This window comes from Podarcis liolepis (assembly GCF_965112155.1).
Source record: "Podarcis liolepis genome assembly, chromosome: 2".
NCBI lineage: Eukaryota > Metazoa > Chordata > Lepidosauria > Squamata > Lacertidae > Podarcis > Podarcis liolepis.
In genome coordinates, this window is record NC_139555.1 from 32,031,418 (window position 1) to 32,854,662 (window position 823,245).

General features: G+C 42.4%; 18 protein-coding genes and 7 long non-coding RNA genes across 111 annotated transcripts in view; 11 read left to right on the forward strand and 14 right to left on the reverse strand.

Moving 5' to 3' along the window:
• Positions 1-8,162, reverse strand: part of DUS1L (dihydrouridine synthase 1 like) — an 11,836-nt gene extending 3,674 nt beyond the window's left edge. The window contains exons 1-7 of the mRNA XM_083490968.1: positions 8,010-8,162; positions 5,938-6,184; positions 4,961-5,069; positions 4,155-4,205; positions 1,571-1,683; positions 704-786; positions 300-478 (exon numbers count right to left, since the gene is read on the reverse strand). Coding sequence (XP_083347094.1) covers positions 300-478; positions 704-786; positions 1,571-1,683; positions 4,155-4,205; positions 4,961-5,069; positions 5,938-6,174 — 772 coding nt within the window. The 5' untranslated portion in view covers positions 6,175-6,184; positions 8,010-8,162. The remainder of the gene's footprint in view (positions 1-299; positions 479-703; positions 787-1,570; positions 1,684-4,154; positions 4,206-4,960; positions 5,070-5,937; positions 6,185-8,009) is intronic.
• A 3,361-nt stretch (positions 8,163-11,523) lies between these two features.
• Positions 11,524-73,532, reverse strand: FASN (fatty acid synthase). The gene is made up of 43 exons (XM_083487084.1): positions 72,901-73,532; positions 62,154-62,294; positions 59,917-60,069; positions 57,076-57,249; positions 56,422-56,622; positions 53,860-53,982; positions 52,485-52,600; positions 51,696-51,830; positions 49,370-49,829; positions 48,272-48,459; positions 46,566-46,755; positions 43,433-43,527; positions 42,798-42,932; positions 42,483-42,686; positions 40,090-40,205; positions 39,214-39,389; positions 38,370-38,561; positions 38,176-38,256; positions 37,893-38,078; positions 36,840-37,019; positions 36,041-36,244; positions 35,508-35,818; positions 35,004-35,393; positions 33,435-33,599; positions 33,120-33,238; positions 32,852-33,006; positions 31,485-31,688; positions 30,220-30,370; positions 29,637-29,815; positions 29,132-29,251; positions 28,885-29,007; positions 28,284-28,507; positions 26,527-26,725; positions 25,981-26,132; positions 24,973-25,064; positions 24,696-24,847; positions 24,261-24,503; positions 18,721-18,909; positions 17,634-17,855; positions 16,501-16,721; positions 16,033-16,131; positions 15,665-15,916; positions 11,524-15,114 (listed from the first exon to the last, which is right to left on the reverse strand). The coding sequence occupies exons 2-43, from the start codon at positions 62,278-62,280 to the stop codon at positions 14,977-14,979; spliced, it is 7,536 nt and encodes a 2,511-aa protein (XP_083343210.1). The 5' UTR covers positions 62,281-62,294; positions 72,901-73,532; the 3' UTR covers positions 11,524-14,976.
• A 4,963-nt stretch (positions 73,533-78,495) lies between these two features.
• CCDC57 (coiled-coil domain containing 57) lies at positions 78,496-145,087 on the reverse strand. Of its 12 annotated transcripts, none has more exons than XR_014522058.1 (19): positions 144,961-145,087; positions 123,748-124,156; positions 122,552-122,660; positions 120,859-120,960; positions 119,872-120,029; positions 117,911-117,985; positions 116,625-116,825; positions 109,990-110,148; positions 107,406-107,568; positions 105,778-105,912; positions 99,458-99,626; positions 98,360-98,536; positions 97,706-97,809; positions 95,329-95,557; positions 94,504-94,649; positions 92,213-92,338; positions 90,434-90,540; positions 89,458-89,680; positions 78,496-78,969 (listed from the first exon to the last, which is right to left on the reverse strand). XR_014522058.1 is itself a non-coding variant. In XM_083487115.1 (18 exons), the coding sequence occupies exons 1-18, from the start codon at positions 145,070-145,072 to the stop codon at positions 78,746-78,748; spliced, it is 3,021 nt and encodes a 1,006-aa protein (XP_083343241.1). In that variant the 5' UTR covers positions 145,073-145,087; the 3' UTR covers positions 78,496-78,745. The 12 variants fall into 12 exon arrangements, 9 of the variants coding, with proteins under 9 accessions (XP_083343241.1, XP_083343246.1, XP_083343245.1 ...); XR_014522059.1 differs by lacking the exon at positions 144,961-145,087 and adding an exon at positions 129,643-129,935; XR_014522060.1 differs by lacking the exon at positions 144,961-145,087 and adding an exon at positions 129,561-129,935.
• On the forward strand, positions 143,370-174,574 carry SLC16A3 (solute carrier family 16 member 3). 6 transcript variants are annotated; one of them, XM_083487222.1, is made up of 6 exons: positions 143,370-143,582; positions 152,955-153,014; positions 163,536-163,778; positions 165,211-165,354; positions 167,791-168,558; positions 169,431-174,574. In XM_083487222.1, the coding sequence occupies exons 3-6, from the start codon at positions 163,556-163,558 to the stop codon at positions 169,691-169,693; spliced, it is 1,398 nt and encodes a 465-aa protein (XP_083343348.1). In that variant the 5' UTR covers positions 143,370-143,582; positions 152,955-153,014; positions 163,536-163,555; the 3' UTR covers positions 169,694-174,574. The 6 variants fall into 6 exon arrangements, with proteins under 6 accessions (XP_083343348.1, XP_083343345.1, XP_083343346.1 ...); XM_083487219.1 differs by lacking the exon at positions 152,955-153,014 and having other exon boundaries at positions 143,377-143,582; XM_083487220.1 differs by lacking the exon at positions 152,955-153,014 and having other exon boundaries at positions 143,406-143,582; positions 163,543-163,778.
• CSNK1D (casein kinase 1 delta) lies at positions 172,325-212,117 on the reverse strand. 7 transcript variants are annotated; one of them, XM_083487240.1, is made up of 10 exons: positions 211,763-212,117; positions 205,603-205,713; positions 202,740-202,888; positions 200,680-200,908; positions 199,337-199,507; positions 198,195-198,343; positions 194,502-194,673; positions 194,022-194,161; positions 185,361-185,428; positions 179,747-181,885 (listed from the first exon to the last, which is right to left on the reverse strand). In XM_083487240.1, exons 1-9 carry the CDS (start codon positions 211,836-211,838, stop codon positions 185,396-185,398), a joined length of 1,230 nt encoding a protein of 409 aa, XP_083343366.1. In that variant the 5' UTR covers positions 211,839-212,117; the 3' UTR covers positions 179,747-181,885; positions 185,361-185,395. The 7 variants fall into 7 exon arrangements, with proteins under 7 accessions (XP_083343365.1, XP_083343366.1, XP_083343364.1 ...); XM_083487239.1 differs by lacking the exons at positions 179,747-181,885; positions 185,361-185,428 and adding an exon at positions 172,325-174,710 and having other exon boundaries at positions 211,763-212,089; XM_083487238.1 differs by lacking the exon at positions 185,361-185,428 and having other exon boundaries at positions 211,763-212,087.
• LOC310699460 lies at positions 182,696-185,354 on the reverse strand. Its single transcript, XR_014522095.1, has 2 exons — positions 183,752-185,354; positions 182,696-183,719 (listed from the first exon to the last, which is right to left on the reverse strand). It is a non-coding gene; the product is annotated as an uncharacterized lncRNA (long non-coding RNA).
• A 2,189-nt stretch (positions 212,118-214,306) lies between the features above and the next one.
• Positions 214,307-226,144, reverse strand: UTP18 (UTP18 small subunit processome component). Of its 2 annotated transcripts, XM_083487187.1 has the most exons (15): positions 225,875-226,111; positions 225,131-225,549; positions 224,031-224,164; positions 223,135-223,230; positions 222,355-222,434; positions 221,602-221,690; positions 220,681-220,806; positions 220,085-220,259; positions 219,627-219,727; positions 218,889-218,979; positions 218,342-218,465; positions 217,263-217,437; positions 215,723-215,865; positions 215,261-215,305; positions 214,307-214,409 (listed from the first exon to the last, which is right to left on the reverse strand). In XM_083487187.1, the coding sequence occupies exons 2-14, from the start codon at positions 225,383-225,385 to the stop codon at positions 215,281-215,283; spliced, it is 1,614 nt and encodes a 537-aa protein (XP_083343313.1). In that variant the 5' UTR covers positions 225,386-225,549; positions 225,875-226,111; the 3' UTR covers positions 214,307-214,409; positions 215,261-215,280. The 2 variants fall into 2 exon arrangements, with proteins under 2 accessions (XP_083343313.1, XP_083343312.1); XM_083487186.1 differs by having other exon boundaries at positions 225,131-226,144.
• Positions 222,417-224,763, forward strand: LOC310699464. The gene is made up of 2 exons (XR_014522099.1): positions 222,417-222,498; positions 224,277-224,763. It is a non-coding gene; the product is annotated as an uncharacterized lncRNA (long non-coding RNA).
• A 56-nt stretch (positions 226,145-226,200) lies between the features above and the next one.
• Positions 226,201-282,203, forward strand: MBTD1 (mbt domain containing 1). Of its 11 annotated transcripts, none has more exons than XM_083487137.1 (18): positions 226,366-226,445; positions 232,595-232,654; positions 233,403-233,604; positions 235,659-235,798; positions 239,715-239,829; positions 240,448-240,533; positions 249,210-249,327; positions 250,897-251,031; positions 251,821-251,909; positions 252,364-252,598; positions 252,870-252,925; positions 253,056-253,160; positions 253,602-253,749; positions 254,954-255,036; positions 256,126-256,360; positions 257,375-257,452; positions 263,182-263,373; positions 278,035-282,203. In XM_083487137.1, the coding sequence occupies exons 1-18, from the start codon at positions 226,425-226,427 to the stop codon at positions 278,151-278,153; spliced, it is 2,217 nt and encodes a 738-aa protein (XP_083343263.1). In that variant the 5' UTR covers positions 226,366-226,424; the 3' UTR covers positions 278,154-282,203. The 11 variants fall into 11 exon arrangements, with proteins under 11 accessions (XP_083343264.1, XP_083343267.1, XP_083343273.1 ...); XM_083487140.1 differs by having other exon boundaries at positions 235,659-235,792; XM_083487142.1 differs by lacking the exon at positions 278,035-282,203 and adding an exon at positions 273,676-274,114.
• On the forward strand, positions 263,382-272,877 carry LOC310699456. The gene is made up of 2 exons (XR_014522090.1): positions 263,382-264,535; positions 271,163-272,877. It is a non-coding gene; the product is annotated as an uncharacterized lncRNA (long non-coding RNA).
• Positions 282,204-283,008: 805 nt separating the features above from the next.
• Positions 283,009-288,500, reverse strand: LOC310699440 (nucleoside diphosphate kinase). 2 transcript variants are annotated; one of them, XM_083487295.1, is made up of 5 exons: positions 288,349-288,500; positions 286,634-286,769; positions 284,852-284,953; positions 283,779-283,891; positions 283,009-283,255 (listed from the first exon to the last, which is right to left on the reverse strand). In XM_083487295.1, the coding sequence occupies exons 2-5, from the start codon at positions 286,760-286,762 to the stop codon at positions 283,138-283,140; spliced, it is 462 nt and encodes a 153-aa protein (XP_083343421.1). In that variant the 5' UTR covers positions 286,763-286,769; positions 288,349-288,500; the 3' UTR covers positions 283,009-283,137. The 2 variants fall into 2 exon arrangements, with proteins under 2 accessions (XP_083343421.1, XP_083343422.1); XM_083487296.1 differs by having other exon boundaries at positions 286,634-286,783; positions 288,349-288,444.
• A 110-nt stretch (positions 288,501-288,610) lies between these two features.
• Positions 288,611-299,258, forward strand: LOC310699450. Its single transcript, XR_014522084.1, has 3 exons — positions 288,611-288,780; positions 291,110-291,218; positions 299,188-299,258. It is a non-coding gene; the product is annotated as an uncharacterized lncRNA (long non-coding RNA).
• NME1 (NME/NM23 nucleoside diphosphate kinase 1) lies at positions 292,113-310,553 on the reverse strand. Of its 5 annotated transcripts, none has more exons than XM_083487297.1 (6): positions 306,765-310,553; positions 306,285-306,504; positions 299,276-299,411; positions 297,966-298,067; positions 294,306-294,418; positions 292,113-292,817 (listed from the first exon to the last, which is right to left on the reverse strand). In XM_083487297.1, exons 3-6 carry the CDS (start codon positions 299,402-299,404, stop codon positions 292,700-292,702), a joined length of 462 nt encoding a protein of 153 aa, XP_083343423.1. In that variant the 5' UTR covers positions 299,405-299,411; positions 306,285-306,504; positions 306,765-310,553; the 3' UTR covers positions 292,113-292,699. The 5 variants fall into 5 exon arrangements, with proteins under 5 accessions (XP_083343423.1, XP_083343426.1, XP_083343427.1 ...); XM_083487300.1 differs by lacking the exon at positions 306,285-306,504 and having other exon boundaries at positions 292,246-292,817; positions 307,513-307,678; positions 310,435-310,541; XM_083487301.1 differs by lacking the exons at positions 306,285-306,504; positions 306,765-310,553 and adding an exon at positions 302,491-304,879 and having other exon boundaries at positions 292,246-292,817.
• A 28-nt stretch (positions 310,554-310,581) lies between these two features.
• SPAG9 (sperm associated antigen 9) lies at positions 310,582-384,942 on the forward strand. Of its 6 annotated transcripts, none has more exons than XM_083487110.1 (30): positions 310,582-311,178; positions 319,801-319,921; positions 327,820-327,890; positions 334,448-334,542; positions 339,521-339,674; positions 345,461-345,650; positions 346,342-346,441; positions 347,896-348,017; positions 354,090-354,147; positions 356,160-356,312; positions 356,406-356,457; positions 356,902-357,032; positions 358,710-358,766; positions 360,342-360,515; positions 362,234-362,363; positions 364,342-364,437; positions 364,754-364,921; positions 366,227-366,398; positions 367,729-367,956; positions 368,820-369,015; positions 369,239-369,361; positions 371,069-371,149; positions 372,099-372,166; positions 373,251-373,399; positions 373,864-374,035; positions 374,983-375,096; positions 376,854-376,892; positions 377,935-378,111; positions 379,141-379,287; positions 381,266-384,942. In XM_083487110.1, the coding sequence occupies exons 1-30, from the start codon at positions 310,873-310,875 to the stop codon at positions 381,379-381,381; spliced, it is 3,960 nt and encodes a 1,319-aa protein (XP_083343236.1). In that variant the 5' UTR covers positions 310,582-310,872; the 3' UTR covers positions 381,382-384,942. The 6 variants fall into 6 exon arrangements, with proteins under 6 accessions (XP_083343236.1, XP_083343238.1, XP_083343235.1 ...); XM_083487109.1 differs by having other exon boundaries at positions 310,674-311,178; positions 339,518-339,674; XM_083487112.1 differs by lacking the exon at positions 376,854-376,892 and having other exon boundaries at positions 310,669-311,178.
• A 2,879-nt stretch (positions 384,943-387,821) lies between these two features.
• TOB1 (transducer of ERBB2, 1) lies at positions 387,822-497,733 on the forward strand. 10 transcript variants are annotated; one of them, XM_083487257.1, is made up of 5 exons: positions 453,900-453,994; positions 456,315-456,421; positions 456,854-456,974; positions 484,094-484,204; positions 495,840-497,733. In XM_083487257.1, the coding sequence occupies exon 5, from the start codon at positions 495,984-495,986 to the stop codon at positions 496,983-496,985; it is 1,002 nt and encodes a 333-aa protein (XP_083343383.1). In that variant the 5' UTR covers positions 453,900-453,994; positions 456,315-456,421; positions 456,854-456,974; positions 484,094-484,204; positions 495,840-495,983; the 3' UTR covers positions 496,986-497,733. The 10 variants fall into 10 exon arrangements, with proteins under 10 accessions (XP_083343384.1, XP_083343387.1, XP_083343382.1 ...); XM_083487255.1 differs by having other exon boundaries at positions 456,318-456,421; positions 456,851-456,974; XM_083487258.1 differs by lacking the exons at positions 453,900-453,994; positions 456,315-456,421; positions 456,854-456,974 and adding exons at positions 387,822-388,334; positions 394,719-394,814.
• LOC310699418 (uncharacterized protein) lies at positions 462,063-495,833 on the reverse strand. 2 transcript variants are annotated; one of them, XM_083487252.1, is made up of 3 exons: positions 492,932-495,833; positions 491,509-491,779; positions 462,063-462,293 (listed from the first exon to the last, which is right to left on the reverse strand). In XM_083487252.1, exons 1-2 carry the CDS (start codon positions 493,759-493,761, stop codon positions 491,599-491,601), a joined length of 1,011 nt encoding a protein of 336 aa, XP_083343378.1. In that variant the 5' UTR covers positions 493,762-495,833; the 3' UTR covers positions 462,063-462,293; positions 491,509-491,598. The 2 variants fall into 2 exon arrangements, with proteins under 2 accessions (XP_083343378.1, XP_083343377.1); XM_083487251.1 differs by lacking the exon at positions 462,063-462,293 and adding an exon at positions 489,192-489,739.
• Positions 497,734-507,279: 9,546 nt separating the features above from the next.
• On the forward strand, positions 507,280-533,094 carry LOC310699461. Its single transcript, XR_014522096.1, has 3 exons — positions 507,280-507,527; positions 520,457-520,548; positions 532,980-533,094. It is a non-coding gene; the product is annotated as an uncharacterized lncRNA (long non-coding RNA).
• LOC310700370 lies at positions 508,117-509,250 on the reverse strand. The gene is made up of 2 exons (XR_014522586.1): positions 509,087-509,250; positions 508,117-508,397 (listed from the first exon to the last, which is right to left on the reverse strand). It is a non-coding gene; the product is annotated as an uncharacterized lncRNA (long non-coding RNA).
• On the reverse strand, positions 523,038-536,912 carry WFIKKN2 (WAP, follistatin/kazal, immunoglobulin, kunitz and netrin domain containing 2). Of its 2 annotated transcripts, XM_083487175.1 has the most exons (3): positions 536,272-536,912; positions 532,952-533,214; positions 525,803-527,815 (listed from the first exon to the last, which is right to left on the reverse strand). In XM_083487175.1, exons 2-3 carry the CDS (start codon positions 533,153-533,155, stop codon positions 526,295-526,297), a joined length of 1,725 nt encoding a protein of 574 aa, XP_083343301.1. In that variant the 5' UTR covers positions 533,156-533,214; positions 536,272-536,912; the 3' UTR covers positions 525,803-526,294. The 2 variants fall into 2 exon arrangements, with proteins under 2 accessions (XP_083343300.1, XP_083343301.1); XM_083487174.1 differs by lacking the exon at positions 536,272-536,912 and having other exon boundaries at positions 523,038-527,815; positions 532,952-533,589.
• A 19,511-nt stretch (positions 536,913-556,423) lies between these two features.
• Positions 556,424-565,760, forward strand: LOC310699416 (ankyrin repeat domain-containing protein 40-like). Its single transcript, XM_083487249.1, has 5 exons — positions 556,424-556,922; positions 560,287-560,435; positions 561,640-562,128; positions 563,607-563,782; positions 565,539-565,760. Exons 1-5 carry the CDS (start codon positions 556,798-556,800, stop codon positions 565,680-565,682), a joined length of 1,083 nt encoding a protein of 360 aa, XP_083343375.1. The 5' UTR covers positions 556,424-556,797; the 3' UTR covers positions 565,683-565,760.
• A 1,100-nt stretch (positions 565,761-566,860) lies between these two features.
• On the reverse strand, positions 566,861-589,121 carry LUC7L3 (LUC7 like 3 pre-mRNA splicing factor). Of its 13 annotated transcripts, XR_014522064.1 has the most exons (14): positions 588,990-589,121; positions 584,766-584,832; positions 582,711-582,750; positions 582,366-582,510; positions 580,999-581,076; positions 580,816-580,920; positions 579,303-579,464; positions 577,358-577,635; positions 576,348-576,508; positions 569,219-569,359; positions 569,005-569,113; positions 568,535-568,690; positions 568,125-568,225; positions 566,861-567,525 (listed from the first exon to the last, which is right to left on the reverse strand). XR_014522064.1 is itself a non-coding variant. In XM_083487207.1 (12 exons), exons 1-12 carry the CDS (start codon positions 589,086-589,088, stop codon positions 568,180-568,182), a joined length of 1,431 nt encoding a protein of 476 aa, XP_083343333.1. In that variant the 5' UTR covers positions 589,089-589,121; the 3' UTR covers positions 566,861-568,179. The 13 variants fall into 13 exon arrangements, 6 of the variants coding, with proteins under 6 accessions (XP_083343333.1, XP_083343332.1, XP_083343328.1 ...); XR_014522062.1 differs by lacking the exon at positions 568,535-568,690; XR_014522063.1 differs by lacking the exon at positions 568,125-568,225.
• A 2,741-nt stretch (positions 589,122-591,862) lies between these two features.
• ANKRD40 (ankyrin repeat domain 40) lies at positions 591,863-610,177 on the forward strand (the record flags this gene model as incomplete). The annotated part of the gene is made up of 5 exons (XM_083487250.1): positions 591,863-591,996; positions 595,114-595,262; positions 595,772-596,239; positions 599,750-599,931; positions 604,365-610,177. 5 exons carry the CDS (start codon positions 591,863-591,865, stop codon positions 604,509-604,511), a joined length of 1,080 nt encoding a protein of 359 aa, XP_083343376.1. The 3' UTR covers positions 604,512-610,177.
• An 884-nt stretch (positions 610,178-611,061) lies between these two features.
• ABCC3 (ATP binding cassette subfamily C member 3) lies at positions 611,062-690,149 on the reverse strand. 2 transcript variants are annotated; one of them, XM_083487106.1, is made up of 33 exons: positions 689,632-690,149; positions 688,799-688,964; positions 686,691-686,843; positions 665,139-665,315; positions 661,587-661,712; positions 660,039-660,176; positions 658,004-658,129; positions 656,914-656,975; positions 653,494-653,625; positions 649,562-649,780; positions 647,671-647,848; positions 643,986-644,147; positions 642,843-642,935; positions 639,646-639,849; positions 636,210-636,356; positions 635,780-635,867; positions 634,857-634,923; positions 633,078-633,204; positions 632,799-632,975; positions 631,175-631,342; positions 630,504-630,687; positions 629,618-629,720; positions 629,335-629,482; positions 628,187-628,394; positions 627,283-627,593; positions 624,103-624,302; positions 623,870-623,996; positions 621,652-621,753; positions 620,484-620,630; positions 615,925-616,083; positions 613,544-613,710; positions 613,026-613,220; positions 611,062-611,541 (listed from the first exon to the last, which is right to left on the reverse strand). In XM_083487106.1, the coding sequence occupies exons 4-33, from the start codon at positions 665,259-665,261 to the stop codon at positions 611,433-611,435; spliced, it is 4,497 nt and encodes a 1,498-aa protein (XP_083343232.1). In that variant the 5' UTR covers positions 665,262-665,315; positions 686,691-686,843; positions 688,799-688,964; positions 689,632-690,149; the 3' UTR covers positions 611,062-611,432. The 2 variants fall into 2 exon arrangements, with proteins under 2 accessions (XP_083343232.1, XP_083343231.1); XM_083487105.1 differs by lacking the exons at positions 686,691-686,843; positions 688,799-688,964; positions 689,632-690,149 and adding exons at positions 680,914-681,724; positions 681,828-682,623.
• A 5,206-nt stretch (positions 690,150-695,355) lies between these two features.
• LOC310699448 lies at positions 695,356-719,305 on the forward strand. The gene is made up of 4 exons (XR_014522082.1): positions 695,356-695,665; positions 710,976-711,147; positions 715,955-716,022; positions 719,167-719,305. It is a non-coding gene; the product is annotated as an uncharacterized lncRNA (long non-coding RNA).
• Positions 718,074-823,245, reverse strand: part of CACNA1G (calcium voltage-gated channel subunit alpha1 G) — a 331,728-nt gene continuing 226,556 nt past the window's right edge. The window contains exons 10-38 of one of the 20 annotated variants that reach the window (XM_083487100.1): positions 815,660-815,811; positions 814,166-814,351; positions 813,469-813,583; positions 812,666-812,821; positions 808,977-809,045; positions 804,204-804,294; positions 803,292-803,476; positions 802,653-803,099; positions 795,771-795,871; positions 793,866-793,989; positions 785,893-785,961; positions 784,597-784,781; positions 774,265-774,391; positions 770,188-770,313; positions 769,354-769,443; positions 768,966-769,158; positions 761,837-761,887; positions 754,031-754,182; positions 747,176-747,285; positions 746,791-746,924; positions 744,220-744,290; positions 742,233-742,311; positions 741,997-742,118; positions 741,256-741,567; positions 739,135-739,275; positions 731,115-731,249; positions 727,943-728,132; positions 725,103-725,272; positions 718,074-719,533 (exon numbers count right to left, since the gene is read on the reverse strand). In XM_083487100.1, coding sequence (XP_083343226.1) covers positions 718,670-719,533; positions 725,103-725,272; positions 727,943-728,132; positions 731,115-731,249; positions 739,135-739,275; positions 741,256-741,567; positions 741,997-742,118; positions 742,233-742,311; positions 744,220-744,290; positions 746,791-746,924; positions 747,176-747,285; positions 754,031-754,182; positions 761,837-761,887; positions 768,966-769,158; positions 769,354-769,443; positions 770,188-770,313; positions 774,265-774,391; positions 784,597-784,781; positions 785,893-785,961; positions 793,866-793,989; positions 795,771-795,871; positions 802,653-803,099; positions 803,292-803,476; positions 804,204-804,294; positions 808,977-809,045; positions 812,666-812,821; positions 813,469-813,583; positions 814,166-814,351; positions 815,660-815,811 — 4,947 coding nt within the window. In that variant the 3' untranslated portion in view covers positions 718,074-718,669. Of the gene's footprint in view, positions 719,534-725,102; positions 725,273-727,942; positions 728,133-731,114; positions 731,250-739,134; positions 739,276-741,222; positions 741,568-741,996; positions 742,119-742,232; positions 742,312-744,219; positions 744,291-746,790; positions 746,925-747,175; positions 747,286-754,030; positions 754,183-761,836; positions 761,888-768,944; positions 769,159-769,353; positions 769,444-770,187; positions 770,314-774,264; positions 774,392-784,596; positions 784,782-785,892; positions 785,962-793,865; positions 793,990-795,770; positions 795,872-802,652; positions 803,100-803,291; positions 803,477-804,203; positions 804,295-808,976; positions 809,046-812,665; positions 812,822-813,468; positions 813,584-814,165; positions 814,352-815,659; positions 815,812-823,245 lie in introns of all 20 variants that reach the window. The other 19 variants (XM_083487098.1, XM_083487096.1, XM_083487085.1 and 16 more) reach the window with 19 other exon arrangements.

Consider the following 823,245-nt stretch of genomic DNA (forward strand, 5'->3'; position numbering starts at 1 on the left):
ACCCTTTTATCATCCATTTGCTGTGCCCAGTTTTGCACATAAAAATTTGCTTCCTCCATTTATTAAATTAACCTTATTATTTTTCCAGGTAAGTATCCTAACTGTTAACCAAGGTCAGCCTTATTCTAATGAATGATTGGCCTCTCTACTGAAACTTCTGAGATTTACTCTAGCTAAGTAAGCTTCATGAATTCCAAACTGCTTACATTAATGTTCACAAGCGGCATAAAAAACAACAACAGCAGCAACAGCAGCAGCACATAACCATATTTGGAGCAAGATTACTCAGTATCCTTTGAATCTGGGCTGTGTTATAAAATATCTAAACAGACTTATTACACAATTATCCAGGAGGAGGAGCTCTCTCTTCCTACCTGCGCTCATGACACCTTGAACTCCTGTCTTCTGAATGCACTGTTCCACATCACTGAGGTACTGAATGTTTCCATTTGCAAACACAGGGATGTTTACAGCCTTTCTATGACAGCAGACAGAAACGCAAAAGCAACAATCAAATAAATGCACAAGTAAAGCTAAAACAGAAAGCAAACTCAAGAGCATCTGGAAACAAAGCACATTTTAATGCTGTTAAAGCAACATGCATAATACCCCTCCCCTCAGATGTATGTATCTCACCCCACAGCCAAAGGTTTAGGTTAGGAAAACTGCCTCCCCAACACCTTGCAAGCTGTAGTTCCCTTACCTCACGGCCTGTATGTGCTCCCAGGAGGCCACGCCAGCAAGAGGCCCCTTCTGTTCTTTTGTGCGACCGTGGACAGTCAGCAGCTGGAACAGAGTTGTATTTGTTTTTCAATGCAGGTAAGACAAACACATAGCTTTGGTACATTTGCTTTGCTGCAGCATATGAAATATGGTAGGATTCCTTGCTTCCAGTATATCACATGTTGGCTTGGGATTCTGATTTATGGGGAATCCTCCCAGTTCAGCTATATTATCTATGGTCACCAGGGCCGTGTCTTTATAAATCATACATAGAGCTCATCTTGTAAGCCTTATCCCGGATTAATTTGAATCAATAATGAAACTTTGATAGGGGACTACAGCTTCTTCTAAATACACAGTTAGAGCAAGAGCACTGTTGGGAATCTCTCCTGCTCGTTTCCATTTTGATCGTTCAGCAATCTTCTCTTTTCTAATATGTTACTGGCTCTTTTCACAGGAGAAAACAGTATGTCTCCAGCTGGTTGAAAAACAACAACCAAAGTCAGGAAAGCTGGGCAGGGTTCGACTAATGAGTACTGTCAGTGGAAGCCCGTGCAAGGACTTCCCCTTGTGCAATGGGGCTTCTCCCCCTCCCCCAGAAATTGGCTTTGAGGAGGGGGCAAAATCCAGGAAGAAGGGGGTTCATTCTGTCTGGCAATCTGAAATACTTGCCTTGATAGAACCACCAACATAATGTGACATTGGATCCCTCCCTGAATTTTTATTTCTAAAAATACTTTGACTTTTGACTTATTTTAAAAAAATCAATCACTGAGTTACTGTATATATCTGTTTGAATGAAGAATATTAGAGCCTTGCAACGAAACAGGAACAGCCAGCTTCTTACTTGACAACCAGCCTCCTCCAGCAACTGGGCATATTTCACAGTCTTGCCAATTTCTGGGAAAACACGGATTTTGCATGTGATGGGAACAGAGAGCTTCTCATTAGCCAACACAACTGGAAAACAGACAAAGATAACAATTGTGAAATTGGCTGAAGTCAAAAGATCATGGGCTGTATCCAACGGTTGTGAAAGAAGGTGGCAAGCGCATGCAACCTCCCCACTACTAGTCAAAGAGATTATTCAGAGGGACAGCTTGCGCTGTGTGACACAGAACTGTATCTGAAGGGTAGGGTGGAAGGGCCTAAAATGGGGTGGATGAAATTTGCACACAGTGCAGTTCTGCTGGCACAAGATTGCTCCACCGCATTTAGGACACTTCCTTCTCTTGCACTGCAGTACTGTGCAACACATCCCAACACTGTTCAGAAGCTTTGGGGGATATAGGGGCAGGCCAAGGGAAAGTCTGAGATGCAAGTTGTCTTCTCTGGCAGCTTCTAATGCAGCACCCCCTTCCACCCAATGTACTGCTTATACTATATTATCTGCCAGGCATGGGCAGAAGGTAGATGGGACCTACTGGTAGATCTCTTGAGCAATTTGCAGTAGATTCTGATTTGCAGAAGGATTTGCAGCAAGGATTCTGACTCCCAATTGTTTGACAATACTAACCATCCCCTTCCAAATAAGGCTAGTAAAATGACAAGTGCTTGGAGGGAGAACTAGGAGTAACTATATGGAGTAAAAAAACCCCAAAATGGTATTTCCTCAAAGCCACAAAATACTGAACCCTACTATGCATATTTTCCACAGAAGTGTGTTCATACTGCTTAAAGCATCAATTCTTCCTACATATATCTATCCAGACCCTGAAATCTGAGATTCTCTATCAGCTGCCCCCACCAGCAGGTGGTTGGGGGCAAAAGGGCCTTTTCAGGAGTGACTCCCTGGCTATGGAATGCTATCCCTTGATAGGCCTGCCAGGCACTTCCTCCAATATCTTTTCAGCACCAGACAAATATCTTTTCAGCACCAGGAAAATATCTTTTCATTTTCCCAAGCCTTTTAAATGAAGCTGTGGTCTTAATTTTGTTTAGCTATGCGATTTTTATTCTCTGCTCTCTCTGATTTTAATCTGCTGTAGTTTTAATGCTTTTAAAAATTCTACATTTAATTGCTGATTTCTTTCTTTGTGAGCTGCCCACAGAACTTTGTTATAGGGCAGCTTTTAAATAATATCAGGGGATTCCTTTTCATTTCCCCCCTTCTCAACAGCTTTACTGTCCTTTTTTCACTTCTTTGATACATTAATGAACAATGCACCTCAACTGACCTCTAAAATTGCTGACTCCTTTTTAAATTTAAAAATTAAAGAATGCACACTGTGTATGTATAGTTGTTATATTTACATCCTGTCTTTCCTCCACAAAACTCGTTGTTTTTTTTTTTTTAGTTTCACAACAATCTGCTAAAGTAGATTAAGAGCAACTTGCCATAGACCATCTATTATGCGTCATAACTGATTGGGATTCCCAGGTTCAAGCACAACAGTCAAATGACAATGCTACAGGTTAGACAGGATATTAGAACAAACTAGATTAAGTTGTGTTCCAGCCTGCCAAGCTCAGTTTTGGTTGCTTCAGAGCTTTTTCTGGTCGCCAACTCCTGAAACTGGATTAGGCTTCAGAGTCTGTTCCTGTGTGTGTGTGACAACCTCCCAATAGCAATGTGCTGATAATCCCATTGATAAACAGGTGACAGCTCCATTTACACCTACATGATTATTTTCAGAGCCACTGAACACGAGGTTGCAAATTCCACATTTTATACTCCAAATCATAAGCAGAGACCATGTTTGTGTGCTTCAACACAGCTGCAAATTTGTGAACAGCTGGAAACTTGCAAAAAAATGAGACAGGCTGCAAATAGTATATAATGAACCATCCTATCCTGTGTCAAGGAACAAAATTAATGCCCTGCTTGGTGCATGACAAGTCCTGCAGGATCAGGTTTAAGGTGCTGGTTTTAACCTTCAAAGCCCTATACGGCCTAGGACCCTCGTACCTACAGGACCGCCTCTCCTGGTATGCCCCACAGAGGAACTTAACGGTCTTCAAATAAAAACATCTTGAAGGTCCCAGGGCACAGAGAGGTTAGGCTGGCCTCAACTACAGCCAGGGCTTTTTCGGCTGCGGCTCCGATCTGGTGGAACGCTCTGTCACAAGAGACTAGGGCCCTGCAGGACTTGACATCTTTCCGCAGGGCCTGCAAGACAGAGCTGTTCCACCAGGCCTTTGGTCAGGGCGCAGCCTGACTGCCTCCTTTGGCAATCTTTACAGAACGTTAGTTTATGGTTGCCATCAATTTTGATTTTAATTAATTTTAATTAATTTTGATTTTAATTAATTTAATTAATGTTGTACTATTTTAGTGTTGTTAGCCGCCCTGAGCCCGGCTTCGGCTGGGAAGGGCGGGATATAAATTTAAAAAAATATTATTATTATTATTAGCTCCAAAGACAATCCCTTGCATTTTTTATTTATTCTGCTCTTCTCCTACTCCATTCTCAAGAGCATCATGGACTTACTCATCTTCTGAAGAAGCTTCCATTCCTCCTGCAAGAATGCTCCATAGTGACCTACATACAAACACAAACACAATGAAAAACCACCCATAAAATCACGGCCTAGTAGAGACACATTGATAGGAAAGTTTTTGACATAAAACAGGTAAGTATAGATGAAAACTATAACTGCAGACCCACAGTAATGTTCCTACTTAGGCAGGGAAAGGGAAACATAACATTGTTTTTCAAAATGTATTTAAAAAATAAACATAGTAACAAACTATTATCTCACTCTTTATGCCAGAACTGCAAGGATTTTAAATTTGCAGCAGAGAGTTCTAATTACATTCACATTCTGCTCACACCAACTAGAATTCCTAGAAGCCTGGTCTGTCCTTCCATTACCTGACTACAGAATCTGCTTCCTTTGTTTCCTAAATAGTCTTTTAAATTAGAGAAATATAAGAAGCTTAAATTATAAGGCACCAGCAGGGTGTTACATGAGACAGCACTTAAACTTTATGAGAGGTTTAAAAGGCATATACCATTAAGGTCTGATTCAGAGTCTGCTGCACAAATCAAGCCTGCAACCCTAAACACACTAACTGGATCGTAATTCATGTTCAACGTCTCAGTAAACATGTTTAAGACTGGACTGTAAAGTTTCACAAATTAATCCAGATTAGAATTGCTCAAGAGCATTTAGTAATGCCATGCTATGCACTTTTACTAAGATGCAAATCCTACTGTGTTTAATGGGGCTTCCGCCCATGTAAGTGTGAACAGCATTGCCGTCCAAATTATGTAAGGTTTTGGTTTGCACATACCTCTTTTTGCAATCATTTGAGGACACCCCAAATTCAAGTCAATAGCATCACAGTAATCTTGAGCCAACAAGGCAGCCTGGACAAACACTTCTGGGTCATTGGCACAGAACTGTGAAACAGGCATACAAGCCAAAGAATAAGTGAGAGGCAACTTTAACACCCAACTATGACAATACATTTATAAAACAAAACAACAGCAATTTATTTATACCCCACCCATTTGGCTGGGTTTCCCCAGCCACTCTGGGCAGCTTCCAACAGAATATTAAACAGAATAAAACTTCAAACATTAAAAACTTCCCTAAACAGGGCTGCCTTCAGATGTTTCCTAAAAGTCAGATAGTTGTTTATTTCCTTGACATCTGGTGGGAGGGTGTTCCACAGGATGGGTGCCACCACCGAGAAGGCAGAATCCAGTGGTCCTTGGGAGGGCATCCTTGGGGGCCACAGGAATTTGCAATTTCTTTGTCAATAGACAGAGATGAAGGTGCACCCACAGAGGCCTCCTAACTAAAGCCCCTCCTCTGCTCTTGGTGCTCTGAGAGGGCAAAAAGGAGGCATTCTGGAATGGGGGATCAGGGGAGGCACCAGATCTGCTAGAATCAAAACCTGACACACCCCTAGAACAAGGAACACATGCCAGCCCTGAAGTTGGTGTGATAATCCACTGAGAACAAAGGGAAGGAATTATTTTCTTTTTAAGTCAAGGCGAAGGGGAGGGGAAGACACAGCTCCTGCTTTCTGCCATGAGCACAGCAGGGCTTGGATTGGGCATTCCTTTTGTCTCAACTCTTGCATTCCATGACCCAGAAGGGGAGTTTGGCTTGCTAGACATGCATCTTTTGGCCTTAAGGTTATGGCAATTATTATTCTACAATAGCTGCTGTAACACTATCTATTTTAAAGCTATTTCTTCCAAAAGCCACCATTAAAGGACAGCATAAAAATATAAAGCAAAATTATGTGATAGCTATTACCTGCACAATCAAAGGTCTATCTTCAGGGCACACATCACAATACAAGTTTTCTTTACGGTAATTGGCATCTCTGACAAAGACCTGAGCATGCAGCATAGGGGTATAACACAGCTGGGCTCCATGGCGGCGACTTAACAGTCTCCAAGCCAGTTCACTCTGATCCACCATGGGAGCAACCACAAAACGGGCACCTTTCAGTGTGTTTCTCCAGAACTCAAAGCCCTCAAGTTTGGGCATCTTCCTTTGACTGGAAGAAAACAGAAACAAAAGGTTCTCTAATAGATTCTAGTAAGTAAGCAACAGTTTATATGGCTTTTAGCTTTGTTCCATACACAGCTCTCTGCAGTAAGCATGCTAAAAAATGCACAAAACATTTGGGGAACCCTTCCTCCCCCCCCCGAAAAACCCACACAAAAGAAAACAATGCAAGAAGAATAAATGTTTGTAGAGCCCTGTAATGTGCAATTCAGATACTTGCAAGTCTCTTCTATGTTCTTCTAGGTGATTGTTAGTGAAGAGCAAGAGCAAATAAGAGTTTTTACAGGATTACACAGTATCCCATATTTTGGAATATCTTGCATTTACTACTTGTCTTTTTATATTTTATGATCATCATTTGATGATTCTGTGAACATCAGTGTGAGCTGTCTGGTACTACAGTATTGCAAAAAAAGGATTCATAACATCACAGCAACACTCATTTTGATATTTTTATCTGATCTATTGTAACAATTGCATTACTGTACATTAGCAAGCCAATGCTCAAAAGTGATGTTATATTAAGACACTACTATACAAATAGCACCAATGCAACACTTTCATCTTCTTATCCTTAGATCATTCACGTGGGGAAAGTATTGCAAGAAAAAGGGGCTGTGGACCAAAGCTTCAAGGTAAGTGATAGTCATACCACTCCCTCTGTCCTATGAAGGCTGGGGGTACCCACCTGCTGCCTCACATGTCCAGTCCAGAGCTGACAAGTATGTACATGCCAAAAGTTTGGCCAAACTGTGGCTTAGACAGGCCACAGAGGGACAGCCCGGGACATCCGCCCAAAAAACATCCCACTCTGCCACAGATTCCCTCCGCCTCAGCCTACTATTTTGCTAAGTCCAAAACAGCAGCATTGGGGGGAAGCACAATGGTGGTAAAGGAGCCACCCCAGCTGTCCCTTTGCGGCTCATCTGTCTCTCCCCATCCCTGCTGTTCTGTCACCATGGTGCCAGCATTTAAGTTCCAACTAAACTGCAGTGAGGCACAGAGGGCTGGGATTTTAAGCAGGGGATTGCAAGTACTTTGATTTGCTTAGAGCAAGCAGATTGCTTGGTTTGCCTACTTTGTTGTGATTACGGCTTTATCAACTTGCTTTAAACACTATACCAGAAGCACATTTTGGTGGAGGCAAGGCTATTGTCAGTGTGTCTTAGTCTCTCTCTCTTTTGTCAACTGTTCATTTCAATGCAAGTTGTTTTCATAGAATCATAGAGTTGGAAGAGACCACAAGGGCCATCGAGTCCAACCCCCTGCCAAGCAGTTTTAAACTGCTTTTATTCATCATTTAAACGTGTCTTGTAAACCACTAAGGAGGTCTTACTACAAGCAAGCGGCAAAAAATACAAAGGAATAAATGAAAATGCAAAAAAAAAAAACCCAAAACCCTGCAGTGGAGGCTCCCCCATCCCAACCAGGTAGGTTTGCATGTTCTTAAGGTCAGATAAATAAAAGAAGGAAGAGCAGCTGTTCTATGACGCTAGTAATATACCCCCCCCCACACACACCCTTTGCAATAGAGCAACAGGGGCCGGTTCCGCGCTCCTTTCTAGGCTGGCATTATCCTGGGAGAAAAGGAGCTGCGCTGAAGAAGGCGAGGCACCTGCCGGGCGGAGGACCTTCCGGGGCCATAAGGCTTTTCCTGCCTCTCGGCTCTAAAGCGCGCCCAGCCCAGCGCTGCTCAAACCGGGCGGCCGCCCTCGAGGACTTAGGCCGTGAGCCGCGCCCTCCCGCCTGCCCTCCCGCCCGCCCGAGTACACGGCCCCCTCGCCCGAGCCTTCAGCTCTCTCCCTCTCCGGTACCTGGTTCCTACTGAGGCAGAGCCCCGGGCAGGGCGCTGAGACAGCCGGACGGCGCCTCCGCCATCCCACTCCGACCGGCACAGCGGCGGTGCAACTTCAAACGGGCTCCTTCGGAAACGGAGGCGCGGGCGGAAAGAGGCCGCGAGGAAACCCGGCCCCTCCCGGCCTCCCCCTAGCGGGCAGGTTCGCCCATGCTCGGAAGCGCCTTATGCCAGCTGCGCATTTAAAGCTCTCACAACGACAGCGGGGCGGGCAGCGAGTTAGCAGAATACCCCGGGGCAAAAAACACCAGAGAATTGTTCAACACAAGGAGGTGTGTGGGGGAGAGTTATTGGGTTGTTTTTATTTTGATTTATATATACCTGATGTTAGCCGCCCTGAGCCCGGTCTTGGCTGGGGAGGGCGGGGTATAAATAAAATTTATATACCGTATATATATATATTGCGGTTTTATATTTTGATTTTGTTCTGTGAACCACCCTGAGACCTTTGGGTATAGGGCGGTATATAAATTCAATTAATAATGATAATAAAAAAGAAAGGGAAAGGACCCCTGGATGGTTAAGTACAGTCAAAGGCGACTATGGGGTTGTGGCGCTCATCTCGCTTTCAGGCCAAGGGAGCCAGCATTTGTCCACAGACAGTTTTTCTGGGTCATGTGGCCAGCATGACTAAACCACTACTGGTGCATGGAAACACCATTTACCTTTCTGCCGCAGCGGTACCTTTTTATCTACAGTGGTGCCCCGCAAGACGAATGCCTCGCAAGACGGAAAACCCGCTAGACGAAAGGGTTTTCCGTTTTTGAGCTGCTTCACAAGACGATTTTCCCTATGGGCTTGCTTTGCAAGACGAAAACGTCTTGCAAGTGTTCCGATTTTTTTCCGCTCCCCCCCTTTTACTAAGCCGCTAAGCCGCTAATAGCCTTTTAGCCGCTAATCCGCTAATCCTTTAATAGCTGCTAAGCCTTTAATAGCCGCTAAGCCTTTAATAGCCGCTAAACCTTTAATAGCACTAATCCGCTAAGCCGCTAATAGGGTTGCTTCGCAAGATGAAAAAACTGCTAGACGAAGAGACTCGTGGAACTGATTAATTTCGTCTTGCGAGGCACCACTGTACTTGCACTGGTATGCTTTTGAACTGCTAGGTTGGCAGGAACTGGCTGTTGTGGGGATTCAAACCGCCGGCCTTCTGATTGGCGACCCCAAGAGGCTCAGTGGTTTAGACCACAGTGCTACCCGCATCCCTACAATAATGATAATAAGGCATGTAGTACTGTAGGGAAATTGTGGTTTGTTTCCTTCGACATTGGTTGCAATAATAGCAGAGAGTGGAATGTGGCTGCATGGGGTAGCTAGGGCAAGGGCCAAACTCTCTCCCCACCCTTTCCTGAGTTGTGAGATTATGCCTTTGTATGCTGTCTGTGAATTTAGGTGTGTGTGTGTGTGTGTGTGTGAGTGAGTGAGAGAGAGAGAGAGAGAGAGAGAGAGAGATTTATACCCACCTTTGAGTCAAGGGCAGAACTGAAAATTACTAGATAAAAGGACTGCCGCTGTTCAGCACCTCTCTCAAGCGCTCCTCTGATCTCCCAAAAGGTGCAGTAGTCACACTTACTCTATTACTATGTGATGAGGTCCTTGTATTGTGCATTTTCTTGTGCCTATCAGCAGCAGTCAGTAAGTGGAAAATGCATGATGTGGCAGCATTGTGCTATGGGTGAGAGATACTATATGTAAGAAGGGACTGTTGGAGAACTCAACACAGGGATACAACTTCCTGTGCTGGCCCTGTGTTTTCATCTGGCTCCTAGTGTGGGCCTTCCTGGTCATAAGTACATAATTTCATGTAGGTGAATCAGATGTCAAGTTTGTGTTCCAATTTATAACAGTTTATTAGCAACTTTTACAGACTTGTTAAGAGCTACTGGTTTTCATTTTGTCCTTATCTTGTTTACATTTTAACAATGAAGAATGTACTGTTAGTGGCTTTCCTGTATTTGTTTCCATATAATGAGGAGAGAAGAAACTATTTGAGTTTGGGCATGGTTGTTTTCTTCAATGCAAAATTCTGTGGACCGACTTAAACTGACCAAGCAGGAGCCTGTGAGAACAGATGAGGCTCGGTGGAAGGAGAGGTGCTCCCCATTTATATGGAGATTATGTTCTGAGGAACTGCGCACATCAGTGAAATTGTGTATAACTGAAACCCATTGGAAAAGTCTTAAAACACCCCATTTCACTCTGCTCCGCCCTGCCCACACCCTGTTCCACCTCCATCCTTTTAGTAACATTCTAGTGAGGTCTTTATGTTGTTTCCGGGTCACTTCCGGGCAGTGCTTTTTTTTCCTAAAAAAATGTTTAGGGGTACTCTCATTCCATCTGAGACTCGGGAAACACCATGACAGGAAATGAGGTCGCCATCGGGGATAGCAATGGAATTGACAATTTACAGTGCTAGAGAAGAAACAAATTTTTAAAAATATTTTTAGTTTCTTCTCCCGTTAGATTCACAAAATGTTTAGGGGTATGCGTACCCCTGAGTACACCAAGAAAAAAAGCACTGCTTCTGGGTATACAGTCGCTCACTTAGTGAACATGCGTAAACAGGGGGCTGCCTGTATTCAGTCAATCAGGCTCCAGGGGTCAGGTCAGCAAACTTTTTTAGCAGGGGGCCGGACCACTGTCCCTCAGACCTTGTAGGGGGCCAGACTATATATATATATTTTTTGGGGGGAGAACGAATTCCTATGCCCCACAAATAACCCAGAGGTGCATTTTAAATAAAAGCACATTCTACTCATGTAAAACCACCAGGTAGACCCCACAAATAACCCAGAGATGCATTTTAAATAAAAGGACACATTCTACTCATGTAAAAACACGTCCATGGGCCAGATTTAGAAGGCAATTGGGCTGGATCCAGCCTCCAGGTCTTAGTTTGCCTACCCATGGGCTAGCCAGTAGGGCCAGGCAGTTACTGCAAGACCTTGGATAGTTCCGAGCAGACAAATTGTATCCACTGAGCCCTTATGTATTCCTCCTGGCTTTTACCCTTCTCAGACTCTACCCATTTCATGAGACCTAAGAACCTTAAAGAGCATAGCACTCTGAGTCCCTGTTAGATGCTGCCTGGTGTGTTGCCTGTGGTGATAAGCAGGCACTGGGGAGCGTGAGATTCCTAGTGTAGAGAGAGCGGGATCCTCAGAGGAACCTGGCTTTTGGCAGGGGAAATCCTTGTTCAGAAGTATGTGATTCAAGGGGCTCCCAACTGACAGGATCAGGCTCCAGCTTGGTCTTGGGACCTGGGGCCTTCATGACTTGTGGTGCTGACTCTTCTTCTCTTCCTTCTCTGGGTCAGTGTCAACAGGTGGCAGCATTGCTCAATTTTGTATAAGCAAAATAAACGCACACACTTAAAACATGCATGGGTAGTATCAAATGCTAGCTGTTGGCACAGCTAGATATGATCAGATATGTTAATCACAGTAAACTAATGGGAGCTAAGATGCAATACAGACTCTGGTAAGTTGTTTATTTAAGCAGACTCCACTCAACGTGGGACAACTTAAAAGTTTACATGGGACATGGTAAAGCTTAGACATTCCTGAACTAATAGCTTTCGTTTTGAAATAAATAATGCAAGAACTTTTATCTTTCTCTCCCCCAAACATCTCAGTGCAAGTATGCATTCTGTATCCCAATGTTACAACTAGCAGCCTGAACATTTGCTTAAGAATCGCCATAAGTAATGCTCTCTAATAATAAAAACACTATACTGTACTTCTGGTTTAATTACTGCAAATTGGCTCCTTTATATAATGACTAATGATCAGTGTGGATTCAAGGCTGCCTCAGCTATTAAGTAAGCTTAGGCTGCAATCTTATACGGCAACCTGGGAGCAAATCCTCATGAACTCAGTGCGGTATAAATTAGATGTGTTGGAATCCACCGCTAAGGAATCTGGAGCGAGCTGTAAAATCACACTCTTTCCCCCAGTCCTTTCCATTGCACACATAACTAAATCTGTCCCTTTAAGCATGCTTTCTTGACTTTTACTTTGAATATTTTTAAAAATAAAAACAATGTTTTTATAGTGCTTGGGAGAACTTTTTGTTGTTCTGAAAAGCAGTATAGAAATGCTTAAATAACCAATTAGGACACTCCAAACCTAAGCCCTTGAAAACATGCCCTAGCCTTAATTCAGAAGTATATATTTCATTTCTGTCAATAGACATTTCTCTTCAGAAGAGAGGCATCTTAGACTATAATTTAGGATGACTGCACATATGTGTGGGGTGGTGTCAAAATGGCAAGTACCACGCCTAATGTGTGTTCATTCCTTTCTTTTGAAGGTTAGAGCAGTGCTTACATGGGTAGGAGCTCCCTCGCCAAATTTGGGATTGAGTGCAAATTAGTTCTCCAGCTGTTGTTGGACTAAAACTCTTGTCATCCCTAGCTAGCAGGACCAGTGGTCAGGGATGGGGATTGTAGTCCAAAAACAGCTGGAGATCCAAGGTTGGGGAAACCCTGAATTAACATGAACAGTGCAAACAATGCTTGATGCTCAAATGTGCTGTTTAGGCCACAGTTCTAGGCAAAGTTACCTGAGAGTAAATCTCCATTGAACTTAATGGAGCTTACTTCAGCATATACATATAAAGGATTACAGTGGTAATGTTATATGTAATGCCTAAAGATTTTGAGAGCAGCCTAAGAGAATCCCACATTTTCGGATTTCAGAGTAAAAACAATTCAGAACTAGCCTCACTACTGGAAAGATTCCACTCTAGTTTTTAGGTTTATTACAGATCACCTGCCTATGGCAGACAGATTAGCTCCTGCAAGTAAGTTGGTTTAAACAGCCCTCGTACCCCCTTCACTTCAGGTATGCTGACTTATTAAGACCGCAATCCCAAAAAACATTTTGGAAGAAGCCCTGTTAAACTCAGTGGGACTTACTTCTGAATAGAAATGTATAGGATTGCACTGTAAACCTACTCAAATGTGTCTCCTGGATGAATTTTTCCTGTAAATACTAGCACTTTTAACAGCAGTTCTCAAAGCAGCTGGCATGGTGGTTAGCCCTGTTCCACTGATGGGGAAATGAAGGCAGTTAAGTTGATGAGCTTCTAAAACCACAAAAGAAGAAAGAACTAAGAGGAACATTTGAGACTACATGATTTCCAGTCATGTAGCATGGTTATTTGATTATACATGCATGAGGCATCAAAGCAAGAGGAAGCCACTGTCCAATGAACTTGGATAAGGTTTTTGCAGCCACCAAGCTATAGTACCTGAAGAAACTGGGGGTGTAATCTCTCCCCACCCTGACCCCTGCTTCCAGAAAGGAATAGAAAATGCAAGTAAACATTAATAAGCACAGAGTATAGAAATAAGAGTCAAGGAAAGCCATGGCAGAGTTTAAGTCACCTTTAATTCCAGGAGAGCCACAAAAGAAAGGGGGCTCCAGAGCTTTTTCACCAAAGGAATGTAAAAATGAAAATGAAAACACACACACACAAAACAGAACAGGTCTGATCTGAAAACGTATTCATTTTACATTTCAGATTTCCAAGGAATTTTTCCTTAAAATTAAAAACTAAAACCAGCCACTAAGCTGCCTGTCCACAGAGGATCACCTAGCCAACCAGCTCCCAGCAGGTATGGAACTTGTGTGCAATCTCTATGCCCCAGCACTAATTAAAATAACCCAGCAGAGAACCTGGATTCTAAAGCAGTTTGGGGAGGCACAACAATCCTGCTGGATGCTGATTGCTCCATGTGTCTCCTCTGTATCATTGTTGCAGCAAAGATGTTCCGATTCTTCTACAAGCATATCCAACATAGATGAGGCAAGAAAAGGCTTACTGCTTCCAGTTTTTGTTTTTCCAAAGGGGTTTTAGGCAAATATTCATAACTACTACAGACTTCTTTTTTGGATGGATGAGACGGGGAGATGGTTCAGCTGTGGGAGGCTTAAATCAGATTCTTGTCAACAAGAACTCTCATGAAGTCTGAGCAACCCTTGAAGCAGCAAATGGGGCGGGGGGAATTAAGAAGCTAGATTGAAAGTATTTGGGGGAAATTACCACACTGGGTGCAGAAAGTTGTATACATCTGATCCATGCATTTTCCAGATGAATGCAGGAATTATCTTAAAGTTGCCCCCAACCTCTGCTAAGGAAAAGACGCTATACATGCTCCAAGCTTGGATTCCCTTCCATCAGAGACTGAATATGGGACCAGCAACATAGCAGAAGCAGCTTCACCTCTCTTTGGAGAAAGGTGGTGCTTATCATAGGAATCTATCTTCCATTCCAAATGACCACATTGTTCTAAAGATGAATTTTGGTTTTAATTTTGTAAAAACGAGGCAACCAAACAGCCGCAGGGGGAAGAAATACTCCACAATCAAATATTTTGTCCTTATCATTTAGCCAATCACAAATTAAAACAGTGAGCCTCTAATAAAGTAACAATAAAATAAATACCTAGAATATTTCAGATTAGAAATAATAGTTACAAAAAAGCCTCAATGGAATTAACTTACTGATACTGCTACAGAACTGACTCCTTCACAGACAAATGCGCCTCCAAAATCAGTTGCAGCTTCCCTCCTTACTCCCTAGGCTTGGTCAGTTTCACTTATCCTTTGGAATACTTCTAGACAACAATACAATACAATACAATACAAAGCACAAAATACACACACACAGTCTGCTAATTCTTTTTTTTGTGTGTACTGCAAATGGTGTAAAATGTTGCCCTCGATACAGGTCCTTGCGACAGTGCAAAAATAATGTCACTGCACTGGAGAGAGAGGGGAGGGGGGACTCTGGCCATTTGGACATCCTAGACTTGGCTGCGGAGCAGATGACATGATGGATTACAGGAAGAGTTCCTTGGGGTTGTCCTAAGGGTTAGCTTTGAATTCTCTCTAGCAATGACAGTAAAGTTTCTCAAGTATCTAGCCTTCTCGAACACTGTCCCGAGGTTCTGCCAACGAGCTATGGATGATCCCAGTAATTGACTCGACACCATCTCCTTCCAGGATCGTGCGATGGTCCCCTTCAACAATGTGGACAAACACTTTCCCGTCACAGACCTGCACAGGGCACAAGGATATAAACATCACACACACACACTTTTTTAGTTTCATACACCTTCTGCCTTTCCATTCAGGAGAATGAGAAGGAACTCCTAACGACCCTTTTCTTCTTTTCACTACTTTCCACATTTTCTTCATCCTCTTTAAATCAATCACAGCCAAAGACATGTCAAGCAAGGCCTAAGACCTTTTTCTTTTAGGTTAATCATTCCATAACCTAGCAAACTAAATATTCAGCTGCTGCTGCTGCTGCTTCATAGGCCAGAAAAATACTTGCAGAAAGTAAAGATAAGGAGTTGCATCAAGCATTTGAGCTCTACATCATGTGCTGTTAAGCTTCGACTTTTGGAGCACTTCAGTTTTCAGTGAGGGGCAGAGATGTTTAGAAGATGGCTACAAACCATCAAGCAAGCTAGTTTTGTTGATTTCAATGGGACTTAAAAGCACACATAACTAGATGATGGACTGCAACCTATGTTACTTTAAGGGCTGTGGTGGGTGAAAATCCACAAAAAACCTTCCAGTTTCTTCTGTTAATGTTACTAACCTCTGAGAGCTTGTAGTCTCCTCCAAGACCTTCTCCGTACTCATTGTGGGTCTTTGCTTTCAGTAGCATCACATTGCCATGATACTTGCTCTGAGGCACATACTTGTCTCCTGCCTTCAGTTTCTTGTAAAAGGAAGCAGCAGCAAAGGCAAGGGCCTCGTGGCTGAGGTCTCTGTGATTTTGAGTTATCAGATCAACAGACGCGTTTATACGAGCTTCCAGATCTGGTAGGGGTAGAAGAATCTCCAGCAACTGCAAAGGGTACAAACAGGAAAGCTTTACTACAAGGTGCAGTTTCTAGAGTGAAACTGTTGTGAGCAAAATGTGCTCCCCCAACCCCAGCTGTGAACGGTGCCAAAGAGCATTACCTTATTGTATTCCGTGCCAGTGAACTGCTGAACAAAGGCACACAATGCTTCGGTTTCTGCTTCAGCCTCGTTTCCTGGAGTTAGCTTGGCTCTGTAGCTCTGGCGGGAGAGGACGGAGAACCAGAAAATTCATGTTAATCTTAGACAAAGAATTGAATTTTAGCAAAGGCACAAGCCCAAACCCCTTTGTGCCAGGCTCGGAGGAGGCGGGTTGGATCTTCCCAGCCCTGCCTGCTTCCACCAGCCTCTGCTTGCTGAGGGACAACAGTGTGGAGCTCCCTCTTTCTCCCACTAATATCCAGTGGGATCTCAGTTTGGTCTCCAGCTTGCCTTACAGAAATTGATTCAACAGGAAATGGGAGGCAATTCACATATGTGCACATGCAATAAAATACATGGTTGCGTGCTCTTCCTACATGGAAGTGTAATCTTTTCCAAGTGGCTCTTGTAGCTGGATTGGCCTCTTACCTGAGTATGTGCTGCTACATAGGAGTGAGAACCATCAAGCAGGAACAGGCTGTTGGGTAAATGGGAGGGATTCTGCTGAGCTTCCAGCTGACGACACATTTCAAAAGCAACACAGGCACCAAAGGAATATCCAGAAATCCGATAGGGGCCTTCCGGCTGCACTTTTTTAATGCAGTCAATGTAATAGGATGCCAGGCTCTGTATACTGTCCACAGGAGCAGCTAGTAGTGAGAAGAGGTAAAATGAGGAGAAGAATCAGGCTATGGATGATCACGGTCACAATCTTTAGAACGTTGCTGTAAAGAGCCAAAATTCCAGACTGTGGAACTGAAATAAATTAGACAAGTTTCTACCGTTTCAAAATTGTTACTTTTTTAGAATATGGATAATTTTTGTCATGAACAGCAGAGATGTTCAGTCTGGACTGAACCTCTGAGCCTCTGGCAGCAAAGGCTTACTTTTTGTAACATTTTTTCTATTAAGAGCCTTATAATATATATACTTGTGCTTGTATTTGCATGTATTTTTTTCAAGTGAAAGTTAACCTCAAGGTTTAGGGGGAAAACCTACTCTATATAGTTGTAGAAATCTTAATTCTGTAATTTACTACATGCTAAATGCAATGAAGACATCTGGATTCTGCCTACATGATTGAGGAACAGACTCATAATCAACCATCATGGCTAATTTCAGCCTCCACTCTTTCTGGAACCCTTTCTATGTTTTAAAGCAGACTTCGTCAACTTGGCGCCTTCCAGATATTTTGGACTACAAATCCCATCATCCCTAACCATTTGTCCTGCTGGCTGGCTCTAATGGGAGTTGTGGTTAAAACCATCTGGAGGACACCAAGCTGGGGAAGGACCGCTTTAAAATATACCATTTTGACTTGGTGCTCCCCTCCCCAAATTAAAGGAATAAGTGTTTTGTCCCAAAGGAATCCTTATTCCAGTGGTAAATTATCACCATATACCTCTCTTATGGCATGGAGACTTCCCCATGTACACATACACATGGACAAAATATGCTTGTATTCAGCAAATTGGAATGTTTGTGAAAGATGTAAATTGATCCCAGCTACATTGACAAGGATGACCTCTGGATTAGACAATCAATAAGCATCACAGAACTACCTTTTGTGCACTGAAGTCCATAGGCTTGTATACGTAGTTTAGAGACAAGGTTGTTGAAAACTGAGAGAGATCCCTCAATAGGGTGAATGAGGAAGAGAGGCGGCTCCGTGCTTTTCACCTCATTCAGCTGCAAGACAGTTGGTCCATCTGGATTAACCAACAGGTTGTTAAAGTCCAATCTGGGTTGCTCTGCTTGACTGCCTTTTGTCTCATGGGATGATGCTTAAAAAAAAGCAAGTTACAGAAACAGATTATGAACCAGTTAATGCCACATTCAGTCTCATAAGATAATATAAGAGCAGATTGTAGGGTGGTTTTGGGACTATCATTGGGCAGGTGTGGGTAAACCCCCCATTACCAGGACTGCTTATATCTGATTTCAAATGCAGAATCAATTGTGCAATGAGCTTTTATTTTTTGGAATTAAACAAAAAAAAAGTTATCCTCAGAGAAAACAATACACAATAGTTCTAGACCATATGTTGACTACATAGAAAACGAAAAAAGTACTCATTCTCTGTTGCTTCTGCAATAAAATGAAGAAGAGAAGAAGAGTTTGGATTTCATATCCCGCTTTATCACTACCTGAAGGAGTCTCAAAGTGGCTAACATTCTCCTTTCCCTTCCTCCCCCACGACAAACACTCTGTGAGGTGAGTGAGGCTGAGAGACTTCAGAGAAGTGTGACTGGCCCAAGGTCACCCAGCAGCTGCATGTGGAGGAGCGGAGACGCAAACCTGGTTCACCAGATTACGAGACTACAGCTCTTAACTGCTACACCACACTGGTGTTATTGCATCTATCTTCCCTGCTCCCAGGTAGCTAGTAGCAGTTTTTGGGTGGGTATTGATTGGGCAAACAGCATAAGAGGAAATGGTGAAAGACTCCTTAGGCCCAATCCAAGTGGCAGTCCCATTTAGCTGCTTTGGGAGCTCTGAATCGTGGCTTACCCATGTCATGTCAAGGCTGGCCCTGGAAACTAGAAAACCCTTTCTCTGGGTAGGTAGGGAGCTCCTACCTACATCACCCCTTCCTTAAGTGTCAGAAACCCAAAGTAGGGCAGATTTTAACCCACCAGACATACTTACTGTCTGTGGTCCCTGGTTTTGAAGAAAATTCTCGTAGTTTGTTAATGGTAAGCAACCTGACATCTCTCATTGACATGACAATGTCATAGTCCCTCTCCAGGGTTTGCCGCACTTCTACACCCATCAAAGAATCCAGGCCCAGATCAGCCAGGGAGGTGTCAGCATTTAGGCTGCTTATGTCACGGACACCTATGAGAAAGAAATACAAGTATTATTATTATTTACTGCTGCTCAAGCCCCTCCAAACTGTCAATAATTTCTTCACAGATCTCTTTTCCTCGCTGACACAACATTGCTATGTATTTATTTAAATGGGTTTTTAGCATAGCTGTCAACGTTTCCCTTTTTTTAAAGGGAAATTCCCTTATTCCGAATAGGATTCCTCGCAAGAAAAGGAAAAAGTTGACAGCTATGGTTTTTAGCCCACTCTAGCGTAAAAACCCTCACCACTCTAGCATAAAACCCCTCACCAAGATGATTGCTACACTTTAAAATACATAAGTAAATAAGCGAGCAGTAAAAAAGAAAAGAAAAACCAAATTTTCAGTACATTAATCATTAAAATAGTAAACAAGATAGTAGTAGCAGATAAAACAGTAACCTAAAATTAACAAAATGCTGACTGGAATAAATAAGTCTTTAAGATCCTATAACAGGTCAGCAAAGAGAGGGCCATGTATTTTTCCATTCAGGTACCACACTGTGTTCTCATGGCATTCAGTTTTATATGATTTCCTCCCTTTCATTAACCACATTTGATGCACTATTTCAAACTGTATAATAATTAGATCAACACCTTCAGCTAAGTTCCCAAACTCTTCCTCAATGTTTTATCTGATATATTTGTTTAAACTTTAAAGCAATGGTAGCTTTACAAACTGGTAGATGCTCTTTGCCCCAAGGAGGCTGAAATATAAATGACGGGGAACACGGATGAATGTTATGGGAGCTAAATTAATAAATGTCTGCTGAATTCATCCTGAAGTATTCACAGGGCACTCTTGCCTTGTGTATGAGTCGAGTTCCTGTGGCTAAGTATGTGACTGCATGGGCATAGACCAGGCATGGCCAAACTTGGCCCTCCAGATGCTTTGGGACCACAACTCTCATAATCCCTAGCTAACATGACCAATGGTCAGGGATGATGGGAATTGTAGTTCCAAAACATTTCGAGGGCCAGGTTTGGCCATGCCTGGCATAGACAGAGGAGCAGGATGTCACCAAAGGAGAAAGGGACAGATGCTGGTTTTTAAATGCTTGCCTTTTAAAACTGGTGGCAAAAGGTAGCCAACATTTCTACTCAGAGTCACTGAAAATAGTGGACCTAAGTCAGTCACATCCATTAATTTTAATGGTACTACACTGAGTATGCCTGATGTTGGATACACAAGTTATTTAAGCAGCAGTATAAAACTAGAAAACTATAAGGAGTATATTTTGCATTCACTACAGGGAATAAATGGTTGTATTGCAGATATGGAAGAAGAATATTTTGGGAAATTAAAGTAGGATGTAATGAGGCCTTTACTACGTTATCTAAGAAGAAAATAAGCAGATCCAGAAGGTTCCGAGTCATTTAAATGTTGGGAAATGATTTGTGCAATGCAAGAGAAATTAAGTGCTCAAATATATGTCCACATTACTGGTGTGTTAGGAAGGAATGATAATGATGGTTTTGACAGACGGAAAGTGAGCAAACTAGCAATTTTAGAATGAGATCATCAAATGATGATAAGAATAAACAAATGATCATCAGAACATTCAACCAGTGTTTTCCTAAATTAGAAACAATCAACATACATTAAAGGCTATATTCAATACGCCTATGGTAAAAAGAAAAAAATCACACTACATAATTTGTTATATACAAATTATTTAGAATATAATATGAAAAAGTGAACAATAACATTAGGTCAAAGCAGAGGGAGAGAATCTGTATTTGTTGTATAACACTCCCACACTATATAGCCAGTATTTATGTAAGTGAAATATACAAATGGCTGAGCATTATCTTGAAATCTTATGTTCCAGTGGTTTAGAAATCAGTGTTTGAAGTCTGCTGGCCACTTTGGTGAGCAGAATATTCTTTAATTGCAAAGTTTAAACCACCCTCTCTTGGCATGACTACAAGGCTGGAGGTTCCACTTCTGTTTTAGATTAACTACAGTTAGCAATAGATCTGAACTTGAAACTGTAGTTAATATTAACTACGGTTTGTTGAAAATCAGCCACTTTCATATATAACATTTTGAAGCCGGCTGATTTGATCTCCCAACATTTAAATGACTCAGCACCTTTTCATGAAAGCACGGTTAAGGTTAATGGCGGTTTGTCTGAATTTCGTTTAGCACTACGTGCAAACGCAAGCAGTGTTGGAAGAGGGTAGGAAGAAGTGGGCAGTAGTTAGTCAGCTGGAACCAAAAAGATATAAGACTTTGGACAAGAGAAGCGGGGGGAGGAGGCAGTGGTGGAGGAAACCTCACGGGCACCTGGGGTGGCGCGCCCAGGGGCGGGGCAAACGCGCCCATAGGGAGGGCACACACGGTGCCCATAGGGACGGCCTGTCCGCTGCTGACGCCTCGCGACACACCCCGTCCCTATCAGTGCAGCGGCGATCCACCCAGGGGGGATTTTGACACCACCCCCCCAGTGATGACACATGGGGCGAGCCGCCCCCACTTTCTCCACCACTGGGTGGAGGTCTTTATTTCAAAGAAAGGATTGGAGCATTGTGGAAGAGACAGTTGCATGTAGAGAAAGTGGGGGGGGGGGGAACAGGAGGGTTGTAAATGCTTCCCCATAATAACCCACTGTCTTGTGTAAGCCGTGCATGATGTGACAAGAATAGGTTGTTAAAAAATCGGATTTGCAGAACAAAAATCCCTATTTAAGGATTTATCAGATACAAAAGTAAAAGCATTATCAAAAATGTACAAACTGCTGCTAAAGTGGTAAACAAAAGAGGAATTTGTGAAATCAAGTATGATTTAGTGGGCCCAGGATGTGGGTCATAATATTAATTATGAACTATGGGAGAATTTATGGACGGTAAATATGAATTTTACGGCATGTTAAGCATTAAAAGAAAATATGATGAAAATGACCCACAGAAGTTACTTAAGACTTGCCAAACTAGCAAAAACGTTTAAAAAGGAAAAAAGGTAGTTCTGATAAGGTGCAATAATGTCCTTTATATAAGGGGTGTGGAAGAAGGAGAAATGAGAGAATAACTATTTTGGGGGGAAAGTTGTTGCTATTTTTTAACTGTGCTTTAGTTTTCCGGTTTTATTTGTTTGCTTTTTAAAGGTTTTGTCAAGTAACATTTTTTATGGCCAAAAATCAAACATTGTCACTGAAGAAAAATTACCACTATGGAAGAAAAATAAACATTCTATTTCTAACAGTTCTTAATGGACAATTAAAGAAATAAAGAAAAAGGGAAAAAGGAAAATGTTGGAAATGTAGAGGGACCTTTTCTCCACATGTGGTGGTCCTGTAAAGTGATCTGGGAATTCTGGGAAGTAATTTACAATGAATTAAAAAAGAAAATTCCCAAAAAAGCCTCTTGGGAATGGTAACAACAGAAGTCCTCCCCCTCCCCCAAAAAGAGAATTTATTATTATATGCCACCACTGTGGCTAGAATCTTATTGGCAAAGGTGGAGCTCGAGTAGGCTGCCCACTAAGGAAGAGTGGCAGTTTAACATGCTTGAATATGCTGAATTGGCAGGTGATATGATTGCTCTTACAAATGTGACCAGCAACAGAATACTGCTGGGTGGAGCAGGCGCTTTGTTCCAGCCCACCTCCCTGTTTTCCACAATTCCTCTCCTACAATCAGTCGGTATCCCTTGGCCACTTCGTCCTCATTAGGTTACACGTTAGAAGCCCTCCTCCCCTGCAAATATTTTTTGTACTTCTGCAAACCTTGGGGTTCCCCAAGCCTGTTGAGGCCACCCTCTTGCACATGGATGAGGTCACATAAACAGTGGCACTGACAGCCTTAACACTGGAAATTGAACTGGAAACTATTCCTTTTTTTCCACATGTAAAGGTAAAGGTAAAGGTAAAGGTAAAGGAACCCCTGACCATTAGGTCCTGTCATGGCCAACTCTGGAGTTGCGGCGCTCATCTCGTTTTATTGGCAGAGGGAGCCAGCGTGCAGCTTCCGGGTCATGTGACCAGCATGACTAAGCCGCCTCCGGCGAACCATAGCAGCGCACGGAAACACCATTTACCTTCCCGCTGGAGTGGTACCTATTTATCTACTTGCACTTTGACGTGCTTTTGAACTGCTAGGTTGGTAGGAGCAGGGACTGAGCAATGGGAACTCACCCCGTTGCGGGGATTTGAACCGCCGACCTTCTGATTGGCAAGTCCTAGGCTCTGTGGTTTAACCCACAGCGCCACCCGCGTCCCTTTTTTCACATGTAAGTTCCTGCTAAGCGTTTCCATATTCTGGTCCCCACTCTATAATTGTCTCACTTATGCTCTCCCGAGTCTGTGCCTTGTCCCACTTTGTTCTCTGTTATGTTCTCTCTCTCTTCCAAATTTCAAAAATGAGGGAGGTGACAGGTCCACACCTTTAAAACCCACTCCTGTGCAAACCTCTGGCCATTTTTCCTCCCACACCTAATCTTCCTTGCATCCACTTGCAACACACTGTTTTCCCCCTACGAAAGACTAGGCATGGCACAACTTTTCAAGAGCAACCCAGTTCTGTGAAATCATCCCCAGGGAACAATAGGGCTGATTGTCTTCTAGTATGAAAAAGCATAGCAGGCAATAATCAGGCCAGGAGAGATGATGCAGTGCAAGTAGCACAATGCAATCTTGAAGTAACATCAATGGATTGTGTGAGAAACAGTGGATATAATTAAACCACAGGAGTTGTAAAGAGGGCAACTTTTAATCTGCATATATTAATCAGATTTCAAAATGGTTCTGTCTTTGGCTGGTACTCTTGCAACTATTTCAGCAGCTCTGAGGGGAAGAAAAGGCCTCAACTGATGCTTCTGCTGTTTTGGTGTGCCCTCTCTTTCTCTCTCTCTCACACACACACAATTCCTGCATATCTACACAAAGGGTGTATGGGGCCACCATTATAAAACAGTGGCCGTGAACCTAGAGTTGCCATATTCCAGAAAGTGGAAATTCGGACACAAAAGCCATTCAGCTTTTTTGGCAAAGTTGTTGAAGTTATCCTCAAAAAAATTGATAGTTCCTACATGGGTTGCCACACATCCGTGTTTTCTTGGACATTTTCGTGATTTCCTGTAATTTCCAACAGACAAATCCAGGGTACGTCAGGGAAAACATGGACATATGGCAGCCCTACCATGAACTATAACAAAATACTGTAAAAATCCTGTCAGCTACACGGTGTAGCAAATTTCCTGGGCAGATTCATTACAAGCACCATAGCTAGCTCATGCTGTTAATTCATTTCACAACCAGGATAGCTGTTTTATGCTAACCACTGGAGATTTTCAACGAAGACAACATCACAGAATTGCCGCCCATATCCAGAGTGATATTTACCGAGAATGTGAGCAACAGCATCCACGAGGTCTTTCTGGCCGGCCCCATCACTTTTTGCCAAGACTTTTTCTGCCAGGACGAAACTGGACATGACAGGCTGAGGCTGGTTGAGGAAGTGATCCAGAACTTCCAAGCATGAGCCGAGCCTCTGTGGCAGAGTCCCTCCAACCACAGTATCATTGGTGCCCATTGTCTCCAAGACGACCCCCACGTCACCAATAGCGCCCCACTGTACTGCCAGGGCTGGAAAAGAAGACAGAACGCATGGTGGTGTTTATAGAGCATTAGACAAAACAAAATAGAGCAAGCAGACAGAAACAGACTTGGTGGTGCACAAAAGGCATCAGGTGGCATATGCCTAGTTCTGTGAAAACCGTTTTTTGCCTTTTACTTTCAAAAAGAAATTCCTCGGGGCTGGAGGGACTGTGCTGTTACCTGGAAGCCCATCATGCCGCCTCTGTTCACAGATGCGCTCCATGGTGGAGTTGGCAAAACCGTAATTGCTCTGCCCGGCATTTCCTCTTCCACAGCTTACCGAAGAGAAAACGACAAAATGGTCCAGCTCTGGGCACTTTTGACGGGTTACTCTAGGGGGGGAAACATCACAGGAAAGATGATTTGTTACTCATTTTCATGAAGATTCCTCTCTCCCTCATCTTAAGTATCATCAAGTAGAACAGTTGTTCATATTCAGTCTTCACATGCTACTTACTGGTCCAGGTTAAGTGTCCCTGAATATTTGGGTTTGTTGACTTCCTGGAAAAGTTCTGGTGTCTGATTTTCCAGCATAGCATCTTTCAAGACCTATAGGAAACCAGGAATTAGTGTTTTTCACATTTGTCCCCCACTCAGTCAAGTCAAGATACAAATCACGCTTTCCTTTTCAAAACAAATATGGAAACAGAATAGCAAATTCTGGACAAAGGGCCAACCTGGATGTACTGTTGTAAATTTAAATTGCATGTCTAAAAACGCAAATGGTAGCCATTGCAGAAGGAGGGGAATGATAATTAGTAGTTCTGAAGCTAGGGATGGTATGGTTAAACTCTCACACAATATTTGCCCTCCAGTGTGTGCTCTTTATATATTTTTTAAAAAAATACAAGCATACATTGAAAGTCAAGTCTAGTTTGGTCCTAAGAAATCTAGCTAAGATATTTTTGAAATATAAATTAGTGATTCTTCCTGTTGAGGGTCAGATAAGTTTTCCTCATGCATTGCTTCTTTTACACATGTACAACATTAACTAATAGAACATGCCCCTCCTCGAATTTACTAGGAAACCTCACCCCTGCCCTTCAAGTTTTTCTGCTGACTACAAAATGAAGGGTAACATTCTATTTGGTGGCTGCTGCTTCTCCTATATCATAAGCATAACCCTAGCACCTCAGTATGACTTTCCTCTTTTGACTAAACGACAACAAACGTGGAGCAATGGAGGAATAGCTTTCTGTCTTCATGACCAGCCTTCCCCAACCTGGTGCCCTTCAGATGTTTTAGACTATAACAGCCCTAACCACAGGCTATGCTGGCTGGGCTTAATGGGAGCTGGAGTACAATGATATCTGGACACCACCAGGAAGGTTGTTCTAGAGTCTAGATCTTTCCAGAACACACTGCAGAAGAAAGCTAATCAGAATTGTTGCCTGTTAACACGGCCCAGCCAAAGCAAACAGCAGATAAGAAGCTATCACAGCCATGTTGATCTTGAGCCACTCACCATAGCCAAATTGAAGATGCCCCCAACTGGTCCAAGCTGAGAAGCTTCTTGTATTAAGTGTTGTGCCCCTTCAAGAGTCCCGACATCACTGGTTGACACGAGAACTTGGACACCCAACTGTTTCCATTCTTGGACACGCTTAGCCTGATAACCTGCAAATCGTGAAAATCTAGAAATGAGAATCACTGGGCACTGGATATACTTCTCATTGCAATTGTTCTTCTCAGAAGTCTCGCATTGCTTCACTTTCTGGTCAGTATTTTCCACTTCTTTCTTAATAATGGGATTAATCGTTGTCTTTTGTTTAAAGATGAACAAGTGCCTTTGCTCCTATATATATTGTGAATTTCTTATGCTAAACCTAGATGCTTCACAACTCCATTTCAGGTTCTCTCCCCAACCTCACCCCACATAATTTCCCCACCTTTTTTTTATAAAAAAAAGCCTGCAACCATTGTTCTTCAACATCATGAACTGACCCAATTTCTTGACTACTGCTCACAAACTCAAATCTTTCCTTTCAAATGCTTTTCATTATCAACTCACCAGTTCGGATGCCGGAACGAGATGTTAGCACAAGCTTCTTTGCTCCTCTTTCAATCAGCCACTGAGCCAACTCCAGCCCAAATCCCCCAAGGCCTCCTGTGATAATGTATGTCTTATTTGGTGGGCAAGAAGTCCTGGATATGGCAGAGAGTTGGGTTTGCTTAGCTTCCTTTGTGGAACATTTCTCTTCTTCGTGGACCTGCAAATGATAGCACAGACAGTTCATGAAAAACAATAATCTACAGAAAAACTGAAGCATGCTCTTTGTTTTTATAGCCTTGGTTTATGCTCTGCTGGCAAAGGATATCCCATGCAAGAAGCAAATGATAAATAAAGTGGGCGCAGGTGCTAAATGCTTTAGCTCATGGGTAGGCAAACTAAGGCCTGGGGGCCGGATCCGGCCCAATCGCCTTCTAAATCTGGCCCATGGACGGTCCAGGAATCAGCATGTTTTTATATGAGTAGAATGTGTCCTTTTATTTAAAATGCATCTCTGGGTTATTTGTGGCGCATAGGAATTCGTTCAATTTTTTTTCAAAATATAGTCCGGCCCCCCCACAAGGTCTGAGGGACAGTGGACCGGCCCCCTGCTGAAAAGGTTTGCTGACCCCTGGGTTTAGCTAGTCATGCAATCCCCTTTGGGCCAAGCAGAAGGTGGGAAAAGGCAAGGGCTGAATAGCTCTGTCTAGTGAAAAGAAGGGACATCCTCAGATTCCTGTCCCCTCCCCACATCTTGTTAAGTTTCAGCAGTGTTTTTTGTTTTTTTTAACTGAGAGGACGCAGGGGTATGCATACCCCTAAACATTTTGTGAATCTAAGTTTGGCCTCATTGAGGGCCAGTATTTCAATATGAGTAGGAAAATGGGAATAACCCTAAACATTTTCTTTAGAAAAAAAGCACTGCGTTTCAGTGAGAACAACAAACAACCCCTCTTCAAAGTGTTGGGGTTAGAACTGCTCACACATTCCCCACAGTGGGTCCTATACTGATTCCCATATATCATCAGTAAAGGCGCCAACAGATGCAGCTCCAGCTAAATCAGAATAAACTTAATCCACACTTTTGAGGTGCCCTGGTAGTAAGGATCAACCAGCTCACTAGTTAATGACCTTCCACTGGCAGGAAAAAGATTCTTCATTTAAACAGGCCTTTGGCCTTCTGAGCCAATTTGTTTTCAACTGCTCTGTGTTTTAATCTGCATTTTAAATTTCATTTACATGTCTTTTTTAAAATCTTATTTCTCTCTGGAGTTTTAACACAAACTTTTGTTATCTTGTTTGGGTATTGCTGTGGGTTTTCAAAAATTATTAGCTGCCTCCAGAAAAAGTGAAAAAGTGGGGTTTAAATGTAGCACATAAAAAATACTAGTTGTTTAAAAACCCGTGAAAAAAGGCCTTCATTAAACACCTTTAGGCGCCAGGCAAAAACATTCCCTCTTTAACCAGGCCTTTGGCTGATTAACATACAATGCCCTTTTTAAAATATGCTGGGGAGGAGGGGGTGTGGATTAATGGGTTGTTGTTGTTATGTATTTTGTCTCTTTATATTTTAATTTTATGTTGTAACCACCCTGAGACCTGTGAATATAGGGTGGTATACAAATTTAATAAAAAATAATAATAAATAGTGTTAACGCCACCTCTCAGTGAATTTCCCCTCTCTCATTCCTAGGCCTTACTATCACCACTCATAGCTGATCAGCACAGTTTGCACACACTTGGGTCACAAATGCAGTCTTTAGGTCTACCAACCATACCTTGATCACAACTTTTCCAATGTGTTTTCCTTGTGCCATGTATCTGAAGGCAGCTTCTACCTCTTCTCTGTTGAAGGCAGTGGTCCGTAGAGGTTTCACCACACCGTCTCTTATGCCCTTCGTCAGCAAGTCGGACACTATTTCCCAGTCTTGGTTTCCCTCCTCAAAAATGGCATCTAAAAGGATCCCATGGAAAGCCACGTTCTTCAAGAAAAGGGCCATTCCTACGGGGAGCAACACAGGTTTATGGGCTTTACATATGGTCTTCACAACCATCGAATTCCATTTGAATATTCACATACCAGTGGCACAAACAGAAACAGAAGCCTTTGAAACGAAACTGCTATTTTTGAGAGTAATAACTGCTGGATTACATGAGCAAGGCTTAAGAGAGGCCAGTTCCACAGAAACACCACTCACACAGATTCATTGCAAAATGTATTAGAGACACGCATCATGTTATTATGATGCTAGGAACAAGATGTTTAGGGAAAAAGCTAGCTCAGGAAGTGGTTTGGGGGCCACTGAAGAGTAGCGTGGTTTTGTTTCTCTGAATGACCATACTCATAAAATAAAAATAAAAATCTGAGTGAAATCTTACCAAGCGGTGTGTTGTTGGACAGGTCATATTTGCCTATTTCCAAGAAGCGTCCATGTTGAGCAAGGCAACGCAGACTGGCCTGAAGCTTCTCTTCTGATAAGGAGTTCAATACCAAGTCGACACCTGCAAATAGGAACAATATAACATTCCAGCACTGCCCAGGATTCATGATGCCCTGTCTTCCTACTAAATAATCCACACACCCAATTTCTAATTAAATCTTAAGCCTTGGAAAAGGCTATATTACCTCTACCATTGGTGGTTTTCAGGACATGTTGCTCGAATGAGGTATTTCTAGAGCTGGCAAAGCTATTTGCATCAAGTTGTGGGAATCTTTTTTGGAGATATTCACGTTTCTCTTTAGAGCCTGAAATCAGACAATAAGCGTTTTGTTTTTGTAAGTTCAAGTGCCTTGCAGGCAACTTTCTTCTGTAGAGGCCAACACTAAAGAGGAATAGAGCTGATTGTTTAATGCATCCTGAAGAGATTCAAGAATTCACTGCCCCCCACAAAAAAGAATGAAATAACCAGGAAAATTCTTCTTAATCACTCCCTCCATGTTTATCTCTGTGGACTAAAACATAGTCATACTTGTGATGCATACACTCTTAAAACATTGCTTAAAAAACCCCCCACAAAACTACCTCTGAACATGAATGCCTTGTTCCAATCGAGTGTCAGAATGATCAGTAAAGGCACAAAACAAGGACAATAAGGCCCAGGGTGACTAGAAAAAGAGTGTCTCTACTTACCCACAGTAGTAAAGACACGGCAGCCCATGCTGAGGGCAATAGCAATGGCTGCTTGGCCCACACCACCTGAGCCAGAATGAATGAGCACAGTCTCGCCCTTCTTCATGCCGCCCCGAACCACCAAGGAATAGTAAGCAGTAGCATATACCACAGGAACAGAGGCTGCCTCTTCTAGAGTCCTGAAGAAAAGGAAAGAGGCCTTTCTCAGGTATCAACAGATATTTTCTGAGCCAGTTATCATCTCTCGCAAATCTTTTTTACAGAGGGAAGAGGGAGGGTGAACACGCAAGATCCTAGGGAATAAATGGGGAAGATGCACTATATTTTGCATCATCCTTGACCACTGGGTTATGCTGGCTGGGACTAATGGGAGTTGGAGTCTAACAGCATCTCTGTCATAGAGTATTAGCCAATGAATTCAAAACAGTTATACTACTGGAAAAAACCCAACCGCCACAAGATAGTTCTGTTGCTAACAAGGCATTATTTACATCAAATCCCAATTTGCTTTTAAAAGGTCTTCAGATCAGACAGAGTGTATGTAACCTAGCCCCCACAAGAAAGAAAATGTAAAGTAGCCTACCAGTTTTGTGGAACCTCCCACAGAAACCTCTTGTCAGAGTCGACCACTGTAGCCAGTCCTTTAGCTGGTAGCAATCCCATCACTTTTTTCCCTGCAGGGTCAAGTCCTGAGAATTCCATTCCCAACATGCATTGCTGCAATGTCCAGTTTCCTGAAAAAGAATGGAATGATCCCATGAAGCTACTCCAATAAAGTGTAACGCGTGGGAAAAGGTAACGTCTGATGTCTAAAAGTTTGGAACGTGGCAGCAACCAGATGCTTTTAACATCTTTGCCCCTTCCCTCTCCAAATCAGTAACCAATGATGTTACATTTCTTGATTTACTCTCAAAAGCAAGAATAGGTAAAGGGACCCCTGACCATTAGGTCCAGTCATGGTCGATTCTGGGGTTGTGGTGCTCATCTCGCTTTATTGGCCAAGGGAGCCAGCGTACAGCTTCCGGGTCATGTGGCCAGCATGACTAAGCTGCTTCTGGCGAACCAGAGCAGTGCACAGAAACACCGTTTACCTTCCCGCTGGAGCGGTACCTATTTATCTACTTGCACTTTGACATGCTTTCGAACTGCTAGGTTGGCAGGAGCTGGGACCGAGCAACGGGAGTTCACCCCGTCACGGGGATTCGAACCGCCGACCTTCTGATTGGCAAGTCCTAGGCTCTGTGGTTTAACCCACAGTGCCACCCACATCCCTCAAAAAGCAAGAATAAGAACTTGCTAATATAAATAAGCTCTGCATATATATATTGCTCAAGGAGCTTTCCTTAGGTGTCGCATTAAATTAATTATACTAAGTGAGGCAAGAGAGTTAATCCAGTGCTATGAATGACAAAAATACAATTGAAGTGAGGAAAGACCATTTGGCCTAGGGCACAGGAGTTCAATGTGCACAGGGAAATCAGTATCAGGAGATGTTTGCCATGTGACTCTGCTTTAAGTCAGGCCATCGGACCATTTAGCCCTGTACTGAGTATAACTGGGAATGCTCTTTGTCTTAGGCAGAAGATTTTTCCTAACAACCGCTACCTGAGATTCTTTAACTGGGCGAAGAAGCTGGGGGATAGAACCCCAGACTTTCTGCATGCAAATCATGACCGCGGAACTCTGGGCCCTCCCCCATGTAATTATGCCTGGTTTTAGACATGGTGCCCCTTATTTTTTGATAACACACTTGCATGAAGCCCCCAGAATGGCTTACAGACAGTGTGTCACTCACAATGTCAAAATATCGCGAGGTCTCTCTTGAAAGAAAAATCCCACCCAGCTCACCTGGAATGGCATCTGGGGAGAGTTTTCCTGTAGCCAACATAATGTCACGGAAATTGAGAGATGCATAATAGACTTTGCAGAGCTGGACATTGGGATTGGTTGTGTGGAAGTGGCGAAGCGGAGAAGCGATCCAACGGAGCGAGGAAAGATCTCCACGCGTCAATACATTCACAAATGCATATTCAGTCAGCTCTTGAGGTTGAGCTGTGGCAGAACAGGAGACAGAGCAGTCAGCATTCTTCCATTGTTACAAATAAAAGTGTGTTTGCTTGTAAATTTGTAATAATCTTTATATACCACTATATCATGAAAAATATCAAAGCGGCTTACAATATCTACATATAAGACAAACACACAAACATTTAATATCAGAGACCACCCACTAACCATTATGGAAAGGCGTATTTTTAATTGCCGGCACAAGCCTGGTGGCATAGAAAAGTTTTCAGCAGACATTTAAAGGTTGAAAAAGAAGGTGCCCGCTGAATCTCTGCTGGCAGAGCTTTCAACAGAACTGAACCTATGACACTAAAAGCTCCACTTTGTGTTGGTGTCAAATATGCAGGAGACAACTAATTACACTCCTACAGATGATCTCAGTGACTAAGCTGGCATATATGGATTTACGCAGTCCCCAAGGTACTCCCAGCCTAAATTGTTCAGGGCTTTGTAAATTAATACAAGGACCTTGAACCTGGTTTGGTAGTAGATGGGCAGTCAGTGCAGATGTTTTAACAATAGCGTCTCGTGTCATCAGCCATGTGCTGTAATCACAGTTGGAAAAGAACTCATACCATTTGCTGAACAGATGCCAAATGTTCAAGAGGGCATGTGTTATTTCACAGAATCAGGATGATCATGTCCCAGAAGAACAATTATTGAGGAAAGAGACTGGGCCAAGGAGTGTCTTCTTACTTTTTGTTTTCCAGACCTTATGGCAGGAGTAGCAAGCATGGTGATCTCCAGACTGGAAGACTGCAGCTCCCATCATTCCTGGCCATCAGCCGCTTTGGCTCAGGCTGATGGAAGTTGCAGTCCAACAACATCTGGAAGACACCATGTTGGCTACCTATGGTGTTGGGGAAATAAATACAGTGGTACCTCAGGTTAAGTACTCAATTCGTTCCAGAGGTCCGTACTTAACCTGAAAGTGTTCTTAACCAGAAGCACCACTTTAGCTAATGGGGCCTCCTGCTGCCGCCGCGCCGCCGGAGCACGATTTCTGTTCTCATCCTGAAGCAAAGTACTTAACCCGAGGTACTATTTCTGGGTTAGCGGAGTCTGTAACCTGAAGTGTATGTAACCTGAAGCGTATGTAACCTGAGGTACCACTGTATTGCTACAAGCTTGCTGACAATAAGAATCACCTTGTTTTAGCTGGAGATGTCTGAAAGAACCCCACTTCCCATCACGATAAACATTCATCACCAGGTCATTCTGCAGAATCGTTTGCATCTGCTTGGTAGAAGGGGTGGTGGAGGGTTTAGGAGAAGAAGAGTCCAGGTTGGAAACAAAAAGGCACCTAGGAAGTAAAGCACACACTTAATCGAAGTGTAAGTTCACGTACATTTCTATCAGATGTTCATAAGTAGCGACAGAAATTGAATGCTGTCACTGGATGCTGAATTTTGGTACCTGATCCTGTTGCCCCCGGGCTCTTGGCGCAGGCAATTCACCATGCCAACAATTCCTGAAGTACCACAGCTGGTAGCCGTTAGCCACACAGGATGTTCAGAAGGTTCTGCTAGCATTTCCTGCAGGAGAGATCCCAGGCAAGCTGATTAGTTAACACAGAAAAGAAGGGTTTCCAGAACGAAAAAAAGCAGCTCTCTCTTTCACTTAAACTGAGAGAGTGCACTTTTTAAAAAGCCAATAACTTCATTGAGAAGTAGATGAAAGGCCTGGGAACAAGAATGGAAAGCAGCTATTTCCCATATCGAAAACTGTTACCTTCAAAGGTTCCACCCATTTGTAGTGAGTCTCATCCACCGGCAGGAAAACAGGCTCCTTGGCAGGAACTGGCCGACGGCATAAAAAGATGGTTGCGCCAAAGGAAGATCTTTTTACAGCTACCAAATTCAGACCAGCCTTGCTAAGTAAGTCCTCCCATTCTACCTGCCAAGACAATAAATTTTAAATGTATAAGATGGGACCAAGCAAATGATTCTTGAACCAACGGTTGTCTCAATTGCTGGCTTCACAAAACAAAGATTTTGGAAATCACCACTCTATTGTTGAGAGCTGATTTTAACTGCTGTTCTTGCCTTTTTGATCTGCTCTTTGCATCTGGTGAAAAATTATTGACTTCCATGGGGCTGCATGCAACAGATGATAGATAGATAGATAGATAGATAGATAGATAGATAGATAGATAGAATATTGATCATATATTGAAACATATACAGAATGTTAATATTTTTGTTTGGGAAGTGTATTTATAAACCAGATACCTGCAGTCCTAACAAAGCAATCCTATGAATGTTTGCTCAGAAGTAAGCACCACTGACTTGCGTTGGTCTTACTCCCAGGTAAGTGTGTAAAGGATTGCAGCCTAAATTTCCATTTTATTTGCCAATATCTATTGCCGTTACGCTTAGCAACCTGGCTACATTTCAGCTTCTGAGATTACCTCTCGTTGTTGTTGTTGTTGTTGTTGTTGTTGTAGCATTGCATGTTTTTAAGAGGCCTGGTGAGTGTCTGTCACACAAGGTTGCTTCTGTGAATCACTAAGGTAGGCAGTAATATGGCTGGTTGTATACTGAGCAATCCTAACTCCAGCTGGGCAGCACTGCAGTGTGGCAGATCAGGTTAACCACTGCCACAGGCAAAACCATGCTCTGTTCTATGCCAGCCTGGGGATGGCAAGTGGGGCCAGCTCATGATATAGTGAAACCTGGGATGGCTCAGCTGCTCCCCCTTTCCACCCACATAATTCTGTTTTGGGGATTTCTGCAAGATGCTGCCAGTGGGAATCCCAGAAACAGTACCTCCACCTGCCTCCACTTTCAGCAGTCAGTTCCATGCCAGAGGAGTGACCCTGGCATCTCAGAGGGGATAGGTAGGTGGAATTCTTTTGGGCTGAGCAGAGAGACAGTCCTCTGCAATATCAACCGCTGGATTTGGAGTTTGGATTGCAGTCTTAGTTATTGTAAATACATTGTGATTGTCCCTAAGTAGAACAACAAAATAATTTACTGTTTTCCCAAGGCAAGAATCCTCCACTGATTCATTTTCTTTTCTAATCATAAAAATGCCCCCTTCCCCAAAACAAAATACTTGATACCAGTTCGCACCATACAATTAGTATGCCTTTTCAAACCCTAAGAATAGGCACCAATAATCTAAACAACAGAGGAGAGTCTAAATCTGCCTAAAACTACGGATTATTTCTGGAGTTGTTTTTTTTATGAATAGTTTAAAAGGAAAATGAAAAACGAAACACCACTCCAAACTCATTGCTCTGAGCAAAGCATGATCTACAGCCAACTGAAGAGAAACAACAAGGGCTTATAAATTTACCTGAGTCAAGAGACCAGGTTTCTCCTTCAGCTCGGGAGATGTGAGGAAGCTGACAATTTCTCCCAGAGTTTCTCCCTTCAGAAGAGTGTGCAGTAAGACAAAACCACCATCCTTCACTGTGGCCGCCATGTTGGAGAGCACCTCTGCTGGATTCCTGAAAGGGTTCAATGCGCAGTTGCACACGAGGAGATCAGCATTTGCTAGATTTCCAGAAGGAGGGCTTGCAGGGTCCCACTGCTGAGTAGAAACACCAAGTTCTTGCAAACGGCTCTCATTGGATGCCAATATTCCTGGGGTTCTGTCAGTGGCAGTGTAGTCCAGTTGAAGCATGGGCTGAGTGTTCAAGATACTTGTGACGCGCGAGTATAAGTGCCCGTCTCCTGCCAGGGCCTGTAAACAAAAAGAGTAGCCATTAATGAAAAGCACTGTGTGTCATTAACACATGGAGAAAGCACACTCACGGAGAAAAGTTTTGCCTCTCTGCAGAGCTGCACCCCAGCTCACCTCGACTATCTTCATCTTGCGGCTGGTGATGTTCTCCAGTGCCACGTCCACACAGGTCTTCAGCTCAGCAAAATCCAGCAAGCCATTGAGGAGGGGGTCTTCTTGAAGATGCAGCTTCTCTCGAGTCACAACCTGTTCCAGCTCTGAGTAGAGGTTTCCGTTCAGCTCCAGGCGACAGATCTCAGCAAGTATGTACAGGAGGCCCTTCTGCTCAGGTTCCGTCTGTGCAGACGTCTTTATATTCTCTAGCCCTGGAATAGCCAACTTGACTCCATGCTTTGCTATCTTCTTCTGTAATTTCTGGATCAACTCTGTAGAGGAGAGAAGGAATATGAAAACAAAATTATGTATGTTGCTGGTGCTTTTGACTTTGCTAATATTGTTCACAGGATGCATTTGACTTCCACATATGCCTACCTGGACCTAAAGGTCGTTTCCTAAGGGGCTTCTCCATACCTCCTTGCCAAATGAGATGGGGTGTCTACTTCATACCGGATGCATCAGAAAGCATAGTGATATAAGAATCTTCTTACCTTTGCAATGGTCAAAGCTGGAGTGAAGCTGGGCATTGGAGGACAAGCAGCCATTCTCCACATATGGCACAAAGCAAAACTTCTCAAGTGTGGGAGGGGTCTGCTCCTGCTGGCGCCGAGGAGCCACACTAGCGTGAAGACCAGAGATCTGGACAGCTCCTGCTGTGATGGTGTCAAAGCAGCGGTCCACAACAGCATCAAAAGCTACAAGGCAAGGCAAGAGTCAGCAGAAAGCATTGGAAAAGCAGTGAAAATGCAGTGCAGTCAGATGGAGAAGAATCTTTCAGAATTTTGTCTAAGAGAAAATCCAGCTGCTAACAGCTTTATGACTCCCATAAATCTATCTTACTGCTTTAAGGTAAAGGGACCCCTGACCATTAGGTCCAGTCGTGGCCGACTCTGGGGTTACGGCGCTCATCTCGCTTTATTTGCCGAGGGAGCCAGCATACAGCTTCCTGGTCATGTGGCCAGCATGACTAAGCCGCTTCTGGCGAACCAGAGCAGCGCACGGAACACCGTTTACCTTCCCGCTGGAGCGGTACCTATTTATCTACTTGCACTTTGACGTGCTTTCAAACTGCTAGGTGGGCAGGAGCAGGGACCGAGCAACGGGAGCTCACCACGTTGCGGGGATTCGAACTGCCGACCTTCTGATCAGCAAGTCCTAGGCTCTGTGGTTTAACTCACAGTGCCACCCGCGTCCCTTCCATCTTACTGCTTTAAGTCGGCACAAATACTTTTGAATTTTGTTGTCCATAAAGGAGCCCCTATTTTTTAAAAAAGAGGGATTGCCCATTACCTTCAATCTCATCGTTGTATTTCTGTGCACGTTCTTGGTGTAACTTTGGATCAATGCAAACAGAGCGGATTCTGGTTGGCAAGCGCAGACTTCTTCCTGTTTCCCCCAAGATGATCAAATGCAGCAGGGTGTCAAGGAATGTCACCCAATTTCCGCTCCACAACACCTTCCCAACATTCCCTGGGGACAAGAAGCAATCTAATTAGCACACAACAGCCACCGGCATGACAACAGCAGCACAAAGTGAGAAACTATTCACATCTCTGTCTTCTGTATCAACTGCACTGGCTATGCCCCCCAAGTCCTTGTGCTTTCCAAGCTAGCTAAGGGGAAGCAATGCCTAGACGGATCTCCAGTTTCTCAAAAGCTTGCCTAATTGTGAACATCTGTTATCAACATTTATGAATTAGAATTGACTTTCGTCTCATCATCAGTCACTGAGATGAAGAAGCTTCCAAAAAATGGAAGGGTGAACAAGGCTATCGATGGCTATTGGCTACAATGGCTATGTTCTAACTACACTGTTGGAGGCTGTACATTTCTCAACACCAGTTACTGGGAATCACAAGTATTCTTTTATTACCTATTTAGTTATAAAATTTCTATACTGCCCTTCATCCGAAGATCACAGGGCGCTTTACAATATGCAAGCACAAAAATACATACCGTAATAACAAATGAAAAAAACACCCCACATCATCATCATCATTATTATGAATGCTGTTGCACTCAGTTCCCGGCTTTAGAGCTTTCCTACGAAACAACTGGTTGGTCACTGTGAGAACAGGATGCTGAACTAGATCAGCCATTGCTATGATTCAACAAGGGCCTTCCTACATTCAAAATGAATAGTAATAATCCTTAGCCCTATCTTTCAGTTAAGGTACATGCAGTGGCATAGCGTGGGTTGTCAGCACCCGGGGCAAGGCAAGTAATTTGCGCCCCCTAACCCGTGGATTTGTGCCCCCTAACCCTAACCCCCAGATGTTGCGCCCAGTGCGGCCGGGCCCCCCCTGCACCCCCCACGCTACGCCACTGGGTACATGGTCTTACCATTACTACTAGATTCCAAGAGTCCCTGGAATGTTGGCCCGTAATCATAACCACGCAGACGAAGCTCTTTGTAAATGTCCCCCTTGGTTAAACGGACGTCTGGGCATGTGTTTGGCTGGATCTCCAAATCAATTTGCTGGTTGCGAAAGTTATTCAGAGCGGTTTCTTCCAAAAGGCAGATTTTTCCTAGGAGACACAGTATGTAGAAGAAAGGGCAAGTGAATGGCAAGGCCGACACCCCTTTGATTTCTTCAGAGTACATGTAGTGGGAGCAATTACTTACCACTCACAGCCAGATTTCCATTCCCAGACACCTCAAAACGCTGAGAAGCTGGCATGAGTCTCACCTCTAGCTGTGTTGCACCTGCAAGGTAGCCAGAAATTGCCAGGATATTAGAGTTTAAACATAGCCTGCAGAAACATGGTTCACCAGACTATGTTAATTGCCTAAGCTGCAGAGACTTTGACTAGCCTCACCTCTCTTAGGTAGTATTGTTGCCTGGTGGATTGTAACTTCTTCAAACATGACAGGTATTTCTTCCATGGAGGTCCCTAGAGATCTTGCCAGAGTGCGCCAGGCCAGCACCAAGTAGCCAGTGGCTGGGTACAGAACCCTGCCATCAATGCAGTGACCCACCAAATAATTATCAGGTGATTCAGGATTCACATCTGTCAATGATGATTAAAAAAATAATAATGAACAAAGCATATTTTTCAAACCTACATCTCTGGCCCAAGAAGACTCCAAAGCTGTTTCCCACAAGTTGCCAAAATCCAAGCACAAATGTTCCCACTTTCCCCACCACCACTATATAAGTTTCAGTCCTGCAAACATCTAAAAGAAAGCAGCTCTTTCCCCCATTCCCTAGTTTCCCATCATCAATTTAATTCTGCTAAAGCAAGGGCATCCTTTAGGAGCTTGTTTTACTACAATTTCCACCATCCCTTACCCATTGGTCATATTGGCAGGGGCTGATAGATCTAGGAGCACAGCAATGTATGGAGGGCCACCAGTCCCCCGGTCCCCCATCCCCATAGGAGCCAGCTCCTAGGGGTTGAGGTTCCTTTGGCCCCCCAAATAAAATATTTGAGGGGGCCACCCACCCCAGTTGATGGGCATCAACATTCAAATGTGAGCGATTATGCAGGGTGGGGCTTACCCCCCCCTCAATATTTTATTAAAGTTGGCACCTCTGCCCATCCCTGTGTCCCAAAGTGTTACAAGGTGTTCAAACATTTCCCCTGGAGATAAATTCTGAAAATGCCATTTTGAGCATTTTAAGATGACCTGCTTTTGGAGAACGAAGTAGCTGGTACACACCAATATTGTAGACTGTTGCTGATCCAGAACCACCAGCGCCCGTTGGGAAGTCTTCAGCTTTTGGGATATCCCATGTCTGACTGTGGTCCCAGAGAATGTAAGGGGAGATAAGGGGAGTCCCCAAAGGTGCAGGATATTCAGCAGGTGGAAACAGATTGTTCGCAAGGACATTGATTCTAAGAACACACATAAACATTGAATTTGTGAAGTTGCGTGCAACAGTAAGAAGGTATAGTAACAGTAGCAAATGGAAGGCAAACCAATAGCTAGGAGCCAACATGGGACTAAGGACCCCCAACCACTATTTTCTGTGGTCCTGGTTTCTTCTAAAAATGTGCAACATCTTCTCCCTTCTCTTCAAACGGCAAAACAGCCTTTTGGAACATGGCAAGGAACTCAGGCATCAATGGAAATTCTGGTTTCAGAGACACAGAGATTGATGTCGCTATAAAAGCTGGATCGATCCTACACTAAGCTTTTGAAACAAATACACTAGGTTTTCAATTCACCTGAATGAAAGCAACCCCTATCCATTTTGCTACTATGCTCGTGTCATAAATGGCCCTGCAGCACTTCTCCCCATGACATTCAATCCTGCTTTAAGGTAGCAACATAGCTGGGGAGGGGGGAGCTACTAATGGTATAATTCAATCTATTCCAAAAATGACTTCCACTTGCACAATGGGAATTTCATTGGCTCTTCATCTCTCTTCCAGAGGGTCCCCCAACCCTTGTCTGGATTTGAGTTTGAGGGTGTGCAAAGGGCTGGAGGGAACAGGAAGCTTCCATTGGGCTCACAGAAGTCTGCTGTGCAAGAAGAGCTGCAGAGCTGGATATTGCCCTATGTTTCTCATTAGCTTTCACTCATCTCCTTACCCTGTAAGGTGGATTTTTCCAATATGTGTCAGGAAGAATTCCAGGTTGTTTTTATGTTCTTTCTTCATCAAGGGTAAAATGGTGCAGGTTGGCTTCAAAGCTCTTCTCAGAATTGCCTAGACAGGTGGAGTTCAAAATGTTATCAGTAAAGAAAAGAAATCACTGGCTTCCTTCTTCTAAAACAGACCATTAGCCAAGGTGGTCAAATGTTTTTCTGGCTCTACAAGAGAAAAATGTTGGCAACCCCAGAAGGAAATACCATTTTATATAACAATAATATTCTGCCTTCTGCAAATGGAAGGGACTTCTCCAATGGAGGTTCCTGCTGAATGTGGTGATTTGTGCTAATTACAGCCCTTGGCACCACCACCCACGCTGTTCCAAAACAGTTTTTGGAGGAATATAGGGGGAACAAGGAATCAATGGAAATCCTCTCCCTTCCACCTCACTTTAACCAGTAACAGTATCCCGTGAACAGAATTGGCTCAAGGAACTTGGAATCCTAGGCATTTCCTGGAAAAATCTACAGACACCCAGCACTCAGTGAAAGTAAAACACAAATCATTTTTTTTAAAAAAAACAACAACACTAGACTTCAGCAAACACTACTGGTATACATGCATAGTTTTACAGGCTGTGCTTTACACTGTGAATCCATAGTAGAAAACCACAGACTAGACTAGAAAAACTGGAAAAGAAGTTATATGCAAAACAGCCAAGAGAGCAACAGAGCTTAATAACTGTTGCATAATTTTAGGTTACACAAACCAAACCTTTGCATTTACATTAGTACACTGAATCTTCACCATAAATGAGCTATGGCTTCAAGGAACCTTAAGAGGCATCCCAAACAAATACATTTTGCCAAGACACTTTTTTCCTTTTCAATCCTGCCACAAAATAAGACTTGTGCCTTGATCCAAACTACGTTTACATGGGATTTAGTTCTATTGGTGACAGCAGAACTAACGTCCAAGAAAAAAGGCTTAGGATTGCGCTCCAAGCCTGCCATTTATAAGCTCAGTTACATGGGAGTGAGCCTCATTGTTGAACTCATATTCCAATAAAATCCCTCCATTAGCAGTCTCCCTTCACTAGAAGGATCTCAATCAGAAGACAAATAAAATAGCCTAGGGATGACTCTGGTGGGAGACATGTATTTAGAAGGACCACAGTGATAGACACTTGCTACCCATCTTTTCTCCAGTGGCCCCAAGGAAATGGAAGGAGTGACTACAGCCCAGCCCTTCCACAGCAACATGGGCAGCTCTTGATGCAATGCTGGGAGCAGGCTCTTATGAAATTCTATATAGCTGCCTTGTGCTGTTTTCAGACAGAGGCACTGGGCAAATCAATGCCAACATCTCTATTCAGTAACAAACTGCTACTCCTTGTGCAAAAGCAGGGAGGAGGAACCTGTGGCCCTGCAGATGTTGCAGGACTAAAATCCCTGCTATCCCTTATTGAAAAGAAAACAAAACTACCAAAGGAGAATTCTTCTCTGACATCGTATCAAAAAACACAAGTTACCAACGAACCAGAAGAACTACCGTAACAGCTATGCTAAGCTCAGGTAAATAGGACAGCATTTACCTGGCGCTTTAAGACTATAACGTAGGCAAGAAAGGCTCACAACATTTTATTGCCCAAGGTGGAGCAGCAAACAGCCACAGGTCAAGGTGTACAGTACTGAAGGCCAGTCAAGTTATTTTGGCAACTGAACACCAAAAGAAGACATCTTCCCCTCCCTGGCAGTAAAAATACAAGAAGAACAAACTACGCGACAAAGACATTTTGCCCTTTCATGAACACCCAAATTCTGCTGCCTGAGGTTGCCACCTAACTGTGCCTAACAGTAGGGTGGGTCTTGACAGAAGGCCCACACGGATCTCTTTTGGGAAGGAGTCCTACACCTCAGGAACAATAACAAAAAAGACCCTATCTGTTGTCACCAATTCTTTCACTTCCTGCAAGAAGACAGAAAATACCTCGAATTTTGTCAAAAATTCATTGCTTACGTCTTTCAATGTAAGTTGCTTGGATACCTTGGTAATAAGTGACTAAGAAATCTTAATGGTAATGATAACAAATGTTAAGATCACAACCTAAGATGTTATTTCATTTATCCTCCCTGCCACTTTCTTCTCACACATTATATTCATCTATTTGCCGGATTCTGTTTTCTTCTCCTTGGTTTCTGGCGTATACACAGCAGTGAATGAATACGCTTAAATTACTAGGTTCTTGAGGGAAAGCTGCATGGAAATTTAGGATAACTGACGAGGGAAGGTGGTGGGAACCAGAGTGGAAACCATTGTGGTCACTAGAAAAAGGAGAATCTTGTCCGCATGCCTCACCAGCTTCAGGCCATGAGTGAACCCCAAGGGTAATACCTGCAGAAGGGCATGTGGGGCAATCTCCACGACCACAGCATCTTCTGGAATATGTCTCAGGCCTTCCTGGAACAAGACTGGGCTGACAAGGTTATTCACATGGTACTCAGCAGAAGAGTTCTGAGCCAGATCGCTTTGCCACTGAGATTCAGGGATGGAAGTGCTGATCCAGCGGGAGGAACGTGGCTTTGGACTGGGAATAACCTAGAAAGAAAATAAGAAAAATGAGACAGGAGACTTAAGCAAAAAAGAACCACACCATACAATGCATATGCAACCTTTCCGCCCCAGTGAGAAGCTATTTAGGAGAATTACCTTCTTCAGGGCACTAAGCAGCACTGGTGCAATGGACGCCATATAGTACGAGTGGAAAGCAACTCCTGCGCTGAGCACCTCTTTCGCAAAGACACCTTCAGCTTTCAGCTTGGCTACAAATTTGGCCACAGAGTCCTAAGGAAAGCAGGAGGGAAATAGCATCGAACAGGTGTTACAAGGGCCTGGTACACTGCAATAAGCCTCTGCCTGTGAAGCAGCCATCATTCTCCATAACTTGCTCGTACATGGCTTATCCAACATTCCTAGGTGTATATGCAATAATATCCATTATATAAACCCAAATTCCCCCGAACACTGTGGAGCCCCGAGCACAAGAAATGGACAGCAGCTGGAAGGAGGTGAGTTTTGCATTCTGACTGGGATTTACCGGCCAAATCTTTAGATTCAGGCTGCTAGCGTTAACTTTATTGCTAGCCTTCATTTTCAGAAGCAAGTGATAGCATTTCCTCTGGTGAGTTTGCTTTCATTCTCAATTCAATTTGACATTATTTAATCAGGTGCCTCTTCTTGACCTCCTGAGGTTTGGCCCGGGGAAAAATTCCAGTGATGAGGACACGTCATTCGATATCCTAAACATGTAGCAATTTAAGTATTGGTTCATACTAAGTTCTCACCTGAGGCCCTGAAACAGTGACAGTGTCTTCAGAGTTGTGACAGGCAGGGACCACTCCGGCTGGGCACTTACGTTTACACTCCTCCCATGTCAGACCTGTAAAAGACAGATTGCTTTGGATGAGTTCAGCCCTCTAAGGAGTAGTTATGAAGAAAGTTTTCCCTAAGAGCAAGTGAGGCAAAAGAACTCCCAATTTCCTAGTGTCTTATTCCCCAGCTAGAACTAGACTGGACATTCTAGAAGACATTCCTTACAACCATTTCAGCTGCATAATACTTAGGGATGGGCAAATATATCAGTTTTTGTCTCTCTTAAAGGTAAAGGTAAAGGGACCCCTGACCATTAGGTCCAGTCATGACCGACTCCGGGGTTGCGGCACTCATCTTGTGTTATTGGCCAAGGGAGCCGGCGTACAGCTTCTGGGTCATGTGGCCAGCATGACTAAGCTGCTTCTGGCGAACCAGAGCAGCGCACGGAAACACCATTTACCTTCCCGCCGGAGCGGTACCTATTTATCTACTTGCACTTTGACATGCTTTCGAACTGCTAGGTTGGCAGGAGCAGGGACCGAGCAATGGGAGCTCACCCTGTCGCGGGGATTTGAACCGCTGACCTTCTGATTGGCAAGTCCTAGGCTCTGTGGTTTAGCCCACAGCGCCACCCGCGTCCCTCCTTAGTCTCTCTTAGTTTCTCGTTTTTCCAATCATAAATTTGATTTTCCACTTCAGTTTGATTTTTTTTTAAAGCCCTTATGAAAATTCATCAGCATTTTAGTGTTATTTTTTTCTTTAATTTTTTTTATTCCTCCGCAAAGCAATTCCCCCAAATATGTTATATGCATCTATATGCTCACTTAACCCTAGTATAAATATTTTTTAAAAACACATACATTTAAGAGAAGTGTGAGTTTCAAAGGAAGGGTACGTTTTGGTTCAGAAATGGTTTTAGAAATTGTTACTGAGGTAAGTTCATCTGTAAGTGTGAACTGAATCCCTCATCACATTAGAGGAATTATGAGGACCAGGAATGATATTTTATATTATTTAAAATATTTACAGCCTGCCTTTCATTGCAATGTGGCACCATGGCAGGGTACAATAGTATAAATTAAAACCAATAACTACAATTATAAAACATAACAGATAAAATATATAGTAAAAACTACAGCAGAAACACCAGTACCAGTATGGTTTAAAAACAACAACAACAACAACAACAACAACAACAACAACAACAACAGGCAGCTAACCCACCCCACCCCCTATAAAGACCTGCTTGAATTGATGGGTTTTCAGTAAGTGCCAGAAACTCCTAAATGTTGGCACCAATCCTATTTCACAAGGGACGGATTAATACCATAATTGGGGTGCTACCACAAAACAAGTCCTCTCCCTGGTTGCCACATACTAGATTTAACTTAGATGTGGAACAACCAACGACAGAATCAGCTGCTGATCTCACTCACACATAGGTTCTTATGAAAGGATGTTTCTTCAGACAGCTAGATTGAATGTTGCCCAAATCTCACATCCTAATCCATAAACAAGTAGGTGTGCAGCGCAATGCTATGCATGTTCACTCAGAAGTACTGAGTCATAACTAAACGTGCACAGAATTACAGCTACATAAAGCACAATAATACTCAGAGGTTAGATGCTTAAAAATCAAGCTAATCTAGCAAAAGATCAAACCAACCATATGTTGGGTTGTACCCACAGCAGTGGGAGGTCCAGTCACAAACCTTTCCCCCTTGCAGTTAATACATTTCCAAAGCTACACAAAGCAAACTGAAACCAGTGTGCAATATCACTATAAAAACCTGCTGCATCCCCTCAAGGGCTCATAAACTGACCAATCTAGCAACCACTGCTGTCTGTATATGTAACAATATTTATCTGTAACTGAGCCTCTGAGGCTTAGGCATCAACACTTACCCTGTAGAACCTCACTAATTCCTTAGTGATGGAGCTACCACTATCCTAATGGGTAAGGCTGATAGGAGCTGTAGTCCAGCAACATCAGGCAGGCATCATTTTGGCTACCCATGCAGATTATGGTCTGATTGATGCACATAAATTGTCCTTTTTATAAAACCTTTTGAGTGCGGGCTTCAATGAGATCTTGCTAAGGAGCTTCCTAAACTATAGCAGATTTAATATAATCCTGTCTCTCAATCGCCCTCATAACAGTCTCTTCTAGGTCTATCTCTTGCCAATTTTAAAATGAATACTTTATAAAGGAAATGTTCCATAGGGTATTTTGCTGAAATGTAGCTTTACTAGAGAGTCATAATACTACCTTGTACTATGAATTAGGATAGTTTATAGTTATTGTCTACCATTTAGATAGTATAAAGAAGATGAATTGTTACGAGACAATTTTGTGACGCTTGAATTTCCTGTGTAAAAAAAAATGCTCTTATCTGATTTTACAATGTGCAATCCCAACAGCACCTTGCTAATCCTAAAGAAACTATGTAAGTAGGTGTAGGTACCAATCTGAAAAGAAAGGACCTTTGGGGCTGGCAGTAGCTCAGAAGTAGGGCAGCTGTTTTGCATGCAGAAGATTCCAGAAGATCAAAGACATCGCCAGACTCACGACGGGACGGCGGAGAAGAATGAGGCCGAGGAGAGGCTGGCGCCGCAGCAAAAGGCTGCTGTACACGCACCCTTGGAGGCACCTGGTTGGGTGCCTGCCGAGGGGCGTGAGTGCCAGCCAGGTGAGAGGAGGAGGCAGGGGGCTAACGCCCCCTGCTAGGGGCGGAGCTCTAGCTCCCGTCCACAACTACTCCCCTCTCTTCCAGGGAGGAGAGTCTTTGTACATAACCAATTGTCAGACATATTATATATGCTCTGATGAACGCTTGCCTGCTTTTAAGCATCACAAAACCGGTCTACAGAATGTCCACTTGGAGGCCGATTAACGGCATGTAAGAGCAACGAAACCTCAATCCATAAAAACTCTGATATTTTTCTGAATTTTATCAAATATTGCCCAGGGTAAATAAATCCAACCTCTTTAAACCTGCCCCATACTGCATTAAGGCAACTAGATGAGAACAGTTCTGTGAAGTGAAGGTAAGATTAAAACAGATTATCTGACAAATAAATAATAGAGCACATCTAGTTACCTACCAACAGCAGCCATGCCTCCTGGTGGTAGCTTGGCCTCTTTGATGCATCGGCCCCTCCAATAGGCAGCAAGAACAGCTTCTTCGTGACTTAAGGAGTTATCTGCATAGCCACAGGCTAGCTCCCCAACCGAGTGACCAACAATTCCGTCAGGCTGCAAACCCATGGCCTTTAAAAGATCGATCTGCGCAATCTGGGGATTAGAAAATGGGCAGCAGTCTTTTATTTATGCCTTTGTGTGGAGTTCTCGCATGCCGCTTTCTATCAGTCAAAGCGGTCTCAAAGTGGTTTTACATAAAAACAAGCAATGTGATTTGCAGAACTCATCTAATACAATTAAAAGCAACAGTAAAAAAGGACAATAAATGTTAAAATACAAAAATGGGGGGAGAGGAAGATGACAGGCTGAAAAAAATGACTCTGAACATGGCCTTTGAAATCCTGGGAAATGAGGGGAGTTTTTACCATGTGCTGGAAGCCCCTCAGTGCCATAGCCATACAAAATTCCTTTTCACTCCTCCTCTACTGCCTTCTTCATTCCGCAACAGCACAATGCTTATGGGTCTGCTGAATAACTTATCCTATTCCTACACTTGCGGAAATCTTGCTTATCAGTTGCTTTATGCAATCCACAGTCACATTCTGTTGCATCTCCTAGTAGGCCCACACACACTGCTCATTCACCTCCTCTTTGCCCTCATGCTGCCCTCTGCTTCCTCCTTAGCGGGAGCCAAGCAGGCTCAAAATGTAGAAGAGCAGATGCAATCTTGCCTTGGGGAGTTTGCCACATGATACATGAATCTTTTATTTGTTAATTATTACATTTACACCCCACCTTTCCTCCAAGGAGCTCTAGAGGCCTACAGTGTTTCTCCCCCTTAGCATTTTATCCTCACAACAACCTGCTTAGGCCGAGGGAGAATGAGTGGCCCAACATCACCCAGTGGGCTTCATGGCTGGGTAAGGATTCCAGGCCCAAATCTAATACTCTACTCACTACAAAACATTGTTCCCTGGAAACAGGAAATGCCTAATAGCATTGGCCCTTAACTCGCATTTCTTTATTTTTTAAAAAATCACATCTAGTGATTTTTCCTCCTCCCATCCGGCTTATTGAATGCCTGCTGTCAAAAAGGCATCTGTTGTTTTCCCTAGCTCTTTAGGAAAGTGCTGTTACGTGTACACAAAGATCCCATCACTAAATGTACTCAACAGAAACATCCCCCTATTGTCACACTCAAATCTGGACACCCACTTAGCAAAACTTGCTGCTCTTGAGCAACAACAAAGAGCAAGACTCTGAGCTAACATCAAAACTTTTGTCTCTATGTGCCAACCTGCAGAATAATGGCAGCAGATGGTATGCCTATGCAGGTATAAGCAATCAGCATGGAGGTGTTGTAAAGGCTCACATCCGCACACGGCCACCTTAAAAGGGCTAAGGACAGGACAGCTCACAAGGTGAAATGGGAGTGTTCAGAAATGCTCCTCTTTCCATTTTGCTTCCTCTACACAGTGCCAGAATAAAAGCAAAGCCTTTCGCATGGAAACTGGAGCCAGTTGCCAGTGATCCCGGGCTGAAAGGTGGGTTGCAAAGATGACTGTCTACATGATGTACATCACTAGAACTGATGAGGAAAACAGTGAGCCATCAGAAGAGTCCCGTTTCATGGGAGGCACAAAGCAAAGGCACAAACCTTCCTTCTTACCTGAATAGCAGCAAGTCCAACGAAAGCATTGACAGTGTCGTTAAAAGTGTTCTCATCCGTGCTCTGGAGTAGATCGGACACCTTCAGGCCCGTGTCTTTCAGAGCCTCATCTGAACGCAAGATGGATTGCCGGAAGAGATCAAGCTGCATCAGGCTAAGCCCCATTCCTTTCCACTGGGTGCCCATGCCTATGGGATGGAACAAGCAGAGGAGTACCTTTTAGTGCTGCTGGGTATGTGAAGAGCATGAGGATGTGACATTTTATTTTGACATTGAGAGTGGTGCTTCAGATGTAAAAGATATGAAACCCTTCAAGCCAGGGCTTTTTTTTCCAGCTGGAACTCAGTTCCAGCACCTCTCAGGTGGGCACCATTGCCATTATAAGAGAACAACGGAAGAAGGGAAGAAGAAGAAGAGTTTGGATTTAATATCCCGTGTTATCACTACCCAAAGGAGTCTCAAAGCGGCTCACAATCTCCTTTCCCTTCCTCCTCCACAACAAACACTCTGTGAGGTGAGTGGGGCTGAGAGACTTCAGAGAAGTGTGACTGGCCCAAGGTCACCCAGCAGCTGCATGTGGAAGAGCGGAGACGCGAACCCGGTTCCCCAGATTACGAGTCCACCACTGTTAACCACTACACCACACTGGCTCACTGGAAGTGTTCGTGGTGAGTTCTAGCACTTCTTTTTCTAGAAAAATAGCACTGCTTCTAGCTAGCTAGAAGCATCATTTCATACTACCGGTGTGCGTAGCTGCCTTTTACTGCCATGGGTTTATCTAGTTCAGTATTGTCCACATCAGCAAGGCTTCAGACAGGGAACATTCACAGCCACACTAGGGAGATGCTGGAGATCTGAACCTGGAACCCTCTGCATGTGAAGCAGATGTTCTGCCCCTGAGCAGCGGCACTTTCCTAAATCTCTCTCTCTTTCTATGTGTGTGTGTGTCTGTGCCTGCTATAATCGGTGTGAGCTACTCAGCTTTATGACTGTATTAAATAAATCATAAGGCTATTTGGCATGACATAAAACTTTGCAAAATTAGAAATCTAGGCTCAAACAAAAGGAGAGTGCATGTGTGATTAGTATGCAAATTACCTGAGCAGATGTACCACAGGGGCCGCCCTGAGGACTGAGCATTCTGAACCTCCTTCACATCGCTCTCGCTGCCAATCAAGGCGTAGCCCCTATAAGGCATGGATGACACTGGTATCCCAGAGATATCATTGAGCATGCTCAGAAGTGCTGTGTGTTGCTGCAGATTTCTGCTCTGTTCTATTAACGTTTCTACTGCTTCTTGAGTCCTTCCACAAAACTGCACCAATCGTGGCAAATTATGAGTCTCCGGGGAGGAAGATGTCTTCTCGTTGGGCCTCAGAATGACATGGGCATTTGAGCCTCCAAAGCCAAAGGAATTGATTCCACAAAGGTGACCTTTTGTGGGGGTTGGTTTAGTAACGACTTGTATACGACCATCTTGTAAGGCAGGAATATCTGGATTTGGGGTGTTGTAGTGAATGTTGGGTGCCCACAGACCATGCTCTAAAGAGAGAACCACCTGAGGAATAGAGAACATAACAGTGCAGGCTAAGAACATTTTTCAGTCATGCATATTTTGCATAGTTTGGGATAGAAACCTCAGATCCTCAGGAATCAAATTTCACATTAGAAGATAATCATTGCAGTTCAATCTACTAATATAGAAACAGGACATGTATCCTCACTTAGAGCTTTTCTTGTGTCATATCTAATTATCAGACTAATCAATTCTTCAGACGTTGGCAGGTCAGAATTATCTTCTACTGAGAATTTAAGGCTCAGAATGGTGAAGTAACTTGATAAATGCCTTGCGGCAAGTCAGAATGCTTGTCCAGAACCTGTTTCTCAAATTGTAGCTCCCACTCATCTAATCCCTAAATTTTGCTGTATCATACGCTGTGACACATTAATTATAGTTGGTTGATTAGAGGTATTGGAGCTATGATCCTTATCTGCAATGACCATTCCACACATTTGGCTTTCTCACCATCCAGCTATTCTTTCTCACTTTTCACAGGTTCCGTTCCTCTTCCTTATAAAATGTGTGCTTTCTGACTGGCTCAGAACTGTACACACTGGTGTAAGCAAACGTGTTGATCAGGGATGCTGAAATGATGGGTGTCACGGGGCAAGTGTATTGTGAAAGAACTGCTGCTGCAAACAAAATCCACAGAGCTTCTGTGAAACAAAGCCATTGTGGTTTTGCACTGCAATGAGTCAATGCTTTAGGCTTCAGAGACTGGCTATGCACACTTAATTGGGAATAAGCCCCATGTACTCAATGGAACTCACAAGCAGATATGCAGAGGGCTGCACTATTTGTGCCATCATTATTTTGCATAGCAATGAATGCACCACCAAGGCACATTTTCCTTTGACAGATGAATAAATATGACAGAAAATGGACAATTTATTTGCTGAGGCAAGCAAATGTTCTTGAGGTCACAAATCTTCACTGCAGCTGTTGCTTCCTATATCTGTCCCAGCTGCACTGAACCCTACAGCCACAAACAGCATACAAAGCCAAGGAATGACTCTTCAAGACATCTTTTCCTTCTGTCTTTTCCCCTCCCTCCCCCCTTCTCTTCCCTCTGCTCACCACTTTATCACTCTCCTTTCATCCCAAGGGACCAAGTTGCGCAGCTCTACCTCTGTGCATTGGTTTGGTTACAACAGGCATCCCCAAACTCGGCCCTGTTTTGGGACTATAACTCCCATCATCCCTAGCTAACGGGACCAGTGGTCAGGGATGATGGGAGTTGTAGCCCCAAAACATCTGGAGGGCCGAGTTTGGGAATGCCTGGTTTACAACAAGGCCCGCTCACTTCTAGCCTTTGAAGCCCCTAGCCATCATAAATATTAAAAATAATGACAAACGGAAACAAAATAAGGCAGCCAAACCTTCCCCCAAAGAGTGAGTAGTTTGTTTACATAACCAGCTGATCTAAGAGGACTTGTTTGTTGCGGTCTAATCAGAACCAAAATATTTTTATTAATATTTACAGACATTTTAATGTTTTAATATGACAAAATCCAGATCAGTTGCGCAGCAAAAAGATCTTTTAGCAAATCACATCTCTTATTTACTTAAATCTGCAACTCAGAATGTGTGTCACATTTTGGTCTGATGCCCATAAAAACAAGTTGTGAAACTTGGCATTTGATAATGCCAAAAGATTAACACTTAACTACATCTGAGACCAGCCCCACCCCCTTGAACTTGAGGTCCATGCCAAGTGACCTTCTTACTTCCCCTCCCCCACATGATTTGCCCTAATTACAACGGATAAATCTGAAGTCCCCCAACACATTTTTATTCAACAGCTCTCTCTCTCTCTCCTGCCCAACACTAACGAATAGACATCAACTTCTCTTTTCTTTTTACCTTTGCTAAAGCAGCAAGACCAGAAGCAGGTTCTGGGTGACCCATGTTAGATTTAGTTGATCCAACCAACAGTGGTGGTCGATCTGATTGGCAAAAGACGTTGACGATGCCGTTCACTTCCTGAGGATCTCCAACCTAGCAACGGAGAAAGACAGGAAGTTAGGAGGAGCTACTGGATAGATTTCAAGTCTGGTGAGCTCTGTCAGATTTTTTTCTGAACAGCTGTGTATGCAGGTGTACAACTGAGTGTGGGGAAAGGAATACAATGCCCGCTGCTGCTGCTGCTACAGTGGCAGTAATGGCTGAGGCTTTCTCATTAGAGTCCAGATCTGCCATCGCCTTGGCAACCCCCACCCCCTGTTGGTGAACAGGAGGTGCTGCTGGTCTCCTCCCCACCCTTGTTTCTGATTTAGATCTTCACTCATCTCTTCTTCCCTGGAATGAGAGGGGTGAACGCCATTTTTGAGTTTGCCTCAGGGGCCAAAATGTCTTGGCCTGGCCTCCCCACACATGTTCCCATGGAGGAATTTAACACTGTGAAACCAGGGTGCAAACCCCAACGTTTCTGAAATATATTGAGAGGAATCGTGGAGTGAGTGGAGATGAGAGGAGGTAACCTATTATATCCAGTGAAAGCGTCAAATGGGAACTGCCGGTCTATGAAAGCAAAGCGGCAAATGGGAAATCTAATTGCTCCCAAACAAACTACAATCATATAGAACTAAAAAGAAACTAGTGTTGAATGAAAGAAAAGAGAGACAGAACAGGGGACATGGAGAGAGGGCAAACCTTGGTGCCTGTGCCATGAGCTTCTATGTATTCCACTTCCTCAGGCTTAACCCCAGACTCCCTGTACAGGGAACTGACCAACTGCTGCTGCATCCATCCAGAGGGGAACGTTACACCTGAAGCAAAAAGAATGGTCAATTCCTGGGTTCATACAAGGAAATTATCCATATGTTGTGAACTAAATCTTGCTTTGGCAGAATTTGCCTCTAAGTGCAGCATGTGCTGAATGAAGTGGTCAGAGGCCTAGTGGGCGGGGCGAGGAAGACCATTTCACCAGGCACAGTTTTTTCAAGAGCATGTTTTGCTTCTCAGACTGCCCCTGCCAGTCCCGCGCTGCTTTGCAAATCTGATCCCACATTCCAGACTTGTGAAGCAGGGCATCAGGAGGGCACAACAGGCTTATGCCTGTCCAATCTAGCAGCTGAACCCCACTCAGCTGCTATGCATTTTGAGGAGGATGCCACAAATTTCACATTGAGCATCCAACACTGTAAATTGCAAAGGCTACTTTCAAAAGCACCTTCCCTACCCCATCACCGCTAACACCCAAGAGAGCTGTGCTTTCCATGTGCTCCCTAGATGACACATGACTATACCGCATTCCAAAATCTAAGGAAAGGCAGACCCAGTCACTGGGACGCACCTTCGCTTTTCACAGCAAAGGATATGGATTCATTCAGCTTTAAGTCAGAGATGCTGTCTCTTTAATGGATTGCTTGGGTCTAAGCTGAAGCACTCTGCCACAGAAGCCCACATGGGATGAAGAGGGACGTATTATAAGTGAGCTCACAGCATGTGCCTTGGCCACATAGTAAGACCGGCTTTCCCAAGGAAATGGACAGATATGCGTGCCAGCAAACTGAACGCTGCTCAGCCTTCAGCCTTGCCATTCCCTCCACACTTCAGGCACGCTATCTAGCCTTCCATATTTTTATCTGAATATCCGGGCAGTTACACAAACTTTTGTTGTTGCTTCTCAAAAAGGATGTTGTTGGGGTTTTTTTAAAAAATGGAAAACGGCTTGTTGGGGAGGGGGAAGAGGAGATAAGCACCATGATGCACATCAGATCCTAGAGAAGGGCAAGAACTGTGTGGCAGAGCGCATGCAATTCCTGGCATCTCCAGGGAAAACCCCTTTCTGAAACCCTAGATAGCTGCTGCTGGCCAGTGTTGACAGTACTGAGCTACATGGACCAATGGTCTGACTTTGTATAAGCCAGCTTCCTATGTTCCTAATCGCAAAGAACAGTTAACACCCAAACTGAACAAGGTGAGACTATTCCTCACCCAACTCCACTGGGTTACATTCCATCATCTACCAGGATGCATCTTAGAATGTCGCAAGCTCCAGATATTAATTTTAAACAAATCTTACCTTGCTCCTTAAATCCATCGGTATTACACCCAGCATTGACTATGGTAGCGTAAACCCGTTTGGCTAGGGACTTCTTGGTCAGGAAAACAACTACAGCAGCTTCTGATCGGCAGTATCCATTCCCTGCAGAAATCCAGAGCCATGAGAAGCACCATCACCACCCCACATGTAATCTGCTTTAGATAGTTGGGTTTCTAGCCAAACTTTCTCAAGGTTGCTGAGCAAGCGAAACGCAAAAGCCAGCATCAAATAGCCCTTATTCATATTTAAAATGGCTGGGCACTCAAATACCTCCCAACCTACTTATTTTGAGAAAAGGCATCAAGACAAAGCAGATTTTATTTTATTAGATTTATATAGCACCCTTCATCATGAGATCTCAGGGCGGCTCACAGAATATAGTAGAGTTACACAAGGCACATGCGTTTATCCTGATTTGTTTGCAGGGAGATCAGACAGTGTTGCCTATTTGATAAGCACTCACTCCTATTTGACCGTGTGGAAGTTAGATGACGTTGCATCAAAGTAAGAGTTGTTATTCCCCACTTTCCAGAACACTTTCTTTATCATACAAAAATCTGATCTTTTGGGGAAGCAGGTTGTGCAATATAATTGTGCAACCAGAATTATCCAGTATGTGACTGAATTCCACCTGAAAATGACGACAAACTGGAAGTGCCCAGAAAAGAAGCGGAAGGAAGGAAGTCTTATATCTTGTTCGTTTAGTTTTTAAGTATTTCATTTCAAGGTATTTAAAAACCACTTAATATTTTAAAAACTCCTGTGAGAACTACTTATAAGGCTCATAACAGCTTTACTGATTACATCTCATTATAATGCTCTGTTCAAATAAATTTGAGCACTTGAACTACTTGAATCAATAAGGTTAGCAGAAGAAAACAAATTAAACAAATCGTTGTCATATAAAATGTGGTAGTTTTAACAGTCTGTCTGTGTCTCACACTTTTCCTAGCAGTTCTTCTAAAGTAACTGTACTTCTGTTATTCATATATATAGCTGGTGATATATTTATTCCAGTATGTGGATTTGAGGTATTTGCTCCTGAAGTATTCTAACAGGCAGATTAAATGATTTAGAGAAAATATCGCAGGTGGCGCTGTGGGTTAAACCACAGAGCCTAGGACTTGCCGATCAGAAGGTCGGCGGTTCGAATCCCCACGATGGGGTGAGCTCCCGTTGCTCAGTCCCTGCTCCTGCCAACCTAGCAGTTCAAAAGCACGTCAAAGTGCAAGTAGATAAATAGGTACCGCTCCGGTGGGAAGGTAAATGGCGTTTCCATGCGCTGCTCTGGTTCGCCAGAAGCGGCTTAGTCATGCTGGCCACATGACCTGGAAGCTGCACGCTGGCTCCCTCGGCCAATAAAGCGAGATGAGCGCCACAACCCCAGAGTCGGCCACGACAGGATCTTATGGTCCTTTATCATCCAATTAAGTTATAGATAAGATCTTCCCCAGCCAGTCAGTTAAAAAAAAGGTCCATGTGTGTATTTATATTTTTCTAGCTAGTTAAAAGTCTTCCCACACACACACAGTGAAGAACCTGTTTTACTTAACTGCAACGTTCAAACTAGTGCAAGATACCAATGATACATAACTTTGAAGATACTTTCATTTGAAAAGGAAAAAGAACAAGGCTGAGGTTACCTCACATTTCCTTGTTTCCTCTCAGACCTGCCTAGTATTATGTATTCATAATTTGGTTCCATTTTGCTGTGTTTTGTATGACATCACCCTCTAAGCTTCCCAGAAGTTATTTACCATATTTTTCGCTCCATAAGACACACCCGACCATAAGACGCACCTTGTTTTTAAGAAGAGGAAAACAAGAAACAAGAAAGCAACGTAAAGCCTCTTGAGCGAAGATGCAGGAGCGCTCCGGCTGCGCTCAAGAGGCTTTGCGTGGCTATCCCTGAAGCCAGGAGAGCGCACCGATCCCTCTTGCTCTTCTGGCTTCAGCGATAGCTGCGCAGTCTGCATTCGCTCCATAAGATGCACACACATTTCCCCTTACTTTTTAGGAGGGGGGAAGTGCGTCTTATAGAGCGAAAAATACGGTATTTATATCTCCCTAGTTTCTTATTAAAGAGCCAATCTTTTGGGAAAAGAACAGATTATTATTCTAAAATACTCCTGTACTTTGAGAACAAGCTACCTTCCATGCCTGCTTGGTTCGGTTCACGCTTGGTTTGTCTACGACCCACAAAGAAGCTCTTAGACAAAACAAAGCCATTAAAAGCAATTCATTATTGCAGAATAGCCTTGAAAGAACAGTGATGCCTTCTCTGTCTTTTCTGGAGACCAGTTAAACAGAAAGCTTATAAAAACAGAGAATGAAGAAAGCGAAAACCAAACGGTTTAGCTACTGGAGGAGAACAAGCCATGCAATGGAACACTGCTGTTGTCAGTTCCGATATTTGTTATCCTGAAAAGAGCTGGGACTTCTTAATTTACCAAGAGAAGACCAAGATTTACACTCCCTCAAAAATGGGAGTGCTGCTGACTGCTTCCAAAACATGGCCGAATATGAAAACAAACCCCTTACCTGAAGCATCAAAGGATTTGCAGGCACCCTCAGGACTAAGCATGCCAAGCTTCATGAACTGCACAGAAGTGTTGGGCTTCAGTACGAGATTGACTCCACCTACAAGGGCTGATTCGCATTGTCCACTGCGGATTGCTTTGTAAGCATTGTCCAGAGCAACGAGGCCAGAGGAACACGCTGTGTCGATGGACATACTTGGTCCTTTGGGAACGAAAACCATGAAAGAAAGAAGACAACAAGCCACCATCAGTTGTTTTGCCTTTTCAGCTTTCTTAAGGCCATAGTTTTTGTTCTCTTGGGGAACAAAGCCTTTAAGATGTGATAACAGGAGAGGCTTCTGTTTACAGAGAGGAAAGTTAACTATGGAGGCACATTAATTCCAGCCCTGGTTTGACCCACACATGCCTGCTCATAAAGAGTTTCAATACATTTGTCAAGTGCTGTGATTCTCAACAATGCCATAGTAATTCACCCATTAGAACTTGCAAAACATCCATCAAGAATATATGCTCTTTGTACTGAAGACTTCAGCAGCACTGTTATGGATCCTGTTCACCTACATCACAAACTTTCCTGCATCTTCCCCTGTCTGACCAAACATCTGCCCTGCCATGAGATAATCGGTCCATTGGCCCTCCATAGATGCAAACTTACCTTTGAAATCAAAGAAGTATGAAATTCTGTTGGCAAACATAGCACGTTGACAGCCAGTCATACTGTACCCCAGCAACTGTTCAGGGTCTACACTAAACGCTTCACCAGCTTCTGACCCACTCACACCAATCCACACTCCTGTGTCCGTGCCCCGAATGGAAGCTGGATTAATTCCTAAAAGGGGAGAAGGCCACCAAATGAAAGAAAATATTAGAAATATAATAAATATCATTGAATATTTGGAGGTGAGAAATGAAAAGCAGGGTGTGGAATTGTCAAAGAATGGATGAGGTCACTTGAAACATTTGACACTTAAGTGCTTGGTCCATGAACCAAAGGGTTGGGGCGGGGAGGAAACACAACCCACGACACAGAAGTAGGGACAAGAAGGGGGAGAAAGGCAGTTTATGAAAGATCTTAACTATTGTTGCTTGTAAGGAAAAGTGTGTATGATCACAGAACTGAGGCAACCATGGAACTCAGTCACATGATCCCTAAAGGTAAAGGTACCCCAGACCATTAGGTCCAGTCATGGCCAACTCTGGGGTTGCAGTGCTCATCTCTCTTTATTGGCCAAGGGAGCCAGCGCACAGCTTCCGGGTCATGTGGCCAGCATGACTAAGTCGCTTCTGGTGAACCAGAGCAGCGCACGGAAACGCCATTTACCTTCCCGCTGGAGTGGTACCTATTTATCTACTTGCACTTTGACGTACTTTTGAATTGTTAGGTTGGCACGAGCAGGGACTGAGCAACGGGAGCTCACCCTGTTGTGGGGATTCGAACCGCTGACCTTCTGATCGGCAAGTCCTAGGCTCTGTGGTTTAACCCACAGCACCACCTGCGTCCCTCACATGATCCCTACCACATAGCTAATAGGATGTGGGCAAGGATGGTGGGAAGAAGCTCACAGGTGTTGTCATTCTGTGTCATCTCTCCTGCTAAGCTAAATCAATGGTCCAGAAGCAAAAAAAAAAAAGACCATGGAGAAGCAAAGTGGCTGCAAGGTCCTCTCTGGGACGCCCAACATTTGTGTGTCCTCACTAAGCCAAGGTTTGGTTTAGTGTATCATATGAACCAGGCTATTATATTACTGAAATAGGTGCTTTGACTTTCTTTTTCCTGTTTGCAGTCTTTCTGATTGAAAGTGGTATATACCGTATTTTTCGCTCTATAACACGCACCCGACCATAACACGCACGTAGTTTTTAGAGGAGGAAAATCCGTAGGCATGCCACCCGTAGGCATTCCCTCCATAGCACGCACAGACATTTCCCCTTACTTTTTAGGAGGAAAAAAGTGAGTGTTATGGTGCAAAAAATACAGTAAATACTTGGAATCTTTAAAAAAAACGCAACTATATAAACATGGTCCTTCCCTCACGGCCTTTTGAGTACAAAGTTTTCTTGGCAGGAATGACCCGAAGCAAAGAGACAGGCAAAAATTACAACTTTACCCCACATTGTTTCCTGAAATATGCAGTGAATTACTGAACGGGGGGTGGGGAGTATGTTAAATGGGAAATGTGTTCAAAGAGCACAAGACAACAAGCCAATGCATGATGCCCCTGCTGATTATAAAAAATGTTGGCGAACGTGATCCTCTTTCTCTCTAAAGCAGATTATGACTCCCATCTGTGACATATAGGAGAAAATGTGTGAAATGAACCTAATTCTTAAGATAATTGAATCTTATTTTATTTTTTGTAGGAAGCATTGAAGCTTGCAAGAAAAGGAACCAGCATATAAACATTATATGGAAGCCCAGCCAGATATGGGCAGGATATAAACAAAACAAAACAAAACAAAACAAAACAAAACAAAATAATTAACAGAACATAGAATAAGAACATAGGCCCACCAATGCATTTCAACTTAGCTTCCTAAAAAATGGAAGTGTTGTCTCTGCCAGCCATGAGATTTCAAAAAGTTTTATCTAAACTTTCCACATTATTGGAAACTCTAATGTCTCCATTTTACACCAATGAGCAGGAAGGCTTCATTTGGAGGACATAGGAAAAGAGGTTGGAAAACGTGACTTCAAGAGATCCCAGGAGCTCTGTCAGAGAGGGACGTGTCAGCTGTGGACACATTTCCTAACATGTCTTTTCAACACTGCTACCCGTCGTTACTGATACCAGTTATTAGTGTTGCTAATACTTTTGTCTAATCTTTCTTTCACTGTCAAAATTGCAAGAAGCATGTTGCAACGGGAACTTTGCAAAGGTGTGACACTAATTTCAAAAGACACAGAAATGTCAAGGCCTTCACTACAGTGGTTTCATCATTTAGTTCCAAGGTAAGTTTATCAAAATGCATGGTCATGGTGTTCTGACAAACAATAGAAGCTAGATCTCTCGGCAAAGGCCTGGATTTAACTAAACTGCTGTGCTTAGCAGAAGCCAGTGCAAGGGCTCCCACTAGCACAACAGGGTTTCCTCCCCTCTTCCCCCTAATTTGCTCCAATGGATCATGTACACCCCAGAAAAGCACATGGGGGGGGGGGGTAACAATCAGAAGAGTGCAACACTGAATTCCTCCAAAAGTCTCTTTTGTTTTTAAAAACTGCCAACCCTCATGTCACAGAGTGGGGAAAGTCATATTTAGATTATTTCTTCTAGATTTGGAAGCCAGAATAAACCTGGGCAGTGTACAGAATATTTTTGCTTCGGTTCCCTGCCCCAACCCATGTCCCCCTACATATATGCTGTCCTGAAAACAAAGTTTGGTGTCCTTTGGGTCTGTAAATAGTTTACGTTATCTTGTGCAAGCGACACAATTTGTACACGATTGATTTGCATGTTAATAGGACTTTTGGAGCAGAATTCTAGAACTCTTTGCTCACCGCCATCTAAAATGGCCTCGTACGAGATTTCCAGCAGCAGTCGGAGCTGAGGGTCCATCGTGTGAGCTTGCTTTGGGTGAACTCCAAAAAAGGAGGCATCAAACTTGCTGATGTCCTTGAGCTTCCCATTTCTCCTGGGCAGTCCGTAAAGTCCTGAAATTTCAAAAGAAGAAAGAAAAATTACATCACGTCCTCTGTGATTAGAAATTGCATCTTGGTTGTGCTGCTAATAAATAATATTAGTAATAATAATAATAATAATAATAATAATAATAATAATAATAATATAATAATAATAATTTATTATTTATACCCCACCCATCTGGCTGAGTTTCCCCAGCCACTCTGGGCAGCTTCCAATTGAATGTTAAAAAAATACAGCATTAAATATTAAAAACGTCCCTAAACAGGGCTGCCTTCAGATGTCTTTTAAAGATAAGATAGCTACTTATTTCCTTCACATCTGGTGGGAGGATGTTCCACAGAGCGGGTGCCACTACCGAGAAGGCCCTTTGTCTGCTTCCTGTAACCTCACTTCTTGCAATGAGGGAGCCGCCAGAAGGCCCTCGGCGCTGGATGTCAGTGTCCCGGCTGAACGATGGGGGTGGAGATGGTCCTTCAGATATACAGGACCAAGGCCGTTTATTATGTATGACACTGCTATTTCTACATCACTTCTTCTGTGATTAGAAATTGCATCTTGGTTGTGCTTATTATGTATGCCACTGCTATTTCTATTTCTATTTGCTATTGCGCAAAACTTCTTGCAGAGTTGCTTATATCATCTGGAGAGTTTGCAAAAGCACCATAGTTTAATTAGGTGTTTTTTTGGTAAAGGCAGACATCATGGAACTTATTTTTCTATTCTCCGAGCTTGTATGTGTTATTTGCTTTCTATTTATACAGGGGGGAAAGCCAGACAAAGATTTGGTTGGATTAATTTAGAACAGTGGTTCCCAACCTTTTTTTGGCCATGCCCCACCTAAGCATCTCTAAAATTCTTATTGCCCCCCACCCCCATGACATATAATTTTTATTATTCAAAAGGTGAACTCCTATTCACATGGAGGAAGCGTAAAAGGCCATTCACTGTTAGTAACTCATTCTCGAATTGCCCCCCTTAAAAAACAAATTGCCCCCCTGTGGGGCGTGTGCCCCATGTTGGGAACAACAGATTTAGATGGATTCAACCTCTGAGGCAGAAGTTCCCGCTGAAGTCACTTTCAGCTATACAGTGGTGCCTCGCAAGACGAAATTAATCCGTTCCGCGAGTCTCTTCGTCTTGCGGTTTTTTCGTCTTGCGAAACACGGCTATTAGCGGCTATTAGCGGCTTAGCAGCTATTAACGGCTTAGCGGTTTAGCGGCTTTAAGAAAAAGGAAACAAACTCGCAAGAACTCGCAAGACGTTTCGTCTTGCAAAGCAAGCCCATAAGGAAATTCGTCTTGCGGAACGACTCAAAAAACGGAAAACTCTTTCATCTTGCACGTTTTTCGTCTTGCGAGGCATTCGTCTTGCGAGGTACCACTGTATACTCAAGGACATCCAGGAATGCAGATGAGAGCACAGGAATTTGACAATGGTTCCTGTTCCTTAAAGGTCATACAACTCAATAACCCTTAGAGTTTATCTTTCTAATGTTTCTGTTTCTCCTAACAACTTAATATTTGTATCCCACCAATCTGACTGGGTTGCCTCAGCCACTCTGTGCGGCTTCCAGCATATATAGATAAAGGTAAAGGGACCCCTGACCGTTAAGTCCAGTCGCAGACGACTCTGGGGTTGCGGCACTCATCTCATTTTACTGGCCGAGGGAGCTGGCGTTTGTCCGCAGACAGCTTCCGGGTCATGTGGCCAGCATGACTAAGCCGCTTCTGGCGAACCAGAGCAGCGCACGGAAACGCCGTTTACCTTCCAGCATTATCTATTTATCTACTTGCACTTTGACGTGATTTTGAACTGCTAGGTTGGCAGCAGGGACCGAACAACGGGAGCTCACCCCGTCGTGGGGATTCGAACTGCCGACCTTCTGATTGGCAAGCCCTAGGCTCAGTGGTTTAGACCACAGCGCCACCCGTGTCCCTTCCAGCATATATAAAGCATAGTAAAACATTAAACTTTAAAAAGCTTTCCCATATAGGGCTGCCTTCAGATGTTATACTCCTTAACATCTGATGGGAGGGCATCCCACAGGGAGGGTGCCACTACTGAGAAGGCCATCAAGATCACTAGACCTACCTGGTTTCCATCTCCGGTCATCTTCTGTGACCATGTCCACTCCATTGATCAAATTTTCCCAAAACTCTTGCAAGTTTTCTGATTCTGGCAGCTTCCCTGCTATGCCTGCAACCACCACTTCCTCCATCTCTCAACTCGACTCTAGACAGCAAGTGGAGAAGAGAAAAATCAGGCCTATGCAGCAATAATGAATCACGCAAGAAAATTACAATGCACTTGTTAAAAAAACAAATATATAATTACCAGGGAAACACCAGGCAAATTAATTTCATATACCAGTACTTTTAAGCAGCAGATCAGATTCTTTTAAAGATATACCTGTAGAACAGACCACATGAGAGCTATTTTATGAGCAGATGTGGTCTTTTATATACCAGCGGGCTTGGGGTTCCTGGATGCTAGTGCTGAACTCGAAGTAACTCAATAAACAGCAAGGAACAAAAACTTCTGGAAAGCTACTGGTGCAACAACACAGTGAATGAAATTATTCAACTAGAGATGGAAGAAGGCTTTAGCCCAAGGAGTTCGTGATTCATAACATCTAATAATTCCATATCATGGGTGGAACCCAACGTAGTACTACGGCAATTTTTCTACCTGTACCATGATTTCTATCTGTGCAGCTGAACATTCTCTCCCTTTCCTCCTCCCATGCACAGCCTAAATTTGTTCCATGAGGGCCCCCACCCATGATTCAATATCAATATGTAGGTGGCACCACATGGGGCATCTTGTAACACTTGGAAAAAGCCTTTCAACACCTTGGCCAAGAAGCCACCCTGTCATGTCTATTACTTCCAGCAATAGTAACAGGGTCAAACATATTGCAGTGGCTTCCATCTTGACCAGTGCTCCTGAGGGACTGTCCTTTTCTAAATAATTGTATTAATTTTAGTGTGCTGTAGTCAGATAACTGCAAATTTAGCAATGTAGCAAAGGGGCACACATCTGGCTGTATGTGAATTTTGTGCTACTAGTGATGAATTGACCGAGATATTATTGGGCAGCAAGTGATTTTTGCTTTAGTGTGTTGTGGGATTAATATTACTATTGAGCACGTCGTCACCTGCTGAATAATGGATATATACTGAATAGCGCTAGTCAGGCACTGAGCAGTAACATCTTTATGTTTAGGTGCCTACTGAAGGCATGTTTATTCAAGAAGGCTTGCTCCGATGGGTGACCCAATAATTTACAGAATACCAATTGCATACTTGCAGATATGGTTTTGTTGTTTTCTAGCATTTGTAAGATGTTGTTTTATTGGATGGGATCTAACTAGAACGAGTTCTGTCAACAGAATCCCACACAAGAACTGCTTGCACAGTGGGGTTCCCTCTCTCTTCCCCCACATGTGCCCCCCCAAAATTGGGGGGGGGGAGTCAGGAGAAGCTCCAAAACAGCATGCAGGGGGAGGAAAGGGGAGATTGCTCCATCTGACAAGCCAAAATGCTTGCCCTGGTGGAACGATTGTCAGAGTGCAACGTTGAAGTGCTCCCGATGTTTTAAGAGCTTTTAAGAAACGATTTCAGAAACTGGGCCCTGTGTTTTATCATCTCGTACACTGCTTTAATGAACTCTAGCCATGAATCAGTTTGTAATTTCCCCCCTAGTTGTTGCTGTTGCTATAGACGTTGTCAGCAAATAAACAACAAAGCAGGTTGACAATCCAGATAATAAAATTCAACATAACATTTCGGTGATCTGTGACATACCTAAAGGTATGGAGGGAAAATATTTGCTTTTAAGTAGTGAGGTAGTATATTTTAGTATAGAATAACATAGTTTATATTTAGTTCTGAATGCTAAGGAACCAGTCCAAAACACTTTTTTGGGGGGGGGGGAACGAGCTTGACAATAAATCCTTCGGCTATAAAACTATTGCAGTTCTCCCTTCAATCTCTCTGAGCAAGTTTAACTCATTGAAAGCTATTGTTGCTACTCTTCACCAGATTGTAGGTAGGACTTCCTAGAAGAGATCATCAGAGATAAAAAGGCAAAACTAACTGTTGTAGTGAAAGCTAACTGATAAAGAAGTAAAAGAGGCGCAGCCAGATTCCTTGGCGACCTTTCCTTGCTTGTAGTGATTCAGAGCAGAGATTTGCTCTGGAGGGCAGAGCTGAGCTTAGAGCTAAAAGTGGGAAGTAGAGTGAAGCAGTGTGAGAGTGAAGAGACTGAGCCTTTCTAGGTCTCACGCCATTCTATGGGTACCACCAAATGTCCTTTTGATTGTGCTTACATTATACGATTTGTGCTGATGATGGTATTGAGGTGGTTACACGCAATCCCACTTTCAATAATGCTTATGCTTGCAAAAGTTCTAGGGTGATCATACCCCTTCGTTTCCAATGACTGTATGTCCTGTAGCTTTCGGCTGAAATCCTGTCATACCACAAATATTCTGAGCACTTTTTTGGGGAGGGGGTCCCTCTTTTGTTGTTATAGTACAAGAATGCCCCTCCAGATGAAAACAGTACAGTAAAATATGTAAGAATGTCTTTTGAAGATAAGCTCACTTAAGGCCAAATGGAAGAGCAATGGAAATGCATAACTGAAGACTATAATTCCGATCATAATCTGTAAGCTGCGAGCCTGTTCCTGTTGAGGTTGGTATAAAAACACCCCCCTTAATTTTAATGGAAGAGGACTGCAGTCTTCAATAATTATCAGTAACAATTATATCCTTACATTCATCTATCAGGAAACTCCTTCCCCTTTCCTATGTAGGAAAGTATTCAATTCATACAATGGCATCTAAATACAGTCATACCTCGGGTTACGAACTGCGGGTTGCGCATTTTCAGGTTGCGGACCGCGCCAAACCCGGAAGTACCGGAACGGGTTACTTCTGGGTTTCTGTGCTCGCGCATGTGCAGAAACACAAAATGATGTCACACGCGTGCGCAGAAGCACTGAATCGCATCATGTGCGTGTGCAGACGCAGCGCTGCGGGTTGAGAACATGTCTCCCGCATGGATCATGTTCGCAACCTGAGGTATGACTACAGCAATTTAGCCTTATTTCTGTGCTGGCTTGTCCTGTTTGGGACATTCAAATGGGCATCCATCATGCCAGCAGCACAGCAGGGTCACTGCTCAGCCCCATGAGAAGGCGACTCACGCCTACACTGAAGTATGTTCAGAGAGCTCCTTCACATGAGGGGATTCCGATTGGTCCACTGATGCCCCCTCACACATGAAAGAGCTTTAAATGCATATGTTGGCACACACAGATTCCCAAGCTCGCCAAGGATACAGCTGGTGTGTGGGGGGGCTGTCTCATGCTGCCCTATAGCCCCCCCACTCCTTGTTGTTTAGTGGCATCAATTACACCTTGAATGACCAAAGATTGGTTGTTCAGTCACAGGTGTCAGCTGTTCTTCTGTAAGATACAGTGGGTGGAATTCAACACAGTGAACATCCAGATTTCCCCCCTGTTCCCCCTGAATTTGGGGAGCAGAGACCATTTTTGGGGTGTGGGGCACATGAGGGAAGGAGAGGGGGGGGAATGGAAGTCCTTGCACAAAGCTAATGGTGTTGGTTAAGTTGATCCTACATTACATCCCACCTTTCCTCTAAGGCATTCAAGGTGCATAAATGGTTCTTCTCCATTTTGCCCTCACAAGAACCTTGTGAGTTGGGGCAACTCACTACCTCTGAGCTTAGCCTTTTTCATGGGGTTCATTTGGAGGTAAATGAGGAGAAAAACCATGTACACCACCTTGAGCTCCTTAGAGAAAGGAGTGGGATATAAATCCAATAAATAAATAGTCCAGGGGTAGGGTGAGGCCTGTGACTTCCAGATACTGTTGGAGCTACAACTCTACAATTCTATGAGTCTATGGATTCTCATCAGCCTTGGCTGGCATGGCCAGTAGTGGGCCTTGGACTGTGAAGATCCAAATTCAAATCTGCACTCAACCTTGGGCCAGTCACTGTCTCTCAGCCTAACAAACCTGACAGGGTTGCATGGGGATAAAATGGGTGGAGAACCATGCATGCCTCCTTGAAGAAAAGGTGGTAAGTAAATCTTCCTAGGTACAGTATTCTTTCTCTGGTGTCCACAAGACATTTAAAATCATTCAGACAGCAGAACAGAGCAATAATGCAGAGCTCCCTGTTGTACAATATAGAATTTAAAGACAGCATGAGGTACATTATTTAATGGAAGTGCTATCATCCTAATTTAAAGCAGAAAGCAATTCTACTCCCAGTAAATTCCTAATCAGATGTACCATTGATCATCTGCACATCCCATTCTTCTGGTTGTGCCTTTGAAAGCCTAGCCATTTATTTTCACATCCTACGCTCCAGACAACTGGGTCATTTCAAAAATCTGATCTAGTGATCCCGATAATGATCATGGGTAGGCAAACTAAGGCCCGGGGGCTGGATCCAGCCCAATCGCCTTCTAAATCCGGCCCGCAGACGGTCCAGGAATCAGCATGTTTTTACATGAGTAGAATATGTCCTTTTATTTAAAATGCATCTCTGGGTTATTTGCGAGGCATAGGAATTCGTTCACCCCCCCCCAAAAAAAAAAATAGTCCAGCCTTCCACAAGGTCTGAGGGACAGTGGACCAGCCCCCTGCTGAAAACGTTTGCTGACCCCTGCTCTTGATGTTGTAGGAATAAAGCTCTAATCAGCCCCAGGCAGCAGGGCCATTAAGTTGTCGTTCAGCAACATCTGAAGGGCACAGTACTAACTCCCTCTATAAAGTGAATGATTTGCCTCTGAGGGAAGCAACGTTTATGTGCTTTGGATCATATGTATCAGAATAAAGCTGAGAAATACTGATCAGCTCAGAATATATGAACTGAGATGGCCAAGGGGAAGAGATATTACAAAGATAAAGCAGAAATCTTTCTATCAACCTCAGTGATACAATGAAAGACAAGGCAGAGGGAGAGTGGGATGCTAGCTACGGTAATTAAACACAGGCTGAAGACCAGATAATTATTTTTTTCAGAGAGCTGAAAGTGCTATGAAGTAGGCATTGTACAACCATTTCACTGTCAGGAAAGTGGGTTTGCTAGGTGCTTTTAGTGTTTCAGGACCAGACCCCATTGCATGCTCAGTCACATGTAGTTTCACACTCATAAATACTGTCCTGCCTTTCAAAAGTGGTTCCTTTCTGGTTTTCTGCTTGCAACCTATTCCTTCATCGATCTGATTTTACAGAGGTGCTTAAAATTATCAATCCAACATCAGGTTTATTCACAGTGTGAACGTGAGTATCTGTCCCGTTGTAATTGCGGTCTAATTATATCAGAATGGTGCAAGAGAGAGAATATGAAGATTCAGGGTGCAGCAGAGGCCAGGTATGAAATGTGAGTTTGAAGCAAGGGCAGCTCTATCATTAGGTGAAATGATGTTGTCGTCTCGTGCAGCAGATGAGCAATGGCACTTGGCCACCACTTTCTTCATCCATTTCTTCCCTGTGTCTTCTTGGCCTAGTTTTACTTGCTGGTGAATAGCTCACAGATGTCTGCCATAGACTGCGATGCTGCTGCAGCTGCTGCCCAGTGCCACTTCCTCAGATAGTGAGTGTGGCAAGCTACACATGCTCTGTCTTTGTTAGCCTGGCAACCCTTCAGCTTACTTTTCTGCTCTTCTCCAAAATGGGAAGGCGGGAGAAGAATAGCTTGTCTATCTGCTCATTGGCCAACTGTCCAGGCAAGCAATTGGCTGATGGGGGTCCAGCAACACAGCAAGACACATCACATGCTGCATTGTGTCATGGGTGCTGCAGTGGGTGCAGCAGAAACCACCCATCACTCAGGCTGGAGGGAGAAGAGTAGAGACGGCAGAGCAGACAGACACCAGTCACCCAGGCATCCTCTGAGCCAAAACACTGCCATGTGAGCCAAGTAACCAGTTGAGGGGCAGGGTAGGACTGGGCAAGAGTGTTGGAGGCAGATGTTGGGCACACAGTGCCTGTGATGTTGTCTGGGATGAGATGAGGGGCAGTTTAGTTTAGGGGGGGCGGACATGAATAAGGACATTACAGAGGTGCATAAAATTATGCACAGTGTTAAGAAAGTGGATAGAGAGACATTTTCCTCCCTCTACCATAATGCAAACCAGAGATTATCCAATGAAGTTGCACATTGGAATATTCGGGACGGACAAAGGGAAGCTCTTCTTCACACACAGTGCAAAATGTTCCTTGGGAAAAGGGATTGTGAAACCACTCTAGGAATTGTGAAGGACACAGAGGTCTCCCAACAACTCTCAGCACCCTTCACAAACTACAGCTCCCAGGATTCTCTGAGAGAATATGACTATTTGAAGTAGCGTCATGGTGCCTTAAATTTATAGTGTGACTGTGGCCTAGGGCACAGACCAGAGGATGGGCAGTTAATTTACAGCATTTGCTCAAGCACACATATGCTTAAGTGAGTACAAATAAGTATTACAGTAATTATGTTGCTTCTGAGGGCAGGTTTGCATAAGCAGTCCACAGCAACCCCAGGTATGCATTAAGATGGATAACAGAATATAGGTGAGAAGCAGTTCTCATGGTCATAGCAGCACTTTATGACTGGAGGCATAATGATCAACTATCCATCCTAGCTTGGTTCATATTTTACATTTGCCAAAGTGAGCAGGCATTCATTGAGCATTTGAGAACTCTTCATGAACAGAGGAAAGCGTCTATGAAGTAGTCCTCAGCATTTTCTCCCATAGTGTTCCTTTGTGACTGGCCTTTCTGCCGAATTTCACTTCTTCCTTTCCTATTGACTTTGTCAATAAATTTAAATGATCGCTGTTATGCAAAAGGACCTTGCAACACACCTAGACAGCCTTTGGACTATTTTTGCATGCGTTGAGATTTCTGTAATATCCAGTGCAGTATTACACAGAGCTCTCTCCAATACGGATTTCTGCATTTTCTGATCTGAAATCATCCAAAGGAGGCCACACCATTGTAAGAGGGTACCTTATTTACACAGTATTTGTGCAGCCTTGTGGCACTGTGCTAACTCATTTATCATCCATAATAACCAGTCATTCTCACTGGCATTATGCACTAGTACCTACTTGTTTCATCACAGCACTTTGAGTACATTCATCGTACATTAACTACGCACTTAGTCTTTTCTTGTGATTGTGCTACAAAAGGCCATTTTAAGTGCATTTCAACAGGTTGCTTGTAATTCATTAAGTATCTCCCCCTCCCATTGTTTCTTTTCTTAACTGGAGGATATTTTAAAGATGTGTACTGAAATTCATTTCAAGACTGTGGCTGTGTTTTGACATCATTTCAAGACTGTGGCTGTGTTTTGACGTCACTATAAACCATGGTTTATTATGTTGTGAATGAGCCTAACCTCCCCTGAGCTTTCGGGCTCCCTTCTCCAGCACTGCTGTGAGGGGAATTTCAGATATGTTCACTTTCACTTAATCAGTATTTAGCCCATTTTCATTTAGCTAGTTTCATAAACTATGGCTTGAAGGAGGTTGTTTCAAACAAATCATTGTTAAAATTAACCATAGTTTGTCGGGATTAGGCAATGCAACAAGTTGTGGTTAAACAAAAATACAAGCAAATGTTTCCAGCCATCTCCTGGTGGTTGCACTGGGGACAGGGGAAACCTCCTGAGTCCAGGGGAAGACTGTAGGACATTGTGGTCCTAAGAAACCATGATTCATCTTTATTATGATATCTCAACACAGCCACACACTGTCCTTTCCAAATTACTCTGCTCCCTCTGAGAAGGGACATCCATCATGGCACATAATGAAGGTATGGATTTTTAAACCAAACCAAACCAAAGGACTTTAAATAATTAAAGATGACACACTTCTATGTGTATATTTTGAACCTCTTTGTTGTAAGCATGTTCACTTCGGGGGCATGGAAAAATTATGTGCTTATTTTGTAGTGTCAGATCAGTGGTTCCTAACTTTGTTTTTATTAAAGGGACTCACCAGCTGAATGTTGTCTTTGGCAGCCAATCTCTTTATACTGACCTGTGACCATGCAGGGTGGCCAGGTGAAGAAGAGGTCAGAGCTCCTGCTCCTCTGATAGTTGCATCAAAGGGAGAGTTTCAGCAGGTGTAACTTGTCATGCAATGTATACATGCCAATATCCTCTGTTCTACAGAGTTACGCTCTGTTCTCTTTTATATGCAGCCTCCAATGACCATGAATACGCTCACAAAAGCCACTTCCTCCTACCCATAAGTCTCCGGTTAAATTAAAATGCTTGAATGTATAGTGTGATCCTAGCTATGTTAACTTAGAAGGAAGTCCCAATGATTTCAGCTGGTTTCACTTGTTCACAGCCAATGCTCTAATCCAGGGTTTCCCAAATTTAGGCCTCCAGCTGTTTTTGGACTAAAAATCCCATCATCCTTGACCACTGGTCCTGCTAGCTAGGGATGATGGGAGTTGGGAGTCCAAAAACCACTGGAGACCCAAGTTTGGGAAACCCTGCTCCAATCCTAAACAGACTTTTTAGAGTAAACTCAAAGGGACATGCTCCTGAGTTACCATGCATAGGACTGGGCTGGTACAGTGTAATTCTGTGTTCAGGATTCTTGCTTGCACAAAAGTAAATTCCGTTGTGTGAAATGGGGTTTATTCAATCATTGTGTTTAGGATTGTGGCCTGATTTTTCATTTTGGTACCACAAATTCCTGGGCTAGCACATAAATACTTGGGACAGGACATAGCAATAGTTCTTCTAGCTTAGTTTAACAAAACGTGGGTGCATTTGGGCTTAAATGTGAACTTTAAGCAAACATAAATGAAATGTAAAGAATTAAATAAATAAAACCAATACAACAATCATTTACTCTAACACAGCAAGCAGATCCATCAGGATAAGTGCACCAGTCTCACAGAAGTCAACGGCAGTTCTACCATTTTACTTTTAAGGTCAACCTTGACTGAATTGCTTGTAAATCGAGAGATTAAGTTCTTTGCCTCAATTTGTTTCAGTGGGAGAAAGGGAACTTTTGTCACCAATGCAAGTTGCAGTACTTCTCAGTTCCTAGAGACATTAAATAAATGTTCGTTGTTTTTAGATTGTTCCAAGCAAGGTTGAGAACGTATGACAAAAAATGAAATATTCTGACTTCCTTGGTTTGGAATCTTACTTCAGACACTTAGGACAACAGTTTTGAGGATAAGCACACAAAAAACACAGACAAGGACAACTTTGCCACGGAGCTGGGTTAGCAAAGGGGGGCGTGGTACTAGTTACCCTCTATGATTTAAAATATCTAGTAAGATAAATTGCTGTACGACACTTTTTGTCTTTAAATTCTCCGTGTTGCATGACTATGTTACCGTATAAAGTAATTTAAAAAACAGAGAACTACCTTATTTTACCTGTTTTTATGCAAGTCTGAATAAAATTAACGGGCTATAATACAAATAGCTCAAATTGCATTACAACTGCATCCCTTAGCTCTGAGATGGACAGAGTAAGGCTGTAGGATCATACTGCCGAGCTGAGGAATATGAATACAAGGTTACATTACGAGAACAATAGAATAATCACAGGCTCTGTGAATGTCCTGAAACAAAGAGAAAATCCTTCCAAATGCTGAGCAGAAATTGCTGACTTTTATCAGCTACCTGAGAAGAAGTGAAAGACTTGGGTTGCAAGTGACGAAGTAGAAACTATCTGGTGTCCTCATTTCCTAATGTCACAATAGAGCAGAGAATATCCAGTGCATGTCATATACCTTCCAAACTCTTATCTCCTTCTCTGTGCTTCTGCATATTAAAGGTAAGAGCTGGAAATTAAGGGGGGAGAGAACCCCCCCCTTTTTACCTAGATCTGCTGAAATAATGGGCTTCAGTGTGCCAGTGTAACTGTCTTCCTTGCCTGGTATCAAAATGGCTGGATGCAGAGCACTTACAATGCAGCAAGGCTTAGCCTCCATCTCCCTTATTGCCAAACACTCCTCCCCCTTTTTATTCCATAACCTCAATACCGGGGGGGAAACCACACCTCAAATCAACTTCACTGCTACCACATTACATCACAAAATTTCAAAGGCAGCAATTTACCTCTGCAATTTTATTCTGCCGTTAATTAAAAAATAATAAAATTAAATTAAAAAGAGACACACTGTTGTTGTTTTAATCTCAAGAGCCACAGCTTTTGTTCGTTCCCCACAGAGCTGGCTATCAAAATGGAGAACCAAAACCTGAGCTAGCATCGGAAGCTTCTCCGGTGTTACTTCGGAAAGATGTTGCGCTCAAGCCGCAGAGCCACCCGATCCCACCCGCCTGCGCCTCCAAGGCCTCCTCCGGGTCCGAGCTGATTTCACTTGGGAAGGCTCATCCAACACCTGAAAATGGATGTCGCCTTCCGATTTCGAAGACGGGCCCGGACGACCTATTCAAAACGGACGTATTTCAGTCTGCCTAGATTTGCACAACCCTATTTGCATAAGGAGGGTCGGAAAATGAAAACGCATTTAGAGATCTGGTGCCGCCAAGGCCGGTTCCCCTCCCCCACGCCGGGAGAGGAGGAGGAGGAGGAGGAGGAGGAGATCATGGCTGCTTCCAAAGGGGCCAAACCAGCCCCAGCGTGCAAAGGCACCGAGGGCATCCAGAGGACCCCCATCACCCGCCCTTCAAGCCGAGGACAGCCCTAGAGGCGCCCCAGCGCCCCAAAGTGCGCAGCAGCTCTAGCCGGCTGCTCCGTTTCATTCATACAAGCGCCATCCGGAGAGGAGGAGGGCTGCCTCTCCCTCCATCCCGGCAACCCGAGCCGGTTACCTGCTCAGGTCCTTGAGATCGGCAGCCACCGCTGGAAGGTGATCGGCGAAGGAAGCGCGCTGAAAAGCCCCGCTGCTGCTGCTGCTACTGCTACGCTGCCGGCCGCCAAGTCCCTGGCCGCCAAGTCCCTCTCTCCCTCCTCGTCGGTGCCCGATGCGTAACTGAGGCTGCCCGCGCCGCCTATCTGCGCTCCGCGTCCCTTTCTCACTGTCTCCCTCTAGCTCTCGGCGCTTATTTAAACAGCCACCACCTCCGGTGGCCACGCCACATGGGCTGACAGCTTTGCTCCTCGCCGCAGTCCAATGAGAGCTGGGGCTGGGCCTCCCGGCGCAGGCCCTGGGGCGATGCCAGCCCCCTGGCTCACGGCAGCCTCTCGCCATCGCCGCGCGGAGGAGGAAGCAGCGAGCCAAAGAGCAGCGCCCGCCGAGCACGCGCTGCCCCATACTCAGCCCGCCTGGCCAAAAGCGCAACGGTGCCTGGCAGGAACTGGGCCAGCCGGCCGGCCTGCCCCGCGCGGTGGCGCATCACATGCCCGGGGGAAGCCTCCCCGCACGCACCGGCGTGACCCGGCCTGCCCGCGACCTGCGGGATCGCCCCGTCTGTACCTTATTTTCGAGTTTCGTAGGGACCCCCCCCCACGGAACTGAATCCCCGGGGGGGGGTCAAGCCTGGATAGCCCAGTCGCTTAGAGCCTGGCGGTGCTGATAACGCGCAGGTTGCAGGTTCAAGCTGTGTTGCAGAGGGTTGGACTAGATGATCCTTAGGACCCTCTGCGATTGTGTGGGAGCCATTCCTAGGCACCCCGATTTATCAACACACCCACCCACCCCGTCGAGAGCGGGGGGGGAAGTTAACTAGTCTGGGCCTGAGATGTGTGAAGGGCCCTGCGCGTGTCCCTGCTTCATGGTGGGCTCTGCAGCGCCACCCACAGGCACTTCTGCCCCCGAGGATGCGCTTCCTCTGCTCGGCCAGCCCGCTAGGGGAAGCCGGCGCCTCCAACCTTGCGGCGCTGCCTCTTTTTTCAGCGTCTGGGAGGTAAATTGAAACAAATCAGCCCGCCTCTCTCGGGGGAGCAGATGGGCCGAGGTGCTTGGTGCGCGCTGATGCGCTGCTGAAAATACTCGACGTGAAGGAAATTTGGCTTTCTGGGAGAGAAGTGCAATTAATCCCCCCCCCCCGCCTTGTTGTTGTTGTTATTGGTGTAACCTCGTAGCATTCCCCCCCCCCCCCGCTATTGCTGCGAAAGGGGAAGAATTAATTAGGCTGATCTCTCCCTGGCTTTGCCGAGCGCGCGGCCTACAGGGGAAAAAGGAAGCAACTGGTGTCCCTGGGAGCTGAGCGCGGCGCGCTGCTTGCCTCGTTACACTCTGACCGAGTTCTTTCCCCGTCCCCTCCCGACAGAACCCGGCAAATGCAATGTACAAAAGAGAACCACACTTTCTTTAGGGGCCTAAAGTCATTGATTGGAGGTGTCCAATCAGGGGGCAGGGGGATGTAGGAGTGTACGTTGCCTGGCCAATCTGAGCGGCTGTGTGGGTGTTGCTAGGAGATAGGGTGATGTGGTGACTGTATTGAAGGGGATGGCTCTGTTTAGGAAATGAAGCTGATGGTGATGCAAGAAAGCGCCTGTGAATTGTGGCTTATTTCAGGTCATTCACCTCAGAAGAGTGCGAGCTTCCTCGGTTACTACAGTTCAGCCGTTAAAGCAGACTCTGGCTCTGTTAAATGGGCTCCCGGGATTATGTTCTCTCTACACGGGAGTATACGGTCCCAGGCGTCAGTTAACTAGCTTTCCTTACGGTTTGGGAACAAATCATGCTCTCCTCACGGAAGGCATCACGAGCTTTTCTTTGCCTCTCCGGATCTGGAGGGGAGAAAGGCTTCTCGCCTCAGTTTTAGGGTTGAGAACTTGTATGATCTTGTTCTGCTGGCGCTGAGGTCTATTGCTATCTGCTTTCCTTCGCCTCCTTCCCAGAAATGGAGGGAGCTCTGAACTTAACTCCGCACTGATCCACTCCCACTTGCTTCTCTGAAATGTAATACTCCCTTATAATGAATGCAACACAATAAAGCAGCCACCCACATCCACCTACCCTTCTTGTAAATGCTTAATCTTAAAGTGACTTCTTATTTCTTAAGAAGAGGCCTGCTGTCTCTTCTCACAGTGGCCAAGCAGAGGCCTGTGGGAAGCACAGAAGCAAAAAATGAAATAGGCTTGGAAAAGGAAGGTGAGCCTAACATCCCTTTATTATTCAGCATGGTCACTTTGTGAATTATATCCTTGCTTGCCCCAAGCTGTACTGTATTTCACAACAGCGTGGCATGGTTTTGGACCAGAACTGAGGAGAACCACACAGAACTTCCCACTCAGCCATGAATCTCATTGGGCAGCTTGCCTAGTTGTCTCACAGCCTAACCTACTTCACAGGCTTGTCAGGATAAATTGGGGAGGGGAGTATCATGTCTGCTTCCCATGAGCTCTATAAAGTAATCCTGTTTAGTTTCTTTCATGTGGTATAGAGTCATTTCTAAAAAGAAGGAAAACAGCAACTTCCAGGGCAACATTATTTATTTTCTCTCATATTTATCATTTTTTTGGTCATGCTTATTCCCCAAAATAAACATAATAATCATGTATTTATTTATATACTTCTTGGTGCCAAAAGAGGCTTCCAAGTGGTATATTAGAATAATAAGTGTTATTTTATATGTTAGATTGGGAAAACTGATTTCCCAGTGATAATAGTTTCCTTTCCATTCTTGTGACTTGGGATATTCTATGGAACCCAGCTTCATGGTAACACGATGTGAGAGCAAAGAGGTCATGATTTAAATGGGTAGATCCCTCTCAGTATCGATGCATACTATTTTATTATTAAAATGATCCATATTTTATTTGCTTGGCGAGATTTGCCACCTGTATCCATCTGGATTCTCAGTGTACCACCAACCCAGGCTTGAAGGCTAGGAAGGAGGAGTTGCTGTATTCTATAAGAATCCCTTCTCCTTGCCTAGGAGGATTCTAATTTTGTCTCCCTACTTTAACTGTTAAAGGTGTTGTTTGATCTGGTGTTGTAGAGTTGTTCATCCACATTGAGGCTATCTTATTTTGGGTGCCTTTGAGTATAGATAGGTGTATATATAATTTTTATTTTTCAAGGGTGTCATGACCACCATGACAACCAATAGACTGTTCCAACAAAGCCTCGCACTGCAAATTGTGAGTCACATTGTTGATGGTGTTCTTGACAGGGCAGGAATATGGTGGTTTGGATGTGGCAGACCATTCATGGCTCCACGGTATGTTGACATCTTCATGGTTTACTTAGAACAATGCTTTCTCAGACTCTCTTCTACCTGAGATACATTGGTTACATCTGAATCAACCGGATTCATGGAGGAGAGGCACTTGTGCAGCTCCACCAGGGCTTTGTTCACTTTCCCTTCACCAGCAGCCTGAACCTAGAGCAGGCTACTCAAAAGGATTGCTTTCTGGTTCAGATGCACTTCTGTGCAGTCGCATAATGGACATTAAATACCACAACCCTACACAGGAAACCTATTGACTGTTAGTTACATGGTTCCAGCTTTTTATCCAGAATACGTCATGAAATCAATTGTCCACAGCAAAGCCCTACAACTGCATCTGTTCAGATTCACCAGACAGAAGCTCACAGCTTTAAAATTTACATTAGCTTTTCCCGGACTACATTTGTCTCCCAACAAAATAGAAACAACAATAGATCATGGCCAGACTGGTACCCAGGAATAATTTACTAGAGCACAGACTTAGAGGAGAAAATGACAGAACACCCTTGTCACATTTAGTTTCCAACTGAAACCACTTATCTACCCTAAGGAGTCTCAAAGCGGCTAACATTCTCCTTTCCCTTCCTCCCCCACAACAAACACTCTGTGAGGTGAGTGGGGCTGAGAGACTTCAGAGAAGTGTGACTGGCCCAAGGTCAGCCAGCAGCTGCATGTGGAGGAGCGGGGAATCGAACCCGGTTCACCAGATTACGAGTCCACCGCTCTTAACCACCATACCACACTGGCTCTCAATCCATCCTGAGGAATAACATCAATAGGTCTGTAATTGTTTAGATGCAGCTCCTTTCCAGCCTAAAATTTGCATGCAATTTCTTCACACCTCACAGTTTATAATCCCTGCCCCAACAGTATGATGGAAAAGAACCCTCAGAGGTATGCTACAATGTTTATTCACACAGGGGATAATACTGCTCATATTTGATATGGGTTTGGCAGATCAGTCACAACATGTGGTCAGATCACCACCATATCATGTTTATGGGATTGATTTCAGTTGCTGCAATGAGGATGCAGACAAAATGCCTTGAGGAATGGGAGTCTGCCACATGTCTACTCAACCTTGCCCATTCTGGGTATAACATCTAAGCAGAAGAAAGTTAAGTGGATGGGTCTAAGTGCTGGTTTATTTCACTCTGCATGTCTGTTTTTGGCTCAGAAAGGGCACTGGTTGTCCTCATGGATAACCTGGGAGAGCATGTCTCTGTTAATTCTCCTGAACGTCTCAGTGACTATTGATACAACCAGCCATGATATCCTTCTGAGTAGCCTGTTTAGCTGAAGAACTGGGGACATGGTGTTTTGGTGGTTCCATTCCCACATGAAAGGCAGATTCCAGAAGGTGGAACTGGTAGATTACCTCTAGGTAGGTATGCTGTTGCGTTCTACAGGGGTCTGTCTTGTCTTGTTCCCCATTCTGTTTGACATCTACAGTAAGTCAAGTCATTTCGGGTTTTGGAGTGGAGTATCATGAATATGCTGATGTAATCCACCTCTGTATCTTTTTTACATATTTTTCATATAAGAGCGTGATAATTTTATTGGTGGTTAAGAGCTAATAAACTGATGCTTAGTCCTGGTAAAGTAGTTACTGTTTATGAACGATTAATCAGTTTAGGCAAGGGATGTTAATCTGTTCTATACAGGGTTGCATTCCATCCTACAGGACCAGAGTTTTGGTGTGCTCTTATATCCAGCCTTGTTACTAGAGACCCAAGTGGCTTCAGTAGCACAGAATGCCTTCCATCCGCTGAGACTGGTGCAACAATTGTGACTCTTCCTGGGCCGAGATACCCTGACTAAAACAATCCATGCAAAAGCCCTACTCAAATTATAGAGGGAAGAACTGAGGCATGGCATGCACAGCCCATTTCAATGCTGCTCATACCCCCAACTCATCTTGTGAAACCTCTTACTCCCCCTCCCTCCCTCAAGGGAAAATCTCAGGGCTTGTAGTCCATGCCCATCATTCTTGAGAAGCCTTCTGTCACCTTTCCCTTTCTTCCTATCTGTTTGTCCTTTGGGAAAGGTGGAGGGGTAGGGCAGTGGACAAAGCAGCTGTGCTCTTTTATATACAGAGAAACTGTAGGAACTGTGCAATACATGTAGAACCAGGAGATCTGGGGAAATAAAATACTGGAACATATAACTGAGATGTCACTTCCTAGGTCTGTTCATATTCAGTGTTTCCTGTTTGATTTTGTGTATTTTGGGTCTATGAACTGCAATAAAGTTCTCTGTGTGTGATAAACTCTTGAGGAATCTATCTGAAGCATACTGAAACATATATTTATTTACCAGCTCAAGATGTAGAGGAAGGTGGTTTAAATACTTTCTACAGTCAAAAACATTTATCAGTGAAGTTTGATTAGCAAAATTGGAAGTAAGAAGGAACTTGACTAGTAACATTAATTACAAGACCAAACATGGTCAGAATAGGACTTAAACTTGGTATCACAACTTAATAACAAAATACTGTGCATAATTCAGATATAAAAATTTCTACTTCATTGAAAATTTAATCCTTTATGTTGTAGTTTCGGATTTTGGCCATTCGCTGAGGGGTCTGGGGCTTTCTGGTTCGGTTGTAAGATGACTTGTTTGGGTTTTGCTTTGTCTGAACTTCAAACTTAGTCCCTCTGACAGTCAAGGCAGCTGCTGGTACTCTTTCTGTGTAGTATGTGTGGGCTTCTTCCTGAGAGTCTTCAAGTCTTTTTGGTTCATGGATAACCTGGGATTTCTCTGCAAATCAAAAGGAAGAGAAAATGGATATTATTTTAGTTTGATGCCAATTGCTCAGAGCAGCATAAACATATATTAAGTAGTGGAGACAGGAACGTCTAGGGGAGTGGGCAGAACACTTTGAAAAATATATGCCCACCCCAGTACCCCTATTTGCTATTGCCACCATTCAGGGGAGCAGAGCCAGAAGTCATATGATACCATTATTTCATACTATCAACAGCAGCTGTTATTGTGGGGACACTACCATCTGTCTATGTATCTGACTTTATTATTGTGAACTGCTTTGAGAACCATTAGGGTTGAAAAATATACAAACACTGTAAAATAAATAATTTTCACTTGCAGTTAAGAAGGTTGACATATTGGTGGGGGATAAGATAACTTTTAAATCCTTGTGATTTATTGCCTATAAAAGAGTCATAGGTTTGGCTTTGCAATTTTTATTTATTTGAATTGTTCTAATGTTTTCTTCTCCTGAAGGTTTTTCATCTGATGGGAAAGTGCTGTAATCAGAGGCACAGAGCCTTTCCCCACTATAGTCTTAATGGTGTAGTGAAGTACAGTAGTACCTCAGGTTAAGTACTTAATTTGTTCTGGAGGTCCGTTCTTAACCTGAAACTGTTCTTAACCTGAAGCACCACTTTAGCTAATGGGGCCTCCTGCTGCACGATTTCTGTTCTCATCCTGAAGCAAAGTTCTTACTTAACCTGAAGCACTATTTCTGGGTTAGCGGAGTCTGTAACCTGAAGTGTATGTAACCTGAAGCGTATGTAACCCGAGGTACCACTGTATAGATACATCTGTTACTGTATAGACATACAGTGGTACCTCTGGTTGCGAATGGGATCCATTCTGGAGGCCCGTTCGCAACCTGAAAAGAACGCAACCCGCGTCTGCGCAGCTTCTGCACATGCACGAGCGGCGAAACCGGAAGTAACCCCTTCTGGTACTTCCGGGTTGCTGTGGGATGCAACCTGAAAATGCACAACCTGAAGCAAACGTAACATGAGGTATGACTCTATCTGTTACTGAAATTCACTGATCAACAAACTTCTTATTAAGGTCACCAACCAATTACATTTTACATTTATTTGTGGACTAATTTGTTACTTCTTTGTATGAAAGAGACCACTCCATTCTTAAACATCCTGTACTGAAGTGACCAGAACACCTATGGCAAATCCCACTTCAAATCTCATCTTTACCACAAACTCACTGTTTTAAGATGTAGCAGAAAGTGAATGGTAGATATCAAACAAGCATTTGAATTTTATTTTGCCTGATACTCCTAGGTCAGAAAGATGTTTACATTATCAGCTTGAAGGCTTCCATGTAAATACTGTTTTAAGGTGAAGGAGAACAGTCTTTCTGGAAATATCAGCTCTTCATCTTACATTTTTTTTAAACTTCCAATTTTGCCTTTGGCTAGGCAGAAATGCAACTATTCAAACATAACTGAATGGATGGATATTTTGCATTTGTGCACTGCATTTCCCAAAAACACAACATTTGTGTGATGAATTTACCCAGTCCAGCTCTGTTACGATTATTTCCATACGAAAAATCACTCTCATACTTACAAGCTCAGATTCTGATACTAGGAATTGTCAAGTATAGAAAATCACATCAGAATAAGTTAATATTTGTAAAGCACTTGAACGATGAAAAGTCTTGCATAACAGCAAAGTAAAATTGCATTTGTAGAGCCAGAAAGGAGTTCAAATCTGTTGGTTAATATTCTACTCAGACCTCTCATTGTCTGGTGCTTTACCCACATGATGGAAAAAGTGTTGAAATTTTGTCCCATAAGCAAGAGTGAAAGGTAACATATGACCCAATAAGAGCCAAATTTCAGCCAAGACAACTGGACCAATCATAATGAGCTATAATAAAAGTGGTTCTTCAGTTTTCGTCATCCAAGTTCAAATATTGCAGCACAACATCTATTGCAGTTCTAACTGTTTCCCATTTCTCTACCCTTTGGCAGCTTTTTTTATGAAGCTATAATTCCCCAAGGACTGGAGCTCTGACCACAAACCATAGAAACCTAATTTTTCTCTCTCCCCCACTACTCAGCATATATGTTGATGTTATCAACTTAATTCTGTCAAGAATGCGGTAATTTTCTCAATGGATAAGGTAAATCATAGTCTAACAAATAAGGCAAGAGAAGGAGCTGGAAAACATTTGGTTTGTAGTCACTTTTCAGCCTTTCTTCTTCTAACAGCAGCTCTTTGAGCTACTTTTAAAACTCAGGAGATGATCAAAATCCGTGTCAACTCAGTGCTGCTGTTCGTGAGAAGTACATGCAAATAATCTTTTCTAGGTAAACTCTCTTTGTTCACATCTATAATCACACTAACTAAAATCCCTTTTACACTGCTAAACGCCAGCTGTTGAAAGTTGGCCCAAACAAGAATGTGTTAGAACACAGGGAAGACAGCTCTCCAAGTTATATGACTGTTCTGGGGAATAGGGTGTTATACCAATGTTTTCTTCAGCAAACTGTAGCTCTCTTCCTATTGGGGAGGGGGATCTTGGGTACTAGACAACAGCTGCAGAGCAAAAGAAATATTTAGTTCAGAACTGTGGCTCAACAACAGTCCGTCTGTTTCCTCTTGCAAGGGAGGGCAGAGATATTTTCCCAGCCTGGACCTCCGCATTCTGAAATGAGGAGAAAGAGCGATAACTAGTTGCTATGGTGACTAGGCCTTGGCCAAGCTGTGCCACAATGGCCATAGTATGAAGAAGGTACAAAGTTGGATACTTTCAGTAGCTTGGGCCCACTGTACATCCTGATAAGACCCTGGGATCATGTAAGGAGAGTAAAGTGATATGATAAACTTTTCCCTCAATACCTGCCATTTACCAATGCAGAACTAGATTTCAGTTATAAGCAAAGTAGGGAAGGGGGTGTGGAGAAGGACCCAATTAGCAAGCAAGAATTAGGGTGTTGGAAGGAGAGAAAAGACTGCATTTTTACACACAGACAGTTTGCTTTTAGATTTCATTCTGGCGGTTTGTGAGAATTTTGTACTGGGTTAGGTTTTACTACGCTGACACACCTCTTTACCCTGGCTTTTGACACTTGAGGTGTATATTGATAGGACCCACATTCTTTTTATGATTATAAGTTGTTTTAAACCACTTTTAATGTTGTATCAATGTTGTAACCTGCTCTGGGCCCTCAGGGTAAAGGGTGGGTAATAAACAAGCAAACAAACAAATAAATCAAGCTGTTGGTCCTACCAGTAAAGTGGTAGGAAGGGAACAGGCTTCTTTCTCTGAATAACCTGGGTAGATTGTCAAATCTACATTGCATCAATTCTGTGCCCTCTACAGTGTTCCTGAAAAAATGCAGCAAAGATCGTTTAGCAATGTATAAATCGACTCAATCTTTTGTATTAAAGCAGAGATTCAACAAGGACACAAAACAGTCCTTATTTTCACCTGCGAGGTGATGGAGGGTGGCATTTTAAAGTCTTGCGATATACACATCACTTGCATCTGCATTTTGAGAGCCAGAATTTCTTTTTTGCATTCAGGTTTCCAATACTAGATTAGGTAATTGGTGTCCTTGCAAACTGCCAATTGAGTTTCACCTGCTGACAGCATGAAACATTAGGCAAGTTACTGTGACATCTGCATGTGCAAACACTGTTTTTGCTTTAGCAACAGGTTCTTGACCTGCAGTATCTTCAATATCTTCAATGTCTCAGTGTACCAAATAATTTTACCATAGCACGTGGGTCATTGCCAAACGCACACATGCCATCCCATACTGTCACCCCTGCTCGCTGCCACAGCCTATAGAAATGCTGCTATACCAGGACATACAAATAATCTGCAAGTGTATTACACACGTTGCATTTTCAAAGCCCTTGGTAAACGTTAACCAATTAATCAAAATCCTGAAGCTACTCGGGAGAGGATTGTTCAATTTGTGAAATTGTCTGGTGGATTCATTTAAACAAACAAGCATGCCAGTAGGGAAAAGATTAAAAGCAAAAGAGACGGTCTAATACTGTAGAGGCAAAAAGGTAGATGAGCTAAGGCAATGATTCAAGAATACAAGAGGAACCCGCTGGATGAGGCCAATGGCCCATCTAGTACAGCATCCTGTTCTCACAATGACCAACCAAATGACTGTGGGAAACCTGCAAGCAGAATTCGAGCATGAGAGCACTCTCCACTCTTGTGGTTTCCAGCAACTGATATTCAGAAGCATTGCTGCTTCCAACTATTGAGACAGAGCATAGTCACAATGGCTTGTAGCCATTGATAGCCTTATCCTCCATGAATTTGTCTAATCCTCCTTTAATGCCATCCAAGTTGGTGGCCATTGCTCACTGCCATTGCTGGGAGTGAGTTCCATAGTTTATGTTCTATGTGAAGAAGTACTTTCTTTGGTCTGTCCTGAATCTTCCAACATTCAGCTTCATTGGATGTCCACGAGTTCGAATATTACGAGGGAGAAAACTTTTCCTATCCTCTGTCTCTATGCCGTACATAATTTTATAAACTTCTATCATGTTATCTCTAACTCAGCTTTAATCTTAACTAAAAAGTCCCAAATGCAGTGACCTTTCTTGAGAGGGGAGATGGCTCCATCCCCTTGATCATTTTGCTTGCCCTTTTCTGAACCTTTTCTACCTGTACAACATCCATTTTGACTCAAAAAGATTGAGAGTTAAGAAAATAGGCCAGCTGTTTTAGATGGGATAAAGGGAGACCTACACAAACGGGACTGCAATAATCAAGCCCAGGTAAGAGAATGAAGAATTTTAGCAGCATTTTCTATGAGAAAGTAAATGATAGAAAACAACTTCATTTTGACAGAGCAGCAAAATCACACCTATATCACAAGCATGTGAAACAGAAAGCGGGGGTGCGCACCATCAAGAGTTAAAGATGTTTAGGAGGGGACGTCAGAAGCTCCACTTCCCATCTCCTCACATTCCTTTCAGAGCTGTGGAGCAGTCTTTCTTTAAAGATGAAATGATGAGTTGATTAGAGATTCAGGTGGATAGCCATGCTGATCTGTCATAGTCATCATAAATAACAAGATAAAAAAAATATTTTTTAATAATTCCAGTGGCACCTTTAATATCAACTAAATATAAGCTTTCAAGGTATAAGCTTTTGTGTGTAATACACTTTGTTAGATACTCAGTTGACGTGGGCGGCGCTGTGGATTAAACCACAGAGCCTAGGGCTTGCCGATCAGAAGGTCGGCAGTTCGAATCCCCGTGACTGGGTGAGTTCCTGTTGCTCGGTCCCTGCTCCTGCCAACCTAGCAGTTCGAAAGCACGCAGTGCAAGTAGATAAATAGGTACCGCTCAGGCGCTGCTCTGGTTCGCCCGAAGCAGCTTAGTCATGCTGGCCACATGACCCAGAAGCTGTACGCCAGCTCCCTCGGCCAGTAAAGCGAGATGAGCGCCGCAACCCCAGAGTCGTCTGCGACTGGACTTAACGGTCAGGGTTCCCTTTACCTTTACCTTTAAATGTGCCACTGGAATTATTAAAAAAGATTTTTTCATCTTTCATCTTGTTATTTATTACGTTAGTTGATTAGAACAGTGGTTCCCAATTAGGGGTCTGGGGACCCCTGGGCATCCGCAGAACCATCCCCTGCCAGAGGACTCACTTATCTTGTTAATTGCACAGTGAAATCCTTTCACAGATCATCTAGCCTCTGCTCTTGACCAGAGTGCCTGCTTGTTGGCAGGGCCAAAACTTGTGAAAGAGTTGCTGGATGACAAGTGAGCTGGGATTGGGCAAAAACCTCTGACACAGTTTCTTGGGGCTCTTGCTATTGGAGGGGGCGAGGAGAGATAGAGTGCACAAACAGCTTGTTAGTTCACATTTTTTAAAAAATGTAAGGGATCCCTTCCCTTTGCTCTCTACTTTTTAATTGAAAATAATTTCTAATTGCTTTCAACAACTTTCAAGTTTAGAGGATTCTCCCACTGCTTGTGCATAGGGTTTTCAGTGAATTTGGGGTTCATATCTCATCTTGGAAATCTAAATGGAGAAATAGCTAAGCAATTTGCCACTATGATTAGCACAACAGCTAATCCTCTGATGATTTGGTTTTGTGCAAATGGCAGCCTGTGTGGATTTTGTTTTCTTGTTTTCTGTGGGAAGCTATGTGGCTACATTTGGGGGTGGGAGGAAGCAGGTACATGGCAGAATCCTAATGAATTAAAAAGTTGCTTGTTCCTATTGGGTAATCAGCAAGAATAAAAACCTTACTCCAAATAAGTATTGTATTTAACTAATTACTCTATTTAAGCCAGGGATGAAACTTGGGCACAGAAGGAAATAACAACAACAACAAGAACAAAAACAACAACAAGAACAACAACAGTGTGATGAAATGGGAAGCCAACATACAGCCCCTTGTTGGCTGTCAAGGGGAAGCATACTGAAGTGATTCTTTGAGTTAAGTGAAGTATGACTTTTTCTGACAGGTTCAAAATTTCCCTCTGATCAGTTGAACAACTTTGCATGGTTGTGTATGGTAGCCTACTTAGCAGATGTTTTCACATACTTGGAACGCTTTCAACACAAACCTTCAAGGTAGTGATGTGAATGAGGCAGTGATTAAAAAGTTATGGTTATGGACAAGCCGAGTAGACGGTGGTAGCCTTACTAACATCCCAACACTGGAGACATTTCTGGAGGCCACTGACAAAGAACTGATACCAAAAGTAAAACATTACATAAATGAACACCTGTGTGATTTAGCAACTAGCTTCAGAGATTACTTCCCTGCACCAAATTCTGAAACCTCATGGATAAGGAATCCTTTTGAATATGGTGGTGTACAACTAACAACTTTATCTGCGGAAAAGAAAGATGCACTTGTTGACGTGACTTGTGATGGTTCATTGAAATCATTTTTCAAAGTATGTAAGCTGGACCAATTCTGGGTGAAAGTTTTTGCTGATTGTAGGAAGTTAGGTGAAAAGCTTTGAAACATCTACAGTAGTACCTCAGGTTACAAACTTAATTCGTTCCGGAGGTACGTTCTTAACCTGAAACCATTCTTAACCTGAGGTACCACTTTAGCTAATGGGGCCTCCCGCTGCCGCCATCGCGTGATTTCTGTTCTCATCCTGAGGTAAAGTTCTTAACCCGAGGTACTACTTCCAGCTTAGCGGAGTTTGTAACCAGAAGCGTTTGTAACCCGAGGTGTTTGTAACCCGAGGTACCACTGCAGTTCTCTTTTGTTCTACAAAACAAACATTTTCAACATTTTTTTCATATATGAAGAACTGGCATAGAAATCGGCTTGATGTTGAACCAAATTTGAGAATAAAAGTTGAACCAGATATGGAAGGGATTGTTTGGGAGGGGGGGAAGAGTCATGATTTCTCCCATCACATTTAGATTTAGTGTGTTTTTAACATTCTGTTAGGAGCCACCCAGAGTGCCTGCTTTTTTTAGTATACCTAAAATCCTTTCCTTATTTGGGGCTACCCCACATTTCCTGTATACATAAATATATCTTCTTCTTTGGCGATCACTTGTAGTGATGCTGGATTTTGGACCTTGTATAAGGAGAAATGATAGACACTTTCCAACGTTACACCATTGAGTTGGATTTGTGGTGCTGCAGAGGGGTTGTTTTGTGCTTGTTGGTGCAGCACTTTGGTCTTTTGGGCGTTGAATGATAGGCCAAGATTTTTGTAAGCTTCTGCGAAGGCATTTAGGATGGTTTGGAGGTAATCCTCTGAGTGTGCACACACTACATTGTCATTAGCATACTGAAGCTCTATGACGGAAGTTATGGTAACCTTACTCTTTGCTTTCAGCCTACTCAGATTAAAGAGCTTTCCATCTGTTTGATATATGATTTCTACTCTGGTGGGGGTGGGGAGTTTCCCTTCAACAAAGTATAGGATCATGGCGATGAAAATAATAGAGTTGGGGCAATAACACAACCCTGTTGAACACCTGATCTCACTGTGAATGGTTCACTTTGAGAGCCACTGTTATCTGTGATTGTTGCTGTCATATGGTCACAGAGGAGCTGAAGGATGTTCACAAATTTATCTGGGCAGCCGATTTTCAGAAGGACAGTCCATAGGGCATTACGATTTACAGCATCAAAGGCCTTAGTCAGGTCAATGAATGCCATATACAGTGGCTGGTTTTGCTCTCTGCATTTTTCTTGAAGCTGTCAAGCAGTGAAAATCATGTCCACTGTCCTCCTCGAAGGTCGAAAACCATGTTGGGATTCAGGAAGGGTAGCCTCAGATATTTTTAGGAGATGGTTTGCTAAGATCCAGCCGCAGCTAATAAAAAGATGCCTCGATAGTTTCTGCAATCTGTTCTGTCACCTTTTTAAAAGAGATTGATAATTTTGGCATTCCTAAAGTCTGCTGGGGCCACCTCTTTCTCCCATATTTTTTCGATGAGCTTGTGAAGTTGTTGTGTAAGTTCAATTCCACCTACTTTGAAGACTTCGGCAGGTATCCCATCAGGTCCGCTGGCTTTGTTGTTTTTCATTTAGTTAATAGCTGTACACAACTCTCCCAGATTTGGAGATGCTGCAAGCTCATCTCTAATTTGTTTTTGTGGAATTTGTGAGAGGACCTCAGCAGCTATGGGGGAGTTGTGGTTAAGGAGATGCTGGTAATGTTCTTTCCAGCACAGTGCAAGAGCTTCTTTATCTTTCAGAAGTTTGGTACCGTCTGTTGAGCATAGGAGGCATGATTTATTGCCATGATTTATTGGCCCATAGATGGTCTTAGGGCTTTAAAGAAACTCTGTGCATCATGAGTGTCGGCTAAGTGCTGGACCTCTTGAGCTTTTTTTATCCACCAGGTGTTATTTAGTTCTCTGATTCTTCTTTGAACCTCAGCCTTAGCGGCAACATAGGTTTTTTTCTTAGTGGTGCAGTTTCTATCTCTTTGCCAGATCAGAAAGGTCTTCCTTTTCTTGTCAATAATGCATTCAATCTCATGGTCATTCTCATCAAACCAGTCCTGGTGTTTATTGGTTCGATATCCAATAGTTTGTTCAAAGGCTGCAATAGTGGATGTTTTAAGCTTGGTCCAGTGTTCCTCAATGTTGTCAGGAAACTCCAAAAGCAGATGGTCCTTAAGAGTCATTTGGAAGCAATCCCACGTAATAGGATCTTGAAGGGCTTGAGTGTTCATTTTGTGCCTTGGTTTCCTTCCTAAATATATAGAAAGCTCTTGGCCAGACATTAGCAGTTCAATCCTAAATATGCATGATTGCATTAAGTTCAGCTGAATTCAGTGTAATTTTAATATGTTAAGAACTGAAGACTTAAGCAATGGCCATGTTTGCACATCACAGTAAACCATAGTTAACAGCTTACAGTGAACATGTAAGTTGCTCTGACTTCATTCCTCCTCAAGTGTGGGTGGAAGCAGCAAACCACATTCCCTGGCTTAGTGTTGATCCTCATAATTGTGGATTCCAAAACAAACCTTGGCATCATATTATGACTGTTCAGATTCCACCCACATTAGGGAAGGAACAAAGCAGGAGCCACTTGCACATTCATGGTAAACCATTTATTATGGTTTGCAATACTGTGAATGTGCAAATGCAGTCAAGGCTTACAATCACAGTTCTAATATGTACATTTCACTATGCACGGCGAAATTTATTTCTGAGATTTTTTTACTCTAATACAAAGAACTAATTCATAATAACTTCACCTTTTATAAAGTCAGCATCAGAATATATTAAAGCTGTGCTTTTATATCTGCTCCAAACAAAGCTCATGTCATGAGGATAGGCAATGAATATTTACATTTCTTCCTTGGGAGATTTTTCTCAAAAGTGGAATAATGCGCTGAATTATATAACTAACTGAGAACAGTGATAGTGTGTCTCTAACAAGCTTACCTGATAATCTCAAAATGGCCTTTCTGCAGCAGTCTCAAAGTTATATATAAAACTAGAGTAAAGGGTGGATGGCTGGTTCCCAGTACTAGAAAGAGTAATTTTCTAATTTTCTAATCTCAAGGAGTAGGAAGTTGCCTTGTCTGTCAAAGAATCCCTGAGCACCAATCTTGGATCTCTATCCAATACCGAGGCTATTGGAATAAGCTCTGGGCACAACATTAGTTCATCTGGGGTACATGCAGGCTTATTGGGATCCAAGAGAAGGGATTGCACTCCCTCCTAACATTGCAGTAGAAAGTCAGTAGGGAAGGACAATATGTCTTTTGGGAAAGTTCTGCAGAGCACAGTTTGAAAACTACTGTACTAGAGTAAGTAGTGGAGCTGAAACTACAGACATCTATTAATAGGGCATGTGTGCATGTATTCTCCACTCATTTCAAAATTGGCAAACAAAGAGCAAGAACACTGTGGATTGCACCATAAGTAGGGCAGAGGCATTCCAACGTCTACTGGTATAATGCGTCAAGAAGCTGCTGTACAGTACCTGACTCGAATACAAAATTAAATAGCCACTTCATTCTATACCATGCTTACCTTGCTCTTTGTTGCTTTGGGGGCTGAGAATAGAAGGGCTTGATCCCATCTCTAGAATCTGCCAGATTTCCTCCAGGGAGCCAGCAGTACCAGATGATGACAACAGGCCTTGCTGGAGTTGGCTGGGACTTTCTTTTGTAAGTAGTTGAGACTGGTGTGGAACTAAGGTTTCATGCCTTGGGGAATCTGCAACACGATTTCCAACAATTGATTCTGACAGAACCTGTGGAAATGACAGTATGCCCTCAGTAATGATCAGGGATCAATGACATCTGGAAATGAGCTGAAAATATCAAAAGCCAAGGGTAGGCTTGTATGGCTAACAATGTTTCCTTCCTCAGGTTAAGTTTATGGTCTACTAAGACCCCTAGATCCTTTTCACATGTTCTTCTGGTAAGCCAGGTGCCCCCCCACCCAATCTTTGTGTTTGTGCAGCTTGTTATTCCTGCCTAAATGTAGAACCTTACATTTGTCCCTATTGAATTTCATTCAGTTCTCCAATCTGTTAAGGTCATCCCAACTTTGTCTTCTGTGGCATTAGCAAAGAATGGTGTCATCTGCAAATTTGATGAGCATCCTCTCAATTCCTTTGTCCAAGTCATTTATAAAGACACTGAACAACAACAGGCCTAGGACAGAATTCTGTGGCACCCCATTTGTCACTTTTTCCCCAGGATGACAAGGAACCATTAATGAGCACTCTTTGGGTTTGGTCAGTCAACCAGTTACAAATTCACCTAATGGTTACCTTGTCCAGCCACATTTTACCAGTTTTTTCACAAGTATATCATGGGGGACTTTGTCAAAAGCCTTACTAAAATCAAGATACACTATGTTCACAACCTTCCCCTGATCTACTAAGCTTGTAATTCTATAAAAAAAAGAAAAAAAGAAATGACATTTGTCTGGCATGACTTGTTTTTGAGAAACCCAAGCTGGGTCTTAGTAACCACAGCAACTTTTCCTAAGTACTCACAGTCTGTTTACTTTTCTGTTCAAGGGCCTTTCCTAGTATTGATGTCAAACTCACCAGTCAAGATGGGTTTAAGATGGGTTGGGACTGATATTTCATAACTGAATGACCTGGAAATTCACATCCAATATAAAGACAAAGCTTGACATAACACTACTAATAGCATACAAAGGGGCTAACTACATGTCACATAGAACTCCAATGCTATGGGGCTTACTATGTAAAAGCAGCTTGGGGAGTTAAATATGGAGTGAAGAAACAGTGGGAAGTGCTTAGTTTTTTTCCTGTTTGTGGGGATTCTGTTCCAAATTGCATCTCCACATGGTTTTCTGTCCAATGGGGTTCAGCATTATTTTATTAGCTTGATTATAGCTCCATCTACATACAGCGTGCTTTATTTACAAAGAACAAGAGGATGTGTTCCTATCCCAAAGGGTTTACAATGCAAAAATAGACACAAGAGAAAAACAGAAGAAGGTGAGAGAAATGTAGGCAGGGGTAAACAGGTGGAAAATATACAATGATTCCAGTTAACTATACTTCAGCTGAGTTAAAGTAGAGCATTGGGTCTCTAGGAGGTTGTTCAAAAGGCTTCATAAAAAAAGGGAATTTTGGTGAGGGATTTGAAGTAAGTTAAGGAGATGGTCACATGGAAATTCAGTTCAGGGAGATAGTTCCATCCATAACAGGGAGCTAGGGGAATAAGGCAGAGTTGTTTCAGGGAACACAAGACATTTGGGTGCCGAGAGGTGAAGAAGGTGGATGATTTAAGATCACAGATAGAGAAGTGTTTGGACATATGTGGGGCTGCCTCTGAAGATGATTTGGAAACTTGAGCTGATGCAGAATTTGGTGGCCAGGTTGCTCACCGAGGCAAGACAGTCTGAGCATATTACACTGATCCTGGCCTGACTGCACTGGCTGCCAATTAGTTTCTGGACCCAATTCAATGTGCTGGTGTTGACCTATAAAGCCTTACATGTGCAGGACCACAATACCTCAAGGACCACCTCTTCCCATATGAACTGCAATCATCATCTTGAGGCCTTTCATCATGTGCCTCCTCCACATGATGTGGCAACACAAGAATAGGCCTTTCTGCAATGGCTCCATTTGTGAAATCCTCTCCCCAGGGAGGCTCACCCTCACCTGGCGCCTTCAATATACATCTTTAGGCCCCAAGCAATAAAGACTCTCCTCCTGGAAGAGAGGGGAGTGGTTGTGGGCGGGAGGGGGCGTTGCCCCCTGCCTCCCACTCACCTGCATCAACAGGCTCCACCTACTGGTGAATAAACCCCCCTTGTTTTAGACTCACCCCTCTCTGAGGGGGTGGAGTCAGCTGACGTAATCCAATGCCTAAGCCAATACCTTTTCACTTGCTGTAATCAATAAAGTTGTGGCCTTTTCTTGCCCATTAACCTTATAACATGTGTCCTTGTGTATTCATTCCACTTTGCGGGGATCGGGTCCTCGAACCACAATGTTCTTTTTCAACCAGACATTCTATGTCTTTTAATGTGGGAGGAGGGGGTTATTGGCTTGTTTTGTTCTTGTTTTTCACGTGTATTTTGTGTTTTTATTTTGTATTTTATGCTGTGGACTACCCTGAGGTCTTCAGATGAAGGGTGGTATACAAATGTAACAAACAAACAGAGCTATGGGGATGCAAAGCAATAGAAGGTTAAACACCTATAAATACAAATAATAAACAAATATTTTAAACACTGATTGGAAGGAAGCAGCTTGGGGGTGGGTATTTGAATATAATACGTTGGGCTATACCTGTTTCATAGGGATTTCTGCTTCTTCACTACAGCTGCTGCTTCTCGGGAGATTTTCGGTATTTAAGTTCTCAACAAAATAAGGACACTTTCCTGGGGCATGCTTTTTCTGCGCATACTGTAACTCCTGCCATGAAAAGACACAGTCTAAATTAGTAGCTTTGATTTATTACAAGCTTCTTTCTCAATTCTCTAGAAATATGTTTTAATAAAATGGGACAGGTTAAGCACTAATATTCTCAGAAAAAGAACAGATAAAGCTCTCATTCCCTAACGTACTTCCACTAACAGTGGTGGTCAAAACTGATTTTCTACATACAATCCCAAACTCTGGTTATTGCACTGCCCTGGAAGACTGCAGCCATGATCCGGTTATGCATGTCAAACCCCATTAACAAACTGGAGCATTTACAACACATGCAATTCAGTGCACCATCAATTCATTCTCTTCAGTTACAAAACTAAAACAATTCTATATTGCTTATAAATATTTTAATAAGGGATCACTGTAATATTTTGTTGTTTTTGTTTTTGTTGTTTTTTACTAAGGCTGGGCTGGTGCTCCCAAAAGCCTTGTCTTCTCATAAAAGCCCTTTTTATCACTACAGCACTTCAGTTTGCCTACATTTTCTAAAAGTTAGCTACTAATTTGATGGTGTCTTTTGTTTGTAATTATATTACTCTCTCCATATATATACAGTGGTACCTCGGGTTACAGACGCTTCAGGTTACATACGCTTCAGGTTACAGACTTCGCTAACCCAGAAATAGTACCTCGGGTTAAGAACTTTGCTTCAGAATGAGAACAGAAATCATGCGGCGGCGGCAGTGGCGACAGCGGGAGGCCCCGTTAGCTAAAGTGGTACCTCAGGTTAAGAACAGTTTCGGGTTAAGAACGGACCTCCAGAATGAATTAAGTTCTTAACCCGAGGTACCAGTGTGTGTGTGTTTGTGTGTGTGTGTGTGTGTGTGTGTGTGTGTGTAACAGTCTTAATCTATTTGTTGTTCTCTTTTTTAATCAGTTAGGCTTCAAACGGCTGAATAGCATATATTTTTATTAAAATGAGCAAAAGCAACCAATCAATTCCTCTCCTCAGTCCACCCCCCCATCCTAATATTACATTCCTATACATGTCTACCCAGAAGTAAGCTCCATCGAGTTCAATGGTGCTTCATTTCACAGAAATTCTAAAATGGAATTTAAGCTTCCCTGTTCTTTATCTCTTCCCATAACTGAAAGAGGTGACTAGCTATGGACTTCACTACCTTTGCAAACTGAAGAGAGGCACTGGACAGAGCAGCCAATTCTGTTGGTTTAATTTTACATCATGAGCCAGTTGGCTGCTCTACAGTATGACTGTCTCCCTAGGCTTGCTTCATGTAGGTCATTGACTCCAAGGACTCATGGGAATCACAGTAATCCCAGGGTCCTTCTTAGTGCATAAAAATGATCATAAAAATGATCTTCATCTCAAACTTTGTAATATCACATTCCTCCAATACTTTGAGCTGTCTCTGATCATGATAGAAAAAATAAAAAAATTCCTTCCAGTAGCACCTTAAAGACCAACTAAGTTAGTTCTTGGTATGAGCTTTCGTGTGCATGCACACGAAAGCTCATACCAAGAACTAACTTAGTTGGTCTTTAAGGTGCTACTGGAAGGAATTTTTTTATTTTGACTATGGCAGACCAACACGGCTACCTATCTGTAACTGGAACCATGATAGAAAAGTCAGAGTTGCAGTCAACTGTGTTCCAGCATGCCATGGAAGTAATTGCTATACACAGAGTTAGTTAATCTTCTTTGGTGCAAGGGCTGCATTCACCTTGGTCAATCTTCCAGGGGCTGGATGCCAGTTCTGCAGTGTGGTCACAAGCAGGTTATTTCCCCCTCTCTGCTCATGAAATTAACAATCTGAAGACTAGGAAGGGATGATTTGTACCCCCCATCAGAGCACTGGACTGGGTGGAGATACTTAAACCTTTCTGCCAACCCCTGTGCTGTGTCTACTTTATTTCTCAAAATCAGTGAGATCTTGGGTGGGGGTATAAAAATTTTGCTTGAGGGAGGGAGGGGATACAGCCACTCTACCTGTAAAACATGCATAGTGAAAGCATACTGCATGTCACTCTCCAGTCCACAGTTTGCACAAAGTCATCGCTGTGACTAGGAGAGGGCTTGGCATTCTCAGGACAGGCTTCCCTCCGAACCAGGCCTTATGGCAATACTCCAGAGGTTCTGCACATACAGCAAGTACTGACATGTTGCCTAAAGGAGAAGCCTACATTACCTGTGTCGTAAGCTGGTACTGGAGGTGCTCTAAAGCCAGAAGACGGTGCTTCGTCTCCCTGACAAGTTCTTTAGGATGTAGGGCACAAGATGGAGTGTGACCCTGAGGATGCTTTGAAATCTTGAAGTCCTGAGAACCTAGAAATCCTAAGAAAATAAATAGGTAGGAGTTTTCCACATTGCATTTAACATGGCATTTTAAAATAGAAAATATCTTGCCTACAAGAAACTGCTGCTCACAGCTGTAAATGAATTACACTGTTGTGGCAGTGTATCAGCGTGTAAGTTTAAAGAGATGTGTAGAAACTAGCCTGGGAAAATCTTTTCCAAGCAATGACCTTCACCTCTTCACTTCATTCAAAGAAGCTGGGCCTCGGAACACAAACTTTGAAATGAAATTCTCATACAAGGCTTCCATTTAGGCCTCAATTTTGTTAAACAATAATCTCATTCTGCATTGTTTATTTCCAGGAAAGAAAATCAAACATACAACTGCTTATTTCAGGAATATTCAAAAATACATGATAAGTACATAACATAGTTCTTTGCTGTTATGCAACATGCAGCTGCCACCTTAACCTTTCAGTGCCAGTACCGAAGGTTTCCAAAGCCAAGAGTAAGAAACAAATACTCTGTTCATGCTTTTCTACCATATTCAATACTTGGTGCAACTTAATTACTAGTACTTCATTCTCAAGTGATAACTGGGATTTCTTAATCTCAGCAAAGAGCCTACAGACAACACTTCAGTTTCCTAGTGTTCTCAATCTCAGGAAGCTAAATTTCTCATAAAAGAACCAAGATCCTTCTACCTTAATGAGATTACCTTCCTTTGAAGCTGCTCCAAGTTCTGCTCTTAGTCTGTTTACCATCTCTAGTAGCTGATGCTTCTCTTTGCTTAAACTGCAGATCTTTCTCACAGCTTCCTTCAATCTACCTTGTCTCACTTGTGCATGATTTCCTATAAATTGATGGGGTCCATCACCAGCCTCCATGCCAAATAACTGTTGCCTGAGATGTACAGAATCTTCCTGAAGCTTCCTGGTCACTGAATTCTAGAAGAATAAACGACAAGGATCAAAATAAATGAAGTGATTTTTTTAGCAGAATATATATTCCATTATAATGAATAAAATCTATGCCCAAATGACAGCTACCATAAAGATTGCAGTCTTGAATAGTGTGTTGTATGAACCAAAACAAAAATGAAATTCCTATACTAATCCCAATCTGTGTGCCATGAGAAGTGCTCAAGAGTGTCTTGAGAAATGAAGCCACCACTTTGGAGGCTACTTCTACTCTATAGCCCTCTGAAATGGGGAGACCCCATGCAGCACTGATTGCTCCTTAATCTGCCAGGGTCAGAGTTGGCCCAAGACATTTTGCTGCCTGAAGTGAAGGACAAAATGGCACCTCTTCCTATTCCATGTATAGAGAATGACTAGATGGGCAGCTGAATATTACTTAGGCTAGCTTAGAGGGCAAACAATAGGTAAGTTATGTGAGCCAGTGTGGTGTAGTGGTTATAGACTCGTAATCTGGGGAACTGGGTTCGCGTCTCCGCTCCTCCACATGCAGTGGCTGGGTGACCTTGGGCTAGTCACGCTTCTCTGAAGTCTCTCAGCCCCACTCACCTCACAGAGTGTTTGTTTTGGAGGAGGAAGGGAAAGGAGAATGTTAGCCGCTTTGAGACTCCTTCGGGTAGTGATAAAGCGGGATATCAAATCCAAACTACTACTACTACTACTACTACTACTACTACTACTACTCTTCTTCTTCTTCTTCTTCTTCTTCTTCTTCTTCTTCTTCTTCTTCTTTTCTCCTCCTCCTCCTCCTCTGCCCCCCAGCACTTTGCTGCTGCTTCCCACCCCACCCAGCATCTGCCACCAGAGGCAGCCTCCTTACTCTGCCTAATGGTAGAGCTGGTCCTAATAAAGACACACTCCTGAGCAAACCTGCACTGTATCAGCATTTCATCTCCAGTGCTGGTTCCTGAGCCTTCTGGACACAAAATGCAACGTGCTGCCTCTAGGCTAAATATTCCAAATAGCTTGAGGCCTGTAAATCTATACCTCATTGTGATCTCTTATCTCCCCTGAGAGCAGGGGACCCCTCTTAATTATTCCACCTGTTCACCAACTTGGTTCATGAAGGATGTGCAGAGAAACATTACTGGTGACTTCTCTTCCATGGAAAATCTCAAAGCTAAGTGAGTCCTTTTGGGCCCGACATTTGGTGGCCATGGTTAGGCTGGTATGATTCAAGTTTGATACCGTGGTTGACATTATGTAAAACTGGAGGTGTCTGATGTGGAAAAAATACTTGGGAATATAGTAAAGTAGGATAAATCTTATCCCTTTCAGATTGAATAGCTGCAATTTTAGCCAAATGATTCATCCCCCACAGTATGATGGAATAATACAAGCTATTCTCCTTTGCAACCAGTATCAGTTAAATTAGACCAGCCCTCTTATGATAGTCAATCATGTATCCTAGTAGACTGGAATAACTGTGATACATAGAGTTACAATGCCTCCTAGTGGAAGTTGATGGATAAGTACAGATTCTAACTTTTAGATTAAAATACAGTGGTACCTCAGGTTACAAACACTTTGGGTTACAAACACCGGGTTACAAACTCTGCTAACCTGGAAGAGTTACCTCGGGTTGAGAACTTTGCCCCCGGATGAGAACAGAAATCATGTTTCTAAAAGTTAGCTACTAATTTGATGGTGTCTTTTGTTTGTAATTATATTACTCTCTCCATATATATATACAGTGGTACCTTGGGCTACAGACACTTTAGGTTACAGATGCTTCAGGTTACAGACTCCGCTAACCCAGAAATAGTGCCTTGAGTTAAGAACTTTGCTTCAGGATGAGAACAGAAATCGCGCAGCAGCGGTGTGGCAGCAGCGGGAGGCCCCATTAGCGAAAGCGTGCCTCAGGTTAAGAACAGTTTCGGGTTAAGAACGGACCTCCGGAACAAATTAAGTTTGTAACCTGAGGTACCACTGTATTAGAGAGTGCTGTGACCAGAGAATATGATGCTTCTTACAGCAAATATATAAAAAACTAGGTACTAGCTTTATTACGAATAAAAGAAGCCCATATTCCCAACCATTCATTGGCTATTATAACTTTGTTCCCTTGAAAACGTTATTTTATAATCGTAAGAGCACAAAGATTCGGCATTTTCCTACCACTTGTGTTTCTTGTGTTCTCACTGAATCCACCTGAGGATTTTTCTTTATGCTTTGCTTTTCCAAAGCATTCTTGGTAGTAACTTCATCTGGATGCAATTTACCTGAAAAACAAAGAGCAGATAAAGCAGACAGCAAGCTGAGTTGGTGCAGAATGCTAAATATTACCATAAACATGTCTTTCCTGTTCACATGCCATATATATACAATATTAGGGTCAAGAAAAACAGGTCCATTATTGTGAAAAGCTATTTGATTATTCTGTAAAATATCAAGGAAATTTACCTATCAGAATAATCATACGGTTTCTTTACAGGGAAATAAAATGGCTGCAAGGAAAACGGTTTAGAAAATATCAATAATTTCACACACATATCCCTGATATTTCAGGATCTGTGTATAAATTCCACGGTATAAAACAAATCAGCATACTGTTTTTAGAAGGAAATTGTATTGACCTTCCAGGGCTACAAAAGGTGGCTTTCTCACATGGAAAGTTCTTCCATGAAGAAAAAAAGCATGAACACTGTGATCCACATGTATACAAAACGATGACCCAAACACTGTTTTCATGATTTTTCTTCGACAGAAGTAAAACTCTCTTTTAGGAAATTTATCATATTTTAAGCAGATCTGTCAACATGTTTCTCTTACTGTCTTGTCCAGTGGTAATGTGGTAGGAAGTCTGAGTATTTTTATCACAACTGGATGATTTCAGAGAAGATACAGATAACTTTCCATGAACTTCAGGTGCATCTTCATATTGTTTGTCCATGTCTTCACATTTTTTCTTCAATACTCTGATCTCCTCTTCCAAGGATTGAACATAGTCTGCAAAAAATAAAGACAACTATCTCAGCCAGGTACTTTGCAGGTGTGAATAAAGTATTAAAAGGCTCATTGTGTGTGCAAATAAGAATTACTTCCCCCAAAGAATGCCTAGCCCTGGCTAGTATATAGCAGCTGCATCATTCCAAGGGGAAGGACAGGGCATACTCTAAAGAAAGCCTGCACTATATCAGCAGGTGGTCCCTCTTAATTATTCTACCAGTTCACCAACTTGGTACATGTATACGGCTTCCCATCCATTAAAAGTCTTGAACCAATGCTGGCCTGGCTTTTGGTGGTCATGATTAAGCTAATGTAATTTAAGTTTGATACTGTTTTTAATATTTAGGCAGCCTTTAAATAAAGTGCCTGATGTGGGATTACAGCAAAGCAAGATCAATCTTGCTGTCTCCTTCAGTTTACACAGTTGCAAATGTGTAATACTGTGCAAGATGTGTAATTGTTTGTGCAAGAACTGAAAGCCATTTTATCAAATGATTTTCACTTTCCCCACATTTTTTTTTTGTAACTATAGGATTTATTCTCATAGGAATGTTTTGCTGTAACTATACTGTCTCAGTAGAACATTAGTTTTGCATGTGCTGATCCTGCCCTCAAAATGTAACTGCAATGATCTCCATTTGTTCACATGTAGCTTTGATTTTTATCTATCATATGATCATGGTAACTTTTTGCTATGGATTGAAGATCTTTAAGAATGCATTGTATTTTTCATTAGCGTAAATGTATGAGGCAACTGAAATATGAATATAAACATTTATGTTAAGAAGATGGTGAGTGCTAGGAGAAGGGAAGCGCTTGTTAAAAGAAAAGTATAGAAATGGGCATATACACTCTGCAGTTAATATTTAACCCAATCAACATTACCAGCAGTACAAGAAACTACAGTAGCATCAGCCTTACCAGCATCTTGTGCTTCCATTTTGCTTTGGTCAGATGAAAGTGCCTGAATATTAAGGATCTCCATTTCTCTCCTCATTTCTGCAATAACAGATCGCAAGGTACTGTTTTGCTCTTGTAACCTCTTCATATCAGCAGAAGGAAAACCTAGTTCAGTGGTTCCTACAGTATCCTGCATGGTAACCAAACAATTAAAGAAACAAACAAGAATTACACCCTGAAAGGACTCAAGCAAGCAAGTAAAATGCACCAAGAAAGCATAGTATCTTAAAGAAAAATAATTATAATAGTCTGCCATGTGCAAAGTAGAAAAAGGACCAATGCTGCAAAGTATGTATGATGAACTGTACTGTTCTAAGACTTGTGAAGCTGCATTAATGATATGAATGACAACTTGAATATGTTACATGACAGCAGCCCCACAGGTTCAGGGTAATATATTGGTTTGTATCCCAAGAGGTGCTGGTGGAATGGAGTTGGCAGAAGGCGTGTGCATAGATAATCTTCTGTCTGACTGTCATCCCCCTTGATATGCTGTGCTATGAATGAATGATTTGAGATTGACCGGCTCAACAGAAGAGGTCCTCTGCCTCCCTATGTAGAAACCTGTGACCTGCCCTGGTGGTTCAAATACCACTTTTGTGCTGGTACTGAGCAAGATAACATTCTTGAGGTCTATCTCTTGGGCAAAGTATTTGATAGCAAGGTGAGCTGACCACAACTCCAACCAATTTATGTTGTATAGACAGGTTCTCATCTTGTGGAGCTCATACATATTTCACCAACAATGACCTTTTTCACACACAATAGGAAAGAGTTTTTGCAGGACACTGTTTTGAATGTTGATGATAGCTGGATAAACATGTCAGAGAGCAGGCCCCAAAGTGTGTTTTGTTCCCAACCCTACCAATGCCCTTTGAGCACCATTTAACATGCTGAGTATGTGCAATATGACTACCATATGTCACCACAACACAACACAACACAACACCACAATGTTGCTCTCTCTGAGCAACATTAAAAACAAAGTAGAAAATATAATCTGATATACAATTATTAAAGTGTAAAACCATCGGTGATATAATTATATCAAACAGAGCCACCCTTACTGTGCCTGCAAAGAAAAAAAAAGTTTTAAGGTGATGCCTGAACAAAATTGTGTGGAAGACAGCTGGATCCGAATAGGGAAGAAGTTCCTGTATTATGAAATCATTCAATCTGACTACCTTTTCGAACACTCTCCAGATTTACAGGATGGATATTTGTATTTTGAACAGGTACCAACCACTAGAGTGCAGCAAATACATCTCTATCATCATTCAACATTCAAAATAGTCTTTCACAATACAGTACCACTTAGCTACTGTGTGTGAAAAAGGTCATTATCAGTGAAAGCCATATGATCACTAAAAGATCAGAGCCTATCCACCTGGAAATAGTATGACATTTCTCAGTCATTCATATGCCAAGACAGATTTAAAACCGGTGTAGGGATTGATATTACAGATGGCAATCGTGGTAACAACAGAGCACAGCACTGAGGATTTAAACAGGCTTTGGTCCCCAGCTCTAGCTCACTGGCACGGCTGTACTTAGCATGAGCAAGAACTGGGAAATGAGCAAACCTCCAAGATGAACATCAAAGCTGACAGCAACTTGAAGTCAAACAGCTGCTGCAAGAAATAAGTATTTGCTACTTACTGAAAGGCAAGAAATGAGGGGCCCAAGCAGGCCTCCTTCAGGAGGGCATGGCAGTTTTGGGTGTTGTGACTGGAAAGGCCCTGTCTTCCGTGCTCAGCCACCATACTTCAGTTGGCAGGGAAACACTGAGCATAGCTTCAGAATGATGGTGATTTCAGTGCATAAACGGGCTCATGTGGCTGGAGGCAATTTGTCAGATAGTCTAGTCTCAGAAGGTTTAGGGCAGGGGTCTGCAACCTTTAAGACAAAAAGAGCCACTTGGACCCTTTCCGAAGAAAAAACAACAACTGGGAGCCGCAAAACCATTGCGACATTTAAAACAAATATATCTCCGGAGCCACGATCTGACAGCGGGCGGGAAGGTGACGTCGGGACGGTGCGTGACTAACGCACGCACCGCCCCCATGCGACGTCACAGCCAGTACAGCGCCCGCCACAGTGGGGAGTGTCGGGGCGCACAATGCGCCTCCTCCCCTCGCTAGTATCCGCCCCGGAGCCGCGGCAAAGGTGTCAAAGAGCCACATGCGGCTCCGGAGCCGCGGGTTGCAGACCCCTGGTTTAGGGCTTTAATGGCTAATAACAACAGCTTGAATTGGGATCAAAAGGGAGCCCCAGCCACTTGTACACCCGCCTTTCTGGATTTAGTTTCAGCTTGTTCAGTCACATCCAGCCCGTTCCACTCTCATACACTTGTATAGAACTTCCATCCTGCCCCTTAGGATCAGATGGATAAGAGAAAGAGTACTTTTTGTTATCAGGATCCAATCACACATGAGTACCATTCACACAGGGGCATATCACGATAATGCTAAATCACTGCTCATATTTCATAGATGAATGTGCATATATTTTGATGATTGTATAAATTCAGGTGACCATAATTTTTATTCAGTAAATATGTGTCTGGTATTCACTAAGTGTATAAGGGCCTTTAAATGGGTGTTCTCAAGGTGTCCTGCTGAACCAAAGTGAATTACAGAGTTATTTGATATAGATACAAATGACTAGCCCTTTATTACAGAATCACGTCTGAGTCAAATATGCTACAAAAATAGGTTGGCAAGCTGTCAAACCACCAAGAAGAAAAATAATATAGCTTTTAGGCATTCCTTAGACCTCTGCACATGACAATGAGGAATCTGTATTACTCATGGAAATGCATTTGTTCTTCTACCAGTTTTGACCTACAAGACTTGCTTGTTTTCCTTTTCCTTTCCTTTATCCTTTTGTATCAGGGGTTGGACTAGATGATCCTCAAGGTCCCTTCCAACTCTACAATTCTATGATTCTATGTCTATGACATTGTAAGTCTGTGGACAGGAAACATTTTTGTTTTTTAATCTTTGTACAGCACTAGAAAACTGTAGGCATAAAACTACCTATGAATTTCTATATTTGTGGTTTTTTTTTAACATGGAACTCATGCTTGAAAATTTTGTAGCCAGAGACACTATGCATGGGGGAATTTAGGCTACATTCTATGTTCAACCAGCAAATGTATTCACATTATTTTCTGGTGTTCTTTTGTTGTAGTTAGTATAACATACCATTGTCTACTTAGTCATACTGCTAGGGCAATTCATGACTGCTTACACTTGTCTTCCTACCAACATAGTAAGCGGTCATGGAACTGTTACCCCTCCTCCCCCAAAATAAATAAATGTTAACACCGCATTGCTTTCTTATTTGGCCAGAAGTCATTTCCCCAAGAATGTTTTCATATTATACTTTTATATTTCATCTGCTCATTCTGGACCATGAAATAATCCCTCTAGCCCTTCTAAAATATATGTATTATGCTATCCAGACACTGGCCAGATAAAAAATAATGCTAATTCAGTAGTTAACACGAAGCACAGCAGATTGGAGGGCTGGGGTATTTTTTACTATAATGTGCATGTGCAGCCAAGCTTTCCTGCTTTGCTCCTACCTTAGCTGAATGGGAAAACAAACCATGGGGTGACTGTTTTAGGGTTACATTCAAAACAAAGCCTATGGTTTGTTTATGATCAGGAAGTCAAGGGGTGGAGGAATACTTTTCCCTCTTCAAATCAGAGTTTGTTTGGAGAGAAACAAACCATCAGTGCTGGTTCAGATGTAACCCTAATCCAGCTGTTCTGTGGCTTCGTCCCCCACTCAACTGCTCATCCACATTGTGATTTTTAAAAAAAAAAACTTATATAGACTGAGTTAGTATAACATGTGAATGTGGCCATTGTGTACTGTTTCATACAGCAGTGTAAGTATACTTTCTTTTCTAGGCAATTCCTCAAAAAAAATTATAAAGTTTATTTTGGATTAAGGAAGATACACCCAGGAAGGTGATGAATGGAAGATGAAGGGTCCTTTGTGAGGGCAGAGCAGAGAGGATCTCCCAGGGTGGGAGGCTGGGGAAAGAGGGGGAAGCTGCCAGGTGAGAGATGGGAGCATTCATCCTTCTGTGTGTGGAATAAGGCTTAATATATAATTGTGATAGAGGGTGTTGTATCCATTATTTTCTCTCCCTTTCCTTCTTTTCTATTCTCTCTCTCTTTACTCTTTTTTATCTGTTTTCTATAGATTAGTTTGGCTTTTATTGTATTTTATGTTGAAAACTTTCAATAAAACTTGATTGAAAAATAAGGAATGTTGGAAATGTAAAGAAAAGGAGGGGGATTTTTATCACATGTGGTGGACTTGTAGTACGGTAAAAGCTTCCTGAGAAATTATATATAAGTAGTTAAAAATGTTTAAAAGTCCATTTGTGAAAAACCAAAAGCATTTCTGTTAGGTATAGTAGGGAATGAGATCCCAAAGGAGATATAAAACTGTTTATGTATGTGACACCAGCAGCAAGAACTCTTTTAGCCCCAAAATGGAAGCAACGGGAACTTCTATCGCTAGAAGACTGGCAGATGTAGATGATGCACTATGCAGAATTGGCAAGGCTAACCGAGAAAATCCGAAACCAGCAAGATGAAACTTTCCAAAAAGACTGGAGTAAATTTGTACAATATCTGAAGGACAATTGTAAACAATTAACAACAGTAGCAGGCTTGTTGTAAGAAAACTTGCGAGGTTAAGGATTTGTACCTTTTTATATTTATTTTAAAAATTGTGATTAACAAAAGGAGTGAAACGTAAATGGGAAAATGTATAAATGCTATGAAGTAATAATGAATTATGGAAACCATGAGACGGAAGGGAGGGAAGTCGAAGCTCAATTGAGCAAATATGTAATGAGTATAATAAGGATTTGTTTAAATGTGATAAAATGGAAACTTATTAAATATAAAAAAGAAAAGAAAAAGAAAGTTCATAATCTTTTGGATCTGCTGGCGTAGACTCCTCAACATGTTTCCTACATACCACTCCAAAATAGAAAGCATCCCCTGATAACTGACTGTAGCACTATCCACTACATTATTTAAGGAGGAAGCTCTGCAGAGAGATTTCAGGCCACTTTCTATTTTGGTTGTACATAAACGGCACTAGAGCCAGTTACTCACACACTACAATCTTCAAGGGCAGAGGGTAGCAAGAATGACTCTGCAAATAATAAAAAAGCTACTCTCCTTCAGCTTATATCAGGAAATGCAAAGCCTTTCAAAAGCAACCACAACACCAAATACATGCAAGATTAAAAGCAGGAGATGCCAAAAATTAGCAATAATCTAGCTCTGCAATCACATTTTCAGAAATTGCTGAACAATTGCTTAAATTAACTTTAAGCTGCAATTGCTTCTCTAACCATGCAAAATAATAAATCTACTAGGAAAAAAATCCATCTTGAATTCATCCTTATTCAGAACAAGAGGCTACAAAACCTCCCCCTTTTAATGCTTTGCTTAGACTGTAAGGCCACCAGGACTTCCTGTCCACTTTGCATTGTCTTATAAAAATTCTCTCAAGGCTGCATCCAATGCTGCACAATTCCCACATTGGAAATACTCCTGCACAGGAAACAGTGCACAATCATTCTTTTAAGTTAGCAGCTGTGGAGAGTGTGTGCTTTATTGCATGTACACATAGTGCATGTACATTGGAAAGCCATGTCTCGTCATGACTTTCCAATGTCTGCAGATACAGTGAAATGCAAATATGCGGATATATAACATATGGCCAGTGCTCCGTTAGGACAAATTAAGCACTGACCCACCAATATATCCGCTATCCACCAGCCCCTACCTGCTTGATTTCCTACTTACAACTGTCCAGGGGGTAGCACTGTCTCTTAGCTTCTTCCTCCTTAATCCAAGTTTTGCCCTTGTAGAACTCAGCAGCGAGGAGGATGAAGAGAAAACTAGAAATCGCTGGCTCCTCCTGTCACTGGCTACTGCTGCTCTCTCTGCCTTCTGCTCTATGAGTCCCCAACTGGCACCAGCCACCACTGCGTATGACATGAAAGCTGCATGCCAACCCCATGTGGAAATGATTTCACTGTATTTTGTCACTGTTGAGGTTGTTCTCATATCCAAAGGGTCCGAAAAAAACTGTGTGCCCTTGATCACAAAACCTAAATAAAACCTAAATAAAAAGCCTAAATAAAAAAAATGGCTTCTCTCACAGAACTAGCCCTGACCATAAAGTGAGTTGTTTTAGGATTAGTTCAGTTTAAGGAACAGAAATTAAGAAATTTTAACCTGTTTCACTCCTTTTGGCGTGTGACCATGCTTTCGAAGTTCCTGAACAGCTTGGTCCCTCTCAAGTGTTACAGCAGAAAGGACCATTTCCATTTCATGCAATTTCTGTTCCTTCTCCTGTAATTCAGCAGTAACCTGCAAAACAAAATGATGGCAACTTGAGAAGACGTTCTTAGAAAAGAACACTCCCCTAGCTTCTAGTACCTTCAATATTATTTTATTGCCATCAGACAACATACTGTTTAATCTCCCTTGCCCTTTGAATTAAACTCAATCCAGAGTGACCATCTACATTGTGAATGGAAAGTATTGTGGAAGAGCTTTCCAAAAATGAAAGAACATGCCCTTGTTAAATCAGTAAACAATTCACTTCCATTTATCCAAGATAAAATTTGGCAATGGGCTATTCATCAAGACGTATTCCTTATAGAGGCAGTGAGGAATCTCTGGTCCACAGGCCCAATTAGGCCCACCCCATTTGTCCCACAAGCCACATTCACATTCCAAGCACTTGCCAATCATATATGATGTCAGTGTCAGGAGCGTCCTACACGTGATTAGGAACCTGGCAGAGACACATGCCCAGCTGACATGTTCTCTCCCTCCTGGTCTGTCGTTTGGGAGACTCAAAAGCTTTCTCTAGCCTGAACATCACAGAGACTTATACCAAGAGGCACCAGCACACTTTAGGACTAGCAGAGTGTTGGCAGTTCGCGTGACAGACTCAGTAGCACAGAATTTTGGCTAGACTATGTTTATTTACATATATACACTTGGAGCATTGCAACTCAGCTTCTTTCTCTTCAGCATCAGTCAGCAAAGAGAAAGAACAAAGGAACAAACGTCCTACATCATGGAACACAGTAATACAAACATCCTGTCTCCGTCACTTCCCACTATGTGGAATGAAAACATACACCGTCATGTGATAAAAACAATCCCATGACTGCAAGCACAGGAAAAGAATCCTAACAGTCAGGTGTGGGCCTTAGTGATCAGGCAGGGATATAACGAATCAGGCAGCCCTTCAGCTATCCAGGATCCAAGTTGTTAAGAGCCTTGTAAATTAATGTTAGAACTCTGAACCTGGTCCAGCAAGGTATGGGCAGCCAGTGCAAGCTTTTGAGCACTGGAGTTATGTGCTGGCAGCTGACTGTCCACATCAACAGTCCAGCACTTTGCACCAGCTGGAGCCCCTGAACTGGGCCCAAGGGCAGCCCCACATAGGTTTGCCTTGCCACCTGCAAACTGCATCCAAAAAAGTTGTAGATTAGTTTTTCCATCCTGTGTTGTATCTTATGTTGCTCCTTCTTTCCTCCTCACCTACCTCCACTCTCACCTGCAAGCAGAAACAATCCTCATGCAAAGAGCCAGCTAGTACTATACTGAGATCAGCTATTTATCTAAGTTTTAAAAACTGAACCACTTTCGTGCATTATCTGGGTCAGCACAGACTGAATATGTTACAGGAAGAGAGTGCCAACTCCTTGGGTATGGTGGAACCCCTCAAATATTTGCTAGAAGCACAAAAGAATGACAAGTCCAAAGGTATAAAATCTCCCCTCATGAAATATGCCTCTGCTAATGCTCTGTGCTAAGCTGCTAAGCAAATGTGACGCAGTTCTGACCTGGTCCCTAGCTGTTGACAGGCTCTGTATTAGAGCCTCTGATTTCTGATATTGATTCCTTTCAGCATTCTCGTAACGCCGCTGCCAGTCCAGGACTATTTGCACTTTAGCCCTTTCCAGAATCTCTTCTCTCTCAGCTGCTAATGAGAGCTGCTGTTTATACCTAAGACAGAGAGAAATGAAGAGATTTTTTTAAAAAAATAATAATAATGGGGGGATGAATTTAACATTTATATTTTAATGTCACAAAATATTCAACAATTTTAACCCTTTACAGATGAGGTGTGCAGCATATAAGGCAAGAACCCCAGTCCATCAGCAGCCAGATATAGCAAAGTGTGAGATCACCACTAGACAGAAGTTCAGTGGGTGTCTATGAGCCACAGAACCTTCTCTGTGGTAGCGCCACTGTCTATGGAATGCTCTCCCTAAAGAGGGTTGCCTGGCATTTACCATACATAAACATATTTTTGGCATCAAAAACCTTTATTTTTCTTTCAGGTCTTTAGTTGTTAACATTTCTAGTTCTGCTGTTATGGAATTTTTTGGGCTAATTAATTTTTACTGGTGACTACACTTACATTGTTGGGGGTGGTGGGTTTGATTATTGTGCGTTAACTTGTAGTGGTCCAGCTGAGTATCTAATGTTTTATATTTTTTATATTTATTCTACTGGCCTGGTATGTATAGCACCCTAAGCCAAATTGTTGCTTAGTGAGAAGATGTGATCTCCTGGAGGGGATGTGGCTGGTCTGGAGAGAGTTCAGTCATGATCCCAGGTTTAGACACCATGCTAAGCCAAACATGCTTACATGTTTACACTAAGTCATAGCTGGCTTAGCATGATTTGCAAACCAGGTCACTGTTACTGAACTGTTTAAGTCTCTTTGAAACTCTGGTGTAAAGCGATGAATAAATCTAATAAATAAAAGAATAAATAATACTAATACTGTACTAATACCAACGCTGTACCAATACTACTAGTAGTAAATGGCTGAGTATGAATTTGAACCTAATTTCCCCCAGTACTAGACTTACACCCTGACCTCTATATCACACTGGTTTTCTGGATAACTTAATCACTGTGTGATCTTAATACTCATGTGATCACCCATTTTATTATCAGGGTGGTTAGCAGACCAATTGCTGGTTGCCCACAGCCATAGCACATCAGTGAGCATGCTTGCCTTCATGTCAACCTGCATGCTCAGCTCTTGCTTTCTTCTGTTTTAAAGCCGACTGGCTCTCTAAGGCAGAAAAATGTCAGGGAGCTAAAAGCACTGCAAGACATGCCATGAGTCAGCCCCCACCCCCTCTCCCCTGAGTTGTCTGTGGGCAGAGAGCCAGAAGTCACCAATATTATGTCAGACAGTGCACCTGCCTCTCTTTTTCCCTTCTGCCTTGAAAGGTCAGCAGACCTTAAGATAGACGGTCAGTACCATTCGCACAGCCTCATATGGAGTTTAGTTTGCCCTGGGTTTTCTTTCTGTGAGTGAAGGGCAAATACAAGGATGAACCTATATGATCTCCTCCCATGGCAAAGTGACAGCAGAGAATCAGAAGCAAGACCATCCATCTTATTGATGTGCAAATCATCCACAGCACTACTGGCACATGCCTGCCCCAGGTCTTCAGACCACAAGGTCTCTCTCAGTTGAGGCTGGACCATCTAGTGTTAAAAGCAGGTTTTGCTCCAAAATAAACAGTATCCCTTTAAAGCAAGTGGTAGTGCAACCCTTCCTGACAAGACCTTTCTCAGACCTAGGAGGAATTAACAACTGTAGGGGAGTGGTAAACATATTTTTCCTGGACCAAGTACTCAAATGAGTTGTGGTTGCCTTTGGTTGATACTGATTTTCTAGATCCATTTCAACTGAGATTTAGGCCTGGTTTTGGTGCTGACATTGCCTTGGTTGCTTGTGGAATGACCTCTATCAGGAGAGAGATGGGGGAGTATGACTACCCAGTAAATTCACCTGGATCTAACAGGGGCTCTCAGGGGTTATCAATACCTTCAACCATGATCATTCTGGAACTTCCATCTGTATTGGACATGGGCAGTAATGCGTCTGTTCCTGCCTAGATGGTCATTTCCAGAAAACATTGCTGGGGGAGTTCTGCTGGGCCCTGTGGCAGTCACATTTCAGGATCCCACAAAGTCTCATGCTTCCCCTCATTCTGTTTAACATCTACATGAAATGGCTAAATGAGGTCATTCAGGGATTTCAAGTGTATTATAATCAACATACAGATGGCATGCAACTCTTGTATCCTTTTTCATCAAAACCAGGTGAGGTTGTGGATGCATTAGATCAGTGACTAGTTGACGTGATGGACTGGACATGGGTTAACAAACTGAAGCTCAGCAAGAGAGGTACTGTTAGTAGGCAGTTGATCTGTCCAAATGACTGGTGTTCAGCCTGTTCTGGAGAGTGTTGCACTCTCCATAAGGATCAAATTCTCTAAAGCAGGAATGGGGAATCTCTGGCCTGCGGGCCAAATTGTGGCTGGTTGTAGGCCAAGATCGATCACGAAGAAAGATCCTGAGAAAACACTGGTTTAACCAGCTCACAAAGTCACTCACCTTTCAATATCTTGCAGTATGCTAGACAGTTGTGCTCTTAGCTTCAGCTCTTCTTGTTGCAGTGCTTGAATCTGAAGGTCTTTTGAAACTGTCTCCCTGGATATCTGAGCGACTTGAGAATCCCAGCTTGTTTTCAGTGCCTCCAGCTCTTGTTGAAGTCTGTGAAAATATATAGAGAACACAAGTTTGATTACATTAATGTGGTTTTCCATTTTAAGCAAAACAACAAGCAAAAAGGGGGGGGGGACTGGCAAACAATAGTTCAGCCTCATTTATGCAAGTAGCCTAAGGGACATTCCAAACACCAAAGGATAACAGACGTCTCAGTAAAGTGAAATTGATATAGCATTACAGTAATATAGGAAAAGATAAATAATGCAGGATTGGTGTGGATATATATAAATTTAAGATAACCAAAGTAATGGGATCCAGTGTATTACATATGCAAACAGGAGGAGGAAGCACTTGCCGTCCAAGTGTATTTTTCAGGCAAAGGCTGTTATATGTTCTACTGGTGTCTTTTATAATCAGGAATTGGTTCCCACGCACAAAATGTAACCAACTAATTGGTCCCTTATTTCTTCTGGTTTAAATGAATCTGCAATTACAGATGTTTCATCATGTTAAGTTGTTTTTCATCAGACACGTTAGATAAGGAAGAAGAGAGCAAATCCCTGAGACAGTAGGAAAACACAGTTCTTCCTTCTACTCATACAATCTTCAGTATGTATTCAGATAAGTATTGCTTCTTAGAATATAATGTGTTTCATTCAAGGAGATACAATAAGCAGCCTGTGTGTATGGGTTCCCAATGGCAAAAGATCCAAACCAATCAAAGTAAGACTCCAATCCTGGTTTTTTTTCATATTCTTTAAGAACAAAAGTTTTAATATATTAGGACTAGGTTGCCTAAAGGTAAAGGTAAAGGGTCCCCTGACTGGTCCAGTCGTGGCCGACTCTAGGGTTGCGGCGCTCATCTCGCTTTATTGGCCGAGGGAGCCGGCGTACAGCTTCCGGGTCATGGGGCCAGAATGACTAAGCCGCTTCTGGCGAACCAGAGCAGCACACAGAAACGCCATTTACCTTCCCACCGGAGTGGTACCTATTTATGTACTTGCACTTTGATGTGCTTTCGAACTGCTAGGTTGTCAGGAGCAGGGACCGAGCAATGGGAGCTCACCCCGTCACGGGGATTCGAACCACCGACCTTCTGATCGGCAAGTCCAAGGCTCTGTGGTTTAACCCACAGTGCCACCTGCGTCCCCTAGGTTGCCTAGAGTCAGGCAAATTCATGGAGGGTAAAGTAATCACTGGCTACTTGTCATGATGGCTATATACTACAGATTCAGAGGCACTATGAGGAATGCTGCCCACATTTCCAGTCTGTAGAGTTCCCAATAGGCATTTGGTTGGCCTGTGCAGAAAAAGAATGCTGGAGAAGACAGGCCTATAAAATGATCCAGTAGGGCTCTACTTAAGTTCTTATGTTGTTCTTAATAAAAAGTTTAGATAATAGAAAAGTAAAAGAGGTTTTTTTTAAAAAAAATCAAAAGTGTTATTGAAACAGTAAATACAAACATTCATTCTCATAATACAGATATTTTATTCATCCTATTAAAATAATAAACAATGAGCTTAAGATGAACAAAATAAAATGTGTCCTTACATAATAAAAAGATAATCTATGGAATTCACTGTCTCAATATGCACGCTGTTCATTGGGTTATTATTTTAAAAAATCAGACAGTTATACATCTATCAATAGCATTGATAGATGCATAACTGTTTGATTTAAAAAGCTACTTTATTCCACTGCATCACGGATTAATAGTAAGAGACAGTAGGTATCACTACCTCTTCTGCACATGCACAATGTAATAAGTGAATTGCATTTTCAAATGTTAGGTTGATTTACAGGCTTTGAAGTAACCATTTATACAAACCACATATTCTCCCTACCAGTCAGCTAATACCTTCCATCTAACTGGTGAGTGCTGCCTCTTCAGAACATTCAGAATGTTCTGTTATAGGGAACAGGATTTGGTTTCTCTCAGAACTATAATTAGCACGACCACATAGGGCACCGTGCTTTCAAAAAGTATTGGCCTATGTAGAGAATAGACACAAGAGGCCTAGTTCTGCTACTAGTTTAGTGAGTGATCCAGGTTAAATCCCTATACAGGAATAAACAGGAATGCACTCCAGCTTTGTTAGAACATACAGTCCAGAACACCTGATCTCCTGTTCCCCAACTGAAGTCATCTCTCAGGCATAAGTGAATTATGTCTCCAACAGAGACCAATACCAGTAGTTTCAGATGGAGCATGAAATGAATAATCAAAGGCCAGCAACGACTATTTATTTAGTATTTATATACCATTTTTAATTTGCAGAGGTTTGCATTCTGTATTGTGCTTTTCCTAGGAAATAGGCTACTCATCCTCATTTACAGTGAAAAAATTGCTTGAAATAATAGCTTGTGTGGGTCTGCACCACAAAGTTGCTTCAATTAGCCACTAATGGATCAATCTTCTACTATATACTACTTTTTTAAAAAAAAAAAAAGTTCTTATGCTTTCAGATTACACAGCATCCTAAAACACTTAATTTAATGAGGGGGGAAATACAATTGTGCAATCATTATTTCATAAAATGACTGGCTCACACTTCAAGGAAAGACTTCTTAACCAATTGCACTAGTTATCTTTAATTGCACCAGTTATATTGTCTTTTAATATCATTTTAACCTCATTTTGTCCAGGTGTCCCCTCATTTGAAAGCCACTGTGCATTCCTAGTCCTTTTTATATGCCTTGCCTCCTCTGTACTTTTTCTAGTTCTGTACTGCTTTTTAAATAGATGTATGCCAGATTTTGACAGTGCTAATATATATATAGTAAATGCACACACATTTAATTTATCTAACACTATTGCAAGAGTTCATAATATTTCTATTTTCCTATTAGTTCTGAGCTTTCTGTTTAGCATTATTATCACAGTTGCACACATAAAGCTAATGCCTCAGTGAAAAACCCACAATGACTTGACATTCCCTAAACACCTCCCAGCTAGTGCAGAGTTACAACAGAGTAAAAAAAAGAAGGGGAAAAAAGATTATAGTGCTTTTCTCATGGTTCCATATACCGGGTAATATCCTTAAATAATTCAAGAGTATTGGTTAAATGTAGTTTTCATTTTTTAAAAGGGGGAAAACACGATACCAAGCTTTTCCTATCACACAAGTTTGCTTGCATACACATTCTTCACTTTTAAGTACCTACCCACTGTATTTAGATGCTATATAAATATTATTCATTTGTTACCAACTCTTCACTGTATCTTTTGGCAGCTCTCCTGGACACAATTAGACTGTTAAATTCTCTTTCCTTCAATGGGATTTAAGGAGCCTGTGTAAAGCTCGCAGCTTTTCAGTGCCAAGTACTAAAAGCAGGCTCCAGTTTCTCCTGTGCATGAGAGCAAGGCACTTTTGTCTATGCATCGGAGAGGGGTTGATATGTATTTATACCCAGCACTAGAGCCGAGAACCTCATGGGGTGACACTCCAGAGGAAACCTTGGCCTTCAAACAGGCTTTTCTAGGGGAGCAAATGGTGGGTTCCTGCTAGAAGGTTTCATTGTCTTGTACTTGATAAGTTTTAATTGCTTGAGTTGATTTTACTGGCCACTGTTTTATAATAATTTTATGCTATTACCTGATCTGACACCACGAAATCAATGAAAGGTGAGATAGAAAATGTAATTAATAAGTAAGATGGCAGCTGAAACGTCTCCTAAGAATGAGAAAATATTCAAGTGTAGCACTTTGGACCACCCTCCCCTAATTAGATTTGCTACCCTTTAAGCTAGGCATGGCTAAATTGGGCCATCAAGCTGTTTTGGGACTACAATTCCCATCATCCCTGACCACTGGTCCTGTTAGCTAGGGATGTTGGGAGTTGTAGTCCCAAAACAGCTGGCGGGCCAAGTTTGGCCATGCCTGCTCTTAAGCTGTAGTTTCTTTCTGGAACTTTTTCCATTTTAAAAGAAATCTGTGATGTGTATAATATCTTTGCTATCTTCTGATACATTTGGTTGATTTTGATTTTTAAAATTTTCAGTTACCACATTTGGTGGATCTGAAATGCAACACAAGTGTTTTTATTTTTTGCCAAATCATTTTTATTGATTTTCAGAATTTTACCAAATTCGCCACAAATTAAGACAAATTTAATACAATTACACAATTGCTTTAATCTAGCAGTCTGTTCTAGACAGGGAATTACACTGTGTACAGAGAGTTTCTCCATCCATAACAGATTTCCTATTCAGTGGAGGGACCTGATCTGCATACAAATCTTTTATCACTTGCAGATTGACCTCTCCTTAAATGAAAGGAGTCTCCTGTGCACCTGTATGCTTGAGTGTATATGCAGAACTTGGCCCTTTGGCAAGTGTGTTTAGGACAAGCAGCACTTCTCAGTGTTGCATACCTGGTGGAGCATCAACCAAACTAGTATATAATGATGTACATACAGGAACAACTGTATAATCTGTTATAATTAGTGGGATATGGACAGTACCCCAAGTCTTCTACCCTAGTATAACCCCAACACATATTCACAGCAAAAGGCAAAAAAATATACTGACTAATACATCTAATTTTACATTTGACCTTTGTTTCAACAGCATACGAGAAATGCTGTTCTCTGGAGAGAAGATATCACAATTCCTTATCACTCAGTAATGAATTGCTACAATGTTACATGTTCTTACAATCCTAAATATAAGCAATTTGTTGCTTGGTAAAATTATAGTGCTCACCTGATAATAAATATACAATACTTTCAGAAATTGTATTCTGAGCCAAAGAACCTGTGGCTTGAAATGTGAACAAATTAACCAAGAGTCCCAGAGAGGCACTGCAACTGACTAAACGATGAATAAGTAAATATTTTCAGTTAATCTCTCTCCGTTAAAGGCCACATTCTGAGTCTATTCTAAGAACTTCTTGATGAGTGCCATTAAGTTGAAATCCCAAGACATATCAAAGATGTGGACTCGGAGCCCTGTTTCAGCCATGGTCCATTATTGTGAGATATTTTCTATGCCATTAATAAATTCTGCCTCAGTGTCAAAAGGAAATGATTTGGCACTGACGCTGTATAGCAAATCCCAGGGATACTCCTATTCTGCCATTCCATCAAGCTACAGCAGGAGTGGAAGGGAAGGCCAGGCCACATTGGACAACTGGTTTAGTAAAGCAGGAGTACTGCATTAATTGAGAAAGTGACCAATAGCTACAGATTGCAAAAGGAACAAGGCACAAAGCCTGTTCCATAGTGCACCATCCCAACTGGCTGCTGGCTGAAGCAGGCATCCTAAAACACTAATACAGTGGTGCCCTGCAAGACGAATGCCTCGCAAGACGAAAAACTCGCTAGACGAAAGGGTTTTTCGGTCTTGCGTTGCTTCGCTAGATGAATTTCCCTATGGGCTTGCTTCGCAAGACGAAAACGTCTTGCGCTTTTTTCTTAAAGCCGCTTGAAGAGGCGCAGTTGCAACGGACCGTGCTTCGCAAGACGAAAAACATCGCAAGACGAAAAGACTCTCGGAACGAATTATTTTCGTCTTGCGAGGCACCACTGTATAAATGTAGTGCATGCACACAAAAAGAAACATCTTAAATGTCTTCCTTGATTCTTTCGTTTGTATGTGAAGTTTTAGTATACCAGTTTGTTACAGGATGTTGTACCTAACAGTGGCCTCCTTCACATATCACAGTAAACCATTATTAATGGATAACTATGAATACAGTGGTACCTCTGGTTAAGAACTTAATTCGTTCCAGAGCTCCGTTCTTAACCTGAAACCATTCTTAACCTGAAGTACCACTTTAGCTAATGAGGCCTCCCTCTGCCGCCCGATTTCTGTTCTCATCCTGAAGCAAAGTTCTTAACCCGAGGTACTACTTCCAGTTTAGCGGAGTCTGTAACCTGAAGCATTTGTAACCTGAAGCGTTTGTAACCTGAGGTACCACTGTATACCGATCTAAGCAATTTTGCTTCTTTATATATATTTAGGCTTAATATATTTTGAAAAGCCAGCAAAGGGGAGGTTATGTACCTGCTCTTGAGTAAGCACTAAAGCACACCACTTGCCACAATTCACAGATGGGTGTTGCAATGAACTGCTTGAAATGTCCCTCTTAATACTTGCTTAGTCATCCTGAGAGAAGTGGGAGTGTCAGTAGCTCCTTAAACAAAGTGTTAACTTTTCAGCACTGGAACATGGAAATAAGATGCCTTATCAGGAGTACTGCGAGGAATATACCAGCTGTGTGCACTACATCCTGGGATGTATCATGTACAAAACAAGTGAAACACCATGCTCTAAATAGGTACATTTCATCCAAAAATCAAAATGAGATCCTGTCATTTAACTTCAGATTTAATTACGGGAGAAGCAACATCATGCCTACCTGCAAAAGAGGGTACCTACAAATGCATTGCATCATCACATGGATTCGGGGGGAAAGAAAGCCCCCTTCTCCCCTACATCCATGTGAGGATATAATCCACTTGTTTGCACTGAAACACACATCTACATACCTAAACAGTACAAATAAAATCTAACTTACTTTTCAATGACAGCCTCTTTCTCTCTCAACTCATCTGTATGCCTCCATTCTGCCTGACGCAGTTCTGTTTCCAAAGTTTCTTTATTTATTTGCAGGTCTCGGACTTGATTTTCCCACTTCCGTATCTGCTCAGTATGGGTCTCCTTTACTGAAGCAAGTAATGCATCTTTTTCCCTGGCAAAGTGATCTATAGCTGCATGCCTTTTAGAAAAAACAAAATTAAATTAAAAAGACAATTTGTTCTTTTGCATTTGTACTTTTTGAGACAATCAATCTACCAAAGTGAATTAAAACTTTTTTAAAAATAGAAATGATCATGCTGTACAAAGGTTTAAACAATGTACATTTTTAGAAGCTTCTGAAGTTATTTTACAGACTTGGTAAAAATCCTTCTGCTTAGCTTGTTTTTTTCCTACATGATAATTTTGATCTTTAGGTTGTCAGGTTCTGGGGCACTGAACAGTGCTAATATGATCAAAGGTAGGGATAGGCAATCCCATGAATAATCCTACTATGCGGCTGAAGATGTCCCAGTGAAAAATGGACATTCCGCAACTCCATTATGGCAAATATTTGCTATCTGAAGGCGATTAAGAATAAAACAGCAGTACCTGCTTTGCATCCCCAACATCTGCAAATAGGGCTCAGAATGTCCCCTGTCTGAAACCCTGGACAGCCGCAGCTGGTCAGTGTGGACAAAACTGAGCTAGATGGACCAGTGGTCTGACTTGGTATAAGCAGCTTCCTATGTTTCTAACTATGTTGGGGGTACAAGGGGCCCTTTTTATCACAAAACACATTGGAAATGCTAAAGTTTAAGAAGTGGTTTCTTTAAATATTTCCAATGCCCTTTAGGAACACCCCAAAACCACCTAATTATATCAATGTGTTTAAAAGTGAACTACAGGAGAAAGAACCATAAATTCAGAATACAGTAACCATTTGCCTATTTTTAGGCCCTAAACAAATCAAGATGTTACTGGGTAATGAATGGAGAGGGAGCACAGATAAAAACAAATACTTAATCCACACACTACTTAAGGACTATTTTATATATTACATTCTTAATGCTAACATGCAAAACAACATATCTTTCTTAAAACTTCAATATATTCATGCGGTAAGTTTACATCACTATCTGAAGACAGAAAGGACAACTTTCAGTTGCACCAAACACCAAAGTTATCTGCAGCAATTGCTTGTTGCCCACTACTTTTTTAAAAAATGACTGCTCTTAATGAGAAAAGTACACAAAGAAGACAATGTCATCTATCCAAAGAACTCACTTTCTCTCAAATGTTTCTTTTTCTTTTTTCCAGCTCAGCTGTACTGAATCGATTTTTCTTTCTAAATCCCGTATCCTGTATTGGCAAATGTTGGAGGACAATAAAATAACGCTTTAAAATTAGTTTATTTGTATTGAAGATAAAGTGTTAAGAGAAAGAGAATGATGGATCTAGCATAGCTAGGTGCCCCACTGAATATAGTTTCTGTAGTTAAATATAGGATTTGTAGTTTTTAAAACCTTGAGGTTTTTAATTAAGGTGTTTGTTTTTTTAACCAGCTCTTGTGGTTCATAGATTTTTGTTTCTGGTTGTTTTAATGTGATTGATGGGTTTTGAGGATTTGTAATAGTATTGTGCCCTGCCCTGAGATCTGTTCTGATGAAGGGTGGGTTAGAAACATCTTAAATAAAGAAATATGTGAATAACTAAATAGTTTAGCTTATGGCAGGCCTGCAGGATCTATATTCATGCCCGGGAATCATAGCAAGGAATGTCAGCTGTGCTTGAACTGAATGTTTTTGAAGGGATGTGAACATTTAGTTGAGATGCCTGCATTGCAGGGAGTTGAACTAGATGACCTTCCAAGGCCCTTCCAACTCCACAATTCTATGATTTTGTGATTCCAATTAAAATAAATATCATTCAGTTGAATGCTGTTACATCCCATACTTCTTGTACCCCATGTCGCTATTCTTTTGCAACCTTTCCCCACTGAGCTAGGGAAAGCAGAAAAGGTGAACATATATGCAGGGCAGCCCATTTCCCACCTGGCTCATAAGTTATTATTTTGATTTTAGGTGGGGATGGGGAGTCATTCCTTGCACAGATATAGATATCAGAAACGTAGGGAAACGTGTCGTGCATTTCTCTTCAAGATTTAAATACTACAACTGCTACAAAATAAGTCATGTTACCAGAACAGTATTTGAGTAGAAAATGACTTGGAGGATGAAAACCAATCTCCTACTGGGGCAGTATTTTGACATAACCCACCAGGGGCACTGACTTGGACTCCAGGTTAAGGGTGCCCAATGGCGTCCACGACATAACATGATGTCATGTTGCGGCGGCAGCACAGTGGCGGTTCCGAGGCTTTGTGGGGTCTCAGAGGAAACATACGAGGATTCACAAGACCTCCAATGCAACTTCTGGTTTCTGCCGGAAATCATGTTCCGAGGCTTTGTAGGAACACGGAATGTGAGTGCCCTGGCACCCAGGTCCCTGTACAACTGGCACCTATGTAAGCCATTGTTATGTGAACGCAGGTGGTTGTATCCAGTGCTACTGTTCTGCAATGGACTTCCCCTCGCACAACAGAACTTCCTCTTCCGTTCCTCTCCCCTGCAGTCCCCCATGCCCCCACAAAATCTACTCTGGATCAGATTTTGCGGGGGTGTCGAGAGAGGAGAGGAAGTTCCAGTGTATAAGTGGAATGCTGCTTGCATTGCATTGCATACAACCCATGGTTCATTATCTAATTTGACAGAAACTAAAGGAGCAGACAAGACTGGAAACCAGCACTGTAACTTTAAGCTATACTGTAGCAGTGAAGGAAGTATGACATGAGCCACTGATGTGCCAGATGTAACCTCAAGGGCAGCAACAACAAAAATACAGTGGTGCCTCGCAAGACGAAATTAATTCGTTCCGCAAGTTTTGCCGTCTAGTGAATTTTTCGTCTTGCGAAGCACGGTTTTAACGGTTTAACAAAGTCGCGAGACGTTTTCGTCTTGCGAAGCAAGCCCATAGGGGAATTCGTCTTGCGAGGCAAATCGAAAACGGAAAAACCTTTCGTCTAGCGAGTTTTTTGTCTTGCGAGGCATTCGTCTTGCGAGGTACCACTGTAAACACATTCCTTTTACAGACGTGAAAAAAAATGGATTAAGAATATACTGGGAGGCAGAAAGGAATGATGAACTGAAAGGAAGTTTTTCTCAATACTCGATGGAATGGTACATTACTGGGCATCTTTCACAGCTGCAAGATCCTTTATTTCCCAATCCCTGCATTTGACTTCTTTCTCCAACTCCAAGTTTCTTGCTTCTGCCATTTTCAATGATTCTGCCACTTCTGTCCCAGCCTCTTTCAAAGCCTCCAATTCTTTGGTCAACAGCTTTACCTTTCAAAGGAGAACAAAAAGGCACATGGGCTGTGTCTGCATCTCACATAAAGCTAAACCAAGGCTTAGTCAGATTTGGGGAACCTCCAGTCTGCAGGCCAACCCTGGCTCACCACGGTATCAAATTTAGCCCACACAACCATTTAAAAAACAAACACCCACCTGCCAATTGGCTGATGTCACACTGATGACAGCTATTGGCGGGATGGGACGGTTTTGTTCTGCACTGGCTCTGTGTTTCTGTACCCTAACTGGGAACTGGCACACACAGCCAAAGCAGAAGGATTTACCCCTTGTTCATCAGCTAATGAACAGGGAATAAATCCTGCTAAGTGCAGCTGCGCCTACTTGTTCACTCAATTGGAAAAGATACATGCAGCCAAAGCTCAAAGTGGGGCTGTTTGAAAGCCCTTTTGCAAGCAGTTTCACACTAGTCTTTAAACCTCCAGTTTTCAGAACTTCAAAGAGCAGTACAGGGCTGTTAGCAAAATGGCTTTCAAACATCCCTGCACTGAGCTTTGAAGCCCCAACATACAGACATAGTTAACTGCTCATGAAAGCTGGCACATCCTAATAAAAAAACATGGTTTAAAGTGGGCTTATAACATACAGTTTTGCTAACTATGGTTTTGTACGGTGTCTGAATTGACAGTCAGTAGTTATGGCATTTAACCTCATAATGTTCCATGGAGAAACAGGCCATGAGTTCCATTGATCACTTATTGTCTATACATCACAAAACACACTAAATAAAAGTAATAGAATGTACATTGATTGATTGTTTGTTTATTTTTGCTGTGTACATTTCAAATTTTGAGGGCACATTTACCTTAAGCTCATGAGATAGAACTAAATTGCTCATTTCATCCACTTTCCGTCGAAACTCATGCTCTCTTTTTTTCATTTCTGAATCAAATTCCGCTAGCAGTTCCTGAAATGAAGTTGACGAAACAAAGACTGAAGTAATTCTGGGGTGAGAAACAGTGGATGAGGAGGTGGATAAAGGAGTAAGTGGAGGGCAAAGGAGGCATCTGCAATGAGGGTGTCTGGGCAACATGCCCAGTGGCAAGTTTAAATTTACAAAATTGAAAAGAGTTATAAGAGAAGCCAATGATGAGAAGGATCTTTAACTTTTTATGAACATAAGTATTCAACAAACAAACCTGAAGAAGACGAAACTTTCTGGGACCCCTTAAGGGAACTCATAATGTTCCTTTTGCCATACATTCAAAACATAAGCAAGACAGAGAGAGACTTGTATAAATTAGGGCTGCAAGCATTCAATAATTTAATCTGTAAATTATCAATTAAAAATTTAGATTAGGGGCAATTTTAATGGATGAGGCTATGAGATGAAAACTCATTTATTTATTGCAGCTTTTTAAATTCCAGTTGTGTGTTTTTAAGTCTTCCTTTTATTATTATTACTATTATGAAAATAAAAAAGAAACAATAAAAAAATAATAAAAGTTCACCTTTTCTCTGGAAGGTAACTTTTGTTTATTTTTATTTTTTATACCTTCTTCAGTATCTCAAAAATACTTCTATAGATAAATTTGGATTATACCTAGAATGTAATTTATAATCTTAAAGTGTCCTGAAATCAACTGATATAGGATATATAAACTTTTTTAAAAAATAAAGAATCAATTTAAATAATCAATTACAGTGGTGCCTCGCAAGACGAAATTAATTCGTTCCACGAGTTTTTTCGTCTAGCAAATTTTTCGTCTTGCGAAGCACGGTGTCGGAAAAGTTTTGGATAAGCTTCAAAAATCACCAAAAACCTCAAAAAAGGCTACCACACCGCGTTCTATGAGTTGCTCCTCGAAGTCAAGTCGCAACTGTATTAACAGTGTTAAGAAAAAGGAAACAAACTTGCAAAAAACGCAAGACGTTTTCGTCTTGCGAAGCAAGCCCATAGGGAAATTCGTCTTGCGAAGCAGCTCAAAAACCGCAAAACCCTTTTGTCTAGCGAGTTTTTCGTCTTGCGAGGCATTCGTCTTGCGGGGCACCACTGTAAATCAATTGATAGCCCTGTTGGTTGTTACATACAAATCTGGAAGGAAGATAACCCTGAAATTAGAGGAGTAGGGACTGATGCCGGAGGCCAGGGTGTTTATTTAGCCTTCACAACTGAGTAAAGCTGCTCTTGATTTATAGTTCTGACCTTCTTGAGATTTCAAGGTTGGCAAATTTAGCACAACATTTTGGCTCTACCCCTGTGGAAAGAATTTTACACCATCTCATTTTACTAGACACAATCTTACCAATTTTCCCAAGGGGAGGCTGCCAATGCGAGAAGATAACCAAAAACATAAATGCCACCTGATACCTAGAATGGGAAAGCAATTTCAGTACTGCTCATTAATCGCACATTACTTTTAATGTCAGACTAGGCAGGGGGAACTAGATGCCTGGGGAAAATTAAGTAACTGTAGAGTATAATGAACTCTCATCTGTCTGTAGGAATGGCAACAAAAAATAAAATCTATTTATCTCATTTATTAAACATACTGTACCTGTCTTTGCAAAGCAAGTTCACATTCTACTTCCTGCAGTTTTCTCTCCAGTTGCTGCTTCATATCCCCATATTCCTGAAGATGCTGATTGATATCAGAGTCCTTAGAACTAAAAATAAAAATCCAGTGACATCACATTCACTATGGCTACAAAAATAATAGTTTTAAAAATAAGCACCAATAAGAAGTTGTGGACTGAATTAAAACTAAGTTTAATAAGTTATTGTGTTTTGGAAGAACAACGGCAACATGTAGTGTGCACTTGAGCAAATACTAATTTCTATTCACATGCTCTTGAATCAAAATGGCCTCCCCCTAATTGCAAATGTGTCTGTACACATTAATTTGCCTGAAAGAATAAGAGTATGGCACAAGCATCGATCTAAGCTATTTACCTATTTAAATAGTATAAGCAAGTATTATGTAATAAAGCGTCTCATATATGCACCCAGGAATCCTGCCACAATCCAACAGGTAGCAACAGATCTGATAAGATATCTCATACCTTGAAAAGCAGAAAGATTATAGCCAAGGAAGACCCAGGATCACAACGGCCTACATTGCATGTGAAATTCTCTACATTTACAGTACGTAATGGTTTGAGGCAGCTGCATACAAGACAAAACCAATGCGCAATTGCCTCAAGAAAATGGAGTAGTACAGACATTCTGTTTAGAGGGTTTGATTACAATACCCTCTAAAAAGAGATTCATATTTTGTGCGGCATAAGCATTCATTCACGAACCAATGTCCAATCTGTAAGATACACTAAGTGTTAACAGCAGTTGCAAAGTCCTTACATACAAACAAAAAAGTGGGTAAACAGGGGGACAACGAGGCAATGGATAAGATCAGGAGTCCATGCTACTGACTGCTCCACCCCCCATGTGGAAGGGGAACCATCTTCCAATTTCTTTATGGCAAAGACACAAAGTAGAATCAGCAGGATTGTGGGATAGCTCAGCCGGTAGAGCATGAGACTCTTAATCTCAGAGATGTGGGTTCTAGCCCCACCTTGGGCAAAAAATTCCTGCATTGCTGGAGGGTGGACTAGATGACCTGCATGGTCCCTTCCAACTCTACAATTCCATTATTCTAAGCAGGATTACTACCAGAATGAGGTACAGAGAGAATCAAGGCTTGGATCTAGAAGGCTGAATTTCTGTCATAGCGACACAGCACTGGATCCCTCTTACCTGTGAAGCCGCTCCAACTCTAACTGGTGTTCTTTAAGCTTTTGATGGTATTGGTATTGCAGAGACTCTTGCTTTTTTGCTTCCTTGGCAAGTATTTGCTGCAGCTTATCCACTTGTATTCTAAGATCACTAACCTCTGCCTCTTTAGCATTTTCAACCATTTTCAACTGTATAAACAAGCGTTCATAGCGTTCCAGCTCTCTATCTCTCTCCTCTAAGACTCTAAGGTTATAGGTGAAGTCTTCCTTTAAACTGTTGAATTTCCTATGCATTTCTTGAAGCTGCTTTCTGGTTTCATGCAGTGATGTTTTCTGAAAATGGATTTGATGAGCTTGGAGCTCTTTCAGTTCTTTTTCTTTACAAATAAGAAGGTCATTCAACTCTTTCTCTGTATGGGGCATCATTGAACCTGAAAAAGAAAACCATTCATTAGGGCAGAGGATGGCATTTTATTTTTATTTTTGTATCAATCTATTCTTCTTGTTGTTTATTTACTTATACAAATATTTTTATCCTGCCCTAATGCTTTTACCCAGTATGGTAATCCCCACCTGACAGGAATAGCTGGGTGATAGTGGTTTCAAGAGTGTAATGGTCTGCATGGAAAGAGGGTTCAGCTCCTGCTTCCTGCTTTCAATCATAACCCACATCTTTATACAGATTAGCCAGAGCTCAAGTTGAGCCTGTTGCTATCACATCTCATTTTACTCATAGCATGGTATTTTTCTGTGTCATTTATGACAGATTATTCCATCTGCAAATGCCATGCAGAACAGAAACAGTTGAATCAGACAAATCCAATGGTAGCTCTTTAATCTTTTCAAATGCAAAATAAGGTTTTCAGATCAGACAGTCTAATAAAATATCTCCAATGAGTGTACAGTACAGCAGGCATATTTTTTAAATTTTTTTTATAAGATATTTATTAAGATTTGCAAAAAATTACAAAATAAAAAGAGGGGGGGAAAAGAAAAATACAAAATAGTTAAAAAAACAGTTCAATCTTTCTATCACATATTTTTCATTTGCTTATTTCCCGGACCTCCTCATGCCTTCCTTTTCTGTATTCCAGTTCCAATTGTTAATTCAGCAAATCCCTCCCCTCTTCATTCATCTTAATCTTCAATTTTTAAATATTATAAGATTATTTTTTTTTACCTATTAATAACTATTTTCTCATATTCCCTTATAGCATTACAGCAAAAGACCACTTAGTTTCTATCCAACATCATTCTAACATTCATTAATTTTACAGTGTTTCTGCAGCAGGCATATTTTTTAAATACAGATCCCACCACTGCCTGATTAATGCTATATTTGTACTATTTCACTCTCCCACCAGTGGAGGACAGGATGCAGTTCACTGAACTGAAGTAAATAGTACCAAAAATTGTGGGATTAGTCCTGACTGTTTACTCTTTTCCATGTTACAATGAGTTAATATTTCACATAATAAAAATAATTTTAAAATTATGCAGGATTATTAAGTATAATTTAGGGTTACTGAACTAAACGATGGGACGCGGGTGGTGCTGTGGGTAAAACCTCAGCGCCTAGGACTTGCCAATCGTTAGGTCGGCGGTTCGAATCCCCGCGGAGGGGTGCGCTCCCGTTGCTCGGTCCCAGCGCCTGCCAACCTAGCAGTTCGAAAGCACCCCCGGGTGCAAGTAGATAAATAGGGACCGCTTACTAGCGGGAAGGTAAACGGCGTTTCCATGTGCTGCGCTGGCTCGCCAGATGCAGCTTGTCACGCTGGCCACGTGACCCGGAAGTGTCTGCAGACAGCGCTGGCCCCCGGCCTCTTAAGTGAGATGGGCGCACAACCCTAGAGTCTGGCAAGACTGGCCCGTACGGGCAGGGGTACCTTTACCTTTTACTGAACTAAACAACCATTGTAGATAAATATTATGCTACATATACATAAAGGAAAATATATCAATAGGTGGGACAGAGTTTTTATTGTTGGTTTATTATTTTATTGCTGGCCTAGGTAGAGGAGCTCTACTGAAGAGGCTCCTCCTCGCCCAGCTGTGAGGCATGAAGGCCATTTCTTGCAAGGCCCTTTCCACCTGGCCTAGGGGGCAGGGCCCAGACTCACCCAGCCCTACTATGTTAAATATGTATTCTGCACTTAACCTCCTTTGTAATGTTCAAATCAAATCTTTAATATGGTCAATGACCAACAAGCAATTTATAAAATAAAATAAAATATGGCAATTTTGTAATGTTTTATTTTGAAATCTTTAAGATAATGTTTTAGTTTTTTGTTATGTTGCTTTGACTGTATACTCTATATTTGACTTTCTTCAGATTGTTTTATTTATGTTTTATTGATTGAATAAGCTGTAAACCGATTTGAGATTTTTCTTAAAAATATAAAGCGGTATAGAAATTAAATAAATTGTATTCTAGTAAAGTAGTAACATATAAAGTCACCAACCTTATTTCTTAAAGGTTAACAGGTGTCTGCTGTTAACAGATGTATGACAAGCAAAAAAAAAAATGCAGCAAGTGAAGCTTTCATCAGCATGGAAATAAAGCGATAGGGACAGTTTCACTTGCATTCTATCTTGCTACTAAAAAAAAACCTAGCTGAGGAATTGTTTTTCTTTTATGCTTAGATTCTCAGAGTATTTATTAGACACTACTGATTTTTTTTTTAAATGTATTATGTTTACTCTGTTCCTAAATGCATGCACTTGTGTGCTGGAAGTATAAATGCAATCACCTAGATATCTCTAATATTTTTAAAAGGCTAGTTTTTAGGCTGCAAGCCTAGTCCCACTCACTTGGGAGTAAGTCCCACTGAACTTATTGGAACTTACTTTTGAGTAGACAAACATAGTATTGCACTGTCAGTTAGCTGAGCTTAGCTCCCACTGAAGTAAATGGGAAAATTAGTCATGCCTTAAGTCTGATTGATCTCCATGGGTTTTACTCTCACATATTTAAAATGTATTGACTGTCCCCTCTAAAGCAAAATAGAATTATCTGATATTAGCCAAATGAAAGTAGTATCAAAAGTCTTTCATAAGTGTTTTTGTTTTTTTAAAAAAAGCTTCCGACACATCTCATTGGTTAAATTTAGTAATCTTTAGACAACATCTTTCTAACGGCACTTAGAGATCAAAACTGAGGCAACACAACTTTCCCAGGAGCCTAACTGCTAGGCCGCACTAGGCAGGCAAGTCAGGGTGAGGGCAAAAACCTTCAAGTCATTATTACAAAAGGCATCCCGAAAGGAGGAACAGGGGAACCAACCTATGTTTTAAAGGACAGGTGGCAACCCTCTTCCTTTCCCCCTTCTGAGCATGCTATTCCCCTCCCCCTCTCCATTTTTGATGAATTTGAACCCAGAACATGTTGTGACAGGAAAGAAAGCCAGAATATGCCATTCTGGAGACCCAAGCCCCCTCCAAAACCTGACAGTCCTCCACCAGCTCCTACAGCACCTGCCAGGTGACAAAAACTTCCAAGAAGACCAATAAAAGATCCTATTGTAACAAAGGAAGAACTTTGGGAAATGGGGGGGGGGGGGAATCGACATTTTATTTGAGATTGAGACAATGGAAAACGCAGAAAGGAAAGAGCCTCTGAAAGAATCACCAGTCCCACCTCTAGAGGAAAGAAAGGAGTAGAAAAAAGAGGACCCCACAGTGTGGGAAAGACTTTCCAGACCCAAGAGAAGGTCTCCTTCAAAGGGGGGGGGGGGTTAACGCACAGAACAAAGCAGCTCCCACAAGATAATTATACAAAGTTTATTTCCATCGGGGGGGGGGTGATTCTAAAAATTAAGGCAACACTGACACCATCTACTGCTCCTTCCCTTCCTGGAATAGAAATCATACTTTGCTAACTGAGGCTCTTTTCTTCTTAAAGAGCTTTGTGTTCAGAGTAAATTTACTATCGCATCTTTTTTGTATGCTAAACTTGTAAACAATATATAAAGAAGGAACTAGTTCTAAGAGCATTAATCTATTACTATTTTAAGAAGCTGGCATTGTTATAAAGCTGAAAAAGGGCACACTGGCCTACGTAGCCCCGATTAGGCTAAAATATTCCAACCAGTCCTGATCACAAGGACCATACAAAATTAATCCCATTTGTCTTAATGGAAGAAATGGGCAGAGCATTCCTATACTCATACTATGCTGGGGAGGGAAGAGAAGCACCACCACTGTGCTGGTGGAAACAGTTGTGTATCCAATGTGTGTTTACCATGGAAGGAGAAGGTGAAAAATAAAAGCAGAAACTACAAAAAACACAAAAAAACCAGCAGGTACATTGCATGTCCCTGGAAACACCACCACAGCCCACCAAACCAGGAAGCACACCAGTGACAATGGCCACATGTCAAAAAGAGGGACCCGCCCCACGCGGGCCAAGTTTGAGCAATGGCAGCAGTCACTTCACCATACCCCCTTCACACTAGAAATGGATAGAACTAGGTAGTGGCCACATACATAGGCAGTGGAGCCCTATGGTACTGTTTGTCAAAGTAGCGACTAATGCTCTCGTGCGACTGCTGGTTTGGCAAAACAGTTTCTCTCCCCACCACCACCACCCCTCAATGAAAGGCGCACAAACATGCTGAAGCAACATGCAAGGGAAGCCTATGGTGCAATTTGCAAGACAGGCACAAGCATGCTCCAGGCCCTTCCTATTTCAAATTCCCCCATGAGCAAAGTGTCCTGTTCTGCCCTGCTACCTCCAGTTGCCAGAATGGAGCGCAAGGGTTGCATGCTTGTGTCTGGAGCCCTGAGGCAGAGAATACCCATTAAAGAGTTCAAGTCCAGACACAAAAATGTTGTGAGCATTAAATATGCATCATGCGAGACCGGAGAGATAAAAGACCCATGCCCTACACCCTACTATCTGTGTTATGACCTCTTTCTGTGGGGGCTTAAATAATAGATTGGGTGCTAGTTTCTACCATACCCTATGCTCTGTCAAGAAGGCACAGTTGCCAGTGATGGGTGACCTTTTGTTGTTGTTGTTGTTGTTGTTGTTAATGAAGTCAATGAGAGCGAAGTGTCTTTGATCAGGTCTGGGGCTGGTGTATAGTTGTGCCATTAACAAGAGCATGGCCAGGGACTGCAGCATGCAGTATAACTGTACCCCCACTTCATGCTACCCATGTCCCACGCATGACTTTGCCTCATTTTGTCATGCATACCCCCCCTTCCAGGGCCAGATTTAGGTTTGATGAGGCCCTAAGCCACTGAAGGTAATGGGGCCCTTTATATGTCCAGCTGCCATTTGTCAACAACAAATTGTCACAGTTTTTTGTGTTGAATATATCCTATATGTCAAAATAAAAAAAAAATCCTTCCAGTAGCACCTTAAAGACCAACTAAGTTAGTTCTTGGTATGAGCTTTCGTGTGCATGCTCACGAAAGCTCATACCAAGAACTAACTTAGTTGGCCTTTAAGGTGCTACTGGAAGGAATTTTTTTATTTTGACTATGGCAGACCAACACGGCTACCTATCTGTAACATATCCTATATGGTAATTTATGGACCTGATAGATATCTAAAGCCATTTGCACATAACAAAATATGTATTTTATCAAAGTAATTGTTGAACTGAAACACAATTAAAAAGAAGTATATTAGTTATTTTATATTTTGGTAATGTACATCCAGTTTTTCCCCCTTTACTTTTTTGGGGCCCCCAAGAGAGTGGGGCTATAGCTTGTGTAGCTTATACGTAAATTCGGAACTGCCCCCTTCCCCTATGTCTGTGCTTCCTAGGATGATGGGTTTTAGCAAACCACACAAACCGCCTAAAATCCCCTCCCCCTTCTCCAAACCTGTATCTTATGCCTCACTAGACTGGCGATGAAAACACCCAGCCCACCCTTCTCGTACAACCACCCCTTTCCTTGCACGAACCCAGCAGGTTCCAAGAAACGGCTCAATCTCAGCAACGGCGAAGACCCCGTTTCCTTAGAAACCACAGCGGCTGGTGCGACGTGAAAATGCTTCCTTCCGGCAACCGGCGCTTCGGGCCGTTGGGACCGGCCTTCGCTCCTCTCCGGTCGTAGCCTGTTGAGTTCTCCGCGGAAGCAACAGTAACTTCCCTAGCCACCTCCCGCTGCATCTAGCCCCGCAAGTCACACAGCCGAGAGCCCACGCTTCCTATCCTCCCGTTTCCAGCTTCCACCAGTGTTGAGAATATATTTTTTACACACACACCCTTTCCCCATCCTATAATGATCCCCAAGCGATGTTGACGGCGCTGACTTTCGCTCAGGCATGGCCAAACTTGGCCCTCCAGCTGTTTTTGGACTACAACTCCCATCACCGCTAGCTAACAGGACCAGTGGTCAGGGGTTGTGGGAATTGTAGTCCCAAAACAGCTGGAGGGTCAAGTTTGGCCACCGCAGCCTGCATTTCCTTTTCTGCCGAGGACCAGGCTCGAAAAGGCGCTGCTCAGGCAATTAGCAGTTGCGTGAATAGCTTTTAAAAAGCAAATAGCGGCGTTGAAGGCTTGATGCAGGTCGGGACCCTAACTTGTGTGCCCTACAGGGGCTTTAACATTACCTATAGACTTCCTCCACACACAGTACTGCTGTCGTGTTTTCATTGATCTATATATACATTTTTGCCTTCTCTTTAAAAAAAACAAAAAAAAATCACAATGAAGAAATATTAAGGGAACCAGGTCAAGCCAGTTCAGTTCTAAACGAGGAAGCATTTGTTTTGGGTAAAGCAGTCACCCCCCCCACAAACTCCGCCCTACGATTCTCATGCTCCCCCCCCCCTCTTGTCTACGTGAAGCTTGGAGCAACACAGGAAGATGGATTTAAACACTCATCGTTTTCGTCAGCCTTAGTGACTTCCCTGACTGGAACAGCATGACTAGTTTCCTGTAATAACTGTTAACATGTTTAAACAGTGTGCAGAGTTTTACGGGCTGGGGGAAAAATATGTTCTCGTTCATTATTTTAATACAAGGGCAGAGAGTTAGGGGAGCTTTGGCAGGGAGGAGAGGAAACATGTTTTCAGAAACACTAATTTATTTGTTTTGCAAAGTCTTTGTATCCTGCCCTGCCCTAAATCATACAGATTTGGAAGGCAAGTAACAAATACAAAATCACAATAAAACATAAAAGAGCCTGCTAGATCAAGCTAATGAATGACCCATCTAGTCCAACATCCTGTTCTCACAGTGGCCTGTGGGAAACTCACAAACAGGACCTGAACACAGGAGTTCTCTATCTTCTTGCGGTTTCCAGCAACTGGTGTTCAGATGCATTTCTGCTTGTGATGGTAGAGACAGAGCATATCCATCATGGTAGCAGTCGAAATAAATAAATAAATTGTCCAGTAGCACCTTAGAGACCAACTAAGTATGTTCTGGGTATAAGCTTTTGTGTAGTCTCTTAAAGTGCTACTGGAATTTATTTATTTTATTTCAACTGCGTCAGACCAACACGGCTACCTACCTGAATCTAGCATCATGGTAGCAGCCAGTGATAGACTTATGAATTGGGATTCTTTGGGGAAAGCCATTACTGTTTAAAGTGGTATGATACTGCTTTAAATGTGTAGTGCATACGGGGCCCTTACTGAAATATGCATAGAACTGCAGCATTAAATCACAATACCACTAGCATATTTTATTCTTACTGGCTTTTTTAGCATTTGGGTTATTGTATTGCTGTAATAATTTTTTCAAGGGCATTTTTTCAAAAGCTCTCACAGAGCTACAAATCAGCTATACTATACATCAGTCTCTCTGTCTCTCTGTCTCATAACCAAGAGACAGGAGAAACTGAGGACTAATTTTGGAATCTGCAATAAACTCTGGTTGATTTAACATTTCCCAGATGCCCACAGATATGTTGTTTGCTTAGCTGCTGCAGAAAAATATACATTTTAAAACATTATAAACACATTGAACAGTTCTTGGGTAACAGAAGTGTGATGTTTGGTCTTGTCTCTCACAGTTACCAAATTCCAGAACAACTAAAAAAACCAAAACACAGACTATGTACACATTAACATCTTAAAACACAGTGATCTGCATTTCAATTCACATTTGCACGTTGTTGTACATACCGGAGAGAAGGCAGGCATGGCTTTATCCAATGCACTCTTACCTGTTTGGTTTCCCTGAGCCTGCAACTCCTATTCATGAAGCTGGCATCTGCGCATGCACAAGGGCTATCTGAAAAGTACACACTGCTGTTTGACATCAAAGTGAATGTGGGTTATGTTTTCGAATCAGTTAGAAGCTAGTTTGAGGGAAACATATCAAGCAGCAGTATTTCTAAAGAAACTAGATATGGATTGTGGCTAACAACCTGGGTACGCGATTTCAAAAATCAGCGGTAGGAGGAATGCAGTGAAGCCAGAGTAAATGGTAATGTGTACACAGCCTCACTGTGAGGCATGGTGTGAACAATATATTATGCAAAAATATACAGAAATAATATTTGCCAATATGTTTCAGATCCCAGTGTGAAGCAGATCTTGGAACTGCAAGCTGTACTGGGCTACATTTTATGCAGACTGCCATTCATATTTTTACCGTTGTATCATTCTTCTCCCCTTCGTAGCCTTGTCGTGGCGAAGGGGCTTGAATAACTCCAAGAAGCTCTGAGCTATGCCATGCAAGCCTACCAAAGACGGACAGGTCATAGCCGAGAGTTTAGACTAAATGTGATCCACCTGGAGAAGGAACTGGCAAACCACCCCAGCATTTTGCCAATAAAACGTAACAAAGGAGAGGTTTTGAGAAGAAAGTGAGAGTTTCCTAGGCATGCTCTGGTTCATGGGGTCACGGAGAGTTGAACACGACTAAGACGACTAAGCAATAAAATAATTCTTCTAAGGCTACCCCAAGTTATGGAAAGGGTCTTGTAATATGAAATGCCTGTTTTGTTACCTGTTACTGTTACCTGAAATAAATAAATTAATACAATTTAAAACATGTTTGGAAACTACAGCTAATGCAAAATGTGGTGATCAATTTGTTAACTCAGCTGAATTCAAACTGCACACATTTTAGATCTGGAAGGCCATAATATGAAGTTTGGTGGGCATGCATGTCTTTGGTATGGGAAAGCTAAAATATATAAGAGCTTCATGAACCATGTTATTATGAGAAATCTGTATAGAGTCTGAGAGAAACATAAAAACTTGTTGGAAAGGAAAACACCCCATGGTTATTGCCAACAGAAGCAAATACAATTACAATTAATTACAATTAAGAGAATAAATATTAAGAGACAGTGGGCGACTTATAGGGATTTGTTAGATTTTTCAGGGAGTGAACCCAGATTAAAACCAATGGAAGAAGTAAGGGAACCAAATTACTGATTGGTACCATCAACTATATGATATGTTCAGACTAGATAAGAAAAATGGCTTTTTGGACCATGGCTCACAATCTGAAACAGAGTTATTGCTGAATAAGAAAAAAAAACAATTGTCCAAAATGTACAAATTATTATTGGAATGGGAAACAAAATATGAGCTGGTTAAAGCATCAATGACCCACTGGGTAATGGATATAGGGTACAGAACATATAATATAGAATTAAACCTCTGGGATAATCTTTGGAAGAATGATTTGAAATTTACTGCATGCTACATGCTGAAAGAGAACTATATGAAATGATTCATAGATGGTATCTAACACTGAGTAGATTGGCTAAGATGTATAATGTGGAATCGATTTGTGTTGGAAATGTAAAGTAGAAGGAACCTTTTTCATATGTGGTGGACATACAAAAAAATTAAAGAATATTGGGAAATGATATATAATGAGATGGGGGGAAATGTTGAAAAGAACTTTCCCCAAACAACCCAGAGGCATTTCTGCTAGGAATTGTATAGGAAGAGGTTCCCAGGAGTCAGAAAATTTTGTTTATGTATGCAACAACACCTGCTCAGATTTTGTTAGCCAAAAGATGGAAGCCAAGACAGGTTCCTAGTAAGGAGGATTGGCAACTTAAGATGGTAGAATATGCAAAGTTAGCAGGTCTAACAAATGGAATAAGAGAACAAGAATAGGTATTTAAAGAGGAGTGGAAAATCTTTGTTGAGTATATTGAAAATAATTGTATATACTTAAAAATGCTGGCAGTATTAAAATAATTCAGAGGATGTAAGAAAGGTAAATCAAATTAGATGGGTACATTAAAATATGCAGGAATGTTAGATAAGACAAATGAACCTTGGAAGGAGAGGGAGAGAAGTCAATGAATGTTTGGTATAATAAAATATGTTTAATTTGCAAAACAAACAAACTGTTGGTCTTGACCTTTAAAACCTCAAATTACCTGGACCAAGGTAGCTAAAGGCCTACTTCCTGTTGTGTGAACCTGCCTGTAAGTTGAAATCATCTTCAGACTCTCTTTTCTGTAAGTTGCAGTACTATGTCGCATGAAGAAACCTGTTCCACAATAACTTGGAGCTGGACTAGTGTGGCCAGTGCCAGATTTATGTATGGGCTCAATAGGCTGAAGCCTAGGGATTCTATATCTAGGGGGCCTCGCCAGCCCACACGCTCCCCAGCGGGTAGTCTCTCCTCTCCTCTCCCAAAATTGCAAACCCAAGACTTCATGTGAGGGCAGGGCAAGTCAGGCCTCTAAATTGAGGGGGCCTCACCAGCCTGCCGTCTCCCCAGTGCAGCAGTCTCCACCCTCCCAAAATTGCAAACCCAATACTTCATGTGAGAGCAGGACAACTCAGGCCCAGCAACTATTAGACTGAGGGCTAGCCATTAGGGCCTAATTTGAAGCAGTGGGGCGCAACTTGAATTTTTTTATTTTATTTTTGTAGGGCCCCAGTTCACAGCCAAAGTCTGCAAACTCTTATAGATATAAATAAAATCCATCTAAATTGCCCTGGTGCAGGGGGCCCCTTAGGAGTGGCCCGCTGGGCCCAATTTGGCCCAATTGCTCCAATTGCCTTAAGGTAGGATTACCAGATGTCCCTGGTTTCCAGGGACAGTCCCTGGATTCATCAATCTGTCCCCGGACAAAATCTGTCCCCGGAATGTCTCCCAATTTTAATTAATGTCCCCGGATTTATGCCTGGGGACTTCCGGCAAGGCAACATGGTGGGCGCCATGGCAGTGAGCAGCACCGAAGGTCCCGGCCACGTCAAAGTTCCTGCGGCCTGCCCTTTTTCTGTCATGGGAGAAACAGGCACCCACTCTATCTGTACTTTCCAGAAACAATTAAAGACATTTTTGTTTCAGCAAGTTTTACAAGGGAGACAAAAAGGTCTCTTCTTTGGGGTTCATTTTGCATTGTTCTTCAACTTATCTTCAGTTGTTTTTGTAGTTTTAAAGACTATTTTGAGCAGTTTTATGGTATGTTTGCAAACATCCTTAAAACATATGTTAAAGGTAATAATAATAATATAAATGTTATAATGACATTAACTACCAATGAGAACATAAGTGAATCCAAATTGTATTTAACAGCATACAGTTTCTATATTTATTATAGACAATTATTTCAATGTGATCATTTCTCTTTTCTCTGATCCCTAAATACCAGTGCTAAAATGAAGCCAATGTAAATCTAGGTCAGCCTCTATCATACAGTAAACAGGCATTTATTGCAAAGGTATAGAGAGATGCATTTATCAGGAATATGTTTGAGAATCCGTGAAGAGAGAAATAAACAAGAGTTACAGTCAAGCCATGTTAGAACTGAAGAAGACTTCCTGTAGTTCTTTCTAGCTGATTTGCATGTGTCCAGTTGACTGAACTCAACCCGCCAGAACCAGATTAAGTAGGTCACTTTCCAACAGTGAGTCAACAAAAATATCTTGCCATGCACTGTGGAGTGCTGCATCTCTGGTGCTCTCACTGTACTACCATATCTGCCTTCCTGAGAGCACGTATTCTTTCTGTTTCTGTCAATAACATAGCATGGGCACAACCTTTTAGAAGATAATATTGCACTATAAATTCCAACAGAGTAGTGATGTGGAATGGAAAGGAATGGGGTATAGCTTTGAAACACAACAAATCTTAACCAGAACTAACAAGGATTTAAAAATGTGACTTTCTCTACAGCAGCTGAGCCAGATAACCAGATAGGAAGACAGATAGATCTGGTAGCCGGCTGGTTATTGGGCATTAAAACATGTCACAACTGGTAAAATTGGTACAGGCTAAGGAGCATAATTAAATTAGGATGAAGGCTTTCTCCTTCCCCCCTAGACCAACCTCTTAATGCTGTTCTGCTTGACCAATAACTGCAACCCACTTAGGAACTGCAAGCCAGCCTCACTAATTAGCCGAGGGCTGAGGTGACTCGTGACATGACTCCCTTGGCACCTCTTGGGCTGCTGAACTGTGTGGAGTCTGGGAATTGAAGTCAGTTCCATGGGTTTGAGCCAAAATGAGGTTGCCTGATATGGGTATGAGGCGGGTGGTGATTATCTCTCATCTCATTAAGGATTAGATATCTACACTAGTGGAAGGCTATTTAGATAGCAGTTCCAGTTACAGATAGGTAGCCGTAGTTGGTCTTTAAGGTGCTACTGGAAGGATTTTTTTTATTTAGATAGCAGTTAAATAAGACTTATTGCTGCAGAACCTTTGTTAATTAATAACACTGCATTCCTTTCTTCTTCCAGGAGCTCAAGCCTTGTTGTCTTGAAATTTCTTTGCTTGTATGAAAATAATCGTGTAACTGGAGGGAGGAACCAAAAGGCATTTTGTCTGATTGCCTGCTAGGAAGCTAAATGTATCATCCATCCATCAATTTAAGAACTACGTGAAATAAGCACGAAGCAGATTTACTGCAAAAAAAAAAGAGTATTTGCAGGGTAGTAATGATGACTCACATGCATGAGGTAATTTATGCTCTGACAGAGTCAAACACATCCTTCTCACTTGCAACATGCAGCCACGGCTGAAAGGAAAGGTACTTTCCTATCCATTGTCCTAACTGTTAACTTCCTTCATTGTGGCAGTGGTTATGAAAAGTCTAAACAATTTTCATCAAGAACTTTCTCAAACCAGGAATCCCCAATTGTTTTTATCTTGATGGGCGATCCTGAGCATGTCTACTCAGAACTAAGACTAATTAGGCTCAATGGACCTTATTCCCAGGTAAGTCTGTCAATATGTACAGGATTTCAGTCTAACAGTACAACTCTATTCCCTTCACTTTTCTTTAAGCAACACAGAACTTTAAAATCATAAACCATAAAACTTTTCCTCAGATGAAGGAAATGTATATTATTAGCTAGCGGTTTCCCTTTCACCCTGTAGCAAGTGTAGGCAGAGGAATCAATCGTGTTCATTGGTATTTTATTTCTCTTGGTGACTCTTATCTCTTAGTGTAGAGCAGGGGTACCCAAACTTTTTTCAAAGAGGGCCAGATTTGATGAAGTGAACATGCGTTTACGATTTTACCCCAAACTTGTTGAGCTTTATTTTAGAATTAAAGTTGTTGACCTTTTTTTTTTTTTTTTTTTGGATTGAAGTTGTTCAGTTTGTTTTAAGATTGAAGTTGTTCAGCTTTTTTTTAGGAAATAAACTGCCACAGGAGCCGGATTGAACCAACCGGTGGATTAGACCCCCAAAACAGATTTTGGACATGCCTGGTGTAGAGGAAGGATGGAGACTCCCCAGGCTCGACATATGTTGCTGGACGATAGCTCCCATAATTCCTTTCCATGGGGTATGCTGGCTGGGGTTGATGAGAGTTAGTCTGCCAACATCTGGAGGGTCAATTTTCCCACCCATATATGATCTTATTCTCTGGATTATCACTCAATAAAAAACTGTTAATTGAATTGTCACAGACATTGTGTATTTCATTGCGTTTGACCTCACTGTTTACTCCATGGTTTACATTTCTCTCTCCCTCCCCATTCTGATATGTAAATATACTTGTTAGTTAAAGATAACACTCCCTGCATCTAATGAACTGCAGTCTGCTTCATGAAAGCTTATTATGCCATAACAAATGTGTACATATTTAAGACTCTTTGTTGGTATTGCTGCAACAGACTTACACATCATTTAAAAGAAATTGTAGACAGCTATGCGTTCCGGAACAGGAAAAGAAAAACCCACAGTTGCTAGCGGAAGTTACAGAGAAACCTCAGTAAACGGCAGCTGCACCAGACTTGTAATGTTAATTGGGGTAGCACTTACTTAGAAAATAACATTTAAGAGGTCACAAAATGGCTTTGCTGTGCATGTTTCTAGTGGGGGTGGGGAGAGTAAAGGTGGAATTTTGTTAGGGCAGGGATGAATTTATGGAAGCTATTGAGTAGGAGCTGTGATGCAGAACCACCTCTCCATGCAAGTAGTATGACTGATAGAAGGAACTGGTTGGGGCAAGAGGGTGGCATATATATTTTTTAATCAGTGGGGGTTGACTAGATAACCCTTGGGATCCCTTCCAACTCTACAATTCTATGATTTTAGGATTCTAATATTAGATGAATCTACACCAAGGGTGGGGAACTTTACTAGAAAGCAAAAGTAGCCACGTTGGCCTGTAAGAAAAACTACAAAGCCTACATTAGAGCAGTGCCTTTATTAAGACAACCAAAATGGCATGTAATACTGTGCAAGCTTTTGAGTTCTTTAAAACTCTCCATCAGGGGAGATAGTAAAGAAAGCAAGGGGAGGGACAGCGAGAAAAAGGGTTCTTGGATGTGGAAGCCATGGAATCTGGATTTAATCAAGAAGATGGGAGGAGGGAACGGACCATAACATTAGGTGCTGCTATGCAGGTTTCAGGCTGAGACCAGGACTGCTGGGATGAAAAAATGTACAAATGGTTGATCCCTTATACAGTGGTACTTCGGGTTAAGTACTTAATTTGTTCTGGAGGTCTGTTCTTAACCTGAAACTGTTCTTAACCTGAAGCACCACTTTAGCTAATGGGGCCTCCTGCTGCTGCTGTGCTACCAGAGCACGATTTCTGTTCTCTCCCTGAAGCAAAGTTCTTAACCTGAAGCCCTATTTCTGGGTTAGCGGAGTCTGTAACCTGAAGCGTCTGTAACCTGAGGTACCACTGTATTATATCCAGTTGTTACCCAGATCTATGTCCAAGAACACAGAACTTCCTGCATGGGTGGAAAACAGAAAAAGAGAAACCAGACTGTTGTTACATTAACAAAGCTGGAAATTGTATGTGATGTACTATGTAAAAAAAATCTAAGAGTTGTATCTGTTGCTCCACCCACTGGCAGAGGAAGGGGGGTGTGGCGGGTGTGGCCTGAACTGGGGGTCATCCCTGAGGGGGGGTGACATTGCTGTCGCCCCCCTGGGATGCTCGCCACGAGCGCTGCCCCCCCACAGGTGCCTAGCCCCACCCCTGGGTGCACAAGAAGTGCCCCGCTCCACCCACTTTCCCTCAGGGAGCCAGTGTGGTGTAGTGGTTAAGAGTGGTAGTCTCGTAATCTGGGGAACCGGGTTCGAGTCTCCGCTCCTCCACAGGCAGCTGCTGGGTGACCTTGGGCCAGTCACACTTCTCTGAAGTCTCTCAGCCCCACTCACCTCACAGAGTGTTTGTTGTGGGGGAGGAAGGGAAAGGAGGTTGTTAGCCGCTTTGAGACTCTTAAAGGGAGTGAAAGGCGGGATATCAAATCCAAACTCTTCTTCTTCTTCTTCTTCTTCTTCTTCTTCTTCTTCTTCTTGCCCTACCCACCAGTGATGTGCAGAACCCAGAAATCTGGCCACAGGAGAGAGTGGCCCTTAGGCTGAAATGGTCTCCCTATCCCTATTTGTACCCATCTTAATAAAAGAGAATTACATATGTGTCATTAATGCGCACATAATTACACAGTAATGAAAAAGTGCGTATTCCTGCATTGCAGGGGGGTCGAACAAGATGATCCTGAGGGTCCCCTCCAACTCTACAATTCTATGAGCTAAAGCTTGTATGTATGTATATATGTATATATCACAGTTCAGACAGAAGTGTCATAAGATCCAGGGAAGGTCTTATCAGGCCTTAGAGCGGCCCACACAGCGCCACTTCTGACACCCTTCACCCACACGGGGCTGGGAAGCCATTCAGTAGGTTTCTTGGAACAAAGGAGCCAATTTTTTAATTTGTCCTATTCAAGCTCGAAACGGTTAAGAACGGATATCTCAACAGAGCTACAGAAGCAGGTCGCACTTTTCACCATTTAATGTATGATGCTGCTGCTGCGGTATTGAATTCTGATGGAATTGACATTTTTAAAAGCAGATTGTGAATTCAGCCCCGGGGGTGGGGGGTCTGTTGAGGGGGATTTTGACTGAGATGTGATGATGCCCTTGGTTTTTTGGTGCACAATTTTTAAAGTGAGGTCTAAAAGTAGGGGAGTTCGCTGGGTGCCAGAAGCAGCAGAGGGAGAATGTGAACTAGCTGGACTGGCCAAGAGAAATGTCAGCAAAGCTCTGAGGGAGGAGAAAGGCATCCTGGACTGCTGTGCACAAGTGCCCTATTAAGAGATAAGCAGTGACAGGAGAGGAAAGCAAGCACTGCCATCCAAAATAGCCTTGGGTGACACAAGAGGGCAAAGGGACACAGTTCTGGAAGCTGGCAGAGGAACCTATGGTACTGGAACCTAGTAGAGAGATGAATGGACAGAGCCCTGGCCTGGAATTTAGTTCAAGGTGTGAAATTCAGGGTGGCATATGCATGTGATAAATGCATGCATGCAATAAGGGTGAAGAAGGAAAGCAAGCCATGAACAGCAAATCTATATGTAACTACAAAGCACTCTGATTAACATACAAATGAGCTTAAAATCATTCAAATATGTATGTGACTGGCAAGTAAGAGAACTGTACTGTACAAGCAGGTATCTGACCTTGCATAGAGACTGGGGCATGCTTGCACTTGCTCACACACCCCCTGAAGACACTAAAGATCAGGCAAATCAAGTTCCTCTATATCTTTCAGTCTGTGGTGCTCTTTGATCCGAGATGCTAACATTAATGAATCCAATAAAACTGTACCAAGTTTCAAAAAATTAGCCTGTCTCAGTTTGGTCCTCTGGCGACAGACACTTGATTTATCAATTTCTCCACCAGGGCAATATTCCATGCCTCATTACACTAGTCAGTCAGTGGAAGAAGCCTCTTGAATGTCTCCTGCATGTCCCTGTCTCTTGCTGCGAAAAAATATGTCAAGTCTTTCAAGTGAGACTGCACTTGATGGTCCGCAGACATGCTCAGCGATGCCAGAGCTGCCAAAATGTAAATGCCTGTCCTAAAATCTTCCAAATTTCCCTTTCAATCAGTATGTTTGGTTTGGTTTGATATATGGTTATATTGATCAGTTACTGTTGTTGGATAAAGGCTGGTGAATTCTGCACTCCTTAAGCTTTTGCAAGTGAAATGGAATAGGGATAGTTCATTGGTACTTGATTTCAGACAAATAAGAAGCTGAAGGGAAGCTAAATGTAAGGAGAAATATCCCTTCCCTGTGTGGGTGGTGTTCAAAAACTCCTTAATTCAAGGAAAGAGGAGCCCACTATGGAGTTACAGAGTAGGAGGGATAGGCCAAATAATGTCATTACGTTGTATATGTGTTGGCTCTGCAAATCACATTTGTTGGTCTAAAACTGCTGGGAAAGCTTAGTCTTAAGAACATAAGAAGAGCTGCCGCATCAGTATCCTTTTCTCACAGTGGCAAACCAGATGTCTGTTGGAAACCCACAAGCAAGTCCTGAGCACAACACTCTCCCTTCCTGCAGTTTCCAGCAACTGGTATTCAGAAGCATTACTGCCCTCCAACTATAGAGACCGAGCATAGCTATGATTACGGCTAGTAGTAATTGGCAGCCTTATCCTCCATTAACTCAGCTAATCCTCTTTTAAAGCCATCCATGTTAGTGGCCAGCATCACTGCCTCTTGTGGGAGCAAATTCTATAGTTTAAACTATGTGGTGTGTGAAGAAGTATTTTCATTTCTCTGCCCTGAATCCTGGGTATATAATCCTAATTCCATACAGTTCTGGGTCGTCACACATTAATTGGGTAGCATCCTGGATAAACCTGAAATCCGCTCGGTTCTTGACCAAAAGCTGACTTGAGAACTTTGACTGTCTTACCTTAGGCAACCTGGTGATAGATAGCTAGGCATGACTCCCTTTAGTTTCTGGTTCTGAAACTGCCCCGGTGCTTGAGCTGTGTCTGGTCCTAGATCAAGAAGGTCCTACTATTCTCATTGTTACAATATATTCCCTTAGCACTGTGCCCGACCAAGGTCCAGATTTCTCTGCTTCTTTTCTTTGCCTGCTCTATTTCTGGCTTGTAGTTAATAATAGTAGTAGTAGTAGTAAAAGGTAAAGGTACCCCTGCCCGTACGGGCCAGTCTTGACAGACTCTAGGGTTGTGTGCTCATTTCACTCTATAGGCCGGGAGCCAGCGCTGTCCGCAGACACTTTCGGGTCACGTGGCCAGCGTGACGAAGCTGTTCTGGCGAACCGGCACCAGAGCAGCACACGGAAACGCTGTTTACCTTCCCGCTATAAAGCGGTACCTATTTATCTACTTGCGCTTAAGGGTGCTTTCGAACTGCTAGGTGGGCAGGAGCTGGGACCAAAAGACGGGAGCTCACTCCGCTGCGGGGATTTGAACCGCCGACCATGCGATCGGCAAGCCCTAGGCGCTGAGGTTTTACCCACAGCGCCACCTGCGTCCCTACAGTAGTAGTAGTAATTTATTTGTACCCCATCCATCTGACTGGGCTGCCCCAGACAATCTGGGTGGCTTCCAGCATATATAACAACATAGTAAAACATCAAACCTTAAAAAGCTTCCCTATACAGGGCTGCTTTCAGATGTTTCCTAAATGTTATACCCTAAATCTTCAAATCCAGTTCTGTAAGTCAAGGTCATTCTGGCTGTGGTTTTGAACCAGTCTGGTGCCTATGGTTCTGTCCTGCCCCCTGACCTATGGTGCCTCTGGTTCTGGTGTAATACACTGTGTTTATACACCTCTCCACTCACTGTATCGCCATATCCGTGTCTATATGCACTGACTGTGCGTCAATTACTCAGTTTGGGGGGTGGGCACAGAAAGCGAGGTTTGCGACCGCACAAAACCAGCAGAGCACTTTGGCACTGGTTTGGAGTCAAACAGGATGAGGTTTGGTTTTTGGCCCTTTACAGTGGTACCTCGGGTTACAGACGCTTCAGGTTACAGACTCTGCTAACCCAGAAATAGTACCTCGGGTTAAGAACTTTGCTTCAGGATGAGAACAGAAATTGTGCTCCGGTGGCGCGGCGGCAGCAGGAGGCCCCATTAGCTAAAGTGGTGCTTCAGGCCAAGAACAGTTTCAGGTTAAGAACTGATCTCCAGACAGAATTAAATTCTTAACCCGAGGTACCACTGTACTTGTAAAGGGTTTTGGCCCTTTGCCCAAAATGCGGGATTCGCAGCACAAAACTTTGGCGGGATCCAGAATTTCAGGGTCCCACCTGATCCTGATCGCCTTGCCCACCTATCAGCTCCCTGAGTTCCGACCCTGCTCCAGGGGGCAGACCCAGTTCTGTTTTTTCTCCATGTTGCCCCTAGGTCTTCTTGCTCACAGCTCCTCTTTCCGTCTCGCCTCGGCAGAGGAGTCGCGGCCCACGTGCTCCCACCGACCACGCTGCCGCTCGGCCCCCGCCCCCTCGGAGAGCGGCCCGTGGGAGGCGCTAGGACCCGCCTGGCCTGGCCCTGGCTTGGCTCCCTCGGCCTCTCTGACGCGCTCTCCCGCCGAGCTGGCTGCGCGGCTCTCGAGCTACAGGCGCTACATCGCCCCAGGACGGCAGGGAGCCGCGCCACCGAACCCGCCGCGCCCGGGGACGGAGCCACGCCCGAACCTGCCGCCCAGCGGTCCGGGATACCCAGGTAAGCGAGCTGTGCGCGGCGGGGAGATGCTTCTGCGGAGCGCGCGCGCGCTAGGGGACCGTCCGCCCGGGTCGCCCGAAGGGGCTCTGGCAGGTGGCGCTCGGGGGGCACCTCGGTGCGCCGCGCGCTCTCCTGGCCCGCCGGGGTCTGCCGCTCGGCGGCACCTGCTCGCATCTGGGCGGGTCGGAGGCGAGGGCTGGCTTAAGGCTGGGAAGGAGCGGCGCCGGGTCTCCTCTCCAGCGCTTGCGGAGGGAGATGGAGGCGCCAAGCGGACGGAGAGACTCTCGCCTGGCGGGCTTGGCGTTGACGAAGCTGTGCATGACTCAGGGCTGGTCCCCCGCGCCCCATCGCTGCCCCCTTCTCTCGCGGCTGCCTCCCCAAGATGCTCCTGGCCCGGCCTCGGCTGGACCAGCTGAGCAGGGGGCCAAGTAGGCGGCTGTCTGCGCGCAACAGGAGGGTGGGGAAGTGAAAGCCGGAGGTCTGCGCGTCGGCGGGGGCGCATCCCATAGACAGACCTTCGTAAGGCTCAGGCATACATAGCCCCTTTGGGCACCGTATTGTCCAGTTGCCCTTATTTCCCCAGCAACGGCATCTCCACGATCGCGCTTTCCCAGCGCCCCCTCCTAGCCCATGTCGCGGTGACCGCGGCTCCAAGAGGCTGGGTCCTCATGATCCCCAAGGGCTCCTCTGCTAGCGCCAGGCGTCCTGGCCACCCTGAGCGGTCTGGCTCCGGCTTCTCCTCCTCCTGGAGAAGTTCATTCATTTCTCTCCCGCGCATCCTTGACCCAAGGAGCTCCGTGGCCAAGGGAGATTTGCCCAGGAGAGATGCTTGTGTCGGGACCAAGCGAAAGCCAGTCTCATCGGGGCTTTTAGACAGCCCTTTTAAAACAGGCGATCAATCCACCCGCCTCTCTCTTCCTGAGCGCATCTCCCTCCCGGTTTCAGCGAGACCGACTCGGAACCGAAGCCAGGGGCATCACAAGGAGTCTGGCTTTCCCCCGAGGAGGGTGCTGAGAGGTGTTTGCGCCTTTCTAAACATCAGAAAACACCCCAGAACAAGGCCTAGATATAGATCTCTAGTTGGTGACGATGCTCGGCTGGATCACAGGAGCACTCGATTTCTGGGCGCACCGCGTGAGATGAGGAGGGGAGGCTGGGTCTCCAGCGAGATCCAGTTTCCTTATATGTCACAGGGATTTAAACGCTCGTGAAGGGATGACAGACAGGGAGGGAAGGAACTGGGCTAGGAAACAAGGAGCAAACCTCGCGCGCGCCTGTTTATCAGGGGAGAGGCTGGGCAACGGGAAGATGGGTAACGTTTAATCTCTAGGGTCAGAGATTATCCGGCTCAAATCAGCAAGAGACTTGGAAGGCTTACCCTGAAACCCATTTCCCCACTCCCAGATGATCCAGGTGGGCTGTGTGAGGACGCTTTTGTCCCTCAGAGGTACTCTGCTCTGTGCTGTTGTTTCCAACCTGAACTGTGCCATTTGAAAAGGAGTTCTGGTTCTAGATGGCGTTCTGGTTGGTGTGTGGTTCTGGTGTTTAGATGGTCCCCAGCTCACTTGTATCCATGCCAGATCCTTGGATAAGATTCCAAGGTGCTTTTTCTCTGTACACACAGTCCCGGGTATGGTAAATGATTCCCTTAAAACTTCATTTATCTGTAGGAATCAATCTCAGCCCATCTCTGTAGTCAGCTTGGGCCTGATTGGCTCCTCCAGCCAGTGCCCAGTTACTGATCTAATTTAATCCAATGTTTTTTGACGGATCTAGGGCATTTGCTTGGAATTGAAATACTGTGCCTCCCTGGGCATAGATGTTGTAAACAAATGATATGGGCATGATTGTACTTCTTTCTTATTTTGCTGCTTTTTTGCTTTGGTATGTTAATTTTAAAAAATACGAAATTGTAAAGAACATAAAGGTGAAGCTCCTTATATCTGCCTGTGCTGTTTGACTGGTTCTTGTCTTGAATTGCAACAGCGACATTTCTCTATTAAGCAATATCAAGTCTGACATCCGTGTTTATACTCTTTTCTTTTTCTATTTGAAGTACTGGTGGCATCAGATGGATTTTTTTAGCTGCATATGACAGTAATTAGGTAGTGCTGCGGCTACATCCTCCATTATTCATTTGGAAAGCCCACTGTAGCGAAAGGTATTTATATTTCAAAATAAGTGTGTATATTTACTATGATGGGGTTGTGGAACAGCAATCTGAGGACCCAGTAGGAAGCCAAATTTGGTGTTTGGGTTAACTAACGTATTTCTGAGCCCTTTACAAACACTATAGATCAACAATTTACTAAGCTTTCCTGTCAACTATAATGATAACAATAAATAATAATAGAAAGGAGAATAACTCTAAATAAAATGACAGTCAAAATGTGAAGCTGTAGATTTATTATTTATTTATCACATTTATATCCCCCCTTCCCTGCCCCAAGGTCACCCAGATGGCTAAATGGGGATTTGAACCTTGGTCTCCCAGGTCCCAGTCCAACATTTTAACCATTACGCTACACTGAATCAGTTATGAAGCTGGTACAGTACTGCAGTGTTCTTGCTTTTCATTTATTTATTATACTGCTTTAATACTCAAAACATTCTCTACGCAGTTTGCCAAACCACCAAAGGGTCTAGTAGGTAACTGGGACCCGCTGGGTTTGGGGCTGTTAATGTGGTTCCCTACCTTCCATTCCCCGTACAGTATATAACACAGGCTGCTTTTTCTGGAGGGGAAATTCTCAAGAGGTAGACTTACATAGCTTGTGGCATCATCTAAAGTGCAGTTCTACTCTGGCTGTAAAATGACACCGCCATCAGTAGATCTTCTCCCAGGGAGTATTCGGTTCTCCCCATGACTTCAGCTCTGATCAATGCTATGCAAACATTTGTGCACGTGAGTAACTTGAGCTTCGTAAGTGGCACAATCCGGTAAGCTCAGAGTGATCACGGACATGTGGGCCTTTACTCACCTTGCATGGAGATTCGTAGGACGGGAGCAATTAAATGGAGGTATTAAATGACCTTTGTATTGCCAGTTTGGGGCACAAGGGGCTGAATTCTTACTCTCTAGAGCTGAAGGCATGAGTTTTTAGTACGTTGGATATATAGTCACGATGACTCCCGCACAGTAGCAAACAGCAGCTTCCTTTTTTTGGATGCTTTAAATGAAAAAAGTGCAAAGCTAGTAACGCGAATAATGGCTTTCTGGCCTATCTGATGGATCTGTGCACTCAACTGCTAGGAAACAGCCTCCCCCCCCCCACCCCCAATGTGTCCACCGGAGCAGAAAAGCCTGCAGGCAATTATGCATGAAGCCAGCAAGGAGGACACTGCCTGGTTTTCAGTTCCAGGCTGAATTTTGAGATTTGCAATCCTGGTAGTTACGCATCATCTGCATGTAGTATAAAACACACCCCATACCAGATGGCAAGGGGTGTTTTTTTTTAAAAAAAGAACAATTGGAATGTTTTTTAGTCATTGCAATGATTGGTTACTCTTCCTCTTTCTCATGAAAGAAAGGAGAGCAGTTGAATTAAGTGCTAAATTGCTTTTTTAAAAAAGCCTTTTGGGCCGGGAGGTCATGAAGGGGCTTTGCATTTCATACTCAAGTTAAGAGCTGAGGAGTCTTGATGGGTGTTGGGGTGGTGGCAGTGATGATCAGTCCAGGGAGCCTAGCTGCCTTCCTTGCCACACAAGCCCCATTCTTTACATTGCAGCTTTAGTGGTCCAGAACATGTGTGTATGTGCATTTATTTCATTTGTTGACACTATCAGGATATACAATTTGTAAATATATGTCATTAATTTATTTCACTATACTATACCAATGTGATGGGACGTGGGTGGCGCTGTGGTCTAAACCACAGAGCCTAGGGTTGGTGGTCTGAATCCCCACGACGGGGTGAGCTCCCGTTGCTCAGTCCCAGCTCCTGCCAACCTAGCAGTTTGAAAGCACGTCAAAGTGCAAGTAGATAAATAGGTACCACTCCAGCGGGAAGGTAAATGGCGCTTCTGTGCGCTGCTCTGGTTCGCCAGAAGTGGCTTCGTCATGCTGGCCACATGACCCGGAAGCTGTCTGCGGTCAAACACCAGCTCTCTTGGCCAGTAAAGCGAGATGAGCGCCACAACCCCAGAGTCGTCTGCGACTGGACCTGATGGTCAGGGGTCCCTTTACCTTTACCTATACCAATGTGATAAAACAAAAGGTCCCATGGGACATTTCAAACCCACCTTTTAATTGCAGAAGTGATCTCCTCGGGATGAAGCTGAACTAATAATTAATTGCATAATTATTTAATAATTCAGTTTATTCCTTGTACATCCCACCTCATCCCAAGGGCTTGGGGCAGGTTTAAAAAAATGTTATTGCTAACTGCAACTCCCCCTCTAATTGCAGTGACTCAATCACACACAAAGTAATTTTTTGGAAGGCGGGGGAATCTTAGAATGATTCCTACAGCTGGGCTTTGGCAAATTTCCAGGAGAAGGAATTTTGGAGTTGGGGAGGTGGCAGAGGAGAATCAGACACTGGGAACGACTCTCCAGTTTCATGTGCTGCAGGTCTAGATCTGGAATGAATTGTCTACCAATTGGCCTTCCAACTAATTCATGCTGAAATATGGAGGAATCTCTGTCTATTCCCCCACCCTCCTGGTAATTGGTTACTCTTCCGGAAGTATCTGAGGTTCTGTACCATGTGACAGTGTACATGTTGCTTGAAACACCTGAATTGATCTGGTTACACATATTCCTTCCCCCACAATCTCTACCCACACAGTGCTTTAGTTATCTTTTCTTTCTGCTTGTGGATACTCCATAATCAGTATTTAAATTAACAAAAAACATTTCTGCATTGTATTGATTAGTACATTGCACTCCACCATTCCTCCAACTTGGAGCACAATGCAGTGTACACAGGGTTCCCAGTCTGTCTCCCTAACCCACCTGCTGATGAAACCCATACCTCTTTAGCATGAATCTTAGCTAAGCCAGGAAGCCACTGGGACATTTTGTTAAGTCATTCCCTTTTAGCACCCCTATAAATATAACCTTTTTGTTTCTGCTGTAAAGATGATTGAGATTCTGTGTGTGGATTGCTTTTCAGCTCGGAGAAAATTTCATATACGTATATGTGGGTGTGGGTGTGTGTAAATATCACTCAGTAAAAGCCTGAGGACATGCTGTGGATAGTAAGCGAAAGAGAAGGAAGCAACTGAGGAGATTTGAGGAGTAGGTTGATGGAACCTGTTATCAAACAGGACCAAAAGGGCAGATTGCAGGGCGGGGGATGGCAGAAGAACCACATGTTTGCTTCAAGAGAAGGGGGGTGTTGAAAGAGGATGGAAGTGGAGCAGGGGAGGATTAACCTCTGGTAAATAACAAAGGTCACCAGTGGCAGAGACAAAGGTTTCTTTTGACATCTATGAAGTGATGTCCCTGCAGAGGTGGACCAGGCTCTGGCCTCAGAATACAAAGCCGCCAAATAATGCCTCTGTGGGAAATGGACCAAATGTCTTTTTCCCCCTCTCTACACAGATTTCAGTTTGAATTGGAATTAATTGTGGAAATGCTGTAGTGGAAAGTCGGCTTTGCTAATCAGGAAGTGAAGCTCACAAATTAGCAGTGCTGTGGTCAAGTGAATGTCAGACAGAGTAGCAGATAGCATCAAGTTATAGGGGAGAGACCAGTGTTATTATAATGGGCTTGGACCTGTGAGCCCTCAGTTTGAATTCCTCCTCAGCATGGTGAGGAGGAGTTACTGTGTTTCATCCTAGCATATGCTATGGTCCTTTTTGTGAATCCAGCGTAGCAATAGTGGGCAACAGAGCTTCTCCTTTATCTCCTCCTCCCTGCACCTGCATAATCTGGGGTTGGGGGACCCTACAGAGCAGATTTGGGGGGAAGCTGGCAGAGAGAAACCAGAAGTCCCATTGTGCTGCTTATTTCCATTGTAGAAGCTGGCAGACATCACTGGATGTCACCCAATATTAGAAAAGACTTGCAAGGCATTTTGTACACTAAAAGGTGAAAACTATGTATCCATTCACTCTTCCACAGGTTTTATTCAATCCCAGGGCACAGTTATCCCATAACTGGGATATCCCATAAACAACAAAAAAGGGGGGAAATTGGTACATATGTATTTCCAGACACCTTGAATACTATAAAAGTCTGACAACAGGACACCCCCCCCCCAAATAACCAAGTTAAGTGACGAAACGTCTACCTCAGAAGTGGGAAACTCACCTGTGGCCCACAATATGTTGCCAAACTGCAGCTCCCCTCATCCCTGACTATTGGTCATGTTGGCTAGGGGTGATTCTTTTTTACTTATTCTTAAAAAAGAGAGACTGCATTTAAAGCATAAGTTTCAGAAAACACTAGACGATGTGTCACATGGAGTAATTCACAAAAGAATTTTTAAAAACCCAATAAAGCCATGCAATATTAATTTAAATCTGCAAAATATTACTAAAACCCACACTAGGTAAGCAAGGAGAGTTTTAGTCATCCGCATCCAGAAGGCCACAGGTTCTCCACCTTGGGTTCATAGCAGAAGTATAGCAGCAAGGAAGCCACATTACCTGAGACTAAGGACAAGATAGTATCTTCCTCCATTCCATGAACAAACGCTGACTAGACTGGTAGTCAGAATTGTATTTTGACGCTGGCAGTGGGACACCATTCTCTACTGAGTGGTGATGGGCTGTAGCTGAAAGCCGTGGGCTATTTCATTGGAAGATTAACTCTATCCCGCCTCTGGCATTCTCCAGCTTTTGAAAATAAGGTAAATAAATACTCTCTTCCTTAGTTTAGCATGCAGTGACCACTTCTCATTTGGGAAATTAAGTCTGCAGTCCTGAACAAATTGGATTTTTCCTATTAAGCACAAATAGAACACCCAATATAACAACCCTAAAGAAACACACAAACATATAACCATCAGTGTTACATATAGCCACTTTGTGTTAGCCACTCTTTAGCACTTCATTGCATGCGGGAGTCACCTTCAATGTACAAACTAATGTTTTATTTTATACGTGTTAAATATGCAGTTTAGGCTAGGGAGTGTCTCCAGAAGGACATATGTGAGTGTGATTGTGGGCGTGTCTGGGTTCTGAAAGTTAATATATGAAACAAAGAGCGGCCTGACTTCCTGAATGGTGTCACGTAGTATTTTGCCCTTAGCAAACCTCTTAAGTTGTTGTAGAGGCAAGTACCCGTACTTGATAACCCTTTTCCATTTGAGTAGGGTTGTGGTTTTTTGTTGTTGCTTAGAACCTTCCCAAACTTGCCTCCTGTATCATTCCCCCTGCAGGGCATAAAGCAACTTGAGAGGATTTTTTAACAACAAAAAGGCTAGTGGGGAGCAGATTAGGAAGCCCATCCCCACGATGCTCATTTGTGGAAGATTATATCTGATCTTATAAAAAGAAAACAATCGGAATACGTCTACACTAGCCTCAGTGATGTGGCCCCTAAATAAGTTAATATTTGCCTTCTCCCTTAATGTTGTTTCTTCTGTTTTTATTATTGAGTAGCTCTATACTTACGGACATAAAATGAGCCTGCTGGAGCAGGCCAATGGCTTATCTAACCCAGCATCCTGTTCTCACAGTGGCCAGCTCAGGCAGATGCCCTTGAAAAGCTTGCAAGCAGAACCTGATCAGAACAGCACTCCCTCCCCACCCCCACCCCCACCTGCAGTTTCCCATCCACTGGCATATGGAGGCATGCTGCCTCTGATTGTGGAGCTGGAACATAGTTGTCATGGTTCGTTTGTCTGCTTTTTGAATTGGTCTAATCGTTAAAGCCTTCCAAGTTGGCGACCATCACTGCCTCTTGTGTGAGCAAATTCCATAGTTTAACTGTGCATTGTGTGAAGAAGGGCTTTCTTTGGTCTATCTTGAAACTTCCAATATTCAGCACCATTGGCTACCCACATGTTCAAGAGGCATGGGTAGGCAAACTAAGGCCGGGGGGCCGGATCCGGCCCAATCGCCTTCTAAATCTGGCCTGCGGACGGTCTAGGAATCAGCGTGTTTTTACATGAATAGAATGTGTCCTTTTATTTAAAATGCATCTCTGGGTTATTTATGGGGCTTGCCTGGTCTTTTTACGTGAGTAGAATGTGTACTTTTATTTAAAATGCATCTCTGGGTTATTTGTGGGGCATAGGAATTTGTTCATTTTCCCCCCTTTTCCTTTTCAAAATATAGTCTGGCCCCCCACAAGGTCTGAGGGACAGTGGACTGGCCCCCTGCTGGAAAAGTTTGCTGACCGCTGTTCAAGAGTTATGAGAGGTCCATGAGAACTTTTCCTTATCCACGTTTTCAGCACCATCAGACATGCCACCTTGCCCCTGCAATTGAGGGAGCTGGGGCCATGTGATGGAAGCACGCCTCCTCCTTGAAAATTCATGGGGGGGGGACCCTCGCCCCACTCCAGATGGCACACCAGAACACCATGCATAATTTACACACTGATATCATATCTCCTCATATATAGTTTTCTCTAAACAGCTTCATAGAGGAGTTGCTCCAACTCCGTGATGATTTTGTTTGCCCTTTTCTGAACATCTTCCAGCTCCACAATATCCTTTTTCAAGTGAGGTGACCAGAATTGTACTTCAAATGTGATTGATTTGTGTAGATTATTATATTTATATTATAAGCTAATGGTATAATATTGGCTTTAACTTTTTATCAACAAAGAACAGAGAGGGTCAGTCTGTGATATTAAATTGGCCGTTGGGATTCTGCCACAGAATAAGCATGAACAAAAACTTGAACAAAAAATGGATAATCACCTAGGATATAATTGAAACCTGTTGACAAGTCTAAGTGAAATATGGAAAGATTTTCAATAAGTTCTTTTGAAAAAGGATTATAGCACTTCCTTTGTTGTCTTCTCTGTGCTCTTCATTCTTTTCTTTTAAAGAAGTCATGTTATCTAGCTATGGATCTTATTGCCAATGTAGGTTAAAGTTACGGGTGATACTGCTATGATAGGAATAGTAATTAAGAATTTGCTTTATTTTATTAAAATGGCCCAAATGATGCAAAACAGCAGCAGGGCATTATATTTTTACTTCCTGATATAGTACTGCAAAGGCAAGAAAGAGGAGGGTGAACAAGCTACTTTGCATACTCAAGCCACAACTTCTTTTGTTCCTACCTACATGGGGAGAGCACTTGAGTTAAGAGAAAGCAATAGGCCTGAGCTGTTTCATGTGATTTACGGGTCCAATGTATAGTGAGAAGCAGGATGTCAAGCACGCCCTCAGGAACAACTCACAACTGAGTCAACCTGAAGTGAATGCTACATCCCATCCCCATTTGTTCCGTCTTTTGTTTCTAGGCAACAGGCTGGGGAGCAGAAGCACACTTCTGGAGCCTGCTTTTCCTCCATTTTCAGTTGGTAAGGTTACCCTGTATTTGTGTGTTGGTTTGTAAATATGCGCTTGTGTGAATGAGGACTGAGGGGAAGCTACTTGGCTGCATCAGTACATACGACTTCTTTGCCAAGTGCTACAATCTGATGGCTATGATCAACCCAGAGAGAGAGGTCAAGAGTACAGCCTGCATATACGTTTGTGTGTTTTTAACCAACGTTGAAAATAACGCCTTTTTTTAAATACATAGGGACAGTGCTGCTTGTAAATGTTAATATGCGATCTAAAGGGCGTGCATTTGTTGATGTTTTTAAAAACTGTGTGTATATTCCAGCAGGTGTAGGTTTTATATTCAGATTGCAGGCAAGGAGAATTGGGGGAATAAAGGGGTGGGGGGTGGAGAAGCTTGTGAAAACGTCTCACAAGGCAGTAATGCGCTTGTTTCCGGCCTTTTATTGTGCACGTGCTCTCTCTCTCTCTCTATGGGTAGCTCTCGCCAAGAGGAATATTATATTCTAAAAGTAGCCATTGGTCGCTTAGTCGGTGCAGTTGCAACAAGAAGTAAAGGCGAGGCAGGGTTGGCTGCAGATGACCTTAGGCAACCGCTGTTGCCAGATCAACGTTTGAAAAATAAGACGCCCGGTGGCAGTTTGGGAAGCCGCCTTCTATGTATTCTGTGGAATGGACCATGGAGCTCGGGGATGTTCTGTATTCTGGCAGTCTGATCCATCGCGTTACGCTACCCAAACTGAAGAGCCCGGGAGGCTGAATTTAAAAACCGTCCTCACTGAATTTGCTTCGGCCCGTTAAGAGCACGGCTCCAAAAAGCAGTGAGTTCAGTTCTCTCCCTCCTTTCATATAAATGGATTGAATCATAAGGGTTATAAATCATTTAAATGTATAACGGCGGTGTTCTTGTTGGAAACGCCATCTAGAGCAGATATTAAAAAAAGGCGCGTGGGTCGTCTTGGCTGCAAAGCCATTAAACTTTCAGAGGCTTGCGCCTTACTTTCTTAACAGCCAGAGGGGGTAACAGAATAATTTGATTTCCTTCAGATCGACCAATGGTGCTTGGATTATTATAAGGGAGAGGAGTCGTCCCCCGCCCCCCACGCGACTTTTCTCCTCTAAATAGCCTTATTATGTGACCACTTAACGGCTCCGGGGTTGGTAACGGCATATAGCTGATGATCGGACAGAGTTGTTCTTGTTTGGCTGTTTTAATTATAACTTGACCCCAATTAGATATTGCCAAGCGTTGCATCCGCGTGCGTGTTTGCTGGTTCTGAAGCAGGTTTCGCGCTATCGAGATAACGATCTTAAAATCGGTTTCGAGGGAGAATGTGTGCGTTGATTTCCCCCTCCTACAGATGGCTGAGGCTACGCGCGCTTTCTCGGCAGGGAATGCAATACTATACTAGAGCAAGTGCTCCGCTCTCTCTCTCCCCGGCTCAACCACGAGGTGAGCGCGTGTATTTCTTGGTAATTGCAGCCGGCACTTCCGGTCTGCCCCTCTGTCACGTCCTGCACGTCTGCATGCGGGAAGACGTCCCCAAGTGCTCTAGCCAGCCTGTGCCAGCAGCCCTCGTGGTCTGGGGGTGGAGGCTCCGGGGTGGAGCCAAAGCCCCATTGGAACCGCATTCCAAGCGGAGCCCCCTCCGCCCTCAGATGTGCCTCCTCCTCTCAGATGCTCTCCTGGATCCACCGTGATCCTCGTAAGAGGTTTCTGCTACTAGATGCCGCACCTTTGCACCTTTGCATTAAAAAATGCAGACTTTACCCCTTGCACTGCTTGATCTTTGGTGTGTAAGTTTTCCCCACGTGCCTGTGTGTGTGTGTTTGTGTGTTTATCCGACTGGCAACTGCGAGCATTTAATGCATCGGATGAAGTGGGTTGTACTGGTTCACGAAATTTTATTTTAACACTTTTTTAAACACTTTTATTTAAATAAAACAAAGTTAGGTATGAAATAGACAATCAAGAAAAATACAGGTAGAATAACACTACAACAACATATTTTATGCCACACTATATTTGTTGGTGTTTAAGGTATCTTAAGACTGGTGGTTTTTTAAATGGCACAGTGAAGCCTTTGGTAAGTTGTCTACCTCCTATTCTGTGAGCCTGTGAAGTCCTTAAAGGAAAGCAGTGATTCTTTTCTAAAATGAGGGGTGCTCCAGCCACCCTTGAAATCCCATTTTTGACCCAAATCCTGCTCCCTATTTGCAAGTGGATGAGGGCACCCATTTCAGGGATATATAATCCCTGCATGTCTTCACAGGCATATAGTCCTGACATTCACAATAGCTGCTAGTAGAGCTTCGCTGTAAGCAAGCCCTGACTCTAGCCCTGCATGCAGGACTGGCCTTTGGGAATTTTGAAGGTCATGTGCAAAGTGGGCACTGATGTACCCCTATATGATGTTATAGAGGAGATAAAATTCTAGTTGCTTTAAAAATGAGGTCCAATTAAACAACCTCCACCCAAGGCTAATGCTTAGTACATTACAGATAGGTAGCCGTGTTGGAAGTGTGCATGCACACGAAAGCTCATACCAATAACAAACGTAGTTGTCTCTAAGGTGCTACTGGAAGGAATTTTTTTTTTACATTAATCCAGTCCCTCTCATTCAGTGTCAATGTACACCACCTGTAACTCTTTCTTACCTAGTAGACTGGAATTAATATGCCTTTAAAAGAACCCTCCTGTTCTTTCTATTGGAATATTCTTTCAGTGCCAGTAGCGTGCTGGTCACTGTGCAGAGAGCACAAACATTACATAACTCTGCTTTGAAATGGCCGTGCTTTATTGCGTAATAACACCACAGCTCTGCAGTACGTACAGGAGAGTCAGCGTTGGCGTTATGAGATGGAGTGCTGAAATTGGTCAGGCAGATGCAGGTTTTAAATCTCTGCTCAACCATAAAGCTCATTGCATGACCTTGGGGCAGTCCCTGCTCCTGTTTACAGAGACAACGGGGAGGAAAAAAACAATGCCCGTGCGGTACCTGAACTCCCTGGGGGTATGTGTGCAATAAAAGTGGAACTAAAGCCCCCTGCTCAGCACAATCTGCACAGAGATTTTCCTTGTAGGATAAGGATGCCAGGAGCTACAAGTCATGATGGTTTTGTGTACTGCTTCCAATATTGGATGTGGTACCCCATCAGAGACTGCGGATCACTCTTTGTGTGGTACTAATGTGCTGCTCACCTGGTTGGCCGTTGCGAGAAAAAGGTGCTAGGCTAGATGGGCCATTGGCCGGATCCAGCGGGGCTCTTCTTATTGTCCTTAATATTCTCAATATGTGCACACTTCCTTGGAAGCATGTCCCATGATAATGGCTGGGATTTTCTTCTAATTAAGCATGCATAGGCTGTAAGAGTTGTACTGGACCCCAAAAGCAAAATACAACAAAACAAAACAAAAAGCCAGACTTGTTGAAGGAGCTGCATAGTCTGGGGAATACATTAGGACTTAGATCTCTAAATAGATTTTTCCCCCCCGTTTGCTTTTTAATTGTACTGTGCAGTAGCAACATTCTGGCCACCAAAATATAATGGATGAATGAGGAAAAACCAGAAGTCAGCTTTTCTTTTCATACATTACGCTCATTTGTGTTAAGATGCTTCTATATCTCCAGGCACCAGAAATATGCTCCCCACCTCTGGGGTTTGGGAAAATCCTGGGTGGCTTTTCCAAATTTTACAACCCCTGAAGCTTTCGTTGATTAAAGTAGTGGCAGGTAGTGGACACAGCTGTTCTCCTCTACAGTGAGATTTTGAGCCACTGTTGCTTATTATGAATTGTCTCTTTTTTGGCACTGGTAAAGAACAACTTGATATAACAGAATCTGTATGGGGAACAATAAAGGAAAATGTCTTTAGTTCTGGATTAAAGCAAATCCCATGTGTCATTCCTCTTTAAAAATGTGTTTCTTGAATTAAACTCTCCTAGGAATAGGCTTAGCCTTAATTGGAAAATGGCATCAGTGTTCTGCTGAAATCCACATGGGAGTTCATAATTCATTTTCATTTAATGTGTTAAATGAGAGACAAATCACACAAATTAATGAACTCCCATATAATTGTCTTGGCAAGGATATGCACAGTAGAAAATTAGTGTTGCATGATTTGGAGGGGGAAATGGGCAGGGATTTATAGGTAGACAATTCTGGTAAAGGCCAGAGTTTCTGGTTACACATTACACCAATTCTTATTCCTGTAGAGGACATTTGTTGCACAATCTTAGACTGTCTGCTCAGAAGCCCCATTCAGTTCAATGGCACTGGGTACTGTATTGCAACCTCAGTACCTTATTCGTAGGCAGAGGAGAAAATGAGTTGGAAGATGAGGAAGGAGAAAATGAGCTGATTTAAAGGAAAGGAAAGGTGGAACATTCACATTTTATAAGGTAAAACCTGGAAGTTGAGTTGAAGATGAAACAAAGGAGGATGGGGAATAGGGACGTTTTTGAATGATAAGATGGGTGATATAACACAGGGATGTCCTGCGATCTACTCCCACTATAAAAAAAACTGGCAATGATCTACCCATTGGATTGACCAAAGTTGTTGAGCTTTTTTTTTGGGGGGGAGGCAAAGTTGCTGAGCTATTTTGGGGGAGACAACAACAAAGTTGCTGAGCTATTTTGGGGGAGAAATCGCCTAAGTTGTTGAGCTTTTTTATTTTTTTATTGGGGGGGCCATCACTCAGGATCACACGATAGACCAGGATTGACCAGGGATGCCCCGTGATTGACCGGTAGATCGCAATCAGCCGGATGGACATGCCTGATATAACAGATAAAAGAAGAGCAGGGAATGAAAATTTATAATCCCACAACTGTAGCAGATGTTAGCAGATCATTCCTGCTTCCCCATCTCTCAAATGTTTATTGTACCCTTCTGGCTGAAAACAGACCCTCAAGGGATCACCTCACATGTGTGTGTTCTCTTTCTCTGGTAATTAGGGGAGGCCCAGCTCTAAATATCCTGACTGTCAGGAGCAAAGCTGGTACCCGCCACCCAAGAAATTAATGTAAAATGAAATGAAAAACAGAACAATCAACTATCAGTACAATTTAAAAAGCAGAACACTAAAGAACAAATAGGTAAAGGGACCCCTGACAATTACGGTAAGTCCAGTTGCAAACGACTCTGATACTAAATCCCTCTGAAATAATCGGGCTTTTAATGTTTTCATTAAAGTTGTGAATCTGAGGAAACTGAGTAGATAGCAAGTTCCATAGGATAGAAGGTACCAGATACATTCCTGACCCTAAGCACGTACGTGTGTGTGTGTGTCTATGCATATATGAGGTGATACCTAATGTATCCTGGATCCAGACCATTATGGCCTGAAAGGTTAAGACTCCACACTGGCAAAAAGTTAGAAACCACTGGAGCTCTTTCAGAATGGATGAGGTAACACACTTTTTGCAGTTAGCACTTGCAAAACACAGGGCAGTTGCACATCCTATCACCTTAAATGTTCCAAAGTATTCATTAAAGCAGCCCTAAGGCAGTCCTTTCTTTTCACAGCCAGTGATTTAAACAGCATGAAGTGTAGATGAAGGGGGGAGAGCAGGAGAAAAGTCTCATTACTAAGACTGTGCCACGCAAAAACACCAATTCCCCATAATTTCTCCAGCGCCAAGATATTCTTCTGTTTTGAAAGACTGTCCCCTTCCCTCAATGACCCAACTATCAGCTGCTGGCTTACCTGAAGAGGCGAGCAAGAAAACAATGCACAGTGGTTGAATACAGGTCAGAGATCATCATCTTGCTGCATTGCTAGAAGTCAGATAGCGTTGTACTTCAGAAGTATCCTAGCTAGAGGATTTTCAGGGATGAAGATTACTCCTGGGGATGAAGGATAGGATGGCAAAATATCCAGTTGAAGGAAATCCCTTAAGTCAGGAGTTCCCAAAGGGTTTCATTCAGGTGGTCCATGGCGTGTCCACATTATTCATTCATTCATTCCATTTTTGTTGCTTCTTTTATTTGTTGTATTTTATTATATTACAATTTATATTCCACAGAATTTAAATTGTAATACAGAGTAGGAAGTAAAAGCAGCACCTAGCAAAGTGCAACACCATTACCACAAAAGACAGAAAAATCTTTCAGTGATCTGCTGAGGCCCACAGCAATTTTGTAGTGGTCTGCGGGGCTGGGGTGGGGGTGGGCAAAGAGGTTGGGAGCCACTGCCTTAAGTCATTTCACTTGGCAGGCATATGGCTGCATTTTGGAAGTGAGAAAGGGCTCAGGGTGGGGGATGGAGAGAACCCTGTCACCGATGAATGACTGATGTGATGATGAATGCCAAGTCTTCTTCATATGCTATGTACATAGGGAAGTTTGTTAGCTGGGTTTCTGCCTGAGTTGCTGTCAGGCAGAACGGTGCAGGAGAAGAATGAGCAGCTGGCTGTGAGTAGGTGTATGCATGGATGGATGCAAGTTTCTATGGGGACAGAATAGCTTATCTCCTCCAATACCAGATCTGTTTTTGAGAGGAAGGGGGAAAGGATTTTCATAAAGGTCTCCTGCAGCAAGACCCGATGGCTTATGGGTACTGAGTGCTTTTGTTTATCTTTACTGAAGCTGTCTGGGGCTAATATATATATTTAGATTCAGATATAGATTTGCTGTCCCTGGAAAGTGCATCCATGCCAGATAGCAAGCAAATTACCTGGTACTCTTGCATATACAAACAAAACCTGATAAAAGCATTATGTAGCACTGGCTTTTGCAGCTACAGTTCAGGAGCAATACCATGATGAATTGCCAAACAATTTAATTGGCAGGCTGGCGGAACATGTGAGAAAGCCAGGGGCTTCTTTCTGAGAAAATTGCTTTTTCCCTCTTCCACTTTACTAAAGCTATAACTCAGATGGTGGACTTAGGCATTTGTTCCCTTGTTAGTACTTTTATTTTTCAGCTTCTTGTGATAGTGAGTGATGGTTCAAATCCAACCCTTTTTTCTAGAAAAAAACCCCACCATACTGCTGTTGAACACTGATTGATTTAATAGCCCATCTGCCTACTTAGACATTTTGCTGATGGATATTTGATTGACAAGAGCATAAACTCTGTTGGGCAGTTAAGAGAGGGACCTCAGATAACCCTTACTGTAAGTTCACTAGCGGAGACTCAGAGGATATACGTTAGGAGTATGTATAGGAAGTCAAACGTCAGTGCCAGAAAATGTGGTTTCACTGTATATTGGGTAAGGATCTGCATGATACTGGGGAAAAGAATTTCCACTCTTCTTGTTGCAGTAATAAAACAGTAAGCCTTACAGTACAATAATGACACTTGCCAAAATGTGGGCATCTTCAGCATTCCTTCATTTTTTTTTATGGAAAGGTGACTGTTTTGCTATTCAAGGCCCAAAGTATCCCTGGGCACATGGAACATGGCGCCTCATTCTTTGGATCGTGCCGTTTATAATCGGAGTGTTGCTTTCATGCCGGTTTCATGTTCTAACTTTATGCAGCTCAAGACAGCCTGTGTATTTGTTGTAACCAAATCTTCTCCAGCAGAGATGATGAAGGAAAAGCATTTGGATGTTTTCCTCCTGAAAGAGCAGCTTCATGCAATAGATCTGCTCTGGGAGGCTCTGCCAGGTTTATTTCTGGAGCTTGACCGTGAGATTGTTTCTTGTAAATTGTGCAGCCCTGGGCCTAAATGTCACAGAAAGGACTCTGAATGATCACATACTCATCACTCAGCCGTCTAGACATCAAGTGACTTGATTTGCAGCTCTTGCAGGGTCAAATGAATCATATAGCATGCAATAATTTCCTGGCCATTGTCTTGCAAGCAATAGGTATTACTTAGAGATAGACATTTAATACAGCAAATAACTGAATCCACTGCCTTTGTTCCTTGACTGGTAGCATGCGGGGACATAGGAAGCTACAATATCTTGTACCTAATCAGACTATTTGTTTATCTAGTCCAGTATTCTTGGATTTGGCTGGCAGCAGCTCTCCAGGCTCTCAGAAAGAGAAAGGTCTTCCAAATCATTTGCTACCTGATCCTTTAAACTGGAGATGCTGTGGACCTTATGCATACAAAGCAGCACAACCGCTGAGCTCCTGACCCTTCTGAAGCTGGGGACTTTAAAGTGATTTTTGCCATTAGCCAAACAGAAAGTTAATCTGTTCTGGATAAATTCATTAAACAAAAGAAACAGAATTAAAAATATATGTATTAATTTATTTTATTAATGATGTTTATGTGCTGCTTAATATGTGAGATCCTTAAACAGTTTACAGTGGTACCTCGGGTTACATACACTTCAGGTTACATACGCTTCAGGTTACAGACTCTGCTAACCCAGAAATAGTACCTCGGGTTAAGAACTTTGCTTCAGGATGAGAACAGAAATCGTGCCCCGGCAGCGCGGCGGCAGCAGGAGGCCCCATTAGCTAAAGTGGTGCTTCAGGTTAAGAACAGTTTCAGGTTAAGAATGGACCTCCGAACGAATTAAGTACTTAACCCAAGGTACCACTGTACATTAAATACAATAAAATCATTTTTAAAAGGAAATGGAAATCTTAATAATAAAAGTAACAACAACAACAACAACAACAACTACTTTATTATTTCTACCCTGCCCATCTGGCTGGGTTTCCGCAGCCACTCTGGGTGACTTCCAGCACATATAAAAACACAATAAAATGACAAACATTGAAAACTTCCTGGCACAGGGCTGCTTTCAGATGTCTTATCAAAGTTGTGTAGTTCTTTACCCCCTTGAATAATTATTATTATTTTACTATATAAAGCATTATGATCAGGAATACAAAGAAATACATTGATTGAAAAGGAGACTCCATCAAAACATTCAGCAAAGTATCAATAAATAATAAAACAGAGCCGTCAATGAATCTTATGAGCCTGGAAAATTCTGCCTAAACAAATAGGTCAGGGAGTGTTTGCCACTATTTGTAAATGTGGGTATATAAATTTATCCACATATTTAATGATTGGAAAAATATCAACAAAACCAAACAACCAAAGCATTATTTGGACCTTACAGTTTAACAGGTCTGTGACCGTGTAATAAATGATTGATAGATAGATGTCACGGTTGTACATAAGACCAATGTGTGAGCAGGCCTGTGCCAAGAAGCCCTCACAGACAGTGAGAATGTCTGCCTTCACAGAATGCCCACATGGGGAGGGGGGAGACTATGTGCAGCTCTGTACTTGCAGCGGCCTTACACGAGAGTATAACTGCTGAATAGGGCACAGCTCTCTGCTCTAATGGTACTGTATTCATACACACTTTGCATGCTGACATTTACAGTTGTCGCTGGTTTAAGAAACGACTCTGCTATGTAGTATTCATCCAAAATGAATTGGGTGAAGCCAGGTAGAAGTTGTCCTTTGGAAGATCTATTCATAGGAGAAACACATCCCAACACTTACTGCATCAGATAGAGAGATAGAATATGAAAACAACAAGGACAGCTTGGTCAGTTAGAGCGTGGTGCTGATAATGTCAAGGTTGCAGGTTTGCTCCCCATACTGGACAGCTCCATATTCCTGCATTGCAGGGGGTTGGACTACTAGATGATCCTCAGGGTCCCTTCCAACTCTAAAAGGCAAAGGACCCCTGGACGGTTAAGTCCAGAGAAAGGCGACTATGGGGTTGCGGCGCTCATCTCACTTTACAGGCCAAGGGAGCTGGTGTTTGTCCACAGTTTTTCCTGGTCATGTGGCCAGCATGACTAAGCCGCTTCTGGCGCAGTGGAACACCGAAACCAGAGCAGCGCATGGAAACACCATTTACCTTCCCGCCGGAGCGGTACCTATTTATCTACTTGCACTTTGACGTGCTTTCGAACTGCTAGGTTGGCAGGAGCTGGGACTGAGCAACGGGAGCTCACCCCATCACGGGAATTTGAACCGCCGACCTTCTGATTGGCAAGCCCAAGAGACTCAGTGGTTTAGACCACAGTGCCGTCTGCGTCCCTTCCAACTCTACAATTCTATAAATATCCCATTTCTGTCTTCTTCAAATCCTGCTCAAAAAGAAGCTCCCACTTTCTGCTCCACTCTCCAAGTACACAGCTATACAGATGTTAATGCAACAATAACTGGTAGACAGTGGGGACTGGTCCACTAGGGAGAATGGGTCACTGTCCCATCAACTTCAGTCTGCCATCAGCTAGCCCCCACTTGTCTGTCTCCTTACTTGCAACCAGTCCAAGGGTTGTTCATTGCTTGTCAGAGCTTCCTCTACCTTAGTCTCAGTGCTGGCCTTATAGAACTCAGCAAGTTGGCTCTGTCTGTTGATCTCCCTGCCTTCCACCCTACTGATCTCAATGGGCACCAGTCACCACTGCTGGGAATAGGGCAGACCTTCTTCTGCATAAGAAACCACTTCATCTAAAAAGCTAGCCTTGCCTTCCATAGGAAGTCAACTTTTATGGACCCTACTGTATTAAAACTATTCATTGCATAACCAAGACTGAGCTGATCATATCTTATGGTACTGATGGGATATTTAAATACATTTCTTTTATGTCTTAGGAAACAGATAAAATCTCATCATGGGAGCTGTGGTGGTTGACGATGGTCCTAGCGGAGTTAAAGCCCCAGATGGCGGCTGGGGCTGGGCTGTTCTCTTTGGGTGCTTTGTCATCACGGGATTCTCCTATGCCTTCCCAAAGGCCATGAGCGTCTTCTTTAAAGAGCTTATCCGGGAGTTTGGTGTTGGATACAGTGACACCGCGTGGATCTCCTCCATTCTGTTGGCTATGCTTTATGGAACAGGTAAGTACTTACAACATTCTAAAACTGGGGTAATAAATACATGAAAGAAACATATTACTCTATTTTATTTTATATATATTATAAAGCGTGGCTTTTACAATAAAATACCGTATTTTTCACTATATAACACGCACCCGACCATAACACGCACGTAGTTTTTAGAGGAGGAAAATCCGTAGGCATGCCACCCGTAGGCATTCCCTCCATAACATGCACAGACATTTCCCCTTACTTTTAGGAGGAAAAAAGTGAGTGTTATGGTGCAAAAAATACGGTAGTTTGTTCCCCAAACCAAGAAAACAAGGGCATTAAAAATAAGCAAGTCTATAAAGGCAGCATTAAAATACACTAGTCGGAATAAAACAGACTGAAGGTGAAGGGACCCCTGACCATTAGGTCCAGTCGTGACCGACTCTGGGGTTCTGGCGCTCATCTCACTTTATTGGCCGAGGGAGCCAGCGTACAGCTTCTGGGTCATGTGGCCAGCATGACTATGCCGCTTCTGGCGAACCACAGCAGCGCACGGAAACGGTGTTTACCTTCCCGCCAGAGCGGTACCTATTTATCAGCTTGCACTTTGATGTGCTTTTGAACTGCTAGGTTGGCAGACTAGCACAAGTCAAAAAGTTCAAAATAGTAATAAGATCTATTCCAGGTGCTGGGAAAACATCCATGTAGGTGCCAGGTTCTTAAGCTAGGGTGCCACACTGAAAAGGCTCCTTTCCTAGTGATCACCTGTCGTGGCTCAGGTGGCAGAACTGGAAAAAGCTCTCTGAATATGATCTAAAATAGAGTGGAGAACCTTTTGGGGCCAGATGGGACAACTTTGGCAGGTGGGTGTGATAACCCATATGGTACTCACCTTATGTCATGGGCAGTGAGTTCAAGCCTGCTTTCTGCAGGGGTCAGCCACATAATTAAATTCTCCAAGGGGAACTTGGTTGCACAACAGGTCCACTGGGCTTAAACTCACAGACAGGCTTGAACTCACAATGATCCATTGGGCTCGAACTCACGCTGACCTACAGCAAAGGAACCATCAGGAGCTTGCTTTAAACTCCCAATAGTTCCTTGGTAGTCACATTGGTACCTGCTCCATCCCTGGTATCACAAATGGTGCCAGGGGGTGGGGCAGGTGGGGGTGGTTTATAATGGAAACGTGAAGGCCACCAATATCTGTACACATTAAAAAAAAGAAAGCTAACAGTCTCAAGTATCCTCCAGATGTGTTGGGTAAGCACCAGCAATCTAGAGCCTTGGTCAAATGAAAAGGAGATGGAAAATGGAATCTGACGTCTTCAGACACAAGGTCTTCAGACAACTGAATCTGGGTGGGCCTTATGAGAAGAAATACAAACCGCAACTGATAGATATATTAATGATCTGGGAAGTTACAGAAACAAACATCTTACCCATTCTCTCTTTTGCTCAGGGCCCCTGTGCAGTATGTGTGTCAATCGGTTTGGTTGCCGTCCTGTTATGCTGGTCGGAGGCCTCTTTGCTTCATCGGGGATGATCGCTGCTTCCTACTCCACTAATATAATACAGGTCTACCTTACCGCTGGTGTCATTACCGGTAAGTGCCAGTGTCAAAGAACCCAGCCAGTGGGCTGACTGTGTTACATGTAGCTATGCTACTGGTTGCTATAGCTTGTGAGAGAGGGTGAGCCAATGGGGGGGGGACATGTGGTACGGCATCTCTTTCATGTGCTAGTTTTGTATTTGTGGGGATACGTGTATGTAGGGGAGCACTGATCCCTTAATGGCATTCTTAAATGGTGCAGTTTCACGTTGCATGCACTGGTGTAAAGTAGGTCTCTCATTCACAATGCCCTTTCTGTCTACCACTTCCTGACATTTTCTAAACCAGTCCTTTTGCCATATGCATTCTCTTTGTTGACTGGCCTCAGGCGTCTTCTCACTTCCTTGCAGTCAAACATCAGTTACCATTCTTGGTTCCTCTGCCAGGTCAGTGAGGTGCCTTGCTCACAACTATCCACACGTAGCTGCAAGCCTGAGTCTGTTGCTGGTTGTAGGGCCCTTCCAAACTGGATTTGTTTTTGCAGGTGGGTTCTGCAAGACTGCATCAATGCAGCAGTGTATTAGTGATGGATCTACAGTGGTACCTCGGGTTACATAAGCTTCAGGTTACAGACTCCACTAACCCAGAAATAGTACCTTGGGTTAAGAACTTTGCTTCAGGATGAGAACAGAAATTGTGCTCCGGTGGTGCAACAGCAGCAGGAGGTCCCATTAGTTAAAGTGGTGCTTCAGGTTAAGAACAGTTTCAGGTTAAGAACGGACCTCTGGAATGAATTAAGTACTTAACCCGAGGTACCACTGTATACTGGACTGTCCACGCATCATTCTGTTTTATTTGTCGTTCAGCAACGATTCCCAACGTGGTTGCATTATTGTTGTCTGGAGCACTACCCTTGCACTATGGCGCAACAAAGATAGGGGTGGGCATGGGAAACATGGAACACTTGTGGTATGAAAAGATACAGGATTTCAGCAGGAAGTTGAATCAGAACAGGCACTGATTGAAAATAAAGTGGTATGTCCGCCCTGAAATTTTGTTGGTGGAAACAGTATAGAAAGAGGGATTGTGTATAGGTGTCCCAACACCATCATGAACACAAATAATCATAAATGCATAATAAAAAGGAAGGGGGGTGCCTTCATTCCCATAAGTGTATCTGTGATTGATAAGCATCAGGTACAAAATGAAATCAAATGAGATCTCTCATATATTTATGTGATTACTATGGTTACCTTTTTTTGGGTGGGTTAGAAAACGGAATATTTCTTCCCCTTAAAATAGGCACAAAGCAAGACTGGTTCTGTATGTGTGAAAAGAGCTAGTCCAGGTATGAGCAGGTTATAGTTTCCCTTGAAATCAAGATGCAGTGTTAAGTGTGTAAGGACAAAAGAAGTAATTATAATTTAACAGTTTTCAAGTTACTCTATTTTATCAAAGCAACTAGAAAAAATATATATTGTGATGGGAAGATCTCACACAGGTGAAGGGAAGCAGTGGGGAGGAGGGGAGGGTTAGGTTGAATTTGGGAAATAAAATAATACATGGGACAGCAAAGGATATAATAGATTCTTATAGAATAGTAACATATTGTAACCAGAATAGAAGTTTAAAAGGGGAAGTAAAAGTAATTTTAGTATTCATTATTGTAATAGTTATTATTATTTCTTATTGGTAGAAGGCAATGTTAATTTAGACTTCTTTGTTTTGCTGTCTGTATTTTCCCCCCTTTTTTAAGCCAATGAAAAAAAGGAAAGAAATCAAGATGCAGTGAATCTTACCAGACTTGATCCAAGCCTTTCCATGTTTCATGGATATATAGACTGTAAAACCTTAAAATCTGCCCGTTTAAATTCCTTCCAAAGTTTCCCACTTCCCCAGCAGAGAAAAAGACCACACTTTTGGTAACTTAAAAATGTTTTACTTACAAACTCTCCAAAGGACAGCTTGATGTGCTTTTCCATACAGCATTCAGAAAAGTTGCACAGGTGGTAAAACGTAGCTTAGTTCCAAAGTGGTAGAAGTTCCTACATTCTTGGTATAGGAATTCAGGAGTACTTGGTGAGAGCCATGCTCACATCTCTTTGGGGGTTCTCTAGTAGACTGAGGGGCAACAATAGGCTTGATTACCCATTTCCTTCCAAGATAAAGGAAGTGACCCAGCTAATTGTGGCAGGATAGCTTACTCTATGGTATTAACCCTTTCATACATTAATTAGGCTTAAGCATATTGGCTATATGAGGCTGGTTATATTGGTTATATGAGGCTAGTCTTCCTGCACAGGTTTGGACAAGAGCATGCAGCCCTTAAAGATATGCTGATGTCTTTGGCCATACCCCAAACCGTACCTGGGCTATTTTTGTATCTTGAGCTGTAAGTTGCTCACCTGCAGCGCCTGCAGCATAGAGCACTCCTGTTACATATGCTGAATGTTGTTCCTGATTTAAACTCTGGCATCTGTTCTGTTTCAGGACTGGGCCTGGCGCTCAATTTCCAGCCATCGCTCATCATGCTGAATCGCTACTTTAGCAAAAAGCGACCTTTGGCCAATGGGTTGGCTGCAGCTGGAAGCCCTGTGTTTCTTTGTGCTCTTTCCCCCTTGGGGCAGCAACTACAGCATGTGTATGGATGGCGAGGAGGATTTCTCATCTTGGGGGGGTTGCTTTTGAACTGCTGTGTTTGTGGAGCTCTGATGAGACCGTTGGAGGCTCCTAAAAAACCTGACGCTTCCCAAGCGGCCCCTGAGAAGCAAATCAAGAAAAAGCTACTGGATTTCAGTGTCTTCAGAGATCGTGGCTTCGTAATCTATACAGTAGCTGCATCCATCATGGTGCTGGGCTTATTTGTGCCCCCGGTCTTTGTGGTGAGCTATGCTAAGGATATGAAGAACCCAGACGGCAAATCAGCTTTACTTCTGACCATTCTTGGAATGATTGATATCTTTGCTCGGCCCATTTGTGGAATAGTGGCTGGCTTGAAGTGGGTTAGGCCCCGTTGTGTCTACCTCTTTAGCTTTTCTATGCTCTTTAATGGTTTTACTGATCTCATGGGGTCCATGGCCTACAATTATGATGGACTGGTGGTCTTCTGCATTTTCTTTGGCATTTCCTATGGAATGGTTGGTGCTCTTCAGTTTGAAGTTCTCATGGCTATTGTTGGCACACAGAAGTTTTCCAGTGCCATTGGTTTAGTTCTCCTGATGGAGGCGATGGCCGTTCTAATTGGACCACCTTCAGCAGGTAAATGTTACATTCAGTTCATTTGCTGTTTGTCAATTAAGGGATGGGGCAGGTTTATGGGGAAAGACAGAAAAGTGATGGGAATTACCATGGAATGCAATTTCTTTTATTTTGAGGCAATGAACAACAGGCTTAGTTTTGGGTGGCACTGTGGTCTAAACCACAGAGTCTAGGGCTTGCCGATCAGAAGGTCGGCAGTTCGAATCCCCGCAACAGGGTGAGCTCCCATTGTTCAGTCCCAGCTCCTGCCCACCTAGCAGTTCAAAAGCACGTCAAAGTGTAAGTAGATAAATAGGTACCGCTCCGGCGGGAAGGTAAACGGCGTTTCCGTGTGCTGCTCTGGTTTGCCAGAAGTGGCTTAGTCATGCTGGCCACATGACCTGGAAGCTGTACGCCGGCTCCCTCGGCCAATAAAGTGAGATGAGCGCCGCAACCCCAGAGTCGGCCACGACTGGACCTAATGGTCAGGGGTCCCTTTACCTTTACCTTACAGATTTGTTGGCCCCATGGCTACGTTAAGAACATAAGAAGAGCCTGCTGGATCAGACCAGTGACCCAACAACACTATCCACTCCTCTGGTTCTTGGCAACTGGTACTCAGAAGCATGCTCAGAAGAACAGAGACATGTGCAAGAGCAGACTGAGGATCAGGGACAAGGTGGAGTGGTTGTGGTTACAGGCTAGCTTTGTCAATCAGCCAAGAAGTAGCGCACTCACATGTACCATACTGAAAGTTAAAAATAAAGAGCTATCAGAATTCATAGGGATTCTAAATTTATTGAAAATGTTTCTTCAAATTAAGAGAGTTGGGAACTTAGAGAATGGGTTTGATTGAACATGTTGTTGATGAAGCTGTGAATTTTCTCTTCCAGGGAAAGTCTTGGACGCAACACACAAATATATGTATGTTTTTATTATGGCTGGCGTTGAAGTGGTCACTTCGGCTTTGGTGCTGGCTATAGGAAATGCCTTCTGTATTAAAAAACCAGCAGAAACACACACACAAGAAGATGTCGCTGAAAGAGAAGAGTTAAACAAATCTGGAAACGCCAAGGTGGACTCTATTGAAGTGGAACACTTTCTGAAAGACGAAAAGAACGGGGAAGTTGTAACTAACCCAGAAACCTGTGTGTGAATGCGACATGGACGAATGCCATATATTTAGAGGAGGAGTCAGAACATTTCAACACTTAATTTATTTTAGAACTAGGACTAGCTTAGGGCTGGGCCATCTTGTTTGGGAACTGGAGGCCAACCAGCTTGTGAGATCACCCTTTGGAAGCTGGCTTGTTTAAAAACCTTTCTCCCCACTTAAAATGGGGTTGATCTTCAGGCTAAGCTGCCTGGGCATACCTACTGCTGTAAGCTAAACAAATGGCCTTCTAAACACATGTAGAGGTCCCACTATGCATCACAAGAAAATGCTCACTTCGATGAAACTGTATTTTAACTAGAGAGGAAGTGTACATAAATGTTCCCGTAATGCAGAGGAAATACCCGTCTATTTTTGTGTGTGTGGTGCACCTCAATGTATCTTCCATGTCTTTGTGTGCTTAAGGAGGAATGGCTTAGCAAGGAGAAATCTCAGGGACTTGGTTGTCTCTAATAGGTTTCCAAACCTATTCTTTTCCACATGTGTTTAGATCATTTGACTCAACCCTAATCTAATTTTGATACCTGTACAATTTTCAATAACTTTTTGGTTTGTTAAATTGATTTTTTATGAGTTTTGTTTCCATTGTCCTTTTTACTGGAAATATTATACATGTACTGAGAAGGACACTGCAGTCCGTCCCAGGAAACTCCACAACTGCTCTTCTCAAATGACACCTGGAGAAAAGTGATGTTTAGTTCTAGCAGGCCAAAAGAGCAATCCTTGTGTGCTCCCTGCTCAACTCAGCTTTAAGAACAGACCCTCATTTATAGAGGAAGCCCTTCCAAACACAGGTGATGGCTATTCATTTCTAGACATGAGCCTCCAACATTTGCAGGTTCCAGATGATACTGGAGGAGGGGGAGCGCCCACACCTTGCGTGATCAGGTGCAAAAAAAGAGTTGCAAAAAGGTGCTAACCAAATGCATTTTCACCCATATTCTTTGGAATTAAAACTCCAGTGGTGCAGCTCTCCTGTCTCTGTCCACATATTACTTCACAAGCTGCTGAGAGTCACAATCAGACAGCAAATGGCACCCTGTGGGGACAGAGGTGGGGTTGTTTGCAGAGGTGAGATGGGTTTCATTTGGAAGCCCAGTGTTAGGGGAGGTGAAAGCAGTTTAACTCACAGCATCTCCTTACTTAAAAGAACCGCTAGGCTTGCTCCGCTAGGCACTACCACTTAATGTGAGTCATCTCACAATTAACATGGACTCTAACCTGCTCCTTCGTAAAGTATTTTAAAGATGGGCCGATGATTCTAAGGGCTTGCATACACAATTAGAGGCATTTGAGGTTCTTCCACAGGTGGGTGTTTTAGGGTTATTAGTTCTGAATAAAAACCACATATGCGGATAGTTGATATAAGGAATTGAGGTTAGAATTTTGAGTTGTGCATCGATCCCATCCTATGGTTTACATAGGGGGTCACCAAGTGGCAGCCACAGGCAGAAACCTGGCCTTCAACATGAAGTGTCTGGCCAGCCTGTTACTATACTACACTACATTCATGCCCTACAAGCTCACCAGACGGGTAAGATGACATGATAGCAGACAGATATTGGCTTATTCCTCTGCTCTTGTACCATCCCTTACACCATGCGTATGTGGAAAATGTCAGGCTGTTAGTGGAAGGGAGACTGATGAGGATACGTGATAATCTTAGTGGGAAAAGGATGGTAAAACAACTCTGCCATGCACTCTGAGCCCAGAAATGAGGTCAAATCCATGCATGCATGTCCCAACTCACGGAGTTAGAAAATTGGTTGTCACTTGCTTACAAGATCACTAAATGATGACTGGGCACATTCTGCCAGTTGTCAAAGATGATGGTTCTTTCCCTAAAAATGCAGTGTGATCTTAGCCCTGTTCACTCATTCCCTCCCATGTGATTCCAAGTGTTTGAGTGAAGAGAGCAGGGGCACAGTTGCTAGCACCCTCCCTACATTGTGATCCCAACAGCTTGTAGTTGTGTTGCTCTCTACACAGTCAAATGCAATTTCTGCAGCAGAGAAAGCAGGCTCCTCCCTAGGGAAATTCTGCTCAAACACGCAGAGGGATGCAGGGAGGGGCTGATGGGGACATGATGGAGGGGGTGAGGCCAACAAGTGCACTTCCTCCTCACATGCATGTGGAGGAATGAATAGGAGCATTGCCAAGACACTAACAAAATAGTCAGAGACTTCTAATTTCTAACATAATGTTTAACCAAAGGGGGAATGTGCTGATTATTACTTTTGATAACATTACATTTAGCAGAAGCTTCTATTCTTCTGAATTTAGTAGTAGCAGCTGATGGCCAAACCCAGGCAAAAACGACCTCACAAAACTTAGATCAACCTTGATCTGGAATGCATAGTATTTTGGGTGAAGATACCAAGATCTAAGTTAACCTACATTATGAGAAGGAAATGATTGCTCTGAGCACCAAAATGAGGTGTCAGGTTGATGCCCTGATGAAAGGATTAAAAAATGGTAGGCTAAGATAGCTGTACCACATAAAACACTTGCAAAGGAGGGCATGTCAGCTTCTGAGGGGGGGCAGTCCAAAGCTGGCTCCTCAACATAGCCAAAATTTCATTAATATGTTCCTTAATCAAGTTCCTTAATCAAGATAAGCATTGATCTAGTGAGAACTTCATACTGGCTATTGAATTAAAATGTATTTGATGGCAGGGGCCAGATGTTTGCCTGATAATTTTATTATTTTGTATTCTCCTAGACATGCATACATCAGCTATTTATTTGTAAACCCAGTACATTATTTGTACGGAACAGTCTCCTTGTCCTCTTTCAGCTGCAGATCCTTTGCAGAATTCTGGCTATGCCTGTTGATTTAAGATGGTTAGGAAACATGTGTTCTGCTGCACTGACTCATGTAGAGCTTATTCAACATCATACATCTGCTTCTGGACTGTGCTGGGGGCGGGGGAGCAGAATCACATGCCCCCAGCAAATGCTGTACTCTTTATTATTAAACTGCAGTGTGGATTACACTTCCAGTCCTAGAAAGCAATATGTTGATTGTTGTGAAATAAAAAGCAAAGAACTAAATATTAACAACTTTCCTACTCCCCAAGCTTCAAAAGCTATTTGTCAAGGAGTGAGTGGGGCTGCCATTTTGATAAAAATAGTAATAATAAACGACTCAGAGCTCAGTAGCCCTCCGGATCATAGCTTACATATTTAGAAGAGAAAAGGAGAAAGAGAGAAAGGAGATAAGAAATGGGAAGCTAGAGCCATAGGGAAGTGTTGCTTTCACCTCACAGGACTTTGCCAAACAGTAGTTTTAAACAGTCACAAATGCTGGGAGGAATGATGTTCCTTTGTCCAAGCTCCTACCAGGTGTCATTTTTTAAGGGACATAAATTTAACTAGCTTGTGAAGTGCAGGATTTCAGAAATCAGGGATACAAAGGAAAATCTTTTTACTGGGACAATTTGAGTCTTGGCTTCATACATTTCTTCTCAAGACAGAAAGCTGCTTACAACGCCTTTGTTCACAAAAAACAAGGAAAAAACCCCATCACCTTCTCATTGACTATGTATCTATGTATATTTTTTTGGGGTGGGGGCAAAATCTCTAGAGAAGAAATGTACTATGCATAATGTACAATTAACAACATTTCCACGAGTTTCTATGCTAACTGCAAGGGATAAAAAGAACCCCCTACCTCTTGGTGCAGTTCTGTGAAGTAAAATTTACGACACTGTTTTCTGTTCAGTACATGGCTATAACTTACACAGTGCCAGATGACGTTTGACTATTCTATATTTGATGGACTTTTCTGTTATCCCCTCCAGCTGTTTTCTATAAGGAATGTATGTAAACATGTATGTGTGAATGCAAATGTGCGCAAAAGGGTTGATGCAGGAGAACACGTCTGCAAATGAAAATGAGCTACAGCAGCTTACACAAGTACCCTTTGATCCAGAGACTTGCATGTGCTCAAGAACACACATAGCATCTCTTGAATGGACAAAGGTTCTGATTGTTTTCAAGGGATGCGGCACACGTATCACGATATGCAGCCTAGGTCCGCAGTATGCCCTTCTAAGATGAATGGGGAAGATTGTGTGTGCAGGGGAAACTGTGGGTCCATTGATACTCTCGCACACAGATCCCTGCATTCAGGTATCCGAACAGACAAAAGAACCAACTTGGGTTCTCTACTACATAAAGCAAAAGTACCAAATTATTTTTTATTCTCTTTTTAAATACGTAGTATATAAAGATCTATATTTTTATCCGTTTGGAGGAGGAGTGAAAGCAGTTGAACCAAATAGGTTGAATAATGCAACAGACCTTTAAATAGTGACCAAGAGCCTTGTTTTTCCCCTGGCCTCTTCAACACACAATTGCTGAAGGCACACACCACTTTGGGGCATGTGATGAGGTTGTGTGAACACAAGATGCTTGGAAACGATCCATTCTGGTGAGTCCCTTCTACGCTATTTTATCCAGAGTCTATGCAATTCTTTTCATACTTCAACAAAACTAGCCCCCTTCAACCGTTACCGTACACTCAGAGGTTTGCCTTCTTCATTCTCAAAAGTGCAGCAGCTCAGTGGTGAGGGAGGGTTTCCAGGAGAACAAAGCTCTTGTGTGCTATGGGCAATGTTTTTGTGCAGGATTTGTCTGTCTCAATTGTCGGCGTGTGCGTGTGTGCGTGCAATATATGGCTGTGTACGACTGTGCTCGTGACAGGTTTGAAGCAAGTGAAGTCACTTTTGTCCCTGCTTTCATGTAAATGCACTTTAATGTAATACAATGTGGATGTCATGTCAATGTAATCTGGATTTATGCTTTTCTAGTGAACTGTTACAACCATAGTGAATAAAGCTATTTATTCTGTTGTCAAAATATTGTTGCATCAGGAATTATGGCTCTGAAAATTCATTCTTCTGCTATTTTTATTTTATTCTGAGGCTTAGTCAACAGCCTAATTTTCTATCCAGCCTCAGCTCAGGCATCTATTTGTCGTGCTAGGTTTCCAAACCTGAAACATAAAAATAGATAATGCCCCTGAGAAGCAGATGGAAAATAATCATGTTCACACTTCTAGAATGAGGGAAGACTTCTAGATCAGAGGTTGGTGGGTCTAGAGAGATATAAGCTAGGCTATCTATTTTTCTTGAAATAACACAATGGGCTTGGAGGGGTTTTTTTTTTCTCCTGACTACTTTGCAAAAACATCTGACTTCTCCATCAGGTTGCCTTGTCACTTTTAATCTGCAGTTGTCTAGGTGATCTTTGCCTGCAATTCTAAGCTCTCCCCCACAAACTGAAGGCCAGAAATATACAGTGGTACCTCAGGTTAAGTACTTAATTCCAGAGATCGGTACTTAACCTGAAACTGTTCTTAACCTGAAGCACCACTTTAGCTAATGGGGCCTCCTGCTGCCGCCGCACAGCTGGAGCACGCTTTCTGTTCTCATCCTGAAGCAAAGTTCTTAACCTGAAGCACTATTTCTGGGTTAGCGAAGGCTGTAACCTGAAGCGTATGTAACCTGAGGTACCACTGTACTTCAAAAATTGGAAGTTCTAATTCTTGTGACCGACCTTAAGTAAGGATGTAGGTGGTTGGTGTTCTAACTGCTTGTCCTTTCACTTAATATATGGAGCACTGATTTAAAAACAGGTCAAATTAACAAGTTAAGCCAATGACCCTAACCAAGCTCTGCTTCCATCCTATCTCACAAGGCACACTAATTTATCTTAAGTACCAAAAGGAAGAGTTTTGTCATTTACTGAGACACAATATGAAAACCTACATGAGGAATAACATCGAAGTCAAAGAAGTCAAAGTTCACATGCACACCATACATCTAAAACACATTTAAAGCCCATGGTTTCCCTTAAATGATCCTGGAAACTGTAGTTTACCCTCACAGAGCTACAATTTCCAGCATCCTTAACAAACCACAGTTCCCAGTATTCTTTGGAGGCAACTGTATTTTAAATGTGTGGATGCAAACTTTGTTTTAAAATGGGAACATAGAAAAGCACTGGGTTATGACTACTTAATACTACCCAGGTATCTGAGTTGTTAAGCATTACCAATGAAACATAATCCTCACACTTCTGGAACCAAGCTTGAAAAAGGATGTATGCTGCTTTTTCTTGAACCAGTTCAGGTGCCAGGGATTTTATGCAGCTCCACAATTTGTGGGAAATGTGCCTGCTCCGTAGTATTTTCTACAGCAATACCCGTAGGTTCAGGGTAACACTGGGCTTTAAATAAGGGTCTGCATACATTTGCGGCCGCTGCCGTTTAAAGATGGGGTTACACGCAACGCTTTGCATGTTTAGCGTGCAGAACAGTGGGAGTTGCTGACTAGTGGGCAAAAACTAAGTGTCAAAACCAGGGAAGACTAAGCATAAAGGCAGAGAATGCCGCCTTGATAATCCTAGCTCCATAAGGGCGCCATGTTACTTCTATTCCTGGAGCCAAATTTGAATAGGGTAATCTTTCATAAGCTGCCCTGAGAGCCTTTCGGGGCTATGAAGTGGGATAAACATTCTAAATGAAGATATGCTGCAATATGGGGCTGGGGGAGCAATCACACAAACTAGCAGATTCAGGATTAGGATCACCTTCAGGTGGTGGGGGTGGTGTTGAAATTGGGGGTTGAGAGGTTGGAGAAGAGACAGAAAGTTCTAGGTGGGGCTGCAGTGAAGGAAAATAATTGGTTTGAACACTTTTCCTCTGCTTAACTTCTCCCCTTCAGAAGCTTTTGCAAAGGGATTTAAATTAAGAAAACCAGATGTGGAAAAGGGTTAACCCCACTTCCCTAGTACAGTACCGCACCAGGCATTAAAAAGAAAAGAGAGCAGATCCCAATATTACTCAAATACATATGTACTTTGCGTGAAAAGTCTAGAAACTAGTTTCTGCTATGGAACTAAAATCCTTAGGATTACTGATACACAAACTAGGTTAAATCTAGATTTCTTTGTTTTTGTTTATTTTGAGCAGCTCACCATATGGCAAAGTACTATTAGGACAAAATAACAGCCAGGCTTTACTGTAGGGTGGTTGAACACTGAATGAGTGTGAATTATATGGAGGGGCAGATGGCAATAGCTTCTGCACAACCCAAATTAGGAAAAAGCACACAGGCAAAATTAACTTGGAACGCCAGTAACTCAAGGGCTTTTCTTAAAAAAAATAAAAATGTTTTGAAGAAATGCTTTTGCTAAATGTTGAAACACCAGACAAAATTGTTCTTTACTCTCATTAAGTACAGGTGACATAAATTCATATAGAAAGCGTTTACGTCCAGAAAGAGGTGGTTGCTTCATTTTGAGCCCATTTAATGGTTTTAGTTGAAACTCTGACCCCCTTCACTTTGTTCTCATGAAGCTGCAGTGTGGGGCTGTGTCTCTGGTCCCATTCTTAACAGCACACCTCTGCTTGGCTCCCCATTCCTCTTGCCTGCAGCAGGGAGGCCTCTATGTTGAGACTTCCCTGGATACTGGAAGTCTTAACAGTGTTCCAGGACCCAGGGAAGCCAACACCTGTCCAGATCTTTGTGCATAGGCTTACTTGCTTCAGATCTCCCCATGCATGGCAGAGGGAGCCATGTATTAGGGTGGGGCCAGAGATAAAGCCCCCCAGCCCTTCTCTACCCAGGTTGCTTCCTTGTGAGACTAATACAGTAAGAGAGCTTCTCTGGATTTTAAGTTATTTGCTGGACAAAGCAACTCTAATCCTATAGCTATAGCTAGGCAGTATGAGATAATTATGTAGCCAATGACATGCCAGCACTTCTTCTTTATGATGAATGAACAGAGGCACTAGCATCCCATCAGTGCTGACTAAGTCTTGTGGAGGGAACACCAAGTAAGTGAATATAAGTAGGTCGGTGCCTGACAGTAGCGCTTCTCAAATTGGGCCATGAAAAGGCAAACCAAAAAGCACCCAAAGTAAATTGCTTCCACACTTGTAAAAAGCAAATTTACATCAGCCTTGTATTTAAGCGCTCGCCTAGTAGCCACTAGCCAGGGATGCAGAACTTACGGTCCTCCAGATGCAGTTGAACTGTAACTCCCATCATCCTGGGCCACTGACCATGTCTGATACAGATGTTGAGAGTTGTAGTTCAGCAACATCTGGGGAGCCTCAGGTTTCCCACTCCTGCCATGGGCAATAAGGAATTGCATGCAGGTGAGGGAGCAAGCTAGTTCAGGAGAAATGGGGTGCTGATCTCTGTCTTCTTGGCAGAAAGAGGGCTGGGGGAAGAAAAGTCCCTGACTGCACCCTGACCTTTTATGGTTGTGTTTTGTATGTGGAACTCCCTGCCTCAAGAGCTCTGATTATCGTTCTTTGCACTGGTATTCTGCTTCCACTTGACAACTTTGCTTTCAACAAGCTCTCAATCCTGTTCCTAGATCAGCGTTAAGTACTTATTTACTGCCTGACATTTAAAATGTCCCCCCCATCCTTCTTTCAATACGGTTCAGTAGTTACTGTTATGCATTTTAGTATTTTAATGATGTAGAATATTGTTGGTTCTAATTCTGAGTACTTGCTGTGTTCTGTTGGCTGCTCCAAGTGCTGCCGTAAGGAGGGAAAACAGGAACAAAACTAAAGGAGGCTGTTGCAAGAGGGACAGAGGAGGTCTTATTCAAGTACTCTTAAAAGTGCTGTAAAAGTGAGGTGAGGTGTGCCTCCAGTAGGAGAGAAAATAAGGTTTGGAAAATACTGAAACAAGAGTTCATCTCTACATGCATATCCAGCTTCTACTGCCAGGTATATTGCTGGGTGAAGGACAAGCCCTTGTCTGTCTCACTTTTGGAAGGGCCAAATGCAGCCTATCTGCAGCGCAACTGAAGACGGCAGTGTAAGTGATACATAACCATCCACGGCATGAAGGTTTCACTGTTTGTTTTGCTTAGCCACTCCAGGATATAGTATTCTGCTGGGTAGTAGTATAGTGCAGCAATCTTTTAGATGAGTCAGGTCTCCCAAAGATTGACCTGCTACTTTTGGAATAATCCCACTGGAGGCTTAACAGCCATGTGACTTTTATTACAATCCTGCTTATTCTACATGACTGTATAATGTCTGGTTTTATTTCTGAGCTTCTACATGTCATGGTACAGTAAAAAGACTGTGACTGCCACTGGTGGTAGGAATCACTCCATTTTGTCAAGTTTTGATATTGACTAGTTTCTGAAGTTTACATCTCAGCCCTTACTTATTAACTCTTTTTGCTATATGAATGTTTCAGCACCCGATGCTGAAAAATGCATGGTACAGTGAGATAGACCCAGATCTATTATTCTGTGCTCAATAGCGGGTTCTGACATCTTCCTTTCCACTTTTGTCTGCAGCAGTGGTTCCCAACTGGTGGTCCGTGGACCGCAGGGGACCACATAACCCACCTAGGGGTCTGTGGCACCATCCACATAACAAAAACTACCATACAGGTATCAAAAATTTCAAAAGTAGGGGTCTGCAGTACTTAGCTAATTGGGAACCACTGACTTATACTGTATCTCACCCTTTGGTGATAAACCCACCCTGCTTTTTCCACTTCGAACTTTCCATTTCCTCCCAATCAAACTCCCAGAAGATTTTCACATCACCTCCCTCAAATTTCAGTGGCCACACCCCAAGTCAATTTCACATTCATCCCAGCAGAATGAACACTGCTGTCTTCCCAAGTACCTCAACTAGAAACCAATACTATTCCTGGAGCACACAAGAGGAGGGGAAAGGGGAAAGCCTTGCTAAACTATAAAAGCTAGCAAAACAAAAATTAACTCCACAAGAAAGGTCAGAAGTCACAGCAGATGCCTGGCCTTAAAACCCAGGTGAGGGACCTATAACCCCTACAGATGTTGATGGTATCCAACTTCCATCAGGTCCAAACAGCATGGCTGATAGACTGAGAAGATGGGAGTTGTAGTCCAGCAACATCTGGAGGTTCCCCACCCCTGCCTTAAAATTTCTGGCAAAGGCTGTGAATAAATATGTTGTTCTATAAGCAGAGAACCCATTAGATGTGCAAATAAAGGCAAAATAGATAGAAGTCCTTATGAATTTATTTACACAATTATTAAAGTACACAAATACAGTGGTAATACAAATGAGGTGTTCCGAGATAACTTGATACCAGTACACAGGTTTAGAGACATTCTAACTATATTTTCAGTAGGTGATGGTGGGATTTAACTATAATGGAAGGGCGCAGACTGCCCACAACCAAGTACAAGTCTAGAAATTTGCATCAGTCAACTTTTTAAGTATAGTACAGCAATTGAAGGTTCCAGATATATATAGAGAAGAAGAGGCTGCCTTTATAAGTCTCTAACATTACATCATTTGACCACAAGTATTTACAAAGAAAGCACACAGAAGTGTAGAACTGTACAAAATGGAAGTGCACATGCCTAAAGAACCAACATCCACAGTAACCAAGTGATATAGTTATGCAAAATTCTCCATGGACCAACATTTAAAAACATTCCCATTGCACTTCCCCAATTGTGGGTTGCATCAAATCAAGACTTTTAAAATACAAATAAGCACTTGGTTAATGTTCTAACATACCGGTAGCTAAAGGAAAGCGACAAGATTGTTCATATCCACAAAACTAAAAAGGAACTGGCAAAGCTTTAAAACAATAAAAAGTTTTTGCAAATTAAGAGCAAAATAAAACCATGGAGTTCTATTAGCCACCAAGTTTCCAAGGAAGCATGAATCTCACATTTGTTGATTAAAAAGTAGTAACACAACATATCTATGTATTGCATCTTCATTCCCAAGGTGGGACTGGTGGGACTTTGAGTGGTATTTGGTATGATTCACATGCCTTCTACTTTCCCAGATTACAGTGGGATAAATATATTGCTCATGAAAACAAAGGTTCTTCCATATTTATAGCTGGCACACTCATTTGCTAAGATAAGTGTTTTGGCCATTACTTAAGTATATCATCAGCTGAAGGCCAGTTGTTCCAGACTTGCACACTTTAATATTAAAGAATTCAACAAGCTTGAATGTTCTCTTGGCATCTCGCAGCAGGAACATTTTGTTTATAGCTCGGAGCCTTGGCATACTGCAGCAAGCTCTAAGCACTTGTCGTTCTCCGCGTATTCAAGAGAAGCACACCTACTACAACGCTGCTCACACCGCAGTGACAGCATTCAGATTTTATTGGCATCTGTACCAAAAACCAAGCAGAAATCATGGATCCTGTCACTCACATGGAACCCTGCTCTAGGAATACATTTTACATTCACTTAATAAAACCTTCCTGAACAGGTTATTTTAGAGCTTTGACTTTTCTTCTTCAGAGTCTATGAAGTGATCTTATCACCTCTACTGGGTTTGGCTACTTCTCTTTAAAATTATCTTCTGCTCTTTCTTGGACAGTACTAGAGACGAATAAACATTGGAATAAAAATATGTTTATGCTGCAGGGTGACTGAGCTTTAAAAAAACCCTGGAAGAACAAGACAGCCAAAAGCAAAGATAATAAAAATGTATTAAAAAAAATATTGAGAATACTCCTCTGTAGAATGGGACCATACAAAAGTAAACAGTGTAAAATAAAAGCAGACTGTTCAAATTCATTTACACATTCCCTGCCTGACTTAAGTTTACAAGAAGTTTCAAGTCTTGTTTTTATTTTGTTTTAAACTTCAGGATTGTTCACATTTCTACATAGGTTCCAAATCAGACAAAAACGAGATTGATTTTTTGTTTTTACAGAGAGTTAAGCCAAGAATCTTAGCAAAATGAATACAAAACTTTCTTAAACCAAGTAAAAGATTCATAGTTACAGTAGAACAATAAAAAGGGGGGAAAGGCTGCCGCCTGTGGAGGGAGAACTGAAATGGCTATTAAATAACAGGCGGTTAATGCTGTAAACCGTCTCTTCCTTTTCCAGCTGTGTTGCTAGAGTTCACATAAGGTTATCAGGTTTCTGGCCAAAGCCTCTTGTAGTGGCAACTGCTGGATTCTGTCCATGTTCCTGCGAGTATCTTTAAGTAGCAAGGAGAGATCCAGTTGTGTTATTTCTTCTGCTCTAGTTTGGGGTAGTTTTGCTAGTAAAAGCCATTGGTAACAGGAGATCAGCCATGCATTATCTGCCCCTCAATGGCAACATTTCACCGATGCACAGCAGACTGGAGAATACTGGTCGTCGCCAGAGCAGGAATCTATTGAAGCCAAGGAACAGGGTGTCAATATCAGCCCACACCTACTGAAACGGCATAAAAACTGATCCATTAAAGTCTTCTTGGCCAATACAACTGAGCAGATGCATTCACTTCAGAAGGATGAAATGAGTGTGCACAAATCTACGTCCTGACAGAATCACCGTTACACCCAACAGGCGGCACCCATGAAGTGAATGGCATTTTCCTTTTGCGTAAAGGCTAAGGCAACAAAGGCACCTCATGAACAAGGAGAAATAGTATGAAGAACGAGGAAAGAAGCACATGCTGGCAAAAAAGACCGGATGACTTGGGTAAGCTCTTGAATCAGTAATGAAACCCAAATCAAGAGATAGGGTGATAAATGCAAGTGTTATATAAAAGAAATCCAACTTTTTAGCAGCAACACTGTATTGAATATGTTCTACAAGATCCTTTCCATAGCATATGCCAGTATTAAGCAAGGCCCCTGTGAACTCTGCAATCAGAAATTTGCGCCCAACCTGGCAGTGTAGATTGTCAATCACAACCAGAATGCTGAAAGTGATAAGGATTAAGTGAATTCTAGGATCTAGAAGTCATTGTCAGTCTTAGTTTGTGGAGGCTTCAGCACACTGCATACCTGAACGATGGAACAATTTCTAAAGAATTGCCCCAACACTTTCATCAGCCATTGAGGTACCTACAAATTCTCTGAAAGTCCTCTGGCTTTTCGGTTCAAAATGAAAACTGAATGAAATTTGCCTCAGTCTCTTCCCTTCAAATATACGTGTGTTGGATGGGAAACCACTGTCCGCCTTTTTTTTTTAAAAAAAACAACACACCAAACTATTATGCACTCTGCAAGTTATGGGGACAGTGCAAAAGGAAGTCCCTTCCTTTACAACCACAAAATAAATTTCAGTGGCAAAGGAATAAAACCTCTGCCAACCTAGGTGGATTTGGAAAACAGCTTGCACAAATCTGATGGTGAGAAGAACAGTTTCAAAGGATCCATCCATACTTCGTTCAAGCCTTGTGGAAGCAATCCTAAATTCAATATTACAGCAGCCAAAATTAAGCTACTCAGCTCTGTGTAATGTTTGGACTGACAACAAATAGCCTGTTTACATAGTTTTGACCCTTGGAAGAATTGGGACTATTCTTTTGATGCACAGTTCATAGGGACCTGTTATTAAGTCAAACTGCAGCAGCGGTGATGTTTTGACATGCAACAAGAGGTTAATCATTACAGACAAAGACCTTGATAGTGGACTGGATTCTACAGTTCTTCACTCAGAGGCCATTTTTAGTTGCTAAAATGTTGATCTTTGCTGCCTGACCCATTTCAATTCCCTGCCGCCACCGCCACCGCCGCCACCACCACCACCACCACGTGAAGTGGGGTAAGCTAGCTGAAAAATTCCCACAGAGTACAAAGTACAGGCACTCTACATCTCTGCTGTGGTCCTGCCTTTGTTTTAACACACTCTCAAGACAAGCAGAAGGAAGCATCCCGTTAGGAGGACCCAGTGTGAACTCTTCATTCAAGGTGGTTCAGAAGAGAATCCTCTCGCTCAGTCGAAAATATGAACAGCTGGATTATCCAGATGATCTGACCCATGTGGATAATCAGTTTGCTAATGTAATTAACAAAGTAAAGGGCTATGGAATCAAATGAACACAAAAGCAGCAGGGAGAAGAGAAATAAGGTAGTGAGAGATTAGTGTAATGTGGAGTTATAACAATGGCGGGGAGAGGGAGAGCGCCCAATAATAGGATCTAAGCAACAAGAATTCAGTCTGACCGAAAAGCAAAAGGAACAGCCTCTACAGGTTGGCAACAAGCTACAGATTGTCTACACACACACACACACACACACACACACACACACACACACACACTTCATTTTGCTCTGCTGAAGCTCCTTCTATCGTCAAGACAAAAAGATCAATCAATGGATAAGCTTTAGAACTGCTGCTCTCACAGGCATCCATTCATTTTCTATCCATGCAACCATTTAGAAGTCCCCTGTAAAGAGTCTAGAGGCACAGTTTCATCTTCATTGTCAGTTTGAAAATGTTTTTTTAATCTTTGGCTGCTTGTGGGAAAGGGACGAGAGTAAAAGGATGCATTAATGCTCTGTTCTAATCATACTTAAATTAGGCAATTAAAAGACAATATTAGCCAAACTTTTCACAGTACTGGATACTGGTGTGTGATTGAGTTTTATTGCTCTATCCAGTTTTAAGTTATTTTAAGGTTTATAGCTGTGAAAATGTTTGATCCGATTTCTGCTAAGATACAAGGAGTCTGTGAGTGATAAAAAACCTTTCATTTATATCCTCCTCAGGGAAATGGACTTGCTGAAAGTGCTGGAAGGCACGTTATTTAAAGTTCTAGTTCTGCAACAACACTTCTTGCAGACTCTCAACTATTTAAAAAAGACTCACATGTTTTGTTGCAATAGGGTACTATAATTAACTTTAAATTTGCTCAGGAATGCAGGTCTTATATAAGACACAACAGTCAATTCTAACTTTTAATAGCAAACATGTACGGTAATAAACTTGTGATTAGCAGAACTAAGGCCTCCTTCAGATGTGGCATTTCTCCTATACCTGGTACAATTCCAAATTGGTTAAGATTCAATGGCATGGTTCATAAATCAAGGCAAGCCAAAGACAGTAAGCTTATGGAGGCTGCAAATTTGAGGACTCCCAGAGAACAGCTAGCAGCTGCTCATCTTCTCCCAAATCTTGTGTACCCCTACATCAGATTTTTTAAATTATTGTCTGTTTGGCTGTACGTCACTTTGGGCTGCCCTGGACAAGATCAAGTCACTAACAAATTTAATAAATAAAAATAAATTAATAAAATGCTAAGCCAAAGTTTGGCTGAGCATGTCAGCCAAGCTCAGGCTGGTCGACAAGTTCTTTTTCGCTAACCATGAGTTGTACGGGATTTTCTTGGCCAAAGTTCATAGTTATAGTAAGGAGAAGGCTTAAGCACAAGTCCAGGTTTAGATGATGCACTGAGCTAACACTTAGCTTAGAAGCAGAAGCCTGCATATTTGAGTAGTCCTGGTAAGTCACTGCTTGGTTTACAGACATATACACCAGGCTAGTGAATTAGCAGAAAAAAACAGAAGGCTAAACAAGGCATGTACTCTGTCCTTTACTGGGAGATGATTTCCAAGCGAGAAAAAAATGCCACATGAAGGACCTTAAGTATTCCAGTACCACACTGTAGGTTACACTGCAAATATACCATCTGGTCTATCGACCGTTATGGAGCAATTCTAATGAAGTACTATAATTTTTCAGGCGGGGGGGGGGAATAGTTTTAATTAATTTGAAGCACACCTACTACTAAGGTTATCTGCAAGGTAGAAGGAAATAAAGTGCTGAAAGACATGAAAAGCCACCCAATTTGATGTCCCCGCAGGAGTGAATCCAAACCCACCCGCCAAGCTGGTGTCTCGTGAGAATGGACTCACCCAGTGCTGCTTTCCAACGAGAAGGAGACGAGCAGCTACTTGCCATGGTGTTCGAAAGGAATGCTATTCTGAGGTGGGGGGAAAAGACAGCCATTTGTAACAATTCCACTGCCCAATATATAATCCCCAACTATGATTCTAACTGGAGCTGCTCTGAATTTGGAATGGTTCTTGATTCAGAGGCCTCGCAGACACTGATTCTTCAGCGATTTGAAAGCCCCTACAAAGCTGACAACTTCCTGACTTTAAGGAATGTGTTTTCAACAACTAGTGGTTTAAAGAAAGGCTGCTTCGGCAGCAGGTGGCAACCAACAGTTTTTGGAGGTGCTATTTGTTCCAGTAACTCTCAGCTCAAAAGCATCACCATCATGTTAACTGTTTATCGCCAGCACTGGCCACTGATTCAAAAAACATTTTCCTGTGTAACAGCGACTACTCTGCACAGTATTTCAAAACTCTTTGCAACGGAAGAGAACCCTCATCTCATTAGCACTAAAGTGTGTACCAGCTCAATCTGAAGCCAGCCTTCAGGCTGTGATCCCCAAACATGCATATGGGCACAACTTTGAGAGTTAAAGCAGCAGGCCTCTTACACTCTCTCCATGACAGCACACAACTTAGATCTTGCAGGCTTACTAACATTACAGATCCACCACATCTGTGTTTGTAACACTGGCAATTCAAAAGAATCTCATATTCTCAGGGAAACAGGTTTGATGTACAATACATTTCTAAAGCTAATAAATGCCAAGTTTTTCATTCAATCTGGTCAAGTAGAGTTAGTAGGGATCACAGCTTCCTGATTCAAGTCTATCCCCCCCCAATGGTTCTCAATGCCCCCTTTCCTTTATGCACTGAGCAGTTAACACATGTTCACACTTATACATACACCAACACTTAGCAGCTGGAGGTGGAGCTTATCTATGTAAAAAAAAGTGGGGCGAGGGGAGAGAAAGGCCCTCTTACTTTGGGGGCAATCACTGCAACATCAGAAGAAACATTCAGTTTAAGCCTTAAATGCCCTCTACCCATCTCCAAGTATGTAAAGCTAAATTCAGCAAAATTGCAGCAAAAGTTTTTATTGCAGTCTAAGCCATCTAGAAGTGAGAGGGTCAACTGTTTATTCATAGAAGGCACATCAGCACTTCTCATCCTTCAGAAGATGGCCAAGCTTGAAAGACATCGCATTCTTCATAAATGAGTTTGAAAAAGGCACTATGCCATTCAGGTAGCAAAAAGGAAATCTGTGTACATGATAATCAAGAACGTGACCAATTTTGTTTTCTAACCAAAACAAAGATGCCCCTGCATCTTTCCCATGGTAATGGAAAAGGACAACCAGAATTTCCAAAAGAACAGAACCTCTGAACATGTTTGGGAAAACTTGTGTTTAAAACAATAAGAGAGAAAGATTAGAACACACCTGATGAATCAAATGTTACATCATTTAATTAAAGGCCCGCTTTTACAGAAGAATTTGAAGTAAAAGGAATGGCTAAGGGAAGACCTCCAAAAACCACTACCTATATAGCAGCATTACATGTGCATAATGAGCAAATAAAGTTCATTGATTAAGATAAAGCAATACTGAGGATATGGATCAATTCACGGAACCGTCAGCTGAAATTCCCTTAGGAACAAGGGGCCATTAGGCCACGTGCACTACCACCACATGTGCTACGATATGCTATGGCATGCAGATTTACAGCTGCAACTGTTCCATCTATGGTAGTGTGCATGCACAAATACAGAATCATATCATGAGTATGATGGGGAGTGTCCCTGCAGCTTCACTACACACAAAACTGCTGGCCAGCAATTCATTAAAACAGACTTTAGGCCAAGAGTGAGAAGAATAATTTCATTAAAACAGCCTTTAGCCCACGAGTGAGAATCTAATTTCATGCAGGAAGGGAGAAAAGATAGACAGGTGGTTGGGAAGCCAAGAGAGATGAAGCAATGGAGGGTAGAGAAGCCCTAGGTAAGCAATTCGTTCAGACCACTAGCCAAAGAGGGAAAATTGTCAAGAAGGGGCAAGGAGAAGAGAAGCTGAAATGGAGAGCCATGGAGGAGAGGAAGCCATCTAAAGCTATCAGTTCAAACCTTTGGCAACAGTGATCTGTCCTTCTCCAGCCAGCCTGCTAATGCGAGAGAAAAGTAGGTGGCCTGTTCACTTTTGGCTTTGGCCTTGTCCACTGCCATCATGTTGCCCACCTCCAGATTAATCAGAAGGGAATGTGGCCAGTTATTCAACAACAACAAAAGGGAATAGGGCCCACCCCCTGCACATTAGATAATAGGCCTATGAATCCAAGTATGTGTCAAGACTATTCTCCAGAGGGAGCAGTCCTCTTTTTGTATTTTCTCAAAAGGCAGAGCCTCCGTAGTCCATTTTTTGTTGAAGTGATAAACTTGTGTGTGGGTGTGGGTTGTACCTCTTCAGATCACGAATGGGGGCTGACATTAACAAAATAGTCCTTCATACAAGAGATTCACTTCATTTGTAGAAGTAGGTCAGGGAAAAGGCTAGGACCCTTCCACCAAACATCTAGTTTTCCATGTGGAAAGATTTGAGAGGTTTGTGTACTGAGTAACATTTGGTCATCAGTGCCCCCAACTGTAGTCTGGAGGTATGCATATGATTGAGGTGGGGTTTTCTTGCCAACCAGAATGCCAACCATTTTCAGATTTAGACATACCTTGTGTATTTTTTGTTCCAAGAAACCCTGCTCCATTTCCAATATTCTCTTCCCAACCACTATGATTTTGAAGGTGGAAAAACTGATTGCACTTCTGCATTGCAGCCTGGCTTTCCTTCTATTCATCCTCTAGGGAAGGCTTTTGCCCACCCTACTTTATGACTCTCTAACTTTAGCAACCAGCATGAACCACAACATTAGTCTTTCCATTTGATCTCTTATATGGCCACTAAGTATGGAATCGTGTCACTTGGCCCACAACCACCTACCATACCAATTGGAAGGAATTTTTGGCAGAGGCCAAAGCATGAATCTGGTCAATGTAAAGGACCTAGAAGTTTAGCAGTTTTATTTAATACTGTACAGTAGAATTCAAACAATTTGAGAAGAAAATTGTCCCTCTTAAATCACTTCTCTGATCTTTATTAACTCTTCTTTCTTCACCATCTTCTGCCTTTTGTCTCATTTGCTCTTCCTTCTGCCTTTCTTTCTCTGCAGCAACTTCAAATTCTCAGCTCCCCGCAGGCTCCACATACAACCCATCCCCTGGTGTACCTGCTAGAGTGGTCACCAAGGAAATAGTTAATGTTGACCATAAGATATCATTACTGGGATTTTATGCTGACAGATAAAATATTACTGGGGTCCCAGATAAGAATTCACATAATTTAATCATGTTTGAGATACTTCGGAGCTGTGGAAGAGGCTGTTGTGCTTGGATTGGAACTATGAAATATATATATATATATGTCTCATGGCAACATAAGCATACCTACTGCAAGAATTGTGATTTGTTAGGAAAGCAGGGTCTTCATGACCAAGGGAAACTCTCTAAAAGTGGTAGCAAAGAAATTAGTACTAAAGTGGAAATCTTCAAAGGAAAGAAGACAGCAAGACCTTTAATCTTTCAGTGTGTCAGCACAGAGATTTGCAGAAAGGGACATCACACATTTGTATACTGTAGTTCTGTTAAGGGACTAGCCAACCTGTGTTTTGTTGCTGCTAAACCTCTACACCACAATGCTGAACTCCCCGCCCCCACAGGCTACCATGAACAGCACTAAAGGATAGCATGGGGAAAGCAGTTCAAGCCAGTAACCAGGAAGGATGCATAGGCAGACAACTGATGTAAAATTACTGGCAGAGAGCCAGAAGAATAGCCAGTTTTCTGCTGATAGAAGCACACCAGTGTTACAGTGGCAAAGGAAGTGTGGGCTGGTACCATTTGCTACTTAGCAGGGGCAACTCACTCACCCCAGGAAAGTGGCAAATTTCAAAAGCGCAGCCAATTTCATTGAAGAAACAACTGCACTACACTCCGTACATTTTCATTTCCAAACTCAAAAGCCTCAAGTTTGGCTAGAAGGATATTTTTGAAACAGTATTTAAAAGCTATTGTGATAGACCAATCTCTTTTCATTCAGGAAGTGCTGGATTCCATACTCTTAATCTTCATTCTCTTCTGCAAGAGTCTGAATAGAAAATGTAGGTCACAGAAATTTCATACATTTGTGACTTAGCAAAGAGGGTCATTTGTAATTGCATGAAGTACGCAGTGTAATGCTCCACTGCATTACAATCACCATTTTGTGAAGCACCTTGCTCAGTTTTTGGGGAAAAAAATAGTTGCACATTACAGATTATTCAAACAATTTATGAAATACATGCCCTTTGCTAGGAAGAATGAGGTACACGCGAGAGGGCTCATATACCAAGATGCTTCATTTTGTAGCAGACAGGGATCATATACCAAGGAACATCAGTGCCATCAGACTAATCATCCTTCGAAGTTTTTATAGTCAGTGGAAGCTAACATGATCTACTACAGAAACTGGGAGTGGATCCTTTTTGGTTTGAATTCCACTGTTTAACCCACAACTACTTCTTACATAGCAGGGACGCAGGTGGCGCTGTGGGTTAAACCACAGAGCCTAGGACTTGCTGATCAGAAGGTCAGCGGATTAAATCCCCGCAATGGGGTGAGCTCCCGTTGCTCGGTCCCTGCTCCTGTCAACCTAGCAGTTCGAAAGCACGTCAAAGTGCAAGTAGATAAATAGGTACTGCTCTGGCGGGAAGATAAACAGCGTTTCCATGCGCTGCTCTGGTTCGCCAGAAGTGGCTTAGTCATGCTGGCCACATGACCCGGAAGCTGTACGCCAGCTCCCTCGGTCAATAAAGCGAGATGAGTGCTGCAACCCCAGAGTCATCCACGACTGGACCTAATGGTCAGGGGTCCCTTTACCTTTTTACTTCTTACATATATGGAGAAGTAGCACCCCGTTGTCCAGTTAAGTACAAGGAAGGGCAATGGCAGCAAAGCAGCTGGAGAGGGCTACAGCTAGTAGAAGGGAATTTACCTTAATCAGTTTGGAATTTATCTACTCGGATTTTCACTTTGGGGATTCTCAACCTTTAATGAGCCAGGTTTCCAAGATACTTATATTTACAAGATGAACCAACTGAAGTTTTAGTCTCGTTTGGCTCATAACCTGTCAGGTGTTTTTGGAACGAGGTCCTGAGAACAGAATGAGCAGTCGTCTCATCCTGAAATACTGTGAATATGTTTAAAGTATGTTTCTGAATCAGTTGTTAAGCTTTTAAATAAACTATTTTACTTTAAACAAGTAAACAAAAAAGTGAACAATCTGCACTAAATTCATGAGCTGGTAGAACTATTACACACTCATGAAAGATTTGAAGGGGATGGAGGGTTGGTCTATTGACACATTTTTTGTAATTGGTCCTAGGATCTCTGCTGGAGCAGTACAGAAATATTTCAAACTACTTTTTTCCCATTTAACACAGCCAAGGCAAACTTCACAGTTCCACACCCATTTTTTATAAGGTAGTCATTTCAGATGAAAATGACCAATTAAATGTGCAATGCAAACCATCATCACAAACAGAGAGCTAGGAAAGAGACACCCTGATCTAGACAAGACTTCTTGGACGTTTACTGCCTTCTAAGTTCAATGATCAAAAACAACAAGATTTGCAGATATTAGATGCAATTCATTCTGCTTTTCAATGGCCCTGATGTAAAGGAAAGCAAGGAACTACACTTCAGAGTCTAAAAGTGCTTTATTCCAGGTCATTTAAGTTGTTAAAATACGCACTTTCTTCCTCTTCCTTCGAGGTCTGCTGGAGCTTGGCTTTACAGATGGAAGATAAAAGAGATAGTCTCAAAACTCCAAAAGGTTTATTTTTCCTTCTTCAAAATTATCAAGTCTGCAATACACCCACAGGACACACTCATTTAAATCCTAGAGAGAAACATCTTCCCCAGCTCCATCCCAGCATGCAATGTCAGGATCTTAGAGTAGGGATCAAGGAGATCTTATCCACTGTGAATCTGGCCAGTGTATATTGAATGAAGGGGGAAATATGCTTTATACACCTCTTATTCATTTCCTGGAGTAGACATTTGTTGGATATTAACAAGAGGAAAAAGAGATTCAGAGACTCATTCAAAAAGCTATCATCTGTTTTGCCTAAGACTGGAGGTAGCATTCAAATCAAGCAAAAGTATGGCGTTAAAAATGTATTTATAATCAGTATGATAAAGAATGCCTATTAGGTACAGACTCTAGGCTTCCAGAAAATCTTACTTGTGTTGTTTAAGGACTGGATCTTTCATTTTGAAGCCTCAGTATATAGTATAATAAACTTTAATCACTTTATTGCGAACACTAGTGATGGGCGACAAAATCTGTGCTCCTATGGAGTTGAAACTTGAAATTCCATTTATTCTACATTAAAGACTGTCTTCCCAAAAGGCTTTTGCTCTTTGTATCAAATACTATTTAGCATTTGAGGAATTGTGATGGTTCTGAGCTAGAGTCAAACTACATATCTTTAGCAGTAACTACTGGTCATAGGCAAAAGTTTATGATGGTTTTGATATAACAAAAGCAAAAAAACCAGAAGTTTTATTTACTTTTGTGAAGTAAACAAAGAACAATTCTATGCATCTTTACTCAAAAACCAAGTCCCAATGTGGTCAATAGAACTCACTATAGCCATGATGTAAAACAATCTCACTTTTTTCTTACTGCAACAGTTAATCCAAACTAACCATAATCAACACATTTCCTCCTTTATACTTTTAACGAAAAAACTTTTAACCCTCAATTATCTTTCCAACAAACAGGCACCACTGGTTTGAGGGTTTTCTATTTTTAAAGCTACTAAAAGCTCCTGTGTCATCTGCTGCCCTTGTCTAACATTTGTGACTGTTTGAGTTTTGATGCTTGGTGCTCTAAACACCAACTGCAACATCCACATTTATGTCCTGTTCAGCTGTAGAACCTTTTGCTCCTTTAGCATTTCTTCAACTGACACAAAGTCAAAGATCAATTTGCCAATGCCTTCAAATGGCTCTTCTCCTGATCTGGCCTTCCCAAAATTCTAGTGTGTTCTCTGGTTCTCATACATACACCCTTCTCTTAGAATCAAACCTGAACAATATCACTGTTCAGAAATTCACAACTGGTTTTTTAGCTACTATTTTGGAATGAGAAAGCCTAGAGTCCCCTGCTGTGGCTTTCATGAGACAAAGCTTCATTTTGTAAAGTACTGTAGGACTTGCATGAAATCCAAGCCTTGTTTGGTTGTGTGGCACACATATTGTGAGGGAATCTACAATGGAGTAAGAAACTGGAATGTTTCAAGCTACACATGTTAGTGAATATCCTCTCTTCAGGCACCAGACAAACATTTTCCTTCTGTTTGGAAACAAACAAAAAAATGACCAACAAAATGGAGTCAATTGTCATTCCACTGCACAACCATGCAGGATATGCATTTATCTTCCAAAAATACTCTTTCTTTTATACAACATTAATTTACACTTACAGCCTGTTATGTGAGCTGTGCTGTAATTCAACTGAAATACTCTGAACATATGCCACAGGTTATTAAAATAAACCAGTAATGCATGCTGTAGGCAATTCGTTACAATCTGCAATTAGCTGTCCCATGGTCAAGAAGGTTGCTTACTGCAGTCAGGTACAGACTCATTCACAACAACTAGTCTAGTTTAGCTCCATACTTTCAACAAGGATGCATGCCCAGGGCTAATTTGGAAATCATTTTTTACTTCTAGCTTTAGTAAATTCTACAAGAAAAGAAAATCAAAGTAGTATGAATAGTACCATCACCTAACAAAGTAATACAAAGAATGCAAGACAGATCATTCCTCTTTCAACCTCGTATTTCACAGGCATAACAATTTCAGTGCTACAGTAGCTTTAAGCACACTCCTCTTATACCGGATATGATTACAGATGGTCACTTATACCAGACAGAAGCTGGTAGCTATTTTCCATAAATGGCAATTTATTTGAAAATACAGCTCAAGCCATGTCAAAATTGCCAAATGGGTGCAACTTTGCAACTAGACACTACAGAACAAATGACTGATGACTAAGGCTACAATTTACATTGCCCATGTGTAATATTGGACAAATTGAGTCTGTACTAAGGATAAAAGGAGAGCACTTATTGATCCTTCTTCGGCATGAAATGTAACAAGTAATAGCTTTGATTCATTTGCACAAGGCTTCTGAGATCTGCAGTGTTTAGAAGAAAACATGACATTTAAGTCAGTTGATGATTCACATAGTATAGTAAAAGTCACTGATATTTCCATGGCTGTTAAAAGTCTGTATCCTGCAAATACACAAATATCCAAAAAGGCATTAAACAAGGGAGGTATCCAGCCCTCAATTTTAATAACCTATACAACACCCTCCTTCACACTTAAACTTCAAGGTCAGAAAGCTAAGGACTTCACAAGTAGCAGTTCTTCAGCTAATTCAGATCAACTAAGAGAATGGCATGTCTAAACATAATTGTGAGATGATCTATCCTACTCAAAGAGTATTTTTACTCTGATCTTGTCAAAGGACATTACTGAGCTCCTAGTCTTTTCCCCATAAAAAAAATCAGAACTGTTTTGTACCTGTGAGGTTGACATGCGTGAGGTATCTTGTCGGCCTGTTAAATCAGACGAGGAGATATTGACAGGGGCCCCACGATGCAATCGCATACTCACTTTCCGTTCTCTCTCCATTCCAGACACTGGCCGAGGAGATGTGTTTGCTGACCAAAAAAAAAAAAAAAAACTATTGCAATAAAGGGAAGCCGACAGAGGCATCACTTTATAAGCACCTTCATAATGTCAGAACTATTAAACCCATAAGGCACTCAGTCCCCTTTGAAGCCTAACTAGGGAGAGGCTTGTAAGTCAAGAAATTAATGTTATAAAATACTGTTCTTAAATGTTGAGGGTTGGATTCAAAGATAACCATGCCAAAACGGACTAGCAGAAGAAGAGTTTCCTACCCCCCAACCCCCTAAAAGCCTTGAGGTGTTGAATGGAGGCAAGAGGAAGAAGTGATTAACTAGAAGGCAGCCCACCTCAAGGCATTCTTTGGCTTACCTGTATGTGAAGTTGGGGTAAGAGGGGTTGGTGGAGCTACATCTTGTGTCCCCCTCAGCCTTCCAGAGGCAGTGGAAGGTAAGCCACGAACTGCAGGATTTCGTGTGTGTCTCAGTCTTTCTTCTCTCTCTCTTCGTTCACGCTCAGCATCTTCGACTGCACGGCTTGCACCCTGCAAGAACATGTAATTTGGCATTATACCAACATTTGGAATCAATTAGTTAAAAACCTGTATTCAGTGTTGAGAGTAGTTGCAGTGTCAATGCTACGCTGCTGAGCTTATCTGGACCACTGAAAGACAGTCAGCAGGGAAAAGCAGACCCTGGGTCCAAATCAGACACAGACTCAGAAGGTAGCAGGTTATTCTCTCAGCCCCGTACCTATTTTTAAAAAGGGAAATGAATGGTGGTCGCAATATTTTTTAAATTTTTAACAGGATTTAGTTCTTTATATTAAAAAAATACTTATTTGCCACAATTTCATACAATATTACCTACTAAGAGCAGACAAAATCTGCTCTTCCAGCATGGAACATATCCATGATGCCAGAGGATGTGGAACTTGCAATTGCTAAGAAGATACAAAGAAAACACCCGGGTACCTATAGTTTTTGTCCAAAATAGCTCAAAGTTGGAAAATACATTTGTTCAAAGCTGTTGCACAACACTTCTATGACTACACTAAAAACAAAAGAACAGTGGTAGCATCAGACAATATTTTTAAAGAAAGGCAATCCTGACGTCTTTCTTCTTATACAGCAGCAAAGAATAGGGGATTTATGTTGATGATTCTTGGAAATCAGTCACAAATATTCAGCCTGGTAGCTACCCAAAGTAGAGAGGAGAAATATCAGGTGCTGGTTTACTTGGCAGATACCTCCAGTATTGGAAGTGCATGCATCTGAATATCAGGTGCTGGGGAGAGTGCTGTTGTGCTTAAAGCTGGTTACTGTGAGAAAATTACACTTCTTTTATTCTTGGCTTTGTCAGCAGGAAGAAAGTATTTTAGCTCCACTGAATCCAATGCTATCCTCAATGTACTGCACAATCTCCATATAGACCAAATGCTTAACAATTTGCTTGATCAAACAAACAAAAACCATACTACAGAGATCACTATCCATCTTGCATTCTTATTAGCAAAAGGTGTGAAGCAAAGCGACAATTTCCCCGAAACCCATGTGTTGTAGTTCTGAAATGACTGTAATCACTGTTAAATAAAACAACAAAACCAAGTGTGGAATGAACACCAGCAAGTTATCACCTAACACGTTTTGCCTTTTGCTGATGTCTGCATAATATTTACTAATGTTACAATAGAATTAGAGAGGGAAATGCAACAGCTGAAGCAGAAAGTGTGAAATTGGACTGGAAATCAATGATTCAGAAACAAAATGGATTATGGGAGACTTCATAACACTGGTCCTAAGCGGCTAACTAATTATTCTGAAGGCCAGTTTAGGGTGCTTTGCTGCCACATCTAAAGCCCCAAGGGACCTGGAGGCCAAATACCTGAAGGAACACTTCCTTCTCTATCAGCCTACCAGGTCATTAACATCTTCAGCGGAGGTCACATTTGTGCTTCCATCACCAAGTGAAGGATAGGGGGTTGTGGTGCATAAGGCCTTCTTGGTGGTGGTTCCTCACCTATGGGATGACTTCCTCCCTGCTGACACACATATTGCACCAATATTATCTGCTGAGTCGACAAGTGAAGACACAGCTCTTTGCCCAGGCTTTTGAGAGGGGGTTAGGCACACTTTTGGAAACTGCAAAAAGGCAGGCAGAATAGGGAATTCTTAACAGAATAAAGTAATTACCTGATGATGAACTATCCCACTGAAAAGATACCCCTATGATCTATGGTGCGAATGATGTACAAAATATTTCTTCATTATCATGAAGAAATGTGACTGCACATGACTATAACAGATCGATATAGGCCCGCTTTGGTTCCAAGAACTGGTGTACAAGTCACACCACATGGTCTTCTAGCAAGGCTTCTGCCTCAGAGTGGATTTTCAGGGATCAAAATGCCTTGGCAAACCTAAAATGCACTGAACTGATCCAAAGACAGTTTTTTTCCTTTTGGTCTGTAATGTAAACATGCTCCAGACAGAACAGAATGGTGGGACATCAACTTGTATCACATTTCAGAAGAATGACTAACACTGAGATACAGATATTCAATAGCGTCTATTAGGGAAGGACGAAAGATGGATGCAAGTCACAAAGAATGGCATACTGAATTTCAGGAATATGAAATGCATATGCCGATTACTGTGCAACATCTCATACACACAGAGTTCTTTATATTTAAAAAACATAGTTAATTTTATTTTAATCATATATGTGTGTGTAAATCAGAAACCATGCAGAGATTCACCTTAGCTCTTTATTCAAGTACCCGAGAGAGTGGTCTCTGACCCCATGAGAGTCAGAGAGTCCTCTGCCGACATGTAGACTTCAAAAGATTTTTATGCATAGTCACATGAAGTACAGGGTTCACTTCCTTAAAATTAAATGGAAGGTACAAGCAAAAGTTTCAACATGTTTCAATTTTTTCTAAAAGAAACTGTTTACCCTGCGTAGCGATACTTCCCTATTCTAGGCAGCTTGTGGTTACATGTGAAAGCAAAACATTGCAAATGCTTGTTCTAGTAGCTAAGCGGTGAGCTTTACCATTTTTTCTGTACCCTGCTTCTCAACCAGGTCAGAGTCTATCATGTTTTAATCCTAAATCCCCAACCAAACTTATAGATTTCTCTAACAATGCATGCACATACACATAGATATACAGACCCAACATCCAAATAGTGTTTTGTTAATAAAAACTAGAAAAGGTAGCAAGGTTTTTGCTTTTGGAAGAAACAAGAAACACTTTGGAAATCCAGCTAGAGCCACTGTCACAAGCATACAATATTTCTGCTTTCTTGTCTGTCTTGCTATAAATACAGAATGTCAGGCTTTTTTCTGTTTTAAAGTAGGATCTCTTGCTAATCAAAAATCTAAACAAAATGTGAGCAACTGAAAGCCTGCAAATGCAGTACAAATTTATGTCTTCTCTTTGGGTATGCAACTTCTATCTTTGGAAGTACCATTGCCAATTACAAAGCCTTCCAAAGTTTTTGCTACAAGGTAAGTGACCGCAAGCTGACCACCAAAGTAATGCAGTTATATCATAAATTTTAATGTCATTCTACAGCCATCTTACAGCTTTACAACACCCAGAGAACCCATTTGGTCCCCCAGAGTGATTATGGTAAATGTGCACAACCTCTTACAGCTGGGCAAAGAATGAGACAACATCAGATCATCAGCTTTGATTATTTACAATTGGATACATTGCAAGCTGCCACTCATATACATAGATCCCCAGTCTTCAAGGATTTACAGGGGAACCCCAAGCCTGTTTACTACAAAGCAAATCGCACTGTTTCAATGTGACTTACTCCTACCTGAGTGCTCACAGATTTGCAGTTTGATACTTTAACCACTAGTCCTGTTATAAAGCTAAAACTGGTTTCAGTTTCATTGCTTGTAACAGTTCACACCAAACTGCCTTTTGCTACAAACATGAACAAGCACTGTGAAATATATTATTTCACCTCCAGCACTCAATGTCAGATATCAAGCTCTCACTCTCAGTTTTTCACAATTAAAAAAAATAAGTTAGTAAGTACTGACTACTTACAAATTTCAGCATGTTCCAGTCAAATACATAGTCATAGGAGAAGCCTTGTCTGTGGAAGAGGTTTCTGAATAATTGCCTTAGATATGAATAATCCGGTTTGTCATCAAAACGCAACGAGCGGCAAAAATTCAGGTACGTAGCAAATTCAGCTGAAAAGAAATGAGAAACCCTGATGATATTATCGTAAAGTTAGTGCAAACAACAATATCCAGCACATTCATCAGCTCGTCTGCTTTCCAAAGTATTGGCTCAATGCTTCTCATAGTAACTAAGGTGACAGAACCGTGAACTGCTTTTCCCATATGTAATCAGGAAATGATATGCTTTTTTTCACATGCAGCACAATCCTTCATGACTGTCAATGTATCACCATCAGGGAAATTACTAGGCTACAACGGCAGAGGCAACCTGCAGAGGAGTGTAGAGAGCCCTATTCTAGTCCACAGTGGTATAAACAATAGAAAGATTAAGTATGGTACAAAGTTTAGCAGGTTGCTGAACTAGGATCTGGCAGATCAGGGTTAAAATCCCTATTCAAGCTATGAAGCTGTGTGACTTTGGGCCAGTCACTGTCTCTCAGTCAAAGCTGTCTCACAAGGTTGCTGTGAGGATTAAAAGAACACAATCATGTATGCCACCTGAGTTCCTTGGAGGAAAAGTGCAATATAACTGTAATTCATAAATGCAATAAAACAAAACAAAGAGATATATATTTCTTTTTAAAGAAATAAAATGCAGCCCCTCCCTTTTTAGCAATGACTGGTATCTTATGCACTGCGAGTGCACATGTGCTAACTGAACATGTAACTCGTTTGTTCATCATGGTAAGCTGCTCATTGAATACCAAACATTGTAGACAAGAGAAAAATCCATACATATACAGCACCTTGGAAAGAGGGGAGCACTAAAAAAGGGGGGTTTTGAAGTTGTTTACAAAGCAGCCAAACAACATACCTTCATTTAACTATTAAATGAAATTTTAACCAAATAACAAGGAAGAGTTAATACATACAAATAAGAGCTAGAATAATTTCTAAGATAGAGAGGTAACAGAAAATGTAACATCAAGTTAATGTAAGTTCCACTGAAGAGTTAGCTTTGAACTCAATACTGAAGACATCTATTTCAGAGAATAAACTTACAAGGGTATCCTTTACACAAAACCTCAATGGGTGTGGACATTTTCTTTTCACTGATGCGTTCATATTTCTGTCTTTTTGTAGCTGCCTTCAATCCCTGCCAGGGGAGGGAGCCCAGGTTAAAATACATGAGTACATAGCCCAAGGACTCCAAGTCATCTCTGCGAGATTGTTCTACAAGGAGTAGAAGAGTGGAGCCATTAGGTTCTATCATCTGGTGAAATGGTTCAAATATGCTTAAAGCAAAAATTACACAACAAAGATCTTACCTGCAAGAAAAACATTGTTAAATAGTTAATTTCAACCTTGCCAATAAAATCAGTATGGAAAAATGGTTTACTCTTGCAATTATCCAACAATTATTCCTAAAGAATCCCATACTGGAAACTGTTCAAATGGCCATATAGGTCCATACCACAACAGAAATACAGAATCATTCACCCACAACACTTGCAGATCAACCAGGGTTTTATAGCTTCAAGCGTAAAGGCAACCATTATTTAGTTGCTTCTGGCTCCTTCCTGCCCCAAATCCTCTGAATTGAAGAGAGAAGGTGGATCTTATTTCATATTGCTTGAAACTTTTACAGTCTCTGAATGCTGCTCTTGCCATGCTAGTGTGAGGAGACCTCTCCCCCCATCATCCCCTGAAATTCATGGAGAACTCTGGGGGAGGGGTGCAAAGACATCTGTGGAGCCCTGCAATCAACCAAGGCAATCCAAGCCACAGTGCCAAGAAGAGACATACTGCAGAAAGCTGCTAACGATGATTCACACCACTGAGCCAAGTTGCAAGCTTAGCCACAATTTCTTGACACAGGCTGCAGTGAAAGACACAGTGTTCTCCAACCCATATCTCTCAGGACTATAATCTTCTTTATGGTAAAGTTCTTTGTTGTTGTGCCATTGGAAACAGCTTCTAGCAAGGCAAGTTTTATGTCTGCATGCAAGTGGAGGCAAACAGAAACAAAACAAATCCTGAGATAACTTTTACAAGCTTGACCTGAAGGGAAATTTCTTCTCAATCCCATATATGGTAGTCTGACCCCAAGAAAAAATCTAACAAGCTATCCCAATGGAAGTTTATTGGATGAAACACTCCCAACATCTTGTTTGAGGCTGTCACATGCATTAGAGAGCATGATCATTTGATTTGTTTCACTGATGCACTTACAGGCAATTCTAACAACATCTATTCAGAAATAAGTCCTACTGGATTCAACAGGGCTCACTCCCAGATCAAAGCCCCCTCTTTTCAATGGTAGCCGGAACAATTTATTTTATCCAGATGTCTTATTGTATGAACACTCCTACAACAATAACCAAAATAATCTGCTACCAGCTCACCAATTCCAAGATGAGTGTTGATAGAGGCATAGCGGGCAGTTCCTGTTAAATTTTTATTTTCACGATATGGAATGTGCTGGTGCGTTCGAGCATCCCGATATTTCTTGGCCAGCCCAAAATCTATGATGTAGACAAGATTGCCCTTCTTGCCTAATCCCATCAGGAAGTTGTCAGGCTTTACATCTCGGTGGATGAAGTTCTTCGAATGAATGTATTCTATTCGGCTAATCTAATTGCAGAAAGACATAATTTCAGAATTACAGCATATAAAACCTTTCAAAAACAACCAGCTGCTCCTTTATCTTGGGCTTTAATATTAAAATCCTACTTTGATAACGTTTAAGCTTAAAAGCCATTTGCTTGCTTTATTATGCCTGAATATTTATTCTACTTAACTCCCTTTTTAAAATACCACAAGCCAGTTTAACTTGTTTCTAACTGTGCAACTGTACACATGACAACTAGGAAATAAGTCTAATTAAGATCAATAGGATTTACTGCCAGGTACGTGTGTATAAGATTGCAGCCTAAGTGGCTTTCCTCCTGGGTCTTTTGATGAAGCAAGAATTAATGTCTTAACTGGATCTCACTTTGGGCACTGACAGGGTGACATCCCCCCCACAAAAAGAGCTGTGTAGGGATCCTGAGGGACATCTAGTCCAACACCCTGCAATGCAGAAATCTCAACTAGAGCTTACATGACAGATGACCATCCAACATCTGCTTAAAAACCTCCAAGGATCTTCAACTAGGTAAGACTGAGTTTTGGCTCTAAAGATTTTGCTGTAACAGCAGTACTACTACATTAGACCAATAGTTGCCTCCAAGGCTGAAGCCGGAGAGCCTTGGCATAGTGCCAACAATGAGCCCTCACTATATCTACTTCCAATCAGGTCATGGCCCAATCCTACCTATAGACCTACAAAATCAGTAAGGCAAGACAATATACTCTGAGTAACTTCAAAATGGCAGGTGACCACTGAGGGTGAAAGGTAAGCTTGGCTCCTATTTAAAAGCAGAAACACCGTGTACTGCTGAAAAATATTGGTGGGTCCAGCAGGGAAGATGGTGAATGGTGCTGCGGCTGGTCCAGGGAGGGGCTCTCTTCCAAGCCCCTGGGAGCCTCAGCCAGTGCCCAAACTGTGTGACTACTGACCCTGGCGTCATCTAGCACCATTGCTATATCATTTCAGTGCCACTTGCTTGCATAAAGCATGGTTTCCAGGTGCTTCAAATGGTAGCAGTACACATAACTGGAATATTTATGGTCCTGCTGTTTTACTTCAACCTTTCTGAACCTAAGGGTTTAAAAATGGACACACATACAGACATCCTAATATCCATTAGTGAAGGTATTATTCATGGACATATTTAGTTCTTATTGTCTTCTATGTCTGTGCAGAAGTACAAACCAAGAATGTCTTCACACTTATTTTGGAAGAACAATTCACAAGTTGATTTATATAACATTTTCAGGAAGTTATGTATTATGCATAAACTGGCCAATTTTTTGTGGCAGCAAAGTTTTAAATACATATAGGCTCAGATTCTGCAACTTGATCCAAACATAAAGTTGAAGAATCTGTAAAACTTGATGTGTTGACTGTTGTTACCCCTTGAGGGAAAGATTAGCTTTTAAAATAATTGCAAACCCTCATGTCAAGAGATAGATAAGGAATGTAGCCTAACACACTAGAAACGGGTGAATGCTTTAGAATCCAGCCCAACAGCCACTAACTACACAGCCTCTCTTTGCAACCCTGAGAACAATCCATTTTGGAAAAAGTATGTATTTTAAAGAAGCACAAGCATGTTTCCCACTGCAGCTAAATTGGTCTGATTCACACTGGCAAAAATAACTTTAAAAGCATTATTTGTACTGGACACATTTTATTTTCTGGTATATGAAGAGAATAGCTTAAGTGGTAGGCTTTCTACCTGCCCTCTGAAAGAAAGGAGTCCCAAATTTTGTTCCATATAAGACAATTATTTATAGAATGCAGAGAGGATTTAAGGAAGCCCTCCTACCCAATAATCAAGACATGCAAAGATTTTAATACCATTTGGTCAGCAAGTAAAAGGACTGTCTTGAGGCTGAATTTTCTTGAACAGAAGTTAAAGAGATCTTCAAGGCTTGGTCCCAACAACTCCATCACCATTACATTGTAGTCACCTTCAGCACCGCACCATTTGATTGTGGGAATGCCCACTAGAAAAAAGGGGGAAAATTACTATAGTATTTTGTGAAAACAGAAGGTATCTGCACAAGATATGTATGACACACCCACAGATTATTATCTAAATTACAGCACATTTTTCTTCCTGAAAAATGTATGCATTTGGGGGGGAGGAGATGGGGGAAGAGACTGGAACTGGAGGAAGGTCCTGGGACACCTTGTATAGATGTGCTTCCAATGGGATGTGATCTTCTCCTTCTATCTAAGTACAAGTACTCCCTATTAAGAAGCCAAAAGGGAGGGAAAGACCATTGTTGTGCTATGAATCCTAACTATCAGGCGTCAAATTAGTCTACAGTAGCTATGACTACTCAGAATTCAACAAATATTTTATAGTATATTTGTATATGACATTTTAAATCTGTGCTGTTTAACCTGGGCTCAGAAATTATGAGGTTCCCTTGGTTACAGCTTCAGAAGATTCCCCCCAAATAAGTTCTGAGAGTTGCTCAATTCTTTCACCACTACCTGCATTCCCCACTCTGACTGATATTACTATGTCATAATTCTAGGTAATTAAAGCTAGAAGATCAGAATAAAGAACACTTTAAACAAGAGATGGGTAACCTCTGACCCTCCAGGTGTTGTTGGACTCCAAGTTGCATCAGCTCTGGCTACCAAGGTGATTGGCAGGAGATAATGAGAGATGTAGTCCAGAAACATTGATTTCCCACCCCTACTTTAAAATAATCTGAATCATGCAAGCAGCTGGCTCAGTGGTTACCAGCACAGAACGGAACTGTGCCAGGTCTGCATTTGGCTTCTCTCTCCAGCACTGCAAGATTGTATGAGTAAGAACACATATATTTATGCATCATCTAGAGCAGTGTTTCCCAACCGGTGTTCCGCGGCACACTAGTGTGCCGTGAGATGTTGCCTGGTGTGCCGCGAGATGTTGCCTGGAGGGAGGCGGGCGAGGGCGTTTGCTTCCCGGAGGACTTGTGGGAAGCCGCCCCTTCCCTGGGCGACGCGCCGCCTCGCGACTCCGGAGTCAGTCCCGAGGGCTCTCGGAGGGACTCGCGAGCGACGGCGCGGCGACTCCGGGGCGCGCTCAGCCGGGCCGCCGCGCGCCCCCGCGCAGCCCCTGCTGCAGCTGCCCGGCGTGGAGCGCGACGCGGAGCCGGCCGGGCTTGGAGGCGCCCAGGTAGGGCCGAGCCGGGCGGGGGCGGGGAGGTCTCGGTCTGCTGCGGGCGCAGGAGGGTGAGCGGGAGAGGGGGAGCCGTCGGGTCTCCTGGAAGGAAGCAAGGCGGCGGCTGAGGGGGATGCAGCCCCGTCCCCAGCAACAGGCGCTCCTCGAAGTGAGGCCACAAGTCGGGGCTCGGACAGGGCCTGGAAGCAGCGGCTCCGGCTCTTGGGAGCGGAGAAGGGGACTTCGAAAGCGGCCTGGAGGAGAAAAGCCCCGATGCAGCGAGAGCGGGGAGCGTGCTGCCTTGTCCAGGCCTCCTCGCTTTGTGCCGTCCGCTGCCGGGAGCAGGACACGGGGGCTCCTCGTTCGCATGCTTTCCCGGGTGATTGGTGAGGGTTAGGGTTAGGGTCCCTCAGTCCCTCGCTTTGCTGCCTCCTCCCCCCCCCACCCCCAAAGCTTGGAGGTTCCCCGGCAAGGGGGAGGGAAAAAAATTGAAAGTTACACTTTCGTGCGTCCCTCCCGGCGTGACGCTGCGCGCTGACGTCACGGGGCTGTAATGGTGGTGTGCCTCGAGATTTTTTTCATCAAACAAGTGTGCCTTTGCCCAAAAAAGGTTGGGAAACACTGATCTAGAGTAACACAATGCAGAACTGTAATAATATCTGCTGAACCCCATCTCCAGAGTATATTTGCCTAACTTGGGGAAGGCACATTCAGGTACTCTGCAATGGACAATGCTACTCATCCGAAATGAGTAGCAAATTACAAGACTTGCAAGAACTATGCCCATGTAGTTAACTGTTGTCAGTTAACAGATCCACACTCAAGGTTATAGCAAAACAAATGTAATAATTTTTGTGCCTCTGAAACTATAAAAAGCAGTTTGCAATTACTGAGAAAAAGTATAGGTCCAAACAAGAAAGCTTCTCACGAAGTTCAAGAGTGAAATGGTATCTTGCCTATATGGTATCACATGCAAAGACCATGCCTTTAAGTAAAAGGATCTGCCCAGTTTTAAGATTGTCAAACCAGGATTGACACTACTGTCAGAACATAATTTCAATAATATATATATCTCATTTGTGTGATTGAAAACCTCTCATGTTCATGATCTACAGTTCAAGAGTTCATTTCTTTTAACATTACAACTCAGAAATATGTCACAGATAAACAACAACTTGATTTGCATTTAAGTAATGAGCAGACAGGTTGAGGTAGTGTTGGTAATCCACGGGCTCAGAGGGTAACTCTTAGTGAAGCAATTGTTTGTCAGCCTCACAACCCCCTGTGTAAACAAGAGCCTACCTTATTAGAACATTGAGAATGAAGACTAAAACTGAAGTCCCACCCATACTTACTTAGGATTAAAGACTCAATGAACTCAGTGCTACTCTTATTTCTAAGAAAGCACATTTAGGATTCTACTGCTGTAGCTCCCTAATGCATGGCAGGAAGGTAACCATGAAATCACTTGGGCACATATGCAGTGCTATCTGCCTTCTTCAGTTTATAGCTAGAACATTAGTACCCATATGACTTATCAGCACAGATAATTTTTACCTCCACCCTGCATCATTTTGTAAATTTTGCTTTCTATATGGAGTTGAGGATGTTTGGTTTTCACACATTCCAATTTGATGGCAACCTCTTCTCCAGCAGCAATGTCAGTCCCTAAAGGAGAGAAGAAAACACAACTTCAAAATCCAAGACTATCAAACATGAACTAACCAAAGAAATTGCTTATACACCCTGGCAATGTGTGTAACAGTTGCTGGCATCACAAGGTAGTTGTACGGAATAACCAAGAAGGGGGGTGAACCATGCAAGCCTTGGAGAAAAAGGTGGAGATGTCAGTCGCCAACCTGGCATCTAGAGATCTCCACGTGGTTGCAATTGTACCCACATCAGGAGCAAAATGCGCCAGGTGCCTAGCTAATTTCTAACACTGCATGTGCATTCCCCTCATGCTTTTGAACTGATATAACTTGCATTGGTAGTGTCACCTATACATTACAGGCAGCCCTGTTTACACATGTTCAATATGTGTATGACCCAGAAATGTCAGTGAAATATCTCTAAAAGGGTGGAACACGGGCAGGGCAGAGGTGGAATGGTGTGTTTGCAGGCTTTTTCAATGGGTTTTAATTATACACAATTTCACTGATGCATGCGGTGCCCGGGAACATAACCCACGCGTAAACAGGATACAATCTAGGCAAACTTAAGCCCATTTAAGTCTTAGTGATTTCACAGTGGGTTGTATCCAAGGGTGTCTGCAAGTGAGCAGAACAGATTTCCTCTTGTGCAACTGGACTTTTCTTTTCTCCCTCCTGCAGTTCCCATGCCATATACCCTCAAAAACTGCTTTGGAGGTTTGGGGGAGTCTCCAGAGAAACCTAGGGTGTGCACAGGTGGCTGCAGGGGGGAAAGATAAGAAGATGAAGTCCTGTCCACAAGCCCATTCACACATTAGCTCTTCATCAAAATCAATGGGACATTAGGGCTCTAAAATGATGGTTAAGATTCTACATTCATCTGTTGTATGCAAAAGCAATTCCTTAATTTGCAAACAATAATTTCAATAGGTTTCTTATTACTCAATTTCTCAGTATCCACTAAGTTGTGTTTTGTAATGCAGCATGTACTACAGTATCATGAGCACCTGCAGATTATGTCCTATTAAATATACACAAGTCAAAGGGAATTTATTTATTTCATAAAATTTATACACCGCTTGATTGTAAAAAACCTCAAAGTGGTTTACAAAAGATAAAATAGTAAAATCAAGGAAATTTCACAACCATACTTAAAAACATATAAAAGTTAAAATGCTAAAGCAGACTGAAATTACCTCAACTTTCTAAGCATCAGGGTAGGCTTGTTTAAACAAAAACATTTTTAGCAGGTACCAAAAAGAGTACAGTGAAGGCACCTGCTTGATCTCAATAGGCAGGGAATTCCAAAGTGTAGGCTGCCACACTAAACAATCACATTCTTACATGAAAAATGTTGATGTATGTTTTTAGCTTATAGTTGATTTTATCTTTCAAATGTTTTATAGAGCTGTTTTTACTGATAATGTTATTGTTTTATTCCCTTTGTAAACTACTTTGAGGTTTTTTGTTAACAATTAAGTGGTACACATAAATTTTATGAAATAAATAGACAAGCATGGTAGGGCTGTAATTAACAAAGAAAAAATAGTCTACTTTCAGTCTCATCTAAGTCTGGGAGCAGACGAAATGCAAGAGGAGAGAGAACATACGAATCTAAGGCATGCCTTTAAGCTGATAAGGACATTCCACACTCGTGAACAGGCAGGCCCACTTGCATACAAGACACAGGAAATGTCAATGACAAGCGACGGATTGCACACAGCACAATGACTTCTCCAGGTTCACGTCTTGATTTAGCTGAGCCTTCTGGTTTAAAACACTGTCTCCCCTTTCTATACATGATTTTATTTGGAAGGCTCTTGCATGTAGCACCAGTGTTTCACATACAGACTACATTATACACATAATGATTTTGGCTAAGAGAGAGAGGTTAATATCTGAGGTAACAAGGGATTAACTTTTTTTAACCAGAATGAATGCAACAGTAGTGTTACAATATACAACTTGGTTTTAGGTACAGTCATACCTCGTTACGTTTGCTTCATGTTACATTCTTTCAGGTTACGTCCTGCAGCGACCCGGAAGTACCGGAAAGGGTTACTTCTGGGTTTCGCCACTTGCGCATGCACACAAGCGCCAAATCGCGCCGCGCACCTGCACAGATACGGCGCTTCAGGTTGTGCTCTTTTCATGTTGTGAACGGGCCTCCGGAATGGATCGCATTCGCAACCAGATGTACCACTGTATATGAAGACTGTGACATGGTGTGCACACACATTGTGCATGCATGCACTCTCTCACTCAGGGGGTCGTCTTTAACATGTCCCATATTAAGCCTTCTATACTGTACTTATATAGGGGAGAACTAGGAAGAAGTATGCTGCTTAAAAGGGTCAAGCCATTTTACTGCATATTATCTTTAGAACAGTACATAAAATATTAACTCCACTAAGCAAAAACCACAGGCCATAAGCAATTTGTTCTTTATTCACTTAAGAAGGGGCTCAGCTGCAACCATGCACAGTTAGGTACAGATTCCTGAGCAAGGAAGCTTCTCTTAGGTAAGCACATTTTCTGCCAAAAAAAGTTTCTAGTGACTGGGCAACATTTCACAATTCTTAAGAAAACAGAAGCTGGCTAAAGGTCAAATTCTGGGATAAGTATCATGTCTATGTAAGATATATTTCACCAAATGAAGTTGTTAGCTATGTTTTCAAATTAATGCACAATACTAATTTGCCATGGGACTCACAGCTTCTGCTACAATAGGAGGAGTTGGGATCTTCCTGACTAAGAAGTGGCAAAAACTACTTCTGTTGTAAAAGGAATCCACACCAATGAAAAACCAAAAACCTCAAGATCTTCCTATCAGACATTAACATTTATTTTATGACTAGCAGAAGCTGAGAAACCCCTACATCTCCTATCTAGAGACAGAACTTTGCACTGGATTATCTGGAATACCTACTTACAGCCTCAAACCAAGTAACAAAGGCCAACTGACCTCTACAACATATACAAAGAAATAACAGCATTGGTCTTGCTGATGCAGCAGAGTAACACTGATAGTGTGAGCTATACTTCCATACATTAAAAAGCTGTTCCAGAAGAACTCAACTCAAGGATTCCTAGGATCTACTTTTCAATACAATATGGAAGTTGTTACAGAGCAAAGATGACTATTCACCAAAGCTATTAGGCAATATCCAACTGTTGTGTTCTGCTTGTGCAACAGATTCCCCCTTCCTCTCTTCTCTGAAGTCTCCTGGGTGACCCCCAACCCAAAATCTGTTCTGGAGGGTTAGGGACCTCTCCACAAACTGAGAAGATTGGAAGGCATGAGTGACAGCAGAACAGCTAAGAGCAAGTCCCATCATTCCATGGGTGCAACAATGGATCTTGTGTTGGGAAGATTTTGTAACATACCAATACTCTAAGTGAGCACAAATGTTTCTTCAGTATAGCTTAATTGTATTGTACCTACAAGGGCTGCTTTCGAAATCATTGGTGAGAGGGCAAGGTATCTATCTATCTTTTAAATACATAAAGGAGTATGGGAAATATTCTTACAAGAGACCAATGCTTAACTATGGTTTAACACAACTGACCAACGTGCTCGTGTTCACTGCTCAGGCGTCCCTGCTTCATTTTTCACATGTTCCTTGCTACAACAAGCTACAAGCCTTGGACTGTTGTGCTGCCTATACCTGGGCTCAAAGTTTGTTTCCCCCAAACAAACCATGAGTAGTAAGGTAAGAATAAACCTCTTATAATTTGTTCGGAGAGAAACAAACCACAATATCTGGTCTGAATATACAAGTGAAAGCTTGTGCCTTATTGCTCCCAGAGCAGTATGGCCAACAGCAAGGGACGAACAAAGCAGGAAGCTTTGATCAGCAGGCACCCACTACTAATTTGCAATAAACTGTGGTTAAACATTAAATATGCTTTATTGCGACGTGGAAACCAGTTCACTTATAGGCATCAAAGACTTCACTGTGTTAGGGGAAAGTCCCAGAATTAGACATTTGGGCAGATTTTCTCTTTCTTTCAAGGATTACAATGGTTAAACATTTAACCATCTTCAGTGCTTTGTTTTAAGCTACTCTCTGTTGTTTCACAAGTATGACAATTTAAAGACTCATTATTTGGATGCTGATATTCTAACGAATTGCATACACATGGCCAAAATATGTATGTGCTTAATACCTATTTGACACACCATCTTTATATATAGGCTACAGATGCCTGCAGCCTCTCTTGTACATAATTCTCAAAATGAAAATAATCAAATAGGTAGCTCCTCCTCACATAAACTAGAAACATCTGCCTGATATTTGACAGCCAGATGGACTATGTTATTAAGAACAAGACTAAAACAACTCTTCTGATTATATACAAAGTTTCCTAACCTGCACAACGACTTTAACTACTGCTCCCATAGGTGGAGCTGCCACAGCACGACCTTTCTCCTTCTGGGGCCGCACCCTTACATATAGCTCCAAAATAACTGCTGTACTTCATAACTCTCAGATAGCTAATGATCCTGTAGTGTAGAGAAATACCTTAAAACTGTTCTCAAGTAGCTTTATCAGTAGGCCAAAACCAACACCAAGGATGGTGACACTAAGATTCTAGAAAACTGCATTCCCACAATCTTTGAAAACAGATGTCCAGTTTTAGAGTACAATGATTCAAAACTAAAGTGCTAGTTGTTCTCATCTGCCCCCCCAACAGTGAAGAACAAAGAAGTACACAAGTTATTTAATGTTATTAACACATCCATATTCTAAAGGCCAGCATGCACTGAAGCAGATTTCAAGAGGGTGGGGACCCTCTCAATTAACAAGAATTAAGAAGGCTTCACAACTGGTCTCGCTGCTCCTGACATGCATAAATTAGTGTATTTTTAAACGCAGGAGCTCAGACTTGGATTGACTTACACCCTTGTATAGATAGCAGCATGCACAGTCAGCAATCCCATTACAGCCACTCAATGCATACTGCAATGCATAGGCATATGCCTTTGCAGGATTGAACCATTAACTATTTGCCAGCATCAGTTTCATCTATCAGATTTTTTTTCCTGGCTTACCTTTGCATAAAGCCTATGAATTTGAAAGGTGACACCTAGACTAGCTTACAACATACAAAATGCAGGAGAAAATCCACATCATCCCTCAGGGTCTATTAAAGATTTATTACCAAAGATGTAAGTTAGCAGGCCTCTGGCTCAGGTTCACAGTTACACTGCCATCAAAATTAGGGGACTAAGCTGAAAATAACCAGGTGTGTCTTAGTTCCAGAAAGCAGCGCAAAACCTGTAATTTCTCCCCATGTGACAATTCAGCTAAAAGCTATAGCAGACATGACAAGTGACAAAAGGAGAAGAGTTACTCTGCAAAAAATAACCTAAACTTGGGCAATTATCTCTTTCAAACCAGGCTACTTCCTAGAAGCCTCACAGTAAACAACTCCATCTGAGTATTATTCATTTTTCTTCACCGACAGCTGGTGCATTTCCAAACCTCATACTTCACTGTCAGAACCCTTCGGCCCAGAAACATGTAGTCAGGAATTTTTTCCCACCCCAGCTTAGAAGCCAAATAAAAGAAGTGGGGAAGAAAGGGGGGGGGAGAGAGAGAGAGAGAGAGAGGAGAGAAAGGAGACAAGAGCGATTTGCCCAAGGTCACAAAGGAAGTAACTGGGCACTACTGGGGCTCTCCCAGTCCTCATTTCCCCCCGTGTCGAGCCATGGCTAACTGTAAACACGGTTGCTCTGAAGTCAGTCTCCCTGCAATACCCAGGTCTTCCTTCCGAGTAAACCCTGACTGTAACTGCGGTGGTTGAGCAGGCGAGGGACACGACGGTTTTACTTCCCGCTACGGGGCTTGATGCGCTTCTTGGGCGTTCCTCTGTCACCTCACGGGAAAGCAGAGTCCGCTTGGGGTGGGGGGGCCGCGACCTGAAGGCCCCACCAGAGCGCCAGAGGCAAAGCGACCCCCGACCTCGCTTCTCCAAAGACAGCCGCTTCCCTCAGGCCGTCGTCGCGCCCCCCCTTCCCCAACCCCCTCTCGGTTCATGCCAGAGCGGCGCCCCCTCACCGAGGTAAATGTCCCCGAAGGAGCCGCTCCCGATCTTCCGGCCAAGCCGGTACCGGTTCCCGACTCTCAACTCCATCGAGGCGGCTCGGCAGGACCCGGACCCAGTCGCGAGGGACCCTGACTCAGAGCAGGGCGACGCCAGAGACCATCGCGGCCCTTAGCCCCGCCTCTCGACGCCGGAGGGATTCGGGGGCGACAGCGCACCCCGGGTGGGGAGGATGGACGCAGATTCCCCGAGACCCGGATCCTCCCTCAGCGCAGCTAAGCCCCAGCCGCCATATTATGTGACCTCACTTCCTTGGCAACAGGGGGCGGAGCTTTGCGACGGAGGAGCATCCTCTTCTGAGGGAAAGCTGGGTCAGGGGGACCAGATTGTGAGGCCGCGCGCGCGAGCGAGAAAGGGATGGGGAGGGAGAGGGGCCGCGTCTCCATGGTAACCGCTGGGCGCTGGAACCTGGGCGCGGGGCTTCCCCTCGGCTCATTGGCCGCTTTCGCCCCGCGGTAGGGTTTGGACTTGGCCCCACCCGTGAGAACCGAGGCAGCTGCCACCCCATAACCAGGGCTCCGCTCACGGGCGGGTCCAGCAGCAGCTGGCTGCGCCCTAGTATTGTCAGAGATAATTGGGCTTATTCACACAAACTTTTCTATAGGCTTCTGAGGCTGGAATAGCACGAAGCATGGTTGCAATACCGTCACGTAACCCCATAAAAAGATGGTGCCAAAGCACATGCTGGGGTTTGTCAACCCTCAAGATCTGAAACGGTTTCCAATTGATTCATGGATGGCAGTGTCCTTTCTTGAGGCGGGGCGGCTGGCAGTGAGAGAACTTACGGAAATGTCATGAAATCATAAGGATGAAGGTGGTTCAAGGAAGGCTATTCTTGAGATGTAAAGCTGTTTCTTATCGTTTCCCCACTTCAATTTGGGATTTGAGCTCAGGATTTGCACCCTCCCCCAGGATGTGGCTGAAAAACAGGTTTCATATTTGGGCTGAGTTGTCTTTAATATGGGCCGTTTCATCTGGGAGAAGTGAATTCATGAATTCACTTCGTATTCATTTTATAGTGTTCTTACTCAAAGGCATGAATAGGAGGAGCCACGATGCATATGTTTTACACTGGATGTTTTGCAGCTGATAAGCATCAGTCTGACTTAATTATGGTGTTTGGTGTAACGTGAAGAAACAAACCTTAACTTTGCTCTTTTATATCTAACTTGAGCTCTTTGGATTGCCAAGGTTAAGAATGTATTCATCAGTCTGCTTTGTGTAGTCCACAAAATTGTGTGCCCTAACAGATTTGTCTCTTGAGGTGCCACTAGACTCTTTAGTTTCTTATGAAAGTTGACATTCAACATCATTCATTTAATACAAGATGACATCATTTTAGGTTCTCTTTAGAATGGACATAGTGAAAATATGTGGATCCAGAATTTTGGGAAGTCTTAGTGGACACTTTTTATATATAAAATGCCGAAATGTATTTATAACCATAGTGTGTTAGGCACAGTACTTGATTCCTACTCTTTAAGATGGTAGGAAGAAGAAAACTGTGTGTTATCACTTTACACATAAAACATTAGAAAAGTAAAGTACTTTATTTACCAATGAGTCTGAAAAGTGCTGGTCAGAGTCTTAAATGATCTGAGGCATGAGTATCTAAAGGAGGATCCCCCCAAAAAACATTTCATAGTTAACCCATATTATGAAAGGTTGTTGTCAAGATAAAAATACTGCAATAAATTGTTTTATCCAAGAACCACTATTTGAAATCACTAGCACTGTGTCTTTCAGTTAAGGTGTGGTATGTAGGGCAGTGTGGGAGAATTATGAACATATTTTGCATTGTCTGACTTCCATAGCGATTGGTTTGGGAAAGTCAAATGATGGGGGTAAAGTGACCAGATATACTATTTGATATACAGTGTTTTTAAAGTGCTGGTTTGTCTTTCAAATGCTTTAAAATGAAAGCAAACGATAAGAAATTAAGTATCCACCAGTGACCACTTGGGGTCAGTATTACACTACTGTTATTGAGCTTGAAACTAGATGCCTTCCAATGCCCACTTGGTGCAAAATATTCCCACAGCTCTGATTAAACTCAAGGTTATGTAACCCATGAAGGAGAGAAAGTAGTCAAATATGTAAGATTCTAGTACTCGGAGGTATGCTACTTCTAAAGACAGAAGTCCCTCTTAGTTACCATATGTAACAGGCACTACTAGACCTATTCCCAATGAAGACGTCCAACTTAGCAGCTCTAGCAGCACTTCCATAAGCATGCACTGTGAAATGGTATTTACCTTCTTCCCACCATTCAAACATGTAACCCACCCATTTAGGTACATTTCATCAAAAACCAAGTGCTTCAGACTATTGAGGGTGGGTGGATTACATGTTTGAATGTTCAGTTTTAGTGCATTCTTTAAGGCTGTCCTACATAATTTCTCTGCATGTGTGGATTAGCCCCTACTTTCATGCAATATGTTCTCTTAAATAACACTTGTGATGTTATGGAGAAATATTAGAGACGAGTTTCTGCCAAGTTATTCAAAAAGCTATGTATTGCTACAAATGCACATACATATAAATACATCAAGGCAATGAAGAAAAGTTAATCCACTTTCTTAAAGTCACAGGGTACACCATCTGTAGAGAGAAGAGTATGAAGAGCAAGTCAGCAAATGTTCAAGAAAAAGGCTGCATCCTCCAAAAAGCCAATTAATGCATAAGAATATGAACAGTTATATTAGCAAGGATTTAAGCAATGAATAGCACTAGACTATGGAGCTGTGAGTTAAACCACTGAGCCTGGGGCTTGCCGATCAGAAGGTCGGCAGTTCGAATCCCCGTGATGGGGTGAGCTCCCATTGCTCGGTCCCTGCTCCTGCCAACCTAGCAGTTCGAAAGCACGTCAAGTGCAAGTAGATAAATAGGTACCGCTCTGGCGGGAAGGTAAACAATGTTTCCGTGCGTTGCTCTGGTTCACCAGAAGCGGCTTGGTCATGCTGGCGACATGACCCAGAAGCTGTACGCCAGCTCCCTTCACCAGTAAAGTGAGATGAGACCCGCAACCCCAGAGTCGTCCGTGACTGGACCTAACTGTCAGGGGTCCCTTTACCTAGCACTGGACTAAATGTCCAGTGAAACCAAGTAAGATTTACATTTGTTTTAATTTTTATCGTTAATTGTAAACTGTGATTTCAGTGTTATCGAGTGCTACACTGGGACCCTTGCAGGAAGGGCAGACTACTAATACTTGTACTACAAATGCATGTGCTGTTGTGTAGCATAATTCAGTGCATACATTCTCAAAAGGAAAGCCCACTTAGTTCAGTGTGCTTTATTCCAAATAAGTGCACACACTTCACTAACCATTAAAATTCAATACAAAACTGCAATGAACTGAATTTCTTTCTGACTCTGAAATTGTAACAAGGAAATTTAAACTATATTGCCCGCAATTCTCCAGCAGCATTTCTACTTCAGTTGATAATTACCTCAGTCTAAAGTCATCAGTTTAGAAATCTGAGTAGTGTTTCAACCTGCAAAGTTAAAACAGAGTTAATATGCAATAGTTTGAGATATTCCCAACTACAAGACCACAAAGCACCCTGCTTTAGCTTTCTAAATTATACCACAGTGGTTCTAATATTTTATGGCAATGTTTTCATCTAACATCAACATATCAGGGTACAGAGTAGCAAAGTATGTTTTTAAAAGAGACAAGGGAAATAAGAATGTGCAAGAAAATTCAAATTGTGCCTAGGTCAGTTAAATTATAAAAACCTGTTTTATTATTATTAGGTATCAAAGGCAATATTCATCTAAGCTATACTAAGACTAGTTACTCTGAGTATGACTAACATTAATACTGCCCACAGTCAATAATATAACACAAATCTGAAGAAATCTAAGAGTTAAGTATCACTGTAATTGCAGTAGCATGATTTAATACGTACCTATACAATAAAGCTCTGCCTTTGTTATTTGCTATGGAAAAATATCCACTTCTGGGTGAGAAGTCCATGGAGTTAGCCAAGTATATTAACTTTTTTTTGAACACCGGAAAATTTGGGAATACAGTAAATGAAGGAATGTGCACCTGCGAAGGAGAGTGGAGCAAGGTAATGAAACAGAGGGGCTGGGTAAGTGAAAGCATACTTCACTGTCATACATAATATAATTAATAATAATAATATTTTTTTATACCCCACCCTCCCCAGCCAAAACAGGGCTCGGAGCGGCTAACATGAAAATAAACCTTCAAACATTAATTTTTACAGTTACTTTCAAGACAATAACTCTGAACCCAACACTTTATCTTAAGCAAAGGCTTGTGCACAACTAGCAGGATTTTCTAACCCTTTCCCCTGCATCTGTCCATTTACAAGCTACTTTAGAAATTCCCTGAGTTTTGGTACAGAGGATCTCCCAGGATGGGAGGCTGGAGGAAGAGGGGGAAACTCCCAGGTGAGACCTGGGAGGGTTCACTCTTCTGTGTGGAATAAAGGTTAAGATATTGGTCTTTTATTCTCTTTCACTTCTTCTTTCTTTTCTTTTCCTTTTTTCCTACTTTTCTTCTCTAGATTAGTTTGGCTTTATGAAAAGTATTAATAAAAAGTGATTATAAAAAAGAAAATTTCCTGTCCAGGATCTTTCTAACTACAGATTTTGCATATACAGTTACAATTAAAACTACATGGGCTGATCCTCACACCTTGTGGGCTGCCTGTTCCTGCACTTGCAGGATATGAACCACATGACGTTTCCACCAGCTGTGTGACATCTAGGTTTTTCTGGAGCTAAATCCCACTTTTCGCCTAAATGGTAGCAATGTGAAAAGCTTTTCTAATATGATAAAATGGATGTTTTGGGGTTCTCTCATTTTCCCCTGTTCCAAAGCAGAAATTGGCAGACTGTGTGCACCTGGTGAAAAGGAAAAGGTTTCCCCATATAAAGCTCCTAAAATGAGAAATGTTTGCCTCAAACCATAGAGTATAGGCATTTCTGTCTTTCTGTTGTCGTATTTTTGGTAATTTCCCAGAACACTTATTCAAACTCAATACATTCTCACGATCCAAGAACCACGCAACGTGTGTGTCTGTTCTATGTATGTGAAAATGCTTGCAGCTTGCAATTACTTGAGCAACTAGGATGTCACAGAATGTTCAGACATGCAAAGCGCTCAAGGTGAAGTGGTCAGCAACCGAATGCTGACAAATAACAAAACTTCTGTAAAGGAAAATGATAATCACGAGCAGGAGAAAAATTCTCCGGTAAGCGACCTAGTTATAATAGTTATAAGAGGAACTGTTTTTTGTTTGTTTTGCTGAATTAAGGCCAGGGGAGGTGGACAGGGGATCTCTGTAGGCATGGGAATCCAAGGCTGGGATGCTGAGGAGGACCTTAGGAGCTGAAAAGAACAAGCAGGAAAACTCCAGCTTAAATTGAATCGAATTAATACTTAGCCATTGAATTAAACTTAGGAGAAATTCTTACCAGCTTTACCGCCTCATCTACTTTATTAGAAGCAATTGCCAATATTTCAGTGGTGGGACTGAAGGATAACGATGTTGCAGGTGTGACCAAGTTCATTATAGCTTTAAGAGGCTTAGGACTAGTTTCTCTGAGACAGTCATCCTGAGCATACACATTCACAACTCCAGAACTAGAACTAAAAAAAAAAAGAGTTTGTGGTTTATAAAATCCTTAAACCAGAATTAAATTAACTCAGCAATTTATATTCATGATCCTACGTTTCTCCAGAAGTACCAAGCGTCATTTCCTATCAGCTATACTGAGGAAATGTTCATGCGTAACTATAGTAAAATCTTATTCATTTAAGTAAAAAGAGTGCATTTTTTTACTACGTTTATGCTTATGGTAAGTTTGTAGAAGGGAGGCTCCATCTACAGAAAGAGGTTTGACAGCTACAGCCATTCCTAGACTGGGAAAGCCTTGCCACAGTAGTTCATGCATGAAGTGATTTCAAGTAGATTACTCCAATGCACTCTATGTGGGGCTTTCCTTCTGCTTGCTCTGGAAGCTGCAGTTAGTGCAGAATGCTGCAGCACAATTGCTGACTCCTACATATGCTGCAAGAAGCTCACCTGTATCTTAGGGGGAGCAATTAGCCACGGCCATTTTTCAATCAAGGCAAGCAACACGGCAGCTCTACAGAATTTAAGGGCAAAAAGCTGCTCAATATGTATCAACCACGGACTAAAAATAAGGTATTTCTGAAGACTACTTTGATAAAGCCTGGAACTTGATCTAAAAAGCATTTGCAATGTGTTTATCTGTCATACTGGCAAGTTATTTTGTTACCATATATAAAGATACACCACTAAATTATTTGCCCTCTGAATTTGGCCTCTTATAGCACATTACAAAGAATGTTTACTCAGAAGTAAGTCCCACTGAAATCAAGTGGATTTAATATGCTGAGAGCTGCAACATTAGTAACGCATGTCTAAACCCATAACTATCTGACAACTCCAGTGTCTTTGAAGTAGAGACCCTTCCGGCATGATCCAAGAAATAAAATATCTTAAAATATTGGCTCTGCTTCCACTTACCCACATGCCACATACTGGTTGTTTTTGGAGACTGCAATAGATGTACCACACATACAACCTTCGTCATAAAATCTGTTTAGGCATCGTCTGCTTTTTACATCCCATACAAAAACTTCACCCTGAACTGACAGACAGAGAGACAAATAGGGAATTTTTAAGAGGAAGTAATATATGACATCAAAATGCTGGATTTAAAGGGGGGGGGGAAGCCTCTGCTAAACTATGAACAACTGAAGAGCACAGCAAGGAATAACTCCATACACTACTCAAAGATTATAACTATTATATAGTGAGTTTCTATTTAATAGGTACTCACATGCATACATCATAAGAAGTAAAAGGCACAACTGTTTCATGGTTTCTGGGGAGGTTGTATCGGGTCACAAATTCCAGTTTCAACTTAAGGCATCTTGCTATGAGTGCTTTCTAATCAGAAAATGACCCTATGACAATTACTACTGTAACAGCTGCAACAGAGGCTATACAAAGTTCTCCTTTCACTAAAAAATGCACACCATACAGTGATGCCACATCTTATCTGACTTACCAGAATGCGTGTAGATTTTGCTGCTATCTGGAGAGAAAGATGATTCCAAAGACTTCCCATTTATTTTCATGCTCCCAATAAGCTCTTTCGTCTAAAATAGAAATGCAATTGCTGATCAACACAAGTAGTCACAATATCATAAAGTGAAAGAGTCTGGTCTCATGAGAGGAATGTCATCATACAGTCATCATAAAAAGGAGGGGAAGAAAACTTGTAGGGTGCACGCAAATAAATATTGGCTGAATGTGTTTTCATATATGTATTTCTTAGTACACCACTGTGTTCCCTAATATGGTGCTCTGTTGCCCTATTTCCCTCCTGTTATTTATGGCTTTCTTCCTTTGGTTTATCTTTTTCCTTCTACAGTCTCCACCACACCACTGACTTATTCATTTACAGTATTCAGATGACTTGTTTAATAAGAGACACTTACAACACAAAACTCTAAAGATAATCAACCGCTTAACTATTAGCCACCACTATTTGGATTTAACAAAATCAAAGTCAAGAAATCCACACCATCCCTGTGACCTGTCTGCTGAAATGGCTACTGCTGAGCAGCACAGAAGTTTTGCATGAAGCATAAGACTGCAAAATGCTATGTGGTTCGTATTTGCCATATTAGTATTAAAATGTATTTTTAGTATGAACTCTAGCTGATACAACTTCTCTGCTGGTAGAATTGTGTTGCTGTTTGAACTTAAAATGCTCATTTTCAGAAACAAATGCAGATTTTACCTTCATTGTCAACAAATGCAGATAGCCTGATGTTCCATTAAGGAGCAGGAATCTTCCATCTGGTGATACTTCAAAATTTTTGATAAACTTCTCCTCTAAACCTTAAGTCCAAAAAAACAATATGTGTTATATAGTTCCAGCACATATATATAGGAGCTAATTGCCAAAGCTAACTATTAGCTTATAAATTATGGTTTGGTTAATCTGGGTGCTTATTTATAAAGAATAATAGAACATTATTTCCTTGAATGTTTATTCTTTTTCTTATAGATGCCATTGTTCCAAAGACATGGAAGAACACTGGGCACTAGTTCTACCGCCATGTGACACAGTAAGAAGGAATTTAATCAGAAATCTTTTATGTCTAATTCAGAAAAAATAAAATTATATTTGAGCATTATTCGAATCTACTTAAAATTCAGTGTGTACAAAAATATAAGCAAGCAGTGAAACCTCACCTCTGATATGGGTTATAGGAATAATTTTCCCAGCCATCATGTCGTATATATAGAACCGCTTGTTGTGTATGCTAGTTGCAATAACTTGCTCTCCATCTGCACTAAAACGTGCCTTGTACACTGGAAAGCCTTCCAGATGAATGCTCTGTATCTTTGGATTAGCGATGCCATCCACCTTTAAAGAGAAAAAGATGCATTCATTTTTCACCTCAGAATGGGCAATATTTAAGAGGATTTCTAAAATACAAATGTAATGACTAGCGAATGCCAGTTTGTCTTGAATTTAAATTCCTTGATTTGACGGCAACCCAGAGTCCCACAGAAACATTGGGCTGCTTCTGCCTGCTACTGCACCATATGGAGCTCCACCATAACAAGGAACTCCTTCTGCTTCTATGCAAACAATGGGGATGACCCACTTGCTTCCATGCACTTTTGACTGTTTCCAGTCCTTAAAGTTTGGTATTTAAACCCCACCCCAACCAACCACCACATAGGTGTCTAAAGTATGTCTCAGCCAATCAGTTCCTATAAAATAGTATACAAGAACATAGAACAGAAACAATTGCATTATATATAAGGTAATTATTCCTCACCTGGAACAGTGAAACAGACCGATCAAGCCCAGCAGTCATAATAACTTGAGCAGAAGGATGGAACTGCACAGTTGTCAGTTTTGCATCTGACAGACGTTCACTATTAGCAAACTTGCAGTTTTTCATCTAAAATGCAGAACAGGAACATGTTATGAAACTGCATAACCACTAAGTACGTATAGAAAAGAAAAATCTACGCACTCATGACAGTATCCAACACTGCACAAGCAGCACTAAGCTACCCAAATAAGACCTCTCCTTCTGCTCCTCCCTGAATACCCCCACAAAAACTGCTCCACAAGGTCCTTCAACCGTCTGGAGCAGATTTTGAGGGTGGGTGTGAGGCTTCAGGACAGAGAAGAAGGTTCAAGTGTGCAAACAGAAATCTTCTGCCCAAGTGAAACAGCAGCTTTGGACACAACCCTATGTCTGCACTACTGAAATATATTTCAGCAAATTTGCTACCAATTCTGTCCTAAGATACATTCAGTGTTCTAGGCAGTTTTCCATTTCCTAGTTTAGAGATGCATTAGCGATCCAAATTTTTATAAAATCAAGTTGTAGTCAACTCTGTGCAAGTGGTGTTCTGCTCACACCTGGAACTTCCTCTTCTCACACTTCCCAAAAATCTGTTCCAGATGGTCCTCCAACCACCTGAAGCAGATTTTGAGGGTTAACAGCAGGCTTGCAGGAGAGGAGAAAATTCCCAATGATTTTTTTATTTTACTGTTGAAGCTCTACATAACTATTTCATCATACTTAAAACTTTGCCAACTAAATATTCAAAACATGAAAATGCTTTCAATGTGTTGCATGAAGGGTCTCTTGAAACCTGTTGTTTTTCTCATATTTAACAGCTTCAAAGCCTATGAATTCTAATCACAAACACATTGTGTGCATGAAAATGAAAGATTGTTTTACCTGTAAAAAGCCTCTTGGTAAGGAGTCTGACACTGTCACGAAATTGCCTGTCTTGTGCATTAGTTCATCCCCTTCATCTTCGCTGTCATCTTAAAAAGAAATTATTTCAAACATTGTATTGTTTTATCTGTGCAGCCATATGAAAAGTGGCAACATAAGCTAAATGCAATATATGAAAAGAAGTCAGAACTTATTCAGTATACAGTCAGGTAGTGTGTCATAAACCCTGCTCCTACTCTCTTACAGCAGCTTGCAACGGTCAGTAGTAAGACAGTCTGCGTCCTCAGGTAAACAATCTAAAACAGGGTAGGCAGCCTTCAGGGTTGTGTGATCTACTTTGTTTTTTACTTGAACCTTGAAGGCAACCAAATTGAAGCCAAGTGCAAAATAAGAACTGCTTAAAATTCTCAAGGATAAGAACTGGAGTCAGATGCAAAATAAGCAGTTAAAGAAAATAAGAGTTAAGGAATGGGATGTGCAACCCAGGAAACTGGGAACCAAGCAAGCATGTTCTTTCACACAAACACCCACATACACCTGAGGAGAAGCCAGCTCCCTGTAGCTGCTCCTTCTATGGCCAATGGATGAGGCCAAGTTGGTCTCTCCCTTGCCATGATGTTCTTCCTACATTAGTCCCTGCGAGACTTCCTTAATCAGAAGTCCCAAAATCTTTCTCTGCAGAACATGTGCAGAGGATTGCATCTTAATTACTTTATTGACTTTGGTTCATGCTATAGAAAGTCCCACATTTACCTTCATCTCTGGCTTTTCTTACTTTCTTCTTCCTGTCCCTCTGTGCCCAGGAAGGGGTTGCTCCCATTGCGCTCTGAAATCTAAGGAAGACAAGTCTGTACTTCACCCACAACTGTTACTTAAGACACAGCCTTATTCACTGAGGTAAGTAAAAAAAAACTATCAGAAATTTTAAGTAAATATGCCAGACAATTTTGAAAGATGGGTGAAAGAATGATGAGCATTAAATATCTGATGAAGAGAGGGATGCAGGGCAAGAAACTCAGGACAGACAGCCTTATAGTATCTCTCTCTCTCACACCCACACACCCCTTGTGATGCAAGAGCAGATGCAAGCTGTTTAAAGGATGGACTGTGAAGGATGAAAAACATTTTCCTCAACCCTCCCCACCTCTCGCAAGTAAACCTCTCATTATGACAATAAATAGGGAAATGCTTTTGAAGTGTCCAAGCACCCCAGCCATTTTTGCCCTTCCTTTTTAAGTTCAATTTGAATCATCCTGCCATTTCCCCTTTTCTCAATATTAAGCAGTAAAACTTCATAGCTGCATAAAGAAAATTGATTTTTTTTGCATTTTAGTATGTATGGAAATAAATATAGACATCTTCAAAAATTCAGATTAATTTACAAATTGTCTGTTTTGAGAAAACACATATTGGAAGGCCTCTTCAAAAATGAGGTTATATGCTAACATTTTTTGATGCCAATTCAAATAAATAATCAAAAATTATTTTTTCTTAAGATGGTTGTCTCTTGTCCATGTTACCATTAACACTCACTGTTCTTGAAGTCTTCTTTGAAGTTTTTCCTTTGTAAGCTTCTTTTCTGCATCACTTTTCATCATGTTTTTTCGATATCGATGGGTCATGTCAATTCTAAGAGAAAAAAGTCACATGCTAAATTTGTATAGTTCTGTAAAAATATTAATTTTACCAAGATGATCACTTTACAAATTAAAGCAAGTGAATAGCTTATATTTTGAAACAGTGGCATGTAGTTCATGTTACATAGTAAGATTACATAGTAGAGTCAACGTGATGGAGTGGTTAAGAGTGCCAAAGTAAGATTGGGAGATAAAGGTTCAAATCATCACTCAGCCATGAAATTCACTGAGTGGCCATAAATAAAATACTTCCTCTTCCTAACCTACTTTACAGGATTAGCATGGGGAAGAAATGGAAAAAAGTTTATTTTAAAATCAGCTATAAGGTTCTAGAATTTCCAAAGCTCTTAAAAAGTGGACATCCTGGCAATATTTTGTAAAAACTTGCAGAAAACACACACATTAACATCTTCACTCAGAATGAATGGTTAAGATGATGGGTGGTATCCAATTGTGCACTGATGCAATGGACTTCCACTTGCGCAAATGGGACTTTCCTTCAACCTGCAGCCACCCAAAATCTGCTCTGGAGGATCGACAGATTGCAGGGGGAAGAGGGAAAAGGTAAGTCACAGTACATCCGCTGGTGCGACTCTTGACCTTGCGCTCACAGTATGTAAGATGCTTACACCCCAAACCCACATATGTTAGGTTGAAGACAAGCCCCACAAAGTTGAATCCAACTTGCTTACAACTACAGCTTTGCTTCACCACACTTGATTCACGAGTCAAAGTAAACCACTAACCATGGATTACTGTGAAATGCAAACATAGCCTATGAGTGCTGCTTACATTTCCTCAACTTCATCATCTTCATCCACCCATGCTGGTTTTTCAGATGGAAGAAAGTTGTCTTCCATTTCATTATCCACTTCTGAGCCATCAGATTCTCCTTCAAGGAGATTCCCACTGAGCACGTCACCAACCTTAAAAAAAGAAAGAATATTTTCTTTAATCTTAGAATTTAAAAACATGTTACAGATTGCCACCCATGAATCTTTAAAAATTCCTTAAAAACTTATCATTGTTTATTCTCAGACCACTTGTCAGGAGCCTGAAACTGAGATAACTGACAAGCCCAGTCTCAGCTGTACTGCCACATGAATCCTGAGGCATTTCGGACAGAACTTCCTGCTAACCACATACCTGAGGAACATTGTGCTGTTCTACAACACCCATATAATAGCTTTCAGAGTTCAGAAGGCATACTTGCACTGTTTGCTGCCATGACAGGACAGCACCCCACATCTGGATACTATGGTGAATTTACAAATATTTACGTGAACTGAAAAAGTTAGGAATTTTTTTAGGGGGTGAAGAACTAATTTGCTTGAATGTTACAGTGGGTATTCAGACTTAATTTACCACCTCCTGGAATACTTTCAAAGTGGACGAGACAGAAGATTGTGACCTCTAGATAAGGCATTCACACAGCCACCTACAAAGGGACAACCATTAGCAACTTTACAACCTCAACTGTTTGACTGAAGCCACAAAAAAATTATTTTTAAAAAACAGCACAAAAGAGTGCCCTTTTTCTATGCTGTGCTATCATAACTACAGCTGCACCCCTCTCTTCTGAACATTTGCTACTGAACCGGCAGGGCCGGCACCAGTTTTTGTGGACCAATGCTCCAGGTGTGTAAGACAGGCAGAAATTCCGTAATATGTACTGGTGAAACATCTGCATCACTGTATCTGCGTGTCCATAAACATCCACTCGTGCAATTCAAGCTTATCACGCTGCCAGCAGCTCGGGCAGGGATGTGGGGCTCATAGAAAGAAGAGAAAGCTGGTGGAAAGAACCATTATCCACTAGATACCGTGAGGCTGATTATTGCTATCCAGTCCGGGGGGGACAGACACACCAAAACAGGCTTCCCGCCTAATACCTTCGCCAGCGGGCCTTGCAGACGCTGCAGGTCGTCGTCTCCTTCCTCCACGTCCCCAAACAGCAGCTCCTCCAGGCCACGCTCCGCCGCGGGTTTCTCTGCCACGAGAGCCAAGTGCTGAGCCCGACGGATCTCCTCCGCGGCAGCCGCCATGTGGCCGCCTCGCTCCTCGCCTCTTTCAAGCGGCCCTTTTCCGACCCGACGCCGCTTTCTGCCCTTCGACGCGCCTCGCCGGCCCGCAGCCCTCGCCTCCATGCTACCTCTGCCTTCACGGGACAAACCGGACGCGGAAAGGCCCGCACGTTCGCGTCACGGAAACCGGAAACGCCCTTCCCGCTCAGTTACCACAGAGAGGCACGCAGGCGCAAACACGTCCGCCCTCCCAGCCACAGTACTCAATGAAGCCGCCGTGACGCCGCCTGAATGAACATGCGATGTAAACAAACAGATAGATTACCAGAGAGATACGCGGGCTGAGGGGGCTTTCGGCGCGAGCTCCTCACCCCTCCCCACCCCAAGGCAAATGGAGACCGGAATAAAACGACCTGCGTAACATTTGTCTTTTTCTCTATGTCTTTGCCTTCCCCCGCTCCGTGAGAAGCACTGCCACGTGACCTCCTTGGCCCCGCCTCCTTTTCACATGACCTCAATGTTTCAGTGTATTCCCCCCCAACACACACACACTCTCTTTCCCCCATTTTCCCCCCTCATAAGAACCGCTCTCTAGGCGGGCTGTCCCATCACTTGTAAAACAGTGGGGGGGGCAGGTGAAAGCACCTTTTTTTAAAAAAAGATTAACGTCTCCTCAGTTGAAGGCAAACTGAGACGGAGAGAAGCATCCCATCAAATCTGTAGCCGGTCGCGGCGACCGCTTTAACGCCGCGGCTGCGACCGTCCTCGGTCCCCATCGTCTCTCCTCCCCCCCCCTCTTCCGCATCATAGTTCAGGCCGCCCAGCCGCGTACGGCGAGCGAGGGCGATCCAAACAGCGAGGGGGCCAATGGGAGCGCGCCGTGGGCTGGGGCCGTACTACGCGTGCGCAGTGCGGTTATGCTAATGTTGTTGATATTCTGGGGCTTGGAGTTGAATGTCTTTTCTCTCACACACTCTGCGCTCTTCCCCCCCGTTTAAAGTGAGAGGCTGAACTTTCCTCCTCCTCCAACCTGGCTCTGCCCCTCGGAAAGGGGAGGGGGAGAGTCCGGGGGGTGGGGGCTGAGCCGAGGGGGCGGGAGGGGGGGAGGAGGAGGAGGAGGTGAGCGGCGGCGGCAGCGGCATCCTTTGCCCATGAGGGCCTGATGGAAAACACAAAGGACCTGGTGAGTAGCGCAGAGCAGCCCCCTGGGGGGGTCGAGGGAGGCAGAGGCAGCGGCCAGCACCGGGCAGGGCAAGAGGCTTCGGCTTCAGAGCGGGGTGGCTGACCTGAGAGGCTTCAGGGGGTCACGCTGCTTTGGGTTCCCTTCCTGAGGGGCTGGGGGACCCACGCGAGAAATGGTGTGGGGGGCAGCCTTGCATTTTGTGCCGTGTGGGAGGGAAGTCAGCAGCAGTGGCGGGCTGAGAAAGGCAACTCTGGGCAGGGAGGAGGGTGGGATGTTCTGCGAGAAATGCTGCTCCGTATAAGCTACCTCTTCTCCATCTTCCCCGACCCACCCACCCGTGTTTTCTTACTCCCCACTCCACGGCAACATGTGCAAAAGTGGCGGGGACTTGAGAGAAACTTCTGCCTCCTGTCGGAGTGCGAGTGGTGCATTCATCGATGCCTCTTCGAGGTTTCCAGAGTCCCTTCCGCGTTCCTTTGGCTGCCCGTTCCTTGCGTGCTGTGTGTGCTGTGTAGAGAACTCGATACCTCTTTTTGTATGTGTGTTGGTACCTTGGCCAGTACTGCGGCTCCAGCGTTGCCCTAGTAGTTTAATGATCAAAAAGCGAGGAGATTTTGTGCCTCCTTGAGCATCTTGTGTACAGTGGTACCTCTGGTTACGTACTTAATTCGTTCCAGAAGTCCGTTCTTAACCTGAAACTGTTCTTAACCTGAAGCACCGCTTTAGCTAATGGGGCCTCCTGCTGCCGCTGCGCCGCTGGAGCACGATTTCTGTTCACATCCTGAAGCAAAGTTCTTAACCTGAATGCACTATTTCTGGATTAGCGGAGTCTGTAACCTGAAGCGTATGTAACCCGATGTACCACTGTATATGCTTTGCAAGGGGATGTGCAGACCAGTGTCCAACAAACATTTCATTTGATTGTTTTTAGAAGGTTGAATGTGGCCTTTGAGAGGATAGAGGAAATGTTTAGGTCTGCCAATGTTCAGTAGCGTAGAAGAGAAAACCTAGTAATCCGGGAAATGCCATGACAAGCCTTGGTTCTATTTCTTTATTTTCCTGTCATCCTTGCTACTTTTCCTCCCCTAACATTCACACTAATCTGTAGGATTCTGCAGCCCGCTTTGTTGCATACAAGCATCCTGGAGCAGAAAGTAAATGAGTCAGTTTTACCTTTCTCAGGGAAAGCTTTCAGAATTAATGTTATAATGAAGACTTTAAAGAGAAATTGCCAAATTAAGATATGCTGAATGCTGACAATGAGAAGTTTCACTGGATAAAGTACGAAAGTTGTAACTTTTTCATTTAAAATGCATTGACTTTAATGCATTATATTTGTGACGTTGAAATGCTGATATCAGCATAAAGTCTCATTTCCTTTGTTAAATGTGGCTTATTTGTAATTAAACTTAAAATGCAGAACATTCTGTTACGTATATAAAACCAGTGTGGTGTGTTGGAGTAAGATCTGGGATACCAGGGTTCAAATCACCTCTTGGCCATGAAGCTCAGTGAGTGACTCAGTCACTGCCTCTTAGCCTAGCTTATCTCACAAGGTTATTGTGAGATGAAATGGAGAGAGGGAGTACAATTTATGCCACCTTGAGCTCATTGGAGGGAAGTGGGATATTAACTTAGTAGCAATAATAAGTAAACATTGAGCCCTATTTTAATGTGTGTGTTAAGAGATACAGTAGTTTTAAAAGTTTTTTATTTGTGACAATGTTGCTTTGGACGCTGCTGATGCAGAGCTTTATTCTCAAACTTTTTAGCGCTTTCCTCCCTAACTTTCCATTCCATTATGTATCTAGACTAAACACCTTTTTTGTCTTAAGGCAGTCTTCCCCAGCCTGATACCCTCCAGATGTTGTTGGACTACAGATCCCTTTATCCCTGATTATTAGCCATGCTGGCTGTGGTTGATGGGAATTGGAATCCAAAACATCAGGAAAGCATTGGGTTGGGAAGGCTGTCTTAAATGACGTGTGTGGCTTTGTCTTGCCTTTCTACAATACTTGATTGGGCTTTAATAGGGAAACACTCATGTGCATGTATACTAACTATTCTCATTTGCTTCAGTCTCCTGCCCCCTTAATTTGTCCACTGTTCTCTATTCTGCCCATTGTGCATGGACTGTATACCAGAACATGGTAGCATGTCTGTCTTGCAAATCTTTTACATCCTTAAACAGAGCATCAGCAAATGCCTTACAAAAGCTTCTGAATGCATAGCTATTGGAGGGAACACTGTGTTCTCGATGTTGTGTTGTCAGTTAACATGAGAGAGCATTTGGATCTTACAGACCTAGCTGGTCCCCTATGTGAACTAATTATGCATTCTAGAATAGTCCCAAAGCCTTCTGTAATGTTTGTTGGTTCCTTGACAGATCTGTTGATATGGAAAGTGCTCACTGAGGGTAAAAGTTCTGAAAACTTCTGGATTAATGTATACTGGAAGACGACTGGGTCATACCTTCTGCTATCACTGATGGTACCAAAACACACAACAGCATGTGCATTAAATCTTATGGGCCAATCATGCAACCTGCTGCACTAACAATAGGTTTGTAGGATAAGGACCAATTATTATTCTGTTGCTGCAGTTCTTAAAACAAATTTTTATTGGCTTTACTTTTTATACAAATACAAGAACCATTAAACACTTATGCAGCAGTGCATCTAGTGGTGTTTTTTCTATCCATTGACTTTAGACATGAGCTTACACATTCAATGTTCAAACATATTACTTAATGTAATCTCTCCACTGAAAAGATTGAGCTGTTAGGATAACAATGTCTCGATTTTGGTCATTAACATAGCTAAAGAAAGGGCTCCACGTTTATTGGAAGGTGTCTCTTTTCATAAAGCCTTTAATTGTCCTCTTGTGTCTGGTGAGACGCTCAGACATTGCTGCACCCCAGATATTATTTTCCCAAATGCTCAGAGTTATTTCAGTCTGGTTCTTTTATTATTGAGCTATCACTAATCATGCTGTGGTCAGTAAGAAGCCTACTAGTTCTCTGTAGTGAAGGGTGGAGCCCAAGTCTATGTCCAAAGACAGTAAGGCTAAGATAGGATTTGGAGAAAGAGGTTGGCTTGTAATTGTGGATGTAATGCAGAATATTGCAAAATTTCCCACCAAACATGAATAAACCAAGTTTTCCATAACCATTCCAACATAAAGGGCAAAGGGAGGGATTAATTTTTGCCAGCCTGACTGTCACCTGGTGCCAGTGGAGGCCTCCTGTAAGCAAGCAGAGATTGTTTTGGGTGGTAATGGTCCAGAGACCTCATTTGTGATCTTCAACTGAGTGGCCTAATTCTGATTCCCATACAGTTTGAAGGCCTCCAGCACCCCCTGCTTCATGAACTAATAGATTGTTGTATATAGGGAAGTGGCATCTTTCAGGTCATATGCTGGTTACGGCTGCATTGTTATAATCTGTAATGATTAGCTATGGCTGTAAGACAGCAATGAGTTATTACTTTGACTTGTCAGTTGGTTGTTGTAGCTATGTAAAAATTGAGGTCATTGACAAATGTTGCCTAAAGTCAGTGCACGAAGCTGTTGTTTGACATGAGCTAGGCAGAAAAGAGGTGTTTAGAGATGGGGTTGGGAACTGCTTGTCTGCATGACATTACAGAAGATTTTTGGTCAATGTTGAAGCTATTTATGTTGGTGCAACATTATATGCATAATGTTTAGCACTACAGCAAATGATTATGTTGAAGTTGCTATTGAAAGGGATGAATGAGCTGTTGCTACAATTGATTCATATCAAAACCATTTTGTGCATCTTCACCGTCACACAACTTAAGTTTATCCTGTCTCTTTCTTGTTCTTCAGATTGCAAATGCCTTGGGATGAGGATGGATTTATTTATTTAGAACATTTATTGGCAGCCCAAGCGACAACGTCCTCTGGGTAGTTCACACAGAGTACAATTTAAACATTGATTTTCAGTGTTTTAATTAATCATTCCCTGCCCTTCAAAACTAGCACTAGCAGCATAACAGCATTTAAAATAAGAGAAAAACAATCAGTCTATGGGTATTCTGGGGCAATATGCAACTTGCTCTTCTTCGCCAGGACTTGTTAGATCCCTGAAATGTTTAAGCTGTAAGTTAAACTAGAAAGAATTGTAGTCTGTGGCCATAATAGTTTTTAAAAGTGGACAATCATTGCAGCATATATTTAAGTAACTGTATTAGTTATGCTGCAAATGTAATCAAGTTCTGTGGTGCCTTAACTGCACTTGGGATAGTGGTCTCTAGCTCTCTCTCTTTTAAGTTCTCAATACCATGCTGCTATGCAAACTTGCCACCCAAGATGAATAAAATTCCAGTGGGTGATCATCACAGAAATGCTAGTACTTCTTTAAAATTATAGCAGAAATTATAATAAAACATACTATGTATGTAACATGGATGGATGTTTCTAATTTTGTGAATGTCCAGATATGTAATTTTTTCAGGCTTTCCATCTCCTGACAAAATTTACTGTGACTTTTGCTGTGGAACATTGTATTTACTTATCCTGCCTCACCCTACAAATTATGAAAGTTGCTGTGTGAATAAGTGTATGTCAGGTACTCATGTGTAATACAGCCATTACATTTTCACAGGCTCTTCTGTCATCCCAGTAGCACTTCAAGTTTGCATGACTATACTTTGCAGGTTGCAATCACTATCTTTTTCTCTTAATGATGCTCAGGTTGTGTCTAATAGTCATAAGCAGTATAATAGTTATGGGACAGAGATAGCTTTGGTTGCCTTGGTGGATAACTGAACAATGAGAACTGGACAGGGGGAGTGTGTCCCAGTTGATTCTGCTGGACCTCTTGGTGACTTTCAAAGCCATTGACCATGGTAGCCTTGCTGGGATAGGACTTGGAGGCCCTGTTTTACAGTGGTTCCATTCCGTCCAGGAGGGGCCAACCCAGAAGTTAGTGCTGGAGGACTCTTGTTTGACGCCTTGGCTGTTGGCTTGCGCAGTCCCTCAATGTTACGTTTTGTCCCTCATGCTATTTAACATTTACATGAAACCACTGGGAGAGGTAGTCCAGAGTTTCAGGGTTCAGTGTCACCAGTATGCTGATAACACTCAGCCCTATTTCTCCTTTCCACCTAAATCCAAGGAAGCTGTCTTGATTGTAAACTGGTGTCTGTGATCAGTAATGGACTGGATGAGGGTGAGCAAATTGAAATGTAATCTACAGGTAGGCAAGACATAGATGCTCTTGGTCAGTCAGAAGGCATAACAGGGAACAGAGATTCCACCTGTGCTAGGTGGGATAGCACTCCTTCTGAAGACACAGGTTTGCTATGTCTGGGCATACTTCTGGATTCAGCCCTGATCATGTTCGCCCAGGTTTCTTTGGTGACCAGGAGTACATTTGCACAGCTAAAGCTAGGGTGCTGGCTGTGCCTGTTCCTTGAGATGTCTGATTTGACCACAGGGACACATGCCTTAGTTACATGCCATTTGGAATACTGTAATGCCCTCTTCTTGGGAATGCCTTTGAAAAGTGTATTGCTCTAAATGTTGTACATTCAAATACTGCTGACAGGTCTGGAACTGTTATGAGTGGAAGACACTATTTTTCAGTGGTCTGCTCCTTCCTAATTGCTCAATATTGGAAGGTAGCATTTGATGACTTCTGTTCAACTATATACCTACTGTATAACATAAGGAACTACTTTGTCCATCCTGCTATAGAATGGGATTGTCTGATTTATGGATTGGGGTGCTATTGATATGTGGATAAAAACTGGAATTATTATTTTGTTTTTACAATGATTTCAGGAGTGGCATTTGTTTTAGCAAATAAAATGTGTAGCATGATCTGCAGTATGCAAGGGATATCTCCTTACTAATGGCATTCTGAGATTGCGCATGGTAGAGCAGCCATTCATATAAAATCTAACTTTTGTGATGCTTGTATTCTTCTATCTCTGTCAGTTGCCATGGAAGTGTTTCTATGACAAATCATTAACTTTATGGGAATAGTCTACTTCAAAGACTGAGAATATGTGATGGAAACAGATGAGGGGTGGGTTGTGCTTAGTGGCTAACAAAAGGGGGGAAATGGACCCTAGAAGTTGCAAAGAAGAACAATGATACACTCTGGCTCTGGCTTTTCTCTCTAGTTCTGGTGTGAAATGAGAATATACCACAGAAAAGCTCCACAGTTTTCTGAAGAGAAAATGGTAGGTCAGTGAGCTTAATTCCCTTCTCTGGGTTGTTACGTGGGGTTGCATCAAGTGTGGTGTAGTGGTTAGAGTGTCGGACTAGGACCTGGGAGACCCGGGTTCAAATTTCCACACAGCCAAGAAGCTCACTGGGTGACCTTGGGCCAATCACCTGGTCTCAGCCTAGCCTACTTCAGCTAATGTATGCTGCCTGCTGGTTAGCCAAAAGTGGATGAACTGTTGATAAACAATGCTGGGTATACCAACACATGATAAACTTACCCTTGAATTCTGCAAAGACTATTGAGGACTTTGGTGGCATAATTGAAATCCGTAACTTCAGGACTGATGCATTCTACAGAGAAGCTAGCAAACCAACATAATTTTTGTATAGCTCATTGCTTTACATTTGCCTATATGTAAAGCAACCTAAGTGCTCTTCTGTGATTTCTACAGTGGAATATATAAGGGTAATAAATTAAATGTTTGTGTTTGGTTATTGAACATAATTTTGTTGGGTGCTCATCCTGAATATTGCTTTGTGTAGTGCAAAGTATTTCATTTTTAGTTTATTGTATACCATTGCACCTATGTAACACTTGCAAATTGCTTTTCATTTTGTCTGTCTACATGTGTTGTTTCTCTGTGTAACTTAAGATTATATAGTATGGATCTTCCACACTCAGTAGAAACCTGTTAAAATGCTGAAATATCTCTTTCAGATCCTTTTGTTGAGAGGTTTTAACATTTTAGCTTTTCTTTTTAGACTGAACATTCTTCAAGATCTGAAAGGAAGAGACGTGATTCGTTCGGGATGTTTGATGGTTATGATAGCTGTAGTGAGGATACCAGTAGTAGCTCAAGCTCTGATGAGAGTGAAGAGGAAGTTGCACCCTTACCCTCAAGCCTCCCAATTATCAAGAACAATGGACAGGTCTACACATATCCAGATGGCAAATCTGGCATGGGTGAGTGCATGATTTTTCAGTGGAATGCTAAATCAAATGACCACTTCTTATTTGTATGGTGCCAACTTCTTTTTTCTGCTTGGATGTTAGGAGCAGTGACCAAAGACTGATGCGCATATGTGTCGCTTTGTGTGAAGACTGTTCTACTGTTTCATGTCACTAAACTAAAGCTAAACTGCTCCTAGACAACCATAGAAGTGTGCTTAAGTCCTAACAAAGTGTGTGCATGATTCCTTCCTTTAGCATGCTTACAGAAAAATATTCACAGTTCAGGAAGAAGGGGACATCACCACACCTGAAAACTTAAGAGATATAGGCTTGGATCCATAGTTCCCATAGGTGGTAATCAACTACACTCACTCAGAGAAGGCTTACTGAAATTAATGAATCTAACTTAGTCATGTTCAGTAATTTCAGTGGATCTGCTCTGAGTAAACTTGAATATCACCCCCTGAGTTCCCCTCACATGGCATTCTCACTGGAGAAGTGGAGGAGGTGAATTTCGTCTGTTCCTGCATCTTATTGCACACACTGAATAGTTGTTCTGGTGGCTTGTGGGACCATCTTGAAGAGTGTTGAGGTGCTCTTGGGGGAACAGGAAGCAGCAACAACTGTCGCCTTCCCTTCCTCCAGTGGGAGCCTGTACTGAATCTCAATTCCTTCCATTTGTGGAAGTTGCACCTTGGATCCAGCCCATTGGAGAGGTGGCACACACTCCTTTACCAAGGAAGCCACAAACTAGACCATCTAGCATTTCTTCCCAAGCCATGCTCCAGATTTCCTCTCCATGCCTGTGCATGCACACAAAGTTCACAAAAATTGATACAGAAGAGGTTCTAATCCCAGTTAGGATAGTAGGGGGCAATATAAGAAAAGAAGAGCAAGATTTGGGATGTGGGAAGCTTGTGTGTGTGTGTGTTGCGTGTTGCCTTTTATCTGAGGATCACAGGGTGGGTGACAGTATAAAAACTAAAAAATACACAACATAGTAACAAACAAGACAATAACACACCCCAGCTATTTAAAAACTTAACTGTTTTTATGAAATCAAATGTTTCAAGTAATTGTTTCTAGTGCAGTATGCTGTTTATTAGGGCTTGGCAATATCTGGTTTTCAACAACGTGGTATATCATCAGCTAAACATCGTGATATACCAGTTGAAGTAAGGTTGTAACTATGTAGAGGCGAATGGGGTAATGTGCCTGCAACTGCTACTACTTTGGGGTCTAAAACTGATACATGTTTACTTACCTTTAACATATTGGGACAACTGTTATTTTATAGTACAGAGCAACAGGGGCATCAGGAATCATGCGAGAAGTGATGACCGGCTTCATAGTTTTCCCCACACCACAGGTTTTTTTTACAAAGCACACACATACATAATGATTCGTGATACATCACCATGTCAGATATTATGAAACCATTATCACGATGCAGACCGCAAACCAATTTTGGATGATATATCAATACATTGCCCAGCCCTACTGTTTGTAGCATACTTGTGGAGGATGCCTTCACCCAATTTTGGAAGGGTTTCCCCCTCAGTCTGCACATTGAGTGCAGGCCCCTGACTCTCCTGAGAGCCTTTATGGAGGGCTGCTGGGGAGAAGAGAAGAAGGAGCAGGGAGGTCAGCTTCTGCCAGCCTTCTTCTGTGGGTTAGATCTGGAGAAAAGCACGTTATGCGCAAATAAATAAATATTTTGGAAGATTCAAACTTTTTTGTACAGTGGAAGTGGTAGTTCATTCTCTTCAACAGAAACGACTCTCCCATGTCAAATTAAGGAAAGAGGAAGAGAAAGAAGTCCAAGATAAAAAGCTGTTTAGAATCTACATAGAAGCTATTGAATATCTGATTGATGAAGGATTGTATTATAAAGATAATATATAATGCATATTTATATTTGGGGTGTGTCTAAGTGTTGATAGCCAACACACAGTTTGAGTTGACTATCTTCTATGTGGACTGCATAGAGCCATGGCTGCTTGACAATGAATGTGGCACTTTATAGTATAGATGTAATACATTGGCCATCTTTCTCCCTTTATCAGCTACCTGTGAAATGTGCGGGATGGTTGGTGTCAGAGATGCCTTTTACTCTAAAACCAAGCGCTTCTGCAGTGTTTCCTGCTCAAGAAGTTACTCATCGAACTCTAAGAAGGCCAGCATTCTGGCCAGACTTCAGGTAACGGTACAGTCACAGTTTTATTATCTTTATTATATAGATAAGCTTTAAAACAGATTTGTTACAACGCAGATTAATGCATTTATTTATTTTTTAAAGTTAATTGCTTTTAAGTTAAATATAATATGAGAGCCCTATTGGATTGGACCCAAAAGTCAGTATCTGGTATCCAGCATTGGCTAACCAGATGCTTCCCATAAGCAGGTGTGAAGGCAACAGCCCTTCTTTGTTTATCAACAGCATTAAGCGCCTGCTTAACACTCATCTGTTCATTCAGGCATTTGCTGCTTATTAATTAATTAACTTGTCCATAATATTGCAATTTCCAGAAGGATAGCAGCATTGGCCTCCTGTAGGAAAAACAACAAAATGTGTGGTGCCTTAAAACTAACACATTCATTATGGCTCTAGCTTACTTTATCAGACGCATGAAGTGAAATCTTAGTTGGCAGTTGTGTAAATAACCAAACTGTAAGGTGAAAGTTGAATGACAATGAGATGCCTTGGAAGGCAGGCTTGTGCTTGCTCACAGACAGCCCCCAAAACCTAAAACAGTTACTCAACCATCAACAAAAAGCCACATAGCAGAGATAAGGACACTAGAGCCCAACTCCCATGTCCACTGTGGCAACACTGTAGCAGGATAGAATAATGTCATCCACAACTTCAGGGGCTCATTTGCCTGCTCGTCTTCCAGTGTGATTTATTCCATTATCTGCCAATAATGTCCTTCTACATAGGACAGCCAGTTAAGTCTCTGTGCAAAAGAACAGAAATAGATAGACACAAATCTGCTAACAGAAATGGCAGTATTCATAAACCTGTAGGGGAATGCTTTAATATTTCAGGACACTCTGTAACTGACCTTAAGGTGGCCATTCTGGAATGAAGGAAGTTAAAAGATGTGGGTGGCGCTGTGGGTTGAACCACAGAGCCTAGTACTTGCCGATCCCCATGACAGGGTGAGCTCCTGTTGCTCGGTCCCTGCTCCTGCCAACCTAGCATTTCGAAAGAACGTCAAACTGCAAGTAGATAAATAGATACCGCTCCGGCAGGAAGGTAAATGGCATTTCCGTGTGCTGCTCTGGTTCGCCAGAAGCAGCTTAGTCATGCTGGCCACATGACCCGGAAGCTGTACGCCGGCTCCCTCGGCCTATAGAGCAAGATGAGTGCCGCAACCCCAGAGTCGGCCACGACTGGACCTAATGGTCAGGGGTCCCTTTACCTTTTACCACATGAAACAGCTGAGTTAGAATTTATCAGTAAGTTAGATGGTATGAGTTCTAGGTTTGCCCTTGTTTGTGTGGACAAACTTTTTCAGTTTGGTGAAACGATCTCTGCCATAGATTTTAAAATAATACAGAATAACCACCTGTCTTCATTTGTTGTTTTTGTACTGTTTTCAAAACTGTTTTTAGTTTGTGTTTGTCTTGAAATGCATATGGAAGGCAATTTGTAAATTAATGAATTAAATAAAATGCAGAGAGGGCAGGATTCAACGAAGTTGTTGCGATGGGAGAACAAGGTCTGTTTGCACACTGGGGCTGCTCTCCACCACCACCCCACCCCACCTAAATCTGCTTTGCAGAGCTGGGAGAACCTCCATAACAGGTTTAGGAGGCGTGTGGGAGGAAGGGCAGGAAATATTGTTGCGCAAATGGACCTTTCCCCCCATGTGCACTTAGTACTAAGTTGGATTTCACCCAAAGGATTTTTATTATGCTACATGTGTTAATTGACTTACCTCTGCCAGGGATATCTGACATCTATTATTGTTTCTTATGAATGGTTCTCTGGCCCATTATAGTTGTAATTCAATTACCTCAGCAAAGCTGGGTAAATTATTATCAATCTGCGGTTAGAAAAGTGTGCCTACATGTTTAAGCTCTTATTATCACAGTCCGTAATCTTTGTATCTCATTGCCATTCAGCTCCCACCTTACAGTTTTCATCCTCTGTATACCTGCCAACTAAGATTTCGCTTTATGCATCTGAAATAGGCTTGAGTCCACAAAAGTATATATCACAATAAATCTTGTAGTGTTTGAGGTACCACAAGGCTTAGTTGTGTTTATTGGCTATAGTAGTTACATTTTATTGTATTGTAATATTTTATAATGTGGATTGTATTGTGTGTATATGTTGTATGTTTACATAATGTAAACTGCTGTTAGATAATACAGAAAAAGAGCATTGCAGAAATGTTTAAATTAAAACCACTCACCACTTGAATCTAACCTAGTGGTTGTTACCACTTCTCAGTAAAACAAACTCTGTAAGTTTGTTATGTGTACAAATCAAGAAGTACAAACAATTATTTGGAGGATCAGGAATGAGCCACTATAGTAATAGTAATAATGATGATGGTGATGATAATTATTATTACTATTGCTGTTACTATTATTATTATTATTTATACGCCACCCATCTGGCTGGGTTTCCCATCTATGCATGACTTCCTCTTCCTTTTGCATAATGAACTTAATAGATGTTGACTGATTTGTCAAACCACATTTTGCCATGACAGCAAAACTAGCAAAGTTGTTTGAGTGACCTATCTGAACCAGGATCAGACAGTTCATGGACAGATTCTTCCATTCCAAACCATTATTTGGAGGCTAAGAAAATGTGATACTGGAATGTATTTATTTAATAAGTTAATGTAAGTTAGTGTGTACGAATGTAGTTTTAGTTACATCGGGTTGTGTACAACACTGCTGTTCTACTCACACAACATACTTCCACATGTGCAATGGAGATGACCCTTCTCTCCTCTCTTGTGAAACCCCTCCAAATCTGTTCCAGAGAGTTAGGGGACCCTCTGGAGCAGATTTTGTGGGCATGCAGGGAGAAAGAGGATGTCCTGTTAAATAAGGGAGACGCTGCTCATGCAGCATTACCTTCTTTACATCTTCCTTTCAAACAGCTGCATTGATATCACTGTGCATATATGTCGGAGAACACTTTTAACTACAAGCTTCAGATACACAGATGAGATTGGACTGAAGAATGCTAATCTCTAGTTCCCCCCTCCACTCCATTACGTAATGGGTGTAAAAGTTGCTTTAAAGCTCGGTAGTCCAAATACTTTCAATTGGCTTCTGCAAAAGCTGGTGTAAGAATAATAATAAAATTTTATTTAAAAATTCCATCATGTTTGCAATGTGCAGTTTTGCGAATGTATAATGCCAGCCTTGAAGGAAAGATTGTACAATGGATTTAACTGCCGAGAGCTATTTGCACCTGCGGTGTTAGATATCCTTCTAACAGCAGAATACTAATGCATTTTCATCTGAGAGCGCTTGTTAAGCTTGAAAGATCATGACTAATTCCATTGCTCTCTCCAAATCCTAGTTCAAGAGTTTTGAATAATTAGGATTCGGTGTTACTTGTAATGTTAGAATGCAGTGATCAGAAACACGATTTTTATATATTAAGCTTATAAGCTACATTCCCCCCCCCCCCATTTTTGCTTGTGTTTACTTTGAGACATCAAAAATTAAAGAAGATATCATGCCTTGATAGGTTTGGGTAGCATCTGTTAGTTTGTACAGCCCTTCACTGAAACAAAAGATATTTTTGTCTGCGTTTTGTGCTTGGATTGCACATCAGTTTTGTAGCATATGGAATGCATGCTACACCTTTCCTATTTTTGTCAGTGCACAAATGCCACTTGGTTATAGTAACATTCAGTATTTAAAGAAAATTCAAATTAATGTTAAAATAGCAGCAGGCTAGGCGGTCTTTTGAATGGGATTTACCTAGCCCAGAAACTTCTTTTTTTAAAAAAAAAAGCTTTCTGATGAATTCTGTTTCTGAAACTGCAGTGTTACATTTTGTGCAGCAGATTTCCAGAAAGCCTGCTTCTAAAACGTCTTGATGTGAGTTTGAAAAGAACCTTATTCAGCTCTTGTTGTTTTAGGGAAAACCTCCAACAAAGAAGGCTAAAGTGCTACAAAAACAACCTTTAGTTGCTAAATTAGCTGCATATGCCCAATACCAAGCAACGGTACAGAACCAATCAAAGACGAAAACAGGTAACATGGAGAAGTCTCTGAGGAATTATTATTGGGTTAACATTCAGTTTTTCAGCTTTGGGGAATAATTTCAAGAAGAATGGTAAGGTTTTTCTAACCACATATTTCAGCAATTTCCAAGTGAATAAGAGGAATAAAGTTTGCTAGTATTGTGGGGTGGGGTCTTTCATCTGAAGCTGAAGGGCATTGGTTGTTGGGGTGAACCTGTGAAACATTCTGAGGGGCTTGGCTCATGTGCCTTGCTTTCTACCCTTTCAGCTGTATTGGCATTTTCAACAGAACACATTGGCTGCTCTAGGGGTAGATAGATTTCTTTCCCATACTGCTATATCCATTTGACTGGATATAATAACTAACTGTCATATGAATCCTGTTTTGTTTTTGCTTCTGGCCTACATTAATTAGTTCCAGTCTAATCTATATTCTTTTGTAAAAACAAGTTAATTTTCTAGAGGATTTTCTTTGGATAATCCACCATATTCACCTTGTGGTCATGCTTACAACCGTGCATTTCTGTTTCCTCCCCCAACCTAAAAGAGACTGGAAATGAATTTATATGTATTAAAAATATATTTAGTAAATTATGTACCCATTGCTAAATAAAGTAACTCTTTCTAGCATCTGTTCCAGTGGAAGGCTTCAGTTGGGGCAACTACATCAATAGCAATAGTTTCACTGCCGCTCCTGTTAATTGTTTTAAGCATGTAAGTATGTTGCCTTTGATTTTATTATTTCTAGTAAATAGCTATGAAATAATTGCAACAGAGAATTTACAAATACCCTGGTGAGAGTAGACTTCCCCTTCGTCCTACAGCTCCCTCTTCACTCCCCCAAATCTGCTTCTGAGAGCCCACCATTAAAGCAAATTTGGGGGGTATGTGAGGGGCTGCAGTTGGTGGGGAGTGAGAAAGTGTTGCTGGCAGACTAGCACAACTAGATTTTATCCTATGGCTTTCCCCCAATCCTTAGGCATATATGAAATTTTACTGATCTAACAACTGCAATCTTGGGAGCTTCCATTTCAAAGATGCATGATGCTATCCAGTTTAAATGCTACCTGTCAAAGCTGTGTGCAAAGTTTCAAAGCAAGTTTTGGATGTGGTTCTTGCCTTTGTGCATAGAGCCGATTTACATACTAAGAAACTGTCTTGAAATCTTGTGGACCTTGAGAAGCAGCCCAGTTAATTGAAACCAAGTTAGTCTATTGGTTTGTCAGGCTTGGGTGGGGACCTCAGCCCAGCCCAATCAAACAAAGTCCTTTGAAACTGCCTGCAGATCTTCTGTGAACAAAACAGAGCTCTGCACTGTCTCTCCTTAGAAGCAGCTGGAATTCAAAACAAGCGTGTTTTTCAGGTTAGTTTCACAAGAAGGAACATGTTGTAATATGCCACTCTGTCAGTAGTAAGGTGCATTGTATACAAGGCTACATAATAACGATAAGGTTGTTCCTTTTCTATAACAGAGGTCAAGATCAATAAATTGCTTTATTAGCAAATAGGCAGGCACATCCACAGCAAGGTTGTTTTAGGAATGGGTTCAAGTGATGCTTGTAAAACAAGACTGGTTTGGCTTCTGAGTGTGCTCTTGCCAGTGGAAGAAGAACCGATTTTTACCCATTCCTCTCCCCTCTATTGCACTGGAGGGGAAATGGGCGTAAATTTGTGGCCTTTCTCCCACCCTTCTGCTGGATGGGAAGTTTTCTGTGAATGGAGAGATAACTTCAGTTCATGGAAGTCAAACTTTCAATCCAAGTCCCTCTTCTCTAAAGCGTCAATTGTGATGAGTTCAATATTTCCTTTGTGCTGCATGTAGGGCCAATTTAATCATTAAAATGGTGGGCTGTAATCATCAGGATTAGGAATATCACTTTGTCCTGTGTTTTTATTGTTCTTAACATTCATAATTTTAAAAGACAAATTCTACTGCCATACTCATCCCTTTCCATGATCCCATTCTCTCAGCACATTGTAGCTGCTAGATCAGAGGAAGCAAATGTGATAACAGTAATTCTGACTGGGTTCCTTCAATCCCTTTTATGAATGACGCATGACCAAAATGAGGCAGGTGCTTAATCTTTTTTGCCTTGTAGTAGTTTACTGTTGCCACCTGCTTGTTTAACTCGTTGGTGGTGCAAGTCATGCACTGTCAATGACTTTAGGCATGTTGGGAGAGAAGAGGCCAAAATCAGCAAGCACCAAGGGTGTGGCTGCAGCAGAAAGACAAATGATTTGTATCAGCAAGCAGAGATTGTTTCCTTCAACCAAAGAAACCCGTGCAGCATGTGAGAGAGGAAGGATAGCTGCCTTCTTGATGGTCTGGTTATCCCTGACAGACTGGTTTGCTTAAAAAAAAAAAAAAAGTTGAAGCAATTTAAATTTATATATGTTTCTGGGGATTGTGGAATTGTCTTTAAGGTTGCAATCCTACATATGCTTTATTAGGAGTAAGGCCCATTAAACACAGTGGGAATATCTTTTAAGTATAGAATTAAGTTGAAGGTTTCATATAAATAAATTAAGACTATGAGTTTTCAGAACAGAACTTCGTATTTATTAAACCACTAATTTTCAGACTCCATTTGTTTCATGTGCAAGACACAGAAAAGCTAGTGGGATACCTTGGGTGAGCAGTCATATTCTTGGAAAAGAATTCCTTTTGATTAACCCACCCACCCACATTATACTTGCCCCTGTATTTTGGAGGGACAAGTGTCACTGGGGGATATTGCCTGGAATAGTGACTTAAGGGGGCACTGATTGTACATTATATTTGTATCTCAGGTTTCAGTTCAAAAGTAACTTTCAAAGCAACTATCACTGAAACATACAATAAAATCCAACAAACAACAATTAATGAAACAATCAGTTACTCTAACAGCAAAAGTATGGTTTAAATTGTATGCATTAAAATATCTAGAAAATAAATTCAGTTTCACATGGTCTCTAACATAGCGGGCACCATATGATTGTCCCTGCAGAGAACATTCTGCTGTTTGACACCCCCAGCAAGAAGTCTGGTATGTTTAGCCAGTAGAGAAGAAGTGGAGGGAAGCACAATGGCACTTTTCAAATATGTGGAAAAACGTGTCACATAGAAGAGGGCAAAGATCTGTCCTGTGCTTCTCAGAGGGCAGAAGTAGATCTAGTGAGCATAGATTACAGGAGGGTAGATTTCACTGAGCATTGTGAAAAACCCCTTGACAGTAAGAACAGTTTGAGGATGGAACCAGTTACTTAGTTGGGGTGGGTGAATGGGCAAGCTGTCACCGGAGAGCTTAACATAGAGGCTGGACAGCCATCTCTTGGGTTTGCTGTAGCTCTGGCATACAAGCCCCCTCCAGTTCTGATTTTATGATAGTTCTACTGCATCTCCTCCGTTGGGTGATAATTGAGGACTTGGGGGTGTCCTTTCTCCCTCCTCTTAAAGAGCAGCAGAAGAGTGAATTATGAGCTTTACCTAGCCAAGAATACATGGGTCAGCTCTGTGGCAGTGAAGGTGCAAGGGTGGACAAGTGCTCTTTGGTGCTTGCCTGCTACTTGCACTTAGGTACGTTGCTGTGTCACAGACTTTGTAGCTGCTTTTTCACCAGCGTTTTGCTTTGGCTGGATGTCAATCTGCTCTGCATGCAGAGTGTCCCAGGTTCAATCTTCTGCATCTCCAGAAGAAGCTGGGAGAGACCTTTGCCTGAAATCCTGGGTGCTGCCAGTCATTGTAAACAGTACTGAAGTAGATGGATCAATGGTCTGCCATGCGTAAGGCAGCCTCTGTGTTTCTATATTTGAGCATGCTCTGGTGTACGGTGTAGTATTATAGAAATAACGGTGATTTATGAGGAAGGAGACCACAATTAGATGTTGTATGTTCTCTTAATTCTTTCAGTTCAGCCTAGCATAGGCAGATGACAATACGTGTCTCAGAATTTCATCCTGAATTCCTTGCTTTATATGGTGAACAACACAGTAATGAGGATTGTGTTCTGCTGCTCATACTTTCAATAACTATCAACAACATAAAAGTACAGGAGGTTTTTTGGGGGGACGGGGAGATATCTAATGAAGCTAAATGACTCACAAATGAATTATGCAAGACCTTGTATGCATTTGGAACCTAATTTTAAGGTATTTCCTAAATTGAGGTAGGGAGCTAGATCCAGTCAGTTGGCCGGATCTTGCATTGCTGCACTCTTGGGCCATTTTGGTGGTGGGGCCCTCCCACCTGACTGTCATCTGACTTCACTATGATGTTAGGTGACCCATTTTTCCTTTGTAGTGTGGCAACTGGGCTACATAGAAATTCTAAGCCAAGTGGGGGTTGAAGTTACCCCCAGTAAGCTGATAGTAGCTGACTCCAGGCTCCATTTTTGGGTGGAATCAGCTGTGGTAACTCAGTAGCACAGCATATTTGAGCTGGTTTACTTTTGGTGATGGTTAGCTGATTGGTTGTGCACTGGCGAGGGAGCCTACCTGTCACCATCAGGAGTGCCTTTAAAAGTTCCCAGTTGTGCACTGGCAGTATGCCTTTACCTGCCCCTCATCTGATGCAGCATTTGTGGGGCTGTGGTTTGGGGGAAATGGCCTTGCAGACCAAATTGGGACCCCTGCCAGATGTAATTAGATCTATGGGCTGGAGGTTCCCCATACCTACCCTAAATGGATGTGCCTATTAAAACAGAACTATGTAGGCAGCACAGACCATTGCAACAAACTGTTCTGATAGCATTTCACGCACAATCTGCTATTGATTGTGCTGGTCAACACAGTCATGTTTTTAATCTTAGTTTCCATGCCTGAAGTCATCTGTACGTATATTCTGTTTCAAAATCTACCTCCAAGAGCGTGCACACTTGCAAACTTGCAAATCGGCATTCAAAACCATCTCTAGCAGCTATATGTTCAGTGTGGTGTAGTGGTTAAGAGCGGTGGTCTCGTAATCTGGTGAACCGGGTTCGATTCCCTGCTCCTCTACATGCAGCTGCTGGGTGACCTTGGGCCAGTCACACTTCCCTGAAGTCTCTCAGCCTCACTCACCTCACAGAGTATTTGTTGTGGGGGAGGAAGGGAAAGGAGATTGTTAGCCGTTTTGAGACTCCTTAGGGTAGTGATAAAGCGGGATATCAAATCCAAACTCTTCTTCTTCTTGATGTTGAGGAGGAAATGAGCTTCGTTACTTTTAATTCATTCCACTGTGCCCATATAAACAGGTATAGGGATTGCAGATGACTCTACGTAGTAACATATAGTACATTAAATAGGCTGCCTTGTAATTAGCATTCAGATGTTCCACAAAGGAGCGCAAATGCTTCCTCTTATTTATGTCCTAATTGCTGCTAGTGCAAACAAATGGTCGATTTGTTCCAAGGAAGTTGTAAAGTCTTATCTGGAGCTTTCCCTAGGCTTAACTTCATTATAGGGTTGCATGATTTCTACAAAACACACCAAATTCCATCAGTAATATTACTAAAAGCTTTGCATCTCAAACATTTTGCCCCACCGCCCTTCTGGAAGAGGGGAGGGTGTCCTATGGAAAGTATATTTTTTGTTGCACAAGTCCCGTTTTTAAAGCGAATGTGCATTGGATGGATATGGAATCGTTAAATGCAACAGATCAGGGTCACTGTGCAGAACCAGCAAGAATCTTCATCACTTTTTGCTCACCATGCAGACCTGGCCATATGTGCTAGAACTGGGATTGGAAACTTGTGGTCCTGCGGATGTTACTGGACTCCCAACGCCCATGGCCAACGATCAGGGATGATGGGAGTCATTGTCCAGACACAGGTTCTTTATCCCCCTGTACTGGTAATAGTACAACAGACAAACATGACAGCTACTAGCATTGTTCTCTGCATCAGATAGTGGATGGTCTTAAACCTATGCACACTTGGGAGTAAGTACCATTGAACTCAGTAGAAACTGTTTATTTAGTGCATTGTAACCTGGTTTTCAGATGCAATTTATTTATAAACTGTATGTAATTACATGAGGAATATTTTCCCCCTTTTCACTAGATGGCACTGATGCATTATCGGCTTACTAGCACTCCTCCCCCTTTTTAAAATGCAGATATTATTCTCAATCCAGAGAGATATGTGAGGTCTGCATGTGCAGTGGGGTTTTTTCTGTCTGATTCCATGCAGCAGCTTTGTCTGAAGCAAGCAGTTATTTAAATTTATGCTAGTTTTTTAAAAAAAGAAACAAACAGCAGTTCATTTATTGTGGGGTGGGAGAGCCTGCTCTTGGGTGGGGTAGCCTTGTGCTTGCACCCACATGAAGGGAACTCTGGATTGTGGCCACTGCACATGCAACAGATATATCAGGTGCACCTGGAAAACAAAAATCTTGCACCATAGTTCTAAAGCCCCAGAGGCCTTAAATATTTCTGCCTGGTGTTTTTAGTGCATTTGAGAAAAGCCAGTAGTAATACTTAGCTATTCCAGGCAGAGAAGTTACAGGGTCAGCCTTTTTTTTTTGGGTTGGGAAGCCCACTTACATGAACCTGGACCTTGCCCATCAAGACCTTCCTGATTGCAACTTACCTTGCAGGGAAGGCGGCTGTCCCTCCCAGATAATTCCTCCAGAATGTGCGCTGGATCAGAGTGGTGGCCCAGGCAGACCTTCCTTTTATTGGGAAGGAGCCCAAGATGGATGCCTTCATCATGAGTTCGAAAGGTAAACTTGTTCTTATCTGTATGCTTATGGTTCTGCTAGTAAGCGTATTGCGCAAGAGAAGACAGTATGCTGGATATACACAGTGTACCATCGTTTCAAGGCCACGAGACCCAAACCCATGATGGCTTTCTTTGGAAGCGACAGCCATATGGATTGGTGTAGGAGGAACTAGCAGAACCGCGATCTTCACAGACAAGGACAAGTTTAACTTTCTGCTATACCCCTATACCAATCCGAAACTTTGAAACCCGATGCATTCAATTGTGTTTCAATCGAACGGAGTTTTTGACAAGCACGTGTGACTCGCAGGGATGTATGGCCCCAGTCTCTTTCTCTCCATATGGCCTACCTCACAGGGTTGTTGTTAAATTAAATACTAGAAAAGAATCACTGCTGTCCTCCTGGCAAAGTTCCTGTGGGTAACAGTTTGGGACAGGTTGTGTGCGGAGCTGCAGTATGAGATAGGATGGGTGCATCTGTGACTCTGGGGCGTGTGGTTCCTTATGACAATCTCTCACGTGCCCATGGCTCCAAAGAGCTTGACAAGTCCTCACTGTAGCCATTGCGCCACATTGTGATATTTCGTAACTAAAGGAATAGACACCACACATACCGTCAGCTAGGTGACTCCCTCTGCAAGCATTGCCCTCCTGGCCACATTTTAGCTTCAGTCATGCCCAGCAGTATTTTTTCCAGTACTTTACTTAATGGAGAAGGGAAACCACAATAACTTTTGAATCACGGATTAGAACTTGACCACTTAAAAGGTCTACTTCACAAAAAGGCCAAACAAAGTATATCAATACTTTTCACCAAAATTTGAAAGAAATACAGTGGTGCCCCGCAAGACGAATGCCTCGCAAGATGGAAAACTCGCTAGACGAAAGAGTTTTCCGTTTTGGAGGTGCTTCGCAAAACGAATCTCCTATGGGCTTGCTTCGCAAGACGAAAATGTCTTGCGAGTTCCTGCGGTTTTTTCCCCCTCCCCCCTTTTTCTAAGCCGCTAAGCCGCTTATCAGCTGATCCGATAAGCCGCTAAAAGCCGCTAATAGCGCTAATCCGCTAATCCATCAATGGGCTTGCTTCGCAAGACGAAAAAACCGCTAGACGAAGAGAATCACAGAACGGATTCTTTTCGTCTTGCGAGGCACCATTGTATGTGATTTCTTTATAAATGGGGAAGAGGTCAAACTTTTAAACTTGTTGGATCTGTGATAATTTTTATTGGATTGTTCTTTTTTGGGGGGGGGTACTTTCATAAACCTCATCAGGTAGACCATGTGTATGCAAAATTTCAAATTCACTAGTTCTGTTAGCTATAGCCTGTTGAGACTTATCATGATGGAACTTGATTAACTGTAGAAGAACTGCCCTGCTTCTATCATCAGCATTCCCACCCCCCAATAATACTCAGCCTAAATCTGTTTTCTGAACCTTGACAGCACCTGGCCATAAAGAGCTGCTGAAACCTCCTCCTCCTCCTCTTCCTCCTCCTCAAGAGATGATCTAGTAAAGACCAGAATTCATTCAAAATCAGAATGTTCCTGTTCACAACTAGATCAGTTTCATTCTGGAGATGATACATTGCTGAAGATACACTCATGTTACTACTTCTGTATAGTTTTCATTTGATTTTCAGTCCACTATTTTAACTAGTCAGGATTTACCAACCCAATCCTCAACATGTTTACTCAGATGTCCCACTGAATTCAACGGGCCTTACTACTAAGGAAGTATTGAGGGCTGCTGCTTTAGGTCATAATGCCTCCAGATTTGTCACTCCCAGACTTCTATGTATAGCTTCCAAGTTGACGGCACAAATATTTAATGTGGCATGTATATTTTCTGCTAAAGCACTCCTTACTCCCTAAGAGTTTAAATAGACATGTTTTCAGTTAACATTCCCCTCATGTGTAAACTATTTACCTTGCCAGAAAAGTAAGCTTGGTTGCCCTGGAATCACTTTCTGACACATCTGTGTAAGGAGACTGACTTATTCTTGTAGCTTCTCAAGTATACTTTAGAAGGAACTTGAGTATTTCCACAGCTGGATTAACTGCATGCTTTTCTAGCATGTGCAGAAAAGAAATTTATTCTTGCAGTAGCCCATTTTAAAATATTAATCAGCAAATCTTCAAAGGTATTTCATCAGTTCTTCATTAATTTAATTCATTATAGCAAACTCTATTCATTTCCTATTTAGTCCAATATCTCTTCCCATTCCTGTGTTGCGCATTCTGTTGTTCCTGTTCCTGAAGTAGTTAAAATCTGCAGAAAGTGCGTATTCCAGGTTCACCCACAAATGAAGTCATTTTCTCTTTTTTAAAAAAAGAATTGCAACTAATTTCCATACATTGACCATTGCTAAAAAGGGAAAGCTACACAAATCATTTTCTTCACACAATACTTTAAGGAAGTGATGCTACAAGGAGTCGTTAATGCAACAAAGAACTTAAAGGATAATTCAGATTTTTAAACTATGAGGTTACTGAAAAATAAAATTACCATAAAACCTCACTGGTTGTGGCGGGTGAGAGAGGGAGGGATTCACTGTCATCAACAAAGGTAAGCCATGAATTGACCAGTTTTACAAGCAGTAATCAGATAGCTTCCCCTGGAAAGAAAAGCCAGAGAGCTTGGCTAGTATTAATAGGTGGAAATAAGTGTTTTTATGAATTAAATGGTTTCTAACTTATTTTCCTAACATTGCAGGCACCTATGGGGACTTGCTGGGGTGACATCTCAGAAGGTGTACGTGTAGAAGTCCCTAACACAGACTGCAGCCTACCTACCAAAGTCTTCTGGATTGCTGGGATTGTAAAATTAGCAGGTTATTAACTTTGAATAAAATAATGCATTTTAAATTGTAACTGTCTCAATAAATAATTCAGGGATTTGAGCAGGTGTATATATTATTTAAAACAAAATGCATAGCAGAATGGATAAGTCTTCTGTGTTGAATGGCCTGATACTCAAGGTTGCCATAGTGGGGCAAGTTCCTATTAAGTCAACAGTGGTTTTCCAAGCAGATCTGTTTGAAACCCTGCCTATAAGGGACGATTCTGCGGAATTTAAAAGACTGTCATATTCAGATCTTGAATGCTACAGACACTGTTAATTGTAGACTTTGTTCTCATTCTTCAGAGGGTGATAAGAAGTAATTGTAATTTTTATATTATTAGAGCTACAATTTATATGTTTTCAACTTTAGGGGTTGAAAAACTTTTCCTTTGAGTAGTTTCCGATTCCTGATAAGTCTCTTGCTTGTGATTTTGAGCTAAGACTCATAATTTCCCTGCAGACTTCATTATGTGAAATTCCCTTTATGATCAACACACTGCTGTCCTCCAAGCAAAGCACTCTAGGTGTTTGAAACAAGGTTATACACTCATGGCTTGTGGCTCTTTCTTTCTCTGTGACCTTTGAATGTTTGCATTGAGATAGCAGTTAAAGCACCAGCATAGGTCAGGCAAATTAATCCAGCTGAATTTGCCAACAGGCTCCCAACACATAGTTTGAGAAGCCTCATGTAAAACAAATTGCCTTAAAATCGAGGGAAAAAATATATTTCAGGGCCATGTCTTCTAACAGTATACTGTGCAGGGGTTGCCAACCTTTTTGAGCCCGTGAGCTCATTTACAAACTGGAGAAATGGTTGTGGGCACTGCATGTACGCAATAATAGGCGCCAACTCCTAGGGGCCCAAGCAATTTTGGCCCCTCAAATATTTTTTTTGAGGTGGCCGGGCCCCCTCAATATTCAGAGGACGTCACACAATGTCCCTCCAATACTTTGGAGAAGCTGGTGCCTCTGCACTCACGGCAACCTATTATATTGGCTACAATAGATTGCTTCATTCAAGCTTAATTTCTGTGGATGAAGAGACCTACGAGGACCCTGCTGGTGACCCCTAGTATAGTACATTCGTACCTTGGAAGTTGAACGTAATCCTTTCCGGAAGTCTGTTCGACTTCCAAAATGTTTGGAAACCAAAGCACGGCTTCTGCAGCCTACAAGCCAAGCGGAAGCCGCAGAAGCCCCGTCGGATGTTCAGCTTTCAAAAATAGTTCACAAACCGGAACAGTTGCTTCTGGATTTGCGGCGTTTGGGAACCAAAACGTTTGAGAACTAAGCTGTTTGAAAACCAAGGTACGACTGTAACATCAATGTAGGAACTTCCCCTGTTGCCAAAGTACATTAATCTCCTGCACACCTACTCTACTGTGGTGCCTCCCTTCTTTCACAGCTCTAGTATAGGCAGTGGCAGCTGAAGACCACTTCCAACATCAGCTCGCTTCCTCTGGAAGCTGTTCCAAATGAAGGGGAGTGCGTGTTTGATTGTGGTGCATTTCTTCATTAAGAGTAGCATGGATCAGCATGAGATTTCCTTCTCTTTCAGGTTACAGTGCTTTACTAAGATATGAAGGCTTTGAAAGCGATTCAAGTCTCGACTTCTGGTGTAACATCTGTGGTCTTGATATCCATCCGGTTGGTTGGTGTGCAACAAGTGGGAAGCCTCTAGTGCCGCCTCGATGTACGTAAATCTGACTTTTAACAGGCTGACCTTTAGTTTAATTTATCTTATGCTCTCTGTACTGATCCTTTAAAACTTACATTACATACTCTCTTATTAAAAAATTCCTTCCAGTAGCACCTTAAAGACCAACTAAGTTAGTTCTTGGTATGAGCTTTCGTGTGCATGCACACTTCTTCAGATACACTGAAACAGAAGTTGCCAGATCCTTCTATATAGTGAGAAGGTGGGGAGGGGTATTACTCAGAAGGGTGGTGGGAATGGGTGATTGGCAGATAGCTGAGATGAGCCTGAGATGAGCTATCTGCCAATCACCCATTCCCACCACCCTTCTGAGTAATACCCCTCCCCACCTTCTCACTATATAGAAGGATCTGGCAACTTCTGTTTCAGTGTATCTGAAGAAGTGTGCATGCACACGAAAGCTCATACCAAGAACTAACTTAGTTGGTCTTTAAGGTGCTACTGGAAGGAATTTTTTTATTTTGACTATGGCAGACCAACACGGCTACCTATCTGTAACTGATACTCTCTTATGTTAAGTGTAAGTCTGATATCACAACATCTGTATATCTCTCTCTGTATTTATCATATGAATGGATGTGCTAACTCCATTGTTGTCAAACTCACATTGTTGTCAAAACAGCTAAAAGTAGTTCACTATGATAACGTATCTGGATTTCCAGTAAATTCTGAAGACAATAACTTTTTGACATTGTTCATTCAGTGTCTTGCAATACAAATTTTCAAAAGTGGTTAATGTCTGTTTGTTTTCCTGAATCTTGACAGCCATTCAACACAAATACACAAACTGGAAAGCTTTTCTGGTGAAACGACTCACTGGTGCCAAAACCCTTCCTCCTGACTTCTCTCAGAAGGTGAGGCTGGTTTCAAAGAAGACCCTTGTCAGCCTTTTTGACTTATTTATTATAGTACTTACAAAATGCTTTTGAGGATGAATACTCTAAAAACTGTTACATAAAAAAGTTAAACAGTAAAATGCAATATGAAAATCAGAATTGGAGCGGAAAGCAAAAGCTGGCAGCAACAACAAAAAAGCAGCAACAGTTGGACCAGAAACAAAAGTTTAAAAAGCCTAAGTTATGAGACCATCACAGGAAAAGCTCTTTTCCTAGTTGGCAGTCTAAAGTCTGAAAGTGATGGTACCTGTCTTTGTTTACTGATCATAAAACTGGGTGTGGAAAGGGGAACAAAACAGGGGAAAGCACTCCCTGTGATACTTGTGGGCAATAGCAGATTCACATAGCCATTGTTGTAGATGGGTATTTGCAGAGGTACATATGTTAACGCTGCACGATTATATATTTTCAGGTGTCAGAAAGCATGCAGTATCCCTTTAAGCCTTCTATGAGAGTAGAAGTTGTTGATAAAACTCATCTCTGCCGAACACGGGTAGCAATTGTAGACAGCGTAATTGGAGGCAGGTTAAGATTGGTATATGAAGAAAGTGAAGACAAAACAGATGACTTCTGGTGCCATATGTACAGCCCACTCATACATCCCATTGGTTGGTCTCGGAGTATAGGACATCGGTTCAAAAGATCTGGTAAGCTCCTCTTGTGCAGAGTTTCCCACAAACAAATTAATATATCACATTGATGTTCACATCAGCTTTCAAGATATGAGAGTCGGACAGAGGAAGATGCTTTGAGGTTTGCTTGCTTTTTAAGCCATCAAGTGGTATACATTTTATGGAATAAAAGTATTTTTTAAAAATGCTTTATTTGGTTTTGGTAGGCGTTTGTATTTTTAAAAGGTCACATGTTTGAAGTAGTAAATTAGAAATCTTCAACTTCGTTTTTTCCCCTTTTTCACAGATATTGCCAAGAAACAGGACTCTTATTTTGATGCACCCCCACATTTATTTGCTAAGGTATGATGTTTTGCAAGGAACTTGATTTATAATGGAAGGAATTGTTCATCAGCATTGAAGCTGGAGAAGCAAATAGACTGTGATGCTGACCTGTGTTGCTTCCATTTGTTGCCTCAAAATGTTTCTTTAGGTAAAGGAAGCCGAGTCAAGTGGAGAATGGTTCAAGGAGGGGATGAAATTGGAAGCCATAGATCCATTAAACCTTTCTGCAATATGTGTGGCAACAATTAGAAAGGTAAATATATTAGTTTAATTTTGCTTGTAATTTCCGTTGCTATTGCTCTTAAGTGAATTTTCATTTTGTGTATTTATGTATTTTATTGTGTATTGCACTTCAATATATAATTAGTTGTTTTGTGATTTTAAACTATTGCAAGGGGGCGGGGAATTATATTAAACAAACAAATCATGTGGTCTGCCTCTGCTCCCTTAACTCATGTTTTTAAGGAATCAGGAGCATTACATAGGTACTGGTTGTAACCAGCATAGTGTTGTACAAAAAATTCAGGAACCATATGGACAATATTGTTGTTTGCCTTAAAACAGGGTTGCCAAATCAACCAGTAGCTGAATTTCTTTGAAAACTTTTGCTCTTCACTTCCTGGTATTTCCCCACCTTTAAATTACTTTAACTTCTAAATCTTAACTGCTGTTTGTTTGTTTTTTGTTTATCTAGGTATTAGCAGATGGATATCTTATGATTGGGATCGATGGCTCTGAGGCAGCAGATGGGTCTGACTGGTTTTGTTACCATGCCACCTCCCCTTCTATATTCCCCGTTGGTTTCTGTGAAATTAACATGATTGAACTAACTCCACCCCGAGGTATTCATACCTTCTTGTGCATAAATCTATACATGTCTTGCAAGCCGTGTTGTGTGAAATAATTCATTTCTTTTTCCTTAAGCTTGTTTGCAAAAATCATATCCTTTACATCTCTCTTCAAACTCTAGTTTGGAGTTGCCGAACCAATCGTCGTTTAGCAGACAAGTGTTTCATTATTGCTTGCTTAACTATCCTTTGGCTGGCTGGGAATGTTGCAACTCTCTTTTTCTGACTTGGTTCTCCCGTTTGCTTTTTAGTCAGTGCAGAGTAAAGGAGTATAAGAATTGCCACTCCTGTGGCTTGCTGAAGTGGTGTAGATGGGACAAGCAGCTAGGCTAGGTGCATTACGGTTTAATGCCACCTCTTCATTAGTTATGATATCCTCAAAGTAAGTGGCACTCTTCTCACCTGTCTAGGCCAGACTGGCCTAGTAACAGCATATATTCTGCCTAGTTTGATCGATTGCTTCCTGTGATTTCCCCCCTAAAATCTGGGCTCAAGGTCATCCAATGAATCTGGTTGGCAGGAGATTCAGGATAGGCAAAAGGAAGTACATTTTTGCATGACAATGTGTGAAATTCTCTGCCTGATATGTGAAGGCTACTATCTTAGATAGCTAAGGGAATTGGATAAATTCATGCAGGGTAAAACTGTCAGTGGGTATCAAGGGTTTTTTGCTTTTTTGTTTTGCATTTAAGGTTGGTGGGGTGGCCTCTTATTCAGAGCTCTGTCTGTACATTTGTGGTCCTTTATTGCACTCTGGCACTTCTGCTGAGGGAAGGGCTATGATTCAGTGAGAGATGGCATGTTTTGCATGCAGAGGCTCTAGGGCTGGGTTCCAATGTTCTTCACCCCCAGTAAGTGTTCCAACTAGTGTTGTGATCTGCCAACATCTGGAGGGCCCTCAGTTGAGTCCCTAGCATCAGCAGTGAAAGGGATCTCTGATAAGGTAAAAGAGACCTCTGTCTGATACCTTGGAGAGCTTTTGCAGGGCTAGATGGACTGAGGATCCCACTTGGGAGGAGTAACTTCATAGTTTATTCTAAGAAATGTATACCCTGTCCTTCCATGGTTATCAAACTGCTTGGGGCAGATTGTGTGTGTGTGTGTGTGTCTGTCTGTCTGTCTGTGTGTCTGTGTGTCTGTGTACGGATCAGGGCAAATGTTTTTGTGATGCTACTACATAACTGTTAATCCCTTGTAGGTTATGCAAAACTACCTTTCAAATGGTTTGACTACCTCAGGGAAACGGGTTCAGTAGCAGCCCCTGTGAAGTTCTTTAACAAGGTAAGACCAAAATATTTCACAATTGTAGTGTACCTACAATTTGTGGTGCTCATTCCTTTGTCGGCAGCCCCATAGAATTTAGAAAATGTCTTCACATGTAGCTGTTATAGAAAAGCATCTTAACTATAAATAGAATAGAGTACTGGCAGATAAGTACTTTCAGTAGATTCACCCTGTGGATTTAAGACTAATGAAATGCAATGGTGGTTGAAGAAGGAAAAGAGTTTTCCCAGTATTGCAATACTGGCATTTGAATCCTATATGAACACCTTTAGTTGGAACAGGAATATCATAGCTGGGATGTAGTGAATGCACCCATTTCTGTGCCTCTCTTCCTTGAGGATATGCAACACTGAAAAACTCAGATATTTTATGTCATGTATACAAGTCTTGTTTTGCATGACCATACCAAATTAAATTAATTTTTTTAAAGAAAAGCTTATTAAATAATTGGTTCCATTCTGAAGCCCACACTTCAGTTTCCAAAAACTGAATATATTAGAGATTCGATTATAAAAAACCTTTATGTTTAACATGTTACATTAAGGGCTTTCCATTTTCACTTCTGCACCAAAGTGCTAGGAAACTACAACTGTTGAAAGGGCCACACCCTCAACAGATATATCATTTAGGCAATATTGATATGGTATCCTATCCTGTGGTTAGTTCCAGCTTTACCACTACCTTGGGGCTGGATGGCTGTCAGTGGTGGAGTGGTGGACCTAAGTATGTACCAGATTTTTCTGTTCACTGAAATACATACCTAAAGCTTCCATTCCACCTTAAAAGTACCAACTGACAGCTAAAGTAAAGCATGACCAGGTAACTTGACTTGGGATCTCATGAACCCAGTATTTATAGCCAAAGTGAACTAAAGGTGACGGTAGAAAGCTCTAGGAGATCCCATGTGTTGTGCTGGATCATCTGTTACTACATACCTTGGTAGAATGAGAGTGCTCACAAGTCTAAGGAAATGTACCAGGAGAGAGAAAGGTTCTGTTATGGGAGAGGTGATTGTGAACGTGTTTTAATCACAAAACTTTGCTTTTCAAAGCAATATGATGTACTTGTCTTACATCTCTGTTCCAGGAAGTTCCAAACCATGGGTTTCATGTTTCAATGAAGCTGGAGGCTGTGGACCTCATGGAACCTCGTCTAGTATGTGTGGCTACAGTAACTCGTATTATTCACCGTCTGTTGAGGATACATTTTGACGGCTGGGAAGACGAATATGATCAGTGGGTGGATTGTGAATCTCCTGACCTCTACCCTGTAGGGTGGTGTCAGCTAACGGGTTACCAACTACAGCCTCCTGCGTCACAATGTAAGTTGACCTTAATTTCTCTCTGAACTTTCTATAGCTGAAATGTAGCAGACCTCTCTATGGTAAAATTTTTCATATCTTTGTTTCTATTTTTAGATTTCGATCTATTTGCTGCCAGGTTACCAGCTAGCGCAAGGGTGTAGTCTGGGCAATCAGCTTGGACTTACACAATGCCATTTGCTTAATACTCCAGAGCTCAATCCGTTTTGCTCTGTAGTCAGTAGTACTTCAGGGTGTTTGTCTTATTCTGTCCCTGTTCGCCACTGATATTTGGAAGGCAAATAAGAAAGCAAGTTGCTTTTAATGCAGTATTATTGGGAATACTGTATGGTCATGTAGATTAGCAAGTAATTTTGCATTTATTACTTTAATTAACTAATTTCTTACATGCCCCTCAAGGTAGTTCACAAATATACAATAAAGAGATAAACATTGTATGTGTTTGCATTGTTACTATATTTTTATCCTATTGTTCTGACTTTTGGTTTATTTCTCTGGTTCATTGCAGTCTTTTAATGATGCCCTTACAATGATCAGTTATAGTAGAGTCATATAACAGGCTTAGCAGCTTGACTCTATTAGTTATCAGTTGTACTGAGCATATTTTAAAAGGCAGAATGGCTCTGATTGGCCCAGATGGTGTGCATTTTGTATGGTAAAATGATTTTACACGTGAAAGTATTAATCATTCCTGACTTGGGGGAATGATTCTATGTCGTTTACTACCCTGCAACACAGTTGTTAATTCACATCTGGATCATTTTGCTTCCTATCACGTTATAATCACTTTGTCAAATGCAGGATCAAGTAATGTGATAGTAAAAGAAATGAGTGGCTCCGTCTAAAATGTCAAGAATATTCTGCAGTTTCAAGAGGCACAGGGCTAAAATTATACTGAATATAGGTGCTGCTGTCCACGAGGCTTCTGAAACACAAAGCATCTCACCTGCAGTGTTTCGCCTGCACACAAAAAGGTGTTTAAATTCCCTTTCTTTTTAAAAACATATATTTCAGCATCAAGAGATGGTCAGTCAAGCTCGTCAAAGCAGAAGAAAAAGTCAAAGTCACAACAATACAAAGGACACAAGAAAAGTGGGTAACAAAAATTATTTGTTTTTACCTTCTTGCTACAAAACTGCCTTTTTCTCTCAAGAAAAATGATGGTTGTGAATGATGCTTTCTGTTGAAATGTTTTTCAAGCTTAAAGTGCATTATGGCACAAGGAAAACTTTTTAAATTGAGTATTTTTTTTGTCACGTGAAGTAAAATAAAGTGCAAATATAAGTATTTTTTTAAAGCAAACTCTGTGGTAGTTTCTACTTAATATCTTGGTTTCAGTTTTAGGTCCTTTCATAGAAAACCTTTTCTCTCCAGAATGATAAGAGATTGATTAATTTTTGTTTAGGGTAGTACTGTCATCTTCACCAAGATAAGATAGATGATATATTTTATTAAGCCATGTTGTTCATAGAACTAAAAATTAGTGCTTTTTTTAGATTCACATAGAACAGGCATAGGCAAACTCGGCCCTCCAGATGTTTTGGGACTACAACTCCCATCATCCCTGACCACTGGTCCTGTTAGCTAGGGATGATGGGAGTTGTAGTCCCAAAACATCTGGAGGGCCGAATTTGCCTATGCCTGACATAGAATTAATTTCAGTCTAAAGTTAGAGAATACTGTAATCGGTTATAATAAGTATACAGAGTAAAGTGAGGGTGAGTGTAGAAACAGAAATGAAGGATTATTTTTTGAAGTGAGAGCTTAGAAAAAAACTTCAGCATAGAATGTTTTATTGCGTGTCTTGACCATTATAAGGTTAAGTTTGACATTTTTTATATTTTGCTTGATTGGTTTTCATGCTGGTCTTTTCATCTGAAAGATGACAGCTTTTTGTGGCTACAGGAGCTGGCAAAATTGATCTGTAGAGTTAATACCTATGGAGGGTCTGAGACACCGGAAAGACTTCCTTGCGTAGGGAAGTGTAATGAAATTGTACTATATTTTAGCCAAATTAGATTTCAATTTGAAAACTTTATTTTGGACAGGCACACATTACAGCTGAGCTGTTAAGTTTCTCTTAATGGCTCAGCCTACATGGAACTTTTAATTTTGTTCCAGGCAGTGTAGAACATTAGAACTGAATTGAAATCCATTGTACATTGTATTCCTTTGTATTTTTATTCTGAAGCAAGTCCCACAGGCCTGGTTCAGATACTTGGTTTACAGTTTGCTAAACCATGATTTTTAGGAGCTGGAAACAAGTGATGGAACCACCCCTCCCACCTTTGACATCTTCCTTCCACCTTGCTTACACTCTGGTTTAATAAAACCACAGTTAATAGTTATGTCCAAAACAGGAAACTGTAGTTTAATGTTAGTTTTACCAATAAGGATTTTAAACTCTGAAGTTGGTTTAAGATCCTTGTTGGTAAATCAGTATTAAACCACAGTTCCCCATTTTGGAAACCGCAGAGAAGGTTGGTTTGATTAAACTAGGATGCAAGCAATGAGGAAGGAACATGTGATCTCGGTGCTTGTTCCCAGTGCTAAAACTGGGGTCGCAAGCTTGGGAGTAGAACATACAAACCAGTGGATAACCTTACCTGAGTGTGTTTGGGATTGTAGCCTCAGCCAAATTCCTTCTGAAATGCCAAGTTTCCCACTTATATTAACAAACGGAGAGCATGACCAGTCCGTTGTATCTGGAGCGGGTAGGAGCGTGTGTGAATTGAATGGGGATGGAGAGGAAGGTGAATCCTGGTGTATCTGCAAACATACTGTATCTTGCCCTGTAGAACTGGCACATTCTTTAGATTGAATTCTGTTATTTTATTGGGAAATGGAATGTTTATTCTTTTTGGATTTCCAGAAAGGCTCAAACACCTGCAGTTTGAATCCCCGCGACGGGGTGAGCTCCTGTTGCTCGGTCCCTGCTCCTGCCCACCTAGCAGTTCAAAAGCACATCAAAGTGCAAGTAGATAAATAGGTACCGCTCTGGCGGGAAGGTAAACGGTGTTTCCGTGCGCTGCTCTGGTTCGCCAGAAGCGGCTTAGTCATGCTGGCCACATGACCCGGAAGCTGTACGGCGGCTCCCTCAGCCAATAGAGCGAGATGAACACCGAAACCCCAGAGTCGTCCGCTGCTGGAACTAATGGGCAGGGGTCCCTTTTTACCTTTACCTTAGAAATATTTTAACTCTCTCTTTCCCCTTTATCATGACAGTTAATACAAAGTCATTAATTCCAATAATGAAGCTCCTTAGTGTTGCTTTAGAGTTAGACAAATTGTAAATTCGCAGAAGGCAATAGACATTTTCAAAGCAATAAGGCTAGGACAAAACCTGTTTGCTAAAAATGAGACGCTAAAATGATGTTGGAGCTTGTTACTCCCTCTGCACCTTTCTTAGCTCAACCCTTAATTTAAAAACTCTTCTGAGATGAAGGAACTGACAACAAGCCTCTTGTTTCATCCTCTTTGTTTGCTTTTGACTTAGCTCTGTGGCAATTTTCTCCTTTGATCTGACCCCATTAAAAAAATTAATGAGTTGGAGCCTTCGGTGAAGTTCAGCTAAAATGCTTTATTTTATGTGGCAGGACCCAACTCCTTGAATGTGTACTATCTGATAGTGAACTAAAAGGAAAGTTATTAATCTGCCTCCGTTTATTATGAGATGAAAACAACTAGTCTGATTAGTCCTAATGTATATTGATTTTCTGCTCTGACTCTTGGCATTTTAAGTTGAAGAAAGCTTTATTTATTCACCATGCTTTAACTGTAGGAAGCTGTAAACCAATGCAGCTGGATTAATTCACGACAGTGCCTTCTTCTTAAAAGCATTTAGTAGTCATATTTATTATATTTATATTAAAAATTATAAGCTGCTTTTTAGCCAAAGAGGCCTCAAAGCAGTGTACAACAGCTACACAATGCAATAAGCATTTTCAAAAATAAATAAATAAAAGGAATTTGCACTTTCTTCCGATGGCTGCTTAGTTCACTTGGGAATATTAGTACATACAAGGTGAGGGGTTTAGGACTTTCATGAACTTTAGTACTTTTTAATGCTGACCAAAAAAAACACTAGCTGTTTTAGATTGTAATGATGAAGACCTTTTGCTTATACCACCTATGTCTGAGAAGTAGACAAAATGAATTGTACTAATCTAGCAAGCATACAGTGAGAATATTTTGTATTGGAACATCGTTACCAAGCGAGAGCTACCACCTTTACAAAGCACAGCTTTCTGGAATTGGGAGAATATTCTACTCTCTGGGATACCCTCATCACCTGGCTCAGAAGGCACGTGTAGCATCTGCCAAGCTGATCCTGACTTTATTAGGCTGCAGCAGCTACTACCGTTTTCTATTTTCTCCTGCTTCTCCCCTCGGCCCAAGCCCAACTCCCAAATTTAAGCCAGACAGAGGGAGCGAGAAAGCAAAGCGCTTGCCAGTCTCTGCTCATTGATGTGCCCGTGGCAAGAAACTGTGCCACCTACCATCAGATAAGCACACAAGTACTTCGGCATGTCTTTGGTCAATCAGATGCTTAAAAACAGGAAGGGAGGTGAAGTGATGCTTTTAGGGCAGGCTTCCTCAACCTTGGCCCTCCAGATGATTTTGGCCTACAATTCCCATGATCCCCAGCTAGCAGGACCAGTGGCCAGGGATGATGGGAATTGTAGCCTCAAAACATCTCGAGGGCCGAGGTTGAAGAAGCCTGTTTTAGGGTTTGTGAAGGAAAAAGCAGCATTCATACCTGTCGGCCAGAGGAGTGCTTCAGACAAGCCAGTGCTGCACATAGACTCATATGTACTGGTAGAACAAAGCGGCTTCCACTTTAAGCCTGCCAAAGAAGTTCATTCCAGGAGAAGCCAGTTCAAGGGTAGAGTGAGTATTTTCACACTTAGGTGGAGATGCCCAGATAGGGGCTGAAGTGAGTTTACAGAGATTACCCCTCCCAAGGTTCCGAGAGCTCAGAGTTCCATAGCTGGAACCCAGGTAGGATAAGGTGGTCTGTGGAAATGGGTCCAGGTCATGATAGTGCTAGGATTATGTTCCCTATCACAATTTAGTTCTTTTTAAGGTCGCAACCAGGTGAAAGGTAAATGTCCAGACTCTTAAGGCTTCAAAACATTTTCCAGACCCTCATCCTTTAAATCTTTATTCAAGCTGGGATGAGCGAGAGAGAGTACATGCCTACAGCCCCACTACACTTTAGACCATGGCTGGTGACAGCTCCTTGTGGAGAATCTGTAAGAAAACAACTGTGGGGCCATGACCTAGAATCATAGAATCATAGAGTTGGAAGAGACCACAAGGGCCATCGAGTCCAACCCCCTGCCAAGCAGGAAACACCATCAGAGCACTCCTGACATATGCATGGGGGTGTCTATATTGCTTAGATCCCCATTGTAGTCTTGGTCTGGATTTCGCTTCTCTGCATCAATGGGAGTTTCTCTCTCAGTGCAAATAGCAGCCTAATCATTCATGCACTTAATGATTGCGTGAAGAATCTCACATCCATTTTGGTGTTGTGTGTTGAGAAAATAAAGGATCTATTTGAGCAAAATGCAGAAATCTACAGAGTTCAGTAGCTAATGTAATATTCTTGTCTTTAACCTTCGATGGCAGAAGCTTGAAATACAAATTACTTTAGGTAGAACATGACAGTTCACAAAGAGCCTCAGTAACTTTAAGGTAGCTTTCCCCCCAACTTTGCAGAGGTTTTATTAGCATGAGACATACTGCAGTGAATTTAATACTAAAAGTGCTATAAAATGGAGCCCATTCTAGTAATACAACATGGAAAATAGAATACCCACCTGCCACTCTTTGGGTGGAAATAATATGTGTTCCCAGAAGGTGGGAGGGTACTTTTGACACCACCCATTTTTGGTTCTCCAAGCATTTTTGCATAAAAACACTTGTTAGTCAAGGACATCACAGAATATTCAAATGCTATCATATTATTCGTTTTTCTCATATTAGTGTGCTGTAGTAGCTGCTGTACATTTTTATTTACATATCCATTCATGATCTGAGAGATGTTGTCTCTCAGAATCATTGACTGATGAGTCCTGCCTTCTGAGTCAAGTCAGAGAAGGTCACTTCCATAGAGTGAAGCTTCTTCCACCTGTTGAAGCAGGAATTCACAGGTAAGATCTTACCACCACCTACACAGAAATTCTTCAGTAAACATAGCTTCTCAGGGTTATTTTTTGAAGTTTTAATACATTTGCCCCATGATTTTTGGGTGGCAAATCTGCATTTTTTATGGAGCAGCTCTTCAGATTGGTCATGTAGGCACTCTTTACTTATCAAGAGACAAGGGATTAGAGGTATCGTAGAAAGTAGTTTTTTGTATAGCAGAGCATGTGCTTAATTGGTGTGACTTTAATTATATATGAAAACCCTTAGTTTGCAGGTTTTACACATAAGTTAGCCTGTGATTTTAAATTTTTACTGAAGAGTAAACCCAGAGGTGAGACGAGCAATATGAAACCACCAATTTTTTCACTAACAAATTTTCTTTTAAGGGTATTTCTTCCATAAAGAGAGTATTAAATTTAAGGTGATTCCTGAAAATGTGTTGTCATAGGAGGATGTTTCATAGAGTTCTGTGGCTCTGCCATGAGTCACCAGCATCACTTTCCAAAATAATTCCTTTGGCTATAGTTAACGAAGATCTGGGCATGCACCGAGGTGTCCATAAGTCCAGTGAGCACCAACTGGAGGCCTTTCTCAGTGAGTGATTAGTCTTGAGTTGCTTTAACACACTTTGATCTAAGTGTTTTACTTTAGTTTGACTTGATGTTTAGAGAGGAAGATACCAGTTGGGAAGAAGCCTGTCAGTTTGTCGAGCGTCCCCATGACAGGTGGGGTGCGGAGGAGCTTCTCTGGTGATGAAGAGTTGACTCCTCCTCAGTATCGAACCCTTCCAGCACAGACAGCCCCGGAGGCCTGCCAGCCTCCCAGGACTAGCAGAGAGTTCAGTCCCAGCCTCAAAACAGGTAATGGGTCATGTAAAAAAACAACAACGCTTATTAATGGAGGGCAAAATTGATTGAGGATCAAGCATGGTCAGGCATGAAACATGCTGACTCATTGCCGCCCTCACTTTTCATTTAAAAATAGAAAGAACATCCATTTCCTCCAGTATTTGCATCAGCCCATAAGCCCATCTCATTGAATTAATCACAAGTGTTGAGTCCCTGTTTTTTCCTGCTGCTTCAGAACTCAGCAAATCTCCTCAAAATGAACTAAATGGAAGTGCTTTCAATGTACATACTGAAACAAAGTGAACTAAATGCCAATAGATTTCAGTTATCACTGGATATTATTTTATATCCTGGATGTCATATCCAAAAATAATCAGTGGTCACCCTAAAAAAAGAGGGAAACTAGTTTTGGAAGATTTTAAAAACATCACCCCCCAAAATTAATAGACCTTTGTCAACAGCCTGCCACATTTTTCTTTAAGCTGAAAACAGATTTCAAAATGAGAAACACTCTCATTTATATGTTCCCAAAATAAGTCCCTGTTGTGTGTTACTATTCTGATTATCATTCTGACACAATGAACAGGAGAAAATGAGCAGAATGAAAGGATTGAGTCACACTTGAGATCAATACAAACTGTAAGGTTGACATAGATGCCTCTTTCCAACTGTAAGAGAATTGAAAGTACAAAGCAATTTACTCCCAACAGTGTTTAGTGTGGAAATAGGTGCTTATTTAGTCTGAAGTAGACGGCTGCCTCTAAGAAAATGCAGGAGCTTATATTGTCAGTCTAATTCAGAGCTCCACTATGGAGAACTCCCCCACTTACTAGTATCTTGCTGGGCTTAATAGTGGAAAGGGTAGCACTGCATGCGCAAAGGATACTGGCAGGCTCATTAAAGTCTTGTCAATGTCCATATTTAGGTTGAAACAAAATGGTGCCCACTTGGAAAGGTGCTAGGTTTCAATCCTAGAAATATACACAAGTTGGGTCTGCTCCCCTTCCTTGTGAATTCTAACTAATGCAGAAATCTGGCTAGATTGGGAGGTTCTTTTCTGGACATAACCCAATTTGGACTCCACCAGAATCTATTGTGGGATCTTTCCTGTTCCAGGAGGGGCTTTTCAGGCATGGCCACAGATGCATATTGTCATATACCTGTGGCATGATTGGTGCTGTCAGAGCTGCTTGAAGATCCTAGCTCACAGAGGATCACGCTAGCCAGCGGTCATTAAGTAAAAGTCTTTATTGAATTACAGTTTCCATTCTCACGCTGCTGCGCGCAACTCTACGCCTAGTAGCTAGGTCGGCGAAGCTCCGTCTGAGTCTCCGCCCTGTGTGCACCAACTTAATATCCTAGCCTTGCTCCACCTTTTCCTCCTGACTGTCCTCCTCTGGGTCCCTCTACCCCCCGGGGCTTCTTCCTTCCGGGATTCTTCTGACGCTGACCCAGACCCTCCTGCCTCCTTGCGCCGGGCTTTAGGACCTGGCTCTCTTTCGGGGCTGCTTACTGCGCCGCCTTCCTCTGCATTTGAACTTGGCGCGCGCGCCCAACCTTCCACTTTCCTCTCAACCGTTTCTTCGCTCCCCGATGGAGGTGTGGCCATCCCCGACTCATGTCCTCCCTCCTGTGGAGGTGTGGCCACTCCTGACTCATGTCCTCCCTCCTGTGGTGAGCTGCCAGCGCTTCCCCCCTGGCTCCCTTCCTCTTCCCTGCTTCCTGGCGGTGACGCTGGTCCCGATTTCCAGCTGCTCCCCCCTGAGTCCTCTCTGGCTCTGTCTTCCTGGGGTGCCCCCCTAGACTCCCCCCTTGCCCTCGCCACTGGTGCTCCTTTCTGTGAATCCTCTGATTCACTGGAAAGACTAGGAGATCTCGGGTCGTCGTCGTCACTCATCTTTTCTTCTGCCTCCTCCCCTTCGCTCTCTGTTTCCTCCCTTGCCCGTGCTTCTGCTCCTAAACCCCTGACATCCATCCCCCCCTCGAAGCCCCCCATTCCCCCCTCCCCTCCTTCCGGTGCTGGAGCTGGGGGCTGCTGTTGCAAAGGGACGAACGTCGGGTATCGGTCGCTTCCCGTGGCAGGCCTCCATCTGAAGTCTCCCGGGTCTTCCTCCCCGCTCTCGTCGACGACAGTCACCTCCGCTTCCATCTCTGTGCCGCCGTGCTCGAAACCAGGGTCGTCCCCGAAAACGTCCATGTCCGTCTCTCCCTCACTTCCTCCTGTCGGTGTTGCTCGTCCTGGGCCTTCCAGCCACCGTCTGCGCCACTGCTCCTCTGGCCTATCGTCCCACCAATACGAGGGTTCTGATGCAGATCCCGAGGGTGACCCCTCCGGGGAACGGACGTCTTGTGTCGGGTCCTCGTCCGAGTCGAACCCCCGGAAAGTGCTGGCCGAAAGTGTGGGCGTGAAAAGCCAGTCGTCAAAATATTCTGCTGGCATAGGTCTATGGGGAAAGAGGGCATGAAACTCGTCTTTGAGGAGAGGTTCGTCCAAGGCGTAGCCCGGCACCCAGCTGTTCGCACTGGCCGGGGTGCCCTCCTTGGCGAGAAAGTATTCTACCCCCTCTTCCCCCCATCTGGAGTCCAAAATCTCAGTGACTTCGTTGATGCGCTCCTTCTGTGCCACTTCCGCGTGCCCTGTTCTGTCTCTGACCGGACTCGGTGCTGTTCCGGGTTCCTGGAACCTGTGCGGTGCCTTGTAGGGAGTGAGCACCGATCTGTGGAATACCGGATGCATTCTGGAACCCTCCGGAAGTGCCAGTCTGAAAGCTACCGGGTTGACCTGCTCTTCGACTTGGTAGGGCCCCAGTTGCTTATGCCCTAGTTTCTTCTTGGCCAACGACCTGGCCGGCACTGCGTGGGCTGCTAACCAAACCCAGTCTCCCACGTGGAGCTCTTCTCCAACCCTTCTGTGCTTGTCTGCTTGTACCTTGTATGCGTGCTTGGCCAGCTCCAGGTGGCGCCTCAGCTGATCGTGGACCTCCTGCAGCTCCGACGCGAACGCATCTGCTGTCTGCGGCTCCCCCTCCCCCATTCTTTCCAGTCCCGGGAAGGTTCTGGGGTGCCTCCCGTTGTTGGCGAAGAACGGCGTGACCCCCGTGGACACGTGCTTCGTGTTGTTGTAGGCGAACTCGGCAAGCGGTAGGTAATCCACCCACGTCGCAGGCTGTTGATTTGCATAACATCTCAGGTACTGCTGCATGATGGCATTGACCCGCTCCGCTTGCCCGTTGGTCTGCGGGTGTCTCGCCGACGCCAGGTTGATCTTGACGTTCAGGAAGCCCATCAGCTTCTGCCAGAAATTCGAGATGAACTGCCGCCCCCGGTCGGACAGAATAGACCGTGGCAGACCGTGAACCTTGAACACGTGGTCTATGAACAGTTTGGCGGTTTGCTCCGCCGTGGCCACCTTCGCACACGGAATGAAATGCGCCATCTTGGAAAACAGGTCCACCACCACCAGCACTGCCGTCTTGCCCCTTGAGCTGGGCAGATCCGTGACAAAGTCCAGAGCCACCCTTTCCCAAGGTTCGACCGGAGTTTGCAGCGGTTCCAACAGTCCGGCCGGCGGTTTGTGCACTGGTTTGGCCCTCTGGCAGGTGTCGCACCTCGCCACGTAGTCTGCGACCTCCCCTCTCATACCAGGCCACCAGAAATCCCTGGCTACTAATTCCACCGTCTTCTCCTTGCCAAAGTGCCCGGCCGTGGGCGCGTCGTGCAGCTGCTGCAGCACCTTGGCTCGAAGTTCGTCTCCCGGCACGTAGATGGCCCCTTTTCGGATGAGCAATCCATCTCGTAGCCGGAAACCGTCGGCCGCTGCCTTGCCCCTTTGCACCTCTGCCATCTTTGCTTGTGCGAAGGAGTCCTCCTGCAACGCACGTCGCACCGCCTCTAGGTCCACGGTCGCCGCGGCGCACGCCCACACTGCTGGTGCGAAGATGTGCATGGCGGCCGCTGGCGTTGCGTCCTCCAGATACTGTGGCTTACGGGAGAGAGCGTCTGCCATGATGTTGGTGTCCCCCGGGACATACTCTATTCGGAAGTCGAAGTTTGCAAAGAACTCAGCCCAACGTATCTGCCTCTGGTTCAGGAACTGTGCCGTGCGCCAGTGCTCTAGATTCTTGTGGTCCGTGCAAACCTGCACCGTGTGCTTGGCGCCGATCAGAAAGTGCCTCCACGCCTTGAACGCTGCGTGAATGGCCAGCAACTCCCTGTCCCAGATGGTGTAGTTCTGTTCGGACTTGCTGAGCTTCCTGGAGTAAAACGCTCCCGGTCGCCACACCCCCTGCGGGTCTTTCTGCAACAGGACCGCCCCCACGGCTCTGTCCGAGGCGTCTGTCTCCACCCTCATCGGCTTGCTGGGGTTGACATGAAGCAGCTGCTCTTCCGACGCGAAGAGACGCTTGAGTGCCTGAAAGGACTGCTCCGCCTGCGCTGTCCAAACGAACTTCTTCTTCTTGGAGCTAAGCGTGTCAGTGATGGCCGCTGTCTGCATCGCGAAGCCCTTGATAAACTTGCGATAGAAGTTCGCAAAGCCGACAAACCGTTGGACCTCCTTCCGGTTGCGCGGACTCTTCCAATCCAACACCGCTCGAACCTTGGCGCTGTCCATGGCGAGCCCCTTGTCAGACAGCTTGTAGCCCAGAAAATCCACCTCCGGCACGTCAAATTGGCACTTCTCCAGCTTGGCGTAGAGCCTATGTTGCTTTAGCCTGCTCAGCACTTCCTTGACGTGTCCGTCATGCTCCTGCTGCGACTCCGAAAAGATCAGGATGTCATCTAAGAAACAGACGCACGTCTTGTAGAGAAGTCCCGCCAACACGTGATGCATAAACGCTTGAAAAACGTGGGAGCCATTTTGCAATCCAAAAGGCATAACTCTATATTCGTAGGTCCCCAGTGGCGTGAACATGGCTGTCTTCCACTCATCTCCTTCCCGCATGCGAATGAGGTTGTACGCCCCCCGCAGGTCCAACTTGGTGAACACTCTGCCCTTCCGTACCTTTGCCAGGAGGTCGTCAATACGGGGCATGGGGAAGTCCGATGGCCTAGTCAGACTGTTCAAAATCCTGTAATCCACTACCAGTCTTTTCTGGGGCGTGTCCCGCTTCTTAACAAAGAATACGGGACTGCCCCCCACTGCCCTGGACTCCCGGATGAAGCCGCGTTGCAAATTATGGTCAATGAACTCTTTGAGTTCCTGCAGTTCGTCCTCTGACATGGAATACAGTTTCCCTTTAGGCAGCGCCGCCCCCGGCAGCAGGTCAATTTTGCAGTCATATGGTCTGTGAGGGGGTAGCCTGTCTGCCTCCTTCTCGCAGAAAACTTCCAAAAATTCAGCGTACTTGTGTGGAATCGCTTGCAGCGTGCCTAGCAGCAGCTGTGACTCCTCTTCCTCTCCTTCCTGCCTGGGCACGATGCAGTGTTCAGCACAAAAGGAAGAGCCGAAGGTCAGCTGCCTCTGGTAACAAGCCATCGCTGGGCTGTGCTTGTCCAGCCAACTCATGCCCAATACAATGGGCGTGTCAGATAGTCGAGTGACGTTGAAGCTGATGATTTCTCTGTGATTCCCAAGTCGCATCACCATTGGTGGCGTCTGCTTCACCACTTGCCCCCCGAGCAGCTCCCTGCCATCCACCGTGACAACCTGCAGGGGCAGTGTGGCCGGCAGCAACTGCACAGCGTGCCTGTCGACAAAGTCCTGCCCTATAAAGTCCGCATTGCTGCCTGAGTCAATGGTGATTGGCACGTCCATGGTGATTCCATTGGGCAGTTGGAGAGACGCTGTGAGCCTCACTACTGGTTTGGGCGGGAGGGGGTTCACGGGCTGTAAAATCGCTGGGGACTGCGTCACTAACACGTCTGGCTGGGCCCCAGTGCCTCTTCCTCCAGCCAGACAGCCTCGTTTCCCTGCTGTGGTCCTCCTTGCTGTGTTGCTGCAGTCACCATTGCTGAGGCTGCAGTGAGCTTGTGGGGCCTCTGGGGACACTCTTTCGCCATATGCCCTGGCTCCTCACAGACGTAACACTTCCTGTTCCCTCTAGGAGGCTTCGCTTTCACTGCTGCTGGTGCTAGGGCTCTGGTTGCTGACTGAGCCCTTGCACCTCCCACCTCCATAGGTTCGGCTCCTCCTCCTGGCGGAGGCGTGGATTGCGTCCGCGCTGCTTCCCTGGGAAAGAAGGAGGGGCCCCCGGCTGGTTCGCGCCCTCCACGCCCTTCGTCCCTGTTCCACGGACGTCCTTCCAGCCTCACCCCCACTGCCAGTGCCCTCTGAACGACCTCCTGGGTGGTTCGGGGTCTCTCCCCCCTGGCGATCTCATCTTTAATCGAGTTATGCAGCCCCTCCCAAAAGAGGTCTCTTACAGGAGCCGAATCTCTGTCCCATTCCAGGGCACTGACCAAGGCGAAAAAGCGGGCATGGTACTGCCTGACGCTGGCCCTCCCTTGTCTCAGCCCATGCACCTCCTTCCGTGCAAGATCCACGTCAATACTTGATAAAAAACACCCATCCATTGCTTTAATAAAGGCATCTGCATTCTGTAGCGCCGGATCCTTATCTCTCCATAAATTGCGTAGCCATGCTCTCGCATCCCCATGCAGATGGGACATGATGAACCCCACTCTCTCTTGTTCATCTCTAAAGTCTTTATGCAGCAGTTGCAGTGCGCACAGTATGTCGGCTCTAAAGTTGGGATACTGTTGCAGGTTCCCATCGAAGTGAGAGACCAGCCCGCCTGTCCGTCTCGCCAACCCAATGCCCTCCTGCCGGGGTGTCTGCTTTGTCAGCACGTCTAACCTGACCTGGAGATCCCTGCAGGCTGCGGCTGCTTCCTCCTCCCTCTTCCTGGATGCTAGAGCCTCGGCGTTCAGTTGTGCCACCGCGTTTCTGAGTTCCTCTATCTGCTGCTCAGCCGTCATGTCGTCTGCCGTTCGTGAGCTTGCTAGTAGGCACCTGTGTCTCTCCCCTCCTCGAGGCTGTAGATGCCCACAAGTTGAGACGGAGCTTACTGTCAGAGCTGCTTGAAGATCCTAGCTCACAGAGGATCACGCTAGCCAGCGGTCATTAAGTAAAAGTCTTTATTGAATTACAGTTTCCATTCTCACGCTGCTGCGCGCAACTCTACGCCTAGTAGCTAGGTCGGCGAAGCTCCGTCTGAGTCTCCGCCCTGTGTGCACCAACTTAATATCCTAGCCTTGCTCCACCTTTTCCTCCTGACTGTCCTCCTCTGGGTCCCTCTACCCCCCGGGGCTTCTTCCTTCCGGGATTCTTCTGACGCTGACCCAGACCCTCCTGCCTCCTTGCGCCGGGCTTTAGGACCTGGCTCTCTTTCGGGGCTGCTTACTGCGCCGCCTTCCTCTGCATTTGAACTTGGCGCGCGCGCCCAACCTTCCACTTTCCTCTCAACCGTTTCTTCGCTCCCCGATGGAGGTGTGGCCATCCCCGACTCATGTCCTCCCTCCTGTGGAGGTGTGGCCACTCCTGACTCATGTCCTCCCTCCTGTGGTGAGCTGCCAGCGCTTCCCCCCTGGCTCCCTTCCTCTTCCCTGCTTCCTGGCGGTGACGCTGGTCCCGATTTCCAGCTGCTCCCCCCTGAGTCCTCTCTGGCTCTGTCTTCCTGGGGTGCCCCCCTAGACTCCCCCCTTGCCCTCGCCACTGGTGCTCCTTTCTGTGAATCCTCTGATTCACTGGAAAGACTAGGAGATCTCGGGTCGTCGTCGTCACTCATCTTTTCTTCTGCCTCCTCCCCTTCGCTCTCTGTTTCCTCCCTTGCCCGTGCTTCTGCTCCTAAACCCCTGACAGGTGCGTTCCTTTTCATAAAGGCCACTGCAGAGGCTGCAGTTTGCTTGACATGAGTCAGTCTTTGCCTGCCAGCACCAAGCAGCTGTTCTGGTATTCAGCAGGAAAGGTCCCATTTACACCATGCAGTGGGTTGCAGTGTGCACAGGGTCTCTGAACAGCGAGGAACCAAAAATCTGCAAAGCCCACTCAGTTTCACCTGCTTCTGCTGGGGTGAACAAATTGAGGATTTGATTTATTTATCAAATTTCTCCTCACCTAGCCCTAGCTTTAACTATTCCTACTTCTTGGATAGTTGTAACTATTGGAGCACATACTGACTACAGTTGTTGGTTAGAGAGAAAAATGTTCCACATCTCACAAACGGGAATGAAGTGTCTTTCCCCGTAAGCATACTGAAGACCTATGGCATATTTAAAACAATAGGCAGAAAGCCAAGCGCAGCTCATTATACATCCTCATTTTTCGGTCATTACAACATCTCTATACAGATGCATTGTTCAGTAGTAACTCACCTCGCTACTTAAAAGCTGGTCTTGTTTCCTTGAGTGTTCACGCTACTAACTTTGTTTGTATTTGAAATGTTAAGAATTATAAAACTGGTTGCATTTTTTCAGCACTGAAAACATCAAACCTTTAGGTAATTTTTGAGAGACTGGTCTCTTGGAGAGCATGCAATGTCCCCAAATGAGTCCCATTTTTATACATACATACAGTGTTAATTGATTTGACGTAGGGTCTTCAATGCACTGAATTTCCAAGGTTGCAAGGCTGGGGGGTGATTGGGAATGCTACAGGACCTCATTGAGTTTACAAAAGTTCAGAAGAAACTTGCATATATCTGCTACCTTCTTGCCTTCTGAGAACTCTCCATGTTTACCCTAACCAATAAAATATCAGAGTCCCATATATCTCCTTGTATCGTACTGTATATGTAGGAGCCAGGCCCGGCTGTGTGGCTTTTTGAGATGGCTTTTCTTTTCGCAATATGCCCTTTTCTAATCCTTCGGATGAAATGCTTTATTTGTGCCACTGTCTCAGGCATGTTGAAAGATCAGAAAACAGGTATTTGATGATAGGGATGAAATTAGCCTCTGTGCTTCCTTCCATCAATTACTAAGGGTAGTGCCAGAATACCAGCTTACTTTGAACTGTAGCTGCGGAATTTCACCACTGGGATCTACATGTGAGAGGTCCATTTTCAATATGAAATAATGATGTGATGATGAAAAAGCACGCCCCCCCTTTTTTGGTGCAGCTATTAAGAGCATTGGAGCATAGATCCATAATGAATTTTGTAACCTTAAATTTAGGTCCTCTTGCCAAATAGAAATAACTAGAATGAACTGAACAAAATATTTCCTGTGGTGTAAGATGAAAATCGAGAGCATTATAATGAGCAACCAGACTTCATTATCATGCATGATATTTTCTACTTTTATTTAACTCCTGTAGCTACAGCTGAGTTATTTTCTTCATGTTCCTGAGGAGGTGCCTTGACTCCAATTGCTACTGCACTAATAGAAAGAAAAATATCTCTCCCCCCCCATGCTATTGCCATTTTCTAAATCACCAATATTTTTGTATTTAAAGCTAAGAGAAATAAAACAGGAGCTTGAAGCAAATGATGTTGTTTACTGAGCTCTTGCACAAAATAAATAGGTTGCTTGCTCTTCTGTAACTCCATCCTAGTTACTGCCTTTATTAGAAAAATGAAATAGCTGTAGAATGGTAATGGGAAAATAATTGATGCCCCGATGGTAGTGACCCATGAATATAATGCTCTCTGAAAAACAGAACAAACTTGTTTGATAACTGGACCATCTACATGTTTGTATCAAATCATCATGAAGTTTTGAGCAGGCTTAAGTGGCTTGAGAGACCCTGACACCTGGATGCGTTTTTCCCAGGTGGCCTAGCTTTTGGGACTCCTTTATACTCCCATAAGGTATATGTAATTGAAGAATCCCAAAACTAAAGAATCCTAAAGGGGATTTACTGTTGGCCTTGGTACACTGCCCAGAGAGTTATTGCACCCAAAGATTCCCAGCGTTTCAAAAGTGTTCTGCAATTGGCATGGAAGTGATTGCCCTTTTGAGACCTAAAGCCTTTGTAGACATGTTGGACATGTAGTCCTTTCTTCGGGGTCATTGTGACCCTGAAGTCCAGCTGCTCTTAGTCTTTGACTGTTATGGAATAGAATATGAGACAGTTTCAGTCTGTTCCCCATTTGATCCTCCATGAAGCTCCCTCTCCTTGAGAGATTTTTAAATCCACTCCACTTGTAGGGGTAGATACAGCAGGTGGGTTACGCCTGTACAGTCTGCCAAAATGTACGGGTGGAAAAAGAGTTCAGCAGTCTGTGATTACTAAAAGTGATATACAAGTGTCCTAGGAATTTGGGGGGGGGGGGCAGGGAGAGAAATGAATTGAGTAAATATTTATTTTGCATGTTGTAGAATGTGTATCATTCTAATGTCGTGTTTTAATATTTAAACTTTTTAAATTTTATTTAGCAGAGGAATGTGAGTCAGCAAGGAAGATGAGATAGAACCATACTAAGAGCGAAACCAAGTGACCTCTGTTTTAGTAAGGTTCCAAGTAGCAACAGGTTGTACTTTTGAGACTGCGTTACAACATGCTCCTTTGCACTTTCCAAAGACTATTTATGTCAATGTTTGTAAAGTAAGCTGCAATATTGGATCCGAGCAAAAAGCAACAACTGAACTTGCCATCTTGTCATCAAAAGCTGCCTGTAATGGATGCTTCAGAAGAAGCATAAAAGAAAGAAAAAATAGCAGTTATAGTATATTCTTTTCCCACATCAGTCCCTTTTGCCAGCCAGAGCCTTGGATTATTTTTATTAATCTTTTAGTTATTTCATGAGCAGTTACTTGGCTCTTTTGGATATTGTCTTTCTTATTAAAGGCTGTATATGTCTTGTTTGCTACTTTAGTCAGTGTCAACAGTTTTTATGAAGCTGTCTATGTGACTGTTGCATCACATTTTTAATGGAAGAGACTCTCTTAAAAAAAAAACTTGTCTGAACCATATTTGTTTCCTTTGCGTCAGATATAGCACCCCTTCACCATACCATAGAATCATGGAGCTGGAAGGGACTCAAGGGCCATCTAGTTCAGCCCCCTGCAATAAGCATCCATGACAGATGGCCATGTTTTGCTGGTTTGCCAGTATCAAAACAATAAGCAACAGTACAATTAGTGCATTGAACTGTAAAATATTTACGTCAGATATCCATAGATGGTTGGCAATATGCACAGCAGTCTTTTAAATTGACTGTACTTCCTTTGAGATCTTTTGAAAGCGTTAAGTAGGGGATTGAACTTGGAACTTGGAACTGGGTCTGCCAATGGACAAGATCCCATATGCCCTGCTCCCGTAGACCAACTTCGACTACAGGGGTGTAACGTGGGGGGGGGGGGGCTGCCAGGGCGATGGCCCCAGGCACATTTTTCCAGGGGGCACTGATCACGCCACCCTGCCAGCCCTGCACCATTTTGCAAGGCTGGGATCTGAGCTGAATGACTCACCGGGAAATTCATTCAGATCAGCTCCCAGCCTCGCAAAGCAGCACAGGGCTGGCATCACTCCACCGGCATCTGCTGTTTATAGCCACTGCTCCTGCTCTCCTTCACAGACACACAAGGACTACCTGCATGAAGCTTGTGGACTACTTGATAGCCTGGGGACCACAGTTTCAGAACTCCTGAACTAATCTATATGGGGGAGATGTAGAGTATACTCTTTATTTCTAGCATGCTAGTTCAAACTTAACAACTTAAAAAAAAACAGTGTAGGAGGGAGTATTAAAACATATAACCCTAGCATTGGAGATGATATTATAATCTGAACAGGCCTTTATTCTGAATTTGTAGAGAGGCTTGTGTCAAAAGGCAGCTCTGATAAATTCTTCCAGTTTCTCTCTTCCACTACAGACCATTCCATACTCTTCTAGACAGAAGTGGTTCGGAAAGTGTAGGGTTTGTTTTGCAGGAGGTAGCCAGAAAAGCCCCATTGTGCAAGCAGAGTTCCACTTCTTGTTCTTTGGATGCAAACTTAAGAATGCCACTTGGTAAAATCACAAAAATTCAAGAGCAATATAACCCTTTAAGTAATTCATGTTATCCTATTTGTATAATAATTTGCATTCCATACATTTTTACAAAAACATTAACAAATTACATTACAAACCAGGCAATTGTATCTCATATTCCAAAAATAATAATAATGTGAGTCTACTTTTTCATAAAAACACTTTATTTGCATCCTCAGGGAATGTGTTAATTTCCCCATTATTACTTCCAGTTGTAAAACTTGCAAAGTACATTCAGTGGATGCACCTTAGAATTTAAAGTGGCGGAGTAAATTGTTGTAGGGAACGTCATACAACTTCACAGAGAGGTATGAAAAATGAAAGTTTATTTTTGAAAAAGTAAGGCCACCACAGTTTGGTAAGATGCAAACTGGCATATAACGGCAAATTGCCATTAAAATGAAATCCAAAGTAATGGCAAAAAGGCAGCAAATGCTGTTTTGAATTACTTTTTAAAGATATTACTATTAAAACTGGCATACCCCAATTTAGCAAGGGTGATCTGGACGGAAGCAGATCTCCCGGTTCCAATCACTCTCCTACATGCAAAAGGGGGCTGTGCTAGGTGAAAAGCAAAGGTCCTCATGCAACTATACCGAGAGTGGAACCTCTGACCTAGGGGTTAAATGAGGCGCTCCCTAGGCAACAACCCTAAAGGCCTTGTGCTTTTGCCTGGCTGGAGTGTACCCTACTATACAAAGGTCACATCCACTGCATCGCCCAAAACTGGCATTCCACACTCCAGAGCTACACCTATGGAGATCCATGTCAAATCAGGGGTGGGTGGGTGTTTGTGTTCACCTGCCAAACAGACGAGGGCAACTTTTCAGGCTGACTCCACCATCCATCTCTTTATGGAGATACATGTGTGTTCCGTGTGGCAATTTGTGGGTCTGAGCCACTGTGTGCAACATCAAGGAGGCAATGCTGCTGCCTTATTCAGTCTAAATTGAGGCTCTTCGTAGAAGACTAACGCTCAAGCTCTGGCGATGCTGTTTTAAGAAAGGAGCAAGCAAATCTAAGAGGACTTGGATCTAGGAATCAAAATGTGAGGGATGGCTGAAAAAAGTAGAACCTAGGGAAAACGTGGGTAATACTCCTAGAAAAATACATAATAATACAGGGTGATTCATCATGAAGTCTACAGTTCCCATTCACTATAAATGGAAACTGTATACTTCATGATGAATCACCCTGTACTTTTTAAATATATGAAAGGCTGTCGTAATTAACATAGAATGTAGGAGGATATTTGACTGTATGACCAAAATGGCTGCTGTCAAGTGAATGATTCTGCTTGTTCTGTTGATGTCATGAAAAGTGTTCGTTATGGGTCTGAGCAATCATCTACCAAGATCAGTATCTTGGGTTTAGGCCCAGCGCTCACTGAGGTGGTAAACTCTCGCTGAGATGTAGTACTTCAGACCATAGGTGGGGACCTGAATGCTCACTCTCTCTATATATATATTATACAGAAAACTAGGAGAAGGAATCTAGCCTAGCTTCTCCTTAATTTGCTGGATTTCTGTGTGCAAGGAATCTTCCTTAAAACTAGGGAGGTTTTTGCTGTTGAGCAGAACAAATGATGCAGGTGTTTATCATGGGTTCATGCACGTTTTGGCTTAGTCACAACCCTTATGTAATATGTACAGTATTTGAACCTTCTTGAAACCTCTGTGTAATTGTGTCCCACTTTGAATCCTATATAAAACTATCACTGGGGTGAAAACACAGGTTTCTGGGACTGGATTCTGGGTTGCCTGTGTGGTTTTGCAACATTCCCATCACATTCTTCATCAAGCAGCCTGAACACTGCTGTACCTAACTTCCCCTATATTTAAATTTCACTTAATTCCTGTCTATTTGAAAAGAAATGCCTTATTTGTAATTATTGCAATTGTGTGTGTTCAAGCGGGGGGGTGGGTGAGTACCATTTTAGCAGCTGGGAGATTATGTGAGAAAAGTTAACATATTTTTAAAAATTGTGCCTTCACCAATGAAAAGTACAATTTTAGGGGAAAAAATACTAGTAAGCAGATTTGTGCACATTTAATAAATTGAAACATCCAATCAACTTTTAAAAAGTTGGGTAACAGCACAAATAGCTAAGCTATTGATCCAATAAGATCTGAGTTCCAAATCCCATCTCAGCTGGATCTCACTCGTGTTTTTAAGAAAAATCACTCTCAGCCTGAGTTTCCCAGTCTGTTAATGTACTAATAGTGGTTAATAGAAGAGGGCATGCATGTGAGAGCAAATAATAGAAAGGTTGAAATACACACTGATTTTTTTTTAATGGAAGTACTAGATAATAGTAAAATGAGATCATAACTTAATACAGGGGATTTCTGCTTAGTCCTTTGTGCTGTATTTGTTCAACAATCAATGCCTTGTTTTCCTCCCAAAAGTTTCTTATGATGAGTGGAAATGTTGTATCTTGAAGAGAAGGATTCTACTGAATGGGGAGCAAATCTATCCACAGTAATAGTACTAAAAGGTCATAACCGAATCACCTTTTCTTTCCTCCCTCCTTTTCTTAGTCACATTTTCAATTACAGCCCATGCGTTCAGTATTTTTCAATGTCTGTACTTAATTTTAAATTTAATTTTTTCAGTGTTAAATTGTGGGGGTTTGCATTTTGTTACAGAGGTAACAACAAGTTGGAGCATGCTTGAAAATTTCAGAGTCTGAACTGAAAGGAAATGTGTCTTCAAATGTTCACCAACTTTTCATTTTTTAAACCTCCTTTTTCATGTTTAGTCTCCTCACTGCAGCTGAAGGAGGAGTTGCTAGATGGAGAGGAATACAACTTTCTTCAAGGAGCATCTGACCAGGAAAGCAATGGGTCAGCCAGCCACTACATCAAACAAGAACCCTAAGGGCAGAGCAGGGCAGGATGGTACAAAAAGAGCCTTTCTTCAAGACTGATGTTCCCATTCTGAAGATACAGTTTGATGGCTTCTACTAAGGGCACTTTGCTAACTGCAGATAAGATTTCAATTCAGAATTTTTGGAGGATGAGGAAACTATTTTAGTGAAAAAGATTTTTCAATTTATTAAAAAATAATTGACACTTGTGTTGTATTTGAAGCTTTTAAAAGAATTTTTGTAATATTTTCGAGTTCAGATTTATTGTGCATTGTTAAAAAAATGAGATTCTAATTTTTTGGTAAGAATTAAAAGCTTAATTATAGCAGGATTGCAGGAAACCCTTTGAAGAAGATGAGGTGGTAGTATTTAGTTGAAAAAAAAGCAAATGAACTGTTTGTAACAAGTGAGCCTTCTGGTACAAGCTGGGAGATTCTGAATTTCAAACTACACTAGTCATACCCTGTCTTTTCCATGGTGAAATCATGGGATTCTGATCTTAGGGGTGGTGAAGACATACCAAAATAGGTTGGAAGAATGGAGTCTGGAAAGGGTTCCTCCTGGAAGTGGCAACATAATTTTCAAGAGTTTGGGCTTAAATTTTTGGAGAACGAAGCTGAGGTCCAAGCTTTTTGGAGGCCATTGGGTTTGGGCCGGATACTGCTGCATTGTGGTTTCCTGTTCACATTTTAAAATGTTGAGATATTCATGGAAATGATCAGCAAAGCTTCAGCACGTTTCGGCTGGAGAGGTTACAAAATGGACATGAGTTTGTGACTTTTTTTTTCTTGTGTAAGGAAAACGAGGCAGACGCAAAAGGCCCTTTTCTACAGAAACTTTGTGACAGGCCTGCTTTCCATCCCGGTGGAAGACACAGCTGAGGCAAATAGAAGAGGACATGTCATTTTGCTTTCCCTACCCATTTGGAAGAGCTTTTGGGTTATGAACTGAACTGGCTTGCCTAAGGATGACATGGCCCTGCTTTTAGGCCTCATGCTTTCTTTGACTTGGCTGCGGACACCATTTTCAAGCAAAAGGTTTTCGAGAACACATAATGACTGATGTGGCAAGAATGCTGAAGAACCTGGAATCTTTCCTCCGAGAGTTGAATCTGTGTGGATATTCGCAGATGGCTTCATTCTCAGAACTAACATGCTGACCTTGCCACACTGTGGTGTTGTGACAGGATGATGATGCGTGTCAAGAGTTTTGCTTTTACCAGTAAGGTTCATTAACTAAACTCTCAGGAATTAACTGCTTATGTTCTGTAACTGCTTCTGGGTCATTGCAGGTCCTCTTTAGAGCAGTATAAATGTCAAATTCTTGACTCTAGGGTAGGACTTAGAAGAAAGTAATCCTATAGATTAACCTCTACACACTTTAAGCCTAATGCTTTACATTGGCAACTTGCAAAGCCCCAGAGATGATTTTTTGGCATATGTTTTGAATTTTTAAAAACGCATAGAAAGTTGAAAACCAGCAATTTTGATTCTTTTCTTAATTAACTTGCTCTATTGTTGGGTACATACCATTGGTGATATGCAAAGGTTTACCACATTCTATGCAAGAGGGGATAATGGTATAAAATTTTGTAACTACTGGAAGTACATTTTTTTCTGTATAGTATAGGAATGTATGAGAACAATTTCTAGGCTTCCCCCCCTCCCCCTATAGCTGGGCCATTTTTGACTGCTTCATGTATACATATTTTTAAACTGATTATCAGGTGTCAAATACTTGTGAATTTAGGTGATAATTAGATATTCTCTGTCTCTAAAAAGATTTTGGCTTAACTGAGCTGCCTTCATTTTCTTTTCCTTGGGTAGAATGGCCGCCCGCTTCCACAAATGCTGCACTGCAGCTGTTTTTGAAACTTCTCCAGTTTGTAAAGCAGCTTCTAATGTGGCCAGAGAGGGCCGCTTTGGAGGGAGGCAGCAAAACACTGCATTGTGTGTACACACCCACAAAGGGGTTCACTAGATTTCAACTAATATTTTGAAAAGTCACCATACAAACGGACCTAAGAAATCCTTCTCCCTCCCTCACTCCCTGTATTTTTGTTAATCCTTAAACCAGTGCCTCTCAAAACCAAGGATGATCCATGCCATCAGGCCAGTTGATAGAATGATCTAGAAGGCAGAGACTCCAGGGAGAATTGGAATCAGTTTTCCCCCCATTTTAAGGTGTAGTTCTGTAAGCCTTGCTCACACCTAATAAAGGCAGTATACTCTCTCTGCAGGACTGGCATAGTCAAGATTGTTCAGAGCCTGTATTTTCATAGGGTCTGACTTGGAAAGATTTAGAGTAGCCCTTGTACAAGTATTTCTTCTGATTTCAGTAGGGACCACTTGCATAATACTGCTTAATATATAAAAAAGATACAGGAGAAGGCCTAGACTAGTGTCCTCTGTCAAGAGGAGAGGAAAGCCAGAAAGAGAGCTTAGATTTGTTTATAAATTGGGTCCTATATGGTCATAAAATCCAATCTTGAGCTTCACCCAACACAACATACCCTTTAGGTGGAATTGCCCCCTTTTTACCTGACAGAAATTCCGTATCTAACAACTATATAACGGGCAGAAGTTCAGAAGGTACAGCTTTCTTCATCACTGCACATTTAATGCTTTGAACACTGAACCTGCTGGATTTCTGCTAGTCATGCAGTCTGTCAGGATCAAAGGTGGAAATCCTCCTCCTACCTCTGTTGAATACGGCAGCTCCTGGAACATCCATAGCCACATTTGATCCTTACCACATCAACCTGAAATAGTCCCAGGGACCTGTTGGACCTTGTCAGACCTAGAACCATGCTAGAAGGGTGATCATCTTGATTAGTGCTACATTGCTAGTCTTTGGGTTTCTGGAGGTAGATCTGCATACATGTTAAGTTGGTACCACTACCAATCTAATCCACCCCAATTTCTGCCTGTAGGCAGAATACCACATCCCAATACATAACGTGTGTATGGTAGACTTCTTATTTGCAGAAACACCTATTATTAAAATTGCTTCATGAATCCCTTGTTCCAGCTTAGTTCCCTGGGGTTATTACTTCCTTCGCTTTGTTTATTCAGTGTTGATTCTAAGCAACATTTGTCTGTGGCCTCTTAATGCAGATGACGACTGGGTGGCAGTGAGCTTTCTTAGTACTGGGTTTAATTGCTTTGGTATGCATGCATTTTTTTGTATAATTTAGCTCGAAGAACATTCTCTTTATTTTACTGTGAACTAATTAACACAAAATTGGGATGGTGTGTTGGGGGGGGGAGAGTTGGTCAGGGATTTGATGCCTGTACTGATGCAAAGGGTCAGCTATTTTCAGTATTTGGCGCACATTTTTTTAAATATAAACAAGAAGGCACCGCAGACAAGGTCAAGTTGCATTGTAAGTGCTCCTTCTTTTTACAGCCGACCCTGTTTTGTTTTAAATTTCCTTGCTGAATCTGACAAAAGCAAAAGCAGTTATCAGTTTCTTGTTCTATTGATACTAACACGGGTTTCAGTGTTTGTTCGTTTTTATTGTCGTCGTCATTTTTATGTGATGTGAACACCTTCTCCCATCAATATTTGTATTATGGTGCTAATATATTTGGTAACAATCCTTTATTGGAAAGGGATTAAAACTGTGATTAAATTGATTTTTTTTTCTTTTTAATTTTCATATTTAAGTAAAGTCTCAGCCATTTATAAAAAAAGAAGAAAAAGCATCAACTTTTGCCCTGGAAAAACAATCAGGGCAGAAGTTTAAAAAAAAAAGTTGAATAGGGTTTTTACATCATTTCTGTATGTATTTGATATAGATCAATATCTGTATAAATTTAATCTTTTATTTTCTGGTAACTTGTGTGGTCAAATGGGAGCGTTTTAAAACCTCTAATGAAATGTATATAACTCAGTGAAAATGCTTTTGATGAAATTAATGTTACTTTCATTTTTACCAGACTGCAAATTTTCAAGCATGGATGTGAAAAAAAGCATTAAAAATTATAACTTTGTGTACAAGATGAAAATAATTCACTAAATTTGCCTTTTTTACACAAAATAAAAATGTTAAAAGTAAAGCCAGGTGGGTGGACTTTTTCCTCTCTCATTTTCAGGTGACGCCAACATGAATCCTTAACAGCAGCAATTTGCTCAGAAAACCAGAGTCTGGTCACACAGAACGCCAATAAGGCTGCTGTCTCATGGTGAAATTGCAATTTCATCACAGTCAGTCAGTCCAATAAGCACTAGTACAGTCCTGTCTGGATTTAACTCTGTTAAACCTCAGCCATATGACCACAACTTCCAAACATCAGTTGAGCATGTTGGTCCATTGATCCTCCACCCATTCTTCTTCCAACAATTCTTATGTCGTCCTGAAACTGGTAGGTTTGTGCGGAGAACATGTGGGAAAGTGCTAGCAGGCACCCTTTCACAGGAGACATTTAAAGGGCTAGAAATAATTTATACTGTGGCCCTGGATGTTTATTGTATCAACTTTAGTAAAACTTAAAAAGAACTTGGACAAGTTCCAAAAATCCTTCAGCTAGAAAAGAAAATTGGTAACTAATTCATGTGATCGTGCTGAATTAGTACTTACTGGTCCTACTTTTAATCCACCATACATTCTGCTTTTTAGGACTACCTAATAATGCAAGAAGGGACGCGGGTGGCGCTGTGGTCTAAACCACTGAGCCTAGGGCTAATGGGGACAAAGTAGTCCTAAACCACTTTGAAAAACAATGCAGAAGCTCCAGTGAAGCTTTAATTTGCAATAGTTACATTTGCCAGGCTATTTTTAATTTACCGGCACTCCTAGTAATTCTACAATAGAAACTGTTGATAAGCTACCTTTTCGTTTCTCTAAAATGAAGAAATGAAAACTAATAATTCATATTTTATTTCTTAATGCCAATAATCACAAAGGTAACCGTGATAATTGCTCCCAGGACAGCAGGTGGGTGGAATGAGATGCTTTGTTGGAAGAAGGCAGAACTTGACACCAGGACTAATCTATTCATAAACCCAATCATGAGCACAAGGTTTGTAGTTCACAAGTTCTTCAGGCTTGAACCACAGATTGATCTCTTTCTGAGCACTTTCCACAGAGTCACTGCCATGAATGATGTTCCTACAGGGAAGACCAAGGAATTCAGTTTACAAAACTTGTGTAGCATTTAGAGACATTTCTGAAATAAGAATCTGGAACAGACTACTTGACAGCTAAGCTTACACATTTGAAATGTCTAGGTTGATAAGAAAGTATCCACAAGAGTCAGTCAGTTTAGCTTAAAGGATTTCTCAGTCACACACACAAAATGAACCTATCATCGCCTTTAATCAAATGACCGGCCAACTGTACAGGTAGTTTCACGGGTATATGAATGGCTATCAGCTAGCTCTTGATCATCAGTACCTTAAATAAGCGAACAGTTAAGCTGTTTGACAAAAGCAAGCGGAACGCGCAATTTATCCTGTTAACACAAAAGCATTTTATTCTGCTGGAGGTATGCTTACACTACCCAGTCTTCTGTTTTAAATAGTGAGGCATGTATTCTGAACATTTTCTTTTAAAGGTTTTGATAATTAGTAGTACTTCAGTAGCACCTTGCAAGTCTTATTTAATACAGATAAATATAAATCCCAGTACCAACCTGCCCACTTGAATGCAGAAGTCGCCACGGATAGTGCCAGGCTTGGAATCTGCTGGGTTAGTTTCCCCCAACATCACTCTGCCCGTCTTCACCACATTGAGTCCTTCCCAAACCTGCAAGAATAAACTGGTTTAGCACATATGTTTAACCACGGTACTTGACCATATGAAAGTGATGAGAGCTTTTCTTATGGAGTATGTTCTTCATTAAATGAAACAGGCTCTGGCAGGTTGAGAGATCCTCAGAAGACCACGTTGTGGGGGCGCGCGTCATTTTGTCAGGCAACTGATATGCTTGTGAAGACAGAACATTTGTAATGGCGCAACACTGAATAACACCCTTGCTGTACATCTTTGCAGCAGGTCCCGGGAGCTTCTCTTTTTAAATAAGGTGAGGAATGTTTAGGGCTTTTTCCTTCTCTACCCTTTCTAAGTGAAAGATGAAGAGGCCAGTTCAAAGCATGCCCACTTGCAAGTACCACAATTCTAAGCGGATTCACTTCTTAGTAAACCAAATTAGGGTCTGTCTACACAACATTCGCAGCAGCGTTAGCAGACTGCAAGGGGAAATTATTTTGGAAACAGCCAATCACTTCATTGTTTCACTGTTAGCAGAGAAGAAAAAACAAAGCAATAAATTCAGAGTGAAGTTTTTAAAAAATATTCTAAGATGAATTTATATTTCTAGTCCCAATGATCTTTTAAAAGGCCCCATCTTAATTGGTCACCCACTCTAGAGGGCTGCCTATTCTGATCTTGCTCACCAAGGAAGGAACAGAGCTACCCTCAGATTTCATCTCCGGTATTTCTTTCCTCTACTCTGAAACAAGAGGCGGCTTGTTAGGGAATCAGAATTAGCTGCAGAGCAGAACTGATAAATTACTACAAACCTGCACCATCTCGCCTTTCCTTACTTTTCCACAAAGGCCTAAAGGAGAGGTAAGCTAACCTGTGGCAGCTGGGCTACAACTATATGACCATTGGCCATGCTGGCTGGGGCTAATAGAAGTTGGAACCACACCTGGAGAGTATCAGGTATGAGTCTGATGTTCAAGTTTACATAAAACCACTTACCATGGGTACTACAGGCCCAGAATTCATATATTTAACCAAACCAGGGTAGAATGGCCGATCTTTCAAGTCAATATAGTGCTGTTTGAGAAGCTCTTCAGAAGCCTGTAAGAAAAGAGATGGTTAACCCTCATGATTAACTGCAGAAAGGAGCTGCTCTGAGCCACCCCTACTTAAACTAAGTTACTTAAGAAGAGTCCTGCTGGATCAAAGCAAAACCTGTCTAGTCAGTATCTTGTTTCCCAGTGGCTATCAAAAATGCATATGGTATGGGAAGCCCAAAAGCAGGACATCTAACACTGAGACAGTACAGTGCCAAACAACAAGTAGCAAAGCACTTGTAACTAAGCTCAAGAGTTAGCTATAAGAAAGCAAACTAATGGTAGTTTGGACAGTCAGTACCAACAAATCGTCCAGCAATGCTGCTGCTGCTGTACAAGTTGCATATTATCTTACTCCATATAACCTTCTAGTCAAAGTCATACCAGCTTGTATGTATTGGGTTACACAGGTAGTTTTAATAGAACCTACTGTACTTAGCAGGGAAGGGACAACTACCAAACTGAAACAGCAGGAAGACAAGGCTTGTATTGAAAGGCTGTATTTTGACACACACTGAAAATAGGATACATTTTTGTCTTGTTTTCTAAAGTAGCTTTTGCTCTGCCTTAGCCTTGTGCAAGCTACAAAAAGTGTGCATAGGCCACGGGTGCCCAAACTTTTTTCAAAGAGGGTCAGATTTGATGAAGTGAGGCCAACCAGAGTTGTTCTGTTTTTTAAGGATTGAAGTTATTGAACTTTTTTTTAGGATTTTACCCCAGAAGATAAACTGCCACAGGAGCCGGATTAAACTCCCTGACATAGGCACTAGGGTGTATTTAGCTTTCCTGCAGCTATATAAGCTAAATTCAAAAGACAACACACATGCAGACCACAGTGCAACCCTTCACTAAATATGTGTCCTCGAGAGCATACCCCTCCCAAAATAAAACATTTCTGAGTGAAACAGCACTTGAGCTCAAATCATCCACAATCTGCAACCCATGTCATGGTTGAATAAAACACGAGTCTGGATAGCTCAGTAAGTAGTGCGTGAGAATTTTAATCCCGGGGTTGTGGGTTCAAGCCCCACTTTGGGTGAAAGATTCCTGCATTGCAGGGGGTTGGACCTCATGGCCCCTTCCAACTCTACAATTCCATGATTCTATGAACCGATACTTAAAAGACTGTATAGGCAAAAGATATTCAAATGTTGAAATATTTCAAATCATGTCAGAAATAAACAATTTAAAGCACAAATACAAGCTCACACCTCCGTCTCCACCTTTGATTTTGAGCTCTCACTGGTAGTTCCATTAGGTCACCTCATATACAGCACAATAATGAGCTTTCTGGTGCTAACTTGCATCATGACTCACTTGATGGGTCCCTCAGATTGATGAATGACTACTGTTGTACACCTCAGTCCTGTTCTAAATCATGACTAAACTTATCAATTAGGGTAGGGTGGGAGAAGCTGAAATGGATGGAGCAGCAGAAAGAGGACAAACCCTCTGCAAGCAATCAGTTCAGGCAGCTGGTAGGATTGAAAAGTTCCTCCCTCAGCAACTTACTAGACAGGAAGGGAGATGGATCTACTTTTTGGTTCTGGCCCTGCCCACTGCTGGCCTGCAGCCTCTGATCTCTCTCTCTCTCTCTCTCTCACACACACACACACACACACACAATGCAGAAAAAGGTTCTCTAATCCTGCTTTACTGCACCATTTACCAAGATTACACTTACATGCATAAATTTCATAGCCACCAGTTTGAATCCCTTCTGCTCAAATCGCTTGATGATTTCACCTATGATTCCCCGCTGGACTCCATCAGGCTTGATGGCAATGAATGTGCGCTCTGTGTTGGAAGCCATTATCTCACTGCAAAGGAAATGCTAAGAGAAGTGAGTAGGATTGGAATAATCCCCACAAACCACCACAGAAGATGAACCTATAGAGGGAAGGAGTGCAATCAATATAAGTAAAGATTTTACAGCAGGACCAATACCACAAAGAACCTAGAACAGGTTACCCTAACCTATTGACATCTAGTCGTTGTTGGACAGCAAATCCCATTATTCCTGACTGGTGGCTATGCTCACTGGGGCCGATGGAAGTTTGAGCCAAACATCTTGAGGGCATCAGGTTGAGAAAAACGCATGTGAAAAAATGCACAAGGTACTTCCTGTTCGTCAAGGTGACCGCTGTTCAACATTAAGAGGTCAACTCACCAACAGTAAAACAGGGCTAATGAATTATTATTATTTTGAATTTATTGTAGAAATGTTAAGTTAGCTTTTAAAGGACAAGCTGTGTGATAAATTGTCTCCCTTGAACTGGTATACCATTAACTCTATGAGAAAGTGGCAACAGCAGTTGGCAGCCTCCAATGTCATTCCTTCTCTGCTCTTACGACTTTTGAGATCTGCCATCTTAGGAGCACACCAAGTCCTGTGATTTCTTAAGAATCCTTTCAGTAACAATATACAGTTTTCAAGTTGGGAATGCATGAAAATCTTACTTTAAAGAGCAACCCAATGCACTCGAACAGGACACAAAAGCAACCAGGGAACAGACTGTGTGCTCTTTGTTTAATTTTTTAAAATATCTGCAGCATCACCAAATAGATAATAAGGAATCGTATTCAGGGCCGTAGCTAGGGGGTGGTAAGGTGGGCCCCTGCCAGGGGCGCAAGTGAGGGGCGCGAAAAATCGGCTAAAAAATATGTCTATGATCACATGGCATGGCGTATTTGAATGGCAATGCCCATGAACTGCGGGGAGGAGGGCTGTCCCCCTCAAATATTTTAAGGGACGGGAGCAAAGGTACCTCGGCCCCTAGGAGTTGGCTCCTATGTTATGCGATCTGATGAAGGTCGGATTTCATGGGGGGGTGTTTTGGCACCCTTTGGGGCTTCCTCCCCGCCCTAACTGGAGTTGCAATTCTACACCCCTCCCCCCCCCCCCGCCAAGTACCGGGGCAGGCACCATTCGACTGCACGTGGGCAAGGCTTCCTCCACCATCCGTCCACGTGTCGCGGAAGAGCCCTTTGTTCCCCTCCGCTCGGGCGGCGTCTATTTGGGCCTCTCCGCCCTGGGGCTGCAACCCTACACCTATTTACCCGGGAGTAAGCCCCACTTAATCCAACGGGACTGACTTCCGAGTAGACAGGCACAGGCATGTGCTCTGCGGCGGCAGGGCTGCCTTCTTCTTCTTCTCGCCTCGGCCGCCTCAAGTTACAGAGGCCCCCGAGGGGAGGCGAGGAGAGGTGACTGCAAAATGCGCTTTTTTTGGCAAAAGGCACCCCCCCCAGCCGCCATTTCCTCTTTAGCCGGCTCCAGCTGCATTTCTTCCTCCTCTTTTTTTTTTTTTTGCCCCAGAACCTCGTTTTGGTTTTTTCCTCCAGGAAGAAAATGAAGAAAGACCAAAGAAAGGGGTGGGTGGTGGGAATAAAGCTCACCTCAGCTGCAAGGAGTCTGGCCGGGCCCGGAGAGCGTGTCTGCAGCTGCCGTCTCCCTGCAAACCTCCAGGGGAAGAGGCGGAGCAAGGCCGGGCCGGCGCCGGAGACAAGCCGGGAGGGGAGCAAAGGAGGCGGGCTTGGTCGTCGGCTGCCTCCTCCTCCTCCTACTCCGCGTAGGTCCCTCGCCGCCGCTTTGGTTTTTGCAATCTGAGCAGATGGTGATTCCCCGCCTCGCCCCAGGATCCCAAGTTGGAGGGGGAAAGCATGCCAGCAGCATTTCTGTGTTTTCTCCACTCCAGTCAGTGGAGGAAACAGTCTGAACAATATACAGTACAGCACAAAGCAACCCGGAGATTGCTTATCCTCAGAACTCGTTGAAATGAATGGACCTGAGTTATATAGGGCAACCCTAATCGTGCCCGCTACTTAGAAGTAAGTCCTATAGAATTCAGTGGGGCTTGCTTCCAGGGAAGTGGGGATGGGGCTGGAGCCTCAGTCACGTTCGTAGGTAACAACAGGACTACTCTATTGGATACAAGGAAGGGATTTTAATCTGCATGGGGCCAGGGGGCTGATGGGAGCGGATAGGGATTTTGACAGGTGGGTGCTCCTGCCCACCTGTCAGATTTGGCCTGTGAGGCAGATCCTGATAAAGATCTGGCCCGTGGATCCTAAAAGGTTCTCCACCTGCTCTAGCTAGGGAGAGCCCATCAGTACAAGCCTGCCTCTCTGATGCAGAGGGGAAGCTGATAAAATCAGATAAAACATGCTTTGTAGCAGACTGTCTGGGATTCCCATTTTTTAAACAACGCAACTTAAAGTCCTCTGCCTTTTTGCCAAGAACATGTAAACTGTGCTATAATGTGCTTTGCTTTTTCCACCAAGCCCAAGCATGTACTTTGCTTTCCACTGTATCACAGGCTTCTCAGTGTAATAATTTCATGAGGTATTTTTGCTCCCATTAACATGTTGCAGCCTTTAACCACTTCCTCCAATCACTCCTCAAATTGACTTATTTACAAAGGAGATCCATTACTTCTCCTGCACCTACCAATAGTTAAAGGAACCCACACATCCCCAAGTAGATCAGGCCCTCAGGACAGAAGTTATTTTTCACAATTTCCTTGCTGAAAATCTCTTCCCCTCCTCCTGCAAAAGATTCTATTAATACCAGTTGAGGCAGGAACATGTAATAAGGATACCCATCCCCCACCACCAATACTAATACCAGCTTCATGGATGTAATTTCTAGTGGGGAAACTGGGCAGGCGAAAGTGTTAGCACCCTTTCTTGCAGTGCTGTAGCCTGGGTCCAGTTCAGGTGGATCTTCAGCTACTTTTAAGTCTTGTGGAGAGAGAAAATAAACAATCCTATGTATTTGATCATTAAACATGCTAAACTGGGGTTTGCACTGTGGAAAGGAACATAGTTTTGGGGAGGACTGCTCATGATTTCATGTGCTGAAGATCCCAGCTGGCAGATGATGGAAGAGACCTCTGTCAGTACTTTGGAGAGCCACTACCAATCAGAGGAGACACTACTGGAATGACCTGGTGTAAGGCGATTTCTTATGCTCAGAGTTGAGAAATTATAATTCATGATCTGAGCTTTCAAACGTACAAGCCAATCATCCTGTAGAGCAGCCTGTCTGCTTTCTTAACTGTGATACATAATGTGAATTAAGTTTTTGTAGCTCATGTAATCAAGATAAGGAAACATGTAAGCAGATGTAATGAAGCTCAACGGAATTAAGAAGCAATACTGTACAATGCCTTCCTTTCCAACAACAAACAGAGTAATAGAAATGAGTGACAGGAGGCACAGCTTAGTGAATGTCCCTCGTATTAATCGCCTTTTTTCATAATGCATTTCATAAGCATCTATACTAATCTTGCCTTAAAATGGCCTATGAGCAGAGTTAGAATTAGAGGGGATAAAAGAGTTTAATAACCATCTGTATAAAGCTTTATTTTCAAATTGATACCGCAACCCATGTGTATCCACTAGAAGCAAAACCAACATTTAAAATTTGCCAATATTTGTTACAATTAAGTTTTATCCAGTGCCGCTATTGAGGATGTGTTGTGGGAACACTGTCAGCTTACGCAATCCGCTGATGTGGGCAAGGTGCTGGCAGCAATACATCTGACCACATGTCCCCTTGACCCCTGTCCCTCCTGGCTTACTAATTCTAGCAGAGGGCAGCTGACTGGTTGGGTCTAGAGTGTAGTTAACACTTCATTGTATGAGGGATCATCCCTGCTGCCTTGAAAGGGGCAACTCCTAAAGTGTGGCAGCTCCTAAAGAAATTGACTCTGGACCCCTTCGGCTAGAGCAACTACTATCAACTAGTTACAAATAGCTGGTCAGGGGCCTGAGTCTCCCTTGGTTGCCCTGATGGATGACCTTTGCAGAGAGCAGGACAGGGAGAGTGTGACCTTGCTTCTGCTTCTTGATCTCCTGTCAGCTACCATTCACCACGGAATCCCTCTGGACTGGCTCTGGGGAATGGGAATTGGGACCACAGTATTCTAGTGGTTCCAATCCTGCTTTGGGGACAGAGTCCAGAGAGTAGCATTGGGAAAGTGCTTTTCAGCTCCCTGGGCAGCTATGTTATGGGCTGCCACACGACAGTCATCTTATTTCCAATGCTATTTACTATTTACATGAAGCCACTGGGAGCAGTCATTGGGAGTTTTAGGGCAGGGTCTATTTCTCCATAACATAACTCAGCTCTATTTCTCTATAGCATCTGAATTAGGAGAGGCCATACAGGCTCTGGGCTGTTGCTTGGATGCAGTGGTGAGATGGATGAGGGAAAACAAGCTCAGCTTGGACCCTGGCAAGATGGAGGCACTGTGGGTGAGTAAGTCCTATGTCTGAGAAATTGGGTTAATTGCCTGCCCTGATTGGATTGTACTCCCCCTGAAGGAAGAGGTTCACAGTTTTGGGGTGCTTCTGAATCCAGTTCTGTCACTTGAGGTTCAGGTAGCCTCAGTGCCTTTTACCAACTGCAACTGGCGCAACAACCCATTCCTGGACCAGGAAAGCTTGGTCACAGTAGTCCAGGTATTGGTTACTTCAAGGCTGGATTACTGCAATGTACTCTTGGGAGGCTTCCCTTGCACCTGATTTAGAAGTTGCAGTTAGCACAGAATGCTGCTGCACGATTGCTGATAAGAGTGAGACTTTGCCAGCACATAACACCTGTGTTCAGTGCCAATTTGCTACCGGGCCAGGTTCAAACTGTTAGTATATAAAGCCCTTAGCAACTGGGGACCAGTCTACCTGCAAGATCACCTTATATGCCAATTCAACCACTTCAGTCTGTAGAACTGGCACTCAATATTTTAGTGTGGCAGCATCTACACTTTGGAACTCCCTGCCTTTTGATATCAGACAAGCACGTTCACTGTGCACTTTTGGCACCTACCCAGATATCTAGAATGTTGGTGTGTGTTTTAATCTGTTTTTAGTTTTTTACTGGTTTTAATTTTTTGTATGTTTTAAATAATTGTTTTTACTGATAATTTCATTGCTTTATTCTTTTTGTAAACCATTTTGAGGGTTGGTTTTTTTACAGTCAGGTGGTATATAAATTTTATGAAATCAATCAATCAATCAAATAGATTACATTCTATAAGTATTCAATATGCTGTGATTACACCATATTTAAATTACACTGTAGTGTAATGATTTGCATTGCTGCATTCATGACCTGGCATTTTAAGGTGAAACAGAAGAGCCGCTCTGCTGATCCATTGAAGGAGTATGTTATTTATCACTTGTGTAACGTATTCAGTGGCAAATGGTTTGTATACAATAGCTTCTCATAATAGTAGTAGTAGTAATAATAATAATAATAATAATAATAATAATAATAATAATAAAATTTTATTATTTATACCCTGCCCATCTGGCTGGGTTTCCTCAGCCACTCTGGGCGGCTTCCAACAAAATATTAAAATACAATAGTCTGTTAAACATTAAAAGCTTCCCTAAACAGGGCTGCCCTAAACAGCCCTTCTCATCTTGCAAACTCATAAATATGAACAACCTAAAGTAATGGTTGACTCCATTAAGTACAGTAAATATAATAAAATTAAGCATGTGCGTTTGATAACTGCTGAAGGAGAGCAAAAGTGTGTTCTCTTCTTCAACAGCCCCTCACCCCATTTACTTTTCTAATGAATAAAAGTATATTCCAGTTTAGTTAAATAAAACCTTCAGTCAGCACAACAAATACAATTAACATTTATAAATCACACAGGGCATTTGGGGAAACAATTTTAGAGGATATTGGAGGTAGGAACTGTTTCCAGATAAACATAACAAAGGAATACACAAGTTTTTAATCATAGATCCATGGGTGCTCACAGCTTGTGTAGTCGACAATTTCTTCTGGTGTGAACCATAGGTTGATTTCAATCTCAGCATTTTCTACAGAGTCACTGCCATGAATTATATTTCTGAAAGGGCAATAAAGTTGAAAAGAATTTGATCATTATGGTAATCAATCAGAAAAACATAGAAATAATAGTTTTATTGGCTGTAATGTTTTGACAAATGGACAATAACCCCTCCCCCCATATTACCGTAATTGTGCATATACTGCAACAGAGAAGTGTCTTTGCTGGATGTAACGTGAAACCCTTGTGTTTCAGTAATTGTTTGCTACTATAACAAGCTATTTCTTTTCCACTCCTTTGCACCCTCCTAAGACAAAGTGTTTATTTCCCACAGGGGCATATTAAACTGTGCGCAAAGTTTCCAAGTCTTAAATTTAAACCACAGTCCAAAGTTTTTATAATGATACTTGTTACACAAGGCTATGGCGCTCAAAGGGAAAAACAATATCGCACAATGTATTCTTTGTAAAGGAACTCTGAGGTGCTACAACAGCAGTGTTTGATGCTTTTAGCAGGCCAGCCTCTCTCCATAACCTGTGCTGCCCCAAGGCCATCACATGCAGTAGCATAAGGAAATGTCGCAGGAGGAACTATGGCAAATACAGGCACTGAGACAATGAAAAAGGCAAAAGACGCAGGGGCATGTTAGGCTTGCTGTAATGTTGGGGAGCTACTATGAGAAGCACCAGCTGTTCAGGTCATAACTATTAATTTACACTCCAAATGTATTTTTAAAAATACAGTCGTACCTTGGAAGTCAAACGGAATCTGTTCCGGAAGTCTGTTTGACTTCCAAAATGTTTCGAAACCAAAGTGCGGCTTCTGATTGGCTGCAGGAAGCTCCTGCAGCCAATCAGAAGCCCCATCGGATGTTCAGCTTCCAAAAATAGTTCACAAACCGGAACAGTCACTTCCGGGTTTGCAGTGTTTGGGAGCCAAAATGTTTGAGAACTACCGTAAGCTGTTCGAAAACCAAGTATGACTGTAGTAGTAGTAGTAGTAGTAGTAGTAGTAGTAGTAGTAGTAGTAGTACCATATTTTTCCGTGTATAACACGCCCCCATGTATAACTCTTTGCACAGAGTTGTTGAGCATTTTGGGGGGAGGATTGCCCAGGGTTGCTTTTGGGGGGGAGGGGATTGCTCACTCACCCGCCTAAACAACACTTCCAGAAGCCAACAAACGTCTGACCGCTCACCCCCAGAGGCTGCCTATCGCCCGCCCAATCAATAAAAGTCCTTGATGCAGACACTTATCACATGCACTACCGTCGCTGACAATCTCCTGCTCGCGGCAGCAACCAATCCCCCATCCCCCCCTCTGAACTACCCATGTATAAGATGACCCCTATTTTTATACATTACTTCATCGAAAAAATCCTTGTCTAATACACAGAAAAGTACTGTACGGTAATAATAATAATAATAATAATAATAATAATAATAATAATAATAATAGTAATGCACAGATATAATATTTGTGTCCTAACTGCATGTAGACTAGAACTAGTTAGCAATTCCATTTTGTAAGACGTCAATTCGGAATTTACCTGCCAACTTGCACACAGAAGTCACCACGAATTGTGCCAGGTTTGGAATCTGCAGGATTAGTTTCTCCCAGCATTACTCTTCCGGTCTTAACTACATTGAGGCCTTGCCATACCTTGAACAACCAAAGAACTGAGATTAAAACGATTGTTGCAGTAAAAGAGTAAAAGTCATTATATCACAATATTCTCACCAACTCCACCACCGTGTGAATAAGACAGCAGTGTGCAAACAGCCTCTCGGAATTTACCCCATCAGTGGACAGAGGAAAAAGCAGGGGACCATTTCACAAAATTCTTCCAAGGGGAGGGGGAGAAATTTTCCAACATTTGCTTAAGGGTATGGCTTCCCACTAGCAGTGTAATTTAGAACAGTTTCAATATTTTAACCTAAATCTTTTTTTAAATCTTTTTTTCCCCTAGGTTGGTAGCCTGGTCACCATTTTACACCCTCCATAATTCCCTAGGTTATCTATCCATAGTTCTGGGACATTGTGAAACAAACAAAAGGCTGTCATTATAAAATGCTTGAGGAAATTTGGGGAAATGGTATTAAGTGGCCTTCTAGGGTGAGAAAAAGGAATGAATTCAGAAGATTTATCAGAAAAATGTCTTATGAGAAATTTTGACTCAGCTGTAATTATTAGAATTTGGTTGTAACTAATTAAGCTTTGAAGCTTTCCTTAGGCCTGTATGGACCGTGACCAGAACCAAGTATAGTATAGCATTATGCCCATTTAAGCCCTACTGGTTTTCATGGGACATAGATGGCCAGAATGCATGTGTTGCTCACAGGAACACATGAAGCTGGCTCTTACTTAGCAAGACCACTGGTCCATCTGTTCCATCCAGTACAGTTTACTCTGACTATGAGCTATTCTATTTCATTTGGTAGCCTGTGGGGGGGGGGATCCCCTTCTGCTTTTGTGGCTGAGTGCTGCTACATTGTGTATATTGGTGAGTCAGCCAGCCAAATTTATTTGCTAAACACCAATAGCCATCACAAAAATGCAAATTTTCAGGTAGAGGGATACCTTTTAACAGAGGCGATCCCCAACACATTGGATCCCAACTTGTGTTATAATTTTATTATCTCATCTACAGTGGTACCTTGGGTTAAGAACTTAATTCATTCTGGAGGTCTGTTCTTAAGCTGAAACTGTTCTTAACCTGAGGTACCACTTTAGTTAATGGGGCCTCCCGTTGCCGCCGCACGATTTCTGTTCTCATCCTGAAGCAAAGTTCTTAACCCGAGGTAATATTTCTGGGTTAGCGGAGTCTGTAACCTGGAGCGTCTGTAACCCGAGGTACCACTGTATTGGATTGCTAGAGAAAACATGATACCTTATGTGTAACATATTATCCCTACTAACCAGTAAGTGACAAATTTTACAATGATACACAGCAAACAACATCTTCCGTTTCTCTCTCTCTCTGGCCACAGATGCATAAATGAACATTTACAGTTGTACCTTGGTTGACGAACGGAATCCATTCCAGAAGTCGGTTCAACTTCCAAAACAATTGCAAACAAAGGCATGGCCTCCGATTGGCTGATTGGCCCCGGAAACAATGCCGACAGCCAAAACGGACGTTCGGGTTCCAAAGAACGTTCGCAAACCTGAACACTCACTTTCGAGTTTGCAGCATTCAGGAGCCAAAATGTCTGAGTTCGTCAACAAAGGCGTTCATCAACCAAGGTATGACTCCACAGGCATTCCATTGCATCTCTCCTCTGAACATAATGTGGGCATACAGTAGTTTAGAATCTCAAAGCAGCAAATGTTTTCCCCATTGCACTAATGGAGGGCTAACAAGTCAGACACACATTTTAGATTTTTCTCTAATTACCACTCAAACATAAATAACGTGCTCATGTAGTCCCTTAAATAATGTGTGTGTGAAAAGTAAACAAACCATCATGTCATAAAAGCTCTGCTATCTTGTGAACGTTTCATTTTGTGTATTTTATCCGAAGGAAGTTTGTTCCTCCTCTTCTCAGACAGTAAAACACCAATTTTTTCTAAACTAGTACAGGCAAAATACTACATTATGGGCCAATGCAAGTATAGTGCTAAAGAAAAAAAAATGTTTGACATTGTTTTCAACCCCTATTGCTTGTAACACCTTTCAAACTCATTGCTTTATTTCAATATAATCTTAAAGTGCTTAGCATACAGATAGTTTCACAATTAGCAAGAAGACATGTTGCTCAAATCTGCCAGCAGTTTTTGTTGCTGATGGGTGCTTATCCACTTTTACAACAAAGGGGGGGGGATAAGGAATTGAACTGTACAGTGGCAGTACTGTTTTGTAGAATCTGAACCAAATGATTGGGGTTAATTTGAACATGTAGACGTAAGAGGCTTACACTGCAGGTTCCAGAGTACATTTACAGATCTATTTCCATTCAAAAACTGTTAATTCAAGCAGGCCCCTAACTCCAGGTGTACGCTTTGACTTATACAGAAGCACATAAACTGTGGCTGGGTCTGATTTCTATATCCTTGAGTCTCTCCACCTCTCCACCATGCCCACCCACAGTCATAATTTGGATGCCTGCATCCATTGTGAATTATCAAGTATGGACAGACTGTTAGAACCGAGAGATGGCAGAGCCTAGGATGGTCTGGGCATAAGATGCAGTTTTCATTTCTCAGGTAGCAAGATGCTGTGACAACGGCAGCATCAGAGCTTGGACAAAGCACTGAATGGAAGGCAGCTATTTTTGTAATTCTCGCAGGCCTTGCTCATCTAGAAGAAGATAGAGGTTTGGGAGGGGTTTTTTTTTTACACTCGTTAATATTGCTGCACAGTTGCTACTTTTAACGAGCAATTGCTATGGGACGATGGGAGTTATCCCAAGGCAACAGTGCAGTTTTGCACATGTAACTTGTGTAGTTGCTATGATCACTGCTTATTTTTATTTCATTGCTATGTGACGATAAGATTCTAATAGTGGTTATCTAAATGGGGCCATAGTTTGCCAACCTTTCAAAGATCTGGGGTTACAATTAGATCAATTAATTGGCCTTTGGCTGATTAACATTCCATGCCCTTTTAAACGTGTTTGTGGGAGGGCGTTATTGGTTGGTTTTTGTTCTCATTATGCGTTTTGTGTTCTCATTTTGTATTTTTGTGTCGTGAACTTCCCTGCAATCTTTGGCTGGAGGACGATATACAAATTTAATTAATTATCATGATTAGTAGTACTAATATTGCTAACTCTGAAATTCTCCATTTGAAAATATATTAAAATGGCAGTCTTTGCTTAGAACTTTACTTTCTATTTAGGCAATCACATTGTGTTACATTTGTTAATCATATTTTGAATCTGGGCATTATTTAATTTTTATTCTATTTAAGGAATGGAAGCACTTCCACATAAAAATGTAGAAGTTAGGCTCTTAGTGATATTGTGGCCTTGTCCATTATTAGTATCAGAGGTTGTTGTTTTTATTTATTATTATTATTATTATTATTATTATTATTATTATTATTATTCAGAGGTTTAGAACAATCATATTGTTTTGTTTCCTTCCACAAGAATACATATAGCATATATTCTGAAGATGCAACCAAACTGCATCTCTTTTCTCAGTGCTTGCTGCATAAAGTTCATTTGCTTTTTAAAGAAATCAAGGTTATTTGCTGAAGACTTACCATGGCTACAACAGGTCCAGAGTGCATATATTTAACTAGCCCAGCAAAGAATGGCCTATCCTTCAGGTCACTGTAGTGTTCACTGAGAAGATCTTCAGAGGCCTGCAGGAATAAAATGCTTAGCATAAGAACTTAAGAGCATCTTATGTCAAATAAAATTAACTACAAGAGTAGTATTAATCCTTAAATTGCACGCTTGCTTGTCAAATATTGGCCCTGGCACTTTATTACAATATTGGTTTAGCTGGCTAGTACAGATTTTAAACAATATTTATTTTGGTTCATTCGGCAAGATGATTTCCACTCAAGTTAATTGAACAACGCATTTGCACCTCCCAGAAAATCTGAAGCATTAACTTTAAAATATACCTCTAAGGACACACCTTTCCGACTAAGGACAGCTGCTTACTAAAATTAGAGTACTCAGCGTGGCTTTACTTTCTGCTAGATATTGGAAAGGATCCAAAATATTAAGTTATATTGTAAAATACTGGATCAGTGGTGTAGTGGAGCAGGAATGAAATGGGGCTACAGCACAGTTCCAGAACATTTATTTCAGAGCAAGAATCATAACAATAGCCGCCAAAATTCCAGGGTAATTGACAGACCCTCTGGCAAGTGAATGAGGCGATAAGGAGGCTTTTGAATTTTACTACAGTTTGTGACATTATTAATATAGAGGAAATCAGTGAATAAGGATTAATATAGAGGAAGTCTGAGAATCAAGCAGATTCTTCTTTCTTTTTTGGGAGGGTACTTCTTCCTTGGAGGGGTGAATACTTCGTGCTAGCAGGATCAATGGAAACATTTATTTGCAAAACTGTTTGCATTCCTATTAAACTTACAGTTCAGTGAGTTTTAGAAGTTGAACCTATGCTGTCGGAAGTAAGCAGCACTGAGTTCAATGGAGATTTTCCTCAGGTAACTATGCAAATGATTGTAGTCACTACAAATGTCTCATTGGGGGTCTGAACCCGGGTCTCTCCAACATGCTAACCACTACACCACCCTTGGCCAGGGTTCTAGGCATTGCACCATAATGCACTCTGTATGCAATGAACTGGATATTATGCTATGTACTGCTGAGGGGTATGTATAGGTTGATCGACAGGTCATCAACCCAGCCACCTATATTTGTGGACTCTCCCTGGGGTCATAGCTATGGAGGCTGCAATGTGCTGCAGTTCAAAACTGACTACTTCAAATTTATTTCTGTTCAGAGTCCGCTTTGACACAACAGACCGATAAACAACGCATGGCAATTCTGCAACAGAAGAACAAGGCTTGGCAATACCTCGACAGAAACTTACATGCATGAATTTCATGGCTACCAGTTTGAATCCCTTCCTTTCAAATCGCTTGATAATTTCTCCCACCAAGCCCCGCTGTACTCCGTCAGGCTTGATGGCGATGAAAGTCCGCTCAGCAACTGAAGCCATTGTCCTACTGCAATAGGAAAGCAGCGATATGATCAAGATCTAAATCCTGCTATGGCAGAAGTCTGGAGGGTTTAAAAAGTCTCAGTCTGTTGCAGCATTATGCAGTATTAGACTGAGGACAACCCATCAGTTAAGTGGATTAGGCGCAGTATACACACACTATTCATCTTACATCAGAGGATAACCAGCACAGCAGTGGTCCCACAAATGTGCCAAATAGCTGCATATACAGTCAGTTTAGCACTGAAGAATATAGAAACATTACAGTCAGTTAGAAAGGAGTTATATTACAGGTGTATTCCAATTTACACAGAAACTGAGATATGGATATAGCCTGGTTCATAACTTTTATCTGGTTTTACAGGCATTTCCATATGTTCTCATAACAAAATTACGACACTGAGCAGATAAATGTGAAAGTTATCCCCCCCACAAGGCCCAAGATACTAATTACAATTGTTCAACTTGAAACATGGCAATTTCACTTTCCAAGTAATACAGAGGGGCCATATTGCATATAAGACCTAATGCCTGAATGAGGATTATGTATTTCACTGTTCGTACCAACTGAAACTAACAGAAACCTTATTTTCAGTTTGGTGTGTTTAGGATCAGAGTAGTTACAGATCAAGTTTTTGTACACTTTACTGATTGATTGATTGATTGATTGATTGATTGTCATTTTACTGTAAACAGTATGCAACCTTGTAAGCATTTATAGGCTACATGTTTCTGATATACTTACTAAATTATATTTATTATGTTAAACTTCAAAGAGCTTTTCAGAAAAGTGCACATTTTCATAGGATAGAGAGAGATACACCTCAAAGGTCATCTAGTTCAACCCCCATACGCAGGAAATGCTCTACTATAGCTTCCCTTACAGATGGCCATTCCAGTCCCTATATATATCAAGGATACAGAACCTTTGGCCCTTCATTGGTCGGTGGACTCCAAATCCCATCAGCCCCTGTGACCACTAACTATATTGGCTGAGTCTGATGAGAGGTTCCCTATCCCTGCTACAGCTTCAATAGCAAGAGTTTCTTATAGTTATATTATTGTACTGCATTGCATTATTTACTCATTTCACAAAAAATAGATACAGTGGTACCTCGGGTTACATACGCTTCAGGTTACAGACTCCGCTAACCCAGAAATAGTGCTTCAGGTTAAGAACTTTGCTTCAGGATAAGAACAGAAATCGGGCTTCGGCAGTGCGGCTGCAGCAGGAGGCCCCATTAGCTAAAGTGGTGCTTCACGTTAAGAACAGTTTCAGGTTAAGAACGGACCTCTGGAACAAATTAAGTACTTAACCCGAGGTACCACTGTACTGCTTGACTGTAAAAAAAAAAATCTCTTGAAGTAGTTTCCAAAAAGAATGAGACATTTTCAGTAAAAACAGTTGAAAACATTTAAAGCATTAAAAAAATTAAAATCAACAGTAAGCTAAAAACAAGATTTAAACCCTTGTCAACATTCTACATATCTGGATAGGCTTGCCTAAACATATGGTTTTAGCATGTGCCAAAAAGAGCAGTTAAGGCACCTACCTGTGGTCAATGGGCAGAGTTCTGAAGTGTGTCACCTGTAACCATTCTAGTTCTGCAGACTGAAGTGATTGACCAGGCCTATATGGGGCATGGTTATCTCGAAGGTGAACTTCGCTTCCCTAGAGACATTTCAAATGCCCATGTGCTTGCTAGACACCCCTCCCTCCCTGCCTCAAATGCCTACACACTGCCCTCTGAGTACACTAATTCCATAAATCTTCTCCTGCCTTCATCTCACGCTGTCATCCACATCCCTTTTCTGACAGCTTCTGCGGCACTGCTGCTTCTGCCACACCTTATGACCTCTGAGACATCTCTGTCTCTTCCCCCAGCACCCCGGGTCTCCTTGAGCCATCTCTCCCACCCAGTTGTGCGCCCGTACCTGTCTGCCTGCCGTTGTGAATCCGCTCGTGCTGGTGGCTGTGGTAACACTGTCGCTACTACAGCCCCCAGCCTGGCTACAGCCCAGCCTCACAGTGGGACTCCTTCAGGTACATTCCCTTCTCACCATACCCATTAGCTGCCTTAGGTCTTCAGCTTATTAGCAAAGCAGGGACAACTTCCTGGCGCTTTGGGCGCCATCTGCCTCCGGCTTCAAAAACTGCTCCACAAGTTTCTCAGACTGGATTGCTGGCATCCGTCTGTCTTGAGACAGACAATTGAGAGAGCCTTGGGGGTGAAGTTAGCAGCACTGCAACAAGCTCCCCAGGGCGCATGGCTGGAAATAATAATAATAACAATAACAATAACAATAACAATAACAACAATTTATTATTTATACCCCGCCCATCTGGCTGGGTTTCCCCAGCCACTCTGGGCGGCTTCCAACAAAACACTAAAATACAATAACCTATTAAACATTAAAAGCTTCCGAAAACAGGGCTGCCTTAAGATGTCTTCTAAAAGTTTGGTAGTTATTTTTCTCTTTGACATCTGGAGGGAGGGTGTTCCACAGGGCGGGTGCCACTACCGAGAAGGCTCTCTGCCTGGTTCCCTGTAACTTGGCTTCTCGCAGTGAGGGAACCGCCAGAAGGCCCTTGGCGCTGGACCTCAGTGTCCGGGCTGAACAATGGGGGTGGAGACGCTCCTTCAGGTATACTGGGCTGAGGCCATTTAGGGCTTTAAAGGTCAGCACCAACACTTTGAATTGTGCTCGGAAACGTGTTCTCGGAAAAGTGGGTATGGAGGTCCTGGGCTCCCAGATGACAAGGCCACCCCTGCTGGCCTCGCTGATATGGTCCAAAGTAAAGCACAGCAATATGCTTGGGCACTAGTTGGCTGTAGGATTTGCAGCAGGAGCTGTACAAGGCACCATCCAACCATCTTGGGGACTCCATTCCAGATTTGTGTAGGCTTTACTCCTTAGCATTTTCTTCTCCCTAGCGGAGGTCTAGGATCAGAGTTTTCCTTTTCCTGGATGGGCCACCTTTCCAGATTGACCAGCCCCATCTGCCCCTCACTTCCCTCTACAGCACATAGAAGGAATAACAATAGCAATAACAATAATGGTACGTTAAAGGCATTCTCACCCACCTGGAGTTTCAAGCCTTCCCACTGTTACCCAGGAGGGGGGAGCAACCAGGTAGACCTCAGGACTTCAGGTTGGCCCCAAGGGTTTGTCAATCCTACTAGAGACTGGGAGTATTTTCATCCTGATTTTCTCCCCACGCACAAAGTTTGTGAAGAGACTAGACAACACCAGCTATTTATTGAGCATGCAGTCTGATGCATTTGCAGGGAGATTATATGCCATTAATGGATTAATTAATCACGTTGTTGTTTACTTTATTTTCCCAGTGCAACCCAAAGCAACTTACAATAAAACATTATGTCAAGCAACTGTGATGTCATACTTTCAGTGAATTTCCCCATCACTTTCCTTATTGCAAAGAGAGAAAAAAAAGTTTTGGAGGGAAGCAGGTTTGTTGAGCAAAGGCACCATATTAACTTTAATTTGCTGCCATGTTCTTGAATCCCACTCAAAACTAGCAGCCTGGAAGCACCCTGAATCACCAGGATCCTATTCCGTCTTTAGCATCCTCACAAGCTGTTTGTTGTCACCTTTCCACATTGCATAGTATTGATATAATTTTAGTATCTTCACCTCATTTATCCTTTCGCTGCTTGCTTCTTTATTTGTACTGTACTTCAGCCTTTTGCCATTTGTCTTTTAATCCAATAATTGGATTGATCCTTGGTCTTTTTTTCTCCTTCCTGTGGTTGCCCTTGATCCTTTTATCCTCTGCCCTTTAACACTCAAGCTGTGATTCCAGACACACGAGTACCAGCATTTTCAGTGTGGCTGTTCCTACTAATAAAAGTAATGTTACCACCATCTCTCTCTCTCTGTACATCCAGTGTATGTATTTCCTTCCTATCATTTTAACAGAGAGAAAAACCTAAAATGGCAGATTTTCCTAAATGCAGACTTCCCATTTCTAATAATCTGTCAGTATTTTTCACCCAGAACTGTAAAAAGAGTCCTTATTGCTTTTGCTTACCATAGTTGTATCTGGAGGTGGGGATTAACCATTTCCACCTACACACTGTGGTCCTGATGAAATCCATGCCCCACTGAAGCTGCCATTGGCACCAAGTAATAAAGCACCCTTTTAGAAATAAATCCGATTTATGCGGAGAGCGCAACCAAATCCTGATAACTTATGGTATTCACAGATTTCTAGTGGTACAGTAGAGGTCCTTAGCTGTCCCCCAACTCAGGTTGATTTGAAGGAATAATAATAATAATAATAAATAATAATTTTATTATTTATACTTCATCCATCTGGCTGGGTTTCCCCAGCCACTCTGGGCAGTTTACAACATATCTAAAAACATAATAAATAATAATTTGGAGGAGCCTCCTCTTTTCTAGTCAGACCAAAATTCAGCCTTCCATTGCAGACTGTGCAGTTTGACTCTCTTCAGACCCAAGAGGGCCATATCCAGTGCTTCATCTTCTTCCTCTCCTGTACCCTCCAGCTCCCCACTCCCCAAAATCAGGCTTGGGGATCCTCTGGAGCATATTCTGGAAGATATTGTGGGGTGGGATGAGGGAGAGGAGAGGAAATGGAAACAGTGGATACAACCCTTTATAATTATTTCCAAGTGACGGAGGTATGAGTCAGAAGTACACATGATACCTGTAAAGCGCATTTGGAACACAATATTTCCCTCAAAGAATTATGGGCACTGTAGTTGACCCTTCACAGAATTACAATTCCCAGCAACCCTCAACATACAGTGCCCAGAATTATTTGAAGAGGAAAATGTCCTTTAAATGTATAGTGTGTACACAGCCCATGTGGTAGCCGGCTTGTGAGGGAACAGACCCTTCATGTCACTTTTGGAGAGAGAAGTTTTTTTACTCATTTCATTTCAACCATAATGAAATCATTGTTTATTTTTTTCTGCTCTTTCCTTTTCTGCAGTGAAAGGCTATTAGCTCCTATGTGAAAGCCACCTGCTGCTTATTCTGGCAGCATGACCTATTATTGGATTAGAGCATGACCTGCCCCTGATCTAGGGTCATCCAGACTTGCTTTCATGCTACATTTCTAGGCACAGGTCTGTGCTTTAAAGCTCCCTGTCTGAGCATTTTTTTAATTATTTTTTTTGGCCCCGGTGCTTTCCCCATGAAACCTGCTCTTTACTGCTGAATTGGAGCAGACATGCTATGTGCAATGTTATTAGCATTATCTATGTGGAAGCGGGATGCGGGTGGCGCTGTGGGTTAAACCACAGAGCCTAGGACTTGCCGATCAGAAGGTCGGCGGTTCAAATCCCCACGACGGGGTTAGCTCCTGATGCTCGGTCCCAGCTCCTGCCAACCTAGCAGTTCGAAAGCATGTCAAAGTGCAAGTAGATAAATAGGTACCGCTCCGGCGGGAAGGTAAACGGAGTTTCCGTGCGCTGCTCTGGTTCACCAGAAGCAGCTTAGTCATGCTGGCCACATACTCCCTCGGCCAGTAAAGCGAGATGAGCGCCGCAACCCCAGAGTCGGTCACAACTGGACCTAATGGTCAGGGGTCCCTTTACCTTTATATGTGGAAGCACCCCAACACATTTCAAACCCTCCCTGGGGCCCTGGGTGCCCAAGCACCCACAAAACTCCCCATGAAGGGGCTGGGCACCGGCAAATTTCGGTGCCAGGGCCATGCACCCTGCATAGCACTGGCATGCACGGCCCCGGGCACTCACAATTGCGGGGCCAAGCTGTCACTCCTGCTGCTGGCAGAGGAACCTCTGATTTCTACACACAAGCCTATTGAGTTTTGGGTGATCACAGCATTGGAGAGGGAGGCACTGTTCTATGCTAGTGGGAGGGATTGAGCTTGTGCTCTGTATGTGGGGAGGAGTGACATCCATGCTGTCATTGGGCATGGATTGGTACTTTTTCTGCATGGGTAACTGGAGGTGACATAGAATCATAGAGCTGGAAGGGACCCCAAGGCTCATCTAGTCCAGCCTCCTGCAATGCAGGAATCTCAACTAAATCTCAACTAAAGCATCCATGACAGGTGGCTATCCAACCTCTGCTTTAAAACCTCCGAGGAAGGAGAGTCCACAAGCTATCAAGGGAGTTCGTTCCACTGTCAAACAGCTCTTACTGACATAATGCCAAGGACCCTGTGGGAGTGGCTGATAGCTACCTTCTAACAGTATTATCTTGGTCTCTGGTTTGCTGCTGGAGTGCATATGATTAGGACAATATCATGCACTGGCCTTCTCCTGGAACAGTGGGATTGTAGGATCAACATACCCAAGCATGATGTCCTTAAATACTCCTTGTGAATGACTGCCAGGAAAGCACCTTGATCCACGATTATGATCTTAAAGATTAAATCTTGCACTGAGACTCTGCGCATGCAACATACCAGATAATTTGAACCTCATGGTATGCATCTTTAGATAATGTCATACTCTTAGCTAATTCTGGGATCATGGTGCATTTTCCGGAATGTGCTCTCCCAATCTGATTCCTTCACTGTTGCCAGTGTACGAATGATCTAAAAGTCATAAGTCAAATGGTAAATATTCAACTTGCTAGCCATCAGCTTGAAAATACACTCTACCTGTGATGTGTTTAACCATTTCCAAACATTAGATTTTTAATGACAGCTTTTATTCTTGCTTTACAGTCACCTATGTCAAATTGCCCATGCAAAAATACTGGATTGAAAGTCTTTATGTATAGGTACAGCATGCATTATTGAGAGTGAATAAGAAAAATAAAAGTGATTAATCGAAAGGCCACATTATAGCTCCAGCCAAAACATATTATGCCAAGGTACTTCTTCCAAGTGGTATTTAATATACCCCCATACCTGTTGATTTTTATTTGGAGTCCTGTGGATTCTTCTACATAGTCAGCCTTTGGGTGTGATGTAGTGGTTAGAGTATCGGACTAGGACGTTGGAGACAAGGATTCAAATCCTGACTCGGCCATGAAGCACACTGGGCTAGTCACTGCCTCTCAGCCTTACCTATCTCAAAGGCTTGTTGTGCAGATTAAATGAGGAATGGGGAGCACCACAGCACCTTGAACTGTTTGGATAAAAAGGTGATATTACATGCAATCAATCAATCAATCAATCAATAATACTTCCACCCTATACCGATTTACCTAGGAGTAAGCTCAACAAACAAAGTGTTATTTCTGAGTAAACATACATAGGATGGTGCTGTAAATAAATTGCAAGTCTTTGCTGCTCTCTAGTGGAAAATGCAATAATCGCTTTTACAGCACAGCACTGATAACTATATACTTGAAATAAAGGCAAGAAGCAAAGGTAATTTACGCGTACCCCTAGATTATTGTGTGAGCACATTGGTGCTTCCTCAATCCTCTTTTCCAACTGCTGCTTCTGCAGAAATATGTACATGGTTGTTCTCCATTCATCACTTCCCTCACTGTTGATTTCTTAAGTCTTGTCAAGCAGCAATATTGTGAGCAGAAAACTCTGCTGAACATGCACTTGAGGTCATTGATACTGCTGCAACTCATATTTAGTTTTTGCAACCAGCAGCTTCATTGCTTGAGAGGAAGAAGTACTACAGCTACAGTTGTCTAACTGTACCCCTGATACCAGGCAGGCAGCTGCGCTGTATCCATTTCAGTGCCTGCTTAAAACATTTTTGTTTAGGCAAGACTATCCAGAGATGTAGAAGTAGCTTTTGAAGCTACTGTGGATTTTAATATTATTTTAATGCTTTAAAACAGGCTTCCTCAATCTTGGCCCTCCAGATGTTTTTGGGCTACAACTCCCATGATCCCTAGCTAGCAGGACCAGTGATCAGGGATGCTGGGAATTGTAGTCTCAAAACATCTGGAGGACCGAGGTTGAGGAAGCCTGCTTTAAAATATATTTTAAACTTTTTTTACCAAGAATTTTATTGTTTTTATTCTATATTTTTGTAAACCACTTAGATGCCTCCTTACAATCAAGTTGTGTATAAATTTTGTTAAATAAGTAATTCCCCTTAATGCTGAATCAGAAATGAAAACCCAGAAAAAAAATATACAACCTGTTTGGAAATCTGTGTTCATGTTACCTGGGAATTCAAAGGGACTTCCTTCTGAGTAGGCATGTTTAGGGTAGCAGCCTTATTTAACTTTAAAAGTTCTCCACCTATGAAAGATTCCATTTTCCACCTCCTGACCTAGAGCTTCCTGTTTTCTACTCTTGATTCATGATGCAAGTGAAACTAGGGTCCTTTGCTGATGATTGAAAAAGCCACACTTTTTGATTAGATGGAATATAAGCCATGAGCAACATTTATGTATTCTGAACTTTTTAAAGTGCTTCACTATTAAATAATAAAACTATGCTAAAATTGGCATGAACTTAGTGCCAATGAAGCCAAAAAACCACTCCTGGGCAAAAAAGTTGACAACACAATCCTATACAGTACATATTTACTCAAAAGTAATCCCTACTGAACTCAATAGGACTTTGTTCCAGGTGAGTGTGCTGGCTGGGGTTGTTGCAGGCAAAGGGTGATATCCAAGTGTGTCTGTCTACTATAAGAACTTCCCTTTCCTCTCCTCCCCACTGCAGCACCACACATGCCCTGCAAATCTGCTTTGGAGGGTTGGGGGACAGTCTAGGAAAAATAATTTGGGGCTGCAGGGAGAGTTAGAGAGGAAGGGCAGGTCTGTGAAGGCAATATTGGATATCACCCAAAGTCACTTGGCCTCTTTGATTCTTAATGTCATGTCTTCTTGGGGAACCGCAATGCTTACTTTATACATACATTGAAAGAGCTTGGGGCAGCTTTATTAAGTGATGCATTACTTTAAATAAGTTAAAGCCTAAGCATAAATGGGCCTGTAGTAACATCGAATTGGGTTCCCTGCATTTTTTTTTTTAACTGCCTACCCCACCCATATCCCATATCCTTCTGGTCAGTTTGTGGCATTTCAAGAAAGCCAGGTAGTTGCCATTTTCTCTTATTAGGTTCTCTCTCATGCGCTACAGATATTTCCCTTGAAAATGTAACTATTCAGTGATGAGAAATGTACTGTATTGAATGAAAAGCAAAAATATGAATATCCAGTGCTCTGGCAGGACCAGTAGAGGGAGCTCAAATTACCAACACATGTGAACGGTTAATATAATAAACGTTGTTGCTTGCACAAGCATTAATATAGACCAGGGGTCAGCAAACTTTTTCAGCAGGTGGTCAGTCCACTGTCCCTCAGACCTTGTGAGGGCCCGGACTATATTTTGAAAAAAATAATAATGAACGAATTCCTGTGCCCCACAAATAACCCAGAGATGCATTTTAAATAAAAGGACACATTTTACTCATATAAAAACACGCTGATTCCTGGACCATCCCCAGGCCTTAGTTTGCCTACCCATGATACAGACAAAGTCAATCCTAGCTGTCAGAAAGTCTGTTGGTTACTTTAAAGTTTAAAAGACTTAAGCAAACTTAAGAGAGTTAGAGAATGAGATTTCAACATTCAAGAATTAAAACAAGAAAAAAATTATTTGAGCTCGCCAGTTGCCCAAAAGAATTCTCTGCAGCATCAGTACCATGATTTGTTTTGGCTATAATGCCTTTGGCACTTCTGAGTTTTGTTTTCACAGAAAGTTTCCAGCAGAGGCAATAAGGAAGCAGAATCCGACTACAGTGCGAAATTGCCACATACATAATCTCTGCTTCACGCCCATGCGACAGACTTGACCTAGTGGCTGGAATGCATTCAGAACATCACAAGACTTAAGTTTGGACACACCCATCATTTTCCTTCCTCTGTCGCTACCACTCTGCTGCTTCTGAATAATAATAATAAAAAGACAGATAAGTCTTCTTCTTGTTCTTCTTTTCCCCAGAAGTCCAAAAGCCCCCCCCTTTTTTTCTCTACTCCGTTTAGCACATGTCATTTTCTTCACAGACAACAGTTGTAAATGTTTTTAACAAGTTACAGGCTATGCTCATTCCTGTTCTTGGCTGTTTATACTTTATAAAATCCTGTAAACTGTATTTTAGTACCTTTTTCTTTTGCCCTCTGACATTTTAGAGCATACTAGATTTTAATTGTTTCTTACATCATCCCACTTTCTCTTGAATCTGTTGTTTTAACCCCAACCAAAAGGAGCCAAAAGAACCCCAACCAAATTTTGCTCACATACATTCCTCATTATCTTTGTTTTTCTCCCTTCCTCATCCCCAGTGTCAAAACGTATATTGCAAGCACCTTGGGGCTGAGACCTTTATTTTCAAAACATCATTCTATAGTGTGTTATATGCATGATGATGTATAAATAACGTGGGCTAAACACACATTGTGAGGGTTACTGCAATCCTAGCCACATTTACCTTGGAATAATTAAACTCAGTGATACCATTTACAAAGACGTGAGACCGGTCCTCTACCTGATTACATTTAGGCAGGCAACAAAAAACATTTTTTATTCTGCTGGACTTTTAATGGTTTTTAATTTACTCGTTCCATTTAGCTCAGTTGGTTAAGAGTGTGGTGCTGATTACGCCAAGGTCATGGGTTCAATCCCCTTACAGACCACCTCCACTGAAAAAGGGTTGGACTGGATGATCCTTGGGGTCTCTTCCAATTCTACAATTCTTTGTATTTTCCTTTTGGCAGCACCCTTTAATTCCCATCGGAGCAACTGGAGAAAGCAGAAGCCTAAATGTTTTCAGACTTGAATATCTTATTTTCTTAGTCGCCTGTAATAAATATATTAACATACACAGCAACATAACACATACACAATTTGAAAAATTCCTATTTTGTTTTCTTCTTGGGATCCCCTTGCAAGGGGTCAAAAGCCAGTATAAATAGGTTTTCATTATATACAAAGAAGCATGCTTAGGATTGCATCTGAGGAAGTTGGGCTGTCGTGTCATCATCCTAAACGGTGCCACAACGCTCTTGTGACTCTTTATGTGGATGCAAACCTCCTTGAATCCCTGTGGCCCTTGCGCCTGAAGAAAAAAGCCCACCGGCTGGACCGGAGGATGTCGGAGGAGGCCTAGCTTCCCACGTTGCCCTATTTTCCCTCTCCCGACTCACTGACAGCGCCACGGCCACGCCCGGGTCCTGGGGCCCCGCCCAGTCCACGCTCACCACACGTCAGTCAGCCTTAGCCCCGCCCCTCGCCCCAATTCTTCGAATGCTGAGGGGCGCCGGTGCCCCCGCCCACCGACCCACGTCACTGCCCCGCGCCCCCTCCCTCCACTCCGGCGCCGTGGGTGAGGTCAGTGCCGCGCGCCTGTCACCCAAGCTTCCCTCCTGTTCGCGCTGAGCTGTAATCAAGGCCCCGCTGCAGAGGGAGGCAGGCGGGCGGTGCTGCTGCTGCTCCTCCTCTGCTGCTGCTTTCTCCTGCCAGGGGCTTTTCGCCTCCTCTCCGGCCGGCCCGTGCTGCCCTGCGCTGCGAGGCCATGGAGCTGGCGGACGGCGTGGTGTACCAGGAGGACCCGGGCGGCCCCGGCCCGGCCATGATGTCGGAGCGGGTGTCGGGTCTGGCGGGCTCCATCTACCGCGAGTTCGAGCGGCTCATCGGGCGCTACGACGAGGAGGTGGTGGCCGAGCTGATGCCGCTGGTGGTGGCCGTGCTGGAGAACCTGGACTCGGTCTGCGCGCACAGCCAGGAGACCAGCGTGGAGCTGGAGCTGCTGCGGGACGACAACGAGCAGCTCCTCACCCAGTACGAGCGGGAGAAGGCGCTGCGGAAGCAGGCCGAGGAGGTGAGTGAGGAGGAGGAGGCGGGAAGGAGCGGGGCGGGGGGGGGCTGCTGCTGCAGGGCCGCCAGGAAGGGTCCCAAGGGGAGGGGGTCCGCTTCCGCACGTGAGAGAGAAGAAGAAGAAGAAAGGAGGAAGAGGAAGATGTGTATGTGTTTTGGAAGAGTGGCATCCCAGGGTGTTGGCGGGATGGGAGGATGAAAGTTTTGGGGAGGGAGATGAGGCAACTTCGCTGGTGCAGGTTTGGGTGTGGCAGTTGGGGGACGACACACAAAGAAGTACAGTGGTACCTCGGGTTACATACGCTTCAGGTCACATACGCTTCAGGTTACAGACTCCGCTAACCCAGAAATATTACCTCGGCTTAAGAACTTTGCTTCAGGATGAGAACAGAAATTGCGCAGCAGCAACAGGAGGCTCCATTAGCTAAAGTGGTGCTTCAGGTTAAGAGCAGTTTCAGGTTAAGAACGGACCTCCGGAACGAATTAAGTACTTAACCCGAGGTACTACTGTAGCAGCGTTGAGCCCCCAGGGAAGTGGCATATGTCAATGCAAGTGGGGTGGAAGGAAGTGGACATAAGTGGAAGGAAAACGCTGAGGGAGCAGGCTGACACAGTGACAGTAGTGTGAAGTTGCCAGGGCGGGACCTGCAGGAGAGCCTGGTGTGTTCCATAACTCAGAGGATAAATGCTGTTGTGTGTGGAGCAGAGGGTGATGTGGCAGGGCTTTAGTATCTTGCCTGGGAGCTTCCTCATGGAATTGGTTGGGCTGCTGTTAAACTCTAGAATTCTGGCCAAGGTGATTCTTACGCTGTAGTAATGCCTGGACTTCTGAAAGGTTCCTTGTATTGTTTTCAACGCTCCCCTTCTCTGGGGCAGCATGCTAACTTCCTTAGTGGGTAGCTGTCACATGTTAATCATGCAACATGAAGCCTAGATAAATGCCTAAGATGTGGATAGTCTGTACTCCCTGGAATTGGACAGTGATTGTCTTCAGGACTGATGGATGAAAATGTCAGTTAAAGCAACAGGTGGTGTAACCAAATAGTCCTTCACTGAAAAGTCAGCATCTTAAATATCAGTGGTGAGTGCCACATTATTTATATCACATTTTAGACTTTGTTGCTACCGTATCATGTTATTGCCTTTGTTACTTATCAAATTGTGCGCTTTTTAGAAAATGGGTAAATACCACCGTTCATAATATTACTGATTTTTGAAGAGCGTGTGCAGTGGTATCTACCCAATTTCTAGAAAAGCTGAGAACAAGCATAGTGTGATCAGTGATAAAAGCAATATAGTCCATGCTTGGTATATTTCCTCTGCGTTGGGAAAGCAGCTAGGAAGGCAGATTTTGACTGGACATAGAGCAAGAAGTGAAATGGTTAAGCAGACCACCTCACACATCTCTTCTGTTCACAATCTTCAAGGCTGCTTTTCATTAAAACAACAACAAAACCAAAATCAAACTTCAAGGGGAAGAATCACACAACTGAGCATCACGTGAAGGTTGGCCCTTTGATGCTTTGAATGCATGGAGTTTGTTTATTAAAGTATTTCCCCCCCTCCTACTCTCCAGCCAAAAAAGGCTCCCAGAACAGCTTTACATATCATGAAAAATACTGTCCCTGTCCTCAAATGCACCGTCTAATAAGACACAACACAAAAGGAAAACCAGGAGGGAGGAGGAAATAAGCAAAGTCAGGTTCAAGTTCTGACATAAAAGGTCTAATGACCTACAGGAATGGAAAAGTCCAAGGAGAGGAAGCACTTAAAGTGCAGGTTTCGCAGCTGGGCCAGTGGAGTAGTCATGCATCCCTTCTCTTTCATCCTCTGCATCCTATTTACCTGATGTAAATACTGTTGCTAGGTAGAAATTGATGGCAGGAAGAGCCTGGCTTCTTAGCAGGACAGATAGTGGCCTTGCATCTTTTCTCCTCTCTCCCCTACAGCAGCCTGGCGTAGTGATTGCTGGCAGGTGATAAGTGCCAGGTTCAATCCCTACAACACTTAGTTTAAAATATGAGCTGGACTGTGACCCTGCTCAGCTGATACAGTATGCTGTTCGCATGTGCTTTGTTTACTTAGAGTAACAGTTTATACTATTGCAAGCAGAAGTAATCTTGGGTATCACTGGTGTTGCTTTCAATTTAGAAAAAAAAAATCTCTGTATTGTGTACCAAGCACCTGGTTATTCTGTTTAATACTGGTGCCTAGGGACAAGAAATATTTTTCTAGTGCAGTGTGTGGCTTTGAATTGAAAAATAAATTGAATGCCATGGCAATCAATAATATGCTACAATGTACCTGGATCAAGGTAGGTAAGCTACACACATTTTTAGTATGCTTTTTGTACATAGTATATGTACACCTCAGGTTTTACCTTTTAATTAGCAAGTAACATCTTTATTACTAAGTGGTCAGTCCTTTAGGATTAGGATATGGGAATAAAGTTCCTGGCCCTGCCTGATATATTTTTGTGTGTGACAAACCAGCTTCATAAACAAAGATGCTGTGTGGAGCATAAATTGTGATTTAAATAGAAATTTCAGTGACAGCTATTGGTTGCATATTACTTATTGACTTGCTTTAAGTAAGGATCCTCTCACTTAGATTTTACTCATCACTGCTAGTGTGTCAAACATCCAAATGTACACCAGGAGGCAAAGTAGCAACATCACCTATGCATAGATGCTGTTGCTGTAGTGTTTTCACTATTTTGTTACTTTTGTGTTAAGTATGTACCATTTAGAAATCATGTAGAAGTTAGTTGTTAAGCCATTATGTATTGCTCTCCATAAAGTGAATGGGTTACTGTAGATGCATGCAATGCTTGTTCATGTGGCTTGGAAAGCAGCAAAATCTATTTATACCTTGTTTGCACATGCTTGGCTGACTGTACTGCAGGTGCAAATGAAAAAATGAACTTGTGTTTTCCAGTTATGTTAAGCCAAAATTTTAAAATGTGGTCCTAATGTAGAAAGTTAATATACTTGTAGATGTCATAAACAAATGCCCAGGATTGGCTCCTCTGAGTAAAATTGTGCAACTTGTGAGACTTAGTTGATTATAGTTAAATATTTTGCTGTAAAATATTGGTGATTTGTTGCTTACCCATAGGACACGTCCAAGTATATGTTTTGCATGTGGCAAGGTTCCTTGATACACTTCAGGCATTTTCAAGTAAAATGGATGTTGAATAGCAGGCCTGGAAAAAATGGCTGCTTGAGACCGTAGAACTGTTATGAATGAATAAATTTTATCCTTCTCAATGACAAAAACAGTCTTTGGGGAGCTTAATGAGAAAAAAATTACATAGGAATTATAAAACCACAATCATAAAGTGTTTAAATATAGGATATAAATCAGAAACAGAAATAAAAACAAATGCATAGCAGCATCTAAAGTTTCAGATTTTAAACTACGTATATCTTATTAGCTTATGTTATTAAATATGTTATTAATATTAAAATCTTGAGAAAATAAAAATACAGTGGTGCCCTGCAAGACGAATGCCTCGCAAGACGGAAAACTCGCTAGACGAAAGAGTTTTCCGTTTTGGAGGTGCTTCGCAAAACGAATCTCCTATGGGCTTGCTTCGCAAGATGAAAATGTCTTGCGAGTTCCTGCGGTTTTTTCCCCTCCCCCCCTTTTTCTAAGCCGCTAAGCCGCTTATCAGCTGATCTGATAAGCCGCTAATAGCGCTAATCCGCTAATCCGTCAATGGGCTTGCTTCGCAAGACGAAAAAACCGCTAGACGAAGAGAATCACAGAACAGATTCTTTTCGTCTTGCGAGGCACCACTGTATAATGCTTACCTGCCGCTGCAAAAGACCAGAGCATAGGTGCCAAGAAAGCCCTTTTAGGGAAAGGGCATTCCGCTACTTGACTGCCACCATTAAAAATACACTCAATTATTATTATTATTATTATTATTATTATTATTATTATTATTATTTATTATACTCCATCCATCTGGCTGGGTTTCCCCAGCCACTCTGGGTGGCTCACAATATATATCAGAACATACTAAAACATCAAACATTAAAAACTTCCCTAAACAGGGCTGCCTTCAGATGTCTTCTAAGAGTCAGATAGTTGTTTATTTCCTTGACATCTGAAGGGAGGGTGTGAAAAATGAATGTAATATTTTAGCTGCAGTTCATTCATTTTCAGCTTTATATTCCTGTTATAAAAAAGTGTGCCTAGACATTCCGTTGTTGTGCCCAGAACCTAGGTTTAAGGTGCCATCACATTTATTCCTGTAGGGTTTTTATTTCTGCAATGAATTCAAATTAATCCATCAGTATATCTGAAGAAGCGCCTCCACCCCCATTGTTCTACCCGGACACTGAGGTCCTGCACCAAGGGTCTTCTGGCGGTTCCCTCGCTGTGAGAAGCCAAGTTACAGGGAACCAGGCAGAGGGCCTTCTTGGTAGTGGCGCCCTCCCTGTGGAACGCCCTCCCACCAGATGTTAAAGAGAACAACAACTACCAGACTTTTAGAAGACATCTGAAGGCAGCCCTGTTTAGGGAAGCTTTTAATGTTTGATGTATTACAGTATTTTAATATTTTTATACCCAGCCAGGTGGGCGGGGTATAAATAAATTATTATTATTATTATTATTATTATTATTATTATTATTATTATTAAAAGCATCTGAATTTCCCCCCTTTGAATGCTTTATGTCTGTATGTAGTGGTGAAGTGTGAGCAAATAGAAATACATGTGTGCCTTTTTTAAAAATAGCGATGCCAAAGTATCAGTCATGATGGTCTTTGCTTTTGTTCAGTGTTCCTTTAATGCATGTGGTGATTTCTCATAACTGATAAGAGTTTTCAGAGAGTGAGGTATAATCTTGGTATACTAGAAAGTTTCAGGAAATGGAAGAATCAAATGACCAGCCAGAGGTTTGCATGTGACTGCTAAGTAATGACGTTGCTTTTCCAAAATGAGCACTCTGAAAAATAACTTCAGTTGAAAAGGGATCTTTATATCTAAGATGTTCCAAAACAAAAAAAATAGATCTAGATGCTCTTCCTTCTGTGTTTCCTGTGCCCTGCAGGTTTTTTTGCTACTTTTTGAGTGGTGGTTTGCATATGAATCATCTGACCATTTGTTCCTTCCAGTGATTCTGTATTAGGCCCTCCTGTTTATCTTCAAATGTTTGGTTATTTTAAGGGGTCTCTAGGGATGAATGGGGTGTGTGGTAGAATTAGCCTTGCTCCTCGTCTCCTTCCTTTCTTTAAATCTCCCGAGAATTGCGTATTTTGTGCAATCTGTGAAGGATCCCTCACAGACATTCCTTGCTTCTTGGACTGAACTTTATATGAAAGAGGGGGAGTGAGAGAAGGCGGACTATAAAGAAATGGCAAGCCTCTACCACTTCTGGCAATTGACAATGTTTGCATTTGGAGGATCGAATCTTGGCTTTAGAAGCCAAGATATAAATTCACCTTCTGCACCCACGAGAACCTCCTTCACTTCCTCTTTGGGGTGAGTAGGAAAGCAGTCCAGGAAGCTTTTGAAACCATGGCTTAATATCCTGGCTTGCTCCATGATTAAGCATAGTTTCTCAGTCCCAATGTAATGGGAGGCTGTGGTTCACTGTGGCTTCCAGATTTGTTTCCCTGCTTTCAGAAAGGGAGGGGTGCAGGGACTTTATGTGAATCCTTGATTTGAAGCCCCAAACCAGAGAACATGCCTATTTATTTTTAAGCAAGTTCAGTATTGAGCCATCATAACATTGTGTTTGGAGAGGCTCTGAGATGTTGATCAGTGCAGGAAAATATAAATCAGAAGCATGTTATAGATGTCTCAGAGTGGCGTGGGCCTGCATGGAACAACTATTGCAAGTGAAGTCGTCCTTTTCCGCCTGTGGTTTGTTGGCAAACAACCCTCATAAACCACTTTTACACACTGTTGTCTGGTACAGTAATTGTGCGATGGTTTTGTCACAAAGTTGCCTGAATAGTTGTTTGGTGTATATTTTACAAGTTTGGGGGGCCTTATTGGTCTAGTACATCCTTGAATTATGACTGTTCTGCTGTTTTCATAGGAGAGAGACTTGGTATGTTAATACAAATAGTATTTAAAGGAGGTGGAGGCAAGAACTCATTTATTCTGTTAAATTTCTTAATTTCTGAAGAACACTTGAACTGAGAGTTGTTTGCAATGCCAAAAATGAAGTGCTTTTAGAAAAGTAAATACTGTATGCCTTAACAATGGCATTCCTTTGTACAACTAATATGTATGAAGAAATAAGATAGGCCCATGCCAGAATGGTTCACAGTGTTAAAGACTCAATGTAAAATGAGTAAGGGATAGCTAAGGGAGAACAGTCCAGCTTACTTCTAAATAAAAACTTTTTTTTTCAGGTTAGCAATTATCATTCAGTTTCAGCTTGGACCTTTCGTGGTAGTTCTAACTTGCAGCTTCAGGTAATTGTATTGTGACCTGAAGTTATGCAGCACTAAGGAAGTGTAGGATCTATTGCTTTTATTGGTATAGAGTGTGATAATGACAGGGTCAGAGGGAAGTAGGTGATGTGATAAGAGCTTTTGATGAAGACTTTTAAGTAGTGTAGAACTACCGTATTTTTTGCACCATAACACTCACTTTTTTCCTCCTAGAAAGTAAGGGGAAATGTCTGTGCGTGTTATGGAGGGAATGCCTACCGGGGGGGGGGGGATCTGCTGCAGTCGTGAGCAGAGGATCCATGGTTCCCCTTCCTTCCCTCCTCCGTGTCTCGCTTTGAAACAGCAAAGCGGGAGAAGAGCCGCTGAGTGGGAAGGAGAGAGGGACAGAGAGCCTGCTTCTTTAAAGGAGCAAAGTGGGAGAGGAGAGGAGCCTTCTCCCCTTAAACCCCTCTTCTGTTCCGTTTTTGGTGGGGTTCAAGCCAAAGTTGTTGAGGTTTGTGAAGAGCTCTAAAAGAATTTCTCCAGACTGAGTAAACTGGTGGTAAAATGGAAATGCAAGTTACTATAAGCAAGTGCAAAATGATCCACAAAAAAAATCTAAATTTCACGGACTCTTGGGGTCTGAACTGGCAACAATAAGACTTTGGGGACATAGAGGATAGCTCAAGGAAGATGTCAGCCCAGAGTGCAGCAGCTGAGAAAAAGGTGAATGCCATGCTGGGAATCATTTGGAAAGGGATTGGAATGTCACAATGCCATTATGCAAATCTACAGTGCAGCTGCACTTGGGGTAATGTGTACAATTCTAGCCGCCTTACCTCAAAAAACCTATGGTAGAGCTGAAAAAGGTTTAGGAAAGGGCAACAGAACTGATCAAGGGATGGAGAAACTCCCCTTTGAGGAAAGGTTACAGCTTTTGGAGGCTTTTTAGTTTTCGAGAGAAGGCAAGAAAGAGGCAACGTGATAGAAATGCCTGCAATCATGTCTGGTGTGGAGAAAGTGGCTAGAGATAGGTTTTCCTTCCTTGGGCAGGCTTCCTCAAACTCGGCCCTTTGTAGTTTTGAGACTACAATTCCCATCATCCCTGACCACTGGTCCTGCTAGCTAGGGATCATGGGAGCTGTAGGCCCAAAACATCTGGAGGGCCGAGTTTGAGGAAGCCTGAACTTGGGGGACAGCTGCTGAAGCTGAATGTTGGAAGATTTTGGGCAGACCAAACAAAGTACTTCCTCACATGGTGGATAGCTAAGCTACAGATCTTGCTTCCACAAGAGCCATTGCTGGCCACTAACTTATGTGGCTTTAAAATATGACTAGACTGATGGGCTAAGTTCTACTTCCATTGTTAGAGACTAAAGGTAAAGGGACCCCTGACCATTAGGTCCAGTCGTGACCGACTCTGGGGTTGCGGCGCTCATCTCGCTTTATTGGCCGAGGGAGCCGGCGTACAGCTTCCGGGTCATGTGGCCAGGATGACTAATCCGCTTCTGGCAAACCAGAGCAGCGCACGGAAACGCCGTTTACCTTCCCGCCAGAGCGGTACCTATTTATCTACTTGCACTTTGACGTGCTTTCGAACTGCTAGGTTGGCAGGAGCAAGGACCGAGCAACAGGAGCTCATCCCGTCACGGGGATTCAAACCGCCAACCTTCCGATCGGCAAGTCCTAGGCTCTGTGGTTTAACCCACAGCGCCACCCACGTTAGAGACTAAGGCTTCTAAATACAAGTTGCTGGGAATGACAAGTAAGAAGAATGCTGTTGTACTTACAGGTTTCCCATAGGCATCTGGTTGGCCACTGTGAAAGCAGGATGCTTCTTATGTTCTGAAGGCTTATTGCCACAAGCAAAAGTTTCTTCCCTATGGTGGCCCCCTGACTATGTATTTCCTTTCCAATGCACCTACATTAGACTTCTGCATCCTAGGCTTTTCAGAAAGGCCCAGAGATCTCCCCCTCCACCCCACATGACCTCCCAGGCTTTATGTTAATTAGCTGGGTGATGTTCTGATTGAATTATGTTCTTTTTGGGGTATCTGGGGTAGATTTTAGGTTTTTAAAAATATATACAGTATATTATTTTTTCTTTCATTGTTTCATTGTTCAGGTAAGCTGCTTTGGATGGGCATTTGCCCCCCAAAGAGGCCTAAAAATATTTTAAGCAACACATAAAATGCACATGCCCATGAATATTTTGTTTCTTTTTTGAAGAAATTTATTGAATTTGAAGATTCTCAAGAACAAGAAAAAAAGGATCTGCAGATAAGAGTGGAAGCTTTAGAGTCGCAAACCCGGCAGCTTGAACTGAAAGCAAAAAACTATGCTGATCAAAGTAAGTGGGACTTTATCAGTGGATTATAACTAATTATAACCATTGCATGGTTTGCATGATATTTTCACTCTTATCTTCTAATAGAAAAGAGCATAAAATGACTGCACCAGTATAATTCACTAGCGGGAGTGTTTGCCTTTTCATGTATGTATGTGTGATTTAAGTTTTGTTTTGTGTTGACTGATGTCCAAGATCATCTTCTCACTAACTTTGTTAAGACTTTCTTGAAGTTCAGTTTCAGCTTCTTTTCTCACCCAAAAAACAATGGGTGATATCCAAGTATAGAGGCCCACTTGCACAATAGACTTCAACACGTGCAAATGGGATATCCCCCTTTCCCCCCTGCAGCCCCACAAATCTGCTGTGGAGTGTTTAGAGCAGAAGATCCTTGCATTGTGCAGGACTAGATTATTATTGTTCTTATTGATTGATTTTATGTACTGCCCTATACCCAGAGGTCTCAGGGCAGTTCACAGAATCTTGCAGTCCCTTCCAACTCTGCAATTCTATGATTCTGTCATTCTATGTCCAGAAATTTCAAAGCAACCTTGATTCTACTGATCTTACAATTTAAAAGTGGCTAGGAATCTTGTTAATTTAATGTTAGCTATGGCTCAGAGTTTCTTAAGCTGATAGGAGGGCCTTGGGCTAGCTAGCCCTGTAGGATTTCTTATTTGTATAGCTGACTTTATCATATCACAAACTACTTTTGAAACCCCTTTCAAAGCAGTTTGCCTTGTGGCAAGAGGGGATGGGGGATGAGGCTATTGCTAAAGTCTGAAGTCTTGTCAGCTGATGGAACTTGTTTCATAGTTCCTTGGATGCAGCTCAAGTGTGTTTTTGTTTTTAATTTAACCAGTAGCGAATATTTTGCTGCTACACAATTGGCAAGGTTATAATTGCTCTCTAAGGACACTGGAGTGGTTTATTAGCCTCAAAGTAATTATGGGAGATAGTCATATGTAACATCCTTATCCATGGTCAGCGGAGCATATGATAAGATTGTATTCCATCCTTCTCCTGGTTTTTCCATGTGAATTCCTGGCCACTTTAAATATGGCTGCTGTTTTAATGCTAACCAGGGTTTGCTAGGATTACTAATCAGCTTCAAACCTCAATTACAAATCTTCTATAAGAGGGAACTCTGGTTAGTGCTAACCGTGGTTAATGTTGGTGCTGAAATAAGTCTGTAGGCCCCCAAACAGTGACCTGGAATGCAACCCTCAAGTGAATGGGAAGTTGCCTGTAAAGTGTAAAACATTGTAATAGAATGGCCCAGTCACATGAATTCAGAATGTGCAGTCCCTGACATGGATTTTAAAAATGAATAAAGGGGATGGAAAAACTAGCCACAGCCTTTAACCCTTAGTTGCCCATTGCAACCCACCTCTGCCCCCTTTTTCTGCCTCTACCAGCATGATGGTGTTGTGGTTGAGTGGATGGGGTTGTGATGAGACTGGGCACAGAAGGGAGTCAGATCGTGGAAGCAACCACTGATGTACAGCTGCCTTATTTCAGAACCAGCTGTAACTGGCACTAATCATGAATCCAACTGCTGCAATGTACCTTGAGTGGCTTGATCACCAAATCCCATTAGAGAAAATTAAATCTCCTCTCGCATCTTGTCTCATTCTTGTTTTAACCAATAAAGAAGAATCCTCTCTAAAGATTGCCACAGAGTTTGTCGTCATGCTGTAATAGGAAAGGAAACACAGGATTGTGAAGCTGCTTGCTGCTTCATCTTCATGCTGAGAAGTCAACAGTTCTTTTTGAGACATTGCCCAAGGCTTGTGCTTTTTGAAAGCTTCTCTTGCTATGAATTTATGCACTGGATTACCTCAAAATGCCACTTGGGATATCTTTTTGGCTTCCATTACTTGTTTTGCAAGGTTATAAGTAAGGTGATGAACTAATGCTTTGAGAATTTCCAAAATTTGGAGAGCTTTGAACTATAGCCTGAAAACTGTAATGCTGAGAGCTGTTTCTCACGGTCATCTACAGGGAAAAAGAAACATATTTGTCATGAAGTCGTAAATAAGTTGTCCACTGTTCATTGAAGCTGCCCAGCAGGTTCTTAAATATTTGGATGCATTTCAGATCTCACAGCAAATACATGGTAAACACAAGGGGGAAATGAAGACCTATATGCAGTGGAGGGCCTCAGGTTTATCAAATTGTCTAGGACACAAACAGTGCAGAATATCCTCAATAGCACATTGATACCATAGCAGCTAGCTGTTCCGGTTGATCTTAAATGCCTGTTTGCAGTGTTAGTTTTGAGCTATGAAATTTACTTTGGAATATTGCATGGATGTACCTTATTATAAAACTGGAGTTTCATCATTGGTTATGCTGTTAATCCATTTGGTTTAGGTTTATAGACAATTAATACTTTGAGAAAGCAATCACATTAGTCAAACTTGCCTTCCTTGGTCCTCATGGTCTATAGCTTTAAGAGAACTTCTGTTGCAGTTGTGGAATTAGTTCTAGGAACTGTGTAGGTTTTGCCCTTTTATGACACCTGCAGTTTTTATGTGCCACTAGGCCTGCTCACACATGTGCTTTGGCTGATTTAGGGACCATGTATGTGTGGTTCTTACGTTTGTGGTTTCTGTTTATGGATTGGGAATCAGATGCTTAGTTCCCTGATCCAATAATCAACTTTGACAGTATAGATTTATCTGCTTGGAGGATTGAAGTAGCAGAGTTTGCCTCCCCCGTACCCCAGAGTGGATTGATGGTGTCAGATCTGAACTGATTGACTAGTCAATCCTATGTATCTCTACTATCTCTTAAAGAAAACTATCAGGTTTGCTTGGAGATTTTACTCAGAACTATGTGCTTTAAAGACATCTGTTTGTTATTTATTATTTCAAATTTATAGTCTACCCTCCCCCAAAGGGAGCCTAGGGCAGCTAACAACCAGTATTAGAAACTGAGATATGAAAGCTAGGAGCTAAATGGCACCTTAAACCTGAGTTGTGGACACCACAATGGAATGTCAGAACCTATCAGCTTGCCTTACACTGCAGTGATTTCTTGGAAGTCGACCAGGCAGGAATTTCTCCTCCCACACCCTCAGTGGCAGCAATAGTGGCAGTTTTAATCTGAAATCTTAGGTGCAGTACCGCACCCAGAACTCAGAAATTGCTCGCGTTAATGAAATTCCCAGCCGCAAAATGTGCCTAGAACAATAGGAGTTTCACACGCTGATCACAACAATAAAATTACATTAAAAAAATTAAACAACACTGTTCAGGTAATGTAGACAGTATGTACCAATGTAAAAGTTTCATAAAACTACAGTTCAAAAGCATGGATAAACAGAAGTCTTTTGACACATTTCCTGAATGCATATAAAGTGGGAGACAGACTGATTTCCATTGGAAAGGGGATTCTGTAGCTGGGGAGCTGCCCTGCCTCAGTTCCCTGTTTGTTGTGCTTCTCCTATTGATGAGCTGTGCCTTGTCCACAGATTGCAAATTTGAGGCTGGAAAATGTTGGAGAAGGCACATTTTCAGTTCGGTCCCAAGTCATTTGGGACTCTTTAGGGGAACATATTAAACCTACTCTATCCCTGTTTTCCCAAATGTGATTGTGAACACTTGAAATTGGAAATGGCCCTGTGAATGTAAACATGACCTTCATCTATTTGGATCTCTCACTTTTAAATTTTATTGCTGTATTTAAACACAGGGAACCTCTGTTGAGACCATGCTAAATAATTTATTTAGAAAATGTTTACCCTCCCTCTCTCAGATTTGCAAGATGCTTCGTCAATAAATAATGCATCATAATGTAAATGAGGGGTTTCTGCTCTCAATGAGTGCTTTGAAACTCTTCATATTACCCTGAACATTCCCAGGAGATTTCTGTGTGCTGCTGCTGCTCTCAGTTAACTCTCTTGCTACCTTTGTTTGATTCTCTGTGAAGGCCTCCAGAGAATGACATTCCAGTTTTCCAGTTACATTTGAATATCTCCTGATTTATGGGGTGTTCAGAAAGAAACGGTGCAACGTTACTAAATGAAATGAAATGCATCTTTCTCCCACATTGCTTTCAAATAGCATTGCCTGAAAGCAACCACCCACGAATCACATTTTGGCTAAGGTGGAGTTGTACTGGTGGATTATCAGGGTGGGCAGAGTCAGAGCAGCTCCTCAAGGTCCTGTACCTGGGCAAGAACAAAGGTGATCTTGTATATCCTGTAGCTTTCAGGTCATGGCAGTTGAAACAGCCAGTGGATGATGATGGTGATGATGATGATGATTTGGCCAGTGGATTATTCAAAAAATGTGGAACTTACCTTTGCCCAAACAGCAGCTTATTTTCCTGTACTCTTATACAGAGGCATACATGCCTGCTTGTATGTGCTGACAATCAGTGTTAGAAACTGGGATGGAAAAGCTGGGAGCCAAAGGGCTTCTGGGATCTGGGTTGTGGATGCCAAAACAGAATGTCTAGTTGCCACTGGTGGGGGAGGGGAGTCAGCCGGCAACACTTCTTATTTATTATTTTAATAAGCATGAATTAATCTGCAATTCACATAAGTGACATATTGTTAATATCTTATTTTTGGCAGAAATTGTTAATACATGTTTAATTTGGTGTTTACAATAAAAACATTGGGACCATACTTTGGTTTTCAAAACACTCTGCTCTTTATTGCTAAACTCCTTAACATGTTGTCTACCCTTAACATAAACTTCGAGGCTTCAAAGCTGCATACATTGCAGTAATCCTTGAGTGTCAGCCAAGCACAAAAAAAATGACACCCAGACTTATTGAAGTGCTTGCAAATGGAGAATCTTTAGGCGCAAAATGTGCCTGGTATCCTGCTGACAATGGTGAAATATTTTAAGGACTATTAGGAGGAAGAAAGGTTGTTTACCCTGCGACTAAGAATGGGACAACTGGCTAATTTAGAAGGTGGTTACTTTAAGCCACTAATAAAATACTATTTAGGGGATATGGAAACTTTAGGGGTCATGGAATGCTTTTGAGAAGGGGGGTGCTTTAGCTGTGGATACCTGTCTTAGTTTGGATGAGAAGGGATTGGACTAGATTAAGTGGATCTTATAAGTGTGTGTTGTCGCCTGCATGTCCTGCCAACCTAGCAGTTCGAAAGCACGAAGTGCAAGTAGATAAATAGGTACTGCTCCGGCGGGAAGGTAAACGGCATTTCCGTGCGCTGCCCTGGTTCGCCAGAAGCGGCTTAGTCATGCTGGCCACATGAGCTGTACGCCGGCTCCCCTGGCGAATAAAGCGAGATGAGCGTCGCAATCCCAGAGTTGACCACTACTGGACCTAATGGTCAGGGGTCCCCTTTACCTTTACCTATCGCCTGCGTGAGTACATGAAAAAAAAGAGACTCTGTGTGTTGTCCATTGTTGCATTCACTTGTGCAGATATCTTTTTTTAGAAGGCAGCAGTGAAAAGACTCAGTTCCTCTGCTTCAGACAGGTGGAAGAAAGTGGAAGCAATAGGTTGTTTCATTTTTGTTCCACGCTTCTTTTAGTTCCTCTGAGCAGTTTCATTTTAGGGAAGGCTTTAACTGGCTGAAGTACCTGGTGAATCTGTACTGGCAACAGAACCAATTTAGCAGGGTGCTAAGTTAGACTTGCCCATCTGTTTCTGACTTGACTTTAGAATAGCAGGGCTTTGTTTCTTCCCCAGTGTCTGCTTTCAGTGGACCAGCAGATGTTCTGATTGCTATCTTGTTAGCAAGGAAGTGTTTATACTCAAGACTTCAGGTAGCTAAAATAAACTGGCTTAAGGTGGACAAGTAGTTTGCTGGTGCACACTGCTGAAACTGCAGGTGCTTCCCTCCTTTCCCACTCCTCTTGCTGCTACGCTGCCATGAAACAAGCCATGGTCTGGCTTGTCGTGTTGTCTGAACTGAGGCTTGTGCTTTCTTTCTGTCCAAAGAAAGCACAAATGGCGAGCTGAACATGAGGTACTTGTTCACAATAAACCATTTTAAACAACAACAACAACAACAACAACTATGGTTTTGTTTTATGTGATGTGTGAACTGGGCCTGTGGAAGACAAAGTATTGATTTTGAACAGCACTGGCGATTCTTGTGCTTATGTGAGTGGGCAACAAAGATCACCTAATGTTCAGAAAATTGGTGCCTGTTATGTAAGTAGATGTAAATTGACTAACACTATATAGATATCTAAAAGACACAAGCCCTGCTTATAAGGCAAAGTTATCTGTTGTTGACTATATCCTCAAGTTATTGACACCTTTTACTCTGCAGGTATCTCTACATGTTGGCAAATTAGTAGTCCACTAGATGGAGCAGATGCTATAGTTGTTGGATGGTTCAGTAAATAGGAATGGTTACATTTTGCAGCTGTGGACTAAAATGAAATGAATGGGAAAGATCTGCCTGCTTGGTTCTTGCGTTTTGTAGCTGCCAAGTGGGGAGAGTGGCTTGAAATGGACATGCATTAATAGCTGTAAATGTACTCTGGGTGGTGTTAAGGTCCTGTATAAACTATAGATCTGTTATGAGTTCTTAATATGTATATTTTAAAAAAGAATGAATAGCACTTTCTAGAAAAAAGTGGCATCTTCATATATAATGGTTGCTATAATAGAGATGGGTTTAGTAAATTATTTCCTGAATCCTGCATAGGGACCTAGGAGCCTAGGCACAATACATCTAAATACAGTGGTACCTTGGTTCTCAAACTTAATCCGTTCTGGGAGTCTGTTTGACTCCCAAAACTGTTCGAAAACCAAGGCATGGCTTCCCATTGGCTTCAGAAGCTTCCTGCACCCAAGCGGAAGCCGTGTCGGACATTTGGCTTCCGAAAAACGTTCGCAAACCGGAATGCTTACTTCCAGGTTTGTGGCATTCGGGAGCCAATTTGTTTGGGAGCTAAGCCATTCGAGAACCCAAGGTATCGCTGTATTTCCTAAACATGCCATAACAGTTATATGCAATCCAAATTGGTATCTCATTTGATTTGGCAAAACAGGACTCCAGTTGGTGGGGAAACACTTGAAAATTAGGAATACTAGGTGATGGTGGGTACAGTGGTACCTTGGGTTAAGTACTTAATTCGTTCCAGAGGTCCGTTCTTGAAACTGTTCTTAACCTGAAGCACCACTTTAGCTAATGGGGCCTCCTGCTGCCGCTGTGCCGCCGGAGCACGATTTCTGTTCTCATCCTGAAGCAAAGCCCTTAACCTGAGGTACTATTTCTGGGTTAGCGGAGTCTGTAACCTGAAGCGTATGTAACCCGTGGTACCACTGTACTGTTGCGTCAGGCAAACTTGTTCACTCCATCCCAGTTTCTCTTAATGTCTTACCTTCTCTTGATAGTATGTGTGGGCTGACAATGGTATGTTCTTGGTAACCTATTGATTTGATTGCCTTTATAGTACATCTTGGCTCCCTTAATAATTTTTAGTACTGGGAGTGCACTTTTAGCATTACAAGAACCCTGGTGGTTGAATAGTCTGGTATAGCTCTGTCCGCTTGTTGAAGAGCAGCTAGCCTCCTTGTTAAAGGTGAAGGGGCAGGATGCTTCTTCCATGTCAATCAGGCCCTTGACTGGAGAGCTTTAGTGAGCACAGTTCCTTGATTCTTCTTGGGCCACTTGAACTTCTTCAAGAACAGTGGAGATTGGATTAGGCCCCGACTCTGGGACTAGGTTTGGTGTTCCCTCCAAATGCCCTGGGCTGCAGCCTGACCTGCTCAATGCTCTCTTGAGAAAGCATTTGGAAGAGGAAGAAAAGCAGGAGCACAATTTTCTAAAAAACAGAGCAGAGTTGGTTTCTGTATGAATAGCTTTGAATTGTGGAAACCGGAGATGATGTCTGTAGACTCTGTTACTGTGGCTGTCAATGTCTGTTTCTGAGTGAATTAATTATCTTTTTCAGTTACCAGACTGGAAGAGAGGGAAGCAGAACTGAAGAAAGAATACAATGCTCTTCATTCAAGACATTCAGAGGTAGGTAAAGAGATACTCCTTGGAGCTGTGCTTTGAGAAGGCAGCTGTGCATCAGGGACTTGGTGGGAAGGGCATCAAGGGAGCTTCTACTGCACCCGTGTTTGCCAAGGGCTCTCCAAAGCTTTTGCTGTGAGTTTTTGGAAGGTTTTCCGTGTGTTCATTGAAATCCTTTATATTAAATTGTAGGGCAGAGCTAGATTGATATTGGCAGCATGCATGATCCTAACCTGATGTTTGCTGAGATGACTGAATTGAGGGGCAGGGGTGGGATGCAGGCTTATTAGCTTATTAGCCTAATGGGAAACCAGAGTTCTCGCCTAGTTTGTTTCAACTCTTTCTTTGCTTGAAAAGGTAGTCTGTCACCTTAGATAGTCATGTCACCCATTATGTTTCACGTGACTTAGAGAAAGACCTGATGATTAGCAGTCAAATTTCTTGAGATATGCCAAGACCCTCCTTGGGGAGTACAACTTACTTTTATTTTATTTTATTTCCCCCTTGCAGCTTCTCTATTATATTACGCATTTTGAATTTAGTACAAATATTCTTTGTTCAAAATATTGATAAATCGAACTGCTTGTTTACAAGAACAATTTGGCCAATGTAATTATGGTCAAGTTGATATAAACTTGTATTAGAAAAAAGCCCTCTCTGTTGCATGGAAACCAGTAGAAAAAAACTAAATTTTGTGACCAGTATTCATTAGCAGACGTGCATGATTTTGTTGGCTAAGGCATGTTTCATTATAAGGCCTTCTGACTTGCTTGAGGCATTTCTAGACAAAGACAAGTGGGAGTTACACCAGGCCTCAGTGTTTGCTCCAACACCTCTTGCTCAGTAACAAATGTCACTTACTGGCAAATTGGAAGATGAGGAATTCTGAGGTGGCTGGTCCATCTCCCTGCCCTGCACTAACTTATGTAACTGATATGTTGAGTCGCCCGTTGACAGATCTTGACATTATGTGAGTGGACATAGAGAAAAGTATACAGTAGTAGAAGATAAATATTCAGCTTGATAAACAAGGATGAAGATCTGTAGGTTTTTAACTTCATGTGATTAAGATAGCAGTGCACATTTGGCTTCTTCAGGAATATTGTGTAGGACCATATTTATTTTTAATCCATTTTTTCAGACATCAGTTGTGAGTCACTCTGGGATATGTTAATAATTCTATACAGTGCTGGTAGCTGGCGCTTGAACATAAATGAGGGTTTAGCGAGCAGGAAGAGCCTGTGACAGGGAGCAGTTCAGACTCCAAAGCTGCAGCAGAGCAGAAGGTCAAGAGACTTCTGAAGAACCCAGAGAGTCTCTCTCTCCTGCTGGATAATGGATAATGAGGAGGGCAGAACAGAGAGCAGAGGGAAACATCCAGGAAAGGAGGAGCCTTAATAAGGGCGGAAGGCAGGGACCTCTGTCCTGGCAACTGCTCCATAGGGGCAGGACCTACTGGGAAGTGTTGCTGAGTTGTATGCCATTTCCTGGAATAAAGAGTTAACTTCACTGACAACAGAGCCCTGCGTCTTTCACGCTGATTTGTGTCTATAACTCCCACCCTGACACTTGATATGTCTCATTCACTTACACTTAGTACAGTACTTAGGAACCTAGAGACTGTAAGGCAATCTGATCCAGGGCTTGGTGGACAACAAACTCTATCCCCACCGAAGTCAGAAAGCATCTATGGCTTCAGCTCATTGGGAAGATGATAGGTACACTGTCAGAGAAGGAGGTGAACCCAGCCGTTCAGAGTCAGGATTGTGTGGTGATTTAAAACAAAAATCAAAATCCTTACTGATATATTCACAGCTAAGTCCTCTTTATGTCGTGATTTAGTGAGGACAAGGCAGAAAGGGCAGATTCGAATGCTGTCTACTCTCACTTCTTGCAGGACACACGCACACAAAGTCTCTTATCCTGCCTTTCTCTGATTTTTAAAAAAATTTTTAGAGGGTCTTAAAAGCTGAGTAGCTTAACCTCCCACCATGCAATATGATTCATGGCCCTGTTTGCACGTTAACTGTGAGGACTTAAGGTGTCATAGCCAGCTAAGTCATACTTTGGGTAGACCCACTGAAATCAATGGGCAAGTTATAGTAGTTTATTGATTTCAATGTGCCTATTCCAAGTATGGCTTAGTTGGATATCATTCAAAGCTATTATTAATGTATGTCCAGCCTGGCAAGTGTAATTGAAAAACTTAAATGATCAAGACTTTATAAAAAAAAGAACAGAGCAGCAACTCTACAGCTCCAAGATATGAATACGATTAGAATATTGAAAGATCACATTTGATCTCAATAATGGAAACTAACATCTCTACTATTTTTTTAGGTATGCTCTTTCTTTGCTATGTCTGGTTACATGTGCTGATTTGGTTCAGCTCTTCCTTCAACAGTTGCAGCAGTGCAAAACCTGCTATTTTAACAGATATTGAGTAATTACAAGGATTAGAAGGACTCATCTCTAGGCTACTTGTCATAGATTTCCCTCCTGGAGAGCAGCCAAGTATGAACAGAATAATTGGTTGCAAGCACATGGATGAATTCTGGTAAAATTGAAGCATTAGTTTTTAAGATATGATTGGAAGCAGTTATATTTTGGGTGGGGGAGGAATTGTGTACCACTGTCCAGTGGTTCACATTGATCCATCTCTGCCTTTTCGTGACTGTTGACCAACACTCTGTGTTTTGACTTTATGTGGCCACCCATCCTTGTTGCTTGAGTCATAGATTACTTCAGGTCAAGAAGGTGATAAATTTACACTGACATATATGTCTTTGGGAGAGAAACAGATTGTCTAAAAACAGAACTAGCGAAAATATTTCTGTGTTAATGATCATGTTTGGCTGTTTTGGCTACATGGCAGTCTATGTGCTACTTTTGATAATATTTTGACTTTTGTGAACAGTAAGCTAAATCAATTTTTATTCCTGGTTTATTAGCCAGGGAAACACATAACTTGATTATTTATGAGCAAATGTGGTTAATGCTTCAACTCTTGGAAAACCTAAGTTTGATTCCTGTCCCATCACACCTTTTGAACATATGTAAAACAATTTGATTTTCAACAGAACCACCATGTTAATGAAAAAAAGGATAAACACATTTTTGAAATGGAATTTCCTTCCAGATCCTGGTAGGAAAAGCTTATTTGTAAGTTACACAGACCTTTCTCCCCAATATATTGAACTAGATGCATTAGATATCTTGTACTACAAGGATGCAGGATCTGTTGCTCTTCAAAATCTTGGGCTGTCAGCCCCAGTTGCTATGGCCAGGGACCAGGGATGGTGGAATTGCTAGTACAGCACCATCTGGAGGGTGCTGGGTTGGGGAGGCTGATGTATTCTTAATTTGGAAGGGTGGTTTGTAATAATAGCAGGTATGTATAAATCCCTGGTTATGAAATGATAACCAGAAGGATAATTATGTATTTGTTTTGTAAACTTTATCTTCCGTTGGATTGTTTTTGAATGATGAGTGGGTTACAAATTATTCCTCTTTAACATTCTGCATTTCAGCATTAAAAAGTTTGGGCCACAATTGCAAATATCCCAGTGAGGTTAACTTAATTGAAGCCATTACATTATCAGTACTGGCAAAGCAAAAGTCAACAATAGCGTCATAATTGTTGCTGTTCGGGGTGCTGAAAAGACAATTGAAGAAAAAGAGCAAGTGGAAGCCATTGTAACTATTCTTACATAGCTCTGCTATGCTAAGTGCATGTAGCTTGTGTCACTTATCTATTGTCTTGAAAAAGTCTTGCTTCTCTTCCAATGCTTGTCAGCTGACAATGGTTATTTGTAATACTGAACAAGTTTAATGGTTCATAGTATGGGGGTAGCAAATAAGCAGGGTTCCAACCATGAGCCACTGCAACTTGAGAAGACTAACTTTAACATTTGCAACTCCCTGCTGTGTAGAAAGCATGATTTCTCCCTACTACAGAAAATCTGTCACTGTATAGGATTTCAGCAGAAGCTCCTTCGGGGAATTGGGAACCCCATTCAAGATCCAGGAGAAGCATCACCTGAGTATCCGTTATGAAGGTGTCGGTCTCCCAGACACAATTGAGATGATTGAATTTTGAGTGTTGACAGATGTACTGGAGTGATACGAATGTGCATAATTTTATGGCTTCTTCTCTTCCCAAAATGTCAGGGACAAGTTAACATGCACCACCAATTTTGGAGTAAAGAAGAAATAGTTTGAGGGTGTTGTAGTCATATGTGGTTACATGGGTTGGGGCCGGGAGAGATGCATTTTTTGAGGAACAATGAAGGTAATCTTTATGCCTCCATAAATCCAAATCGTAATATATTGACTCTATTCTGATATGGTTGGCTGTGTCTTCTAAAATCTGATATAAAATGGCATACATTGAAATTTTATTTATAATTCCTTTTAACTGTGCATCCGGTTGAACTCTCTCACAAGCTTTATGGGCCATGAGTAAATCAATTTGTAAGCTGAAGAACTTTAAGTACCTGAAGTTTTTTTAGACCCAGTAACAAATTGACTCAATACATTTTTAAAATCAGATATTTAAGAAGGTGGTACACATAGTTTCAATTGTGGTATAATTATTTTTTATCGGAAGCAATCTTGTGGGCATATATAGCAGAAAAGTGGAACATGAGGAAAATGAATAAACTAATCATTTGCATAGCAACTGCACATGCCAGTCCTTAATGGGAAAAATAATGTTGTATCCAGTGCAGCCATTTTATTCCAGTGTAGATTTTGGTGACATGCAGGGAGAGGAAGGGAAACAAGTTTGGATATTGTCCTTAGTGTAAAGAAATAGTATTTTAATGTTTTGAAGTTGGTTTATTTATTGTTTGTTTGTAAGTCATATTGGAAATAGTTGTGTATTTTAAAGGTGGAATATAAATGATAAATAATTGTCATTATATTTCCCACTGTGTTTTAAAAAGAAAGAGTGGCTGCTGTGTCACATGTGTTTGAGATGCAGAATATTCACAAATCACTTAAACATTCAAATTGGCAGATGGTGCAAACAAGACCTCACAATATCATCAGTATAACAATGTTAACATTTTTTTAAAGTATTCCGTTGGTAGTTATTAATGGTAAACATTATTTCTTCTGCTTCCTTCATTATTTGGGCACTAGTAATGCAGAACTAACCGCTTGCAGCTTAGAGCTTAATCTAAAATGTCCCCGAAGGGTGGAAAAAACAATCATGTTGCATATTGAGTGACCACAGTGTGATATTATCTGATGTGATGGTTTGTTCAGCTGTAAATAGTTTCATTTGCGCTAGTTATTAGTTCTGCTGTGGAGGGAATTGTATTAAAATGTTGCCTATTGAAAAAATTGTATTTTCATGTTAAGGTCATATGTTCCTTCAGAGAGACTGAGAGATTTTTTCCCCCTATATGTTTTAATCTTAGAGATATTTTAGGTACCTCTTGTAAAGGTGCATCTGAATCCTGTGGACATTTAACTTTTTTCTCTGCATCTTCTTGTCCTCCGTCATGGCCAGAAATGTTCAATGTTTCCCTCGTTGACTCCTTCCTAGCCACTTAGGGGAAACAACACATTTAGAACACATTTTTGGAGAGAAGATTTAAAAAAAGCTTAACAAACCTCTTTAATTAAGTTACCTTACCTTGGAATTTGGACAGGTAGGGCACAATTTCAGACCCTTGTGGAATGGTGGTGCCTTAATTCTCAGATTAAAAAGAAGTCCATCGGGTTGCTAGGATCCTTTGGAGTACATTTCCTTGTGCTGAAAACTTTAGAGAATACAACTGGGTGAACTGGGTCTGGAATCAGCCTAGTGTGACTGATTATGGAGCCACACAAAATCAACAGATTTGGGATGAGATGTGATGGAGGATAACATGCCAAGTTCAAGGGGAATAAAATCGGGAACTATTTGACATTTTACTTTTACATTATTGCTTTTAAGATGTGATGCACCTAGGATCCCACTTGAGTATAGAGCAGGTTTCAGGCTCATATCTGCCCTGCTCTGCCCTTTGTACATGAAAGAAAGCATAGGAGTCGTGCCTGACTGCAGAAACCTGTTCATTTTGCAAAATACATGAAAGATACATGTACTGTGTGTTTTCTCAGTTTACTCTTGCATCTCTTCCACTCACTGGGCCTCCTGTCTATTCTGTCAATTTGCACCCGGGTGAAAAACTATTGGTGTGTATTTGTATTGTGCTGCTCAGATTGCTGTTTGCATATGCTGGAATGGGGACCTTGGAATAATCAAGACAGTCAGTGTAAAAGATCAACGAATAGCCTTCTCAAGGTGTGTTGTCAAGGTGAAATTTCTGTGCATACTGGGAGGGGAAAATAACATTGCTGTAAAAAAGATATTTAATGGTAAAATGTCTTGATACTTGGGTTACTTCATAAACGGAATTAAGTTTATGATCCGAAAACAAAATACTCATAGTACCTTAAGAGAAGGTTTATTCTTTGGGGCAGGTGGTGGAGGCATATTGTATTTCCATTCTGCTTAAACAGATATGAATAGTTTTCTAAAGTAATCCCCCCCTCCTTCTTAATAACAGATGATTCATAATTACATGGAGCACTTGGAAAGAGCCAAACTTCATCAACTGACTGGGGGTGACCAGCTAGAACCCATCATGCACAGTAGAACTAGGTAAGCTTTACTGATCTTTGGCTGAAGATAATCTATTATATTTTATCTTAAAGACTTGGTTCTTTGTCTTCAAACATTAGGCTGAATGATGGGGTGGAATTATTCATAATTGCAGTATATGAGGGGTTATCGGAAGGGGCGGGTTATGTTTTTGCTGTTGGGACACTTCAAGGCCTGGACTGGCTATCTGCTAATATTTTAACTTTAAGCTTGTACACATAGATCTGGTATGACAAGCTGTCCCTCCTTTTCATTTTCAAAAAAAGCAGCAGCGAAAAGATTAGCAATTAAAGGTTTTGAAATAATTGAATCGCGGTTGTCTGATGTGTACCTTCGGGCACATGTCTGTGAGAGGGCGTCTCTGGCGGAAGCTTTGTGACTACATTATGTAGATGTCGGAGCCTCCCATCCAATGAACTGGAGCTGAGCAGCCGAGGTTTGAAGTGGTGGGGAGGAGAAAGAGGCGAGCAAGCTTGCTTGTATCTTTAGGCTGCTGCATAGATGCTGGGGAGAAGAGAAGCAGCTCCATGGTGGTTTTTTCTCCCGGTTAGGTGGGGGAGGAGAGTGAGGTGATGTCATTTTGCTTTGGAGCGGCTGCTGCGGAAGAGAGTGGAAAGCCGCTGCTGATGGCATTGTTTTTGTGGCAGCAAGTGAATGACAGGCACTCACTACAAAGATACTCCCTTGTCCCCTGCGTAGCCTTGGTTCTTGCAATTCACCATGCCAGCGCAGCGCCATGAGTCCTGGATGCATGCTGCTATTGGTGTTTGGCTTCGTTGGCGGGGCGGTGGTCATTAATTCAGCTATTTTAGTCTCTCTCTCTGTTTTGCTGCTTGTGCACTTTTCTATATCCACTGGCGTGCCAGCTCTGACGCAGAACTTACCAAGGATTCTCAGGTACCCTGAACTACGGAGCCTTCTGTCATTTTTGCTGTATTCTTTGTTCTCTGCTTCCCATTATTTCTCTTCTCTTGGGAGGGGAGGCAGGAAGGAAGGAGAGGGTGGGACGATGCTAATCTCTTAAGTGTCTGTTTCAGGCAGAATCTAGTCTCGGTGTCTATAGGCTGTGCAAAAATCGTAAAATGCCTGTTTTAAAATGTAAAAATTGGCTTCATTGTGCTTTCTTTGAGACTACAAAGTCATTTGTGTTCTTGAAGGCTATTAGCTTTTCTCTTTTTATTGCTGAATCCTGTAAACGGCATAAAAGTGCTATGTGAATACATTGTGGACAAAGCTTGTATTCACTGTATTGTCAGGTGCTTGACTAATGCTGGGCAGCCTTGCTTCTGTGGTCGTTTAGGCCTTTCATTTATTTGGTCTGTGCTTTACTCCAGAGAATTCTGCAGAATCTGCTAGCAGATAGTCTGTGAAACCATTATAATAGCACCTTTGCATCTTTCTGTAAATCGAATGCTGACAAGCTAAGGTGTAGACTGTAGAGTGAAGAAATAGGGTTTAAATATCTTGAATTATAAGAGCAATGGCAAAACTCTTTTCATAGGAGATTGTAATTTGACCAGTAATATGGCTTTCTGAAAACTTCTGTTAGGTATTTAAAAGTATGTAATCCAGTACTTTGATGCATCAGGGCAGAATTTGATTGTGCTTAGTAAGCAAAAGTAAAAAATCAAAGTGCAACTTTTTACAATATAGCAAACACTGTTTCTAACTTTATTATGGCTAATATAATTAGTAGTATCCATACTACCCATTGTGAATAATTTTACCTTTGTTGTTACGTAAAAAAAATGTTATGTAAAGTGAGCTTCATCCATGTCTTTAAAACAGCATTGTTGACCAAATAGACATTGCTTTACCTCTGATTCTTAGATTCTGCTGGGGGAGGATTCCCAAATATTTTATGTTACCCCAGAATTGCAGGGGTTGGACTAGGTGACCCTTGTGGTCCCTTCCAGCTCAACAGTTCTGTGATTCTAAGTGCAGGAAGGAATGATGAGGTGGAACACCACCGAGGGAATGCAAGAATCCGATCTCATTAGAGTTAATTTCACATTAGCAGTAAAAGAAAATGTAAAGTTTTATTCACAAGGATCTGTGTGGTTCCCTTGGTGTGTTATCTTCTAGTAAGCTTTTAATACTTCGAATGCATATGTTTAGACATAATGCTAAACCAGGTTTTTAGAATATGGAGTTTGGAATATCATTCAAACCCTAAAGTGTAGTTAAATATTTTCTGCTCGTACTAGAATTAAACCAACTTCATTAACTGTGGTGTGATGGTCTTAGAATCGTAGAATTGTTGGTTTGCTTCTGCTAAACATAGCTAAGATTAACCACAATTTGTTCAGATTCAGACAACATGGCAAGCTACAGGTAATTAAAACGATGCAAAAGTTTCTAGACTCCTCACTGTAGGAGGAGGGGAAAGAAGGAGCTTGCAAACCCAGGGAAAGGTTAGGCTCATTTTTGTAATTCTAAACTATGGTTTAGCATTACATCCAAACCAGCCATGTGTGTTGGTGTTTTCAGTATTTTGCCTGTTATTGAATATGGCTTATCTGCAAGTACTTTTTAAAGGTTTTGTAGTAAATAGAAAATTCAGATCATGTACGTTTGCCTAGAACTATAGAGAATTTGGCTGCAATCCCTCATAGCTGTAATTTTCAGTAGCTGACCGCTAACCTTTACTTGGTTTAGTGGATTAACAATGAATGTGTGACTTTGTATTGAATCAATGGTATGTTTTTAGATAATGGCATTTACAGAATAAAAAGAGCTCTTAATGTTCTTTCATGGCATGGCATGTGTATATAGGAAAATGCTGTGTGGGAGATAGCATTTAAGAAGTCCTTAGTATACAGTACTTGCTTATTTTGAATATTTTTATTACAATGTTTTGTTTGTAGAATTCAAATATTTATAAAATAATATTTATACAGTAGTAGAAAACATCAAGAGTAATTAGTTTTGGGAAGTAGTTTTGTAGCAGGGTACAACAGGCAAGTCTTTCCAAGGTCATTCTGGTTTCTACATTTAGCAGAATCTAAATGTAGATTCTAAATGTGCATCTTGAATCTCTTCTCTCTTTGACAAACATGAAAATTAATATTAAAAGTAGATGAAAAGTTGACCTCAGAGCTTCCTTTAATTAAAAAAAATTTTTTTTGACATGCACAGTAAGAAGATCATTGGTTAGCATGTTCAATAATAATTTTTTTAAAAGGTAAAAAATACAATAATAAATTTTTAAAAGGTAAAAAATACATTGCAGAAATTGGCGTTCTAACACGCCCTGTGTGTAAACGAGTTGACTTCATTTTGAACCCAGAAGGAGAGAGAATTCTCACCTCCTCATTCAGGATTCTCCAGTCGCCTGTTTTGACCCTAAAATGTAGCGTAGTGAAACTTTATCAAAATAATTTGAAGAAGGCATCAATAACACAGGCTTAAGTGGAGCTTCTTCCCCTCACTCGTATGCTTTTTACAAATGTAAGAATACTAAATAAGCTACTTGAATGATTTCTAACACTCATAGCAAAAAGTCTGGTCAGTTGTGCCACAATTCCTACAGAATAGTTACATTGACAAGCTTTGCAGTGCAGTGACCTTTACTGCTGTGGTGATTTGATACTTGCTTCAGTAATTCATCCATACATAGTAGAAAAATTAACCCGTCACTCAGCCAAAACCTTCTTATTATCATTGCCTGCACAGTTACAAAATTAGACAGATTGGCAGACAGTAAAGTCACATAAACAAGAATTTGCCTAATTATCTCTCCTTTGTTTCTGTTCCAGTAAATTAAAGTTTAAATAAAAGATTCCATTGGCCAGTTAACCAAGATGTGTTTTATCATTTCTTCATTGCCAAGCTTAGTAATGATGCTAAATAGGTATTGCTTCTGCATAGCACCAATTCTGTGTGAGTTTTATAGAGGAGGGTCAACTGCATCATGCTAGGGATAGAGTTCTCCACCGGGGAGGAATATGAAGAGACCCCTTGTATTATACGACTGGAAGATGTTTGTACTGTCAAAGTAAACTCTTGGATCATATGTACAAACCAGTATTGAAATAAGGAACGTTGCCTCAGTTTAGCACTGGGGATTTCCGCTTTTAGAAATTTGTGTCCAAAAAGAGCCCTTAATTGTTCCTGCATTGGTTGAAAGACCATATTTTTCTTCTTCTTGGATTTCTCTGCCTAACTAGAGACTTTTTAGAAGTTTTAACACTCCCCTAACGAAACAGCATTGGATAGAAACTCACACTCTTGCTGATTGTATATGCATGATAGTGTCCATGGCTAATATTTAATCACTTGCTCAGTTACACTTTTGTTTTTCTTCTGGTAGTTTTCTGTCCCCAGTTCATATACAGTCTAAGCTGAATCTGTTTGAGACCCAGGTATTTTGCATTGTTTTGTTAATCAGACCCGAATGCTTTTATTCTATTATCTTTCAAAATCTGCTGTTTTCAAATCCAATGTCTAGGTCTTCTACATGCTGCCATACATTTGAAGTATGTCTTTGCCCACATTGTTTTGTGGATGCTTGCAAATTTTAAGCCCCACCTCCACAGCACTGGTGTAAGCTAAGGCTTTGTTGTCATAGCTACTGACAGTCAATTTAATTATAGTAAAAATCATTACAAACAGCACCCCTGAGAAACGAGTGGCTGTAATCTAATACTTACATGTAGAAACTCGTGAGAGAACAGTTATCTGAAATGTACTTTGAAATTGCTAATTATTCTTAACTCTTTTATTTCTAATCTTCAGTTTCATAAAGTATCGAAGTGGCTTACAACATAAAAAATATAATAAAACCACTCCATAAATATCCATACAGCATAATTAAAAAGTCAATAAAACAGATAGCAGTTGGTTAAAAAGAGAAATTAATATTGTGAAGGCCTGGTTACAGGAACTAAATATCAGCTTTTACTACTTCTCCTGAGATTCGAAGGTCTGTTCAGTGTAAGAAACGAAAGCAAATAACTTGGTTTTTCCTTCCCAGCAGAAAGGAACCTCCCATATCATTGGGCATCTTCCCACTACCTCCAGGAGATGCACTTCTCACACCTGATAATCACAGAGGAACAGTGGAAACTCCTGGGTCAGATAATTGGAAGTTCCGTGAACTAAGTCAGCCACGTTCCCGCACCAGTTTAAAGGTGACCTAGTGCTTTTATTTTTCCCATCTGGTGAGGTTTTAATAATATGTTTCCTATGATGCATTGTGCCTGGTTGAAATCTAAGCCCCAAACTATCTTTCTTTAGTTCCTAATCTTCTTAAAATGAGAGTCTTTCCAGGTGAGTTGAAGGTGAGTCTTTTTTCTATTATATGTTTTGATGAACGGGTCTCAGGTTGCACTGGACTATGGGGGAAGACCAGGACCTCAATTCTGGTTTTCCAGATACACCACACCCTTTTCACCAGTTTTCTAGATGGGTAGAGTGCCTTTTCTAACTCCTCCATTTCTTGTCTCTCTGAATTAACTAATATTTCAAGCTACAGTTTTCTTTTAGATGGGTTGGGGTTATGTGTTAGGTTTTTTCAACTACACTATACTGCTCAGATAACTGTTGCATAATGTCTGTAACCTTTAGAAGTATTTAAGGTATCCTAGACTGTACAGTATCCACCTAGCAGGCATTTGTTAAGCCCTGAAGTGGTTTACTAAAATCCACTGAGTACAAGTCGGAAGTCATTTCCATTTAAATTTCTTAAAATTCTTTAGGCAGTTCAATATCGAAATCTTTAATCAGTTGTTACAGCTTGGGGTTGATTATCCAGCAACCAAAAGGTGATGTTCCTTGATCATTCTTCCATGTCTGTGTACAGCTAGGTGGATTATGTGCAAGTCAAATTGTCTGGTTAAGGGACATCTTTTGCACTCTTGGGACACTGTGAAACTGTATTCTGAAATGCAGAAACTAAAGTACTGTAAAGTAAACTGAGAAAAACAATGTCTCTGAACTTGTGCCTGATGCTTATTCTTTCATCATGTGTGCCATTTGACACAGCTCTAAAGCCCCTAGTTGCTCCACAATTTGTGCCAGTACATTCTGTGTCCCCACATCTCTCTTAGATCCTATGTATGTAGCCCATAGGAGGCCTTAGGTGAGTTGCATCCATATAGAGTGTCTCCCTGTCCCTTTACAGTTGTAAAGTAGATTGTACACATGAGTGTGGAAGGTAAAGAAGGCAAAGAATAGGTAAAGGTAAAGGACCCCTGGACGGTTAAGTCCTGTCAATGGTGACTGTGGGGTTGTAGCGCTCATCTTGCTTTCAGGCCGAGGGAGCCGGCGTTTGTCCACAGACAGTTTTCAGGGTCATGTGGTTGGCATGACTAAACCATTTCTGGCACTGTGGAACACCATGACTGAAACCAAAGCTCATGGAAACGCTTCAAACCACCAACCTTCTGATCAGCAAGCCAAAGAGACTCAGTGGTTTAGACTACAGCGCTACCCGCAAAGAATATTGCACATTTAAGGTGGGATAGATAGTTAAAGGAAGTTGTCAAGAATGTATAGGCTATACAATTGGATTACGGAAGGGGACAGTAAAAAGATACAACTCTTGTAACCCGCTTTGTAAACCCTTCAGGCTAAATTGCATGCTTGGGGAGACTCTCTCCTAACCGTTTAGCAAAACCATTTCTTGGGAAGAGCAAAATTTGCTAAGTTATGTGTCTATTCTACACAATACTCCATTCTGTGTTGTTGGGGTTTTTTTGCCCTGCTCTTTCATGAAAGACATCAGGGTGGTCTTCCTAGTTCTTGCCCTACCTGTTTTATCCAAACAGTCACCCTGTGAGATTGGTTAGGGTGAAAAATGATAACGGTATTAACACATAATGCCAAGTTATAGTTAATTCTAACCATGGTTTGTTGAATATACCATGAATCATAGAAACATATAAACTGCAGCTTGTTTCTCCCAAGCTTGATTTGTTTCCCCCTCTGCTCTTGCCTCATACCTTTATAGCTGGACATATGCCTGGGGTGGCCAGATAAACCATGGTTAAGCAAGAATGCCAGGTTCAGACATAACACCAAACTGTAATTAAAATGAACCACAGTTTGTAAGCAAACAGTAAACCATAGCATCGTATTCTGGCTTGTTGCCAGAAAACAAAAATGGTTAGTCTGCTGGGTCGGGTTCACACTTTGGCTAAATAGGCAATGGTTTTGCATTATGTGCTCAAGTCCCTTGGCTAGTCCAGTGAGCTTCACTACCAAGTGGGGATTTGAACCCAGGCTTTTCACTATTCTAAGTTTGATATTCTTGGTGGTAGTCAACTTAAGGTATACTCTGGGTAGACCAACTGATATTAATGAACCTAGCTTAGCCATATTAATTAATATCAATGAGCCTAAGTAAATCTTGGTTGAATGTCAGCCACTATTTGCTGACATACCCGCTGTTTGCCTAGGACTGTGCCTCCTGCCCCAGATGAATAGAGGAAGGGAAGGGGAGGGAAGGAGGAGAACGCATGATTTTTGAGGCCAGAATAGATGTCACAACACTTAAAATTGTAATGAGAAAGTAAGGAAAAACAAATTAATACCCGCAGTCAGTTTTGGATGAAGCATTAGCTAATGTTTGCCCAGACAGTTGGATAATTCAAGTGCAGGAGCAGAAATGCAGCAGTTGCAGTAGATCTGTAGAATTCTAATTATGAAACTGGGCTAATCTGTTTCTCGGTTAAACTATTCAAACTAAGCTCTGAGGTTTTCCTTGGCCCCCTTCTGTTGGCAGTTGGGCCATTTGTTGTGAGCGTTTTGTCTGCTAAGGTCAGTGAGTGGTCTGTGTGCTGCATTCTTTCCTGGATGCAGCTGGAATACAGACGTTGGGAAACGTTTAAACAAAAGTCAAGTTCTTATTCCGCTTGAGTGTGGAGCTCTGTGGATGCACTTGGTTACGACTGCAGTTTCCTCTCCATGAGTGATTAGGCTAAATTATTGAGGAGTGTCGGAACTGTGTGGCTTTTTTTGGAAGAGTGGGTGAGATCCGAGAAATTGGGAGAGGAGAAGGGCAGTTGTCTTAAATAGTGTACAGTACTTTTAAAATGTTCTACGAGTTTCTGGCTGGGGCAGGCTGTGAAAGCATGTTACTAGGCTTGACCATTATCATTTAGTATGCCCTGGAATGGGAGGCACAACTTGATGGAGATGCTCATCAGTTTCTAGCATGGAGTTATCTGATGTGCAGGAGAGAGTGAGGAACACTGGCTCGGGGCTGAGTGGTTGCAGTCCTAGACCAGAATCTAGTAATTTTCTCAGCCAGTTCAGAGTGAGACATTGAAGCAATGTATATATAGTTTATATTTAGAGCTCTCCTTTTATTTTAACATTTTATCACTTGAGTTTGGCCTTTAATATGGTTTAGATAATTTCCTCGAAATAGGATGGAAAATCAATCCGTGTAACATGCTGCTATCAATTCACTACATTTTCCCCTAGGAGGTAGTATTTATTAAGGTTTAATGATTAAAGTGGTCTTTATCTCTGCTTCATACTGATGTACTTACTACCAAAATGCACTTACTAGAGAGTAAGCTGAATTTAACATAGTGGGACTGACTTCTGAGTACACATAAGGTTGTACTGTAAACCCTCAATTTTGTTTCCTCATAAGTAGTTTTGGAATAAATGTTGCCTCCTTCCACAAAGGCATGAAAGTACAAGCTTCTCCTTGAGTGGGTTTGTTACAGGCTGGACCAGGGAAGATACTTTATGACAAAACTAGAAGGATATAGACCCAAAGATGTTTGCGGCCTCGGTCCAGTATACCTGAAGGAGCGTCTCCACCTCCATCGTTCTGCCTGGACACTGAGTTCCAGTGCCGAGGGCCTTCTGGTGAGAAGAAGCCTCACTGCGAGAAGCCAGGTTACAGGGAACCAGGCAGAGGGCCTTCTTGGTAGTGGCACCCGCCCTGTGGAACACCCTCCCACCAGATGTCAAAGAAATAAACAACTATATGACATTTAGAAGACATCTGAAGGCAGCCCTGTTTAGGGAAGCTTTTAATGTTTGACGCACTATTGTATTTTAATATTTTGTTGGAAGCCGCCCAGAGTGGCTGGGGAAACCCAGACAGATGGGTAGGGTATAAATAATAAATTATTATTAAATTATTATTATTATTGCAGTCTCCAAATTGTCAAGCTTAAGCTAGAAGGATAGTCATATCGTGGCAAAAACACTTTGCTAAAGGGACAGAATTCACATGGCCCAAATCTGGAAGCTGAAAGAAGTGTTAAGAGTGTTAGGATCGAGGAAGCGAGCCAAGAGGGAGCTCTCCGACTTGCGCCTCATTTTAAATGGGGCCCAGCCATGCCTCCCCAGCCAGCGGATTGGCTGGCTGGCGAATGACGTGGCCAGGAACCTCCAAGTGACACTGGACTTTGTCCCCCGCCCCCTTAGGGGAGTGGGCGGCCATGTGGTCCACTGCAACTCCTCCCCACTGGGAAGTGGAGCGGATTTGCTAAAGGGATGGAATTCACATGGCCCAAATCTGGAAGCTGAAAGTAGTGTTAAGAGGGCAGGTCAAGTGCCAAGAAATGGGGGGGGGGGGTTGGGGCGAGCAAGGCAGTCTGCTGGCAGGAGCAAGGGAAAACACAGGTGTGATTCAGAGAACAACCTGTGATGGTGGTTGCAATGATGGAAGAGTGAAGCAGAATGTTTGGATGGGACCTAGGTTAGGTGTTGGCGAATCTGGTACTTCTGGGCAAGGCCAAAGAGCTATGGTAGAATTGTTCACCAGGTCCCAGAATTGCCCTGATGCTGCAAGATTGCTGCTGGCAAAAGTGCTTCAGTGTACAGGATTTTTATTCAAGGTGAGGAACTGATATTTGCATCTGCCATATGTAGTATCTTTGTCTCAGAGGAATGTGCTACCGCTGTTGTTCTTCCCTCTGATCAGTTTCTTGGCAGACGCCCAACCTTGGATCAGAATTATGTCCGTTTGCTGAGTATTTCATTGTCTGCAGTTGGGGCCATACTATATATAATGATACAGAAAACTAGTGCTTTAAGCAAGAGTCTGTCCCATTCATATGTAAAGCAGGGGATACAATTTAAATCTCAAAAGGGGCATAGGCAAGGAGTTGCTTGACCCTTCACCTTTCACGTATCTGACCTTGGAGAAGTGTCGTGAGAGGATTCTTGACATAACATTGAAATTGAGATTTTCTCTTTTTGTCATATGCCACTATAAATGGATCTGTTGAAATGCCACTCTGATGTACTTCTTTATGCAAATGCTAAGCAAGTGTTCTGTAAAGCTTTGAAATTTAACGCTGGATTGCCCAGTGTTGCATTTGTAGTTTCAATCTGTTTCAACAATATGGTCGTAACCCGTTATTTTGCAGTATGAAAGAGGATCACAAGGACTTGTGTAGGCAAAATGTCTCTTAAATTCAGCTATGTTTTCTGCTTGTAATACACTTAGTTCTTACATTAGTTCCTGGAAAAAGTACGTTTTCTGAGCCATTGAGAATGATCTTGGAACTTTCCATGGCACAGTTTGCTCAACTGAATACTAAGAAGAAGCAGTACAATTTCTGTGTTGACCATTATTTTTTTACCTAACTTATAGAATTTCTCTCTCTCCTCCCTCCTTTCACTGTAAATGATTTCAAAGCACCTTGCAACAATAAAAACAAATAAATCAGACAAAAATGCACTGTCAAAAAGCATTTAAATCACACGTATAGAAACAGCAGAGCCAGTATAAACAGTATCTAATTTTTTTAAGAGAGATGTTCAATACTACTACAACCATGGGAGGATAGGACAGATTTTTCCTCGCTCCTGAAAGGTAACTAAGATGGTGTTATGCAGACATGTCTAGGAGGAGAACTGGCTCCAACAAGTCTAGTATCCATCCGGTGACTGGGAATGTTATCATATAAATTCTGTAATTACTTTGAATTTCTCTACACTTTAGGATGAACTTTCTGATGTTAGCCAAGCAGGTTCCAAATGTACTACGCCAGTCTTAACTGCTGCTTCAGATGTCCTTGCGCCTGCTGAATCTCCCTCGAAAGACCACAAGGAAGGGCTTGAGAAGGACTCCGATATAGGGAACAAGAACATTGAAGTGCAAGTAGCCCAAGAAACAAGAAATGTGTCTATTGGTAAGTTCCTAGAATAGATTGTGTGGCTAGAGCCAATACTATGCACACTTTAAAACTGAATTTTTTTTCTGTCTTACGTGTAAATATGTGTGCGTACTAATTTCCAGAAGAATAGTTATTGATTAATATTTAGAGGAACGGGTGATGTTCTTGATTAATATTTAGGAAACATGGTGTTCTTGTGTAATAAGGTGCAAGTATGTTTGGGTGTGGTTATCACACTGGAGTTGGGGACAAAATTGTCCCCATGGCTTCCAAATCCATTGTATGGTCTATGAAGTATAAATATTCATACCTCCTTTATGTACTTAAATCAATAAAATGTCCTTAGAACAAATTAATAAAATGTTAAAGATCTATAAACTGGAAAAAAACCTATTTCTTATATGGAAATGTGTTTTGTGCAGAAAGTGTCTTCTTTGTGAAGTCACCCTTGCAGTAAAAAATTACTGTAACATTTAAGGGGCAATGGAGTGGCCATTTAACTTGTTGCCAGTGTAATTTTATAGTTCAGATGTCTGTTCAGCCGTGAATCTCTCTGGTCTTTGGCAGTGCTTAATCTCATAATTTAGCCATTGCTTCATTTGGGTTGCTGTGGAATTAAAATAAGATACATAGTAGTTCCCTTAAGCTCTTGGGATAGGATGAAAAAGAAATGGGAATAGATAGTTACTTCTGATCTGTTCCCCAGGTTCTAATGAAAATGAAGACAAATCTGAAGTTCAGGCAATCATCGAATCCACTCCAGAGCTGGATATGGATAAAGACCTTAGTGGATATAAAGGGTCAAGGTATTTTGCTGAACACTTCTTATCAGTAAAGATCTTCGGGTGGGGGAATGTACAGGGCAGGGTTCAGCTTAGGTTGTTGCATGTGTGGAAGAGGTCCATTCATGCACTGGGCCTTTCCCCCCACCTCCTGTGCACCCCCATACCCCCTAGGCCTGCTCCGTATGACTGGGGAAACCCTCCAGAACAGGTTTAAGTGAAGGCGGGGGTGGGAGGAAGTCCCATTGCGCAGCAGACCTTGTTCCCTGCATGCATACTTAATGCTATGTTGAATTCCACTTATAAGCTCCCAACAGTCTTGTTGGGCTGATGCCAGGACCCCAAAGGCCCATACGTGGCCCACGTTGCATAGGACGCTTGGGAATGTCTGAAGCAATACAGTTGCCCACTGTGCTGCTGCTCTGCTTTTGACTGCCTGTCCGCCCAGTGCAAAGGGTCCTGATCTGCCGAGAAGATCAGAGCAGTGTGTTATGCAGCAGTCATTGTCCTTTTACTCAGGGTCTTCCAGGAGAGCTAAGAACAGTGTGTGTGAGAGCAGTGGCGAAGCTGCATGCTCTGCTACTGGGGGCAGAGAGCAGGCGGGGGTGTGGCTGGCGCCCTGGAGGGCGTGGCATGTTGTCCGTGGGGGTGTGGCACGCATCCCGGGGGTGTGGCACACCGCCTGTGAGGGCGTGGCTTGCGTTCTGGGGGCGTGGTGTGCCACCTGTGGGGGCATGGCGTCTGGCACGCGGGTGGGTGTGCGGCGCATGTCCGGGGAGGCCGCCGCGATGTCACCCTATTGGAATAGTGGTGCCAAGGGTGGTCTGCGCCCTCCGCACCCCGTTCCTCCGCCAGTGCAAGAGAGTCTTGTGCTGCTTCTGATCTGCTTAAGTGCTCCAGAATGCAAGGGCAGAGGGCTCTTGGAGTGAGAAGTTAAGGAGGGCTGAGCTCCTACTGGTGCTGTGGGGAGGTGGGCCAGAGGAAAGGAGTGAAAGCCAGTCAAGTGGATGAAAGGAAGAGTAACCCAGGTCACGAGCTGTGCATTTGGGGTAAGTGGGGAGGAAGCATTACCTTGACACATGTCTCTGCCCCTTGACAGTTAAGCGCACCCACTGGTAGGTTTCTAGCACATAATTCTAGAGACACACCTGACTGTAATGCCTGACTTATATTGGCGGTTGCCAATGTGACACCCTCCAGATGTTGTTGGACTACAACTCCCATCATCCTCAGTTGTTGGCCATGCTAGCTGAGGGTTTATGGATGTTGTAGTCCAACAAAATCTGGAGGGCACCACGTTGGCTACCGCTGCTTATTGCTGTGTTAGCTTTTATGGGCTGGAACCCACATTGTCAGACGCGTGAAGTGATTTAGAAGACCATGTGCCCACACACATTGACACTCATTTGTGTGCGTATATTTACATATTTTTAAAACTTTTATTCTCCTGACTTTTAAATTCCAATTCTGTTGTGCAGCACACCTACCAAAGGCATAGAGAACAAAGCATTTGATCGTAATACAGAATCACTGTTCGAAGAACTATCTTCTGCTGGCACTGGTCTGATAGGGGATGTGGATGAAGGAGCAGACCTACTGGGTAAGTGGGTATTCTAAAAAAAATCCTGTTGATTTCCCTCCATTTCTTCAGCTTAAGAACTGTGAAGGTAATTGTTCTGTGAGAGTTGAGGAATGAAGTTGTTGAGAAAAGTATTCATGTTCAGTACTTAGTTTTAAGTAAGTTTCTTCTATATATAAAATGCTTATTAATTAAAAATGGTGAAGTTGAAAACATTCAGTCTCCTACATGAGGTTTTTACCAAAGGGAGTCTTTTGACTATTTATTCAGATCTCTGCTTTAGTGCAGCCCTGGTTTCACTCAGAAGTAAGTTCCATTGAGTCCCTGATAGGTTTGGGTAAGGTTTGAGTGCAGGTGTAGTAGCTACTCACTAGCTAAGAAGGAAGAAGGAAGTCATGTGACATGGGGAGGATATCTGAAACAGCCCCCAGAACCACCAGCCTGTACAATAATATGCAGAGGCACAAGACTACCTAAATATTAAGTGAATCTAGCATTTGCTCTGAGTTTTTAAGGACTGGTGAAATAACCAGTTTAATTTGGTAAATAGCAAGCTGAAAATAGAGCCCTCATTGGCTGCTCCTGTCTCTTTCGTTCATCAGCCTACAAGGGCAGGAGGGGCCTCATTTCTGAAATACATTCATCTAGAGGTCCCTCTCGATACCCTTTCTAACAACCCCCATCCAGATCCATTACAGCCTAGATGATTTTGCCAGATCGGAACTTCTCCACCAGCTATAGTTAAAGGAGATGAGCCCAGTTCCACAGTCAGTTCTGTTAAAGAATGTAAGACTATCCCCATTAGGAGGGTGCTAAACCTACATAATAAATAAACCTAGCACTGCTCAAACTTTGTAGATTCCAATTTGATGCAAATCAAGGCCCAATAGCAGTTTGGTGGGCTGGTTCTTGCAGGCTGTCAGCAGATGTCTTTTGCAGTGTCAAACATTCGCATCATATGGAATCAGTAAGCCAGATGCCTCTATAGCAGCCCTATACTCCACTGTAAGAGGGGCACATTTTGTAATGTACACTATTTCCCCAAGCAGATTTTCTATTTTGGGTCACGAAGAAGACCAAAGAGGCCCATTTAAAAGGATCAGAAAAAGGCAAATGTTTGTAATTGCTAAATATTATTTTGGATAGTGAGCCTAAGATTCTAGCTAGCCATGGGCACAATAGAAGATGAAGGTTTGGTTACTGAGTGGAAAAACTCAAGCTGAATGGGATTCGCCTGCCCCTCTCTCTCCTGTGCTTCCAGAAAAGTCTCTAGAGGGTCAGTGGCCCCTTCTGAAGAGCACGTGATGGGCTGCAGTGGGAAGAGGGAATCGCCCAAAATCAGCTGTAGGCCAAGTTTGCAAAATGTCATATTTGCAGAACTACAAGCGAGACCTCGAAAGCAGATTTAAATTCAGCAAATGGAATAGTAGTCTATAAGTACTCACAGAAGGAAACAATGTTGACAAGGGAGTGTTTCCAGCTGATCGGGAAGAAAAATAGACAACTACCCAGTTGTGTCGCATCTCTGGGATGGTTGCCATGACTTTGTGTGAAAATGTCAGAATTGTTCAGGTTAGCCAGAATCCTCACTTCCTTTTAGTGTACATGCCTGAACTGTGTAACCCAAGCACAAGCATTAAAGGGCCAGGTGGTCGAGCTCAACTGCCGTGCTCCCCCTGATAGAGCACATATGTGTGCCTTCTCCATACCACACACTCCAGGTTCTGTTGAGCAATTGAGGTAGGCCAATATCACTTGGCAACTGCGGCTAGTGGGATTGCTGTTTTGTCTGTTTCCCTATGGCACAACTTCATTTTTATGCTACAATGTCAGCACAGCACGGTATATGCCAGGCACCGCTGCAGTCACAGGAATGAAAATAAAGGTTTCAGTAGTAGTTCTGCTCTTTCTGGAGTTGAGCAGGAAACATGCCCTGGTATAGCCCAGGTGCCAGGATTTTTTTATTTTTTATTATTGGAAGGTAGTTACCCTAGTTACAAAACTCTGCATGTAGCCTCAGCTAGAATTATGCGTTTCAACAGATGTGCTGCAGATACTCAAGTACATTTTCTTCTCTTTGTGGTGGGCAATATAAATTTCATTCATCTATTTCAAACAGCATTTATGATTTGACTTTATTTAAAAATTAAAAAAGCATTACAAGTATTTGGCTTTCGAAAAAGGGGGGTCACATATGTAGCTTGGTGAATAGCATCAGTCTTCTCCATTCGTTGTCCTCTGAAATTAAGTTGGCTGATTTGAATGAATATACGATGGACAGCATTAACTAGTGAAATGGAGAGTCTTGACTCTACTGATGTCCTTTTAATGGGTTTATTAATGAGTTGCTTTTAAAGCTCTTGATGTCTGTTTTAAGAGAGGGTTGCAAAGACAACTCGCATAGCCCGGATTAGGGACGAGGAACCTGCTACCCTCCTGATGTTGGTGGAGCACAGTTTCCATCACTCCTGACCTTTGGCCATTGTGGCTGGATGGGAATAGAATCCAACATTTGAAGGGTAGGAGGACCCCAGACTTTAGCCTGGATCTTCTAGGATTTGAAGGGAAACGACTGAATGCGGCAGAATAATCCTAATGTGTTTATACAGAAGTCCTACTGAATTCAGTGGGACCCAGTTTGAAATAAGTGTGCATTTTGTATGAAATGCCTTGTTTTATAGCGTGATATACAATATATCTGCTGTTTGACTTATGGAGCATGGTTCCACAATGTTAGTTTACATGGGATTCTCCAATTTTCTTTCTCTTGGGCTGCATACCCAGGGGAATATTCTGGTGTGTATGCTTTTTATATTTTCGAAAGTGATTGTTTTGAAGTTCAATATTCTTGGCTGCTGCTATCATAACATATGTTGTTATTTTGGTTTTTATCCTGCTTGGTATCTCCCCCCCCCCCAACCATTTTGTTTGATAATCGTTTCTCTGTTAGGGACACCAGCAGTTAAAAGTGTAGTGCAAATAACTCAAGTCTATCTCTACGAACAGCACTTTTTGAAATCCTCAAAAAACTCAAACTTCAGCCACTTTTGAAGATAAGACCCATTATTTTCTACAGCTATAGGCAGATACTGGCCCAAGTTCTGTCTTGTGAAACCACCCAAACATGGAGAAGCAGTTGGAAATAAGAACAGGGTTTGAAGTATTTTGTATTCTCATTTTGTATCCTCCCTGGGATCTTGGGATGAAGGGCAGTATAAACAAACAAACAAACAAACAAACCAGCAAACCTTCTGAAACCATCATGACTGTTTGCTGATCACTGAGTACAGGGCCCCCTTCTTTTGTATTTAAAGCACAAGTACATGTCAAACGCATTGTAGGATGTAAATTGAAGAGCTGGCTAGTTGGAGGGCATGAAGAATGCATTGTGATGCTGCTATCCTGGCAGAATGAGGGCAGGGTTCCTTTCTCCTGTGCAGCAAGTGCAGTACATAGGAAGCTGCCTTATACTGATTCAGACCACAGATCCACCTAGCTCAGCATTGGCAGCAGCTCCTCGGGGTTTCAGGCAGAGTTCTCTCCCATCCCTACCTGGAGATTGAACCTTCTTGAGACCTTCTGCGCGCAAAATAAGTGCTCTGCCATTGAGCTGCAGCCCCTCTCCAACAGGGAGACTTCTTGCAGGTGGATTTTGATCTGTGCATCTGCGCCAGCACTGTGAGAGCGGCCACATAAAAGCGAGATACCTTGTTTCCTTGGCATCAGTCAGCATTCCATGTGTTTTAGAGACTATGATCCTTATATCTCTAAAGAGTACATTCAGTATGCTTAAGGAATCGAGGAGCAAGATATTGGCCTTGTTCCAGTGACTTCGTCCACTACTCCAGTGGGTGCACAGAGCTCCCCTCCTTGTGCAGGTACTTACCTGTTCATTTCAATAGAGTGGGCAGCTTGTGGTGTAAATATATGGACTTGCCCTCCCTGCCTCCTGCCAGGTGAGCAGTGCAGCCCATTTGCTGTGGAGAAGCACTAAATTACTACGTGCTTATTCTGTTTGAGTTTTGCAAATACATGTGTAAATAGCAAATACGTTTCAACGCTATACACATTTTAGCAGGGTCTTAATTTTCCTAGATTTGCCCAGAAACCTGTAACCTTTTATTGGCCTATGTTCTAAGATTGATGTAAGAAGCGAAGGCCAGTTTAAATGCCCAGGGTTTATTTATGGTGAGCCATCAAGAATGTAGCTATGACATTGCCACTTCCCCAAAATATTATTGGAATGTTATAACTTTATATACCTTTCAGAGGTCTGAAATGTGTAGCTGTTGGTATATTATAAGCTGTAAAGGTCATCCCCATAATGGACACTTTAACAAAGTAACAGCTGCCAGTGTTTGTAACACCATTTATACCAAGCATCCCCAAACTCAGCCCTCCAGCTGTTTTGGGACTACAATTCCCATCATTCCTGACCACTGGTCCTGTTAGCTAGGGATGATGGGAGTTGTAGTCCCAAAACAGCTGGAGGGCCGAGTTTGGGGATGCCTGATTTATACCAACAAACCATGTACGGTCTCCACTGTCCCTTCCCCAAAAAGATACTGCAGTGATGGGAAAAGAACATTTTCTGCCTTGTGGAAACCCTTAAGCATTTGGGACTTTAGGAAAAGAAAAAGGGGTGATGTGGGACAGGTAAATTATGTGTGGCTTGGAAAGATTAGATGGGTGGGTGTGTCCTTTTGGCTTTGCCTTGGGGTCATTAAGTTAAATTGGGCACTACCTTATTTTCGTGTGTGTGTGTGTGTGTGTGTGTGTGTGTGTGTGTGTTCACACCCACCCACACCCACGCCTTCATCAAAAAGAACCAAGGAAAGTAATTCAAAACGAATCAAAGAAAGAAGTGCGTGGCTGACATGCAACCCATAATTAACTGATCAAATTCCCTATTTTAAAATGTGGTGGTGGCCATGGGCAGGTGGCTTCAAGAGGCAGTGGCAGGAGGTGGGATTAGTCAGTCTTGAAGGGTGTAGGTCTTTCTACAACCTCCCTGGCTAAATGGAACCCCTATTTTCAGCAGTGATACCTTTCGGGATTTAGATTCCTGGGGACAAACTAAAGAAGAAAGGCTGTTGCTTTCATAGCCTCTTTACAGGTTTCTTGGAGGTTCCAATGTTAGAGATGGGATGCCGGACTAGAGCAATGCTTGGTCCACTGAGGCTTCTCCTAGATCTTGACCATTCTTTTTGACACTACTCTCTTTTAACTGTTTATGTCTTACTATATGAGTCATTTTTAAATCAGAACATAATTTGGCTTCAGGTGTTTACTGCTGGCTTTGCTTTGAAATCACTCACATCTCTAGTATTGTGCTGTACCTCACTCATACTCCTCTCCTTACATGAAATATTTCTTCTTCTTCTTGCTCTGCATGGGATTCATGGGCTTTAAAGACCATAATTTCTTTGGTAAGGTATCATCTCATTTGGGGAACATTTGCAAGGGCGTTGCATTGTCTTTGAGCTTTTTCATGTTCTGCATCTCTTCTCTGTGTTGTGACACGGCTTTCAGCATCAAATATACGTAATTTAAATTTGTAGTGTAAACTTTAATTGATTTTCAACACTTGTTTTAATACAATTTATTTTCTGCAAGAGCAGTTAAACATTGGATTCTTGGACTGAAAATATTTTGCATTGTTCTTCTGGGCTTCAGAGAGCCTACCTGTTGAACACTTTAAAAGTCCAGCAGCAAGATTTAGTTTTGAAAACTGTTGTTTTCAGCTATTAAGGAATCAGGTGCTTCAATAAACTCCAAGAACTATCCTACCTGCATAGGTTGTTCTTCCATTTTTATATTTTATTGACTGTTTGACAGGTGGCTTGAGAAGTAGTATGCAACACTATTAAATAAATGATTGAATACATTTCAGTGGAGGAAGCTAATCTATGTGCAAGCAGTGCAGTTCCTTCCATTGAAATTAATGTGGAGTCCCACTTACATAGTAGCCCCACATGAACCTCGGAGCAGCATACACTAAACTCTGTATCAGGGTACATAAGTTTGAGAACTAACACTTGCACTAGTAATTTCAATGTTTTTAAGCTGTTTACTCTGTTCTGTCTTTGCAAGGAATGGGTCGTGAAGTTGAAAACCTTATCTTAGAAAATACACAACTGCTAGAAACCAAGTGAGTAACTTTTTCAGCTGTTGAACATAGAATTGCTTCTGCTAAACTTGTTTTAAAATTGATCATGTGACTGGTTACTGGTTCATAAAGGATATAATCAATTATTCCCAAGGCCCTTGTTCCATATATCTAGGTGACAGATGTAGGTTAGTTGATGCTTTAGGTGTTTGCACTATTCTGATCTCTAATGGTTAATATAATTAATATAATAGGCTGTCTAGTCATGCTGGCCACATGACCCAGAAAGCTGTCTCTGGACAATCGCCAGCTTCCTCGGCCTAAAGTGCCGCAGCCCCATAGTCTTCTTTGGCTGGACTTAACCATCCAGAGGTCCTTTACCTTTTACCTTACATATTCCTTTAGTTCATGAAAGGTACAAAATTACAAAATGCACAGGGAATGTCAGAACACTAGAGCTTGGGTTTCTTAAGTGTAGCTGACTGTCAATAGCTTTAGGACAATCAGAAACAACTCTCCCTCGTTCACTAATTTGTTTGTTCCCAAGAGCAGTGCTTTTTTTCTCTTTAAAAACGTTTAGGGGTGCTCTCATTTTCCTACTTGAAATACTGCCCCTCAATGAGGCCAAACTTAGATTCACAAAATGTTTATGGGTATGCGTACCCCCCCCAAAAAGCACTGTCCAAGATGATCTGCTTAGATGTCGCAGAGCTAGACTAGTTTAGGTGAGGCTGACGCTTTTGGGGCGCAGGGTTCACCAACCCTCTGGGGCCACACACAGTTGTGGACATGGCCAAAAGAGGGCGTGGCCACTCAGCACTCTCACATGTGCGCAGACACCCACAGGCATACTGCTCCCCCCCCAGGTGTACAGATCAGATAAGGAGGTGGGTTATTGCCCAGTACTGTGTTCACTCACTGTATTTTTCACTCTATAAGACGCACCAGACCACAAGACGCAACTAGTTTTTGGAGGAGGAAAACAAGAAAAAATATATTCTGAATCTCAGAAGCCAGAACAGCAAGAGGGATCGCTGCGCAGTGAAAGCAGCAATCCCTCTTGCTGTTCTGGCTTCTGGGATAGCTGCGCAGCCTGCATTTGCTCCATAAGACGCACACACATTTCCCCTTACTTTTTAGGAGGGAAAAAGTGAGTCTTACAGAGTAAAAAATACAGTAATCATTTTTGCTGCTGTCAAATTTAGAGGGGTCCTGGGGGGCAATATTAGACACCCCCCACCAAAACTGAGGGTTAGACAACCCTGGGCTAGTCCAATATGGCATATTATACTATTTGCCGAATAAAAACAAATGTTGCAAACTATGTTTTGTGCAAGCTGTGAATAGAAACCAAACACAAAATATGAATCTGGGGCAGCCAGTGCCAACGTAGTGCTGCGGCAATTGTTCCATCAGTGCAAACATTTCAGCTGGCCAGATGTGGTGATGCACCCTCCCCATACTGCTCTGGGGATTCTCCTGGAGGAAGGCGTACTGCAGGCTTCCGCTAGTGGGACTCATTAGTTTCATACTGCCCAAAGCTATTTTTGTAAGTGGGGGGAGGGGTATAACTCTTTGTCGCTTGAATTCCTAGGATAGGATTGAAATAACGGTCGTAAAAATAAATAGATCAATTTCTGTGATACTGGTAAAGGTAAAGGGACCTCTGACCATTAGGTCCAGTCGTGGCCGACTCTGGGGTTGTGGCGCTCATCTAGCTTTATTGGCCAAGGGAGCCAGCGTACAGCTTCCGGGTCATGTGGCCAGCATGACTAACCCGCTTCTGGCGAACCAGAGCAGCGCACGGAAATGCCATTTACCTTCCCACAGGAGCAGTACTTATTTATCTACTTGCACTTTGACGTGCTTTCAAATTGCTAGGTGGGCAGGAGCAGGGACCGAACAACGGGGGCTCACCCCGTCGTGGGGATTCGAACCACTGACCTTCTGATCGGGAAGCCCTAGGCTCTGTGGTTTAACCCACAGCGCCATCTGCGCCCCTCAGGTGATACTGGTAGAAATGACCTAATTACAGCTATCTTTGTTGTCTTCAGAAATGCCTTGAATGTGGTGAAGAATGACTTAATAGCAAAAGTAGATGAGCTCACCTGCGAGAAGGATGTGCTGAAAGGAGAGCTGGAAGCTGTAAAACTGGCCAAACAAAAGCTTGAAGAGAAGAACAAGGAATTGGAAGAAGAACTTAGAAAGTGAGTGTAATACGCATGTTTCATGTACAGCAGAGAAGATCTTACCAGGGATTCTGCAACTAACTTCACTGATAACTCTTGCATCTTGTTTAGAGCCCGCGCGGAAGCAGAAGAAGCGAGGCAAAAAGCAAAGGAAGACGATGATGTATGTAATTGCATTGGCAGCTTTTTATCTAATCCCGTTTCTTATTTGTGTAACATTGCTCTTAAAATACCCTGGCCTTTTGAAAGAGTTTTTGAGAAGAAGTGTGCACTTGTCCTTTCTTTATCTGCTGCAACTCCTCTTGCAGTTGTAGAGTGGACTATGACATCTGGGGGATGCTGAATTAGTCTGCTTCCTCCACCCCACTCCTCCTTTGGATACCAAGGGGCTGTGAGGGGCTGCTTCCATTGTTGGCACTGTTTCTTCCCGCCCATTACTGCACTTTATATATAGCCATAAACACCTGTAAATTATTTCGAAACGACTGTCTTAGGCCCTTAGCTCAGTTCATTGGTGATGGAAGAGAAAGTAACTCCTCCTTAAACTGTACATAATTTGCTACGTTAAGCATTCTTGGTTCTCTTTTTCCCCCACCCCCATGTGCAGAGTGACATTCCTACTGCTCAGAGAAAGCGATTCACTCGGGTTGAAATGGCCCGTGTCCTCATGGAAAGAAATCAGTATAAAGAGCGGCTAATGGAGCTCCAAGAAGCAGTGCGATGGACTGAGATGATACGGCAAGTGCAGTTTTCTTATGCTTGTTCATAGTATTTTACAGTTATGGTTGCAATGCTGGATAGCTCTCTCTCTCTCTCTCTCTCTCTCTCTCTCTCTCTCTCTCATATAATTGCAGTGGGTTGGACTAAATAATCCTTTGGTCCCTTCCAACTGTACCAATCTGTGATTCTGTGAAACTGCTGCTATTATTGTAGTGCATTGTGGAGAGTAGATTATTTTTAACAGTAAAAGGGGGCAGGGCCATCAAAGGGGAAGGGCTGTAGCCCTTCTACATACTTCGCATGTAGAACATCCCAGGTTAACTTCCCAAGTAGGGCTGAGAGAGAGTCCTGCCTGAAAGCCTAGAGCAGCGGTTCTCAACCTGTGGGTCCCCAGATGTTGTTGGACTACAACTCCCACCTTCCCTGAGCTCTGGCCTTGCTAGCTAGGGGTGATGGGAGTTGTAGTTCAACAACATCTGGGGACCCACAGGTTGAGAACCGCTGCTCTAGAGAGTTGCTGCCAGTCAGGGCAGAAAATAATGAGCCAATGTTTCTCAAGCTTGTGTGTCCAGCTGTTGTTGGACTACAACTCGTATCATCCCTGACTTCTGGTCCTGCTAGCTAGAGATGATGGCAGTTGTAGTCTGGCAACAGCCGGGGACCCAGGTTTGAGAAACGCTGAGCTAGATGGACCAGGCAGCTTCCTACCCTCCCCACCCATTGCTTAGCTCTTGGCATTTCCACCCCACCCACCCAAAAGCTGGGCACACATTTAGTATCATATCTCTGAATAAAGAGATGGTGCTTGGCAGACAGACTCCAAGGAGATGATCTGCAGCAGTAGGAGGGGCGTAGTGCACCTCTCACTTTGAACTTCTTCCCTAGGCACTCCTGTACTTTTAACATCTCATTTGACTGCCACCTAATGGTTGGATGTGATTGCTACAGTTTAGTTTTACTACGGAAAGATATTTAGACCTCTTTGTGACTAAGTTGACTTGTTTTGCATGAGCCACATTCTACCATGGAGCAGTCCCCGTATTCCTTGCACATGCAGCTTTTGCAGCCATAATGCTTGGTACTTCCTCTTCTGAAATTATTTTGTACACTTGGCTGTTTGAAACTGCTTTCCTAATGCATGCATGAGGTGGACAAAACCGTCATCGAGCAGTGGATGATCTTGTCAGGAACTTAACCTGTAAAATCGGCAGTGAACAAAAAAACAGATTGAAAAGCACTTGATGCCCTTACACTGTTTACCCTTCATCAGATATATGTGTGTGTGTTATACCCTTCACCAGATATATGTTTGTGTGTTTTTAGGGGATGAGCGGTCAAAATAGTAACTTGAATTTTTAGAATATCCAGATACTAATTTTGTTGAACAGTAATCTAACTTCATGTACAACTAAACCCAGAACAGGTTTAGAGGGCATGTGGCAGATACACAGGAAGAAGTGAAGAATGGAAATGTCTTTCTGCTCAAACAGGCCTTGTTCTGCACACACATGCCCCACTTAGCACTATGTTAAATTGCACCCTGTTTATTCAGCAATCCCTCCCCACCCACCTCATCAATTTAATAGTATTGTATCTTGCAATCAGACAAGAGCCGTTTGCTACTTTGATGTGTCGTGCAGAGCATTCTAGGTCATCCTATTGCTCAGCTAATTAGCTTTTGATTTTTTTCTTCAGGGCATCACGAGAAAATCCAGCCATGCAAGAGAAGAAGAGATCAAGCCTTTGGCAGTTGTAAGTACTGAAACGCAATCAGATGCTGGTATTATGCACAAAAGCCTTTTTTGTTTCTTTACTGCGCAAGGAACCAATAACAACAAACCTGTTTTCTCTTTGCCATCTAGAATGCCAACTGGGTAAGACTGACCTTAAAGACAGATTGTAAGATGCATCTTGCAATGTTGGTTATGCACTTGGCCAAGAAACATAACTGCCTTAATCTAATTGTGGCATTAAAAAAAAGAAACCAGAATTCTGACACAATAGTGCAGAGTTTTGTTAGCAGCTGTTCTATGAATATGAAAGTAAACTGAAGTTTGGGTAGCTTTTGGTGTGGTTTGCATATAATTTCAAGTACCCCAGAACTTGGTGTGAGAATTTGTGAAGTGCTAATTTATGTTCCGTGTTCTAAACGTAATTACTGAAGCCAAATGTGAGAGAGTACTAAAATTGTGAGACATAAATTATTGTGTGATTAAATATTAAAATCTTGTGGATCCCAGAAGTTATTTTATTTAATACTTTTTGCGGTTTAAGATTTAATAGAAATCTTTGGGCTCCTGTCTAAATAGTAGTGAATCTGCAGGACTTGGATGTGAAGGTGCTGGATTCTTGTGGAATTGTGTTTCTTTTACCTTTATTGTAGTTCATATTCTGAACTGAAACCAATCTTGTCCATACCTGCCTTTTGCTGTGGGGAAACAGAATTCATTGAAGTTACGGATCCTCTATATCTGGACTCATAGTCTGGTAGTCTAGTAAACTTGTACTCTGTGGCATACGCATGATATACACAATGATATTTAGGTTATATGAAATGCTTTGGGCAAACCATCTGCAATCCTTACAACAATCTTGTAGGCTATGCCAGATTTATCTCCCTGTTATAAATAATGGTGAGATGGAGGCAGCATCCTGCCTAAGGAACATTTACCAAGCTCCGTGATGAGTTGTGTGACTTATGGAGCAAAGCTCATGCTTTTAATCACTATGGCACATCAACTCAGATAATGATCAAACTGCTTGTGTGCCTATAAGTTTTGGGGAAACTATACTGTTTATCAATGCTTCAGAGCCTGAATTACTGAGTGGGGTTGCCTATGGTGGCCTTAACTATCTCGGGTCTAGAAATTTGCTATACAGATAGAGAAGCATTTCAGATTTTCAGGTACAGGAGTCCAGCCCACCCTGGGACCTCAGGATGAAGGGCAGGTAATAAAAGATGGAAATAAAAGTAAATACATGAAAATAAAAATAGAAGCCAGCATCACTTTTTTTTTGGTACCAGCCCTGTATTTTATAGAAAGCTGTTTTTAACACCACCAGAGCATTCTATAGCCCCTGCATAAATGCCAAGTCTTTATCTTCATTCTTGGCCTGGATGTGCATGGAATAGTTATTATGAGTGTTGCAAGCGTAATGCTGCTGTTCTGATGGTGTGAGCTGTGTGGGACAGTTAATGGCTGCTGTGTTTGGGCCCATTCTTTTCTTACTACGTTTCCTTACTCATTGCTGTACATTTGAAGCCAGTTTGGCTTTTGGGTGTGTCTGTGTACTCACATGCTTCTACTTTTTTTTTGTGGTCTCCAGTTTTAGCAGACTGTTCAGCTCATCAGGCAATACTGCTAAGAAACCAGAACCGCCAGTTAATGTTAAGTACAATGCTCCAACCTCCCACATTACTCCATCAGTCAAGAAAAGAAGCAGCACTTTATCCCAGTTACCCAGTGACAAATCAAAAGCCTTCGATTTCCTCAGTGAAGAGTAAGACTTGCTTTGCTTATACAAACTAAAAGTATGCCAGCAATATAGAATTATTTGAATATATCAGCAATGCCAGCATGTATTGTAGTAGAAATATCAAAACCAGGGTTCAGGTTGATCAAACCTTGAAGTATTGGAATAACAGATAGTAGCTGTTGGATTTTTATGGACAAAAAGAAGACTGTGTGCTTAAATGTGGTAGCCTCTGTTGCATAACAGTTACAACAATTTATTCAACTTATTATGCTTGGGGGCTGCATAACTAGTTAGCATGCCATGGCAGAATCTTGCTTGTTCTCAGAAATATCCTCGCCCATATTTATCTAGTTATCTGGTCCAAGCATGGAATTAAGCAGTACCCTTGTCCGTTTTGATACTTCTGTGTAAAATAACCCATGATATCCACACAGCACACACTAATGTGGCATGTTGCCTTTGGGGAGGGGTATACCTTAAAGTATAATACCCTTTACTGCCTTGAACTAATGTAACTTGTGCTTAAAATCCCTCAGTGCCTTTCAGCACTGTTTTTCGATTCCTCAACAGTGTTTCCATTCACACTGCTCAGTTTGTATGTTTTGCCCAGGTAGAGCTTTTGTTAATTGTGTTTGCAAAGTTAGCATGAATTAGAGGAGCCCAGAAGCGGATGTCACCAGTGCTCTGATGTAGCTGTGGCTGGCTCCTCCTGGCACAGTGAAAGGTGCTATAATCTATGCAGCACTAAATGGTGTAGGACCAGAGCAGTTCAGGCACAGTCTCCTCCATTGGTACCCCATTAGGAACCCTATAATCTTATTAGACCAAATGAGCCAAGAGAGAACTGAACTGGGACATTTGAAAAGTTTGCCAGGATATGCACAACCTCCTAACAACTTTTGAAACCGCAAAAAAGTAGCCCAGCTTAGTTTCAACAAATATTTCCACAAGCAAAAGAATGTGGTTGTGGGGTGAACTGGGGGGCAGGAAAGGGCTGTTTTCCTCTCCCATCATAAAACTACACCGACCAAGACCAGTCAGTTCTATACTAACTGAAGCCTCCTTACAGTTTTGGGAGGCACCTTCATGTAGAGAACATTATAGTAGTCTATCCTTTAGATAACAGAAGTCTGAATCAGCATTGCCAAGTCCTCATCAAATAAAAGTGTTGCTGTCCTCTCTTCAGAGATTGGTGGAAGGCATCCTGGGTTTCCAGGTGTAACCAGAAGCCTCTTAAGGCTGTTAGTGTGAGAGATGAAGGGGTGGAATGGAAAATCCTCTCCATGATTTGAATTCCCAAATCCTCAGGTCATATGGCCTGATTGTTACATTAGAGAACCCCCTTTGGGTAGAATACAGAATATGGGTAATTTAAAAAGACCTTCAAATGAAAGCTTTCCACGATACCAGTTTGGTCGCAGCATCAGACGTTGCTTCCCCCTCTTCATCCAAATATTTTACCAGATGCAGACTTCAGCAGCAGGTTGTGCCAGAGAGCCATTCTGCCCTAGAAACCTTAGAAGCATTGTGCTGACGGTTTCTCACTGAGAGAAAAAAACAAGTACCTTGAAGGAAGTATGGTGTCCGGGGAGTAATACAGATTTCACTTGCGTATTAACTTTGAAAAACCTCTTCTGCCACCTCCTACATAACTTTGAAAAGTTTTATTTTGGGCTAATGGGGATTGGAAGGTATAGAGGAACTTGGAATTAAAAAAAAAAGTGTCCCTCCCTTTTGCCAAGGTCTGAGGCCAGTCTTGCCTCACGTAGAGAGCAGAAGAGAGAACAGTACCGCCAAGTGAAAGCCCATGTTCAGAAGGAAGACGGTAGAGTGCAAGCTTTTGGTTGGAGCCTTCCTCAGAAATATAAACAGGTACTGTGTTCATCCCTGTTCATGTGTTTTAGTTTGGGGATATTGTGGTGGCAGGTCACTGAAGGCATTTTCATTTTCAGCAAGGTGGGAAACCTGTAACCCTCCAGATTCCATCAACCTCAGCCAAAACATGGAGCTATTTAAATACCTGTGCAGAGATTATAATGCCTACAAATTGCCATATAGAATTATTATTATTAATTAAATTTCTATACCATACTTCATCTGAGGATCACAGGACAGTTTACAGTATAAAAACACAAAAATGCATACTATAGAAAGGAAGAAAAACAACACACACACACACACACACACACACACACACACACACACACACACCAGTTTTAAAGGCCATATATTGTTTAATTAGCCAAAGGCCTGGGAGAAGAGGAATGTTTTTGCCTGATGCCTAAATACATGTAATGAAGGCACCACACAATAATAATACCTTGACAAAGCTAAAGCAAAATTGACAATTAAAAACAGCAAGTTTGGGGCACTTTAAAGACTAGCAACTTTATTGTGGCACACACTTTTGTGGTGACAATAATGTTAAGAGTGGCCATTCATAAAAATTAAAAAGATGTTAAAAACACAGGCATCCTGGTATTGGTAAGCCAAGTAACAAGTGTAGCGTGATAAAAATCATTTATCTCCACAAGTTGATAGCGTTGAACCTCTCATCAATTTCACATTGCAGTCTTCCTTTAAAACCAAGTATTACATAAAGCCTCCTTACAGCTCCACAGAAAACTAAAGCATCCTTGAAAGGGTTAGAAAGGATTTTAAAAAGCCTAGCAAAATGAAGGCAGGATTAACATAGTGAAGGTATGGGACTGAGCAAAGCAGTTTAGCCCTGCATTTTGAAATTACAGGGCTGCTGCGGAAAGGAGACCTAAAACAAGGGAACTCTAAGCAGGGGCCCATCTGAACTCAGGAACCTGCATGCTGCACAAAGGATTTCTGGTTAATAGTTGAAGGCAATTCCTTTGTGGTAATCACAAAGCGTTGGTGATCTGTGGAGCTATCATGTTTACTTGTAAAACATGTAAAACATGAAACTTTCTTAATCCTTCTTATTAAAAGGCAGAATTTTCCCATTTAAACACAAATGCTGCTGTTCCGAAAGAACAACTAGCAATAAAAGGTCACTGAGCTGTGGGAAGAGTGGGATGGCTTTGTGTTCAAACCTCTTTGTAATGGAATGTTGTTACTGCACATTTTTCTGAAGTTTGAGAACATGTGTGCTACCTTGCATCTTTTTTATGGGAAATGTTTCAAGGTCTTAAACCATGGGTAGGCAAACTAAGGCCTGGGGGCCGGATCCAGCCCAATCACCTTCTAAATCCGGCCTGTGGACGGTCCAGGAATCAGCATGTTTTTATATGAGTAGAATGTGACCTTTTATTTAAAATGCATCTCTGGGTTATTTGTGGGGCCTGCCTGGTGTTTTTACATGAGTAGAATGTGTGCTTTATTTAAAATGCATCTCTGGGTCATTTGTGGGGCATAAGAATTAGTTCATCCCCCCCCCAAAAAAAAATATAGTCCACCCCCACAAGGTCTGAGGGGCAGTGGACTGGCCCCCTGCTGAAAAAGTTTGCTGACCCCTGTCTTAAACTATGATCTGCATAGATAAGTATAGCTTTAACCCCATCCCAGTCTTTGTGCCTAAGGCTTTGTTTATTTTACACTCCTCCCCCCCCCCCCACTCTTTTTATATTAGCTGCTGAGAAGGGCCTCTTAGCTAATCTGGCAAGATAGACTTTTAAAATTACAATACTGCCCCCCTCTGGCTTTGATCTCACTAGTGTGTGACTTTAAAATGAGTGGATCTATGATTGTTCTTCCCAGACAGTCTAATATTCTCGTCATCTTGGCAAACCTATCAAATTCTGATATGGGCTTGTGACAAACTGGTCTGTAAGATGCCAGAAACGTTTTGAAGCAAAGTAAATATTTCTTTCTCACTTTTTAGGTTGTAAATGGTGGTGGCCAGGGGGATAACAAAATGAAGAACTTACCTGTGCCTGTTTACCTAAGGCCACTTGATGAAAAGGATACATCCATGAAGGTACACCTGTCTTCCTTTTTCTCCAGTTCCCTATTTTCAAATAAAGAATGCCCCATTAGTGATTTTTAGATGAGGCCTAATTCTGCACGAGCAAGTTATATCCTTTTTAGGTTCTGAGCAACGCCTAGTTTAATTTAAATTGCAGGTGCTTAATAAATACTTTTGAGAAACTCTGTTTTTTAAATATTGTCATATTGTTATTTCCCTAAAAGCATAATGTATGATAGGGTGCAACAAATGTTTTACGTCTTATAAAAAGACATGAGAACCAGGTTTTCCCAGTGGGTTTTTATAAAGTTCACTTGTTGTTTTGTAGCTTTGGTGTGCTGTAGGAGTTAATCTATCGGGAGGGAAGACAAGAGATGGCGGTTCAGTGGTTGGTGCCAGTGTGTTCTACAATGATGTGACGACTCTAGATGCAGAGAGCAACAAACAGAGGAGTGCATCACAGAGTAGCTTGGATAGATTAGATCAAGAACTCAAGGTAAGGTCAGAGGTATAATCAAAATGTGAAACTGTTTGCAAATCTATTAACACTTCAAGAAAATAGAAAACTTCAATATTGTGTTCATAATTCAGTAATTATGGCATGATTGGTTCAAAAACATTTTGGTGCCTGCTCATGAACAAGAACCAGTGTTTGCTGGCTAGTTCGCTAGTCTTCATTAGACCCCAGATTTCCATGGAAAAACATTCATTTGCTTTTACAACACGTTTTGTATTGTATCCGTCCATCTAGGTCTAGGTTCCATTAGATGCTTCTTGGTTCCAAAGCTTTTATAGTGGCCAGGTGGAGCATTTGGAGAAGACGAAAAAATCTAGTTCCACAAGACCAACATGTTTATGGCGTGACAGAAAACTTGCCTGTTCGGTTTAGTTCATGAAAGTGTATTTTGCATAGCTATGAAAATAATGTGGGGGAGTTTGTGTGTAAAACTACCTGCAACACTCCTGGTATTTAGTAATTCTGGTTGCTTATTCGTCTGCATTTGTAGGAAATGCACGTAGCAATTCACAATGTGATTCTCTCCCACCCCCCACCAAATAAAAATGAGGTTGAACTAGTAAACTCTAAAATGACACTGTGACCCAGTTGCCTAAGCCCAGTGATGGCTTCAGATGATCAGGCAAACATGAGGGTTTCCTAGCAGAGAATATTGTGGCTGTAGTGCTCCTCCCGCCATCCTTCTGGTGCCTTGCTTCCCAGGGCTAAACCAGGGAGGAGGAGGAGTTTGGATTTGATATCCCGCTTTATCGCTACCCGAAGGAGTCTCAAAGCGGCTAACATTCTCCTTTCCCTTCCTCCCTCACAACAAACACTCTGTGAGGTGAGTGGGGCTGAGAGACTTCAGAGAAGTGTGACTAGCCCAAGGTCACCCAGCAGCTGCATGTGGAGGATCGGAGATGCAAACCCGGTTCCCCAGATTACGAGACTACCGCTCTTAACCACTACACCACACTGGGATTGTTTTCATCATTGCAAGGCTAGTTGTCTCACTTCAGACAAACTACAAACTGTAACCGAGGCTTGTTCTTGGTTGTGGGCAGTTTGTTTGATGGAAAGCAGTTGTCAGCCTGGGTTTGGACATAACCTTGGCAGGATCATGGCATAGCTCTGGGTAGCGCAGTAGAACGAGGGGAAGAGTTCAGTAGTCTTAATCTTCTTTCTGGGAAACCCACAACTTTGCTCATTCACACTAATACATGGTTTAGGTTAGTGTTATATGCAAACTAGGCCTGCATATTGTGTAATGTTTACTTTGGTTGGTCTTGGTTTCCGCCTACACAGGACCAGCAGAAAGAGCTGAGAAACCAGGAAGAATTGTCAAGCCTTGTGTGGATCTGTACTAGCACCCACTCTGCTACAAAAGTCATCATTGTAGATGCCAACCAGCCAGGAAACATCCTCGACAGTTTCATTGTTTGTAATTCTCATGTGCTTTGTATAGCTAGTGTACCAGGTAAGAGACTCAGGTGAGGGGGGCAATTACCTGAGTTAACATGGGTTTGCTTCTGTCTGTTTTGGAACTGCTGTTAAAATTCAGCTGGGCAGTAAGCCATTTTCAGGTAGTCATAATGTGTGTAAATTGGCCAGTAAACTCCAAGTCAATTCAGCTTTTGCTATGGATTGTTACTGAACAACCTGATTCGTTCAAAATGTGGCTAAGCCATGATTTGTTTAACTTCCAACTTTTTTTGTACATCCATACCCACTTTTTTTGTACATCAGACAAAACAAGCTGCAACGACTTCGCTATGATCCGTAAGGTTAAGCCTGGTTTCTTTAACCAACTATGGTTAAAACAAACAAATGTGCATTACCTGCAAGAACAACCAAGGAGTAACTTGCTATGTAAAGTGTGAAAGCCCTCCATTTAATGTCTGAGGGTAGAATATAACATAGTGCTAAGTCCTGTGTTTCTGCTTGTGCAATGGAGCATTCTCCCCTATCCCCCTAAACCAGTTTTAGGCTTCACCCAACCCTCAGGAGCAGATTTGGGGAGGGTGTGGGGGAGGAGGGGTGACGTCTGGTTGCGTAAGTGGAAATCCTTATAGCATAGCTTAATAATAATAATAATAATAATAATAATAATAATAATAATAATAATTGTACCCCACCCTCCCCAGCCAGAGCTGGGCTCCGAGCAGCTAACATCATATAAATAATACAATATGCATAAAAATAATCAATCAATCCTGCCCTGTATTTTTAAAAGAAGCTAATAATTGCTGCTATAGGGTAGACAAATATATACTTAATTTACATTATTTATTTTGGAGTTTTTGGTGGTGCTATTAGCCCTAACTCCATTAAAGCAGTGCTGTAAATTCTTCCTAAGAAGCTTATATGAAATGGTTTTAGTCATGTCATCGCTGCACCAACAATTAAAACCTTTGCTGTCAGAAATGCTTCTTTGTTTTGGCTGTTCAAAACAAGTAGAATCCTAGTAACTAGACAAGTTCAACAAGTATGTTTTAGGAACTCTCCCTTTCATTTCTGAACACTAAGAATTAATTGCTTTGTTTGTACCTTTTACATCATAGCAACCATACATATAACAATTCCCTCTTCTTAATGCCTGTTTTCAAATCTACTTCTGACTCGTTCTTATATTTCACTGAAATCTGGTGGGTGAGCTATGTGATGGCATGCATTAGCTTTGATAGATTTTGTGTTACGATACACATGACAGCAAATTGCAAATATTTTATGAAAACCACCAACCCGCAAAGGGTACTGAAAAGTTAACTATCCAAGGTACTGAATGAAACCTTACATTTTTGTTTCAGGAGCCCGCGAAACTGACTATCCTACAGGAGAAGAAGGGTCACAAGAACTGGACTCTGGTCTGGTGGACAAATCATCCTTGTCTGGCAGTATGAATAGCAACAGCTCAGCAGAAACAGACAGTCTTTTAGGAGGAATCACAGTAGTTGGTTGTACAGCAGAGGGTATTACAGGGCCTTCTGCTGCCCACAGTGCCAATGGTGCCTCCCCCGAGACAAATAAACAGCCAGGTATGAAAACATTCACAATTTTTATTCAAAGTGTAGTTTGTTGCAGCATGGAAAATTGTTGAGTTATCGCATTTTAAAATGGAAGCAAAAACTTTCAGATCTCCTTGCAGGGATGAAAGATGGTTTACTGGAGAGTGACCAAGCATGAAGCTCTTTCACATAATGCTTTTATCGTATAGTTTAGTGTTGCATCCAAACATGGCCTGTTTGTCCGAAGGAGAAGCCTTGCACTTCTTCTAAGTGATAATCACAGGGTTAATTATAATTGAGCCTCTTCACACCTCCATCTATCCATCCATCCAGGGGATGTAAAAGTATATAATTAGTAGCAGACAACATGTTTGTAGTCCATTTGAGCTTATTAATGCAACATGCTGATTTGTTACAGAAGAAAGTGTGTTCTTTGTAGCAGGGATGGAGTATACATAATACAATGATGCCGCTTAGCAAACAGACTTGACACAGACTAATTCTGCCACTTGGCCATTCTACATACAATGAGGGGGGAAAGTATTTGATCCCCTGCTAAATTTGCCCATTTGCCCTCTGATGAAGAAATGACCAGTCCATAATTTTAATGGTAGGTTTATTGTTAGCTGTGTGAGAGAGAATAACAACAAAAAAGCCCCAGAAACCCAAAAAGTCAGAGATTGATGTGCATTATAATGAGTGAAATAAGTATTAGATCCCCTATCAACCAGCCAGATGTCACTGTACATCACCTTATCTTCTCAGTTTAGATATGTCTCTCCTGTATAAAAAACAAAAAGGAACGTAGAAAGAACTCATTAGGGCACACATTTTCATGCATGCTTTCTTGTAGTAAGGAACTGAGTGACCTATAACTGAAAAATGTACCTTAGACGTTTCAGCTGAGAATGATGCAGTGGACGAGAACATTCAGACGGCAGAGGAAGCGACCGAGGCGACAGAAGTCAATGCTGGCTCAGGAGAAGAAGCTGCAGATATTGCACAAACTGGAGTCTACACAGAACATGTCTTCACAGATCCTTTGGGAGTTCAGGATACCGTAGAGGGTTCTCCAGCGTTTCAGCCCAGGTATGCCCCCCTTTGCATGAACAGAAAAGGAGTAGTAAAGGCAGAAAGAGATTATACTGCATTTCTAATGACAAATGTGTTAACATCTTGTGGTACTGAGCTCCCAAATTTAAATTGGAATTGCTAGAATGTGCAGACTGAGTAAAAGAGTATTGAAACAAGCCTAGTGTACTTTGAACAACCTTTTCATATTTTAACCATTTGACTTTCCCCTTCCTCTCAGCAACGAGTCAGATTTGTATAAGGATGTTGCTGTATTGCCAAATGAGCAGGATCTCGTAAGAGAAGAAGCACAGAAAATGAGCAGCCTTTTGCCAACAATGTGGCTTGGAGCCCAGAATGGATGGTAAACCAAGAACCTTAATTCCAAACTATTTCACTAATAGAAATGCGTCTAGTGATCAGTTCAGTTTTTTCCTTTTCTGAGGCTGGTAAATAATCTCTCTTTTTTAAAAAAAAAATAAAATGAAACCTCAACCTTGAAATTTGCTCTGAATTACAGATTCAGGTGAGATTTTTAAACAATTAACACCGATGATTGACTAAGCCCCAATTAATCTTGTCACCCAGTCATCTGCATATTCAGTCAGTGATGTGAGACCCAGACAAGTAACTTAAAGCTGACACTTGAAAGTGGGAGGTTAGATAAGAGGTTCTGCTGTTACAGTATTGCACCTTTGTTTTAATAAGTAAAGTTTTATAGCCTGCCCTTAAGCAAGAGTACTGTTGGGTCAGCTAACAATAATAATAATAATAAAAAACAATACAGTCATACCTCATGTTACATTTGCTTCAGGTTGAACATTTTCAGGTTGCATCCTGCGGCGACCCAGAAGTACCGGAAAGGGTTACTTCTGGGTTTCGCCGCTCGCACATGCACAGACGCACAAAATAACGTCATGCACATGCACAGAAGTGGCGATTCACGACACACGTAGATGTAGGTTGCATTCTGCTCATGTTGAGAATGGGCCTCTGGAATGGATCCTGTTCGCACCAGAGGTACCACTGTAGTTATACAGAAGATTTAAAAGCAGAGCAGCAGCTAAAACCAATTTCTGGTAAAAGAAGGCAGGGGGAACTTAAAAAACAGTCCTCCACTCTATGATTTACATTTCTGTCCCACCGTCCCCCCCAAAGGAGTCCAATGAACCTGCCTGAGGAGAGCATTCAATAAATTAGAGCACCACTGTCAGAAAGGCGATTTTCTTGGGTTGCCACCTGCATAACTTTTGACAGGAAGCACTCGGAGAAGGGCCCCCGGCAACAGTCTTAAAGCATGGTGGATATTTACTGTTGCCTGTCTCATCCCTGCCTCCCTCCAAAAGCCCAGGATAGAAGGCTTTGTCGCAAGCCTAATTGCAACAGGGATAGGATGGTTTTGGAGGTTAGCTCTCCCCTAGCTAGCTGTGATACACACCCCTGCCGCCACCCCCTGTTGAAAATGTCCCTGCCACAAGTAGACTTGAAATAAACCTTCTTCTTGGCACTTTGTCCCATTCCCTGCTGCAGTTAGATTCGGAAACTGATTCCAATTAAAGGCTTTGTTCAAGTCTAATTGTAGTGTGAGAGGGAATGAATGTAAGAGGGAGGGAGGGTTGGAGAGAGAGATCTTTCAGGAAGATTGCACCACTTCCATCCTGTTAGGCATGAAAAAAGCTAAAGCATTTTTGTCCAGCCCTAATTGCTGATGGCAGGGGCTAATGCGCATGTGGTGCCCACAACAATTTATCAAGTTCCCAAATGTGCCCGCTATGTCAAAAGGGTTTGTGGCCTCAGTAAAGGTCTTTAAAGGTAAGCACTAGCATTTTGAATTAAATGATCCATTAGCTACTGACAGCAAGTTTAGATTCCTGAAAAGGGCACCAGCAAAGCTGAACAGAATTAAGCTACTGAAATAACCTAATTCAGGCTGGGCAAAGCAATATTGTTTAAGCCAACTTGTGATTTATTTACTTTTAAGCTAACAGCTATAAACAATACTGCCATTTTTAAATGCTAATATGGATTTTGGAATATTGGATTTTTAATTAATCTGACTTTATCGTTGCAGCTTATATGTTCATTCTTCAGTGGCTCAGTGGAGAAAATGTGTTCATGCAATTAAACTTAAAGATTCTATACTCAGTATAGTGTAAGTTTCTATAAAATTATTTTTTTCCCCAGAATGATATTCACATTTCTGTAGTTTAAAATGGAGTTAGCCGAGTAGAAAATAATTACACTAAAAATAGCTTCTGTGAAATGCTGGTTCAGAAAAGTTTTGGGTTTTTTGGGAGGGGGGTTTGAAGAAGAGAATGGCACATTGGGAATTGTCAGCAAGAAAATAGAAAGTGATGTATTTGTTGGCAATCATAAAGCTGTCATTGATGATCCTTCAAGGAATGTTTGTAGCTGGGATGTCACACCCACTGAAAGCAAGGAGGGAAAAGTGTGCAAGCAAATTTTCCCACAGTCTTTAAGTAATATTGCTGGTTTAGCAGGACAGTCTATGAGCAGAGATAGATTCACAAAAATCTATCTTCCCACATCACAAGCATGAAATGTTGCTGTGGGAGTCCCCCCCCCCCAAAAAAAAATACTGATACCTGTTCCAGGGTATGTCCTGTGTGATCCTACATTGCATGAGCATGTGGTTTGGTTTTTGTTTGTTTGTTGATCTCCTTCAGTGGTTTGTACCATAGTGTAAGCTTGGGGAGGAAGGCGCTTTTGTGGTGGCCAAGGGTATTGTCTTATAAAATAGGAAACTCAGTAAATCTTCTCCTGCTCTGAAATAGTTTACTGAGGTTCTTTGGGGCTTGGTCAAGAGATAAAACAATTGCTTAAAAGACCATGAATAAATTTGATACAGTATTATTACCATGTCTTCGTATGCTAATTATGATAACAATTTCAGTTGAGTCTCATTTATATGTGAAGTTTAGACAGATGGCATGCACTGATCGCCTGTTAGGGGTGGGAGAGGGTGCCAACATAGGATGTGCTTGTTTTTGTGTGTAGTGTTGACAGGGCTTAATGAGCACAACAATCTATTACTATGGTCAGAGTTTCCTCATAATATACATTTTCCCTTTCTTTTCTAGACACGTAAAAGGAATAGTATTAGTTGCACTAGCAGATGGAACTTTAGCAATATTTCACAGAGGAGTAGGTAAGCTTTCTATTTATACACCCTAGAACTGTCACATATTTATATGTCTGGTCTGCTTCTAAAATGTGGATACGTTGCTTCTAAAATGTGGATACATTGCAGACCTTTACAGATCATCTGCTCAGTGGGAAATCTTGCAATTCTTGGGATAATATTGACCAAAAAATGAAGTCCTCCATTACTACTACTACTACTACTACTACTACTACTACTACTACTACTACTATTACCACCACCGCCATCAATTTATTTATTTCTACCCCACCCTTTTCTCTGATGGGACTCAATGTAGCTTTATTCCATCTCCAAGTAGTATAAAGAGTCATCAAGAATGTTGACTTCCCTCTCTTCCCATTCATCTCTGTTCCCCTTAAAATATGCGGCTTCATTGCGGGCTTCATACTTGCAGTCCTTTGGGTAGCCTGGTGCTGTTTTCACTGCTGTCCTGTGCATGAGCAATGGATGGGTAGAGGCTCATTTGCCTGTGTGTAGCATCCTTTTAGGAACTGATGCGCCGTAGAGCACGTTGAGGATACCTAAATGTGAAGGTATCTCTTTTGCTTGTTTGTGTTCAAATAGATCTGAACTATTGCCTTATGTACAAGTCAGTGTGTCATGATTTCTAAACATCCACTGTTCTGTGGGTGGTATTGCTGTTTTGGGTTTATTTTGCCTATCAGAGCACTTGAATGCCTATAAAGAATACGCCACATAACTTAAATGAGTATTCCTTGAATGTAAGGCATGGGTGTCTGGGCATTTATTCTTTGTCACCCTTCCTGCGTTTGGTGCTACCCAGATGTTTTTGCGCTACAACTTCTATCTGCCACAGTCAGCATGGCTAGCGGTCAGAATTGATGGAAGTTGTGACCTGAAACATCTTAAGGGCAGGTTGACAGAGGCTTCTTTATGCCATTATGGATTTTATCTGTTCCCTATAAAGTTATGGATTTGAATAATGGAAAATAAGTGAATAGAAATGTAGTAGTATACATATTTTAGTCATGTACACAAATTAACATTTGCAGACAAGGTTTGCTCATCCCCTTAATAATTTCTTCTTCCTCCTCTTCTTCTTCTTCAGATGGGCAATGGGACTTGACAAACTATCACCTTCTAGATTTGGGCCGACCTCACCATTCAATCCGGTGTATGACTGTGGTACACGATAAAGTCTGGTGCGGCTACAGAAACAAAATTTATGTGGTTCAGCCGAAAGCCATGAAAATAGAGGCAAGTTAAAGCAACCATTTAAAATTGGTGAATAATCAGGGAGAACTCATTTAGAAGAAAGGAGGTTAAGTAGGAAATGAGATTATATGGCATAAAGAGAACATCTATGAAGGCCAAGCAAGCAGGATCATAAGTTATACATGACCTAAATATGTGAAAGAATCACTGTCAGAAGATAGCCGTTAGTAAATATTGCTAATTCAGTAGATTTACCTTTGATCCATTGAAGGACAGCTGGAGGAGATCACAGGGGGTTCACAGGATAATTTTTTTTTTAAAAAAACACAGATTTTAGAGCACTGATGCATACTAAACAAAAGAGCCATTGCTGATCCTCTCTTAACAGTGTTACTGAGAGGGGGGGGGGGAGATGTGATCTTATTTTATCTCAGTAATGTGTAAACTGGAGGCATTGGAGAAGTATTTTATTATGCATTCCTTAATTAAACTATAATTCATTTCAGAAATCGTTTGATGCACACCCAAGGAAGGAGAGCCAAGTGAGACAGCTGGCCTGGGTGGGAGATGGAGTGTGGGTATCAATCCGTTTAGATTCCACACTCCGCCTTTATCATGCTCACACTTACCAGCATCTACAAGATGTCGACATCGAACCCTATGTAAGCAAAATGCTAGGTAAGTCATTGGCCTGAATCGGACAAGTCACCTTCTTGTACAAATGAAAAGACATGGATGACTAATGTTGCTGGCTGAACACCCTACAAATTACTGCATAGTGATGGCATGTAGTTCTAGTTGCACTACAAATAGTAGTAAGGTCTTGTGTGTAATTTCCTCTAAGGAAAACGTGAGATGTGAGGCCTTCAAGGGCATAACGGGGAGGCACTAAGAAGACCATTGACTACAGTGTCAACAGAGTTTAAGGTCCTTTATTTTGTCCTTCGAAATGAGAAAACAGTCTCCTTGGGAAAAGAGAATAGGAAATGTTAGGCGCAATTTTTCATGGGGCAAAATAAGTTGAACTTTACTATACAGTGGTACCTTGGGTTAATTATTTAATTCGTTCCGGAGGTCTGTTCTTAACCTGAAACTGTTCTTAACCTGAAGCACCACTTTAGCTAATGGGGCTTCCCGCTGCCACCACGCCACCGGAGCACAATTTCTGTTCTCATCCTGAAGCAAAGTTCTTAACCCGAGGTAATATTTCTGGGTTAGCGGAGTCTGTAACCTGAAGCGTATGTAATCTGAAGTGTATGTAACTAGGGGTACCACTGTACTTTCAACTTTGGGAGTTTCCTCTTCATGTCTTTATTTCAATCTTTAAAAGCTCCAGCTAGCTCAGTATTGTTGACGCAGGCTGCAGCTCTCCAGTTTTTCAGTGAAGTTCTTTTCCCATCAGCAGAGCATTGTATCTGCCATCAAACTATATGGGGACGTCCATGGAGCTAAGGAACTGTTTGGAGATTTAAAGAACCCGAGTCATTCAAAGAACAAAGAGTTTCCAGAACTTCTCTTTTTGTTTGTTTATAAAACATGGAGTAAAGTTAGGTTTAAAAAATGGGACATTTCCTGCAGATATGTATTTTTTTGGTTTCTAATGAGTGCTGCTGTGTTTGTTTCAGGTACTGGAAAACTGGGATTTTCATTTGTGAGAATCACAGCTCTCATGGTGTCCTGCAATCGGTTGTGGGTTGGGACAGGCAATGGCGTCATTATCTCCATTCCATTAACAGAAAGTAAGTGCGATAAGAAAAGTAGATTAAACAAGAATGCCACTATTTCAGACCAGATAAACTCTTGTGCTGGCCCGTGTTTGGTGTTCTCCAGCAACTCTGGTAAATTTTCCGATTTCACTCTGGTCCGATTCTGTAGTTTTCACAGGGATTCTCAGGGACTGGCAGCTTCATATACTAAAACAACAGCAAACCTTCTCAGAGATTTGATGATACTCCTCTGTATTTACAAATGCAAGCAGACGGAGGTGGGCACACTAGATGTAATGCTAAGTAAGTCCTTGGAAAACACATCAGTTTTCTAATTTAATAGCAAATGAGGGGCTTATCTAACAACTTTGTGCCTCGTCATCTTCCCACTGCATCAGCCACTTCTCCCTCTTCAATAGACCCCACCCAACTGTAATGCTGCTGCTTTCGTCCTTCTGCCCTGTTTGCTTTGGAATTCCTGATAGATTCTGCAGGTGATGACTTTCTCTTCTCTGGCTGCCACAATCCCAGCCCCTAGCTAGAAAAACAGACATAGAGAGGGAGCTGCTTCTGTTCCGAGCTTGTAAATGCTAGGGACAACTAGATTCAATTTCTAACTATTTTCTGGATCTGCCTAAAATGTACACATGATTAAGGAAACTGTTATAAAATACTATTTTGTTTAATACCCAGCCCACTTCATTCCATAAATCCTTGCCCAAAACCTCTCTGCTTGGGGCTTCCATTTTTGAATACTTATTTAATCATGTTTAAATAACTACAGATTTTTCTCTCACTATGCTGAAAATGCACCCTTTTCTTGTATAATATTGGTGTAATGCTGGGGTGGACTGTTGTGGGTTGTCATGGTATATTTTGCTAATGATGAATTCTTTCATATCAGTTGCTTTGAACACCACATGCATTGTTTTCCATGCTGTACCATTACATTGATCATCCATTAAATGTCCGGTTTTGCGTTGCAATTATGTGCATTCAATCAAAAACAACTACTTTGAATTGTAACAGTTTTTTAAATGGTGAAAATGCTCCCGAAAATCAGCTACATTCACCTTAGGCATTTTTTTAAATAAAATGCAGTTAACTTTTTTTTAGAGGATAGAAAAGAGGAATTGGTGTTTTTTTTTATATATGCTTCTAGGACTAAATAGGCAAGAATATGTAGAGATTGCTGAACTGGACAGATATCCTTACCACCACCAGTTGTTTTAGCAACAGGTGCTCCCAACTCCATATAAGGTGTTCTAACGATTGTGACGATAATGTTTGTGACATTATCCTTACCACCTAGACAGCATCAGTGGAACTTCAGAGGAATAGGTAAGTATGGGGGTGGTGGAGGGGAAAAAGTCGGGGGACAGCTACCCACCCCCTTACCTAAGACAATGTCCACTGCTTGTTGGCACACAAACTAAAATGTGAGAAACAGAGCTGGTAGATCTTTTTTTCCCCTTTCCCTTTCCTGGAGGAGGAGATGGCAGTCTTATTCCTGTCAAATTTGATGGTGTCCGTTCTTGAAGAAAAGAGAGAAAGGGGAAACGCAGTTTGCCAATATGTCAGAATATTAAAGGTGCTCCAACTTCCTTTGGCCACTGAAGCTGAAAGAAAAACGTTCATTTATCTTCTTCTGATTGTACCTTCTTGTAGTTAGGAGCTTAATATATAAAGCTCTTATCAAAAACCAGAACGCAAGTGGTGGGTTCTCATTAATCCTTCTCCTCTGCTGTCACACCTATCCATTTTTCCCCTTTCCTCCTTTCTTACTTTAGCTGTAATCCTCCACCAGGGACGTTTACTGGGGCTGAGGGGTAAGTGCTGATCCCAAACAAAAAACAGTTCTGTTTTCTCAGGCTTCTCTAATAGCCACTCTGAGGCTGTTTCCCATTTCTCTAAAATTTACTCCCCCCCCCCTTTGTATGTTCCTAAACCGTTTTTCCACTTGAGGTTACCTGCATTGCAGTTTTTTATGTTTGCTAAATGACCACCAAACCCGCTGAGCAGTTTAGTGTCTTCATCTTTTGTTGCAGCTGAACTTTTCATGCCGGCTTCTTGTTTTTCTTCCAGCACCATTTGTAATATCATAACCTTATAAGTGTCATTAATCCACATCATATTTCTCTTGTTACAAATCACATTTCTTTCCCTCTTCTGATAGTGTTACGAGTGGAGATAGTTTTGTGTGTCTAGCATACAAAATCACTTTGTGGAATTGAAACTAAGGACTTAAAATACGCCCCCATTCGTTGCCTCTCTCTCCTTCCCAACTCTTGGCTTTAAGAGAACTTAAGAATCATGGTTGCCAATAAATATTTTCTTTAAAAGGAGAGTACTGTGGCAGTTTAAAGGCAGGCTAAATTTATTGGGGCAAAAGCCTCTGTGGACATGTCCGTTGAAGCCAATGTCACAATAAATGTGTTTTTAAGGTGCCAAAGAACTTTGGAGTGTTGGTTACAGCAGACTAACAAGACTATCCTCTGGAATTCCCTTCTTGAGCGTCATTTACCTATGTTAGAAGTCTATATTTCATTAATAAGTCCAGTCTGTGGCTCCCCTGTGGAAAAATCTGACATGCATACTTTTTGTGTGTTTTGTTTTGCAAAAACGTACAATTTATGCTAGACTAGCAAACTACTCCCTTTCTTCCCTGAGGTATTTCAAATAACTAAGCATGCTGTCTTATTCCTTTCCAGCTCTGTCTTGAAACGGCATCTTCTTGCCCTTTTGTTTCATTTATCTAAGTTGGCTTTAGCTTCTAGACTGGTAACCGTGCGGTTTTGTGATGAAACCGAACTTTGCCATATTTGCAGCTGTCCCTTTCAAGTGGGAAACATTTCCTTTCTCTCTTCCTAGCTAACAAAGCAGCAGCGGGTTCTGGCAACCGTCCAGGCAGCGTAATACGTGTATATGGTGATGAAAACAGTGATAAAGTGACACCTGGGACCTTTATACCTTATTGTTCAATGGCACACGCACAGCTTTGTTTCCATGGGCATCGTGATGCTGTTAAATTCTTTGTTGCAGTACCTGGTAAGTTTTGTGTGGGACTCCTCCATTCAGTTTTCAGGGGTTTTTTTACAGTTAACGTGCTGAGTGTGACGGTCATGGATGTTATTCCACATGGTGCTAGCAGATAAAATGTAGCTCTCCCTTCTGCTCCTCCCTCTTGCAGCTCCCCATGACACTCTTAATCTGCTCCAGAGGAACTTCCAAACGTCTGGAGCAGGTTTTGGCATGGAGGGCGGGGAAGAAAGGAAGGGGAAGTCTCATTGCGGACAATGAAAGTCTGTTGTGCAAACGGGCTGGTGAATGGATGGAAAGACCAGCAAGGAGATGATTACCAGAGTCTAGACAAGAACTGACTGGAGCTTTGTTGGCAAGCTTTTCAGTTCCATCATCTCATGCAGGAGGAAAAAGTATAGTTAGTTGCTTCAACAACTAACCAATTGTACCAGCAAGGTGCAATTCAAAGGCCTCGTTGAATCCCAGCCATCAATACTCCCCTCAAGTATTGTTAATATTCAGGGAAAGAGATACCAGCTTTGCTGCACCTCTCAATTTTTACAAGAATGCCATAGTTTTAATTTTAAGCGGGTTACCTATACAGTGCAAACATTAAGCAATGTGTCACTACTCAGAAATATTTATTTATGAAAGACACTTAATAACTAGCATATCTTAGCGGAGCGCATAAAAATAAACCATACAGAGAGTAAAACAATTAAAAGTCGTCATAAAACTGAATGCTACTTTAATTTTTGCTGTCCCAATGTTTACAATTTCTTTTCATGCGTCGTGAGAGATGACAATAGTTTAGCAAAGATGTTTAAGATTATCTAGGCAAGAAGGTCAGACACACTTAGTAGTGAAGCAGGGAGTGACAGTCATTAAGTTTTTTTTTGTAATACAACGAGAATGGTTTTTCTTTTTGTTTGTGGGGGGATGGGGATGGACGACTGTTTGTCAGCATCTGCTTAATGACTTCAGGAAACTTGTTTGTCAAACTACAGTACTCCATAAATCATAATGTTTTTGATGCTTCCTCCCCCCCAACATTAGGTCAGGTTATTTGTCCACAGACAGGAGGAGGCCCAGAGCCACCCAGTGATAAATCTGCCGTATCCGCGCAGGAATCCAACAGCCAGGCTCCCTTAAAATCCATGTTGGTGATAAGTGGAGGAGAAGGGTACATTGACTTCAGGATGGGTAAGAACCTTTAATTAACTTAGAACAATTCAATAAAATGCTAGAAGATATGATCACTTCTTTCCACCCTGACTGAACTATGATTTGAGGATGGTTGATTTCAGAAGGTTTCCCAAAACTCCCTAAACAATATTTCTGTATTGTCGATGAACTTGTATCGACAATTTAGACAGGCCGGATTATCCATAGCAATGGATTGGAAATGAAAAATGTTCTTCCTGCCTGATGGGCCGTCGAATATCCTCAACAAGCGGCAGGTACTACTCACCTCATCTTGGGCTGTGTCTCAAATTGCAATCAGTTCACAGTGTCCCATAAAACTCCATGGAAGCCATTGATAACTAATCCCATCACTGTGCCTCCCCTGTTTTCCACTTAATCCCACTCTGGGTTCCTAGTTTTGATAGCAATGCGGCGATGAAGGTATGAACCTGATGCATCTTTCCATAGTTTATGGCTAGTAAACCCTTTTTTAAAAAAATCCCATTTATTCAAGCCTGTGATTATCAGAACATTTGATTTCCCCCTCCCCCTTTCATAAAACAGATTGTACTGAATTATACAAATTATTCCAATTTTGTTCCTAGTAATTCTGGCATAGGGACGCGGGTGGTGCTGTGGGTTAAACCACAGAGTCTAGGACTTGCCGATCAGAAGGTCGGAGGTTCGAATCCCTGTGACGGGGTGAACTCCCGTTGCTCGGTCCCTGCTCCTGCCCACCTAGCAGTTCGAAATCACGTCAAGTGCAAGTAGATAAATAGGTACCGCTCCAGCGGGAAGGCAAACAGCATTTCTGTGCGCTGCTCTGGTTCGCCAGAAGCGGCTTAGTCATGCTGGCCACATGACCCGGAAGCTGTACGCCGGCTCCCTCGGCCAGTAAAGTGAGATGAGCGCTGCAACCCCAGAGTCAGTCACAACTGGACCTAATGGTCAGGGGTCCCTTTACCTTTACCTAATTCTGGTATGCTGCTTCTTCCAGAAGCCCTTGTTACAGATTACTGCCAGGAGACTACAAAAGAGTTTAGATTTTTTTCTGTCACTGTTTCATGCTGGTTTTCACATATGTGTTATTTGTTTATTGTTGGGAGCCGCTTTGAGTTGCTTCTCAAATGTGTCTAGCAAGTTTAATAAATCTGTTTCGCTTCCAAGTGGGACCGGGTTGCGCTTGAGCCACCAGGTCCCACCCCCGCCTCAGCATGGTGCAGGGTAGCATCCCATGTCACACTGAGGGTGTCCCGGCCATGCCATTTGCCAGGCGACCAATCAGGACGCTGTGGGGGCGTGGCCAGGGCCAATTTAAACCACGGCGCGACTCTGGAATCATGCGTAAGGGTATTCCGTTAAAGGAATCCAGGGGTGTGGATCTTGTCCGAAGCCCGGGGAGGGGCTAGGGCCATGCCATGACCCCAGCAGGAACCCAGGGGGGCTCGAGTTGACCCACATCAGCGGGGCTCTCCCTACTGGTGATTTACCCTTCCAGGCTTCCTGCAAGGCAGGCAGGAGTCAGACATAGTCTGTGGATGCAATGCCCAAGTCAATACCGCTCACATTCTGTAACCAATAAAGTTGTGGCCTAAATTTTGCCCATTAAGACTAACCTAAATTCTGTGTCCTTGTGTCTTTATTCTCCTGGGGGTGGCTTGGGGGTCTTGAAGTGCAAATAATAATGAGAAGAGAAACCCATTTGTGTTAGGGGCAGGCTACTGTTGTATTCTTTAAGAGCTCTGTGGTTCTTAAACTTTAGCAGTACCATTGCAGACATGGCGGGCAGCAGAAGGCAATGGGATATATGTGTGCTATTATGTGCATACATACATAACCTGCAACATGGTGTATTTTAGTAATATTTCTGTTTTCATTGAGTTCAGGTGACAGCTGTTTTTTCCTTTGGACTAAAATTTCTAGTGGGCTACTGCAGCCTTTCTTTGTATCCCCTGGAATCACCTGTTCACATAAAATGTTCTGCCTTCCTTCCCAGGTGATGAAGTTGGTGAATCAGAAATCCTTGGAGAGGCACTACAACTAGAGCCTTCTGTAGCCAAAGCTGAGAGGAGCCACCTGATAGTGTGGCAGGTTATGTGCGGCAGTGAATAAGCCCCTCCCTCGGAAAGCGGCTTGAGACTGCAAAAGCTTTTGCATGTCTTTTGTTTTCATTTTGTTTCTGTGGAACCTGTTTCACTACATTTGAGCATTTCTTTGCCATTTGACTTTATATCACATACCTCTCAAACCTTAACAATACAAGAAATTTGCTTGTGCTGTTTTACTGCATCAGTGTTACGCAGCGAGAACAAATTGGTTTCCCCAGACAAATGCTGTACAGTAATTAGGTCTCCCAAATGCCCCACTGCAATAGAATTCAGTTTATTTTATGGTGTCACTTTTATAACAAATTTAGTCGAAGCATCTTGAATTCATCTGCACATTTGAGTAAAACAGCAAAGTTATTTCCGGTGTACTGTTTCAAAAATATCAGATGAATTATATCCAAGTGTCATTCTGTGCATTCGGTGAGGATTAAAACAAGATGTAAGTTCTTTATTTTTTCACTTCTAAATCCTCCCAAGCTTGTTTGCCCTGATGTATTGAATGTGCTTTGCTCATATCAAGATCCATGGGCTGATAACATAAAGTTTCTTGTTTAATTGCCAGTAGCACTAAAGATGAAAAGTACTGCCCTTAATAATGATAATTGTGGTATTTTATGGGGAGAATCCTTTCCTAGTTTCCCTATGTACTTGGGACGTAATCAAGCTGTTCCCATCTTGATTAATCTCAAAGGACATTCTTAGAATTATTTGCAGCCTGATTGTATGTTCCTTGGGCAGAGGATAGGTCACCTTTGCACACCTATCATCTTGGATCCCAGCTGGTCAGGTTCATGATACGTGACGTAAACAGACTCAAACAGGGAGCAAATTAGCTGAGAGCTTTTAACTACTCAAGTGAAAAATCACCCCTAAATTGGTTCCAGATGCATTGTTGTTCATAATCCATTTAACTATGTATGTGAAATTGTATGCAGAGAGTTGCCGATCACTTGCAATGGTGTGGTCACTTACATTAATGGGACAGAATCACTGTAAATGTTCTGGGAGTCTACCCCCGAGTCTGAGGAAACAAAAATAACTCCATCCAACTCATTCTGTTTTACTACAAGCTTTGGAAAGAGTGATCTCCTTTGCTACAGATTTCCCCAATTGAATGCTAGCCTTTTAATTCCTTAAAAGGTGTAGCAGCTTCCTAATATTTCATTTCTTGGAAAGTATGAATTAAAATATTAATGTTCATCTGGTACCTGCCAAGAGACTGTGGCTATTCCCATTAGATGGGAGCAGATTTTAGTGACAGAATGGAAGATTTTCAAAAGCGTTTCAAATTAAAAAAAGGAACAGTCTTGAAAAACTGCCTAAACATTTTTATGCAATAGGAGCAGTTTGTGATCTGTCAAGGAAACATCTATTTATATATAATATATACACACACACATTAATTTTTTTAAAATCATGTTAAGCTGAGATCTATTGTGTAAATATTTATTTAGGCAGCTTTTTAAAAAAAGAAATGAGCGTCTTACCTGATTAAAAAAAATTAGTAAAACAACATTCAGGTCTATTGGTTATAGATTTATATGTATAAATACTTTTTAAGCACCATATTTTGTACACAACAGATACGTTCTGGTAAGTATGTATTTAGACCATGAAATGTGTGGTTAAAATTTATTGAATGTCTAATATCTTTGGTAATAGATTTTTTTCCTCCAATATGCCAAAAGCGATAAGTGATCACAATTTACTCAACATTTTCAAATGGCTAAGCTGTGTTTAGAAAATTTGAGAAAACGAACCCTGATCTAAAAACCTTATGGAAGATCCAGAAAAGCATGTAGCTTTTTCTCTTCTTTGTTTTCCAGAATGCTCTCACATGCATAAATACACCACACTCATTTGTGTTGCAAATCCAAGCACTTATCCAACACTGGAGAGAATACAATTCAATTTGGAGAGGATGTTCAGAGGGGGAAAAGGCCTTTTGGTGCATGTGCCTAACTTGGCACAGAGAACTGTATCAAGACACACATTTTGGCTTTTATACTACCCACTCCTAGCTGTATGTACAGCATGTAATATTGTGTGTCCAAATGAAATGCTCACTAATTCTTCACAGTTTCATGAGCCCATCAACTTTAAATCCTGCACTCTTGTGGGCACCTCTGTAATCCTTTCATGGTATGATTTCTTGGAAAGTATTCTCCAGATCGTTTATGGGTGGCTGAATCACTACATTCACATTCTTGGAAAAACATACTTATTTTCCATTTTAGTGTGGTGCTTTCCTTAATTATTATTATTTTTTAATTAAGGAGCTATTTCTCCGAAGTGCTTCACTGCTGTCAGACAATAGATGCACCTGGGTAGCATTTTTAATAGCTTGCCAGTTGTAGTGAGTAAACTGAGCCATTCTGTTCTCATCAAGTCAAGTGCTATTCACAGCAGAGGAGTCAACGGTCCAGCAGAGACTTCAGCACTATTTTTCAGTGCAAGTGAGAGATTGGCACATGTTCTCTTTCCCTTGTTCATTTTTAAATGTATCCCTTGTCGTAAAGAATAGCAGGTTTAGATGGTGGGCGTCACCACCATTCACTAAGATTTAAACACTCCCCGTTCCAGCGCACTTTTTAAACGATAGGTGGTAAAGCTCGCTAAATTTCATGCATCAAATGATTGCCTAAAAGAATAAATAATCTGTTTTGAGAATGTCTTATGTATCACGTACTCATAGTTCTAAAATCAGGAGTTGGAATGAATCTCTTGATAGTTAACAGTTTGTTAATAGTTTGAGAGAGCATTTCAAGCACAAAAATATGCAGCACATGATTTGTCTGAATAGATGTGTCTTGCATGGTAAAAGGTAAAATGAAATTTATATATCCTGCCATACTGTTCATTTCTTTGTAAGGTCTTCCTGCGTTGGATCAGTTAGAACTGGCAGAGTGTAGACACTTTATCATAGGCTGCCTTAGTAACTACAAAATGTTTTTATAATCTTCTAATATGCTAACTGTTCTAATGAACATGGTGTCTTGAAGATAATGTGTAACTGAATATTTATTTCCATGTGAGTATTATGAAAGTTACCAAAGGACTGAAACTGACTTGGCACTCTTGCAGTTGACCCTGTGCATAAAGGATCTTATAAAGATCCTAAATTTGTAAAAATGACACAGAGTGGAAAAAAACACATTTCTTTGTGGATGCTAACTTTATTTTCCTAACAGGGTTATGCCATATTGTAACAACCTATGTTGCACCTCAAAACTTTGTTCTATCCACTAAATATTTTTCCTTCCCTCTAACAATTTCTTTGCTGCACATTTCTCAATCTTTTAAACATGTTTTAACACATTTTATGGTCTTTAATTTTTCTGAAAATGTTGTCTAGACACTTTATGCTGAATTTTAATTGCCTCTGTAACCTTGAGATGGATACTGCAGCATTAAAATTGCTGTCTGTTTAAAACTTGAGGCTTCTTTCTGTGAGCCAGAAAGCTCATATAGCAGTGAAGTTATTTCAGTATTTATTATTGAATCCTTGGGGGTTCAGAATGTAACTTTGTACATGAAATATATATAAATATGTATATGAAACGCATCCTTGCTTTAGTGTCTTTCTTACACCCCTGTGATGAGGTTATAATAATTAAGGATTTATTCCATCTTGTCAGAAATAGCTTTTTGCAAGAGTAATGCAAAGATGACCACAGATTGATTTTTATGCTGTCATGTATTCAGCATGTATTTGTGTGGTTAAGGAAATGTAGGTGGTTACACCTATGCAACCCCATACTTTACCTGACCAAATTGGCCATGGTAACAGCCACTTAACAACAATAATGAAAAGACAAAACTCCAAATGTCATTTTGTAAGCACCCATTGATTCATATTGTTGAAGTATGTAAGGTCTTCATGTCATTATTGGGTAGAAGAGATGCATGGAGAAAGGAGGACTCAAGGCACCCTTTGTAATAATAATAATAATAATTTATTATTTATCCCCTGCCCATCTGGCTGGGTTTCCACAGCCACTCTGTGCGGCTTCCAACAGAATATTAAAATACAATAGTCTATTAAACATTAAAAGCTTCCCTAAACAGTGCTTTCTAGCAGGTACCTTGCACCCCCATTAACTGTATGTAATAAGAATATCATGTGGCTAACCTAAAAGCCTTATATATCAATCTCTTATCTCATAGGATTCCTCTTAGATAACAATTGTATCAGCCATTTTATTTTTGTTCTTACATTTACCATCTTTCCCTCAAGGATTTCTACCCACCTTATCCTCACAAGAAACCTATTCCATAGGCAAAGCTGAGAGAGAGTGATTTGCCCTGGTGAATTTTGTAGCTGAGCAGAGATGTGAAACCGGTTCTTCATAGTCCAAGTCTAACACTCTATCCCAGTTTACACACACTGGTTTACCATGAATACATCAGTCTGGGCTCTCTTGCTCCTCCTCACTAGGTGCACAAAAGAAACAGCAACCCCTGATTTAGCATTATGTCTGAACCAGAGATTGTGGATTTTGGGGGAGCAAACAATCCATGGCTTTGGATCAGACATAGTGCTAAATCAGGGATTACTTTCTGCAACTAGTGGGAAGGAACAAAGTGGTTAAGATCAGCAGGTATGTGGTAAAAATGTAGATTTGCAAACCAAGCTCAGTCTTATTATCACTTAGACTTGCAATTTAAAACCCTGGATTTACTTTCCTCATATTTTGAGAGAGATGCAACAAGAGAAATGTGTATGGGGTCCCAGCATTCTGGTCTAGTGATCTGTGGATTATAATTAGTCAACTGACAGGTAAAATGAGTATTGTACTTCAAAACCAGAGTTCATCCTTTTGAGTGCTAGGAAGTGCTCTGTGGTGTAACCATTACAAAGATTAATCTGAAGACGATTATGGTGCTGTTCTGCCATCACTTCCCTAGAAAAATCTGCATATACTACAGATCATACTCTATTCTCAGGTGATACCATAAATTTATGGCACCCCATGCTTCGCCCCAGTGATGTCCAAAAGTAGTGATTGGCCACTAGGTCGTAAATCAATCTTTTGAGTGTCAGCATTTGAGAATAGGATTCCCAGCAGAATACTTTGTGTTCAAATTACCAAAGGTTAAACTTTACCCTCCCAAGGAAAATTTGTGTTTCTAGTAATGTTTTTTTTTTTTAAGTGTTAACTTCCGAAGTTCAAAGAGGACAGTTAGTATAATTGGGTTTTGTCAGTTCCCAGCAAAGTATTTCCATATCTGGCGGAAATTCCCTTAGTTTGTTACATGAGCACTTCTGTCAGAGAAATCCAGTTTGCAGTTTTAAAAACTCAGTTCCACCATTCATTATCTTTGTTTCCCTCCAACATCATTTCTCTTCATTAAATAGATGGCCCTCACATGCCAAAAATTAGCTGATGAATCATAGCCTAAGCATGAGTAGGATTTCCCTCATGACTGCAGCTGCGATGGAAAAGTTGGGTGTTACTTTTTTCTGTCCATGTTGCCAAACTGCTCGACTTGGCAGTTAAGCCAGTTTGCACGATGGGCTGTTGGAGTCTCTCAAGTGAAAATACAAATCAGCTTATTAAGGTCAAGAGGAGAATGTGAGACTTTGAATGAGGTCTGATTTGCCTCTTATAGCAAAGTCTCTTTACAAAAGTAAAAGTTTCTGCTTCTGTGTTTGGCATCACCTGTTACACAAGAGCTTTATTTTGATTTTTAACAAGCAGTTAAAATGTTGGACATTGAAATATATATTTTCTGGAAGATTATAAGGAAAAGTAAGTCATTTCCTGCAAATGAGATGTTTCTGTTTCTTTGGGCTTGCAGTACCTTAGTGGCCCCAAAAAAGGATGCAGAGGTGTGAAGACAGAGGGCCGAACTTAATGGGACATGCCAGTCATACGCCTCTATTTTTAAACCAAAACAGCCTCTGGAAGCTGTGAGCTTGAACAGAGGAAGGGAACAGACACAGAGAGAGTTGGCTGCTTAATCCTGTCCCTCATTCTTTCCATTTAAGATCCCTCTCACTTTTCTCAACTGCTTTTCTGCCTGCAGTACACACACACACACACACACACACACACACCGTGTGCCTGTATATATATTTTTCCCTTCACGGGAGAAAAAATGAACTAAAGGATTATTTTGGCCAGAAAAAAAATGGCTTAAGATAAAAGGGTTAAGGAGTCGCTTCTCTCCTTCCACCCCCATTTCTCTGTTCAAGCTCAGGCTTCCCCCATGCTGCTTTTGGTTTAAAAATAAAGTTGAAAGATAAACCCGATGTACCTCTGTCACTCCTTATCTTGGCTTGCCCTTGAACAAATCAGGAAGCAGTCGCAAGTTATTTGTGGTTTCAGCATGACTCTTCACCCATCTAAGTGGTGTCCTCCCTCCTATGGCAGACGGCCTGATAGGTTGCTGGCATCATTTCTCAGATTGCAAAGCCGCCCTCCCCAGCCCCTTATGGGTGCTATTGTAATCTGAGACACGAGTTGGAGTGGGGGAAGGGACCTAAACAGCATTGTGTATCTTATTGGTAATATGCCTAGAAAACAGTCAACTATGGCTGCTGCAGCGTCAGTTACCTCAGGCTGCAGATTAAGGAGTTTGTTACTATCCCATCTGCCTCAGACTACGGCCTAGCCTGTTTGTGAAGCATTATAGCATTTATTTACTGTATTTTTAAAAAATAAATTTTCTAAATGACTTAGGGACACCCCCCCAAAAAAAAGAAAGTTGCAGATTTTAAATAAAAGACACGGGGGGAGGATTGGGAACTAGAGAGCCTGAAGAGGGAGAGGGGGAAATACCCTAGTCTCAGGTTCCTCTGGGCCCACAGGTCTTGATTATTTAACAGATACAACCTGTTTGAGGTTGAGTGACAAGATGAAGCTGCCACTGCTTCTCAGATAGTTGTTAAAGGAGACCGTGTGGGGCAAACAGGAGCTGCTCTTCCAGGACTTGAGGTAAAAGAGTAGGAAGGTAAGGACAGAAATACTTTAAGGTTGCTTTTTAGAAAGGTGTCAGGATGTTCAAAGCTGAGGAGCAAACCTGGAACCAAGCCAGGGCTATAGACTCTGATTTCTGAAGTATTTTAGAAGTCAAAGCCCACAAAAGTGCAGTGTCTTTACCACAGTGCCTTCTAAAATAAATGGGTAGCTCTCTCCTCTTAAGGATTAGTCCAAAATTTTGTTTCCTGTTGTTGCCAATTTCACTCATTTTTACTACCGACAACCAAGTTGCTCTAGAAAACGTCCTCAAAGGCATTGACCACAGCCACAATTTTGGGTAAATAAGCTAGGTTTGTCATGAGACACTTATTTCCAGAGCTGTTTGGAGAATGAGTGGATTTTAATACCAAGAGTTGCCACCATTTTGTGACTAAATGTTCTCTGACATCTGTATAACATCTGTCTATCCATGTGAAGCTTCTCTTGGGACAGCAAGTGTGGTGATAGGTTTTAGCTGTTTGATTTTCACCTGAATTGTAGCTGTGGTTATGTAATAAAAATACAGCATTTTTTAGCAAGCAGTCCTGTTATTATTTCAGGGTGGGTGGGACAGAGGATTACGGCAGAAGTATTTTGACTCTTGGCACTGATCAGTGAAACGAGAAAGTGTGGTAGCTTCCACCATTCGGTTTCACAGGCTCCTAAAACAGGCCATTTTAATAAACCGCTTAGCGGTTCTTGCAGCCAAGCGGTATATAGGTAAAGGTAAAGGTACCCCTGCCCGTACAGGCCAGTCTTGACAGACTCTAGGGTTGTGCGCCCATCTCACTTAAGAGGCCGGGGGCCAGCGCTGTCCGCAGACACTTCCAGGTCACGTGGCCAGCGTGACAAGCTGCATCTGGCGAGCCAGCACAGCACACAGAAACGCCGTTTACCTTCCCGCTAGTAAGCGGTCCCTATTTATCTACTTGCACCCGGGGGTGCTTTCAAACTGCTAGGTTGGCAGGTGCTGGGACCAAGCAATGGGAGCGCACCCCGCCGCGGGGATTCGAACCGCCGACCTGACAATCGGCAAGTCCTAGGCACTGAGGTTTTACCCACAGCGCCACCCGCATCCCTTAAGCGGTTATACATTTTATTAAATACATAAATATTGTTGAAGGAGAGGCTTCATTTGTAAAGAAGCCGAGGATTGTAGGAAGTATCTCGCAGCCAGATAGTTTTAAAATGGCTTTTGTAGATACTGTGAGGAAATAAAGGAAGCCGGACGAGTGAGTGGAGGTTCTGGGAGACATGGAACAAGACATGGGTGGGAGGAATTAGACTGAGTACATAGACACATCAGACTCCATTCTTTAGGATTTGTGGCTGCAAAATCCTATCCGTGCTTCAGCTTTTTGTCAAATGGATACATGTGCAAATAAATTGTTATGGACTCTTATTTGGCATATCTGTAAATGCCATTCATGTTGACTACTGGACTATTCAGAACAGGTAAGTAGGTTCTTTATACTCAAGACCGTGCAAACCTTGTAATAGGCCCAGGCCAGATGGGAGATGTAGGCCCCATTTCAATAATCTTTACCAGTGTTCCCCCTTTGCATCTACTAGGGCAGACCCTCCAAGTGTCCCTATTTTCCAGGGGCGTCCCTGATTTAAAGAAGCCGTCCCAGTTTCTGATTTGATCCCAGAATGTCCCACTTTTCCTTAGGATGTCCCTATTTTCATATGAGAAAGTTGGAGGGTATGGAGTTATGCAACCCCTGAGCCGCCTGAAGGCAATCCTGTATAGGGAAGTTTTTGTTTTAATGTTTAATGTTTTATTGTGTTTTTATATATGTTGGAAGCTGCCCAGAGTGGTTGGGGCAACCCAGTAAGATGTGTGGGGTATAAATAATAAAATTATCCTTATGGAATGGGATGTCCCTATTTCCATTGGAGAAATGTTGGAGGGTATACCAGGGAGTCTTGGAGTAGGCCCCCTCAAAATCATAGGCCCATGTCAATTGGCACTCCTGCCCCCCCCCCCGAAAAAAAATTCTGGCTCATTAACCATTACTGAAAGCAGCTCAGTTTTTCTCAGGCTGCTTGCAGACCACAACACAGGCAGGTTTGAGGAGATTTTACACAATTTCTGTGAGCTTTATCACAACAACACTTGAATTGTGTTTCTTTTTGGTCTTGTAACCTAATGAAAGTGTTTAGATTGAGGAGGCTAAAACTATTAATTGACATTCAAGAGGCCATGGGTAGAATTCAGTGTAGCACTAGGTGGGTAATGAGGTCTGCTCACAAAACTGGACTCCTCACCCCCTTGCACCCCCTAAACCTGCTCTGAGTGTTCCTCCAATTTCCCAGAGCATGTTTAGGGGGCGCGGAGGGCAAGAGTTCTGAGGTATTTCTGAGACATCTACCAAGATCAAGTAATTCTGGCATTATTAAATTAACCTTGTGAACGTTATTTATTTAGAACCATTAATCAACTGCTTAATATTTAAAACACCTCCATGTGGTAAATAATAGAAAAACAAAACAAATACAACGTAAACCAATAAAACAGCAGTAGAAAAACATGTAAGAGCATATAAAAGCAAAAATAATAATAATCAAGGGACTCAGACAGGTTCTAGTCTTATGGGTCTAGGAATATATATTCTTTAGAAATTATGTTCAAATGCATTTATCAAACTACTAGCAAGGGGAGCCTTGGCTACAAAGATCAGCAGTAATAAAATAGGTGTAGATTCCATCTGCCTAAAATACATATTGAAGACTTAGACTACTACAATCATTGTCATTCCTGCTGAACACAAGATGGCACTCTTGCATATTCCTACACAACATTCAATATTAATTTCCTTCTCTGCTAATCTTCCTAATTCATGTTCTCTCTCTTCATACCAGTTTGAAAAGACATGAGTATATATATTGGTTTACACAATGCCTGGAAATAACACAGTGGTGAGAGGCTGAAATAAACATGTTTATCTTTTAGCTGGATCACCTATTCTAAAGAAAACTGCTATGCATGAATGGCAAAAGCAATAAAGGGACTGTCAGTAATTAAAAGGACACTTAGTTTGAAACCCTGCCTCTTTCAATTATCTGAAGCAATCCTCTTATCCATTATGGAAAAATCACAACACAACGTTATTACATAAGAGCATAGTATATTACAACACACAATGTCCTGGTATGCAACCTCAAACCTTGTTTGTGTACATATATAGTTCCCATGTTCCCTGAAGGCTGCTGTGGTTTCCTATGTAATTTCATTTGAGGGAGAGAATGGTTCTACGTATCCAAACTGATAATTAGTGGTATGACATAAGAGATACATGTATAAAGGCTGCCTGTTCTTTCCCTTTTCTTGTCCTGAAACATTTGAGGATGATTTGGCTGCTCAGGAAGTAGCAAGAACTTCCTGAGTGCATTCTCTATTGGGCAAATTAAATGCTCTGGCCTTCTTAGTTTTACAGGGATGATGAACCAATATCTGGCACTGCAGATATTGTTGGATTCCAGCTCCCATCAGCCCCAGCCATCAAGGACAATAGTCATAGGAATGATGGGTGTCTGAAAAGTCCATAGTTCCTAATCCCAAAAGATTACGCAAGGGACTTTGTGTTGAAGTTTGTAAAATTATGAATGATGGAAGGGGAAGTGCAGGAGATGGAGTCTCTCTCTTGCAGTACTAGAACTTTAACTTCTGGAATTTACTACCTCAAAATGTGATTATGGCTCATGCTGGCTGGTGTGCATTGTGACTGGTAGGCACAAGGTGGGAAAACCAACGGTAGCTGCAGCCAGAGCCAATGACGGGCAGTGCCAACTCATTCTAGTTTTGTCCCCATTCACTTTCTTGCTGAGCTCCACAAAGGCAACACTGAGTGCCACCCTCTGCACTGGTTATATGTAAGAAGGCAGGCAAGTCGGGGTTGGCTGAGGTTGGTTGGGCAATGTCCCATGTGCTCAAATGGACCAGCCTCCCAGCTTACTTTATTTTTTAATAAAGAGATTAGACAAAAACACTAGGAATGGTGTCTCTCAATGGTATGTTAATCATGGCAGCTAAATGGAACCTCGGTGTGCAGAGACGGCATATTTCTGAGTAGCAGGTGCTGACAATAAACAATAGGGAAGGCTATCATCTTTGTGCCCTGCTTGTGTGTGCTCAGAGCTTATCTGTCTGGCTGATCTTGGAACAGACTGAATAGATGGATAGTTCGTTTGATCCAGCAGTGCCATTCTTATTCATCTGTAATCAGGCACTAGCTTATACAGCCTTGTCTGCTTGAGTGGTTGCCATCCCAAACTTGGAACATACTGCATATTTGTTTAGCCAACGAGCAGGATCCAAGCGTGCCTATGGTGTGGTCCAAGAACAAGCACTTCAGGAGAAGCATAAGCTTATCATTGTATCATTCCCCCTTCACGTAACACTTGAAAGAGGGAACAGGTGGTCTCCCTAAGCTTACCTGGCTGTTAGACCTATGGCAGCAAAATGCATATCTGGGGCCCTCTTGTTACACTTGCTGTCAATAGGCTGGCTGTTCGGTTTTGGCATCTCATGAATGTGCTTTTCACCATACGACATGCATTCCAGGGCAAAGGGACGAACCTGGGATTTCTAGATAAACAGTATTTTTTTAAAAAACCCACAAAGAGCCAAAAATGTCAGAAATAAGGGATGCTCATTATAAACTATTAAAAATGTGCATTTCACATACTTTCATTTCGTTTTTTGCACGTTTGTTTTAAAAAGCAAGGTGATGCATCACAACTATTAAAAAAAAGTTGCCCCCCCTTTCCCAAAGTAAGAACATAATTGCAGGCCTGAACTGCCACTTTCAGTGTCATATCCTGTCTTCATATAATGGAGGAGTAAGTGAGAGTAATGCTGTGCAAAATTTCCAAAGTACCGTGCTTGATTAATTTATTAGTATTTTTAATCGACTGAAAAAACCATCGGTAATTAATTGGGCAGCAAATTTAATTATCAACTAAAATTTGTGTGGTCAGTTACAATAATTTTGTAGGTAGGTTGCAGCCCTACTCCCCCCCCCATGTGGTCCAGGAAACAAACAGTCCCTGGATCTGTACCTCAAACAGAGAGAGGGAATCTGATGTCCTCTGGATGTTGCTTGGAATACAACTCTCACTACACATGATGATTGGCCATGCTGAGTAGGCCTGACAGGAGTTGGAGTCCAATATTATTTGCAGGACCATAAGTACCTTATCCCTGACCTGGAACCATCCAGCCCCCCTGTGTTTTCCAGAGAGGAAAAGTTTAGCCAGAGAACACAACAGCCTGCTCATGCTATTCATTTTAAAAACCATTTAACTCTTGTCTCAGGTACGAAACTCTAGAAACTGATTCTGTTAAGGGGTTAGAACTCCTTTCACCTCCACAAAACTTCTCTTCCAAGCAGGGCTGGCCCACCCATGAGGTGGAGCGAAGCAGCCACCCCAGATGGCAGAAACACAAGAGGTGGTGCCCCCACAAGTGGCTGCCCACCCTGTTGCCACCACTGAAGCAACACAGGTATGGGAGGTTTCAGCAGCGGCAGAGTGGTCTGCCATTGGCCTCCCCTGCCCCTAGGGGCAGAGAGAGACCGGAGGCAAAGCTCTGCAGAACACCTCCCCTCCTGGTAAGATAGCAAGGGAAGGTGTTATACTGTCCAGCTTTGCTGCTGGGTAGGAAGGGAGGTTCGGAAAGGGCTCCTCCTTAAGGAGATCTTCCTCCCACCCCAGCCTAATGGGGAGAAGAGGCTTTGCAAGCAGTGGCATTGCATCCTTTTCTGGCACCCGGGGTCAGGAAATCTACCGCGCCAGGCCAGGCATGCGCTTACGGGGTGCGGAGGGTTCACAGAGCCTGCACGCCAGCTCAGCCCTGGCCACCAGAGCCGAGCCCTGTGTGTGTGTGTGTGTGTGTGTGTGTGTGTGTGTGTGTGATTTGAGTGGGAAAACAGCTAGTAGGGAAAGAGTTGAGAATCTGCTCTTCTTCTGAAACTATTTTTATTTTATTTTTTTTAAAAAACTGTTGGAATAATGTTTATAGGATTTAGACTCAAGGGATATATAGATAGTTCAGCGCTGATGGTAAGAGGTGGTTTGTTTGTTTTTCATTCTCCTTTTCAGGCCATAAAATAATAAAACATTAAGAAGTTCTGCACCTGTAGGTCTTTTCCATGCTGAAAGGTATGTGGCTCTCCAGAGCAAGTGGAACATAGCAATTGCTGGCAGTTTTGCCTTTTTCTTGGTTGGAACTTGCCCCGTTCTGCCAGTGACTATTTGTAGACAAAAAGGGGTCTATGCTAAAAGTGGCAGCTCTAGAAAAAGTGTATCTCAGATTTTAATTCTCTGGCCGGATTCCCAGACTCCACATCTGCTTTTCACTTCTACCTTTCAGTATTCAGAGGCCGGGAGCTCATGCTGAGAGAATGCAGAATCAGCAGCCCAGTGGTTGTTAAATGGGTGAAAGAGTGAGGACTTACCCAGATGAGCAGTGAGTGTATCCTCTAAATACATTTTTGGGCCTTTGTCTTTGCAAGTCCCTTATTTAAAGCTAACAGTACAATATCCAAATAATGTATGGTTGTGGATGGGGAGAGGTGAGGGGAAGACATTGCTTTTTTCTCTCCTGTTATACATAGGATTAGATACATACTATTGCATTGGAAATGTTCTTGCAAATATATAAATGTGTGTGTGTGTGTGTGTGTGTGTGTGTGTGTGTGTGTGTTTCCCCAAAAGATGCGGTGGATAGTGCTACACACATAAAATTGGTTGTAGTGAATGAATGCATCTGTTATCCCTGGTCCCGGCAACCACATGCAGAAATAAGTGAGTGAATAAGAAGAACCTGAAAGGAGCTCTGCTGGACTAGATCAATGGCTCATCATGTCCCAACACCCAGTGTCCCACATTGCTCAACTGTTGCCTATAGGAAGATCCACAAACACAGCAAGAAAGCAATGGCCCTTTCCCCTTATTGTTCCCTGGGGCAAATGCTATTCAGAGGCATACTGTCTCTGGTCCTGGGGCCTTATCCATCACAAACGTCTCTAATCCCCCTTTACAGTTCTCTAAATTAATCTAAACAGATTCCAGCAGCAAGTTCTATAAACTCATTGGACAGATCCACATCGTACGTTTAAAGCACATGCCTTCCCGCAGAGAATCCTGGGACCTGTAGTTTGTTAAGGGTGCTAAGAAATGTAGCTCTGTAAGAGAGAAACCACAGTTCCTTCACATGCTTTAAATGTGTGGTGTGTGAAGAAGTACTTCTCTGTCTTTCCCAGATCTACTTCCATACAACTTTGTGGGATGGCTCCAGGTTCCAGTACTATTCTTCATGTCCTCTGTAATTTCCTAAACCTCTACCATGTAGCTTTTCTTAAAATCTAAAAAGTTCAAATGATGCAGCCTTTCCTCACAGGGAAATCATGATAGTTTCGTTCATGGCCTTGCATATTTTCAGTTTACATATGAGGTCAATAGAGGAGATGCATAAATCTATTGTGACTGTACCTTAGAAAATCCCTCTGGTGGTGTTGAAGCACAAAGCTGTATTGAAAGTAACTCAATCCATTAAAAAACAGAGGAGGGGTGGTTGGAAGAGAAAGTCTCTGTGGGTTATTAAGCAACTCATGTGTGCATGCATGCTAATGATACAGAAAGCAGAGCTCTTGGTCATAGGAGATAATGCAAAAATCATGAGACAAAAGGGCAAATTATACTTTGCATGAAACCAATTAAAATTTGGATTAGCTAGCTTGTAATATAGTCTCTACCCAAGCATCTTTCAGAAAATGACTGTCATCCATTTATGGGGGATTTAGATGGTCCTTATTCCAGTTAAAATGGAGATGCTATACTAGAAAGCATGGGATTTTTTAAAAACTTTAAATTCCCTCAGGGCAAAACAAACTCCAAGGAATCATTGTGTTTAAAAAAATAAAGTTGGTTGGCATGGGCGTAGCCAGGATTTTTGTTAGGGGAGGCAGAACTTCATATTTGTACTGAATTTTATTGATTGGGGGGCAGCTACCCCCCTGCCCCGGCTACGCTCATGTTGGTTGGTTTAGCCTGGAAGCTGAATCCACTCAGTCTTTCCACCACCTGTTATGCCTCCTCATTCACACATCACTAGCATTGCTTTAAAAAGGTAAATAAAACACACAGAGTTCCCATGGGTAAAGAAAAATGGTTCTTTACTTAGAGGGTTTTTTTTGTACAGTATTTGCAAGGATGGCTTCAGATGCATACATGGTTGGGAGCTGGTTTCTCACAGCTACCTCATGTATGAGGTAGGGGAAGGGACAGAGCTTGGGGGCTTAGTGAGAAACCACAAAGTCTGTTTTCCCCTCACAGTCTGTTAGTTTCAACCCTGCCCTCTTTCTCACAACCATGGTTACAGAAACCCAGGAAGGTATTATTGTACCCCTGTGGAGGCTGGGAGCAGGACAAGCAGGTGTGATCCTTTCCTTCCTTCATGTATTCAGAGAAGGTATGAACAGAACTAGAGATTCCCTCATCCGCCTTCATTTTCTTGCCTAACCAGGCCTAACATACCAAAGCGGCCATCTTTTTGCAAAATAAGGTGAGCCCCTTTTCTGTCACAATCAGAGACAAATTTATAGTTGTGGAGAAGATAGCAGGGATTTTTCAAGTCTTACCGAGCAAGTCCCAAAATGCACATTACAAGTGCTCATCCATACTTGTCTCCTACTTTTTAGGCATGAGTCCAAAAGCTTTTTTGTTTCCACTCCCACTTTCCCCATGAAAACTGGCTGTTTACCACTAAATCACAACAGACGTCAAATCAGGTTTTCTGCAGATTGACATTTGCTCCGATTCAGCGGTAAACAGCAAGTTTCCCCAGGGAAAACTGTGGGGAAAAGAATAACCTCTTGGACCTTTGTCTAGAAAGCACGGGACAAGAAGTGTGGATAGGATTGCAGCTTTAGGCCATCAAAGGTGGTCATAGTGGGACTTACAGCAGCCAGGACCTCTAGTTCTTTATTATGTATCATTTCCAGCTCCTGGGGGCCTGCTCTCCCTCCATTACCCCATACCATAGCAGGTGTTTGAAGAACCTCATATTTTGCTACCAATGAAGGTTTAGCACAGAGCTTCCCACACTTTTCATGTTGGTGACACACTTCTTAGACATGCATCCTTTCGTGACATAGTAATTCAGTTTTACTAGCAAACCAGAAGCTTAAACTAACCCCTTCCCAGCCCCAGAAGGAGTGTGGGGAACATTCATGTGACACACCTATACACAGCAGCTGACACACTAACGTATCATGACACACAGTTTGGAAAGCTCTGGTTTAGCACATCAAACCCATAAGGATTTTTAGGGGGTGCTGGTTATATTTCTGTGCTTGGAACAAATCAATCTGCATGCTTGAATTAATTCCTGTAGATAAACTTACGATTAGAAAACCTACTAAACAAACATTTTGCCATTGTACAGTCAGTGTTATTCTAATGTGAACAGTTCAACACCTTTAAAAAGTTGGTTTTTGTGTCTGGAATTAATAGATTTATGATGCAGTAAATACATCCAGCCTGTTTAAATAGAGATCTTTATATGTCACTACTGTTGTTTGTGACCCTTTAAATGTTAATTCTCTATTACAAGGATGAGCAAAATCGGTCCCTGAAGCACTTTAATGTTGCCTACAAGCATAATTTATATGCTGAAATTTGACCTTTTAAAAATTAAATCCTGCTTTAACCACTGCGGCTGTTGGTTGGGCAATAGCCATATATCAGAAAACAGACTCACAAACCAGAAGACAAATTTCCACCTACTGTTTTCAAAATATGATTATCTTATAAGCTTAGCATATAATTTTGAGAAATTTATCATGACTGAGAATATTAATTAATTACTTAATTAAAGGTGGTAAAGGTAAAGGGACCCCTGACCATTAGGTCCAGTTGTGGCCGACTCTGGGGTTGTGGCGCTCATCTCGCTTTATTGGCTGAGGGAGCCGGCGTACAGCTTCCGGGTTATGTACATTAATTAATTTCATGTATATACCACCTTTTTCTTCCAAGGAGCTCAAGATGGTGTACATGGTTCTCCCTTCCCCATTTTATCCTCACAACAACCCTTTGAGGTAGGTTAGGCTGAGAAACAGTGACTGGCTCAAGGTCCTGGTTGAGTGGGGATTCCAACCCTGCCCTCCAAGATCATAGTCCAACATACACATACAACATCTGAAGAGGGACTTTCTAAATTTCCAGCTAAATGATAGTTGGGAATGAATTGTCAAAAATAGGAAGCAGCCAAAGGTTCATAGGTCATATGGGATCACAGAAGAGATTCAGATCCATCCATCCATCCATCCATCATGGCCTGACATTTTACTACTCTGCAGTGAATTCAAGTTGTGCTAATCATGTGTCTATAAATATTAAAATGAGCTGCAGTTTCCCAAAAGATTTGCCACAGAGTATGTGAATAACTTTGCCTGTGTCTTGTTGAAGGAGTACCAGATTTTGGGGAAGTAGCCTTGCTACTCTTGTGCTTTTTCAAGTCTCCCCACCCCACCTTACCCACTGCCTCAAAGGTCCCTTCCTGAATGAGTTTCACCAGGTTTCTAGAACTGAGGCAATACAAGCAGGAGGTGGGTGTTAGCTTGCTCTTTACCCATAAGAATACTCTGGACAGTTCAAAAGCTCTCCAGTACTCAAAACATACACAAAAAATAGGAAGCATAATTATGGCAAAGGAAATTATATATTATGGTCACTGAGCACGAGGTGCAGCTGGCATTAACGCAGTGCACAAAACTATTGTTCACACATCCCTCAACAAGGAACATTTTCTGAGAAACTTAAAAAGCAGTTACATTTGTTTATTTTCAAAATGTAGTGTATAAGAATCAATGACAACTGTGCTTGGAGGATATGATTTCCTTATAATGGATAGGCTAATGGGGGATAGATATCCCCTGTGAGAACTCAATAGCTAATTCTAATTTTCTTTGTATGGTCTGAAGGCATATGATGCAGCAGCAAGTCTGGGCTGGGTTAGCACCTAGGTCAGGTGACCATCTGAAAATTATATATATAACTGTTCTTTAATTTATTGGTTTTTTAAAATTCACTTCTGTATAAAGTCATGAAACATACATTCAATATAACAAGAAATACAAAAATAAACAACAAAATGTTGTTGTTTTAAATATGTTTAAATATCTTGAGTTTTGGCTGAGATCTGATTAAACCTGGAACTCACAAAAATAGATTCAAGCCTTATGATGACATGAGAGGACCATCACTCTTAACGACGGGCAAAATTATACTACATTTTTGGCAGTGTTTCATAAGTGGATATGCTTATGGCAAGCATTAATAAGTAGGAAACGATGGACATGCTATTTATGTATGTGTGTTTATGTTCCGGGCACCACATAGGGGCATTTTTCCTGTGCTTTCCAAACTCAAGTGCAGTCCAGGAGCGGATAAAAGGATTAAGAGTTATTTACATTCTGTCTGCAGTTCCGTTCTGGAAAGTGGTTAAGAAAACTAATTGCTCTCATAACATTACTGTACTGCATAGCTTTTACATTTAAAGAGGGACATTCAGTACTTAATAAAGACTACCTATGTTATATTTCTGACTATGAGCCCCTGTATTTGATGATAGCTTTGTGCTGTCCTTAATATTAGAGTGGCATACTGAATACAGAGAACCTGGTTTAAAGTTGCGGCTCATCCAAGGAGCTACTGCTCCAACATCACCACCATCCATGACTGATACGGCATTACTTTGAAAGCTGGAAATTGCAGATCGGTCCTAATTATAAGTGTACAGTGGCACCTCGGGTTAAGAACTTAATTCATTCTGGAGGTCCATTCTTAACCTGAAACTGTTCTTAACCTGAGGTACCACTTTAGCTAATGGGGCCTCTCACTGCTGCTGCCGTGCAGCCACCGCACGATTTCTGTTCTCATCCTGAAGCAAAGTTCTTAACCCAAGGTACTATTTCTGGGTTAGCAGAGTCTGTAACCTGAAGTGTCTGTAACCTGAAGCATCTGTTACCCGAGCTACCATTGTATACAGTATGAGGTTGAGCAAGATGCGCAGGGGAAAGAAGAACCACCAGCATCAGATTGCCATTAGTGTCTTAAAGATTAACTGGCCACAGTCCTGAAGATGCTCCCATACAAGTTATACTGAAAGGAAGGGGCTGTCTATGTAAGAGCACTCCTGGTAGATTGTACCCATAGTGGGCATTTAGTGTGGGGTGGATAATTTTTTTCAGTCCAAGGATGGGGATATGCACCAGTGGTGGGTGGGATCAGAGGGAAAAGTGGATGAAGCAATTAATGTAAAACTTATCTTTGAAGAGGAGGCTAGTTTCTATACAAACACACCCCTCTCTATCCCCTATCCAGGCAAGCAAGAGGCATGATCAGAGTTCAAGGGCATATTCCAGCCAGGCAAAACACTTAAGGGGGGCATAAAAGAGGGCCATTGAGGGCATGGCCTGCAGAAAGTCCCAAGGACCAGATAGAGAAGCAAGATGACCACAAATGGCCCCAGGTCTGAGGATCTGCAGCTCTGGTGGATAACAGACTGTCCGTGCCTCAACAGTGTGATATGATGGCACATAAGGTCAATACTGTTTTGGGAATATTTTCACTGAATAACAGTTTCCAAGATTTCATGAGTAATATTACCACTTAAGGGGAGGACTGGAGCTTTGTACTTACTGCACTTGCAACCCAATTATGCCTCTTATTATTTCTCACCACCACCACGACACTTTTATGAAAAAAGAAAAGCAGTTTGGAGAGTTGGAGGAGCAGCAGAGAGAGTGTTCTTAACTGTTCTCCCAGCTGCCATTTCTTAACTTTCAATCTCTTCCTAAGGGCTCTTTCACTGTGTGGTTGAAAATCAAGTGAACACAATGAGGTAGCCCTGTGAGGTAAGGGAAAGCTATGAGGCACACAATTTTGAATGGCAATAGCAGGCAAGGGAAAACAACAACAAAAGCTGGCCAATGGGCCTTGATTACATTTAATAGCCAGTAACTTTGTAGAAGACGTCATTTGGAGTACTGGGTTTCAATTTGGGCCCCAAAGTAAAAAAAAAAAAAAAGTTGTGAACAAGTTTGACAAGATTTTTCGTGTAATAACCTGCAGTTTCATAAGAGTATATATTTAAAGGAGATGAATAAATGGCCAAATTAAGTTAATTTGGATATGCAGATATATTGAAAATAAATTTAAGGAACCCCAGAAAGAGGGGGAAGGAAGCCAAGTTTTGAAATGTTAAAATGACTGTAAAATTAGTGAAATGTATAAACCTGAAAAGCATAATTTTTTAAAAAAGCAAGTTTGACAAGATTTAGACAGTGATAATAGTGATAATGGACCCAGAAAACAAATTGTGCAAAGGAGGGCAGAATGAACTGAGTGTGCTTGGCTTTAAAGGAAAGATAAGAAGGAATATGGAAAGCTTTCAATGTTTAAAGCCATCGGAAGCACACAGGGAACAATTATTTACCTATCCACTGGACAAGAAGCAATGGATTTAAAGGACTGGAAAGTATACTTAAGCTAAGCATTAGTTATCTAACAACACACCAGCCATAGAGGTTGAAAGATCTCCTTCTTTTCAAGGTTTCTAAGGAAAGTTTAGGCAAGTCTCCACTAGAATTTGATGCTGGAGATAGATGAGAGCCTCCATAAGGTCAGCTCTTGGCCTAGATAATCCTTTTGGTGCCACTATTTCTGTGATTCGAAACAGCAACAAAAAAATCTTCCGATCTACAAAAGTAGCAACATTATTGAATTGCCCTGCAGTCACCTAGAAATAGCAAGGCTGGCTGCCAAATCTTTGAACTTTCCTTGGTATTTAAAAGGTCAGTTCACCATAGCAACCTTGACACTTCTCCAGTAAAGCCAGAAACATCAACATTTAGTTAAAAGGCAGGGTTTATCCATTACAGAATAATATAGAAGGAGTCTTTTGTTTGCCAGATTTGAATTTTATCATCTGCTCCATTTTCCTTGCCTACCTTCCTTTTTAATATCTGATAAGATGGACCCAGATGTGAATATACTTTAGCTTTCCTGTACTTGCATTCTCCTGTCCCAGGGCCTCACATTACTAATAATAGGTTCAGAAGATGTGTGTGAGTGATTTAGGTTGGAAAAACTGCACAACAATAGAAGGGTTAAATGTCCCTTATCCTACTGTTGTTTGGAAAATTGCCACCTTTCCCCTCCAGTACCTGCATTTAAACAACCTTGGTGAGTGGTCTTGATCCAGTCATGGATCTTCTCCATAGTGTGTAGTCTAGCCGAACACATGAAGAAAATGAGCAGTGTATACTGATGAGTTAAAGTACCCACCTGTATTTGCTTGACAAAATGGCTTTACAAAGCAAATACATTACTCCCTGAGAAATTAATAGAAACGGCAGTCTTGCCATGCCAGCAAAACAGCTATTTTAATAATTTATAATATATCAACCTGGCCCTGGGCAAGCCGAAGATCTTTAACAATGCCCCAATTTCAGCAATCAGCTAAATTTAGGAGGAGTTGTACTGGTAGCTATCCTAATTAGTTTTTAGTGGATTCCTACTACTAGATTTCTGTGATCATAGCCTATAATTTCTGATAGATCGGTGACAGGCTATAAAAATCCCTGACCCATCTTTTCTATCTTGAAAGCCCAAATATTTTGGGTACAGAGAGACTAAAGAAATCTGTTTTCATCATAACTGGAAACAAACTGTCCTCTGGCTGGCTGGCTAATCTAAGCCAGTGTCACGGCAATTCCTATCAGGACTGGAAATATCCCCTTAGGATCTGAGTGATTTAATTCTCTTCTTCCTCTGTCTCATCTGAATTGCACCTGGCAGTGCTTTAAAAATGACGAAACTGGAACATTTTGTTACACAAACCTGTCCTTCTTGAATTATTTTCCCTAGTTCAGGTTAAGGTTGGTTTAAACACTACCACTTCCCCATTGTGTATTAGCTACTAATTTCATAATTCATAGCAGTTCCATGGTGCCAGAAAACTCCTAGTGATTTCTAAGCAGGTGAACTAACTAGCAGAGAAACTGAGCTCCTATGAATGACACACTGCCATGGTAGGTACTGCGCACAATCCAAATCAAGTTAGGCATGCATATCTGTCACATTGAGATCAATAGAGTTTAATGGCGTTTCCACATGGCAGTTTATTGCAGACTTGCAGTTGCTCATTTCTGCAAGTTCTGCACAGCACCCACACATTGCCCTCATCAAAATGCCATCACATATTAGTTTGCTATTTAATATGGATTTACCATTTCCATGGAAAAATCTAATGTTTACATGCCCCCCCAGCCAGCCAGCAACAGTAAATCAGGATTAAATATTTGTGATATATGGGATAGCATGTTTAACGAGGATGACACTGTAAAAATCTTGCATGAATCCACAATATACTGTCAATACATGTATGATTAATTCATAAGAACATAGGAAGAGCCTGTTGGATCAAGCCAATGGCCCATCTAGTCCAGCATCCTATTCTCACAATGACTAGCCAGATTTCTATGGGAAGCCTACAAGCAGGACAGCACTCTCCCCTCCTGTGCTTTGCAGCAAGTATTTTTTACTCAGAGTAGACCCATTGAAATTAGTGGACTTAAGTTAGTTCATTAATTTCAATGTCTACTCTGAGTAAAAGCTAGTTGATCATAACCCAGTGTTATTAACAAGTGATAGAAGGTAAAAATAATTCTTTCTTCATGTCTGAATTTTCTTATAATTCTATATTATTCCAGATGATTGCATTTGGATTAATTAATTCTGAATGTGTTATAACAGCAACTAATGCAAACTGGGATAGTTATGTCACCTTTTAAACACATGTTGCTATACAGGGAAGTTGGTATTTTCACAGTTTCTTCTAATTTGAACTCTTGGATTGAAAGAGCAGTTAAGTGTCTTAAGGAGAAATTTACAGACTTCCTTAGGCAGGGATAAGGAAAACATTTGAATATCATCCTACTTTGCAGTAAGAGTAACAGCACCCTACTACAAGGTTACTTGGTTTCTCTTCATTCAGAACCTTTGGATGGCACTTCAAAGGGCAAAATGTTCAAACCATCTTTGACTTGAATGGTTCTATACCTAATAAATAAAAAATATATACAACTATTTTCCTTCCTCCCCACCTACTCCAAACCTTTTTGAAGGATGCTAATAACCTCCATTCTCTCTGGTCCTCAGTACAGCCCTTTATCAAAATCTTTCAAATAATTGAATGATTAACATAGTTGTTGCACTTTTGATATCAGCTGTATAAACAGAATGCCAGAGAATAAGATTAGCAGGTTGCCTGAAAAGCAACTTCATACAAAGGCAGTTACATAACTTAGTAGGTCACAGCTCCAACTAACCCTTTTACAGGCCATGAATCCAGATTTATTTCCCAGAAGTTACAGCTTCCATATATGAGAGTGTTTTTAAAGACATTATGTGACTAGAATCACCCTTGAAGCCTGTTCTCCAATTTCTAGATTATAAGCACCCTTCTCTAAAAGACTCTGCTCTTCCTCTGTACGATTAACTTTCAAACATGTATAGTGCACTTCTCTGCTTACAGACATGTGCTATAAATCCATTCACATTAGTAAAGGTTCAGGAGGGGAAAAAGTTCAGCACTAAATCAGTGTATGTCACAAATAGTGGTTCTTGGTCAGCACCATGCATCACCTTTGACTTGAGAGACATGGATGGAATTGCTGTCTTGGCCTCATCGTAATTATACTTGGAAAACAACAATAGGTTGCAGCTCATGAAGCCTAGATGGCTGTTTTCGAGGAAAGAAATTTAGCTGACTTTTCATTATTTTGAAGACCCGGTTGTTTAAAGATTTTAGTATCTAGGAGCAACAAGTTTTACTGCCCATTCTGAGGGCTTTCATTGTAGAAATTACCTAAAGCCTATATTTTGCAAACGTATTGGCACAGGGACTATAAAAACTGTCATTAGGAAATGCACATGCAGGGGAAAATCCAAGCTCCTTTTTCATCATTGTCAGGAAGACATTGGGTTAGTACCGTACAATATAGTGATAAAAATCAGAACGTTTCTGAAGCCTTGAAGGTGAGTGCATGCCTTTAGTCTTCCCATGAGAACAGAAATTATGATTCAGCTTTAAAGAGAGGCATTATGGTAGACTGGCCAAAGCATTAACCTGGGACCCTGGAGGACATGGGTTCTCCCACCATCAGCACTGCTTAGAATCATAGAATGGTTGTTGAAGCTGCTGGAGGCAAAGTTGTCATGTTGGAATAGAATAAAACTATTGTTTACATTTATTATGATGATGATTATTATGATGATTATTATTATTTAATATTAATATTAATATGATTAATATTAATTAGATTAATATTAATTAATAAATATTAATTAATAAAATAATAATAATAATAATAATAATAATAATAATAATAATAATAATAATAATAATTAGAGAATCTCTTTTAGACCTTTTTGTGTGGAAAGAAAAATGAATGAATTTGGGTCTATAGATTGGGAAATTATCACTTAACAGAAGGAAGAACAGCTGGATGTCTTCCTAGAGTGAACTTTGAATAATCTTTTTATATGAAACTGAAAGCAGGTGAATCAGAAGTCCGTTTTACTTCTTTTTCTTTTTTTCTTCCTTGTTCTCTGCCTTCTTCCTTTCCTTTTCCTTTTTTTTGTGTTCGTTACTCTGGGTCACTATTGGGATTATACACACATGAAGGTAATGGACGGTTGGTGAAGGACCTTGTGTGAGAGGCAGGGAAGGGAAGATCACCCAGGGTGGTAGAAGAAAGGAAAGCTCCTAGGTTACAGCTTGAGGGTCCACCTAGGCATGGCCAAACTTGGTCCTCCAACTGTTTTGGGACTACAACTCCCATCATCCCTGGTTAACAGGACCACTGGTCAGGGGTAATGGGAATTGTAGTCCCAAAACATCTGGAGGGCGAGGTTTGGCCATGCCAGACACCTTTCTGTGTGAGCCAAGGGTTAAGAGCTACCTTTGAGAGAGGACTTTGCATTGCCTTTTTTCTCTTTTTGTTTTCAGTTATAGCAGTTTGTTTTTTATTGTATTGTATTATGGAAACGCCTCGGTAAGATTTCAGGGGGCAAGGGAAGGAATCTGCAGCTTCTATCACCGGTTATGATTCACTCCAGGGGACGCAGGTGGCGCTGTGGTCTAAACAACATACCACGTTATTATTTTGTGGGGCAAATTTTTTTTAGAAAAAAATTATAGCTCCAAAGGGGGGAATTGTTATAAAAATTTTAAGGTCTTAGATATATAATAAATGTTCACAAATGTACCAAGCAAACACGTACATAAATATATAAACCACATGTCTGGAGCAGCACAGGAATACAGTCCTGAAACCATTTTGACTCCCAAACTGACCAAATGTTTCTCTGCAAGGAGGGAGAGGGTGAGGGAACCTTCCCAATTTCTCAGGAATTAAGTGATTACCATCTCAAAGGAATGGCCAGACTACCAGGAAAGGCAATCAGATAAGTCATCATAAGAAAACCTGGCAGACAGGAGATAAACAAAGCACTCAGATTTCTGATGTAGACAGCCTTTTCTATGAGGTAGATATGATGTATCTGGGGGGTGGTCTTGGGCTACTGCCCTTCTGTGATGTATGTATGATGTTTCTGGGGGTGGTCTTGAGCTCCAGGGCAGGGAATTTCAAAATATCTATATAAGGGGAGGCACACCTTTGTTCTGGGTCCTCCTCCGCTCTCCTGCGTGTTGCAACAGTTTAATAAAGATCAGGCTTACTAGCTGCTTTGCTTCTCAATATTCTCTGGTTGGCCTCTGTTATTTTTTCCTACCAATAGAGAACCTACAAAGAACTCTATAAGGGCTCTTGTATAGCCTATAAGGGAATAAGGGCAGATTTTGTTTACAGCACAAGCACTTATCCTATTGAGGGAACAGTCAGATTAGGGGGAATCCAAGTCTGTTATGGTTCTGTTACTAAATAAAAATAATCACTCATGGGTAATGACTAAGCCTAAATCCTGAATCATTGCTAACCTTTCCAGTCCCCTGGTATGTGGAGGCTATATAAAATGGAACCTTCCCAAGAGAACTTTCTTGTGTTTGTTTCACACACTACAGGGAGGCAAATCCAAGGTTGCCATTGCATGTACACTCAACTAGAAGCTGTAACCAGTCCTGGCTCCCCAAATAAGTGTGCCCATAGCTGCTCGAGACACTTCTTTGCAAGTATGTGTGTTTTTAGGACCACATTTGAAACAGCTGGAAAGAAAATGTAATGGACAATGCAGCCTTGCGTGTCATCAGATTTCAAAAGTGCATTGTCCATGTCCGTCCCCCACCCCATTTTAATTTTTTTTGTACATTTGCAACTGAAATGTAGTGGGGTAGAAGCTTTTGTACAGTGATACCCATTAGCAGGGCCAGGCTAATACATTTTCCTGCCTGAGGCAAAGAACAAGATGGTTCCCCTCATTCTTTGAACAGGCAGTACTTTGGCACTGGTGATGGGAAAGTATTCTTCACTGCTCTTGAGGGCAGCAGGAAAGCGAAGTGGGGATGTGTAGGCCATGTGGGACACACAGCTCTGTCCATGACCAGAGAAGAATGCCTACAGGGGCTCAGGAGGAAAGGCTGGGTGGCTGCCACTCCTGCCCACCAGCAGCTGCCACTTGAGGTTTTTGCCTCACTCAGTCTAACAGTAGAGCCATCCCTGCCCATGAAAGCCATATTTTGTAAGGAGTTGCACACATACAATACAATAGGCATAGCTTTTTTGTTGTTGTCGTCGTCCTAAGGCTTCACAATAGATTTCCTCTGTCAGGGAGCTCTGTGCAGATACTGCTGTCCGATACAAACTGTACAGTTAGCTGTTTCTCTCAGAACCTCTGTTCAGGAAACTGTAATTCTCCCCACAACCTTTTTATGTAGACTCAAGTATATTCTACATTATTTGGATGAACTATATTCTGCTATAGCAGATTTTTTAAAAAAACAAAAACAAAAATCAGAGCCCATTAATTTAGATTTACTGTTTCTGCAGTCCAGTTCTCTCATTCATTTTCCACCTATTTATGAACCCCATTTTGATGGGTGTGCCAATTTTTCATTCTGCTGTAGTGAAATTAATGATTTAAGTGTGTCTAACTCCCCAATTTTTCACAATAGTGGAGGTTGAGTTACACTGTTCTGTAAGTGTTACGCATTGGGACTGCCTTACTCTACAAGGCAGATTGAAATCTTATAAATTAACCAAAAGTTGGTTGTGTACATTTGTAGATGTATGATTCACATGCAGAGGAGAAAAGGAATGACCAGACTAGATTTTGGAAAAGTAGCTCACTCTGCACAGTTGTTTTCTTACATGATTCCAAATCCAGTGTAATTTATTTTACCTCTGCCTGAAAACACCTTATGGTGGAATTCAACATAGTGCAAAGTTGGGGTATGCATGCAGAGAACGAGGTCTGCTTGCACAACAAGACTTCCCCCTCTGTCTTCCCTCTATGTGACCCCTAAATCTGGGGGGAGGACAGGGGAGGAAGTTCCATTGCACAAGCAGACCTTGTTCCATACAAGCAACAATTTAGCTTAATCCCATCCCAAATCCATATAATTTACCTGTGAATTTACCTCTCAGGTACTAAAAAAATAATAATACAGTGGATGCTCAGGTTGTGAATGTGATCCGTGTGGGATGCACGTTCGCAACCTGCAGCGTTCACAACCCGCAGCAGCACGTCTGCGCATGCGCGGGTTGCGATTCTGTGATTCTGTGCATGTGCAAAGCACGATTTAGTGCTTCTGCACATGCATGACCGCCGAAACCCAGAAGTAACCCGTTCTAGTACTTCCGGGTTTTGGCGGGTCCGAACCTGAAAAAACGCAACCTGAAGCATCTGTAACCTGAGGTATGACTGTACCTGTGTTTATATGTGAGAATTCCAATGTAATGTTTCCTAGTAATAACTTTATACTCAGTCAGAAAATTGGTCCATTGACCTCAATATCTTGAAGCAGCTCTGCATTATTTCAGACAAATCTTTCCCAACCCTACCTGGAAATGTGATTACCGTAAGTGTGATATAGTGGTTTGAATGTTGGACTAGGGCCTTGGAGACCAGGGTTCAAATCCCCATTCATCTATGAAGCTCATTGAGTGAAATTGGACTAGTCAACTGCTCTCTAACATACGTCACAGACTTGTTGAAAGGATGTGGGAGACCCATATATGCTACCTTGAGCTCCTTGGAGGAAAGGTGGGATATAAATGTAATAATGAATAATATAAAAGAAACGAAGGACATTTTGTTTGCAAAGCATGTGTTCTAACCTCTGAGCTTCAACCTTTCCCCTAGTATGTAATCTGGAGCATTTTTAGTTCCTGAGCATAAGAACTTGTTCACACTCTGGGTGGAACTTTCAAGAAGAGCTCCTTGAGTTGTGCTGCAGTGGAGGGTCTTCAAAGTTGTTCCAAATGTTGTGGGCATGTTATCAGGCAGCGGGAAGTGCTGCTTTTAGAAGCCTTGTGTTGTATATGGAGCATTGCACACCATAATTAGAGCCAAGGCTCTTTGTGGTCAAGTTGATATTCCAAATTATTCTGCATGTGTTTTTCAGGTTTACTTGCCATCATTTTTGTGGAATGCTATGAGCAGAAAATGTTGGACACATACATTCATTGTTTTAGCGAGAGCGAAATCTGGAGTGCTTCACACATATTTGAAAACATATTTCTGGACTGCTGCTCACTTTGTGATTCAATTTAGAGTTCCAAATCCATTATAGCTTTTGGCTTTGCTGGCCCACAGTACTCTCAACAACACAAATGCTGAACTACAAGCTGCAACTCCTTATGCAAATGAATTTTGCTTTCAGCCTCCAGATTTAAAACTGATTGCCATCTTTTCTGTCAGAAATAAATTTTCACCTAGGTCAGGTTTGCCTTTCCTCATATAAATCAGGACCTGACTTAGGCTGGTGATCATGATGGGTCTGGAGGATCCTGATGTAAAGCAGGGAATTGGACCAGATAGGCTTCAGGATTGACATAATACTACACTTCTATAATTTGAGACCCCTATAATTAGTGAGGCCCAGCATTTTATAACCTTACAAACGAGTTTGGAATTTAAGAAGTTTTGCTCACTACTGAGTGGCAAATGTGAAAACTAAAATTAGGCAGATGTTGTGATGTATGGCGCCAAATACATCACAAACAGGCTGCTAATGGCTTTCTTTAATTTAATGGCTTTAACAATCTATTCTGACATCTGAGCTCCAGAAAGCACTAGGACAAGAAGTGGCTACATCCTTGGGGGCCCATCTGCTTTTCCATTCTCATTTACAGGACAAGCAATGGTGCATACAGGCAAACCATGCAGAGATGTGCTATCAGTTTGGTTCACCCCATTTGAGGGCAAGTGATCCTGCTCCAATAACCTGGTACAATTTGTTATGTGGTCATGAATCTCCGAAAGCTGAAGTTTCCACATTGTAGGTGCAGAACCTATGTCTGTCTTTACAGATTGTGAACCTATTGCACTTATCGGTGGGAGTTGGAGTCCAACAACATCTGGAGGGCCACAGATCCCCCACCCTTGGAGCTGAGCTTAATCCAATTAAGTTTGCACTGCTGCCTCTTCCTGCACTTGATACTAGGATTGTGACTAAATGCAGACTTTGTGGCTGCAGCGTCAAGCCAGGTTTTCCACATACCTCACATCCTTTGCTTAACATCCAATGTGATGAAAAGTTCTGGAGAACTCAAAAGCTTGCTCCTTCTTTTGTGACATTTTCGTTGATACTAATAGATATATTGCCACCTAAAAATTTGGGCATTTTCCCAGTGGACCAACATGGCTTCTTTTGCTTTTTGTGCAGCCAGCAGTGAGCAACATAATAATAATAATAATAAATTACAAAGCTTTAAGGATGCTGTGGCAGCTCCATGTGACATCATTGGTTTATTCCTATCACATTCTTCCTAGCTGCTTACACACTTTAAAAGCTTAAAGATGTATCATATGATTTGTGCCACAAATACATAGCCACAAGTTAGGATTCTACTCAGATATATTTAGTTCTGTAAAGAGATTCTACCAGCACCCTTAACTGGCCCCTAGTTCCATACAGACTTTTTGACATGGCAAGGGCAATTCTGCAGTACTGTCTGAAGCAACAGTTTTCTCCAGGAATGAGTTACCATTCGTCAGTGGTCTAAGATTAAGGGAGTTGGGAGTCCCATAATGTCTCTGGAGGGTCACAGGTTAGCCCTCTTGTACCCCTGAATAAATGAAGGATAATAGGTTAAATGTCTGTGTGAATTCTGGGATGATTTCCATTTCAGGGAATGGCAACCAATAAGTGGATCCCAAACGAAGGCATTAGTGAGTGCCCAGCAAAAAGAATAGGAACCAGTGTTCTAGAACACTTTCTAATTACAGAAGTCCCTGCCTGCTTTTAAGTTTGCCAAGCACCAGCAATATACTGTATTTTTTCATGTATAAGACGATGCTTTTTGCTAAAAAAAAAAAAAAGTCAAAAATTGGGCAGTCGTCTTATACATGGATAGTGAATGCACAGGGGGTTGGGCTCTGACTCTGGCATGGGCAGCCAGGCTCAGGTTTGGGCTTGGGCTCTTGAAATATGGCAACCCTAACACTGGCAACCCTATTTTAAAAGACTGATTTCTTAATTTTGGGTTCAAGAAAAATAGGAGTCGTCTTATACATGGGGGTTTCCTATACACGGAAAAATACGATATTATGTCCTCTACCCCTGCCAGCTTTGTCCCCTGTTGTTGCTAGTGAACAACAGAAAGGGGGTGACAGTGGTTCTCCTTACACCCCACCACCTCCACACAGTGTGTGGTGGGTGGGACTCACCTGTTCTAACAGGCCTATTTAACTATTTGTTGCCTTTCCTTTGCAGGAGAAAAGCCCTCTGATAGAGTGTCTGGCTCTTCTGCTCTCAGTATCAAAGGGGTTAAAACATCATGATGAATCACAAATGGGAGGGGGCAGGAAGGTGGGGAGGAGGAAATGCTGGCTTTGGAATTCTGTCTGGAGCCACTACCTATGCTTGACATCAGTATACTTGGGGTCAAGCTATGGCTGTTCTATTTTGAGCCCTGGAATGCCAGGACTGCTGGGCATTCTGTCTGCAGCAGTCATTAGAACCATGTGAGTTTTCTGTCGCTAGGCATAATGCCTGCTGCATGGGCTTAGATGCTCAAGATGGTACGTCTGTGCTGTAGTATTAGTGCAGCATAATAACATCTCTTTGCTAGCGTTGTGCTTGGGGTGGGGTTATCTTTCTGTTCTCCCCGCCACACACACATACACCGGTCTCTTCTGCAGTTTATTTTCAGCCTCCATGTTCTTTTGCCCTAAGCTTCTCTTTGCACCAGGTGGTCAAGCAGCTGGTGAAATATTTTTATATCTCTATAAAGTGAAATGAGATTGGGAAAAGGGGTGTGAGTGAGTGTGGTAGTAGTGAATGAGCAGCTGAATGCATGGTAGTGGAACAGATTGCTCAAAAGCAGTTGACTCTCAGACCTCATATTCAAGGCATACAATTGGCAGCTATTAAGAATTGCAGAACAGGTTGCGCTGCAGAGTTCCGCAGTTGGAATAAACTATTATGAACTGGGCCCACTTGCTTGAGTGCATCCCACCCCAGAGGAAGCACTGGAGCAAAGGTCAAGCATGTTTTCTCTGGTTTGATGTTTGCTCCAATTTATCACTAAAGAGCGGATTCCCCCTTGGGAAAATGGTGGGGCAAGGGCAAAATCACTCAGATCCATATCTAGAAAGCACGGGAAAACCACTCAGACCCATGCTTCCTAGGCATGGGGCAAGTAGAAGTGCGAACCAGCCCCTAGTTACCAAGGAAGTAATCCAACCTCCCACTTTTGGGCTTTGTTAGTGCCTGTCTCACCTGAGAAGACCTTACCTGTTGGTGCCAGCAAAAGCCTGCATGTCTGGAGGCCAGGCCAGTGATAAACAATAGCAGTACATGTGGATGGCTGGAGCTGTCCTCTGCCCAGTGGAGTCCTTCTACTTATCTGGATGAGGTGGGGCACCAGTGCTCTTATTAGTGCAATCGCACAGTCCCAGCTTTACTGCTGCCCCACCCTGTTCAGGTAGCAGCATTATTATGGTGGGGAGGGGGTGTCACCTGTGTCCTATGACCCAAGGCCCCCAAAGCTGTCCATTCACATGAGAAAAGGAATTGAGGCTAAATTGCAGGTCCTGCTTATGGGTGTTTATGCAGACTCCCCCCCCCCGCCCCTTGCATCTATGCATGTTGTACAGATGCTCTTAGATTTTGTGAGATTCGCTGGAGCCAATGAGTAGGCGGTGTTAAAACAGAGCAAGCAACATGCCCTATGTGAGATCCTCTCTCAAAAGAGTCCCATAGTTCCTGGCATTTCCTGTGCATTGTCAGGAGGAACCAAATGGATGTGGTTGCTGACTGGCAGCAAGAAGAAAGGTTAATCATCATCACCATCATCATCAGAATCAGAGACATTGAGGTACCAGGGACAGAGGGAGCTAGTACTGGCAGGATTTATAGGCCTTAAAACATAGGCAAGTATGCAAGTTAGGCCTCGGGCCTATTCAGAGCTCAGGGAAGAATGTAGAGTAGATTATAGGGATACCACAGGGGCACTACAGGGAGCAGCATCTGAAGGGTTTTTGTTGCTCATTTATAATTAGTATACATGCATCATACTATACTACCATGTCTGGCAATAAGTATAAATTAAGCTGAAAAGTCATGTAAGCAAATACTATTTCTTGCCCATTTATAAATCCAGTCAACAGCTTTGTTGTGTCACATACAACTGCAGGGCACTGCACAGCCCTAGCAATATGCCATGTGTTGCTCCCAAGGTTTCTAGGACCTTCTGCCATGCTTCTTCCAGGGTTGCTGATGTGGCCATGGTCTTTGTGGCACCTGTTCTGTCTGCCAGTTATTTTCAAGGACGTTTGTATGTGACTTACATTTTTATATGGACATTTTTAAGAGCTATGGTTTATAACACTGAGATTTGTTTAGTTCATATGTGACCGCTGATGGAAACTGCTCTCTATTGTACGTGTGACTACTTCTCACCAATGTTGTTGTGAGTAACTGAAAACCTCGTTCATGAGATGAGTAAAACTAAATTCTTGGTTACATGTTTGGTACACAACTGGGGGGGGGGGTATAATCTGAGCTTCAGTACTTAGGAACAGCATAGAAAATTGCTGGACAGTAAAATCCGCATGTGTCATATACTGCTAGCAAGTAGGAAATGTTGAATCCTCTCCAAATTTACCGGTAAATGGTTATTCTAAAAAGAAGGTTGCTTGTATAAGCTGCTGGAAAATGTTAATTGGCAAGGAAAAATTATGTTAAGTAAAGTACTCTGGGGGCTATTCAGAACCATAAAATAAGATAAGGGAAACAGTGAGTGTTGATGTACCACATTCTTTAAAGGCCACTTAACCAGGCTTGTCAGTGACTTCCTATGTTCTAATTATAGCATGGAAATACATTCAGGCCGGCATATGACATATGCAATTACCTTGGGAATTTGGCAGAGATTTAACCTAGAAACAAATCTCCAAACAATTAATACAGGATACTTAGAATGGTGATGGATGGAACCCATGATCGATGGGAAAAGCAGATGGAACAACAGTCACAGGAGGAGGAGGGAGAGATGAGAGAAGAGCCTAAAATCTTGTTGGAATGTGAAGAGAGTGTAGCTGACAGTAACATGAAAGAGCCAGGAAAACAGGCTGACGTGTACAACACTGATGATCTCTTTAGTACAGTATGTTCTAATCACACTGAAGGGAAAGGGAAGCCTGGTCACAATTTTAAACACGAGATCCTTTCTTCAGTTTCAAGGGCAGGGTTGGCTTCCCTTCCCTCCTCCCTCCTTTCAACTCCACCTCCCTTTTTTAAATCAACCGTGATGCTGTGGACTGATCGTATTAAATTTAGTGCCATATTTTTATGACCCAACTGTGCACTTTGCTGCTGGCTGTTGTTATAAATAGTAAAATTGCTCTTGCCTAATGGTGCAGAAGGCAACTTGGTCCTTCAGTGGGTTCAGAAAGCTCGGAGTAGTTCTCATTGCATCAACAACATCCTTATAGTTGGCTTTCAACATCTCGTTTGGCTTTCTTAGGTAACAGAGGAAGTGGCTGAGATTATCAATCCATCTAGCTCAGTATTGCCTACTCTGCTTGGCAGGTGGCCCTCCGAGGTCTCCCCCTTCACCTGATCCCGAAAGGGCTTCCAGCTTGTCCCTATTGCACAAGTTGGATTAAATCTCAAACCAGTAAATTCAGTTTGTGCAACTGAAATGGATTTGGTGCTCTTGCAGAACAAACCCACTTCCCCCAAATATTTACTGTTATGTAAAGTAACAGCAAAATGCATTGGGATAAAATGCTTGATGCAATGTTATATTAATTATCCAGAAACCAGAACGGAATGCATGCTAAATAAACAGGTTGTCTGGAAACAACCTGAGATCCCCCTTTAACAGGAATTATTAAGGGCTGCACTTGACATATTCTGCAGACAAAGAGTGTAACCAGCTAAGCCCTATTCAGGGTAGACCCATTTAAGTTAATGGGCCTAAGTTAATCATGTTCATTAACTTCAATCTGTCTACTCTGAGTAGGACTAGCATTGGCTACAACTCAAAGCATGTGCTCTACTACTGAGCTATAGCTACTTACGGAGAGTATTACAGTGTTTCTTAGCTCATATAGGCTAACAGACCAATATAGGCAAGTATTTGGACAGTGCAATGGAATATGTTCAGTCTGAAGAAGAAAGAAGTGCTGAGGCTTGCTGCATATACCTTGCTGAGGTATATGCTCACAGTTATGTTCAATTTGTTGCTCAAATATTTTGAATACAATAAAAGTCACCAATGATCTTCCAAAGGAAGCCAAAACTCAGACAATGCTGATGCCCTTGAAACTTTTAACCACTCTGGGATGTGAGGAACACATTAAAATATAAAAGTAGCATAAGTCCACAAAAACAGAGCCGTATGAAACCTTGCACAGCTTCCTTCACTTTAAAGTTTTAACTTGTTGAATGTTCTTTTTGAGTGTTCAAAGCACTTCACAGACATTCTCAGTAGTACTTAAAAGAAGTACTTATGGTAAGTCAATATGGTTATCTCCCCCATATTGCAGAAGATGGGGGAACAGTGGCTTGTCTGAGGCCACCTGCTGGTGAGAGAAGCAGATTAAAGTCTGTGGGGAGGAAGCAGATTAACGCCAGTGTTTGTGACGACTTTCCTGCGCTCTCAGAGGTTGGTTAGTGGCTTTTCTGTTGGAATGTGACATTTAATGCTGTTTTAAACGATACTTTTAAGTCTGTTTTTTATTGTACAACACTTGGAGTATGTAGATAGAAAATAATTTTATAAATACAGTAATAATACTAATAACTATATTATTATTGATCCTGCCCTACTTGGGCTGTAGCTCTCCCTGCTCCTAGTCCTCTATGTATTATTATTATTATTATTATTATTATTATTATTATTATTATTATTTACTTACTTACTTATAAGACACATAACATTTTGTTAAATGCTGTAGAGTCACAAAACTAAGACAGCCCCGGCCTGTAGGCTACATATCACAAAAATGGCTTTGGAGCATCCTAACATAAAATCTTCCAAGGTTGATTTGTATCATGTGTAAGCTCAACAATGTGAACTGAGATGTGACTGTGTGGGCAGTTAAGTTATTCGGCAACATTGGCCTAGGGTGTTCCAGAGATGACATTCGTACCTGGCATCGTTGCTTCACTTAGTGAAGTCAAACGCCAGTTCAGTGGCATTTCTAGAAGTAGGAAGACTTTGTCTGTGATTGCATTGGATACCCACGACTTCCAAAAAGCTTCCCTTCTCCCCATCCTGGAGAGTGGAGATCCTGTAAAGAAAAAAAGGAAGTGGATCTCTGCAGACCTCTGCTAGCCTTTTACTTTTATTTTTTTCTGCGTTCACTACATGTCATTCCCACATGATTTTAAGACAGATTTCTAGTGCTGTGAGAATGTGCAGTTTCTTCCAACATGTCAGACTGCTAGCAGGCTTCATATTAGCTTCCTAGGGCTTAGTTTCCCTGTTTCAGGGAATCTTGTTCTAAGGCAAGATTCTTCAGTTGTGCCCCTGCTCTGCTGTAGCTATCAGAACTAGCCTTATTTTGCATGTTGCTTTATAGAGAGGCATATGATGTTCATGTCAGGGCTTGCTATAAAGTCAGCTGTGGCTTCTTGGATTACATAGGATGATATATAAAGTCCACAACCGTATTCCCTCATCTCCAACAGCTGCACTAGGTCTCACTGAGGAGCATGCATGACACAACACACAGATCAAGATGGCAGAACAGATTATGGAAACATTTGTTATTTTCAACTACGTAGAGAGTAATGAGACTGAACAGCTTTGCAAAGAGCTCCAGCTATTAATTACAAGTGTTCCAACAGGAATGCTGCCCTGGTTATAGGTTAGCCTTTTGATTATGGACTTTTTAAGAATGTTTATTCTTTAAATTTAAGGTGTAGCATTGAATAATGGAGAGTAATTAATGGGTATCTCAGTCTATGTGAATGTTTAATGAAGAAAAGATAGTATTAAATTAAAAATACAAATTATTACCTGAAAAGGAATCTAATACACTCTGCCTGAATTTAAAAAATGCACATCTGGGGTTGTGGGGAAACTGTTCTCTGTAAGACCAGCATCAAATATCTGCAAAGCTGGAAATCTGCAAGCTCCCATATACCAAAAGTGGGGCCCCTGCAGACCCCAAATATTTTTTTAAGTATGCATGCATGGAAACTATGGTGAAGAGAGGAGTCTGGTCCCATCTGGGTATTTGGTGGTCTCAGCCCCACATAGTTTGAATAGCTGGCAGGCTGCTTTCAAGACTGGGTGGTTTCTCCGAGTCTCCTGGTGGCAGGACTTGCAGAGCCAAGCCAACAACTGCAACAGCTCCTGGCTTAATTCAGCCTGGGGACTGCTGTGGAGATCAGGAGAACCTTAACCCTAAGCCTATCCTTCATGCTAGGATCTTATTGCTCTTGATAATGGCCATTGTGACATGCAGGGCAGGACATGCAGACAAGCTTAGGTAGAGACTCCTACAACCCAGCAGCTCCAAGAGCAGCCTCTCTGCTCATTTTCCCACGGGAGCAATATTAGGCAGGAGCCTCAGGTCAGGCTGTGTGTGTGTGTGTGTGTGTGTGTGTGCACGCACGTGCATGTGTGTATGAAAAAGAGAGAGAGAGATTGAGACAGAGAGTAAGATTTGAAGGAGCACTGCAAGAACTGCAAAAGCTTGGCAGCACTGCCAGTCCTAGCCCTCTGTAATTAATGCTTGTTTATTTAATTTGCCATATTTAGTAACCACACTTTCAGTTATTGAGGCAACTCAAAAGGCGGTCATGCTTGCATGTTGTGAAAGTCCTTACAGGTATTCGACATGAAGGCTGACTCTAGGCATCACTATTCTGATGCCATGAAAGACACTTGGTTATTTTGATGCATTTTGGAAACCTGGTATATGCACAGCAGTTCTTACTGCCCATTCTGTGTGTATGGGGTGTTCAAGTGTGGCTCTAAGGCAAGGGTGGGCAGACTTCAGGACTGCGGGATCCACTTTGTTCTTTACTAGAACCATGAGATCCACCAGATGGTAACTGGTGCAAAGACATACATTTACAAATAGAGAATCCTCAGCCTAAGAATGTTGTTTTGAGTACTGGAACACATGATTTCCCTCCCCCAACCCCACTTTCTTTGGGCAATATAATGTAAAAGGGGACTTTTGCTGCTATTGTTGGTGAGCAATTGGGGATCCAAAATCCTTGCCGATATACTTAAAATCAGCCAGAGATCTGTCTTCAGATCCCAGTCTACCTTCTGCCCTCCCCTGTTTTAAGCCAATGCTTCTCATTTTATTTGATGTGGTGACCAGCATTCCCACCCCTAATGTGCCATTGACCAATACCATATTTGGTCCCTAAAGTGTCTCACCTGATCTGGGCTGTGTGGGACCTACTGTGGACCAGCAGGCGATGGCTTGTAGACCAGCACAGTTGGGTGGACCACCACTTTTAGTAGCACTGTTCTAAGCCACGGAACATTCCTGATGATATGATACAGTACCAGTCTACTAAAATTACCAGTTATTTTTCCTGGAGAATAAACTGAAAAGGGAGAGTTCTATTGGCTGAAATCCATTTAATATTAGTGGTGATGTTAAGCAGTGAAAGTCGATTAAGTACAGTTGTTCCATTTGTTTCAGTGATACTTTATCCAGCAATAAATGTGAAGCTGTTGTCTGTAACAGAACAGACTTCTTCCAGTGTATCTGAAGAAGTGTGCATGCACACGAAAGCTCATACCAAGAACTAACTTAGTTGGTCTTTAAGGTGCTACTGGAAGAAATTTTTTTATTTTGACTATGGCAGACCAACACGGCTACCTATCTGTAACTAGACTTCTTCCTGTTTGCTTGGAAGTCCCATTTTGTCAAAAAGAGCTTACTTTCCCTAGTATGTGTGTTTAGTTAGGACTGAAGCCCAAGGGTTAATGTTCACAACCAACATCTCCATGTTATTCATCTACCTGTTGCTGGCAGTACCACTTTATCCTTTAGGTAAGGCTCAGATGTTCAAATGACAAATAACCCCCTCTGCACTTACAATGGCCACACACTGAGAGGGGCTGTTGTAATTGTTAGAGCCCTGCTGTTGAGAGAAATTCGCCTCTGATCAGCGGCTTCAGCCTTTCCCTTCCTCAGCGCTGCCCACTCTACTACTGAGTGGTACAGCCAACAGCCTTTCCTGTCAATAGGAAGGAAGGGAAGACACCGACCTACCAAAATGAAACATAACTTATTTTCTGCAGTAAGCCTGTTAATGTTAAAATAGGCATATGTACAGGGGAGAAGGAATTTATCTTTCCTTGTATGTTGATTATGCGGGCAGTCAGTTGGGGTTATAGCTAGATCTTGGAGACAGGGGCAGGTGGGCTGAGACACAATGCCTGTACATGGCATTGGGATGTTGGGATAGGGGAATCTGGGATAGGGGATAGGTGTCTGGGTGTGTGTATTTGTACCCCAGAGTAATTGAGTATTATTATTTTTTTAGGCGTATATATTTAGGAGTTCTGGTTCTGGCAATTTACATTGGCAGAGTTGCGGCAAGTCTGGGGGGAAAATATTCTTCACACCTTTTTAAAAAGTTTAGGAATATATTACCTGCTGATGTATTTATTCTCAACGAATGTGTAGTGTGTGATAAACGGGAGGATTTGCATACTGAACCATTAAAAGGTCTGCTTCATTACGGAGAGACAAATACCTCGGGTTAAGTACTTAATTTGTTCTGGAGGTCCGTACTTAACCTGAATCTGTTCTTAACCTGAAGCACCATTTTAGCTAATGGGGCCTCCTGCTAATGGGGCCTCCACGCCGCCGGAGCACAATTTCTGTTCTCATCCTGAAGCAAAGTTCTTAACCTGAAGCACTATTTCTGGGTTAGCGGAGTCTGTAACCTGAAGCGTATGTAACCTGAAGCGTATGTAACCCGAGGTACCACTGTATTCTAAACCTAGAATTTTCAGAAAAAAATTATACACCTCGAAATCTTTGTAAGGCTGCTTGCAGGCAGACATTTCATGAGTTGCTAACATCTTGCCTGTGCCTTTAGGGAGAAAGCCAAAAATAGTAATAATAATATAAAAGTTCTAACAAAAAAACCCATCTTCTCAAAAACCTATTTCTGGTTAATTCTCTTGGGGGTATGAGTTACATAACATTTGGAGAAAATAAGACCACACTCCCTGTCCGTCATTCTGCAGCCTTCTTGAGAGAAGGTTGGGGGAAGGGAGAAGATCAAAACAACAGCCACTGCCACGCCTCTGCAACTTAAAAAGGTTTATTTTGGGTTGAGACATCTGGTTGTTCTAGTTTAAGGCAACATTTGAGCTTTTGGTTGCAACAAATAGCACAGATGGCTATGCTGATATGCCTACCATATAACTGAATATGGTCCTGTACCTTGCACCCCAAATATCTAATTACTGCATGCTGCCTTGTAGACTTGGTTGCTTTTTATGAGTCTCAACAAAAGTGGATATTGTGAGCCCTTCTCGTTGCCAAGGGACTTGTACTTCAAGGTACCCTTGCTATATTTGAACATATTTTTAAATACACGCCAATTTCATATAGATACCTATTTGAACATCTGGAGGGCTTATATTGACATATGCTTAATTTTATATGAAAATACTGGTGGCTGTTGTATTTGCAAAGTGAACTGACAGCGTGAATTATTGTTATATGTTTTTCTTTATGTCCTTTAAAAAAACCCTATCCTTTTTCCATATACACATAAACTTTTTATGCTTCTCTGATTACCCCTGTCAGAATGAAAGCCCATGGCCTCTCCATTTTATGTATTGGATAGAACATCAAGGAAGATGAGAAATTCTACCTTCTGACAAAGGCAAAGGGATGTTCTAGCCTGACAGACCAAACCAGCAGGTCCTACTTTTGCCTGAGAAGCTGTTTTCCCCCTGCCATGCCATGATGTCATACGATATCAGGTATTTATCAGGTGAAGCTGTGACTGCAAAGGAACCACCAGAAACCTTTCAGTGCCCTCTCGATTGCACCTTTCAAAGTGTGGCTTGCATTTGGTGCTCAATGCAAGCCACACTTCTGGGGTAGATCCATTCAGGAGCTCCAAAATGGATCCAATGTCTGTTGAAAGCATGAGGAGCTCTGGAATAGATAGTGCAATTTGAATTCACCACCAAATGTAAGGTTCCTGATTGTTCCTGTTTCAGTTAGTGCTGGATGCAGGGCTTTATTCCCAGCAGAACTCAGTTCCGGCATCTCTCAGGTGCGTGCCATTGCCATTAAAAGAGAGCAAGGAGGCATTCATGGTGAGTTCTGGGACCTCTTTTTCTAGAAAAATAGTACTGGCTGAATGCAAGCCACACTGCTTTCTGCAGTTCTAGTTACAGGTAGGTAGCCGTGTTGGTCTGCCGTAGTCGAAACAAAATAAAAAAAATTATTCCAGTAGCACCTTAGAGACCAACTAAATTTGTTATTGGTATGAGCTTTCATGTGCATGCACACAGATACACTGAAACAGGTGCTACTGGAAGGAATTTTGCTTTCTGCAGTGGCCATGGGGTGTCAGCTGGGATCTAGAGGGGCTGGCAACATGGCCTGCTAGTTAGAAGGGATTTCCCACTCCTGTTCTAACATCCATGTTTGTTTTTATTTCCTTGCTCTGCTTGAGCTAGGTGATGTGCAGAATTCTGCCGTATCTCAACAGGAATTCTGTTCCACAGGAAAGGGCAGCCACACTGAAAGCCCTGCTCCAAGTTGCTATGAAATGGGCTTCTGAAATCTTGGAACTTTCATGAGAAGCTCTCCTGCAGACCACAATGACCTACTGGGTACATAAAATATAAGACAGTCTCTCAGTTCACCAGGTCCTGAGCTATATAGGGCCTTATAGATTAGTGCCAACGTCTTGAACTTGACCCGGTAGTAGATTAACAGTCAGTGCAAGTCCCACAAGAAAGGTGTTGGCAGTAGTTTGCCCCCACAAGCATGTGCCTTCCGTCTCTCTTTAAGTTCTTATTCCTGTTTGAGTACCAAAGTTAACTCTTCATTTTCTGGTATTAAGAACCCCCCAATCTCATTTGTTTCTCTGATTATTAGAACAATTATGTCAGTGATGTCACAAACCCTATCCAGAGCAGCAGCCTGGACTTTGACTCCCACCAGACCACAACCATCAGAAGCAGTGGTACTAGAAACTATCTCAGGCCACAGCCTCCTGACCTGGCCTGAGCCTCAGGGGTTCTTTGGCCATGGACTCCTGAGTTGGGACTTCCAGAGTCTGTGTCCTTGGAGCCTTGACTACCTGAGAAACTAACCCACTCCCCTCTGTACCATGAACCCATGCCCATGGTGACTTAGCAATGTACATAGGAAGGAATGTCAGAAAGCAGTAGTAGAGCTGGTTCCAGATCAGCAGTCTGCCCCTTTAAAGCCTACCATTTCTCAAAAACAGGGTGGAGCCTGGAAGGAGTGATTTGGCCCTGAAAAAACAAAACCCCACAATCCATTATTAAACTTCATTAGAGCAAGTGGCTTGCCTGGAGTTTTCCTTGCTGATTCCTCTCATGGTGCCCTGTGGGTGCCTTGCCAAGATCAGTATAGGTCAAGCATTCTCAGATCGCGTAACCATCAGTCCTGGAGCACTCATTGAGCAACATGGATATGCTCCTGCCACCCACTCCCTTGCCTCACCTTTCCCCTCCAGGGTGTGGCTGACCTGTGCTTAAGATTTTTCTCCACCCTCAAAATCACTTGAAGATTTATCCATCTTCTGCATCATGTAGGAGTTTTTGACAGACCAATTAATAATTAAAAGAACTTGATGTGCTCAGTTATTTGGATGCCCGTGAAGAAGGATGTTATATTACCCAGTGGACTGAGTTTGTGCTATCATGGACTGAGTGAGCTATCCTCTCTAGTCTCACAGATTTAGTCCTTAGGGGTGTTTCTTCAGAGTACATGCTTGTAGCTGAATGTTATTAAATCAAAGCACAAAAATAGCAGGACAATTCCCGTGACAATCTTAAGAGCCAGCAGAACGAAAGGAGCAGGCTAAGTTTAAAAACAGCTTGGTAAATATATTCTCTGGCACTGAAAGAACAAGCTGACATGTTTTGCCTGTGACAGTCAGTGCTCACTCCAGGTTTTGGTAGGCTTTTGGGCAGAGCACTTTCAGTGGTCCTCCTCTCCCTCAGTGAATCTACCTCCTAGCTGCCATGGTTGCTAGTGGCTCCACCTCCTCTGCCTTATCTTGTTTCATGAGTATCAACCACTTGTTTGCCAGTCAAAGCCAATGAACAAGTAGGCAGTGACAGCTCTTCCTCCTGCTTCTCACTACTGTTGTTGCTTGCTTGCTTTCTTGCTCATTCCTGCAAACTCAAGAGTGAGGAACAGGTGATCAAGGAGGTTGCACCAGTGAAGAGAGAAGCAGTGCATACTGTGTGTAGCTGTCTTTGTGCCAATGGCAGTTTTCCTCCTGGACAAATGGCAGCTGCAGGGGCCTCAGAGCTTGACCAAGGCCATGGAAGCAGTAAAAGTTAAAGTTTCTTTCATCCACCCACCCTGCAGTCATGATGTCAAGCATGCAAAATGCAATCCATACAATTAGTTTCCTGACATGCCTATTTGCCCCTCTGTCTGAGTAGGTGTTAAGTGTGTTTAGCCACAGTCATCTCTTTATTTCCTAGTCTCTTCCCCTTTTTGTGTGGATTTCCCCACTGTATAGTTTAGATTGTAAGATTCTGCAAGAGCACCTCTTTTTTGCCTAGGAAACTCTGTAACATGACATGCATGATTATTATCCTTCATTATTATTGTTGCTATCAATAATAGTAGTAATAGTGAGCAATGCACAATTATTTTCCATTTCTTGCATCTACTATCCATAACTTCCTTGCCCGCCTGCAAGGTTGCACTATTGTGGAGATTTCTGCAGTATATATTGGGGGGGGGGATGCAATACGCCCTCACAGATAGCCCATACATTGCAATTCTAGAATTGCTGTATTGAATGTGATTATACAAGTATTATAGGTAGCTACTGGCTACGTGCCATAACTGGAGCTGTGCAATAACAAACCCACACCACCCTGCACCATTTTATGAATTTGCTGATTTTAGTTTCAGATTTTTTTTGGGGGGGGGGATTTTGTTGCCTCTGGGCTCCCATGCCATATGGCCAGCTGTCTTTGCCTGAGAGGTTTGGTAACATCAGAGCTATTCCCTCGTTGCAAAATTATCACTCTCAGTCACCAAGGCTAGATTCCCTTCCTCACCAACATCAAGATATACTGTTGTCGATGAAAAGCCATTTGTGAGAGTAAAGAAGCCTGAGTGTTCCCAAAAAAGGAGATCCAGGGTAAGTAATATATCAGGAAGAATTTAACTATGACAACACTTCAGAGCTATCTCTAATCACTGAACGTTCAGGGATGGGTGACTTGCCACTTTTAGAATGTTGTAGACAACAAGACAGGAGGTGCCTGTAAAGAACTGAGAATGAATCTATGACAGATGTGAGCAAAGATAATTATAATGCAAAAACATGTGTTAGGGCAATGGCTGTACTTAGGCTATTACTACTGGTATTGCTATTAAGATTTCCTTTGGCATGAACTGTGGAAGCTTACTTTCAAGGTAAATAGATCGTGGACTGTCACCTAGGACTACAGCTTAGAAATTTGTAATAGTGTACTCTGGTTAGTACAGTATTGGCCATTTTTAACTCACTCATTCAGTCCGAAGCCCAGAAATGGCACCCAAAATTAACTACAGTCACATAAACCAAATGAATAATAATGAAATTTGTCTGTTTTCTGTTGCCAAAACAATGGAGCTATTTGTGGTCACCCTCCTCAACAGAAATGTGAGGGGAGAACTGGGATGCTGTCCTTCCTTTCCCATGACATGTCATTAGCCAAACCTCTGCGAGTTAGCAAGTGCTGGGTGGGTGCCCAGTGTTCTGTTTTGCTTTTTCATTGTTAGCACTACTTACAATTTGTGCATAACACCCTCAAGCCTCCATGCCTATTTTCTATTCTAAGCCAGCAGCAGACTGTTCATTTTCCCTGTCCTATTACTGCGCTGGCGTCGTCGTAAGCATGCAGATCTAATCTAGTGTTTGCACAAGAGAGCATTAGGCTGTTCTTCTTGTGTCTGGTTCATAAAACATCATAGTCTTCCTGGCCCTATGCTAATCCTTCTTTTGGGGTCCCTTTCACCCTCTGTTCATCTTCACTAGCTCTAGTCCTCTCTTCAGGCTGAGACTGAGCCAGCCACAACCATAGGATATAACAAAATGACCATATTCAGAAGTAATGTGTAAAAGGCTCCCCTTGCACATACAAAATGATCTAGCTCCAGCTGCTATGGTTTTTCCAGGACACATGTGAATATATCCCCATTGAGCTTTAATTTATGAAAGCTGAGACTCAGGGTTTTAAAAAAATGATGTTGTACTCAAGCCAACACAGTGTGTATCAGTATCAACTTTTCAGTGTGGTAACAGCTTTCCAAATCAGGCTGAGGCACAGGTCAGTTTGACTTGGAATTTTAGTAGCACCCTCTGAAAGGACCTTGATTTGGAGGAACGAGGCATTGTAAAGTTCAAGGGAATGAGCTCCATCTTTCTTCCCCTGCTCCAGAAGATGGATGCTTTTATGGACTCTCTCACATAAAAACAAGCTCTCCCCAATTCATGGAACACCACCAGCACACCAGAGTGGACTCCAGGGTAGCTTTCTCCTTGACATGTTAGCCTTATACATCCAAGCAGTACAGATGAGGGGGAAATTGGATTCAGTTTGCACTTAAAGCCTAATTTCTCAAAATCACACTTTCCAAAACAATATGAGAACTGAAACATAGCCATCCTTTTTAAAATTTGCACTTATCTGAATTTGTAATGCAGTTCTGCAACCAATCAATGTTTACAAAAATGAGTATACTAGTTTGCATTTAGTTTGCATTAAAAAGAACTTATTTGTGAAAATAATGCAATATATTAGGCAAAATTGCTTGCAAAAAAGTGTGCTTTAGTTGTTGTTGTTGTTGTTGTTGTTGTTGTTGTTGTTGTTGTTGTTGTTGTTAAAAAACCCATACGAAGATATGTCTATTTTGTGAAATCCACACACACAAAATGCTGATGAATTTTCATGAGGATTTTTTTTAAAAAAGAAAACTTTCAAATTGCTGCAGAAATGTAGAGAACTGAATTTAGCATTCAAAAAATGAGAAACTGAGAGACCCAAATTGACAGATTCTTCCATCTCTACCAATGAGATTTGTTGTGATTGATTGATTGATTGATAAATAATGTTTGCCTGATGACATGTATAGATGTATTGCTTGATGGCTAAGGACTTGTGTAAACATACAACAGACATGCACCTTCAATAAACAGGTGATTTATCATGAGCTCCGGCCCCTAATTCTCCTGTGTGCTGTCCATTACCCCCATCACGTTTTGCCCCTTTGCTTGTTTGGGCTCTTTCCCCCAGGTTCCACTCAGGTACCAGATTGTTCACTTTTCGTGGACAGGCAGAGTCCCCAGATCCCGAGTGGTCCCCCCCGTCATGTGGAATAACGACTCAAGACAACGTGCTATGGGATTAAATTGGCCACAACTTTATTAAATTTCAAATGTGGGTAGACCTTGGCTCAGGCATTGGGCGTTCTCCTTCCCCAGTCCCCAGCCGGGACTTACGACCTTTCGGCGTACGGTCAAAGCCTCCCTTCAGAAACCCCTTTAACGGGGCACCCTGGTATCGCCGCCGCAAAGAGGAAGATGGACTAAAGGATTCCGCCCAATGCCTGATACCGCCAAAGTTGTGACGTTTTGCTACGGGAAAGGCGAAACCTGCCAATTCAGGGAAATTCCTTTCCGGCCCTTTAACAGCGACCTTAACGTAGCAGTGCCCGCATACCTGTGAAGAAAAGTTAACCTGCAAAACCTGTAAAGAAAAATAAGACATTAACTGAGGGTGGGTAGGGTGGGAGAAGCTCTGGAGCCAAGTGAGGATTCCCAGGTAAGATCCTCCCTCTATTATGTGGGCAGGTAATCCCTCCCCTACCTGGCCTGCTCTCCTTGGCAACGCTTCCCCCAGGTGGGATTGGACAACTGACTGAGGTAGGCGGAGACCTCCAGGTATCCCACCTGAGGGAAGGCAAAGCCAAGCCTATGCTGATGGAGCCGCTCCAGATCCAGGGGCTGCGTGCGTCCACGCAAAGGGCGCCCCCCGTTTTAAGCGGGGAGCGGTCATTCATGAATTTGCAACCACAATGAATATTGATTATTTGGAAATTTGAATCATCCTGGGTGCAAATGCGCTTATGCTCTTTGTTCTAGGAAGAATTTTACCGTACATTGATGATATGAAGCATGCATTGCCACATCTGATTTGGTGTCAACATCAAGTGCTTAAACACCCCTCCCCCCATGTTAAATGTGTGGTACTTACTGTAACAACTTCACAATGAGTACTGGCATCCTTTCTCTCTAAAAAGAGCACTGGTCAACATGATCCGAAGTCACACCATACATTTAAATCACTATGATGCCAATTTAAACAGTTGTGGCTTCCCCTAAAGAATTCTGGGAGCTGTAGTTTGTTAAGGGTGGTGAGAGTTGTTAGGAGACCCTGTATTCCCCTCAGAGAGTTACAATTCCGAGGATGGTTTAACAGCCAACCCCTCTTCCCAGAAAACTCAGAGAGGGGAACTGGTGTCCCCTAGCAATTCTCAGCACCTTTAACAGACTATACTTCCCATGGTGCCTTGGGGAAAGCCATGATTGTTTAAAATAGTATCATTGTGCTGTAAATTTAAAATAGTATCATTGTGCTGTAAATTTATGGTGTGAATTGGGTCATAATCACATGGGCAGAAATTTTCAACTTCACCTTACTATGTTTCAGTCATTTGTGCAGATGCAAGTTGTATGCACATAAAATGATGGCAGCTCTCTGCCCTGTGTCCACTTTGATCCCTTCGTGTTTGGAGCAATTCATTTTATTTTTGTTTAATTTTTGGACATTTGCATAACTCTGCAAATTCATTTGCTGAGCTCATGTGAATGATGCCAGATCTTGAGGAGTAAAACAATACAATAACCATGTCCACATAGTCTATATGGGCAGCCCATTTTTCTCACGCTAATGTTTACAGGCATCAATATGTACTTTGGGGGGGGGAATATTTGAAAGAAGCAAATAAATATTATTTGCACTGTATATAGCACAAACACTTGCCAGAATAAAAACACAGTAACAAGTTACGCAGACATAGCCCTGGCCACTGTAAATCTGTCTCTTCTTCTGGTGTTAACTTGGTTCCAATTGGGGGATAGGTAGTGCAATTTAGACAAGGCAGATGATCAGTAACAAGAGAGAGCATGTTATGTTCCAGACAGTTATTGGCCCATGTTAATCTATACTAAACCCTTTTTAAACAAGTTGCAATCAGGATGATATTGCTCTGTTTTAATTCATTTTGTAGATCTCTAAATACAATGTCAAGCCTCACATTTTCTTCAAACTAATAATAAATAAGGGAAAACTATATAGGATGAAATCCTTGTTGCCGTGACATTCATAGGTGTATTGCCACTGATTTTACGGAAATCAATATACTAGCACAAACTGAAGGATCTGTGTGTCTAGCTCTGTTAAAATCAATACCAAATATTAAGCTGATTATTAGAACCATTTCCCCCCCTTCGTTTTGAGAAATATTCAAATGGGTTATAATTTTAGCCCTTTGCTAGCAATTCCTGCAGTTTAATGCTAAATCCTTGTAGCTTTAGCCTTTACCCAGTCAGGCAGCAAAATAGGGAAATCCCAGCAATTTGAACTTCTGATGATCCCCGAGATTTGAGGATTTTGTTCCCCACTCAGGCTAGATGTTGATAATGCTTTGGATTCAGCTCTGCCAATCACATCCTTTCTATCTAGGGAGTATGACAAAAACAACACATTAAAATTTACTTTCCTAGGAGGAAACGAGAGTGAAAGAAAGAAGGATCAATTTGCCAGTTTTGCCTTGCTGAGTATATAGGTCAAGTAGTTAAAACTTTCCTATTTACAGAGCTGTTTGTTATGCTGGGTAATCAAATAAGACCCTGCTATGTACTAAGTCCAAGGGACGCACGGGGCACATAGCCTGACCTATACTTGAAGAATGGTATGTACTTTGGGATGCTACTGAAAAGCTAGAAGGTTTCAAAGAATTGAAAAAAGAGTTTTCAGATTCTTAGGAAATGAACATGGAAGCAGGGTATGCAGCTGCCGTTCATGGCATCTGGCACCTCTAGGGTTACTGAGACACACACCACTCCTTTGACCTTTGGCAAAACAAGTATTACTGCTACTGACAAAGAGGAATCTATGCTTGTGCTGTTATTGGTTATTTGCGTTTGAGCTTTCTCCTATCAAGGCCAAACATATTGACAGCATATTCCCAGCTCATTGGAGCCGAAAGGGCAGTTGTTGCTTGCTTTTACAGAATCATAAGCTAAATTAGTTATCATTTTCTCTTTGGGCTGTTGGCATGGATATTTTAAAACTTCCTGTGGGGAAGAAACTGCTAGATCAGCTGCTTGCGCGTGAGTAGCCCAGCCAATCAGCCTGCATAAGCTGCAGGTGGATATGGGGACGATGAGAGGCTGCAAACTTTCAGCCTCTTCCTGACAGCTTATAAAGGGAAGGTGGTAGAGTACAGAGAAAGAAAATGAAGTTGGGGGAGAGATTTAGACAGGCTTCAGATTTGCACCAAAATGCAGTTGAATTTTCACAAGGATTTCTTTTTTAAATTGATGTAAAAAATTTAAGAATTGACTTTAAGACTGGAAAAAAATAAGAAACCAAAACTATCCTCCATCCATTGCAGGCAGTGGTAGATGTGTTGTCTACCTCTTTCCCCCTGATGAACATGGCTTCTCTGGTCCAATGGGAAGGAGGTAAGAGAATGCATGCAGCCTGTGCTTCTGAAGGAAGCTCTGAGAGTTGTGGACTCTGGAAACTGTGACCACTTCCGTTAGAAATCTTGCAGCCCATTCCTTAAAAAGTAGAATAAAAATCTGCTCCAGAGAAGCGGACACGGAGCAATGGATCCAAACTACAAGAAAGAAGATTCCACCTAAACATTAGGAAGAACTTCCTGACAGTAAGAGCTGTTCGACAGTGGAATTTGCTGCCAGGGAGTGTGGTGGAGTCTCCTTCTTTGGAGGTCTTTAAGCAGAGGCTTGACAACCATATCTCAGGAGTGCTCTGATGGTGTTTCCTGCTTGGCAGGGGGTTGGACTCGATGGCCCTTGTGGTCTCTTCCAACTCTATGATTCTATGATTCTATGAATCTAGCACACATATCAGTAGAAACAACATTTACTAATTTGAGGCACAAATCTATTTGAGAAGACAGTTTCATTACCATACTAGTAGGCTTTCTGGTATTATTCATTTATTTTTAAACTGTACGGCATACCACCCTTTACCATTGTTTCCAGGGCAGTGTGCAGCAACAAATAAAATAGCATGAAATAATTGTAGCTGCAGGAGGTAGGCTTCAAAAGGCTGCAACCATATGTAAATTTACCTAGGAGTAAGCCCCACTGAACTCACTGGATTTGCTTGTGAGTAGGCATGCATGGTAAAATATTTTAAAATATCTAGAATTTAGTCTCCATCTGGTACCTAAAGGATAATGATGTGGGTTGGTTGCTGAGGTGAGCATCCTTAGGGAGGAAGTAATACAGGTGGGATATTACAGCCTCTAAAGCCCTTTCACTGGTCACTTCACCTCCAGTAGTGGGAGCACCTGAAGGAGGGTTTCAACGACGTTGAATCAACGGATGACTGCAGACATGCATCTAAAGGCACTGTTTTCCCCACAACTTTGGGAGTGAATTACTCAGATCATGTAATGTTCCATTCTAAGCAACAAGTATAAGATAACAAGCTACCCCAAAGTGGCCCCACAAATCCTTTGACAACCATTGCAGGTTTGGAAAATCATACAGAAAGCTGAAAGGGATTGTAGGCTTATTTTTAGTCACATCAAGTCTTTATCTTTAAACAAAAACAAAAACCTTGTGTTTATGTGAGAGCACTGATGAAAAGTGTGGGAGAGCGCAAACACACACAGTTCTTGGCTAAATAATGAAGAATACACTGCTAAATAATAAAATATGCTCACTGGGACATAATGGAACATAAAAAGAAATGCTGAGTGTCAAAGATCAAGCTTCTACTGCAGGTCATCAAAAGTTCAACAGAGTGGATCATATTTCACGTTCCTTGCAGCTGTTCAGACCTAGTTGCAATCAATTGGAATATAGTCTGTTTTTATTCTGGGATTATCCCATAAAAAATTGCAATCTTTAGTCACTTAATCCACCAGAGAGAGATGTTGATTTATAATGGAATGAAATATTCAATCCTTAGCACATGGGGTGTTTTAGAGTTAAAACAACAATTGAGGTTAAACTGCTGTGCAATGTTCCTTCCAGCACTCAGAGCTGTTCCTTCCAGCTTCAGTCCATTCACTTCAGTTTGCAGTGCTGACCTATTGCAGATTTATGATTGGAAGACAGCAATGAAACTTAATGTGTTGCACTCCTCCCAGATCACCTAGATACTGGTTTCCGCATTGCTACTGAAGCAGATTGGCTAGTTCTTGGCTCCCCAAGTGTATGGTTTGGTGGCGGGTTAAAGACCTCTGTGGACTGGGGCCGGACAAGACTGACCAGGCATTTGAGAGATTGAGTCCCTTTTCATGAGTAAACTGTTCATATTATATAGTGCAGAATAAATCCTCCTTGGTGAATAACATTTTTCAACTCACAGCTTAACACAGTTTAAATTAGCAAGGGGCAGCCTTGTTGTCTGGACAGACTAAGTTACCAACTGAATTTGAGCACATGCACACATATCTGGTTACTGAGGATTTATCTGGCTAAGTTTTACCCATTAAATTAATGAGCATGACCAAGGTCCATTAATTTCAATTAGTATATCCTGAGTAAAACTTAGTTTTACTTAGTTGAATACAACCCTGTAATCTTTAATCATATTTGGATAATAGCTATGAGTTAGGGTTTCAAATGGATGTCTCTGTGACCGGAGGTCTATTCAAACAATAATATGCATGTGGTGAATGAAAGCCCTTTCTGTCATGCTAGTTCACCAAATCTCCATAACTGAATAGCAATGCCTATGGCATTGAACACAATTCTTACGTAGGCCTATAGAGAAGCAAGTGGTCCCTAAGGTCACCTGGTCCTAATGCAACTATAGCATTAAAAGCCAGAACCAGCATTTTGAACAGAGACCAGAATCACAAAGGAAGCCAAAGGAGCTGACATAAAGATAGGTGTTATATGCCTTAAGCTGTAATTGCTGTATTTTGCATTAGTGGAAGCTTCCCGACTGGCTTCTAAGGCATCCCAATGTCTAGCAATAACTAAATCATTAATGACTGAGACCAAGTCCGTCTTCATCAAGAAATGCCAATCCTGATAAAAGGCACTCCTAACAACTGCAATCACCTGAGCATCCAGGGGGAGTGATGAATCAAGGAGTACTCCCAAGCCATATACCTGCTACTTCCAAAGGGGAGTGCAACCCCAATCTGGAACATGTTGACTCGCCTTATTTAGATCGCATCTATGCTTGACTAGTAGTACTTGCATCTGCATTCAGTATGTTTGTTAATCCCCACCTGAACTGCAGGAGTTAATGCAATTTAATTTCACAGGGTCATATAGTTTCTGTCAGAATATTCTTCAGATTTTGCTAAAATCCTATGGCTTCTGATGGAGGAAAATTCTACTTTTGAAGCTTACTTACTTGGAAGTAAGAGAGTGCTGAGTTGTGAATCTGATACCAGTGTCCCCCAGCTGATGTCACTATTTTCCTCACAGAGTCATTGCATAACAGTAGAGTGAGTGAGGCTATCTAACAATCAAATTCTCCATGCCATTTCTTTTTAGCAAGGGAAGAATATGATTAGATGCCTCCAGGTCTTATCCCTTACTTTTATATTAGCTGCTAACAGTGATCTCCCCATAGTATGCAGAAAAGTAAAATATGCTGAACATCTAATCAGTGCATTTCTGACTGGTACACACACACACACACACACACACACACACACACACACACTACTTGATACAGGGAACATTATAACTTTCTGAAAAGGATGATACATGTCACACTTATTAGAAACTTTATTATGACCGGTTTTGACTACATTAAATGCAATCCTGCCAACTGAGCTGGAATTCTAGGGCTATGTTTGCACGCCACGTTAAACCGTAGTTAAACTTGTCATGGGCACCACAAAATACCCATTAAACAGAGGGGAAAATAGCAGTGCTCAGACGCTTCCCCTCAAAAAATCCAGGCAAAACATTATCCCCAACCTCACTCCACAGACAAAAAGAGCCTGCAGACACACCCATACCAAAGTGGAGGGGGGCAATAAAACCTTTATTTTTTTAAACAGAAATATTGATTGGGGCAGTGAGCCTTCGGGATGTATCTGAGGGTGAAATGATACCCAAGAACATCAAGTTGGAGACTCCAGGTTTAATGTGGCCTGAAGTTGAACTTAAATCCAGCCAGACTGATCACAGACATAGTCTGATGTATACAGTTCAACAGGACACTACTGGCCACCTTTTCTACAGTGGCTGTGAAACTCTCTGTAGAGGTGATTCTGTCTTACTATTGTTCACCAGAGTTAGGGTATGCCTCTGGGGAAGGGGGCAAACAGTGTACTGTATTGTGACCACCCCCTTGGTTGCAAGACATTGTGTTGTTAACATCGGAATGTATGAACAGCTACATTACTACAAGTAGACATCTCTGCAATACCATAAAAGATTATTTGTTCTCACTTTTGCAATGAACCAAGTGTCTAAAAAGCAACCGAGATTACACAGCCTTACTTGCAAAAAAGGAGAGAGACATTTGATGATTGCTGAAAGACAGTTATAATTCTGAAGTCGGAATAGCTTTAGGAACAAAACACCTCAGCACTTTTTCTGCAAAGGTCACTTAAATCTATGGGGAAATTAATACTGTATTATGTTCCAAGGATGCTATGAAGTGATTTTGTCATCTAGCCGCCTTCTTTTTTTTTAAGTGAAAAAATCTAAATTGTCTTCCAGAAGCCAGTTCTCTGGAGACAAGGCTGATGCTAATTTTAGTCACTGTGTAAACTAATGTTCTGTCGTTCAGTTATTTAAGTTCCAACATAAATTTACCTCCCAGTTGCTCCTTTCTACTGAGCTTTTATCCTAAGGGGCTTACATTTACAGATAAAAAATTAAAGTTTGTAACTGGAAATACACATTTAAAAAATCCTCATTATTTGATCCTTGTACTATAAATCAGGAAATATCCATCTCCCTTGGGCCCATTAGAGGCTTATTTAATATTCAAGGCATGTGTGGCAAATGGCTTATCCCTAGTCGGTGACTCCCAAGATGGCTTCTATCTGAAGCCACCATGAGGCCAGGCACTAAGCCTAGTTCAGGAATTGCTGTGCTGACAATCAGCTAGGATGAAGATAGCATAGCCTGGTGATTAGCTGTTCTTTGTGTGGAATGCAGCTCCTGAGACAATAAAAGCAACCCTGGGTTGTGTGACCGGAGCAATTGAGACAGCGGGTGTACTGGAGATGGGGCAGTTTCTAGGGCCTGTCTGGCTCCCCTAAAACAATGTGGAGAGCAAGAGGAGAAAGCCTTGGGAGAGTTTCTGTGAGAATTTCCACAATGGCAGAGTTACACTGTGCTCAAGGCCTGTGTGCCCTTTAACTGCCAAGATTTATATAAGCAAGTGTTAATGTATACACAATCCACAAGAATAATGAGCTGGTTATTTTCCTGTCCAGGTGTTCAGGAATACAGCCTACTGAGCTAGAATAGTAAATATAGATAAGAACAATGGGTTTTAAATAGAGGGCACACTGTTCCTTGCTATCAGCCCATGCAAATATTGCAGATATGTGTGTGTGCGTGTGCGCATCCATGCACACTCACCTAGCTTGCACATGCTCATTATTTTCAGGCCTCCTTTACTCAGAAGGATAATCCACACCAGAAGCTTCCATGTGTCAGTATGAAAACAAACATATAGGATACTTTTTAACAATCAAATAGGAAAATGGGAAACTTATATATAAAAGCACCTTATATGGGCTACATACTTTACATTAATTAAACTCAAATCCTTGACCACAGACTCATCATCTAAAAGCCAGCTTCAGTGTAAAGGAAAGCAAAACAATTTTTAAAAACCCTGTGAAAAATCAGAATTTTATATCTTTAAAATCAGACTTCAATCCTAAAAGCACTTACTGGAGATTTGGTCCCATTGAGCTGAATGTAATTTACTCTGAATAAACATGTTTAAGATTACTTTGCTAGGCTGTGATCCTACACACACCTACCTGGGTGTAAGCACCAGTGACGCTTACTTGTGGGTAAACATTTATAGGATTACACTGCCTGTTATTTCTTGCAAACAGTTTTGAAAGTGGGTTGAAAAACTGCAGAATCCTTTGTCCTTTGTCCTCTGCCAGCACAATTCCACAGAATGCATGCAGAACTGTTATTTAAAAGTTCCCTAGTCCTAGGAAATACCACAACACAGTTATTACTACTGTACTACTTCTGGCATTTTCATATTGACATGACTACCTGTCTTGCAGAAGACCTATAAGCAATCTAGCCACCCTGACTGTCCACTGGAGGTCACTGGTTCTTTGCAGTGACAGTACTGTTTTGGGGACTGAATAGATTGGTTGTAGAATAGAATTGTGGACAATTGGGGCTGTTTCTGTGGGTCCCTTTAACACTTATCTATGCAAACCTGCGGGCACTTTGAAGATGGTGCCCAGCGTTGTGGTGGCTGCTGTTGTATGGTGTGATCCCACACTGGAGGGGATGTATGTGTGAATAACATGAAATTGTGGGTGGGGGCAATCGTTCAGCACTTGCCAGGAGGGATCAAACTATACACACACACACGAATAGGGTATGTGAATAGGACACTTGTTATAGGAGTATGAGAAAAGTAATATTCAGTGTTCTGAACCTTGGGAAGTTAAGCATTTGAGGGACGCTGTAGATATGAGAAGGAGCCTTTTTCTAGTGGGTGTTTTACAGGCAAGATGAGCCACTAACCTTTATGGACATCTGTATTCTATTTTCGTTTACTTATGTGTGTCATTTGATAGCCATCTTGGCTGCTCATTAACTTCAGCTGCTCTGTAGAACATGACTGAGGAAGTTCCTCCCTGAGGTCTCAGTAAGGAAAAGTTGAATGGTGGTGTTGGAACTGCAGCCTCAATACTGAGGTGTTACAAATTCCATATGTGCCGAGTGAAGTTGAAATAAGATAGAGTGGACATTTGTACGCTCACTTTCCATATCAAGATGATCCAGTGGTATTAAACTCTCTTTGTTAATCTGCCCCTTTCAAATTTCATTGCAGTCAACACAGCAATGCACTTAGGAAGCTGATTTCAATATAGTCTGGAAATACAAAAAAAATTCTATTAGATTATAATTTGTGGGAGGAGAAAAAGTTCTGAAATTTAGCAGTGAATCCACTATGGAAGTGCTATGCACATTTTAGGCAGACGTACAGCCTTCTCCACTAAATCAAGCATGTGGGAAGCTTATTATGAGCACGCATCAATGCAGTAAAACCTCAGTGACCCCTCTTTTTATAAGTACATCTTTGAGTGCTTGTACAGAGTAAGTAGAACTACATCAAGGCTCAGGTCAATATGATGCAGTAGCGGAGAACTGTTGTATTAAAGCTGCTTTATGCAGACTAACTTAGCGACCAGAAAGGAGGATGCAATCACAAGACATTGTTGCTTTCACAAATGTGGTTTTGGATTAGAGCTGCCAGACACAAGATGCTTTGTGCTCAGCAAAGATGGCAGAGGCATTGTGCTTGAAAGGCATCTCCTCGAAGTAATTGAAAATTACATGCAGAACGATTATAGGTTGGATGTGTACCAAAGGGTAGGCACCAACAGAAGAAAGCTTTGCATTGATTAGATTCTCTTTAACTTAAGCTGGTTAGAAATACTATATTCTTTTCTTCTGCCTGCCCTTTAAAGCACTTGGCAATATTTCCTTGCAACCCATGAATAAGAGACAAAGATTCTTCACCATGAAGACACTTGTCAGAAAAATGGTTGCTGGGGAAAGCATGTGTGAACTCACATGCTGATTTGTGATTGCACATGCAAACTTGGCTAAGGAAACAAGCAAGCTAGGAAAGGGAAAAGGTCGCAGAGAGAGATCCCACCCTGAAAAAAAGCAGTTTCTTGAGACCTTGTATACAGTGGTACATCGGGTTACAAACACTTTGGGTTACAGACTCTGCTAACCTGGAAGTAGTACCTCGGGTTAAGAACTTTACCTCAGGATGAGAACAGAATGAGGCCCCATTAGTTAAAGTAGTACCTCAGGTTAAGAACGGTTTCAGGTTAAGAACAGACCTCCGGAATGAATTAAGTTCATAACCAGAGGTGCCACTGTATTTTCAGTAGAAGACTCTTCCTTGGGCAACTATTTCCTGAAAAGAGCAGCTTGAAACAGTCACACTGGGTTTGCTAAAATATCTCCTAGGTCCTAGGACAACTCTTGGGGAACTTTTGCTAGGTTGAAAATAAATGCATGAATTTCACTTCCATAATGTGTTTACATATGCATGAAGTGTGTGCTCATATCTGCAATTTTGTTGCTCCTCCAACCTGCTACCAGCAACATATACCCCCTTTTGTGTCATCGTCCCCTGACCTCTGGCACTGCTGGAATGTATCATTTAACTGTGATCATGCTTGCCTGGATGGAGAGATGTGTGTGTATGCCAAGGCGGGAGTCAGGTACAGGTCAGCAGTAACTCACAAGGTGTCAATGAAGTTAACTCTTTATTCAAAGAAACAAAACAGCTCAGGCCTCATGAGCACAGCGACTATATCCTAGTAGGGTGTAGCAGCATGCTTCTTCTTCACAGTAAGCTGTGGTTTATGTCTTACTTTGGCTGACTGTGACATGCATACCAGTCTACTGGTTTCCCAGCCTGACAACAGTCATGTCCTAGCAAATCATGACTACTGTGCCTCTCCAGTAAAACAAACAAACAAACAAACAAACAAACAAACAAACAAACAAACACATTTTTATTCTATTCCACTTAAAGCTAGTTGTGTGACTAGGGAAGTTGCTGAAGTTTGTAATTACTTGGCTTGGAATTTGAATTTGTCCAGCTTGTTAATACTCAGCTCTGTTATAAATCAAGTGTAATTTCACCCAGACTTTCTTCCCTGGCTGAGAATGCAAAATGAGATTCTGCACGTGTGAGATCAGCATTCAGGCTGCTTTTGCTTGTGCAAATGTTCTTTAGGTTAGCCCCATTTGTTGTTGTTGTTTAGTACTTAGAGGCTATGGGGATGAAACTCAGTCCCAGTTCTGTCTACTCCAATGGAAAGTAGCTCTCCAGAGGTCTTTCACAGAATCTGCTACCTGATCTGTATACAGAGGTCACACAGTATGTCATGTCCAGTTGTGATCTTTCTGGTGCTATACAGGAAAGGAAAATTAAACTCAAAATTTAATTGAGGGGGAGTGGGGGCTCTTTTCAAGCTAATGTATGGGTGCCCTGTTTAAAACCAAACCATTGTGTAAGCAGACCAGCCTTGATATAGATGAACCATATGGTTACTTTTCCTCATTCTGATTTTATTTAATTTTGTTTTACATTTACCTTTCCCATGTGTTGCAGAAGGGTTGAAGCTTTATGGTTGCCTCTGAGATCACATTTCTCTCTCTCTCTCTCTCTCTCTCTCTCTCTCTCTCTCTGTGCTCCCAAGTTCATGAAAATCAACAGGAGGAGCCACAGTGATGTGTATACCAGTGTTCCATGCCTCAAAATTCAGAACATCTTACTCAGAAGTAAGTCGCACTGTTTTCAGTAGGATTTATTCCCAGGAGTGTAGGTATCAGCTTGTTCTGTTAATCTCTTTGGGTTACAGTCCTTAGAGAAGACAATGCGAGCGTGTCATAGAGCAAGTCTAATAACTTTTTAAAGATAGATCAAGCACTGAATACTTTAACCTTCTCCCATCCCCATCCTTTTCCTTTTCTTTGAAAATGTCTGTTTTGGGGTTGGGTGGGGGAAATGTTTGCTTTTAAATAGTATTGTTTGCAGCAACTACATTATAAAAGTTTTGGCAGCTGTTTTTAACTGTGGGGTTTTGCAGGAGGAGAGAAGTGCACACAGCATTGTATTTATAGGCTTCTGTAGGATTAAATACAATGTGTGGGTGTGTGCAAACAATATGATTGCTGTAGTTTTGTGCTTGATTTCTTTTTTCTTTTTTAACGTTCCTTATGTAACAAAAACAACTCAAGAATTAAGTCCGTATGAACACTAGACTCGTTTTAAAAAATATATCTATTTGAGCTTCCATAAAATTATTCATGGTTATACCCTCTATACTGTATTGTGTATATTGGAGAGATTGGGATGGGGGAAGGTGGTGTTCACACAAGCCACTATAGGCACATCTTTTTTATTAGGCTCTGTTTGCACAGGTGCTGGGTAATTATTTTGTGTGTGTATGTTTTGTACTGTGAGGCTGAATTGTCCTGAGAGTTGCTGTGGCATAGTGAATACAGTGTTGGATTTCAACCAGAGAGGCTTGTGCTCCAGGCCCAGGAATGCAGGCTATTGGGAGCAAAAAAAAAAAAAAAGCAGAACAAAACCCACACAAAGAGACTGGGAGTGGGTGAAATCAGGGCCACAACTTACAATCATAAGTGGCATTAGTATTGGGCAAAGTTCCTGGCTGGATACTCAGAGGGTTTGCTGGTGAGCAGAGACCTGACCCAGTGCAGCCCATTCTGGTGGGGACTCTCGCCAGAACCTGGGAACCTTGGGCAAATATCACTCAGCTTCACAGCATTGTCACGATAATAAAATGGGGGAAACTCATCTCTGCCACCCTAAGCTCCTTTGAGGATGGGCAGGTTATAAATAAAAAATATTTATTTAGCAGGAATGGCGTTAGATGAAGGAACACCATAACAGACTAATGCCTAAAGGGACTTTTTCCATAGTGGTATCCCAGCTATAGAACTCCCACCATGTCTAGTGCAGACTTTGTTCTCATTTAGGCACAGGCTAAAAACATGGTTATTTGGTAAGGCTTTGGGAAGTAACTGAATGTTTCAGCTGGAACGGGATGTTTAGAGTCTAATGATGTGCCTTATCTCTGTCTTTTATCTGCTTTTCTATTTTAATATTGTATTTTAACAAATGTTTTACTGGATTCTTCACCTAAGAGATGGCCTATACTTTTAATAATAAAGCAAGTGGTGTGGAATCTGCACTGATTCCCATCTGCAGTGCTCTGACTGACAGGAGCAAATACAGGTGGATGACGCTTGCAGTGGATCTGATCCTTGGGTTTCTGCCAAGAGGACACATGCACCTTATCTCCTTCTGCCTCAGCCTATCTGGATCATTTCATAGCCAGCCTGAATGTCACATAGTTCTAAGATTATACCCTTCTAGCTGACCTGGAAACAAACAGACCAGACAGAACTGATAGAGAATTAACTGCATAGCACAGCCAGTTTGGAAAGAATGCATTGTTCTGTCACAGTCAGGAGTCCTAGCTGGGAGACAGGGCTCCAGCCAGCTGGGAGCTTGTACTAGGGACAGAGACTAGGGAATACCAGATCACGTATCACTAGCACTAGCTCAGTCAAGCATAGGTCATGTTCCAGCAGGGCAAGGTCAAACACAGCAGAGCGTAAGTCCATATAAGCAAGGTCTGACAAATCAGAGGTCAAAGTCCAAAAGGCAAAGAAGCAAGCTATGTAGCGCCTGGATAGCTCCAAATTGTACCTAGGCTGTTCATCAGACAAGGCAGGCTTAAATATTGCTCCAACAACCACTGCGGGTGGCGCTGTGGGTTAAACCACAGAGCCTAGGGATTGCCGATCAGAAGGTTGGCGGTTCGAATCCCCGCGATGGGGTGAGCTCCCATTGCTCGGTCCCTGCTCCTGCCAACCTAGCAGTTTGAAAGCACGAAGTGCAAGTAGATAAATAGGTACCGCTTCAGCGGGAAGGTAAACGGCGATTTCGTGTGCTGCTCTGGTTCACCAGAAGCGGCTTAGTCATGATGGCCATGACCCAGAAGCTGTACGTCGGCTCCCTTGGCCAATAAAGCGAGATGAGCGCCACAACCCCAGAGTCATCCACAACTGGACCTAATGGTCAGGGGTCCCTTTACCTTTACCTATTGCAGCTTGTAAAACAGTGATTTAATTGCCCCCCAAACCTCAGGCTTTTATATACATTATTTACACAATGAGTCCCGTCTAATTGGCTGGTTCTGCTTTCCTCCTGGAGCCTGATTGGTCTTTTCCTGCAGGCCAATCAGTTGTTGCATTCTACGATCCTACCAGCCTAATAGGTTGATTGACTTCCTCCTGGAGCCTGATTGGTCTTCTCCTGCAAGCCAATCAGTTGTTGCATTCTAGGATCCAACTTGCCTATTGTTCTAGGATCCAAGCTTAGTACATAACACTCCCTAAGCGCAGTCACTAATTAGGATCATGCCAAGTGTTCATAACTGCCTTGTCATTGAAAGCCCTATAAAACCTACTATTCTCTGTTAGCGATGTTGGAGAAATCTGCTGTAAGCAGACAGATACAGAAATTCCCTCGTCTTGCACTTGCTTGTTAGGATCGAATTCCTTCTAGCGAATGCAAGCAGCATTGTTGTCAAGGGTCTTGTCCCCACACCCTTAAGTCCACAGGTTATACTTAATTAATGATGTATTTTACTCTTCTTTGGGATGGCTAAAAAAGAAATCCCATGATACATCAAAAACCACACATTATTCTGTGCACCTATATGACAGACCCAAAATGAACACTTTTGCTGTGGGTGTTGAACTGACTGTCCAGCTTTTCTGTTTTTAACAGGAAAAAATGTTTTACTTTCCCCCACCAAAACAGAAATGGCCGTGTGTGTGTGTGTGTGTGTGTGTGTGTGTGTGTGGAATGTGTTGGGAAATTTCTACACCAGCTCTTAATCCCATTAATGCTCTTGCTGATTTCATACCACTCATGTTTTTAAAGTTGGTTTTAGCCTGGGTTCTTTTGGTTGATTGTAATTTACTTCTAAACAAAGTGTACTGTTTTTTCCCTTCTTCTTGTATTGTAACCCCCTCCCCCTTGGATATTCTACAGGCAGGGATATACTTTAAAATAAGAAATGAGTAAATTGCAGGGTAGTGATAGCCTGCAATAGAATACCATGATTTAAAAAATGAACTTGCACTCTGAGTTTTGCCTAGCTTCCATTAATACTCTGTGGGAACTTTATACATGATCATAAACACCTATAGTTCTGACAATACCATGGTGATGTTCCTTTAGTTATGCATTCTTCTAAAATTAATATATTTTAAATTCTGTACCTCTCTATATAGTGTAACTCTGCTTTGCTAGAGGCGCCTTAGCTGCTGGCCATATTCAGTAGTACAGGGATAACTGTCAGGAGAATCTCTGATGCTATTCATGTTGTGATATCACTCATCCATTACCAGTGCCTCCAGTAACCCAGTATTTTCTGATAGTATCAAGAAGCTGCCTCCGGTGAAAAATACTGGCTTGTTGTACCAGAATGCCTTGTAAAAAACCATCAGCACTGCAGAAGGCAATTCACTCATTTGCAACAGAAAACTCCAGTTGTTACCCTGGCAACCAACCAATGAATTAGTCGGCATTATAATTATGAACACACCATTTTTTAGCAGCTTCAGTAGCACTTTAACAGGGTTTTTCCTCTTACTATTATTTTTGTAAGATATAAAGTAGAAACAAAAAAGAGAAAGGGGATTACAGAATTTATACAATATTTGGTATACCCTAATATACGGTACTCATTTGTATGTTTTTTTAATCTTGTTCCAGTATAGTCACAAAAGGACTCCAGTCGTCCATAAGTGAGAACTGTGTATTTGAAAAGAATTATCAAAGTCTGCCGTACACAAGCCTAGGCAGTGTGTCTAGAGGTCCTCCTGGCTGCCCAGATGACAAGATCCCCTTCTTGGCCTCGATGTTGTGGTCCAAAGGAAAGCAGAGCAAAACATTTGGCACCAGCTTAGCTGCAAGAGTTGCTAGAAGGAGGTGTACAACCATATTAAAACTGCAGAATCTCCTTCAGTCTAGATGAGCTTCTAACCTTTCCTTATCAGCTAAATGCCAGATGCTGAGTCAAAACAGGTTCTCTTCCAGCACCTGTCTTTCAATTAAAATCTGTGGCTTTTAAGCCCAAGTAAAAGTAAAGCAGATAAAACAGATATTGCCTGTATGTTGCAACTAATATTGACAACTGAGCCAACTGACTTTAAAACTATTCAAAATAAAAACAAATTAAAACAGATGAGGAGCTCAAGGACAAGCAGCCTTACTCATTGCCATCTTCAACTGGAAGTCTTGTTATTGTGGCCTATGGGGCTCGTGGTAATCATGGTCCAAAACATTTAGGGAGCCCCAGGCTGGTGAAATTGCACAAAGTAGCATATGGTGCAAAACTAAGGCAGAATAGCCTATCCTTTCTAAATTGGTTTAAAATTCAAACACAAAAATATTTCAACGGCCCTCCTGATGTGTATTGCTCAATCCCCAAACATGCAGTGAAAGTTACAGAATCCTTTTGCCAGCTTTTATTTTGGCACACTAGCAGGGGGAAAATCCCAGCTGAATCTGCAAGGCCACCACTGTTGAACAAGTGACTACTGGCAGCATATTTTTAGATGAGCTATGGTTCTCTGTGTTGTTTTTTTCAAAGATCCCGGTTATTTGAAATGATTTAAGCTGTGGGATATGGTGCTATCCTACCAATATTTATACTTTGTTCATATATGTCTGAGCTACCAGATTTACTACTTGCAAAGTATATCCAAGTGTATTTTTGGTTTAACACATGGGGAGATGTTCTGCAACAAGACTGTCTGGCCACGCAGTAAGAACTAGTATGCAAGCTATATGAGCTATGTAATGAAAACCATTGGGCTGGATGCCGTCCATGAGCCTAGTCCAGTTCTCTAGTGCATAATGAGACCAAGATGCAGGTCCAGTCATAAATCTGTCTGCTTCTTAACAGTGAAATATATTGTTTTTATAAAGCTTTTATGGCTGAATGTGCAGTTGTGTGAATCTTTCGCTTTGACTGCTTCTTTAATGAAAAGCAGCATTGGATGCGAAAACCAAGACCAGGAAGAGAGGGGAGGTTGCTCAACCCCTTTTCACTTGTCTATTCAAAAGCTCTCCCCTCACAGCTCTTTTTCTTTCCACTTAGAAAAAGATATGAGAACCCTGTGTCTTTTCCCTTGTGGCTGGTAAAGCAGCATGAAGAAGTGATTTTGAGTGAACTGGCAAAAGCCCTTAAAAAGGGCAAAGAACAGGCAAAGGAGGGGTATTGCCCAGGAAGTGAGTGTTGCCAAGTGAGAGCCCCAAGGACCAGATAGAGGTCCCTGGAGGGCTGCCTCGCGCCCTTGTCCCTGAGACTATTGTGATGTTTAGCAGCAATATTCCTAACAAATTAATCATATAAGTTTGTTGCAGAGCCCAGTTCAAAGTGCTAGTTGTCCCGTTTAAAACCCTAAACAGAGGGTTATCTGAAGGCCCACTTGCCACCCTGTTATCTGCCCAGCCATTGAGGGTATCACTTGGATTTATGTCCCAGCATTGTCTGAGGTTTGGCTAGGTGTTCAGGACAAGGCCTTCTCAGCAGTGGCACCTCTGTCCACTCTTTGGACCTCCTTCCCTCAGGTGGTGCATTTGTCTCCCTCCCTTTTTTCCCTTCAATGGATGATAAGCTTTTTATGATGACTGAGGCTTTCTCTTGTTTTCTCCCACATGTTTGCTATGTTTAATCTGTGAATGAGGCTATTGCTAGGTTGTTGGTTTTTTAGATTTGTTTGGTTTTGATGTTAGTAGTGCTGTATTTTGTTATGCGCTTTTAACTCCTTGCCTGCTTGCTATGAGAAAAGTGCATTATTTGTACTTTTGGCTGAAAAGTACAAATAAATATTAACATAACATATAAAATTTCCTATGACATTTCAGATACATGTCACTTGTAAGAGTTCATCATGTCAGTGCATTCTAGAGCCAGTAATTTGTTAATTTGACACATTTCAGTTGTGCAGTGCAGTAATCAGTTTAAGCTTTGCCTTGCCAAATATAGCTCACTGAGTATTTTCAGATTATGACTTTACCCAGGGTGTTACTACAGGAAAAGACTCTCCTGCTATAAAGGTCTCCCTTGACTAAGTGAGCATCCTGTGAAAGATGTCACAATGTGCATAGTTTCAATGCATTATGTTGATATACCACTCATCCATAGGAATGGCAAAGTTATTTCCAGAAGGTGAAATAATCTGATAAACAAAGGGAATTTGCAAAGGCAGCCACTGTGAAATATGGGTATAGCTGGAATAAATTAATCAACAAAGAGCTATTGGTATTTAGGTGTTGTGTTGATGAAGCTTCAGTCCTATATCCTTTTACCTACAGTAACTCCAGCTGAACACATTGGGCCTTACCTCCACATCAGTGAATGCTTCATATATGAAGAAACTACTAACCTTGTTTCCTGAAGGCAGTACCCCCTTTGAATTTTCGCCTCCTTACTCTGCCTTTAAAAAAACACAACAGCCAGCAACCCTTCTGCTCTGGGCAAATGTACAAAACCAACATGATGAGCAGTTTATTTTGCTTGTAGACTCACTACTGAGCACTATAAAGAGCCATGAATATTTAAACACTGGCTGCCTAGTCATCTTCTGTTTGCATTCCACTGAACATTCTACTGATGTAGCACGCCAACAGGGATGTTTGCGGGAGCATAAAAGAGAATGTGAAAAATATATATTAAAGCAATGTGTTTGTTCTAAGAGTATTCACTCCCGCAGAGGAAAAAGACTAGCCTTTCTTTCAGCCTGCGTGTGTTTGCAGCAACCAGGTTGGCAGTCAATGCCATGTCCAAGTTCCAAGTGAATTTTGAGCAATTGCATTTTCTCTCGGTTTCAGGTCACTGAAGTTTTTCCCCCCAGCTTCAAAACCCATGCAAGGCAAATGAACCTGAGTCTCTGCCAGCTTTATTTTGGAGCATAAGTAACCTGGACATTTTGCCAGCTGTTGCTTATGCTTTCATGGGAATGTTTTATATAGTGCAGGTGATGTGTACAGATACACAATAGCTGTTCCTTCTATGAAATATGCAGCATTAGATATCAGAATATTGATTTCAGCCAGACATTTAGGGTATTTTCAGACTTGAGTTTATTGAGGAATTGGTGATGTTCATGCATGCAAGAGTATTGGAGTCTACACAACATTGTCATCAAAATGCCAGCCTATGCTTTTTTAATGGTTGTAGAGGAGGAAGCGCTGAATGACATATTGTTTGCCAGTTAGCTCATTCTGTCTACCTTTCTGGTTTTTTGCCTTAGCAGCAGCTGGCAAAGGCTTCTACATGAAAGAGAACAGGTTAATGGTTTGGGAAAGTCAATAGGAAAGTTTCTTAAGGACATTCTTAAGGATATCAGAAGGATCAGCTGGCATTAAAAGCGCCACTGGATTTAAAATATTTATATCTCACTTTTCTAGTTATATTGTTTCTTACAATAAAGTGTGGACACTTTCTGTGGTTGCTCCCTAGTCCTAGAATTGCCTCCCAAAGAAGTTAGTCTAGCCCCATCCCGGATAGTTTTTAGGTGGATAGTAAAAATTATGGTTTATTTTGTCTCGTTTTCAGTGGTTTTAATTTCGCTGCTTTCTTTGCTTTTACCCTTTCTTTGCTCTTAATTTTTGCTTAAGTGCTAATAATTTATTAAATTGATGAATGGTTTTATTGTTTTAGCGTCACAAGTATTGCTTGGTTGGCCCTTGTTTAAGAATGAAGAGAGGCTTAGAAGCGCTCTGAGAAATAATTTTTTTTTTAAGTGTAGAAAACATCGCCAATCAGGAAAATGGCACCACGTGGCAACCTCAGAATCAGCAGTGGCATGTGAGGAGGGTGGAGCGGCAGTGTCACCCTCTCAGTGGCAGTGCTGTGTTCACCAGGATGAGGATGGGTGAGATGGCATCAAGATTGGGGTCGTTTCAGGTTGCTGGCATCTCCATGGGTGTGGAGGTTCCCCAGATAAGTAATGTGTAAAAAAGAAAGAAAAAGCATATACTAGGGTAAAATGTGCATAAAAATGCATACATTAGTGAAAACAACATACAAAAATGCATTATATTAAGGAAGATTGCTTTGCAAAAGTGTGTGGGTTAGGAAAAATTGCATACCTATATATTATGAGTATATTATGAGACTGGCATTTTGAAACGTTGCTACATTTTCATGAAGACTTTTTTTAAGCAATGCGGAAAAGTGGAGAGCTGAACTTACGACTGGAAAAATGAAAAACTAAGAGAATCCAAAATGATCAAATTTTCCTATCCCTACAAGTATGAAAGAATATCTGTGTTTGAACGTATGAATGAATCTGAACCTTATAAATGAAACTCGAAATGTAGTCGAAAAGTTGAATAAAGGATTAGGGAATGAAGATGAAAAGCCTTCAGGACAACCATTTTTTAAATGCCCCAGCAATGGGTGAATGAGTGTTTTGAGGTTATTCAGTCAAAAGTTGTCTTTCATAAAAAAAGCACTCTGTACCTATTACTTACCCGTGGCATTAGCTGATCAAAGAAGCTGTGCAAAGCCAATGTAAACATTCTGATTCCGTATAGAAAGCACTTGTTATCAGGGATGTGTTGGGATTGGAGTTCATAGCACAGAGGATTATTTATCCAGTATGACGATAATTTTTCGTTGGCCCACACTGGATTTTCCAAAGCTGAGAAATGAAGGTCAGGAAGTAACTCTATCTGGAGTTATTTATAAACCAGGTGCTTGCCACTTATAATAGTGACATTTGACATGGGGAGTTGTGGTGGGGGCGGCACACCAGTGGTGTGTATTGATTACCAGCAGTTTAACAACCGCTTCCTTTCAGGACCTCACCAAAGGGCTAAAATGTGAGAAAGGGTGAATTGGGCTGCTGATACTCAGTGGCAACACTGATAAATGTAACTCATTGAAAAATGCAATCTAGACAGACATGATCTGCCTAGACTAAAGGCATCTTTCATTCACATCCAAATAATTTATTTTTCTTTCCTTAAACTGGATTGATGTCTTGCCCTCAGCTTAATTATTTCCTTGGGGCTTTGTGTTTATGTGAAGTTGTTTGTTGTTTTAAGTTCTAGGCAGATCAGAACTGTTTAAATGTGGTCCTAGTCAAAGATTTTGTGTTGAGGATCTTGGAAAGAGCACTGTGTACATACCTAGCAGGCCAGCTCAAGCAACCGTCTCATAAAGCTTGTGCCAAAGCTCATCCCATATAATTTGTTGACACTCAATAGTGAGCAATGCCTATTGCTTTAGCACTGAGGTTCTCAGGCTTCATGCTCCTTCATGCTACCATTAGGCAGAGTGAGGTGGCCACTTCAGGCCGCTGATTTGACTGTTGTGCAAGGGCAGCTAATTTTTACTTAAAGTAAAGTTAAAGGGACCCCTGACCATTAGGTCCAGTCATGACTGACTCTGGGGTTGCGGCGCTCATCTCGCTTTATTGGCCGAGGGAGCCAGCATGACTAAGCCGCTTCTGGCAAACCAGAGCAGCGCACGGAAATGCCGTTTACCTTCCCGCCAGAGTGGTACCTCTTTATCTACTTGCACTTAACGTGCTTTCGAACTGCTAGGTTGGCAGGAGCAGGGACTGAACAACAGGAGCTCACCCTGTCACGGGGATTCGAACCTCTGATCTTCTGATCGGCAAGTCCTAGGCTCTGTGGTTTAACCCACAGCACTACTTACTTCATAGTTATATTTTTACTTGCAGGCAAGGAGAGAGGTACTTGTGGGATTATCTACATCAGGTGCCAAAATGAACTTGCTGGCTTGGTTGCTCTATACCTTACTGTTGGGGGGGAGAGGGGGCACCATTTTCTCTTCTGCCTCAGGCAGTGAAATGTCTTGGGCCAGCTCTGTCTGAGAAGAGACCGTTATTCCTGTTTATACTGTATCAGCAATGCTAAAGAGAGAATTAAAATGGATTTCCCTTTCCAAAGTTTATTTTATTTCTTAGCTCACTCCTCATTGGTAGGAGGTCAGGGTACAACATAAAATAAGTTATAAAATAAAAAAACAGTAAAACAAAAAGAAAAATTATGAAATACACTGTAAAACAAAGACAACTAAGTACAGCTATAGACAGATAGGGAGGCTAAAATAATTTAAGCAGCGCACCACACATTATCCGTATACATGTGTGTATGTGTGAGGTTCCAGTTTCTATCCTCACCCTTCATTTTTGTGATGAATTAAGATGGCTATCCTATCACAAGTATTTTATCTGAAAGTAAAGGTAAGTTTTATTTGTTCTTTTATGCTTTACCATATTGGCTTATGGCCAAGCCTCAGGCCATCCTCATTCTGCTGCTTTTAAAAAACCATACAAATGTTGCCTGTCATATTAATACAATGGGCTGGAGTCAAGCTGCTTTCTATTTATAGCTTTCTTGGAACTAAGAAAATGAGACAAACTGAAAATATATGCTTAATCACCCCCAGGAAAAGCTACCATTATATTTTTGGTTGCATAAGCATACTAGATTGGAAAATCTGGGATCTGTTCAAGACCTTTTGACCAGAGCTTTGCAAGTGCAGAAAATTAAAAACACAGACAGATGGGGATTAGAGTTGAGCATCGGGAGAATAATTTCCTTTTTTAATTTTAGTTCCACCCATGTATAAAAAGTATTAACAGCCCAGTTATGTAACTTGCATCAAAGCTCAACTATATATGGAACAATAATGCTAAGTGTAATTAAGTCATTACACATTCTGTGTTTGTTTTTATGGAGAGGAGATTATTTTCACATGCATGAAGAAAATGCACCAAGCATCCAGAAAGATAAACAGATGGGCCAAAATCACTCATCCAAACTTTTTTGGATGTTGAGAGTTTAGATACCCAGTGCTTTTTTGTGGGGGTACTCAAGGGTACACAGTACCAGTGCCTTTTTTCTTTCAAAGTTGAAGACGGTTGGGGAAAAGCAATTTTGCAAGAGATACAAAGAAGAAAGAAACACCTGCTTCTTGTTCCCTTAAGAAACCTCTCATTTTAAAACAGGATTTTCTCCTTACAATCATGTTGCATACACAAACAGAAAAAACTTACATGTTCAAATTCATCTGAATTCAGTTTTAAGAAATGAGAAGTCATCCAGGAGGAAACAGAGCATGTATATAAATATTGTAGCTAAGAAAGCAAGAGTAAGATGAGGCGAACAGCAACAGACTTGACGATCATCAGCACACAAATAATCCTGGAAACAAAACACCCCCCCCCCCAAAAAAAAATCCCCCTGCAAAATATTAGATGCAGAGGGGAAATATAATGTTAACAAAGAGATTGAACTGTGGACAAAACTTTCAGGAACAGGAAGGACCACAGAAAAGCTGGAGAGAGAGAACTGCTCACAGAAATCTTGAAGGAGTTACCTAGCTTTTTAAAATAATAGCAGATGGCTATACTAAGGACCATCAATTATACTGCAGTCCTCTGCCCCCACCCTGCCAGCTTATTTCCTTCTCATTAGAATCAATGAGAGGGAAACTTGTCATAACTGGATGGTGAGGAAGGAAAGATGCAACACGGCTCTTTTGCCCTGTTGGTACAAACCGAGCAGAATACAGGAAATGGTGCTTTGCCTGCCTTTGGCTCCATCTCCCCCTTTTTGGGTATTGCCCTGCCTGAGTTTTTTTCTAATAACCTTGCTGAATCCTTTTACTCTGCAGTCATTGGTTTTGTGAGAATTTTCTCCTAAGATTTTGAATTGAATCAAATTAACTCTAATTTCAGAGTAGTTACTTGTCTGCCATGAAGGTCATGGGACTTTCCCCTTGTGTGTATCATAACACTTCAGAGCTGATTCCTCACACCATGCTTTCAACCACATTTAGGTAATTTTAGACTCTGGACTTAATCTTATGGGGATTCCCACCCCCCTCCGACTTTAGATGGTCATGTGTACTACGTAACTTGCTTCAAAATGTGGTCAGCCAGTCATTCTATGGTTTTTGGAGGCCCTCTTTTTGCTCATTCTTCTGAGCAGGGGGTCCTGGAACTCTGCCCAAAAGTCCCACCCTGATGTCATCATCACTGTTCAGTGTTCACATAGGCATGATGGTGGTAGTTTGCCTTTGAGAACAGGAAGGCAAAACTTTTGTGTTGTAACACCAAAGGATAAAAAAATCCAGACAGACATGTCTATGTTAGCCTGTTGTAGCCAAAACAGCAAAAGGACTTGTGGCACCTAAAAGACTAGCCAAATTATTGTGCCATAACCTAAGAGAGAGAAAATATTGCCTTCATTTGGGAGCCAGACTTCCCCAATGCTCAGCTTCCTGGCTTTGTTTCTTTGATAGTTTAGATAAGCAAACACTGAGTGAATTCTAGACAAGGGCCCTTTGAAGGCCCTTCAAATATCATCAGAGCAGCTCTGGGACTATCTGTTCTGCAGCTGCAAGCTCTTAGGGAGGAAATGGAGGGTGAAGCCCAACTGGAACAGGAAACAGAATGCCTTGCTGCTCTAGAAGAAAGGGCAGGAGCTAGAATTCCACAGATCCTGGTGTTTCCCCCAATGTAAGCAATGTGAGCATCTTGATAGCCACATATGTGTGTGCGGAACTAGATAGATATATCCAAAGGCATGCATAACAACAAAATTATATTTATCTAGTAGCTACCTGAAAGGAAACACTGCTAAACAACTGCTCTATTTTATTGCCATGATCACAGACCAGGAATCCTGCCAGATGCAGAGCCCTCCTACAACAGCTCTAAGGTGAAGATGGATCCACTCCCAATACAGTGCTGAAACAGCTTGTATTTTTTTACTGGTTCTGCAGGACTCTAACAGTAGTCCAGAATCAGCATTTTGGTCTTTGTCCAAGGTCCTGATCTTTCCTTGCCTTACCTTCCTGTTCCAGAACCCCAGGCCTGCAAATCTCCACCATGGCTTGGGCTGTCACTTTCCCTTAGTGGTGGACCAAGACCTTCTCCTGTGCTTTCTAGGCGCGGGTCCAAGTGGTTTTTCGTTTGTCCAATCTTTTTCCTAGGGGAATCCCGCTGTTTATCACCAAATCAGAACAAATGTCAGTCTGCAGAAAGACCAATTGTTGTTTGTTCCAATTCAGTGGTAAGCAGTGGGTTTTCTTGGGAGGACGTACCCAGACAAGAAGAATGGATGAGCCCTTTTAAATGGGTCTATTCTGAGTAAAACTTAATTGAATACCACCCATTGCATGTACAAAGAGCAGAGAGGAATGATGTATAAAACTGGCAGTTGAGAGGAACAAGTCAACTCTCACTGAATGAGATGGCAATGGGGCACAACTAATAGATAGCTAATGTTAGCACAGGGCTAACAGAAACTTTCAGAAAACCTGTGGCAGTCTGCTCTCTTTTTGGAAGTGCTCTAAAACGGGTGGGCAACCTAAGGCCTTGGGACCAGATGCGGCCCAATCACCTTTTCAATCTGGCCCATGGACAGTCTGGGAATCAGCATGTTTTTACATGAGCAGAATGTGTGCTTTTATTGAAAATGAATCTCTGGGTTATTTGTGGGACATAGGAATTCATTCATTATTATTTTTTCAAAATATAGTCCGGCCCACCACATGGTCTGAGGGACAGTGGACCGGCCCACAGCTGAAAAAGTTTGCTGACCCCTGTTCTAAAACTCTGACAAGGGAGGCCAGGTTAGTGGAAATAATGTCAGAGAAACCTGAAGCAAAACTGACAGGCTACAGTTCTTGTTTGTAGCAGTATTGCAAGGGGAGGGGGTTCACCATTTTATTATAAGTTGACAGCCCTTAGCACCAGCTAGGTACCAATAAGCTTGCCTTTTGTCTAAAATTATATTATTATGAAATATGCTTTTTGTTTGCTATGCTACAAACTGCTCTTGATTTTATTCTGGGGATAAAATGTTCCTTGCATAAAGAGTCCATTTGCATTAAATCAGTGAGCATGTACCCAGAAACATCAATTAAAGTTAATAAGATACTTTCGTATGGCATCAGGAAAGTTGGAATCATTTAAAAACTGTTAAAACCACTTCCCTCTGGTGCTTATAGCAGCAGGGTAGCTGTAATCTCTTGTTTTTCCTTCCCTCCCTTGGAAACAATAAAATCCCTTAAAGTTTACCTTTTGAAGCATTCTTAAAATACAATCATATTAATCTTTAGTCAACCCAAAACCAATCTACAGTTTTTGCTTATACGGTAAAATATCTCTTATCCTGAATTCACTAATCCTTGCTCTGGATGTTGCATTATATAACTCCCACACAGGTCTGGCCCTACCATTAGCCTGAGTGAGGTAGCTGCCTCAGACAGCAGATAGGAGGACTGCAGCCCCACTGATATTCCTCCTGTGTCCTTCAGCACCTAAGTTAGCCTGCTGCCCTCAGATGTAATGATGTGCACTAGCCCATTGCTAGTGTTGAAGTGAGATTCAGTTGCAGCACCATCTTGTCCTTTGCCCTAGGCAGTAAAATGTATTGAGCTGGTTCTGCTCCCACAATAACTACCATGGACAATTATATGTATACAAACATGGTAGTGAGTTTCCTACTGCTCATTTGTTCTCACTTGTTGTCTTTTTTTAACAGACTCACAAGACATTCACTGTTTTCTTACAGTGCCTGCCATTTGCTGGAAACTAGCAAAGTTTTGCCTAAAATTAGAATAAGAATTCTTTCCCAAGAGATCAAGCAAATCTCTATACTGTTCTAATAGCTGGCCCATGTTCCTTCATAAAGGAATGTAAGTGATTTGCCTTTGGATTGGTTCACACATAGGTTTTCTTCACCTGATAGCCCCATTTAGTGCCAACTATGTGAGGGAGTTCTGAAAAGGCACCCAGGTAACCCTACCCATGAACACTGACATGCACAATAGTAATAAAGAGTTGACATCAGACTGAATGGGGCCCTATATGTATGGACACATACATGTCTGGACAGCCTCTATGGTGATTTAACCTGGGGTGAAAAGAAGTGTAGGGGGTTAGGAGGTAGGAGGCTATCCAACAGGTGCATCACTACTTTAAAAATTAGATCAGGATATAGATTTCTTCAACATGCAGTGACAATGGCAGTTTAGATCAAATGTTTTGGGATCAGTCCAGTTTTCTTATCTAAAAAGCTGTTCCCATCAAGTTGCAATGATGGGTTTTCACTTTCACAGTATGCCCTAATAGAAGGTGTGTGTGTGTGTGTATTCAGCTGAACAAACTATTTGGAAGCTATTATTCATACGCTTAACTTCACAGTGGATTGCATGCATGATTCAGCAGCTAAAATAGTTCTACTATCTTCACCTTCAGATATTCATTTTATTGTTACTGTTACTGTTATGGGTTGTTGTTTTTAATCCTTCCTCCTTAGGGCCAAACCTGTTCCTATTTCATCACAGCACTATAATGAATTGCGGCATACAAAGCTTGTCATACAATATGCAGTGCTAGAGCAGAGCAGAGAGAATCTTTGGGGTAGGTTACCATAGAAACACTGACGTACTGCCTGGCTAACAGGACATTGAGTTCTTGAATGAGAGGCAGTTTAAAAAAAGAAGAAGAAGCTGTTAAATGGCTGAAAGCCAATCCAGCTAAACCATAGCTTTGGATCTTCCTGCAGAGTACAACTCTAAAAGCTGGGGAGAGGGGGTGGGGTGGGATGGGGAAACTGCCCTTCACTTTATAAAGTTATTACTGTTGGACAGCTGTATTTTATAAATAAGGGAAAGCAGCAGCTCTAGAAAATAATTAAACTGCTAATTGGAACAGAGTCAAGTGAGAGTGCCAGAAACATGTCAGCACCTGAGGCTGCAAAATGTCTCAAACCTGCTTTGCTTCTGTCACCAGATGCAGTGACCCGGCTGCCTTTATGTCAGTAGAAATCCAAGCCGCAGGGTGGCAACCCAGTGGCAAAGTCCCCAGGCTGGCCCTGGAATTAGGCAAGGTATTTTCCTCAAGTTCTGCATCTGTATTTTGAAATGTGTCATCCTCTTGTCTGAGGAGGAAGAACCTTCTTGGCTGGAATACGATGCCTGGGGGTGATCACTCAGAAGAATAAAACAGGACTGCTGTTCTGCTTTCCCCATGTATGAAAGCTAAAAGAAAAAGTAGGTTTGACAACTTTTTCTATTGGCTCCCCTTTTGTACCTTTAACAACAGTCTGGCATACAGGATTTGAACAGAAAAAGATCTGATGGCATGGTGATAAAATGATGAGAAAAGTTTCATTTGCTTTATTTCTGTTAAAAGAGCAGGCCCAATAAATTAAAAAAATATGGCAAACTAAGAAAATTTAGCCTGGTTCAGATGTAACCTGGCTATCTTGGTCCAAGAAACCACGGCTTGTGCCTGCATATTCCCTCCTCCACTTTCTTCATGTGCCATAATGCAAAATTTCCAGTTTGACAGAACACAGTTTCCAGTTATGCCCCAAGCTGCAATTTTAGATGGTTGCAGTACACTTGGGAATAGTGGAACCACATGGAGATAGTCAATGGCATGCATCTTTCTTAGACAAACTCTGCCTTCCCTCCCAGCAGGGTGAAGGTTGAATTGGATGAGAAAAGCCCAAATGATTGGTCACACCCACATGGTTCTTCAGTGCTGTTGTGTGGCATCAGGACACTCAGAAGTGCCTTCCCATCTGAAGGAAGCTTCCAGGTATTCTATCTCCTGGGGGCTAGAATAGCAACTGTAATACCAAATCAGTAGTGGGGAAAACAGTTGCTACTGGAAGAGGTGCTTCCTAACCTGGGAGAGTGGCACTATTCCCTCTCCCAATTACTGCTGGTGATCACTGCCATCATTGCCTATGTGGCTTATGGGTGTTGGGCATGCTGCAAATAGCACTCTCAATACTACCTGTCGGAAAGTTGTTACTTGGATTAAAAGCTATTTCACATTCCTGTTTTTCATTACATTGCCAGATATTTTTCTGATTTGTATCTAGTTTGACATCACTATTTCTTACTGGAAAAATAGTCAAATATTCAATAATACATGGTGTGGAGGGAAAGCCACTTTTATTCAAGTTGCAATTTGCATGTGTGAATGAGCCATCAGAGAGCAATCCGCTCAGACAGAACTTTAGTAGTACCCCACATAAAGCTTTTCAGTGGAGTCAGTTCACACATATAGGGCGCTTCCAGACTTTCAGATATCTGGGTAGTTGAAGTTTCCCATGACTACTATATCTCTCATTTACAAAGATAACTTTACTAATATTTTGTTCATTTTGCATCCTGCACTTTCTTGTGCAAGTTCATAACCCTTCAGAGCAGTCAGCAATATATATATATATATATATGCAGGTTTTGGTGTCTTCGGGTGTCTTCCCGTGTAAGAGTTGGGGTGTCTAGGCGACGTTTCGACGAGGTCTCACTCATCATCTTCAGGCTGGTGCTTTCGGCTTCTTGTTACTGGAACAGAGCTCTGTTCCAGTAACAAGAAGCCGAAAGCACCAGCCTGAAGATGATGAGTGAGACCTCGTCGAAACGTCGCCTAGACACCCCAACTCTTACACGGGAAGACACCCGAAGACACCAAAACCTGCATTCCTGTACCCGTGAAAATCTACGAAAGCATATATATATATATATATATATATATATATATATATATATATATATATTCCACAGTGCAAATACTTACAAAATGCTTTTGGTATGTGCCACATTGCAAGCACTTTAAAGATAATTGCTACTTCATAAATAAGAATATTCTTCAGAGTCAGAACACATAGATTGCTTTCATCTAGGAACCATGAAGCAAACCTAGTGAATGTGCAGCAAAGGCAACTAAGATTCAGTGCCAGTAAATAATGCAAATTGAGGCAAATAATAATAGCAATCCTTGATTTAGTAGGCCTTTAATTCAAAGGTTTAAAGAACACTAAGTAATGCTGCCTCTGTTTAGGGTTCAACAACTTTTGGCCCTTCATTTAACATGAAAGAGGCTGCCTATATATATAAGCTGGGAAACCAAATATGCTCCCTTAATTCTTCTCTCTAGTTGGAAGGTTAGAACTGATCTCTCCAAAGCAAAAGCATCAGGAAAACTCATTAAAACTCCTGCATGCCTTTACAATTATGCCCAAGCCACCAAAGTCATTGAAGCAGAAACCACAGCGTAGAGAAGTATTTTTTTTTACTGACACCAATTTAACAAAATAAACTATTATTTTCTGCCAAGTTTGCTGAAGCATTGTTATAGGTGGTGCTTATTTAATCCTGGAAGTACAGGAACAGCAAGTTCAGTTATCTAACTAAAGAAATAAAATGAAAATAGGAGTGGGGTATGAAAGGGCTGCTTCTGTCTGATCTCCAGTTGTGTGTGTGTGTGTGTGTGTGTGTGTGTGTGTGTGTGTGTGTGTGTTTAAAAAATAACAACATAGGAATGTGAGCCAGACTTCCCCCTGTAGTAGCTGAATGCCTTTTAAAATTATGTAAAACCACCACAGTGGGATGCGGGTGGTGCTCTGGTCTAAACCATAGAGCCTAGGGCTTGCCGATCATAAGGTCGCCGGTTTGAATCCCAGCGACGGGGTGAGCTCCCATTGCTCAGTCCCTGCTCCTGTCAACTTAGCAGTTCGAAAGCACATCAAAATGCAAGTAGATAAATAGGTACCGCTCCGGCGGGAAGGTAAACGGCATTTCCGTGCGCTGCTCTGGTTTGCCCGATGCGGCTTAGTCATGCTGGCCACATGACCCGGAAGCTGTCTGCAGACAAACGCCAGCTCCCTCGGCCAGTAAAGCGAGATGAGCGCCACAACCCCAGAGTCGTTCGCGATTGGACTTAACAGTCAGGGGTCCCTTTACCTTTTAAAACCACCACAGGGCGGCTTTTGAGGATTACGTTCATTTAATCAATCCTGATCTTGAATACCAGCCTTTGGTTCTGTTTTTATAACAGTCAAGTCAGATTAAACATAAACGCCACAATTTGTTTTCAAGATCACCTAATATGGCTTTAACACAATTTAAATATCTTCGCATAGTGAGGATGGTTAAACTGAGTCCCCCCCCCCCTTTGTCAAAAATTCTGATTCAGTGAAACTGGAATGTTTTTGAAAACATGAATGTAATTTAGAATGACTTGTTTTCCTGAGAAGGGCCCTGTAACTTTTGAAGAGTTGTACAAACAGGTAAGCTAGAAAAGGTGACAGCACTAGGTCCGCCTAGCCCTGCAGTCTCCAAGTCTGATGTGGGTTTCATCAGTGAGGCATGGGCAGTTGCCAGGTTAGTTATACAACCTCTTGCCTGATGCTTCACAGATAAGTTTTTGTGCACATCTTGCTTGGCCAGAAAGCAACATGCTACCTATGCAAGCAGCACCGTGGCCTGAGAACCAGCTCTGCCACTAAATCTCAACTGAAGTGTGCCATAGATAATTGCTTCACCCTGTAGGAACTTGCATCAAATGAGTTAGCTGTGAATGCACACTTGCTATGTACCTATACACGGTAACCTATGGTTTGTTGTCTGCTGTTTTAAAAATCTGCTTTTCACTGTATAGTCTTTCTGAAGAAACGTGAGGTCCCCATTAGTTTGGAAGGAGAGGCATTGGGAGGCATTGGGAGGCCCAGTTTGCTGAGTTTGCTGAGGCTTACTCAGTTCTAACTTTGAGGCCACTCAAGGAACACCATGCTGAGATCTCTTACTGAATAAGAGTTCCTTCTTTGTCTTTCTATAGCACCAGACCCTCAATTCGACCTTCCACCCCTAAGCAGCAGAAGCATATCTATCAAGGCAATGTGTGTATCTGAAGAAGTGTGCATGCACACGAAAGCTCATACCAAGAACTAACTTAGTTGGTCTTTAAGGTGCTACTGGAAGGAATTTTTTTATTTTATCAAGGCAATGGTGAGTGTGAAGACAGAGAATTTCCATCACTGCTGCAGTAAAAGTGCTGCCAAAGCTGGTGGGAGAATTTTCTTGCTTCTGCAGAAGGAAGGAAGGAAGCAGAACCTCATGGTCAATAGCAGGAGTGAGCACTGCAGGTTATCTCCTTTGACATGAACAGGAGGAAATGTTTTACAAAACAGAGGTGGTCTGTGGAATAGTAGATGATTGGAGTTACAACAGATGCCTCCCTAGATAGGCTGGTAGTACCACTCTGTAGGCCTCATTATTCTACCAGCCCCCCTCAGGGTGTTCTTCGGTTTTCCGACTATAGAAATAAAGTGCAGAATTCACACAGGCATGCAGAGCTTTGAAATTCTCTATTATGTGCCTTCAGCAAAAGCAAATATTCAGGGAAGCATTTATTTAAAGCCAGAAAATGTCTGGCAGAAGAGAATACGATTGAAATACGACCGCTTTGCAGAACCTGTTGTGGATTTTGATTATAACTTGGATCTCATTGACTGCTATAATCACCCAGACAAATCTATACATGCCAACACATATCTTCACTCCCCACTCCCCAGGTACACCTTTGACATGGTATTTAGAAGCGGACAGGTACATTATGAATTTCTTTGCTTTTGAAAATGCTGTACTGCATCCTTATGTGGAATTTTATGTAGCAGTTGAGCTACTTTTTTAAACGTACTCCCATACCCTCCATCTTTTCTCCAGTTAAAATAGGGACATCCTATTCCCTAATGATAAATTTCTATTTATACCCCACACATCTTATTGGGTTGCCCCAGCACTCTGGGCAGCTTCCAACATACATAAAAAAACATAATAACACATTAAACATTCAAAAGCTTCCTTATACAGGATTGCCTTCAGGCGGCTCAGGGGCTGGATAACTCCATACAATCCATCATTTCTCCAATGAAAATAGGGACGTTCTAGGGAAAAGTGGGACATTCCACGATCAAATCAGAAACCGGAACAGCTTCTCTAAATCAGGGATGTCCCTGGAAAATAGGGACACTTGGAGGGTCTGTACTTGCTAATATTTGATGAACAATTCGATGCACGGTTTTTACTTGGGAGGGTAGTTCGATACCGTATGTCAGTAGCCTTTGTTATAAGCATAAGAACAAAATAAGTGGCTGCTGGATGAGGCCAATGGCTCATCTAGTCCAGCAACCTGTTCTCACAGTGGCCAACCAGATGCCTGTGGGAAGCCTGTGACAGGAATGGCACAGCTTTTAAGCGGGGTAAGTAGGATTGTTTCTTTTCAAATATTTTGTAAAATGAATATTTTAGTTTGTGCTTGCTGCTGTTGTTATCTAACTTTAATGTCTTTGTTAGTTTATTTTTACTGTGCATGTCACTTTAAAGCACTTAATTACAACATGTGACTAAAACAACAACTTGGATGTAAGCCCCTTTCTTCAATGAAGCTTAATATCCTAGTAAGTATGGACTGCAGGTAAGGTAAAGGTAAAGGGACCTCTGACCATTAGGTCCAGTGGTGACCGACTTTGGGGTTGTGGCGCTCATCTCGCTTTATTGGCCGAGGGAGCCGGCGTGCAGCTTCCGGGTCATGTGGCCAGCATGACTAAGCTGCTTCTGGCGAACCAGAGGAGCGCACAGAAACGCCGTTTACCTTCCTGCCGGAGTGGTACCTATTTATCTACTTGCACTTTGACGTGCTTACGAACTGCTAGGTTGGCAGGAGCAGGGACCGAACAATGGGAGCTCACCCCGTCACGGGGATTCGAATCGCCGACCTTCTGATCAGAAAAGTCCTAGGCTCTGTGGTTTAACCCACAGATGCCCTAATTTGAATTGTGATCACAGCAGAAGGAAAGGGTTAAAATCCCCCCATCTCTCCCAGACCTCCTGCCTCAGCTGTTTACTTTTTAAAAGGTCATTCTCACAGTTACGTGAATGGTGTTGCACCTAGCTTCGCCCTGTATTTTGGTGAAAATAGAAACTCTCAGCAGGTGATGTTTATAGGGCAGTCTTATAGTGTCATAACCTTTTGGGAATAAAATCCATTCATGGTGTTGCTTCTAGTAAGATCAAACACAGGCATCTGCAGAAGAATCAGAGTTCAGAAGGGGAAATCTGAGCAATACTGCAAAAAATAAAAATAAATCACTGTGTGAGGAAGAATGATATTTATTGTGTGAATGAAATTTCCAAGTGACCTGTCTAAGAAATTGCCGCTGCCACCATCCTGTGCTCTGCTTTTATAGTTGCTTTTTGGAGTGCTGGGCCCAAAGTTGGAACATTGTGCTAGGTTAGGGGGCCTGATACATTCTGCACTGCAGGCAATGAGCTTTAATAAATAAATAACCTCCTGAAAAGCTATGGTTGTAGTTCAGTGTATTGCACTGGCAAATAATGAGAAACAAATTTCTATATCAAAGAGATCCAAAAATAGACCAGGGCCAGGCACAAACACAGTCATGAAATTATTTGTCCTTGATCTCCTCAGTACGTCAGATTCAAAGCCAGGCCTCCTGCTTCCACTCTGGCACCTTATCCTCTAGACCTCATTGACTCTACAGAATTGTCCATATAAATTGCTTAGAAATTGTTTGTCTTGCCTCCCCTGCAAATTTATAAGCAGGCCACACAATGTATTCTTCCAGCTAAAAGGAAATACCTGCAGAGGCTCCATGTTCCTTGCTCAGCAGAACATCATTCATTTTGTTTTGGTTAGAACTTTGTGCAGAGGTCCTTTTTAATTTTAAAAATAAAATAAAGAGCTACAGGAGAGCTGTTGATGCCGGAGAAGTTCAACAACGAGCATTCAGTCTCTAAGGAAGTTTTATTTAAAGTGTACAGTCACAAAATGGTGTGGGCGCAGGGTGAGGTGTCACTCCCAACGTCACCAAATGTTGGGTAAGCCATTGTTTTCTAAATGTTTCTCCACACAGAAAATGTGACAGACGGGTAGAGGCGATTGGATTCATCTCAACTTAGTCCAGCAGACAGTTTAGTTCTGAAAGATACGCCCAGCAATTTTCACAGTGATTTCTGTCTGAACCAAAATTGGCAGCCATTTCATAGAACTGCTATCTGGGTGGGTATAGTAGGACAATTATTGCCTGCACCTAACCACAGATATGAAAGGAAAGGAAAGTGGACATCTAATTTCCCTGAGAAATTTTTGTCTCATCTGTCATTTTCTGAGTCCCTAGAGAAAAGCAATGCATGCCATATGAGAGTATGGGAAATATTTTGTGCTGTTGTTTTAAAGCCAACCTTTTTGTCCTCTGTATTTAAAAAAGTGGAACCTATTTAAAATGACATGGATATGTTGAAAGTATTCAATGACCTTTGCAGGTCATTCTCTAAAAATGGATTTTATCCCTAGCATCATACCTATACATGCTCTGAGTCAGCATGAGTGGTGTGAGTGACAACTTTTCCCCACATAATGGACTGGAGCGGTGGAGAAGGACCTCTCTCTCTCTCTCTCTCTCTCTCTCTCTCTCTCTCTCTCTCTCTTTGGGGGGGGGACTATTCTGCTGTTTCCAGCTTAAAAATAATAATTGCTAGAGGAGCACAGCAGGGGTGTGCATAGTTAGGAATAGTGAATCTGACATCACAGAACAGTATTTCATAGACTGTGTGGGCATCAAGAGAATCTTCTCACAGGTCAGTCCTAAAAAGCTGAGCAGAGCCAGCTCTGCCATTAGTCAGACTGAGGCAGCTGCCTCATTCAGCAGAAGCTCCCGAGGCGGCAGCCTCATGGGTGTGCTGGCTGCCCCACCACCGGTGCAGAAGCAGCACTGGTATTGGCTGAAAGCACACAAGATCTTATAGAGCATGCAATATCTTGTGCAAAGTGGACAAGATCTCACCTGAAACTGATGCCGCTGGCAATGCCTCTTCTCTGCCAGTGGCAGAGGCGGCAGGGCAGGCAGAGAAGTGGTGCCAGCAGCTGCAGGTATGGAAGCATTGGCGGCAGCAGCAGAACAAGGCAGCAATTCCTGTTTTGCCTCAAGTGGCAAAACAGGAGGTGCCGCCCTGGATCTGAGCATCTGCGGTGACATGAACAGTACTTTGCTCAGTAACAGCAACTGCCTAAGACTGGGAAGGGCAGTGCTGTCCTAGCAACTGGGATATTCACTATTAAGAAGAAAAGCTGTCTCTGAAAGCCCTTTTGGAACTGCAAGAACACCCAAACAAGCTTGCAATGGGTTTGTGGAGGAAAATGTTGATTTAAGCATGTTAGGTGCTGACTAATCAATGGCAGGGCATCTGGAAAATACATTGCAACATATGGAAGGGCAGTTCTAATCCATGTTAATGATTTTGGGTGCTAAGCATGTATTAAACAATGGCAGTGAAACAGACCTTCCAAGTGTCCCTATTTTTCAGGGACGTCCCTGTTAGAGAAGCCGTCCCGGTTTCTGATTTGATCCTGGAATGTCCTGCTTTTCCTTAGGACAGGGGTCAGCAACCCGCGGCTCCGGAGCCACATGTGGCTCTTTTACACCTTTGCCGTGGCTCCGGGGTGGATACTAGTGAGGGGAGGAGGCGCATTGTGTGCCTCGACACTCCCCACTGTTTTAAATGTCGCAATGGTTTTGCGGCTCCCAGTTTTTTTTTCTTCAGTCCAAGTGGCTCTTTTTGTCTTAAAGGTTGCAGACCCCTGCCTTAGGACATCCCTATTTTCATTAGAGAAATATTCGAGGGTATGGTAGGATGCCCCTATTTTCAATGGAGAAAGTTGGAGGGTATGGAGTTATCCGACCTACGAGCCGTCTGAAGGCAATCCTGTATAGGGAAGTTTTTTTAAAATGTTTTTTGTTTTATTATGTTTTTATATATGTTGGAAACTGCAGAGAGTGGCTGGGGCAACCCAGTAAGATGGGTGGGGTATAAACTATTATTATGGAATGGGACATCCCTGTTTTCATTGGAGAAATGTTGGAGGGTATGGGGAAACAGTGATGGTAGAGCTAGAGTTGGGGGTGTTCAATTCAGATTAGTTCATACAAAAATAATACTGAAAATCTGCTAGGGATACGATGCTCTGCCTAAGAAACTAATCTCTCTCCTTCTCCCTGCTCCATTAGTTACAGGACTAAATTTGATATAAAATGGGGAAAGAGGGAGGACCTGAGTTTGCATTGGTTGCTGGAGAATAAGCATCCCATTACCTATCACAGGTTTATAGATGACTCTCACCATTGTAGCTCATATGCTTATTACTACTCTGGCAATGCCTGCGAAGTTGCGTTAGGAAGAATGCCAGTTCATCAGATGCAGTCTTTTTAAAACATTACCGGAACATCCTATCCCTCAAAATATAGCTGCAAAAAATATCCATTGTGGAAAGACATGTGTCTGTGTGAAATGCTTCTTTAGGGAAGCTATGCCTATTGCCGAGCAGCAACACACATGTGCAAAAAGAAGAAGCAGAAAACAAACACACACACACACACACACACACACACACACACACACACTGCTATTCTTACAAGTGTACTGTGTCTCTCAGATGCTGAGGCTGCAGAAACAGTAGATGGTGCTGTGGGAGTGTTCCTGGAGATACAAGGGAGTGATTGTTTTTCAGCTGTAACAAATGCTGGCAGCTAGGATGTCCTTCCCACTACAAGTGGGCCTGGTAATGGATGGACATTGGGATCCCATGCTTTGAGACAGATGATATATTTCCAGGTTTCTCCTAGTCCTGAGCAGGCATACTGATCTTCTCGCTATCATTCCATTTTTAGTTTGTGCTGCCAAAATGAGCACAATCCAAGCCAACAATATAATCTTCTTCACTGGATTTTGCACTGAACATTTCCCCCCCTTAGCAGGCCTTCCACATTGTCACTATTGTGTTTGGGTTGGACAATGTTCTCAGTTATGGAGCAATGTGGTTTTAAAAAATACAAACATGCTAAAAATTAAACAATTTCTCTTCTCCACATACCACAAGTCCACTTTTTATGTACCCACTAGCAATGCAACCTAGTCATGGCTGAAGTGCAAACACAAAGATTCCAGAAGGGTTAGAGTTGGCCATTTTTGTCCTCAAAGAATCTGCCACCTTGAGGTAATCACCTCTGAACATGTCCAGAGTGTGTTTTCTCTATGGAAAGAATCTGACCTTGCTTCCCTTGCCAGAAGCTACCTGGTCATCAGTCATCAGACATTAGATCTGGTATTCGGTATCTGTTTATTGTTATGTTATGTATTTTGTGTTTTTATACTGTAAAGCGTCCTGTGATCTTCAGATGAAGGGTGTTATTTAGTTAGTTAGTTAGTTAGTTAGTTAGTTAGCTGTTTGTTTGTTTGTTTGTTTGTTTGTTTGTTTGTTTGTTTGTTTGTTTGTTTGTTTGATAATACATCACTTCTATTTTCCTGCCCAGGGCAAAGTAGTCAAGCAACTGCATTACAGGCCAAGAAGCAGTCTGGAATAAGACCAAGAGGCTTGGACTCTCTTTTAGGTGGTTGCTTTGGCTGGTAAACCAATGTTCACACTTGGTTCACACTTGTTGTAGAATAATTATTTTTATTTTTATTTTTACCCTGCCCATCTGGCTAGGTTTCCCCAGCCACTCAGTATCAGCCACTTTCATACTTCTCTTTTTAATGGTTTGATCTTATGTGGTAGCATCATGCACATACATACACATTCTGAACACATAAATGCCCTATATACAAGCAGTCAGGTACTCCCCACACAGTGCTTTTGTGTTAATGTGTTTATTGTGATAGCTCAGCTATATGTATCGATAGGAAAAGTGGAGTGGGGGGAAGGTCTCCTGGATTTTTTTCTCCAGCTCTGCATCCTTCAGTTATGATAAGAAGATAAAATGATGGCCCAGCTCAAGAAATTCTAGCCTGCTGGGAACCCTAAAAAAAGAATGTGAGACTTAACCCCTTATGATTCAAACCTCATTTATTAAATATGTGTTAGCCCTTATTAGTATGCTCCCTTCAGTTCTAATGATTTAAAAAACAAACCTCATGTACTTCAGTTTCAGTTTCATAGAATATAATCATAGAGGTGGAGGCAGAAGAGTTTTCTATCTGATTTGCAATAAGTTCTCCCTGTTCTCTGGATGTGCAATGCAAACAGGCAAATCATTTGGTCACCTACTGAACCATGAAACACGGGTGCACTTCAAAGAGGAGTACTGTACTCTGCAATAAAGATTAGTTTCAGAGCAGCCAGAAAGAAAGAAAGAAAGAAAGAAAGAAAGAAAGAAAGAAAGAAAGAAAGAAAGAAAGAGCAAAGTACAATGAGTGCAATGCTCAGGGACAAGTTTGAATGAATGTTCTCTTATACTATAGCTGGACATCTCTAAGCACTAAAAGTGCAGGTCATTTGGAAATGTTCATTTTAACACCAAGTCCAACTGTGTCTAGGGTCATTGCAAGTCAACAGAAGGGGTCAGGTTTTGGGGGCCCAAGATGAGCAGGGGCCCCAGGCTCTCAGCTGTCATTTTTTAAAAAGAGAGTAAGCTGACCAGACGTTTCTCAAGAAAGTTAGTGCGCAAACCATGGAAGCAAGCACTTGGCAGGCAGCACCATTGCTAAGGACACTTAATCACTTAGTTGTTGTTGCTAAGCAATCAGCGAAAGGCACGTTGACCACTCCCACCTGCCCCCCTCCCAGAGCAGCAGAAGCTAAATGAGGGAGGATATTGGGGTATATTTCTTTAAGCACTTTCCTCATGATGTCCACATTTGCTCCCCAAGTGTGCTGCCTTTACAGAATAAAACACAACTGGCAGGTTTTAGTATGATTTACTTTAAAGTAAAAATAAGTGAGGTTGAAATGAGATAGGTTTCCTCCCTACTGATTTTTTTTTAAAAGTGACATCAAAATCATCATCTCCCCCCACCCACAATTTTCCATGTTCTCTACACAACCACAAGTGGTCTGTTTGTCATCACTGGGCTGTTATTTATTAATATACAGTAACCATAAAACAAAAATGCAAATTGAATCAGCAAATACAATCATAACATTATTAAACACCTTACTGATGCAACAAATTAGAATTCCTAGATGCTGTACTTTAACCCAAGGATGTCAATATTTGTATACTGAGGTTGGCAATTTTTTTCTGCACATATATGTTTCGCTGAGAGTTGTGAAATTGCACATACACTTGTTCAGTTTTTGTGTTTTGGATTTTCCTCCCAGGAGTTCAAGTCTATGTACATTGTCTCCCCGCTTTGTCATTTGATCTTCACAACAACCCTTTAGGGTTGGGTAGGAGAGTTGGCAGTTCAGGCATCAGAGTTGTAAAACTACACAGAGTACTTTTTGCTTGCTGTTATTTAATCAGGGTTCGTTTGGGTATTTTGCTGTAAATATCAGGACTATGAAATGTAGTCAAAGGCTGCTTTTCTAGCTTCCTTTACATGAACTGTGAATAATAATAATAATAATAATAATAATAATAATAATAATAATAATAATTTATTATTTATTATTTATTATTTATTATTTATTATTTATTATTTATTATTTATTATTTATTATTTATTATTTATACCCCACCCATCTGGCTGGGCTTCCCAGCCACTCTGGGCGGCTTCCAACAAAATATTAAATGACATTACTTAAGAATATAGGAAGAGCCCTGCTGGATAAAGCCAATGGCCCATCTAGTCTCTAGTCTAGCAACCTGTTCTCTCAATGGCCAACAGATGCCCGTGAAAAACCTGCAACCAGGACCTGAGCAGAAGAACACTCTCCCCTTCTGTGGTTTCAAGCAACTAATATTCAGAAGCATACTGTTCTAACTATGGAGGCAGAAGCATAACCATTGTACCCATTTGTCACTGAAAGCCCTTTCCTCCATGAATTTGTCTTTTAAATCCATCCATTTTGGCCCTTACCGCCTCCCACGGGAGCGTATTCCATAGTTCAACTATGCACTGCATGCCATATATTTGCTTTTCCGCCCAGGAGCAGAAGGTTGTTTACATTTCCCTCCCCTCCCCACGTTTCTGTTTGCAACAGCCCTGTGAGGTAGGCTAGGCTAAGTTAACAATTGTACATAAGGAGCAGCCCTTGTCCATAGATTGTAAGGAGGTGGGAGCAGAATAAAGGGCCCCTCATCCAAATACAGTATCAGTATCAAACTTTATTTTGGCCACAGACCAGCATAAGACATACGGATAAACTGAACACAGAAGACTTAAAACAGGTAAGGAATAAAAAATCTAGTAATAAAAAGGTGATTAGATCATACATACTTAAAAAGATAGAAACAGAGACAAACAGTTCAAAGTGACTATAAGGGAGAGAGTGTGAAGGAGCACAGGTCTTGCATTTTGGGCCTAGTTTGTGGCGCAAACCATCCTTTGGCGAATATCCATCACGGCAGCACAGAAACTAGCAACTCAGTATGTAACACCTGTGTTTTCATCTTGAAGTAACAGGGAGGTATAGAGTTATTCTGTGCAACCTGGGAATTTGTGTAGTATAGGCAAGATGAACCTAGCTCGTATATCTGTATAGTATTGGCAGTGAAAAAAGACATGTTCTGTTGTTTCCAGTTGCCCAGAGCCACATGGGTATTTCCTCTCCTCGTACACCCCAAATACAGTGTACCAGGCTAGGAAATCCTGTTGGCATCCCTGACACTGTCTATGGTAGGCATATTCTTTTGTGCTGGCAGAAGAAGCGCTTGTCGGTTTTCAGTTTGCTAGGCTAAAGTAAACAAAAGCTGCCTTTGTGGCAGAAAATACTAAAGCTGAGTGTGTTGGGTTATGAATCTGTGATGAATTCCTTGGACTGGTTTGTGTGATTCAGTGCTCTCATTTCCAGAAAAGTTACCAGTGTGCATGTTTATCAGTCCCATCATTGGGGCTGCAGCTGCAGGGGATTTTGCTCTTCTCTTGCTAGACTGATAGGCTAGGAGGGCTGGTGGAGTCAGAGCCATAAATATAAGTATTGGTGCAGGCTAGCTACCCCAACCTGGTGCTTGCCATATGTTCTGGATTGCAACTTCCAGCATCCCTGACCATTGGCCATGTTGGCTAGGACTGATGGCAGTTGTACTACAAAACATCTATAGGGCACCAGGCTGAGGAAAGCTGCATCAGCATGTTGATGTAGAAAAGTATGAGAAGCCAGTGAAAAGATATAACAACAACAACAACGATAGAGAGCCAGTGTGGTGCAGTGGTTAAGAGCGGTAGACTCGTAATCTGGTGAACTGGGTTCGCGTTTCCGCTCCTCCACATGCAGCTGCTGGGTGACCTTGGGCCAGTCACGCTTCTCTGAAGTCTCTCAGCCCCACTCACCTCACAGAGTGTTTGTTGTGGGGGAGGAAGGGAAAGGAGAATGTTAGCCGCTTTGAGACTCCTTTGGGTGGTGATAATGCAGGATATCAAATCCAAACTCTTCTCTTCTTAATAATAGTAAATTTTATTATTTATACCCTGCCCATCTGGGTGGGTTTCCCCAGCCACTCTGGGCAGCTTCCAGGAAAATATTAAAATACAATCATTCATCACATATTAAAAGCTTCCCTAAACAGGGCTGCCTTCAGATGTCTTCTGAAAGTCAGGTAGTACTTTAATTCTTTGACATCTGATGGGAGGGCGTTCGACAGGGCGGGCACCACTACTGAGAAGGCCCTCTGCTTGGTTTCCTGTAACTTTGCTTCTCACAGTGAGGGAACCGCCAGAAGGTCCTCGGCGCTGGACCTCAGTGTCCAGGCAGAACGATGGGGGTGGAGACACTCCTTCAGGTATACTGGGCTGAGGCCATTTAGTGCTTTAAAGGTAAGCAACAACACTTCAAATCGTGCCCGGAAACATGCTGGGAGCCAGTGTAGGTCTTTCAGGACCAGTGTTATGTGGCCCCGGTGGCCACTCCCAGTCACTAATCTAGCTCCCGCATTCTGGATTATGTGTGGACAACATGATTAAAGTGAAAAGGAGCAGAAATCATTTGAGAGAAAACTGCTGCTTTGTTTTACTAAGGATCAACTACTTTTAAATTGTGTTTAATTGCCATGGAGACATCACTGTTGCAAATCAATTACTTTGTGCATATGGAGTTGTCTAAGGCTAAAGAGCAGGAAAAAATACCCATGTTTCTCAAGTAGGGCCAGTACTTTCTTCCCCAGCTGTCAAAGTCAGAGGAAAAGGCAGCTGAGGAGATGTTTTGAATAAGCAAGCCTATGACCCCATCCACACTATATTTTTAAAGCACCATGGTGCCACTTTAAATAGCCATGGCTTGCCCCGAAGAATTCTGGGCAGTGTATGTAGTTTGTTAAGGGTATTGAGAGTTGTTAGGAGACCCCTATTACCCTCAAAGAGTTGCAATTTCCAGAGTGGTTTAACAATCCATTTTCACAGGGAACTCTGGGAATTGTAGCTTTGAGAGGGGACCAGGGGTCTCTGAACAACTCTCAGCACCCTTTACAAACCACAGTTCCCAAGATTCTTTGGGGGAAACCATGATTGTTGAAAGCAGAATGATACTGCATTAGTATGATGTTAGAGGTGCAAACAGCTATTTCAAGTGTATGCATGTGAGGGCATGGAGAGTGGTAGTACAGACATATGATTATGATTACCAAAGTACAGCAGAAAGTGCCATATGACAATTACTGCCTCTTCCATTGCTCAAATTTTGGAGTGGTATTCTCAATCCTAAAAACTTCCATGGATGCAATGATATATTTTGAGGGTTTTGCACTCGTAAAGTGCAAAGTGATATGCCCCGTTCCATCTTACTTATTTGCTTATACAAAATGCCAGATGCTATTTTTCATACATGGCATGGCTGGCTAGCTTACAGAGTGGATCTGCCTCAGAGGGTATTTTTGGTGTCCCTCCCAGACTCCTATAAATTTGACAGTTTAAAAACTGTTCTGCTGAGATATCTCCCACCATAGTGTTGTAGTGTACCCACTGAGGTGCTTGTGGGGTACCAGAACCTCCAAAAGTTGGACACCTCTGTGTTGACTTACCTTGCACAGAAGCCTCTCCTCTCTTTGGTGCAGCACCACTGCAAGAAGATCCTAGAGCAGGCATGGCCAAACTTGGCCCTCCAGATGTTTTGGGACTACAACTCCCATCCTCCCTAGCTAACAGGACCAGTGGTCAGGGATGATGGGAACTGTAGTCCCAAAACATCTGGAGGGCCAAGTTTGGCCATGCCTGTCCTAGAGCATGTCTTTGGCTGGCTGCCTTCCTATATCTCCCCTACACACCATAGGGTGTGTCAGCTCACCCACCTGGCTGCTTGTGCTGTCTGTATGTGTGCCTGCATTCACATGTCCATCTCTGGCATGCAGCCTTCGGAGGGGTGGTAAACTCTCTATGCAACCCTTGGGCCACAAATGGTGAGCCACCCCACATATATGGCATTTTTTTACAAAGCACACTTGAACATCCCTTCCACTGTTTATACTTGTGAATGGCATTGTTGTGTGAATCAGACTGATTAATCTGTGGGGTAAAAACATTAAAACTACTTAATTCTTTTTATAGTTTCATGGCTAATGTCACGTTTTGTGGCAACAAACTCCATGCTTGCTGCTTTGTCAGTGACTCACAGAAGGCTGAGCAGCTTTAGTTTTCCACTTTGCATGAGCCCTGATTTTCAGAAGTGGCTGGCATCCTTTTCTCAACCCTGGGTATATATGTGTGTGCTTTCACTCTTAAATGTTGGGTCCAGATATATATATATTTGAAGCATCTGCTTTGTTTCCTATTCCCTAGCGATACTGTGAAAGCTAGTCATTTTACAAAGTGCCATGGAGATGCATGTAGCTGTCTACATGAGCTGTACGTCATCAAATACGGAGATGAGTTTTGTTCTTTAAATGAGTCATCATTCCCTTTCTGACCTACTCTTCTAATTGCTAGTCATTTATTCTTTGGGAATTCATTATCCCCGCCAGTAGCTTTTAACAAACAGGCAGCAGCCTGGAGTGGCAGGTATTTGCCTCTGAGGTACCTGATGTGTGTGACCAATTAAAAGTCGTTTAGAAACCTGACAGTACTTTGCCATGGTTCCACCACCAAAAATGATCCTCCATTCAGGCCTCCTGCATTTCACATGTTGTCTTTGTTCCAAGGTCAGCCCAGGGCAAGGCCATTTAACCGACTGAGAAAATTCTGATGCTGAGCAATGTTCTAGTTAAATAAGAGGCCTTGGGAAGGGATTCTCTTGAAGTCCCTTGTCTCTGTCCGTCTGCATTTCAGTCTCACTAACTGTGGTTTCAGGGCAGTGATTGGACTGTGTGTGTTGAACATTGCCAAAGGTCTACACATCTTCCTTCATAGGTCTATTGCTCCCACATTCCCATGAAGGAGAAGATTCCCAATATATGTTTCTTTCAGAGGAAGGAATACCGGAACTCTTAATGTTTTCAATAAACATTTCTACTGACAAAAGTTACACAGCCGTGGAGATCAGGCAGAGACTGTTACCGCCCTAGGCAAAATCAGAGGTTACCCCCTTGCTTGGATTCATACAACCTCAGTTTCCCATTGTAGTTTTGCTCATGTCTGCCTCAGCTGCTTCTGTGGGTTCTGTAAGGGCTGCAGTCCTAACCCCACTTATGTGGGAGTAAACTCCATTGGATTCAGTTGGACTTACTTCTGAGTAGACATGGCTAGGATTGCATTGTTAAGGGCACTTCTAGATGAAGGCAATTTAGCAGCACTTTATCATTGCTAATCTGCTTTAAGATGGAAATGGAATAGCAACTTTGCTTCCAAGCTTCTAATATGCTGTGGTCGAGTGGCAGGCTCCCTTTCCCTTGCTCGAAATATCAGAGGTGACAGTGGAGTGGGGGCAGTTATTTTCATTTTAGCCATTATATGTGAGAAAGGATTAAATGCTCCCCACCCCATGAGAAATGGCCAGCTGAGCAACCCAGGAAATGGCTAGAACAATTTAACAAGCTGCAATAGCAGTATGAGAGGACATCTACACCTGAGAAAATTGCACAATTGCACTGCTATTCCACTGAGTTTTGTTTTGCCAGACTTTCTGAATGGGGGGGGGGAATCCAGAAGCTGAACTGGGAAAACATGAGAGTTGGATGTTTTGTCCCCAATGTTGTTCTTATGTCCCCTAAAAGTAAGTGAATGAAGCCTGGCCATTCCACAGTAAATGCCCAGTGTGGAACCAGGCTAAGAAACAGTAGTTATTTCACATAACTGTGGTTTGATAAAAGGGGCAGAGGTGTTTGGAAGGTGCTTGTTTCCAAAATCCTGAAGCTTATACTGTACTGAGGTTTATACTGTAAACTGTGATCCTCAGATGAAGTGTGGTATATAAATTTAATAAATACTAATACTGTAATAATATTCCTCCTTTTTAAAAAGTTTGCTGTGTACACCTTTAAAGCACACTCAAAACACTTTCCCTCAGAGAATTCTGGGTACTATAGTTTGTTAAAAGTTGCTGGAAAGTGTAACTGTGAGGGGTAAATCTCAGGGCCCAGAATGCTTTGAGGAAAAGAAGATGCTTCGGATGTGCTCTAAAGATATAGTGTGCATATGTAGCCTTTTTTTCTTTTTTGCTGCGCTATGTGTCCTTCACCAAGTTCCCAGTTGTGTCTTCATAACTCTGTCAACACAAGGACATGGTGATGTAGAGTGACCCATGCAAGAGGTCCCATATGTGTTCCATGGCTAAGGTTTTATATACTCCTGTTGCTGTGCCGTGATTAACTCCTGGGTGAGACACCGTGATCATGAAGGAATCCTATCTTCTGATGATATGGGGTAGGAAGAGTGTGCTGTTGTTTTGGGCTTTTCACTGACTCCACCAGGAGTTTTTGATTTCCAATCCCTACTTTGCTGACACAGCATTAGAACGGGGCAGGGGTTACCTTTGAACAGGCAGAGGATTTCATCTGAACACCATTCCATTTTTGCCACACCTCCGGCTCCACCCATTGGAGAGGACTGTTTGATGTAGTGTTCAGTTACATGACTGAGAAAATCTGGGCTCAAACCCCACCTCAACCATGAAACAAACTGTGACTATCTTGGCCTGCCCCACCTTGCAGCAGTTTTGTGAGAATAAAAGTTGGAGACACACCACCCTGAGGAAGGGTGAGGTTAAACTATACCGTAATAAATAACACACCCACCCCCCTGCTCCAGTATTGTGTTACTGCACTCTTCCACTCATGTAACATAGGTAAAGGTAAAGGGACCCCAGACCATTAGGTCCAGTCGTGACCGACTCTGGGGTTGCGGCGCTCATCTTGCTTTATTGGCCGAGGGAGCCAGCGTACAGCTTCCGGGTCATGTGGCCAGCATGACTAAGCCACTTCTAGAGAACCAGAGCAGCGCACGGAAACACCATTTACCTTCCTGCTGGAGCGGTACCTATTTATCTACTTGCACTTTGACATGCTTTTGAACTGCTAGGTTGGCAGGAGCAGGGACTGAACAACGGGAGCTCACCCCGTCACGGGGATTCGAACCGCCGACCTTCTGATCAGCAAGTCCTAGGCTCTGTGGTTTAACCCACAGCGCCACCCGCATCCCCCTCATGTAACATATTGCCATGCAAATGTAGTTTCAATATGCAAGCATCTTTTGTGTTCCACTTTCAGAAGGGAATGTAGCAGTGATCCTGTCTCACCCAAGTGAGTAAAGTATGGAAAGGCTGTAGCCCTGTACACATTTAAACAGCCATAGTGTCAGGTTGATAAATGCCTTGGTGTGATGCATTTCCAACAACAAATGGCAAGCTTAATGCCAAGTACAGCATGGCTGTTTTCTGCTGTGGTTGTGTTCCAAGATACACATCAACCAAGATCTGACCTCTCTGTTGACTGCCTGTGCATTGGGTTGTGGGCTTCCTGGTTAATGATTGCAGGTGCCCCTTCCCTCCATTATGCTAAGGTCATGGTTATTCTTCCACTCCCATTCCTTATGCTGCATTCAAAGCACAAGGTGCCTCCAGGGAGAGGTAAAAGGTCAGAGGGCTGGCATGCCTAATTGCTACAGCCAGCAGAACCTGAGATCTGTGTCCTTGCTGTTTATCTTTAATTTCATCAAGGTTGGCTGAACCAACCTCTAGGCACATAACCATGATTCTTAACATTGTTCAAATTAAAGCCTAGGCCAAAAAGAAAAAAAAAGTCAGAGGCCCCCTTAGTACTCTCCAAGCACAAAAGGAAAGGCAAAGGTTTTCTCAGCCAAGTGAGCTCTGCTTGTGTGATGAACAAACAGGCCTTGTTCTTTCATTACACTTGAGAGTAGCCAGTTTGGCTCATTTCATTCAAAGAATCATACAAAAGCTTGATTAGGTATTTCAAGAGTTCATGTTTCCTCAGACTGCAATGTTCTTCTGAAAGGAACACACAAGGTCTCTGACATTCAGCATTCCCACTGCTGTGTTTGTTTACAGATCTGTTGCAACATCACAGCCTGTGTTCGGATAGTAGTAAAGCCACCTATTGCACGGGATCCAAGTGTCTAAGATGGACCTCCTCCTCTAACAACCTCCTCATCGTCATTGCCTGCCCTTGACCATAAGATCCCAGGGTGGATTACAGCAATTAACCTGTCCAACAACTACATCTACAGTCAGAGACTACTAGGTAGCTAGGAAAGGGAAATTTTGGTCCGGTCCGACCATGAGGCAGAGTGAAGCATCTGCCATATCCTCTGGGGCCCCTAAACTAGGATGTTCCTAGACGCAGTGGAAGTTGCTGTCCTGTCACCAGAGTTGAAGTAAGATTCAGCTGCCAGTTCAGTTGGATTCTGTATGTGGAATGTAAGAGCCCTGTCTTGGCCTTTTCCTCAGGCAGCAAAACAACGACCCTGTTGTTTTCACATCCCTTTGTCATGCTCTCCGCAGGGAAACTTACTCAGCACCAAACTTTTAGCTGCCAGGTAAAAACCTGCTTATTTTATTTTTAATAATTTTTTGTTGGTTTTTACACATATTTTCCAACATAACATCCTTTTAAACATCATTGAGAAATTTTTGCCTATCACAGCCTAAGACTTCCTTCAACCTCGACTGATAGTTTTCTAAAGTCTTTCTAATTATGCATTTTGTTACTATAAATACTGATATAAACTCAAATTTCCAATACATCTATTCTTAATTCTTCTCACAATAATTTATAAATTACTCCTTACAAAACTTCTTTTAACCCTACAAGCGATGTCAATTGGTAAAAACCTGTTTATTTACCTTAGCTTTTTTGTATGTATATGTTCTGCCGAAGAGAGCACAATTTACCTTAGCTTTTTAAAATGGCTGGCATAACATAGCCTTTCCTCTGCTGCAGCCATACTTAGGTGCCCCATGCCTGCAATTTGCAGTTGGAGGGCAATTCAAATGGGGATGGCGACAAAAGCAAAAGCTTAAAGTCCCTTTCCGCACATCATGGTCCTTATGCAGTTCATGCTCTCCCTCATGTACTTTCTTCTTCTTTTTCTTTTTTGCATGCTGTTTGTTTTTATACCAGCCACATTAGGGCCAAAGGCATTCACATGTCACATTTAATTGGACCTTGGCTCTTCATATTTTCTCGCTGTGTTTTTTTAAGCATCTGGTGTTATGTTATTATCTTTGGTCTCTTGTTTTTAATTCCGAAATTGGAAGTGGAATATATATATATATAAATAAATCTGCAGATTCAGGATGTCTTAAGGGAAAGCATATAGGATTTTAAAGACAGGTTGATGCTGGCAAATTTGGCATATCCTTTCCTTTCTCTAAGCACAAGGTAACAGCAGAACCTCCATGATTCTCAAAATTCCCTTGCAGCCACTTTTGCTGTGTCCCTTTACATTGCTCCATGTCAATACCATTCATGTAAGCAGTATTTGCTTTACTTCAAGATCTGATGGTTTGGATGTTACCCAAGTCATTTGGATAAATGAGGTTGAATTGTATAAGAATCATGGCTGTTTCCAAGCTAAATGTGAGTTTCACATGGCAAAGCATTCTCTCTCTCTCTCTCTCTCTCTCTCTCTCTCTCTCTCTCTCATGTTTTTGAGCATTGAAAACCCTCATCAAACCTGCCATTATGAATGAGAAGCTTCACAAATGCAAAATTAGAATGTTACAAAAATATATCCTGGAACGAGGAAGGAGAGAGTTTGGGTGAGTCTGCCTACACAACATACATTTAAAGCTTATTACTTCCCCCAAAGATTCCTGAGAACTGTAGTTTACTCCTCACAATTTGCAGTACCCTTAACAAACTATATGTCCCAGGAGTCCTTGGAGGAAGCCATGGGCTTTAAATATATGGTGTATACTACTGTCCCAACTGAGTGTGCATAGGACTGCAGCCCTGGGTTTCGGTTTTTTTGTTGCAAGGTTAGAAGGCCAAAGAAAGACGCTAAGCTTGGAATTGGTATAAGGAAAGACTGCAAGGGATAGAACTCTACCAGCAAAGATAAGAGATGAAACCACAGATATGGGATTAAGCAGCAAATTGATCAAGATTCTGTAGAGGAAAAGAGATGTCTTAGATGGATTTAGCTGGATAGTGGGTGGATTTTTAGCATCCAATTCTGAGTTGTAGGAAATGGGACAGTGGCAAAAGAAAGTACATGATGTGTTTGTTTAGAGCACAGACAGATAAATAGAGAGCTTTCATCTAACATGAGGAGGGGGAGACTTTGAAGACAGCTTAAAATGCTTCACTATTTATCCTAATCACAGGGTGAGTCAGTGATAAATTATGTTTATCCAGTCCTGTATTCAGCTTTCTGTAATATGGTGAAAGAGCAGCTGATAATATAGTCATACAGTGGGAGCAGATTCTTACCCCTCTCTCCAAAAAGGGGCGGGTGGGGAGAATTGAGTCAGCCAAAATCATGTAATTATTATCTGAGGTAAGAAACCAGTTCCCAACCAGTTCTTAATGCAAAGTTATACGCTGTGTAGAACTGCCCAGTTTTCTCTTAAGAAGCCGGTGCCAGCCACTGCTAGGCAAGTGAGGGAACAAATACAAAGGGAATAAGGAACCGAAAAAAATGAAGGTTTAGCTTGACTTGGAAAGTTTGCCAAATGAAGAGAGCTCCTTATCCTTAGGCAGATGAGCTTGAAAATTTCGTACAGGTTCACCTTGAATCTGAATTTCTACTCTAACTAAAGAAAACGCTTATCCAGATGCTAAAGTCCTGAAAGATAATAAATAAAAAAATTCCTTCCAGTAGCACCTCAGAGACCAACTAAGTTTGTTATTGGTATGAGCTTTTGTGTGCATGTACACTTCTTCAGATACACTGTGCATGCACACAGAAGCTCATACCAATAACAAACTTAGTTGGTCTCTGAGGTGCTACTGGAAGGAATTTTTTTATTTTTTATTTTGTTTCGACTACAGCAGACCAACATGGCTAGCCACCTGTATCCTGAAAGATACATAGCTATTCCTCTAACCGCCCTATGTGTCCATGTTGCAGAGGAAAAGCAGTAGCCATTAAGTCAGGGTGTCCAGAAAGAAATAGGAAGGTGTTTTAAAGGGGGGGGGAGGAAATTGTTTAGTGCACTGTGAATGGTTAAGGCTAAGGCAGGGAATGGACGGCCAGCTTCTGAATTATAATGAAGTTGGTGCCATCTGCCAGTAACAGCTTCATTGTTGTGGAACACATGCACCGAGGCATAGCCAGGACGCCCCACACAAAATCCAAAGGAAGAGGTAACATTGCCAAGTGGGTTCCCACTCACCCTGTCTCTGATAACTCTTCTCGTTTTCTGTTGTCTGTTAGTATTTCACAAGACTGATCTAAGATGGCTACCAGAGGAGGGACTTTCCACTGGTGATGCAAGGTCATGCAATGCCGTGTAAAATTGATATCCTTCATGGAAGCCTCCACTTGGATCAAAGAGCTTCTAGGACTGATTACAATTGGGGGGGGGGAGCAATGGCTAAAATGTTTTGATTTGAAAGACAGTTAAATTGATCATTTAATTTACTCCTTGATGATACCTGATGGCTGCTTATTTTTATGTGTTTTATTACAAATATTGTGCATGTGTGTTTTAAATTCTATTCTCCCTCTGCAGGGTTATTGGGTTGTTCTTGTTTTTATTTTGATTATGTATTTTGTGATTTTATATTGTGATTTTATCCTGTGAACAGCCCTGAGACTTATGAGTTATAGGGCGTTATATAAATTCATAAATAAATAAATAAATAAATAAATAAGCTACTACTGATGTCAGTGAGTCCACCTTGAGTATGACTGACAACACCCATAACAAATATATACATATTCTCCTCCCCCCCCCACCTAGTATATTCCCCATCTTGCCCAGCTGAGTCACTCCTTTTGTTTTAACGATTTTGGATTTTATACTCGAGAATCATTGTCTTCTTGCTCTTCCTTATAAATGCCATGAAGCCCACTAAGTGGCTTGGAGCAAGTTACTGCCTATCAGCCTACCCTGCCTCACAGGGTTGTTGTGAGGATAAAAGAGTTAAAGTGTGCATGCCACCTCCAGCTCTTTGGACAAAAGGTGGGATATAAGTGCAATACTAAATTAACTAACTGCAATCCTATCTTGCGGGGTCGAAACATCATCTGAAGTCAAACACAATAAGATCAATATTTATTATATTCCTGCAAAATCTTCTCCTAGTAACCTAGCTGTACTTGCTATTACCCATACTTCTTTTACAGCTCATTCTACTACTATTTGCAGTTGAAAATGTATTAATTCGATTCTGGGCAATCTTTTCTTTCGCACATTAATTCTGTTGCAAAGACCTGCTGTTATTTCTTGTTTAACGTTGCAAAAATGAAACTGTATCTGCCTTTTGCTATATAACTACAACTCTAGTTCAAGTGATTGTTCCTCATCTTGATTGGGCTAATATTAGGCCTGCTGGTTCCCAACTTTTCATCTTCCCGTTATTTCAGCTTTGCTGCTTCTCTGGGCTTCTGTTCTGCTCATGTGTTATCTCTTTTTCTTTCTTTTCTTATTTTGCTTTACTGCCCCCCCCTTTTTTCCTTTTTCCACTTGCTATAAACTCATTTTTACCATTAAGGCCCGTCATGCTCCTGCGCCTTCCTTGATTTCTCCTTGTTGTTCCATCTTGTTCTTCATGCTTTGTTTAATCCTATCTTCAGGCTAAGCCTCCTGCTTTCTATTGTCACTATCTTGTCACTGATCCTGTGGGACTAAAATGGTCTTTTAATAGATATATTGTATAGGTGCAGAATAAATATGGTAAAATGTGGCGACAATCATGAAAACAAGTTTTCTTTTCTTTAAAAGTGAAACTGTGGCCAAATAACATTTGCCTCACCTTTATTAAAATTGTGTGAATATATCTGTTGCTAGATTAAACTGTTTTGAGGAGCAGATCTAGGTTACACATATGAAGTTTTCTTACTCCAGGTCAGCTTATTTATCCATCTAGCCCAGTGCTGCCTGTTCTGACTGACAGCAGCATTCTGGGGTCTGAGGCAGAGGCATTTCCCCTCATCTGATGTTTGATTCTTTTAAGTAGAAATGCCAGGGATGAAACAAGATTTTATGTATGCAAAGCGTATATTCTATCACTGAGTTATAGTCCCTTGCGAATCAATAGACAGGTTGATTATCCAGTGGTGTAAGATAAGATAAACTTTAAGTATTGGTAGGAATTGAGGTGGTATTGCAGGCTGTGGAAGACAGTTATTCATTCTGCTGTGTTTATTCAACCATGTGAAGAGTGAATCAGTAACAAACTGTACAATCTCGGAAATTCCTTTTGAAAAAGAGACACTTCTGAGACATTTTAGCAACTGCTTTCTATTTTTCACTAGGAACTAAGGAGACATTGATCTCCATTTTGTGACCATTTATATGCATTTTATGATCACACAATGCAGTTTGTGGCTTATAGTTGAACACATAAAATTCAAGTTCCTAAAATTTCCAGGCAGGTATTGTTTCACCTTCATAGCAGTTCTGAAATAGGTTAGATCCATTGAAGTCTAACAATGGTGATTTTTTAAAAGGGTTTTGTCATCTTAATTGCTTGCTTGTTATATCTACTTCCGTTCTCATGCCTAAGGTATTTTACATTTCATTACAACCCTTTTTAAAGCAGATGTATTTTGTGGTAAAGGGAAAGGGACATCTGACAGTTAAGTACAGTCGCAGACGACTCTGGGGTTGCGGCGCTCATCTCGCTTCACAGGTCGAGAGAGCCAGTGTTTGTTCGCAAACAGTTTTTCTGGGTCATGTGGCCAACATGACTAAGCCGCTTCTGGTGCAATGGAACACTGAAACCAGAGCAGAACACGGAAACGCCATTTACCTCCCCGTTGGAGCAGTACTTATTTATCTACTTGCACTTTTGGTGTGCTTTCGAACTGTTAGGTTGGCAGGAGCTGGGACTGAGCAATGAGAGCTCACCCCATCGCAGGGATTTGAACCTCCGAACTTCTGATCAGCAAGCCCAAGAGGCTCATGGGTTTAGACCACAGCACCACCCTCAGCCTATGTATTTTGTGGTAGTTTCCATTAAACTGGAAGAAGCCACCATTGAGTTGAATCCATACTGAGTCGTGCTTAACCTTAACAGCTTAAAAATATATTAAAACATCAGCCATCAAAAACTTCCCTAACAGGGCTGCCTTCAGATGTCTTCTAAATGTTATATAGTTGTTTATTTCTTTGACATCTGATGGAGGGCATTCCACAGGGCGGGCGCCACTACCAAGAAGGCCCTCTGCCTGGTTCCCTGTAACTTTGCTTCTCAGAGTGAGGGAACTGCCAGAAGGCCTCGAAGCTGGACCTCAGTGTCCGGGCTGAACAATGGGGGTGGAGACACTCCTTCGGGTATACTGGACTGAGGCCGTTTAGGGCTTTAAAGGTCAGCACCAACACTTTGAATTGTGCCCAGAAACATACTGCGAGCCCGTGTAGGTCTTTCAAGACCAGTGTTGTGTGGTCTCTGTCGCTGCTCCCAGTCACCAGTCTAGCTGCCGCATTCTGGATTAACTGGATTTTCTGGGTCACCTTCAAAGGTAGCCTCACATAGAGCGTGTTGCAGTAGTCCAAGCAGGCGATAACTAGAGCATGCACCACTCTGGTGAGACAGTCTGCGGGCAGATAGGGTCTCAGCCTGCGTACCAGATGGAGCTGGCAGACAGCTGCCCTGGACACAGAATTGACCTGTGCCTCCATGGACAGCTGTGAGTCCAAACTGACTCCCAGGCTGCGCATCTGCTTCTTCAGGGGCACAGTTACCCCATTTGGGACCAGGGAGTACCCCACACCTGCCCACCCCCTATCCCCCCAAAACAGTATTTCTGTCTTGTCAGGATTCAGCTTCAATCCATTAGCCGCCATCCATCTTCCAACTGCCTCCAGGCACTCGCACAGGACCTTCACGGCCTTCACTGGTTCCAATTTGAAAGAGAGGTAGAGCTGGGTATCATCTGCATACTGATGAACACCCAGCCCAAACCTCCTGATTAGATCTCTTGTTATGAAATTCAAGTAACTGCAGGTAGATCCAAGTGGGATACATCCTTAGAATGTTGGCATTGACCACATTGCACCCTTGGAAAAATCAGTGGGCTAACGTCTTCATCTATGAATTATTACAGAAGGGTGAGGGAAATGCTGTATAGTCTGAGCACAGGAAGAGGAATCAGATCCTCTCTCCTCTTATTGTTGTTGCTTTCTATAAGTCCTTTGTCTCCTGTATGACTTAGTGGAACAATAAATCATTAGGGATGTTGACACTATGCAAGGGTTACTGGAGCTATGGTAATAAGAGATGACATGTGTGCTGATCTTCCCCTACCATGCGATTATTAAAAGCAGGGTGGCTCCATTGGGACCATGAGCTGACAACCATGTATATGAATGAAGCATGAGGTTGGTTCAAGTTTTGCTAATATCCAGGGAAGAAATAATTCAACAACTGAAGCCTGTGGTGAGCATCACCATGACTGATCTCTCAACCTTTCCAGAATGAACACAGGAAGAGCTCTGCTGGATCACACCAAAGATCTAGCTAAGCCAGAATCCTATTGACTACATTGGACAACCAGGTGAGTCCAGTAAACCAACAAGCAAGACATGTAAGTAACAGCCCTTCTCTTCCTATTTTCCCTCTTCCCCTGTAATAATTGGTATTTGGAGGCATAAGTTTGCCCTTGAACCTGCAGGTTCCATTTAGCTTTTCAGCTACTAGCTGTTAACCGGCCTGTTCTCCATTCATTTCACTAGTCTCTGTTTGAAGCCATTTAAGCCAGTGACCCTCACAATATCTAGCGGCAGATGATTTTGTCAGCTAATTATGTGTTGTGCAAATATGAATTTCCATTTGCCATCCTGAATCTATTGCCAGTCAGATTCACCAAGTGACCCCAAATTCTTCTGTTATGAGAGAGGAAGAAAAATTATCTCTTTTCACTTTCTACACACTGCACACTTTTTTTACAAACCTCTTATCAGCTATTATTGTTGTTTTATTGATTTATCCCCTGTCCTTTTCAATGACAGGGACTCAAGGTGACTTATAGATAAATAGAAACAGCCGAAAACATTTGGGAAGGGGGGAGGGAACAATAATTTTAAAACAATTGAATAGAATTAAAACTATATAGAACTATAAAATATCTATTAAAAACACACAGGTAGTTACAATTAAAAAAGCACAGCACCAACCCTTTCATTAAAAGTGGTCAGTTCCCCAAAGCCTGTTGAAATAAAAAGGTCACCTGCCGGCAGAAGGACAAGGAGGGAGCCAGTCTAACTTCTCTAGGGAAGGAGTTCCAAAATTTGGGAGCCACCACTGAGAAGGCCCTCTCTTGCTTTGACAGTTGGTATCCTTTTAGGCTAGAATAGGGCTGCTTTCTTAAATCAGGTGGTTTCAACTGGCAGCACACTGGCAATTCAACTCACACAACCAGAGGCATTCATGTAGCACTGGTGGAAAAGAAACAGCACCAGTGACAGCTAGCAGTGCTTATTTGTTACTGTTTTTCCACCAACTGAATGAGCTACTATAAAAAAATTCCTTCCAGTAGCACCTTAAAGACCAACTAAGTTAGTTCTTGGTATGAGCTTTCGTGTGCATGCACACTTCTTCAGATACACTGAAACAGAAGTTGCCAGATCCTTCTATATAGTGAGAAGGTGGGGAGGGGTATTACTCAGAAGGGTGGTGGGAATGGGTGATTGGCAGATAGCTGAGATGAGCCTGTTGACGACTCTTAACGACTGCAATAGGTCTTACAGGAAAAGGCAAGGGGTGAGAAGGTGTATTTTTTTATTTTGACTATGGCAGACCAACACGGCTACCTATCTGTAACTGAATGAGCTACTGTAACTGCAGAATACTTAATGCTATGCTGCTTTGTGGCACTTCCAAAAAACAACCATACAAATAATCCTGGTGCACTCTGCCCTTGTAAGGTAAGCCTAACAACAACAACAACAACAAAGGATAAAAGCCATATATTTTCCAGAATTAGTAATCACTTATTGGAGAGGATGATTAGAAAGGTCTTTATAATGAAGAAGCGGCACAGCTACATTTAGATAAATTGTCCCTTCATTCTGTTGCCAAAAACTTCACTAATATTTTATTATAAAATACTTGGTTTGTGTGGACTCCTGAGATAACATAGTATATTAAGAACTTGACAAATGAAAAGTCTTTCCCATATGCCACAGTTTGTCATTAGTGGCATTAGTAATTATTATCATGAATGGTAACATAAGCACACACTTCATGTAGTCCAACAGTCATAGAGGCATGCTGAAAGCTTGAAAAAGTACTGGTATTAATTAAACTTGGATGACTATGTTATGTACTGCCATTTTCCCTCCACATGATTGACACCTGTGTTCACCAGAAAGACTGTCCAAGGACCACAGCTGATATATTATTACTGAAAAGAATGGCTATCATGATTAATCACATAGATGAATAACAATGATGAAATATCACCAGATAAAATGTGGTTATCATAGCATGTGTGAAATTAAAGTAGTTGACTTGAAGTTAACAATTTATGTACTTCCTTTGGGTGTTCAGTTTTACATTATTATTATTTTTTTAAAAAGTACTCTCCCTTTTCTGTAATACAACATTGGCTTTTCTTCCATAAAGAGATCAAAATGTATTGCTCAGCCCACTTTATACAATGGGAGCAATTGTCAAGGTATTCACAGTACACTATTGCTCCTGACTGTGAGGTGTTTTGAAAGAGCAAAAGATATCTGGGAAACCAGGTAGGAAAAGGTAGCTAATAAACTTCAAGAAAAGATCTGTGGCTCAGTGTTTAAGACAAAAAAATGTTTTGCATGCAGAAGGTCACAGGTTCAAGCCCCAGTGAGGAAAGAGACATGGCTGAGTCCTTGAGAGCTCCAATATATATAGTACAACAATCCTCTGGTTTGATATAAGGTGGCTGCATATTTCCATAGTATGGGAGCTCAGAGATATGAAAATCCAAGTGACAGATCATAGGCTGCCTCTAGTAAGTTCAGTTATATCACACTTATTGCCCATTAGACAAGAAATAGTTGGAATTAGCATTTTAAAAGGGCTACATGGGTAGCTCATTGGCTGACCCTGCACCAGTCATTCTCTTTTGGTTGGCTTAACCTGCATAAAAGTGTTGATGTAATAAAATGGTGGAAGAGGAAAGAACCTTATATGCTGCCTTCAGTACCCTGGAGGTAGGGTGGTATAAAAATTGGGAAATTTCCAGAATCGTTATATTCATATGCAAATTTAATCAAATGTAATTGATTATGGCTCAAATCTTAACTCTGCTTAATAGAGAATAAGTGCCATTGAAGACAGTGGGACATATCTGAGTAGAATTGCCCTGCACAATTTCTTTGATTAAGCAACTAAGATAATTGATGACAGCCCTGCTTATTTTTTTCTTTCTTTTCTGTCAAACTTTAGTTCCTAAGATCTTGGGAAGAGGGACCTTTTTCGCTTTAACGTATGGTATAAAACAAGGATAGGGAACCTGTGGCCCTCCAGATGTTGTTGGACTTCAACTCCCATCATCCCATTGGCTCTGCTGGCTGGGGCACATGGGAGTTGGGAGTCTAACCACAAGCTCCCATCCCTGCTATGTAGCAGGCACCTAGAAGCCTGATGACCCGCCAGCCCTACTAATTCAGGAGTTTCTGCTATCTGCAGTTCAGCTTGAAGTTTTGTATTTAGGAAGTCCTGATGCTGCTCAGGGACACAGCACATGTCTTGCATGCAAAAGGTCCCATATTCAGTGCCCAGCATCTCTAGGTAGGCTAGGAAAGAGCTGAAACCTTGGACAGTCACTATCATTCTGTGTGCAAACAGTGTTTATTTCAGAAATGTATTTCCCATTTTCTCCTCCAAGAGGAGCCACTCAAAAGCAACTAACAAAATATAAAAACAAGCACAAAAATAAAAACAAGAATTCAACATTAGAACAAATTACCAACAACAAACAAGACTAAAAGCATCATCAGAGAACACAGGGGGCTAGAGCTAAAAGCAAGCAAGAAAACAAGCAAGCAAGCAAGAGAGAAACAGCAGAGTCAAAGGCTTCAAAGGTTGGCAGAGCACAAGAGAAAAATAAGCTAATTTCTTAAGGCAGGGAATTCAACGTACAGGGTGCTGCTATAGAGAAAGCCCTTTCATGCATTGCCACCCCACCAACTGTAACTCAGAAAGCAAATGGACGATACAACAGGGCTATGTTCTGCCTTAGAAACAGTAAGCCTCTGAATACTGGTTGCTGGAAAATCACAAGCAGGGAGAGCAAGGTTGCGCTAAGGTCCTGCTTGTGGGCTTCCCACAGGCATCTGGTAGCCATTGTGAGAACAGAATGCTGGACTATATGAGCTGTTGGCCTGATCCAGCAGGCCTCTTATGAGTGACACATTCACCTTGGAGCAGACAGTCTTTCAAGTAGCTTGGGCTGAAGCTATTTAGGACTTCAAAGGTAATTACTGAGCCAGGTGGACCAGTGGTCTGACCCAGTAAAAGGTAGCTTCCTACGTAACACCAGCTTTTTTAATTAACAAAAGGAAACTTTTAAAAGTTGTTGTACAATAGATTATATGGTTATCCAAAGGAACTCACAGCTACACGTCTCCATCCTGTCCCCATTTTATCACTACAACAATCTTGTGAGGTTAGGCTGAGATAAAAGGAGGTTCCCACAACCCCACCCCCTGCATTCAAGGATTGTGCGAGGTGGGGTTTGTGGGGCAACGCAGGCTAGTCTCATCACTACCACACCCAGCAGCCATGCCCCTTCGCTGCCACCCACACATTTGGCATGCATGCACATAGAGATCCTCCATGCAAACATTCTATGTGCGCACATGTAACCTGGCATGTGCCCCACAACCCCCTTGCACTTTCCTTGAATGCATGGCTTCCCACACCACCACCACTACCAATATAAACTCCCCAATAGTGGCTGGCCAAATCAAGTGAGCTCCCTGGCTGGATTAGGTGGCCTTGTCTAATATTTTAACTGGCCTCAGATTTATGCTTAGACATGTTTGCTTGCTTATGTACCCCTTCCAACAGAAGCAGTTTTACAATCCCCCCTCCCTTAATTTTCTTAAAAACATATGGGTGACCACTAGTTTTCACAGGAGCACCACTCATTTTAGGAGAGTTGTGCTTTAAATATTCCCCCCCCCCCTGAATTACTCTGAGGCCAGCTATCCCGGAGGGGGGGTCTGTTTGCTCTCCCTGCCTCCTTCCACCACGTGCCCCCAGTTAAGTGCGTCCTTTGACGTTGCTGAAGCAGGTAAGTGAGGCAATGGCTTGCTGCGCTCCAGTCACGGTTATTTTCTTCCACTGTAACCTCCATTAACTTATTCGCCGCCACCCCCCTCCCAAAAAACCCGACTTTGACGTATTCCTCTTGGATACTGAGTGACCAATCAAGCAGTGACAGAGGAGGGAATGTAGCCAATCGGTCATCGTTGCTACCTGTGGGCAATATTTTTAGCTCAAAGGGAATTAAAAGAAGGGCGGCGGGAAGATGAGAAGAAGGGAGAGAAAACAAAAGGAAGTATTTTTGCGCATACAACTGCGACGTTTTTGCGTACGTTTTATTATAAAAAACCCCCAGTAAGTTACGTATTACCGTGAAAAACAAAAGAGAGGCATCTATGCGCATAAAGGCAAAGAAGGTTTCAAATATGGAATCAGACACAAACGCAGAAATCCGGTTGTTTTTCTTCCAGTCTTGTTGGCGACGCTCTCACGATTCATAACCCCCACCCACCACCCCGGCCTCGCCCGGTTTTATGTGCTTTGCCTCGACGCTGCACAGCCTCATAAGTCCCCCATGCAGCACTTCAGGCTGATTTCAGTCATCTTCGTGGAGAAAGAAACCAACGCAATTCCTTCCTTTCCTGCGAAGATGGCAAAGCTCCACAGGGAAGGGCTGCCTGGCAAACCGCAGAGATCGTGCCTGGTTCAGCAAAGCCTCGCCGTCGCTACTACGGAAACCGGACCTCGCAAGTCCCTTCGCTCTTCCTCCCTTTGAGTGGCAGATTCCCGCGCCCAATGACTTTCTCTTCCTTCTCCCAGCTCCAACCAACGCAGTCACACTGGAAAGATTGCGCTTTGCCTCCGCCTATAGAAAAGGGCAAAATTGCAAAGCGACGTTTCCCTCCTCACCCACCTCCTCGTTTGCTTTACCTGCAAGGCCTCCCCCTCCGCTTCCTTTCATCTCTCTGCTTTAACTTCTCTTCTCCCGCTTCCTTTGCATTGCTTTTTTCGTCCCTAATAATAATTTTTAAAAACCCAGGGACTACCAGGAGCAGCGCAGACGCATGCGTTTCAGCAGCGGGGTGGGGTGTGCGAGATTGGTACGCAGCCTGGTCACCGGTGAGTGACCAGCTTGGGAACCAATGATAAGAGGAAAGGGGGCGGGGATTAGAATTGGTGGATCTAAGATTACTCAGCCGCTGCTCTGTGGTAGGAAGCTTGCCCACCCAATGCCCCCCTCCCGCTTTCACTGTTTATACTTCAAAAAGAGCTAGAGATGAAGGTAACTCCCACCACCACAAATATCCCCGAGTTTTCCTCCTTTTTTGCCATCCCAGATCACCATCATCATCAACAATTAACTAGGCATGCTGGGTGCCTATTACCATCATCATCATCATCATCATCTGACACTTTAGAAGTGTTACAATCAAGCGGTATATAAATAAGCAACACTAAATTATTTGCCACGCTGGATACTTATTCCCGTCAACATCATCATCATATGACGGTTTTAAGAGTTGTTACTACAATCAAGCGGTATGTAAATAATGAACACTAATTATTTGCCACGCTGGGTACTTAAATCCCATCTTTTAAAATTCCTTCGCAAGATCCAAAGGCCAGAACTTGAATATATCCAACACAATTTTTCCAAAACAACACCAAAACCTTTGTGTTTTTCTATGAGTGTTCGTTGCGGTTGGTGTCTCGCTAGTAAAAATGTCTGTCGCTATGACTGACATGGGTGTGTTTAAAGGGAGTGTATTATGCTATATTGTATGTTATGTGAGGCAGTGCATCGCTGCGCCCATTGAGGCACACTGCACCACCCGCGGGGATCAGTCCATCCAGTTTTAGGGTAGGATGGAAGACAAATTAAAGGAGTGCATTTAGAAGCACTATTTGGGTGAGGATAAAAGTGCTGCCTCCCTTTTGGGAACTCAGCCCGTGAAATTTAAACAACTTCCCCGCCACATAGCCCTGCCTTGGGATTTGTTTGTTTGACAGGTCTCTGAGTATGACGATGTGTTAGGAGCTGTGCTGGGGTTTCTTTTTAACCCAATATAGATAGTAACTATAGCAACTGTCGATTCAAATCACACCCTCGCTTTTTGATAAGCCAGGTTGTGGTTTTTTTAAAAGGCGTTGTGTCTTAGGTTTAGGCTCTTCTCAATTACAGAGGACTATTTAATGGTCTGTATCAGTGGTCAAGGCTAGAGACAGGGGAAAGAACGCAGGCATTCAGAGTACAGTCGCGTTTCTTTGGACCCACGCTGATACTTTTGAAGAATCGGGAATTTTAAAGCAACGCAAAAGCCTGCAAAACCTGCTTTGCCAAAGACAAAAGGTGTCAGCAGCCATCTCCATATCCATTTGCCTTCATTCCGGGGAGGGGGCACCGGGACCCCCTGACTGGATGTAGAAGCATTGAGTTTGCCTGAGATATATTCTTCGGGAATAATTAGAGGCGGAGAAATGCCTTCCCTGGTTAAACCAGGTAAGTCTAATGCTAGCATTGCTTTCTATCAAAGGTATGTCACTGAATTAATTCTATTGGTATGAAAACGACGACTCCTCCCAAAAGGGAAGAAGCGCGAGTGCTCCCTGCCCGTGTAGTTAGTGTCGGGTCACCTTAGACAGGAGGAGGCTGAGGAGCTCTTGGCCTTTGATGCCTCGCAATTCTCTCTTTCAGGTTCGGGCACATTTTTCCCCTCGATGACGTCAAGAATCAAGGAGCATCCTGGGAAACGTAGTTTCGTTCTCCCTGGAAGGGAGGGAGGGGGTGTGATCAAAGGAGAGTGACGTAGCCGTTTGACGTAACCGCAAGCCTCGAAGCAGCAGGGGGTGGGGATGAGGGAAGGCGTGAGCGTAGCCGTAGAGAGAGCCCGTTTCCCATTGGCTCCTGAGAGGAAAGTGGGGGGGGTAGAGAAGGGGAGGGGGAGGCACAGAAAGCAAGATGGCGATGAGCAGAATATATCAATACACTAAAGATGTGTGCATAAGAAGGGTGGGAGGGGGACCCGGAGCGGACGTATAGGCAGGGGAGGAGCATCTGCAAAGATGGGGAAGGAGGAGGAGGTGGCAGCAGCAGAGGACGACGCTGTTGGCAGGAGAGTTAAAGGAAAAGCAAACAGCAGAAATGTGGGAAGAGGAGGGAGCAGCTGCCAGAGGAGAAAGAGGGAAGCCTGAGGACGACGGCAGAAGGGAGAAAAGAAAAGGCGAGGCGTAACTCAGACCTCGAATGCAATGCAGCTCTACGTCACTGCCGAAATTTAAAACAGAATAGAACTGGGCGGGGAGGGGGAAATGTGTGTCGCAAAGTGAAACCTACAAGCAGAGGGACATGGGGAGGGCACTCTTATGCTGGGGGTTGGGGTGATCTGTTTGTGAGGCCACCTGGATAAGGGAAAAGGGCAACGATAGGAACCCTCTGCTGGGGGGGAGAGCGAAGACAAGGAGAGGGGGAAGTGGGAATGTGATGGGACCGAGGGGTTAGGAGTAGGTGGGGGAACAGAGGCGGGTGGGGACTGTGCCTTATTGGCAAGCCCAATGCCCCAATCAGGAGCAGCGCCCGGGACAGGGGACGGCCGATTGGTAGGTGGGTGGGTGGGGCCAGAGAGAGCTGTGGGCGGAGAGCGGGTGGGCGTAGCCACACGGGATGAAGGGGCGGGGCAAGGGAAGGCATATATAGAGGAGCGGCGAGCGCTCGGGCGCTACAAGAAGGCGTCTAGCAGCTGCTGAGGCGGAGCGCGCTGTCTCTCTCGTCCCGGGGTGTGAGAAGCGCCATCCTCCCTTTTTCTCCCCCCACCCTTTCCTAGCGCTCTTCCTGGGGTTATGGGGCTTCGGTACTGAGCTCCTCCCTCCTTTCCTTCAACCCCAACCCCCGGGACTGCCACCGGGATTTGTTTGCACTATTCACATCACCTTCTTCCCCCACTCACCCCGGGTGAGTATCGCTCCCTCCCTCCTTCCTTCCGTGTGGGGCGAGCCGTGGGGAGCTGCTGCTGTCAAGACCCGGCTGTGAGGGAGGAGGTGGAGGTCGGCGGGGGCTTGCCATAGGCCGGCGGGGCTTGGAGGGACGACAGCGGCCGAGAAGATAGATTCGGGGGGTGGAGGAGGGCAGCTTACCGCACCCTCTCGCCTGGTCGCCCAGCCCCATAGAGCAGGGCCGGCGCTGTGTGTGAGGGGTGGCGGTGTGGGGCTTTTGTGCCAGCGCCTCTGGAGGAGGAGAGACCGAAGAGTTGGCGCAGCTCGACTGGGAGGAGAGGAGTATTGGGGGGGGGGGAAGAGGCTGGGGGAGCCTTCGTGGGGCCGCCCCACGGAGGTCGGCGAAGGGGGCGTCGGACCAGACCTGGCTGGCTGGCGTTGCTGGTGCGGAGGCAGAGGGAGGGTGTTGGCAGAAGGGCTGACAGGGCAGCGCTGGCTGAGGGTGTTGACACAGCCCTGCAGAGGGAGGCGGGGAAGCGAGCGAGCGAGAGGCGCTGGCAGGCGCAGCCCTCCGAGGCAGCGGCTGGGGAAAGGGGGCTGGCGGGGGGGGGCGTCGGTGGCACAAGGCAGCCTCGTACAGCAACCGTGTGTCTCGGGAAGGGGGGAGGATTCGGGTGCCAAGTGTGTGTGTGGGGGGGGTGGTTGTTGGTTGGCACAGCTTTTCTCCCTCCACCCCACCCCCCAATCCCGCCGTGGCTGGGGAGGGAGAGGCTGCTTAGGTTGTCTGGCAGAGCCCCTCCTCTGGTGGTGGGGGGAGGAGGAGGGGGAGGAGGCAGAAATGTTGGGACGGCCCTCTTGAAGGTTGGCGGTGGAGGGAGGGGAGGCGCAAGTGTAGTTGGCACAGCCTGTTCGGGGAGGGGAGTGCAGTTGAGGTTGGGGGAAGAAGGGGGTCGGCATAATCCCACCCAGAAGAGAGATTGTATGTGGGGTGGGGGTGATGGGGACTCAATGTATTGGCAGCAGTCTTAAGATGGATATGGTTGTTGTGAGGCTGTGGTGGCAAGGGCTGAGAGAGAAGGTAGAATATAGTATGGTGCTGAGAGAAACACACCAGCTATAACTGGGCGGGGGGGGGATGGGGACCTTTGGGTAGGGAGCCTGTCTTTACTTGAGTAGAGACCGTAAAGATCCAGACAATACCAGGTCAGAATGGGAGAGCAATCATAAGGCGATCTTGCCCATATCTGTTCCTACATATGTTCGATCAGGTTGAAAACTCACTTTTAAAGGTAGTGGTTGCCCTTCTGGCTCAAAATCTTGTTCCTAGCACAAGGAGATGAGAGGGAAGGCCACTGGGAGTGACACAGTGGAGAACTGGGCCTGGCTTGACCAGGGGAGAGAGGACTTGGCCAATCATCTCCCTTTTCATAGAAAGCACTTTTTCTCCTGCTGCTGGAGCTCCAAGAGCTGTGAGCAGAAATCTAATGAGACCCAACTGCCTGGTTATGTAACGCCCATATACCCCGCTTAAAAGTTCCACCTTTCCCCCTCTCGTCTCCAATTCCTTGACTAACGTAATTAACATATATAATTAATTTTAAAAGGTTCTTTTTTAAAAGCTAGAAAACATTTGAACTGTTCCAGGTTGTTTTGTTTAATCAGGTCTTTGTGCCAGGGAAAGGATGCCAATTTAATTTCTGTTCTTGAAAGGGTAATATATTTCCTATGTGCAGGGGTGGTTAAACAGATGGATTAATAAATCATTTTGTATGTTCGATGTAGCTAGTCCAATCAGATCATCTGTACTTTTATATGTTGCATTTGTAAATATCTTCTGTTTGCCCTTGATCTTTCCTTATCCCCACCCAGTGCTGATCCAGCAATCGTTTAAAGGTCGCCTTATCATACAGCTGGGAGTTCTCTTATCATGTAAAGAGGGCAAAAGGAAAGGGAAATGTCTTTAAAAGCTGGGTTAACCTCTGAAAGCTAATCATTTAGGGCAAGGAAATCTACTCATTTTGAGTGCATTTTTGCTTTCTAGCTTATGAACTTACTAGATTTCAAAACTACTGTTGCAATGCAGTGCAGTTGAAAAACAATGTTAATGAGTAAACACAACTTTATTAAATTTTGTAGTAACTTTTTAAAGATAGAAACCTTGTCTTTAAAGGCTTTTAATATGGGCAGTATGATTTTTCATAGTATGTTAATGTTATTGATTTAGCATTGTAATTTGTATTACAATTTATTATTAACTCTATAGAGCTGCTACATTGATTTCATTATAAATGAGAATACCATCTATGTAAGGAATTTGGCTAACAGCTTTTTCAAATTTCCCAGTACACTGAAGATTTTATTACATTCTCTTTATAGTATAATGTATTCGTAATTAAAAATTGGTTGTCTGGTAAGGATGGACTTCTTGCTTGATACTTTATAATGAACTTCATGTGTGAATATTGTAATAAAATTATAATTCTGGAGTTGTATGTAGATTTTTTTTTAAGTACACATTTTCTATCAAAATATAGGAATTACTTCTCTTTTCTTTGAGCTCAAGCAATTTTGAAATTCTACCAGCATTGAAAACTACATGTTACACTTCAAACTAAGAGTTTTATAGCCTCAAAATGAGAAACTCCTTTTTAGTCTATTAGCATTATTTTCAAATATCTTAATGTTATGGTTGGCTTCTGTCAGTCACCAAAACTATAGGTGGTAGCAGAAACATTTACAGGACAACTACCACTGTTTAGTTTATGTCCTAGACTCTTGCTCTTCTCTCCACATTACTTAAGTACCTGAGCTGCAAACTCAGAACTTGAAATGCATCCATGGTGATCTTGCATTTGTTCTCTGTGTATTTAATCTACTTAGCTTTTAAGTTGCATATACAGTGCCAGTGTGTTGCAAATGTCTGTAGTTGGGAAATATAACCTATTTTAGGGAAAGTGTGATGCTAAAATAAGAGGCCTAGTTCACTTGCTTGTGCACTTTCCTTATTTGGATCTTTGCTTTTGTTTTTCTTAAAGGAACAACACTACTCAAGGTGAAGAATAACAATCTTCTAGAATCAGCACTTTGAACAAATTTTTGCTTTCCTGTGGTATTTTGAACATTTCTCCCATTCTTTGTGGTTTGAAACGGAGACTTTGTAATTCTGTGCTGTAGCAGCTATGCAGCTTGAAATACAAGTAGCACTCAATTTCATTATTTCGTATTTGTACAATAAGCTTCCCAGACGACGTGTGAACATTTTTGGTGAAGAGCTGGAAAGACTACTCAAGAAGAAGTATGAAGGGCATTGGTATCCAGAAAAGCCATACAAAGGATCAGGGTTTAGATGTATACATGTAGGGGAGAAAGTGGACCCAGTTATTGAACAAGCATCCAAAGAGAGTGGTTTGGACATTGATGATGTTCGTGGCAACCTGCCTCAGGATCTTAGTGTCTGGATTGACCCGTTTGAAGTTTCATACCAAATTGGTGAAAAGGGACCAGTGAAAGTGCTTTATGTGGATGATTCCAATGAAAATGGATGTGAATTGGATAAGGAAATCAAGAATAGCTTTAACCCAGAGGCCCAGGTGTTCATGCCAATTAGTGACCCAGCATCTTCTGTCTCGAGTTCTCCTTCGCCTCCCTTTGGTCACTCTGCTACTGTGAGCCCAACCTTCATGCCCCGTTCCACACAGCCTTTAACGTTCACCACTGCCACATTTGCTGCCACCAAGTTTGGCTCAACCAAAATGAAGAACAGCAGCCGCACCAACAAGGTCGCCCGCACTTCTCCCACTAACCTTGGCTTAAATGTCAACGATCTGCTGAAACAGAAAGCTCTTTCCTCCTCCATGCACTCTCTCTATGGTCTTGGCCTAGGTAGCCAGCAGGTTCCACAACAGCAGCAACCACCACAACAACAGCAGCAGAAAACGTCTGCTCTTTCTCCTAATGCAAAGGAGTTCATTTTCCCCAATGTACAGGGCCAAGGTAGTACAAACAACCTATTCCCTGGCGACAGTCCCCTTAACCTTAGCCCTCTCCAGTACAGTAATGCCTTTGATATGTTTGCGGCCTATGGAGGTCTAAATGAGAAGTCTTTTGTGGATGGCTTGAATTTCAGCTTAAATAGCATGCAGTACTCTAACCAGCAATTCCAGCCTGTTATGGCTAACTAAAACAAAATACAAATCATATTGTACAAGTTGAAATGCACGTACCCAAGGGTGTATCTTTTCCACCTCTTGAGTTTTTTTTAAAAAAGCTTGTAGTATGAATACATTCAAGCTTGGTTAGATAAGGACAACATGCATCATTTTTTCATTTGCCAACCAAGCACAAAGTTATTTTTTACTGACTGTACATTAAATATACTCGAGATATGGCCTCTTACAGTATTTAAGATATAGCAAGGACATGGCTGATTTTTTATATATATAAAAAATTGGCACTAATAAGTGGGTTTATTGGTCTTTTCTAATTGTATAATTTAATTTAGTACAAAGTTTGTAAAATATCAGAGTATATATTGTTTCTACAACATGGTATTGCATTTTTATCTTTTTACTACAGTGATCTGTGACAACTGCAGCAGCTTCATGTTGTATTTTTTTTACTGAAATTATAAAATTCATCTTAAAAAACATCAATTCTAAAAAGTGTGCAAAATATTCCTTAAGCGGTGGAATTCAAATTGTATGGAATACTTTTTTCCAAGAAAGAAACACAAATTGTATTTTCTGTTAAAAAGTTTAAAGATTTTTTGCTATATATTATGGAAAAAATGTAATCGTAAATATTAATTTTGTACCTACATTGTGCAATACTTGAAAAAGGTATAAAAGTATTTTGAGTCAGTGTCTTATGTTAAAGAGAGGGACTGAAATAGTTTATATTAAGTTTGTATTAAAATTCTTTAAAATTCAACTGGTGTTGTGGATTTTTTAAATGGTCAAATAACACTGCAATGCTAATGCCTGGGTAGCAGCCTTTATTAACATGGATCTTATAAAGCAGTCTGCTGTGTTGATGCAAGCTGATAATTTTCTGTGCTACTTACTATTCTAACGCAGTGTACTGTTGTATTAAGTTTATACTTCATCAACTAATTTTCATCCTAAAGCTCTTCCTATATGAATCCCCTTTCCATACTGCAATCAGTTAGCGTTAAAACATTTATTCCTAAACAGTGAAAGCCATATATTATTTAATGCTGGATTTCTGAGAATAGTTTATTAAATCTATAGAGAATTGGGGAGGGGTTATAATGAAACTCATGTGAATCCAATAATCAGTTTTTTTTAATCTTGTGTTAAAACTTTAGAGCTCAGAAAGCTACTTGAAAACATGCTTTTTAAGGAAAACCAGTTCTATAAATATATTTCATCATTGTTTGATCCATTCTGTTCTGATAAATATTGCAAGATAGAAGTTGTAAAATATCATTTAATGGGTATTTGAAGAAACACACTCCCCCACTCCTTCACCACTTCAAATAATAAGAAAAAGTGGTTTGTAGAGGCTAGTGAAATTTACACAGGCAGCTTAACACATAAAGTTAGTTCTGCAGTTGAATTTCTCTGGTGCCAGTTTGAAAAGTAAAATATGGAGCAAGGTAGCAGCTGTGGTTTTCCAAAGCCTGACAACTAATTTGACTGACATTTTCTTGCCCCATATTGTCATTCTTGCAGCACACAATCCAGGGTCAGTTTGGTAGTATGTGTATATATAATTAAGTTCTGGTGTTCTGCAGGCTCCATTGAGATAAATGCTTTGAGTCATCACTGCTCCTGGTTTTAAGTTGGGATGGGGGTGGGTGTTTCCAAGTTCTTGGAACAGAATCAAGCATGCTGCTTAGCACCATCGTACACTTTGTTTTGGGGAGGCTGGAATCGGGCTGTGGAGGAAAATAAGGCCAGCAAGAGTAGGAAAACTGAATCCTGACATAGATTTTACTTTCTGTGTGCTAAAGTTCAATAGCTGTAATAGGGCTTGGGATTTTTGTCCCTTTATCACTCCTCCTACCTGGTACGCTTGTATCGACCTCAGCATCTGCTTCACCTTGGCACCCAGCAAATAGTACTGAATGTATAAAGCAACTTTGTCAGATCAGATCTGGCATAACATTGTCTACTTTCACCGGGCATAGCTTTCACACAAGAATCTTCCAAATCCTGCTACCAGAGATTACGCTGCATATACCATGGATGGAGCTGGGGCCGTCTTCCTGTGTGATAATTATGTGCCTTTCTGCACTCCCATTAAGCTGCTCCCATTTGCCCACTAAAAGCAACACGGTAATATAAATGATGGAGCTCTCTGTTAGTGTTTAAATTATTAACTGAACAATGCAGTTATTGTTCCAATTGAAGTTAATGTCCCAGGAATTAAGGTCAGACTCCTTTCAATTTGCCATGTAGCACCAAGATCACTATCATCTTAACAAACTTCAATGACACAGATAATGACACGATTGGATAATGTGTTCATATAATCAAGGTACAAGATATGCACATGCAACCTAGTTGAGCTAACACAAAAGTAGGGTTGAACTTCATCTTTTGGAGTGGGGTTTTTTTTTATAATTCACCCTCTTAATACTGAAGGCATTGTTCTAACTAATGTACTTAATTCTGTCCAGACCCATACCATACATTTATAGCACATGACAGTTCCCAGGATTTTTCAGGGCAAACCATTTCTCCCCCAGAGCTACAGTTCCCAGCACCTTAAACAAACTACAAGTCCCAGGATTCTTTGAGTGAAGTTTTGTACTTTAAATGCACATTGGATGTGTTTTAAATCTATGGTGTGGATCTGGTTGGAAGAAAGACTGCAGATAAGGATGGGCAGTTTTGATGGTTGCCTTTATTTTTCTCCTAAAGACAAACCCTTGGTGTAGTATTTATGGCTGCAAAGTGGTCTAGGAATCCTAGAAATAAATAAATGCTCAAATTAAAAAAGAAAAGGTTTGAGTATTTAGGGCTTGCATTGTGAGTTTATTGTAGGTCAATGCAGAAATGAAGTGTGACTAATCACCAAGACACTATGATGATTACATATTAGATTCAACATAGGTACTACTAAGTTTTTTGTTTTTGTGTAAGAAGAAATGCAGGGTTTCTGCTTAACCCAAGTAAGGTGAGGAGGAGGAGGAGTATTTATATTCTGCTTATATACCACAATGGCTTGTAAGTGATTTACAACTATAAAATCAATACTGTACATAATTAAAATACACAAAAACAGTTCCATTGGAATGTTAAAGGAGACGTGTGTCAGGCAAGTCCCTTTTCCTCATTTTCTTTTGTCATTTGTGCAGTTGCATTTGTGTGTGTGTGTCCTTGCAATGTTATGCAATTGCACATTATTCAGATATTTTTCAGTTGGACCCATGACTTCTGGGCAAAATCTTTTCCAATATAGGTAGAAAATAAAATTAGGCTTACATCAGGACCAGCCAATGCAATGTCAAGTTGGCCACTGCTGTTTGAACTTGAAGGATATGCTCATAATTTGGCATCAAATAATAATTTGGAATCCAGTAGAGAAGTGGAATATGCCTTCCTTTGCCTACATTGTATCATGAAAGTACTGTATAGTACTGTTGATTTCATCAGGACTTGATTTGTAATATGTTTCCACTTAATGCATTTGAGAACTTATGTCAAAATGTACTCTGTGCACCAGAAAGTGCTCACTTTTGAGATGGGAAATGTCATATTGAATCATGCATTGCAAAATTATGGGACTTACCTGACCAGATTACTAAATCAAATGTCACTGTGGCTGCAAGTCCTGAATCTAATTACATTGCCTATGAGGTGGAACATTGCTGTATCTCTGTAATTTATAAACAATGGCCTCATCTCATGAACAGTCTGCATTTCTCTCTCTGTGCATATTGTATCATTGGCGGAAAATAATAATAATGTGCTTACTAATTTTGTGTTATATCAATCTCAATGTAATCTCAGGACTGCAGTCTTAAGCACACTGATCATGGACAGGGAGCAAATCCCACTGAACTCAAAGTCAAGCTCAGGATTGTGCAGTATACTGTTGAGCTTCTCTTACAGCCTCCATCACTGCCATTTGCCTCTGAAATGTAGTTATGAAGATTAGTGGGAGAGAAATTGTGACTTGTGTTTCAAAAACTGTATCGTGGTTCAGAGTTTCTGGCTGCTTAGGCTGTGCATGCATCATCTCTGACACTGCTCAAAGTAAGCAGGTCACTTTCTTGTACATAATTGCATTTTATAGGTTTTTAGCAAGCTGTTTTAAAACAGAATCTTAGAATGGTAGAGTTGGAAAGGGACCATGAGAGCCATCTAGTCCAACCCCCTGCAATGCAGGAACCTTTTGCCCAACATGGGGCTTGAACCCATGACCCTGAGATTAAGAGTCTCATGCTCTACAGACTGAGCTTAAAATAGGTTTGTAAAAGGGTAGATCAGCCACGTGACTTCTAGCATGACTTGAGTCTAGTGTATAAAATATATTCCCTAATACAGGAAAGTGTCAGCTTTTGACCTGATGTGCTTCCAAGATACATGTTAGAAATATATTTCCTGCACATTCTATTTTCTATGTAGTTACCAGCCCAAACTTTTTCATGTAAAAGCGCACACATGCAAAAGTGACAGGCAAAGATATGCCAAAACTGAAGAAGGGCAAATTATTCACCATTGCCTAACCCAGATCTGTGGCCCTTGAGCTGCATGCCGTCTGCAGTTTCCTCCAGGCCTGCCCTTGGCTTTCTAGATGCTACAAGCCTATTTTTGCCCCCAGGCTTCAGTTTCTTTTAGCCTCGTGCGTTTTCCCTAAGAAAAAGCAAACTCGAGCTGAACTGAGAGAAGGAAGGAGAGGGTTGAGGTTACGGTGGCCTGGCTGGTTTATACAGCACCAGTGTATTGTGATTATGAATTCTGGGTACATGGTGGCAACTGCAGGGAAGATGGTGATTTCCAAATTGAAGCAGAGATTGTTCTGTGTGGTGTGCGTGTATGTGTGTTAAAAGAAGGGAGTGTTTGTTGTTCGTGTGTGTGAGGAACTACCTACCTGATGCCTACATTCTAAGCATAAGCAGAAATTGGTGGTAATGGTAAAAAAAAAAAAGGACACCATGCTATTCCCACCATAACCCCTCCTGTCCCAATTCTTTACTCAGAGCAAGCACTTCTGTGCAGCCATTCACTTCCTTGTTCCAGAAAATGAGAGAGAAAATAAGTGGATCCACCCACCTTTGACCCTGGATTTGCCTTCCATCAGGTGAAGTCCCTAAAATAACATAGACACATGCTTATTTATTGGAAGGGGGGCACCCACCATGTTGTGCCTTTTCTCAAATTCTAGTCAACAGCACTTACGTGTTCCACACCCTTAAAAGGGGTACAAAAATCTGATGGTAAATACAGTACCAGAATTGCCAGGTGCCAGAAGGCTTATGTGATTCCATCCCCATCCCCCTCCTATCCAGTTCTCTCTCATCTCCACTCTAAAAGCCTCATTCGCTTATTTTTGCCACTGCACTGGCACATTCTGTCCCTTCTCCCCGCCATGCTCTGCATGCACACCTTCACCTGCCGTGAACTGTGTGCCACCATCTGTTGTGCGCAGAACCGCTGCCACCCTTGCTCTGCTCCACAATTTGAATTTCCTGTCAGTGCTGGTGTGAAGTTGAAATGCTGGTGTGAAGTTCTTCCTCTGACTCTGGTCACCGTCATGGCCCTTAGAGGAGCCACACCTTGAGACTGTGGGCCCTGCCTGAGTTTTTTGGCTGCTATTGCCTGCTGCTACTTCTGCACATCTGCTGGCGTGTATGGGGAACATGGCTATCCCAATTAGCAGTAACTGAAACATCAAAATAGCTGACTTCTGTACTAGCCAGTGGTGCTTTGGAAACAAGCACAGCTAGTTTATGTAGCATCTGTTTGCACATAATACGTGATCAGGTTGGTTTTAGAACTCTGTACTGTTCTATAATGTTTGAATAAGAAATACCTCAGAGTTTGTATGTCTCGTTTGGAAACCGATGAAGCAAACTGTCTGGTTCAGCACTCTTTACCCCCCCTTTTTTTGGTCATCAGCAAGCTGATTTAAATAGAATGAACAATGTTGACTGCATTCCTCTCGTGAGTAGCATTAAAAAAAATAATTGCTAAACTGTAAAATCCTGCTGAAGTGATTGTTCCAGAAAAGTGTAGTGGTGGCTGGGCATAGTCAAACAGACTGTGTTCCTGTGGCTTTTTGCCCTGTTGGCTTTATATATTATTGGAGAAAGCTTGCTGCACAGAAGTGGGGGGGGGGGGCGGCATTTAGCAGGATAAAGCACACTGCCCTCAGTATTCTCAGACATTTACCTCACAGATAAAGCATGATCAGTGTGCAGTGCTGAGAACAGTTGTAAAATATTTTTAGAAAAATCTTGGCATGCAGCAACGCAGAGTTACAGACCCTTTTACCCCCATCTCTCTGCCCTTGTTTTGTTACTTTCAGATTTGACCCAACAGGCTCTGTTTTGATTGGATTTATGTAGCTGACTTTGAAAAACCAAGCTTCAGATGAATAATCTGATAAACTACTAGGCTGACCTCATTTGTAGAATGCAGGCCCCATAGGAAAACATGCCCTGTCTCTTACGACAAGGGGCCTCAATCTCAAGGTCTTGCCGAACCTCTTCCAGGTTCACTGAGCACCAAGGGGCAGTCCATAAAATATATGCCCTTTATTATGTATGTGTAGTAGATTTGTGGAAAAGACATGACTGGGCAATGGTTAAAATAGGACCAAGCATGAGAAGACGATCTTTCTTTCTTTCTTTCTTCCTCTTAAAAGGATAACATTCTTTTTGGATGGTCCCCAAATGCTGGCCTGTTTATAGGACATACAGTACACAGAATATGAGAATAACAGCATCCTTTCTCTGCTCTGTTTCCAACATCACAGCAAGGTGCTATGAGGACAGGTGCAGGAAGGACAGAGAGAAGCTTTAGGAAAGGCAGTGCTGTCGTGAATGGGAGTTGTAGTCCAACACTTGGAAAGCATCATATTGGGTATTCGTGCGCTAACCACTACACCACCCTGACCAACCTCACTATTCTTTCACCATCAGCTCAGCCTGATAAATTGGGTTTGATGTAATGTAGTGCTGTTCTTTCTTGTTCTCTGTGTTTTGGATCAACACAGCTGCCAAGATTTTGGACATGTCTATGGACTCTATTTGTGGGATGTGGCTATGGGCTTTTTGGGGGGGAGGGGGGAGATCTTTGTTGGGGGGGGCAGAACCGACATGATTGTTCAGTTAGTTAAATATTTCTATTGTTTTACTTGATCTGGGGAGGTGGGCAGCTGCCCCTCCCTGTCCCCAGCTACGCCCATGGCTATGGGGGCTGTCAAAATTAACTCCTGCACCAACAGTTCCCATTTTGCCACTGATAAAAAGTTGGCCATTGATCCACAGAGAGATACTCACAGTGGTGTTTGCATAAATCATTCTGTTTGGCTGCATCTCTGTTGACTCTATTCTTACGCTGTAAATCGGCTCCCTTGGGAATTTGGAGGAGGGTTTTGGAGATAAGACTGTATCTCACTGGGTAGAGGGCACCGTTTTCATGCCAAAGGCCCAATCTCATTCCCTGGCATCTCCAGTTTCAAAAAGCCAGGTAGCCATTAATAAGAAAGAGGGCTGCTGCCAGCCAGAGTGGGTAATATTGTGTGTGCTAGATGGACAAGCAGCCTGACCTGCTTTACAGTAGCTCCCTTGTGCACCTGAGACTGATGTTCTTAGCCTGCAGATCACGAAGCAGTGCAAATCATGACGCAGGATTAGAGTGGAATTACGTTACAGTGAAGCCTTTAAGTGATCTGCTTCATGAATATGGCTGCGGATGTGCGGCTAAGGTGTGCTTTTTGCTGTTTGTTACACAGACTCAAGTTCCACAGTAATTTTGTGGCTGGCCTATAGAAATCAAGAGATCCCCCCCCCCCTTGAGCATATTTCCATTTGCCAGAACAAGAGAGCTTGATTTGAGCAGCACATGATTAGGAAACTCACGTCACACCCACCCACTGAATTTCAAATTGTCTTTTCTGGAAACAACAAGCTGCTCTGGGAATAATCTAGTCCTGGATGACACTGGAGAGTGCCACTCTGGCGTTTTCCTGTCAGAGGCCTTTTAGGCTTTTGTTGGATGCTGCAGACTATTTTCATTACGAGAGCAAGAGCTGTATACTTGCTACAATACACTCGGTTTGAAGAATCATTTGGCTTTTCATTGACAAGAAGGAAAAATACTACAGTATACCGTCCCATTTCTAGATTATGATGATTTTCTGCCTGCTTTTATGAAGGCAGAACTAAAATGTGCTGCTCAGTCTGTATATTCCTCATCAGTCAATTTTTAAAAATTCCCTTTTTATGTTAAATAATGTAATTCAAATTCTAAATAACAAATGAGACCTGAAATAATGAGCTGTATCCAGTTCTAGCCCCAGAGTAGACCCAGTGAAAGTTAATGGGCATGACTAACTTAGATTTATTAATTTAGATAGGCCTACTCTGAGAACTAGGGATGTATGGAAGTGAGAGCTGGACCATAAAGAAGGCCGAAGAATTGATGCTTTTGAATTATGGTGCTGGAGGAGACTCTTGAAAGTCCCATGGACTGCAAGAAGATCAAACCTATCCATTCTTAAGGAAATCAGCCCTGAGTGCTCACTGGAAGGACAGATCCTGAAGCTGAGGCTCCAATACTTTGGCCACCTCATGAGAAGAGAAGACTCCCTGGAAAAGACCCTGATGTTGGGAAACATGGAGGGCACACGGAGAAGGGGACGACAGAGGACGAGATGGTTGGACAGGGTTCTCGAAGCTACCAGCATGAGTTTGACTAAACTGTGGGAGGCAGTAGAAGACAGGCGTGCCTGGCGTGCTCTGGTCCATGGGGTCATGAAGAGTCGGACATGACTAAACGACTAAACAACAACAACACTCTGAGAACATGTTGCAATGTGAGGTGAAGTTGTTCAGTGTTTCAGCCACTCCAACCTCCCCACCCCAGTTTTCTGTCTCCCCTCAACCATCTGATAGCACCAGTGAGGTGCATGTTGGTGCAAATGGTGACAATGACCTCCTCCAGTGGCCTTGAGACTTTTGCAGCGCCTCCATTTTTTCTCCCTTTGGCTGTACTAGCAAGGCCAGATTAAGGTGGTTGGGGGCCCTGGAGGAATTCCAGAAATAGGACTCTCCTTCCCCTTCCAAAAGCAATGCATGAAATAAGGCACCAGAAAATCCATATTGATGTATCTTAAAGGCTATTGGTAGGATTCACCTAACAAACACCATCAGCAGAGGCCCTGCACAAGGCATCTGCATAATTGACTCTGGGGTGACTGGGGGAATCCCCAGGACAGCACATGGATGGGGGGGTCATTCTGTTTGGGTAACTGATAGGCTTGCACAGATGGAACATTCAACATAGTATGAATTACCCCCCCCCCCATATTATTAATCAAACTTGCATTGACTACGGAAAAAAAAATACTCTGAGGCTGTACTGTTTCACATCTCTCAGCAAAACGCAAACATCTGGGCAACCTTAACAAACAAAAAGAGAATATTCTGAGCACATGCAGTCAGTTTCATATTTTAAACTCACTTGCTTTTGTTCACTTCCCATCTTAGGTCAGTCACCAGCTCTCAGCCTAACCTACCTTATGTAGCTGTTGTGAAGATATAGGACATGGGTAGGCAAACTAAGGCCCGGGGGCCAGATCCAGCCCAAACACCTTCTCAATCCGGCCCGCGGACAGTCCGGGAATCAGCGTGTTTTTACATGAATAGAATGTGTCCTTTTATTTAAAATGCATCTCTGGGTTATTTGTAGGGCATAGGAATTTGTTCATTTATTTATTTTTCCAAAATATAGTCTGGCCCCTCACAAGGTCTGAGGGACAGTGGACCGGCCCCCTGCTGAAAAAGTTTGCTGACCCCTGATATGGGAGGAGGCAAAAAATCTCCACATGTAACCATGTGCAGCTGGTGGTGGTTGCCTTTGTTCCAATGAACTGATGCTTTGTAAGTTAATTTTACACTAAATTCTTAATGGCTACCTGGACCCCAGCTACTTATTGTGTAGTAGCATTTGCAGTAAACAACTTGTAGGGAGCATCTGATCTCTCATGAAACCACCATAGGACAGGCTGCCAGGAAGAAAGGAATCAAAGGGGAAATCTGGGCAATTCCAGGGATTAGAAAGGGATTCTTGCAGGGATTCTTGCAACATGTCAGCCAAATCAATCAATCACAGTTCTGACTTTACTCATTGGTTAAAAATATTGGAAGGCAATGAACAGCCTGGCTGGCTTCCCTCCCAGAAATACAGTGGCTTAGAAGTATGCCTGTACATTTTGCTTTATAACTTTTCTTCTAGTGTGGTTAGAGGTTTACTCTCCCCCCACCCAAAGAAAACTCAGAGTCTGGGTCCCCTTAAGGCATTGGCCCTGGTGCAATTAATTGCACATTATCCAGCTGATCACAGGCAGTAGGCAGGGGCCAATCACACCCTTTAAAAAGCACATAGAAGTGAAGAAGGAAGTGAAAAAAGGGCACTTCCTCTCTCAACTCCATGACCTTTTCCAGGCTGAGACCAGGACTCAACCTCCCAAGGGAATGTGGGGAAGGGGCCTGCATAAACGTTGAAAGAAGCAGACAGAAAAAGGTGAGGTTGTGGGGAGGGCAGCAGCAACCACCACCAACCCATTGCTATTGTGGGTGGGAATGTGTAGCTTGTAGGTTTGCTTTTTTTTTTTGTTTTGCCTCTTGAGTTTCTCCCTCTCTCTAGGGCTGATTTTGTCTCTCTGGTTGGGTTTGTCTGTGTTCCTTTTTATTTTGCTAGGCCTGTGTATATTGGAAGAAGAGGAGTTTGCCGTCTGTAAAAGTGGTGTTTGTGTGGCTGGCCGCATGTAATAATAATAATAATAATAAATTTTATTTATACCCCGCCCTCCCCGGCCAGAGCCGGGTTCAGGGCAGCTAACAACAGTAAAAATTACTGTAAAAACAGAATGGGGGGGGGGGGGAACCAATTTAAAATACAGGTTAAAATGCTATTTAAAATGCAGCCTCATTTTAAAAGTAGCCCATAGATCAAAAATGTCCTACTACCGCAGTCGTTTTGGTGAATGGGCAGCCCCCCAACCCATTAACAGTCATTTTTGTGAGGGTGCCCATGGCCCACTCCCAAGGTTGTAAACATGCCTATGGGCCTCAAATGACTTAATTAGGCTGGTTTTTTTTATAAAAAAAACTTTTCCTTTTTTGAGGAGGAGTGTACTTTATTCATTCATTTATTGCATTTATATCACACCTTTTTCTCCAAGGCGTTCAAGGTAGTGGACATGGCTCTCCCCACCCCCCATTTAATCCCCACAGCAACCCTGAGAGGCAGTGCCTGGTGCAAGGCCACTCGGTGAGCTTCATGGCCGAGTGGGGATTTGAACCCTGATCTCCCAGGCAGAGATGACGCGTCTCTCATTTGTGGGTGGTGCCATTTGGGCTACAGTAAGCAATGTCACTCCCAGCCTGGACACTGGAAATAGAAAGGATGGTTATAATCTCCACAGAAAAGTAATGGTTTACAATATGTAATGGCAACCTTAATATTTTTCCCTAAACTTCAGTCCCAATTCTTGCCCAGCATCTCCAGCTAAAATATGTAAGATAGATAGCAAAGCTGGGAATTATCCCTTCATCAGAGCTTGCTTTAGACAGTCCTGGGTTTGATTGGGCCAATGGCAGATCACTATTTATATGTTCTTAATATTAATCTTAGGGTAGCCAAATGTGAAAGAGAACATGGCTGCTGCCCCTTTAATAATGGGACAGAAGAGGGGATTTCAGCAGATACAGTTCCCACTACAAGCTACACCTGCTGAAATTCCTCTTCTCCACAACTATGAAAGGTGCAGGGCTCTTTTTCGGTACCCAGGCAGCCTAATCCTTCTCCACAGAAATGTAGCTGAAGTTGAGGACGCTAAGATAGGCACAGAGCAGTAGATGTTGCTTGAAAATTTCAAAAACACCATTTGGCACTTTAAAATAAATTATTTACTACTTGTCATAACCAATTATCTAACAGAGTCAAAATGAGCAATTTCCCCCCAATTCCATTTAGGAAAAAGGACGCTGCTAAGGTAATGTCAGTGCTTCCTGATACTGGCTTTTCCTATTGATTTTAGTGCCTTTGCAAATAATTGGGTACACTGTAGTGTTGCTTACCTGCAAGCCAGGTGTTAATTGTGTGCCAGATTCCAAATCCCATGCAGATAGTTGCAAAGGACCACTGGTGTGTGTGCCTGTGTGAGGGAGCAATAACAGAATCCACTGCACAAAACTAGAAATGGTATCTCTAAGCCCCATGATAATGTGAGGCGCTTCCTGTTTTCCTCTCAGTTTTGCACACAGCTACTGTTGCTGGGGAAGCTGACATCTAGGAGCGCCCTTAGCAATTAAGGCAGGAGCCAGTATGGACACGCTTTCCCTTGTGTGTCACTAAACTCATTATATTGGCAGTCAAACAGGAAATAAAAGCCGGGCAAGCTTCTCCCGTTCCTCAGCAATGGAGTCACTGCAAGGAGGAGTGCTAGGATTAGGAAGAGCAGCCCAGAAGCGTCTCTTTTCCTTTCACCTTCCCATGGACACAAAACTCAGAGGTGTAGCCGTGTTAAGTCCATTGCAGCAGCAATAACAACAGTGGAGTGATTGCCCCAGAAGCTTTCCTGGGCCATAGCTAAGTTTGTCCAATGAATGAAGCATTACCCAAATTTGGCAGATTACACAAACACCCTCACATGGGTGCGGAGGGGAAATGTTGTAAGCGGTGAGGGCGAAAAGGCCACAAAATGCAAGGAAGTAGAAGGCTTCTAAGATTGCTATACAGCACCAAAATGTATACAGTGGTACCTCTGGTTACGAACTTCATTGGTTCCGGAGGTCCGTTCTTAACCTGAAACAGCTCTTAACCTGAGGTACCACTTTAGCTAATGGGGCCTCCTGCTGCTGCCGGCGTGCGATTTCTGTTCTCATCCTGAGGTAAAGTTTTTAATCTGAGATACTACTTCCGGGCTAGCGGAGTCTGTAACCCGAAGTGTTTGTAACCCGAGGTGTTTGTAACCTGAGGTACCACTGTACAAATTAGTGCTCTTACTGCAGTACTAATTTAACATACAACAGAGGGTTGCTTTTCCATTAGAAGTGTTAAATTAACATAGGATAGTTGGCTTGGAACCATGATCTCCCCACCCTGCAATAAAACGACTCTTGTAGCTCAGTGGTAGAGAATCTGCTTCGTATGTACAGTGGTGCCTCGCAAGACGAAATTAATCCGTTCCACGAGTCTCTTCGTCTAGCGGTTTTTTCGTCTTGCGAAGCAACCGGCTTAGCGGATTAGCGCGTTTAGCGGTTTAGCGGCTATTAAAGGCTTAGCGGCTTAGCGGCTAAAAGGCTATTAGCGGCTTAGCGGCTTAGAAAAAGGGGGGGAAAGCGAAAAAAATCGCAAGACTCGCAAGACTTTTTCGTTTTGCGAAGCAAGCCCATAGGAAATTCATCTTGCGAAGCGCATTGAAAAACAGAAAACCCTTTCGTCTAGCGGGTTTTTCGTCTTGCGAGGCATTCGTCTTGCGGGGCACCACTGTAGAAGATTCCTGGTTCAATAACCAGCATCTCCAGGTAGTAATCAGAGAACCTCCTACACACAAAGCCCTTAAGAGAGTCTGTGTGGACAGTACTGCGCTGAATGGACCAGTATTCTGACTCTGTATAAGTCAGCTTCCTATGAGTCCTTTTCCAGGCCAAACGTCAGCGGATGCAGAATTCTTGCCATGAAGAAAGCTTCAGCTCTCGAATTTCCCCTTGCCATGCCGTTGCTAAAGGCACAGGAACTCTGCCAGTCCTAGCCCCATCCTATCCTTTAACTTGGCACTACCCATATCCAGTCCTCCAGCCCTTTTAGTCAGTACTGCTGCACCCATTAGCCCTTTGCTTGCATGGATAATTCAGGTGGCTGTGATGCGAAGTAAAATGCTGGTGGCAGCAAACACAAATGGCCCGCATGCTTCTCAGGTTCAGGTTTGCTAGTGAACCAGAAGAACCAGAAAAGCTGCCAGATCAAGGTCCAGAAGACAGCAGAGGTGGACTTTCCCCCCTGTGTTTTTAAACAGGTCTGTAGGACGTTCTTATCAGGTGGACCTTTAAAAAAGGCAATTAACCCTGGAGTGCTCAGTGTCCAAAACGCTGTGCACAGGAAACGGAGGGTCACTGCATTTTGTGAGGTTTTTAATCTCTGTTGAAGGGATTGCAGGCTGAGGAGCTTAAGATGCAGGTTTTATTTATTTAAAAGGGCATTCCCTTCCGGTCTTAATGCTGCAGGAAAATAAAGGATGACCTCTCCCTGCCCCTTAAACCTGAACGTTAGTGGCATCAAGATGTTTAATGAGTAGTTTTTGGTGACATAATATACGAGAATAGTGAGGAATAGAAATAGAAAAGATGGGGAAATAATAATAATAAAAAGAGAAGGGTTCTACTTTCTAAGAACTTCTTTGGGGCTCCTCCAGACTGGCTTCTACTGCAGGTGTACTTTGCAACGTGCTCCGTAACCTTGACACAAAAATAGGGCATTAGTGATGGATTTGTTCTGCTTTATTGGTTTGTTCTGGGATGCATCCCCAACGCTACCACATTGTTGCTGTCTGGAAGGGCTGTAATGCAACAAAGAAGCACAACCCACCCTGAACACCTGTGGTATGAGAAGTTACTGGATCTCAGCAGGAAATTGCAGGGTATGCACTATTTGGAAACGAAGCAAGTACAACTGCCTGAAAAGAATTGCAGGCACAAATCATACTGAAGGTGGGATCACTGGCGACCGCCCTGATAGCATCGTGAGCACAACTCATCATGAAGCGGTTTACACATTCCTGATTACTTTGCATTCAGTGCGCTCCTGCCAGTGCTGTGCACACATAGCATTAGCCATAATCCATATCTATCCTATATCTACCTTTTTGTTTCTGATGAAATACTGTGTTTTGATGCATTTAACCCCCCCCCAACCAGCTTTGGTTGAAATTGAGTAAAAATGACGGAGCTACATTTTAACCTAGTAGTGTGAACACATCTGATGAGCAGGAGAATTTGGGGAAGGAGCCCAGCAGGTGGGGAGATGGGGATTCACATCCCAGGGAGGGACCGAACAGGCTGTTAGGGAAGTGTTCTGCCCCCAAACTATTGAATGTCCTGGGCCTGAGTTTCATGGCACCTTAAAGACAACACACATTTATTATGCCATAAGCTTTGCTGAATTCAAGCCCACTCCAACAGACACATTCATCAGTTTCATTGCAGTGTCATATAACCTGGGACCATGAAACATGAGCAAAGATACTGAATAAATAATGCCAAATATTAATTTAGAGATGCTTCATTGCTATTTTGGTTGCACTTGCCACTCACACCTCCAGCAAATGCCAATATGTGTGTCCTCTTCTATACTCAAAATAAAAAAAATCCTTCCAGTAGCACCTTAAAGACCAACTAAGTTAGTTCTTGGTATGAGCTTTCGTGTGCATGCACACTTCTTCAGATACACTGAAACAGAAGTTGCCAGATCCTTCTATATAGTGAGAAGGTGGGGAGGGGTGTTACTCAGAAGGGTGGTGGGAATGGGAGATAGGCAGATAGCTGAGAGAGCCTGTGCATGCACACGAAGTGTGCATGCACACGAAAGCTCATACCAAGAACTAACTTAGTTGGTCTTTAAGGTGCTACTGGAAGGATTTTTTTTATTTTGACTATGGCAGACCAACACGGCTACCTATCTACTACTCTTCTATACTGTAGATCTGAAAACAATAACCAGTCACTTTATGACTTGTATCTGGTTTTTTTGTTTTCCAGTTCTACAACACCCCGATATTTATGATATGGTGGTACAGAAACAAAACACCATTTATTTTCTTACAAATGGTACAAGCCAACAAATACTCTTAAGGGACAAAAGTGTGATCCAACATATAAGAAACACAAATGGATGATTTTGAAAATCAGTGTAGCTGCATTACACAAAATCCAAATAGTCCCATGCAGAAGTAATAGATGCTCTACTATAGTTCATCCTAAACAGACGGTTCATAGTCTTCAACAATAGGTTGTAGTGCGAGCTGCTTTGAGGCATAAGAAGAATCAGAGATCAGAGGATTGCTTGCTCCAATGCTGGTGGGTATAAGGAATATTAAGCCAGTGTGTCTTACAAAACTCTGTTCTTGGTGATTAGATACGAAATGGAGGCAGGGCTCTTTTGTAGCTGGGTAGAACAGGGAATTTTGGCAGGTGCACTTTGGAAGCAGCATCTGTTGAGATTTCCCTCTTCCGTGCAGCTGTTAAAAGGTACAGAAATGCTCTCATCCTTTGCGCTTGACCATCCTACACGTATTTTGTCATAACGGGGCAGGGGGAGGAATTCCCCCTCGCTTCATAAACGCCAGCTAAAGAAGCTAATGAGCAAAATAGGCAGTTCTAAAATTTCCTCCAACAGTTACAAGCATCTCTATCTTGTGATGTCAAGTGCCACCTGGTGTTTGACTTAGTGAAAAGCAATGGGATGTGGGCCATTATTTCTCAAGCACCATCTTGTGTACCTTGCACAGAATACCAAGCACAAAATTTCCCTGTACAAGAATTTTTTTCTGTTTGGAGGGTAGTGGGGGGCTGGCCATCAGCAATGCTTACTCCTTGGCAGATGCCCCCTTTTGTACTGCAGCACTTTAAAAAATGGTTGGAACGGAATGCTGCAACTTTTTTGATGCTCTATATCTAAAGCATAACTTCTGATGTATTTGATTTATTTGGTTTTTTTTTTTAAAGTATGCCCTGCCTCTTGTCTTTAAAAAATAGAAGGGACAAGTCACATTTTTTCAACCCCATTTGCTTTCACAGCACGGGCAAATAATTGAGTTCATATTCACCAGGGGATGGAGAACTTGTGGTCACATTCCCTCCCGGGAAACCTCCTATGGACCATATATGAACGGTGGGAGCTAGGACCAAAGACAAAAATGGCCAGAACAATGGATGAAACTCATTTGTACAGTAAACTGTATTCCAGCCACACCAAAGTTAGAGGTTTACACACACACCCTCTTCATCCCTGCAAGCAAGAGGTGTTATCACGTTTCCTGCTTGACAGGGGGTTGGACTCGATGGCCCTTGTGGTCTCTTCCAATTCTATGTTTCAGAGAGCCAGCGTGGTATAGTGGTTAAGAGCGGTGGACTCGTAATCTGGTGAACAGGGTTCGCTTCCCTGCTCCTCCACATGCAGCTGCTGTGTGACCTTGGGCCAGTCACACTTCTTTGAAGTCTCTCAGCCCCACTCACCTCACAGAGTGTTTGTTGTGGGGGAGGAAGGGAAAGGAGAATGTTAGCCGCTTTGAGACTCCTTCGGGTAGTGATAAAGCGGGATATCAAATCCAAAATCTTCTATTAAAAAAAGAGAGAGACTTGTTTCAGCCAAACACAAGCACTCAAGGAGGGCACAGAGCAGGTCCAATGAATGCTGTGGCCTGGGAAGAGTAGAGAGGGTCTGTTGGAGAGGTCTCTGTAGGGCTGCATTTGGGCCCCAGGCCTGAGGTTCCGCACCCCTGATAAGCACACAATTGCCTTGAGAATTAGTTGGGCCACCGCAAATGGTCTCATGGCCTGACCACGATGGGTCACACTGAGGGATCATTTATACGGGCCACCACTATGTGTGACTGCTCCCCTCGTGATTCTTCAGACTGTGCAATAAAGTATTGTTTTCATTTGTGTAAATAAGCCCTCAGAATAATTCTGTGCCATCCAGCTCTTTTGAACGGGAACTATTAATTGCAAAGCACCTTTTAAGGTTGAATTGGCAACCATAAATTTAACTTAATGTTCCAGGGAGCTTTCAGTTTGCAAAATGAATGTACAAGTTTTTTTACTGGCCCTGCTCCTATACCTTTCATAACAGCCTAATGTACTAAAATTTAAGTTTTTCCTGACATGCATGGAAGTTAATAGTGGAAAAATACATTTTACTGTTCCTTAGAGGTTGGGTTTTGTTTTGGTTTTTTAAAAAAAATAATCCCCTTAAATCTGAAACTGACAGACATCTCCATACTTAAGAGGGAGGGTAGATGGGATTCCTTTTACAATGCAAGTCATTAGTTACCTGAAAACCTATTCTTCAGTGTGTGGATCTTATGCAGGTCTGAATTGGCCCAAATATACCCTCCCCTTACTCACACACTTTGGCTGCGTGCACCCCCTACTTTGAAAGCACATGATTTCCCCAAAGGATCCTGGGAATGTAGTTTACTCATCAGAGCTACAATTCCCAACACTTTTAACAAACTACGGTTTCAAGGAGTTTTTGTGGGAGTCATGTGCTTTCAATGTATGGCGTCTGTGCAGCCTTCCAGCCTTGCAATTTGATCTGGTGATCTTGCACAGAGTTCTGTGACAAAAGTGTGATCATATCCACCTTAAGCAGCCTATATATTCCAAGTGTGTTTTTGCCTCAGATGTCGTCTCCTTTTACTCAGCCCTAGCCATTTTGCTGCTTCTCCATAGGTGGGTGGTTGAGATCAGATCAAGAAGCAGCTGGTTAAAACAACACAGACGCTTAGCTTAGCTCAGCGCAGCCAATGCTATTTAAGTGATGAGCCGTGGGATAAAGTGAGGCTGTTGTGTGACGGTTCGCTTCTCTCTCCTGCAAAATGGTTCCGCTTGAACATTCTGCAGATAGCTACCACCAGCGCATACCATTTGCAGCAAACGGGGCACTTGGCACGGCATTTCGTAAAGATGCTCCTCCTTTTCCCTTTGGCAGCCAAGCATTTGTGGTTTAGCAGAACAGAAGGGAAAGTGCTTATCTCTAGTGGACCAGAAAGTGAATCTGAGGTCTGTGGGAGGATTGTGGTTTCATTCGCGTGTGGGTTCCAGCCCCAGATTTTCATTCCTTGGAGAGCTGTGAGCCCAAAAAAATTGTAGGGTATTTAAGCACTGCACTCAGTCTGAAAGTTATCGCTATATTATAATCAGGTGTCAGAACGAATTCTGGAGTGTAACAAACAGCATGTAAGGTTTGTAGGTTTTGCCACAGACCATCTCTTGGGAAGGTCTGTTCCACCATCAAATGACTTCTACTGTCAGTAAATTCTTCCCTATATTTACTTGGAATCTCCTTTAATCCACTAGTCTGTGCCCTAGCCTCTGGAGCAGAAGAAAACAAGCTTGTTCCATCCTCCATGTGGCAGCCGCTTAGATATTTGAAGATGGCTTTTATATCTCATCTCATTTTTGTCACATACTCACTTCTCTTAGCTCAAAGCTTTCCAAATGTGTGTCGTGACACATAAGCCTGTTCCTCATAAGGCTTGGTTTCCAGACCCTTGATCATCTTGCTTGTTCTCCTCTGCACACATTCCAGCTTGTCAACATCCTTTTTAAATTGTGGCACCCAGAACGGGACATGGTACTCCAGGTGTGGTCTGACCAAGGCAGAATAGAGCAGGACTATGACTATCCTTGATCTGGACACTAGACTTCTGTTGATGCAGCTTAGTACAGTGGTACCTTGGGTTACAGACACTTCAGGTTACAGACTCCACTAACCCAGAAATAGTACCTCAGGTTAAGAACTTTGCTTCAGGATGAGAAGAGAAATCGCGCTGCGGCGGCAGTGGGAGGCACCATTAGCTAAAATGGTACCTCAGGTTAAGAACAGTTTCAGGTTAAGAATGGACCTCCAGAACGAATTAAGTTCTTAACCCAAGGTACCACTGTACAGCATTAGCTTTTTTTGCTGCTGCATCACACTGTTGACTCATGTTAAGCTTGTGGTCTGCAAAGACTCATAGATCCTTTTCACATGTACTACTGGCAGTCCAGATGTCCCCCACCTTTTATTTGTGCAGCTGGTTCTTCCTGCCTAAGTGTACATTTGTCCCTATTGAAATTCATTTTGTTAGTTTTGGCCCAGTTCTCCAATCTGTTAAGGAGTGTCATAAGTGAACAGTGGGGAGAGTAGAGATTTTCTTTACTAGCACAAATGTAGCAAGGGAATAAGCCCTGAACATTTTCCCCTGACCCATGTTATATTCACACTATGGACAGTTATGATTCTCTTGTCAGAAGTGGATCTCCTGTTGAGAAGCACAATTTACTTAAGAAGCACACAGGCTAGCTTATCTTTAAGAAGGCTTTGCTGAGCTGGAGTGTAGTGCTTTGTCTCCAGCTGTAAATAGCTACAGAGCTGAGAAGCTAATGAGCAGGGCATTTTGATGGATCATAATCTAGTATTCCCATTTACTTGACTTAGCCCTGAACCTACCTCTGTTGTTTTTATGCCTCGCAGGATGGGCAGCTGAAAATGAGCCCAGGAGTCCACCTATAATAGATAGGTGTGTAGCAGAAGGAATTTACGCTGCATGGCAAGTTGCAGAGAAAAGAAGAGGAGGAGGAGTTTGGATTTGATATCCCGTTTTATCACTACCCGAAGGAGTCTCAAAGCGGCTAACATTCTCCTTTCCCTTCCTCCCCCACAACAAACACTCTGTGAGGTGAGTGGGGCTGAGAGACTTCAGAGATGTGTGACTGGCCCAAGGTCACCCAGCAGCTGCATGTGGAGGAGCGGGGAAGCGAACCTGGTTCACCAGATTACAAGTCTACTGCTCTTAACCACTACACCACACTGGCTCTCCAAAGGGAATTTCATCCAAACGATCCTTTTTTTGTCATGCAAATGACACTTGCTGAACTTCTATTGGCTACATGACTAGAACTGAAGGTGCAAGGAGCCCTGTCCTGTTTTGCATCTACCCTTCTTAGTTCCAGCTGCTGTTTCCTTACTTGTGCCTACACAACACACCAGCACAGTAATTACATAGTGACCTGAACTGAGACACAGTGAACCACTGTGAGTATTGGTGTGTGTGTGTGTGTGTGTGTGTGTGTATGCATGCATGCATGCATGTAGAGGGTTGGAAATAACTCTGCGCACTCCAGTAGTCAGAGCTTCAGTGCCTTAAACAGCTGTATGACAAGCAGAGCTTGCTCTTAAATGTTGTTTTGTGTTGTCCTTTGATTCTGCTCTGTTGTAGTTGTTCTTAATTGTATGTTGCTCCGTTGGTTTTATTTGCAAACTGCTCTCTCGAAGTTTAATGGCTCATAAGTAATTTAAATGCATAAGATTCAGCTGGTAAAAGGCAATGCTTTCTCCAGCTTGTAAATTCAGTGGTAAGGGGTGTGTGTGTGTGTGTGTGTGTGGAGACTTTAGCTGCTGAATGTCTTCCTATCATACAACTCTTTTCTTGCAGTGGAGGGGTGGGGAAATAGAGGTAGAAACCTTATGAATACCTGTGACCTAGCAGAGAGGGCAGGATGGCTCACCCTGCATTTTATTTGCTCGGTGGTTGGGGTGTAAACAAGCTGACAGAGGATAACCACCCCCCTCCCCGCAACTAAACAATTGAGGAAACCATCCTGGGCCCTGGCACCCTTTGGAAACCAGCCTTACAGTGCATTGCATGGGCGGATATTTTTAATATTTCATGATCCTGGCAGTTCTAGAATTAGAAAATATCCTGGGTGCGCGCTCTCTCTCTCTCTCTCTCTCTCTCTCTCTCTCTCTCTCTGTGTGTGTGTGTGTTTCCAGGCCTTACAGTGCCTGACAGGAAACAGATAGGCATTTAGAAGAGCATGAATAGTAAGTTCAGGAGCTGGAACTGCTTCTCCCAGAGGGACTGCATTGCTGTCTCTTTCATTGCAGGGTTAACCATTTCCTGCCCCTGGAGCTCCCCGGCTCTTGAAAATAAGGTGAATAGCAGGCAGTGACTACTTCCCAGTTGGGAAATGAAGGCTGCAATTCTCAACACAGGCTGCCGCACACAACACGCAAATTACATGGGGGTAGTTGCGTTCAGATATATGAATATAAGGCATACCAACATGTGTTTATTTGGAGAAATGTGCATTGAATTTGTGTGATGTCTTCTTGGAAACAAGCAAATGCAATGAGAAGCTGAGAGTAACCCAAATGGACAGATCCATTTGGAGTAGGGGTTGTGGTTTGTGTCCCCTTTGCCAGTCTTGAGAGTGCCCAGCAAAGCCTGGCCTTGCTACCTTCTGCAGCTGGCTCTGGATAAAAGTCCAGTCTCTTGACAGGACACTTTGCACCTTGCATATTTTTTTTCTCTGCAAAGAAATCAATCCTGCACCTATGTAGGAGAAATGTCCCAGGTGCGGTTTTCCTCATCGCAGCACTGCAGTGACCTTAGAAACACCCTCCTGTTTCAGCAAAGGTCTTAAAAAACCTGCTCAGAATTTGAAGCTGGCAATTTGAAGCTCCTTAACTCTGTTTTGGACATGGGTGGCGCTGTGGGTTAAACCAATCAGAAGGTCGGTGGTTCAAATCCCCACAACGGGGTGAGCTCCTGTTGCTCGGTCCCTGTTCCTGCCAACCTAGCAGTTCGAAAGCATGTCAAAGTACAAGTAGATAAATAGGTACCGCTCCAGCGGGAAGGTAAACAGCGTTGCCGTGCACTGCTCTGCTTCGCCAGAAGCGGCTTAGTCATGCTGGCCACATGACCCAGAAGCTGTATGCCGGCTCCCTTGGCCAATAAAGCGAGATGAGCGCCGCAACCCCAGAGTCTGCCACGACTGGACCTAATGGTCAGGGGTCCCCTTTACCCCTTTTTAACTCTGTTTCAGGAGAAAACAAAAGCAGGTAGGTCCACCCGACATGCTGGTCTGGGTCGCTTCCATATATGTTAGTTGGTAGTTTCCTGTGTCTGGGGCAGGAGGGGCAGGACAGGAACAGCATGAGAAAAGAAGCAGCTAGGAGGATGACCGCTTCTCTTTTATAACATGTAACTCAGTTTCCAAGCCTGGTACATACGTGGAGCAAGTTGCTCTGTCTGAGGGTCAAACTAGACCAGGGGTATAAGGAATCTGTGGCCCTCCTGGTGTTGCTGGACTCCAGTTCCCATCATCCCTGCCAAGGACCACACTGGCTGGGACTGATGGGAGTTGGAGTCCTACAACATCTGGAGAGCCACCAGTGCCCCCACACCTTACCTAGACCATTGCTCACATGCCTTTTCCTCTGCTACATGGCCTTTGGCCTTTTTGTTCACACTTTAAAATTATATCCATGGTACCTGCCACGTTCTCAGCCACAGTGCTTCTGTTTGTTTGTCTCTAAATACCTGTACGCAGGTAGCAATACCTGCACGCTGTCCCACAAGCTCTTCTTGGGCTATATGGCTTTGTATACGACCCTTCCCTTTTTGCAATGGACTTTACCTCTGTGTGCAGTATTTCTCAGCTTACGCTTTGGGATTTCGCACACCAAAACACACTACACGCCCTCTTATCCCCTGAGTGAATCCATATTTTGTTTACCTAAATCCACGTTTAGTTTTTAAGGCTGCAGTTCTAAGCCTACTTAGGACCAGCTCGGCTTGATAACTAGAGTGCTGTGATGATGAAGATCTCCCATAGTTTAGAGGTGGCTTTGTCGTCCGTTTTCTTCGATGGCTGCCAGTCGTGATGACTCTATTCCTCCAGGATCCGAGGCAGCATGCCTCCTCTGTACGCCAGTTGTGGGTTCCCACAGCAGAATCTGGAACACCACTGTGAGGAACAGGATGCTCAGCCAGGTAGTTTCTCTTGCCTATTATTATTATTATTATTATTATTATTATTATTATTATTAATTAGCAGCCTCGTGCTTTGCCGATCAGAGAGGCCAAGCTCTGTGAAAGGGTTTTCATCTTCTCTTTCTTTAGAATCATACAGTCAGACCTCAGGGATCCAGCTCTCTGCCAATGCAGGAATCTTACTACTACAGCATCCTTGGTAGAGGATCATCAGTCTTATGCTTAAAAACCTCTATTCATTAAAATAAACAAAACCCAAAAACCAACTACTGCTAGCTTTGCAGGGAAATTAATAGCTGCTCTTGCATTCCTGCCTTCTCTTCAACGTCATGTTTAACTTTCTTGCTGTTAATTAGCTGCTATTTATTTATTCTGTTAAGTGACTTAGCTACCACATTCCAGGACCCAATTCATTCCTAGTGCGGTGTAACAAAATTCTATAAAACCCTAATAATATATAGAACCATAAAATTTAAACCACTTTATGCCACTTTCAAACCGAGCTGCAGCTGTTAATTGCAATAATTGATCAGTTTTAAAAAGCAGATTGAAATGTCAATGTTACTTTTAAAAATAGAGATGGGCCACCTGTATTTTCTTGGGACCTGAATGCCACAGGCATGGGGACTAGAGTGGGAAAGACCTTGTCCCTAGTACCTGTCAACCTCCTATTGATGGGCCCAGAGAGCAGCTTCTTAGTAGTAGACCCTCAAGTAACTGACAAGTTCTCTGAGGGTTCCTCCAGAAGAGAATTCATCCTGATTTGTCTGCACTGTACTTAGGCAGAGTTTCGACTGTATCTAGTTTTTACTGAGCATTTGTTCAGAGGGACGTAATCAGACAATGAGCATTCATCCTGATTTGGTTACATACCGTTTACAGGTTTTCCTGTCAATTGTCCGTTCATTTCACACTTTTCAATACATTTCCCCATCACTTTCCTAACTGCAAAAAGTCTTATGTTATTGTGGGTTTTTTAAAGGTAGATTTCAAGTGCCAGGGCAACAGAGTGCCTTAACCCACCTTCGTTGCCCGAACCTAATTTCCTTGGAATGCACTTGAATCCCTCCTGCAAAATACTCATTCTGGAGGCACCCTAAACTCAAATATGTTTTCCCCAAGCCAAATGTAACGGCATTGCTTGTTGGCATGACAAATTATAAATGACAGTGGGAAGAATGTAGGAGAAAGGGAACGCCTCCCCAGTGCTCCTTGCATACCTGCACCCTCGGGCCCTTGGAGGAGGTGCTGTGGGGGTGGGAGGGTGGGAAAGGTGCCCCTTCAAAAACAGGTGCAACACGTCTTCATCAGGATTTCAAACTGCCCGGGGGGCTGGACTTTGGGGGGCCCGTGTGAAAGACTTGCTTCTTTTCTTAGGCCCTTCCCCCTGCCAAATCCTCCCCCTCCCCCTCTGCCCCCTTCCTCTGAATTAGCAAGTTTGTTCTGAAGCCTTCCTTAGCCACCGAAGGGTAAAACAAAGAGGCCTTATTCGCTGCCAGCGCTGACAACCGAGCAAGTCAGACAGCTGTGTTGGGCCTTTGCAGTTTGAAGTGGCCCATTATGGCCCGTCCTCGGCCACTGCGTGCCAGAGCTGAATGGAGCTGTGAAGAGAACTGAAGTCCTTTCTCTCCAGCTCCCATGTTATTTCCTCCTTCCGGCAACAGAGGGAATCTTTTTAGAGCAAAATGCCCATAGCAGACGGGTTCCATTTAGAAATATCTCAGCTAGGAGGCTTGGCCTGCCTATTGCCAGGCTTTGAGGGATGGCGGGGGGGGGGGGATGCTCCAAGAACTGGTGGCGGGGGGGGGAGCAGGGTGGATCATGCTCATGTACAAGGCCAGGTCATTAACAGCAGTGCAAGTTTTGTCTCTAATGCACTGGAGGAGCCCCCCCCCCATCTCCCACTGTTTGACCCGTCCTGCAAGCCGTGATGTAAGCCTGAATTGGCTGAGGAGGATTCCTCCAGCAGCGTCGGTACTGCAATACAAGTACAGAACAATATGGGGCATCTTTGCTAGTCCCATGTTCTCCATCCTCCTCACCAGGAGTTTGTACAATCTGTGATTCTGTATACAGTGGTACCTCAGGTTAAGTACTTAATTCGTTCCGGAGGTCCGTTCTTAACCTGAAGCACCACTTTAGCTAATGGGGCCTCCTGCTGCCACCGCACCGCCGGAGCACGATTTCTGTTCTCATCCTGAAGCAAAGTTCTTAACCCGAGGTACTATTTCTGGGTTAGCGGAGTCTGTAACCTGAAGTGTATGTAACCTGAAGCGTATGTAACCTGAGGTACCACTGTAGCATAATTGCGGATCACAGGACATGCCTGCTGAGTCATGAACCCCAACTTCGCATTTTTCAAGCTTGAGGCCTTAACCCTGATGGGACACTGCCATTTAAAAAAAACAACAACTGAAAACATGTTTCCTTGTTATGAAATTACCGGTAACCTTTTACGAAAACAACTCACCTCTTAAATCTCAGTCTTCGTGATCATTGCTGCTAGCCAAATAGGTGGTTTTTTTTATAACCTGAGGGGGTTAAAACATTTCCACTACATATTTAGTCAGTTATACTTTCCGCAGACATTCCCGTGGTTCATGCATAAGCTGAATCAGCCTTACGCACAAAACACAATATACCTTCCTACACACTTTCTGTTCCCCATCTGGAATGCAAACAATGCCAGCGGCCTCCTGCTGTATCCTCCATAAGCTAGCAGAGGCTGTTGCAGAAAAATGCTTCTAGCCAAACAGTCCCCATCTTCCTCTTTAACTATAAAATGCCTCAATACAGATCACAGATTGATTAGCCTTTTGTACAATAGCAGAGGCAGCCTTTTGGGTTCTTCTAGACTGGCTTTCTTTGAAAGCTGAACAGGGAAGGAAGATGGCATGAATATCACATGCACTCAATATCAACTAGGCAGGTAGCGTCCCTTAAAGGTAAAGGGACCCCTGACCATTAGGTCCAGTCGTGGCCGACTCTGGGGTTATGGCGCTCATCTCGCTTTATTGGCCAAGGGAGCTGGCGTACAGCTTCCGGGTCATGCGGCCAGCATGACTGAGCCGCTTCTGGCGAACCACAGCAGCGCACGGAAATGCCGTTTACCTTCCCGCTGGAACGGTACCTATTTATCTCCTTGCACTTCGGCATGCTTTCGAACTGCTAGGTTGGCAGAAGCAGGGACTGAACAACGGGAGCTGACCCCGTCGTGGAGATTTGAACCACCAACCTTCTGATTGGCAAGCCCTAGGCTCTGTGGTTTAACCCACAGCGCCACCCACTTCCCTTAGCACATACCTATTCCTTGATAAAAGTTATGTGGGCCTATACTACCGTAGAATTAATTCCCAATGAGCACTTACTTTGTCTTAAACTTGTTTAGGGTTGCAGGCTTTAACTTGTTTAACCGTCATTCCTTCTTCCCAAGGAATCCTGGGTATTGTAGTTCTGTGTAAGACAGAGGTGGGGAAACCGTGGCTCACCAACTCTCATCAGACCCAGCCAACACAATCAGTGGTCACAGCAACATCTGGAGGGCCCCAGGTTCCTCACCCCTGGTGTAAGAGAAGGATCTGTAACGAAATTCTCAGGAACTCGCTGAACTACAATTCGCCAAGATTATCTTGGTGGATGAAGCCTTGGCAGTTAAAGCTGGTTAACCCCAATGCAAACTAACCACGCTAAAAGTAAATTTAGACATTTAGCTTGATTAACACTCATTAAGTGATGAGAGTTTACCAATCTTGATTGGCTTCCCAGTTGCTATAGCTCAGTTGTAGGGGATGGGGGGGGGAAGAAATTAGATTTAGTTCATATTTTATACATAATCTACACTTTCCAAAACAAGGTGTGAACAGAAACATATCCATCCTTTGAAATTCATAAGACTTTGAATTTTGCAGCATAGCTCTCCAGACTGGAAAGATTCCTTATCCAATTTGAAGCTCATGCAGATCTGGAAGGGGTAGCTAATACCTCAAAATAGTAGTAATAATAATAATAATAATAATAATAATAACCTTGACAAAACAGAAAACGGGGGTCAAAGTAACACAATTAAATTCGGCAGATACACATGCAGTGTTTTACATCCCCAACCCCAAATCAAATGCACAGGTATAGAATAGAGAATACCCGTACTGGGAGTAGTGCATGTAAAAACAAGACCACAGAATTGCTGTTCATCACGAGATGAACATGAGTCTGCAGTATTGTGCGGCTGCAAAAAAGACTAATGTAACTTTAGGCTGCATCGATAAAGCCGTGGTTTCCAAGCCATCAGGAGACCTAATAGTTTATTCAGATCTTGTCTAAAGTACTGTGGCCAGTTTGGTATATGATGATTTAAGAAGGATATAGAAAAACTGGAATGGTCAGAGGAGGGCAGCAAATACAAGTCAGGAGGAGTATGGAAAATGTCCTGTGAGGAAAGGTATGCTAGGACTGATGGGGGATGAAAGCACTCTTCAATACCTGGAAGTCTATCCCGTAGAAGAGAGCAAAGACTAGTTCTTTGCTGCCCCAGAAGGCAGAACTAGATGGAATGGGCTTCAGTTCAAGAGAGTATTTTTTGGCTGAACATAAGGAGAAACCTTTCAGCAGCGAGTGTAGCTTGACAATTGAACCAATTACTGGAGATGGGCATTCTCCCTCATTGGAGGTCTTTGGGCAGCCATCTGTTGGGGGATGCCAAAGCTTTGGATTCTATGCATGCAAGTATGGGTTAGGACTTGGTAGCCTACAAGACCCCTTTCCATCTCTATAATTCTTTTGGAAATAAAATTGGGTTTTCTGCAGTCTGATGGACGTCATACAGTTGCACTGTGATAAGTGAATTAATGTGACAATTAACATGGTAAATACCCCAGAAACCATTAGCCAGAGCCGTAGCTACAGGGGAGCTAGCCAGGGTTTTTTTTTGCCTTGCAAAGCCTCCAGAGGGGTGCCATTGAGGCTCCCAGCCTGTGTGTGTGTGTCTCCCACCTATATCAGAGGACCTTCCCTGTTAAACGTGGAGCATTCATTATTTATTTTTTAATTTTTGCGTAGGAAGGTGCAATGAGTCAGGTCCTGTGTTCGGTTTTGCCCCTAGGCTCCTTGTGCTCATTGTCTGGCAGAAGGCACTGAAATTACTTCAGTGTGAGTTTGGCTTGATCAGACACAATCTGCAGAAATCTGAAATTCCTATTAAATTTGCGGCTCTTTCCCTCTGGCTTGCATTTCAGATAGCAACACATTCTGCGATGGATTGGTTTAACTGGTATAATTATCATAACTATAGACAATAATGTACACTTCTTTCTCTCTCTTACAGCCTACTTAAATGTTTGTGATACATTTCAGCTGGTTTTCACACAGGTCTCCGTACTCCAAATGAGAACAATGATCGTTAGGTTGATTTAGGTCTGAACCAAACAGAATGCTACAGATTTGGTCTTTCGCGGTTAAAGCTGCGTTGGTATTGTGCGACGATTGCTGGGGTCGTTTCCAGGCAGATACGTTTTCAAATCTGCTAATAGCGGTTTGCTGCTATTTTAAGTGCTTGCCTCCCCCCCCCCAAAAGGCTACTGCCTCATTAGTACACATGATTAATGAATTAATATACAGCTTCTGTGTAATACATAACATCAATCAGCAGAGATATTTTCTTTTAAAAAAAAAGTTTCCAGGCTAGCCTACCTTTTTTGTTAGCACTATATAATACAGGAATCTGGAAAGCTGACAAGATACAAGCAGGGTATTAGTGCAGTCCTGAGAACTCTTTTAATAGCTCACAGGTTTTCTTGTGGATGACCTCACGAAGCTTCCGAACGCGCCGGATGCTGGAGGCCCCCACAAAGCTGTCTGGCTGCAAAACAGCCATTCCGTTGTGGACGTCGCCCATGATGATGAGCTGACCACCCGCTGCAGTTATGTTGGGGCACGGGCAGCTCCAGTTCATGTTTAAAAGGGTGATTTCCAGAGGCTCCCTCCCCAAGAATTTCAGCCCCATTTTCTCGTCCTTTAAAATCTCCTCCACGGTCACCAGCGCGTGTCCCGAGTCCTGGTCCTCCGTCAGTTCGGTGACGCGGCCAAGAATAACAAAATCGCTTTTGCAGAAGCTCGTCACCAGCTTTTGGCGGGGTTTGCAAGCCTTGCAGGCTTTGCAGTGCATGTTCCTAGGGAAAGGGCACATCTCTTCGCAGGCCTCTCTGCTCTCAAAGTTATTCTCATTGCCTCCGCAGCCTCCGTATATGAAAGACTGGCATTGTTTCGTCAAGCTGTTGTACGCCCACCGGGGCTCGTAGGCTTTGCAGAGGCCTTGGAGGGCTGGCAAGTTGCAGATGTTGATCGGCCCATTCATGCAAGTCAGCATGCAGTTTTCATAGGTCTCAAAGTGGTTCAGGTTGCTGTTGCAGTTTCCGTAGATGAAAGTGAAGCAGTTGTTTTTCTTGGCGTCGTAGTACCATCGGGTTTGCTCCTCCCCACAGTCTTCACTGTCCGGCTGCTTCAGACACTCGTCCGTTGGAAAGTGGGTTTTGTTCTGGGCTTCTTCCATTGACGTAGCTTCTCCTTTGAGGACCGACAGTGGGAAATCTGCCTTGAGAATCCCGCCAAGGTTTTTGGCAGTGCAAGTGTACATGCCTGCATCTTGTAGCTGGGTGTTGTAGATGACCAGCTGGGCAATGTTTGTGACCACGATGTTCCCTCGGACGTGGTTGGGCCTCATGATGATTTTCTCGTTACTCTCGGTCTGCTTCTCCCAAGTGATTTCTGGCTTGGGTCGTCCAGTGACATCGCAAAGAAAGCTAACTGTCTCACCTACGTAGACAGACTGATGGGCTGGGTTGTTGACTAGTACAGGTGGAAGGATGTCAGTGATGGTTGTCTCTAAGTAGGCAGTAGTGGGGCGAGCTGTGGTCTCCGGTGGGATAGGGCTGGTGTTTGGCCATGTAAGGTGGTAGCGACAAGTCACCACGTTGAGTGTAATGCTTTTGGTACATGCTTCTGCATCCATGTAGCATTTGTTGTAATAGGTGAGGCCATCAGATGCGCAAGTAAAACTCGGCTCTTTTTCACACCTGTCTTTGCATTTGCAAACAGGCTGCCCATCCCAGATGTCGCACTCTGAACCTTGCTGAATGCACATGAAACGGTCACACGTTGCCTCTTTGGGCATCCCAACAGGTCCTTTCTTCCCTCTCACATCCATGTACCGAGCTGCAACGCAGCTCCTTGTTCCGCAGACATTAGGGCAGCACTTCTCAAAGGTCTCGCATTCCTAAGACAAAGAAAAAATAAGACCATGGTGACAAAATCTTTGTAAATTAATTGGAATCCCCAAGTAGATTATACTGCTTCTTAAGAGAGATGTCAAATTTGTAGAGTATTAGGAATACCTAATATTAGGCATTTTGAAAGGATATTTTGATATTTCAAAATACCACGTTCCCCAGAATCTCAGCCCACAGCCAGCAGGGCCCCCAGACTCTTAACTATTTATAAAGTAAGTTTCTAACCCTCCTAGTAGAACTTACTTTAGAGTAAACATAGATAGGCTTGTGCTGTTTTTTTAAAAAAAATCTCTTGGGAAATCCCAGTGGTTGTACTTCTATGTTCTGGGACTACTTATAGCTGTCACCAGGGATTGAGGAATCATTTTTCACTAGGCCATCTGGAGTGGGGATTCTGTTGTGCTGTCTCTTCTTGCACTCCCACTTCCGTCTTGGCATTGCTCACTTCTTCACACCAGCGCAACCCTTTGCATGTCTCACTTTGAGTCTTGTTGTGAGCAGAGGGATTTACTCCCATGCAAAGGATCATGGCCTGAGTGCATCTTACAAAAATTCTTCTTTGTCCTACAGGACCTACACAGAGCTATGGCCTTGTAAGCCCTAGTTATTCCTCAAACCTTCTTTTCATGATGTAATCTAGAGGGTTGCTTTAGCCACTTGAACAAAGTGGTTTGCTTCTTGAGGGGATGTTTCCAGAATTTCATGCAAGCCAACCACATATGTTCCACTCTGGCTGAGTCATGACAGCTTTCTGGCCTGTCATTCATGAGTGGCCTCTTATTGTTCTAGCTCCAAGGCTCCTGTTGGAGAATAGAAAGGTCCGGAACCGACTGAGATTATCAGTCAGTTATATTGTTGGGTTTAGGGGTGTTAAGTGTGGAGAGTTTGTCCTCAGAGCCGTAAATTGGGAGGTTCCTGCTCAAATGTCAATTGCCATTTCGGGGTGGGGGATGAATTTTACTGAGACCACAGCAAAGAGGGATGACTTAGACCTTCCCATATGCTGCAGGGCAAATGACTATCAGCCCATCCCCTCTCTTCAGCACCGGGCATTTAATATTTTGGGAAATGTCATTAGTATCAAGAAGCATTATGCATTTTAGCCTGGTGAAAACAAGGGTGGTGAAAAGCAGAGCCACACCCCTGGCTTACCGGAAGGCATAGCTTTCCCCTTGTTGCCTCCATGCTGTTTAGTATGGCAGCTGGAATCATCCAGGGATTTGGAGTTAAATATGCAGATGACACTGCACCCTCTCTCTCCTTTCTATCTGATGCCAGGGAAGCAATGGAAATCTGCAATCTGTTTATGGGATTGTGATGAGCTGCAAGTGAGCTAAAGAGCTGAGACAAGACAAGGATGCTCCAATTGGCTTTGGCCAATAGGAAAGCCAATTTGGCAATAAGAGTTCAGCCTGTTCTTGACAATGGGACAGTCTGCCTCTGGAGTGTTTATTATTATCATTAAAAAGAAAAGGAAAAAGAGGTTGCATGGTTATCTGTCAGAGATGCTTTAGATGCTTCCTGTATTGTAACTTCTGCACTGAGCATTAAGTTGGACTACAGGATCTCCAGCTCTGTGAATCTGTAGGTGGGCTGCCTTTGAAGAGTGCTCAAGAACTACAACGGATGCAGAATATTGGTGCTTAGAATGTTCATAGTTGTCAGGGGTTCAGGAGCAGAGGCAAGGGCAAGGGAGGAAACAGAGAGCGAGGGGGAGGAGGCAGAAGAAAAGATGAGTGATGACGACGACCCGAGATCTCCGAGTCTTTCCAGTGAATCAGAAGATTCACAGAAAGGAGCACCAGTGGCCAGGGCAAGGGGGGAGCCTAGGGGGACACCCCAGGAAGAAAGGGCCAGAGGGGGCTCAGAGGGGAGCAGTGGGAAATCCGGACCAGCGTCACCAACAGAGAGCAGGGGAGAGGAAGGGCGCCAGGTATCAAGCGCTGGAAGCTCACAACAGGAGGGAGGGCACGAGTCAGGAGTGGCCACACCTCCATCGGGGAGCGAAGAAACGGTCAGACGGAAAGTGGAAGGTTGGGCGCGCGCGCCAAGTTCAAATGCACAGGAAGGTGGCGCAGTAAGCAGCCCGGAAAGGGAGCCAGGTCCTAAAGCCCGGCGCAAGGAGACAGGAGGGTCCGGGGGGTCAGCGTCAGAAGAATCCCGGAAGGAAGAGACCCCGGGGGGCAGAGGGACCCAGAGAAGAACAGTCAGGCGGAAAAGGTGGAGTAAGGCTAGGGTATTAAGTTGGTGTACAGGGGGCGGAGACTCAGACGGAGCTTCGCCGGTCTAACCCTTAAGACGTAGAGTTGCGCGCAGCAGCTTGAGAATGGAAACTAACTCAATAAAAGACTTTTACAAGTGACCGCTGGCTAGCGTGATCCTCTGTGAGCTAGGATCTGGAAGCAGCTCTGACAATAGTATTGTGGATTTGGAAGGGACCCCAAGGCAAACTGTCCCATTGTGCACAAGAAAGGCACAAATGAATCCCATTGAATTCAATGGCAGCACAAACATCCATTTCAATCTTTCTGTTTCTTTCTTTTAACTGGAATTGCATATTGTTTTGGGAGCTAGGTTTATGCCCCAGCTCTCTAAATCCCACTGGAACTTCAGGTAGTATGAAAAGCGGCTTGTGCATGTGCACCATGTAATATATCGACAGTGTTTGAATTGGGCTGAGGGACAGGGTCTATATGGAAGTCTGCAGATGGCACATTTAAATTTATAGTGAAGAGGTTTTTGATTATTTACTTTGGGGCCAGTAAACTCTTTGAAACACTTTGCAAAGCCTGCGGGAGAATCATTGACAATTGTTTTCCTTGTGTCTTGTGGGTAGCTGATGGAAAGGGGGGTACACCTTAGTTAGACATTTAGCTGACTGCATGCTTTGAGAGGCGCATTGCATGACAGGGCCCTCATCAAGCACAGTCACTCAGGCGATTCTTGGGTACAGCTCTTGAATCTCATGCTGCTTCATCTGTACCCTAAAAATCTTCCTATTCCAAGCAATCGCTTAAGAATCAATGAAGAAATTGGCCTGGTAATCTATTTTGATCATAACCACAACCACAACCTCTTGATTTCATAAGCAGCACAATTTAACCAGCAGAATTTTTGTGTGTGTGTTCTAAAGCATTTCAGTCATATCTCCTCTCAGGTTCTCAGCTTGGAATCTGGGATGGGAGACACTGCTTGTCACCAGAACTGTCCTTTGTAACCAGATACTCTGGAAACATGAATAGCATGGAAATTCAGTGACACTTGGGGTCTGTTAAACTTCCAAATGATTTAGGGGTTTCTGCAATGTGTTTCTTCTTGCATCAGTGCCATTGGAGTGAATGTATCTGTTTGACAGAAGTTGTATGAGAACTGCCACGTTACTTTCCTCCTTGGGGGGGGGGGAGCAACTAAGGTGCATATACAGTGGTACCTCAGGTTAAGTACTTAACCTGTTCTTAACCTGAAGCACCACTTTAACCAATGGGGCCTCCTGCTGCTGCTGTGCCGCTGGAGCATGATTTCTGTTCTCATCCTGAAGCAAAGTTCTTAACCCGAAGCACTATTTCTGGGTTAGCGGAGTCTGTAACCTGAAGCGTATGTAACCTGAAGCGTATGTAACCTGAAGTGTATGTAACCTGAGGTACCACTGTAGAGTCATAGAGTCACCTGGTCCAAGCCCCTGCAATGCAGGAATATGCAGCTGTCCCACACGAGGGTCAAACCTGCAATCTTGGCGTTATCAGCATCATGCTATAACCAACTGAGCCACATCATGCTGTAGCGTGTTTCTACTTTACCAAAAACAAAAAGGAAGAGGGGAAAGGTTGCTCAGTCGCTCTTTCAAAAAGTGACCACCCACAAATTGAAATGTATCCTTTATTCAGGAGTGCTGCTTTTACCAGGTCACACAGGTGACTGCACTGCAACAATACCTCTTTGGCATGTGAATGCCGAGAAAGCTTTCGCTGCTCTTGGTACACTACAAACTTCACAGCATCCTGCAAGGATTCTTTTCAGAGCGGCATTTGACAGAGACCACAAACTCGGTGATGGCAAGTGCACTCTATTATTCCAGGCAGGTACACAGTGGCGTAGCGTGGGGGGTGCAGGGGGGCTGGACGCACCGGACGCAACATCTGGGGGGGACACGCTCGCACTCGCAGCTCTAAAATCCACGGGTTAGGGGGCGCAAATTACTTGCCTTGCCCCGGGTGCTGACAACCCACGCTACGCCACTGCAGGTACGTGATGCAGAAAGAGCACAGGCGGGTGCCTGGATGCCACAATGAGCTGGCAGCGCTGGCCGCTGGATGAGCAGCCTTTTCTTACTTGCCAGCTCAAGTTGCATTTGGATCTGGAAGTGCTATGCAGGAGGTCCTGCCCAAGCTGTCATTTTTACTGAGTCATTTCTTCTGCCACTGCTGGGCTTTAAAATAGGTGCTGTCAGGGCCGTGCCTACGGAGGCAATTTAAAGTCCTGCCTTTAGAAGCAAGTGGGCTTCAAAAATAGGTGGGATTGGCATGGTTGTTGTATGCATTACCATGGAGTCTCGTGTGTGTGTGTGTGTGTGTGTGTGTGTGTGTGTGTGTGTGTCTAGTATTCTTGAAATGCACCTGTCAAGGCAAGACACAATGACACACGGTGAACGGCAGCCAAAGAGAAAAGTCCTGCAGCAAGCCCTGTGGTATGTGCTGCCTTGGCACAGATTGGCTTTTGACACTGTTGTGATTGTCAAAAACGGATCCCTGCTGCGGGGCCGGGTGTGTGTGCGCGTGTGCATTGCTCAGCATGTGTCTTCACACGATTAACTTTGCCACAGAATGGGGCTGATTTCCATCTTCAGCTTTCACAGGAATTGGCCTGGAATTAGAGAGCTGTCAGCCCAACAGATAATCAGATCTCTGAACTAGCAACCAAGTAGGCGAGGCTCTGCCTTTTACAGGACGTGAACTCCTTACACATCCCTCTCTTGCTGGCCAGGGTTTGGTTTGGTTTTGAAAGGACTGTTGACAATTAATGTGCGCTGCTACAGTAAACAAAGCATCAACCCACCCAGCCGCTATCATATTTAGGAAGGCAATTAAATTTAAGCTTAAGAGGAGAAACAAAAGTGCATCACTTACCAGGTCAGTGTCGCATTCTCTCCTGCAGGTGCTCTGTGCGTCAACCCAGAGGTTGGGATTCATATCATTTGGACATATCCCAGCGTGAGAGTATCGTATTGGAGGCAAGGCAGTGCCTTTGAGGGGAACCTCCAGAAGCAATAGGATAAGGCTCTCTCCAGACAGCATCCATATCCATTGAGTGAAGAATGTGAAAAAGGACATTTCAGGACAGCTCCAGATAAAATATCCACAGTTGGATTGGGACCTGGGTATGTCTGTGCCTGGATTTTTAAAAAAATTAAGCAAAAACAAAACAAAGGACCCCAACTACACCTGCTTTCTTTAAGTTCCTGCAGGCTTCCTTTTCCAACTTGCTCGATGGCGTAGTCTGCTCTGGACCGTGTTGGATTAAAAGTCTTGGGAAGGAGACCCCTTATTTTAAGCAAAAGGCTCTCAGTCCAAGCCAGAGTTCGCTGTATTTATACCCTGCCTCTGTACAACAAGTTGGAAAAAGTAAACTCTATTTCTGTGACAGGCACACGCTTCTTATGTCCTGGTGGCAGTCGTACAGATTTGTTACAAGGGGGGAAAAAAAGCTGGAAAGACTTTTAAGGCTGGAACTGCCACGGTGGGACCCCTGCATGTTTCTGAATGGAAGGGAGGCCTTCTTAACCCCTTTAGACCTAAAGTACTTCCCTATGCTAAGAATGGCATTTACTTCTGAAAGAGTGCTTGTCTAAATAATATGAACCTACAGTCGGAGGGATTTCCCTATGCCAGGGAAATACATGCAACCGCTTGTTTAAAAGGAGCAGCTTAATAAGGCTGAAGCAATTAAAAGCTTAAATATAACTTCTGATTAAAAAGAAGAAAGAAATGTGGAGGGAGGGAATAGCATGTTTCAGCGTCGGATCTGGAAGGCAATACGTCTTTACAAATTACCCCCCCGCCCCAAGTCCCTAGTCTGCTTTATTTATCTTTTCCCCCCAAGTTTCTTTCTTTTTTTCCGCTGCACTCCAACCCCACCATGGGAAATTTTTAAAAATTCCTTCACAGTTCACGAACATGAGACCCCTATTGTACGACTTTTTGCTGACCTCTTTAAGGGGAAAAAAATAGGAACAGTTTAACTCTATGGAAACCTGCATAAAGGAATGTACTGCATTTTTTTTTTTTTTTTTTTGCATAGAGGAGGGGGAGACATGGGGAAAAACACAATCAACAGTTAAGTTCCCTCCGCCCTGATCCTGATAAGGAAGGGTTTGTATTGCCCACCAAGAAGAAGGGTAATCTCATTCACAGGGGCCAACGAGAGAGGACACAAGCGCTTGGAGAAGTCTGATAGCAAAGGAGTTTGGGGCAGGGAAGGTGGCTGCGACTCCCCACCACCACCACCACCATCACCGAGGTTTTTGTTCCCTCTCGGCGCCTGCTATGAAAAGCATGTGCTGGATGGAATCCAAGAAGCTGCTTTAGGTGAGGCAGAGAGGGCCTGTGCGTGCCCAGTGGGACTTTTGATACTGAGCAGCAGACCCTTGTCAGAGCCTCACCATGCACAGTTTCTGAAGCCTCCTCCCCCAGCCCCATTTCAAGAAAAGTTGGTCCTGTATGCTGTCCTCCCTACCCTCACCCACCTGTTTGGGAAACCCAAAATATGAGCAAGCCAGGGCTGAACTGATACTACCCTTGCTGGTACCTTTCCCAGGAAAATCAGAGGCTCACTATATCAGGTTCCTATTGGAAGACCGGACAAATGCTAGAACATTAACAGTGGCAAAGTTTTTATCGGTGGTTGCAAGAACCAATGATCCCTATATTCTGAACAAAATGCTTGTTTAACCTGGAGGTAGGCTGTATGAATTGTGTATTGTGTTGTTTGGGAAACCAACATCCATGGGTGCACAGAAGAGCTACTTCTTCACGTCTCTCTTGCTGAAATCGGAGGCTTTCTCATGTGTGGGTTTTGTCATGATGGCATGGTGTGGAACACATATAACGTATCTCCCCTGAATGTTTCAATCCTTGTTGATTTTGGATTTAAGGAGCCTTCCAGAGTCAGGCTCTTCTAGTGGGAACTTGAGTTTTTGAGGCCTTTAGCTCATAACTGATGCAAGATGGTGGAGAGTAAGAGGATGGGTTCTGCTGCATTTAGGTTCTAGCGAACAAGCCCGTCTCAGGATGCAGGAGTTGCATTCCCCACACCAAGGGACTGCCTAATATGATTCTACTTCCCTGGGGCACATCCAGGAGGCGCTGTTGCTTTGTCCTTGAACCTAGACCAAAGACAAGGCTAAAACTGATAAACCACAGTTTCTTAAGGGTACATTTGCAAAGAGAGAATTTACCTATATGCCACAGCGTACTGTGCTTTTGTGCACAGTGGTAGAGATGATGTATGGCCGGCTGCACTATGTCACCCATATCACAGACTAGTGCCACTGTTCTGCATAGTTCTGGACAACATGCTTTTTCAGATTTTAGAGCTTCGTAGTGCACTACCATGTTGGTATGTAGGCTGCAGGAGGTGCAGCCAAACTAAAATGTGTTGTTTATAAATCTCAGAAGTGAACTCTCATTACGCATTTGTCTCTGGTTCAGCTATGGTGGGAATGGTGGTGGCAGCATTGCTAGTAGTGCCTTTCCAGCAGACTCAAAAGGAATAAGGTGTGTTCTAGATGTCCTGTTTCCTAGTCTAGAAGCGTGGCATTACGCTTCTCTGTATGCTGGGGTGGGTGAAAAACAGGCACTGCCATTTTCAAGGTGCATATATGTGAGCCAACTTGCATCAGTAGATGTCTGGAATGCCAGAAGAACAACATTTAACCATGTATGCGCACTCCAAGGGGAAGTGCTATTGTCCTTCTCCTCCTTCCTCAGTCTGTATGTATCTTTCATCCCCGTCCCTTAACCGGTGGCCTGACCTTGTCACAAAATCCAGGTCAGATCAGGAAGACTTACAATGCTTCTAGAAGATGCTTTGACTTTGGTCAGCTTTCAGGGAAACAGAGTTCTGAAATAATATGTATAATATTTGTTCAATGCTGAAGGATGTCCCTTTTATAATTTGTGCAGTTTGGGTTTATACTGCTGAAAGCATAATGACCGCTCCCCGCATAAAACGGGGGGGGGGGGCGCCCTTTGCGTGGATGCGCGCAGCCCCTGGATTTGGAGCGGCTCCATCAACACAGGCTTGGCTTCGCCTTCCCCCAGGTGGGATACCTGGAGGTCTCCGCCTACCTTAGTCAGTTGTCCAATCCCGCCTGGGGGAAGCGTTGCCAAGGAGGCCAGGCCAGGTAGGGGAGGGACTACCTGCCCACACAATAGAGGGAGGATCTTACCTGGGAATCCTCACTTGGCTCCAGAGCATAATTGTCTTTTGTTGTCTGCATCTGTGATCTTCTATTGCATGTATCATCATATGATTACACCTCCCTTCCTCTGTTGCATACATTTTCCTGCATCTTCCTGTAATCCTCCGTTGAATGCACGTTATTGCAAAAAAAAAAAAAAAAAAGCCCACCGAGAAGTTTATTGAATACATAGGTGGAAGTGTAGACAATGCTTGAAGTAAATAGAAGTTTGCTGACACTTTCCTAGCCAAACTTTTGTTTCATTTGCACAGTTGTGTACACATCAAATTTTAGAGACGTGGGATGTTGGTCTTCATCATGGCAATTTACCACAATGCTGTAAGTGTGCAGTTGCATAATCTGTGCACCAATTGAGTAGTACCCTGTTTTGTGTATCGCTTCTTGCATCAGGAAGAATGGATGAAATGTGCAAGATATGGACAAATGAAACATCACAAACTTGTCCTGTGTGTATCAGTTGGAATAGCTGGGTACATATTTTAGATTCCCTGCCTTCTACTGCCAGGTCAAAGACTTGAAACCTGGCTCCTCTCTCTTTAGAAATTAGCCAATGCATCCAGGATTAGATTAACTGGTAAGATCATTACATTGCAACATAAGGACTTCAGGCCCAGTATGATTCCCAGTATGATTCCCTTCCATTAGCACTGCAGGGCATTTTTTTAAAAAAACCTTCCATTGGTGGTTGTTGGTGGGACTCCATTGAACATATTTTTGTGTAGGTTGCAGGCCATGAGCTTTTTCTGGAAATCACAGTAGACAGAAGCTGACAGATTTTGACTAACTTTCCAGAACTGGCCCTACCATGTCTCAAGAGGGAAGAATCTAGGAGGAATAGATTAAAGCAGGAACTGTCTGAATGGTGCGGCAATAGTTTTAAAAATGTTGGGCCTACCATGTGTGCCTTGCGTGCTCTGGTCCATGGGGTCATGAAGAGGCAGACACGACTAAACGAGTAAACAACAACCATGTGTGCATGTGGGTGCCATATGGCATACCACTTCAGGCAGCAAAATGTCTTGGCCTGGCATCTTGATGATGACTTCCTGTCACTTTTGATCCACATTCAGCCATCAGTTTCTGATACCTAAGTACTCCGTGCTCCAGAAGAAGGGCATTTTTTCTGGTCTTTTCTGTGGATGCTCTCAGCACTTGTATGTATATCAATTCATGGTAGTTCATAATAGCACAATCCTTCTTATCTTTGAGTTTTGAAACAGAAATAGACAGAGGCCTCTGTAGGTTGAGTGTTGTTGAGTGGGTTGAGGATCTCTGAAGGCTGTGAAGTGGTACCCCCAACTGGAAGGTTGTACATTTCAGTCTTAATCACCTTGCCTGTGGTGTACAGAAGCAAACATGTCATAGAGGTAGGCAGAGAGCAGTAGTATAAAATTGACCTAATGGTTACCAGGGCAAAATGATTTGCAAGACCCCACTTCAAGATTCAAATAGCATAATTATATTAAAAGATTTGTGCCAGTGAAACCACTGAGCACACTTGCACATAGATTGTGTTCTTTGAATGTGTTTCCTGTACGTTCAAAGAAATTTATAACTGCTACAGCTTAATTCCAACGGTTTAAAACTGACTAGGAAGGGGGGGAGGGGAAAGGTTTGTGACAGACACTTGTATCGCTCACCAAATGTTGATTTGTTATGAATCATGGTTGTTGAGTCATTTTCTATGACTCACTAAGAAAACTTGAGACTTGGTTGAAAACTCCTAGGAAGTCTAAAAGGAATAGCACGTCTCATGTTTATTTGTTAAAAGCTATTCTATATCACTTTCCCCATTTAATCCAGATCCACTATTTCTGTGGAAAATCTGGTAAGTAACCAACAGAAATAGCAAACCTGATTAAATGGGAGAAAATATGTGATGGCATTTTGATGAGGGCATTTTGTGGATGCTTTGCAAAACTTGCATGCAGGAGCAGCACCAGGTCCACAATAAATTGCTGTGTGCAGAGCCACTCTGCCATAAGGCAGGCTGAGGCTGCCGCCTCAGGTGGCAGAAACCCCCAAGGTGGCAGCCTTGTGCGCGCCCTGCCACCAGCACAGAAGTATTGGTCAAAATAGTGTGAGATCTTGCCCAAAATAGGTGCTGACACAGGCACTGCTTCTCCACCAGTGGGGAAGGCATCAGGGAGGGAGGGAGAAGGGGGTACCAAGAGCAGCAGGTGTGGCGGCGCCAGTGGGAGTGGCAGGGCAGGGCAAGGAGGCACTTCCTGTTTCACCTGAAGCGGGACATGCCACCCCTGGCTGTGTGAAGTCACTGCTTAACTAATACAGTGGTACATCGGGTTAAGTACTTAATTCATTCTGTAGGTTCGTTCTTAACCTGAAACTGTTCTTAACCTGAAGCACCACTTTAGCTAATGGGGCCTCCTGCTGCTGCCACGCCACTGGAGCACAATTTCTGTTCTCATCCTGAAGCAAAGTTCTTAACCCGAGGTAATATTTCTGGGTTAGCGGAGTCTGTAACCTGAAGTGTATGTAACCCGAGGTACCACTGTAGTATAGTTTCCTGTTAGACTATGTCTCTTTTGGCTCTGTCTCCAGGCTCCACTATTGCACTCGCTACAGGCCCTGTACAGGTACGAGAACTGTTCATTTTAAGAGTTGGCTGTGCTACACACCAAGAAGGGTGGAAATACACAGAGTCTGCCTTAGAGTGTGCTCCCATTACTGCTTACTCCAACTCCATTGTGCTCCCACTGCTAGTTTTTGAAGTTGCAGTCACACAACTTAGCCACAAAACACATTGATCCCGTAGTTTCTTGACAATGAGCGGCTCACACCTTCCGTTGTGGGTGCCCTTTGTGGGACCGCGCGCAGCACCTCGGTCATGTGGGAACCATCAGCTGTTTGGGCTGGCCCGCCTCCCTGTGGGAGTCATTGGAGGTTCCCGCCAAACCTCAGCCAGTCAGCATCACAGAGAGGTGCAGAGCATACATGCACAGAATACAGCTTCATATGTGCCCATGGGGGGCCCTCAAATATGATATTTATTAATTTTAATACACAAACACGCAGCCAGCCAAACAGAGGTTTAGAGAAATCTCTGAGAACACTTCTGTTGACACCTACTGAAGATAATAATTTCATGAGACCTTTTGCAAATAACGCCAGATGTGTTTACCTCAAGAGAGAGAAAATATTCAGGTACGGGGCAGGACATGAGAACAACTGTGCTGCAAATACCGAGGTAGCTACCAGCACTATACAACTTGAACGATAAGAAGAAGTGAATGTAGGGAACTACATGTTGAAAACCAAACCAAACAACGTAAAATTTGAGCTGCTTACACAAATGCTGGTACCCTACAGAGACTTATGGCTTCGGGCATGATACTATGGGTTGCAGAGCATTTTTCTATTCACAGCTTTCTAAATATTCTTCTTGGTTAGGATATTATGCTGCTTTGAAGGGAACTGTATGTCATTACGGAATGTTAATTTCCAGACATGGCACATATATTATGAAAGTTTGCACCAGTATCCTCAGGCAGCCTTTGTTCACGACTCATCCCATAGATTCAATCTCGCTGTAAATGATCTGAACAGTGTAAATACTGTGTGTAATGCAGTTTGCACAATTGAAGCCATCATATGGCCATCGGATGGCTGCCATTAACTAATTTGTGGATAATGTTGCAGTGGGGACAAAACACACCCCCCCCCCGCTTCTGTGACCCTGGCAGTGGGTGTTGCTTGTCTTTGGGCTCAGAGATGCAATGTGCATACTCTGTGGGATCCTGCAGTATACATGTCCTCCCTGCGCTTAAACCAACACAACATACCGATGGGCATTTCGTTAAGTCCTATTATTACTGTTATTTATTTAAAACATTTTGTATTGCCTTTCTTCAAAAAGACTTCAAGCCATTCAAACAATTAAACCGTCTGAGTCTCTCTATGAAGAGATTTGGAATAAACTGCTAATCAGTGCAACACTTTGCATCACTCATTCTTTCTAATGAATTTTAACATTTTCTGCTTTTTTCTGCTCACCTTCTACAAACTGTAAATTTAATGCATATACGTTTTGGTTTTTATAAAAAGAGGCACCCTCTCACTTTTCCAAGTAGACATCAGACAATATTTTAGGTTGCTTTCTTCTTTCAGAAAGATTACAAGCCCAGAAAACGCGTGTAGAAAAACATTGTTGTAATCCAAATATTTTATTCATTAGCTTTTGGCACAGATATCTACTACATCCTGTGAAAGCTTAATTTTTTTTTAAAAAAAGCAGCTCAGTATGACACATTCCCAGGCAGTACTTAAAATTCTTACAGCTCTGCTAACAACAAAGTCGCATGTATTGGTGTTTCAGTTGACTAAACAAAGATGCTTTATAGCGTAAAACGGTCTCTGAGAGGAGTTGTGGTAGAATGTGACTGGTGACTTATACTGTGGAATTAGAGACAAGTATATCATCATTGCACATACTACAGCAGGGCCCAGTTAACCTGCTGAGATTGAGAAATGGCTATAGAACGAGATCCTGTACAAACAGAGAGATGGAGTTAAGGGAGAACTGAGAAACAGCTGTTCATACTCCATGTGTCTCCAAGAAGAATGTGCTGAGGATTTGGGAGATGAATTCGTTTAGCTAAACTTAGGCTACAATCCTCTACTCACTTATGTCAGAGTAAGTCCCCTTGAACTCAGTGGGGCTTACTTCTAAGTAGACAAATATAGGATTGCACTATGAGCTGCCTTTTTTAAATGAGAAGCTTCTGGTCCACATGGTTGTGAAGAAGAATTTAAGACATCTGGGTGGTATATGCTGGAGACTTAGAAATTTAAAGTAAGCTATGTCGCTGTGTCATTCACTAGTCTCACAGTACCCCAATCTCTTTTCTCCTGACCAAATCCACAAATTCTTCTCTACTTACAAGCCAAGTCCTTTCTAAAATAGTTTGAATCCCGACAAAATAGAAAGTGTAATAAAAAAGCGTTGCACATGTTATTATTATAATTTTTTTGTAATGTTCCTACCTTGCAGAATTTGTTCTCAACACAGAACTCATAGCTATGTTTGCCTATCATGTGTGTGATTGGGCAGCCAGAATAGTTTAGCTTACATTGCACGTATAACCTAACACGTTGCCATATGTGATATTAACTGGTTTTATTTGCCCCTTTACGTCACAATATGTCATCCTTCTAAACCTCTTCACTGGTGACTTTGAGTGATTGTCTTATACAGTTGCGAACCACAATTGCTTTCTTTTCTGCCCATCATCTTACCATATGATTGGTTCAGAGATAAAACATTTGCTAATAATGCCCCCAGTCCTTCTGCTGGAGGTAACTTGATCTAAAAGTTCCCAAGCTTAGGAGGAAAAGGAATCTGCACCTGTTCCTGTTGCTTTGCACCAGAGTGATATATATTCATTACATCATGGATGTCCCTGGCATGAGGACAGAGGCAGGCAAGGTCACACCCACCCCTTCTTCTCTCAGTGCAAAGCAATGTGTGAATGAATCCCAAACAAATGATATATCAGACTGGCTGCTGCTGCTGCTGCTGCTGCTGAATGGCAAAGTCTCTGGCTCCTTGGATAATAGTTATGTTTCCCTTAAATAGCTTGGTAGTTTAGTACAGGTTTTCCTTTGTGCAATGCTTAGGCAGCTCTAGCTACTCTGTGGGATGAAGCTATAACAATCCTATATTAATTCAGAGTATTCAGAGTACATTATAGGTAAAAGGTACAGGGACCCCTGACCATTAGGTCCAGTCATGCCCGACTCTGGGGTTGCGGCGCTCATCTCGCTTTATTGGCCGAGGGAGCCGACGTACAGCTTCCATGTCATGTGGCTTTAGCATGACTAAGCCACTTCTGGCGAACCAGAGCAGCGCACGGAAACACCGTTTACCTTCCCGCCGGAGCGGTACCTATTTATCTCCTTGCACTTTGACATGCTTTCGAACTGCTAGGTTGGCAGGAGCAGGGACCGAGCAATGGGCGCTCACCCTGTCGCGGGGATTCGAACCACCAACCTTCTGATTGGCAAGTCCCGTGTGTCACATTATCGGAAGAATTACAACAATACACTACATTATAGGTAGTGTATTGTTATAATTCTTCCAGGGAGTGCAATATTTTGTCCCTATATTACAGAGAGGGGACTGAGGTTGAGAGACAGGGACTTGCCCAAGGCTGTATAGTTGAGTGCATGGTAGAATTGAGTTTCAGTTCCAGGACTAACCGATTTGTAGTGCAGCCTCTAAATGCTTTTGCTTTGCTTGCTCTGTTTACATGACAAACAGAGATGGAACCAGGCGTTCAGGTGTGGCTTGACGAAAGGAGCAACCTAAGCAGGTCCCCCCCCCCCCAGGGTATCTGTATTTTTAGAGGCTGAAGCACCATGTAGAGTTGAGAGGCACATTTTAGGGTGGCACCCAGGTTGTTCTAACTTATACTAATTGATCTAAATTGCATTAAATTGTTGTGCTGCTCAGGAAGACTGCTGTGGCACTCATATCCTGCTTTTGGGCCACTGGGAGGACAGATTGTGGAGGCTCAATGGGCCTTTGGTGCAGTGGCGTAGCGTGGGTTGTCAGCACCCGGGGCAAGGCAAGTAATTTGCACCCCCTAACCCGTGGATTTGCGCCCCCTAACCCGTGGATTTGCGCCCCCTAACCCGTGGATTTGCGCCCCCTAACCCTAACCCCAGATGTTGCGCCCGGTGCGGCCGCCCCCCCTGCACCCCCCACGCTACGCCACTGCTTTGGTGTGGTCCAGCAGGGCTCTTCATATTTTCAAGTACATACTTGTGGTACGATTTGTCACTCTACCTTCCTTGTCGCAACTTTGCTAGCCCCTCTCTCCCTCTTGTTGTGTGACATAACCTTATTAATGATCACGGGGGGGGCATGCCCCTGGGAAGCAGGTTGAGGGACTTGTGCTTGAACTGTTACTTCTAGCAAACAATACCAGTATGATAACTTCACAGAGTGCCGGGAAGTTATGATTCTATGAAGTTCATATATCTCTGCAATATAATATTTGCAACATGCTGCAGTCTAAAATGGTCTACCTCCATGATAGCTCGCTGTTAGTTCTATTTGCATGTATGTTTTGGTCTCTGAAGGTTTATGTTTGGGATAGATGAGGATGTTCACAGGAGGGTGGTGGACAGAGGATAAAGGAACCTGTGTGAGAGGCAGGCCAGAGAGGTTTTCTCAGGATGTGAGGCTGAGGGGAAAGGAGGAAGTTCCCAGATGAGAGCTGGGAAGGTTCACTCTACTGTGTGTTTGAATAAGGATCAAGGTATAATTGTGATAGAGGGACTGGTATTTTAGATATAGATAGATAGATGATAGATAGATAGATAGATAGATAGATAGATAGATAGATAGATAGATGATAGATATTCTTTCCTTCCTTTTCTATTATTCGTTTCTTTTTTCTTTTAGATTAGTTTGGTTTTTATTGTATCTTAGGTTGAAAACTCTCAATAAAATTATTATTAAAACAACATGATCTACCTTCTCTGCACTGCTGCTGTTAACTGTTTTGCTAATGTTAAATATATCAAGAGTTATATATCAAGAGATCATATTTAAGATTGACAAAGGTCCTCCCAAGGAGCCTTTGAAAGCAGCTGTTTGGCTCCACATCAGAAAACGATGCTTGCTGGCATTGGTTGGTTACTTTTTTAGTGCAAAGCAGAAATTAGCAGTAGATGAACGACCTTGATAACCTGTTATACTAATGGAAAACAAATTAACACCCTGTTTTAATGTTATTGAAAATAAGTGTTAGCCTTAGTATACTTAATTGCATAATTTAATAAAAACACACCAATAGCAGCCTAGCAAGAGAACGGTAGGGTCACGGATGGCGCTGTGGGTTAAACCACAGAGCCTAGGACTTGCTGATCAGAAGGTTGGCAGTTCGAATCCCCGTGAGGGGTGAGCTCCGTTGCTCGGTCCCTGCTCCTGCCAACCTAGCAGTTTGAAAGCACGTCAAAGTGTAAGTAGATAAATAGGTACCGCTCAGGCGCTGCTTTGGTTCGCCAGAAGCGGCTTAGTCATGCTGGCCACATGACCTGGAAGCTTTACGCCGGTTCCCTCAGCCAGTAAAGGGAGATGAGCACCGCAACCCCAGAGTCGGCCACAACTGGACCTAATGGTCAGGGGTCCCTTTACCTTTAAGAGAATGGTAAAACATCCACTTGGCTGTCTCTTCTGCCATAATATTGACTATATCATACACAATAGTTTTGTGTAACTCAAAAGTTTGCATATCTGCATATAAGCAGATTATACAGATGTCTGTCAAAACTTCTGAATCAAAAAGTATCCACTCTTCATTTCTCCTACTCCCCATTTGAAGTGGGTACTGGACCACACAGGGAGAGTGTCACCAACCCAGCATCTAGGAACACTTTTATTAGTGCCACTGAACAGAGGTGCCAGACTCTGAGCCTTCCATTTAAAAAAAAAGGTGTCTCTAGTCCTAGAAAGAAAATTAGGAAGCTTAACATCTAGGCAAACTTTTAAGCCGTTGGTTGCCAACCGAACACAAACAGAGGGGTGAGTTTAATGCTTATTCCTCCATTTCAGGGGATTGGATTAGATGAACCTTAGGGTCCCTTCCAACTCCATGATTCTTCCAGATCCTGCAGCACAGAGAACTTGCTTGAGTTTGAAAGGGCCACCTGCTTCCAACTCCAATTGGTTAGGATGTTAACTGCTCCCCTCGTTTCTAGAGGGAAGGTTTTGCTTGGGCAATAATTGTGGGACAAAGATGGAGGAAAGAAAAGAGATAGGACAGTTTCTACGCCTTTGGGTTTTTGGAGGATGATGGGAGTGGGAAATTATTTTGACAGTCTTGTTTATTTAGGTGAATGACTAGGGTCCCCCCAAAAGAGCTGCGCACAGGGCCCCACAGACCATAAATCTGCCATTGCTCACCTACCTAAGCATTTTCACTCAAATGTAGATACTATAAGGAGAAGTCAGGGTCCTCTGTCAACTTTTTTCTATTTTCAGGGCAGGGGTGGTGGTGTGGGGAAATCTATAATGCCAGAAAACTTATTAAAATGTTATGAAATTCCTGAACACACTCACATTGTTTGATGGGAAGCAGTAATATTCTAGTAGGGCCAGACGGTTCCTAGCAGTATAATTTATGCTCCGGCAGATTGTCTCTGCTTGCATAGCTTTATCTTTAGAGAACAGACCTTACAAGTAATCACCATTTGTTTTCTCATTGTCTGCTAAAATAACCTGGCAAGGAAGTCCTTGCCAGCTGGACGGTGGTTCATTAATACTAGGCTCATTCTTTCTGAACTGTAAGAGGCAGGTAGACTACAAATTCTAACTACGGGATGTGTGGTTCTGCTGAGCAGTGAATAATTGGTTTCAGTAGTGTAATGGATGCTGTTACATATTTACAGAATGAGAGGGGAAGAAGGCCATGCATTACTTGTGTCAAAGCTAATCCTGTCTAGCTGGGGAGAAATGAGGTAGCTTGGATCGGCATGGGAGCTATCGGCTAGTGCCATGGTAGGCTTACTTCCTAGCAAAAAATGTGACTGCTATCAAATTTTAGTTGCCCATAGCAAAGACCAGGAGCAGTCTGGTTCTTGAGAAGGGGCAGGCGAAACATTCAGACTTGTGTAAAGCATGGAAACCCTAAAACAACGTGTGGTGGCCCTGATCTCCTGTGAGGAACTAGACTTGTCCAATATTCTGTGTTCCTTTAATTAATTGACTTTCTAACTTTTGTAGTTGCAGAGGTAAGCTCACCAATGTGTATTCTAAGACCAGAAATAAAATCCTTATTTTTTCAGTCTAATTATTTTAAACTATTTGAAAGGGGACTGACTCAAATTTCATACCAGTCTGTGAATTTCCCCTTTAGCTATAACTTGGCACGTGCTATGTTAATACACATGATATACAAAATTCCAGCATATCAGTGTATGAAAAATAAATTTGCAAGGCCCGAGATAGCTGATAGAACAAACAAGCATGAACGATATTAAGATTTTCAAGGGTCAGCCACAACACTTTTAAGAATACCAGAAAAACAACAACAGAAGCCCTACTACTTGCTTGGGCTGGCCACCAAATTCCTGGAAGTCTCCAGAATTCTGTGATAGATTTTGGCATCTGTTTGGCTTAACCCATTGCACAATTCAATAAGAATTCAATAGCATCTTCCATCTAGATCTGGAACGGTTCTCCATTGAGCCGGACTTCGCTAGGTCTCCTTAGGTGCCTGCAGATTACAGGCACATCTATGCCTGTGGAAGCCTGACTATAGATTTTGCTATCTCTGCCAGCTCCTTAGAGCCATTGGGGTGGGGGTGGCAAAATACGCTTTATTTGTACTGTGTAGGCTGTGTGAATCACACCCATTACCATTATCTTTGGATATATTTTATTACAAAGGAACATGTTGTCATGAGAAGCTCCACAATTTTAAAAACAATTTTCATCTCATTTCAAGGCTTGCTTGTGCGTTCTGTATAACTCAAATCCTTTAAATTATCTGATGTACATCAAGTGCTTTTTCTTTCTTTCTTGGTAAGAAATGAGGTGCCGATACTCATGTCTTGATGAAAGCTCTGTGGCTGCAAGCACAAAATTACTGCCATGGGCAGAAAAAAAGAGGTAAAAGTATAGTATTCTGTACTAGTGCATACTTCCCCATCCCTCCCCCCAAAGCACTGTGTAGATTTATTACAATGACATTATCACGTCAATATTTTTTCCTCCATATGCTAGTGTTGGGTGATGCTGGTGCCAGTCATCAAAGACTTGGTTTCCATGTTCCCCATTGTAATTTATTTGGAGAATCTTGGGTATACTAAGGGTTGGACAAAAAACAAAAGCAAAAATCACCAAACAGGTTAACAAACAATGGGCGCTTTCACAAAGTCTAATCCTGATGACAAATTACTCTAACAAACATTTCTTGTGCCGCCAATATATATTATGTAAAACCTTGTGACTTTCATTAAGTGTCTATAATGCAGATTAGTCTGTTTGGGTGTTTGGTGCTGACCTCCAGTAAGCTTCTAAGCAGTTATAAGAATTTGCAAGTGACAGGCAGGTAGAGGTGCCGTTTTTCCTAATCCTATCCTATGAACTCCCAATACAGTAATATGTATTCATAAACAGTTTGTTTTTCTTTGCTCCGTTCATTGGCTTCTTGCTCCCACCCATGACTCTTTTGATCTTACTTTGACTAGGGCAGAGCATGACAAAGGCTGTGACCATAAAGTTGCCAAAAGTATATTATTTCACTGGTCCGGCTGGTAAATCCAAATTTTGGCAGGTATCCAGTGTTGCAGCCTAATTCCTGGTCCGTGCAGCAAATGCATTACGATAAAGACTACTGACTTGCACAGGCCAATTGATGATGATGATGATGATGATGATGACGACGACGACGATGATGATAATAATAATAATAATAATAATAATAATAATAATAATAATAATAATAAACAGGGCTGCCTTCAGATGTCTTCTAAAAGTCTGGTAGTTGTTCTCTTTGACATCTGGTGGGAGGGTGTTCCACAGGGCGGGTGCCACTACCGAGAAGGCCCTTGGCCTGGTTCCCTGTAACTTGGCTTCTTGCAGTAAGGGAACCGCCAGAAGGCCCTCGGCGCTGGACCTCAGTGGCCAGGTAGAACGATGTGGGTGGAGATGCTCCTTTAAAGGTCAGCACCAACACTTTGAATTGTGCTCAGAAATGTACTGGGAGCCAATGTAGGTCTTTCAAGACCGGTGTTATGTGGCCTCAGCAGCCGCTACCAGTCTAGCTGCCGCATTCTGAATTAGTTGTAGTTTCCGGGTCACCTTCAAAGGTAGTCCCACATAGAGCGCATTGCAGTAGTCCAAGCGGGAGATAACCAGAGCATGCACCACTCTGGCGAGGCAGTCCACGGGCAGATAGGGTCTCAGCATGCGTACCAGATGGAGCTGGTAAACAGCTGCCCTGGACACAGAATTGACCTGTGCCTCCATGGACAGCTGTGAGTCCAAAATGACTCCCAGGCTGCGCACCTGTTCTTTCAGGGGCACAGTTGCCCCATTCGGGACCAGGGAGTATCCCACACTTGCCTGCCCCCTATCCCCCCAAAGCAGTACTTCTGTCTTGTTGGGATTCAACCTTAACACGTTAGCCGCCATCCATCCTCCAACCGCCTCCAGACACTCACACAGGACCTTCACCGCCTTCACTGGTTCTGATTTGAAAGAGAGGTAGAGCTGGGTATCATCCGCATATTGACGAATACCCAGCCCAGCCCCCCGATGATCTCTCCCAGCGGCTGCATGTAGATTTTCAAAAGCATGGGGGAGAGGATGGAACCCTGAGGCACCCCACAAGTGAGAGCCCATAGGGTCTGAACACTCATCCCCCCCCCCACTTTCTGAACACAGCCCAGGAGGAAGGAGCGGAACCACTGTATGACAGTGCCCCCAGCTCCCAGCCCCTCTAGATGGTCCAGAAGGATGTTATGGTTGATGGTATCAAAAGCCGCTGAGAGATCCAGCAGAACTAGGAAACAGCTCTTACCTTTGTCCCTAGCCCGCTGGAGATCATCGACCAGTGCGACCAAGGCAGTTTCAGTCCCATGATGAGGCCTGAATCCCGACTACATCGGCTTGCATCCCATCTGTCACACTGGTGCATATCTGCTACACAGTTAGTGAATACACAAGGTTTTATTGATCATGGGACAACCACAAGCACGGCTAGTCTTGATCAGGGTAAAGCACTCTGTGTGATCCGTGGTAGAATAAGTGTTTGTCCTCGGCCATATATACATTGACCCAGTCTACATTATTTCTGCAGAGCTAAATGGTCATGCATACAGTGACCACATAAAGCTACTATTGATGGTTTCCCATCCAGGCTTGCACACACTGCAAGTGCTGTCCCACTCCAAGGGCTCACCCAAGGCCCTGCTGCTTTTCCTCAGAGAAAACCCACTCTTCCTCTGGAGGCTGTGGACTCTCCTTCCTTGGAGGTTTTTAAGAGGTGGGATGGCCATCTGTCTTGGATGCTTTAGTTGAGATTCCCTCATGGCCCAGGATGGGACCAAATGACCTTTGGGATCCCTTCCAACTCCACAATTCTGTGATTCTTTACTTCTGAATTGGAACAAATGGCAATTGGGTTTTCCTTGCCTTATTCCTGCTTGGATGAGAGTAACTACTGCTTGATTCAACTGCTCTGGCAGAAGGAGAACTTACATTGTGTAGCAATGAAACTCTGCTAGCATAGCATTTGCGAAATGTACCAAAAGTGTAACACCTCTACCAGTGGAACACCACCAGGGCAAAGAGGATGGAGGTGTTTTCTGGCCTGAGTAATAGCACAGTGTTATACCAGCAAAAGAGATAGTGTACATCAAAGCACTCCTGGGGAGTCCCAGACAACTGCCTGCTCCTGCCACCACAACCGTGTTTCAATGAACCACAGAGTCAATCACAGTATAGCACCTGAAGTAGCTAAGTCCAGATCACATATTAAGACGCATGCCAGTGGGCTATGTCACTCCCCCATATGCCTGCAGAATTGTACACATAGGGAGCTTGGCGAAAGGGCACTCTTTGTGGAATTGAGCACTTTGCAGTTAGTCAGGCCAAAAACAAAATCAGAAGGGCAGATGAATAGCACATCTTCTCCTCAAATCCTTTCACACACTCTTCTGCAGAACTCTAGACACAAACACCCACCAGCAATCTCAGCTCCTCTCCTGGAAAGAGAAATGCTCGCCATGTTGCCTCGCCAGAGAAGGGGAGCCCATAGTTCAGACTAGGACTTCTCAACACCTTTTGTTGCTCCCCCAAGGTGCCAGTGCCCTCAGAACCACAGAGTGATGCCCTCCTGCTTTCCCCTACAGTATAAGGCTCAGACCTTAACCACTTTCCTTTCCTCCACATGTGGCAGCTGCCTGTGTTTCTCACACAGAGGAAGTGGGTGGTGCTTTTACCTCTAGGAGTCTGTGTTGACCACAAAGCCCACAAGCCACATAAGCTCCCACCATGCATTATGGGTATGGTGCCTTGGAAGTGTAGCTGGAGAGGACATGAGAGAGTACCTTCTTTGTGACCACACTAACGTTATGGCTCTCTCTTAGCCACTTCTTGGTGGTTTTTCACCCCCACCCCACCCCCAACCCATGAAGATCCGCTTATTTCAACAGGCATTTGGCCTGTGGGGGTTTATGTCCTGGAATTTATAGTGAAGGCTGAGCTGTTGTTCCTGTCTCCTTTTATAGGCTTCTAGTTTTTGGTTGATTTGTTTTTAATGGTGTATTGCAAGCTGTTTTCGGTGTTTGTTCGCAGACAGAAAAGCAGGATGCACATTTTATTTTAAATGATATCAGGGGGCCTACTAATGGGAGAGTGGGGAAGGGGGTTGGGGCACACAGAACCAAAGAGCACCTAGCCAGCCAAACCCTTTAATTACATAGGCATGACTCTTGTAATTAGTGTAGCTTATGTTATAGGAGAATCATGGCTATGGGGAGGGGATAATAATCCTATATTGCTTGTGTAAGACCTTTGTTTTATTTCTGCTTCCAGGGAAAGCAATGCCCTGGCAGCACTAAAGGGCTCTAGTGTGGAAGCAATCCATGTCTGTTTTCTTGATTTGGGAGCTGGCCCCTCCTGATCATTTTGCATGCTCGTGCCTCCAATTCCGACATAATCATGTCAACGGGCAGCGATTTGGGATAGTGCATTTGCTATAACAACAGACACAAGGGACATTTCCTTTCCAATAAGCTTGTTTTTTTAAACAGTAAGGGCTTTGCATCATCACATTTTAGCTGTTATTTTCTTTTCTTGGTGTGCTGTATTGTCAGCCGGTCTTCCTCTTTCTTTAGACTTGGGGTCAAACTGGATGCTCAGTCACATCAATGTTCTCCCTGAGGTTTTCGTTGTTGTTGTTGTTGTTTTACCCAAAGCAGCTGCAGTAAGCTGCAATCAGGAGCAAAAGATCATTGGGAGGAGAGCGTGGCTTAACTCTTGCTTGAGATCTCTTTTTTTCCTTGTTAAAATCCCTCCAAACTCTGCCTTTGCCCTTCAAATATGGGTATATCCATATTTTTTCCCCAGCAAGGCAAAATGAAAGCAGATTATAGGGAGAAAGAGTTAGACGTTATTTGCTATGCTGCAGTCTTTGAGATTTTTATTTTGTCCTTCCTCCAAGAAGCTATGGTGAATGTACGTAGTCCTCCCTCTCTTTATTCTCACAACCAACTTGTGAGATAGTTTAGGAAACTGACCTGATGACAGCGAGTAAGCTTCATGGCTTACTGGGAAATTGAAACCAGTCCACCTTGGTTAAGTCCAACACTCTAACCACTATTCTACAGTGCCCTTCTTATAACCTTCTGGTCACATTGCAGCTTCCCTTGGCTGTTCAACCAACAACCCTCAAGCACTCATATCACACAGGTGGAGGAAACATCTACACAACTGGGAATCTGCTACTTATTTTATAAAATCATTTTCTATACCACCTAGCTTTTGAGGTGTTAAATAATAATAATGACAATCCCAAATGTTTGAGGTCCAGCGATTTTTTGTTAGCGTAATAGTCGTGCCAGTAAATCTTCATCTTGGTGTGTGACATAGCAGCCGATAATACCTGGAAAGAGTATTTTGAACTGTTGATGACTTTAGCTTAGATTGACAGAGGTTGGCAAATTGAATTCCACATTCAAGGCAGATGCAATGTTTGTTTAGCGCACACATGGATTGGATAAATTGCATTTAGAAAAAAGAGCTGTGTAAGGAGCAAATACTTTAGAGAATAAGGCTGAGAGCTTAACTGAATACTGATCAGGGGGAAAAGGAGGCGGGAGGGAAGAGGCTCACAAAAAAAGAAACAAACATCTCGTGATACGGCACGCTTACTTGTGGACTGTACTTTGAGTTCTGGTTTTTAAGAATATTGGGTCATTTAGAGGATCAAGGCTCAGGAGAGTGTAGCACAGGAGTGGCAGCCAGCCGCCTCAAGTCAAATAAACACTCCACTAATCCTCTCCCACACTGACTTATGTGAGCGGGAAAATTGTACTGCCTAAGAAAAAAACTGTAATTAACGGTGCTGAAAGTGAACCTCAAAGGTATTGTGCTCCTTCAGAGAATATGTGTATTGCTGGGGGGCGGGGTCCACACCTGTATATTTTAGTGACTCATTTGATGACAGGTGGGAGAGAAGAGCCTTAGCTGTGCATGTTGAAGGTTCAGTTTCCATCCTCTCCAGGCAGGGCTGGAAATTGATTCCTCTCCAACACCCAGAAGATACGCTGGCGGTCTGTGCAGACAATACTGAGCTAGAGGAACCAAATGGTCTGGCTCAAGGTAGCCATCGCCACAGAAGAGATCCTTCATCTAGATGTAGGAGGCTTTCATAGATAGCATTCTCCGATAAGAAAGTCATCCGCCGAGGAAAAAGGGAAGTAAGGAGTTCACAGGCAAATGATTTGGGCAAAGGGGGGGGGGGGACATCGGAGAAGTACAGTCAAGGAGATACCCAGAGAAGTGACAATTCTGCCTCCGTCCCCCTGTCAAAATGATACGGCTTGAGTGATGTGAGAGCATGTGTGGCTCAGCAACAAAAAGAGTTCAGACAGCTGTGATTGTAGGCAAGATGCAAGAGGAGCCAAAAAGGGAACATATTATCAGATCAGAATAGTTACTCTGGGAGTAATTGCTGTCTGTTTTTATTTAAAAGCAGCATAAACACAGATGAGAATGGAAAACAACAACAAGACACGAAGGATCACAAGTCTGTGATGAAGGCCCAAAATATGCTGGTGGAGATGGATAATGATTCATAATACAATAGTCTAGCACCCCTAGGATTAAAAAACAACAACAATTTGAGTACTTAAATACTTTAAATAAAAATGGTGAGCACTTTTTACGTTCAGGTTTTCAAAATGGATCTGGGAGCAAAATTAGAAATCCTCATCAATATTTTGTTGCTGGACGAGATCAGATATACAGTTGGCCACATTTTTATGGGCCTTTCATTTCATTATCGGCAGGTGTTTTCCTGGTACAGAGATGGGTGGCGGGGAAAGTTCCACCTTCTGATTTTTTGTGTCTCAGGTCAAGTTGCAGGTAAGGTCACAGCAGGAGGCCTAATGCAACCCTATTCATACACCAACATCTTGACTCCTGGTGAGATATACAGTAAATGCAGATTTAAAATATATGGCATTGCAATTTATTTTTAAAATTATATTCAAAACTTGAAAGATACAAACAAGGAAGATGCGACTTTAAGAAATAATCTCATTAATTCACCATCAACCACTAAAAATACTGCTCTCCTCAAATATTAAACAGTCTGATATCTTAAAATAATTGAACAGGATTTGAACTACTAAGTTTGCACCATCATATTACAGCAGGTCATACAATACATTTATAAACTGTTTAGGAGTGTAAAGGTAAAGGTAAAGGTACCCCTGCCCGTTCGGGCCAGTCGTGTCCGACTCTAGGGTTGTGCACCCATCTCACTTAAGAGGCCGGGGGCCAGTGCTGTCCGGAGACACTTCCGGGTCACGTGGCCAGTGTGATGAAGCTGCTCTGGCGAGCCAGCACCAGCGCAGCACACGGAAACGCCGCTTACCTTCCCGCTATAAAGCGGTACCTATTTATTTACTTGCACTTAGGGGTGCTTTCGAACTGCTAGGTGTTTAGGAGTGTACCCCCACCCAAAAACACTTATGTAAATAGTGTAAAAAAGCAGCTTTTGGTGAAATAGCAAGATGAGTGGTTTGAAATCTTTTTTAATTGTTCTCTTGTGACCTCTAGTGGCTCGAGAGAGAGGGAGACTTGCACATTGCAATCCCTTCATATAGCTTTGGAAAACAAGCATTTTTTTCACACATACCTCACCTAGGATGACAGCATCACTACTCTGTTGTTTTTTCAGTTATTTTTATAGCACAGCCCCTGTTCGTAGCACATTACAGAGCAATGTTAGCATCACAAACAGAACCTTGACCTACAGAGATTGTGTGCACATTGACGGCATCTTGCTGCTATTATTCAGTGAAGGCTTATTCTAAAAGTCTCATTGCTCCTTCCAAAGTGCTGGGAAAGGCTACTTCATCACTGTTTAATCCAGAAAGTATATTATCATTATCATTATGTATCTGTATTCTATGTTACCTAAGACAAATGTTGCAGGGTATCTGCACCCCCTAAGCTAGGCTGGGACTGTTTATGTTTAGTCCTGGGCCTGGGGTGGTTGTAAGGTCAGGTGGGAGAAAGGATACTTCCCTGCCCTTTACCTGCTGTTCTAGGTTACATAAATACCTTACCAAAGAGATAGAAGGTTGGGCTTTAAAGCTGGCCAGTCACAAATCTGAGTATGTTATTTTCTATATACAGTAGTTGTGTCGTGGTAGTGGGGACTGGCTGGGAAAGAGAAGTTTCCTTTCTTTTTCTTGTAAAATGTTCCCATTTGGAACAGAAATTGCAGGTTTTTTAAAAAAGGAAAATCCATGTCACACATCCTCACACAACCCTAATCCCCACTTCCAGGAACTAACTGGAAGGTGTTAGGGATGTGAGCAGGCCATTTTCCTCTCACTCCCAGCATTCCATGTCTTAAACTGCTCTCAGCCAGCCTTCCATTCCTCCCTTTAAACTCTCTTTATTTTGTTAATTTGTTTTAAAGACAAGCCATACATAACACAAACTAGAAATAAATATGGCATTGTTCTTGTTCTCTGTGTGTGAGCAGAGAAAAGATTCAACTGTTATTCACAAATGAGAACAGAAGGAAAAACCCCACTTCTGTTCCCCACCCCACTCCAATTGGTCTTCCATGCCTTAACCACTTTTGCCTATAGCCTAAACTGATAGGCTCACACAATTTGACAAACTTCTGATTCCTTTAGAACTTTTTGTTTGACCCCAGGTTGGAGAACTGGCCATAGAAAACAGTGGAGAAATCCAGGATTTAACATAGCTGTAATTTAGCAGCAACATCCATCTCACCCCCTTCCATCCCATTTCCTGCCAATGGCAAATTAACTAAAAACAATTCAATAATGCAGTTTTTGACCGCTTCTGCGTTTTATTTTATTTTTTGCTGCTCACATTTTCCAAAACATTCAACCATTTTTGTTTCGTCGTTTGAAGTGGAAAAACCTTCACAATTGTCTTCTACACCCTCGTGTGTGTTTGTTTGGTCGCTGGACTTTTATACGTCTGTTATTTTATATAGTGGTATATTATGGAATGTTTTCCGACTCACTGAGTGTCCTTTTTTCCAGAGATTCACTGACGTCTTCATATTATTGTCCAAACCTTCAATCCCTGTGCAAACGTACTCCCATCAGACAGTGAGACTTGGTTCCACGTAAACATGTATTAGGGGTTAAAATGCACTGCTACAATTTGTACAATTAGGTTCCTTAGGGATGCAGTCTTAAGCATATACAGTTGGATATAAATCGGATTTAAATCAGTGGTCTGTTTAAGATTCCTGCATTGCAGGGGGTTGGACTAGATATAACCCTTGTGGGGGGTGTCCCTTCCAACTCCACAATTCTACAATTCTTAAGTGTGGAAAGGCCCACTGAATCATGGTCCAAATCGTGGCCCCAGGTTTCTCTTCCGAGTGTGTAAATAAGGAGGCAGGTCACTGGCATGTGACACGTTCATCTCCTGCTTTCAGCAAGTGGTTTGTGAGGAATTGTTTTCCTTAGAAATGCTTTTTTACCCACTTATTGCCCTTTAAAAAACAATTTTATGTAAATTGTGTTACTTTTATTGTTGTTAGCCGCTCTGAGCCCGGCTTCGGCTGGGGAGGGCGGGATATAAATAAAATTTTATTATATTATTATTATTATAACAACAACAACAAAACCCAGGATAATTAAAATCAGTTGGCTATGGCAAGATTCTGCACAAGCCTTCAGAAACAACCTTAGAAAGCCACTTCAAGAGCAGCTCCTGCACATTGTTCAAACCCCTGTGTTGCAATTTGTTGCTGCTGTTAGAGGCATTTGGGCTCTGGCCGCGGCTGAGGCTCCTCATGGTACACATCATCTCTCAGAATTCCTTCGTTGCCAGGGGAACGGGGCTCAGCATCACTAATCCGAGCGCGTTCTAAGAGGCGGCTGCCCTCCCTGCTCGCTCCTGAATCCCTCGCCTGCGGATGCGATGCGAACAGGCCCCCTGACACCTTCGGAGGGATTTCTCCCCGCTCTTTCCCCAGCCCACCTTTCGACCGGCCCGGCTCTGCCTGGGCACGTAGGAACCAGAGGCTTCTGCCTGGTGTGTCACTGAGAATAGAGTCCCGCAGACGAGAGGGAGCTGGGCAAGGAGGAGCTGCTCTAGCGGCGGTAGCAGCAGCAGCAGGAGGAGGAGGAATTCCCGCTCCCGGAGCGAGAGATCCCTGCAAGGGGGGGTGCAAGGGGCACTTCTGGGTCAGCCCCCCAGGAAGGGGAAGGGGGGGCAGAGAGAGGATGAGCAGCCACCTGGAGCTGGAGGAGAGGCTCAGGGAAGCTGCTGCCCTAGGCGACCTAGAGGAGGTGCAGACGCTGCTCGACAAGGGGGTGGAGGTGAATGCCCAGAATGAGATCAATGGCTGGTAAGACGCCTCTGCTTTTCTCTCCTCCCCCAGCCCCTCCGCGCTGTGCTCCTCATTCCCGCGGTTAGCAGTAGGGCAGCAGTCATCGTCGCTAATACACTTCCTTCCACCCCTTTCGAGGCTATATATGGTGAGGCAACCGCCAGCAACACGTTACAGGCAAATGCAACTTCAGCGAATGTGTACCCTCTGTGCCCGTGTCCAAGAGCATCTTTTTCCCCTGTGTGTTCCCCTTGGCCCCCCTCTGCCTGCCTCTGAAATGCGTGTTTACTGGGAGTTCATCTTAAAGGCAAGTTACAGAAATGCTCCCCATGGGGGTGGGGGTGGGCAAAATCTCACCAGCATCTGACAAGAATAGATGGGTCAGATGTCAAGGCTTCATCTTGATTAGTGGGCTGCCTGGTTATGAAATTCTAAGCAGAAATTCCTTTCAGGCTTTGGTTCTAGAGACTCCTGGAAAAAATAGAGCCAGTATGAACAAATCACACATTTGCCAGCCATCAGTCACAAACCTTTCCTAATAACATCCAGGTGTGTGTGTGTTCCTGTTCAAGCGGCTTTAGCCCTACAAGGCAGGTCATGATCACTATTTTCTCATAATTACATTTGATAATATTTATTATTTATAGGGAACCAATGACTAAGTGCTGCTCAAAATGAGATAAATGTTGGTGGGGCTGAGATTTGGAGACTCCCGAGCTCTCACTCTGAGAGCCAGCCTTCAGTTTACTCAGGAGAACTGTGATGAATCTTCCAGCACATTGATTTTCACTTCTAGGATGAGCCATTGTGATTGCGAGGGAGGAGTTAATATGATCAGAGCAGCCGTGCTAGTCCCCTGAGGGACAAGGGGTTTATTAGCTTGGGGAATTGGTGTGAGGGGAGAGGTTCAAGTAAAATTCTTGCCCAGTGCCACTGTTCTGATCCAGACACACACGCACTTGAATTATTAGTCGAAAATCCCCTGCATAACATGTAGTTGTGCAGTTTGGCTCTTAGCCATTGTGATATTCAGGTCACAGAGAACAGAAAGCAGATGACAAAATCCCGTGTTCTCCCCAAAGGATCAAGCACAGCTTCTATTATTTTCTAATGCAAATTCTTGTATGGGAGAATTCTTACAGGCTTTGAGCAAATGGGAACCCCTGTTGCATAGGAATGAGTCTGTGGACGCCCTTGTAGGGAGAGTGCCTGTACTGTTCCCATGAAAACTCCCCAAATCTGAACACATGACAGATGTTCTCAGAAAACCTTGCACATGAAGCAGCTTTACGCAAGAGGCAGAGCACTGGGCTGTACAGCCCCAGTATGTCTAATCTGTGGTTCTCCAGATGTTGTTGGACTACAGCTCCTGCTGTCCCTGCCTTTTGGCCCTGCTGGCTGGGATTGATGAGAGTTACAGCCCAACAATATACAAAGAGCTACCGTTGGATCTAGTCCAATATTGTCGAGAGAGCCACTGCCAGTTGGAGTAGAGTCTTAGACACCTCTGCCTAAGCAAAGAATTGAACAGAACAGACACAGTACATAGTTAAGCATAGTAGAATTTGCTGCCACAGGATGTAGTGATGATTGCCAACTCGGATGACTTCAAAAGGGGGTTAGACAAATTCATGGAGGATAAAGCTATCAGATACTAGTCATGATGGCTCTGTACTGTCTCCAGTGCTGAAGGCAGTGTGAACGCCATTGCTGGGGAACACAAATGGGCAAAGTGCTGTTATGCTCATGTGGGCTTCTCATAGGTTTCTGTCTGGCCAGTCTGGGAACAGGATCTCGGACTAGGTGGGCTTTTGGTCTGATTCAACAGGGCTCTTCTGTTCCTATGAATTTGAGACTTTCTGCATGCAAAGTATACCATTTACCCCTGAGCTACAGTTCCTCTCCTATTAAATCACATCCAGTGAGCACCAGGATTTATGTGACGTGTGTCTTCATGATTACCTCTGTATGATTGTGTGAGTGCAAGCAGAGCAGGCTCAAAAGTGTGAGGTTTCAGATTTTTCAGACTGTGTGATTGAAGGCAGTAGCTTTTTACAGTAATTTGGTCATTGAAGTAGTTTGCATGCCTTTGTTTTGCTCTCTGAATCCTATACTGTTGCCATGAGTGGGTCTTTCATTAAAATTGCAACTTGGGTCCTTCAGTGCACTCATATTCAGGGCTTGTGGTCTGGCAACATATTAGTCTTATAATTATGACCGTCACTGCAATATTAGAATTGTGAATATGGCTTAGAAAATGCCCTTCCGATGCAGTTAATTGGTGCTGTATAATTCATTTGCTTTATAAGTTTAGTAAGATCATTGTCAAGTTGGCAGGCAGCAGTCTTCCTGCCCCCTCCCTCCCAATGCTCAGCTCAGGACTGGAGAGTGTACTGCTGCAGTAACACCCAGGCATGAGATGGTAGCATATAGTACATATGGCTAATATTTGTTCCGCTACAAAGGGAGAGAACGTGTGTGTGATATTTAGCAGAGCCCGATAGGGGCAGAGTGCGGGGTGTGCTCCTCTTCTGGCTTCCCAACATGGTGATCACTACCAGTAACCGAGAATGAAGGGGCAAAATGTTGGGAGGGTTGCATTGGCTCCACTGCTGCGCCTGCACAATGCCATCCACTTCACTGGCTGCTACTGCCTTTAGGCATGTAGCCATCTTCTTGGCTGCAATACTCTTGTGCCTGCTTTATTTTTTGCAAAGGGTCATGCCAAATTGACCCAGTTTGAGAGATACTGGGGTTGAATTTGATACTGAAAACAGACAATACTTCTGGGCCTTGGGATTTTGAGCGAGTGCCATGGGTGCAAACCCTTCTGGTTGCTTTTCCTGTGATGTGCAAATGAAACCAATGAAAGAAAAGAAGTATGCAAGTGCATCAAGGACAACTGTACCTTTATGAGCATCAGTTAGCTTAAACATTAACTGTCATTTAGCTTAAACATTATTCTTTCCCTCTCCAGCTTATAGTGTTGAATGCTAGCTCAATAAGCAAGCTTTGACTGCACAGTTAAATTGGGCCTGTTGATTTACAACAGAAAATAAACCTCAGCCTGGTCACAAAGCTTTCATTCTTGCATAGTAGTAACATATTAGATTGGATTCAGACTAGGTTTTAGTTGAACTTAGGTCCCATTGTAATCAATGGAAGAAATTGGTCATGACTTGAATTATATTGAGGTATGTGGAAAATAAGTACAACTAACTTTGTCTGGATCAATAGACAAGGTTTAATCTCTGACAAATTTGAGCATTTTTTTAACAGCTCTGATGGTACACATCATGCAGACATTTGATGACACAAAACAGTGACTTTCAGAATAATAACTTTACAAATGCATGCTAACAAATATGTTTAACTTTTACAGGACATGTTTGCACTGGGCTTGCAAGCGGAATCATACCCAAGTGGTTTCTTACCTGCTGGATTCTCGAGCTGATAAGGAGATTTTCACAGTTAATGGAGAGCTGGCAGCACATTTGACTTCAAAGAAAGAAATCAGAAAGCTTCTGGGAGGTATACTCGACATACTGAATTTGTCTTTCCAAAAATATACTATGAACTAATGTAATGTATTAGATGCACTGCATTTTTCAGACAAGTTATCTGCCATCTCTGATCTTTTCATCAGTCCCTGATAAGCTCCCAAGGAAGACAAGACTTCCTAGGAACACAGTGTGAGAACCGCTGCTATAGTTACAGGCAGAATATTGTGTGAGGCTGTTTGTGGGCTAGAGAAACTGAGGCTGCAGTTTTAATTTTATTTGTTTTAAGCTTTTATAGGCCGTTTTCCTATGAGGCTTAAAGATGTTAACAACAATTTTAATGTCACAGAAATTAAAACAGCTTTAAATGTAAAACAGAACTAGTCACATCAGCTAAAAGTCAGGGAACAAAACAAGTTTTTCATCCTCTGGGAAATCCCAGCAACAACAAAGACTTGCTCTGTACCTTAGGCAGGGCATCCCAAAGCCTGAGAGCTATGGCAGTGAAAACTTTGCTCCTTACTGCTTGCCTCATCTAAAACAAAGGTAGAATTATGACCAGAGTTTACTGACCTGACTGTAATTGGGGAGCTGGCTGATATAGGAGTTTGGAGTAATCCCCTTGTCCTTTTTTGGACTTCTTTCTGAGTAACTGTACATAATTTTAAAATAAATTGTTTTGCACAAGCTGTTCAATTAAATGAGAGAGCTGTTGTGCCATCAGATTCTGTAATACTTAGATTCCATTCCTTTGGTCATGGTGGCTTCTAGGAATTTGGACAGATGGTCAAGCAGAGTACACTGGGAACCTAAAAATGTTCCTTCTCCAATATACTCCAGAAAAGTATAGCCTCCCAGAACATCAAATTAAAGCTGGGTTACAGATTAAAGAGTGTTTTTTCAGCAATGCAGCTTTGGCCTGTATGTGTGTGTGCACACATCTTTTCACTTACCAATTCCAATAAGTAAATAAAATTTCTGCAGAATGTTTCTTCCATGAACCAAAGATTTGCTAATCCAACTCTCTGGATTGATTCTATATTTTTTTTTGCCATACTTAATTCTACTCTGAAATAAGTTTGCTTTCTTTTAGCTAAAAACTAGCCGTTTATGATTTTAAATATATGTATTTGGCAGATGTTCTGGGTGGCATTAGAATTCTGCTTGCCATTATTTAAAATGGATTAAATTATTAAAAGATTCTATTTTTCCTTCCCACCCCGCCCCCGTTGAAGTGGAAGAATGTGACAATCAAGAAGTGAAAGACTTAAAGCTGCCACATGCTGGAGACTCTCTGACAAACCCGTCATTCCCTTGTGTTGACTATCAAGAAAAGGACAATCCCCCTCATCTCTTAGCACCTCCTGAGGACAACAGCACTGCCGTCTCTTATTTATCTGAGAGTGAACCTAGCCCTTGTTTATCAGCCACTCAGCTTGAAAATACTTGCACACCCATTTCCTTGCACGCTGAAACTGAACTTTCTGAAGACCTGCACGAAGGGGAGCTTCCTTCTCCCACCAGCTCAGGAGTATCAGAATGCACAATGCCTCGAGTCCAGAGCTGCCCTGTTTATCCCTCATCTACATCTCACAACAGAGCTCTCTTGACCTCAACTGTACCTAGACAACATGTACCTCAGCAAGCAAATGGCTGCTGTATGGGCACTGCACCACCCTTACAGCCGCTGCTTCTCACAGGAACTTTTTCATATAACATGCAAGGTACTGAAGAGTATTTTTCCATTGTAATGCTTTTACTGCATAGCTGGAGACAGTGCATGTGTCTCCAGTAGACAGTAACTACCTTTAGTGCTTCATAACTGCTTTAAGAACCTTTTCTTCTTTTTCTTTCCTTAAAGAGTTGGTAGAGCTTTGTCAAGATAGGGCATTTTCTCTTAATTGCCACATGACCAGGATCAGTTTTGTGTCGTCATGCTTCTGTGTAATATGATCATAGGTTGTCACAGATCAGTGTTCACGAGGGAAATGAACTTTTGAGGAAGTAGTTGTTGTATCTCAGTTATTTGGAAATCTTCCTGGAATAATAGCAGAATTGTTGGTTGGAGTGCAATGGGTTGAAGGAAACGGTGACATTGCATTGAAGGAAATGGGCAGCTCTTCCAAACTACACAACTGCTACTGAAAAACATGTGCCCAGACTTCAGATTGGTGTGCAGGTGTCAAGAATCAGACTTGCACTGGCTTAATTGTTGGAATGTAACATTTCAAAGCAGTACGTTAATCTGTTTTTGATGGTTAACTCTAGCACATATAAAATTAGGATTGAGGCATTATTTATGATGTTTCATTTGTCCCCTGCTCTTCTTCTGAGCCCAGAGCAACTTATACGTGGAGCCTAGGCCGTCTTCCACCTACTTAGCTTCAACCATAAAACTAAATCACACCTATCCTCTATGCATGAAAAAGCTGATCAGCTTTCACATTTAATTGCTTAAGTGTAGAGAATCATTAACTTTAGGGTTTCATTAAATCTGCAGATGCAGATATTTTGTTTAAAGTACACTTGGCACTAATCAGATGCTGGAAATATCAGTGTGAAGACCCAGCAGCCACTACTAAGCAAGAGAATGAGATGGGTAAGAAGACAAGGTGGACAGCTGAAGAGCTCATCTCTTTGTGGCAGTAGCCTGTGAATCACTTTTCCATCTTTATACAGCTTTAATAGCTTTATACAGCTGTCACAGCCCTCCACTCCACTTGCTTCTTCATTGTACTCTACACTTACTGATCTCCTTGAGTAATTTTATTGGACCGGGGCTGTTTGTCTGCAGTGCATGTGTGTGCATACTGGTAGACTTTTTTTGCTACAGTTGCCTGTAGCAACATTGCCATAGCTTGTTGTTCTTCGTGTTTGTTCTCTTCTCAACCTTAAACTTCTCAACTTTATTATTCAGTCATTACTTATGCATGTATCTTAGAATCTGTGGCCTCACAACACAGCAGAGTTCATGACAGAGCCCCACTGCTTTACACTGGGAGTTTGCTGCTACTGACTTACACTGGATTCTCTTGAGTCTGTGCAAACAAAGAGCAAATACAAATGATAAAGGCTGTGGTCTAGTAAACATCTGTAGGGTATATTTCCAAGGATATATATTTGGGTTTGTGGCTGTCATTTCCATTTCTCTGCATTTTGGCGATGATTTAACTTCAAAATACTCTTTCCTCTCCACATATAGAACTGGTACTTAAAGTAAGAGTTCAGAACCCTAAAGAGAATGACTTCATTGAAATTGAACTGGACAGACAAGAACTGACTTACCAAGATTTGCTCAGAGTGAGTTGCCATGAATTGGGCATTAATCCTGAACAAGTGGAAAAGGTTAGAAAGCTACCGAATACACTGATAAGAAAGGTAAGGACCATCATTTTCCTTCAAGTATTCCTATGTTGACACTCTTACCAGTGATGTTAGAATAAATCTGTGTCCAAAACAGAACATGGTCAATTTTAAAAGTAGCCTGAGATAATGCTTTGTACAGGCAACTATCTGCTAGTTTCTTCCGGTAATTTTAGGCAGCAGGCAGTCTCTAGCATAGGTGTTCTTTGACCCTTAGTGACTAAATTTGCCTCTTCTCCTTCCCAGTTCTTCGGCCTTAGGGCAAAGTAGCTGCTAAGCAGAGATAAGCAACTGATGGAGAAAGGCAGCCGGTGGCTCCTGCAATCCTGTGGGTGTAGCTGAACCTCTCTCCAAGTCACTCTGCCTTTTGGTATGGGAGCCTTCAGAATTTTTAACATGCAGAGCCAGAATGCAGAGTTTGGCTCTAATAACATATGCAATTTACAGAACCTTAATGCAGTTTCTTGCTGGACTGTATGTACCACTTAAAAGAGGTGGTGGGAGAATCTTTGTTTCTTGGTTGTACAGATAATGTGTTGCACATAAAATCTAGCATAAACAAGATAAAGTATAATACTTGCAGCATGTCTTTTAAATGGTCAAAGCACTTAGCATATTCAGTCATTTATCCAGTGGCTGAGTACCCCGATATGGAGTTTTAGGGGACTACTTGAAGAATAATGGGTGCTTCTTTTTAATTAGGGCTGTGCACACCTCCCCCTCATCTGACCTGGCGCTAGATCAGCCGCAGGTTGTCTGGGGCTGACCTGATCCAGAACCAGGCCCTAGATTATGGAGCCAGCCCCAATGTTTAATTAGGGTTCTAAGAAGATGCTGTCTTCAGTCCTGCTGGGTGCTGCTTTGCCAGCGCATTCTCAGTGCTGGTGTAGTTGACCCTGCAGAGGCTTTTACTCTGCCTTTTGTGCAACAGAACTTCCTCTTTTCTCACCATGCTCCTGGAAATCTGCTTTGGAGGGTTAGGGGAACCCGCAGAGCAGATTTTGGGGTGCATGGGGGAAGAGAGGGGTAGTTTCATAATGCGAGTAGAATCCCTGTGCCAATGGGACAACTTTGTTGGATACAGCCAAACATTTTTAGATTTACAAGGGGTTGTATCCAGAATGTAGTGCTGCTGAAGTAGTGCTGTTTGCTGGTTTCCAGTTTCTGATCCCTATCCTGCTTTGCCCTTTACACTGCTTGTTGGAGTTTCCAACTTTCCATAGAATCATAGTGGGAAGGTACCCCAAGGATCATCTAGTCCAACCTCCTGCGATGCAGGAATACACAGCTGTCCCATAGGGTGTTATCAGCACCATGCTCTAACCAACTGAGCTACACAGAGTGATAAGACACTTTACACTGGGATGTAAAGGAACCAGCAAGATTTGGCTCCCTCCACCTTCCTCAAGCACATTCAGAAAAATGCTAGATCCAAGCAAAGATGTTCATATCAGATAAAAGCTGGTATATCTTCCCACATATGGTAATGACTAAGTGGCCATGCTGTGGCTATTACTCTAGCAACCCACCATACTAATGCAGTTCTGTGAATGAAGTGAGATAGCATTATAAATGTAGATTAGTTGGAATGACTTCCTACTCAACAACTTGGCACAAGGAATATTATTTCATAATGGAGACACTTAAAAGTAGTTCTTTACATGTATTTGATCTGGTTATCTCAATTCATCTTATCACCCTGCTTTGTTAAACTGATTTTATAAAGTTACTGCAACACATCAGTTAATGATATTTGTGTCTTTCATTCAAGGATAAAGATGTTGCCAGGCTTCAGGATTTTCAAGAGCTAGAGCTCGTTTTGGTGAGAAGCATCAGTTCTCCTTTCAGAAATGCTTCAGCAACACTAATGGAAAGACCCTGCTATAACACTAAAGCAGCAAAGTTGACATACTGAAGTTCAAGACTTCTAGGAAGTTGGTATCTAAAAACCTTATACTCGTTAAAATTAAACCAAGATGTGTTTACTATTCAATATTTTTATATGCAGCATTTTTCTTAACTTTGGTTAATATTTCTTGAGTGGTGCTATCTCAAAGATGGCCCTTGGATTGCTCAAGCACTTCAGCAGTCTCATGTGTAGCCTATACAATGAACAAGCACAAGTGGAAAACTCTTTTGTGGGGGAAACTAATCACAATTGTTCCCTCAGTCAACTGGTGTCTGGCACCTAATGATATGTATTGAGTTAATATATTTTATACATTGTTGTCAGGCCAACATTGCTACAGAAAAACTAGTGTTGTCGTCTGGTCTTTTTTTTAAATATATAAAAAGTACTGCTAGGTACCTTCTCTGTGTAACAGTAAGAGAGACAAATGAACTGAAGAATAAGTAAAAGTTCTGTTTTCTTGTCCTATGCTCTTTATGATATAATGCTGTAAAAACGGAATTGTTTTGAGAAGATAAACAATGGAGAAACAGGTTTAAACAAGTGTTTCCTGTTACCAGCTTTTGTTCTAGAATATTGCTTGTTGCATAGTAAAGTTAGTTTGAAAGATGATATAGCAATGCTGGTAACTAAGCAAATCTATGCATTTAGAAAACTATTTTTGTAGTTTTATATAAAAAGGCATGTAATGCAAACCAAACCAACAGAAAACGATGTATTTATGTGATGCTTTATCCTGTGAACCTAAGAACAATTTTCAATGGCAGCTTTATTTTTGCACTATCAACTTGTAACAGGGTAGCCAGGAGTTTTAAAGTGGTTGTTAATTAAAATTTTGCTTTAGGCCTTGCGGCACCACCTCATAATTCACCTGTCATGAAGCTGTGTGCATTTGCCAACATGTTTTCTAATAGTTGAGGTAGGCCCTCATCTACTGAAGGTTGACTGGATTACATAGAGAAATACCGTGACAAGGTTATTAGTTTCCTTTTGTCTGGTTCCTATGGCTAAAATGCGTGGCGTATCGGATCACATGGTCTTCTGCTCCTATTCTTGCTTCTAACCTGATACTTTGCTTCTCTCAAATATTATGCATGTCTGCCTTTGCCAACAAATACAAATATTTTTATACTTTCACTATGTATCTTAGCGCATATCCAAGAAAGAACACAATCACATGAAAATTGCAGTGTTACCTCTTTATCTTTATTTACACTTTTTAAAAAGCTATGGAAACTACTGGGACAGAAATTGGTTATGTAAATTTTGATAAGAGAAATACCCCAACCTCTCATTTTGATCTGGGGTGGGGGCATGGGGATAGACAAGAATGAACTTGAACACATTTGATTTATTTGGAAAGAAGTCTATTTAATATTAAACACTCAATGACAATCAAATGTGTAACAGAAAGTCATAGATACTGTATTTCCATTAGGGTATATCAAGAAGCCAGGTATAGCTTTGTTGTAAAAATGGGGTTTATTTTAGTTGGAGTCACACAAAATACTAAACATTTATCCTTGTGTTTCAAAGTTCAAGAATGAAAACTTGCAATTAAACACTGAGCAAGCCATGTGTTCAGGTTATGTTGGTTTATCACCTTAAAAGTCTTATAGGAAAAAAATGATAACAGGACTTAAAATTCTCAGTAGCATGTTTGCTTATTAACTTCTCTCTGCATTTTGAGAGGTCACAACAGTCCTGAATTAATTTTTATTTTAAAAAATCTAACTGAACTTTAATTTTTTTTTTCTATGCCACTACAGCTTTCTTTCACCTCATTTTAAAGCAGATCTTCGTATTAAGCAGTCTTCAGGCTTCTTCGCAGACTTGTCACGTGGTTGTCCTATAACGCAAAATGTTGGGAAAAGAGAGTCAGATAATGGGAACAGAGATTACTTTCATTTGCCATTCCTAAACAGCGTCTGCTTGCTGCCCGCTTAACTCTTCAAAATCATCTCATAAAAATTACACCTAACACCCCTGTGTATTGGACAGTTAAGGACAAACATGACGTCACAATTCACCAACCACTGTTGTTGGGAAGCCATGTATTCCAACAGGGCTTGCAGAGGTCAAATGCAAGTACCACTGAAACGAATGGAGGGTGTGCAACATTAGTGCTCAGAGGATTGCACTGTATGGCTTAAATCCTATGCACATTTACTTGGAAGCAAGCCCCAATGAACACAGTGGAACCTACTTCTGAATAAGCATGCATAGGCCTGCACTGTAATTGGTTAGGGGTTCTCAGAAGATAAGCCGAAACTATATTAACTATGTTGCAAGGAAATCAATCAATCAGCTGGTTTTATTTGGGTTTATTCCTTACTTAAGGAATGACCCTGAGAAATCACAGGTCAAGACGGGGCAATTATTTATGTATAAGATTAGCTTCATTTAACTAACAATGTGGTTATATACATTCTTGCCATTTATATATACCTATTGGGTGTTTCTGACATTGGCCTTTATTTTCATTTGCCTCCCAAGTCTGGTATCAGCCAGTATATGCTGCTGTGTGCCATGGCTGCCTGGCAATTCTCCTACGCAGTAGGAAATTATAAACACATACCTCTTAAAGACTTGAAATGCATTGAATGTTACAAGGCGATTATTATGTAGTATTTATTGCATTTAATAAAGATATCTAATTCTGGGCAGCACTGCATCCCTACACACAGTTGAAAGAAAATTCCAATCAAGTTAATATCAGGTTAACAGTTTCACAATATATGCACAAAGATTCCTTTTCACTTTTTGTAAATAAAACACACAACAGTAAGCTTAAAGATTACAGGCAACAGCATTCAAACATGGATGTGGGTAGAGAAAGGAGTACCTGGCATGAGTACCTGCTTAGTTTGACTGAATCCTTGATTTTTAATTTGGCTTTTCATGGGCCGCTCACAACACCAACGCTGTGTGAGGTATGGTAGTCAGCTGCAATTATTCATAAACCCTACACTTCCATCAATCCAATGCTACTGGCTCTCGAGTTACAGAACAAACTGCATTAGAATGCAAGGCAAAGCAAAAAAACTAGAAACATCCTTGACAAAGAAATACTAGCAGTTTATATAAAAACAAAATAGTCCAACATGTGCCTCTAATATTAAGTATTAAAGCAAATGTTTCTGATGCACCAACACAATATGGACTTAATTACAAAATCAGTTCAAATTGTTAAAAAAGATAATAAATCCCCTAAAAATAAAAAATAGGATAATTAACTTCTAAGGGACTAGATTACAAATATGTTCCCAAGAGGCACACTAATGGGGGTATGAGTCTGCTACAAAATAGCCGATACAAAACAATGTACCTCAAAAGATTTTGCAGGACTACACTGTGTTTTCCTTCAGAAGTTGCTTTAGCACCTCTTCTTACTTGTTGACTTAGCTCCATCTTCATCTGTACATACTTACGCTGCACTGTTAAACAGTAACAAAAAGCCCTAATCAAAGTTTGAAATAATGCACTTACCTCTGTCTGATCTGAGGTCATATCAGATCAGTTTTAATTGGACTGAGTGTCACCTTCAGATTTAATGTCTTCACTGGTCCCATTGACCTCATTCTTAGCATCGCCATCCTTGGAGTCCATGCTTGTGTCTTCACTCTGTTTTTCCCGACTACTGGACTTCACACTACTTTTTTTATCATCAGATCCCCTCTTTTCTGCCATGAAAGAAGACATTGACCATGGACTTCACAGTAAAGACACACAAGGTATCACGCTTTTCAGGGGTGAAGCATATGCCGAGACATCAGCAATTGGCTGTAAAATTGCAAACTAGAGATCAAAGTTACAGTGCTAATATTGAATGAAATATTCCACCAGAAAGAACAAGAACTAGGTTGCTGAGTTCAGAGGGAAAGGATAGCACAGAGGGGGAGGCAGAACTGCTTAATATTACAATGCAAAAGTCACTGACCTGTTTGATAGTTCTGGTCAAAAACCACAAGCCACGTACATGCTACCTAACTGAAAACTACCTGATGTAAAGGCTAGCGTAAAATGTGTCTAAAACTACAGATTCATCACAGTATACAACTTTTAATCACTTAATTTAGCTCAAGACTATGTACAAATTTGGGGAAGGACCGTAGCTCAGTGGTAGAGCATCTATCTGCCTTGCATGCACAAAGTCCCAGCTTCAGCCTCTGGCATATCCAAATAAGGCTGGGAAAGACTTATTGTCTGATATGCTGGAGAGCCACTGCTGGTCAGAAAATACTGAGCAAGAGGGACTGCTGGTCTGACTCCTGTTGGCAGCCTCCTCTGACCTCTGATGCCAACACCTCATCTGCTGGCCAGGGCGGAGAGCCTGCTGGATCAGGCCAGTGACCCATCTAGTCCAGCATCCTGTTCTCTCAGTGGCCAAACAGCTGCCTGTAGGAAACCAGCAAGCAGGATTTGAGTACAAGAGCCCTCTTACCTATTGTGGTTTCCCGCAATTGGTATTCAGAACATGTTTGAATTCTTGACCTCTCAGACAGCACATGCACAGAGCAGTTTGGAGCAATTTAATTTTTACAGGATTACGTATTGATCTTAGGTAACAAACCTTAACGTATAGGGTTAGATCCAGGCCTTACTTCATTGGTGAGGATACTGCAGCTGACAGAGGAGGGAGTGGTTTCAATTATTTCTCCTCAATGCAAACACCCTGCGCCACCTCAAACTCTGTTCTGGAGGGTTGGAACATCTTCTGGAAAAACATGGGAGGTGGGGCTGGGGGCTGCAGGGAGGTGAATTGGCGAACGTTACCTCTCCTCCCACTCGGCTGACAATCTGGATGGAAGGAGTCTCTTTCATCTGGGAAAGGCAAAGCCTGGATCCAAACCACAGAGCTGATTTTGATTTGGCTATTTGAATCAACTATGCACATTACTGCCTGAAGTTTTAAGGACATTTAAATTTTGTGCTGTGTTTATAGATTTGCATGCTTATCTTTTTGATAGCCCATTTTCCCCAAACCTTTTTTCTCCATTGCTTCATGTACTATTCTCAAATGGTAGTGCCTGCTCTTCCCTCACTCTTTTTCCAGAGCCCATTCCCACCTCCTTTACCTTCATTTGCCTGCTATGCCCCATCACCTCACCAGGATTGGGGATTGTCTCCCTACTTGCCAACCACTGCCAAGAAGAGAGAAAGTAATCTGTGTAAGTGCATTATCAGGCTGATATTTAACAATCCATGACTGCCGGGAGCCAAAAAAAGTAACCTTCAAAGCACAATAGGTTTCCAATTTTCATTTTCCTATCTTGCAAGAAGATGCACTTAATTTTCATGTCCAAAACAATTACAAGTTACAAACCTGACAAAGTTGCTTGAAATTGGGACACTAGGTTAATGGGACTCATAGTTCACTGAAAACAGGTAACTCTAAATAGCAGAGGTAGCTATAAGAGAATCTGGCAATGGATTGGCTGCCAATAAAATTAGTAAAGCCAGACTAATGAGTTAACTGGAGAAAATAAAAAATTAAGACAGCCATGTGTCCTTCTCTTATATTCAATGCATAGCCCTTTACGGTGGGCAGTTTCCATATCAGACATGGTTACCAGGTTTTTGTCCCATTATATATAACATGCATATAGTGTAAGCCGTGTATGCTGTACACTGAAATCACTTGGGTATTTCTCTCATCAACATGATGAACCAAAATTCTTCTTTAAGCATCCAGATAAAGTATATTAAATGTTTTGAATGGCAGTATTTAATGCAAGAGCAAAGAATAAAGAACAGGGAACAAACAGAAGAGACTGTCAAAGCTGCATGGGTGAAGTTTCTGGAAAGGCATGCTTATAGCCTACTGCAGGAGCAAAATATTATTTTGATGTTTGTTTCAATTCCTTTTATCAAGAAAACTTAGAACAGCTTTGTTATGCAGATAACAGCCAAAAAAGGGGAGGGGGGGAGGAACTACAAAGGAACCACTGCCTAAGGGAAAACAATATGTGAAGCTGAGAGAAAACCAGTCACCAAAGTCCAGTTAACTTTGGAACTCTTAGAGGTGTCTGTTCCATGTAATAATTGCCTGGATAAGTTGCACTAACTGACCTTTTTGAAAGTCTTCAATTTTTGCTTTATTAGGTATCGCCGATTCACATGTAGATCCACTGAGGAACAGCAGTCTGGTTGCCCCGCAGAGGACTAGCTGTCAGTCCAATAAGCTTATCTTCTGTCCTATGTAGATACGATAGAGCTCAACAGCCCTTTAAATGGGCAAAATATGTAGATTCTCCGGAAGGTGTTTTATTGCTTTGAGTTTGGACAGATGGGGGGGGGAGAGGCGTTTTTCTTGGCAACTGTTAAACAGTTATTGACCTATTGGCCTGTGAATTAAAATAGGAAGCTACACTATGAAAACTTTTTTGTCTACTCTACGCTAAAGTAGTTTTATCTTTGATTTGGTAAGTAGAGCTCAGGGAATAATTTGTTGAAAGATTTGTTACCCACCCCCATAGCATACCTGTAAGGAGTATAATCCTTATACCTATTTCTTGAAAATTGCTTTTCTGATCATAAAAAGGGAAATAAAATTGGCACACACAGTACAAATGCTGCAGTGCCATCTGTTCAAATACTACTAGCTGTGCTTAAGTAAGAGAAACTTAACTGTTTCACTGGACAGGGTCAGAAATCGGGGTGGGGTGGGGGTGGAGTGTTTCACTGACAAGTTAATAGAACTGAAATTTTATTTTGTATTTTTCAGTTTCAGATCTGGGGGATTTTCTCACTATGAAGCTCCAATTTGTAAGGCAATGAGCAAGTTTTGCTTAAAATTCCAGTTCCTCAATACCAGACCAGTTGATAATATCTGTACTCATATCTTCACTGAGGCTTTCTTCAGAAAGGCCCTATGTGTAATTAACTTAATAAACTTAAAGCATGCTTTCATAAGTACAACAGAATAGAATGTAGAACATGTAAGGAGGACAGACATTCATACAGCTGCTTAACAATGACTAACAAATTTTTTTTGCCAATGCTCAAGTGACATGGAAGGAAGTCAAATTCCAAGTGTAACCACAATCACAACACCAAAAGAGTTGTAGGAGAGAAAGTGGAAAAATAGCAAGAATAGTATTTAAACACACCCTCAGCTGGCGTATACAGTGTAGTTGAGTCACACCACTTTTTAGTGTTACAGGGTGACTGGGAAAGGGGAAACAAGCTGTATATTCTGCAAACTAGGAGGTTATGACTTCTGGGCAGATACCTTCCCGTGTTGGATATAGATAAATGTTATTTAGCATTGCATACCATTAAATTGTGAAGTATTCTACTAAGCTACAAAACCATTAGTTTATACCCAAACTCAGTTCTTTGAAAATCCAGACAAAAGGCATTGAATAGAAGAGAATGAAGCAGTCCAAGATTAGTTAAATGGCAGACCCCCTGGAGATAATAAGATCACCATTTATGCAAGAAGTACATTGTTATTTTGAGTCACTGTTGTCTTCTCTAGAACCAATGAATGCCATAATACACTCTGCAGCCTATTCTCATGCCCCATTTTAGAACAGTACCTACACACAGCTGAGTGCATCAGGCTTGCCTCACTGGGTCAGAACCATATATTTGTACCATTCCCATTACTCTGCTTTTATTAATCACAGTCCTGGGAACTCTGGTAATACTTCCTTGAGCAGGAATTCATTCAACTTTGCATTAATAAAAAGAAATACACAACCAACATACTAAAATGAAAATTATTTCTAGAGGCGAATAACAGGCAGTCATATCTAATTCATAACCATCATTCTATACATACAAAAGATGAATAAAGCAGTAAAAAAACTCCAAGCCTCTATTCAGTAAGGAGACCTTAAAGGGATTTATGAAATACTATCCAAAACTGAGGCAGTGAAGTTTGAAGAGGCTGGCTTGCTGATGACCATTTTTAAAGGCTTCCTTTCAATGTGGGGACCACAAAGCGTTATGCAGAACACTAAACATTCATATTGTTCACCACTAAGGCGGCAATCCTACATACCTACCTGGGAGTAAGCTCAGTTTAACTTTGGGGCTTACTTCCCAGTAGACAGGCATATGATTGCAGTGTTACGTGACCCACATGCTGAGAAGGGAGATTCCAGTGTATCAAATAAAATAATTTAGGGCGGAGCATGTATACTAACAACCCCAGGTGAAACAGGCCATTTCCCAAATTACTTTGATAATGGGCTTGAAAATGAGAGAGGTTAACAGACATATCTATTATCAATAGAAGAGTACACTGAAAGTTGTTCCAGAGGCCAGAAATTTACCCAACATCTTTTAGACAAGAGGTGTACCTCTGACCTTCGAGGTTTTGCAAGTATCCCATTACATGGTTGTATATGTGCGTGTCATTTAAAAATCGGAATTGAAGCTAACATGGATTCTTAACTTGAGAGATCGGGCTTTCATGTAATTTCTGGGTGGACAAAGTAACAAACAATGGAATGATTCACAATGAGCTGCAGTCTTGTGTGCTCGCCACTCCTGTGTGGTCAAGAGGAACAGTTCAGAAACTTTTGCTTACTGTGGCTGCTGTGTCACCTGGAGTGATATACTGTGGTTTCTGAAGCTGGCTTGTTGAAACCAACCAAGGTTAGTCCTTACCACAATTTCATATTCAAACAACATGGCCAACTCTGGTTAACTAAAAGCAGAAGCTTATGAATTCTTTATCTCAGCTTTGCAGGAGGAGAGCATATGAGCCCAAAATTTGCTAAAGTCCATCATGTTGCACTAAAACTTGATTACCATTATATGCTAATGCAGACAGTATATCTGCAAGAAATCAGCCTGTGCAGTATCCAGCACAATAAGGAAAACTACTACACTCATTAGCACGGATTTAAAAAGGTATATACCGTATTTTTCGCTCTCTAGGACGCACTTTTTCCCCTTCAAAAATGAAGGGGAAATGTGTGTGCGTCCTATGGAGCGAAGACACCATAGCCCCGCGCGCGCTCTCCCAGCTGGGGAGGTGACGCGGGGCTGTAGAGGCTCCTGCCATAGCCGCGCGTCACCTCCCCAGCCGGGAGAGCGCGCGAGGGGGCTAAAGCAGCCCCCCGCAACCCTCTCCTGGCTGGGGGGGGTGACGCGGGGCTATGGCAGGAGCCTCTACAGCCCCGCGTCACCTCCCCAGCTGGGAGAGCGCGCACGAGACTAAAGCAGCCCCCCGCAACCCTCTCCCGGCTGGGGGGGTGACGCGGGGCTATGGCAGGAGCCTCTACAGCCCCGCGTCACCTCCACAGCCGGGAGAGGGTCGCGGGGGGCTGCTTTAGCCTCGCGCGCGCGCTCTCCCAGCTGGAGAGGTGAGGCGGGGCTGTAGAGGCTCCTGCCATAGCCCCGCATCACCTCCCCAGCCGGGAGAGGGTCGCGGGGGGCTGCTTTAGCCTCGCGCGCGCTCTCCCAGCTGGGGAGGTGATGTGGCTATGGCAGGAGCCTCTCCGCTGCCCCTTGCCGCTGCTCCCTGACCTGCTCTTTGGGGCTGGTGGTGGGCTTACCCCGCCAGCCCCAAAGAGCAGGTCGAAAGGAACCTGAAGCCTGGAGAGCGAGAGGGGTCAGTGCACACCGACCCCTCTCGCTCTCCAGGCTTCCAAGGTAGCCGCCTGAACGCACCTTAAACGCACCTTTTTTTAGAGCAGGAAAACAAGACGGGGAAAGTTCTCCCCCTCTCTGTGCATCGCCTCCTGCCACTTCACTGAAGGGGCGCTGGGCAGAGAGGGGGAGAATTTTTTTTCTCTTGTTCTCCCCCCTCTAAAACAAAGTGCGTCCTATTGTCCGGTGCTTCCTATGGTGCAAAAAATACGGTACTTAAAATACCTGAAAAATAAATAACAAGCCAAGAACAGACTTTAGTTAGGCTATTTCATATTCCTAAAGTGTTGGAAATGCAGACGAGGATGAATAATAAACCACAGGGGCTGAAGAAAAAATGTTCACCAAAGGGAAGCAATTGTAACTGTACATAAGAACATGGAACAGTAGTGACATACCACCTTTGTGCACCATGTCTTCAGGAACAATTTAAATATCACACCAATTTACTGTTAGTATTGTTGAGTCTGCAAAATGGAGGGGTGGGCAGAAGGCAGATCAGGATTGACTGGTAAATGTCTGGGTTATTTACAGATCAGGATTTCTGACTCCTGCTTGTTTTACAACCACCACCAAAAACATGGTTCTGAATATACTGTTGAAGTGGGGGGGGGGCAATGAGGTCTGTTTATTTCTGGTACTCAAAACAAATAGCTGGTCTCAGAATGCTTAAATTCTCATTTTATTTATTGCACAGCGTAAACCAGGCTTTGTTTGGTGGATTTCAAGAGTTCTAGCAAAAAACAAGTAGATCTGCAAGCCTGATGCTTCCCCACCCCTGGTAACAGACACCTAAAGACATTAACAGAAGACTCAACTGAATTTAAGTTCACAGATGTAGAAAAACTGAGGTAGTATGCGGCCAAGAGACACTCATCTACCTGGAATCTAAGAGTTTTATATATAATATGCTACAGTACTGGAAGGGAGAAGGAAAGGTGCATCAAGTATTTAAAAGTTTGTATTTAAGAGTTCAGAAGGAATCTATGGGGGCAGCAATCACTGGAAGATCATGGCACAGCTCTGCAGAAAAACTATTCTTCACCAGTCAAATGAACTGACCTTTTTCCTTAGATTTCCTGTCTTGTTCTCGCTCTCTGCTTTTGCTTCTGTGCTTGTAAGATTTCCGATCCCGACTCTTTGACCGCCTTTTGTCCCTGCTACGTGATCTATGTTTTCTGTCTGACCTATCATGGCTTCTGCTTCTGCGTCGATCTCGACTCCTAAAAATGTAAGAAGAATGGGTGGAATTCAACCTGGTGCTAATGTGAACATTCCACCAATGAAAGGATTTCTCTTTGCACAATGGGACATTCCCCCCCCCCATGTCCCTAGATATATTCCAGGGGTTCCCTCAACTCTCTGGAGCAGATTTGGGGATGGTGTGGGGAACGGACAAGGGGGGGGGCAGTGTCTCATTGCACAAGCAGAAGTCATTCTGTTCATGCAGTCATTTAGTTGACTATCCCCAATAATAGTTAAAGCACTTCCCTAAATTTATCACAAGTAAACCTGACATAAAAACTTGACACATCCACATATGGATCGGCAAAATTGGGGGGGGGGGAGGCACATTCACAGTTAAACGAAGCTTTGATATAAACTACAGTTTTGCTGCAAAATGCTTAGTGTAAAACTGCCTTGAGAAATGTAAGCCAAAGTTTGTTCAAAACTGGTTAAACCCTATTTATGCCAAGTTTTCAGATACAGTGGTACCTCGGGTTACATACGCTTCAGGTTACAGACTCCACTAACCCATAAATATTACCTCGGGTTGAGAACTTTGCTTCAGGATGAGAACAGAAACCGTGCAGTGGCGGCGCAGCAGCAGCAGGAGGCCCCATTAGCTAAAGTGGTGCTTCAGGTTAAGAACAGACCTCCAGAATGAATTAAGTTCTTAACCCGAGGTACCACTGTACTTGTGAGGAATTTTTAGTACTGAAAACCTCAAGCAGTTTCTCAGGAATACAAAGTCTACACCTTTAGGTGTTCTCTCGACTCATCATCCATTTCAATTTATTTAATTAACTTCAAAGAAATATAATGTCCTTAGCCCCTTCCCAGACAGGTACCTGCTTCGTCTTCTGTCCTTGCTTCTTGATCTTTTATGGTCCCTTGACCGACTACCCCTCCTGTCAGAAGTTCTGCTTGAATGTCTGCTTCGTGAACGACTCCTCTTTCGTCTCTCTCTATCACGAGCCCTCTCTTTTTCTTTTTCTTCTTCTTCACGCCGTCGCTTTCTTTCCCTTTCTTCCCTTTCACGTTCCCTCTCTCGCTCTTCACGCTCTAGTTTCTCTTTTTTTAACCGATCATCGCGCTCAGGCTCTTCAGTTCTCTTTCTTAATTTTTCCTTAAAAAGGAAAGTATTACAGAAAGGTTACTGAAATCATAGAACTGTTGAATTTTAAGGCACCATGAAGATCACCTAGTCCAACTCCCCTGCCATGCAGGAACCTTTTGCCCAATGTGGGGCTCGAACCCAAAACCAACTAGAAGATTTCATGCTTCTTAAGAAAGGGCAATACTCACTACCATGACATGAATTTGAAACACTCTTTAACAGTCTATTTCAGATAAAATTTAAAGCATCTCCACTATCTGGTAACATTAATGATAACATATATACAAATAGAATCATAGAACTGTAGAGTTGAAAGGAACCCCGAGGGCATCTAGTCCAACCCCCTACAATGCACGAATCTCAACGAAGAAGAGAAGAAGAAGAGTTTGGATTTAATATCCCGCCTTTCACTCCCCTTCAGGAGTCTCAAAGCGGCTAACATTCTCCTTTCCCTTCCTCCCCCACAACAAACACTCTGTGAGGTGAGTGGGGCTGAGAGACTTCAAAGAAGTGTGACTGGCCCAAGGTCACCCAGCAGCTGCATGTGGAGGAGCGGAGACGCGAACCCGGTTACCCAGATTATGAGACTACCGCTCTTAACCACTACACCACACTGGCTCTCATCCATGACTGATGGCAATCCACCACAGAGCAATAGGCTGTATCTATGCACACAAAGAACATATTTTTGAAGAACCCTGCTCAATGCAAGAACAAAATTGTACTGAACACCTTGTCCTCAAATGTACCTTGATTTGGCAGATTAGAATCTCAGCTAACTACAGTTGGATGCATTATATGTATACATTTATGTGTACGTATAGTGCTTAAAACTCCACAGAATAGGCCATCAACCAAGCAAAACCATTTCAGACACCACTTCTTAATTGTTGGTTAAAATCTGGATACATTTATCAAAATATGTACCTAAATTATGCATAGAAGTGCCATGAAAATATAACATTTTGTATGGGATAGTTCTAAGACTGTCAATGCTTTTTACTGAAGCTCGTGGAATAATACCAACTTCTGTCTGTCTTAGCTCAGTAAACAGATCTTAAACTACAAAGACCTATATCAATTCAGTTATTTTTATCTTATTACTTTCTCATCCTATGCCCGTGGCTATTTTGATATATTGTTTAACTTTTGGTTTTCCATTCCCCATAAATAATAATTGACACTGGCCCACTTTGCACATAATACCAAGCCAAACCAGAACTAAACATGAGCAAGCAGGTTTATTCTGTGATAAATCATAGTTTACTCATGAACCCAGGTTGTGATTTGCCTGGAAGAAAATAAACCATGAGTCCTGGTAGTTCTGAGCAGACCAGAAGCAACTGCCATTTTTGCTGTAAGTACCTGCGTACTTGCTTGCTCATGCCTAGCCATGGTTTGGCTTAGGGATATGTATGAATCAGGTCAGTATGTACTTTAACCTTTGTGTAACATGGATGAAAATAAAAATAAGTCAATACTTTTATCTGTTGGTAGTATTCAAGAATATAAGCTGAGAAGTTCACCTACTTGGTATCACAAGGTTCTGAGTATTTCAGTTCATAATGGCACATTCTAAAATCATTTTTATAGTGGCATCACCACATACACAGGCTATATGTTGACAGTATTGCCAAGCACATACAGATCTATATGTACATGCAGATTGAACATACTTTTAGTTCTTCCACTGTAGCTTTAATTTTTGCGTAACCCATATGCTGTTTTCCCATCAAGTGATCATCTACCCTGGATTGTGCATCTCCTACGATTAAAAATGCTCCACAGACTTCACAAACTTCCATCTGCTTTTCCTGAGCTGCAAAGCTCTCAATTGTCTGGAAACAGAAGATACTTGTTAAAACAGATAGTTACATTAACACTTTATTTATTATTTACCTAGCAACAATACAACTTATTTTTCAAATTCTTAACCTACCCCTTGGCATGCAAGCAGCTAACCAATTGCTATAAAAATACACACAATTTCATGCCCAAAGCAGATCACAAGATTGGTCTAACTGCATTATAATTCAATTGCAGGTGCATCTTTAAAACAGACCTTCATGCAATTCTATCTGCAAAGCAACTGACAAGCATATTATTCCAGCTGCACACAATATAGCATTTAACAACCCCTCTAAACCCAAGGCTGCCATCTGATAATAAGAAACAAGTCATAATCTTCCATGGTGTTAAAATTCTACTGGGTTCATCAGTGGCGTAGCGTGGGTTGTCAGCACCCGGGGCAAGGCAAGTAATTTGCGCCCCCTAACCCGTGGATTTGCGCCCCCTAACCCGTGGATTTGCGCCCCCTAACCCTACCCCCCAGATGTTGCGCCCGGTGCGGCCGGCCCCCCTGCACCCCCCACGCTACGCCACTGGGGTTCATTTCAATTCCAAAGGCTTATTGAAGTTCTAAGATGGTCTCTATCCCTTAATAGGTCAAGAACACGGATGTGGCCAAGATCTCCCTCTTTCAAAGTGTTTTCTGCATTCCTGTGTATCTGAGAGGATATTAACCCAGTGAGGGACACATTCTAGCAACATTATTTATTCTAAACATAAAGTGTTGTATCCTGAAAGCACCCCTCCCTTCTGGAACAATTGAAGGGGGGGAGGAGGAAGAAGAAGTGAAAACTGCCCCCCTTCCTGTTCTGCTACTTCTGAAAGCCTCTGCTGGATCAAAGAGCTTTGCACCAGTGGAACGATGCCACTAGAAACAATCCTCCAATTTTTTTGGCCCATAAATTGATTTGCCTTTATGCAGGCTATTATAGTCATACCTTGGGTTGCAGACACTTCAGGTTGCATGTTTTCGGATACGGAGAAACCCGGAAGTACCGGAACGGCTTACTTCCAGGTTTCGGCGCTTTGCGCGTGCGCAGAAGCACCAAATCGCAGACGCGGCGCTGCGGGTTGCGAACATGCATCCCGCACGGATCACGTTCGCAACCCAAGCAACCACTATAATCTCATATACGCATGGTTAAAGCTCAATGACTAATAAAGTATGAAAATATTTTGGTGGCAATCAAAGAAAATATTTTGGTGGCAATCAAATAAACTATTTATTCAACAAGTTGGAAGAATACAAGCTGGAAAAATAAGTCTTTTGTGAGGTCAAGTTTATCTGACTGTATTCTGTTGGGGTTTCCAGACTTAGAGAAAAACAGGACTCTTACTTACCGAAGTTGTAGATCTTAGCAACTCTCTTTCCTCTTTTAACTGTTCAACAAGTTTCATCATGCCTTGAGCCTCTTCCACCTTTCCTTCAGAACCTAGTTCTTCAATCTAATAGAGAGAGAACAAAGTTAGTATAATGTCTTGATCCAACTTTATAAACATTACTGTATGATTCAAGACAATTACCTGTTGTAGAAGTACATCAATCTTGTCAGTTAATACTTGAATCTTCTCTTCATTTTTACCAGTAGGTCCTGCTGCTTGCTAAATATTAAAATAAAAGTGACAACAGACAGCTAAAAGTTACAAGTGCAACAAAACACTGTTCTGCTTTGTCATGTCCACAGCACAACTCATATCGAAGAGTAAGTTGTAAGAAGAAAAAATTCCACAATAAGTTCATCTACATCAGAAGTGGAGAACCTTTTGGGCTCCGTGGGCCAGATCCTTATCAAGAGTGGTCTTACGGGCCAAATATGACAGGCGAGTGGCCCTGTCTACCTGTCAAAATCCCTTGCTGGAGCAACGTTAAGAGGGATGAAACTGCTTCAGGTAACGGTTTGCCAAACTGCTCTCTGAAGCCCCTCCCTGCCATTAAAGTTTGCTCCTAAAAGGTTAAAAGGGCAGGGCCAACAGTAAGGGGAATCCCACTTAAGTGTTGGAAATGGGTGCACCAGAGATTCCTATTGAGTCTGAACTCAGAAGGATTGCTCCCCCTTTGCAGCAGCTGATGTCAAGAGAGTGACCCTGCTTAGCACTGTGCAGTGCTTTGAAGCCTCCTGAAAACCAGCTGGTTGTCAGAAATTTGGGGAGGTGCACAAGGCAGATATGGGCAAGTCCCACAGGTAATAGGATGACATCAGATGTAGGGCAGGTAGCCATGGCTTGCCCCAAGGCCAAAGGGGGAGGAAGGCCAAGTCTGATCCATAGAGTGGAGGTTCTCCACCTCTGTTGTACATGGTGTCTGTGCAGTCCCAAATATGGGTTCTGCACTTGCAGGGTCCCTTTCTGGAAATTCTGAAAGCTAAGCTTTCACTCTCCACACTGTGGTTTCCACCTACCACTCAGTTATCTCTTAACCACCAGAGCAACAGCACACATTTAGAAACTCGATTCTGATGAGTTCAAAAGTTAGCTTCAAACAGCACATATATTAGTTTCATCTAAGTGTGGCTTATGTTGCATCCTGCTATTCTTGTATTTGTTCAGTTTTAAAGAACTTATAAAGCAATAAGTGAACTGTATATACATTGAGAAACACAGTTAAGACCGGTAATTCAAACATGCTATAACTCCTGGTCAAGTATGTGTTTAAAGAAAACTTATAAGAAAATACAAAGGGTGGTATCCAACATCACATGAATGGGCACCCGCATGTGCAATGAGACTGCTCCTCCCCCCCTCCCCTCTGCAGGCTCCCACACTAGAGTAGATTTGGGGCACATTATAAAAGTGCAAAGGAGAGAGGAAAATACGTTCTGTAAACAGTTCTGCAAAAGGGTATCACCCAAAATACCATATATGTTTAACGTGCCCTCTGCTTTTGTACTTACACCTGAAGCCTGTTGAGTCTGAGACAATGCTAAACGTGCATGACCTCTTCGAATTCGGCGTTCCACCTCTGCAAGCAAGCTCTGTAAATACCGAAGGAAGTCTCTTTCATAGCCTACTTTCATGAATCGAGAACTCTTCTCATACCTGACAATGTTTAAAAAGAAATGATTACATTAAACTTCAGATAAAGGTCATCTCCATATTACCTAACAACGAAAGACAATACGCTATCCACCTCGTGAAATTTTAACTGAAGATTTTTTTAAAACCTCATTTAAATGCTTGCATTATTGCTTAATTATATTTATTAGCTTCTTATTAATTATAACTACTAACACACTCACTGTTTTCTGAGGTTTTCATCATGAATTTTCTCACAAGGACCTAGAAATAAAAGCAATAATGGTGATACATTCAAATGACTTTCTGATAACACTATGCCAACAAAGACCTGGATAAAGTTCAACAGTTTTTAACCAAACTAATGTACAGATTAAAACTGGGGTGCCTTTCCACAACAGTACTAACAGTTCTAAATGACTTTCTAGTGTACAGTGGTGCCCCGCAAGACGAATGCCTCGCAAGACGGAAAACTCGCTAGACGAAAGAGTTTTCCGTTTTGGAGGTGCTTCGCAAAATGAATTTCCTATGGGCTTGCTTCGCAAGACGACAAAGCCTTGCGAGTTCCTGCAGAGTTTTTTCCTCCTCCCCCCCTTTTCTAAGCCGCTAAACTGCTTATCAGCTGATCCAATCAGCAGATAAGCCGCTAAAAGCCGCTAATAGCGCTAATCCGTCAATGGGCTTGCTTCGCAAGACGAAAAAACCGCTAGACGAAGAGAATCACAGAAGGGATTCTTTTCGTCTTGCGAGGCACCACTGTATTGTGATTAGGCTGGCATAGTACCAGAATGACTGTAACCTGGTCAATATTCCACCGACACACCAGAGCAGGGCTAAGGTTTAAAATCAAGAGTCATTTGCTCAGAGACAAAATGGGGTGAGGTAGGGTACAGATTAGCAAGCCTAAGGAGAGTGAAGCAATATATTTCTATGAAGATTCAAGGGTACTTGGCTTCATATTTGTTTTTCAAAGTTTGAATGGAATCAGTGACAGCAGAAGAACAAGCGCATCACACCCCTGCAACATTTACTGAGCTAATAAAGAGTGGTTATGAACCTCTGAAATACAGAAGCCCATGATTGTCGAGGCAAAGAGTTCCAGAAAAAGAATGTACTGAAGAGATCTTACCTTTCAATTTAGAATGCTACAACAATTCCAAACCTTGTTGGTGGCACATCTTTAAAATACACACGCATGAATATCTGTGATATTGTCCTGGTACAATTTTGGTATGATCCACATTAAAAATCAGAGTGCTAGTGGAAGTCTTAGGAACACTGCCGTTGGATCTGAAATGTGAACTAGAGCTTGACAGCACTAAAGCTGACAGTATATAGTTAGCTATGGAGTAAGGCCAGAAATGAAGGAAATATTGGGAAACTATTGCTAAAGGGTTTTTGCAAGAACCTGGAAGTTTGCATTTTGATTCTTTGACAGAAGCCATATACAGGCGTCCGTCCACTTAAGCGCAATCGACTCACACACAGCTGTGTATACAGGTGCCACCAGAAAATAGATACTGTAGATTCAAACTGGGAAATGGCAGGAGAGCTAGAGAGTCCTCAGAGCTCTTAAGGAGCTGCTACTGCTTTTCCATGCATCCTTCAGCCAGCCCCCGAGCTTCAACTCTAGTTGAAGAGAGTTGTGTGGACAGAACTGGAGAGCAGGAAAAAACGAGTTTTTATAGGCGGCTCCCCACTTACATGATTTTCCCTTATGCACATGGGGGCCCTGGAATGTAACCCAATCTGCTATGAATAGGAATGTGAGGCAGAACATTTTCCAGTAACTGAAAATGTTCCCCTCCTCCCCAGTGCTTCATTTTTCTTTTGAAAATTTTCTGTTTTATAAGCTCATTAGAAACAATGAACAGATCCCAACTGCAATGAATGTAGAGAACATTAGGTAAGCTTTTCAGTTTTCTTTTGCTCTATTTACTAATTTCAAATAAAATAAAGATACCAATTACATCACTCTCTAGAGCACCAGAAAATGTTCCAAGGCAAATTACCCTAAACAGCATATGAATTTCTTTTGGAAAACTTTCTAAAGCAAAATTTTCTGGAAAATTCACATTAATGGCTCTGAACTTATGCAAATCTAAGATTTTTAGTCATCTTAATGAGATGATTTTGTGACTGTGTGTGTGTGTGTGTGTGTCTGTTTGTCTCCATCCATACATATAGGAGGTAAACAAAGAAAATATTTATTCACAGCAGCTTCTATCCATGACCTTGACATTTGCTATAATATAAGGGAAAAAACCAAAGGCACTTACCTAAGTCAGAACGGGTATTTGTGAATAATTCAGCTGGACAAAACCCACAAAGGTAATATTTACAAACCTGATTGAGAAGAAGAAACTTAAGTTACTTTCCTTACACATCAAATTTAGACAGACGCAAAGCTGTAAGAGAATTAAGTAATTTGCTCTTGTTCCAATTCTCTTTCTTTCTCTCTCTTTCTTTTTAAACCAATCTTACCCACCAGTGCTAATTTTGGCTGCATTTAAAATATCCTAAGCACAAACCATCTAGGTAAGCTTTACAATATGGATGCGTACTGACTCATTTCTTCAGGCCCTTTTAGAGGGCTGTCAGAAGAGTAATAGCACAATCTGTCCCTTCAACAACAACTTTTCACCTACCTGCATCAATTCCTGGTTTCCTACAGCTAGCAAGTAAATTAAGTAAAAACCTATACAATACACTGTTCAAGAATTTCAGTCAAGAGCTGTTGATGACTATGCTCTGCCTCCAAAGTCAGAGGCAGCGATGCTACTGAATACCAGTTGCTGGAATTGTCTACACCCAAACACAAGATGCTATATTTTGGGGTTCTGGTGCCTCATAAAAAGGAAAGAAACTAGCAACTTGATCTCAGTTCTTCTCATTTAAACCATGTGTGGAAACACCTGAGGCTGCAATCCTACAGTAACGTAGCTCAGGGGCAGAACATCTTCTTTGCATAGAAGTTCCAGGTTCAATCCCCAGCCCTTCTAGGTGAGGCTGAACTCAGTTTTGAAATCAGGGACAGTCACTGCAAGTCAGTGTAGACAATGGTCTGACTCAGTATAAGGCAGCTTCCTATGTTCCTCAGTAGACAGCAATGCAATCCTAACTCCTAAACGCACCATCTGAGAGAAATTAGGATGTGGAATATTACCCTATCCTGGACTTAAACTGAGCAAATGACTCATCTTGGCATAAAATAAGCCAGCGGAAGTTATGTTGGCGTAACGGGCAAAAAGAGTGTATGTCAGGGACAAGGAGAGGGATCAACAGATTTACACTGCATATTAAATCCTTTCATTCACTGGTTCCACCTCCACAGCATGCCACCAAAATATAGGTGCAACTAAAATTCATCACACAGGAGCCAATGGAAAGGCAGAAAATTAATGTCTACCTTGTCCTCCAACCTTGCCCCACCTCCAGCCTAGATCTGATAGGCTGCAGCTTACCGTATTTTTTGCTCTATAACACGCACCCGACCATAACACGCACGTAGTTTTTAGAGGAGGAAAATCCGTAGGCATGCCACCCGTAGGCATTCCCTCCATAACACGCACAGACATTTCCCCTTACTTTTTAGGAGGAAAAATGTGAGTGTTATGGTGCAAAAAATACGGTAACTATGCTGGTGTATCTGTCTGGCTAGGTTTGCTCTGCTCACACCAGTGAACTTAGTGAGACTTACTGCAGAGTAGACAGGTAATGGATTGCTCTGTAAGTGAGCAGGAAATAACACTTTTTCAATATATTGTTAAAGAAACGTATATACTATGTGAGCCACTATCTGACTTCTGGGGGGGGGGGGGAAATCAAGGAACACTTTTTTGTGCCATCTTTAAACAGCTTCTATAAACAGGGGCCAGTGAAACAATGTCTGCAGATGACAGATTGCCCATGTGTAGTGCCGATATTTGAGGAAGATATTGGTACATTTCTCTGGAAAATTCCTAAACACTAGGTTCTAGCACGTGGAAATCAGAAACGTTTTCCCAACTGCACAGAGGTTATTCAATTTATATATTGGTTATATCAGTGAGTTGCTTTTCTCAAAGGGCGACCCTTAGCAACTTACATTAAAACCAATTAAGAACATCCAACAACAATCTAAAAATACAGCTAAACAGATACAACGGATGATGAGTTACTGATCCCACCCCACTAAAAGAGGCCACAATGCCACCTTTCAACTTAAGGAAACAGAGGCAAGGTAAAGAGAAAAGTATTTGCCTGGAGCCTAAAAATAAGATAAAAATGGTGCCAGGCGTGCATCTCGGGGAAGAGCATACTACACCCTCCAAATATCCTGTGGAGGGGGGCACACAACGAAGGGTCTCATATGATGACTGAGGGCTTCAGGGGAGCAGTGGTTCTTGAGGTACTGTGGTCCTCAACTACATATGGCTTTAAAGGTCAAAACCAGCACTCTGAATTGAGTCCAGAAACTGATAGCCAGTGCAGTCATGCCAAAATCAGTTATATGTTCAGACAGTTCTATCCCAGTCAACAATCTGGCCTCTAAATTCTGCACCAGTTGCAGAACCATCTTCAATGTACAGACAACAACGATTTTGCATGTGTTTGATTGGTGTGTGATCGCCGACATGCACACTGTGGCCCTGAAAGGGGGCTGAACGGGGTGGGCTTACAGTACACATGTTCTGCCGACGTGGGGAGTTGCCTGTATAACACATTGCAGTAGTCCAACTTAGATCATCAGAGCTTAAACACCAGAAGTTAGGTTGTTCCTGTCCAAAAGGTGATGCAGCTGAGCCATTGCTCAAAGCCATCAAGGCCACTTGAGTCTCAAGTGATAGCAATGGATCCAGAAACACCCTCAAGTTAGGTAATAATAATAATAATAATAATTTATTATTTGTACCCCGCCCTTCAGGTACCTGCTCCTTCAGAAGGAGTGTGACTTCAACACATTTTAGGGAGCCTGCCCAGAGTTTCCTAAGGCAATACCATAACAGAGGAGCAAAATGCTTCTTGACATTATGAAATCAACAGCTCTTTATGTGTAGAGATAGCAAAAACTGTGTTGGCTGTTAAAGGGGGAAATGTACTCTTTCAATGTAAATGAATGTTCACTGCTGTCATGAGTTAAGAAGCAAAGCCTCTGGAGAAACTCAATGAGCACAAATCCCTAATTCCTGCAAAGTCTGCAGGAATTGTCTCACATTCTTTAAAAAGCAAAATTTTAATTTTAGGAGTATTGCTTCTGATTCTAAGATGTGGTGGTGGCCAACAGTGGGGTTGCTTGGTTTTGGCTGGTGTAATCACAGCACTGTTTGTGGATAAGGTAGACCTGGCTACAACCACAAATGGTTTAGCTACATTCAGGCTGGGCAATTAAGAGTTTGTGGGGCTGCCTTTGAACAACAGTCCGAAAACTTCGGGTGGTACAAAATGCAGCGCTTTGATTTCTGAGTGGGGAAGATGTGGGAATCATATTACCTCTTCCTGTGTCTCACTAGGTGTCAGTCATTTCCCAGATACAACTACCATTACCATTATACTGTGTGCAACCAAGATACCCAAAGGGCCAGTTCCTCTCCTAAAATACAGTCAGTTACTAAGTCAAGTGCTGAGACTCTTGCCCATGTGTGGCCCTCATCTGAAGCACAGTTGGTGGGAACAGGTGGCAGGACCTTTGACTGCAGCACTCAGACGTTAGAACATCCTGCCCCAGGTGTTGCATATCTCCAACCCCTCGCACAATACTTTAAATAAATTTGTGTTTTTGCAGACCTTTGGCCAGATCAATGCTCGAGTGTATTTCGGTCCCCCGTATGTTTTAGTTTTCAGCTGTGCCTGTATTTTGCAGCCTTATTCACTTCGCCAGATAGTAGTACTGCAATGCTTTCCGGTTGTTAACATTCTCTCGTAGGCAGCTGTGCTTCGTATTAGAAGGCGGTGGAACAAGCGATCTTAAAAGCATCACACCTTAAAGAAGAGTTGAAACTACAGGATCGGTAGGCCCTTTATTAGAGCAGTGGGTGCCTCGCCCTCCCCAAAGGCTTCAAATCTCCCTCTCCGTGCGCCCCCCCCCAAAGGCAGACGCCCCAGATCCAGAGGTTTAGCTCTTGTTCGCTTCAACCACAAATCCTCAGCGTGAACATAACGGGGGTACAAGGTTTCCTTGTTTGTCCTTCAACCCCCAAGGCCGCGAAACGCAACCCCGTTTTCCTCCCGCAAAGGCTTTTCGAGGCTCCCTGCCCATCGCGCCCGCTACCCGCTGCGCAGGGCCTTAAGGTGCCCTCACCTCTTTGCCTGCAAGCTATTCTAGCAGTTAATAGCGGAGCGGCTCCTCCTCCTCCTCCCCATTTTAGGACCTCCGCCAGGTAAACCTGTTCCTCGCCCTGCTAACTGGCCCATCTTCTCTCCCCTCCACTTTACCTCCGCCCCCCAAAGCGCGCGCAAAAGGGCCTTGACCAAGCGAGGGCCGGCGACAGAGGAGGAGGAGGCCGCGTCTCGGCCATACTCACGCTATCATGGTCCCACCGCACGTTGCTGCGCTTTTCATCCGGGGCCAGGTTCCTGTCCCGGCCCATAAGCTCGTCCAGAAGCTGGGCGGCCGAAATCATGATGCCCTGCTCGTCAAGTCCGGCCTCTCCGCCGCGGCCTCCAGCGCTTTCTTTCCTTCCCGCCGCCGCCTCCGCCCGCCCCCCCCGCCTTCAATAACACCCAAACCGCGCCGCTGACGAGAGTGACAGAGACAAAATGGCGGCACCCTCAAGCCCAGGGCGTCCCCCACAATGCACCGCGCAGATCTCGCGCAACCGCCCAGGGTCTTGTGGCCCAGGCCTGGTGCTCGCCTGCGCGCGGGTCTCGCCTGGGGCGGCGCGGGGGAGGGAGTCGTGGGAGGTGCAGCTGCGCAGCCTTCTTTTCCTCTTGGATTGCGAAGGTGCAAGCTGACAGTTACTCCTGACTAGAGCAGCCCGTTATAAAAAAGGGTGTCCTCCGCCTTCAAGAGCGGCGTTCAGTTTTGCACAGAGCATCCCCTTTTTTGGATAGAAATGCGCAAGAGTTTGCAACCTCTTCACAGAATTCGGGAAATAAAATTTTGAAACGACTTGGTCTGCTCTTCTATACATAACACTGCTGTATTTTAAGTCGCTTTGTTGTTCTCTTTTTTTTGTAAGCCGCTTGAGTTTTCGTTTCTGAAAGAAAAGAAAAAAGTGACAAATACAGGAGATAGCTCAGTCGGTGGAGCAGGAGAATCTTACTCTAGATCATGGGTTTGAGCAAAAGATGACCTTTGTGGTCCCTTCCAACTGTACAAACTATAAAATCCAAGTCCCGTTACCCAAGCCTCTCAGAGCCTCAATATACAAACAATGGCTCTATTCAGCTTTGTTTTAAATAATCCTCTGGTCCCACATTTGCTTAACGAACCTTCAGTCCTGCACCTGTTACTATTAGAACCCCAATGGGAAAGGCAGTGCGTAGGTGTTTCCCCACAGCTCAATAACACAAAGGAATTAAATTTGACAAGGAGTACTTTAAAAAATAGTCTCATGCTGTGAGACAGAATCATTATACAATCACTTGATAAAATATGGCCAGTTTTTGTTTATAAAACATCTGACACCTGAGGCTGAGTACATGAGACTCAAACTGCAATCCTAAACACTAGTCCTGAGCATAATGGGATATGCTTCTGAGCTAAGTCAGAATTTCCCCCAAAAGAGAACTATTGTCAGCCAAGTATTGTCCTGAATTTGTGAACGGTACACAGAAGGGAAGTCATATTTGGCTCCTTGTTTATATGAGTTGCCAACCTTTCGTTCTCTAAAGGCTTCTCTGCCTATCGTATCATTGTACCTGTGAAAAAAACACACAGATTTTTTTTTCATGGAGAATCCCACCCATTCCAAGTAAATTTCTTAGTATTCCCAGGGTTTAAAACATTTTATTTTAGTTGAAAATGACTGTTAGATCTGGACAAGTGTTTGGTTCTGGATCAATCAATGTGAACTTTTATTATGCAATCACAGTACAGTGTTCAGTGCAAAAACAGTATCATTAAAACAAAAACAGAACACAAAATCTTAACCATTAATTATCCTGCAAAACAATGGTGCACATTTGTTTTTCTGCTAGAAGGAACTTGGCACTAAAGTTTTGTTTATATTATTTATTTTCCCATATTTTCTTAATATATTTATGCCCCACCTTTCTTTTTTAAAAAGACTACTAGGCACCTTAAACAATATTGAATCATTAAAAAAAACACAACCAAAATAGGGAAAGTACACCTCTGGCAGAACCCCCTACAAACTGTCAAAATAGTGACTCAGTCCTACTGCACTAAAATATGTTAAGTAATGGGACAGGCCAGTAGTGATGGACTTGAGTGGTTTTCCCTTAGGAGAGCATTCTATGGCTATAACGCCCCAACTGAGAAACTGCTGTCCTGTGTGTCTGGCCATCATAATTCAGACAGCAAGCACTCTCCTGTTCCATTTTAAGAAGCAATCTGCAACATGGACTCTAAGAAACCTTAATTATATTACAAAATGTGCACATTGTAATAAAACTGGGGACAGCATTGGCAGATTACTCGGGAGACATAAATTTACCAAGTCCAATATTTCAAAAGGGCTGCTCTACATTGTATTTAGCTATTTTAGATTTACCGCTGTAGCCTGTTCTGCATCCGTTTAGAACTGCTACAGTTTTTTTTCTGGGCTCCAGCATCATCTCTTGACGCCTCATACCTTCCTGTTTTGCAAGGAACTGGCTCGCTGTTTTAGTACGTTTGGATCAGTAGTGTTAACAGATTTGTTTGCAGCGTACATCGCGCTAGGAATCTGCCACCGGAGAAGGCAGGGAAACTGACGATCCTTTTCAGTGGAAGCACAAGCAATAAAATGCAGAGAGATCTGGAGCTGGGATAGGTTGTGGTATAAAGTAGTGATCGCGAGAAAGACTGCTTATATTTTAAATAGCAACCCGTATGAGCAAATGGGGAAAAAATGAAAGTGTTCTGCAAGATTGCAGGAGCGCGTGAATGTTCGCGTGCCGGACTGTTGGTAGGAACTAAATATCTAGGTCATTGTTGTCGCACTTAATAGAGTCCCCCTGCGAGAAGGAGGAAGCCGTATCCGCTCTAGACTATGCAATTAGGGGAAAATGGCCTTCAGAAATGTGAAACTGTTTGATTTATGAGCCATAGGTAGGAAACAGCCGCATATGAGTTTAAGATGAAAAAGGACTAAGGCGTGAGACTTTTCTTTCAGGACGGATCGGATTCTTCCTGCCTCTGATGGACTAGTTTTATAAGATGATCCGTCGTTCGCAGTAGGCGGCTCCATTCGACAATCCCAAAGTTTTACTGCAAAGATAATTTTGTAACATGAGCTCTGCAGCAGAGGAAAAAGAGCTTCAGGAGCGACTGAGAGAAGCCGCTGCTTTGGGGGATGTTGAAGAAGTTCAGCGATTGGTGGAATGTGGCGTCAGTGTGAACTCTCAAAACGAAATCAACGGCTGGTGAGCATTTAGCAAGTGAATTGCATCGGCAGCTTTTGGGCAATACCATACGTATTGGCATTTTCAGAGAGCGGTGTGTGGTAGACTTGGTTACGGAGTTTGGAGTGATATTTTAAAAGTCTTTTTCTTCTTGCTATTCATCCATTCTAAAATTCCTAAAAGGAGGGTCAGACAATGCATTTGCTGTTATGTTTTATTGTGTTCAAAAGTTTATTTTAATCTTGTTAGCAGTGTCTACATCACACTGAAGAGATCTGTTTGTCTGCTTGTTAAATCACAAGTGCCTTTCTCTTTTGTTGGCTTTTGTGAGGTGAATCTCACATTTTAGCAATTATATTCTTATATTTCTAAAAGTTCTCATAAAGTAAAAGTTATCAATTTTTTGTAATATAAATTGAATGTATGGCCACTGTGCTTTCTTTTCTTCTACTCTTGTTGGTTGGTCTTATGGAAATGTATTGTGATTTTGGTGTGACATGAAGTTGCCTTGGAAAGGGAAGGAGTGAATTAGTGAGATTTGCATGTGGCACAAAATTGTTTTGAGATTTGTTCAGAGTAGAAGAATATAGCAAAACTTTGTCAGAATGATACAATGATAGATAACTGCACACTGGAGAGAGAAAAAACTAACAATATTAATGTAGTTATAAATTAATTGTTATTAATTAATATACCATCCTATACCCAGAGAATTATAGTACAGGACTGTACAGTAAACTATTGGCAATCTCAAAATCAGTATTGTATACTAAATATGTTAGAAAATACAGAAAATTTAACATTGGTTAGAGTTATATGACTTCGTTGACCATTTAACAAAGTCTAATACTGCAGTACAGTAGTCTCAAAATCAACCATATGGTTCTGAAAGTGAATAGCTTTATAATGGAAATGGTTTTTATTGGTAATGATCTGTGACCTTTTCTAGCAGAAGTAATATTTTAAAAAGAATCTTGAGAGCACAGTGAGATAAAATAAGTAGTAATGAACTAGGGTGACCAAGTGCCCTGCTTTAGAGAGGACAGGATTCTATTTGAAGGTGTCCCCCTCTGTTTGAAGGGCTGTCAAGTCCAAGTCTGGTTTAAAGATGAACCTGAATAAAGGAGGGCAAGAGCTTTGACCAGGGGTCTGCAACCCGCGGCTCCGGAGCCGCATGTGGCTCTTTTACACCTTTGCCGCGGCTCCGGGGCGGATACTAGCGAGGGGAGGAGGCGCATTGTGTGCCCTGACACTCCCCACTGTGGCGGGCGCTGTACTGGCTGTGACGTCGCATGGGGGAGGTGCGTGCGTTAGTCACGCACCATCCCGACGTCACCTTCCCGCCCGCCCGCCCGCCCCATTGTAAGGGGCATGTAAGCTGGTCACTGCATTGAAAGGGGGCATGTACGCTGGTCACTGTTTTGAAGGGGAGTGAAGAACACACACACACAAAAAGGTAACTTGTTAATTTAACGTTTATTTCTATGAGGAGGAGTAATTCTGAGGGGTCAAACAAAGAAATGATAAAAAAGTTATTTTTATAATGACGAGTTTTGCAGCTCCCAGGTTTTTTTTCTTCGGAAACGGGTCCAAGTGGCTCTTTTTGTCTTAAAGGTTGCAGACCCCTGGCTTTGACGTTACTCCATCAACAACTGGACATCAGACAAATGGGTCACTTGATTGTAGTTGTCTCATCTAGACTGAGATGCATTGTATATATTTTAAATTATAGTAATTATTCTAAACCTGCATCAATGCACATACGTTATCATATGCAAATCTATGTCCTTTTCAATTATGCCTGCATACTTTTTTGGCACTGCATAACTGGGCACTATTTGTTGAACTGGAAAAAGCGTTGAAATTACCGGTAGATTATAGAGACTTGGAATCAAATCCTTGCTCACTTAGGCATCTCACTGGATGGTCTTACACTCAGCATAACCTACTTTATTGGGTTGCTCTTAAGATAAAAATAGGATAACCTGATGTGTGCTGTCTTGAGCATCTTGGAAGAAAGAAGGTAGACAAATGCACTAAACAAAGAAATAGCAGTTTTGCAGGATAGTAGGGTGGCCATGCTTGAAAAGGTCAACATCACTATAGGCTTGCCCACACTTCTGCTTGTGCTGTACCTAGAAAGCATGGGTCCAAGTGGTTTTCTAGACATGGGTTCAGTTTTCCCCTTGCCCTGCAGCAGGACGTGTAGATAAACCCTGAGTCTTGATTGGATGGTCCAGCTTCAGTTGCTTCAAAGGTGCAGAAGAATTACTTGCCCTCACTGGACATTGTTTGGAAAGGGGCAGGGTAATAAACCATACAGAGTTGCAGGAGGAGGTCTCCTCTGCCCCACTGGAGCTTTAATTATCACCATTCCTCATAATTACATAGTCAATTAGTGCGTGTGGATCCTTTTGTAGTCACCCTGGTGCCATCTGCACATAACAGCAGACTATGGGAAACTCCCAAGGTTTGCAGACATACAAAAGGAAAAAGTTCTGTGCCTTTTTATCCAAATCACCCCAAATACACTAGACTTGAACACGAGAATTCTGTTTACGAAGGTATTGCCTGACTGCGGATTTGGGTATATGCAAGACTGCCTTTATCAAAGCAGTAGTTTGCTGTTACACTGAGATGTTGTTTGGAGGGGGAGGAAATAAATGTTTTGTATTTATACTTTGTCAACTTAAGTAAATTATGTAGGTAATTGCATTAAATCAGTGAAATCCTTTCTAAAAATGGGTTTGGGCTTGTTTGTTTTTCCAGGAAGGGGAAATGTGCCTCGAATCTTAATTCAGTTGTTGTTTTTAAGTGTGCCCCAGATATTGGAGGTTTAGAGTGTGGGCTCATCTCTTTGGCCTTGCTGCTAGAGAACTGCATGTGAAAGCTGTGAAACTAGAAGTGCTGTAATGAACTTTGAAGCGCTGTGATTTGCAATAGGGAAGGATTCTGCCAGTAGGTGTCACTATAGGAATGTATAAGAAATATTAAAAAATCTGTAAGAATAGCAAAACTGCTCAGCTTAAGGTAGGCTGTCATTATTTTTCAACGGATATAGTACATCAGTTTTTATTTTTATTTAATGTAGTGTGTTTGCACCCCCCCAAACTTAGCTGTTACATTTGCCTTGTGCAGGACTTGCTTGCATTGGGCCTGCAAACGGAACCATGCTCAAGTGGTATCGTACTTGCTACATGCTGGCGCTGATAAGGACGCTCTGACTGTTAAAGAAGAAACACCAGCCCAGTTAACATCAAAGAGGGAAATTAGGAAGATGCTGGGAGGTAAAATGATCGGTTGATACTAATAACTGTCAAAAATATTTTGGTGCCGAAGGGAATCCATAATGATTCAATGAAGATGAAACAGCATGATCTTCCTGCCCTTGTAACTTTCTCCCCCAACTCTCCTTTAATCCTTTCACTAGAATCAGCATTGATGTGTACAGATACTGATTTGGAAAAAGGAAGACTGTAACCATCAAAAATTGATTGCTGAACTTTGACTTGGTTAAAAATGCAGCCCCTCGTTAATCCCAGGTGGGGATGTGCAGGGATAATTTTTGTGATATTTAATTTAATATCGAACTGCATAATAGAAGTATCAAATGATTGCATTTTATTATAGCGTTAGAAATGCTTAATTTATTTTTATGTGCACAATGTAATTTTAACATGTACAGCTAGCTTAGCAGTGCTAGTTCTGTCTCTTTCTCCCCTGCTGGGTTACTCACCAAACCTCTGTATGTTTAGTTGGAAATTGCCTTTATTTAGAGCTATTCTTTATTTTGCAGTGGAAGATGCTGAGGAGCTTCCGGATGAGAAGAAAGATTCCGCCTTGCCCATTATCCCCAATTACTTGGCTAACCCACCTTTCCCTTATGTGTACAACTCCATGAGTAGCAGCACTACCAGCACCTCAGCTTCCTCTTTGAATGGAAGACTTTCCCCTTCCTTAGAACAGCACAATGAAGACTGCCCCATTTCTTTACCTCAAGTTCAGGCACCTGGCACTACCATGTTGCAACATGAAAAGCTTTCCCCTCTGGGGTCCAATGGGGACATGACAAGGGCAATGGCAGCGGAATCCCCAGAGCCTGCAGTCCAGAATGGTCACGGTCACCAGATGCCTCTTCCTCCAAACAGGACGCTCTCTTCCCCTGTTGCAGCTAAACAGCCACCAAATGGTCCCTGTGCTGGACCTGTCCCAACATTTCAGCCCTTTTTCTTCACCGGAACATTCCCCCTTAGTAACATGCAAGGTAACCTCAGCTGTTAAGCTTTCAAGATAGCTTAGTGCTGCCTTTTGGTGAAAACAATTAGAATAAAAACTGTGTGTAGATTGAACAGAAATTGGACAGGATAACAAATCAATTAGTGCAGAGTTTGGTTTGGTTTATAATCTTCCTTGGTCAGAAGTCCCTTCCTGAATTTTCTGTCACTTCATACAACCCAGTGGTCAAGACAGTGATCCCTAAATGAAATCCCACAAAGTTTCTGGGGGAGTTGTCTAGCTGCCTGGGAAACAGTCACATAAGCACTAATAAGACATTTGTCTGAAGGTGTATAGAAGAGGGACGGCGGCCCTAACTAACCACTGTGTGCATTCAATGTAATGTCTGGAAAATCTATGGGGAGATAAAACTGCGTGTAGGCCGTGTCTGCACAATTTATATATCTGTCAAACAGGCAGAGTCCTCGAATCACATGGGAAGAGCCTACATATGGCAATTATTTCCAGACATGTTATCAAATATGCTTGGGTGAGCCCAATCATGATCACTGCCCCCAGGCACATTCATATGAGCATTAAATAGTGCTAAATTATTCCCTCTCACACCAAGCAGAGGATGGTCACTACTGTGGATTTACAGAACTCATACCCATTGCCTATTGATTATATAAGTGGCAGTACAATCATACCTCGGGTTGAAGTAGCTTCAAGATAAGTATTTTTGGGTTGCGCGCTGCGGCGACCCAGAAGTAACGGTGTTACTTCCAGGTTTCACCGCATGCGCAGACGGTCAAAATGACATGACGTGCATGTGCAGAAGCAGCAAATTGTGATCTGCACACACGGGTTGCGTTCGCTTCTGGATGCGAACGGGGCTCCAGAATGGATCCCGTTCCGCACCCAGAGGTACCACCGTATATTTTAGTAATAGAAATCACTCCTTATGTTACGAAACTAAATGGATTCTATATCCCCCTGCCAAATCAATTCACTGTTTTTGTTTGGCCTATTGCAGATAGAGAAAAATTGATTTATTGAAGTTGTTATTCCTGAGCTCTAAATGATAGTGTATCATTAGGGGTACCATAGATTCCTCTTTCCCCACAAACAATAATGCTTATTTGCCTTAATTGCTGTTGCTTAAATTGAATGCGTATCTAGGCATATTACCAAAGTAGTATTATTTATTTCATTGTTTTGGGCCTTCAAAACCTTATTGAGGCAACTTACAGTGCAAAAATACTCAAGGCTGGTTCTTTCTGCTAAAGGCAGAGATAGCATGGCCATGAGGAGGGTTATATCCCTGCTTTTTTTCTGCCGCTGCTAGGCAGCTCTGCATGCATCAAGCAATAGTAGACTTGGCCCACATTTTCTGATGGAAGCCCTGATACTCATGCAGGCCCCATGAGAGCAACCACCCGAAGCTGAACTGTGAAAAGATGCAGATTTGCAGTTACACCATGGGCCGTGTTTGATGACAGTGGAAATGTGTTTTATGGCTGCACCTGCATATTCAAGGACCTTGTCAATTGCCTGCCTCTCCCCCCCCCCCTCTCTCTCTCTCCCTCTCTCCCCCTCTCCCCCTGCCCCCCCCCAACTCGAGGGTTTCATGTGATGGCAGGTTTGGTCTAGCACGGACTGGGGTAGCTTTTTCAGCTTAATGGTTGCATTATATTCTGGACCACATTCCAGTGGTGGGCAGGGCTTGGGGAAAAGTGGGCAGATCAGTGAATGTAAATGCTACCTTTGTATAGTAGGTTAGTGTCTACTCACACACACCTTGCTCTACGCAGACAGTTGAAGGAGACCATGCAGCCAGGCAAATACACTTGAGGAAGGTGGCAAGCAGGGCTGAGGAGCATTCTGAGGCTCAGATAGAGATCTGGAGGGCTGAAGCTCCCCATCTCTAGTCCAGGAGCCTCATTGCTACTCCATGGCAAGCATCACGTTGAAGTTGTTATTGTTATTATTATTATTATTTATTTATTAAATTTTTATACCGCCCTATACCCGCAAGTTGCAGGGCAGTTCACAAGTTAGAAAAAGGGATTGCCAAAAGGGAAACAAGGCAACTTTTTGAAATTTAATTACTACCCAATAACATTTGCCAAGTGCTTATTATTAATGCTCCTAACAATTGTGGTTGTGTGGTTTCACCGCTCGCGCATGCGCAGACGGTCAAAATGACGTGACGTGCATGCGCAGAAGCAGCAAATTGCGATCCGCGCACACGGGTTGCGTTCGCTTCTGGATGCGAACGGGGCTCCAGAATGGATCCCGTTCGCACCCAGAGGTACCACCGTATATTTTAGTAGTAGAAATTACTCCTTATGTTACGAAACTAAATGGATTCTATATCCCCCTGCCAAATCAATTCACTGTTTTTGTTTGGCCTATTGCAGATATAGAAAAATTGATTTATTGAAGTTGTTATTCCTGAGCTCTAAATGATAGTGTATCATTAGGGGTACCATAGATTCCTCTTTCCCCACAAACAATAATGCTTATTAGCCTTAATTGCTGTTGCTTAAATTGAATGCGTATCTAGGCATATTACCGAAGTAGTATTATTTATTTCATTGTTTTGGGCCTTCAAAACCTTATTGAGGCAACTTACAGTGCAAAAATACTTAAGGCTGGTTCTTTCTGCTAAAGGCAGAGATAGCATGGCCATGAGGAGGGTTATATCCCTGCTTTTTTTCTGCCGCTGCTAGGCAGCTCTGCATGCATCAAGCAATAGTAGACTTGGCCCACATTTTCTGATGGAAGCCCTGATACTCATGCAGGCCCCATGAGAGCAACCACCCAAAGCTGAACTGTGAAAAGATGCAGATTTGCAGTTACACCATGGGCCGTGTTTGATGACAGTGGAAATGTGTTTTATGGCTGCACCTGCATATTCAAGGACCTTGTCAATTGCCTGCCTCTCCCCCCCCCTCTCTCCCCCTCTCCCCCTGCCCCCCCCCCAACTCGAGGGTTTCATGTGATGGCAGGTTTGGTCTAGCACAGACTGGGGAAGCTTTTTCAGCTTAATGGTTGCATTATATTCTGGACCACATTCCAGTGGTGGGCAGGGCCTGGGGAAAAGTGGGCAGATCAGTGAATGTAAATGCTACCTTTGTATCGTAGGTTAGTGTCTACTCACACACACCTTGCTCTACGCAGACAGTTGAAGGAGACCATGCAGCCAGGCAAATACACTTGAGGAAGGTGGCAAGCAGGGCTGAGGAGCATTCTGAGGCTCAGATAGAGATCTGGAGGGCTGAAGCTCCCCATCTCTAGTCCAGGAGCCTCATTGCTACTCCATGGCAAGCATCACGTTGAAGTTGTTATTGTTATTATTATTATTATTTATTTATTAAATTTTTATACCGCCCTATACCCGCAAGTTGCAGGGCAGTTCACAAGTTAGAAAAAGGGATTGCCAAAAGGGAAACAAGGCAACTTTTTGAAATTTAATTACTACCCAATAACATTTGCCAAGTGCTTATTATTAATGCTCCTAACAATTGTGGTTGTGTGTGTCTTTTAAAATTAGAACTGGTGCTTAAGGTCCGAGTTCAGAACCGTACTCTAAAAGAGAACGATTTCATTGAAATTGAACTGGATCGGCAAGAACTGACTTACAAAGAATTGCTCAGAGTAAGCTGCTGTGAGCTGGGGGTTAACCCGGAACACGTGGAGAAAATAAGGAAACTTCCCAATACAGTATTGAGAAAGGTAAGATCCTTATTCTGTCCTCGTTCCTCTGTTTCTTTTTTTATTCTTTTTCTTTTGCTGATGCCAGACCTGTAGAATGACGCATGAAGCTGAATGCAGTCCAGTGGCTATATCTGATTCGTGTTTCATAACTTCCCAGGGTTTGAACCCTGAGGAAAGCAGCAAAGGCTGGAGACTTTTTGCTTGACGAGGGTTTTCGCCTGACATACTGCATTTAGCCTGGGTTCTGCAGGCCTGTTTTATGCATTTAAGAGATTGTGTGGTGGGGTGCTTAAGATACCTGAATTATTTCCCGAGACTTTTAAATCAGAAGTATGGTAGTAGCATTTCAGCAGTGTAACTCTGCCTGGACAAGAATAGGTCACTTAAGTGTGTAGGCAATAGATTACTTGATGGGTCTTATTTCTCCCGTAGTGATCAGTTTAGGTTTTGGAGTTCATATTTGACACTGGCATTTTGGTGCTAATGCTAATGTCAGATTTTGGTGCCGGAGCAGATTTCTGTGTCAATAAGACTTTGTTATATTCTAAATATCAATTTAGAAAATCGGTGCAATGATGGAAATTGGATACTCCAATAAAAATGACTAAAAGTCAAAAGCACTGGGCGCAAAGATTCAGTGGAATCTCTCTGTCTCTCTCTGTGCTATGTTGAATTTTTGGTTGCATCTCATTGCTAATGAGTAGGACAACTATGTTCCCACTCCAGGTCTTTTTAAAATTTCAGTCCATGCAGGAGGGAGTTTTGTGTGTGCAGAACGGCAGCAAGCCATGTGCAAACCTGCACTGCATGTTGCATGTTATGTGCAAGAGGATTTACCACCTGTGTAGTTTGATACTGGAAGTTCCTATTCTCAGATGTAGGTATAGATATTCAAAGGGTTGGAGAAACATACACATCCAAATGCACACAATCTATATATTCTCATTTGCCCCTGCTCAGGGCAGGTGAAGATAAGGGTTTTCCATCCCCAAGTAATGTAATGGAAATGCTGTCCTTATACAACTTCTGAGGCCACTATGTGTGACTTTTCTTTCTGAGGTTCTTATTTAAGTAGGTTTTGCACATAGCTACATCCAGATGTGGGCCAATGGCTTTCAGCTGCATACCTGAGAGCTGAAATTGGACCCAAAGTTATTCAGCATCACTGCTTCTGTGTCTCTGACATTGGTTATACCAGCTTCTGATTCCTTTTGCAGTTGCAGTTTAGTATAACCCATAGGTTAGGACTGGGCAACACACACAATCTGTAAACCACATGGATTCAAAGCGTCTTAGAGTTTAGAGTTGGAAGGAAACCTGGACGTTTTTGGTCCAACCTCAATGTGCTGGATGCAGCTACAGCATCCCTGACAGATGGCCATGTGATGCTTGGTGTGCCATGCATGTTAGAATCTTGACAATTCAAGGAATTGAGTTGTCTCCCTGAATTCTCCCTGAGGCCAGTACAAGATGCTAACTTCAGAATTTGCAGGTCAGAATAGTTTAGGTTTTTTCTGTCTTCCATACAATAACTTATTTGCACAACTGCTGGGCACATCAGCTCTGTGCTAGCTAACGGCGAGCTGCTGTAGCCACACGCATGACCAATCTTCTTGCCTACCAGCTGTAGTATCTGCTGTAGTATCTCCTGTTGCAGTCCGAATGCCCAGCTCGCTCACTCTTTTCCTAGATTTTTTGTTTCGGGTGCTCCACCCCACATAAACATTTGCTTTGAGTTAAGTGCGCTGATTTCCCCTCTGTTGTGTTTGCAGTTCAGATTGTAAAATCTTAGCGCACTCATCATTGCTTTTTCCAAGCTGTTAATAAAAATGCTCACTAGTGCTGGTCCAGGGCAGATCCCTGTGGAACGTCATTTAGCTCCCCAATTCAAACAATAGCAATCCACTAATAGCTACTCTGGCTAAAATCCACAGCATGCTGGAACATCTTGTGTGTAGCTTCCCAGCCAAAAGTACACCTGCCTCATGGCAGCATGTTCCAATTCACCCTTCTCCAATTTACTTGTAAGAGAAGCATATGGAACATTATCAAAAGCCCTGCTGGAATTGAGATATTTTATCCATTTGGTTCCTTTTACTAAAGCCAATTATCCTGCTGGAGTAATAACCCAGGCTGGCTTTCATTTTCTCAAAAATATTGGCAGCTAATAACCAAGACCCATTCCTTCAGATATTTATTATAATTTATGATTATTCAAGTTTTCATACTATGTTCAGGGTAATTATAACAGTATCATCTTCCCCCAACCTGCATTTACGGATACTACAGTTCTTACACCAACATTTCTTGACGTCAGTGGGACTATCCTGCAGTACACATGTTGCCCACAGCAGTCTTCATAAGCATCCAATCCCTTGTGAACGTTTCATATCTGTAGTTTTAAACCTTATGTTTTAAATAAAGAACGCCTTCTGAAAAGAGATGCTTAAAAAGAAAAAGCCCTCTTAGAATTGGAATCTCTGCCTGCCCTCCTCATCATGATAGAATGAGAGGACTTTTCCTGCGCAAATAATACAAGATCAAGATATTCCCGCGCTATTCACTAGTCACCATAACCCAGGCAAGTCCAAAGTCCGTTTTGGGGGCCTAATCCGGCCCGCTGGTCAGTTTAATCCGGCTGTGATCCACTTTAGTGCTAGGTGATCAAATAGGAAGCACTGCCTTTCCCCCCATTTTACAATGTGGTACTGTCTGCTTTATTTTTGTAGCCTGGCATGGTGGACTTAATTTTGTTGATGTAGGTGTTTCAAATACCTGTGCTCTCAGTTGCTCTAGCCAAGCTGAACTGAATTGGAGCACAAATCCTCTTAAAGGCTCTGGCTCCCAATCCAGTTATACAGATGTAGCCCTGGTCAAATCAATCAACTCTAGCCCCCGCTGCCTCCTCTGGAACATCTGATTGGCATTCTCGCTGATTTCCTGATAGGACGACGTATATGGAGTCCCAACAGAAGGGGAACTGCATTCATATTGATAACCCTTAGCTGGTTCAAAGTACTTTGCCAGCAAGCAACATTGTCAGAATAGGCATTTTAGCTTGGACTTTTTTAAGAAAAGCAAAATTCATTCCAGGTTTCTAAAGGGAACTTTTCATTTATCTGTTTTGAAAACTTTTTGAACGGTTCAATTTTAAAAAAGTGAGTGGTGTACATAGAATAATATAAAATAATAATAATATTCACACTCTGTGGCAAGGATATAGCATAAATTATGCACTCATTCTCCTTCACACATGCAGATAGCAACATAGTTGGAGAAGGCACACTTTCTCCTATTTAATGCAAATAGATTTGGATAGAAAGTAAAGGCTTCACTTGAACAATAGCTGCCCACAAGCATTAACTCCCTGTTGTACTCTGTTTGAGCTTATGTCTCTCTGGCAAACTAAGGCTGTAATCCTATGCACACCTGCCTGTAAGTAAGTTTTAATGTGTACCATAAGACTTATTTCTGAGAAAGCATGCATAAGTTTGCACTGACAGTCTGAAAATCCATTTTTGCAGCATTAAAAGTGGTAACCCTTTGGTTTGCTGTATTTCTAGAAGACTCAAGCTATAGCATAAGAAATTTCTTAATCTCTTAGCAATCTCCATGTAAAGACCCTCACAGAGCATAGGCTGGCAAGAACACATGGAGAATCAAGTCATAGGTCCAAGAATAAAACATTGGGTTGGATCCAAACTGTTTGTTGAAGATAACTCTCATTGATTTCAATATCAACCATGATTGATTTTTCACACTGGTTTCAATGGGACAACTGCAACTAAATTGCTCTGGATCTCTCATCAACAGTAATCATTTATAAAACACGGCTAACAAGTCCTACCACCAGAACCCCTACTTCTGCTAGCACAACAAGGCTTTCCCCCCATCTGCACTCCCCATAACCCCACAAATAGGCAGGGGATGTTGGGAGAACATCTGAAACAGCATGCCAGCAGAGGAAGGGCAGATTTCTCTGTCAGCACAAGTATTTCTGTTTGCCTGATGAAACAACTTCTTAGTGCTATGTTGAGTTCATCCCTTAAAATCTACTAAGTGCTGTGTACAAATTAAAAGGAAGACAGTCTCTGTTGGTAGGCTTACAGTCTAAAAGACACAGCACAAAAGGAAATGGGGATGGGAAGGGCAGAGCATACAAACTCAAAACACCATTTCTTAAAGTTAACGAAGTTCTTAATAATGATCAGCTTGAATGAAAACAGTTCAGGGAGGAGAGGAACCAAAAGGGCAACTGGTCTCTCAGCCCAGGCAATGGCGTGGATCCTGTTGTCCAGTTTCTCTTTCCTGCAGTCAGTTGGAACATCAAAATTAAATATGCAAGATGTAGCGCAACACAAAGGTGAGCCGAAATCGTTGCATCATTTGGACTAGCATGCCTCTTATTAGTATAGACATCATTTTTAATTTATTGTGTTTATTTCTTTCAGGACAAAGATGTATCAAGGCTTCAGGATTTCCAAGAACTGGAGCTGGTTTTGACGATGAGTGATAATGACTTTCTGTTTAGAAATGCTGCACCAACGTTAACTGAAAGGCCTTGTTACAATAAGAAAGCATCAAAGTTGACTTACTAGCTATTCAAATGAAAAACCTGTCACTAGTATTTAACAGTTAAACCTAGGATTTTGCAAGGGCTATAACCTCAGATTCTACTTTACCTTGGAAGACAGCGTTAACCTATAAAGCACACTTACTTGGAAGCAAGTTCTGCTGAAAACATTTGGGCTTGTTCCTACTTAAGTGTTTGTAGGATTAGAATGTCCACTTAGAGTGTCTGCAGTTAATTTTTGAGTAAACTGGCAGTGAAGTAATGTTTTTGGATAGGATACTAAGCAGCAACAGATTATTGCCTCTCTCTTCATGCAGCAGTGTTTCTTGCTAGGAAATCATTACATCTCTGAACACTGCAGAGTTAGAAGCTCTCAGGGAAAGACTTAAATTAAATTGCTCTAATAATTGCTACTTATTAAAAAGAGCAGGAGCACTTACATTGAAGGAGAGAACCCGGAACACATTTAACACTTGTAATTGGATACTTAGCATGCAGAGACTCCTAGTATAACCAGTGTTCAAATGTGTTAGCTTGAGAATAAGCTACTTTGCAGGAGAAAGGGTAAGAGGAAGAAGGGGAAACCTGGGCTCTCAAACAGTAGTTACACTAGCCTAGTGCAGGAGTGGCTGTTCTGTGGCTCTGCAGTTGTTGTTTGGCTTCACTTCCCATCACCCCTGCCTATTGACTTATCTAGCTTGGACTGATGGGATTTGGAGTCCAAGCAAGAGTATCTTGAGGGTCACAGGTTAGTCTCTCTGGCGAAGTGTTTCAAACTGCTAATACAGCATCCTTTGGAGAATGGCATGTTGGGATATATCTCACCACTTACGCATGTCACGAGGAATGTCAGGGTTGTTAGAGGCAGAACAGTAGCCTGAGATGATCCCCCTAGCCTCACTGCTACTAATGGGACAAGCCACCTGTAAGCTTCCACAAGGGGAGAGGTCTGTACAGTTTGGAACTGACAAGCAGGGAACGACTCTCCTCCCCATCCCATCTCCCAGTGGTACGTTGTGGCCTGGGAGACTGGACCAGTTAGGTCCAGATGCCCATTCCTTTGGGGAGGAAGGTTCAAGAATTCTGACACTTTATTTGGCTGAGTTAAAACCGTCACCAAGTGGCTAAATCAGCTGTGATTTCTTCAAGATGGTGCTCAGGTCAAATATTTGAACATATTTACCGTGTTAACCCAAGCTGTAAATATGTTGACCGAAACCGTTAGGGTGTGTGTCTAACTCATTATTGCTTGCCAGTAAACAATACAGAATGGCTGGTAGTATCTGTTGATGGCTGGGGGTATTATTATTATTATTATTATTGGAGTGAGAGGCTTCCAGAAGGATTATTAAGAATGCAACTTCACTCCAGAGCCTGATGCCACACATGAAATGAGCACAACCCCCACTTAGCCTCTTATCCTAATTTTCCTCTGATCTTGAAACTATTAACTATTTAAAGGAAAGTAATCTTGTAGCATTTTAAATAGCAAAAATTATTTTTAATACCAAGATAAATTAGTAAGGAAATCTTGGCATTTCTATGCATTTCTGACAGACTTGCTTGCATCTCATATAGGCATGTCCAGCTTTTCATCTTCTTGCTAGTTTCTGTATAAATAGTCTGCTGTCAAGTCCTAGACTTAAAGAGTCTGGAAAAGCATGGAACATAACATTTTTGAATAAAATATAATATACCTAGTTTTAGGATTATGTGTACTAGTGAAGGGATCTCAGTTACTCTAACTGCAGCACAATTGAGTATGTGCTTCAAGTTGGTTGGACTACCCAGCTAGATGAATTAATTAACAGAAAAATATCCATCTGATAATTTCAGTGCCCCCATGTCAAGCTCCTAAGCTTCAGATTGGGGCAAATGTTCATGTGCTCTGTAACCCTAGCTTTGAGCCATGGCTTTCTAAGCAACGGCCCTGACCGATATTACAGAATTACGAGCAGCTTTGAAGGGAAATTTGTGCCCACAGTAATGCACTTGGAATGGGTGGTATTCAGCAACTTCCACTTGCTCAATGGGACTTTCCCCACTGCCCTCCACCAGATGTGCTCTAGAGGGAAAGGTCATTTCTCTGGAAGGAAGGTCCATCAGGTGGATTGTAGCGCCACAAACGCCAGAAATGCACTCAGAGTTGCAAGTAGTAGGCGTGCCATAGTCCTCCTCAAGCTCAGAGAAGAAAATGCACAGAGGACAAGCCGCTACAAACTGCTTCTTCAAGAAAATAACAGGAGAGTGCATATAAATGGTCTTAACAGAAAATATTGGAGGAACATATTGGAAGAATGCAAGCAAGATAATTGGAAGCAAACACAGAGAAACCCTTCCATGGATTAGGTAGCCACTCAGAAGCATATAGATAGGGAGAGGAGGCTGTGATGGAACTTCATCTCAGAGAAGTGCCCTTCAGGTAAGGAACCAATGTTACCTTCTCCATGTGAAAGATGCAAAACCTTTTGGGGGGGTTGAGGAAAAGCAATGGACTACAAAAGGATCTGACAGAGCAGGTCCCTTCAGAAAACAGTGTAGAAAAGGATGAGAACCAGTGTAGGAGGATGTTTAGGTGGACAGGACTGAAGAAATGGCACAAACCAAAGTGACCTGAGGAGGTGAACTTTGGCATGGAGGAGAGACAGACTGCAGCGGCTGGGGAAGGCAGACATTGGCAGCTGGGGACCACAAAAAATAAACAGCAGGGTTGGGAGAGCAAGCAGCTGTGGCCAAGGAGAGCAAGTGGCTGTGGCCAGGGAGAATGAACAAGTGGCTGAGGCCAGGAAGCTGTGGCTGGAAAGGGAAATTGGCAGTAGCCAGGTGAATAGATGACAGCGACTGGAAGGAAAAAAGGAAAAAAAGAAAAGAAAAATCTACTGGAAAAGAGAGGGAAGCAGGAGGAAAACTGGAGACAGAAGAATCAAAGGACAGAAAACGGGGGGTTTTGAGGGGGAATCGCAGGAAACAACGGAAGATGAAGGCTGGTAAAGACATATGGAAAGTCATGGAGGTGAAGCTAGGAAAGACGAAAGCTTCAGATGTTAGGTAGGAAATAGACTAGGGTTGAGGAGGGCTAAGTCACACCTACTTTGTGTAACTTTGAGTAGATGTGCTACCTTCAGATGACCGGGGGTGTGATGGACCTTCATGCTCTTTTTAGATGCTTTAAACTGGGCCAGGCTGGAAAGAAGTGCTGTTCTGTGCACTTGCAAATTCCAGAAACCTGGATCTTATTTCCTTTTCCAAGAGACCCATTTATGGCAATGGGATGCAAAGAGTGATGCCACTAAGGGGGTCATTATTGCTTTGCATTATTTGCTAGGGGCAAACGCTATGAGCGGAGCATCTAGCAGCATATTAAGTCCCTTCCTCAGTGCTGTAGTTCCCAAGATAACTCATCCGTAGCTTACTATTCAAACGCTATATTTTTCATCTCCTTAACTCAGATCTTTTGACAAAGGAATTTAATGTCATTTAGCTTCAGTGGCCCACACTGGTCACATGTCCTAGTTAAGCTAGGGCTTAAAAGCTTCACTGTGATTAATGGGTTGTACCTAGTGGTTGCACAAATGGAAAGCAGCTTTTTTCAGCCTGAGGGCCATAATCCCTTCTGTGGGAGCCACATACCAATGGTGGGAGGAGCCAGGGGCAAAAGTGGGTGGTGCAATGAATGCAGAAGCACAGTTCAAGGAGACATCCAGAGAAGGGTGGGGCCTGGGGGAAGGTTGTGGTATGAGTTTTCCAAGGGTCCCAGGCCTAAACAATACATGGTTTGCCTGAATTATTCCATGCAAAACTATTCCTGTCACTAAATGCCTGGGTAGATACCATAATATTTCTGTGCATTTATAACTGACAGGTAAAGCAGTTATTTGACTAAAACATTTAACTGTTTAATAGCTAACCAATTTAAGCTACCTTATGCTGAGGACAACCCTCTGAACTTCTTTATCCCTTTAAACAGTGGCCAAATTGAGTTATCGGCTCCTTGCAGGAGCCAAGAAACCCAGATTCAACTCTTTAGGCTTATTATCCCTGGTGACCGCGGGTCACGGCTCCACAGAGGAAACGAAGTCTCTTGTGACAATCCAGGATACTTAGCACGGGTTTAACATGCTCGCACGGTGCCGTCTCAAGGTAACAATTCCAGCGTAAGACTCACTGAAACTTTATAGTGCAAGCAAGCTTTTGGTTGTCATGAGTCATTTCATTGCCTAATTGTAGAGAGCTAAGATAGCCCTCTGCCTGATCCAGGGCTTAATGCACTGACATGGCAAATGCCACCTGGAATGTGAATTTTGAACTCCTGTAGGCCTTAAAACATTAGCACAGGGTTTAGAAAATGCTTACTTTCAACGGAGCACTGTGGCAACACATTATTTTTGTGGTACAGTCGAAGTCAGAGGCTGCCAGTGTGGCACTAGTGGGCCCCACTGTACCTGCCAACACCTCCTATGGGTCCCCCAAAGTTCTCAGTAAACATTCCCTCAAAAATCCACAATGCATGAAAGACTGTTTGCTCTTCCCGCTCAGTTCCTATTCGCACCAAATCAGCCTGTCCTATATTTAAACACCACTCCCTTAAGCATGCTCACATTTCACCCAGTTCCAAGATTGGACACCCCATCTCTCTTTGATTCTGAACAGAGGACTGGCTCATTCTGTGAGTGAGGTGGCTGATATAGCAGCCACTGATGGGGGAGATGGAGCAGGGGGCACCCCTGCAACATTTTGTGGTCCAAACTTGTTATGCCCTTTTTGATGCAACTGCCACTTGGTGTTATGCCACATTCCCACAGCGATCTTGTTGCGACTAGTACCCATGTCGCTTTCTATAAATTCCAAATGTGCCCACTGGTCCAAAAGGTTGGCGCCCCCTGACACAAGTGCTGGAGACAAAGCCATTGGCAGCATATTATATTGCTGTGACTCCTTGTTAGGGTTTATTCAGTCTTGCCATAAAATAAATGCATTGATATAAATGAAAATATCGCCACTGACCGTGTTCCAGTGTATCCAAATTTCCTGACAGGTGCCAGGTCAGGATTTGCACAACATATTTAAGGTGGCAATTCTCCCCATCCCCTTTTGATTTTAAGTGTGTGCCTAAAATCAACACACACAGTCAGCTTCTCTGGAAGTGCTTGAAGGGAAATGTGCTTTTGTGCTAGAAGACTTGGGAACAAGGTTCTTAGAAGAGGAAGGCCACAATCCAATATGAAGTCAGTGGGTGTGCCCCAGACTGCTGGATTGTGACTGAAACGCCTTTGGGCTTTTCATTGAGAAGCAGATATCCACAGGCATCCACAGGTATCTAGTATGTGGGTAAACAAATTGACATGCTCTATTGATTAGCCATAGTATTAATTAACATATTACAAGTCTGTTGATTATACTGCACAGTTGCTGGCATCTTTCTATGCACTCAGAGGATTATTTTTATATTGTATAACTTATGCAATTTATAACAGAGGATTTTATTAGTGTTACTAACCAAATTATTAACCTAATAACAACTGTGTGGTACTTTATGATATCAGTGGAAATAAAGGATTCAGAACTTCATTACTACACTGAAAAAAACACATGGTTATAATGAAGAATTAACCAAATGATTTATGTTTGAGTTTCTTATTTCCTATATGTTGTGCCCTTTTTACAATTAATAAAAGTTTGTTGCTTTTAAAATGGGAGATTTTGGTTTGTTTTTAAATATTTTTCTCTCTCAAAAGGGTGCTTGTTGTAAGCTTTCTATGTCATGAGAAATTTGCTGTCCTGGCTGAAAGTTAAAATTCTGAATGAATATTTTGCCTTAGCAGGTGTCAGCAAACTTTTTCAGCAGGGGGCCAGTCCACGGTCCCTCAGACCTTGTGGGGGGCCAGACTATATTTTGAAAAAAATAATAATGAAAGAATTCCTGTGCCCCACAAATAACCCAGAGGTGCATTTTCAATAAAAGCACACATTCTACTCATTTAAAAACATGGGCCGGATTTAGAAGGCGATTGGGCCAGATCCAGCCCCCGGGGCTTAGGCTGCCTACCCATGCCACAGAGATTTTTTTAAAAGGAACTTTGCTCCTGTTCTACATGCCCTGGTAACTTTTTGATCTTACTACTACATGTACTACTGTACTTTATGAGGAGCAGCCCTCGGAGTAAGTCCAGAAATTTCTGGTAGTCCTGTGTCTGGAAGTACAACTTTTGGCCCAGCCAACCAGTAACCAGTCCTACTTCAGAAGTGGTATCAAGATTTTAACTTTTAAATAAGGGCTCCACGCACTGGGCCTCAACTGCTTGAAGAGAGGAACCACCCAGCTAAAGCTGCACAAGTCCCCTTCTGTGTGTGCAGTGCCCCAGGCTGAATGGGAGATGTGGGCTTTTAAAATATATTGGCAGTCTTTTGAGGATTTCCTCATGTACACTGTATTTATTCTGGGGTGGGGAGTCCCACACATTTTGCCTGATTTTTAAAACACTGCTGCTGGGGGTACATCGTTGTAAAGTGGGCTACAGCTTTTGTTTTGTTTTTTTAAATCAACTTAATCCTGGAAACAGCACCACAACTGCGCATTTCATGGATTCATTTTACTTAACAGAAAATGAATGGACGGATAATGCCAGTGCTTTTGTATCGCTAGCTGTAATTGACTATATAAGATAAAAAGAATACAGTTAAGTGCTATGCATACACACACTCACATCCATTTTCGGTAAGATGTCAGGTAAAAAAAAATACTTCTGTATGTAGAAAATATTTTTAAAAATATAAAAATTAAATTTTCTGGTTCTCATAGGCATATGAAACATTTTGATTCCGTATCGCAAAAAAATAAAATAAAAATGCTGTTTTGAAAAGTACAGTACATTCAGGTATTGCTTGTGGGTTTTTAAAAAAAGAATCCCAGTAACTAGTCCTTTGGTGAGATACAGCAGCTGTCCTGTTATGCCAATCCAGCATCCTTTGCCATGCCATAGAAAATTCCTTTGGATGCTATAAGACGCGAAGGTGTGTCAAATTCAGCAATTGCTCCTTTTTCTAGAACAAGGACTCTGCAAAACAAGAGGGAAAGTAAAATGTGTTTCTAAACAAGAATTGCTTATCCTAACCAGCAGGGGGAGGGGGCAGGAATGTCTGTTGTCACAAGGTCTACTAACTGCAGAATCTGGCAGCTTTTTTAGGTCCTCAAGATTTTATTCCACACACTTAAAAAAACACCACAATCCTAGAGAAAGAGCAAAAATGTGCCAGCTGACAGGGGACAAGTACTGAATTTGAATGTGAGAAACCTAAGTTCATGTCCCGTCACTGCCATAAGACTTGCCAAGTCACACCTGGCTTTAGCTCCTCACCTGGGAAACTGAAATACCCCTAATTGTGTCATGGCACTGTTAGGAGGGTGAGCAGAAAAGATGCAAAGCACTCTGCCCATTAGATGTGTTAGAGGTTAACTTTCATATCAATTGCCGTGCTGCAGCCACAGAATTTTAGTTTCCTCTGTAGTGTCCTCAGAAGACTTTTCTGTGCCTAGAGAAATTAGCTGATTAATGGCTTGGCTGCAGAGAAAAACACACTTGCTATCGTTTAGAGTGGGTTTCCTATATGGGCATCCCCACTTTTCTGAGTCTGTTGGCTCTTCCTATGCCACCCTCCCTTTTTGTACCTATTTTGTCCCTCTTTGTGCCATTGAAACCCATTTGATAATGAATTAATTTGATCTGTTATCATAGGGTAAGTGGCTAAATTAGCAATCCCACCTTTGCCTCATTCAAGGTCCTTTCTGGGGTGGGGAAGGGAAAAAACAAGTGACCTCTCCCTGCTCTTCCTCCCAGAATGTTCATACTGCTCTTTACAAAGCACAGTAGCAACATTACTGATGAGTAAGCACTCCAGCCTGCCATGTGAAACTGTGGTAGAACTCTTTCCAGCCACCAGAGCTATTCTAAGGATGTGAACAGAATTCCTCATGACATTTTTATGGACATTGCCTGGAGCATCACAAGAAACCAAGTTCCTCCTTAGGGAGGGTCTCGGAATAGACCAGGAAGTGAAGCACTAGCCAGTGACCACCTGGCAGGGCAGGGAACCTGTGCCCCCCCCCCAGATGCTGTTGGACTCCCAATTGCCAGTGCCAGGTAGCATGACCAATGTCTAACAACAGCAGGCTACATCAGTGACCTAGGGCTTGGGACAACCATATCATATCTGCCCTAGGAAAAGAAGTGGGTACCAATACATCCTGGGTTTCATGTTCCTACTGGATGCCTCAAATTAATCTGTAAGGCTGGCAGTGGATATGAATTAACTGATCCTGTATAAAAGAGCCAATTGGTCTTTAAAGATATGTTCCCAAAAAAGGCTGAAAGGCTTTTAAGCCTTTTTTTATTGATCTGATAGTGCGATTAATTGCAGGCTCTATATTAGGTTCACCTGTTTCCTTGGTTTAAGATGGGCAAATGTAAGTCAGGAATAGTCATACAGATTATTTTTAGGGTGCCATAAAGATCATAGCTATGCTCTTGTCCTTCATAGTTACCTGGTGTAATCCATAATTGTATTCAGCCTATGTGCTATTGTCAGCACTGTACAGTCTTCAAACTGTGTTCTTATTGTCATCTGAATGAGATCATCCGTCTCAAGGTCGATTGCTGCGGTAGCTTCATCCAGAACCAGGATTTTGGTTTTGCGGAGAAGAGCTCTTGCTAAGCAAACAAGCTGCCTTTGGCCAACACTGGAAAAAGAAGATTAAACTTTTTTTTTTATTTCTTTATTCCGCCTTTCCTCAAAGAGGTTAGCAACAATAAATTAAAACCATCAAATACTAACAAAAACTGCAAAAGCCTAAAAGCAGCAGAGATTAAAAAACATAAAGAAAGAGCAACCAGCCAAACACTTAAAACAATTTCTAACAAGCTTTAAAGATTTAACAAAAAAACCTTCCTAAAGGATGGTCTTCATAATGAAATGAAAGGCCACTAGAAAGAGGTAGAAAGGTAGCAAGCCATTTTGCTGTAGGTTTCTAGTGTATCCATTTATTGAACCGATTTCAGTTACCTAAGGTTTTCTCCTCCTTCTGAGCATTCGTAATCCAGCATAGCTGGCTGGCTGCTGACAAACCTCTTCAAATTGGACAGTTCAAGAGCTTTCCATATTTCCTCCTCGGAATATCTATCAAATGGATCTAAATTCAGTCGGAGTGTTCCAGAAAAGAGAACAGGGTCCTTAACAAAATTAATACAATTCCATCAGCATACAGATAAAAACAACAACCTTGAGCTATTGAGGAACACAGAAATAAATTATGAAGTATTGCTTGAATAGATAAAGGTAAAGGTAAAGGTACCCCTGCCCATACGGGCCAGTCTTGACAGACTCTAGGGTTGTGCGCTCATCTCACTCTAGAGGCCGGGAGCCAGCGCTGTCCGCAGACACTTCCAGGTCACGTGGCCAGCGTGACAAAGCTGCTCCGGCGAACCGGCACCAGAGCAGCACACGGAAACGCCGTTTACCTTCCCGATATAAAGCGGTACCTATTTATCTACTTGCACTTAAGTGTGCTTTCGAACTGCTAAGTGGGCAGGAGCTGGGACCGAACGACGGGAGCTCACCCCGCTGCGGGGATTCAAACCGCCAACCATGCGATCGGCAAGTCCTAGGCACTGAGGTTTTACCTACAGCGCCACCTGCCACCCGCTTGAATAGATACTAACTCACTAATGTGGTTAAAACAAGAAATCATTTCTGTGGTCTGCATTACACTAGGAAGTGATGATATACCCAGCACCAGGTTTGACTCCCAGTGAGTGCTTTACAGTTGAATGGACACAAGGTGGTCATATAAGCAAGACTTAAACCCCATGGCCTTCTGGGTTTGTGGCATTCGGGAGTTTGAGTTGCAAGGCGTTCGAGATCCAAGGTATGACTGTAGTTTGTTTAAAGCATGTCAAATCAATTTAAAAAACAAACAAACCATTGTTAAGGTTAACTGGTTTGTCCATTTGGACAAAACAATAAACCAGAGTTAAGCAGAAGTGGAAGCTTCCAGACTCCTCTTCCCAGTTGCACAGTGGGCAGAGAGAAGTGTGAAAGCCAGGGGCTCATTGCAGCACATTTGGCTCTTTCATTGTAAACCATGGTTTAGCATGATGTGCAAATGTGGCCATAGTAAAATGACACCAGGACACAAAATAAGTTGTATTACATATTAAGAAGGGGAGGATGGAATTCAGCATGGAGCTACAATTTTCAGTGACAGTCATGCTCCTTATAACATATGCTTCCATCTTAAGAAGTGAATTACTTGTGGTCGCTTGCACTAGTGCAGTGGTTGGAAGCCTCTGGCTCATGGGCCTAATTAGGCCTGCAAGACCTCCCCTGCAAGGCTATTTCAGCCAAGCCATGCCCCTGCTCTACACCTGATGCCATATATGATGTTGGGTGTGGGGCAGGTAAAGACTTGCTTCCTGCCCAAAAGTGGCTTGCAGGCACTGCTGATTAACTGATTGACCATGTTTACCAAGGCACGTGGCTTTGCAAGCATTGACCAACAGCTGAAGTCAGTGCTTGCATGGCACTGTGTCTTTGCCTCCTTAGTTTGAGATCGAAGTGCATGTGCAAAGGACAAATGGGTCCCCTGATGTCACTGTCACATCAGGTGATTGATGGCCCACGGGATGGGTGGGGATCCAATCCCCCACCCCTACACTAGTGTGCCGTAAGAAGCTGCTTTATGGCCTCCGTGATGTTATTCTGATGAGTGTCATGACCAGTGCCATTTTGATGGGATAAAATTCTGTCACAGAGTTACAACTTTCTTTTAAGTTCTCCCCAACCATTTAAAGGAGTGTGGGAAAAAGACAAAAACAAATAAAGAATGAAAGTCGATTTTCCAGAAGCAAGGACACACCCAATCCCTCACAACACATGAAGATGAGAATATAGCACCACTGGTGCTAAGCCTGGGCCAGTGATACAAAAACCACCTGCTTATCAGGGATGGAGTATACAGAAAGATATAGCTGTGCTGCCCACCATAAACTTTCAGAACATGAAATATCAGACTAAGAAAATAAAACTAAAAGTACTAGGCTACAGCTGTGAAAATATGAAATCTCTTCATTTTCTGAGGGATGTGTATGCCTATAAAACTTAGAGAGCAAGAGAAAGCTTGCTTGAGTTGAAAATAGACCTTAGCAGGAATTGCTATAATGTTCCATTTTTACAGCTCATTCAAATCCTTCCTCTTGGGTTCCCTGTTTATTCCTGTCCCAGGGCACAAAAGCAACTATTATAAAGCAAATCGTGTAACTGCTAGCCCTAGATACACAGCCTGACCTACCTTGCAACCGTCTCACTTTACAAAAACATAACAAGCCCAGCTTGTTTTCCATATTAAGTGATATTTAGTGTATCACTCAGGGCATAGGTCAGCTTACCTGAGGAATTATAGTCAGCTTGGATCGTAAGTCATGAAGGCCAAGCTCTGAGATTCTTAACCCATCGATTTTGATTTCCCCCTCCACAGCTTCTAGGACCCTGAAGAGGCAGAGGGTCATAGACGATTTGCCAGCCCCAGTTCTTCCAACAATCCCAACCTAATTCACATGTTTGAAAAATTAGTTTCAGTTAAATACCAGAACGTGTTTAGTTATCTTATGATACACCGTTTCACTTAAAAAACAAAACAAAAATTACCACTATCCTGCTCTAGGTGAATTTTTTTTAATTGAATTGAATAGAAGAGAATCAAAAGAAAATGCACTGTTACACAACTGAATCTGTTCTAGGGATTTCTGTGAAGAAGTATGCTTATCAGTCAAGAGGATAGTTAGGGCTCTGCTTATTAAAGGACTCTGCAGGGCTCTCTTCCTGCTCCCTGAGAAAGAGCCTTTTCTTAAGAGTGAAGCACTCTGGGCAAGGTAACCAGAATAGTGCATATGCCACAAAAGGGAAAAGGGTCCCCCTCTACTCACAGCTCTTTCTTCACTCTCTGTCCTCTAGCCGCACACTTTCTTGTTTCTCTTTACTGCACTGCGCAAACCTTCTTCAATTATAGGCATTTTTTGTTTGGCAATATATTTTCAAATAAGCTAATTTTGTATTGGCCTAGTATCAGTGCCTGAATTCCCACTTCCCGCTGGTTTTGGTCACCACCTTTTTTGGGAGGTAGGATACATTAATATTCTTTTTGTAGGATAATCAGATGGAGAAGCTCTATACAGTCAGCAAAAACAAGACCTGGAGCTGACTGTGGCTCAGATCATCAGCTTCTTATAGCAAAATTCAAGCTTAAACTGAAGAAAGTAGGAAAAACCACTGGACAGGTAAGATACAATCTAAACCAAATCCCTTATGAATACACAGTGGAAGTGAGGAACAGGTTTAAGGATTTAGATTTGCTGGACAGAGTGCCTGAAGAACTATGGATGGAGGCTCGCAACATTATACAGGAGGCAGCAACTAAAACCATCCCAATGAAAAAGAAATGCAAGAAAGCAAAGTGGCTGTCCAACGAGGCCTTACAAATAGCGGGGGAGAGAAGGCAAGCAAAATGCGAGGGAGATAGTGAAAGATACAGGAAACTGAATGCAGATTTCCAAAGAACAGCAAGGAGAGACAAGAAGGCCTTCTTAAACGAGCAATGCAAAGAAATAGAGGAAAGCAACAGAATGGGAAGAACCAGAGATCTGTTCAAGAAAATCGGAAATATGAAAGGAACATTTCGTACAAAGATTACCATAATAAAGGACAAAAGTGGTAAAGATCTAACTGAAGCAGAAGACATCAAGAAGAGGTGGCAAGAATACACAGAGGAATTATACCAGAAAGATATGGATGTCTCGTACACCCCAGGTAGTGTGGTTGCTGACCTTGAGCCAGACATCCTGGAGAGTGAAGTCAAATGGGCCTTAGAAAGCACTGCAAATAACAAGGCCAGTGGAAGTGATGGTATTCCAGCTGAACTGTTTAAAATTTTAAAAGATGATGCTGTTAAGGTGCTACACTCAATATGCCAGCAAGTTTGGAAAACTCAGCAGTGGCCAGAGGATTGGAGAAGATCAGTCTACATTCCAATCCCAAAGAAAGGCAGTGCCAAAGAATGCTCCAACTACCGCACAATTTCACTCATTTCACATGCTAGCAAGGTTATGCTTAAAATTCTACAAGGAAGGCTCAAGCAGTATGTGGACCGAGAACTCCCAGAAGTGCAAGCTGGATTTAGAAGAGGCAGAGGAACCAGAGACCAAATTGCAAACATGCGCTGGATTATGGAGAAAGCTAGAGAGTTCCAGAAAGACATCTACTTCTGCTTCATTGACTATGCAAAAGCCTTTGACTGTGTTGACCACAGCAAACTATGGCAAGTTCTTAAAGAAATGGGAGTGCCTGATCACCTCATCTGTCTCCTGCGAAATCTCTATGTGGGACAAGAAGCTACAGTTAGAACTGGATATGGAACAACTGATTGGTTCCAAATTGGGAAAGGAGTACGGCAAGGCTGTATATTGTCTCCCTGCTTATTTAACTTATATGCAGAATTCATCATGCGAAAGGCTGGGCTGGATGAATCCCAAGCCGGAATTAAGACTGCCGGAAGAAATATCAACAACCTCAGATATGCAGATGACACAACCTTGATGGCAGAAAGTGAAGAGGAATTAAAGAACCTTTTAATGAGGGTGAAAGAGGAGAGCGCAAAATATGGTCTGAAGCTCAACATCAAAAAAACGAAGATCATGGCCACTGGGCCCATCACCTCCTGGCAAATAGATGGGGAAGAAATGGAGGCAGTGAGAGATTTTACTTTCTTGGGCTCCATGATCAGTGCAGATGGTGACAGCAGTCACGAAATTAAAAGACGCCTGCTCCTTGGGAGAAAGGCGATGGCAAACCTAGACAACATCTTAAAAAGCAGAGACATCACCTTGCCAACAAAGGTACGTATAGTAAAAGCCATGGTTTTCCCAGTAGTGATGTATGGAAGTGAGAGCTGGACTATAAAGAAGGCTGATCGCCGAAGAATTGATGCTTTTGAATTATGGTGCTGGAGGAGACTCTTGAGAGTCCCATGGACTGCAAGAAGATCAAACCTCTCAATTCTGAAGGAAATCAGCCCTGAGTGCTCACTGGAAGGACAGATCGTGAAGCTGAGGCTCCAATACTTTGGCCACCTCATGAGAAGAGAAGACTCCCTGGAAAAGACCCTGATGTTGGGAAAGATGGAGGGCACAAGGAGAAGGGGACGACAGAGAATGAGATGGTTGGATGGTGTCCTTGAAGCTACTAGCATGAGCTTGATCAAACTGCGGGAGGCAGTGGAGGACAGAAGTGCCTGGCGTGCTCTGGTCCATGGGGTCACGAAGAGTCGGACACGACTAAACGACTAAACAACAACAAGGATAATCAGCTTCATTTAACCAACATGCTTAAGCCCAAATAATGCTGGAAGGGGTTTAGACCTGTCCTGCCACCTTGGGAGGCCCTAGGTAATCAAGATTTCCCCCCCTTCAGTCTACCTGAGAAGCTCAATGTGCAGCAACCAGCTCAGACCTCATGGCTCTTACAAGACACGCTTGAGTTCCCATACCAATAACTTAGGAACTTTGACAACTTTTACTGCCTGTGCAACTTTTTCTGAATGCTGTATGGGAATGCTCATGAATCTGACATTTGGAGCTTTTGTAAGTAAACCATTCTTAACTTACCAAATGTAAGTCTTTTTCTATGCTATGGGAACAGGTTTGGAAGTTTTAGAACTCACAAGGTCTAACACTCTATATTCCATGCTTTACTTTGCTGCATATTTCTGCTGGGGTTCTCTCACCAAAAAGCACTTGCCCCAAACCTGGATCTTGGCATCCAGGAAATTCTCCTTTCTATACCTATAGTTTCCCTTGCAACCAATACTTTTAAAGTTTTGATGTTCTTCTTTCTTTCTGTTACTGACCTAGCCGGTCTTTTTCTTTAATGTAGCCTTATACATTTTCTATTTCTGCACACACATTTTTCATTGCTTAAGCTTCTACAATTTCTTTTCTATTTCAAACAATTACTGTTTGCTGAATGTGAAAACAATAGTCTTTTGTCCCCTTAAAGACCAATGCATTTATTTTGGCATAAGCTTCCATGCACTAGAGTTCACCTTATCTATGGTTTCTAATTTAAAGTGCCACATTTTCTGTTCCTATAGGAGGGGCTTTGTTCATTTGCAATCTTTGTTTTTCTTTCTTTCTTTCTTGCAAAGTGATGTTCTTCTGCATACCTAGGGAACCCTGAAAGTATACAGAGGCTCCACCTTGTATCTAGGTGGCTCTGTTTCATTTCCCCACTGGTTGGCGTAGGGCCAGTTAATTTGTTATAGATGATAGGATGCTGGTGACATGTGTGAACATTGACAATGAAAGTTGTTACTGGAGGTGGAAACAGAAGTAGAAATCACAGAGCAGATGGGATTCTGGGGACAGGAAGCTGTCAGTTGAGGAAAGATGCAATTCAGAAGTTGCTGCTTCTCCAAGCAACACTCAGTGTCTTCTTACAGTGGAGATGGGGTGAAAGCTAAAAATGGTAGAACACACACTGCTTTGCACGTAGAAGGTCCCAAATTCAGTCTCTGGAATTTCCGGGTAAGGCTGGGAAAGGCTCCTGACCAAAATGCTAGAGCCCCCCTACCAATCTGTGTTAGCAATACAGTGGTACCTCGGGTTAAGTACTTAATTCGTTCTGGAGGTCTGTTCTTAACCTGAAGCTGTTCTTAACCTGAAGCACCACTTTAGCACTATTTCTGGGTTAGTGGAGTCTGTAACCTGAAGCGTATGTAACCTGAAGCATATGCAACCCAAGGTACCACTGTATTGAGCTTGAGGAACTGACCCGGTACCAGGCAGTTTGCTACAGTATGTTCCAATAGATGCACCGAATGAACTGAAAACAAAGTCTGCAAATTCAGGTTACTGCACATATAATTTGATTCTATCCATAGCAACTGTGATTGTACCTTTTCTCCACCTTTCACATTGAGGCTGAGGTCTTTCAGCACCAAGTCCAAGCCTTTCCTGTACCTTACAGAATAGTTTGCAAACTCCACTTCGCCCCGAGTGGGCCAGTCTTCTGGTGGTCTTTTGTCTTCGATTATCCAAGGAGCCTAGAGGAGAGAAAGAATTACAGCGCACAGTAGAGAAAGAATTACAGTACACACACTGTTTCCAGAAGGAACACTTCTCATTCAGACTACAGTGGTGCCTCGCAAGACGAAATTAATTCGTTCCGCAAGTTCTTTCTTCTTGCGAGTTTTTCGTCTTGCGAAGCACGGTTTCCCATAGGAATGCATTGAAAATCAATTAATGCGTTCCTAGGGAAACCGCTTGCCAGGCTGGCGGTGCGGAGAAGGGCTTTTCTCCGCACCGCAAGCCTTCAGGACAGGTACGGGAACAGAGGGGAAGGGGCGCAGCGCTTTCCCTCTGTTCCCGGGGCTTGCGTGGGAGGAGGGTTTTTCCTCCCCACCGCCAACATTCAGAACAGCATTCTGAATGTTGGCGGTGGGAAGGAAAACCCTCCTCCCACCCCAAGTCTTCAGGAAAGCCATCCGATGCCGAGCGGCGGGAAAAGGCTTTCCCCCTCCCCCTCCCGGCATCGGAGCTTCGTCCCGATGCCGCGCGGCGGGGGGAGACGTTCCCCCTCCGCCGCTGGGCATCGGGGCTTCGTCCCGATGCCGCGCGGCGGCGGGAGGCTTTCCCCCTCTGCCGCCCGGCATCGGGGCTTCGTCCCGATGCCGCGCGGCGGGGGGAGACGTTCCCCCTCCGCCACCCGGCATCGGGGCTTCGTCCCGATGCCGCGCGGCGGCGGGAGGCTTTCCCCCTCCGCCGCCCGGCATCGGGGCTTCGTCCCGATGCCGCGCGGCGGCGGGAGGCTTTCCCCCTCCGCCACCCGGCATCGGGGCTTCGTTCCGAAGCCGGCGGCGGGAGGAGGTCCGAGGACCGTGGGGAAGACGCGCTGCGCTTCCCCGCTGTCCCTGAGATTTCCCTATGGGCTGTCGTCTTGCGAAGCAAGCCCATAGGGAAATTCGTTTTGCGAAGCGCCTCCAAAACAGAAAACCCTTTCGTCTAGCGGGTTTTCCGTCTTGCGAGGCGTTCGTCTTGCGGGGTACCACTGTATTAGGAACTGACCTCAGTTTCAGTTTCAGAATATTCCTTAACTCTTTCTACGGCCACAATGTTGCTTTCTAAGTCTGATGTCATCCTTACCATCCAGTTCAGAGACATTGTCACCTAAGAAACAACAACATGTTACCTGTTTGAGAAAAGTACTGTCACAAATAAATAAATATATTAACCATCATATAGTGTGTGTGTGTGTGTGTGTGTGTTTACACCCACAGAGCAAAGGGGGTGCCCATTGGTGTTCAACTGGACTCCCTCTCAGCCCCAGCTGGTGTGGCCAAGAGTCAGGGATGATGGGAGTTGCAGTCCAACAGCAACTGGAAGGCACCAGACTGGCCTCTCCTGCTACAGACCATCCTTGAAATCCAGGGTTGAAATTCAGCTGACATTACGCTGAGCTGAACACAAACCATAACAGGTGAAGCTTTGAGAAATTAGGAAGTTCTGATATCATCCCCATTTGTATTGCTCCCCTTTTGGACCCGGAAGAAGGCAGAACAGGAACATAATAGGGGTGGAATGGGGCAGGGTGCGCTTATGTGCGCTCAGATGATACACATGGGGGCTGGGAATGCAGCCCCCACCCCACCCACCCCCCACGCAAAATGGCCCATCGCCTCTTTAATGTCTCAGAAGACATCACCTTTCTTCAGCTGCTTCCCCTCCTTCATAGAAGGATACGCCAATAAGAAGAAGGAAATACTGTAGCTTCCCATGCTTACAACATCACCATTTGGGTAAGCCTAATATTCCAGCATCTAATTTTATTGCAAATCCCTACAAGGAAATGAGCGTGCACACAGTACCTTCAATTTCCCTGAAACCTTTGAGGGCTTATTATAAACTATCAAAGCTATCGCTATTTCTTCTATTCCACTGAATATAAATGCACCGTGGTAGAATTCATTGCTTTGCCAATTTTAATGTGTGATCCCACTGTTACTTGGGATAGAGATTCAATCAATATGCCTCTCCTTTCTACAAAATCAGCATTCATAGCTTTTAAAGCTGAGAGGCAAAGCTCAAATCTTCTGATCTGACCAGATGTAATAGTATAGGACCAAGAATTTCACAAAGCAATTTCTCCATCAAAGATTGTTACTTCTGATTGAGGTACGGCAGTGCACTTTTTAAAGTGAAGCCCACTGTTTTGCTTCAGGATTTCATAGCCATATCGAATCTAACCCATCCTTAGTAAAGCTGATGACCTCACACCTTATTGAAAGGGTGCTTAAATCCCTTGTAGATTGCCTAAACTGATGGCTACCATAATATGCTATCCTTAACTAAATGCCCTGCTGTGGGAAATTTAGCAGAATATAGTGTTAAAACCTTGGTGCAGTTTCTCCTCAATTACCAAGAACAAGAAGCACAACACTGCCATCGTAAGCTTCCTGAAGGCTCCCTTCACGCTGCGAGAGCTGCAATTTCATCTGGCCCCCTCCTCTCTGGAGCTACATGGGGCAGGACCTTTTTGGCTGTGGCACCTTACTTGTGGAGCTCTCTCCACCCTCCCCAGAGGCTCACCCAATGGTACCTGTACCACTATCTTTTAGGCACCAGGCAAAAACTTCTGGTTTTCCTAACCTCTGAAGATATTTTGATTGCCTTGCTGCGAATGGTGTGTGGTTGTTTTTTAAGCAATCTGTAGTTTACTGTAGTTTCATTGTGTTTTTATTAGTTATTATAAACAGCCCTTGACATTTTGCATTGGCAGGCAGCGTAGAAACTGCTAAAATAAATATAGGGGCATATATGTGCACATGAGCAGAACCAACTTTGGGAGCCATTCCCAACCAGCTGGCACCCTGCCAGGAGGGAGAGTGATATTCTTTTCCTCAACCAGAATAAATACTGCTTGCATTCAAATGCACAGATAATGCATTGTTTTCACTCTGCACAGAATCTGATTAACTCTGTGATTGGGCTTTTTAATATGGAGGGGAAAATCCCCCAGACATGTAAGCTGACAATCTTAGATGCAATCTTCCAAAAGCATTTCCTTTTATTCCTCGGTTTGTTCTTTATATTCTTCCCATTTCTCCCAATTTTCTTTCAATCAGTCTTCCACACACCCACACCCTGAGCCCTTATTCGCCTGAAGGGTAGAAATGCCGCAGAATTGTGCAATTAAAGCCCAAATGCCTAGTGAAAAGGTCACACTATAATGATATTTCAGTTCCGCTGTTCAGATGAGCTCTCTCCTGAGACACATTCTACACACCTGCAATGCATAGGACACGGAAAGTCCAACCAGGCCAGGGCTCAGACTGTTTTTACTTAACACAGCAAAAAGGGCTGCAAAAAATACGACGCAGTTCCCTACAAATTCAACTCTAATTCCCAGCCACCTATTAAACGAGAAAACACAAAGAAGTAAATAGTACAGAACTCAAAATGCAACAGATAAAAACAAGTGGGATTAACTTTTTTTTTTAATTCAGAGTTTGATTTTACCTGTTGGACACAATTCCAGGATAGTGACTTCTCTGGTTGTCATTCACCTTCATGTCACTGAGGCGAACAAAAGCCTTTCCTCTTCTATAAGCTCGGATGACGCTTGCTCCTGTGACGGTTTCCGAAAAATGAGAATATATGGGAGACCTGCTAACGGATTCCAGCCGCTTCAGTTGGCGAGAGGTAGCTACGTAGAACCGCTGCCGTTGTTTGGTTCAAAGGCAGACAGGTAACAAAACAAAACAAAGAAACGTGAAACCTTTTAGATATTTGACCTGAACTATTAATACACTGTGCCATGTCTGTGTGATGTAAGAGTGAGAAACACCCGGGAAGGGGAGGCATTTCCTATTTCCAACTCTAAACCTAGAGACAATTGATCAGACACCAGAATCACATGGTAAAGCTTTTCCTAGACAGAAAAACACAATGTCAGGGAGGACAGTCTTCTTCTGAGACATGTGGGCATCTTTGTGCACATGGAATTTATTTTATGGAGAAGCATTGAAATATGTAGCCCCTGCACTTGCAGCCTGAAGAAGGAGAAGAAGAGAAGAAGAATTTGGATTTGATATCCCGCTTTATCCCTACCCGAAGGAGTCTCAAAGCGGCTAACAATCTCCTTTCCCTTCCTCCCCCACAACAAACACTCTGTGAAATGAGTGGGGCTGAGAGACTTCAGAGAAGCGTGACTAGCCCAAGGTCACCCAGCAGCTGCATGTGGTGGAGCGGAGACGCAAACCCAGTTCACCAGATTACGAGTCTACCACTCTTAACCACTACACCACACTGGCTCCTGAAGTGAAACAGTCTGAAGAAAAGCACTATCCCTCAATGACTGCATAAGCAGGCCTCTATGCTGCAACTCTGAGAACACACCCAATCATCAATTTACTGCCATGTCTACCAGCCAGTCCACTGAGCTGAGTTTTTAATATTATAATGCAGACATTTGCCACTGTTACAGGATGACTTAAAGAACTATCCTGCACTGGTAGAAAGGCAAGCTTGCCAACAAAAAGAGCAAAGGGAGGTCCTGCTGTGCAGTTATGATGTTCCTATTGCTGCTTCCTAACATTTCCTAAGGGCTTGGAAACATTTCTTGATTAACTGGTGCAATTGATCTATTCATTTGGTAAATGCAGATTTTCATCATCGTTATTTTTAATCTGAGCTCCCACACAATGCATTTCTTCATTCGGGTAGTGCTTTTAAAATGGGCTTTAGAGTAGCTGGTCTGTGTAATTTATGCTTAGAGAAACTGTCATTAAAATTTACTCAAAGAGAATGCAATACCATTTCAATTGTTAAGTGCTCGCTTAAAAGGGAAGCTGTTAATCAAATAGAAATATTCACATTCGACTGACAGCCTCGTGGCCTGTGTGTGTGTGTGTGTCACTTACGGACTCACTGTTAAGACCGTGTTCATGGAAGGCAGTCTTACTTGGCTACGAGTGATCGCCAAAGAAGAAGTAGTGTGTGTTTTGTGTTTGTTCCCAGCAACATGCTATCACAGATTCTGGGGCTTGAATTGGGAACTTCAGGGGCTGAGATTTAAGGCCTGCAGGTACTTTGACCCAAAGGCTATTGTTAGATACAAAAGGGAATGTGGTATGGTGAGTTCTAGATGGGTTCTTCATGGATGGGTCTAGCTGGCCAAATCTTCTGCCCAAGGTTAAGGACTTTTCCACAGCTGTAACTCTTTCTAGGGGAAAGTTTCCACATGCTTTGAATTGCTCCTTCAGGGTATGATGGAAGGTGAGGGCACTGCCTCTGGGGTGATTGTTTGTGGATTGACTTGCTCCTAGATGAGAGACTGGAGCTACCCAGGGAAGAAGAGATGTGAACTAAGCTGGCTACTACGTGAGAGGCGGAATGCTGCAGAATCACAGAACTGTAGAGTTGAAAGGGACCCTGAGGATAAACTAGTCCAATTCCCTGCAGTGCAAGAGTATGCAGCTGTCTCATACAGGGACCAAAGCCGCAGCCCTGGCATTATCAGCACCATGTTCTAAACAGCTGAGCTTTTTTAAGAGTATGAATTCAATTCATAAATGTATAGTATACCCAGTGTGGTAGGTGGGCACTTGGTTATTTTGCTATTTTATACTGATTTTGATTGGTTGCTTATATTTCTTGTGCTCTTGTTGAATTTTTCTCTTGTAGTAATATTTTGTCCACCACTTTGGAAGCCTCTGAGCTGGAAGGGAGTATGAAGCCTTGGGGTTCGCAGGCCTGGTATCATAAAAGATATATGATTTTCTGCTTGGTCAACAGAGCAACGACCTTGGAGATAACGGGGGGAGGGGGGGAGGGAATGTGTGGCCCTCCAGATGTTGCTGGGCTGCAACTCCCATATTGACCACTAGCCATGCTGGCTGGCGCTGATGGATTTTCAAGTCCAACAACATCTAGAGAGAAATAAGTTCTCCACCTATCATAGAGGAAGTCATGGGTTGCCAAAGCAGTGTCCATGGGTGCACCTGCACTGGTTTTATGGGTCAACGTTTGCTAAACTATGTCTAGTTAAAAGCTGTCTCCAAAAGGAATACCCCTTTGATAGAGGGATGGCTATCTAAAATGGAGGGGGGGGGGGGAAATGCCTCCATCAATTAAGTTAATGTATTTCACAGAAAGTTTAACTGATTTATAGGTTGTGATTTGTGAGCTTCTATTTCTCAATTAATGAGAAAGCAAACTTCCCTTAGAATATATGTTCTTACTCTGTGGCATTGCAATATTATGCCCTTGCCTGCCTTTTCATTAGTGATTACTTTATAAACAGAACAAAAAAGCAATTAAAAAGAGAGAATGCTTTGAAAACATGCAAGAGCTGCTATGAAAGGCCCAGAGAGCCACAAGAGTCTTATCTAAGGCTGCTGGTGAGTTAGCCACCTCTCCTGTTCTATGTCTCCTATTCCCTTCTTGCTGTGCCTAACAACAACTAAATGTTGCAAAAGCTATTTTGCAGAATGTAAGAGACTTCAGACAATCCTACTTTGGAACTTCAGCTTCTGCATTCAAAGTAATTGCATCCAGTATTCACACACATATTAAGGGATGCACATTTGGGGCTTGAAATACTAAAAAAATAGAAAGATTATGCCAGCCACCTAACATTCTGTTAAAAAAATAAAGAAAACAAGCAATGAAGCCAAAAAAGGTACTTATCCCAATTACCTGGGCAAAGAAGTATAAGATTGCCAGAGGTATTATAACCACAGCAAAGAGTGGGGTGCTTGCTATGATCACAATCATCGTTGACACAGAAACAAAGAAGGTTCCTAGGAACATCAAGATAGTTGGCGGTATCACTTCATCAATCACGTAGATGTCTTTCGAGAAGCGGTTGATGATTCGGCCAATTGGAGTTGTGTCATAGAAAGACTGTGGGGTGTGGAGTTTGTTCTCCAGCAATCCGGAGTGGAGAGTACGAGCCGCTCTGATGCCACCCATTGCCAGAGTAAAAGAGGAGATCAGCACAAAAACCCCTGTTTGCAAAAGGGAGAAATAAGCAGAAGACTTGAGTGTACCAATTGCATGTGGCCCTGTTCTCATCGTAACTTTGCAACTCCTCTAGCAGGCTATACAAATCGATAGCATCACCTCATGCATCACGTGACGGATGGCAGGAGGTTGCATATAGAGAGATTAGACTGTGATTTTTAAATTCTGCAAATATTTTCTGGCTGGTTTGATTGTAATTTTATATGATATGACTTTTGATCAATTTTGTTTACTAAAGGGCAGGATATACATCTTACAACTAAATAAATAAACCAACTTTTATTGTGCAAGGAGCAATGTAGACATCCCTATTTATGATATAGGAATATTTGTTCCTAGGGTAGAATTCGACTTTGTGTTGTAAACATTTAAGCTTGCCAGACAGAATGATACAATTAAACTTCTGGCTCTTCCCTCTGTTCCTTTCAATCCATTTACCTGTGAATGCCATCAGACCTTTGTCCTAGACCACTGTTTAAGAACCACCAGTAAATTCCATACCACACACCATTTCCTCTAGCTCCGCTAGCAAGGTGGATTTAAATCTATAGGAGCAGTAGCAAATAACACACTTAACCTTGCAAGAGACCCAGGGCAGCATAGACTCCGACTCGCTTGCCCACGTTGCGCTGAGTGCCATTTATTACCGGTTCATTGGTCCAGTCACTGAGCCACACGTTGGCCCCGACTGCAGAAGCATTTTGACAGCAGTACAGGAAACATATAAATAAAGAAACTAGGGGGCCAACAGCCTTCATGTATTGCCAGAAAACAGTCAGCTTGACCTGCAGTTTGAGACAAAATAGAGTTTGTTTAGTTTATAAAAACCAATGCCTTTAATTTCACAGAAAAACTAGCCACTTGCCAGAGTCAGAATTTGTGCAAAGAGTGAACTAGGAATCACCAACATGAAATCACATTATGCAGGCATTCCTGAAGGCAGAAAATGTGGCTGCAACAGAAGGATGTCCAGAGTAGAGGTATCATATGGAAAACATAGAACTGTTATAGAAATAGAAGCAATATATAGCCAGGGAGGATTCATACTTGATGACTCTAAATAAAGAAGAGTCCCATGTAATGGGAAAAAGTATATATGTGCTCTGTGTCAAAGAGCAATGAGAAAATGTTAAGTGGTGTTTCAATATATTATTGGGAAAGCCCTTTCAGTCAACTGCAGCCAACCTTCAAAGGACCACATCTGACTGATGGGCAAGACTACCCAGAAGCTCTCCACTGCCACAAATCATGCAGCTGAGTTTCCTGCATTTGTCTGCTCCTATGCTAGGTAAAGGTAAAGGGACCCCTGACCATTAGGTCCAGTCGTGACCGACTCTGGGGTTCCGGCGCTCATCTCGCTTTATTGGCCGAGGGAGCCGGCGTACAGCTTCTGGGTCATGTGGCCAGCATGACTAAGCCACTTCTGGCAAACCAGAGCAGCGCACGGAAGCACCGTTTACCTTCCCGCTGGAGTGGTACCTATTTATCTACCTGCACTTTGACATGCTTTCGAACTGCTAGGTTGGCAGGAGCAGGGACCAAGCAACGGGAGCTCACCCCGTCGCAGGGATTCAAACCGCTGACCTTCTGATCGGCAAGTCCTAGGCTCTGTGGTTTAACCCACAGCGCCACCCACATCCCTCCTATGCTAGGTACTTTTTAATAAATTAGGAAGCATCTTTGAAGAAGTAAAGTGTCCTTATTGTTTAAGCAAACCTTTCTTACCGTGCCAGTTTCAGCAGTTTCTGCCTCAATGAGTTTGTTAGGACTTTTCTTGGGTTGAGTTGTCTCAGGTGGCTTTTTCTCACACACTCTTCTTTTCATTGACATTTTACCAGGGCATTCCCCATCTGAAGATATTACACTGAGCTCTCTGTGTTTTATGTATTAAAATGGGTGGGGTGGAGGAGAAAAATAAGAATTATTGTAATTACGCAGCTGAATGACAGAACAGGCAAGTTCGCTCAATTTCTGTAGTAACGCCTTTAAATAGAGGTTCAGGGTTTACCTTAGGAATTGCTTACGGACTTCGTTTGTCACTGGTTCATTGTCTGCCAGATCTATGTGGTTGCTGAGTGTGTCTTCAGCAAGCAGGACCTCCTCATCTTCCACTAATGCAATGGGATAGGAAATCTTTAGCTTATTTTGGCTTTTTGCTGAGCCAATCTTTTAGAAAGGTTTTGCTGAGTGTACAGCTTCCCAAGCCACAAAAAAAGACTGAAAATCAAGAAGGAAGTTCAACTCTTTAGGGAAATATAAGAGGGCTTCAGTGTGTTTGGGTTTCTAGGCAATATCTGAATAATCAGGCCTGGGATGCCAGCTTTGACACAAGGAGTGGGGCTAATAGGGTCCCATGATACAGCATTGTGAACCTTGTGAATTATAACAAGTATACATGCAAGCATGTCTGGAAAGAAACAGGATTGACTGATGATTCCATGGCATTATAATTATACAAGTGTAATGAGGAGGTGGGGGAAGAAGGTAAAGAAAAGCCTCATCTCAAGGAAAAACCAACCTACCAACCTACAGCTAGCTACTTCCAGTCCTAATTCTTAATCACAGCCTTTCCCCCTAGTAGTAAACAGAGTGATGGCACTGACCAGACCAGGCTGCCAGGATCTCCTGGTCCACTCAGTTTCAATTCTCTACAAAAATGGGGGTGGGGAACCCCAAATGTTCTTGAATAGTAGGCATCTTTGTCATCGTCCCCCCAAGTTTTTTTTAAGGGCTACATTTATACATATATGGGAAAGTGCTCATCACTTTGTATGCTTTTTATTTAAAAAAAGATTTAAACACAGTTCCAAACTGCTCCTAGCATTTCAATCTGGCATGATGTAACTACTAACAGTCTGAGGATAAATTTGCGGCAGGGAGGTGGGAATCCTTACTTGTAGGCTCATCTTCTTCTATGTCTTCATCAGGTGCAAAATTGCGGAGGAACTCTGCAAAAGCCTGGTTTTGTTGCAAAAGCTCTTGGTAGGACCCCATTTCAGAGACTTTGCCATCTATAAGTACAACAATGTGGTCCACCTGTGGCAAAAAATTGATGCTGTGGGTCACCAGAATTCGAGTCTGAAAAGGGAAACAAGACAATGGTCAGGCGATACTCATCCTGCTTTTGTTTTAGCAAGGTAAGAATTAAAACAGGCAGTTTGTCAAGAAGCTGCAATTTGCGATTACAGCAAAAAGTCGTGTAAGAATGAAACCAATTAGAAGCCATCTAAGCCTGAACAAAATCGGATTGCTTTTCTAGCTGCACGTTAGTGCAAAGCTGCTGCTATAAAGCAACATATGACTGAGAACGGGGAAGTGGGCTTTTTGGGTGCCAAAGGAGGCCAACTTCCACACTAAACATGTTCTGAGATCATGGCTTACATAGTTTCAATCATTTCTACTTTAAATAATTTTAGGGGGGCTAGAAACTCTCTCTGTCTCTTCCCTTCCCTTACCCAAAGAAAAGCAAAGTTTCACACAATTCTACATGTGCCACCATGTTCTTGTACAGTACTATGCTGAAATGACTGCAGACATGGAGAATTTTAGATGTTTGTTAGCTCACTTTTCCTTTAAGCATTCCTTCTGGTCCAATAACTTTGTCAAATATGTGTTTGGCCACATGGGAATCCACAGCTGAAAGGGGGTCGTCTAGCAAATAAACATCAGCCTCGCTGAAAACAGCACGAGCAAGGCTCACTCGTTGCCGCTGGCCACCTGAGAGATTGATGCCCTGTGTGATGGGGAAAAGAGAAAAAGCACACCATAGCTTTTAAATTCAACACTACTATCAGCTTCAGCAGGAGCAGGGTGGAAAAAACCAACTACAATATCTGTATGGTCAATAGCTCAAACATTCTATTACAATGTCCATGGGCTGTTTGTTATAAATCAATGGATGTTGACCTAAAGTAAAAAATATTAGAGACAGTCCCTGTGAAGAAACGGTGGAGAAATTTAAATGTAAAAATGTTGCTTGTGACAGTTTTCTTGCAGTTAACTGAAGGGGGGTGGTACTCCTAGCCATTGTGCAAGAGATGCATTGTATTGGGGTTCAAGTGGCAATGACAGTGTTCCTGCAGATGGTTAACACATCTGATGATAGTTATCTTGGGAGATTTCAGCTATATCAAGTTGTTTACAGAACACTGCTTTTATATGATTCAGTGGAAATCAAAAAGGTCAGAATATGATAGGTCCTTTTGTGGACATTCCATTCAGATCCACAGTATTGGCCCGAATATAAGCCGCACCCACTAATAAGCCGCACCTTTAAAATTCAAGGGGAAAAGAGAGAAAAGGACAATACACGGAAAGTTACAATAGCTAAAATAGCAAATCGCTATTCAATTGCTCCAATAATAATAATTTATTATTTACACCTTGCCCATCTGGCTGGGTTTCCGCAGCCACTCTGGGCGGCTTCCAACAGAATATTAAAATACAATAGTTCATCAAACATTCAAAGCTTCCCTAAACAGAGCTGCCTTCAGATGTCTTCTAAAAGTCTGGTAGTCTTTGACATCTGGTGGAAGGGCATTCCACAGGGCGGGTGCCACTACCGAGAAGGCCCTCTGCCTGGTTCCCTGTAACTTGGCTTCTTGCAGTGAGGGAACCGCCAGAAGGCCCTCGGCGCTGGACCTCAGTGTCCGGGCACAACGATGGGGGTGGAGACGCTCCTTCAGGTATACTGGACCGAGGCTGTTTAGGGCTTTAATGCTCAGCAACAACACTTTGAAATGTGCTCGGAAATGTACAGTTTTGCAGGCACTCACACCCCTTAATGGCAAATGTAGAAGAAAACCCTGCGGGTACTAGAGAGGACCCACAAGTGGGTTAAACAGTCTCAAGCTTGCAAATCAGCAAGAAAACATTTTTTGTTCTGTTTTACCATATGTCTGTTTCAGCAGCGATATTGTAAAAGCCAATTTTTGTAAGGTCGTGGCTTATATTCAGGCCAATATGGTATTAGTCCATAATTATAGGCCAATGGTGTTCTGAAACTCCAGTGAACCTGGTGATTCGTTGCAGGGTTCTGGCTGGAGAGGGCAGGCTTAGCACTGAGGTCAGTCAAGCCAGTCAGCTTGACCGCATCTGGAAGGTTGTGAAGACACTTAGTGAGGAATGACTTGTGTCCTTTACCACCTTGGGCAACCATCACCACCTACATTTGCTGTAAAAGACCTCACCTTCTCGCCTATCTCAGTCTGATCTCCCCCTGGAAGCATATCAAGATCTTGCTTCAAGGCACATGCCTCTAAGACAGTTTGGTACTTCTTCTCATTAAGAAGATGGCCAAACAAGATGTTATCTTTCAAGGTGGCATTCTGGATCCAGGCTAGCTGGGGAACATAAGCGACTGAACCCTAAAAGGAGGTATCAAAAACATACATAAAGCAGATCAGTTTGCAAGCCACAAATATTTTCCAAATGCACAAAATTGATACAATGCTGTACTGTGAACCAACCTTCACGGCCACGTTCCCATGGAGCTTCTCCATGTCTCCAAGAAGAGCAGACACCAAGGATGACTTCCCACAGCCAACATGTCCAACAACAGCCACCAAAGAACCACTAGGGACCAACCAATTGATGCTGTAGGGAGTAAAAGAAAGTAAAACTGAGGATGGACTAATTTGCTGACAATAAATAAATAAAAATGGAACTAGTTAATGTAAAGATAATAAAGCCAAGCAGAATCCTGTGGCATCTTAAAAATATTGTGACATAAGCTTTTGTAGGTCATAACTGATGTTATCAGATCTTTTGAGCTGTTTTTATTGCACCAGACTTAAGAGAGTTGCTCTCTGGAATTTCCATCATAAAGTAAAAAACATGTCTGTCTTTCTTTACGTGCTGTGTTTAAGCACAAGGTATGTACTCTTCTTGGCAGGAATTCAACACAGCATTCCACCAGAGATTCTGTTTAATCAGCTTTCCCCAGATTTGGTCATGTGGTCAGGGAAAGAATGACTGGAGAGTTAATGCCTTCAGAAGAGGGAAGCCTGAAAGATGTCATGACAACACATAGGAGTCTCATAGCCAACTTAAAAAAATAAAGAGACACAATTAGATTCAATTTGTAGTGAGTTGCAAAGAGCTCCCTACCATTTCCCAGCTGACCTTTTTCAACTTTGGGTCATATGTCCCTTTTTGTATGTGTTCAGCTGAATGAGATTTTACTTTTGCAGTGGTGCACTAAAACAGAGCCATGATTTATTTACTTACTTACACGTGTTCCTGTTGCAAGTCACCACATTTCATAAGTTTTCTGTGTGCGCACTAGATTTGATGAGTCATGACTTGGACAAATACCAAAGCTTTTCACAAGACAATTTCAAGGCACTAAGAAGTGCTGAAAAAGTCTACTCATGCTGACTTGGCATCTGAAAGGCAGTCATGTGTCCCTCCTCCACCCGTAGGTTCCCAGATGCCTTAAGTATATAGGCTGCCCGTAATTTGTGCCTAGATTAAGATAGTAACTGTCTTGGCAGCTGCATGTAATGCTGGCAGAGATACTGCCAGATACATTTGGCAGAGAATTTTTTTAATGCAGCAGGTTGCTTCACAAGTAACCCGAGTAACTCTATATCTTCAGTGCTTTCCCCATGTTTAGGGTTGCCACACATCCGGATTTTCCCAGACAATACCAGGATTTCAGTGACGTCCAGGGGGAATTTCCGAAAAGCGGAGGTTTGTCCTGGATCTTCGGCAACACAACCGAAAAATCTCTCTTTTTTGCTCAACAATTTGCTTGTGTTCTGATTTTCGCTTCTTGAACTATGGCAACCCTACCAAGTTTGTTTTTTCTTTGCCAGGTCTGCATATATTCTGCACATTAGTGTTATTAGTGTTATTACTGGACAGGAGCAAGGAATATGGGGCAACCATATTTACATTTTGAAAATGCAAAATTTCAGTGTATAAAGCAAACAAAAAGCAAAAAGTAGAAACAAGCATGGACACAATCCAGTCAAAGCTCCACACTTATATGTCCCATTAATTCTAGGTGACCATGTGTTTAATTATACCCTTGAATACTGAATACTGATGTCTGCTCTTGCCCCATATTTGGCAAATTTATGGAACTGTTTAAAAAAACGGTAAAGGACCCCTGACAGTTAAGTCCAGTTGCAGACGACTCTGGGGTTGCGGTGCTCATCTTGCTTTACAGGCCGAGGGAGCTGGCTTCAAGGTATAAGCAGTAAGGAAATTCAAATATGTACAAGTGAGTAAAGCTTGCTTACTCTTTCAGAGCTGGCTCAAGATCCTTTGCCCAGCTGAATGTTCCATCTCTTACAGTAACAGCATACCCTGTATTTAAGAAAAGAAGACATAATCTAATGCTGCAGTCCTATACCTAATTAAATTCAGTGGGACTTCTGAGCACGCGCACCAGATTTCACAGTGGCTAGGGGGAGTGGGCAGGCAGAAATCTCAAACTGGGCCTCTTTAATGAGAAGGAAGTGGTGGGGTAAAGGACTGGTGAGATGCATTTGTTGATGAGCTATGGGGAACATAAAAGTTTTCTTCTTTTTTGTTGCTCAAGCAGCACTCTGTCATGTGCCCGACCACAAGTCATGCGGTTGAGGTCAGTGCCGGATCAACATTTCAAACTTCTTTTTTTTAAAAAAAACACCACCACCACTTTGGAGAGCTGGTAGATGTGGAACGCTACGGACTGATGGGACTCTGCAGTAATATCCATAATCCTCTATGCAGCTGTTGTGTTTATGGAATAAGAGGGGAAACTTTTAAAATAAGAGACATCCAGCAACCACAGCTTAAATATTTATCCAGTAGCAATTACTGAAATGCACACTTGTTTATCTCCCCTAGCCAGGCCTGGCCGTTCTCTGGAGATTATACCCAAGTGCTTTGTGCAGTCTAATTCTTAGCAGCTCAAGGACGGCTCAACACTTCCTTCCCCTCTTTTCCTGCAAATGGAGAGACTTTCTCAAACAGGGAGGCCAACAGAGGGCCACCTGGGAGGGTGCTTCACAGGAGGAGGCATAAGTCCGAGAAGCTCCGACTTGCTGCCTTGATGTTAGAGACACCCACAGGCTTCAATTGTGGGTCTGCATTAACCAAATACGAGACTCCTACCATTTCTTCCTCCTCCACTATCCAGCTCCACCATACAAATGAAATGACTCCAGTGTATTATTACCTGGAGTAATTAACTTGGTTTCAACACAGCCTGGATCAAGTTCATCATTTGACAAGAAGTGCTGAATCCTCTTCAGTGAAACGCTCGTCTAGCAGAACAAACAAACGAAAAGGAAAAAAAAAAAGAAATGATTTTTTCTTATTGCGGTCCTAAGGGAAGAACTGTGCATTAATTCAGGAGGTTATTTATCTGCCGCTCAAATTGTTTTGCTGGTGCAAATGGTACACATGGGCAGTTAATCTGCATCAGCCCTATGTACAGTGTGCTAGTATAGTCTGGTTTGGAGGTGGCCCCTACATGACTGGGGTGGGGCACTGGATTTAAACCAACAGGTTGGTCATGATCACGTCTGGCTTGGTTCAGATACCCACTCCTTAAGTTATGTTTACATTTGGTTTTTGTTTAAATAAAGGACTGGCAGCATTCTTACCTGTGCGATGTTGCTAATGACCTGGGGGAGCATATTGAGTGGGAACCTGAGGAGATTAAAGAGGGAGAGAGACACAAAGGCTTTTTCTGCATCAAGGATGTTGTTTTCATTTACGGTGACATAAACGGCAAAGGTGGTCAAGGCAACCTGGAAGCCAGAAAAATAAATTGAATAAACAACACCTGTTGGCTTGATTTTTTTTAAGGGAATCAAACGTAGCCTTCCTGGAAATATAAGATCTGAAAGGAACAATCTGTATGGGATGAAGGAACAATTGGTTGGATTATTTGATATGCTAATATGCTATGGAACAAGAAAGCATGGCACCACTCCACAATAATGCAAATATAATACAAAGGAGTACAAGGAATTCAGCCTCCAGAAGGTGTTTCATAATAGCAGTGGCAACTCAGTACAGTCTTCTATAACAACATTGAATTGGTCCCCCTGACCACTGTGGATCTGATATGCAGAGCATGGGAGCAGAAGAGTTCCATGTTCTCCTTAGTAAAAACTAAGAAGTTGGAAAATTAATCTTGCAGAGCATTCTGCTACAAGGAGAACTAAATGAAATAGCTACCCTTCCTCACAGATCTTCTAGTGTACCTCAACTCCACACTGAACAGTGTTACCTTAAAGAATGAGGAAAGCTGGTGTAAACAAGGTGAGGCAGGATAGTTACTGCTTGTCGTAGAAAGTCCACTGTGTCATAAAGGCTATTCCTAGACACCCCAAACTCAAAATTAATGTTTCAGAATATAGTCTGCTTAGTTAAACCAGAATCTCAGCTGCACAGTATAGCATGTTGAGCTCTTTTAACTTGCCCTTTCCTGCCACATAGGCACAGTAGTAAACTCATTTCACAGATATAGGAAATATTTAGAAGTGATGACACACACACACCCCCGCCCAAACTATCATCATGCCATGATATGATTCAGTCAAAGAATACTGTGCAAAGTTTTGGTTGTCCTGTCTCAAGGAGGGTATCTATGAGATTGCAGAGGTATAGGGAAAAAACCAATTTAAAATTATGAGACGGGATAGGAACAAAGCTGAGGTCTTAAGCAATCCTGTTCAGAGTTCCAGCCAGCCATGCCCTTTTCTACAATATTCCATTCCAAAACTTCATGGCAATTGCCTTTACGTAAGCAAGTCATTCAGTGATCCAAGCAAATGGTGGGGCATACCATACAAAATATAATTATCCTAATAACACAATCCATTTCAATATCCAGTACTGTATCTTTTACAATAAAGATAAAAATTACAATACCCCCCCGACTTCCATTACAGAAATGGATCCTATCTATTTATTATTTAATTTAACACTTTGGCAAGAAGAGCTGGCAGATTTCTACTATATGACATTCTTCATCCTCCATTATTCTTAATCATGTAGGCATTCAGTGCATTCCCTTTTAATAGACAAAACTGCAAACTAGCAAGATCAAATTAAATCATTTCGAGTTCTTTTGCACTCTTGTCTAATCATTCTAATTGTGGCATCTTGTGCTTTTCTGAACCTTGTAAGACTTGTGATGTACAAAAAGCCTGGCTTATTATTGTTTGACTACATATTGCAGTACAAGGTTAAAACACAAAAAAGATGGGATGGATTTATTCTCCTCTTAAGCTTGATTCCGTCTCTGACCTTTTCTCTCTGTTTTAGCTGAGCATTCTTTCTGTTAGTGTTGAAACCACACTTACAGAACATCTTTAAACTTAGGAAATGATAACATACGCTTTAGATAAAGAGTTTGGAGGAAGGCTATCTGAAGTTTGGAGGAAGGCTAAAGATAGTATTGTTAATATTTTCTGCTTATGATGTAAATGGGTGAAGATGAATATCTTTGGGAGTGAACAGAATTTAAAGCACTTCATGGTTAGGTTAACAGGAAGGGGGCTTGAGGGTCAAAGAAAGGGAACTCAGTCATGATATAAAAGTCAAGCATTTTAACCTGGGAATGTAATTGATTTTGGTGGAGATGCTGGAAAATAAGTATTATTCCCAGATAATAGCTGGAAATCTTGATAAAATTAATTGTCCACTGTTATAGAATGCTGAACTTAGTTCCTTTTTTTTATTAACGGTGACCTTTTCTCATTTTTTAATTAAAAAACATATCTTGTCAGTGTAAATTCTGTCAGAACACACAATGAAGCTCAAAGAAGTACACTTCCTTCATAAGAGATCTTATATTGCCTAGTTAGTTGATAATCTAGTCCTATCTAAATACTGGGGGTAAGATAATCTCTTAGGAGGGTGAAAATGTGACATATTTGATTTGTTAGCAAAAATACTAATAGGTTCTGTATCACCCAGTCCATTCCATCTATCCTAACAACAGCGAAACAGCATTTTATAGCACTAGAATTCAGGGTCACTCTTTGAAACTGACTGACAACAGCTACAAGATAAGGCAGGGAAATGTATTTCTTCATACACTTACTCATGGAATTCACTGCCACAAAATACTGGGGATGGTTACTAGCTAAAATGATTTTTTAAAGCAGGGGTGGATAACTCTGGCCAGGTTTTACTTTCTTTCTTTTTACTCTTAACTTCCACCACTCAGCATGGGTGATTAACAGGGATGACGGGAGTTGTATTTCAGCAACACCTGCAGGGCTATAGGTTCATCATCCCTGTTTTAAAGGATTATACACATCTATAGAACATAATGGCTGCTGGCCAAATGCAGCTTTCATGTTCACAGAAGATAGTATACTTCTGATACTGGGGACAATGAACAGGTACAGGATTGTTTTTTCCATCATGAGCTTCCCTGGCATAACTGACTAGTCCTAGTTGAAGACAAAGTGCCAGACTAGATGGAACTTTGACCACCGATACTATTTTTTTAAAAAGTAGTTTAAAAGTAGTTTCAGAATTTGGCAATGTGAAGGATAGCCTACTACAGGCTTAATATTTTTTATTTAGCAAGTAAGTAGACAACTGAGGATAGTCCAGATCAAACCAATCTTCTCTCTTTATTATGCTTTCCATAATGAAGCAGTAAAAATTGCCATGCTTAGAGTAAGGATGGAAAACCTGTAACCCCCCCCCCCCGACTCCAGATGTTGAGTCTGCAACATCCAGCATCCTCAACTGGCTGGGGTTGATGGGAATAGATGTCTGTCAAGCTCTGGGTGGCCACAGGTTCCCCGTCTTTGATTTACAGAGAACTCATGCTCAGTCATCTTTCCTCTCCTGTAGTACTGCATCATTTTACAGGGCTTAGGCCCCTCTCCCAGCAGCCACATCCTGAGAAGAAGTCAAGCCATGCCCATTTCTTGCACTGTATGAACAATAACTCAGCAACTGGACTTTTCACAGACTTTTCATATTTTCCCTGGTTAAGTTACAAGGACGGTCCTGCCAATTTGCAGACAGTTCCTCTGATAAAAGATAAGGTGCGCAAACAAAGCTTACCAGAAACGGTGCACTGATCCATGCAAATGTTGACAAAGAATTTAGGTAGGCTGCTTTCTTCAAAACCTGCAGTTCATTCTTCCTTATCTCCAGAACTTTTTCTGCAAAGGATGGTTCCCAAGCATAGAGCTTGAGAACCTTTATGCCATTTAGAATTTCATTCATTAGCTTGATGCGGGAGTCTTTGTAGCGCATCTGTTGCACCTAAACAATGATAAAGAACACCATTAACCAATAGCCATTTGTGTAACAACTTGCACCGTGCTTCGTGTGTCCAGGTCTCCAAGGAATAACAAAACAATACTTTCATAAATTTAGATACTATTAAAATACCACACCCACTTTTCTGAATGGATGGTATACTTCTACACAATTGTAAATAAGTAGGTATGTTCATTGCAAGATGAATAAGAATTTATTATGGGTTGGGCATGTGAACAATAAAGAAAACCCCACTTTAACTCACTGTATCTGGTCAAGGATGTTGATTCAGTTTAGAGATTAAATGTGGGATTACCATGTTTATATCCCAATTGTTTACTACTAGTAGCCTCATACCATGTGTTGCCTGGGAATTCTAAGAAGCCAAAAAAGCAGTACAGCTTTGACCTCGCTTCAAAATGGCATACAGCTCTATCCAAACGTAGATAAAATCCCGCTTCTTGATCTCAGGAACCATAATCCCCTTTTCACTGTCTAGGACTGGCATATTGCACTGGTACTCACAGCACTTTTATTAAGATAGGAGTACTGGCTTCTAGTTTTGTTTTGTTTCACCCCCCAAAAAACCCATTAGATACATATGAACAAAGTCCATTTCATTTTTATTTTTTAATCATTAATGTTTCTCTACCCTAGGTAAAGGTAAAGGGACCCCTGACCATTAGGTCCAGTCGTGACTGACTCTGGGGTTGCGGTGCTCATCTCGCTTTATTGGCTGAGGGAGCCGGCGGAAACGCCGTTTACCTTCCCGCACGAGTGGTACCTATTTATCTATTTGCACTTTGACGTGCTTTCGAACTGCTAGGTGGGCAGGAGCTGGGACTGAGCAATGGGAGCTCACCCCGTCCCGGGGATTCGAACCGCCAACCTTCTGATCGGCAAGCCCGAGGACCCGCGTCCATTTAAAAGGATCTGAGGCAGGACATTCTAAGAAAAACGTGTGCAAGAGACCCTAGAGAACTGCAAATTATTCCTTATGAGCTGTAACTCATGCTTGTTTGGGTTTAGTGGAGAAAGAGAAACATTTGTCAATAAGATCTTATTTGGACTCTTCCTTAGCACTGGCCGTTGGCTACTTGATATGCAATAATTATAGGATAGGGGAAGGGCCACAGCCCAGTTGCAGAGCATCTGCTTTGCATGCCTAAGGTCCTAGGTTTGATCCCCAGGATCTGCAGGTAGGGCTGGGAGAAATTCTCTGTCTGAAACCCTGGGCACAATCCCAGTGGGCGTAGACAATACTGAGCAAGATGGACCAATGGTCTGATTCACTGTAAGGCAATTTTCTCTGTTCCCAATTTTTGAATATGTTCAAGATGTAATATGTGAAGCTTAGCTCTCGGTCACTAGGACATAGGTTGCATTTTAATCTTTATGTACTTAGAACAAAGCTGAAACCAGCCTGATATTCTGTGTGTGGTTCTTTTGCCGGCAGACTCATCATCATAAAGGAGGCAGAAAGAAAAGCCATTAATCACTCACTGAGGCTTTTTTCTGGACTCTTTCCATCACATTTCTGTCCTTGCTGGTGTTACAGAAACCACTGTCAAGCAGCCAAGGGAAGGAATGTGGTTCCTATTTACTATTTAGGTGAATTTTTAAGGTCGGTGGAGGGGGCGGTGGAGACATGGCAGCCTACAGCATCAGGCAATTCACAATTAGATGGTGGTGGTGGTTGTATTCCCCCCGCCCACAAAAGAAAATTATCTTTCACTGAATTCCTTTCATCGTGTGCTCTTGTTCAACTGACAAGCTACAAAAGAACTGCACCGTGGAAGTATAAGGAGAGTGAGGAAAACAGAAACAGCAGCAGCAGAGCTAAAGTTCATGCTCAGCTTAAGTGAAATGCAGTGCAGAAAATAAGCAGCACCAACACAGGATCACTAAAATGTAAATAAAAATCAGCTGTTTTTAAACATCCCCTCACAATTAAAATGAGTCAATTATTAACATTCGGTGAAAGAAAAAGAATTTTAGTATCACTCCCATTAGAACTGGCTGCAAAACTCTTAATGCTGTAATCCTACATGTACCTGGGAATAAAGCTGCATTGAAAGTTTTCGTTGCAAAGGCATCCATTAATGGTGCTCATGGCAGTATCCTTAGCATATATATGTGAATATATTCCAAACACTTGTCTAATTGCTCTTGGCTTCCTTTGCTCACTGTGTAGGGCATGTTATAATTTTGATAATAATCACAGGGTGGGATGTTAAGCAGTTCACAGAAATGATCCAGATGATATCCGAGATCTGCAGCTGTGTGATTCAAAACTATACTGAGTGGAGGGCACAGTGGACCTCTACTCTATGGGCAATCTCACCCATCATGCTCCTTCTGAGCAGAGTACAGTGGTACCTCGGGTTACAAACACCTCAGGTAGCAAACACAGAGTACAGTAGTACCTCGGGTTAAGAACTTTACCTCAGGATGAGATGAGAAATTGTGCGCTGGTGGCTCAGTGGCAGTGGGAGGCCCCATTAGCTAAAGTGGTACCTCAGTTTTCAGGTTAAGAACAGACCTCCGGAATGAATTAAGTTTGTAACCAGAGGTACCACTGTATTGACAGGAAAAAGAAAGCACTGTGGAAAATTTTTCTTCTACCCACTGCTCAGGGAAAAAAATGGGAAATCTGCAAGAAGAGGTTTTGCAGAATCTTTTCTAGACAGAAAGCAAATGAGAATAAAGTCCAGGGCACAAGATAATCAGGACCGTGTTCAGGAAAAAACAGACAGGAGAAGGGCCTTGAGCAGGCAGCAGCTCAGGTAAAGTTTCACGGTGAGATTTGAAGGCAAGGCAAGGCAGAAATCCCAGGGCAGACAAGCAGGTGCAAAGAAGCCATGCTCTGCACACGGTAGTCAAATTGCTCTAAGGGCTGACTAATCTGCCAGCACCCTCTTTCTGCTTCCTTTTGCAGGGAGCCTCAGCTAGACAATCCAAATTAGTTTGGAATGGATGTACTAGAGTTTACTTACCTGGAGTGCTCTGGTTTTAATAGCTATTACAGCATTAAATGGGATGAGTAAGACCATCACAGCAACTCCTGCCAGCACAGACGGCCCTAATTCCTTCAAAACGATGCAAAACACATCAGTCATTATTCTATTCTCTTCCAATTAATATTTTAAAAAACTGGAATTTATTGTATTTATACCCTCCTAGAAGCTCAAAGTTCCATACATGATCCTCCACTCATTTTGCAGTGTCACACAGGAAGCTATGTCCAGCACTCTAACCACTAAAGCACAGAAATGTTTACATGGCTAAAGTTGACTAAATAGATTTTCAACATGAAGTGCAAGGACCTAGAGAAGCTCTGCAAAATCCTTATGGAACTTCTCTTTTTATCTGCACCAAGCAGTCACGTATGCGTACTTGGAAGCTAAGGAAGGAATGGAGGACAGGGGAACATAAAGGGTGGTATTCAACAAAGTTTTACTCAGAACAGACCCATTGAAATTCATGAACACGGCTAAGTTAGCTCTGCTAATTTCAGTAGGTCTACTCTGAGTAAAACCTAATTGACTGTGAATTCAAAATCTTTGGGTATTTATTTATAACCACCACAAGCACTGCTAAAAATGGCTCCTTGGATGATGTATACTGGCACTCTACATAGAAGCAAGCTGGTAAAAAATGGTGCCATAACCTGCTTCACAAATGCACCAGTTTATGTTAGGCACATCGTTATACAGAGACAAAAGCAGACAAAAAATGAACCTGAGAAGCTGTTTTTTATGTTTATCATTAGACAGCTCTTTTATTGAGCTAAGGGGGAATTGAGGACTGCAATGTTCTACAGCAGCTATGCAAATAAAAACTGAGATAAATAAAAACCATTCCCTAAACTCATCTCTGGGATCCTTCTCCCATTATACTCCTGCTATGGCTCTTTAAATCTAAGGATATTGCAGCTCACCTGAGCTCTGCATCCACAGTTATTCATCTATTCAGACAGAACATTCTAAAGACAAGGGCTTGGAATTCTGCTGGGAGCAACAGGTTGCATGCAATATGATTTTCCATAATCCCTTTCCCCCTTCAAGCTGGGTCAGCCTTAAGCTTACTGGCTGCACATTGTGCCAAATCAGAGAGAACAAACATAAGTGACTCTGTACCTGCCAGAGAAAGGCTAAAGCTAGGCATATCTGGAGCGGCGCAGACCACACCATGTTTAGGAAGGTAGTCAGATCCATCAATCTTTGGGCATCCACTGACATCAGGTTGACAATTTCTCCAACAGTGGAAGAGCGCTTTGCTGAGTTGGTGATGACTAAAGACTGGAGAGACAATGAGAGAAACTCCCTTATTTAGGCATATTTCCTCATTTTGTAACATTTTGATCCTGTACTTCCACCACCCCAAGAATCAGGTTTGCAGCTTAGAGATGCTGATAGATCCTGGTCTGTCATTGGAGGTTTCCATGCCTTGAAATACCTTCCATTTGCTTCGGTTGGTGTTTTATCTGAATACTATTCTGGGCAGATTGCCTGGCCACAGCTATCCATGCTCTGGGAACATCCAGACTGGGCTACTGCAATGCATCAGTCCTGGGGCTACCTCCAAAGACTATTCAGAAACTTCAGTTACCCCAGATTACAGCTTCATGACTCACCAGCTTGGACTGGCTGGTGGGAACATATCTCACTAGCTTTGTGGCAACTTCACTGCTTCCTAGTGTATTTCCAAGCTCCCACCAGAAAACCTTCCATATTTTTAAAACTCTTATTTTTCAGAACAGAAAGAACATCCTCTCTGCCACTTCCCAAGGGTACTATATCCCATGCAGTAGAAGCCCATATTCAATATAAACCATTCCTCTTATCAAACAAAAACTGTATTTCCAAAGATCCCCATGGGATGCCTGTATCCTTGTTGCGTTTTGGCAGCATACAGGTGAATTAAAGCTGCCTGACTTCTTATTACTTCTTTGTTCCTGCAATTTGTTAGTTACTTTTTCCATGAGCATCAAGTCCCAGAGTTCCATAAACCATGGCTCTTGTATTTAAAGACCTCTCAAACTTTGCTATAGTATGCCTTGCAGCCTTCAAGAGATCTCTTTAGGTAAGATCCTGTGCCTCTCCCTCATAAACAGATAATGAAGAAATTTTTGGATCTAAGGCAATAATTTGGTTAGCAATCAACTGTGTCTTGCTAAAGACTTTAGTCCAAAAGGAATAAACAATAGGGAAAGATCGCCACATGCAAACCTTCCATATTAAGTGTTTTGAATTGAAAGAAAGCTCTTCAGGAAATGTATATTAAGGATCAGTTCATGTTACCACCACCATTATATAGAAGCTACTTTAACAACACCATCTTATGAATGTTCACTAGCAAGTAAGACTTTACTGTGTCCAATGGGTCTTACTTCCTTCTAAGTGAGCTTGGGTCTGCCAGTCTAAGACCCTCCCTGTGGCAGCTGTTCTGCGTAGTGGCTCATCATGTAAGATTTTCCACATGTAAGATTTTTCCACAAAACAAAGATATGTCAAAACTTGGTACTCACAGAGGGTGGGGTGGGCTGGGCTTCCATTATGCATTGTATTGTTATATTAGCCACTCATTAATAACTAAAGATATAAAATTGTTCCAACCACTACTACACTCATTTGAGTATGCAAATATAAGCAAACTCAAATACAGTCTTGTTTTTTTTATATATCCTGTTTATACAAATGACTTGGGGAACTTGCAAAACAGAGGAAGAATTAAAATACCGTATTTTTCGCCCCATAAGACGCACTTTTTCCTCTCCAAAAATGAAGAGGAAATCGGGGTGCGTCTTATGGGGCGAATGCCTACAAGCCTCGCGCACCCGGCAGGAGGTCCCACCGGGTGCGCGAGGCTTGGGGCGGCAGCCTGTCGCCCGAAGCACGGGGAGCCCTCGGGAGGGCTCCCCCTACTTCGGGCGAGTGTCTGCAAGCCTCGCGCACCCAGCAGGAGGTCCCACCGGGTGCGCGAGGCTTGGGGCGGCAGCGGACTGCTAGCTTCTAGGTGCGCGCAAGCAGTCCGCTGCCGCCCCAAGCCTCGCGCACCCGGTGGGACCTCCTGCCGGGTGCGCGAGGCTTGGGGCGGCAGCGGACTGCTTGCGCGCACCTAGAAGCTTGGGGCGCACTGAGCTCAGCACGCCCCAAGCTTCTAGGTGCGCGCAAGCAGTCCGCTGCCGCCCCAAGCCTCGCGCACCCGGTGGGACCTCCTGCCGGGTGCGCAAGGCTTGGGGGCGGCAGCGGACTGCTTGCGCGCTCCTAGAAGCTTGGGGCGCGCTGAGCTCAGCTTGCCACAAGCTTCTGGATTAGCGCAGGGGTCCGCTAGCCCTGGGAGAGGCGCCCGGCTCTCCCACGCTAGCGGAGACCTTGCCGGCACGCAGAAGCTTGGGGCGCGCTGAGCTCTGCACGTCCCAAGCTCCTGGTGTAGCGCAGCGCACCTGGGGGGGAAATAAATTTTTTTTCCTTTATTTCCCCCCCAAAAATCTAGGTGCGTCTTATGGGCCGGTGCGTCTTATGGGGTTTGGTATGAAAGGGAAATATTTGTGAGAATTTCACAAGCAGCTGTAGCTGGGGTACAAACACATGATGCACAAATAGAGCTAAATGTGCACAGTATGTAACACACCAAGCATCAAATCCACTTTTTACATGTGTGCAATGGTTAGTGTTACCAGTTGAAGAACTATTCTTTCAAGAATGATTTTCAACTGCCACAAATTCGTTTAGCTTTTACACAATCGCTTTTAAGCAAATCTGATTAATAAATAAAGCATGGCAGTATGGCACATCTATCGGGCTAGTACCATAAAAACTCAGCATGATGTATCTGGTGTTGAGCAGGTAAGCAAAATGTGTTTTCCTGCACAAAAGCAGGCCTGTGTTGGGCAATACCAAGGGCAATTTGGGTTACATTCAAAAATAACTTAAAACTGTGGCGAACATAGTTAGGATGGTCCTAATTATCCAGTTACAAACACCAAAAGAATATGGGTTTATATTCATTCTACTTGCTAACATAATATTAGGGAGTCCTTCACAAGCACACCAATTTATACAAAATCCTACATATCTGTGTGGGTCTTTTCCATTCAGCTGGCACTATGCCGGAAGGAAAGCAATTAATGGGTGGGAAAGACCCACACATTAAGCCTCGCCCACATGCCTCTGGTAATCTCACATGCAAAGACTACAGCCACATCTGAGCTTGCTTCCACATGGCTGAATGTGTGCGTGTGAAGGGAGCCCAAGTCTTTGAAGGAGATGTCAAGTGGCGGGTGTGTGTGTGTGTTTTGGATAGTTGAATAGTTACAGGATTGTTCTTGAGATGTCAGCCACCCAAGCACTGGTTGATGAGAGCCAACTGAGAAAAAGGGCAGGAATAAGTAATGATACCAGAATTATGGAAATGCAGATAAAAGGACAGTTCTGGACTGGGGGTGGTCAAAGCTGGGCTGAGAGCTAGATTAAAAATCCTTAATTCTTTAAGATTTAATGTTGCAAGTGGCAACAGAAGCATTTATGAATAAACTGCAAATGCCAGAATGCTCAGAAGAAACATGGAATGTGTATGTGGAAGATTAGAGACAGTTGATATAAGTCTTTTCCTGCCATTGCATGCAGTACACAGTCCAGGGCTTGTGCATTTGAATCCTCCCTCTCTTTCACTCCTCATATTCAGTGCACTGCCAAGTCATATTGGTTCCTCCTTTATACAACATTATGAAAATACGGTGCTTTCTTTCTCCCCCCATCAAGCAAAATCTCTTGTTCATATTCACTGCCTGTGCTTGGAAAAACATTAGCCTGCTTCTACCTTTCTGTAGATCATCCCGATGATGCCCGTTCTCAGTCTCATCCCAGTAACAAAGCAGTACTGGAAGTGCTGGTGAAGGATTATCGTCTGAAGCACGGCAGAGGAAAACATCAAAGCTGCAGTCAGATATCCCCACCATAAGGGAGCGCTTTTATTCTTAATGAAGCCAATTAACAGACTATTTAAGGAGGAGACGAAACAAATAGACAACAAGGGGAAGAAATGATGAGATTAGTGGGGCAAAGCACAACACACTACTGATTCTTACCCACAGCGAAGTAGAAGCACCAATAATTCAAACCATTCTTCTGGACACATGCCTAGAAGGCATAAGACCACCTCAAACATCTTATTAATTGTTTTATCCCCTTCATTTTTCTACAGCAATCCAATTAAAAAAATCTAAAATAAAAAATATTGTGGAAAATGGGGGCGGGCAGACACCTGTATGTTGATTGGTGTTGTGTGTTGGTCAAATGGCATACCTGGATTTCACTGTGCCAGCATAGTGTGTAAAGGTAAAGGGACCCCTGACCATTAGGTCCAGTCATGGCTGACTCCGGGGTTGCGGCACTCATTTCGCTTTATTGGCCGAGGGAGCCGGCGTACAGCTTCCAGGTCATGTGGCCAGCATGACTAAGCCGCTTCTGGAGAACCAGAGCAGCGCACGGAAACGCCGTTTACCTTCCCGCCAGAGCAGTACCTATTTATCTACTTGCACTTTGACGTGCTTTAGAACTGCTAGGTTGGCAGGAGCAGGGACCAAGCAATGGGAGCTCACCCCGTCGCAGGGATTCGAACCGCCGATCTTCTGATCAGCAAGTCCTAGTCTCTGTGGTTTAACCCACAGAGCCACCCACGTCCCAGCATAGTGTGTAGAGGGGCTGAAAAGCTGAAGCAAGTTAGAGCTACATAGTACATGCAAGGCACGGTAAAATAGGGCCAGCTCTATCATGTGGCAAAATGAAGCAACTGCCTCGGGTGGTGATGGGAAATTTGTGCCTCCTCACAAAGCTGCCATGCTAGTCTGCCACAAAGATAGTCTGGCCACTTTCCTGTCTTCTATACTGTTTTCTAGCATCATCCCCTGCCCTCTTCTTCTGCACAGCCACTACCTGGAGATGCCGAGGATTAAACCTGGGACCGTCTACATGCAAAGCATATTTCACTGGGCTACAGCCCTCCCCTATCATGAAGACAGATGCAGATCCTGCCTCAGGCAGCACAATGTCTTTCCCTGACTGGAAAGCATGCACACATGTAATCTTTGCATCTGCCAATCAACACACATAGATGAACTTTTGTGTGTTGCAGTTCAAAATGGCATTCTTTACCATGTAGACATGCAAGTGTGAACTGGAAAGAAATATGGTGCATGGAGGAGACACTACACCATTTAGTCACGTTAGCGATATGTCTAAATGAAAGCCTCCCTTGTTTCCCACTCAGTGTTCTTATGCAAAACTAGTAACACATGAAAACCCATTATGTATTTCCTCATTGACAGCCTTTCCCTATCAGACTGCCATTCTCCCCTGCGATTCCCCGCATCAGCTATGCAGATAGGCAAGGACTCAGCACAGGATAAAATAGGTGTCCTGCGACATGCAGGGAATGGAGTGCAGTAAATGCGAAAACCCCAAAAGCTTGCAGAAAGCAAGTGGAGCCTTAAAACTATTACCTTTTCACTAGCTATTCACTAATGCAAGGTTTCCCAAAATAGGGTTTCCAGCTATTTTTGGACTACCATTTCCATCATCCCTGACCACTGGTTCTGCTAGCTAGGGATGATGGGAGTCGTAGTTCAAAAAAACAGCTGGAGACCTAAGTTTTGGAAACACTGTGCTAATGGATGATGTGAAATGAACCTGAATGAGAGTGCAGAACTCACCCTAGCAACTTGGGGTTGACGAAAGACAACAGATCTTGAATTAATTTAAAGAAGGAGCCGATTAAGAAGTATGGGCCAAAGGTCCTGAGTAAGGCTTTGAGAAAAGATGGTTCTTTCTGCTTTGTGTTACTACTTATCAGGATTTCTGTTTCCTCAAGGCCATCACCAACATGGTTCTCTATTTGGTTCGAGCTTTTCGTATAGGATATATCTTTTTTCCTAGGGGAACAAAAGACATGGTTAAAGTCAGCTGAAAAAGTGGAGGGTTTGTTAGGAATGTTGACTCTCTTGAATAATAGCAGCCTTTGGGCCTCAAATGTGGCCTTGATTCTGTGAGAACTGCTAAGATATGTTTGTAGGATATGGGCCCCACATTTTAGTAGCCAAGAGCAGGGAGCAGTTTCCCCCATGAAAAAAGGGACCTCAGTTTAAAGTACTGTCTGTGTTAAAATCGGTACTTTATTTAATAACTATGTTAAAGCTGCATATTTAAATTATAGTGACATAAGGCAGCACATTTGGAACCTGATTTGCAAATTAAGTCGTATGAGATTTTACTACTGCAGTCCCTCTGTTTGGTGTATTCAGGGGCAGAAACTTCCACATCAACGTATCAGATCAATTGAAGACTGGCCAGTTCATGTAGGAATGATTAAGATTAAATTAGTTTAGTTTTACTTAAATAAAAAGCTGTAGTCTAAAGCCTTGGCTCAGGCAAATACAGCCTTCGGCATCTGATAATTTCCCTTTTCTGTTCAGCAAAATGATGATGATGATGATGGTAATGATAATAACATACTTGCTTAGGAAAGCAGCCACATTTCAAACATCAACATTTTTTTAGTTTTTTAAGAAATAAAACTAATGGGTGATAGCTTTACTCAGAAGAGACCAATTGAAATCAGTTCACACAAGTAATTTAGGTCCATTGATTTCAATAGGTCTCTTCTGGAGTTGGATAAAGCCTACTAAATTATTTTGTTTAGTATTTTATGAATCAAAAAGCCCTGTTACCACTACAGCTATGGTTTTGCCATGCATCTTCCAGTATTTTACCTCAATTATTTTATGTCTAACAGCCTCTTACTTTACAACAGTTTTGACTATCCTTTCACCGATTTTGCGCCCAACCAAACCACTATTCCAGTGACATTTCAAGACAAGGGCACAAATTAATGGAAGTCAGGTATTTGCCCAAACACATGAAAGCTCAAAGTGTGGACCGGGGAAGGGGGTGCATGCGCCAGTCCCACACCACACACCTCTCAGTCCCTGCCCTTCCTCCTGTTGAATAGGGAAAGGCCACAGGGACTTCTGTTCCTGTTCACTTGAAAGCAAATTGAACCCCTTCATGTGATTGGGGAAACTGATCCTTAACTTAGCTTAACTCACGACAAAACATCAACAGCGACCTGATCTTCTCCCCCCCCCCCCCCGGTATGCTCACATAAAGAGAGAGCTGGCATAGGGGTGATTTAAAGCAAATGATCCACTATGTACACAACATGCATTCTGAGGTGGAAGGAACTGTACTGTGTGTCTTATCAGGTATGCATGTGCTGGCTCATGAGCCATACACAGCTGAGTGATTCAGCGTACCAGTTATCTCTCCGGATAAGATAAAACCTCAGACACTCTGCTATTTACAGATATAGAGAGCATTTATCCTCGGTGTTCTTATTTTATTAATGTTCTGCCTTCTGCTTTGCATACAGGCAAGTTTAAGAACATTTCACATAGTGAAGGCATTTGTCCCTGTGGGATCAGAGAGACAAAACTTGTGGGTCATTTTAATCTATATATGACAATTTGTATAATAAGCCCAGAGGAAAGCTGATTCTTCCTTTACCTAGAAGACCCACTGAAATTAGGCTATCTCTTGCTTAAATGATTCCTCTTCTTACTTTACTGAAAATGTAGCTAAATTCTTCCTATCTAAAATATAAATTAAGAGCCAGGTGGTAAAGCAGCAATTCCCTTTTGGCCCCTCTGTGAATATCAGTATTTTTATTATAGTTATCCTGTTTGCATCCCCTTTTATTGGTCTGTAACCATAACAGATAAGTCATCATCACTCTGATAGTGATGTTTGTAGTATGTGACCTAGTTTAGATTTAAAACATAAAGTAGCTTTCTGCATTTTAACACTAGCAGCCTCATACCAGGCATGGCTCAGAATTTCTAAGAAACAACATCAGCACAGTTTTTAAATCAATGGTTAAAAACAGTGCAGTTTTGAAAGGTTCAGTCGTCCATCTTCATTGTATCCAAACACAGACAAAAAGCTGCACCTTGATCTCAGGAACCACATGCAAAAATAGGTTATGATATCTTAAGAGGTGTCCAGGTCACAGTGAACAAACAACTTTCCAAAATATGGAGGCTGAATCAGAGAGGGCAAGAGTTACAATTTCAATTGAAATCCAAAGAATGATACGGAAGCATGACAAGGCATACACACATGTAAATGAGAATACAGAACTCCTATGCAGTGTGCCAGATGGTTAGTATGGAATTAGGTGTCACTGAGAGATGCTCAACTAACATGCTTTGGTCTGTACCATCTGTTTCTTCTTGGTTCAGTGGCAGGTGGCTACACTAAAATAACTTTTTTGGCTCCTATGAGCAGACCAGATCATTGAAACTTTCTGATGGAAAATGATGTGTACACTGACAATTCCTGCTCTCTCTCACTTTTGCATTGCTCTTTATTATATGTATGTCCAATTCTTCTGCATTTAGCTTCAGTAATTCAATTCTCTTTTTAATGCATTAGACAGATGATCCTAATGCAAACCCTAACCCTCTCCAAAAAGCCACATAAACATGGTGGTGGGTATTCCACAACCATTCAATGCAAGTATGGGTTTGTTCTGAGAATCTCAGCTTTCCAAGGGGATCCCACACAACCTAGACCCAGTGAGATATGTCTTCTGAGAAAGAGACATGAAACACCTTGTGGGGAACAGCAGCACAACTGAGGAGTTGGAAGAACCCACATTAGTCCCGAGGCAGCCTGATAACCCCTCCGACCTCATCCCAAGCCCCATCTTCATCCCCAGTTCTCCACCGTCACTACCTGGGTCTCAAGAGCAAAGGCAGCTGCAGATCCAATGGGAAACCTGGAGGAATGAACCAGGGTCCACTCCAGAAAAGGGAGACTGACATAAACACTGTAAACAATCACCCAGCAGAGGAAGAGGAAGAGGAAGTGGAAGAGAGGAAGCTGGCAACAAGGATATTGACCCGTTTTTAGGAGGTAATTTAATTATTGTTTGATTTTATACTAATGTTACTGTATATATCTGATGTTAGTCGCCCTGAGCCCGACTTCGGCCAGGGAGGGCAGAATATAAATAAAAGTTGTTGTTGTTGTTGTTGTTGTTGTCGTTGTTATCATCATCATCATCCCTTCCAGTTCTCCTCTAATCTCTTGCTGGGTCAACAGCTCCCTACGGTCCAGCTCATTTGCTCAACTCCAGCTCCCCACACAAGGTCCTGGGAGCCTGGACACAGATTATTTCCCCCCCTCCCCCCCAGAAAAGTTCTAGTCTTTATTATTATTAAGATAATCTTGAAAGTGTGATAGAAAATGCAGGTAAAATGTGACACTAGAATGGGGGTTGGTTCCTGGTTGTTCTGAGATAGAGTTCCAGTGCCTTGAGGATCCTTGCCTCATCCTTTGATTAGCAAAAGCATAACAAATTATGCAAAACAAGCAAACACATGCACATTAGCTTAACATATGCACATTAGCTTAATTATGCATTTTGCACAGTTATCATCATTTATGTAGGCTGCAATATTTATTTATTTATTTATTGGACATTTATTTATTGAATTTATGTGATTTTCTAAAGCACAGTTAAAACGCAAGAGTTTATGCACAAAAGGGAGTCTAAGAGTGACTTATTAAGGAAAAGCCAACTTACTGTTGCACTTCTTGGTTTTGCTTATCCCACTCTTTCTGCAGCTTCTGTACTATCACTTCAGATTTATCATCCGCATTCAGAGACCATAAATCTTTATCTTCAAGAGGCTTCTTATATCCCTGGATTGCCATACTGTATTGTAAAAAAAAAAAAAAAAAAAAAAGGACGTTGGTAATCAGTTTGGACACACAATTCAGCCTTTCTGAAGAGAGTACTGCAGTGTTACGCTTAATGTGCAAAGACCTCTACAGACAGTGCATGTGAGTACACACACATTTAATTCCTCCTTCTTCTACACTAGGCATCCAGGACAACGTACCCAGCTACTGAATGGCAGAGCTTGTTGTACATTTCCCTGCCCCACATCACATGCTGCTATCAGTGGGATGGGGATGGGGGACATGCGCAATGCTGTGGATACAGGTAAATTGTTCTGGAAGTAACAGGTAGGGAGGTGGGAAATAAATACATATTTGCTGTTTGCAGCAATGGCCATGTATTTAGCATAAAATGAATTTCTGGTCTGACTGCAAGTACAAAGGGATGGTCAAAGACGAGTCCAATGGTACCTCTGGTTACAGACACTTCAGGTTACAGACACTTCAGGTTACAGACTCCGCTAACCCAGTAATAGTACCTCGGGTTAAGAACTTTGCTTCAGGATGAGAACAGAAATCGTGCTCCGGCAGCGCGGCAGCAGCAGGAGGCCCCATTAGCTAAAGTGGTACCTCAGGTTAAGAACAGTTTCAGGTTAAGAACGGACCTCCAGAACAAATTAAGTTCTTAACCTGAGGTACCACTGTAAGGCCAAGTTTTTCTGCTAAGGGGTGATCTCTGCTTACCATCCACTCTCCAATGTTCACCTCAGTAATGACACACATATAGCCTCTGGATGCACCAGCGTCCTGCCCTCCTCCACAATCCCTCAAGCAGGCAGTCCACTTTGATTTTCTGTCTCCCTCCCCCCCCCCATCCACACCAACACCTTGCTTGTATTCTTGCTCAACGCCCTTTAAAAGTCCTCTGAGAAGCAGAGGAGGTGGCATTTTGGCTGTCACAAGGCATAACTAATCAGCACTGTGCACAGCCCTGCCCCCAAAAGGAGGGATTTTGCTTCATGATTGACACAAACACTGGCCAGTCAATGCTGTGCTTTGGTTTTCTGATGCAAACCAAAATACACGGTTTTCCCTGAGTTCGATCTGGGAGTAAAGATGGTAAGTGCACAAGATGAGGTTAGCACATTTTCAAAGCGGTTTCACCACGCAAATATTGTATGTCTGGTACCAGAACTTCAACTCCATCACACTTTTTAGCACTTCCTTGATGCCTCCAATATAATCCCACCATAAATGTCTGCTGTGCTTTGCCATCACCTTGGGCACCCTCAAAATCCTGTCTAATCTTTGGCATAATACATTACTAAAGTATTGGCAAACAAGAGGTTCTGTTCACATACAACTCTGTTCACATACTTTCATTTATTACAGTGATGATATCCACAAACATAAGGGGGTTTAGTGGTTGAACCTTGACCGTAGCCAACCTTAAATGCATTTTTTTTCCTGGCTCCCCGCTTCTGCTTTTCCCACATGGCAACAAGATCACTACTGACGTCAATGTAACTGGGCTGTCAGGGATGTTAAATAGCTCTCTGTTGACCTCTTGTCCTCCTGCAGAAACTCAACTGAATTTGGGAACTGACTACAAATGCTACAGGTTCACCCATCTCTCTTTAAGTGGAAAAACTAGGACAAAATGATTTAAATCTTGGTAGGAAAGTGGCATTTTAAGTTGACATCAAACTACTATCCAACGGAATTGCTAACGCTTGGAAGTCTCCGGATATTAACTATTTTCCTTGAGGCCTTAGTTTTTCATCCATGCATTTGCCATTTGCAGCAAAGGCGGCAGCTGAGCCTCCTGTTGCTAGGTGGAAAGTCTTTTATTCAGTTTCTAAGTGGGAATCTCTACGGGACGATGTGGCACAATGAATAGGCTGCTAGGTTCAGAACTAGGGAGAATTCAGTTTGGTCTGCCTTTTTAAAAGTGAGCCAACCTAATATGCATCTCCTGAATTAATACGCAGACTGGAAAGTAATTATCACTAAGATTTTGCACATATCTAAAATTCTGTGATATGGTTTTTGGCTTTAAAAAGCAGCCACCATCACAGGCCTGGCAAATCTGGAACTACACTTGACAAACCAATGACACCAATATACTTTACTATGGTAATAACTTTCATTTTTGTTTCTTTCTTTTGTAGCCCAGACTTTATTACTCAGCCCATAAAGTAAACACGCTTGACTTTTGTTTTGTTTTTAAAGGGACAGAAAGTGGGTGGGTTTCTGGGGTGAAAGACTTTCGCCAGCCCATCCACCATTGCACCCAGTGTGTTTTGATGGTACACTTTTGCCTTTAAACGCTATCCCTGGAATGTATCCCCCACATAAGTTGTGAGTCACCGGTATGCAAATACAAATTTTGTATAGTTTTTTCCTTTTTTAAAATCACAGATTAATGTGGAAATCAGATGGAACAGACTTATGAATGAAAATGTGCAAATTGCCTTTCAGAACTCTATTCTCAGCCCTGTTTTTTTTAACAACTATTGATGTCTTCTAATTGCAAAGAGAACCTTGAAGATAAAAGCTTAGATTTCCCCCCCTAAATGGCAAAATAACCCTCTTCAACCTTGCACAAAGTATGGCTTATTAAACTAATCTCCCTCTTCTTTGGAGAGGGGGGAAATGCAATTTCCCCTCCCCTTTAAAAAAAAAGACATTTTTTGGAGAGCTGATGTTTGACAAAGATTTGTTTCATCATGTTACACACGAGACTCAAGTTTCTTTTCCTGCTGCACAGTAAGAATAATAAAAAACACCCTATAAAATACGATTCCAACAGGAAATGAAACCTGAACCTTAATTGCCAATTCAAACATCACTGTGCAAGTTGTTCAGTGTTAGCCAGCATTTCCCAATCTGGAATTAAGCACACAGCACTCCAGTTTCCCATCTGTGAACTTAGCTGCTGTCTCACACTTCCTGCACCTCAGTTCTGAAAGGTGATCTACACCAGGGATGGGCAAGCTTGAGGCTTGCTGCAACTACAGTACTTCGTTTTCTGCCAGAATCCTGAGATCCACCAACCAGCCCATTGTGCAAAGGAAATATATTTAGAAGTAAATATACTTCTAAAGCTCTGGAATTTGTTCTGAGTACTTTAGTTAACCTCTACTCTAATAAGCACAAAACATCTGGGTGTGGGGTAGAGGGAAGAGCATGAATGAATGCTGTATTGTATAGGAATGTAGCTAGGCAACCAAGAGCACGAGGGGAATCTCTTGTACGGATGCCACTTCAATATTGCTTTCAGCAAAATAGAGGATATCAACGAGAGCTCAGTAATGCTTACCTTGTAAACCACCAAAATGTGATCTTCGAAAGGAAACCAGAATTTAACTCTGGACAGGGATTCTACAATAAAAAGTTGAAGACATGAATTTGTAGGTTTTTTTAAAAATCCAATATTTTAGCCAAAGCTTTTGTAGCCAAAGACTACCATGCATTCAAAATCATTTGGCAATATATCCTGGGATGTATATATTAAGGATGTGCTGGAACTCCTGCCAATTTCCTGCTCCCCACCACCTTCCCCCAGCTCTGAGCAGTGTTTGAAGGGCTATGGCTGGATTTCACAATCTGATCTCAACAAATCCTGCTAATAGCAGACATAAAAGCAAGGAGTGGATGTGTGTTTTAGCTATTACCAGATAGGAAACAGAGGGGAACCTTGCTGATGGAGCAGCCAGCCGGGGGGGGGGGGGCACAAGGCAAGACAATAAAAAGCCTCTCTGTCCTGCTGCCAGCAGCCTTTATTAAGACCAGGTTGTGGCAGAATGGAAAGAAAAGCTTTTCTCTTACTGTAGAATCCACAGTCAGCTTCCAGGCCATATGAAAATAATGTAAGATTGGGCCATTATTTCACACACAGCCAGCTACTAATTGTCACACAAAGAGACAAACATCCCAAAATCCCACCACCACCACCAAAAATCAACTACTTCACAAGGCTGCTGTCCCAATTTCTGCCCTCTCCCTCCACAATGTCCTTTTAGCAAAGAACATCACACATAAATTAGCACCTCATTAAGTACAGCCCTCTCACACATGGCTTCTTCAAAATAGGCTACCAGCTAGTCCAAACTCACACCATGCCTGCTTCTGGGTTGTGGATAGGGAGCAGGTTGTCATGGGGCTGGATTTGGTACATGAAGCCTACAATTGTTGATGTCTAAGGTAAATACTTTCCTTAAACATATAGTCCAGAGGCAGAACCCTAATCAGAGACACTTAAGGTGAGATGTACTGTACACCTGGTTTGTTCTAAGACACCTTCCAGGAAAATCAGAGGATGTGGACACACATTCTTAAATTAGCTTGGTTGCTGATCACAGCTCATGAGAAACTATGGAAGGCTGTCACTGTAAGAAGGACTTACTTACAGGGTCTAAGTTAACCGGAGAGAAAAATGGAGGCTTTTCTTTAAGACACGAAAGTACCAACTCTACAAGGATCAGTGCCAAGTATAGATAAAATGTGATAATCCGAAATCTGTCTTCCATCGGGTTCTAGGGAGAGACACAAGATTTTGAGTCAATACACAAGGAAAGTGTTCTTCACTAAAGGCGCAGGAAAAGGTTAAATGGTTAATGAAAGGGGAAAAGTTAATGAGGTCAAAGGAGAAATTGGGTAAAACAACAGAAAAATATAGTGCTGTATGTATATGCTCCTCTTGAGGGGAAAAAAACAAATTATTTAATCAACTCATGGGGTGAAACACTGACGCTGTCTCCCTAGGACATTGATGAGGAAAAAGACCATTCGATTAATAAAATATTATTATTAAAAACAAATATTTAATATTTCAGGTGGCTATTAAGTGCAAAGCCTAATAAAGCTCTTTAGGATCTTGTGTGATAGTAAGTCTTGCTCTGGTGCCTTAGCTGTTTCCCACTGGAATCAACTGCAATCCCCACCCTCTTCCTTTGTGAACAAGATCCTGCCTTCTGGGCTAGAAATCTGAGCCTCAAGGCCTCCCCACTTGGCTTGCAAGGCCATTTCATCCAAGCCATGGTCACCTGCCCTGCACCTGATGTCAAGTGCTTCCCAGGTGCCAAGCGTGGGGTTTGCAAAGCCCCTTGCCCAATTTTTCCCAAGCACCCATCAACCAGTTGGTTGTTTGATGTTTGGAAAAGGTGGGGGAGCAGCAACATTGTCCAATGACATTCATGGTGTCACACCATGGCCACTGGTGTGAATGAAATTTAACACAACATGCCAGTATATTGGTCAAAAAGTCACAGTTCCCTAACACAACAGGTGAAAGGAACAATAGAAAATGGGACAGGAGTGCCAACATTAAAATCAGGAAAACTAATGCAATATTCTGCCATGTCTGCAGGCACCCTTAAGACTACAACTCCCATCAGAACCAGCTAGAGAGGGGCAGGGGGTTGACAGATGCTGTAGTCCAAACATTTGGAGGACAGTAGAGTGGTGAAGGTTGTCATAGACATTCTAGATATATGACTCCCACCTTGTTGGATTTGAACTATTTTCTGATTCACTGCTGGACAAAATGCAAGGTGCTGATTTGGATCGTTAAAGACCTAAATGGCTTGGGACTTGGATTCCTTAAGTACTGCCTTCTCCCATTATTTTCCATCCTGCATGCATCATTCAAAGTCTGAGGCCTTGTTCCAAGTGGCATTGCTGAATGAGATATGGCAGACAGCCACTAAGACCTTGCCCATTTTAGCAGTTAAACCCACTTTATGGAATGCTTTCCTTAAGGAGGTTTGCCAGGCTTTCATACTTTATTATTTCAGGCAGTTGACCAAAACACGGCTGTTTCAGAAGGCTTTTAGAAGATTAGCTTCCCTAGATTTTGTTGCTCTAGCTTCGTTACCTCAAATGATTGATGATGTTTTTGTTTGTGGTGTTTGATTTTGGTGGCGGTGATGATACTGAATTTATTTAATGAGTTGCATTGTTTTTCATTAAGTGAGCTGCTTTGAGTTCACTTTGTAAGGAAAAGTGGGGTACAGGTCACTAAAGAAATAAACACAGAAATAAAATCTGAACACACTGGTTTTCATTCCAGTATCTCCTTTCAAAGACACATAAGACAAGAGACCTCCCTATCTTCCTGCCTTTACAGAGGAGTTTGACTTTCCTTCCTTTTCTCTGAGAAGAGGAAACACTCCTCTCTGCAGTGCAGTGTCCCCATAGCCTCCACTCACATTCACAGTCCATTAGCTTGCCTTTATTTGTATTTAGCACCCTGTGAATGTCCCAGGTCTTGGTGTTTTGGAAGAGGCAGGCAGCAGAAAGTAACACAAGCTGCTCCACCCTTAACTCCCATTAGATCTACCTCTCCCCACAGAGTGCCATGCCATCTCCCTCCCTAAATACTAATTTGGGGAAAACATGTCATAAATGTACACATCCTGAATAACATAGACACATCCCATTTACCTGAGCTGCAGTACCAATGATCTTGGACCGTAAAGGGCTCACAGCACACAGCACACACAAGAACCAGAAGATGATGAGAACTCCTGAGGACTGAACTCCATGAAGCCTCTCATACTGGATGAGCAACATGGCTAACAGCTGCAGAGAAAGTAAAGGTGGAACACATGGATTACAGCTGTGAATGAATGAATGCTTCCTTATCTCTTAGCTTGGTTTAAAAGACTGGATCTGAAACACTGCTGTCGGTTTGTTTGTTCTTCCGCTTCCATTGGTCTCATGCACACCATTCATTAAAAGCGCTATGGTACCACTTTAAACACTCAAAGTATTAGGATGCTGAGAGTTGATTGGTGGCCTCTATTCCTTTCACAGAGCTACAATTTCCAGAGTCCTCTGTGAAGGGGGATTGACTGTTAAACCACTCTGAAAACTGTAGCTCTGTGAAAAGAATAGGGCTGTCCTAACAACTCTCACCATCCTTAATGAACTACAGTCCCCAGGAATCCTTGGTGGAAGCAATGACTGTTTAAAGTGGCATAATAGTGCTTTAAATGTATGGCATGAATATGGCCATAGTTCCGTTCCCTCTCCCCACCAAAAGAAAAAGCACTTTGCTTTAGAACTAGATAACAGCATAATTACTGTATATATATAAAAATAAGGAAACAGCTTGTTTTTTTCGCATCCAGGAAGACATGGCTATTGCCTTTTAACTCAGATATCCCACATTTGTGTTTTCATGTTCGTTTCCATCATACAACCTTTAGATTTCATAGAGGCTCACTGAAAATATTATTTGCTTTCTTGCCACAAAGGCAAGGAAAAACTTTGTGCAGTGCAGAACAGTAAAAATGTCCCTTCCTCCTTTGCTTATATGCAGAATTCTCCAGTGCTGACTTTTAAAACGTGAAGAGAAATAGACAGTATTAACTAGATGGAAAAATTATACCCTTTAAGGATACGATTGCTTCTTATTATCATTCAAATAATTATTTTGTTCAGAATTTGGCTGCTGTTTCAGAACTACTGATCTTGTATAATCCAAGATAATATGACATATTGTCATATAACAGTAGCCCTGAGGACTCCACAGATAAATTAAGAGGATGAAGAATGGCAAAAGCAATTTGAAACACACATCTGTCAAAGTTCTGTCTGCCTCCTCTATGGCAAGGCCTTAGCTCAGTGACAGAGAAATCGCTTTGAATGCAGAAGGTCCCTGGTTCAACCTCAGACACCTCAAGATAAGGCTGGAAAAGACTCCTTTCTGAAACTCTGGAGAGCTGTTGCCAGTCAGTGTAGACAGTACTAAGCTAGAGGGACAAATGGCCTGGCTTAGTATAAGGCAGCTTCCTGTGTTTTCCCATAATAATTGCCATCATTCTCTCCACTAAATTTGCTGCTGATAACTGAACAGTCAATTCCACAGCCATCTCTGGGATTCTAAGAGGCAGCCTTGCCTGATCTAAGAAAATTAATTCACATCACGTTTCAGCATCAACATTGACCCCCATGCAATCAATAACATCAACAGAAAGGCATACTGACCATTGTGATGCCAACAAGTAAGGGTGTAACAAAATATACGGGTGCTGGGGTTCTGCTCTGAACAATTCCATGGAAAGCGTAGAAGAGATTGGCCCAGCAAACACACCAGAGAACAAAAGCAAAGACCTTCAAAAGAAAGAGAGAGAAGATAAATTCATCTGCAAGAGTAGCAATGTATTCAGTCAATGTATGTATTCAAAGAGCATTTATATTGCATCATATTCTGAAAGCAGCCTTGCACGTTAGTCATAAAAATTACTAGTCCCTGCCTGCCCACACCTACACATGACAGTTGTTTGTACAATATTGATGGCCTGAAGAGGAGAAAGAATTATAGAGTTGGAAGAGACCCCCAAGGGCCATCTAGTCCAACCCCTTACAATGCAGGAAGCTCAACTGAAGCACCCATGACAGCTTAAAAACCTCCAGTGAAGGAGACTTCACCACCTCTCATGGGAGTCTGTTCCACAGTTGAATAACTGCCAGAAAGTTCTTCTTGGTGTTTAGTCGGAATCTCTTTTCTTGTAACTTGGAGTATGTTTCCGGGCACAATTCAAAGTGTTGGTGCTGACCTTTAAAGCCCTAAATGGCCTCGGTCCAGTATATCTGAGGAGCGTCTCCACCCCCATCGTTCCACCCAGACACAGAGGTCCAGCGCCAAGGGCCTTCTGGCGGTTCCCTCACTGCAAGAAGCCAAGTTACAGGGAACCAGGCAGAGGGCCTTCTCGGTAGTGGCACCCACCCTGTGAAATGCCCTCCCACCAGATGTCAAAGAGAACAACAACTACCAGACTTTTAGAAGACATCTGAAGGCAGCCCAGTTTAGGGAAGCTTTTAATGTTTGGCGCACTATTGTATTTTAATATTTTGTTGGAAGCAGCCCAGATTGGCTGGGGAAACCCAGCCAGATGGGTGGGGTATAAATATTAATTAATTAATTATTATTATTATTATTATTATTATTATTATTATTATTATTATTATTATTATTATTATTATTTATTATTATTATTTCATGCCCTACCCTCCAGAGCAAGAGAAAACAAGCTTGCTCCATCCTTCATGTGAAGGATTCAACTGTTTAGACAGTTGAAGATGGCTATCTATCTCCTTTCAGTCTCCTCTTTTCCTGGCTAAACATACCCAGCTCCCTCCTCTGCACAGGTTCCAGCTTGTCACCATCCTTCTTAAATCGTGGTGCCCAGAACTGGACCCAGTATTCCAGAGGTGGTCTAACCAAGGCAGAATAGAATGGGACTATTACTTCCCTTGATCTGGATACTATAATTTGGTAATGCAGCCTAGAATAGCATTAGCTTTTTTTGCTGCTGTATCACACTTTTGACTCAAGTTAAGCTTGTGGTCCTAGATCCTTTTCACATGTACTACTGGCAATCTAAATGTCCCCCGTCTTATATTTGTGCATCTGCTTCTTCCTGCCCAAGTGCAGAAAAAAACTGCACAGGTTTTTATTTCCGTTTGCAAGCATATGCTTTCTTGCTGCTCAGCCAGAGGTGATTCGTACTTGCCACAGCCTACTGGCAATTGGCTATTCACAAGCTTGTCTTAGAGTACCAATATCCCATGCAGAGGCAACTACATGTACATTTCCAGACATGTGAGCAATGAGTGAGGACATGCCTGCACCAGGAAAATCACAGGGCAGATGGTTTGCTATTGCACTTTTTGCGCAATATTTTTGCAAGTCCCATATCAATGACAGTGATGTTCCATCTGCTTGCAGTACGAAGGAAACTATTAGTGCTGCCATTCACCCTGGATGTGCCCTCCAACACAAGAGAAGGAAACTACACAGTCAGGGTGCCAGTGCTTGGTATTGCTTGTGACGACAAAAGGCCAAACTCTCCCCTCGCAAACCTACATCACTCTGTTAACTTTAAATCTTCTGCTGGTTTAGGAGCTTAGCTTTGGAACCAGAGCATTTATTTAGAAGTGGCAAATGGCAGTGAGGTTAAATCTTTGTAACAACCCATCATTTCATGAATTTCTTTTAATTGTTGCCACTTCTTAGAGGGCTGTATGCTTTTATTCTCTTGAGTTGAAGGGCACATCTAAAGTGAATGGAGGCACAGCGGTTTCACATGTTCACAACATTCAAATATCACCTGCTGAAAATCAACATGGTCAGATGGTGCTGTTTGTGGATTGCTTAAGGGAAGTCATGAGATGTTAAATTTGCTGTGAGCTGGAAGCACATTGTTTCAGTACAGCTTTAAAAATCTATAGAGATTTGGCTGTTGACTTCAATAAGTGATGGGCTGCATCCATCTAATAAATTGAATAGATTCCTCCTTCTCTTGAATTTATAACCCTGTCAAATCACGTGAAACTCAGCAGGAAACAAAAGTAACACCTGGGTCAAGAGATTTTCTTAATTATTAGCAACAACGCCACCAAAACAGAACTCTCCCCCCCCCCCCCGAGGACAGCTGAGATTAAAATCCAATTAAAAATGCATGCCCATCACTTAATCATCCAAACGATTGCTTCCAAAAGTGGAAAAAGATCTTTAGCAGCAAAAATGGATAGCTGCACAGAGTGATGAAATGCAGTAGCGGAGTGTGCGGTGCAGCAGAGCTACCCTCCCGACACCAGCGTTGCTGCTGCTTCCCTGGATGGGGTTAGGCAGTGGCAGCAAGGTCAGGTCAGTGAGAGTGCAGTGGGGAGGGAAGCACTGCTGCCAATGCAGTGCTCCCACTGGTATATGTGTGCAGCCCTGACTTTGCTGCCATGCTGCCCCATCCAGGTAAGTGCCAGTGATACCAGCTTGGGAAGGTGTTTCCACCTCACCACATGACCTGCTTACGGATGGGAATGTTGAGTGAAAGGAAGGTAGGCTGTCTAAAGACCTAGTAAGTGTGCAGAGTCTGGGAGGCCAGAACTCAGAAAATAAGGAGTCTAGCTAACTACGCAAGTGGCAGAAGCTCTTCCCCCATTTTCTCCCACCCACACCCAGAACCTTTGGAAGGGTCTGCTCATGCTTTTGGAAGGGCTTTAGCTCAGTGGCAGAGCACATGCTTTGCAGGTTCAATTCCTGGCAGCTGTAGCAAATGCTCCTGCCTGAAACCCTGAGTCAACAGTACCCATCTAGAGGGACCAAGAGTCTGATAGGTATGAGGCAGCTTCTTATGGTCCTTTTGTTTAAACAAAACACACACAAAAAACAGCATTCCTCACCTTTGGGTCCCTAAATGTTGTTGGACTACAACTCCCATCATTCCTAGCCAGCATGGCTAGTGGTCAGGGATGATGGGAGCTGTAGTTCAAGAACATCAGGGGACCCAAGTTTGACGAAAGCTGCATCAGAGCAGTAAGTCTATCTTTTTCGTAAAGCCAAATTCCATGCTTCAAAAACTTATCTGACAGTACAAGGGCAATTTGCAGATTATCACAATCACGTTATTTCGTGACATTTTGAATGGAGGGCATACGATTAAGTTTTTTTCTAGCCATTTTCTCTCATTAGGCACAAAACTCTGCCCTTATCTGCAGGCAGTGTGTGTGTATGTGTGCATGCGCGCCGCATCTTACCGTTTTAAACCTGCTCAGCACAGACAGTACAATGTAGCCTCGGTTGTTGCATTTTAGATAAAGGAGATAAAAGGGCAAGATGCACCAAAGATAGAAGCACGGGACCCACGCCACAACAGACATCTGGAAACATGGTGTTAGGTCTGGGCTGTCGGTGTGCAGCGTAAGGTTGGGATCCTGTAAAGGATAGGGAAAGCATTAGTGGACACAACAGGGATACTGACTGCTCCAAACCTCTATCACAAACCAGCAAAGAGCCGAGTGACTCTGACATGCTTTTCCCCCCAGAAGGAAATGCAAAGCCAAATATCCGAGCACTTAACGCCCTCTGAGCCTACTTGTACCATAATGCAACAATTCACCATATCAGCCCACATTCTCTAATGCAACACAATGCACTCTTTCATCTCAGCCCTGACACACCTGATAACCTCCTGCCTTTTCATATCTCTGAGTGGAACTACTTATACACACACACTCTCTCTCTCTCATGTGCAGCTGACTGCCTCTGCCACTTAATAAGTACCATAATATGAAACCAGCTTGTGGCGTGGGACGGGGTACCTTAAACATTTTTTTCTCACCCTAATGGAAGACTATTCAAGGTCTTTCTTAATCACACAGAGCATATTGTGATATCACAGTGAGATGGAGACCTACGAAGATTCTCAGATAATGCTAACTTCTGGCACTTACTTTATTTTCATCATTTATTACATTTTTATCCGACCTTCCCTTCAAAGAGAGGCACGTGGTTCTTCCACTCTCCATTTTATCCTCACAACAACCCTGTGAGGTAGGTTAGGTGGAGAGACAGTGAATGACCCAAGGCTGCCCCATGAGCTCCAGTGCTGAGTGGGGATTTGGACCACAGTCCCATCTGGCCTGGTCTGACACCCTAGCCACCCCACTGACCTTTCATGATACTAAACTAACTCCTCATCATGAGGTCAACTTCCTCTGACTCCATCACACAGAGCAGGAATGAGGAACCTGTGGCCCTCCAGATGTTGGGACTTCAAATTCCATAATCCCTGACCATTAGTCATGCTAGCTAGGGCTGATGGAGATTGGAGATTGAACATCGGGAAGGCCACAGATCCCCACAGCCTTGATGTAGATGATGCATTTTTTAAAAAAATACAATGGGGTAGAACTTTCTGCTAAATTGATGCTAGTTAAGTCCAATCCTATTAGAAGCCATTGGCTACAATCTGCTCATGGGTGGATTTTCTTGCACCCTGGGCAATGTTGTCCAACCTCTTAAATTAGAAATGAGAGTATATATGCCAGTTACACCTAAGCACTGTGGTTGGACAATTAAATAATTAAAAGGCTCTTAAGAGCTCCCAAATACTGACACTCCCGGCAACTCTATTCTGACCTTTCAGTCAACCTCTGCTCTGACCAATCTATTTTGCTACATATTCCTCCTCCCCCAACATCCTGTTTGATTCAAGGGAAGAAATAGTCCCGCTCTATTCTGCCTTGGCCAGACCACACCTGGAATAAAGTGTCCAGTTCTGGGTGCCACGATTCAAGAAGGATGTTGACAAGCTGTAACATGTGCAGAGGAGGGCAACCAAGGTGATCAAAGGTCTGGAAACAAAGCCTTATGAGGAACATTGGGTTTGTTTAGCCTGGAAACCAGGAGACTGAGAGGAGATATGATAACGAACTTAAAATATCTAAAGTGGTGTCCCATGGAGGATGGAGCAAGCTTGTTTTCTCCTGCTCGGGGTGGTAGGACATGAACCAATGGCTTCAAGTTACAAGAAAGGTGATTCCGACTAAACACCAGGAAGAACTTTCTGACAGTAAGAGCTGTTCGACAGTGGAACAGACTCCCACAAGAGGTGGTGCATTTCAGGGGGTTGGACTAGATGACCCTTAGGGTACCTTCCAACTCTACAATTCCATTATTCTATCATTTCTCCCATCCCGCAGAACTCTGACTGCACCTCCAGCATCAACTCCAGGACTTCCTGGGTACCAGATGAATACCTTCCCAACACTCTGGGAATCTCTTCAAGCTCCTCCCACCCTGCTTCCTGATTTAACCAGTGCCTCCAAGATATCTCCATGGGACTCATGACAGTGAATATAGTGGGTGAGTGGCATGTATAAAAGGACTCCTCTCTCTGTTCTGCCCCAATGTGGCTAAAGGAAAAACATGACGGGAGTTACAATGCACAATATTTGGAGGCGCACCACATTGGCTACCATCTCTTGACCATGAGGGAGAGAACTATGAGAAGACAGCTCTGCAAACAAGGGTGAATTTAAAACCTACTAGCTTAACTCTCTCATAACCATAAATAAATCCTTCTTTACTTCCCTCTCCTCCAGTGAAGGTGAAAGGAACAGGAACAGAACAGGCTTTAGATACACCCCTTGTTTACAGTGCCATTTGCACTTCCAAGTGGAACTAATTGCACAGGGTGTAGGCTCCTTCCACTGTCTCCATTGGGGATTCGCAATTGCGCTACAGGAGGTGGCATACCAGGAATGCCACAGGTTCACTACAAGTCAGCCTTTGGAAGTCTCAATGAAGGTGCATGAGGAGGAGGAAGAGAGGGAGATCATTCCCTTTCCTCAAGCCTGTATACTTAACATTCCTGGAATAATTAAGAAGATCAAAAATGACTAACTATCCTGATTTCAGCTGGATATGTGCAAGAAGAAAAACAGGGTTGTCCACTGTTCGTGAACTTGTGTGTTACAAGGATATATTTTTTTAAGTGACTGTTAAAAGCTATCAATGATACTCTGCTACATTACTAAGCCAAAAGAGGACAAATAAAGTTTAAATTAGATGAAAACCATATCACCAACTTCATTAAACAAAAAGAGAGCCGACTCAGAAACAAGACAAGAAATACACACAATTTGTTCTCAGTCCTTTATCTTAATGGTTGGGATTTACACAGCGTTTATGTTATTTGCACAATAATCAAGGTTATTAATACTCCATTATATTGTCATTATGGGTTGGATGCAACTAACTAGTCTCACTAGCAGAAGCCAGCACAATGACTTTTACTAGCACAATGCGCCTTCTCCCCCATCTTCCCCCTGCACTACCCAATTGGGTTGGGAGAACCCTAAGTAAACCTCCTTTGCAGAATGCATTTAATTGGCGGAAAGATGCACACTTCTGTAAGATGGGCTTAGTGACCTGTTTGGAAGCATTTCAATAATAGTCTTCCTGCATGCCCCTGACTGAAGCTAATAAGGGCAGGGAGAGGAGAAATGCAAAATATACCAGTAGACTAAGGGCTGCTTCATATACTATGCTGGAAAACACATATGTTTCATATATAGTAAATACAACTAGGAACCAGGGTCAACTGGGAGATCCCTGCAACACATTACATATCACACATACTTTAGTCATGTGCTTTAGAACACCAAACATTACATTTTAAGGTGTGTGCAATGTGGAAACATGGCAAAAATGCAATGCAAGATTTTTTTCTTAACAATGGGGCAGTAGTCAAGGCTTGCAGTGACATTTCACAGTAAACAAGCTGCTAACCACACTTAGTGCACACCTGTGAGTCAATTATACACATTAGTCTCTTGGCATTCCTAAAAATCAATGCTAAACCTCTGCTAGGTAATAATTTTGGGAAGTGCTCACACATTTTGGAGCAAGACCCTGAAAAGGCAGTTTGCCCTTCATTCTTATTTTGCCCACACATGCTCCATTGATTTCTAAGTGCCAAACCGCCTGACTCATTTCCTTCAGAAACTTGTGCACGCAAATAAAACCAGGTCACAGATAAGAACATTATACCTTAATGCCTGAAATGGCATTGTCACAGCCTTACTTACTGAAGGCAGAGGTGGGTGGTAAAGAACAGTTGGGTTGCTGTAAGAACAAGCTCAGCCTTTTCTAAAATACTGTGTGTGTGTGTGTGTGTGCGCGCGCGCATGTGTGCGTAGGATGTACATAGGTACATGTCCAGTTTGTACATATATGCTTTGGACCATAAAGAAGACGTTAACACCACAGTGTTTCCTATTATTTTGAAAAAAACCCCACACCCAACCACAGAACTGGAAGCCCATGAAGACCGTGTGGCAAGGCTTCCAGTGTATAGCAGCATACACTCAATCCCCAAGCACAAGGAAGTGCTTGTGGGGAAACTGAAATACCCACTTCCTACTCTTCAGCTTCCCTCACTTGGAAAAAAAGCTATGAATGACAACGGAGACTAGTCACTAATGTCCTAAAACAAAAACAAAACCCTGCCATTAACAAAACTGAAGACACTTAGCAATTGTGTATGTTTGTTCTGACTGAACTGTGTTTGTCAACAACAATAAATTGTTGATAATAATCACCACCAACTAAGTTGGACAAAAGCACTCTTGGCCGCACCCATCACCTGGGATTCCAGGTTCAAGGTCAGATCCAAAAGCACCCTCCCAAACGGAACCTGAGTTTTGAAGGGGTTTGCTCTTCCATCTCAAACAGGTTGGAATTCTATCCCCAAATCGGTAGTTCTTTCAATCGCCATCTTGTTTGGATGAAGTGCCAATTCACTTGCCGTCACCCAGCACATTACTGTCTCCAAGCAATGGTCCAGCATCTCAGCAACCTCCTTGGAATTTGATAGAATGAAGAAATAGAGATTGGTGTCAGCCACATACTGGTGACTCCACACTCTACTTCTCCTGATGATCTCTCTTGATAGTTTCATGTAGATGTTCAGCAGCATGGGAGAGAAGTTGGAACCAGGAGGAGTGCCATAGGTCAATAGCCCTATGTCAAACTGGTATTTTCCAGCATCACCTTCCAGGAAGGTTTGGGAGCAGAACAAGACCCTGCCCCTTTAGAATCACCCCATCCTGGTGGTCCAAGAAATGGTACTGAAAGCCATTGAGAGGTCCAGCATAACCAACAGGAATGGACTTGACATTCTAGTCCCTGCCATAGATCATCCACCAGGGGGGACCAAGGCTGTCTCAGTCCCACAACCAAACATGAAGCTGGGCTAAAAGAGATAAGCTGCTTCATCCAGGAAAACCTGGAGCTGAGAGGCCACCACATACTTGAGCATCTTACTCCTGAATGAAATAATAGAAAATGCAACAAATGGTGCTTTTGAATGTGGCTGCACATCTTCATTCACAAAAAAGGATGCATCTAGTCAATTCAAAAAGACGTTGACTGAGAAACACAACGCAGCTGAGATGTGTATGTAGATGTACATGATAGATTTCTCTTGCTGGATTTGGGCAGTTTATTGAGGGATGGAGGCAGAAGTTAAAGAAACTTAATGTATGGAAAGTCAGTCCATTTACTTCTCTCCATTGCTAGTGCTCTAGAGATCTTGTCATGTCTAAAATGTCCCATTGCCTAAAGTACTTAATGGGCAAAACAAACCTATCCCATTGTTTCCTATTTAACTCGCTGGATTGAATGATCAAACTGGTATAGAAATGTAGGAAACCTGGGGCCATGGAGTAACCTCTTTTCAATTTTGGGCTAAGAAACTTTGTGCTAAGCCAGCACAAAATAGGCACCTTCTGTTTCTATAATTCCCCTGTCATCTGCATCATACAGGCCTGCTCATTAGCAATAAGAGAGGCTGTTGTGCTCCAAGAAAACCATTGGCAAGAAGCATCAATACTGCTTGGATGATCAGCCCACCTGGCAGGTGATAAGAGTGATCAAGCCAGACAGATGGATTTTCTTTGCCTTGCCAACATCACAACCAGTGGGTGGTGAATTATGTGCCAATACAGTATCCAAAAACCACAGACCATTTAGTGTAACTCAAGTGGCTTGAACAGCCTTTGAAACATTCGTTCCAAGTGCTGACAACGTTAATCAAATTGTACACCCAATCTTACGAAGAGCATTTGAAGGGAGTAAAAAATAAATATGATAGAGGTTCGAACAACACAATTTGGTGGAATATTGCAATGAGGATCTACTCTGCACAAACACTGCAAATATGTTCAAGTGTAAATCTGATTCATTTAACTGAGCTTGACTAATTTATGTAGGACTGTAATTGGCATGCCATGAAGTTTGATGATTGAAACCCTAACTTGGATTTTAACATCTGGCCATGGCACATGGATAGGCACTCCAACCTACAGGATATTATTATTATCATTATTTACTTAATTGCATGTAACTCTGTTGCTGTCACACATATTTCTAGTGTTATAGAACAAGGTTTCTCACTCACAACAGAAGAATTAAAAAGCACTAAAAAATTATGGCTTAAAAATAAGATTTACTCTGCAATAAGGGATATAAAGCAACCCAGCTAGAAAATATTTTATTCCCTACTGTGTTTTGATATAATAGCCAATAAGCCGATTGTTCTGGATGCTGACTCAGCATCCTCAATGCTGATTAAAAGGCTACAGTTAGCAGCACTCGATAAAGGGGGGGGGGAGGAATCCTCTGCCTGGACCACAGTGGGAAATCTCAAGCCCAGGAACCAAATTCCTGCCCTCTCTGTTTTGCCTCTGGGACTCTCGAGACCACACTCCTCCTCCACTACACCTTTTCTCCCTCGGGGCCACCCACGGACCTTGCTCCACACCCTTCTTGTGTGCTTTTACCTTGCTGGAACAAGTTCTTGAAGTCTGATAATTCCTCCCACTTGCCTGAATGGAGGAACAAAAGAGGTGCATGTGTAGAATGCACAGTGTAAACATCGAATGAACCTGTGGGAGAGAGGCCTTCTGCAAAGTACTGTGTCCCAAAGCATTTTCAGCAGCAATTTTTGGCAGGCAAAACACTTCATATATGCATTGTTAAGTTCAAGCATTTTAGTGTCTTTCTCTCTTTCTTTCTTTCTTTCTTTCTTTCTTTCTTTCTCTCTCTCTCTCTCTCTCTCTCTCTCTCTCTCTCTCTCTCTCTCTCACTCTCTCTCTCTCTCTGCTTGTGTATCTATATATATTAATGTGATGTGATATAAGAATTGCCCGCACAGTGTAGTTAGTTGTCACATAATCATCTCAGGAATTTGAAGTGAGCCCCAAAGCAAATGAAAAAAAATAAAATCTTAAGATAATTAGATTGCTCCAGGCCAAGTTTCTGCCCTGGATCCTTGCAAGAGATTTTTATAAGTAATAAACAACTCATTTGTGGCCTAAAAGGGTACTGAGGCTATACAGTTCCAAAGAAGCAAACTGATCAGTGATTTCCTCCCCACCCCCCTTCCTTGCACAGGGCACATGGTCAACTGAGGCCACAGAACAGGTGGCTCCACGCAAAGCAAGAGGATCTGTAGGTGTTACTCACTTACAAGACTTAGCTTTCATTGAAAACTTTTTTTTGTACAGACTTTTTATGCACAAAAGCTGGAGAAGAGCATAATCCAGCTAGGAACTGCATTCTGATCTGCAAACAAGTCTGGGAGTGTCAGGTGCAAAAAATGGATCAAACATCTTCCTTCTCCACCCCATGGCAACTAGCAGCATGGGTGCACAATTTCAGCCTGAGAAATACATTCTGAACGTGCTCCAAAAGACTCTGCCCAAGATGCCTGAAACATCGACCACAGAAGATAGCAACACTATACACAGGGGGGAGGGGAAGAAGGACATAATTACAGTATATACAGTTAATCTCATTCATTATACAAATATATTCTGACCTGATGCAAATTTCCCACCAAAATGGTTAGGCAGTGATGTAGATAGGGTGTGGAACTGGTCTTGCAACAAACTAAGGACTGTGTTGGAAGTGGTTTGCTATTTCCCAAAATGATTGTGCCAACATGACTAGCAAATCCACAACAGTACAGAAATGCAAAAGCCTATTCAGGATGCAGAGGCAGTTTCAACATACCTCATCCTCATCAAAGTTACTTTATGCAACATGTTGGTACCAAATTAATGATGTGGGGATTCTGAAGCTCTGTTGTTTTCCTTTACTGCTTTTCACTATTGCCCAAGCAGAATTTTGCTGGGTCTGGTATAACCTTGCAACACCTCTTTCTTCTCTTCCCACAGTTTCATTGCTCAAACTCCAGGATTGATTGGTGTCCTTTAACTTCTAATAGTTCTCTTGTTTTAAGTTGTTGTTTGTTTGTTTTACATTTCTGGCTACTTGATTTGTATTTATGATCAGATATGCCAGTATTGCATGGACATGTGTTCTGGAACATGTCCAGCACAAGGCAGATAGGATGGTGAGGGCTTTTGAAAACCCAGCCCTATGGGGAATGGTTGAAAGAGCTGGGGATGTTCAGCTTGGAGAAGAGAAGGTTAAGGGGGGGGGGTACGATGGTCATCTTTGAATGCCTGAAGCGATGTCACATAGAAGATATTCTCTGTTTCTCCAGAGGGCAGGACCAAGGGATTGCAGGGAAGTAAATTTCAGCTAAATGTTCAATTAATGAGTTCTGTCAGTAGAAGCCCTGCACAAATATTTCTGCTTGTGCAATGGGGCTTTCCCCCAGTGCTCCTTGTACCCCCAATAATTGGCTCGGGGTGTGTGTGTTGTGAGAACCCCCAGAACAGCATGTAGAGGGAGGGAGGGGATTTTTCCACCTGGCAAGTTGAAAAGCAGGTGTTGATGGAATTATTTCTATAGCTGTGCACTGAATTCTTCCCCTAGGCTGTGTACATTTGTTGTTGTTTAGTCATTTAGTTGTGTCCGACTCTTCGTGACCCCATGGACCAGAGCACGCCAGGCACTCCTGTCTTCCACTGCCACCCACAGTTTGGTCAAATTCATGCTGGTAGCTTCGAGAACACTGTCCAACCATCTCGTCCTCCGTCGTCCCCTCCTCCTTGTGCCCTCAATCTTTCCCAACATCAGGGTCTTTTCCAGGGAGCCTTCTCTTCTCATGAGGTGGCCAAAGTACTGGAGCCTTAGCTTCAGGATCTGTCCTTCCAGTGAGCACTCAGGACTGATTTCCTTCATTATGGATAGGTTTGATCTTCTTGCAGTCCATGGGATTCTCAAGAGTCTCTTCCAGCACCATAATTCAAAAGCATCAATTCTTCGGCCTTCTTTATGGTCCAGCTCTCACTTCCATACATCACTACTGGGAAAACCATAGCTTTAACTATATGGACCTTTGTCGGCAAGGTGATGTTTCTGCTTTTTAAGATGCTGTCTAGGTTTGTCATTGCTTTTTCCCCAAGAAGCAGGCATCTTTTAATTTCGTGACTGCTGTCACCATCTGCAGTTATCAGTACCTTTAAAGCACATGCCCCCACCCCTCTAAGAATTCTGTTCACTGTAGTTTGTTAAGGGCTGCTAGGAATCGTAATTCTCTGAGGGGTAAAACTAAAGGCCCCAAAATTATTTGAGGGGGAAATGTGCTTCAAATGGTATAGTCTGTATTGTACACAGCCCGAGAGATAAGCAACTCATTGTTCAGAATTCTTCACATCTAACCCTGCTTCTAACTCCACCCTATATGGAAGCAGGCATATTTGCATCAGCATCTCCAAGCATCACCTTGCAGAACAGGAGCAGCACCTTTCTTGAAAGAGAAAGGCAACTATAGGTCAAGCCTAGAAAAATGGTCCACTCTGGGGGTGGCAATTGAATTAGCTTGTGGATTTACCAAACAAGAAGAGGCACTTACTGATTTTATCAGAAGGCTGCTTGTAAATTAACTTTCACAAAAGCCAGTCATTTCATCTAGAACTTTCTTACCTCACAGGATTCCTGAACAGTTAAGCAATCCTTTCTCTTGGGATGATCAACAATGTATTAAAAAACTGGAATGCACCTAATAAATGTTGGTTACATAATTTCCAGGTTGTTCTGTATGCAACAGTGTTTATGGGGAAAGTTCTTCCTATTTACTAACACCTTTGCTTTTTTAGGTACTTCTCTAGGATGAAAATTTCTAAATTAATCAGGAAATTTAGTTTAAATCTAATATTGCTGTGAAAGAGATGTCCAATAGGGGACTCCACCCCTTTCCACTCACATCAATAGGGGCTCAGCTCTGATGTTTGTTTTGCTTGCATTATATTGTGATGTCATTACAAACATACACTCTCTGTACTACTTCTTTAGCTCTTGATGACTGAACACAAAGAGTGCTCACTAATGGTTCATCATCATTCTGGGGGGAAAGTGACAAGTGGGGTGCTACAGGGGTTCTGTCCTGTGCCTGTTGTTTGTTCAATGTCTTTATAAATGACTTGGATGAAGGTCTTGAGATTATGCTCAGCCAATCTGCATACGCTACCAAACTGGGAAGGGCAGCTAATGCTCCAGAAGACACAATTAGTATTCAATTTGACCTTAATGGATTGGAGAACGAGTCAAAACCAACAAAATGAATTCCAGTAGGGACAAATGCAAGGTTCTGCACCTAGGCAGGAAGAAATATAAGATGGGGTACACCTGGCTTGCCAGTAGTACATGTGAAAAGGATCTTGGGGTCTTAGTAGACCACAAGCTTAACATGAGTCAAGAGTGTAATGCAGCAGCAAAAAAGATAATGCTATTCTAGTCTACAGTGGTACCTCGGGTTACATACGCTTCAGGTTACATACGCTTCAGGTTACAGACTCTGTTAACGCAGAAATAGTACTTCAGGTTAAGCACTTTGCTTCAGGATGAGAACAGAAACGTGCTCTGGCGGCGCAGCAGCAGCAGGAGGCCCAATTAGCTAAAGTAGTGTTTCAGGTTAAGAACAGTTTCAGGTTAAGTACAGACCTCCGGAACGAATTAAGTACTTAACCTGAGGTACCACTGTACATCAACAGAGGTATAGTGTCCTGATCAAGGAAAGCAATAGTTCCACTCTATTCTGCCTTGGTCAGACCACACCTGGAATACTGTGTCCAGTTCTGGGCACCACAATTTAAGAAGGATGTTTACAAGCTGGAACATGTGCACAGGAGGGCAACCAAGATGGTCAATGGTCTGGAAACAAAGCCTTACGGGGAACTGTAGAGAGAATTGAGTATGTTTAGCTTGGGAAAGAGGAGACTGAGAGGAGATATGATAGCCATCTTCAACTATCTAGAGGGCTGTCACATGGAAGGTGGAGCAAGCTTCTTTTCTCCTGCTCCGGGGGCTAGGACCCGAACCAGTGGGTTCAAGTTACAAGAAAGGAAACTCCAACTAAACGTCAGAAATACCTTTCTGACAGTAAGAGCTGTTCAACAGTGGAACAGATTCCCATGAGAGGTGGTGGACTCTCCTTCACTGGAGATTTTTATAAGCAGAGGTTGGGTGGCCATCTGTCATGGGTGCTTTAGTTGAGATTCCTGCATATCAGAGGTTGGACTAGAATATCCTTGGGGTCCCTTCCAACTCTATGACTCTCCGTTCTTAACCTGAAACTGTTCTTAACCTGAAGCACCATTTTAGCTAATGGGGCCTCCTGCTGCCGCTGCGCCACCGGAACACAATTTCTGTTCTCATCCTGAAGCAAAGTTCTTAACCTGAAGCACTATTTCTGGGTTAGCCGAGTCTGTAACCTGAAGCGTATGTAACCCGAGGTACCACTGTACAAAGAGGGGAGAGCTGCCCTTCTATTTCCATAGTCAAAATAAAAAAATTCCTTCCAGTAGCACCTTAAAGACCAACTCTTTTGTGTTACTGGCTCCATTGCTTTCCAGTTTGACATACTAAAACCGAGAAAGCGTTTAAAGCTTGCACAAAACTGTTGAGCCCAATATGAGGCTAGCTCCCACTAGCCTGCAGAATACTATTGGCATAAGAAACTTTTATGTGCATTAAACAAATAATAATGTGGCTGTCAGTGTCAACAAGAAGTACAACACCGCAGATCAAGACACTCCCTAAACAGGGGCAAAGGTAAAAGGGATTGTTCTCATGTTCCTTTTGAAAAGCACCATCATCTTCTTTTTAAGACACTCCCTTTAGACAGCGGCTTACTATCTAGCTTTGGAACCAGAGTGGTGGTTCTTCTGAGTGTTGAACTAAGACAGGAAATAACTAAGTTCAAAACTCTACACAGCCGTGAAGCTCGCTGGATGACCTAGATCAGTCACTATTGCTAGGCCTAATCTACCTCACTGCTTTGTTGTAAGGGTAAAAGTGCATGGGGGAACCTTGCCCACCACCCTGAGGATGTGAGAGATAAAAATGTTAGTAAGTACAGTGGTACCTCGGTTTAAGAACAGTCTGGTTTAAGAATGAATTGGTTTACAAACTCTGCAAAACTGGAAATAGTGTCTTGGTTTGAGAACTTTACCTCGGTCTAAGAATGGAATCCGAATGGTAGAAGGGCACCGGCAGCGGGAGGCCTCATTAGGGAAAGCGCACCTCAGTTTAAGAACAGTTTAGGTTTAAAAATGGACTTCCGGAATGGATTAAGTTCGTAAACCAAGGTACCACTGTAAATAAATCTTATGAGTAGCCCGAGCAGAGTGGTTACTCTTTAAGGAGGTGGAGATTTTCCTCCAAACCAATAATGGAAATGAAACTAAAGTGTTTTGTTTTTGTTTTGCTATGGATACCCAAAGAAGACTCTTAATAAGAAACATGAACCACTCAACAGCACAGCACAGTGTACATCTGAGAAGCACATACATATCTGTTAAAAGGTGAGGCAGCTTACTGCAAATTCACAGAGCACATGTGTAAGACTCCAAGAGTATTCCGTTAAGTGGCTAACATAATGGACTTATATTTGTGTTAAACTTCTGCTGGGCAGAAGTCAGTAGCTACAAAGTCTCTTTGAACCATCAGACACAAAGAAACGCGGCGACATAATGAATTTACGCATTGTGGTAAAGGTGGTTGGGCGACAGCTGACTTTCAGAAGGGCTGTGTTCCAGCAAGAAGGAAAGGACTGGTTTAATGTGGTGTATGGGAGTATGGTCTGCAATCAGTCCTACAATACACAGGATTGGAGCCACCCTTGTACAGTGGTACCTCAGGTTAAGAACTTAATTCATTCTGGAGGTCCATTCTTAACCTGAAACTGTTCTTAACCTGAGGTACCACTTTAGCCTCCTCCTGCCGCCACTGCACAATTTCTGTTCTCATCCTGCAGTAAAGTTCTTAACCTGAGGTACTACTTCCGGGTTAGCGGAGTCTGTAACCTGAAGCGTCTGTAACCTGAGGTACCACTGTACTGATATCATGTTACACCTACATCAATGCATTAAAACACTTCCATTGGAGGCAATGGAAAGCCGCAGCTGAACAGCCCCCCCCCCATGAGAGACGGGGGAGGGGAGGGGGAGGAAAGAGTTCTAATCAACTCAGAAACCAACTGGAGAGCCAAACTATACAAGATCCATGATAATATATCCCAATATTTTATTTCCAAATTAAAGCAGCCACTGATGGTTCCAATTATAACTGGAGCATTATCTCTGGAAAGGGGTAATGCTTTTCCTCAGTGCTGTTTCCCCATTATATCTAACAGTAACCCCCCAGAGTTACTATTAGCCTTCGGAAAACAAGGTGCTCACACCTCTAATAGTGCTCCTGAATATAATCCATTTCTTCTTCTTCTTCCCCTTCCCTGCCATTACGCTGCGGAGTGGAGAGCTCTCAAAATGTTCATAGAAAGGGCCCGGGTTTGACAAGCTTATTTTCTGTTGTGCCTAAGAGAACAAGTCCATCGTATAGTTTCCCACACCTGCAATCTGGTTGTACAGTCCAGACAACAGGAATTCTTCCTCAACCATAGTCGGTGAGAACTAGGCCTATGCAAAGCATCACTTGCAATAGTAATTGCACGACATATTTATTTTGCATAAATAATCATGATTGCAAAATCATTGGATTTTTTTGTACAGACTTTGCTAGACTTAAATCTTTGAATGACGAAGGTATCCTCCTTGAAATCTGAAAAAGTCACTACAAAACCACGAGAAAAGCTAGGTAAGCAATGCCAGCAATACATTATACAGTAAAACCAGTTATTACAAAGCACTATACAGCAGTGGCCCTCTTGATGCTGCTGTGCTCAAACTCCCATCAGCTCCACCCAACATAATCAATGGTCAGGTATGATGGGAGTTACAGTCAGCCATAGGCTCTCCATCCATGCTATACAGTTATAGCATGCCTCCAGGGCAATATATCACAAACTTGCTTCTGCAAATCAGTGACCTACCATTGACACAAAATATACACAAATGTACATGTATATATTTCCACAGATAACCATTTCTATAACACACAAAAATTTAGGCTATGGACCAAAATATGCTAATTAGGGCAAAACTCCCATTGAACTCAATGGGACTATATAATAAAGCATTTAAACTTTGGACAAAGGTGCAAGAAGATTCTCTTCTCCTGAAAAATGCTCAGCCTTACTCAGTTTTGTAATTTGTGTCAATCTCCAGTTCATTCCTCTGGGGCACAATGTATCTGACAGAGTGAGTCTGCATGTCTGCTCAGAGGTAAAAGCCCATTGAACACAATGGTGCTTCCAGCCAAGTACATAGGTCTAGGAATGCAGCCTGTGATACTTCCATTTCTGTGGAGGGAACAATGAATTGCTGCACAATAAACAGCTGTATAACAATATGCTTTGGTCCCCCCCCCAAAAAAAGCAGGACCCAGGTATCAACATACATCTTCTAGTGGACAGAGATATTCTCCAGGGCTGGAATAAGTAAGACTCCAACTTTGAAGAAACAGCCACATGCTCTAACAGCCTCTAGCAATTGCCTTGCTCAAGCTTGTGTATTGGTTTTGCCCAGCATTACAATGGTGTGGCAGTTAAGGGATTGAAAAAATACCTGTCTAGTCAGGTTTGCAGCACCAGGGAGTAGCCTCACCTGCCTTTAGAAGTCAGTAGGGAAGAGGTTTTCTTTTTTTTTATTCCTATAAAAATGCAACTGTTTTACGGTATGCCAACAATGTGTCTGAGTGCTGAACACGTTCCCAAGTACTTTGCTTCATCGATTCCAGTGGGCATGAAGGCACGTGCATCTGTGTGAGCAGTGCTGCTAGTTTTTAACCCGGCAGAAATATGCCAGCACGTGCCATTCATGGGTTTGAACCTGCCTCCGGCAAGTTTTTGTTTTGTCCCTCAATACACAGGGACTGTTGGCATCCATCTGTCTCGAAAGTCAACGGAGGAGCGCGCCTTTGGGGGATGAATTGCAACATTTCATTTCGGGTCCACGCTTGTTTGATAATACGCTGAGAACTGAGAAAGAGGATTCCCCCCTTTTTTTCTTTCGTAACCCCATTATATTTTACTTGGAAGTTTTGGGATGCGTGAGGCAAGTCATCTCCGCGAGTTTCTGCCGTCCAGGTTGCGAGGTTCCACGTGTAAGCGTGACTGTGCTCATCTACTGCAAGGCTGCGCCTCCAACCAGGTCTGCTAACCCACATCGCATAGCTCCTGCCTTTTCGCCCTCGGCAACCCCCCTCTGAGGAGTCTGCATCCCCGCGTCATGCTGCTGGTCCACACACAACTCTTAACTCTTTCTCCCTCTTTTCGGGTGCTTTTCTCCACCCCAGACTCTGGAGGCAATCCACCCCCATCAAAAACAAGAACCCATCGGCAGGAGGAGAGGTTGCGCATGCAGAAACTTAGGGACTCCCCTCCTCCCGACCTTTCCATGCCCCATCCCTTTAAAGTTCACTGAAGTGCCCGAAAGTTGCAGGCTGGCGATGCCCGATGCCGGCGCCTGTGTTTCATTAAATGATCGTCCTTTCTTGAAACAACAGACATGCTCTGAAGGCAGATGAGCGGAAACTCCCTTGACTTCCTTACTTATTTGGAGAAAACGAGAGGGATGCGCTGGCCTCAGAGGGCCACCGGGTGATCACGGATTGTGCGGTGGCGGCGGCGAGGAGGCAGGAATGCTTACTTACCCAGAAACTGGATCCGCAGAAGGCGTCCATGGTGCAGCGGCCGGCCAGAGCAGTCTGGCGACCGTCCCTTTCGCCGCGCTGCCTCCGCTTCTTTCTGAGCGGCTCCTGGCTCGCCTTTTGCTTCCCTTCCGCCACGCTAGGGCGGATGTTTGCCTCGCACGGAAAGGTGGGCGGGGAAGGGCTCGTCCAGGCAGTGCCGGCGCCAGGCTAAGCCGCGACAAGGCTGGCGGGTGGGGGTCTTTTACTGCTGCGCTCTTACTAAACTTCCCTTTTTGCGGACCAGCTTGGGCAAGGCCCGCGCCTGGAAGGGAGAGAGCGCGCGCGCGCGCGCCGTAGGGGGGCGGTGGGTCGGTGGATGATCAGGCCTCGGCGTATGAGGGGAGCGAGGCCACGGAAGCCCGACCAGCTGCTGGGAGACTTGGGCCCTCTTGGGTGGCTGGGCGGTGCTCCGTGGTACACAGCAACACACCACCTTTCCCCTCTCTGCAGTGGGGCAGCTAGGGCTGGACCTCGAGCGAGGGGAGGGGGAAAGGTCCAAGGACCACCCATCCCGCGAATGACCACCCAGAGAGCGAGCGAGCCAGGTGATATGGATAGCTGCGAACAGGCCCCTCCTCAACACCTGGGACAACATGGGCATCCTGCCAGGACCCATCAAACCTGGCGCTGGCTGCCACAACATCCTTTTTAAAAAGCAGTTTATAGTTCGGGGACAGCTGGCTGGGCATGCACTTGGTTGTGAAGTGTTTTGGGGGGGGGGGGGGCTTCCCTTGGTGAAGGAGCCAGACAAATTTGACAGTGAGTTAATGGGCTGTAAGTTTGTTAGACCCCCGGCCTATAGATGTGAGATGGGCGCACAAACCCCAGAGTCTGTCAAGACTGGCCTGTTCGGGCAGGGGTACCTTTACCTTTACCTTTAAGTTTGTTAGTATAACAAAGGAAGTGGCTTTGTGCCAGAGGGCAAATGGGTGGACCCCACTCCCTCACCTGGCCATTAGCAAGAGTTGAGGTGTGTGTATGAGAGAGAGAGAGAGTGCGCGCGCTGGGCTGGAAGCTGACTGCCAGCAGAAGCCTGAGAGTGAGAGACATGCCTGATTTCTGTGGCTATTGGAGAAGCAATACCTTCCCGGCTCTTAATGCTGTGTGCCCCTTCATAGTAGGCTCAGGTTGTTTGTGTGTGTAAATAAAACAAATATTATACAGACGCCACAGGCTCTGCTTCCCTTCATTTCAAGGAAACCGAACCCTGGGACCCCTGGAATCTTGTACCGCTCGAGATTGGGGATGGCGTACAACACACCATGTTCTCTCTCTCTCTCTCTCTTCCTACAACAAAACACACTGCTTATCCCCAAATATGCTTGGCATTGGAGAAATTGAAGCCAATAGTGTAGCACAGGGCCCCCTCATGATAGTCACAGCCAGGCCCCCTCACAGTTATGCCTCTTCTAGGATTATGCCACCTGGTAAGATTATACAGCAATCTTACACAGTTATCTGATACAGTGGTACCTCGGGTTAAGAACTTAATTTGTTCCGGAGGTCCGTTCTTAACCTGAAACTGTTCTTAACCTGAGGTACCACTTTAGCTAATGGGGTCTCCCGCTGCCGCTGCGTGATTTCTGTTCTCATCCTGAGGTAAAGTTCTTAACCTGAGGTACTATTTCTGGGTTAGCGGAGTCTGTAACCTGAAGCGTCTGTAACCCGAGGTACCACTGTAATAACAATAAGGGATGCCTTGCAAAGATTAATTCAGAACACCATGTGCAAAATCACTTAAAAGGGCTCTGGGTACTATGTACCTTGACACCCAGAGATTGATGCCATTTTCTGCTCTTCTTCAGGTGTCAAAATGATTTGGGCCAGTCCTCTAGGAGTACTGGAGCCAGCTGAGTGGCTTATGAGGGGGTGTGTGAGTGAACCAGAGAAGACAGTGGCTGCCTTTCCTGTTACTTGTTCACCTTTGGTTTCTCTAGACAGTACAAGAGTGTATGGGGGGGGGGGAGGACTGGGCCCTGTGAAACTGCCAAGAGTAAAGGTTGTTGCATCTGCTCTTTTGGTGGCGTCACAGAGAAGATGAGGCCCAGCTTGTCCAGTCTGTGCCACCAAGGCTTCCAACGGGAGTCAACTGCATGTACAAGGAACAGTCTTTCCCCTCACTCACCTGCACTCTCTCGGTGGGTGGAAAGTCAAAGCATATTGGGTTCAGGGAGAAGGTTAAAAAAGGAGGGTGACAATGGGCCACTCTCTTGCTCACTCAGCTGCTTCTTCTGCTTGGTTTAACAGATGAGCCCAACCTTCCTTGTTAGAAAAAAAAGAGGGAGGGTGAGCAAGCAGTTGTCACGGGCCTGAAGGGAAGGAGAAGAAATTTGACTTGGTTCACATTTTAATGCAAAACTTCCTAATCCACAGTTGGGGAAACAATGGGGAAACTGAAACAGTTGTTCTTAGAAAAATCACACTTCTCTGAATTTTGCAATGCAGTTTCTCTTTTTTCAATTTTGCAGCTCTTTAACAAAAATAATGTGTAGTAAAATGCATGTATTTGGGGGATAACATGCATAATACTGCTTATGTTAGTGAAAATAACATACAAAAATACATTATATTATGAGAAAGTGCTTCCAAAAATGTGCAAATTAGGAAAAATATGGTCTGAAATGTTGATGCATTTTCTTGAGGTACTTTTTAAAATTACAAACTGATGCAGAAATGTGGAGAAACGAAATTTGACAGATTCCTTTATCCCTAGTAAGGAGCAGCTGCTATTTCCACCTACTGTAGGACCCAATCCTCCCTACTGCACTGCCCAAAGAGAGAGAGCTAAGCAAGCAGGCAGAGCCTTTCACTGACAGAAGGCATGCTGAGCAAGAAGACTAATTACTGCCTCCTCTTGCCTTGCCCCCCCTTTCTGCGTGTCTGGGGGGGGGGGAGTATTGGACACATGGTTGCAAGAAGCAGACATGCTGCTTCCAGTCATTTGCATTATCCTCTGTCTTTGGACAACATGTTAAGGATGCTGGGCAGCTGGGCCCAGCGGAGTGCCAAGGGTGACTCAAGTGATCAGAAGCACAACCTCTGCCTTTGCATGCTTACCTCCCCCCTCCTTTAGATGGCCAAGCAGGGAGACTTGGGCTCACTGGGCCCAATTTTCACCACTCCGCATCTGAAAGGAGAGAGCAAGTTTTCAGAGATAATTGCATGTGCAAGGTAAATCACAACAAGTTGAGTCTCCCTACCTTTGCACATAACTTTGTGCAAATATGTGTTTATGCTGTGAAATGTATGAAACGGCCTTAAGGCACAAAAGCACTGTATTTCAGCGGGAGAACTTTGTGCACCTTCAGTCACCTAGAAACGTGTTTTAGAAAGACAGAAAATGCAATTATTGGGTGGTGGGGACAACAATACTCTTCATTAACAGACTGACATAAATTCCAGAATAATGGAAGAAAAAAACGATGAGGACAAAAAGGCAAGAGCAAGATCTAATGGGAAGTGTATGTGGAAGGAAATTCATAGGTGTGAAATTCATATGAAACTGCAGTATATAGAGTCAGACCATTGGTTCATCTAGCTCAGTGCCTGCCACCAGCTCTCCAGACAGGTATTTCCCAGGCCTACCTGTAGATGCCAAGACTGGCTGAACCTGGAACCTTCTGTACAAAAACCATGTGCTCTGGCAGAGAGCCACAACCCTTTGCAATTGCCTTGTTGAAAGAGCACAAAGTTGAGCAAGCACATATATATTTATGTAAGTTGTGGGAATGTTTGAGTCAAGATCCATGTTAGATCCGGGATACTTTCTAATCAGACGAACAATTAGGAATGGCCTAAAAATGTTTTAGAAGCTCCATTTTACATTTATGAAGAAAATATTGGACAAATCTATTGGATGTAGTCAATCTTGCATCTATCTAAGGAAGATGCATTTGACATTTATATCTGAGGGCACTTCTGGTGCTATGAATGAAACAATGCAGAACGATCACTGGGCATAGCTTTGCCTGCCTTTGAAGACAGCATCGCCTTCACGATGATTAATATGGAAAATCCCAATGGAATTAGCAACATCGCAGAGCATTTTAACTTTCAACCTTTTTTATTACTGAAAGTGCATTCTTCCTATTGCAAGTGATAATCAAACTGCCAACTGGCAGGTGGTTGCTTTTGGCAATATCTAGACTTTTAATATCTTCAGTTTTGTGGTACTTTCCGAACTTCTCTTTTCCCCTTTCCTTTTTAGTAGCAAATGAGCTGGCTTTCCCCCTGCTTTCTAACACTGCTTTGAGATGATTCGTGAATGCTGTCTCAAAGTAAACCTGAAGATTCAAAGGCGACTGTTGCACCTCAACAGTGCAAGAAGAAGTGCAAGAGCTCGGGAGGGCTGCTTTTCTTATGTTTTACCGAAGTGTTGTATATAGTATCTTGTGGTTTTGTTTTGCCTGTTTTACTACCACTTTTAAAACCAGTGTCCTGGTTCACATAACATTTCCAAGCAAATATGTGGGTTTCTGGAGAGCAGCTCACAAGCACTTTGCTCCTACCTGGTTCGTTTTCCTCCTGCGCTGTAGCATACTGAGTGAAGCCAAGCCAATGTTTAGCTTATCCTGTCACCCAGCTGGGAACTTGTGGTTAAGCTTTCTCTGCAAGGTTTGCTCCTGGTAAGTGAGGTGAGAGCTTAACGACGAGCCCAGTTCAGACAGCTGTGAGCTCCTCTCTGAGAGCCTGCATGTCAGGATGAGCTGATTTGTCAATTTTGGGTTCAGTCAGTTTCTCATTTTTCCAGCCTTGTTGAATTCTCCACATCAGTTGTATACCTCAAGAACATTCTTCAGCATATTAGTATGATTTTTCCCTAATATACATATATTTTTCTTTATACACAGATTTTTGCAGAGCTCGTTTCCCAAATATAATGTATGTTATTTTCACTCTTGTGCATATTTATACACACAATTCTTTAAAAATACATTTTTTAACACATTGCTTGCTCGGATAACTGCATTGCAAAATTTGTAGAATTGTGAATTTCAAAGTTGCGTTTTGGTTCCCATATTGTTCTGGAAAGTACAAATCTGGCAGCTTAGCCTTTAAATGTTAACTGAATCAAATTTCTCCCCCACCTAGCTGCATGTTTAAACAGTCATGATGAGTCATAGTGTGGCTCACCATGTTGCATAAACCAAGCTAGTGATTAGTAACCCTCTAATTTTTGCCTTTAAGTTGATAGCAATCCAACTATACAGGATGATCACATTACGTAACCTCTGAAGAAATCCATGGAATTTTGTCACACTGTGCCAAGAGCTTCTGGATGAAGAAGAGGAAGAAGAGTTTGGATGTGATATCCCGCTTTATCACTACCCGAAGTAGTCTCAAAGCAGCTAACATTCTCCTTTCCCTTCCTCCCCCACAACAAACACTTTATGAGGTGAGTGGGGCTGAGAGACTTCAAAGAAGTGTGACTGGCCCAAGGTCACCCAGCAGGTGCATGTGGAGGAGCAGAGACGCGAACCCAGTTCCCCAGATTACGAGTCTATCGCTCTTAACCACTACACCACACTGGATCTCTTTCACTGCCCTGTAAGGTAAACTACCGAACTACTCAACTTGATCTGGGTTGACTTTGCCCATCTTAGATGATCTTTGGATCCTTCCAGGCATGAGAAAATATAAAGGGGGATTCCTGCTCCAGCTGAGCTTTGTTAGAGAGCATCAAGGTATTTCTGTGCTCACGTATGATCCTCTTTTCTTTGGTTATTCTCTGATCCTACCTTCTGGTTTGTGCTTTGGTCCTGACGTGCTCTTCAGTCCTGCTGACTGTTTCCAGTGTCAAGTCTGCCAAGCAGTCACAGAGAAGCACACAAATCTGCAAACATGTTTCCTCTTGCTGTTGATTTTGTTGTCTCTTAAATTCTGGAGAAATTCTGAAATACCACATTGTATGGACAAAAATAGACCCTGGTTAGTCATAACCTGTTAAACAAGAGTTCAAAACAATGTCTTGACAGCTGAATTACACCGCTGAACTTCATGGGATAGGAGGACAGAGCTGACACAAGTTCCAAATGAACTTGAGGCTGTAGGCCAGTGGCCGTAGGCCCAGAAAGTAGGACACAGAATTGGAGATTTTTGGACATAAAATCCAATATGGTCTACAAACAAGATAATCTCACGTTTGCTCAGAAGATCACGTACTTTCTTTTTTTAAAAAAATAGGCTGCATTACTGTTCCATATGCTCACATTAGTATAGTGGTATATACCAATGTTCAGTCAAATATCCATGCTGAGTGCTAAATTAACCACTCAACTGACACACAATTCTGAAACAGAATTTGATTGGAGAACTGAACAGAGTGTTTTGTTATACAGTAACTGCTATGGCAGGGGTAGGGAGACTTCAAGCCTGTGGACTGAATGAAGCCTCTCTCTTCAGCCCTCAGAACTCTGCTCAGGCCACATCCCTTAATGGGACCTCCAAGGTAGCAAATGATTACCTGAAAAAAAATCCAAGGCAATCAAGCCACATAAAGTAAATGGGCTGTATCCAACGTGCCTTGGCAGTGAGCTCCTGCACAACCAAGTTTCTGTTTAGGTGGAAGCCAGGTATGCTTAATTAGATTTCTACATTGCGACAAGTAGGTGTATTTTTGCTGGTTGCTAGGTGACAGAACTGAAAGCAAATGAGAACAGGCATTTATCTGGTACAATATTTAGATTCTACCTTTCTTTAAAAACACTAAAGGCAGCCTGTGGTAACGTAATAGAAAACCATGTATTCAAAACAATAAAAATCAAAGAAACATCATGTGTATTTGGAGAAAAAAGCCACAACAAACTGGGGGGGGGGGGGCGGAATCATAGCCCAAAGGCTTTCCTGGAAAGTCAGGCTTGGGCTACACACCGAAAGGTCATCCATGTGATGGATATTGGGAACTATTCCTAGAAAGTGCTCCACAACTAGGGATTGTATCCAATAAAGTCCCATCACCACAAGGTCTTCTGCTTCCACAGTGGGGTTTTCTCTAGCTCACCTCAACAAACATTCTCCTTGCTCCTTCCAAATCAGTTTTGGGGGCTTCCCCAACCCTCTGGAGCAGATTTGGGGGGCACACTGTGAGTGGAGGGGGGGAGTGTTGTTGCACAGGTGGAAGTCCTTGAACTAACGGTATGACTTTGTTAGATGCAGCTTACAGCGCTGCAGCTGAAAAGTCTATCCCATCTTCCCACTGTACTTTGGGTGGCAGAATAGCCAGCTTCCTCCTTTCTTCTTCTGTTAGATCACAAACACAACGAACCCGTCTGTTCATGGAAGGGAATATGGGATCTAACCCCTACCCAAGGTAAATTCAGTTGTACCTCCTAGCCAGCAAAATTGGAAGTCCATGTTAAACAATGACAAATAAATTGATTTGTCATTGTTTAACATGGACTTCCAATTTCCTGTACATTAATTTCGGAGCCATTATCTCTTACTTATTTTTCTACTTACAGTTTTGGGAGGATGGGAGGAGAGAATGAGAAAACAACAATGAATTAGCACTTTAAGCTATCCTGAAAACAGGTTTGGACTTCCACTTCACTGGCATAACAATATATACACAGTTAATAAGTTTCTAAAGGAAGATTTTGGAATAGCTTTTAACCATGGACTTCAGTGAATTATTGTCTTTGCAGAAACCAGAGGGTAAAATTCCCCACAAAGTCAACACCCATGGTTTTAATCTAGAACAAACTAAGACAGCACTTGCCAACCTGACACGCTTCAGATGTTTTAGTCCAAAGCACTTGGAGGGCACCAAGTTGAGGAAGGCTGTCTTAAGGCAATCGCAGTGCTCATCTCAGTTACTTGTCCCCCTCTAATTTCATTTCATATAGACCTTTAGGTGTGTCCATTAAAAATGGTGCATTATTTTGATGACTATGTTGTGGACACAGCACTGGGCCTACAGGCACTGAATATATCGTTACATCCAATTTTGCCCATAAAACACTGCAGACTGCAGGGAACAGTGCACCATTGGGCTCCACCTCTCAAAGGAACATCTGTTGCAAAAGGACATCAACAAACAAAACACCTGTCAGTCATGTGCATGCCTCCTGCTAGGTAAAACTCAAAATTTACATTTACATTAAATGTCATTAGCGCAGAAACTTCCTACGATGCCATTATCCTTACAAAATGCTTCCCCTTCCCTCTGCCCTGCCCCTAGTTTTCAAAACTGGACTGAAGAACAACAGACACCGTAAAGGAGCAAGATGAATTCTAAATACTTTCTTAGGACTGCATCTAACAGGCCGTTAGTTGCCACAGCACTGAGAAAAATAAATTTGGCTGTTATGAAACCTCTTAAAGATGTTTGATCCAGAAGAGGCCATTTAAAAGAAGCTGCTTATAAAGGCAGAACATCTCCAAAAGACACACAGCCATTTATCTCTGTTTTTGTTTTGTTTTTTTGTTTCCTGAGTTGTAACACTGCTTCCTGTAGTTGTTTTTTTTTTAAAATCTAAATTAATTTAGACTGGCTATGCCATATAGAGGTATCCAGCTTTCAAATGTCATATTGGAATGCTTTCCTTATTCATATTCAATGTAAATGTACACTGCTTTAATAATAATGGCCCACATTTACCTGTTTTAGGTGCATTTAATAGAAAACAGTGCTAACCAACATAGCCTAACACAAATGCACAAAAGTAGCTGGGTACATACTGTTCTCTTGGGTGCACGGCTGCATTCAGTTCATGCTCCTGATGTGCACAGAAAATCAGAAGAAACTCCAACATGATAACTGAATTGGATACATTGGAGGTCCATAAGTGAGCAATCTCTCAGGTTACAATATAGTTCACTTTGACTCCAGTGTATGACAGAGGCACGCCAGTCTAGTTGGATCACTGCTATAATGGACTGGCCAATGTTCTGTCTAGCTCTTCATTCTGCTTTTGCCGTTAATCTAAAGAGTAAACACTTCAAAGGAAACATAAATAAATTAGATGTTCTTCAGTGACAATCTGAGATTGAGAAATCCCTCCTACCAACCATTTTGTTCAATCAGTGGGCAAATTTCAGTAGGTTTGGTCTATTTCCCACCCTCAAAGATCAATAGTTAATTCACATTGGATGGAAGCATATTTCCTTCTATTTTAAAAAAGTACTTTTGTTAATTTGGCTCATTGACTCCCAAGTTTGGAGAAAGACCAAGTTCATTTTCTTCCTGCCTGTCATCACATTCAAATGATTCTATTATACATCTATCTAGTCAGGCATTGCTTTTCTAAGCTAAAATTTGCATAACTCTAATTCTAAGATATTAGGGCCTTTGCTTATTAGCACTAGGACTTAATGGTTCCTTTTATTAAAAGCATGCCTTCCATTTTCATTATTAAAAAGCTGCTTTGGAGGCTGCTCTGACATCTTGTGATATATTTCTTTAAATATATACTTACAGCATAAACATTCAGTGAAACAGACTATTAAATATATTGTTAATTAGACATATCATCAATTGTGCACATGTGGGTGTTGACAGACAGCGTCAATCTAATTCACTTGACATAGATATTGGCTGACACCTCCAGCTCCTTGTTGGTCTTAATTTTAGCATCTGTGCATGAAGTGGAAGGGAACACTTTTCCAAGCTAAGCACTCACTTCGTAACCTAATGGATATTTGCTGAAGATTAAATAATAATAATAATAATAATAATACAGTAACAACCCTGGGCCACAAGATCACTCATTATGAAAGCCAGAATGCTGTATTATAAAAAGGTAAAGGGACCCCTGACCATTAGGTCCAGTCGTGACCGACTCTGGGGTTGCGGCGCTCATCTCACTTTATTGGCCGAGGGAGCCGGTGTACAGCTTCTGGGTCATGTGGCCAGCATGACTAAGCCGCTTCTGGAGAACCAGAAAAGCACGGAAATGCCGTTTACCTTCCCGCCAGAGCAGTACCTATTTATCTACTTGCACTTTGACGTGCTTTCAAACTGCTAGGTGGGCAGGAGCAGGGACTGAGCAACGGGAGCTCATCCCATCGCGGGGATTCGAACCGCCGACCTTCTGATCAGCAAGTCCTAGGCTCTGTGGTTTAACCCACAGCGCCACCTGCGTCCCATGCTGTATTATAGAAATGGAAATATAAGCTATGCTTAAGTATGAATGACTGGAGCACACTCTAGGAACAATCAAAGGCACTGTATATAACAAGAGAGACCTTCAAAAGAATGGTTAAGAATGTGGAACATTTTCCTGGAAGTATCATCACCATCATTTATTATTTATAAAGTGTCTAATAGGCACTAGGTGCTGTATAGAATTCATAGCCAACACAGAGACCCCTCACAAAGGCTCGTTACACGAAAAGCATGGAACACCAGCATGAAAGAAGAGGGGAGTTTGTGCTACCCAATGTTGCTGCCTACTCTCGCCTCTTTGTTCACATTCCCCTCATCCCTTCCAGCCTCATCTCTTTCTCACATTGCAGTCATCATCAGAGTGTCACGTACCTAGTGGTAAACTAGTGCATTCATTATTATTATTTTTTAAAAAATGTTTATTTCCCTATGCCATCAGTATAAAGTAATTGCAAAATATCCCATAAACTATAACCTGTTTCATTTTTTTTTTTACAATCAAGTGGTGTATAAATTTTATGAACCAAATAAAGAAACTATACACAGGGAATGTCTTATCAGTGCTTATCAATAACTTCCTACCTTTTACAGCACAACTCAATAAAATGTTAATATTAGCAGGTACCAAGTAGCTGTCACTTGGTACAGACATTGCCTGTTAGCTGTGTCTGCATTACATTCTTGATAATATATATACCAATCGGGGTGTGTGTGGGGGGGCACAAGTTGCATGTTGTTGTGTGTCAGTGCAGAATGACTCTGTAAGTACAGAACTGGATTGCAGCTCATGGCTGTGCGGCGGGTCTGGATGTGAAATTATGGTTCCCATCATCTTCATCATCTTTTTTTTTCATTTAAATTGTACCGATTCTGTACATGTTTACTCAGAAGTAAATCCCATTGGATTCAACATGGCTTTTTCCCAAATGAATGTGTGCACTATTTCAGCCTTAAGAGTGTTTAAAGGGCATATAATTTTTTTAAATTTTTTTTTTACAACAATGTTGTAAGGTAGATCAGTTTTATCAGGCCACATTGCAGATTATGTCAGCGTGCTAAGATTTGTCTAGCTCACCTTCTATGCCAGAGCTAAGCATTTGAACTTGGCGCTTCCTGGTTCACAATTTAGTGTTTTCCTGTGCATACCTACTCATAATAATAATAATAATAATAATAATAATAATGGAAGTTTTAAATGTTTGATGTTTTATCATGCTTTAAATATTCTGTTGGGAGCTGCCCAGAGTGGCCGGGGAGGCCCGGCTAGGTGGGCAGGGTATAAGTAATAAATTATGATTATTATACTCAGAAGTAAATATTATTACACTCAATGGGGCATATTCCCAGATAAGTATGTATAGCATTGGTAATCTTAATTCACTATGCTATAGTAGCATGCTGTTAGTAACTGTGGCCCTCTTTTGTAATCAAACATCTGCTGAATGTTTATACTATCTAAACTTATCTAAATCCCGAGTGCACAAAGATACCCCCCCCTTTTTTGGGAGATGAGATTCCTAATTTTTTGTTGCCATCCATTTCCCTTTTATGGTGCAGCATTAGCTGAGTCACTGTTGCATATCATAAACAACCCCTCACCCATCCTAGTTCCGTCTGCCGCTTTTAGAATATGCTGGCCATTCTTCCATCCACTCCCAGGCCAATGGATCAGCTGTGGACAGGGGTCTTCAAATGTTGGTGGCTCATTAGGTAAAGACAAACAAGCTTGGGGTAAATCTACCCCGCCCTGCATTTGCCTCCTGGAGAGCAAAAAAAAAAAAAAAAAAGAATGTCAGGGAGCTCCCTGCTAAGTATTCTAGGTCAAAAGCTGTTTCAACTGCTGGCGGTGTTCCCACTTCCACACCCAGGAAATACACCTGGTGATACACCTAGCAGCATATTTAAGTCTTGTGAGGCAAAGGTGAAGCAAAGTTGGACTGATGCAACTAACAAAGGAAAAAAATATATACTGGTTGGACAGCTCCAGAAAGCTGTTTTTTTTTTTTTATTCACCAGAAGAATGGAGGATTCAGGCAATGAAGCCAGAGCTACTATAACCAATCTGGCGTATTTCCTTTTCTACCTTGGCTTGTTGGGGAAATGCTATTTATTTATTTATTTATTTAGTTTCATGAAACGTATACACAGCTTAAAAAAATAAAATCCTCACTGTGGTGTGTGTGTGTGTGTGTGTGCGCGTGTGTATGCATGCATGCATGCATATATATATGTGTGTGTGTGTGTCTGTGTGTACAGTGGTACCTCGGGTTAAGTACTTAATTCGTCTGTTCTTAACCTGAAACTGTTCTTAAGCTGAAGCACCCACTTTAGCTAATGGGGCCTCCAGCTGCCGTCGCTGCACGATTTCTGTTCTCATCCTGAAGCAAAGTTCTTAACCTGAGGTACTATTTCTGGGATAGCGGAGTCTGCAACCTGAAGCGTATGTAACCTGAAGCGTATGTAACCCGAGGTACCACTGTGTGTGTGTGTGTGTGTGTGTGTGTGTGTATATATATATATATATATATATATCCGATAATACAGGAAAATCGAGAAAAATTTACAGCCCTTCTTTAAAACATAAAAAGAAGTTAAAATACTAAACCAGATTAAATTTACTTCAGCTTTCTAAACAACTGGGTAGGCTTCTCTAAACAAGAATGATTTCAGCAGGAGATATTATGGGAAGAATCCGTCTCTTGCTGTTCCTGTCTTCCTCAGAGGACATTTTCTAAACAATATTGATTGAAACTGAGGTGTGTTTGTTTTGTATAAAACCTGTGTGCCCTGAGAGAAGGATAAGGCCAGGGCAGGCAGCACATAACTGCCAGCTTCCAGCAAAACCATCAATGGCCTGAGAGAACAACTGGAGCAGACTCAGCCCTGCTTTTATTGGGGCTGATTTAAAAAAACAGCAACAGCTGTGTGACCTGAGGGAACGCAGAAAAAGCAGAAGCCAGGAAGCCCAGGACAAGGAACAACTTAGGCCCAGGGTACATTTGAACTCATATGTCCCAGTTCAATAACTGGGATAATCTTTCAATAAATGATAACGATAATGATACCTTTATTGTCAATGTACAACCTGTGTACAATGAAATTAACCAAGCCTCTGAGGAAAAATCTCTGCTTGTCTCCCTGAAACCTTTTTTTTTATGCTACAAGGAGTATGCAGAAGAGAAATTTCTTCTTGTGATAGATGGTGAGCTATGTTTTCAGTTTTTATGAATGTGTGTGCATGTGTGTTTGTTTATATCTATATATATATATAGATATAAAGTTAGGGTCATATACCTATCAGCTCCTGAAGAGCAAGCACATCAGTAAGCCTGAGAGAACACTACTTATTCTATATTTTGGACTATTTGTCGTACTATTCTAAAATGGTTACCTGCCTTGTGTGCCTTTGCCAAAAGATAGTATATACGACTGCAACAAACAAACAATCTCCCTCAAATAGAAAGATCATAATAACCCAAATGTGTCAATGGCGGCAAGCAGGAAGGAAAAAGAACAGGACATTTCAGTGTGAACTTGCTTGTTCCCTTCCCCACAGGCAATGAAGTGGACTGGACTAGCCTGCAATCATTTGTTAATACAGTGGTACCTCGGGTTAAGTACTTAATTCGTTCCGGAGGTCTGTTCTTAACCTGAAACTGTTCTTAACCTGAAGCACCACTTTAGCTAATGGGGCCTTCTGTTGCCGCCACGATTTCTGTTCTCATCCTGAAGCAAAGTTCTTAACCCGAGGTACTATTTCTAGGTTAGCGGAGTCTGTAACCTAAAGCGTATGTAACCTGAGGTACCACTGGAACATTCCGGGGGCCACCTACAAGCGCTGGATGGCAACAGAGACAAAAATGGGTGGAGAATAAGACTGACTCTTACCTTTGTATGTTAGTATGCTTTCTAGGAATAGAAAAGTCAGAGATTTGTACACCCCACATCTCCATCCTTGCAGATAAGAGGGATTATCTGTAGGGCAACCAGCCCCATATAACCAGCATGGTTGTGTCTAATTAGTGCCTAAAGCATGGATAGGCAAACTAAGGCCTGGGGGCCGGATTTGGCCCAATCACCTTCTAAATCCGGCCCGCAGACCATCCGGGAATCAGTGTGTTTTTACATGAGTAGAATGTGTCCTTTTATTGAAAATGCATCTCTGGGTTATTTGTGGGGCATAGGAATTTGTTAGCCCCCCCTAAAAAATATAGTCCGGCCCCCCACAAGGTCTGAGGGACAGTGGACCAGCCCCCTGCTTAAAAAGTTTGCTGACCCCTGGCCTAAAGGGTTAAAACCATAGAGTCAGCTGTACTGCCAGGCTTTGCCTTTGTCACTTCCCCTCACCTTGGGAGGAAATGGGTAGCCAAGCATTTTGTTTTTCTCACCCTACATGTGGACTTCATTATGTAAGGAGTTCTGAACTAATTATTCTATCCACATGGCTTTAACCAGCCTCTTTTGTTTCTGACCAGAATGGAGTCTGAAATTAGGATTTTTCTCTACCAGTAGTTTATAAATTTTTACCTTTTGTAACTCATCAACTGCCTGCCCATTTTTTCTGACTGCTATATGGAAAAGAACAAGAATCTGGCCTTTGGAGGGTTTGTAAGTAATCCATTTTATAACCGCCCAAATTATGTGGTCTATCTCTGTGCTAGGGAAATGTAAAAGTTTGGAAATAACTTTTAAAGGGGACATTTTAAAGGTTTTGCAACCTAAATCTCCATGCTCTTCTTTGTTGCATGTTTTGCAATGTTAAATCTCTGCTGGGGTTCTTTCCCCAAAGTGAACATGCCCCAAACTTGGGCCTTGGCTTCCAGGGCTAAGGGCAAGGGCAGATTACAGACTAGCGAGAGCATTTGAGGAGGGGGCAGTGCAGAACCAGTGAGGGGTGGGTGTGGTCCTCTGTCTGTGATTCCCAATAGTGGGGCCCCACTGGTGGTGTGTATGTAAATCACACCAGTTCCAATTCTAAGGCCTTGTACTAATGTCCCCAGAACTGCAAATCAGTAGACTTTTTTTGTTTGCTTCACTTGATCACTTACAGCTTCATCTGAATGTTGCATATTCTGTGCACGTTCTCATTTATGACTTTTGCGGAATGTGGCATTTATCAACAGTTCTGCTAATTCCTAATAGTCAATTAGTAGCAGGATATTGGACTTGTTCCCCTCGATGGAATTCAGGCTCTCATAAGATGCATGGTGTTGTCTCACTGTTCCAGTTTATATCAAAGCTTAATGCTCATTGTTTTCCTAATTGCGCTCTTTGCACTTGCTTGATATTATTCCATTTTATCTTCTGTGCTGACGATCATAGCTAGAGGACAAATGAAAACAGTAAGTTGTCATGTCAGGTTTCCACTTAATAGTTTGGCTACAATGGGACCGTAATTAAACCCCCCAATTTCAAATGTTCCAAAATTCCCAGCTTTCTCATGGTGCAAGACAGGATACAGTTCACATTATTAAACAATGGCCTCAGTAGCTATTTTGACCCACGTCTAGGCTGATAAATTTCATTATGTGATTAATAAACTTTAAACCACTTTAAGTAGCCAGGCATTTTGTTGACTGTTTTGCAGAGTATCTAAATTTTAAAAACTAAGAATGATGCATCTAATGGAGTGGACTGTAGCCCAAGAAATCTTATCCCTGAGCAAGGATTTGAACCCGTATCTCCCAGTTACTAGGCCACCATGCCACACTGGCTCTCCAGAACAACCTGGCTACACCTATATGGTGTCATTGTCATCTCCTGTGACCTAGCAACCTCACCAGGTCTAATGGGCACTAGCCGCAACTGATTCAAGCCATCTGTGTCTGTATCTAGCAAGAGCCTTAAGATGAAGTTTGTGAGGAAGTAGCAGACATCGAAATGAGGTTGTTTCAGGTGCTTTACAGCTGTCAGGTTGCACCCTGGCCTCCTGGGAAAAGCCACTTAATGACTGATCCCTTCTCTCTGCAAATACAACACCTGACTGTTATTCACTTCTGCCTGGAGGTAAGAGCACATGCAATTCAGCTGCAGTGATGGAGTATGGATAGGGATGAAGATCACAAGCAGGATTCAGTTTGGGGTTCCCAGTAGGTTTATAAAAAACACTCACAGATTACCAGTTTTCTCCTGACTACCATGATGAGCCCTTGTCAGTGTTCCAAATTTTCCTTGGTGTTCCTTCACTTGTATATATTTGTTCTTCTGCCTGTCATTTTGAATTATTGTAACTCTGTCTTTGGAGGTTTTGAATATTTCTGAATAATTCATTCTCTCTGCTTTCCCTGGGATGCCGCTCAGACTGCTATTAATCATACTGCATTATTTAGCTGTGAGGAACTTAGGTGCTCTCCCCTCCCCCTCCCCCCAATTGTGGTTTTTCTGTACTCCACAAAGCAGCAGGACTTCTAAAAAGCTTTGATCATGAAAAAAGGCTTCTTTATTTAGAGCAGAAATCCTATCCACACTTTTCTGGGAGTAGGTCCCATTGTGTTCAATGGGACTTATTTCTACTTAGGATGGCAGTCTTAAGATCTTTGTTTCTTAGTACATTTTGAGAGAATGTGTAAGTCATTGATTGGGATGTGTTTTGATTCCAGGAAGTCATCTGAGGTTAAATCAAATCTGAGAAGTCTAGAATTTTCGGCACATACAGAGCAAAATCTTCCACAGGTGTGTGTGCAGAACTAAAAATGCACACATTCTTCTCAATGTCCAAATTCTTCAGTAATTTGTCTCTCCTTAAATTTATTTCATATATTTGGACTGGAGAAATTAGTAGAGATTCACAGCAGGCCCTGAAAAAGTAGAGGCAGGTGCAGAAAGGATGAAAATACGGGACATATTATGAGGGAGGCAATATTAAAGGGTGCATCGTCACATAGTGGAGAAGAAGTAAGCGAAAAGTGCAAGAGACTTGTTTGCTTTTTGCTCTGAGAAAACCCCACTCGGATTTTTGTGTGACAACCTACACTACACCTTCTCCATGAAAAATCATGAGGGCAAGAGATAATACTCTTTTCCTTAATAAAAACAAACTTATTTGTCTCAAATTGATTGCAGGTATCCTCTGCATGTGGTTGTGCTACTATCAACCCCATGGGAAATGAATCTGCCTTAAACCAAGGCTGATTACCCAGGATATAGAGATGGCAGAGAGCTCTGCCCCAGCAGGAATTCAGACTGGAAACCAGAATTCTAGGACAATGAGCAGAGTGGACTTAGGGTTTGGGCCTGGACTATTCCAGAAACTACCACATTTTTAGCTCTATAAGACGCAGCCAACCATAAGTCGCACCTAGTTTTTAGAGGAGGTAAACAAGAAACAAGAAAGCAACGCAAAGCCTCTTGAGCGAAGAGGGAGGAGCGCTCCCGCTGCGCTCAAGAGGCTTTGCGTGGCTATCCCCGAAGCCAGAAGAGCAAGAGGGATCGCTGCACACTAATCCCTCTTGCTCTTTTGGCTTCAGCGATAGCTGTGCAGCCTGCATTCGCTCCATAAGACGCACACACATTTCCCTGTACTTTTTAGGAGGGGAAAAGTGCGTCTTATAGAGTGAAAAATACGGTATTTGATGAAAAGGGGACTTGACTATAATATGTCTTTCCAGCACCACTGCTACATTCCTGGTGCAATCCTATGCAGACTCAGAAGACTCATAGAGTTCAATGGGGCTTGCCATCTTTTGTACAGTGGTACCTTGGGTTACAGACGCTTCAGGTTACAGACTCCGCTAACCCAGAAATAGTAGTTCGGGTTAAGAACTTTGCTTCAGGATGAGAACAGAAATCGTGTGGCGGCAGCAGGAGGCCCCATTACCTAAAGTGGTCTTCAGGTTAAGAACAGTTTCAGGTTAAGAATGGACCTCCAGAAGTATAAAGTTCTTAACCCAAGGTACCACTGTATTTCCATTGCATGAAATGAATGTTCCATAAACTATCAACCACCGCCTAGTGGTGGACTTTGGTGCCCTGTGCTACACTAAACTTTGGCACGTGCGCCCCTGCGCTTCATTCTATAGTATTGTTGTGATGCCCAGTGTGGCCAAACCAGTTGCACTTCCCTAAAACTGCCTCTCCACCACCCCCTTTCTGTGGCTTTAGAAGTAGTTGCAAGCAAGGAGAAAGCAGGGGCCTGGCTGAACAAATCTCTGAATACTTGTAAGGTCTCAGTGTCACTTGATGGATTAATTGCTTGCTTGTTGTAACTGTCTTAAGAGGTTAATTAAACTCACAGCAGGTGTTAACATACCTCTGGCCATAGGAGGTCTTGCTTCTGTGAAGGGAGATTAATTGGATGAATGAACAATTGTAAGTCAATGGAGCGTATCCCTTCTGCTGACTTGAGGGGTTTCCTTCATTTCAGCTGTGGAAGTCATCCAAGCTGCCTTTCCTCAGCTCATGTAGGCCTAGCAGGATGGGTTTATCACTTCCCCCCCCCAATGGGACAGCCAATGTTAATCCTTTCCCCCGCTTAATAGCAAAATGGCAACCTGCAAGAATATTGCACTGAATGCAGTATCCCTGCAACATAAGGCACAATCATTAACACATACCCTCCAGCCTTTCTCCAATGAAAATTGGGACATCCCATTCCATAATGACCATTTTACTATTTATACCCCACACATCTTACTGGGTTTCCCCAGCCACTCTAGGCAGCTTGCAGCGTATATAAAAACATAATAAAACATTAGTTTTATTTTTTTAAACTTCCCTATACAGGATTGCCTTCAGACGGCTCCATCATTTCTCCAATGAAAATAGGGACATCCTAAGGAAAAATGGGGCATTCCCGGATCAAATTAGAAGCCAGGATGGCTTCTCTAAATCAGGGATGCCCCTGGAAAAAAGGGGAACTTGGAGGGTCTGCAAACAGCTGGAGTGAAGATAGTGATAGTATTTTAAACAGCTCCCTGGAGGGTCTTCATCAGTAGCATTAACCAAACATTACAAATTCATACAATGCTAGAACTTGTGGACAACCAATGAAATTGAATGTTGGAAGATTTAGGACAGGTAAAAGAAAGTACTTCTTCACACAGAGCAAATTCCATAGTTTAACTATGCACTTACAGGAGGCAGTGGTGGCAACCAACCTTTAGATGGCTTTAAAAGAGGATTTGGACCAATTCATGGAGGGAGAGGGCTATTGATGGCTACTAGCTGTGATGGCAATGCTCTGCCTACACAGTTGGAGGCAGCAATGGTTCTGAATACCAGTTGCTGGAAGCCACAGAAAGGGAGAGTACTCTTATGCTCGAATCCTGCTTGTGGGTTTTTCTCACAGGCACCTGGTTAGTCTTCTGGTCTTAATTTACAGCATAAAATATATATCAGTAAGACAACACTGATACGGGCTTGCCTACCTCCATACGATACAGCTATATTTTTGAAGAGTGCATTTATAACACAGCGATACTTAATGAAGGATGCATTTATAAACAAATGTGAGTTAATGCACATTAGTTTATAAATGCACCCTTCGTTAATGTGGTTTAACCTTTATGTTGAAACAAATATTTACTTGGAAATTATATTTTTTTACTGGAACATTTGCAGCTATTTCAAAACATGGCAACTTCCCTTTCATAGTTGTAAATTGGAAGAAGAGAAATAGAAGACATTGGAAAATTAACACACTTACTTGAGCACACTCAAATCGCTACGTGAATTCTCTTCCAGTAGACATTCAGCTGGTGTCCTCACTGTTAACCTTCAAAGGACATAATGGTAGGGTTGTCCCTAAGCACACTGAGGGCCAATGGTAGATACAGTTCTCTTGAATACCATGGGTAGTCAAAATTGGTGCTGAGGTTTCCTGCATGGATGTGCAGGCTAATGAGAAAACCACTGGGTGGCCCAGTGGCACTCACAGAAGAGCTTTAGGTATCTTATATAGTGGGACTCAATTTGAAGTACACATTCATGGGATCAGGCTCCGAGTCCCACAGTTTGCTTAGGGCATCTATTTCTAAATAGGATCATGTGAAATACGAGGTTTAAAGAGTTTGGCCCCAAAATACGTTATTCTAATCTTCCTCTCATACTCCCTCCAACAATATTCCAGATAACCAATTTATGTGGTGTTAACTCTTTTCAGACTACTTTTTAGAAGAGCTTGAATAATCTTATCTACATTGTGGCAGTACAAAGCAATGAAAACACAATAAGTAATTAAACAGGTTTTTTTAAATAATTAAAAAAAACCTCTTTCATTCTCCCTGCTGTAGCTCCAGGGGGACTTTTGTTATATTATGCAGTGTACGAAGTTAGTTAGCAAAAGATAATCCATTCAGGCCCTTTGAACGCTTGCCAATTATAGCACACATTGACTTTCAGCAATAATACAATAAAAGAGCAGAGGAGCTGCAGGATTACATATTTAATTTACTTTAAACACATCCAAAAGGAATGAATTTTAAAACATTTTATCCAGTTCTAAAGTAACTTAAATGTCCATGAATCTCAAATGTCAGAGCACTAGAAGGTCAGGGGCTTTAAATAAAAGGAGTCAATACAGCAAAGGGAAGCATTATGCCACACTACAAATTCATGCAAATCTAGGAAATAGGAAGTTTGGCATTTTCAAAGAGCCCATCAAAACCACAGCCCAGCCCATCCCTTGTTGCTAGTTACAGGCTGAATATTGTTGCCCTCTAGTGACCAGCATGTTCTTCAGCTGATTGCTCCGCTTTGTGTTTGCCTCATCACCTCTATATGCAGTTTGATGCAAGAGGTGTCATTTTTGTCAGTTCAGAAAATAATATATAACTGGAACGTTAGGGTAGAAAAGAGATATACACGGAGACCCTCCCCTAGTGTAGCAGACCAAGGCTACATTCCCAAGGATACTTGCTATCACAGCTGGGAGACCAGAGGCAAATAAAGCTTTTCAGAAGTAGGTGGATGGAGGTGAAATAAGGCAGGGATGAACTCCCTTGGTCCCTGGTGTGACTCTGTTGAGCTTCTAGCTGCTTTCTGGCCATCTGCAGCAGTAGGTGGGGTTGCCATATGTCCTGATTTCCCTGGACATATCTGGAATACTGTAGTCGGCAGCAGTGTCCGTGCGGACATCAGGGAAATGTCTGTGAAAATATCGACATATGGCATCCCATGTTGACAGTGGCGTTTTTGCTGTTTTAAAAAATAGCTAAAAACAATATGGTAGGTTAGTACTCTAGTGGAAGCTTTCACATGGGTCAAAGTGTAAGAGAAAGGCTTCCAGATTCTGACAGCCACAGTTCCTGGCCTGAGACTTCCCCAGCATATTACAACTTATCAAAAAATAAGTTCCTTTGGGTTCAATAGCATTCGGTATATACCTTTAGGGTCAGCCTGTTCATAATTTAACTCTGGATGATTTCATTCCTTTACAATTGGCCTTGGGGTGCCAACTTGAATAAAATATTGTGGGGGTGGGTAGGTAGGTCCCACCCTGCTTAATCGATCACGTGACACAGTGCACACACACTGTTTGAATGGGAATGCCCATCAACTTTGTGGGGACCCAGCCCCCTAAAATATTCTATTGTTGGGGCTCCTGTGATTGGCCTAGTTTATTCCTGTAGCAAATGTTTGGATTTGCTGACTTTGAGATATTTTGATAAGGGCTGAGAAGGTGAAAAGGAAGGAAAGGAAACCTAGGAAATATGCTTATTTCCCCATGCAGCTCACTTCATCCCTGTCCATTGTCCATGCTGGTTCCTTCATTTCAGTGGGGCCAAAGTAGACCCTGGTGATACGGGAATTCCATGTTTTGATTTAGGTAAGAGATTTGGGATTGTTTCCCAAAAGAATGGCTTCAGTCAAGATGTCAAAAGCATGCCCAGAACAGATACATTGTTTACTGTACTAAATTAATGGGCCAGAGCACAGTAGCTAATATCCAGTACAGACTTTAGCTAGTCATTCACTTTCTTGCTAATATGGCAATCTCCCTGGCACCTGTTAAAAGAAAAGCCACATTGCAATTTATGCACTAATGTGTAAACACAAGCAGGATATCAAACATTTTGAACAATTTTTGGAATTTCCTACTGTGATTTCAGGTTCCAGGGTGCCAGTTCAGCAGAACAAAGGTATATTCTCTGAACCTGCACTTTACTACCATTGGACTAAAGCAGGGGTCAGCAAACCTTTTCAGCAGGGGCCAGTCCACTGTCCCTCAGATCTTGTGGGGGGCTGGACTATATTTTTTGGGAGGAAATGAACACATTCCTATGCCCCACAAACAACCCAGAGATGCATTTTAAATAAAAGCACACATTCTGCTCATGTAAAAACACGCTGATTCCTGGACTGTCAGCAGATTGGATTTCAAAGGCGATTGGGCCGGATCCAGCCCCCAGGCCTTAGTTTGCCTACCCATGGACTAATGGCCATGAAGCCTTAATGTGAACGATTTTAAAGAATGCTATTTATTTTCTTTCATTTTTAATTTCACAGTTTTATACACTGCTTAATTGTAATAAAACCTCTTAAGTGGATTTTTTTAAATTAAAAAAACCATTAAAATTGTTAGTAATAAAACAGTTGTGTCAAAACATTCAACAGATATTGAAGTCAATGGTAAGAGATTAAGACATGTCAGCATTCTGGTTAGGCACTGAAAATATAGGGTTACCGATAAAAACCAGTACACCCCAAAAGTTGAACCTTTTAAAAGAAGACCCTAAAATTGTTGAGCCAAAAATGATTTTTTCCATTGACTTAACTAAGATCCAGGACAAAGTGCTGCCTTTTGGATATTCCCCCAGACGTTTTGGAAATCACAGTAATGTAAAGGAAAATCTGGGCGAATGGCGGCTTTGTGAAAATATTACTGTGGAGATGCCTGCCTGGTGTCAATAGGTGAGGAGTTCTAAAGTGTAGATGCTAGGAGATTGATTTCTTATAAGTGCAGAATGATTATTATGTTGCACCAGTTCTGCAGATTGAAGTGGTGGAGTCATCTTAAAGGGCAATCCCACAAGTAAATTGGTCCAAGCTTTGCACACTAATAGCAACACCTTGAACTTGGTTCAGTAACAAATTGGTAGCCAATGTAGGTCTCTGAGCACAGGTATTGTATGCTGACAGGTTCTCACTCCCATTAGCAACCATGCCGCAGTATTCTGCACTAACTGCAGTTTGTGGATTATGTGCAAGGGATCAAATGATGGCCACTCATATTTCCCATAGTTTTTTTATTTACTTAATAGCTACCACCATTTCCTCAATGTGCTCTGCTGACTGTGGCTAGGCAGGCTACATACCATTCACTAAAGTCCCTATTCCTTAGCCAGTTGTTCTTTCCTTCCTTCAACCAGTGACCTTTCAGACTTCCAAACCATTAGTACCCCTTCCCCATGGGTGGGTAGCCTGTGACCAACCAATCTCGTTTTATGTAGCTTGGTAAAGGTAAAGGGACCCCTGACCATTAGGTCCAGTCGTGAACGACTCTGGGGTTGCGGCGCTCATCTTGCTTTATTGGCCGAGGGAGCCGATGTACAGCTTCTGGGTCATGTAGCCAGCATGACTAAGCTGCTTCTGATGAACCAGAGCAGCGCACGGAAACTCCGTTTACCTTCCCCATTTATCTACTTGCACTTTGACGTGCTTTCGGATTGCTAGGTTGGCAGGAGCTGGGACCGAGCAACAGGAGCTCAACCTGTTGTGGGGATTCGAATCGCCAACCTTCTGATCGGCAAGCCCTAGGCTCAGTGGTTTAGACCACAGCACCACCCTCATTTTATGTAGCCCTCATTTTATGTAGCCCCAGATGCCTCCAAAAGCTGCCTGAATATTCAGTACTATCAGACGTTTCCTCTTTATATTTTCTGTGCTTTAAAAATTGCCCCCCCCCCCGTGTAGTTTCAGGGCAATCCTAAGGGACTGTTATTTGTTCAATAAAAATAAACGGATTGGTTTAAAACTGTTTTCTGGGTTGTATGGCTTCGGGTAGACTTTTCATATCTAGATCTGGATCTGGATCTAGATCTGGATCTAGAGCTAGTATGCAGACCCTGACAGATTATTCCTAAAAGAAGGAGACCTTTGGCAGAAGAAAGGTTGGCCACCTTTGCCCCCACAACCTCATTCAGGTGGGGAAATTTTCTACTGCTAGATTTTTCTACTGAACAGTTTCCATTTCTAGAAATATATTTTAATAAAAAATAAAGAATACAAAGCCGACACCCACAGTAACATTAGTGTGCTTGTTTCCTTTCTGTTTTGTTTACAATACCACCTATGTCCAGGGTGCTTTACAAAGAATGGTTGGACAGGTTTCTGCCCCAAGAGGCATACAGTCTAAAAGTTGACACAAGGGAATTGAAGGAAGGGGAAGGAAATGGAAGCAGAGATTAAACAGGCGAAGAATACATGATGATTACAATGACATGTCTTTAGTTTAGTTACAGTAGAGGTTACTGAATCTGAGAGGTTACTCCAAAGGCTAATTATGGGTACAGTCCAACTAAGACAGGACAATTGGCATGAATACAATACAACTTTGATATTAGATATGACTGGTAATTAATTTTCCCTGCTGACTCTTCCTGTGAAGCACATGTATATAAATAGCTCTTCAGACATGTGCCAAACTTTTCCGGAAAATCTACACCACTTCCTTCTCAGTCCTCATTCAGCTGGGCTTTCTGCCCATCACCCACCATACCTACCTTTTCTTCCCACCCAGTCCTGCCAACAGTACACAGACTCTTCATATCCCCAGCCAAATGGAACTTTCATTGCTGCCATAAAAGATGCTGCTTTTGTTACAGTAGATTCTGATGCATCACCTTGAGGCGTTGGAATGTTCAGGAACATTATTTTGACCTCACAAAAGAGAGAGAAAAGAAAACAACAAAGACTGATGGAAGCAAGACAAGCACTGCTGGCATAGAATTACTTGACTGTCCTTTTTGCAACCCTTTCCTTCAACTCATATAAACATTCTTAATTTGTTTAAGAACTTTTATTTGATATTTGGTACTTTAAGTTGGCTACCTTGAAGTCTTTTTGAGGAGAGGGGGAATAAAAATGATAAAAATGATTTTAATAAAATAAAAGATGGGATTTCACAAATGTCTATGCCCACTCACTTGGAAGCTTTTGAATGCAACAGGAGATTTTGCTCTGAGTAAACAAGCAATGGCTGCACAACCAGTAATTCTCCAGCATCTGTTTCTCAAAGATTCCATAATAATATAACATCAACTCAACTGGTTGGTCCATAGACCTTATTGCTGCAGCTGCCAAAAGGACCTTAGCACACTTTAGATTTTTCTCTATAAAAGCCTTGAATGTGAGCAAATGCTGTGCCAACTTTTTTCTTTCCTTCTTTTTAAATTTTACATCCATGTGATTAAATATCAGAGAGTGTCTAAGATTAAATGGGCAGTTTACTCCTACACATCTCCCTCCGCCCCCCTGCTAGAAATCACACAGTTTTGCATCATCCTACAGCCCCCAACATTTGGGTTATCTGGAAATTAAGAAATATTGTTCAATTATCCATGCAAGAAGAGTATTTGGGGAAACAGAAAAGCAACGCGTCATTAAATCAGTGGACAAAACAGCTGCAGATACAAGTGCAGTGAATAGTGAATGCAGGCGCCACAAGACGCACTCAAATACAAGTGCGCACCAATTATGCCAAACGTGTCTTATTACAGTGAAGTGTTTCTGGAGAAAGGAAGGAGGTACGCTCTGAAGGGTTCTGTTCAAATTGCATGCAACGGTTAAGGCTTGTCTCAATCACCGACAAGGCTGTAATTATCAGAATAACGCAACCAATATTTTTGCACTTGTGGAGCACTTCAGCTTCCCCACAAAGAACTGTAATTAGCCAGCAGATGGCGCCAGAGATGGAGAGCAACCTACTCTGAAAAGGGCCAGAGAGAGGCAAGATGCAGAGGGTTCCGTAGTAATAGCTTGTGCTGGTGACTGAGCTAAAAAGAAAAGGCATTTAAAAACAAAAAACAATAAAACATGCATGATCCCAGGGAGCAGGAACTGTAGGGAAGCAGGGGGACAGAGGTCTATGGGGTCAATCTACTAGGCTGGGGGCAATCTTGAGTGTGAAGTTGTTATGGAGCAATGTTGCCTGAATGTGTTGCACGTGTTGGCTCCACACACACCACTGAACAAATGCTAATTTAAATTTGGAGGGGGGGGGGAGGGAAGGGGTAGTGTTTGTCAGAGGTGCTGGATTTATGAGATAAGAACTCTCTTGTTATTGTGTTTGTGCCCATCCTTTAATAGACTGATATACTTACCGGTTTGTCCTTCCCTCTGAGGCTTAAACAGCCACTTCCAAAGTCCGTGCCAGATTCTGAATCTGGCCATCTGCTTCCTTGTGGGAAAATGCTGAGGGCTGTACTCAGGGTAGGGGGGCAGGCAGATCACCCTCATAGCTACTACAGTATTTGCATGAGGAGAAAACACCCCACTGGAGAGTCTCACACAATTACTGCTTTACCTGCAGTTACCGCTTCTGCTTTACTTTGCTTTGACCACTCTGAAATGTTGTGTAAGTGAATAATAATAATAATAATAATAATAATAATAATAATAATAATAATAAATTAATTAATTAGACTGTGCTGGAACCATGCTATCTTTGACTTAGGGGTTGAAGCCATGAAAGCCAGAGTTTGCCTAGACAGGCAGTCCCCACACTGTCCAATGACTCCAGGGCAGGTTTATCTATCCTTGCAAAATGGTGCATCTGAACAGGACTAGCATTTTGTTTTCTGTATGAACTATATCTGCCTCTCGTCAGAACAGTTAAAATAAAAGCAACCCCCCCCTCTCTGTCTCTCGGAACAATGCTTCAAAAGGCTTTTCATTTTTTGCAGACCTGCCTTGACACTACAATAAAAATGAAAGGCACTGTCAAACCCTTCAAGTTTCCCTATTTTCCAGGGAGGTCCCTGATTTAGAGAAGCCGCCCAGCTTTCTGATCTGATCCTAGAATGCCCCACATTTCCTTAGGATGTCCTTATTTTCACTTGAGAAATGTTGGAGGGTATGGAGTTATCTGACCCCTGAGCTGTTTGAAGGCAATCCTGTATAGAGAAGTTTTTTAAAAAATGTTTAATGTTTTATTATGTTCTTGTATATGTTGGAAGCTGCCTAGAGTGGCTGGGGAAACCCAGTAAGATGTGTGGGGTATAAGTAGTTATGGAATGGGATGTTACTATTTTCATCGGAGAAATGTTGGAGACTATGCACGGTTTGGAAATACAAATTGATGAAAGGGTAGAACTGCAACAGGAAAAGTGCTGTGCAACAGCAGACGAAGGCCAACTTAGGAGCTGCGCCATGTGAATAGCTCCAGATATCACAAACGTTTCTTAACCATTAACAGAATGTAAGCCTTGAAACACACTGGGTTTTCATACTTTACGCCAGAAAAATGCCCCTCATCCTGACTGATGGGTGTGTGTGCAAGGCAACCAGATTATCACAGGACCCTTGTATGTATATTCTCATTTGCTCTGTACAAAGACACAGTACACCTTCATGGCTCCCAGTTACTGGAGGCCAATCTGCTGCCCCATATACATTTTACCTGGACTGCAATTTTGGCAGCATTTTTTTTTTTACCTCAAATGACAGCCTTATGTGGGAGAATAATGAAAGCAATACCAATAATAAATAATAATAAATAAAATAATAAAGCAATACATTCATTAGGAGAAGTTGACCCTGGTGTCCTATGTAGCAGCATGTCTTTCTTTTGTTTCTGTGGGAAATGGCAGTTGGGGGTTCCTAGCTAGATGGATTCAGCCCTTGCTGAACTGGTTATTTTATGTTAGTGTTTAATGGAATTAAACAGCAACTCTTAACTAAGCAAGCGCTGAAGATAAGCTTATACAGCACGATTACTTCAGTACCGGTAGTGTTTCTGCCTTATACTGTATTGCCTTGTCTTTCTTTATATAATTTAGTAAAATATAATAATTATACCCTGTAGATGGCAGCAATGTAACCTACATTCTTGCTGGGAAAGGAAGATCTGCCCGCCCCCACAATAATTTTGTAACATTTGGACCTACCACTGGCTACTGAAATGGATGGTAGTGTTCAGGTGGGAAGGCCCCATATGGTTCTACTGTTTGTATATTTACCACACGTGTGTTATGGCCCCCTGGTACATGGGCTCACATTTACTTGCTTAGTGTGCGAAGAGGTCCTCAAGGCACAACTTAGAGGGAAAACTCACCAGGAGTGTGTAGCACTGTGTGGCCCTTGAATTACAAGGCAAATCAGGGTGATTGGGGGAAGGCTCTCGCGTTTTTGAGTTGAATTGTGCTGTTGACAAGGCATCTTGGGGTAGATCAGGGACTCCCTAAGTTCCTGAGTCACTTCCTTGGCTATCCAAAAAATATGCTTAGAGATTTTTTTTCCTTCTGAGAAACGAAACTAAGCTGATGGGAGAAACACCCTGAGTTTGAACAGGGAGGGTATAGATAGGGGGGGATCTTTAATTTTGACAGACAGGTCTAGATTTTAATCACATTTCCCCTGGGTATTCCACTCCGAAGAATTTGGTGGAGAGGTTAAAAGCTGTTTGTTTTGCACATTAATCTATACTTTCTCCTATGGAAATCAATGGAGAGATCTACCTTTTCCAGGGAGAAGAGGCTGTAGCTCTCAAAATCTATGATGTGGGGAGAAGCCGACCCCCACCAATGACCTCTGAGGCAGCAGCATATTTGCTGGATTTGAGTTCATGCATGTGTGTGTGACATTTTAAAGAGCAGCTTTAAAACAGATCAGGCTGCTTCTCAAAGCTTCTGACATAGATGGAAGTCAAATTGTATGTAACGTTTATCAGTTTCAGTGCAGTACTGCATGATAATGTGTGCATGCAGCTTAAAATAATAATTTTATTTGCAAAGGATACGTTTTATTTGTCAAATAATTTTGAAGAGAAATATAAAAGTGTACACGCAGCTTATGATGCCATTAAAATGTGCTGATGGTTATTTTTCTGAATATGAAGAGCTATACAAGTTTATTTTTTTCTGTTCTGCTGAACAGGGTGGTTTGTCTAATTCATAGCCTTTTTTTGAATCTGACCCTTCGCAGCACCCTATACTCACTTTCCTGGGAGTAAAATTGTAATCCTAATACCATTTACCTGGAAGTGAACCCTACTGAATTCAATAGGACTTGCTTTTTAGCAGACATGGTTAGGATTGTTCTGTAAACCAATGGGACTTATTTTTGAGTAGATACAGGATTATCTCTCTCTTCCCATCCAATGCTATTTTAAAAGCAATTCGGCAGTGCTTTCTTGGGTGCCACTGCTGTTGTCTGGCAGATTGTGGGGACGGATGGGGCAAACATAAGTTCCTTCTCTGGAGGGAGGAAGGGGAACTGGCCTGCTCACTCAGTTGCCGTGGAGGCAAGGGGCACAGGTGCTTAGGGGATTCAGTTGACAGTTACTTCCTGGAAACATGGGGATGGTCCCTGAAGGAGGGTCCTTCACCTGATGACCAGGGAAGATTCTTGCTCTCTAGCTGTACTGTGTCGTTTTTCAACCTGTACGGTACATTGCACTGTCAGAACACCTGACACACAAACAGAGAGCCCTTAATGGTTCATCAGAAACAGACATTTATTCAAGTTTTCCTTCTATGTTAACTCGTCTGCAGAGCCCACTAAAACCCCTGCTCCACAGATAAATATGTGGAGAGAGGCTCTGCTGAGAACAAAATTGACTCACCTTTTTCTTCTTTTATGTGATAATTGTATGTGTCATTGCACTCTCAGTTGTCTCCCAGGTTTCCCCTCCCCTCTGTTTTCTCATTTCATGTTATTTTTCTATTTTTATTGTTACATTCGTTATTCATTCTGCATTTTGTATGTGTTTATGTCAATAACAATTCTTTATGAATAATAATAATATCCTTTTTTTTTTAAGGCCATAGCATTTTTCATCAGCCAAAGGCGCCAGGCGAGCCTCCCCAGGGAGAGCCTTCCACAAATGGGGAGCCACTGCAGAAAAGGCCCCGCTCTCGTGTTGCTGCCCACCAGACAACGCACAGCAATGATTCAAACCTACATTGCAAAAAAATAAACATCCGCTCCTGCGGGTAAGTGTTCCTTTAAGTTGGCATGCAGAAAGATCAATTGAGACGTAGTGGCACAGGTTTCACCACAGCTCTGTACTCCACGAGCAACATTCACGACCAAAATAGTTCTAATTATTATTTGTCACAGTACATTAACAAAACACCAGACAGAGATTCTGTGGGAGTTTCAGTGCATCATAGGAACCCCTTGCTGTTGACAGTAAAGAAATGTTTGGATCGTTGAAGCCGACTGCCCGTGTTTGTACAAATTGATGTGCATTATTTGTAGACTGACACTGATCATGCCTAGCGTTGATAATGGATATGTGCTGTTTGCATATACAGATCAAATAACTAAGAATAAAAGAATCAGGGTTCATGCCTTTTCTTTTCAAAAGCTTTTAATAGTACACATTTGTTTTTGTCATTTGTAAAGATTTACACTCATAAAAAAACATTTTAACCCAGTATTCCCCAATAGTACCATCTTTTGTTGCCCTCACCAAACACCCAATTTTAGGTCTCTATACCTGATACAGTTTAACAATATATTATCTATTAAATACAAAGTTCTAAAATAGTTACTAGGTTGTTAATGGACATTGGTACCGCAGCTACTCTAGTAATTTTTGTGAAAGATTCTATGTGGGTTATTATAGTCAGTGAGGCATTGAGGGGAAACTGAGGCATACTTTACAATTATAAACCCCCCTTTCCTGTCCAAAACCAGATTTTCTGTTGAGTGCAATTTACAGAAGCCAAAAACATTGTATCTTCTTCCAAATTATCTACAGTTTAAATAACCTGTAATCTACCTAAAAGTTATAGAAATACCATGTGCAATGTTTGCAAGTATGGAATTTACATTTTTCTTTTTCCTCCCTCAGACATGGTAGCAAGTGTTTGCCCTCATAATATACACTGGCAAAAGCAGAATACTCTCTTCCTACCAGTATACAGTAAATCCACAATATTAAAGTGCTGGTGTGCTTTAAAACAAACTGGATAGCATTTCTCGTTTGGGTTTACTAGGGGCAATATGCTTTAAATTAGTATGTTTTAAAATAACAACAACAACCTAAGAACTTAGAACTGCAGCATCAAAGAATAGGAAAGATCCCGTTCTAAACATACTCAGATGCACCAGAGTCCCAGTGAAGTCAATAGGAATCACATACATATAAATGGCAAATTCACATAACTGTCCCCACCCTCTAATGACTGCAACTTGCAATCATTTGAAGCACCCATTACTTGTCAGTAAGGCTGTCAATAGAGTCAGAATTTTTATCTGATCAATAATGGACTTTAAAACAGATGGCGGATTAAATGTTCATAAATTAGCATGTTACAAAAACCTCATTAGTATAGCATTTTTCTTGCAAATAAAATTAATTTGTGACATGAAATCTTAGTTAGTTGCTCTCTAAGCTAACCTACTCGTTTTGTTCAAATGGAATTCTGCAACCAAGTTTTTGAAATAGACGTGTTTTTTTTAACATCTGCAGAGCCCCAAGAAACTTGATCCAGGTTGTGTGGGTCCCAGTGTGAGCTTTCATTTGCTGTTTACCTTGCTGTTACAGCGTGTTGTGTGCATGCACACACACACACACACATATGCTTAAACTGTGACTAAAATTATGCAACACATTCCCAGTGAGATATATTCAGAAAGCTCATTGAATTCAGTGGGACTTACTCAGTAGAAAGTGTGCTTTAGATCATAGCCTTACTGTGTAATTCTTTACATGCCTACACTCAGGGTAAATGTGTAAAGGATTGCAGCCTTGGTTTACTAATGAAAAAAAACAGCCTTGGTTTACATTGAAAAAAAATGATTGAAGTTTTATAACCCTCGTCAGCCATTAACAAATCAGTGGAGAAAAGAGCCATGAATGTAGCTGAATTTATTTCGTGGGTGCATGCAATCCACATCCAAATGAATTCAGCAGGGGAAAAACCCTTAATGCCTGAGGTGCAGTCATTTCAATAATAGCTGCTGAAATGAATGATAGTTGGGCAAGAGCAGGTTGCTTGTGTAGTGCATCTACTATGAAATTGTCAAGCGATTGGCCTCTTCGAAATGTGTTTAGAACTGGGAGCTAAAATTAAGTTCTCAAATCCTTACCCTTGATATTGGAAAAACAGGTAAAAACATGTATCTCAAAACGTATCAGCTCTGGTCTCAAAAACCTCAGACTAAAATGCCAGAACTTAGGCCTCTTCTATTTCCAAGATGCTTGGCAGGCTTGACAATTGCTCTAGAGATTTCTACAAAAATATATATTAAAAAAATCAGCATAACCATTCTACAGAATTTGTGTATTTCTCTTTAGTACCTTTTTGTTTTCTTAAAAAAAGTCAAATTATATATATATTTCAAAAAAGCCCATCCCAAAGGTATTTAAAATTCTTCGAAGATTATTGCACATGCTTTAGTACTGTAATTGGATTTTCAAAAGGGCAACTAGAAAATATTTGTATCACAAAGTAGTTTACATGCATTATTTTCCTGAATGCATTAGGTTACAGTAAGTTTTGTATTGATCTTTTTATTGAATATGATTTTATGAAGCAAATCTTTGCTTTATTGATATGCACATGGAGTTTCTGAGTGGGAAAATCCCCAAGCGCTGAAAACAGAACATCTTTAAACATTTTTTTTTTAAGGATACTTGTTACAGTTATTGAGATTTCAGTGTACATTACATTTTGCACCACATTCCCCTCTGAAATATTGCACATTATGCTCTTTGTCTGTAGTCTTTGTAGATTTGATTGCAGCCAGATCAATACTGTACATTTTAACAATTGCTGAAATTGTGTACCATCATTTTATCGACACCTTGCTATTCCATTATCGGAATCCCTTTGCCAGGGGTGGGGAACCTGCAGCCCTTGGTGTTGTTGCACTCCAACTCCCATATTTCCTGACTAGTGACATGCTGAATGGGGCTGATGGGAAATATGGTTGAACAGCATCTGGAGGTCCCTCACCTCTGCTGTATGCAGATGTTTGAAGCTAAGCATAGTGAGAAGATCAAGACCATGTTCCTTTGCATGACTTACTTGTCTGTGTATTACTTTGCCATATTTACACTGTAGCCTATGCATGCAGAGGCCAATGAAAGTCACCCCTGCCTGCCATCCGTATGTTCTAATATTGGGTACATAGATTGTGAGGTTGGGAACGTCATGTGTTGGGTTCTATGTGTCTAGCCCCCTATGCACACAAGTTAGATAGATGAATATGCAAATGGCAGGGTTGCCTGTGTGTGGGAGTGGGAACAGAAAAAAGGAGCATGGTCCCTGATACATTGTCCTTGCATAGCTTTGAATATCTGCACAGGGCTTTGGTGAATGAGAAAAAACCTCAAAACCAAAGCAAAGGATTAAACGTATTTCCATCTTACTGTGCTGTCTTTTTATCCTGCCCTCCCCCCGTTAACCAGAGAAAATTACAATGGTAGACTGGTTTCTAAGAATTGCTCTAATTGTGGTAATATGGTCAGTAAGTCCAAAAATCATAACTTTTAGTTGATGAATTTGTTGAATTCAAAATTTCACATTCTATTTCAAACTCAATGGCTTGGAGAAACAAAAGCATTGGGGTGTTCAGGATATTGCACAAGCAGGGATGATACTGAACCAAGATTCTACTGGCTCAGAGAGCTACGTAGGATACCTGGGTGTTAATTCAGATATGTTTCAAAATTATACAACCTTACAGTGATTTATACCATCACTTGGTGACAAGGTCCACATGAAATGTGCTTTTAGGTAAGGGTGCAGTATGAGCTTGTCTAATCTAGTAATCATGCTAGTTCCAGTTTTATTCTATTTTATTTTCAATATTATTTTGGAATTTCAAGTATTCAAAATCTGAGTTACAAAATATTGTTTGTCTTTCCCTTTAATCAATCTTTAAATACAGTTCCAGGTTTAGACTGAATGTTTGATCAAATGAGGACCATAGGAATGCATGGCCTAGAATGTCTTTTAGCCTTAATTATCAGTGCAACAGTGTGTGTGTGTGTGTGTGCATTCTTGGACGCTGCAGAAGCACCACTAATTATGCCAGTGCAACCCTTGGGATCCTTGGAAATGATACATTTACAGTGGTACCTCTGGTTACAAACTTAATTCGTTCCAGAGGTCCGTTCTTAACCTGAGGTGCCACTTTAGCTAATGGGGCCTCCCACTGCCTCCGCCGCACCACCGCATGATTTCTGTTCTCATCCTGGGGCAAAGTTCTTAACCCGAGGTACTACTTCCAGGTTAGCGGAGTCTGTAACCCGAGGTACCACTATATTAACTCATTCTTTGTCTAGAGGGTGATGCTCTCTTCACCAATATATGTAACTGAATTGTGCGCCAAAGGCATAAGGAAGAACTAGCCCTCCCTACTCTTGTGATCATTTTGTCTAGTTAGACCAGTGCAAAGAACTGCTTTTAGTGGTGATTCCCCCCCCCCCCCCGGAATTGTGAGCTGCAGTAAAACATTTTTTTTAAAATCCACCCCTTTCTTCAACCCTTTTGCACTGTTTTAACTAGCCAAAGCTGTTTGGAGGATGAGCCAGTGTGTGTGGCGGCTTCAGGATTAAGCAGTTTGGTACCATCCAGGTTCCCTTCCCGCCCAGTAGTGAAACTCACAGGTAGCCATGGACAAATCACTCTCTTTCAGCCTAACCTACTTAAGGGAGTTGTTGCAAGCACAGAATGCACGGAAGCAGCAGTGGTTAAAAACAGGTTAACAAGAGACAACGTGACAGCAGAATCCATCTCTGTGTATATAAATCCTACAGAGAATGTATTATGCTTTTTACAGGCCCCATGACCGCCACCTGCTAACATATTGACTGATGAACAGGGAACAGGTGCACAGGCAACAGAAAGGTAGGAGAGACATTTTTATATATGTAAAATAACTGTACACATTAATTTCTGGAGTTCTTGGTTATAAGGGCAGTTTTTCTGGTTTATTTTTGGAATCATTATCAATTTCACTACCACTATAAAGAGAGTCCCCCCCCCCTCTTAAGGAAGAGGAGCATGGCAGCAATGCTGCAGAACCTAGAATTGCAAAGCAAAACATGTCCTCAATGGAGCCAATGCCAGTCTTGGTTTGGGCTCATATTAAGCCCACCATGTGAATGGAAAACTGTTTGGCTTTAGCATTCAGCATGTGGATGAAGACTGGGTTCTGCTAGACCAGTTTGGGTGATTTTATTTATCAAAATCAGTATACTACTGAACTGTAAATAAAACCCCCAAGCAGCTGACAATGAACAGAAAAGATCCATTAAAATCTGATGATTCCAGGTTTACATAGACCAAATGCCTGATCATTATGCTGAGAAAATTAGTCTGGGGTTGATCCTGTTAAGACTGGTGAGAGGCTAATACAATTTAAAAGCACTCCTAAGATGATCTTCCTGTTACTGCAGGAATTCTTTGCATTCTTTGAATTTACAGTCGTACCTTGGAAGTTGAACGGAATCCGTTCCGGAAGTCTGTTCGACTTTCAAAACGTATGAAAACCAAATCGCAGCTTCTGATTAGCTGCAGGAACCCGTGGAAGCCCTGTCGAACAATTGGCTTCCAAAAGAACGTTCGCAAACTGGAACACTCACTTCTGGTTTGTGCCATTCGGTAGCCAAAATGTCTGCGTTCCAAGGCTTTCGGGATCCAAGGTATGACTGTACTTTATGGGATACACCTGCAAACCTCAAATAGGTTCTTTTATATAGAAATGGTTCTGTCAGCCACTAAAAGAAATTGACATTTTAGGTTTATTTGTAGCACTGGAACCTTTTTACTTGCCCCTATCCTTGTGCCTTTAAAAGCAACCTGACACATAGATTGTTAGCAGCTTGCTAGTGTGGAGCTGTATGGCAAGAAAAGCTTTACCTGCTCAGCTTAGGTCAACCTTAATTTTCAACCAGCCAAATCACTGTCAGTTGTTAGCTTAAGCCCTTTCTTGGAAGCACGTTCCACTGAAACAAAGGGAACTTACTTCTGAGTAAATGTGTTTAGGATTGCAGTATAAATCTGAAAGAATTTAATTGTGCATTTAGCAACTGTATGGCTACCACTAGAGAAAGAGGGATTCTCAGGCAAGTTGTTTGTTCATGTTCCATTGCACCACAAATGTACAGTACTGAACAAGGACAAATGCAAATGATTTTCCAGACCCTTAATTTGATGTTTATGGCAGTCAGGGGTGAAATGTCTGATACCACAGAAAATAAAAAGAAACACTGCCGTTTGGCAGTGGGTAGCTGATGGCACTTTAAGGCAGGTGAAATGGATGGACTGTACAAGGTTGGATTGCTTTTGTAAGCAGCTGCTGCCACTGCTGGGTTTTGTTGTCCCACCAGAAGAAGGGGAGAATGATGAGACTTAGTAAAGCACCAGGGCCAGCCCAATACATTTTGGCACCTGAGGCTAACCACAAAGTGGTCTTCCCACCTCCTTACTAGGGAAGGCAGCGTGGGGAGTGAAGATTGACATCAGGAACGAAGGGCTGAAATAAAGATCTGCATCAGGATCTGCTGCCCCTGTTGATCTTGCCGCCCAAGGTGGTTGCCTCACCTTGCCTCATGGGTGGGCCGGCCCTGTAAAGCGCACATGATTGTCCTCTATGAGTACCAGATCATGACAGCCCTGCAGCATCACAACCTTTTCTCTGCCTTTAGGTCATACTCTGCATATTTAGGAAGGGCAATGGAAGAGGACAGAGGGCCTCACCTTAGGTGTTCACGCTCAGTATGATTTTAGGGATCACCAAAGTAAGCAACAGCAAATATCTGGCACATTAAACAGTCTTGTGTATTGCTAAGAGACTGCTGAATTCTCTCTATAAGAAACCTTCTTTCAAGTCTATCTGCTTATCCCATATGCTCTTCAGCTTGTGCACTTGCTTTTCTTCTACAGTGTAATAAAAATCATTTTGGATATTATTTTATTCTTTTTTTTAATGCCAATACAGTTGTAAAAAAAATATCCAAATGGCTATTTTCTACAGAAAATAGTTGAGGGGTCAGTGAGTGAAGTACATTATAATTGCAAATATTCTCATTTCTAGTTGACCATGGGACACATTTTCTCAGTAATGCACTAATGGCTACATTTTGTGCTTTGCAAAACGAAAAGAAAATAGGGGAGGATTAAATATGTATTTTTAAAGGTTAAAATATTCATTAAAAAAAACCAACACAATCTCAGGAATATTCTGAGATACATAAAACAGAAGAAAATAAACAATGTCTTTAAGCCACAAAATCCTGCAATACTAGGTTCAATTAATTTAATAAAATAGAATATACATATAGACTCTGAACAATGTATTGCTTTTACCCAAGCAGAACTTATGCTTAAGTAAGCGTGATATAGCTTAACCACTCTTAAAACCAGCTATCTCTTTAAACTTTCTTTGGATTTTTTTTTAAAGAAATCAGTGCCATTTTAGAATGGAAAGGTTTAATTTATTACATGAGGGAGAAAAGAAACATTTGGCACCAACAACGGAAAACAAACTAACTCAAGGGTCCGCATCTGTTTGATCAAAGGAAAAGCTAGGAAGAGTCAACAAGTCTTTCTTTGGGGTTGGAGTTAGTGACATACTGTCTGGAAGGGCCGGGTCCCCTGCGTCCACCGAATCCTTGGAATCCCAGGACGGGGCGCGTCTTCGCAAGCAAACGTCTGCACTGGCAGGCAGTGTGGCGCTGCGTGGCCCCCTCAGTAACAAACTCTGTTCATCAGGTGGGTCTATTGATATACACGGGGGACTCAGTTTTTTCTTCTGCCGCGTCCCTTGCAAGCCTTCCATTTCACTTAAGACCTGACTTATGAAGCCAGAAGAACTAGATGTGGAATGATGCTGAGGGCTGTTTTCCATGGAGCAAATCTCTATGGAATGTCTCCTTTGATCATCTAACCAGGATGATGGTTTTTTAAGAAGACCCTGTGTATCTACACTGTAGCACTTCTTCAGGTCCTTCAAAGTGACATTGCCACTGTTGCCTACATTTCTCTTAGGGGTCTCGGGCTGAACCACTGAAGAGGCACTCATGGCTGAACAAGTTCCCGAAGTAAAAGAGCTATTTATTTCTGATACTTCTTGGTCCGTCGGGTCTCCAGGCAGTTCTTGAAGGGAGTCTGTACAGGCACACAAATCCGGCACATGCATGGAAATGTTATACTGATTGCGGGAATGTTGCTGAGTATGAACGCTCGATCGCCCCCAGCCGGCTGAGTCTCTTGCTTCTGAGGGCGTCAGAGTGACAGACAGATCCTCAGTGGATGGAGCTGACAAATTTGGATCACAGAGCTCACTCACCTCGGCATGGATGTTCTCTCGGCTTTCTGAGCTATGGGTATCTGAGGAATCATTCCTTATTGCCATCTGTACGGAAGTGCCAAGGAATTGGAGGGGAAGAAACATAGAGGGAACAGGTCAGTATAGGCAATGCATAAGCATTAAGAGATCCTCCAAAGGTGACAATGGAAAACTCCAGTTTTGAATGCAGTAGAACCTCTAGCACCTAAATAAATTGCAGCCACCTGGTTAAATGTACTCTGGCAGCATCAGTGGTTATCTCCCAATTTCTCTCACACCACCACCACTGGTCACATTATCATCTAGGCACATGAAGTCCGGATTATACAGCTACCTCTCCAACTTATGATGTTATGCACTACTACATCCTTATTACCTACAGGTGCAAATTGTGCCGTTGTGAAACTGTCAGTCTGGGAAGGATAGCAGTGCAACATGCTGGGATCAAATATAGCTGTCTATAATTGAGCAGTAACCAAATATGACCCATCATTACAAATTAAAGGCAATGGATGATTTCAGTGTTTCTTTCCTAACTCAGATGGTGTAATGAGCAGGTATGAAAAACCACTTTTTTCAATAGCACTTGGGGAGTCATTGATTTTATGAGCTTGTTCCTGGGTTGAAATTATACTCATTCACTTCCCTCTTTTCTTGCATGCTTTACAACTGTGAAAGAACTGGCATTAGATCAGCCTCCATGGGCCCTTTGGATCAGAGCCAATTTGTTCTGGAGAAACACTGGGAAAACTAAATAGATCCTGAGATTTTATCCTTGAGAGTCCTGTTAGGCATCCCGGAACTTATGCATCATTGACTTCCAATAAGATATATAGTCCAGTACTCAATATACGCTGCCTTAATAAGGCTCTCTACTGCACCAGTTTGTGCTCTGTACTTAACTGTTTTTTCAAGCAACGTAACCAGACCTAGGAAAGGCCTTCTATGGCAAACTGTTCTACAGGCTTATATTGTGACACCTGAGACCAGGAGGGGACTTTACAAAAGCTACATTTAAAAACAAACAAACTGGTTTGTGTGTGTTGTTGTTTTTTAACCACACTTACAATAAGATAAAGGTCAGTGTTTGGCTCAGACAGACAAAGCAGTCACTTTTTTATTTCAACTGGGTTTGCTGTGTGTGCGTGTGTGTTTTATATTAAGTATGAAAGCGAGATTTGGGTGTACCAATACAAAGACAAGTGCCTTATTTCCTTAGATGAAATCAATGCTTAAATTATCAATACATCTCCAGTAGGGAATGGGAAATGGAGATGTGTCTTTTAGGACTGCAGGTAGTTTGCAGGGTGGGCAAAGATGTTTGGAGCTAAGTAGGAGATAGGGCTGGGTGATACCTGGTTTTCAACATCATGATATATCACACGCTAACCATTGTGATATACTGGTATATCATGATGTCAAGGTCCTGGGCTGTGGAGGGAGGGAGTGGGCAGGAGGATCAATCTCCTAGCTGGGCTGCCTGCCCTGGCGCACCCAGCGATTACTCTGGCATGTCCTTTCCAGTGAGGGACGGAGTGGGCAGGTGTAGTGATACCCCCTTCCTGGTGATCGCCCCTCACAGTGGCTGGACAGGAATGCTCTGTTTTCAAGCTCCCTTTGGCAATATATTGCCATTCTGAAACTGTTATCTCAATCTGAACTTCAAATCGGTTTCAGACAATTTATTTATATACTGCCCACCCCTAGTAGGAGGAGCTTGTTTGTGCTCCTGGTGGTGAATTTTCAGCGTTACGAGTGGTGGACTTTACTGTGAAATTTGTAACTGAGCTTCCAATGTATGCCCGGTGATGACATCACACATAGGAATATTAAGTCATTCCCCCATACTGGATGTATTAATTAATTGGGCATCTTATTTTACTATTAATTGCAAAGCAGTACACAGATGTATAGGCCCAACACCATATTCCTACTTGAACCTCAATATTCTCAACAGCTGTCATGGAAGAAAATTGAAATATTACAGGTTCTGATCTCATGTAAAGATGTAGGCAAGATCTATAGCAACCATGGTAATAGTGTTGAGAGAAACGATTGTATGTACAGTTTTGAATTTTAATTTGCAGAGCATTTGATAATACAAATGATTATTGATTTTGGTTATACTGTCAGGCATCTTTGGCTGTTGATAGTAATTATAATCCTTTTTTTTTTTTAAAAAAGGTCTGAGTTCACTGCCAGAAAACCAACTGCTAGGTTGATCCCTACTAAACATTTGATTAGCAGTAGAATGGGATTGTTTTACACCTTTGTTTTAGAGTCCACCTGACCCACAAACCAATGAATCGAAGTAGAATTCTTCTGAAGAAAAGCACTCTTTATAATGCACTGGCAGGGAGCATGTTCCTGAACAGAGAACAGAGCTTTGTTCTTTTAATTCACTTGATGGACTAATCTTCACCAGGGAATTAGTCATAGTCACTAGCTGCCAGGCCTTCCGGGATCTATGGTTTTAGCTACAGCAGGGGCTTTGGTCCATTCTACAGCACTGAAAAAGGTGAGGGAAGTTGTATGACAGGAGAGTCAGTGACTAAGGAACGTGTATGGGCCAGGGATGTGGTGAACAAGATTTATCTAAACAAAGGTTAAGGAGAGGACATAAGCGAGGAAAGGAGGGAGGAAGAGAGAGAGAGAGAGAGAGAGAGAGAGAAGGAGAGATAAAATCAAATAAAAATGCATGCGATGTACATATTGAACAAAGCAGTTGGCAGATGTATGTACAAATATCCTGTTACAACTTCTTTGAGACTACTAGTATAATAAGATGAAAAAAAATACTATCAAAATGACTAGAGAAATAGCAATACTATTAATCTTGATGAGGAAGAGAAAATAGTCAAAGACCCATTACTTGGATAAACTAACATTAAAAGAAAAGAAAAGAAAACAACCCCTGTATTTTAAAAGTATTTGTGGGTATGTGGCACTAAAGATAGGTAAAAAGGTAAAGGACCCTTGGACAATTAAGTCCAGTCAAAGGCAACTATAAGGTGCGACGCTCATCTTGCTTCAGGCTGAGGGAGCCGGCGTTTGCCCACAGACAGCTTTCAGGATGGGGGGAGACCTCAGGCCCAGGGGCATGCATCATGATGAGCATGCTGCTAAGCACTCTCATTATTTTAATCCCTTTCCCTTGCATGGTTGGCAATGACAGCCATTGTTAGAAGGGGACCATGAGAGGTGGCCAAGACGTAGCCTCATTTGAGCTACTTGGGAAATATTACTCACAAGCTACAGCGTGGGCAAGACTGGCAATTTTTAATTTTCTCTTGGGCTACTTTTTGCCCCAGTGGGCTCATAGTCTCCTTACTCTCATTTAGTAGATGAAAAGCTGAAAAGACATAACAGACTAAAGAAATCAATACCAGAAACAAATCAATACCAGAAACACCCCCCCCCCATATAGTCTCTGATGGAATCCTAACAACAAATACACCATCCTATCTAAAGTGTAGTACAGAAGTTTCTGCATCTTCATTAAAAGCCCTTAAGAATGCTCTAGGACATGTGCCAACCTCTAGTCATTGGATGCCCTTTTTGATTCTTAATGTGAAGCCAGTATCAGTGGCAAGAAGGGGGGGAAAATCTGGACTAGAAAGGCCATAGTGAAGATTGCATTGGGGAAGTGGTGGTATTATTATTATACAATCACAATTCCAAGTTATCCACTCAATGCAATCAAATGTCTTCTGTGATTTATCTCTTACTGAAGGACGAAGCCCATGACAATGACTCAAAAGCACCAAGGACCAGGTTTCATCCTAGTTGTGGCCAAGGAATTGAACTAGCCATTCTGTCATGAATTATGCCTTCCTTAAACTATAATATTCTGAGACAGTGAAGTAGTGGCAGTTCTTTGTCTGGTACTTCATTAAGTACATACTTAGCACTGGGCAAACTGCTAATCATTGCCATAAAGCAACATTTTTAGGAGGAGTACAACTCCAAAATCTAAAATAATATCAATTCCTTTATGAGTGTCTTCTGTATAGTGACTCTGGACTAAATGGCTGTCTAGGGTACTTCCAGAATGTTTCAGCACAGAGAAAGATGATGGAACAGTTTGAGGAAAAAGAGGTATGGTATTGGGTCCCGGTATCTTGCTTCAACATTATGCCTTTCCTTGGGTAGACTGTGGCACTTCTGGACTGTCAGGAATTTCCCAGACCCACTTTGCAAATTAGGAATCAGAATGGACTTTGCATGAAATCTGAGTGGCTTCACATTTTGGGTGTGATTAATTAGTGCCCTCCTGGGCCCAAAGAAAACATATTTAGGAGTCCACCAAAATGAAATAAAAAATATTCTACCTGCAAATAATAAGTATTCTACTTGCAGCATCTGCACATTTCAAATTCTGTCACTAAATGCTTCTTGAAAATGCTAGCCTAATTCCTTATGTCCAATTATAATCTGGCGTTGAAAAATGCTTAGTCCTCAGCAACTAGTTTTAACGGCTAAGAATGAAAAGAAGACAGCTAAAATGATCACTTATCACTGCAGCACTGATTCAAAAGGATTGGACTGATATCCCTTCAACGTCAAGGAGCATATTCATAGGCTGGAACCATGAAATCAATTAGATTCTTTGTTAGTGTACATTAGGCTGGCTGGCTAGCTCAGCATCGACCTAATACGCTTTAAGAATTTAGCCTGTCAGTTTAATACTCCAGATTAATGTAAACTGCTCACCTTGGAGCTTCATATTCATGTGGAGGGGCTCAAGAAATTAGCCACATTATTTTGTCATTGAAAAGGAATGTAATGGCCTGAATAAACGGGGTTATTAAGTAATCACTCGCATGATATGCTATTTCAGGAAAATGAAAAATAGCCTTTTGCACTTTGTATTACATAATATCAATCTAGCACTGAATCATTCAAGCTCTTAAAAATACGGAAAAAACTGTATCATCCAAAAGAGTTCCACTGCCAAGCTGTCAGCCCTGATAAATAAAATGTTTGGGGCAATGGAATCAAATCATTCATGTTATTTAAATAATAGGGAGTAAGTACAGAGAAAACATCCAGTTATTTTAATGGAGTTGTAATGTGATAATGCAGACCTATAGGGGCCTTGTTGTAACTCAGGTGGCCGAACTGCTGACCTTCAGGAGGCTCATGCGACTTGATCACATGGTCAACTGACTGAGCAAAGTCAGGAAAGGTTAGGAAGCAAGATGATAACAGATATAAAAGAGTAAATTCTTGTTGGTGAAGTAAATATATGTCCTTTGTACCACCTCCCGAAAAATATAAGGTCTGTGCTGTGCTCACTTTAGAAAGCCAGTTGTCTGGATTGCACATACCATGCCAGCAACACCACCTGCACTGATTTACTAGAGACTCAACAGATGCTGAAATGCACTGCCCATGAAGCACAGTGAAGAATGGAAGCGGTGTCACAGCCCATATAGCTCCTTAAGTTGGAATGATCTTGACATGCTCACAGAATCTACCACCGGAATCAGAATCTCCTCACCGGTTTTTCCCTTTTCAAAACAATTTTGTGGCTAGTTATCATTTCTAAGGCCCTGCTATGCAGCCTTTCACTGATTGGTAGTACACATAGACATAAGACTTGCTGCATGATAACATCGGCAGCTCAGCTTACCTGTCTGCGGAGTAACCGTTCTGCAGAAGGAGAATGCACAGGTGGAGGGGCTTTGGATTTGCTTTCCCAGTCAGGATTGTATTGGGGCTTGAGGTGGTAGAAGAGCTCTCTTGGGATTTGTAGGAGAGCATCAATGTTTGCAGGCTGAGATTGCACTGATGTCGTTGAGCCTGAGGAGGAGAGGATGGGAAGCTGAGAACATTGGTAACTCAAACTGAGTTAAATAAAATTCTGTACATCATAGATGAGGATAACTTAGCCTCCCATAATTGCTGGACTCCCAATTTCTACAAAATCGCTTCTGAGTTGGTTATGGAGCAATCCACCAATGTCATATTGTGTGTATTCCATATGCATTTTTCTCCAAGCTGCCTCCTTGTTCTTGGGTGGTGAATTATAACGTCCGTGAGGAGCCTCAACCCTCTCCATCAAAGCCCAAAGCATTTATGTGATTTAAAACAAAACCAAGAAGCTATTCATTTAATCTGGACCATCTCCCACAAAAGGAATCTCATTTGTCCTGGAATATTTCCCAGAATATCTGTTCTATTATTCAGGGTTATTCGAATAAACCTTCTTCTAAGTTTACTGACAACACAAAAGTTATTTTCTAACTTGAAATGTTACGTTACTCATATTCCTTATTGGTGATGTATGGCTTTTACAAACCTCACAGCACTTTAGAGAATTGCATATATTTAACAGATGCCACTCCACTGAGTTCTGAAAGGCAGCTATTTCTCAGGTGCTAAGTTATTCTGAGGAACAGAAGTAATATCTCAAAAGAGAAAGTGAGGAACAGTTATGATGATTCACATATGCAAACTTGTGACTTATTTTCTGCACCTCATATATCCAATGTACGAGATTGTGTAGAACAATGTAAACACCATTTTGAGGTGGATCCACAATAAGCCTCCCCCAACTAGGATATCTGTTTTATGATCTCAGTCACTTAAAAGAAGAGTTGTGCATAAATGGCTTCTCAAAATTCTCCACTCTATTTATAGCAAGATATTTCTTTTTAATGGGATCTCGCTGCAGTGGAAAGATAAATTATTCTTCAGTGGCAGAAGCACGGACTCTTTCTCCCCCTCCCCAAAGTGTTTTTGCTGTGTTGGCAGCCTGGCCACCATTTGGATTCTCCACAATGCACAATGCAATTCACCCCCTGATGTGGGAGGAGAGGAAGATGTAGAAAGAGAAGGGGTACCTGCACACTGATGACATGTCCCCCTGCCCTACCAGATTACCCCTGAAGGAATGAGGACCGTGAAAGAAAAAAGCTGCTCCATTCTTAGCGTAGTTCAAAGAGGGATGGACTAGTCTGACCATGATCTGATCTAGAGAGGCTGCACATATGTTCTTAGGCAAGAATGCTTGTGGGAAGCCAACAGCACTCTCCCCACTTGGGATTCTCAGCCACCGGTACTGAGATTCTAGTGCCTCCGACAGTGGAAGTAGAGTATGCCTTCACTTTGTATTTTTGAACTTTGGGCATCATACACCTTAAACATTTAAAGTATGATGATGGGCAATGGGGACTGTAGCCCTCCATATGTTGCTGGCCTTTAACACCACTCCTGACCATTGCACATGCTGGCTGGGGCTGGTGAGATTTGTGGTGAGAATTGTGTGGGTGGTGCCAGGTTCCTTACTCCAGCTGTAAAAACCATTACAGTGGTACCTCGGGTTAAGTACTTAATTCGTTCCGGAGGTTGGTTCTTAACCTGAAACTGTTCTTAACCTGAAGCACCACTTTAGCTAATGGGGCCTTCTGCTGCCGCCGTGCCACCGGAGCACAATTTCTGTTCTCATCCTGAAGCAAAGTTCTTAAGCCGAGGTACTATTTCTGGTTAGCGGAGTCTGTAACCTGAAGCGTATGTAACCTGAAGTGTATGCAACCCGAGGTACCACTGTACTGAGTGTTCAGTTGTATTGCCAGCTAGCATAATACTGCCTGGGGCACTCACTTTGTCATGCTTTCTCAAGTTATAGAAGAAGGGCCTGCCTAATGAAGGGACAGTGTCAGCACCAAAACTACCTGAATTAGGGAGCAAGGTCATACGTTTCTGAAGTCTCTGGATCATGCTCTTTTGAGAGGATCTGAAATCAAGTTACCTTGGATCTTAAATTATTTCATGCTATGCTAGAGTGCCGAGCTACACTTGCTCTGCCTGATAGCAATTGTTCCTGCTTTTTCCCCATTCCTGCTGCTAAACTGTAAATGTTCCCATTACTATGCAAATTTCGATACCCTTTTAGTAACCTCTTCATGTTTTGTATCATTCTGAACAGTACTCTGAAATTATGTCTCTGTGGGAAAGCCCTGGATGATGGGACTTAGAAGGATTCTCCCCTCCCTTCTTGAACCAGAAAGATGCTTCTGTGAGAGAAGTTAATGTAGATAAAACTAGACTTACAGACCAATCCTCCGAAGCATTTTTGCTAAGAAACATGTCCCACTTTATCCAATTGGATGTCATTAAAGATTGGGGTGGCATCAGCAAGTGAATGGAGTTGCACACTTGCAACTCTTTAGATGAAGGGTGACTTACACAGTTTTATATGAAATGTTCTGTTCAGCCCTAAGAAACACAGTTAAGGCAATTAAGTTGCCCAGACTCTCATCCAGTTTTGGCCACAAGACTCAAATCCCCCATTTAGGAAGAAATGAGATAAAGACTGTAAAGTTTATCAGAAGTTCTTCCCATGTATGGAAGAAAAACCTCAAAGCCAAAAAGGAAAAAGAAACCTAGCCAGTATCAAGACTGAAGTCTTCTGTGGGCAAGAACATACGTCTGGGGATTACAAAATTTTCTGAGGAAAACATTTTGTACCTGACTGAGATTTTTGATGTGATGTGTTCCTTTCTCCAGAAGAGTCATTGTAGATGCCAGTATCTGGAGCCTGAAACATATAGCTGTCATTTGGCAAAGAATGGGTGCGGCCTACAGAAGGCTTCCTCACACTTAGCAGATCTTTGCTTGGTGAGAGAGTCAGGGGGTCATTTCTAGAGGGGAGATTGGCCTGAAAAAGAAAAGAAAGTGCGGATATCAGAGAATGGAAAAATACGCTGTCCATACTGGATCTTGTCGTGATAACCACTGCAACATACAGGGGACACAGTGAGCATGCATGTCATTTGAGTGTACAAATTCTACAGAAACCAAATGAAATTTGCACAGATGGGTTGACCAGGAGGTAAAAGCCCTACTTTTACACTGTTAATAAAACCACCACACACAGAATGAACCACATTTTTAAAAAGAACAACAACAAAAAAATTACAATACAGGGAAACAGAGAAACAACACTGCAATTATAAACCATGACTATTTCAGGAGTCATTGAACAAGCATCATGCCTCAAGGTCTTGTATAACAACTGCATGCTTTGCAAAACTTTGGTCATTAAAAATGAGGAATAAAATCTCCCACCACCCTGACCCCAACCAAGTGATATTTTTACAGGGGTATGTACATAATATAAGCCTAGCGTAATATAAACAAGTGGGGGGGGGGTATGTGCATTTTATGGAAGACAAATCCTTATTTGACCTTCATTGACTTTGTGTTGATAAAAACAGGCCGCATAGAAAAGAAGAATTATAGAGGGATGTTGGTGTATTTCCAACAACAAGAAAAATACATCCTTTAAATAAAAGATTAAGTTTTAAATGCTAAAATAGGCTATTACAACACTGTTAAATGAAGACAATCTCCAATCCCATGCTGCCTTTTGTAGTTGGTGAAAATTTATCTACCAAGAAATCTTTTGTATTACCGTACAAATCTCCTAAGGAATTTCTAATGTATTTCTCTAATGGTAGAGCAAAATATAATTAGTGTGCATGGTAAAACAAGATAAAACCCAAAATATAATATTTTTTAAAAAGAGAAAAAGAAGAAAAATTACCAATGTAAGGTTAGCCAGTCATATATGACTTCCTTGCCATGTAGAATGAATTTCACTATTCTTTGATGATTTTAGATAGGAAATTCATCTGTATCTAAGAATTCTCATGAACATATAGGTCTACCTATACCAAGAGGGTTTCCCCCTCGAATCTTGATACAGAAGACATCCTATTACAACTGGTGCAATGACATGTTTTCACGTTTCATTGTAGAAACTGGCCCATGCTCAGATGGCTTCAACAAATGTATTTGTAATTTGGGTGGTTTTCTGACAAGATGAGATTGATATATCAGTCATGGCTGGGATGCATAGCATTGCAAAAAGTACCCCTCCCCTTAATATTTAGGGACATCAATGTAAGGTTAGTTTTATGAGGCACTGATTCTGGCGCTAGAAAGCCAGCTGTGGAATACCAATTGGGGCATTACATGAGACTAGGTGTAGACTGCAGAAGACATTCACAATATTTGCTACTGAAATTCACATGAAATTTTGGATGGTGCAGCCATCTCCACAGTTTTCTAAGCAGATACTAACTCTAGTGTACTATCTGACAACATTTTAAAAAATCATAAATTTGTATTTTGATAAATTTATCACAAAATTGACTTCCTACCCAGATGTCACAAAAACTGTTTTAATAGCAATTAAAAAAAAATAATAATCTACTGATGTGTGCATTTTTTCAAATGAAGTACAGTGTTGAAGCCTAAATGGTGTCATATCAAATGGAGTTGCTCAGCTGACAGTAAAGTTTCTATCACTGGAATGGGAAGGAAAACAATATTTTGCAATTCCCCCTTCCCCAGCAGCCCCACCCTCTAAAATCTGGATTGGAGGACTCCCCGGAGCAGATTTTGAGAGTGGCTGGGGGCTGCAGATGAGAGGGATAATTAGCTGAAAAATGATTTCCTCCATCCATGCTCTGCTGATGGAAGTCTTACCGTTAACTGAAAGGCACCAATGGATTCAGCCCATTGTAATGAGTTATTACAGAAAATGTTAAATAATGAAGGTATGCACACTTTATTTTTCAAATTTAAAGTTCTCTGTACCCGTGGATATCTTTTTGCAAAACTGAAATGTCTTGCTATGACCACCAAGGGACTTGACTGATATATGGCCTCATGAAAGTAACCTGTTGAACTGTTAGGGTTCCAAGATTCAGAAATCTATTTTTAAGACTTATGTTGATGGAGGTCAGGATGTTCTCTCTATTCTAGTATCTCAGTTTGAAAGAAAATGGCCCATTTAAAAACATTCATTGTAGCATTCTGAGTCTTTTGCATATGATGCCATGAAGCATGATGGGAAATACTGTCACGGTTTAAAGATGTGTTCCAAATAAGTAATAACTATGATGACAATCTACTAGAATGGAGAAAATTCATCAACACAATGCACAGCTAAAGCTAGGTATGTGAACAAGAGAAAACAAGGATGAATCCACTAAATGTTGGAAGAGAAGTTATGTCTGTTGTACAGCAGAAATAAAGCACTTTATTGCTACACATTAGCTATAAATGTCTAATGTTTCAGGAGGAGATGGTTAAAGCAGGGCTCAAAATACTGGTTAAATGTTTCATAATGGAAAAAAGTCACTCTTTATTCTAGAAAGTCTGATCAAAGCGGTGACCAAAAAGTCTACAACACAAGCAGCAATGCCAAAGGTTCAAGTCTGATAGCTTATGCTTGAAAATTGTAACTGGGATTTGCTGCCACACCTTCTAGGCATCTGCTTTTGGAATCATTTTAAGTTCAGAGAAGCAAAACCTAAGTGGGATGTTTTGTGTCATGGCATTTTCCTTAAGTCCATAAACAATAGAAGATCTCTCTGACGTTGCTTGAAATACTCTCATGTTTAGTATGTGAAATAAGTAAAATTAAAACATCCGGGAGCCACCTCAGAGGTAATATTGAATGTAAGCCCAAATAGAATGGTACTACAGGTATTTTATTTGTTCAAATAAAAAAAGTTATGTGCTGGTTAGAAATATTGCTTATCTGAAAATGCCATAGCTATTTCCCACTTGAGAACAGTATTTAGAACCCTGTAAACATCAGAATATACAGTGACCAGTGAGTATGTACATTGCTCTCCAGGGCATTAAGTAAGAGTGTGTTATTATCATCAGGAAAAGAGTCATCCGTCAGAGCTAAGGACCAGGAATTTTCAGAGAGAATATCTGACGTCAGAGACAGAGCCTCCATCTCAGCTAGAGGGATCTAAACAAGGGAGAGATGATCAAACATAAGAAACCAGGACACATGTAAATGTCTTTGAGAAAAGAAATGCTATTATCATCACCATTACCGCCTAAATACTAAGGCGCCTAAATACTACCACCTAAATACTAAATACTCCCCTTCTAAATAAGTGCATTTGTATAAGTGCACTTATATACAAATTTGTATATTTGTATACAAGTGCACTTGTATACAAATGCACTTAAATAAGTGCATTTGTATTGTGCATATTATTTTGTGGATAAAGCTAAAAGGAAATGGAGACAAAGTTTAATTTTCTAAAAGTTCTAAACAAGCTTACATATAATGCAAGGTGGAAATCACCAACTGCACAATAAAGATGCACTGATTAATATATAGTCTTTTGAGGTGCTAACTGAGGGAGCTAAAGTTTCAGCTGCTCTTGAATTACTTTTTAAAACCATGCCTAATTACATTTAAATGTTCCATGCTTCCAGAAATTCTACTCCTAAATGTTATAATAATATTCTGCTTGTGTTTGGACAGCGGCTCTGAATTTGTTGTTGTTGTTGTTGTAGTTGTAGTTGCTGCTGCTGCTGCTGCTGTTTTTAAAAAATGAATTTGGCAAGCTGGGGTCCAAACAGGTACTTTATTTGCACCCCAAGTAAGGATGGTCAAATTTATCAATTTTGGATTCTCTCCTTTCCTCATTTTCAAGTCATAAGTGCACTTTTCCACATCTCCAGTTCAATGTGCATTTTTTTAAAAAGTCCTCAAGAACGTTCCGTAGCATTTTAGTGTGAATTTCTCCCATGAGTTTGTATATAATTTTGTCTGACAAACACATTTTTTTCCAAAGAATTTCCCCCTAATATATAATGCATTTTTCTTTGCTATTTTCATTAATATATATATTGGGCAAACTTTGCCCCAGTATATTCATAGAGTACGAAAATTAAATTTTCACACACTTTTGCAAAATTCAGGGAAATGCAAATTTCAGAGTATATTGCTTCAAAAAGTGAGTTAGGTTAGTCTGCCTTTAAATTCAAAGTGAACTGAATTTCTCCCCCATCTCCACATGTACCTAGGATGGGTTTTGCTAGCCAAAAGGCAGAACTTTCGCTGTTTAAATAGCACATTTTTTCCTGCCAGTTTCAAAATTGCTTGCTCAGTGGCCGAGGGAGCTGGAGTTCACGTTCCACAACCCCAAAGTCCCCTTGGGCATTCAGAACTACTGAGCCTAGCTCTTTGGAGCCTGAACCCTGCTAGGTGTTCAGTATATTATGTCTTCTCATTTTTAAATGCTATAGTTGCATTGCAGATCTACTTTGTTGTGGTGAGATTACCATCTCAGGAGTACTTCTGTACCCTAGTTTAGAAAAGTCTGATGGAATCAGTGGAACAGCTGAGGAATTACTGGCTTTCATGGCTCCTTAGATTTATTTGAAGCAATTAAGCAAAACAAATACTAGTGGACATGCACTGAACATTTTCTGTGTCACATTCAATAAAATAATAATGTACTGCTACAGGGGCGCCGACTTATAAAAAATATTGGGGGGGCCCATACTGGGGTCCTGCCGCTGGTTCGCTCAGGTAGCCGGGAGAACGCAGTTCGAGGTGGCGGTGTTGGGGAGAGACCCTCGCTCAGGGCGCCACTAGACTTGGCAGCCGGCGGCCTATCTGGGGGGTTTTGGAGCGTATTTCGGCGGAGCGATTGGGTAGGAGGGGGCTTGTTGCCGGATTCTTCAGCTGAGCCGGAGATCCGCTGCTGGGGGTCCCTGGGCCGAGTTGTGAGCACGGCCTGCTGAAGGGAGATCCAGCCGATTGCGCGACGGGGACGGCCGGGGCTCTTCGGCTAGGGCACGCGGCTTGCTGGCTGGCGAGGGAGCAGGTGGGGAGGAGGCGGGGGTCCTCACTCTCTTAGGAAATGCACCCGCGCGCCCGATTGCCACGAAGTCCGAAGGGTGCGTGTGTGGAATTAAAAAGCAAAAACGAGATACGGGCAGGGCAGGCAAAGAGTTTTCTGCAAGAGGATGGAGGGCAGGTTGAAGAGAAAATCACTCAGGATGAGACAGTCAAATCAGCCATGATAAAATGGGCTCAGGATATTGGGTATAACATCATGTTTGAGGACTGGGAAAGGTTATGGACCACCGGAATGAAATTCACGGCATGTAATGCCTTGAAGGAAAATATTATGAAAATGATTTATAGGTGGTACATGACCCCAGTCAAGCTTGAAAAAATATATCACCTGTCTGATAATAAATGTTGGAAATGTAAGGAGGCTGAAGGGACATTCTTTCACCTCTGGTGGACTTGTCCAAAAGTGAAGGCCTTCTGGGAAATGATCTATAATGAGTTAAAAAAGGTATTTAAGTATACCTTTCCCAAGAAACCAGAGGCCTTCCTCTTGGGCATTGTTGGCCAGAAAGTGTTAAAGAAGGATAGAACTTTCTTTATGTATGCAACTACAGCAGAAAGAATACTTATCGCAAAATATTGGAAGACACAAGATTTGCCCACACTGGAAGAGTGGCAGACGCAATTGATGGACTACATGGAACTGGCTGAAATGACTGGCAGAATCCGAGATTTGGGAGAAGAAACAACGGAAGAGGACTGGAAAAAATTTAAGGACTATTTACAAAAACAATATAAGTTGTATGAATGTTAAAAATTTACACGATTCGGAAACTATAGCTTCAGCAATTAGATTTGGGAAACAGGAAATTATATTTTAAGTAAGAAAAGGTCAAAATCTAAGGTAATACTATGTTTAATTTAAGATATAAGTAACTGATGAAAAGTATGTTAAATTTAGAGGTATAGTATTTGAAAAGTACAAAATAAGGTACGAAACAAGGTAATAATTTGCTGATATCTTTATTATAAAGAATGCAGGGTAAGGGAGATGCGAGGAAGTCCAGTTAGTTATATAAAAAATGTGTTGAATGGTTGGTTTTCTTTTCTTCTTTTTCTTTTTTTCTTTTTCTTGTTCTTTTACTTTTTTCTTCAGTGTATGTTTCTAACTTTGTATTTGAAAACTTAATAAAATATTTATAAAAAAAGAAGAAGAGAAAATCCTTTCGCTTTTCTGGGGCGCAGGGAAGTCTCAGAGCCGGAGGTTGGGGAAGGGACCCCCTTTGCTCTGCCCTCTTCTCCCTTCTTAGATTTGCATGGGGGTCCCCGCCCGAGCTTGCCTGGCCACCGGGCCACACAAGGGCCGCACTCTACGCGGCGCACCTTGCTAGCCGCGCAGCTGTCCTCCGCGGCTGCGGAGCGGCCCTGCGCCGGTGCCCAGCCCCTCTGGGCGCCCGCTGCGCTGCCAATGACAAGCGGGCGACGTCACGGGCGGGGAAGGCGTCGCTTTCTTTCCCGATCCTGCATCCTCCCAGTCTTCCAGCCCTTTTTTGGGTTGGAAGCTCGTCTCGTTCGCCCTTCTCCTTTCTTCACCCTGCGCGCAATTTTCCTCCCTCGTCTCCCTCCCCATTTCTCCTTCCTTCCTGACTGACGGGCTTGGGCTCGGGCTCGGGCTCCGGCTCCGGTTCGGGCTCCGGCTCACGCTCGGGCTCGGGCAGCCACAGCGTCGGCGGTGTTGGCGATCGGCGGCGCGGGGGGATGGCCCTCCCGGGGGAGCCGGCGCTGCTCAATGGGGTTGCCAAGGAGACAGGCCGGCCGCCCCCCTCCCCCGGCGCCCACCGCCGCCCGAGATTATTGGGGGGGCTGAGCCCCCCCAAACGAATTTTTGAGGGGGCTCGGGCCCCCTCAAGCCCCATGGAGTCGGCGCCTATGTACTGCTAATCCCTTTAAATTTGAGAATCAGTTGTTTCAAACCAATAAACAAGCAAACCTAAATGCTATCTTTAACAGTATGGTTTAAAAATTGGATGTTAAGATTCCTGCATTGCAGGGGGTTGGGGCTTGATGACCCTTGAACTCCCTTCCAACTCTACAATTCTTTGATTCTATGAAATAGTGATGGTAGCCTATCCTGAATAGTAAGATTCAGAGCACTAAATGCAGATTTAGTTATCCTTTAATCAGACAATCAGGGTGATTAAAAGGGGGGGGGTGTCTTGCAGCCACTCAGTGTGTGTATAACAAGAGGGGTTTCTAATCTACGTAAAAGAGGAAGTAAAAGTAATTCTTCAATACTGTTTAATCCAAAGAAAATTGGTGTATCCTTCTTGTATATACCATTAGCAGACTTGAGCATATCAAAGCTGAGGGATATCAGTCCAGCTCTTTCCGCTACCGTTAATGGGATCATGGTCTAACGCTGTCACTTGTTTTAAAAAATGAAAGCCAACTCTTTATTTTAAAGTTCTCTCTAAATAAATACATTTTAAGACCTCAGAGTGGCCCTATAACAGATCAGTGACAAATGTTTTGTTTTGTAGTTTATGGACAATTTTTAGAATCTATTGCAAATATCATGTCAAGGTGGCCCCATTAATAAAGGAGGCCCACTGCTGCCATCATCCTCAAACAATATGCTTATTGGTCTTAATATGGAGTGTTAAATTTCCAAGTAATTTTCTCAAAGCTTGGCATCTTATTTATAAATTTTTATGTGTGCCTTCACAATACCATAGGCTTTTTTCATTTTTGCAGGAAACATTTATCGTGTCATAAAACTGGCTTATACCAATGGCCACTATTACATAAAGATATATGTCTATTCCATGTCTTCCAATTCCTCCTTTACCTCAGCAGTTCATTTTTTATGCCAAAGAATTAGCGCTTTTACTTTAAGTGCTCAAGCCATCTGTGTCCAATGGTAATGAATCTTTCAGGATGTAGTGTGGAGACCAGGACTAGTTGTATCTAACCCAGAAATGTTAGAGAATCTCAAAGAGGGCTAGGGAAGTCAGCAATGGTTGAGTTAACCTCATTTGATTTCAGGAAACAGTCTATTTAGATGAACATCTATAAATCTGGTCGTTTTCTGAATTTAAATATTTTGATCTCTAACATGTTAATAAATTCAGTAACACTGTGTCCAACAGCTCTCTAATAATAAGAATGATAGTACTGGCATAGCATGTAGTATTGTGGTATTCTAGCAATTCTGTGTTGGTTGTGAATGGAACAAATACTATGCAAACAACTTTGAACTATCACAATGAGAAGGACTTTCTCGGAGAAATTCAACATTGTGCAGGGCAATCATTCTAGCAATTCAAGCATTTTGGCTCACCATATGGAATGATTCCCCCCCTCCTCCCTACGATTTAGCCCCACCCTGAGCCAATGTGGGAATGAGGGGGAAGCCCCATTGTTCAGGACTTCCACTGAAGGGACTCATTAGTTGAATCCCACCCTCAGGCTCAGTAAAAAAGCATGAAATATTATCACTAATTCCATGCCACCTAATGAAACTGTGATAACTAGGTGCAGGGCCACAGTTGATGTGGCAACAAACAGATTACTGCTTCGATAGCTCATTGCCAAATACACAACTATAATGTGAGAACCTGAATGTGTGTATCTATCTCAGAGAGAAGATCCACATGTTCCTAGCCAAACACCAGGGACAGGGAGTCTGGGGCCTGCTAGATATTGCTGCATTTCAACTACTATCACTCCTGGTCATTGACCATGTTGACTGGTGCTGGGATCTGGAGCCCAGCAACATCTGGAGGGCCATAGAATGCCTGTTCCTGCCATGCATTAGACACCGAGACAGGTAGAAAGAGAGGGGGGGAGGGATTTTAGTTTTCACAACATTTCTCATGTCTCTTCGGATATGGGAGTAGCTGGCAAGAGCAGCTGAATGTAAAATAAGAAAAGGACCACACAGCATAATTCTAAATACAGTTACGAAGAAGGTTCCTCAAATTCAATAGGTTTTGCTTCTTAGTAAATGTTCTAAGCCTGATAATTGCTTCACACAAAACAGAAAAAAGATCCCATGGTGGATACCATGTTTTCAATAGAGAAAGCTCCATTTTCAGAAATGCCAGTGGCCAGGAGAATCAACAATGATAGTTTACATGTGGAAGAAAAAGTGTAACTTTCGGTATGTGCTGTTTGTGGCAGGCTACACTGCCATTATTTAAAAATGTGCCTCCTCTTTCATCCTTGGGAGAAACCAGTCATCCTAATCATCAACCTAATGAGAGTCCCGGTGTGATATACTGTGCTGGGCAGTAAGAACTAATGACATAGGTGGCTGGTTCCATGTGGGAAAATAATAACCATTCAGCTGTTACAAGTATGTGACGCCTACACTGCAGGGCAATCAACTGGCTCAGACCTGGAGCTACATAGATGCCTCCACCTTTTTGAACTGCCACATCCTACACCCATATCTACAATATATTTGCCCTACCCTAAGAGACAAGGAAGTTTCATTAGTGAGCTGCTTAAAAAGCTGTTAAATCGAAACTTAACTAGAAACTTAAACCCATATTAAGGCTGCAGTGCTTAGTCAATTAATTGGTTAGAATAATTAAAAAACCTGAAAATGTTTAATTGACCAGAAATGCCCCCTGGTTAATTTGGCACTGTGTGTGTGTGTGTGTGTGTGTGCGCGCGCGTGTGTGTGTGTGCGTGCCAGTACTTACTGTAGATGGCAAATCTTAAAAGAGGCAATCTCCCCTTTCTCTCTCACAAGAAATGCCAAAGCTACCCTGACTTTCCTGATTAATCAGTATGCCCTTTTAATATGCTATCAAAGCTTTAATTGATTATAATATTTTATATTATAATATTTTGGTTCAACCTGGAATTGGATTTGAACAGATACACCTTTTGAACAAATACACCTTTTATATTCACATGGGGCTAATCAGAAATCAGGTACACTGATAGTACTGGAATTGTCCAAGGTTTTAAATTACATAATCTGCTTTAACACAAGGAATATACTAAGCAAGGTGACAACCCCCATACACATACTGAACTATCTTCACATCTGGTTTCACGCAGGCCAGCTTATTTTCAACACCCCAAAGTGGTCCATGAAATTCAACATAGGCTTCCATGCAGATGAATGGAAATGTTCACAAGAGCAGCATCTCATCTCTACGCTACCTTACAGCACAATCCTATACATGTCTACTCAAAAGTAAGTTCCCATTGAGTACAATGGGGCTTACTGCCAGGAAATTGAGTGTAGGATTGCAGCCTTAATGACGTTCTTATAAGCTTTCCAGCGTAATCCTATGCATGCTTACTCAGAAGTAAGCTCCACTGTATTTAACAGGGCTTCCTTCCAGGTCAGTATGCATAGGATTGTAATGCCAATGCACTAAATACTTGTCTAAACATAAATCTAGCTATGGTTATAGTCCTATACATACTGATGGAGGAGTATGTTCCACTGAATTCAGTTGGCTTTCTAACTGAACATGCTTAGGACTGGGTGGCAAATACTAGGGATGGAAAAGGAATTTATTTGGTCAGCATTTTTAAAGCGAATTGACCCAGTTTGCTGGACCCAAGCTTATCTGCAGATTGAAATCTAATGTCATTTTGGTTCCAAAAATGGATACAAAAATGTGCAAGGAAAATGCATATTTTATGGGTAAGAAATATGTACAAAACGCATACTTTAGGAGAACATGTGGACATTTTCAATTCACATTTTTCATAGTGGTTTTTTGTTTTTTTAAACACAGGCACAGAAAACAGGGGGACTGGTCCTATGATTGAACACGTGAAAAACTGACACAGAATGACAATAGGCTGATCCATCCATCCCTAGTAAATACCCATCTCCTCTTAAACAAATAGAAATGCATTTGCCATTCTACAAAAGTAGTTTTTAGTCACTTTCGGCCTTGATACGCCTACTTTAGATAAAAGTAAGAAACCCTCTCTCTCTTTTGTAATAAAGGTTTCAATCTAAATTTAGATAGAAACTTTTCAGGAAATTAGTAATATTAACCTGTTTCTCAGAGTTGTAATTGTCAGTAGTTGGAAGGGCATAATGATGGCACACAGAGCCTGATAAGTTGTCCATCAGCTTCAACTCTCCTTCTAGAGATTCCTGGATCAGCAGTGATATGGTATCAAACAAGTGTCTTTCCTGGGAGGAGTGCCATATAGCATGCAGAAAAGGATAAGCCAGGCCAAAAGAGAGGGGCAGAAGCGGGGCAAGGTAGGGGGAGTGGAAGAAGAGAAAGAAGAGATAATGAATGCATGAGAGACAGAAAAGAGGAGAAGAGACAGAAAAAGAAAAAGAATGTTTTCAGACAGAACAGCAGTTGTTGAAATGGCCAGGAAGGGAAGACAGAGACAGAGAGGGGAAAAAGAACAGTGCAGTAATACCACAGTCAGAACCTTTCTTAGACGTTGCTACACACTAGACCAAAACTAAACACGATAGTGCTCTAAGACTGGTGGGACACATTACATTCATTCATTCGTTAAGTGGCTACTGATAGAAATATTTCTACTTTGCAGAGCCATCCTACTTGATAGCAGGGAACAAAACTGCAGCATAGCTAAACAACAATATGCACAATTTAAAATGGAGGTGGGGATGGGAGCCCAGCATTAAGCCTGAAAAAAAAAAATCCACACTTTGGCATCACTTAACCATGTAAGAAACAGAACTGGCCTTGAGAGATGCTGGATGATTTGCAGTTGTGCTCGGTGAGTCAAGTGTTGGCCCCTCTGAAAATTAGGCCACTGATTAAATTTTCAAAAGCACAAAAAGTGGCAAAACTCAGTGGATTTCGACTTCTGTTTTGTCTGCTGGTGCTGTTATGCATAGTGCTTGCAGTGTGGTTGGTATTTCCCAAGGCTAGGTCCTATACTGTGTAAACAATCTTTGAAGGCTGGAGTCACTTGTGTGACAGATCACAGCCTGTGTGACAGATCACATGGCTGCCAGTGAATCTGTCACCCTGCATCAGATCACAAACACAGATATGAGGAGTACCTACCTGAGTCTGGCACCCAAATGTCACTGGATTGGTGTAGGATCCAGTGACAACCCAGCTGATTTGGAAATCTGAACTACACCTCAGGCTTTTGCTACTAGCTGGGGAAAATTCAATTATTCTATACCGCAGATGAAATCTAAATACTCTGATTTAAGTTATTCCCGGCCATAACCTAGTTCCCTTTGACTTCCATGATGATTAATTTTGGGGTTTGTGTTAGTCCAGTCCTATGCATGCTTCCTCAGCAGTAAGACCCACTAACTTCAATGGGACATATTGCTGAATAAGTGAATTTAGGATTCTGTAGCGCCTGAGATAGTCCAGCAGGAAGTTTGGGATTCGGAAGACCTATGAGCTTTTGAAAATTTTAACCCAAGTTCCAAATGACAGGCTCCCAATTTCAAAAGTGTTTTCTCAAGTGCTTACACCTGAATATTAATACATAGCATAAAAGCTTCTCAAGCAATATGATGGCCGATCACTTAAAAGCAGTACTCTCTATGCAGGCAAGTATGTATGATGACATATACCCTTATGAGCACAGTGCATATACTTTACGGAACATGCAAGCAAAGAAGCATGCTGCCAGTCACATAACTTTGCATGGCTACATTTTAGGAGCTGTATTCCTCTTTCATCATGTGCTCAAATAACCATGTTAACACATAAATTCCCACTGAAAAAAGAGTTCTGTGGGGCGAGACAGTCACTCATCCAAAGTTATGGCTGGGACACATCTGAATAAATGTATTATATGTATACCAGACATATAGCTGAGAGAGTGAGTGGGTATCTTGTGCCTGTTTAATGCACTTCTTGTAGCCACCTGCTGCACATCCCTCATCTCCCATCAACATAACCTGCCAACTCATAACATGCTCTCATGGCTCTCATCATTGCAATCCTATATGGACATTCAATTTCATGGTCTGCACTTGGCTGAATAGGGATTTTTTACTCACAGGAAAAAAGGAATACAACTCCCTTATACATTAATACACTCAAGACTTTTTGGAATCTGAGCAAATGCTATCTGAGGAAAGTACTAGCTACTCCCCACTTCACCCACCACCTAAGATTCTCACCATAGGATGAACCAATGAGAGTTGAGAATCCACCTTGATTTGCATGGGATTGGCATATCCTCCGGGGCTCTCAGGTCTTTCTCCTGCATTACTGCCTGCCCATATGAAAGGGTCAGAGGGTGGATGCTGGCCCGGGGTGATTGTCTTCATTTCCATCTCCAGTTCCAATTCCAGTTCTGCTTCTTCTTTCGCTTCCTTGTTACTTTCCTCTAGGTGCTTCATGAGTACAGCAATCACCACATTCACCAGGACAAACTGAGCTGTCAGCACAAATGATACGAAATAGATTGGCGAGATGACGGTGTTGTAGCAGGTGGATTCCTCATCGCAGTCTCGCAGAGTGTCCTAAAGGAAGGAACAGAGGGACGGGAGGTGGGAATAGTCGTGGCTTATGAGAGAGCTCTGGGCAACTCTATCCATGAATCAGATTGGGCTTTTCAGCTTCAAGTCCAAAAGCAAAACCCACTGCAGAATCTCTTCAGGTTAATTTCCTTCATCCTCCACAGAGTTTATATGGAATTTCTGGAACTTGTTTACCGATGTCGGTAAACCTTTTCTGCCAAACTTAGCCTTCCTTAACACCCCATTATCATGTGGAGGGCACACAAAGGCTTCTCACTCATACAAATGGCCAATGCACACAACCTTGCCACAATAGCTGATTTCTGTGCAAACATCAAGATGGAACTATTCAGCACTGTCCTAGCATGAATTCCTCAAACCATAAGAACATCTGTCTTACTATATCAACACTCATTCTAATGGGGATTTTACCTTCATTATCCCATTCCAGTTGTCTCCTGTGGATACACGGAAGAGTGTGAGAAAAGCCATCCCAAAGTTGCGAAAAGTTGCATGCCGCCCTAAGCCCTCACAGGGATGAGTATCGTCACATTCTGTATGACCAACCAAAAATAAAGGCAATTTAGCTATTTGTTTTCTTGACAAATAACTACGTTACTCTGCCTTATCCAATTCTATGCAACAAACTGGTGGAGCAGAGAACTTACCAAGGTCTCCAAACAGCTCCACCCCAAGAGCTGCAAATATGAAAAACAACAACATGAAGAGAAGACCCAGATTCCCCACCTGTAAAGAGAAAAGAAAAGGAGGGAAATAAAAAAAATCATTGATGTATTTCTCTTAAGTAACCCCCATTATCGGAGATGTACCACATTAGCCTCCATTGTATAGGCTGCCTTTCTCTCTTTTCCCTCAGTAACTTTAACAACTCCTGTCTAACCACTAGTAGTAGCCCAGTCTCATGATTTACTGTGCCAGTGAATAAATACAAAAGCTTCAATCCTAGGCAGGTGGAGAAAAAGCATACAAACAGATAGAAATAGTTTCAAGAAAGTTTGTATTGTTACCTGGCTGAATAGTCAAAACCTATTTCTGATGGAAAACTGGCTTCCCAATTCTACTGGGCAAACAGTTTTAGTAAAAAAAAAAAAAAAAGATTATGTATTTAAAACTTTATAAACAGAGTACATAGTCTTGCCCTGTCAAGGACTGTCATTTAATGTTGCACACTGTCTGCTGCACAAGCACAATACCAGATCGTGCACAATACAGATTGTTGCCTTATGCCCACAATGTTGCATTGCCATTCCCGAACAGTTCCACCTAGAACTCCAGGGCTATTCAATTTCCTCTGGTTTTGAGAGTTTTTATCCCACCTCTAAGAGAAAAGCAGATGGCCATTGAAATTCCATTCCAAAGTCAGAGTAATTCTAGATGAGGGATAGCCAACATGGTGGTGCTGTCCAGATGTTGCAGAACCCCAACTCCCATCAACCCCAACCTAGTCAGGACTGATGGGAACAACATCTGAAGAGCACCATGTTGGCTACCCTGCTCTAGACTATCTGATTTATTTGTTTAATTTCTGCTTAGAAAGACAGCAAATACCTTGTTCAGTCCACCACATTGCAAACTGCTGTGGGTCACACAATACAGTCTACTTTGAAGTCCACCCCCCTGAAAGTTAGTTCACCCTTGAAGTGCCACTCAGTGACTTCCCTACAATACCTCCTGTTCATGAGGAGCACTGATCCTGCCATAAATCATAGCGATGGAAGGGACCACAAGGGTAACCTAGTCCAACTCACTGCAGTGCAGGAATCTTTTGCCCAAAGTGGGGCTCAAGCCCACAATGCTGAGACTAAGAGTCTCGTGCTCTACCGACTGAGCTACCCTGGCAGTCATACGTAATGTTGTCTTTATATTTTCTCCTGATCCAACAATTTAAAAGCAATCCCATGTATTAATTTCCTTTTTCTATGGTTCTGTGGTTTTTAACACTTGATTGGGAGCTGCCCAGAGTCACTGGGGAAACTCAGCCAGATGGGCGGGGTATAAATAATAAAATATTTATTATTATTATTATTATTTTTATTAAGGTGGATTGTTTCTGACCGTTCACGACCCCAGCCATTTTACCATAGGGAAGTTTCCTCTCTTACTCCTTTCTGCCACTGTTCATTGCATTGAGCTACTGGTTTGTTTTGAGGTGTATGCACACAGCTGTCAAAACAAGTATTTAACATGTATTTAGCTTTAAAAAACAAAATAAAAATAAATCCCACGACTGAGAGGAAGAAGCATTCATGTCCTGCTTGTGGGCTTCCCATGCTGGTTGGCCATTGTGAGAACAGAGTGCAGGATTAGATGGGTGGCCTGATCCAGCAGCATTCTTATTTGCTCCAAACATATGAAAGGCAGCATGTGAAGAATGAGGCTGAGCAGAGGATAAGCTAAACTAAAATGAGATTTGAGGAACTGTGATAAAGCATCTTGCCCAATCTGGAGATCCCCCAACCATTAGAATGAACACTTACTAAATTCATAGTAAAGGTAGTTCTAAGCACAGAGAAAAAACACATAAGGGAGATATGCCAAAACAACAACAACAACAACAACTCACAGATTTCGCAAGAAAATTAGAAAATGAGGGCAACTCAGCAAAGGTCTTTATGATAAAGACACAAAGGTTACCTGAGGCAGTGCTTGCATCACTGTGTCCAGCAGAGCTCTCATCCCTACAGCCATCTTCAGCAGTTTCAACACTGCAGAAAATGAAATGTCCTCTGCATTATTGTCACACAATCGGCATGTGAAAAGGAAATAAATATTTCAGAAAGCATATCAGGCTCCCCAAGTGATGTGGCAAGCATCCTTCACTAGAGGTGAAAATGCAAGGCCGCATTATAATGAAGCGCTCTGTTGTTGTCAGAATGTTCGTAACAAGTAGAAAAACCTGTGAACATCATGGCCATCTCCTTCACTCACTAAATTGGGTGCTGCTGACACTGTGGCAGGAATACAAGAGTGACCTTTTCTCCTGGTGGTGACTACCGCTGCTGAGTAAAGTAAACTGGTTTGGAAAGGTCAGGAATCTATCTGATATACTGATGACAGAATTCAGCTTCAAGCTAAAGAATTAAGAAGCCAAGTGTATCCCCATCGATTTCCATCACAAGAAGACTGGATAAGAAATAACATGAACTCATAACCTTCAGAACTAAGCACTTCATAAGCTAAGAACTAATGCCACCAGCTCCAGACATTCTGTAACAAAACCCTTTAGTGCAGTGTTTCCCAACCACTGTTCCGCGGCACACTAGTGTGCCGCGAGATGTTGCCTGGTGTGCCGCGGGAAAAATTAAAAAATTCGAAAGTTTTTTTTTAAAAAGTCAAATTTTCGATTGGGGCGCCGTCACTAGATGACCCCTGGGGTTCCCTCCCTCCCTCCCGCTCTGCGCCTCCCTCCTCCTCCTCCTCCGGGGAGGCCCTTCCTGGCTCTTGGCGAAGGCTTGGCGGCTGCCACTCACTCACTCGCTCGCCCACCCGTCCCTCCATCCCTGCACCCGGCCTCTCCCCCTCCGTCCCCGGCACGGGGGCTGCCGGGATCCGTAGTCCCCTCGCCCTTGGGCTCCGCGCCCGCGCGGGGTGCGCGAACTATGTTTCCCAGCGTGGCCTGGCGGGCCGGGCGTTTTTTTTGAAGCGCTCTTCTCCCGGCCATGGAATGAGCGCAGCGGCGGCGGGCGGGCGGGCAGGGGCTCTTCCGCGCAGACCCCGCGCAGCCTGCCTGTGCCCCCGCGGAGATCGGGCGGCAGGATGGAGCCCGGGGATCCCCGCGGAGGCGGAGCAGCGGAGGCGGAGGCTGCCCCCCAGGTAGGGCTGCGTCGGGGGGCTTTTATTTTTGCAATGCTGCATCCGCGCCAGAGGGGACGCGTCGGACCGCGGGGAGACCCCTTGGCGGGCGTGCAAGGCAATGCATGCGTGCAGGCGTTGCATGGAGTGCAGTGCAATGCAATGGCAATGCGGCGCCCTGCATGCATGCATGCAACTTCCACCGGCGCTCCGGACTTGGCAGGTGAGGGGGGTCCCCAGTGGGCGGCAGAGAGAGCCGGGAGGGCGAAGGGGAGCCGGGGGGGAGCAGCGCTGCTCCCCGAGCCGAGCCCGGGGGGAAACTTTGGCGTCGTTGCGCCGGGTGTTGGAAGCGGAGGCTGGCGGGGGCCCCTCACCTGCGAAACCTGGTCGCCTCTCATATATTTCGTGCATTGCATTCATCGCCCGCTTTCTCCTCCAAGGAGCTCCCGGGGGCGCGCGTGGTTCTCCCCGTGTTATCCTCGCAACAACAGCCCTGCGAGGTGGGTCAGGCGAGTGGCCCAAGGGAGCACCCAGGGATTGTCCTGGCCAGGTGGGGTGATTTGAACCCTGCTCTCTGCCCGGTCTTCGTCCTCATTTAGCCCCCACATGTGCATGACTGTGCATGACTGAGGTTTTCCCCCCTCGTCTTGGCTATGGTGTGAGTCTGTGCTGTTAATTAATGGGGTTCTGCCTTCGGAGAAGATGAGCCAGCCCTCAAGGAGGTGATTATGTAATTTGCTAGCAATTCATGTCCCTCCCGGTGTGACGCTGCGCGCTGACGTCACGGGGCTGTAATGGTGGTGTGCCTCGAGATTTTTTTCATGAAACAAGTGTGCCTTTGCCCAAAAAAGGTTGGGAAACACTGCTTTAGTGCTTTGTTGCTTGGAGTTGGTACCACCACCCTACTGGGAATATAGATGGCAGATGTTCATCTAGAGTGCCTGAAGGCCAAGCAATTCTGGTCCTTCCCTGTATGTAATGCCTGCCACACAACTAACTGGTCATAGCAGTGATGGAAAGAGCTACCTCTGAGTAAACACAAGACTGTCAGTCTAGGACTAGAAATGATCCATGTTCAACTCCCCACGCAGTCACAGAGGCCACTTGGTGACCTTGGGCCAGCTGCACTCACTCTCTCAGCACAAAGTGTTGTTGCATTGCCAAAATTGTGGAGAATCAAACCTTGCACATCACATTGAGCTCCTGGGGGGGGGGGAGTGTAATATAACCCAACCCAAAATGACTTGCAGGTAATAGCAGGACGAAGCACACTGAGGTGTCTATTAGCTAGGCAGTTTATGCTTGGAAGTATAGCTGTGCTGCATAGGAAACCTTACAATGCCGGGAATTAACAGTTCCACTGGGAACAGAAACTGTGTGGCTGGAATGCCCCAGGAATAAGGGGAGACTGACCTCGAGCAATCCTCAGGACCCTCATGATGCGGATAATGGTGGGGTTGATAGGCAGTGAGGCATTCACCTCAATCTCTTCCAGCGTAATCCCCATGATGGACAACAGCACTATTGCCAGGTCTAATTGGTTCCACCTGAAAGCGACACAAAAATCAAGCAGAAAAAACTGCTAAAATATTTGCATTGGTGACAAAAGGATTCCAGTCATTTCAGTTATTCCGGAACTGACTCATGAACCGATGCACCACCTCAAGCAATTTTTGTGATGAAACACGTCAAACAATTTTGCAACTATTATATAGAGTACTATTATAGAGTTAGTCAAGTCTGGATATATCACTGACTAGAACAGAAAATGCAAAACCTAAAATTCTTTAGGACTTACCTGTCTTGAAAGAACCGACGAAACCCAAATGCAATCAGCTTGAAAACAGATTCCATGACAAAGATGATCGTGAAGATGTAATTGCAAATCTTCAGAGCTTCATCAAGAACCTGTAATGTGGAGACAACTCACAGGTTATTGCAAAGGAGGATTTTGCTCCCTGCAGTTATTGGCCTTCCTGCTTTCAACAGGAGCCATTATTATTATTTTAATCTGAAAAGGCAAAAAGAAGAAGGCGCAGGAACGCAGGCATATCACAACTCCTGCACAGTGTTAACATTTAAACTGCTGCTGGCTTTCCAAGTGGCAGTGACAAAACCAGGCTCTCCTATTTTTCATGAAACCTGTATAACAGAAATGATTTGCAGCTGGATAGGAGCTGAGTTCCTGTACAGCTGGATTGATTTCTTACTATTTCAGAGGAAGGCATCCTGGATCATGGTATCAGTGCTGCTTTTGAGCACAAGAGAAAATGTGATTTTGTTCTTTGGAGCACATGCAGTATTTCACATGTTGCATTATTTAACACATATGAGGAATATCGCCTTCCATGCTTGCAACTGGAGATACGTATCTACACCAGGCAATATTTGGTAATATAACATTATTTAGGATTGTGGCAAACATATCTATAAGATATACAAAAACCAAAAAATACAATTAAAACCAAAACCTTAGTACTAAGCCCTGCCCCCCCCGTCACCTGCCATAGTCTCAGCTGACTTGAAACGATCTGGGCTGGGAGTGGGGAGAATCTAGAACACAGCACTGAAAGACAACCAGGAGGGCAGGCAGCAGAGCACATCAAAGGTACATGGAATTAGAGAAATGTGTAGCAAGACTGGCTGATAGAATTAATAAAACTAACTGTGTGAAAAGCAAAAGCTAACTTGTGCCCTTCTGGTTCATAATCAGTACATGCCACTGAGCAATGCTATAGTTCAGAACACATCTAACATTAGCACAAGGTAATTGGATCATATAACAAGCTTCCCATAGTATTTACAAGATGCTCCTGTCATGTGGGTCATGCACTGCCACCTTAAACATGGCGTTTTCTCCTGTTGATTTCTTTTTAATTGTTTCACATTACACATTCAAGTACTGTTTAGCTACACTGACTGATTCACCTTTGCTTTCGTCTTGCATTTATTCCTTGGCTTCTCAAAGTAGTAGGGAACAAAAATAAGCAACTCTACGCTAATTGGCAGCCATTTCCATCGAGCTATCATAAGCAAGTGATTTGGCAGATCATTGCAAGCGGTTTGCCATTATAATTTGAATGTGATCCTAAATACAGGAGTTTGGCATGCTAATGTATCAGGGACCTGCTGCCTTGCCAAAATGCTGAGTCACCACAGCAGAAATAAAGAGAGGCAACTGGGTTTTGGGCCAGCTGCATATTAAATCCCTCAGGCGGCCGACAGATCTAATGCAGTAAGATTTGAAAGATTTCAGGATTTGATCTATAGATCATTTATTATTAATATTATTATTCTCAGTTTCTTAAATAACCCCTCCTTTTTAGGGAATCTGCTGAAACATGGAGTGTGTGTGTGTGTGTGTGTGTGTGTGTGAGAGAGAGAGAGAGAGAGAGAGAGAGAGAGAGAGAGAGACCCAAAGCCCAAGTGCCTTTTCCAGCTTTTTGGGGGGCAGAATTTGGTAGTCTCCTGTTAAGGATACCAGCCATTTTGATATGAAATTCTTCATATCTTCTCTCTTATCTGCCACTTTACATGCAGATTGAACCGCCTACTTGTGTTATTGAGATCTTCCAATTCTAACTTAAGTGTCTAATTGTAGTTTTTAAATTGTTTTGATTTTATCATATTTTGTTGTAGTTCCTGCAGCATTCATATTGTGCTCAGATTACCCAGATTTGCCACCATTTCTGCCTAATGGTCTTTTAGCTGCTTTTTTTTTGGGGGGGGGGGAATTGACTGGGCTTTTATTTCTTCTTTCACCACCACAGCTCATGTTGCTCATGTTAAAGGGGCCTCCCCTCAAAGTGATACACAGAAGAGTAAAAGGCAGACAATGCCTCCAGAACAAAACAGCATTAAATACTGTTCAAACTTCCCAGAGTGCAGTAAGATACAATAAAACACAACCCCAACAGCAACTCCAAGAAGCTTTTCGTGAAAAGAGAAGTTTTCAGTATGCACCAAAAGCAGACGTTCATTGGCACATGCCTCATTTCAGGGGGAATGAGGGCTGCCATTCAAAGACATTTAGGGCTTTGAAAATCTAAAGCAGCACTTTGAAATGGAAATGTGGAAACTGACATCCAGCAAAGTTCCCTTATAATAATTTGGCTGCTCAGGCCGGAGATACAGGGTAATCAGTGGAGGATGACTAAATTTTATGGCCTATTGCTATAGTTAAAACTTATTCTGAGTTAAAAGAGATAAAACTGACAGCTCTGGAAGTCCCTTCCAACCCTCTCATTTGCCTCTTCCAATCTCTTTGCATTAAAATCAATGCACCCTCCCCTCTTTACTCATCATGTTCTAAAATAAATGGCCTCAAACACTGTTTTGTTTCTCATGTTAGCGGAGGACATTCTGTGCTGCTTGATTTTCTTTACTCTCTCAGTCACCTTTCCACGAATTGCTCTGGGAGACCGTGATAAAATCTAAGGGCCAGATTCAACAAACTTATCCCGCAAGTGGAAGCCAATGCAAGTACTCCCACTAACTGCAGGCATCCCCAAACTCAGCCCTCCAGATGTTTTGAGACTACAACTCCCATCATCCCTAGCTAACAGGGATGATAGGAATTGTAGTCCCAAAACATCTGGAAGGCCAAGTTTGGGGATGCTTGCACTAGTGCAATGGGGCTCCCCCCCTTCTCCTCCTCCTCCAAATCCACTTAAAGGAGGGCCAAGAGAACACGCAGAGCACCACATGGAAGGAGGAGAGGGGAGATTGTCAAACAAGCAAAATACACTGATTTGGAGGGCGGCAGACATGCCTACATTACAGCAGAGGCTGGATGGCCAACCAACCAACCAACCAACCAACCAACCAACCAACCAGGGATGCTGGATCTGCAGGTTTCCTGCATTAGCAGAAGGTAAGGCTAGATGACCCGAGAGACCATCTACGATTCTACAGTGGTACCTCGGGTTACGAACTTAATTTGTTCTGGAGGTCCGTTCTTAACCTGAAACCATTCTTAACCTGAGGTACCACTTTAGCTAATGGGGCCGCCTCCTGCTGCTGCACAATTTCTGTTCTCATACTGAGGTAAAGTTCTTAACCTGAGGTACTACTTCCGGGTTAGCGGAGTCTTTAACCTGAAGCGTTTGTAACCCGAGGTACCACTGTATGTCTTCATTTATTTATTTAACTAATCAGTGGTACCTCAGGTTATGAACTTAATTCATTCTGGATGTCTGTTCTTAACTTGAAACTGTTCTTAACCTGAAGACCACTTTAGCTAATGGGGCCTCATGCTGCTGCTGCGCCACCGCTGCACGATTTCTGTTCTCATCCTGAAGCAAAGTTTTTAACGCGAGGTACTATTTCTGGGTTAGCAGAGTCTGTAACCTGAAGCGTATGTATCCCGAGGTACCACTGTATTCCCCTAAGCAGTTTACAAAACAGCTTTTGTGTCACATATGCGAATTGTGTCACAATGCACATGAACCACCCAAGAATTGCCAGGGTGTTTCTCTAGATCAACGTTCTTTCTCCAACGGGGTCAGTCAGGTGCATGTGGAAAGCTGAAAAAACAGGACATGGTTTGCTAGCTATTCCCTTGTATTTTGCTTCCGAAAAGGAGAACATGTAGGGAAGGAAGAAAAGAAAGCAGATAAGCTGTCAGGATAAACATGCACACACTTATGTGCTTATGTGGCCTGGTGACAGTAAGAGCTAAGAAAGCCATGTCCAAAAAGATGGTGCCAAAACTGACTGCCATAGTGAACAGGAATGTCATGTTTCCTATAATGACACTTTAAGAAACAATTTTTCCCCGGTACTTGCCGAGTTCTCTCTCTCTCTCTCTCTCTCTTTTTTTTTAGTCCTTGCTACCAGAAAATGACAGAAAGAGCATCAGCGCAACTAAAAGGTCATTGGGTTTAGCCCTTCCTTGGGAAACTTTAAGTTGATGTGTGTGCTTTCCCTGCCACTGAATCTGACAGAATCAGTGCTCAGGAGTAGACAAAGAGTATAATCTCCACATCTCTGCCAATTCTATTTTGGCAGCAATTAAAAGTAAGGGATAAAGCCTCTTTGTGATCTAGAAGCCAGCTTCAGTATAGTTTTTAAAAAGATTAACAAAGCATCCCTTGGGAAAGAATTTCCCACAGAAATAAGTTTGCCAGGGAGAAAAAAAAATTAAGTGTCAGAAGACCCACAAACTGAGTCAACACTGGTGCTTTTTTTTGGAGGGAGTATTCAAGGGGACGCAGTACTGGTACCTCTTACCTCTTTTTTGTTGTTGTTAAAAAGTGTGCCACTTACTATAACGACTTCATGGTACATACTGACACCTATTTTTCTAGAAAGAAAGCACTGTTAATGTTCCCTTTGGTTGTTTGGATAGACACTGTATTGACGTAACTGTAAGTGGATGACGTAACTGAAGATTTGGGAAACAAAGTTCATTATGTTCTTTCTCCAAATTGTAAAATGCAAGAGGGCCTGGGGTTCCAGCAATTTACATACAGCTTTCAATGTTCAGAACCCTAGGAATGGCCAAATCAGTCCATTTCAGGTTCTCCCAGTTTTTAACATTCCCAGTCTTAAGTCCTCATGAAAATTCACCAGCTTTCCAGTGTGTTTTTCCTAATATTTACATTTTTATACTTTTTTATTTATTTTCATGGTACAGAAGATAAATTTGGAGAAAACAATTGTTATAACAGTAAGCAACAAATAACTTGTCCTGATAAAATTACAGACTTTCATCATGCCATGTGTTAAAGTTTCATTTGATTACTCTAAGAGATCACGCCACTAATATTTACATGTTTGTATGCAATTTTCTGCAATATGCCCCATTTTTCCAAGCAGTTTCCCCTAATATAACACATTTTTGTATGTGATTTATGTAATGAATTTTCATATGCTATTTTCACTAATATGTGGATTTCTTTGTATACTTCCCCGTAATATCTTTTAATTACAAAATTCAAAGATGGGTGAGTTCTGAAGGATTTTGGTTCATCCATTGTTTCAGGAAGTGTGAATTAGGCAGGCTCACATTAAATTTGTGAATTGAACCAAATTTCTCCCATATCCCTACTTTGAACTCCTTTGTTTTTATCCAAATTGGATAGCCCTTAATGGTGAACAGTTCTAATGAAAGCATGAGAGACAAGATGGAGCAACCCTACCCTGCTCCATTGTACAAAGAAACAGTTATAAACCACTGGCTTCCACCATAGTCTTAGGCATGATGATAAAGCATCTTGCAGTGGTTCTTACGAAACAGATCCAAATCCTATCATAGTAAAAACAACACTCAAGGAATGTCTGCCACTGAGTGTCTTCTGCAGCATCCAAAGAAAGCATCTCCCTGATTACCACCTCTCATTCTAATGGGGGAATATAAAATTCAAAAGCCTGATGAAGATTATGAATTTCACTTTTGGAAATAAAAACAGGTAGTTCTTTCTGTATCTTCTGAAAAGCTACTTGACCTAGCAAAGAGGTAGTAAATAATTTCACATCTTGATTCAGTCTAGAGATTGGGCCATATGCTCGCTTTCCAAAGAACCTCTCTTGGCTTTGCAATGCAACAACAGCTAATGTTGCTTGATTAGAGGAAGGTCATAAAATCAGGGTGGTAATCAGCTATGTTTTACTCAGATCAGAAATTAAAAACGTGATTAAGTTAGGTCCATTAATTTCAATGGGTCTACTCTGAGTAAAATCCTAGGATAGGATTTGGTCTTGAGCACATACAGAAGTATTTCAGGAAGTACAGCCTTGCTGCTGCTGTTGCTATCAACTCCAAAATGTATGACTAATGCTATATGGGTACCTTAGGGAAGATACTTTGCACCTCAGCTAATACAGAGTTGCTTACTAGTTGGCTTATAACAAGAACACCCTGAGTGTTTTACTGAGTTAGCAGTAGTTGCAGCAAAAAATATAAATATTTTTGTTAAAGCCAATGCTATGAGCTGGACCATAAAGAAGGCTGATCGCCAAAGAATTGATGCTTTTGAATTATGGTGCTGGAGGAGACTCTTGAGAGTCCCATGGACTGCAAGAAGATCAAACCTATCCATTCTTAAGGAAATCAGCCCTGAGTGCTCACTGGAAGGACAGATCATGAAGCTGAGGCTCCAATACTTTGGCTACCTCATAAGAAGAGAAGACTCCCTGGAAAAGACCCTGATGTTGGGAAAGATTGAGGGCACAAGAAGAAGGGGACGACAGAGGATGAGATGGTTGGACAGTGTTCTCGAAGCTACAAACATGAGTCTGACCAAACTGCGGAAGGCAGTGGAAGACAGGAGTGCCTGGCGTGCTCTGGTCCATGGGGTCATGAAGAGTCGGTCACGACTAAACGACTAAACAACAACAACAAATGGGCTGTAAAGATAATCCTTGTATGCAACTGCTTTATTTTGGTTTCTTTCTGTGTTGTTTATGATGATTTGAATGACTGCTATTGACCACAGTTCTTTAGCTGGTGCCAACACTACTCTCACTCAGTAAAAACTAGATCCCTATATCACGATCATCTCCCATTCAGCATGGTAGAATAGTCAATGCATATTTATTTCTGTTTCATTCTTTCTTTCCATGTTAATGGATGCAATGCCAATTCCTTATCAAGGCTACAACAATGTTTGCAAACCACCCACAGCATCTACAAATACTTTTCCTGCCCTACCTTTGGCTGCTGGTAGTGCTCCATAGCCATGGTGATGACATTGAGCCCAATCACACCTGTGATGAATAAATCCAGGTAATGGGTGGTGCACATTTGATGAATCAGAAGTCGGAAGCGAGAGTAATCAGAGTAGTAGGGTTTACACTGTGCCTCTGAAAAGGAAAAGAGTGGAGAAGCAGATCAGGTAATTTCTCCCTGTCTTAAGACCAGTTCAGCACTGGCTTTCAAAAATCCAAATTGATACATTCAATCAAATTCATAATGATTAGGTTTTCAGCAACGAATGGGGTGTGGTAAAGGGGATTGTATGTTAACCATCATTAATGCATAGCAAGACTACAGGATCATCTATCTGTACCAGCAGCTACAATAAAACATGCACAACAGCCAGGCTTTCAGGATTAGAGATAAGGTGAGTATGGCATGGAATCATTTCAGATTCCAACATAATGTTTAGTGTAAAAAATCACTGTTTAGATATCTATTATTACACAACAACACTCTTAATTTATATAAAAACAAGAACTTTCAATCAGAATTGCAAGTATGTGAGCTATAATTACAAGGCCTGTATTAACAGTGCATAAAAGCGTGCATTCAATCTCCACTGAAAAGGGAGCTTGGAAAGGACTTGAGGCAGGTTGGAAACAGTATGCAGTGGTTTTTGACAGAGAATAGCAAAGCACTGTAATATGATATTTTAAGGGCTTCCCTCTATATTTTGAGAGCATGCCTAAATGTGAAGGAATGTTTGCTTGCCAATGGGATATGTGTTCTGTTGCAATACAGTGCCCAGTTAACATTGGGCATGTAAAGCTTGACTACTTAGCTGTGAGTTCAGCATAATATATAATATAAGGGTGAGTGTTTAAAAAGGTAACATGGGAGTCCTCTTTATTACATATTTTACATGGCTGTTTATTTGTATATATTTTGAAATGTTATATATGAATGTTTTATGATGGCCTATATTTGTAATGCCTAATAAAGGTTTGATTAAGTAAGTAAGTAAGTAAGAAAGTAACATGGGAGTCCAGGCAGAGAGGATAGTATAAAAAAGATACTAGTAGATACTGACTGGGAAGCAATATACTGTGATGTAAGGGGAAAATGTAAAGAGGCAGTGGGGAAGAAAGTTAAAAAGGGAATAATGGACTGTTTGAAATAGCAGACATGAACTCATATAACTGCATTTTGAAATACAAGGTAGGGGAATGGAGGGCGGGGGGAACAACCCCAAAGTTGTCAGAGCTATGAAAACAATTTATGAAATAATGCAAGTGATTGCTCAGTCAGAATTTCTGTCTCGGAAATAAATGATCTTCTCATTTGTGTGTGATTGCCAAAGTGCAAATGTCCCTGTTAGTCTTCTATGTTTGGCTGCATCAGGGATGACACTTACTCTTCAGGCCTGAATGTTCCTGCAGATAAACTCATTTACTCACCTAATCTCTAACGAGGAAATGCCAAGTCTGAGTCTATAATTCAGGGCAATTTTCAAATAGGCATTATAATGTACCATAAAATGAAAAGGACTGTCTTGAAGATGTCAGAGTGTAATATTATGACCATAATTAGATGATCAACTGGTTATGAAAATTATTGAGCCAAGAGAATTGAATGGTGTGGTGTTTAGCTACTCTGAACACACAAAAAAGGATTTCATATATTGGTCCGAACAGAAATTTGGGGAGGGTGAAGTATGAGTATTTGTGATCTTGAGGGAAAGCTAATTTTTAGATCACATTTTTGCAGGGAGTATGTATACAATTTGATTCTCAGATAGTCAAAATTGCAATCTTCTTAGCCATTTATGCAGCTGGCCAGTCGTTTTGTATGGTGGAGGTGCAGCACATGCCTCTTCCCTTCACCCAGGCACCTAAAGCAGGGTGTGGGGAATCTTTTGCTCTGCTGGATTCCAGCTCCCATCTGCCCCAGCTGGCACAGCCAACAGCTGCCTGTGGGAGCTGGAGTCTAACAACATTCAGAGGGACAGAGGTTAACCACTCCTAACCTAAAGAAATATGTAGCACAGGCCCCTTATGCCTGAGGGCTCAGTTTGGGGAACATTTCCCTATTTTGGGAGGGAAGAATCACGTGTGTGTACACAAGGAAAACCTAAGACAAATTACTATAGGTGTGCAGTGGAGAGGACATGGGCCTGTGCCTCTTACACATGAAATGATCATCCACCTGGGTAAGTGATTAGCTGCATCATTATATGACTTCCAATATCCCCATCCCACAATGTCTGAGCATCAGGGAGAAGACTAATAATGGAGCAACTTATCCTGCGAGGTTTGGTGAAGTGATCCCAAACATTTGCTCCAGTACTTTGAAATAAAGAGGCTGAATTGATATTTTTTGCATTAGGAGCTGCCAGTCTATAGATAATCTGACCCTGAATGCCATGGCATAATATTAAAAAGTGAATTTTGTTGCTGAATTTATTCAGCATCTCTTAAAAAACACAACAACAACAAAAGCTACACAGGTTGGTATCTGACTGACTCACAACTTTCATCAGAGCTCTTACATTCTGCATAAATATCCATTAAAAACTTGAGATATCTCGATGGCATTATGCAAAACTATGAAGAGGAAATTAACGAAAATGTTTGAATACAATTAAGGTTTGAACTGGGGCCCTGGCTATGAACCAAGTTATAATTTCAAAGAGAAACCCCATTATAATTTGCTGATCTCTTTTTGTTCAATACTTATCCATAATTCACATTCAGGCATGAAAAAATGTCACAATTTCTGCCTTTTATTTGGGAGGATTTATTTATGAATAATTACACTGGAATCCAAGGGTTCAGCTATGACTGGCAGATTAATTCAGAACTCCACACGGTAACAAAAGAGGCTGTTAACATACAGCAGGGATTTTCACAGAGATTGTAGAATGTTACCTGCATAGCAACAAAGCATGTGGCAGCATAACCTTATAAGCAGGGCTGCCCATTTTCCATTCTGTATATTGTGGGTGAAGACAGATGTAATATTTAAAGAGATGGCTCAGCTGGTTCTTCACCTCTGACATGAGCTCAGCTTCCTCTCAGCTTCACATTTGCTTGAGAGGTATGCAGTCTATCAAGCTGAACACTGGAGCACCATCTGTCTTGTCCCTCCCTCATGATTTAGCTGATTTAGGCCTTCTCAAAAAAATTAAGTGCCACATATCCATCTACTTGTTTTGTATTAATTCTTTGCCATATTAGGGAAGGGAAGGTTGGACAAATAGTGGAAATATTTGACGATGATGCAGGCACTGGCCATAGCCAGGTTTGCTGAACCAGAGTTCAGCTCTGGAGCAAAAAAAGCTACGTCTCTGGACTGAATGAGAAGAGGTGCCTCCAAACCTGCTCCTATAATTGATAATATCTGTCTTCACCTTATTTTTGGTAAGGCTTTCTCCTAAAATTCTTCTCTGGTTAAGTCAAAAATCAAATCAAATCACAGATTACTTTTCAGTAATTTAGCCAATTTTTAAATTGTGCATCAGATTGATAAATCCGTAACATAATTGATATAAACATTTTGGTATCTGCCAATAACTTTATTAAACATGTCAGCCCTGTTTCAAAATCCTGCTCACCACCAGCTTCCCCATGCTTGGCATGCTGTCATGCATATTACTGGAAATTACAGCTTTTACCTTAAAATGAACCACAAACAGTCACACCATGCTTCCTGTGGGCTTTAAATTAACAGCTGCTGAGTTTAGGTGGGCAGGGAACATTTTTCTCTTTTGAAAATAAAAGTATCATTTCTTTTTGCTGGTGTTATAAAGAAGCCACATTTCTGATTGTTTGTAAGTTTTGGTACGGTACTTAAAATGTCTTGTTCTAGACCTGACATCCGTGCCCCCCTATGCAACAGCATTATTTGTTCTAGGAAATATTTGAGAGGTACCAACATCTTGGGAAATACAGACATCTGTTCAAGTCTAGGTGATGAATCATCACACAAAATGACACCACACCACCAATACTGCTACAATACAGTGACTGGGTCAAGAACAAGAAGAATGCTCAATTAGTTAGGAAGATTCTGGAAAGATTAAGACAACATCCTGACATCGAGGGTACCAATGGGGTGTGCGTGTGTATGGGGTGGGGGAAGGAGGGAGGAAAATGGTAGGCAAAGAAAAGCAAGAAAATAATGACAAGAAGGCCTATAATAAAACAACAGGCACCAGCAAGGGTGGAGAGGGGGGAAACAGGTTCTAAATCAAGCTGCTTTGGAGGGCTCAGTAAAAAACAAGGAATGAACTTCTATTGGTTGATTATTGATTTGATCAGAAACCAGAATCCAGGATATAAATGGCAAAGCATCTTTTGTGTACCATCGTCAAGTTACACAGAGTGGTGGCGATTCAGACCTCATTTTATGCCAATAGTAATAAGAGAGCTGGTAGTATTAAAGTTATTTCAGTCTTCCCTCTCATCTTGGAAGATTAGATACAGCTCTAGCTCTCTTTCATACCAGAGGGAAGGAGGGAACAAGACAAAGGATTATTGGATAGTGTCCAGTGTGCATAATATGTCAGAGCACTAAGGCTTATACGACCACCATATTGACCTCATAGTGACTGGCAACCCCACTGAGTAAACATGCCAACTGAGAGACTCTTTCATTCACAATTTACGCAGGACATAGCCCGAAGCGGGCAAAACATATTCCTATTTTTCTTTGGATTCTGTAGAATTATGTTCTGAAGTGATCTGGTGTGGCAGCTGTAAACAGCTGTCGTAACAGTGTTGGCATTTATGTATCATTTTGAATGGCATAACGTTTCACAAATAGGGGGTCGAATGCTCCCCCAAGCCTTCATCAAGTGGATAAGCGGTCAGGGATGCAGCTCTTACTAAGCAGCTGGATTTACAAACTGTCCAGAGAATATTGAGTTCAAAGTGATGTGCATGGGAGTAACACTGACATTTAAACAAGCGGTTTTATTAGTCTTTTTTTTTTTAGTGAGTGGCATTTTTTAAAAGCAAAGTGGAAAATGGTTAAATTGTTCCCACTGACAGTTTTCCAGCTGCGACAGACAGCATCCTGTCCAAAAATAAAATCTTGACTTTATACCAGTAAACAATACAGATAGATAGCACCATTTTCTTTCTACAATTTGTAAAATGCAAAGAAAGAAAGACATCCTGGGTTTTCAGGTTTGAATGACTCATTAGGGCTAGTTTGTAGAGCATGGGTATCATTGGTTTCCTACTGTCACACACATTTAAAGTACTTTCACAAAAGAGTCTCTCTCTGTCCTTTCACACCAATGAGCTTTACATTGTGTTTAATAATGTGAGCACCAGTATGAGGCAACAACAAAGGGAAGACAAAGCACAGGTCTGAGAATCAGACACAAGAAAAGGCAAACTAAGAGGTTCTTTGTGAGCCTGCACTGAAGAATGGCCCACTTGGGACGACGCCAAAGCATTCAAAACAAACAAATGCAACGGAACACTCAAATGTACATCTAAGATTTTAAGATTAGAATCACAGTGAAAGGACAAGTCTCAGGGGATTTTCCTCTAGCTCTTGTCCAAGGGGATGGACAGGACTGATCTCCTAGCCCACACAGAGAATATGAACATGTGAATGCAAAGAAATGGAACATAAAGAATGGTAATGTTGAGGAGATTCAGGATTTATTAAAATGAGCTGGGTCATTTTTTGCAAGCCATATATATCTTTAAAAACCCCTTCTGATTTATTCCTCTGTAATGCTCTTTATTTACTTATTTACACAACTTGTATTATTAGAGTTGCACCTCAAATTAGCACTATACCTATCAGGGTCTGTGTTAATGTGCATCATGCTTAAATAGGCACCATATTCACTTATCCCCTGGAACTACCATATAATTTGAAGAATTTGGAAAAGTCTCCCTGTAAGATTGCTGCAGACAATTTGTCTAATGTATGCAACCTTTCCTGGTTTTCCAAAGTTGCAACACTCGCCAGTGATGTGTTCTTCTGGCTTACAACCCAACAGCTGATTCAATGTTTGGCAATTATGACCACGGTCACTGAGGTGGAAAAGTCCTTGAGACTCTCACACAAAATATGCCCAGTCTGGTTTTACAAATGCATGGAGTGACTAGAAGGACTTCCTGGCACCCAATGAGAGGTTCAGTTATCTTATGCTATGTAAAGATGTGGACTTGAATTGAGCAATCAAATTCCTGTTGCTATTTTGAGTTTTTCTAAAGGTGGATTAAAGAGACTGTCCTTTATTAGGCAATGTTTGATTCTGTGCTTGCTGAAGTAAAGAATCTGTTAAGCAGGCCCAGAGCTATAGATCTGATTTGGACTACATGACTATCTGTCTCTTGCTAGGTCTTGATTAATGAAGTAGGACATGACATCACTTTTTCTCACACTGAAAACAACACAAAAGTTCTCCTTTCTAATTTGTTTAAACGTGTGGTTTTTTTATTTTTCAGTGGGGGAACATTCAATCGCAGGAGCCCCCACTGCAGTCTAAAGGAGCAGAACCTGGACAATGGGGTATCACCTTATTAAGAAGTTGGGCTAAGGCTTGGGCCCTGTACAGATAAGGAGCTGTCCCCTAAACAGATCATGCTATTAGGTATACAGTGGTACCTCAGTTTTCAAACGTATTTCTCTGTTCTGGAAGACTGAGTTCTGAAATATTTGAAAACCGAGGCGCAAAGGGTGGTCTGCAAATTTCATAGAGAAAATTGAGAAAAATACAGTGGCACCTCAGCGGAAGCCATTTGACTTCCGAGGCGTGTTTGAAAATGGAAGCGTTTACTTCTGGGTTTTTGGCGTTTGAAAACCGAAACCATCGCCAATGGAGACGTTCACAAACTGAGGTACCACTGTATACCTAACAGCATGATCCCAAATGCATTTTGGAATAAGTTTTCAACTGATTTTGGTGGACTCTTTCTTCCCAAATAACATAGCTGAGGAGAATTGTCCACATGCACAGATCAGTATCTAGGCAAGTAAAACATTGATAGCTGATGCAGGTATTACATTTTACTTCAAAATACAGTTAATAGAGCAGAGCTGAAATGCCCTCCCCAATTATCTCCTGATATTTTAGGGTTGCAAAATGGGGAAGGGATTTTGCCAAATATTCTTTTGGGTTCAGGAATGAATTGTATCAACCATTTTTCTTACAAAACTCTCTTCTGAAAATTTCTCCCCAGTCTCCAGATCTATCTTAAGCAAGGTTGTACCGGGGAAGGATATGAAACACTATAGGACTTTGGTGGTGATGGGGGAGCCCATTACAGAACATTGTATACAAAATATTCTGCAAAAATATATTTGTCACCTGAGGCGACACTATTTTTAGCTCTGGTGACTGCCCCTCTCATGGTCAGTACAAAATGAGGGACCTCCCCCCGAGTCTCCGCACATCTGTACAAGGTTAATCACCACACATCAAACAGCTCCAAAGTGGATGACCCAGACATTATCCCAAAAATCTCTTCCTGAAAACAACCAAAAAACAAAGAAAAGAACATCGAAGGGAAGTTGGCAATATTTGTGATGAAAAAGAAAAAGAAAACCTGCTAAAAAGGTAAGGTTAAGACCATGACATCAAAAATGTGTCAGTGATAAGTCAAACCTGCAGACGTTTCTAATTTTTTAAAAACAAGCACAAAAACAACATGCGTGAAATGCAGAGAAACCAAGAAAAGGCCTTCCACCACACACAATCTAGCAAGCTGCCTCATAGGACCAGTGGGCGGCCGTTAAGTCACACAGCACTGCCATTCACGTGAGACAAAGACAGCAAGGACTTCCCAGTACCTGGCACTGCACTGGCTGAGCTGTCCATTATTACATCATCCAGCATTAGATCTAGAAGAACGAAAGGGCATTAAATCACTGGAGAGGATGCGAGGCCAATCCTTCATTCCATCTTCATCGCTTCATGCACCCGTCACTCTGACAAAAGCACACCGTCACCCTGGCAGGGCGAAACAAGGGTTCTGCCTGCCTACAACCGTTACCCACAAACGCACCCACACATTTCAGTGGAGTTTAGATAGAAGCAATGTAGAGTATACCTCCTGTGGTGCAATGGGTCAGTGGATTTGGCTGTTAACCAGAAGGTTGGTGGTTTGAGCCCAGCCAGGGACAGGTGTGGGCAGGATTCCTGCACTGCAGGGGGCTGGACTTGATGACCCTCAGGTCCCCTTCCAACTCTACAATTCTACACCATCAGAAGGAGGGTGGTCTGTATTGGCAAATCAGCCTTTTAAATTTGTATGCAAGGACGATGTGGTCTTATGATTTAACACTTGTACAGTGCCTAGCTATTTGAGATTAAGTATTCATAGTAGTATAATTCATGCTGCCTTTGAGTTTAAAAGCCCCAAGATTGGCATTAAGAACATTATAATATAAAACTAAATAATGTTATTAATGTCATTAAACAATAATATTAAGAATGAAAACACTCAGAATACTGATAGGCTGGGACTGCGAGAGGCTACCCCAATGGGTTGCTCGCACTCAGAGGAATTTGTACAGTAACTTTTTTGCAGCAGCAGCATCAGCAGCAGCAGCACATCACCATCAAAGCCTATGTTCAGAAATCTCTTCAGTTTCCCAACACTTTTCACAATGCAGCATTTGGGAAGTGTGCACACGAATACAGGGCAACATAAACCCAAGACACCTCTGAGATAAACAGAACTAGTTGATCCTGAGCAATGTAACGGTTGGTGAGCAGAATATGAGATTCTTATCCACTGTGATGCACTGGCAGACAGCTAAGGGGAAAATGGTCCTCTCTCATAAATCAATGTAGCCTTCAGGGGAACTATATGTTACACTGGAATAAACTAGGATTATTACGGGTAAATAACAGTGGCAGGCAAAGGGAAGCCCCAAATGTAACTATAGACCATTCCTTCCATATTCTCAAGTCAATAAAGTATTAAAGTTATCAGCATGACATCTGGGATAGCATCACCTCAGGGGAAAAAAATGAATGTTGTAATCCTTTCTAAAGAAATATAAAGGAGAAGCTGAAACCTGCTTTCTTGTAGTCTTTTGACCCAAAGCAGTACCCACAAAATCCCATTAAAACCAGTGGGGCTATGCCAGGACTAGTCTAGACTCAAGTAACTACTTAGTCACATGGTCGGTACTGGCCCCAAGGCAACATAATACAGCATGGCATCAGTATTGGTCCCTATGTGATAAGTAAACATACAGGGAGCTGGGTGGGAAAATTCTAGTTACTATACAGTCTTCATGCCACTTACCCCAGAGGAATCTCACCATTTCAACCAACTGTATAACTAATGGGTTATTTAGAAATAAATATTTTAAGAGGTGAAATGCTACATTATGTGCGAACATGTAGAACAAAACTCCAGTGACCACATCTGTTAGGAACCCATTTGGAGTAGAGAGCTGGCAAAGGGAAGGGCTCTTTATCACTCCCAATATTCATTGCTTTTCTACTTCAGTGCCTTCCTCTGAACTACTTTTAAGAGTTCCAGACATGTTTGCTAGGGGAAACATGAATCTAGACAAGAGATAGAGGAGAAATTTGTGCAGTCTGCATTTTTAAGCAAACCAACCTTATAGGCCAGCCCTGGACTTATATGCAGTTCAGAACACAGTTGACAAATCAGTTTCAGCTTTTAAAGAAAAGCATACAAAGATGTGTATTTTACAGAAAAATGCACAAAATATGCACTTCTAGGGGGAACTGCATACAAAAGTCCATGCAAAATATGTACAAGTTAAATGCATTTAGTGCATTTCCTTTTTTAAAAAATAGCAACAAATGGGATAGGATATTCCCTACATGCAAAACTGGCATGGACCAGAAAGAGGGTAATTCATCCATCCCTAAACTAGAACTGTGTGAGGGGAAAATAGGGTTGGCTAGTTGGAGCAGGAAAACAGTTGTTTGATGATGAGATAACCATCCTGACCAGGGCTGGCCTGAGACATTTTGCTGCTATAAGCAAAATGCCACGATGCCCCCCCCCAATTCAGGCCCCCACCTCATCCTTGCCATCACACTCACGTTGCCACTGGCTCTGCCACAACTGTACCCTTGCCTGTAGCTGTGCCCACACTTCCACCACAGTGCAGTAGCAGTGAGGGCAATGGTGTTGAGGTGGCTGCACTAGCCAAGCCCCGGGGAGGCTGGCAATGGGGCAATGGCAGCGGTTGGATCTGCTGCCTGAGGCAGATGGCTTTCACATTGCCTTATTGACAGGGTGCCCTTGATCTCAGTCCCCATTGCCAGCGCACACAACTTCCCCACCCCAATTTCTCCCTTCCAAAGCTACCCAATGTTTTGGAAGTGGCCACCATAGATTTGTAGGCACTTATTTTTTCCACAACACATAGTTCTGCCCTTAGGCACATTTGTTGCATGGAAGTCAAAGAGTGTTCTGCCAGGGCAAACTCAACTGGCACTTGTGCCTACAATCTTAAAAAAACCTTTTTCCTCATAGTACTAAGCAAGAGATTTGTCCGCTAATAAATGCAATTTTCACTCCATACAATCAACCCAACAGACTGCAAATGAATGTTATGGTTCAAAAATGATTATAAGAGGACAATTTCTTTCTTCTGTAAATTTTATATGGTAGTTTTTTTTGCAAGAACTTCCCATTCTTCAGCAGATTATTTCAACCCATGCCCCAATACATTAGAGAACTAACTGGCAATATCATTCCATGCATAAAGTGGACTGCAACTTTCTTTTAGGAAATTCCTAATATTTCATGTGTGCCCGCCCCCTTTATATCTGATGTTGTAGCTGACATAATTCAAAGTATTTCAGGATTTATTTATTTATTTAAAAACTTGAGAACACGGTGAAATATTAAGCTTTTCCAAGCGGTTCTTTAAAAAATAACAATAATCACAGCTAAGGTGAAATTATTTTCCAAGGAATTATGATGTGTCAATGGGAGCTCACATTAAATGAAAGGGTGTTCAATATGTTACAGCTAGGGAAGAAGCTATAAAATCCTAACTTCTCTGTTGAAGCCCTTTGTAATGAGGATCATTAGTGGAATCATAACTATAAGATTTATGAATTATGTTTATAGTTTTATTGTAGCAAATACTAAATCCCTAAATACCTACATTAATTCCCAAACTTAGGAAGAAAGCTGAAGGTGTTATACAATTTGCCTGGACCATATAAAATTATGCCACACATTACTTTTAACTATGGTTCGATTTTTACACTTAACTTGTAAAACGGATTTTCACAATAATAAGTGTGTCAGAATAATTTATAAGAACATCCATTTTAAGTGGTATTCGTAATATCCAGGGTCCACCTTTTCCTCATCAATGGAGTAACCATTTCATAAATCATTTGTAAACTGATGTGTTTTGTAGTCATCCCTACATCAAAGGCTGCATAAGGAAACTAGGTGACTGTCTAAGGCAGGGGTGAGGAACTTGTGGCACTCCAGATATTGCTGGATTCCAACTCCCATCAACCCAACTCTTTCCAGTGTTTGCTTAAAACACAGACTCCTTTTTGGCCCACTGGTGATTATGTTATTCTATGACCAAAGCTATCTCATATCTATATGAAGCTCTAGAAGTGGCCATTAGGCGTTTTGGGGCAAATTGCCATCAATATACTGATGACAATCAGTTCTATTTCTCCATAATATCTTAATCAGGAAAGACATGTGCAGAGTTGGGCAACCAAGACGTTCAAGGGTCTGGAAACCAAGCCTTAAATAATCATTGTAATAATTTTATTGTCACATGGAAGATAATAATAATAGTAATAATAATTTTTTATTTATATCCCGCCCTCCCCAGCCGAAGCTGGGCTCAGGGCGGCTAACAACAATAAAATAAGACAACATTTTAAAATAATTTCATTAAAAATAAAAAATAAAATACTTCAAATCAAACTGAAGGCAACCATTGGGTAGAGTTCTGAGAAAATTGCCAAAGGAGGGGGTCAGGCTGTGCCCTGGCCAAAGGATTGGTGGAACAGCTCTGTCTTGCAGGCCCTGCGGAAAGATGTCAAATCCCGCAGGGCCCTAATCTCTTGTGGCAGAGCGTTCCATCAGATAGGAGCCACCGCCGAAAAAGCCCTGGCTCTGGTTGAGGCCAGCCTAACCTCTCTGTGGACTGGGACCTCCAAGATGTTTTTGTTTGAAGATCGTAAATTCCTCTAAGGGACATACCAGGAGAGGCGGTCCCGTAGGTACGAGGGTCCTAGGCTGTGTAGGGCTTTAAAGGTTAAAACCAGCACCTTAAACCTGATCCTGTACTCCACCAGGAGCCAGTGCAGCTGGTATAGCACCGGATGAATGTGATCTCTCAGCGAGGACCCCGTAAGGAGTCTCGCTGCGGCATTCTGCACCCGCTGGCGTTTCTGGGTCAAGATGGAGCAAGCTTGTTTTCTCCTGCTCTGGAGGGTAGGACTCAAACCAATGGCTTCAAGTTACAAGAAAGGAGATTCCGACTAAACATCAGGAAGAACTTTCTGACAGTAAAAACACATTTTCTATTTAGGCAAGCCTACCCAGACATGTAGAATACTGGCGTGTTTTAATCTCTTTTGCTTACTGTTGATTTTAATTATCTTTTGAGTGTTTTTTAAACCTGTACTTATCTGTTTTTTGTTTTTTACTGATTATTCTAATGTTTTATTTTTGTAAGCTGTTTAGAGGTTTTAGAGAAGCTAAGAAATATGGCAGTGGGGGGGGGGGGAATACCATAGTGTCTCAAGACAATATGGGAAATAAGTAATGAACAGGCAAGTTACAGTAAGTACACTGTGCCAGACAGAGGGGCAGGCCAGGAGTCTAGTGAACCAAGGAATAATGCAAAAGATGGTTAATAAGTTCCCCAGGGCTGTGGCCCACTGAGAGGTGTGAAGGCAAGTAAACATAAAGGATGACAAGGGGCGGGCCTTTCACCTTGAACAAGAAGGGGTGGGTGAGAGGAGGCATGCCATTTTATATTTCCATATAAGGTCCTACTATGTCAAAGCCAATCCTACGTAGGCCACAATTCTGTGCCAGATTCCACGGGACTGCATTGCTTTCCAAATGTGTTACAGGCATGACTAGAGCTAGCTTTCCTTTAAAATGGAACTCTTTAAGTAGTGTATAATTCCATTCTTAAATCTTCCCTGTTCCCAGAGTTACTTTACAAGGCTTCCTTTGTTGTAGCAAGAAGCTGCATTTGACAAAACTCTACGCTGGCTGGGAGGCCAAGACTGCTTTATGCACAAAAGTCTGTGAAGCTTTTTGTCTGTTTACCATGTTTACCATGTTATTACCACTAAAATATTTACAGATGCTATACCAGCAAAACACGGGTGCATGCATACTTTTCACTGACAATGATTGATATACTACCAAAGTATCTGCAATAAACCTTTTCACCTTTGTGCCTTTATGCATCATGGGATGTTTCATGTGTACGAAATCCCATGAACTTTGGCTAAAAAGAGAACATGAACCCCAATACATGGGCAGTCCTTCCTATAACATGATTGTATGTTCCTTGAGCTATAAACCGAAATAGTCATTGTCTTGGAAAAAATCATGTCAGTTCTGAAATACTTTGAAAGGTCACTTGTGAACACCACAACCTTGTAGCTCATCATGGAGCTCTCTTATTTCTGAACAGTGTCACAAAATTCATTAATAAACCACAGTTTCATCATGATTTATTCGTTTCAGATCTTCTGATCTGGAATCCTTACCCTCAAGTAAATAATGTTAAAATATAATTCTCTTAGTTGTGAATGTCCTTAAGTATCTAGATATTAATTTCATACAATTAATGCTCAAAAAACAGCAACACACAACACAAATCATGGTCCTATCTTGTTATACCTATAAAACAACCATACAGGGAATTGCACCTTTTTTTTTTTTTAGTAACCATTAAACAACAACAAAAACAACAACAACAACAAAGAGAGATTCCTACAGATTTACTGGTGTCAATCTGAAAGGGATGAAATAAATGTGGAAAGGATAATGGGTTGGGGGAAAGCCATAAGAACACTTAAAGATGGAAGTAACAAGAGTGATACCATGAATGAACGCAGGGGCATTTGGGGAAAAAAATCCAAGCAGAATAGAAGGCATGCAAGATGGAGGAGAGTACCTCTGACCTGTGACCTCTGACCTGAATGTAATTTCCTGTTTTTCAATCAAACAGAACTGAGATAAAAAAGACAATATGTATGTCAAGTTTCTCAGATTTTTATAGACACATCTAATATGGTTACAAAAGGATTTTAAAAAAATATTCTAAGTGGTCCAACGAGGTTGTGTGCCAGTGGATCTACTTAATTTGGCTAATTTCTGTCTGGTTATTTCCTTCATCATTTTAAAGAAAAAAAAATCTGTATTTCTCAAGCAAATACACTATATTTTCAAGCATTTCAAAAACCAGGCTGCTTTTTATTATTACATCCTTGAATGCACAAAGCAGTTTCATCAATCGATATGCAAAACTGGCTCAGAAATTGACAAAAGTGATTTCACTGTGACATTACAAGGCTGTAATAAACCAAATAGTGAAGCCAATTCTCAGCAACAGTGCTAGACATGCCTAAGATTCTTGGCCTGTTCTGGAACTGTTGGTTTTTGCATTTGACACTATTTGGGTAATGCTAAGCTTGTGCAATAAAAAAAATACATTTAAAATTATTCTTTTTTAAAAATCACCTAGCGTATAAAGTAGTTGCGAATCATGCAGCCATTGCTATGTTTCTGCGGCTCGTTATTTAGCCTATGCCAGAACTATATCCTTCATGCAAATTTCATAGCTGGACATGCTTTTGAAAGGAATCTGAGCCTCAGGTGCTAGGCAGGGAGTTACGGGGAGACTGTCAAAGGTCAAGCAGGACTCAGAAAGATGAGGAAAGACTACCGACCAGCCATCTGTTTCTCCTTACTCCTTCTCTTTTTCTCCAGCCGCTTGAGTCTCTTCTCCTCTCGTCTCTTGGCTTCTTCTTCTTCCTGATGCTGACGACACTTATGGAAATTCTCCACCACAACTCCCACAAACATGTTGAGGACAAAGAAGGCAACAATCAGCAGGAAGGAGATGAAGTAGAGGAGCATCCAAGGGTTATAGTTCATGACTGGCTACAAGGCAGAGAAGAAAGCCATTAAAATTACAACCTAGGAGGGTACTGGGGACAAGGCTGTATACACGTGCAAAGTAAGATTGGAACATCCTTTGTCCATGAAGATTGTGAGATACGGGGAGGAGCTGTACCCCTTACAGTTTTGTTTTTTACAAAACTATCTCTTCTATTAACTTAATGCCGAACCACGTACCTGCTGATCCACTCCCACAGCATCCAATCCATCATACATGATGTCCACCCACCCATCTTTGGAGGCCAAAACAAACAGAGACATTAAGGCCTAGAAAGGCAAGAGGAAACACAGAATTACATTTAGGCCGGAAGAAAACAATTCCGTTCATGTGCCCATCTTCTACTCTGGTCTCCTACCTGCTCAAGTTTAAACTTGCATTTTAGCTTGTTATTTTACCTTGTTGATAAAAATAATGTGCTTTGATGCCGAACATCTCCCGCCTGCGAAAACCTATCAGTGTCAGACACTGGTCCAACAATGAGGGTTAATTCAAAAAATAGAGACAGCCAGCTCCATTTTCACCCTACAGGCTTCCCTCACTCACTTCTAATTAGTTCCTGCCATGCTGCTAAAGTATGGATGATTTCCAGTGGACCCTGTAAATGAATGGAGATGTTAGCAGCCAATGCGGCGCCCTTCATATGATGTTGGGAATCAACTGCTTACTATTGACCATATTGACTATAACATGAGTTATAGTCCAGAAACATTTGGAGTATATCACTTAGGCAAGCATTAGGTTGTGCTGAGTACAGGGTGTCAAATTTTCTAATATGAGGCTTTTTGATAGACATATGTAGTCTGATGTGTAATGGTCCAAGAAGGTGCGAGCCCTTGTCTTAATTCAGAAAGGAACTTGTGCAGACTTACGGACGCTAAAATGGGGGATTTTAAGTGCACATTTTGCATCTAGGAAATGTGTCATTTGCCACGGTATCTGCAAAATCGGCAAGAACACTTAGAATCAGGGAAATAAAGGAGCAAAGAAGCAGATTACCATTCCATTAATACCTGGCCGAGATTATCAAAATTATACTTGTGCCGGACCCATTTGTAGCTGGCTTCTGCACAGTCCGACCTGTTGGTAATGTTCCTTGTGTCTTCCCCTTGGCAGACAAAAAACTTCCCTTTGAACAACTGTGAAAACCAAGAGATGGCAAAATAATTAGCAAATGTGACTTTACAATGCCCGGTCACTGAGATATGTCTGGAGGCTTTTGTCTGGGTGCCCCCAACTTCAGACACTTGGCATGTGGTCATCAGGGACAGGTCTTACCTGCCCCATTTAAGCCCTGAGGTCTGGCACCAGGCCCCCAATGTTTTATTAACACCATCTTTTAGTGAATGGTGCTTTGGTCCTGCTGTTTTTATTTATTTTTATTTGCTGTTTTAATTGATTTAATTGGTTTTCCTTCTATTTGTGAGCTGCCTTCTGAATAATTAAAAGCTGGGACATTTAAATAAAAACCAACAAAAAGGCCCCCAAATCACCACCCAGGGAGCAGCAGATAATGGAGCCAGCTCCAAACAGGCCTGACATCTGCATCTGTGCTGGCATGGACATGCCAGGGAACACCAGGGCTGATGCTAGTCACTACAGCATCCTTCCTTCTTATTTTTAACAAAATATTTTATAGTTAGGAGGTGGCAAGTCAAGCATGTACTTGGTTACAGATGTTCGTTTTATTACTCATTCCTTAAAGATATATTATCCTTTTCTAGAAGAAACGATGCTTTCCCCCAAGTAAATGTGTTTAGCATGAAGCAGCAAAAGCAAACCCCATTTTATTTCTGTAGCCATGATGGTACCATAAAAATGCAAAACTGCACAAGTTCAGAGTATTTCTTTTACCAGGGCTAGCAAACAGGTTTTTCTTTGACTTTGCTCTAACATATTAGCAATGGAAAAGCAGTTACAAAGCATGGAATTGCCGTGGTGAGAAGAGAAATGTCAACTGTGTCCTTCACAACTAAATTAATACATATGACCAGCGCCCTATAAGACTGTGAAGTCCAGGGTCTAGAGTTACTTAACGGTCATCACTGACCACTGCATGCTGCAGGAAGAAGTCATCAGGATACAAGTGAAAATGTCTCCACAATAGCATTCAAAGTTTTAGGAACTGATAGAGGAAAAAGCTGATTATTTAGCATGATTTTTAAGAGTTGGCTTGATGGACTTGGAAGGAACAAGCCACCAAATCTTCTTCTTCAAGGGTACTTGGTTGATGGTAGACTAACTCATGATTTATGCCCATACACAAAATATTGTACCACGTCCAGTTTTAGCAAGAATATCTTACTCTCTTTGACAGGGACTATACAACCCGAACAACCTGGATGGTGCAAACAATGCTGCAAATAACTGCCAGTGGTACCCACACTTTTTATTTGTTTATTATAAATATTTCTCTCCCATATTTCCACGAGTCATGCCCAAGGCTAATTTTTGCTACAGATGTGGCTCACTGCAGTTCGGCCCCAATGTACAGGAAGCCTGTAGTATACACAAGCTCATAAACAATTGCCCCCAATCCAGTGAAGATTAAGAGCCATGTGTAATTGGAAGCTTCCACATGAGTGGCTGCTCCTAACTGGAAAGAAATTTCGCCTTTCCAATGCATGCTGTACATAATTACCTGGGATCATCCAGCAGTCGGGGCCCTATAAATATCCAAGTAGCACTATAATGTAATTGTGCTGAGCATGTTTTCAGGAGATGGAGGTGGCTAGAGTTGGTCTCCTGTCAATCTGCCTCCCCACCGAACAGAATGCCACAACTGTACCTTCTTTTGCAAGGCACAACCCTGGTGTCTGTGTATGTCTACTGCTAAATCCGGCCCTGGCTATCATTTCCTCACAGTTCTGACAACTTCTGAATAGCTGCTTGGAAATACATTTCCTACCTTGGATTATTATTTAGGTTACAAGACAGTATTTTCTTGCTTTTATCCAGTACCAGGGTCCATTTACCCTGCTGACTTCACAGTTATGCCCTTTCATGCTCCTGAAATCACCTTGGGTCTACACATGCATTTGATCAGACAAAGACATTATTCAGACTACTAGAGGGAGGACTTTTGCACAGACCTTTGCTAGTTAAATCATATACATGGATAAAGAAATCAGCTCCTTTTCTAGACCCCAGTTGATTCTATACCTCTGCCTGTAAGTAGAATGAAGGAAAGGCCTCCCATCATTACATTTATTCATTAAATCTGTATCCTGCCCTTCCTCCCAAAGGAGTCCAACATTTTCTGTGAGATCTCACTCACTCTGTCTAGGACTGCCAGATTTAATAAGGGACAGGTGTTCCACATCTCTTAAAGTGACAGAAGAATTTTGAAAGGTGCAGCTTCTCCTGCTTGTGCAGTTACACTGGTCGAAATTCTGTGGTGCACACTGTATTGTGAATCTGGTGACCCCGAGGCATTGACTTCAACAGTGTCAGATACAATTACCAGCAGGGTGAAAGGTATCGAAACCCCAGATGATTAATATTGTCGCTTTCTCAATGGCAAACAGGAAGCGGCAGAACGTGACAGCTACTATGATGGATGCCAGTGCAGCAGCCTGCATCAGGCTAGGTTGAGACATTTGCACTATTTTATTGAGTGACAAAAGTTATTGGCATTATCATGCTTTGCTTCCCTATGGCAAGGTTCGTTTCCCACTGGACTCTTTAAACATCACCTCTTTATTTGAACTCGAAAAGAGATGCCAAGTGTTTAGGGCTCTGTTTGAGCAAGCCAAACAATAGAGATCAATGCAAACCCATATATTTCATAGGTGGTGACATTTAATCTTTTTTTTTTTAACCTAAGAGTACTATACTTGGGGGGTAGAAGTGTTGAAAAGCACAACACTGGATGCATACCAAAGGTTGATGATTTCCCCCAACACAGCATTTTCTGAAAGGCTTAGGGACTAGGGGATCAAGCTACACCCTGTACTTTCCATTATTATATTTCATCACCTCTGTCTCCATGACAGGTTAGTTACTAGTGCCTACTCTACAGCAGTTGAAGCAAATATTGGGAACTGCAGGAAGCAAATATGGGGCATTGAAACCAGCACATTAGGGAAGAGATCAAAACAAGATTACTAAATCAGATTTCGGTATCTGGAAAGTGGGAGAGTGAAGAGATAAAACTTTAGGTAAATGCTCAGGATGACTTCCAAAAAAATAATGAGACGTTTTATAGTTATAGTGATATAATACAAATTCCAACCTATACATCAAGGCATAGCTCTATAAAGAAAATATGAAGAGAACAAATGGGACCACTGGATATTACTAAGCCATTATAAAATGTGCAATTGATTAAGAAACAAATCACTTGCAATACTACATTAAAGCTGCTAAATGTATCTTGGAGAGCTTACCACGCATGTACATGCAACAGGGAGCTTACAGGCAAGGGAAACAGAACCTCAGGCCCAGGGACCAAATGTGGGCTCTGTTTGGACCTTGGGGTTCCCCCCAACCCATGCACCCCCCGTCACCAGTCTCATCATGGAGTGTTTCTGCCTGTCTAGAATGAACCCTTGGACTCTGACTCTGCCTCTTGGCTGGATGGAGGACACAGACTAGACAAGAGGCAAAATTCACATGTATTGTTCTGCACACTTTGTCTCTGCCCATTGGCATGTGGGCCCCTGGAAGGTTGCGCAGAAGGGAATGCAAGCCCTCAGGCTCTGAAAAGGGTAACAACCGTCCATTATAGGCTACCAGCCCCCTCCCTCCAAATGTGCTACCGTGATGCTGAAAACACACTTTGGCTTAATGAAACTCACAGCGGAATGCACAAAAAGTGTACATTTCCTACAAAAGAGATACAAAACGGTTTTGCAGCTAAAATCAAGTATTTTGACTGCATTTCTAGAAAAAAGTAATTTGTGAAGCAGCTATGAAACATATGGACTTATTATTTGTTCTATAAGCACCTGTTGAATCTTGCACCTTTCCAGAGGCATATATGGTTGTGAGAGTCTGTGTATAGGAAAGTCTCCTATTCCATGCAGTGAATTTGATCACATGGACCATCTAGTCTATTCTACTTTCAGTGAATCCTGTGCAAAGCCTACCTGGACTCCCAAGATGCCAAAAATGATGAAGAAAGCACAGCAGATGACAACAATGTTTCCAATGGGTTTTAGGGATGACATCAGGGTTTCCACCACCAGCTTCAGCCCTTGTGCCCGGCTAATGACCCTGAAAGACAAAACTAGCATGTTAATAGCATCCTAACAACATATCTTTCTTCATTCAAAGGGAGTGGGGAAAAGGCAAGTTGAAGTAGCAACTAGCTCAAATACAGGAACTTCAAAGAAATAAAGTGACTCCAATCTGAAAAGGTAAAATGGAACTGAAAATGTGCATTTGGGAGAGCACTTGTGTGAATTACAGGATTTTTGTGCTTTTACACAATGCACTTATCCCATAGAGATGTAAACACAGCAGCATAAATGGGACATCTGAATAGTATTGTTCATTTTACAATGACCAATTTGTGGCATTTCACCTTAAAACATCTACAGTGGTGCCCCGCAAGACGAATGCCTCGCAAGACGAAAAACTCGCTAGACGAAAGGGTTTTGCGTTTTTTGAGTCGTTCCGCAAGACGAATTTCCCTATGGGCTTGCTTCGCAAGACGAAATGTCTTGCGAGTTCTTGCGAGTTTGTTTCCTTTTTCTTAAAGCCGCTAAGCCGTTAATAGCCGCCAAGCCGTTAATAGCCGCTAAGCCGCTAATAGCCGTGCTTTGCAAGACGAAAAAACCGCAAGACGAAGAGACTCGCGGAACGGATTAATTTCGTCTTGCGAGGCACCACTGTATGTATTTTTGCCATGCTTTCTTCCACACTGCTGTAATAAACCCTGTGCTTTATACGATTGTAATGGCCGCTTACCATCTTGCAGGTGAGTGGCGGTTGTGGCCCAATGCGGCACCTCCTTTCTCCCCTCGACATGCAGCACCATTTTAGATTGTTTCCCTGTCCCCTCTGGCCACTGCAGAAGCTCACAGGTTCCCACCTAATGAGCCAATCCGCAGCGGCCCGGGGAGGGATGGCCATCTACTTAGCCTGGCTGACCACTCAGCACAGCATCCAGTTGGCCATGATCATCGCCCACCCTTCCCTTCCCTTCCCTTCATTAATAGTTGATTACTGCTCTAACCATTTCTTTTCAGCTAGCTGAGCTTTGCTGTAATCTTTTGGCGGTTGCTGTATTCAGCGCTGGGAAGCAATTTCCCCTGCTCAGCAGGTTTCATTTTTCCCATAGCACAACTTTGGCAGTTTAGGCCTTGGGCGGAATCCTATAGTCTTTCATCCAATTGGGGTGTGGTGAAGTGGTGACTCATCCACCCCCTGTTCCCTGGGGTGGTGTACCCCGTTAGACGGGTCTAGAGGGAAGTCTCTGTCCAAAGAGCAAAGTGTGTAGGGCTAGCGGGCCATAGAGCTTCCCACAGCGTTTGGGGGCCATTTGCGTAAACCTGCGTTTTGCAATGGATCCACCCCCGAATAGACCCTGTCTTGCCTCAGTTCCCGAGCAAGGGGGTGCGGGGCTGAGAGGGATACACGCCCAATGCCTATGCCAAAGCTTCCTACACCTGAAATCAATAAAGTTGTGGCCGTTTAAATCCCAGGTGGTTGTTGTATCCATTCATTTTCCCACTCAGCAGTTAGGCACACCAGGAGAGTGGACTCTGTGGCTGGGCACACAACCAGTCTTCCAAACAGCCATAGAAATGTGAAGCTAGATGTAAAGAAAGAGCTTTGGCTGAATTTGGGTTATCACTGAATATGGGGATGCATCTTTGCTACCACAATGATTTAAAAAAAATATATATAACAATGAATGAGATGGGTATTCTGAAGCAACTGACAGCTTAGGATTCTCAGAGTACTCATGGGATAATTTTTGAGAGAAAGAAGAAGAGAAGAAGAAGAGTTTGGATTTGATATCCACACCCCGATTGGATGATATCCCGCCTTTCACTCCCTTTAAGGAGTCTCAAAGCGGATAACATTCTCCTTTCCCTTCCTCCCCCACAACAAACACTCTGTGAGGTGAGTGGGGCTCTGTGAGGTGAGAAAGCTTTCAAGATGCCTTTAGCTTGACTATTTAAATGCACTGTAATGGAGAAAGGCCATAAGTTATCAAGAGCTGTGACTGCAACATACATTCTTCCCCTTATGGCCCCTGATGACCAGAACAGTTGACCAAAACTCCAGTTTCTGCAAAAGATGAGGAAAAGTCTATGGTATAATGATGCCAATTAAGGGCATTGGCTTACAGATTCTGGTTTCAGACAATTGAGCTATTGCCCTGAGATCTTGTGATGAAGGGAGGTATATAAATCTAATAAAAATAAATAAAATATTTATTTGTGTGTATGCTGAATTCAGTTGCCTGTGATGTATCCTGTCAACATGTCTTTAATTTTGCTCAATTTTTAAAAATACAGCAGTAGCCTCAGTAGCGCTTCCCTGGAAACCCCATGCTCCTTGGCTGAGAAATTAAACTGTATCCCGTTTGACCTCACGGGTAACAATCTAAGCTCCTGTAAACAGAGTCTGGCACAGTATAACCCGACATCATTCTTCAAATGTAGGCCCTTGGACAATGGTTCACTTCTGCAAGAAGTTTGAATGTATGGTTTTAATCTAACTCACTGTCACTTGTGGCCTTATTTCCTGACTGGGATTTCTGAACATTGCTACCCATTTGGAGAAAATCTCTATGTATTCTGCTCTTCGGCAAAGCTTCAGCAGTTTGTATTTTTTTCTGAATACACTGTTATCATTCACATTCTCAAGGTAAAAAGCAAAGATATTTACTTATATTTCTGCTGGTTCCACCAGAAAGGTATCCTTAAATTGATTCAGTGGGGAACTTTTCTCTTTTTTGAGCCAGCAATAGACAGGGCCAAATCCAGAAGGGGATGGGGCCAAGACTACACACACCAATTAATCTACACAATCCTCCCACTTCACACATCTCTACACCAACACACACACACACACACACTCATTTACTCACATCCATTTATCCCCACACTCCCTCCTCTCATACACATCTCTTGCGTTTCCTTTGCTGTGCGTGTTATGGTCTGTTTCTGCACCACCAGCTTGTCCCTGTCCTCTGTTTCACACAAGCAGCCAAGAAGGAGAAATGGGCTTTGGAAGGAGTGGGGCTGCAGGAGAGACCAACCAGCTGCATGGGGTGGCCTGGCAGGCCATGCTTGGATTGTGCACCAGAGATTCCCCGCCCCAATTTTAATGGATCCATTTCATTTCTTGCAGATTCGTAGCATGACACTGTCCCTGAAAAAGTGACAGCACCATTATAAATGCACAGTTGGCTTTATGATTTTCAGGGGCCTTGGGTAAGAGACCATCAGTAAGCCCTGTTAGGCACTGAGCCATAGAGTGTGGAATTTATAAATGGAGAGCACCCCAGAATAATCAAATCAAATTCCTGGAATAAGTGTCATCCCCACAAATTTCTCTGGAGCATAAAAGTGCATTAATACCAAATCAGGCCTTGGCCCATTGGTCTGTAGGACTGCCATATACCTGAGATCTTCTTCACCACATGGAGTATATGCTATCCCAGCCCTTCACTCTCCAAAGAGCATGGTGGAATAACATATCTCCACAGGCTTCACCTTCCACATCTGTACAGAGCAACTAAAAGTCAGCTTATCATTCTCCATGTGGATGACTTCTAATTCTTATAGAACCCCCTCTTTTTTGCTGAAGAAAGAGGTACAAAAGCTTTAAGAAAATAGTTGTCTTTTATAAGTAGCTTTAAATTCTATATCCAATGATAACAGCAATTCCCTGTGTTAGGTTTTGTTTTGTTTGTTCATAACACCGTTGCTTAGAATGCTTTTGCTCTTGACTTTCCTACCTCCATTCTGTCATATACATTCCAACTTCCCTGAGTTGAAACTCACTCAGGAAGCCTTGATTGGGACTTTGTACAACTACCACACTAATCAGTGACCTTCAGTGATGCAGCACCACTCCTGAATACGGCACAAAATTCCATAACTGCGAATTAGAGTATACTGCTGCAATTGGAGAGAGTGAGCAAGCAATCGATACGTGAGACAGATGCAAGCAGGAAAACAAAGCAGCTAGAATTACTGCACTGCCTTACCAAGGACAAGTCTTACCAAGGGCAGAACTTTACCAAGAGAATTAAGAAGAAGCTTGCTTGCCTTATGTTAGCTACCAAGTCCTTAAGCAATGTCCCCCTAAAAAAAATTGACCAAAGCAGCTTGCCATGCTTAACAAGCTGGGAGTAAAGTCTTAAGAATGGATGTGGACATACAGAGTGAACAGTAGTTAATACAAGTACTCTGTTTTACTATTTAGTGGACACTGCATTTGTAAACGAACATAAACTGTCCTTTGTGGGTGTACACTAAAACAAGTGTAGAGTGAATGTTGTAAAAGCATGGCTCTGAAGCCTTGCTGGAAGTTTTAGTGAACATTTTTCTTTGGTCTCATTAAGTGCATCCAAGAAGACCCACTTGCCACCCTTGCACAGTCCACCCAATGCATGAAAACCACCTGGACATGAAACAATTAGAATATCATATTGTGCTTTCCTTCATTTTCTCCCAAGGCTGCTTCCCATATTTTGAGTGCATTCCAAAAGTGTTCACTGTGAGTGGGGAAAGCTTTCCTGCAGACATAGCCTGCCCTTTATCCTCCAAAGCAACCATCCTAGTCCTCAGCTTAGTGTGCTCTGCACAGGCAGCTCCCATCCATGTAGGCAGCTCCACTTTCAAGATCAGCAATAAACTAGCATTCCTGCCCATTTATTTTAGTTACTTTATACCATGCAGTTCAAAGAAACTTCCCAGGAGCAGATTATAATCAAAACAGAAATAAAATAATACCATAGAAAAGAATAACAGGTATACAATAAAAACAAGAACAGAAGCTAAAAGAGCAGGTTACAGAACAGTATAAATACCAAACACTTGAAATAAAACCCAGTTAAAATGCCTGGGAGAATAAAAATGATGCCAGTAGGTACCAGGCAAGTTTTTGTTTTTTTCCCTGAAGAGAGAATTCTACAACCAGGGCACCACCACCAAGCAGACCCTTTTCCTTGTCACCTCCCACTGAATCTGTGATGGCAGGGCCATCCAAAAGTGATGGCCTTTGAAAATGACCTTGACTGATAAAGAAGAATAAGATTCATCATGCAACTTGGACCTAAGCCATTAAGGGCTTTAGGAGTTAAGAACTGAACTGAACTCAGAACAAGACAAGGATCCAGTGCAATTAACGAAGCACTGGCATTTTGTGACCATTGCATCTGGTTCTAGTTAGCAATCTAGCAGCTGTATTTTGAACTAATGGTACTTTCCAAACTCTTTTCAAAGGCAGCCCCACATATAACACATTACCGAAGTCTAACCTGGAGGTTACCAAAACATGGATGACTGAGGCTCAGCTATCTCTATCCAGAAAGGATCGGAGTTGGCATGCCAGCTGCATCTGGTAGAAGGCATTCAATGCGACTGTGGTCAACTGTGCCTCCAGTGACAAAGCAGGATCTAGGCGCAACCCATGCATTCCTCCTATAGTGGGAGTGCCACCCTACCTGGACAAGAGTCACTATCTTTGGAGTAATGGGCAGCATCACACTTGAACACTAGCTTAGAGCTGGGACTGGAAGTCTCCCCCCCCCCCCATTCTATCCTTAGCTCAAGGATGGGGAAATGGTGGACATCCATATGTTGTAGGACTCCAACTCCTATCATCCCTGACCACTTGCTATGTTGGCTAGGACTCATGGGAGTTGAACAACATCCAGAGAACCAAAGGTTTCCCATTCCTGCCTAAATCAGCTAAGTCCACAACTAATTGGTACTCCATATATAAAAGCAGCCCTGACCCAGACAATGTTGCAGCAATTGTCCTTAATCCTTCACTAGGGTTCTCTCCCTTTTCCTTCAGGTATTTTACCTTACAAGGCCCTCCAGGCTGTGCTCTTCCCATTTTCCTTTGTCCTCCCCTTACTGTCCCAGTGGTTGACGGCTGCACTCTCCTTTGCCAGCCCTTTGCTTCCAGGTCTTATTAGAGTAGCTCCTGTTGAGGGTCTTCATTTCATGTCTCCCTCTGAGACATCTGCACAATGTCTCCTTCCTCCTCTTCTCATCTTTTTTATATTAAAAAAACCCTATTTGTCACACTCACCTCTGATATGCCTACTCATTTTTAGCTGGAGCCAATCATAAGTCAGTCTTCAATCACCAGAGTACTCCTGCTAATAAAATTAGTTATGCTTAACACTAGGCGTGATCTGTAGTGTTCTAGTGAACTATTTAAAGCAGGTATGTCCCTAAACGCTGGAAGCAGGAAACTACAACACAGATTTTATTGCTCGCCACTGCCTCTCACTAAATCCCCGTGTACAATAATAGAAATATCACTTTCCAATCTCCATTATTTTCCCTGAGCAATTAGAACAAGAATTTACACAGACGACTGCTTTTGCTTTTTGTTAATAATAGAATGTTGTATTCTCTTCATTTTTTTAAAAAAAGGAAGCAGACGGATGATCTTTATATAACTCCTCCAGCAAATAAACATACCACATACATACACATACAGCGAATGGATTGCTTTCTACAAGCCTAGTCCAGGTAGAGGTTAATATGGATGTGCGTGTGGCCGTGGTGTGATGGCCACCAAGGATGCGAGCCATGTGTGCCCTGCCACATGGCAAACCTTGTGTAAAGCCTTGGACACATAGTTCCTGGCCAACAAAGCTTGCACAACCTCCAAGGCTTTGCTGGCGCGGTTAAAACTGGCTTGAATCACAAGGGCAGCGCTTCACACAAACGACATACCATGTGGAGAAGTGCCCATATGGTTTGCATCCGTTGCGGACACCACATCACAGAGTGCATGTATGAAGTGGCGCCTCTTTGGATAAAAAGGGAGGCGTGTTTGTCTAAGCTGTTTCCTTTTGGTAGCGAAGAGTACAGTTACACTTGATGCTAGGGTGGGGGAAGATTTGGATGTGCGCAGGCATGTTTTGATGAAAGGCTGGACAGGGATTCTTCTGTCATTCCCTTGGCTCTATTCTCTAGTCTGCTTCACCATTTCCCCACCAGATCTACGTTCTTCTACATTTTTCATTGGCGTGGGAAGGGGGCCCCCTGCAAATTCCTTGAAGTAGACTATATAATGAAAAACAATCACATCCAAATGTTGCAATATGCATTATGTAAGTTGCACTATTTATTCCGGGCACCAAAACCACATTTGGATTACTTGGTGCAAAAACGTGCACAGCTTTGGCTTAAAAACCTCTCTGTCGTTTCCTCCTCAGCTTCAATGCTAATGCAGTTCTCATGTCTTCAGGAAACAAAAATGTAAAGACTTTTACAGAATACAACTAATCCCTAATCACTGAAAGAGGGCAACATGTTTTTGCTTAAGGGCTCCAGGGACCCTTAATGGTAAAATCAGCAGGGCTTTTTGGCTCTAAATTAATAGTGTGGTGGATCAGAGACCACGGAGGTGGTAGGCAGGAACAGAAGCTCAGTGGTATCCAAGAGGTTGTGGGTGGGCGGGGGGCAGGAGCTGAGGCTGACTAGAGGTAGCACTAATATTTGGGAATGGGGATGCTGCATTCTTGTAGATCAGGAATGTGATCTAGCTCTCCGTGCAGAGAACCCATCCATTTCAGCTACCTGAGGCTGTAGTGAGAATGGTTTTAAGCTAGTGTCAAGTGCATGACAAATGAAGAAAATTGAAGTCAGGGCATGTGTTACTCCCCCTTCCAAAACATACCTCCCCATCTAATCCCTGGAGTATTTCCCAGTTCTGCTAGCCTCAGCAGTCTCGATTCTTTCTGCTAAACTTGCACCATGCAGACAGCTCCATCCTAAACACCTGTCAGTCTCATATCTGCTGGAACACGTTTGCCAGCTTTAAGCCTACTAGTCCGATCAGAGCACTTGTCACAAAGTGAGGGAAATTCAGATTTGCCTTCAACACTCAGAGAAGTGTTAATATGATAGAAAAGAGCCACAAAAAATGACTTGTAGCGTAGTGTTATGAAGAGTGAATAATTCATACATCTATTTTGGAAGCCAAAGCCAGGACAGAATAGTATTCAACCCCCTCCCCCCCAATTATTCTGAATACATTTTAAATGTTGGTTTCTCTTGTATTTGATCCTGGCAATAGCAGCCAGGAAAAAAAAATTAGTTGCAAGTAATCCAGATTTACAAGGGCCTGTGGATTACTACAATGTGTTATACATGGGGCTAACTGTGGAAACAGTCTGGAAAGCCAGCTGTTCCAATATAGGGCAGTGAGAATATTAACTATCACATCAGGACTTTAACATCTGCAATGGCTTCAATATATTTCTGTGCCGAATTCAAGGTGCTAATATTATTCTTTAATCTCCTAAATAGCTTGGGGCCATGCTACTGGAAGGTTCACCTTTTTCTGCATATGCCTTAAGATCTTCATTAGAGGTTGTACTCTAGATGCCTCCACTAAATGAAATGTGTGGTTACTAAGGAGCGGGCCTTTTGCCTGATACCTACACTGTGGTCTTTCCAGCACCAGGTAAAGTTATTTTAATTTTGCAAAAAATTTTTACTTTTTTTTAGTTATATGCATCTTAGGTATTTCACAATAATTATTCCCCCCCCCCTAATGATTGGCTGTAGCTCAACAGTAGAGCATCTTCTTTGTATTTAGAATGTCCCATGCTCAATTCCCAGCATCTCTAGGTAGGGCTGGGTGAGGCCCCCTGCCTAAAACCCTGAAGAGCTTCTATCGGTCTGTGTAGACAACACTGAGCATGATGGACGAATAGATTCAGTAGGAAGTTCCCTATGATCTTGTATTGGCTGCACTGATATTGTTGTTAATACATAAAGGTAAAGGTAAAGGTAAAGGGACCCCTGACCATTAGGTCCAGTCGTGGCAGACTCTGGGGTTGTGGCGCTCATCTCGCTTTATTGGCCGAGGGAGCCGGCGTACAGCTTCCGGGTCATGTGGCCAGCATGACTAAGCCGCTTCTGGCGAACCAGAGCAGCGCATGGAAACACTGTTTACCTTCCCGCCGGAGCAATACCTATTTATCTACTTGCACTTTGACGTGCTTTTCAACTGCTAGGTTGGCAGGAGCAGGGACCGAGCAACGGGAGCTCCCCCCCCGTCGCGGGGATTCGAACCACTGACCTTCTGATTGGCAAGTCCTAGGCTCTGTAGTTTAACCCACAGCGCCCCCATGTCCCTGTTAATACATACCCTGATGTTATTTTCTTGTGTCTTTATTTAACCGATTCATAACTTTTATAAACTGTACAGAACACTTTGTGGAAGGGTAGCATTAAAAAAATAAATAAATCTAAATGAGTAGTTAATGCCACAGCACCTCGGAAAGTTATCTACAAACAACACTTGGAATTCCTTCTCTCTTCTTTTAAACGGCGTCTTTTCAGAGTGCTATAATGCAGGTTGTCAACAGACCTCAGTAAACAAGCACCTAATCATCCCTGGTCTCTCCAGGGAGAAGCATGCTAGTTGTAACAGCAGTCTTGATCACTCATCACTCATCTGCCCCCAAAAAACATTATTTCGGCAGAAGGAAAAACCCAAGACACCATATTACACTTTTGTTGAAGCAGCTGCACTGGCTGTTTGTATACCAGCAGGCAGGTTCACGGTGTTGTTACTTGTTTACACTGCCTAAACAACTTGGGACCCAGCTATTTGAGAGACCACTTCTTCCTTTACAACCCTGCTTGGCTACTACATTTGATGGTAGAGGACCCTAAGAGCTCCTACTTTTAGCCTTGCATCCACCACAGTGTGGCATTCACTACCATCTGATCTAAGGCATTATCCAACAAACTACTCTTTCAGGTGTATGCTAAAGATTATTATTATTATTAACTGGAGACTTGTCTGAAATTATTTTGTTTACAGTAAAACTGTCACAATTATTTACAACGATCACAGGGCAGTTGACAACATAAGGAAAGGACTATCAATTAAACAAAAAAGCCCAGATATTTGGTCATGTGTATCCACTGTGAGACAGTTTCTTTTCATACAAATTCAATTTATTATTTAGCATGAGCAACAGACTGCTTTTGCCAAAGGTCACTGAACATAGCATCCTGAAGCAGTGTGCTGTGCCTCTAGCATCTCTGCTGAGGCCTGTGGCGCTCTCTCAAGTACAGATTTCATCTGCAAACATTTAATGGTATGTTCCCCCAGTATAGGTGTCCTTCCACTCCTTATTTCTTCAAGAGCACCCTTATTTCTTTCCATGACACACTGGATTCATCATTTCCCGACACCCAGCCCAACAACATTTGACCATCCTACATAACCCTCTGTAGTTTCCTTACCTTAATGGTCTGAGAGTTCGCAGTAGCCTCAAGACTCTTAGCATTCCAAGAATTTTTGTGCCGCTATCAGAAACCATCGAAACCAGGATGTCAGCCACTGAGATGAGAACCAACACCCCGTCCAGCACATTCCAACTACTTCTCAAGTATGCCTTCTCACCAAAGCACAAGCCTAACGCCACCACCTGTCAAGATGTCAAAATTGCAACAAAAGAAGACGACTTGAGTCAATATGTTGAATGCATTATTTACAGATATGAGACTGCAAATGCATTGGCTTCCCAGTTATAGAAACACAACTAAGCCAATCCTGCAAAGTGTTATAATGTAAGGTTCGTAAAAAATAACTATGCAGAAACATCCCAGATTGTGCCTTTAACAGCTGATGTATTTTTAATGCAGTTAAAACCTAATTGCGCAAAAGTGTCTGCAATAATGTATAGAAATTACATAAAAGAATGGCACACACGATTAATATTTTCTTACAGCTGACTGCAGATATAAATGGTTGGAAGCTGCTGACCATATGCTATCCTGAGCCACAAGGCTTTCAAACAGTTTTCAGGTGCAACAAGGTCACCACAACAACTAAAATGAATCATTTGAGAGGTTGCTAATTTCACACACGCTAGCTTTGTTGGAAGCATTTATTCCTACACACTGGTGGGAAAGGGTGACATCCCCACCAATTCCCAGCAAGTTAGAAAGTTTCAGCCGAGCATTTAAAACTCTGGCCTTTTCAGAGGCAAGCAGGTCTGAATGGTAAATCTCTTAAAAGAGCATATACAAACTGAGATGTCGAAAATGAGCCCTTGTGGAATGTGCTTGGTCTTCATTTAGGTTACATGGCAAGCTGCTGCACAGGGTCTCAGTTCTGTGGTTCATAAAGTCAACAGATGGGAGAACACACTCCACTAGCCAACCTCGGTTAACAGGGATGGGGAACTTGTGGCTCCCCATGTTGTTGGATTCCAATTCTCATCAGGCCAGGCAAGCATGGCCAAGGAAAAGGGATGATGGAAACTGTAGTCCAGCACCATCTGGTTTCTATTCTTGCTCTATTAGCTGCTACAAACATGTAGCTTAATTGTTTAGAACTCAATGAGTGCATATGAGCTCCAAACACTCTCAGAGGTTTTGCATGTGCATGCTGGGATGTCCCAGTAGGGAAGCCCGTTTTCACAGGACATGTGAGTACTGGCATAGAGCTTATACTGATGAAATGAGTTCAGTAGGTAGGAAAGATGTGTTTCATGAGGGTTCAGGATGAGGCCAAAAGGCCAAAGGGTAATTTACCTTGATGGTCATTTCAGCCAGGAAGATTGCTGTGAAAATATAGTTGGAGAGTGTGAGGAAAATTCGTTCCTATTTAAAAAGAGAGAGAGAGAGAGATGCAATATTTTAATCTCATTTGCCAAGCTGTGCATATTTACATACCTGGGAGCTGCTAAAAGGATTCTTGCTTTCATGCCGAAATACCCACAATGTTTGCTATCAAAGAAGAAACAAGTCCAAATATGTACAGGATAACATTTAATTTCATGAACGCCCCTTTGCTTTTTCTTATGCACTTTTATCTGTGTTAGTACCATGGACAGCTGCTGGCTCTCTTATACATTGAGGTGGGATATGCACTGCAAATCATTTTCCCGCAGTGCAATCTCACATCTTTCTCTATATTCCTAGAATGAGCAGTGACATCTTTTTACTTGTACTAAGAATTCCAGAATACATGGAAGTGCCTGACAGAAAGTGGAAGGCACCAGAAATAGTGTGTGTTGTGTGGGGCTGTTGTGCATCCCATGTAAAGTTCAGGACATATTAAATGCATTGCTGAGAGTCTTGGTACCATCCTTGCTTAACAAACAAGCTGAGCACCAGCTTTCTGGAGGTAGGCATGCAAAGCAGTTCTTGCAAGGGGAGGAAAATCTAGATCCCACCCTCCTATCTGCCACATTACCACAGCTGTCCACCTCAGTTTCCTCTATGACTGCTGTTCGTGCAGAGCTGGGTTTCCTAATCCACATGTGTGAAGGGAATCTGAAAGATGTGTGAGTATCCTTTTTCTTTTGACCCAAGTCCTGTGAATTTTCTTCCTTTCTCTACATTTAAGGTGTAGTTCAGGAGAGTCAATGCAGTGAGAACAGAAACAGTTTTTTGTGCTTTCATTAATATCTATATCTATCTATCTATCTATCTATCTATCTATCTATCTATCTAATCTATCTATCTATCATCTCTGCTAATTTATGGGAAATTATAGTACAGTGGTATCTCGGGTTACATACGCTTCAGGTTACAGACTCCGATAACCCAGAAATAGTACCTCGGGTTAAGAATTTTGCTTCAGGATGAGAACAGAAATCGCACGGCGACAGCAGCGGGAGGTCCCATTAGCTAAAGTGGTGCTTCAGGTTAAGAACAGTTTCAGGATAAGAACGGACCTCCAGAATGAATTAAGTACTTAACCTGAGGTACCACTGTAATATGAAATGAAACAAATAAAAACAATGCAAGTTTCAAGCAGTATCAACCCAGGGTCCACACTTGAGTTACCTTTGAGCACATGAGGCCGACCTCCTCATTTCCAGCAATGTACACAGCTGAACCTCAATTAGCAATGAAGACAGAAACAAACTTCGTCCTTTTTCTAATTCAGTCTTCCTCAAACCTGGTACCCTCCAGATGTTTTGGATTCTAACTCTCTCTTCCACGGTAGCCAGCATGGTAAGAGATGATGGGAGCTGAACTTCAAAACATTAGGAAGGCACCAGGTAGGGGAAGGCTGATATAGCTGCCTAAAGTTGTCTGTGACCTTCAGGAGAATTATACATATCCCTCTTGGTGGTCTCTACCTCCCCAGTGTGAAATGCTGAACCCTGAATATTCGGAAACAGGATAGTACCAAAAGCTATTACTTATGCAAGGTACACCTTAATGGCCATGTTGTTATTGGGAAACTCCACAGCAACCAAAATTTGTTAGCATTTAGCTATTACATACCACTGCATTACAGTCCTTATCTAATTCATTTTTCATAAAAACCTCCAGTCATTGTGCTCCACATTTCCCCAAAGGGTACCTGTGGGAAATCCAAGCCTAACCTGACATCCCTATAGCTTAGCCAAAGTCCATAGGTTCCCCAGGGGTGGCTAAGGATCCTCTCTGGATCACATTTACAAATGATCACAGAAGTAGCCAGTGGAAAAGAGACTTTGCAATGATAATAATTAAAGACATCACACTTCAGACTAATCTCTGCAATCTCTGATTATGCTGAGGAAGAAGACGAGGCCTCTAAGATAAGAATGCTGTTCAAAACTCAAAACATGATAGATCGTGATGTGTGGAGAATGACTCGGGAATCAGTTAATAGCCACTTTTCCAGACTGGCCTCTGTAATTAATCAAATCTTGCAGGTTCCTGCTGTGACCACACAAGTTTCTTCACCAGGAAAACATTCCCTGCCTTCTTTGGAGTACTGCACAAAAGATGGGTCTCTACAAGGTCAGCAAGCATGCCATGCAGACGAGCTGCTGGAGGACTGGATAAGGTCCTGCTTTAAGGGCTGCAGATAAAATATTAATAGCAGTCAGAAAAGGTTTGGAATATTAGACTCCTTCGCGTGAAGCATGCAGCAATTTTAGAGTGTAATCTCTGCAGACCACAGAGAGAATTCTCAGAAAGGGATTGCACATTGTCTAGAGGCAGTGCTCCCTCCCTCCCCCACTGCGGTGACAGGCTGGCTGGATCTGGGACAGCAAGAGAACTGGCTTGAGGCGGTTAGAAAATCCACATCTCTGGAAGGCAAAGAATAATTGGTAGAGACGACTGAAGCTCAAGTAATATCTATTTTGGTTTCTAGGCAAGAAGTCTGTTCCATGGAGAAGTTAGTATATGAGCCCTGACTCCCTTTAGGGGTTTTTACACTGTCCCCCACTCCCAATACCAAGGTAGAGGACTACTGAAATCCTTTGTAAGCCCATGATTCATGGTCCAGCTCTCTTCTATCCTGTTGGTCACTTTTAATCCAAAATGTATTCAGTTTTCTCACACTTGAATTCAAAGACTATCCTTCTGCACATAAGAGCCATGCTGGTCTACACATAACACAAGAAGAGGCCCGTCTAGACCAGCATCCTGTTCTTACAGTGGCCATTAAAATGCCTACAGGAAGTCAGGCCCTCAGTGAAACAGCGATCTCCCAACTTGTACTATCCAGCAGCACTGCTTTCAACAGTGGAGACCCAACATAGCCATCATGGCTAGTAGCCATGGAAAGCCTTATCCTCCATGAACTTGAGAACAAATTCTGAGCAAAAGCTTCAGCTGCTTCTCTGTTCCTCAGCTTCAGGGGCATGTCTTTCTCCACCCCACCCCGTTTCCCATTTAATCTTCCTGGTTGCTCTACTTGACACTTCTGATCAACACCACCCCAGCCCCACTTCAAAATCTTTTCCCATGCCCATCTTTTATCCTTACGTTTCCCGTGGCCCCCAGACCTAAGCCCTTGCTCAGGAGGGGAAGTCACACCCACTGAAATTCCCTCTTCTCCACAACCACTGAAGCTGCAGGAGCCACACACACCCCTGTCCTCTTTTGTACCTGGGCCACCTTATTCCCCCCCCCGAAATAAAATGCCAGTTAAAAGACCTCTGTTCAGTAGTGGATGGAGGGCTGGGGCAATGGCACCCACCTGGCCTCCAGCTGCCCTCATAGCTTCTGCATACCAGGACAGAGATGGGGAGGGACAAAGTGGTTGTGAGGTTGGCACAGTGTGAATAATACGGTGGGAACACCAGATTGGTTCCACCAGTGCATCTGCACCATGCGGACCTCACCAATGCCTCATCCCTCCTGCTTTCAGTCCTGGTATGTAGCAGCGATATGGGCGGCTGGAGGCCAGGTCAGCACTGCTGTCCCACTTCACTGCCTGCTGCTGCCTGTTTGATATTAAGTGGTTTCTTCTGAATTCTGTGTGCTGGCAGGCACCATTTTGAAATCCTATGACTATTTACTCTTAAAACGGCTAATTCTTTCATAGGTCCTGCATGCAAAGAACAATTGCTAAATTCAACCAAACCAGATGTGAGTTTGTTTCCTAATAAACTCCCTGACAACATGCAATAGAGGGATTTTTTTTTTAAGAAAAGCATCTGAAAGTTAATAATGGCCCACAAGCTCAAAATAGCTCTCGCCCTATCCAAATCACTCATGTAAGAATTGTTTTATAAAGCAAGTTAATGGAGAACAGTGTCAATGATTGCTCGCTCATTAAAAGAGCGTTTTTACTTTAATAGTTGGAAAGGGATTCATGTGAAGCCCCATTTGACAAAAGTTTGAAAACTCCCAGCCTTAATGAAGAGCACATTTTATTAACTAACTAACACACATGTTCAGTTTCTGTGGGTGGGGGGAGGGGAAGTAAAAAGAAAGAAAAGAAAAAGCAGAAACCTAAATTTGTTTTCATGCCACAGTTCTTTGTGGGTCACGCAATCATTTAAAACAAAATTATGTGCTTTACCAGTTATGGAAATCTTAGTCGGTGTGAAGTGGCTAAGCTACAAAGGCACACATCTGGAGGTAGTTCCTTGAAATCTATGGGACGCAGATTTTGTGACCCAGAAAAGAGAGAACTTTAGCGGAACAGAGGGTGGAATTGCTTCAAAATGCTGTAGTGCTCCTAATTAGGATTACAGCCGCTCTGTTCCATTCTATTCTCCCTTCCCACTGTCTGCCCACCCCAGTCCGGTCAGCATTCTGTGCCCACTGCGCATGCTGCTGAGTCTTCAGAGTCTTCACTCCCTTTAAAGATTTTTGTACTACTGCAAGCTTTGGGTTTTCTCCTCACCAATCCTGCTGATAACTTCCCTCCTGTGTGTGAGCTGAGCAGTGCTGTTTTGGCTCCATAAGGAATGATGCTCACAGCCTTAACACTGGAATGTCTTGGGTCTGAAAGCTTGATCTCCAGGGTAGGACTAGTTTTTGATGCAGCTGCTTCTAATGACTAACTGCGACGTGTTTTGAAATGACAGCCTTTGTGGTAGCTTCATCAACATGGGTTGTAGGGCTGGCCCTATCATTAGGCAGGGTGAGGCAACTGCCTAAGGTGGCAGCTGCCCTGGGGAAGCATTATCATCTTGTGACTTTCCTTGCTGAGCCTCGAGCCATTTTGTTCTGTTGCTACATGACCTGTTCTGGACCGGCTACTCTGCCATGCTACTCTCCAGTGTGGTAGTAGATGTTATCTGGTCACCAGTGTTAAAAGTAAGATTCAACAATCAATTTATCTGGCTTTCGGTTGTGGAATTGGGAGGGGCACCATCTTATCCTTTGCTCCAGGTAGCAAAATATCTGGCCCTGGTGGTTTGGGTATGAAAACCGAAAATTTATTTTAACCTCTTGCTTGTTTTGTGACACCAGTTGGACTCCTAACAGACATTCGCCCATGACAATAAAACCTTTCATTTGTTCATCAGCCAAACATGATGTTAAGTTGTATGGATGGCTTCAATTCCAAACCCAGAAATTTCAGTTGCCGGTACTTTGACTTTAAAGCATTTCAATAACTAAAACTGTCATTTCTTATTCAAATTTAATAGAACTCCAGAGCATTCAAATGGGTGCATTTAATCTAACTTCCCAAGTTTGCATTTACCGGTATATTCTGTTTTTAATTCAATATAGCCCAAATAAGATGTCTGAAACTGACACCAATTCCTTGATGGTTTGAATTTCAGTAATTTGAATGGATGTGACCATTTGAAAAATACTCTTTGCTTTCAGCTCTCATTTTAAGCTAAGGGAAGATGATTCTAGAGGGGTGCAGCCTGAATAGCATTTGACAATGTTACAGAAGCCCCCCAATGGTTGTGTGTTTTGTTTATCAGCCCCTCCTTTTGCCTCTCTGAAGCTGCAGATCCTAAGCATGCTCACCAGGATGCAATACCATTGAATTCAGTGGGGCGTATGTCCAAGCAAACATGCATAGGATCAGGTGGTAAGAAACTGAAATAAAATAATAGAACTGTCAGTTTAATGTGCTTTATCTGGTTAGAATCTGATTGACAGACACTGTTGCTATGAAGATCTGATTGGGGAAAAACCCAATTATGCAAATCTATCAAAACAAATGTTGCAGGGAACCAGAATGAAGATGTTTGTTCCTATCAAAACAAAGAGGAGAAAAAGAAGTGCAAAAAAGAGCTATTCCTTTCCTTCCTCTGTGCTGTGCCCCCAACAAATGCCAATGCAGAACAGATGGAAAGGACCAAAACCCAACATTACACCAAGAAAGCAAAAGCGTTTGAATGTTTATTGAAGAAGAAAACTGTGACAGATGCCATAGCTGTGTCAAGTATTAAAACAAGCTGATTCTGCCTTGGGAAATAGGATGCCAAAAAAGGGGGGAAAAAGGGGGTGTTCTTACTTTGATGCCTTTGGCACATGGCTGTTGCTCTTGGATATTGCAGAGTGGAATAAAAGACAGCTTGACGGGGCAAAAGCAAGGAAAGCCCCTTTGCACCCACTGCTGGGAAGGGGCATTTATTGCTCAAAGTAACAGCATGCAGGTGAAGAACTAAAAAAAGAATAAGCCACAGCCAGTGATAAACTGGTGAGACCTTGTCTTCTGTTATAAACTACAATGCTTAAACCCAAGAGCAGAGCATGGTAGCAGGACAAGCAGCAGCAAATTCCACATAAATGCAAATCTGGAGGTCAGCTGTGCATCTGTAATGGCCAGATGTGCCAGGCAGCCGACGAACAGGATTTGCCAAGGTGGGAATTGAAGGCAGTTTTGCCTTAACACTGAAAGTAGAAGTTTGGTGCTGATGTTGCTTAGATACTAGCACTGCTTGTGTGCTTGCTTCTGTGACCCCATAATGCCTGCTCAAATATGTACATTTGTACGGTGAGGGGTGGAAACATATTATTAGGATGACACGATGTCTCTAGCCCCCTCTCCTCCTAAAAAAGCTTATCTTAGGAAGGCTGCCATGAATTTCTCAACACGTGGAGGAATTGCAGAAGTGAAGCAAAGTATGAGTATTTGAAAACACTCATCCCTTTAGATGTGTGAAGCAGTCATATTAGAAGGGCAACAAAGAGTCTTGTGCATTGAAGACCGATACATTTTTATTACAGCAAATGATTCCGTGAACTAGAACCCACCTCATCAGATGCATGGAGTGTTATCTTTATTTTGATTCATTGATTCATTCAATAAATTTAAATTATGTCCTTTGTCATAAACAACGAAGTTATCAAATAACTATTCTGCATTTAATTAAGTCAATAATGAAATATTAATAAATATTTATTATGTAGCTACAAAAACTGCAAAACACAATGTGCTAGAACTAGTACAAAAATCTATCCTAAGCCAACAGCAGAAAGCAGTTCCGCCATTACAGTTGGGCAACACTGATCAACCACTGCCAAGTGCCCTGGTGAAGAGATAGGTCTTCATTTGGCATCAAATTCCATACAAAGTAGACACCAGATACATTTCTGATGGGAGGGAGTTTCATATAGGTTGGGTGCCACTACAGAAAAGGCCCTATCTTGAGTTGCTGTCTTATATACCAATATATATGGATGTCCAAAAAGGTCTCTCCTACAGATTTCACGGCCAAAGCATGTTCATAAAGGAAGAGGCACTCCTTTACATTAGGTATGTAATTATATATACACACTGCATAAAGGGGAAAATATGTAAATAACGAAGTTAAAGTTGGAGACATATGGCAATAGAACGCAGAAAGTACTTTCTGTGACAATTCAATCAGAGTGATGCATCCAATGAAGTGGGCTCTAGTCAGTGAAAGATTATGAAAAGAAAAAAAAGGGCTTTATGGTGCCACAAGCCTCTTAAGGCTGCATAAAGCAAAATTCTGAAAGTGATGTTGAAAAAGAAAGTTTTCTCCTTGAGGAACTGTATTCATTCTTCCAGTGTTACTTTTTCATGATGTTACAAAAGCTACAGGGAAACTGCAGAGGCCTTCAGGCTGTTCATGAAATAGGATCATCTCTAGATCACCAAAGAGAGAGGGTGTGCTAAGGTGATTCCCCACAGGTGCTTTGATCTCTTGGTAAAACTAGTACAAGACTCAGTATTTTTACTTAAATCACCTTTAACCAGCTGAGATTAGCCCCATGGCTAAAGAGATTGAAGGCAAGAACAGACATTGCTAAGAATACAACATCAGCTTGATCTGATCAGCAAGGTGGTAACCATCAGGAAGCAATGAGGCTTGGCGACTACTCACAGCACTGTGTGGCTCAATTTTGGGACGTTCCATCGCAATGGTGATGCAGTTCAGAAAGATGATTACCAAGACGACATGATCAAACATCTTGTGAGTAATTATTTTATTGCATATCACACGGAATCTAGGAAAGGGAAGAGGAAAAGAAGACTTAGGAATTACCGGTAGTTGTCATCACAAGCCTTAAGCATGCAGACTGCCATTTCTTTCTAAACCAAATGTCTGAAACAATCCCCTCTCCCCCAACCCCCACTCTTGGGAAACTGAATCCCCACTCTTACACATTTCTTTCATTAGAATATAACTGCAGATATTTCAAATTGTTCAGGAAGAGAGATTTGTTGGCATAATTCTTCTCTCAAACTTTTCCCAGCAAAGCTTATTTCAAGGCATCTCACTCTCAGAAAGATCTTCTGTTGGGAACATCACACTTTTTTTTAGTTGTTTGTTATACCTTATTATTATCCCAAAATTACATGCCTGAGAAAAAACTGCTAGTGTGCCACAAGGAATGTACCAATCAATCAGTCAATGAATCAATGAATAGCTCTTGTGAGTTCATAGAGGAGGCTGTCTGCTGTGGCTCTGTACAGTTCACCACTCTCGCCTGGACTCCCTTCTACTTGGCCTCTGCTGGAGATGGCTAATCAGTTTGGCAGTGTTTCTGCATTGGGTGCAATAGGATTATTAATGAGCTCCTGATGTGTAGTGTGTGCTGCTGAATGACTTACTGCAGAAGAGGCTGTCCACCGTGTGCCTGAATGCACCACTGCTCTAGACATGCCTAGTCAAAGACATGGCCAGATTAACCAACCATGCAGAAATGTTTTTTTGTGTGTGTGTTTCTTTTTGTGTGTGTTTTCTGAGGTCAGGAAGTGTAATTCTTACCCTTGCACATTCAAAAAGCAAATCTTTCAGGTGTACAAGTGAAGATAGGGTAGCAACTGAGAGTATGAGAGGCCAATGGGCAAAGTAAAAATAAGGGGTGGTATTCAAACAATTATACTTACTGAAATCACATTAAAATCACTACTGCTACCAGTCCCAAAATGTATGGCTGATGCTACAGAGGTACTGTAGGGAAGAGACCTTGCATCTATCTAATGCAGAATTCCTTACTAGTTGACTTATAAAACAACAACACCGTGAGGGTTTATTGAGTAGAAAGCAGAAAATAGTCACACTTAAGATGGACTTGTTAATAGCAACTGCAGCAAAAATTATAATTATTTTTGTTAAAGCAAATGTTTCGGTCTGCAAACACTAATCCCTGCATGTAATTACTTTAGTTTTTCTTGCTGTTGTTTCTGGCTATATGAATGAATGTCTACTCTGTCTACTCTGACAGGTAGGAGTTTTCCAGGGTCCCATCACTTGGTACCTGATCCTTTTAAATGGAGTTGCCAGAGATCAGGGCATCTTCCACATGTAAAACAAGTGCTCTACCTTTGAGCTAGAGGGCGGTATCCAACTAACTCATTATGCCAGTGCAAGGATTTCTGCTTATACAATAGAAGTTCCCTGTTAGTGCCACAAACACTGCCCAAATCTGCTCTGGAAGGTTTGAAGAAACCTCAGAATCTATTTTGTTGCACAAGCAGAAATCCTTGCACTGATGAAACAAGTATTAGTTGGATACCACCCACTGCCCCTCCACAATGTTGACGGCCAGCAGCTAATGCTACACAATGTAATAATTGATTACATTGTGCTGGGTGCTGGCAGCCATTGGATATTAGCACAAGTTCAAATCTTTCAGCTGGCAACATTTTTTTTCCAGTTCCCCTTGCAACTGTTAAGTCTGCGGGAATTCTACAACTGCCATGCTCTGCAAATATTTATTTGAGCACAGAATCCTGGAGCCCTGCCTGCCACAGTGTTATCAATCACACTAAGTTGCCTTACTTAGACTGAGGAGCGAAGATGTAGATTGACCAGGAATCTCTTTCTTTGCACCAGGTGGGGAGGCGTGCCCTTATCCAAGCCTTCATACGGTCCTTTTTACTCTTAAAGAGAAAGAGAGGGAGACAAAAATTGAAAACACAATGAGACATCAATCAGCTCCTTCGAGTGGTTGCAGCAGCCATTCAAACTGTAATCTGTAACGAGGAAAACAGACAGGTGAAGAGCTCTTATGCTACTTTAATTCCCACCCTTGCCCATCAGCCCTGAAGATACCTTGCAGGCTGCAAGCTGGAGGCCGTCTCTGAATTGGACATCCTGGCCTTAAAACAAGGACTAAAACAATTAATCTGACTGCGCGGAGATGTCACTCATGCTGTGTTGCTCAAGAATGGATTAATGGTATCTTACAGTACAGGCAGGCTCCTCCACTTACAGAAGCAGCGTAAAGAGATGGGTGTCTGGCGGGGCATAGATTGAGAGAAATTTATTGTAGAGATATGCACTGCTGTGCACAGTATCAGCTTAAAGACCACTCCAGCACGGCAGCAGCACTTTAAAAGTAAGTCACTGGGTGGAAAATGCAGACATAGCAGCTAAGAAAGAATAAATATAATTGTCTCTCAATCTCAGATAGTATCAAAACTGTCAAGAAACAACTCGATAGGAAAAATAGAACACAGCAAACATAAAGGCGGCAAGAAGGAATCTCTGGGGAAAGATGGACAGGCATTTTCTTTAATATACGATATACTCCTCTGTGAGAGAAGAGTAACAAATAACAGAACCTACAAGAGTAGCTAGGTTTTACCTTTTCTCAGTGGATTGGTTTTCATGTTATATAAGGACAGATTCTACAGGTAAAATATAGGGGGAGATTCCCACACGGGAAGTGATGGGAACAATAATTCTGGTTACAACTTGATCTCGGAGTTTACAAGCAATGTTCTCATGGGCACTCATTGAGCAGAATGACCAAATGCACTGAGGAGAAAATGACTGAATGAAATAATCAAGCCAAACAAAACTCTAATTTGCTCATGCTATTATGTGGGTCAGGTCACAAAGATGCAAAGCCACAGTCTGCTAGGAAAGCAAATTAAGGCACACGAGATGAAACCAATCACGTCGTTCCCAAGGGGACAATTGCAAAGATACAAGATATGTCAAATAATTTGAGCGTGTGGATATTAGTCACAATCTGGAAAATCCCTCCCTGTTTCCGATCTGAAAAGTCTAATTGTGCATTGTTGTTTATTTGTCCATCCTTCCCCTGATATGCACGCAGTTGTATGAAATGAATTCGCATGTTAACAATGAAGTATTAAATAAATTTCCTATCACTGGGAATTTACGACCTGCTCACATATTACGAATGCAGGAAGCTGCCTTACACCGAGTCAGACCACTGGTCCATACAGTTCAGCACCGTCTATACTGACTGGCAGCTGATCTCCAGGGTTTCTGTCAGGGGGGACAGATGATGACACCCAGCCCTACCTGGAGATACCAGGGATTGAACCTTGAACCTTCTACATGCAAAACAGATGGCCTACCAATGGGCTTTGGTCCTTTCCATCTAATGTCAGATATGTGGCCTGATCAGATGATGTCTGTCCCACATGCATGGTGGGGAATGAGAAGCAGGGAGTAAACCTGCTCTACCCCTTAAGATAGCTCCAGTCCTCCTTCAAAAGCTGGATGACCAGACATATTACCTACATGTCCCTATTTCCAACTCAGTCATAACTAAAGCTTTCCAATTATTCTCTCATTTTGATTTTCAAGTCAAAAGTTGTGCTTTCCTGAATAGAGGGGGGGGAGCAGAAATATAATGGACGGTGTAGAAATAAATTAATTATTATTATTATTATTATTATTATTATTATTATTATTATTTCCTGATAAGGCTCTTAGTGTGTGAATTGTGAATGCTCACCTTTTATCAACCTGGTTCATTGCCATTAGTTCCCCTATTTGCTGCTGCTTTGGCACTACATTTTTCTACTAATTATACAGCAGTAACATTTTCCTGGATCAGTACTATAGCAATTCTAGACAATGGGGGTTCATACAGCAATGAGATGATGTCACACAGCATTTGACTAAGCCGGTCAAATTTGGTAGTATACTGACATCACCAAGGGCATAAACTATTAAATTCAGAGGGAGGACAATGCTTTCTGAATAGCTGAGCACTTTTGAAGCAATTGTAACACACACACACACACACACACACACACACACACCCCATTTGACACTGGCAACAATGTCCAGAAGCAGCAGCAAACTTTCCCCCCCACTTCAGCGCTATTCATAACTCCTTAGCTCCTTCTTAGCATTTCTTTAAAAAATAAGCAGAGGTGAGTTTCTTATATGGTCATTTGGACAGTAAAAACTAGATCGGTCAGTATAACTGAATGGAATAAGTGAAAAAAATCTATTCTGCATTGTCATGCGCACTGCTAGGACTCTCATTAGCCCCAGGTAATAGGTGGAAGAATGCCTATTGTAATGAAAATGCTCAGTGACAAACTGAACTAAGGAACGAGAAAACTACCTGTCAAGCAAGGTGAGAACAGTTCAGATAACAAGGACAAATTTATTCTTGATCCTTGCCTCTCTGTTCCACAGTTAAATCTATGTTTTGTTTAGAGAACATGTGAATCTCTTCGTTACTATAGTGAATCGCTCTGCTCCCCACTCTTCTCCTCCCCTTCCCAATAGATTGATGGGCTACATCTACTATGTATCACCTGATTCCCAAATACCAGGGGGGAAAGGCCTTAATTAGGCAGGGTTATTTAAAGATGTTATGTCCACGAGTCCTAGCTAGGAGGCTTCCCTCGAGACATCTAGTAACAGCTATAGCTTGGTCCAGATAATTTTGTAATCTGGATGAGTTCCAAAAGCATCTGCTATTCAAAGCATCGCTTGGTATTTATCTTGAGGCTTTGTAGTTAAATCAGAATGTGTCAGCAGCCTAGAATGCCCCTTTATATCTCCCTTTTGTCCAATTTTAATGCCAGAGATATTTTGAGTTTGTGTAATTGTTTCAAGCAAGTCAGTCAAAGGGCTTTGAGAAAAAGTCTGTGTGTGTTTGGGGGGGGGGGGAGGGAGATTATTTCACTTTCCATACCGCCTGCTCAGTAGGAGAGGGTAAACGACTGGACCAAATATTTGCTTATGCACGGTTTTCTTTTAGGGGCAAACTGAGACAAAGGAATTAAAAGAAAGGTAACAAAATAAAATTTGAAACGAGAGTGTTGAGCTGGCCTAGAAGAAGCTGGTCTACATCTAGATTTTGCTGGGCTCCCCCCCCCTCAAAAGAGTCCTTCTCCCCCATCCATAAGATTCTTTCTCTGCAGAGGCCAGAGATGGAGGCTTGCTTACAATCAGCTTGATTGCTTGTGAAGTTCACATTATGTTCAAAGAGATGGCTCAATTATGTTATTCTAATCACATCTACTTCAGAAGACACACCTGGTCGGTATGAATATAGATGTGGAAGAAAAGAACACTGTAACAAACACATTTGATAGTAAATATTATGAAGGGATTCTGTAATGTACAAATGCAAGCAGAGTCCCTGTGGATGCAGATGTGAATATATGTCTATCCAAGGACTACATTCCCTTTGATATCAACTGGTGTTTTACTTAGAAATGACGGTCGGGGTTTTAGAAAGGCGTCTCAGTGATTCCTTTAAGTAAGAGTATTGATAATCCCCTGATTGGGGGTGTCCAATGTTCTTAATGTATACTTAAGGCCAATGACACATAGGTTTCTGAAAAATGGGGAAAATGTATAAAAAGGAGGGAACAAGGAAAAGCTTACGGAAAAAAAAGTGGCCGCTATTGTTTAACTTTCCAAGGTCAAGAACAAGTCCCAGAGCTTTGCAAAACCAACTGTTCAAAGACTTATGAAATTGGTTTTTTTAAAGCAGCAATTTTCTACAACCTTGAATGCAAGAACTTAATACCAAAACAACCACAGGTTTTAATGGGTCACAGAAGTAAAGCTGGAAGTGGGATCCCAATGAACATGTAATGTCTGCCGATGGAATGGGTCCAAGTTTCTAAGTTTACAAAGATGCAAAGAAAAACCTTCATATGGGCAAGTAACACAAGCTTTTTGTTTCACTCCAGTTGAGGTTTCCCTTGCAATGCAAATAATAGCTTCAGAGAGGTCATTTTTGTTTAGACTTAAGGCAGGAAAAGAAAAAAAGCTAGTTTCAGCTGCCAATAGTCCTGAAACTGCTCAAGCTTCCCCTCAGCTCCTTTTTACATACCATAAAATGTGCATGTTGAATGCATTTGCACAGTTAAAATCATGTCTAGTTTGGCCTGCAGTCACCTAAGACTTTCATTGACTTAATCACTATAGGATGGCAATGGCTTAGGGTTTTGGTAAACCATACTTAATCGTTAAACCACAATTTCTGGCTTAGTGTTATGTCAAAATTAGGGATCATGGTTTGCTATTTACTTACTCATTCCGATTAATTTGGAGCAAAACAAACCACAATCCCTGGTTTGGACTCAACACTTAGCTTAGGATCCTGGTTTCTTTCTCCTGTATGCTAGCAAGGAGGAGCAAAGCAGGCAATATTTACTATGGTTTACTGTGACATGCAGATGAGGCCCAGTGTAATTTTTACCTGAAGGTCCAGCTTCCTCCTTATTCAGTGGTGAAAGCAAAGTAAACACATGGAGAAGCCATCCTGACTGCCATACATTTGATGGGCTGCTACTCAAACCAAGACTTTAAGCATAGTGACACCAGCATTTTAGAATATATTTCCTATTGAAATTAAACAGGCACCTACAATTCTCACATTTTGTCCTTTAATGAAAAGGTTATTCTTCTGTCAAGCATTTTTAGAGAAATGATTTTATTCATTGTAGGTCACTTGACACTGTACTTTGTAATTTTATGATGCTATAGTGGATTTTTATTGTTTTGTTCATTTGTTTAATTTGGTACACACCATGATACATGCTAATCTCACACCTGGTATATGCAAACTGAGATCCAACCTGCAATAACTAGACTCGTTCATAGGTTTGTTGACACCCTGTGACCAAATCGTTTTTGCTTCAAATCATTGGTTCATGCATAGCAGTTCTGCTTTTTGCATGTGTTCATTCCTGTTATAATTTCACCTTGCAAGATAGTCCCCCTCACTCATTCGCTGGTCCTATGTATGGGTGGATTATCTATTTACCTCCCGACTCACATGCACACACAACAAACTCATCTATTTCCACATCCTTAAGGATGCTTACAAAAAGTTCATGTCACAATCAATTTATTAGTCTTAAAGGAGCCACAAAACTTGTTATTTTTACAGCTACGTACCAACGCATCTACTTCTCTAGAATTTGTTTCTAATAGTTGCAGATGTTCATGTCATGTTTTTCACCTGTACTGCAGAGAAGAGATGGTCCCATGAGTCCTTGTATGCCCCTCCAGGAGCCAAGGCTATACAAGGAACAATGTCTGCAGGTTTTGATTTGATTAGTCACATTCTGCATCTTCTGGGTGCCCAGAGGCCTTGTTCCTTCCTAATGGATGCTCTGTGCAATCTCTCTAACTGCACTTGATGGGAGTTGAAGGAGATGCCTGTCAGCTTGCAGTTTACTTCTTTGGAATCAGCTGTATGTATGTGTTGTTCTGTGTGCTCAGGAGCTGCACCTGAATTTACATAAGTCTGGCTGTATGCCCCTGTTCTAACTGTGGGTATTCATTGGCAAGCAGAGATACAGGGATAACTTAGCCTCATCAGTCTATCCAGCTCCAAAATGCAGCTGATTTTTCTCCTGTTTTACCCGTTCCTTTTAACTAACGTTTTCTAAATGGCCTCCATGGCCTAGGAAAGAGCAACATTCATTAGAGTACTGCCTCTTTATAATTTGAGGCTAATAGGACAATTTCTCTCCTTCCTTAGGAATCTCTAAAGGGAATATATAGAAGCAGAAATCATCCACTTGAAACCGAGCACAGGATATAGCTCTGTCTTTGAAAAAAAGGGAAATTTCTCTCTCTCTCTCTCTCTCTCTCTGTTGGCTAACAATGCACACTGAATAGCTGAAGATAATCCACTTGCTAATGCTGGGCTTACCAGTCTGGGCTGGCTACCCATGAAGACCCACAGAAAATTCTGAATGACTTCTGAAAATTCTGAAGGAGTCTAAAGCAAGGGAACGGAAGGGCATGCAGGGCAAAATGACAAGATTTAGCTTCCCTCCCTCCCTCTGTGATTTCATGCTTCACAATACACAGACATTGGGGCTGTGCTGGATAAAAACCACAACATGACAAACTCACACAGCAACCTGGTATGCCATAGCATTTCCCCTCACTCCACCATCTTCAATCCAGCCTCTACTTGGAGTGGAGGTGGATTTCTATAGGTCACTCCAGGGGCTTCCTACTGGGATTGAGGGGGGGGAGCCACTGCTGTCAATAGGAGCTTACCTCCCATAAGGTAATTGCCTTATGGGGGGATTTTTAAGGGGACCACATTGGATGAAGTGTTAAATAAGCTTCCCCTCACTGCATGCCGCAGTCCCAGTGAAAATTACGCCTTTCACAGAAAGCGTTGTGTGCTACTCACTTAACATATGTAATCAGGGCCTCGGATCCTGTGCACATCTTACATTGGGCTGCTATGGCTTCCCTTGATTAAACACTTTCCGTTCCAGTGACTGAAGGAGACATGGCCCCCAATGGATTCCTTACTTGACAAACATGGATTCCAGTGATGTTTTGTGTTCATTAAAAAACAACACCCCCAACAATTAAATAATGAAAAAGCAGAACTTTCCCCTCTCTTCTAAACCCTTTGAAGCAAAGGGTCTAGGCGTGCTGGCTCTCACTTACCAAGTTGCCTTCATCATCCATATCGTCACATTCAGGAAGCGGATCTTCCAAATGAAGCTGCTGTACCAGAACTCTGGAGGCTGTTTTACCATTGCAATCATGGTGCTCTGATGCGGAGGTGTGGCTACTGTGTATGCTACTGGTCCGGTATAGAGAAGGCACCTGAAGGGTATCTTGGAAGTCAAAAGAGCCTTTGGTTTCCAGTGACTCAATGCGGTGAGGTATAGTGCCATTAATGCTCCCAGTCCGACTGGACTGCTCTTCATCAGAGCTTTCCCCTTCCTCTGAACTCTGCTTCCCATCCCCGGACAAAAGTGACTTGCGCTCTCCACTTTGGTTGCGACGTTTCAAGCTGGGAGCCCGCCCTATGCTGTTCCAGCTTGACCTGCGGCTGTTCCAGCTACCTCCGGCACTCCAAGGACTGTGTGGGGAACTCCGGGCGCTCACCTGGGGCAAAGCAGTGAAGAACAGGTAAGAAAACCAAGCCAGGTGCTAAACAATAACCATCTGGGGCCTGCACTCAATTAGCAAGGCCTCAAGCCATCAAACATCGCAGTAGGTGCTCTGGTATGTCACACCCTTGGAAACAACCGCTGAGACAAGAAACAAACAGCGTGACAAGAAAGACAACTCACGTACCGGAGATTTGAGATCATATGTATTAGGATCCATGGAGATGCTACTAGCTCTTCGGGAATCATAGCCTTGAGCCGCTTCCCCATAGATGGCACTTTTTGGCATGGGCATTGGTGTAGCGGCGGTGTGGATGATGAGCGGAGGTGTTAAGCTCTTCTTTAGCTCTGGGTGGTCACAAAGAGCCATCACTGAGAAAAACAAAAGACATTTAGGTCATACCCTAAGGGTGGAGGCACGTGAATGCATGTGTCAAGGTCTTGATGCCAACTTGATGCCATGTGCTTCTAATCTAAAGGGGTTTCTCCTCATCATCTCTCCCACCCTTGTATAATATGAGTTTCACGTTTTTCTGTTTGTACACTTCTTGTACTCTACTCTCTTTCATTTACCTTTGATCACTCTTCCTAAATGCACATGAATTACAAGTAGCAGTGCTCTGCTTTTTCCATTCCCATTGAGAGATACCAACAAGGCCAGTCTCCCTTTTCTGGTGGATAGTCTTTAACGGCACCCTTAAAGGTAAGCAGCTTGGGCAGGGGAAGGAGCAACATAATGTACAGTAGGCTTCTCCAACCTGATGTCATGATGAGGTTGGACTACAATACCCATCGATCCCAGCTGATATACAGTAGTATCAAGTCTTCTTCCCTACACCCCCCCCCCACCATGAGAAGGGAAAGAGACCGGCCCATTAAGCTAATGGTCTGTAAGTCATGTATGAAATTTTTAAGGCCACCAAACAGGACTTTCCTTTCTGAATTCTTTTGATTACAATCATTCAATTATGTTCTCTTTTGAATCAAAATCACATTAGTTCAAAGTGAGACTATTCTGGAGTTAGAAGTTCAAGAAAAACAACACCCGCTATTCATACTAAAATGAAAAACAGTTCTCCTTGAAGGAGCAGCTACTTACAGGCTGGATTTGAAAAGTTCTTCAGCCCACAGTCTTCTTCCAGACTACGGGGGAAAAGCTCCCCTTCAGAATCAGATTTAGTAGCATCACCCTAGATCAAAACAAAGTGCTTTAGCAAGCAGGATGAAAAGCGAAAGTTAACTCAGGATTCCCCTTCTGAATAAAAGGGTCCTTTCACCCAACAAGATATCCACTGTTCCACTGAAATTGTTACCACAATGGGACATCACCTTCCACAAAATGATGCATGCATATATTGATAGCACATCAATTCACTATGCAGTAATCCTTCAGGAAGGGCAGAGAGGCTACATTTTATTCAAAAGCAGCTAAAGACTTGAATGGGGCAGGAACAAACTGTTTAACCTCCATCAGTTGGAATCTCAGACCGAAACACAGCTAAAAGCTCTACTGGCCAAGTAAAATTAGACTCTATTCTTAACTTACTTTCCTGGCTATTCAGACGAATTCCTCATACACCTACATTCACAGGAAGTCAAAATGCTTCTTGCTGAAATTGATTTTTTAAATAAGATGTTTGCAAATTGCATTGAGACATATACACAGAAGGCAATTCACTAATTATTATCATTATTGATAATATACAAAATAATCAAGATTTTAACCAGGAATCTGAAAATGTATCTTGGTGATTACAGTGGGTAAGGGAATATGGGTGACGATACTGGAAAATGGGAATATATAGAAGAAAGTCCAACTAAGTGGGCAGCCTCTAATCTGATTGCTGCATGCAGCTTTTTCAAAAATAGTTAACAATACAAAAATCTGCAGTCAAAACCTTTTTGGGGAGGACACTTCCTATTGTTAGCTATCCTTTGGGAGGAAGGGTAGAATACAAGTTCAATAATAAAGATAGACTTTTACAAAATTTAGACTGGTACAATCTATTGATTAGTAGTGTGAATTCATTTATTTGAATGGCTTGAAGTAAATATATATATATATCCTATCTGGTTGCCAATGAAGAGCAGTGACATGGGTCTACATGACTGAAATGGTAAGATCTGGATACTTGGTTATAGGCAACGGGGTTCTACCCCATGGGCAAGTCCTGTCTAACAAATTAGAAGCTTGAAGCTGACAAAAAGCTTGTCCCTATTAGAGGGTGGCCTAGAGCTTCTTCCAATTCCATGTTAAATAATTCACTTGCTCATTAGCCTCTGCCATTTGCTTCACTGTTAGGTTTCTAAGATCAGGCATCATTAACAAAGGGCCCTCAATACCTTCCCCGTCAGTCCTCTGATCCAATTCACTGGCACATGTGGTGGTAGATGGGAGAGTGTCATAACCCAAAAATATAAGCTAGGAATAGTATATACAATAACTATTCCAGTCTGATTTCCTGAAGAAATCATAATTCCGGAGAAAAGTAGTCTCCAGGGAGTTTGATGTGGTCAGTGGAAGAAGTTGATGCAGCGATAACAGAGAAGCCAAGCAAATTTTTACTTTCCTAGTTTTCTAGCTAAAGTAAGGCAACTACCACAGCAAAGTACAACAAAGTCTACGTTGCTGTTCTAAAAAGGCTTGGCTCACCCTGGTGACATTTGGTGCGTGGGCAAAACATGAAAAGCAGAATGGGCAGTAGTTGGGAGGATAATGCTAAATGGCTGGCTTTTGAAAACAATTTTTGCCTGATTAAAGAGTACAGGGCACATCATCAACATAAATGACCTTTATTTTCTCTAATTAAGTGCCTGTGTCTGTTTATCTATGTAGCTGAGCACATAACGTATTTTTTCTCCAATCAAGCTTTGAACTTTTTCTCAAAGATGCTTCTTCATCAAAATAGAGAGTGCACATAAACACAAAATCCTGCATCTTCACCAGGTCTGTATGTAGGGCATCAGGTCTATTTAGAAATACTCCCCCATTATGGTAGGTGAGGATTGTTGAGGAATGTATTCCATTGAAAGGGACTTAAACTAATTAGTTTTTTTTTGTGACAGAGAATCAACCTGACTTCTCCTCTTGGAAAGTTTCCCAACAGTATACTAAAGATGAACTGATTTATTTAAGACAATAATTAAAACAGGATTAGAAGCAGTAATCTATTAATCTCCACAATTAATGGATCAATTCATTAGTGGTTTAGACATGATTTAACCATGCTTTCACAGATAACAAGAGGCATAGCAAGAGGGAAGGACAGGGTGATGTTTCTTACTTGATCTAATGCTTATTACTTTAAGTCAGGGCAGAGTGGTGAATCTCAAACCTTTCAGATTTTGTTGGGCTTTAATTCACATCAGCCCTAGCTAGCATGGCCAAGAGTCAGCGATAATGGGAGTTTTACCTCTCCCCCCTTTTTTTCTTTACTCTGTAGCCTTCTGGTAACTTCCAGAGGACTACAGGTTCTCCATCCCCAGTTTAAATGCAGAAGTATCACAGAGCTTCATGATCAACTGATCTCTTAACACCAAAAGAATTTGGTCCAGCATAAGGTATCATCTTTTATCTATTTTGTATCTCTTGAGATTTAAAGTATGGAGTCTTAACTGAAGCTGCCCCCTGTTGAGATGATGCCCAGAATTAATAGCATTGCTGTAAAATAACTGCATTGCTTCTTTCAATCAGCCAATGCATTAAATACGTTTCCTCAACAATAACTTATTATGCTATTTAGTGGAGATAAATGGCTCACTTAATTATCTCTAAAAGGTCAGTTGTGTTTATATGCTTCAAAATGAGTATGATACAGGAGTATGATGGGCTGGATTTAAACCTGGGAAACTCCTGAAATAACTCCATGGGGGGTTTCTTCAGTTTGGCAGTCCATTTTTCTGCAATTCCAATTTCTCACTAATGCTTCAAGCAAAAATGAGAGAAATTCCTGTTCAGATATGTGCCTTTATAAGACTTGCTGCTTCAGAAAAATAAAGTGTTTTCGATGAGGAAATGTGCCAAAGCACGATATGACATTGCATAAAATATCACATTGCAAGCAACTATATTAGCACAAATGTCCAGAGCCAAACTACTATGTATGTGGAAAAGTATGAATAAAAGAGAGGTTAATTAATTAACTACTTGGTGGTTTTTAGAGTGAAGCTGGATTAAGATCCTCAGATTGAATTTTGTTATATCTTTTCATGATTTAGTTTGAGTTCCTAAAAATATAAATAAAGAACAGGGGGGAGATACTTTTATCCTCCAGCCCTGCAGCACCAAACCCCATGTTTTCTTTGAAATAAAGCACCCCTGCCAAATAATATACCAGCACCTTTGTCAGTACACTAAGCACTAAGTTTAGCCGCAGAGAAGCATCATCCACCAGGGCTCCAATAGAAATTACCTGTTTTTGCACTCCCAGTTTGCCTTTCTCGATGAAAAAGGCATCGTATGAGTGAATGTAGAGTTTAAATCTTTTTTTTCTAGAAGCACAAGTACTTTGAGATGGCCTACAGGGTATTAGAGATATACAATATGTAGGGAAAGCAGTATCTGGCTATAACACAAGAGGCTTTTCATCTAAATAAAAGCTGCTGCTTCCAATGCTGAATGGAAATGGAGAAAAAATGGGAAAGGATAGGCACATGGCAGGAATAGGCTATGGAAAGGGAAGCACAATTTATGAAGTGCTTGATTTCATGGAAATAAATGCAGCCTTGTAGACTTTTAGTATGTCAACATTTGACATAGCTTTTGTGTCATCATTCTGGGTTGTTGTTTTTTTAATATAAAGAAAACACTGTTAGCATACAGAACATTGTTAGGATTTAGGTCCATCAGCACATCATAACTCTATGAAAGAGTAGGAGTATTAAAACTTGTTCTGACCTTTCCTACATACCCTAGACTGGGGGATTTCGCTCAGAGATTATTGCCCAAGTTATCTGCAGTTTTGTTTTTTGTTTTAAAGACACCAGCATTTATTGCAGCTGCCTCGATTTTAGCACTGACTTTTCCAGAACAGAGTTGTCTCACACATGAGCATCCACAAAACGTGCTTGATTTTAGGTCTCTTCTGTCTTTGAGGGGTTTCTTTAATCTCTCTCTCTCTCTTTTAACAAGAACTGGGTGTGGTATGCAAAGCAGTTAACAGCCTGTTTGTAAACCCCATGCAAGGTCAAGAATATGCTGAAAACAATATGGGTCACATTATCTTAGAATTCACTTTAATCCAATGGGCAGTCTCTCAGTGACTTGAATGGTCTCTGGGACTAAACTAGTACACCCCTGCCATTGGTAGTAAGTAGATAAAACAATTTTATGTTGAGAAAGTAGATATAACAATTTGTATCTCTCCATGAACATGAAACAAATCTACATGCATAAGGGCAAGTGCATTAGCGTAGTAAATGCAAGCAAATCCCAGTGATCCCGACTGAAAGCAAAACCTGGATCCATGGAGTCACAGGCAGCATGTTGCTCAAGCCTATCTAATGCTTGGAGAGCACTGGCCAAGGCATGAAACTGAACTTCCATATGCAAATATTATTTAAAATGGCATCTACCTTTTAGGGAGAAACCAGAAGCTTGTGAAGAAAAATCTCAGTAGGGAGGAAGGAAGGAATCCAGAACAGGTTCTCAATTATTAAGGGGACTCTGTTAATTCCCTCAAAGAAGGAAGAGACTTTAAATCAAGGCTAACTTGACAACAACAACAAGTCCAAAACCAAACAGCTACCATGATGAGAACAGTGGCGATGATGTGATTGTTCACCACAGAGGGAGAGAATGAGAGAAAAAGAGAGAGAGAGAGAGACAACTATCAGACGAAGTTTGGGGTGTTCATGCCAAGGTCTTACATACCACTGACGAGTCGACAGGCAGCTGAATACAGCTTAACTGCCTACTCGCTGCTTCCCGTTTGGTGATTTCCTGAAGTAAAAATGAGGAAGGAGGGTGAGGAAAGGGGCAGGGAAGGAAGGGAAGGCGGGTTTACAGGTTTTACAAATTTCAACATCAAAATTGAGAGAGTGGATCAAAGGGGGAACGATATTGGTATAAAAAGGATGGAAACAAAAAGGGAAAAGTGAGAGAAAAGGGAAGGCACCCATTGGGGTCAATTTCGTATCAAGGAGAAGCAGTGGAACAGGTCACACTACACTTGAGTCGTCTGATGCCTTCATATCTGCTCTGTACAAAGGATAGTTCAAGCTGTTGAACATCCTTCATGGGGGGAAAAAAATCAACCTTACCTTCAAATTAAGAGTTCCAAAGAATTCTTCTTTCATTTATTGCTTGTTTGTATATAGCACAGTATTAACAGTAATGCATTTTTATATCTGTTTCATAAGATCAAGTTTGTTTCTCAAGCAGAAGCCCCCACCTCCACTCCCCAATGCCACATAGTAAGCCACCTTTAAGGTTTTGATATAGAAAGGGGTATGTGTCTGCTGTTCAAGGGGGAGAAAATATAATCAGTCTGACTTTGCTGTAAAAACAGGCAAGGTTTTCATGCAAGTTTCAATTTGTTCGCTAAGGATTTAATTTTCTCTTGCCTGCCATATTTGGTGACAGTACGGCTAATTTCCAGGGTAATGATGTCAGTAAGTTAGAACCAATTGAAAGGATGACTGGTCAAAAATTTGGACCTAAGCAGAATAGTAAAACTTACATATATCAGCTGCTCAATCTAAACTATTATCAAACTCACTTGCAGAAAGGAAAGCACAAGGATAAGCCAGAAAATGCTAAAATGTGGGTTGCTTTTTTTAAAGGACAATTTTGTGATAGAAGTGTGTTTTAAGTATAAGGCATGGCCAACCCATTCCAAAGGCGCTACCAAGAGATGATTGTAAAATAGCTCATAATTTCCCTCCTCAGGCTCTGTTCCCACACATAGTTTAGGCACGGTATGACTACTATTATGAATCTTAATTCTTTACACACAGCTACCATTCCCTTGCTCATAGGTTGTTTTGTGGTAGGGTACAAGTTCGAAGAATAACTGACACAAAAGAGGGATATGAGATGAGCCAGCCACTAAGGATTGCCTGAGACAAGCGCAGAAACTGTAGGTAACATGAAAAGATTACCAATGGAATAATATGCTTCATAGATAATTTTATCATGAAGTCCCTCAGGAGAGAAGCTTTATCTCCGACAGAAAGCTCTCTCACCAGAAGCCAATGTCCCCCCCCCCCCATATATATCCCCCAGGGTACAGACCTGACAGCTCAGTCAGTAATTTTTGCATTACCAGCTCTGTCAAACAGAGTCGCACTCCTCTTATTGCACAACTTACAACTGCTGCAAATTCAGACACAAAATTCAGACTGAGCATAAATAAATAAATAAGCCACTTGCATGCTGCAGGGAACGTGTTTTGTGTGCATCTTGCATGAGGCACCAGCTAGGCTTATGTTTTAAAGTTTGTATGTGTGTATGTGTGTTTTAGAGCAGCCCCATTCTTTTGTATGTTTGCCTGCTGCTTAGCAACGAAAGGGTCCTGCACAGTCAGGCACTAAAATTAACAAAGTGTTTCCAGAGTTGAAGAAAGGCACTTGAGGATCACAAAGATAAAACCAACCGCAACATCGAGAGAAGTTTTCAGAGAGAAATCTCAAATAAGTGGGTGGGTCGGGGCACTTAAAGGAGCAAAAAGTATTTGAGGTTGTTTTTTTTTTAAAAGATTCACATGACAAGACAGCAATAAACCTTGCTACTTTATTTGAAAGAGGGTTACTTGTATGCAAAGCACATTCTAAGGAAGGAAAAGCCCGAATGAAACTCGAAGGCTGTTTGATTTGTTTTTAAATAGAACAAAAATTAAGAAAGAAGGACACATCCTAAATCTGTGTAAACTGTGTAGGAATTCATAGAGTTTTGCAGACTCACTTCAGAGGACATTCCGACCACAAAGAAATAGCAAACCTGTTGGTGTTCTATACATGTCCTTTCATGAGTGTAGCCAGTATTTTTATGGGGGGGGGGAACGACCTCAGATTTGTTTTGATTTTGACTGATTTAGGGGGGCAGTTGCCCCTGGGCTACACTCATGTGTCCTTTAGACTTAAGGGCACCATCAGGGCTTTTTTCCAGCTGTAATTCACTGGAACTCAGTTTTGGCACCTCTCAGGTGGGTGCCCTTGCCATTAGAAGAGAACAAAGGAGGTGTTCGTGGTGAGTTCTGGCATCCCTTTTTCTAGAAAATAGCACTGGGCACCATATTAATTTCAGGCCATTCATACCAAACCAATTCATACCAAACCAAACCAAAAACTATCAGTAAGAGATATTCTAGGCAGGTAGACTTGACCAGTCTAGGCAGGTAGACTAGGACCAACACACTCAAGAGTAAAGAATCCTGGAACCATTTGGGCAAGAGCCAGGAGGTGGTTGTGCATTTACTGCCTGAAGTGTGATATATTTCCCACTCCTTGAGAAAGAAAGGATTGGCGCAATGACCCCTTCCTAGGTTATCAAAGACGAAAAAAATACTATTACATGGAGACATGGGCATGATGCCAAGCAGAAACGACATAAATGAAATAAAAGCACTTGGGAAAGATATGATTAAAAACAAATAAACAGCTACTCTAGCTGCATTGCCCTAAGAGGCCCCCATAAATCTTCTCCTTAAACTGCACTTGAAAGAAAGAAATAAAAAGCATAGCAGCGTTTCTAAATGGGTTTTTATAGTGTGAATGAATATGATGGCAAAAAAGGTGACAGACCTCAATGGTTGTTATTCTCCTGTCACACCTATATTATCAACAACACTTTAATTTAGAACCCATGCTACCACTAGACGCTGCTGAACAAAGCCCAAAATCAAAGGCATGCTTGGGAAGTCATGCAGAATAATGTTGCCTTTCGACCTTCACTATGACAGTTTACTGCTCTGAGACTAGATTTTTGTTCACCATCCCCAGCTGCAGGGAGAACTGCTTGGGGGCTAGTTTTAAGAGGACTCAGCTACCTGCCAGTAAAACATGGAGGCCAAACTCTGTCCAAAGATTTGCTTTCCAGCTGTCTGCAGATGGTGGCAGAGAGGACGTTTAGTTAGCAAAAGATCCAGCTTCTAGCAAATCGGTCCATAGAGATGGGGGTGGGGAATTGGAACTGAAAATATATATGCCAAAGTGTTGCACTTAAGGAGGAAGAAAGACATTCACTAAGGAACAACAGCAAGAAAGGCAGCAATGTCACTCCTCTTCCAACTTTGTCCATGCTTTTATGAGGTTGCTTTTAATTTGGCTCCTAAATGCAACAAAGCCTGTTTCAAAGGCACGGGCATTGCACTCATTCCATCCAGTAGTTATTGCATAAATTCTGCATCTATAATAATGCTGGCTATTTTCAGTTTAGCCTTTGATAGAAGCTAAAGAGTTTGGTTTATACTGTACTGAAGTATTTGTTAAGGAAGGCAATGTTAGTGCTACATGTTCCCTTTTGTTCTGTTTGCCAGATCTACTCATAAGATAATGGGGGTTCTAAATCCTCCGTACTACCTAATAGCAAGCATGAGATAAATAAGTTATTCAAGGCGTTACCTCTGTTTGAAAACCTTCCACCAAGATGGCAACCAACAAGTTAAAGAGAACGTAGTTTCCGAATGTCATGAGGGCAATGAAGTAGAGGGCAGCCCAGGAAGAGGTAGAAGCCATGCCGTTGTACAGGACTTTATTCCAGTCTTCCTGAGTCAGTATCTGGATGGGGGGGGGGGGAGGGGAGGGCACGTTAAGGGAGATAGAAGCACAGATCATTTGCACTCTCTTAAAGTTAGTTTGTCCTGCTCAGTTGAAGTGAAAAAGCATATTTTGTTCTTTGAATAAATAATTGTTTCAATTCTTTGCCATTTTAAAGCTTGTCATTCACATCAGCATTTCAGACAACAAAAACAAATCCTGCAAAGACACTGGTTTCTAAAAACTGCATCCGGAAAACCAAAACTTAAGTAGGTTCTGTATTTTATGAGCAGGCATTCCCCACTCCTACCCCCAAAATGCTTATAGATCTCTCCAGGGCTTTTTTTCCAGCTGGAACTCAGTGGGTGCCACTGCCATTTTAGCCTCTCAGGTGGGCACCATTGACATTATAAGAGAATGAGGGAGGCGTTCATGGTGAGTTCCGGCACCTCTTTTTCAAGAAAAAAATAGCACGTGCTCTCTCTTAGCATTCAGTATGACATTTTGGAGAATCTCAAGCTGTCATCTCTTCAAGGGATAGGTGCTTGCTTATTCTTTCTGTAAACCAATTTGAATTATTTTTTTAAATCTCTTTGAGATTTGATTACCATCAACCAATATATAAACTCTGTGAAATAAATAAATGTTAGCCGTAATGGTTGCATTACCTGGAAAACAGTAACGATGGCCCAGAGCAAGGAATCAAAGTTCTTCCTGTCGGGAAGAGTGTCTCCATCTCTCTCCGAAGCAAATTTACAGCCAAAGAGATGCATCCCAAGAATACTGAATGAAAGGGGGAAATGAGTAAATAAAAGAACAAGAACAAGATGGTATTGAAAGAGAGACCCCCCCATCTTAGCAAATAATGTTTGGAGTGAAGTTCCTTACTCCTGCATCCCGCCACTCATGGGACAAAGAAAAAAAAGAAAAGAAATGGGAATTCAGCTTTTAGTAAGCTACTTTCTCTGAGCTCTGACACCATGCCCTGTGGTGACTAGCAGTTGAAGGCTCATATAGGATAAGGCTTCATTTGTTGGAATGAAAAAGTTTGAAGACTCTCACATTATGAAGAATGTTGGGCTCTAGAGGGTTCACAAACTAAAAACCAAAGTGTTGCTCAGCCTGGGGAGTTTCAGGGTTAAAGTCATCAGAAGTAGAAGCATACTACACCACTCAGGTGGGGGAAAGAAATAACTACCATTTTCAAAATATGCAGAGTTGTAGCACTGTACATTAAATCACTTTCCATCTTAGCAACTTGTACTGTTTTGCCATGGCACATAAATGAATATTGGCCAATTCAACCTCAAAGCACAGACACAACAGGCTTCAAAAGGGAATGAAGGGGCTCATTTAAGTACCCACCTGAAGATAAATATGAAAAGCATCAGCAACATGCAGAATGTGGCGACATTGTCCATTGTTTTCATGAGCACCACCAGCTGGCGCTGGAGAGCAGGCATGAAACGGACCAGTTTCAGGACTCTCATAAGGCGAAAGGTCCGTAGAACAGACAAGCCTCCACCCTGCTGTCCCACTATCTCCCAGACACTAAGAAGATAAAAGAATAATGTTAAATGGGTTCTTGTGAGGAAGAAGTACATCCATGCATAGAGTGCATATAGCAAAAGTGGGGAAGGCCTATAGTACAAACTAGCTAGTAGAGCTCAGCGGTGTGAAACAGAGATGCTCACAGGATGCTGCATACTACATGAGACAAGAACTTCAGGTAATACAGACCTACAAGTATCTGCTGCAGAAATATGGAGGCCCAGGGGCAAATGGAGAAACATACATTTTCCTGGTTTGTTTTTTAATGACTCAGTATTATCACCCACTGAAAATGCTGTTATAAACTGGGAAGGGGGAGGGGACCTCATATTTTCCTATTGCAAAGTTATCTGTGAAATTTAATTACATCACAAGAATTGTGCTGTTCTGAGCTTTCTCTCTGGAAAAATCAATTTCTTCTCTTTCTGTAGTATATTCTTCTGTATGTATACTGCTTCCAGATGCAAACAATCTCATTTTGTTTACTATAATGTTGATACACGTTTTGAGACTGGGTACATATGCAATTATGATTTGGGGGAAAAGAGATTTCATAAATACACCAAATGCTCCTGTTTGGTGTGTTAACAGCTAATAAAGTTATATACCCAACACTTTTCATTTTCTTAAACTGTTAATGTTTAAGGTGGACAAAGTTACTGAGTACTGCATACATTTCAGCTTTCCCCCCAAGACCTTAGGATTTCTGAAAATTTTAAATTTCTAGCCAGAACTTGCATTTGAATTAAAAAGAATTATGCCAGCATACACTCCTAACATATTTTGCATGTGCCTGAAAACTGAACAAGCAGCCAGATAGGTATAAGCCCACTTTGAGGATACTTTACTTAATGGATGAGTGGTAAATGTTGAACGATCTCTTCAACTGGAAAGTTCTGCAGATAGAAATATCTTTTTTTTGGTCATGCACTTTTTAAAGATAATATGTGCTAAAGGAAACAGGTACATTCTTGGCTGCCATTCCCAGTGTGTGGCTGCCACAAGGAAGGAAAATAGCATTTAAGTAGCTGCTGTTCAGTGGTTCCCCTATGCAGGAAATTCCCCTGAAGAAGTTATCAAAATGGTGCTGTTGCACATAATCATGAGAGACGGGAAACAGCGCTGGTTTTTAGGAAGTTTTCACAGCAGTTCTGGAGCACATATTCTAACAGAGAGAGCAAAAGAACCGAGACACCCATAAACATTTCAGACGTTCCTTACTATTTTCCTGCAGCTTTATTTTAAATAGCCCAGTTGGGAGAAATCACTTTACCTGCTCACATAAAATGACAACTCCAGGCCAGTTACCTGATCACTACGATGATCCCATCAAATATATTGTATGGATTTTTGATGTAGCCAAAAGGGCCGTACACGAGCAGTTTCAGAAGCATTTCTAGGGCAAAGAGACTAGTGAAGACAATATTGCTGATTTCCAGTGCATTGGTGAGTTCTTCAGGCTGGAGAAATGAAGAAAAAGGAGAAACAAAAATATATATGTCAAGATGAACAAAATTTGTGCTCTGATAGGCCAGGAGGTTCCAAGAGATGCGAGTAAATGTCAACTCAGTAATTACTGTATTCGTACAAGTCAGCAAGACAATGCTGGGGAATCTCTGGCCTATAAGTTATTTGTTGGCTCCTACAGTGCCTTTTTGTAACTCCCGAAACTGACCCTAGCACACTATGAACAGCAGCTATGAGGGGGAATTTGGTATTTGATATCACCCCCGGCTCCCTATCTTCTGGTGACAAGACGAGCAATAAATTAGCAAGAGATTTTAAATTAGTCTTTATGGCATTATATGTTTCACAGGTAATTAGTACACATTAAATACAGCAAGATAGTTATTAAAAGACGTTGAGATGTGTATCATAATCTCACAAATAAAGTAGCACAGGGAGCTCAAGGGCACATTATCCTCGATCCTTATATACACTCACTAATTAAGGAACTTTGGAAAATTAACTGCAACATGAAATCAATATTTTAAATAATGAGGAGTGATCTTCAGAACCCTTCTTGTTTTTGAGCATGCAGTTTGAGACTTGGTCTCAAATTCTTAAGCATATACGGTATATACACCGCTTCAGTTAAATTGGTTCCATGGAAATATGCACTATTAAAGTATCAAAACCGAGATACCTATACCGTAATTTTGAAAACCCAGCAGACAAAAACAGAACAATCAGCAACATTTCAAAATGCCTAAAAGGTTTAAAAACAATAACACACACATAGGAGACAAAAGGGTTCTACTTGGTATCTAAAAGAAAATAAAGTTGGCAACAGGCAAGCCGCTCTGAGGAGCAAATTTCATAGGTGAGGCACTATGGCTGAAAAGGCCACCTCTCTGGTTATCGCCCGCTTAAACTCTTAACAAGGAGGAAACAAACAGTAGATGAATATAAGAACAGAAGAAGAGTCCAATTGGATCAGACCAAAGGCCTATCTGGTCCAGTATCCTGCTTCCCACAATGGTCAAACAGGAGCCCACCGTAAGGTCACGAGGGCCATGGCACTGCCTCACATTTGCTCCCCAGTCTAATCCTCCATACATTTACTTAATCCTCTTTTAAATCCCTACCCTTAAAAAAAAAAGCCACCTAAGGGCTGATGCAGACCATGCACTTAAAGCACATGACCACCTTCAAAGAATTCTGGGAACTGTAGTTAAGAGTGATGGGGAAATGTAGCCCTGTGAGGAGGAAACTACATGCATAATTGTATACGCTTCTATTTTGTTCCTGATCCTCTTAACTTGCCAATTTTTCTAAATTAAAAAAAACCCCAAAAATAAATGTTGGAACCTTTCCTTGTAACAGTTGCTCCAGCTCTCTAAGCATCTATGCTGCCATTTTCGGCACTTTTCCTGGTTCTACAATATCCTTTTGAAATACAGCAACCAAAACAGTAAGTACACAAAGTATAGTCATGCCATAGATTTTTTAAATAAATACTTCATTATATTGGCTGTTTTATTTTTAATCCCTTTTTCTAATAATCCCTAACATGGATGTTGCTGCCTCCCCCCCCCTTTTTTTTTTTACAGCTGCCACACATAGGTCAACTTTTTCATAATGTTATTCACCACGTCCCAAGATCTCTTTCCCGGTCAGTCAAACCAGCTCAGACCTAATCAGTTTATATTTTATGCCCAAATGTTCATCACTTTTCATTTACCTTAATGCGCCGGGCAGCACTGGACATGCTACGCCCCTGACAGAAACAACTGCCTTGGGCACTTGCTATGTCCCCCTACCCAGCCACTCACTATGCACATCCTCAGCTTTGTTCCCTAGTCTTTGGGAAAACTATAGTCATGAGCATGTTCTGATCCTCTCACCAATGTTACATGTGCACCTTTTACAATTAAGATGGCTCAAGAAAACACCACTGCCAAAAATCAATCTTTTTTGGGGGGGGGGGGTTCATGATTTTCCTGCAAGAAATGCAAGCTATAATTTAGAAACAGACCCTTAACCAACTCTCTGTGCAATTCCCTGGGGTTTTTTTGGTTTATGTTTTTATTAAAGGACTTTTCATGAGTTGCAAAAGTACATTCGGCGCCTCTGTTTTCAAATCGTACTCTTTTCTTCACTGAGAGTGGGGAGGAAGAAGCAAGGTGGGCCTAATTAATACGTTGGTTTACTTTTTCGCACGGGTCTTTAAAACATGTAAGATATTAAACACATTTTTCATCTAAAGCAAATAAACCTTGACACACACATATCCACTTAATGTATACTACATACACACACATACACTCATTCTCTCTCTGTCTCTCTCTCTGTCTCTCTCTCTCTCTCTCTCTCTCTCTCTCTCTCTCTCATGTGGTAGGAGAGCTGCCCTATAAAGCAGTTTCAAATTGCCTTATTAAAACATGTGCTTTGAATGGAAAAATATCTTATTTACAATCTCAATGGCACTGAGGGAGTTGGCATATAGTTATTTTCATCCTGGAGGCCATATTATTTGAGAAGCAAATACTGAAGGCTCTCACAGTAGAAATACTAATCTTCTCTTTAATCTAGTATCCCACACTAATTTTTCATGCAGTTTTCTTCTTGAAATGTCACCCAGTGCAGCACTTGCAGCTCTGTATTTCCTACCAGAAAATGATATATTAGAACTGTCTGAGCTTAATTCACAGTCTGTGAAAGAAAAAGACCCCTTCATTACTGTCAGTTGAAACAAACTAAGAATTTATGGTTAAATTGATTCTAATAATGATATGGCTTTCATATCCATATCCGACTGTAATTCTATTTTGCTCCAGTTGAAAAAAACAAAGTACTCAAACTGCCCCAGTAGTAAGTAGTTACTACTACTTACTGTAGTAAGTAACTACAGTACCTTTAATAGCAGGGCATGTTTTGCAGAAATGTATTTTGTAGAAGGATAGAGTTATCTAACCAGAGCAGAAATGCTGTTAACAGAATATTTTTTTAAAAGACAGCCTTTTCTAACTAGTCATATTATGAAGACTTTCAGGAGTTCCCCTCTTTTTCCTTAGCAAAATGGCTTGTAAATTGTTGCTGTTTCTTTACTATTCAGTCTTCACTGCAATACATGTTCAGTATAATATATGCAGAGTAAAGATCACAACAGTAAACTGCTCCATTAAGAGGCCACAAAGAGGGCGTATAACTAACAAGAAAATTAAAAACAAGTTTTTTCAAGCAGAAACAATGCAGCTTCAAAGACAGGATCAAAACAAAGCACAGTTTTGGTATGGCAAACCAGAAGGGCCAATATACGGTACTACAGATAGTATGCAGCTATGCCTGAAAATCAATTCTGCATCAGAATCACAGCTGGACTTCTACAATCATAGCAGGGAGGCAGATGGTGCTCGCTAGACCTGATGAGGCACCTAGGGTCACATCAGATGGTCATACCCGCCAACATTTCCCCGATGAAAATAGGGATGTCCTAAGGAAAAGCTGGACATTCCGGGATAAAATCAGAAACCGGGATGGCTTCTGTAAATCTGGGATGGTCTCTGGGAAATAGGAACACTTGGAGGGTCTGTGAGGTCACAAGTACATGGCAAAGTTATGCCCCCCCCCATCCTTCTCCCTTGCAAACATAAAGTAGATACTTAAGCAAGGCAATTTCACAAACGGCGCATAACTAAATGAACGTGTGTTTTACTTTGGTTCAGAAGGTGTCCCTGCTGTCACAGTTCCTTCTCTGGGATGGGAGAAATGTTGTGTGACCTCCACCTCACTCTGAAGAAGATCCTTACATTGCAACTTAGGTTCTTTGCAGAGTTTGGCTCTGTGGACAGGCCCCAAAGAACACATGAAATTGTACAGTGGTACCCCGCAAGACGAACGCCTCGCAAGACGGAAAACCCGCTAGACGAAAGGGTTTTCCGTTTTGGAGGCGCTTCGCAAAACGAATTTCCCTATGGGCTTGCTTCGCAAGACGACAGCCCATAGGGAAATCTCAGGGACAGCGGGGAAGCGCAGCGCGTCTTCCCCACTGTCCTCGGACCTCCTCCCGCCGCCGGCTTCGGAACGAAGCCCCGATGCCGGGCGGCGGAGGGGGAAAGCCTCCCGCCGCCGCGCGGCATCGGGACGAAGCCCCGGTGCCGGGCGGCGGAGGGGGAAAGCCTCCCGCCGCCGCGCGGCATCGGGACGAAGCCCCGGTGCCGGGCGGCGGAGGGGGAAAGCCTCCCCCCGCCGCGCGGCATCGGGACGAAGCCCCGGTGCCGGGCGGCGGAGGGGGAAAGCCTCCCGCCGCCGCGCGGCATCGGGACGAAGCCCCGGTGCCGGGCGGCGGAGGGGGAAAGCCTCCCGCCGCCGCGCGGCATCGGGACGAAGCCCCGGTGCCGGGCGGCGGAGGGGGAAAGCCTCCCGCCGCCGCGCGGCATCGGGACGAAGCCCCGGTACCGGGCGGCGGAGGGGGAAAGCCTCCCGCCGCCGCGCGGCATCGGGAAAGCCTCCCGCCGCCGCGCGGCATCGGGACGAAGCCCCGGTGCCGGGCGGCGGAGGGGGAAAGCCTCCCGCCGCCGCGCGGCATCGGGACGAAGCCCCGGTGCCGGGCGGCGGAGGGGGAAAGCCTCCCGCCGCCGCGCGGCATCGGGACGAAGCCCCGGTGCCGGGCGGCGGAGGGGGAACGTCTCCCCCCGCCGCGCGGCATCGGGACGAAGCCCCGGTGCCGGGCGGCGGAGGGGGAAAGCCTCCCGCCGCCGCGCGGCATCGGGACGAAGCCCCGGTGCCGGGCGGCGGAGGGGGAAAGCCTCCCGCCGCCGCGCGGCATCGGGACGAAGCCCCGGTGCCGGGCGGCGGAGGGGGAACGTCTCCCCCCGCCGCGCGGCATCGGGACGAAGCCCCGGTGCCGGGCGGCGGAGGGGGAAAGCCTCCCGCCGCCGCGCGGCATCGGGAAAGCCTCCCGCCGCCGCGCGGCATCGGGACGAAGCCCCGGTGCCGGGCGGCGGAGGGGGAAAGCCTCCCGCCGCCGCGCGGCATCGGGACGAAGCTCCGATGCCGGGAGGGGGAGGGGGAAAGCCTTCTCCCGCCTCCCGGCATCGGATGGCTTTCCTGAAGACTTGGGGTGGGAGGAGGGTTTTCCTTCCCACCGCCAACATTCAGAATGCTGTTCTGAATGTTGGCGGTGGGGAGGAAAAACCCTCCTCCCACGCAAGCCCCGGGAACAGAGGGAAAGCGCTGCGCCCCTTCCCCTCTGTTCCCGTACCTGTCCTGAAGGCTTGCGGTGGGGAGAAAAGCCCTTCTCCGCACCGCCAGCCTGGCAAGCGGTTTCCCTAGGAACGCATTAATTGATTTTCAATGCATTCCTATGGGAAACCGTGCTTCACAAGACGAAAAACCCGCAAGAAGAAAAAACTTGCGGAACGAATTAATTTCGTCTTGCGAGGCACCACTGTATACTGGTTTGCTGCTGTACTGTCAAATTTTGACTCAAGTCAAACATTGGTAAACTGTTAAACTATAAAATTTTAAATTTGCCCATTCACAAATTTTGCCAGGGGTGGCAAAGCGACAGCAGCACAGGTGCTCTTCAGAGCCACCTTGTCCACCTGCCTCACTCTGAGGAAGGATCCTGCAAAGTGCTCTGTTGATGCAGCAAAGGCACTCCTAAAGTGGCAGGGCATGTTGAATTTTCCAACTTTCCAACTCCAAAAATGAGGGATGCTAAAAAGTTTTAAGATAACTTGAGAATCCAATATATGTTTGGGTTAATTTAATACAATTTAATGTTGCTTGGTGCCAGGGAACTGCCATCGGAGCTAGAGGCGGAGGGAAGGCTCCAGAGGGATGGCGGAGAGGGTCCCAGTAGGGAGAGAGGCAGCCCATCCGCTGGGGAAGGAAATTAGCGTAACACCAGTAGAGAAGGGGGGCAGATGGGGGAATCGGAGAGGAGGCTCCAAGACTCCTTGCCGGAGACCAGCGGAGAGAGTACGGGTACTCCGCTGCCCACACCCTCCCTGCGCAGAAGACTTCCGCGCAGGGAGAGTAGGAGGAGACTTGGCGTCAGATAACTTTTGTGCTGGAAGAAGTTCAAGAAACGCCCACTGACGGATTCTGCCAGCGACTGAGACAGTCACGATGCTGGAGGCTGTTCAGTCAGACAGGGTTTAACCAGGTAACCCAGCCAGCAGTGGCGGCAACTTACGCACGAGCAACCCCTAAATCCATTACACTTGGTAAATAAGTACTTAAAAATACTGATGTTTTAACATTTTTGTGGAAATTCTAATAATTTTAAACTTGTCTGATTATTTTTTTGTGGGGGAAAATGTGTGCAAAATTACATCAAAATCATCAAAAATGATAGGACATCAGATCGGCTTGCCAGATTTGGAAGTGGCAGGAAGATAAGAAAAGAAGGCTTGCTGAATATAAGCAGAGAGGTAAGCAGGATGCTTGATTATAATCAAATGAAATAAATCTTCTGTGATGATGAAAATGAAGAGCAAATAGCTGATGCCCATAATGGAAATGATGGAAGTTAACAAATTGACTTTAGGAAAACAAAGTACGCCTTCTACTTCTAATAAAAAAGCAGAATACAGCACATTAAAAATACATAATGTTGCTATGTAGAACCTCAAATACGGTATGTTCACCTGCATACCACAGCTGCCACCACCACTGCTGCCTTTATAGACCCCTATCTGAAGAAATTTGCCAAAATTAAGCTTCACTCCCTAAAATAATATGCCCTACATGACAGGCCAGGGGGTGGGTGTGGGTGTAGTTGAATTGCCCCTCCTGATGTGCCACCTCAGACAAATGGCTCACTTTGGCTCATATAAGGGCTATATTTGGAGAGGAAACAAAAACCACTAAACCCAAGGATGTCCTTCCAACTCTATGTTCTCCTTTCAGTCACTTGATACCTAGGATTCCTGTGGAGTTTTCTCTTACCCCAAAGCAGATAAAGTCTTCTCAAAAGTCTTGCTCCCTTATAATGATGTAGAGCCTCAAAAAATGGAAACTTTCCCTCAATCTGAAAGTAAAATTAAGGTCACTTCTAGCTGTGAAAGATAAGTAACCTCATCCTCAAAAATAATCTATGGTAATTTGAACTTTACAAGCAGATGTCTAACCTCAATTACTCTATGCACAGCTTTGTCCATCTCAAATAAATGTTATACGACAGTGTTCAACAACTTTGTCTCTGTGTAAATCAGCAAAAGACCTGGCCTTGCTACTGGAGCTTGTACTGATTTCATTTAAGCTGATTTATACTGCTCTAAGAAAGTGATTTTCTGCTCACATGTAACTTATAGGTTTTCCAGAGATCACTATTTGTACATCTTCCTGCCCCTCAACTAAACCTAAGATCAATGAATAGCAGCAACATCTGTGTACAAATGTTTCAATAGGAGTTGCTCTCAGAGTGCCCCCTCCAAATGCAG

What these genes read in the sequence shown, in the direction of transcription:
- FASN (XM_083487084.1), bottom strand. Translation starts at nt 62,280, where the DNA reads ATGGAGGAAGTGGTGGTTGCAGGCATAGCAGGGAAGCTGCCAGAATCA. An exon ending in ATACAACGATGAGATTGAAG is followed by an intron (nt 36,245 to 36,839) that starts GTAATGGGCAAT and finishes CTTGCCTTGTAG; the next exon opens with CTTTTGATGCTGTTGTGGAC. An exon ending in GAAAACCACCAATGGTAGAG is followed by an intron (nt 29,008 to 29,131) that starts GTAATATAGCCT and finishes TCCTATTTGCAG; the next exon opens with GTGTCGACTTGGTATTGAAC.
- LOC310699440 (XM_083487295.1), bottom strand. Translation starts at nt 286,762, where the DNA reads ATGGCTTCCAACACAGAGCGCACATTCATTGCCATCAAGCCTGATGGA. An exon ending in TGGCTATGAAATTTATGCAT is followed by an intron (nt 284,954 to 286,633) that starts GTAAGTGTAATC and finishes CTTTTCTTACAG; the next exon opens with GCTTCTGAAGAGCTTCTCAA. An exon ending in TTCTGCATTCAAGTGGGCAG is followed by an intron (nt 283,256 to 283,778) that starts GTTGGTACTGGG and finishes TCTTCCCTGTAG; the next exon opens with GAACATCATTCATGGCAGTG.
- TOB1 (XM_083487258.1), top strand. Translation starts at nt 495,984, where the DNA reads ATGCAGCTTGAAATACAAGTAGCACTCAATTTCATTATTTCGTATTTG.
- MBTD1 (XM_083487137.1), top strand. Translation starts at nt 226,425, where the DNA reads ATGGAAAACACAAAGGACCTG. An exon ending in CCCCACATTTATTTGCTAAG is followed by an intron (nt 252,926 to 253,055) that starts GTATGATGTTTT and finishes ATGTTTCTTTAG; the next exon opens with GTAAAGGAAGCCGAGTCAAG. An exon ending in GTGTGGCAACAATTAGAAAG is followed by an intron (nt 253,161 to 253,601) that starts GTAAATATATTA and finishes TTGTTTATCTAG; the next exon opens with GTATTAGCAGATGGATATCT.
- NME1 (XM_083487297.1), bottom strand. Translation starts at nt 299,404, where the DNA reads ATGGCTTCAGTTGCTGAGCGGACTTTCATCGCCATCAAGCCTGACGGA. An exon ending in CTGGACCTGTTGTAGCCATG is followed by an intron (nt 294,419 to 297,965) that starts GTAAGTCTTCAG and finishes TGGTTGTTCAAG; the next exon opens with GTATGGCAAGGCCTCAATGT. An exon ending in TTCTGTGTGCAAGTTGGCAG is followed by an intron (nt 292,818 to 294,305) that starts GTAAATTCCGAA and finishes TTGCCCTTTCAG; the next exon opens with AAATATAATTCATGGCAGTG.
- LOC310699416 (XM_083487249.1), top strand. Translation starts at nt 556,798, where the DNA reads ATGAGCAGCCACCTGGAGCTGGAGGAGAGGCTCAGGGAAGCTGCTGCC. An exon ending in CAGAATGAGATCAATGGCTG is followed by an intron (nt 556,923 to 560,286) that starts GTAAGACGCCTC and finishes TAACTTTTACAG; the next exon opens with GACATGTTTGCACTGGGCTT. An exon ending in CGAATACACTGATAAGAAAG is followed by an intron (nt 563,783 to 565,538) that starts GTAAGGACCATC and finishes CTTTCATTCAAG; the next exon opens with GATAAAGATGTTGCCAGGCT.
- LUC7L3 (XM_083487202.1), bottom strand. Translation starts at nt 589,088, where the DNA reads ATGATTTCGGCCGCCCAGCTTCTGGACGAGCTTATGGGCCGGGACAGG. An exon ending in TGCGGTGGGACCATGATAGC is followed by an intron (nt 584,833 to 588,989) that starts GTGAGTATGGCC and finishes CTTCTCAATCAG; the next exon opens with GTTTGTAAATATTACCTTTG. An exon ending in CTACAGTGGAAGAACTAAAA is followed by an intron (nt 577,636 to 579,302) that starts GTATGTTCAATC and finishes TTCCTTTTTAAG; the next exon opens with GAAAAATTAAGAAAGAGAAC.
- UTP18 (XM_083487186.1), bottom strand. Translation starts at nt 225,385, where the DNA reads ATGGAGGCGAGGGCTGCGGGCCGGCGAGGCGCGTCGAAGGGCAGAAAG. An exon ending in CAAAGAAGACTTCAAGAACA is followed by an intron (nt 222,435 to 223,134) that starts GTGAGTGTTAAT and finishes TGTCTTCCTTAG; the next exon opens with ATTTCAGAGCGCAATGGGAG. An exon ending in GGCAGAGCTTTATTGTATAG is followed by an intron (nt 215,306 to 215,722) that starts GTACGTATTAAA and finishes TTAACTTTGCAG; the next exon opens with GTTGAAACACTACTCAGATT.
- LOC310699418 (XM_083487252.1), bottom strand. Translation starts at nt 493,761, where the DNA reads ATGCCGACCCCCTTCTTCCCCCAACCTCAACTGCACTCCCCTCCCCGA. An exon ending in CCAAGCCCCGCCGGCCTATG is followed by an intron (nt 491,780 to 492,931) that starts GCAAGCCCCCGC and finishes CTTTCCTCTCAG; the next exon opens with GAGCCAATGGGAAACGGGCT.
- SLC16A3 (XM_083487222.1), top strand. Translation starts at nt 163,556, where the DNA reads ATGGGAGCTGTGGTGGTTGACGATGGTCCTAGCGGAGTTAAAGCCCCA. An exon ending in TACCGCTGGTGTCATTACCG is followed by an intron (nt 165,355 to 167,790) that starts GTAAGTGCCAGT and finishes GTTCTGTTTCAG; the next exon opens with GACTGGGCCTGGCGCTCAAT. An exon ending in AATTGGACCACCTTCAGCAG is followed by an intron (nt 168,559 to 169,430) that starts GTAAATGTTACA and finishes TTTCTCTTCCAG; the next exon opens with GGAAAGTCTTGGACGCAACA.
- ABCC3 (XM_083487105.1), bottom strand. Translation starts at nt 680,943, where the DNA reads ATGGACGCCTTCTGCGGATCCAGTTTCTGG. An exon ending in TCATTGGTACTGCAGCTCAG is followed by an intron (nt 658,130 to 660,038) that starts GTAAATGGGATG and finishes GTCTCTCCCTAG; the next exon opens with AACCCGATGGAAGACAGATT. An exon ending in CCGTGTCCTATGCATTGCAG is followed by an intron (nt 621,754 to 623,869) that starts GTGTGTAGAATG and finishes GTTGTTTCTTAG; the next exon opens with GTGACAATGTCTCTGAACTG.
- CSNK1D (XM_083487236.1), bottom strand. Translation starts at nt 211,838, where the DNA reads ATGGAGTTGAGAGTCGGGAACCGGTACCGGCTTGGCCGGAAGATCGGG. An exon ending in ACTGGAACATGCTGAAATTT is followed by an intron (nt 194,674 to 198,194) that starts GTAAGTAGTCAG and finishes ATGTTCTTGCAG; the next exon opens with GGTGCAAGCCGTGCAGTCGA. An exon ending in TACCCCAACTTCACATACAG is followed by an intron (nt 194,162 to 194,501) that starts GTAAGCCAAAGA and finishes TTTTTTGGTCAG; the next exon opens with CAAACACATCTCCTCGGCCA.
- CCDC57 (XM_083487115.1), bottom strand. Translation starts at nt 145,072, where the DNA reads ATGGCACAGTTCAGGTTGGAAACAACAGCACAGAGCAGAGTACCTCTG. An exon ending in AAAGAGGCTGTCATTGAAAA is followed by an intron (nt 110,149 to 116,624) that starts GTAAGTTAGATT and finishes ATATTTTCACAG; the next exon opens with ACTTCAACAAGAGCTGGAGG. An exon ending in CGCCAAAAGGAGTGAAACAG is followed by an intron (nt 99,627 to 105,777) that starts GTTAAAATTTCT and finishes GTTACCATGCAG; the next exon opens with GATACTGTAGGAACCACTGA.
- WFIKKN2 (XM_083487174.1), bottom strand. Translation starts at nt 533,155, where the DNA reads ATGTCCTTTTTCACATTCTTCACTCAATGGATATGGATGCTGTCTGGA. An exon ending in GAGAATGCGACACTGACCTG is followed by an intron (nt 527,816 to 532,951) that starts GTAAGTGATGCA and finishes TCTTTGTCTTAG; the next exon opens with GAATGCGAGACCTTTGAGAA.
- SPAG9 (XM_083487109.1), top strand. Translation starts at nt 310,873, where the DNA reads ATGGAGCTGGCGGACGGCGTGGTGTACCAGGAGGACCCGGGCGGCCCC. An exon ending in CTTGGAGCCCAGAATGGATG is followed by an intron (nt 369,362 to 371,068) that starts GTAAACCAAGAA and finishes TTATCGTTGCAG; the next exon opens with CTTATATGTTCATTCTTCAG. An exon ending in GATTCTATACTCAGTATAGT is followed by an intron (nt 371,150 to 372,098) that starts GTAAGTTTCTAT and finishes TTTCTTTTCTAG; the next exon opens with ACACGTAAAAGGAATAGTAT.